The sequence below is a fragment of the Sugiyamaella lignohabitans genome, chromosome B, assembly GCF_001640025.1.
Source record: "Sugiyamaella lignohabitans strain CBS 10342 chromosome B, complete sequence".
NCBI lineage: Eukaryota > Fungi > Ascomycota > Dipodascomycetes > Dipodascales > Trichomonascaceae > Sugiyamaella > Sugiyamaella lignohabitans.
Genome location: NC_031674.1, coordinates 3,557,258 through 4,528,124, shown reverse-complemented (window position 1 = coordinate 4,528,124; position 970,867 = coordinate 3,557,258). Strand labels below are relative to the sequence as shown.

General features: G+C 42.5%; 347 protein-coding genes and 16 non-coding genes across 363 annotated transcripts; 197 read left to right on the top strand and 166 right to left on the bottom strand.

Annotated features, from left to right (window-relative positions):
• Nucleotides 1–3,782: 3,782 nt before the first annotated feature.
• AQR1 (Aqr1p) lies at nucleotides 3,783–5,318 on the top strand (the record flags this gene model as incomplete). Its single annotated transcript, XM_018880580.1, has 1 exon — nucleotides 3,783–5,318. The coding sequence occupies one exon, from the start codon at nucleotides 3,783–3,785 to the stop codon at nucleotides 5,316–5,318; it is 1,536 nt and encodes a 511-aa protein (XP_018738386.1).
• A 502-nt stretch (nucleotides 5,319–5,820) lies between these two features.
• AWJ20_3552 (uncharacterized protein) lies at nucleotides 5,821–7,902 on the top strand (the record flags this gene model as incomplete). Its single annotated transcript, XM_018880579.1, has 1 exon — nucleotides 5,821–7,902. One exon carries the CDS (start codon nucleotides 5,821–5,823, stop codon nucleotides 7,900–7,902), a length of 2,082 nt encoding a protein of 693 aa, XP_018738385.1.
• Nucleotides 7,903–8,419: 517 nt separating this feature from the next.
• On the top strand, nucleotides 8,420–9,280 carry STL1 (glucose-inactivated glycerol proton symporter STL1; the record flags this gene model as incomplete). Its single annotated transcript, XM_018880578.1, has 1 exon — nucleotides 8,420–9,280. The coding sequence occupies one exon, from the start codon at nucleotides 8,420–8,422 to the stop codon at nucleotides 9,278–9,280; it is 861 nt and encodes a 286-aa protein (XP_018738384.1).
• Nucleotides 9,281–9,328: 48 nt separating this feature from the next.
• STL1 (glucose-inactivated glycerol proton symporter STL1) lies at nucleotides 9,329–10,012 on the top strand (the record flags this gene model as incomplete). Its single annotated transcript, XM_018880577.1, has 1 exon — nucleotides 9,329–10,012. The coding sequence occupies one exon, from the start codon at nucleotides 9,329–9,331 to the stop codon at nucleotides 10,010–10,012; it is 684 nt and encodes a 227-aa protein (XP_018738383.1).
• A 93-nt stretch (nucleotides 10,013–10,105) lies between these two features.
• Nucleotides 10,106–11,113, bottom strand: GOR1 (Gor1p; the record flags this gene model as incomplete). The annotated part of the gene is made up of 1 exon (XM_018880575.1): nucleotides 10,106–11,113. One exon carries the CDS (start codon nucleotides 11,111–11,113, stop codon nucleotides 10,106–10,108), a length of 1,008 nt encoding a protein of 335 aa, XP_018738382.1.
• A 1,482-nt stretch (nucleotides 11,114–12,595) lies between these two features.
• STL1 (glucose-inactivated glycerol proton symporter STL1) lies at nucleotides 12,596–13,204 on the top strand (the record flags this gene model as incomplete). Its single annotated transcript, XM_018880574.1, has 1 exon — nucleotides 12,596–13,204. The coding sequence occupies one exon, from the start codon at nucleotides 12,596–12,598 to the stop codon at nucleotides 13,202–13,204; it is 609 nt and encodes a 202-aa protein (XP_018738381.1).
• Nucleotides 13,205–14,328: 1,124 nt separating this feature from the next.
• Nucleotides 14,329–15,924, top strand: AWJ20_3547 (uncharacterized protein; the record flags this gene model as incomplete). Its single annotated transcript, XM_018880573.1, has 1 exon — nucleotides 14,329–15,924. One exon carries the CDS (start codon nucleotides 14,329–14,331, stop codon nucleotides 15,922–15,924), a length of 1,596 nt encoding a protein of 531 aa, XP_018738380.1.
• Nucleotides 15,925–16,378: 454 nt separating this feature from the next.
• On the top strand, nucleotides 16,379–17,551 carry AWJ20_3546 (uncharacterized protein; the record flags this gene model as incomplete). The annotated part of the gene is made up of 1 exon (XM_018880572.1): nucleotides 16,379–17,551. The coding sequence occupies one exon, from the start codon at nucleotides 16,379–16,381 to the stop codon at nucleotides 17,549–17,551; it is 1,173 nt and encodes a 390-aa protein (XP_018738379.1).
• A 158-nt stretch (nucleotides 17,552–17,709) lies between these two features.
• AWJ20_3545 (Usp (universal stress protein) family protein) lies at nucleotides 17,710–19,818 on the bottom strand (the record flags this gene model as incomplete). The annotated part of the gene is made up of 1 exon (XM_018880571.1): nucleotides 17,710–19,818. The coding sequence occupies one exon, from the start codon at nucleotides 19,816–19,818 to the stop codon at nucleotides 17,710–17,712; it is 2,109 nt and encodes a 702-aa protein (XP_018738378.1).
• A 5,602-nt stretch (nucleotides 19,819–25,420) lies between these two features.
• Nucleotides 25,421–29,881, top strand: PDR5 (ATP-binding cassette multidrug transporter PDR5; the record flags this gene model as incomplete). The annotated part of the gene is made up of 1 exon (XM_018880570.1): nucleotides 25,421–29,881. The coding sequence occupies one exon, from the start codon at nucleotides 25,421–25,423 to the stop codon at nucleotides 29,879–29,881; it is 4,461 nt and encodes a 1,486-aa protein (XP_018738377.1).
• Nucleotides 29,882–30,829: 948 nt separating this feature from the next.
• Nucleotides 30,830–36,673, bottom strand: BRR2 (Brr2p; the record flags this gene model as incomplete). The annotated part of the gene is made up of 1 exon (XM_018880569.1): nucleotides 30,830–36,673. One exon carries the CDS (start codon nucleotides 36,671–36,673, stop codon nucleotides 30,830–30,832), a length of 5,844 nt encoding a protein of 1,947 aa, XP_018738376.1.
• Nucleotides 36,674–37,064: 391 nt separating this feature from the next.
• PDR16 (Pdr16p) lies at nucleotides 37,065–38,177 on the bottom strand (the record flags this gene model as incomplete). Its single annotated transcript, XM_018880568.1, has 1 exon — nucleotides 37,065–38,177. The coding sequence occupies one exon, from the start codon at nucleotides 38,175–38,177 to the stop codon at nucleotides 37,065–37,067; it is 1,113 nt and encodes a 370-aa protein (XP_018738375.1).
• An 895-nt stretch (nucleotides 38,178–39,072) lies between these two features.
• On the top strand, nucleotides 39,073–39,699 carry AWJ20_3541 (collagen-like protein; the record flags this gene model as incomplete). The annotated part of the gene is made up of 1 exon (XM_018880567.1): nucleotides 39,073–39,699. The coding sequence occupies one exon, from the start codon at nucleotides 39,073–39,075 to the stop codon at nucleotides 39,697–39,699; it is 627 nt and encodes a 208-aa protein (XP_018738374.1).
• Nucleotides 39,700–40,437: 738 nt separating this feature from the next.
• AWJ20_3540 (uncharacterized protein) lies at nucleotides 40,438–44,562 on the top strand (the record flags this gene model as incomplete). The annotated part of the gene is made up of 2 exons (XM_018880566.1): nucleotides 40,438–40,576; nucleotides 41,357–44,562. 2 exons carry the CDS (start codon nucleotides 40,438–40,440, stop codon nucleotides 44,560–44,562), a joined length of 3,345 nt encoding a protein of 1,114 aa, XP_018738373.1.
• Nucleotides 44,563–47,896: 3,334 nt separating this feature from the next.
• AWJ20_3539 (uncharacterized protein) lies at nucleotides 47,897–48,778 on the top strand (the record flags this gene model as incomplete). The annotated part of the gene is made up of 1 exon (XM_018880564.1): nucleotides 47,897–48,778. The coding sequence occupies one exon, from the start codon at nucleotides 47,897–47,899 to the stop codon at nucleotides 48,776–48,778; it is 882 nt and encodes a 293-aa protein (XP_018738372.1).
• A 235-nt stretch (nucleotides 48,779–49,013) lies between these two features.
• On the bottom strand, nucleotides 49,014–49,412 carry AWJ20_3538 (uncharacterized protein; the record flags this gene model as incomplete). The annotated part of the gene is made up of 1 exon (XM_018880563.1): nucleotides 49,014–49,412. The coding sequence occupies one exon, from the start codon at nucleotides 49,410–49,412 to the stop codon at nucleotides 49,014–49,016; it is 399 nt and encodes a 132-aa protein (XP_018738371.1).
• Nucleotides 49,413–50,464: 1,052 nt separating this feature from the next.
• Nucleotides 50,465–53,017, top strand: KIP3 (tubulin-dependent ATPase KIP3; the record flags this gene model as incomplete). The annotated part of the gene is made up of 1 exon (XM_018880562.1): nucleotides 50,465–53,017. One exon carries the CDS (start codon nucleotides 50,465–50,467, stop codon nucleotides 53,015–53,017), a length of 2,553 nt encoding a protein of 850 aa, XP_018738370.1.
• Nucleotides 53,018–53,373: 356 nt separating this feature from the next.
• Nucleotides 53,374–53,685, top strand: TUM1 (Tum1p; the record flags this gene model as incomplete). The annotated part of the gene is made up of 1 exon (XM_018880561.1): nucleotides 53,374–53,685. The coding sequence occupies one exon, from the start codon at nucleotides 53,374–53,376 to the stop codon at nucleotides 53,683–53,685; it is 312 nt and encodes a 103-aa protein (XP_018738369.1).
• A 93-nt stretch (nucleotides 53,686–53,778) lies between these two features.
• Nucleotides 53,779–54,294, top strand: TUM1 (Tum1p; the record flags this gene model as incomplete). Its single annotated transcript, XM_018880560.1, has 1 exon — nucleotides 53,779–54,294. One exon carries the CDS (start codon nucleotides 53,779–53,781, stop codon nucleotides 54,292–54,294), a length of 516 nt encoding a protein of 171 aa, XP_018738368.1.
• Nucleotides 54,295–54,689: 395 nt separating this feature from the next.
• On the bottom strand, nucleotides 54,690–55,232 carry AWJ20_3534 (uncharacterized protein; the record flags this gene model as incomplete). Its single annotated transcript, XM_018880559.1, has 1 exon — nucleotides 54,690–55,232. One exon carries the CDS (start codon nucleotides 55,230–55,232, stop codon nucleotides 54,690–54,692), a length of 543 nt encoding a protein of 180 aa, XP_018738367.1.
• A 2,041-nt stretch (nucleotides 55,233–57,273) lies between these two features.
• Nucleotides 57,274–59,535, top strand: AWJ20_3533 (uncharacterized protein; the record flags this gene model as incomplete). Its single annotated transcript, XM_018880558.1, has 1 exon — nucleotides 57,274–59,535. The coding sequence occupies one exon, from the start codon at nucleotides 57,274–57,276 to the stop codon at nucleotides 59,533–59,535; it is 2,262 nt and encodes a 753-aa protein (XP_018738366.1).
• A 790-nt stretch (nucleotides 59,536–60,325) lies between these two features.
• Nucleotides 60,326–61,678, top strand: KRS1 (lysine--tRNA ligase KRS1; the record flags this gene model as incomplete). The annotated part of the gene is made up of 1 exon (XM_018880557.1): nucleotides 60,326–61,678. The coding sequence occupies one exon, from the start codon at nucleotides 60,326–60,328 to the stop codon at nucleotides 61,676–61,678; it is 1,353 nt and encodes a 450-aa protein (XP_018738365.1).
• A 187-nt stretch (nucleotides 61,679–61,865) lies between these two features.
• Nucleotides 61,866–62,858, top strand: RNH201 (Rnh201p; the record flags this gene model as incomplete). The annotated part of the gene is made up of 1 exon (XM_018880556.1): nucleotides 61,866–62,858. One exon carries the CDS (start codon nucleotides 61,866–61,868, stop codon nucleotides 62,856–62,858), a length of 993 nt encoding a protein of 330 aa, XP_018738364.1.
• A 529-nt stretch (nucleotides 62,859–63,387) lies between these two features.
• On the top strand, nucleotides 63,388–63,951 carry PHO88 (Pho88p; the record flags this gene model as incomplete). The annotated part of the gene is made up of 1 exon (XM_018880555.1): nucleotides 63,388–63,951. The coding sequence occupies one exon, from the start codon at nucleotides 63,388–63,390 to the stop codon at nucleotides 63,949–63,951; it is 564 nt and encodes a 187-aa protein (XP_018738363.1).
• A 364-nt stretch (nucleotides 63,952–64,315) lies between these two features.
• On the bottom strand, nucleotides 64,316–64,963 carry NSL1 (MIND complex subunit NSL1; the record flags this gene model as incomplete). Its single annotated transcript, XM_018880553.1, has 1 exon — nucleotides 64,316–64,963. One exon carries the CDS (start codon nucleotides 64,961–64,963, stop codon nucleotides 64,316–64,318), a length of 648 nt encoding a protein of 215 aa, XP_018738362.1.
• Nucleotides 64,964–65,930: 967 nt separating this feature from the next.
• AWJ20_3528 (uncharacterized protein) lies at nucleotides 65,931–66,497 on the top strand (the record flags this gene model as incomplete). The annotated part of the gene is made up of 1 exon (XM_018880552.1): nucleotides 65,931–66,497. The coding sequence occupies one exon, from the start codon at nucleotides 65,931–65,933 to the stop codon at nucleotides 66,495–66,497; it is 567 nt and encodes a 188-aa protein (XP_018738361.1).
• A 261-nt stretch (nucleotides 66,498–66,758) lies between these two features.
• Nucleotides 66,759–70,796, top strand: IQG1 (Iqg1p; the record flags this gene model as incomplete). The annotated part of the gene is made up of 1 exon (XM_018880551.1): nucleotides 66,759–70,796. The coding sequence occupies one exon, from the start codon at nucleotides 66,759–66,761 to the stop codon at nucleotides 70,794–70,796; it is 4,038 nt and encodes a 1,345-aa protein (XP_018738360.1).
• A 102-nt stretch (nucleotides 70,797–70,898) lies between these two features.
• On the bottom strand, nucleotides 70,899–73,499 carry AWJ20_3526 (transcription factor, putative; the record flags this gene model as incomplete). The annotated part of the gene is made up of 1 exon (XM_018880550.1): nucleotides 70,899–73,499. One exon carries the CDS (start codon nucleotides 73,497–73,499, stop codon nucleotides 70,899–70,901), a length of 2,601 nt encoding a protein of 866 aa, XP_018738359.1.
• A 1,975-nt stretch (nucleotides 73,500–75,474) lies between these two features.
• On the top strand, nucleotides 75,475–76,722 carry ATP2 (F1F0 ATP synthase subunit beta; the record flags this gene model as incomplete). The annotated part of the gene is made up of 1 exon (XM_018880549.1): nucleotides 75,475–76,722. The coding sequence occupies one exon, from the start codon at nucleotides 75,475–75,477 to the stop codon at nucleotides 76,720–76,722; it is 1,248 nt and encodes a 415-aa protein (XP_018738358.1).
• An 839-nt stretch (nucleotides 76,723–77,561) lies between these two features.
• ALA1 (alanine--tRNA ligase) lies at nucleotides 77,562–80,306 on the top strand (the record flags this gene model as incomplete). Its single annotated transcript, XM_018880548.1, has 1 exon — nucleotides 77,562–80,306. One exon carries the CDS (start codon nucleotides 77,562–77,564, stop codon nucleotides 80,304–80,306), a length of 2,745 nt encoding a protein of 914 aa, XP_018738357.1.
• Nucleotides 80,307–80,462: 156 nt separating this feature from the next.
• On the bottom strand, nucleotides 80,463–81,149 carry TGS1 (Tgs1p; the record flags this gene model as incomplete). Its single annotated transcript, XM_018880547.1, has 1 exon — nucleotides 80,463–81,149. The coding sequence occupies one exon, from the start codon at nucleotides 81,147–81,149 to the stop codon at nucleotides 80,463–80,465; it is 687 nt and encodes a 228-aa protein (XP_018738356.1).
• A 159-nt stretch (nucleotides 81,150–81,308) lies between these two features.
• Nucleotides 81,309–81,818, top strand: POP5 (RNA-binding protein POP5; the record flags this gene model as incomplete). The annotated part of the gene is made up of 1 exon (XM_018880546.1): nucleotides 81,309–81,818. The coding sequence occupies one exon, from the start codon at nucleotides 81,309–81,311 to the stop codon at nucleotides 81,816–81,818; it is 510 nt and encodes a 169-aa protein (XP_018738355.1).
• A 90-nt stretch (nucleotides 81,819–81,908) lies between these two features.
• On the bottom strand, nucleotides 81,909–83,537 carry PRP45 (mRNA splicing protein PRP45; the record flags this gene model as incomplete). Its single annotated transcript, XM_018880545.1, has 1 exon — nucleotides 81,909–83,537. One exon carries the CDS (start codon nucleotides 83,535–83,537, stop codon nucleotides 81,909–81,911), a length of 1,629 nt encoding a protein of 542 aa, XP_018738354.1.
• A 243-nt stretch (nucleotides 83,538–83,780) lies between these two features.
• Nucleotides 83,781–85,865, top strand: HCS1 (ATP-dependent 5'-3' DNA helicase HCS1; the record flags this gene model as incomplete). The annotated part of the gene is made up of 1 exon (XM_018880544.1): nucleotides 83,781–85,865. One exon carries the CDS (start codon nucleotides 83,781–83,783, stop codon nucleotides 85,863–85,865), a length of 2,085 nt encoding a protein of 694 aa, XP_018738353.1.
• Nucleotides 85,866–86,077: 212 nt separating this feature from the next.
• Nucleotides 86,078–87,556, bottom strand: CDC23 (anaphase promoting complex subunit CDC23; the record flags this gene model as incomplete). The annotated part of the gene is made up of 1 exon (XM_018880543.1): nucleotides 86,078–87,556. One exon carries the CDS (start codon nucleotides 87,554–87,556, stop codon nucleotides 86,078–86,080), a length of 1,479 nt encoding a protein of 492 aa, XP_018738352.1.
• A 581-nt stretch (nucleotides 87,557–88,137) lies between these two features.
• On the top strand, nucleotides 88,138–89,898 carry AWJ20_3518 (uncharacterized protein; the record flags this gene model as incomplete). Its single annotated transcript, XM_018880542.1, has 1 exon — nucleotides 88,138–89,898. One exon carries the CDS (start codon nucleotides 88,138–88,140, stop codon nucleotides 89,896–89,898), a length of 1,761 nt encoding a protein of 586 aa, XP_018738351.1.
• Nucleotides 89,899–90,016: 118 nt separating this feature from the next.
• Nucleotides 90,017–90,901, bottom strand: ERG25 (methylsterol monooxygenase; the record flags this gene model as incomplete). Its single annotated transcript, XM_018880541.1, has 1 exon — nucleotides 90,017–90,901. One exon carries the CDS (start codon nucleotides 90,899–90,901, stop codon nucleotides 90,017–90,019), a length of 885 nt encoding a protein of 294 aa, XP_018738350.1.
• Nucleotides 90,902–95,093: 4,192 nt separating this feature from the next.
• OPT1 (oligopeptide transporter OPT1) lies at nucleotides 95,094–95,846 on the top strand (the record flags this gene model as incomplete). Its single annotated transcript, XM_018880540.1, has 1 exon — nucleotides 95,094–95,846. The coding sequence occupies one exon, from the start codon at nucleotides 95,094–95,096 to the stop codon at nucleotides 95,844–95,846; it is 753 nt and encodes a 250-aa protein (XP_018738349.1).
• Nucleotides 95,847–96,621: 775 nt separating this feature from the next.
• Nucleotides 96,622–97,425, top strand: PBY1 (Pby1p; the record flags this gene model as incomplete). The annotated part of the gene is made up of 1 exon (XM_018880539.1): nucleotides 96,622–97,425. The coding sequence occupies one exon, from the start codon at nucleotides 96,622–96,624 to the stop codon at nucleotides 97,423–97,425; it is 804 nt and encodes a 267-aa protein (XP_018738348.1).
• A 208-nt stretch (nucleotides 97,426–97,633) lies between these two features.
• On the top strand, nucleotides 97,634–98,875 carry PBY1 (Pby1p; the record flags this gene model as incomplete). Its single annotated transcript, XM_018880538.1, has 1 exon — nucleotides 97,634–98,875. The coding sequence occupies one exon, from the start codon at nucleotides 97,634–97,636 to the stop codon at nucleotides 98,873–98,875; it is 1,242 nt and encodes a 413-aa protein (XP_018738347.1).
• A 215-nt stretch (nucleotides 98,876–99,090) lies between these two features.
• AWJ20_3513 (uncharacterized protein) lies at nucleotides 99,091–100,185 on the bottom strand (the record flags this gene model as incomplete). Its single annotated transcript, XM_018880537.1, has 1 exon — nucleotides 99,091–100,185. The coding sequence occupies one exon, from the start codon at nucleotides 100,183–100,185 to the stop codon at nucleotides 99,091–99,093; it is 1,095 nt and encodes a 364-aa protein (XP_018738346.1).
• Nucleotides 100,186–102,974: 2,789 nt separating this feature from the next.
• On the top strand, nucleotides 102,975–104,885 carry GRR1 (SCF ubiquitin ligase complex subunit GRR1; the record flags this gene model as incomplete). Its single annotated transcript, XM_018880536.1, has 1 exon — nucleotides 102,975–104,885. The coding sequence occupies one exon, from the start codon at nucleotides 102,975–102,977 to the stop codon at nucleotides 104,883–104,885; it is 1,911 nt and encodes a 636-aa protein (XP_018738345.1).
• Nucleotides 104,886–105,120: 235 nt separating this feature from the next.
• On the bottom strand, nucleotides 105,121–106,116 carry GCY1 (glycerol 2-dehydrogenase (NADP(+)) GCY1; the record flags this gene model as incomplete). Its single annotated transcript, XM_018880535.1, has 1 exon — nucleotides 105,121–106,116. The coding sequence occupies one exon, from the start codon at nucleotides 106,114–106,116 to the stop codon at nucleotides 105,121–105,123; it is 996 nt and encodes a 331-aa protein (XP_018738344.1).
• A 3,752-nt stretch (nucleotides 106,117–109,868) lies between these two features.
• On the top strand, nucleotides 109,869–111,332 carry PDH1 (Pdh1p; the record flags this gene model as incomplete). The annotated part of the gene is made up of 1 exon (XM_018880534.1): nucleotides 109,869–111,332. One exon carries the CDS (start codon nucleotides 109,869–109,871, stop codon nucleotides 111,330–111,332), a length of 1,464 nt encoding a protein of 487 aa, XP_018738343.1.
• A 295-nt stretch (nucleotides 111,333–111,627) lies between these two features.
• Nucleotides 111,628–111,903, top strand: UBC1 (E2 ubiquitin-conjugating protein UBC1; the record flags this gene model as incomplete). Its single annotated transcript, XM_018880532.1, has 1 exon — nucleotides 111,628–111,903. The coding sequence occupies one exon, from the start codon at nucleotides 111,628–111,630 to the stop codon at nucleotides 111,901–111,903; it is 276 nt and encodes a 91-aa protein (XP_018738342.1).
• Nucleotides 111,904–113,496: 1,593 nt separating this feature from the next.
• RPT2 (proteasome regulatory particle base subunit RPT2) lies at nucleotides 113,497–114,627 on the top strand (the record flags this gene model as incomplete). The annotated part of the gene is made up of 1 exon (XM_018880531.1): nucleotides 113,497–114,627. The coding sequence occupies one exon, from the start codon at nucleotides 113,497–113,499 to the stop codon at nucleotides 114,625–114,627; it is 1,131 nt and encodes a 376-aa protein (XP_018738341.1).
• Nucleotides 114,628–114,810: 183 nt separating this feature from the next.
• Nucleotides 114,811–115,509, bottom strand: AWJ20_3507 (uncharacterized protein; the record flags this gene model as incomplete). Its single annotated transcript, XM_018880530.1, has 1 exon — nucleotides 114,811–115,509. One exon carries the CDS (start codon nucleotides 115,507–115,509, stop codon nucleotides 114,811–114,813), a length of 699 nt encoding a protein of 232 aa, XP_018738340.1.
• A 1,815-nt stretch (nucleotides 115,510–117,324) lies between these two features.
• On the top strand, nucleotides 117,325–118,929 carry PTC1 (type 2C protein phosphatase PTC1; the record flags this gene model as incomplete). Its single annotated transcript, XM_018880529.1, has 1 exon — nucleotides 117,325–118,929. One exon carries the CDS (start codon nucleotides 117,325–117,327, stop codon nucleotides 118,927–118,929), a length of 1,605 nt encoding a protein of 534 aa, XP_018738339.1.
• Nucleotides 118,930–120,908: 1,979 nt separating this feature from the next.
• ATP16 (F1F0 ATP synthase subunit delta) lies at nucleotides 120,909–121,214 on the top strand (the record flags this gene model as incomplete). Its single annotated transcript, XM_018880528.1, has 1 exon — nucleotides 120,909–121,214. One exon carries the CDS (start codon nucleotides 120,909–120,911, stop codon nucleotides 121,212–121,214), a length of 306 nt encoding a protein of 101 aa, XP_018738338.1.
• Nucleotides 121,215–127,986: 6,772 nt separating this feature from the next.
• Nucleotides 127,987–129,390, top strand: AWJ20_3504 (uncharacterized protein; the record flags this gene model as incomplete). The annotated part of the gene is made up of 1 exon (XM_018880527.1): nucleotides 127,987–129,390. One exon carries the CDS (start codon nucleotides 127,987–127,989, stop codon nucleotides 129,388–129,390), a length of 1,404 nt encoding a protein of 467 aa, XP_018738337.1.
• A 3,772-nt stretch (nucleotides 129,391–133,162) lies between these two features.
• PRS5 (ribose phosphate diphosphokinase subunit PRS5) lies at nucleotides 133,163–134,449 on the top strand (the record flags this gene model as incomplete). Its single annotated transcript, XM_018880526.1, has 1 exon — nucleotides 133,163–134,449. One exon carries the CDS (start codon nucleotides 133,163–133,165, stop codon nucleotides 134,447–134,449), a length of 1,287 nt encoding a protein of 428 aa, XP_018738336.1.
• Nucleotides 134,450–134,617: 168 nt separating this feature from the next.
• HRK1 (putative serine/threonine protein kinase HRK1) lies at nucleotides 134,618–137,245 on the bottom strand (the record flags this gene model as incomplete). Its single annotated transcript, XM_018880525.1, has 1 exon — nucleotides 134,618–137,245. One exon carries the CDS (start codon nucleotides 137,243–137,245, stop codon nucleotides 134,618–134,620), a length of 2,628 nt encoding a protein of 875 aa, XP_018738335.1.
• Nucleotides 137,246–138,754: 1,509 nt separating this feature from the next.
• Nucleotides 138,755–140,911, top strand: CEF1 (Cef1p; the record flags this gene model as incomplete). Its single annotated transcript, XM_018880524.1, has 1 exon — nucleotides 138,755–140,911. The coding sequence occupies one exon, from the start codon at nucleotides 138,755–138,757 to the stop codon at nucleotides 140,909–140,911; it is 2,157 nt and encodes a 718-aa protein (XP_018738334.1).
• Nucleotides 140,912–141,054: 143 nt separating this feature from the next.
• On the bottom strand, nucleotides 141,055–143,391 carry MES1 (methionine--tRNA ligase MES1; the record flags this gene model as incomplete). The annotated part of the gene is made up of 1 exon (XM_018880523.1): nucleotides 141,055–143,391. One exon carries the CDS (start codon nucleotides 143,389–143,391, stop codon nucleotides 141,055–141,057), a length of 2,337 nt encoding a protein of 778 aa, XP_018738333.1.
• Nucleotides 143,392–143,720: 329 nt separating this feature from the next.
• On the bottom strand, nucleotides 143,721–144,740 carry SUR1 (mannosylinositol phosphorylceramide synthase catalytic subunit SUR1; the record flags this gene model as incomplete). Its single annotated transcript, XM_018880520.1, has 1 exon — nucleotides 143,721–144,740. The coding sequence occupies one exon, from the start codon at nucleotides 144,738–144,740 to the stop codon at nucleotides 143,721–143,723; it is 1,020 nt and encodes a 339-aa protein (XP_018738332.1).
• Nucleotides 144,741–148,892: 4,152 nt separating this feature from the next.
• On the top strand, nucleotides 148,893–151,136 carry FRE2 (Fre2p; the record flags this gene model as incomplete). Its single annotated transcript, XM_018880519.1, has 1 exon — nucleotides 148,893–151,136. One exon carries the CDS (start codon nucleotides 148,893–148,895, stop codon nucleotides 151,134–151,136), a length of 2,244 nt encoding a protein of 747 aa, XP_018738331.1.
• Nucleotides 151,137–152,006: 870 nt separating this feature from the next.
• Nucleotides 152,007–154,895, top strand: SPC105 (Spc105p; the record flags this gene model as incomplete). Its single annotated transcript, XM_018880518.1, has 1 exon — nucleotides 152,007–154,895. The coding sequence occupies one exon, from the start codon at nucleotides 152,007–152,009 to the stop codon at nucleotides 154,893–154,895; it is 2,889 nt and encodes a 962-aa protein (XP_018738330.1).
• Nucleotides 154,896–155,069: 174 nt separating this feature from the next.
• SSP120 (Ssp120p) lies at nucleotides 155,070–155,711 on the bottom strand (the record flags this gene model as incomplete). Its single annotated transcript, XM_018880517.1, has 1 exon — nucleotides 155,070–155,711. One exon carries the CDS (start codon nucleotides 155,709–155,711, stop codon nucleotides 155,070–155,072), a length of 642 nt encoding a protein of 213 aa, XP_018738329.1.
• Nucleotides 155,712–155,944: 233 nt separating this feature from the next.
• Nucleotides 155,945–157,186, bottom strand: ARG1 (argininosuccinate synthase; the record flags this gene model as incomplete). The annotated part of the gene is made up of 1 exon (XM_018880516.1): nucleotides 155,945–157,186. The coding sequence occupies one exon, from the start codon at nucleotides 157,184–157,186 to the stop codon at nucleotides 155,945–155,947; it is 1,242 nt and encodes a 413-aa protein (XP_018738328.1).
• A 1,228-nt stretch (nucleotides 157,187–158,414) lies between these two features.
• AWJ20_3494 (glyoxylate reductase) lies at nucleotides 158,415–159,194 on the top strand (the record flags this gene model as incomplete). The annotated part of the gene is made up of 1 exon (XM_018880515.1): nucleotides 158,415–159,194. One exon carries the CDS (start codon nucleotides 158,415–158,417, stop codon nucleotides 159,192–159,194), a length of 780 nt encoding a protein of 259 aa, XP_018738327.1.
• A 266-nt stretch (nucleotides 159,195–159,460) lies between these two features.
• AWJ20_3493 (uncharacterized protein) lies at nucleotides 159,461–160,876 on the top strand (the record flags this gene model as incomplete). The annotated part of the gene is made up of 1 exon (XM_018880514.1): nucleotides 159,461–160,876. The coding sequence occupies one exon, from the start codon at nucleotides 159,461–159,463 to the stop codon at nucleotides 160,874–160,876; it is 1,416 nt and encodes a 471-aa protein (XP_018738326.1).
• A 209-nt stretch (nucleotides 160,877–161,085) lies between these two features.
• AWJ20_3492 (uncharacterized protein) lies at nucleotides 161,086–161,808 on the top strand (the record flags this gene model as incomplete). Its single annotated transcript, XM_018880513.1, has 1 exon — nucleotides 161,086–161,808. One exon carries the CDS (start codon nucleotides 161,086–161,088, stop codon nucleotides 161,806–161,808), a length of 723 nt encoding a protein of 240 aa, XP_018738325.1.
• A 966-nt stretch (nucleotides 161,809–162,774) lies between these two features.
• On the bottom strand, nucleotides 162,775–163,989 carry KTR1 (alpha-1,2-mannosyltransferase KTR1; the record flags this gene model as incomplete). Its single annotated transcript, XM_018880512.1, has 1 exon — nucleotides 162,775–163,989. One exon carries the CDS (start codon nucleotides 163,987–163,989, stop codon nucleotides 162,775–162,777), a length of 1,215 nt encoding a protein of 404 aa, XP_018738324.1.
• Nucleotides 163,990–168,425: 4,436 nt separating this feature from the next.
• DOC1 (anaphase promoting complex subunit DOC1) lies at nucleotides 168,426–171,129 on the bottom strand (the record flags this gene model as incomplete). Its single annotated transcript, XM_018880511.1, has 2 exons — nucleotides 168,426–169,509; nucleotides 170,444–171,129. 2 exons carry the CDS (start codon nucleotides 171,127–171,129, stop codon nucleotides 168,426–168,428), a joined length of 1,770 nt encoding a protein of 589 aa, XP_018738323.1.
• A 1,650-nt stretch (nucleotides 171,130–172,779) lies between these two features.
• Nucleotides 172,780–177,132, top strand: AWJ20_3489 (uncharacterized protein; the record flags this gene model as incomplete). The annotated part of the gene is made up of 1 exon (XM_018880509.1): nucleotides 172,780–177,132. One exon carries the CDS (start codon nucleotides 172,780–172,782, stop codon nucleotides 177,130–177,132), a length of 4,353 nt encoding a protein of 1,450 aa, XP_018738322.1.
• Nucleotides 177,133–177,897: 765 nt separating this feature from the next.
• HAT1 (Hat1p) lies at nucleotides 177,898–179,193 on the top strand (the record flags this gene model as incomplete). The annotated part of the gene is made up of 1 exon (XM_018880508.1): nucleotides 177,898–179,193. One exon carries the CDS (start codon nucleotides 177,898–177,900, stop codon nucleotides 179,191–179,193), a length of 1,296 nt encoding a protein of 431 aa, XP_018738321.1.
• Nucleotides 179,194–180,111: 918 nt separating this feature from the next.
• PIL1 (lipid-binding protein PIL1) lies at nucleotides 180,112–181,035 on the bottom strand (the record flags this gene model as incomplete). The annotated part of the gene is made up of 1 exon (XM_018880507.1): nucleotides 180,112–181,035. The coding sequence occupies one exon, from the start codon at nucleotides 181,033–181,035 to the stop codon at nucleotides 180,112–180,114; it is 924 nt and encodes a 307-aa protein (XP_018738320.1).
• A 3,137-nt stretch (nucleotides 181,036–184,172) lies between these two features.
• Nucleotides 184,173–184,799, top strand: SYM1 (Sym1p; the record flags this gene model as incomplete). The annotated part of the gene is made up of 1 exon (XM_018880506.1): nucleotides 184,173–184,799. The coding sequence occupies one exon, from the start codon at nucleotides 184,173–184,175 to the stop codon at nucleotides 184,797–184,799; it is 627 nt and encodes a 208-aa protein (XP_018738319.1).
• Nucleotides 184,800–185,839: 1,040 nt separating this feature from the next.
• ILV3 (dihydroxy-acid dehydratase ILV3) lies at nucleotides 185,840–187,630 on the top strand (the record flags this gene model as incomplete). Its single annotated transcript, XM_018880504.1, has 1 exon — nucleotides 185,840–187,630. One exon carries the CDS (start codon nucleotides 185,840–185,842, stop codon nucleotides 187,628–187,630), a length of 1,791 nt encoding a protein of 596 aa, XP_018738317.1.
• Nucleotides 186,904–187,485, bottom strand: AWJ20_3485 (uncharacterized protein; the record flags this gene model as incomplete). The annotated part of the gene is made up of 1 exon (XM_018880505.1): nucleotides 186,904–187,485. The coding sequence occupies one exon, from the start codon at nucleotides 187,483–187,485 to the stop codon at nucleotides 186,904–186,906; it is 582 nt and encodes a 193-aa protein (XP_018738318.1).
• A 277-nt stretch (nucleotides 187,631–187,907) lies between the features above and the next one.
• ELP2 (Elongator subunit ELP2) lies at nucleotides 187,908–190,157 on the top strand (the record flags this gene model as incomplete). Its single annotated transcript, XM_018880503.1, has 1 exon — nucleotides 187,908–190,157. One exon carries the CDS (start codon nucleotides 187,908–187,910, stop codon nucleotides 190,155–190,157), a length of 2,250 nt encoding a protein of 749 aa, XP_018738316.1.
• A 493-nt stretch (nucleotides 190,158–190,650) lies between these two features.
• On the top strand, nucleotides 190,651–192,666 carry AWJ20_3482 (uncharacterized protein; the record flags this gene model as incomplete). Its single annotated transcript, XM_018880502.1, has 1 exon — nucleotides 190,651–192,666. One exon carries the CDS (start codon nucleotides 190,651–190,653, stop codon nucleotides 192,664–192,666), a length of 2,016 nt encoding a protein of 671 aa, XP_018738315.1.
• Nucleotides 192,667–192,807: 141 nt separating this feature from the next.
• Nucleotides 192,808–195,042, bottom strand: PMT2 (dolichyl-phosphate-mannose-protein mannosyltransferase PMT2; the record flags this gene model as incomplete). Its single annotated transcript, XM_018880501.1, has 1 exon — nucleotides 192,808–195,042. One exon carries the CDS (start codon nucleotides 195,040–195,042, stop codon nucleotides 192,808–192,810), a length of 2,235 nt encoding a protein of 744 aa, XP_018738314.1.
• Nucleotides 195,043–196,474: 1,432 nt separating this feature from the next.
• On the top strand, nucleotides 196,475–197,044 carry RPL9B (ribosomal 60S subunit protein L9B; the record flags this gene model as incomplete). The annotated part of the gene is made up of 1 exon (XM_018880500.1): nucleotides 196,475–197,044. One exon carries the CDS (start codon nucleotides 196,475–196,477, stop codon nucleotides 197,042–197,044), a length of 570 nt encoding a protein of 189 aa, XP_018738313.1.
• A 2,328-nt stretch (nucleotides 197,045–199,372) lies between these two features.
• On the bottom strand, nucleotides 199,373–202,144 carry KAP104 (Kap104p; the record flags this gene model as incomplete). Its single annotated transcript, XM_018880498.1, has 1 exon — nucleotides 199,373–202,144. One exon carries the CDS (start codon nucleotides 202,142–202,144, stop codon nucleotides 199,373–199,375), a length of 2,772 nt encoding a protein of 923 aa, XP_018738312.1.
• An 889-nt stretch (nucleotides 202,145–203,033) lies between these two features.
• BUD14 (protein phosphatase regulator BUD14) lies at nucleotides 203,034–206,153 on the bottom strand (the record flags this gene model as incomplete). The annotated part of the gene is made up of 1 exon (XM_018880497.1): nucleotides 203,034–206,153. The coding sequence occupies one exon, from the start codon at nucleotides 206,151–206,153 to the stop codon at nucleotides 203,034–203,036; it is 3,120 nt and encodes a 1,039-aa protein (XP_018738311.1).
• A 3,141-nt stretch (nucleotides 206,154–209,294) lies between these two features.
• On the top strand, nucleotides 209,295–212,069 carry NNK1 (protein kinase NNK1; the record flags this gene model as incomplete). The annotated part of the gene is made up of 1 exon (XM_018880496.1): nucleotides 209,295–212,069. The coding sequence occupies one exon, from the start codon at nucleotides 209,295–209,297 to the stop codon at nucleotides 212,067–212,069; it is 2,775 nt and encodes a 924-aa protein (XP_018738310.1).
• Nucleotides 212,070–212,271: 202 nt separating this feature from the next.
• Nucleotides 212,272–212,691, bottom strand: AWJ20_3476 (uncharacterized protein; the record flags this gene model as incomplete). The annotated part of the gene is made up of 1 exon (XM_018880495.1): nucleotides 212,272–212,691. The coding sequence occupies one exon, from the start codon at nucleotides 212,689–212,691 to the stop codon at nucleotides 212,272–212,274; it is 420 nt and encodes a 139-aa protein (XP_018738309.1).
• Nucleotides 212,692–215,944: 3,253 nt separating this feature from the next.
• Nucleotides 215,945–218,587, top strand: SWI3 (Swi3p; the record flags this gene model as incomplete). The annotated part of the gene is made up of 1 exon (XM_018880494.1): nucleotides 215,945–218,587. One exon carries the CDS (start codon nucleotides 215,945–215,947, stop codon nucleotides 218,585–218,587), a length of 2,643 nt encoding a protein of 880 aa, XP_018738308.1.
• Nucleotides 218,588–218,741: 154 nt separating this feature from the next.
• Nucleotides 218,742–219,365, bottom strand: ERP3 (Erp3p; the record flags this gene model as incomplete). The annotated part of the gene is made up of 1 exon (XM_018880493.1): nucleotides 218,742–219,365. The coding sequence occupies one exon, from the start codon at nucleotides 219,363–219,365 to the stop codon at nucleotides 218,742–218,744; it is 624 nt and encodes a 207-aa protein (XP_018738307.1).
• Nucleotides 219,366–220,140: 775 nt separating this feature from the next.
• Nucleotides 220,141–220,587, top strand: OPI10 (Opi10p; the record flags this gene model as incomplete). Its single annotated transcript, XM_018880492.1, has 1 exon — nucleotides 220,141–220,587. The coding sequence occupies one exon, from the start codon at nucleotides 220,141–220,143 to the stop codon at nucleotides 220,585–220,587; it is 447 nt and encodes a 148-aa protein (XP_018738306.1).
• A 1,041-nt stretch (nucleotides 220,588–221,628) lies between these two features.
• SIL1 (Sil1p) lies at nucleotides 221,629–222,885 on the top strand (the record flags this gene model as incomplete). The annotated part of the gene is made up of 1 exon (XM_018880491.1): nucleotides 221,629–222,885. One exon carries the CDS (start codon nucleotides 221,629–221,631, stop codon nucleotides 222,883–222,885), a length of 1,257 nt encoding a protein of 418 aa, XP_018738305.1.
• Nucleotides 222,886–224,537: 1,652 nt separating this feature from the next.
• AWJ20_3471 (putative GPI anchored protein) lies at nucleotides 224,538–225,290 on the top strand (the record flags this gene model as incomplete). The annotated part of the gene is made up of 1 exon (XM_018880490.1): nucleotides 224,538–225,290. The coding sequence occupies one exon, from the start codon at nucleotides 224,538–224,540 to the stop codon at nucleotides 225,288–225,290; it is 753 nt and encodes a 250-aa protein (XP_018738304.1).
• Nucleotides 225,291–225,547: 257 nt separating this feature from the next.
• On the bottom strand, nucleotides 225,548–226,750 carry CYS3 (cystathionine gamma-lyase CYS3; the record flags this gene model as incomplete). The annotated part of the gene is made up of 1 exon (XM_018880489.1): nucleotides 225,548–226,750. The coding sequence occupies one exon, from the start codon at nucleotides 226,748–226,750 to the stop codon at nucleotides 225,548–225,550; it is 1,203 nt and encodes a 400-aa protein (XP_018738303.1).
• A 732-nt stretch (nucleotides 226,751–227,482) lies between these two features.
• RQC1 (Rqc1p) lies at nucleotides 227,483–229,318 on the bottom strand (the record flags this gene model as incomplete). The annotated part of the gene is made up of 1 exon (XM_018880487.1): nucleotides 227,483–229,318. The coding sequence occupies one exon, from the start codon at nucleotides 229,316–229,318 to the stop codon at nucleotides 227,483–227,485; it is 1,836 nt and encodes a 611-aa protein (XP_018738302.1).
• A 748-nt stretch (nucleotides 229,319–230,066) lies between these two features.
• Nucleotides 230,067–230,765, top strand: IPI1 (Ipi1p; the record flags this gene model as incomplete). The annotated part of the gene is made up of 1 exon (XM_018880486.1): nucleotides 230,067–230,765. One exon carries the CDS (start codon nucleotides 230,067–230,069, stop codon nucleotides 230,763–230,765), a length of 699 nt encoding a protein of 232 aa, XP_018738301.1.
• A 264-nt stretch (nucleotides 230,766–231,029) lies between these two features.
• On the bottom strand, nucleotides 231,030–232,766 carry PIB2 (Pib2p; the record flags this gene model as incomplete). Its single annotated transcript, XM_018880485.1, has 1 exon — nucleotides 231,030–232,766. The coding sequence occupies one exon, from the start codon at nucleotides 232,764–232,766 to the stop codon at nucleotides 231,030–231,032; it is 1,737 nt and encodes a 578-aa protein (XP_018738300.1).
• A 2,859-nt stretch (nucleotides 232,767–235,625) lies between these two features.
• JEM1 (Jem1p) lies at nucleotides 235,626–237,236 on the bottom strand (the record flags this gene model as incomplete). The annotated part of the gene is made up of 1 exon (XM_018880484.1): nucleotides 235,626–237,236. One exon carries the CDS (start codon nucleotides 237,234–237,236, stop codon nucleotides 235,626–235,628), a length of 1,611 nt encoding a protein of 536 aa, XP_018738299.1.
• Nucleotides 237,237–237,669: 433 nt separating this feature from the next.
• SDS24 (Sds24p) lies at nucleotides 237,670–239,124 on the bottom strand (the record flags this gene model as incomplete). Its single annotated transcript, XM_018880483.1, has 1 exon — nucleotides 237,670–239,124. One exon carries the CDS (start codon nucleotides 239,122–239,124, stop codon nucleotides 237,670–237,672), a length of 1,455 nt encoding a protein of 484 aa, XP_018738298.1.
• A 1,338-nt stretch (nucleotides 239,125–240,462) lies between these two features.
• TMC1 (Tmc1p) lies at nucleotides 240,463–242,786 on the top strand (the record flags this gene model as incomplete). Its single annotated transcript, XM_018880482.1, has 3 exons — nucleotides 240,463–240,466; nucleotides 241,974–241,996; nucleotides 242,430–242,786. The coding sequence occupies 3 exons, from the start codon at nucleotides 240,463–240,465 to the stop codon at nucleotides 242,784–242,786; spliced, it is 384 nt and encodes a 127-aa protein (XP_018738297.1).
• Nucleotides 242,787–243,090: 304 nt separating this feature from the next.
• On the bottom strand, nucleotides 243,091–244,170 carry AWJ20_3463 (uncharacterized protein; the record flags this gene model as incomplete). The annotated part of the gene is made up of 1 exon (XM_018880481.1): nucleotides 243,091–244,170. The coding sequence occupies one exon, from the start codon at nucleotides 244,168–244,170 to the stop codon at nucleotides 243,091–243,093; it is 1,080 nt and encodes a 359-aa protein (XP_018738296.1).
• A 398-nt stretch (nucleotides 244,171–244,568) lies between these two features.
• Nucleotides 244,569–246,056, bottom strand: MET1 (uroporphyrinogen-III C-methyltransferase; the record flags this gene model as incomplete). Its single annotated transcript, XM_018880480.1, has 1 exon — nucleotides 244,569–246,056. The coding sequence occupies one exon, from the start codon at nucleotides 246,054–246,056 to the stop codon at nucleotides 244,569–244,571; it is 1,488 nt and encodes a 495-aa protein (XP_018738295.1).
• Nucleotides 246,057–246,574: 518 nt separating this feature from the next.
• ETT1 (Ett1p) lies at nucleotides 246,575–247,858 on the top strand (the record flags this gene model as incomplete). The annotated part of the gene is made up of 1 exon (XM_018880479.1): nucleotides 246,575–247,858. One exon carries the CDS (start codon nucleotides 246,575–246,577, stop codon nucleotides 247,856–247,858), a length of 1,284 nt encoding a protein of 427 aa, XP_018738294.1.
• Nucleotides 247,859–248,334: 476 nt separating this feature from the next.
• APE3 (Ape3p) lies at nucleotides 248,335–249,894 on the top strand (the record flags this gene model as incomplete). Its single annotated transcript, XM_018880478.1, has 1 exon — nucleotides 248,335–249,894. One exon carries the CDS (start codon nucleotides 248,335–248,337, stop codon nucleotides 249,892–249,894), a length of 1,560 nt encoding a protein of 519 aa, XP_018738293.1.
• Nucleotides 249,895–250,391: 497 nt separating this feature from the next.
• BRL1 (Brl1p) lies at nucleotides 250,392–251,450 on the top strand (the record flags this gene model as incomplete). The annotated part of the gene is made up of 1 exon (XM_018880476.1): nucleotides 250,392–251,450. The coding sequence occupies one exon, from the start codon at nucleotides 250,392–250,394 to the stop codon at nucleotides 251,448–251,450; it is 1,059 nt and encodes a 352-aa protein (XP_018738292.1).
• Nucleotides 251,451–251,748: 298 nt separating this feature from the next.
• On the bottom strand, nucleotides 251,749–252,672 carry MRP1 (mitochondrial 37S ribosomal protein MRP1; the record flags this gene model as incomplete). Its single annotated transcript, XM_018880475.1, has 1 exon — nucleotides 251,749–252,672. One exon carries the CDS (start codon nucleotides 252,670–252,672, stop codon nucleotides 251,749–251,751), a length of 924 nt encoding a protein of 307 aa, XP_018738291.1.
• A 406-nt stretch (nucleotides 252,673–253,078) lies between these two features.
• AWJ20_3457 (uncharacterized protein) lies at nucleotides 253,079–254,389 on the bottom strand (the record flags this gene model as incomplete). Its single annotated transcript, XM_018880474.1, has 1 exon — nucleotides 253,079–254,389. The coding sequence occupies one exon, from the start codon at nucleotides 254,387–254,389 to the stop codon at nucleotides 253,079–253,081; it is 1,311 nt and encodes a 436-aa protein (XP_018738290.1).
• A 3,381-nt stretch (nucleotides 254,390–257,770) lies between these two features.
• Nucleotides 257,771–259,423, top strand: AWJ20_3456 (uncharacterized protein; the record flags this gene model as incomplete). The annotated part of the gene is made up of 1 exon (XM_018880473.1): nucleotides 257,771–259,423. The coding sequence occupies one exon, from the start codon at nucleotides 257,771–257,773 to the stop codon at nucleotides 259,421–259,423; it is 1,653 nt and encodes a 550-aa protein (XP_018738289.1).
• A 1,700-nt stretch (nucleotides 259,424–261,123) lies between these two features.
• On the top strand, nucleotides 261,124–263,412 carry STT3 (dolichyl-diphosphooligosaccharide--protein glycosyltransferase subunit STT3; the record flags this gene model as incomplete). The annotated part of the gene is made up of 1 exon (XM_018880472.1): nucleotides 261,124–263,412. One exon carries the CDS (start codon nucleotides 261,124–261,126, stop codon nucleotides 263,410–263,412), a length of 2,289 nt encoding a protein of 762 aa, XP_018738288.1.
• A 196-nt stretch (nucleotides 263,413–263,608) lies between these two features.
• On the bottom strand, nucleotides 263,609–264,283 carry MHR1 (Mhr1p; the record flags this gene model as incomplete). Its single annotated transcript, XM_018880471.1, has 1 exon — nucleotides 263,609–264,283. One exon carries the CDS (start codon nucleotides 264,281–264,283, stop codon nucleotides 263,609–263,611), a length of 675 nt encoding a protein of 224 aa, XP_018738287.1.
• Nucleotides 264,284–265,345: 1,062 nt separating this feature from the next.
• SUR2 (sphingosine hydroxylase) lies at nucleotides 265,346–266,260 on the top strand (the record flags this gene model as incomplete). The annotated part of the gene is made up of 1 exon (XM_018880470.1): nucleotides 265,346–266,260. One exon carries the CDS (start codon nucleotides 265,346–265,348, stop codon nucleotides 266,258–266,260), a length of 915 nt encoding a protein of 304 aa, XP_018738286.1.
• Nucleotides 266,261–266,792: 532 nt separating this feature from the next.
• On the top strand, nucleotides 266,793–268,337 carry AWJ20_3452 (uncharacterized protein; the record flags this gene model as incomplete). The annotated part of the gene is made up of 1 exon (XM_018880469.1): nucleotides 266,793–268,337. One exon carries the CDS (start codon nucleotides 266,793–266,795, stop codon nucleotides 268,335–268,337), a length of 1,545 nt encoding a protein of 514 aa, XP_018738285.1.
• Nucleotides 268,338–268,465: 128 nt separating this feature from the next.
• Nucleotides 268,466–269,065, bottom strand: SGTA (Small glutamine-rich tetratricopeptide repeat-containing protein alpha; the record flags this gene model as incomplete). Its single annotated transcript, XM_018880468.1, has 1 exon — nucleotides 268,466–269,065. The coding sequence occupies one exon, from the start codon at nucleotides 269,063–269,065 to the stop codon at nucleotides 268,466–268,468; it is 600 nt and encodes a 199-aa protein (XP_018738284.1).
• A 269-nt stretch (nucleotides 269,066–269,334) lies between these two features.
• Nucleotides 269,335–271,623, bottom strand: DOA1 (Doa1p; the record flags this gene model as incomplete). Its single annotated transcript, XM_018880467.1, has 1 exon — nucleotides 269,335–271,623. The coding sequence occupies one exon, from the start codon at nucleotides 271,621–271,623 to the stop codon at nucleotides 269,335–269,337; it is 2,289 nt and encodes a 762-aa protein (XP_018738283.1).
• Nucleotides 271,624–273,918: 2,295 nt separating this feature from the next.
• On the top strand, nucleotides 273,919–275,961 carry EPS1 (protein disulfide isomerase EPS1; the record flags this gene model as incomplete). The annotated part of the gene is made up of 1 exon (XM_018880465.1): nucleotides 273,919–275,961. One exon carries the CDS (start codon nucleotides 273,919–273,921, stop codon nucleotides 275,959–275,961), a length of 2,043 nt encoding a protein of 680 aa, XP_018738282.1.
• Nucleotides 275,962–280,925: 4,964 nt separating this feature from the next.
• Nucleotides 280,926–282,878, top strand: MIT1 (Mit1p; the record flags this gene model as incomplete). Its single annotated transcript, XM_018880464.1, has 1 exon — nucleotides 280,926–282,878. One exon carries the CDS (start codon nucleotides 280,926–280,928, stop codon nucleotides 282,876–282,878), a length of 1,953 nt encoding a protein of 650 aa, XP_018738281.1.
• A 1,062-nt stretch (nucleotides 282,879–283,940) lies between these two features.
• Nucleotides 283,941–285,140, top strand: AWJ20_3447 (uncharacterized protein; the record flags this gene model as incomplete). The annotated part of the gene is made up of 1 exon (XM_018880463.1): nucleotides 283,941–285,140. The coding sequence occupies one exon, from the start codon at nucleotides 283,941–283,943 to the stop codon at nucleotides 285,138–285,140; it is 1,200 nt and encodes a 399-aa protein (XP_018738280.1).
• Nucleotides 285,141–286,905: 1,765 nt separating this feature from the next.
• TUP1 (chromatin-silencing transcriptional regulator TUP1) lies at nucleotides 286,906–288,606 on the top strand (the record flags this gene model as incomplete). The annotated part of the gene is made up of 1 exon (XM_018880462.1): nucleotides 286,906–288,606. The coding sequence occupies one exon, from the start codon at nucleotides 286,906–286,908 to the stop codon at nucleotides 288,604–288,606; it is 1,701 nt and encodes a 566-aa protein (XP_018738279.1).
• Nucleotides 288,607–290,594: 1,988 nt separating this feature from the next.
• On the top strand, nucleotides 290,595–293,093 carry AZF1 (Azf1p; the record flags this gene model as incomplete). Its single annotated transcript, XM_018880461.1, has 1 exon — nucleotides 290,595–293,093. The coding sequence occupies one exon, from the start codon at nucleotides 290,595–290,597 to the stop codon at nucleotides 293,091–293,093; it is 2,499 nt and encodes an 832-aa protein (XP_018738278.1).
• A 2,436-nt stretch (nucleotides 293,094–295,529) lies between these two features.
• DAK2 (Dak2p) lies at nucleotides 295,530–297,347 on the top strand (the record flags this gene model as incomplete). The annotated part of the gene is made up of 1 exon (XM_018880460.1): nucleotides 295,530–297,347. The coding sequence occupies one exon, from the start codon at nucleotides 295,530–295,532 to the stop codon at nucleotides 297,345–297,347; it is 1,818 nt and encodes a 605-aa protein (XP_018738277.1).
• Nucleotides 297,348–297,498: 151 nt separating this feature from the next.
• On the bottom strand, nucleotides 297,499–299,229 carry CET1 (Cet1p; the record flags this gene model as incomplete). Its single annotated transcript, XM_018880459.1, has 1 exon — nucleotides 297,499–299,229. The coding sequence occupies one exon, from the start codon at nucleotides 299,227–299,229 to the stop codon at nucleotides 297,499–297,501; it is 1,731 nt and encodes a 576-aa protein (XP_018738276.1).
• Nucleotides 299,230–299,869: 640 nt separating this feature from the next.
• On the top strand, nucleotides 299,870–301,102 carry RSA4 (Rsa4p; the record flags this gene model as incomplete). The annotated part of the gene is made up of 1 exon (XM_018880458.1): nucleotides 299,870–301,102. One exon carries the CDS (start codon nucleotides 299,870–299,872, stop codon nucleotides 301,100–301,102), a length of 1,233 nt encoding a protein of 410 aa, XP_018738275.1.
• Nucleotides 301,103–301,741: 639 nt separating this feature from the next.
• AWJ20_3441 (uncharacterized protein) lies at nucleotides 301,742–302,962 on the top strand (the record flags this gene model as incomplete). The annotated part of the gene is made up of 1 exon (XM_018880457.1): nucleotides 301,742–302,962. One exon carries the CDS (start codon nucleotides 301,742–301,744, stop codon nucleotides 302,960–302,962), a length of 1,221 nt encoding a protein of 406 aa, XP_018738274.1.
• A 707-nt stretch (nucleotides 302,963–303,669) lies between these two features.
• On the top strand, nucleotides 303,670–307,443 carry OXP1 (Oxp1p; the record flags this gene model as incomplete). The annotated part of the gene is made up of 1 exon (XM_018880456.1): nucleotides 303,670–307,443. The coding sequence occupies one exon, from the start codon at nucleotides 303,670–303,672 to the stop codon at nucleotides 307,441–307,443; it is 3,774 nt and encodes a 1,257-aa protein (XP_018738273.1).
• Nucleotides 307,444–307,529: 86 nt separating this feature from the next.
• Nucleotides 307,530–308,393, bottom strand: AWJ20_3439 (aldo-keto reductase superfamily protein; the record flags this gene model as incomplete). Its single annotated transcript, XM_018880454.1, has 1 exon — nucleotides 307,530–308,393. One exon carries the CDS (start codon nucleotides 308,391–308,393, stop codon nucleotides 307,530–307,532), a length of 864 nt encoding a protein of 287 aa, XP_018738272.1.
• Nucleotides 308,394–308,797: 404 nt separating this feature from the next.
• On the bottom strand, nucleotides 308,798–310,303 carry LAP3 (Lap3p; the record flags this gene model as incomplete). Its single annotated transcript, XM_018880453.1, has 1 exon — nucleotides 308,798–310,303. One exon carries the CDS (start codon nucleotides 310,301–310,303, stop codon nucleotides 308,798–308,800), a length of 1,506 nt encoding a protein of 501 aa, XP_018738271.1.
• Nucleotides 310,304–310,794: 491 nt separating this feature from the next.
• Nucleotides 310,795–311,571, bottom strand: AWJ20_3437 (spherulin-1A; the record flags this gene model as incomplete). Its single annotated transcript, XM_018880452.1, has 1 exon — nucleotides 310,795–311,571. The coding sequence occupies one exon, from the start codon at nucleotides 311,569–311,571 to the stop codon at nucleotides 310,795–310,797; it is 777 nt and encodes a 258-aa protein (XP_018738270.1).
• Nucleotides 311,572–312,726: 1,155 nt separating this feature from the next.
• Nucleotides 312,727–314,139, bottom strand: NOP12 (Nop12p; the record flags this gene model as incomplete). Its single annotated transcript, XM_018880451.1, has 1 exon — nucleotides 312,727–314,139. One exon carries the CDS (start codon nucleotides 314,137–314,139, stop codon nucleotides 312,727–312,729), a length of 1,413 nt encoding a protein of 470 aa, XP_018738269.1.
• Nucleotides 314,140–314,381: 242 nt separating this feature from the next.
• On the bottom strand, nucleotides 314,382–315,515 carry EFB1 (translation elongation factor 1 subunit beta; the record flags this gene model as incomplete). Its single annotated transcript, XM_018880450.1, has 3 exons — nucleotides 314,382–314,866; nucleotides 315,276–315,347; nucleotides 315,485–315,515. The coding sequence occupies 3 exons, from the start codon at nucleotides 315,513–315,515 to the stop codon at nucleotides 314,382–314,384; spliced, it is 588 nt and encodes a 195-aa protein (XP_018738268.1).
• A 906-nt stretch (nucleotides 315,516–316,421) lies between these two features.
• AWJ20_3434 (uncharacterized protein) lies at nucleotides 316,422–317,735 on the top strand (the record flags this gene model as incomplete). The annotated part of the gene is made up of 1 exon (XM_018880449.1): nucleotides 316,422–317,735. The coding sequence occupies one exon, from the start codon at nucleotides 316,422–316,424 to the stop codon at nucleotides 317,733–317,735; it is 1,314 nt and encodes a 437-aa protein (XP_018738267.1).
• A 125-nt stretch (nucleotides 317,736–317,860) lies between these two features.
• On the bottom strand, nucleotides 317,861–320,179 carry UTP8 (Utp8p; the record flags this gene model as incomplete). Its single annotated transcript, XM_018880448.1, has 1 exon — nucleotides 317,861–320,179. The coding sequence occupies one exon, from the start codon at nucleotides 320,177–320,179 to the stop codon at nucleotides 317,861–317,863; it is 2,319 nt and encodes a 772-aa protein (XP_018738266.1).
• Nucleotides 320,180–320,614: 435 nt separating this feature from the next.
• On the top strand, nucleotides 320,615–321,781 carry GCD14 (Gcd14p; the record flags this gene model as incomplete). The annotated part of the gene is made up of 1 exon (XM_018880447.1): nucleotides 320,615–321,781. The coding sequence occupies one exon, from the start codon at nucleotides 320,615–320,617 to the stop codon at nucleotides 321,779–321,781; it is 1,167 nt and encodes a 388-aa protein (XP_018738265.1).
• A 406-nt stretch (nucleotides 321,782–322,187) lies between these two features.
• Nucleotides 322,188–323,720, top strand: AWJ20_3431 (uncharacterized protein; the record flags this gene model as incomplete). The annotated part of the gene is made up of 1 exon (XM_018880446.1): nucleotides 322,188–323,720. The coding sequence occupies one exon, from the start codon at nucleotides 322,188–322,190 to the stop codon at nucleotides 323,718–323,720; it is 1,533 nt and encodes a 510-aa protein (XP_018738264.1).
• Nucleotides 323,721–323,818: 98 nt separating this feature from the next.
• Nucleotides 323,819–326,887, bottom strand: AWJ20_3430 (uncharacterized protein; the record flags this gene model as incomplete). Its single annotated transcript, XM_018880445.1, has 1 exon — nucleotides 323,819–326,887. The coding sequence occupies one exon, from the start codon at nucleotides 326,885–326,887 to the stop codon at nucleotides 323,819–323,821; it is 3,069 nt and encodes a 1,022-aa protein (XP_018738263.1).
• A 1,066-nt stretch (nucleotides 326,888–327,953) lies between these two features.
• Nucleotides 327,954–333,929, bottom strand: CDC39 (CCR4-NOT core subunit CDC39; the record flags this gene model as incomplete). The annotated part of the gene is made up of 1 exon (XM_018880443.1): nucleotides 327,954–333,929. One exon carries the CDS (start codon nucleotides 333,927–333,929, stop codon nucleotides 327,954–327,956), a length of 5,976 nt encoding a protein of 1,991 aa, XP_018738262.1.
• A 1,593-nt stretch (nucleotides 333,930–335,522) lies between these two features.
• On the top strand, nucleotides 335,523–337,139 carry NMD3 (ribosome-binding protein NMD3; the record flags this gene model as incomplete). Its single annotated transcript, XM_018880442.1, has 1 exon — nucleotides 335,523–337,139. The coding sequence occupies one exon, from the start codon at nucleotides 335,523–335,525 to the stop codon at nucleotides 337,137–337,139; it is 1,617 nt and encodes a 538-aa protein (XP_018738261.1).
• A 67-nt stretch (nucleotides 337,140–337,206) lies between these two features.
• On the bottom strand, nucleotides 337,207–338,427 carry FRE2 (Fre2p; the record flags this gene model as incomplete). Its single annotated transcript, XM_018880441.1, has 1 exon — nucleotides 337,207–338,427. The coding sequence occupies one exon, from the start codon at nucleotides 338,425–338,427 to the stop codon at nucleotides 337,207–337,209; it is 1,221 nt and encodes a 406-aa protein (XP_018738260.1).
• Nucleotides 338,428–340,591: 2,164 nt separating this feature from the next.
• Nucleotides 340,592–341,353, bottom strand: GCN4 (amino acid starvation-responsive transcription factor GCN4; the record flags this gene model as incomplete). Its single annotated transcript, XM_018880440.1, has 1 exon — nucleotides 340,592–341,353. The coding sequence occupies one exon, from the start codon at nucleotides 341,351–341,353 to the stop codon at nucleotides 340,592–340,594; it is 762 nt and encodes a 253-aa protein (XP_018738259.1).
• Nucleotides 341,354–342,714: 1,361 nt separating this feature from the next.
• DRN1 (Drn1p) lies at nucleotides 342,715–343,959 on the bottom strand (the record flags this gene model as incomplete). The annotated part of the gene is made up of 1 exon (XM_018880439.1): nucleotides 342,715–343,959. The coding sequence occupies one exon, from the start codon at nucleotides 343,957–343,959 to the stop codon at nucleotides 342,715–342,717; it is 1,245 nt and encodes a 414-aa protein (XP_018738258.1).
• A 506-nt stretch (nucleotides 343,960–344,465) lies between these two features.
• AWJ20_3424 (uncharacterized protein) lies at nucleotides 344,466–345,389 on the bottom strand (the record flags this gene model as incomplete). Its single annotated transcript, XM_018880438.1, has 1 exon — nucleotides 344,466–345,389. One exon carries the CDS (start codon nucleotides 345,387–345,389, stop codon nucleotides 344,466–344,468), a length of 924 nt encoding a protein of 307 aa, XP_018738257.1.
• Nucleotides 345,390–346,696: 1,307 nt separating this feature from the next.
• On the bottom strand, nucleotides 346,697–349,333 carry AWJ20_3423 (uncharacterized protein; the record flags this gene model as incomplete). Its single annotated transcript, XM_018880437.1, has 1 exon — nucleotides 346,697–349,333. One exon carries the CDS (start codon nucleotides 349,331–349,333, stop codon nucleotides 346,697–346,699), a length of 2,637 nt encoding a protein of 878 aa, XP_018738256.1.
• A 1,396-nt stretch (nucleotides 349,334–350,729) lies between these two features.
• Nucleotides 350,730–352,211, bottom strand: AWJ20_3422 (uncharacterized protein; the record flags this gene model as incomplete). The annotated part of the gene is made up of 1 exon (XM_018880436.1): nucleotides 350,730–352,211. One exon carries the CDS (start codon nucleotides 352,209–352,211, stop codon nucleotides 350,730–350,732), a length of 1,482 nt encoding a protein of 493 aa, XP_018738255.1.
• Nucleotides 352,212–355,020: 2,809 nt separating this feature from the next.
• AWJ20_3421 (uncharacterized protein) lies at nucleotides 355,021–357,195 on the top strand (the record flags this gene model as incomplete). Its single annotated transcript, XM_018880435.1, has 1 exon — nucleotides 355,021–357,195. One exon carries the CDS (start codon nucleotides 355,021–355,023, stop codon nucleotides 357,193–357,195), a length of 2,175 nt encoding a protein of 724 aa, XP_018738254.1.
• A 2,629-nt stretch (nucleotides 357,196–359,824) lies between these two features.
• Nucleotides 359,825–360,883, bottom strand: TDH1 (glyceraldehyde-3-phosphate dehydrogenase (phosphorylating) TDH1; the record flags this gene model as incomplete). The annotated part of the gene is made up of 1 exon (XM_018880432.1): nucleotides 359,825–360,883. The coding sequence occupies one exon, from the start codon at nucleotides 360,881–360,883 to the stop codon at nucleotides 359,825–359,827; it is 1,059 nt and encodes a 352-aa protein (XP_018738252.1).
• Nucleotides 360,360–360,665, top strand: AWJ20_3420 (uncharacterized protein; the record flags this gene model as incomplete). The annotated part of the gene is made up of 1 exon (XM_018880434.1): nucleotides 360,360–360,665. One exon carries the CDS (start codon nucleotides 360,360–360,362, stop codon nucleotides 360,663–360,665), a length of 306 nt encoding a protein of 101 aa, XP_018738253.1.
• An 804-nt stretch (nucleotides 360,884–361,687) lies between the features above and the next one.
• On the bottom strand, nucleotides 361,688–362,008 carry AWJ20_3418 (uncharacterized protein; the record flags this gene model as incomplete). The annotated part of the gene is made up of 1 exon (XM_018880431.1): nucleotides 361,688–362,008. One exon carries the CDS (start codon nucleotides 362,006–362,008, stop codon nucleotides 361,688–361,690), a length of 321 nt encoding a protein of 106 aa, XP_018738251.1.
• Nucleotides 362,009–362,665: 657 nt separating this feature from the next.
• On the bottom strand, nucleotides 362,666–363,508 carry SPS19 (Sps19p; the record flags this gene model as incomplete). Its single annotated transcript, XM_018880430.1, has 1 exon — nucleotides 362,666–363,508. The coding sequence occupies one exon, from the start codon at nucleotides 363,506–363,508 to the stop codon at nucleotides 362,666–362,668; it is 843 nt and encodes a 280-aa protein (XP_018738250.1).
• A 2,995-nt stretch (nucleotides 363,509–366,503) lies between these two features.
• Nucleotides 366,504–366,992, top strand: TVP38 (Tvp38p; the record flags this gene model as incomplete). The annotated part of the gene is made up of 1 exon (XM_018880429.1): nucleotides 366,504–366,992. One exon carries the CDS (start codon nucleotides 366,504–366,506, stop codon nucleotides 366,990–366,992), a length of 489 nt encoding a protein of 162 aa, XP_018738249.1.
• A 117-nt stretch (nucleotides 366,993–367,109) lies between these two features.
• On the bottom strand, nucleotides 367,110–368,435 carry AWJ20_3415 (uncharacterized protein; the record flags this gene model as incomplete). Its single annotated transcript, XM_018880428.1, has 1 exon — nucleotides 367,110–368,435. One exon carries the CDS (start codon nucleotides 368,433–368,435, stop codon nucleotides 367,110–367,112), a length of 1,326 nt encoding a protein of 441 aa, XP_018738248.1.
• A 2,345-nt stretch (nucleotides 368,436–370,780) lies between these two features.
• On the top strand, nucleotides 370,781–372,304 carry PXL1 (Pxl1p; the record flags this gene model as incomplete). The annotated part of the gene is made up of 1 exon (XM_018880427.1): nucleotides 370,781–372,304. The coding sequence occupies one exon, from the start codon at nucleotides 370,781–370,783 to the stop codon at nucleotides 372,302–372,304; it is 1,524 nt and encodes a 507-aa protein (XP_018738247.1).
• Nucleotides 372,305–372,588: 284 nt separating this feature from the next.
• On the top strand, nucleotides 372,589–374,157 carry UTP7 (Utp7p; the record flags this gene model as incomplete). Its single annotated transcript, XM_018880426.1, has 1 exon — nucleotides 372,589–374,157. The coding sequence occupies one exon, from the start codon at nucleotides 372,589–372,591 to the stop codon at nucleotides 374,155–374,157; it is 1,569 nt and encodes a 522-aa protein (XP_018738246.1).
• Nucleotides 374,158–374,312: 155 nt separating this feature from the next.
• Nucleotides 374,313–377,246, bottom strand: RPN2 (proteasome regulatory particle base subunit RPN2; the record flags this gene model as incomplete). The annotated part of the gene is made up of 1 exon (XM_018880425.1): nucleotides 374,313–377,246. The coding sequence occupies one exon, from the start codon at nucleotides 377,244–377,246 to the stop codon at nucleotides 374,313–374,315; it is 2,934 nt and encodes a 977-aa protein (XP_018738245.1).
• Nucleotides 377,247–379,423: 2,177 nt separating this feature from the next.
• Nucleotides 379,424–380,842, bottom strand: SER33 (phosphoglycerate dehydrogenase SER33; the record flags this gene model as incomplete). The annotated part of the gene is made up of 1 exon (XM_018880424.1): nucleotides 379,424–380,842. One exon carries the CDS (start codon nucleotides 380,840–380,842, stop codon nucleotides 379,424–379,426), a length of 1,419 nt encoding a protein of 472 aa, XP_018738244.1.
• A 748-nt stretch (nucleotides 380,843–381,590) lies between these two features.
• Nucleotides 381,591–383,000, bottom strand: AWJ20_3410 (uncharacterized protein; the record flags this gene model as incomplete). Its single annotated transcript, XM_018880423.1, has 3 exons — nucleotides 381,591–382,562; nucleotides 382,832–382,838; nucleotides 382,942–383,000. The coding sequence occupies 3 exons, from the start codon at nucleotides 382,998–383,000 to the stop codon at nucleotides 381,591–381,593; spliced, it is 1,038 nt and encodes a 345-aa protein (XP_018738243.1).
• Nucleotides 383,001–384,660: 1,660 nt separating this feature from the next.
• On the bottom strand, nucleotides 384,661–387,252 carry TGL4 (Tgl4p; the record flags this gene model as incomplete). Its single annotated transcript, XM_018880421.1, has 1 exon — nucleotides 384,661–387,252. One exon carries the CDS (start codon nucleotides 387,250–387,252, stop codon nucleotides 384,661–384,663), a length of 2,592 nt encoding a protein of 863 aa, XP_018738242.1.
• Nucleotides 387,253–388,219: 967 nt separating this feature from the next.
• RTS2 (Rts2p) lies at nucleotides 388,220–389,032 on the bottom strand (the record flags this gene model as incomplete). Its single annotated transcript, XM_018880420.1, has 1 exon — nucleotides 388,220–389,032. One exon carries the CDS (start codon nucleotides 389,030–389,032, stop codon nucleotides 388,220–388,222), a length of 813 nt encoding a protein of 270 aa, XP_018738241.1.
• A 191-nt stretch (nucleotides 389,033–389,223) lies between these two features.
• On the bottom strand, nucleotides 389,224–390,300 carry OMA1 (Oma1p; the record flags this gene model as incomplete). The annotated part of the gene is made up of 1 exon (XM_018880419.1): nucleotides 389,224–390,300. The coding sequence occupies one exon, from the start codon at nucleotides 390,298–390,300 to the stop codon at nucleotides 389,224–389,226; it is 1,077 nt and encodes a 358-aa protein (XP_018738240.1).
• Nucleotides 390,301–390,505: 205 nt separating this feature from the next.
• AWJ20_3406 (uncharacterized protein) lies at nucleotides 390,506–392,350 on the bottom strand (the record flags this gene model as incomplete). The annotated part of the gene is made up of 1 exon (XM_018880418.1): nucleotides 390,506–392,350. One exon carries the CDS (start codon nucleotides 392,348–392,350, stop codon nucleotides 390,506–390,508), a length of 1,845 nt encoding a protein of 614 aa, XP_018738239.1.
• Nucleotides 392,351–394,662: 2,312 nt separating this feature from the next.
• AWJ20_3405 (uncharacterized protein) lies at nucleotides 394,663–396,681 on the top strand (the record flags this gene model as incomplete). Its single annotated transcript, XM_018880417.1, has 1 exon — nucleotides 394,663–396,681. The coding sequence occupies one exon, from the start codon at nucleotides 394,663–394,665 to the stop codon at nucleotides 396,679–396,681; it is 2,019 nt and encodes a 672-aa protein (XP_018738238.1).
• Nucleotides 396,682–397,521: 840 nt separating this feature from the next.
• On the top strand, nucleotides 397,522–400,470 carry CRM1 (exportin CRM1; the record flags this gene model as incomplete). Its single annotated transcript, XM_018880416.1, has 1 exon — nucleotides 397,522–400,470. One exon carries the CDS (start codon nucleotides 397,522–397,524, stop codon nucleotides 400,468–400,470), a length of 2,949 nt encoding a protein of 982 aa, XP_018738237.1.
• Nucleotides 400,471–400,693: 223 nt separating this feature from the next.
• On the bottom strand, nucleotides 400,694–401,587 carry MRPL9 (mitochondrial 54S ribosomal protein YmL9; the record flags this gene model as incomplete). Its single annotated transcript, XM_018880415.1, has 1 exon — nucleotides 400,694–401,587. The coding sequence occupies one exon, from the start codon at nucleotides 401,585–401,587 to the stop codon at nucleotides 400,694–400,696; it is 894 nt and encodes a 297-aa protein (XP_018738236.1).
• Nucleotides 401,588–401,787: 200 nt separating this feature from the next.
• Nucleotides 401,788–402,435, top strand: COA1 (Coa1p; the record flags this gene model as incomplete). The annotated part of the gene is made up of 1 exon (XM_018880414.1): nucleotides 401,788–402,435. One exon carries the CDS (start codon nucleotides 401,788–401,790, stop codon nucleotides 402,433–402,435), a length of 648 nt encoding a protein of 215 aa, XP_018738235.1.
• Nucleotides 402,436–402,632: 197 nt separating this feature from the next.
• On the bottom strand, nucleotides 402,633–403,382 carry MRPL6 (mitochondrial 54S ribosomal protein YmL16; the record flags this gene model as incomplete). Its single annotated transcript, XM_018880413.1, has 1 exon — nucleotides 402,633–403,382. The coding sequence occupies one exon, from the start codon at nucleotides 403,380–403,382 to the stop codon at nucleotides 402,633–402,635; it is 750 nt and encodes a 249-aa protein (XP_018738234.1).
• A 301-nt stretch (nucleotides 403,383–403,683) lies between these two features.
• On the top strand, nucleotides 403,684–404,241 carry IMP3 (Imp3p; the record flags this gene model as incomplete). Its single annotated transcript, XM_018880412.1, has 1 exon — nucleotides 403,684–404,241. The coding sequence occupies one exon, from the start codon at nucleotides 403,684–403,686 to the stop codon at nucleotides 404,239–404,241; it is 558 nt and encodes a 185-aa protein (XP_018738233.1).
• Nucleotides 404,242–404,458: 217 nt separating this feature from the next.
• Nucleotides 404,459–407,305, bottom strand: PHO81 (Pho81p; the record flags this gene model as incomplete). The annotated part of the gene is made up of 1 exon (XM_018880409.1): nucleotides 404,459–407,305. One exon carries the CDS (start codon nucleotides 407,303–407,305, stop codon nucleotides 404,459–404,461), a length of 2,847 nt encoding a protein of 948 aa, XP_018738232.1.
• Nucleotides 407,306–413,598: 6,293 nt separating this feature from the next.
• On the bottom strand, nucleotides 413,599–415,110 carry CTS2 (Cts2p; the record flags this gene model as incomplete). The annotated part of the gene is made up of 1 exon (XM_018880408.1): nucleotides 413,599–415,110. One exon carries the CDS (start codon nucleotides 415,108–415,110, stop codon nucleotides 413,599–413,601), a length of 1,512 nt encoding a protein of 503 aa, XP_018738231.1.
• A 937-nt stretch (nucleotides 415,111–416,047) lies between these two features.
• Nucleotides 416,048–419,671, top strand: SAK1 (serine/threonine protein kinase SAK1; the record flags this gene model as incomplete). The annotated part of the gene is made up of 1 exon (XM_018880407.1): nucleotides 416,048–419,671. The coding sequence occupies one exon, from the start codon at nucleotides 416,048–416,050 to the stop codon at nucleotides 419,669–419,671; it is 3,624 nt and encodes a 1,207-aa protein (XP_018738230.1).
• Nucleotides 419,672–420,095: 424 nt separating this feature from the next.
• YIP4 (Yip4p) lies at nucleotides 420,096–420,866 on the top strand (the record flags this gene model as incomplete). Its single annotated transcript, XM_018880406.1, has 1 exon — nucleotides 420,096–420,866. The coding sequence occupies one exon, from the start codon at nucleotides 420,096–420,098 to the stop codon at nucleotides 420,864–420,866; it is 771 nt and encodes a 256-aa protein (XP_018738229.1).
• A 166-nt stretch (nucleotides 420,867–421,032) lies between these two features.
• On the bottom strand, nucleotides 421,033–423,651 carry STB4 (Stb4p; the record flags this gene model as incomplete). The annotated part of the gene is made up of 1 exon (XM_018880405.1): nucleotides 421,033–423,651. One exon carries the CDS (start codon nucleotides 423,649–423,651, stop codon nucleotides 421,033–421,035), a length of 2,619 nt encoding a protein of 872 aa, XP_018738228.1.
• A 1,348-nt stretch (nucleotides 423,652–424,999) lies between these two features.
• Nucleotides 425,000–425,863, top strand: SFK1 (Sfk1p; the record flags this gene model as incomplete). The annotated part of the gene is made up of 1 exon (XM_018880404.1): nucleotides 425,000–425,863. One exon carries the CDS (start codon nucleotides 425,000–425,002, stop codon nucleotides 425,861–425,863), a length of 864 nt encoding a protein of 287 aa, XP_018738227.1.
• Nucleotides 425,864–426,058: 195 nt separating this feature from the next.
• EIS1 (Eis1p) lies at nucleotides 426,059–429,565 on the bottom strand (the record flags this gene model as incomplete). The annotated part of the gene is made up of 2 exons (XM_018880403.1): nucleotides 426,059–429,419; nucleotides 429,543–429,565. 2 exons carry the CDS (start codon nucleotides 429,563–429,565, stop codon nucleotides 426,059–426,061), a joined length of 3,384 nt encoding a protein of 1,127 aa, XP_018738226.1.
• A 3,320-nt stretch (nucleotides 429,566–432,885) lies between these two features.
• AWJ20_3392 (uncharacterized protein) lies at nucleotides 432,886–433,512 on the top strand (the record flags this gene model as incomplete). Its single annotated transcript, XM_018880402.1, has 1 exon — nucleotides 432,886–433,512. The coding sequence occupies one exon, from the start codon at nucleotides 432,886–432,888 to the stop codon at nucleotides 433,510–433,512; it is 627 nt and encodes a 208-aa protein (XP_018738225.1).
• Nucleotides 433,513–433,808: 296 nt separating this feature from the next.
• On the bottom strand, nucleotides 433,809–434,672 carry SRP102 (Signal recognition particle receptor subunit beta; the record flags this gene model as incomplete). Its single annotated transcript, XM_018880401.1, has 1 exon — nucleotides 433,809–434,672. The coding sequence occupies one exon, from the start codon at nucleotides 434,670–434,672 to the stop codon at nucleotides 433,809–433,811; it is 864 nt and encodes a 287-aa protein (XP_018738224.1).
• A 383-nt stretch (nucleotides 434,673–435,055) lies between these two features.
• ARO2 (bifunctional chorismate synthase/riboflavin reductase [NAD(P)H] ARO2) lies at nucleotides 435,056–436,189 on the top strand (the record flags this gene model as incomplete). The annotated part of the gene is made up of 1 exon (XM_018880400.1): nucleotides 435,056–436,189. One exon carries the CDS (start codon nucleotides 435,056–435,058, stop codon nucleotides 436,187–436,189), a length of 1,134 nt encoding a protein of 377 aa, XP_018738223.1.
• Nucleotides 436,190–436,394: 205 nt separating this feature from the next.
• On the bottom strand, nucleotides 436,395–438,221 carry AWJ20_3389 (uncharacterized protein; the record flags this gene model as incomplete). The annotated part of the gene is made up of 1 exon (XM_018880398.1): nucleotides 436,395–438,221. One exon carries the CDS (start codon nucleotides 438,219–438,221, stop codon nucleotides 436,395–436,397), a length of 1,827 nt encoding a protein of 608 aa, XP_018738222.1.
• A 3,705-nt stretch (nucleotides 438,222–441,926) lies between these two features.
• SOK2 (Sok2p) lies at nucleotides 441,927–443,753 on the top strand (the record flags this gene model as incomplete). The annotated part of the gene is made up of 1 exon (XM_018880397.1): nucleotides 441,927–443,753. The coding sequence occupies one exon, from the start codon at nucleotides 441,927–441,929 to the stop codon at nucleotides 443,751–443,753; it is 1,827 nt and encodes a 608-aa protein (XP_018738221.1).
• Nucleotides 443,754–443,926: 173 nt separating this feature from the next.
• GCN1 (Gcn1p) lies at nucleotides 443,927–451,411 on the bottom strand (the record flags this gene model as incomplete). Its single annotated transcript, XM_018880396.1, has 1 exon — nucleotides 443,927–451,411. The coding sequence occupies one exon, from the start codon at nucleotides 451,409–451,411 to the stop codon at nucleotides 443,927–443,929; it is 7,485 nt and encodes a 2,494-aa protein (XP_018738220.1).
• Nucleotides 451,412–455,478: 4,067 nt separating this feature from the next.
• On the bottom strand, nucleotides 455,479–455,550 carry AWJ20_3386 (the record flags this gene model as incomplete). Its single annotated transcript has 1 exon — nucleotides 455,479–455,550. It is a non-coding gene; the product is annotated as a tRNA-Glu (tRNA).
• Nucleotides 455,551–457,120: 1,570 nt separating this feature from the next.
• AWJ20_3385 lies at nucleotides 457,121–457,194 on the top strand (the record flags this gene model as incomplete). Its single annotated transcript has 1 exon — nucleotides 457,121–457,194. It is a non-coding gene; the product is annotated as a tRNA-Asn (tRNA).
• A 218-nt stretch (nucleotides 457,195–457,412) lies between these two features.
• On the bottom strand, nucleotides 457,413–457,486 carry AWJ20_3384 (the record flags this gene model as incomplete). The annotated part of the gene is made up of 1 exon: nucleotides 457,413–457,486. It is a non-coding gene; the product is annotated as a tRNA-Ala (tRNA).
• Nucleotides 457,487–461,033: 3,547 nt separating this feature from the next.
• On the bottom strand, nucleotides 461,034–462,890 carry TIS11 (Tis11p; the record flags this gene model as incomplete). The annotated part of the gene is made up of 1 exon (XM_018880395.1): nucleotides 461,034–462,890. The coding sequence occupies one exon, from the start codon at nucleotides 462,888–462,890 to the stop codon at nucleotides 461,034–461,036; it is 1,857 nt and encodes a 618-aa protein (XP_018738219.1).
• A 3,250-nt stretch (nucleotides 462,891–466,140) lies between these two features.
• Nucleotides 466,141–468,249, top strand: AWJ20_3382 (uncharacterized protein; the record flags this gene model as incomplete). The annotated part of the gene is made up of 1 exon (XM_018880394.1): nucleotides 466,141–468,249. One exon carries the CDS (start codon nucleotides 466,141–466,143, stop codon nucleotides 468,247–468,249), a length of 2,109 nt encoding a protein of 702 aa, XP_018738218.1.
• Nucleotides 468,250–468,536: 287 nt separating this feature from the next.
• On the bottom strand, nucleotides 468,537–468,866 carry smb1 (Sm snRNP core protein Smb1; the record flags this gene model as incomplete). The annotated part of the gene is made up of 1 exon (XM_018880393.1): nucleotides 468,537–468,866. The coding sequence occupies one exon, from the start codon at nucleotides 468,864–468,866 to the stop codon at nucleotides 468,537–468,539; it is 330 nt and encodes a 109-aa protein (XP_018738217.1).
• Nucleotides 468,867–469,553: 687 nt separating this feature from the next.
• AWJ20_3380 (uncharacterized protein) lies at nucleotides 469,554–470,129 on the top strand (the record flags this gene model as incomplete). Its single annotated transcript, XM_018880392.1, has 1 exon — nucleotides 469,554–470,129. One exon carries the CDS (start codon nucleotides 469,554–469,556, stop codon nucleotides 470,127–470,129), a length of 576 nt encoding a protein of 191 aa, XP_018738216.1.
• A 348-nt stretch (nucleotides 470,130–470,477) lies between these two features.
• YPT32 (Rab family GTPase YPT32) lies at nucleotides 470,478–470,855 on the bottom strand (the record flags this gene model as incomplete). The annotated part of the gene is made up of 1 exon (XM_018880390.1): nucleotides 470,478–470,855. One exon carries the CDS (start codon nucleotides 470,853–470,855, stop codon nucleotides 470,478–470,480), a length of 378 nt encoding a protein of 125 aa, XP_018738215.1.
• A 1,987-nt stretch (nucleotides 470,856–472,842) lies between these two features.
• On the top strand, nucleotides 472,843–475,365 carry SPT16 (chromatin-remodeling protein SPT16; the record flags this gene model as incomplete). Its single annotated transcript, XM_018880389.1, has 1 exon — nucleotides 472,843–475,365. The coding sequence occupies one exon, from the start codon at nucleotides 472,843–472,845 to the stop codon at nucleotides 475,363–475,365; it is 2,523 nt and encodes an 840-aa protein (XP_018738214.1).
• Nucleotides 475,366–475,571: 206 nt separating this feature from the next.
• On the top strand, nucleotides 475,572–479,000 carry UBP3 (mRNA-binding ubiquitin-specific protease UBP3; the record flags this gene model as incomplete). The annotated part of the gene is made up of 2 exons (XM_018880388.1): nucleotides 475,572–475,817; nucleotides 477,132–479,000. The coding sequence occupies 2 exons, from the start codon at nucleotides 475,572–475,574 to the stop codon at nucleotides 478,998–479,000; spliced, it is 2,115 nt and encodes a 704-aa protein (XP_018738213.1).
• Nucleotides 479,001–479,797: 797 nt separating this feature from the next.
• AWJ20_3376 (uncharacterized protein) lies at nucleotides 479,798–480,286 on the bottom strand (the record flags this gene model as incomplete). Its single annotated transcript, XM_018880387.1, has 1 exon — nucleotides 479,798–480,286. The coding sequence occupies one exon, from the start codon at nucleotides 480,284–480,286 to the stop codon at nucleotides 479,798–479,800; it is 489 nt and encodes a 162-aa protein (XP_018738212.1).
• Nucleotides 480,287–488,305: 8,019 nt separating this feature from the next.
• On the top strand, nucleotides 488,306–488,387 carry AWJ20_3375 (the record flags this gene model as incomplete). The annotated part of the gene is made up of 1 exon: nucleotides 488,306–488,387. It is a non-coding gene; the product is annotated as a tRNA-Leu (tRNA).
• A 494-nt stretch (nucleotides 488,388–488,881) lies between these two features.
• AWJ20_3374 (Molybdenum cofactor sulfurase) lies at nucleotides 488,882–489,844 on the top strand (the record flags this gene model as incomplete). Its single annotated transcript, XM_018880386.1, has 1 exon — nucleotides 488,882–489,844. One exon carries the CDS (start codon nucleotides 488,882–488,884, stop codon nucleotides 489,842–489,844), a length of 963 nt encoding a protein of 320 aa, XP_018738211.1.
• A 148-nt stretch (nucleotides 489,845–489,992) lies between these two features.
• MIG1 (transcription factor MIG1) lies at nucleotides 489,993–491,792 on the bottom strand (the record flags this gene model as incomplete). The annotated part of the gene is made up of 1 exon (XM_018880385.1): nucleotides 489,993–491,792. One exon carries the CDS (start codon nucleotides 491,790–491,792, stop codon nucleotides 489,993–489,995), a length of 1,800 nt encoding a protein of 599 aa, XP_018738210.1.
• A 2,375-nt stretch (nucleotides 491,793–494,167) lies between these two features.
• Nucleotides 494,168–494,953, bottom strand: SPS19 (Sps19p; the record flags this gene model as incomplete). Its single annotated transcript, XM_018880384.1, has 1 exon — nucleotides 494,168–494,953. The coding sequence occupies one exon, from the start codon at nucleotides 494,951–494,953 to the stop codon at nucleotides 494,168–494,170; it is 786 nt and encodes a 261-aa protein (XP_018738209.1).
• Nucleotides 494,954–495,436: 483 nt separating this feature from the next.
• ARO80 (Aro80p) lies at nucleotides 495,437–497,659 on the top strand (the record flags this gene model as incomplete). The annotated part of the gene is made up of 1 exon (XM_018880383.1): nucleotides 495,437–497,659. One exon carries the CDS (start codon nucleotides 495,437–495,439, stop codon nucleotides 497,657–497,659), a length of 2,223 nt encoding a protein of 740 aa, XP_018738208.1.
• A 193-nt stretch (nucleotides 497,660–497,852) lies between these two features.
• AWJ20_3370 (uncharacterized protein) lies at nucleotides 497,853–498,704 on the bottom strand (the record flags this gene model as incomplete). Its single annotated transcript, XM_018880382.1, has 1 exon — nucleotides 497,853–498,704. One exon carries the CDS (start codon nucleotides 498,702–498,704, stop codon nucleotides 497,853–497,855), a length of 852 nt encoding a protein of 283 aa, XP_018738207.1.
• Nucleotides 498,705–499,395: 691 nt separating this feature from the next.
• On the top strand, nucleotides 499,396–500,523 carry CYB2 (Cyb2p; the record flags this gene model as incomplete). The annotated part of the gene is made up of 1 exon (XM_018880381.1): nucleotides 499,396–500,523. One exon carries the CDS (start codon nucleotides 499,396–499,398, stop codon nucleotides 500,521–500,523), a length of 1,128 nt encoding a protein of 375 aa, XP_018738206.1.
• A 193-nt stretch (nucleotides 500,524–500,716) lies between these two features.
• Nucleotides 500,717–501,625, bottom strand: AWJ20_3368 (uncharacterized protein; the record flags this gene model as incomplete). The annotated part of the gene is made up of 1 exon (XM_018880380.1): nucleotides 500,717–501,625. One exon carries the CDS (start codon nucleotides 501,623–501,625, stop codon nucleotides 500,717–500,719), a length of 909 nt encoding a protein of 302 aa, XP_018738205.1.
• Nucleotides 501,626–501,692: 67 nt separating this feature from the next.
• Nucleotides 501,693–501,974, bottom strand: AWJ20_3367 (enolase C-terminal domain-like protein; the record flags this gene model as incomplete). Its single annotated transcript, XM_018880379.1, has 1 exon — nucleotides 501,693–501,974. The coding sequence occupies one exon, from the start codon at nucleotides 501,972–501,974 to the stop codon at nucleotides 501,693–501,695; it is 282 nt and encodes a 93-aa protein (XP_018738204.1).
• A 1,211-nt stretch (nucleotides 501,975–503,185) lies between these two features.
• AWJ20_3366 (Hexose transporter 2) lies at nucleotides 503,186–503,404 on the top strand (the record flags this gene model as incomplete). Its single annotated transcript, XM_018880378.1, has 1 exon — nucleotides 503,186–503,404. One exon carries the CDS (start codon nucleotides 503,186–503,188, stop codon nucleotides 503,402–503,404), a length of 219 nt encoding a protein of 72 aa, XP_018738203.1.
• A 1,519-nt stretch (nucleotides 503,405–504,923) lies between these two features.
• On the top strand, nucleotides 504,924–505,939 carry SUI3 (translation initiation factor eIF2 subunit beta; the record flags this gene model as incomplete). Its single annotated transcript, XM_018880377.1, has 2 exons — nucleotides 504,924–505,052; nucleotides 505,118–505,939. 2 exons carry the CDS (start codon nucleotides 504,924–504,926, stop codon nucleotides 505,937–505,939), a joined length of 951 nt encoding a protein of 316 aa, XP_018738202.1.
• A 197-nt stretch (nucleotides 505,940–506,136) lies between these two features.
• On the bottom strand, nucleotides 506,137–507,999 carry COP1 (Cop1p; the record flags this gene model as incomplete). Its single annotated transcript, XM_018880376.1, has 1 exon — nucleotides 506,137–507,999. One exon carries the CDS (start codon nucleotides 507,997–507,999, stop codon nucleotides 506,137–506,139), a length of 1,863 nt encoding a protein of 620 aa, XP_018738201.1.
• A 1,070-nt stretch (nucleotides 508,000–509,069) lies between these two features.
• On the bottom strand, nucleotides 509,070–509,693 carry AWJ20_3363 (uncharacterized protein; the record flags this gene model as incomplete). Its single annotated transcript, XM_018880375.1, has 1 exon — nucleotides 509,070–509,693. The coding sequence occupies one exon, from the start codon at nucleotides 509,691–509,693 to the stop codon at nucleotides 509,070–509,072; it is 624 nt and encodes a 207-aa protein (XP_018738200.1).
• Nucleotides 509,694–510,617: 924 nt separating this feature from the next.
• Nucleotides 510,618–511,934, bottom strand: ENV7 (putative serine/threonine protein kinase ENV7; the record flags this gene model as incomplete). Its single annotated transcript, XM_018880374.1, has 1 exon — nucleotides 510,618–511,934. One exon carries the CDS (start codon nucleotides 511,932–511,934, stop codon nucleotides 510,618–510,620), a length of 1,317 nt encoding a protein of 438 aa, XP_018738199.1.
• A 1,770-nt stretch (nucleotides 511,935–513,704) lies between these two features.
• On the top strand, nucleotides 513,705–516,137 carry RRP6 (exosome nuclease subunit RRP6; the record flags this gene model as incomplete). The annotated part of the gene is made up of 1 exon (XM_018880373.1): nucleotides 513,705–516,137. The coding sequence occupies one exon, from the start codon at nucleotides 513,705–513,707 to the stop codon at nucleotides 516,135–516,137; it is 2,433 nt and encodes an 810-aa protein (XP_018738198.1).
• Nucleotides 516,138–516,238: 101 nt separating this feature from the next.
• Nucleotides 516,239–518,881, bottom strand: SSY5 (Ssy5p; the record flags this gene model as incomplete). Its single annotated transcript, XM_018880372.1, has 1 exon — nucleotides 516,239–518,881. The coding sequence occupies one exon, from the start codon at nucleotides 518,879–518,881 to the stop codon at nucleotides 516,239–516,241; it is 2,643 nt and encodes an 880-aa protein (XP_018738197.1).
• Nucleotides 518,882–519,363: 482 nt separating this feature from the next.
• TSR1 (Tsr1p) lies at nucleotides 519,364–521,715 on the bottom strand (the record flags this gene model as incomplete). Its single annotated transcript, XM_018880370.1, has 1 exon — nucleotides 519,364–521,715. One exon carries the CDS (start codon nucleotides 521,713–521,715, stop codon nucleotides 519,364–519,366), a length of 2,352 nt encoding a protein of 783 aa, XP_018738196.1.
• A 1,609-nt stretch (nucleotides 521,716–523,324) lies between these two features.
• REI1 (Rei1p) lies at nucleotides 523,325–524,746 on the top strand (the record flags this gene model as incomplete). The annotated part of the gene is made up of 1 exon (XM_018880369.1): nucleotides 523,325–524,746. The coding sequence occupies one exon, from the start codon at nucleotides 523,325–523,327 to the stop codon at nucleotides 524,744–524,746; it is 1,422 nt and encodes a 473-aa protein (XP_018738195.1).
• Nucleotides 524,747–526,254: 1,508 nt separating this feature from the next.
• On the top strand, nucleotides 526,255–526,353 carry AWJ20_3357 (the record flags this gene model as incomplete). Its single annotated transcript has 1 exon — nucleotides 526,255–526,353. It is a non-coding gene; the product is annotated as a tRNA-Ala (tRNA).
• A 333-nt stretch (nucleotides 526,354–526,686) lies between these two features.
• On the top strand, nucleotides 526,687–528,765 carry POX1 (acyl-CoA oxidase; the record flags this gene model as incomplete). The annotated part of the gene is made up of 1 exon (XM_018880368.1): nucleotides 526,687–528,765. The coding sequence occupies one exon, from the start codon at nucleotides 526,687–526,689 to the stop codon at nucleotides 528,763–528,765; it is 2,079 nt and encodes a 692-aa protein (XP_018738194.1).
• Nucleotides 528,766–528,800: 35 nt separating this feature from the next.
• Nucleotides 528,801–529,841, bottom strand: AWJ20_3355 (uncharacterized protein; the record flags this gene model as incomplete). The annotated part of the gene is made up of 1 exon (XM_018880367.1): nucleotides 528,801–529,841. The coding sequence occupies one exon, from the start codon at nucleotides 529,839–529,841 to the stop codon at nucleotides 528,801–528,803; it is 1,041 nt and encodes a 346-aa protein (XP_018738193.1).
• Nucleotides 529,842–530,826: 985 nt separating this feature from the next.
• On the top strand, nucleotides 530,827–531,666 carry YKE4 (Zn(2+) transporter YKE4; the record flags this gene model as incomplete). Its single annotated transcript, XM_018880366.1, has 1 exon — nucleotides 530,827–531,666. One exon carries the CDS (start codon nucleotides 530,827–530,829, stop codon nucleotides 531,664–531,666), a length of 840 nt encoding a protein of 279 aa, XP_018738192.1.
• Nucleotides 531,667–536,061: 4,395 nt separating this feature from the next.
• On the top strand, nucleotides 536,062–537,198 carry WSC4 (Wsc4p; the record flags this gene model as incomplete). Its single annotated transcript, XM_018880365.1, has 1 exon — nucleotides 536,062–537,198. The coding sequence occupies one exon, from the start codon at nucleotides 536,062–536,064 to the stop codon at nucleotides 537,196–537,198; it is 1,137 nt and encodes a 378-aa protein (XP_018738191.1).
• A 682-nt stretch (nucleotides 537,199–537,880) lies between these two features.
• On the bottom strand, nucleotides 537,881–539,773 carry RSC8 (Rsc8p; the record flags this gene model as incomplete). Its single annotated transcript, XM_018880364.1, has 1 exon — nucleotides 537,881–539,773. One exon carries the CDS (start codon nucleotides 539,771–539,773, stop codon nucleotides 537,881–537,883), a length of 1,893 nt encoding a protein of 630 aa, XP_018738190.1.
• Nucleotides 539,774–540,561: 788 nt separating this feature from the next.
• On the top strand, nucleotides 540,562–543,078 carry IRC5 (Irc5p; the record flags this gene model as incomplete). The annotated part of the gene is made up of 1 exon (XM_018880363.1): nucleotides 540,562–543,078. One exon carries the CDS (start codon nucleotides 540,562–540,564, stop codon nucleotides 543,076–543,078), a length of 2,517 nt encoding a protein of 838 aa, XP_018738189.1.
• Nucleotides 543,079–543,835: 757 nt separating this feature from the next.
• On the bottom strand, nucleotides 543,836–545,251 carry BCY1 (cAMP-dependent protein kinase regulatory subunit BCY1; the record flags this gene model as incomplete). The annotated part of the gene is made up of 1 exon (XM_018880362.1): nucleotides 543,836–545,251. The coding sequence occupies one exon, from the start codon at nucleotides 545,249–545,251 to the stop codon at nucleotides 543,836–543,838; it is 1,416 nt and encodes a 471-aa protein (XP_018738188.1).
• A 1,092-nt stretch (nucleotides 545,252–546,343) lies between these two features.
• AWJ20_3349 (uncharacterized protein) lies at nucleotides 546,344–546,553 on the bottom strand (the record flags this gene model as incomplete). Its single annotated transcript, XM_018880360.1, has 1 exon — nucleotides 546,344–546,553. The coding sequence occupies one exon, from the start codon at nucleotides 546,551–546,553 to the stop codon at nucleotides 546,344–546,346; it is 210 nt and encodes a 69-aa protein (XP_018738187.1).
• Nucleotides 546,554–547,155: 602 nt separating this feature from the next.
• AWJ20_3348 (uncharacterized protein) lies at nucleotides 547,156–547,662 on the top strand (the record flags this gene model as incomplete). Its single annotated transcript, XM_018880359.1, has 1 exon — nucleotides 547,156–547,662. One exon carries the CDS (start codon nucleotides 547,156–547,158, stop codon nucleotides 547,660–547,662), a length of 507 nt encoding a protein of 168 aa, XP_018738186.1.
• A 189-nt stretch (nucleotides 547,663–547,851) lies between these two features.
• Nucleotides 547,852–549,093, bottom strand: ERD1 (Erd1p; the record flags this gene model as incomplete). The annotated part of the gene is made up of 1 exon (XM_018880358.1): nucleotides 547,852–549,093. One exon carries the CDS (start codon nucleotides 549,091–549,093, stop codon nucleotides 547,852–547,854), a length of 1,242 nt encoding a protein of 413 aa, XP_018738185.1.
• Nucleotides 549,094–550,214: 1,121 nt separating this feature from the next.
• On the bottom strand, nucleotides 550,215–551,216 carry AWJ20_3346 (pyridoxine 4-dehydrogenase; the record flags this gene model as incomplete). The annotated part of the gene is made up of 1 exon (XM_018880357.1): nucleotides 550,215–551,216. The coding sequence occupies one exon, from the start codon at nucleotides 551,214–551,216 to the stop codon at nucleotides 550,215–550,217; it is 1,002 nt and encodes a 333-aa protein (XP_018738184.1).
• Nucleotides 551,217–551,741: 525 nt separating this feature from the next.
• IRE1 (bifunctional endoribonuclease/protein kinase IRE1) lies at nucleotides 551,742–555,806 on the bottom strand (the record flags this gene model as incomplete). The annotated part of the gene is made up of 1 exon (XM_018880356.1): nucleotides 551,742–555,806. The coding sequence occupies one exon, from the start codon at nucleotides 555,804–555,806 to the stop codon at nucleotides 551,742–551,744; it is 4,065 nt and encodes a 1,354-aa protein (XP_018738183.1).
• A 1,266-nt stretch (nucleotides 555,807–557,072) lies between these two features.
• On the top strand, nucleotides 557,073–558,306 carry ECM4 (Ecm4p; the record flags this gene model as incomplete). Its single annotated transcript, XM_018880355.1, has 2 exons — nucleotides 557,073–557,104; nucleotides 557,445–558,306. 2 exons carry the CDS (start codon nucleotides 557,073–557,075, stop codon nucleotides 558,304–558,306), a joined length of 894 nt encoding a protein of 297 aa, XP_018738182.1.
• A 312-nt stretch (nucleotides 558,307–558,618) lies between these two features.
• AWJ20_3343 (uncharacterized protein) lies at nucleotides 558,619–559,491 on the bottom strand (the record flags this gene model as incomplete). The annotated part of the gene is made up of 1 exon (XM_018880354.1): nucleotides 558,619–559,491. The coding sequence occupies one exon, from the start codon at nucleotides 559,489–559,491 to the stop codon at nucleotides 558,619–558,621; it is 873 nt and encodes a 290-aa protein (XP_018738181.1).
• Nucleotides 559,492–559,856: 365 nt separating this feature from the next.
• On the top strand, nucleotides 559,857–560,252 carry AWJ20_3342 (uncharacterized protein; the record flags this gene model as incomplete). The annotated part of the gene is made up of 1 exon (XM_018880353.1): nucleotides 559,857–560,252. One exon carries the CDS (start codon nucleotides 559,857–559,859, stop codon nucleotides 560,250–560,252), a length of 396 nt encoding a protein of 131 aa, XP_018738180.1.
• A 144-nt stretch (nucleotides 560,253–560,396) lies between these two features.
• Nucleotides 560,397–561,305, bottom strand: SAM37 (SAM complex subunit SAM37; the record flags this gene model as incomplete). The annotated part of the gene is made up of 1 exon (XM_018880352.1): nucleotides 560,397–561,305. The coding sequence occupies one exon, from the start codon at nucleotides 561,303–561,305 to the stop codon at nucleotides 560,397–560,399; it is 909 nt and encodes a 302-aa protein (XP_018738179.1).
• Nucleotides 561,306–561,487: 182 nt separating this feature from the next.
• On the top strand, nucleotides 561,488–564,184 carry RNA14 (Rna14p; the record flags this gene model as incomplete). The annotated part of the gene is made up of 1 exon (XM_018880351.1): nucleotides 561,488–564,184. One exon carries the CDS (start codon nucleotides 561,488–561,490, stop codon nucleotides 564,182–564,184), a length of 2,697 nt encoding a protein of 898 aa, XP_018738178.1.
• A 1,928-nt stretch (nucleotides 564,185–566,112) lies between these two features.
• IRR1 (Irr1p) lies at nucleotides 566,113–569,082 on the top strand (the record flags this gene model as incomplete). The annotated part of the gene is made up of 1 exon (XM_018880349.1): nucleotides 566,113–569,082. One exon carries the CDS (start codon nucleotides 566,113–566,115, stop codon nucleotides 569,080–569,082), a length of 2,970 nt encoding a protein of 989 aa, XP_018738177.1.
• A 114-nt stretch (nucleotides 569,083–569,196) lies between these two features.
• YBT1 (bile acid-transporting ATPase YBT1) lies at nucleotides 569,197–573,336 on the bottom strand (the record flags this gene model as incomplete). The annotated part of the gene is made up of 1 exon (XM_018880348.1): nucleotides 569,197–573,336. The coding sequence occupies one exon, from the start codon at nucleotides 573,334–573,336 to the stop codon at nucleotides 569,197–569,199; it is 4,140 nt and encodes a 1,379-aa protein (XP_018738176.1).
• A 3,306-nt stretch (nucleotides 573,337–576,642) lies between these two features.
• On the top strand, nucleotides 576,643–577,503 carry TFA2 (Tfa2p; the record flags this gene model as incomplete). The annotated part of the gene is made up of 1 exon (XM_018880347.1): nucleotides 576,643–577,503. The coding sequence occupies one exon, from the start codon at nucleotides 576,643–576,645 to the stop codon at nucleotides 577,501–577,503; it is 861 nt and encodes a 286-aa protein (XP_018738175.1).
• Nucleotides 577,504–578,080: 577 nt separating this feature from the next.
• Nucleotides 578,081–578,794, top strand: AWJ20_3336 (uncharacterized protein; the record flags this gene model as incomplete). Its single annotated transcript, XM_018880346.1, has 1 exon — nucleotides 578,081–578,794. The coding sequence occupies one exon, from the start codon at nucleotides 578,081–578,083 to the stop codon at nucleotides 578,792–578,794; it is 714 nt and encodes a 237-aa protein (XP_018738174.1).
• Nucleotides 578,795–579,977: 1,183 nt separating this feature from the next.
• MRPS5 (mitochondrial 37S ribosomal protein MRPS5) lies at nucleotides 579,978–580,931 on the top strand (the record flags this gene model as incomplete). The annotated part of the gene is made up of 1 exon (XM_018880345.1): nucleotides 579,978–580,931. The coding sequence occupies one exon, from the start codon at nucleotides 579,978–579,980 to the stop codon at nucleotides 580,929–580,931; it is 954 nt and encodes a 317-aa protein (XP_018738173.1).
• Nucleotides 580,932–582,739: 1,808 nt separating this feature from the next.
• TPO2 (Tpo2p) lies at nucleotides 582,740–584,473 on the top strand (the record flags this gene model as incomplete). Its single annotated transcript, XM_018880343.1, has 1 exon — nucleotides 582,740–584,473. One exon carries the CDS (start codon nucleotides 582,740–582,742, stop codon nucleotides 584,471–584,473), a length of 1,734 nt encoding a protein of 577 aa, XP_018738171.1.
• On the bottom strand, nucleotides 583,387–583,650 carry AWJ20_3334 (uncharacterized protein; the record flags this gene model as incomplete). The annotated part of the gene is made up of 1 exon (XM_018880344.1): nucleotides 583,387–583,650. The coding sequence occupies one exon, from the start codon at nucleotides 583,648–583,650 to the stop codon at nucleotides 583,387–583,389; it is 264 nt and encodes an 87-aa protein (XP_018738172.1).
• A 1,765-nt stretch (nucleotides 584,474–586,238) lies between the features above and the next one.
• On the top strand, nucleotides 586,239–587,279 carry PEX19 (Pex19p; the record flags this gene model as incomplete). Its single annotated transcript, XM_018880342.1, has 1 exon — nucleotides 586,239–587,279. One exon carries the CDS (start codon nucleotides 586,239–586,241, stop codon nucleotides 587,277–587,279), a length of 1,041 nt encoding a protein of 346 aa, XP_018738170.1.
• Nucleotides 587,280–588,902: 1,623 nt separating this feature from the next.
• Nucleotides 588,903–590,720, bottom strand: AWJ20_3331 (uncharacterized protein; the record flags this gene model as incomplete). The annotated part of the gene is made up of 1 exon (XM_018880341.1): nucleotides 588,903–590,720. One exon carries the CDS (start codon nucleotides 590,718–590,720, stop codon nucleotides 588,903–588,905), a length of 1,818 nt encoding a protein of 605 aa, XP_018738169.1.
• Nucleotides 590,721–590,886: 166 nt separating this feature from the next.
• AWJ20_3330 (uncharacterized protein) lies at nucleotides 590,887–591,858 on the top strand (the record flags this gene model as incomplete). The annotated part of the gene is made up of 1 exon (XM_018880340.1): nucleotides 590,887–591,858. One exon carries the CDS (start codon nucleotides 590,887–590,889, stop codon nucleotides 591,856–591,858), a length of 972 nt encoding a protein of 323 aa, XP_018738168.1.
• Nucleotides 591,859–591,947: 89 nt separating this feature from the next.
• On the bottom strand, nucleotides 591,948–593,612 carry HBS1 (ribosome dissociation factor GTPase HBS1; the record flags this gene model as incomplete). Its single annotated transcript, XM_018880339.1, has 1 exon — nucleotides 591,948–593,612. The coding sequence occupies one exon, from the start codon at nucleotides 593,610–593,612 to the stop codon at nucleotides 591,948–591,950; it is 1,665 nt and encodes a 554-aa protein (XP_018738167.1).
• A 1,214-nt stretch (nucleotides 593,613–594,826) lies between these two features.
• Nucleotides 594,827–595,501, top strand: AWJ20_3328 (uncharacterized protein; the record flags this gene model as incomplete). Its single annotated transcript, XM_018880338.1, has 1 exon — nucleotides 594,827–595,501. One exon carries the CDS (start codon nucleotides 594,827–594,829, stop codon nucleotides 595,499–595,501), a length of 675 nt encoding a protein of 224 aa, XP_018738166.1.
• A 158-nt stretch (nucleotides 595,502–595,659) lies between these two features.
• MRPL20 (mitochondrial 54S ribosomal protein YmL20) lies at nucleotides 595,660–596,247 on the bottom strand (the record flags this gene model as incomplete). The annotated part of the gene is made up of 1 exon (XM_018880337.1): nucleotides 595,660–596,247. The coding sequence occupies one exon, from the start codon at nucleotides 596,245–596,247 to the stop codon at nucleotides 595,660–595,662; it is 588 nt and encodes a 195-aa protein (XP_018738165.1).
• A 202-nt stretch (nucleotides 596,248–596,449) lies between these two features.
• PRP16 (DEAH-box RNA helicase PRP16) lies at nucleotides 596,450–599,896 on the top strand (the record flags this gene model as incomplete). Its single annotated transcript, XM_018880336.1, has 1 exon — nucleotides 596,450–599,896. The coding sequence occupies one exon, from the start codon at nucleotides 596,450–596,452 to the stop codon at nucleotides 599,894–599,896; it is 3,447 nt and encodes a 1,148-aa protein (XP_018738164.1).
• An 86-nt stretch (nucleotides 599,897–599,982) lies between these two features.
• Nucleotides 599,983–600,948, bottom strand: PAN6 (pantoate--beta-alanine ligase PAN6; the record flags this gene model as incomplete). Its single annotated transcript, XM_018880335.1, has 1 exon — nucleotides 599,983–600,948. One exon carries the CDS (start codon nucleotides 600,946–600,948, stop codon nucleotides 599,983–599,985), a length of 966 nt encoding a protein of 321 aa, XP_018738163.1.
• A 605-nt stretch (nucleotides 600,949–601,553) lies between these two features.
• Nucleotides 601,554–603,839, top strand: NDC80 (Ndc80p; the record flags this gene model as incomplete). Its single annotated transcript, XM_018880334.1, has 1 exon — nucleotides 601,554–603,839. The coding sequence occupies one exon, from the start codon at nucleotides 601,554–601,556 to the stop codon at nucleotides 603,837–603,839; it is 2,286 nt and encodes a 761-aa protein (XP_018738162.1).
• An 886-nt stretch (nucleotides 603,840–604,725) lies between these two features.
• On the top strand, nucleotides 604,726–607,158 carry SPT10 (Spt10p; the record flags this gene model as incomplete). Its single annotated transcript, XM_018880333.1, has 1 exon — nucleotides 604,726–607,158. The coding sequence occupies one exon, from the start codon at nucleotides 604,726–604,728 to the stop codon at nucleotides 607,156–607,158; it is 2,433 nt and encodes an 810-aa protein (XP_018738161.1).
• Nucleotides 607,159–607,210: 52 nt separating this feature from the next.
• Nucleotides 607,211–610,072, bottom strand: STB6 (Stb6p; the record flags this gene model as incomplete). Its single annotated transcript, XM_018880332.1, has 1 exon — nucleotides 607,211–610,072. One exon carries the CDS (start codon nucleotides 610,070–610,072, stop codon nucleotides 607,211–607,213), a length of 2,862 nt encoding a protein of 953 aa, XP_018738160.1.
• A 786-nt stretch (nucleotides 610,073–610,858) lies between these two features.
• Nucleotides 610,859–610,932, top strand: AWJ20_3321 (the record flags this gene model as incomplete). Its single annotated transcript has 1 exon — nucleotides 610,859–610,932. It is a non-coding gene; the product is annotated as a tRNA-Ile (tRNA).
• A 1,336-nt stretch (nucleotides 610,933–612,268) lies between these two features.
• VPH1 (H(+)-transporting V0 sector ATPase subunit a) lies at nucleotides 612,269–614,149 on the top strand (the record flags this gene model as incomplete). Its single annotated transcript, XM_018880331.1, has 1 exon — nucleotides 612,269–614,149. The coding sequence occupies one exon, from the start codon at nucleotides 612,269–612,271 to the stop codon at nucleotides 614,147–614,149; it is 1,881 nt and encodes a 626-aa protein (XP_018738159.1).
• A 77-nt stretch (nucleotides 614,150–614,226) lies between these two features.
• On the bottom strand, nucleotides 614,227–617,511 carry BMS1 (GTPase BMS1; the record flags this gene model as incomplete). Its single annotated transcript, XM_018880329.1, has 1 exon — nucleotides 614,227–617,511. One exon carries the CDS (start codon nucleotides 617,509–617,511, stop codon nucleotides 614,227–614,229), a length of 3,285 nt encoding a protein of 1,094 aa, XP_018738158.1.
• A 1,954-nt stretch (nucleotides 617,512–619,465) lies between these two features.
• Nucleotides 619,466–623,143, top strand: ITC1 (Itc1p; the record flags this gene model as incomplete). The annotated part of the gene is made up of 1 exon (XM_018880328.1): nucleotides 619,466–623,143. One exon carries the CDS (start codon nucleotides 619,466–619,468, stop codon nucleotides 623,141–623,143), a length of 3,678 nt encoding a protein of 1,225 aa, XP_018738157.1.
• Nucleotides 623,144–625,736: 2,593 nt separating this feature from the next.
• AWJ20_3317 (uncharacterized protein) lies at nucleotides 625,737–626,966 on the bottom strand (the record flags this gene model as incomplete). The annotated part of the gene is made up of 1 exon (XM_018880327.1): nucleotides 625,737–626,966. One exon carries the CDS (start codon nucleotides 626,964–626,966, stop codon nucleotides 625,737–625,739), a length of 1,230 nt encoding a protein of 409 aa, XP_018738156.1.
• Nucleotides 626,967–629,669: 2,703 nt separating this feature from the next.
• AWJ20_3316 (uncharacterized protein) lies at nucleotides 629,670–631,652 on the top strand (the record flags this gene model as incomplete). Its single annotated transcript, XM_018880326.1, has 1 exon — nucleotides 629,670–631,652. The coding sequence occupies one exon, from the start codon at nucleotides 629,670–629,672 to the stop codon at nucleotides 631,650–631,652; it is 1,983 nt and encodes a 660-aa protein (XP_018738155.1).
• Nucleotides 631,653–632,591: 939 nt separating this feature from the next.
• MET13 (methylenetetrahydrofolate reductase (NAD(P)H) MET13) lies at nucleotides 632,592–634,373 on the top strand (the record flags this gene model as incomplete). The annotated part of the gene is made up of 1 exon (XM_018880325.1): nucleotides 632,592–634,373. One exon carries the CDS (start codon nucleotides 632,592–632,594, stop codon nucleotides 634,371–634,373), a length of 1,782 nt encoding a protein of 593 aa, XP_018738154.1.
• Nucleotides 634,374–634,713: 340 nt separating this feature from the next.
• AWJ20_3314 (uncharacterized protein) lies at nucleotides 634,714–635,478 on the bottom strand (the record flags this gene model as incomplete). The annotated part of the gene is made up of 1 exon (XM_018880324.1): nucleotides 634,714–635,478. One exon carries the CDS (start codon nucleotides 635,476–635,478, stop codon nucleotides 634,714–634,716), a length of 765 nt encoding a protein of 254 aa, XP_018738153.1.
• A 2,126-nt stretch (nucleotides 635,479–637,604) lies between these two features.
• Nucleotides 637,605–640,229, top strand: ALY2 (Aly2p; the record flags this gene model as incomplete). The annotated part of the gene is made up of 1 exon (XM_018880323.1): nucleotides 637,605–640,229. One exon carries the CDS (start codon nucleotides 637,605–637,607, stop codon nucleotides 640,227–640,229), a length of 2,625 nt encoding a protein of 874 aa, XP_018738152.1.
• Nucleotides 640,230–641,480: 1,251 nt separating this feature from the next.
• On the bottom strand, nucleotides 641,481–642,149 carry RPS5 (ribosomal 40S subunit protein S5; the record flags this gene model as incomplete). The annotated part of the gene is made up of 1 exon (XM_018880322.1): nucleotides 641,481–642,149. One exon carries the CDS (start codon nucleotides 642,147–642,149, stop codon nucleotides 641,481–641,483), a length of 669 nt encoding a protein of 222 aa, XP_018738151.1.
• Nucleotides 642,150–642,751: 602 nt separating this feature from the next.
• Nucleotides 642,752–643,624, top strand: EHD3 (Ehd3p; the record flags this gene model as incomplete). The annotated part of the gene is made up of 1 exon (XM_018880321.1): nucleotides 642,752–643,624. One exon carries the CDS (start codon nucleotides 642,752–642,754, stop codon nucleotides 643,622–643,624), a length of 873 nt encoding a protein of 290 aa, XP_018738150.1.
• Nucleotides 643,625–645,775: 2,151 nt separating this feature from the next.
• Nucleotides 645,776–647,515, top strand: YAT1 (carnitine O-acetyltransferase YAT1; the record flags this gene model as incomplete). The annotated part of the gene is made up of 1 exon (XM_018880320.1): nucleotides 645,776–647,515. The coding sequence occupies one exon, from the start codon at nucleotides 645,776–645,778 to the stop codon at nucleotides 647,513–647,515; it is 1,740 nt and encodes a 579-aa protein (XP_018738149.1).
• Nucleotides 647,516–647,779: 264 nt separating this feature from the next.
• EFM2 (Efm2p) lies at nucleotides 647,780–648,709 on the top strand (the record flags this gene model as incomplete). Its single annotated transcript, XM_018880318.1, has 1 exon — nucleotides 647,780–648,709. The coding sequence occupies one exon, from the start codon at nucleotides 647,780–647,782 to the stop codon at nucleotides 648,707–648,709; it is 930 nt and encodes a 309-aa protein (XP_018738148.1).
• A 133-nt stretch (nucleotides 648,710–648,842) lies between these two features.
• AIM22 (putative lipoate--protein ligase) lies at nucleotides 648,843–649,718 on the bottom strand (the record flags this gene model as incomplete). The annotated part of the gene is made up of 1 exon (XM_018880317.1): nucleotides 648,843–649,718. One exon carries the CDS (start codon nucleotides 649,716–649,718, stop codon nucleotides 648,843–648,845), a length of 876 nt encoding a protein of 291 aa, XP_018738147.1.
• Nucleotides 649,719–650,192: 474 nt separating this feature from the next.
• On the top strand, nucleotides 650,193–651,008 carry POP4 (Pop4p; the record flags this gene model as incomplete). Its single annotated transcript, XM_018880316.1, has 1 exon — nucleotides 650,193–651,008. One exon carries the CDS (start codon nucleotides 650,193–650,195, stop codon nucleotides 651,006–651,008), a length of 816 nt encoding a protein of 271 aa, XP_018738146.1.
• A 2,049-nt stretch (nucleotides 651,009–653,057) lies between these two features.
• Nucleotides 653,058–654,428, bottom strand: AWJ20_3306 (uncharacterized protein; the record flags this gene model as incomplete). Its single annotated transcript, XM_018880315.1, has 1 exon — nucleotides 653,058–654,428. The coding sequence occupies one exon, from the start codon at nucleotides 654,426–654,428 to the stop codon at nucleotides 653,058–653,060; it is 1,371 nt and encodes a 456-aa protein (XP_018738145.1).
• Nucleotides 654,429–654,929: 501 nt separating this feature from the next.
• On the top strand, nucleotides 654,930–657,545 carry LEU3 (leucine-responsive transcriptional regulator LEU3; the record flags this gene model as incomplete). The annotated part of the gene is made up of 1 exon (XM_018880314.1): nucleotides 654,930–657,545. One exon carries the CDS (start codon nucleotides 654,930–654,932, stop codon nucleotides 657,543–657,545), a length of 2,616 nt encoding a protein of 871 aa, XP_018738144.1.
• Nucleotides 657,546–657,941: 396 nt separating this feature from the next.
• GCD11 (translation initiation factor eIF2 subunit gamma) lies at nucleotides 657,942–659,555 on the top strand (the record flags this gene model as incomplete). The annotated part of the gene is made up of 1 exon (XM_018880313.1): nucleotides 657,942–659,555. One exon carries the CDS (start codon nucleotides 657,942–657,944, stop codon nucleotides 659,553–659,555), a length of 1,614 nt encoding a protein of 537 aa, XP_018738143.1.
• Nucleotides 659,556–663,365: 3,810 nt separating this feature from the next.
• On the top strand, nucleotides 663,366–664,457 carry PSA1 (mannose-1-phosphate guanylyltransferase; the record flags this gene model as incomplete). The annotated part of the gene is made up of 1 exon (XM_018880312.1): nucleotides 663,366–664,457. One exon carries the CDS (start codon nucleotides 663,366–663,368, stop codon nucleotides 664,455–664,457), a length of 1,092 nt encoding a protein of 363 aa, XP_018738142.1.
• An 852-nt stretch (nucleotides 664,458–665,309) lies between these two features.
• AWJ20_3302 (Usp (universal stress protein) family protein, implicated in meiotic chromosome segregation) lies at nucleotides 665,310–667,469 on the bottom strand (the record flags this gene model as incomplete). The annotated part of the gene is made up of 1 exon (XM_018880311.1): nucleotides 665,310–667,469. One exon carries the CDS (start codon nucleotides 667,467–667,469, stop codon nucleotides 665,310–665,312), a length of 2,160 nt encoding a protein of 719 aa, XP_018738141.1.
• A 1,427-nt stretch (nucleotides 667,470–668,896) lies between these two features.
• PIB1 (phosphatidylinositol-3-phosphate-binding ubiquitin-protein ligase) lies at nucleotides 668,897–669,631 on the bottom strand (the record flags this gene model as incomplete). Its single annotated transcript, XM_018880310.1, has 1 exon — nucleotides 668,897–669,631. One exon carries the CDS (start codon nucleotides 669,629–669,631, stop codon nucleotides 668,897–668,899), a length of 735 nt encoding a protein of 244 aa, XP_018738140.1.
• A 597-nt stretch (nucleotides 669,632–670,228) lies between these two features.
• Nucleotides 670,229–671,365, bottom strand: SSF2 (Ssf2p; the record flags this gene model as incomplete). The annotated part of the gene is made up of 1 exon (XM_018880309.1): nucleotides 670,229–671,365. One exon carries the CDS (start codon nucleotides 671,363–671,365, stop codon nucleotides 670,229–670,231), a length of 1,137 nt encoding a protein of 378 aa, XP_018738139.1.
• Nucleotides 671,366–671,834: 469 nt separating this feature from the next.
• Nucleotides 671,835–673,370, top strand: RRP3 (RNA-dependent ATPase RRP3; the record flags this gene model as incomplete). Its single annotated transcript, XM_018880306.1, has 1 exon — nucleotides 671,835–673,370. The coding sequence occupies one exon, from the start codon at nucleotides 671,835–671,837 to the stop codon at nucleotides 673,368–673,370; it is 1,536 nt and encodes a 511-aa protein (XP_018738138.1).
• A 171-nt stretch (nucleotides 673,371–673,541) lies between these two features.
• On the bottom strand, nucleotides 673,542–674,783 carry MCH1 (Mch1p; the record flags this gene model as incomplete). The annotated part of the gene is made up of 1 exon (XM_018880305.1): nucleotides 673,542–674,783. The coding sequence occupies one exon, from the start codon at nucleotides 674,781–674,783 to the stop codon at nucleotides 673,542–673,544; it is 1,242 nt and encodes a 413-aa protein (XP_018738137.1).
• A 506-nt stretch (nucleotides 674,784–675,289) lies between these two features.
• Nucleotides 675,290–676,318, bottom strand: FBP1 (fructose 1,6-bisphosphate 1-phosphatase; the record flags this gene model as incomplete). The annotated part of the gene is made up of 1 exon (XM_018880304.1): nucleotides 675,290–676,318. The coding sequence occupies one exon, from the start codon at nucleotides 676,316–676,318 to the stop codon at nucleotides 675,290–675,292; it is 1,029 nt and encodes a 342-aa protein (XP_018738136.1).
• A 2,130-nt stretch (nucleotides 676,319–678,448) lies between these two features.
• On the top strand, nucleotides 678,449–680,140 carry AWJ20_3296 (uncharacterized protein; the record flags this gene model as incomplete). Its single annotated transcript, XM_018880303.1, has 1 exon — nucleotides 678,449–680,140. The coding sequence occupies one exon, from the start codon at nucleotides 678,449–678,451 to the stop codon at nucleotides 680,138–680,140; it is 1,692 nt and encodes a 563-aa protein (XP_018738135.1).
• A 63-nt stretch (nucleotides 680,141–680,203) lies between these two features.
• Nucleotides 680,204–681,307, bottom strand: AWJ20_3295 (Enolase; the record flags this gene model as incomplete). Its single annotated transcript, XM_018880302.1, has 1 exon — nucleotides 680,204–681,307. The coding sequence occupies one exon, from the start codon at nucleotides 681,305–681,307 to the stop codon at nucleotides 680,204–680,206; it is 1,104 nt and encodes a 367-aa protein (XP_018738134.1).
• A 1,064-nt stretch (nucleotides 681,308–682,371) lies between these two features.
• Nucleotides 682,372–683,115, top strand: GRE2 (methylglyoxal reductase (NADPH-dependent) GRE2; the record flags this gene model as incomplete). The annotated part of the gene is made up of 1 exon (XM_018880301.1): nucleotides 682,372–683,115. The coding sequence occupies one exon, from the start codon at nucleotides 682,372–682,374 to the stop codon at nucleotides 683,113–683,115; it is 744 nt and encodes a 247-aa protein (XP_018738133.1).
• A 41-nt stretch (nucleotides 683,116–683,156) lies between these two features.
• On the bottom strand, nucleotides 683,157–684,137 carry AWJ20_3293 (uncharacterized protein; the record flags this gene model as incomplete). The annotated part of the gene is made up of 1 exon (XM_018880300.1): nucleotides 683,157–684,137. One exon carries the CDS (start codon nucleotides 684,135–684,137, stop codon nucleotides 683,157–683,159), a length of 981 nt encoding a protein of 326 aa, XP_018738132.1.
• Nucleotides 684,138–685,749: 1,612 nt separating this feature from the next.
• STL1 (glucose-inactivated glycerol proton symporter STL1) lies at nucleotides 685,750–686,715 on the top strand (the record flags this gene model as incomplete). The annotated part of the gene is made up of 1 exon (XM_018880299.1): nucleotides 685,750–686,715. The coding sequence occupies one exon, from the start codon at nucleotides 685,750–685,752 to the stop codon at nucleotides 686,713–686,715; it is 966 nt and encodes a 321-aa protein (XP_018738131.1).
• Nucleotides 686,716–687,904: 1,189 nt separating this feature from the next.
• Nucleotides 687,905–689,269, top strand: AWJ20_3291 (uncharacterized protein; the record flags this gene model as incomplete). Its single annotated transcript, XM_018880298.1, has 1 exon — nucleotides 687,905–689,269. The coding sequence occupies one exon, from the start codon at nucleotides 687,905–687,907 to the stop codon at nucleotides 689,267–689,269; it is 1,365 nt and encodes a 454-aa protein (XP_018738130.1).
• Nucleotides 689,270–689,433: 164 nt separating this feature from the next.
• On the top strand, nucleotides 689,434–691,554 carry ERG7 (lanosterol synthase ERG7; the record flags this gene model as incomplete). Its single annotated transcript, XM_018880297.1, has 1 exon — nucleotides 689,434–691,554. The coding sequence occupies one exon, from the start codon at nucleotides 689,434–689,436 to the stop codon at nucleotides 691,552–691,554; it is 2,121 nt and encodes a 706-aa protein (XP_018738129.1).
• A 373-nt stretch (nucleotides 691,555–691,927) lies between these two features.
• AWJ20_3289 lies at nucleotides 691,928–692,013 on the top strand (the record flags this gene model as incomplete). The annotated part of the gene is made up of 1 exon: nucleotides 691,928–692,013. It is a non-coding gene; the product is annotated as a tRNA-Thr (tRNA).
• A 1,011-nt stretch (nucleotides 692,014–693,024) lies between these two features.
• AWJ20_3288 (uncharacterized protein) lies at nucleotides 693,025–693,501 on the top strand (the record flags this gene model as incomplete). Its single annotated transcript, XM_018880295.1, has 1 exon — nucleotides 693,025–693,501. The coding sequence occupies one exon, from the start codon at nucleotides 693,025–693,027 to the stop codon at nucleotides 693,499–693,501; it is 477 nt and encodes a 158-aa protein (XP_018738128.1).
• A 3,642-nt stretch (nucleotides 693,502–697,143) lies between these two features.
• On the top strand, nucleotides 697,144–697,551 carry AWJ20_3287 (uncharacterized protein; the record flags this gene model as incomplete). The annotated part of the gene is made up of 1 exon (XM_018880294.1): nucleotides 697,144–697,551. The coding sequence occupies one exon, from the start codon at nucleotides 697,144–697,146 to the stop codon at nucleotides 697,549–697,551; it is 408 nt and encodes a 135-aa protein (XP_018738127.1).
• A 1,167-nt stretch (nucleotides 697,552–698,718) lies between these two features.
• PTH1 (Pth1p) lies at nucleotides 698,719–699,138 on the bottom strand (the record flags this gene model as incomplete). Its single annotated transcript, XM_018880293.1, has 1 exon — nucleotides 698,719–699,138. One exon carries the CDS (start codon nucleotides 699,136–699,138, stop codon nucleotides 698,719–698,721), a length of 420 nt encoding a protein of 139 aa, XP_018738126.1.
• Nucleotides 699,139–700,186: 1,048 nt separating this feature from the next.
• Nucleotides 700,187–702,115, top strand: AWJ20_3285 (uncharacterized protein; the record flags this gene model as incomplete). The annotated part of the gene is made up of 1 exon (XM_018880292.1): nucleotides 700,187–702,115. One exon carries the CDS (start codon nucleotides 700,187–700,189, stop codon nucleotides 702,113–702,115), a length of 1,929 nt encoding a protein of 642 aa, XP_018738125.1.
• Nucleotides 702,116–702,303: 188 nt separating this feature from the next.
• Nucleotides 702,304–703,110, bottom strand: ERV41 (Erv41p; the record flags this gene model as incomplete). The annotated part of the gene is made up of 1 exon (XM_018880291.1): nucleotides 702,304–703,110. The coding sequence occupies one exon, from the start codon at nucleotides 703,108–703,110 to the stop codon at nucleotides 702,304–702,306; it is 807 nt and encodes a 268-aa protein (XP_018738124.1).
• A 1,883-nt stretch (nucleotides 703,111–704,993) lies between these two features.
• PEX28 (Pex28p) lies at nucleotides 704,994–706,079 on the top strand (the record flags this gene model as incomplete). The annotated part of the gene is made up of 1 exon (XM_018880290.1): nucleotides 704,994–706,079. The coding sequence occupies one exon, from the start codon at nucleotides 704,994–704,996 to the stop codon at nucleotides 706,077–706,079; it is 1,086 nt and encodes a 361-aa protein (XP_018738123.1).
• Nucleotides 706,080–707,816: 1,737 nt separating this feature from the next.
• Nucleotides 707,817–715,619, top strand: EAP1 (putative cell wall adhesin; the record flags this gene model as incomplete). The annotated part of the gene is made up of 1 exon (XM_018880289.1): nucleotides 707,817–715,619. The coding sequence occupies one exon, from the start codon at nucleotides 707,817–707,819 to the stop codon at nucleotides 715,617–715,619; it is 7,803 nt and encodes a 2,600-aa protein (XP_018738122.1).
• Nucleotides 715,620–717,678: 2,059 nt separating this feature from the next.
• On the top strand, nucleotides 717,679–720,966 carry YAK1 (serine/threonine protein kinase YAK1; the record flags this gene model as incomplete). The annotated part of the gene is made up of 1 exon (XM_018880288.1): nucleotides 717,679–720,966. The coding sequence occupies one exon, from the start codon at nucleotides 717,679–717,681 to the stop codon at nucleotides 720,964–720,966; it is 3,288 nt and encodes a 1,095-aa protein (XP_018738121.1).
• Nucleotides 720,967–721,674: 708 nt separating this feature from the next.
• On the top strand, nucleotides 721,675–722,943 carry CCP1 (Ccp1p; the record flags this gene model as incomplete). Its single annotated transcript, XM_018880287.1, has 1 exon — nucleotides 721,675–722,943. One exon carries the CDS (start codon nucleotides 721,675–721,677, stop codon nucleotides 722,941–722,943), a length of 1,269 nt encoding a protein of 422 aa, XP_018738120.1.
• A 960-nt stretch (nucleotides 722,944–723,903) lies between these two features.
• On the top strand, nucleotides 723,904–725,562 carry PXA2 (ATP-binding cassette long-chain fatty acid transporter PXA2; the record flags this gene model as incomplete). Its single annotated transcript, XM_018880285.1, has 1 exon — nucleotides 723,904–725,562. One exon carries the CDS (start codon nucleotides 723,904–723,906, stop codon nucleotides 725,560–725,562), a length of 1,659 nt encoding a protein of 552 aa, XP_018738119.1.
• A 156-nt stretch (nucleotides 725,563–725,718) lies between these two features.
• Nucleotides 725,719–728,325, bottom strand: AWJ20_3278 (putative RNA-binding protein C3H8.09c; the record flags this gene model as incomplete). Its single annotated transcript, XM_018880284.1, has 1 exon — nucleotides 725,719–728,325. The coding sequence occupies one exon, from the start codon at nucleotides 728,323–728,325 to the stop codon at nucleotides 725,719–725,721; it is 2,607 nt and encodes an 868-aa protein (XP_018738118.1).
• A 1,064-nt stretch (nucleotides 728,326–729,389) lies between these two features.
• Nucleotides 729,390–731,135, top strand: MUS81 (Mus81p; the record flags this gene model as incomplete). The annotated part of the gene is made up of 1 exon (XM_018880283.1): nucleotides 729,390–731,135. The coding sequence occupies one exon, from the start codon at nucleotides 729,390–729,392 to the stop codon at nucleotides 731,133–731,135; it is 1,746 nt and encodes a 581-aa protein (XP_018738117.1).
• A 247-nt stretch (nucleotides 731,136–731,382) lies between these two features.
• Nucleotides 731,383–732,279, bottom strand: PET123 (mitochondrial 37S ribosomal protein PET123; the record flags this gene model as incomplete). Its single annotated transcript, XM_018880282.1, has 1 exon — nucleotides 731,383–732,279. The coding sequence occupies one exon, from the start codon at nucleotides 732,277–732,279 to the stop codon at nucleotides 731,383–731,385; it is 897 nt and encodes a 298-aa protein (XP_018738116.1).
• Nucleotides 732,280–733,186: 907 nt separating this feature from the next.
• On the top strand, nucleotides 733,187–734,353 carry VPS36 (ESCRT-II subunit protein VPS36; the record flags this gene model as incomplete). Its single annotated transcript, XM_018880281.1, has 1 exon — nucleotides 733,187–734,353. The coding sequence occupies one exon, from the start codon at nucleotides 733,187–733,189 to the stop codon at nucleotides 734,351–734,353; it is 1,167 nt and encodes a 388-aa protein (XP_018738115.1).
• Nucleotides 734,354–734,514: 161 nt separating this feature from the next.
• Nucleotides 734,515–735,174, bottom strand: HYM1 (Hym1p; the record flags this gene model as incomplete). The annotated part of the gene is made up of 1 exon (XM_018880280.1): nucleotides 734,515–735,174. One exon carries the CDS (start codon nucleotides 735,172–735,174, stop codon nucleotides 734,515–734,517), a length of 660 nt encoding a protein of 219 aa, XP_018738114.1.
• A 3,328-nt stretch (nucleotides 735,175–738,502) lies between these two features.
• Nucleotides 738,503–740,764, top strand: AWJ20_3273 (uncharacterized protein; the record flags this gene model as incomplete). The annotated part of the gene is made up of 1 exon (XM_018880279.1): nucleotides 738,503–740,764. The coding sequence occupies one exon, from the start codon at nucleotides 738,503–738,505 to the stop codon at nucleotides 740,762–740,764; it is 2,262 nt and encodes a 753-aa protein (XP_018738113.1).
• Nucleotides 740,765–740,881: 117 nt separating this feature from the next.
• On the bottom strand, nucleotides 740,882–742,099 carry BAT2 (branched-chain-amino-acid transaminase BAT2; the record flags this gene model as incomplete). Its single annotated transcript, XM_018880278.1, has 1 exon — nucleotides 740,882–742,099. The coding sequence occupies one exon, from the start codon at nucleotides 742,097–742,099 to the stop codon at nucleotides 740,882–740,884; it is 1,218 nt and encodes a 405-aa protein (XP_018738112.1).
• Nucleotides 742,100–742,975: 876 nt separating this feature from the next.
• FAU1 (5-formyltetrahydrofolate cyclo-ligase) lies at nucleotides 742,976–743,332 on the top strand (the record flags this gene model as incomplete). The annotated part of the gene is made up of 1 exon (XM_018880277.1): nucleotides 742,976–743,332. The coding sequence occupies one exon, from the start codon at nucleotides 742,976–742,978 to the stop codon at nucleotides 743,330–743,332; it is 357 nt and encodes a 118-aa protein (XP_018738111.1).
• A 1,251-nt stretch (nucleotides 743,333–744,583) lies between these two features.
• Nucleotides 744,584–747,331, top strand: MTR10 (Mtr10p; the record flags this gene model as incomplete). Its single annotated transcript, XM_018880276.1, has 1 exon — nucleotides 744,584–747,331. The coding sequence occupies one exon, from the start codon at nucleotides 744,584–744,586 to the stop codon at nucleotides 747,329–747,331; it is 2,748 nt and encodes a 915-aa protein (XP_018738110.1).
• Nucleotides 747,332–747,378: 47 nt separating this feature from the next.
• On the bottom strand, nucleotides 747,379–748,065 carry FMP10 (Fmp10p; the record flags this gene model as incomplete). The annotated part of the gene is made up of 1 exon (XM_018880274.1): nucleotides 747,379–748,065. One exon carries the CDS (start codon nucleotides 748,063–748,065, stop codon nucleotides 747,379–747,381), a length of 687 nt encoding a protein of 228 aa, XP_018738109.1.
• A 335-nt stretch (nucleotides 748,066–748,400) lies between these two features.
• SET5 (Set5p) lies at nucleotides 748,401–749,639 on the top strand (the record flags this gene model as incomplete). Its single annotated transcript, XM_018880273.1, has 1 exon — nucleotides 748,401–749,639. The coding sequence occupies one exon, from the start codon at nucleotides 748,401–748,403 to the stop codon at nucleotides 749,637–749,639; it is 1,239 nt and encodes a 412-aa protein (XP_018738108.1).
• A 133-nt stretch (nucleotides 749,640–749,772) lies between these two features.
• PNS1 (Pns1p) lies at nucleotides 749,773–751,416 on the bottom strand (the record flags this gene model as incomplete). The annotated part of the gene is made up of 1 exon (XM_018880272.1): nucleotides 749,773–751,416. The coding sequence occupies one exon, from the start codon at nucleotides 751,414–751,416 to the stop codon at nucleotides 749,773–749,775; it is 1,644 nt and encodes a 547-aa protein (XP_018738107.1).
• A 1,811-nt stretch (nucleotides 751,417–753,227) lies between these two features.
• On the top strand, nucleotides 753,228–754,421 carry CIT1 (citrate (Si)-synthase CIT1; the record flags this gene model as incomplete). The annotated part of the gene is made up of 1 exon (XM_018880271.1): nucleotides 753,228–754,421. One exon carries the CDS (start codon nucleotides 753,228–753,230, stop codon nucleotides 754,419–754,421), a length of 1,194 nt encoding a protein of 397 aa, XP_018738106.1.
• A 1,155-nt stretch (nucleotides 754,422–755,576) lies between these two features.
• Nucleotides 755,577–755,942, top strand: AWJ20_3265 (uncharacterized protein; the record flags this gene model as incomplete). Its single annotated transcript, XM_018880270.1, has 1 exon — nucleotides 755,577–755,942. One exon carries the CDS (start codon nucleotides 755,577–755,579, stop codon nucleotides 755,940–755,942), a length of 366 nt encoding a protein of 121 aa, XP_018738105.1.
• Nucleotides 755,943–759,738: 3,796 nt separating this feature from the next.
• On the bottom strand, nucleotides 759,739–762,324 carry PSP1 (Psp1p; the record flags this gene model as incomplete). The annotated part of the gene is made up of 1 exon (XM_018880269.1): nucleotides 759,739–762,324. One exon carries the CDS (start codon nucleotides 762,322–762,324, stop codon nucleotides 759,739–759,741), a length of 2,586 nt encoding a protein of 861 aa, XP_018738104.1.
• A 3,741-nt stretch (nucleotides 762,325–766,065) lies between these two features.
• Nucleotides 766,066–766,530, top strand: SMT3 (SUMO family protein SMT3; the record flags this gene model as incomplete). The annotated part of the gene is made up of 1 exon (XM_018880268.1): nucleotides 766,066–766,530. The coding sequence occupies one exon, from the start codon at nucleotides 766,066–766,068 to the stop codon at nucleotides 766,528–766,530; it is 465 nt and encodes a 154-aa protein (XP_018738103.1).
• Nucleotides 766,531–768,764: 2,234 nt separating this feature from the next.
• VBA5 (Vba5p) lies at nucleotides 768,765–770,549 on the top strand (the record flags this gene model as incomplete). The annotated part of the gene is made up of 1 exon (XM_018880267.1): nucleotides 768,765–770,549. One exon carries the CDS (start codon nucleotides 768,765–768,767, stop codon nucleotides 770,547–770,549), a length of 1,785 nt encoding a protein of 594 aa, XP_018738102.1.
• A 1,859-nt stretch (nucleotides 770,550–772,408) lies between these two features.
• Nucleotides 772,409–777,430, top strand: RPO21 (DNA-directed RNA polymerase II core subunit RPO21; the record flags this gene model as incomplete). The annotated part of the gene is made up of 1 exon (XM_018880266.1): nucleotides 772,409–777,430. The coding sequence occupies one exon, from the start codon at nucleotides 772,409–772,411 to the stop codon at nucleotides 777,428–777,430; it is 5,022 nt and encodes a 1,673-aa protein (XP_018738101.1).
• Nucleotides 777,431–778,052: 622 nt separating this feature from the next.
• Nucleotides 778,053–778,796, top strand: SPS19 (Sps19p; the record flags this gene model as incomplete). The annotated part of the gene is made up of 1 exon (XM_018880265.1): nucleotides 778,053–778,796. One exon carries the CDS (start codon nucleotides 778,053–778,055, stop codon nucleotides 778,794–778,796), a length of 744 nt encoding a protein of 247 aa, XP_018738100.1.
• A 1,099-nt stretch (nucleotides 778,797–779,895) lies between these two features.
• HXT5 (hexose transporter HXT5) lies at nucleotides 779,896–781,533 on the bottom strand (the record flags this gene model as incomplete). Its single annotated transcript, XM_018880263.1, has 1 exon — nucleotides 779,896–781,533. The coding sequence occupies one exon, from the start codon at nucleotides 781,531–781,533 to the stop codon at nucleotides 779,896–779,898; it is 1,638 nt and encodes a 545-aa protein (XP_018738099.1).
• A 2,971-nt stretch (nucleotides 781,534–784,504) lies between these two features.
• Nucleotides 784,505–785,632, top strand: SPS4 (Sps4p; the record flags this gene model as incomplete). Its single annotated transcript, XM_018880262.1, has 1 exon — nucleotides 784,505–785,632. One exon carries the CDS (start codon nucleotides 784,505–784,507, stop codon nucleotides 785,630–785,632), a length of 1,128 nt encoding a protein of 375 aa, XP_018738098.1.
• Nucleotides 785,633–786,685: 1,053 nt separating this feature from the next.
• On the top strand, nucleotides 786,686–787,126 carry RPL20B (ribosomal 60S subunit protein L20B; the record flags this gene model as incomplete). The annotated part of the gene is made up of 1 exon (XM_018880261.1): nucleotides 786,686–787,126. The coding sequence occupies one exon, from the start codon at nucleotides 786,686–786,688 to the stop codon at nucleotides 787,124–787,126; it is 441 nt and encodes a 146-aa protein (XP_018738097.1).
• A 437-nt stretch (nucleotides 787,127–787,563) lies between these two features.
• Nucleotides 787,564–788,934, top strand: MTC1 (Mtc1p; the record flags this gene model as incomplete). The annotated part of the gene is made up of 1 exon (XM_018880260.1): nucleotides 787,564–788,934. One exon carries the CDS (start codon nucleotides 787,564–787,566, stop codon nucleotides 788,932–788,934), a length of 1,371 nt encoding a protein of 456 aa, XP_018738096.1.
• A 163-nt stretch (nucleotides 788,935–789,097) lies between these two features.
• Nucleotides 789,098–790,102, bottom strand: DGK1 (Dgk1p; the record flags this gene model as incomplete). The annotated part of the gene is made up of 1 exon (XM_018880259.1): nucleotides 789,098–790,102. The coding sequence occupies one exon, from the start codon at nucleotides 790,100–790,102 to the stop codon at nucleotides 789,098–789,100; it is 1,005 nt and encodes a 334-aa protein (XP_018738095.1).
• A 569-nt stretch (nucleotides 790,103–790,671) lies between these two features.
• AMS1 (Ams1p) lies at nucleotides 790,672–794,013 on the bottom strand (the record flags this gene model as incomplete). The annotated part of the gene is made up of 1 exon (XM_018880258.1): nucleotides 790,672–794,013. One exon carries the CDS (start codon nucleotides 794,011–794,013, stop codon nucleotides 790,672–790,674), a length of 3,342 nt encoding a protein of 1,113 aa, XP_018738094.1.
• Nucleotides 794,014–794,390: 377 nt separating this feature from the next.
• AWJ20_3253 (uncharacterized protein) lies at nucleotides 794,391–795,734 on the bottom strand (the record flags this gene model as incomplete). The annotated part of the gene is made up of 1 exon (XM_018880257.1): nucleotides 794,391–795,734. The coding sequence occupies one exon, from the start codon at nucleotides 795,732–795,734 to the stop codon at nucleotides 794,391–794,393; it is 1,344 nt and encodes a 447-aa protein (XP_018738093.1).
• Nucleotides 795,735–796,522: 788 nt separating this feature from the next.
• NOP58 (RNA-processing protein NOP58) lies at nucleotides 796,523–798,058 on the top strand (the record flags this gene model as incomplete). Its single annotated transcript, XM_018880256.1, has 1 exon — nucleotides 796,523–798,058. The coding sequence occupies one exon, from the start codon at nucleotides 796,523–796,525 to the stop codon at nucleotides 798,056–798,058; it is 1,536 nt and encodes a 511-aa protein (XP_018738092.1).
• Nucleotides 798,059–799,160: 1,102 nt separating this feature from the next.
• AWJ20_3251 (putative Xaa-Pro dipeptidase) lies at nucleotides 799,161–800,579 on the top strand (the record flags this gene model as incomplete). Its single annotated transcript, XM_018880255.1, has 1 exon — nucleotides 799,161–800,579. One exon carries the CDS (start codon nucleotides 799,161–799,163, stop codon nucleotides 800,577–800,579), a length of 1,419 nt encoding a protein of 472 aa, XP_018738091.1.
• A 70-nt stretch (nucleotides 800,580–800,649) lies between these two features.
• On the bottom strand, nucleotides 800,650–802,698 carry AWJ20_3250 (uncharacterized protein; the record flags this gene model as incomplete). Its single annotated transcript, XM_018880254.1, has 1 exon — nucleotides 800,650–802,698. One exon carries the CDS (start codon nucleotides 802,696–802,698, stop codon nucleotides 800,650–800,652), a length of 2,049 nt encoding a protein of 682 aa, XP_018738090.1.
• Nucleotides 802,699–803,790: 1,092 nt separating this feature from the next.
• Nucleotides 803,791–805,041, top strand: PRC1 (carboxypeptidase C PRC1; the record flags this gene model as incomplete). Its single annotated transcript, XM_018880252.1, has 1 exon — nucleotides 803,791–805,041. The coding sequence occupies one exon, from the start codon at nucleotides 803,791–803,793 to the stop codon at nucleotides 805,039–805,041; it is 1,251 nt and encodes a 416-aa protein (XP_018738089.1).
• Nucleotides 805,042–805,545: 504 nt separating this feature from the next.
• AWJ20_3248 (uncharacterized protein) lies at nucleotides 805,546–807,030 on the bottom strand (the record flags this gene model as incomplete). Its single annotated transcript, XM_018880251.1, has 1 exon — nucleotides 805,546–807,030. One exon carries the CDS (start codon nucleotides 807,028–807,030, stop codon nucleotides 805,546–805,548), a length of 1,485 nt encoding a protein of 494 aa, XP_018738088.1.
• A 369-nt stretch (nucleotides 807,031–807,399) lies between these two features.
• AWJ20_3247 (uncharacterized protein) lies at nucleotides 807,400–809,292 on the top strand (the record flags this gene model as incomplete). Its single annotated transcript, XM_018880250.1, has 1 exon — nucleotides 807,400–809,292. The coding sequence occupies one exon, from the start codon at nucleotides 807,400–807,402 to the stop codon at nucleotides 809,290–809,292; it is 1,893 nt and encodes a 630-aa protein (XP_018738087.1).
• Nucleotides 809,293–809,647: 355 nt separating this feature from the next.
• ERV46 (Erv46p) lies at nucleotides 809,648–810,835 on the top strand (the record flags this gene model as incomplete). Its single annotated transcript, XM_018880249.1, has 1 exon — nucleotides 809,648–810,835. One exon carries the CDS (start codon nucleotides 809,648–809,650, stop codon nucleotides 810,833–810,835), a length of 1,188 nt encoding a protein of 395 aa, XP_018738086.1.
• A 2,398-nt stretch (nucleotides 810,836–813,233) lies between these two features.
• On the top strand, nucleotides 813,234–816,131 carry CDC24 (Rho family guanine nucleotide exchange factor CDC24; the record flags this gene model as incomplete). Its single annotated transcript, XM_018880248.1, has 1 exon — nucleotides 813,234–816,131. The coding sequence occupies one exon, from the start codon at nucleotides 813,234–813,236 to the stop codon at nucleotides 816,129–816,131; it is 2,898 nt and encodes a 965-aa protein (XP_018738085.1).
• A 2,748-nt stretch (nucleotides 816,132–818,879) lies between these two features.
• AWJ20_3244 (uncharacterized protein) lies at nucleotides 818,880–819,770 on the top strand (the record flags this gene model as incomplete). The annotated part of the gene is made up of 1 exon (XM_018880247.1): nucleotides 818,880–819,770. One exon carries the CDS (start codon nucleotides 818,880–818,882, stop codon nucleotides 819,768–819,770), a length of 891 nt encoding a protein of 296 aa, XP_018738084.1.
• Nucleotides 819,771–819,985: 215 nt separating this feature from the next.
• AWJ20_3243 lies at nucleotides 819,986–820,059 on the bottom strand (the record flags this gene model as incomplete). Its single annotated transcript has 1 exon — nucleotides 819,986–820,059. It is a non-coding gene; the product is annotated as a tRNA-Ala (tRNA).
• Nucleotides 820,060–822,839: 2,780 nt separating this feature from the next.
• AWJ20_3242 lies at nucleotides 822,840–822,913 on the top strand (the record flags this gene model as incomplete). Its single annotated transcript has 1 exon — nucleotides 822,840–822,913. It is a non-coding gene; the product is annotated as a tRNA-Ile (tRNA).
• A 468-nt stretch (nucleotides 822,914–823,381) lies between these two features.
• Nucleotides 823,382–824,368, top strand: CHA1 (L-serine/L-threonine ammonia-lyase CHA1; the record flags this gene model as incomplete). Its single annotated transcript, XM_018880246.1, has 1 exon — nucleotides 823,382–824,368. The coding sequence occupies one exon, from the start codon at nucleotides 823,382–823,384 to the stop codon at nucleotides 824,366–824,368; it is 987 nt and encodes a 328-aa protein (XP_018738083.1).
• A 127-nt stretch (nucleotides 824,369–824,495) lies between these two features.
• On the bottom strand, nucleotides 824,496–827,105 carry DAL81 (Dal81p; the record flags this gene model as incomplete). The annotated part of the gene is made up of 1 exon (XM_018880245.1): nucleotides 824,496–827,105. The coding sequence occupies one exon, from the start codon at nucleotides 827,103–827,105 to the stop codon at nucleotides 824,496–824,498; it is 2,610 nt and encodes an 869-aa protein (XP_018738082.1).
• Nucleotides 827,106–828,089: 984 nt separating this feature from the next.
• Nucleotides 828,090–828,171, bottom strand: AWJ20_3239 (the record flags this gene model as incomplete). The annotated part of the gene is made up of 1 exon: nucleotides 828,090–828,171. It is a non-coding gene; the product is annotated as a tRNA-Leu (tRNA).
• Nucleotides 828,172–829,183: 1,012 nt separating this feature from the next.
• MCH5 (Mch5p) lies at nucleotides 829,184–830,548 on the top strand (the record flags this gene model as incomplete). Its single annotated transcript, XM_018880243.1, has 1 exon — nucleotides 829,184–830,548. One exon carries the CDS (start codon nucleotides 829,184–829,186, stop codon nucleotides 830,546–830,548), a length of 1,365 nt encoding a protein of 454 aa, XP_018738081.1.
• Nucleotides 830,549–830,892: 344 nt separating this feature from the next.
• Nucleotides 830,893–830,974, bottom strand: AWJ20_3237 (the record flags this gene model as incomplete). The annotated part of the gene is made up of 1 exon: nucleotides 830,893–830,974. It is a non-coding gene; the product is annotated as a tRNA-Leu (tRNA).
• A 3,605-nt stretch (nucleotides 830,975–834,579) lies between these two features.
• VMA5 (H(+)-transporting V1 sector ATPase subunit C) lies at nucleotides 834,580–835,746 on the top strand (the record flags this gene model as incomplete). The annotated part of the gene is made up of 1 exon (XM_018880242.1): nucleotides 834,580–835,746. One exon carries the CDS (start codon nucleotides 834,580–834,582, stop codon nucleotides 835,744–835,746), a length of 1,167 nt encoding a protein of 388 aa, XP_018738080.1.
• A 2,077-nt stretch (nucleotides 835,747–837,823) lies between these two features.
• KIP1 (Kip1p) lies at nucleotides 837,824–840,676 on the top strand (the record flags this gene model as incomplete). The annotated part of the gene is made up of 1 exon (XM_018880241.1): nucleotides 837,824–840,676. The coding sequence occupies one exon, from the start codon at nucleotides 837,824–837,826 to the stop codon at nucleotides 840,674–840,676; it is 2,853 nt and encodes a 950-aa protein (XP_018738079.1).
• A 94-nt stretch (nucleotides 840,677–840,770) lies between these two features.
• NEM1 (Nem1-Spo7 phosphatase catalytic subunit NEM1) lies at nucleotides 840,771–841,778 on the bottom strand (the record flags this gene model as incomplete). Its single annotated transcript, XM_018880240.1, has 1 exon — nucleotides 840,771–841,778. One exon carries the CDS (start codon nucleotides 841,776–841,778, stop codon nucleotides 840,771–840,773), a length of 1,008 nt encoding a protein of 335 aa, XP_018738078.1.
• A 2,156-nt stretch (nucleotides 841,779–843,934) lies between these two features.
• SPS19 (Sps19p) lies at nucleotides 843,935–844,747 on the top strand (the record flags this gene model as incomplete). Its single annotated transcript, XM_018880239.1, has 1 exon — nucleotides 843,935–844,747. One exon carries the CDS (start codon nucleotides 843,935–843,937, stop codon nucleotides 844,745–844,747), a length of 813 nt encoding a protein of 270 aa, XP_018738077.1.
• Nucleotides 844,748–844,936: 189 nt separating this feature from the next.
• On the bottom strand, nucleotides 844,937–846,928 carry ADR1 (Zinc finger protein 420; the record flags this gene model as incomplete). Its single annotated transcript, XM_018880238.1, has 1 exon — nucleotides 844,937–846,928. The coding sequence occupies one exon, from the start codon at nucleotides 846,926–846,928 to the stop codon at nucleotides 844,937–844,939; it is 1,992 nt and encodes a 663-aa protein (XP_018738076.1).
• A 5,261-nt stretch (nucleotides 846,929–852,189) lies between these two features.
• Nucleotides 852,190–853,497, top strand: STP22 (ubiquitin-binding ESCRT-I subunit protein STP22; the record flags this gene model as incomplete). Its single annotated transcript, XM_018880237.1, has 1 exon — nucleotides 852,190–853,497. The coding sequence occupies one exon, from the start codon at nucleotides 852,190–852,192 to the stop codon at nucleotides 853,495–853,497; it is 1,308 nt and encodes a 435-aa protein (XP_018738075.1).
• A 391-nt stretch (nucleotides 853,498–853,888) lies between these two features.
• CBF5 (pseudouridine synthase CBF5) lies at nucleotides 853,889–855,340 on the top strand (the record flags this gene model as incomplete). Its single annotated transcript, XM_018880236.1, has 1 exon — nucleotides 853,889–855,340. One exon carries the CDS (start codon nucleotides 853,889–853,891, stop codon nucleotides 855,338–855,340), a length of 1,452 nt encoding a protein of 483 aa, XP_018738074.1.
• Nucleotides 855,341–855,555: 215 nt separating this feature from the next.
• On the bottom strand, nucleotides 855,556–856,659 carry YDJ1 (type I HSP40 co-chaperone YDJ1; the record flags this gene model as incomplete). The annotated part of the gene is made up of 1 exon (XM_018880234.1): nucleotides 855,556–856,659. The coding sequence occupies one exon, from the start codon at nucleotides 856,657–856,659 to the stop codon at nucleotides 855,556–855,558; it is 1,104 nt and encodes a 367-aa protein (XP_018738073.1).
• Nucleotides 856,660–857,850: 1,191 nt separating this feature from the next.
• ENA5 (putative Na(+)-exporting P-type ATPase ENA5) lies at nucleotides 857,851–861,087 on the top strand (the record flags this gene model as incomplete). The annotated part of the gene is made up of 1 exon (XM_018880233.1): nucleotides 857,851–861,087. The coding sequence occupies one exon, from the start codon at nucleotides 857,851–857,853 to the stop codon at nucleotides 861,085–861,087; it is 3,237 nt and encodes a 1,078-aa protein (XP_018738072.1).
• A 108-nt stretch (nucleotides 861,088–861,195) lies between these two features.
• GIT1 (Git1p) lies at nucleotides 861,196–862,737 on the bottom strand (the record flags this gene model as incomplete). Its single annotated transcript, XM_018880232.1, has 1 exon — nucleotides 861,196–862,737. The coding sequence occupies one exon, from the start codon at nucleotides 862,735–862,737 to the stop codon at nucleotides 861,196–861,198; it is 1,542 nt and encodes a 513-aa protein (XP_018738071.1).
• A 5,688-nt stretch (nucleotides 862,738–868,425) lies between these two features.
• AWJ20_3226 lies at nucleotides 868,426–868,497 on the bottom strand (the record flags this gene model as incomplete). Its single annotated transcript has 1 exon — nucleotides 868,426–868,497. It is a non-coding gene; the product is annotated as a tRNA-Asp (tRNA).
• Nucleotides 868,498–868,689: 192 nt separating this feature from the next.
• Nucleotides 868,690–868,761, bottom strand: AWJ20_3225 (the record flags this gene model as incomplete). The annotated part of the gene is made up of 1 exon: nucleotides 868,690–868,761. It is a non-coding gene; the product is annotated as a tRNA-Asp (tRNA).
• A 521-nt stretch (nucleotides 868,762–869,282) lies between these two features.
• Nucleotides 869,283–869,828, bottom strand: AWJ20_3224 (uncharacterized protein; the record flags this gene model as incomplete). The annotated part of the gene is made up of 1 exon (XM_018880231.1): nucleotides 869,283–869,828. One exon carries the CDS (start codon nucleotides 869,826–869,828, stop codon nucleotides 869,283–869,285), a length of 546 nt encoding a protein of 181 aa, XP_018738070.1.
• A 1,210-nt stretch (nucleotides 869,829–871,038) lies between these two features.
• On the top strand, nucleotides 871,039–871,932 carry AWJ20_3223 (uncharacterized protein; the record flags this gene model as incomplete). Its single annotated transcript, XM_018880230.1, has 1 exon — nucleotides 871,039–871,932. One exon carries the CDS (start codon nucleotides 871,039–871,041, stop codon nucleotides 871,930–871,932), a length of 894 nt encoding a protein of 297 aa, XP_018738069.1.
• Nucleotides 871,933–872,030: 98 nt separating this feature from the next.
• Nucleotides 872,031–873,122, bottom strand: AWJ20_3222 (uncharacterized protein; the record flags this gene model as incomplete). Its single annotated transcript, XM_018880229.1, has 1 exon — nucleotides 872,031–873,122. One exon carries the CDS (start codon nucleotides 873,120–873,122, stop codon nucleotides 872,031–872,033), a length of 1,092 nt encoding a protein of 363 aa, XP_018738068.1.
• Nucleotides 873,123–874,411: 1,289 nt separating this feature from the next.
• AWJ20_3221 lies at nucleotides 874,412–874,493 on the bottom strand (the record flags this gene model as incomplete). The annotated part of the gene is made up of 1 exon: nucleotides 874,412–874,493. It is a non-coding gene; the product is annotated as a tRNA-Leu (tRNA).
• A 2,791-nt stretch (nucleotides 874,494–877,284) lies between these two features.
• Nucleotides 877,285–877,379, top strand: AWJ20_3220 (the record flags this gene model as incomplete). Its single annotated transcript has 1 exon — nucleotides 877,285–877,379. It is a non-coding gene; the product is annotated as a tRNA-Lys (tRNA).
• Nucleotides 877,380–877,883: 504 nt separating this feature from the next.
• Nucleotides 877,884–880,244, bottom strand: AWJ20_3219 (gag-pol fusion protein; the record flags this gene model as incomplete). The annotated part of the gene is made up of 1 exon (XM_018880227.1): nucleotides 877,884–880,244. One exon carries the CDS (start codon nucleotides 880,242–880,244, stop codon nucleotides 877,884–877,886), a length of 2,361 nt encoding a protein of 786 aa, XP_018738067.1.
• A 431-nt stretch (nucleotides 880,245–880,675) lies between these two features.
• Nucleotides 880,676–880,749, top strand: AWJ20_3218 (the record flags this gene model as incomplete). Its single annotated transcript has 1 exon — nucleotides 880,676–880,749. It is a non-coding gene; the product is annotated as a tRNA-Ala (tRNA).
• Nucleotides 880,750–880,955: 206 nt separating this feature from the next.
• On the bottom strand, nucleotides 880,956–882,191 carry IES2 (Ies2p; the record flags this gene model as incomplete). Its single annotated transcript, XM_018880226.1, has 1 exon — nucleotides 880,956–882,191. One exon carries the CDS (start codon nucleotides 882,189–882,191, stop codon nucleotides 880,956–880,958), a length of 1,236 nt encoding a protein of 411 aa, XP_018738066.1.
• A 1,161-nt stretch (nucleotides 882,192–883,352) lies between these two features.
• On the bottom strand, nucleotides 883,353–884,126 carry RRG9 (Rrg9p; the record flags this gene model as incomplete). The annotated part of the gene is made up of 1 exon (XM_018880225.1): nucleotides 883,353–884,126. The coding sequence occupies one exon, from the start codon at nucleotides 884,124–884,126 to the stop codon at nucleotides 883,353–883,355; it is 774 nt and encodes a 257-aa protein (XP_018738065.1).
• Nucleotides 884,127–884,688: 562 nt separating this feature from the next.
• On the top strand, nucleotides 884,689–887,151 carry VID27 (Vid27p; the record flags this gene model as incomplete). The annotated part of the gene is made up of 1 exon (XM_018880224.1): nucleotides 884,689–887,151. The coding sequence occupies one exon, from the start codon at nucleotides 884,689–884,691 to the stop codon at nucleotides 887,149–887,151; it is 2,463 nt and encodes an 820-aa protein (XP_018738064.1).
• Nucleotides 887,152–887,951: 800 nt separating this feature from the next.
• Nucleotides 887,952–891,344, top strand: BRE4 (Bre4p; the record flags this gene model as incomplete). The annotated part of the gene is made up of 1 exon (XM_018880223.1): nucleotides 887,952–891,344. One exon carries the CDS (start codon nucleotides 887,952–887,954, stop codon nucleotides 891,342–891,344), a length of 3,393 nt encoding a protein of 1,130 aa, XP_018738063.1.
• Nucleotides 891,345–891,772: 428 nt separating this feature from the next.
• On the top strand, nucleotides 891,773–893,155 carry PTP1 (tyrosine protein phosphatase PTP1; the record flags this gene model as incomplete). The annotated part of the gene is made up of 1 exon (XM_018880222.1): nucleotides 891,773–893,155. One exon carries the CDS (start codon nucleotides 891,773–891,775, stop codon nucleotides 893,153–893,155), a length of 1,383 nt encoding a protein of 460 aa, XP_018738062.1.
• Nucleotides 893,156–893,351: 196 nt separating this feature from the next.
• RNR1 (ribonucleotide-diphosphate reductase subunit RNR1) lies at nucleotides 893,352–895,757 on the bottom strand (the record flags this gene model as incomplete). The annotated part of the gene is made up of 1 exon (XM_018880221.1): nucleotides 893,352–895,757. One exon carries the CDS (start codon nucleotides 895,755–895,757, stop codon nucleotides 893,352–893,354), a length of 2,406 nt encoding a protein of 801 aa, XP_018738061.1.
• A 5,457-nt stretch (nucleotides 895,758–901,214) lies between these two features.
• On the bottom strand, nucleotides 901,215–903,476 carry GYP7 (Gyp7p; the record flags this gene model as incomplete). The annotated part of the gene is made up of 1 exon (XM_018880220.1): nucleotides 901,215–903,476. One exon carries the CDS (start codon nucleotides 903,474–903,476, stop codon nucleotides 901,215–901,217), a length of 2,262 nt encoding a protein of 753 aa, XP_018738060.1.
• Nucleotides 903,477–904,423: 947 nt separating this feature from the next.
• AWJ20_3210 (oxidoreductase) lies at nucleotides 904,424–905,281 on the bottom strand (the record flags this gene model as incomplete). The annotated part of the gene is made up of 1 exon (XM_018880219.1): nucleotides 904,424–905,281. The coding sequence occupies one exon, from the start codon at nucleotides 905,279–905,281 to the stop codon at nucleotides 904,424–904,426; it is 858 nt and encodes a 285-aa protein (XP_018738059.1).
• A 482-nt stretch (nucleotides 905,282–905,763) lies between these two features.
• AWJ20_3209 (oxidoreductase) lies at nucleotides 905,764–906,618 on the bottom strand (the record flags this gene model as incomplete). The annotated part of the gene is made up of 1 exon (XM_018880217.1): nucleotides 905,764–906,618. One exon carries the CDS (start codon nucleotides 906,616–906,618, stop codon nucleotides 905,764–905,766), a length of 855 nt encoding a protein of 284 aa, XP_018738058.1.
• Nucleotides 906,619–907,947: 1,329 nt separating this feature from the next.
• INP53 (phosphatidylinositol-3-/phosphoinositide 5-phosphatase INP53) lies at nucleotides 907,948–908,580 on the top strand (the record flags this gene model as incomplete). Its single annotated transcript, XM_018880216.1, has 1 exon — nucleotides 907,948–908,580. One exon carries the CDS (start codon nucleotides 907,948–907,950, stop codon nucleotides 908,578–908,580), a length of 633 nt encoding a protein of 210 aa, XP_018738057.1.
• Nucleotides 908,581–908,686: 106 nt separating this feature from the next.
• INP53 (phosphatidylinositol-3-/phosphoinositide 5-phosphatase INP53) lies at nucleotides 908,687–911,623 on the top strand (the record flags this gene model as incomplete). Its single annotated transcript, XM_018880215.1, has 1 exon — nucleotides 908,687–911,623. The coding sequence occupies one exon, from the start codon at nucleotides 908,687–908,689 to the stop codon at nucleotides 911,621–911,623; it is 2,937 nt and encodes a 978-aa protein (XP_018738056.1).
• An 864-nt stretch (nucleotides 911,624–912,487) lies between these two features.
• On the top strand, nucleotides 912,488–913,855 carry WBP1 (Wbp1p; the record flags this gene model as incomplete). The annotated part of the gene is made up of 1 exon (XM_018880214.1): nucleotides 912,488–913,855. The coding sequence occupies one exon, from the start codon at nucleotides 912,488–912,490 to the stop codon at nucleotides 913,853–913,855; it is 1,368 nt and encodes a 455-aa protein (XP_018738055.1).
• An 809-nt stretch (nucleotides 913,856–914,664) lies between these two features.
• On the top strand, nucleotides 914,665–915,879 carry AWJ20_3205 (microfibrillar-associated protein family protein; the record flags this gene model as incomplete). The annotated part of the gene is made up of 1 exon (XM_018880213.1): nucleotides 914,665–915,879. The coding sequence occupies one exon, from the start codon at nucleotides 914,665–914,667 to the stop codon at nucleotides 915,877–915,879; it is 1,215 nt and encodes a 404-aa protein (XP_018738054.1).
• Nucleotides 915,880–917,719: 1,840 nt separating this feature from the next.
• PRE7 (proteasome core particle subunit beta 6) lies at nucleotides 917,720–918,430 on the bottom strand (the record flags this gene model as incomplete). The annotated part of the gene is made up of 1 exon (XM_018880212.1): nucleotides 917,720–918,430. The coding sequence occupies one exon, from the start codon at nucleotides 918,428–918,430 to the stop codon at nucleotides 917,720–917,722; it is 711 nt and encodes a 236-aa protein (XP_018738053.1).
• A 406-nt stretch (nucleotides 918,431–918,836) lies between these two features.
• RIB7 (Rib7p) lies at nucleotides 918,837–919,604 on the top strand (the record flags this gene model as incomplete). The annotated part of the gene is made up of 1 exon (XM_018880211.1): nucleotides 918,837–919,604. The coding sequence occupies one exon, from the start codon at nucleotides 918,837–918,839 to the stop codon at nucleotides 919,602–919,604; it is 768 nt and encodes a 255-aa protein (XP_018738052.1).
• A 6,282-nt stretch (nucleotides 919,605–925,886) lies between these two features.
• DUF1 (Duf1p) lies at nucleotides 925,887–928,094 on the bottom strand (the record flags this gene model as incomplete). Its single annotated transcript, XM_018880210.1, has 1 exon — nucleotides 925,887–928,094. The coding sequence occupies one exon, from the start codon at nucleotides 928,092–928,094 to the stop codon at nucleotides 925,887–925,889; it is 2,208 nt and encodes a 735-aa protein (XP_018738051.1).
• Nucleotides 928,095–928,428: 334 nt separating this feature from the next.
• AWJ20_3201 (uncharacterized protein) lies at nucleotides 928,429–928,893 on the bottom strand (the record flags this gene model as incomplete). Its single annotated transcript, XM_018880209.1, has 1 exon — nucleotides 928,429–928,893. The coding sequence occupies one exon, from the start codon at nucleotides 928,891–928,893 to the stop codon at nucleotides 928,429–928,431; it is 465 nt and encodes a 154-aa protein (XP_018738050.1).
• Nucleotides 928,894–930,074: 1,181 nt separating this feature from the next.
• FUR4 (Fur4p) lies at nucleotides 930,075–931,316 on the bottom strand (the record flags this gene model as incomplete). The annotated part of the gene is made up of 1 exon (XM_018880208.1): nucleotides 930,075–931,316. The coding sequence occupies one exon, from the start codon at nucleotides 931,314–931,316 to the stop codon at nucleotides 930,075–930,077; it is 1,242 nt and encodes a 413-aa protein (XP_018738049.1).
• A 5,986-nt stretch (nucleotides 931,317–937,302) lies between these two features.
• COT1 (metal cation transporter COT1) lies at nucleotides 937,303–938,813 on the bottom strand (the record flags this gene model as incomplete). The annotated part of the gene is made up of 2 exons (XM_018880205.1): nucleotides 937,303–938,414; nucleotides 938,789–938,813. 2 exons carry the CDS (start codon nucleotides 938,811–938,813, stop codon nucleotides 937,303–937,305), a joined length of 1,137 nt encoding a protein of 378 aa, XP_018738048.1.
• A 1,390-nt stretch (nucleotides 938,814–940,203) lies between these two features.
• On the bottom strand, nucleotides 940,204–941,451 carry SCW11 (Scw11p; the record flags this gene model as incomplete). Its single annotated transcript, XM_018880204.1, has 1 exon — nucleotides 940,204–941,451. One exon carries the CDS (start codon nucleotides 941,449–941,451, stop codon nucleotides 940,204–940,206), a length of 1,248 nt encoding a protein of 415 aa, XP_018738047.1.
• A 2,412-nt stretch (nucleotides 941,452–943,863) lies between these two features.
• AWJ20_3197 (uncharacterized protein) lies at nucleotides 943,864–944,349 on the bottom strand (the record flags this gene model as incomplete). Its single annotated transcript, XM_018880203.1, has 1 exon — nucleotides 943,864–944,349. The coding sequence occupies one exon, from the start codon at nucleotides 944,347–944,349 to the stop codon at nucleotides 943,864–943,866; it is 486 nt and encodes a 161-aa protein (XP_018738046.1).
• Nucleotides 944,350–944,609: 260 nt separating this feature from the next.
• Nucleotides 944,610–946,688, bottom strand: SKT5 (Skt5p; the record flags this gene model as incomplete). Its single annotated transcript, XM_018880202.1, has 1 exon — nucleotides 944,610–946,688. One exon carries the CDS (start codon nucleotides 946,686–946,688, stop codon nucleotides 944,610–944,612), a length of 2,079 nt encoding a protein of 692 aa, XP_018738045.1.
• Nucleotides 946,689–952,158: 5,470 nt separating this feature from the next.
• Nucleotides 952,159–954,576, top strand: UBP13 (Ubp13p; the record flags this gene model as incomplete). Its single annotated transcript, XM_018880201.1, has 1 exon — nucleotides 952,159–954,576. One exon carries the CDS (start codon nucleotides 952,159–952,161, stop codon nucleotides 954,574–954,576), a length of 2,418 nt encoding a protein of 805 aa, XP_018738044.1.
• A 296-nt stretch (nucleotides 954,577–954,872) lies between these two features.
• VMA6 (H(+)-transporting V0 sector ATPase subunit d) lies at nucleotides 954,873–955,646 on the bottom strand (the record flags this gene model as incomplete). Its single annotated transcript, XM_018880200.1, has 1 exon — nucleotides 954,873–955,646. One exon carries the CDS (start codon nucleotides 955,644–955,646, stop codon nucleotides 954,873–954,875), a length of 774 nt encoding a protein of 257 aa, XP_018738043.1.
• A 3,532-nt stretch (nucleotides 955,647–959,178) lies between these two features.
• Nucleotides 959,179–960,612, top strand: AWJ20_3193 (uncharacterized protein; the record flags this gene model as incomplete). Its single annotated transcript, XM_018880199.1, has 1 exon — nucleotides 959,179–960,612. The coding sequence occupies one exon, from the start codon at nucleotides 959,179–959,181 to the stop codon at nucleotides 960,610–960,612; it is 1,434 nt and encodes a 477-aa protein (XP_018738042.1).
• Nucleotides 960,613–964,565: 3,953 nt separating this feature from the next.
• Nucleotides 964,566–965,858, top strand: COG8 (Cog8p; the record flags this gene model as incomplete). Its single annotated transcript, XM_018880198.1, has 1 exon — nucleotides 964,566–965,858. The coding sequence occupies one exon, from the start codon at nucleotides 964,566–964,568 to the stop codon at nucleotides 965,856–965,858; it is 1,293 nt and encodes a 430-aa protein (XP_018738041.1).
• Nucleotides 965,859–966,007: 149 nt separating this feature from the next.
• On the bottom strand, nucleotides 966,008–966,703 carry AWJ20_3191 (uncharacterized protein; the record flags this gene model as incomplete). Its single annotated transcript, XM_018880197.1, has 1 exon — nucleotides 966,008–966,703. The coding sequence occupies one exon, from the start codon at nucleotides 966,701–966,703 to the stop codon at nucleotides 966,008–966,010; it is 696 nt and encodes a 231-aa protein (XP_018738040.1).
• Between the last annotated feature and the right edge of the window lie 4,164 nt (nucleotides 966,704–970,867).

The following is a 970,867-nucleotide window of genomic DNA, read 5'->3' as shown; positions in this document are numbered from 1 at the left end:
TTAGGATTCACCACCTACGCCCGCATGATGCCTAATTAGGTAATGCGCCGAACAAGAGAAGTTCGAAGAGATGGACTTGAATAAATTGTTCTTAAACAACGGACCGGAGAATGAAGTCATGCTAAGATCGTGGTTTTATTAGTGGATGGGTTTGTGTTACTATAATTAAAAGTATCGTTACATTGATATTCACTATTCAGCTTGGAAATTAGTATAGCACTAAACTAGATAAATTTAGAACTAATGGCCAATAGCTGTTCGGCGGATATAATATTGGGCAATTCTATTGAGCTGCATAGAAAAAAAGTTCCAATACGGCAAGGCGTCCAGTGCCGTTTATGCAAACTGGTTTGACGAACTGACATACAGCGGACCTGCTCTGATTATCATAATTGTTGCGGCAGAAGCTCCACTAAGCTTGGCAATGCCCTAGTTCGGCAAATCGATGAATGTCTTAAAAGGAGTTCAAACATATGCAAGGTTATTTTCAATACGAACTAAAAGATAAGATAAATTACTTCAAGGCAATAGGCTTCTGGACGAAATATATACGACTAGCGGCCTTAGATGCCAGGGTAGTAAACTTACTATTGGAGATTGGGAAGCTATCTAAGCTATCTAGCACAATGCTTTCATACTTTGGTAGAACAGACGATGGTAAGTTCAGGAATTAAAATTACCAATTCAAATAGATGACTATCATTATACGTGAGGATAACTCTAATTGATCTGGTAGATCCTTACAATCGATATTAGAACTAAGGTTCATGAGTCAGGGTGGCTGGGTTGAAACAAGCCACAACCGGTAGCCAGATACTAGTTAGAACAAATTGTCAGTATTTCCGTTAAATATATTACTACAAAAAATAAATAAGCTACTAGCTATAATAAATTAAAATGAACAATTAAGCTTTAGTGTGCATTGGTATTAACTGAGCCTGCAACTAATACCCATGCTAGTACCAACGTTTTTTCATGCCTCACAAAGCCAGTTCAGGTCAGAATAACCATCTCTCCATCAGGAATCTCACTAGGAGAGAAACTGTGCACGGATGCATCGAAGTCATCATTTTGAGATAGAATAAATGACCACAATGTGCTGTCATCAGCAAGAGGGTTGAAATCTTCCCAAGAGACATTGGGATTTTCGCCAGAAACTGAGATACTCTCTTCACTGAAATTTGTGCTGTTGTCATCCTGGAACGCCTCGTTCCATTTCTTGCTGATACTAGCAATACCAGGCTCCAGTTCAACGGGAATTCGGAACGTATATGAACCACTGTCTGCTTCCCGTTGAGCTTTGACTAGCAATTCCAATCCCTTGAATAGACCGTGTGTATGTTTACATATTTTATAATCACCTCTTAGGTTCTCCAAGATACGGTAGATTCTCGTTCGCACATCAGCAAAATTCGGCTCCAGTAAAAACTCCCGATCACTTAAGATAGACAGAATCCAAATACAAGTCAGCCCTTGGAATACCGTGTAAGCCAGGTGAGGACCACTTGCTAAACATGTAAGTCCATAGGGAGAAAGACTGCCTACCGTAGTAAACACTTCAACTCTATCAGCAAGTTGATTACTATATTCCATCAAATATGCAAGTAACTGATCCCGATATTGCTGCTGTTGTGTTTGAGGTCCAAGCTCTAAAACTTGTCGAGTACGAATTTTAATCAACGAGATATACAGTTCGATTTGTCCATAAGGATGGATCTTACCCTCAATGTTGTCAATCTGTGGAATATAGTTGAGCATTTCAATACATAGATCTTCAAGAGCAGTTCCATGAATAACAGTGTTATCGGTGCTATCAAGAATAAAAGATACTCTTTGTGCAAATTGAAGTATTTTCATTCTTCTTTGATCCTTGAAATCTTGAAATTCAATGGTTCTTTGCAAAGGCAGTACTGGTCTTCTATGTGACTTTGTCGCACCACATAGGGTACCCTCCAACATACAAATACCAAGCCACAATTTGCTCTTGGCAAATTGACTCGATGGTAAATCTTCACCGGGAAGCTGTAAAAGAGAATTAAAAGACTGCACAGCCATGTCAACAGCCTTGAACCCTTGTTCTTCATCACCAGCATCGGTATAAAATTGGGCTCTCAATATTAAAGCTCGACATGCCTCGATGGTATTTGTAGGTTGTAGTTGACACGTTTTCAAATGGATCTCAACCAACTCTTTTGATAGTTCAAAACGATCTCCTGTGTAGCCAAAAAGCGCCGATACTTTAGCACCTCTTCTTAACAGTATATCTGCACAGAGGATATATAGCAAAGAGAGCTTATTCAAATCGGTGGCACCTCTTGCAAGATCAAGAATGCTACTCATTACCTCGTATTCGTCAACATAAAATGACAATTCTGGCGTTTGAAAAAATCGCACAGCACAAGCCATTAGAAACTTGGGTGGCATTTTACTCGCACTGATCGTATTAGAAAGAGGCCGCTTTTCTGAATCTGAAGCCGGAGGTGAAGGTATTAATAAAGGAGATGTGAATACAGATTGTGTACCAGGAGAATTAGACCCCGTAGCAAAACTCAAGTGCTTAAGACCATCCGCGTACTGGCTATTATTAGCGGATCCAGGAGGTGGAGAAGGAAGGGATGAGGGGACTGATCCTGGCGTGCTACTAGATGAAATGCTGTTATTATTGGTTCGTTGGTCTCCAGGGAGTGAACATAGATGTCCGATATTTCTCATCACACAGTTCGAACATGGTCCGTGAGTCGACGTGTAATCGCATTTGCGCTTCAATCGCCGACAAGACTCGCACGAGCTAACCACACGCGGTGAGTATTTCATGGTTTATTTTCTTCTATTTTTTAATTTCTCAAATTATGTTCTTGTATGTCCACGATTTCAAATTTCGAGATTTTCAATACTAGATTTTTAAACTATTGATTAGACGAGTTGTCTTCAATGCTTAACTAATCATCCTCGCCCCTTTGTGTAAGGTTTATAAGCATGCATCTCTCTTAGTTCCATACCGTTATTCTGGGTAAGGTTTGAGTCGGTCTCTCCACGAACCTGCAAGTGCCTTCAGTTTATGGTGAACATTTCGCTTTCTGATAACCGTCGTACGAAGTTTAAGCAAATACAATTTCGACTCTCGTCAGATAATAGGTGCTCTGGTTTAATAGACAGAATGTTCCGTATGCATGTGATTCACGATATGTATTATACTTGGCAAACCGTCTTGGCTTCGGAATTGGCGGTAAGCGGCATACCCAAATGCAAGGAAAAATGTACGAAATGCTATCTATATATGAATGCAGATGATTTCACATAAATAATAAACGGATATATACGGTGTGCAAACGGTTACTGGCGGGGGTTAGCTTGTTGTGATTTTGGTGGGCCTAAGATGCCGATATCGCCGTATTTGATGGCCGATAACGGAGCCATACCCACCGATTTCGCATAGATAAATAAGGGGAGACCCGAATTTTGAAGGAATTAAACGGATTTAAATGGTCGGACATAAACCAACCGGTTATTTATCCGAGAAATCTCCGCGGGCCACCAACCATCCGAATCATATATAATATGGTGGACAATTTGTCTTGAATTAGCCTCGTCTTCATTCGCCCTCATATTTGCAGCAGGGATAAGCGGCTGAAGCCTACATATTAGGAAACTCTTAACTCCACAATCGTTGTATGCAGCCCGGATACTCACAATTTCCAAAAGAAGAACTAATAATATCCTATTTCCGTCCGAGCATATACAGCATCTATCTCGATTATCTTGGGAAGCCTTAATTCTCCATCATGAGCGAGATTGATATTGAGTCTGGAATACTCACTAGCCAAGTGAGAGATGACGAGGAAAAGGTGGTCCGAGTGCAGTCGGCTCCAGAAGCGCCTGTTTCCATTTATCAGGGCAAAGAACTTTATATGATAATTGGTGTATCTGCGACAGCCAGCTTCCTCTCTACTGTATCAGTACCCATTTATCTACCAGCATTCCCAGACCTTGAAAGGGACTTTAATGTCACTGTCGAAAAGATGAATCTAACAGTGACCATCTATTCAATTTTTCAGGGTGTATCTCCCATCTTTTGGGGCACCTTGTCTGACACAATCGGTAGAAGGCCGGCATTCGTGTCATGCTTAATAGTATATGTTGGTGCATGTATAGGATTAGCATTGTCTCCATCATATTGGTTCTTATTTGGCATGCGAATTCTGCAAGCTTTTGGAGGAGCCTCAACAGTGGCTATTTTGAATGGAATAATTGGCGACCTAACATCAAGGAAGTCTAGGGGTAGCTATGTTGGAATTGCATCAGGACTCACATTAATGGGCAATTGCTTTGGTCCACTGATAGGTGCTGGAATTACCTCAGGTATGGGTTGGAGAGCTATGTTCTGGTTCCTAGTTATTACAGCAGGAGCCATTCTTTTGCTAGTCTTGTTGATCCTGCCAGAAACCAATAGATTCATAGTAGGAGATGGCTCGTTTTATCCAACAAAAATATATAATCAATCTCCGTATGCATTTTTTAGAAGTAGAAGCACTGGTGTACCATTTCGTAAACAAGATCCTGAATATGAACAAGCGAGGCCCTCTGGATCCCACAAGTTAGACGTCCTAGCTGCAATTCGAATTTTAATGGAATGGGACGCAATTTTAGTTCTGATCCCTGCCTCTCTTCATTATACCACATGGTTCATGGTGTTGACTGCTCAGTCCACTCTTCTCAGTGCGAATTATAATTTTTCGACAGCAAAAATCGGATACGCCTATCTGGCAAGCGGTGTTGGTAGCATCGTTGGTAGTGTACTTGCGGGAAGAGTCATGGCCCGGTCGTACAACAAAGCCATGGCAGCGTATAAACAAAAGTGCATAGATGACGGTTTAGAAATTGACATTTCAAATTTTGATCTTCCGAGAGCTCGACTAAAGCCAACATTTTATCCCTCTTTCGCCTTAGCAGCATTTGCCATTGTGTTTGGTTGGACCATAGAGAAGAAAGTTCAGTACGTCGTTCCAATACTAGCTACCTTCTTTATCTCTAGTTCATCCATGTATTTCGTCAACACTTCTATGACGTTATTTATCGACCTATTTCCTGAAGATTCCGCGAGTGCATCTGCTGTTGTTAATCTTGCTCGGTGCTTGGTATGTGCTGCTGGGTTAGCTGTGGTTGACAGAATGATTAGCACCTTGGGAGCAGGAGGAACATTTACACTTATGTCTGGTATTTGTCTTGTGTCAATGCTTTCAATTTTGCTTGAGATTCGTATTGGGAGCAAAATTGACATAAAGCGAAGATTGAAAAAGGGCCAACATGTAAGACTTTAATCCAATCTCTATCGCACCTATTATAATAAATAAATAAGTAAATAACAATAAATGATGCACTTTTAAGGTTTTAGGGAATGATGCGGAGATGCTGAAGCGCGCGCATTGAAACCGGCGATCACCAAGCATGCTGCTAGTTCCTTACCTTGATCAGATTCCCAACGTTATATATTTTTATTTATTACATTATTGATCTAATGGTGAATCTAAGTAATGGAAGTTGATGACTTACAGCAGAGCCAGACCTCTAAACGGCCTACTCCATCTCGAAAGGGTCTTGATAAGCGATTTGCCTGTAATACTTGTGAGCGAAGGTTCACTCGAAGAGAGCATTTACTCAGACACCAGCTGAATCGTAAGTTCTGGTCAACGACAAAACCTGGTAATATTCATTGCTAACCATAACTTAGATAATCCTAGGCATGTTTTTAAATGCCATATTCCAGGATGTGCTAAAGCCTTTGTTAGAAAGGATCTTTTCAATCGTCATTTAGAAAGACATATGGCATTTAAGGAAATCGACATATGTTTAGAGAATGGCAATAGTTCTTCAGAAAGTGGACTGTTACCAGATGCCCCTAGTGCAACGCCCGGAACAGACGAGGATTTGACAAAAGACACGATTATAACTGACACGGTTATTACTGGTACTACAATATCTGACTCGGGTCCAGGGGCTTTCTCTGAGAATTCGTCATCAACCAATTTGAATATGCATGAACCATGGTCGTCCATAGTTCTAGGGCCCGATCAAAACGATGCTACATCTGTTGTAAAAGTCGAGTCGACAGTAAATGGGGCATCCGACTTAACGTTACTTCCCAATACGACGCCCAATCTATCGGAAGGCTCGCCCAATCAAGATCTCACTGATTGGCTATTTGCACCTGGTCTTGGCCTACTCTCTAACAGGCCTGGTGTACTCGAACCATATTCATTTCTATTATCTCCCACAAAAGACTTTTCACAGATGTCTTCACCACCATCTTTTGAACAGAATATAGTCATGTCAGAACATAAAAGGCAGGAAATGCTTATCGAGATCCCAGAACTCGAAAATTTTGTGGAATTTTCTCTTTCGAATTTAGCGATATACAACCAAACGTATTGGGACAAATTCCACTGGCAGTGTCCAATACTACATCACCCATCTTTTCAAATTGACCATACGCCGGCCCCGCTTTTACTAAGCATAATCCTTATTGGTGCTTCGTACGCCCAGACAAGCGATGAGTTCCGTAATTCAATTGCTACACCATTACGGTGGATAATATACAAGTCGTCCAGTTTCCACCCACCAACTAGAGTGTGGATTCTTCAGAGCCTTCTCCTTCTAGAGGTTTACGAGAAAACACGATCAGGTAGCAGGCTAATCCATGAGCGGGCACATATTCATCATGGAACGACTATCCAGTTGATTCGACGTGGTTCAACCTTGCTCGACCCATCTATTAAACTAGACTCAAAAAGTAACAGTACATGGATGGAATGGGTCGAAGCAGAGTCCATTAAACGGGCAGTATTTTTAGCATTTGTTTTGGACGTATCACATTCGGTGCTATTTAGCCATGCGCAGATCCTGCATCCGAACGAGCTGCAACTGTCTTTACCTTGTGATGATGAAATATGGAATTCAGCTGAAGATCACAGGTCCATGCTCAACAAGCCGAGTGAGCCTTTTATGGGAGGACTAAGATCATTATTGAAAAGGAAACACGTTTCTACAAATTGTAAATTAGGAAGACTGGCATTATTATATGGTCTTTTGTCACATTATATTCAAGTGTCTAATCTGGATATCGAAGCATCGACTTTAGACTCTGGTTTGGCACCATTTCGGGACAAATGGAGTCAAGTGCTCACAAAAGCAATTGATTTTTGGTGGGAAGACTATGACAAACCAGCCGAAGATGATATGCTGGATACAGCGTTGCAGTATCATTTTGCATTTATTTCCATGAATCTCCGCAGGTATGAACTGCATGTGTTCTGTGGTGACAGGAGAATTTTGGGCAAAAACACAGTACATCAAGATTATCTGTTTGCGGAGAAGTACATGTACGAATGGTCTAAAACTCCAGCTGCCAGGGAGTGCGCATTTCACGCTTTAGTAGTTCTGCGTAAGGTATTTTTGACGGACGGTCAGCCGTCAATGTATTCCGCTGGAAACGACCCCTTTATTCACGGACCGATGATCGTTGCACATTGCGCATTGGTGTTCTGGGCCTTCTGTTTCTGTACAGACGGACCCGAGTCGAAAGTAATGGCTAAATCAAAATCTGGATTTAGTAGTTTTCACAATTCTGCTGCACGAGAGCACGAATGGGCCCTGGCAGCAGAAAGCGGGCTGGGCTATTTGGAACGGACCAAGTCCATCACATCACCGGCCGATCTAGATGGCTTTGAAAACAAAAATAGAATAGTTGGCCTATTAAAATGGGTTATTTTGGCAATGGGCACTGGTAACTGGCCTATGGTGAACGAAATGGGTCAAATAATGGATAGTTGTGTGAAGAGGAGTTTAGGATGGGAGGATATTGTTGGAACCGAGCTACAAACTCAGGATTTAGAATCCACTAACTAAAATAAGCCTGAACTGTAATTTTTACATAGCTGCTTGGTAAAATTATTTATTAACGAATTTAATGATTAGTATCTATTCAATGGATAATTGGTATCCCGGCCATCGGCTTTTACTTTTTGTGGGGTAAGCAAGGCTACGAGTGGGGGTTGCGACGTTTTGATGCTTTGAACGGAAAAAAATCTCAATGCGGAAAGTATTCAAACTCTAAATAGTCAGAACTTCATGTCAGATAGACAATTTTAATTCTCTTCAGACTTATCAGCTCCATAAATATGATACTTTCTTCCAGGTCAATCAACATATCGGGAAGCAACTTAACATTCGCTTCCGCTCTCCGTCTTCAAATCGAGGAGAATTGGTAAATCATTTCCCGGATCACCGTGGTGGCATAAACTGATCCGACCCTAGATCAAAGCGGGGAAGATTTCAGGATTGTCTAATATATATATAAAAAATAGATTCTAATTTAGATCAAGAGAACAGAAAACTGGCTGGGGAAGATATCCATCAATAAACTATGGCCAAATATTTTGGATTTCGAGGTCCCAGACTGTTGGATTTTATGCTCTATACCATTGTGGTTCCGGTTTATATCTGGTTCGGATACAATGCAGCAGCTGCTGGTGGAATTCTAAATCTCAAATCTTTCATTAGCCTGTTTCCCAGTATCGATACACTGGACACAACAGGCCATGAAAAAACACACAATGCTCAGATTCAGGGAACTTTCGTAGCCTTGTATCCAGCTGGTTGTATATTTGGTTCTATGAGTTGTGTTATAGTTGGTGATAGGCTTGGGCGAATCAAAACCGGGTTTATTGGTGCTGTAATCGCAACCATTGGTCATATTTTGCAAGGATCTGCTTTTTCGCTAGGTCAGTTAATGGCAGGCAGAATTATTTCTGGCTTAGGTTACGGAATGGTTACTGCTACTGTACCACTCTGGCAGGCTGAATGCTCCACTGCTCGTCATAGAGGTACCTTTATTGTCATGGAAGGTATATATATCTGTGTTGGTTTGGCTTTCTCTCAATGGCTGGGCTTGGGTATGTCTTTTGTGGGCTCCTCTGGTTCTTGGAGATTACAACTTGTATTTCCCACCCTCAATGGTTTGATTGTGATCGCTTTTATCCTCTTTTGTCCAGAATCACCACGATGGCTAGTCAAGGTGGGCCGTGTTCAAGACGCCCGCGAAGTCTTAGCTGTTCTAGAGGACATAAGTCCAGATGACATGAGTATAACAATTAGTATTGAAAGCTATCAAGCATCCCTAGAGGAAACGGGTAAAGGTAGTTTCCTTGGGTTGTTTAAGAATGGCAGAGAGCGAATTTTCCATAGAACCATGATAGCTGCTGTTTGCTTGATGTTCCAACAGTAAGTACAAATAACCAGAACTACACGGTAATTATATCTAACCAATTTTAGAATGAACGGTATCAACACGTTAGCATACTTTACTGGACCCCTTTTCACTTCCTACATCGGTCTGACAGAGCTGGTTTCTCATATCTTGTCAGGGGCTCTCTTCACATTCCAATTGATGGGCTCTTTTGTTGCCTATGGCTTGATTGATAGACTCGGAAGGCGAAAACTGATGCTTATATCTTCTGCTGGTATGGGCACTTTTATGCTAGGGTTCTGCATTTCAATTTCTCAAACTCCTGCGAAATCTGCGGCCATCGCTGCCTCTGTCTTTGTTTTCCTTTTCACATTCTCTTTCCCAGTAGGATTCCTTGGACCCCCATTCTTATATGCTACTGAAATTGCTCCACTTGCTTACAGAGTGCACATCAACGCTGTGTCGACTGCAACTACGTGGGCGTTCAACTTTTTAATTGCTGAGGTGACTCCAACGGCCGTCAATAACATCCATTGGCGTTACTATCTCATATTTGCAATTATTAATTTGTGTATCATAGTGCCTGTTATTTACTTTTTCTTCCCTGAGACAGCAGCAAGACCATTGGAGGAGATCGATGAGATTTTCATGAATTCGAAGAACATGTTCGAGGTTGTGCCAATTGCAAGACGTCTACAAACAAGAGAAGTTTCGGAAGGCACAAACGTATTAGGCAAAGATGAAGTAGAATATATCGAACATAGTGCCTAGATCCTTTAGGTATAGTATTTCTTTTACCAAACATATATTTAACTTTGCTTGACATAAATTGAAATCTATCTATGTATATGAGCTTACATGCACCTAAAACAGACCAACTTGCTCTGAGACGAGATTTATCAACTTTCCCGTTTCGAGTCCCGATTTGAGATTACGAAGGGTAACCAGTTCCATTTCTCGTCTAGTCTCAACAGAATGAGTTCCTATGTGAGGTAGCAGCAAGACGTTTTCATTAGATAGTAGCCCAGCATTGATTACTGGTTCTTCCTCGTAAGAATCCAATCCAACACTGTAAACCTTACCCGATTCCAGAGCTTTCACAAGATCTGCTTCATTAATCAAAGCACCGCGACCAACATTTACAATAGTTACTCCTTCTTTACACTTACACAAAGTTTCGGCACAGATTATACCTCTCGTGTTAGCATTTAAAGGTAAATTCAAAGAAAGAACATCTGACTGGGCAAGTAGATCATCAAAGGATACATATTCAGCACCTTTTTCTTCCTCCTCACTCAAGCGGTGACGATTGTGATATAGAATCTTGGAGAATCCGAAAACTGTGGCCTTATCGCGGAAAGCTTGTCCAACACCACCCATGCCAAGAATTCCAAGCACCTTACCAGCAGGATCATGTGCTTCAGGAACGTTTCTGTTCCAATTATTCCTCCGTAATTCTGTAGCTAGGCGGTTAAAATTTCTTAGGGCCCCGAGCATCAAGTAGATTGCTGTATCGGCAGTCGCCCCGTTGACAACTAAAGGCGTATTGGAAACTTGGATTCCTCGCCGAGATAAATGTTGGACATCTATCAAATTGTAACCGGCCCCGCTATGACACACAAACTTCAGCGTGGAAGGTAAAGCTTTGGCTATCTCTTCATCCATGCCACCAATAACATGCTGTCCAGTGACGAAGCTATAAATTCCCACTAAGCCATCATATTTTCCCTTACAGTCGGTGATGAATTCATCCCTCGACTTCGATATAAACTCTACCACTTCATACTTTTGGGCAAAATCATTCCATTCCTTCTGTATATGCGACAGTTTCCCCAAAATAAGGAGCTTGGGCTTCGATGGTGTTTCTGACATTGTTGTCTGACTGAACTGGTCTAGTCTGATCGCAATGGGTCCGACTCTTATATCTGAATATTAACACCATCCTGTTCATTGTAATAACATGTAATTTTAAATCCCCCCAAACCCCCAATTTCTTATCCCCACTTTCACTTCCCCACCCTAGCATATAGATCTAACCCCATAGCTCGATAGTGGGGTTTCCTTTACGAAACAGATAATCGTCCCCATTTCCACATTGAGAAATTGACGTGCGCAATCACCGTTTGTGACTCGGATATCTGTACCCCACACTAGACCATGTCGATCACAGGCGATTTCTCCAGGATAGATCAAATCAAGAACATAAATATAACACAAGTATTTGGCATCTCATGATTCCATCTCTCTAGAAAAAGTGTTCATTGATATCAAATGCTTGGGATTTATCAGAAGAATATTGCAGGTGCTGCTGGCCTAAGAGGCAGGCCCCTTTTGGTTGTTATCACAATCATGAGTGGTTTGGGCTTCATGTGTGTTGGTAAGTTGGAAATTTAACTAAAGCATAGTGCGATTCTAACTAATTTATTTATAGGTTATGACAATGGTTTAATGGGAGGTAAATAACAATGTGTAATATCGCTTGCAGTGTGCTCTCTAACGTTACATAGGCTTCATTAATGGCGACCCATGGAACAAGACCTTCCACCACCCTGGAAGTTTCTTGGTGGGAACAGTTGTTGCGTTGTATGAAATTGGTGGATTCATAGGTTCGATTTTGACGGCTGTGGTCAGTGGAAACTTTGGCAGACGACAATGTATTGGAACAGGTTGTATCTTCTTGGTCGTTGGAGCGATATTACAGGCTTCGGCTTCTACGTTAGGACAGCTTATTGTGGGAAGGATTGTTGCCGGTTGCGGAGTAGGCTTTTATCAGTCTACCATCCCTGTTTTGCAATCAGAAGTTTCACCAAAATCCCGTAGAGGAATATATGCTACAGCATATCTCTCTTCTTTGAATTTTGGTATTCTGCTAGCCTACTGGATTAATTATGGCCTGGCTTTCGTTGATGCAGGAGTTTCATGGCGCTTTCCAACAGCATTTCAAATTATATTTCCTATCATAATTTTCATCTTGACCTTCATTGTTCCAGAATCACCCAGATTCTTGATGCTCCACGATCGAAATGAAGATGCAGCTGAAGTGGTTTCAAGTTTGCTAGATAAGGGTACCGAAGACTATGAGGTCATCGAACTACTAAATCAAATTAAGAGCGCAGTAATGATCGAGATAGCCGAAGGATCTGGTTCTTGGATTGATTTCATCAAGGAGGATAATCTTCAAACAAGAAGACGTCTCTGGAGTGCTTGTTTGGTCCAAATCTTCCAGCAGCTAGTAAGTAATTTAACTATAATCATTCTAAAGTCATGGACGGAAACTAACAAATCAAGACGGGTAACAACTTTATCCTCTACTACGAAAACACATTGTTTTCTTCAGTTGGCTTCAGTGCTCGTATGTCTAGTCTAATGAGTGGAATATTGAATATCTGGTTCTTCGCATTTTCATTTGTTCCATGGTTTTTAATTGACAGGGTCGGAAGAAAGCCACTGTTCCTTATTGGTACTGCAGGGCAAATGATAGCCTTTATTATTTCAGCAGGAATGGTATTCAAAGTTAACCAAGATCCTGAAGGAAACAGAAATTTTGCAATTGTAGCTGCAACTATGTTATTTGTTTTCCTAGGTGCTTTTACTTTTGGTATGCAGGCTACTGTCTGGGTATATCCGACTGAAATTATACCCCTGCGATTGAGATCAAAGGGTACTGCTATCAGTACAGCTTCAAATTGGATATTCAATTTTTTGGTGGTTGAAATCGCACCTTCAGCGGTCCAAAATATTGGATTCAAGGCTTATATTATCTTTGCGGTATTCAATTTTGTGTTTTTGTTCATTGTTTATTTCTATTTCAAGGAGACCAAAGGCTTATCTTTGGAAGCTGTGGATGCACTGTATGCGAAAAAAGGGGCTCTTGAGAGTCACAATTTTGCAGTACTCGAATCAGGTAAAATGGAGAAGGACACTCACGAAGAATTTATTGAGACCGTACCGGAAACTGAGTAACTTGTTAATGTTTGTAATCCAGGTAACAACTTTGTAATCTTTATATTTGAATGCAGTTTACTTTAATAGGCTTTAAGATTTAGGCTATCTAGCTGGCCAGTGGACTTGAACTATCAAAATCTTTTTCTAAAAGTGCGGGGCAGCTCCGACCAAAGGAATAAGTTTATTTCAGACTGGCTTCCCAGAAACAGAGTTTTCAGGGGTATCACAGTCATGTGATTATCTGTGGAAGCTAGCTGTAGACAGGATTGTTACCTGTTCAGGTTACTTATCAATCACAAGCAGCATCCCCCACTTTACGGTTCCGAATCAGGATCGTGCAGTATGCATGTAAATGCGGACCCCGCTCATCTAAATGTCTTAAGAGTCTTAAAGCTGGTGAAGTAGATATTCTTCTCTCCTCTAGCTGTAACAAGAGTTTAGAATGAATAAAGGCGGACAACTCCGTAAGACAGCAAATAAAAAGTTTGTTTGTAATGTCTCGGACTGTCATAGAGCTTTCACCAGAAGGGATCATCTTCTAAGGCATCAGCTCAATCGTACGTATAACGGTCTGAAACTTTGTAAAAGTCCCTAACTAGAACTGAGCAGATAACCCGAGTCATATTTTTCGGTGCCATATTGCAGAGTGCTCCAAATCCTTTGTAAGAAAAGACTTGTATCTGAGACATATTGAACGGCATATTTCCTTTAATGATATAGTGGACGCAAATCAAGATCAGACTAAAGAAGAGGATTTAAAAGGTGTTGATAACAAAGCCTTCACTTCTGATGGCTACGTTATCACAGAAAACAGTACAATCCCCAAAGAAGATAATACAGGATGGTCGGCAAATACAACGGCGCGGAGTTCAACTTCTGCCTCCACAGACTACCCAGCCAAGCAGGCGGTCGAGGATAATTACGAACATGTAGAGAGCCAACCAAACCTCGAACAAATCTCTCCTGATACTACTCTGTCGGAGATATCACCTGGGTCTAATCAGGATCTAACCGACTGGTTATTCACTCCCGGATTAGGGCTGCTGTCAAGTAGATTGAATCCTTTGGAGCCTTATTCTTTCCTGTTGTCACCGCTTCGCGATTTTTCCCAGATGTCTTCACCGCCATCCTTTGAACAGAATATGAGTATTTCAGAAAGAAAAAGAAAGGAAATGATTTTAGAAATTCCTCAACTAGCACAATTTGAAGATTTTGAATTATCGCGCATTGCGACCTACAATGATCTCTATTGGGAAAAGTTCCACTTTCAATGCCCAATTCTTCACTGCCCATCATTCCAAGCAGAATCAGCACCAACCCCTCTGCTGCTAAGCATTTTACTCATTGGTGCATCATACACTCCAACTAGTGAAGATTTCAAGACTGCTATAGCTGCTCCATTACGGTGGATTATCTTCAAATCTTCCAGTTTTCATCCTCCAACAAGAGTATGGGTTTTGCAAAGTTTACTTTTATTAGAAATGTATGAGAAGACACGTTCAAGCAGCAGACTCATTCATGAACGTGCACATATACACCATGGGACTACACTTCAACTTATTAGACGTGGATCTACACTGTTAGATCCTTCTATAAAGCTTGATCCAGAAAACAGCTCGACATGGGTTGAATGGGTTGAAGCTGAATCTATCAAGAGGGCAGTCTTTCTGGCATTTGTTTTAGATGTCTGTCACTCGGTATTATTTAGTCATGGCCAATTGCTTCACCCCAATGAATTGCAGTTGTCGCTTCCTTGTGATGATAGAGTATGGGATTCTGCTGAAGATAATAGAGATCGATTGAATGCTCCCACTATATCGTTTATTAGTGGCCTAAGAGGACTATTAAAAGGGCAGCATATGAATTTAGGGAGCGAACTTGGAAGGCTGGCACTTCTTTACGGTCTACTATCACATTTTATTCAAATATCTAATTTAGATCTTGAGGCATCAACATTAGATGCAGAAATCATTATCCCATTTCGCGAGAAATGGGGTTTGGCAATTGGTAAGGCGCTGAATTTTTGGTGGAAAGATTATAACTCAGAAGATCGGGCTGCTTCAGAAAACATTCTCGAACAGCAGTTAAATAAGATGGACTATTTGCAACATTTTCATTATGCGTTTATATCAATGACAACTCGAAGATACGAACTTCATGTATTCTGTGGAGATAGACGCATTCTGGGGAAAACAACAATCAGACAAGATTATTTGCACGCTGAAAGATATATGAATGAATGGGCTAAGACCTCAGTAGCTCGGGAAGCGGCGTTTCACGCCTTGAAGGGTCTTATAAGTGCGTTCTTGGAGAATGGAAAGCCTACAATGTACTCTGTTACAACCGACCCATTTGTTCATAGACCGATGATTATTGCACATTGTGCTTTGGTTTTCTGGGCATATGCTTACTGCTTGGATGGTCCAGAATCCAATGTTCTAGCTCATAACTTTAATGGCAGTCATTTAGAGGATCATGAGTGGGCTCTCGTCGCAGAAAGTGGTCTTGTATTTCTTGAAAGATGTAGTACTGTCTCAAGTCCACGAGATTTAGACCACCTGAAAAATAAGAATAGAACTGTGGGGCTTCTCAAGTGGGTAATGCTGGCATTACGGGGTAGCGACTGGCCATTACTTGTAGAAATCTGCCAAATGATGGACAATTGTGTGAAGAGGAGCCTTGGATGGGAGGGGGCAGTAGGCAATGATCTGGAATGTCGAAATATCCAGGTTGGATAGAAATAATAAAGCCAAGTATATTGTGCTATAGAATTTTTTTTTACGTGTAAATATCACCACTATATGAAAGCTGTTCTCGGTGTATATGATTCCCGTATGTTTCAGTTAGTACCTGGGAACAATCTTGCTCGGAAACAAACTCCACCTTTCCCCTTAGAGCCACCCCGCAAAGCTCCCCCCAAAAATCACTAACTCAATAGTGCTGACTTGACCCTGTGATATCTCGTATAGTGTGGTCCCCAAGGAAGAGGGTGGGGATGGGGGTGGGGGCAGCAATTTGGGGCTGGGCGCGTGAAACATGATCAGCACAAATTTGGGGGGACCTAAGTGGGGGAGGTGAGATCTACAATGAGATTACCTCTCAGATATGCAAGGCCAGAGATATGTAGATATGATAGATAGTATATATCATGCCATTGTTCTTCCATAATAATCATAGCACACGAATTGTATCATGACCCTGTCTAATATCCAGATTATTAGCCCCATTGCCAAAGTTGTTTATCCAACACAGCCAAAACGTGGATCGGAAAAACCGGAATGGGGCACAAGCTCAATCACATGTTTATCGGGACCATTAGATCTAACCACTCATAATAATATTGCTGAAAAGCCGTTTGTAGTATTTTCGGATGATTTTTTAGAAGTTCTAGGAAAGTCTCCATCACTTCGTCTAGTTGCAGAGGAGAACAGCTTTCCATTTGCACATGAAGCAGGAGTATGGATTCCTTCTCTTAGGGAAGTGTTTTTTACGTCTAATCAGTTCTTCGTCAATCCAGGAGACAAGAAGAAGTCAATTGTAATCTCCAAGATAAAGATTCCAGAAAGCACAAATGCTCCAATTGAAGAATACAAATGGGAAGTTATAAAACCAACGCCGACAATAGTTGGCGGTAATGGTGGTACCAATTACAAAGACGGTGCACTAATTTGTCAACAGGGAGCTGGTGATACCCCTGGTGCATTGGTACATATGGAATGCAGCCCTCCTTATAATGGTAAAGTCTTGATAAACCATTTCCATGGTAGGCCTTTCAATGCCATAAATGATGTGGTGGTTCTCCCATTAGACGGATCTATCTGGTTTACGGATCCGTCATATGGTGTCGTGCAGGGTCTGCGAGAGAGGAAGCACCTACCAAATCAAGTGTATTCATTTGACCCAGAGACGGGAGACGTCAGGGTGGTGGCCGATGGTATCCACATGCCAAATGGTATAGCGTTTTCACATGATTATAAAGTTTGTTATATTACTGATACACAGGCTTATGATGGTTTAGGGACATCGGTTGCTGATGCAGCTGCGACTATATACGCTTATGATGTGGTTCTTTCTCCGTACTCGAACCGAAACCGCAAGCCTTATATCCTACAGAATAAGCGTGTGTTTGCATTTGCCGACTGTGGAGCTCCTGATGGAATAAAGGTCGATACAGAGGGTAATGTTTATTCCGGTTGTGAGGATGGTGTTCAGGTGTGGAACAGCGATGGAATCCTAATTGGAAAGATTCTGGTTCCTAATGGAGTTGCAAACTTCTGCTTCACGGACCCAGGTAGACTTGTTCTTTTCAATGAGAACAGAATCTTTGAATGCCATATTGCCGCGACAGGTGCCCTTGTCAGGTAAATAGCCATGACAGTCCAAACATCCACCGGCTGAAGAACGGATTTCATTTGTACTGGACGCCCCAGATTGTGTAAACTACAAGGTATCAAGATCATCTTAGACAACAAAATCCGGAAATAAATAAATAAATTAGTTATAAATAATACAAAAAAAAGGACCTAAGAGTTCCTCCGATAAGATTTTGGTATTAGAAACGAGGGGCTAAGTTTTGATGTCCATTTGATAGTCTGGCGAGCAAGGTTTGAAGTTGTAGAGGAAGCACGCCTGTTACGCGTCATAGAAGAGGTTGTTAAGTTTATGCTGGATGAGTTGTTGCTGCTTGAACTGCTTATTGCAGCATCTGACGACAATGATGGTGATAAACGGAGATTAGCAGCTGATGGGGTCGACCGTGTGTCATCGGTAGATCTCCTACGTAAGAGAAGTGTCCGAGTTGTATCATCAAACGAACACTTTTCTTGAGGTGGCTGAGGGTCTGCAAACGTGATTGAAGGAACTGGAAGGGTAGGCTGCATCTGTGTCTTGAGATCGGGGGTAGGAGGTAAAACACAGACTTCAGAGTTTGGATCCACATTTGCTGCTACCATCGGTTCGATATCAACACCTTTGGAAGTTTCGATGGTTGGTGAAATCTCCATAGGAGGAGTGACAGGACTCATCATCGAGTATGGGGTACTTGTAGCCGAAGTAGGAGAAATAACCCGAGTAACCGACGGTTGATCCGACAGTGGGTTGGACTGTACATTAGACTGAGCAGAAGGAATTTGAACACTAGTACTTATCGTACTAGTTATATCCTGTGAATAAATAGGAGGTGATAAAATGGTCGGAAGTGCTGGAACATTATCGACATCAATCTTCTGGGGGAATTTTTTTGAACTACTCGATCGTTTTTTGGGCATATTTTTTGAGTTGGCTTTTATAGCAGAACTAATATAGTTGTAGTAAGCCAAACTTCCAGGAATATTATTTGCAGGCCATGCATCTTCAGCTTCACTACTAGTACTGCTTCTCCGTCTCTTCTGTGCGAACTGGAAAGGTTGAATCGAACTTTTAACAGGCGGAGAAGAAGCAGACGATGACGTGGACAAGGGAGTCAGAATTGAAGTCCCTGACGTGGTCACAGAAGCTGGTGGCAATAGCGAACATGAAACATCAGTTGGGCTCATACTGGGTGTAATACTGTACCCCCTACGGAATAGACTTCCTCCTGAAGAAACAGTTCCTTCACTGGTGGTGGTAGTCATTCTTGTGGGTGACACAATAATAACGGGCACAGGACTCCTAGCAATGAGATAACTTGAAATGGTCTTCTTGTACCTAACTCTAGCGATGTTTGAAAATGATTTTTCACTAGTACCAACAACTACTATCGAGGGCTGATAAAGAACCAAAGTCTTCAGAGCCAGGGCCTTGACTTTGCCGATTCCTAGCTCAACAACGATATTAATCTTCAGATCAGGATCAACCATACTGACAATACCGTCCAGGATAGCCTCTGCTCGCTTCTGATACATGATTCGTTTGCCATAATCAGCAGCTATCGACTCGAGTTCATCACTGGAATGATACATTTTTAAGCATACCAGCTCATCGCCATCTTCCAGCAGGTTTTTTAGAGTCCATCTAAGTGACTGATCTGAATATTCTTTGGTCGTTAGCGAGAAAAGAATAGTTCGTGAGGATATGCTAGTTTTATAACCTTTATGCCGCGTTTGTACCACAAATGAAGACATGTCCTTGTCTTTCATATAGTCACGGAGATTTGCAGAAACTGAATTGGATATAGTAGCACCGCCAGCAGTGCCACTATTACTAACAACAGGGGTTGCAATCATATCTACTGCATTGGTTGAGTAAAGGCCAGATAGACCCCCGCCAAATTCAATAGATGCATCGTAAGGCGGAGGCGAAACACTCCTAAGTACACTCCTTCCATCAATATTAGCACCAGCGCTGCCGGTGAAACCAGTATTCAAAGGCGGGCTTATCGATAAAGCAGTGCTACTATTGTTCGCACTAGAATTCCAGAAATATGACCAGTCATTGGTACCCGAGCCAGTCCCGCTGGTTGTCGCAGGCACATCTGAGGTTATGGTGTCGAAGCTAACCCTTCTTCTGAATCTTGTACTGTCCTTTTTAGAGCCAGAGTCGCCATCGACTACCTCCTTGTACTGGCTTTGCCGTAAACCGGGGCTATTGGAAGAGCTTCGTAAACCATAACCTAGATATTTCGATGCGTTTGGCTCGATAAAGGTCACTGACATCTACTGTCACCAGTTAGTATTTGGTCGTTTGATATGATCTGACTAAGGACAATGAGTTCCTAGTAGACTGTGAAACAACAAGCCAATAAAGAAAGTGAACTGTACTCAAATAAGTTCGATTCCCAGAATATCGACTTGAATTAAATTTTCACCCTAGAATACATGTTCTGGTGTCGGAATCGTATAGCAAACATGAACTGGACCCGAAATTTGTTTTGTTTTCCGAGTTCTTTTATATCATTCGCATTCCCAATCATTTCTCAGTTCTTTATATCCTTCGCATTCCCAGTCATTTCCTAGTCCTTTCCCATTCACCATCTACACTCGATATGCTATTTGTTCCCAGAGAGCCATCACAGTCAGTCACCATAGAAATAAACACCCAACTTCCAAATACAGTGGACGTATCAGGACCTCTACTTACAAGACAGAAACTCCAAGTATATATTTATTGAGAAAAAGCCGCAAGAAAAATTAATATCTTCAGATCGATCACCTTATGTATAGATAGTTATATACATCGACAGGTACAGAGATATATATACTTGTACAGGCAAAAGTGATCCAGGATAATCTAAGAAAGAAACGAAGAAAAACAAATGGGATGATGGCAGCTTTTTAAGGTTGGGCACTTGCATTTTCGTATGGTGCGTTTCCATCTGCACTTTCCCCTAATATAAAGTTGGCTATGCAACGAACGCGCTGCATGAATGGCTACGGGGAAACTCATCATGCGGTAGATCACTACATGGGCACCCACGAGGGGGAGGGGTGATTTAGTGGCAAGCAAACGCGAACCGAAGATAAAGCGAGGTTATTATTACATATGCTAACCCCACATGGATCACTCTGGTTTCTAAGCCGGTTCGGCTTCATGAACCGATCAAATTAGGTAAGTCCAGAGAACATGGATAGTTCGACTATGATATAGTTCGGTTTTAGTGTGACAGATACTTTGTTTAGCAGACTGGTAAAAGTGCTTGTTCTGCTGTAGCGAACACTAGTATTACGAATCTATGTATATGACTACATAGGTAGATATGCTATTGATATGTTAGAAGATATGTTTAGAATCTGTTAACAAAATGCAAGAGCCCGAGAAGCATCTCTAAATGGGCAAGGGGACCCTCAGCTGACATAAATACTCACGCAAGAACACACATATCAGGTTCAAAGCAGGATGGTGGGGCGTTACTCAGCCGACCGAACAAATACTGTCAACAGAATATGACATTTGATGTCAGTTGGACAGCGGTCAGCGGACAGCCGTCAAATAGGATGAACTTGGCTTTCTTTTGGAAGCAACCGGAACATCCTTGCCGTTGAGTGAATATCACATAATGCCGATAAAAACCATCATTTTATTTCGCTTCGCTTGAGCATCCGCCCGACAAACAATGTCTCAGTTGTGCGATTGAATATAATCAAGTTGAAGCGAACGATCTGCATCTGGATCTTACTATCTGCATCCGACTATTATGGGCAGAACTCTAACCCTTGCCGATTGTGAAGTGAAGTGTCACGCCCACTTAACTCTAAGCTATTAAAATTGCCCCATGCCCATTCTGACGGTTCGACAGACATTAGCATTTTGTAAGCTAGTAATACCCCAGTGACGAACAAAAACTTAAGAACTGTATACGATTCCAAAGCGAATCAAAATTCGCGGAAGAATATTCTTATAGCACGCCAAAAATAATATCATTTTACAAAACAAAAAAAAAAATATAATAAAAAGAAATTAAGAAAAATTTTAAACTGCTGGCAAGCAAAGTTTGGAAAATATTTTATACTGCGCAGCTCTAAAATTACTCACTCGTGTTGCTTAGTTCATCTACAGTACCGCAATAGCAATTCCAGGTGCTACAGACAGCAGTTTACAGCGTTGGCCGTTTGCAGTTGGCAGGTCGTTGTAGGCGGGACGCTCTAAGCAGTTCGTTATAGACAGCTCGTAGTTATATTAGAATTTAACTAAGTATTAAAGCCAATAGAATTATACCTATACCTCTCGCTTGTGGAATGTTTTTAAAGAACCAGGGGAATGGCGTCCTAAGATCCCCACTACCCCACTATCCTATCTTATTACCCCTGCCCGTCCCCCTCTTCCGCACCTCGCCCTCTCCCTTTTATCGCACGCATTCATCCTTCCACGCTTGTCAATCGTTCTATCCCTCGTTATCCTGCCACACACTTCCAGCCACAGCTGCACGATAACCGGCAAAGCAGCCATGGTTCCCCAGCTGGAATAACTGATAGGCACCACACAGCCCTGCCGCCCGAATTGCCCCGCCCCCACCAATAACAAATATCACATCAACAAAGAAAGAGCTCACACGCGCCCCCCTTATTTGATCCCTTAGTTGATTGATCACTCCGATTGTGCGTTGCCCGCCTGATTGGCAATTTATGCTGTAAATACACTAACGCAAGGCTGTATCATATTTCTCTTGGCCTTTACACCCGATCGGGCCACCAACCGAGCTTGGCTATTGCAGCACAACATAAACTGCTACGGCACTGCCTCGTCCCTAGCAACAGAAGCCAGACGCTGTAAATGTGAGTAATAATGTTGTTTTTATTTTTGCAATGAAGCCAGTTACGGCTATGCTGGAAAGAATGGTCGGTGGACCAGTGACGACAATAGGACGCCAGATCGAAACCATAATCTGGTATGTACGATCTCATCGCATCGGATCAGTGTGCCCCTTAGCACGTCCGCGTATCCGGAACTAAGGAGAGATCGATCAGGTCTACAGCTGCCAGCCAGCCCTCCCTGTTCAGAACATGTCTCATCTCGATGTAAGCATTGGATCTGTATTCTGTCTGTTGTATCTGTATAATGAAGCAAGGCAATGTGGTTTGCGGGGTAGCCCCTCCCTTATCAGAGTGCAGCCTGCTAGTTTCGTCTACCCCACTACCTGCCGTTGATCATTTCACTATAGAATGTATGAGTCGAAGGACCATTTATGAAGCTGCATCTCCTATCCTGGTTCTATTTTATCATTCGCTCAACCAAATGTAAGACATAGTTTGGCTTGACCATGGAGTCTTGTCATCGACCCAATGGCCGCCAATCCACCGTTCGAGATATAACCATCACTTCTGTGTAGATATTGTGCATGGAACAGCTTCTTGACCATGTATTTTAGACTATGTAGTGAACCATACAATTTAAATATTTAGAAATATCTTATATATAGGAGACGCAGGCTCACTAATCACCGGCGTTTAGCACACTTCTCGCCATTCTGACGCGCACGGAGAACACGAATGGGCCACTCCGTTCACGCTCTGCCTGTGTCCCGCCAGCAGACCCGGTCCCGTACCCAAATCGAGCGAAGCGAGAGGAGCCACCAGCCGCTGGAGGCACACCAACACCTTTTGTGCCAGGAGTCACATGATACCCCTGAATACTCCCGAACAAGGAACCCGTACCCATCTCAGATGCAGGGGTCGGTGGACTACCTCCGGTGGCTGGGGCTCCGCACCAGTGTCACGATTCCGGCTTCCCAATAGCTTATCCGTTATCTTCCGACCTCTACCGACTACCTCCGCATGTCAGCCGTCTTCCTGCCTCTCTTCAACATCACTCCAAATGCATACTTCTGCATCTCATGTCGTCTTCGCCGACTTATCTCTCTATAACTTCTCCTTGATAAGTTTCATGTTGACGCTAATGTCGTCTGCTCCACTTCCTTCGTCTCCAGTTTGTCTTGGCTCGTTTCACACTCGCCTCTCCTTGGTCATTTGATCTATGTTTTGTTTCATCTAATAATTTCGCCTCATTCTCTTTTCTTCATTTTCTTCTCAAAGATTCTTTTCTACTTTTTCATCTTGTTCTCAATTATTATATAAAGGGTACTATTTTGCTCTTTCAATTAGTTTTATTCTTTAGATATTAAAACATCTGTTACTAATATTAATCCTTATTCAAAACCTCCTTCAAGTGCGACTACTCCCAGAACTTAACCGACTTTCATACAACTTTATCTTACAGTAAGTGCATATGAATCTTAAAGGTTAACCTGGTTATTCTGATAATTCTTATCTTTAGATAATGGTTTCGCATGCCACATGGATAAAGTATTCCGAATATCTCGGACATGAAACCGCCGTGCATCTTCGGAAGCCTCACCTGACAACCAGACCCTGGCTGCTGCGGCCTCGCCGGCAGCAGGTTTCGAGGAGCGTCGACGAACGACTCGAGCGCAACGAGAAGAGGAACGAGGTCTGGGGCAGCGCCCCAGCCGCCGGAGGTCACTGATGCTGGCGGAAACGGGTACATGTTTCAAGTAGATTTATTTGATCCCGCATGTGGGTTCCAGGTATCTGTTTCTGCAAACAGGCGGCAGCCACTCAGGCAGGCGCGTGTCATTGATGATGGTCGTATTGCTCGTAGCCAGAATCACAATCATCTCTTATAGCGTGCTCAGTACATGACCGGGAAGTGGCGATTAGCTAGCGATACGGCTTCTCGTAACGACTGTACCCGAAATCTGGTTTTACGTTTTGCCCCTTCGAACATCGGAAGTGCTCTAAAAGGTCCGTCTAACAGCTCTCAGAGCAATTCTATGGGCTCAAAGGTGACATCACGATAAGAGGCGGTAGATCGAACAAAGGTTGTGTGTTATCGCCGGGTGGCAAATATTTATACAAAGTTTTGTCTGAGATCACAACATCAAGGGACCGGAATATACTTCGAGCCCGGGTATTTCAAACGGTCCGGTGTAGAGTAGATTAATTTATCATATGCGCGTTACAATTTGTTAGGGTGCTGGTGATAAAGTTGGGTGGCTACAGCCGGAACGGGCAGTTTTGTGTTCCCGAATGCGCCAAGCGGTTTAACTCCGGTGCGTATGTACGGCTTAAATCCGGCTAACGCCCTAAACGGGACAATAAAAGGGGCGACTGAGTCTATCTTGCATGTTCGGAACGGAATCCACTAAGGATCCGTGATTCCTGCACACCTTCTCGAGTCCAGTCCTCAGGCGTAATCGTCGTCAAAGCTGTCGGGTTAAGCATTTTCTTGCACAACCTTACCGGAGATATCCAGGGTCCTTGCATTTTTGTGCTTTCGGGTCTATAAACGGTTCCGGGATCAACCTATGCTCGACACAAAATGGGTCACTGGCCTTGGCTGCACCAGAGATATATAAAGAAGATGGTGTCAACATGTTATAGTAGGGTTCAAGGTTAACATCAATCTGATCTGAATTGCTGGTATCCATTGTAAGTCATTCGTTTGTAGCAGCGAAGTTGTTTTATCTCAATAGATATTATTGAGACACTGAGAAGAGAAGAGTTGTCCTAACAGTTTCCAGTCCCAAGAAATTGTTCTTGCTTTTTTGGTTTTATCTTTTCAGGTTGTTTGGTCTCGACTGAGCTTTGATCTCCTCTACACTGTTTTTTTATCAGTGGAATAAGTTGAACCTAGTTTGTTCATTTGATACTGGTAATTAATAACGGTATGTTTAAAAAAAATTAAACGTCTGCAGTGGGTGCATTCTGTTCATGCATCGAGGAGCCATCTTATTTGTGATGAAATTTGCTGATTACCGTATTCTAACTTCGTCAGGTGATAATATTAGGAGAATAATCCACAATGTCCGAGTTTTCGGAAAAAAATCCTAATGCCTATGACGGGCGTCTTGAAAGTGGTCATATTCAAGAGCTCGCTAGGCAATTGACTCGTCAATCTCATCATAAGGAAGAAGTTCTGGATCTTGTCAGAACTTACTCTAAGAAAGTTCCTTCCGAGTCGAATAGCTTCCCAAATGGCCCAGTTAATCCATTTGATGCTGGTGCTGAGGATTCTGAATTGGATCCCAATTCGGACCACTTCAATTCTGTTGCATGGGCTAAGAACATGTATCAAATCTTCCAATCAGACCCGGACAGATACAAGCAACGTGAACTGGGTTTTGCCTATAAAGACCTTCATGCATATGGCTACGGTACCGATGCCGATTTCCAGGCTACCGTTTACAACACATTTTTGAAGGCTGGTACTTTTGTGTATAATGCCGCCACTGGTTTTAGGAACCGTGTCCATGTAGACATTCTCCAATCTATGGACGGTCTTGTTTTGCCTAGCGAAATGGTGGTGGTTCTCGGTCGTCCAGGTGCTGGTTGTTCTACTTTCTTAAAGACCGTAGCTCAACAAACGTATGGCTTTCATATCGACGACACTTCTATTATTAACTACAACGGTATTTCTCCACAAGATATCAAGACTAATTTTAGAGGTGATGTTATTTATTCAGCCGAATCGGAAACTCACTTTCCTCATCTTACCGTCGGTCAGACCTTATTGTTTGCTGCTAAAATGAGAACTCCTCACAATAGAATCCCAGGTGTGTCTAGACTTGACCATGCTACTCACATGAGGGATATGGTTATGGCTACATTCGGTCTTTCGCATACTGTTGATACAAAGGTTGGTAGCGATCTTGTGCGTGGTGTCTCCGGAGGTGAGAGAAAACGTGTTTCTATCGCCGAAGTTGCTCTCTCTGGTGCTCCATTGCAATGTTGGGATAATTCCACTCGTGGTTTGGATTCCGCCACTGCCTTGGAGTTTATTCGTTCTTTAAAGACCAGTGCCACTATCTTCAAAAACACGTCTTTAGTAGCTGTGTACCAGAGTTCGGAGGAAATGTACGACTTGTTCGACAAGGTCATTCTTTTATATGAGGGTCATCAGATTTTCTTTGGCAAGAGAGAGCATGCTAAGCAATTCTTTTATGACATGGGTTTTGATAGTAAACCCCGTCAACCCACTCCTGATTTCCTGACCTCTTTGACTTCTCCATCTGAGAGAATTGTAAGACCCGGTTTTGAAAACAAGGTTCCCAGAACACCTGCTGAGTTCGGTGCTCGCTGGAGAGCTTCTAATCTGTATGCTGAGCTCCGCAATGAGATTGATGAGTATATTCGAGAAAATCCCGAGCATGGTGAAAACTATGAAGCTTTTAAAGAGTCACACACTGCTTCTCAGGCTAAGCGTTTGCCCCACCGCTCTCCTTATACCGTCAGCTTTGGCGACCAGATCAAATATTTGATTGGTAGGGGATATGAAAGAATTATGGGCGACTTCTCAATGCAATTTACGACTATTTTTGGTAACACGTCTATGGGACTGATCATGTCTTCAATGTTTTATAATCTACCTTCTGATACCTCTTCATTTTACCGTCGTTCTTCTTTACTATTCTTTGCTATTCTCTTTAATGCCTTTGCTTCCTTTTTAGAAATCTTTTCTCTTTTTGAAGCAAGACCTATCGTTGAAAAGCATAAGCAATTTGCTCTATATCACCCTGCTGCTGATGCTTTGGCATCCATCCTAACCGAGTTCCCTTCCAAGGTTTTAGTCGCTATTGCATTTAACCTTGTTATTTATTTCATGTCTAATTTGAGAAGAACTCCTGGTCATTTCTTTACTTTCTTGGTTGTCGGTTTTTCTACTACTATTTCCATGTCTCACTTGTTTCGAACTGTTGGTTCTTTATCAACCTCTCTTCAAGAGGCCATGATTCCAGCAACAATCCTTCTGATGGCTTTAGTTATTTACACTGGTTTTGTCATTCCTACTGACTATATGCACGGTTGGGCCAGATGGCTTAACTACATCAATCCAGTTGGTTACGGATTTGAGGCCCTTATGGCAAACGAGTTTTCTGGTAAGAACTATACGTGTGATGTATTTGTCCCCACTGGTCCCACTTATACCGACCTTGAACCCAAAGGATTCGTGTGCTCAGGTGCTGGTTCAGTTCCTGGCGAGAAGTTTATTAATGGTGACGCTTACATTGAAACATCTTTTAAATACTTCAGAAGCCACTTGTGGCGTAACTTTGGCATTGTGCTTGCTTTTTCAGCGTTCTTCCTTTTCACCTACCTATTAGGTGTTTGGGTTAATCCAGGAATGCGATCCAAGGGTGAACTTTTGGTATTCCAACGCTCTACTTTGAAAAAACTGAAAAAGGAACGCAAAGTCAGAATTGCGCAATCATCTGATGAGGAATCTGGAAGGTCAGCAGTAGCCAAAGAATCTTTTCTTACTGAAGGTGAAGAGAGCGCAGCTTCGTCAAATAATAGTGCCATCAATGCTGCGGTTGAAACAAGTAATGATATTTTCTATTGGAAAGATGTTTGCTATGATATTAAAATCAAAGGTAAGGAGCGTCGTATTTTGGACCATGTTGATGGTTGGGTCAAGCCTGGTACCTTGACTGCATTGATGGGTGCCTCTGGTGCTGGTAAGACGACCCTCCTAGATACTTTGGCAAACCGTGTTACAATGGGTGTCGTAACTGGTGAGATGTTTGTCAATGGCAACCCTCGTGATGAATCATTCCAAAGATCAACTGGTTACGCACAACAACAAGATCTTCATCTTGAAACAGCTACCGTCAGAGAAGCTCTTGAGTTTAGTGCTATTCTTCGTCAACCAAAAGAAGTCCCTCGTGAAGAGAAGATCGCCTACGTTGATGTTGTACTGAAGATCCTCGAAATGGAAGACTATGCTGATGCCGTTGTTGGTGTACCAGGTGAGGGTCTTAATGTCGAACAACGAAAGCGACTTACTATCGGTGTTGAATTGGCTGCTAAACCCAAGCTCCTCTTGTTCTTGGATGAACCTACTTCTGGTCTTGATTCTCAAACGGCTTGGTCGGTCTGTCAATTGATGAAGAAACTCTCAAATGCTGGTCAGGCTATTCTCTGTACTATCCACCAGCCTTCAGCCATGCTTCTACAGGAATTTGACCGTCTGTTATTCCTGGCTAGAGGAGGTAAGACTGTTTACTTTGGTGAGATTGGTGAGAACTCGAAAACTTTGACAGGATACTTTGAAAGGAATGGTGCAGACCCTTGTCCTCCTGAGGCTAACCCCGCCGAATGGATGTTGCACGTTATTGGAGCCGCTCCTGGCTCGGTTGCCAATGCCGATTATTCTGAGATTTGGAACGCTTCACCAGAACGCGCTGCGATTCGTGAGGAGATTGAGAGAATGAAATCTGATTTTGGTGTCCAAGAAAATGCCATGTCTCTTCCATCTCAACATACTGGTGAATTTGCTTCTGGCCTGTGGTTACAGTATAGGGTTGTTACAAAGAGAGTTTTGGAACAATACTGGAGAACTCCTTCTTATATTTGGTCCAAGTTGGGTCTCGCTATCTTTTCTGCACTTTTCAATGGTTTTTCTTTCTTCAAGGCTGGCAATACCCTTCAGGGTATGCAGAATCTCATGTTCTCATGTTTCATGTTTTTGATGATTTTCAATAGTGGTATCCAACAGATGATTCCTTTCTGGGTAAAGCAAAGAGACCTATACGAAGCTCGAGAGAGGCCTGCCAAAATTTTCAGCTGGAAGGCATTTGTTGCTGCGCAAGTCACTGCTGAAGTCCCCTGGCAAATCCTGGCTGGTACAATATCCTTTTTCTGTTGGTATTATCCAATTGGATTTTATAGGAATGCAGCTTATACGGATGCTGTTCATTCTAGAGGAGCAAGTATGTACATTTATGTCGTTGGATTTTTCATTTACATTAGTACTATGGGCCAAATGTGTATTGCTGGCGTAGACCTTGGCGAGACTGCTGCCAATATCGGATCTCTTTTGTTTACTATGTGCCTTATATTTTCAGGAGTCTTGTCTTCTAAATCCACTCTCAACTTCTGGATATATCAGTATTACGTTAACCCTCTGCAATTTTTGATCTCTGGAATGCTGGCTATTGGCATTGGTAAATCTCCTGTCAGGTGCGCGGAAAATGAATATGTTCTTGTCGATGCTCCTCAGGGTCAAACTTGTGGCAGTTATTTAGCCGACTATCAGAGTGCTGCCGGTGGTTATATCAATAACCCTAATGATACTGTCGGCTGTCAATTCTGTTCCATCGCCTCGACAGATGCATACTTAGCTTCTGTTGATATTGAATTTGGTCAAAGATGGCGTAATTTCGGAATCTTTTTCTCATTTATTGCATTTAACGTCATCATGACATTCTTCTTTTATTGGCTTGCTCGTGTTCCTAAGAGAAAGGATAGAGTTAAGAAGCAGTAATCAAAATATAATAATCATTTGTAGACTTAATAGATAATTCGTAATTTGTAGCTTTTGTCTCTGACTAAACGAAATGCCGATATAGCAGACTCAGGCCTTGGACTGTTAGAGTTGTTTTGCTACCCTATAGCTTCATTCCAGACCGAGTCTAAGTACATGGGAAACCTGCTCGAGTAGATGCTGCTGTCGTTGTGACTGCAATCGCGCTATATCAATTACGGTTCCTCAATTAGTAGTTGTTTCACGTCTGCCTTTATAACTTAAACTAGGGACCGATCCTTAATGTTATAATTTACCTGTACTATTATGCTATTATAGAATAAATAATTATTCATCATCCTCCATCTCGTGATCTGAGCTTTCACTTTCTTCCACGTCTACTTTGAACTCAACTTCTTTATCGACATCAATGTAGGAGTCACACGTACACCATATGTTCAGCGTCTGTTCACCTGCCTTAGGAATAACAAAATCTACACTGGTTGCTTGTGATGGCTTGGAAAGTGAAATTCTTTTAATACCATACACTTGGCCTGCTTCCCTGCTTCCAACTACCACCCACCCTTTTATTGTTAGTTTCTTCTCGTCGTCTTCATGCTTGTTAACAAATACAATACTTACAATTTTCAATCTTCGGAAAAGGATAGAACTGTGCCTCAACTGACAAGTCTACTAGCTCATCCTCGTCCACCTCTCTCTCAACTACAACTTGGACTTGGGAAGGCTCGCCTGAAACTATAGGGTCCTTATCAAGCTCGTAGGAGATATCTATACTTGGATATTTATTGACAAATGCAGCAATTTTGTTCATTCTTGGATCCTGTTCGTCAATCTGCAATATTCGATTTCTAACCTCATCTTCCTCAATCATCATGAAATCATAGACAGATTTCACCCTTCAAATTGTTAGTGTTAAGTTCCATTGAACAATTATTAACTCGTGAATACTTACTGTTCGGAATTGCATCGCTCAATAATACTATCAGTGAAATATGGGATTTGTTTCAGTGGAGAGTCCTTATCCCATGTAGCCTGAACCACCATCTGACACAAATCCATCGCTTGTAGCGCGTTGAGATGGCCATTCCCAGACAACACGTCCACAGAGGCAGAGAGAAGTTGTAAAGTCTTTTCTAATATCAACTTTTGATCCGAAACCAAGTCAGGCGGAAGAGTTAGTCGTGAAATATGGGCCTGAAGAAGAACAAACGCCTTAAATCTAGTTGTTCCAGGTGCTGGCTCTGATAACTTATAGGGCACCCTCTCATGTAAACGCGACAAAGCTAAATCCTCATGGTTCCTTATTGGAATATTCTCGAACTCAGCAGCAGAGCTAATTATTTCCAGGATATTCCTACGCTTTGATCTGGCACCCAAGGACAAAGAGAATGTCTGCATGGTAATAAATGAAATATTGTAGTATGCAGCAATGAAGGCTCCATTGAGAACAGTTATGGGCGATTCTTCCTGGTCTTCATCGTATTCAATCAATTGGGCCTCAGATAAATCCTGTAACGTAGTCTCCACTAGTTCGGAAAGATACTCGTTCAAACCGTTGTCTGATTGATCCGTAATGCCGTAATAGCTAGGATTTAATTTCAGCCTTCGGTAGAAGTAACTATAAGTCAGCCAGTCAACAGCGTCTTCTGGGGATGTTATTACCCGCTCGCTAATTTCTGCTATGAAAGCATCGTGAAGATAGAGATTAAGATGACTCTCGATAGGTAACGCTTCATTTAGGAACTTTTTGTAATAATCCCGTTTAGTGGTATTGGTGAGAATAAGAGTTTTACTGTTCGATGGATCACTAGCCCTTCCAATCATTTGGAGCAGTTCACTAATCGGATAATCAATATATCTATGTTCCCGACCTTCATAAAGCTGGGTGCCCATAACGACCACCAACTGCGCCTTGGGTGATGTCCAGCAGGTTTCTCTGGTGGCGATGAGGATGCCAATCAGATTTCTGTTAAACAAGTCTTCGACAATAACTCTATCTCTGCTAGACATTGCTGGATATAAATAGCCAATACCATGTTCCACACTGTCAGCTAGATCTTGATCAACGATCTTGGATACATTACTCAACTCTTCAAGCGGCACTCTTCGGAAAATATCAGCGCTGTCGCAGTCGGCAAATGCCAATCTCTGCAAGTCCATACTTGTATCAATACACTGTTTCAAGTCATTTACAAAAATGAGTGAGGGTCTACCGTCGGCCAATGTTGTAACAGCTTGAAACGTAGGTCTTGCCATTGCTATCATCAACGATGGGTGGTGAGGGATGCCCAGTGATTGTAAATGAATTTCCAAGGGATACATTCGTTCCTTCGGTGAAAAATTAAATATGGTTTGACTAGTAGCACCTATCCACTCTCCGAGATCTTTGCCATTAGCAAGCGACACTCCAAGAGCCACAAGTCTCAAGCCAGATTCAAGCTGAGCTGACATATATCGCATTCTTGAGATAATTATCTCATATACTGATCCATTCAAACCGCCAATCATATGAACATCATCTGCTATAAACAGTCTCACTTTCTGAACATTTCTACGTTTGTGCCATTTACGGGAAATTGCATCCCACTGAGTTGGAGTAGCAAGCACCAAAGACGACCGTTCAAGAATCTTCAAATCGTTGGAGAGTTCGCCAGTAAGTTTGTTGATCTCCTTGCCACCGTGAATCGATGAAAGTCTAAATCTCCAGCCGAGTAGTTTCTTTTGAATCTGGTCTTCAAATGGCGCCACATAAACAGCTTTCCCATCAGAAGATTCATTCCACAATCTAAGGATGGCTAACTCAGCACATACCCCCGTTCCATTTCCTGGTGCAGCCCCTACAAAAACATTACTATCGGATCCATACAATGTATTAAATGTTTGTGTCTGAATCCGGTTGAAAGTTTTCCATGGGTACAATGATTCATACTCTTTATCATTTAGTTCGGAAGTCTGCATCGGCTCGAGGTCAAATGTAGGAGTGTGTGCAGGAAATTTAGACGGAACAATCAAATCCTTAAAAGACATCACTAATCGGGCTTCGCTATGTAACCATTTTTCCGAAATCACAGATACGAAATAATTGGGTGGTATGGGATCAGAAATTGGAACGGTGAACTCTACAATGTGTTCTTCAGTAGCGTATTGCTCCTTCAAGACAAAGGTGTCACTAAATAAAATTACCTCACCATCACAGTCCTCCACTAGTATAATGAACGACTCACTGGAACCATGAACATTTCTGTTCCATTCGAACTTAGGTGTGATTTCAAGCTCGACTCGTAGTAAACTGGGAGTAACCGGTTGGAATTGTGCATTTAATTCTAGTCGTGGGAATTGCTGTAATAATCGGAATACCTGCGAGCCAGCTCTTTCCACACGGATAGCTTGTCCAACCTCGGCTGGATCTGTCAAGTCAAAGTATCTGTTCCATGGCATCTGTGAAGCTTCCATCTTGCGGATCACTTCTGCAGGCGCGTCGGGAAACTGACGCAAAGGTGTATTGGAAAGCCACATTCTCTCAGCAACCATTTTACAGATATCAAGGGTAGTTCTTGTTAAGCCAGCCCATCTTTTACCTAAACAGATCTCATAAATAGCTCTAAATAGCCGTCCAGCCGATTGTGTAACATAAACCATATCGGCAGCCAATGCAAATCCATCCAGCTTCAATCGGCAAATGTATGCTTGCAATAAAATATTGATTTTAGCCGCAGGCTCCTCGATTGTTTCCTTTACAGGTATGGGAGCCATCTCAATCAATTTTGATAGTTCTAGTTTCTCCTCTTGTCGGACAGGAATATTTTTAAACTCTTCGGAGAGTGAAAAAATCCTGAAGATTTCAATAGGAGACAGATATGGGGTGAGCATGTTGTTGTAAGTTGCGATAGAAGTATGCGAGATATAAAAATGTGAGGCGATTCTTCCCAGTTCACTTGACTGGATTCGACCATTTTCTTCATCATATTTTACAAGACGGCTCTGACTCAGGGCGACCAACGCCGAATGCACCAGATCCAACCTCTTTTTAACCAGAAATTTATCGTTTGAATAATTCTCACCCACCCTGTATATTGAGGGGGACTTTAACATTCTCACATAGAGATAACTGTAGCCCAACCATTCAACAGCATCATCTCTTGTCCTGACATTACCTAATACAATTTCGGCATTCAAATTATCAGCTAGTTTCGACATAAATTGACTTTCGATAGGTAATTTGGCATTTAACAGCGACATGTAGTAGTTAAGCTCTGTATGGGCGGTGATGATAATACCCTCTCCATAATTGTCATATCTTGGACGACCAGCTCTACCGAGCATTTGTATAACATCTTGAGGCGAGAGCTCAGTCCACCTACCTCTTTGAGGATTGTAAACTTGGGTTCCTTTGATAATTACAGTATGAGCAGGAAGATTTACTCCCCATGCGAGTGTGGCAGTAGATACCAAAACCTGAACCTGGCCGGCTGCAAAAAGTTCTTCGGCAGAAGATCTATCGGCTCTTCGCAATCCTGCATGATGAATAGCAAACCCGGTAGGCAGTAAATCTTTCAAGTCCGAATTTGAAACCAATTCACTCTCAGACCGTAGAATCTCTCGTGAGGCAATATCGCTCTTCAAAAACTTATTCAACACACCCTCCTCAGAAGCCCTATCTCGAAGAAATTTGGCTGTTTTAGCTGTTTCTTTTCGCGAGTGTACAAAAATGATTACCTGCTGTTTACCTGCATACTCCATGACTTTGTCGAAACAGGCATCATTCATGGCTTGGTACCTCTTGATTGCCTTTTTTTCCGTAATACCAATAAATTTCTGTTCTAATGGACATGGTCTGTAGGAAGCATCGAAATAAAATAACCCCTTCTCTACACGGATAAAACGAGCAACATCTTTATAATTTGGGAGTGTTGCGGAAAGTCCGACCAGACGGACAGACTCACCAGTTGCCTCAGAACGCCGTATGGTACGTGCCACTATGCTCTCTAACACTGGACCACGTTCATCATGTAGGAGATGAATTTCGTCAATAATGATAAGACGGACTAGATTTGCATAACTAGTGTCAGACGACTTACGAGTGATGACATCCCATTTTTCAGGTGTCGTCACAATAACTTGTGTTTGTGACATCTGCTGCTTTGTGAGGTTTCTATCACCGGTTAATTCCGCTACTTGAATTCCAAAAGGGGCCAACTTTTTTCCGAATTCTCTAACTTGCTCCTGGACCAAAGCTTTCAAAGGCGCAATATATACTATCTTGAAGGCTTCGAGCTCGAACTGATTGTTCCTTGCATTTCGATACTGAGATATAGCTCTGAGAATCGTCAATAACGCAATATTGGTTTTACCAGCACCAGTAGGTGCACAAATAAGTAAATTTTCCTCAGACCCAAATGCCATTGGGAAAACATGACTTTGAATAGTGTTGAGAGATGCTGTTCCTTCAAAAGCCGGGTGGGTCCACTCAGGAAGCTCTGAGATACGAACGAACATCTCACTTGGGTTGTAATGCTTTTTAGGTGCGGGTATGTTATACTGCTCGTATGTCTTAGTGGGTGGTGACTTATAGGATCCTTCAGGAAGAGTTATCTTGCCGCCTGTATAAAGATGGCTTCCTTCATCAAAAATTAGAGAATCAAGGTCGACTAAGTTGGGGGTAAGCTTTGATGTTTTGACTCGTCTTGCTAACTCTGCTTCTTGTGGCTCTTCTTCAGGTGCATCCACGTCCATTCCAGTCTTCTCCTGAGAAGTTCCCCGTAGTTCATCTACAATATCCTGTAGTCCAGCTGAAACCATGTCACTCAAAATGGCATCCCTTTGAATTCCAGTCTCAGCTCGGTTAAATCTCGTTAGCCACACAATTTTGCTACGGTTAAGGCATAGAAATTTGGCCAGGTCGAAATGATCAAAATCGAACAGTTCCATTATCTCATTTTCCGCTTGCCCCAAGGACATAGGAGAAGCAAGAATTTCGAACACCTGGGCTGTTTTCTCCTGTAACAAATGTGCATCTGTAAATATAGGGCTCAATCTACGTTGAAGCCAATATGCGTCCAATTCATGTGCTGGGAGTGTGGCTTCCTTCGAGTTTTCAGATGTACTCGTACCTTTAATAATTTCACTCTCATTCTCAAGAGTTTGTGAGGTCTCCACAGGAGCTTGGAGACTTGGCTCATCATCTATATCTTCTTCATCCTCTTCATCAGTCAAACCATCAATACCCTCGTCGTCATCATCACCTTCAAATGTGACAGCAACACCGATTTCGTCATCAGCTCCAGTTTTCCCAGGTGATTCGTTCTCCTCAATATCTGGCATTCTTCTGCATAGAGACTCCAATTGACTGAAATGCTCATTGGTCACAGGACCAACTATATCTTCCACTTCTTTCTTCTTTTCCGAATCTTTGAGCGCCTGATCTTTCACAGCAACTAATATAGCATCAGCTGCACTACGGATAGTTTCATGACTGACATCTTCTAAATACGACTGTACCCAGCTCATTATAAGATCTAACACTTCTCTTGCCACAGGCGTATTGGCAACATAAGTCAAATCTCCTTCAATATCATCGTCATTAAATCTTGTTGGTCTTTTGGACAATTTCTTTTGTGGCCTGTCATTAACAACTGCTTGCTTGGATAACGATGACGAAGGAGGCTGGGATCGAGCAATGTTCGATCCCATGTCCGCGACACTAATCTTGCCCTTCAAGGACTCAGCCTCCCGAGCTGTGCTAACATCCCTCTGAACAAATCGTCTGTCAACGGAGGTCACTATATTTGACATAGCCTCACTGCAATTGTTAGTTCACTTATATCACATAGCAGACTGGCCAGTAGTAACATATTCGTCTGTGGCTAGTACTTACTATTTGAAGCGTGCATTATCATTTTTGTCAGACATGGTGAATTGTAAAAATAAATAAAGTAATCGGTAAAAACAGTGCCAGAGGCACAGCAGGATCTGTTGTAAGAGTCTTTTTAAGATTCTTGAAGCTGAGTACCTTTCACAGATTATTTACAAGTCTCGCATGCATCAGTGAAATTTGGTGAACCTAACTTAACCCTTAACCTATATCACGTGATATAGATAGGGAATGCCTCCGGCAATATCTATGGCCGTAGCGTACCCATGAAGAACAGAAAAAGAATGCAAGTGTATTAAGGTTATGAATTAATTAAGAAGTAGTTTTAGTAGTAGCCGGCTCTTCGGCAATTTGTAATGACTCTAATTTTTCAGCAATAGTCGGTGTCTTTGTATTGACAATAGAAGAGGCAGCAGAGCTGTCTGAAGATGAAGATTGTGTAGCCGCAGGTCGAGTGGGGACAGAAACAGCAGTTGTTGAAGAGGTACCGGTCCCACTGAAGTTGTTATCAGAACGAAGATCAACTTCACTCAAACCAACAGTTGAACCAAGTAGTTTGAAGTTTTTCATGTAATTGGCACGACGAGCAGCGGCAATCTTCGTCATGACAGGCCAGTATTCATCATGAACATAATCGAATTTCACGTCACCCCCAAAATCACTATCAAGCTGCTCAATAGGGACATAATTAGGGAATGGCTCCTGGTACACAAGCTTCTCACGAGTAAGAGGATCGATAAATGGGTGAATGATCTTGAGGAAAGTCCAGCCAAGCCAGGGAATGTTCGTCAACAAAGCCTTACCAAGACGTTCAGGATAATGGTCTTGCAGAATTGAGAGGACTTCTCTGCCAGTAGAAATTGATGGTAGCTTAGAGTTAATACCCACTTTGGTTGGCTTGAAATCAATCAATAACGCAAGTTGATCCTGTCCTGAGGGCATAAAATCAATAACACGTTCAAGCATAAATACCAGGTGTTGGACTTGACGGTGAGAAGCCTTGGTATTTTGACGACCAGGCTTCAAGTATAAACACGGTCTAGAATCGTTATCAAAGCCCAAGATGACCTCCTTACCGGTTTCATTTTCTGGAGCAACCAATTCAGGAGTGAGAGAAGAATCAGGGTCAACTCCGAAACTGCGTCTCCAAACTAGAGTACCTTCAATTCTCTTAATACAATGGTCAACATTCCATTTTGTAGCCCGGAGGTAACGGAGAAAACATTCTTTGGTCAGCCAGGATTTCTCGGCATCGCTGATTAAAGCAGTGGTGCTAGTGTGTTTCTCACCAGTAGGTAATTCTTTCAATTCGACGAAATGCTTCAAGACAGCATTATATTTTGATTGCTGATGCTCATCTAATGCAACCGGACTAGGGATTTGAGCCTTGGGTGAAGGCTCCTTAAAAGGGTCAACATGTGGCATCTTTGTAGTTTGTAAATATTAATTCCGGGATTCTGGATATTGCTTGTATGCTGTTCGCTTTTTTTTTTTTAACTTCGTGGACTGCTTAAGCAGAATGAATTAAATTCGGTCACAGGTTTCAAAATCGTAAACGTTGGTGTTAACAGTCACCAACTTCAACTAAAACTCTTTGCTTTGACCCTAGTCTAAATAATGATAATTTCAAAGATCCGAATACGAATGAACCAACGAATGAACCAACGAATGAATTATGGCCTATCGCGTACCCCTTAGATAAACCTTTACGACCCAACCTATATAAGCCTTAGAAAGACGATATTAGAATATTAGTATAGTACTCTTAATTAGATATAGGTACCTCCGTAAGAGTCAACTAATAACTAAAGAACTCGTATTTGTTGTGTTCGCCTAGAGACAAAAACAAAAACTCCAGTCTTAGTTATATTTATGTAATTATATATATGAATATTTTTAACGTGCTTAATAACTTAAAGGGGGTCCGATAAAAGCCGGCTCGGAAAACCGTGCTCTTCCGCGTTGGGAGTTTTGATTCAGAGGTTAAATTTCAAGCTAGACACAGGTGCCGCTAACTGCATCGGGCTCAAAATTTAGAGGTGGCAACTGATTTGCAACTGCAGGTGAGACGCACCATCAAACGCGTTTTACTATTGCGAACCTGCATTTACATCAACAGTAAACAGTAGTGACCAACCGATCGGTTCACAATTAAATATTTAATAGTCTTTTTTTTTATTTTTATTAAGTTAATATAAGATAAAAATATAAATCGTAATATTGAAAGAAAAGAAACGAATTAAAGAGTTGAAGTTTGTATAAAAAAGAAGCGAAGAAAGATTTCCTTTCAGATCTTTATTAAACAAGAACCACGAAACCCATGACCAAGAAGACCAACATGCTAGAAGATCTTGATAGCGATGAACCACTGGAAGTATTCTCTTCCGGAGCTTCTGCAGGCGAAGATCCGCCAGCAGCAGAACTAGGACTCGATCCAGCAACGGGAGCAGGAGATCCAGGGTTCGATTCAGGTGAAGAAGCTGGTTGGGAACCTGATTCTGGGCTCTCAGGGGATCCAGGAGAAGAAGCTGAACCGGGTGTCGAAGGTGAAGTAGAGCCAGAAGATGATCCTGATTCAGGGGCAGCAGGTGATTCTGGAGATGAGGCAGCCCCAGGAGCGGCAGGTGATTTAGGTGCAGAGCCAGATTCTGGAGAAGAAGCAGGAGATTCGGGCGAAGTACCAGATCCTGGAGAGGAAGGAGCCTTGGGGGAACTTGGGGACTCTGGACTTGAAGGGCTCTTTGGCGAAGAGGGCGAACCAGCGCCTCCTTCAGGTGATCCTGGAGATGAAGTGGACTTAGCAGGCGAGCCAGGGGCGGGTTCAGTCTCTGTGGAAGGACAAGGAACAGTGATAGTAACACTTTCAGTAGTTGTAGTGTATAACACAGTACCTGCCGATGTGGAACAAGGAACTGTCAAAGTGGTGAGACTTGTAATTGTTGTATAAGAGACTGCCTTAGCAGCTGTTTCGGTGCATTTCTCACAAGGAATTGTCTTAGTGACTTCTTCAGTAATTGTACTGTAAAATGTAGTCCCAGCTGAGGTAGAACATGGTACCGTGAGTGTAGTAAGACTGGTAACCGTGGTTAGATGAATTCCTTGTGAAGTAGTAAGGGAACCAGTAGCACCGGCACCAGAAACTGTGCCAGAAACACCGGCTTTGCCTGTTCCAGACACGCTCGCGGTAGGAGTTGTAGTTCCTGAGTTGCCGGCACTAGCACTGGCTCCAGCGCTGGCTCCGGCACTGGCTGCAGTACTGGCTGCAGTACTGCCACCAGCACTGGCACCTGTTGAACTGCCTGATGCTGAACCTGTAGTACTAGATGAACTGCAAGTAGATGGTTCAGCAAATGGTGCAATTGAAAGCCCGAAAACTGAATTGACATTAGAGATTGCAGCATTCAAACCACCATCTTGACAAACCACACTGGCTTGGGTCAGGATTTGCTCAGCAAGAGCCACAAGCTGTTGAACATCAGCAGCAGTACTGGCGGCAATATTTGAAGCAACTTCTTCGCCGTAGAATTGGCTGAAGTCATTAATTGCGCTGACAATAGACTCAACAGCTTGAAGAGCTGCTTGACCTGCAGCAGTGGTATCTGCTCTTCTCACCAAGCTCGAAGCGACAAGGTTAACAAGGTCAGCAATGAACTGCTCAATAGAACCGATAAGACCCTCAAAAGCAATGGCCACGTTTCCGGGGTTTGCTGGAAGTTGCTCTAAGGCTGATAACAAAGCGGCATCTGCTGATGCAATGGCAGCCAAATCACTGGCAATACCACTAGCAACTCCAGTTGAACTAGCGGAGGCAGCTGAGGAGGCTGGTGCACTAGTAACGACAGCTGATCCAGAAAGTGGAGCGCTTGTTGGGCCAGAGGATGCACCCGAGGACTGAGCAGCAGAGGCCGAACCTGATAATTGACTGCCACTGGACTGAGCTCCAGTGGATTGGGCTCCAGATGATGGAGAACCACTTGATTGAACACCACTGGATGGTGCTCCAGAAGTTGGTGCGCCGCTGGATGGAACACCACTAGATTGAGCTCCAGATGATGGAGAACCACTTGATTGAACACCACTGGATGGTGCTCCAGAAGTTGGTGCGCCGCTGGATTGAACACCACTAGACTGAGCTCCAGAAGTTGGTGCACCGCTAGACTGGGCTCCTGAAGTTGGTGCAGCGCTGGATTGAACACCACTAGACGGGGCTCCAGAAGTTGGTGCGCCGCTGGATTGAACGCCACTGGATGGTGCTCCAGATGATGGAGAACCACTTGATTGAACACCACTGGATGGTGCTCCAGAAGTTGGTGCGCCGCTGGATGGAACACCACTAGATTGAGCTCCAGATGATGGAGAACCACTTGATTGAACACCACTGGATGGTGCTCCAGAAGTTGGTGCGCCGCTGGATTGAACACCACTAGACTGAGCTCCAGAAGTTGGTGCACCACTAGACTGGGCTCCTGAAGTTGGTGCAGCGCTGGATTGAACACCACTAGACGGGGCTCCAGAAGTTGGTGCGCCGCTGGATTGAACGCCACTGGATGGTGCTCCAGATGATGGAGAACCACTTGGTTGAACACCACTGGATGGTGCTCCAGAAGTTGGTGCGCCGCTGGATGGAACACCACTGGATGGTGCTCCAGAAGTTGGTGCGCCGCTGGATAGAACACCACTAGACTGGGCTCCAGAAGTTGGTGCGCCGCTAGATTGGACGCCACTAGATGGAGATCCAGAAGAAGGAGCACCGCTAGATTGGACACCACTTGATGGAGCGCCGCTGGACTGGACACCACTAGAAGGAGCTCCAGAGGTTGATGTACCACTAGAGGGCTGTGGGCCACTACGCTGGGCTACAGAAGATGGCCCACTAACTGAACTTTCTCCAGATGTGAGAGCACTATTGGCGCTAGCCAACGTTCCAGAAGACGAAAGACTAGAAGTGGTCGCAGAAAGGACATTACTAGTGAGAGCAGATGAAGTTGTTCCAGTTGTACTGCTGTTCGCAAATGGAGCACTGGATAATCTAAACGAACTAGGGGCTGCGGAGGAGACTAAGGAAGAAGTTGGGGATGAAGCAGCAGAAGAAATTGCTGAAGATGCTGCCGAAGAACCAGCTGAAGAGGCAACTGATGAAGCTGCTGATGAAGCTGCTGATGAAGCTTCTGATGACGAAACAGATGAAGCTGCAACAGAAGACGAAGCGACTGATGAGGCGGCAGAAGAAGCTGCAGACGACGAAGCGACTGATGAAGCAGCAGATGATGAAGCGACTGATGAAGCAGCAGATGACGACGCGGCAGACGACGAAGCGACTGATGAACCAACTGACGACGAAGCGACTGATGAAGCAGCAGACGACGAAGCGGCAGAAGAAGCAGCTGAAGAAGCAGCTGACGACGAAGCGGCAGAAGAAGCAGCTGAAGAAGCAGCTGACGACGAAGCGACTGATGAAGCAGCTGACGACGAAGCTACTGATGAAGCAGCTGACGACGAAGCGGCAGAAGAAGCAGCTGAAGAAGCAGCTGACGACGAAGCGACTGATGAAGCAGCTGACGACGAAGCTACTGATGAAGCAGCTGATGACGAAGCGGCAGACGAGGCGACTGATGAAACAGCAGACGACGAAGCGGCAGAAGAAGCAGCTGATGAAGCAGCTGATGACGAAGCAATTGATGAGGTAGCTGAAGACGAAACGGCAGAAGAAGCAGCTGACGACGAAGCGACTGATGAAGCGGTGGAAGAAGCAGCGGACGACGAAGCAGCTGACGAAGGGGCAGAAGAAACAGCTGAAGACGAAACTGCTGATGAGGCGGCAGATGAAGAAGCTGCTGAAGAAGAAGCGGCAGAAGATGCTGTTGAAGACTCGGCTGAAGAACCACTAGAAGAAGCGGCAGATGAAGATGCAGCTGAAGAAGAAGCGGCAGAAGATACAGCAGAAGAAGAAGGTGCCGAAGAGGACTCAGCAGAAGACGAGGCTACTGAAGACGAAATTGCTGACGACGAAGCGACGGATGAAGCTGCCGAAGATGAAGCGGCAGAAGATGAAGCGGCAGAAGAAGATGCAGACGACGAAGCGACTGATGAAGCAGGAGATGATGAAGCGACTGATGAAGCAGCAGATGACGACGCGGCAGACGACGAAGCGACTGATGAACCAACTGACGACGAAGCGACTGATGAAGCAGCAGACGACGAAGCGGCAGAAGAAGCAGCTGAAGAAGCAGCAGAAGAAGCAGCTGAAGAAGCAGCTGACGACGAAGCTACTGATGAAGCAGCTGACGACGAAGCGGCTGAAGAAGCAGCTGAAGAAGCAGCTGACGACGAAGCGACTGATGAAGCAGCTGACGACGAAGCTACTGATGAAGCAGCTGACGACGAAGCGGCAGAAGAAGCAGCTGAAGAAGCAGCTGACGACGAAGCGACTGATGAAGCAGCTGACGACGAAGCGGCTGAAGAAGCAGCTGAAGAAGCAGCTGACGACGAAGCGACTGATGAAGCAGCTGACGACGAAGCGGCAGAAGAAGCAGCTGAAGACGAAGCAGCTGAAGACGAAGCAGCCGAAGACGAAGCGGCAGATGAAGAAGCTGCCGATGAAGCTGCAGATGAGGACTCAGCTGATGAAGAAGCGGCAGAAGACGAAGCTGCAGATGAGGACTCAGCTGATGAAGAAGCGGCAGAAGACGAAGCTGCTGAAGACGATGCGGCCGAAGAAGAGGCTTCCGACGACGAGGCTGCCGAAGACGAAGCTGCCGAAGACGAAGCTGCTGAAGACGAAGCTGCTGAAGATGAAGCTGCCGAAGACGAAGCTGCCGAAGACGAAGCGGCAGATGAGGAGGCTGCCGATGAAGAAGCTGCCGAAGACGAAGCAGCTGAAGACGAAGCGGCCGAAGACGAAGCGGCCGAAGACGAAGCTGCCGAAGACGATGCGACAGATGAGGAGGCTGCCGATGAAGAAGCTGCAGATGAGGATTCAGCTGATGAAGAAGCGGCAGAAGACGAAGCGGCAGAGGACGACGCGGCAGAGGACGAAGCTGCCGAAGACGAAGCTGCTGAAGATGAAGCTGCCGAAGACGCAGCTGCTGAAGACGAAGCTGCTGAAGACGAAGCTGCTGAAGACGAAGCTGCTGAAGACGAAGCTGCCGAAGACGAAGCGGCCGAAGACGACGCGGCAGATGAGGAGGCTGCCGAAGAAGAAGCGGCAGAAGAAGAAGCTGCTGAAGAAGACGCTGCTGAAGACGAAGCGGCCGAAGAAGACGCTGCCGATGAAGAAGCTGCAGATGAGGATTCAGCTGATGAAGAAGCGGCAGAAGACGAAGCGGCAGAGGACGAAGCTGCTGAAGATGAAGCAGCAGAAGACGAAGCGGCCGAAGAAGAAGCTGCTGAAGATGAAGCAGCAGAAGACGAAGCGGCCGAAGAAGACGCTGCTGAAGACGAAGCGGCCGAAGAAGAAGCAGCAGAAGACGAAGCGGCCGAAGAAGAAGCTGCTGAAGATGAAGCAGCAGAAGACGAAGCGGCCGAAGAAGACGCTGCTGAAGACGAAGCGGCCGAAGAAGAAGCAGCAGATGAGGAGGCTGCCGACGAAGCTGCTGAAGATGAAGCAGCAGAAGACGAAGCGACAGAAGAAGAAGCAGCAGATGAGGAGGCTGCCGACGAAGCTGCTGAAGATGAAGCAGCAGAAGACGAAGCGACAGAAGAAGAAGCGGCTGATGAGGAGGCTGCCGACGACGAAGCTACCGACGAAGAGCAAGCACCATCATTTGGAGGAGGTGTGGGCGTTGGTGCGAGAGATGTAATACTATATTGACTTGCTGCAGATACAAATGCGTCGTTGATATCTTCGAAATCGGTGACGACATCTGGAAGTGCGGCACAATCAAACTTGCTATATGCTTGCTCTTCCAAATCCACAGTCAACCCTTGTAGACTTGAGATGTCTTGTGATACAAGTTCTGGGGCAACTGATCCAACAAGACCACTTGAAAATATAGGGTATTTAGCTACAAGTTCTTGAAGTAACCCTACAATTGGTACAGTAGCGTCACTTAACCCATTGGCAACTGCCACACTATCACATGAAGTGGCCGGGGAAGCAATCGCACTTGCTGCACCGGTAGCAGAACTTAGATAATCTTGTAAAGTAGAAGCTCCGCTTTGAATGCTAAGTGCACCTTCAAGGTCACTGTCATCAGTGAATAAACCTACTTGAACACTTACAGAAGAAGCTCCAGAAGAAATTGAGCTGACAACTTCGATCAGTGACTCGACTGCCCCAGTTGGAGCGTTGCACTGGGCATCTACCTGTTTGACCAATGCCACGGCAAGGGCCCAGGAGCTGAAATGGAATACTTTAACCATTTTAGCCTGAAAGCGAGCGACTTGAAGTTTGTAAAGCGAGGGTCGAGAAATAGTTTAGAAATAGACATTTAGCGAGTTGGGCCCATATATATTCGTAATAGGTTCGTAATAGGATATAGTCATACAAAAAAGTCCACTTGGAATGACTACCCTACCACTGATATTGCATTGTCGCTTGTCTAGTCAAACTGGAGTGACCCGGTTCAGATGATCTGCACTTTTAACCTTTAATGTAGGTCGGTGCATTGCATATGCATGATTAATGAGCTAGTCTTACATATACATTGTTCGATCGTTCTAACCGTTTATGATCGCTGAAAAGATTGGCATTCAGTCAACAGCAGCCACTACAACTGGGCTTATATTAAATCGAAACTGCCCAAATTAGGCATATACATCTTCGACGTACTCCTAGAAAGTGAGTTAGTTAGCTCCTTACTAAAATCAGCGAGGATCATCGTGCTCTGGTGAGGTGAACTGCAAGAACCCCTTATTTAACCTCATAGCCAGTATTGGGTGCGCACGTTTTCGTTAAGTTGAAGAATTTAACTAGGGGATTAAAGCAATTGTGTTGAATACAGCTTGAATTACCATACCACATTAAGTCCCCTAGAGTGTGGCTCACCATTAGCTTGTTCAATATCCTTTGAATCAGCCTTTGCTCTCCCAATTTACCTTGAAATGTGTCGTTGGTAATGCCTCCGTTAAAATTCTGCTCTTAGCGAAATTCATTGCATTTGGCAAGTAGTCTCGAATGGATTCTATTGGCCAACTTACCAATTGCTTCAAAAAAGACACTACTATTAATTAGTTCAACATATGGCTGCATTACAACGACGATCAGAAAATACAGGTTGCGGATCAGAATGCTCAAACCAATAGGAATGGGATTCAGTTGGCCATAACCAGGGAAGACATATCTAGAATCCGGAGACGATACCTGTTGATCTATTTGATTGAGTGAATAGATCGGCCCTTGTGCTCCGTTGCATAGACATGCAGAACAATAAATCCACCGCATTACTGCGTACCCGTTGCATATTATATGCAGGAATTAGGACTTCTAACCGTGTTAACATGAAAAGCTTAGTGCCGATTATATCTTGCGGTGTGGATTGACCATCGATAAAGGGAGTTTAAATTGCCTATTTTGAGAAATATTTCGGGAAGCAGACTTTGATGGTAAGTGATATTTTTGATACAAAGCTCAAAATTTACCTGCCGTTCTCAGTTCTGGATCTCTCCTCCAAGAGGCTCGGTTTAAGGGGCAGAAGAAAAAACAACGCAGGCTACAGGTTTTCATTTCTATATACCTATTTAATCAGCCTTTATTATATGCACATTATAGAATTCGGGTATCCTGCTGGGCTCTGCTAGAACTCCGTGAGCCGTTCTTTTATCCGTTAACCTATTAGCTGGTTTTTTGTTTGATGTAACTTTTTTCTTAGATTAACTGGTTATAAATTCAGATCACTTAACTATATTACTGAAGAAAATACCCCATATGCCGTGATCGCACAACATTGAGGACAATGGATAATGCAGCGATAGAAGAAGGCGGGTTGGGGACACCCGGAGACCCCTAGCGTCATTCATTTGTCTAGACATCGCTGCTATTGACTCAAACTTCGAATAATCTCTGTTATGAATAGCAAATATAATATCAAAACAGGAGATCTTCCAATTAACCAGATCAAGAAACCCCTTAACTTGTTTTGGCCTTTATTACCACCGCTGAAATACTGTGGCCCGTATATACCTTTCAATGACGTTCTCATCATTGATATCTAGCTCCCAGTGGGGGCCAAAAGCCGTATTTTGTTCTGTTTTCACGTGCCGGAACTGCATCTTTCTCGTCTATGCAGCAAAGAATTATTAAACTTTAAAAGTGGAAGAGTGCATGCATATATGCACGCTCGGACTATCAAAGGTAGATCGAGATTACCGTTAACGATTGTTACACATTTATGAGCTTGTTTCTTGACATACATAAGTCAATCTGAATTAACAAGTCAGATCTACACCTACAATGCCGATCATGTCAGAGATAAACCTGGGGAGATTGAACCTCAGTCCACAATACTTTGTCCACTGAGATTAATCCAATTTTTTTTTATTTTCACTTTCCTTTCAAACTTGCAGGATTTGCAGCTGTAGTTTTACGTAGTTTATTCTCAGTACAGAAGCAAGTCTTAGTCTACCGACGCTAAGTATATAAGTCTAGGCTTTGTTGTCATGCAGGGAGAGCGGTACGTGCTAATGAGGTTAGCTTCGAAATTGGCCGTTACCTTCTTTATAATCTAATCTAAGGATCTTCCTTTCTTGGTGACTCCGTGCTAGAAGTGGATTCATTTCTTATTGGTCATAACTTGCAAATTTACCAAATGTTCTGCATTCAAGCTATTTGTTGCGGTATGGAAATGTGAGTGTCCCATTTGGAGCAGCTGCTAGAGCCAACTTGGCTAAATAACCATAGGCATTGCTTTGGATTTGGAATAAAAAATGAACTTGGGTTATTGTTAAATATAGATTATTCTCGATTGTACAACCAGTTTGGTTTTTTGCAGTCCTGTTTTGCGGTAAAAGTGGTATGAATATACTACCAGTCTAGATCAGTGTGAGGCTATTGGTACCTATTGCACGTGACTTCAGCAATGTTGATCCGTTTAGGCCCGTAGAATGTGGAGGCGTAACATGTGGAGTCTTTCTACTATGTGAATGTGAATCAGCTGAAAATGTCAAAGGGGTGGATTCTCGTTCGTGCCCTCCTGATTGCGGGGTTGATGGTTCGGGCATACCGCCGAAAATCTCTTACAACAGCAGGAATTGTTATTGCTGTGATTACAGGAATTATTCACAGCGCTACCGATTCATCTGTTAATCTGGCTTTGCTCATAGGCTTCTTTATTACAGGAACGGTGTTCACGAAAGTGAAGGCTGATGTCAAACGCTCGTTGACAGTTCACATTGATGATAAGGGCTCAGAATTTCATGAGACTCGCAATCATATTCAGGTCTTGGCAAACTCGGTTGTTGCCTCGATTCTGATAATTATCCAGCTCGCAATTGACCGTCAAGAATATCCCAGATATTGGCAGGTGACTCAAGTAGGTATTGTTGCCCAATATGCAGCAGTAACCGCTGATACCTGGTCGTCTGAACTAGGCATATTATCGAAGACGACACCTCGTCTTATCACAACCTTGAAGCCATGTCCTAAAGGCACCAATGGTGGAGTGTCAGAGTTGGGTCTTAGAGTTGCTCTATTTGGCGGTTTCTTCGTCGGCGGAATAGCTTCTTTCTTTTCACCGGTCTCGCTGATTCCTCACAATGGTAGCCCTGGTATGGGAATCCCCTCCCTGGGCATAACTGAGTGGACGGTCTTGGATAGGGCTCAATTCATATTTTTCACTGGAGTGGTTGGTCTGTTTGGTAGCTTGCTTGATTCTTTGCTCGGTGCACTCTTTCAAAAGTCTCTAGTTAATCGTGAAGGCAAGATTATCGAAGTAGAAGGAGGATATCGTTTCAAAGAGGCTTCTCTTAATAAGGTGGGTGACGTAAAAGCATTCTCCGGTCTTGATATCCTGTCCAATAATCAAGTAAATTTTGCTATGGCAATCTCGACCACAATCTTAACTATGATTGCTTGGTGGACCCTGTTTTAAAAAAGAATTCAAGTGTGTTGTGTTATCACGCACAATTGATCAAACTTCCGCTCAAAGTATCGAGCTTTGCCCGAGTACTTGAGGGTGCGCTTATATGGCTTCTGGAGCATATATTTATAACCACTTTATTATTTTATTTTTATTATTTTTGCTTGAGTTGTACCAGCTGGTTTCGGTTCTAGTTCTTACAATTGATGTTGGTATGCTGTTTATTCTGGATGATTCGAGTACGACCTCAGCTTCCACGATAAGTAGAATATGAGTAATTACTAAGTAGTAGAGGAATATGATAATGGCCATCGGCAGGGTTGTCTACCAAAAAGACGATTTCAACAAATGGAAAAAATGCGTTCTTAGTGGATCCACTATGAGCTGTACTGGCTGTTAAGTATGCTAAAGTATCAAACCGGATCTTATAACAACCTCCAACAACTCGCCCAGTAGACGCAGTGATCTCAGCTAACGGTGTACCCCATTTCGCAATTCTTCCATCACTATCAGTAACTGCCGTTGAAACTGATTTGAACTCAAGTGTTCTATCATCCAGCTTAAACAATTGACAGGGGATCCCTTTAGCTGGACGACCCTTGACCGTATCCAAAACGTGACAGGTAATAGGATCCCTTGTAGCCATATCCAATTTTCACTTGAATTTTTTTTCTATATGTGAGGTTACTGGATCGATAGAGCTGGATAGATATCTGTGATAAATCTGATATGCACTGTGGACCAGGTTATGATATACTGATAGGCTGTCTTTTATCTTAGTGGAGATTGATGCAAAGCTGCTGATCTTCTTCCTTGAATGGCCGCGCCCTTATTCCTTACTACTGATAGGGGTTAGGATTTGATCATGTCCGAGGAATTGGGGGTTTAGTAGCTATCAATAGTTCTTGAGTGTAGAGATAGATATCATGATATCAGTAACTTCTATGTTATTGAAAATAACCTGAAGAAACTGCCAAATATATTCTCATAGTCATCTCAAGTATAAGGCCAAATCCGTATTTGTGAGTCACCAATGAATATCGCATACAAATAAGATATTGTAGTAAATCATGGCACAGGATTTTGGATCTAAACTACAAATCTGTTTTTTAAACATAGTATTTTACAAGTATCAACTTCGTCCTTTCAGTTCACATAAACTACAGAAAAATAGAACACCTTCAGGTTTCAATGAGTATTATGACTGATCAAGTATTCAGTTGCCGGATTAGGTCGATCTTTGATAGTCAGACTGATTTGAGTAGAATACGACCAGAATTTTCGAGTGTTTCCGGTGAAACTGTTGATACCCGGATCCGATAACTGGATCTGTAATAGACAATTAAGTGATTGTCTGGACTCTTGTTGGCTCTTCATGTCAGGGTTCACGTATCCTGCATGGAATGTCACGCGGCATGTTTACTCGCGGCACCATGCTGCAGGAGGTATTATTGAACCTCCCTGTTGGTAAAAGATCATCAGTGTACAAGGATTCATCTGGAGACAATTTTAAGTTTTACCTATTATTAATTGGCCTTTATATAGACTCAAGAGACGCAGTTAAATAGAATCTGCCGGTTCTTATTCCGAACCGCTGCTAAAGTGGAGGAAGAAAACTGAGCATAGTTCTATTTGTAACGCGTTAAACAGTAAGTTATCTAGGGCATCCATGGTTCATTAAAAAACTAACAATTTTAGATGACAAGCTCCCGGTCTTCTATGAGAATAAATCTGGAAAACGGCCAGAATAGTCCTAGATCTCCGTCTCGGTTGTCGGTGAAACATAATCTTGCTGGTCATAGCCGAACACTAAGCTTGGAGTCTATAAGTGGAGCTTTGAATAGAAATGCCAAGCTGCCAGCAACCATCACAGTCAATGTAGCGGTTCGTGTGAGGCCTCCAGTTGGTGCATCTAAAGTTATTGAACCTGACTATTCCCCGTCTCCGAAAAATGTCGCATCGGTGGTAGACTCAATAAGCCCAACAAGCATTTCGGTTTCAACCAACATAGCTGGTGGTATCCAGGCTGGTCCTGTTAGTGGCAGCAAAAAGTTCATATTTGATCGAGTATTTGATGAGGCTACTCCTCAGATTGGGATATTTGAACATGTAAAAGATTCAATTCCTTCTCTAATCAAAGGGTACAATGTTTCAATCATGGCATACGGCCAGTCTGGTTCAGGTAAGAGCTATACTATGGGAACTTCAGATAATCAGGATGACGAAGCAACAATGGGTATCATCAGCAGAGCATCTAAAGAGCTATTTGACGAGTTGAATATATTGAAGAGAAGTGAACAGACGGCCGCTTTGCCGAGCCAGACACTTTCAATAAATAACACCGCAATTGTTGATGCAAAGTCAGATACGATCAACAACACCGCGAATACATCTGTCCACTCTAGTAGTGACTCGCCGTGGGCAGTGGCTGTAAGCTACCTTGAAATTTATAACGAACAGTTCAGGGACTTACTAAATGCCTCAACTACACCGTCCAACATTTCCGTTCGCGAAGATATTAAAGGGAATATCATAGTTCATGGTCTGCGCCAGGTCCTGGTTGATAGTGCAGATGAGATTCTTCAAAAGCTCAATCAAGGGTCATCAGTACGACAAACTAATTCCACCGCCATAAACTCTCAATCGTCACGGTCTCATGCTATATTCTCAATTCATCTTACACAAAAGCAAGTTAATCCTGATACCGGGATCATTACAACAATCACCAGCAAATTGAATTTGGTCGACCTGGCTGGCAGTGAGCGACTGAAGAATACAAAGGCTACCGATGGAAGGGTCAAAGAAGGAATATCCATTAACTCCGGATTGACAAGCCTTGGTAAAGTAATATCACAACTGTCTCTTAACCCCAACGATCATATCTCGTATCGTGATTCAAAATTGACAAGAGTGCTACAGGATTCATTGGGCGGCAAGGCACTTACGTACTTGATAGCTTGTATTACGACTGAAAGTATCTATTTGAATGAGACTATTGGCACACTGACCTATGCACAGAGAGCTCGGTCAATACAGGTGACACCGGAGATTCAGGCGTCTCAAAGTAAAGATGATCTATTGTTAACTATCGAAAATCTTCGAAAAGAGGTTTCCTATTGGAAAAATCGAGTTGAACCTTCATCTCCAAATTTAGGCTATCGATCACCGTCACCGCTGACGAGATCTATGTTTTCATATAGAACATCGTCTCCATCTTTTGACGGCGGTCCTATTACAACCCCTACAACTGTTAAAGAAGGTAACCCCAGTTCCTTCAAATTTCCTCCCATCAGTTCGCCACCTCCGGTATCCAGCATAGCATCCAGTAACTTGTCAACACCTAATCTATCCAGTTTTTCTACACCATTCCTTCCATCTACCAGCAGCATTTCACTTATTCCCAAGTACTCACTTCGGTCAGGAACACCACGAATGGAAAAACGAGCACAGTCTGAAGCCTTGACCGAGAATGAGCTATCGAGCCCCTCTTCTCTCATGCATAGCCCGCAAATCTATCAGAAAGAACGTCTACAAAGGTCTGAAGAACTCCAACACAATGTAAATACCGTTATCGAAGATTATGAAAAGACCATTGCGTCACTTCAAAACTCGCTCTCTGAGTCGCGCAAGCAAAATGAGATATTAACATTAGAGAAAGATCAACTATCAGCAGTAAATGACGAATTGAACCGATACACTGTGCTTCTTGAAAATAAATTACAAGCTCAATCAGGTACACTGGAAGAATATGAACAAAAATTGGCGCAGGTAGCCGAGATACAAAAAGCTTCATCATCGTCAGAATCGTCAGCAGATGTGCCTAGTCTTGAGGGTCAAATGACGAACATGATAGCTCCAGTAGCACTCGTGAGGTCACTAGAAACACAAATCACTGAGCTCAAGTCTGAACTAGAGAACCGTCGTAGAGATCACAAACATCATCTGGCAGAATCCCAATACCTGACTATGCAATATAATAATGCCCGTAACGAAGTCACGCAACTAATTAACGAACTCCAATCATTACGAACTAAACAAGACCAAGTTCCACCTCAATTAACTAAAGAAATAGCATTCAATAGTGCAGCAATTACCTCACTCAGCGATATCTCTGATACGAGCTTGGAAGAGCCCAAGACGCCACCCCACACTAGCTCGTCGCCTGAATTGCCTTACGACTCACCATCCTCCCTAAGAACCCCACTATCGAAGCGTAACCGACTTCCAGCTGGGTCGCTAGCTTTTTTCTGACGGGCGAGAGTAGTCCACAACGTACAGCAGCTGCTCTCGCTGTAGACGTTTTCATTGCTGTCGTTGCCATTATTTCTCTCAGATTGATTTATTTATATCAACTAGGCTTCTACGGCGGCTCTGCTGCCGAGTCAAATATATGATTGATATCATGCCAGTATTATCTCGCATTCTACTCAAGCTCTGGCTCCGTCAGCTGCATTTATCTTATTTTATAAGCTTATCGTCAGGGTACACGCCGGACTCACACGTTCTTCAGGTGAAGTCACGTGCCGAAGTGTAATTTGAATGTGGGGAATATCGCACCTTATCTTAGGACGCTCTTCTCGCTTGAGTTTTGTCATCATCAATCTACCATGTCACGGGTTCTTGAGTCGCTGATAAAATCTCAAAAGTACATTTCTGCTCAATCGTTCAAGGAGATTGTTGCAGCCGGTCTACCTAGTAACATTGTTCCAATTGATGCTACCTGGTATTTGCCCAATGCTGGTAGAAATGGATACGAAGAATTCAAGCAGGAAAGGATCCCTGGATCAGTTTTTCTAGACATTGATGAGGTAAAGGACGAGGCTTCTCCTTATCCACATATGATGCCAGATAAGAAAACTTTTGACCGTTCATTGTGTAAGACCATCTTATTATTAGATAAATATCAGAGCAGCAACTAACCTTTATTTTCAGCGAGCCTGGGATTATCTAGAGACGATACTCTGGTTGTTTATGATAAAGTAGGCAACTTTTCTGCACCACGTGCTTTGTGGATGCTACGGGCTTTTAAGCATACCAATTCAATTCTTCTCAATAGTTTCCCTGTATACAAAAAGCTCAATGGTGTTCTTGACACATCTCCTTTAAATGTCCCATCAGCTCGCAAGGCAACTAACTATATCTCCTCTGAGTATGATGCAGATGCAGTAATTTCCTATGAAGAATTGAAAAGTATAGTGGAAAACCCTCAAACAGTTGATAATTATTATATTTTGGATGCTCGTCCTGGCGGCCGGTTTGCCGGTTCGGATCCAGAACCACGCCCTGGAATCTCATCGGGTCATGTGCCAGGAGCCATTTCTTTGCCATTTAGCGATCTTGTTAAAGACGGACAGTTTGCACCAACAGATGAGATTTCCGCTGTGATAAAATCCAAGGGTATTGCCAATGACAAGCCGATTATAGTTATGTGTGGTACCGGCGTTACTGCCTGTGTCATTGAGAATGCGTTGAAAGAAATTGATGGACTCGACCAGCCTGTTCGCGTCTACGATGGTAGCTGGACGTAAGTTGTTGAGCCAAATCTCAGACCACATTGTCTTCTTTTCCCACTAAAGTTGGTACTAACTGTTCTAGCGAATGGGCTCAGAGGGCCCCTGAGTCTCTAATTGTCAAAGGCTAGATAAATAAGAAATAAATTATTTCGTAGAGTCTGGATCAGGTTCCTTCTCGCTTAGGGCGAGCACAAAGTCCCAGTCTTTTTTACTTACAGAAGTGACACTCAGTCTACCTTTCTTGACCAGTGGCATATCTGACAACTCAGAGTTAGCATATGATTTGAGTTCTGTCAGAGGCACAATTCTTTTTAAATGTTGGACATATTCTACGTCAACCATGAACCACCGGGGATTGTCTTCCTGACTTTTGGGATCATAGTATGGATGCTTTTTATCGAATGCTGTATCTACAATATGTGAGTTAGTTGTCTTTTGGAAACGATTGTTAAACAGCAGTTGGTGGCTGTTTTACTCATAGGGTTCTGATTGAACTCACAATCTACATATGCCTCCTTGTGAATCTTCATTATTCCTACGATACCGGGCACTTTACAATTAGAATGGTAAAAAAAAGCCAGCTCTCCTTGTTTCATGGCGCGCATGTTGTTCCTTGCTTCATAATTGCGAACACCATCCCATGGCGACACCTTCATATCCTTTAAGTCATCAATGCTGAATTTTACATCATGGCCATCAACCACTCTCGTCTCAGGTTCTGCTTTTAGCAGCCAGTATCGCGGTCTATCGGGTTCATCACCAGCAGCTTTGGGGGCAGCTTTTGCGTTTGTGGAACTAGCAGTCGACAAAGTCTTAGGAGTCTGTTCCTTTTTAGCCCTTTTGACTGATTTGTCGTTTTTCACCACCTCTTTTGTTTTCGGCTCATGGTCTTCTTCCTCTTTGGTTTGTTGTCTAGTTCTCCGACGAGTTCTAGGTAGAGTTTGCTCACTCATATCTTTACACACTTCTTTAGCTCGTCTCGTCTCGTCTCGTCTATCGGTGTTTAACGCTTTTAACGCGCCTGACTATGTAAGATAAAGTGTGACATGCGGCTCAACTGAACATGTCCTATTCCTATTTGGCATGTTTTAAACAACGATCCAGAAGCTAGAAAAAATAGGGAGCTGGCCCATACATATTCCAATTTCAAGTCCTATTTAAGCTCCATTTAATTAGAAGTATCTTATTTGTTATATTGATATATTGGTATGTAGTGCGTTGGAACATTTCTGCACAAAGTCAATATTAATGTATAGTGTTAAGACATCTGGCCAGTGGCTATTCAACATATTAAGTTAAGCACGTTGAAAGGCATACATACCTAACAATTAATATCATTTAGGGTGTGATTATATATTGCAGTTCTGAATTTTGTATTTTGAAAGAATGATAATACCGACTGCGAATGATAGGGGCTAACTACACCGTAATGAAGTCCTATCTGTATACAGGATTCCGAGTTAGTTCCGACAGCATTATCATGGTCAGCACAACCCAGTCATCAGAATAACAGACGCTACTAACAACCGCAGCCGAATATAATAACGGAAAAAACGGACTGGATATCGGTGATTCAGGGTCATGAGGACCAGAGAGGAGGTCGCATGTCAAAATGCATGACCGTGCATTATCAGATGCAACCTGCAGTGTACAAGTTGCGGATCAGCCGGTCTATTGCCGACCCGTGTTGGAAACAGCTCCCGCCCAGACCGAGGTACAAAGCTTAACCCGGGTTCTATCTGAACTGGTGCTTTCATGAAGCTTCAGGTTTGTATTTATCTGAGTTTTGTTATATGTTTTTTGCCTGTTGCCGGTCAGTCAGAACACGGGCCGTAATCGGAGCTAGGGTAGTGTGAGATCTTTGCCTCCGGCGGCTGGGGCTCCTCCCTAGACCCCGATGCTCCTCTTGCTACGCTCGAGTCGATTGCTCAGACTTAGTTCCGAGTGAAATCCTGTACAATGAGAGCATGTGATTTTAGGGCTGGGTCACAGCCGTTAAAAAGGTAGGATGCCCCCTGAAACTTCTAGCGCTACCCACGATATGGTCCGGCCGGTTAAAATAGCATACGGCATGACCGCCTCCCCAATTTGGAATGTCGAAGCCCATCCTAACCCAGATTAAGGCTCGAGACCGGTAACTCGGGCTGGCTATACAGGCGATAGACGGATCTAGTGAGCAACCACGCTAAGGGTGAAAAAAGTGGAAAATCAGATTTTGGACTGCTAGAAAGGAGAAATTTTGTTCCCAAAGTTTATTTAAGGGAAATTAGCTGCTTTGTTGGGAAACGAACAACTGATATATCAACAACCCTAGAGAAACGTGAGGAGGCAGGCTATCGTGTGATATCAACTTGCGTTGGCAGTCTGCAGGCGTAATAATATTTGTAGTGATCCGGCGACGTTAACTGTACCTACCTACACCTGAGTTATTTGTTTATACAAGGTCTTAGATTTGTGGAGGTGGCTTTGAAACGCAAGTGGTTGAGACAAGGAATTTTTTCAACTTAACATTAGCTTTTTATAACGGGTTACTTATTGAGCAATAGCAGTCCCCCTTTTTTTGTTGGGTGGGCTTAGCATTACAAGGTATACCTTCCCAGTACAACTAGTGGTCCCATTCTGGTCTGGTATATCCACGAAAAAATATATCTAAATATTGGCATTTAGGGTCGATTTTATTTGATCTATTTTGTAAGTATATACATGGATTTCAGTCACTTTATTTGGTATTCATGGTGGTGGTCATTATATTGGTATGGTAGTGATGGCAAATGGAAAAGGTGGCAGGACACTTGCTTCCAGCCCCTTGAAATCAGTTTCTTCACCGCCATAGTTTGATGCCGCTTTTCTGTGAGGAGTTTTGTCCTTGAGTAGTTGTTTATGGGTATTTGCGTGTGTGTGCTAAACTGTGCTTATTAAATAATCCCCCCTATTACGTTTTGTGAATGTTCTTCTAACACATCAGTAGCTAGTAGTTGCAGTTCTCGGTACGACATGCTGAAAGCACTTGGGCTGAGGTCGGCAAGTTCTCCTGGCGAGGCTGTCTCAAACAGCGATGCATTTAAGCAAAAACTGAGGGTTTTAGAAGATGCTATTTCTCTAGAACTGGGACTTAAAGCGATGGATCTTGTTATGGATGACCGATCTAATGACGCTGAGCAAATTTTGAAGCAAGGGAATTCTACTTATTATAAGCTAGCAAGAGGTGTTATCCATTTCATACAAGCAACTCTTGGGTTTGAACCCGAAGCTATTAAGAGAGCTGTTGATTCTCTACACGAAGCCGAGCAGGCGTCTTCTAAAGACCGTCAACGTGCCCAAAAATTGAATAGCAAAAGCTCATCGTTTCCTCCTGGGGCCGAGTATGCTCTTACCTTGGCAGAAGCTAATTTGATGGGTGCTATAGCCATGTTTTTGTCTGAGAGCGTTCTTGACGCTGCAAAGGCGTTTTTGAGATTGCGTAAAGCCTATCAAATATTGGATGAGCTTAACAACCAAATAAAAGGCCATAGTACACAACCACATAGTAGTCTTCTGGCAACTGCACTATCACATGTGTCCACTAAGCTCGAGTCAACTCATATCACGCCTAATTTGGTAGATAATGAGTCTCTTTCAACAGAGCAAAAGACTGTCTGGTCATCAAAACTGAAGGAATTTGAACGAGTGCGTAAAGAGCGCCTATCTACTATTGGCCGTTCAGTGAACCAGTCTTCAGTTACTTTGATTGGGAAGGATGAAAACGAACGAAGAGAGCAAGTCGGATCAAATGAAGAAGGCGACATTTTTACTGCTACTGATGAGTACATCGTTTCCGGCGTTAATTGTATGTTTGGTTTACTACAACTCATTCTTTCTATCATTCCTCCTACTTTAGGAAAAGTCATGTCTTTAGTGGGATTTAGAGGTAATAGAGAAGACGGACTTCGCATGCTTTGGAAGGCCTCGGAGTACTCGAATATCCATGGTGCTATTGCATTGCTGGCTCTATTACAGTTTTATGATGGTCCCACCCAGTTTGTAGATATCCAAAAGTCTAGTGGTGAGGAATCGGCTGGAAACAGCAGTGCAAACTCATCTTCGTCAGATAATGCAACTGCTAATACGAGTCCTACCCTATCGGCTTCTGTTAGCACATCTGCTCTGAGTGAATTGACTACCACATCCAATGGCCTTGCCGAAGAAGATCTCGCGAAAATCAAAGTACGCTTAGAATCTGCCTTAACAAAGGCACGCAAGTTTTATGCTAGAGGTGCTCTTTGGCAGTTGCAAGAAGGTAGAATGGTTGCTCATACCGACCTTGTTAAAGCTGTTGCAATAATGGATGATACTTCTAGTGGACCCATTCAGATGGTTCAAGTTGAAGGATTGATGCTCTTTGACAAGACTCTTATGACTTGTATTCTTCATGAATATGAGCGCTCCGCAGAAGCTTTTATCCGTCTGATTGATCTAAATACTTGGTCTCACGCTTTTTACATGTATCTTGCTGGTGCCTGCTATGTAGAGCTGTATCGAGATTTTGTGCTCAACAAGAAAGATGCCACGAAGGCAGCTCACTACAAGAAAAGGGCCAAAGAATGCATTGAAAAGGCTCCCAGTATGCTTGGAAAGCGGAAGTTCATGGCAAAGGCTATGCCATTTGATGTGTTTGTGCTTCGTAAGGTAAACCACTGGAAGGCTGTGTCTACGGCTAAGAATATTGATATTATAGATGCAATCACAACTTCACCGATCCATGAAGTTTTGTATTTTTACAATGGTTATAACCGCATGCCAAATAGTCAGCTCGAACAGACTTTGCAAACTCTTGGCTATTCTGGAAACCCCGGTACCCCGTACGCTGCCGAAGCAGAGCGAAATATTGTAGAAGAGACTGAGTCTGATTCTCTATCACGCTTCCTTTTAACCTCTGTCACTCTAAGGGCTCTTGGTAGAGTCAAGGAAGGTGCGGATTTGCTCACCACTCATGTTATACCCTTTGTTTGCGCCCCTGTGAGCAACCGTGGATTATCAAGTCATGGCGTTCCCAACAAAGTACAATATCACAAGCATCTCTCTGAGCCATGGTCTGGTCCCAGCGCAATTTATGAACGCGCCATTTTTGAATGGCAACTGCATGGCGTTCCTGGTGCTGGTGCGACCCGAGAATACCTCGAGTTGGCTGCTAACTGGGACGAAGATTATGAGCTCAGTACCAGAGTTGCATTCAAAATCAAGAGTGCAAAAGATAGATTAGATTCCTATAACTTATAGTTTTTTTTTTTGATTGCATAGATAAATAGCATATAAACCTGACCAATATGGGCAACCAAATCCATTCTCATTCTCGAGCTACATTATATATTCTGTTCTCCAGCTCTTGGGATTTTCTAAATCTGTGCATCTCAGGGCCCAGTCAACGCAGCTTCGGGATGCATGACGTTACACGGCTGTTATTTGAAAATCGAAGAGTAGAAGTCAAGAAATCATTATACAAATGTGTAAATAAACAAAAAGTATTGAAAATGGTAAGTAGAAATCGCACAGCACATTGTTTCCTATGATGAAATCAATTGTATCAAATAATTTTGCGAAGACTCGATGATTCGATTCTGATGAGCCAACAGTCTAATCTTCTCACTGAGGTTACGATGTGTAGTGACATGTTTTGTTTCAATGAGGTTCTGTTCTAACCATCTAGTGGCTCATTCGCCATAACCAACGTGGTCTTTACAGGATCCTGTATCAATCCACCTCTAGGTTGCATATAAGAAGTTATTCCAGGCAGGCTAAGTACAGCGAAGAATCAAGATCTAGTTTTGCAGAGCGCAATAACCAACTGAAAACCGGCCAAGAGTGGGCCGAAGTCAATGAGAGATTATATCCTCTTCTGGTAAATACGCGGCAAAATTCAGTGCCAACTCTTCGTATACCAGAGATCAGGCGTAGATGGGACAATGAATCAACCATCCATACCGACATACCAGATACAGAACTCATCCAGGTTAATGGACGAATCAGATCAATTCGTAGGTCTGGCAAGAAGCTAATATTTATTGATCTCATGCAAGATTTCAAACATATACAGGTCGTTCTTAACTGTAGAAAGCTGCCAAGTTTTGATGGTGATGTGGACAAATTCACAGAAGCGCATAATCTTTTTAGGAGAGGCGATATAATTACAGCTACTGGCAGACCATGGAGGACGAAAAGCGGCGAATTTTCAATATTAGCATCCGAACAAGCCAGATTATTATCGCCTTGCTTACACCCTCTACCTACTGAGTTAAATGAAGCAAATCGTCTTCATAACAGGGTAGTTGATCTCTCTGTGAATACCGAGGCTCGAGACACACTTCTTGCCCGAAGCACCATAATATCCAGCGTTCGAAAGTTTTTTGAGGAGCGTGATTTCATCGAAGTGCAAACTCCAATTCTGTCGAGTCACACTGGAGGGGCTACAGCCGAGCCATTTTTGACTGAATCACGGGCTCTGTCAAAAAAAGCTGACGATGAGCAAGCAGATACCAATGCTAGCACTACATTATCTCTTCGAATTGCGCCTGAACTATGGCTTAAAAGATTGGTGATATCTGGATTTGACAAAGTTTTTGAAATTGGTCAGTGCTTTCGAAACGAAGGAATTGATGCCTCTCATAATCCGGAATTTACTTCATGCGAGTTTTATCAATCATATACCTCGCTAGAACAGCTTATCGAAATAACTCAAAAACTGCTCCATACAGTGGTACAAGATGTTCAAAAAAGGCATCCGTATCTTAAAAGTCAGGAGTTACTTTCCACGCTTGCCCATCAGGTTAACGACAATAATAAATTACGACAAATAGATTTCATCTCAGAGATCGAATCCCAAACTTCGAAACAGTTGCCTGTAGATTTAGGCAATCGAACGGAATTACTTGCATACTATGACTCTATTGGCTTGGCTTGTCCCGACTCAAATACACCCTTGACCGCATCAAAATTATTGGATAATCTGGCCAGTGTATTCCTCGAACCCCAGTGCAATGCCCCAACTTTTATTGTGAACCATCCTCATGTGATGTCTCCATTGGCAAAGTCAACTACAATTGATATCAACGGTATACCTCGTAAAGTTTCCAGGCGTTTCGAATTATTTATTAATGGCAGAGAGTATGCTAATGCATATGAGGAGGAGAATAGTCCGTTTGTTCAAAGGGAAAACTTTTCAAGACAAGCATATGACAATCTGACCTTGAAGGATTCCGAGTCCCCACTCCCAGACGACAGCTATGTTTCGGCCATGGAATGGGGTCTTCCACCCACAGGAGGGTGGGGCATGGGAATCGACCGTCTTTGCATGCTCCTCACAGGAGCCGATAGAATCAGCCAGGTGTTGACATTTGGCAGTGTTAAAAGTGTAAATTATCAATAAGAGCGACAGGATGTTGGTTAGGAACTGTATATATAAATGAACGAAAAGCAATGCCTAGATGAATATTATTGATGGGTTATAGCATGAGGTCAATCAATATGTTATCTTTTGATAAGGGTTAGGTCTGTTCTATTTAAAATGCGCGTATCTAACGCGTCTGGCTGAGTCTCATTCAAACAAATATACAATGACTGTAGAAGCGACTATATTACCGAGCTCAGAAGAGGTGGAAGATGATTCCCTGGGTGAGGATCTGACACCTGTAGAGTTTGTACCTCCCTCGTTGCCCTGCGAAGATCAAGATCCTGCCGAGACATATACCTTCTATTCAGAAATCCCGTCAGAAATAGGCACAACTTCGACTCCATGTATACTTGGAGTTGATGAAGCTGGTCGTGGTCCTGTTCTTGGACCCATGGTATATGCAGTTAGCTACTGTAAAGTGGATTATAAACAAAAGCTGGCGGCTGTTGGATTTGATGATTCAAAAGTGTTAACTCATCAAACACGATCTGATCTGTTGGAGAAAATGTGCACCGATGAAGAATTGAAATCCAATATTGGCTGGGCCACTACAATCATGACAGCTAGAGATATTTCTAGTGGGATGCTGAGACCTGATAATCATGGGCCCTACAACTTAAATGAGCAGGCTCATGATACAACCATGGCCTTAATTGATCAAGTACTTAAAAGAGGTGTCAATGTAGTTGAAGCCTATGTCGATACAGTTGGTCCTCCAGCAAAATATCAAGACAAACTTTCGAAAAGATTCCCTTCCATCAAGTTTACTGTGGCTAAAAAGGCTGATTCGCTATACCCGATAGTCAGTGCCGCTTCAATTTGTGCCAAAGTTACGAGGGATGCATCATTAATAGCACAAGACACTAGTGGCGGTACTTGGGGCTCTGGTTATCCCTCTGACCCACGTACATCAGCATGGCTTCATGAAAAGATAGATCCTGTATTTGGGTGGCAGAATATTGTTCGGTTTTCCTGGCAGACCACACGGGATGCTTTTGAAAAGTCCCGAGGTGTCGAGATCGAGTGGGCCGATGACCACATTAAAACATTATCTAAAGTCACAGCTATGTTTGGCAAACAAGACAAACCAACTACCGTGACCACTGGTCTGGATATGTCAACACGCTGGTACGGTGCGAATGTCAGCTCGTTTTAGCTGCTTCTATATTATTTATTTATTTACGTTAATACTGTCCATCCTATTATCCTATTATCCTATCATGATATTATGATATAGCTGATTTCGAGCGTGTGATTTCTAGCGTGTGGGAATTTGTTCACAACTCTGCTGCTGCTACTTACTCTTCGGATGCGGGACCAGGAATATTTCAGATTAATTGGACCCCACCCCACGCCTGTACGATATCTGTCCCCCCTGAGTGTACGGCGTTATAATTGGTGAAAATTGTGCTTCTGCAGCCTTCTTTTGGCAGGGGCAACCGTCCAGTGGCGGCCTGTTGGGAGATAAATGATAGCGACATGGCAGGGCCTTTTTCTGCTTTTGGGTATATATGCACGGCACTAGCTGGCAATTCTAACCTGGGGGCACCCACTCACGCTGGCACTTATTAGATCAGTACATACAGTAGAATCTATCAATTACTTGAACCACTATTTTCTCAAACAACAGATAAGTTCTGTGTCTTGTGGAATCGATCTTTATTAAAACTTTCACATTAAAAAAAATGGTTAATCCAGCAGTCTCTAACCTTGTCATCATGCTTGTCATGATGCAAGTTTCAAAGAAAATCGACTTCGAGGACTCTACTGTCCTCTTAGGCGTCCGAGCTTTATATCTTGCCAGTAATGCTCTTATCTTTGGTCTCTATTTCTACACTAGATTCCAAATCAACAAGAAAAATGATCTGACTACCTTGAAGTATGTCGAGCCTCCTGCTCCTATGAGCGGTCAAACTGAGTCCAAATTGGTCACTACCACTATTAAGGAGTATGATCTTGGTCAAGTCACCTCTGCCATGAAGGGTGTTTTCCAAGGTATTGCCATGATGGCTTTCATGCACTTGTACATGAAGTACACCAACCCCTTGTTGATTCAATCTATCTTGCCTGTCAAGTCTGCTATTGAACAAAACATTGTTCAAATCCATGTTTTTGGCAAGCCTGCTGCCGGTAATCTCAAGCGTCCTTTCAAGGTTGCCAGCATGTTTGGTGCTGGTGATGTTAAGACCGACAAGAAGGCCATTTCTGAGGCTGAAGTCTCTGGTGCCGGTGGTGTCAAGGAGGATTAGAGCCATTTTCTTTCTCATTTATATGTTTGTAATAGTAAAAACGAACATAAAATAGATTAAAAAGAGCAAAACGGTGGAAATGAAAATTATAAATGTCCTGATGTAAATAAATAACTGTTTAAATAATATCTGTCCACGTAACCTGCGAATCACCAGCTAATAAAGCAGTTGTCGCCGGGAGTTATTCCGCCACAGTCGGGACCGACATCGACGTTGTACGGTATCAATGATGGTCGTTAGTTTCCGTTACAGTTGGGACTGATCCCGACTGAACAGACAAGTGAGTGAAATCATTTCCGCAATAGCTGCAGATCTTCCGGTAGTGTCTTAAAGTTTCTCGGATAATTTGACACTCACTCCCTGTTTATAGTTCTTCCTGTAGATAACGAATAGACTCAGCCAACTTAGATAACTCTGCAACAGTGTTCGGCGTCTTTTCTTGAAGTGCGACCAAATTCGAAGTAGCTTTCTTATATTCTTCCTGGGTTCTTAGCAGGATTTCGGTTTCCGACGAGTTGAGGGCAAATTGTCCCCTCTGTGTCCCTGGATCACCTGGGGTCTGCCTTACGGAATCAAGGATAGAGTCCACCAGTCTAGTCTCAGCATCAGCCCGTTGTTGATATTCCGAAGTTGCTATTTGTGCTATATTTCGTCGTAGTTCAGTCACTTTTAATGTCTCTTGGTCCACCTTTGCATACAGTTGCCGTAGCTTTTCGTTGAGCTCAATATCAAAAGGTTCGATTTCTTGTTTGCCTTCTGTTAGACTAGCTTCCAGTGATGGTACTCCTGACATATCTTTCCCATCGACTATTAGTGAGTGCTTTGCAAGTTCAAACGATTCGTCTATGAATTGTTGGATATACGACAGTACTTGGTTCCTTAAAGAATCATCCTCATTGTCAGGTAGATCAAGGTCTATTCGTGACTTGATAGAATGGTTCAGCTGATTTTTAATATACCGAATATCTTCGGAATTAAGATGAATTTTATTGTGTAAACGTGGTTGCTCCATTGTGAATTTAAGACCAGCTGGAGACAGCTTGCGTTGAAATAAATTAATAGGATGCAATCCACATGCGCGATTTTCAATATGTGCTATGATAAGGAAGTGTGAACAGTAGCGACTCAATCTGGGTTCCCCACTTTGCCAAAACAATCCCGTATTACAATTCTGTAAAGATGTGCTGGAAATATAGCCAAGGGGGGTCAAGTATATTGTATCTCCAATTATTTTCAATCAGCTCAGCTCAGACTCGATTTCTGTAAATTCAAAATCACGTGATGGATTGGCGTTTTACGTATACAGGCGAGCTGCTTCGTCAGGGTCCAGTCGGATATTCAAGGCGATATATATATATCTATTTCAATTTATAATGCCACTGCAGTTTACGTGATTCGAATTTTTATTTTTACTAAATGGGAGCCATCAACAGTCATCTGTAATCATATTTTTGGAACAAGTTCAAACGGTGGCCGGATTATAAAATCCTTTTCTCATTTCCTCATCGTGATATCTAATACTTTGACAGATTGTATTGATTTGTACCTATATACTATTACTATTCGAGATCAGTTCTTAATCTAGAGCTCACAGTCGGTATTGAGAAGATGGCGCAACGCGACTTTTGCGGTGCATTAATTTGTTTACATTAACCGTTGCTAGGCAACATAAATTCGATATAGTAATTCAGTCGGTCTCGTAGTGGGGGCTGCACATACTCAGGTGAAATATCCGGTTTATTTACTTGGTTCAGCAAGGCATCTCCATAGTACGAAGTCATTGATTGAATTATTTAGAAAACGGGATCCAATTTTAACAGATAAATTTCTCTTGGAAACCGCTAGAGTTTGCAAAATTCCTGTTGTTGTAAGTTCCGCCCGTTTGAAACAGCCACAACCACTGGCCAGTCCGACTTTTGTTACATTTCTTAGCTACTAACATTTTAGACTAAATAACCATCGGAAGGATTTCAGTAAACATGGAATACAGCAGATATACGAGGCCAGTGAGTCCTACAAAAGGCTCATTGGACAAACTAAGGACAGGGTCTGAGAACAATTCACCAGGAACTCCGAGTGGCCGAGCACGAGGAAAATCCATTGCGGACAGATATATTGATTCATTAGCAGGTTCGAGTCCATTAAAACCACGATCTCCTGCTAGCGTGAATGCTGATTACCCAATACTCTCTCCATCTATAGGGAACTCTGGCTCAGGTGGATTCAGTTCCAGGTCACCATCGCCAACTAGACATCACCACCATTTGTTTGATTCATCCAACGATATTTCACAACTCAAATCAAGTAGTCAAACGCATTTCCGGACACTGGCAGCAGAAACTTCTATTGATATCAGTGATGGTGATATTCACATTCCTGGTATTACCGATAGTACAGAAGATGTTGCTGGTCTGCAAGGAAGAATTAGGTTACAGAGATCAGATACTACGACGTCACATGTGGCTTCTAGGAACTGGATGGACAAGCAAAGAAAAAACCTCCAGGCTTATGAATATCTCTGTCATATAGGAGAAGCAAAAGAGTGAGTTATTGACATGGATATCCAACTACTATTGTGGTACAGAATATAGTTACTAACTAAGATCAGGTGGATTGAGAACTGCATCCAGCAGGAAATTCCTCCTATAGTCAAGTTAGAAGAGTCTTTGCGAGATGGTGTTATACTGGCCAAGCTGACAAAAGTTTTTGCACCACAGATTGTCAGGAGGATATTTGAGTCACCGAAACTGCAATTCAGACATTCGGAAAATATCAACTATTTTTTCACATTTCTCGATCAAATTGGCATGCCAGAGCTTTTCACATTTGAGCTGACTGATCTGTATGATAAGAAGAACATTCCCAAGGTTATTTATTGTATTCATGCCCTATCCTTCATTCTCTCGGCTGAAAATCTTGCCCCGGCTATTGGTAATTTGGTAGGTAAGTTGGAATTTACTGATGATGAATTATATCATACTCAAAAGGGCCTGGATGCCTCGGGAGTAAATTTACCCAACTTTGCTGGCATGAACAGACACTTCGAGCAGCAGCAGCCACCTCAGCTCTCAGAAGAAGAGCAGATGGCCGTGGACTTTCAAAAATGCGAAGGAGACATAATTTTATTACAAGCCTTGTGTCGAGGAGCACTAGGCAGGAAATACCAACACCTTCTTAAATCCTGTGTTCATGATATTGTTCAATTGCAGGCAGCTGGAAGAGGCTCGCTGTTTAGATATGAACACAACGCTGATAGGTACATTTTAGAACGCTCTGAGGACAAGATCGCCTCATTGCAATCTTGTGTACGGGCCTCAAATGTTCGACGGCGGCTAGCTCAGCAACAAAACCAACAGCTGAAACATCATATTTTATGGTCTAAACTTCAGGCTGGTGCTCGAGGAGCCCTGTTAAGGGCAGACTTGAGGGAGATGCAGTATGACTTAAAATTCCTTGCACTACCCGATATACTCGCGCTGCAATCTGTTATACGCGGCACAAATCTTCGGAGGAGGTTATCTCAAATTAGCGAAAGCTTTACTACAAAGTCACAAAGCGTATCCCTCATACAGGCAAAAATTCGAGGAAATCTTCTTCGCAGTAAGAAAGAAGGATTGCGACAAGTCCTCGAGTCGGAAGTAGACAGTGTCATCGGCTTTCAATCTTTGATTAGAGCATTACCAATTCAACGTACCACGAGAGAAAGACTTTCAAATCTTCGTAGCAATGGAACAACGAATGATATCAAGGTGCTTCAGTCTGTGATTCGTGCCCGTAAAGTACGTCAACAGTTGAACCAGGATGAGACAATTTTAGAAAAGGAGTCTGATATAATAGTCGGCCTTCAATCCTTAATCAGATCAGCGAAAGTGAGAGGGAAATTTGAAGCTCAGAAGTGTCATATATACGACAGCGAAGTGGTAATAGCTCGTCTTCAGTCAGTTATCCGAGGAGATCTTGTTAGGAAAAAAGTTGATTTTGTCAAGTCGCAAACTCTAAAGTGTATGAGCGAAATCATTGAATTACAGTCGATAGCTCGCGGTTCTCTTTTGCGATCTAAGGTGTGCCATATCAGAAATATCCTGAACGAGGAAGAAACTTCGGTACTCTCCTTACAGTCGATAGCTCGCGGCAACCTCTTACGAACCGATGTATATGAACTCCATTACCAATTAGATTTTCATTTGTCAGCTATCACCAACTTACAATCTATTTTCCGCGGTGTAGTAACTCGGTTTGCGTATACACTGATGCTGGAAGAATTTGAAGAGGAAGAAGAGAATATTATTCTTCTTCAGGCAAGACTTCGTGGTTATTTGGTTCGAAAGGATTATGCTGATCGTATGGAATTTTTCCGAAAGAATCTAGACAAGGTAATAAAGATTCAGAGTTTTGTGCGTGCCAAACGACAAGGTGATGCCTATAAATCCCTCATAACCGGTCAAAACCCACCTTTATCCACGGTGAAAAGCTTTGTACATCTTTTGGCAGACAGCGACCTCGACTTTGAACAGGAAATTATTTTGGAGCAGAATCGAAAACGAGTTATCGACGAAGTTCGAAATAATGAGATGCTAGAACAGTTCATAACTCAACTAGATGTTAAAATTGCGCTTCTCTTGAAGAACAAAATTACTATAGATGAACTCGTTCGTCACCGAAACAAAGGCGTGAAGGCAAGACTCTCGGTAAACTCAACGAACGATATGTTTGACCTGAAGGCTCTAAATAAGACATCTCGTCGGAGATTAGAATTATACCAAGGATTCTTTTACATAATTCAGACGCAACCTCAGTACTTAGCTAGACTTTTTAGAAAAGTCCGCGATCGAGTATTAGTGGAAAAAGAAATCAAGGATGTTGAAGGATTGGTGATGAACCTCTATGGCTATGCTCAGAAAAGTCGTGAAGAATATTTCCTTCTTCAGCTGATTGGCAGAAGTATTCAAGAAGAAGTGGAAAATGCTGAGAATGTTAAGTCATTCCTTCGTGGAAATTATATTTGGTGGAAGTTAGTTGCAGCTCTAAATAGAGGCACTAAGACGAGAAAGTCCCTACGTGATGTATTAGGAAACGCTGTAGCCAAAGTTGTCGATGCTGAAGACTTGGACCTCGAAAGTGATCCTTTAGCTATTTACAGAACCTCTATCAATAACGAAGAGCTAGCTACGGGTCGTTTGAGTTACAGATCTCCTAATATTCCTGTTGACGAAGCTATTCAAGATCCTGAGACGAGAAGTGTGTTTATTAACAATCTGCAAAACTTGCGTGAATTGTCAACCATATTCCTTAATGATATTGAAGAGCATATCGATGACATTTCGTACCATATAAGATACCTAGCAAAGGTGATCTACGACATTTCGAAAAGGCAGTTTGGCGACGTTTCTGGTTCTATGAGAGAAAGCTCTAAAGACAGATTACTGGCAGTTGTTGGTTACGTCTTATTCAACCAATATCTGATCCCAGCAATAGTTGCCTCGGATTCCTACGGAATTGTGGGTAATGCTTTGAGTGCTCAGCAAACTAAGAACTTGAACGATGTAGCTAAGATCCTCTCTCAAATTGCCTCATTAAGGCCATTTTCTAAGGATGATGTGTATCTCCAACCGCTCAACGACCATGTGAAATCATGCATATCAAGAATGAAGGAATTTTTCAAAAAAGTAATCTATGTGCAAGATTTGGAACAAGAGTTTAATACAAACATATTTGATGACCTTACTTCACATCAGAAACCCAAATTGTACCTGAAGACTGCTGATATATTCTCAATTCACTCCCTGATATGCCAAGAACTGGATGTAGTAGCTCCTAATGAAGACGATTCTTTAAGAGATGTTATTCGACAACTGGGAAGTCTCCCGAATGATGCCAGTGAGATTCTAAATATTGCAAGATTTACTGAGGTCAAATTAGATTTGAATCCAAGCTTTTGCAGAGTTGAAGATCCTGAGGCCGAAATCACTTCTCTTTTCGTGGCCACCAAACGATGCATGCTTTATGTTTTGCGCGTTCAAACTGGTGCCAACTTGCTGGAGATTCTTCTGAGTCCTGTAATGATGGAGCATGAGGAAAAATATCAAGCAATCCTTAAAGAAGAAATGGTGGAACGCGGAAAGAGGAATATTGCATATTCTGAGAATGCTTTGGGAGATCTTTCCAAGCTCACGTATCGAGAACTCAAGCTTTTAACATTGGAAAAAGTTATCGAGCTGGAATCTTTTGGTCGTATCAGTAGAGAGGACAACTACCAAGGCATACTTAATTCGATTGCCTTGGATATCAAGTCTAAAAGAAATCGCCAAATTTCACGCGAAAAAGAAATGGAAGGCATGAAGCAAACATTGACACATTTAAGCGAAAAGGAAGCTTATTTGCAGACCCAGTTGAAAACGTATAACAACTATATTGAGCAAGCTATGTCAACTTTGCAAACTAAAAAAGGCAAACGTAAACCACTTGTATTGCCTTTTACCAAGCAATACTTTCACATTCGAGATTTGCAAAGAAATGGCAGGGTTCCCAAATTTGGATCGTACAAGTACACAGCATCGAACTTGTTTGAAAAGGGCGTGCTTGTGGAATTGAATGGTTACTCAGAGAAGCAGTATAATCAAGTCACTTTCACATTTTCTTCCGATGAAGTTGGGGTTTTCAACATTGAGGCTGCCTATGGGTTGATAGTACTGCCGGGTGCATCTAGTGCACTCACTCTCGATGAACTGCTCGGACAGCAGTATAATAATATGCAGTACATTTCTTTGTTCGATGACATGGTTAAAATGAATACCAACTTAACACTCCACTTTATTTTCAAGAAATTTTATGGTGACAGCCAATAGCTTTTCTTTGGTTGTAGTTTTAGTTTAATGAGATGATTTATTTATGACGGTAGACAATTAATGTACAATTTAAATGCATTTTTACATAGCAAATTATGATATCTAATCTTCCAAGTCTCTTGGGTCACCGTACTCCCAAACTCCTACGCGATCAGCCTTGGCACCACCCTCAGCTTCATGCAATGAATCAAGATAAGTGTTCCAAGACGAGTCTCTGGCCCAGCTAGGAACAGGCGAAACAAAGGCATACCCTTCATAAATCAGATTTGCATTAAGCGAATCCTCAGGTCCCTTAGAATCCGCAGCGTACAAAGTAACGGACACAGGAGATACGCTTGCTGGAGAGTCAATATTGGCAACAAGCTGTTTGCCGGTTGTCTTACCCTCCAAGTAAGTCACATAGTCGTCGAGGTAGTTAGCAGGAGGTGTTTGGACAAAAGAAAGCTCAGCGGTCTTGGCTAAAGCAGGGATTGCAGACAAGGAAAATTGAGCAGGAAGAGGTCGCAAAGCGGACAGACCGACAGTCTTGACCGCACCAGTGTCGACGAGTTCAACAGTGTATTTATCAGGCTTGTCAAATGCCAAAACTTTACCTCTAGCAAACTTACCATTGCCTTGGACAACGGTAACCGAGTCTCCCCTCTTGACATGTGCTTTGAAAGCAAACTGAGTAGAGTTAGCAGCCGATAAATTGAAAGATGCCAAATCTGCCAATAGTTTACTGTGCTTAGTAGTAGATGCGCCTGTCTGGTAAGACAGGGTGCCACTAGGAGACACAGAAGTCACTAAAATATCGATATAGTTTCTTGAGGAACCGGAGCTAGTATTATCACTCGCTGTGGTGGTAGGAGCAACGACTGGTTCTTGCTCGACATAATTTGACCATAAGCCCTTTTTGGCCTTCTTGGCTTCAATTTCAGCCTCATCCAGAACTTGTTGGAATCCACTTTGTTGAGCGGAAAATTCGTGAACTTCAGCAAGGCCCTCTTTGACCAATGCAATAGAGAGGGGGATAGAACTACCAGGAAGGTAAATATGACCAATAAATCCGCCAGTCTTGTCGATGTTAACAACAGAAAATTGGACATCACGTTGCCAGAGGCGTTTACTGACGTATTCTAGAGCCTCTTTTCCATAATCCTCTTGTGGACGAGGTACCCGCACACCAGCGAGGACCAGAGTGAGAATGATATTTTCTCTGCTTGAGACTAGTCTCAACCTACCACCGGAAGAAATGTAGTCAACGACTGCAGGGATACGTGCTTGGCGCTCCAAAGATGATTGAAATCCTTTAGCCTTTGTCAAGCTCTCTGAGGCATCTACAAGGCGCTGAGGAGCAGGGGTTTTCTTAGAATGTATTCCAGCTTGCTTTGAGATGGCCTGCGTTTCTAATTCAAGAAGCTCGTCCCAAATGGGCGAACGATCGTGATCGTCGCCCTTTCTGTGACGAATAACAGTGGAATAGCCATTTGCGACAAGGATACTGGCAATATCTTTACCTTGTAGCTCCAGGGTAACTAGTTCGCGTTCATCGAATTGCTCGGTCTTGGGACGAAGGGCAATGACTGTGACGTTGACTTTCTTGGCGATAAACTTCGATCTGGCGAATTCTCTGGCGATTGGAGCATAGATATCTAAAGGAGAAGGATCATTCTTCCGAGGTGCACGAACAGATGCAAGTTGAACAGTTCGTTCCTCATCAGATTTCAGACGAATGACATAGGTATCGGGGGAAATTACCTTGGCAATCAGAGCTTCAAAAGAGTTGAGAGACTTGTTATGATCAGCACTGTCTTCACCAGTTGCTTTCCAAAGGTTGAGATTATTTTGTTTAGCAACTTTCTCAGCACCTCTCAAGGAGGACATCTTTTGAGCGCCAAGGTATTGACTCTGCCAATCAGCAATCGATGCCAGTCCATTGCGAAGTAATGAATCAGCAATGTCGCCAGCAGGATGTGCAATATTGGCAATTGGCAAGCCAGTATTTGACTGAGCAACAAAGGTGAGTCTAACAGATCTCTGTAGTAAACGAGAAGTGACAAATGATTTGGCAGCTTCTCCATAAGGCTCAGCAGGAGCATCTGGAGATGCGGATCTGGGAGCTCGGATACCAGCAATTAGCACATTGCCTAAATAGTGTGTTTCATGATCAAGGAGCACACGGACCTGTACACGGTCACCAGAAATGACCCTTTCAATTATAGCTGGGAATTCCTTCTTAGATTCAATGATATCTTTGGAGATGTTGGCCAAAGTTGAAATGGGTGCGGGGAGTTTAGGGCTCCAGAGACCCAATTGACCGGCTTGGGCTTTTTCCTGGGCTGCAGCTAATCTTGATGCATATCCTGAATTTGTTTCATCATCCTCATAACCATCTTTCGAGGATGAATCATCACGCAGCTTGACAATACCATCTGCTACCACTTTCTCAACAAGACTCGAGAACACTGGGGAAATGACATCACCGTAATCTCTGCCATTGATTGAGTACAGGATCTTGAATTGAATGGTCTTTCCGACTAACAGTTTGCGAAGGTATTCTCTACTTTCTAAACCGAAAGCCTCGTTGTTATTCAGTCTAGGGGACGAGACGTAGGCCAATGCTAACAGGCGTTCTTGATCACCGCCCTTGGGAGGAATAAGAACAATTGTGTCTCCTGACAAGACTGATTTCACTTTTGCTCCAAGAATTTGAGGTGCCATGGTTTCAAAAAATCAAACTGACGAAAATGAGAATATATATGAAACAAAGCTAAGGAAGCGAGAAGAAGCAGGAAGCGGAGTTAGAATTCCTGATTTTGCGTGATGTAACGTGGACTTCCACCCCGCTGTAAATTTCAGATATTAGGGTTGACTCCACATTTTGATCTTCATCCAAGGTGAAGAGTCCCCAAGTCTAAAAATACTGTATATAATATGATAAAAGAATTAATAACCTTGTGCTTTTATCATTTCGTTCTATGGCCTTCCCCACAAGCACGTCCCATTAATACAGGTTTGAAAATATTTTGCAAACCAACATTATTCTTCTAATAGGAACGAAATGTATGCATTGTATGTTTCCGTTGCATTTACAGGTCTGTTCCGTTTCGTTGAATATAGGACTCTTCAGATTTCTTTCGAAAGAAAAAATTTTATCGATGATTTCAGTGGCCCAGACTTAAATTGGTAAAGTTGCTAAATCTTAAATCAGATGTAAACATAGTATTAGTTGGGGAAATTAAATTAACGAACTGAGATCAACATAGGGATCCAAGAAACGGACCAAAACATACGGCCCTAACCGCAATCAAGGTAAAGGCAAGCCACTGGTTAGAAATCACATGACATTGAACTTCAGCCAATAAAATCCATGTCCTGGCTCCCCTTTAAGGGCAAGGGTTTCTTACCAAATTGGCAAAGTAGCCAACCAAAGTCCCAACTGACGAGGGACAGCTACCCGGCAAGGAGCGGCCAGTGTAGTGTGTGGTACATAGATTTTTCTTCTGCTCTTCTCCTTTCCTTTTCTTTTCTTCTTCTTCACTGCATTCTTTTTTTGTACCAATCTCTAAAGACAAGACACAAAAAGAACAAGAAGAATGGTCCTCCCTCGTCTTATTCCTCGCATTTCGCGTTCTGCGTACCGCGTTGCTCAGGCTAACAACCGTTTGTTCAATGCCCGTACCTTCGCTTCTCAAGCTGGTGCTTCTGGTGCTGTCAGGTAAGTAGTATTCTTGCGAAAACACTCGGACCAATTGGCAAGGCTAATATAGAAATTTTCATTGAGTTGAAGGTGGATTGAACCTAGTCGTATCGATTTAAAGTATGGCTTTGTTTTATTTCGTAGCAAGTTTTAGTCTTGTCTTTGGTTTCGAGTTTATATATGCTCAAGTGCTTAAGTAACTAACAATTGTAAAGAACCGTAATTGGTGCCGTCGTTGTAAGTATTATTGTCATTTGGTGAGAATCGACAGAGAATTATAAGGGGTTTGAAGAGACTATGGATTTTAGCAGAATTATCAGCGCGGATTGAAGTTCAGTTCAGTTCAATACACCAATTCCACCGGTCGTCAGGTCTGAAATTTCGGTCTCTAGCGTGTTGGTTTGGTGCGGCTTGCCAGCGAAAATCGAAAAACTCAAGAATTGGCCTGCAGATAGCGGTTCCCATTGGATGAAAACGAAACCCTTGCCCACAAGAACCTGAAAAATTCACGGCCATTGTGGTAAGAGAAGTAAGAGAAGAGCAAAGTACACGACATGCCATTGGAAGAAAATAATAGAGTCGATGTATAAATATTTCATTGGCAATGGGTTTCGCAATGGGAATTCAATTCTAAAGGTCGTTACTAGTTGAATTGACAAAACATGGCCATTGAAGGCAATCCTTGCAATTGAGTTAATATAAGCCAGTGCTTGTATGAACAAGACGCTCAAGGCAAAAGCAGAGTTTGTTATTTATTGAAGCGACCTGGTTTGGTGATTGGATTGGAAAAAATGGCCTTGTTTTACTTACTACTTATTACATTTTCTCATCGAAATTTACCTGGAGTAATGGAACTAACATGTGTAGGACGTCCAATTCGAGCAAGACAAACTTCCTGCTATTCTTAACGCTCTTGAGATCAAGCATGACGATGGCACCAAGTTGGTTCTTGAGGTTGCCCAACACTTGGGTGAGAACACTGTCAGAACCATTGCCATGGACGGTACTGAGGGTCTTGTCCGTGGTACCGCCGTTACCGATACTGGTGCTCCCATCACCGTCCCTGTCGGTCGTGGTACTTTGGGCCGTATCATCAACGTCATTGGTGAGCCCATTGATGAGCGTGGACCTATCAAGGCTGATAAGTTCCGTCCTATCCACGCCGAGCCCCCATCCTTTGAGGAGCAATCCACCTCTGCTGAGGTTCTTGAGACTGGTATCAAGGTTGTCGACTTGTTGGCTCCTTATGCCCGTGGTGGTAAGATTGGTCTTTTCGGTGGTGCCGGTGTCGGTAAGACCGTATTCATCCAAGAGTTGATTAACAACATCGCCAAGGCTCACGGTGGTTTCTCCGTTTTCACTGGTGTCGGTGAGAGAACTCGTGAAGGTAACGATTTGTACCGTGAAATGATTGAGACTGGTGTCATTAACCTCGACGGTGACTCCAAGGTGTCTCTTGTCTTTGGTCAAATGAACGAGCCCCCAGGTGCTCGTGCCCGTGTCGCTTTGACTGGTTTGACCATTGCCGAATACTTCCGTGATGAGGAGGGTCAAGATGTGTTGCTCTTCGTTGACAACATTTTCCGTTTCACCCAAGCCGGTTCTGAGGTGTCTGCTCTTTTGGGTCGTATTCCTTCTGCCGTCGGTTACCAACCTACTCTTTCCACTGATATGGGTGCCCTTCAAGAGCGTATTACCACTACCCAAAAGGGTTCCGTCACTTCAGTCCAAGCTGTCTATGTCCCAGCCGATGATTTGACCGATCCTGCTCCTGCCACCACCTTCGCCCATTTGGACGCCACCACTGTGTTGTCCCGTTCTATCTCTGAGTTGGGTATCTACCCCGCTGTCGACCCTCTTGATTCCAAGTCTCGTCTTTTGGACGCTGCTGTTGTCGGTCAAGAGCACTACAATGTTGCCACTAACGTTCAACAAACCTTGCAAGCTTACAAGTCTTTGCAAGATATCATTGCTATTTTGGGTATGGATGAGTTGTCCGAGGCTGATAAGTTGACTGTCGAGCGTGCTCGTAAGATTCAAAGATTCTTGTCTCAACCTTTCACTGTCGCTCAAGTCTTCACTGGTCTTGAGGGTCGTCTTGTTCCTCTTAAGGAGACCGTCAAGTCTTTCAAGGAGATCCTTGAGGGTAAGCACGATAACTTGCCTGAGGCTGCTTTCTACATGGTTGGTGGTATCGAGGAGGTTGTCTCTAAGGGTGCTAAATTGGCTTCTGAGTCTAACTAAGCATTTTAATCTTCATTATCATTTTGATATATTTTTCACAATGTGTATAAACTCAAAACGAATATAAAATAAAAAGTTTTGCAAACTAAATCTGTTTTCCGTTCCGTTCCTGTTCTAGGATGTATATGTAATCTCTTGCTCAGAGTTGAGGTCTAATACTTCGATGTGTGAGCTTTGTAATATTACAGAGATGTCTAAGAAGGCAAACAAATACCAAACCAAATAGTGTCTGAAGACGAGACAGACGGAGTTTGAATTTCGTAACAGTTTTGCCAGCCCCAAATGGTATAGTTATTGGGAGATGATAACGGGCTGAACCCATAGTTACCCGGCGTACATGTTGCTTTATCGGGTTTACACGCGTGAAAATTATATGATCTGTCGTGTGGCTCTCGTTAAATGACAATCAATATATAACTGACGAGATACCAATAGTCACGCTGATAAGAGTCATCATCGTTTGGTGTTTATTTATTGTGAGATAAAAAAAACTGGGCTAGTTGATGCAATATTTAAGACCGTTGAGTCAGAAATTTGCAACCAAGTCAGATTTATCTTTATTTTCAAACAGTTTGAAGAGAGCAAGTGGCAGTATCATTCAAGTTCGATCGAAAATGACTGTGCTCGAGGAGAAATGGAATGCCAGCAAGGTAAGTAGAAATACATTTGATAGCCCAACGAACAAGCCGTTAGGTTCGATCCTCGTAATTTTATTCTAACAATGCCTTTAGGTCAGAGCTACCTATTTGGACTATTTCAAGGATAAGGAGCATTCGTTTGTTCCTAGTTCATCGGTCATTCCTTATGACGATCCTACTTTGCTCTTTGCAAATGCTGGTATGAATCAGTACAAGCCAATTTTCCTTGGAACTGTTGATCCAAGTTCTCCATTGGCTAAGTTGAAAAGAGCTGTCAACTCTCAAAAGTGTATTAGAGCCGGTGGTAAACACAACGATTTGGAAGATGTGGGTAGAGACAGTTATCACCACACCTTCTTTGAGATGTTGGGTAATTGGTCTTTTGGAGACTATTTCAAGAAAGAGGCTATTGGTTGGGGCTGGGAGTTGCTGACCAAAGTATATGGTTTAGACAGTGACCGTTTATATGTTACTTACTTTGGCGGTGAGAAGGAGGCTGGTTTAGAGCCTGATCTAGAGGCCAAGCAACTTTGGTTAAATATTGGCGTTGCTGAAGACCATATTTTACCTGGAAGTTATAAAGATAATTTCTGGGAGATGGGAGATCAGGGCCCATGTGGACCTTGCTCTGAAATTCACTACGACCGTATTGGAGGCAGAAACGCAGCTCATTTAGTGAACATGGACGACCCAAATGTCTTGGAAATTTGGAATATCGTTTTCATGCAGTACAACAGAGAACCTGATAGCTCATTAAGACCTCTACCTGCCAAGCATATTGATACTGGTATGGGATTCGAGCGTCTGGTATCTGTTCTGCAAGACAAATCATCCAACTACGATACCGATGTGTTTTTGCCTTTGTTCGCCAAGATCCAAGAATTGACTGGTGCTAGAGATTACACTGGAAAGTTTGGCGCTGAGGATAAGGATGGTGTTGATACTGCATACAGAGTGGTTGCTGACCATGTTCGTACCTTGACATTTGCATTGGCTGATGGTGGTGTTCCAAATAATGATGGCAGAGGTTATGTTCTCCGACGTATTCTGAGACGTGGAGCCCGATATGTTCGTAAGAAGTTTAATGCTCCCATTGGAACCTTCTTTTCTCGTTTGGCTCCCACTTTGATCGATCAAGTTGGCGATATGTTCCCTGAGTTGAAGAAGAACACTGAAGATATTTTCGAAATCCTCAATGAAGAAGAAGAGTCATTCTCTAGAACTTTGGATAGAGGTGAGAAGTTGTTTGAGCAATATGCCAGTCAAGCCCTTGCCAATGGTCAAAAATTCCTCAATGGTAAGGATGTTTGGAGACTTTACGATACTTATGGATTCCCTGTTGATCTCACTAGACTGATGGCCGAAGAAGCCAACCTTGACATTGATGAAGCTGAGTTTGAGAAGGCCAGATTAGAATCCAAGGAAGCTTCAAAGGGTGGTAAGCACACATCCGGCAAAGAGGAGCTTATCAAATTGGATGTTCACGCTTTGGCTGAGCTTGAGAGTCGTAAAGCCGACGTTCCCGTCACTGACGATTCTGCCAAGTATGAACTTGGTGATCTCCACGGTGCCAAGATTACTGCTATCTATGCAGGATCAGCTCACGGATTCAAAAAGTCGACTGGTGAATTGCCCTCCGACACTCAAGTGGGTATTCTTCTCGACAAGACCAATATGTATGCTGAGCAAGGTGGTCAAGAATATGATACAGGTAAGATTATCATTGACGGACAATCTGAATTCGATGTTGAGAATGTTCAAGTTTATGCTGGCCATGTTCTCCACACAGGTTATATCAAGTATGGTGAATTAAAGGTTGGAGATTCTGTTATTGTTGGATATGATGAGCTTCGTAGATGGCCCATTCGTAACAACCATACTGGAACTCACGTTCTCAATTACGCACTCCGTGAAGTTCTCGGAGATGGCGTGGACCAAAAGGGATCCCTTGTTAGTCCCGAAAAGCTTCGTTTTGATTTCTCTCACAAGGCTGCCGTAAGCCTCAAGGAAATTGAGACTATCGAAGATATCTCCAATGCGTATATCAAGAAAAACTCTAGTGTATATGCTAAGGATGTTGGTCTTTCTTTGGCTAAGGAGATCAACGGTCTTCGTGCCGTCTTTGGTGAAACTTATCCCGATCCTGTCCGTGTTGTTAGTGTAGGCGTTCCAGTTGAAGATCTTCTTGCGGATCCCAAGAACGAGAAGTGGGCTAAGGTCTCTATCGAATTCTGCGGTGGTACTCACGTTGCCAAGACTGGTGAGATCAAGGAACTGATCATTATTGAAGAAAGTGGCATTGCAAAGGGTATTAGACGTATTGTTGCAGTCACCGGAAATACTGCCCACGAAGTTCAAAAGGTCGCTGCTGATTTCGATGCTCAGCTTACTCATTTGGATTCTCTTCCACTTGGTCCTGAAAAGGAGGCCAAGGCCAAGGCTTTGTCGGTTGATTTGAAGCAATTATCGGTTGCGGTAATTGCCAAGAATGCACTTACTGAGAAGTTTACCAAGATCCAAAAGAAGATCACTGATGAAGGAAAAGCCAAGCACAAAGCCGAGGCTAAGAAGGTTCTTGACACTGTTGTCAACCACTTTAAAGAAAACGAAGAGGCTAAACACTTAGTCGCCCGTATTGAAGGTGTCACTGCCAACTCGAAGGCTCTTACTGAAACTATCAACTACGTGAAGTCCAAACTTTCCGATAAGTCGGTTTACCTTTTTGCCGCTGATGACAATGAGAACAAGGTCGCTCATGGATGTTATGTTTCTGAGGAAGCTTCCAAGTCTGGTATCGCTGCCACTGATTTGGGATCATCTGCTGCCGGTATTGTTGGTGGACGTAGTGGTGGTAAAGGTGCCACTGTCCAAGGAAGCGGCCTTCATCCCTCAAAGATCGCTGAAGCTGTAGATGCTCTCGAAAAGGCTTTTAGAGAGAAGTTGTAAATTCATTTGCTAGATACTCAATAATAATATACTAATTTAATGTTGTATTTAATACAAACCTGAGATCTGTTTCGAAACAACTTTTCACAACTGAGTTCCAGCATTCATAAATCCTTTTCAGCAAAATAAGTCAATAAATATAATAGTAATAATAAGCTATGAGACCATAGTACCAAGGAAAACTAGCATCCCTTTGCAATGTCCTCTTATAAATACATAATCAACTAGTACTTCTTCTCCTTCTAATACTAAAGTTGAAATCTGGTCGAGATTGGAAGTGCGAGGAAGAAACAGACAGATTTGATTCGTGATGGTTCTACAATGTTTCACAATGTCAAACACCGATGGCTCAGACGTGGACAGATCCCAAACATCACTTGATGTGTATGATGGACCACCCCACGGAGGACTAGCAAATATGACAATATTGTCGCTCGTCTCACATCCAGAGTCAGGATTTTGAAAATCATCCTTTTTTAAACTAAAAAAGTCCTTGGTCATGAATTGAATCCATTCGAAAGTATCATATATTTTGGAATTGTGAATTGCCAACTCAGTATTTATATGATTGAGGTCATTATAATATACTTGCTCAAAGTACTCACTTAATGCGAATTGTATAGTATTTCCACCCGCCCCACCGAATCCATCTATAACTATGGTTCCTAAGGGATATCTTTCTGAGATCTGAATTGCAGTGGTCACTGCCACTGATTCTGGTGTTACACTATACCACTGCTCTTCTGTCAATTTGATACCTTGATCAAATAAAGAGAAGATGTCATGTCGAAATCGATAGTATTTTAGCACCTCGCCACTCAGACGGTGTCGCTTACGACCCATGGCAGGCTTTCAAAACCAGCCAAAATCTAGGGTAATCGAATACTCTTGGGTGGAACTCAAACTGCGTTTGAGGTATGAGTTCTGATGCGGCTTTGATGTCAACTATCTGCGGCGCCTCAGGAAAAATCCACTCTTCACCAACCACCCTGACAAAAAGTCATGGTAAGACTAAAGACAAGATATTTGGCATTTGAAATTCTGAATCCAGACTCGCTTGACGGGATCAGTCCAATCTCGTCTAGTCAGAATGCAATTCTCCTTCGTCAACCGGTGAGCCAAAACCTCAATGTGCGAATTTTGAACAGACTAATTCGCGAGTCAATAGAGCTAAATTTTGGTGATTATGGACTAGGTGTAGTAGCATCAACAATCACAGTAAAATACTTCTCGCCAATAACTTGTACTGGAATTGTAAGAGTCACGCGGCAGCATTTCAGGCTGGTTTGGGCCGCTCTAACTTATATCAACAAACTTGAGGGCCAAAATGTGGTGATCAAGGTCAATAGAGTCAGCGGAACTATTAAAAAATGCGAACAAGCTATGATTTCCAGGAACCAAAAAGCGATTTCCGTGCAGAGATCTCGTAATAGTGCCATTTCGGGCTTTAATAATGACGAGGGCGAGTCTGTCGATGATTTTGAGGACGAATTGGGGGTTGAAGACTTGTGATGTAGATATTACTCTTTTTTTATTTATTACACTAATGCATATAAAAATAAAGTTACAAAGCATGCCTCTAAGCTGATTTCATATGCTTCCTTAGTTCAAGCCATATTTAGTATTCTTCTTAACTTGGTCAACCATCTGGTTAACTCCGAATGGATCATCATCAGTATCCTTAACAAATTCAACTGGTCCTTCACTACCTCCTTCCGACTCTTTTAGGGCGCCAAGTCCCTGGAATCGCTTTTCTTTATTGATTCTGTCAAGTTCTGCATCGCCACCGTCATCGGCATCCACGTTGCCACGAGGTCGATAGATTGACCTAACTGCCTCTTGGGCTGAAAATAAGGATTTATCATAAACCTGGTCTTCACTATAACCGCTTCCTCCAAGACCGCCAGAATTAGATGTTTGACTGAAAAGTCGAGCATCAAACTGCGATTCACCAGTGGCTCTAGTCGGTTTAGCAACGCCTAGCGCAACTCTTTCAGAAATATCTCTATCATTTTCGCGAGCAAGCATCTTAACCCTACGTTCAGCACCCATTCGCGACTTTCTTAGTTCTCTCTCCGCTTCTTTCTTACGCTCACTTCTGATACGAGCACGCTCTTGTTCACCTCTGTCTGGCGAGCGGGAGGGTGACCTTGAACGGCGTCGATATGAGGGTGATCTGGAGCGATCTGGCGAGCGAGATATTGAGCGCGAGTCAGATCTAGATACTGATCGCTTCCTTCTGACCGGAGACCTATCTCTAAACTCATCTCTAGGACGGGTGGCAGACGAACTGGCACTAATCTTGGTTCTTTCTTCCCTAGCTTGTTGGGCCAACTGCCTCAATTTTTCTTCTTTAACTGCATTTTCTCTCTCAGCAAGTTTTTGTTGCATGGCTGCCCGCTGACGAATCTCGTCCCTTGCACTGCGGTCAGCAGCATATAAAGCTTCAGCAAGCTTGGCCATATTGTCATTGACAACAGCTTCTTGAAGACCTCTCCCATCAGCAGCCACTCTCTTGTCTAATGCAATAGTAAAACCCTTTGGATTTTTCCAGTTTGAAACGCTAGGTGGAATATACCAATCTTCCTGATCCTTTGCTGTTAGTTTCCTCGGTGGAGACCGTAGTACTGGTGGTGGAGGTGAAGGTGGACCTCCTGGTACTTTTGTATGCTTAAACTTTGGAGGCGCTAAAGGGTCCTCTGCTCGGTCAACCATTTTTATAATTCTTTGTCTTGGAGCAGAGCCTGATGCTGGCGCGCTTGCTGGTGTATATCGAACATATGTAGGTTCATTGGCTTTCTTGACCACAGACTGGGGTCGAGATGATTCTACCTTTCCAGATATGATCTTTTCTAGAGCAGCCTTTGTACGCTCGGTAGTGAGATCAACTTGCTCTTGGGTAGGCTTTTCGAGATTTATTTCCGCAGCTCGCTGTCGAAGTGGAATCAGGTCTGAGTACGAAGTTTGTATGATACGTTTGGAATCGTGGCCCTGCCTGGCGATAACCCCACTATAATCAAGTGCACCTTGAGAATTTCTTTGAAGGGCCAAAGTAGTCGAGGTCTTTGGCTTTACTATTGCAACTGACTCATTTCTAATGGATATACTGGTTGACTTTGACACTGAGGCATCCGCTTCGTCTTCGGAGACTACTTCAGCATACCGGGGATTCTCTTTTTCAGCATTCTTTGGTTTCGGTAGAAAAGATCCAACTGACTGTCGAGACATCATTCATGCCAAGGAATAAATAAATAAATAAAAGATTAAGTCAATAATTGCTTTGAATCCAAGTTGTTTTTTGAGGTCAACTATTTTGGAGGTTGTTGTGTATTAGGGTTGTAGATATTTTAAAGATAAGTGAAATATTGCACAAGCGGAGTGGTTGACCCCAGATCCAGGACATGTACCAATTATATAAATTGCTGAGGTAGTATAGATTGAATATACCCTATATCTAACCTCAGCAGCCTTAGAATGAGTACGACAGATTCTGAGGGGGTTACAACCCTTGATGAATCGTCAGTCCCCCTCATCAGGACCTTCTTGGACTCTCTTCGACATGAAAAGTCGGTAGATATTGACGAGACCGCTAAGCTTTTGGAAACTTTATCTCCAAAGAAACTCGAATCAAAGGGTCTAGCCGTGACCAATTTAATTGTTGGATCAATGAGGACTGGGTTTGGTGGCAAGACTATTTTGGAGCTTATACCTGATCCAGCTATATTCTCCCAGGATAATCAGCGAATTGATTCAGGTAGCATTCGTATTGGAGATAATGTTAAGATTGAATCGAGTGCCAAGGCAGCTTCATCGAAAACAAAACTCAAGCAGGATACAAATACTCAATTGGATTATATTGAAGGTGTGGTGACAAAAGTTACAAATAAATTAATATCAGTTGCCGTAGATGAAAAGCACGAGTCATCTGCGGCAAGCTTGGATGGCAGAGTATGGATTGCCCAATTATCAAATCCTGCTACCTACAAAAGAATGGAATACGCTCTCAAAGATCTGGACAAGAGTATTAACTCTAACCCGTCACATCTGGTAGAGGTTTTGCTCGGTAATGCAGAGCCAAGGACGGCATTATTAACTTCAGAGCCAGACATCATTGACAAGAGTTTGAACCCACCTCAAGTTGAGGCTGTAAAGTTTTCCTTAGATAATGAACTTTCGGTGATTCATGGACCACCTGGTACAGGCAAAACATATACCCTTATAGAGATTATTCGCCAACTTGTGGCCAAGGGCGAGAGAGTTTTGGTCTGTGGACCCTCAAACATCTCTGTGGACAACATTTTGGAAAGGCTCCATGGCCACATTAAAGGCGACAAGTTACTCAGATTAGGACATCCAGCTAGATTGCTACAATCAAACTTGATACATTCAGTCGAGATAGTTTCCAAAAATAGTGATCGAGGGCAGATTGTAAGAGACATACGGGAAGAGATCGATCAAAACTTCAGGAAGATTACAAAGACTCGTAATGGTAAAGAAAAGAAAGCTATTTACAGCGAAGTTAAGGAACTGCGAAGAGAATATAGAGTCCGTGAAAAAGCCGTAGTAAGCAATCTGATCCTTGAGGCACAAGTTATTGTATGTACACTGCATGGGGCGGGTTCTAGGAGTGTACGCGAAGCTATCAGGGCCAGTAACCCGGATTTGTTTGACACTATAATCATAGATGAAGTCTCGCAGTCTTTGGAACCGCAGTGTTGGATACCAATCATGATGTGTCCTACTGCCAAGCGTTTAATAGTTGCTGGAGATAATCAACAGTTGCCACCGACCGTCAAAACCAAAGATGCAAGAAACAAAGATATTCTTGAAACGACAATCTTCGATAGGTTGGTTAAGCTATATGGCGATAAGATAAAGAAACTATTATCTATTCAGTATCGAATGAATACGCCAATAATGAGTTTCCCATCGATGCAGATGTATGGAAACAAATTAGTCGCAGACAAGTCAGTTGCTGATAGGCTCCTATCTGGCCTACCAGATTTGAATGAAAGAAATGAAAGTGCTGACCTTGACATTTCTCTATTAGATTCAGCTGTCGTATGGTTAGACACACAGGGCGGTGCATTCAATGAATCAGTGCCCTCAGATACCGACTCTGCCAAAAAGTCTGATATCAACCAGAGTAGACTCAATACAAACGAGGCTTATCTAACAAGAAACTACGTGGAGAAGTTATTAGCATTAGGATTACGCCAATCACACATAGGTATAATCTCACCATACAGTGCTCAAGTCACACTGCTCAAGTCACTTTTGTCGCCAACTTATCCAGATATAGAAATCTCAACTGTAGATGGATTTCAAGGCCGAGAAAAAGAAGCAATTATAATGTCGTTAGTGAGAAGCAACGAACAGAAGGAAATTGGGTTCCTGTCGGAAGAAAGAAGAACAAACGTTGCTATAACTCGCCCGCGTAGACATCTTTGTGTGATTGGTGACATGGAAACGATTGCCGTTACGAGATTCTTGAAAAATTGGGTAAATTGGGCAGAGGATAATGCCGACCTCGAATACCCTGATGTAAGCGAATTGTAAATAAGGAAGCAATATGGGGTATATTGGAGGAAAGAACTTCTGACAATTGGTGACTAAATTACGCTATCAGAAATAGCGCTATTTGTCATGTATATTTTTAATATCGTCGATCTAGAACCTCCATTCTTTGGGTCGAGTCAATGATATAAGATTTAGCCTCGTATAGACGGTCAAACTCCCAAGGGATCTAGTTTATCTAGAGAATGCTATAGCTACCCTGTGTGTATTACATTGCGCAACTCGCGAATAATAGATCTCGCCTCATCAATCCCGGTTAGACCGCCACCCTCGCCTTGTGTGACACCCTCAGCATAGCTATAGGCTGCAGACCAGTTTTTCCTCCGCATCTCCAGCTTTGCTAACCATATTCGCGCTTGACATATGGGCTCTATAATTCCTTCGTTACGTTCTTCAGCAACACAAAGCCTCATAAACTGTTCAGCATTTTCTTCGTCATTTAGCCGTTCGTAAAGAGTTGCGATATTAAGTAAGAACGAGGGGTCTCTATGAGACACTTGGAGAGCCCTTTTATAAGCTTTGATTGCTTCATCATACCGCTCTAGTTTATCAAAACAATGTCCAAGAGCTATCCACATACGGACATCCATAGGTTTGAGAGCTGCAGCGCGCTGATAATAATATAAAGAGTAGTAGTGCATGTCGAGAACTTCGTATGCCTGACCTAGCCCATACCAAGCTCTATAGTCTTTATTGCTCGCATCAACTGCTCGTCGATAAGATTCAATCGCAGCGTGTGTGTTTTTGAGTTCTATGAATTCATGGCCCATCAACGTCCAAGCGCTAAGACAATTTCGATCTAGAAGTAGTGCTCGTTGATAATAAATAACTGCTTTTTCATGTTGTGACTTCAAACTATAGTAGTTGCCCATGATACAACAGGTTTCAGGACGGAACTTGTCTGTATTGTTTGCCAATTGCGCAAGAAATGCTAATTTGGGCCCCCGTTCCATGACATACAAGATGTTGGAATATATATCCATACCATCGAGTCGATACGGATCTTTTGTTAATATTTCCTGAAACTGTTCCTCTGACTCGTTGTAGTTGAGACTGTGATAGTTGAATAGGGCTTCCTGGACAGCGAGAAATAGAAAGTTGGGAAAAATAAGGCGCAATGACTCGAGTAAAGCATCAACTTGAGGATCTTGTTGAAAAAGTTCTTGCTGGGCATATACAAGAAAGATTTTGGTCATCAAGTGTGCCGGTAATCGTGGGGCTATATCTGATAGCTCATCAATTGTGGGAATGCAGCATAACAGCTCTTCCCAAGCGCTCCAATTATAAGGAAACCTTTTCAACGATTCAATTAATCGCTCAATTGCAAGTTTATTATTCTTTTGTTCACGATGGACAATTGCCATAATATACAACAAGAAAGGATCCATGATAGAACCATTAACAGACCCTTCTAACTCAGTCAGAATAGAGTCAAGCTGAGAATTTGTTTCTACCATCCGTCCTCTACTGGAATCTCCGGCATGATCCTGAATCGTAAGAATTCCTTGGTGCTCTTCTTCCTTTTTCTTTTCCCCAGAGATATACTTGGCATACAACTTTAGAAAGGTTTCTTCGGGTTCATGACATGACTCTAGTGTATGTGCACACCTCAGATGCTCTCCACAATCAAAGTATGACTTTGCGAGAATGAAATCATCCGATAAATCATCCATTTCTAGTTCTATAGGAAGCACTATGTTTTTGTTGTTCCTATCTGATTTTTTGATAGCGAGTCCATTTGCTGCCTCCGCACACCTGGGCATTATGTTAGTTCTACAGAGGGATGGTATTTGATTGTTGGTTCCAACTTACCATTTGGCTGATTGATACAAGCCTCTGTTAGTTAGCTTTCGCGACGCAGCCAGTAATTCTGCCCGCAATTGTCGAGCATCATCGTTGCTTACTGAATTCATTGATTCGCAAATGTTAGCATGCTTAACATACTAAGATAGATAATATCAATATTGAATCGCGTATGCTCCACGGTCACGTGATCCAAATATTTTCACCAACGATTCGTCCGTCCGTCCTATAAATGATTGTTGCAAAGACAGCTAATCTAATATAGGTCAAGTAATATAGTGGTCCTTATTATTTGAAATATACTGATATACTTGTTGAGGGGTAATAGTAAGGTTTTGTCACATCATGCATCAATGCATCAATCAGGATCAAACATCACCTTACCGGATGCATTTTGACTTTACATAGTTTAGCCTGGTCAAGAACATACCTCACTATACATTGTGACATAATGCCAGAAACGTCAAAATATTCATTCGAATATTTTTTCAATTCCGAGACGGTGGTGGTATTTCTTGCTCTTGTGCTCGCCGGTTTAGCGGCATATTCATATCTATATCCTTCGTACCCAGATATTAACGAATTCTTTCTGCATGAGCAAAGCTCTGTAGCGACAATCAGACTACCTGCTGAAACTGCGATTTATAGATCGAAAGTTACTCCCCATGGAAGACAATTAATATCTGGCTTGTCAATTGCTGATAATGCTCAAAACAGTTATAGTACCCGTGATGGCAATGTATTGGATATTTGGCGATTGACATTAAAGAATACCATTCCTTTGGCAACTGCAGTATCTGATGGTGGTGGTATTGTTGGAAATTTCGTTCAAGTACCTTTATCAAATGAAGAATTGGAACTTCTGGTACATGCAATTGGTCAAAAGTTTGCCAGCTGGACAAAAAGGCGCACGAAGAGTACAGGAAAAGTTGATCCACATGTAGTTATAGCACTTGGTAGCAGCTTAGAATCTTTGATCTGCTTCTTTGCCGCTACTTTATATGGGTTTTCTGCAGTTTTCCTACATGAATTTCAGAACACAGATGAAACAGGATTAAACGAACTGATAGAATTAGCTGATCCGGACATTCTTGTGAGTTCGGGCTCTATTCTCAATAAATTGGAGTTTGAGAGGTTTTTGCATTTAGAAGGCATAGTCTCGGTTAATGCTAGATACTTTGATATCAAAACAAAAGAGCTTCTTCCAGCACATGTAGCTGAAAATTACATAACCTGGCCAGATCTAGTTTCCAAGGCTAAATCCACGGAGTCAAAAATCATTCAGGAGTTGACCCACACTCCAGAAATTCCAGTCAAAGTTGCCTATCTTTCAAAAGAGCTACCTGTTAACAGTTCCAACATAGATAACTTGCCCTATGACAATATTCAAAGTACTTTAAACCAAAGTGAAATTGCACATAGGCCAAACAAGCAGCTGGCATGTTTCACCGACAAGGCGATCGTTTCATCTATCGCGGCGCAGATAAAAGCCATCCCGGCGTCTCATCAATGGTCTACGAAGGACAGTATCTTAACGTTTAATTCGCAATTTAATGGATATAGTTTCGTCCTCCAACTTTGTGCATTAGTTTCTGGGTCAAGGTTGATTTTTGTCGATTCTTCAAATATTGTATATCATCCTTTGAAACTTTTATCAGATATTGGACCCACCGTGATGATTACAGAAGATTCAGTCACTCGCACATTAGTCGGGCTCGCTGATGATTTAAGCATATTCAACTCACTTCGATTTTATAGGGCCCAAACTGAACTATCGAAGGGAAGGCTCCCCGATAAATCTATACTTGCCGAACTCAAATCGCTAAGATTAATACACTCAGGAGCATACACACAGGGGCAGAGCTTGTCAACTGAAGACACAAATACGATACGTGCACTTTCTGGGGCATATTTAATACACTCTCTTAACACTCCTCTTTCACTAAGTCCAATCGCCCAAACCGCCATTTATGACTACCGTACCAGTAATGCCTTACGTTGGATCCACTTCGGACCACCCCTTCCTTGTCTTGAGATCAAGCTGCGTGATTTCAGGAACTATCACGCTTCCAATAGAATGGGCCAGCTTTTGCTCAAAGGAAACTCTCTTCCAAGTGGTACAGAATGGGTAGAAGAAAATCTTATTGCCCGTCTAGGAACGGATGGCTGTGTTAAACAACTCTTGAACGTAGATTACTCGATCTCGAAATAAATGCGACTAAAGAAAATACCAAGTTGAACAAATGTAATGAAACGCCCTTTTTTATAATTATAATTACAAATCTATCACTTATGAGTCTATTATTACAGTGTTTTAGTACATTTTTTGATTAGTTAGCCTTTTCCTTTTGTCCCGACTTTGGGCGTTGGGTCTTAGGATGGGTGCTAAGAAGAGCATCCCACCACCTGAAAGAAGATGCATAGTTGCCCAAGAAATATCTATGGTGGTCATCGTGATGGTCAGCACCAGCCCAAAAAGGGAGGAAATGATGTAGAGACCATGGGAATTCATATCCCGAGTGGGCATCAATAGCTTGGAAGAGTCGAAGGGTGACCCATACATATACGGTAAACATGTGTAAATTCTTTGTGGCAATAACCCAGAAAATAGGAATGCCCACAGTTCCCACACCTAAAAGAGCTACCTCGATAGGATGAGCATACTCAGCAGCCATACCGAATGGAGCGGCATATCTGTGGTGCTGTTTATGAATATACTTGTAAAAAGGTCCGTAGTGCAAACCTCTATGCATCCAATAGTGCCAAGCATCCTCGAATACAAAGAAGACGGCGATATGTAGGGCCATGGTCTTGAGATCAGGAAAGGGAACGTCGATTTGAATACCCAAATAATCACAGATAGGATGGAAACCCCAGATTGGTAACGCTTCAACCATGAAATGAGAGAGAAGAACAGACTTCATACAGGCCCACTGTTCCTTAAAATCAGGCTCCTTGGTATCCTGGATCTTGTATTTACGGAAATAAGGAATACAGTCGATGATGATCCAAGGCAAACTTCTACCGAAGTATAGCACTTCATGAACTATGAATAACATCAACCCGGTAGCCAGAATATCATTGGCCATATAAACATAGTATGAAGCCCACAGCTTCTCAACAATATTCAAATCTGGAGCGTAGCCAGTGACATTAGCCAGAGTTTCGCTGAAAGTCGACCCTGCGGTCACTGCGTTGTTCAAAACCGAAGTCATTCTAGGAGTATTTCGCAGATGAAATTTCAGGGCACGAGAGATAACTCGCTCTATCAACAAATAAAAATGAAATAAAAAATCTTTCTGGCTCTGAAGTTCCGACAAAATACCAGTGATCTGACAGCTATAGTCTGGACCTTTCACTACGTGTTTACAGAACAGATCCCTGAATAATATTCTCTCCTGATTCCGGACACTGCCGCACTAACCTCTGATCGCGAAACGGCAGAGCGCGTATATACGATTACCACTGAAAATCCACATCTGGGCAAGGGGTTTAAGCGAGCAATACGATTGTTGAGAGACCAACACGAGGTGCGGCTGCGAAGGATGTCAGACCATTTTTCTTGGCTAGATAAGATTAGCATCTTTTAAAGTTGCATGCCGTAGCCCCCTAAGATCTACAAAGCTAAGCGAATGCTAATCTGAAATTGGTGTGGGGTTTTAAGCATCTATTTAGCAAATATTTAGCATTTCAACACATGTCAACAAATAGAGAGATCTATTTTAGCCGCCGGACCGCTATTAAGCAAGTCTTACATTTTGTAACTAACTTTCTAACTTTCTAATTAGCTTGATCATAGAACATAGTGATGCTTACAAATGTATAGTCTGATATATCTGCATCCCCCTGTCGATACATGGCGTTTTATATTCGGAATCAAATAGCCGCTTTTGCTGAAAGCCGAGCAGGAATTATAGCGTAACCCACTGAAAAGTGAGACGTTCATGGTATTGACAGATAGCTACCGCGAGTCCTAAGTCTATTTCATCAACGTCCTCCTGTAGAGCACTGATTTATATACAACGAGTTGCAGCCATTCATCGAAGAGACGTCAAGGACGAGGAAACAACGCGAATGCATATATATATCAATGTAGACCTGAGATAGCACCGTTCAAATCAAAAAATATTATCTTTGGCTGCTCAGCTCAACAAAGCGATTCGAATGAGAATTTCAGCGACTTACTCACAAGTATATCAAGTAAGGCACGCCCTAAGAGCTCGTTTTCTCACAATTTATCAAACTGTGCTTTTATATTTCAAGAAATACCTTCATCTGAGGTATAGCTTTGAGTAAGGCAAAAAATCGAGAAATAGCTATATTGTTTTCTTTGTGTCTAATTTGGCACTTAAATAAATGGTTACTCTCTGCCAGCGGAAGACTCTCTCATCCTCACACATAGCCGAAGACTCTCTCATCCCCACACATAGCCGAGGACACTTTCAAGGCCCAAGAAGCGGAACTAACTCCGGGCGCATTGAGTTAACCGGAATCTGCTGACCCATTCTACGGCCATACCCTGCTTATCCTGCCCCACCGTGAAACCATCCACCCACTGCAACCCCTGCAACCACTTCAGCGTCAAGTTTGAAAAAGCACATTGCATTGCCGGTATAGGCATTAATCCACGCGGCATCAAGAAACACCCGTCACAGGTGTTACTATTTAATTAATAGTCATCAGTGACAGCGTCAGCAACGGCGCTCATGCGCCCGTTTCTCGTTGACAGTGACATCGAGTAAATATCCCCACCCCACTTTGGGTTGCGATTTCATCGCTGAATTTCCGTCGAGTTAACCGCCCCTCACCATTTTACGAGACGGCTCCATTCTTTTATTAACGTTGATGTTACAGATCAGCTTGCCGATTAAGCCGTTAACGGATTAGTGGTCTTCGCCGTTTGTGAGCAAGGCTTTGGATTTGCTTTTTCTGAGATGTGTCAAGCACATCTTTGCGCTCAAGTTCAAATATACCTCAACCATCCCCACTTAGGCTATATGGATTTGCGGGATACCGGACTAAGAATGCATCCCGGCAAGTGCCCTGGTGGTCCCTCAGTTTTTCTGCCGTTTGCGTTATTACCTTTGTTTTCTTGGCTATATTACCTGCGGAGACCGAGATTTTTGCTTCCAGTATTTTGTTACGAAAGCCGGTGAAAAAAATTCCATTTTCAGTGTGTGTTCCATAATATGTGCGCTACACTCATCAGAAGAGATGAGATGTCCCATCGATGGAAAGCTAAGCACGGTAATGAAATTGACCAACTGCCATCTTTCCTTGATTAATGTGCATGCATTGATGCCGTGCATAGGATTTATCCTGCGAAGGAACGGGCGGCATAATGTCGGCAGTGCCCGTTACTTGAAATTAAAAGTATACACGATAACGATATCTCTTTTTAATAGTATAACAATTATACATAACCTGACTTACTAAGAACTAGCAACATTAGTTGACACAACCGTCGCTGCTAGTGGTTAGCGGCCACTAACCCAAAGTGGGGTTAGCTGCTCAGCTTTAATATGCATATGCATGCTGAATCCGACCGACGCCTCTTGGCAGGGGCACCAAAGAAAAAGCAAAATGTAAATGCAAAGTCACATATATCCCCGATGTCTGATAGTTGAAGCGACTTATCTCACATTTGGACAGCCAATAAAAATATGGGGATAATCAAATCAAGCGGGGATCAGTGCCGTGTCCTCCCCTCGTTTAGTCATTTCCAAAATTCGTTTATATAAAGCCATATCTCTGGTTTGATTTTGTCCTGGAATTTCTTCAGAAATATACTACACAATCAAGATGTCTGTAGAAAAGACCCTTACTCCCTCTAGTACGGAGAAGGTTGTTCCTACCTTCAGCAAGGAGGTCGACGGTGAACTCGTTGACTATGAGGCCACAAATACTCCTCACGCTCTTACCAATGAAGAGATTGTAGTCTCTGTCATTAGTTCTGAGGACAATCCTGAGCAGACTGCCTGGACCTTTAGAACCTTTTTTATTGGTGTTGGTTTGTCTATTTTTGGTTCCGTATTGGCTGAAATTTACTATTTCAAGCCTCAGACCATCTTGGTCAACGGTATTTTCTTACTTATGCTGTCATTTATTTTAGGTGAAGCATTTTCCATTTTTATTCCTCGTCACACTGAAATTGGTGCACTTAAATTTTTGAACCCTGTTTTCAGAATTTTGAACCCCTTTCCCTTCAACATCAAAGAACATGTTGCCATTATCATCATGTGTGGAACTGCCTCCAGTTCGGCTTTAGCTACTGAAGTTCTGGCTGTACAAAAGCTTTGGTACCACCCAGTTAGTAAGCCACTTGCCATTTTCTTGATTTTCTCATCTCAAATTCTTGGTTATGGTATTGTCGGTATGCTTAGAAAGACTCTTGTATATCCCACTTCCATGTTCTACCCTAATGTTTTGCCTCAAGTTTCTACTTTGCAAGCTTTGCATTTGGACAGAGCCAACAACTTGCCCAGACTTAAGATTTTCGGTATTGCCTTCCTTGTTATCTTCCTGTGGGAGATTGTTCCTGAGTGGATGTTTGAGCTGTTGATTGGATTTTCTATTCCATGCTTGGCTGCTCCTAACAGCTCTGTTGTCTCCAACATCTTTGGTGGTACTAACGGTAACGAGGGTCTTGGTTTCCTTTCTATCTGTCTTGACTGGAACTACATCGCCAGTACCGCTAACCCTATGGCTATTCCTATCGTGACAACTATCAACAACTTGTTTGGTTACTTCCTTTGTATTGCTATTTTCTTGGGTGTTTACTATGGCAACCTTTGGGAGGCTAAGAAGTTCCCATTCCTTTCTCAATTGCTCTTTAACAATGACTCGATGCCTGGCAACTATTCCATCTTTAACCAAACTCTTATCCTCAATGCTGACAACAGATTAAATGAAACTGCTTTGATGGAGATTGGTGTTCCTTTCCTCACACCAACTTATACTGTCTACTTGATTGGTACCAACTTATCAATTGCTGCTACCTTCACCCACATGTATCTTTACCACTGGGATCTTCTGCGTTCTACTCTTGGTTTCCTTAACCCCAAGACTTGGAAGAGCTATGTCAACTTCTCTCAATACCACTGGAAGTTTTGGCAACAAAGAGAAGTTGATGGTAGATTGGATGCTGACGGTAACGTTTCGCCATTCATGGACGATCCTCATTTCAGAGCTATGTTGAAGTATAAGGAGGTCCCTGGATGGTGGTACATGGCCGTTATGTGGTTGTCAATTATGGTCGCCTTGATTTGTATGTATAAGGCCGACTCTGGTCTTCCATGGTGGGGTCTCTTTGTCGCTATCATTCTTGCTATAGTCTTCACTACTACCCTCGGTGGTCTTGTTGGTATGTTTGGTTTCGGTGGTACTCAAATGCAAACTGTCATTCAGATGATTGGTGGATACATTCATCCTGGTAACCCAGTCGCTAACATGTACTTCACCCTCTACGGTTATAACTCTGTTCAACAGGCATTCGCCATGTTGCAAGATTTGAAGCAAGGTCAATACGTCAAGCTCTCGCCTAGATCTACTTTTGCTGCTCAAATTTTGGGTAGTATTATTGGCTCGATTTTCAACTACATCATGATGGAAAATATTGTTGACAACCAAGCTGACATTTTGAGATCTATTGAAGGTACTGCTATCTGGTCCGGTCAAAATGTTCAACAATACAACACTCAAGGTATTACCTGGGGTGCCCTTGCCAAGCACATGTATAGTGCTGGTTCACGTTACGAGTGGGTAAACTTTTCTTTGGCTCTTGGATTTGCTCTCCCATTGCCCTTCTACTTTGGCGACAAACTATTCCCCAAGCTTGGTTTGAGAAATATTAATGTTCCTATTTTGGTTTGGTACATCGGATGGCTCTGTGTTGGTGTTAACTCATCCATTACTTCTTATTTCATTGTTGCTTTCGGAAGTCAATGGTACTTGAGAGTCTACCACCCCAACTTGTTCAAGAAGTACAACTATATTCTTGCTGCTGGTTTGACTGGTGGTGCTCAAGTTATGGTTTTCATTCTTTCCTTCGCTGTTGCTGGTGCCAGTGGTGCTGGTCACAACTTCCCCTCTTGGTGGGGCAACCACCTTAGTACTGATACCGCCAGTTACAATTTCGACCGTTGTTATTTCAACGATTAAGCATTAAAAACGTCTACCCTGCATGTAAATATTTGTTTTCTAGTTTTTTCTAATAGAATATGATTTAAATATTTGTTCCTTTTTAATTTCTCCTATAAAAGAAAGAGCATCTTGGCGGGGGATTGCAAAGTACTGGGGATTACCAAAGTTTAAGCGATAATGACCCGCTCTGACCAAATTTATTTATCGGCCATCCAGTTTGGCACCTTCCCCTGAATTTGACCCAACACAGTCCTGCTACCTATTTGGTTTGGAGGATGGGTGACTACTTACTTACAAGCGGGGCTTTAGGTAAGAGAGTAGTTCAACCAGCTATAGCTGGATGCCTTCAAGTGTTGAAAATGACTAAACATTCTATACAGAAGTACAGCTGACCTGCAATGAATGAGCATAATCTTAGCTAATTTATTCTTTCTGAGACTTTACACTTTCCCAGGATGTTCAGACTTCCGATTTTGGATTTCATTATTTTAGTTATATGCAGCAGTTGCGAGATTTCTTCTCTAAGCCAGGTGGTATTAAATAATATTTATAATTGATTATGTTTCATATGCGGCCAGGAAGTAGTAGTTCTCATTCCTGGACCTAGGATCTGATATCGTAACGCTATCTAGCCCATATTAGCGGCTCGGGTACGGAAATGCTGCTGCTGCCATTAAAAAGTCACATGATATGGGTGGATCGGCGATTTTGTTTATCTTTTCAGTGGGCCCTAGTTTTTCCTGACGTTCAAGGCTTTCCGTCTGGTACTATCAATTCAATACAAAACGATACCATGCATGTTCTTTTAACTAATGATGATGGCCCTCCAAGCCAAGAAGAGTCACCTTATGTTCAGTACTTGGTAGAGGCCATTCAGAAGTATACGAACTGGGACCTGTCAATAGCGGTACCTAGTTCACAGAAGTCTTGGATTGGTAAAGCTCACCTAGTTGGGCATAATGTAACAGCTAGTTACATCTATACAAATGAAATAAATGGACCAATAGATGGTCCGTTCGATGCTCCCCAGCCTGGTAAACAAGGAACCGAGTGGACTTTACTTGATGGTACCCCAGCCTCTTGTGCTAATATTGGTATCCATCACTTGTACAAAGATAAAGGGCCAATTGATTTAGTAATTTCTGGCCCCAACTATGGACGGAATTCAACTGCCCTGTATATCATGTCCAGTGGAACTGTTGGTGCCTCGATGGAAGCAGCGTTATGTGGTGTCAAATCTGTCAGTATTTCGTATGGATTCGACTCGAGAATGCATGATCCTATTCAAATCGCCCAAGCTGCTAAGACATCTGTTAGATTGACACAATACTTGTATGATAATTGGCAAGAACCGACACAGCTTTACAGTGTAAACATTCCTCTTTGTGAATCACTTTCAGATGATACTAAGATTGTTTACACCCATATTTTAGAGAACACTTGGGGTGCTGCGTTTGCTGTACCTCCTGATGTTCATGACAAGGAACGTCCGTCGAAATTCATGTGGAGACCCAATTATGCTTCCGTGGATCAAAGTGTGAAAGATAGTTATCCTGGAAATGATGGTTGGGTTGTTTCAAATGGTGAGATCAGGTAAGTTAAGGAAAAATCTTGACTTGGTACAATACAGAACTAACGATGATTTTTAGTGTTACCCCTCTTCGGGCAGTTTTCAAGGGAATTGATATCACGGGTGAGATTAAGTTGTGAGTAGAGTTGGGAACGGGTGCTATATGGCCTTAGATAATAAGACATAGATCAGACATTAATATATATCTAGAACTGGAGACAATGAGAGAACGGAAATGAAAAAGGGGGCCATTATAGGATTGGACAAAGATAGCAAGTTTGCTAGGGTATCATCAACTGATCTGTATGTAAAGCCATTATGGGAACAAGTTCTTAAAGAGCATTCCATATCTTTGGTAGACAGCCCACAAAACGTACCTTCTGGCACCAAGCTAGTTGAGATTGGAGAATACGATGATTTAGATGTTGAAAGACTCATGTCAGACTCTAACTATTTTGCTTGTACGTATATCTACAGAAAAGCATTGATTCGCAAACATTATTTGGGCTATACGATTGAACGCTACATATCTAAGAATCCAACTTCTGCTCTCGCTAAAGCTTTTCCTACTACTTATAACATTGAAGTGGATTATGCTGAGTTCCTGGATGATGCTCTAGACGAGACTTACGGACTTCGTGAAGAGCTTGAGGAAGGACGGAAGACATGGATTTTGAAACCTAGTATGAGTGATCGGGGTCAAGGTATTCGCATCTTTAAGACAGTGGATGAATTACAGCAAATATTTGAGGAATTTGAAGAGGAAAATGAATCTGATATTGAAGATGAAGAACCTTCTCTTGAGGAGGAGGGTGGTAGTGGTAGTCACGGAATTATCACCTCTCAGCTGAGACACTTTGTTGTTCAGGAGTATATTAGTAGACCCCTCCTTCTACCTGCTCATGGAAACCGTAAATTCCATATCCGAACATATGTTCTTTGTGTGGGCGCTATAAAAGTCTATGTTTATAAAGATATGCTGGCATTGTTTTCTCACGTATCCTACCAGCAACCGGAAGCAGAGGAAGATGGTGGCATCCTTAGTCTGGTTGGACAACTGACGAATACTTGCTTACAGGGAAGTGTAAGGTATCCAGGAACCGTTCACCGATTCTGGAACTTAGAATACGATGAAGATAAGAAGCAGAAAATATTTGATGATATCTGTGAGATTACAGGAGAGCTTTTCAAGGCTGCCACTAGCGTTGATCGAATTAACTTTCAACCTCTGCCTAATGCATATGAGATTTATGGACTAGACTTCCTAGTCAATGGAGATGATAACTCTGTTAGCATCCTTGAAGTTAACGCATACCCAGACTTCAAGCAAACTGGAGATGATCTTAATAATGTTATCCTCAATCTTTTTAGAAGTACATACAACCTTGCCATTAAAGGCTTTTATGGGGACGACAACCTGGATGACGATGATAGGAGCAGACTTGTCCTAGAACAGGACCTTAGTGGTGGCTGGTAGTGGTCTAGTATGGAACTGTGTATACGACTACACAGAAACTTGACTTTTTGTCTCTAGCAGCTATTGTTATTGTTAATATCTACATTTGTCGTCTTAGCTACGTTTAATTCGATTTATCAAGGGTTTGTAATCAATCCAAACGAGCTCACAAGAAATTTGCTATGAAAGATAAAAAAAGAATGTAATAAATAGATAGATAGATAGATAAATGAATATCAAGAACGGCTAGGAGTCATCGAAGGAGACGACTTAGCAGTATGAATCGATGTGTTATCAAAACCGTCACCAAAGGAGAGAAGGATAGGCTCTTCACTGGTGGTATGTTCATGCAAGGGGGTAGCAGGGCGCGCTGCCCCTAAATCAAAGACAAGACTGTTGAGAGTAGGCACCGCATTAATTGATGGCGTGAACCAATTCAGATGGTGATCTGGGTACGTAGGCATATCTTCAGATGGCGTATCTTCAGGGGACCGAGTGATATTAGGGGTATAATCGTCCTCACCAATATCAGAAATGCTAGAAAAAGATGTGGAGTTTGACGAGGACAGTTGGGGAATATTACGTGCTGTTTCGTCGGGAGGGCTTTTATTCGAGTTGAAAATTATCGTCCACTTAAAATCGTTATCTTGCAACGGTGATGTAACCCGTTTGGCAATAGCATAGCTTGCCAAACCAATCTTAGTCAATAAAGGAAGGTTGGATATAAGACCGAGAAGTGAATTACAACCAGCACCATGGGTGACGATCACAACCGTCACAGGCGATGAGCACACACTGTCGTAATGACTTACGAGCTCCTTCAGGCCATGGTCAAAACGATTATGCATAGCTGACCATGATTCACCATAGTCACCACCAAAACCTAGCTTGTGAAGAGGCCAAGTGGTGTCGAGAATCGACCGTCTACGTTCATTTATAGATTTCATGCAGTTTAAATAATACCAAGTCCAGGCATTCTCAGCGATCGAGCGATGTCCGTCAGGCGGTGGAGGTGATATATCAGTGAAATAGTCTGTACTCTGCCACTCGCCAAAAACAGAATCCAAACGTATCGATACTTCAGGGTCATCCAACGCGTTGGCAATGCTCACAGCTGTTTGCACGCATCGTAGGAAAGGTGACGAATGGATAACTACAGTCTGACCCGCTAGTTGTTTGGATAAAGAGGCAGCTGTTTGTAAGGACTCATCAAACCCCTTTGGATCGGCTAAGGGAGGATCGTACGGACTTGGTGATGTTTTCGACCACAGTGGGTCAACAGAGTCGGCTCTAGTCGCATGGCGAACTATAACTATCTGTGACACAGGCATCTTCCCTATGGTCTCAAAGTATATAGCAGAGGAGAGGATATGACAACGAATACAAACCTGGGCAGTTCGAAGAACAAGGTTCTCGTAAAAAACAACCAAGAGCACTGAATTCAGCCCACTTCCGTAAACCAGATTATCTATCAGTCCAAAAAAGATATCACCTACAATAGGTCTACAGCACAATTAGGCAGATCCAGTAGTAGTCACACAGTCTTTGAAAGCTTTGATAAAACAGCCAAGCAAGTACTGGAACTGATGTTAGCTATAAAATTCGATGGTGATATAGTCACCAGCCCACTTCAGGTAAATGCCGTTTAACTCAGTTCTCTTCTCCGCACCGCTGCCTACTTCTTAACCATAAATAGGGTGTTACCCTTAACTGGGGAGTTCCTTTCGGATAGCGCACATGTGGTGCGATCATGTTATTGGGAGATAGTCCAACACACGGCTGATCACGCAATAGAGATTCAGCAAAGTGGGGGCAAAAGACAGGGTAAAAGTAGTCCGAGGAATGGGACCAGGCCAAAGATAATGAAGGTTCTTGAGACGTGAAAGTGCTAATAATGGACAGGTATCTAGAAAAACATCAAATAGTTGAACCAAAGAAATAAAAAAAAAAGATGAATTAAGTTGCACTGAACATTAAGATCCCATCATAGGCGCAACTTGTTGGACGCCAATGGGATCTCCGTTACGTATATACTAAACACCGCACCATTATTAGCATAAAACCTCCACACTCGATCCAAAATCTCGATTACCTTTCCAAAAATCTCTCTTAATTCCGGTCTTATAGCGAGCAAGAGTACTGTGTCGACTCTTTGTCTTTGTCTTACCTGTAAAACTAAACAATCGTACAAAGCGTCTATCGTATAACCGTAATAATCAGAAATCTCAAAAGATTCAGCGAATGAATAAAAGATTGATTGATATGATGTCAGTTGTCGATTCACAAAGGTATCAATCATGTGTATCGAGGTAACTCTTGGCTTTAAAGCGGTCTGTATACTTTCCGAGGGCAACAATGGAGAGTCTTGCCAGATCAACGGTCCTCCTAGACCACGATGATAACCGATAACCGAGTGCCGTCCAACTTTGATGAGAAATATATCCCTGATAAGAGTATTTATCTTATCATGAATAAATTTATCATTGTTGAGAATGAATAGACCTGGCTGTGCCATGTCGTTGAATAATGAGTGTTGGGATCCGTTAATGCAGGACCACAGTGAGTGATAGATTTTTGGGTACAAACTCAATAAAATGACTGATAAAATGATAAAGATAACAGAATCTTTGTACTAGATCATCCAAGGGTATTTAATTGCTTGACCTGAAATATCAGCTGATACTATAATTTAGCGCATCTGCTTGAAAAATCAAAGTTGGTTGAGTTTAAGACCGTCAACTGCAATATTGGGGTATATATATCCCGGGTCGGCTTTTCGAGGATAGTATCTTGGCGGTTAAGCCTCCGAGTGCTATCCGATAGCCTTAATATGGACCTATCAGAAAAAAAATCCACAATTAACAGCATATCTTTAAAAGTGGCGATAGCGGAAGAAATCCAGTGGCCAAGTGCGAAAAAAGCAGAACTCCATTAGTCCAGGCACCCCAGTTTATTTCCGCCTGCTCGATGCTGCATTATTTCAACTCAACCGGTTAGGCAGACAATTGTTGGGAAAATTACAGTTTGCAGATTGCAGGCTGCCAACGCCCGCCGTGCTAGTGTCACCTACCTGTCTTAGCCGGAGACCCTGCTTGTTAATATTCTCATCCCTATCCTTTCTTACCACCTATGTACAACATAACATACACCTATGCTGATTATCTTGCACAGTCACTGCATACACACAGATGTACCTGCCGCTTCATTTTGCTAGATAATGCTTCCAACTTAAACGTCTTGTCCATGAGACACAAGAACCGTACAGACTGCTTAGCTTACTTACTATTATTAACTAAGCCTTGGCTAGATGAGCGATAGAGCTAGGATATTGCCAATAAAACTACACTTTACGTAACCAGCCGTACTACATAAGAAACCCTAACATTAGCGTGACCATAACAGGCAATTTTTGATTATCGCCCACTTTATCGTGAAATCAACTGTTCTGTTGCTGTGTACTGTACCTACTACATATACAAAGCTGATTATATCATCCTGAGAAGTCGAAGTGCACTGATAATTCTGGCGGGCAAATAACTCATTTGCATATCAACCGTCAGAAGTGAATGAAAGTACTGGCAAGGGGTTAGTGACGACTTTGTCTGTAATACGCACGGGTGGCTTGTGTCTAATAGTTGACGTTTACCTAGGGAGTGTTTTTATGGACACAGATTAAGTGGTTTTAACAGCTTAAAAGTTGAGTTTATTGAAAGACGAATAGATTGCAAGTTAGCTGCAATCGAAGGTTTGGGGGGAGTTGTGATTTTTATTGTGAAACAGCTCGGTTGTTGTCATCCTCCTGCGTTTTCCTATTGTATTTTGTTTCCAGACTTTGACTATCCCCCGCATTCTTTCGGTCTCTGTTTAACTTAACCGACCACCGTTCTTGGTTGTGAATACTTAAAGCGACAAACAGGGCTCTAAGAGTCATTGCCTGCCAGTACGCTTGACCGTTACTGATGGCTTTGAAATAGGAAGAATAGTAAGAGCTCCTCACCAGGTATATTTTGAGATTCATTTCATTCCTGACATCTCATTTGGTCTGATTATTTTTTGTTCACTAGTTCTTTATTCCTACATACTCCAGTGGGATTATCTGCGGATTTTCAAAAAATAAGACATGTCTCTTCGCACACCACTCTCAGTGCCCGAGTTCGGCACTCCGGTGCCTCCTCCATCTGATGACACAGCAGAGACTGCAGAGTCTGAAAATTCGGATGTTGATGTACGTTCCAGTTCGTCTTGCTCTAGCGATGTCGAAGATCTTGATGATGTTCAACAACCTTCAGGCTCGTCAAAGCGAACGTCGCCGAACTTCACTACAATGAAAATGGCGCCAGTGGCGAGATTGCCACCAGAACTCCTTTCGGTTGTGTTTTCATATCTCGATTCTAAACGAGACCAATGGGCATTTATTATGACATGTCGAAGTTGGTTCTCGTCATCCATAGAAGGAATTTGGTTTAGACCCACTCTGAATTCCCAGCGAGCCTTATTCTTGTTCATTCGCACCTTGATCACTGTAAAGAATTTCCGAGAGGCTGCCGTAGCACTACCACCCACAAAGGAGGGACCCCGCTTGATAGCACCATATGGCTCATTTGTAAAGCGGCTTAATTTAAGCAATGTGTCTACTCTCATAAAAGATAGTGTTTTGACTGATATGCTTGTTTGCGACCGTCTAGAAAGACTAACATTAGGTAACTGCGACAAACTAACTGATCGGTCAGTCAAGCCCCTTATCACAATGAACAGATTTATCCAGTCTGTTGATATCTCGAACTTAGAGTTTTTGTCCGATGAGACGTTATTTGCGATTGCTCAAAATTGCCCTAATCTTCAGGGCTTGTATGCCTCTGGATGCAAGCAATTTACAGATCTCGGTTTGATCGAAGTAGCAAAGTCATGTTCACTGCTTAAACGGGTCAAGTTGAATGGATGCGTGAATATATCAGACGAAGGTTTGCTAACTTTGGTTCAAAACTGCCCCTTTATTGTAGAATTGGATGTGGCAGGTTGTGCTGGTGTCACGAACTCATCGATGACTCCGCTGCTAATGAGTTTACGCCAACTGAGAGAGTTCAGAGTAGCTGCTAATATGGCCATTAGTGATGACGCGTTCATTAATTTACCAACCATAAGTCATTTTGAGAAATTACGCATAATCGATCTTACCTCATGTGTTCTCGTTACAGATTCGGGTATCGGCAGACTTGTCAAGTACTCGCCGAGACTACGAAATGTCGTACTCGCGAAGTGCGTTAATATCACTGATCGCGGTGTTCAATATCTCAGTAGCTTGGAGCAGTCTTTGCATTATTTGCATTTGGGTCACTGTAGTAACATTACTGACAGAAGTGTGAATTATCTTGTTAAACGGTGCCCCAAGATTCAGTATATTGATTTCGCCTGTTGTACCCAGCTTACGAACGCTGCGGTTAAGGACCTATCAACACTAGCAAAGTTGAGACGCATAGGTTTAGTGAAATGTCAAAATATCACTGACACTGCTATATATGCTCTGGCCAAGCGCCAAGGGTCCGAGAATACTTTGGAACGCATCCACCTCAGTTATTGTGGAAACATCACTTTGTTTGCTATTATGCAATTGGTTAATTCTTGTCAAAGGTTAACCCATTTGAGTCTGACAGGAGTCCCACCATTTATGCGTCCTGATCTCACTAGGTATTGTCGAGAACCACCTCCAGAGTTCACACAACACCAGCAGTCTGTGTTTTGTGTGTTCAGTGGAATTGGTGTCGACAGACTTAGAAATCATTTGAATGGAATGATGGCTGAGCACCATCGTGTTACTAATGAACAGGAAACTCTCATGGCTGCCCCTACTCATGAGTTACCGGCACCGGTAGGATTACATGAAGGTGTACCTCTAGAGGGTGGGATTCCATTTGCACCACCACACCAGATGAACAATCGTACTCCTCCAATCCCAGGCATGCCTCATGGTCGTATCATATTTCCAACTGACGAAGAAGAGGAGGAAGTCCCTGAGGAGTACTTGCTTGTCTAAACCATTTGCATTTTCTGCATATTCTGCATTATTTAAAACACATTCAACTTTTATTTTATTAATTTATTTTCTCGCAACCATATTGCCGATATTTTACATTCGACGAGCGTTGGCTAATTTAGAAGGGTCACTTGAACTGACTAAAATTGCCAAGAGTTCTGGTTCTGGTCTATACTATCTACTTTATAAAAGAAATACAGGTAGTCATTAAAATATTCATTTTGATCTATAACGTTTACAAGCCTGCCTTACCTGCTAATCTGGCCTCGATAGCATCCTTCTCAATGGGATCCATTACTTCTGGACCTTGGTCGAAAATATCTACACCCCAGGCAGGAGGGTCGACACGAAGGTTCTTTTCAAGAGCGTCGATTTCGGCAATACTCTCAGCATCCAACACAATTTGCTTGAAGTTGGTTTCGATACGGGAAGGAGTGACACTTTTAGGGATTGCTACGATATTTTTGTGAGTAAACCAGGCAAGGAGTACTTGTGCAGGATCAGCCTTGACTCTGGCAGAAATCTCTTTGACTTTAGGATCATCGATGACTCTCTTCGAGGGAACCTTGTCTCTGATTGATAAAGGAGAGGCTTGGTTACCAAGTGGAGCCCAAGCAACAACAGCAATTCCCTTGCCTTGGCAATACTTCACAAGTTCGGGCTGTTGAAGATAAGCATGCAGCTCAACTTGGTTGGCAGCAGGAGGAACCTTTGCAGTCTCAAGGAGCTTTTCAAGCTTTTTGATGTTAAAGTTACTAACACCAATACTCTTAACCTTTCCTTCTTCTAAGAATTGTTCGTAGGTTTTCCAGGCCTCGCTGATGGGGTAGTCATCAATGATGACCTTGCCAGTAGCCTTGTCGATTGGAATCATGTCATCACCAGGCTTGAAGGCTATTGGCCAGTGGATAAGCAATTGATCCACATAATCCACCTGAAGATCTTTCAGCATGCCTTCAAGAGCAGCACGAGCATACTCAGGACGACGGTGGTTATTCCAAATTTTGGAAGTGATAAAAATCTCCTCACGAGGCACACCTGATTTCTTGATGCCTCGGCCGACCTCTGCTTCATTTTCATAGAAACGGGCACAGTCAATGTGTCTGTAACCGATCTTGAGGGCATGGGCCACGGCATCTTCCACCTCTTTAGGTTTGGAGAGGTATGTGCCCAAGCCGATCAAGGGCATTTTCAATCCATTATTAAGAGTCACAGATTTTCCCAAAGACATTATGAAATTTTATATTAGCTGAGAATATTAATGAGAAATACCAGTAAAATCATGGTTAAGAGGCCATATTTATATCTCCTATCTTGCAAAGTAAGGGTCCCGGTCCCCCACGTTATACAGGCACTACTATCAATTGTGTGGGGGTCCGGTCCCATAACGTGGGGTCCATGTCGCGAACTTTTCACTCAACTCAGAGCAGATAAAACACATTCAAAATTAAAACTTAGATAAATAATAATAAATAAATAACCGCATTTAATCAATTGGCATACGATTCACCATCAGACGAGTCTGAGGGTGTGGTACCAGGTGATATTGGAGACACCCAAAACGCTAGCCTGTAAAGCGTATCAGTGTCGCTACGAAACCTGTGTCCCTTTCGCATCTTAACTGCTTGAATAATATATGGTTTAAATTGATTCCCACTTTCGTTCAATAACATTTGTAGACATTTATCCCAACAGTCGTAAACTTTTCTTGCTCTCAGTGCCGTCCTGCGGATCACTGCACAAATAAAGGCCAAAATAATTAAAGCCACTGGTCGCCGTCTGCGACACAATTGCGGAAATGCCCTAGGAATCTCGTAGAGCATTACAACAATTGGATATAGTGATTTTTTTTCAATCGCGTTGGTACAACTTCCCGCAAAAACACCCAAAGTCATATTGTAGACATCAACTTCCGCTGCACTAAGGTTGTAATCTTTGGACAGTTCATCTACGATGGTTGTCAAGTACCCCAAAAATTCTAGCTTGTCAAAGGTCTGATGTACAGGAAGTCCCACATGTTCGCTCGAGTCCATCAAGACTAAATCCCTTGCAAATGAATTTTCCACTTGCTCGTAATATGTCGAGAACAAAGCGTTATTACCTTGGATGATGCCAAATAAATCTAGTCCGTTTGTAAAAGATATGACAGGTACCAAATCGTAATCAATTAAAGAGAAAGCTCCAACCAGACAGGATGACAGAATAAGTTCCAGTGGATTGTGGTGGGATTTGTCTTGCGCAATTCCATCACGGAAGAGGACAATAGCCTTGTGGAAGTATTGTCGGCTAGTAATCTCATTGTCACTTCCACGAGAATGACGTTGGTTTGAGGCCAAGTCGTACAAATAAACAGAGATTGCTGAAATTGCATTCAATACAATATCAGACTGGACAGCGACCTGGGTTGCATATTCCCTCCACATATTGGTGATTTCAGGCACTCCCATGGCGCAGACAGGAGCACCATATTGAATAAAAAATTGTATATGGCCTACTTGACCAGGGGATAGTCGAGAAAACCAATTTATTGGTAAATGGGCGGATGAAAGTGAATTAGTTTTGGAGATGACAGACGTGAACCCCACAACATCATCGTCAACGACGTCAACCAGCAGGTCCTCATCTTCGTGCATTTCGTATAACGCACTTGCCGTAGGTCGTCTTAAAGTATCACTGTCTACGCCCGGTGTATTCTGATAGCTTGCTTGTGATGAAGCATTACTCGATCCAACCATTAAAGATGGAGATATATCTTTGACCCTAGTAAGTTCTCTACGGTCTTTATCCGAAGGCATTACATGCTGATCACTAATTGATAACAGATGAAGTCCAATACCGTCGACTGCACTACTTGGGGGTCCATCGACATCCACGAGAAGCTTTACTAATTTATCGTCAAGCATTTGAACAGTCGACGAACTGGAGTCAAGAAGGGAGCCAATAACCTGTGGAGAGTCGCTAGAAAGAACCTCACCTAACGTTGGATCATCAAACTGATTACTTATATTATAGTCCAGCTCTTCAAGACTATGCTGAAGTTTGTTTGTGCTGCTTGAGTTCAAAGCGTCCTGCTGGTCTTTGGAAACGTTCAATATGGTAGCATCTAATGGAGGAGACGGTGGAGCTACCGATAGAATTTGGTGGTTACTTAGAGAATATACAGGATTGGTCACTTCATACTCATTGACGTGGACATCATGCTTTTTAGAGTTTGAGATTGATTCCGCAGCTGGGGTAGTAGAAGTTGAACTGAAGTTATCGACGCTAAACACTTGGCTTTGACTATTCTGTTGTTCAGCAATTAAAGAAACCTTTTTGCTTCTCCCACGAGGCTTGCCCGGCGGTACAGGAAGATATTCACATGTTCGATTTGTAGCAATACAGTATTCACATGATGGTTTCCTTTCATCACACTGGATTGTTAGTTGTCAACACTAATATACCCCATACTGATCTACTAACTTTTATCCGCAATCTCTTGCAAGAAACACAACCTAACCGCGACTTTTTATGCGGTGTCCTCGTTGTAGTGGACTTGTTAATTAGCCTGGACATGTTGTAATGGGTGACAAACTGTGCCTGGCATCAGCAATAAATGAACTGGAACAGGTAGATAATTATCTATGATCGCGAAGATGTGTGGCGCACCTATGATGCACAGATACTCAAATATACATGGGCACCCTAACATCCTTCTGTACAAGGATGTACCGTCTCCAAGAACCATTCGTTACAAAATGTTCACCAGAATAAGCATTGTGAGCCATTGTGTGTCAAAGCCCTGGATATTATCAAGAGTTTATTCCCTATATACAAAATGGATGGCAACATATTACACACTTTGCACCAACCTTCATACAGTTTTGTGCGACCTATGTGTTGATCTACAGGGCCCATGAAATACCAGATAAATGTAATGAGAATCTTAACATATGGAGGAGGAATTGCGGCGATACAACAAATGATTGCAGATTGAAACTCAGATGTAACCTTTAATATCTAAATAACCATTTTACTGCGTCTAGTTATGTTCATTTTAGCGATGATCGATGACCTTTAAAATAGGGTCTGAGCGTCGAGGAGGAACTGCATGATAGATGAAGGGACCATTAGATAGGTATGCTGGAACTAGTCTACTACCCCTGGTCTGGGGCACCGCAGCAGACATTTCGGTTGGGTGTTGTTGAGAAATGTCGGGAATTATAATATGTGCGCCAGTAGCCGACAGAATACCCGAGCTGTTCAGGGGTAATATTCAGTCGGAGCCGATGCGGGTTGTAGTTGGGAGCGTTAATTGAAAAAAATGGTGGGGCATATGCAACTACCCCTCAATTGAAATTTGGCAATCTTTGATCCGCTACCAAGGTAACCCACTAATAGCGGCAACGTCTAGCTTAACAAATAAATAAGAAGGGTTGGTATACTGGGCAACCGGACCCAATTGTTCCAATAATAATAGTATATGCTAGGGGTCATTTGGCAACGTGTTTCTAAGAGCCTTACATGTACGTTTTGGCAAACCGCAGGCAGTAAGCTCCCGATTTCTAGCCGAGGACATCAATAAGGGTTGGGCGAGTTTCCTAATTAAGCCTCCATGAAGGGAATGAACACCCGTGCGTGGTCCGAGACCCCAAAAAGCTTGATTGGATATAAATAGTGGGGTTTCCAACACGAATCGGATAAATAGACTCAATTGACCACACTGTTGGCTGGAATATAATTCTTCATACTAAAAGTAAGTCTATCTCTTTAAAAATGACTTGACGGTGTTCGCTTAGCATTTGTTCAACTATTTTCCCCGCAATATCTAGTCTTGCGGGGACATTGTCAATGGTAGGGAACCGACTACATTAATATGATTCTCCATTGCTGAAAAAGCTCGTAGTTCTAACATTTTTAACAGTGCTAAGTTCATTCCGTTCTCTTTCAGCAGCTTCGAAATTCACTCGTCCTATTACTACTACTTTGTTGCAATCCAGAAGAATGTCTTCAGCAATTATCACAGATAACGTTCGTCCTGAACCTGACAAGGTTTTGAGAGATATTGCCGACTATGTTCACAATTACAAGATTGACAGCTCTGTTGCTGTTGAGACGGCAAGATTGTGTTTACTAGATACCTTAGGATGTGGTTTAGAGGGTCTCAAGTATGAACAATGTTCCAGATTAGTTGGCCCTGTTGTTCCAGGGACTGTCGTTCCTAATGGTACCAAGGTCCCTGGTACCAGTCATCAATTGGATCCCATTCGTGGTGCTTTTTCGATTGGAACTATTATCCGTTGGTTGGATTATAATGATTGTTGGTTGGCTGCAGAGTGGGGACACCCATCCGACAATTTGGGTGGTATTTTGGCAGTTGCTGATTGGCAAACACGTACTGCTAAGGCTACGGGTGGAAAGGAAGGAAAAGTCTTCAAGATTTCCGATGTTTTGGAAGCTATGATCAAGGCTCATGAGATCCAAGGTGTTTTGGCCCTCGAAAATTCCTTTAACAGAGTTGGTTTGGACCACGTTGTTCTTGTCAAGGTTGCAACCACCGCTGTTGTTTCAAAGTTGCTTGGGTTGAATCGTGATCAGACCATTGACGCTGTGTCCCAAGCTTTTGTCGATGGACAATCGCTGAGAACTTATAGACATGCTCCCAACACCATGTCCCGTAAATCTTGGGCTGCCGGTGATGCCGTTTCGAGAGCTGTTAACCTTGCTCTTCATGTCAAGAATGGTGAAGGTGGTATGCCCTCTGTTCTGACCGCCAAGACCTGGGGTTTCTATGATGTTCTTTTCAAGGGCCAACCATTTAAATTCCAACGTGACTATGGCTCTTATGTCATGGAGAACGTTTTGTTCAAGATTTCTTTCCCTGCTGAGTTCCATGCCCAAACTGCTGTCGAAGCTTCAATGACTCTTCACCAAAAGCTCAAGGACCTTGGAAAGACCAGTGATGACATTAAGCATGTCCGCATTAGAACTCAAGAAGCTGCTATGCGTATTATTGACAAGAAGGGTCCCTTGTATAACTATGCTGATCGTGACCACTGTATTCAGTACATGGTTGCCATTCCCTTGATCCACGGTAGACTAACCGCCGATGATTACACTGACGCAGTTGCTGCCGACCCTCGTGTTGATGCCTTACGTGAGAAGATGGAGTGTGTTGAGGAAGAAAGATTCACCACCGAGTATCATGCTCCTGATAAGAGATACATTGGCAATGCCATCCAAATCACTCTCAAGGACGGTACCGTTCTTGACGATGTTGAGGTTGACTACCCAATTGGTCACCGCAAGAGACGTGAAGAGGGCACTCCTGTTCTTCTCGCCAAGTTCAAGCGTCATCTTCACGGCCGTTTCCCCCAACAACAGGCCGAAGAAATTATTAAGGTCTCAGACGAGAAGGTTGGAGACTTTGACGTTGATACATATGTCGACCTTTACGAAAAGAAATGATCCTGTTTAAATGAATATATAGTATTAGCAATTATTATCTGATTTAGTAAAGGTCTGAGATTTCGCAACCCCTCCTTTGCAAGATATTGAGTTCTCAAGCCCCTATTGATAGCCATTGTCCTTTCGGAGCTTTTCTAGCCCACTGCAAGATTCAGGGGGGCGGAACCCTGCAGCGGAAATCTTTGGAACCTCTATAACCTGATATATTTCTTTTTACGGGGTTGTATAGAAGCAGTTTCACTTTAGTTACTTCATTGCAGCTTAACACAGGTGATTCTTAAACTAAAAACAAACAATGTCGAGAACAAGACGAATTGCGAGAGAGTTAGAAGATGTCAAATCAGATGTAGCATCAGGAATCACAATTACTCCAGTGAGTGAAAGTGATATCTCCCATCTGAAGGGAACTTTCAAGGGTCCACCAGGAACTCCTTACGAGGGGGGTGAATTTGTCATTGACATTATTACCCCCAATGAATACCCATTCAAACCCCCAAAGATGAAATTTGATACTCGAGTATACCATCCTAATATTTCGTCACAGACTGGAGCTATCTGCCTTGATATGTAAGTAAGGGAATAACTCGATCAATTGGTTTTATTTCGAGTTGCTAACCCAACATATAGCTTGAAGGATGCTTGGTCGCCAGTTCTGACGCTTAAATCGTCATTGATCTCACTACAATCCCTTTTACAGACTCCTGAGCCTGATGACCCACAAGATGCTGAAGTGGCTCGCCATTATGTTACAGATAGAAATGGATTTGACGATACTGCCAAGTACTGGACTGCTACCTACGCCCATGCCAGTCCCTCTCAAAAAGGTAAGCGTAGTTTAGATTAACTGAGGATTTTTGGTTTAAAGAATCTCGACTTATCTGTTAAAACTGCTGTTGACATTCTGGCTGTTCTCTCGAAGGAGAAATAGTTCACCTATTGATTCTACTTACAAAATCGGCCGTAAAGCCGGTTATTGTCGCACGGATACTAACTATTATTGTTTAGAAGCTAGTCCAGCTGATCTATATGGCATTGACAAGGGCCTCATCAAGAATTTCGAAGATATGGGATTTCCTCAAGACAAGATTATTGAGGTATTAAGGAGATTGGGCATCAAAAAACCTGGTGATGAGGCAACGAACAACCGTGTTTTAGAAGAGCTACTCAAATAAAACATCTTGCTTGTCGAGTATTGTATAAATAGCCTCTTGATTAAACTTGGTTCTTAGGATCTGTTTTCAGCGGTTTAACAGTCTTGAGGTTTGCCACAAGGTTCAATATGAGTAAGCATACTTGTCTATCGAGTGACTTTATGTATGATCTCTGGTAGCTGGGGCTCCGCCCTAGAACCTGCCCGAGTTTTCTCCCTTTGACTAATATTCGATTTTCTCTTAAATAAGAACGAAGGCTAGGCGGTACACGTTCCTATCTTTTGCATTCTCCCACCTGTGTCTCCACGAGATATAAACTCGGTGGTGTAAAATATGGGGAGGCTGTGTCGAGATAAATGACATAATAATTGGAAATATTTGTAGCTATTTAGCACCACAATAATTATAACTATTTAAATCTTCAGTTTAGTTTAGCTTACGATGAGTTGGATCAGCTCGAAATGAATGTGCGGCTGAGTTGAGCAGGATGTTGCACTACCGTGTATGTTATGAATCTTCGTTTGCCTCCTTCGTTCTTACAAATATCCGCAGTACACAGAAGAGCGAACATCTACAAGCAATTGAACATTTACAATGGTAAGTTGACAATGAATAGGGGGGCTTGTTTATTAACTCTATTGAGCTCGTATCTAACTCTGATATAGGGACAAGGATCTTCTGGATTGGGAGGTGGTCAAGACGACGAGAAGAACAAGGACGCCAAGAAGAAGAACGATAGTAAGTTGAAGAATATTACCAGTTTTGCCAATTGTGTTGGAACTAGTGCTCATTGGTACGGGTCAGCTGAGCTGAAGTATTGTTTGTACCGATTTCACTTCTGCGAAGTGTTGTGATTTGAAATTTTGAGAATTCTTGCTAACTATGTACCAGAGCCTAAGTATGAACCACCAGTTCAGAGTAGGGCACAAAAGAAGAAGAGAAAGGGACCAGATAGTGCCCAGAAACTTCCACCAGTGTATCCTACCACGCGATGCAAACTGAAGCTTCTAAAGATGGAGAGAATTAAAGATCACTTGTTGTTAGAAGAGGAGTTTGTACAAAATCAGGAACGTCTGAAACCGACTGATGACAAGATTGCTGAAGAGAGAAGCAAGGTAGATGAGATGAGAGGATCTCCAATGGGTGTTGGTACACTAGAGGAGCTCATTGATGATGACCATGCTATTGTATCATCAGCCTCTGGACCAGAATATTACGTTTCAATCCGAAGCTTTGTAGATAAGGACTTGTTGGAACCTGGTTGTTCTGTATTGTTACATCATAAATCCGTGAGTGTGGTAGGCGTGTTACAAGATGATGCGGATCCAATGGTTTCTGTGATGAAATTGGATAAAGCACCCACAGAGTCATATGCCGATATTGGTGGTTTGGAGACACAGATACAAGAAATCAAAGAAGCTGTGGAACTTCCTCTTACGCATCCAGAATTGTACGAGGAAATGGGTATCAAGCCACCAAAGGGTGTTATCCTTTACGGTGCTCCAGGAACCGGTAAGACTTTACTTGCGAAGGCAGTAGCAAATCAAACCAGTGCGTCCTTTTTACGTATCGTTGGATCAGAGTTGATTCAGAAATATCTTGGTGATGGTCCAAGATTGTGTAGACAAATCTTCCAGATCGCAGCTGAACATGCTCCTTCGATTGTATTTATTGATGAAATCGACGCCATTGGTACCAAAAGATACGAATCTACTTCTGGTGGTGAAAGAGAAATTCAACGAACAATGTTGGAATTATTGAACCAATTAGATGGTTTTGATGATCGTGGTGACGTCAAGGTTATTATGGCCACGAACAAGATCGAATCTCTGGATCCTGCTCTGATTCGTCCTGGTCGTATTGACCGTAAGATTTTGTTTGAGAACCCCGACCCTTCGACCAAGCGGAAAATTCTACAAATCCATACCAGTAAGATGAGCCTAAACGATGATGTAGATCTCGATGAGTTTGTCAGTTCGAAGGACGATCTTTCTGGAGCTGATATTAAAGCTATTTGTACCGAGGCTGGTCTGCTTGCTCTTCGAGAGAGACGTATGAAAGTGACTGCTGAAGACTTCCGCAGTGCTAGAGAGCGTGTCATGAAGAACAAGGTCGAAGAGAACCTCGAGGGTCTTTACTTGTAGCATTATTATGTTAATATCATCGTAATATTTGCATGTATCACCTAGAATGCTTTAAGGGTTGAGGCATTTGTTCTCAATCTGATTGCGGCCATTGTGTAGATAGTTCCAACAGTTTTGCGAAGCGCAACGCCAGAAATGAAAGCAATAGAGCTGGGCAGTATTTAGGTAAATAAGTTAATTTAGTCATTTACTATCTTCAAGGTATTTATAAATTACAGACATATCCTTGCGGGCTAAACCAGCTTCAACAATGGTTTCATAGACCTTGGCAGCATCCGAGCCCAGGAGAAGCTTCAATTTCACCAGATCAGCTGCCGCAATGGCCAGAAGAAGATCCTTGCGCATCAAACTCACTCCAAAGCCACTTTCGTAGTCGCGTGAGCTTGGTGTACTTGGACTAATTCCTGGGACCGGGTTGTTGACTTCAGATGACCATGATCTTCCCGATGAGGTATTGACAATCTCAGAAAATTTGGCCAAGTCCAGTCCGAGTTGATTGGCAAGCTGGAATCCTTCAGCGGTTGCAATGTTTGTCAAAGCCAAAATATAATTATTAGCCAGCTTTGCAGCTAAACCAGCACCTTGCTTACCGCAGGCAAAAAAGCGGGATCCCATCATTTTCAAGGTGGGCTCTACAGTATTGAGGTCTTCAGTACCAACCATGAAAGTGAGTGTTGCATTGGCTGCTCCAACAGTACCTCCGGAGACAGGAGCGTCGACAAATGTACCAAGATTATTCGACTTGATCAGATTAGATGTTTCAATAGATGTTTGAACATCAATAGTGGAAGAATCAATAAACAGTCGGTCCGAGGGCTCGGACTTAATTGCTTCAATAATTCTTTCATAAACTCCTCTCACATGCTTTCCTTCTGGAAGCATCGTTATGATTGTATCCTAAACATGTTAGAGATATTTAAGAAAGATCAAAAGATCTATTTGCACTTACACTATTTCTGGCTACATCTTCTGACGACTTGGAGACTTCTACGTTTTGGCCAACGACTTTCAAACCGGCTTCAGGATTCAGGTCATATAAAAAAAGCTTGTCAGTTGGCTTTTTCTTTTGAGCAAGGTTTTTGGCCATGTTCAACCCCTAAAAGTCTGTTAGCTGAAGCGTTCAGTACGTTGTACTAGAAATGAACTACTCACCATGGCCCCAAGCCCAATGAACCCATACGAGGTTCGAACCACACGGCCCGTCGAAAACGATCTTGCCAATCTGATATTATTAGGCCGTATATTGTGCATTCTTGTTTTATCTCATAACTTGTGAACTTGAGCACTGCTCTTGGAATATATAAATAGTGATCGGCGGACATGCTACAGGACGGCTATCGGAGGATTGTGGGGTAGTACGTGGGGTGATATGCGATTCTCTCGGTGATATTGCGGTCCTCCTACTTCGTGCCTAGAACGCTCACACACTTAAATTTCGATAAAGTTCGCTAGATAATCACCTCGGGTAGATAGAGGTTTCAAAACGAAACTCTGACAACCAAGTTATTATATTTATATAATTATAAGACCTGCACTTTATTTGGACTGGGTCCCAACCTGCTAAGGCTGATAAAGCGCTATAATTAATATTCATCCGTTTATGGGGGTGTCTGCCTCCGGCGGCTGGGGCTCCGCCCCAGACCCCGCTGCTCCTCTCGCTGCGCTCGAGTCGTTTCTCGGGGGTCACCAGCTCTCTCCTGCGAAGCAGGAGCCATGGGGTTTGGGGCAGCACCCCAGCCGCGGGGAGGCTCATTAGCCAATGTATACCCACATATATGTGTACTAAGTCGTCCCTTCTATATGGTTATTCTTAATTAAATACAGTAGTTGGAGTGTGTAATACAATCAAATGATGATTTGTTATTGAGCTCCCCTCAACAAAATCAGTGGGAACTCTATGCCCAAACAAGCTAACATCATGTGAGCATACACTCTGTTTTCTTCTTATACCGGAGTCCCATTGAATATACTTTATATCTTTTATTTACATGAACTACTAAGTGGAGTGCATATCGGCATTTTCAGAAATCTAAGTTACTCCGGCTCTCCGATAAAGATAGTGGCACATGTACTGCCCCGGACAACCGGGTTAGGTAAATTCCGGGGCTTCGGGAAACTGCGATTGAACTTTCTACCGCCGCCAACAGCACTCCAGGTTTAAACCGGCAAAACCTAATACAAACTCCCAACTGTGTGTCACATATCCCAGAGACAGGTTTCCATGCATAAACTCCCGCACTGGCAAGCATAAAATTTCTGTTTGCCTCAATAAATGAATTGTGGAGATCACTGTGTGACACTGGACGCTGTCAATGTTACACTAGGACGATATCGATCTATTTCTCCATTTAACGGTGACGACATATTAATTTGGAGCTTGTGGGTGCGCGTTTTGAGATACCAAGATACTGTGTACCAATTTATTTAAATACTCCCCGGAGAATATTACCCCTTTGAAGCTTGGTCTGGTCATTGATGGACTTTGTGGACTATTATTGGGAGTATTGAACGTGGTGGGTTTAAAAAAGACCTGTTGACTGACTAATTCATTTTTGGGTATCTGGCTGAGCATAAGAGAATCCAGTCCAGTCTCGTGTTTTAAAACTTAGCCGCTGCTACTAGCTGGCTTTCAGGACTCAAGGGTTGGATATTTTGTTCAAGTGGTTGAATAGTCATTCCTTTGGTTGTTAAAAAAAAATGGGGGTATCAACGTCGCCAGACACATCGTCTCACATTTTGAAGTACTTTTCTCGTAAGAAGAAGTCGGAACTGTCGCCTACCGAAGAATTCGGTCACATCAACTCACCGGCTCCTCCAGATAGTCGGTGCTCGTTTGTTGTAGCGGTTTCCGAGGATCGTAATAGAAAATGTCGAAAGACTATGGAAGATGCTCATACGTTTATCTATAATTTTGGAGATATCTGTGATAGTGGATATTTTGGTTTGTTTGATGGCCATGCTGGGTCAGCGTGTGCCGACTTTTGTGCTAAGAGACTCCATATTGTCTTGGATAATTGGATTAAACGTAATGATAGAGAGACATTAAGGCAGTTGGAGAAAAAAGATGTTAGTGGCAATGACGATACCAGGAAGCTACGGACAGACTTGACTCCTGCACATGCTCTTAGCTCGGCATTTCTTGAAGTTGATGCTCAAGTAGGTAAAATGAGTATGCAAAATGCCGGAAGTACGGCCGCTGTAGCTGTACTTCGATGGGAAGATGTGGCTACCGGAGTTCCTGTTGACTTTCAACCCGCATTGACTGATTCCAGCTCGTCATCACCTTCATCATTATCAGCATCATCATCTCTTTCGTCAACAGCGAGCAAAATTTCAAAGTTTGTACTGCCATCAAGACAAGCGAAAAAGAATGGTAACAGTGGTAATTCTCTCTCTGTTCCTATACCATCAGCATCTATTTCAGCATCATCAGCATCATCATCTTCTTCTTCTTCATCTACTACACATGGAACTTCCCATGCAGGCACTTCACCTTCATCTGTTCACAAAAGCAATAATCCGGTAGATACTAGTTCTGGAGGCGTAAGTCCAGGAACTGTTCCTTCAATAACCAGTGGCTGTACTGCAGCCATCAACACGAGTTCCACCGCGGCAAGTACGCGCTCAAAATCCACCTCCTCCTCGTCTTCTAATCTACCACCTCAACGACGCCGTGTACTTTACGTTGGTAATGTGGGTGACTCAAGAGTTGTGTTGTGTCGAGCTGGCAGAGCCTACCGGCTAACGTACGACCACAAAGGCTCAGACCCAAGAGAATCTCGACGTATTGCCAATAGTGGGGGAATTATGATGAATAATCGTGTTAATGGAGTACTGGCTGTGACAAGATCGCTTGGCGATACGTATATGAAAGATCTTGTCACTGGAGCTCCCTACACAACGGAAACGATCCTTCAAGAAAATGACGAATTTATGATTATTGCATGCGACGGTCTGTGGGACGTTTGTACAGATCAAAAGGCTGTTGATTTAGTACGAGACATCAAGGACCCCAAAGAAGCGAGTGACCGATTGGTAGAGTACGCGCTAGATAGCTTTAGTTCTGACAATCTCACTGTCATGGTTGTCCGACTCGACCAGACTGCATTTGTTAATCCAATCTCCACAAAAGAGGCTGTGGAAACTCCAGAAGCTTTAGAGCCTCAATCGGCTTTGGCTGGTTCGCCACATGATACGCAACCAGACAATAGCCCAGTCTCCACTTTGGAGAGAGAACTTGTGGTTCCTACGCTTTCAGCAGTACCAGTCTCTGCAACAGCGGCCCCGCAGACCGCAGGCTGAGTGCTTTTTTTTTAGAAATAGGCATTATAACAATGTGTATAGTCATGTATAAACATTTAAGAATAGATACAAAACGTGTGCTATGCAAAACGATTTCATTGCTGAATTCTGGGGTAAATCATCGCTAAAAGAAAGTGAAATCGTTGATTAGATAATAAATAAATGGTGGAAAAAATAAACTTCCCATATTAGTCGGCAGGAAGCATAAAGTCAAAATTGTCGCCAAATAAACCACCCATATCATCATTCACATTAGCTCCTTCATTATTTTGGCCATTACCGTTTTCTACAGAATTGAGCAAGTCGTCAAAGTCATTGTCAAACGCTCCTAACACATTAGCATCAAATCCTGCCGCACTCGACTCACCCAGATCTCCTCCAATGTCGTCTGTAACGGAGTTGTTTAATCTCGCTAATATATCGGGTTCATTCTGATTCTGGCTCTGTTGGTCATTGCTACCTGTATTTTGCTCTTTCTCAGCGGCATTAACTCCTTCAGCATTTTCTGTAATTCCGTCTTGCAACGGAGTGGATGTATCGCCGAATAAATCATCTGTGTCATCAACCAAACCGTCTCCGAATGAGTTGATATCATCCAGAGTGAGTGGTTCATCAATTGAGCCACTAAGTACACCTTCCATTGAATTACTGACACCAGCATCTTTATCACCGGTTGCAGCATCAGCATCCGACCAATTTGGTTTCTCAGCCACATTCGACTTGGATTCGGTCACTTCATTTTCTTTAGCTCTGTTTTCTTCCTGAGCTCTTGCTGCCACCGCAGCTCTTTCTTCTTCTTCACGCTTAGCGATAGCTGCTGCCTCGGCTTGCTTTCGTTTCTCCTCTTCTTCTATCAACTGCTTTTTCTTTAATTCAATCAGGCGTTTTATTCTTTGTTGACTGAGCTGAATCTCAACATCGACTTCGTCTAGTATTGATTGGTACTTTTGAATTTCTTGATCTATTGGTCCATGAACCGCGCTCGGGGGATTTGGAATGACTTTTTCAGTACTATTTGTATAGAGGTATCCTAAGAGATTTCCACATGAAACTAAAATTGCCTTGACGGACCCACGTAAACTCTTTTCAAGCTCCATCATGAGTTGTGGAGACAATCAACCTCTACAGTTGATTAATGATAGTCCTGATCAGTTACTTATCACGTGACTTATATCGACCTTGACTTGTGTAAAACAGTAGCTAGCTACACGAGTCCATGAACATAACCTAGCGATATATTGAACTATAGTTAAATTAAGACCAAGACCAAAGAAGAAAACACTAAAGATGAAAGAGTGAACAACCAAGGTGTATCACAGTTGTCAGCAGTTGTGGGCATGGTGTGTCTATAGCAACTTTCTCGCTATTGGGAACTAACTAGAAGAAGCCTTCGGCCAATTATAAACTAACGTATACGTATTTATTAAGAGACGAGACGTCCTTGGTTTCATTATTAAGTAGTCATGTTGCTACTAGTATACAATAGTAAAAAGATCCATATAACCCTATATTGGCATATTTCGAACTACATTATGCATGTCGAGGTTGCAACTCTACCAATCAAATGCCGTACTAGCACTGAAAAATTAGGGTAACCCTGCCTGGGCATGCATTTTCAAGTTCACGAATTGACTTGTAGACGATTTTGTGCCTAAGAAACTTACTTTAAACAACACAACATCGAAATGTTCGCTCGATCCATTGCTCGTACTTCACTCCGTCCAGCTGGTCGTATTTTCACCAGAGGCTATGCTGAAGCTGTTGCCGCTGACAAGGTCAAGCTGTCTTTGGCTCTTCCTCGCGCTGTAAGTATATTTAATGACCTATGGACTTGTTAAGGTCTCTCGCCAAGAATTACAAACTAACTCGATATTTTAGACCTTGTACGAGAACTCTGAAGCGTAAGTTTTTGTTTTTGTCTCGTTATTCTTTGAGTTATTTGAAGAAGGGACTTGGAAACATATACTCTTTTGTATGCTATGCGACATAATTGTCTAACTGTAATTAGCGTTCAAGTGAACATTCCTACCACTGCCGGTGACATTGGTGTTCTTGCTGGTCACGTTCCCATCATTCAACAACTCCGTCCCGGTGTTGTTGAGGTTATTGAAGGTTCCGGTGCTAGTAAGCAATTCTTCGTTGCTGGTGGGTTTGCTACTGTCAGCGAAGGTTCTAGCTTGGCTATCAATGCTGTCGAGGCCTTTCCCATTGAAGATTTCTCTGCTGAGGTAAGTGTGATTAATATTGGTGAACGTATGGATGAGTTTGGGATGAATTTGGGTTAGTCTGTTGATGGCCTGGTATATCGCGTGACGGTCAGTGAAGCATGGTATCAACTGATATTTAGAACAAAACAAGAACTCCTCTTAATTCTCATCTAATAACATCTGGTATTTATGTTTGCATTCTAACTTTTCTAGACTGTCCGATCATTACTTGCTGAGGCTCAAAAGAATGCCTCTTCTTCCGATGAGGCCGCTGCAACTGAGGCTAAGATTGAAATCGAAGTCCTTGAGGCTCTTGCTGCTGTCACCAAATAAATTATCTAATGTTATGTTTGCGTAAATAGACCCAATTCCTAAAAATAAAAGAAATAGCATCCCAATTGAAGAAGCCCAATGTTGTGATCGGTCGGCCCAGTGAAACAAAGGGTTGACTAATCATAATGACACTATATTAGCTATGTTACTGATCAAGGACGTTATTGCGATTTGGTCTGCAATACATGTTCCCCGTTTCCGAGTAGTTCATGCCCTAAATCACTAGACCCCTGATTTAGACCCTGCGTATTATACGTCAAGTTAGCGTTGTTCTGGTGTAATGAAACACGGTACTCTCTGCAGATTTTGCGCGTACGCGCCACAAAACTTACTATGAAGCTTCCCAATTTGGAACAAAACAAACTTAACTATACATACTCATTGATATAAACAACCAGGTTTTCCGACGTGTAGTTGTCAGACAATAGTATATATACTGAACAGCTACCCGGAAGGGCTCAGATCACGTTTAGCTGAACTATCGGAGTTTTATCATTGTGTTCGAATTATTAGCTTGGGAAAGAGCAGATTGTCTTTGATCTGTCCCAATATTCCTTAGGTTTTCCAGTTGGAAATGGAGCAATAGAGTTAGCTCCTTAGATTGGGTATCTTCGGAAATTGTTCTCATTATTTGCTCAGCTCTACTAATATATAAGAAGTGGCTGCTTTATATTCTCGTTTTTGCTTCAGCCCTTTTTATCATGGATGGTTGTGATACATTGTCATCGGAAATTGGAGGTGGGCTGGAGTCATTTGAAAGGCATATGTCAAGTTCGCCAATCAAGGCCCTATCTATTTCGTCACCCAGGTTGAGTAGTTCAGAAGAGGATGTTTTTGAAGATAGCCTTTCTGCCCTTGGAGACGAGGATGAAGAACGAGTCTCAAACCTAGCTACAGACATCAAACCTCACACTGGGTCGACCAGTTCAAAGGAACGTGATTCATCGTATCGCACAGGTACGTCATCTGAATATGGTAAATGGACCCAAACCAGTACTGGTACAGACTTGTCTCAGAGAAACGCTATATTAGCCACAATTGACGACAAAACAGTCGATAGCACAGACAAGTCTAGCTCTGAGCACAGCATTAGTCACAACAGCGGTGATACCGTCAATAAAGAAACAGCGAAAACTAGTCTATCGTCTCCTGTCTCCGAATTGCCGATACCCCAAGAACAAGCTTCGTTACCACATATTACAGATGATTCTACTCTTCCTGAAAGAAACTTTCACACAAGCACACCAACATTAACAAAATCGAGTGATGATAAGCTTGCTCTAGTACGACCTGGGTTTGAGAACTCATCTTATCAAAGACTGAAATCTTTTTCTCCGACAACTTCTGAGACAACGGTAAACTCCATTCATGGCAAGGAGAATCAATTTGCAGAAGCTTCAGGTTTAGTACCGCTGCGTTCAGTGCGCAACCTTCTCGACTATGATGTCGACATCGATGAAAAATGGCCGGACCATATAGATGAAAAGAAGAATGGGTTCGTACGTGAATCCGAATTAATCGATCATCTCCGTAGAGTGGTTTTTCATTTACAAATAAAAGTACAAGTCTTGTTAATCGAACTGGAACAGAATTCCACTAACGGTGGATCTGGCATGAGGCAAAAACTTGAGGCAGCTTATATCAGTATAGACAAACTTCAGAAAGAAAACAAAGAATTACGAAAAAAATCAATTGAGCTGGCACAGAACGAATTAAATCGAAATACGCAAAGGGGATATAAAAGAGATAATGATTTTGAATACGATGATGAGGAGGAGGCGGATGAAAAGTTTCAAGAGGAACGGGCATTCACAGACCTGTTGGAAAGATACCAAGAACTTCAAATCTATGTGGAAAATCTGGAGAATTATAACGATACGTTGCAGCAGCTGGCCAATGACCCGTCTACTGCATCTCTTGCGAGAAACTCACCTCATAACTACCATCAAACCCATGAACCTATGACAAAAATTGTTAGGACGCTATTTACAGAAAATGAGTCTATTCGTCGGGCGCTGGAAGGAAGCGAAATTCCATATTCAGCAAATTCGTTCACAATTGAAACCATGCGCCCAACGGTAGACATCATGATGGAAATCTTGACAAATCTAAGTGGAGACGATCGGGTAGTGGAGTCTTTATATGAACCTGATTTGGGTGATGTTGACATTTTGTATCAACTTGCGTATAGGATATCTCAATTTGTTGGCCGTAACCTTTCCGAAAGAGACGCACTTGAAGAGCAAAGCCTCAAGCAGGCTCAGGAGATTGAATCACTCTTGCTGGAAAACACCCAAATCAAGTACCTTGTCAACAGTCTACGGGATGAAATAAGGAAGAAGAATAATGCTCTTCAAGATCAAACTAATGACTTGCAAGCTGCAAATGCATCGAATTATAAATTAACTACCAATTTACAGGATGTTTGCAATGAGAGGGATAATCTCTTGAATATTACAAAGAAAATTGTTGAAACTGTCCGGTCAAAGTATGATGCAAGCGCTGTCCTCGACACGGTTGTTGACGTAAGTCTTAGATTTATTTTGCTCGTTAATAGTTGACGAGACTAACCAGTTTAGTGCATCGACTCCGCGTTAAAAATTAACACTGATATTCTCGAACTAGCATCGCAAGTGGAGGAGTTATCCAAAGATCTCGAAGTCAAGGAAACTGCCATCGCCTCACTAGAAAAGTCTCATAGGGAATTAGACCAGGAACTCAAAATCAAACAAGAAGCGCTTGGCAGCGTTGCAAATGACTTAAAAACGACTAAAGAGAACCTCAATCAGAAGGACAATGAATTGGCTCGGTTACAAGTGCAATCCGACGAAATGAAATTGTCTTTTGAGCATGAAAAAGACAAGCTAACTGCTGTTCAGCGGCAGAATATCAATCTTGAGAAAGTCATCGATAAATTGAAGGACGAAAAATCTCAGCTATTGACACAGCTAAATGATGAAAGTTTGAATAGAACTGAGATTCAGGCTAAGCTGAAGGAGGCTACTAAACGCTTTAATGAGGTGAGTTCGAACTATTCAGAGCTGCTAAATAGTAATTCAGAGTTGCGAACCGACAAGCAAGACCTTATTCTGAAGATGAGTGCAGTCGAACAACAGCTAGAGCATCTCCAGCGAGATTGCAGGGACCTGGAGAATAGGAATAAAACTTTAGAGGAATCTGTACAATTTCAGAAATCGCTTAGCGATCAGTTGGAGAAAAAACTTGACAGTGGTGTTAGCGGGGTCATCAACGGTGGACTGCAAGCATTTAAACAAGAGAATTACAAGAGAATAGTACAACTTCAAGATCGAGTTAATCAGCTAGCACGAGAGAAAGCAATGGATGCTGATAAAATAAAATTTTGGGAAACAAAGTCTCAGGAATCTAGAAATGCATCCCAACGATTCATGCAATCTATTTTCCAAAAACTACTAACTCTTCTCGGAGAGGAAGAAGCTCAGAGAGCCAGTAGTGATTTCGAATCTATTAATGTGGACCGAAGCAAAAGTAAATTTGTTTCCATGGAGGAATTAATGAGCAATGTCATAGCTTCTGTAAAGAAACAGGCTGCGGATAATGCGCTCGCTCTTAGCACCGCAAGCACTCATGCTAGTGACGATTACGTATCTTCACCAACAACTCCAGGTGAGGAGGCTAAGCTTTGGAAAGCCCGTTACTTAGCAATGAAAGGTAAATTTAATGCCGAAAGAGAAGCTCGGTATGCAGAATATGTGTCCTATGTTGATCGTATCAGCCAAAGTGATGAGTACGTCAAGAAACTTGAAGCTAGATCATCAGCTTGAGTATGGGTGGCCCTAAAGCATGCTATTATGATTATGACTAATGACGAAACTTCTAATTATTATACTATGTTAATAAATAAGTTACTTGAAACACATGTGTCGTTGCGCGCTATATGTGCGGAACAGGTAGGTCGAAACATTATCATCATACAATCAACAAGTGAAAGCCTAATTTCAGGAAAGTTGCGTGTATCTGAAACACGGGTGCTTATCCTAAATTTGAGTTTAAGGGGGGGTTTGATTAAGCGAGGTCTTGAAAACTGCATTGTACCAACACTTCCATTTAAGGCACCACTGCATGATCTGGCCGTTGGCAAGGTTGGAGCTGTTTGCAAATCCTCGCATGGTGAGGGGTAAGTTTCTACACGACATGAGGGGTTGGTCGCAGAAATAGGGGTATTGTCATTCGAACACTAGTGTATTTTGGTTTTTAGCAATGGTTATTCTGAACCGTGTCACCTGCTAATTGGTCAGCCCACCAGTTCATTAACTTCGAGTTGGTCGGGATACCCATTATGCCGATTGATGAACTTCAATTTATCGTTAGTATTAGACTAGACATGAGAAAGAATAAGAGGAAGGATTATCGGAGTGTGTCACGGTAGATTTGTGTGAATTTCATTCTTGGAAAATTGAACTGCGTCAAAAATCTTGCCGTTTCCGCAGAATCTTTTGAAGTGTACGCCAAGGTACCAATTTAAGGTACTGCAGGAGATCAACAAGACGGGCAGCTTGGCCATAGTATATAAGTTTGCCATGTAAATTAAGGAGTTGCAACTATCTTATTAATATTCTACTCAGGACGCGTAGCGTAGTGGCGCTATATTAAAATAAGTCGATTGAAATATACCTTTGATATTCTATGAAGTACATCGTGATTGAAATAGTGAACAGTAGCAGCGAGGACGGCAGATAGCGCCGAAGACGTTTTAAGTTCGGGATTTGACATAAGATAGGAATATCAGTTAAGGTCAACAACCTTATTCTTCATTCTTTCAAACGGTGATAGCCATCGATACCCGTTGCTACATTTAATCTGACGCACAGCACCAGCCCATGTGGCGTCTTGCAATCATTTACCTAGAATAGACGAAGGGTCTGATCAACCCTGGACAGCCGCCTGCTACCCCTTGACCACAATGCAAAGATCTTCCTGATACTTACTTCGATTAGTCCAGAAAGGCGTTACAACGTACTGGCACATATGCATTAATCCAGATCCAGAATTAACGATCGTAGCCTGTGATCGGATGCTTTCCACATAATATCCGGCAATTATACTGTTTATAGGATAGGGTGGAGTACCCGAACTCAGGTACAGGCGAATGATCTACCGTGAATCAACAAGATCGTTTAATATCATCTCGAATGAGATTCGATTTTCGCGATCTGTTAGATTTAATTAAAACCGTCTATTTACAGGTAGAAACTGACCATCATTTTCTACCAACGTGTATAGACGCTGACAATTTTCTTATCATTAACCACATGTATAAGATTCAATTCTAGTATCGTACTCACAATACAGACCGCTTGTAGTGCTGAACAACTGAACAAAACTTCGAGGCGAGATTGTAAATTGAAAGTCACCATGCCGTCCTGTGGGACTACCCGCATCCATACTTTCGGCCATTGAGTGGGTCTCAGTGTCACGTTTACCAGCGACGATGGGAACTGGTTTGCCGCTTGACGCAGACTCTCGGCTGGCCATAGCCCATTTTATTAGGCGCACTGAAATAGTGAAACAACATCTAACAATAACTGAAATAGACTGCAGCAATTATGAGCTCAGACCTTTTTTCACTCGCGTCGAGCCAGCGGCGTGCAATGACCGACATTTCGCCCACGCCCTGAGCAAATGTTCTCCTCCTATCATGTATCTTGCACAGATCCGATACGGCCGGGGACTTCTTCTATTTAATAATTATAACTCCAAAAAATAATTATCGATGCGCACTCTTGACATCTTCACAACAGCTCGGTTTATGGCTTGGGTTGGCCCTCCATGTTCTCCCTTGACTAAGATTTGATTCTTAAGGTTTATGCCCCTGAACCTGACTTAAAGGCCAATTGCTATATGTAGGTACAAGCCAGTAATAGCACACGAACCGGCCGCTTTCCAGATCTGGATAATTATACATCCGGTGTGTGAGGTTTAACAGAGTCTAAGTGAGACAGTAGCATGACCTACGGCAGTCTCAGAGAAATACCAACCCCAACTGTACCTTAGTCCCTCTCTGCCAAGTAGTTTATGCTTGCCTATCGCAGAATATTTGGAAACTGACGGACAGCGGCAATCAGGTTCTATACATTTCATGGACAATCACCAGCCACCTGATGGTCATGATCTCGCGCCCTCGCACTTTCAGATGATTTGTTTTGTTCAGGGACAACTTTTCAACCCTAAACTCAACTGTATTTTGCCCGTTTAAGATTACAGTTGCAGATTTTCTTTGAAACTGCACTGTTTGCTTTTTTCTCTCACTGGGAAACGGTTCTTTTAGTTCAAACTAGCTGCATGCATTGCCATTTAACCTGTAATTGTAAGGATCCCTCTATTTAAGGGCCCCTTATATATATATATATATATATATCTCTCCAAGAGTTATTAAATGATAGAGAGAGTTAGGTTGTCTCTTTCTTGTATTTTTTTGTTAATTCCTTCAAAGGACACGGTTTTTGTGTTCTGTTCCAGCTTCAACATATAAATCAATATGTCGGTAGAACACCAAAAAAGCTATGATTCAGATAGCAGGACGGCCCTAGGCTCTACTCATGGGAAAGATGAAACTCTCGTTCATGATACAGACTGTGTCCAGTCAACTTTAGATGCCAACGGGTCAGATGGGTCTCCAGTATACAAGGTATACAAGCGAAGATGGTTTGGTATTCTTGTTCTTGCGCTATTAAATATTTGTGCTTCTTGGGGTTGGTTATCATTTGCTGCCATCTCTCCTTTGGTTGCTGAATACTTTAATTTAGAATCTCAGGCTCCTGTTAACTGGCTGTCCACAGTCATTCTTTTTTCTTATATTGTTATATCGCCTTTAGTTTGGTGGGTGCTGGTGAAGTACAATATTCGATATGCTCTAATATTATGCTCCATTTTCATTATTGTAGGTAACTGGGTCAGATACGCTGGCGTAAAGACCGGAAACTTTGGTGCTACTATGTTTGGTCAGATATTAATTGGTTTTGCACAACCTTTCGCTCTGAGTTCTCCTGCTTACTATACTGACATCTGGTTTACATCATCATCACGTGTATCTGCCAATGCCATTGCGTCATTGGCAAACCCTTTAGGAGGTGCTATAGCCCAGTTAGTGGGACCCGCCATTGTTCTCCAAGCAGACCAATTGCCCACTTTCATTGTCATCACTGCTGGTGTAACTACTGCATGTGGTTTGCTTAGTTTTATTGTTCCCATAAGACCCGAGCTTCCAGCATGTCCTAGTTCGACGATTGTCAAAATGGGAGCAAATGATTCAATCAAGATGCTGCTGACCAGCATCAAGTTTATTGCTGTCTTGGTCATGTTTTCCATTTATGTTGGGTTTTTTAACGCATTTAGTACATATACTGCTCAGATCATGGTCCCTTATGGCTATAGTACTAATGAAGCTGGTATTGCAGGTGCTATACTCATTGTGTGTGGTATTGTGTTTGCCGCTGTCACATCTCCCTTGGTTGACAGAACTCACATTTTCATCTGGATTATCGTTATTCAGGTACCACTTATTTGTGGTGGTTATATTGCAGCTGTGTTCATGTGCACAGAATCTGGACAATTGGTTGGACCCTATCTTGTTTCCGCCATTCTAGGAGCCACCTCATTTTCGTTGTTGCCAATTTTCTTGGAATGGACACAGGAGCAGACTTCACCTGCTGACCCTGCCGTATCTTCCTCTTTACTTTGGATCGGTGGCCAGCTATTTGGTGCCATTTTTATTATTGTCATGAATGCTCTGAAGTATCCTGATAACGTTGGAAACCCTCCTGGTAATATGAGACGTTCACTCATTTTTCAGGCTGTTATCGCATGTGTCGGACTGTTGCCAATCATTGTTATCTTCAAGTCCAGGCATAATACTCGAGTGACATTAGATACCAGAGCCTAGTCTAGTCTTGTTCTAAGTTTCAATTGCATATTTGTTTTTTTTTGTTTTATCATCTGTAACGCTTTCCTGCTTTTTGCATTGTGTTGTGCGAATGTTGTTTTTTACGATTAATAATTGTACACATTATAAATACCAGATCATTAAATTTACTATTAATAAGAATAACAAGAAGAATATTGAGAAGTCTTGCTAATTCATGTTGCAACTTGGAAAAACTCATTTATTTAAGAGAATTGATTTCCAAGATAAAGCGGTTTGCCTATTGGAAGAAGTGGAGATACTCCACATCTCAATATGGGAGGTAGGTCTGTGTCGGTCTTTGTGCCAAGGGATAGCTGAGATGTGCTACGACAAACAGGAGATTGTGGACTCTCTTCTGATGAAATGGGAACACTTTGCCTTGAAAGTCTTGCTAAACGAGCTTGATACTCGCTTATTTCCATCTGTTTAGCCTCTCGCAATTGATTAAGAGCCGTACGCAGAGCATCACGTTGAGCTTCGATCATTTTTATTCTAGATTTGGGGTCGACTGGCGCATGTTGATACTTCTCCGCTTTCAACTGTTCTATTCGTTTCTGTAATTCTAATGTTTTTCGGCGTTCATTATCTAGCTTCTGCTGGTACTCTCTTCGCCGTTCATCAGACTCTTTTAGCTTTACCCTTAGTTCCTTAACCTCTTGCAAGACAGTGGGCGGTGTGGGAGGCCGCTGTATCGGAAGAACAGACATGACCGGCGATGACGGCGCTTCTTCCAATTTCGTTTCACTTGGGGTACTCTCAAAGCTTAGTGTAGACGCATCATTTTGCGTTAATATTTGAAGGGCTTGTGTATTCCGACTATTGACTGAGATTATACTTCCACCCATAGATGAGTTGATTGATCCAACTGGCTCCAAAGATACCAATGGGGATGTACCGCCAACTGAGTTTCTATTGGACTTATTGTATATGTCGAGTTGCGCGGGTAGATTGCCTCTTGACTGCCTGCGGTAAAAGTTCTCGGATTGTCGCCTTTGTGCTTTAAGACTTGTATTGGTATTAAGATGTTGCTGAGATTGGCGTTGAAGAAGTAACCGTTGCCTTTCCATAAATTCAATGTCTGTACACTGGAATTCAGGGAGTAAGTCTGTTGTCGAATATTCCAAAACAGGGTCTGATATTTTGGGTCTCGTATCCTCTTCTTTCTGCACAGGCGTGGAGCTTGCTCTCTTCATCCATGAAGTTATTTTGCTGGTTCTCTTTCTTTGAATACTACTGGTCGAGCTACTACTGGTAGTAGATTGAATTTCAGGATTTGGGGTATAAGTTCTTGAAATGGGGTTATGAGGATGGATATTAATATAGGCCGACTGCCGGCGTACTTCAGAGGCAGAAGGCCTTTGCCGGCCTAGGTTTGAGTCATACATCAGATTGCTGGCTCTCAGTTTGGGAGATTCTGATATAGTGGAGCTTGGCGAGCTGATCCCTATTGTGGTGTTATTGCGTTGCAAATTTCTAACTTGTGCTTCAATAACCTGTGCACCTGGTGGAGGTGGAGCTCTCCTATGGGCACTGCTGTTGTCTATATGTTCGATCTCGAAATTGCCCATGCTAGAAGTAATAGGACTGGAAATTCGACTAGCGGCAATAGAAGTTGGAGTGTTATTGCCACTTCTATTGCCGCCTCCTGTAACGGTTAAAGTTGTATTAATCGTGGTTCCTGAATTGCTTATAATCGATAACCTTGGATTCTGTTGAGCAGGGGATTTCTCCTGAATAGTATTCGTTGATATAGGCTTTCCAGCGTGTAAAACGTCAGTATAACCGATGGTAGTAGCTGAAGAGCCTGAGTCTGTAGATGATGACGACGATGAGCCAGATACTACTTTAACGTCCTTCGGATGGCCTCCAGCAGACCCTTTTCTTGTTAACCCCGGAATTTGACCCCTGCTGTCCCTTAGTTTTAACCTATTATGAGCAGCCGAGATATGATCATAAGGATTGGAAAGGCTGTAAGGGCCGTCAAGAACCTGAGGCATCGAGATTATAATCTTAGACACTGGTAGAGACCAGGTTTGAAAAGCCAAAACCAATATACACAAAAAAATCAGGATTTATTGCTGAAACACCCTTAAGGCGTAGATCACGAGACTTTAGTATGTCTTGAAGAAGCTGTTAAGGGAAACAATAACTAATCACTAATCAGAGGCTGCCTAATAGCTTCCTTGATATTAGCAGTATAAAGCTCAGTGAATGCAATATCCAAACAAGCTGACGCGTCCAGTTTGAAAAAACCTATGTCTTCTGCGTGCCTTCGATGGTGACTTAGTTCAGTCGGTCAAATTGGATTTAGGGTTGTCAGTAATCTTATTGTCTTGAGTTTGAAGATGTTCCAAAATAAATCGTAGCAGTGTAACGTCTCTGTGCCAAAAATAATGATCCCGTCAATTAAAGTGAAGAAAAACTGCTGTATCAAAAATCATTATCAGAAACAAAATGAACTGAGTACCCCTGCTTCTCGCGTAATTCGGGGGTTATGCTAAAGAAGCGGCACCGATTGATGCGGTACTTGCGGCAACAATGCTCACACAAAATAATAAATAGACTCTCACTCACTGCAGATTTACCGATGAGTGACAGTTAGTAGTTTTTGTTGCCTGGAGAAACAGAAACAGCTTCAGTCAGCACGAGGTCGAAGATTTGTGAGAGATGTCCACACAGCTATTCTTGGTTGAAAGAAAGAAGATAGTAAAGAGACAAACGGCTTTTTGTCTCTAACCAATCTTTCTCGGTCCGATCTAATTTCGAGGGGTTCGCAATTATGTCTCTCCTTTCGATTTGAAACGTTTCCTGATAGTGATACTGTACATTTAGTCGTGCGTAGGTTTGTATACTACCTACCTGATTTGGAATCATGGTAGGTTTATAGTGATATGCATTGGCAGCAGAGAGTTGGTGGACCGTTAATGGAAGCATACATCCCCCGATTTGTGAATTATGCCTGCAGGATATATTTTCAGGGGTAAGTTTACTGAAGGGTCGGTTGAGCACACATATGAAGCAGACACACGGATCAGGAGACCGTTCCCCACCTCCATGTTCTATATTTGAAATGATGGTGCGTAATCGGCCAAGAGCCGCTTCTAAGCCCAGTTAAAATTATCAATCAACTAGCAATTCAGTCTCGAGAATCACATGTATCCCTGGTGATTGCTTTCACTAGACAAGTCTAGACAAAGTTGTACAATCCAACCCTGTACACTAACAATAAATATGTCTCTACATACCGTGCGGTCCCACTTACATAGCAGAGACTTACGACAACATGGGAGGAATGTGCCGGTTTGTCTCAAGCTTGCATAGATGCCGTGAACTTAATTGTTCTTAACTTAGGCAGCTTCGGCTACCAGTTGTATGGAGGAAGTCATCGCAATTAACAAATAACGCCAGGCTACACAGGATCGTGGTCTTCGTACAATACAACCCCGATAATACCAGAAAGTTTTCCCGTTATAAAACCATATTCACATGGAAAATGCTACTAACTTTCATTTTTATAGCGAGAAAGATTTATTACTCAATGATATGTAGAAATTGACCAGATCTTAGATACCGGAAATTTCTCGGCTGGATAGCGAACGACTGGCTTGAGCCTCCATGATGAGGTCTCTACTCCCGCCGACGACACGGCTGATATTACCTTCATGCATAGTATACTTGCATGATGTATATTTTTTTTCTTATCTTCAGATAAAAAACCAAACCACCCTTACATCGTCACTATCGATCCACAATGAGGAATCTGGTATTGCTGGGTGGTAATTCGCATCCAGAACTGGTATCAAGTATTGCCAATGCACTCTCCATTGATAAGAGTGAGGTATCTGCTCATAAGTTTAGCAATGGAGAGACATCGGTCACAATAAAGGACTCAGTACGAGAGAAAGATGTCTATGTTATTCAGTCAGGCTGTGGCCATGTTAATGATAATTTCATGGAATTATTGATTATGATTTCGGCATGTAAAATTGCATCGGCTAAGAAGGTAACCGCTGTGATGCCATTGTTTCCATATTCAAGACAACCGGATGTGCCATATACGAAATCTGGAGCACCACTGAATGTTTCTAAATCGTCAAACTCCAGTTCCACATCAACGTCAAGCAGTAAACCAAACTTTACTTTTGAAAGTGTCCCTGGTACTCCTCGTCCATCATCTCGACCGGGCCTGCTTACAAGGAAAGATTCATCCGATCAAGCGCCTGGTTCGCCAAGTTTGAACCCGCTATCGCTCAAGGAAAGATTATTGGATCAACAAGCGCGGTCTCGCTCTGGTTCGGGTTCTGGAAACTCGTCATCTGCCTCGTATTCCCGTGGTTTTGAAAATAACTCTGGCTATAGGGAATGGGTGGCACAAGCTGGAAACTTGGTTGCTTCTTTGTTGACCTGTGCTGGGGCTGATCACATCATCACCATGGATTTACATGATCCTCAGTTCCAGGGCTATTTTGACATTCCCGTAGACAACCTATATGGCAAGCCTTTATTACAACATTACATTGCCACTAGCATCCCAGGTTACCAAGAAGCAGTTATCGTATCACCTGATGCTGGTGGTGCCAAAAGAGCTACTGCAATCGCTGATTCTCTTGGGATGAGATTTGCTCTTATTCACAAAGAGAGGCGGCCAATAAAGATTTCTGCTGCTTCCGACGCTTCCCGTCACCATGCGACTACGATGCTCGTGGGAGACGTGAAAGGAAGAGTAGCCATTTTAGTGGACGATCTTTGCGATACCGCCAATACTATTACACGTGCAGCCAAGCTCATCAAAGACCAAGGTGCTGATAAAGTATATGCTATTATTACCCATGCCACCTTTTCTGGAGATGCCATCGAACGCATCCGTGCGTCTGCCATTGACCTGATTGTCACTACAAACTCTGTTCCACAAGAAGAGCATTTGGAGCAGTTGGGAGACCAGCTTGAGGTCATTGATGTTTCAAGAGTATTTGGCGAAGCCATCCGACGTATCCATAACGGAGAATCCGTCTCTATGTTGTTTAACCATCATTTTTAGAACTGTATAAATTTCACATTAAAACATGTATCGTCGTTCGTCTATTAATTTTTGAGTTCCTGAGGACTTGACGATTTCTTGCGCGTAGCCCTCTAATAGAGTGATAATCATTTAAAATATAATCATTTAAACTATTTAATAAATATATATAGAAGTACTATTGGATTTTCATTTCTTGTATGCTTCAAGATGAGCTTGTTCAGGTGGAACAAATGTATGTTCATGATTAGTAGCTTTAATAAATTCACCATTCTTGCCAATTGTACAATACTGTAGTGACTGGACCCAAGGGTCTGCCATGATATCTTCTAGAGTAGCTCTCTTCTTGGGGTCGATTTTCAGCATATGCCCAATAATAGGTCTGCTGTCGTGATGAAGTAGGCGCAATAATCTCCATGGGCCCTTGATAACTGGAGGTGGGGGTGGTCCTTCCAAAGAGGAGCCTGTATTGGAACGAGATGGCGTTGTCCTCTTAGGAAGATGATCCCCAGATGCAACTGCGTTACCGACTACAGACTGTTGTGGCTGTGTGTTGGCATTTAAGATATCGACAATACCACTGGTAGCATTAGATGCATTTGTGGACGGTGAGGTGATAACAGGACCATGAGATGCACTTCCAGCACCATGAGGTGCGGTCTTTGCCGTACTCTGACCAGCTCCAACCCCAGAACTGGAACTAGAACTTGTAATGGTGTCACTTGGACCATTATTATTGGAGCCAGTTGCCGCATTAGTAGTATGACGGCTATTTGAGCTTGTGCCAGTGCTGCTCGAACTGCTACTTGCATGGGTCCTTCTGTTTTCAACAGGAATCAGTGGCTCACCATTTGGCCCAACCGGCCCGTCTGGTTTAGATGAAAACAGTCTATACGAGTTATCATTGTGATGGGGGGCCTTCCATGGGAATCTACGAAGAGTCATACAACAAAATATAATCGCGCATGACCAGATATCCGCTGGCCGTGGGTCATAATCTTTCCTAGAGAGTACTTCAGGTGCCAAATAAGGATCAGATCCCACTACGCCATGAGCAAGAACAATATCTGCCTCAAAAGGATATCTAAACACACTTGAACTACCAAAATCAATCAGCTTTACCAGACCACTCTCAGTAACAACGCAATTATCAAGTTTCAAATCGCGGTGCGCCAAACCCATCTCGTGGAGATACTGAACACCGCTAAGAATTTGTTTGAAGCAACAGCCAATTTCGTTTGTGGACATCTTGCCGGACATAACTATAGCGAAAAAGTCATAAGGGCAATATTCCATCACCTCGTAATAACGCCCTTCTTCATGAATTATATCCAAAGTTTCAATGACGTTTGGATGGTGAAGAGTGGAACCAATGCAAAACTCAGCAGTGACCTTCTTGGAGTATTCCCTTTCAGTTTCATTCGCATGACGCAATCGGAACTCCTTCACTGCAAATACTGTTCCATCAGAGGATCTCTTCATTAATCTGACTGAACCGCCGGCTCCAGACCCAAGTACCCTACCCAATTTACCATATTTCTTAAATCCTTCCTCCATAAAAGGGATAGTTTTATCAAGTGTGGCTGATGAGTCATTGTGTCGAAGAGAACTACTAGTACTCCCACTCTTTAAAGAAGAACCGGACTTACTTGATGACTTGTGTTTTCTACTAGGCTTAAAAAATCGTTTAAGCTCCAGCATAGAACCATGAGATTTATGGAGACCACCAGATTCATCCCCACTACCGTTGCCTCCTGTGGAGCTATTGTGGCTAATTGTATGGCCAATGACAGTTCTGATTGAACTGGAATGATGACCCCCACTAGCAGGACTACCCGAACTTCCCCCTCCAAGAGACTTCAAAGAACTATTCGATTTATGACCCTTCTTTTTGGAAAATACAAATCGAGGGGCAATTTGCTTTGGATTTACAACCTGCGGCGGTCTCTTACTACGAGCATACGGGTCATCCCTATCTGGAGATGGGAAAGCACTAAGACTGGGAGAGGAATCGTCATTAGATGACTCCCTTGAAATATCAGTAGACAGATCAAACTTAGCCTTATGCGATGGGCTAGCAGCAGTGGCATTTGCCGGGTTGCTGCCAAAAGTTGTACTTATGGGTGACGGCGAAGCTGAATGTGAGACAGACTCGGACCCAGCATCGCTACTCCTGCTGGTAGTATTTGACAAATCCCCTTGTCCGCCGCTGCCGTTCCCGGAATTAACGCTGCCGACTGATGTTAAGAAAGACGCACTGGGTCTGGTTTTGGTCGGTGGTTTGGCAGCTGGTTCAGTTAGCGCTTGACCCGATTGCTGTGACGAGTCAGCTTGAGTTGGCTGACTTCCTGGCAATTGAGTTGTGTCCTTATTTTTGGCTGCACCTGATGTCAGTGAGCTGCCAGTGCTAACTGTTGGCAATCGGTCGTATTGGGGTAGCATACTTGGGGAGGCCAATGGTGACTTTCTTACTGGTGATGACGAAATCAAGAAAGATTTTCCAGTAGATGATGGTGAACCCGGCACAGCACCTGCAGTTGCACCTCCGCTGGCCAGATTACTTTGCGCAGTACTTGAATAACCCGTCGTAGCTAGACTAGCTGGAGGTGTTGCCAGATGGGTAGTCTCATGAGAATGGGTTCTTGATGCGGGTAAAGAATATCTCTCGTAAAGTCCATCACCTAGTAATCGATTTTTTTTAAGTGACAGGTCACCCAATTTCTGTGAAACCTTTGCCATCAATGAATCCGAACCACCGCCATTGCTAGAACCACTGGATGGTCCTTGGTTAAAACCGCTGGATGAACTGGGACCCATGGCTGAACTGCTCATATAGTTAGAAACTTATACCTCACAAATTCCAGATTCCGGACCACCACCCGCCGACCCACCCACCCACAACATAATTCATTGGCCCTCGTATCAATAACACGACCATTTCAGACGAGGGCCATTCTAGACATAACATCCGACCACAATCTAAGATGTCCCTCTACGAGATCCTAGAAAATAGCAAAATATGAACAATCTATAACCAAGGTCAAATAATATGGCCGAGGCATCGCATTTAAAGGATTACACAGACATACCAACCTCTTAACTCACTTTAGAAATTTTCCATACGAACGCGGTAGGTCTGCCACAGAACAACCACCGTAACAACTACAACACAAACAAACAACAAATTAGAATCTGATACAATCCTCACAAATGTTTAAAAGTATCAGGCCTATTTACATCTAGCCAATCAAATTCTTCGGTTTGCTAATTTGTTTGTTTGTTTGAGTTGTTGGCAAACTGCGTATGTGATGAGATGAAGATTTACGTCTAAGAAGCTGGTCATCCACTGAAGGTATACCATACCATGCACTATCCTGCAGTTACCAATAGAATACTGTATTGTTGGACAATGGTTGGCGCGTTTGAAGCCGGCTTTGTGGACGAGCAGCAGGCTGGGGACGGGCTGGGGCTGCCGTGCAGCTGTGGCGGCGCTCCGTAGCTTTTGCTCTTTGTGCGGTAGGCATATGTTGGTCTGCACGGGGAGAGAAGCGGCTTTCCCAATCTCCTCCCAATTAACCAGCCGAACCGAATCGGCTATAGACGCTACCACTTCCGTATCAGTTCAGCTGGTATGTGGGGGGATTAAAGTTTTGAACGTCGGATTTCTCCTAAAGATTAAACAGGAAGAGGGCTTCGGTAACCTTTAGGATGCTAATCAGACACAAATAAAGGTTTTTTTGAAAGTCCCAGTCGGAGAAAAGAAGAGAAGTTGTTTGCTAAACCAAAATTCCCGAGTTTTATATAAAAGTTGCTGATGACCATGCATTAGATTTTATGCAGGGTGCAAATCAAAATGCGAGAACCTGCATAACTAGAAACTGTCCTATTATCCATTTGAGAGCATAGAATCCATCGTACAAGCCACTGATTTAACAACAAATTCAACAAATTCCCTGCTAAATTGTATACCTATGCTAGCAGGATTGTGTGAAAACAAGAGTGTGTGTTCCTTCTTGAGACTACTGGCTACATAATTGTCGTTTATCGATCATATGAAAGACAAATCATTATAGATAAATAAACTAAAAGAAAGACGATTTTGTCTATAATGTTGCGCCACCAGGAAGATATTGTCAATTTATACTGTTATGACTTTGCTCTCTAGTATCGCCTATCAACAAATACTTGACTGCCCTCACTTTCTGAGAGTATTATGTGAAGCGGATATTAGAATGTATTCTGTTATGTGTAAATCAATACGCATGTTCACCATATTTTGAGAATACACTTCCAATTTTAAATTTACCAGTAGAGTTCGTAAATATAATGGCTCCGACATATGTAAAAGGAGGTGTATGGACAAACGTGGAGGATGAAATACTCCGTGCTGCAATCTCCAAGTATGGACTCAATCAATGGGCGAGGGTCTCATCATTGTTAGTAAGGAAAACGGCAAAACAGGCCAAAGCGAGATGGTCAGAATGGCTAGACCCGTCTGTAAAGAAGATAGAATGGTCGCAAGAGGAGGATGAAAAATTATTGCATTTAGCTAAGATTATGCCGACTCAATGGCGGAGTATAGCCCCTATAGTCGGTAGAACTGCTACTCAATGCATCGAGAGATATCAGAAATTACTTGATGACGCTGAACGGGGTGAATCCAGCTCGGATCTGAATTTAACGGGCGTTGATGTGGCGGGTCCTTCTGTTGATAGCGTTCGTAAATTCAGACCCGGAGATATTGATCCAACTCCGGAGTCAAAACCTGCAAGACCAGATGAAGTGGATATGGACGAAGACGAGAAAGAGATGTTGGCTGAAGCTCGAGCACGTTTAGCCAATACACAAGGAAAGAAAGCAAAACGAAAAGATCGCGAAAGGCTTTTGAATGAAAGTAAAAGACTAGCATTTCTGCAGAAAAGGCGGCAGTTGAAGCAGGCAGGGATTGTGACAAAAATCAATACTCGCCCTAAGAACAAAAGCACCGCTTTCTCTATTGATTACAATGCTGATGTTCCTTTCGAGCACAAACCAGCTATAGGTTTTTATGATACCTCGGAAGAAAAAGCAGAAAACGAACGACAGAAAGAGCAGTATGACCGCCTAATTGCATCTAAAGGCGTCCCTCAATCAGGACGAGACGATAAAGAGAAGAAAGAAAGAAATGACAAAAAGAGAGAACGAAATGAAGCATCTGAAGCCCAAGCGGCAGCTGCAAGGGCAGAAAAACTTCACCAGCTTAGTCAAGCTGATCAAGTTGCGAAGAGAAGGAAATTAATGCTTCCACAACCACAGGTTGGCGTCAATGAACTCGAGCAAATTATCAAGCACACACGTAGGGGTGATGAAATGAAAAACTATAACGATACAGAAGACGGTGATAGTGGACTAATTGGAGATTACTCGGCAGCCGAAAACACTGCCTTACCCTTGAGGACTCCTAGTGTGGCATCCGGCGAGAGCAGTGTTCAACTGGCGAGTAAAGAACTCATAAACCTTACAAAACAACAGTCTTCTTTGTTAGGCGAAGTGAATGTACCTTTAAATGGTCAATCAAAACCAATCGAAACAGCATTGCCTCCTTCAAAGACCTACCAAACTCCCAATGTGTTGCTTTCACAGACCCCAAGAAGAGACTTCTTCGGGGTCAACGATATTGGCGTAGAAGCAACGCCAAGAGATGTCATTCGTAGAAAGTTTCTTTCGTTACCCAAGCCAAAAAATGATTTTGAGATTGTTCTACCCAAGCAGGATGATCTGGCGATTGAAGATGAGGCTCCAGAGATAGCAGAGGATGCCAATGAAAGAGATAAGCGAATTGCAGCAGAAAGAGAGGCAGAATATCAGCGTCAACTAAATAGAAGGTCAAAGAGCATTCAGAAGGACCTTCCACGACCTGCGGTGATTCCTCAGACACTCTCGCCTTCTGGACCCACGGAATATGGTGCAAACCTCAAAATTATACTAGATGAAGCAGTTCAGTTATTGAGATCTGATAACACGAAATATCCTTCTGAGAACAGGGTGATTTCTGGGCCCATATTGGAGGATATTGATGATGACTTGAAAGATAGCATCGAAGCGCTCTTCTTAAAGGAGGCTGAAAAGTCTGGATCCAAGAGTTTTGTCAACGTTGCCGAAGATCCTTGCGAATTGGATTTGGGCAAATCAACTGTGACGGATTCATTGTCTAAACTGGCTGAAAAACTTAACAAACAGGAACAAAAATTAGCGATAGTGCTAGGTGGATACATCAAACGACAATCCCTGCTCAAAGTTAAATGTACAGAGGCTCAGGAAGCGTTGATATCAGCGGCGGTAGAAAGTGCAACATTTGCTACTCTCCGGGATATGGAGGCAATTGGGGCCAGCAACAGAATTGCAACATTGCAAGAAGAAGTCAATTTCCTTACTGACGCTGAACGAGCTGCCCAAGCGAAATACAGATATCTTGTAGATGTGCGAAATGAGCTTCTTTTGTAAACTATTTATTAACATGTAATTTGCTTGTAGTAGGCCCCAGCGAGGTTTCGACTCAGATTATGTATTTATTTATATGAAACAAACAAAATTACAACAGACAAAATCTAAGAGAGTCTATTTAAGTCTATTTTCAAGCGTATAATTTATTGACCGGATCCGCCGCCATACTTGAGTCGCCACTCATCAATCTTAGCCTCATCAATTCTCTTAAACAGGTATTTTGCCTTGCCGATGTTATGGCCAGCAAGCAGAGGCATATCAAACTCATCAGGGATAACACGCAAAGGTGCTTCCAATTGTTCAATGATGCCGTGACTTGTTTCTGGCATATAAGGGTAGACAAGAGCAGAGAGAAGGTAAATCAAGTTCAGGCCGACACCTACAACAGCAGCTGACTTCTCAGGAAAGTTGGCAAACAATGAATTATCAAGCTTGTTGTCCTGAAGGAATTGATTACCTCTCGATGAGACCTGCATAGCGATTTCGAGTCCCTGTCTCAAACTAGCACCTACTTCAAGAGTTGCATTATAATTGGCGAGGTACTTGTTGATATCATCCTTGAAGGTAGGGAACGTTTCGGGAAGCGAATCTACGGAATAGTCTGGAATAACACCATTGTATCTGGCATTGACAAACTTGATCAAACGATTGACGAAGTTACCCAAATTAGCCAGCAGTTCACTGTTATTTCTAGAGACAAATTCCTGCCAAGAAAACTGGGTATCAGAACTCTCAGGTCGAGCAAGAGAAAGATAGTATCTCCAGACCGAAGGGCTAATTCCAATTTCTTGAGCATTATTTCCAAAAACACCAATGTTTCTTGATTTTGAGAATTTGCCTCCCTCGTACTGCAAATATTCTGCAGTATTTAGATGGTGGAGTTGTGTCCACTTCTCTCCAGTACCAATTTGAGAACCTGGGAAAATAACACTGTGGAAAGGAACATTATCTTTACCCATGAACTGATACAGCTTCACGTTTTCAGGATTCTTCCACCACTTTTGCCATTCTTCGGTATAGCAAGCAGTAATACTAACATAACCAATGCATGCATCAAACCAAACATACATGACCTTGTCCTTGAACTCCTCCAATGGAACGGGAACACCCCATTTAAGATCACGGGTGATAGCTCTAGGACGAAGCCCCTCTTTAAGCCAATTATGAGTGATAGTTTTGCCGTTCTTCGACCACTTGCCTTCCACTTGGGCCCTATCATTGAAAGTTTCGATTTCTGGCTGAAGTTTGTCCAAACGGAGGAAAATGTGCTTGGTATCGCGCTTGACAGGAGTGCTATTGTCTAGTTTACATCTTGGGTTGATAAGCTCAAACGGATTTAATAAATTACCACAATTGTCACATTGGTCACCTCTAGCATCTTCGTAACCACACTTAGGACAGGTACCTTCTACAAATCTGTCGGCAAGATAACCATTGTGTTGAGTACAGTACAACTGCTCCATTGTCTGAGCTTCAAGAAAATCATTCTTGTTCAACTTAAGGAAGATGTCCTGAGTGATCTCAGTTTGTTGAGGAGTGGAAGTGCGGCCAAAGTGGTCAAAGCCAATCTGAAACCATTTATAGACATCTCTATGAATAGCATGGAATTTATCACATAATTCACGTGGAGTCACATTTTCTTCAATTGCTTTAGTTTCGGTAGCAGTACCATACTCATCAGTACCACAAATAAAAAGAGTGTTGTAGTTACGTGCCTTACAATAACGGGCAAAAATATCGGCCGACAAAACACTGCCTACAATGTTACCAAGATGAGGAACATTGTTAACATAGGGTAGTGCGGAGGTAATGAGAATGTTCCTTTGACCATCCTTGGGAAGGATCGGGCCACTAGGGATGTTCATTTGAAGACCAGAAGCGATCTTCTTTTCTCCAGTTCGCTCTGGGAGAGGGGTAGTAGAAACAGCTGGTGTAGCTTTAGAAGCAGTCGAAGCAGCAGCGGCAACAATGACGAATGCATCAGTCTCCTTCAAGCCGGATTTCACTCTAGATTCCCCACTAAACTTTTGATACCAAAGTGTCAACTGAAGATCTTGAGATAGGGCACCCTTACCATTAGTAGCTACCAGACCATATAAAGCTCCAAAAACAATAACAGCTCCAGCAGACAACGGTGCCTTCAAACCGACCTTATCCAGTAGCTCGGATAGGAGCTGGCTAATATTTTGATCGAGCTTCTTGGCTTCCCCTTGCTTCAACAAGTTGTATAATTTAGTTTCCTCGATGCTAATCAGGTCCCAGTCATGAGAAGTTAGCTTAGCTTTGCTAAGATACTCAACGATTGCATTCGGTTCGAAAAGGGAGTGATCTGAGTCAATCTTGAGTAAAATTGATGATGAAGCATCACCAACAACGACCTTCACATCAGAGCCATAGACAGCGGAAGCCACAATCACTTTGGCATTCTGAGAAACTTGTAAGACGGAGGTTGGCTTTGGGACCAACAATTCCAAAGGCATATCGATCTTATCAAATGACACTTTTTCAATTAATCAATGCTGGGTAATCGATCAATCGACTCCTAATCTTTAAGTGACATATTTTCGCCAACATCACGTGATTTTAGGTTTTGATTTCTGCAGTAAGATAAGTCACATGGCGGCGCCTTATCGAAAGGTATGTAAAGAATAGGCTGAGCCTCTCTATCCAAACATTTGAGTGCAATTACTGCTTAGTGTACAGTGTTTATAAGTTCATTCTAATGTATAGTCATAAAGTGTCATGTCATCAAATAAGGGGCATAAATATGTAGTCAATAACCACATAACTGCAAGGGCTTATCGCCCATCTACACTTCGCCAGGTACAAGTTCGTACTGGCCATCTTCCTGAGGATCTTTATATTGGCTGTTAGGGAATAGCCTTCTGAGAGACTTCCTGTAAAAGCGGGTAAATGAGCCAGATAAAAGGAATTGATAGAATTTGAACTGCAGGTAGAACACGCTAATAACCAAGGCAGTTCCGAGGAACGTGTAGAATATCCAATGTTTACCCATGGACATGATAAACTTAGCATCGCCCAAATGCCAACTGGAACCTTGGGCGGTAAAGAAGAAATATGTCATATGAGTCTTGTGGTCTGGAGGCACCAAAATTCTTACTTGACCACCATTAGGAACACCCCATCTCTTGTATCGCTTCCATACGACAGACAGCATCAAGGGCCCAGTGGAATACATGATTGTAATGTATGATACCAACCAATTGTGGTTATACCTTTGAAGATTGTCTATCACGTACAAGAAAAATGGGTGCTTGGGAACAGCACCCATGATGTCATTGGACACTCCAGTGGGTACAGTCTTTCTCAGCCAAGCGGGAAATGCTAATAAAGGATCGATTCTAAAATCGCATCCGTTGTCTAAATCAATGTAGACACCACCGTAATGGTAAAGAATAAAATACCTCATGACATCTGCTCTCATAATAGGGTATGGATAGTTATCATAAGTTGGCAAAAACCAGTCATAGTGTTCTTTGATAAAATTTCTAGCAGTCTCATCGGTCCATAGGATATACTCGAAATCTGGATGGAGATCTCTAACAGACTTCTGAGGTGCGAGCCATGGTTCAGGGATGGTCTCATTCTTATAAGTCTGATGGATAATTTTTGGCACTATGAGCTTTCTATCTGGGGTCTCCTCTCCATCAGCTTGCTTAGTATATTTGACTGGTGTCAACTCGGACTCTACGATCGCGTCCTTGAATGAATCATCAATCAATAGCGTCATCAAATCAAAGACCTGAGTGATAAGAAAGAGCACAATGAGGCCATTCACTATCAGCATAAGCTTCAAATCTTTACGCATCTTGAATCTTTTATGTGATGCCTAATAGAATGAAAAAAAAAAAACCGATGTAATATCCTTTATCGCTGCAGATTAGCACGCAACTAAGTAAACGCAGTGAAATATTGCAATGAAATACGGATAATTTTAAAATACCCTTCGCGATTCGAGTGACTCCCTCTCAAATCAACGTAAAGACTTGCCACGGCGTGAATGTACAAATCTACTTGTGCAATCCTTTGAACAAGTCAGACTCTCGATACACCAGACAGTATCAATCGAAATGTGCCCTACTGATCCAAAATTTAAAGTAGAAAAGGGAAAACAAATGAATTTAAGTAGCCGCCACAAATCACTCCAACCTATTCTCTTGGATAGTCAGCGATAGCTGAGTTCGCCAAATAATATATATTTAGTTTAGTCGCTTCGGCTGACAATATTTTGTTGACCTATTCATGCACTCAACAGTACCTGTGGGCTGTACCGTGTCAGGGATCAACTTCACACTTGGTCCCCTTTCTGCTGGTTCCAAGGATATGATAGCCAGATCTTAGCCTTGTTAGAGCAGAGTGTTCTCTTACAAAAGTAACGGAAAATAAAATTGTTTGAAAAAGAGAACTAAAAAACCGCTAATTAAAATCTCAGATAATCATAGCCTATTCTGTCGTTCCCTCATACAGGCCATTTAGGTCTATATACAGATAAACTAACTTCTTGATACGGCTAATCTGCTACGTTTGCGTGTGGCATTGCTGCGGTTTGGTACGCCAATTAAGGCAACAACACCCTAGCCCTGGGCGGGAAATTTTTTTTCTCAATTCTCGACGCGCCTTCGGGGTATTTTAGCCTTACCCCAATCATATTGAAAAAGGTTGCAACCCTACAACCACCCACTGTCAACTCCCAATCTCTGCAAAACTGGGCGTAGAACGTCTGTTCTTGGCTGTGGGACATGCACCGTAGAAGCACTGCCCCCTCGGGCAGCCGACACAAAGGCAGACATCTAGTGCCCCTGAATTCTTTCATTGAAACCCAGCCGATTTGTACACTAACGGTGTTTATGTCACTCGAAGGATGAATCTTTCATGGATAATATCAAATGAGGGTAAAGAGTAAATATGGCTAAGCAACCACTCACAGCTGATGTTGTTATGAAACAATTACATATGAGATACGTAGAGGCGGCCAGCTGATTGGAATGTAGGGGAAGTCACATACCAATTGAATTCTTAAAAGAGCTTCGGACTGTTTCAAGTCCCCTCCCGAGATAGCCGAGACACGATTAAGGCTCACGAAGCTGTAACGAAGAGTAGCGTGTATTAATTAAAAATCTAAGGTGCAACAGAGGTCTTGACATGTGATATATATAGTTTACCAGAACCTGATGTCTCCAGGACCAATATCCAGACACGTAGCCACGGTTCACGGTTCTAGCTTTGTCAAGAAACATAGTGCTTAGCTGAATCTTCGGACATATTTGCTCGAATTATTTGAAAGTTGCAATGGATGCGTCCTAATTGGCCTTGATGAATAGACTTGGTTGTCCCTTCCACCGACCTATTTTAAATAGGATCCTATCATCCTATAGCATTGCCCTATCTACTAATATGCTCATCGCATCAGGTTCAGTATCTTTACCTTGTCAAGATAAACGTCACCTTTAAAGTTGCATGTTGCTTGAAGCTAAGATTTCGTATTGAAGAGATCACCCGATTTCATACATTAGTTTCCTCTCTTTTGGATTGGCCTCGCTAAGCACTGCCCCACTGTTTTAGAAGGAATGGGGCAAAACCGTTGTACGGCTGAAACTCTGCCCTGATTTGTGCTTTAGGCATCATCTCGTATTCAAGGGAAAGAGCTCTAGGGGGAGGCGTATGATAACAACATTGCGACAAAGGCACTTGGTTGCCCATCTTTATCGGGCGTTTGGCGATTCTCGTTAAAATGGATAGGCAAGATCTTATTCTTTTTTCTATATCTTGTTTTGAGAATCTGGGCTATCGTATTGCCAACAATTGCGGGGTGTAGATGGTTCCGTGTTTCATCGACGAGTGGGCCCATGTAGCATAGTTGCAGAGCTACAAAAATAACGGGTATTTACTACTCATTTTGGCTTTCAAAGTTTAAATCGTGAGACATTTTCAATTGTCTCTTCTTTCGTTGTAAAATTTAAACAATGTGCCTGCGTCAGACACTCGAGGTTAGCAGATTATGCAGGCACCCGCCAAAGCGGTCGACCCTGCGTTCGAATTTTCGTTAACGGTCGTAATGCTCCCTTCCTATTTCATTCATCTGTCCGATTTGCTATTATTGTTCGGGGCAGATGATACGAGACCACATGCCAAACTACTAAGTAAATATTGTCATTCATTGACTAATGTCAACTCCTATTTCCGACATATGTTTTGTCCACATTTAATTTGGTACACGCTCGGACTATATTATTATTATTGGTATTATTATTTTGAATGTTATTATTAATCATTATTATTTAACGTATACGATATCTGCGTTAGTTGATCTCCAAGTTGAGTTTGGGCATGAACGTGTGGTGTGCCTTGGCAGTCTTGTATATATGTCTTAAACTAAACTAAAAATAATTTGCATTGCTTAAAAATAGTCAACTGATTTTATTGATTCAATGGACACTCTGTACGGCTTTCATTTGGTACCAAATCATTTTTCGTTTAGTGTTATAACGAAACGCTCCGATATAGTGCTCGGATTTCAAAGGTGTAAAAGTCATCTCGTATTTTTTTTCCGATGTAGTTGCTTGTTCTGGCGCAACCGGCTCCGCCTCGGTAACTTTCGGCCATACGCAGTTATCATAAGCAGGAAAATCGCGTAACCTACCGATGATATATTACAAATCCCGTGGAAAGCACCTAACTACCATTAAAGTATTCGGCCGTCCCTCCGGATTAGCTGTCCCGGAGCCCAACCAATTAAAGTCTCCCATTGTACATTTGATCTGATAAAATTTGATCATGTAGAAGATTAAAGATCAGATATCTCCCAATTAGGAAATGTTACCTTCTGCAGTTACCGATCATCTCTTATATCGGCAGGGGAAGGTAGTATTTTCTTTTTTTAATGGGACACGGACCTGTTCGCAACTTACTCAGGTATGGATCCGGGAATGCCAAAGGCTGGTAATTGGTCTGGGATTCTTATAGACAGAGAGCGCCAAGAGAAGCCAAGCTAAGGTTGTCAACTAATATGAGCTTACTTGACAATTGCCCAGTCACCCCTAAACTTAAACTATCAATAGAACTAATGCGATTAGTGGTCCCAATGACATCTGGACCTACTATACCCGATATTTCCTTCATTGGCCCACCAATGTACCCCAACCAATGGATTTCTAGACCGGCCGGTAACGGCCCACATTATGTCCTACATCTACTCCCAGTTGAAGATTTTATCTGATCTAATTTCCATTTCGGGCTGAAATGTGTGTGACTGCCTTGATTATGGGAAGCTCCCCAGCAACCAGGAGTCTCTCTGTCTTACGTATTTGCTGCATAAACAGAAATTCTTGGCGAAACGAGATTTTCGGATCTGATAACTATAAGAAGCTACTGCCTCTTTGGGACACCTGCGTTAATTTCATGTACAAGGCAGCCGAGCTCCATCTGATTTTGAAGCTCACAAAAGTCATCTCACTTAAAAATGGCCCACCAAAGGTATCATAATAGCATCCAATAAGCAAAAAGATATAATGGGTCTAATCTGAAACACTTTGTTGTTTTTGTAGTTTCTTTGCTAGCTAATGTCATTTATTTTAGTACTCAGCATCACCACATGTCAGGATACGTCAAGATGCAACGCTCTTCCCTTTGCTTTATGTTTCAAACAAATGAGAGAAAAAGCAAATATCGGGTTTGAGAAGCAGCTCTTGCTTCAATTCCTTGTGTCCACCCTGTGGGAAGCTTTCTTGATAGGCGTTTAGGCGTAAGGTGAGATCATGCACGGTGTCGGCTTGAGCATCCAAGAGCCCACTGAACGATAACAACAAAAAAAAATAAAATAATTGATGGGTAATATGGAAAAAAAAAAGATGTGCAAACGGTATCGATATTTGTATAAATGTAGATGATTCCCGGCCGTTTGATTGTCCGACATTAGTCTGCGATTGGATCGAGCCACTCTCAATTCATAAAAATAAAGAAAATGAGATTCTCTCTGCTATTATCTCTGATTGCGTTGATCACATCAGCCCTATCTGGAGTACTAGCACAATATGGTGCCCCAGTCAGTGTTTCCTCCTTATCAGCGGCCACTCTAGCTGATGCCACTGGTACTTCAACTGCATCCAAAGGCTCTGCTAGTGGAGCAACTGGTTCCGGCAGTGCTACTGCCAAACCTCCTAAGAAAGGCAGACCACCTACTGAGGTTATTGGCAGTGCCTGTTATGTTGCCGCTGCCAGGTTCAACTTTGGATGTCCTGTCCCAATAGCTGCAAAGGTATCTGCGCAAGTTCCCAAATGTCTTTGCAAGAACCTTCCATATATTGAAACTGTGGTTGGTTGTATCAATGACCATTCTGCACACAATAAGACACTGCAGAAAAAGGCTTTCAAGACCATGCAGACTTTATGTGTCCAATCCAACTATGATTACCTCAATATTTCCAAAAGTCTTCCATCTCGTGATGTTCTTGCAGATGACAAAGATTTCACTTCCATCCACAAGTCTCCATTTGTTGTTCCTCAGTCAGTGTACAACCACGAAATCACCCTTATCAATCAGCCTACAACTGATAAGAAGAGGGATGCCTTCTTCGCAGCTGCTGTCTTGATCTACTGGGGTGGTGTTTTCCTTCTTCGTGCATTGACAAATTTCTGCTTCTATGTTTTCCCTAGGATCCTCCTCAAGACTAATATTCACTTCTTCAAGCATATTAGACAGAAATTCCTACTACCAGCTGCCGGTTCCTATCACCATTCCAAGCCTAAAGCTGCTGGAAGCTTTACCTTCTCAATTCCTCTCCGTTCAGAAGCCCTTGTCATACTTGGATACATTATCCTTAATTATATCCTTTGTTTTTCAAAGAATGATTATTATAATGACAACTTCTACAATCCCAGTGAGCAAACTCAGTTTAGCAAAGAACTCGGTAATAGATCTGGTCAATTGGTTGTCTCTCAGCTAATGTTGTCTGTGTTGTTTGGTGGTAGGAACAATTTTCTCATTTGGATTACCGGCTGGCCATTAAGCACGTTTAATGTCTTCCACAAATGGGTCTCGAGAGTCGTATTTGTGAATCTTGTTGTTCATGGAATTGCAATGTCTATTAGTGTTGCTGGTCCAGCTTATTACACTCATTGGCAGTCTCCTTATTTTGTTTGGGGAGTTGCAGCAGTTATCCTCATTTCCATCATGATTGTGCAATCTATGCACTATTTCAGAGCAAAGAGTTACGAGATCTTCTTGGTTGTGCACATTGTTCTGGCCGCAGTTGCGTTGGGAGGCGCATGGCTTCATGTTAAACATCCTAGTACAGGCTTACCATATGTCTATACCACCGTTGCAATTTGGGGTTTTGATAGACTTTTGAGATGGGTGCGTATCATTTGGTCCGGCCCAACTTCAAAGGCACAGGTGACCTTGCACGAAGGAAATGTCATCGAGTACAAGATAGACTACTCCAGACGCTGGAAGTATTATCCAGGAAGTTACGCCTTTATCCATGTACTCCGTCCCAACTGTTTTTGGCAATCACACCCCTTTACTCTTACCATCTCTCCTAAGCAAGAAGAAGAAGGCAAATTAGTTCTGTTCACCAGAGTAAAGAAAGGATTCACCCAGAAGACTAGAGATTATCTTCTCACACAACCCAATCACACTGCCCGTTTACCTGTCTTGCTTGAGGGTCCATATGGCCACCACCATCCAGTTCAACACTACGAAACTGTGGTTTTGGTAGCCGGAGGTATCGGAATTACAGGCGTATATCCTTATGCTGATGAGCTCATTCGTAAAACTGGTAAGAACCAAAAGATTGTCTTCGTCTGGGCCATAGCTGATGAACGCCCATTAGAATGGTTTGCTGATCAGTTAGACCATTTGGCCTCTGACTCCAGAGTCGACGTAAAGATTCATATCGGTAATCTTGAGTCTTCATCATCAAGTATCGTTGAAATCGCCGAGTCTCCCAATCCACAAGATAAGGAAAAAGATGTCAGTGAGACCACAAGACAAGCCTCATCACTTCCCAGCATTATTCCCAGAGTATGTGGAAGACCAAACATGCATTCAATCGTTAACCAAACTGTTTCGGAGGCTGGTAATTCTATTGCTTTCGTATGTTGTGGACCTCATGAGATGAATGACGACGTTAGGAAAGCCATTACGGACAAGCTGGTGGACAGCCCAGTTAGAATCGATTACTTCGAAGAATCTTTCGGATGGTAAGAAATTGCAATTGTTGATGAATGAATTTAGACTGTAATGACATAATGAAATTGAAAAAAAATATAATTTTTGATGATATTTGGCTGTACAAAAGAAACGTGCGTGGGACAATCTCTATGCATGCATGAGTTGATTAAAATTACAGCCGTGTGTGTACTTGCATATACGCGTTATGTTTGTTTACTTTCATCTTGCATCTGAGGAAGTTGGTCTTTCAAGCAACATAAAGACTCTTTTTCTGGGATATTAAAATGTATAACACAAATGAACAGGGACTAAGGAGATCCCCTAGACGTCAGACTATGCCATTAAAGCAAAATGAGCTGATACCAGGATCCGGCTGGAAATCGGCTGCAGCAATAGCACGCCGTAAATCTGCGAACATAGCAACCACTAAGAGCATACCCTTTCTTGGAAGGAGTATGGGAGATAATAATACTATCAGTTTTGGATCTATGCCAATAGTATTTGATGGGGACGCCACATTCACACAAGCGCTTCCAAGGCGAAACAGTAGTCGGGCATCATTGGCCCCCACCCGTGGAATTTTAAAGCAAAGGACTAGTAATGAAGACAACACTGTTATTGGCGTCATGAGAACGGCTAGCACCGCGACAATCGATGATGCAAATACAACAATCCTTAAAAAGCCTCGTGTCAGTTTTGCTCCCAAAGCGACCACTTACCAGTGGTAAGTATATGAGTCAGATGCTCATGGCATAATCACTAACTTAATCCAGGAACTTATCACAGGATGAAGCTACTCCTCCCCAAAATACTTCCCCTAGAAAAGGGATTTCACCAAAAAAAAATGCAAAGTTTATGTCACCTCCTAAGATTAAATCCCCTGGGAGAAGGCCCCGAATGAAAATGACCAGTCCAAGTATACCACATCGAGACGGTCGTGATAGTGATCTGACACTCGATGATGTTGGCGCTATTTTTGATAGTAAGAAGTCCCCTACAAAAGGCTCACCGTCTCTAGGCACATTCTTTGGAACCAACAGTTCTCAACCAAGTCAGCTAGGTAATGACAATATCCTAATCAACCTTGATTCACCTCCGAGAAAAGAGGCCAACCCTACCATATCTACAATCCTCCCCGGTTCAAATTTAGAACCGTTAAAGCCTGCAAAAGTGAATCCTTCCTACCAAAATGTACAGGATTATGACGATGATATGGAGTTAACCAGTGTGTTTGGGGGACGGCGAACGCAAGGTCATCATGCTGATACAGCAGGTAAAATAATACCCACCAACATGGAGAGTTCTGCTGAGGATACACCACATGACGTAGAAGAAACAATGGAGCTGACAAAGAGCTTTGGGGCTATAACAGGATCATTGGTAAATAAAGACGGAGAAGATGAAGGCGGAATGGAGCTGACAACTATTGTAGGGACTGGCCTAAGAACAACACACAGTCCTGGGAGCCACGATGACGATGATAACGATGAGAGGGACGAAATGAATTTAACGAAGACCTTTGGGGCCATCCAGAACATGAGTGTGGAAGGGTCTAGCAGTGCGTTTACAAGTCGAAACTATAATAAAAATGCCCCAGATGAAATTTCCATGGACATTACGAGAGCTATCGGTCAAGTTCTGCAATCAAATGCAGAAGACATAAACAATATTGCTGTTCAACATGTCGATGAAGATACGTCCATGGATATAACTCGAGCAGTTGGTGGACTTCAACAATCTCTACGGCATGACGCTGATAACGATGATGCCTCGATGATGGAAGCAACCAAAGTGGTGGGGAGGGGAATTAAGTCTCACCTTGATATTAGTGGGAATGACGAGACGATGGATATAACCAAGGCAGTAGGAGGAGTGAGGGCCCTTCATCAAGAGAGTCAACCAAGTTCAAAGGTACATGGGATAGAAGTGCTTCGATCTGATAATGCCACAGCGGATGATTCAATGGATGTAACCAAGGTTATTGGAGGTATTCAACACCGATTTGAATTAGATGCTGATGAAGACACCGGAATGGATATTACTAGGGCAGTAGGTAATATTATTCTTGAAGACCCAGCAAAAAAAGGTTCGTTGGACAGAATCCAAGGAGAACGCAGCGAGACGGCAGCGAATGAGGCGAACAGCCATTCGGCAGGCACGATAATTAGCGAAAACTCGATGAGATCACTTTCTACTTGGAGCACTAGGCTAGACATGCGGGTATCAACCGCGACAACGCCCATCAAGGCTTTGCAAGAACGAATCGTTTTGATGTCTCCAGAAAAGCCAAAGCTGCACATTCCTCTCCTCAATCCTGAAGAGATCAATTCTGAAACTGAAAAAACTCAACAATCCCCGACAAAGCCACTTGCAATTACGGATAATAATATTTCTTTAAATGAATTCTTGTCAATGATATCAATTGATTTCATGGATAAATTTCTGTCTAACTCTAGGGGCCATAGTTCTTTTGGGATACCTGAGGAGGCCGTCGAAGGAGCCACGGAAGAAGATTATTGGGTAGCATCTCAGAAATTACCTCTTCTAAACATGTATGACTTTGGCTCCCACGAATTAAAGAATGACATCAAAAATGCAAAGGAGTTCTTTACTCAGTGGGAGGAATCGGTGTTGGAAGATAATCCTGTGTTATTCCAAGAATATGTTGATGCCTCGGCAGATACCAAGCAAATCATGAAATCACAATTTTTGCTTCTAAAAAACTTCTCTCGGCAGCAAGCAAAAGGAGCCTGGTATGAATGGAGACGGCAACTAACCAATGGATTAAACAAAGACCTGGAAAAGAATCGGGAGCTGCTCGCAAAAGATATCGAAATACTGCATGAGAAACGGACTATCTCTGAGCTGGCGAATCGTGAAGCTCAGGCACGACATGAAAAGTTAAGCGGCGACATCCAAAATATGAAGAAACAGCTTTCAGAGTTGGCGAACTATAACAAAGAGGAATTGATTGATCGTAGACAACAGGTCGAATCAGCAAAAAAGAACGCCATACAACAGCGAAAGACAGCCGAAGAACTACGAAACCGCAGGGAATCTGTGATAGCAAAGATTGAGAAGTTACGGTCAGAAAAGCAGACCCTACACGATCATGTCAAAGAAGCCGAACAGGTTCTTAAAGCCAACAAAATCGTTGATAATAAGGAGATGCACGCTCTGGAAAGCAATTATAAGTGGCTTTCTCAGTGCGTGGGATTGTCTAGTAGCGAATTAAAGGAAGATGTTTTGAGTCTTCAATTTGTCAATGGGCTAGCACTTGAAGTGAATATTGTGACCGGTTCTATTGTAACGCGATCTCATGATGAATCCGCCACCTTTGCCTTATTGCGTGGATGTCTTCAAAAACAAATTGACCATCAATCTAAACAACATGCCCATATCAAGTCTATTATAGCCCGGGCCAATAAGATGTGGGACAATGCCTGTGCAATTAATAGTGCCATTTCAAAGCTTGAACTCGAATTTATGACTAGCGTTTCAATGTCAGAGGTGCCAGAGGAATTGCTTATTGCCATTGATCTACTTCTGGAGGACAAGCAAATGAAGCGCCAGCCCTGCAAAGTTTGCATCAAGGTTCGATATGATGCCCAGTCTATTGTCAGCTATCCGCATGGAAGTGGGATAGCGACTGTAGAGCCTGTTTTCGGTGACTTTGGCGGACGGGCGGTCTTAGAACAGATACACGATGGAGTAGTGTCAACATTAGCTGATAATGGTCTCCAGGGCCTTTCTCAAATCTGCCTACAGATTTTGCGGGACTTCAGTTCCTAATATTACTTTTAGGATATATTTATTTTATCTTACTTACTAATGCAACACACATGAAATACTTTTTAATCATCATACAACAAACGTGACGAGTGCAAGTATGCTCATATAAAATATGCCAGGTCCAGCTAGGAATACTAGTGTCCTGCACTGGTAACCTATTACTGTGGTCAAGTGCTATTGTTTCCTATATTTAAGTGGAATATTCTGTACCTTTTCCCAAGAACCCTCATGATTCTTAGCGTCATCGCCATGCTCATGAGCATGAAATAGATTTTCATGTTCAATATCTTCAGGATGTACATTCTTTACGTCGGGGTCGTCTTTAGCGTGGTGCTCCAGCCAATGGTGAACTTCATACTCGTACTCATAATCGCCGTGGTGACCCGGTCCTAGTCCAAAATCGGGTAATTCGCCACCACGCTCGGTGAAAATGCGCCATTCTTCTAAAGAAATAATCCCATCATTATCCGTATCTATCATGCCCAGAACAGTCTTCAGTACATGATCTTTAGTGGATTGAGGAATATTCTCGGTTTCTTCATGCTTTCCCATACCAGTGCCATCACCCACAACTTTATCATTTAGCAAGCCATACAAGTTGAGAATATCATTAGATGTCCAAGTTTTCGATCCATCCGAATCATGAAGTGTGAAGAAGGACAAAGCGTCAAATTGGTCAAAACCATGCTCTTCTTTCATATGACGTACTTGCCACGACAACTGTTCGACTTGCTGGGTCTGACCATCGGCGGCATTGACGGACACCAAGTCACCAAGAGCCAGTAATACTGCAAATGTATTAGCTAAAATCCTCATGGCTATATGTCCCAAACCAAAGTTAGATTTGGGCCCTATTTGTGTCTGTTTCCTAGTAGATACAGTTGAGACGAATCTCCACATCCCATCTCCCCTATTAGGCTTAGAGGGGCCATCGCACGGCTCAACTTTCAAACCTGAGTGACAAACACCAGGACCTTGTAGAAGAGAGTGAAAATTATACAGTAATAGATTAATTATTTAATTATAAACAAAGTGTGGTAATAAAACGCCTAAAACTTCTCACCACGGGCAATCTTAGCCTCACCGTACTTCTTGATACGAATGGATTGGACGGCAATAAAACCAGTGGTATCAGTAGGATCGAAATCAGTGAGTTCGTCCATGGAAGCTTCAGTAGCGTCATACAGCTTCTCAGTAGAAGATGAACGACCCAAAATAGTCAAAGAACCCTTGTAAGCACGGACACGAACTTGACCATTAACAGTAACTTGGGATGGGTTGATCAATGCACGAGTGTACTCACCTTCGGGGGAGAAGTAGAGACCGTTGTATAGAATACGGGCAAAGGTAGGGGTAACAAAGGTGTCACGAATGGCACGAACCTCTCTATCCAAAACCAAACCTTCAAGATCAATATGAGCAGTTCTCAAGATAGTCAGACCAGGTGTCTCATAACAACCACGGGACTTGATACCAATGAATCTGTTCTCAACAATGTCGATACGACCAACACCGTTACGACGAGCAATGGTGTTAGCAGTCAAGAAAAGCTCAACGGCATCAGTAACAGTCTTACCATTCTCATATGTGATTTTAACTGGAAGACCCTTCTTGAATTCGACAGTGAAATCTTCAGGAGTATCGGGAGCATCAGTAGGGTCAACGGTGAGCTTCCACATGTCCTTGGGTGGGGTAGTGTCAGGGTCCTCCAGAATACCAGCTTCAAAAGAAATGTGAGCCAGATTTTCATCAGTAGACCAGGGCTTGGCCTTAGTTTGAGCGACGGGAATACCCTTTTGGGCAGCGTAATCGAGCAAATCCTTACGACCGGCGAAACGCTTAATGAATTCAGGGTCTCTCCAAGGAGCAATGACCTTGACATCGGGCTTGAGAGCATAGAAGCCTAACTCAAAACGAACCTGGTCGTTACCCTTACCAGTACAGCCGTGAGAAACGGCGAAACATCCCTCACGCTCAGCAACAGCGATTTGAGCACGAGCAATAACAGGACGAGCCAAAGAGGTACCCAGAAGATAGACATTCTCATAGATGGCATTAGTTTGGACGGCGGGGAAACAGAGCTCTTCAACGAATTCACGACGAACATCTTCAACAACAAACTTAGTAGCACCAATCTTAAGAGCCTTCTCACGGGCAGCCTCGAAGTCCTCCTCTTGACCAACATTGGCCAAGAAAGCAATGACCTCATATCCTTGTTCAAGCAACCAAGCTAGGATGACTGAGGTGTCAAGGCCACCTGAGTAAGCTAAACAAACCTTTCCTTTAGACATCTTTGGATTGTAATTAAATGCGTAAGCAATTGTGTGTTATCAACAACAGAGATCGAATGATAAGCAGAAAAGTTCCAAGTTCCTAAATTTTTCATTTCAGCTGTGATAACGCAGATCAAAAAGAGTCATTATGCGGGTTCGGGTTTTCGCTGAGAGATCGGTCAAAATGTACTAGTTAAGCTGAGTGGCAGGTAATGGGACTGACTAGTCAAGAGCGTTCCGTTCCATTGAAATGTCTTTGATCTGTAAACCAATTGCCAAATGATTTTGTCGCTCTAGAAAATTTGATACAAAAAAATGTAGATAAAGTGCTGTGGCTAATTCTTTTGATTTAACAATATTTGATAGCAGCCAATAGAACACCAGTAACAAGTTTCTAGTGCACAATTTATTGTCGAAGTACAATAAGTATAGAACTTTCATAATCGGAATTGGGACAAGAAATAGTACCAGGTATCTTTTTCACGTTCTTAGGTACCAATTTTCAAAGGTGGCCGGCACGCCATCGTAGTGCTAGACTATCTGTCCGCATACTCGGCGTTGCATGATAATGCTGCACGCAGTTCGCAGTCCGACAGCCGTTATCTTTTGAGATAGATCAATGATCTGATTAACGGTGCAAATTACGTATAAAGCGGGAAAGCGGAGCGGACAGAACTAGCCGATTAGATTACGCCACGTCCAATAGAAAAGTATATAACTAGAAGAGGACTTACAATTCACATATTTCAAGCTATAGAACTTTAGGTTTTTTTATTTCGTCTCTTAGTGTTTTCTCCAACATGACAGCTGGTCGTAAAAATAAGGTTCTTCTTGTCGGTCCTGTAGAAAGGATCGAGCAAAGTGTGTTAGACAGGTACAGCGAATTCTTCGATTTTGTTGTATATAAACTCGTTAGTCGGGAACAAACCATCCATGATTTTAAAACAAAACTTAGTGATATCGAGGGGATATTTCCAATTTGGACAGGATTTGTTGTAAGTTAAGATATGGTACTGAAGCCAAGTCGAATATTCACAATGGGCCGGGACTGAGATCCTACCACGTGGGTAATGACTGAGCCAACTCATATCTAACTATTCAAAAGCCCGTTGGCGGTCTAGAAGGAGACCTTTTGGAAGCTGTACCAGCTTCAGTCAAGGTAGTGGTCATTGGATCGGCCGGTTACGACCGATATAATCCGGCAGCTCTTCGAAAGAAGGGTATCATTTTGTGCAATTCCTCAGGCATGTCCGCCAATGAGGTTAGTGATATCGCACTTCATCTGGCTCTGTCAACTTATAGGTATACTACCTTGTATGAGTACACTTTACGTACTCAAGGTGATACCAGAACTGCAATCAGAGCTGCTGCCACTTATGATATTAAGACTGGAAGGCCATTGGACAAGATTGATAAGGATCATAAGGGTGAATATACGGGTCCTGCCCTTGGTGGATATAACACTACAACCCCACAAGGAGAGCGTGTTGGAATCGCTGGATTTGGAGGAATTGGTCAAGCTTTGGCAAAGCGGTTACATGCATTGGGCATGGACGTTCACTATTTCAAACGTCACAAACTTTCTGAAGATGAAGAAAATTCTGATCCTTTGAAAGGAATCCCTTTGACTTATCACGACTCATTTGAATCTCTTGCAAAAGTTTCAGATCTCCTTGCCCTCGCCTTGCCATTGACAGATGAGACTCGTCATACCCTGAATGAGGAGACAATCAAACTACTTCCAGATCGTGCGAAGGTTGTGAATGTTGGACGGGGAGCCCTTATTCATGAAGATGCCCTTGTACAAGCCTTGAAATCAGGAAAAGTTGCCTCTGCTGGCCTTGACGTTTTCGAATATGAACCGGAAGTACACCCTGAATTGTTAAAACGTCTCGATGTCACTATTTTCCCACACATAGGTGGAAGAACCCCTTCTTCGGCTGCCCGAGCGATTGAGAACTGCTTCCAAAACTTGAAAAATATTTTAGTTGATGGTGGAACTGGCCTCACTCCAGTTAGAGATTAATATATACTGTATAAATTACAAATAACATTTTTTTGCAGAGGCTATATACAGGCAGCATATTTCTTTTGTCAAGTCTAGAAAACGATCAGCTATCTGGCATTGATAAGGGTTAGGCTGGTATTGGTGGGGTAAGCTTAATGAGTCCTGTCAGACTGTAAACCAGAACATGATCTTCTAACATGAAAGTGGCAATTGTTGGTGGTGGCACTGCCACCAACTCTCTAGTCAATCTCTTCTCTTCAGTATTCGATCATGTAACATATGTGATGCCTATTTCAGACAACGGTGGCTCTACTTCGGAGATTATTAGAGTAATTGGAGGGCCAGCTATCGGAGACGTTCGGTCTCGGATAACAAGACTCATTCCAGATGAGCAGCCTCACAATCGCGCGTTGAGAAACTTATTCTCATATAGATTACCTGATGTTTACGATGAAGCGAAAAGTGAATGGAATCAAATTGTTGACGGCACCCACATTCTGTGGGACGGGGTTGAATCCCATTACAAAGAAATGATCCGTCCATTTTTCGTCCATATGCATGTTGAACTGTTAAAGAAAAGTCGACCAGGGAGGGAGTTCAGGTTCGAGAGAGCTAGTGTAGGAAATCTGTTTCTTAGCGGGGCACGTTTATTTTGTGGGTCTTTAGATTCAGCCGTGGAGCTCTTGTGCAAAATGACTGATGTTTCTAAACTCGTGAGCGTGTTGCCAGTTCTGAATACTAATTTCAGCTATCATATTTCTGCCGAATTGAAGAACGGTGATTTAATTACAGGCCAGAGTCAAATTTCACACCCGTCTGTTTTATCACTGCCCACAGTGTCCCACAGACAAGATACTAATGGTACTGCAACTCCAGTAACGCCAACTTCATTCGAAGACGCCAATCTGCCGTTTTCTCACCCTGCATTATCAACGTCACAGATTATGTTTTCAAAATCAGCCATAGAACAACCACTAGCATCTGCGATAAAAAGAATTTTTTATATCAACCCATATGGACAAGAAATACATCCTCGTGCTAGTCCTAGAGTTCTGGACTCTGTGAACAATGCTGACGCTATAGTCTACTCGATTGGCAGTTTATACACATCCATTGTGCCAGTTGTTATTTTAGAGGGATTTGCAGAAAAGCTTCAAAAGTGTAAGCATAAAATCATGATTTTAAATGGTTTACCTGATCGCGAGACCACATACGAAAGTAATACCTCGCCGCGGAGTCTCGCATATATGGATGCCGAACAATACATTGAAGCCGTTGTGACATCATGTTTGTACAGTTTATCAGGGCCTCCTTCGACAGCAGCTGTATCAACTACATCTGCAACCGGCATTGTAACTCCGCTCCCTCAAGGTCATTATCACGCAAAGGGTCAAGTTGATGTCATTTCTACATGCAGCGGCTCAACCCAAATGGACAACTCTCATTACAATAGTCATTTGAATCTGAGAAACATTCAACCTCGAAAGAACCACCCAAACTCAGACTTTGTTGACTCAGTTCAATGGACAAACTTCGTCACTGACTTTATTCACTTGACGGAACCGAATGGTATCTCAGTAAATGTTCGGGCCATTGAGGCCCGTGGCATCAGATGTCACCATGTACCTCATGCCCCCGGAAGTTCGTTCCAGTATGATCTCCAATCATTAGAGCAGACTTTTCTTCGTATAATGGGATAATGGGATCATATAAGCCAATTAATTGTCTAGCAATTTTTCCGTCATAACTTGTATCAATTACCCCTGAGTTCCGAAGTGATGGCATAAACCCTAACATCGCAATCAAATCTGAAATGACTATAACTATCTGCATAAGCTTGACAATAAGAAGCGAACAGTCAGACCTACGATTCTTCATTTGAAATTTAGTCATTGTGATAGATAACAAAATGGCTACTTCAGAGTTACCAGCTCTCAGAACCAGCCCCAAGGTTATCGTCTTCACTGACTGGGATGGAACTGTTACTTTACAGGATTCCAACGATTATCTTACCGATGAATTGGGGTTTGGTGTCCAGCGTAGAAGAGAGATTAATCAAGATATTTTGGAAGGTAAGACTTCCTTTAGAGATGGATTTCACGAAATGCTCGAGTCTATCCACACTCCTTTCCCCGAGTGTATTGATTTCCTTTTAAAACATGTTCAGCTTGATCCTGGGTTTGTTGATTTTTATCAATGGGCACGTGCAAATAACGTTCCCGTAGTGATTGTTTCAAGTGGAATGAAACCAATTATCTTCGCTTTATTGACGAAACTCGTCGGAGAGCAAGCTGCCAGCGAAATAGAAATCGTTTCCAATGATGTTAAAATCAATGATGATGGTTCATGGCACATCGTTTACAGAGACGAATCAAGCTTTGGTCATGACAAGTCGCGCGCTATTAGGCCCTACGCTGATTTGGAGAAGGCAAAACGTCCTGTTCTGTTGTACTGTGGTGACGGCGTCTCTGATCTGTCTGCAGCTAAAGAGACGGATTTACTTTTTGCCAAGGAGGGTAGAGATCTCATCACCTACTGTGAAAGAGAGCACATCCCATATTCTGTATTCAAGTCATTTAAAGATATTCACGTGGGAACGCAAGAAATTTTTGAAGGAAAGAGATCTGTTTAGATGCATATTATTTGATAGAAATACTTGTGTGTAGAATTTAAGGCAATAGACGAACAAACTAAGTTCGAGAGGGAATTTTTATTACAGTTCATCCAAGAAGCTCCTCAAGCTATCTCATTTATTTATTCTTCAGTCTATAAATAAGGGATGCTATGCTCATGATAATAGCCGTGAAATGCCTTCTTCTTCGTTTTCTGCCGCTTCGAGCGCGTCCTGTTGGGCTATCCGCCGGAGGACATCTCGCTTCGAAGACTCTTGTAGTTCTCCCGCAATTAGAATCTCATCTAAAATATAATATGCTTTCTGAAAGTTGAATATGATATCCAATTCACAGACATTTCCATAGTACTTGTCCATTTGTTCTACATATCGGTGAATGATTTCTAATGCGAGTAATTCATTGTCTTCCTGATCAATTCCGGCAACGAAAAAGAGAGAGGCATATCGACGGTACACAATTTTTGAGTCTAGATTGGTTAGACCCAGATCTCCAGCTGGATCACAGATATTGTTTCAATACCTGAACCGCGGACCAATAACCCCTATGAATAATGCCAACAAAACTTACCTCTGTATTCAAGAAAGTTGCACATCTTGGTTCTTCTGCCCAGTACTAATGTCGTAACTTCCTTAACAATCTTGGCCTTGTCTTTGGTGCCAAGTGTTTCAAACCATTTGGCAAGACGGACCTTGCCTTGCCGCGATAGTAAAAGTATATATCTGATGGCCATACTGTTATAAGTGTGTTTGGAGTTGTAAGTAACGTATGTTTGTCCATTACTATGTTGGTTTCATGTGTTCAAGATGTTGGCGTATCAAGCATAAGCCGCACTATTCCAAATGCACATACCGCTGGTTAGTGTCCGAAGAGATAACAAATAGTACGCTTCCATTTGCAAAAATATAGCTCACAAAATAATCTAACCAGTCAATAAACAATTTATAATTAACATACGCTATATATAACTAAGTTTGATCTTCCCAGCCCTTAGGACGCTGGAGACCCTTGGCGTTGAAAAACTTAGGCGTGCAACTATAATCCTTCCAGGTAAAGTTGTTATCATGGTCCCGCGCAGGATTACAAGTACATTTTAGTCTAAGACGTTCTTCCTTTTCAGTAGGACAATTGCTGAAAGGATTGTGCCAATAGCCAATGTCTTGGAAGTAATGAACCTCATCTTTGTCAAGGAAGAGTGAGGCAGCGAGGGAGTGGACAGGAGCATCACCCCATCGTTCATAAAAGAAACCACCAGCCTTGTCAAGGTGCTCAAAGTACTTCTGGTATGCTTCACCACGCCAGAAGTCAAGACTAGCTACTTCAAAATTGGACCAGAAATGACATCTGTTATAAGTCTCACCCTTGTCATCAGAAATGAAGTCCATGAGCGAGTTAGGCGAAACATATTGAGGATTAGCATCAATAAACTCCTTTGTAGTTTTCCACAGAGTCTTAATGGTGGTCTCATATTCATATAGAGAGATAGTGAAGCCGTACTTGAGCTTCTTCTCCTCCATGAACTTAAAAACGTCATAATCAATGTCACAGAACAATTTGATATGGGGTTCAACTCTCCAGTAGAACTTGTAAGGATCAAGAGCAGGGTGTCTCCAGAAAAATCCTGATTCATATCTGCACATGTGTCTGTATGGAATAGAGTCACCATAAATAACCTTGTCGTTACGCATCTGTTCACGAACAAGAGCAGCTTTCTCCTTATCAATCCACTCAGGAAAGCCCCAGTGTTCCTTGGGAATTAGACCAAACGTGGCCTTTCCAGAAACATATCTCGAGATAGTGTCCTTAAACTCCTCGGTGAATTCATCATCGTTCAAGAAGACCCAGTCGTAATGGTATCGGTGATTGAATCTGTCTTCAACCATGCGGATCGAATCGATAAGGTCCCAGAGATCAGAATTACGAGCTAATGACACAAAAGTGGCCGATGCCTTCTCATAGGGCGCAGAAAGGGCTTTGTCATTTTCAGACTTCATGACGACCTGGTCTTTATTAGCATCCAGTTTTTTGGCAGCGGCAGAAGCCAAAGCGCCTGAAGTCCCCTTTACTTGGGTAGAGGAAGTCGATTTTGTCACATAATCAGTGATATTTACCCTTTCAGTGGATAGCCTGTACACGACGACAATAAGCAGAGTGGCCACCACTAAAAAGCGCATAATGCGCATGCCACTTCGCACCATTCTGGTATCAAGAAAAGAACTGAATTTCCAATTCAAAAGAAAGACTTATGAATAAGCAAAAGTCCGACAATTACCTTTTGACCGCCAAAATACAGTCCGATCTTCGTCCTTGATCGGCTTTGTTACGTGTATATCAATGGGCAATCAGATTATAACCAACTAATTCCTTCAATGCGAAATTATCCTTACACGCTCCTCTCACTTCTGTCTAGCTACTCGCCAGTATAAAAGATGAATATAAGCAACCAATACACGCAAAAGATATGATCACGATATGGAATACAGATCTCCAGTCAGACAATAAGCAAGACAAAGAAATCAATCCAAAAAATTCAAACAGAAATACGAAACCTTTGAACAAACAGTGACCAATATCCTTCTAGTTACCGAAGAAACGCAGGAATTATTGTTCTGAACAAAGTGATATCGGTAAAGGAGTGTTTGAAATTTTCGCAGTTTGGCTTTTGACCGTACGTGTTCTTTGCAGCAGATTGCCAGATGTACGTGAGTTCACCTATTTCCTCGATAAGGTAAAGGGTAGAAGAGAGATTTTTAAACCGAGCAGTGTCCAAAGCTTTTTTATTTTTTTGCTTTTTTCTACGCGAGTCGGGCGTCAAGTTAACCACGTAACAGGGGTATATCTGTAGTGATGCGTGAAAGCGATATAACGTTTTATATAACAACGGATGCCTCCCTTGCTTTTAATCGCGCTAATAGCGAAGATCAAGTATCATCCTGTAGGCTTGACGTGGTGGTTGTGACAGGGTTGTGGTTGGCCAGGGTATGGAGCGCGAGTACACTAACGGAGACTAATACATGTGTTAATATTGGAATGGGTTTTAAATTAGTTTTAGCTGGGTACGTGACATTTGTCGCGCCGTAGGCTTTGCTCCTGTTAGCGGGTATCAGATTCCATTCTATTTAATTAACTTTGTGAAGTTAAATATATTTCATTCAAGGGTATTAGGAGAATGTACATTTCTCCACCCTTGACAACTGAGAGTTTCGCGTCCATGGTCGCAGCAAAACCATTGAGGCACAGACATCAGTAACAGGGCTAGAAATTATACTTGCATGCATCATCCAATTAATTTCGATCCCTGTTGTCGAGCAGTGTAGATTTTAACTAATAAACGGAGCGGTTAATGTGCATTCAGTAGAACAGTGTCTTACTGAGGTGTCTCGATACACTGGATGAAAGCCAGTTGCTGGCGCCTCAGTCTAGTAAACTAGTTGCCGTTGTATATTTCAAGTTAAACTTTAAATAATAGCGAAGGGACGGATACAAACCTTGACTATACTCAACACTTGTACGAGGTATATATTAGAGCTCTCTGGGCGAGCTATAGATGTTGTTATAATATTAAAGAAACAAGAGCGATGGCATCTAGAACTGGGCGGATCCCAGTCGCCAAAGTAGGATGGTCTTCACTGCTTACAGGGATTGTCGTGCATATTCACAAGCCGGGGTTCACGCTGAAATATCCCCTGTCGTCTGTTAAATAACAAGGATTAGCGATGAATGACACTCCGCAGGAATTTGATCCCATCACGTGATAATTGTAAGTTTAGTGGTATCTAAGAGTCAACTAGTGGGTTTCCTCTGTGTGGTCCCTTAATCCAATTAATACAGAATTATTCCCACTACGATATTGACTTCAGGGAGTATCTTTCTATGGTACTAAAGATTTCAACAAGAAAGTTGCTCAAGAGGAAGCGAAAAACCTGTTATTATGTTATTGTCACATGACCTATATGCGGCGCTTCGCCCAAGATTCTTAACGAGCAAATGTTTGTGTACTAAATATTTATTTATCGATTTCACTTGCCAAGGGGATCAAAATTCATCGTAGGGTCAAAAGACCTAGACTAGCAGATTGATTTGGGGGGTACTCTGGAAAGTTTTATAAGATCTATCTGGTCTGTTCAAAGGCTTTGACGGTGTTCTGACAAAAACTCGAAAATACTTAGCAGAGTATCCAGAATTCAAATCTTTTCGAATACATCATTCGCAAAGCCACCAACGAAGAACTGAGAAATTCACTATTTTTTCAAGCGCAATTGTATTAAAGTTAGCTATTATGGATAGCAATCTAAGAGGCAGTAATTCAAATAGGCTCAGGCCTGAGACTTATCACCGTGCTGGAGCGTTGCGAAGCGGGGCTCTGGGAGGTGTCCGCTCTACAGCCACTTCAAGTCATCCATATAACCGTCAGAAACAGCATAAAGCACGACATGGCGAAAGAGAAGATCGTGCAACTGAAACCGTTGTTGATAGCTCTGGAAACAAACGGTCTATTTCATTAGCATCCATCAGCAACTCCATTAGTAAAGTTCTCGGCGATTTTTGGGGATTTCGCAAGCATCAGGCTCACGAGACAGCTCCCAACCAAAAGCAGAAGCCATTATTGGCTCCCAAAATACCTACCCCGCATTATCTTGGAGAATCTCCGTAAGTGTTTTTCTGTTATCTGATTTTGTGAGACAGCAAACTAACATCATAGAACGCGCCCTTTAAATTGGAAAGGTATAGAGCCTCCTGCCGCTTTTGATCTTGGTAGATCCAATAGTACCGCGACTATGGTATCTTCTAAATCCGTCAACAGGTCAAGAAACTACGCACCTATCATAGTGGATCCCGTCCAATGGAATAGATCAAATCCAGTTTCAATTGTTGAAGCATATAGGCAGGCTCTTTCAAAGAGAACCAATAACTTCACTGCTCCTATGGACAACAGCGAACCAATTGTGCTCGATTTAGCTGAAGGCACACAATCTGAACGTAGTCGGAGCGTTTCCGAGCAGAACGGCATGCTAGATGACACTGGTAATATCAACAAAGAATACGAGCAGGAAGAGTCAAGTATAGAGGAAAATGGGGCTCCAACTCACAAGCGAAAGCTCTCCGATACCAGTATTGATGATTCAAAGGATATTAAACGTGAGAAAGTCGAAACCGCTATAAACAGCACGCAAGAGGAAGAAGTAGAAAGTGACGATGATGATATTGAAAACGGGCTGGAAATCCCTCAATTCGAGTTCAAAGCAAAGCCGGTAATTGACTTAAAAGATATCCCAAGTGAAAGAATTAGACGCCATGGTTATTTTAGCGCTGACTTTGAAATTAGTGACGATGAAGACCCACCTAATAAAGATAGTGGCGATACCATCAAGAGGACCAATATCCCATCATTTGCTAAGAAGGAAAGCAAAGGAGTATTATTGAAGAGACGCATTGATGAAGACCCAGAAGTTGTTGCTCGCCGCCAAGAACTCGAAGTGAAGTTACATGAGACGAAGAAGGATAGCGAGACTGAGGGATTGGGTGAGAGTTCTAAACTAATTCCCGGGGTAGAAGGTAATGAACGGGACCCTCATAAAGTCAATGGATTCGTGGCTGAAGAGTCGAAGGCAGGTAAGCAGAACACTGAAGGATCATTGCCGAAACAGCCTTTGTTTTCTTTTAAAACTAGGGACTCTGTTCAGTCGTCAGGGGCAACGACAGTAAATGGATCTGGTAAAGGCGAGCAAGGCATTACTGGACAAGTGGAAAAGTCCAGTAGCAATGGTAGTAGTAAAGGAAAAACCGGTTTGTTTTCTCTAAACACGGGCAAGCTCGAGGATGTTGGCCGTGAACCTGTGGAATCAACCCCTTCTTTCTCTTTTGGGGAACAGAAATCGACGGTGGCTGAGCCTGTAGTCGAGCGTGTGTCTACGCCGTTTTCTTTTGGACTAGCCAAGACGAGTACTGTGCCTAAAGAGAATAATACAGATATGCAATCAACGCCTTTAATTGGCAATAAATCGATGGTATCTAGCTCTGATAAACCAGCCGTAAATGAGACTGCTTTAAAGACAGATAAACCTTCATTGTTTAGTTTCAGCAGTACAACTTCTCATGAGAAGGACTCTGGATCACCGTCTCAAAGTGCAACACCCAGTAGTTTATTTGGCTCGACCAAGCGAAAGGCCGAAGATGAGGGGCAAGAATTAGCAACTACACAGCAAGTGAAAGCTCCGAGTTTGTTTACATTTTCATCAAAAGCCGAGTCATCTGTCAAGGAAGACTCTAAATCTGTCTTTTCTACAGGCTCACATGCCGTTAGTGGAGCTAGTGATAGCACGCCAATTAGCACATTGACAGCGCCCGCTACTACCACCGAGAGCAAACCGTCTGAAATCAAATCTGCTCTTGGAACGGCTGCTGGTGAACCAAACTCGACATCAACAAGTCCGTTTTCATTCACAATAAAGGCTCCCCAAACAGCGTCTGCATCTACCACGACTTCTGCAGCTAATTCTGCACTAAATTCAAAAGAGTCAACACCTGCACCTTTTACATTTGGCACATCTAAAACTGCAGTCACATCCGGCGGATCCAGCGATATTTCTTCTGCTGAAGATAAAACTAAGAATGTACCTCAGACTTTTAACGGTTTTGGTATATCTGCTACGAAGCCTACGGAATCGCCTAGTCCTTTATTTGGACAAAAGCCTGCTTCTATTAATTCTTCGACTGAGACTGTAGCCGCCAACCTACCGATCATATCCAAGCCAGATCTGAAGTCTATTAATACACTCACCTCGGGTTCTCCATTAGATGGCAGTGCGTCTTCTGCTTCAGCAGCTTCAACGGCACCCACAACAACGGCGGCTTCTACATCGCTCTTTGGTTCTGTGCCATCGAGCACTGCTTCTACACCATTTGTATTTGGTAAGGATGCAAAGGCTGATACCTCGCCCGCAGTAGTCCCTAGCTCTGGCTCATCAGTTTTCGCATTTGGTAAGCCTGCTGACTCAACTGGTTCTAGTAAAAGTAGTTCTTCTACAGGGTTCACCAACAGCCAAACTAATGGGTTACCTTTTGCCTTCGGCAAACCAGCTGAATCCGCGGATACTTCGACAGCCAAGTCCTCGGGATCACCATTTACATTCGGAACCTCAGCTACTGAGGTATCTAAACCCGTGACGACCCCCTTCAGCTTCGGCCAGACAGCAACATCCGCACCTAGTTCAGGAAGCAGTATAACTGGTACAGCTGATAAACCATTCAGCTTTGGAGCTAACAGTTCCAACACAACTGTTCCCACACCAAGTTTTAGTTTTGGCGCCAATACGGGATTTGCAGCTCCTGCCAATGGTACAGCTGTTCCTACTATTTCAACCTCCAGCACACCTTTCCAGTTTGGAAATACTATATCTACAAACTTTGGGTCCCCGGCTCCACAACAGCCAGCACCGTCGACAGCGGCTCCCCAAGGTGGCTTGAACTTTAGTGCCAATCCAAGTTTTAATTTCGGATCCACACCTGCACCGTCTACAAATGGCTTTGCTTTTGGGGCCAGTTCTGGTGCTGGTGCTAATAGTGCCAGTAGTTCTGGGGGTGCATTTGCTTTCGGTGCGTCATCGGCAGCTGTTAATGGCAGTTCTGGAGGTGGCTCAATGTTTGCCTCTGGTTTACCCTCGAATACAATGGTGTCACACTCTCCAATCACTGGACGTAAGCTTGCACCAATGAGAGCTAGGAGGACCTACGCTAAACGATAGACATGCATTTTAGCAATATAATTTATTTATAATCATCACTTCTAAATTGTACTATAATATTTCATTTAATATTAGACATATAGTCTCTTTAAAATGTTCTAGCCAGCTATGCAAGGAAGTTCATTCGCTTCGGTACGGATCGACATGCAGTACCGCCCGCCTCCTTATCTCCAAGCACATTGGGGGCAAAAAGCGTTGAACATCTCCTCACGGTTTTTTTTTATATTTCCTGGTTTTGCATTCCACTTCCTCATAGTTTTATGTCCTCACCATCGGATTAATAACTTAGAACCTCTTGATAGTAAACAGGTTTAGAGTAATGTCTGGTAGAAGCAATGGCACAGATTGGCAGCCTCGCAGTGGCAAGTTCTTGAAGAGAGGACCTAAGAATCTAATAATTTTCTCATGTTTGTCAGTTGTGCTTTATATCCTAGCCATTATCAGTTTAACGCATGTTTCATGTCCAAAGGATCAATATCCAGAGCGCCCGTGTAAGCGTACACAACAACCTTTAGGATATGTATTGTTGAGTTTGGGTGTGCTTTTTACGATATTTTTTGGGGCTCAGGTGTATATCAATGCATTTGGAACTCGGTACTCTGAAGCGGAAATGCAGATAGGATACTATGAAGAGGACGTGGAGTATACACATGTTTATAACTCAGAAGAATCACCGAGCTTGTCAGATGTCGAAGAAGAAGATGAAAGTGTATAGCTGTTGAGACCATATAATAGCACCTGTCATTCTTCATAAGACTAATATTAAATATGTTTTACAAAGTATCAGGCTACATTGCTAATGTATCAAATAATATAAATAAATAAAATCTATCGGAATGTTGATTGTGCCAACATGGAAATAGAAGTAAATGGTATATCACCGTCATCCAACAAAGTGCGTCTGTTTAAAATCGAAAAGGCCTTCAAAGCTCGGATATGTGTATCTTTTCCGCTCTGGTGATTTGTCAAAATTGCAAGCCGTAGAAGAAATAATTTTGTTGGCACATGCCCTGGCCCATCGTTCAAGTTTATATGATACCAGCCAACATGCTTATCTATGGTTGCAGCAGATACTTCTTGAAGATCATGATATCCTGTCCCAGCAGATACAGCTATTTTCTCTGGGGTGTACGACTCATCCAAGTTATAATCGACGTAAATACTCAATCGCTCTACAGACACCCGTTTAGAAAAGTGGAGGTCAATGAAATGTGGCTGTGGCCCGTCGCTTTGCCAAAAGAGATTCGGGTCTTCGTCTTGTAACGCTTCAATTCCAAAGCCAGGCTTATAAGACGATAACTTCCAAGACGCTAAACGACTTATATCAGTTAATCCCAGAGCATCCATTTCTCTTAGTTCATTGTGATAAATGACTTCTCCGAAGTCTCCATCGTCATCTAGAGCGATTTCATCCTCTTCTTCGGCTATAAGATCATCCTCCTTGTCGGAGTATCCCTGGCTCGAAGAAGCAAATTCAAATTCCTCATCCTGCTCACTTGGCTGCACTGAATCTCTTAAATCTCTTTCTTCATCAATGTCTTCTCTTAAAATATCCGAAGCGTGCCTTTGGTCGGCCATGACATCTATTCTCTAGTGTGAACCGTTTTCAACATGGACATCAACATCATCAACTGCGGTTATGCAAAATGCAGGGTATTCACGTGATACAAAATTCAGGGGTAGACATGGTTTCTATGAGACGTAAGGTCACCTTTTGACATGGTTCTTTGAAATTGCTCTAAAACTTTAGAAAGAAATTAACTATCTAAATTCTCCGGAACCCTATTTTCGCAAGAAAATGGTTGTTGTTATCGCATATTGTGTGGATTTTTGAACGGGAACAGATGGCCATGGGTAATCTCTGTTTTACAAAGGTGGCAGTGCTGCAGAAATTCTGACAGAACTTAAACTCAGTAACAATATCACGGAGATGAGCGTTATGATACGCCTATTGGCAACGGTTATGTAAGAGGCACTATAAAGATAGCACGCGACACCGAAATCAAAGGCTCCATAGATGTCATGTAGTTATATAGACCCTTGTTGTAATCGTCGCTACCATATTGTTACGACATATCTCCAGTCTACATTAGGCTATTCGACGTTTTCAGCTTCGTCTACCATCAGTTCTATGGCAATATCTATTTCATCCCTTTGCGATCAGGTCGGGTTTGAACTCTGCACACATTCCCTTATCGAGGTGCCTATGCATACAGCCGCAAGGGTCCCGAGGCTGGAGGCAGCTTAACTAGGGGGTTGTTCTCTTATATAAACACTCAGTAAACAAATATACAGGGGGGACCAATTGCACACCGCCAGCTTTACGACATATGGCGTAACACTTAGACCCAATTCTTCAGTTCAAATTGGTAGTCTAATACGTGTTTATTAGAAGAGGAATAACCCAGCTTGGAAGCTGTGTAGGCATTCATCATAGAGTTCGTGGTGAAGCTTAATATCAACTTAGGAGGCCGACGTTGTTTCAGTCTGTTTCGCTTACCGGAAGACAGGCATAGACCACAACTGGCTGTGGACAGAGTTGTTATCAACGCATATTATACGATAACGGCTGTAGTGATTCCTAATTTGGTTCGGGTAGAGAAACCGTCCATATATATGTATCTGTGTGTCAACCTACCAAAATGGAGACAGATTACTCGATTCCAGAGCATTTGCCTGATGAAATAAAGGATAAGCTGTTGCTCCTAAAATCTGAATTAGAGGTGGGTTGTGTGTCTTCGGGCGGACTGTAGACTAGTTCAAGATGTTAAGAAAGTGCTATTGGTCTAACGTTTACTAGGATGGCGATATTACTGAAAAGGGCTATATTAAGAAGAGGGCTCTATTATTGAATTCCTTAATGGAATCTGGTAGTGAGAGTCCTGCCTCGGCATCAACTTCGACTATGGGGATCCAGTATTCCCCTGTCGGCCAACAGGGTTATGCGGTAAGTGTATTCGAAGAAGTGTGCTACGCTTAGAATATACAGTATGAGTTTGCTTTTGTGTTCATTCCGAAGCTTTGTATCTCGTCCTAGTCAGTGTAGAGATTATCTTGCAATCTGGGATGTATCTTTTGACCATGCTCTGACATGTGGGTCTAAGGTATCGTAATCCCAATGTACACTTTAGTAAGCACTTAGACTAACATCAATTCAAGTCTGAATATGAGCAGCCATTAACCGTGACAAGCTCATTAGGTGATGAATGGTCTCAAAGAGGAGGATCGATGTATGAAGAAGATATGGAGAATAGTATAGAAGCGACCCCTGAAGTTATAGGAGACGAAGGAGAGCGGCCTGCCACAACAACCTACAGAAGTACTGCCACGCCGGCGCAACAGCTCGGCTTAATTACTGCGGAACTTAGGGGTGTGAAATTGCAAAAACCGCTTGAACCCCGAGAAATCCCTGAAAATGGCGGTTCACGAAGTGATCCGCATAATAAATCAATTCTGATGTCCAAATTTGACAATCTTCCATCAATTCTAAGGCATCGGGGTAAATCCATTTCTAGATTCAGTGCATTTACAGTACTGGATGCTAAAGGAAAGGAAGTGTCAACTATTTCATGGGACAAATTGGCTTCCAGGTCCGAGAAGGTGGCACAGATGATCCGTGATAAGTCTGGTCTATACAGAGGTGATCGAGTAACGCTGTTTTACCAAGAGAATGAACTCATTGAGTTTGTTGTGGCTTTATTAGGTTGCTTTGTAGCTGGTGTTGTTGCTGTTCCAGTTGCAGCGTCATCCAGATACAGAGATATAGAATACATCCTTACCAGTACACAGTCTCATTTAGCGCTCACGACCGAAGCTTCTCATAAACTATTACAGAAGACAATCGCACTTCATAAGTTTCATTGGCCCAAGAATGTCGAGTGGTGGAAAACGAATGAGTTTGGTCTATACCATCCTCCTAGTAAGAAGGCAGAGCTGCCCCCATTACAAGTACCGGATTTGGCGTATATCGAATTTTCAAGGTCACCATTAGGAGAGCTAAGAGGCGTGGTAATGTCCCATCGTACTATCCTACATCAAATGACATGTCTGACAGCCATGTTACAAAGCCGTGATAATTATCATGGCAAAAAGGGTGCAACAAGAGTGGGAGGCAGAACCGTTTTGTGTAATGTTGACCTTCGACAATCAATTGGTCTCATCATCGGCGTACTACTTACTGTGTACTCGGGGAATTCAACTGTGTGGGTCCCACAGTCTGCACTTTCTGTAGAAGGACTCTATGCCAATGCAATTACTCGATATAGAGCAAACATTTTGCTTTCGGACTACCCGTCTTTAAAGAGTGTTGCAGTTAATTATCAAAATTTTCCACATGCAACAAGAAATTTCTCCAAAAAGCTACCTGTAGATTTTTCTTCAGTGAGCTGGTGCCTTATTGATGCGTTAACTGTCGATCCAGAGTTCTACGACTTGCTAGCTGATAGGTGGTTAAAACCACTAGGCAACAGTCGAGCGAGAGAAGTGGTTACGCCGATGCTAACACTCAGTGAACATGGTGGCATGGTGATCTCAATGAGAGATTGGTTAGAGGGTCAAGATAAAATGGGATGCAATCTCGGTGGTGGTAATGCTGGAATTAATTCTATGGTTGATGATGATATTAACTCGGGCCCCTTTGATCTGTCTGAAGTATACCTTGACAACGAATCGCTCTCTTCTAATGTTATAAAGATTGTCTCTTCTTCGTACCGGAGTAGCACGGGGCAGGATCCACCACCAAAACTCATTCGAGTGGGAGCATTTGGCTATCCACTCCCTGATGCTACTTTAGCAATTGTCAACCCAGAGACGTCAATCTTAGCTCCCGAGATGGTTGTGGGTGAGATATGGATTGATAGCCCTTCTTTAAGCGGCGGCTTTTGGGGATTGACTCTAGATACAGATAAAATCTTCCATGCTACCTGCTACAATGAAGAGGGAATGATTGATATGGAGTTTTTAAGAACAGGTTTATTGGGTTTTGTTTATAATGGCAAAGTTTATGTCCTAGGCTTGTACGAGGATAGACTCCGACAGAGGTGTACTGAGGAAGATGAAGAGAGACAACTTCAGCTCCAAACTGATGATGTCAATGAACCAAAACTGTTTTTGGATGGATATCGCTATCATTATACATCCCATCTGGTGGATTCAATTACGAGAAATATGCAGAGTCGTATATTTGACTGTTCTGCTTTTGATATCTTTATTAATGGAGACCACTTGCCAGTAGTTGTATTGGAGAGTAGCCTGGCAAGATTAGGGGTATTACCAGGGCCAAGTTCAGCATTTGCATCTTCTTCCACCTTAGCAGGTGCAAGCAGTAGTGCAGGGGTTGTTGGATCAGATGTGTATAACAAAGACTTAGTTGCTTTGAACGATTTGTGTGACAAGGTAATAGAACTGCTTTTCAGGTTCCATAAGTTCAACGTCTACTGTGTAATCGTTGCTCCTGCCAACAGTCTACCAAGGATCACGAGGAGCGGGCGTTCTGAGATTGGTAATATGCTCTGTAAACGCCGATTTGACCTTGGAGCACTACCAGCAGCATTTGTGAAGTTTGGTGCACACCGTGCCATTCGTAACCTTCCTGCAGGACAAGATATTGTAGGTGGTATTTGGTCGCCAGCCATCTCGCGCATTCGATCGGAATCATTGGTTGGTTTTGACAAGCAGTACTCGGGTGTTGATTTTAGAGATGTTGTCATTGATGATCGAACTGCGACGCCCTTGTCAGATTTCAAGTCAATTATTCATATCCTAAGATGGAGAGCATCACATCAGACAGATGAGCTTGCATATAGCACAATCGACAATAGAGCTAAAGAAGGTAAGGCTCTGACATATAAAAAGTTTGACCAAAAAATTGCGTCAGTAGCCAATTTCTTGAAAAAGACCCATCGAATGGTAGCAGGAGATTGCTTGATTCTAATGTATACCCACTCAGAAGACTTTGTCGTAGCTGTCTACGCTTGTTTATTGCTAGGTATCACAGCTATTCCAATTGCTCCTATAGATTCAAATCGCCTACACGAGGATCTTCCTGTTCTAACGAAAATTATCAAGGACTATTCAGCAAGAGCAATTCTGGTTCATGGAGAAACTGACAGTATTTTCAAAAACAAACATATTAGCCAGCAACTGAAACAACTAGCCACTTCAAGTCGTATTGCTGTGCCGGCATGTCATAATACTAGTAAAGTGAAGATATCACCTAGTATGGCTACCAAAGACTTTGAAATGCCGGTAAAAGCATTTTCGAATGATTTCCCAGCAGTAGTATGGATATACTTCACAGCAGACCACCGATATAATGCAGTCCAATTGTCACATCAAACGATTATGGGAATGTGCAAAATTCAGAAAGAAACATGCCAAATGTCGAGTACGAAACCAATTTTAGGATGCGTTAGAAGTATTAGTGGACTCGGCTTTCTTCATACTTGCTTGATGGGCGTTTATTTGGGAGCATCGACTTTACTACTCTCGCCAATCGACTACGCAAATAATCCTTCGACATTCTTCTTAACGCTTTCGAGATATAAAGTCAAAGACTCATATTCTACCCCCCAAATGCTCGATCATGCCTGTAATATTATGAAACCAAAAGGATTTAGTTTGACTGAAACCAAAAACCTCATGGTGGCAATGGATGGTCGGCTGCGAACAGATATTGTCAAAAATGTTAGATTTGTCTTTGCCAGTACTGGTTTGGAGGCCACTTCTATTAACTTGGGTTACTCGCATATTTTGAATCCTTTGATCACAACTAGGTCGTATATGTCGATCGAGCCTATTGATCTCTGGCTGGATCCTATGGCTCTTAGACAAGGATATGTGTCTGTTGTAAATCCTGAAAATTATCCCAATGCGCTTCACTTACATGATTCAGGAATGGTTCCTGTAAGTACTCAAGTAGCAATTGTGAATCCGGAAACCAACAGATTGTGTAGAGTAGGCGAATTTGGAGAGATATGGGTCTTTTCGGAGGGCAACGTGACAGGGATATTCAGATCTAAAGACCAATTTATGAATGATCGCATGCATGGAAAAATCGTGGATGGCAATAGTGATATCGACTATATTCGCACCGGAGATTTAGGATTTCTTCACACGGTCTCCAAAAGTATTGGGCCAGCTGGTTCAGGGCAGACAATTGAGATGCAAACTTTGTTTGTTCTTGGTAGTATCGGAGAAACTTTTGAAGTTCTGGGCCTCAATCACTTTCCAATTGATATAGAACAGTCGGTTGAAAGGTGTCATAAATCCATTGTTCCGGGGGGTACTGCCATTTTTCAGGCCGGGGGATATAGCATTATTATTGTGGAAGTGAGTTTACCGATAAGGGGAGGGGGGACCCTGGCGTCACTGGTCCCAGTAATCGTAAACACAATTCTCGAGGAGCATCAGTTTGTTGTGAATATTGTAGCCTTTATGTCAAAGGGCGAATTTCCCCGATCAAGATTACAAGAGAAGCAGAGAGGAAAATTGTTACAATTGTGGGTTAGCAAAAAGTTGAAACTCATAGGACAGTATGGGGTTTTGGCTGAAGATAATAATACCGTTGTAGAATCAAAGTGATACCATACTAGTGCTACCAATAATAGGAACTATATTAATAATTTTATTTTTAATGACAATTAGCATTTATGATAACTTGGTCTCAATGGCTTAAGTTCATGGCCAGAGGAACTTCAAAAAAGCTAACAAAAACGGGGAAAAATAAATAAATATATGTACATTCTAGACTACAATTATGGATCATAGTTATTTCGGGGACCATTTTGGTTCTTCTTCTCCAGGCAGACGTGCCGCTCTCGTTTGCTCCCAGTTATCGATATCTAATTGCTGCAGACGCTAATCCCGTTAGAAAATACTACCCAAAAACAAATTCAGAGCAACTTACATAATACTCATCCTTCATATTAATTTTACGTCTACCCCGTGCTAGTTTTAGAGACTCTTCTTCTGAAACTGCCGTTACATGTTCGTCATGTTTGTCGTACCTGAGTTGCGTGAAGAATGATAACATATATGTGGCTCCCAAAAGCATGGTCATAAATGGAAGTCCAAACATTACGAAGGAATGCTTCTTTACAGTTCTCAAATACCACCCTGTGAAACTGCTATTATAAGCAACCTTCTGGCGCTCAGACATGAATTTATTTTTTGCAAACACCATTTTTCAGTGGATCAGTGAAGATAGAATATTGATCTGGTGAAGTTATCTATCTCTCTTTAAATTAATTTCATAGTTAGCCGTATATATGCAAGCCTACTTAGTGTGTTCATACGCGTAATAACTCGATTATCTCCACTTAACAAGTTTCGTTCGCATCTTTAAATATGAACATTGAGGAGTGGACAGCCAATGCTAATGAATCGGTGACCCTATCGCTTGTTGGGAAGGATGAAAATAACGTAGACTTTCATCCAACCTTCACGTACCCTATTTATGGTAATACCGAATTGATATATGGGTATAAAGATCTTTCTATTGACATTAAATTGGATAAAACGAGTTTGCTGCCATTTGTCAATGTTAAATACACGGAAAAGTTACCTGATGTTGAAAGAGCTTTTATAGCTGCTAAAGCCAAAGAAACTGAAGATGATAACAATGTTGAGGCAAACATAGAGGACGAAGTTGACAACAGCAGCTCCACTAATGACCCTTTAAGTCAGCTACTGAAGTTTATGAACAAAGAAGATACTATATTTACTTCGAGCGAAGACTCTGAAGAGCATGAGGGTAATCAATTGAAGAAATGGCAACAAAGTAGAAGAGAACCCTTCCAAGTGCCTGGTATTGTTATAAACAGTTTTTCCATTGACACTAAGAATGGTCCAGAGAGGTACAGCTTATTCAAAACAGATCTTGAAAGTGCGCGCCTCTTACATTCAAGGCTCAGGCTTTTTGTGCTATTATTTATTGAAGCTGGCTCATACATTGACGTTACAGATGATCGGTGGGAACTGTATATCTTGTACAAAGTCAATAATGAAACCTCTGTCCCAGAGGAGTTTGTTGGTTTTACTACCGTCTATCCGTATTTTTGGTACTCCACGGGAGTACAACATGACTCAGAACCAGAACCAAATGCGATTAGAAAAAGAATATCTCAGTTCGTTATCCTGCCACCCTTCCAAGGTAAACACCTTGGTGCACGCCTGTACAATGCCTTATTCGACCAATTTCTCGAAGACAAGAACGTTCGAGAAGTAACAGTCGAGGACCCTAGTGAAGCTTTTGATGACTTGCGAGATAGATGTGATCTTGAACGTCTTTACAAACAGGGTAAACTATGGCCCCAACTAAAATTACCTCTAGATCCAGATTGGGTTGTTGACATGCGAACTGAGAACAAAATGGCACCAAGACAGTTTGATCGGTGTCTTGAGATGGCTTTTCTTCAACTCTTTTCTGCTGGAAAGCCTGACAAAAGATACAGGTTATACGTCAAGAACCGATTGTATATTCGCAATTCAGAAGCTTTAGGTGATCTTGACAAGCTAAGCCAAATTGACAAATTGCATGAAACCTATGAGAGACTAATTGAGGATTACCAACGAATTCTCAGTAAGGTGTCTTTCCAGACTGATCGTAAAGGTAAAAAGAGGGTATTTGAAGACTCAAACTGATGTATCAAGCTAGCTTAGAATCATATAATCGACTCTAGCTCCTTGATTGATATTAGCATAACTTAACTATTTCTCTCCAAAAATAAATTACATAGACACATCCTGGAAATCTCCCGATATCCGACAGAAAGGTCCTTCTTCGAGTCGTGACTTTGGTAATCCTCTTCAAGCTCCTCATGGATAGTTATATCCAGATGTCGCTCCATAATGTTCTCGAAGAGCATATTGTCCTTGTATTTTATATTGCTAGAGTTGCCATCTTTTGGACAGACAACAATCCTTCCATTGTATTCACCCCATACATCAGCGAACATCAGATCAATCGCCTCGCTGTCAACATCAGTGGCACGAATTGGAGCCATTTTACAAGCGTCGATAAACTTCAGGAAGAGCGATTCGAAGCCAGCAATAATAGACTCAATTTCTGATTCCCGGATACCCCGACCTAAAAACACACGCACTGGAAGTGCGACATGACCGCAACGCACATATATCTTTCTAAACTAGTTAGTCAACGAAATGAACTCCTCAAGATCCATCTTTACTAACACAACAGCCATCTGTAAGGAATATATAGGATACACAACTCCTATGCTGCAGCAGAAGGCACATCGCCCCGCCGTACTAATGCAGCCGTCATCTAAGTACCACTCACTACAGTAGCATTCATTTCATTATAAACAATTGATAAGCCATATTGACTACATAGAAATACAAATATTATTGCTAAGCTAGGATAAATGAATACGACAATAAACCACAATACAAAGAGACGAATAAAAAAGTTGAAAATTGACAAGAAAAGAAACAATATATAAATAAACTGCTCTTCAACGAGAGGTTTCTCATATCAATAACTTTTCAATAAAATATAACAAAATAATTTAATAAAGCATTACCATTCCATATTTCATTCCTCTAGGCTTCAACGGGTTCGTGCTCCTCAACCTCACCCTCTTCCTTACCATCCCATTCAGCACCCTCTTCCTCGAGGTAACCTTCAGTAGTTGATCTTCTGATAGAAAGAGTGGGCTTGACAGAGGCCTGGTCAAGAGTCCAAGTAGCCAAAGCGTTCTCAGCATCAATAATAATTTGCTTAGAGGCCTCGTAGCCATCATAAGCTTGACGAGTCTCACCAGGAGTGACTGGGCTGTCGTCCAAAAGATCTAACAAAGCCTTACCGTAACCAGCAATAAGAGCAAGCTTCTCAGAGTGCTCACGGATAGCATCAAATTGGTAGTTGAAAGCGGCCTTAAGCTTCTCACGGGTGATATTAGACAATTGAGCCTCAGCAACAAGAGACTCGGCTTCAGCACGGACCAATTCTTGTTCCAGGACAATAATCTTGGGAGAATTGGGTTCCTTGTATTTCAAGTGAGCAATCTGATCGGTAATCTTTTGCTTACGGTCACGAGAAGGTTGAACTGAGGCCTCAATGTTACGGATAGACTTGAGGGTGATTCTGTATTGGTCATATTTGTCAATGAATTGATCTTCCAGCTCACCGATTTCGTAAATGAGAACACCCAGTCTGTCGGTAACATCAGAAACGTCTTCATCACCTTCCTCACCCCAGATGGATAACTGCTTGGCAACCTCGCGACGCTCACGGGCAACGAGTTCAATTGATCTCATAACATTCTTCTCCATCTTAACAAGGGCAGCGAGCTTTCTAGCAAGCTCCGGGCCGAAAGAACCAGCAGTCGATCTTCTGAAAGTGTGGCTGATGGAACCCTTACCAAAGAATCTACCAGTCTTGGTAGAAGAGGGAGGAGGAGGGGGTGATTGAAGTTGGGCGGCAGTTGGAGCACGCGATTGACGGAGAGAATAAGTTCTGTGCATTGTGTGATTTTGTTCTTTAAAATTGTTAGACAAACTATTCTTGCGAATTATAACTTTGAACTTATGGGTTCAGATCAATGCTCGCTTTTCTTGACAATATCTCGACTTATAACGTGGGATACTAAGAAAAAAGACAAATAGTGATAACCTTCCTATGAGAAATTCCGCTATAAGATAAGAAAGAAAGCCACAGCAACACTACCAGCCAATTCTCAAAATGCCCAGCTTAACCATTTACTTACCTTACTCTTGTCTGGTTTATGTACAACAAATTCGAGCTATGTAGAAAAGAGAAAAAGGGAAAAAAGAAAAAAGTCAAAATGTTAACTTCACGAGGAATTGGCTTTATATTTATACTAAAAGTTGACACTCGCAATCATAAGGCGACCTGAGCAACAACAACAATTGAATGGCTGGTCTGACGCACAAAGGGAAAGAGAGGTACAGGTACAACAACCCACTTGTGCCAATCCCAAAAAGCAATTAATGCGTACATATGTGGCCGGAATATAGAGTGCCATAAAAAGCAATGTGTTGAACATTAGCTTTTCACAATTTGCCATGGCACCATAGTGACTGAGCTACACTGTAACCCATTAGCTATAAAATTGCCCGGTTTTGCCGATGAAATAGTTTTAGATCTAAGATACCGAACTATGCCAACATTATGAATTGTCGTTGGCAGTATAATCCGAATGGTTGGGCTCGACCAGAGCCTATAAAATATAATATAGGTGGCTTTGGGCTTAGTCGCTAGGCGGACGACGCGATACAGTGATATACCCTTGTCCCCAATCGGGCAATATTCCTAGATGGTAGTGGAAATTGGATGGCTGGTTAATAGGATCGGTAGGTATTATTACCGTATCTGCTGGACGTCCCCCGTAGAATCGAGTTGATTGTATGCACCGAATCCATGCTTTTCTGAAAGATTGAGTTGACAATCAGACAAACTAGCTGCCGCCTGCTTATGATCGAACTTAGGTATTGGAAAACAAGCCAAATTGGGTCAGGCGGTTTACACGGCAAAATATACTGCCTTGAGTGATAAGTTTGGCCAGGCCGTTAAGTACTTTTCAATACTAGCCCTGAATCTTTTAAGAGGTGATATGTGAGACACAACTGTCTGACGTTTGTTTCCATGTGTAGCTAGTGCCCAATACTCTCAGGTGGTCAGTGGGGGAAGGCCGCATTGGTGGGGAAAAACTATAGAAAAGCAGCCCGAGCCTCTTTGAACAGGCGGCACTATTCGAGGCCCTTAACTAGATGGCTCCATTATTGTCGGAATAAAAATACCAAAGTACAAATACTAGCAGACGAATTAAGTATGATCGCAAAGTACAGATGTATCAACTGGATTACTATAGTTAAGCTTGAGAATAACGTGTCCAGTTATTCATACCCACCGCGGTTGAGAGTCTGAGGTACTCCCCTTTCAACCAATTATCAGTTGCCATGCCCAGATGTTTACAAAATCATTACCAAATGTTGCTTCGGCCACCCCTCCCGAAATGGGTGCAGTATTTTAAGGTTAACTTTTAGAATGTACTTTCTGGGCCTTGTTTCGGCCCTTGCCTGCACATCTTTCGTAGGTGTTTGTGCGTGTGCGTGTTGCTGAATAGTTTTTGCGAGAGCTAGTGTATTTCTCTTTTTCGTGCTATAAATAAACCCTCTACCTTGATATATAACTGGATTATAAAAGAGGATTCAAATTGATTGCCAGAGCTAGCTTCAGTTTTCATGTCAAGTCCCGGTACCCAATATGCTCGCTCTTGCGACAGCAATCCCACTCTTACCACCGCTTAACAATGAATATCTGCATCAACAGAGGGGGCAGTATGCCGCCCGTCCCACTTTTCAGGATGCATGAGCCTGCCTTTCTCCACAATGTCTAAGCTAGTTCGTTCTATTGGTCTCTCTCATGTATAATGTGCAAGCGAGATTGGTCGGCATTTCATTTCCCTTTGCATAGGCGCTTTTCCGAGCCTCCAGGGTCAGAAGATTCAGGCAGACAGCACAATCTGTGTCTGCAGAATTGCCTGCCTAATCAGTTGCAAAGTATATGTGACCGTGGTCTGTACCATAGTAGAGGTGGGGTGCAGTTCTTCTATACTTACAAGTACAGTGAGGTAATCTGCTTGAAAGTGCTGATTCACAGTGCAGTCATGTATAGGCTTGGCTCTCTAGAACTAGAGATAAGTATCTGGTTATATCTACGAGCATCAATGAAGAAGAGAATAGATTACTCATGTAATCTGAATCAGCTACAATAGCTCTCGTTAGTTTAGCATCCTAAGTTAAAGTTCTGTCAGTATAAACAGATCAGCACCCCCTTTTCCTGGCTTTTAAACTACTCCTATAATCTAATTTCTTCCCCCCACTTTCCAAGTACCATCAGTCTAATCTGCCTTCCATAGGATTAATAGGTCATCTTTCGCCTGAAGAGGTGATTCAATTGACGAATTGGTTGTTTGGGCTTGCCTAATTCGGTAATTTGTTTGAACCCTTATCAGTTGTACGCTTTGCCCTTTCGGTTAAGTGAGTTGCCCGCCTTATGCACCTGATCAAAAATAATCTAAGTCCTTGGTATATGATGACGTCAGTTTTGAAATTAGCTATCATGCATTACACTACTACGACTGGAGAAATACACACAGTTACGTCAGGGGTTCGCTATACTCTTTGAAGCATTTCAAAGTGGAGTTGTAATCATTCATATAGATAGCAATGAGACACTTCGATATCACCGGTGAATTAGCAAGCAATGAAGAAACGTAACGCCATGCAATTGCCATTTCTATGTAACTGCTGATGTGCACTTGAGTTCTATAGGCCACCAGATGAGAAAATATATCGAAATCATTGCTCTGTCTTCTGATCCCAACTAATCTCAAAGTACTTTTACAGTGGTAGCAAAACAATTAATCTAGAGTCAGGCTAATGGGTAATCTGCCATAGTCTTTTACCGCTTGTACTGGTCGCGTGCAGCAATTGCTGGATCAGACATATTTAGTGCGGCGGTCTTACGTTTGATTCACCTGAACAGGTTATATCCTCGTGGACCGCCAGCGGAAGATAGACAACATTTGGATATAGAACTGAGCTCTTAGTCTCAAGATTTAACCTTACTTACGATAATGGCTTCATTTTTTAGGTGGTACAACCACCAACTGGCGGTGAGACCAGTTCTCACCAATTCACTGTCTGCTACTGTTTTGTTCGGAGTAGGAGATATCATTGCTCAGACAACTTCAACAGAGGATCATAGCCCAAAAAGGAGGACGCTGGAAAATAACGAAACTCATAGCCGGTCGCTTTTGTCGACCACTGGAATTGACCTACGCCGTACATCTCGTGCTTGTATATTTGGAGGTCTTTTCTTTGCTCCAATAGTTTCCAAATGGTGGTACCCTTTTCTTAACGGGATCAAGGGTCAAAATTCAACAGTGACTACTCTGAAGCGAGTGGCCCTGGATCAAATGGTCTTTGCTCCGTTCATATCCGTGCCAATGTACTTCACCTGTATTGGCATTCTCGAAGGGAAGAACTTTGAACAGTTGTCTGCATCGCTTCATAGGAATTATTTGCCAACCCTGATGGCCAATTGGTCTGTATGGCCAGCTTTCCAGTATGCCAATTTCATGTTCATTCCTCATGAATACCGTCTTTTGGCAGTTAATCTGGTGTCTATTGCTTGGAACACATTTCTGTCTTTCACAAACAATCGAAGCAACGAAGTTATCCAGCCTGAAATTGCAAACTGATAGGGCCGTTTTGTGATGACAAAATAGACCCCGGTTGATGTATTCAGTCAACGGTTGCAAGCAATATGCTTGACGCTGTGGAAGGCTCAGTCAAAATTACAAAATACATTATTTTTCTATGGTATTCTAGCTACTTTCTATTTATATTTAACCATTTTTAATCGAATTCTCTATCCAGTTAGCCAATTGTCGTGATAGAAAAATTTTTGATTATTATCAAATCTAAATTTCGACTGGTATAAATCAGAGTAGCGGTTCTAATGTTTCCCCAGCGTGTAGTCGGAAACAGCTTCTAGTTGAAAAGTTTTAAATTAGAAATCATCAGGAAGTCCAGTGATCAATTTAGATTTTTAATAATAGAACATCTACTTACCATCAAAAGTGTATGTGAGAAATGTTATCTACAAAAAAAAAATTCTTTTTTATAGAGAGTGAGGTTAGGGTACAAGATCATTGAACAAGATGTGACATGTATCAACCCGGTGTTAAGAGTCATAGAGTTTTGGATTTCGAGAAAGTTGGCAACATATTTATTAGAACCACACTATCTTACTATATCACACTCTGTATTTACAATTGCTCCCTAGGCTTATATGAATATTTAGTATTTAAGTGGATGTAACAACAGGATGGCCCAGATTGGAGCCCAAAGAAGGGAAACTTGAGGGAACATAGGTGGAGATTAGATGAGCTTAAAGATATAGGAGGCTCAAGCTTTGTATCGATAAATCTAGTAAGTCATCTGATCTTTAATCTGAGAAGACTAATTTTTTATTTTAGTAACAATAAATATCAATAATAAATGCTGAACAATAGTTGTATTGCATATGCGGCTACGTTTCAAGCGAAATCGGATGGTAGTTATCCAGTCAAGTTAGCGCAAATAAAGATGACCCACTGCGACTTCGGTCTGAGTCACACGGCGGGACCGTCATCGACCTCATATAACTTGTCAGGGCTTCATTATACTTGAACTTTCAGTAAACATCATTTATTTATCGAATTTCTGAAATATTTTAAATAATTTAAAATCGAATCAAATGATCCAATCGAGATTAAGATCAATTAGCCCATTAAGGGCCGCGCTCTCGACGAGGACATTCTCGTCAACTTCACAAACAAGAAGCTCGTCAGATCCAAATGAAATCAATCGATTTAGTAAAATCATTACACAACCAAAATCTCAGGGTGCTTCACAAGCAATGCTTTACGCTACTGGTTTCTCCGAAGAAGACTTGAACAAGGCTCAAGTTGGTGTAGCCAGTGTATGGTGGTCTGGTAATCCTTGTAATAACCATTTGCTGGATTTAAATTTTCGCGCATCCAAAGGTGTCGAATTAGCGGGCCTGAAGGCTATGCAATTCAATACTATTGGAGTCAGCGACGGTATTTCTATGGGTACAAAGGGTATGAGATATTCTTTACAATCGCGTGAAATCATTGCCGATTCTGTTGAAACTTTAACTATGGCTCAACATTACGATGCGAACATTTCCATTCCTGGCTGTGACAAGAACATGCCTGGTGTCTTGATGGCCATGGCCCGAGTCAACCGTCCTTCAATTATGCTTTACGGTGGTACTATCAAGCCTGGCCGATCTGCTTGTACCGGCACTGAGGATATTGACGTCGTTACCGCCTTCCAAGCATATGGTCAATATATTGGTGGTTCTATCAATGAAGAGACCAGAGCGGACATTATCAGACATGCTTGTCCTGGCTCAGGTGCCTGTGGTGGTATGTACACTGCTAACACTATGGCTTCGGCGGCAGAAGTAATGGGTATGACTCTTCCTGGGTCCTCTTCATTCCCAGCCGAGTCCAAGGAGAAGCTCCAGGAATGTATTGACATCGGTCTTGCCATGAGAAAGCTGTTAAAGATTAATTTGCTGCCTCGTGACATTATGACTAAAAAAGCATTTGAGAACGCTATTGCATACATTATTGTCACTGGTGGCTCTACAAATGCTGTTCTGCATTTAATTGCAATTGCTCACTCTGCTGGTGTGGAGCTCACTATTGACGATTTCCAACGTATTAGTGACAACACTCCTCTCCTGGCTGATTTCAGACCTTCTGGTAAATATGTTATGGCTGACTTGCATCAATATGGAGGTACTCCTTCTGTCATGAAGACTTTACTTGAACAAGGTATCCTTGATGGGTCTACCTTGTCTGTGACAGGTAAGACGATGAATGAGACTCTGGCAGATACCAAACCTTTACCAAAGGAGCAAACAATTTTTGCTTCTCTGTCAAAGCCCCTCAAACCTAGTGGACATTTACAGATTCTTCGTGGTTCGCTTGCGCCTGGTGGATCCGTTGGTAAGATTACCGGTAAAGAAGGAACCTTCTTCCAGGGTACAGCTCGTGTGTTTGACGAGGAAGATGATTTTATTGCCGCACTTGAGAATGGTGAAATTAAAAAGGGAGTTAAGACTGTTGTAGTCATCAGATATGAGGGCCCGAAGGGTGGTCCAGGTATGCCTGAAATGCTCAAACCTTCTAGTGCTCTAATGGGGTATGGTTTAGGTAAAGATGTCGCTCTCCTTACTGATGGTAGATTCAGCGGTGGCTCCCACGGTTTCCTCATTGGCCATATTGTACCAGAAGCCGCTGAAGGTGGTCCAATTGCTTTAGTGGAAGATGGCGATGAAATTCTTATTGATGCTGAGAAGAATATCATTGACTTACATGTACCTGAAGACGTTCTTGCTAAGCGTAGAGAAGCATGGGTTGCCCCCCCTCCAAGATATACGAGAGGAACTCTGTCGAAATACGCCAAGCTTGTGTCTAATGCCAGTCAAGGTTGCGTTACCGACAACTTTTAAATTCATGTTTATAAATGTTAAAATTTTTATTTTAGTCTGTGTATATTGATATTTTCTTTTTGTCTGTGTTGTTCTAAATTGAACCCTGAAGACGCAGGGCCTACGGAGCCGTGCATATTGTGGGTTAGGCTGGGATCTGAAATTTTCCCGCTATCTGCATGGGTGATATGATGAAATCAACTTGGAAGTAGCGAAGGACGCAATGGTTATGGTTAAATTAGATTATATAGCGGCTGGGGCCAATAGGCAGCCGTTTGCCTCTGATTGGAGTAGCCAGATGGGTCTGGTTGCCTTTGGATCATCAAGATTAATAGCCTTATGGGATCATAAAGCTGGTAGAGTGTTGGCTACCATTAAGGGCCATGAAAGTACAGTGACAGCAGTTCGCTTTATTGGCGACGTGCTGATTTCAGGATCAGCTGACTCAACTTTAAGATTGTGGTCTCCCGATTCTGATGGTAGATTTAATTGCTTTCAAATAGTCAGTGATGTCCATAAGAAAACGATTACAAGCCTGGCAGTTTTTGGAGACATTGTTGTTAGTGGATCAGCCGAGGGTGTGTTTTGTATTTGGAGTCTCATCAGGAATGAGAGCCAGGTTAAGTTAGAACTTGTTGAGGAGAAAACCATAGGCCCTAGATTTTATCCGATTTCACTAGCTGTGCATGGGCTGGAAGAGAACAGAATAGTAATAGCCGTTGGTGGCACTTCCAATGATACTTATTTATTTACAGGTGATATCAAGTCACAATCTTTTACTCTGGATGCAAAACTGTCTGGCCATGAGAATTGGATCAGAAGCCTGTCATTCAAAAGACATGAAGACGATATCCTATTAGCAAGTGCGAGTCAGGACAATTATATCCGGCTTTGGAGAATTCACAAGGGTGGTATAAATACTATAGGTAACAGAACGGCCTCTGACGTTGAGAAAGATGACGAGGCATTGAATGAACTGGCCGACACAACTGGAATTAATCTTCTTTCTAACAAAGTGTACCATATTGACAATGATAAATATACCCTTACATTCGAAGCTTTACTTATGGGCCACGATGACTGGATATACGAGGTAAGCTGGCATCCTTCGAAGCTGGAGCTATTGTCTGCATCATCAGACTCCACACTTATGTTTTGGAGCCCTGATGCCTCATCGGGGATTTGGATTTGTTCTACAAGACTTGGGGATGTCAGTATCAAGGGTGCAAGCACTGCCACCGGTGCCTCAGGTGGTTTCTGGAATGCGCTTTGGCTGGATGATGGATACAGTGTGGCTACTATTGGTAGAACTGGATCGTGGAGAATTTGGAGCCTAGAATGCACAAACAATAACTGGGTATCCCAAATTTCAATCTCAGGACATGTGCGTGCGGTTACTGATATTTCGTGGGAAGATTCAGGTGCTTATCTACTTTCTACCTCTTTAGACCAAACTACAAGACTGCATAGCACATGGAAAAAAGACGCGTCGTGGCATGAGATATCAAGGCCCCAAATTCACGGTTACGATATGATGGCTGTTAAATCGTTTTCCCGGGAGGTGTTTGTAAGCGCAGGTGATGAAAAAACCTTACGTGTATTTGAACAACCTAAGGGAATTGCAGAGCTGATGGAAAATGTTTGCGGTATCTACACTTCAAGCTCACAAAAAGAAAATTTGCCAGAATCTGCTACGGTACCAGTATTAGGCCTTTCAAACAAGGAAGAAGAAACAAAATCAGTAGAAACCCCTGATAGCGAAAGGAGTGAAAGCATGAATGATGATGAGAATATCCATGGCACTATTAGATCAACGTTATCTGCTTTAACCGAACCTCCAAAAGAAGATCATTTACAAAGGCAGACACTTTGGCCTGAGTTAGAAAAGCTGTATGGCCATGGTTATGAAATATCCTCAATCGATATTAGCGAAGACAAAACACTGTTGGCCACCAGTTGTAGAGCTAATAATGAGACTCACGCGGTTATTAGACTATATGAGACCAAAAAATGGCTTCAACTGAAGTCTCCATTATCTCTGCATAATCTTACCATTACAAGGCTAAGATTCTCTCCAAATGGAAAATATCTCCTCAGTGTATCAAGAGATAGGCAATGGGGTCTATGGGCTAAGAATGAATCAGAACAGTTCGAATTGGTAGCTTCAAACTCTAAAGGTCATACCAGAATTATATGGGACTGTGCTTGGCTTCCCGATAGTAGCGGATTTATCACTGCCTCAAGAGACAAGTCAATAAAGATTTGGAAAATAAATGGAGACGAGTGGAACGAGCATAACCAAATCAAATTCGACGCCCCTGTAACAGCAATTGATATTAGTGCTAATGGGATTCTTGTGGTCGGGCTTGAAAGTGGAGCCCTGTTCATTTATGAGCTTGCCATCAATAGTTTCGACCCTCAGCTTGTCGAACAGATTGACGAATATATCACCCCCTCGTTGCGCGTGACCCGAATAAGTTGGAGGCCACAGGGTAAGCAATTTGCTGTGGCCAGTGAGGATTTTATTCTTAGGCTATATAGTTTATAAAGCTGTCCGTAGAATAATGTAATTAGCATCTAATAAGTTTCATGCTTATATTTAGTCAACGAATATACGAACCAGATCAATCGACAAAATTTCATAATAAGTAATGATCGGCACTAACATTACTCGCAACTCACCCCACAGCCTTGGAAGTTACCACCAAGTATCAGGTTCCCTTGATTAATAAAAATGTTTAGGAGAACATTACCAAGGCTCCAAAAGCAGAAGTTGGTTAGATTAGCCAACCAATTAGGAAAATCTACAAACCCATATCTTCTCAGCCATAAACTCAATCCAGTTGCATGGCAAGAATGGAACGAACAAACGCTGAAACTTGCTGAACAAGAAAACAAACCTGTATTCTTGTCAATTGGATACCACACTTGCCATTGTAAGTATTATTTGGAAATATGGATTCTTCGGCTATCGCGGGATTCATATACGCAGAGAGAAGGAAACCACGAAGCTCACTGCTAACATACCAGGGTGTCACGTCATGAATAAGGAGTCTTTCTCTAATGATGCAATTGCAAAGCTGATCAACGACAGCTTTATACCAATCAAAGTGGACAGGGAAGAGCGGCCCGATGTTGATTCAGTGTACATGATGTACTTACAAGCCACAACGGGGCAAGGAGGTTGGCCACTAAATGTGTTCTTGGTCCCTGGGACCCTGGATCCCATATATGGCGGTACCTATTGGGCAGGTCCGGAAGCCGATATGGGTGAGAGAGCTGCAAAATTTGAAGACGTATTAAAGCGAGTCGCAGATATTTGGAAAGCGGAACAACAAAAATGCATTAGCTCTGCCAAAGCTACTGGAGAGCAACTTGCAAAACTGGTAAAAATGCAAAGTTCCAGTGAGCACAACGATTCTTTTAATGTCGAGGCAATAGTTGACGACGTTAGAGAGCATTTCTCTAACAATTTTGACTCCCAGTTTGGAGGATTTTCTCATGCCCCAAAGTTCCCCTGTCCTCATAATATGTCGTTATTACTCAAATACAATAACTACTTTGATAAGGGTCTAGACAAGCAGGAACTATTGCAAGCAGACAAGTCAATGACGGGTAAGGTGTTGTATACATTGGAGTCGATTGGCAAAGGCGGTATTAAGGATCAAATTGGACACGGATTTTCGCGATATTCCGTGACAGATAACTGGAATTTACCTCACTTTGAAAAGATGCTTTATGATCAAGCGTTGCTACTGAATGCGTATTTGGATGCATATGTTTACAGTGGTTCGCTTGCTGAGTTTGCTTCTTATTATGCAAATGATATAGTAGAATTTCTTATGAAAGGTAGCTTGACGGACAAGCATGGAGATGGATTTTACTCTGCTCAAGATGCCGATTCCATGAATAAGGAGGGTGAACACAGTGAAGGTGCCTACTATGTGTGGACTTATAAAGAATTTTTTGGAGCGTTGGAGCACCTCGGTCGTGTTGAAGCTGATATATGTGCTATGTATTGGAATGTACAGGAGTATGGAAATGTGGATCCCCAATATGACATTCAAAAAGAGCTGCAATTTCAGAATGTTTTATCGGAACAAGTTAAATTAGAAGATGTAGCTCGAGCTTTTGGAAAGCCTGTTCAAGAAGTTGACAAGATTATTCAGCGTGCAAGGTTTGAATTGGAAAAATACCGCAACACAACTAGGCAGAAGCCCGATGTAGACACCAAGATCATTGTTAGCTGGAATGGTCTTGCAATAGGGGCTCTTGCTAGGGCATCCGTAATTTTAGGCAACAAACAAGCTCTGTCTCGTGCCCTTAAGGCAGCTGATTACATATATGAGCATGGCTATGACAAATCTACAGGCAGACTAAGAAGGTCTATTGGTTCGGAAGTGCATGGTATGAATGACGACTATGCGTACTTGATTTCTGGACTAATCGAGCTTTATGAAGCTACTTTTGATATCCAATATATCAAGTGGGCAGATCATCTTCAACAGAAACAACTACAACTGTTTTGGGATAAAGAGAATGGTGGGTTTTTCAGTGTTGAAGCAACGCGCTTGATCGAAGAGCAACTCATCTTCAGACCGAAATCAGGTTTCGATTCTGCGGAGCCCTCGCCGAATGGAGTATCAGCGTCGAATTTGCAGAGACTTTCTAGTATCCTGGGAAATGTTGAATACGAGTCAAAAGCCTTTGAAGTTATCAAGTGTTATGGCCAGGATCTTTCTGCTCAGCCATTTGGATACACATCGATGGTTGGTCCAGTTATAACGGCTCTGGAATCTGGGATGCGATCAATAGTCATTGTGGGCGAGGATAATAATCTTAACGGACATTCATCACAAGTGGAGGCTATTTTATATAAACTTCACGTAGAACATCCTCACCCTCTTACAACCATAGTGCGGTTGGACGAACACTCTATCGATTATTTCAACAAACTTGAGGATACTATCTACAAGGAGGTGTATGAGCAGTTCGGTGGTGGTTCTTTGAAAGTTCTGCTCTGCCAGGATAGGGCGTGCAGGGAGTTCAGTTTCTGATAATCTAAATTCAAAAACAATTATTAGGAGCTACTAGCTATTACTTCTTCTTATTTGTCAATATATAATATATGTAGTCAGTCAACTATGCTACTACCATTTTTTTTTTTAATTCCCGAGTACGGGAAGCTTCCACCTGCTTTAGATTCTCCAGGTTGAAAGCCAGTTCAAGTAGTTGAAGTTAGCTGAATCACCTTTCATACCGAATGCTATAGGCGAGAAGTAGATGAATATGCCAATAGTGATGACATAGAGAACACCGAAGATGCCATTACGAACAGTCCAGTGTGAGAATCGCGTAGTGATATGGTCTACTAGGAAACCAAAGGTAAGAACAGCGAAGTAGAGAGCTGGTAGATAGTGATGGACGTACGTTACACGAGCCATAACAATAAATGGGAGGTAGTGCAAAAACCAGCCAAGCAAAGGAATAACACCAGCAATTGCGTAGTGCTCAAGCTGCTTGGGAGTGAAATCTTGGTATTGTCTTTGCCATCTAATAATATAAACCAACGAGAGTGAAATGAACGCAACAATTCCAATTGTGGTAAATATAGTAGTACTAGGGTGTCCGAGAAGGAAATATTTGACGTTCTCAGGACCCCAACCGCAAAGGCGGAGACCCACATGTAGGGTAGGCCATTCCCAAGCTCGAGAGGCAAGATCATCCTGCTTGTCAGGGTCAGGCACCAGAGCATTGTTAGAGGCCATCATAGCAAAATTCAGCTGAATGAAATCGCGCAAGAACGAAGTTTTTGGAAGTACGCGATTGGAATCAGATTCCATACGATCATTCCAGTGAGACTCAATGTTCCACCAAGTCTTCTTATCGCGATAGGAAGCTTTAGGATTACAAGTAACTTCACCTTGACGGAAACCCCATGGAGGAAGGTTATTACCTTCGCCAGAGAGATAACAACCAAGATCTTGATGCTTCAAACGGATGGTGGTCGACAGAGGGTGTACTCTAGTCTTGTTCTCCCTGCTGCCAATATTTTCGACGATTTCAACAATCCAGTTGTCCTTCGTATCACCAACGGTAAGATTACCATAACATGAGACTTCCCACTTGCTCTTAGTGACTGAAGACTGAACGGAGTGCGAGTGCAGGTTACGTCCAGTAGCAGGATGCATCAGACGAATAACATCACCATCAGTAAGGAATTCAAGTGGCTTCTGAGGATCATAAAACTCATCAAACCGCCCGTGTTCAAGTACCCATTCATTATTGTAGTCCTTATGGTGGTAGGTGGTGACCTGTTGCTGCTCAGATCCTTCAGGATACGTTTGGACATGAGAGTGTAACAATCCACCATTAAGTCCCTGATTCTTCAACGTGAATTTAGAGCCAAATGCGAGATCAACAGGACCGCCAACGATGTCACTCCCGATAAGATTGGCCTGGAATAGTGAACTCATATTAGAATCGCCAGGCCCGCTGTGATTGAGAATAACAAAATGAGCCTTGAAAGAAGCCATGAAGACCAATACCGGGACAACGATCAAGTTTACGACTCTGGCAACCCAATGTAGTGCATAGGTCTTGACAGGCATATCCAGGTCGCCGAATTTAATCCAAAGATCAGCAACAGTGTAGATACCAATGACAGATGTTACAAATAAGCCAACCATCTTCACGCTACAGACACACCCAATGGAGAGACCAGTAACGAAGAGCCACGTCCACCATTGAGTAGAGAACGACTTAGATTGCAAATTGTGGAACTTGGAAAATGAGTAAACAGTTGAAACTGTAAAGAATGCCAACATAGAGTCAAGGAGAATGAATTTTCCCAACGTTATATAAGACAATTCGGTAAGCATCATCAAAGTAATTAGCCAAACAGCAGGAATAGAAAGCTTGAACTGCTTTGCAGTAAAATAAGCCAAAGGGACGCATCCTACATTGAACAAAGAGTTGAAAATTCTCATCTTAGTGAAATTAACATACTCCGGGTAGTCAGCACCACTGTCAAACCCAAACGATCCATTGTAACCCGCTAGGTATCCAGACAAGCCAACCAACATTTTTCCCAGTGGAGGATGGACATCGAAATAATACTCTCGCTTGAGATAATAAGAGCCAAATTTACCAAAATGAGCCTCATCCCAAGTCACAGAATGAGACTTACCAATACCATAAATACGGGTGAACAGTGCCAATGCTGTGAAAATAATCGGTGCTACTATGCTTTCTAGCTTGGCAAGATCAGTGATGAGTGATCCATCAGCAGGCTTTTGCGCCTTTTTCTTTTTATCATTCACATCGTTGATAATATCTGCTAATTTATCGGCATCAGAGGACGACTCGGTCTGGTCTTTACCACGCCTTCTAACTTCTGGTTGGCGGACACCTGAGGATCTAGCTGCAGCCATAATGAACTTTTATAGCGCGTAACGGAGACCTGAGTACGAAGGAAAAGAGCCAATCCGAACTTTTCAAAACGACAATATTAAAATACAAACAGCAAGATGAATACCAGATTACAAGCCAATTTTTCAATTGAACTCTGCAAGCGATAATCTACTAACTTGCTTGAATGACGACGAAAGATTTGGCCTATAGATAAACCTACCCTTGATAGTAACGCAACTGAATCTACACAAGGAATCCTTGTGTCGTGTTCTTAACTGAACAATTCGATCCAAATCAATTGAAGATTGATTTATACTAGTGGATGGCAAGTATGGAAAAGACAACAGAAATTGTTGATTTTATTCTACTTGATGAGCTGGTCAGAATTGGCAGGTCAACCAAAAGCAAGTGCACTTGTCTAGCCAGCCGCCTTGGTCTGATTTAAGATTGTGCGACTCTCGAATGCACGCGTGTTACATGCTGGTAAAGACGTTACCTCGCTATATATAGAGGCTTGTATGTTTCGTGTCTGCATTCAGCCGCGCGTTTTGATTCAACATTGGTGACTTTCCAGGGTCCCGCTTACCAACTATAGCTCTATAGCTTAGAGTTAATTACTGTTATATACCTAAACGGAAGCTTGAGTACAGTATCAAGTAGATAAGGCAGGGCATCCTTAAAATCAAGAAGAACAGTGGTATACAACAAAATGGCCTAAGCTCTACGTGTATGCCAGACTTTGGTGACTGCTAGTCTGACCCTCGAACTTAGGTTCAGGCATTTTTAGGTATATAAAAACTACGGACAACTTCCAACGTGGCAATAAGATATAATTGAACTTAAACTGGTTGAAAGATCCCAAAATTTAAGTTTACCCATAAAGCATGCGGAAAAGTGTGTTCGATTGTAAGAGCCATATGTCGGCAGGGATAGAAATAGCGCCTATGGACGATCACGTATGCACCTTTCAATAAATCGAAACACATAAACCTGCGCAAAATAGGAGAAGAGCGGGTTATCGGTACTTAGACAAGCTCTTCCTATTTAATATCATCACTATTCATGACTAGATTTCCATTGTTTCATAATGACCGTACATCTAACAGTCAGTGAATACATATACATCTAATAACGGAAACAATATTATTAATTATAAATGCGGGGTATCCTGGTATCGTGAAACTGCCCCCTCGAAAAGCGGCACAGGAGGCTCAGAAACAGCTGTCATCGCTGCGGTCCAGTTAAGCTTGAATATCGGCCACTCCCTTGAAAAATTCCGTTTTATATCAACAGTCACGTGATATACGGCTTATGCATACCACAATATACGCATCTAGCGTGTAAATATCAAACCCACTCAATTTTCATAAATACTTGAAATTTCACTACCTATTTTTCACTTTCCCTCGTTATCAACTCAAAAACAAGCAATACCCATCTTACAGTCTAAAAATGAAGTTCATCCAAACTGACCAAATACTTGACGTGCCTGAAGGAGTCACTGTCGATATCAAGGCCCGAATTGTTACTGTTACCGGTCCTCGTGGTACTCTGACTAAAAATTTGCGCCATGCGGATGTCACCTTTGTGAAGGTCAACAGCAAACAAATTAAAATCACAGTTCACCATGGTGACAGAAAGCATGTTGCTACCCTTCGAACTGTTAAATCTCTTGTTGCCAACTTGATCACTGGTGTTACAAAGGGTTATAAATACAAGATGAGATATGTCTATGCACACTTTCCCATCAATGTTAACCTCCTTGATAATGGTAAAGTTGTCGAGATTAGAAACTTCCTGGGTGAGAAGCGCGTCAGAACTATCAATGTGCTTGAGGGTGTTACTGTGTCGATTTCAACTGCCCAAAAGGATGAGCTAATTCTTGAGGGTAACTCACTCGAAAACGTTTCACAGTCTGCTGCTGACATTCAACAAATCTGCCGTGTTAGAAATAAAGATATTCGTAAGTTCTTGGATGGTATTTATGTTTCTGAGAGAGGTACCATTGAAGAAGATGCTTAAGAAGTTTGGAAGAAATCAAAAAGTTTTGTTTTGATGAATATTGTATGATTTTGCTTTTGTTTTATTTTATTTTATGTAGTTAACAGGTACGCTATGTCTTGGCGCAAATCAAGACGATAACACGAGGAGGCTCGTGTTGCTATCGTAATATGTCTACTGATTATCTTCCGGATTTTATCAGTTAAAGACTTTTAAATATGTCGTCTACCTGAGGGTTACAAAGACTTCAGTTGGAACAGGGTGCGATGAACGGAGGTGAGAAGCAAACGAAAATCCCATCAAGAAATGTTGGCTTATAATTTGTGAGTTGAAGTTTTCCGCTGAGTGGTGATTAAGGGATCTGGCTTTGTTTGCATAAACTGGGCCTCGATATGGGAAGATCTCAAAACACATATTCAATTTTTGATGGCATGTCGACAGTAATAAGATCAACATCGATGGACTCGGGGCATGTGAATCCGTCCAAGCTCCAGTATATGCGATTATTGGGCCAAGTAGGACATATAATAGCATTTCGAGCATCATTTAAGGATATACTCCCGTTTGACTCCCAACCTGTGGTAGGGTCATAAAGAGAATCTATTAAATTAAGCGTATGATCGCTTTCAATTTTCAAACTGCGAAGTGGTTCTGGTTGAAGGATTATGCCTTGATCTGAAAATAGAACTCCCTGAAACTGGTGTCCTCCTTGAACATCGTCAATTCCCAATGTTCCGTCGGGATAAACATTGAGTGTTCTCATATGGACTGATCTGTTAGCTGAGTTCACGGTCACCACTCCAAATACGTCGCCTTCATTTTGAGCTTTCGGAGTAGGATCTAATAGCATTATCTGACAGGTGTTGTTCGCTAATGGCAAGGGAGCCGGTGTGGCAGCCGCTGCAATTAGTGGTACTATAGGAGACACTGAGCTGATGTACATCTCGAACCTCTACACTTTCCTAAATGTTTACAACCGACCCTTTCCCCCCTTTATAAACTAGTTTTCGACATGTTTTACCTAATGCTTATATCATAATGCACGAAATTATTATTTGGTTGGTCAAATTTGTTAATGAAATGGCTCATGCCGCTTCAACATCACTTTGCATCAATATCAATACGATACTCACCTTACGCCCAGCGGTAGCCCCACAGAGTAAACATAACTTTCACAACGAAGTCACAGTCAAAGAGAAAAATGAGATAACTGCTGATCATCTAACTTCACAAATTCGTGACACAACTAGGCATCCTACTAGAAATTAGTACCTCCGTATATAACTCTAACATCACAAGGCTGAGCCCAGGCCATCATCGCAATTCACTCGGATGGTTAGTTCTGTCACCTTGATTGTAAATAAGAATAAAAATTAAATTCATGCTATCTAAGAAGCTGCGTTGGCTTACTGTTCAGCGTTGAGCTTCTCCAAAGTCTCACGACCAGCCTTGGTGTAGAGCCATTTGTTGTAAGAATTGGCCTCAGTCCAGATGTAGTAGTAGAGGGCGACAGGAGCAATGACAAAGAAAGCTTGAGACTTGACACGTCTAAGGGTGTTGAAGATGGCATTGTGCAAAACGCCATATAATGGCTTTTGAGCTTGAGAAGAGACAGCATATCTGACGGTGTATTTTTGGGCAGGAGATCCTATAATTTGGTTAGTCTCGTCGCCAATATTATTAATTGTTTTTCAAGACGTCATCTCAAAAGTACAACTATTTACCCTACAGAGATCTCTTTCGATTTCTAGCCTCCTCGACCAATTAATGGTTGCGATGAAGGGTCTCTTTGTAGTAGGTCTGTCAAGCACTCGCTATGGAAATATCCGTAAGATATCCAATCGCTTGAAAACAGTAGCCTGATATCACATTGAGATTTGCTCGAATATATCAGAGAGCTGAGAAAGAAACCGAAAATCATCCGCTCGCTTCCGTTCGCTTCCGTTGTTCTTCCTGAATGTTCGCTTGATTTCACCAAAATCAAAAATCTAGAGACTGCTACTTACCCATATGACCCCACCATCCCATATAAGTTTTTCCTCCTGGAGCACCCATTTTATATTTTTGATTTTACTAAAAGCAAGTGGTACGTTCGACGGAGAAGTTCTTCAGACAATCGCAATTGTTTTTCAATGAACTCTCATGCCAATCTGCTTGCAGAGCAGAAAATGGCTCTCAATGATTGGCCAATCCCAACATCAGCCGTGCTTAAATTCGAGGTAAATGGTATCACGTGATTATGCCCACTTGGACTGCCCCTAAACGACTTTCAGAGTCAACCGATTGAAGTAACATATTTACAAGTCGTGAATTATTTATTATGTACTGCCTAAAATATCTATTAAAAATCTAGAGGCCATATCTTTGACGAAGGCTGTTTGCACTCTCTTGACTAAGTTGTGCCATGACTCTTTTGTCCCAATCAGAGATGAAACCTTTGTAACCCTCTAAAACCTTAGAAATGAGCATGGCAAGAGCATGACTTGGTTCGTTGTAAATTGCTATGGTGTCAATAAAAACAAGTAGCGATTTCTCATTTGAGAGACCTGATGGGTTGGCAGCAATAATGTGGCAAATTCCTTGGAATGCGCTATCTTTTTCATCGGTCTCATCGACGTACTTAATGCTAGTGCACCATTTATCGATGAACAAACCAATGTGCGGTGCCACAATGTCAGCGCATACTTTACCCAAACGACCGATGGCAATGGCAGCATTTTCCAACACAGTATCAACAGCTGGCGACTGAAGAACCTGTACAAGTCTTTGCAAAAGTTCTTGAACAAACGGTTCAATTTCCTCACGAGTGATTTGAAGAGCAATTTCACCAGCAGACCAGATAGCATTGTTGCAAACAGCAGCAGCATGCGGGTTTGAACTATCAATTTGACTAATTGTCTCACGAAGAATTGTGCTTATGAAGGGCTTCAACTGATCATATGTGTAAATGGCCATGTCTCCTAACAGTGCGAATGCAGACTGTCTTACCTCTAAAAGTTCGTCCTGGAAGCATGCAAGGACCATCTCAACAAACGGTGGCTGTTGGGCTTGCGAAATGAGTTGCGAAGCGTGCTCGCCAAGCCCTTGGACTATGCCATCCAATAAATCCAAATTAGTTATAATAAAATCCTTATCTGGACCATCCACAGAAGATGGATCCTGCTGGTAAGCCTGCTCCTGGATAAGATTATTCTTTAAACTGGCACAAGTCCGTTCGAAGACAGTAGGGGCATAAGGGCTGAACTGCTCCCCAGCCGTGGCAGTAATCGTTGATAGACATTCCAGCAAAGGTGTCAGATCACGATCATCATCCTTCATCTGACTCCATTTTTCTAGTAGGGGAGGAAGAATAAGACCAATATGTTGAGGTTCACTGATTCCCTCTGGAACGCTGTCAACCAAGGTCTGGATTGTGTCATATAATGCCAGCATATTTTTGGCCTGATATTTCCTGAAGCATAGTGATAGTTGTTGGAGAGACACACCTAGATATGGTAGGATACTTTCCCTGGCATTCTCAGCAAATACAGAAAACCCACTGCATCCAGCCTCTTGAACTTTTTTATTTCGATCTAAACAGCACTTGAGCAGACCCTCTAATACAGGAACAAAATATTGCTGATGGTCGGTCTTGGAATGGTCGACCACCCAAGGACTATATCTGCTCAGTGTCCAGCATGCAATTTGTCTTACTGGCGCTTCTTTATCACCAAGGCGAGCAACTAGATACTGGATGAGTTGTGGTAAATGAACATCGACTTGTGACACGCATCCTTCAGCAATAGCACCAAAGGCTAGAATAGCCGCCTCACGAATAGACCACTCACTTGAAACAATATTTTCAGTAAGATAAGGAAGTGATATTTGAACAACTGTATCAGCAAAATTACTAGCAAAAACATCAAGTGCAGCAGCGGAACATTTTCTAAGATTCCACTCTTCCAGACCACCTTCGAAATCCTCTTCATCGTCGTCATCATCCTGGTCATCTTGATCATTTACCCCGTCTTCCTCTTCATAATGCAAACTTTTCGATTCTTTATGCTTACTGGAGTCATCCTCGCCAGTCTTTTTCTCCACAGAATGAGCGTTTTTCGACTTGATGTTTACAGGCTTAACATCCTCTGCCTTGTCAGCCACTTGGGCATCGTCCTCATCAATACCCTCTAGAATATATTTATCAACTTCAGAGTATACCATAGTCGAAAGAATAACAGGAAGTATTTTTGGTAAGTGTGGTTCAATTTGATCTTGTGGAACAGATGACTCTGCTAATCCAAGAATGAATTCGCATGCTTCAGATGCCAATTGCTCGTCTTCATCTTTAATACAATGCAGGGTGTAATTGATAACACCTTCTAAATGAGGCAACAATTTATCTGAACGAACCTCGAGCAGTAATACAAACGCCGAGCAGATGTTACGCCTTATATCTGAATCGTTGTCGCTCGCTAAAGAAAACAGAGTATTAAGAAATGTATCCAAATGGGCCAATAACGCCTGCGAAGAAATCAATATAAACTGAGTAAGACAAAAGATGCTCTGACTCCTGACTTTTGGGGATGATGAGGTAGTAAACTGAAGAAACTTTGGTACCATAAAGTTGAGTGGTCGTTGGCCGTCATATACAGCATCCAATTGCGAAGCGGAGTCCTCGCAGATTTTGGCTAGCGCACTCATGGCGCCTTCTTGAGCTCGAACATCTCCAGTCTCTGCCATTGACATAAGATTGGGTAGCACTTCAGGCCAACCTTCAATACCCGCTACTGAAACAAGTGTAGTAATAACATTTCCAGCAACATTACGCACTAGGGAAACTGGATCAGTTAGTCCCTTCAGGACTTCAGTCTTGATATAATTCTGTGATTCGGCTGGTAGTTGGGCGTACCTGGGTCTAATATTATTTTTTAGTAGCAGACCAGCGGTACCACGAACATCTTGACCAACAGCGTCTGAGTGATTAACCAGTAAATATGCCAAATAGTTGTCCAGATCAGGTTGGGATTTGGCATCATCTAAAGCCTTCCTAGCTTGTGATCGATACTGTTTAGATGAAGACGTCGAGTGGGCTAGCACTTGTGCCAACTGGCTAAGTGCCTCTGGTTGAGGTGACCAAGACATCGAATATTATTTCTTGATAATGGCGGTGCACTGACCAATGCTTAAAATATCAGTCTGCAATGTGAAGAAATAAACAACAAAGCAGTTGGCTATGAGCTAAAATTCTAAATACAAACTATGTATTCAAGCAGAATCTTTAAAATATGATCAGCAAATAAACCACAGCCCAATGCGTTTATTTCTTGTCTTTCCAATGTGCCAAACCTTTTTGTTGTTTTGGTCGGTCAGTCCTTTTTTAGCAAGCGGTCTCGTCGTTCCGAATAAGTACCGCCATTGACTGTTGCCTACAGAAGCATATCACTACTACGACAGCCAACCAGACACCACCGAAAAAATCTTCCTCTAACTAGCCCCTGTTTCCGCCGCACCAAGTAGAAACAGAATCCTTACCCTACTTATCGAGCACCCTATAATGTACTGGATGGTAGTTATTTGCCGGCCTCCAAAATCCCAAGTTCAAGGCAAAACTATTGTGGCAGATGCTTTCTATAATTAGCTAGTGTTCGAGGCTTGTAGAACTTATTCAATTGACAAGGGAGTCTGGTTTAAGGGTTGAAACGTTCGTGATAACGATGATAGCTTCTTTTATCTCTGTATAGACAAGTGTAGCAAACATGCAAATAATAAATCTAATCTTGTTATTAGAGGCAGTAACAGAAGGATAATAATGACCTGATAGAAGTTGATAAAAGATACTTAAGCATCCCTGGTATTGCATGCATTTCTCAGGGGTAACCCAAAATATGTGTAGATCACTCTCATTTGCGTAGGCATGAAGTGCTGAAACTTATATCAAACAGTCGAGTCTTGGACAAAGCCCAGAGCTCTAAATTGAGCACAGAATCAATAAATGCAATCATAAATAAAATATAGAAAGGAGGTAGAGCCATCATGAATAATCCTGTAGAAGGGCATCAAGTTTCTTGTAACATGTTAGTATAGTCCAATAACTGCAATAACTGAGGTGACGAAATGTACTTACACTACTAAGACGGCCAAGACGATCATTAGTTTCCTGATAGATAGGCATAATGTCCGGATGGAGGGTTAGAGGGAGTTGAGTAGTAGTCAAATTTTGAGTCGCTAGCCCTTGATTATCTGATAACTTCATGCGTAGCGGTGGGGTTGAGGGAACATGTGGTTCAGAGGACTGGTAGCTCGGTGGGGAAGGTGGGCGTAGTGGTATAGGTTGAAGGGACGACTTGGGTTTAAAGGCAAGTGGAGTAGTCGTCGAGTATGGTTCGTGAGTATTAATGCGTGTAGGTTCTTGGTAACCCAATGTCGGAGTCTCTATCCTGTCCGATCCAGGTGATTCTTCATCTTCGTCTCGTGCAGTTAGTGAGGGCGGAGGGCGTTGGCTTGGAGTAGGGCTTGGAGTAGCCCTGGTAGTGTGTTCTCTACTATCGACAACAACGACATCCGAATCATAATCATCGTTATCATTGTCAACAATAATATCATGTGGTCCAGAAGTTGCGTTCATCGAGTTCAATTCATGACTAGTATTAGCAATGGGAACAGATTCTGGATCCTTCTGGTCATCTTCCGAGTCACTGATTATATAGGGATTATCAGGTGAGTTTGACTTCAAGTCATCATGCTGCACTGCTGGGGGTTGCTGTCTAAAAATTGCCTCTACCTCAGCAGAAGCCAACATCTGGCTGGAGCGGTGATCTTGGCGCTGGGTAGAAACTGCAGGATTGCGGTTGATTGCTGGAGTACTCTGTGGCCGAGATTGAAATTGTACATGAGATGGTGTCTGAGAATGAGACTGAGACTGAGGCAGCGATTTGACTTGAAAATGAGACTCCGACTGAATTGATGAGACAGAAATTGCAGAGGCTGCTGATACATTCCTCATTTGGGGACGGGTAAATGGTGGTTGAACATGGTATGGACTATTTCCATTGGATACAGGCACACCAGGTTGGATTGGTCTATGCTGAAGAAAAGATGTTCTCACACCAGGTGCTGTATATAATTGATTACTGGGGCCAGTGTTCAGCTCGGGATGCTCTGGTATTGGGCTATGCATGCTCTTGGCCGCAGATGGAGCCTCCTCCAATGAATCACGGGAAGTTATTGACGAACTATAACTGGCAGCGCTGGCCAACATCAGTCTAGTAGAGCTAGAATCACTAGAGCCGGGTGTCATTGTGTCAGCTAGACCAGATGGTCTAACTACTGGCGGCACATCCTCCAACCGCGGATCATAATACGATTGGTCTTGGAATTTGGGTTGTTCAAGAGTTCCCAGGCTACGAGTTGAACGCTTATCTCCGACCACTAATTCAGGCTTGTGTACAAATTGAACTGGAGGTTGTTGTGGATTCTGTTGTTTGTCATGTTTTTTCTCAAGTTGTTGTTGTATCGAATCCAGCTTTTGCTTCTGCTCTTCAAGTGCCTGTTTGTTAGCTTTTTGGGACTCCTTGTCCATTAGATTTTGTTTCGATTTGCGCTTGAAAAGCCTGCCAAATGTAGAGCTTTGCTGTTGTACAGGATCAGTAGTTCCTTGCTTTTGTGGTGAGCTAGTTGCCTTTTTGCGCAAAGATAGCTGTTCAATAGACGACTTTGCTGTAATAAGAGATCTTCTTTTGGTTGTCTTATCTGAAGGCGAATTCGAAGCAGAGCTAACACTAACACTATCAAGAGAATCATGATTAGATAAACCTGATTTTGCTCTTTCATCTATATCAGCAAGCTGCCTGGTGCCACTGGCATCATTGTACGAAAGAATAGCAGCTCCTAGGTCCTCACCGACAATGCTATTGTTTGAAACTGCCCGAAACTTGTTCATGAACGATCGCAGGCCAGTACCAGACGAAGTAGTTGAAGATGCTGAAGAGTTATTTGAGCTGTAAGAACCAGCTCGGCCTCTAGTCTTTTGGATTAATAACGGTTTACGGCCGTTGTGTTGATCAAAAGATGGCCGGTCAACGGATGGTCGGTTTTGTTGGTATTCTATAGATGATCTAACTGGTCTGCTATCAAGAGAACTGCCGCTTTGATCTTTTTCAAGTGATGACCGAGCTAATGGTGGTTGTTCACGCGTTTGCTGTTGCTGCTGCTGCTGGGCGGCGTTTCCTTGAGGCAGATGATGCCGGCCCTGTTCCTGTTCTGTGGACAAAGATGGAACAGTCTGTTGGAGCTCAGGTTGTAAATACCTATGTTGATGTAGTTGATTATCTCCAAATTTGGCAATCACTACCCCATCATCTGTGGCATCTGTATCGATATCTTGATGAGTGGGACTGGCTCCATGATCCAACCTATCTGACACTTTAATGTGATCTTTGGGTGTTCGGTCAACGTTGTCTATAATAATTCCATTGTGAAGCACTTTCAGGGCATTTCGATCGGGCTGTTCGTGGTTTTCAGAGTCAATACCAAACTGAGCGTGGTTTTCGATAGCAGCAACTTTGGATTGGGTTCCCTCATCTCCTTCATCTTCGTCATCTGCTACTTCATCATCAGCTGCCTCTTCATGGTCATCATCTTCTGCTTCGTCGGCAGAGTACTCATACTCTGATGCACTAACGTAGACTGACTGACTATGGAAGCTGACAGATTTAGAGGACAACTTATTGACAGAGTGTTCACCGGTATTAACCTGGCGACCATGGGGCATATCTGTTTTCTTTCCTTTACTGAACATTCTCGTCAGATTGTTACCTTTGGCGCTGGCTGCAAGATCCATAGGATTTACCATACAAAGTTCGCCATTTCTGTGCTTGTTTAACCTTGCTAGTCTCTCCCAAGGTGTCTCGATGTGTTCAGCTGGTAAGAACCCAACAGTGGAATCTTTCACTATCCTTACTAGCCACCAATAGCTATTGGTATCATTTAACAGGATCATGGAATCGCCTTTAAATGCATTTGCCTGACCTTGTTCTGTGGCTACAAAGGTCCTCAGAGCATAAACATATTGAAAATCAATTTCTTCCTCATGAATAGATGGTGATGATGATAACTGATCAAAATCATCATCGTCCATAATCTCGCTAGACATGGCAAAAGTTGTAGCAACTGTACTTTGTAGTTAATAATGAGAGTGACAAACGAACGACTCGAGAAAGTAAGCTATTTCAGTAATTCAAAACAAAAATGAATGAATAGACATAGGAGTCGAAAACAAAAGGCTTGGTCTAGCAGTCCTAAAAAAAATAAGCAACAATTAGCACAGATCTAAAGGAAACAACCCAGCACTGTGGAATGTCCAATGACAAAGGTTAAACTAAACCGAAAGTCAGTAAGATAAGAAATAATCCTAGACTTTTACTGGACTGAGTTAGTTCCCTATTCAAGAGTCGAAGTACGATCCCAAATAATATGAGGTACCGCGGTGTCTCCTCCCCCTGCTCAAGTCCCAACTTACTGTGTGACAAAGCTAAATGCCTTCCCTAAATAATTTCAATAATATAATCAATGATAAAACACAGAAAAATGAACCCAATATAAATCGCGTTGGGCCTGAAGACGCTCCCTTGTCGCGACCGTGAAAACCAACACAGATACTATGATAAATTGAATTTCAATTTCACCCATGTACCAAGCATCTGCAAGTATAACTGGTGCCTGTGTGTACGTCGATCTTATCGTCTGATGCTGCTGCAACAGAAAACTACCCCCTGTATTGACTGATGCCCAAAGTTTGATTAAAGGGTCTTTTAACACTTATATATTTGAGCCGATGCTGGACCACTGTTAGGGTTACCGATAATACCACTGATGCCAATGTTTGACGTCGTGACTTCTAATCCTAAATCTGGTTGTAATCTGTGTGAGCTCTGGTCTGACGCGGTACATAAAATGCACACGCTTACTACTGGCACACGGTTAAAAAAGGGGCTTATATTTTATGCATGCTGGATACTCCACTTGCACCAAACACGGCCAGATCAGAGTTTCCACTCCCAACCCACCTAAACCCACACCTATTCAGGCAGCTAGCTAACCTATCGTCGCATTACAGCAGGTGCGCAATGGACTATTTATTATTAGCTCAATGGGGCAACAGGGGCATATGAGTATATCTCCTGTTTCAGATGAGTCTTGGTCAAATCCAAGTTTACATCGCTTTCATGAGGTTGATAATATTGTATGCTTACTTGTCTCGCATGTAGGTCTCTGACGGGTTCCTAACCGAGTCCAACTCTCCAAGTCTCATTTTTGAGCATAGCTTCTTGTTAGTACTCCGCCTGACTTTTCTCGTTAACCATATTATTTATGTATTATTTGTATATAATTATTTTTATCCTGCGACAAACACCTAACCCAGGACAGACATATCCATAGAAAGCTTCTAAAGCTAAAATGATTCAAAAGACGGCCGGTATGCCTGCCAGCCTGTTTTGACTCTGAGCCTCATTAGTACATTGGATTTCACTGCTGGTTTTTCTTGTTGACACTTGAGTTTAGTTGTTGGAGAGCTGCACTTCTCTCCTGCATGTGGACCTCATCGTGCAGAAGGAGGCAGATTAAGCATAGCTTCAACAAACTCTGCTTGCACATACCTCTCCCAACTTTTATCAGAAGTTACAAACCAGTGTTGCTAGAATAACTAAAGTACTATCTGAGTTCTAGTGTGGATAACTGTCTAAGTTATTCCTGCCATTGCTGCTTGCTGGTTCCGTCTGCTCTAGTCAGATCTGTGTCGATCGCTTGAACAAACTTCTGGGCAGTTGGCTTACCATTATTCCAGATGGGTTCGATTGTTCCTATTATTCCCTTGCATTTGTGTGTGAGGGATTGGTTGTAGTTCTCCGCTCTTTCTCGGACCTTATCCCTGCTTCTCCACAATGTACCCCACCTTTCCCACAATGGATCGCTCCTAATGACTCAGACGACTCTTCTTGAATGTATTGAGGCAACTGAATTATCTCTCTTGAATAGAAAATATTTCATATTTTCGCTCAGATATGATGGGCTGTTAAGAATTTGAGATAGCATGATAGAATTGGTCATATGCAGGTACTGGGCTAGGTGCATGCATGCAAATTAGCATGCATCTGGCAGAACCAACCCTGAAATTCTGCCCGGCGCACCTACTCCGCTGGCCACCGCGGGCCTCATAGCTCCTGCTTGGCAGGAGACGATATGGATTCTGTAAAAGATGTTTAACGTTGGTTGGAAGAGCTGAAGAGATGGGGTCGCCTAGAGCCAATTGTGTAGTACATATTTCGACTCCCTACTTGAGAAGACATTAACTACTCGAACAATGTGGTATATGATTCTTCTTACTCTCTTCCGTGCCATCAAAATACTATATTGCAATTGCGGGACACTGTAATTTAAACCATATGATGAAGTTATCATTACAGATCGCCTTAATTAATAAGATACAGAAGTGATCATGAAGCAGGTGAGGAACCTTCCTAACCATCTAATTCGCATTACAGTCACAGGCTTGAGCGGTCTTATTACTCAATCCACTCTGTCAGCAAGAACTAATCTAGTTGTATCACTAAGCCACCCAATGGAGGCTAACTGGTATTTTGTAGTTACTAAACTTTACTTCTCACCCAGTTTGAATTCTTGCATGACGTAATTCTATGCGTTATCCCGTTTAGCTCGGGGTTGTTAATTTGCCTTGCCCAATGGCCAATCCTGACCCCTCATGCCACATTGCACAATCACGTGCCAGCCACTAGTATGGCTCGGGTCTTGGCCGAACCTCAATTAAGTCATATGTCACAGCTAGTACACTATACTGGCGTGTGGGGAAATTTAAACTACATGAAAGAGTTTGTATTGTGGAGCAGAGAAGAAATGCAGACCTGATCTTTGGACATAAATAAACAGGCCATTGAAATCAAACTATATTAACTATCAAGTGAGTAGTCTGTTTGGACTACGGTTTATGATCTTGATTGAGGTGTATTTGTAAGTGCCTACCCATTCATTTTCCACTGTGATTTGTGATGAGAGTTTGTGCATATATGACTAACAGGACAAGATTTGATACTAGGTATTGTATCGGGTACCCCAGACTGAACAACCAGAACATCTAGATCCGACTTTCCATTTCGCTACTTTTTTTCCAAGAAATCGTTATTGTAGTATAATTTAACTGCTTGAGTTTGGTTAACGTTGTACGTTGAGCAGTAGGCTGAAATCGCTCCGACTGATCCAGTGATTTTGGCTTTCAATAATGCTTATTCAGGGGAAAACTGCTGGGGTCGGCAATTCTTCTTCATCCTCGTCTGCATCGTCTTCGCCACCAAATCATAATGTGATCCATAATATTCCGGCCCCAAGAACTCACGTCACGGCAAGAAGTATGAGTAACCCTACCATGCCAGTGTCCATCCCTTCGGGTAGCAACAAACCAACCGCCACTATTGGTTCAAGAGCACAGCTTGGCTCTCCACCAGTTCTGTTCACTACAGGAGGTACCACCAGTACTAGTCCCAATAGAAGCAGATTATATCAGCAACTCACTCCACTGGTGGTACCTAGAGTACGTGGCCCTGATAGTAGTGGAAGCAGTGCGAGCAATAGTTTGGAGGGTCAAGGCACTAAAAATGCTCAAAACAATCTTGGTCCTAGTTTGGGGTCTATATCGGCCGATTCTGGGGTTGATGGCCCTGTCAACGCCACTCAAGAGATATCTAGAGACAACAAGCATTTTCAAGAAAGTCATTCGCAATTCGCATTAGGGCCAAGCTCTTCTTCCTATGTAGCAGCCGCAGCGATGTATGATCCAAGTACTGAAGGAATTGGAGCTGAATATATTCCAGGATCGGTCACTAGTACCTTTGAGCCTGGTACTCAGACAGATGATTATATGAAAATGGACGTAGATCAGGCTGTTGATATGGATCGAGGCATCGAGGGATTAGGCGAAGGTGTAGGGATGGGACAGGGTACTGTAGGAACATCTGGAACTGGATTCCATGGTATAAGTGGTCCAGCGATACATGCTAGTGGGTTATCAAGAGGACTGGCAAATGAAAGAAATTCCGAACTAACTCTAGGAATTGTGGATAAACCAAGGCACCCATCTCAGCCAGTATCAAATCTTACTACTACAGACCCTCAATCATACTCACATAATACATCTGCATCAACCCATAATATTAGCATCGCCCAACCTCCCACCCAGTCGTCAATGATATCACCTGAGTACTTACCTGGTGAAATCGAATTTAGTCCGACAATTGCATCTGCCTATATGCTATCCTCTCCTACTCTCGGTTTATCTGAGGCAGACTGGAAGAAGATTCCCTTTAGCACCAGAAAGAAACTCAAAAATGCACTCGAAACGTCGTCGCCACTCACTATCTCTTCCAAAGATTTGCCGCCCCAGTTAACGGGAGCTTTGAAAAGTGCGCCAATATCCCGAGTTGGTTCCATGAATAATAACTCTTCCTTCACAGGATTTGGAAACTCATCCGTTCCTACTGTCGCGTCTGCATCATCATCCCCAAGGCAGCCTTTTTCTCGACGGATGAAAGAGAGGTCAGCAACGATGTATCCAGCTTTGGGAAATATTGAAGAAGGGATGAAAAGGGCGTTTGCATCATCACCAAGGAACCCGCATTTGTCGAGATCCACATCTCTTTCAAATAATTCTTCATACTCTGATTCTCCAGCGTACCAATATCTCAGCAAATTTGGAAGTCTGACTTCTGACTCTACGACTAGTGGGGGTGCTGGGAGTATCACAAGTAGAAATGCATCATTCGTTGGGGGGGCATCTAATTATCCTTTGTACGGAGATCCTGAAATGGGTGAGCAAATTGGAAGCTTTTTTCTTGGTAAGATGATTGGTTATGGAGGTTTCAGTCAAGTTCGTGAGGCTCATACAATAGATGAAGAGACAGGGTCCAAGCTAGTTAGGGCAGTGAAGATTGTAAAAAAGTTCAATCCTTCCACAACTGCTGAAGATATGGAACGGGTTCAGAATGAATTTGATCATGAGGTATCCCTTTGGAAGACTTTAGATCATCCTCATATTCTTAAGCTGATGTCAGTCGAGGCAAATGAAAAGGCTACTTATTGCTTCACAGAACGAATAACGGGTGGCACTTTGTTTGATTTAGTGAAGTCCACTCGAGGTAAGAATCTTGACTATAACGCTTTAGCAAGTTACGTGTTTCAGCTTGGTAGTGCTCTGCTATATTTGCACGAGTCAAAGTTTATTGTACATCGTGACGTAAAGCTAGAAAACTGTTTGTTGGAAGATATTGGCAACGGTCAACATAAGGTTGTCCTTTGCGACTTTGGCCTTAGTGATTATTATGGTAAAAGCAATATCAACAGCCGAACTATTAGCAGTATTAATATTGCTGCCAGCAACAGTATGAACTCACAATTCGAGTCTAAAAATAACTCGCCTGATTCTTCCCGATCTATCTTGACTTCAACGTCGTCTGGGTCGGAGAGGTCAATGAATTTAATAATTGGACCATCTGAAACTTCGTCAATTTTAAGCCACCATCAGAATCCCAATTCGACTATCAGTCGTTCTTCTTTGAAAACTCCATCTGCGGGGGGCAACCAAGAACTCAAGCGAAGATCTACTTCACCTGCTCGATTATTCACTAGTGAGAAATCTAATGGCCCCACTAGTGCTATGACAGCCAATTGTGGTTCAATGCCATATGCATCGCCCGAGCTATTACTTTCCGAAGTTCCAATACTTGATCCAGCTATTGACATTTGGGCGTATGGAGTAGTTATCCATGGTCTCTATATGGGCCAGCTTCCTTGGAATCATAGTATTCCTCCCATTTTACGTAGTATGATCCTAAACAACCCATGGGATGAGGAGTCTATGTCGAAAAAGGTGGGCCCTGAAATTACGAACTTGGTTACTGGATGTCTCAACAAGGACATGAATAAACGGTCTACGATTCGAGATATTATCTACAAACCAATGTTTTCGAAATTGCGTCAAGAACATTCTGAAGTACTGAGCTGAAATAAGGGCACAGGGCTTTTTGCAATTAATCTCCGACGAATTCCTGTATTTATTAAATATGATTTTATTTTTTGTCTATTTGAAGGTAGAGCCCGAACTCTAATCTCTCAAGTCGTCTCTGTCGACTGGGAGATATCGATATTTTATATTCTTCTCACACAAAACAGCATGTGAATTTCATCTATTGAATCTACAAATGTTATCATTGGTCCTTAGATTTCTCATTCTCACGTAGGGCTTGTTGACGCTTCAACTTGACAGTATAATTATTATAGGTGCCAAGGAAGAAGGCAAAGAATGAGAAGAAAGGTACCCATGCTTGTTCAGGGATAAAATTCTGGGCAATTGCTAATGTGAACGGGGAAGTGACCCAACTAGCACGGACAACAGGGAAGAATCCTACTTTCAATGAACCAGCAATCTGCTTGACAGAACGAGCGCCAGCAATAATTGCCATGAATGTGATGAACACAGCACTCATAATAGGAGTAACAACCAGGTTTGACGCTAAAATTTGTAGCAACTTCCAAACTACGCCATTCTTACCTCTGAAAGCCCTTTGAAGCCAGAGAATAAGATAGTGCGATAGCGGTGCAGAAATAAAAAACCCATAAACTGCCATTTTAGGGATTCTAGAGCTAAAATAGGACCCAGTGCTAGGATCCTTCTCACCTGCCAAAACTGATGCGATTAATTCGGAGAGAGCATTGAGAGTAGCTGAAGTATAAGACTTCGTTCTGATTTACAGTTAGCCATTGGTTTTCGAAACAGCGGCTATCCTCCGATTCATTGTCATGATTACTCACCTAATAGGGTTCTTTTGCAAAGCAATAAGGTAGTTTTGAAGCAATTCTTCAGGTCTAACAGGCATTGTGATAATTTGCACAGGAGCTGGACTGTCTGTTGGCAATCAATGTGCAAACGTGCAAGATTATAACGACCCGACCTGATAACTTCCGACAAGTGGGGTACCGTACCGCGGAGACAGATCGCGGTTAAAGTCTATCCCAACAATCCCAAAGCTCGTATCGCAAGGCTATCGGCTCCGCCCTTCTGCATGATAGGAACGGTCTAACACAAAGCCGTCATGATACCCGACGGTTAAGAAGGTCATCCAAAGGCTTATCTTTGTCCTCCAGATCATATTGAAAACTATTACAATTATTCTATCTTACTGTGGTATCCCTCACAAGGACATCATACAAATATAGGTCCCGTAACATTCAATTTGGCATATCCTAAATGGGCCATAATATGGCCGAGGACTTGACTATCCATATAAAAGTAACTAGAATGGGCAGTTGCTTGTTACCACCGTTAATTCGGCTCTTGAATGGAGGATCCAATTAAATTTAGATCAATGTGATTCTGGTCTGATATGTGTGGTATATTAAAGACATAGTATATACTTATTTAAGCTTAGCTTGAGTTACTCCTGAGATAGGACCTTATTTTGTTAACCGGCGAAGATGGGTTAACAAAATCCTATAATTCCATTGCCTCTCCAATGAGACACTAACCAACCACGGAGAATTCCAGTCAATGAAATACCTTATTAAGTCTGAAGTCTGGGGAATTCCAATCGTAAGTAGTATGCACTAGATTATATGCAGCAGGGATAATAGAGGCTACAGGAAAGGTGACCGATCGGCATAGGGTATGCATCAAACAGTCGTCAAAACTGAGTTCGACCTGTCAAGTAATGAGTGTCCTTCTTTTCTGAAGCATCCTAATTGGAACAGTCTTGGTACGGTAAGTTTCCTCAGCTTATGGGGAATAGACAATTGACTCCCTGCAGAACCCAATTCTACTTAGTTCCAATCTCAAGGCACAAATCGTATAGACCAGGTTCGAAACGTCAAAAAAAAATGCGAGGATCCTTGCACGAGGTACCTATCTCGGATAGAATTAATTAATATCTGCTAGGCCCTTGAAACTGTTATTGACGTGTGGCACGCGATAACAACCATTAGTACATTTTGTAGCCTCTTTACTATAAAAATGAGGGAGTGCCCTTAGAATCCATGCTATGTACTGTCGGTTCTAGAGGTCTAGAAACAAATCACTTAACACCGAGGGTACCTTTAGTTAAAATTATTATGACAGTAAAAAGGCAGTCGAATTATGAATTACTTAGGATTATATCCATGGTTATAATAGTTTACCACCACTATTCTTGGAACACTGGTTGGTATGACCCCAGTGGTGGGCCAAAACCCTATCTTCAGCAGCTCACCATCAATGTTTTGAGCATTGGTGCGAGACCAGGCGTGAATTTGTTTGTTCTCTTATCTGGATATTTTTTATCGGGCCGCACCGCCAGTGTCAAAGCCATTGTTAGAATTTGGATACAGGTTGTAATGTACTCTTGGACCTGGCTACTAGTTGCAACACTGGCAGAGGTACCCATGGATTCTGCATTTGTGGTCAAGAGTCTGTTTCCAGTAACCACTTCGGCTTATTGGTTCTGTACTGCGTTTATTGGCTTAATGGCATTAACCCCAGCACTCAGCAAAGTTCCTATTACTGCCAGTCATAAAAGCTATGTCGGTATGATATTAACATTATTTATTGCCATGTGTCTTCACGTATATTATTTTCACACGTACAGTCCTCTTTTTTGGGTTGTGTTTCTGTTCCTCATCGGTGCGTACCTCAAAGAATATGAACATCTCTACTCAGGTATTTCTACCGCAACTCTTTTCTGCATTAACCTATTCTTATTATCGGTCAATATTCTACTTATTGCCTTTTTTAGCAAAGACAATACTAGCCAGTTTGTCCAAGTTAGAGGGGCACACTTTCTTCTGACTGTTGAGGCATCACCCATGGCGCTTGTTTCTTCGGTCATGTTTTTTATGCTTATTGGTCGATTCAGTTTTGATAGCGCTCTTATAGATGGTATAGGGGGCTTAATGTTTGGTGTTTATTTATGCCACGAGCACCCCCTAGTACATTATGAACTGTGGAACAAAGTTATAAAAGCACCTCTCCATACCGGTCCAGGGAAGGATTTCGAGTTTATCATATTCAGCTTATTTGCTCCCCTGTTTGTCATTGTTGTTTGTTCTGCTATCGAGTTCATTCGAAAGTTTATCTTCTCCTCCGTAGAGACAGAGATCGTAAAGACTATAAGCAAGGTAGTCTGTGACATTGGAGAGAAACTGTCAGATTTACTCGATGTCGAACAAAGTAAATTTGACTTGGAGACTTAAAATAGTCTACATGTGATTATCTAATTTCTCTGGCTCGTATCCCGGAATTGTCATTGTATTTATTTATTTAGGCCTATTTGATAATTCTTATGAATAGTGACTGAGGGTAACTAACTACATGAGGACTGTACAATCATGCATATTTTAGGCTGTATCTTGCGTTACTGCAACCTTAATATAATCCCATGCCCAAAGCGGCCCTGCTTGTCATCCCAGTAGTCAATTGTGATCCAACTTCGAGATATCTCGATTTCAAACCGTTTCGAGGATTGCTTGTAGGGACTATTATAAATGGTTATACATGCTACCTTTTGTCATACACAACTGGAGGCTGATCCACAGCCCAGCTTAAACCCATGTCTACTACACACCCTTACCCTTCGTTACCCTGCTTAGCGTAGTGGGCTGGCTCTAATTTGAAATTCTATGTCAAAACACGAACGCGTGTAACCGGAACTTACCTCGAGCCGACAACATCAACCAAGTCCACTTAAACCATTATTAGAAATTAATTCTCGCTGAATCTAAGAACTTGGTGAATAATAGCAGGCGGGTACAGTATAATAAGTACTGGAGTATTTGTTTATTTTGCCGTGCCTAATATACCTCGGTGATATTCGACGCTGCGACCAGATATATTTCATAATTTAAGTCGTCACAATGTCAGATGACCAAGAAAAAAATGATTCAACGTCAACCCCATTAGACGACCTCAATGTTGATACAGGTAATGATTTCGGTTTAGATATTGAGGATGGCGTCGATGACACTTTATTAACTGACAATATGGATTTTGCTAAACATACGAATATTGATTCGACAGACCAGGGAACACATGTTGATGATATAGATTTTGGTCAAGATGATAGCATACTATCGGGTAATCTTGACAGTGCTCCACTGTCAGACTCATTACAGGCTAATGTTAGTGATCTGGGTGGGGTTGACAATACCTCAGAGCCCGCGATTAATTTAGAGGATGAGCAAAAGGCCTCTGAGTCCGACAAAGATAACTCAGAAATAAAATCAGAGTCTGGGTTGGCTTCAGAAATGGATCTTGATTCTGTGCCAGAATTTTCTGCTCAAGAACCTGCATTAGAATCACCCCCAAACACAGGGGCAACAGACGTTGAGGCGGCACCAATATCAGTACAAGATTCCGCACCAGACCAAATAGGATCCTTAGGTCAATCTCTACAGGAGCAAGGACAAGATTCAATTATTATTCCTGACCAACGGAGTAGTCAGCCCAAAAGCGAATTTGAAATAGAAGAGAAGTCTGATTTTACATTATCTACAGATGACAACAATGGAGCATCAGACAACAATAATGATCCGGATGCTACTCAAAGCGGATCAATATCTCAGAGTCTAGAAGTGGCAAAAGAAACCGCTGACGTTTCATCTGTTTCTGCAGAACCATCAGGTACGCCAATGCCCGACTTTCCAACAGAGCCTGAAGTACCTGCTGCGCCATTAGCTTTCCCAACATCCAATGACTTACCAGATCAGCCATCAACTGGGGTTTCTGAGAATTCGGTTGCTGACATCGATCAGATTGATGCTTCTAACAATCAGTCTTCATCAGAGCTCAATGGTGATAGTCTTCCTCAAGAAGTTCAAACAGAACTGACCGAAGACACCGGGACTTCCCTCTCTGCGGAACCACAAGATCATGAAATGGAAGATGCCGCACCTTTCAATGAAGTGAAGAAAGAAGTTTTAGACTCTGCTCCTGAGCCAGTTGGAGAAACAGTACAAAGTTCAGTTCAAAGTTCATTTTTGGATTCACCTCCAACAGACTTACCTGCAGCCATCCCATCAGAGGGTCCCTCTGAAATTGCGCGCAAACAAATCCTGCAGCCTACAGCTCCCATTGTGCAACAAACGCATAAAATAATAATCCCATCGTATGCTGGTTGGTTCTCGTTAACTAAAATATCAGAAATTGAACGCAAGTCATTGCCAGAATTTTTCAACAACCGCAACCGATCGAAAACACCCCACGTCTACCGCAGATATCGTGATTTCATTGTAAACACATATCGCTTAAACCCAGAAGAATATCTAACGGTCACAGCATGCCGACGAAACCTGGTTGGTGACGTGTGCGCAATCATGAGAGTGCACCAGTTTTTAGAAAAGTGGGGTCTTATCAATTATCAGGTTAATATAGAGTCTAGGCCCATGGATGTTGATCCGCCATTCACGGGCCATTGGAAACCACTGCTCGATACTCCAAGGGGCCTTTTCCCATTTCAGTTTTACAAAGGTGTTGAAGATGTAGCGTCAACCGACGAGATCATCGTGCACAAGGATAGCGATAAATCTGATAAACCAAAGAGCCGAAGCAACTCGGCCTCTGTGTACCCTAACAAGAATCTCAAATCTACGCCACTTAAGCCAACTACAAATGGTTCGAACTCGACGTCCGATTGGACTAAGGAAGAGATTCTCAAGCTATTAGAAGGTGTCGAGAAGACACCACATGACTGGACTGCAGTCTCTAAGCACATTGCGACCAAGAGTCGTGAGGAAGCTCTTTTGAAGTTTATAAGCCTTTCGATCGAGGATCCTTATTTGAAAGAAAAAAATGGGAATGATGATGATGATGAACTTGGTCCTCTTAAATATTCGACAAGTCATATTCCTTTTTCTCAGGCGGACAATCCTGTGATGAGCGTGGTTTCTTTTTTGGCCGGTTTAGTTGAGCCTAGTGTGGCATCAGCTGCTGCTGGTAGAGGCATTGAAGCATTGCGAGAAAAGATAAAGTCCAGTGATGATAAAGAAATAAGCTCTGGACCCGACACCCCTAGCGTTAAAGAAGCAGCTGCTGTTTCTCTGGGTATAATTGGTGCCAGATCTCAAGCCTTGGCTACCAATATCGAGCGAGAGATGTACACACAGTATATGTCCCTAGTATCGAAGCAATTAACCAAGATTGATCTCAAGCTAGCAAAATTCAGTCAACTTGAACGAACTTTGGATATTGAAAGAAGAGAGCTAGACCGTGAACGGGAAAAGGTCTTTCTGGATAGGCTGGCTCTTCATCGGAAGGCCGACTCTGTTGATGAAGTACTAAACCAGGCAATTCAGGAGGCATCAGAGGGGAACTCTGATCGGGTGCAAGCGCTGCTCCAAAAAGCGAAAAAGGTCATGTCGACAAATGTATCATTGTCAACTTCCGAGGCTGAATTACTAGGACAGGAAGAGGCAACGGAAGAAATACAACAAAACGGAACATTGGCTGTCAAGCCTGTTAGTGTCGACATCCCACAAGCATTTAAATACTGGTCAGCCTAATGACATCAGCTGTTGTACTCTAAATAATTAACTACATAAATTATTTTTAACGAAACTTTCTCGATCAATTTTGTGCTGACCCGGCCCAGCAACTCTCGACCACGGAGTAACTACAAATCAATTCAGACCACTAATAAATAACAGTAAGATTTTTTTATACAAGTTGCTTACGAGATCCAGTAAAAAAAAGTTGTACAATAGTAACATGCAAGACACCCATTCCAACCATCAATAATACCTCAAAAATAGAGAAATAGAAAATACGAGCCTCAGTACTTTTGACGGTCGACTCATTTCTGTTGTTACGAGTCTTATAATAATGGAGAGATCTCAACATACTGGAAGTTCTGTCCTCAATGGTGGAAATAGATTGTTCAACTCGATCTGTATCTCCAACACCCACACTGCTTGGTAGACTAGCCTTGATATCGGTGTCAATACTGATATCGAATTCAACGGTTTTCTCTGAGAAAGTGGACATGTCGTTGCTGAAGCAGAATTCATATTCACCCGGTGATGAAGCAGCAAATGCAAATTCACCCTGGCTATCTTTTGGTTGTTCATAGATTACTCTTTTATCAGGACCCCTAATGGTCAAATCAATGTCAAAAGAGCCACCTGCCTGGACAGCATATGAAAAGCCGACCTTGGCTCCCACAGTGTGCACCTGACCGTAGTAACATTCAATGTCATTGGCGGGGACTTTGACAGTCAATGGAAATGACAAGACTACCGATGATAGAGCAGCCAATACCGAACCAGTGTGGAGTAACTTCATTGTAATCTATCGATTCCGCGTATATTTCACCTGCTTAGCCCTAAAAAACACGCACAGATGAGCTTCGCGCTTTCGTGGCTTTTTACATTGTCAGAATCTCTAGGGCAGGGAAATTTCATCCATTTGGTGCGGCGCTACGCGACTCATTCCCCGCATTACCCCTGGAATTTTGGCCTATTTTTGTTATTTGGCAGTCAGGAACACCTTTCAAAGTAGTGAGGGTATGCAAAAAAAAAGCAAGAATTCGATTGTATTGTGAATTAATCTCTTTTTCTCAAATAATGATATCATTATAGATTTATACGAATTTGACGCTACTCTAATGGTGACATTTTGCTAGTAGGTGGCTTCTCTTATCTTCTAACCTAACCCCAATCTAAAGCTTATATGGAATGCGTAAAAGATGGTGGTCAATTTGACGACAAACTAGCAGGCGTAAAGCAATGTTTGGAATTATCTGTGGGGGTAGGCCTGGTATGTAAAGGCATTGCGAGAAACTATCTCTCCTAGTTATGATACTAACTATGTAGTTCAATGGGATGCTCAACAAGTTGATGTGAATAAGTATGCATTTCAGATCGAAGACGGAGCAAAGGTCAACCATGTCGTAGTCTTTCTCCTACCAAATGGTGAGTATAGTAATGGGTTTAAGACGCTAATGGTTACTAACTATATCAGCTATAATTCCACCTGATATGGCAGCCTCGGTCTACTTTCAGCTGCCAGGAAAGGACTTTCAACTCCTTGGAGCGTAAGTATCCATATTGTGGTTTCAATGTCACCAAGTTTGTCTAACACAATTCCCAGATTGTCCGTTGCAAAACCTTCTGCGATTTTCAAAATCAACAACAACCAATCGCAACTGACTAATTCATATGATTTGGATGATTCAATGATGGAGGATAACGATCTGAAATTAGTAGAGCAATTCGACATTACTATAGGGATTTCAATCGAGCCGATAGTCACTGTCGAGTCACAGCTGCTTGCCCAAAGAGAAGGAAGGAATAGAAATATTAATTCAACATCGTCCACAGCTGCTGCTGCAAACCCTCAAAATATTGCTGTTTTGGCTAACAAGATAGTTCAACATGCTTACAATTTTCTGAGTGGATTTATAACTCCAGATGGAAAAGTACCTATGAAGGCATTCGACGAGTGGTGGAACAAATTCAAATCTCGAATAAACGCTAATCCCAACTTTTTAGATACATTAGATTGATTTGAAGCTGCATCCATATTTTGTTCATATTTATTTTCATATATCAATATCATTAGAGACAATGAATTTTTGTCTCTTTAATAAATAATTCGATCCGAAATCACTACTGTCACTATCATCACTGTCATGTTCTCTAACAAGCTCTATCCCTCGTTTCATATTAATGTTGTCAATAGAATCTATTTTTCTCACCAGGCTTTTTAGCCGTAAAAGTTCATCTCGAATAGTTGCCCCGCTAGGTGGTTGCATTGAATCTTTCAGGAAAACATTTTTGTTAAAACCTTCGCCAATTTTAATATTATCCCCAAACATTTTTCGGATCATCTCTAACTGGGATCTGATACTGTGATTCTTGGAAGACAATCGCATATATAATTGTTCGGCACGCCTAAGACGTTCAACGCTCTTCTTGAAGTCGTTATCAATGGACTCTGCATCCATCGAGGACTCTATGATCAATTTGGCTATTCTAAGAATCTCATTATTCGTGATGCTATGAAGGTCAGGACTATCGACCGACGAAACAAAATTCGCGATTCCGGGATCCACAAAAATATTGTTCAATGTTTGGTGCTCTCTGAGATCCGCTTGAGACTTCAGTATCCTAGTCGACCTGGCTGATTGTACCTGCTGAGAAACATGCCGTGAAGCCTGTTGTGTGAAAAGCCTAGTATAGTAATCCTTCTGCCTTTGGTTGATTTTGAGCAATGCTTTGTCCAAAGTACTGGGCGATATTATGGCATGGGTAGCGTGCCCAGGGACCTCATTTAGATTTCTTTCTTCGGCTGCTTGGTCTACTTCGAGATCAGAAGTTTCAAAATCCGTTGTCAGTAATCGAATTTGATCCTCTAAATATCTTCTAGTCGTTGAATAGGCATCCATTTACGCGTAAACTGTTGTAGACCTCGTGACAATTTCGTCTGTTTAGACGAAGTTCTAATCGAAATAGTACCCTTGCCCTTATCTTAATGCCCACAAATGTTCGTCTGATTACACGTTTGAACTTACTACTACTGCCATACCGGTTATCAGTGATTGACCATGAAAATTAGCATTATACTCACAATAATTTACGCATCACACCGATTGATATCGAGAGCTTCTGGAGAATTCGTTCCCACCAATGAGTGGCAAATAGTAGAAGAAGGTGAACAAATCCCTCCAGGGTTACATGTAAGGCTAAATTTTAACACAGGAGTACGGGAGGCCAAGCTGTTATCTCCAGAAGATGAAACGGACGATACAGACGATGGGTTAGTGGTAGTGATTCCGAATAGTGATGTTGCTGAAGATGATGAGAAAAGTGATTTAGAAGAATATTTTGAGGAGTTGAAGTTGTCTGCGAACACACCTCCTGAGTTGAGTCAAGCAATACAACATATCAAATCTCAACTGATGTTGCAGCATGACCTATTGCAGAATTTAGCGGATCTAGCCCATGATATTGAATATGGTACCATTCTTGTTAACAGCGCACTTCCAGAGCTAGTCAATATTATTCTAAACCGAGATCAACACGATGTCGAATTTCGAAATACTGCAGCACGAGCGTTGGGAGCTTCGTTGCGAAACAACCCTGATTCTCTTAAAGTCGCCCTCGGCTCCAAAGCTCATGTTGTTCCCAGACTACTAAAGGGTCTGCAGGTTGAGTCAGATTTAAATGTTCAATCTCGATTACTGTATGTAATTTCAGCGTGTCTTGACGACGATCGAGGCTTGGAGCAATATATTCAATCAAATGGAGGAGATATTATTAGAAAATTATTTCAGTCTCGAGGGGAAGCAGCAGCATCACAACCTGGATATTTGACATTTCAGAGGAAATGCTGTGATCTTATCCAGGATCAACTAATTAATAGAGATGACTCCAGAAACAAATTTCAAGAACAAAGAGAAGATGAACTGAAAAAATGGGCTAGTATTCTTCAGCAATCTTTGATTGACCATTCAGATGACCATAGTATTGAGGTTAAATATAAGCTGTTTCAGACTTTGGTTAATATCAAGGAGATCCCCGCGTTATCAATTTCAATTGAAGACAAGTTTTTGAGCTGGCTTGCAGAAGAGAATAATTCACAAATTGCTCAGCACAAAAGGGGAAAAGTAGCTAGTGGTACAATTAGACTGCAATCGAATGATGATACAACGGCTCAAGAAGGATTATCTCCGACAGGTGAGGACTCCGACTCTGAATACCTCTCAATCGAGGAGAAGTACCATCATGAACTTAAACGAGCCCGTCATCTGGTTTTCGGCAACCCCAAAGCGCATCGTAACCATTTGGGTGATGATCTTTGATGGACACGGTGCTAGTCTAGGATTTGCTCTCATGTGGAGATGGTGATTTACTATGGAGCATGATCATAGCTGTTTTAGGAAATAGGTAAATAGGAACCCTACCCTTAAATCTAACTGGCGAATATAATAATGGCCGATGGGTCACATTGATGGCTCTAATTATGCATGATTGAAGTAGGGGCTGCGAGCTTATTGACGCTGCAATGTTAACGAGATTCAGTAAGTCAGTCCGGGTTCTTTTTTATCCTATACAACGACAACGGATGCCGGATTGACAGCACGGGTACTAAACATTGGCACCCGAGTCTTATAGTCTATGGTGATGGGGCTGTATCGGCCGGCCGTAACTCACAATTACCGATCCAACAACATTAGATGATGTAGTAATAAGATTAGTGTATCAAAGTAAGCGAAATGAGACGTGATAGTAGCACACCAAAATGAGATACACCGAGAGATAAAGGGATGTTTCGAGTTTTTTTCTTACGACTTACACGTGTATTTGTTCACTTCTGGGTTCAAACAGCCATTTGTTCGGTAGTCTAAAACACACAGCAGGAAAGGGGGTGATCTCGCCCACTAGCTACTTCGGATCGATCTTGGATATACGTGCATATCACAACGGTACTCATTCCAGAAAGGGTTAATAGTCGCAGCGGGGATCTGCCGCATGAATTGATTTTCTGTGATCCGGACCAGAAAGCCAACAGTGCATAGTCTCCCCGGCAGAGGTTCTTAGTTGCTGGTACCGCACCGAATCTGTGTACAATATTGTCATGAGAAGAGAGCCCTTTGCTTTGGACACTGTTCTTTTGATGCCGAGAAATATTAGGAAAAGAAAGTTAGTATGTGATAGCAGTCTTGGTTATCCAGTGCACAGGCTGTTACTAAATATAGCATAAATTACTTGACAGCCGCTCGAAATATTGCCTATTTTTGTCATCAAAATAAGGGCCTTCTGAACAAGAACACTTGTATACTATTGGGTAGGAGTGGATGCCGATTGTTAAATATTGCGTTAGTGATCGCCGCGGTAAAAAGATAAGACATGGGGTGGGGTGTCAAGTTAGGTAGTTGGGTTGATGAAATTGCTTGGTGCCTTGTTTTTCATGCTTGATCTTGACTAGTTTATGCTGTGTCAGTTGCCATATAAAGTTGGATTAGACGGGAGCTGACTGCTTCAGATAGTGGGTTTCATGACATAGTAGCAGCAGCAGCAGCTATACAACGAAACGGTAAAATCTATATTGTGGACCCTTGTGATAACCGACAGGAACTTTCAAGAGCACACTCAACGAAACCGATCACATTGGTCGGTTTTAATAGAATACTCCACTAGTGGTAAATACAGTGTATTTTCTGTTCTTACTATGCATATTACCGTTTGTGCAGGACTGTCAACGCAGATAAAAAGGGGTTGGTAGACTAGATTTGGATGGGTGTAAACTTCACGCGCATGCATCAAGTGCATGCATTTGCGTGGCCATGTTTCGGTGTAACTTTTCACTCATCCTATGTATATAAATAGAACAATCCCCACCCAATTTTTGCAGCGATTTTTGAAACCTCTTGTTATAAGGGCTTTTGTTTGTTGCTAAGAATTTTTTTTGATTTCGTAACTCGTTAATTCTCTCAAAAAGAAGGACATCAAAATGGTTAGCATTAAGAGAGCTCTCGTGGGTATTATGTCTGTTGCCGCCGTCATGGCTGGCTCTTCGGACAACAGTATCGTCACCCCTGGCTGGGGACAAACTGCCAATGCTAATGATGTTTTGAAAATTACCTGGAACCCCACCACGTCTGGTAACGTCAATCTTGTTCTTAGACAAGGTGGATCTCAAGACCTTACTACTCTTTACACAATTGCTTCCAACATTGCTAACTCTGGATCTTACACTTGGAATATCCCTGCTAACCAAGGAACCAATACTGATTACTCTATTGAAATTGTCCCAGTAGATAACTCTGATGAGTCTAACTTCAGCCCTTACTTCACTATCTTAGGTGTTGGTCAAGGAATTACTAGTAGTAGTGCTGCTAGTGGCAGTGCTACGAGTACCGATTCTCAAAGCAGCGTCGCATCTTCTGCATCTGCCTCTGCTAGTGGAACTTCATCTGATAGTACTTCTAGTGCTACTACGTCTGGCAGTGCTTCTGCTTCAGCTACTGACTCTTCGTCCACTGATTCTGCAACGTCGTCTGGTGCCACTACCGGCTCTTCGCTCTCCACCAAGGCCAAGGCTGCTGTTTCTACTTCTGCTCAATCTAGTGCTGCTACCAGTGCTGCAACTACTTCGGCCTCTGCATCTAAATCTGCTGCCACTGGTGCTGCTGCCGTCCAACCAGTCAATGCTGCTGTCGCCCTTGGTGCTGCATTGGGTGCTGTCGTCCTTGCTACCTTGTAAATGAAATCCGCTCTCAGTTTTATGTCCATTGGCTTTATTTATGCATACTCTTTTTGCTTCCTCCCCTTCCCCATCATATAGTAATATATTAATTGAATTTACTTGTCATATGGAGTATACCTTTTGCAGATCCAAAAGCCTAACCCCTTATAAAGACACTACGCGAAGTTCATGAACTTGTGTTCTGTAAGGTAAAATTATGAATATAATAAATAATGAAAATATCTAATATACGAAACAATTCGATATATGCAGAGCTAGTTGACAACAGCAGCCTTTTCGAGTGCTTGAAGAACGTCATGTACGAGATCGTCAGTCTCCTCGATACCAACACTCAAACGAATCAGATCATCATACACTCCAGACTCCTCTCTTTTTTCCCTGGGGATACCTGCGTGAGTCATGACAGCAGGAACTTCACACAAACTTTCAATGCCACCCAGAGACTCTGCTAATGTGAATAGCTTCGTCTCCTGACAGAACTTGTCTGCGGCTGCTGCCCCACCACGGATACGGAAGGATATCATGCCTCCACCAAGACCATCTCTGTGCTGACGTTGAACAACCGATCTCTGAGGGTGAGACTTCAAACCAGGGTAAGAAACAGCAACAACTGAGGAGCCCACATGGGATTCAAGGACTTCAGCAATAGCCTGTGCATTATGGGAGGCAGCACGAGCACGCAAATGCAAAGTCTTCAAACCACGGTGAGCCAACCAAGAATCAAAAGCAGATGGAACAGCGCCAATAGCATTTTGAAGGAATCTCAGCTTTTCATGAATAACTTCGTTATTGGTAATAGCAACACCCATAACCACGTCGGAGTGTCCGTTGATGTACTTGGTGACAGAGTGAACAACCAAGTCAGCACCAAGGCGAAGAGGATTCTGAACGTAAGGAGACAAAAACGTATTATCGACAACCAAATACAAGGGTTGAGATTCAGCACGAGTAGCACGGACCTCAGCAACAATATTAGCAACCGAAGCAATATCGGTGATGGTTAGAGTGGGATTAGAAGGGGACTCAATCCAGATAAGTCTAGTCTCTGGTTTGATCAAACCTGCCAGTTCTGCAGAGATGTCATTAGTAAAAGTAGTCTCGACACCATGGCTGTCAGCCACGCGGGTGAAATATCTATGGGTACCACCATAGACATCACCAATGCTAACTACATGAGAGCCGATAGCGAGAGATTGGAGGACATTAGCAGTAGTCGCAGAACCAGATGAGTAAGCAAGAGCATATTTACCACCCTCTAAAGCAGCTACAGCTGTTTCAAAAGAATCTCTGTTGGGATTTGAAGATCGAGAATACTCGTAAGAACCAACAGGCTTAGCGGCAGATTTCTGAGCAAAAGTCGTGGATAGAGAGATTGGTTCGATAACTGCTCCAGTAGAAACGTCTGGCTCAGCACCAGCGTGAACTGCCAAAGTTCCGAATTTGTAACCTTGAGTCATGTTTAAAAAATGAAAGAGAGTGAACAGGCAAAAGTACTTTCTCAGCGAAATAAAAGAACGTTATCAAAAGCCGCGAATTCTCTCGGTTTTATATTGCGCGTCAAACTAAAAAAAATATATATAAAATTTGAGAAAAAGAAAAAATGATATTAAATCTGGCCTGATATCACGTAAGACAATCATTGGGTATGGGTATTTATCTTTTTCTAGCATCCCAAAATCAAACTTGGCATATTTGGTGCATCCGAAAGTGCCAAAGTTCCGTCTATAGCCTGAGGATGGTGTAATATCACGTGCAGTTACGTCCGCGGTTGGGAGTTCATAGCAGAAAGAGCCCACAAACTCGATGCATCCCGGGCCCTATATTACGTAAAGCCGGCCGGAGATATACAAAAGTAGGTAAGCAAGCACATAGGCGCTCAACGACCGAGACATGCTGATGATTCATAGATAAAATGCAAAATATGGGCAGTGTTTTGATGATTGCAAAGGATTCCTAGTATGTATTGACGAGCAGAGCCACTGCTTGCACACTAGCGGTGAGAACTTGTATATTTTTACGCTGAAAAAAAAAAAACGCGCTGCTGCCCTCTTGCTCAAACTAACTATCTCTGGGAGTTTGTCATCCCAATGTTCCGGTGCCTGCAGGACGCAGATTACTTAAAAACCATTGAGGCGAGATAAGGGATAGGGTAAATAGAGTTCCTCCTGATGTTGCACATACACTCATATTCATACGTTGAAATGCTGGTTAGACCGTTCAGGATATGGAGATAGATTATCAGCCGGAGGGAATGGATCGTCGGCCCACATTTCGCCCTCAAGTATCTCCGGGGGAATGTATTTAAAAGTCTGAGTTTGCTGGGAAAGCATGACGTAACGCACAATAGAAAGGGAGATTCCATATGGCTGCTTAATGGGTTGAAGAGCTGTCACTGACTTGCAGACTTCCTGGAGCCACCTGCGTGTTTCAGGAGAATCCCAAAAACCTTTCATTTGAGTAGCATATAAACTACTGTAGATTGCCTGTTCGGGGCCTGGCGCAAGCCGGTCTACGTTCTCTGAGGTGGCATTTGAGATTACCGAGTTCTCAAAAAGGCCATCGTAGTTGTATGCTTCCTCTTCTGGAGTATGGTAGCCCAAAATATCTGCAGCAACCCATGGATATTTTGAAACTGCCTCATGTAGATATTTCGAACTTGTCTCAGTATGCCTTCCTTTTGTCTGACAATAGTGTGCAATTGCTTTAGAAAACAGTATATTCGGTCGACTGGAATAGATTGTTCCAGGTCTGTTAAAGAACGGCTCATCCGCAAGTTCAATCAAATACGAATAGTTTCCAGCACTCATAGCGAAGAAGTCAATCATCAACCCGGCGCCATATGGGTCCTCTTCGGGGTCCAAACCCCAGAGCAGTTTCGTGTAGGCAAACGCTGTAGCCCATGTACCCCTCTTCATCAACGTTTTTATGTACTCAAAGACAACCAAATAGAATGTTCGATTTTCGAAATATTTGAACGGGAGCCTACATTGTCCCGAACTGAAGCTGAAATTTGACTTCACCCCGCGGTCGAAAGTTAAAAGTGCTTGCTCTAAGAAGTCTGCTGCTTCACTCAGATTTCCTGTTTGAGTCCGGTTGTCTGCTAGCACCAAAAGTGTAGGCACATGATAAGATACCTTTGATAATACCTGCTGCACTGTTGTTTGGATATCGCCTAATGATCGTGTGTACTCGAAAATCATCTGTGCTTCCTGATAATCCCTACTGTGCGTGAACTTGAATAGAGATACCAAATCAGAAGTTTCGGATTTTTTCAACTCTTCCATAAGAATATCCCTCTTTAGAGTAGGAACATGATGCTCTTTGATCTTTCCAAGTACAAGTTTTCTAGTACTACCTGGAAATGTGCGACCATCGCGGCCACCCCAAGACTTGAGTAACTTGGCAGTACTAGCCGAACTCCTAGTCATATCTCTCATAGGATTGCTTCCACTGGCTTGTGACTGCGATTCCTTGAGAGCTTGTTTGCCGAATAGCTTTCTAAACTCTTGCTCGTAGTCCAATTCTCGGGGATCCAGACGGAAAAATTTTATATACGTCGGAAGAGTCTCCATCTTATCAGTTCGTTGCTCAATATCCGAAATTAACCCATCAATGTCTACTTCTTTCCCAAGCTCTGCTTTTTTGGCAAGGTTGTTTTTGTTTTTACTCTTCTTCTTTTTCGTCTTCTTCTTAGCTCCAGCAGCGGCAGAAGATCTAATTCCTTCTTTATTTGTATCGTCCGGAAACATCATAGGACTTTTCTGCTGCTCGTTGTCTTCCACTTCACTAGTACTGTCGTCGGCCTCGTTGTCGTCTTCATTGTCGTCTTCATTGTCGGCATTCAATAACGCATAGGGATTGGTCTGACCAGGCTTGGCCGTTTTTTCTTCCATTTCTTCTTCTTCTTCATCCTCAACTTCCTCTTCCTCTTCTTCACCTTTCCCATCACGGTCCATACCGGAGTCTGGATTAGGACTGGGCGTTAATTCATCCCTGTATATTTTTTTCAAGGCCCTGCTACTCATATTTACAGTCGCAGGTAAGAAGTTACATCTCCAGCAGACAATCTGTGACACATCTATTTACAACCATATATCTATAACGAGGTTTATCTAATAGGATAGCAATCATTATCGATTCACAACAAAGATCTCTTGTCACAGGTAATGAAATTAAATTTCCGGGTCAGTGTGTGAGCCTTTTGGGTTAGAGGTTCAAATCTCAGCTTTATCTACCTTCGAGGGTACCAGATCAAATTGATCGTCAAAAGATAAGACGCTTATCAATATTTTTTTCGACTTCCTCAGACTTGCAGTTAGATCACAACAACTGAATAAAATACGAACTAATGGTTTCAAAAAAGCAGAAGGAAAAGAGGAAAGACTTTCAGGTATGTCAATATACCCTTGTTTCCACATACGAGAAACTAACCTTGAATAGAAAACCAAGCTCCGCGTTGGTAAAGCGAAGGCAAATGGAACTTCTCACACAGACACATCTTTCGTAGCGAAGTCTATTCACTTGCCATCTCAAAGCATAGCAAAGCTTGATAGCACTGATGAGGAGACATTTCAAAAGTATTTGGCATTGTTAAAACATCATTCTGCTACGACTAGAAAAGAGGCATTAGCATATATTCAGAATAATCTTCGAGGTCACGATAACCATATCAAACCAGTGTTTGGGGCTGCGGCACCATTAATTCTGGACACCTCTAAATCAGTCAGGGAAGCAGTTCTGGAGTTGTTTAAAGCCGATATTTTGAGACAAAATATGTCGTCGCACAGCCCTTTTATTATGTTGTATGTTCACTCGGCGATGACTCATATTACACCCGAGATTCGCGCTCAGTCGACGGACTTTCTAAATATATTGCTCGAGACCGTCCCAGAACAAGTGTCTCGATTGTCTTGGGCAAAGACACTTAAGTGTTTTTTTCCATTACTTGGATGGCCATTGGAAGATGAGAAAAAAACCAGCAGTGGCCCTAAACACCCGGGTACAACTATATCATCAGCGTCAGTGACTACTGGGCTGTCATTCGGTGCAAGTGCAGCCAAAACTAAGCTAGCGCATATAATGTCTTTGGATAAGCTCTTAAATATCGGCTTAGATGAAGCCCTAGACTCTGCTTCAGACAATTTACCGCCATTTCACCACCCGGAGACTGCCAAGTTTCTCCTACCAATTCGTTCTGGTCCATATGCAACATTGGGTCTATTCTCGAGGAGTACTGGCATAGGAGGCACCAATTCTTCGACTTCGCAACACTCTACAAGATCTTCAACACCTATCTCTGAGTCTACAGATGTGTTTACGGTAACCGAAGATGTTGAGTCTCGCTGTGGACTTGTTAAAACTGTTTATTATAAGAGTCTGACCCGGGGGCTTGAGAACACTGTAAAAGAGGCTGGGCAGGTGGGAAGAGTTTCAAGCAATATGCTGAAATTTCTTGAACAACGAGTATCTTGATGCAATTTCACTTACTGATGTTTCCTCGGTTGTTCTTCAACCCATGCTGCTCTTAAATATCAACTTAGTGATGACCGTGCCTGCCTCTCAGCAAGCCTTAATTTTTGAAATTTTTCATAATAAGTTAAGTTACAAAATTAATTTATAAGTTAGAAACAACACAAAATGTCTGCGCAAATTGTGAAAAAAGCAGGAAAATTAAATTATTAAACATAAAACCGGTGAGGCATAAAATTCGTCAAAGAAGCAGGCCATTGTCTCAGTCTAAAATGTAGACCAGCTCCAGTCTGCAGGAACAGAACCCACTGGATCATTGTTCTGCAAAGACATTCGAGGGCTGTTCGTCACGCTGGTGCCGGCGATTCCACCAACAGCAGCAAGGCCACCGCGTAATGAGCTCGTATCAATAGGCGCTGGTGGAGTTTTCATTGAGACTTGAGAAATAGCAGTCTTATTACTGTAAGAGCGCTTGAATTCCTCATAATCATTGGCACAGGACCAACAGGATTTGCATGGATAGCCCGTAGTGGCGAAATTCAAATTTTGATCAAGGATAATGGTGTATTTGATATGCTGCCCGCAGAATATGTCACCACATCGTCTGCAATGATGTCGTCGATCGAAAAAAGTGAATTTCGTTGTGCAATCTTTGCAATTGTCACGCTCATAATCAGGTTTCCAATGGTATCTGGGAGGTGCTCTCACCGGAGATGTCGATGCGGATTTGGTATAATTGGAATTAGCTGCACCATATCCAAAATATTCTCCGCCTGATGATTGATAAGCTGTTTCATCCGTACGTCGTAACACAGCAGGAATATATAATGGAGTTTTGGGCTCGCGAAGCTGTTTAGGGGGGAAGTAATTAGATGCTGCCGACAAAGAGCTATCATTGCTAAAAGTTCGATGTGGGGGGGTCGCGAACGTGTTATTAGTAGGGGACGAGGGCAAAGAGAGATGGTTTGTCCATGGAGAAGGTGAGGGTGAAGTTTGTTGCTGACTGCTCTTCAGCCCAATGTAAGGAAAGTTTTGAAGAGGACCTGGAGGTACTCTGGCCATGGACTTCGAATCCAGAGGAGAAGGGGCCCTATTAGGTGATGTACTTGCACTATTGGTGGAAGTAGTTGAAGTGGACCCAGCATTAAGAACCACTCGGGCCGGCTGATACTTTCTCGCTGCCGGTGGCTTATTGTCGGAAGATACCAGTGTAATATCAGAGGCATTTCGCGATGGAGTGGTGGTTCCCGAGTTACTGGGTGGCTTATTATCAGTAAAAGGCATATGAGTACCAATTTCGACAGAAGATGCTAATGATGGGGGAATAGATGCAGGTGTTCGGATTCTAGAATGGTCATCGATCAGAGGAGGGGGAGAGGAATGAATTTGAGCAGAGGCTTGTGGTAAATCGCACTCACAACTAGTTCCGAGAACAGTCGATTGGACATGTCTGCGCACAGCTTGGCCAGTAGCGTTGGCAGAACAGTTGGGGGCATGCTGCTTGGCCGTATTACCAGCAGGTACGAGTGTATTGAGGTGAGAAGACGAGGAAAAAGATGAGAATGCTGAAGATGGTTTGGAGGCTTTAACAGAGTCCGATTTCTTGGTAATAGTTTTCTTAGTGAACTGCAGCTCTCCAGTGATATCTGATGCTTCACCACCGGGGGTCGAGTCATTTGTTGTTTGAGAGCCCGAGGACTGATTTGAATCTGCCGAAGAAAACGACGTGGTTTGTGATGTCTGTGGATTAATTGGAGTAGGGGTGGGTGCTTGAGACGGTGTAGGTGTAGGTGATGTATCGATAACAAGTGATCTCTCTGTAGCACCCGTATTGGCACCAAAGGCCGTGTCCGTGGTAGCAGCGCTTGGAGCTACGGCAGTCATCTTTGAAGAAACACTTCCAGTGTTCGAAGCTGGTGATGTATGTGTAGTTGATGTAGGAGATACTTCAGAGGAAACAGGTGAGGGTAACGAAGTTGATGAAACGGTAGATGATGACGACATGAGTCATGGATTATGGAGATAGAAAGTTAGGAGACTTGGCGGTAAATATCAGGCGAGACCAGCCAATCTAACAACGATTAAGTCAAACTTGAAAACAAAACAACAAATCAGACACAGTCGGGTGATAAGGATAAGGTCCTTATCGAGTCTAACCGCCAATTTCAAAAAAGAAACAAACAAAATAAATATAAAGACAATAATCGCCAAATCCACGGAATATTGTTTGTTCTTCTAATGACACAAAATAAATGGCTCGATCGTGGCTATCGAGTCTTACCGTCTACTACAAATGTTAGACACCAGTCTCTCTTCCTGATTATAAGGTCTCGACACCAGTTACAAATAAACCCAAAATTGTTGCAATTGGAAGTTTCAGTTCAAGTTTCAAATTCAAGGTTCACCTGTATAATGGTCGGAATTTCTGCCGTTCCAGCTGTTATCTATGGCGGCGCTGTTGATGACAGTCATACGTCTGTTTAATCTTACTCACCTAGTGTCTTAGTCTAAATCTACCCAGTCTAAGATATAAAGATGACTACCAGTGTATGCGGTAGTTCTATCCAGTAGCAGAAAAAGTCTGTTAACCCATAAACTTGGTGTATTGGGGTAATTTTTATTTATATTATCTATCGAGAGTAAACGGGCTAAAATTACAAATATATCAGATTATTATCGGACGCACCTTTGCATTTCATCCAATAAACTATCACCAAAAAGTAACTAAAATCCCCTATCAGTAGGGCTAGGATATGTATGTAAAACGCACATCGTAGGAGTTGCAAGCGGCCAAACGAGGCTCAAGGTGGCTTGCGGGTGTGTGACGTTGGGACAAATCATCCAAGTCAGGGTGCCGATTACAGTTGGGAGAAGCACATTGTCGAGGAAGGATAAGTATGATTTGCAGCCACATGCATTTTGTCAGCCTCAATCAAAACCCACAACCCATCCTGTTTAAAGGGCGGCAGAAACTTGTCCGAGTATGAGACTCGCATGCTTTGGCTCGTTTACGTGGATGCTGCCAATTCTGGTTATGCTTAACAGCAACTGCTAGTGATCGACGACCGGTGACGAAAGGCGGCAACACACTTTCAGGATGAACGGAGTCAGATATTACAGCAGTAACCACCACTGACAATCTCATTATTATTCGGTTGTGGCTGTCAAACTGACCACAGCAACTCAGCAATGACGCTCAGCGGCTGTTTGCGAGCCTAGCTCATAGATCCGTAGAGCAATTAGCAATGTAATACTACTTTCTCAAGTGGGCAAATCTCTATTCACAGCAGACGGGCTAGCTACTAAATTTGTTTACCCGGCTAGGTGCATGTTCTTGACTGCTCCGATTTCTGTACCTACCATTTCATCCCGGCCGACAGCGGCTATAGGGGGTCAAACTGTCAAAAGAACCGCCCGCCACGAAAAACCTACACTTGTACATATGCACTGCAAAGCTGTTTGGTATCACTGGATCTAGGGTAGAATCTGGCTATCACTCGGGGGTCACTAGTGGCTATGCACTGTGTTTGAGAAGTCTCGGATGAACTAACAGTCGATGGTGCACGTTATTTATCACAAGATACAGACAACTGGATGTCAACTGGATATTATAGCAGGAGGTTATAGCAGTGGGATCGGACGTTACAGACTTCAACAGTTTTTCGGATAAATATCTCCGGACGTTAGACATCGCCATATTCGTGAACGTCTCGCTACGGGGCGCCATTTCCGCACCGACGCTTTTAAAAGTACTATTACCTCTACCACACGATATAGACTTAAAAAAATACCTTTCCACCTCTGGCAATCAAGGCATTACTAACTTGCGGGACTGAACCCAAATCCAGTAAAGCCGTTGACCAGCACCTTTACATCTGGATCGTCCTGTATGGAAGATGTGGACTACACTGCAGCAGACCTAGTTGGTTTTTTTTTCGTCATGTCGGATTTCCTACAGAATATCAATTTGAGATATATCATACGCCCTACATTTGCTCTTCGGACCCATTACTTGTAAATTTTGGCTTTGGTGGAGACCACCCATTTGCAGAAAAAGTAAGAGAACTAAAAAAAACAAACAAAATAGAAAAAAAAACAAGAATGAAGTATCACTGAGAAACAAAATACAGTATTATCATTACTGCAGTTGTACTGATCCAGAGACTGAAATAAACGTTAAACCATGAGCGTAATCGCCAGTCTCTGTAATCAACCAAAGCAATCAAACCTAAAGCGACGAGAGCCGCATTGTTTTCTTGGTTTTAGCTTTTACCTTAAAGTTTCCCCCTGCTTCGCTAGACACGAAGTCTATTACCAGCCGTTGATAGTCCTCTGATAACCGTAGTCCATCCGCCTTGTTAACTGGCGGCCATCATCTCACAGTCAAAGCCCCACATTAGCATCGCCAAAGTCAACAGTCGCCTTCAGTCAATCTGTGTGCAGGATCATCGACAGGATCATCGACAATCCTAATCATCGATGCTGTGTGTTGCACAGGCAATGCCATGCTATCCCGCATTTGCTCGTGTGACGCTAAAACTCTCATCCAGCCCGTCTTTTCGTGCATGTCTCCGGGTCAGCCGGGTCCGTGGTGCACATTCCAGTCGGGGTCTGGGTCTGCTTTCTGCTTGGTTGGCGCTTTCGGCGAATGGGTTGGAGCTCCACTGTAACCCCTGTGTTCCTAGGGCTCCTTTCACGACGTTCGTTCGACTCTTGAGGGTGTAGGATTGTTTCTAACTCCCTACGTAATAATCCGAGACATGGCCACGAACTATGCACGAACAGGAGCTGGGGCAGAGTCACAGCGGCCGGAGGCATGGCTGGGGTTTCGGCATAACATATAAATAAATAACTTTACATTGGCTAACGACTTTGGGCACGGAACTGCTGCTTCATAAATTGCTCTTGAAACGAGCCAAAGTCAAAACCACCTTGGAAATGCTGTTGATGGAACCCACCTGGTCCACCAGCCTGAAAATGGAAAGGCGTGCCCCTGAACGGGTTACCGCCTGGCCCGCCTGGGCCACCTCCGTTGGGGTCGTTTGGATCGTGGCCGTTGTCAAACTGTTGACGCTTTTCTTCGTCTGAAAGCACTTCATATGCTTCGTTAATATCCGCCATTTTCCGCTCTACCTCTTCGGCTGTCATTTGTCCTCTGTACTTATCGGGGTGGAATTGTTTGGTGAGTCCACGGTACGCTTTCTTGATCTCCTTATCATCAGCAGTCCGTGAAACACCGAGCACTTTATAATAATCTTTTTCTTTAGCACGACGAGCAAGAATCTGTGCTTCCCGTAGCTTACTAGCCACTTTGTGGTCTTGGATACCAGTACTTTGCTGGAAGTCGTGTAGTATCTGAGCGGCTATGTCAAAGTTATCTTTATCCATCTCCACACTCGCTTGATATAGCACAGCTGTAGCAAACGTTCTGTCATTTTCAAATGCAATTTTACAGTACTCTTGACCCTGTTTGGATTTGAAATCCTTGGTATTGTAGTATGCTTCGCATAGTATTTGTTGAAGATCACGGAGTAGACCAGAATTTTCACCAGTCGTACCAACTTCTTTTAGATTGCTCAGGACATCCTTTTCGATATCCTTGTAAACGTTTTGTTGATCTAACGTCGTCTTTACTTCCTTCCACACTTCGTGCTCTGCGACTTTCTTAGCTAAGGAGTCTTTCGAATACTTGGATATCTTCTTTTCGATCTTCTTAATTTGTCGGTGGACTTTTAAACATGCCGCGCAATCTGGATCATACTGTAAGCAGCGACGCAGGGTTTGCATGGCACTATCATACTCATGGAAGCTGTAATAATAGATTTTCACCGCTGTCACAAATGATTCAGGATTAGATGGTGTCAAGCTCTGGACATGACTCAGATCCACTAGAGCCTCTCGCATATCGTTATGACTGATACGACATTTCGCACGGAGCTTACGCATTTCCAAGCTGTTTGGCGATACAGCTAATGCCTCTGAAGCATGGGCAATACAACCTTCGATATCTCCTTTCTTTTCAGCTTTGAGTGCTTGTTGCAATGAATTACTGTAAATAGCAGCGCTCTCAATAATATTTTGGGCGGTTATAGCTTTCAGACCTTTCGCATCATCCAGAGCAGATTCTATTCTGCCAAACTTGAGGTTTATTTTAGCCCGTTGGTTCAATGCACTTTCAAACTTAGGTCCTATCTCTAAAGCTCTATCAAAGTCTTTTAATGCTTGAAGGTCCCTTCCAAGAGAAAGCAAGGCTGCCCCTCTTTTGAACAGATATAAATAATTTTCTGGATCAATCCTGACAGCAGAGTCATAATGTTCCAAAGCTCCCGACACATCTCCCGTTGAGAGCAGAGAATCGCCTTTAGAAACGAATCCGGTAGCAGGTTCCATCAAACTTTCTGCCGAAATTCCACTGATAGCTAACAGCGCTACCAAGGACGTTGCGGCACCAGCACTCCATTTGAAGAACTTCATATTTTCTCGTCAATAGAGGGAATGTGTAGTTGCCAGTACTATCTAGATCATTCAAACTGGCATGCTTTAATGACACGCGGCTCTACATACATGCCACCATAGAGATTAGAAGATTAGAGATTAGATGGCTATCAGATGTTAGGGTTAGACTTCGAGAAAGTGAGTGTGACAGTGGGGTTGCCTCTATCTGATAACTGGGAATTGTCACTCGGTAGGTAGATTTCCCGAAAAATTTAGAACTGCTAAAGAATTTCCTGTCGTCACTGTCTGTCCGGGCTTGGATTGCGATATAGCGCAACACTTATCCGACATAGTGGTAGACCAAGCTTGCGGGGATAAGCAGGTCTAGCGATGCTAGCGAGTGATGATACACTCCCAAGCTTATATTGTAACGTAACAGAGTATGTAATAAAAATAGAATGTAAAGATAGTGCTATCTGCGATCTATGGAAAGACTCCGCTTAAAGGCATCTACGGAGCTCTGAGTGCGGACGGATGAGGATGAACTACGACGACGTTGACGCCGAGCATTATTTGGATCAAGGTATTCTTTGCCCGCATGTTTTGCAAAAAGGTAGAGAATGTCAGTCAAAGATACAACGCCGGTCAGATGACCCTCAGTAACTGCTCCTGGCGAATCAGTAGACGATGGGTTTGATGGTTGCACTATCCATAGCCGATGTGCTCTGGTGGCAACCATCTTCGCAAGTGTACGGCCAAGAGTCGACGATTGAGTAACATAGAATACTGGGAATGAATCTTTACCATCTTGTAAACCACGCTTGCTTAAAATAACATTGAGAAATTGCTTGCAGCTTGAACGAAGTAAAGGTGATTGAGAATACTTAGTCAAAAGTCTCACATCCACAATTGAGATGTTCCCCAGCAAGTTCTTGTTATTATCAACCACAGCCAAAGACGAGACTCCTTCATTATGCATTTTTTGTAGCGCGTGGATAACGGGCTCTTCGCCGTTGATTGATAATACATTAGTTGATCCAACATGGAGCTCACTTAGAGGTTTTTGGAACAGGGGTTCAAGCGACTTGAAGAGTCTACCATTTTCCCAAATGTACCTAATCAAACGTCGTTGGGACACAATACCGATAATATCACTTGGAGTAGCTGGATCGCTTACTGCAATGCGATGTACACCATTGCCAAGAATCTCAACAACTGTGGACAGCGTCGAGTTGGATGGAATAACAACGTAAGGATCCTTAATCCCTAATTGTGATACAAATTTAACAGGTACTTCTTTTCCAGCTCTAGCATTTACAACCTTTTGCTCGACGTCAGGTGTCCTGTCAATTGGCTCGATGTGCCCTAATACTAGTAATAGATAAGCATTCAAATCAGCATAGTCGAATGTGTGTGTAATGGTGTTTCCGTCGCGAATAGGAACTGAAGTAAGGTCGTGTTCGTCTAAAGTCTCAAATGCCTGTTCGACCGACGCTGTTGAATCGACAACTATAAGTTTTTCCTTTTGAACAAGTTCAGATAGAGGGACTTCTTGCCAATCCCTTGATATCTGGGAGCCTGCACTGTTAACAGGCGGGAAAGCTGCAATGTGCGGAGTAACACTACCAGTGCTAGCATCATCACTACTTCGAGAAGCAGAGCTGGCTCTTCTTGAATGATGACTACTAGAATCTGTAATACTAGTAGTGATTAATGGAGGTGGAGTTGATAAGAGATCGGCGATTGAAGGTTGTCTCAACGGAGAAGTCGCAGCACCACCTATCGGCGAGGTAGCAGCACCACCACCACTACCAGGACTCAATTGAGATGTACTCAATCGTGGAGATCGAGGAATTGCAACCTCAATGGGAGCAGTAGCTGCCAACGAGGGGTGACCACTTTTTGGGGAATTGTCTGAAGATGCCATTGTGCTTTGTGCTTTTTGTAGGCAATGATTTTTTTTGTTCGCGCTTTTAATTTGGGCTTTCTATGACAAATAAAGATCGAAAATGATTGGGCAATTGTATTGTATCTCTGTACCAGTCAGTGTAATTACTGCAAGCCTGCTAGCAGCAATTGTTGAACCCTGAAGAAATTGATGATTAGTACTGATTGATGGTAACCAAACGTATAGCAAGCAATCGACGAGAAACACAACTTGCAGTCTGCAATCGAAAACCTGTTCGTTATCAGTAAACTCCTGGTGACCAAAACTTAATAGACGGTGTTTGGTTGTCACAATAAACTGATTGAATTCAGTCCAGTTGAAAATCAAACTGTCAAGGTGAAGTGCTGCTTTGTTACGTTTTCGTACTTAGTAGACGTTATATACAAAGCTAATCGCTTGTTCAAACCAATCGAATTATCAAACAATGGTTAAATCTAAATGAGATAGCTCGTGTATCTCTTTCAAACTGTCAATTGATGTTTTTGCGTTGATGGTAACCGATGATATGGTTTCTGTGATGTTTGGAGTCAGAATAATAACTTGCAGTATCTGAACAAAAAAGGTGGAGAAATCTTACTTCCCAGCCATCTCCCGTCGCAGCGGGCCCTCTACTTATCTCGGTAGTCCTCACCCTCGCCTCTATCACCCCATCTGCACGCTCTGGGCCACATGAGCAACCCTTTCCCTTACGAGCCTCAGGCTCTGTGGCGTGTTAGCATCTAAAGGGCTATTGTACCCGTGAACATCAGTTGGCAGATAACGAAGAGCTGCGTTAGATGAGGCGACGACTCCCTTCCCAGATTTTAGCTCGGATAGGTAATAACTATTTTGGATTATTTGACATGATGTCGGTGGATCAAAAGCCAACATTATGCCAACGAGACTGCTCCTGCTGCCGCTGCACTAGAGCACTAGACAGGGCTAGACTCAAGCCGCGGACTGCACAACATATCGGATATGGTATATGCATGGAACGTTCTACGACTTGCCTCAGATAGTAGTACATTTGTCAATCAATTAAAAAGGGGGACTATGCGAACCCAGCAACGGCCCGCCGGAAGTCGGGTGATAAAATAGGATGGGCGTCGAGGCAATGCGATTTGAAGAGTCAACCTGGGATCCGACTACTCATACAGTCCAGCTGACTGGCTATCAATCTCATATGCCCAGAATTGACGGAATCAAGGACGGATGAACCTCCCAGGCACATCCGGCTAGTTTACGAACGAAAATGAAAACGAAAACGAGGCACTCACTGCACTAACCTGACTAGGCTCCAGATCCAGTAGCCGCTCCTCTGTCCCTTTCTCACAGCAGATGAGTATGACCAAAAGCCGAATAAACGACTCGAGCGGAGCCAGAGTAGCAAGGTGGTCTCAGACGAAGCCCAAGTTGCCGGAGGCAAGATCGCACTGCAAAACCACCCAGTGAGATCCCTGATCGCGACTAGAGCCGAATCTCAATAATAGCTGGTGATCATGGGTGCATCGAGGATCCGGCTGCATTTCCGCGTCAATCGCCGGTCAGGTGCCGCTGAGCTTCTCCATGTTCGGCGGATTCATGCAATTACAAGCACATATGAGGTGCACCCGTTCCATGGCCGAGCATGTCTGTTGCACATGCACCCTGTAATTAATCGAGTTCGTCAATAAACAAGCCATCATGCCGTGACTGGGCGTCCTGTCTCTGGCTTGTTCGGGCTTCGTGAAACACCAGGCCCTTGTAGTTGGTGAGAGCCACTATAAGCGACTGGGAAGGCTTGTCTCCGGTCTCCACATTCAACTACTACTCATTCTTGTCAAAAGAATAATAAGTCTTATTGTTGATAAGTGTAGTTTAGGATGGATCCCTAGGTATTTATCAGATACGTAAAGTTCTACTAACGTTTTGAGGTCTGCCCCTATGGTTGTTGCTTGCTGCTTCCTGCTTGTTGCGGCCCCCCTGTTCTTGAGCAACTGCAACACACATCATGCCATGCCATGCCATGCCTATTCTGATGCATACCACTATAGTTGCTGGTTGAACTGGCTGTTTCCCGGCCGGCTCTCGATCTATTGTGAGCATCACAGTGATTTTGGAACATAAAGCTTAATATAACATAACATAACCTAACATTACCAAACATTACCAAACATATGCTGGCCGTAGATATAATCCCTTACTAAGTACCGTTTTTCCCACACGCATGGAGGCTTGTTTACTGCTCCTCGCCTTGACCCTCCTACCTGACCCAGCTTATGTACGGCGTCTCAAGCATCAAATCACGGAACTGGCCCTTCGTAGCCAAATAGATCGGGTGCAACCGATAAGCCATATAATCATGGATCATGGATACTGGACCCTGGCTATGACTCTAACTAGACTCTAATATATATTTGATCGTGATCCTACTGCCCGATATGTGCCCATTAATCATACCATACTGGTCTTGGTATTACACTATTATCGGAGCTGCCAAATCTCTGTCAGTGGTTATTGCTAGCCCATCCAGCTGCTCGTTGCTTTTTTGTTTGTGTCAATTGCATATAAAGTGCATGGTCACACTACACTCAAACGGTTAATCTATTTGGTCTATTGATAGCACTAGCGGGTGCACCATATATGCAGTGCTGCACTACGCCCCCTCACCCACAACAAGCTGATAAGGGAACTCCCAGTCGTTCGGAACTTGACTACCTAACTACAACTTTGTTTGACTCTTAATTTACGACAGCTTACTTTGAGAACAACTTGCTACTTGTGTCACGACCACCAGCCCAACAAGTTAAACAACTGTGGCTTACTTTCTTGAATAGTCATACGTCTTGAATTCTATTAACTTCTGCTAGCCTCTTTTAATACTCCTGACACCGCACCCTCCGATTACTGTACTTGCTTACACACTTCTTTTCGAAAGTACACCCATAACATCCGTCTCCACCATGTCCAATATCCAGCTATCCATTAAATCTGCGTCTGGTTCTTGTAAGTTATGAACACAACAACTGTTGTCTGAAGAAGGGAAAGTAGAAAAATTCATGTTGCCACATCTGTTCTTGTCGTTTGCTGTACACATGGTATAACCTGCCGTCTGGTAACCATGCCGCTACTCAAGCAGGCCATAATTTCCTCCTTCCCCCCCTCTCCGTTCTTCCCTAGATATTAAGTTCTTGTATTCTAATGACCTTTTAGTAACCACTCTGTCTGTAGAGCCAGGTAAGACGGTAGGAGACGTCAAGAAGCTCATTTTTGAGAGAAACCCTCTTCTTACTAAAGATTCGTCTGTGGCACTTGTCTATGATAAGACATCTTTGGACGACGATAACAAGACTTTGGACGACTACCATATTCCAACTAATTCCACCCTGTACTTTGCATCTTCACTGGACTCGCAGGCTTCTCTAGCATCGCCATCCCCAGCTCCTTCCACAGCGTCTAGCTCACCAGCGAAGAAGAGTAGGAAGCGCTGTACCTTTAAATCATGTATTTCCGCTCCTTTACGAGGCGTTGGCGACTGTGTGTTCTGTGAGGGCCATTTCTGCTCTAAACATAGACTTCTAGAACAACACGACTGTGTTGGGTTACAGAACTGTAAGCAGCAGCTCCATGAGCGCAATGCTGTCAAACTACATCAACAACAGACGGTCGCTAATAAGGTCTGATAGACAAGGTCCGAGATCGTTTCATTAATAGACGTAAATAGTTTCTCCCGTCTAATACTCTCCACTTTTTCAGTAATGCTTTCCTGATACATCACAATGTTCTCTATCCGTTTCTATTGAAATGCGCCTGTTGTTGATCCAGTCCTCTCTAGTCTTCATTCCTATAAGATTCAATTTATTTATTAATGTTTTAACAAAGTCTACATGTGACAAATTCTCTTTTATTTCTGGACCTGCCTCCGGCAGCTGGGGGTTTGCCTCTGATCTCCTGTCCTCTGTCAATGGTTGGATGATTGTGGCTGCGTTAGTTCTCAAGGCCATATTTCACTGCATCCAGGACATTGTCAAGGATGACAGTGGGCTTGGCTCCTTGGAGATCAGCACCATCTTGATAGACTCCTGTTCGTACCAAAACACTCCTCCATCCGTATCCATTGGCACCAAGAATGTCAGATGCCGGGTTATCGCCGACCATGTAAACTGTAGGAGCGGAGATTTTTGCACTTATACTCGAGATGTTTTGATTTTCCTTAAACTTCTTTACCAGAAGGTTGTGAGCATAGTCGTATGTCTCTTTAAATGGCTTACCGATAACAACACTCTCCAATTTATAGCCCTCCGTAGTTGTTTCATAAAGGGTATCAATTGTAGCTTTGAAGGCTCCCTGCCCGAATCTAGCTATTGGATAATCGTTAGACCATAATAGATCTTTGTTAGAAAAGTGAATAGGGATTGATGGTCTGGATGTATGGGTTTTGCGTCGTGTGCCAAGGACGCCATTCTCTGATAGTAACAAATCTAAAATGATTTGAATCTCAGTACCCATGTCACGCGGGTCGTTAAATACCAGAATAGCGTCAAATGGTTCTCCGTCATCAACATTGATCGATGGATCCGCCCATTGTTCTATCTCTTCTCTTCTATATCTGTGAAATGGCCATATGCTTGGATGCTTGCGAATTATATCAGCGCCAATTACTGGATTTTTAAATCCATATAACTTAGCAACTTTTCTACAGTCATCGCCATCTCCTCCAACAATCAATACCTTGCCTTTGTATAGATCCACAAGTCGTTTAAATGGTGTGTGGCTCTGCATGAACTGGTCCTCAGGGATATCTATTCCTCCCAGTCTTTGAGAAAGATCCTGAACACGCTCCCTTTCAGTTTTTCCACCTCCATTAGTAACCAAGACCCAAGGAACTTTTTCATTATTCAGCAACTGCAAAGCTTCTTGTGCTTGCGGTATAGTTTTTGATCCTTTTATGAGAACTCCGTCAATATCAAATGCGAAAGCAACGTTTTTGTTGTTGGCAGTCGTCAGGAACCGTCGGAATACTGGTGCACGTGAGACCGATTGACGAATAAGCCCACTGCCAAGCATAGTTGTCTATATGTCTACTCCACAGTGGATTTTTTCCAAAATTATCTATATATCTAAAATTGATCTATGTTGATGCCGGAGACTTAAGACCATCAAGACCGATAAAGCCTCTGCGTGGGGGTTTATCTTCGTGAGATCTGCAATCAGCTTGGACGCACCTAAAACGTGATCTCTTATATCGCACCACCAGTGCGCCAAAGTAGTATCAATTTAGGTGTTAAAAATTATGATATATCCAATAAAAAGCTTGATACACGCTCTAAATGAGAGCATTCAATCTTTTACAGACCCGGAGAGAGTTCTTTGGGACAAAGCAACTGCGCTATTGATCACAAGATCCATAGTTGGCTCATCTAATTGTCATTAATCATAAAAAATACAAAATACAAAATGCAAAATCATATACCTTCAGAGACCAGCCATTTCTGTTCGGAATCAGTTTGTGGGTAGGGTGTGATTACATCGCAAGCGAATCCCGTTACAAGTAGGCCAGGAGGACGAGAGCCATTAGCTTTAATGGCCTCGGCGACATGCTTGAGTCTGGTTCTAATAATACGTTGGTCAGGGCATGAAGCTCGTTCAACTACAGCACATGGGACGTTTTCGTTCCAATGTTTTTCTTTTATGAGGGCTTCTACTACTTGTTCAATACGATGTAATGACATCAAAAACACTGTAGTTCTTGAAGCAACCCATTCGGGTAAGTCTGGCAAAGTGCCACCACGGCCAGTACCAGTACATACCAAAAGTTGGTCCGCAACGTTCCTATGAGTGGCCGAGATACAGGCATATAAGGGAGCTGCAAGCGCTGAAGTGATGCCTGCGATTACAGTGGGAGTGAATCCATGGTCACGGAAAAAAATGAACTCTTCAGCTCCGCGTCCGAATATATAAGGGTCACCCTGTTTAAGACGTACCACATGTTTGCCTTGTTCAAGAGCTTCGAGACCAAGTTCAAGAAGCTCTTCTTGAGCGCGTTCTGCATTGCCGGGAAATTTCTTGGCAATATGAACGGGCGTTCTTCTAGGAATCAATTCCAAAACTTGTGAGGGCACCAGTTTGTCTGCAAGGATTATATCTGCGGTATTGATCTCTTTTAAAGCCGCTTTCGTAAGAAGATCCTCACTGCCTGGACCAGAACCGACAAGTGAAATTCTTCCTCGGCGAACAGATTCTTCCTCAGTATCTGTAACAGACTGTGTTCTGCCATATTCTCTTGACAGCTCTGAAGGATCTAGAGTTGCCAATTTCGAGAAAGGATAATATTCAACAATTTGAGACAACCAGCGAATTCTCTGCTTCTTCTTTTCCTCTATACTTTCTGCTTGACTCTCTAGTACCAGCTTATTGAAATCAGCGGCCTGGTCCGCATCATCGTCATGTTGGCCAACTGAAATGTCCACCTTGTCCTCCGCCTGGATTTGATACCTCAGTTCACCAACTCTTTTACAAATCTCACCCACATTTGGAGGAAGACTCTTAGTCACATGCCTTTTTATTCTATTGGCCAATCTACATCCTTTTCCACCAGTGGTGATGCCTAATTGGAAATCGCCTTCTGAATAAGTCGATAGAAGCGTGAAGCTACAAAGTTCAGGATGATCCGCTACATTTACGGGTACACGGTGCTTCTTGCAATAAGCTGCTATATCTCTCGCAAGATTTAAATCCTTCTCTCCAGTCGCAACGTACACTGAATCAACAATATTATCCACTTCTTGACGGCCCAACTCTAATATGCTTTTGATCTCGAAGTCAGCCACTGAGACCAATAATGGAGATGCACCTAAAGATTTTAATCGTTCATACCTTGACTGTGCCAATGGTGTATCCCCTACAACTAAAGCCACAGTGTTCTCAACACTATGGTTAATTAAAATGCCCATTATTATGCCAATAAAAATAATTTCATAATGACTCGGGAGCTCCCAATGGCGGTGAGCTTATATATGAGTTCGTCATCCACAGCGTCTGCATGAAGATCTTTTCTTATGCACAATTGTGGCTAATCTCATTTCACGTGATATGTCGATATAAAATGTGGCTTGAATGTGTGGCCAATGTGGCCGTGCTCGACGACTCTCTCCCGATAGTAAAGAGAGCACACGGATACATAATTGTCATATCACTAGTTTAAACTTAGTGGCTCTGATTCACAACCACACAGCTCCACGAATGTGATTTATGGGTTCTCCTATTAGATAGAATCATTAATTTAGTCTGACTCTGTCTAGTGAATAAATATGGCTATGCAAAAATGACTTTAGTTCAGATTGACAGTTTGAGACATAAGTCCGAATAGATGGCTCACCAGCCTTAGGCGGTATGCATTATCTGATCACCAGTTTTTCCACACCGTGCATCTGTGCAAAGCTCTGGAAAATTTGTGTGAGTATTCTGCAAAATGCCGTCTAAAAGGCCTCAGGGTCTAAACAAAGCAGCTAAGAATAAGAAACAGAAAGTAGCCCCAAATGAAAATAACGGTCCGGAAAAGGACCAGACACCCGATTTTACCATTGCCCTTGAAGATGAGGTTGACCCTGACGATGAACTAGCTCAATTGTACGGGCTTTATGAGACTTATAGGGAGTCCTCGAAAGATTCTCCGAAGCTGTTATATGGACTAGTTCATGAATGTGATAGACTACTTCGAAACTCAACAGAAAAGCTTCCGTCACGCTTTCATAATATCTATGCTATCTCTTTGTTAGACTTGGCAAAGTTTGTTGAAACCGAGGACGATCAACCTAAGAAAAAGTCTGGCAATAACGGGGAATCATGTGCTGATTTTATTCTTGCTGCGATTGAAAGAGCTAGCATTGGAATTGAGGAATCATCCGACAGCATTGCTGATTTGTACTTTACGCTGTCACGAGCTAAGCTCGCCCTTGTCGATGAGAAATTGAAGAATTCTCCTTCAGAAAGCAGGTATGATGAAGCTATAAATATTTTGCCAGAGCTTAAGGAAGCAGTATCAGATTTTGAAACGGCTGAGAAGTTCTTACTTGAGTCCGGGAAAAGCTTTTTAGATTTTTCTAAAGACCAGCTGGGAGCTGTGGAGGACCTGTTGCAAATAGTTGACGGCTTCATTGCTTTAGAGGACGAAAATGAGGCTGAGAGTGACCCCGCGGCTTCGACGGAAAATATAGAGCGGGGTAGGCTTCGAAGTTTAAATGACAAATATTTGGAATGGAGTAAGGATAGGTACCAAAGGATTCTTGAAACCAGTGTTGAATCAAAAGGAAAGAACAAAGATCCTAACGGTTCGAGTGTATCAGTTGTACTTTGGGCAAATAGAGGTATGGGGCAGTACTACTTAGCTTTAGCTGCTCCATTACTTGCAAAACTAGACGATGGTGCAGATGAGGACGAGGACGAGGACGATAGTGAAGATGAGGATGAAGATGAAGATGATAACGACGAATCTATAGCTCTCTCACCAGAAGAGTTACAATCTGCAAAAGATCTGGTGCAAAAGGCAGTAGATTATCTCTTCAAAGCCGAATCTGACGACGATCCTGAAACGTATACTGTCGTAGCTGAAGCTCTGATATCTTTAGCGAATTTATTTGAGGTCGAGAGTGATGATCAAAGACGATTATATTCTCAAGCAGTTCTTCGTCTTAGGAAAGCTCAGCGCCTGGGCTTTGGCAGTTACCAGGAACTTATTGCTGATCTTGAAGACTGAACGTAGTATATAGCTATTTGTATATTTATTTTGCAAAAGTGCTGGATGCTTGTTAGACTAGACTGCAAACAGCTAATTATCAGATGCAAGTCAATTTAAAACTGTTCCACCATAGTCTCCATAGTCTGGTAAAACTCAATGACGTTATAGCTATATAAGCTAATTTCATGATATATGTGGATATATCTACCATAGTATGTTAATCTAGTTCCTGTATCTTTCGAATGTGGTCGCATTCCGAATTCGATATCTCGCGTGCATCTATGTTATCTAATCTTTTAGCGCCGTTCCGATCGACCAAAACCCGACCATGGTTGGATCAGATTTGCCCGTGCTTTCATGATAAAGCACAGTTGGGACCAGCCATCTTCGGCCGTTTATAAATATACGTTTTTTCCCATATTCCATAGTGTTGGCACGAATTTGTTGACAAAGCTGCTTGGAACAACAATTTATCGTATCAAAATTGATCTACAATGAAGACTACTTTAGGTTTGGGTGGGAGCCTAGGTGTTTTACTGGCTATGGTCGAGGTCACTTCGGCGCTGACTCTTCCTGTTAAAGGTGATTTCAATCAATTTGTTCTCGACGCCAAACAAGTTGTAGATACTGACTCCCTACAACAATATATTACTGAGAAAGGGTTGTCCAAGAGGGCCGCTGAACTTTACGAAATTGCCAAAGAAAGTGAAGCTGAATATCACCACCCCACTAGAGTCATAGGATCGAAGGGTCACAACGGCACCATTGACTATATTTTAAACAGCTTAGAAGAATTCGGTAGAGATTATTATGATGTTTCTTTACAAGCATTCAGTGCGATTAGTGGATCGCTCTTTTCGTCATCTTTGACTATCGATGGGAAAAATATTTCTGAGGCATCTGCCCTCTACATGAGCCCTCCTACCCCTGATAAGAAACCAGTCACGGCTCATTTGGCTATTTCTAGTAATGATGGTTGCAAGCCATCTGACTTTGGCCCTGAGGTCAACGGTTCAATCGTCCTCATCCAACGCGGAAATTGCCCGTTTGGAGATAAATCAGAGCTTGCTGGCTTAGCTGGTGCTGTTGCAGCTATTATTTATAATAATGTTGATGGGGATAATATCCCCGGTACCTTAGGAACTCCTCTTGGTCATGAAGTTCCAACCATGGGCCTCTCCAAGAAGCTGGGTGATCATTTTGTGGAGAAGGTAAAACATAGCTCTCAGTCTTTGAATGCTACTATCGTTGTTGATTCTCAGATTGACATTGTTGATACTTTCAATGTCATTGCCGAGAGCAAGAGAGGTGATAAAGGAAATGTGGTCATGTTGGGCGCGCACTCTGACTCTGTTGCTGCTGGTCCAGGTATCAATGACGATGGTAGCGGGACTATTTCGTTACTTGAAGTAGCTCAAGCTTTAACTAATTTTGAGGTGAACAACGCAGTTCGTTTTGCTTGGTGGTCTGCTGAGGAGGAGGGCCTTTTAGGATCAGATCACTACGCTTCTAATTTGCCTGAATCTGAGAACCAAAAGATCCGACTTTTTATGGACTATGATATGATGGCTTCACCTAATTATGCTTATCAAATTTATAATGCGAATAACGAAGACCACCCATCTGGATCAGGTGACTTAAAACAAATGTATGTTGATTTTTATAAATCGCATGGTCTTAACTATACGTTCGAACCTTTTGATGGTCGTAGTGACTACGCTGGGTTCTTGGTTGCTGGAATTCCTTCTGGAGGTGTGGCTACTGGCGCCGAAGGGATTAAGACCACTGAAGAAGTTGCTCTTTTCGGCGGCAACGCATCAATTGCATATGACCCATGTTATCACCAGCTCTGTGATGACCTTTCTAATGTCGATTACGATGCTTGGGTTATCAACACCAAACTAATTGCACATTCAGTTGCTTCTTATGCCAAGTCTTTCGGCAGTTTCCCTGTTCGAGTTAAACCTGAGTATGGACAGGTTGGCGTTGCCAGCTCCAGTGTTTCACAGTCTGCTATGCAATTCCAATATCGCGGCCCTTATGCTATCTTTTAATTTCGTCTCTAGAACAGCTGTATAATTGTTAGCATTTAGCATTCAATATATAATCTTTTCTTCAAGTTAAGTTATAGCGGCTACCCCTGAGTGGGACGCGGCCATGCAACTCGAGGATCGCTAATATATTTCAGTGACATATACATGCATGTCTATTATTCTACCTTCTCTCGTATTGGATTCGAATGGAATATGAGTTCATACCATAGGCCCTATGAAAATGATCCATTTAACGTGGAAAGTATCAGGAGGTCGATACCTCAAGTCGATTTAGATGTACCGGTGCGATCCAGTCGACAGAAACAATGCACGGATCAAGATGTGTCCCTTTTAGCGCTGGATTCAATGAAAGGATCTATTCAAGAAGTCATATACACCACTCCTCAGAGGCTTCCTATATCTAATAATTTAGCTAACAGTAGCTCAACCAGTAAGTTGCAATAAATGTGGTCGCTTTATACCTGTGTCATCTGGCTAACTTTGTAGTTTTCAATGCAATGAGTGGTCTGTCTATAGATGATCCAACTCAACAATATGAACAAATGGACTCAGAAATGGCAGATGTATCTATGGAAGATGTAATTGACAATGATGTCGAAATGACCGACGTCTCTCACGGTATTGCAGAAAGCAATCTCACTGTATCCAAAGCTAGCAGTAGCTTAGAACAAACGAATAGGACGCCCAAAAAAAGTGTTGTCAGCTCTTTACTTTCACCCACAAGATTGGGCGCTGAGTTGGCGGCACCAGAAGTTGGCGCAGTGGTTTTGTTTGATCCCGAAAATAGAGGCAATATAGAAGACCAGAGTAATACTGTGACGAATGGTACTGCAATACAGAGCACCATTACTTCAGATGACTTCTCAACAGCAAGGGAAAGTGGTTCACATGTAAAATATCCAGGAGTCACCCGCAGAATTAATAAAAGCTCAGAAACAATGACACAAGCAACAGCAAAAGAAGAGTCTCCTGTACAATCTATGAATCTACAATCGAACTATGACATGCCAATTCCTACGCCTTCTTGGATATCCAATAACCACAACCTTCCGTACGTTATCAGCACTTACTTACAACTGTTTTTTAACATCTCTGTCCTATGCGTATTCTTATATCTAGCATCATCTACGGTTGTGTCATTTTGGAGAGATGTGGACAAAAAAATCAGTCTCCACTCGAGGACAGTCCTTAATGATATCAGTAGGTGCACTCGAGAATATTTTGAAAACGATTGTAGACCAGGACTTCGAGCGCCCGCTCTCGAAGAATTATGTACCCGACTAGAAATTTGTATGGACCAAGACCCTGAGGCCATCCATCGCCTGCCACTCAATGCCGAATTATTTGCGGAAATCATTAACAGCTTTATAGAGCCTTTCAGCTTTAGGTCGCTGTTTGTATCGGTATTTACAATCTTGGGTGTTGTATACATGTCTAATTTTGCATTTGGATTCCTCCGTGCTAGGACGTATTTCCATCCATCTTCCCCGGGCGCAGTGAAGAAAATTGGGCCATATGAATTCGTCCAGGGGGACAGCAGCAAGATCATGTATTAATGTGGGACTACCGGCCACTGTCAGGCTCATGATATATGCGTTTCACGCTATTATGCTACAAGTTTTTTTCACGCGTGATTTACCGCAGAGCATTTCGCCAATTGAAGCTCTATAAATAGAGCTCTTATTTATACTGTTGGACCTCAAAAAATCAATTGACCCTTCCAGCACATTGGATACACTATCAATATACTAGATTTCAATGAACCGAGATTTCGTGTGGTCTTATAGGATCCTCATAACATCTCTAACAATGTACAAAACTATTTACAATTTCATTACAAGAAACACATGCTATTTATTGGTACTTAGTACCATATTCTTGCTGTTTTGGAATTCTTTTCGAGACTCTGTCCCAATCAATGCAATCAAAAAGATTCTCTAAGAACTTCCTCTTACCAGCAACTCCATAGTCGGTAAGGTATACATGCTGCCAAGCGTTGAAGTTAAGAAGTGGCACATTCGAATTAACCTCAAAGGATGAATTGATTTGGCCAAATGACCGGGCTGAATTATGAGCAGCAGCCTCTGCGGTCTCCGTATTTCTGACATGTGATAGCGGAGTTCCTGAATTGTAGGTGTTTACAAGTCTTACATCCCAGTCGCTGAGCCATAGCAACCATACATAACCGTTTCCAAAAATCGAATCAGCACGGTTAATTAAAAGTTCCCTGAACGATACAGCTGTATCAAAAGAATGAGTAAGAAGATTTGACAAACGAGCCGCAGATGAATCAGGCGAACTTGAGGTACTACCAGAACTAGTGGTGCTAGAGGCAGCACTTATAAACGGACTGTTTATAACATGCGTGGAAATATCTACAAAGCTTTTATTCACCGGTCTGCCAATCTTGGCCTCAAGATTAACCGAGTCCTTCAAAGATTCGAAAAAAAACTCATTACTGTAAGCCTGAGAAGCATAGAAATTGATATCATGAAACTCCGGTAGATCAGCAGTTGCTCTCATGATTTGGAAAGGCGTACTGTCCTTCAAATATGTATCCTGGGTGCGTTTGTTGAGTTCATTGATAAGATACGCTTGATATTGAAACCAAGCTACCTCCAGGCCCTTTGGCGAGAGTAGGCCCGAGATACCCTTTTCGCGGTCTAAATGTGGCATCTCTGGAACAGTGTGTAAGGACCTGCCAGGACTTGAACGAACGATGGCCCATGTTGCTCTAATAGACGGTTGTCGCAAACCACCACGTATAGATGAGAGCATTTTTATCTATTGTTTTGGACTTCGAGATGAGTTTGATTCAAGTTTCAACAGTATAGGTGATTTCAAATTTCATTTTCCCTACCCTACTTAAGAGCCGCAATCATGCCGCAAATTATGGGGCTTGAGGCGTCACTAGTATCTCTACTATTAAAATATATATGAACCTTTTTCACCAGTGAACCAATTTTATAGTGGATTTGTTCCCAATATTTGAGCACATTGTTGCCGCTTTAAGTTGAATCTGAAGCAACAGTTAATATAATATGGCGACAATATCTATTACTAATCTAGCTATCTAACAAAAGCGAGAAATGATACAAAGCAGAAAAAAATTGAAAATAAAATAAAATAAGTAATAATTCATAATCTGTCATATAACAGACCAGTAGGCGAAACGATACAATGTTTAAGAACCGCGACGTCTAGAACCAACTTTCAAACTCTTGACACGACGTAGCAAACCGTTTCCACCACCTCCATTGGAAGAACCGGAGTTGGCACTACCAGAAGCTAATTGTACAGTTATAGCAGGTGGAGACTTGGGATTGCTTTCTTCGCTGCTACGGACATAGTCCTCAGAAGTGGTAGTGACGTATTTTGGAGACGACCCGGATGAACCAGCACCACGAGAGTCAATTGGATTAGGGTGAGAACTCGTACGAGAGACGGGACCATCCGTGGAACCAGCTAGCTCAGGGTTGCTGGAGCTGGGGCCAGATGCCGAATTATACCGATGTGGTCGAGGAGGCACTGGTAAAGGACCAGAGTTGCTATTACCACGCAACCTCTGCACAAGCGACTTTTTTCTTCCTAAGCCATTTGCAACAGCACTCTGTTGTTCCTCTACCGACTGTTTGATCGCCTCGCGAGATGCTGGTGCTCCCTCAAGGAAAGTAGAACTGCCTAATCCCATGCTGAAATCACCATGAACAGGCTCCTCTTTCACACCAGGATTAAAAACTCGCTTACTCTCATCAGTTTCAGGAGATGGACGACGTGCAGATAGACCATTGTTCAGTCTGTTTCTGGCAGAGCTTGAAATGTTATAATCAAGGTAAGCCTCATCCACACCTCTACCCATAATAGTATTCTCAGTTGCATACTTATCACGATTTGGATCCACTCCGCTAATGCTGTTGTTTGCACCATCAGCAGGGAAAGCCATTACAGGAGCTCGCTTTGTGTTCTTATTACGGTGAGGAGTGCAAGCATCAAAGGGGCCATCATGGTGAAATGATCCTGGTCCAAATAGACCTGTTACATCGAGCTTATCAATAACGTCCAAAGGTTGACCCTTCTTGCGGCCACCTGTCTTGGATGACGTGTGCTCTTTAGAGGAGGACGACTTAGTACCCTTGCGTGATGAGCGTTCACGATCCGACTTGTCTCGGTGTGAGCGATGCTCACGGTGCTCACGATTAGAAGAACGATGGTGGTGATCATGGTCGCGATCCCCACTCCTATGAGGCGTGGTATCGCGTTGGTCGCTTTTGTGACGGCCATCACTAACAGGCTTAACAGGTGGCTCCATTAGTGAGGAGTCTGAGTTAGACCTTCTCTGCCGAGTAGTCACTACCGCTGCTGGTTTGGATGACGTTGGAGGACGCTGTGGGGGGCGAGCTTGTTGTTTAGGGAATAGGATGTTGGATTCGTCATCCTCATCGAAACTATCATCACTCCTATCATCGATAAATGGGTTGGTTGATTTTCTATACATTGTGTTTCTGTTTGGATTTGGTACTCTGATTGTACGTTAGTATTCGTAATAGAGGCATTTAAAACTATCTGTCGCCTGGCAATAATTTGATCACACCCTAACACTGCTTTCAACATGTAAATTTGCTGGTCCGTCCGTACTTTCATTGGATTTCCTTGTCTCCTTGCATTTCCCTCCTCAAATCGTTTAGCAAAGTTTGTAAAATGTCGAAACACCACCACCCCACCCCCTGTAGCCCGATTGTAACTGCCAGTACTAACCTATAAAAAGCGGTAATGATTATGGGTATAAACCAGACCAAAATAATAATTAAGCCACAACAAATAAAAAAAATTAACCCTATGAATAGCGAAGCCTGTTTATAAGTTTCGTTGTTTGCGGCCAAGAGACAAAAAAAGGCAAGGCAAACAGAATGTTCTTTTATTAGAGTTCTGGATTAGGATCCTCATCCTGATTTATTGCGAGTAAGGGGGTCCCCACTCTTAGAAGTATAAGGCTGGGTAAATAAATGGCAATTATTGAGTTGGGAGGAGATTGTGCAGGCAGGATTAGGTATAATGAAATCACTCTATGTACAGCCATCTTCTTTCGGTAGCCAGTAATGTGCAGCGTGCAAGGCATCATTACGAGTGTGTGATGTGTTGTTATCGAGCGAGCATTGGATTAGCGAAGACAGCTGCACCTTAGAGTAGGTCGTTAGGTATCACACGAAATAGCAATAATATGAGGCCATAGCTGGTCATGAATAAAGACTGTATAGTGCGGCTTTCCCATATTTGACCAATACTAAAATGAGCTCGTGTGCTATATTACGATTCAACTGACTAACAGCTAGCCCAGCCATGACTGAAACATTGTAAGATACGCGTCAAAAAAATACGACCGCACGGTTGCTGGTGTGGGGGATGCAGCATTACGCGTTTAAGACAGGGGTATATCCAGTTCGGGCAAAATTTTTCTGAACCCTGGCTGGAAGGAAAGAAATGCAAGTCGGGAAAATCTGGTTATCACGGAGGTATGGGTATGGGGAGCGAATTAAGTGGAGAAAGGCGGGAGCAGATTTCACGAGTCGAAAGAGAAAATCATAACAAAATCAGGGTATACACAAATCCAGATCAGTCGCAAATTTTGTTTCAGGGGGGAAACAAGATCATAACAAGCCCCAAAAAAAACAGTGGTATCACGGTGCTGGCCATATTGACGTAAAATCAGTTGGGTAAAGTAGATGATATAGAAAATAAAATGATAAGAGCGCACTTATAGTGGTGATGAGATAGGAGACACAGTGAAAGTAATGAACAGAATGGAGGGTCATAAACAAATTGCCAATACTGTCAATACCAGTGCTTGGACTAAAATACTTACCGTCTAATATTATCAGCTGAATTAGAAGAAAAAGTCGAGGTCGGGCGAGAAAGACTATGATCAGAAAGTGAATAGGATTGCATTGCCAAGATTCGAAGCTGATTTTGTTGTGAATTAGGTGCAGAGGTACCGGTAGGACTGGGCTGCGGTTTCAACGAAGTTCGGTCAATAAGACCGGCTGAATGGGATCTTTGCTGCTGTGCTGCGGGAATGATGAACCGACCATTGGAAGGAACTTCATTCGTATCTCTAGGAAAATACTCGTCAAAAGGGGATGAAGCGGTCCATGTCGAGGAAGCCGTGGACTGTCGGAACGGGTTGTTGGAAGATAGAGGTGGTTGTGGCTGAGACACCTGTCGACTATTGATGTAGCCAGGAAACTGTTGGCGTTGTTGAATCATTGTCGGGGTCTATACCTAAAACAAGCTGAAAAAATGACCTGTCAATCAAGTTTAGAACTTCGAAAAAGGGAGCGGATTGGTCGGTTCGGTTTCAATGGATATTTTTATAGTGAACCAATGGAATTTTTTTTAAAAAAGACAGAGACCGGATACTGACAAATAAAAGTAAACCGAAATTTAAGCAAGATACTCGATAAACAGATAATTCGAGAGGGTTCTTTGAAGCTATAAAGATACGGTTGCAAAGGCAAACAGTTCTCTATCAATGTGAACCCTCGAAAGCCAAAATGCAAATCAAGATCTTTTGAACCTTCTTTCTTAATTTAGGTTCTATTTTAGAACTTTCAAATTGAACTAAAACTTTAATTCAACAGAAAGTGGTTGTCAAAATAACGGAGTGTCAGTTGATGATGGGTAACTAAGTATATACATGTAAGGAGGGGAAAGAGCTGAAAGTCGCCGAATATAATTATGTGATCAAGATCTGGTCTACCCACCGAGACGGGCTACAAGTTTGTAGCCTATGCACCGATGTGCATACGTGCTGTCCCCAAGTGTATGGGAATAGTGCTGGTACCGCTGGTATGTAATGGGTAAAATTCTTGTTTTGGATCTGTGTACGTTTGCACCTGCCGCTGCCGCCCACTTGTTTCCACTCACGGGGACAGGTCCCCTGCTGCGCATTTGTGGTTGTCGATCCTTCTACACACTGTGGTTCACGATGGTCCTTCCCCTCCTCGCATTCAATTCGAGCACCCTTTTCGAGTCACTTGGACCTCTTGAGCCCGACTTAGGTTTATTTGGACGTTCCTTAAGTAATACGGTAACTAGTCACTTTGCTTCTATTTATATATATAATAAACAGGCCGGACTTTCTCTCTGAAAACAGTAAATCGTGAATGTGTGTAAATAAGAGCTACTTTGGACGATGAAAGGGGGAAGGAACGACGCGCGCGCTCCTTTGAGAGCTGCCGATGGAAGTGCTCTCCCTAACAGCAGGCTTGAGTCACATGGATGCCAACCTGCGATCGGACCCGCCCCTACCAGAAAAAAACGTTTGAATACATGCACAATTCTGTACAATTGGCCCCTGACACAGCACTTGCGCTACCCTCGTGCCGCATTAGCTTGTTATGCTGTTCTATACCCCACCCCACCCCTCCTCGCCCTACCCCTGACAAGATCTGGTCTTGAGTGAAAATCTGATCTGATTCACTCTGATCTAGCAGTGAAGAGTGAATTTAATCAGAAGTACCATTTCTTAATCGTGGATAATATATACTCATGATCCTGTGCATTATCTTGCCAACCAGCCACATCCCCCTGCGAAGTTGAAACAACAAAGCCTCGGACAGTACCTAGCCGTTGGTGCCATTACGGGCCGTCAGCCAGAGAGCCGCCTTGGACTTCGCGCAGCCACTGTGGTATGGCGTGTGGTTGCCATGGTGTCACGTCGGCAGTCTCTATAACGTCTAAACCTCCGTAAGCAGTAAAACCGGTGCGCCGCACGTTCGCCGCACATATGCCGCAGTATGGCTTATCGAGTATCGAGAAAAGATAAGGTCCCTGCTGTTCACCACCTATTAACCCAGTTAATTTTGTTGACATTTTAAAAATGATCAGTGTTCTGGGACTGATATTTCAGTCGTCCCTATTTATAGGGTCAGGAATAGTGTCTGGAGTGTGGTTTGATAGGTTTTTTTATCGCAAAAGTGCCATTAGCTCTGCTGCTAATAATAGTAGTGGCGAATCAACCAGCACTGTTGTGGTACGTTTGTTGTCAAACACAACAGTGTCATTGGCTGTGGTATTAGCTCAACTGGTACTATGTGAGATTGGAGGTTGGGTTGCTCCAGAGGCTAGGTTTGTGGTGTGGAAGGTAGCGACGACCGCCCTTCTGGCTTTGGTGGGGCTTGTGATTCCTTTTGCTGAAATAGTAATCTGGACCCGAGGCAGTAGCGGTGGTACTAAATTGCGAGGCTTTTGGGCCTGTTTATTGTATGCTGTTTACTTATTGCTATTTGTTGGAGTCGGTCATTATATTCCCATGGATACTTCTGGTACGCTCAAACCATCGAGTTTGGGAGGAGCCAATACTGCTGCTCAAAGTAACGCCAGCGGTAGGTTCAGCAGTTCAGGCAGCTATTCACATAATGCTAGTATTTTTGCAGCAGACTTGCAACTTAGCTTCAGTGAGTCTGTAATTACACGAATAGTATTTGTAGGGGTCACAGCTATGGCTATCTTGTGCGGGATCTCGACAGTTTCTGCCCCTTACACCGTCTTTATTTCTAAACCCAGCCCTGTAAGCCAAGCTGATATCGATAGACTAGATGGAGCTATTACCACCACCGGAGCTCTAATTGAAACAAAGAGGCATACTATTCATACACTTAGGTTAAAACTTTCTCACAGGGTACACACAAGTTCATCGACTAATCTGATGTTGAAAGTATTGAGTACCTTACGGGTCGGAGCAGGTGACGAGCTGGCAAATGAAATCAAGGCGTTGGATACGGAAATAGATTCGCTTCAATCAATGAAGTCTGATCTTGAAAGAGATTACGCCTCTTTGAAAGCGAAATATCATAATCAGCAGTATTCACTTACTTTTCAAGGAAGACTGAAAACGAAACTGTATTTTGTGTTTGCTGTATATTGTTTATACAGATTTATCAACATTATGTTAATTCGGAATCCGTTTATCTCTTCTTGGAATATATCGCGACGTATTTATGGATCTTCTTCTGCGTCTGCTTCGAAGGGTGAATCTGACGCCCTGGTCATGTCTTTGGCTCATATGGTGCAGCTCATTTCACCACAATCCGAAATTGAAGCTCTGTCCCGTCAGATTGGTTTTGCTGTATCAGGATTATTATTCCTTGCTTCCATTTCAAGTGTTGCCACTACTTTTAGTACGCTGTCGAAAGCGCTCCCTTTTCTGAATTTCAGGAAGCATTCTAATCACCATGGTGCTGGCGCAAACATCCCTTTGACTGGACTCGTGATATCTCAGGTTCTTGCAGTCTATGTCATTTCTACCTCGTTGCTCCTAAGAAGCAATTTGCCTTCCAAAATGTCCTCTGCAATAACTTCGGCATTGAGCTCGCCATTAAATGTCTCCTCTGTACAAGAGTGGTCTGACTCAGTAATTTTTGCCTCTACTTGTGTTATGTTGGTTGGCCTCTACCTGGCTAACAAGTATAGATCGGCCGACGAAGTGTCTCTGTATGATGAGGAGGCACTTATAGAGACTAAGTTCGATTAGTTCTATATTTATTATTTTATTTATTTACTTGTTTAACCTTGTGTTGTAATTTAATTTTTAATTGATTTTAATATTACTAGTAGTGCCATACTAAACTTAAACTCTGTGCTTATCTTACATATACTGTAGATCATCGACATTTTCTGCCTCACCTAGAACTGTGCAGCGATAAGAATGACTGATGAATTCGATTTCCTAAGAAATGCGAATTTATTTCATTCAATGCTCCAGTAAAGTTTGTTGATACTCCCATATTCTTCTCCTACAGACTGGGTACGGAGCAGAACTTCGGCTATGAGAAACAGCCGTCGGGAGAATTCGACTATATACAACCAACCATGAACCTGAAATTTTTGAATCGTATAATCATTAGAATTGATATTCAGCTACATTTTCGCTGTTTTTAGGAAGAATAATAAATAAAGTTAGAGGGCCTCTGATTCTATGTGGCTAGCTAATTTAATTAGCTTTTCGATCTTAGAGCTATGCTGCCCAAGGGACTCTACGGCCCTCTGTTTAGCATCAGTATCCGATGTAATATTGGGTGGAATCAGAGTGATGGGAGATCCTTTTTTCCAATTGGAAGTGCTGGTAGGATATTTCTTTGCGTGTTTCTGATTGAGTTCTGTTAATAGGCGAGTGTCCTCCCATTCTTTTGGCAAACCCAGAACTGACCGCAGTCTGTCTGTTCGGATCTCCAAATAGCCAGAAACTATTCTATCATAAACTGTATCGTATACTTGTGCTCTTGCAGACGAAACAAGAGCAGCAAGCGAGGGTGAATATTGCCCCCAAGGGAAAGATTCAATTTCTCTTATCTGGTCAAATTTGAGACTCGCAAGGGCATCGATTGACTTAGCTGTTTCTACAAGAAGCGCAGAGCTTGAATAGTTCTTTGGTGGTGAAGATATCTGGTCATTGTCTGTAATCGCTTCTTGTTTTTCCATGTCTACATCCATATTAGATGTACCTGACGCATTGCTGCCATCTCCAACGTCTGCCAATACGTCTTTAATTTCCGAAAACCTTCCATTAAGCTGAAGTACCCATAAATATGTGCTATAAAATAGTTCAGATTGTTCACTCTGCCAGGTCGTTAAAGGCGAACTCACGTGCAAAGCGTGTCCCACTTCTGACTCGTGTTCTGCTAGATATATCAGAAGCTTATCATAACTCTCAGTTTTGACATACTCTTTCACTATCGTATCCGAAATTCCTACAGCAGTGGCACTCTCATCACCTCCGCTGGATAATGGTAACTGAGGAGCTATATCTTCTTCCGAAGCCATGTTTTTTTTGGGCTACTAACTGATTTTAAAGTCAAGTTAACAATGTCAGTCTGCAATGTTGATGGGGGCTGGTATCTTTAGCAGCCGTATCACATGTGGCATTCAGGGATCCATGGAATTAAGATCCAAAGTTATGAGACTTTTAAGAAAACTTTCTTGTACTTATATCAATATTCGATTCCTCCGCCTCTTATATTAGTGCTCTAAGATTATTTCCAGTACCAATGTTCTCCAAGTCCTAGTCCTAGATAAGGTCTCAGACAAGCTTCCCATATGCACGGCTGTTCAACTGCTAGCTAACACGCAGTGCAGTCGAGGAAGCATTCAGTTCGTTCTAGAGGCAGGTACGTACGTGTTCGGTTTGGTCGTGATTCCTCTTGACGAAATTGCTTTGTCATTTGTAAAATCAAGATGGCTCTGGTAACAGGCTTTCAGAAATCTGACAGGCAGCTCATTGATAATGCTCTCCTACTATTGAAAGTGAGCACTTTGATTTTAGTAGCAGGAGCTGCTATTTCGTCGAGATTGTTTTCTGTAATCCGGTTTGAAAGTATCATTCACGAATTCGACCCTTGGTTCAATTACAGGGCCACAAAATATTTAACTGAAAATGGCTTTTATAAGTTTTTGAATTGGTTCGATGACAGAACTTGGTACCCATTGGGAAGAGTCACAGGTGGTACTCTGTACCCAGGTTTAATGGTCACTTCCAACGTCATTCACACTGTTCTAAGATGGTTTTCACTACCAATTGACATTCGCAACATTTGCGTTATGCTGGCACCAGCTTTTTCTGGATTAACTGCTTATGTTACCTATTTGTTTACCACTGAAATGAAGAATGAGACTGCTGGCTTGTTAGCTGCTATTTTTATGGGGATTGCTCCTGGTTATATCTCTCGTTCTGTTGCTGGTTCTTATGACAATGAAGCCATTGCCATTACATTGCTAATGGTAACATTTTACTTTTGGATCAAGGCATTAAAACTCGGTTCCGCCCTTTGGGGCGGTCTCACTGCTTTGAGTTACTTCTACATGGTTGCAGCTTGGGGTGGATATGTTTTTATCACAAATATGATTCCCCTTCATGTGTTTGTCTTATTGTTAATGGGAAGATATCACTCAAGAATTTACGTTGCCTATTCTTCCTGGTATGCAATTGGCACATTGGCTTCAATGCAAATTCCTTTTGTAGGGTTTCTCCCTATTCGTTCCAGTGACCACATGTCTGCACTGGGAGTTTTTGGGCTGCTACAATTGGTTGCCTTTTCGGATTGGATACGTAGTCAAGTTCCTTCTAAGCAATTTAAGAATCTTATTATTGTGGCAGTCTTGAGTATATTGGCAATCTCCTTTGCTGGATTGATTGGTCTTACGTCTGCTGGCGTCATTGCTCCTTGGACAGGTAGGTTCTACTCTTTATGGGATACCAACTATGCCAAGATCCATATTCCAATCATCGCATCCGTTTCTGAGCACCAACCTACTGCTTGGCCCTCATTTTTCTTTGATAATTTTATGTTGATTTGGTTATTTCCTGTGGGTGTCTATTTATGCTTGAGAGAGCTTGCTGACGAGCATGTTTTTATTATCGTTTACGGCGTTCTTGCCAGTTACTTCGCTGGTGTTATGGTTCGTTTGATGCTTACTTTAACACCTATAGTCTGTGTTGCTGCTGGTATCGCTGTTTCTAGTCTGTTAGATGTCTATGCTGAGTTTGCAATCGTTGAGAGTGACGAGGCTGTGGAAAGCACTGTTAATAAAGGCGGTGACGTTCTAGAGGAAATTGATGTTACATCTAGTGGAACTAGTACTCCTGGAGTGTCTTCTGAAGAAGGCAGCATTTTCAAGACTCTTCTTAGCTCGAATAACACTATCAAGCCATTGTTAGCCAAAGCTGTGGTACTCATATCCTTCACAAGTTATCTATTCTTATTTGTCAAACATTGTACTTGGGTGACTTCTAACGCATACTCGTCTCCATCAGTGGTCCTGGCATCAAACCTTCCCGATGGTTCCCAGTTTTTGATTGATGATTTCCGTGAAGCCTACTATTGGTTGCGCATGAATACCCCAGAAGATGCCAAAATAATGAGTTGGTGGGATTATGGTTATCAGATTGGAGGCATGGCGGATAGAACTACCCTTGTTGACAATAATACCTGGAATAACACTCATATTGCCACTGTTGGCAAGGCCATGAGTAGTTCTGAGGAAGTAGCATATCCTATTCTTCGCCAGCATGATGTTGACTATATCCTTGTCATTTTCGGTGGTGTTATTGGCTTCTCTGGTGACGACATCAACAAATTCCTATGGATGGTTCGTATTGCAGAAGGAATATGGCCTGAGGAGGTCAAAGAGAGGGACTTTTTCACTGCCTCAAACCAATATCGTGTTGATCATGAAGCCACCCCCACCATGAGAGAGAGTATGATGTACAAGATGAGTTACTACCGTTTTACAGATGCTTTCGGTGGTAGAGATGGACATGACAGAGTCCGTGGGCAAAATATTCCTGCGTCGATGGCCCCTGAGCTGACAACCATTGAGGAGGCGTTTACCAGTGAGAACTGGATCGTCCGTATTTACAAGGTCAAGGACCTTGACAATGTTGGACGTGACTTCCCCAAGGCCATCAAGTTTGACAAGGGACAAACATCCAAAAAGAAAAGATCTCAAACTGAACTAAGACTGTAGAAAAATAGACAAAACTTTCATCATGTAACTATATGATTTCTAACCTGGTAACTGGCAATGAGATGATTACGAGACGTGAATAGTAGTCTCTACCGCTGTCTCAACAAATGAAAACCGCCAGTGTTGCCAAGGAGGCGAAGTAAAGGAAAATGCGACATGACTTCTCTTAACTATTTACAATTATACAAACTATTCACTATGACTGTGCTGCAGGTTCCGCGTATGGGCCTATTTTAAGGCTCTTAAAGAGTTCTTTCTCCTGTCGCCTAAAAGCAGTATATGCCTCCTTTGCTATTTTTTTGAGCATTACAGTCTGTTCCCGAGGATTATATTTGGGGAGATATGCATGGTTAACATTAGTGATGCCCTCCCAATACTTATCTTCTCCTCGTCTCCACTCGTTCTCCCATTTGATTTCGCACTCAAGATTCGATGCTTCCACAGCGCTCGCCAGGTCAGCCACGGCCTCCTGTGTGTATGTTGGTCTGAATTGCCCATAATACCAAATATTTTCATCAGTCGATTTTTTTCGCCAGTCATTAGCTTGTTTCTTCATTGATCTGTCTCTCATGAACCGTAATTGCACCAGATTTTCATAAAACGAAACTGCTGCCTCGGGATTTGGAAGTGTCACCACTGCAAGTGGTCTCCAAATATCCTTACGTTCGGCCTTTGGAAGCCTATTTTGCCAGTTGGCAAATTGAAATTGATTTTGAATATCAAGTTCTTTTGGATAAAGTGTCTGAGAGAACACTACTTGACCCGTTTCAAGATTTCTAAATGCAAATACATTTGGTCCACACTTGTAACGGCGAAGCCATTGTGCTGATTTAAGAGGAATGTTCTGTAACTTTGACGACAGGTTTTTCATCTTATACCTTTAGGAGCACTCACAAGTCGAATTCAAATTCTTGGAACCGACATGTAAATCAAAATCAAATTTCATGTCTGTAGCTTTTTAGGGCAGGGGTTTATATTTAAATCATCCCCTATTCCTATCTCTCGGGGCAAATGTGTTATTAAAAGCTATGTATTTCTAAATTCCATAAAAATATTTAGTCCCAATAACTTTTGCCATACTTTGAATATAGCAAAGCATTACAGGATTTCTTCATACCTGTGGCATGACGAAACTTCAACAATAAGGGGCCTAGTTGATTACCCACCAGCGGAGTAACCAGCCGCTCTTGTCGAACCTTGATGAGAGACTCCCCAAACGCACAAAAATCACATGAGAGATCAAACTTGTAACTAAAACTAGATATCTATCGTTCGAAAACGTTATTATCTCTCGTCGGTTGCCCAGACCCATTCAGCCCTGTACTAAACCCTGCAGGCACTCAGCGCCTTGCTCTCGAGATCCAGGTTAGCAATAGTCACATCTTTGTTATCTGTGTTTTACATCGGGTTTGATAACATAATGACTTGCTCACCTTGCTAAAATTTTACGACAGGCAATCGGTTTAATCCGGGCAGGTCGGATAATCTTTGCTCCCTGATTTTCTCCCATTCAAAATAATGCTGCGCGGATTCCCGTAGCAGCACGCATGCGCGCGGGCCCCTCGTGAGCTAATCTGGAAATTATTTATTTTTATCACGCTACTTGGAGTCTAGACACGACTGCTTGGCAGAAGACCTTATACAACGGCTCATATCACCATCAAGCGTCTAATAGAAGCTTGCTTCTGTTGCTCTGGTTGTAATATTTCTCTGCTCTTGTTACTCCTATTTGTCTAGCCCGTTCACTACTCTGAACGAGACGAGCTAGCTACTGGTCTTCACAACATTCCTTTCACACCACTCTAAACTTCAGGTCAAATTTGCATATTATTTCGTGGCCCAACTTTAGTCACAGTTCTCTCTGTGCGCTATAATTTTTCTATCTCGAATCAAGGCAGGCCTAATATTTTAGCATAAGAAACTTCACAACATCATGAATAAGACATCGACGCCTCCCGAAATCGCATTACGACCACAGCTGGATCTATTTCCAGGGTTCATTTCAGACCAAACTCTTGCCTTACTGGCCCCAATAATAGCATACTGGACATTTTCAACATTTTTTTATTTGTTGGATGAGATGGACTTGTTTGCCAAGTACAGGATTCACCCACCTGCTGAAGTAGCTAGTAGAAACAAATGTTCTAAACTAGAAGTGTTTAGAGCTGTAGTCCTCCAACATATTTTACAAACAGCAACAGGGTTACTTCTTAATAAGTTCGAACCTGCACAGATGACTGGCCATGAGAGTTACGAATTATGGAAAATCTCAATGAGGCTTAACGTTTCTCCAGCAGTTGCTCAGGCTATTTATTATTTAATCATGCCTGCCTTCAGACTGTTCATGGGTTTCTTCATTCTGGATACTTGGCAGTATATGCTTCATAGAGCTATGCACATGAATAAGTTTTTGTACAAACATTTCCATTCTGTCCATCATAGGTTATACGTTCCATATGCATTTGGTGCCTTGTACAACAGTCTTGTGGAGGGTTTCTTATTGGACACTGTGGGAGCTGGTCTCGGATATTTGCTTACAGGAATGAGTACAAGAGAGTCAATTGTATTCTATACCTTTTCCACTCTAAAGACTGTCGATGACCATTGTGGATACGATTTGCCCTGGGATCCATTACAGATCTTGTTTCCTAACAAGTCTGTGTATCACGACATTCATCATCAAAGCTTCGGAATCAAGACCAACTTTTCTCAGCCGTTCTTTATCCACTGGGATGAAATTTTTAACACAAAATACAAGGATACTAATAATTATATTCAAGAACAGAAGAGACAGCGTAAGCAAAGATATGAAGAATACTTGAAGAAGGAACATAAGAAGACGAAATAAATTTAGATGTAGTAATAGCTAACAACACATAATTCTTAATAATACTAATTTGACATGAATGAGAATCCCAGAACATGTAACAACTTAAAACTTTATGGAGCCTCGGAACAAATGTCTCGTCTAGTCAATTGACTGATCTTATCAGATTTGGGGTATGGGTTATTACTGGCTACTTTTGACGCGTCAACTGCTCTTCTGGGCTGCATAAACTGGGGTGGTTGGCCTGCCGACCAAAACTCGGAGTGTATGAATTGGTTTCTTGCTATCGGCAAAGCTTGTCTATCCGTTCATTATTCATTACTTATTGACAAGAGTCTGGAGGATCACTGAAGTAATTTGTATTGCAAACCGAGTCGTCTGATATTTCTATTTTTATGGTTTTCACCCTCATCTTAGAAGGTATACCCACCTTTATATGTCTGCATTGTAACTTGGTATAATACTATCATCAAGAACTCAAGTGTCACAAGTTCGCTAGCATCATTTACCTTCACAAGCTTCATTTCGGTTCTTTGACTGTTGTTTTATAACTATGGATGATTCATTCCACGACGTCGAGAAGTCTGCTGCCCATTATTCTAGCCGAAATTCGCCAGGAATACTAATCCGTGAGCTGGATGAGAATGGGTTTCTCAATACCGTATACGAAGGAACTTTCCCTGGTGACCTTACATTACGAAGCGCCAAGGAAACTTCACAGATCAGATTTGGCGGATCTGGTATGGACTTGTTACAGCAGTTGATCAATGTATTTCTTCCTACTGGTTACCCGCATAGTGTAAGCCCGGATTATATTGATTATCAAATATTTGACTCTATTCAAGCATTCTCTAGCTCGATTGCATCCCTGTTTGCTAACAGGGCTGTGCTCAAAGCTGTGGGTGTTGGGGACGAGTCTTCTAGTTCAACATCTGCGCTATTTATGAAAATTACACAAGAGACTGTTGGTAGACTCGGTACAATTATTTTTGCTTGGAAGCTGGGGAGCACTTTAGAGCCTGAGTGTAAGAAGTACCGTTATGTTGCCGATTTAGTAAATGATTCTGCTACTGTCTTTGACTGTTTATCACCCCTGTTTCCTGGGAATAGAAATATTAAATTATTTATGCTTTGTATGTCTGGGCTGTTACGAAGCATCTGTGGCGTCATGGCCGGTGGCTCGAGAGCTGCTTTAACACAGCATTTTACGGATCCAAAAATAGGCAGTATTGCCGACGTGAATGCAAAAGATCAATCACAAGAAACAGTCATCACACTTCTGGGTATGTTGGCAGGATCAGTTTTGGTTAAATTGGTTCAGGGTGAGGGAATTGAAATGTGGATTACTGTTACCCTTCTACTATCGCTCCACTTATTTACAAATTATAGAGCGGTTAGCAGCGTTGTCATTAGAACATTAAATCGCCAAAGAGCCAATATAGTATTCAGCGATATTGTCAATTCACTACCAGAGCTTGATCAGACTGTCAACGGTAATGCCCAGGTGAGTGGTCCTGATGATACTGAATTTGAATCTATTAATAAAGCAGTCTCCCATCTGCTAGTCACTCCTAGAAAAGCTTCAGCTCAAGAAAGGATTCTTGAACCTGACGGGCTATTGCGTTGGTATTCTAGTTCCCGTACAAGTCAGCGTCGTGAAGATGAAGTCATTGGCAAGGCCGCATTTGGTGGGTTCCAATCGGTCGTTTCTGTGATTCCAAATTCTTTGTCTCTTGATCAGGTATTAGCAGCATCCCATTCTTCCGAATCCGGCTACGTCTTGTATTACGCATTTAGCCACGGATCTCGGCTTCCTTCTGTTTTTATCTGTCTGCTCTCAAATCGCAACAAAGATAGCGACATCCGGGCTTGGTGTCATGCATTGGTTCTTTGTCGGGGCCTGGTGTTGGGGGCTCAGGCTTCTACGCCATTACAACCTATTTATGATTCTTACGACACAGTATCACATATCTTCGATAAGTTAAACATTCTTCCAGCACTTGGTTTGGCTGGCTGGGATTTAGCGCGGTATTGCGTTCAAAGTAAACCCGTTCCAACTATCGTACTTGGAGATAGTCTATCGATTGAGAAGTCCTAATATTCCTATAAAGAAATTAGTATAACTTTTTACCCATTTGGGGCCATCATAATAAATTGAAGTTTTCATTAATTTGCATTTTAATAATAATAAAGATACTATAAAATCCAGATCCCTAAGTATCTGAATTAAGGTTTGGCTAGTAATGCCTCAACTTCTGCCAAGGATTCTTTGATACTAGTATCTTGTGGAAGGGCAGCGGAAGCAGTTAAGTATTCTACTCTAGCTTCGCTGTATTTACCTATGGTTTGAAGACATCTACCTCTTCGGTGATGGCCCTTAGGATCAGTGGGAACCAACAGAACAATTAATGAAGCATCAGTATATGCTTCTGGCCATAAGTTCAAGGCCATATAACTATCGGCGCGCAATGCTAATAATCCACAAACTTCCTCAATAACATAAAGTGCAGCTTCCCATGGTGGTCTTTTAAGAGCCAATTGGACTGCAAGTGTAAAATGCTTGAGCGCTTCCTGGTGCTTTCCAGCTTTTGATTGTGTTACTCCATGGGCACGAAGTTTATTGACCTGGTCTGTCAGCTGCTTCGAAATTGTATTGGGGGCTGGTGGGACTGGTAGGCTAAGACCGGTAAGATAGCGGCTCAGATCATTCAGTTGTAGTAGTTTCTCATTTAGATCCTTTTGGGATTCTTCACCCAAACTATCAATAAATGAGGCATCAACGGAGATGGCCTTTGTAGCAGGATCAACTGTAACAGGCAGGCTCATAGTTTGTATAGGCTCAATGATGTGCACTTCAAGTAACACATGGCATCAACTATGCTAGTCCACTTCACAGTCCCCTGCGTCTGCCCCGTCACATGCGGCTCTAGACAGTTGGACCGACTTTGATCCATTTGGAGCCCAAAACTCTTAGCTTCGGCACAAAATGGCTTGGCTTTAAAATATGGAGCGGCGCAGAACTTTCCACGAATCCCTAACTGCCAGGGGCAGTCGGGCAGTCGATTGACATTAATACTGAAATAAGCAATATAGATTTATGACAAGACAGTAGATAGCTCGACAAGTAGATCATTAATTCGTGACTCTTCAAGTTGTTTCGCAAGTTGCTTTGCCCATTCTAAAAGGTCCAGATTAATAGCAGCATCTTTAATAGTGGCTGATGCAGTTATAGCATTTGTAAGCGTAGTTCCCAAAGCAAGCAGTAGTCGGTATGCTGTTTCCGAGTCTAGTGGGGTTGTGGTGGACTTGAAAGCACCAATAGCTGTTAGCAATTCAAAACCTGAATTGGGGTCTGTCGTCGCAGATGAGTAGTTAAGAAGAAGCGTAGCTATGGCTAAATTCAAGGGTTTCGTCGATTTGTTATCTCTGACAATAGGCGAGAGAATCTCAAGAGCATTCTCCCTAATTTGAGGGTTCAGAGCGAGCTTGAGGCCCGCTGGAGTTGTAAACAGATTAACAATCACACGGGTGGCTAACAGGGTCGTTTTTATTGAGTCGGGGTCCATATTGTTAAACACGGTCTGCACCAGTGATACTGGTGGAACATTGAGAGAAGGAACAATGATACGCAGGATGTCTAACGCAGGAAGAAGGTCATCCCGCGAACCAGTCCACGACTGTTCAATTTTAACAAAATAGCGAAATATCTCTTGAGCGGATTCCGGTGTAATGCCTGATTTAAGTGTATTTTCAATTGACGCAAGTTCCGCGGGACTCAATTTTCCAGAGGAGTACTTGTCATTATTAGTCCTAAGGGCCCTAATAATTGGATCGGGTGAATATGATACTAATGAAACAGTTTCCGTAAACGGTAGAATATGGAGGTCTGCAGTAGACTCACTGGATTTCGAAATTGCTGTCTGAGCCGAGTTACTACTCTGCGCATGGCCGCCACCAGGTATGTATCTACCGGAAGAATAAGGATCCTGAGCTGGCTGTGATGTCAAGTCAACAGTTTCAGTATTAGCGATAAGGAACTTGGCAACTTCATCAACATACCCAGGTGAAAGCTCATACTTTTCAACAAATGATTGCGCTACTTCGTAAGGATTCTGAGTTAGATTATAAGGTAATTTTAGAGGAGGAACCCCTTCTCTGATATCCACATCAAAAACATAATCGTACTCAACGCCTTCATATAGAGTCTTCTTACCAGATGTCGCCGAGTCGACCACTTCTCCAATCTTAACCCACATACCAGTACTCCATTGGTGCGCTTCAATAGGAGCACCAGGACCACCAGACCCACCACGGACCATGACGACCTGTCCCTCTTTCGTCCCTGGTTGGGTCAAGACCTTAGCGTCGCTGATTTGGGATTCATCGATTTTACCGCCTGTTTGGTCTTTTCCCAGTCCTGTTGAAGCAACTGCTTGTTCCAAATGCTTTAATTCATCTTCTGAAGCCCACTTTTCTGGATCTCTGGAAAACACTCGGATGATATTATCACTTCCAGCCGCCAAAACATCAGTTTCGTTCAAATATGCGACTGACCACACAGAAGTACTTGGAAGCGTAATGACCTGTATACACTCATTGCTTGTTAGGTCCCACACTCGCAATGATCGATCTTCACCTCCACTGAGTAAAGTCTTGCCATTACTAGATATCGTATAAATAAAGCTTGAATGGCCTGTTAATGTCAAGAGCGCTGATGGTGCACTTTGACTAGCAAAACTATCAAGCGACCATATCTTGATCGTAGTATCATTTGAACATGAAGCAAATGTATCACTGTTCAACCTGCAGAGACCGCGGATAGCATCATCATGAGCAGAGTTAATTGACCCAATCTTTTTGCCGTTTTCCCACAGAAAAATATTTTTATCAGCGGCAGCAGTGATAAGACGAGTATCACTGATAATCAGAACAGCCCAGACAGAAGCCTGATGACCCTCTAATGTGTAAAGTGGCTTGCCTGATTCAATGCTCCAAACTCTGGCAGTTGAGTCCCAGCTGCCACTCACAATCAACCCGTGGCCCACAGCTAATGTACACACGTTACCGTCATGAGAGCCCAAAGTCGTAGTGGCAGCAGTTCCATGTACCGTGACATTATCTAAGGAGACAACGGCTTTGGATTGACCACCAAATATAACTTTATCACCACTGCTGTTGCTAGAAACGGCATTGAGATATTTTTCATCTTTGTACAAAACATTTTGATGCCAGGTACCTGGAGAGGTAGGGTCCCTGATCCATTTTCTAACAGTACAGTCTCGAGAAACTGACACTACCTCCCCATCTCGCGTGACTGCAATGCTCTTAACATCATCTTCATGGCCAATTAAAGAGGCAGACAACTTGTACTTTGATACTGCCATGTCCTTCTTGTTGCGCTACTCTATATTATTCATCAAAACTAACCTGTATAAGCCTATATAAACCTTCTGGAACCTAACTAATGCACGTCGAAAGTCAGCTGACTACAGGCCGTACGTCGGCCTTGCCTCGCCCCAATACACATTCCCCTATACTTCTATCGCCGTTGATCTCATTCATTAGTACAGTCTATTTTCTGGGAGGTAAGATCAAATGCTTAAGCAGAACACCTAGTAAGGCGTATAATTATAGATACTTAATTTTTATTTATTGCATGTCAACGTCGTCTTCCTTCGTCGTTTTCTCTTGAGACTCGTCGTTTTCTGTTTTTGATTCACCTTCAGCCTTGACTCCGCTGGACATATACTCCGTTAATTGTGCATCCAGCTCTTCCGCAGTAGGAATCACCTTTTTGGCGCGATGTTGATTGTTTCGATTTTTCCGATTTCTGGCTTTTGAGTTCTTACTCTTATTATCCGCTTTGCCGTCTGACCTTACCGCTTCTTGTATTAGAGTCTTGTCGTCAACTGGATTGAAGCGACCGGCTAAAGCACTAACAACTTCTCGACTTTCTCTAGACTCGACGGTTTCATGCAAGCGCAGATATATCTTTTGACCGGCAGCGGTTTTAGAGTCGAATCGTTCGACTGCTTCCTGTGCGTCGGTGGGTCTAAAGAAACCCACCCAAGCGACACCCTCTGATCTACCAGATTTGTCGTATTGAATACGCACAAACCTCACTTTGCCTACTTGATTAAAGAGGCCCCGTAAATCATCAGCATCTATGCCATAATAAAGATTATTAACCTTGATTATATTCCAGCGCTCTTGTTCTGGAAGAACCCAGTTTTTTCTTTCATACTGTGGACCCCGATTGTTGGCTCGTGTATAGTTTCCATTTCTCACATCACGCTCTCCGTAGTTTCGCTTGGAGTCCCTTTGGCCATGGTATCGTTCTCGCCTTTTTGAGCTCGGCCCGTTTTTCGGCTTCGATTTCGTTAGTCTTATTCTTATCTTTTTTATGATCGGGTAAACCAGGTTCGCAGGATCAAACTACTGGCTGATAGTTCTCTGCAAAACCCTTGAAAACGTACCTTATTTTCTCTGATTATTTCATCCAGTGATTTGTCCATTTTGAAGCACGTCTCTGATATAAATCGCGATAAGTATTTCGAGACCCTTGTTGTTACTTTCCTTGTGTGACGGTAGTGATATCAAAATCGATGGACGGGTGCCAGGCTTATTATTATGTATATATATGTATATACGTGCGCGGATGTGCGTTGCGTGTTCATGAGGAGGGGGTGCAGCTAATTACAACAAGGATCGACGCTCTCCGTTCGATCCTGGTGGCTGATCTGCTATCAAGGGTCTTAGGGACCTCTGACGATCTGCTTGACGGGCATGGTTAAGAAAAAAGATACAGAATCGAACGTGGCTATTTTGCAATTTTTTGGTCTATGATCTGTTTGATGACGGGCTGTTTGTGAAATAATCCGATCAAACTATGAAACCGTTATATGAAGGAAATGTAAAGTACATACATGAAACTCTTCCAGTGTTGATAAACGAAACACTTGAACAATAAATCGAGATATTAAGAAAACAAACAGAGAGCAAGGGATAAGACAAAACGTAGCGCCCTGATTTATATTACGTTGTTTATCTTTCTAGCGAGTCCAAGCCCGTCAACTCCGAAAATCCTCCTCGTCCATCGATATGTTTCGTCCGCGGCTTTGGCCTAATCAAAAAATCTAGGGCAGAGGGTAAGAAATCTAAGTTAGTCAGTCATGCGTCCAACCGACGCGCCATGTTAGATTGACTTTGTAGCGTATGTTGTGCTGTCAGGCAGAGAGTTATCTAGGTTTTCAATAGAAATCACTTAATTTTGGAGTAGCCAGTGTTGGGGGTTAAGAATACAAGCACTGCTTCAGGTTGATGAATTTGTACGCAAATAACAGCCAAGAGAAAAACCAGCGACATTGTTAGAAGACTAGAGTTGTCACATAATCGGATCGTGTCAGCCTCTGAAAAAATTCAAGTCTTAGGCTTGATACGTATTTGACGATAACGAGTACCACTTTATCACAGCCCGTTTGGAAGAGAGCTAATTTTGCGGAAGGCTTCATAGACTGTTCGTACTTTGCAGAAGCCGCTTAGTTAAAGTTCATACAGGAGAGTGGATATTTTTAAGAACGGCATCAAAGATTTTGGGTGTCAACTCAAATACAGATAGTACTGACTAGGAATCCACCTGTGAGAAGAATATAAGAAATTATCTGGAGGGTGTTCTGAGAATGATTGCATTACTCAAGATGAAGCCACTTATGGCATATGTGGTTACATTTTGTGTGTTGATATCTTTGACCACAGCAGCCCCAGCTGAAAAGAACAAGAAGCCTGTTGATGGTCCAAACAGTCCCGTGTATCTGAGTAAGCAAAATTTCACGAGCACTATTGAGAACGGTACATGGTGGGTAGACTTCTTTTCCCCATACTGTCCCCATTGTATCGCCCTTGCCCCCGATTGGACGAAAGCATGGGATCTCCTTAATGAAGAAGAAGATGTCGAAGAGCTTTATGACTTTCATATGGCAAAAGTGGACTGTGTAGAGCAGGGTGATTTATGCAATGATCAAGATATTGGTGGCTATCCTAATCTGAGATTATTTCGAAATGGAAAGAACATCAAGCAGTATTTGGATGGGGACAGAACCCCAGAGGCATTGGTCAAATTTGCCCGAGACAACTTCTTGGATACACCAGAGTCTAGCAGTTTATCCTACAGCAAGACTACTCAGGCCACGGCTACTGGCGCTGATGCCAGGAATGTTAAGGCGACATCGTCGGTATCTCGCGCTTTCCCTCAATATACGGGGGGTACAGCTGTTGTTAACAGCGTTTTTCCAGGTAGCGTCAAAGAAACAGGATCTCCCGCTGGACCCACCTTCCCAGAAGGGGCACCAAATCCCGAAGGAATATCTGTTCCGCTTGATCACACTTCATTCATCCGAAAAGTGACTGCCACAACCGATTCTTGGTTTATTAAGTTCTATTCTCCACGATGCCCTCACTGTAATGATATGAAGCCTGCATGGATGGAAATGGCACACGCCCTTCGCGGCAAAATTAATGTAGGTGAGGTTAACTGTGATACCCAAAGACAACTGTGCAAAGACGTTGGTATAGATGCTTTACCAGGACTGTTCCATTTTTCAGGAACCACTAAGACTCCATATAACTCTTTGAGGGGATTTTCTGATTTGCTAGATTTCGCCAAGGGTGCAGCTGAGGCCAAAGATCTCGCTACGGTGAACACGTTCCAAGAGCTTGGAAGCATTGTGGACGAAACTAAAGATAAAGCTACTTTTGTTTACTTCTATGATAAAACTACAGTAAGTGAGGACTTTGAAGCAATGCGCCGTGTAGCCCTCAACACACTCGACTACAGTCGTATTTATAAATCCAACTCCACTGAGCTGGCTACCAAACTTGGTGTCAAGCATTTTCCCAGTCTATACGCTGTTTCTGATACAGAAACGGCTAAATGGATTGAGCTTGTAGCCCCGTCTCCCAAGGACATTCGTGATCACCAGCATATTTCCAACTGGATCAAGGAGATTTGGTTATCTTTTGTACCTCAGTTAACCCCTATGAATGCTCAAGACATTTTCGATCATGCTGAATATGTTGTTCTAGCTATGATCGATCCTAGGGATACCAAGGTGAGAGACCGTGCTATTAACGAACTCAGAGTATCTGCCCAAAAATATCTCGATGATGTCAAAAAGGAAACTTTGGAAGAGTTGATGGATTTGAGAGCAAAGAAACAGCTCAAGATAGACGAGGCCGCTGATAGAGATGACAAGAAGGCTGAAGATCATGCTAAGGGTATTAAAGTCAAAGTTACTCCTAAACCAGTGGTCGGATTCGCTTGGATAGACTCAGTATTCTGGAACCGATATCTCAGGACAAAGTACGGCATCTCCACAGATAGAATTGGCAAACCAACTGTTATCATTAATGATAAGACAGGCTCTAGATATTGGGACACCAACCTTTCGGGTCAACCTATTGAAGCATCTCGATCAATTATTATCGAAACATTGGAAGCAATTCTTGAATCTCCACAGAAGATTCGCCCCAAGGTCGTTATCACCGGTGTTAGCAGCTTTATATGGTTTGTTCGTCTGAAGATCTCTCAGCATTGGTTTGCATCAAGTGCATTGGTTGTGGCTCTGTTCATCTATGTAGCAAAAAAGAGACAAGGTCATACGGGTGAATTATATTTACCCCTTCATCATAACCGCCACCAACCAACCACTGGAAAGCTAGATTAATGACAACTCTGGTTTACCATTGCATCATCTTTTGTTCCTGTTATATGTCAAATGTTAATAAACTTTAAGATTTTTGTTCTATCAACTCAGTTCCAAGAGGATGTGGGGGAACCAAGTATAGCTATTGCTTGTCCATGAGCAACCCCTTATACTTAATATTTGGGTTTGAATAAGCTTAAAGCTTCCTATGAATTACCATCCACTTGGATCAAGGTATATGTTCTAGGAATTGTAGATTGATACATAACGACTCTATTAACGTTTACCGTCTGGTTCAACGTTGGAGGAAGGTTATACTGTAACGTTAATTGATATATATGATCAACCGAAATAAAGTATTAGAGTAAAGACGGTGTGTTGAAATGGGTGAAAAGAGGTGCGCCAGCATCGAAGCGACGTGGATGTAGATGAATCAAACAACAGTTGAGACCATCAGCGGGATAATAAATTACCAGACTTGGGGCGTGGCTAAGTGTTATAAAAAGCATTAATTATAAAAAGAGCAAGTTCATTAAGCCTGTTCCGGGCTCAGAAGTTGGGACCGAACAGGTGATTTTTTTGAGAGCTGACTTCCATTTCTTGTTATTTCGCCAAAATTGCGATCACTTTTATTTTTGCATCTCATGTGGCCTTATCTCACTCTGCGCTCTCGGATTTTGTAGTAAAACTCTATTTACTATCAGCGGATCGGCGTTCGGCGGTAGCTTACCATAGTAGGTAACCCGAATTAAAGCGGGACATGTATTTATACTCAAAACCCAGGGATGATTGTACTTTAATACCACACATTAGGGTGAGTGCATTGGGGAGGAGTCTGAAACGGAGTTAGAGGAACTGGTGTTTGGAAATGTTTAACAAAGATTCCTCTCTTTCCGTTTCTACAGATATTACAGCAGTACTGATGAAGTAAAATGTCTGAGAAATAAGGGAGGACCTACAAGCCTTGGCATCGGCCACGCTGGCACGACATGGCCGGAATATATTTCAATTGTGTCTACGGCGGTCACGGAACTGTAGCATATCCTGTCAATCCAGCGCCAATATAATGCTGACAGTTCGGCACTCAACATCCTGAAACGGACAGAAGGAGTGGGGGTAACCAACAGCTGCCCAGTATTTCGCGGATTCTGCCGTCGATCTTATATGACATTTAAGATCTCGCATAGATGCACATAAATATGCATAGAACCCAAAGTTTGCGGGGCTATAATGTCATTGGTGATCGCTGTGGTCTATCATAAAAGTAATTTGAGATGATCTCAGCTGCACAAAAAGCAATGAGAGCCACCACTCATCCCCTTATTCGGGATGCCTTCCAGATCGACGCAAAATCCTACAACATAAGAGCCTTGTATCAAAGGCGTCTTGAAGGCTGAACTATAGTATCGGCAAAAGTCTAAACCGAGAAATCTGTCGTTCACAATACAACCGAGTAGTCCATGTTGTCAACTAGCTCTCAGATTGAAAATGGGAACATGGGATACAACAGACTAATTTAACACGACACTAACATCTTTAGTCAATTTAATAAATTATAGCTGATACAGATGCATGTAGTAAGAAAATCCTTAGTGAAACATACTCCGCACATCACTTGTTCCCTGCACTGGACCAGTTCAGCACGCGTCTTTGGTCTTGTCATATTTTCCATGAGAGCATGCTTCCTGGGTGACCAGCTCATGGGAGAAGATTCAGCCAGGCCCGGCCTGTGTTTAAGGCATCACCGCCATATAATTTTATTTTTGTTACTGTTTGTGTTTACATGGTTGCGCCAATTGCGCCAAGACCTTGCGGCCCATCATTCAGCTACCCCTTATATCTTAAGTAGGCGGTCACCTATCTGCACCATATATGCAAGCGCTGGTTAGTAGAGGCTCAGATGGTTTGCCAATTGATGGCAAACCATCTGAGGCTAGATATGTAGGGGATACCGAACTTGAAACTGGGGGCGACTAGGTAAGTTGTACGGTCATCGGGGGGGTCGGCGCTTCGGCTTTTCCGTGATGCCGTATGCTTTTCCCGATCAGGCGTGCTACTTCTGCTTGCAACAAGCTATCAGAACCTGAATCAGGAACAGGGACCGTCCCAACACCTTGTTACTTCTGAAACCGACCTCCAACTTACCGTCTGACACCAGGACTGGATGAATCTTATCCGAACTTTAGACGGAAAGCTGGATTTGATCATGAGAGGTATTTTTTGCTGTCATGGTGCGTCCCTATGGTTTGGAAAAAAATTTGCTTAGTCGCTTTAAGCTTGTTTTTTTTATTGACAAGCTTAGCGGTTTAATTGTTTAATGATATATATATATATCTATTAGATATGCCCATAATAATATCCAAGTTCGAGTTTATGGGCTGATAATTTGTATGTATTTTTGGCAGCACATTAAAATAGATAAGCGGAGGATCTCTGCGATGTCCAGGAAAAAGAACAGGCGAACAAAAAAGCAATCACGTCACCAAAAGCAAATCACTAGCAGCAACCCGTGTGTTAGCAACAGTCCCTTACAAGGCTCACGGGAACCCGATAACGTGCCAGGAGTAACAGCAACGTCATTAGGCTCAGACAGGCTTGGCTGAAAGAGGAGCCCCCCCTTCCGTTCGGTTAAGAGCATATCCGATTGCGTCGACGCAACCATACATTCCGGTCGGTTTTCGGCGCCGATCAGCTGGTAGCTAAAATCAGACCACTTTTCACCACCCGCATTCCTGAGCATTACTAGGCATTCTAGAAGAAATTCCATGCAGATTATGTTTCGAATATTACCAGAAATGGTAATTTGTGAGAGGGAGACCACATGAAACGCGCATGCTATACATCACGTATGCAAGCATGTGGTTCCATGTACGGCACTGCTATTCATGGCCGAGGCGACCTGACCCCATCCATCCCTGCATATTGACACGATCTATCACGACATGGAAAACAAGTAGAACTTAATAATCTCTATAAACAAGAAACTTCTGATAGGGGATATGTAGTCTTAGAGTAAATTAAGAATAGCCGCTAAACTTGTCGGGATATTAAGATTAATGTTGGAAGATCTCTTAAGAGTCAAGTTGAATTAAACATTCAACTGATGAACTGATAAGAATGAAATCCTGGGCATGACAAGCTGATACTGGTATTGTTAGAAGATAACTGTGCTTTTTTCTTTTCGCTATTTATTGATTTGTTCTATGTGTTCTTCTAATACAGCTTGGTGCAGAAAGCCGCAATACCGACTTTTGCGGCGGTATCCACTTTTAGTAGTGAAACAGGAGGCGATGTATTAGTTGTGACGGCACAGCGGGGTAAACTATTAGTGACAGAGACGGCCATTAGTGTGACAGGCGATGGCGGCGGCGTTTGCTTCATGCATTCGTATTGGTTTACACGGGCCGACATCATATCTTTACGTCTGCTAATGCATCTATCTATTACATTAGTCCCCGTGTCGACGCCGCGTTGTTATCATATGTGGATGCGTAACTACGGTGGGCCGCCGCGGACAGAACCCTCAATCTACGGTAAAGAGGGGAAGTGCACGCACTCTATGATTAGCAGGCGACATTACAAGCCTTAATTTAGGGTTCGAGGTAAGCGGTATTGCTAATCAACCTATAACAGCACGTATTAAGATATACATTTTAACACATCCTCCAGCGTAGTCCAGCTATTGTCCTTATATGGCAACCCTAGTGTTAAGTCCCCCATGAGAAAGTTTTGTACTACATTAATATTAATCCCTGTGTTTAATGAGAGAAATAAACAGAGAATACAGACTGAGTAAGAATTTGATGCCAAGGTCTGCTGTTCGGCTCGCATCGAGATTGGGTGGTGCCGGCCTGACATGGAGAAACCCTGTGCAGCCGCAGAGAAAAAGAAAACATTCCTCGGCAGATTTCCGCACGCAAAATGGGTAACTAGATGGAAGAGCAATGCGCAAGATAGTTCTGTGCATAAAATAATTTACGTCTCTACACATAAAACTTTAAATGAGAAATAAAAAGAAATATTGCAATGCACCTCATTGGGAATAGGGAAAAAAGCAATTTTGATGTGATGAGGAAGACCGTACTGACTTGAAATAAAATCCACTGGGACGGAGAGTGGACTGGGACAGGTTTAGTAGGATTTAAATAAAAGGGTAGTTCCGTGGTCGGATACCCATTAAACTTCGATTTTTTTTCCTAAAATTTTTGTTTTCTCTTTTACTATTTGCTTACGCGACATTGATTGAAGTTACTATCAATCTTACTGTGTGACTATTAAGAATAAAGTAGAGTTGTAACAAGAGACTGGTAGGAATTATTCCATATCCCTGCTTAATTCCCAACAAATTAATTTTACTTGGAACGCTTAACTTTAAGTCGCCCACAACGCTAGCCAGTGAATTGGAAACATAATTGACTTTAATCTAAACCAAAAGTTAATTTGGTACAGTGAAGAGCCGTTTTTTGTGTTTTAAAATTGCAAGACCCACAGTGCAATAAAAAATAACACTTTTCTGTTTGTTGAATTAAGCTTCGACCCACTTTAATTTAATATCAGGTGGTCCCTCTGTCCAGTGAGGCATTTCGGGTTTATTTGTTGTGAGAGACTTTTTCCAAATAAAATTAGAACAGTCGAGAGTATATTAAGTATATTGTGTTTATACTTTGGCATTTCACTTTATACTTCATACTTCCGTTATACTTGCGTTTACTTCATCTTTCATACCTAACGGATTCACTATTTGTGATTTGGAATCTCATTAGTGGAGAATAGCTACTAATTATCATTGCTACTTCCTGCTTCTCTACTTTCTAGTTATTATTATTTCTCTTTCAACTAGGAGAAGTAGAGTTTTTAATATACTAGTCGTGGACTATACCAGTTTTACACGACAAGGTTACGAGGAAGACTAAACCGAAAACCAAAACCAAAAGCCAAGTCTCACTGATTAACCATAATAATAGACGTGCTAATATTAATACACAATGAGTATTAGTAGTATTGGTCCAACTTTCTCAGGCTACGTCGCCAACACCCACGATGCTATTCTCTTATTCCAAGCTGCAATCACCGGAGTTCTACCGCTGGTTCCTCGTCGTCCTCACGATAGAGAAAGGGCTGAGTTGATCCAGTCAGGTTCAGTTTTCATTTTCAACGAGCATAACTCTGGTATCAAGAGATGGACAGATGGAATTGCTTGGTCACCGTCTCGTATTTTAGGCAACTTCTTAATCTACAGACAATTAGAAAAACCATTTTCCCCAGGTGAGAAGAAGCGCACATTTCGTCAACAGAGAAACCGTCGAAAACAAAGTACGTCAGTTGATACCCCTCACCCGTATGGCAGGGAGGCACTGATGCAACAACAGTCCAGAAATAATGGCAGAGGTGACTCTATTATTGACCCAACAACTGGTATTCATTACCAAGCTACTGGACGTCCTCCAATGCACAATGATTTGGACATGATGAACAAATATCGCAGTCCTGGCAATGCAGCAATGGCTGGGGGAGTTAAGCTGAGATCAGACATGGATGGAAAGACTGATGATAGACACATTGTTGGTTCCCTGACTGACACTTATCGCTTCAAGGAAGATGGCCTCGTTAAGAAAACTATTTCAATCCAATATCAAAACCAAGCCTATCATTTGGTTTCATACTACCTCCCTGATGATGTTCGTAATAACGCTTTCATGGTTCCTTCAAGAGACCCCAGATTAAAGGACCTTCAAATTTCTGAAGAACTGCTTCAGACCCGACACTTCCGAGTTGCTTTGGATTCTGAAGAGAGCGACCCTAGTAGTCAATTTGCAGCCATGAACATGGGTAAGCGTGAACTTCAAGATCGCGTTTCTCATCAACAAGCTATGTCCACCGGTATGCCTGGATTTGGCCTCTCCGGTCCTGGTGCCGGTGGTCTGTATGGATTTTCTGGCACAAATGGTCATGACGGTTCTCAACAAGGTAGAGCTATGAACGCTATGGGTCGTGCTATGGATATGCCTTATGAAATGGATATGAATGGCTTCGATCAAAACACAGGCTACCAACAACAAGCTATTTATTACAACAGAGGACAGCAAGCTTATCAATTGGGGGGTCTTCAACCGCAGCCAGGACATCCTCATCAGCAATCTCAGCAACCTCATTCTGTTAACCAGATGATGATGGATGGTAGCTTGAACAGTACTTATGGAAAATCTCCAACCAACAATTATATTTCAGGCTACAGACCGTTTGCAGCCTCCCAATTACCAGCTCCTCCATCCGCTAACAGCAATGGCTTACCACCACCTTTACCGCAATCCAAGGTGCAGGTTCAGCAATCTCCTTCGCAACAACAACAACAACAACAACAACCACTACAATCGAGACATAATGCTTCGGGTCGTCTGTCTACCAACACTCCATCTTCCATTTCTCAACCAGATATGTATCAGTATTCTTCGTCACTGCAGTTACCCAGTTATCAATACTCGGCAACTAGCCAGCCAAGTAGCAGTGTGGGTTCTTCCAATAGCATCAGTGCTACCAGTTCAAGCCGTCGTAGCAGTGTCGCCACTGGTGCGAACTCTCCTTCCCTACCACCTATGATTCAATCCCAGAGCTACTCCTATTCGAACTATGGGCACGATTACACTGGTACTGGTTCTACATCTACTACTTCAGCTTCAGATCCAAGAAGACTTCCCGGTACTCCTTCCGGTGCTCGCCCACCTATGGGAGCAGGCGAAGTGGATTCCTCATCTGGTCCCTCTGGTATTAACGAAGGTAACACAGACTCACCTCATCTCAATGGTCCTGCACAAAAGTTGTACCAAGTTCCCACCACTGCTAATCAGGGCACAAACGCAACTACCCAGGGTTCCCTACAACAAGGATCTAATGGCTATAACTATGGATATGGTAACTACACTTCTATAGCAAACTGGTAATGGTTTTTGCCTACTGCTCGTCTTATTTTCTTTTACATTATTTATTCTTCATTTGTAGTATTTAATAAACATATCGTTCAACTCAGAATCACTTGTCTCGTTTGGTATGCTTGAGCTACAGTTATCGGGAAAACCCTATAAAGCGTCGGACTTAATTTCACCGAGCTGAGGGCAGATTTACAGGGTATGGATTGAAATAGGTGGAACATAGGTAGTACTCAGCCATTACTAACATTACAAATAGATGTCTCAATGACAAGCGGGTATTAAATTTGCCGAGACGCCAACTTTCTCCTCTTGGCTGAAGGCGGTTGGGCATTTATCTGGCAATTCAGAAACTTGCAGACTAACAGTTATTCCGCGGAATATATGATCATCAAGACCTTGACTAGTGAAATTTTTAAGGATATCCAAGCCCCATCGCTAGGGGATCTCGGCGTTCCCTGGTGTTATGAGCCGAAATAGTGTTACTGCCGACATATATTGGCCGAATAAGACTAGTCTTGAGGCAGGACGCCTAACTCTTAGCTTTAATCAGTCTTAGACTGACAGCGTGTTTAGTACCATCGCTAGCCCTCAGCGATATGGGGTGCTTCATCTAGACTTAGTATGCGGCACCCGAACAAGGCATTGCAGCCATCTTTTTTTGCCCGAAGTATCAACCAAGCGGAAAAGGTGACAAACAGATGGGTCTGCTGCATGGAGGCTGCGGCAGTAAAGACGGGAAGGCAGACAGACAGGCAGGCAGGTGACGAGCCACAGGTAGCAGGTAGCAGGCAGCAGGCAGCAGGCAGCAGGCAGCAGGCAGCAGGCAGCAGTAGTAGGGAGAAGCTGATCACTTGCTCCGAAAGCGACAGAAGAAAGCGCAATAGACAGCGCCGCTGCCAAGAGACTGCAGGCCGGGGGGCATGCGTATGGCTTTTGGTGTGGCTACCCCCACGATGCAAAAAACAAAAGGGGCTGGCAGAAGCTGGGCAGGGTTGCAGGGCTTGGGGGGCTTGGGCTTCTACTGAAAGATCAGATCGGACCCTGTACAGGGGCATTTGAACGTGGACAGACGTCATGGGTCACAAAGTGATATTACCAGACACTTGTGAACCACTTGAGTGGGATAGTATTTCTGGAGGATCATGCCCTCAATTAGTTTTTGCTGTATTTGGATTATTTCGCTATGACAAAGCAGGAGATAAAGGGGTCCATAGCACTAGGGGTGAATGGTTGATTGTTGATGAGATCTTGTCCCGTGGTGCTAATGTTTACGTTATTCAGCTGGCACCAAGACACAATGTTCGGGTCATAAAATCCAATACTGGCGACCCTAAGGACTCAGGGTCTGGACCCAGTAATAGAGGAGCCGCTGCAGAGGGGGGGTCAAGTACGATATCTGGGGTTGCAAGCAATGGAGCAGAAGGTGTATCAGGTATTGAGGTTCCTGGTTCGGTTGATGACGACCATGAACTACACAAGGAACCTAATCCTGAACCAAGAGCCATCAGGTATCCCAAGCAATGGAAAAAAACCCGTAATCCACTGAACACTCCACAAGCAGTGGCTGATGCGATTCGAGAGTGTATAAACCATTTTGGAAAGGTCGATGTGGTTGTGAATTGGATTGACGTAGGATTCGACTACGGCTTATTTTCAGACCAAATGGCTGGTGGTAAAGTACCTGCACCTCCCACTGAGCTCAACCAGCAGGAAGAAGAAACCGAGCTACGAAAGCTGATGGAACAGAATACATTTACTTTATTCAATATTATTAAAGGAACTCTGCCAAGTCTGAGGAAGTTTGCGTCGATGGCTAATAGTAGGAAGTCAAATCACACTGAAAATAATGGAACCAGTAATAGGACAAATGGCAAGCCGAAACCAAGCGAGCCGATAACCGTCATACCTAAGATATTCAGTGTGTCGTCAAGTTTAGGATTTATAGGAGGACCGGGTGTTAATGCGTATTCCACATCCCGTTGGGCAGCAGAAGGAATGATGGAAACACTAAACTATGAAGTGCACGAGCAAGGCATCAGAACTACTACCATTGACTTAGGACTGCATCCTTTACAGACAGCCCAGGTTAACTCTCTTGGTAACCTAGTATGGGATCTAGCACACTGTAATAATCCTCCTATACGTATTGCTCTTGGACGCCAGGCAACAAAAACTGTTAAGGATAAATTGCGGTCCGTCGTTGAGGAAGTCGAGGACTGGAAGTACCTTTTTGAGCCAGCACCGCGACCAAAGAACAAGGCCATTAAAGCATAGAGCTGTCAAGCTGCTGAATGCCGCTGTTACTACAACTCAGTTTTAGATCCTAGCTTGATGGGTTGTGGTTTTTTTGTGATGACACCAGCGAATTTTGATGTTATCTTATTTATTGATTAATGACTAATTTACATTACTACTATTAACAGTATATTTATGACAACATGAAATGCTCATGACTAACGAAGTCGAAGCCAGCGTCAAGATACTAGCATCAAACTCCTATGGCGACTTACTTTCCAGAGTGGGTTCTCTCGGAGAAGAGATGTAGGTCGGAGAAGAACCGCGGGCCGGCCGGGGTCCGATCCCGACAAACCACATCGGAAGTAGGCGCAGCAAGTACGGCATGCATCTAGGGCACTTCAGGGTCCGGGCTATAGAGGTGTGAGAGCACACTCCGACCAAATAAATAGCTTGGTCGGGATCTCAAAAGACTCTTACTGAAGTTTCTTCTCTTTAACTCTGGTAAAAGGAGATACAGGAAGGGATCTCGAGGTTCGCCGAACCCATTTGTTCAAAGGCGTCCGGCTATACCGGTAATAACCGGACGGTGGCCGGAAACGGTTGTCAAGTCAGCCGTATTAACAGAAAGTGGGGATGACTGTGGATCCTATGCAGCTGAAAAGTGGAAGAGCAAAAACAAAAAGCAATCTTTGAAGGTTAGGGTAATGTCAAAGTTGTACAACACGTCACAGGCATGAAACGATGCCGAAGTTAAATGGCCAGCCGTGCTAAGATAGACAATGTTTTTTTTGTCAGTCTGTATATCTGGGACCAAGGCCCCTTGCACTTACTTGCATCGATTGCATCAGGGCATAGTACAACCCACCACTCAATTTTTCTGGTACGGCAGAACACCACGGAGGGTCTCATGTCAGCCGTGTTAAAAGCAAATTTGGGACAATAAAAGATGCTGCTGGTTAACGTTGAGTTTAACAGAACATCATCGTTTAAATCTCGTGAAGTAAATTTGTCAAGTTCTCCTTCTTGCACACATCACTCTTACACCACACTAGCGGGATACATCAAGCAGCACCTACGGCACAAACAAATAATAAAATAATAAAACACGCGAATTGCAAAAGAAAAACACCTATAGTACAAAACCAAGTGGTCCAATTGTCAACTGTACTTCTTTATTTGTCGTCTAAGCAACCATATCCTGTATTTTTATCAACTGACGACCGACGCGATAGTCTGGCGATTGCTATTACTAAGACAGCGCTTACTAGTCGTAAAGGCATTTTTAACTGGAAGCCACAGATAAAAAGAATTGCCTGAAGAGAAATGAGCTACGCTCCACAAAGAATGGTTGGTCCCGGGCCTGGGCTCAATGAGTTGTTGGACGCTGTCAAACGCGAATTCGAAAACGTCACAAACGAGGCCTCCGTCTACAGAATGCATAAGGATGAGTTTGACCATAAACGTGAGTTTGAAATAATTTCGAAACCTTGATTACGCCTTTTTTCCTGACTGGCTGGTGATGTGAGCCAGCTCGCTCCGGCTCTTGAGTGGCTTATCTCAAAACGTGTACTCGAAATTTCTTGGCTCCTCTAGGTGTTTTGAGTTATATGTTTTGAGCTGGAATGACAGACTTATTGAAGCACTGTCAGCAGAACTCAGCTCGGCTCAGCGCCTGTGAGGCCAGGTCGCTTCGCCGCTGTCTGATTAAAAAAAAGCTGCCCAGTCGCTGACGAAAAGTTCTCTCTATTTTAAGTGAAGGCGCACACTAACATTTTTTTTAGTCAACCAGCAAACTGCGGAAATGAACCAAATTAGACAGGCAATTTACGAGCTGGAAATTGCTCACAGAAAGATGAAGGACCAGTATGAGGAGGAAATTCTTCGTCTTAAACGGGAGCTTGAAAGTAGCGGAAATGCTGCTGCTGTGCAACAACAACAGCAACAGGGTATCCAAGGACCAGCTCAGCCTTTAAGACCACAGGGCCAGCCAGGTCAACCGGGTCAGTCTGATGCACAGCACCCGGCACCCTTTATCGGTCACTCGAATGTATTTGGTGAGATTATCTCTGGCCAAAGTCCGGATCAACAGCAACAGCAAGCGGCACCACCCCCAGGTGGAGGTGCCAACTCTGCTGGATATGCTGCTGCTGGTTCTGGCCAAGGCGGTTATAATAACGGTTATGCCCCTTCTGCTGTTCAAGACCAACAGCAGCCACAGCAACAGGCACCTCCTCCAGGTGGCCCTATCTCGCCCAATTCCAAGAAGATTCTCCCTGAAGGAACTGTCAGTGGTCAAGTGACTAGTACTACTGGTAATGGAGCAACTCCTTCGAAACTGAGTCCCGTTACCACGTCGGTTGTTCCCCTTGCTGGACCAACTGGCGCCAGTGGTACAACCCCTGCGGCTGGCGGTGCTGCTGATGTAAATGGGTTGCAAACAGCCCAAGCACTTGGTAACAACCTGGGCGATTTGGATATTGAAAAGATTCCTGCGGATATGAAGAAAATTAAAGACGACTGGTTTGTACTCTACAACGAACGTGCCCCAAGACTATTAGATGTAGAGATGGTTCAATCTTTGGACCACTCATCTGTGGTTTGTTGTGTCAGATTCTCACTTGATGGAAAATACATTGCTACTGGATGTAACCGTAGCGCGCAGATATTCGATGTTCAGACTGGTCAGCTCATCTGTAGATTGCAGGATGATTCTGTCGAACGAGACGGCGATTTGTATATCCGATCAGTGTGCTTTTCACCTGATGGAAAATATCTCGCCACTGGTGCTGAAGACAAGCAGATTAGAGTATGGGAAATTAAGACCAGAACCATTCGTTACCTATTTAGCGGTCACGAACAAGATATTTATTCGTTGGATTTCTCAAGAAACGGACGCCACATTGCCTCAGGTAGCGGAGACCGAACCGTTCGCATGTGGGATATGGAGAACGGACAATGTACATTAACCCTTAGTATCGAAGATGGTGTCACAACTGTGGCCATTTCTCCTGACGGACGGTTTGTAGCCGCTGGTTCGCTTGACAGAACTGTTCGCGTGTGGGATACGTCGACTGGTTTCTTGGTAGAACGTTTGGAGGCTCCTGATGGACACAAGGATTCTGTGTACAGTGTAGCATTTACTCCTGATGGTCAAGACCTTGTTTCCGGGTCTCTTGACAAAACTTTAAAACTTTGGGAATTACAGGCTCCAAGAGGTGCTCAATCAACTCACAAAGGCGGCGTATGTGTAAAGACTTTTGTGGGTCACAAGGATTTCGTTTTGTCTGTTGCATCAACCCCTGATGCTCAATGGATCTTGTCTGGTTCCAAGGACAGAGGTGTTCAGTTCTGGGATCCTCGTACTGCTCAAGTACAACTCATGCTACAGGGACACAAGAATAGTGTTATTAGCGTGGCACCCAGCCCAGCTGGTGGTCTTTTCGCTACCGGCAGTGGTGATTGCAGAGCCCGTATCTGGAGATACTTCCCTGTTGCAAGATAAGAGATAATATGGCAGTTACAAATTTTGTTTTGCTTCTTTCCATATCTGAGAGTTCTTTTGTTAATATACGCCATGCTTAGTGTGCCTGTCCTGTGATTTTGGGTCAGGAGCATTTTTTTTGTTTCCAGCACTGCTCTGTTTCCTTCCTTCAGGTTCTGACACAAGATGTAGGATTGTTTTTGCCAAAGTTCGCTTTTTTGTTGTTATTTTTATATGTTATTTCTGCTTTTACTTGTTTGTTAAATATTGCCCCGTCTCTACCGTTGTTCTCTCACTATATATATAAATATATATATTTCTGTAAACAAAGTTCTGACCTGTGAGCTAGATTCAGGAGTTCTGACTCGTTTTCTCACATGCTCTGTCATGTAGCCTCTAGTGTGCAATTTGTTAAACGTACCTGAATTTAAGAGGTATAAAGAGTGGTTGGCTCAATGACTGTTTAAAGAACGAGTTCAGAATATTGCAGAAATGCTTGGCAGTTAATTTATTTTCAACTTTTGAAATAACCCGAGCCGGATGGATCTTTGGCAATCCTTGAACTAGCGTTCCCACCCTTGGACATTTACAAGAGCAGTGTGTAAAAGCTGTGCATTCTGTTGTAATGCTTATCTTAATCAAGGTTTGTTGGCCCACCCTATAACTGTCGAGGGGTCTGCAGTAAAAGAAATATAACTGCCAGCCATACCTTATCTGGCATGAACTAGCTGATGGTGGTTAGGGAAAAGATTAGGAGGCATTTGATTTATTACGTCGAATTCATTTCTATAGCACGAGAAAAATGTTTATCCCTCCCGGAATACACTAGCTATCTCGTACTACAAATAAGAATCAAATTATCACATATAGTCTGCTACTATAATAAGGCAATACTGTATATCCCACAGGTAATAGCCATATCAGGCCATTAGGGGAACTTATTCTTCTCACATGCATTCATAAGATTGCTGAAATTCACTTCTCTTTTATAACCTAGTTGAGCTCTGCTCATTCCAGATTGAGTGATCAAACGAAAAGTGGCCAGACGTCACCACTGTTAGCTACCAGAAAGGTCTCTTAATCATGACCCGTCGGCTGGTACTCCAAAACGCAGCCGTACCAACTGTCTAATCTCGTGATTAATCTCCCACCCTAGCCCTAACTACCACTCACTTGCCACTTTAAGGACAACCCAAAACACCATATAGGAGATCCACCAATAAGCGCGTGTAAAACTGCTAGCTAACAAAAGAAACCAGAAAAAACAAGTTCGCAGTTTTCTTTCTATATTTTATTTTTTATCATTTTTTGTTTTTTCTTAGTCAACGTCCCCCCTTCCAAAACACACATACACGCAAAGGTTTCTTTTTCAATAAAAAGCATCCTAGATAACGGAGCACTACCAAAAGAAAAAAAAAATAATAAATAATTAAAATTACGAATAACGGAAACAAACGAGATTACTTGAGAAATTGAAAAAGCAATCAGTAGCTCAGTGGAGTGTCAAAAGAAAAGCCAAGACATAAATAGCGAGAAAAATAAATACGTGGCTCATCGAAAAAAGAAAAATTTGATATTATCAATTTCACCAAAGGAAAAGAAAATATATAGGTCTTTTTCTTTTTAACCAAGGGTCTTATAGTCTCTGACCGAAAGTAAGTTTGGACCAGCAACAACAGTTCCTGTTATGCTCATCCTGGATGTTGTTGTTGCTCGTGAAGTCTTGATTGACTGGTGGTGAACCATGGTGATGTTTTGTTGTGCCTGGCAAGATTGTCTGATGGGTGCTCTTTAGACGAGCACAAAGAATTGAGAAATGAGCTCCCATTATGTTGGCTATACTAACTATGAAGTATTAATTGGTATTTACAGTGGATAAGGTGTATTCATCTGCCATTGGTCTTTAACGCGAAAAGAGAGTCTCGTTTTCCGCAGACACAATGCTTAACAACAGAAATTCTAGTGTTAGCCAGCATCTCCAGCAGTCATATCAAACTCCGTCGAACAATATGAATCAATATCGTCAGCTTCCACCACAATGGAACAACAGCAACCCTAGTATGATGAATCCTGCTGCTACTCAGCCTATATCGAGGCTCCCAGGTTATAACATCCAGTCAGCCAGCTATCATCAAATGATGGAAAATCAACAACAGCAGCAACCTCAGGCTCAGCAGCAGTTTCAATATAGCTATCAACCTACATCTTACCAAACCCAGGCTCAAGTACAAGCACAGCAATCACAGCAACAACCCATCTCTACGTCCAATAGACTCTGGCAACAGCAACAAGTGGCTTCCCAACAGGTCCCTACCTCTTCTACTACTACGGCAAATGCTGCCTTTTTGCTTTCTGACAACACTTATGCTGGAAACACTGGGACTTCTGCCGCAGCGGGTTCTACTACAGGAGCGTACGATACCCAAGCGACTAATCGGTCTAATACTGTGACTGGTCTTAGTCGACAATCTCCTTCAGCTGGTGTCTATGGGTTTGCTACCGGGTCTGAAAATCAGTCTTCTTCTAGCGGTACGACTGGTAATGCGTCTCATTTACAATATTTTATGAATAGCGGTACCACTGCTGCAACTCCTGGAGCTACCAACACCGGTGGTTATTACGGAACGCCACAACTGCCGCTCCCAGGTGCCCAAAGTAGGCCGAATGCTAGTGGGCAAACTTCGACGAGTGCTACTGGTGCTAATTCTGCCACCTCAGGTACACCATATGCTCATCATTACCAACCTATTCCCAGTGCTAGACAGTCATCTCCCCAACAGCACGCACAGCAGCAAGCCCAACTCCATCAACAACCTCAGATTCAGCGCCAACAGTTGCCTCAACAGCAGCAACAGCAACAACAACAACAGCAGCAGCAGCAGCAGCAGGCTCCACAACCGCCTCAATACCAACAGCCGACTAGCACAGCTTATGTGGATGAAATTGCTCTAGGAATACAACGAGGAAGGCATCACCAGCAGCAACAGCAGCAGCAGCAACAACAGCACCAACATCAAATCCAGCAGCCACAGTCACAGCCTCAATTGCAACATCAGCACCAGCATCAGCACCAGCTTCAGCAACATCAATTACAACAGCACCAGCTTCAACACCAACAACAACAGCAACAGCCTCAGGCTCAGGCACAGCAGGCTCATCAAGCTCAGCATTTGCAAACTCAAGCTCCAAAGGCTAATGAAGAAGAGCCTAAGGCCAAAAGAGCCAGGACTAGAAAGAGGCCTACCAAGAAAGAGTTACTGGCTCAAAAGGCAGCAGAAGAAGCAGAGGCTCAAGCCCAATTGCAGGCCCAACAACAGGCTCAGCAGCAGGCTCAACAACAAGCTCAGCAACATGCTCAGCAACAAGCTCAGCGCCAGGCCCAACAGCAGCATGTGGCTCAACATGCTCAACAGCCAGAAACTGATGCCAAACCTGGTTTGGAGTCTGAGCCAAAGGTGGGCTCCACGAATATTGACCATATGATGTTGATCATTCAAGCACAAAACAAGGTTGCTGAGAAAGTCGCCAAAGGAGAGATTAACGATCCATCTAAGCTCGACGAAAAGCTGTTGATGCCATCTAAAGGTAGCATGAATGGTGGTGTAGGCAAGCGGTCTAATGATACTCTTTTGAAGTACAGATGTTCATATCCTGATTGCAATAAGTCTTTCAGTCAAAAAACGCATCTTGACATTCACGGCCGTTCGCACACTGGAGAAAGACCATACTTATGCGACTATCCTGGCTGTGGTAAGACGTTCTCCCAAAGAGGAAACCTAAGAACTCATCGTCGCTCTCATACTGGTGAGAAGCCCTACGAGTGTGATGTTTGTGGCCGCCAGTTTGCCCAACGAGGTAATTTCCGTGCCCATAAACTCATCCATGAGAATTATAGACCTTTTGTGTGTAAGCTCGATTCCTGTAACAAGAGTTTCACACAACTGGGAAATCTCAAAGCCCATCAAAACAAATTCCATGCAGATAGTGTAGCTGCTCTCGCACAAAAGTTCAAATTTTACAGCACAATTGCAATTGAAAGAATTCCTCGTGAAGACCTCGAATTATTCAAGTACTTCGGTGAATTGTATAAGAATGCCAATCGTGGTATCAAGGGTCGGGGTAAGGATGTTAAAATTATACGAGATCCTTCACTACAAACACAAAGTAAGCCTAGTAGGTCTGAACAACGGAAGCAACAAACTACATCAACGCAAGCTAAACAGGAACCTGCTCCACAACAGCAACCTCAGGTGCAACAGCTTACGCAACAGTTGCCTCAACAACCGGCACAACAGCAGCAACCGCAACAGCCCCAATCACAGGCAGGTCAGATCTCACAACCATCGCAGGTCTCTCATCAAATTCCGAGCCATCAGGCTCAAGTGCCTTCGCAACCGGGCCAATTACCTGCTGGACAATTACCGCCTCAGTATTATCAGTCCCAAGCGCAAAATCCTATGCTAGGACCTTCACTCTTCCCAGGAGACACCTTTCATATGGGATATTAACCATTAATTTATGTTTTCAGTAACTTTAAATAAATATGCCTCTACTGTTATTGTTTTACCAGTAAATCTGTTCTTGTTGAAATGAGAGTTCCAACTTGCAACTGTCCATTTATTCAAGGTAGTTTTTAACAGATTCGTAGACCACCAGTGTGGTGCACGTAGATGGTACCACTCGAAGAAGATTGGCTGTCAGCCCTTTGTACATTCCTTTGAGCCCCTCGTTCATATAGACTTTAACAATAACGTCCCACGACGATTTATACGCTTCATTGGTTTGGTAAGTCTGCAACCTTGATCGAACTACCTGGTAAGGATATAATGCACACGCAGAAATCAGCTTGGATCCAGCTGATAACATTATATACTCTGAGGTAGGCAGCATGTTTGTATCGCGGCTTTTTAGTCTGCTGGACTTGAAACTGTCATATAAAGAAAACTGTATGGCTGTCTGCCCAACACCAAATAAACTTGGCGTAAAGCCTCTCCATAACCCCCTGATCCCTTCCATTCGAAGAATTTGCTTTAGCCCTTGATACATAGATGAATATGCGCCAGGATACGTTGCAGATGTTGACAACATCCTAGTTTTTAGAACCCATATCGGATTTGTAAAGAAGCTTGTAGTAGTTCCAGCAAATAATGAACTGTAAAGATATGTCTGAGGAGATGGATCTACTGATAAGCTCACAAATTTCTGATATAATACAAAGTATACACTCCAGGATAAGGTGTTTCCCATCAAATTTACACCGAGTCCTCGATATATTTCTGATATTTTGATTTTTTGATCAGGCGAAATCACAATATTCTTTAGTAGTTTCGGCAGTGTACCGATCCCGTGGTCTTTTCTATCGACTATAACTGGTTAGTAAGTGCTATCGGCTGAAAGCTCTGACTGATGGTGAGATAAACTTACGTTGAAGACGTATTTTCATCAGATCCAGTGGGTGCATTATTAGTGTGGTGACCCCGCCTGCTGAGAGGCCAGCCACGACCTCCCGTAATGTCGGGTTGTATAAAGACATAGTACGACATGCGATTCTATTCGCTCCAAAATCCGGGATTTGGCCGTTGTGTAGAAAGTTGTTTGCAGAGATGCAATTCTTTAGAGGATTTGAATTGCAGTCTATGCATATAAGTTGGGAACATGAGTTTAGAAAGAGAATTGACGAAAACAATCAGTCAACAACTTAAACTAAGAAGAACATTGAAAACTGATATGATAAATAAATCAGCCCTGCGCTACAAACCATACCGTATCTCTTACTCGCTCTTATATAATTTCAATATCATTTATGTACATAAAAAAACATTACAAACAAGTGAAAAATCAGCACCTTAATCTACAACTATTTAAAGCTAAGTTGACAAGATTGTTCTTGGGTCGTCTGAACCGCATCTCAGTATGCGTTCAGGGAGTGGGAAGAGGAGAGAGAAGTCTTCAAAGTTAGCCATTTGCTCTTGCAGTTCTTGCATCACATTTGAGCTTTAGTGGTTTACTTACTTAATCAAACTGGGACGAGGCACGCTTTGCATGAATCCAAGATAGACAATAAAAGGAATCCAGCCATAGTGAATGGCAACACGACTAATGTCGATGACCTTGGTGATACGCTCCTAGAAGTTTGTTAGCATGCGGAAGACTATCAAGCCAAAACCACGGTCATCTAGCTCCACCCACTTTCCACAAGTCATCTTCAAATAGGACTCATAATAAATGCACCAATTCAGTTCAATCTTACGTACTCTAGTCTCTTCTGATAAAGTTACAAAAGCCATTGCGAATAGTTCTCTTATGAGTTTGGATCTCTTCACAAATGCCAAGATAGTTTTTCACTTCCAAAGTCGCTTCTCAGCCGTCCAAACTCTATACCGGTTACAGCGATATCCGTCTTGTAAACGCAACTTTGAGAAAATCAACCCCCGCCAGACCCCCGCACAAATGCTCCTTTTGAAATCCAAACCTTTGCTTACGAATTGTTGTCTTTGAAATGAATAGGAAGCTTACACCAAGACTATGGAAAACAAGCTATACATTCAAATAATTGGATACTCCTGCATTCATTTATTCTTCGACCAGTTGAAACACCGGCATTTTACGGTATATAGCGGCTGGCAGCTGATAATTTCGCGGGGCCGTTAGCGGTGGGGGGCGGTGGGGGTAGCCATAACCGGAACAATTTGAGATGATCTTCCCCACACTATATACGAAACTTGTTTAGTCGGATGATATTTCTCTAACTATATAAATAGCGCCTCCCCGGTGGGTACTTCCTCTCGAAGAATATAATTTCTCGAGATATTTAATAAGTTCATTTGTACGTTCTTATATCTTTGCAAGGTGTGTGTTTAAATTGGTCTTTCAATGTTAACTGATATGTTATGTTGAGATAAATTCAGATTCTTTCGAATAAAGGTAACTAACGGAAAGTACAGATGTCCACCAAACAATTCGACTATCCATCAGGTGCCGGTAATGATATTGTCCTTCCAGCCTTACGAGCTTTGGTGCAGAGTTCCCCATGGTTGAAACTTATTCCCTCGGAGAGAGTCGTTTACAGAACTAGTGAAACGCCCAAGGTGAGTCTGATCTCTGGTGGTGGTAGTGGTCATGAGCCTACTCATGCGGGTTTTGTAGGTACTGGCTTACTGGACGCTGCAGTAGCCGGACATATCTTTGCTTCTCCCTCTACCAAACAAATCTCTGCGGGTTTAAAGGCCGTGGAAGATAACAATGGCAAAGGCAACAAGGGTTCATTGATCATTGTCAAGAACTATACTGGTGATGTTCTTCATTTTGGCTTGGTCGCCGAAAGAGCCAAAGCTAGAGGATCTAAGGTCGAGCTAGTAGTCGTAGCTGATGATGTCTCTGTTGGTCGAACCCAGGGTGGTTTAGTTGGCAGAAGAGGCCTGGCTGGAACTGTTCTCGTCCACAAAATTGCTGGCGCTGCTTCTCAAGAAGGATTAGAGCTGGATGAGGTGGCAAAAATTGCTCGATCCGTCATTGCGAACACTGTTACTATTGCCGCTTCACTAGACCACTGTAGTGTTCCAGGTCGCCATTTTGAAACAAACTTGAATTCTAATGAGATTGAAATCGGTATGGGAATTCACAACGAACCAGGAATGCATAAGCAATCCCCTATTCCAAGCGTGGAAAAACTTGTATGCGAGAGCCTTTTGCCTCTTCTCGTAGACCAAAACGACAAGGAGAGATCCTTTGTCGGAATTTCTGCCAGTGATGATTTAGTGCTGATGGTCAACAATCTTGGCAGTATTTCTAATCTTGAGATACTTTATATCGCTGATGTCACTCTTCAACAGTTGAAAAAGAAGTACAACATTGTACCAAAAAGAATAGCTGTTGGCGCCTACATAACTGCTATGAATGGTCCAGGATTCAGTCTTACACTTTTAAACGCTTCCCGAGCTCAGAAAGATATCAGTTCTGCGAATATCTTGAATCTTTTTGACCAACCGGCCAAAGCTAGTGGATGGAATCAAGTTGCCGTGTCTGATGAATGGAAGTCGTTCAATGTTACAAACCTCGAAGTTCCGTCTCCCGAGGAGACCGAGACTAACAAGCACAGGCATACGAAATCGTCCTCTGTATCAGCAGACCCAGATTTATTTGCCGAGTATCTTACTTCCGGTATTAAGCAAGTTCTCAAAGAAGAACCTGCAATAACTGAATATGATACAGTTGCTGGTGATGGGGATTGTGGTGAGACTTTGGCGGCTGGCGGCAATGCTATTCTTGCAGCCATCAAAGGGAATGATATTAGACTTGACGATGGTATTAATGCCCTTACTGATATCTCTGATATTGTCGAAGACTCGATGGGTGGCACATCAGGGGGGCTTTATTCTATTTTTCTCTCTGCTCTTGCACAAGGTGTAGCTCTTTCTAATAGTGAAGTCTTAGACAGACCAACACTTGCATTTGCCTCTAAACATGCCTTGGAGAGGTTATATGTCTACACCAAGGCTCGTGTTGGTGGACGTACTCTTATTGATGCTTTGGATCCTTTTGTACATGCTCTTGGAGATCAATCGAAAACCTTCGCTCAGGCAGTTCAGGCTGCAGTGGACGGTGCAAATAAAACTCGCCAATTAGAGGCAAAGTTTGGTCGTGCTTCTTATGTTTCCCGCGAGGAACTGAAAAAGTTCGACTCTGAAAATGGTCTTCCCGACCCTGGTGCCATTGGTCTTGCCGCTTTGCTCAAGGGTTTTGCTGACGTTGGGAAAAATTAAATAACTAGATAAGTAACATAGGATTTTAATGACTTTGTCGAAGTCCAACGGCTCAAAGCTGAAAAGAGCCAATGAAACACAGTTCCTAGAAACTTGCCCAAAACGAGACAGAGTAGAATATTACAATAAAAATTCAATTATAAATACATATCTAAGACTCACGACTGAGCCTCCGAGCTACAATTCGAGTGTTGTCTACACCAAGTCGAATTAGTTCTTCAAATTTATCCATAGCCTTTGGGTCTGACTTGTCTTGAAACGAGTTGAAAAACAGGAGCAACTTATCGGATTCAAGTTCTAGTTCCAACTCCTTCGAGCTGTTTTGAGCTTTGTTATGATAAATTACAGATGTGAGATCAACTTGAACCCCTTCCTGACTGAATGACTGTCGGTTTTTGTTGCGAATTGTGTCAGGTCGTTGCCTCTGCAGAGAATTCAGCTCTTCGAAAGGAGTCTCAACTGAAATTGATACGCGGAAGTCAAGCAAGTCTCCTGGTGAATATATTACCAGATCACTAATCCTCCGTTTCGAAATTGAAGCAATGATATTATCAGCTTGATCATATGTGATTCGCGTTTTTTCTGCCTTAGACTTGCTTGAATATATCACGTCTCTTGTTTTCGAGTCCGGCAATTTCGATAGCGAGGTCATATTTCTTCGTCGAGAGGGCCTATCATCAAAGCTACTAATGACTCCAGATAATTTATCTAATAACTGATTGGCCCGGTTGAACTGTTCATCAGACATCTCCGCTTTGAAAAATGTATGTGCCTTAGCATAATCTGAGCGGAGTAATGTTTCAGTCACGATTGGTAGCTCAAGTCGACGTTCTGTGCTCTTGTCATGTACAGTCCCTAGCTTGAATTCAACTTCGACGTACTTACGGTCGTCTCCTAATTGCAAAAGGTGACTATAAACCCATTCAGTTATTTTTCGAGTGAGGTCTTCAAATGGCAACTGGCCAGTCATACTCATTGGTAGTCCAGATACTGAGATCATCCCTGATTCACTTCCGACAATACTATGCGAACGAGAGTCAGCAGCTCCATTTCCATTTGACATATGCGATTGCCCTTTGTGAGTATGGACGTTGGCGGCACGGTACTTCTGTGCCCATATAGGTGGAGTTGAGTATCTCTTCGGTTTTACCGTCTTATGTGTAGTTCTTGGCGAAACATCCACAGAATTTGGGATTGAGTCACCATTAGCTGCCCGTCGGCCATGGCTTACACTAGAATTTTGACTACTAGGTTCACTCACGGTCTGAGTAGGACTTTGGGTAGTTGAGGATCTATGATATGATGGAAGGGATCCCCGGTGCAAAGATGGTTGTTGCCTATTCACTTCGTATTGTTGTTCCTGTCCTTCCTGTTGATGACTAGAGTATTGTTGTTCTCTCAGTTCTTGTTGTTGATCGTGAAGGATTTGCTGTCCCTGTCGTTCACGGAGGCGATGTTGTTCCTGTTCTTCTCGAAAACGCACATCTTCTTGGTCACGTAAAGTTGTCTGTTGAATCTCTTGCAGTCTGAGGTGGTCCTGGGTTTGTTGATAGTGACCTAATCGTTGCTCCTCATCGATATGATACTGACTGATACTTGAGCGCGAACTGTTTGATACCACTGGACTAATCGGCGTACTTCCATGAACCAAATTATTCACATTAACGGGGTTTGTAATAGAAGATACACTGTTTTGACGTGTGCTAAAAGCCGCTTGAGCAGCAGCTGTTGATAGCACATCTAATGGCGACCCCTCAATATTGTCGTTAAGAAGTGCTGCTACTTTGGTAGGTCTTCTACTAATATCTGGTGAGCTGGTAGTAGAACTAGTGATGCTGTCGCTACGGCCCTCATCTGGCGCAATTAGATTCCGAATATCCATCTCGAATATAAATCGCTGATATATTGTTTATTGTTTTTCCAAGATTAATATTAGAAATAAACGCTTCACTTCTTACGATAGGTCGCTTACGACTCGTATCTTAGAATCACCTACTCAAAGTCACAATTACTTTGACTTCCATGTACTACACTTCAAGTACTATTAATCAGTGACCACGAACCATAAGAGACTGAGGCGTAATTTATCGGTTAGTTATATTATTGCAATTAACGGCATGAACACTCGCTTAATGTTTATAATGTTGGTGAACCTCTGCATCCGCATATGTCATATCTTCCCTTTTTTTTAACTTTGATATTGTAATGCGGCTCATGCGGCGTTGTGAATGACTGAAGAGTCCCCTTCTAAGTAGAATATACTTAAAAATAAAGTTACAATCTATACATTTGCTAAGCTTATTGTATTGAAGTTCTGAGGGTATTTGAGTTTGGGCGTCATCCCGGTGCACTTTAGTAGGCAGTAACTTTCATCGACACGTCGCTGAACCCTGGCATGCTTGGATCAGCATATTGAAATTTATAGGATATAGATAGAGTTTGAGCTGCAGAACAGCTGTTTGACCCGAAATATACATCTTCCAACCATCAAAAGTCTGGCGGTAGAATTTTAATTCATCACTATGATAAGGGCAATTCCTTTGACATGTACTGGTCACTCGCGACCGGTGACACATTTGTCCTTCTCAGGAATTCTAGATAAACCTGCCACTATCGACGGTGCTGAAGAGGGAACATCTTATTTATTAATATCAGCCTGTAAGGATGGCAACCCGATGCTTAGAGATGGGGTTACTGGTGATTGGTTGGGAACATTCATAGGCCATAAGGGCGCAATATGGTGTTCAAGATTAACTGAAGATGGGTCCCACGCAATAACCGCAAGCGCTGATTTTTCTGTCATCCTCTGGGATACTAAAACAGGTAATGCTCTAGGAGTCTTCCCACATGAACATATAGTGAGGAGTTGTGATTTCAGAAAAAATAATTCAGTCGATATAAAAGATGATTCAACTGATACAAGGCTGTTGATAGTAACTGCTGGACAAGAAAAGATTGTACGCATTTGGGATACTTCTAGTCGACGGGTACTAAAGGCATGGGAAATTGAAAAGCCCGTCAGAACCGTGCTATGGCCTTGTAGAGGAGTTATTATTACGGTTACTAATAGGGATATAACTTGGTGGAGCGTTCCCGATTCAGAGTTGAATTTGCAACTATCTTCTGATACAGACTCAACACTACCAGCTATGTCTCAACCAGAGTTCACACAAGCACCATCTGTTCCAACATTAGATCACTCATTATTAAAATCAACAGTACCTCTAGAGTCGAATCACGCAAGGGTTGTATCTGGATCCAGCTCATCATCATCATCATCATCATCATCATCAATCATAATACCTGCATCATCTGAACCTGAGTTGCCTAGAGACTCAAAGTTTCTCAATCCAACCGCAAAAGTAACGTTAGATTTCGATATAATTGGCCAAGTAGAACACGATGGTCAATGGATAATCGTGCCTGCAGGAAAGTCGGTCCTGTTCTACCACTATTCTACTGGAGAGCTTGTCAAGAAACTTGATTTTGAGTATACCGTTTCAGCAGCTAGTATCTCAAAAGAAAAGAGCGGGGAAAGCAGAACGCTTTCGACTGGCTGTACGTCAGATACATGGGTCAGATTCCATGACTTTGATTCTGGCAAACTTCTTGACACCGCCAAGGGTCATCATGGACCAGTTCATGCCGTATGGTACTCTCCTGACGGCTCTCTAGCAGCATCCGGCTCCGAGGACGGAACTATTCGACTTTGGAAGACTGCTAAGGGTAGCTACGGATTATGGAATGAGATATAAACTAATTTATTTTTTGCATCCATGCTGTGATCAGAATACATTTTACTGCAGGGTCCACAAGGTTAGGGCTCGGCAGCCCCGCATCGATAAGCACTTCCTCGGCGTATGCCTGCGTTCATTTCATCATTCCTTTCACTTAGGGCACCGCAATAACATCAATGAACAACGAATATGTCCGACAGGTCTTGGTCTTATTGCTCCGCATCGATACGAGTGGATTTTTACAACAGCAGACCGAGTGAATGCACATCGGCCGTGTTCCTTGTGAACAATCAATCTAGTAAAGGCTATTTGATAACAGTGTAGGTATAAAGGGAAGTTAACGGATTAGCCCTGAGCTTGAACTAACTTTGTAAAAGATCCCCTTTGTTTAAAGATCTGGATACAGCAGATTGTAGATTATCAGGAACGGTTTCCAGCACGATACGAGAAACGGCTGTGGAGTGGCATGCTGTAAGATATATCGCCAGCAGGACTATTGGCGAGGTGTCCAGATTTTTGCAGTCATTGGTGTTGCATTATAAAGTGGATCCAGGGGCTGATGGAGCCGATCAAAGCAGCTGGACATCTGCTCAGGCTCACTTATTGGAATTCGTAGGACCAGATTTTATGACGGCGCTGGTCAAGTCCAACATTCTCATGCACATAATTCCAACCGGCATTGACGGTCATCCCCCAATACAAATCGAGAGTGCACCGTTTGCACTCGTAAACCCTGCATTATTCGTTTCATACCTATCCAAGGGCCTTATAGGATACGTAGCCACTGCAAAGGGAGTTGGTGGAATACCACATCCAGTAGTGGCTCTTTCAGATGTCAACTTTTTAGAAGGCATGGAAGGAGGTGTGGTGTTTTTGGATAGAAATAATAGCTTAGACTCGGGCAAAAAAATTCTTGGAATGGTACTGGGATCGTTGAAGAAGAATAGTGGCGAAGGTAAAATGACCATGATTGTCCCATGGGATCTGATAGCTAGTGCTCTTGGTGACTTGGTCAAAGGCATTCAGGAGTTTGTCTCGCCTAATTTTGCGGATTTGAACGAACAGAATCTCAACGAACTGCATGCTCCAATATTGTCCTTGAAGACTTCCCCCACCATCTCTTCAGATATATCGGCTGCGGCACCTGGATCCTGTTCAAAGGGTGAAACTCTATTCAGCGGTGTCGCGGCGATTGTTGTTACTCTGGGAAAGCTTCGAATGTGGGGTTCCGGAGTACTAATAGATCCAGTCACAATTGTGACTAATCTCCATGTCCTCGGAGTCAATCCTAAAACCATCACTGCTTGGTTTTCTAATTCGGAGTCAGTAGACGTAAAGGTGGTTGGCGCGCCGATTGATGGTGTTGATATGGTTTTTCTCAGAATGGAGAAACCTACTGCCCACCGACCACTGGTTATTAGCACAGACACACCACGAGGAGGTGATATTGTCGAATCAATAGGATACGGTATATACTACCCGCACAGTATGGGTGGTACATTTCAGCCCATCAGATCTCGAGGCATTATTTGTCGAGTTTTGCATATGCCATTGAATAATGAGTATCCATCTAACGTAAGCAAAAGCGTCCCTGCGATGATTGTGTCATCTGCTGGATGCTGGAATGGCTCATCTGGTGGCGCTGTTATTGACTCTAAATCGGGCCATCTAATAGGCATAATGGCCAGCAATGGCCGATCACACCGGTCGGGAGAAATTATCTCTGATATGGCATTTGTCATTCCGAGCAATATTATCAACTATGGCTGGTCATTGCTGAAAGCATCCAAAACAGTGCAAGCATCTTCTAGAGTGCAACAGCTTTGGAAACTTCAGCCTACGCATCGGTCGATTTATAAGCGTAAATCGAAATTATAGACGAAATGGGGCTATTTATTATTGAATTGAATTGAGCAGACTGTTCAAAAAGGAATCATGTCTTAGATAGTATTAGATAGTGTCCCTGTCGATCTTCGCATAGATAACTGTCACTGGTGAGAGTAGTTAATCTACAGTTTCTCTGCTCCGTGAATATCTTTTATAAAGCAATGTAAGATGTCATTTTAATTAATGCTGTGGGTAATTTAAGCCTGTAATGTAAGGACTAAACTTTGGTTCTTTTCGCTGCCGGGAATCCTATGCCGTATCAGTAGCGGAACACGGTTTCCGGAAACGTCATGCCCTTGCTGCAGGATGTTGATCACAGCTAGCGGTTATTTGGATCTAGAGTTCTCAGGTCCACTTATAAATTGATATAAAACCAGTACATCGGTTAATAGAACGAAATTGTAACTGGTCTAAAATATCATTTCTATCGGCTGTTTGTTAACTAGTTTTATCATGACACTACAGAAAGGCATCAGAATTGCCATAGGTAGGTACTGTGTCACATAAGGAGGGCTACTGCAGCTCCAGTTGGGTTCTACTTTTTAAAGCTAACGCCAATAGACAGGGGTGGGACCTTCACAGATGTGGTTGCTCAGACAAGTGATGGAGAAGCTATAGTATTAAAGCTCCTTTCTGTGGATCCGGCCAATTACGCTGATGCACCTACTGAAGGCATTCGCAGGGTGCTAGAGCAGTATATGGGCACTTCCATTCCAAAGGGAGAACCATTGGATTTGTCGCTAGTGGAAAGTATTCGTATGGGGACGACAGTAGCCACAAATGCTCTACTAGAAAGGAAAGGTGAGCCTGTAGCGTTTATTGTTACGAAGGGATTCAAAGATATATTGTCAATTGGCCAGCAAGCAAGACCAGATATTTTTGATTTGACAGTCGCAAAGCTGGGAAACCTCTATGAATCGGTATATGAAGTGGATGAAAGGATAACTGTTGAAGGGTATTCAGAAAACCCGTTAAAAGAAAATGAATTGCTCGAGGATGAAGTGAGAGAAAACGATGATCTGGTCATTGGAACTAGTGGAGAAGTATTACGAATTCTTAAACGTCCCAATGTTGAAGCTGTTAGAGCTATGCTCAAGCGTATACATGATTCAGGAATAAGGAGTTTGGCCATTGCCCTTTTGCACTCATATATTTATCCAGATCATGAGCAATTGATTGCTACAGAGGCTCGTAAGTTAGGATTCGTAGATATTTCTGTTTCGTCTACAATTCAGCCTATGATCAAAATCGTATCAAGATCTAATTCAACCACTGCCGATGCTTATCTTTCTCCCATTACAACTAGATATATTGAGAATATCGGCAAGGGGTTTAAAGGTGGACTCGAAACCGTCGGACATAAGCTGCTGTTCATGCAGTCTGACGGAGGTCTGACATCTTGGTCACAGTTTTCAGGCCTACGTGCGATATTATCCGGCCCTGCAGGCGGTGTAGTCGGCTATGCCAAAACGTCATATGAAAACACACCTGTTCTTGGTTTCGATATGGGAGGTACTTCCACGGACGTTAGCAGATACGATGGATCCCTAGAGCATATTTTTGAGACTACAACAGCTCAAATAACTATCCAATCACCGCAACTTGATATTAATACTGTGGCTGCGGGAGGTGGATCGATTCTGTTTTGGAAAAAGGGATTGTTCGTTGTTGGTCCAGAAAGTGCTAGTGCCCATCCTGGCCCTGCTTGCTACCGAAAAGGAGGCCCTTTGACTGTTACCGATGCCAATCTTTTCCTGGGCCGCATCTTACCAGACTACTTTCCGAAGATTTTCGGTCCCAATGAAAATGAGCCCCTTGATTCGGATATTGTTAGGTCCAAATTTGAAAAACTTACCAAAGAGATTAATGACGACCGGGCAAAAGAGGGTCACACCCGCCCTCTCGGACTAGAAGATGTCGCCATGGGCTTTTTACAAGTGGCCAATGAGGCAATGTGTAGACCAATCCGTACTTTGACAGAAGGTAAGGGATACATAACTAGCAGGCACCATTTGGCAAGTTTTGGTGGAGCAGGAGGACAACATGCACATGCGATTGCTTCCATCCTGGGGATTTCCAAGGTAGTAATCCACCGCTATTCTTCACTGTTGTCGGCATACGGTATGTCCTTGGCAGATGTAGTTCACGAAGTACAACGACCAGAGTCTACAGAATTGACGAATGAGAGCCTCGTGGGTTTAAATAAAAGATTAGACGAAATCAGTGATGAAGCTATCAAAGCATTGGTTAACCAAGGTTTTTCGACCAAAGATGTATATGTCGAAAGATATTTAAATCTCAAATATCGCGGTACTGAAACATTCATTATGGTTAAAGGGAGAGATGCATCCACCTATATTGAGGATTTCATCTCTCAACATAGGCAAGAGTTCGGATTTTCTTTAGAACGCGAAGTACTAGTCGGTGACATCCGTGTACGGGCAGTTGCGAATAGTAATCCTCCAGTTGATAATTTGTTACCTTCTGTCAGTATTGAAAAATATCCTCCAGAGCCAGCTAAAGACGATTTGATTGAAACAAAATCGAAGGTTTATTTTGAACACACTGGTTGGTGTGAAGCTAAAGTTTACCGTATTGATAACCTGACTCATGGTGCTCAGGTAACAGGCCCAGCTATGATTATTGATAAGACTCAGACTATTGTGGTTGCCCCCAATGCTGTTGCTACTGCTCTGCCTTGTCATATCATTATTGATATTGATAATAGTAAAAGTGAAAATCACCTAGACAATAGTGAAATTGATCCTATTCAGTTGTCTGTGTTCGGTCATAGGTTTATGAGTATCGCTGAACAGATGGGACAGACGTTGCAGAAAACAGCAATTTCCACAAACATAAAGGAGAGACTGGATTTCTCTTGTGCCATTTTTGCCGCAGACGGTGGTTTGGTGGCCAATGCACCACATATCCCGGTTCATCTAGGTTCCATGTCATCAGCGGTCTCTTTTCAGCGGGACCTTTGGCATGGTAAGTTAGAAGAAGGTGATGTTCTCGTCGCTAACCACCCTGCTTATGGTGGTTCGCATTTACCTGATATCACTGTCATCACTCCTGTGTTCAAGGAAGATAGAATAATATTCTGGGCGGCTTCGAGGGGCCATCACTCAGATATCGGTGGTATTACAGCTGGATCTATGCCGCCATTCTCAAAGCATTTGTGGGAAGAAGGGGCGATGATCAAGGGTTTTAAAGTAGTCAAAAATTACAAATTTGACGAGTCTGGAATTATTAATTTATTGTATGATGAACCGGCAAAGTATCCAGGATGTAGTGGGTCAAGGAGTTTGTCCGATTCTCTTTCTGATCTAAAGGCACAAATCGCAGCTAATAATAAGGGGATAAATTTACTCCAGCAGCTCATAAAAGATTTCTCATTGGAAGTAGTACAACTCTATATGGGTGGCATTCAGGATAATGCAGAACACAGTGTACGTGAGTTGTTTAAATCGGTTGCCAAGAAATTTGGCAACCATCTCGAAGCTGAGGATTTTATTGATGATGGTACAAGGATTAGTCTTGCAATTGATATTAATTCTGAAAATGGAGATGCTGCATTCGATTTTTCTGGAACGGGCCCTCAAATATACGGGAACTTAAATGCTCCTAGGTCTATTACACATTCAGCTATTTTATATGCGTTGCGTTCCATGATATCCGACGATATCCCACTGAATCAGGGTTGTCTTAATCCGTTGAAAATCAATATTCCCCCATCAACTCTGTTATCACCTGCTCCTGAAGCAGCGACTGTTGGTGGGAATGTCGAGACCTCACAGCGTATCACTGATGTTGTTCTTAGAGCATTCAGGGCTATGGGTGCTTCTCAGGGCACATGCAACAATTTTACATTTGGATATGGGGGAGAAACGCTTGAAGATGGTACCAAGAGACCTGGTTTTGGCTACTACGAAACTATTGCTGGTGGCGCTGGAGCGGGACCGAATTGGCAAGGACAAAGTGGTGTACAGGTCCATATGACGAATACTCGATCCACCGACCCAGAAATTCTTGAGAAGCGTTATCCATGTATATTACATGAGTTTGCCGTTCGGGTTGGTTCCGGTGGTCGAGGACAGAACCATGGAGGTGACGGTGTTATTCGTGATATCGAATTTAGAGTACCAATGCAGGTTTCGATTCTTTCCGAAAGAAGGGCGATTCCTCCCTATGGCATGGAAGGCGGCGAACCAGGTGCAAAAGGTGTAAATCTCTGGTACAAGGGTGATGGAAAGGGTGGGGTCTCAATTATATCCTTGGGAGGCAAGAATACAACTATGGTCAATGCGGGCGACAGAGTTGTCATCATGACACCTGGCGGGGGTGGTTACGGCACTCCGGAAGAGTCGGAGGAGCTGAAACATAAGATTAGTAGCAACAACAGTGCTAATAGTTTTACTGCTAGAGCCTCAGGAAGTGTATATGAAAGGCGGGCGATGGCAGCCAGTAGTTGATGTTGAATATAACTTTTGCATGGCCAATTTATTGGACATTTGATAGCATAAATAATTCACATATATATTCTTATACTATGAATAGACTATGGTGCTTTTGTAGGATCTGAACCCGGACTACCGTAGTAATGTGAAGTTTTATCGCCAAGATCTTCAACGTCTTGATCAGAAATTTCGAAATCAAACACAGTGAAATTTTCAAGGATTCTATGCGCATGAACAGACTTAGGCAAAGGAATAAATCCCTTCTGAAGATTCCATCTTATCAAGATCTGAGCCGGAGTTTTCTTATACTTGTCAGCTAGCTTTACAATCTGAGGATCCCTCAATCTGCCCCCAAACATCAAAGGGGAGTACGCCTGTATCAAGATATCATTGTTTTTGCAAAATTGAGTAATATCTACATGTTGGAGCCATGGATTGATTTCAATTTGGTTCACAACTGGTTTATATTTCAGCTCCGGATATGCAAGCAGTTCTTTCAAGTGAGCTACGCCATAGTTGGATACCCCGATATTCTTCACAATTCCTTGCTCAACCGCATCTTGCAGGGCCCTATAGCTCTCCAATCTTTTCTGAGTGGTAGATTCTGGTGTGTGTAAAAGAATAAGATCAATATATCCAATTGATTTCTTGACAAGGTCATATGAGTCTTTCACAGCCGCCATCGTTTTGTCGTAGCCAAAATCGCTGGGCCAGATTTTAGTCGTGTAAAAGATGTCAGATCTAAAAACATTGGGATTTTTCTCTAAAAAGTTCGCAATCCCCTCAGCAGTTTCTTCTTCATTTCCATATAGCCGGGCTGAATCAAAATGACGATAGCCAATGTTAAGAGCAGTTTCGACAATTTCAGCTGTCTTGTCCAAAGGCAACAGATACACTCCGAGACCGATGGTAGGAATTGGTCTGTCCGTGTTCATCTGAACAGTCATAGATACTTTAGGAGCCATTCTGTTTCAATTTTCTTTAGCACTGTAATTTATTTCCTTTAGCTATAGACTTGTAGATGAGGCCCCAGAATTTAGTTGAATTGAGGGTTTGTTGGGCCAGAAGATCGATCACCTTATCTTCAAGGCACGTTCCAGATGCAGGTGATGCCGCGATAAAGCATCATCAGCGCGCTTGAGGCCCTGCATAACGGGACTGAACCAGCGGTGTTTGTCCCACCTAAAGTTTTCGAAGCACAGCCATAAACAGAGTTATATCTATAACCGCCAAGGTTCCCTTTCTTTTTCCCCAGGTTACTCAGTTAGATATACTTATAATAATACTTATATTCATGTACACATGACAACTACAAAAAAATTCCAAAATCATTTATAACATAATAGCTTGAAAATTAACCGCCAAGTACTCATGCAAGTGCACCCAAAGGATCCCATCTAGGCAACACGTTATACTTCTTGCTCTTCCAGATGTCAACGTATTGCTTATCGACATATTTGGCAGTCGTGACAACTTGGTAGACGTACTCGTTGAACCAATCGTCACTCATAATGAAATAACCCTTTTTGCCCACATCTTCGCCCCAAGAGTTCTCAACTCTCCAGCGAGTAGGTTTTCCGTCCACAATATTGACAGCAGTAAGTACCATCGCATGAGTCATGGCTGATGACTTGGTTTCAAGACGCTCCTTCTTGGTCAAGCCCAAATCGGTATTGAATGCAAGCGAGTAATCCCATGCATTTGTATCCATGATACCCTCTGTACGCTCACTGAATTTACCAACATCACTGCCGAAGAACACAGGCTCATTATTCTGAATGGACTTGATAGCAGCCTTCTTTAAGATATCAATCTCTGCATTAACATATTCAATCTTCTTTCCATCGACAATGTTTCCCAATCGCTCGACAGTAAATGGCTCCTTGTACGAATTACGTGGGTCATGAATCAAAGAAAAGTAATCTGTCGCCTTGAAACCAACAATTGTCTTATAAAAGTCAAGTGGAGAGGTAGAAATGGCTTTGAACTTACCAGCCTTGTCTACAAACTCCCAATTAAGGACATCATTGGGGCTGGGCGGCTTTCCAAGAGCAATAACCAATATGCCATGGATAGTACGGACAAATTTCTCCTTCAGTGCCAGGAGGGTGGCTTTGCTGGTAGATTTATCCTGAGAAACTTTACGGAGAACAAGCGCAAATTCACGAAGCTTCTCAACCACAATATAGTTGAGTTTGGAGGAATTGGAAGCATTGAAAGCATCAGGGTACAAAGTTTGAGGTACAAGACCATACTTCTCTACCAAGTTTACCACCATATCCCATTGGCCACCATCTGAAACTGGGTCACCTAGTAAAGTCTGAACCAAACGAGAATCTAAAGGTTCATCAACAGTCTCAATGATGTTCTGGAGGAAATAGTTGGATTTTTCCAACTTATCATAGAAGAACAAATAAGCCTGGGACAATTGGAAATCATCCAAATTGTACTTCTTCTGTACCTGAACACGAAAAACGTTTGTACTAGCAAAAAGCCAGCAGCGACCGCTTGAACGCTGGTTGGTAATTGGACTACCTTCCAACTCGACCTTGTCACTAAAGACATGAACCTTGTCAATGACAGAAGCATCTCTTTGCCTCACAATCGAAGAAACATCACCATTGGAAATGGCCGAAAGAGCCAAGCGGTTCTTAGGATCCTCCAAAAGCTTTTGACTCCAATCTTCAAGAGTCTTGAATTCAATTGGGTTCTGGTTAACAGCCGAAATACTCATATCATCCAAAGTGAGATAGTTAGCCAATCTATCTGAGATATCGTTGACAGATACAGATACAGGGCGTTTTTCATTCGATACAGATGGAGCAGTAGTATTGCGAGAAGTGCTAGCGACTTCCTTTGAAGCGGTGGAACCCATTGCTATAATATTGACAATTGAATTTGTTAGAGGTTCACAAAAAAGAATAGGAATGATACTACAAATATGAAAGTAAGTTAAAAGCACTTGAGATTTTGGTCTCTATTTATAATGTATCGCTTTATCTGCCTGACGCCGTAGATTTATGGTCACCTTTAAGGTGCATGGTGCCGTGTACTATGCTTATCAGACATAGTATGGCGTTATCAGCAGCCATCATACGTGCATGAGCACGGGGTAGTACAAAACAAGAATATGTCCGACATAGGTCCGATCTATGACAACCATAACAAAATAATTATTACGATTGAGTCGGAAATAACCGATTCCTTGCAGGGACTACATTGATAAATAAAAAACTATGGGAGCTCTAGATATACACTTGCATTTCGAAGATAACAATACCACGCCCATCTAGTCCGTTGTATACTAGTTGTAGTTTCTATATTTAAAATTTTGCCATAAACATCTCAATCCTAATCTCTAAATCTCTATTTGGCTGGTAGCATATCTAATATATCCCTCTTAGCATTTGCAGTAATGTTGCAGTTCTTCAAACACTGCTCAATAGCAACAACTCCAGCTGGAGGAATGGCTTTCTTGAACGATGACAAGTCGGCTCCAGAAACAGCGCCACCCAATTGAGTCAACACAACTTGCTCCTCAAGAGAGAAGAAACCTGGTGCAACAAAGAAAGTACCTGGATCAGGGTTGTCGAAGGCACCAATGAACTTTGCGGGTTCACAAGTGGGATTGAGTTCTACATGAAGAGAGCCAACTGGAAAGATAGTAGATTGGTATTGTTTGAGAGTGTTAGAGAACACATCGGATCCTGTTTCGGTGAGGAATTGAGTAGAAATCTTGCCTTCAGTGACAACAATAAACTCAGAGGCTCTTGGATGACTGTGGGGAAGAACCATTCCACATGGTCCCAGTTGGAAGAGAAACATAGCAGCGCCAGTTCCTTCAAGAGCAGGAAATGATGAAACGACTGCAGTGGTGATATTACCAGCATCACCTGCGACAACGGCTGCTTCAGGTGCATTGAGGAAATCAAAGACGAAAGAACTATTTCCAGCCGAATTAGCTACTGTCTCGATTCTGCTCACTTGGTCAACGGCAATTATTTCCTGCTCAACGAGTTCAGTAGCATTGACCGCATTAGTGCTGTTATTATCAGCACTTGCCTTCTGGACCGCAGCACCATTGGCCAAACTGGCTACTGCCGCTACTGCAATTGTTAATGTGGAGGTCAAAGTGGATTTCATCGGGAAGTATCGTTCTTTCTGATAAATTCTTTACACAGAAAAAGGTACAAGGAAACTTTTTTACAGAGATATGAGGCATATTTATATAGTACAAGCTGATTGCTGGAGAAATTATTGCGTACCCTTGTTTTGCTTTTTTCTAACTAGTTTCTTTGCTTTCCATCTCTACTAGACATAATACGAGCATGTATAAGCTTATGATATAGACTGCAGTAACATTGCTGCCGCTCAATATATACATACGCCAGCAGCATCAAAGCCGCAGTTCCTGAGAGAATACATGGTATAACCTTGAACTCTCTGTTCTGAAACAGCCTTCCTAGATTGAGTTTGGAAGCCTAGCCTTGTCCAAATATTCAACCTTAGACTAATTTTCGGGCCATTGGTCCTTGTACATGGTAAGGTTCCTTATGGTCGATCGGTGGTTCGGGAAACACCTTTTGCAAGTGCTACTTCCGACGGGAGGAAAAAATGCACCTCGTATACTCGTTATTTCCAAATCGAGACAAGTCGATCACAATTATCTGATCATCGAGATAATCCAAGTTTGGGTTTAGAGTGCCTGTTCCTGCATAAAAATTCCATTTAAGGCACCATATACTGATGAAAATCACCACTAGCAGATAGCTACCCGAACCATTCCGAAATCTACCGGCAGTTAGGCAGGTTCAGAACCAATCTGAATTCTCAACAAACACTTGAACCGCATAATCCAATAAAATACTTCGTTGCACTGTGTGTCTACCGTCTATCAATAAAATACGAGCGGGAAGCATACTTCCCCGCCCTGAGCAAAAGTTTAAAAAAATAATCCTAGAATGGGAACGGTATCCACTCAATTGGGATTATGCTGAGTATAACTTCCATTTCTGTACCGGGTGAGTAAGAGTCACTAGTCAAAGAAGTCTAGACACATGCAACATCTGGGACTAGCTGCCGTAGTTATGAGGGCGGGACTCGTCATTTTCGGGACCGTTTAAACGATGTCCATACAGCGAGGACTGCGGTAGGGGGTTAAGGCCAAGTCATGCTCCAAACTCATCGCCATCATCTTCTGTGTACTCTGGAGTAGAGTAGAGTAGAGTAGAGAATACCACTTTTGGAAGACATCTAGTCGCAAAATAAATTATGAGTACGATATATATTACAAAAAAACTATTTATTATTGTCATTGCCATTGGGTTTACCGGCCTTGTGTAAGCCCTTCTTGAAATTGGTACTTCTGGCACGGATCCTAGGCTTGTTCTTGCGTTTGCCTCCAGAACCTAACTTCAAACCCGGAACGGCATCACCGGGTTTGGCACGAGTCCCTTCGACAACGTCAGTGACATGCGCCCTTCCTGCTTTACCGAGTACTGACATAGCTCTTCCAACCTTTGTACGATCAGCATTCGTTAATTTGGGTCGCTTTGCTGATGGTCGCTCAGCTCTTGCTGCAGGTCTTGTAGATGGTCTAATATTTTTGGCCCTAGAAATTCTTAGATTTCTGCCTTTGGCGCCCTGAACCTTTTTTCCATCCAATAGTAAAGCTTTTGACACTGCATTAGTATCCTTAAATTGCACATAGCCAAACCCCTTTCCTACATTTGTTTTGGAGTCTCTAATTAGGCGAACATATTCAATGTCGCCGCAATCTTTAAAATGGTTCCACAGAGGCTCTTCAGCAGCCTCAAAATCTAAGTTGCCAATAAAAACTGACCTTTTATTGTCTTGTTTAGCAGGATGAGATACACTGTCTACCCTTAAATGATGATCAAGGAATACTTTGCCATTTAACTCCAACCCTAGTTTAGCATCCTGTTTATTTTTATAGACGACGTAAGAATTTACGGTGTCTCTAGTGTCATGTAATTTATGCTTGATAAATGCAGCTTTACGAGGCAACATTTCTGAGAAAGCGATGGAGCGAAACCTGATGGACTCCACTTTTCCATACTTGGAAAATAGAGCTTTAAATTGCTTATAATTTGGTTTGTTGGTGATAACTGACGATGACAGGTTACCTACAAATAGAGTTGATTCTGCCTTACCCAATTCAGTGGTTGGTAGCTGATCAAGAATAGTATCTACTGACAACTTGGTTGTAGATGCCCTTGAGTCTGTTTTAGTCTTTTCGTCCTCAACTTCGGTTTCTTCTTTTTGATTCTGATTCTTTTCCAATTCCTGATCACTTTCATCTTCATCAGTTTCTAAGTCCTCGCCTTTCGTTTCCAGCCTTTTTTTTTCATCTGTCTTTTTATCCTCTTCAAGTATCTTGCTCATGTACTCGGATTCTAGGTCACCGTCATCATCTTCGTCATGCTTTCTCTTTTTAGAGCTCGGTCCTTTGACTTGTCGCAAAACCTGTAAAATTTCATCGTCGCTCTCGTCATCCAAATTATCCAAAACAGGCTCACCATCATCAACAGAGCTGTCACTGTTGGAGCCAGTTTCTTCATCAACTTCAACTGGTTGACTACCTAACCTCTTCGGCTTTTGAAGAGGTCCAGCAGATGAACCAAATAGGGAAGCAACATTTGAATCGAGTTCTGACTGTTTTACAGAGCCAAATAATGAAGATTTTGACATTTTTGAGCTCCTTATATCTTCAGTCTGTTGAGGTATAAAAAAAATCTAGAGATCTGCAAATATATTTTTCTGGATCCTGCATTGGCAAAAAAATAACCCAGCCTCACCTAACGGTACTAGCGACGCAATCTGAAATAAACTACTACACGTTCAAACGTGATAGCCAGAGCTAAAATTAATCAATAAATTTAGAAGTAAAAACTGTAGCGCATTTACCCATTTACTCAATTTTACAAAGTTACTTAGAGCTTTTGCATGGCGGCAATATCAGTAGATTGCACGTGGTCCTCATCTTCTTCAATGGCTTGTTGAAGATCGTCAAGGGAAACCTTATCATCCTCAACAACACAGTTGATTTGGAGCTTCTTGATACCGAAACCAACGGCAAGGAATTGGTGACCACCCCAAACAAGACCCTCCATCTCAACGGCCTTGACATTTTCGAGGAGCTCATCGAGGTTGGTCTCATCATCCCAAGGCTTGACGTCAAGGGTGACAATGGACTTAGCAGCGGGCTTAGGTCCCTTAGCAGCCTTCTTGGCAGCGTATTCAGCCAATCTTTGTTGCTTAAGCTTCTCAGCCTCCTCATCAACCTCTTCGTCGTCAGAGCCAAAGAGGTCGACATCATCGTCCTCCTCATCGGCAGCGGCAGCAGGAGCAGCAGCGACCTCAGGGCCATAAGAAGTGGCCTTAGCATCCTTATCACCAGGGAGAGAAGAAAACTCTTCTTCGTGAGAAGCAATGTGCTTGTACCAACGGGCAGCGTGGGGGTACTTCTCAGAGTCAGGAGCAGATCCGACAGCCTTGAAGACGGCAACATCAGCTTGAGAAGCAGAGTGTCTATAAATTGTGTTAGTAACCGAATGGCCCATTGCTGTTGACCGTAAATTCTCCAAAGCTCTAGTTCACAAATGCTCTAGCAGACACAAACCACCATTTATGGAATGAAAAATATGTATGGGTAGAGAGTAAAGTCAATCGCTTGAATCATGCCTCTATCGGTACCCAATTCCATAATTCTCTCGACGATTTATAACATACCCCTCAATGTATGACTTGTCAGTGACGAATCCGTCAAGGGCGGTAAGGCCTAATACTTTGTTAGTCGTCCGTCTGTGAATTTGACTACTTCACACCGCTTATCGATTCCTCATTGGATAAGGCAAAATCAAATGTTATGACTGCTTCATACCAGCATAGAAAGCTTGCTCAAGAACCGCCCTGAGACAACTTCACAACATCAATGCTAGAAGATCAGTGTACTCAAGTCCCTGATTCATGGAGAATTAATGGAACCTTATATAAATGAAATTCAATTCGCCTGTTATTTCGCCAAACTACTTACCAGTAGCAGAAGTAAGATCAGTGAAACCCATTGTTACTATTAATTGACTTTTCAGTGAAAATTATTAGCTGTATAAACAATTCTCAAACACGAAAGAGAGTAGAAGAGGCCTATTTGTTGTCCACTGCGCAAAGAATATAAAAAATTTTAGCGAGGGTTAGGTGGGTTACCACGTAATATACAGTTGAAGTTTCCGTGCGCTGGCGCGCTTAATGGCCACGCTTCCATTGCTCCCAACTCATAGGACATATCATCTCGCATCTCCTGGTCTGTCAAAGCGTTGGTAAGAGATTTAGTGTATTCTCAATAAATCGTGTGTTTTGCCCTCACTATTAAATTAGAAATTATTGAGATTCATTTCCTACATCTGTGTTATACACGAACCAGCATTTTGATGTCTTAGCAGACAGCCCTAGATGATTTATTTAATTGGCAGGGTAACTAAGTTAAACTATCCTGCAGTGAGCGTATGTCAGCCGCAGGGGAGCGAGATCTTATCAATTTACTACACTTACATGGTAGTGTGAGATAGCATGTTATATAATATGATGATGCAGTAGTAAGCTCTGTCACACAAAGTAAATTACCGCTCTTGCTTTTGAACATCTAAGCATCAAATGTGGAAAATTCTCCGTATTGACCAGTTTTCTCATTGTTCTCGTGAAAGTGTAGTAGTTAGTAATTTGGATTTCCAGAATTAAGAACTACTTGTCTCATTCTTTAATAATATCCTTTTAAACCTTTGATTTTGGGTTCTTGGATTGTTTGTGACTATCTTGATTCGTTACCGTTAATGATAACGATAACTGAGACTAGTAAATAATTTGCTAGTGGCTCAACAGTCAACTTCCTTTTATTTCAAATATTCTGGTGGTATTCTGTTGACATTTCTGATTTATAGTTGATTTTACCACCGGCCATAGCCACCTCGATTGTCATGTCATATCAACCTCTTGATCAAACTGGACTGGCAGGAGAAAGTTTGGCATCGGTCAGACACTCACACGCTGCCAGTAGCTCCACTAACTTACAGCCAAACGACAACGAAATTCCACGCCCATCTGAAGATAATGGGTCTTTTGGTACAAAAGCCGAGCACTTGGCTGCTGCTGAGAGAAGACGGTATATCTACTCAGCGGTGGCATTGTCCGTATCACTTATTTCTTTTGTCATTCAAACCGAAACTGCCGGGTACATTGCAAACACTTTGGAGTACAAGAAGCCCATTTTTATGATGTATGTAACTCATTCGTCTTGGATGTCCTTGTGGCTGTTCCAAATCTTATTTCTGCGTGTGAGAAAACGAAAAGTTCCGTTTGACATTTTTTTTAGGAAACATCTTCAGAATGTATTATCTACTGCTGGCCAGATTTCATCGTCTAAAGCATTAGCCCCACAACATCACTTGTTAAATTCGAATGCTTTTTCCTTATCCTCTTATAAGCAAATTATCATCAACCTCATAAAATGCTGCCTCATTCTCTGTATTGCATTGAACATTGCTGGAAGCTCTTGGTATATTGCTGTCAATCTAACCACTGCTGGTGACTTGACTGCTATCTATAATTGTTCGGCTTTCTTTGCATACGCATTCTCGGTCCCACTTTTACATGAGCAGTTTAGGTGGGACAAGGCATTTAGTGTCATCCTTTCAATCATTGGTGTTGTCATTGTGGCTTACTCAGGTAGTACCGAGGACGTAACAGCAGCATCTAAAGATGAATCGGAACCTTATCCGTATCGTGCCTGGGGTAATATTGTCATTGGTGCTGGAGCTGTGGTTTACGGTCTCTATGAAGTTCTATATAAACGAATTGCTTGCCCACCAAGTACCGTATCCGCTAAGAAGCAGGCTGCTTTTGCAAATGTGGTAGGCTCAGGTATCGGCGTGTGTACATTTACTCTACTGTGGCCCATCCTACCACTGCTGCATTTTGCAGGCATTGAACAGTTCGAGTTCCCACGTGGGGAAGTACTCTGGGTATTAGTTGCATCTGTAATTGCAAACGCCACATTTTCAGGGAGCTTTTTAATCCTCATGTCTTTGACATCTCCTGTATTGTCTAGTGTTGCTTCATTATTGACCACTTTCATAGTAGCCATAGTAGATTGGCTCCTCTTCGGCACTCCTATTTCAAGAGGAGGTGTTATCGGTGGTATTCTAATCATTTTAGCATTTTTCCTCTTGTCTTATGCTAGTTGGAAAGAACTACAAGGTGATGACGATGAGGGTGAAGATGACATTATTTGACATGCCAGCTCTTACTATAACTTTATACACTCGGTGGCGTATGATAAATAAAGATCAATTGCCAGGGACAATATCATAGTATTTTGAGGTAATTAGACATTGTAAAAATGCAGTATTTATTGACATTATAATACAAGTTTCTCAACTGTGTAAAGCGGAACTTTTCTAGAGATAAGGTTACCTTCCCTAACGGCCCGCTTCTTCTTTTGCAGCACCGCATCAGCTGGGTTCAAAGGTGTGACATCACCCGGACTTCCTGAATCAATACCGAATCTGAGCAGATTTCTCATTCTTTCTTGTTCACGTTGTTCGGCCGATATTAGTTCTGGGCCCTTTCTAGCTTTCTCGGTGCTAGAGGTTGTAGATAAGCCTCGCTGTTTCGAAAGGGCCTTTTTGGACCTTCTGCCAACTTCAGCGGCATCTACTGTAGCATCAAATTTACGCAACGTCTCATCAATAAGTGTCATGATTTCTGCGCTGGAAACCAACGCCTCAACTTGCGAAGTAACCGACTTGTAAAGATCACTTATTACTGTGTAGTCCCAACCAAATAGTCCACCAACATCTACAAAGCATGGAATCAGCTGCCACCCAACGTCAAGCTTAATTAATCTGTTGACGACATCAAGGGTCGCCTTAGATTTATTCTCACCGGTACCATACTTAAGTTTGATTGATTCGAAAATCTCTTCCTGACCATATTCCTCCAGAACTCGGTTTACAATATCTCGGAAAATCTCGTCATCGGCTAAAGAAAGTGCCTCAACCAAATCAAAACATTCCACAGCCGGGGCCGTTACAATGGCCTGGCGCAACAATCTTGGATATTGCGAAAGTACGTTCAATAGCCCTGGGAGTTCTGTTGTTGGGAATAGAGGATGGGTCAGAAGATAAATAATCAGCTTTTGAGGGACAAAATCAGGATACAATTTGAGTGTACTAGATGATGAGGGGTCGGATATATCTGAATTATCAAACACCAAGTCAACTAACTCAAATATGAACTCTCTATCTACATCCCTGTCTTTATCTTCATATGCAAAAACTTCTTTACTTTCATTTGTCAGTTCATCAATTTCGTCCCATTCTTTTCCCTTGAGGAAACTAATCGCCTTATGCTCGAAGTTGATAATATCACTTTTATCTTTATACTCCGATAGGCCAGTTAAAATTGACGCAGCATAATCTTGTGCCGTAGCAATGATATCTTTAATAACATTAGAGTACTCTCGAAGATTGTAGTTCTTTTTGATAAAAATATCAGAATATCCCAGCCTCCAAGGGTCCTCCTCTTCACCAATTCCTTTCCCTAATGACTCCAACAACGTTCCCTTGCCACTATCAACATTAATTCCTATAACTGACTGAGTTGAATTGTTGGATGCTGACGCAGATGATCCAAACGTCGAGACTCCTATAACTGTTGAAGATGACTCAACATATCCTAAGATTGAAGTAAGAGGTTCATTTATAGTCTTCTGGCTGATAGTTGTATGGTATTGGGTGTCAATAAGTAACACAGACTTGCCATCAGATAAAAATAGGTTTCTTCCAATGGCAAGTAAAGAAGGTGTAGAGATCAAGGAGCTGCTCTCCTCACTGACATCCGAAGGAACAGAAAAAATGGCGCTATAAATACTGGTAGTAGGGTCGCCACCATTAAGAATCGGCGCAACATAAATCTTCTTTTCTCTAGAGCTATATCTGTAAAGGTTTCCCTCATAGTATGCCAATGCAAGTCCATATTTGAGCTCTTCCTCAGAGACTTCAATATCCCTAGTAATTAATTCATATGACCCTTTGGAATCTAAAGCCAAAATTCGCACTTCAATCATGGACTTCTTTCCAACCTCTCTTTTGGACACTAATACAACTGATCCATCCTCCGGGCCTTCTCCATCTCCTGATGGCGGTATAACAGAGTAATGAATCAGGGTCCGACTGGCCTTGGTCTTCGATGACCATATCTCTTTGACATTGTTCTCCTCAACAGGCAGGGCGTATAGTTGAACACATGAATTCTTAAGAATAACATAAACCCGCTCACCGGAAGCAGAAAATTTTATTCCACTTACCTCACCAGGAACAGGAAAAGAAGTTGCTGGCTTGTCAACTGCATCCCCTGAGTTTTTATCATCAATCTCAATGAACTTAACAAAATGCTTCTTTCTTTCATACACACCAAATCCCACCACTGTGAGAGAATCTTCCTGACTTTTAAAGACTTGTAATGCCGTAACTGTACTATTTGGGGGTAGAGAGTGTGTCCATAGTAATCTTGGGGTGGGTAATAGAGAATAAGAAGTTATCGAACTATTCGAAATCCCAAGGCATACAGAAGATGCTTTGCCCCAAATTGCTGATGATGCCTTCACAGAAGAAGGCTTGACTTTAGAGGTATGAGGCAGCCCTGTAAGTAGAAATGGCTCAGATATATGTGGCATTTTTACTATGAAAAAGACAGAATATTCCTGTTGGTGTCGTTTTGAATTATTCAGTTGGTGTTCACGGATATTTTTTTTCAAATTGCTTTTTCTACTGTCATAATTTTTCAGCTCATGCAGGTCATGGCGGCGAGTGCGGCTTGTCGCTCAAAATGGGACCCGTTAACCTTACGCCCCTAATAAAAATTTGGAGACCCCTAATATTAATTTACAGAAAAATAGGAGCTAGTAAGAGCCTGGTGCTAAGTGATTGTGTAATATGTTCAATTGTTTTTGGTAGTTAAATATGGGCTTTTAGTTTCAGCATGCTCGGAAGAGAGAATAGGGTTCAAATATTGCAGTTAGGAAGGTTGCATGTACCAGCGACGATCACGAAATTTATTTCGTGATCAATCAAAAACGAAACGACAGGCAAAATAAAATTAGTATAAAAGGATGTCTTTTCTAGACAATAGAGATATTATTCAAGAGGGGGATCTCGTCCTAGCGTGGATCTCTAGAGGTGATGTTAAGCCCATCACGGTGAGGAAAGAACAGCAGCTCAACACAAGATTTGGCATATTCCCACATAATTTAATAATTGGTCAGAAGTTTGGCAACCAGATTCCAAGCGTTTCGGGCAAGGGCTTTATTCACTTGGTGGCTCCCACTCCCGAGCTATGGACTCTGTCATTACCCCATAGAACGCAGATTGTATATACTCCAGATTCGAGTTACATAGTTCAAAGGTTGAAAATCCGTCCAGGATCCAGAGTCATTGAAGCTGGTACTGGGAGCGGCAGTTTTACACACGCTATTTCCCGTTCAGTAGATAAACGAGGACACATTTTCACGTATGAATTTCATGAACCGAGATTTCTGGAAGCTAAAAAAGAGATTGAGGACCATGGTTTGGCAGATATTGTAAGCATCACACACAGAGATGTTTGTAACGAAGGATTTGAGAACCCTATGGACTATAGTGGGGACATGAATGCATCGGCTGTATTTTTAGATCTACCATCGCCATGGACGGCAATTCCTAGATTGAAATCGTGTCTCGCCACCGATCGGGTGGTTTCAATTTGCTGTTTCTCTCCATGTATGGAGCAAGTGATCAAGACTGTTGAAACTCTTAGAAAAGAGGGCTTCCAGAGGATCGAAATGGTCGAGATAAGTTCTAAAAGGTGGGAGGGTCATAGGAACATGGTTCGGAATCTTGATGACGCTCTCCAACGGTTAAAGGATGTTAAAGAACGAAGATTGTATGGACTTGAAATCCGTAAGGAAAAAAATGATGCTGCGAAAAAGAGAAAAATAGAAGACTCTGTGGGAAATGCATCACATAGAGATTCCGCTGTTGAATCGTCTGTATCCCCTGTCGCCACACCATCTGAGACAACTTCCGAAGCTGTTCTGTTAGAATCCGTGAAGCATAACTCTAGTCAGAATTCTTCGTATAAGGGCTACAACCCATGGGGTCGGGGCCTTCGAATCCGAGAGGGTGATCCTAATTATGAGTGGAGAAGCGTTTCTCGTATGGAAGCGGAGATTAAGAGCCATACTTCATATCTAACTTTTGCTATTCTTCCACCAAAATTTGAACTACCTAATAATGAATAAATGCATACACACAATTGTTCCGTTGTTTTATCATTGACCTGCTTCTTGCTGTCTCACTTTGACTGAGTTACCAGGTGCTGTCAGACCTAAAAGGTAACGTCTCTAAGTTGATCAGCCTCTGATCCGATAGCGGTTGGGTTTGCTATGACCCTGCATATGCAGTAGTGGCATTTATATGGACAGGCGAGGTTTTATGGAAGACTCTTAGCATTTCGTCAATGCGAACAGTATTTTAAAATTTATACTGGTTATTTATCATTGTTTTTTGCTACTCATAATAACAATCTGGCTGAACAGAGCAGAAAGAGATTAAAAAATAATAGTGACACAATAGCCGTGCCCATCTGGCGACATGTAGTTCCGTAAGTCGTGCATTAGTCTGGGAGTAAGAAAATACGAGATAAATATGGCTCCCCCAACTGGTGAAGGGGTGTCTGGTTCTCGGGCCTGGTCACAGCAGATAATTCCCCCAGCAACATCTACTGCTCCACCAGTGCAGGTGCCGTCTTCCTCGTCCATTGCAAGGTCGCCGTCTAATTCTCCAAGGCTCACTCCATTTGGATCCTCATTATCCAGCTCCCTCAGAAACAGAGTTGGGAATGGTCACAGGCAAAAAGCTCTATCAGTGTCAGGTTTGCTTTCTGTACCGGAGCTTACACCTGTTGAAGAAGGAATGACAAAGAATACGATATATAAGGTACCAGCATTTGCATCGTCGTCAATAGATATTAGAACTGGAAACTTCCATGGTCCTGATCCCAGTGATGTCAAGGAAAGGCCGTTGTTGGCCCCATTTAAAACGTACCAACAACCCTCCGCCAAGATTTCACCAAGTTCTTATTTTGACTTGGATCATACAGGTGGAAATGGTATGAATAGCCCGACTAGCCCTCAATTAGAATTTGGGACATTTGCTTCTTCAGGGTCACAATCCCCCTTAGCAAACCCCAATCCCGTTCAATTTAGTAGGATCAAATCATCACCATCTCTTGCATTGGATGATGAAATGAGGCGGGGCATTTTGCCTAGTCGAAAGCGACCACCGGGTCCATCTAACCTTTTTCACACTAATGGGCCATCACCAGTCATTCGCACTTCTAAAATCCCAGATATACTCGTTAGTAATGACACTGATAGCAGTGATACTGGAAGTAATTCAAGTGGCCCAACTTTTCCCTTTTCGCATGGATCAAATAGCGTTCTGCTGTCAGATCCATTTTCAAGAAGACACTCTAGCTTTTCTGGAACCGCTTTTTCTACCGGTCTCACCAACGAATTTACGGCCCCAAATTCTAAATCTATTGGAGGTGCAAATTTGGATAACAAAGGGAACGTGTCTATGGCCCAGAGTGTGGAAGAGTTACAAAAAAGTCTTGGGGGAGATGTTGTGGTTAAACTGGATGCTGTTGAGGATATACTAAAAGCTCGTATGAGAAGTTTCGAACAGCACCTTGCTGGGATCAGATCTCTCCGTAATAGATCTAACGAACTTTTGTTAACGTTTAGGGCACATGCTAGTCAGTCTCACGAGGATTTCAGTCTCTACAGCCAGAAGTATAAGGAACTAGACTTTTCGGAATTTGATGATCTTGAGAAAAGAGTGTTAGCTTCTGCTGATAAAGTCGATGAGTATTCTCAAAGGCTCAAGCTAGTAAATGAGCGAATTTCTGAGCAGGAACGAGAAAACCATACCCGACAGTTGCGTTATAAGTTTATCAGGAGAAGTTTAGCCTCTATTTGTCTATTTATTCTGCTTCTCATAACTATTCTCAGATTTCTTGAGTCTAGTTATCATATTTCCTCTTATTATAAGTCATTGTTCGCAAAGGGTCCCCCTTTAGATTCTCTTCCTGCAAATGGTATTGCTGGTGATTTGGCTCCATTGAATCAAAAGGGCCAGGAGTTCGGCTTAACAGCGATTGACAAACATTATTTATAAAAATCGACCAATAATTTCAACAGATACTTTATTATGTTAGAGAAATAAATTAGCTATGTACATAGAATGAATATTGGAATGTGATATCCAATATCAGTTTATGAGGAGATCATCACATATGCCGTGATAGATGTGAATCGTTCTACAGTAAGCCGCAATGCAATCTCTAGAAGCTCATTAGCTAGTTCGAGCCCATTCGGTTTTGAATTTTTGAGTTTCTCCCAACTTTCTCTATCCAGCTTCCACACCACTGCGTTAGTTTCGGCGACCACAGTTGCTGTCCTTCGAGTTTCAGAAAAAAAGGGAAGTTCACCACATGTTGTTCCAGCAAGGATACTCTCATACAGCTTTCCCTGCTCAAGATCGTAATCTGCTCTTAATATGCCTGACTCTACGAGATAGAAGCCAGTTGCCTCATTTCCAGAGGTATACAGCACCGTTCCCTTTGCAGGCTGCTCTCGTTTGAAGTACGGAAGAAGTTCAGCCCAAAAATCCTCTCCCTTATCAGAGACACCTTGAAATATTTGCATCATAATGGGCAAAGGTTGTTGTAGCTGCTTCCACTTTGTAACAACCTTCAAATCTTCTTTGGCTGCGTTTTCTACAGCTTTCCTGAACGAAATGGCTCGCGGTGAGATGCCATATCGAATGTCATTGTTAATGATACTTTTCTGATGGTCCGGGATTTGTAAATGAGACACATTGTGCTTGGTACCCTTATCAGCAGCAGAATAGATAGGACGAGGAGAGCCTCTGCCAGCACTTGCAATAGTATCCTCTGAATTATACCGTTCGCGATGGCTATAGTAGCCGCTTAGAAATTCATTTTCACACCATTCCAAAGCCATATTAAGACGCGGAAATAATTTTGCCGGCCGCTCTGAGTCACTATCAGAAACTGTAAGCAATTTAATAGCTTTAAGACCCCTGACAACGCTCACATCTTCTGTGGCACCTGAGAGTAGCATGAAAACACCTTTAGAGTCCAGTAGTCGTTTCATTCTCGCAAAGGCCTCAGAAGCAGAAAAATCTATATCAGTAACAGCGCCAATGTCGATGATAAGATATCTAATAGGCTGCTGGGTAAAGCGGCGCTCATCGAGTAAGTCTCGCACGGCCTGTTCAACTTTAACAACTGTACCAAAAAATATATATCCCGATAACTTCAAAACATAGATTTGATCACCCACCTCGCTAAGAAATTTTTGTTGCATAAAATGACGGCGGACAGTAGATCGAGCAACCACACCCGTAAATGAGCCTTTTACTGAGCTAGTCTGCGATGCCTGTATCACAAAAGAAACACATGCTAGAACGATACCAATTAAGATACCATACACAAAATCCCAAACCCCCATGGTAAGTACGATAGTGACAATGGTAAAATATTCAAATCTATTAAGTCTACCCCAAGTGTCGTATAGTGCCTCAATCAGGAGCTCGAACCCCAGGAGAAATATCAAAGCACCAACCAACATGATTGGAATATACCCAATTAGAACTGGACCCGATACCATAACTACCACGGTCGCCAAAGCTAGCATAACACCAGCAACTCTACTATCAGCTCCACTTCGGATAAAAAACAAACTGTTTGTGTAAACAAGGTAATTTTGAATACTACCACAGAGCCCAGAAACAAAGTTAGACATTCCGTGCGCTATGAGTTCCCGATCAACGTTGATATCATCTGATTTGGTTGCTACAGCTAGCGCAGGGACATTTATAGGAACGTGTAATAGACCAAAAAATGTCAATGCTAACATGGCAGGAATAACATGCAACAATGAGCCATAGCTAGTTTGTTGGAAATCGTAGAGCTTGTAGAAGCTCCACCAAGGTTCATTAACAGATGGAGCTTGAAAAATCCATCCATTCTCCCGTGCAAGTTCTAAGCTCCAAGACGGAACAAGCCAGACAAACAGGTGGAAGAAACCAAATATAGCAGTAAAATAGGTCGGTAGGATTAAAGGGTTGTGGAATGTGCGCTCCATAATCATCAGTAATATGGCCAGTAGTACTGGAGTCAGCCATCTTATCAGTACCCCTGTCTGAAAAAGATGGCTCAACACAGTCCAATTGTATTCAAGAGATCCACCAAGACTTGAAGAGACTTCAATTCCAGTGACAACCAAAAAATACCCAACACCACCCACGCACCCAACTAAAATATGTCGAGGAAAAAAACCAACCAATGATCCCAGTCCAAAATAACCTAATAGAAAGAACACTATCCCTGTGATCATTGATGAGATGGCAAATGCAAGAATGGTCGTAGCAATGACGGCTTGTGGGTTCTCTGGACCCACCTCGTCCATAATTGAATATGCCATTGTGTGGAAAAAAGGGACCACCTCAATCATCTCTGAACCAACACCAGCCTTGAATTGACTCCCTCCTAACGAATAAATTAATTGTGAAACAATACAACTCACATAAAACATTGACAACCCTGCTGGGCCAAGATGACTAAATATAGGGGTTGCCAATGGAAACAATATCATACCATACGAGAGACCATCGAGTACATTCAGCAACGTTCCCAAAATAACAGGGGGTATGTAACTAATTGGTTTCTTTATTAATTCATCGATTATCGTTTCCTTTTTAAAATTCAATTTTGACCATGCTTCCATTTTCTCCTTGAATGACAACTTCTGACGTAGATGATGAGTATCTTCAAAGGTATGATAACTACTGGCGCTGGTTTCAGCGGTCCTACTAGGCTCGGTATGGAGAGAATTATTATTATTGGAGTTATCATCTCCTGGCTTGAGTGATATTGGTGTTGATGATGCAATTGAATATGATTCCTGATTTGGCAATAAAGGCGTATCTTCAAGAGCTATTGCTCCACTCAAATACTGGCTGGAGCTAGGCTCATCCGAAGAAGACTGGATTCTATCTTTAACAGAAGAGGCATCGCCGTCGGATCTACTCAGTTTGTTAATATCAGATTTACGTTCGAACCGTGCCATTTCATCCCTTATTGTATGGGACTGATGTGAAGTACCATGTTCAGACAAGTGATGATCCGATAAGAAGGGCCCCGACATGCCTTCTTCTAATGCGAAAGATGATAAGCCCGCTGTCTGTTCTCTCAATGTATCTACATTGTCATCGGTATCATCGAATGGATCGATATTTTCTGCTTGTGTTAGTACCATCGTCCAATATCAGCGCAAAATGTAACTTACCTGGCCGTATTGAGCCATGATAAAGCACCCGAGCATATGATCCTACCTCAAACGCATTGGGCTTCGTTCCAGCAATTGACTGGGCTCTTGGCTTTGAAATGCCCATTTCTTCATCATCAGGGCCACCAGGTCTGTTTGATCTGGGTCCTAACAAATCTTCACTGTTTGAGTCTGCCATATTTATCTCGAACGGCTAATGGCAACGTCTTGAGAGAAAGTAAAGTGATTCAATTGATAGAAAGCTACCTTTGGAATATTACTATGAATGAAACAGGAAGCTTCTCTTATGCTGTATTTCCTCGGGTCAAACTCTATATAAAAAGACGAGTTTGTAGGCACGTCGAACGATTAAAGTCTGCCAAAATGCAGACGAACATGCATGTACTTTGACCGATGACTGAAAAAGCAAATTTATTGCAAATAAGCACAAGGCAAACTATGCTTTTAACGAATTCTATTCAGATACACTTTCGATACTCAATCAGTCCCGAGAACAATACACCCCAAGACACGGAAACTTGGAAAGCGTTTGTTACCCTGCACCCAGGGCAATGCTCTCATAAAGAAAACAAAATAAATAATATTGCACGTATATTAAGATGTCAGGCTGAATGTCGAAATATCCCAGATGATAGGCGCAGATCTATATCTTAACGAGGAGAGCACACAAGCAGACGCAGCTATAGCCTTATCTCTAACACTAAATTTGATGATAAGCCCTACATAGGGCCAATGAGCGTACTGGAAATAGGATGCCGAACTGATTTTCTTGAAATCTCATTTAAAACACAATAGAAGTTCACATCATAAAATCAAGTTAGCAATAAAAATTCAATTCAAGTCATAAATCTATATATATATATATATAATAAAATAGTAGTACACATATCTCATTTTTGTTAAATCATTTCAAAGACAAAGATATAGTTAGTTTTCTTAAGGTTCATAAAGTTTCAAACCTATGACCATTGGGCATCATATCATTCCATCGTAAACAAAACAAAAAAAACATCAACTTCCATATCGCGAACGGACCTTAGCCCTCAACTATAGTTTCCGATACTATTGGGACACCAGTAGTATTTGGGCTGTTGTTCGAGTTGGAATTGCTAATATGGCTATACAGCGATGCAAACATCCGTTCAATCTGTATCAGCATGTTAGTGCAGTTCTTCAGACCTTTCCTTGAGTTCGCCTCTTTCTCATTAATACTTACCTCTGGGGTAATTCTGGTAAACGGAAGATCCCAGAATTTATAGTTTGAATTTTTCAATAATTCAGTGAATGTGATCATCAAGCCCCAAGGGTGGGGTCGATTGCAAATAATACGCTCAAGAAGGACACGCGTAATCAAATGTTGGACAGTCTGTTTATCATCTCCCAGAGCCTGGGTTCCATAATTTCCAAATAAGGAGAGAATAACACAACTGAAAAAATGAGTATGGGCATTTGGGTATCTCAATTGATTAGCAATGGCCTCGCATAAGAAATACCTTCCCTCTGTGTCCAATTCTTTCATTAGTTGTGCTAGTAGTTGCAAATGCGCTGAGTCACGATTGAAGTGTGCTGTGTCATCGTCGCCGCCAATAAGCTTGTCACTTTTATCATTTTTGGCCTTAATCTTTCCCGAGCCAGCTGTTTCTTGGTTGCTCCGAACAGCTTGAACTCCTAGATATAAAACCAAGGCATTCAAAGCAGGGTAGTTCGTAGAAACTGAATTGAACCCTAGTCCAACCTCATGGCTCGCCTTAGTCTTGAAGCCTCCTGCAAGGGCCTTTGCTAATGCTTGAGATGGGTTTTTTAAATAAGCACCAATAAGCTTTTTGAGACCAAACTTCTGTAAATCTAATTCTGGGTCAATGGCAAGTATAGGGGACTCCTTTATCTCTGGTAGCTTATCAACCTTTAACCCTTGAGTTAGAGGATCTGGTAGCTGAATATTTTCTGGAAATGCAGAGAGTACCAAATTCCTCAACTGCACAAAGTTCAGGGGAATACTGTTACACAAGCTGTAGTGGTTTTCAATCAAGAATTCCGGGTGATCATGAAGAAGAACCAGGAATATTCTAAGTGTGCCCTTGTACATGACAGCAATAGGCTCTGGAAAATCTTTTCCCTCAATATAACAGCCTTCAAATTTAACAAGAGCTCCTAAAAGATTTGCAAGGTACGCCCACCCTTTTTTACCAGGAATCTCCATCAACTTTGGCAAAAAGAATCGGTGTGATATGAGAGTCATCCATGCAAAGCTGAATCCTGGAAATGCTAATGGCTGTAAGCTATTAAGTGCATCCGCAATCAGCAGGTGGACTTCATGCTTAAACTCCTCCGAATCCTCTTTTAGTTCAGTTAGTTCATAAAGTAGGGTCGAAAATAATCTGAAATATGGTCTCCCATTAAAATTTTCCAATTCAGTTTCATGATCAGCAGCAAGATTGAGAAGAATAACTGATGTGATAATCTTAGCATATTCTACTCTACGACTCATCTCCATCTTCTTACTCGTCTCTATAATTGTCACGAAAAGTTTTGCTAGAGAGTCCACGGCCAAAAACGCTTCAGAACCAGTAGACTTTTTATAGCTATCAACAGAAATTTCAACAGCAGATCTAATCAATGTGTACAGCAACTCGCTATCGTTCAAAATTCCCTGTTTCGATAGCTCGTAGACAAAAATATGAAGAGATCTCTCAGTGCTACTGGGGTGTTGGGCCAATCTCGACCATTCAGCAAAAATGTATCCCATCTGCTCCTTGAGCGATATAGCGCTAGCACCCTTATTTGCTTCATCTTTGCCATTATCCTCGTCAGATTTTTCTGAGACTTCGGCTGGCTGTTGTTCTTTCAAGATGCTTTTAGGCTTTGCTTCCTCTAAACAGTTCAACAAATCCACGGCAATACTGTTTGGTGGTTCTTCCTTCGCTAGTACCTCTAATGCTTCCAGACTTCCAGTAAAATCGGTTCTCAAGCATATTGGATCATTAGATAGTACAACTTCTTTGATCAAGCCAGCGGCAAAAGATATAGCCGATGGGATTTTCGCCAAGACTTGTTTGGCGAGATTCGCATCGATTTCACTTACAGTGATAAGCTTAGCCTTGATTAACGTAACCATCACAGCAACGTTATACTTTCTTTCGTCATCTGAATAAATAAGCCAGAGAACAACTTCCTTCGCAGTAGCTGATGACATTTGACAAAGCTTGTCAAGTAAGAAGCATAAAACCTCTCTTCCCAATTGGGAATCTGTTAACATAAATAACGTACTGACAGTCATTTGAGATGTTTTCAAAATAATATCATCTCTAAACGAGCTGCGACTGGTGACTGTGAGGATTTGGGATATCAGAACTGAAATTCTATGATCAGGTGTCAATTGAGTGATTGAAACTTCACTGGATTCCTTGATAAGCTTTTCTAAAGAATCAATTGCATTCTGAATTTGCATAATCAATTGGTCAAACAAAGCTGGTGAAGTTCCATTGGGGGCCATAACAGCCTGTCCCTTTAAAGAGGCATTTCCAGGATATGGAGACTCGTCAAGCAAAACTTGAGTTTGTTGACTTTGGTTTTGAACCTGTATTGACTGTCTTGTGTCAGGGGCTTGCCGTGTATCAACACCATACTCAACAGCAGGTCTGTATTTTCCAAAGTTTTCATATATAGCGAACTGTTGGGGAAGGAGCCCACCAGGTTTAAGGCGGAAGGGATCAGGCAACTGTAATGGATATCTTGAATTAAGTTGAGGGTCAACAAAAGGTTGATTGGTATGTGACTCACGATGGCGTTTTCGACTGAAATAGGCCTGACCCAATACCTCTTCAATCTGAGCATACGATTTCTCCACAGCAGCATCCTCAACAATAGAACAGATTATGTCGACATTGTCATTTACTGCCAAAACAACCTGTTCTAACAAAACAGTGTAATCAGCATAACCATTGGAGACCATCATGCTGCGGAGATTTGTTACAAGTGTTTCACGAACAGGTTCCTTACAGGTAACCAAAGATATGCTCCCAGCTAAAACGCGAACAACGTTCTTCGCGGCAATACGAAGCTTTTGCTCATCTTCTTCTAAAGCAAAATCTTTCGTGATCAACTCACGGGCCGCCAAAGAAGCAATCGTGGACGACCTTTCGACAACGTGTGGAAGAACTTCCCTAATAGACTTGTCAATCGCAAGCGAAAATATCTGTTTCAATGTTGGATGAGTAACGAATCCTGTGTTACCAACAAGCGCAAGCTGATTAATAATAGAAGAATAAACAGAGAGTTCGTTCTCCATATTACTAGTATTTCCATTATTCGGGAGATTGAGATTCGGTCTTGGTAAGTTAGCAACCCCAGTAACAGGACCCAAATGCTCATTTCCCTGAATTCGTAAGCTGTCCAATTCTTGAGCCAAGTTCGCACTTTGAGCATCATGGAGTTCGGTCTCGCTAGGCCTGTTGCGAACGATGGTGGAAGCAACAACAGTATTAATGTCCAGATCCAGTTGATTGCAGAGAACTTCAATCTCAAACTTCAAGTTCAGCTTTAATTCAGCATATTGATAGAGCTCCGAAAGAACGTGCATTAGCCCCATTAGCCAAGGATTTGGAGGTAGAAATACCGTCGAAGAAGAAGCTCGCTCCAATGTTTTGCATACGAATGGCAAGACAACAGCTAGTTTTCCCAAATCATATCCTTCAATCAAAAGCTTCTTGAACGCAACATTTTTATGGAGAATAGGACGATCCCGGGCTAACGTCATACTACCCAACCAGTGACCAAGGTTTTTGAGTTGAGTACGCTTGTCCGATGATGAAATAGTATCGGGAGAATTGAGTAGCTGGGTGATATGAAAGTATGTTATCTTCAGACAGTGCAACTCTAACTCCCTGTTGCCGATATGACGCAGCATATCTATGTATAAGGCATGGTAATTAGGCTCTTGCTTCGATCGCTGTCCGACTATGTAAGACGCAAACCAAGCATAATACCGGCGTTCCAAGAGACTAGCGAGTTCGTTTGATTTGGAAGCCACATTGTTCTGAGCAATATTATTCACAATGAAGAGTACTTTATCGCTTACTCCCTCAGAGGGTTCTTCTTGGTGCGAGTTGTCAATGGGAACTACTGCACTCACAGATCTAAAGTCACCAGGTCCAAGCTCAGTTTCTTCTAATTGATGATTCTGGCTAGCGACCTCTGCATTCTGACCCCTATCAACTATATCTTTGATCTGCTGATAAAATTGCTGCTGAGAAACTAAACCAGGGATATCAAGTAAAATCGTGCAATATTTGGGAAATTCATGTAGTCTTTGTCTAAACTCAAACAACGCTTGTAATCCAAACCTAAACATGTTGGAGTCCGTAGGCTGCTTGAGAGATTCCAAAATAAATCTCAATGCAATAGACAAGGGAAGGCCCTCAATTAGTTGAAAGTATACAAGTGAGCCAAATAAAACTGCAGTGGTAGCCAAAGCGCTCAACGGATATTCCGGGAAAAAACGATATTCATCAAATAATGAATGGACCATGCAAGCAAAAACATCTTGGTCCAATGGGTCGTCTGACTTCTTCAGTCTTTGAAGCATGGTAATAATATCACGAATCTCGATCTTTTGTTCATACATTTTTTGATAATAGAGCTTCATTTCTCTTTCAACTTCCGGTGGGAATGAATTAATATCACCATGTGCCAGAATAGCGTCATCGTGACCCTGGCCAAAATTAATAAGCTTGGGATATGACTGCAGGCATTGGATTTGAATAGCCTTCAATTTCTCTATTCTGTCTGCAGGAATCTCTACGCTTGAAACAAAGTTTAAGGCAGCAGCCACTGATCTCAAATTGAGACCTGTAGGTGGACTCCCTGCTACTTGAGGCTGAGTATATTCAACAGTAGCCTTAGCTTCCAGAAAGTCTAATAGAGAAATTACAAATGGATACTCAGGTGGGTCAGAGGAATTAGATCCTATTGCACGTATTTTTTCTAGAGACTTCTTCAAAAATGTATCAAATAGAACAAGATTTTGTTTGTCTGCCTGGGTAGCTAGCTCTAAACCAAAATTATAGTGGTTCAAATAAAGCAACTCCTCTAAAATTTCTGCATCCTGTGCTAAAGAAAGAATATGATTGATCATGCCTGAGTCGCGCTCGAATATTTCAACTAATGAATCAAAGAAAAAGTTCTTGTCAACCTTTGCAAGCTGGACAAACACAAGTTGACGGGAGGCGTGGCCAGCGAAAAAAAGTTCAAAGAAATTTCCAATAACACGATCTAATAACGGATGCCACGGCTTCGGAATAGTAATACCACCTAAGAAAAAAATTTCAGGAATAGCCTTGGCAAACCTGTCAAGAAATGACCTAGCTGAGGCAACAGCAGGATCTTCCTCCCTGCAAATCGCATCTAAAGACAGAACAATAAGATGCCTATAATTCAATGGATGACTCTCCAAATTGTTCGCAATTGACTGGACATGAGGCGGCGACTGAGCAAAATCACTGGCCTCAATGACCTTCCTCAAGCCATATACTGACAAATTGAGATGCTTTTGTTGATCACTTGCATGTACCAAGATATCCACTTGGTTTTGCAAAATGGACCACTTCCTTCCGAAAAATGTTGCTACTGCTTTATTTTCCTCGTTGTTTTTTGTGAAGGGTCCGGATAAACCACCGATTGCCGCAACAACATTAGTCAACGACACAGGGCTGGAAATTCTCAGTTCTAAATTTTTTTGTGATGATGATGGTGGGGCAGAGGGCGGCTGCTCTAATAATGCAAACACTGCTTCCCAGTCCAACGATTCTACGGCTCCAGTATCGGCATCTGCAATTGCTTGGCCAATTTCTAGACCTGGCCATTCATTGTGACCTGCCACTGCGGCTAATAATCCTGAAATAGACTGACTAGTAGTGCTTACTTTCTTTGATTCAATCAAGGATTTGAGCTTGGCCCTGTCCAGGTGGCCATCTCTGATGCTCGGTTGAACAATGTCCACCAAAGATGAGTCCATTGTAATTTGAGTTATAACGAATCGCTGTCTAATTGCTGTATTCACAATTTCTTGCTTTACGGGATAAGACTGGAATTTTTCGGCTATAATTCGAAAACTTTTCTGGGACAGATCGGGGTTATATTGACAATCCTGAACCAGGGTAAGAAAAGTGTCGAAATATAAGTCAATTTGGTGCGAGGCTAATAACCTAGTTAGTAATCTATCATCTCTTTGAAGCATCAATATGAAGCAAGTTTCAATTCTTACTCACCCTGTGAACCAAACTCTTTGTTACCAAACTTGTCAATCTCAATGCTCAGAACAGTTCTTTCAAAACCGTCCAAATTAAAATATGCACTGAATTGTGCTAAACTGAGCTCGTGGGGGGCTAAGAGAACTGACTCGAAACTATTGTTCTTAGTGAATCTATCTGCCAACAATGGATCGTGTAGTAAATATCTAACAATCCTAGCCACTAAGTCTATCTCAGCTTTCGCGTCGTCCGTTTCAGGGACCCTCCTTGTGAAAATAGTATTCTTATGCTTGGATAGAAGATTGTAAAGGATCTTTCCATAAAGAGCAAAATCTTTTTCGCAAAGTTGCTTTATTTGCTGTGAAATTTCAATGCAACGATCTGGACCACAGGTGCTCAGTTGCGCTACAAAAATTGAAATTTGAGCTAAAGTAATTTCTTGTCCTTCTACTTCACGTTCCTCCTTACTCTGAACCAACCACTCTTTGCCCGTAGGCTTCTTCGCGATTGATGAAGTTATTGGTGATATGCTAAAAGAATTCAATCTAAATGTTAGTCGATCCAATTGATACACTGTCATCGTAACTATTCTCTTACTTTTTTCAGTGTGCTATTTGTTGTAAACCAATCGACGATAATCGATTATGAACAACGATATAAAGTTTAAAAACTTCGTTGACGTTTCTCAATCTGAAGAGAGCAACCAATCAACAAGCTTCTAGCAGCTGCAATGAAATCCAAAATTCTTCACGCAACGCCGGCAAAAATACTAAGCAAGTTAATTTCCAATTTCACATTTCCTGACCTAAGGAGTCCCCTCAGATCAAGTACTGACTGTCTTTCAGTTAGGCTTTCGCCACGTCCAACTAGCACATAATGTCAACCATGGCAGCACTAATCTCACAAACTTACCTATCTCGTTGCTTAAGCTTTCAATAAATGAACCCCACTCTAGCAATCGAAGGCCACTAATATTTGTCGTTTGTATACTAACGATACGCTCTTCAATGTTTGCCAGATACTTGTATTTTGATCTCTTCTAGGTGTTACGTTCTGTATGGTAGTATGTAGAAGCTTTCGAGCTACTTGGTGGAGAAAACTGTTTTGATGGTTGACACACACATCATAATGGCCCATGGGTTGGGATATTCAATAAACTGAAGCTTTTGCTCAGCATAAGGCTGTCTCTGCGGTAAGGATTAAAATACTCACGTGACTATTCTTGATTGAAAACCTTTCCCCTATCTGGGTAAGGAGTCTCCAAAATAATTATATTTTTTTTAGTTCAGATCAGATTTCAAACTGAGGTCCTACTATTACAACCCGCGTTCTAACTGATATCCTGTTCTCATACAATCATGAGTTTTGGTTTTCAAAATCCAGTTGACCCTAATCAGGGTCAAGAAAACCAACTCTTCATTCACACCCCAGCCACTGTACTATGTTGTAACTGTGGCCAACCTATGGATGGTACTAAGGGACTTGTTATGTGCTATGACTGTATTAGACTAACTTGTGACATTACTCAAGAAATTCCAAGAGAAGCAAATGTCAACTTTTGTAGAAATTGCGAACGATTCTTGCAACCACCTAGTCAATGGGTGGCTGCTCAGCTCGAGTCAAGAGAACTATTAGCATTACTACTACGTCGTCTGAAAGGTCTTCAAAAAACCCGTCTGGTGGATGCGAGATTCATTTGGACTGAACCCCACTCTAGACGTATCAAAGTGAAACTCACTGTTCAAGGTGAAGCTATGGCGAATGTTATCATTCAGCAAAGTTTAGAAGTTGAGTATGTTGTCATCGCAACACAATGTCCCGACTGTGCTAAGCAGTTCACTGTCAATACATGGAGGGCTGCAGTTCAAATTCGCCAGAAAGTTACACATAAACGTACGTTCTTCTATTTGGAACAGCTAATTTTAAAGCACAATGCACATATGGATACAGTATCCATAAAAGAATCACGAGATGGCATCGATTTTTATTATCAACACAAAAATCATGCTGTGAAGATGTTAGACTTTCTAAGTGCAGTGAGCCCGATGAAATATAAGAGATCGGAGGAACTTATTTCCCAAGACACCCATACAGGTAAAAGTTCTTATAAGTTCACTTTTTCGGTTGAGTTGGTACCAATTTGTAGGGATGACCTTGTCATCATTCCACGAAAGATTGCTCAGTCTATGGGAAACATATCCCAAGTGGTCATTTGTTCTAGAGTTACAAATTCAGTGCAGTTCCTTGATCCAAATACTCTTCAAAAAGCTGATATTAGTTCTGCTGTGTATTGGCGGGAGCCGTTCCTTAGCTTATCTGAAGGTTCACAGTTAATCGAGTTTATTGTACTGGATATCGAACCTCTTGGTCCTACTCGCGGCAAATATGCGTTGGCCGACGTTGTTGTCGCTAGGACTGTTGATTTGGGTCAAAATACGCAAACATTTACTATCCGAACTCATCTGGGTGGCCTATTACACCCTGGTGATCATGCTTTAGGTTACTATTTGGTCAATGCTAACTTCAACAATGCCCATTGGGACGAACTCAGTAGGAGATCTGAAACACCAGATGTTGTGCTGGTTAAAAAATTCTATCCTAAGAGAACAAAGTCGTCAAAGAGGAACTGGAAGCTCCGTCGTATGGCAAAGGAGTACAATGAGCAGGAAGATGGTTCAAGAATCGCTCAAGCCGAATTTGAACGTGTGGAAAGGGATTATGAGATGTTCTTGCAAGAGCTCGAAGAAGATGAAGAACTGCGTTCTACAGTTAACTTGTATAAAAAGCCGAATTCACAACAGCAGGCCCAAACAAAGGTGCGGGATGTTAACATGGGCGATGCTGACGGTACTGATAGAATTAGCAATTCTGATAATAGTGATGATGAGGGAGCTGATGAAGGACCCACAATTAATGTTGACGAACTATTGGATGATTTGGAAGGCATGACATTGGAAGATTCAGAGATGAATTAAGCTACTGAACTGATCATATATTTGCATATACTAAATTTATAGAGTTTTTTGGGCGTTAAACGAGAATCTACCAGCAAAATGCTTCTTCATAATAGTCGATACGTGCATTAGCAGATTGAATATTGTCAGCAACTGAGCATCTCATAACGTCATTTAGGGGGCCCGGTCCACAAACCACGAAAGCGAGGGAACCTCGAGCTTTGGATATTTCGTTAGCAACCAAGTCCTTTAGATCGGGGCGGCTGTGGTTTCTTGTAGCTCGCTCATGAACCCATGTGTTGCCTCTATGCTCCACTAGACTCAGACTGGCTGAAATTACTGAGGATTTCCTTGACAACCCATTCGCTGGGCCGAAAGAAGTGGGTCCTAGTTGATATTCAATCTCAGGAGTACTTGGAGTAGTTTTTCCAGGACGTTCCCCTTTTTCTATCGAAAAGAACTGTGTTGGGACATCCTGTTCTTCATGTTCATGTCTTTCGGAGGTAAGGTAGATATGCTGCTGAATCCTTTCGTCCGACGTCAGGTGTGCTATATAGTCGCCAAACCATTGAGAGAAACTATCATCTGAAGTAGTCCAGATGAAGAGGATATTCTGTTTTCGTTCCGGCGATTTCACTAACTCAGCAGCATAGGGGTAGACCCCAGTAATTCCAATTCCACCGGCAACCAGAATTAACGTATTGTAATGGTGCAAATGATGGCGGTCTCCGTATGGTCCATCCAGCAATACTGGTATGGTACGGAGCATATTTGAAGGCTGGCGCAGAATGTATTCGCTCATTGATTTGGTTATGCCCTCTTTGATTCTCGCAAAAATTATAACTTTACCTTCATCCTCTTTTAACGGTGACGAAACCAAAGAAAATGGGTGAGATTGCCAGGAATTTTGAAGAGGCAGCAGTATATGAATGAACGCATATGACCCAGGATAATATTTCCACCACCTAGAGTAAGCAATTTTAAATTCCAAGATATCCCCCGAAACGACTCTCACATCAGCTTTAGACGTGATGCCGGAAACTATAATTCTAAGAAATCTTGCCAAATAATCAAATGCCCAAATTGCCATCATAGCGTATACGTACTGGATGCCTTTAATTTGAACCTTGACATGAAAATATATGGCAGGTACTATGACGGCCGCCAAAATTATGTGAATGAACAAAAACGTCTCATAACCACGGGATCGAAAAAAATGCACAGCTTGAAGCGATGCAAAAAACATCAAAATTCCAGCTGCGACTCCCCAGACCATCCATCCATCCTGCCAAGAGGAAATATAAAACATGGTTGTTTTCGTATTGATTGTTTCGGCAGCAGCATGCACTACACAATTAAATAGGATTGTTCTTGCTATCCATTTATGAAACACATTGAAATCACTAAGTGTCCATCCAGTAAACCATATCAAAAAATTGTTTCTTCCTCCGAAAAGTATTAACAGGCAAAACTCGGAAAGCATAAATACAGATGAGCGACTTCCTAAATATTTCGAATACTGTTCCCTTGTAGTTGGATAGAGCACATTTGGCATTACTATTGGATAATCAATGAAAAGAAGGACAATATTCAAGATAACGAAAATTAAGATAACCACACTCTGGAACCTTGTAGGGATAACAAACGTTACTGGACCGATGAACTTTGGTTGTGAGTGGTGATGCGTCGCAGTAGGTGGTAAAAATAGGCGTCGCCTTATACACCTAATAAATCCTGAGTCAAGTCTTTGCAAAACTGAAGGGGTGAACTTGTAGGCAAAATTTATGACTGTCCGTAGCAAAACTACGAGCCCAAAATAACCAATAATAGCAGCCCTGCATGGGTTGTGTTAGTGTTTTTTTCAGCATAATGTATAATAAACGAGATTATAACTTACCCATAGTATTCAGTGTGTTTTCCTTGAGTTATTGCCGTTGTAGTTGCTCTAAAAGCAGGAGCAAGAACTTCGGGAGGCACAATAAATCCTTCCGTATGTAAGCCTTCTAGTTGTGATTCGGTGAGGTTTCGAGAAAGGTTTTGAACATCAGCAATGAGGGACTTGTAGTCAGCAGGATATACTTCAGGGATACACGTTCCCTCCAGTGCAGTATAGGCATCTTCTTTCTGCTTCTTGGTATTGGCAGATACTTCTATACATCCAACAACCGTTTCAAGAAAAGCTTTATTTGGGCATAAGCAGGGGGCCAAGTCATAAATGTCATAACCTTGACATCCAAAGTTATACTCCAGAGAAATAGCATAGAGGCAACCAGTTCCATACACATCGATTGCATCTGTCAACCCTGCAACAAACAGAAAAAAAATTTTGGAACTCCTTATTATCATGATACGCAATTGGACGATTTGGCCACATTTATTTAAACTGATACTCGTGAATATATATATATATATATATATAGATCTGGACTTATTTGGCCAAGTGAGAAGTTGTTGTTTCTAATACGAAATACAGGTTGTTCACGCCGTCTAGCTACATCAAGCTCGAAGATGTTTCAGATACCTTAGGCCCACCAGCCCATCTGAATAGATTTAGTTAAGGTTTGAGTTACAAGGTCGTGTTTTTAATTTAACTTTACTGCTTCGAGAGACATATATGATTATGAAATACGATTCCTCTCCGAATGGGAGGCTAATCTTGGGTGTTAGATTAGGCTACCATCGATATAAGCACTTTATTCGTCCGCTGACACAGGACAGACATGATGCTATTGATCACAAATCCTCTATAGGCTTTACAGTCATCACCCTACCAAGTGTGCCTAGATATCCTAAAACTCAGCATTCAAAGTTACCAAGAAAGTGACTTCTGTAATCAGATTGATAACATTACTAATTGATCTGAGTTTGTAACAAACATTTTCATAGAAGTGATATGCGATGTGTTTTAAGCACAAAATATCGTAAGGTCAAGGCTCCTGATACAAAGACAGAATTTACTGCTATACTGATGTCATGACAACACAACTACTACATAGGAAACCTAAGAAACTTAACGGATCCATCCGACATACAGTGATAATTTCTCTATACCATTATATGCACTGGACCCAATTATCTGTTAGGTAAGTTAAACATTTGGCTAGTGCTGGGCATTGCCTTAACATGAATGTGCAGCTATCTGGATAAAGAAGATGGCGGTGAGATCTAGACTTAACTGTGAGCTATTGCCGCCTGATTCAAGGGCATTCCATGTAGCTAACTGGTACAGTAAAATCACGGGTACCCGCTTTGCGAATATGCCTGGCCAATAGTAAAGTAAATAAAGTTTTACCTGATTAGGTACATCGGATCGATTAGATTGATAATTATATACACGGTACGACAAAACCCAATCCATCACGTATTCTACATACAGGATTTTCTAAAGGCGTAGCGTCGTGGAAAAGCATTGCTTTATCCAAAGATTAATGTTTATAGGTGAAAATCAATCTATTCAAAAGAACTTATACGAGCTAGATATTTGAGCTGGGTGGAAGGTTCTGTAGCCGGCGCAGAACATTATTTTCAGCTTCAAGCATCGAATTTCTCGATTGTAACTCAGCAACAATGGCTTCCAAATGGTCAATACGAGCATTTTTCTTGGCACGAGAGCGTCTGGCGGCCTCCGTGTTACGAGCCCTTCTAACACTGGCAGGGTCACTAGGGTTCTTTACAATGATCGGCTTCACATCAGAGGAACTGCTAATCTTCATCCGTTTATGAGACAACTCAAAAGAGTCGTCATCGCCAGCCATGACAATGGCACTACGTTTCTCACAAGTGAAACTCACCTCAATCTTTGGAACTGGAGAAGTAATATCAGCAGGCTTAAATAATGGAGACCATGGCTTTGAACCCGACTGAGATTCGGGCAAAGGAGAGGTTTTGTCAGAAGTATCGAATAACGGAGACCATTCAGACTCCGCAGAAGCAGATTTCTCATCAATATCAAACATGGTTGACGCCAACAACTTCGCATTTTGATCTAACATACGAGGAATGCTGTTGACGACAGGATTAACCATATCTGGAGTTGAGAATTCAGAAGCAACAAAAGTAGATGTACTGGACGGAGCAACAAGAGTAACAGGGGAACAAGATGACGGGGACTCTTCACAACTAACTGGAGCTGAGCAAGTCACAAAGGTATTATCATTATCATCAGGGAAAATAAGGAATTCATCACACAAAAGAGCGGGTGTATTGTCACGATTAACATCTGACAACAAACCCATTATCTCCTGGGAAGGAGACGCCGCCTTCAGCTGGAGGGGATCCAGCGCGGCGTTCCCTGGAGATTGTTTCTGTATTTCTGACGACGGAATACATTTCTGATTTGGGGTATTGAGTGAATAGGCAGGAGAAAGAATTTCTGTTCGCTGACTATTCAATACGTTTCTTGATAATAAAGAAACTGGGCTTTCAGAAGAAAGATTTAGTGAATGAGACTGGTTCAAAAAACTGTCTTCTAATTCAGCGAGATTTAACGAAGTAAACTGTGGTTGTGATGTATCTGACAAAGGTTCTAAGAAAGAGGTCCCTGGAGATAAATCCGACAGTTTTAATACGTTGACGAACGACTAAACAATGAGTAAAAGTTCAGAGATATGAACTTTTCAAGCGCGTTAAATTGAAGTTGCCTGAAGATTAACAGCAGCAACCAATAACAGCACCGAAGTATGATCACTCCTATATAGTGACTGATCGAAAATTAAAGCACTTAAGATGACTGAGTGTGATTGACTTTAAAAAGCCTGGTCTATTATAAAGTCACGCTAGACTATTTGACCAATGTAAAGGAACGAGATAAAGGAAGAGAATATTTCCAATTACGTCCTTACCTAACTACAAATCTCCCTGATTTCAGTGGGGAATGAGTAGACTATTCAATGTTGATAAACTTAATATTTCAAAAAATCCGGAAGAAAAGTGGCAGTCGCTGTGGTTTTATAATTGAGTTCGATTAGTGCCGTATCACGCACCAACTTACAATGTCGGCTCTGTTCCCGTCGATTCCTTGGCGGGGTCTGCTTATCGCTCTGTAAAATCGGTTTTGCTTGGGTAAATTTCAGGCCAGAATACACGGCGCAGACTCCTGATTAGTCACCTGCACATAAACGGTTAGAGTAACCCTCGATAATAAAATTCAATATGGACCGTTTTGCATCAATCTACACCAAATTTAGTTATATAACAAAATATAAGACTTGTCATCATTGCATATTGCTCTAATTCAAGTTCCGATCGGCATTCACGTTGACTGACTCTGTGCCACGCAAGGGTCATATCGTTAGATAAGATATCTGTGATACCATTATGTTTACAGACAGACCGATCCTGGTGTTGAAGTAGTTCAAGACTTCCTGTTCGATAAGAACGACCAGCTTGATTTTCGACTAGCGAGGAATGGCAATAGTTATTGTAGTTAAACTTCTTTCTACATTCTCGTATGTTCTTATAATACAAGTCATGTAACATCGATACATATATATCAAATATTAATACCCATTGAATGTTAATAACAATTAATAGATGATATTCGCTATTCCATACATAAATATTCCTCCAGAAGACAAAATGCGCCTAATATATTTCTCTATAATGTAAAATCGAACGTCTTGAATCTTTTTTTGAACTCGAAACAATCAGTCTGCTCTTCACTCTCTGTCTGGAAACACTGTCGCCAGTCACTCTGTTCCTCAATTCCTAAGATTATGGCCATTACACGTCTGCCAAATTGCAAATCAAATCTGTTCCGAGTGCCGATGGATGCAACAAGAGTAGAGGAATCTGGCAGAGTGAGTTTGAAATACTCCTCTTCCTCGTCATGGACTTCACGGTTCTTAAGATGAATACCGAGCTTACGACCTTCTTCTTTGAACGTTGACTCGATTAAAGGAACTCGGTTCTCTGGCACAGGAATCACCTGAGTATGAACATGTACACCGTTTTTTCGATTGATTTCAAAAGAAACATAATATAATCCATGTTCGGAGTACATCTGCTTCAATGCAATTTCATATTTCTTTTTTTCGAGAATAAATTTGTGTGAATCTCCGCCAAATGTCAATGATTTGTATGTAGGAACATGTGACATAGGGATAATTAATACATGTCCTGGGCATCCTAACTGGGATTTTGTCTGACCAGATATCAATGGTCCCTTGGCAAGCGCCAAATAGAATTCTTCTCCAATGGAGGATATTAAAGCTCTATCAATCTTAGGATTCGACAAACAAAAAAAGCAGCTCTCCGGATTGACAGACATTATCTGTGCTGTCTTTCTCTTCTTTTTGCTTCTTGTTTTATCAGACTCTCTATCAATGCTCAGACGTTCTGGGTTGTTCTCATCCCAAATATTATCAAACTCCCCCATTGGTCTTTTAGGTGGAGAGGTTACCGAGTATGGGTTGGTCGTGGAATTAGCTGGTGTTAAGGCGGTCCTATCAATAGTGACATCGATTTTGAATGCGTAGAACCATTTTTGATCTTTTGTTTGGAAATCAGCTAAACTTATAAATCTTGTAACCCTGCTCTGACTGTTGTCCACCTCTTCCCAGGAAAACGGTTGTCGTTCCCAAAAAACATTGTACCGGGGATTAGATACAAAGTGATACCTTGGTTTTAATTTCTGTGCAATACCCTTAGCGTACGATTCGTAGTTGACTCTTGTAGATCCAGGGAATCCCTCTGTTAATCGAGTAATATCAAGTGGCCAATCCGAGCCAAATAAGATATCCACTAGACCCTCAGCATCACTGTCACTGTAGGATTTTTTTCCATAACTTGAAATAGAAAGTCCGCCTGCTGTTGCAATCTTCTCACCAGGGCCAAGATACATAATATTAGGACTCAATTCGTTAGAGTCTGATGAAGATATTCTCGCCTTTATCAGCTCATGCAAGTCTGTTGAGGCTTCTGAAAAATACACAGGAATGTCTGAATCAATTTCACCCTTCAAAACACGCTGTACATCATTATCAATGGTTCTAGATGTGAAAACGTCCCCAACAAGGATGGCCAGATCAAATGGCCCAGCTCTAGATCCATTGATTTTGTTTATTTGATTCAAGATATCAACTGCGCGACCGTTGGCGGACCCAAATACAAGGCTGAATAGTACGTCAGTACAGTACACTTTTCGGGCTATATACAGTTTTCACAATATATATATTACTCACACTTTTTTCCTATTTGTTTCTGCCATCGTGGTTGTGTTCTATTTAGAAAGATTCACATTCATCTATGCAGACCCCAACTTTGTCACGTGCTACCGAGAAGTACTGTCTCTATGTGACTATGGGTTAAATTGGTTACGCTAAACAATAAACGATTTCAGATACTACTTTATTGTCCGTCGACTTCATTTGTCAGAAATGCACAGACGCGGGATATGAGCTCTTCCCTGGCCCCAGGTTCAGACTCTTGGCCAACTTCATGGGTTGCACCCTTGACAACGCCTGAGTGAGCACTCCATAATTCTGGTACGGTGGCAGATTGCCATTGTCTCACCAGCATATCTTTGTCGACCGTTCCAGGCACAAACTGATCATTCCCTGAAAAAACAACTAATAATTTACTCCGTACCTTACCAAATGTTGTGCGGTGGTCATTGGCATTCAAATCTGACGAAAAGTAATCATCACCACCTCTTACATCCATAAGTGATACCCATCGGTTAGCATTGACAGAAGTGTTAAAAAATGTTTCTGCAAACCTTTGGGGTAGTACTTCATTACCATTTCCTCGATGAACCCACTCCTTGGCAAACTTCAAATATTCTTCGTAGACGTGCCGTCCATTTAGTAATTCATAAGCTTCCCGATCCGAACATGGCGCTTGTAATATAGCTCCGTCAATTTGCGGTCTTTTTTCAAGGTCATTTGTATCAGTGCTGTATTGCTGGGTAAGATAATACATGGTTTGTTGGGTACCGGTCGAGTGGCCCATCACCACAATCTTCGCTTTGGAGCCTCCTGTTTTGCTCTTAAAATAACGAATAGCTTTTGTTATCTCCAATGCATCTCTCACCAAGGATCCAGTTCCCCAACCTGTATAAGAAGAAGTAGTGAGGATTTCCACTAAACCCCATCCATGTTTATCAAGTTCAACCGCCAGATGGCGCACGTAAGGCACTGTTGTAATACCGTCTCCTAACCCTCCAAGAAAGATAACAATCTTATCATGAGCGACCTCAAAGATATTATAATGTTCGATTGCTATTAAGTTTGAATAGTATTTGTGGACCCTGGCATTAATAGGGTATGACATTGTGTGCTGATGAGCCCAGAGTGATCAGCATATAGGAGAGTTGTCATTGCTTATCCTTATCAAATAGGTGCGGCGCACTATGAGCGGACCTAGCAACAGCCCGGGGTATCCTAAAAACGATTTTTCAGTCGTTCTCGGTCAGATAACTAGGTAACTTAACACAGGTAGCTTGCATCTTGGTTTATCATCTCTCGCATTTTGTATTCAACGACCACGTACATGGAAATGATTGCGTCTAAGTGACGTATTTTTGCTGAGCAAGATGCTCATCATGCAGGGTCGGGACCTGCAGCAAACATCAAGATTAGATCTCAAATTCCACATAAAACAATGGGGGTCCTTTTCTAACTAGAGCACAAGAGTCCCAATCAATAGTCTCCTTGTTATATAGAATCCTTAGATTTGCACCAACAGTAATGTAATGCCACATCTTAACCTAGGTTAAATTTGAATCAGGGTCAAAGGGTGGTCAAAGACTTGTTTGTATGGGGAAACCCTTGATCGAATATGTCTAAGACACTAATACTATTTTATCCTCGAGTCCAAATAGGAAACCCCAACTAGTCGAAAAGCAATAGCTGTATATCTAGTACACATTTCCTTGTTTGAACAAAGAAAAGTACCTTCTGAAGGTAAACAGCAAGCAAGTTGATTATTGCAATTCCCCAGCACTATAAAAGGGGCAGCAAGTCGAACTATTTCTGATCCTTAGCCAATTTTCGAACATATACTACCATACCATCAGAGAGCCAATTTATTTAACATGCCCAGAAACCTGAAGAATATGGCTTTGAGCCAGGACGAGGATCTTGATACCTCTCAAAGCATGTCCGGTGCTGGCACTGATGACTACGATATTATGGGCAAGGTAAGTGGTGGGGTGACCATGATGTGTTTCAGTCTCTAACTTTTCAGAAATCTGGATCCAATAGTGATTCTTACGAGGCTGGGTTTGACTCAAATCCGGATAGAAATGCTAAAATCGGTGATAAGGTTAGCGATGAGGTAGACGCAAAATTCAGGAATCAGCAGCAAAAAGAGGATAGGTGGAATGACGATGATGATAGTCAACACATTAGTGGTGGAGGATATCAACGCTCTTCTGGATATGGAGATGATATGTAATGTCCTCCTAAATCATATACAGTATGTTGCGGGTCGACATAGGATTTAGGAATCCAATTAAATTAGGAAAACCATCGAATGCTTAATACAGCTCTTTACAGAAGTCAATGAGGAATCCAGGATTGAATAAATACAGAAAAATTAGTATTTTCAGTATATAATGCAAATAAATAAGGTGGCTTCTATGAACCATTCATGAACTGAGACTCAAATAGTGATTGAAGAAGATTCGTACTATGTGCATCCATTAGGAAATTTGGATCGCTGTTGTAAACATTTCTGAATCCTTCTCCACCAAGAGGCCATTGTCCAGATCCATTGGTAGGTAGAGGCTGCGGCGGTGAGGGTGGTACTGGCTCCTCCGGATGTAGTAAAGGCTCCATCCCTTCGGGGACAAGTCTAGGCTGTCCTTGCGACAAGGGAGGTGGGTGAGCAGGTGGAACTGGTAGAAATTGTTGAACTTGGAGAGGTTGTGAATAAGCAGACACAAATGACCATTGGTAGTTTGCACTTGCAAGGATGGGCTGTCCTTCAAAGGGTCCGCTGGTCTGTATATTATGCCCAGTGGGAGGCACTGGTTGAGTAGAGTCCATGGGTAAAGGTACATGGACAATATTCAAACCATTAGGAACGTGACCACGGTCTGAGCTCTGACCCTTAGTATCCTTTTGATCCGTTGACAACTTGTCATAATTTGTAGAGAGTGTTCCATCTGCAGAATATCTGCCCGTTGATTCTAGAATCTTGACTACTTTCGTTAATGCATCACCAAGATTTCTGACAGTTACGTAACAGGGAAGGATATCTGATGCCAATGACTCTTCAAGTCTTGCCGTCGCCTGAGCTACCATTGAGACCAGGATATCTTCATTCACATGGTATCGGATAATTGGTCCAATACACAATAACTTCAATAAGAAAGCTCCCGCAGTTACGAAGATGGTGGGATAAAACACAGGACCCACCCGCACCATCCTTTGGATATCTTCGTCAAAAACAAGCATATTAAGAACGTCCAAAGCAGCTTTTTCTGCAAGAGTAACAAAATGGATGAAACCTGCTTCGAGAAGGTTTGTCGCAGATGTGCCATCTGCCGATGTTGTGTTCTCTTCGACGCTAGGAGTTGTGTCTTGAATGATGCGTAAATTCAAAAACAATTTAGCATAATGAAATGTAAGCATTAGAGGCTTCCAAGTTGAAGGCTTTAAATGAGTTGTAAGTTTACCCATCCATTCTGACAACCACTTGTCCAACTGAGTATTCCAATGCGTCATAACATGAGCTTCTACCTTATGACTTAATTCTTGTTGGTACATCATCATTAATGTGCATAGTTCAACATTGGCCGTAGCCTTCAGCTCCGAAGGATCGATGGACCGTAAAGGTTTCAAATTTCCCGACAAACCTGATAGAAACACGGGCAGATACTGGTCACGTCTATTACTCAATGCGTCTGGTGGAAGTTGGCTGGGTCTGTCATGAATGATTCGCAGCCGCTTTTCAATTATATAAGTTACCAACCCAATCGCACCCAGCATCGATCTGGTCTGATCTTCGAATCGATAGTTTTGAGGGTCTTTCGGGAGCAAATAACCGAACATTTCACTTGCTACAAGACTCGCCCGGAAACCGAGCTCGCCACCGATCCATGCTCCAGCAATAATAAGAGCCAATATATCGTCTAGCAATGGCTGAATATCATGCTGGCTATTTGCATTTGAGTCAAGTAAGTCGATCCGTGGTCTATCCATTTTCTCAGCCAGAGTTTCAAATTCTTTACGGAAAACCCTATGTCTGTTTCGATAAGATGGATGGTAGAGGGATGCCACAGCGAGAACGGAAGCAAACAGCAGAGGAGATCTCTGCCTGACAGAAGAATCAAAGTATACGACGTAGTTCAAAACCAGTACAGGCAGATAGCGAGAGATGTTGGTACTGAAGAACATTAGACACTCGTCAGCTTCAGAGGCATTGATCAAACCGCGGTCAATCAAGTCTCGGCCCGGTGCTTCAGGAGTCAGCTTTATCCTCTTGGCAGGCAGACTGGGTGGCTCCTCATCTTGGTAGTCGATGGGCCCAGGTGAAGGGGGGCCCCCAGTATTGTTGTTAAGTTCAGATAATAGTTCTTTAGCCGTTCCGCCCGGCTTTCGGTCCCTCTTGCGCCATATGACGGGATTGTTCTTCAACACAACTGGTGACGATAAAGTGCTGGTGGAGACAGATGAAGCGGGAGACTGAGGAATCGAGGTACCATTACCCAGACTAGCAGAGCTACTATGCCTTTTCTGCAAAGACACTGCTGTTTCCTGAGCATGTACAGGCGGTAGGCTATGTTCAGGAGGAACCGCAGGAGGATAACTAGCTTCGATTTTTCCAATCAGTCGATCCAACAAATCCTCAACTCTTGATAACCTCGAGGAGAATTCTTCAAAATGTTGTCGTTCCTCAGATCTCCCTTCTACTTTACAAACTACGCCTTGTAATCTGCATCTATCACATGTCCGTGGTTCAGCAGTCGATGAAAACTGACATTTAAGCTTACTGTACCGGCAATTGACACAGGCCAAGGGCCTTTTTTTCTGAGAAACTTGCTTCTTTGAGGAATCTTCTCCAGCATTGTTTGAATAGGTTCCCGTGGTCAATTTGCTGTTATTATTGTTGGCAGCACTCCACTGAGGAGTTGAGGGGGGTGGCGGTAGCGGAGTGTAGTGTGGGTCGTCAGTACTGGCATGACCAGGAATGCTACTACGATCCACTTCTTGCTTTATGTCGTGAAACACAAACCCCTGCTGCCTTGGTATACTATTTGCACCAGCCATTTCAGCGGTGGTCATGAGAAATTTCAGATCTGGACGTTACACGAAAGCCAGATCTTATTATCAAACCTCGTACACAAGCTGTAAACAACAGTCCTCACTCTAGGGGTTAATTCCGTTATAACCACAATATCGTTCGTTTACCAAGGAAGAAGAAAAACAATTATAATATGACTTGTTGCAACAAAGACTAGTAAGGTCGCTTTTGAAAACAGTCCGTGGTGATTCTTAAGTACATTATTTCAAGAGCTTGCAAATGCTGGCAATGGTCTATATACGTCTTGCAGGAGACACAATCAGACAGATCTTCTTTTGATCAAGCCAAGTCGCTTAGGAGAACGGTTTCCCCCTCCTGCCCCCGCGCATGCATGTGCAGATTGGCACTGCACAACCAAGAGAATCTAGCCATAAGAGAGTTTAGTTGAGGGCCAGGACATATTTTTGAGACCTGCAGATATCGGCTGGTGCATAGACCCAACTGCAAGCAGTTAGAAACACCAGTTTGTAACCAAGCACGCCGGTCGCATTGCTAGAGATGGGTTATTTAGCCACTTGGGAAACAGGACCCTGGACAAGTCCAAAAAAAACAACTTGAGGATGGATCAGCGTGATTTCGAGTCAAATCCAGATGACTTGGGTTTCCCGAGGAAACGAGGCACAAGCTTGGTTTTCACGAAGTTACAGTAATCTCTCTCTGCCTATTGTTATCTGACTGGACAAGTTTGGTGGAGCTTATTATTAGCATTTGGGACAAATCAAGAAGCTTTTTAGGAGGCAATTCATAACTATAATAATACAGCAGCCTGATCTATAGGTATGCCATCAATTTGTCTATAGGTCATGAGTGTAAGTCGCGACCAGCACGAAGCTCCTGGACTTGTTCCAACCAATTGTGTGCGTTAAGTCTGATGATGCATTTGAGTTACACCATGCTTAAGCGCGGTAACAGGGAGTGGGGGATACGGGATTTAGTAGTACCGCGGCAGCTCGCTATGCATTGGCCGGTGTTCTGTGTTTCACCGCTCAATCGCCAGAATCATCGTTGGACTAGTGATAGTCGGTGATTATCAGCACTGATAAACACAGGAGGTGAACTAAACAAAGCGACCTGCAGAACGCAAAACCGGTATTTTAGCTAGTAAATCTCCGACGGACCTATTTGTGGAGTCCAAAAACCATGACTTAGACCTTAATAAACATATTTCTAGGACCTGTTTGACTAGGTCAAGCGACATTGCATAAAGCGGGTTACATTCCCTGATAAGATGTATTGGCTCGCTCATAGCTACTCTACAAGCTAACGCTCTGGCTCAAATCTCAACTCGAATCGACTATCTCTTAGACAGTCGGTCAGATTTATTCATATTTGAACTGTTTTATTAAACAAAGTACTAATATCTTACGAGTTTTTAGCAAGTACTATAATTGTGTGGCCCTCTATATTTTCCGTTTCCTGTCCAGTCTCCTTTACATTGGAGTCCGTGATTTTATATACTCCAGGCAAAACACATACCAGGGCGGCCATAGTCAGAGCCCAATTCAAAGCTAACTGGCTCATGGGTGCCATACCCAGCGCGTTGAGCCTCCAAGCCATAGCTCCACCGGTAGCTTGACATGTTTTATAAGCACCGACTAGAATAGCATTTATCACGGGCGCATTCGACTTAGTTCCAATAATCCAATAGCTATAAGCCTGCCAGAGGGCATCAAACATTCCGTAGAAGATATATAGGAACATTGGTCCAATAGCCTGTTTGTCAGTGAAGTCCAAATCTTGCTTATGTCCGTCAAGGATCCTCTTACTACTCCATAATTGAAACTTGTAACCTCCTCCCCAGACAACCATTCCAAAGATAGAAAGTACTGCCCATCCCATTAGAGCTCTTTTCCTACGATTCAGATGCCTTGTGTCAAGTAACGCACCCATTGTGATACCGCCAAATATTTGTGCGAACCAATACAAGGCTCCATTAAGCGATCGCGTACGGATGTTAAATGTACTACCGTTAACAATGTTCTGCTGATAGGAGTAAAATACATTAGCATAGAGGAACATAGGCAGTAGAAAGATGATGTTCCAGTCACACAGGATCGACAATGCTAGCTTAACCATTTCGATAATCTTCTTCAAAGAAATTCCCTGGTATCGTTTCGCTACAGCACTATTTCTCTCACCCTGGTATTTGTAGTTCAATTTCGCAGCTGGGCACAGCAGCAATGACCCTAATAACCATCCAGAAAGCATTATCACAATGTATGCAATATAAGTAAAATCACTCACTGTCCCTACACTGGAATGATAGTTCAGCCCAAAACTTGCTAAGGACCCAATGGTACCACCTAAGTTGAAAATAATCCAGAATACTGCAATTGAACGCCCTTTTTGACTTTCATTGATATAAGTTGTCATTATGACTCCTTGGGGCACCCATAGAAAGCTAGCACCAATACCCAGTATAGCTCCTGAAACAATAACAAATGTAGAATTCTGATGATGATTGTAGTTGAGCAGTGAGCCACTATACAAAGCATAGGTCCAACCACCAATAAGCACACATATATTAGGACCGATGAGCTCGTAGAGGGGCGCAACAAAAAATACTGCCGAAATTGCAGAAGTAGATAATAAGGCAACCGTCGCATTGGCAGCTACTGTTGGGTCAACTTGACCGCTTCCGCCCATCCCCCCAAGAGCATTGTATATTCCAGGGCAGCAGAAACAAACAAAGCTGATAAGAAAGACTTGAAACCACGGCTCGGATCTAATATTTTTAAACGATTCTAGCCAACCACTATCTGCATTCTCTAGACTGATCTGGTCTTGCGCTTCGTCACCAGAGCCCAGGCTAGTGAAGTTAATGCCTTCGCGTTCAGTTCCCATATCACGCACTTTGAATTGACCACTCCTTATCTTCCACTTAAACTTCGGTCACTTTTAACTCTAATTTAAGGTTAACCTTATCTCAGACCAGCCCAAATTATGATGCACCAGAAACGGTAAATCTTAATGTTAACGTACACAAACGGCTGAGGCCGACCCCGTCCCCGCAAGGCGCACACCAACAAAGTGAGAAAGGTGCCAAATTTGCTTAGAAATGATTCTCAAAGTCAAAATAGCTGATGTTAAGCTCATATTTGGCGAGATGCTGTAACATTTGTCGAATGTACCACTAAATCCATTTTTTTTTGGTTGTGTTCCTGACAGTCTGCCATATAGTATAAACCGAATCTGGCTGTTACGCCATAGTTCAAGGCCCCACGAATCAATTTCCTTCTCCTATTTATCTCATATCTCATATAATACCAGTATGACCATTGTTGTAGAACTGCAGACCAACTCTGACTACCTAAAGTTTGTGCTGGAAATGAAGCTCCTAGTATGTCCTTTGTTTCCTCCTTTTCGCAAGATTGTAAATTTTTGCCTTGATATTGGTGCCTGATAAATAACTTGCCTATTTTTCTCTCAAATGGTAATTGCGAAATATAGCAACTTATCCCAGCTGAAAACTATCAGTGTTTCTCAGTCTGTCGTAGAAACTGTTGACCGAGAGAGAAAATTATATGCACTACTGAGATGCGAGAATCTTATTTTTTGCAGCACTGTTGTCAGCTTTCATGGCCTATAAACCTGTCAATAAAATAGAAACCTTATGACAGTTGCATTGGTTGCATTACTGGGCATCTTTTAAAAGATAGGGATCACAGGGCCGTTCCCCTCCACCAAATATTCATACAAATGAATCATGTTCAGGAAGAAACACTTGTTTCAAGTTTCCTGCCTGTTGTCGACCGACTGAGGTAATGGGAAGGGCCATAGGTAACACTAGACGGCAACTTGCTCTAGGCATGGGGGACCAGGCCCAGACAAAAAAAAGAAAGATGTAGGAGGCGCTCGTTCTGCGGTGATATTCGTTACAATTCCTAATTATAGACTGTTGCGTAGATCTAGGGTTTCTCGCATATGAAAAAGAAATAAGCCGTTGGGTGGTTAGATCCAGATGCGGAGTTTATTATTTGCCAGCAGCTACTGATATTCCTCTTGGAGAAGTGAAGGGAATTTATCTAGATCCAATACTATTATTAGAACTTGTATTATATGATTACGTTAAAGGGGCTACAGAAGGGATTTTCTCGTACATAGCCCTATCATTTGTTTCTCCTCCTTTGTTGTCATAGATCTCAGTTAATGCATACTGACCGGTGATATACAGTGGAGCCTCAGATCTGCAGAAGCGATGGTAAGGACTAAACTCAATCACGGGATTTCGCAACAAGATTATTTTTACCAGTTTAATGAAATTTCAACGTTATAAGAAAGTTGAGAAATAAGATAAGGTCTAGGACCCGGACTGTGGAATTAGATATATTTAACGAAATATAGTCTGGTGGTATCTTATTTCCAACTAAGCGTTAACTTGTGGTTCGCGCATGTGTTGCTTTATGTACCTTCTGACACCGCCTTTCAGATAAAGGGCTAGGGTAATGCGGCAGCAAACGGCGGTTGGAGTGTTGAATGGTGGCAACCGTGGGAGTTCAAATCCTCATGACACGTGAACAGTTTTACGTTATTTATTTCAGACTATATCCCACCATCAACTAGACTCGAATGATATTGAAGTTAAGGGACAATTTTTCCCAAAAAATTCAGTTCAGTACTAGCTACAAGAAGAGCTTAAGAGGGTTTGTTGTCAGCTTCCTTGAAGGCATGCTCTCTCGCATGACCTACATTCTGACCGGCGAAGTCGCCGTTGAGCAACATTTATTTTTATAGTTACAAGCCTTTGTTTGCTAGTAGTGGTCATCAACGGCCGCAGGTATGTATACTACTACATACGCTACATTATCAACGGCGGCTCCGTCATAATGTCTATCGGTTAGCCTCCAGAATTGCTACTGAACTTCTACTTCTGGGCGCTGAATGTCAGCATCTACTTCTACAATACAAAGATAATAAACTGAAGACTAAGGTGTTTGGAGTAGCTACAGACCAGAATATGCTCCAAAAGACAGCAGCGGTTTTTTAGGGCACTGTTCTTCCGCTAATATAAGGGTAAAACCTATGAAAGCAGATATGCTCCAAACTAATCTAATTATGAGACGGGTAGTTGTGTTTCCCTATTGATACAACTAAATACAGCCCAGTGCCACCGTTAGCAAAATACTTTTTCTGTTGGAAGCTCTCATATCCAGGAGAAAGTTCTTTTTTTGCGAGGTCCAGGGTGTTGACCAACCTGAAAATTCTTTTTCCGTCTCCAACTACCTTTCTTTTAGTTTGTTATCTGCATACCAGTCCACCTACACCGTCGCCGAGTACACCGACTTCACCCTTCATGCACAATTTATGTATGCAAACAGTACGACTCGTCGCTTAACCTTAACCAGTTTAGCGGTAATGTGCAGGAAAATATCATAAACTTTTCACCAGTGACCAACAACGCGACGATCAGACAACTAACTTGAAATAACCTTAAACTTACATATACGTTTGGCGGCCTAGATAGGACTGATGCGTTTCGTAAGTAATCATATTACCTGTTTGGATTTATTCTCCGGGAGCTGCTTTTTTATGTATCTTTGGCAGTGCAATTGTCTTGTGTTTTGCGTGGATTCTCCTGTATATATCGACGCGTTGTCACCATGTCTGTGGGCGGCATTTTTGTAATTTTGTATTTTTCGTATTTTTGCTGCCAATGATAATTCAGCCGGCAAAAATCAATCTAACTCATCTTCAGACAGAATGTCAGAACCCATTATCTTCCAATTTGGATGTCTTGACGACCCTTGAGATCGTGCAGCTCATGAACAAGGAAGATGTTGGTGTGGTTAGTAGTGTGAGCAACTGTGTCAATGATATTGCTGCTGCCGCCGATGATATCTATCCCCGAATTGCTAGTGATGGAAGATTGTTTTATGTTGGTGCTGGTAGCAGTGGTCGATTGGGGGTTTTAGATGCTGCTGAAATTCCTCCTACGTTTTCTGCTTCACCATCTCAGTTTGTAGGCATTATTTCAGGAGGCGATCGCGCCATCAGAATCACCCAGGAAGGTGCCGAAGATGATGTTGAAAGTGCCATTGCCGATCTCAAACATTACAACCTGTCACCGTTGGATACAGTAATTGGTATTGCATCCTCAGGACGAACACCTTATGTGCTGAGTGCGTTAAACTTTGCCAAAACCTTTGGTTGTTTGACTGTAGGTATTTGCTGTGTTAGCCCATCGGCAATGCAAGAATGCGATTTCATTGATCACCTAGTTGCGCCTGTAACGGGTCCAGAAGTTGTTACAGGCTCCACAAGATTGAAGGCTGGAACTGCTACTAAGATGGTTCTCAATATGCTTAGTACTACAATCATGGTGAAACTCGGAAAAACATATGGAAATCTTATGGTCGATCTCAAGCCAAGTAACTTGAAGTTAAAAGAAAGATCGAAAAAGATATTTAGAACTATTTGTGGTACGAAATTTTACATTTTGAGTGAAAACGGTGGCACACGCAAAATTTATGTCCCGAACTCTGATGAGGATAATGCTAGTCAAATTGTAGGACAGCATATAGCGAGTTGTGAAAATGACCTCAAACTTGCCATAATTGTTGGAAAGACTGGTCTCAACTTAGAAGAATCTAAACGCTTACTGCATAATAGTTTAAACCGCCTAGGTTTAGCTCTTGGTTCTCACAGAACTAACTTCTTTGGTCCCAGAGATCGGTCCAACGATGAACAGTCCGATAATGAATCTATCTTCAGCACCAACTCTGATGATTCTGACGATTCTTTGAGTTCGTCTATAATTTCTACGGCTAATAGCGAGAATTGCTCTCTTGTTCTTGTGGTTGATGGCGGTGGGTCTAAGACTGCAGTCGTTATTAAATGCTCAAGTGGCATCGAGGTTCAGTGTGAAACAGGATCATCTAACATCGCCAGCTGTGGGGTGGATGGTATGATTGATGCAGTAGGGGCGGCAATTCGTCTGGCTGTTTCTAAACTTCCTCCATTTATCACAGTAATGAATCCTAAGTCGCTCCAAATTTTTGATTCTGTATGGATTGGTATCGCTGGAATTTCCTCGACAAAGTACGAAAAGGTTTTAGACAGGTTTGAAGAGTTCTTGGGTCTCCCCCGTAACAAGATTAGGCTTACAGGCGACTCATCACTGTTGGCCGCTGTTTTGTCCTACAAGCCCGAATATGAAGCCGGTATCAGCTTGGTTTCTGGCACTGGTTCAGGCGCAGTGGCTTACAAATATTATGATAATCAATATGAATGTCTAGGGAGAGCTGGTGGGTGGGGCTCCTACCTAGGTGATGAGGGGAGCGGTTATTACATTGGCATGCAAGCTATCAAAGATACCATAGCTTATCTGGATCGGAAAAAACTGGGCCGGGTTTTGACGTCCTCCACCGTTCCCAAAAAGGGAAAGCTTGTTGAACTTTCAAAATTTCAAAAAAAACTAATTAGATACATGGGCAATGATGGTGGCGATGAAGATATGTTTTTGACCGATATGATAGAGTTCATGTCCTCTAATGATATTGATAACAGCACTCGAAAGGCAAAGATTGCTGATGTTACTCGCATTGTATTTGAGGCCGCCTTTTCCGAGCCTCGCGATGACAAAGCGTATGCTATTGCTCAAAATGCAGCATCAGTCCTTGTTAAAAATAATGTGTTACCCTTTACCGAAGAAGGTTTAATTGATCCGGGTCAGTCGTTGCTAATCTTTGCTGGGTCTTTGTTGTGTAACGGGCCATTTCAAGATTTGGTTTTGGCTGCTCTCGATCGCGAAGGAATTCATTTTAAGGGTATTGAGGTAGTTGAACACCCGGCTCAAGTAGCAGCCAAAGGGTTGCTCTGTGAACTTTGAAGTATCAGAGTGAGGAAAATAATTTATTTTATTTATTCATTTAGTTAAAAAAGTCTACACAACATGTGTACCTGGCTGTATATATTTACTGACTGTACAATACATTTGCTATCAGAATGTTGTTTAAATATCTTCAGGATCGGTACCTTCACGATCGGCACCTGGCTTTGAATTTGTTGTATAATCTCTATCCTGCTCGATTATAACGTGGGGATTCCAATGACTAGATGACCAAGCCGTTGCCCCGGATGCAAACATTTCATCAATATTTTCCAAAGTCAATCCTTTGCTTTCGTGCACAAAAAAATACACAAAAAATACTGCGAAAAAAATGCAACCGCTAAATACAAATCCGTAATAAAATCCGATAGAGCCTATAATGAAGGGTGAAAAAAAGCCCAACAGGAAATTTGCAAACCAATTTGATGCCATCCCTAGAGACCTTGATTCTGTTAGATAATGGGCGCCAAACTTTTAACTTAGACAACATTCTTTCAGTACTTACACTCCTTTTGATCGAACTCTTAAGGGAAAGATCTCTGAGATCAAAACAAACGCGCACGGTGCCCAAGTCGAAGCAAAGCTAAAAATATAGAGGCAAGTTACTGCAATCATTGCTTTTCCCACAGAGGAATTAGTGCCATTCCCCTCTCCCTGTGGATAAAGTAGTCTCACTCCAAGTGTTGAGTATATAACGAAGAATACAAGCATACCTACTGCCCCGTATAGTAGCACGTTTCGGCGGCCAAATTTTTCAACGAAGTAAATGCCAAAAAAGGTAGAGATAAAGTTAACGGCACCAAATATTGTCGATGTTGCAAACGAGTCCGTCATTCCAATGTCCATAAAGACTTTTGTCCCATAATAAAAGAAATAATTTGCTCCTACCCATTGCTGTAAAGCTGCCACCACTACCCCTACCATTAATCTGAATCCTACTCTAGGTTTTCCTGTAAGAAGTTCTTTCCAAGTTGCGCGACCCCCCTCTCGCTCAGACTCGACTGCTTTCACAATCTGGTCAACGCTGGATACAACTCGAGGGTCATCCTCTGTACATCTATTGACAAAACACATTGACTTCCTGGCCTCAATTATGCGACCCTTAGATATTAAGTATCTAGCAGATTCAGGGAGTATCAACATTCCTACAATGAGAATGAAACCCCAGACAAAACAAAGGCTTAGGGGTATTCTGTAAGAACTGGAGTTTTGTCGCGTATAGGTACCATAGCAGACACAATACCCTATAAATATTCCTAAGGTGTTGAACAACTGATACATTGAGACAAGTGCACCTCGTATTTCAGCTGGTGATATTTCGGAGATAAACATTGGTACCAAAACGGCCAGTGTTCCTACTCCCAACCCACCAACTAGTCTGCCAATTAAAAATTGATACCAAGAATAGCTTGATGAAATTTGCACGACAACCCCCAGGATATATATAATGCATCCAACTATTATTCCCACTTTTCTACCGTACTTATCGCCAAGCCGTGAAAAAAATATACCTCCAATTCCAGCTCCAATAGAAAAAATTCCTACGATAATACCAGACCTAGATTTGGAAAAATAAAAGCTGCTGTCATTCTTGGGTTGTCCAAAATGCCTTAGAAATTGGGGCATATTAATATAGCTTATGGTTAGAGAATTACTCAGACATTAAACTTGACTGACTTACCCAGAAATCGTTCCCGTGTCATATCCAAAAATAAGGCCACCCATAGAAGCAAAGCAGCACAAAAGAGATACTAACCAGTAATCTGATATACTAGCTTTTTTCTTTGGAATCGGCCCATATTCCGATAAAATACTTCTACTGTCGTTGTGTATTTCGGTAACAGTCTGAGTTACACGGAAATTGTCGTGCCAACCCCTAGAGATCTCGGTCATGTTGATTTCAGTCATCTTGACAATGTGAAGTATGCTAGCAGTGCAATAACTCTAGAATATATAATGCTCTTCATTTAGCAGTAAGAATTTAATGCTTCTTTGGGGAGATCTGAAAATAGAAGAGCTAATCGTGCTATGTCATGGGCAAGGTGAGAAGAGCGCATTAGGGTCGGCTGGCTTGGCAGCAGAATTACAAATCATGGTTAACAATGAACAATTCTTTCAGAAATGCTTATTAATTAGATAAGTATGATTTGGATTGGATAATTTAATCTACAAGTGGAGGCCCTTGAAGATAATTTTCTGGATCTGGTGATCAAGAGCGTCTTTGCGGGCGAAAGATTCCCTTGAAAATAAATTTACCCCTGCATATGTTCATTGAAATCGACATTCTAAGCTCATTTTGGGTACACATCCGAGGTGAACTTCCCAAAAAAGTAGGTTAATTAATTAACGCCCTCCGCCCGTGATTTTGGGTTCCGGTACGTAGGTAGTGGGTCATCCAGATCGTCACAGTTCCTTATCCATGTGCATGATGCAAGATACGACCTCTTGGGGTAAGGAAACAGCTGCCGTTTTCGTCACAGCTTGACATCGCTATATAATAAACTGAACAGCGAAGGCTAGTAATCTATATGACATTATTTAAATTATTTGAGTTCTGTACTGCCATTAATACCTGAAAAAATAGATCTTCTATGATAATATTATGTGGAAATGTTCTATAAAAAGGCTGCTATCGAGGCTCATTAACAGTTTTCCCTCGGTAAGTTCCCTCAGCGATCTGGCGGTCAACGTCGGCGATATGAGCAATTAAATCAACGACTCTTGCACTGTATCCCAACTCATTATCGTACCATGTGATAAGTTTAACAAAGGTAGGATTTAATAGTATTCCAGCCTCAGCATCAAAAATTGACGAATGGTAGTCGCCGACTAAATCGGCAGATATTAAAGCGTCCTCTGTGTAATCTAGCACCCCTTTAAGATCACCAGACTTGGTAGCCGCCTTTATTACTTGTTTTATCTCGTCATAACTAGTTTCGGTTGCCAATTTAACAGTCAGATCAACAACAGATACATCTGAAGTGGGGACTCTCAAAGACATACCAGTAACTTTACCTTTCAGGTCGGGGATAATCGATCCGAGAGCCTTGGCTGCTCCTGTAGATGTTGGGATAATGTTTCCTGCTCCCCGTCCTCCTCTCCAATCTCTTGTGGCATGACCGTCAATAACATTTTGAGAATTTGTCATCGAGTGCACCGTTGTCATGAGCCCCTCAAGGATGCCAAAGTTATCATGGATAACTTTTGCTAATGGAGCAAGTCCATTAGTGGTACAAGAAGCATTGGAAATTACTTTTTGGTCTGGAGTGAACTCCCGGTGGTTAACTCCAACAACATACATAGGAGCATCTTTAGAAGGAGCTGAGATTACCACCCTCTTGACGCCATTGTGCAAATGGACTGAGGCTGTATCAAGAGTAGTGAATTTCCCTGTGCTTTCGACAATGTATTCGGCACCGCCGGACTTGTGCCATGCTAATTTCGATGGATCCCTCTCACTGAGTAAATAAATTTCTTTGCCATTTATTATTAGCATACCATCTCTGTCGAGCACCTCTCCTTTGAATTTGCCATGGGTCGAGTCGTATTTAAATGTATACGCAGCATAGTCGGCAGCGATGCCCGGTGCATTGATAGCGACTACCTGGACATCATCTCGCTCGACGGCGCATCTTAGGACTAATCGACCAATGCGACCAAAACCGTTTATCCCAATTTTGACAGACATTCTAATCACCTATCGCCGAATTATACTATGCTGATACTCGGTAGTGGACTCAAGAAATTTTTATGTGAGAATATCAGGGAAATCTAGCAAATGGGCCCCAGAGCGGTTGGGCTCCCTTATATACCAGACTTTGTGGGCTAACTGTGCACTTTGGATAGCATGCCCGCGATTAGTGCGAAACAGTTTCAAATGGATAGGTCTTGAGACCCCCACATCCGCTCCAGCGAGAATGATCATTATCGTTTGTTATACCCGTCAACTGCAGAGTTTACTAGTCTAGTACATTAATCCGGGGAAAAGGTTATTCCGCAACTGGGTTGCAGACAGCATGCAGCACAATATCAACTACTATCCTATAAAAAAGGGTGCTACAAAAGTATATATGCCCAAATGATCCCGTCTAGTATTTATACCCTGCTTTTCTTAAGTATAATAAAGTCCAGTGTTCAGGATTTAACTTTGACTCATATGTCCTGTATTCGGAAGAAGGACGGTGCTACTAAAACGACCATCGGATCGACATAGTTTAATGTCATATTCACGAAAATAACACGGAACGAAAAGGGAATGCACCTGTGTCCCAACAAGATATGCTGTGAGAGTAGGCAGTCCAAGTTTCGACCCAGTGATTCAGCAGTGGGGTACTAGTTTCCCTACCCCTAGTAGTCAAGGTGGGCTCGCTACGGACATCTGTAGGAGGTGCTGATATAGTAAATATGAATATAATACCCCCACCATTTATAGTGATTATTCAACTAAGAAAAAAACGCATTAATTATCTAAAACCAAAATTACACCACTAATTTATTGCTTCTGGTAAGAACTGTTATTTTTCCGGGGAACTGCCGTTACAGCAGTACCGTAGCAACATACTTCGGTCCAGCCAGGCTCAGGAGAGTTAACGTCAAAGCGGAATGCATAAACTGCATTTCCTCCAACTTGATGTACGCCTGCTATCATTCTATCCATGGCCTCATCTCGACAGCGTACCATATTTGTTGTTAGTACACCGACTTCTCCACCAGCCAAACTCTTGAGTCCCGCACCAAGCATTGATGCAACGTTCCTAGCACGAACGGTAATCCCATAGACTGCCGTACTGTTAGTAAAGAATAGCCCCTGCATGAAGAATATTATCACCGTCAACGTCGTATTATATACAATCTCTTACCCATTCCTTTGTATTCCATAATATCATGGCCAGGAATATCATTTCCAGTTGAAATAATTATATTGGCATTTTCGGGCCAAACGCTGATACCAGCTTTGGGGTCCGAAGAATGTCCCGCAGAACTACCCTTCTGCACATGAACTGACATTGAAATGATGCGACTTGTGATATTACCTGCGGGTTGCCAATATATATAAGAAGATACGGAAGTTTGTCTTATCAACACCGTTATTTATAGGATTTGAGATCGTACCCAGTCATGGATGCTAGATGAGTCTAAACTATAATGAATGTGCGCATGACCCTGCCCTGCCACCCCACTCATTGTCAGAAACGTTAATAGAAGCCGGCGATCGATATCTCTCAGCCAACACAGGTACAGACCGCCCACGATTCACTTCGCACCAAAAAATACTAGGTTTAAGCCAATTCGTTAACGTTTATGACCACTGTCCAGTGCTGTATTTACTTCCAAGATAGCTAGCTACTTGGCTGACTGAAGCCGATTGAAATCAGTAAAAAAGGTGCTTCGAAATATCTTATTTTGCACTATTTCTATATAAATATCGTAAATAAAGCTGGAAGTACTGAAATAACTAGTCCCAACTAATTTAAGGGGCAGCATAACCTCCATCAACACGAAGATCACTACCAGTGGTATAGGTGGAGGCGTCGGAAGCAAAATAGAGGTAAGCACCAACAAGCTCACGGGGCAATCCCTCACGACCTAATGGAGTTACAGACCACCACTTAGCCTTAGTCTCATGGGGCACAAAGTCGGAAATCTCAGTTGCAATATATCCAGGGGAGATAGAGTTGACACGAGCAAAACCAGACCATTCAACAGCTAGGGACTTCGAAAGGTGGATAACTGCAGCCTTAACTGCATTATAACTAGCCTGTAATTGAGGGTAATTAACAATATGACCCGACATGGATGCAGTGAACACCAAGGAACCATGGCCCTGTTCCTTGAATATGCGGCCAATGGCCTTGGCACAGTAGTAGACACCATTCAAGTCGAGGTCAACAACCTTGTGCCACTCTTTGTGATCGTTGGGCTCGATAAGAGGGCCAGCAGTCCATGGGACACCAGCATTGGCGACGAAGACATCAATCTTGCCAAAATCCTTCTTTTGTTGAGCAATAGCAGCCTCAACTTGTTCGGAATCAGTGATTGAAACCTTATAAGCCTTAGCTCTGACACCGTACTTCTCAGACAAAGCCTTAGCTTTATCATCTGAAGGATGAGAATTGTACCAGATAGCAACGTCAGCACCAGCTTGAGCGTACGCCTCAGCAACAGCATAACCAATACCAGTTGAAGAACCAGTGATAGAAGCAACTTTACCCTTCAATGAGAACAAGTCAAGGACATTGTCAGCAAGCTTAGGGGGCTCTCTTGGGAGGGGTCCCAATTCAGTGAAAATAGTAGCATTATCTTTCCAAACCATCTATTAACTAGTTAGTTTCTCTGCGGGGTTAAACAATTCATTGACAATTATTAAAGTAGAATATTGCGACACACGCACACAATTTCTCGGCCCGAATCTAAATAATCGAAGGATTTGATCAATTAACATCTGTTATATCTTCATATCCCCTCATAATGTTCAAAGTTCCATTTCCAGATAGCTAAACATCACTTCCAGTGCCAGTAACAATCAACCCAGCATCAATTGAGCATCCTTAACATACCTTTTATTGTCTTTGTACTAATAAATCAAGAAGGGCGATTGTAACTTTAGTTTATATTGTAATCGGAATTATGGGATAAATGTAATATCTCTCAAATGGTTTTCCAGGTGTTGTTAATTTTCCGTAGTTTATCCTTGCATCAAAATCAATACTCGACAAACAGCCGATTACTGCCTCTTTATATATATCTCAGACCGTGATAGCCTTCCCTCGACTCCGAGCCATCCTGTCTCATTACCCCTCTACCCCTGCCGCAAACTAGCCCCCAAACCATGTAGCCCTGATCATAGAGTGCTTCTTTTTGTTCTTCCAACTTCGTTTCAGATACGTCATAACCTGCATGGTAATGCATGGATATGTGCCTATTTCATGCTAGCTTTAGATAACAGCAACCATAATTTCACGCGATGACAGTAATAACAGCTGCTTTGTGCATCAAGAAAGACCACTAGCACGCCGTTCACTTCCAATGGTACCGAGACCGTCTAAAACCATGTTCGGGGTAATGTAACTTCATAACTGGCTTTATCAAGTTTCAGTTCAGGCTCATAGCCTAGACGGTCTTCCGCTTGTGATCGTGGAAGCAGTTTAAGGATGGGTATCTATCGGCCACTATAAGAGCCAGGTAGAACTTCATATATACCAATTGCCGCCATGTACACCAGTAGAGTTTTAGCGAGGATCCTATAATCTACACCTGCGATCGACGAAGTACACCATGTTCAGAATTGAAGTAGCGGGATATATTTCATGCTTCGAGGAAATTCCAACTCCAGTGATCGACTATGATCAACATCGTGGTAGACTCGCTTGAAGCGTAGCCAATGATCCGGAACAACGACCAATTAAGGTTCGAGCGGACAGCCTATTAATGTCACCAAGGAACATGTCACATGTGAAGCGAGGGCCAAGACATGGGAAAATTACCTAATAGTTTCTAAGATTACTAAACTTTGAATCATCATCGTTTGTCTAGCTAGCAGATGCCTCCTGCCTTATATCAGACATAGCAGACATACGTTCAAGGTCGACAAATATTTAACGGGCCGTAGTAACCTTACATAGTTGCTGTGAAGGCGGGGTAAACTACACTGTACCTTTCTTTAAACCTATAGTTACTATTTCTTTGGACATATTACATGATAATTTACCTCTTAATTGATCATTAACAGAGCAATGTGTGTTTGTAGCATGTCTCAATATTGCGGGGTTTGAAAGCAAAATCTCTTTATGTCATTATGCGTTGACCTGACAGGTTGAAAAATAACACGATCGTATTGCCAGCTCAGGTGGTATAATTGGCCCGAGTAGTCAGTATCGACCACGCTTCTTTGCCGGTTTCCCGGCCCCGGGTCTCTGGTAACTTGGGCTCTGCACCAAACCCTGTTGGTCTTATTTCGCAGCAAGTGCTAGACCTATAGAAATAGGCCGTAACCACTCGGGAAACGAGATCATACGACAGATGAGTCGGGCGACAAATTCACCCAGTCCACTTATGTGTTTTGCTGTGGCGCCGCAAGAAACGTTAAAGCTTCGGTTAATTCCGCTTGGTGAACAGGTGCGCAACCATACTTTGAGTCGTATCATACTGGGCTGTGCTCCAGTCATGCAATATTCTTGCTGGTTCATGCAATGCGTCGGAGGATTCATCTTATGAAGCTCGTTACCAAAATTACTTGGAATAACGTTCTTATTAAGACTACAGCAGAAACCGGATCTCTTGAATCCCCTAACTTTTGTTCGACCCTTGACAAATACTTCCGCGATATTTAGTCTCAATAAATCCTGAAATTGAATACCGACGCCCGCAGTTATTCCTGTTATTTATAACGGCAGTCATAGAAACCAAAATATTTTGCCATACGTAGTGTTCTCATATAAACTTTTCTCACCGTTGAAATATTCAGCCTGGCAGCAGCTTTGCTTGTCGACTCAGTTTTCGTTCATGTTTGGCTGTCCGTCGTCATCACGTTTAACTGAGAATACTGTAAAAACAGAAATATATCATTATCTTTCCTTTTATAAGCATGTGTTCTTCAAGAGTAACTCTTGATAGTAAAGACCATTGTTTTCAAGTGACAACGGTATCTTAGTTGAAAGTTGAGTTGTAGATATAACGCTGTGTAGGGTATAAATTGTCACCCTTTAAAGAAATAACGACGCAGTTACCAACGATATGGATAATGGTCGGGAAATTGCATGCAATCTGGCATAGATCAAGAACCGAGCGCGGAGCACATACAGTTGAGCTAACAGATCAAGTGCCCCAAGAGACAGGAAGGCAATTCCTAAGTGCAAAACAAATTAAACACCATATTGGTAAGGAGCGAGGAATACTGGGAGGCTGCGTTTTAACAGCCTATTGAAAGAAGAGAAGTGATGTCTGTACGTCTCATTAGCCAGTTACGAGATAATGCTGTCTTCGCGAGTCAACACGGACTGAGATTTTACAATTCACTTTCTAAACCTAGGAAAATACTATTAACAATTGCACTGGCTGCTTTCTCGGTAGCAGGCGTGCTTTTCCTTATTTTCCATGATGAATTTTTTAAGCTCATGGTGGCATTTTCTGTGAAGTGGAAAGAAACTCCGGGAGGAGGGATCATACTCTTTTTGGCAATAGTTATTATATCCTTCCCTCCTCTGATTGGGTATTCAGCTCTCTCCTCGCTAGTCGGGATGATTTACGGATTCCCCTATGGCTGGCCTTTTCTTTGTGCCGCTACCTTGGTAGGTTCGACTCTTTCATTTATGACCTTCAGGTATCTGCTCTCCGATAGAGCCAAGAGATTAGCTACCACCAATGTAAAATTTGCTGCATTGTCTAGGACTCTTGAACAAGACAAGTTCACCCTTTTGTGGATGATCCGTTTGTGTCCCTTACCATATTCCCTATCTAATGGAGCTCTCAGCTCAATTCCATCTGTGACGGTATGGCGTTTCTTCTTTGCCACTGCTTTGACATCTCCTAAACTACTAATGCATATTTTTATCGGTGATAGAATCGCCCGTCTCGGTACTGAGAAGGATACCGCCACCAAAATTATTGATATCATTTCTATCGCCATCACTGTAGTTATCGGAACATTGACCGCATATCTTATTTACAACAGAACAATGGATCGTGCATCATTGATGGAGGCTCAAATCGATTATGCGAGAATCGAAGAGGGATTTGATGCTATTATTGACGAATTTGAGATGTCATCTGATGAAGATGAGGAGCACTCTCGATCATGACTGATATAATATTATCTCATCCGTTGCATTTTCAAACCACGCTTGATCTGAGGTACTATTCTCAGCCAGACTTGTAACAAGACTACTAGAAGCATTTAAATACGTTTTTTAAATTATTTATTTAGATTTACCTACAATATCCGACCAGTTCCGGCCATCTAACTCGCGGAGAATCCCTTTCTTAATATCACCCACAATTGCTGGTCCTTTATATGCAAATCCAGTGTAGAGTTGGACAAAATCTGCGCCGGCCCTTGCGAAATCCACCGCATCCTCACCATTGCTAATACCTCCGCATCCAATAATGGTGATATCATCACCAAGATGTTTGCGCATCAGCTTGAGAGCTTGAATTGAAAATGGCTTTACTGGCTTCCCCGAAAGTCCACCTACTTCTGACACAATCTTTTTGTCCGATTTGAGTGATTGTGGTCGGGCAACGGTGGTATTGCTGACAATCACCCCGTCCACCTTACTGTCTTTAACAGCACCGGCAATTGATTCCACTTCAGGTTCAGTTAAATCTGGAGCAACCTTGACAAGAATAGGCGGCAACACATCTTGGCTCAGCTTATTCCTCTCCTCTACTACTGTGGTCAGGAGCTTCCGTAGCTCTGCCTCAGCCTGGAGATTGCGCAAACCAGGGGTATTAGGACTAGAAACATTGATAACTAGAATATCTGCATATGGTCCTAAAGTGCGAACCCCTTTGATATAATCGTCAATGGCCTCAGCAGTCTTATTCTTGCCAAGACTGATAGCCAAAGCACTTTCAGGTCTCAATGAATTGTTTATGGGCTGGCCAACTATTGGTATCGAAGTGTCAAGAAGACCCCCTATTTGTGCTAGACGTACCTTGAGACGTGCAAGTACTGCTTTCTGCCCCTCTGAGTTGAATCCGTAGCGATTGATGACGGCTTGATCCTTTTCGAGTCTGAAAAATCTTGGTTTCGGGTTTCCTGGTTGGGGCTCTGGGGTGATAGAACCAATTTCAACATAAGGAAATCCAAAGTTAAAAAGAGTATCAATGGCATCTCCATTCTTATCAAGGCCAGCAGCGACGCCTATTGGCGCTCGGAGAGTAATTGGCTTAACCTTGGGATTTGGTGAATTGGCAAATAAAGTTACTGCTAGTTGTCTGTGAGGGTCGATCTCATCTATCCAACCAACCTTCTCTTTGGGATTCAAGAACGGGTACTTGAATGTCTCAATAGCAAGCTTGTGGGATGTTTCTCCGTCAAAGAGTAGCCTAATTGAGGGCAAAATGAAATACTCATGAATTGCAGCATTTGGGTCCTTATAATAATAGAACCCTGCAACGCCAGCAACACCTGCCAATGTTGCAATAGCAGTGATTTTACCACCAATTGAGCTCTTCAGTGTAGGAGTATTAGATTGGCGAGCATGAAATCGAAATCTTGATACGAATTGCCGGGAAAACATATCGTATATATCTCGGTTGAGCTTCAACGGTGATTCGAGAACTCTGTTTCACTCCTTGTCTGTGCTTTTAACACTTTTAACAGGTTCCTGTGCCATATTTTACTCTTTTACCGGGGGACGCAGATCACATGACAAAAGTAATATAGAGCCAATGTGTATCTTTACAAGCCAGGTGTGTTCAGGAAAGCTTTGCATCGGGATATGTCACGTTATTTTATGGCCGATTCCGGAGACCAATTTCAGTAAAATCCTTCTACATTTTTTAATTTTAAGTTCTGTACATAGCGCTAGCCTAGTTAGGGAATCGTAAATTAAACACTGTCAATGGATCAACAGAACGTTAATGCTGGACCCTGTAAATCGCACCGCTTCACTGTCTGCAAGCAGCCACAAATGGCTCACATTGTATGTTGCCCAAAATGGGCTGCTGTTCATTCTTCGAATACAGAATGCGTTATCTCATTGTTATTAGCGATATAGCTAAAGACACCAGATTGTTAGCAACTATGAAAGTGTCTACAAAGAATGCGCGTATTCCACGACTTAGTCTGATCGAATTGTGAATTAGAATGGCCACTGACCGATAGACTGCCGTAGCACTGGCTTGGCTAACAGGAGTGTTTGTTTATCCGAATATGTTATCATTCGTATAGCATGCTCGATATTGTTTGTTTTTTGGTCCCAACGTGGAGTGTGTTATCTAACTAACTATAATATAACCTTTTTTCTTACGTTTTGATACCATACCAATCACCGCTTTTAGACTAAACTCTCGGCCAGTCACTCCGCCCCTTGGATCTTCCACACAAGTGGCTTTGTATAAGGTTATTCACTTTAAGATAGAATCAAGAGAACCACAACTATTTCATTTACTGTGGCCTTTCTAGTTGAAGCATCTCGGTTTTCAGTGGTTTTAACTTAACTAGCTTTCTTGTGAGATAAATTAAAAAATCCTTTCTTTGACCTCGTACATCAATTAATCCCATTCTACCATTACAGTGTTACGGTCTCCATGTGTGGATCCAAAATAGGTCTCATATATTATGCCAATCTCCTATATACTTCTGACAATGCATCTAAAACCCGAGGTCCTGGTTCACAGCATATTAATCAGATTGATGTAAACTTTAAATCTATGCGGACAGCAAAAGCATCCTATGACTGGGAACATCAACTATTGGCTCTCTAACCGACCACCGACTGCTAGTAACTGATAGTATCATCTAGAGGTCCCGAGAGGGAGGTTGCATATTGTGCCACCGTGCTTGATGGACGGCGGCACGTCCGCAAAACGTACATCTACAAAATCAATAGGAATGGAGCCAGGCAACTAGATCTGACAGCACGAGCCAAACAGTGTCTCACACAATGCATGAGAAATCTATTCATATCGTCAATTTTCTAGTTAAACCTCATCCGGCCCATCCTTTTTCAGAGGACCAAAACAAACAGTCTACGGAATCCCGAAGTGTCAAAACAGTAAAGCTAGCTTTAATCCCGTTATTGACCATTTCAAGACGTATTTCAAAACTTTATTCGCCAAATTGACTAGAACATCTGCTTAATCCGTAGTGCAAGTTCCGTCTTTAAGGGGCTCCTGCAGATATATATTATGGTTTTTCGTCGATCAACAGTAAATGATCACCAGAAAGCTGCAGACGCTCTGCTCCCAAATCACCCCATTAAGAATTTTACGCGTATCAGTGACGCTCATATCCAAAACGGTCAATATAAAAATGTACACCTCCTTTTTTCAGGGGCTTTCATAAAATAGGTGCCAAATTATGGTTGCACATCTCCAGAATCTTCACACCACCGGGGGGTATCATCTTTCAGCAAATTGCTACAGACTGTCTTTCGATCAGAGAAAGCTACCGAATGTACTCGTAGCTCGCATCATACAAGATTACATTACCCGATTCAATTGATTTACAACACAAAGTATCTCGTCCCACAGCATATTTTTGTACCCGACTCTGCACGTATCGGACGTAACGGTGTTTGGGTAAAACTTTGTTCGTGAAATATATGTCTTGGTATTCCCATTGTTTTGTTTTGTTCTCCAACTAATTTGGGTTTCTGGTTTCTTGGTAGAACCTCAATCATTGTTTGTAAGACGCGGGAAAGCTGGCTGAGGCAGACTGTGAGAAGGAATTACATTTGACCTGTCATCGAAATACAGATCACTTTTGCTCGAGTTCGTTCCTCCTGACCTATCTTTATATTCTCGAAAGACTTCGCTAGACTTTTTCTTTTAGCTTTCGAGAACCTCGGCCGTTAGAAAGTGTACCCAACACTTCAGTTCTAAGTTTAAGACACGGATTTTAGTTACATCAAAGCTCAGGATGCAAGACTCAGCATTTCCTCAATTTCTTCCTGGTGTTCCAGTTAAGTCTGTATACGAAAGAGCAGGCTTCGATATCAATAAAGAGAAGGCCTACAGAGAGAGATCTCGCCCATCTAGTCGAGCCACCTCCTCTCGACAAACGTCTTCTCGTGCCTCACAACGTTCAGGTGCATATGGTTCTCCAAACTTGTCTATCATGACAGGTTCTTTTGGTTCCTCTGGTAGCCCATTGCCTTCTCCAAGGCTCCCCAATTCTGGTAGAAAAACACCGCAATCTCCATTATTCTATGAGAATACAAATTCGTTCACCACGCACAGTAATTCGAGTAGCACCGGTGTGGGCTTCACCTTCGAATCGAAGAACCATCACAAGGCATCAGACTCTGGATCTTCTATCAGTGCTGAGGGCGAGTACAACTCTAACACCTCAACCCCTCATACGTCGCATAGCTCGACCGATTCGATGTCTCCGTTATCTGGCCTTCGCATCACTAAGTCCGAAGACAATCAAGTACCTGAGATCCCACCAAGAAAAAATTCTCACCATTCCCTGGATCGAATCAATATGGGTAGTTCTCGTGCTAGTAACCACAGCCACAGCAGCTCTGATGCTAGATCAGACGCTCGATCATCCAGAGCGAGCTCAAGGTCAAGCTCACGAAATGGTTCGTTTGTTATGGCCACTGTAAAACAGCGAACAAATATTAGTGCATTTTCCTCAATAGATGAAAGCAGCGACAATATGGCTGCCAACGAAATCTATGTTTCTGCTTTAAGCTCCCCACCATCCTCAAGCACAGAGTCCATCTTCTCTACAGCCAATGAAATGTCTTCTTCCACATCATCTACATCATTAGAAAATGTATTGAAGCAGGTACCGGAAGAGGACTCGATGCTAGAAACCAGCCAAGAGAGCCTAACCCAAGAACCATACCAAGGGCTCCAAAACTACCATAATTCAGGATTTCCAGAAGAGAATTCTGTTGCGAATGCTTTGCTCAGCGCTAGCAAAAAACATCGCAACGTTAGACCTAAGATCTGCCGGGGATGCAACGAGCAGATTATTGGCAAGTGTGTATCATCTCAAGATGGCAGGGTATCTGGTAAATGGCATAGACTGTGTTTCACCTGTCATCGCTGCAGTGCTGCATTCGAAAGCGAGTTTTATGTTCTAAATGATTTGCCTTATTGTGATTTTTGCTATCATATTGAAAATGATTCGATCTGCCAAGGCTGCGGTCACGGTATTGAAGGAGAGTGTTTGGAGACTTCATCCGCCCCTAGAACTCGGAAATCCTCAATGCCCGAGTCTTCCACTGTTGATGACAAAGCACCTGATGATTATTTCAAAAGATATCATCCTGGCTGTCTTAGTTGCAGTGAATGCAAAAATGTAATTATTGACGAGGAGTATTACATTGTAAGTGGAACAACTTTGTGTGCTATGCACGCGTTCACATACAGGGAAGGTGCTACATCCCCAGAAATGGAAAAGCGCCAGACAAGGTTGATGATGATGTAAGAACAAAATCTTGTTACCTTATCAAAACCTGGTATGTTATTATCGGATTTCAATATTTATTGCTAGCATCTGTAGCCTATATAAAATTATTTGCATTTAATACTAATTATTTAATCTCGTGATCAATGGTACACGCAAATTCAGGGGTAAGCGCATGCGCGCTACAGTAGCGCCGTATACTGCGATTATGCAAGGTTAGATAGATAAAAAAATATTTCACGCTGCAAATATTGATCAGGTTCTAAACATTTGTGTTGATTATTTATTAAATTTTTTTTTGCCAAATGAGTGATGAGCTAGATGTTCAAAAATATAAGAGAGGAAACTCTAGGCCTCTTAGGAATGTTAAAGATAAGAAATTGAGGGGTCAACTTAAATCATTAGATGAGAGGTTCAAAGCAGCTGCTAAATCTGCTGCTGCTACTGACTACCTGTTACTTGAGGAAAAGGGATACTTGGAAGCAGAAGGCGATATTGAAAAAACTTTTAAAGTATCCCAGAAGGAAATCAAAGAAAGTGTTGATGTATCAACTCAAAAGAAAAGATTTGACCTTAATCTGCCGACTTTTGGTCCTTACTGTGCCGATTATTCTTTGACTGGTAACTCGCTTGTGTTAGGTGGGCAAAAGGGTCACATCGCTGCTTTCGATTGGAAACAGGGAAAATTATCCACTGAATTGAATGTTAATGAGACCGTGAGAGCTGTCAAGTGGTTACAGAGTGATAATCAGTTTTTTGCTGTTGCACAAAAGAAGTACACGTATATTTATGATGCTCAAGGGACTGAAGTACACGCTTTAAAAAGACACATTGAAGCGACCAAACTAGAATATCTTCCTTATCACTTCCTATTAGCGTCTGCTGGTAACACTGGGTATATCAAATATCAGGATGTATCAACTGGTCAATTAGTTGCTGAGTTAAAAACTAAGCTGGGCTCGACATCTACTTTAACTCAGAATCCATATAACGCCGTATTACACGCTGGCCATGCTAATGGCACTGTCACACTATGGGCACCTAGTATGCCAGATCCACTAGTTAAGCTATTGACAAGCAGGGGTCCTGTTCGCGCGTTGGCTATAGACCGGAGTGGAACTTACATGGCAGCTGCTGGGACTGATAAGTCATTAAAAATTTGGGATGTTCGTACATTTAAGGAGCTTGAATCTTATTACACCCCAACAGCGGCCTCTAGTTTGCATATTTCAGATTCCGGCTTGCTAGCTGTGGGCTGGGGGCCTCATGTTCAGATCTGGAAAGATGTCTTAACCAAGACAGGCCCCAAGCAATCAGCTCCCTACATGAACCATCTTATTCCTGGTTCTCAAATTAATACAGTTAGATTTTGTCCATTTGAGGATGTGTTAGGATTGGGGCACGCCCAAGGATTTTCTAGCATCGTTGTACCTGGTTCTGGTGAGGCTAATTTTGATTCGCTTGAGATCAATCCTTATGCCAACGCTACCAGGGTCGGCAGAAGAGAGACAGAGGTGAGATCCCTTCTCAATAAATTACGCCCTGAGATGATTGCTCTTGACCCTAACGCTATCGGCACTGTTGACAAAAGATCTAATCAGGAAAGACTTAAGCCTGCTGAGCTAGAAGCTCTGGCTGAGAGACAGCAGGGTGATCAGGAGAGTAAATTGCAGCCAAGAATCAGTACTAAAGGTAAGAATTCGGCAATTCGCAAGCATCTCCGTAAAAAGACACAGAACGTCATCGATGAACGTAAGTTGCGTATCGAAGCGGCTCTTAAACGAGAAAAGCAACTGCGCCAACGCAAACACAATGAAAGACTTGGCTTGGAAGTTGACAAAGATGCTGGTGCCGCTTTGTCACGATTTGGCTAGTCTATGCATATTTATCCCATTTAACTTAGCATGTAACATACATAATATACAACATGACATATTTTAAGGACTGGTGATAGGAAAAAGTGGGCGATTAAATAGATATATATTTTTATATACTCTAGCAGATACAAACCAAACAACAAAAATTGAGTCTACTCTTCATTTTCTTCCGGAATGTACTCAAACGGCTCCGGCAACGGCGCCTCATCGTCTTCATCATCATCCGGAGAATTAATTTGTCGAACGGTCTTAATAATTTCAACTGGCTCCTTTGGCGCATTGTCAGTAACCACAATAACACCACCAACTCCTCGAAATTTACGAATGGGCACAAATCTTCCCTCCTTGTCAAACGAAATATACTTCAGTTGCGATGGTAAAACTCTTGACATGTTCTCTACCTTATAGACCCTACGGCTTGATTTTTGAATGCTATCGCAAAACTGATCAAATTCATCATTAACAATAGCCGAATCATTGTTACCATCATCAATAGTGGTATTTGATAATGTCAAATCCTCCTTTCCAGCATTTATACCAGCACTAGTAGCATCAACGTCCATCTTGCTTTCGTCCTCCTGTTCAGAATCTTTCTTTACATCCTTTTCACCATCAGACTCATCGCCAGAATCACCACCCACCTCTTGCTTCATCTTCTTCTTAGCCTCATTTGTCTTGCGAGCTCTGTGCTTAGCCTTGATGGTAGTTGACAGAATGGCTGTCACGACCTTCTCGGGGGCCTTCTCGTTCTGTTCCTCGACCTTCGCAGGATATCCAAAGAGTTTGGGGTTAACATGACAGTTGAAATTGAACTTTGGAACTTTGCGGTCCTCGCGAACGCCAACAATAGCAGTCGGAGTGAATGCTAATGATAAAAAGTGTGCTAGTGGGAACCAGTTCCAGAATTGAACAAATACTGCTAAACCAACAACCGCCTTCATGTTGAGGTTGCCTGTCTGTTGGTGCTCTAATGAGATAGTAACATTACGTCCTCCGGCATCAATAATACCTTGAGCAAGAGCAGCTCCAAATTTAGCCATAGCGTCTTCATGTTTGGCAGAAATGACCTTGGCAAAGGCTTGTTGAATTTGTTTAACCTTCGGTGAGAGCTTTTCATTTTGTTGGATAAGAATCATTGCAAGGGCAATCATGGAACCTTGACGAACAAAATCAACGGGATCCTTCATCATCGGTTCAAGGACATCAATTGCTTGCTTCAAGCCAGTGCCAGCACATGAAATACCAAGAGCCATAGCAGTTCCGTATCGGACATGAGGATTATGCGATTCTGATAATAACTCTACCATCCTTGGTACGGCAGTGTGATTGCGAAGAAGAATGAATCCCAAGCCCATGACAGCAGCTCTTCGAACATCATCACTAGCATCAGATACAGCAATATGCAATAACAGCTTGATTGCTTTATTATTTCCTGTACCAGCATAGGCAAGAGCAATTGTGAAAGCACCGCCATACCTCAAGATAGGATCTTGTTCAGAAATAAGCTGTTGAATAACGACATCTGCGGCCTCTTCCTTAGCATAATTAAGGACAGCGATACCAATAGCCAAACTTCTAATAATTTTCTCATGCTGGGTGTCGTGGGCATATTGCAACATCTCTGCTTGTGCTGAATCAGCAGCGTCTCTAGACAGTGAGGCATCGCTACTACCCGAACCGCCAGCCATTACAAGACCCATAGCCAAACCTACACCCTCACCGGCAATTGCCGAGTCAGAGAACAAAATATTACGAAGTTCTTCATAAACCTCGACGTTTCCACTAGCCATACCAGCTACACCAACACCCAAAGCGGCACCATGAAGTACAACCTCGGCCTCACTATTTTGTGAACTACCTACTCCACCATCAGTAATATGCTGACGAAGGTAATCGACAACCTCTCTGCCGTGTCCCGCAAATATCAAACCCAGTGCAAAAAGACTACCTCCTTGAGAATAACAAGAACCTTGGCTGCCAGGCAAATAAGGCTGAAGGATACGTCTTCCTTGCGACAGATTGCCCTGATGAATAACGCCAAGAGCTGCAGTAGCAGAAAACTTTGTCCAGTTGGTTGCTTTCGATAGCCATTCTAAATTTGATCTGAAGAATCCATCAGCAGTGGTACCAGCATGCATAAAAGCATTCTCAAACGTAACTGCGGAGTGGAAAATCGAGTTCCGACCGTCCAATTGGTTCTTGGTTTTGTTTAGAATGGAGAGATCTGTGTTATTATGCTTCTGTAGAAAAGTAATATTCAAGTCGCAAGTTGGCACTCCTGATAAGATCTTAATGAGCTTATCATAATAATTAGCTCCACCTTCCTGTTTGTCTGCGCCGTTAAAAGTAGTCAAATCATTAGCAACACTCTCCAGAAGTTGTTGAGGAGCAGAAGCAACCAAATCAAATGCCACCTGATAAGCAATTAATCGCTTAGTATCGTCTAGTTTGGCATTGCTCAGCAAATCCTTAAAAAGTCGAAGAGCCAGATTGGAATCATTTAGTTGGACAATAATCTTTGAAATGGCAAAATAATCAGCATTTTCGGTATCCAATATAATTCCTACAAGCATATGCAATACTTTGTTACGGAATTCTCTGTTTGAAACAAGGCTAATTGAGCAATCTAAAACATACTGGGCCAAAGCTGAGGTAGTTGTTTCGTCACCAGTAGCATCGACTGCGTTACCCGCATTCTTCAGTATAGACTCAATAATATCTAATCGTCTGGCCTCCAAGACAACGCCAAGAGCCAGTTTGTGGTCCCCATTGTCAATGCATCTCTTAAGCATTTTCTCAGCAACAGCCACCAATTTAGGATCAATGACTTTCTCCTCGTCAGTTAAGTTCTCCTTAGGAATATCATGGAGTTTCTGACTGACTGATATATAATGACTCAAACACTTGGAAATAATTGTTTCAACATATTCCGATTGTTGTGATAGATCCAACTTGTCTCCAGCCACAAGAGCAAACCTCATAGAAGCATTAAACTCGCCCAAGTTATAGTAGACTTTCGACGCAACTAATGCTGCTAATTGGGGGGCAGGGAACTTATCATCCTCGTATAGCTCTTCACTGGTCATGTTAGTAAGGAGGCATCTTCGACATTTATGGGTTACCGTATATTCACCGCTTCTGTCAGCAACGGTCACAACTTACATTTGAGAAATATGATCCGCTATCTCAGCCCATAATTGGTCAACATTTTGATCAAGCGACTGAAGGGCATATTCCTTTAGAGCATAGTCAGGCTCGTTGAGTAATGCGAGAATTGGTGAAGTGGTAGCCAGCGCCATTATGTGGTTCTATGACACGATAAACACTAGTGCACCTAATTTAGATGTAAGCAAAGCAATCGCTTCGACCAGCTTCTTATTCAAGTTGTAGAGCGTATATCACGAAGCTCTCGCAAAATCAGCACCCGAAAAATGGACTGCTTGTTGGCTCAATTGAAATTGTTTGAATAAGCAACCGATGATAAACTCTCGAAGCTGCTGAGGTAAGAGTTAAGTGCCAGAACAATCGAAGTTGGCTCTGCCTGTATTCTGTAGCTATTATCAATTTCCGCCTCTTATTACCACCAATACCCTTACCCACAACGCCACATCATTTGGCAGGCCTTTGGGGATGTAGTTAAGTCAGCCAAGCCCCGGTAGTGACATAGAGGAAGAGTAAGTCCTGTATACTAACTGGCCTGTTTATGATAGCTTAACTCTATCTCAAGAAATATCTATGAATTTACTAAGCTAAGATAACTATACTCGGGCAAGTTTATATCGCCTAAGCTTAGTCTGAATTATTACACACTATACCCAGTGGGAATACGACTTTTCCAGGAGGTTAAACGGATTCACGTGTATTACTGTCTATCTTAAATTCTCATTGATGGCAGTAATTACTGATAATAATAGAATGGTATGGTCAATTAAAAGGAAAATAACATTTACATAGTTTAAAGTCACTTCTCGGGGGCTTTTGAAAAAACTAGCTCTGCTTATCTGCACAACAAAAGTGCCGATCGATTTCCTTTATGGAGGTCCTAAGAGTAGTACTATAAGAAAAACAGCTAATATACAGCGTTAGAGTCCAAAGAGATCATAACGACAATAGAAAGCTTTCATAGAAGCTAATATCGCGTTAGGATTTGATGGTGTCAGCCCAGACTGTAGTCGGTTGATCTAGGTCATGTTCGTACTTTAGGGATTTGTCCATCGCCCAGTCGAAGCTAAAAGTCGAAAGACTTCAATAGCATAGACGATGACACGCCAGTTCATAATCGAATTGTATCAAGAAAACGGTGTCGTAAGGAGGCAACCAGTGATAGGACTTGGTGCTGCATGTCGGATATAAGCAGCTTCCGCTTTTAGGTTTGTTCGGCACATGAAATTAATAATGCAGGCCCTGATCATCATCTTTTGGCATCGCGATTTCGACCGCCTTCTACGCCACCATTAGTCTCATTGTCGGATTTGACCTCTGCATATTTATTGGAGTGAATTTTTTTTTGAGTATTATCAACAGATTCAGTTGAAACTGAAAAATTTTCTGATAGCACCATTTCTCAAATCTCTATTGCAAATGTCTGATACAGAGGAACAAACCTACCCTGTCCATCTTTATATATACGATCTTTCGAAGGGTCTAGCGAGGCAGCTTTCGCCACAATTTCTTGGTATCCCAATTGATGGCGTATGGCATACTTCGGTAGTGGCCTATGGCAAAGAGACATATTATGGCCAGGGCATCCAACAGAGCCGCCCCGCTGAAACACATCATGGGTACCCTGGGCAGGTAATTGAGATGGGGCGGACTTCAATTCCACCGGAAATTTTTGATGAGTTTGTCAACGAACTAAGGGAGACCTATACTGCTGAGTCATATGACTTATTTGACCATAATTGCAACCATATGTCGAACCAGATATGCGAATTCCTAGTGGGCAAGACAATCCCAGATCACATTACATCACTCCCAAACACCGTTCTATCAACTCCTTTTGGTCAGATGCTACGTCCCATGATAGATCAGTCCATGCGACCCATCGTACAAGCGCCTACAATGAACCCTACACCATGATATTTATAATTATTATTTAGACGGCGCGTCCGTATGTCTCTGAGAACTATAGTTTTTAATGGAAACATAGATTTTTATAAAGATTAATAAATAGCTACCGAGTTGAACGTTGCTCTGCGGTCAATGTTGTGTGTTGAAGTGTAACCATCTCCGTTGAAGAAAACGATTTAAACCTTGTAATTTTCTAATAAAGAAGTCTGGTTCTGATCTTGAAAGGAGTTTGCTCAAGTTGTTCATAAAGTTTCTTGATGTCAGACTCATAAACATCAGAAATATCAGCCATAAGGTAGGCAATATCACCCTCAGAGTCAGAGAATTGCTTGTCAATATTGTGTTCAGCAAAAATTTCGTTGACAGTACGTAAGACACCAGGAACGTTTTGATGAATGTAAAGAACACGGACATGGTTGACTTGGTCTTGAGAAAGAGTACGAAGATCGACTTCAGGAAAGTTAACAGAGCCAATGGATGATCCTTCGTTGATATATTTAACGAGTGCACTGCCCACTTCGACGCCTATAGCACTTTGGGCCTCCTCGGTAGATCCACCAATGTGAGGTGATAAAATGACATTGCCCAAACTGGTCAATTCTGAAGCCCAAGCATTCAGGTCATTGTTGAACAAATCAACACCGTTCTTGGCTGGTTCATTAGGGAACACATCAAGGGCGAAACCAGCAACCCTGCCGGACTTGCGAGCCTCGATTAAGGCGGGGATGTCAACAACAGTACCTCTAGAAGCATTGATCAAATAGGAACCTTGTTTCATCTCGTTAAATTGAGCGGTCGAAATCATTCCCTTAGTCTCTGGCAATTCAGGGACATGCAAAGTGACGAAGTCAGCATTGTTAAGAAGTTCCTTAAGAGAACCAACCTGCTTGGCAGTACCCATTGACATGATCATTTGGACATCATAGTAAATAACGTTCATACCCATAGCTTCTGCAAGAACTGACAATTGGGCACCGATATGACCATATCCTACAATACCCAGCGTCTTGCCACGAATTTCCCAACATTTGGCCGAGACCTTATTCCAAGTACCAGAATGAAGTTCAATCGATCTATCGCCCAATTGACGAGCCAAGGTAATAATTTCGGCAATCACCAACTCGGCAACAGATCTGGAATTAGAAAATGGTGAGTTGAAGACAGCAATACCCTTCTTAGCCGCATATTCTAAATCGACTTGGTTAGTGCCAATACAGAAACAACCAATGGATACTAAGTTCGCAGCATGGGACAAGATCTTTTCAGTAAGTTTAGTCTTTGATCTGATACCAATAGCATGGACATCCTTGATCTTCTCGATCAATTCAGCCTCTCCGAGAGAAGTCTTATGAAACTCAATTTGGTAACCTTGTTTACTAAGAATGTCAATAGCGGTTTGATTGACATTTTCAAGTAGGAGGATCTTGAAATCACCAGTGCTGAAGGGCTTTAAAGGCTTAGCCTTGTTAGTGGTTGATAATCTGCGAGCCTTGAACGAATTGAAAGATCCACTGAAAGTATTAGTGGGCGAAGTTGACAAGCTAACTTCGTTAAGACTATTAGCCAGTTGTTGAATATTTGGAATGTTTTGAATATTTTGAGGAGAAGTCATCGTTAGCTATTTTAGTAAAGCTGAGATTGCAATTGTGACAATGAAATCAACAGAATGACTGATGCGGTTCTTATTCCTCTTATAAGTATTTTCGAGCAGCCATTAAGTAAGGACTGGGTTGATGATCAGTGCAGAGACTTCTCCAATATTCATCTCAAAACCTAACCTCAATTGGAATTTTTCCTTTGAGTCACAGCACAGTTCATCTGCTGCCGATAATGTACTGTCAGCCCAATTAGCAGCAGCTCATCAGCACCGAGACACTGACCATATGCAGGATCAATAGCGCTGGTACAAATACCAGTAACTCTAGAAGGCACAAATTTGCAAATTGGAAATTTCGAACAAGAAGAAGAAAGTAGCTGCCCGTGTTACTGAGATAGCTTGTATATATGAACGACAAAGGTTTGGTTAACAGGGATTGGGCGAAAGCTGACAGTTTCACATGTCCTGCACGTGAAGGGTATGATGATATTGCGTGATGTTCACCGATACCGGCATTAACTGGTTTCTGTCTTTATACGCGGACTAGTAAGTACCGAAAGCATATACAGCAGTGTGCTCTACATTCGTGTTGATTTTATAGATAGATCTAATAGGAGAGGTTGTATAAAGTAATTTTTCTTGAGGCCGAGCCTTATGTTGTAATTAGTAGAAAATGCTTAAGACTATTAGATAATCACTATTCTATATACTTGACTTGACCAATGCCAATGCGAATAATACAAATGTCTAAAAAAAATTAGACTCAGTTTCTAGCGCCAGGCTTAAAGCAAAGGATATCGTTTTTCTTGACATCTATTATATCATCCTCGGCAATTTTGACTCCACCTGCTCCCTCAATAGCTGCCAATGGGATATCACCCATAATCTTGCGAGCTGCCTGACCAACAGTAGTGCCACGCCGTAACAACACACAATCTCTAAAAACTTGGGCACCACCAAAGTTATGAATATTTTTAACTGGGTAAACTGGCACAAGCTCTAGTACGTCTGCAGCAGCTTGTAGTACTTGCACAACTCCCGTGGATCCAAACCGATATAATACAAGATCTCTCACATCCTCTACGCGCTGTCTAAGTTTGTCATCGAGGTCCTTTAGATTAGAATCAGGGAGGTCTTCTTTTGTATCGAGGAATTCTGTACCCTCCTCATATTGAACATAGCCTTGTTTGGCCAGTTTACGAATAAATACTTCACTGATTGCCGACGTCAAAACTGCCTTCGTATCTGCGTGTTTTTTTAGGATCTTTGATACGTTCTTGTCGGCATCAGGATGGTCCATTTTGTTTAATGCTAGTACTGTGGGAAATTTCTCCTTTGTAAATGCTCTTACAACCATACTCAATTGTTCATCAGTCCATTGCTCTAAAGGTGGAAGTTCTAACTTTGAGATTGCGCGTGCTACTAAATCTGCAGTACTTCCATAACCACTGAATTGACCCTGTAAAGTGTCCACTGTTGACGATTTGGTAGCTGTATGACGTCTTTTGATGGAACCCCAGCGTTCTTTCAAATTGCCTTCGATCCATCTGAAAATCTCATCCTGTAACCACTCTATATCGTTCAGTGGATCATATCCTCTTGTAGCCTTGCCTTCGGCATCGGTTGTACCTGATACATCTACAACATGGATCAAAGCATCAGCATGCCGCAAGTCATCCAAAAATTTGTTTCCAAGACCACGACCCTCATGAGCACCGGGAACAAGACCAGCTACGTCCAATAATAAAATGGGAACATATCTTCTTCCATTCTTGCACCATCCATAGTTTGGTTTACATTGGTCTTGTTTATTGTATCTTGAGCAAGCACAGTCTACTTGGAGATACCCTTGGATGTGTTAGTTCATGTGAAATGCACAATTTTAAAGAATGATACTTACCTGTAGCTTTATTAGGATCAATTGTGGTAAATGGGAAAGATCCGGTTTTAGCTGATGCATCAGTAAGACCTTAATAGACTGGTTAGAAACTTTCAGGAAATAATCACAAATCTTCTCTACAAATTACTGAAAGCTGCAGATTACATACTGTTTAGACTGGAACAAGTTAGTAAGTTGAAAGATTGTTTATACTGTCAAATTTCAGTTCACTTACGTTGTGGACTTTCCACTCGATGGTTTCCCGACAATACCAATTAGTGGATCTCTAGGCATCTTGATAGCACAGATCGCTTTTCAAAAGTTTGGTTGAACCAGACCCGAAAGAGTATGATCCTAAAATTTACAAGCCGCACGAAGTCAAAGACTGGTTATCCGATAGTTTTTCTAAATATTTTTTGAAGCAACCCTAGCTCTGTTTCGGTTAACAATGATTTTAGCTAACACATTATTTCTAAATAGAGCAATTAAAATATAAAAATATCTAGTCTCTAATGAAACTTTATAATTCGCATTGTGGTCAGAAACTTGAGCCGCCAACTGAGAGGCTTAACTCAACAAAGTTACTAGGCCAGGCATCATTTTCTTACTTCATTGAAGAACCATGAGGAAATGAAGTATATTGGTGCCCATAGGCCAGCAGAGAGGATCTCCATCAACCTAGTATCAACGTTCTTTACACGTTTCTTTAGCCAGAGGTCAAGATCTAGACAGTCTAGGTTTGTGTGGTTTAGTGATCTTGTACTAATACACCCCATAAGGGCCCCTGAGCATCTTCTACTGCAAGCAATAAATCATACTCAGAATAGCGAATGTTTAACACTTAAGAAGGTCAAAAACATTTGGAGTGAAATAATGGAAGATGAGAGTCGTCTTCGTGATTTATACAATTTCCAACGGACCAACAGACCAACGCACCATAAGCAATGGTTTGAAAGTGCCATCTCAGAGGCACTGATCAAGTGTCTAAGCATTGCTCAAGGAAAAATTACTTCCATTCCGGTAAATGAACTTAAAAGAAGTAGGAAGCGAATCGTTCACAATATATATAAAACATTGGTAGATCCAAAAAATTACTATATACCTGAAATCGCGCGGAAGCTTCTAGGCACTCTTCAGCTTAACAGAATAGAATGGGGTATAATCGCTAACAGTGGACCCCATTTACCGGATATAATGGAGCATCTGTCGAAAGCTGAAAAGATACGGTCGAGTTTTGGCGATTATCACATCCGCTTAGATCCGTCTTCTCCCTTCTCTATTCCAATCTGCAATGCGATTGATCATGGTATAGCTAAACCAAATACTGGAATATTTGAACGGGCTGCGGAAGAGGCAAAAAAGCGGCTTGCAGTTAGATCCAAGGTTAGTTTCCCTGTTCCGGACATATACTTCGTTGGTTCATCTGCTGCGATCGATAGTAATATTCGGGGAGTAGTGTCACTGTCCATGAGGAACGTTCTATTAACGGATGGCCTTAAAACTCCTGTCTCTGATATTGAGGATTTAGATTTAGCTTCTATTGGTAAATTAAGTTCTTTTCGTATTGGTGACATATCCCAGCTTTTTTATGTCCTTTTTCCAGCTGAGCAAGCAAAATTCTACTCCTCAGCTCCATCACTGAATATGATATCAGCGGCAGCTAAGGAGAAAGCATATTCTATCGGAAGCCTATCCTCTATTTTGCGACCACAATCCATTGGGAATATCAAGGACATCTCCTCTTCTAGAATACTGAAGAATCGAGTTCCAGAGATTCCTTTCCCACACCCAGATCATATTGAGCGAGGACAGGAACAGCCACAAATTCTCCGTTTTGAAGATGATATTTTGAAACCGCTATAGAGAGTGAGTCGTCCAATATTGGATAGGTGTATATAACAGAAAGCGTAAAAATTATTTATTTATAATCACATCCGTAAAATCATTGGCATCATTAGTTAAATAAGTTTGTTTGAGACTGATGGTGATATGCATCCTTAAAACGAGCAACTGCTGAATTAGGATTGAGCGAGTGTAAGCTAACATGCGAGGAGTGTGCGGAAAGAAAAGGAGGACTGGGACTCCAGTACTTTTTCGATCCAACGTCTTGCCACGAATTCTTCCTCAAAAGAGTCTTCTGTAAAACAATCTCAGACTTCCGACGATAATGATACATTCGAGGTGGCCTACCTGCAGTGGCTTGTTGTTCACTATGTGCGAAAGGGTGTGGAATAAGCCTAGACCTGATCTCTAAAATAGCCCTGTCAAGAGCCAATTCTATGGCACAGTGGTTTCGAATAATTGATATTTTGTGCCAGGTCGAAGCAGCAGCCCGCTCTCTTGTTTTCTTAAAAAACTCTGGAGAGGGATTCTTAAATAACTGTCCTAGTTCTGACCACTTGATCTGTGGTAAAATTGTAATGTCCCCCGAATACTGTTGAGCTAGAACTGACCGAAACTTGGAGCTGTAATTATTGAATATCCCCAGCTCCGTCAAAATAAGCAAGAAATGAGAAACCTCGTCGCTGATAATTTCTTGAGTAAACGTCCATAATGCTGACCATCGAGATATTATCGATCTCGTTAGCGACCTAGTGGACTTATCGTTGGATATAGGGCTATCACCACCAGATATAGCCTCTGATAGCTTTAAAAATGGCGCCACATGTGGATTAACCTGACAGGCTATAAAATGATTTACGTTGAACATCTCAGATAAACGGGCAAGTGGTAGATCATTATCAACACTTCCATCGATAAAAGTCGCGGGCGTCCACGAATAGTGTTCACCTGTCTTGGGGTTTTTGGCTAAAATATCAAACGAAGCAAATACTAATGGGACCGAGCAAGAGGCACACACCGCAGACCATATGAGAACGTTTGGAGCAGTCAAATAGTTCAACAACTTAGGCATTTCGTGTACCGAAGACGGTGATACCGTAACATTAAGTACTCGACGAGTTCTATAGTAAGCTTCTTGAAAAGTCAAGTCGCCCAGTAAAGAACGCAGTGTTGAAGAAATATACTTGTTATCAAACCAAGTGCCATATTTCAGAAATCTTGTTATGCGTACAAGTGTGCTCTCCTCGCTTCCGGTTTTCTCAAATATATCAAAATCACCCTCAAGGAGCTGTAATAGACTGTCGAGCTCTTCATCAAGATGAATGCAGAGGATGCTTGCAAATATAGACCCTGCAGATGATCCCGAAATGACCCTGGGGAGTAACTTTGCGCTCCAAAGCTCAAAGAGCACGCCAATGTGAAGCACGCCAAACGTGCTACCGCCTGACAATACCAGTGCAGTTCTACCGAAAGCTTTTCTTGTCTGGATCAATGTTCCCAACAAGCGAGTGTCGTCTATTTTAGGTGAAGCCATTAGTGTTTGCAAAGATAGTTCGCACTCACATATGTAGTTCTCAATTAAATGCTTGGTACCAGTGTAAGAATATTGATAGAGCTGCGGATCGCCGATATTTCCCAAGTTCCTCTGAAGTGTCGTTCTGACAAGTACCAATAACCGTTCCATATCACCATCTTCACGTGCTTGCTGTAGCTGTTCTAACCTGTGTCTTACCAGCTCGCTGTCATACAAGTCCGACTCATCTTGAGCCTTCCATTCGTCATAACCGAGCAACGAGTCTAATTCACGAGATGCCTCCAGCCAGTGTGAATATGTTTCAGCTTTTCGTTGCTGTTCTTTAAGCGCTTCAATGAGATCCGATGTTTTTCCTCGCTTCGGCTTGTTGGATCTACTGATTTCACTCACAGAGTTGTCATAAACTTCTTCAACCCGTGACGTTTGGCTATTGTACTGAGTAAATGGGTAATCATGTCTCTCTCTATCTGTCAGCCCATACCGCATACCCGGAGGAGGAGTAAATGGAGCTTCGAGTTTATCACTTCGTTGTTCTGATATTGATGTGGAGTCGAGCTCAGAGTCACCAGTCGGGTCTTCGCTAGCGCCATCGTAGGTATTAATAGAGCTGTCGTAAACCAAGTCAATAATTCGAGTTAGCGTCTTAATTCCTGGGGTCGATCGAGGTACGCGCCCGAGAACAGACTTCAGAACCTGGTGTAATGATATGTCCATCCAGGATGACGAAGGAATTTTGTTTGGTTGGGACGAGCTCTTCAGTCTACCATTTCGCTTATGGCTTTCTTCTTGGCCAGTGCCTGGTCGCTTTATGGACTTCACTTTCATGGTCATATGGTCCGAAAAATATTCAGGAAACCTGTCGCCACTATCTTCACCACTTGCGTCGGAATTTTCGTCTTCATCTTGCCCATCGTCGCCCAGCAAGTTACCCAGGCTCCCTGTAACAAATACTCGACGGGAAGTTCTATCATAGAGTGGATCTGACACCCTGTGTATTTCTGTGACTCTTTCTTCGGCTTCATTCTCATTCGTAGATTCCAAACTGAATAAATCCCCATTCAGTTTTTTCGCCAGTGGTAACCCCCGGTGGGACTCTCTAATCTCAGTATCGCTTTCAGCATTCTTACCATCGTCACAGACTCCATCTTCAAGACCAGCAGTACCAGTCATGATTAGCGGTTTCAACCCCTAATTATCTCGCTGGCGGTGTATTCTGCTGTGTTCAGAAAAATCTTTCTCTTGAACTGTTGTATGTCTCAGCATGTGAAGCAGGGTCCTCGGCTCTTTAATTACATATTCATCAACGTCAACTCCTAGATAAGATGGCACCTGTGGGGTAAATTTCCGGATATGGCTGCTTATTAACTAAAGCGATGAGGTTAACCAGCACATACAGAATCTTGCAGAAATTTGTTCACATGATAGCTGAACATATGGAGAAATTCAAGTTAAAATCGTATTTGACTATCCTCGACAGGTAGAGCTCAAAATAGTTGAATTTATTATATACAATACTTGAGCCATATTAATGGGCAGTTCTGGAGTATGAGACTGTGAAACAGAAATTGGTCTTCGGAAAATCAGAGTGTTGGCTATGTGTAGCCTACCTCCTTATGGGTAAGGAACATATACAAAAACTGACGGCTATAGGAAGACTGAAAACTATATAAATGGCTCGATCACCCGCATTTTTTGAATGTTTCTCTTCCTTTTTTCTTCATTGCCGCAGAAGTTCAACATCTTCGAATATTGTTCTTGCCTTTTACCAGAGCAATCCGGGTGTAGACTTTATAATGCGGTTGATGAAGTTTTTGGAAATATTTGTTTATCAATTGAACTATTTTAATTAATAGGTCAATTGGAAAGCAGTCAGAGTACATCTGACACATTTCTTAGTGGATAAGGCGAGGTCGCAATATCTATTAAGAATTGTTGTCGTGTAAATGGATGAGGGTCATAAAAATAGTTCTCCAAGTTTTGATGCGAATTAAACCCATAATCGTGTAAATGATAATATATAAATAATAAATAGTGGGGCAGACAGACTGGAATTGAGAACCTCAAATAGGACCCAAAGAGAGGATAATACCTGAAATATAGTCCCAATTCCTCTTGAATGACTAGTACAAGCTTGAAATTAGTGACGGCGGCGAGCTTGTTCTTGGAGCATCACTTCCTGAAAAGCGTTCAGGGGCTTGTTTGATTTTGAGGGAGTGGATTTTGGTTTCGATACTTTCGAAATTGAAGGTGTAGCAAAGACATTTTTTCGTGGAGCCTGATTCCCTGTGTTCTTCACCAAACTAGAGCTTTTGGTGACAACCGCAATCTTATCCGCACGGTTGCTTGCAAAGCTCAACTTCAGCGATATAGGAGAATCTGACTCACGTCTAATTTCAGTATCGAGCTCATGTCCTTCTTCGCTGTTTTCTTTAAAAGCAACCTGCTCTTCTTTGGCCTTTTGAACTTGGGTTTCTAAATGCTTCATTGCCCTGTATTCATCACCTTTTTCAGCCCGTTCTTTTTTTCTTAAAGCCTCTTGTCGCCTTAATGACTCGGGTGAGTTGTCGATCCAAGAAATACATAACCCGTTTTCTTCTGAGTCTTCTACTCTACAAATGCCCTCTTTGCCAAGAAATTTCACAAAATCTGTTAATGATGTCCACTTAGTGGCATTCATATGGATATGATCCTTGTTCTGAATGTACTCTTGGTAAAATCTATTTGCATTAATTGATTTTTCACCATGCCCAGTTCTCAACAAAAATATGAAGTCCCTTTTGAATTGTGTTGAGTATTCTTCGATTTTTTCTTTCCCACGAGCACTCACATTCAGCATTTTGTGCAAGTGAGACTCGCTCTGAGTGTGGCATTTGAATCCGTTTTCGTCTCTACACTGTTTCTCACAAACTTGACAATACCATCGGAGCCTCTGAAGGCCCTTAGCCTTCATTTTGTTGGCTATGTACTTAGGCGTGCCAACTTCTGCTCGCCCCATGATCAATATATCTGTCTCTTACTGTTACGATTATTACAAATGTCAATAACCCGTGAAGTAAGTAATCTTGGTATGGGTTAGGGTATATATATATTATATAATAATAGGGCATTAGCACCATTCAATGAGATATATGCCAAATAATTTTACCAACGAGATCGCTCCATAAATGTAGGAACTAGGCCGCTGTAGTTATAGCATCCAGCTTGATCTTTGAGCTGTTCTGCTTCTGGTAAGGCAGAGCGGATAAATTGGATACGATTTTGACTAGAGGGATGGGTAGACAAAAATTCAGGCACCATACCACCAGGCGAACTATGAAGTCGGCCAGAAGTAATAGCTTTCTCGAATTCAGTCATGCGTTCCCAGAGATGCACAGCTTCTCCTGGATTGAAGCATGCCTTCCCCATCATCATTAGTCCAATATAATCAGCTTCTCGCTCCATTTCTCTGCTCGCAGGTAACTTCAGTAGCCCTGATATCAATAGCTGATTTAATTGCGAGGATCCGGTAATTGTATATAGAATAAGACCCAATATAATATAGATAGGGGCTTTTGATAAATGCTCAGCAGTGTGGCGAGCAACTTGATGTGCAGTTTCATGCGATAGTACGGTTGCAAGCCCATCCTCATCCTTACAAATTGGAAGGATTGAGCTAAACACAAAAACCTTGCCACCAGGAAGAACAAATGCATTTGGTGGGCTTTTGGGGTCATTGATGACGTGAACCTTCCAGTCTAAATGTTCCAAATTCGACACATTAATAATTCGTTTCATTACTTTCTTCACCCTCTTTACATCAGGATGGTTCTCTGGTAATAAATATGGACGATATTGAGCCAAAGTTTCTTCGTATCCTTGACTTCCCACAAATGCTTCTAGTTTAGGACTAACGATCATAAACCGACTCCGATGTGAGTAAGGTGCTTCCTCTAGATTGGATATATAAAATATACCGATTACTATGGTCGCTGCTCCAACCCATTGAATTTGTTTTGTTCTATTACCAGATTTTAAGGAAAGCAGTGGTGAGGAGTTATCAAATGACCGATATGTAGCATAAGACCTAGCCGAATGAAGAATGGAACTGGGTCTTGTTACTATTGGTTTGGCAGCTCGCGCCACAAAGAATCGAAATATCCCATCTGTCCTCACTGTTGGAGTGTAAAGCTTTTGAGCACTGAAGCCCGTCCGCAGCTTTGCAAACTGTTTTGAAAACATTGTCGAAGAGAACGAACATCAGGGAAGAGAAGCTAGCCTTCAGACGATAAGTATTCGCCCTAACCCATATCTTCAAGTCCTAGGATTAACTCGCAATGTACCGGGAACCTACTAAGACTTAAGAACGTATTTTTATCGTCATATACTTTTTATTTAATCGTAAAATAATATCTAGCTCAATAAAACCCACTTACCTCCAGTGTATTTATTCTTTGGTAAGAACGGGAAGAGAGGTCTTGATGATATGCTCAAGCTCCTCTTCGGCTGGAGCCTTGGGTACAGACTTCCATTCGGTGTCTACTAAAGTAACATCAGGCTGAGCAATTACTGCACAGGCCAAAATTGTAACAGTGTTGGCTTTTATAGTTCCCTTCAGTTGAGGCACCAATGTTTTAGGGAAGTAAAGGTTTGTACTTGGCTCAGGTGTAGTAGTGATACCCTCACGTTGACCCGTAAGGTCAACAATGCCACTGAAGTCTTCTTTATTCACAACATATGCGGTGTTCTTATCAGTAACACGGGTGAGATCTTTAGCAGCCTCGACTGCACTAATAGCAAATCCTCCTTCAACAGTGATTAAGTCACGGTCACTCAATATACGGTGGACTCTAACATGCCATTTACCAGCAGGAATTTGCCAAGTTTCAACATTGACATTCTTCCAGGGATTCCACTTCGAGTATAAAATGTCGCCGGCAATACGGGCTACTGGAGTTTTAGTCCTGAATCTGTATCCGTCACCATCCTCTGAGAAGGCAATCATGTTATCAAGAGTAGCATCGACAAAGTTACGATCATTGACCTCGACGCTAAAAGCATATCGGGTACTGTACGCGAATTTACAGTACTTTTCACCTTGAAAACGGACATAGGAACCATTTTGGTAAGGTCCGGATACTAAGGCCACAGTATTCTTGGGATAATGGGAGAAAACCATGCCGGGTACTGGCAAAGCCTTGTGTTGAGGTCGGGGAATAGGTAATTCTTCGGCAGTCCAGAATGGATGATCTGCTGGAAGTGCTAAAGGAAAGAAGATTTTACCTCCCCAGTACGGTGATTGAGGTGAGTTATATCTTTCACACACAATAGCGTTAGGGTATGAAAATCCTAAACTCATCAGTCCAGAGGAAGCTCTTGAAATTGGCTGTTTGGACCACCATCTAAGGTGTCGCAAGTAAAGACCCTTCAAGACTCCCCATGGAAGGAGTTCTTGGTCAGCAAATGCTAAAGCACCCCAAAAAGAACCGCAACACCACTTATAAACCAAACTTCTACCGAAGGGAAGAGCAGCACCGTCGTCCGAAAACCAGTGGATAAATTCGTTGACAAACTTCTTCACTCTCTCATGGTAAATCGCATTTCTTTTAGTGTCCTCTGGGTAGAGTTTTGAGTACATGAGTCCGTAAAAGTGGAAAGCCCATGGATTGTAGTAATCAATTGCTTGCTTGTCTGGGCCATCACCATACCAGCCATCCTTGAGATAGTATTCTTCCATATCTTCCAAATTGCGCTCAGTAATTGATTGATCATAATCTGCACCAATTTTCTTAAGACCCAATGTAAGTAGGACATGAAACCATTTCCAGTTGGTAGTAGGATATCTCTTGTATGAAGCTGAAACGAGATACTTCTTAAAATTTTCCTTGGCCTTCTCTGACAGAGGTTCATAGAACTGCTCAGGGATGTAAGCCAAGGCAAATCCAATTGAGGCAAACTCGACTAGTCTTTGCTCTAGGTCAACTGTTTCGCCCCAGTACTCGGGGTGCTCAGGATCAGTTCCATTCGTAATACCTTTGTGGATCAAGTCCCAGTGATCAAACTTGCCGCCACCAGCAACAAAGGGAACTAACCCCCATAATGGTCTTGAAAAACCTTCTAGATCAGAAGAATCAAAGTCGCAGAATGCTCCGCTTTCTTCGACACGAACTCTGGCTCCGCCCTCGGAAAAAGCAGGTAGCAGGGGTTCAAACACATTTACAAATGCCTCTTGGACATCTTCGCGAGTTACAAATGGATTTTTACCAATAGGAGAAAAGGTTGATTTGGTCATCTTTCCAGATACTTTGCCAGTTTGAACATTTTAAAACTACGGTTCTTTTCTGCTCTTATAGTGCTCGAGATGTCGAAAAGGATGTTGACCCCCACGAGGTGCTGTTCTGATGCATGTCATGTGTGGGGTGCTATAGCGGGGTGTAGGGTGGGGTAATAGCGATTTAGTAGGGCTGTAACATGTAACATAACCGTCGAATGGTGGACCCGGCCATATCTGATAAATTTTAGGATAATTTCGTAATTCGGTGACCTGGTTCAACTTGGATGTAGTATATATTAATTTCTGCGGATTTTGTGAAATTCCCGTATGATAACTGATTTTTTTGAACGCAGTCTATAGCACCCAAAGAATGAATTGTGTGCGTGCAGCTAGGTACCGTGGGGGTCAAATAATTTACCCGAGCACCCCTCTGTATTCTTCCGTTGAGAGATGACATCTGCGCAAATTCGTTACAATCCGATAGAGTGAAGATATTGAGCTAACAGTTCTTACTCCAATAAACAGGACAGATTGGTCCCGGCTTGTTGACCGAGAAATAAAAAATGAAACCGCACAGCACTCTACCTTGTGAATTGCTCCTTGGGTATCTCTGTCCAAGACTCCATAGTAGATTGGTTCGGTTACATTGATTACTTTTCGTCTATTTTCTGTAGATTCCATCTACTATTGAAGATGTCGTTTTGACGAAGTTCCGTCACTAATACCGTACGTCTTTTAAACAGATACCGTAAGACTACTTCTGACACAGGCTATCTGGCGGCCCTTTGAAATTACAGTTACTGCGTACAATACGGAACCGTACTCTTCAATTGGAATCCACACAATCGCAACAACTATATTTCTCCTATATTCAAACGCTCGTTGGCCTATTTCAACATTAACGCTAAACAACGAAGAGAGCTAGTGATTGACAACAGTTGGGCCAAGCCGGTCTTAGCATGGTGACTTTCAGGGGCAACGATCGAGCAAGCTGCATCTGTGCAGCTGAGGTATATACGTCAAACCACCCATATCAAGATTCTGGCCTACCGAAAAAGGAAGATAATCAGATCTGATACTGGTTAGAGAACCTATATAAACAGATACAATAAAATCCAACGCGTCTACATGGAGCACAGGGTTAAAGTCCAAGCAGCGTTTTATAATTGTGATGGCAAAAGAATTCTAGTACAGCTTCAGTATTAGCAAATACGGGGAATTCTGAATTATATAATTTTTTTGGTAAAGGTAGACAGTCCAGGTATGGAATTACAAGGTCAGCAACCAATTCATCAGAGAGTACGACTCCTTAAGACACTTCCCAAACGATTATCCGATGGTGGTGCTTCAAACGCGTCAGGTGACTTGCAAAGTCCATGTTACAACACTACACTCCGCTTAGAATCAAACTTCCAGGTTAATGTTCGTTGTAGTTAAAGATAAACGTCGCTTATATATTAAGATTAAGTACACACATCCGTTACAGGTGCATATACCGTATTAGGATATCAAGGAATTGGTGACTACCTCAATTTGGGATACATGCATCATGTAAGAGGGCTCCTTTTTCACCCCCTTAAAACACAACACGGCCAGCGCCGAAGAGTAATCCCACCGCTAGGGCTCCAAAAGTTAGTAGGGGATGCTGAATCTGCACTAAGCAACGTGAATCTCTTGTTCTGTGACCACACAGATCATTACGGTTTCTTATTAGGGGCGGAGGAGAAGAGAGTAGTGTATTAGACAGCTAGCATCTACTGCCGATCTTAACCAGATGTATTTTTATCTTGTAACACAGACAACTCGATTGTTGTTTAAAATATTATCTCGTTTTTTTTTCTCTTTCCATTGACCCTTTAGCAACACCAAAATATTCGTGGTATCTTCTCAACCACTTAGCATTCTTTCCCTTTGTTGTGCATAGGACCACCCGCAGCTGTAGGGAACACATAGCCGATTTAATTTGACGGCTGCATACAGCTTCTATCGTTAATGGTTTTTAGAACTGGGTATACTACGCGAAGTCCCATCCCATTCAACTGCTCCAAACTTTTGAATCAGTTAGTTCTTTACTGATTCGATTTGCTCCTACCATATATTTCATGAGTACGCAGTCTTTATATACTCCCCTCAACATTCCTTTGACACAAACATCCAGCTAGATTCAATCATTACTACACAAAATATATCAAAGAGAGCCTGTTCAATATTTTGGCTAGCTCGACAAAAGACAGACTGTGTTATTCTGGGACCTTGAAAACAGAATTGAAAACAGAAGTTTAAACAACTATCAGTACTCTTCTTTTCCACATCTAGCTTGACCAATAGCGATGATTTTGGATCGCGAGACCCACCATAAGCACCATGTCGGGGGATCAATTCAGGATATTCGCTTGACTCAATCAACCCCAAGCTCAACTACTGCCTCTGTTACGAAGCTCCTCCGTAGATCCAGCTCCACCTGTTCTGGTAATAGTGAATTCGGTTCATGTGCTCTTCCTACCCAAAACCAAACATTGCCAATCGTTCTAGGTGTTACAATTCCTGTAGTCTTTGCTATCTGCTTGCTGGTATACCTTCACTTCAGACATTTGAAAAGATTGAAAATGGAAGAAATTGCCGACAAGGATATTGATGTTGATATGGATGATTATGACACTAGCCTAGCCAACCATCAACCAGTACAGCCACCCAATGAAAAATTTAATAGATACCCCGACCAATCGTCTACACGTAGAGGCTCAATGGAGACTACGAGCAACTCAATCAACCCCGATAATCCATTTTATGCGAGAGCACCCTATATGATGCACCCAGAGCTTACCAGTTCAAAGCACTCTTTAGAGGAGTATTCTCGTTCCTTGCATACAATGATGGACTCAAATGTATACCCTAGTAACACATCTATTTACTCATCGAACAGTGGTTCCAGACCAATTTCTCCCAAGTTTCCATTCCGTCGTGACGAAAGCCCTGTACCCAGTACGCGCCTAAACAGCAACCTGGGGGTCGAACAACGCCAGTCAGGTTCTTCAGGAACGTCTTATATTTCGTCGGATAGAACAGACAAAGGTAATTCGATGGTTAGTCCTCCTTCTACAGTTGCATATTCCCCAGATACTGCTAGCAATCCCATGCTCCAACAACAAATGAAACTCGAGGAGCAAATAACTTCTGCAATGCCTACACCTCCAGAACGTGCTTATCATAGAGAATCAGTCAACGATGACAACAATCACAATTCTTCAAGAGACAGTATACGATACAGCCAAGAATTTAAAACTAGGGTTCTGAGCCATGCTGAACTACCAGACCACAATTTTGATGAATCAAAAAATAGTTTTTCTTTTGAGCAAGAAGAATCTGGCGAATCGATTGAGTCAAACAGGGGAGATTTAGATCGCAGTCTCACAAAACAATTCGAGCGAGTCAAATCTATTTACAGGGAGTACATGCCTGATTCTCCTGAAACAACCCCAGTCCTCGGTTTATCAAATGAAGATATCGAGAGCCAGCCCTTAGAAAACTCTGTTGAAGCTCACCATGAACGTGCTGACTTGCAATTTGAACAGCGATCTATGGACCTCCATGAGCAATCATTCGAGTCGCAAGGCAATCATGATACGCCATCCTCTAGCGCACAAGTCTATAGAAATGGGCAACATGAACAGCATTACGAGGCATCGCACCCTGAATCATATGACGATTCTTTACCACAAGGACAAGATGAATTTTCAAATGAATACGGTCAGGGTAATTATTCAGAACAGCATACTTCCTTTCAGCAACAGTACCCTGTTCATCCGGAACAGTATCCCAATGCATATCGTCACAATAACCTAGGTTCACCACTTTCACCATATCAAGGTCACACTGGCAGTGTTTCTCCTAATTACAATAGGACTTATACTGCATCGCCCGAGCCATCACGGCAAGTCACTCCTCTAACGGATTTGGCAAAACTGCCCGTCCCTCATAATCTCGACGAACATGACTCGCCCCTTGCATATGCTCCTCAAAGACGCCATAATAAAGGAGCAGCTTCCCCTATCCCTGCATTTAATCCACTCAATAATTGGTCTAATGAAGATGTTGGCTTGCCTAGTCCTCACGAATTGCGGAAGAGTGTCGCTTTAATGAACTTTGCACCTCCTAAAAAATTCGTTGGCGCTGGCAGCAGCGCAGGCAATAGTAGAGCCGGCAGCTTGGCTTCGTCTGTGTCTTCTCCTACTGGCCAGTGGGGTGCTTCGTCACCGCTACCAGTGTCCCTTAAGGCCCGTCCTTCATCGCAATTAGTTCCAGATGCCAAGGACACTCAAATGCTACGTCCTCAAATGGATATGCGATAATAGATATTCCTACAACTATGTATTATATTCAACAAAGATGTATACTTGATCTGTTATACTGGTACTTTCTAGTACGTCAACTACTGCACGTTTGCAGCACACACCATGCTCATATTCCCGCTCCCTAACCTCCAACCCTAACCTATATCTATTATTCCCAGAAAATCAATCGGATTCTGGATGCAAAACAAACTTCACTTACTGAACTTCTCGTGTTGACAATTGATTTTCCACGGAGCAAACAAGAGCGCGAGTAAAAATTTCTAGTGGAAGTCATTTTGGCTATTGCGAAACTCAACTCACGGCGTATCAAATAGCCTCTTAACCAAGTGTAGGGTGAATTGTGATCAGCAATTAAACTCCACTGCCCCCGAATAGCTGTTTTCTCTGACCAAACAAACAGTACAAGCAATTGAGGATGGAAGCCATTTTAGACTTTTCCAAGGATCTCGACTTGGGCGTTTTTGACAGTGTCGTGGATCTCTTTTATGGTGGTAAAGGAAATCCCAATGAGAGAAAGGAGGCGGAGAATGTATTGAAAAAGGTAAGCCACTTAGTGTAACAGTGAAATCATTTGTTGTTATGAATTGCAAACTTGTGGGTCGCGATATTATGATGACTTGGATTTTGTTGGTGTAGTTTATTGTATGATCCCTACTAACAATGATCTAGTTTCAAGAGAACCCTGAGGCGTGGACAAGAGCGGACAAGATTTTGCAACATTCAAATAATTCACAATCGAAGTATCTTGCTTTATCAGTTCTTGACAAGCTGATTCAAACAAAATGGAAGGCATTACCCGTCGAGCAACGCCAGGGTATTAGAAATTTCATCGTGAATATGTGTATAGAGTGGAGCAACGATGAAACTGTCTTCAGATCCCAACGGCCCCTTTTGAACAAAGCCAATTTGACATTGGTGCAAGTCCTGAAACAAGAATGGCCTGCTAATTGGCCTACATTTATCCCTGAGATCATCTCTGCCAGTAGAACTGGTTTCAACGTCTGTGAAAACAACATGTCAATCCTGAAATTGCTTAGTGAAGAGGTTTTCGATTATTCGGCCGAACAAATGACCCAGGCGAAAGCTAAAAACTTGAAGCAGCAAATGTGCAACGAATTCTCGGAAATTTACAGACTATGCTACGAAGTTCTCGAAAAAGCCACTCGTCCTTCCTTGATTGTTGCTACACTACAAAGTTTATTGCGCTATTTAGGATGGATTCCTCTGGAATTCATTTTCGAGACTCCCTTGATTGAACTCCTGGTGAGCAAGTTTTTGACCCCTCCTCAGTATAGAAATGTCACCTTGAAATGCTTGACCGAAATTTCCAGTCTAGGTGCTTCTCAATACGACAAGCAGTTTTATACTATGTTTTATATGGCTGTTGAGGTTATTAACAAGATTGTCCCATTGAGCACAGATTTGAGAACTGCTTACGAGTCTGCTGGCTCGAATGACCAAGATTTCATTCAGAACCTCTCGTTGTTTCTGTCTATCTTTCTAGCTAATCATTTGAAGATCGTGGAAAACCAAGAAAACAAAGAGCTCCTAATTAATGTTCATCTGTACTTGATAAAAATCAGTCAAATTGATGAACGGGAGATTTTCAAGGGCTGCCTGGACTATTGGTCTCGACTTGTATTGGAGTTATATGAGGAAATCCAACAAATTCCTATATCCGATCTCAATCCACTTTTACAACGCAGCTTTGCAACTACGTTTAGCACTGGAGGTGCACTTGATCCTGATATCCTTGCTAATTATCCTCTGAGAAAGCATACTTATACGAGTATTTTGTCAAGTTTGAGGACTGTAATGATAGAAAAAATGGTGCGTCCCGAAGAAGTGTTAATTGTTGAAAGTGACGAGGGTGAGATTGTCCGTGAATTCGTTAAGGAGAGTGATACAATCACCTTGTATAAGAGTATGAGAGAAGTCTTGGTCTACCTCACACACTTAGACGTTGTTGATACTAGAGCTATTATGATCAACAAACTTGCCAAGCAGATTGATGGAAGCGAATGGTCTTGGAATAACCTTAACACACTTTGTTGGGCGATTGGTTCCATTTCTGGTGCTATGAATGAAGAAATGGAAAAGCATTTCCTTGTATCAGTCATCAAGGATTTATTAGGGTTGACTGAAATGAAGAAGGGTAAGGATAACAAAGCAGTTGTTGCTTCAAACATCATGTACATTGTCGGTCAATATCCAAGATTTTTGAAGGCCCATTGGAGATTTCTCAAAACAGTTGTCAACAAGTTATTTGAATTTATGCATGAGACTCACGAGGGTGTCCAAGATATGGCCTGTGATACGTTCATTAAGATTGCTCAGAAATGTAAACGACACTTCGTTGCCCATCAACAAGGTGAAGCAGAACCTTTTATTGATGAGATTATTAAAAGTTTGGACAAGATCACCTCTGATTTGCAACCACACCAGGTGCATACATTTTATGAAGCCTGTGGTCATATCATCTCGGCACAGCCAGTTAAAGCACAAAGGGAACGTCTTCTTCAAGATCTTATGAGGTTGCCCAATATGGCCTGGGATGCTATGATGGAACAAGCCTATCAGAATCCCGAGCTTCTGACTAATGGAGATAATATTAAGATTATCATCAATGTCTTAAAGACAAATGTTGCCACTTGTTCGTCGTTGGGAGCTGGTTTCTATCCACAGCTTGCCCGAATTTATGCTAATATGCTTTCATCCTATACTGCCATTAGCCACAGCATGGTAAATGAAGCTCAAGGAAACCCCATTTTCACCCAGACTCATCGTGCCAGAGTCTTGCGGGGAATCAAAAAGGAAATTCTCAAACTGGTCGAAACCTATATTTCCCGTGCTGAAGATCTTGATGAAGTGGTGCAAAACATTGCTGAGCCGTTATTAACAAATATTCTTGATGATTATCAGCAGAGTCAATCCCAATTCCGTGAGGCTGAAGTTCTTAGCTGTGTGGATATCCTCGTCAACCGAGTAGGATCTATGATTCCTGATATGGTACTGGGTATTCTAGAGAAGGTGTTCGAATGTACCTTGGATATGATCAATAAGTCTATGACGGATTTCCCTGAATTCCGTGTTGAATTTTTCAAGCTTCTGCGTACCATTAATTTGCACAGCTTCTCTGCCCTATTGAAGCTCCCTGACCAAATTTTTAGTAAGACTATTGATGCTTGTCTGTGGGCTGCTAAGCATGACAACCGTGAAGTTGAGTCTGCTGGTCTCAGTCTCACACTGGAAATTATTGATAACGTTGCCGAGTACAATCAACCGGAGGTCGCTAACAAATTCTTCAAAGCCTTCTTTAAGCCTATTATTGGCGACACGTTCTATGTTCTTACTGATACAGACCATAAGGCAGGTTTTAAGACTCAATCTCAAATTCTTGCTAAAATCATCAGCCTAGTTGAAAACAATCGTATCGGAGTGCCTCTCTATGATGAAGGAGAGGCTTCAGTAGGAACTAGTAACTCGGACTATTTCCGCCAGTATTTGAGCACTTCGCTTACCAATGCATTCCCTCATCTCCAACAAGCTCAGGTGGCAAATTTTGTTGAGGGATTATTCCGATTGCATCGTGACCCTATTAAATTCAAGCTCACGTTACGGGACTTCCTTGTTCAAATTAAGGAGTTTGGTGGTGATAGCACCGATTATTTATTTGCCGAAGAGAAGGAAACTGAACTCCAAGAGAAGCAACGTTTAGACAGAGAGCGTGCTTTGAAAGTCGGAGGTCTAATAAAGCCATCAGAAATGGAGGAGGAGGACTCTTAGACTCTAGACTATGTTCTGGGGACTTTTGTCAAATTCAGTATAACATTCAATTTCAAGCATGTACTCAATAAATTCTTAATATCCTACTTTTGAACCTGCCTTTGGCGATTTTAGTGGACCGTTCTAGTCGCATATTCTTTTTACTGCAGCAGTCAGCCTGAGGTACCGAGCAGTTAAGGGCATGAAAAGAAAAAAGGACGTATTTACAAGTTATGCTATATATTTACACTTCTACCTCGGTAGATTTATTCAAGGGCCATGGGACATTAGGAAAAGGCTTTTTGATGGCATCGGCAATCCTGACATATCTACCATTGGCACCAGAAACTGGTCCCTTAATTAGAATGAGTCCTTTCTCGGCATCAACCTTTACTACTAATGCATTTTGGATAGTATTGTAATCGAAGCCCATTCGACCGGCCATCTTCTTTCCTGGAAAGGTACGACCAGGATCTTGATTTTGACCCGTGGAACCTGCAGAACGATGGGCTTTGGAAACACCGTGAGAGGCGCCCAATCCTTTAAAACCCCATCTCTTCATGACACCCTGGAAACCTTTGCCTTTTGATCGTGACTTAAGATCCACATATTGGCCTGGGACAAAATGATCTGCTGTTAATTCCGTTCCTAAAGGCAGTAGACCCTGCTCATTTTTGACTTGAAACTCGCAGACAAAACTCTTTGGTGCCACTTTGCTCCTGGCAAAGTGTCCCAGCATAGGCCTGGTAACCCGTGAGTATTTTCGATTCCCAATGCCAAGCTGTACAGCGTAATATCCATGCTTGTCTTTGGTTTTAATATCAGTGACTTGAACTCTATCTACTTCGAGAACAGTGCAAGGGTAGTGAGTACCATCTTCCTCATAATAAGGAACCATACCTCTCTTGATGGCTATTAATCCAGGTCGCCTTCTAATTAATCTACGACGATGTGCTGCCTGTGGAGAATCATAGAGTATAGGAGCCTCAGATTGGTATGTATCAATAACACTTCGAGCAGTTAGCTTAGCGGAATATAACCTAGTTATTGTAAGTGGCCGGCTGATGCTAGCGACACTTGCCACAGACAATTTTGCAGTACCAAGTACTCGGGCAACTGCCGAAGTAAAGAGATTCATTTCGTCGCCAAACCGTCGTCCGCCAGATGGTATATCTTCAATTTGCTAAAACAGGAGGATTTCTGGCCAATATCCGCCAAAATTGAAAATTTCAAACTTCTGCACGGCTAATGCATCAGTCAACATCGGCACGTGACATGCGAAGCTTGAAAAGTTCATGAGAATGCGGTATATGGCTTGAGCGAGTGACAACTATAGCCATGATTCAAATTGGTTTACGGGTTCAAGGTAGAGCTCTGTGTCTGGGAAACAAATCGAAATGGTTTCAATTGTTTCCCTCTGTAACTTCAACTTCTTCGTTGTATAGGTATTCATCTTCAGCGTCGTCTACTCCTGCTAGATCTGGCGAGCCTTCGTCAACAGGTACCAAACGTAAACCAGTCACGGTAAATGTCGAGCTGCCTGACGTTCTTAAGGACAAAAATTTTGGTAGAAATTCTTTCGTTCTTTTTTGTCTTCTAATGGGCGTCTCATTTTACGGCATTGTCAAATACGAAGCTGCCAGTGCTCCAGTTGTATCTTCGACACTGTACACGCTACGAAGAAGTGAGAAAGGAAGAGCAATTCTTGGAAATAATATTAGTTTTGGCAGCTTAATGCCTTGGATTTCTGGCACGGTGGCTGCTGCTTCCGGCATTGTAGACTTCTCCTACTCTGTTAAGGGTGACAACGGGTTTGCTACTGCACATTTCAATTCTCGTCGAGACCCTGTTACTAAACGATTTGTTGTATTGGACTGGTCGCTGACAACTCCTGATGGAACTGTTGTCTCATTGATGGATGAAGATTTTCATCCATTTGTACCTGGGCCAAAAGAAGAACCCACACGCCGTATTGCCGGAATCTGATTGTGCGCCATACTCACTATGGAACTAACGATATGACATACTTGAGTATCATGTTGTCATGATCTATTGGTCGAAGCACAATTGACCCAAATTTTCATGTCTATTATTTAACGCCAACAACACCAGCGACAGCAGCCTCCTCTGCCCGTTAGAAGATCCATCTTCTCTGTATATACATTTATTTACAATTATGACGTTTATTTAATCTTACGTTGCTTAAGCTTGATAGTCTCTCCGTCAACGAAAATTCCCTTCCCTTTATAAGGCTCAGGTGGTCTGTGCTTGCGGATCTTTGCTGCTAACTGTTTAACTCTTTGCTTATCAACACCTTCGATAATAAGTCGATGTGGTAGAGGGACGGTGACTTTAATATCCTTGGGGATCTTAATGACAATTGGGACACAGTATCCAACTCTCAAACTCAGTTGCTCACGTCCCTCTTTAGTTTTTTCCAAAATTGCACGGAACCCAGTACCAACAAACTTGACAATAGATAGATGACCCTCACTGACACCCACAACACCATTGCTAATAAGACTCCGACTAGTACCCCACATTTGTTTTTGGTGTCTTTTATCAGAGTTTACAACGGACACATGGATCTTCTCGGAAGACTCAGCAGAAGGCTCTACTTGCACAAAATCTGCGAGATCAACTTTTACGGTGCCATTTGGTCCAGTGATTGTAGCAGTTTTGGTAATATGGATTTTCGGTTTGCCGCCACGTTGGTCTTCTAGCTTCATTCTGAATAATGAGACGTCATCAATTTTTTTGGGTTCCACTGAAAGTTTAACGCCTTCCGGTAGCACTATGGGCATGTTTCCAATGTTTGACAGATTCATAGAACATGCTGAGAATGATCTCGATAATGATGGCAAAGCATTTGCTTTACTCGGACTATTAACAAATAACCGTAGAATCGGCGTCAATGATCTATAGACGGACATGGGGTACCTTTATGTTTCAGTTTGGACTCTCAAGAGTGCTCCAACTATACCTCTTCGCTTCTGGATTTTCATGCCCCGAGCGTGAAGCTGAAATTTGAGGGATGAAATTTGGTGATCGATGTTAGGGTGTAAACCCTATATGGGTGATATGCACAGATCACAAAAATATATTTTGTCAGTAGGTTTGCGAACGAGAGAATCTATCTACACACTATTTATTTATTCATTTATTTGCTTTGGCAAAAGTATTTATAAGAGTCTATTGTATTTCATTTGGATCTCTCTTCTAAAACAACTCATAATGGTTCGAAAACTGAAACACCATGAGCAGAAATTGCTAAAAAAGGTAGATTTTCTCGACTGGAAAGAAGATGGCGGCCATAGAGATGCCCAAGTCATGAGAATGTACCATATTCAGAACAGAGATGATTATGTCAAATACAATAAAATATGCGGTAATATCCGTCAACTGGCACACAAGCTCTCCCAGTTACATTCCCATGATCCTGTCCGTCTCAAGCACGAAGAACTTCTTCTCGAAAAGCTATTTAATATGGGTATTTTCCCACCAACTGGCAAACCCAAAGTTTCTGACCTAGAAAATAAAGTGACTGTTTCTGCTTTCTGTAGAAGGCGGCTGCCTGTTGTAATGTGCAGACTGCGTATGGCTCAAAACATTTCAGAAGCTACCCAGTTCGTTGAACAGGGCCATGTGCGAGTGGGCCCTCAGGTTGTCACAGATTCTGCATTTCTAGTAACTAGAAATATGGAGGATTTTGTAACCTGGGTAGACTCGAGCAAGATCAAGAGAAATATCATGAAATATCGTAACGAGATAGATGATTTCAATTTGATGTAATAGGATTCGATTTTTTATGACTTATTTAATATATTATTTTTGCTACTAATTCCACTGTTCTAAGATTTATGCTTCATGCGATTTAGCCCTGGATGAGACCAATGTGAAGCAACTGTTTACAGAGTGACTAAAACAATATCGCCACCCAAGACGCCTAAAAGACTACAAACAAAAACCAGCTTTCAAGAGCTCTTATATGAATAAAGATGTATTGCAATTACATGTCAATTGTCTGTTTAAATATGAGAACATCATGAGTGCGGACACCATCGACACCATCCTGTGCTTGTATATCCACATTCGTGTCATTCAGGTCTGACACCAGAACCAATCCAGCTGCACGAACAGAGGGTACGAGACTAGGCACTAGCGTCAGCAGCTCAGAACTACATATGATTCCAAGAAGGTTATTATTAGCTGCAAAATTAGTAGCATCCTTCATACTAACACATCTCCGGTCTTCGCCGCCCTCGATAGGGAATCCATGAGCACTACGGTACTGTTTGCCAGATGTATCAAAACCTGTCATGTAAAAGAATACGGGATAGTTAGGTTGTTTCCAATTGAGCACGGCACAGACGTCAGGATTAGCGGAGGAGAATATCAGGGATCGACAGATTCCAACTCCAGTGACAGGATCAGCCGACACCTTACGTATCTCTCTAGCATGGTCAAACAGAATGGTAAGAATGTGATCAACATATGCGTTAACTTCGGCAAACGCAGGAAGACCAAAGTTAGAAAGCGACACTTCTAGTGAAGTAGGATACAAGACACAAATATTGAGCTTAATTGGAATAGGTAGTTTGGCCAAGATATCCTTTAATGGGATTGCACGCCCCTTGATTACCGAATGCAATTGTCTTGCGTCAGTTAGTGTTGACAAAGTAGCATAGATCTCATCCAATGACAAAGCAAAATCTCCACTAGATTGAAGCCGTAACAGGTTTTCCAAAGTAATATTGCCTATAGGAATCTCAATACCATTCACCAGTATACTCCACGAGTCTGAAACGACAGGATGAAAGTCTTTAGTTAAGCAAACTGACACTTGGCTGTAGGAACCAGATAAGGAGGATGCTGTAACAAATGACATTGCTTGTACCGATTGATGTGGTTGTTGAGACTCAACTTGACTAGTCGACTTCCAATAGGTATCATATTTCGTGATCTCAAGTGGCTTACCACTGAACGGGCGTACAATCTGGAATTTAAATGACAAATCACCGACAGGCTTCAAACGTACATCAAACATTGGCAATCTGCAACTGTGTTCGCTGCCGTTATTTTTGTTTTCATTAAACACATAAGGCAAAACAGAGGTCTTGGCAATGACTCTAGTTCCGAACGTCGAAAAAACTTCAAAATCAATTGCAAACGTATCTAATGATTCCACCTGAAAAGTGACCACTCTATCGTTGTCTGAAATAGGTAAAATTATGCTTCTGGGGATGAAATCAGAACTATTTCTTGTAGAAATAGTCAATCTACCAGCCGGTAAGGCATCCTCATCCTTGTGAAAGTTGATAGGTTTGGCTGAAGGATCGAAAAGCAATTGAAGAATAATTTTCTTGTTATCCAAGAAATTGTGACCGTATCGCTGAAGGGGAATAATAGGGGGAGGAAGCGACAGATCAGGAATTACATCCAATTCTGTAGATTCGGACAATTCCATATCATTTAGAGTATCTTCAATATTAGAGCCAGACTGATCATTGCCTGGTCCATGAACGTTACGCGAGGTATCGACCACTCCAGACAAGTTTCGCGACAACTCCCAGGTACATCTTGCTCTACCTTCCCAGGCGGCATGATACAGCGCACTAAATCCATTATCATCATGGAGTGTCGGATCAGCACCAGCATCTAAAAGTGCTCGGACAGTTCTATAATGTCCCTCGCTGGCCGCATAACAAAGTGCGGTCCACTGATTTAACTTATCCAGCTCATTCATGTCTATATTGTATGATTTCAATAATGGCACCAGCTTATATAAACCAGCTCTCGCCACCACATGAATAGGATATAAGCCTTCAACATCAGCAGAGATGACGGTCGGATTCTTGTCCAATAGGATCTTGACAATGTCATAATTGCCATACTGACAGGCTAAATTCAATGGTATATAGTCCTTTTCTGAGTCAACTTTAAGTTTGGCTCCAGCATTCACGAGGTCTTCAACACATCCAGCAAAATTATGTACGATTGAGAGTAACAATGGAGAGAAATTATCCTTGTCAAGAGCGTCGATATCAGCACCATGCTTGAGCAATGGTGCAATGAGCTCTCTTCTATTGTTTAAACATGCATAGTGCAAGGCAGTTTTGCCGTAAACGTCAGATATACTGACATCTACGTTCTGCGAGAGTGCCAGATTGATCAGATCTCTCCTATTATCCGTGGCAGCAGCTCTATGAAGACACGTCTTTCCAGAGAACTCGTCTACTGCGTGGATATCGACAAACCCGGACTTGTACAAAGCTGCCAAAGCAAGATTGTCAGCTTCAGATGAAATGGCCAGCAGAAAAATCCTTGTTAGTCTTTCTTTTGCATCTTTTGTTTGCTGGAGCTTGTGAACAAAATCGGTAACAAACTCTTCCACCTGTACCTCATTGTTGTGCTTCAAAGTTGATGTCGCCTGCACAAACTCTCTATATAGATCATCGTGTTCTCTTAATCCACCTGGCAAGTCCTTAACATCTAATGCTTGTCCGGGCTGTTCTTCAAATAATACATTATCACCATCAGACCAAGCTTCCAGCTCTATCAGACTGGAGCTAGCTACATCTGAAAAGTTGGCTAGCTCCTCTCTGTGGAATACAGGCTGGACATCAACAGCTCGCGACAGGTACAGCTCTTTGGTGTGACTCTTGGAGCGTTTATCCCACTTCTTCAGTACTTTCGAAAATCCAGTTCCATTTAGCTCAATGAATTGTTCCAACCGTTCTAAATCCTTACGAAACCTTTGAAACCCTTCATATAAGGAAATATATGTTACTGATGATTTTGATGATAGAGCCCCCGCTTTATACGCAGCCTGTTTCTTCTCACATAATATGTTCATACGCACCTTCAGTTCGGCCTCTTTTTGTAGGTAAAAGCTATTGACCTTCTCCAGCTCTCTTTCTAGTTGGAAGAAGAAAGTTGCCTTGTTGTCTTGTAGGCTCTTTTCTATTTCTCTGCCAGGGGTACCGCCGGCCTTCGTAGGCACAGAAAGCGATTTGATAAGCTATAATTCGTTAGTTACACTCTACGGGAGCGAGCTTGCGTTCACTCATATTGATCACAGCAAAAATTCATACCTTCTTCAAAGCTTTGTAATTTATGAAATAATGCGAGTACTCTGGCAAATCCAGCTGGCGCTTGGCCAGATACTTTCCATACTTCATCTCAGCCACCAGTCACCCGACAAACTATCTATCGCTTCTGAAACAGGGGGGAGTGTTTAAGTCCAGTCCCTATCGATGACGGGAGATGAGCAAATCTGGATATTGATGTTGTTTCACTCCAGTATCTTATTCTATTTTGTATTGCTGTTATAACAAATGAATGGGCGTGGAGGCCTTCAGTCTATTGGTGCTGTATCGCCAATGAGCCTGCCAGCCAGCGTTTTTCAAACTGCCGCCAAACTTAATTTATCGCGCTGGGAATACTAAGCACGTTTTCAGCCTCTCCGCTGTAGCTATAGTGGTACAGTAACAAGTCGAGGAAGAATTGCTGTACACCTTGCAAATGTCGCGAAATTTGGAAGAAGGAAATCGAGTATCAAAAAAAAGGTGAAAATAAACCCGTTTTAAAGTCCGTCCGAAAAAGACCCCCTTGCAACTTGTATGTGTGTCATTGGCCTTGCCGATTTAGCTCGCCTGTTACTGCTACTAGCTGACCACTGTATGCCCGTGCAGCTGGCTGTATGCACAGGTTTGAATGTGCGGTCGTGTGCCCATAGCCGTTTATATGTAGCACGAGGTGTCAAGCGAAGCTTTTGGAGGGGGGTAGGGTCGTTCAATTTACTTTTTGCGACCAAGTGCTGCAAAACTGTGGCTGTTGTATGCATCTACTTATGCAGACATAATATGCGACCTGTACTGAGGTGCGTCTGAATCTTCGGAACTATCTTTATACTATCGAAACCAATTGACGATAGCTTGTTTATTGATATAAATATATTAGTCAATAAATTTTGTTCTTCCGTGGGCAGTATAATCCTTGTAAAACTCAGTGGAATTACACCAAGGTAGCTTTTAACGTGGTTTAGATTCAGAAAATCTATGAGGTTAGCAGTACTCTGACGATAGACTTGGCTTAGTAACTGACATAGCTAGTAGGCTCTAGCAAAATTAAAATAATGATTTTAACTTTTATATAAAGAGCCAAATATGCCTTGCCTACCCCAGTGAGCTTGGTCTGAATAAAAGGTAAACAAATTAATGTAGGGTTTTCTATAGCTCTATATTATATCACGTTCTAGTTGGGCAGCACATGGTCTAATGACAGGGTACTAGAAAATTTTCTTCGAAAATAAGACAGAAAAGAGGTGTTCATTTCAAATCCATAGTTCTCCTTCATTTGTGACTAAATATCCAAGCTCTACTAAATCCAATAGGTATCTATCTGGCTCAGCTTTGGGAACTGATAAAGAACTAATTTTTGCAGATTATAACTTGTCATTGTTATGCAGTACTGTGAAGTTTCTCGTGTCAAACGACACATCGCACCTGTGTTAAGATCAGCTGCTGGTTGGTTGTCCGGATTACGTATAGATGGAAGACAAGTAAATAAAGAGCTCGCATCTGTCCGTGCATCAATTAGTTATTACGGACCCGAAACAAATGTTAGGGCCACACGTTGTCACCAAAAGAAACTAAGACAACTATTCTCTGACTCTAGTGTTAACTGATGTATTGGACTAGTTATTCTAGCAACACTTCAGGTCCGACAGCCCGAGGAAGCTCTAGCATAAGGTGCACTAAACTAACCGATATATCGCTGAAAAGCTCTCTCGCTTGAATGTCTCCATTAAATAAACCGGCTCACAAACTCCAACCCTCTCTATAAAGGGCAAAAGAACAAAGGTACAAATTGTAACCTTCCCGACCGAATATCAGCTTATACCACATGCTTGAGTGTGTATCTTTCGCACGAACACCCACACTCAATTCTCCTTTTCCATGTATCCACAACAGCAGAGTTTGCTACTGAGCGGTTGTCAAGTAACAAATCTTAGTTATTTCTTTGAGCGAACTTCCACTAATGTGGTGTTCCTTGGAATCCGGCACATTAACCAGGTACAGGTTTTTGCAGACCGGTAAGTGAGATTTTTGTTCAGACCCGTGCTGTACTACAGTGAGACCATGAAGCAGCGGTGAAATAACCAAGGTGCCAAGGATTGCGTAAGTTAGCAAGAGCAGTTAAGAACATTCTGTAGGTAGTATGGTATAAGATGTCTACAGACTATGTGGTGGTTGAGATTACTGGCGAGATTGGCTCTGGTTCCAGTTGGGATGGTCGAGATGTGACTTCACTTATACGAACAATTAAAGAGATAGTTATGAACCTAAGTTTCTTGACTTATAGAAAAATATATAGAAAAATATATAAATAAACTCTCTCTTATTGATTAGTCCTCACTTCACACGAGCAACCAGAATATCAATCATATTTTGATAAATAATATAAAATTTAGCTTGACCACAACCATGTGAATATAACTAATCTGACCCGCAAGCTCATCCATATCATTTTATCATTTAGTAGAACCACTACCAGCTATAAATAAACCAGGAGAAACTAAACCATGAGCAATACCTAGATTTATAGTCACTACCAAGTACAAGGGCAAAAGCTCAGGTTCCATATTACTCTGACAGAGAATGTGTCCAAGGAACTGGAATAAACAGCTACTGAAATACATTGTGAGTACACTGAGGGACTCCCTTAGTACGCGTGTATGTTCATAAGTTCCAATTAAAACAGATCTATAACTATAATCTGACAAAATGATCTGAAAGCCGTCTTTTCCGGTACTATTGCAACACATTAAAGCATCTAAATTACGCGTTAAGGTTAGATTCGAAGCCTAGACACAAGGACTTGCCCACCCGATCATTCTAAAGAGGAACTTATTTGACTCCCTGAGTATCACTTTGAGCCAAGAAATTAGTTATTCACCCTGGCCAAAAACGAATTTTCGTGGGAAAGAGTAAAACTGTTGTCCAATGAAGAGTTTGAAGTCGGAAATTGAAGTTTGGTAGGCATTTGTAAGAGCCCTATTTGGACGACAATAGACCCAGTTTGCCATAGAACATAATAGTTGTTTCTAACATAATATGACTAGGATTGGATGAAGAACTTGTCTTAGAAGTTGCCTTCAGAAGTCGGATTTCGAAATACTAAACAGGTTATGAGGAGGGCAGTCGATACAAGGTAAAATAATCTGAGTTATGAGTGCAAACTAGTTCCATTTCCATTACTAGACTCAACCATTGAAAGAGTCCTTCAGAGCCATATAATTGGGGCTGTTTTAATTTATATGGTGTGAGCGAACTGTCTGAGTGCCAAATAAAAATATGGAAGATGGGTATTGTAATGAGGAATTGGTATATTTAAATGATATGCACCAGTTACCGATTAAGTCCAAGTTAGCAAACATGGGTACTCATTTGCGGTCATACAAAAATTAGTAGATTAGAGAATTGTTTTGAAGACTAAAACTAATTTCATCTCAGGGTCGAATACAAAATATCGTGATATGCACAGTACTCATCCCTTGCCTGCAGTACCCGAATTGCTGTTTTTGAAGCCGAAATTGAAATCCAGGTTTTAAATTAGTATATATTAATCTATATAGCCCTTTGTTCTGCTAAATTTTTAACAACCAGTCATGACTTCAATTGTTGCGTATTTAGCGGAGTTAAACGAAATAAGAAGCATGGTAGCTATCGGCGTTCCTGCGCGGCAAAGTATTCTACCCTACCAACCACTTTTACAGACTGTTCAGCATGCTAGGCACATGGCCTGTCCTCGCATCGAATATGACCGTTACCTCACTAAGCAGTTGAGACATTGAATAGATTTCTCTAGCACTTAATTCCTTGCGGTGTAACACGATGTGGGAACCTTTTCCGATGCATCATTATAACCTATGTACCTAGGAATCGCAAATAATTGAATACCTACTACAAAATATGTGGTAAGAATGAGTCTATACTATAATTTACTAGAGCTAATGTGATGAATTCTATGTCATATCTCAAAGGGCGCGAATTGGCGCCATCATACCGAATAGCCCAACATGGCTATTGAAGCCAATTCAGTTGATAGTTGAAGTTTATATGACTGTCAAAGCTTAGTAAATGTCCTCACGGGAGATTTATATCAGTTTAAGGTTCTGCAGTTATTTTCGGAACGCGACTTACCTACGGAATGCATCGGATTATCATCCTATTCGTTACCCCGTAACCTTCCACATTGTATTAAATTATCAGACCTTTAGCTAAATGCATTTAAACCTAGGTCAAGAGCCATATACTTGCCGGCAATATCTTCAGTCTTGGCATGGGGAGGGGAAGGAGAAGTGTTGTGATCCCTAACCAGGGAAACTTATGTGAGGAATATCATATCAACAGATTTCGTTTCCAGCGCCTGAGAGTTCAATGTGGTGAAGAAGTCAAGAGACGAGCAGGTGTATTATAAGTTTGACACGGTATGCTATATGCTGTAGGACCTCAAAGATAAACCTCCTAACACAAGGATATGTTGATTAATATGGTATTAATTTTTTAGGTCACGTCTATCTATAATACACCGGTAGTAGTTAGTTTAGTAGTGAACTCCCAACTTCTCATAGTGTTAGAATTTGGGTCAAGCAGCTTTACTAGAAGATAGAACAGGTATTCTTGTTACCACCCTCAACTTCTCTATCTTAACACCAGCTGGGCTAACATACAAACACATGTTAGAAACACCTCACACCTAATATTTTTTTCAGTCGCTTGCGTCTTCCTAGTATCACAGGTGTCATAGAACTCTTCTAATTAATTGGTATGTCGACCATTTCTTAAGGTTATCTAGGGTGCATTATTTGATGGATGCTAAGCAAGGACGAAGATTTAGAGATAATTCAATCCACAGCTGACCAGGTGTTATGGATGAAGCAAAGCGTATTAATTGTGCCTACTCAGCACAATAGTCTAAGAGAAGAAGTATCATCTTTTTAGTTGTACATGGGTATAATTATTGGTAGGAAGTTAAACGGTAATATGTAGCTTTGAAGTTGTGATCATTAACGAAGTGCGCGGAAGAGCAGGAACTTGCCGCGACACACTAATTTAATAGCAGAATCGTCACATAATTTTAGTGTATAGGGTATCATTATTGATAAGAAGAAAATCAGTAAATGGGAAGCGTTGATGACTATTAAAGAACTTCAGGGAGAAGCCAGGCATCTAACTGAACTGCTGAACTTGCTTGTGACTTTATATGCTTGTAATGGTTTTGAGAACGGTCCAAGAGTCATCAATCGTAAATTAGTAAGAGACACCCAGATCATCGTTGATTTTTTCCTGTCGTATTGTCTCATCTATCTGCTCAACAGACCCCACAATATCTTGCTAAAAGTTCGAGTTAAATAGATTGTGCACATAAATCTAATCTCAAATAACATTTTAAGTTTTTATATGGCTGATGCACGATCCACGTAGTGCCACTATTATCAACATCTCGATCTTCCATCTTCCTACCATTTTTGTGATAGATTTTAACCATAGTTTGAAAGGGTATGGGGCCGTGGCTCTTGCCAACGGTACTTACGGGGCAACGTCTTTTCTGACCTTAGGTACAAAGATCTTATAACGTACCATCTCAGGCACGCTCCTACATTTTGACATATGATTGGCTTATTAATTGCTTTTGTATGCATAAAAAGCAATTTAAAGTTTTCTCGCAGATCCGCGGATCTCTGCCATCACCTCGTCGATCACCCCGCTATTGGTACTAGTTATCCTTACGAGTGACTATTTGTCGACGGTATTATTGGGTCAGATTATACAGAATGATCCAGGCAAACCGACACACTGTTGTTACTGAGTGGTGTTAGATCTGCCTTATGATCAAATGGCAAGGATTTCTCAGCTTTGATGGAGCTGCGCTTCATAGTTCATCTTGGTTTTAGAGTATGCCTCTAATTTCTGAGTTCCTTTGTCATTTCACCGAGGGAAAATTCAGGTAGGAATAGGACTAATATCTGGGCATGATTAATTCAGAAGTTGAGAAATTCGATGAGTTTGGACCGTAATTAAAGTATTTCAATTAATTGTATACGAATCAACATAGCTATTATATATTCAGTACAATAATGCCCTACTTCCCTGCTGGTGATTCAATAGAGCTTATTCCTAGGTTGCGACGGTATTCTTCTGGCAGGTTGAGATTGTTTGTATATGTTTTTTCGATGTTTTGTACACCTAAAGTGTTAGTAAAGTTGGCTATTAAAGATCGAGGTTGGTCAATTGGGAAATCGGCACTAGATTCCCACCACATGCCACCCCCTAGGCCCTTGGAAATAACATATTGTGCCTTGAGGCGAGAAGTTTCAGGGTTGTCATATACAATCAAGGTCTTGGATTTAGGATCATAACAGTATGCACTAATTGCATCTTTGTCAACATGCTCAGTAGTATTTGGAAGAGGCAGAACCTTGTAGTCAAGTACACCGTTTTCCCAAGTCCCCTGTGGTACTCCAGAGAAAGGAGCACCTACTCCATTAGTATTAGCAAAACCTCTGCCATATACAGGCATACCAAGGATAATTTTATTCGGAGCAACTCCCTGATTGATATACGTTTCCACGGCCCTATTACCAGATATTTCGCTTGAGTACAGGTTACTGTGGAAGTAGGCGGTCTGTGACCAGGAGCCACTAAAGTCATAAGTCATGAGATTCCAAAAAGAAAGATACTGGTCCATCTCACTTATTCTCAGTATCTTCGTTTGTTCTGGACCAGCGGGAGCAGCAATGGATAAGTCAAACTGGCCTCGAGGCAAACCGCTACGAATTGCTTCGGAGTCTAACTCTAATCTCAGCAGCCTTAATAATTCAACATAGTTTTGTGCTTGTTCATCGTTGGTAGGATACTCCCAATCAATATCTAACCCATCCAATGCCAAGTCACGAAGTAGAGTGACAGCCGTCTTGACAAAGTTTTGACGTTTTTCGTGGGTGTTAACCCCTAAACCCAAATCATTGGAGTAAGTCCAACCACCAATTGACAAGAGAATTCGTAAGTTACGATTTTTCATTTTGATCCTATAAAACTCACCAAAACAACCACCACCATTAGTCTCCCTGAACCTAGTCGCGGAACAATCAGTATCAGCCCATTTATCACTAAGGATAACCTCACCAGTTGTAGCATTAACGTTTGAAAATGCATACAGTATATGTGTTAGCCTGTCCACTGGAATGTCGCTGGGAAAATGCTTCCTTCCATAGATAGCCCAGTTACAGAAATAGAGAACAGTCTTGAACTTCCTTTGCTGTGGAGAATTAGGAATAGACGGCAAAGGGCTCGAGGAGTTGGTCGAATTATAACTACTTTGTCTAAAAGGAGAGGGCAAAGTAGGTGGTGGGTCCGATGATCCTTCGTAGTTTGATGCTTGTCCAGACGCTACGCCTGGGGTTTGGCCATATGCGTTTTGGTAACGGAGATTTGGATTGAACTGCTGTTGCTCCGAAAATTGGGAAGGGACTTGGATTCCATGTGCTTGAGCCTGGGCCTGCTCCGGCGTTTGATAAGTAAATTGGCCAGGAGGGGGTGGGTTAGCGCCTTGTTGCTCTTGGCTGCCATGATGACTATGGTGAAACCAACCCATATCTGAAGATGACAATGCAGTTGGTAGAGACACACTGAAGCAAAAAAAGACAGAGCTTGAGAGAAATACAAAGACTAAAATTGTTAAATGAAAGTTGGTTAGAGCCGGCATCTTTCATAGCACACCAATGGCTGCTGTGCAACACATGTTTCGTTCTGTATCCACCAAATCGAAAAAAACCTCTGCATACTTAACCGACCATTAGCCAGTCTCGAATTGCAGTATATTAGCTCGCGACACATGGCAGCGACTTCCAAATATGCAACAGTATCCGTTTTTGACACTTACACAACTACAGTTGCCTGTTTCGAGATGGGTCTGTCTCTCAAATATCCTAACTAATAAGAACACACTTAATAATAAGCTTGGGTGAAATACACTGCAAAAATACTGATAGTAGAGTACTGCCAGTGGATTGTTTCTGTTGTTTGTCAGATTCTGAATGTGTGTCAAGGTTCACAACCTAGCCAAATGTTATTAGTTGCCTCTATAAGTACTCATCCCTGAAGATCCCGCACAACTGATAAATATCACGTTATCACGTGATGCAATATGTCAACGATGGGCTCCTGGTATTAAATTAAAATAGTTTATATGTTAAAAATATTTGATTATATAATCCAGCTTGGATATAGCTGTGGGCCGAATTGTGAGGTCTGGTAATTTTGTATAGCTTTCCGTCACGGGCTATATCACACCACTATATATAACCCTTGCCCTGGTACCTTCAGCACAGAAGCGGGTTTGTATCAGAATGATTTTAGAGTTCAAGCGCTCTTTCATGTTATATCAGAAAAAACAAATAAGATAAAAACTGGAGAATACTTTCCTCAAAATTCTCGAATTGACTGGCAGGACCAGAAATTGTGATGGACCTTAATAAAAAGTGGCTTTGAATATTAGCATGCCAAGGTAACGACAATCGCGACAGTTACAGATGACGGAATACCAAAGAGCAGCGACCGGCGACAGTGGCGGAAGTAGTAGAGGCTTCACAGATAATTCTGCACCCACTAGTACTACTACTACTACTACTCTTTCGTCAACAGGTAGCATTGCCACAGATACTGGTGATACTGAGAGTAGCATTACCACCACTCCAAATGACAGCGATATCAGCAGAAGTAATAGCAGGTCTGTTACACTGACACCGCGAGATTCTGCTGCCGGTGGAACCAGCAGTAGCAACATATCATTACCCAAGTTAAATACGAACTTTGCCCCTTATTTAGCGACAACAAACAACTCACTGTCACCAAAGTTAAGCTCACTGATCTCACCATCACCTTCAACAACATCTATTAATACAACATTCGCATCATCGGTTTCTAGAAATGATAGTCGATTATTACATCAACGCTCGTATTTATCATTGAAACAGAATCAACAGAGGTATCTGGCACTCAGTCCTATTCAGCTTGGACTAGGCAATGGTGAGGAATCGCCGGCCTCTTCATCAGATTCTTCGTTATCGTCCCCTTCATCTACTACGTCACCATTGGATCAGGCTCATACGCATATCCCCCTATCATTACCCGGACGGTCCCGATATATGAATTCGGCGACCAAGAGAAACAGCAGGGCCAATACACGAACCCCTGCCCATAGTGGAACGCCAAGTGGGAGTTCATCATCGTTTTCAGCAATACATCCGCCGCATCCTGACAACAGTAATATATCAGTTAACGGTAAACAACGTTATAGCCAGCATCAGCATCAGCATCAGCAACCGCAACCACAACCACAACATTCATACATTAGTGGTTATAATTCTGTTTCGAGAAATAACAGTGTTAGCGGTAGCAGTCGATATACCAGTCAGATTGAAGATCAAGGTCGTGATTTGTGGCAGAATGCAATTGAGTCTTCGCTACCAGCTGGGGTTGAAAACTTGAACAGGAAGCCATCACAATTACGACAAGAAACAGACCAGGGTGCAGAGCTCAGATCAGCACTTTTAGATCAGCAGCTGGAACGACTGACCCCTCCTGGTAGCAATATTATCTCGGCCATCGACGGTTTGGCTACTGATAGTATTGCCAGCTCGGCCACCTCACAACCGTGTGTGGAGTGGTCCAGTAACGAATCCGGCCAACCGGTTGACATTAGTGATCTGCCGGAGAGAGACGTGGTAGACCAAGTGTATAATCCAGTGATGGCCTTGCCGGTTTATTCAGCTGCCGCTAGCCCTACAGTTAGTAGCGGTGTTGGGGATAGCAGTATGAACGCCAGTACGAACAACTGTGTTACTAGCGGGGCCACCGACAGTAGTTCTAATGTTGACGCTAATGATTCACGCCATCATCGCTTTCACAACTTGTATTCACCAGCTGCTTCATTGCGAAATGTGATATCTGGTAACAATTTACGGTCAAACAAGCATAAAGGTGATGACAATGGGCCTGATTCTGTCGATAGCTCAGGCTCGACACACTTAGACATCTCACCGTCTTTACGTGATGATCACGAGCTGTCATCGTCGTCCACTATGCTGAAACAAACACTATTACGACATCATCATCCCCAATCCACATCATCATCTAATAACTCATCTGCATCGCCATCCTGTCCTGGTTCACCTATTCACGGAACGGGTCAGCCGACTGGTTTAATTCAATCTCAACACCATCTTACTAATAATCAATTTCATACAGACTCGTCAACTTCTCTTGTTGCATTTAGTACCTCATCTTCGACAAGCTCGTCAAGCGTATTAGCAGGTGCTACTTCGGTGCCAGTAAAGGAGACTCATCATATCTCGATTGATTATGATCCAGTATCGGGTCGAAAAAAGCTCAACACCTATGAGATAATCCGCGAGCTTGGTCGTGGTCAGCATGGAAAGGTCAAACTGGGGAAGAAAATCGAGACCGGTGAATACGTTGCCATCAAAATTGTCGATAGAAATGGACGTCCTCGTCTTGGTAAAGCTGCCCGTCCGGGTTCGACGCAAGAGGACAAAATCCGTCGTGAGATCGCCATTCTCAAAAAATGCTATCATCCAAATATTGTTCAACTCCTTGAAGTACTTGATGATAACTCGTCCAAAAAGATCTATTTGGTTCTAGAGTATCTTGAAAAGGGAGAGATCGAATGGCAATACGAACCAGGTGACCCCCCAGTCATGCCTCGCCATTTAGTTAAATCTATTGCGAGGGATGTACTTTTAGGCTTAGAATATTTGCATTTTCAAGGTATCATTCATCGCGACATCAAGCCAGCAAATTTGTTACTCTCTCGGGATGGAGTTGTAAAGATTTCAGATTTTGGCGTCTCATATATTTCCGATTACTCGCAGGATGAACTGGAGCTAGCCAAAACTGCTGGCACGCCTGCCTTTTTTGCTCCTGAGCTTTGTGCTGAGAAAAGCGAGACAAGTCCACCAATCACGCATATGATCGATATATGGGCATTTGGTGTTACTCTATACTGTCTGCTATTTGGGAGAGTGCCGTTTATTGCCGATAGTGAATACGAACTGTTTGGAGTAATACTTGAGAGTCCATTAGTATTCCCAGATGAAGAAGTTGATGGATCTAAAAGCCATCATGGCGCTTTGTCCCCAGCAAAATTGGACAGTGATATGGAGCTGGCCAAAGATCTTCTTCGGCAGATTCTTGAGAAAGACCCCTCGAAGCGACTTGACATTCCTCAAATCAAACTGCATCCTTGGATCTGTGAGGGAATGGAACCAGCGGCACAGGAAAAATTTCTTCATCAGTGTGATTTTGAAAACCAACGCATTGAGGTCACAGGAGAAGAAATGCAGGAAGCTGTTCGTGGAATAACTGGGAAGATTAGAAGGGGGCTAGCTCGGCTCGGATCCAATGCATTGGAATTTGCTGCCGGTCTCAGGAGGAAGCCGTCTGGATCCTCAGTTTCGTCACGCGAGCCAACTCCAGTTGGTGCTCACAGGTCTTCTCTCAAACCTAGCCGTGCCAGAGGTATTTCAGACTCTAGCGGTACCACTCCACCTCAACGGTCTTTCTTTTCGGCTGCCAATAGCCCTGTCTTAGAGAAGAATCCCGATGAACGACGTGCTTCTTATGCATCTGCATTTTCTGTTTCCACAACAGGCTCTACTGTTGGCGGTGGTGCGGCGAGCTCGGTTGATAAATTCATTCCTCCTGTTGCTCCTCAGACAACAAAACCAACCATGTCTTCCAGTCGAAGCAACCTCAATCTTAATGCATTGTTAGAAGGACGCGAAGATACCATGCTGTTAAAAGATTGCTTTGAGAGTGATGAGTTGAAATTGGATGCAAAATCTACCCCGGCTGCTTTGTCTAGTATCTATCCGCCTGTCGATTTTATCGGCGACGTTGAGGATGTGGATGACTATGAGGATGATGAAGATGAAGAGGAAGACGATGACGATGACGATGGCGAGCTCACGTTGACAGTTGGTCCTAACCGACGGTTTCTATCTTCTGATGTTCTTACACGTCGTAGGGCTCCTAGCGCCCATATACCTGCCAGTGACCGTGTCTCCTCTGAAGAAACTCCTCGTTATCGGAGTAGGAGCGTCAGCATCGACACATTCGGCGAGGAGACTAATTAATATTGTAATGATTTATTGATGACGCTTTAATTTATGAATTATGAAGAATCTATAGTGTCTGAGACTCGGTCTCAGTCTCTGTTTTACCTTTGCTGTCCCTCTAGTGAGTGTAGCACTGGTTGGACTCAGACTTTTCGGTTTAGTATTCTTTGGTTTAACTCCAATCGCTCTCAAAGAATCCCACATTATACTATACTATACTATACTATATTACTTGTATATCATAAAACTATATCATAAAAGACTCGTTCTTTGATTTAGTTTCATTCTGTGGCTTGAGAGTTGCAAACAGACTGCACTGCCCTTCCGACTACGGACATGCAGGGACTTGAGCAGCCGCAATTACATATCACATGATGATCATTATACACGATAACGCATACACCTGTCACTTGTAGACAAAACCCCACGGGCGAGGTTACAAATGTCATATTCGAATGTGTGGAATCCCAACCAGGATTTGGAGGCTCAAAATCAGAACACTGCCGGTACAGAATTGTTGTTTGATGACGATGATATCCCAGTTGAAGACGATTTCATTGTAAACGACGATGATGAGCCAACGACACAACAGACATCATCACAACATCCCCGAATTCCTGAACCTCCTCAATCTGCCAATGCTGGGGGTGAAAGGTTGGAACAGCGACGGTTTATGGGCGGTGATACTTTAGACGAACCAATTACTGCTACACTACTGAGAGATGTAAAGGCAGTTGGTACCAGACTCAGACAGATTGTGTGGTGGTATGCAGAGGAGCGCAACACAACTCATCAAGAATGGGACCTCTGGGGCCCATTGGTATTCTGTCTTTTGATATCAACGTCTATGAGTATGATGGCTCCTAATAATCAATCATCATTGGTATTTTCTGGAATGTTTGCATTAATATGGCTGGGACAGGTCATTGTTACCTTGAATATTAAACTTCTTGGTGGCACTATTTCATTTTTTCACGCCTTGTGCGTTTCTGGGTATTCACTGTTTCCCCTGGTGATTGCAGCAGTTTTGGGATCATTTGTGGGGTCACGCCTGATTCGCTTGATTGTGGATGTTTTCCTTATTGCCTGGGCTATATATGCCGCTACGAACGGCCTTAAGCACTCGGGAGTTCTTTCTGAGCGAGTATTCCTTGCCACCTTCCCAGTGGGCTTGTTTTACTGCGGTCTTGGCTGGCTTTGTGTAATCAACTGATGACTAGTTGATGATCCTAATATTTAACAAGATATACGCGATAAATATATTTTAGAAACTCAATGAAATTTATGAAGTATGGGGCAAAGTTATATCGACGTTGAAAGCAGTAATCGGGGGGAGGGTGAAGATCACTATTCCCGTTCATATCCCATGTCATAAATTATTAAATATTATCTAAAAAGGTAGCCACTGACGACTCGGTATCCCATTTCCAACTGCTGAACCAATCTAAACTCGACGAGAACAGCAACTGGTCGGATGTCTCTGTTTCGGATACTGAAGGCTGATTGAAGTCTGGGAGTACCGAGCCAGGGGGGTAGTTATTAGGGATTGGCCGCGGTATTTCAATATTTGGACTCTGCTGTGGAACCTGGCTGGCCGAAGGCTGCGGCTGTATATTGCTTTGGTGGAATCGATCAGTTGGCGACACAGGATTTAATGGAGTAGAGTTATTAGAACTTGAAGATGTTTGATGAGGAGCCACAATGTTTCCATCTTTACTGAAAACACCCATAGATGCAAAATGTCGGTCATTGACATCGGAATAGCCTGGATTGATTCCAATATTCCGCATGGCGGCTTGAGCTTCACCAAACCGTAGGTATATCATCGTATTGAGCATACGTAATGACCACAAACATTCGTTGGTCATTCTAAACCTCCCATCACTCGAAATCTTCTCAAACAAAGCTAATCCCCGGGCGATATAATCCAAAATTTCCTTGGTTTCAAATCCAGCATTGACACACACCAACAACAAAAGTACTGAAGAATATAAACTGGAAAGTCGAAGCCACCAGGCAGTAGCAAGCTTTCCCACCTTATCCAACTCTTCAGAAGCATGAATTATCCCTTTACAGGACCTTGCAACTATAGGCCATTCATTAGGTATACCATCTCCGAGCGAAGTCTCCAATAGCGAGTATACTCCCCTGGTATAGAGGTATAGAATGCAGTCATGGTATTGTAATCTGACTTGGCAGATTATAGCAGGATCAGGGCGCGTTCCAGCCATACCTACGGGTTGGGATATGTAGTCATTATCTGATCCATATCCCATGGGCTTCGCAATATTCTCATTCCAATCGAGAATTGCATCATAGATGGCATTGGCTCCATTAACTGAAAGGCCCCCTCTGAAAAAGTCTTGTACTACCGGGCTTACAGCAAATGCCAGTTGTAAAACTACATAGGAAGTTTCAGAAAACCATCCATCATCCTTGTATTGTGTGGGGCGGTCAATTTGAATTTCTTCATCCCTTATTGTGAAAGCTCGACCGAAATCCATTCCAAGAAATCGGTCCCACGTATAACAGCACCAAAATACACGCGTTAGCTTGAGAAGTTCATAAGCAGGTATCGACGGAGACCAAAATTTTTTCATTACACCCATTCCTTGACACAATCTCACAGCGTTCCCTAAAGCCATCCAGGTGGACGATTGGCGATGACATATCCGAAGATAGCAAGTGATAAGAAGCCATCCCTGAACAAGCTCAACAGACTCCCATTGAAATGTAAATGTCTGAATAATAGAGTGTCCATGCTGAAACAGTTCTTCTTCAAGCCCTTCCCTATACTCCTTGTGCTCTTCGATTTCAGAAAATCTCATTGCAACTGCGCAGACAACAAAAAACATGCCCATAAATAATAGACAGTCTCGTTTGTCCTCTGTCTTCAAATAACTTTCGAATTGTTGCAAGAACATTGGCCTGTGAAGTGTAGAATACAGAGGATTTACTTTGTCAAAGAAGTATTGTAAAAGTGAGCGAGACAGGCTTTCGCTTATTAAGTCAGGTGGTGGTATTTCAATGGTACGCATTGGCAGATAGTGGCGGCCACTCATGTTCCATCCATAACCTTGAACACGAGGAACCACGACATTTTTTTGGTTTTCTGGGGACAAATTCCGATATAATGTGGTACCTAGAATGCTGGGTAGTATAGATACATATCTCTTCGTATAGCGCATTTTGTGAATATTAAAATTGTAAGTGCCGTTTAATTCTTTGACACGTTGTTCTTCCATATAATGAGATAATTCATAGGCTAGATCTGTAGGATTTACCACTGTCACGGTCCTCATGTCGAGCGGCATATGGGAGTTATTCTTATTCCTACCTTCTGTACTAGGATGAATGTTGGTTTCTTCATTTGGGGCCCTCACAGAGCGAGAACTAGACTCTGAATCAATAACAGCGCGGACCTGATCTGAACCTGTAGCGCTTTCAAACCGATCTTTAGAGCCCCTATTGTCATGGGAACTTTCAAGAGCGTCTAAACGTTGAAGAATTCTCATCATGACAGGCAGATCTTCAGTCGAAGAACCAGATATACCAAAACCCGAGGTCGGAGCAGACGATAATCCAGACAAAAATCTTCTGAGACCGGTATTTGGTAAGCTGTTCATATCATATCCATCTAACCGTGATACTGATCTCGCATAATAGCTCGGTTGCGGGAGGTTAGCAGGACTGGGAGGTGTTCGATTGTTCACGGGTCCTGCAGAGCCAGCAGTATAAATGCAATCTAAGTCACCCTTTTTACAGGCCACGCATGGTTTTTGTCCGTCGCATTTGGTCTTTTTACGTTTGCACCGGTCGCAAGCTCTGGCCACTCGGATCCGCTCTTTGCCATTTAACCGTCTCTCACTATTGATTGTGTGTCCATTTTTATCCGAATGCAATGGACTTCCACCATTCTCACTAGCTACAGACACTCTCTTAATTGGTTCGTCTATATCCTGTGAATGCTCGAATGTGCGCTTTCTTTCGTTTGACATGTTGAGATCTCAGCTCTATTGACCTCGAGCTATACGAGCGCGAGATGTGGGGTGGCAAGTTAATGTTGAACTAGGTCTCTTTTCCAAAATGATAACCGCCTGACGCTTGCATCTACTAGAAGTATAATGATATGACTCACCTCAATAGTAAAGGTACGTCAAAAGAAAATGAATGGTTTACAAATATCGGCCAGAGATAATCTCTTCGAACCTGAGATGAGTAAAAGATAAACGGGCGGCATCTCGCTCATGTATGCATTGCACTACAGGTTTACCTCTGTCATAAGACCTAACCCTTCAAGTGGAATGTCAAGCTTCCTCGAAAGCCATCATCGTCGAGAATCAAGTCATAAATATCAATGGAATTTCAACACAACACCGAGTTTAAGAGGTATTCAAGAACATGTGGCCATCCATACCCTACCCTCTGAGGGTACTCTTTTGTAGTGGGGGTGTTCCAACCATCTCAGAGATCTGCAGGTCCCTGCATGATGGCCTTCGTGAACCGTAGATGCAAAGGAACCAGAGTCAATTTGGACTGCATAGTAGTACGCTACTATGATACTTTATGGTACGAAGACAGGTGTCTGGTATCTATCCACATACTACAAGTAATGGATCTCTTGCTTCAATGAACATTCAGCTAAGTTTTGCATCTCACCGATCAGCTATCAAGCGATCGGTAGAACTATCTAAGACTTCCAGCATAGCATGAATTGTCAATGCAGGGCGCGCGTGTTTATGGTAAAATTACAAAAGCAGGTCGATGATGCTACTGATTGTCATTTCCAATTCATTCAAGAGATCAATAAATACACCACTTGTGTCACAGTCTCCGAGTAAAGAATTCTTTTGGATCTTTGATCGATTTATCTCTTTCGTAAAAAACACTACTTAATCTGACCATCGAGAGCGCATTGCATACATTTATCGGGTTAGGGCGTGTATTTAAACTATCACAGTGAGGTTTGTTTACATTGCTGAGGAGATCTCCAACGGACTTCGCGGCTTGTGTTCGTTAGTAGTGGATCAAAGCCAATCCCTAGATATTAAGGCGACTAAGGCGCGCCCAAGAAAGCATTGCCAAATACTCACAGTCTTTAAGTTAAAAAGGAAAATAAGCCAACAAACTGCCTACATTTGACTTAATCCCGTTTCCTACCTGACCAACTGAAATTTCTTTGTTAATCTCTGGGAAGGGCGCCTAATTACTTCGCTTTTTCCATAATATAGATTTTCTATTTTCAATTATCCATTTGTTTGGCATTCCCTTCATTTGTTTTGAGATCCTTTCGATATTGTACAGTTTCATTGACTTCAACTTCACAAACTTTGTATTTCGTTCCTAATGTGGGGCATATTACATCACTGGTTATTGCCATTAGGGGCGTGTATTATATGGTGGGGAATGTTGATAGCTCTCCTGACTTGCTGGGCTGCTCAGGGACATCCTATTTATGATTGGATCACTCATAGAAATATCCACGTACTTTACATTTCTGATGTTTCTGCTACTAACCTTCAACCAATTTTCATCTCATGTTCTGGGGCTCAAGGCATTTTGTACGTACTATCATTGGTTTCAGAGAGATATCTTCGACATGCTGGCCGACTACTTCCTAACGAAAGACGTCGGGAGAAAGTGCTTGCTGCATTCTCCATTTTTTTCGGTATTATTGGCCAACTGGGGATCCTATTTGTTGCTATATTCAACACTAAGGTTTTCCCTGATGTCCATGTCGCTATGCTCTGTGTGTTTATAGTTGGCGTTGGCATATCAGCTTTATTCATGATTGCCGAGTTTGCTCTGTTAGATCGAGCGTATCCTGATGTGAGCCGGCTCAGGTTTTCATATGTACTCAAGCTCGTGTGGTTTGTCATTGCCCTTGGACTGGTTATTGCGTTTGCAGCTTTAGCTGACCATGGTAAACGTAATAGTGCTGCAATTGTAGAGTGGATAATATCCTACTTCTACGGATTTTATTTATTAATCCTGGTATTTGACTTAATACCAGCTGCCACCACTCCAAAGGGCAAGCTGTTAGAAAAGAAGGTTAGTAACCAGCTGACAAGGGCCCTAAGCTGGATTCCCGGTGTGCCCGTTGTTCAGACCGAGCCACCATTCAATGCAGCGGAAATGGCTGAGCGTGCCGAAGTCGGGGATATTGTCCTTGGTCATCGGGCTCACCATGGCTCCGAGCCTGAGGTATAGTATTTATGTATGTTTATAGGTATGTAACAATGTAACACAGTCTAGTATTGTTTGCCACTAGTGGTGTTCTCTGCAAGAACAAAAAAGAACCTCGTAGGTTTCGCAATAAAGAATAAATACGAATTTATAAAATACAAGGGAATAACACTGAAAAAACAATAAGAATATAGAATATGATAGCATCTCTGGGGTTACTTAGGAAACTTCCTCCTTAAAAATACCTTCATTCTCACGAGCAGCATCCTGTTTAGCTGGTTCGTTGTTATTAAGGTTAAGAATGTTCTCGACCACCTCTTGAACAATTCCAACATTGCTCGTGGGAGCAGTCTTGGCTGCCTCACCTTCAGCACCGTCCGCTACATCAGTAGCATTGGTATTAGATTCTTCTGAGGCCTCGACTGGTTCAGAAGTTTCGTCAGCTACAGCCGCCTCACCATTTTCAACCTCGGTCTCAGCAATGGGAGCTTCCGTTGACTTGGTGGCCTCAGTACCATCTGCAGCAGCAGCAGCAGCATTGGTCGATTCCTCACTTGCAATTACATGTGGTGAGGTACTGTCAAACTCGGAAAACTCCTTCTCGATCTCGGCCTTACGATCAATGGCACTACTTTGAGGAGCCTTTGGAGTAGCAGCAGTAGGTGTAGTCGTGCCACTGGCGGCCGACCAAGATGGTCCAACTACTTGCTGAGCGGCCTCCTCGCTTTGAACAGTTGCTGACGGAGTGGCCAAGGCAGCTTTTGCAGCGCTGGAAGCCATTGTCTCAGTTGTAGTATCAGAGGTAGTCTGCAGAGGCTGAACAGCAGGCTTTGGAGTTGGAGGAGTGGAAGCCTTTTCAGCCTTCTTGGATTCAAGCTTTTCCTTTAGTGAATGTTGAGGACCCTCAGGCTCGGGTTTTGTACTCTCACCACCTGTGCTACTTAAGCTCTTACTTGAGCCAGCATTAGACAGTCTTCTCAACTTCGTCTTAACCCAAGAGCCAAGTTTTCTCTTGGTAGGTGAAGTAGGGGATGGGGCGACTGCTCCACCAACTCCAGCTCCAGACCCAGTTTCAACAGCTGGGTTAGAAGAGATTTCTTTAGCAGCCACAGGTGCCTCAATTTCTTTAGCAGTCTCAGGTTGTTCTACTTCATTAGGAGCCACTTCAGAAGAACCCACAGCAGTCTTGGCCTCTGTTTCTTCTTCTTCTTCTCCGTCCTCCTCCTTAGTTTCTTGGACATTTTCCTGATCAGCTACAACTACTCTGGAGCTTTCTTCAGTAGGCTCTGGTAAAGTGGTGTCTTCAGCAATCTCTTCTGAAATCTGAACTGGCGTATCATCTGTAGGACTAACCTCGTTGACATCACTCTCAGCAGGCTTAGTCTCAGCTAACTCTGTCTCAGTTTCTGTCTCTGTGGGTTCGGAACCTTGGACAGCGTCGTCACCATCCTCGTTAACCTCTTTGGATTCAACAGCCTCAGTTGGCTCTGTTTCAAGGTGGTCCTCAGTCACAGGCACAGCAGGTTCAGTTTCAGCCTCTCCAGCATCTGCTTCTTCAGTAATGGGTTGTAATTCCTCGGAAGGCACTTCAGCGTCCTTGGCTTCCGCTTCAGACTCAGATCCAACTTCAGCAGCGGCTACACCAGCAGCTCCAAGACCGGCAGTTGCTAGTCCGGCAGTCTCTACGGCATCACCTTCATTAACGTCATCAGCAGCCTTGCTGGACTCACCAATACCACGAGTTTCACCAGCGACTTGATCATCTGTACCTTCGGCTGCTTCTTCAGCAGCTTCCTTAGATTCTAAAGCAGCTTCAGCTTCTAGTTCAGCAGCTGTAGTGGCAGCAGTTTTCTCCTTCTTTGCGGTAGCGGCAGTGAGCTCTTGTTCAGCTTCTTGCAAAGCCGACTGCTTCTCAGCTGTAACTCTCTTAGCAGCCTCAGCAGCTTCTCCCTCAGCTGCCTTGGATTCAGCCAACTTGGCAGCTTCAAGTTCAGCAGCTGCCTTATCGACTAAGGCCCTTGTCTTTTGAACTTCAGCACGGGCAAGGAGTTCAGCATGCTTCGATTGAGCAAGGGCCTCCTTCAACTCAGCCTTTCTGGCTTTGTTCTTTGCCTTTTCAGCAGCTTTACGTTCTTTTTCAGCAGCCTTTATCTTTGCATTTTCAGCATCACGCTCAGCTCTGATTCTAGCATTTTCAGATTCACGTGCGGCCCTGACTTTCGCTTGCTCTTCCCTACGAACAGCATCTTCCTTGGCTTTTTGTTTAGCCAGCTCAGCCTTGCGCTCGTTCTCAGCAGCCTTGACTTTCGCACGCTCGGCCTTCTTCTTAGCATTTTCCTCGTCCTTGATTCTCTTGACTTCAGCCTTTTTCTCACGCTCTAACTGCCTTTCATGTTCACGCTGCTCCTTCTGGGCCAACTCTGCGGCATACTTCTCTTCATCTGCTTTTCTTTGTGCATCTACTTTCTCAGTGATTTCTGCCAAAACAGGTCGAACATTTCTCTGTGCAATTTGTTCAACATCGCTTTGACTAATAAACTTTCCACCACCAAGATCGATTTTACCGTGGTTCTCCATTCTCTTTTTAGAATTGGCAGTAGCCACGGCCAACGCAGCAGCATTATAATTCGCGTTTCCAAACAAATTTCTTTCAGCATTGAACTTATCGACAGCACTTAATCTGGCCGCAGCTCTCTCTCTCGCATGTGCAAGTAAACTTTCTCCTTGAGTGGAATCCAAATGATGAGGAGTGAGTTTTAATAACGGGTCAGAAAACTCTCCACCATGTTGAAGAGCAAATCCACTGCCAGTGTTGGCCATATCAATAGATGCTCCTCCATGAGTTGGAAGATATAGCTTGGACAGTCTCTCCTTGGCCTGATTACGAGCAATTTCCTCAATGTTACCGATATTATTCAGCGTGGAGGCAGACAGTTCGGGATGAGACAATGCAGCACCAGCAGCCTTGGCACTTAAGCTACTGGTGATGCTAGCTTGGGTTACTGACGCACCTGCCGCTTCAAAAGCAGTCGAAGTGGATCCAGTTCGGGTTCTTCTCTCTCCCCATTCATAAGCATCAGGTAGAGCCTGGGCAGCAAATTGGTGCCCTGGTGTATCGTGAACAGATAAAGCAGCCCTAGACGCACTGGCACTAAGCGCATTCTGACGTCTTACAGCACGAGCCTTTTCTTCAGGGGTTCCATCATAGTCATCTTTATCCTTAGCAACTAAAGCGGCAGCAGCAGCCTCACTGGATAAGTCCGGTCTCCAGATTTCAGGAGATGTATTGGAAGAATTGGCTAAAATAGCCGCAGTGCCCGCAGCAGGCGACCCGTCAGGTTGCCACAACTTGAGTGAAAGGTCAGATTTGGCTGCTAAAATAGCTGCTGTGTCTGATGACTTGGTCGGAACGCCTACAATTGGGGCTCCAGGCTGATGGTAAATGCCATATTTCAAGTTTCTTCTATATTGTGCAGCAGCAGTGGCTGACGATACTAATTCTTGGGGAGTGGGCTTTCTTGGTGTAGACTCTGTGCCGCTGGTCGTACTGGTAGTAGTACTAGACAGTGTGTCGTTACGACTTACACTCGACTTTCGATTCGACTGTGACAGGGGGGTTAGTACTCTCTTCTTGTATACTTCTGGCTACGACTACTCGACCTCACGTCCTTAACACTCACAGGTCCTCAGTGTGCTCCAATACATGATAGCCGACTTGCCGGACATAGTTTATGAGTCCAGCCGACTAAAAATTCCACCACCACCACCACCACCACCATTTTAAAAACTTACAACGAGAGACATGACGGACCTTGTCGAAGAGTGTCAATCAATGAAATAAATAGTGTTTATCGTCAAAATACGAAAGTCACTTCCAGTTTCAAGTCGTAGTGAGTTGGATGTTTACTGCTCTTTGTTAGCTTTGGTTTGTTTAGTTTGTTTATAGTCTTGTTTGGACGGTGTGCGGCGCGACTCCAAACTTTAACCAGTTTAAGCTTCAGCTCCCAGTTGCTCTCGGTATGTAGACTTGGTATCATCGGTATTAGCGTAACAACATTGACGTTAAATAGATCGAACAGTGAGCTTAAATCATATGGCACTTGGTCGTCAATTCAGTTCATCTGCTAGTTGCATGTTGTTCGGTCGAGTAATCAGCTGGACAGCAACTTCGTCAAACTGAAAGTATTCACCTAGTGACAAGTAGCAGTAACAATCAGTAGCAAAAAACGACCTGACTTGTAAACATATTTGCTACGAATACACAGAATCAATCGTCCTTCAGGCTACTGCAGTATAATTTCCCGTGCCTAGTCTGATATGATGTGGAGTGCTGCTGCTGCGAGCTGCATCATAGTTAAATTGAGGTGGCTGGTATTAGTGCATGCAGCAATTCAGCTTGCGTCTCAGCAAGGTAAAACCATCTGATTGTCTGTCTGATTCCATGTGGTAACAAAAAAGAGGCTATAAGTCATTTCTCGTCATTTCCATGGGTAATATATGAAGCAATTCTAAGCACCACACTGCTTGTATTCTTTTCAAGATGGTGCAGTCCAGAACAAACCATCAATCATCTACTATGTTGTGTCATATTGGCAACAAACCGGAGAACCTTGATTGGTCGTAATTTAATTAGCGTAATTATCTGCCGAATAGAATATCAAAATGACTTTTCATTTCTCTTAATCTCACTAGTTTCGTTGACTCGTAAAACTTTGAACCGTCTTCTAGTTCTCCACTTAATGCCACGAACCATCAACTCTAGCAGTTCTAAACCGACGACACACCCACCGCACCATGTTCCATATCTCATCTTTCGGCAGTACTCACCTACTATACACAATTCCAAGTTGAAAATTGGATTAATCTAGTTTATTCAATGTAACAAAAATACTACGCTGATGCTGGAATGATCAGTCGATTTGGTTGTTCGTTGCAGTCGCGAGTTCGGGGCAGCCTATTCTCTTATATATGGCAGTTTCCCCAAACAAGAGAATCTGTCCTGTAGTGGTCCCAATGTGCTGCTGGTCCTGGCCGCACCGATTTGTTAGATTGACTGCGTTCCACCCCATTTTGAGGATGATAACTTGCTTTTTCATTACCTCTTTAAGCGATAATGCTATGCCGCACGCGCCTTGATATGTTTATAAAGTGGTTTGTGCGGCTACTCCTATTTTATGACAACCCCTGAGTAGCTTAATTGAGATATAACTACTGATCACTGATTTCCCACTTGCCTTATCTTATGCTCCCCGGTGGTCTACAAACACACACTCTCTTTCAAACCTTTTTTGTACTACAGTGGACTAACATTCGTCTTCCTCGTGAGCCCCATATAAGCCTCTGCAAGGCGGGGAAGTCGTCTATGCAGTTCCGAGTGGACCCCTGTGCATACAATGGAAAGGAGCAGGAAGAGACCTGGGAAGAGCCCAATGTTGGCCAAACTGGCCACATCGACCAAAATGATCAGACAGCTGTCGGTACCCATATCAGCTCACTTCGTCACTGAATAATTCACAATAATCACCGTTCGAAATTGAGAAAACAGGGCCATTTTCGTTGTCGTGCTGCACCGCTTAAGATCGTGTTTGTTCCTGTCGAGTTATTACTGATGTTCTATGTAGGCCATATAGTACTAATTTTCCTATAATATGCTGCATTACCTTAAATTAATCGTCATGTACTTTTGCTGGTCGCATATGTACCTACGTTTGTCTCACTTGGCCTGCCACCCCATATTCACCGCCCCTAACCCCCTTTAACATTAGATTGCGAATTCGATTAGATGTCGTGCGGGTTTATGGCTCGAGCAGTCTCGGGTCGTTTGTACGACTGTCGCATGACGTCAATTATATAATGGACCCTGTAGGTCCAAATGTAGCAGGTCCACATGTTTCTAGCAATTGGCCATCATGAAATAACTATACCATCTTTTAAGCGATAGATAGATATATATATATATGTATATAACTAATGTCTGGGTTGGCATAGGACTGTTGGGCCCCAAAGAGCTTACAGTCGATAAGTTAACCAACAAAGCAATCTCGACGAGTTAGAGGGCCCGAAAACAGCACATTTGCTAAACCAAGAACTGGTCGTTTTTTTGGTGAAACGACTGCCTCTGGCGCCTGGGGTACTGGTCACAGACTATGCATCCAACCGCCCCAATTGATCCCGTTGCCGAGAATGTATTTTTGATCTTATTTATTCTACGTTGTTTTCGTCATCGTCTTCGCTATCTTCTGTTTTTTTGAGTGCCTCTTCTTCTGGCTTGGACTTTTTGGCTTTCGGCGAGTTGTCATGTTCCTCGTCTTCATCTCCTGTCTCTTTACCTTCGAACTTGGCAATTGCTTCTTGAATCTTGGGCAACTGTTGAACCAACGCACTCCACACATCCTTCGTTAATGAAATTCCCTGTGATTTGTTAGATATTCCATATCTTCAAAGCTCGGCAATAGCAGACATATCAATTTTTCCACTACTTTTCTACCGACCAACGATTCTCAATAGCCATTCTATTTTTACCTTTTTTCCTGGTAACTCGGCACCATCCTTATTATAGTACTCGCGTATGTCAATTAAAGTCGAACCCTTGAACTCGCGAATTGAGACCTTTTTGTGTTTCGGTAACTCAAATTGAGGTCCGTCCCTAGAGTCGGAGCCCGTGCTCGAATTGAACCTTCGTTTCGACATCTCTAATGCTCTTGTAGGAGTCGCGTCTATCTCGTGTAGGTGCTACTTTATTTATGCATGTACGGCTTTGACTTCTCGTACCTGTTCTTCTTCTTCTTCTTCTCGTCCAATAACTATAGCAATTCCCTCTATCACCTGGTTGTTAATTATTTTTCAATCTCTGCTAAGCGCACTCAAAAAAGCCCAGCTGAACCATTGGGTTCCTGGTATTTCAGCTATGGGAATTATGACAATCGAAGAGAGGGATATCTACTCGCCAACCAGTCATACAAGTCGAAGCGACATTTGCATTCAGTTGCATACGGCATGTGATCGATCATGAGTGAGTGTCTTTAGAACTCTGTCAGTTTGGTACCATGCCACCACTTCCCTTTAATGACATCTATCACCTACGGAAGGTGGCAGAATCGAGTTCGAAGCCGTGTTTCATATGCTATAAACCCACAACTGCCGTGTTGGTGTCCGAAGACGGAAAGGCGGATTTTTTTTATGCGTGCGAGGTCCATTTGCAAGACTCCAATTTCGCAACGGCCAAAATTGACCCCGAAGTTGAACTTGCAAAGGAAAAGCAAAAGAAATTGGATGCCGAAATTGAATTGCTAAAGAAAAAATGGGATCAACGACAAAAAGCGAAGGAAAAAGATAAGTCTAAGGACAGTGACAAGAAGAAGGAAGAAGGCAAGGATAAAGACAATAAAAACAGTGATAAGACTACTCAAGCTGAACTAGGATCTCTAGAGTCAGAGAAGAAGGTTCAGGATTCAATAGCGAGTAAATCACCTAGAGTCTATATTGTGAATAGATCCATTCACAACATTCGTCTTGAGCATTGGCGTAACATTCAAAGGTCAAAGCAGACTCAGAAACTGCTCCAGGACAAGAATCTGTTTCCTAAGGTACCTACACACAGCCCATCCCCTCCTCCAGCTCCATCTGTATCGTCCTCCTCTCCACCGCCGCCACCAACGCCACCCAGTTCCTAAACCGTCATTAGTATCCTATAGGCTAGTGGTTTGTAGATTCATGTATTATGCACTTGGCGCATGCTCTTCTTTCACAACCCGGCTGAACTTTATCCTCTTACTATTAGTGCTCAGCTGACGAAGTGCTGTATCTGAGAGTGACTTGCACTCTAGACCTCCTCTCATCTCGGGTCGTTGGCTGTGACAAGTAGTCAGAGAGGTGTGAGCAGGATCCAAACTTTTATATATAGCCAACATTATCTTGTACTAAATAATTAATTTACTCTGTCAGGTTATTCGACAAAAGTATATTTATGCTAAAAAGAATTGAGAGCTTTTTCTGCCAGCCAGGTCTCCCATTTTGAGGTCCGGCTGGACTTTACGCTTCCATCAAGAATATCAACCTCACCCTCGAGCTGGGAAAATTCAAAGTCTTTACCATCCTTGCCAATCCATGCGTTGGAAGATATCTCCTCGCTATCATTTGCTTCTTGTCCCTTGGCATTGATCTTGACCTCGTCAACAGTCTGTTCTCGACTGCTTCTTAAATCATTGATCTCCGATTCTAGCAACGTTTTTAAACGACTAGTTGAAATAACATTGAAGACATCTGATTTGTTGCTTGCAATAAGGATATTGACTCCTCCTGCTCGACGTTCTGTAAGTTGGAGGAGTTGATACAGGTTGCTTGCTGCTTTGGATATCCCACTCTGTCCACTGGCAGCATCAATCACATAAACAATTCCTACAAGATTACTGCGGTGCTTCTCCACCTCTTCAACAGTAAAATGCCACAGTTTAGGGTGACCGGGTAGGTCCACAATTGTGTACTCCGTATCAACTGGTTCATCTGATCCAAACGGTAGTCTCAAATGTTCATATCTATTAGGAGACTGAGATGTCACAGTTTCACTCGCAGATACTGTATTAATTTTCCCAACACCTTCATCACTTTCTGATTTCCTCTTAATAATTTCGCTGGTCCAATAGTTAAAGAGGCTTGTCTTTCCACCATAAGAGGGGCCTACAATTAGGAAAGTAGGCTTCTTGCTTGAGAGTTTACTAGACCCACTACTACCAACAAAGAACACTAATGAGGTAGATAGAAGCAGAAGCACTGCTAAACCAATGACTGTCGTCAAAAGTACCTGGTTATCCAGAATAGTGCTAATCAACGTCATTTTTGAGGAAATAAATAAATCTAAAGTCGGGGTAAATGTTCACTTACTTCTACATGAACTCGTGTACATACTAACAAAATGTATCTGTTATTGGTACGGTTATCACTATTTTGTTGCCTGACCTAATATCATGACCTCTCAGAAATTTATTATAAAAACATGCCAATCATGTCATCAACAGCTTTACAATTGATATTGTATGGTTTTTCTCTTTTTTATTTCTACATTGTGTCATCAAAAGACGTTTCAGAAAACTGCACTAAAATATATTGACGTCACGTGATATTGAAGAGTCATTGCAATCAATTTCATGTAGATCATACCACTGAAATTTCAACTGTGAATCTTCGTCCAAAGACTGTCACAAACTAAATTTTGAAACCATGTCGACGTTCGGAACTTACTTCAGAGTTACCACCTACGGAGAGAGTCACTGCAAATCAGTAGGATGTATTGTTGATGGTGTACCTCCAGGAATGGCTCTTACTGAGGATGACATCCAACCACAATTAAGCAGAAGAAGACCTGGTCAGAGTAAGCTGAGTACTCCCCGATCTGAGGCAGATGCTGTCGAGATTCAGTCTGGTACTGAGTTTGGTAAAACTTTAGGTACATCTATCGGAATGATTGTTAGAAATAAAGATCAAAGACCTCATGATTATTCTGAGACTGATGTTTACCCTCGTCCCTCCCATGCCGATTACACCTATCTAACTAAATATGGTATCAAGGCATCTTCTGGTGGAGGACGTTCATCTGCTCGTGAAACTATTGGTAGAGTTGCTGCTGGTGCGATCGCTGAGAAATTTCTCAAGTTAGCCAATGGAGTTGAGATTGTTGCATTCGTTAGCGGTGTGGGCTCGGTCGCTGTTGACCGTGATCCCACATCCAAGAAGTTCCATGAATTATTATCTACTGTCACCAGAGAACAAGTTGATCAGGCTGGTCCAATTAGATGTCCGGATCCAGAAGTGGCTGACAAAATGGTCAAGATTATCGAAGATCATCGTGACTCTAAAGATTCCATCGGTGGTGTCGTGACCTGCGTTGTCCGTAATCTCCCAGTTGGCTTGGGTGAGCCTGTTTTCGATAAACTAGAAGCCCTTCTGGCTCATGCTATGCTTTCTATTCCAGCCACCAAGGGTTTTGAGATTGGCTCGGGCTTCGCCGGTACTAGTATTTCTGGTTCTGAGCACAATGATCCTTTCTATGTCGATGACAACGGTCGCTTCAGAACTTCAACTAACTATTCTGGCGGTATCCAGGGTGGAATCTCTAATGGTGAAAATATTTACTTTAATGTGGCCTTTAAGTCACCAGCTACCATCAGCCAACAACAACAAACCAGTTCTTATGATGGTGTAGCCGGTGTTCTAGAAGCTCGGGGCCGTCATGATCCCAATGTCGTTCCTCGTGCTATTCCAATTGTAGAGGCAATGACTGCTCTGGTTCTAGCCGATACTCTCCTCCTGCAAAAGGCACGCGAAGCTTCTATGAGCATTGTTAATCCCAAATAAATCGAAACATTCAATTTTTGTACTTTAAAAATAGGAATATCCTCAGATAATTAGTGTACCTGCCTTTTAGAAAAAAAATCATTTCTTTTTGCTCTGGATGCTTGTTATAAAACAGTACTGCTACTGAAAGGTCGTAACTAACCTGAAAAATAAAAATACATTTCAACATAATACATAAATAATTCTCGTTTTACACTAGTGATCGTTAAGTAGTATGGTTGGAGGGAATTCTACGATTTAGCGTTCCCGACGTTGACCGCTGTGTATAATGCGACGACGTTTCCGACGAGCTGGAGATATTGGAGAGGTTTCGCTTGTGAACATGAACTTGACTTCGGTTCTGGCGTCCGCCTTCATTCAGAGAAGATGCTCGCGAGACTAAGCTATCGTTAAATACAAAAGTGGACTCAATTTTTGCTGACTTTTTCGCTGGTTCAAATGTAGAGCCAGATCTAGAAACAGCTGGTGACTTTTGACTCTCTTCGTCTGGATTTACCACTCTCAAGGGAGTTCGTCTTAGCGATGAAACCAGAATTTGCACATCACGGCCCTCGAAAATGTTATCCTCGTCGTTCTGGTATGCAGTAACGACATTAGTTGTCACTGGACTTTGGGGCGGTGACTGAAACGTATTGGGCTCTTTAGCAGTTGTTTGAGATAAAGTAGAGTGTCTGTTAACATTTTCTTCATACATCGCTCTCTTCTCATTCCATGAGTTGATAGAAGCAGTATCACCTCCGATACTATACCAAGAGTCATTGTTATGGGCTAACGGAGCATTGATAAAATCACCCATAGATGGAGCAGGTGACAAATGCATGGTGCGAATTTTGTCGTTATTTCTTTTACGTCTACGAACGTAAAACAAGCCAGCAGCAGCACCAAGGGCACAAAGTGCCGCAATCGGTACAACAGTTGACACAGCAGCAACACCCCCTTTGGAAAGTGATTTGCTAGCTGGTAGCGCCGTAGGCACCGTGGAAGCAGTCTGCTCTGTAGATACCGTGACTGTTTGTGTAGGAAGCGGAGTTGGTGTAACTGTGGGGAACCCTTGTGCAGAGTTCAAAAGTTTACCCGTGTCCAGCTCGTAAATATTTACTTGCAGCTTGGCCGATTGCGATGGTTTAGACAATGTTAATAGAGCGGTTCCAATAGCCATAGCCCCATCAATGTCAGATGGATCTAGTACAGATTCAAGGGATGAGTTGGACCACTCCCATCCATTCCCCAAAGTCAAGTTAACAGCATAGGGTTGAGCAGCTCTTCCATTGACCGAACCACCTAGAACAAGTACTGAGGATGCAGAATTCTGCATATTATCTGCCCATATTGGAATCACTAATGGATTTGTCCGTGAGTCAATATTGTCTGAGTTTCCAGTGGTTCGAAAGGTCCACGAGTTATACTCCCAAACTGCTACTTGGTTCATACTGATCCAGCCATTTGGGGCTTTTCCTCCAACCAATAAAAATGTACTTGAATCGATAGCTGTGACACCTGCGGCATATAAGTCTGTTGGAGAGTTTTGGTTTGGTGGAGTTAGAAATTCACCGGATGTAGTATTATAGGCATATAACGAGTGTGAGATATCGTTTGTGGATTGGCAATAACCTCCAAAAATATATATAACGCTGGTCTGTGGTTGGGCCCATACAGTTGGCATATCTAGGTACCAATTATCAGATGAAGAGGTGATCTTTGTCCATTTATTCTTATCTGAATCGTAAGTTGCAATATTGATGGGAGAAGTACCACACCCTGACGTTCCATATACCGCCATTAAGGTGTCGGAATTTTCATCGATTACAAGGGTTGAATTGGTCGGCGGACTGGATATTTGGACAAACATAGATTGAGCTTGTGCAACAGAAAATGTTGATGTGTTGGTAGGAAAGGTGTACAAAAATCCATCGTCAGTATACACATAAGCTGTTGAGGAGTTTGATGAGTACAAAGTTGACCATGTAGCAGAAGTTAGCGGCACAATTGGCACCAGCGTTAGCAGAGACAGCACTGATCTCCTAAATTTCATGTCTGGGTGTGCATAAACAATGGAAGAAAAGTGGTTCACGAGTATGTCGATAAATGGATCGTATTCACTATGCAATTAAACTCGAAAACGATCTTCAGCCACCAGTAAACAATAAATGTGTACATATTTCCTATTATGGTCAATCATGAATGTTCAAATCAAAAAAATCTAAGTCACGTGATTCTATTGCTTCTCTGCTCCCAGTCACGTGGAATGTCTTTGCTACCACCAGGTAGACCAAAGCTCCCTAGTTTATCTCCCGTTATCTAAAGTGAAGTTATTAGTGCACAAATGCCATGTTAGGCAAAAGCTAAAAGATAAGGAAAAACTCTCATCGAGTCATCAATGATGAATCAAACTATTTTGTGACAGATCTGTTTGAAAATGTTAGACTATACGTCTCGTCAGGACTTCATAAATGCTAACAAGCTAACAGATAGAATGTTACTAATTTATTGGGTTACTATTTTCTTGCTGACAGGTGAGTGGTAGTTATATGCATAAATATCACTTCGATTTATTCGGCGATAGCAAGAACGGCGCGACGCACAAAAACTGCCCCTTTTCCGGCTAAAAACCTCATGTGGCTATCCGGACAAACTTGTTATCCTTGGAGGCTACGCCTATAGCTACTCGATTTTGACGCGGAATATTCTGTTAACTCTTGTCTGTTGGGACCGGTGCCGTCCTCCACTTAGTCAAACATCAAGGGAGCAGGAGTAGCTGCCAAATTGACGTTTCCTGTGCAGCCAATCTACCCCGAGAATGCAGGTATCTGCATCTAAACTGTTGCACTTGCCATAACAAGCTAGCGACAGAACAGTGGTCGCAGTAGATCTGCTGCGCATATAAGTTTCAGGGGTAAGGCCGTAGATCATTAAAGATCACTGGTTCGAGTAAAACAGTTCCGCCAGTTTGAACAATCCGGTTGGTGTAAACCAAGGCATTAGCTGTATTCTTAGAAAACGAACCTAGTTACTGGGGGTGACACATTTGTTTGTAAAGTGTAAACCTTGTTACAACAATTAGCACTCGCTCTCTCCCGCAATCCCGAAACATTTTAGAAGGGGGGTGGGAGAAAGAAAGCCAGGCGTCAGTAGCTTCATAATGCTAGTCATTCCTAAATTAGAAGCACCTTCCATGTTTGAGCATTAAACATACCAATTCGCGTCTGTATGTCTTACAATCACTTTGGCTATATTCTTATAAAGAAAGGCGCCTCATGGTGTTATAGCCATTTGACAGCCACTATTTGAAACTTGCCTGCAGTCACTATAAGACCCGCTAAGTTGAAACAGGGGTCAATTCTTGAAGCACTTCGAGACGAATAGATAGGGATTAAGTCTAGGGAGGTGTTCAATTTGGTCTTGGTGCGTTGAAATTGATTCTCACATTGGTTATCTATAGGGATATGGTAGACTATCTGTCTAGATGAGACTAGTCATTCTATGATGCGATTCATGTGAGTATTTACTTCGTATGTGAGCATGTGACCTACTTGTCAACTTGAAACTTGGAGTTTCCCTTTAAGACTGGTTCTAAGGGATACGAGCTCTGGCTGGTCAACAAAGCATAAGGGTGGGAAGTGTAACCAAGTAGTGAGATAATTGACGTTACTGTCTGAAGCATACTTGATGAGTACCAGCCGGTTGACATTATCTCAGTCATTTTCTTTTTACACTCGAAGCTAGTGCTATGTAATCAGAGATAATCGAAATTACCCGCCGTAAACAGTTAAACACTTTCCTACCTTGGTAATTTCCACTCTCTGTTCATCGTCCTGTTCATCGTCCTCACTAATTTTTCCCTTCTTTCTATTTTTGATTAGACTGATGTCTATGAGACTATTTCAGATATATGATCCAGATCACTTTAACCTCTTCTGACCCTTCACCATTGCTGCCTGTTGGTCTTCAATAACCAATGCGACTTTTTCTTGTATCAGTGGCTTCTGTCAGCTATTGTATATTTTTGGACTTGCAGTTGTAGATGAATGTCTGAACAGACATACAGATTATTAACGTAGGTAGTTGCGGCGCTCAGCACGCTCTTTCCAGAATTATCTCAGGAAGGCCATTTCGTTTGTGGCCCAGTAAAAGCTAGTCAGTATAATTCCTTGTTATTTGTTGTTGATTTTCTTCCTTCGCCTTTCTTCTCTCTTACTTTGCCCCACTATACATGTCGACCGCCCACCCCACTACGTTGTCGCTACGCATAACCCGTTGAACCTTTTTCCCATTAGCAGGTGCTATGTGATATTCAATTTTCTTTTTTCATATTTTACTACAATGTTTCACATTAATTCACACTTCTGCAGGTTTACTCTAGGCAGTTCTTTTTTTCTCCGTTTCAGATGTTCAGCTCATTGCCGTTTTGGGTTAGTTCGTGCGCTACATGCAACGAAGCTCCTGGACCGGAGTGATTTTCAAACGGTTATATGGAGCGCATTAGCAAAAACCCCTGAAATAAATAGTGTAGTCTTGAAAATTACCACCATCATTTGTACGGAAGCATTTTAATTTCTTGTTTATCCATAAATAAAACATGACGAAGTCAATATGTTCACAGCTTTAGAGCTTTATGCCTTTAGACGAACAGTGCTACAGCACGCAACTGCAACCACCCTTAACGTGTTTATTTTATTTTTTTGACAGGAAAAGGGGGATGAATTCAAGATTTCAGACGGCCGCAATGTACGTTTATGTATGTTGTCACAATATTAAGGGCCAGTCCTGAGTCAGCGCTAAGTAAGTGATGTGAAAAAAGAGGGGTTTAACGCGTAATGTAGATGAATAAATATAAACCTCCAAAAAGAAACAACAGCAGAAAAGGGCATTCTATAAGTCATGGCTCCTGTTTTTAAACCTGTTTTCTTTATAAAATTATATACTTGGCATCAAGCGGAATCCTAGGTCCGAATAGCACACAAAAAAGGTAACAGGCGACCGTCTTTTTTCACCTCAAATGTCCTGGACTCTCTAAATCACTACCTCTGACACGGGAAAATTACAGGTAGAAGTAAGTCGATTGATTAGAACCTCTGTGGTTGTCCATATTTAGTCAGTGCGGTTGATCCGGTTCATCTCTAATTTTCTGCACTTTATCAAGGGACAACAAAGTAGCTTCTGGTTCCACATAATCCCTTCAATTTGAACTTTCTTATGTCTGAATTCTAATATTTATTTATTAAGGATTTCTATGATTAAATTACTTTTTCTTGAATGTCTTTCATCATTACTAACATGTTAAGAATATTGTATTCTTTGAAACCTCTAGACTGGAAATATATCAAATTATACGGCAATTTTTGCCTTTCGAAAGATAATTGGTTGTTGTGGAAAGAATCACTGTTTTACATTATTAAAGTAGGTTCGCAACATTGCTTTGAACCACTTCTCTACACACGCCCCCTTCCCTCGGTCCAATATTGAAACAAACTTATCTGACCTGTTTACGAGACTATTCAACAACTTTCTTTTGTATTATAATTGACCCCTTATCCAAAGCCCGCTTATTCACAATTGTTAATCGTTGCCGTTTTTATTACAATTCAATTATTTATCACAATTATTATTGATTTGCTTTTACCACAATCTGCCTAATAACAAATCCTGTTAGTCTTTTCAATGTATATTATTTCATTCAGCACCATGGATTTGTGAATTTACTCGAAATTATCGTTATTACCGTTAGATCAGTGATCCCATGAATACAGCAAGTGGCTCAACCTTTTCAGAGTCGTCGTACTCCCAGTATCCTCCTTATCAAAGACAGAAACCAGAAGCTCAACAGGAGCATCATCTGTCACAGCAAGGACAACAGCAACAACAGCCTCTCCGCCATCTTAACCACACTCATCCATTGCAAACACAATCTTTTCAGCAGCAACTTCAACATACGCAGCAATTTTCTCAATCCCCACCACAAGTGTCTGATAAACACCAGCCAGAGGGTCCTGCCGCCGGCTCTTCTAGTCAATCGATGCTTCAACAACAACAGCTTTCTCAGGCATATTATGGGCAGTCTAACTATGGGTATGAACCACCACAACCTCCTCAAGTTCACCACATGCAACAATATGCCCAACCTTATGGTCAACCTTTTCAACAGTTTAGGTCAAACAGCTCCCATCCTATAGATGTTAGCAACCAGTTCCCCTCCTTGAAGGGTCAAATTCAAGTAACACCAGGTATGCCCGGACAAGTATCTCCCCCAGGGTGCAAACCAAGAGTCACAACCGCTCTATGGGAAGATGAGGGGACCCTGTGTTTCCAAGTCGAAGCAAAAGGAATATGCATTGCCCGCAGAGCAGATAACAATATGATCAACGGAACGAAGCTACTAAATGTTGCAGGAATGACAAGAGGTCGAAGGGATGGAATTCTAAAATCTGAAAAAGTGCGTCACGTTGTCAAAATTGGTACTATGTATCTTAAAGGTGTGTGGATTCCATATGAACGAGCTCTTGAATTTGCTGGAAGAGAAAAAATTGTAGAACAGCTCTATCCACTGTTTGTGGCTGACATTGGAGCATTCCTCTATCACCCCATGAATTACACCCAAACTATGCAATTTGTAGCGGCTGCACAAAGGAAGAAACAAGTCGAACAGCTAAGATACCAGCAAGCTCAGCACCAAGCTGTGGCGGCAGCTGCCTCAGCTCAACAGCAGCATCATCAGAACCATCCGCAGCAGCAACAACAACAACACCTTCACCACCAGCAACAGCAACATCAACAACAACAGCAACAACAACAACATGAACAACAGCTACAAAGCTGGAACACCGTGTATTATCAACAACCTCCAACCACTTCCTCTCTCCCTCAACCAACCGCTAGGTCTCCAGTCTACGGGTACAGTTCTACTGCGGAAGTTGCACAGGGTTCCGGACCGACTATTAGCGAACTTAAAATAGAACCAGCAAATTACGCATCTTCTTCCTCGTCGTCCCAGGCTCACATGCACCTCCTGTCTCAGAATCCTCAGCAACCTCAGGCAAAGCAACATCAAGTTCAAAATCAGAGGCAGGGACAAGGGCATCAATATCAACATCAGCAGCAAACTCAGTCACAACATCAAGTACAACAGCAGCAGCAACAACAACAACAGCAGCAGCAGCAGCCACAGACTCCTGTTCAGCTTCAACCTAGCTCATCACATCATCAACAGCAATATATTTATTCCGATACTTATCAAACTCAGCCATCTTCTTTACAGCATGATCGGCAGCAGCCTAGACAAGTTCAATCAATACCGACATTACCCATTAGATCACAAGCAGTCTCGGGTCATAGGTCGTCACATTTCTCACATGTATCAGTTCAAAATGATCCTAGACAATCTGAGTCGACTCCAGCATCGGCCCTTATCCCAGGGTGGCACGAAGTCCAAACCATGCAACAAAATCCCGACTCGCAATCATCCAATTCTAGCAGCGATCAACATGTTCAAAGTACCCATCTCCTGCTCAAAGATGACAATAACCAGGGATCACCGCCGTCTTCCTTATCAACAAATGCTACGGGATAGTGGGTATTATTCGTCCTATAGACAGCATGGATTATAGTTGTATTTTAACCCTGTTAATATCCTATTATGTCATTTTTGCATGTCATTATTTCACCGCTAGAGCGGAATAGAATTCTAATAGAGCATTATCTATAATTTGCATACAATATATTTGCCTACGGCCGTTGAACATATTAGTTTCTACTACTAACTTCTACATTTCCAACGGACCAAATCTCATTCATATCTTCAATGCGGTCGGAGAACAAGGTCTCATCATCACCACCGGCTGCAATTCTATCGCGTTCAGCTTGTGCCAATCTGAATGCTACTCTTCTGGTGTAATCATTAATAGATCTCTGCTGTGGCGCAGGAATAACGCCTGAGTTTTTAGCATTGTTGAACCACTCTTCGAAAATTTTTCCCTCAGGGTCTTCTACTAACTTGAAGATGGTTAGGTAGACTTTCTCAGCAGCCAGTTTCACTGGAATGATCATATCCCTTACACAGCCGAACAGAGGAACTGCAATAAGGTCGATGTATGGTGAGACCAGCTGGTATTTTTCTCTTGCGATCGTTCTCAAAACAACTAGTGCCAGTCTCCTCGTATCGGTGGATCTTGACTCGGACTTTTCAATTGACTCGGCTAATTTCTTTATAATCTCCTCCGTTTCTTCACTTTCTGGAATAGAGATCGAGAGCAGGTATTTTCCAAGACCGATTATAGATGCCTCAGCTACATTGCTGTGTTCAGAAGATGCCCGTTCCGCAAAGTATTTGTAGATGCTGGCGCTAAGATCTGTATTTTTTACGGTCTCACTTCCATACTTCAGAACGCCGTTCAAAATCAAAATACTAAAGTTTTCATCTTCGTGTTGAAGAGCCTGTTTAATGATCTTACCTGCCTGCTCGCCATCTACGGTGCCTACAATAGCTGACAATATCTTAGCCAACAGTGACAATACCTTTGGCTTCCCATTTCCAGATGGTAAAATTTGCTCAATAAATGCAATAACCGAATTTTTAGAAGCATCACTAAGGTTCTTACCAACACTAGACACAACTTCATATAAAGCCTGTAACATTGCTTCTGTCACGCCAGAATCAGTGCTGATTCGGGCACCACTAATCAATTCGTTTACTAGAGGATCTATTCTCGCTTGAAGTGTAATGAGGATACCAAGCGCTTTTGCGGCCCTTGACCTTAAGAGCTCGCTGGTTGGATCAGATAAGGATTTAGCAAAAGTTCTTTGCAATTGAGGCAAGAAAGGCTTTAAGAAAGCCGGTATCTTTGTCAATAACAAGCTCAAGGTGTACAAAATAGCTGCCTTCACATCAGATGGGAACCTTTCACCAATTGTTCTGATGAGAGGACCCGTGATTTGAGTTACAAATGGTTTCAAACTATCTGGGCTAGTTCTCTCAACAATATCAGCAATACCCAGCGCAGCTTGTTCTCTTTGATCACTTGTACCATACATAAGACCTTGAATGAAGATAGGCAAAATACAGCTGGGACCCTTTGGTAAAGCGAAGCCTGGTAAGTCGCTGCCAGGAGAGCCTGTTAATACCAAAGCTTGGCGCGTTGGTCTAACAAGTTTTTCCATATCTTCTTTTGACAATTTCTTGACCAAAACAGATAGGGCCGCCCATGCAGCCTTCACAACATTCTCATCACGTTCATCCAATGCATTAATAAGCAAACTGAGCCAATCCTGGATATACATCGAATAATCCAGCGTAGACTGTTCGAAGAACAAAACCATGTGGCGGAAAGTGATCTCTCTCTTGCTTATTTGTTCATTTTTAGCCAAAGAAAGAAGGTGTTGCATCAATGGATGAACGCCCTCTTCATGGACAACTGATAAAACAACTGTATCAAGAGCTTCGCTAATAGATTCATCACGATCCCTAGTCAATGCATCAACTAGAGCATTAAGGATAGATGTCAAACGCTTATACAGAGCAACACCAGATACGGCAACGACTGATGCCAGAGATCTGGCTTTGAAAGGTGTCATTGGTGGTGTCAGAAGGGTAGGGATCAGTACAGGGAAAACAACATCACTCTTCGTTGACATCATTTCCTTCAACGCTGACAGTGCGCTTTCATCACCATTTTGCATTTGTTCAATTAGATCCGGCAAAATGTCATCTGCAGCCTCGTCCAATGATTCTTGCAATGCATCAAATGCATGGCCAGCAGCTTCACGAACGTTTGAATCGCTATCAGTGAGGGCATTTCGCACGATGCCGACTATAGTCTGTTGATATTCAATCAAAGCCTCGGGAGAAGTTGATTTGACCAACTCAATTAGTGCAAGACAAATACCCTGCTTAGCATCGCCGTCACTTGATAACATTTCTTCTTCCAGCGTGGGTAATAAGCTACCAAGTGCATTGCCACCGACTCTTCTCACGAGGTCGCCTAAAGTCTGGGCAGCTATCGTACGTTGCTCATCGTCAGAGCTAGCTAATCTCTTGATAATCATCTGAGTTAGAGAAGGCAAGATCTCCTTTACAGTTCTAGGAGTATTGGCAACCAAGCACTTCCAAACTTCAAGAGCAGAATTACGGACCATGGCCGATGTATCAGAACGACAAATGAAAAGTGATGACAGTATGCGATCTCTGCGTTGAGAGCCCAAAACATCAATCAGTGTCTTGTTAATCTCACTAGAGGCAACTTGCTCTTCATCAATATTCTTAGAATTAATACCAGTAACTTGGAACAATAAATCACCCGTTAGCTCGACAGACGACAGCCTAATGCGGTGATTTCTATCTGAAAGACCGCTTTCAAGTTCGGGTAGTAGTAAGTCCACAGCCTTGGTGGCATAGTTGCGAACAAGACGACGACCAGCCTTTAAGGCAGTGTCGCGTACATCCTCAACGTTATCAGCCAAGCCCGATAGGATTGGTGGGATAATTTGATTGAGGTAGGGGCTAAGACTAGCTCCAAAACAGGCCGGCAAATATAACAACATTGGCATATAACCCTGCCTGATCCATGATTTAGAACTGGTACAGTTCTTCAAGATAACAGGTAGCAGTTCTTCCAATTTGCCTATACCCAGTCCGTAAATGACCTCACTAAGTGCTTGAGCAGAACCCAGACGGTCGCCACTACGACTTTCATCTTTCAAGGTATCCATAAGGCGAGGAATCAAGTCAGGGAACTGTTCTTCGCCAAGTTTTTCTACTAAGGAACCAAGGGCCTTACTAGCAGTGGCTCTAGTTTCGGGAACAGGGTCAACCATAGCAACTTCTAGCTCAGAAACCATTGAAGGAAGATATGGCTGAAGATCTCTACTGTCTGTCAATATGGACATATTACCCACAATCTGGCATGCCTTACGTTTGATAGCAGCTGACCGATCCTTCAATCCTCTGTGTAGAACATGGACAATAAGTGACAAAGAGGGGGCATCAATGTAATGAACGAACTTGGTTTTGAGTAAGCTGTCCAAGGCGTCTTCAGTGTATCTGGTTGAGTCGCTGATAGCCTTGATAAGAATGGGTACCAGAGTCTGAATTTCAGGGTTCCTAATTACCTCTCCAAATCGTTGTAGACTCTGGTTTGCTGCATTCCTTACTTCCTTGTGAGTGTCATTCAAAACACCAACAATCTCGGGAATAATTGTTGACAATGAAGAGGACAGCTGTTGGGGGTCAAGATAGGCCATGTTACCTAATAACTCAACAGCACCCTTTTTCGCTCTCCATGCAGTTTGGTCCAAATTCTCAAGTGCCAAAGGTATCAGTTTACTGATACCATACCCTGTGGTGTTTTTCATAATAGAACGTGAAGCATAGGTGGTGGCCTCACGAACCTCAATATTACTGTCTCCTAGACATGATAAAATAATTGGAACCAACTCAATGACATATGGCTCAAAATACTTTCCAAGAGCCATTGAAAGACACTCGAAAGCAAACTGACCGCCTTGGCGCTTTTTGGGATCCTTTTTATCTTCAATAGCATCAGTTAAAGATCGAATAATGTCATAATCAGCCAATGAAGAGATACCAACGCCTTTTACAAGACCTGCGAGTCCGTAAGCAGCGCCTCTTCTTTCCGCAAACTTGGCGCTAGTGAAAAGCTTCTCCAGAATCTTTTCAAAATAGCTTCCCAGCTGAGGAGTTATAAGCTTGACAAGAGGAGGCAAGCACTGTGATACAGCATACTGGACGTCTTCAGAAGGGGTATCTAAAGTGGCCAGAAGTCTGTCAACAACCTTAATCAATCTTGCATCATCAGACTGTAAGTGTCTAGCTAAAGCACCATACAAAATGATTACTGATTCACTGATTTGATCGTTCTTCTCCTTATCTGATTTGGCAAGATAAGACTCAAAAATCGGAATGAGAGATTCAACATTGTTCAAGCCACGGGTGTTAATAACCGCGAGACCAGCTTCCAGTAACTCGCTATGAACAGTCGAATTCTGATCACCTAATCCGGTGTTAATCAAGAATTCAAACATCTCAATGACGAGAGACGTTTCTTGAAGAAGAGGTGCAAATTCTTGCAGGGCTTTAGCGATACCACTTCGTGTGTACCATGGATCCTCATTGCTAGATTTCACGAGGATACCAAATTTGTCATACACAGGCGGTGGGGGTTTTGATTTCTCAATGAAGAGATTTATGAGAGACTGATAAGTTGCTGAAGCAAGAGTCTTATTCGCACCCACTGAAGCCGCTATTGATCTTGCACAAGCGTGGCGCAAAGACGCATGTTCAGAACCAAGGAACTCCAGGAGCTTTCGAGGCGTTTGTTCGTCAGTCTTGAACTCGTTGTATTGCCAGATCTCAGTCGCTAAATTTGCAATTACAAGCTCGTCGTCAAACCTTTCAATCCAAATCTCACTCGAGAATCCGCGATCAACGAGGCAATTGTCCAATTCTCCGTCGATGACTTCAAGGAGAGTAGTGCGAACAAAAACATCACCAGATAGGACATTAGACAATAGCACATTGATTTCAGTTTCAGATATTGTGCCAGAAACATTTTGAATTATGGCAACCAAACAATCTTTGATGTGTTTAGCACTGTTCATTCTCGATGTCATAAGGTCTATCAAATTCTGGAGTAAATTTCCGCGAGGAATGTTGTTCAGCTGCTCTGCATGAGCTGACAGTATATCTAGGGCAAGAATAACTTGCTCCTCGATCTCATCATCAGAGCTCGTTCCAATACCCCCCTTATTTTCCAAAGTTCTTAAAAGAAGAGGAATGACATACACCAAAGTAATAGCGTCTAATGGGCGTTGGACGCAAAGAAATTTAATTCTATAGAGAACTCTAGTAACGAGATCTTTAAGTGGCTCTGCTAAATACTCTTCAGCAATATATGTTTCAGAAACTCCAATGGACCTTAGGATTGCTACACCAATGATCTTTTTCATTCCAGGGTCAATTCTGTCAGAAAGGTTGAGTGATAAATTGAGGAACGACTCGCCGATTTCCTGACCCAAAACCTGATTTGGGCAGTTGAGCAACTCAACCAGCTTCAGTACGCTGGCAGGGAACCATAATTCTCTACCGTTCTCAACAAGAGTCTGAGAAGCAAGGGTATTAACAAGAGAGATGGCTCTTTTATACTTAGCAACAATCTGATTTACAGAAGCACGTATAGCTGACTGCTTATCAAGAATGGTCTGCTCTTCTTTCGAAAGTTTCTTTGTCTTTAAAGTATCAGGGGCGTTAGCTTTCTTCTTGGAGATCTCATTCCTTACCGACTCCTCCCATTTCCTCGTTTCAAAATCTTTGGAGTTTTTGTTCTCAACATAAACCTTCCTCTTAGTGGACGAGTTTCTGGCATCTAAATCAACAAGCTCACCCTCCGGGCTATTCCATATGGTGATGTCGTCCGCAGAGAATTCCGATATCAATGCCGAATTAAGAGAAGAATTAATAAACTGAACAACACTTGGAACAATTAAATCGCTTCTAATAAAACAGAGGGTAGCTAGAGCTGCGAATGCAGTCGGATAGAGTGAGTCATCAACAACAGAGAAAATATCACGTAGCATGCTATCATGCAAGTGAGCAACTAGCTCACCAGGATCAACACCGGCCCGTAAACAGAGTGTCGCCCAGCTGGCCTTGCCCAGAGCGCCAGGATAGTGACAAACAAATATGAGCTTTGCCAGGTTCGACTCCTTTGCTTGAACAGGGTCAACATCTGTACTGAAAATATTGATTATTTGCTGAAGATTGGTATACGTTGTCAAGGTTTCCTTTTCAGATAGAGCCTCAATAAGTAAGGGCCCAACGGAGGGACTATTGTCCATGTACACATTCCTTAAAGCCTCCAATGCGCTACGGCGACAGGACGAAGGTACCTGATGAGAAAGAACATAGAAAATCCAAGCTCTGCCTAATTCTAAGGTAAACTGGTCCGTAGACTTGGTAGCCAAGATAGCCCACTCAAACTCCTGATCAGAAATCAACTTTTGATAGACTCTGGGAGATGTCAGCAAACTTGCACCTTCATCTGCATACGAAATTGGCTTCAGAGTTAGGAGAGCAAAACCGATAGCAACAGCCTTGTTCTGAATGGCATTAGTGGGGTTAGAAGCAACTTCCTTGAACGCGGCATCTAGCTGAATATCAAAAGATGAAATAAAATTTACCAATGAATCTGATTTTACTTCATTAGAGACTCGCTTAACAAATTCAGTTATCCAAACTCTACGAATAGTCAGTCGCTTTTCTGTAAAGCCTTTTTTGATGCCTTCAATGATTGATTTATCGTAGTTGTCTCCACGGATGAAATGATAAAACAACGCACGAGTTAGTTGGGTTAATGCTAGTTCATTAGATTCCTTAGTAGCTACAGGTAAAATAATAGCCGCAAGAGAAGCCCCATTATTGCTCTTAATATTATCTGCGAGGACTGAACCATAAAGGATGCGATGGTCTGGAGAAGTTGCTTTCTTCAGGTTGTTCGCTAAGGTTAGACTTATTCTATTGATTGCTTCTTGATCATAACAATGTTGAATTGCGATTCTCAAACACTCAGCAGCAGAGTCACGAACAATGACATTAGAAGATGCAAAAGCTGATGTGAAAGAATTAACCAGCGAGTTTTCTACAGCAGATGATATGTCTACTAGAGGCGACAATGCTGAGAGTAAACCAGGGATAATGAATTGTAGCACAATTTCAGGAGCTCTTAATAATGATTTCGAAACAGCAGGCAGAATAATTGTATCAAAATCTTCCGTAAGAGTATAATCAACAAAAAGAGGCTGGAAGGAGTCTACCACAGCACGGTTTAAAGGGACCTTTGACGAAAGAACCACCTGCACGTACAAATTATAGATATTTTCTTTGTGGTCCTTGATAAGCTCGCTTGCAGATGGCAAAGAGCTTACCAAATCCGAGGCAGCCCCAGCCATAGCAGATAGAAGAATAATACTACTAAGATTCTTCTGGTCGAAGAGTGACTGAAGGTACCCGTTTGTCGTATCACTCGTGTTGATTAAGTATTTGGAGAATGCATATCTAGTGGTCTTTAAAGCTGAATGCGCGAGTCTTTCTCTGTGTTCAGTGGAATACACGGCCTTTTCCAATAGAATGGCATGGGCTGCGACAAATTCAGTGCTGAGAGCTAGCTTTGCTGTCTTCTTTTCGCTGATGATTCCGTTAATCCATTCTAGAACAGTCATTAAATCGGTAGAGGCCCATTGCCTCGTAGAAGGTTGAGATGCGCGGACTACTGAGTCTTGAAATTTTTGGATGGCAGCATCAAATTGCTTGCAATATGTTACCAGAACATTTTCAGCGGCTTTCCTGGAGCGAGGGTCACCATAGTGTGAATAAAATGAAAACACCCTTTCCACGACATTTGCGGCATCAGCTTCATCTATTTTTTTATGTTAGGTTGAAATTCCACTGTGGTTTTAACATGTAGTCCCAAACTTACCTTCTACTATCAAGTTCGCCAACGATTCTAGAAACGCGGCCTTCGAAACTGGTGAAGATTGAAGCAGTGTTTGAGCCGCCTGAGTCTCCACTTCGGCCCATTTGACGCCCATTGTCTATTCTTAAGTTAGCAAAATTACATCATGTATGCAAGAACTGACACCAAAACACGCCATCATTATCGTATGTTTTGTCAAATCGATCGTATCCGGGAATGACGATAATCAATTCATTTGAGTGGATTATAACCTACCTTCGAATTGACAGACAGCAATTGAAATTCAGCTTTACGTTAAAGGCTAAAACTTCAGACGCTAGAATTTGTTAGATTTATCGCTCTCTCAATACACATCAGCCACTTGTGGTAGATTCCGACTTACAGGATTTAGGGCACTGCTACCCAGAGAGTATATTTATAACGTTAATACAACGTTAAATGCAAGGCAAAGATTACTGGTACAACCTGGCGAATACTCAGCTGTTATCGATATGAACTTGGTCCGTATGTCTCACAGGATTTATCCTTATTTTCGACAAAACAATAGTAATGCTTTTGGATTCCAGTCCAGTTCTCGACTATCCTATCTGTGAAGTCCAGTGTGGCTTCTTAAAAACGTTAATTTTTCAAACCGCTATATCGATGATCTGAAAAGTGAGTACAAGATCTAACACATCATGTGACTATGATGGTACCTCGTTAACAAAATAATAGAATAAAATCGTAAACATGAGGTCGAGTTACCCTGATCAGGAATTTTCAGTATTTAACGAGCTCTAAAATGCAGGCTTTCTGAATTTTTTTTTTTTTTTTCCTTATCAACTATTACAATCGATGATGATTGGTATTTTTGTCCGTTTAGAAACTCGCCACTCGGGCCTAGAGGAGATATTTGTATATCACTTTTAGATAACTTGGTAAGGCTGGGAGCTGTGGATAGTGGTCACTATTACACCACCTTTAAGCCACAAAAATCTGAGGTTGTTCAGATAATAGTTGATCAACCACAGGTTATAAGCATTATGTAGTAATATAACTGGTATGGTATATCTAGGCGATATGAGCCTGAACATTGTATCTATTCTGGTAATAATGTATGCTGTCCTTGATCTTATTTTAATCCTCAATTCTTGTCATTAATTAGGAGACGTAAAATTAAGATGCTACAGCGATTGAACTGGCAATCACAATTCCATTAACGCCGCAGGGTCCACTGTGTGTCTAGATCACCACTGATGCCGAAAGTTAGAACCTGCTTTGCCACCGGTTTGTATGTCTTCTGGCAAGCTTTCATTCCACTAATAAGTGGTTTTAGGCATATTTTTTTTAGAACTCATGGTTTGCACTTGATATCGTAGGTCTATTATGGCAAGCGACGGCTTCAATTTAGATTCCCTTCGAAATGAAGTCGAATCTCTTCGCAAACAATTGACCGCCCTGGGTACATCACATAAAGAACTTCAACAGAGGCATAATGCGTTGAAGGAGTATTTGAGACTGAGCTTTGACGATGGAAGAAGTATTGATAGAACGGATGGTCATGGTTATGATGCTGATGGTGCTCTAGGGCAAAACACACAGCAATCCAACGACATAGAGATCTCCCATCTAAACCAAACAATAGATGCACTGCGGGAGGAGAACTCTCGTCTGTTGTTGCTAATACCCCATCCGCGACAAAAATGGAAGAAAACCGTGATTATAATTTTCATGGTCCTCTTCGTCGTAGTGGTGCCTCTGTTCATGGCCTATGAAGAGGCAGTTGTTCGATCGAGTCACCGCGTTCTATCTTCGCGTTTTCCAGTAGATAATCATGTTTATTCTTGGTCCGACCGTCCCGCTGCACTTACGGTTAGATCCCTTGACAGTCTGGCTAATGTTACTGAGGACCAGTCGCTGGTACCTGGCACCATCTTTGATCCCCCAATAAGTAGGCTTTCAGACATGCGAAGGGCTAACGCGACTCTATATGGGAACAAGCAACTTATTTATAGCGCATATAGTGCGGGGAAGTCGTGCTATGTGTTTGTGTCAGGCGAACCGGCCAGTGATGGACTTGACTGTATGTTTGGGGTGCTGGGCACTTTGCTGATATCTTACGAAGGGTTGAGGGGGTACTAGGTGCTTTTTAGTCATGTAATTGCTCGATTGATGCTTTGGATGAATGCCTACTCTTTTTCTATTGATTTTTGCTGGTCAACCAACTTACGTCTGTCTGTGAGGTTTTCGGGTGGTCAAGTCTATATTAGTAGAAGAGCATGCTGTATACCAAGGTTGGCAGTTTAGGTATACTCGTCTGTTTATTCTAATAATGTAACGGGTATAATGAAGTCCTGTACTATGATTACTGAATGAGTGAATACGTGGTCTCTATTTGGATTGATAGGTTTATTGTTTGAGTGCTTTTTCTTTGAGAAGATGATGTTAAACCACGATGTTTGCTGGACTACTGAGAGTCAACTTCAGATATTATGTGACGCCTCTGCAAATCTGGATCAATAAATCAACAAATGTTGTTTAAAGTCCCAAGCTATACATAATTAACACAATTCAAATAATTTCAAATCCCATCATTTATACGTCACCAGGATTAGTATGTATTCTACTTAACATGTAGATACGGGTAGTCAGAGTGTGATCTACCTTAAATTCAACTTTCATTTTTATTAGAATGGCCGTTACACATACTAAAAACAGAGGAGGAAACTTTAATTGGCCGATTGAAAGCGGCACATGGTGAACGAATATAAGCCGTCATGGAAAATGGAAGGGAGCATATGAGCAAAGCTACCAAGGCCCACCTGACTGAAATTATCAAACTCTTCTAGAAGAGCCAGACAGATGCAAGGTTATTCTCTGTTCGGAACTCATTGCGCTGTCTGAAGCAAAGGCCAAACACACGTGAGGAACAACCCAAAGCTAGCTTTATAGCAGAGGTGGCAAACAATGTGAAGCAATTGGTAGAGGAAAATGATCAACTAGAGGCAAAAGTATAGTGCTGAGAGCATGTGTCACGCTGCTACCTTGGACGTAGGGAAGCTTCGGGCAGAAATTGCAGCTGTCGCAGCAGATAGCAAAACTGTGCACAAGGAACAAAAGGAGTGACCCAAAAGGTTGCCAGTAAAGCACACCAAACGTATGCACAAGTAGCCGGCAATGGCCTCAAAGGTATCATGTCTAGACAGGCTGCCCATTAAAATATCAAAATGACTCAAGATATTTCAATGAACACACGGGAAAGCGGTTCAGCTTCCAGGTTTACACCTTTATTAATGCTTACTGGGAAAAAACCACTACTACTCATCTCTATCATAAGAGATCAACGTCTAAAGTAATTGCAGAGTGTTGGCAAAAGAACGCCAATACCGCTTTGAATATGTGCTTAATAAGGTTCTATTTTGTTTTAATATTCGAAATAGAATTTGCAATATTTTCAGCTTTTGTTTATAAGACAATGTGTACGATGATCATTGATAATTTTTCAGTTACGGCTTGCCCTGGTACCCACTTCAATCAATCAATCAATCAATGAGTCAATAAATATTGTCTAAAGTCAATCAATCCTAATAAATACAATCTAATAATCTCAGATCCCATCGTTTATATTTCACCAGCACCCTCTCGGCACTGACTTCTAATCCTTTTTTCTGTCCAAACCTTTTCAATCCCATTTTCTAGCCCGAGTTACATATATCCTCTGTCGACATACCCCACTCCGTGTGTAATTCGGTTGTGCATTGTATAATACCACTGCTAGTTCGCCGAAATATTTTATTTTTATTTATTTTCTAGCTAACTACAACCAAAAAATAACTCCGATACTGGGAATCGAACCCAGAACTGCTCGGTGAAAGCGAACCGTGCTAGCCGTTACACTATATCGGACAATGTTCTCTTTTGAGAAATGCGACAGCTGAGGAGTCTCACTCCTCCAACTAACCGACGGGTCACCGCGGTATGGTCACCCACCGGGTTTCACAGAACATCGTGTATAAACATCTTCACGCGACGCGGGGCATGATCTTAGGAAAGTAACAGATAGTCTTGTGAATAAATTAGTAATTACATCAGAATCCAATCAAGGTCCTCTCTCGACCCCCGTATTCCTAGTATCCACGCAAGGAAATTAGATCACAATGCTACCAAAAAATGGGAGATAGAGTACACTCAGTCGCCGAAAGGAGCTTTTTACCGGTCCTTCACAGCTCCCCGGCTCTACTCTACAAAGCACGCGAATGCACTGCGACCTTTTCTTTATGAAAGTCCGCGAGGAGAACTAAGCAAGTTGGTTCAGTTAAGAACGGGTATGGGTGCAATGGGCTCGTTCTTTCAGAGATTTCGAATCAGTAATCGTAGATATGATTGCCGATGTGGAGTTGAAGAAACGGTGGAGCATATCCTCCGAGACTGTCCACTTACTGAACAACATCGACCGATCCTCCGCGACGCATCCCGTGAGCTGGATTTACCATCTCTTCTTGATACCCGAAAGGGTCTCAAAGCGGTCGCCTCCTTCCTTAAGGCGAATCCGTCACTTTTAAGCTAAGATAGCACGTTCTCTGAGGAGAATTAGCTAGCAGCGGTTTCCCCTGACCACTGGAGTAAATACTAAGGTTACTCAAAGGTGTTCAGGTTTTCCACTGCTCGGAAAGGGAGGTTCTGGGGAATCCGGCCTATCTAGCGCACATGTTGAAACCAACACGAAGGTATAGCCTGTAGGGGGCCAATAGTAGAATAGTCCTACTATCATTACGAGAGTATAGTAATATTTTTAATGTTGTTGTATAATTGTGTTAGGACTTTAATATTGATTATTATTATTATTATTATTATCCTAGTATCCCCGTAACCCGACCTTTACTTGGATCCTGATTCTTACATCTCAGGACTGAGTTCAATTCCCACAAATGCTCTAGAATTTAATGGAAGAAGAAATTTTATAAATACAGCTTTCTGATATGTATTAGACGAAAACTTTATAGGAATGTGATAGAAATAGGGTTAAAAAACTTGTTCCATCCGCAAAAGTAGGGGAAATCGTAACATGTGAAAGGAAGGAATGAATGAATGAATGAATGAATGAATGAATGGATAAATCTTGTTTAAAGTCCTATACTCTACATAATTAATAAAATTCAAATAATTTCCATCATTTACGCATTACCAGGAGGACTTCTCGCATTTATACCGGATTACAGGCTGTTTACTTTGCTTATTTTGGTTCGATATATTTGACGGCACTGTGAAAAGTGCTAAAACTGTTGATGGAAGACGAAAATTCCTCGAACAGGTAATGTGTAAATGATGGGATTGGAATTTATTTGAATTGTATTAATTATGTATACTATAGGACTTCCAACAAGAATTATTCGTTCATTCCTTCACATATTCGGGGTAATTTAAACAATACCAGATGACGTTGAAAAGAAAGACGACAATCGCAGAAGTCAATCATGACTTCGTGGCCAAGCTGGTTAAGGCGTGCGACTGTTAATCGCAAGATCGAGAGTTCAATCCTCTCCGAGGTCGAATTTTTTTGTTTCATACATTATATTTGTTGTAGGCTTAACGACTTCATGTTAAACTTGATACTATAAGCCATGACATAACATGCCTCGAGTCCAGACCGTTATGCACCGCCGAAGGGTAGGCTGGTGTATGATAGACATGGGCTCGAATTGTTGTGAGTAGCTTCTGGGCATAGATTTGGGTGGGCATCTAACATACAACGCAGAGCAAAAAAAGCTTGGACGAATCCGGAATTGAACCGGAGACCTCTCGCATGCTAAGCGAGCGCCATAACCAACTAGACTATACGCCCTAAGATTTCTTTTGTCAGAATCAGAATCCATGTAAAGGTCCGACTACGGGGATACTAGGGATACGGCGGCCGAGGGAGAACCATGATTGGATTCTGATTTAATTACTAATTTTTTTCACAGGACTATGTGTTACTTTTCTGAAATCACGCCACGCATCCGTGTAGATGTTTATACACGCTGTTCTGCGAAACCCGCTAGGTGACCATCCCGCGGCACTTCCGACGGCTGGTTGCGCGAGGTTGGCTCTTCAGCTGTCCATTTCTTACATCTTTTTGTAAGGTCGAAGGATATGTTGTATCCAGGTAGAGGCCCTGCGCGTCTTAGAAGTTAGTGTAAGAAGACTTAATGATAACTAAGCTTAGTCTTCCAACTTCTAAGGGAGACTTTATATATCTTGTATCACAGGGTTAGGTTACATGCTATTGACTGATAAGATAAGAGTTAACATGTAAAAGGAAACTTGTCTGACACTTCTTAAAGTGTTCTGAATTTACTTAGGTATATCCTACTTTGGTTGTTTGGTTTTGATATTCCGTTTAATTTCTGGGTAATGGTTTATTCTGAGGCTCACGGTAGTTCAGTTATGTCCCCGTTAAGCTAGATAGGAAAGGAACTCTTAAATATATATAAATATATCTTCATGGCGTACCATGGAACTATGCGAAGTGCTAAAACCGAACAACCTATACCAAGGCTTTTTTTTTTCATACAATTCAAATAATTTTAAATGATGGGATTTGAAATTATTTGGATTGTATTAATTATGTATAGTATAGGACTTTAAACAAGGTCTATTCACTCATTGCTAAAACCATATTTACTTTATTGAGCAAATGATGGGATCTGAAATTAATTGATTTTTATTAAGTATGTATAGTATAGAAGCTTTAAACTTGATTTATTGATTTATTGATTACAATTCAAATAATTTCAATTCATCATTTATATCACCAGGAGGTGGCCGTGGGTAACAATAAGTGCCGTTTCAAGCCTATTGAAGAAAGTCAAATATATGAAATTGTTGGAGAGCTAGAATATCTAACACAAGATCAAATAGCAACAGGAAAAGATGAGCTACTTAAGGGAATGCCATAGACCCCAAAGACTGAGCTCCGAGGATACAATTGATGATGTCAGTACGGTTGTCGAGATGTCGAATAGAAGGTACCTGCTTAATGTCGAACATAAACCAAACAGTCAAGCCGTAGTGCAAAGATTCTTTGATTCAATAGTGGATTGTTTATGTTGAAAGCAAATATAGCTAATATTAAGAGCGATGACAACTGTTAGAATTCCTTTCCGCGAACAGGGTAGTTGACTCTGTTCGTTGCTGAGTTTCTCAGAAGCATAAACAACTAACCAATCTGTTTTCAATCCTTTCTGATGTGGTTTCTGAGGCGCCTGTCGAAATGTTCGTAGTAAGCGTGAATCTCTGATTTGACCCTACTGGTTTGGGTATTATCGGTCGCAACTTTTAAATACTTTCTAACATTGATTGGCTAAGGCTCTTTACCTGCGCCCTAACCAACCAGTGAATTGGCAATTTCTGAAAAGTTATTGATAAAACACCTAAGCCTCTAGGCCGAAATAAAGACATTCCTTGATTCCACGTTAGGATATGGCCTCTTAACTCTTCGTTCTAGCAAAATCCTAATGAATTGCGTCAGCATCTAGTATGTGACCCAAAACTTAAGAGAAGTCCTAAAGCATTCATACTTATATTTCTTGACGATAAAATGTTCTTCTTTGGACATGGAGAGTACTTGATAGGTGTGTGAGACATAATCTGTTTTGGTATTCGATATTGGATTTTTTTTTTCCTGTAGAATATTATTCATGGCAGGCTGGAGCTTTACAGGTTTGTTAGGAAGCTCTAAAGAAAAAACAGAGCATTCATAATAACCAGATCAATTGTGAATGCCGTTTTTTCTCTATCTGGTGGCTTAATTAAATTTAATAACAGAGGACACAGGATATATCGAAAATTCTTGGCAATATGTAATTGCTCTAATAACTTGAATAAGTGATTTGGAAACCGTAATCTTCTCTTCTTCTTTTGACAAACAAAGCCGAGATTAGAAATGGCAAGGGACGTCGACGGTATGATAAGCTTCTAGAAAAGAGATTTATTAATCTGCTTGGTCAATTCTTGTTTTCGTCTTGAAATGTTCTTTCTTTATGTTTAGAAACCGGAAACTCTTGGATTTGAAATGTCAGTCATATCGATTTAGAAGCGTTTGGGAAGCTGAAAAACAAATTCAAAGTAGAATTACGCTTTCGCTCTCTCGTCTGCGTCTCCAAAAATAATCGCTGCGGTTAGGCCGGTTAAAGCTAATATACAGCCAAACTCGTCAATAAACCAACTGGTAAGACCGGTGACAATTGTTCATGGGGTCAAGAATGTTGAATATAAAGGTTATGACTGGCATGAAGGATAACGGCACTCCAGAGGTTATTAGATTTTAAAGTGATCCATGAATAAATAATAGATACACTTAGTATGGAAGCAGAAAAAAAATATTTGATTTTGGACAGGAGTATTCGAGCTATAGCCAGTACCGATAACTGCCAGCCAATGCCAAATCGACCAAATGATACCCGTTGAGGGATAAGGAAGCCTCACCATCCGATTTCTTCACCAATGCAATGTGACATTGAAACTACCATACCGAATGCACCACGAGGTACGAGATACAGAAGAGTAGACATCTCAGGAGAAAGTAGTAAAGCAAGCTCGCTTGATAACTTTTCCGTAAATTAATAGTTAGGAAAGCCTCCCAAGCCAGTCGCCCAAACGAGGAACGACATAGCCAGCGCCCGAGTATAGGATAGGTACATAGGTACATACCAACTCATCCAAGCAATATTCGTCGCAGGCCATTCCCAATTCAGAGACCGGATACTTCTTCTGCTCTTACTTAGAGCGACTAGGATTGCAATGGTAGGCGTCCACATCACGGCAAGAGCATATAGCTCAAAATTACCACCGTTTCTCATCTGATTATGCCGGAACATATATAATGAAAATGACAGTAAGCAAACTAACAAGGTACCAGACAATACTCGAGCCCAGGTCGGAAATCGTTCTACTCATTACCACAAGACCTCGTAATATTTGGTTATAAAGCTGAAATGACAATACTATCGTGTTACTCGTAACCAAGATGGGCAGCATGTAGAAATCGCCCAATATCCTGATCGTATCAGGAGGGGAGGCGGTTGACCAATGTCCAGTAAAAATGAACAGCTTTAATAAATATACAATAAATAAAATACATACAAAAGTTAAACAAGGAAATAAAACCAATGAACTGATTTAGTAGTATGCTCTGTAAAATGACGAGTATAAAAATCACATAAAATAGTTGAGCAATGAAAGAAGTCTGAATATGAAGAAGTCAATAGCTACTTCAACAGAAATATAAAAGAAGGCGAATCCAAACGTAGACAACAAAATAAATCAGTAAAACGGAACAAAGGGACAATACAGCCAAAATTCCGCCATAACCTGCGAAAAAAAGACTATCCAACACATAAACTCGTAGCTCATTGGGTATCATGGCGGAAGCAGCATCGGTCATTATATGAACAAGAACCCGTCTTAACCCAGTTTTGACAAGGTTTCGATCGCCATTTAGGGGGTCTATCTATGACTTTCAGCTCCTTATCACCATGAGCAAATTGACATTTTTCACCATATGGGCAGTTTCCACCAGTGCTCATAAACGAAGCACAAAGTTCAGTCTTATAAAGTTCAGTATTCGTAGTGGGTTTACCGGACTTTTTGCTATTAACAGCATTTTGACGAGCAATGTTGCTAGCAGGAGAGTTGGAAGCAGCTGATGCAACAGAAGATGACAGAGCATTTGCTGTAGGAGTCGATGGCGCACTGCTACCGGGAGACCCTGCTCCAGTCATCAAGTCTTCCTTTCTAAATCCAGACTTCAATCGTGACTGGTGGTTCGGAATTTGGGACTGTTGGTGTAGATGAGGTTGGAAATGGATATTTGTACCAGAAGAAGCTTGACTCAACCCATTATTAATGTTCACAGAGTTATGAGAGAACTGCTGCTGCATCTGCTGTTCATCAATCATCATCATATTATCAAAACCGTTTACCATAAGAGGAGGAGTCATTGACTGAGGAGATTGTGCCAGAAATGGAGATTGTTGTGATCCAACAGTAGATGCATTGGCAATTTGGCTCGGTCTTGAGCCTTTAATATCGGTGAAGACATAAAGTCCGGTAGAATTGTTGCTTGGAGGACTGTTTGAGCTAGATCCTCCTTCCTGGTACAGGTCAAAGCTAACAGAGTTGCTGATCCCACCACCAAAATTGTTATTATTTCGCTGATGGGACACATGGTGCTGGAAACCATGAGATTGTTGGTAAGTGTTAGCAGGGAATGGAGACTGGGTGGATAAACTTTGGTGACGAGTAAGGCCCGGATGGTGTGGAGGGGTTGACGGTGAAATACCCAAGCCAGCTGCTGAGTTGGATCTTCCAAAGAAAGGGGCCTGGGTTGACGACGAAGAAGTCGATCCAGGAATATTGGTATTGTGGCCCGACCCATGAGTTGCAAAATCAAAGGGAACAGATTTTGGAGAGAATCCAATGACCTGGTGAGGTTGCTGCTGCTGCTGCTGCTGTTGCTGCTGCTGTTGTAAATGTTGGTGTTGGTGTTGGTGCTGGTGCTGGTGCTGGTGCTGTGACTGCTGTTGGCCGCTCAAAGGATCCTGGAAAAATCCCATGGTATCATCAAAAGGTGTACCTGGAGCAGTACCCATTGCCTTATACGACGACGGCTTTGGATGGTATAGCGCACTAAGGCCAGTTACTCCATTACTGGGTTGAGGGGGGATCATAATACCAGAACTCGAAGGAGCGGCGCTGGATGTAGATGTAGCTCCGGGTCCAGTACCACTGGACGAGCCCCAAATTCCACCATCTTTGAAGAAAGAAGGAGTGGTTGCAGATCTAGCCAGTAAACTTGGCTGGGACGAAGCATTGGTAGTAGCTGATGACGACGAGGAAGACGATGAGCTAGGGGACGATGGAATCGAGTATGGGCCAATTGCAGAGCTGAGTCCCGATCCAATGCCAGATCCGATTCCGATAACATTACTATGTCTGGAAACAGGGAAGTGCTTAGACTGCAATGAGTGGCTCGAAGCGGTACTTGTGACAGGATTTGACCCAGGCCCGGAACCAGAGCCAGAAGCGCTGGCACCAGTAGAGGAGCCACTACCTACAGCACCACTTTGGCTACTAGACTGCCCTTTTCCATTCAAATTGGACCAGAGATCAGGAATACCTATTGACGAAGAGCCAATGGAAGCCGAAAAAGAGCCCAAGTTCACCGAGCTGGACGAGCCAGGAGTTAACGGAGAAGTTGTTGTCATGAGTTAAAAATCTAATCCGCCTCTGGAGCAAACACAAACTGAAAAAAAGATATGAAAATTAAAAAGAGAATGAGAGTTCCATATAAAGGAAATGAATCATAAAGTGGATTCTATGAGTCTAAATCCACAACGCCCTTTCTTTTAACAATAAATAATGAATAATCAGACCAATCAGCTGACTATAATAAATAACTAAAAATAAACAAACAGGACGTTAGACAATCCTATTCGAATATTAATAGAATAAATAAGGACACAATCCGATAGTACAGGGTATCGCCAACCGAGAAGTGTCCAAATATGTAATTCTGTGTTATACTGAGTAATCAACACTAGACACTACACTATCCACAGATTCACAAAAAGCGGTTACACAATGAAAACAAGCCTAGAGATACAAATGTCCAAAGTAACCAGAGAGTAAAATGCTGTAAGGAATAACCTATCAAGTGAAAACAGGGACAGGTATTGAAAGATAGGGCTGCTAGTGTCCTAAAGATGCAAACAGTGAATTACTCTGAAACACACTAATAAATATAATCAACAAAAAAATCCAACTAGTGAAAATTTTTGAACAAAAAATAAATAAGATGGAACGATATAAGGGAGGAAGCCAAAAAAAGTGAAGTAATAAATAAAAGTAACAAGCAGGTTTTATAAATCAAGTCACTTTTCTAGAATGAAAGCTCAATCTCCAAGCTAAATTTCCAACTGTTAATTATTCAAGTTCAGAGTTTGTTGAGTGTTTTGCGGTTTTATCACTTTGTGATTTGCAATATCTCTTTCGCAAGTAACAGGTTAATCACTTTTGTTAATATAGATAATTCTCTCTGTCAAATCCAATGACCACTGTGAAACGAAAGAATTAAGATATCGAAGGGAAAAAGGGAGTAGTAGTTCTTGTGTCAGAAAAAAGAACCTATGAGATTTAGGACTCTAACGAGGTAGAAGGAAAAAAAAAGAATGGGTACGTGCTTTATTTGACCTTACCTCGTACTTGCCTTACTCAGACCAGAGTTTTTTTTGAGTGGGTAAAAAACATGCTGCAGGGTAGTTTACCCCGACATAGTGATTAAAGACAACCTGGAGCACAAACCTAGCCCTTGAAATTGGCGCCATTTAATAGGCGAATGAAGTAAAGTTTAGGGCCGGTAAGACAGGAACTCGATAAAACAATCGGGTTATATATTACCAGAACCGGACGAGAGTGGGTAGAGAAGCAGACGCTGAAATGGAGGGGCACTGAGGGGCATTGAGGGGCACTGAGGGGAGGGTGAGCATAGGTAGGACGGGTAGGGGGGCCGGGGGGAACAACCCGAAAGAGTATACTTATTTAAATATGATTTGTATATGTCCAAACAGATCTATGAAAATATGAGTATAAATAATTGTCAATATGCCCATTGGCCAACAATGTAGTTAGCATAATCAGCTTCCAACAACAAATTGATGCAGATACTTCCACTGGTTCTACCCACTACACTGCTGCCATTCTAGCACTAAATGACAAGTAGCAAGAAAGCCGCTAAAATGACGGCCGACGCTGGCTGCAGTCGGACTGCCACGAGACGGATGCGTTCGTTCAAGTCGGCGGCAGTTCGAGCAGAGAAGCTAATATATAGCAATTGCTACTGTGCTGCGACGCATGCAACCTGATTTGCATGATCCCACTTTACCATGCTCAATGTAAATTATAACCGTTAGAGAATATTATTAAAATCGGAAGCAATTTTATCCCGCAAAAGCAAGCTATTTGTCTGCACCCCCCATTTAGGGCAGCAGCGGCATATCGCAGAATGCGAAGCACAGAGAAGGTAACATCCACATGAGCTGCAATATATATATATATATATATTTTCAGGGGGAAACGAACAGTTCCAAAGAAGGACTCATAAGGAGGGGTAGTCTCATCAATCGACAGAAGAGAGTTCTTGAGTAATATATAGGAGAAGGCGGAAAAAGGAAACGGTGGACAGGAGAACGAAGGAAGGAGGGGTAAGAGAGAGGGGGGGTAAGGGGGGCAGCCTGGATGGGGGCCGCTAGGGTGGTCATTCACCCCACTTAGGCAATTGTTTCAGGAGCTGCGACCTGTTACCCTGTGAGCCAAATATACTATAGTTTGGTGGGTAACGCAGCCTGGATCGTCCAATAATCACCAACTGCAGTGAAATAGGCTACTGCAGAAGCTATTGCAGAGGAGAAAAAGCCATTAACGTCATAGGTGGTTGTAGCTTTGTCGACATGGATAAGAGATTCCACAGAAACTCAAAGCTAGGTAGCCATTGAACCTGCTCCGATGTAATGGCTATTGGCTACAAAGTAGCCGCGTTTCCAACAGAACATCTAGTGCAGCTTCAGAAGTCAGAAAAAACTTAGTTTAAAAGTGGGTGTAATAAAATAGCAAATATACAGCGTGTACCAATATTAGTCCCAAAATCAACAAACAAAGTATATTACAAATACAAATGTGAACGAGTTACATTCTTACCCTTTAAAATGAGAAAAACCAAACTCTAACCAGGTCGACACCTCAGCACTTGCGCTTTAATGGTATTATTTCCCGTATTAGGCTAAATATCTTTGATGACTATATCGAGGATAATGTAGCCTGTTTCCGACTTTCTCCTAATGTCGGTATCGCTGCTCCTCGCCCCTTTAGATCAGAAGAGGGGGTTGTTAGACGTAGCATAAAGTAGCATAATGACTATAGTATATAGATATCGGACCCTGCGTAATCTGAGACGTCACGTGCCTTATGTATATTTTCTCGACAAAGCATCAACGACTCAAGATCCCACCGACTAATAGCCATCCTCAGACTTTCAACCACTAAAACGAAGTAAGCGAAGTCAGGGCGTCTGGGGCAGAGCCCCAGCTGCCGGAGGCTCACTGGAAGCCTTTAGGTGGCAGGAATCAGGGGTTCAGTTCAAACGCTAGCGCGGATGCGCATCTACTGGGATCGTCGCATGTAAGGGTTCAGCCGGTAAACAGCCCCTGAAACTTATCTGAATTACCGAGACGGCAGTTTCAAGTTAGATTTGATGAGAGACAAATAATCGAAAATAAAACCTTCTGACTATTCTGCATAACCGCAGGTAAACGTCCTGTGGATTAAGGTTAATTATCGGCAACTCTGCCTGCTTCAAGTGCAAGGGTGACCAAGTGCTTAATTGAATATCTCAGTAGTGACAGTCAGTGCCGTCTGTGGCAATAATAATACCGATTAAGTTGCTGTTTCTTGACTGTTTTAATGTCCTTTGTCACACCCTCTAGACAGGGTAGTAATGTCAGACGGTATTCCAGACGGATTCCACATTCTGACCGGACAACCTCAGCATCAGCATTAGCATCAGAACCAGTATCTACTCCGATAGCATCAACAGACCGAATAGCAGAGTCCTTAGCGGAGCGGCCTGCTTTTTTAGACTTAGGGTATGAGGTGCGACCAGATCCGGAACTTAATCAAGCGTCAAATATTCCCAGTGTGGAAGATTATGGTATGATTCGTACGGCCGGCTTTGGTTCAGAATTAAAGCAGGGCCAATTGGATTCCACTGCACCGTTCGACATAACACAAGAATTGCAGCGCCTAGATCTAGATTTGAACCTAAACTTAGAGCCTCTGGATGTGAAACATGGTAATGGCAATGCAAACTCTCGTGCCAAGACTGTTAAGGATGGCAGTGGTGGTGGCCATGGCTATGGCCACCACCGCAAAAAAATTCCTAATTCGTTTCTGTCATCGTTTCGGATCCATGAAGCTTTGGTCGAGAACCTGCAGATTCTTCCCGAGAAACTTGTTCATGATCTAAATCGTTGGGTCACATGCTTTGTATTAGTTCAGTTTGATGTGGACGTAGGGCCAGATTTGAAAATCATTCGTCCTGCTATCCGATTTTCTGAAGAAGAATTTAAAACTATTTGCTTTTCATCCCTGCCCGAGCATACCTCAAATAACAACGGCGAAGATGACGATAACATTGACAGGATCAACCAGTTTCACACTTTTCGTTTCGTTCATGGAACCACTACCATGTATGCGAACTGCTTTTTCTCGCAGTGCAGAGATTCGTCCAGCTCTAGAGGCTATTTGCAGGAGTCACTAGTAATTATCTCAAGACACTACTTCCCATCACTATTTCAGTCTTGCCTGAATGAAATCATGGCCCCGCATAATAGCTTTTTAAACTGCTCTTTGGATAGTAAAGTTCCTTTACTGGATACTGCCATTAATAATATTGCACAGTGGCCGGACGTGGCTTACGATAAACAGCTGGAGCTCGGATTTTTAGGGTCAGTCATTGAAACGACGCTTCCTCAAAAAATTCTTGTTAATCCATTGAGCAACCAAAATATTTTAGAGTCATGGGAGCACACTTTCATATCCATGTTTCAAGATTTGTCCGACCTGTACACTCTGTATGAATGTTTGCTTCTTGGTAGGCCGATTATAGTATATGCCCCTTCTCCACACCTTTGTTCTACGTTTATCCATACTATCGTTGATTTAATAAGACCCGTCCCATACAATCGCAATATTCGTGAATATGTCACTATACATTCGTTTCCGACAAATTTCAGTGAAGGAATCATAGGTTTTACCAACCCTTTTTTACTGAAGGGGATAGATTCAACGAGTGCACAACCTCGATCTGAAAACCTGGCGCCATCCACTTTGAATAGTATATCCACGAGCATTCCATCAACTGTGGTTGCAGAGGCCAGTAGTGAAATTGTGGACCGGCCCAGTGTTCCGTTTGTATTTTTACTCTCGAATAGCATGTCAGCATCAGCCGACCCTCAACTAGAAGAAGAGAAGAAGCTTCGCAATCTAGTGAAACACTCCAACAGGTCTATTACAAAGAACCGGTACCTAATGCCGGATTATAAATTTCTTGCCTCAATATCAATGGCTATGACAGCCAAACCCGATCCGAATGCTAATTCTATTGATCATCTAATCCGATTCCACTTTGCAACCCTTACTTCACGACTCATATCGCCGCTATCTGCATATTTCGGGACTCATCTTGAGTTTAATGACCGCATATTTCACAGGGAGTTGGCAAAAGAAGATTGGAACTCCAACCTGAACAAATTATTCAATGTTCACTCCAGTCAAACAATGCTTCACAAAATCTCTGCGCGTGCTTCCTTCTTCACATCAGTATCTCGCACCACCACCACTACTTGTAAACAACTATTTTACAGGGAATTTGTGTCTTCCCCTAATATGGCACTCTGGCTTAAAGGCAACGGAGTGTCGCGTCGCGATATTGATGCCACTCTCCCACCTCCTACCTCACCACAGTCTCCCAAGACACCCAAAACCCCAACTAGAAAGCTCTACTTCCTTTAATGATCGATGACTTAATGACCAAATATTATTCGCCAGGGTAGTACCTCCGGCAGTTTGCATCCCACCCTCTCTGACATTGTTTGAGGCTCTTTGTCCAAGTTCCAAGCATCTTGCACACAAGAAAATGGACAATTCAGTTCAGAGCACCGCTCCAGGAAATATCGCTTTGCACAAAGGCGACAGAATTTGAAATGCCGGAGGCATCAAATCTAGTTGATAAAGCATTAAATAGGTTTCTTTGTATATGGACGAATCATGAAATAAAAAAAGATACACAAGCTAAATGGCTATCGACCCCCAAAGCCTGGAGGTGGCTGAAATCCGGGAGGAGGACCAAAGCCCGCTGGCAGTCCAGCTGGTGCTGAGGTACGAACGGGGCCAACTAGCGAAGGCCCTGATGGTGGTGCAGAGCCTCGAGTAATGCCTCTCGCAGAACCAGGACCAGGTTTTATCACGCCCAATCTTCCAGCTGTATCTGAATTTGTGGGTGAAGACTCGATGCTAACTGAGATTACCGTCTCACCCCTTAAAATGATCAGTCCTAAAGTTCTTCTTTCCTCAATTTTGCTCTTTTTTGTCGTACGAAATTCTTCCGTATCTGATAATACAAGGTTCATGTACTTGTCAAATGCAAGTAATTCACCAACTAGCTGGCGGCCGTCCACTGTGATGACTCGTAGGCGGTATTGGATTAAATCCGCCATTTTAACTTTTTTAAGAGACTGTGAGAGTTAGTATTAAATACAAAATTAGTGACACAAGCAGATATCATGAAAGCGAAAGTGCTGCTAATTCAACCAAACCCCTACTTACACTCATTTTGCCAGCTAATCGCCAATATATTCTAACTGACAATCAACTCCCTAACTTTGGTTAACGTTGGTTCACCAAAGTTAATATTTCACAAGTCACGTGACCACGAATCTGGAATACCACGGCGACGACGTAGTCCGTTATAGAGATGGATGTATCATAATGACAAACGAAGCCAGGTCGGAAGAACTACCTACATAAGCACATTAGCTAATATGTTGCTTTTTGAAGTCTATTAAGATGGCAGGAGATATATGAAAGAAAGATTTTTCTTCTGAATCCACAGATCATTCTCGAAGGTAACATTTCTGACTTTACTGTTTCGCTCTATAATTCATATATCGAGGGATCGAGTTTGGATGCAGCGCCAGAAAGAGTGAAATTTCTATATAAACAAGGCTGGCTGCCAGATTCGGGTTGGAATTTATATACACTAATTTTTTGATCCTAGAAACGTGGAAGATTGCCAATTGGCCATAACAAAGAAAAAAATGACTGAAAATGAAGAAACTTTGAAGAGAAAAGCCGAAGAAGTGCCGGTCTCCACAGAAGAAGTCAAAAAGCTGAAGGAAGAAACAATTAGTTCGGGTTCAACAGACGAAGGTGCGCGAGCAACTAGCGAAGAATCTACCAAAGCCCCCACTGCTGAGGCTACAACTGAGTCCAAACCCGAGTCTGTGGAAGCAGTGAGTGAACCAATTGCTGAGCAAGAGAAGTCTGACAAAGGAAAGGGCAAGGCCAAGCTCCGAGGAAAGGTATCGTCGCGTTATGCTGATGCTCCAGAGGAAGACAATGAAGATGAAGATGATGAAGACGATGAGGAAGATGAGGAGGGAGACGACATCGAGGTGTCAGCTGTAGTAGAGGAAGAAGAAGAAGAGGACTCGCTTGAAGAAATCGACACATCCAATATCATTCAAGGTAGACGTACCCGGGGCGTTACCATTGACTACCAAAAGACACTCGAAAAGATGCAGCAGGAAGAGGGTACTAATGGTAACCTCGACGATGAAGATGAAGATGTCGATGCTGATTTCAAGGCACCTGCTGACGAGCCTGCGAACTAGAGCTGTGCACATGTACTCCACACATACCTACCTATTTATATATATTCATGCTCTGTCAGTAAGCTCGCCTACCTCTGAGGGGACTGGGGCTCTGCCCTGGACCGCGTGGCTCTTGCTTTGCAAAAAAGCTGCTCAGCTTTGTGGGCAGCGAGAGAAAACAAATACAGTCTAGACTAGAACAATCGAGACTCGACTCGAGTGAAATGAGACGATCAACCACGGTCTGGGGCGGAGCCCCAGCCGCCGGACGCGAAAAGACACCACAACACAACCAGCAAAACAAAATCACATTAAACAGAGACACAAAGAAGACGAGGCAGTTAAATATTTTACCCTGGAGGGAATAGGTTAACAACATTGGCCCGACTTGCCCTGCTTGTTGTCATCGGGTTGAGGAGTGAAGCTGATAGTCTGGCCCTGAGAAGGCTTGGACTGGGCGAAGTCGGCCTGCAGGCTCTGGTCAGCGTAGAGTCGGTAGATTTCAGTGAGAATATTCTGGAATGCGAGCTCGACGTTAGTGGCATCAAGGGCCGATGTCTCAATGAAAAGAAGTTTGTTCTCAGCAGCAAAGTTCTTGGCCTCATCTGTGGGAATGGCTCGTAAGTGCTTCAAATCGCACTTGTTGCCAACAAGCATGATTACGATCTGAGCGTCGGCATGCTCTCGCAACTCGCTGAGCCATCTCGTGACATTCTCATAACTCTCTTGTTTCGAGATATCGTACATCAACAGAGCGCCAACAGCTCCTCTGTAATACGCACTGGTGATGGCACGGTATCGCTCCTGGCCAGCAGTATCCCAGATCTGGGCCTTAATAGTTTTCTCGTCCACATTAACTGTTCGGGTGGCAAATTCGACGCCAATGGTGCTCTTTGAGTCCAAGTTGAACTCGTTTCTCGTGAATCTACCCAAGATATTGGACTTACCAACGCCAGAGTCTCCAATCAGAACAACTATTAAAAAGTTAGCAATCTAGATCACATATGACAAGGGGGGAGAAAAAAAGCCATTTCTCCATGAACCCATAAATCATCGAACTACGCTCGAGTCGTTATCATGCCGACAACATAAGTAAATCTATATGAAGCCAGACTCATAGCTGACATTCAGTGCAGCCGTCTTACATCCAGATTTTAACATCCTCAGAAAAGTCCCTTAACAAAGAAACCAGATGAGTAAGAAGAGGAGCAATCAAGAATAGAGATCACCTGAGATAGCTGTCATTTGAGAACTATTGCACACTCATGATAGGACAGGAGCAGGAAGACTCAAAGACAACTGGCATGAACAGCAGTGTCGGTCGCAGTGGTCCATCCCGGCCCCAGAGAGAACAAATGACTGATAATGACACAGACTTACCTTTGAAAAGAAAATCGTACTCGTCACCCATGTTGATTTGAAAATGAGATGTATCAGACAATTAATATTAATTTCCTAGCGGGGGTGTGTTACAGTTGTATTGTTCGAATGAGAAGGCGGCGGTTTTGTTTTCAACCACTCTGCTACTGCTCAGAATAGATTCCCAGCCGTGGTAACAAGCGGGCAGTTAAATTTGAAGAATATCCAAGCCCGTTGGGAGTTTGCTGGCATCTGTTCGATACGCCGTGCTGCAAGCTTTGGGCTGGCCTGCGTCGCGTGGTGGGTGACGTGACAGGCTGCCGGATAGCTCTCGCGGCTTGGAGAAAAATAACCCGAGATGCCACGGCTTATATCGCAGGAGACAACCTGGGAGTACTAACTAATTCGACCACTGAGAGAGGTTTTAAGAGGCCACAACTGGAGACTCTTTACACGGGGAGACATTGACCAGTATTTAAAAAACACGACTTATATGCCAGTGTAATTAAACTGAGCAAGTGTTGGACCGCAATTTAAGGTTTGTAAACACTAAATGCAGGGGTTATTGGGCGTCCGAATCAAGAGCTTGGTTCGCTAAGACTTAGCGCGGCAGCGGTACTTTTGAGGGCAAGTTTTGAGGGCAAGGGTATTATTTTCAATTAACAGCATCGTCGCGTTTGCTTGTAGTCAAGAAGACATCGACACGCGGGAACACCAACCTGGCGACTCAATTGTGTATAAAAAACCATGTCGGAGATTGTGATTGATCATACGACGTTTCGTAAGCATGTACACATTCTGCAACGCAAGATCAAAGAGAATGACGCGTTGCTTGCTGGCGCTTCGTCTGTGGTGATTGTAACTGGCAAGCCTAACCAAGAGAACCCATATATCAAGAGCTCGGTTCTTCATGTAAGTTGGGTGGTAAAATCTTTGATTAGATGTCCATAGCCTCAGATGTGTGATTATCTATGAGTACTTTGATACTCTGACAACGAAAAGTCCATAGAGGAATCTGGCTTCCATGATACTAACTTAATAGACGTGGTTATTGGGATATGAGTTTCCATCGACAGCCATTGCCGTGACCAAGGATAAAACATTTTTTGTGACGTCGTCGCAAAAGGCCAAGCATTTAGACGCGATCAAGGGAAAGGACGTTGTTGTTTGGACTCGTAATAAGGACCCCGAGCACAATGCCAAGCTTTTCAAAGACTTCATCTCAGAATTGAAGTCACAAGGCTCTACAGTGGGTTTTCTACAAAAGGACAAGTTTACTGGCCCATTTATCAAGGAATGGGAAGATGCAATCAATCCGGTTGTCGAAAATAAAGAGATTAGTCTAGTCGATGTGGCGGCGGCTATCTCCAGCAGTATGGAAATCAAGGATGAAGAAGAATTGAGAGCAGTACGAGCTGCTTCAAAAGGAAGTCTGGGTATTATGACCCAATATTTTGCTGATGAAATGTCGACATTCATAGACGAAGAAAAGAAGATTACCCATGCTAAATTTGCTGAAATCGTTGAAAAGAAAATCGATGATACCAAATTTTTCAAACAAAAGGAACTCAAGCTAGGTAGCGAGTTTGATGCTGGCCAACTTGACTGGTGCTACACACCTATTATCCAGTCTGGTGGCAAGTATGATTTGCGACCGTCAGCAGTCTCGGACGATAGAAGGCTAGAGCCAGGTGTAATTATTTGTTCTTTGGGTTTACGATACAAGTCGTACTGCTCAAATATTGGTCGCACTTATCTAATTGACCCAACCAAAGAACAAGAAAATAACTATAACCTTCTTTTGGCAGTCCAAAAAGCGGTGCTCTCGACCATCAAGGAAGGTACCACTTGTAAACAGCTATATACAGCGGCTATTGACTACATCAAGTCCAAGAGCCCAGATATGGAAAAGTATTTTGTGCGGAACGTAGGATGGGGTATTGGTATTGAGTTTAGAGATTCTGCCTTGTTGTTAAATGCAAAAAACAATCATGTGCTTAAGGATGGTATGACTCTGAACGTCACGGTTGGATTCGCCGATATCCCTCTGGAAGGATCGAGTTCTCAGTATAGTCTGTTGATCACAGATACCGTGAGAGTGGCAGTCGATGGGCCTATTGTATTCACTGACTCGCCTAAGACTAGAGGTGATATATCATTTTATTTCAAGCAGGACGAGGAAGATTCGAAAGTTAATGTTAAAAAGGAGAATTCGGCTGCTGCAAAGGCCAAAGCAGCAGCAGCCAATGCCAGAAGCAGCGCTATCCTGCGTAATAAACTTCGAACGGAAACGTCAAACCAACAAGAAAGTTCAAATGAAAAGAAGAGACAGTTGCACCAAAGGGAACTACACGAAAAAATTCAGAAGTTGGGTGAGCAAAAGTATGCTAGCGGAACTGCTGGATCTGGTGATGAAAATAAGGTGGTGCTACGTAAATTTGAGTCATACAAGCGAGACTCTCAACTACCACCAGCTGTAAAAGACCTCCGCGTTCAAGTAGATGTCCGTGCGCAATCCATTATCTTACCTATCAACGGTAGACCTGTACCATTTCATGTGTCTACCTATAAGAACGGATCCAAGAACGAAGAAGGTGACTATGTATATATAAGGCTCAATTTTCATACTCCTGGTGCTGGTAAGAAGGAAGAAATGCCATTTGAAGATCCTGGTGCCCAATTCGTGAAGAGCATTACTTTCCGATCGCGTGATGCTGATAGAATGAATGATGTTTTCAAAAGAATTTCTGACCTGAAGAAGGAGGCTGTTAAGCGCGAAACTGAGCGAAAGGAGATGGAAGACGTTGTTGAACAAGATAAGCTGATTGAAATTAGAAACCGTCGTCCACAGCGGTTAGATTCTGTTTTTATTCGGCCTGGCCCTGAGGGTAAGAGAGTGGCTGGTAGTTTGGAAATCCATGAGAATGGTGTCAAGTATCAGTCGCCCGTGTCTTCGGACCACAAAGTGAATATACTTTTCTCGAATGTTGCGCACTTGTTTTTCCAACCTTGTGATCAAGAATTGATTGTGGTAATTCATTTCCATCTCAAAAACCCAATTATTGTTGGTAAGAAGAAAACTAAAGATATTCAATTCTACAGAGAAGCTTCGGATATGGCTTTCGATGAGACTGGTAACAGAAAGAGAAGGTACAGATATGGAGATGAGGACGAATTAGAGCAGGAACAAGAGGAGCGTCGTAGAAGAGCTGCTCTTAACAAGGAGTTTAAGAACTTTAGCGAAGATATTGCTGCTGCCTCAGGTGGTCAGCTTGATGTTGATATCCCATTCCGAGAACTGGGATTTTCTGGTGTACCTTTCCGTTCCAACGTTCTATGTCAGCCTACCACTGATTGTTTGGTGCAGCTTATCGACCCACCCTTTTTGGTAGTTACTTTGCAAGATATCGAAGTGGCCCATTTGGAGAGAGTTCAGTTTGGTCTTAAGCAATTTGACCTGGTGTTTGTGTACAAAGACTTCACTAAGCCTGTTACTCATATCAACTCAATTCCCATGAGTCAGCTCGACAGTGTTAAGGACTGGCTCAACGAAATGGACATCCCTCTTTACGAAGGACCCGTGAACCTTAACTGGGCCACTATCATGAAGACAGTGCTTGCTGACCCACATGAGTTCTTCAAAGGCGGTGGCTGGAGCTTCTTGTCTACCGAGAGTGATGGCGAAAGCGGTGCCGAGGAGTCTGAAGAAGAGAGTGAGTTTGAGGTTTCTGACGAAGAGCCTGAAGACGAGGAGGAAGAAGAAGATGATTACTCTGACGAAGATTCAGAAGACTATGATGGTTCTGAGGAAGAGGAGTCTGGCGAGGATTGGGATGAGCTCGATGCCAAAGCCCAGCGCGAAGACGCCAAAGAGTCTGCCGAGCGTAAGAAACGCTAGCTTTGTATTAACATATGCAATCTGTAGCTAATATAAATATATATATGTTATTTATACTATTTAGGTTGGGATTACAACTGACTGGTTGTGTCCGATAACCATTTTTCGAACGAAGAGAACCTCCCCTCAGGTACCAGTGGAAGTCCCCAACCAGCCGTATTAATACCGAAGTTGCAGGTTGACGCGTCGTTAACATTAAACCACCCATGGACTGCCCGTCCAGTAGCCCTCTTGAAAACGTAGATAAGGCGATTCGGGACATATTCGATGCTCTACACGATGGCGAGATATGTGAGGAGGAGAAAACCAACCTCTTTGTGACATTGAACTACCTACTTCCAGGCACATTTATTGAAGCGTTGAATATTATAGAGGCAGAGAAAATTGTCAAGTACAAACAAAGGGAGCAACCAGATCGAACTCTGTGGTCGATTGATCTGGGAGTAGGGCTAGTCAACCTCGACTTGTGGATGTGTACATGTTCCCAGTACCTCAAAGCTATGATTCTTGACAAATCACAGTCAGGTCGCCGTTGGAAGTGTGCCTGCAAGCACATTATCGCAGCCTATATCTCCAGCCAGGAGTATCGCTTCTTGGAATCTAGCCGCCGACAGCCTGTCTCGGTACCTTATGACGAGTTCATCTGGCTTCCTCTCACCAATGTTTCCGTAGTTTAATGTAATTCTGTGAACGGATGAAGGGGGTATGCCTTCGGCGGCCGGAGCAGAGCCCGCACCCAGACCACGCTTGCACCTACTTCGCATGAGACGACTAGAGTCTATAGAGATCACGATTCGCCCATACCGAGTAAGTTATGTAGTCACCGCTGAGTTCTATATCCTCCTATTTTGTCAAAACATCTTGCCCAAAGCTGTTGTTGCTGGGAGAATTTGTTGGTTCACAGGAAATTCAGGGGTATTTCAGGGTGCTCAGGGTGGCCTGCAGCAATCGGCAGCATCCGGTGAAATTCCCATCATAGATTCCCAACCAGCTTCACCTAGCAGACTGGCTCAAACAGAGCATCAGTGGTCGATGTTATGTCTGTTGTACCCTCTCCAATAGACTAAAAAAAATAATTCAAGTGATTCCACAAGATATATATAAACAGCTTTCTATATAAACAGTCTAACCGGCAGACAGAAATAGGTCGGAGTTAGTCACGATTGCACTATTGCGGCGCCAAGTGTTATGAGAAGTACGGCTGCAGACAATCGTCAATCCCAACCCAACTAACTAAAGTGCTTGGAATTTAGATTTGTCAAGAGTTTTTCAAAATACTGCCAACAACTTTCAACAAAACTCCAATATATTACTCGACTACGATATTTGCTTCTAGCTTCTTGCTATACTAATACCTCTGCTTGTATCGATCAAAGCTAATAGGCTCTAATTTGAAACTCATTTACAATTAAAGACGAAACAGAACTTGATAGAACTCCCAGGTGAAATTTAGATCAGGCACCTTTTCTGTGTATTTCAACATGAGCATTGGTCCTGAAACGGACTTTATACCTGTAAATCTGGATGATGTGTATATAACTGAACTACGGAATAAGTACAGGGCAGGACTAGTCGTAAGTATATGGGGATCATTACTCTCAGTTTATTTCATGTGGCTTCATATATTGAAAGGCTAAAACATCCTGATGGAATTTTATATTGGTGATACTAAATTCTCATGGGCTGTCTGTAGTAATAGTTATAGAACCTAACAGAGGCTCTAGAGCGTTCCCTGGTATTCGCCAAATGCTGGAGATTTCCCAAAGCGAAATAGAGTGTGGAGATGGAAATCTCTGGGCCAGGACCTTCGTGATGTTGCATGGCCACGACCAGCGCCAATAGCGACGTCATCTACTTCAGCATCACCACCAGCATCAACATCACAAGCATTATCATCAGCATCAGCATCAGTATCAGCATCAGCATCAGCATCAACATCAGCATCTGTTCCTGCATCTGTTCCAGCATCCACTCAGTCACCATCCGTAGCATCTTTGCAACCCATAGCACCTGATCCAAAATCTACAACGACTTCTTCCCCACACAAACGTCAACCAATAGCACCGAGTTCGATAGATGCTAGTTTAGGGTCTAAACCACGAGCATGGGCCGACATCGCACGGCCAGCTCTAGCTAAACCACAGTTACCTGCACCAACGAGCTCTGAGCCGTCTGTTAAGGCCCCCTCAACAAAGTCAAATACTCCTGGCATCAGCACAACGGTGGCACCTAGAACAGCGACGAATGTTGCTGTGGCATCGCAGACACCTGATGTGTCTGCTAAGCAGTTTAATGGAACGATGAGTACTGGAGCGAATGGAACCACGAAAACAAACGGCTCTACCATGGAGGCAACTAACAAACCTACTCCTACGAATAGCACTCTGCCGTCAAACGGTGGTATTACAATACCTTCACCAGTGGTGACCGCAGCTCCTCCATTAGCACTCACGCTGGGGAAAGCCACATCCCTATATAATTACAACAGTCGACGTCAAGCAGATCATGCCCGAGGACTGGTCAATCAAGGAAATATCTGTTTTATGAACTCAGTTCTACAGGTTCTCACCCATTCTGAACATTTCTACAGTCTTATTATGAGCTTAGGATCATCTGTTCAGCATAAAATGATTAGTGATACACCAATCCTTGATGGGTTAATTGAATTCATGACTGAATTCAGTTCCCCAAATCCCAGCCCTTACACGGCAGATTCATTCTATAATATTATTATACAGAACAGCCGGTTCCGTCATTTGCAAAGAGGTCGGCAAGAGGATGCTCAGGAATTTTTGGGAATGCTTTTGGAAAGTCTTGAAGATGAGTTTTTGAAAGCTGAGAAGCTGGAATCGGATATTGATGGTGCAATTAGCGCTTACAGCACACCGCTATCAACTGCTAATAATTCGGCCAACAGTACAGCACCCAACTCTCCATCTATGGCGGCTTCTATGACAGCAAATGCCGCTTCATGGGTTGAGGTAGGCAAGAAAAATAAACCTCTTCAATCTCGTTTTTCAGGCGGTGGAGTAACGAACACACCGATTGGCAAGCTCTTTGGTGGCCGATTCAAGTCTGTGCTAAGCTTTCCCAGTCAAAACAAACCGCCGTCTATCACTTATGACCCATTTCAACATGTTCAGCTCGACATTTCGGATGAGCGTGTTACCAGCATAGAGGAGGCCATTGCTACCATGTGCGAACCAGAAACTATTTTATATTCGACCTCCCAAAAGGGACAGACCAAGGCCACTAAGCAAGTACTTTTTGATATTCTGCCCCGTGTTCTCATTGTTCACCTTAAAAGATTTACGTATTCATTTGATTCGTGGGGAACGGGAAGTGATACTGACGATGTCAAAAAAATCACCAAACCAATCTCATTTAGTGACGATCTGACAATCTCTACGCCAGATAATGTACCCCACAAGTACTCATTATTTGCTGTGGTGTATCACCATGGCCCATCTGCTACCGTCGGCCATTATACGGTAGACGTCAAGTCTCGAACAGGATGGACTGGTATCGACGACATCTCCTTAACCAAGATCCATCAACCGGGCACTCTGTCTCCGGACAATTCAATATCCACCAGCAAAACTGCATACTTGTTATTTTACACTTTAGATAAATAGACAGGATCTTTACCAATAAAACATGCATGTTTAGTAGTAGATAGTACCCGGGCATTAGTTCTCACCTAGGGTCTGGAGGCTCTGGGTCTGAGCCAGAGCCTCCAGACCCTGTAGAGCTGTCGCCGTTGGATTTGTAACATGTTTTCTTTCTCTGAGAAGTTCATGGGAGCCAGTGAACACCGCAGGATATTGACGACTCGAGTCACCCCCTGTCGTCCACACGTATTGAGCAGCCAGGTGGCCAGGCCGGTTGTCAAGTCGACTGAATTGCGTACGCAAGGGAAAGTTGGACAGGGGTACAGGCGAACGCGAATCGCTCCTATATGCATGTACGTAATCTCATGAAAACACCCCTGCGGTACATCGTCTCTTGGGATCGAAAAGCATGGTTCGGTAGACGCGAATAAAGTATAAACAGCAGTTGGATACCAGAAAAATAACATGGACCGGGAAATTGCTCTGGTAGCTGGGGCCCTGCTCCATTCCCCCGCGGCTCCTATTTCTTCGCTCGAATCCCTTCAGCTACGATTCCGCAATGTCCTAGCAGCCAAGCGGAGCTCTATCTGTTTGTCAGAAAAATCTGATGGAAGTTTTAAAAAGAAAATAGAATAAAATTTACAAAAGTATTCAAAAATAATAATATAAATATTAGATCAAAAATACATGAGAAATAGAAAGAAAAAAGAATAGAAAAAGCTCCTTGCAAAAAACGTTATCAAGTAACATGGTATATTAACGTCTATTTTCCTTCCGTAATATTAAAATAAAAAATCATTACTAAATATTACATAGTCCACTTAAAGGAAGTAAGCAGCAACGGCGAGGGCGAAAGCACCAGATCCGACAACGGCGTGACCAGCGGCACCTTGAGCAACGGTAGCAGCAGCAGACTCCTCAGCAGGGGCGGCAGTGGTAGGAGCAGCAGGGACAGCAGCCTCAGTAGTAGGAGCAGCGGCCTCAGTGGTAGGGGCAGCAGGAGCAGCAGACTTAGCAGGGGCAGGAGTCTCAGAAACAGGGCAGACAGTGGTGGTGAGGGTAGTGAAAGTCTTGGTTCTGGTGCAAGGACAGTTGGTGACAGTGAGGGTGGTGGCCTCAGTGACAACAATGGTGGAGTTGTTCTCGACAATGGTGGTAGCAAGAGGACAGTAGGTGGTGTAAGCAGTGACAACTTCAGTAGAAGTGGCAACAACCTCAGAGGTGATGGTGGTAAAGTTACCAGTGGAGTTGGTGAACTCGGCGGCAGAGGCACCAGCAACGAGAGCGGCAGCAGCGACAGTGAACTTCATTTTTAATTTGGAATTGGGGTGTTGGTTGTTTGTTAATTAAGATTATAGCGCGAAAATTCGACGGCTGTAGTGATATAGTAAGCGAATGACTTCAAGACAACGAATGTGTGAGGAAAGAAAAAAGAGAAAGAAAAGATATTTTTTCTGGAATCTTGTTGGTTTATATAAATTTTGGTCTGACTGGCAGATAGCGCCGTCAACTCTGGGTTGCAGGGGCACAAGTTGATAGATTTGCAGTACAAAAGCTATGACTGGCCAGCAAAAAAAAAATAAAAACAAAAGCCTGAAAAAGCAAATTCTAGTTTGTGCAGGTAGCTAAAAACAAATTCAAATATTAACAAACATGTATATCTCAATTAGGGAATGGGGGGCCGAATTGAAGTTGGCGAGAATGAGAAAGTATACATGCAAAAGCAATTCTCTATGCACAGTGCAGGAGTGGTGTGCAGGGAATAAAAATAGTATGATAGCGCTAAAAAGAGGCATTTCTTAAATTAGTAGGACACTCTCCTATTTGGGCCTAGATGACGGGTGATAGTTAGGGGCATACCCGAAGAAGGGTTCAGCATCATTTTTGGGCGGCGATGCCAACGTGAGCTCTGAGATTTTTCCGCGATGATGTCGGTCGTTGACATACTAAGCGGCAAAGCCATAAGCTTTAGGTGTGCTATGGGACGCTAGGCTCGCTGCTGCTGCTGCTGCAAAGAGGTACGCCCGCCGACCCGTGTAAGAGCCCCCAAGCCGGCCCAAGGGCTCGCAAGGGGGCCGGTGCTGAGTGGGGTGGTGTATTGACGCCCATAAACTGGGTGACTGGCTGAGGAAAACCACAGAAGTCATTGAAAGTCAGATATCGGCTTTGTTGTCATCCCAAAGGTTTTGGATCTCAGCTTTAGAGTATATTCTATTGCTGAGTATGGCGGATTTCTCCAATAAATCATGGCCATTGTTTCTAATGTTATTCTTAGCAACCGGCGTTGCGGTCAACATCTGGCCCACCTTCCTACCCCCGAACCTCCCGTCAACCCGATCCTCGTGTGTTCCCTTTTTCTTTGCTGTCCCCCCTCCCCGTCTGTTGCGCCAGCCCCTAACATTACCTGCCCGACTACCTACCACCCACCACTCCCTACAACCTCTCGCGACCCCCATCTCACCCTTGTTCATCCTGCTGATCTATGTAGTTAGACCAACCAGCCATACCACCAAAAAGAAATGTATCTGCAATCGCTCGGAACGTTCCAGTAAATCAATCTCCCAAAACGGATAAACGGAAATATGTCTAAAAATAAGCATATAAAAAGCAAGTCAATGTGTACCGCCATAGGAGCATCTACGGCCCTGAATCAAAGCTGCTTTTTCGTGACAATCGTGAGATCCCTCAAGTAGAATGACAAGCCAGCACAAGACGAGGTCAATTAGTAGGGGAAGACAAAGGCGGTATAGATGGTGGCATGGATAATAATTTCAACTGCATAGCAATAGAAAAAACCAATTATTGTTGGTCAGGCTTGTTATTGTTATGATCAGTTATTTTATTATTATATTTGTATTATTTATTTGAATTATCTCGTTTGACTCTCAGACGCAGCAGCAGATAACATACAATATGACACTATTTTGGTATCGAAAATATATTGCTGGTAATTTTAAGCCTATATAGTGTAGAGGTGACTTCTGGATCACTGCTGTGCACCAGCTAACATGACAACTGCTGCCACTATGACTGTTTGTTGTGGTATTTTAGAGTACCAGAATGCACGGCCACGGCCCTACCGTTGGCCCAAGTTGAAGTTGTAACAGTCGGTAAACATAAACATGAACTAGTGGGCCAGTGGGACTAGTGTCAAAGCTATAATTAGTCTTTTGTTTAATAATTGTTTTACTTTCAAAAAATTTCTCTTGGCTAGCATAGCATGACTGCTAGCACAGACCGCTGAATCAGGCCGGCCGTGCTTGCTAAGATTAGCACCGAGCCTACTACCTGCTGGCCAACCTCCGGTTGTCTCTGCGAGAATCTCACAGTGCCTGCCTCTTATGGCGCTCAACAGAGGTGTAGCAGTTGACAGATCTCCGGCGGTCCAAGCAAATTTTCAAGCAGAATTGACCTACAACTCTTTAGGCAGACAGTGCCTGACGACTTAAGTTAATGCAACCGATCCCACTGCCCGTGCTTCTGGTGGTACTGGTGCTGCTGCAGCTGCTTCTGAAAACTGACGCCGCTTATGGTCGATTTCGCTCCAATATGCGTTGCCATGATACAAATATGTGTTGCACAACATTTGATGACCCTCGCTGGAGCAAGAATTGTCTGTTAAAAAATCATATCAACATACTGACTGGCGTATGATACATACATCCTGTCTTGTTAAATCGAGAAAAATGCACTATCGACGCGAACCTATCCACTCTTTCCCTATTGAGGTGCGAATCATTACCAGAGTACTAGCGGACTAGATTATAGTATATACACTTAATTAATTATATCCACATGTTAACACAGTACTAGTTGTTGTATATCACTCACTGTAAGGCTTAATTAAACTAGGAATACATGGTATTGTCGGTGTTGAAAATGGTGGTTGGTTTTAGGGTGTATGCTACCCTAGCTGGCTTAGTTTAATGGCATAGTTTAAGGTCTGACTACAGGATCCAGAACTGGTACTTCTATTACCTAAAGTATGACTGCTCTCTAACGGTATGGCTAATTATGGCTAGACTAAAATTTTGAGACCATTCACACGACAGAACAACATACCACATCTTAGTTGTTAGCAACTCGATTCTGCGAGACCTACCGCCCAGTATGGCCGCCTTGTATGTGTATCTATTTACTGCGATTCGGGCCAGCAGTCACGCTCGCTCAATAAAAAAGCCATTCCGATCACTGTAACTGCTACCTGATTCCCTTGATCTTAACAAGGGGGTATATTGGCGGGGCATGGAGCATTCTCAGGCTTTGGTGACTTGCCTGCAGTGTGGTCTACACCATTAACATCCAAGGTAGGTTGTAGTTGTAGATGGCCGTTGAATATCAGACTTTCAGTTTCCAATCGTAGCGATCATAATGTGAAGGTTAATAATAGTTAAATTATTATTATACTAATAGATATAATAAGAAGAATAACGGAAGAACAGCATACTCTTCATCGTAAGTAGGTCAGTGCTGTTCATAACTTGAAAGCTAGTATATAATCTATCTATCGTATCGAATCGGGATCCGTATTGCATTTGGCGATACTCTATTCATTCTTCCCCCCAGGGGACCCCTCTCACAACCCCCACCACCGACCGATTGAAAGTGATCGAAAAGCACTCCACAACTTCAGCTATTCCGTTAAGCCTATAACTTTCCCCTTCCTGTGAAGCCTTTTAAGCTCTACACACTACAGTGAAACAAACATGCACGTTTAATCGGTATCAGCAAGGCTGGTACTTCGTTTCTGGCCAGCTGACCCGCTGGACGCTATCTATGTGCCATGTGCAGCGAAGCTCTACATTTCTACATATCAGCGAAATGCAGTCTCAAAAACTACCCATATGCCTGGTAGCGGGCGGGGGCCAGGCTAATTGTCTATAAACAAACAGCAAACAAAACACCAGTCGTATAAGCACCACCATTCCATTTATTTATTATTGCTACACCTTTTGAGCTCTAACGCCCGTGATAATTTGATGTCCTAAAATCACACCTGTTGCACCTGCATATTTGCCTGCTTGCCCCAACTGGCGTGCTGATTAACTTTATTTCAAGAAATCAAAAAAAAGTTTTGGTAAACTTTATATTAATTTGGAATATTCTGGTGCTGCCTGGCGGATAATTATTGATTGTAACCCTATACGATAAGCATTGAACACTACCGTGTTTATCCGTAGCAAAGTAAAAAAAAAATCTTAATCAGGTACGGGCTCATATTAGTGTAAACAAACTGACTTAACAACATATGTTGTCATCATAGGGCTTGGCAGAGCGCCGCTCTTATTCCCATCTGGGTCAACCCGCCTGATGCCTGTTTTTCCCTCTGTGTTAACAAGCTTGCTTCTCAGGCTTATTACATGTGTGGCTGGTTTTTCCTTGCCGGCGTTGCTATCTCCGGTTTGACAGGCCGAGCGCTGGCGCCTGGACGTTTTTTTTTCCGACCATGCCGCCGTCTAATGGTCCATCCGTTCTACGTCATTTCCCAGAGCTAAGGTTTATGTCGTACACTTGCCAAACCAAAGATCACCTGCCAAGTAAAGTATTAATAGACCTCAGTCATGAATAGCAAATATTATATAACAAACTCTGAGCTTCGGGATCTCCATGCTCTGTGCTCTGTACTCCGAACCTTAAGCGGAGTGTAGCATGGAAAATTATATCTTGCTAAGCGCACATGCCAAGGGCCATCTATTAATAGAGCGGATGACTGGTGACTAGCGGAATAACAACTGTTGTCAACTGTTGTATACCCCCCCCCCCCTTCCATCAGCTCTATTGATGACAATTGTATGACAATAGTCCATGGTGGGCTTGACTACTAAGTAGTTAGGGTTGTCAATATGTGATGTAAAACGGCTACGCATCTTGCTTCCCGGTTTCCCCGTTGGCAAGCAAGGCTTAGTTTAACCTGCTAGCCCTCACTCTCAACACAATTACTCACATGCACTGGTTTGGCTGTAGACTGCTTTAACAGATGCAACTCCCTAAAGTGAGGTTGGCCATTACGTTGATTACTATAAAGTCTAAGTCTATGAAATCATCGCTAGTTTGAGTGAGCTGAACAATCAATCTGCTCATCACTTGTAGTTGTTTATCGTCCGTCCGTGAATATCTACGAAATTGACAACTGATCAGTCACAGCACTAGTCTACCACAAAAGGCCAGCCTTCATTGATGCTTATTTTTTTGGTATTAAACCATTAACCTAGACTTTTAAACTTTAAATGTGGTCCAAATTTAGCTATGCAGACGCCTAATATGGATGCTGTTGATTTCGTCGGCTAAACCATGTTCTGCCTGCTGCAGCTCGTATCTCCATTCCCAGAATCTTGTAAAGGAAGTCGGAAAATGGGAAAAAGCAAATTAACTACCATGAACGACAGTGCATTTGCAAGCCCTTCTGCACCTGAACTTGTACTTAATCTGCATGGCTGACTTATAGCACGGTTGTTAGAATGGGGGCTGGCTGGTCAACTCCTCCCTCTATGAAGATAGTGGATATCATCGGATAATCCTATATTTCTTATCTACTGGGGACATATTGGGCTATGTGACGTTTAATAGTACTACAGCTCAAAGTTAACTGGGTATGAATTAAATCAATGCAATGGTAGTAAAAATAAGATAAACTACATATTTTAGAATATTCAAGCAAATAGAAATGTTAAAGACGGTTTATAGACTTTTGATTCTTGTGCTAGAATTTGATTCATATGCGGATTGACCCCACCTATCACCTACATTACCCAACAAGAATACTACTGCGATTAGAAGATAGACTGGAGCTTCCTCTTGTTTATGGAAAGACGGATACATGTGTGAAATAAGATTTTATGCCCTAGTAGTATTGCAGTAACCTGTTGAAGTGTATGGATTCAAAAATAATGAGACCGTGAAGTAGATAAAGGGGTCCTTGTAGGAAGGTACCTACTGGTAAGTGCCATAGGTAGCTGATTAAACTCGTGCGCCAGGGTTAGTCACCTTCTCTCTGTGGGTTGGTAATCGTCGGACGTACAGTGGGAATCCCAATCTAATCTGCGTAAATAATATCAGAATCAGACCACTCGGGTTGACTGTTAGGAATCTCGTCGGCAAAAATTACTACCTGCTGGCCCTTGCCTTCGTCGTTCGACGGTGATGCATGTCTAAATCTCTTTGCAGGCGGGGAAGTCAGCAGTATTTCGTGTGTAATACCTGGATCAAGTGGCGATGAAGTTACAGAGGATTCGAGATCTGGCTCTTTGAGTTCTGGTAACTTTGATGGCACTAACTCGGGTATCTGACTGTTGTACTTGACCTTATCTTTTGTAGTTCCAGGAGCCGGTGCCTTGCCGTTGTTTTCATTTTCATCGTAATGCTCTTCTGATGTTGAGCTTGAATTATTTGAAAACCCGTCGAGTCCACTTCCACGGTCCTCTCCGTTTGATGTGTATGTGTTTTGTAGCCCTTTATTCGCTGGGATCTCCACTTCAGGGGATGCGGACCCCGTATCTTGATGAGTCTTCTGTTTTTCTTTGTGTAGTCCATAGTATGATTGGTCTTGTGCCCTATCTGAGCCTTGTTTTGATTTATTATGATTTTGACCCTCGTTTCCCTCCTTAGAAGCTTGTGGGTTTGTATGGGTTTCACGTGGCATTTTAGGACCCTCCATAAGCTTCTCACTAGGCAGTTCCTCCGTAAGACCCCCATGACCACACTCGTTGTTGACATTTCCTCTTTGTTCCTCGTCCAGCTCGATTTTCTTGTTCTCTATGTCATTCCCACTTTCTTGTTCGACCGAATCCGTAGTTGTATTATTTAATCGATCTTCGATCCCCTGGTCCGTTATTCTTATCCCCACAAAGTAGTCATTCTCCATTGCATACAGACGTCCCTCGTCCTTAAGAAGTATTATACGTCTTTCGACTGTATGCTGAAGATTTCCTAAAGCTAACCCCGAGATCATTGTTGGCAGTGCATCTGTTAGACCTGTTCGTGCTACCATGCTTGTAAGTATTAGAACTGCAGTATTTGTTAGCTTAGCTAACCTGTGTGAGCTCTCGAGTATACCTGATATTATCTGACTATGGCGTCTCTGGTCTCTTTCCCTCACCCCAGTGGCACCCATTGAACACTTTACAAGGAATGCCAGGTCTTCAACCACTATCAGCGCATTTTTGTTCGGGTAGTGTGCAGCTTCGCTTGGAGACGATCTTTCTCCTCTTGCTTGCTGTTGAAAATAAAGAATTAACTGCGACACAGAGCTCATGCTAACGAATGTTAGCAGGTTTAGTTCTTCGTTTGAAAATGACCGCATCTGCTTTAATCTTGACATAGGGATCATTGTTTGTGTCGTGCTGACCCAAAGAACGCGATGTCTGTGTCGCAGCGCTTCTTTGACAAGAGACAGTGCGATTGCAGTCTTGCCACTGCCTGGCGGGCCAGATATCTCGACTACAGATCCTCTTCGAATCCCTGTCTCTTGACTTATTTTGGTTTGTGATCTGGCTGGAGGTGTATTTCGATGTCGGTTACTGATAGCTCTATAGTCCAGCATCTGATCCAATCCCTTACTTCCGCTAGAGAATGCTCGTTTTTGAACAAGGTTCTCATTACGTATATAGTCAAGAACCTCTGTTAGTGTTACAGACGGCAGAGAACCTGCTGGGTCCATCGTCCATGTCTATTCATTTGCTATGAATACGGGAACTGGGCGAAGCGGGACAGTGATTTTCAATTATCACGCGTCGTGTTCGTGTGTGCGGCTTGTGCGGCTTGTGTCCTGCTGCCCATTTTCTCCGTGAATGAATAAAATGAACCAACTACTTGTAGTATGTGAGTTTTGACTTTTTCCGGCGGATATATGTTTTGTATGTTACTTCGTCTTCTTTCTGTGGTTTAGCCTTGATTTAGTGATGTACTCTGTGAAAGACCAAATACTCTCAAAGTTACCATAATGCATGTATTAATTAGCTCTCATGCAGTCGTCATATGGTAAACAAATATATATCAGAAACAATTACAAAAATAAATAACGGCCAATACCTCACTATACACGACGCACAAAGCAAAAGCGGACTGCAAAAAAGAAACTGAGCCCGAGGGATTACAGAATTAACAATCAAAAATTACAAAATTACGAGAGAGCCTACTTTATGCAAGGAAGGAAGGGCAACCAAGTTAACCAGAACACGCCAATACATACCCAGAAACGCTGGAAACACATGATCATCAAGATACACCTCTCAAGGCATTTCAGAGATCACATTTACCACCAATAACGGTTCAACGCGGTCTACTATACACTCGTCGGGTGGAGAAAAGTGTCAGCTCCAGATCATATAGTAGGCACTCTGGCCGAGCGGTCTAAGGCGTCAGGTTAAGGTCCTGATCTCTTCGGAGGCGAGGGTTCGAATCCCTCGGGTGTCACTATTTTTTTAAATCATCGTCCAACCAACACTAACATCCCTATTTCCATCTAATTACCCGTGCTCAAGATACAAATGTACCACACTGCAACAGGAAGAAATGTCAAGCACCTCAATACATGCAAACCACCTATTGTTACACAAGCAGAAGCTGAAGGCTGAAATACACCACCCCCAAAAGCCTAGATACTGCTTCAAGAAAATGCTGCCACAAAAAAGGGTTAGAACGAGCCAGACTGTACCAGAACGTGCGAACAACAGAGGAGAGAGCTGTTAAGTCAGCTAGTAAAAATGCCAGATCCAGGGACGGAGTGGAAACCTCGTTTAAGTAAGTCATGCGAGATTGTGCATCTTAACATGACAATGCAAGATACACTTGCAGATTGCTTCATAAATTTCACGAGGTACCTGACCAGACTGACTATCTCCACGGAGCGCCCTCCATTGACTGATCAAGACTACGAAAGAGGCTTCCAAAAAAAAAAACTAGTCAAAATGCCACAGGCAGAAATGAGAATAAAAGAGATCTGGATCCACCCCGTGAAGTCAATGAAGGGGATTAAGCTAGACAAGTGTCAGATCGATTCGAACGGGTTCAAATATGATCGAATGTATATGCTGGCAGAGCCCGACAAGAAGGCAACATTACCAGACGAACAGTACAGGTTTGTCACTCAGAGGGAAGCCCCGAGAATGACCCTTATTGAGACCAGTATTGACATTGAAAGGGGACACCTGAAATTGGTATACCCACCCACAGGTGCAGAGCTATTATTACCACTTCAGATCGATTCTGAAATACTTAAATCAATGCCCTCCAAAGATGCATTCATATGGAACCAAACCCCAACTAGTTATGACCTTCAGTACGATTTCCCTGCCATCCGACCATTTATTGAATCGGTATTCTATGACGAGCCAGAACGAGCCGCCGAGGCTACATTTGTGGCGCCAAAAGACAGGAGAACGGTGAAGAGAGGCTCACCTGATGAACAGACACTGAACCGTCGACCAACTACTTCTTTCCAAGACTATTATCCTGGTAATGTAATTACTACAAGCTCACTGGAAGATCTTTACAACAAAGTATACGAGAAAACTAAGGGCGAGATTCAAATAGGTGTTCGAAACTTCAGACCGAATATCGTTGTAGAGACAGAGATCCCTTGGGACGAAGATACGTGGAAAACAATCAAGATAGGCGGTAAGTACACATGGCACATTGCGTGTCGCAATGTTAGATGTCAAATCACCACCGTCAATTTGAAATCGGGCCAATTCGAAAAATCTCACGAACCATACAAAACGATGCAATCGTTTAGACGAGTAGACCCAGGTGCCCCATATCTTCCATGTTTCGGCATGAATATGGTACACCAAGAAGTAGGGTACACCATCAGCACTGGAGATACCGTTGAAGTCTTAGGCCGTGGAGAGCATATATACGAGAAGATTTAGTTATGAAGAGATGCCCACAAGAGGGCAAATGGGTTTTGGTAGCTTATTGCATTAAAATAATATTAATAATAAAATAAAAGAACCAGCAAACAGGCAGTCGAGTCATATGATACAGTAGAAAATAAATATGAATGGAGAGAACATAGCCCTAAGACGAGGATCCAGGTCCATTAATCAAATCAGATACTGCTACTCTAGGAATAGAAGAGGTCGAAGGGGTGCTGACAGCCGAAGGAGGTCCCGCGGAATTCGGGGTCGATGCTGAAGAAGACTCAGGACTATTGGCTGCTGAATTCAGCGCCGAAAGAGCAAGACCCGACGACACCCTACCCAAACTACTGTGCGAATTGGGGGCACTGGGAGAGCCTGAGACAGTAGGGGTGGTAGCGCCATGAGCATTCTGCTGATGTTGAAGTTGTGGTTGTTGAGTGTTCTGTTGTTGTTGTTGCTGCTGTTGTTGCTGTGTTCGAGCAGTAGGCGGAGGCGGATGTTGCCCCACCTCTAGTGGCTGCAGAGGAGGTGGCATATGTCTACCTAAACTTAGTGACCTAATACTTGGCAGTTGAAGACCGGCTAAGTCGTCTCTAGGGTGCAATCGGGGAGAATGGGCGGGAGTAACTAACGGCGTGTGATCAGGTGTTGGTGAACCAGATGGTGAAAATGTAGGTGAATTTGGTGCTGTCGAAGTAGGCGAGTTTGGCCTCGATTTCTTGGATCTATGTGCATATACGTCGACTTCGTCATCATCGTGTCTGGCTTTATATAAAGACGTAAGTGGAGTAATTCTTTGAACGCCAGAATAAGGGTGGTGATGATGGTGTCCAAAATGATGATGATGGGATGAAGACGAACCGTTCTCGCGGGCAATTCCTTGTGAAAAATACGAAGCGAGTGATGGAGAGGATGAGGACTGTTGCACCGTAGGAGCTGGTGCGTGAAGAGGTGGTGTGGTATTGGCACTTGAGTTGGTACTTGCACCGGGGCTGCCGTTAGCAGCAGCAGCAGCAGCAGCGGCGGCAGCAGCGTTCTCTCTTTCCAATTCCTGAGTAGCGGCAGTAGCCAAAGCATTCATATCAAACAGACCGCCTCTAGCTCCCGATGAGTTTCCAAACGAGGAATGAGGAACACGGAAGAAACCACCAGTACCAGCACCGCCTGCAGCACCACCTGCGTTAGCAGGTGAAGAGTCGGTTGGCTTAGAGGGTTGAAGATGGTGGAGAGTTGGCGAAGAGGGCGATGATGAGTATGGTGTACTTGCGGCAGATGAGTACTCAGACTTTACTAAAGGTGACTGTTGATGTTGTGGAACTGGTGGCAAGAAGTTACCACTGAAACTAGACTGCTGTGACGGGTGATGAAAAGTAGCTAATGATGGAAGGTTTGTTAACGAGGCGCTTTGAGTTAACTTCGTTGGTGCACCCAGCGAGCCAGGTCCAGCTAGACTACTACCAGGTCCAGCTCCTGTATACGGTTTGCCATATTCTGTAATAGGCTGTTTCATAACAGAAGTGCTAGAGCCGGTAGCCGTAGCGGTCCCATTAAAAAGTAAAGTGCCAGTACCAGGAGGGGCTAGGCCAGGTGAATTATTGTTGAGTCCCGAAATTCCTAGCGGATTTGGTAAAGCACCAGCTTGTTGAATACTAGTAACCGACCCATTAGCATCCAGTTTGCCGTCCTTTGGTTCTAAAGTATATTTGGCATTCCTATTGTTGCGACGGGAGTTGGGATTTGTATGAATTCGTAGATGTCTAGTCAGCTCATCACTACGACTAAATCTTTTGGTACAACCAGGAAATGTACAGGCATGAGGCTTCTCACCAGTATGAGTTCGGATGTGTCTTGTTTGATGCTCTAGTCGGTGAAAGGCCTTGTCACAAATAGGACATTTATAAGGCCGAGGTAGCTCTTTTGATCCCACGTTGGCAGTTGAAGGACCAGAGGCTGACATATCTGCTATCTGACTTATCGCCTTTTTTCCCGCTAATATTGATTTGATGATATCTTAAATAATAACAGGCCAGATGTTAAATTTCAAAATTCGTCGTTGAACTCACTTCTCGTAACTTGGTTCGACTCTGACACAATGGAAGCTACTCAGTTATAGGTATTACTACTACTTGTAAAACGGCTTGTTAAATTTGTTGCTTGAAGTGGCCCTGTCGTTTACAGTATCAATTATTCCGGTTGCCGTGGCCAAGTTCTTCTTCGATTTGTTATATATAGTCGTCACTCGCTGTGTTTGCTGACTTAAGTCGTCCGATGTAAGTCGTATCCTCCAGAACGTGAATAACAGTGCTATACACTCGTCACAAAGCCTTGATATAACCAGATATTATTCCGAATAATAGGTTGACGAAGTTTTTTTTTCCGTTTCTGGGGAACCAGCCACTCTTATAGATCTACAGCTTGACCCAAAAAAAAGTCAAATCAGATTACGAAATCCGGGGTTATTAGATCGAATAAGATACCACAACCGCAACAAAACTGTTTTAACAGAAACTAGGCAGAAAATTACCTGTGTCGTAGTATAATATCTAGATAAAACAGTTCGTAAACGTCGAGAAGGTTTAAGAATGTAACAAAAAAAGGCGCTGATGAAGCAACACAAGTATGTATGGCAGTGACGGAGTTGATAATGCAGAAAATCGAAAATGATGGGGTTGTGGTTGTTAATTATGTGGTGGGCTCACCAAATAACAGTCTTGTTCCTGTCAGGGTTGAGGTTGAGGTTGTCTGATGCACAGTTGCCGAAAAAAAATCTATCCCGGCTGTCTCAGTCTCTGTACACAGACAAGGCTACTTGTGCTGCTACCCTACCACTGTTAAAACGCTTATTTCTTAGATTCTAGAGCTCTAGCTTGGCAATTTTAGACTTCTCCACTTTCTATAATATATATTTTTTGCCGTCTTCTTAATACCCATGTGGCGGCGGCACGTTAGCGTTTACAATCTTGACAGCCGGTGCGGAGAGGATCGGGTGGGGGAGGGGCTGAGACCATAAGCTTAGGCAGAAAAAAAAGAGGGGAATAAAATATCATCCCCCTCCCGGCAGCCCACCCCTCCACATCGCACGGCTGGCTAGGTTTTAACCCGCAGTGGGGGTTGGTTTTACGGGAGTGGGGCAACATCTCTTGCTCGGGCCGGATCTGGGAAGGCTAAAACGGGGGTAGGGGGTGGATGCATCAGGCTGATAAGCTCCTCTTGGTTGGTTGGTCGGCCAGTTGGTTGGGCCTGTGCGTGCATCTACTTGTGTCTATGGACGAACTGGGTGACTGGTTCGTGCTCAGCTGGGCATGCTTGCTGCCAGCAGCGGGGTCAACCCACAGGGTTATGGTATGCAGTGGGCCACCCGCCCCCACATTTCGAGATACGGGTTATCCCATGGTTGTCCCCGATTACACAATCCTTCCGTGGATGAGAACAGAAGTTTAATTTACACCGCTTGCTTCGCCTCAACATGCTCAAAAATTTGACGTTTCCTGGACAATCTGTAGAAGCAGGCACAAGTTCTACCAAGACAGGGCAGATAAATGATCCGGAGTGCTCCGGTTCTTGATGAGGCGGTCGCCCTCGCAGATGCGTCTAATTCCGGAAAAATTTGTCGGAGGGTCAGTCATGCAACTGCCATGCCACCTCCAGCACCGAATTTGTCTGGTTCCCGGCAGCTCGGACATGCCCCTGATAGATTCTTCTGCACATAATTACGTGGAATTTTCCGGGTTCAGGGGTAGTTGAATATTAGCGACTTCAAAATGGCAATACAAATAGGAAAAAAAAATCATAGATATAAATAAATAATAGAATGGAATGTATAGATTGTATGTATATCAGGGCGAAGAATGTTCGCAAGTAGAGGCGAAACTTCGCTACCCGACATCAACGGGTAGCGAGCCAGTGCGAATGGCATAATAACAACTAGTTGCACACGCCGCAGAATAAACATCTGTTTCTTCTTTAAGGTAGAAGGATATTCCCTTTGCCAAGGTTCCCTGCGCTCTTTTCCCTCTATAGGTGCTTACTCTCGGATTAACCGTTGCGACGACGCTAACTAGTTATATCTCCTGCAGGTAACTTTAACACAATAATCCGAGATGATCATGCAGCTCCAAGTCGACTACTCAAGAGCCAACCTGGTCGAGGGTTAACTCGCTATACAGAGCCAGACATAATCTACCAAGGAGGAGTCTCGCGTCTGGGGCAAAGCCCTAGCTTACAGAGTCACCAATACCCCAAATTTGTTTAGGTCATTATACAAAATATTCATACCAGTTTTTATTTATCGGACTGATCGAGGTGTCTATGCGTTCCCAGGGGTACCCCTTTTTAACGACCCATCCATCCACCATCTACCAACATGCAATCACCACACACATAGTCACTGGCGGGACTCGACAGGAAAATAACGGGGCCCATGAAATCTGAAGGCTTACCCCACCTTTGGGCAGGAATGCGTTCCATGATCTGCCTGGATCTATTTTCGTCCTTCATAAGAGCATCGGTCATATCAGTAGCAATATAGCCAGGAGCGATAGCATTCACATTAATACCTTTTGATGACCATTCGTTTGCAAACGATTTGGTAATACCGGTGATACCATGTTTTGCTGCTGTATACGCAGGTACTGTCAGACCACCTTGAAACGAAACGAGACTGGCAATACTAATTATTTTTCCATTGCCTCTTCCTTTACGATCCGAGGTTAGCATGTGCTTGCCAACATTACGAATGAGCAAAAATACAGACTTGAGATTGATCTGTAGAACGTCATCCCAGTCTTGCTCTGGGAAGTCTTCAGCAGGAAATCTCCTTTGAATTCCTCCACAATTAATAAGAATATCAATATGGTCCACAATCTTCAAGACTTTAGGGACAACATTGTTGACTTGACTGTTAACCCCCAAGTCGCATTCGATTATTGTAGCTTGACCACCGGCTTTTTTAATTCTGTCAGCGGTGGTGGTGTTTGACAGGTCCCTTTGCAGTAAGATGACGTGGGCTCCGGCTCCTGCGAGACCCTCTGCAATAGATGCACCAATACCACGTGTGCCACCAGTGATAATAGCGTTCTTATTCTTCAGCGAGAAAAGGCTATTAACAAAATCAGTCATGATGGAAGAATAATGATGCAGGATTGATTCTTAACGTAATTGGCGATAGCCTAGATATTTGGACTGGAACTATGTCGTGAACTGCAACGAGAGATTAAGTGAGATCAAGAACTACAGGGAGATAACACATATAACTGGAAATAGGGTCAGCAGTGGGTTTGACCATATTTATAGGACTTGGAGACAACGTTCGAGTAACCCCTACATGCAAGCCATCTCCGCGTTCTCCCCTCATTTTTGTATAGCCGGCGTAGTGCAGATAAAAGGTGTGGGGGCCATTGTACCCCACATCATATTAGTGATTCTCCGAACTTCATCCTACATTACGCGCTCATCATTCTGGCGGGGTGTCGTCTGGTCAACCTTATATAGGCAAGTTCATGCCGTCATGACGACGCTAGGTGCTGATAAATACGGGACCGCAAGAACCATATTGATCTCCGGCCAATATTGAATTCTTCCATATGAAAGCATCTCCAAATAATGTCGAGCAGTGTTTCTCCAGAAAATGCGGCCGAGACATTTCTACGGAAACGAGCGTTTAAAGCTTGTTTACACTGCCGGTCGAAAAAAGCCAAGTGTCAATTTGAAGGTGTGGACTTCAATCCTCCGTGCTTGAGATGCAGGCGAGAAGGCAAGGAGTGTCGTTTCGTACCTAGTCGAAGAGGCGGAGGTAACAGAAATCGGGTTGCAGTTGACACCTTGAGCCATCAGTCAGTTACCCAAGTAGGCAATGGATCAAGTAGCATTATTTCTAATACTACTACTGATATCACTGGTATTAATGGTCTTGCTGGAATTGACGGTGATTTGAGTAATGGGGCAGATCTCCGTCATAACCCCACTAGCTCGGTTATTAAGAGCTCAATAAGCAAAGTTACTTCAGGGCGAAACGAAAAGAAAGGCCAATTATCGGGATCTGAAAATAATCCAGACCATGGTCCTGCGCATAGTCCTACGTCAACTGTGAATTCTTCTGATTATTCGGCACACTCTTACTCCCATAAATTTGTAGATGCAGAGTCCATAGCAGACCACGACTTGCGAAACCCTGCTGACGCCGTTGAAATGATGGCATTGGCAAACCATAGCCAATTTAAGAAGGGTGATATAGTACAGATACAAAAGCAAAACTCTCAGAGTCATCCAGCCCAGTTATCAGATGTGAACCTTGTTCGAGTAGGTATTTTGAGCCCCACAGAGCTCAAAACTTATGTATCTTTGTTTTTCAACAGATACCATCACTTCATGCCCATTGTTCCTGAATCAAAGATGCCGTTAAATGACCAGCAACTTGTCCAATTTGCTCTGAAAGAGCCCATTTTGCTTTGTGCAATGGTTGTGGTGGCCACCCGCTACGAGTCTATCTTAATTCATAAGGCATGCTGGAAATACTTTCAACTCGAGATAAGCTCTTTAGTGTGGGGAGGAAAACCCAACACTGGAATCGTTGAGGCATTACTACTGATTAGTGACAATCTTCCACTGATAACCGATGCAGATGTCAGTACTGAAGATGAAGAAATTCATAAATACGAAGAGAGATTATCCTGGAATCTGGTAGGCTTGGCTATCAGGAATAGTTACCTGATGGGGTTTGATCAAAAAACACTGCTGTCAGTGTCCGAAGTCACTGATGAAGACACTCATCGGCAACGCCTGGCATGGACCTATTGTTATATTTTCGATAGACAGACATCCGTTCGTGCTGGTAAGGCCTTTTGGAGTCGGGGTCCTGGTATCTGTTTTCAAAATCAAGTTGGATTTGGATTACCTGTTGGTCAGACCTCAATAATGAACTTCCCAACTCTTGCATCTTCAATTTTGGGTGATGAAAATGCTGCATTCGTTCAAGTGATGCTTGAAGTTACACAAATTCTTACTAATGTCCATGATTCACTGTACCCCAGCAGAGATCGAACTATTGCTCTTGCTGAGGTAGGCGACTATTGTCGATTATTGGACGAGTTTATCAGGACTTTTTCCGAGTTCGAAATTACCTGGGAGTCTCGCCAATGGAGAATTCCTCCTGTCAATGAGATGGTTTGGATGAGTTTTCACTTTTCGGCCCTGTATGCTTATTCATTTGGTTTCCAAGCTCATATTCGAAGGGCTATTGCTATGGTCAGACTGGCAAGGCAGATGAATCCTACTGCTGATGGCGATGTGCCTATTGTTGCCAGCATCTTTCCTCGAGGTGTAACAGCTACGGCAGACTCGAAATATATTCTTGAATCCATAAAAGCAGCCACCAAAATTGTTTCGATTTGTGTTAATGAACTGAGTCCCTCAGGTTTATTGTCCTATCTCCCCTATCGGTTCTATGGATATATAAGTTATGCAGCAGTGTTTCTGATCAAAGCCGTCTTCACGGGTGCGATTTCGTCTTCTAGTCAGCCAGCAACTCTCGGTCTATTGGATAGGCTGATCCGTAATCTGGAAACTATCGGGACCGAAAACAATACCTCAAGACAAAACTACTATCACCCCTGTGCGCCGATATCTGAGCAGTTGAAATTTCTCATGAACTCGCTTCTTTCTTTCAACGAAGAGCATAAACATTCTCCTGAAGAAGCAAGTACGAGATTTGGTCCTGATGAGACTGCTAATGAGTTTCACTTTGAATTAAATGACGATGACCTTGATCAGTTGAATAGTCTATTAACTCTGGAAGTGAATGAAAACTGGCTCAACTTGGACCTATAACCTACACATATAGTATAGATTATTTATTAGCCTCTATTTATGATATTGTATATTAGTTTATGAACTTGCACACGTCGGGTGTAAAACTGAGCTCCCTTTTGAGATCCCGCAATCCAAAATCTCCTCATGTCTATGTCTTTAATCTTGGACGATTCAAAATATATGTTGTTCATAAGCTATTGACTATATATAACTACACTTTAGATGGGTTGGTAACTCTCCAGTTTTGAGCCTTTACCAATACATAAGCAAGATCTAAAGTCGGAGTAGCAACACCAAACTTTCTTGCGGCACGCATTGGGTTACCTAAAATACCCTCAACTTCCATAGGTCTGTTGTTCTTTAGGTCCATCATCATACTTGATACAAGGCCATGAGACTTCAAAGTCTTGTCAATAAGTTCGTCAACAAGTTTGTACTCAAGCCCTATTCCTTGAGCCTTGGCTACATCAATGATCTCGGTCATCAATCTTCTGCTGATGACAATAGCTTCTTCACTTGAATTTAGGAACTGTTGCGTATTTAGCATTGTCAAGGCTGTGAACGAGTTCCAGGCAGCATTCCAAACAACCTTTTCCCATCTTCGAGCAATAATGTCATCATCAACTTGAACACCCGTTCCACCATTTCGCAAGATGGTGGCAAAGGTCTCAACCTTCTTTTCTTCAACAATCCTGTCCAAGTTTTTGTTCCAGGCCACACCCATTGTAATCTGATCTCCGTTATTATGCTCAATAACACCAGGCGAGTCTTGCTTTGCACCAACCCAAGTAACACAAGTGATGACAGTATTCTTTGAGAAAGCCTCTGTTAAATAAATCTCTGAGCCAACACCATTCTGAATTAGGACTATTGTCGTCACCTCAGGTGTCACTACTGGAGCTAAAGTTCCCGGCAGGGCAGATGGATCCAATGCCTTATTGGTACAAATGACATAATCATAGATTTCATGCTCACTGGCCTCCATGGGAGACTTGTATACGCCATCGGGTCTAAATGTAACATCTCCAAAGTGAATTGAATTCAAGACCAATCCCTGCAGCATAGTTAGTACATATCCGAATCACGGACTTGATCTGAAAACCATATCCTACGTATTCTTGAGATGATGTTACAGAAACTCACATTCTTTTTGACTGCTTCGTAATTAGATCTACCAATAACGGAGACATTTGCCTCCTTGCTATTGTGCAAGATGAATGCGTAATAACCACCGATGCTGGTATATTGTTAGAGTCTAACTATGATTTTCACATACATGCCAGGTTGAGATAAACAATGTTCCCAGCTCCTTCGCGAGCACCAATACTTACGCTCCAAGTCCATAAATCAAAACTCTTTTAATGTCCTGAACCATTTTTTAGCTTACTATCAAACTTCAAATAAATTTCTTAATATACATCATCCCTCAATTAGGCTTTGTATGTCAATATAAACCGGTCAGAAGTGTGGGGGTGATAACGATCTAACCTGGCATCTCACGGAACACCCCCACACAGCTCCCCGCCATTCGCCGATCCAACGTCTTTCCATATTACCGCGTTTTACCGTCAAATCCCCGTATCAGCTGTTATCAAGGATCACGACATGGGGGCCAGTGTGGGGTGAAATTATTACTGTATATAAGAATAAAAAAAAGCTGGAACTAGCCATTTTATATTCATCACATTGGCAATCATATCAGGTGGATACTTCGTTGGGCCTCGTTGCATTAGAAATCAAATACTTCCATTATTATGAAGCTGCTTACTTTAGATGATCTCGAGAAGAAGGCATCCCAAAGGATAGAGAAATCAGTGTTTGATTTCTGGCAGAGTGGTGCGGGTGATTTGTCCACGTTAAAGGAGAATAGAAATGCATTCTCAAGATATAAAATCATTGGCAGAACAATGGTGGATGTCTCTAGGTTGGATACTTCACCCAAAAACGAGCTATTTGGTAAAAAATTCAGGGCTCCTATAGGTGTTGCTCCAAGTTCACACCATACTCTTGCCAGTCCACGAGGTGAATTGGCAACAGCAGGTGCATGTGAAAACACCAAGGTTCCCATTGGCTTGAGTAGCTATTCCAACTACTCTGGTGCCGAAGTGAAGGATGCTGCTCCAAATTCAGCGGTATTTTTCCAGCTATATGTCTTTAAGAACCGCAAAGTGAGTGAGCAATTAGTCCGTCGAGCGGAGCAGGCCGGATACAAAGCTATTCTGTTGACCTCTGATACTCCTTACCTTGGTCAAAGATATGCTGATGCTCGCAATAACTTCCGTTTGCCTAGAAACGTTAGATTAGGAAATTTTGAAGATCTGGATGATGGAAAGGGCAATAAAATCAAAATTCCTCATCCCGTGGAGCAAAAGAAAGGTGATTCTCAGACAGCTAGTAATGTTATTGACCCTAGTTTGAATTGGGCGGAAACCATTCCTTGGTTGAAGTCTATTACAAACATGCAGATTTGGGCTAAGGGAATCATCTGTGGTGAAGATGCCCAACTGGCAATTGATGCTGGAATTGATGGCATTTGGGTCTCCAATCATGGTGGTAGACAGTTGGATGAGACCCTCCCTACAATTGAGGCACTGCAAGATGTTGTGGACGCTGTGAAGGGCCGTGTTCCCGTCCACTTGGATGGCGGCGTCCGAACTGGTGCAGATATTTTTAAAGCATTGGCTATTGGGGCTGATTTTGTCTGGGTTGGTAGACCTGCCCTATGGGGATTGGCTTGCAATGGCCAAAAAGGTGTCGAAAAAATGCTCGAAATCCTTATCAAAGATCTCAGCATTACCATGGGTCTTGCGGGTACGCCATCTGTAGCTGATATAAGTCGTAAATCCATCGTTCGCTTTGGTCCTAGATATTCAAAACTTTAAATATACAGATGTAGTTCAAAATTGATTTCGACGCATTTTTAGTATGAGCGGATTTCTAGCAGGCAGCTAATATCTCAGATATGTATTTGGTCAGGATAGGGAATTAGTTATATCTCGAATGAGCTCACCGAACATGAAAATCATTAGAGCTGAATGTTTATAAAGCAAGGTTTATTGATTACATAGTCTTTTTCTACCACTCTCTAATGGCACCATCAGGACCTCTCCAGACGGGGTTTCTCCAAGAGAAGTTTCCGTTTTCTTTGGCAGCTTGTCTAACCAGATCTTCATCAATCTCGACACCCAATCCAGGGGTAGTCAAAGCATCGATCATGCCCTCAGAAACCTTGAATGCCTCCTTATTTTTCACGTATGATAGTAGATCGTGTCCCTGGTTGTAGTGCATCTTCCAGGACATTTCGCAAACAACGAAGTTAGGTGAAGAGAGTGCAATTTGCAGACTTGCTGCAAAGGCAAGTGGTCCCAGTGGACAATGCGGGGCAACGGCGATGTCATATGCTTCAGCCATGATCGCAATCTTTCTAGTCTCCGAAATACCACCAGCATGGGAAATATCAGGTTGAATAATGTCAATGCATCCACTCTCAAAGTACTTCTTGACATCCAACCTAGTAAAGAGTCTTTCTCCGAGGGCAATTGGAATAGTTGTCTGCTGATATAAAGTCTTCAGCTCGTCAACATGCCCTGGGAGTAACGGCTCTTCGATGAAGAGTGGTCCATAAGGGGCAAGTTTACTTGCAAGCTGCTTGGCCATGGCCTTATGAAGTCGTCCATGAAAATCCAAACCAACGTCAAGCCCAATTGAACGGACTTGCTTCACTCTTTCGACCGTAGCATCTAGCAGATCAGGGGAATCTAACCAACCGATAGATTCGATAGCATTCATCTTTACCTTGGTAAATCCTTGAGCTTTTCTTTCCTTAGCTTGCTCCAAGACATCACTAGGACGGTCTCCACCAATCCAACCATATACGGAGACTTTTTCTCTAACTTTTCCTCCCAGGAGTGTATAAACAGGAACTCCAAGTTGTTTGCCTTTAATGTCCCACAATGCAATATCAAGACCCGAGATAGCAGACATTAAAACTTCACCTCCACGGTAGAATCTATGACGGTAGGCGGATTGGTCTTGCTACAGTTAGTTTCAATTATAATGGGTTAAGATAATAAGAACACTTACAAATATCTTCAATGTTCGACGCTTCCCAGCCAATAAAACGTTCCTTGAAGTCCTCAATAGCGCCCTCAACAGCTTCTCCATGGCCCTCTAAGGTTGCTTCACCCCATCCCACGATGCCTTGTTCAGTTTCGACTCGAATAAACAACCAGCGGGGTGGGACCCTGAATGTCTCGATTTTTGTAATTTTGTTGGACTGGTTGGCCTCAGCAGATAAACCCTTACGGGTGTCAGTTTCAAGAGGAGATGGCATATTGAATTATTTTGTCAAGGAGATATTAGCTCTTACTTTTGTTCACAGTTGAACTCGAACTCAGCTTAATATAGTGTTTGATAACATCTGTATGTGGGGGCGCGTGGGGGGATCACCCCCTGAGTGGTTGAAATGCGGGGATCCAATTGAACATAAATAGCCTGTAATTGCCGAATAGTGCATAATGCACAGGACTTCCGTTGCACGTAAATAACCGAATGCCATACTGCCCTGGGTTCCAAGACTCAAATAACGAGTATTATCAAGGGTGATTTCCGGTGGGGGATTTTCCATACGGTCCGGCATATCATGGATATATGATGCCGCTCTTTTCCAGGGTTGGTGCTGTTCCCGGGAGGACATTTTTAAGCTTTCAAGAACGCTTCTTCCAATGGGCAGGGTCGGTCACAGGCCCTGCTTAGTTCTTGTCTACTAAGAGACTTTGTCTATATCTCATGTAAAGGATTAACGACATTATTCTGAGAGTATCAGTCATCTCATGCTATAACCCAGAGGAGGGGTTCCCTGACTACCGGGTCCAGATCCAGTTAGGCCGGTTTGCTCTGGATAGTTAGTTTCCCCAAACCGATCCTCTCTTTAGCTGTCAGTATGACAGTATCTACTTGGCAGAATCAGGCATTTTACTCCCGGCCGGCTCCCGTTCTCCGAAAAAAAATTGCACATCATGTACAAGGTCAAGATCACTAACTAAGTCCAACGGGAAATTGAAGGAACTTAAAGTAGAAAAACAGTTGAAGTTACTAAGATACCATCGGAAAAGTCACAATTATTTACAGCTATCAAGTAACTTTTAGACAGGAATTACTATCTCTCCTCAGCCTATCAACAGACTGTCCCTTTGTGACAACTGAGTTGCACATCCTTACTGGATCCTAGTTGAAATCGGTAGAGTGTCCGAGACCATGCAGAGAAGCCAACCACATGGGGCAATTATTTGCTGTATCTGTGAAAATCCTCGACATCTGCTTGTTCCTTGCATACATCTTCAACGCTGCTGCAGGGGCAGCATACACATATTATTATTCCCATCGGAACCCCACGAGAAGACTAGTATGATTCCATTCCATGGAAACGTTACATACAACAAATCGCTTCCAGAACCATAAAATGAGGGCAAATCTGTACAGAGTGCTCTCAATTGTCATCATAGGACAAATAATCAATTAGAAGCACATTTCACAAGTATTACAATGAGTTCCGATTCACTGCCTTCTTTAAAAGAACATCCGGAAAGTGACGATGTCACTCAAGCTTCCACCATAAGAAAAGGTGCTTCACCATCCAAGTCAAGTTATTTGCTCGTCTCTACCCTATGTATATTTGCTGCAATGGGAGGTCTTATCTTTGGCGGCTATGACACAGGAACGATTTTAGCTTATGTTAATATGCCCGTTTCCTCGAGAAATTAGGCAGCTCTGATGAATCTGGTTAACACTATTTGTCTAAGGCTCGTTCTGGAATGCTAATAGGTATCTTCTCTATTGGTGCCTCTATTGGTGGTATCTTTCTCGATTGGGTGATATGTACGGTAGGAAAATCGGCATATGGGTTGGAACAGTCATTTATATTGTTGGCGTTCTCATACAGGTCACTACTACCAATACTTGGTATCAATTTATGATTGGGCGTTTAAATGGAGGTTTGGGTGTGAGTACAATCGCAGTCTTGGTTCCAATGTTTCAATCAGAAGTAGCCCCTCAAGAAATTCGCGGTACTTTGGTGTCTTCCTACCAATTAATGATTACCCTCGGTATCTTCACCGGCTACGTAGAGCGCTACTCTACAAATACGTTGCTGCTGCTATTGAACATGAGAGACAATCTGGCAGAGCTAAGTGGTCAGAGGTCATCACAGGAAAGCCTCGAATCGGTTATAGACTTATGGTCGGTATAGTTGTTCATGCATTGCAACAACTTGTAGGAGCAATCTAGTTTTGTTATTTTGGAACCACTATTTTCATAGGCATCGGTATGCACAATTCAATTTCTGGCATCTATCATTTTTGGTGTCGTTAATTTCGCCTCGACTTTCTTTGGTTTATACGTTGTAGAAAGATTCGGTCGACGGAATGTGCCACTATATGGAGATGGTGGTATGTTTGTATTCTTTCTCATCTATGGTTCCATGGGTGCCAAGGCTCTATATGCCAACGGTATGCTAATGATGCCGATGTAAAAGTAGGAAGAGCAGTGGTATTTGTCACTTGCGGTTATATCTTCTGTTTTGTTACAACTTGGGCTCCTTGTGCATTCGTTCTTGTTAGCGAATTGTTTCCCACCAGAACTAGATCAAAGGGCATGTCTCTTGGACTTGGTGCCAACTGGTTAGCTAACGTTCTTCATTCGTTACCCCATTTATCACTAGTGCCATACATTTTTACTACGGACTTGTTTTCGCAGGCTGCAACTTATTCGCAATAATTTTCGTCTACTTCGTCGTACATGAAACTAAAGGGTTGAGCATGGAGCAGATTGACCTGCTATTTGTCTCAGGTGTTAAGCCTGGGAAATCCTCAGGTTGGGTGGCCCTTGTAATCTTTGATTCAGATACTTATGATATCGTCAGTCGCAATGAGCAAAGTGTACGAATCTCCATCACATTTATAACATATTTGAGCTAAATAGCAACAGAACATTGAGATGAATTTTATATCTACATTGATTAATTTTTTCATTAATCTTATTAGTGCTTCATATCGAGAGTCAACATTAGATCGCGTCAGCTGCAGAACGTCCATGCATACGCGAAGCGAACATAAGCTGAGGTGAGCAATCACCGCCACTTGAGCCGCAAAACATGCCCTAACATCAATATTCATGGAAAGGCTGAGATGACTGCACTCACTTTTACAAATTAGACCTTAAATCTGAAAAAAAGCGATCTGATAGAACACTAGCACAGTAACAGGTTTTATTACGAACAAACAGTATGGCCGAAGTTGAACAACAAATTAGCAGTACGCCTGCTGCAGAGAATAATGAAGAGGTAAGTTTTTTTTTCCATTATGATAAGACCACCGTTCATATAAGGTCAAGCAACGGCGGCCATGAACACACAGTATGTCATGTGTAACGACATGTGGCATGCCAAGATACACAATTCCAATATTAACACAGCTTTAGACCCTCTTTGATCCATCACTGAAAAAGAAGAAGAAGTCTTCGAAGAGTAAGCCTACTTTTGAAGATGTTGGCAACGAAGTTGACGACCTGAAGTCTGAGCTTGAAAAGAAGAAAAAGAAGAAGAAGGAAAAGAAGTCTGAGGATGGCGAAAGCAGGGAGGGAACACCAGTTGGAGATGAAGCTGGCGAAGCAGGAGCTTTTGAGTTTAAGAAAAAGAAGAAGAAGAGCAAGTCTGCTGCAACCTCTGCATTCGACGCTCAGTTAGAAGAAGCTGGAGTCGAGGGTGAAGCAACTACTGAAAAGGCCACTGCCAAGAACAAATATAGCAACGTCAATGCCGATGGCGACCCTGACTTCACTTATGAAGAGCTTCTTTCTAGATTTTTCTCTATCCTCCGTGAGAACAACCCTGATTTGGCTGGTGATAGAACTGGTATTAAGTATAAGATTCCTCCTCCCGCTGTTGCTCGTGATGGTAACAAGAAGTCACTATTTTCGAACGTCAAAGATATTGCCGATAGAATGCATCGTCCCACAGAGCATGTTATTCAATTCCTGTTTGCTGAGTTGGGTACTTCAGGATCTGTGGACGGTTCCAACCGTTTGGTTATCAAGGGACGATTCCAACAGAAGCAAATCGAGACTGTCCTGCGTCGTTATATTATTGAATATGTGACTTGTAAAACTTGTAAATCCGTCAACACCAAGCTTACCAAAGAGAATAGACTGTACTTTTTGGAGTGTAACAGCTGTGGATCTAGAAGATCAGTTTCTTCTATCAAGACGGGTTACCAAGCCATTATCAAGCGTGGAAGAAAATAAGCACAATAAAAAGTATTTTAATATTCATTTAGTTTCCTTCATTTTTGTATGATGTTGTTCTACCTCCAAGTTTCTTAGGGGGTTACGTAGCTTCATAATGACTGCCCGGTACAGTTATCTAAGTGCTGGCTGCTAGTGGTAAGTGTATTACAGGGAATAATATAAGACGAATGTACAACGGTATATATATAAAACTTTTAGTTTAGCGAAGAGGTGTATACACGAGTTACACCATCGCCTCCGGCACTGGCTATGGTAGAGGGGCTTTGCCAGTAGACATCAAGACAACCCTCTACCGACCTGTGGCTATGCAGCTGGCTAATCAGGGATTGTGAATGGATAGACCAAATGTTCACACTACCATCATTCCCACCCGAAATAAATTCTCCACCGCTGGGTGATACAGAAACACTAGATACACTGTCTGGCTGAGCCCGTAATTCATGGACACATGAACCCGATGTTAGATCAAACTGGCGAACATATCCATCCGAGTAAGCCCCCAAAAGCAGATTATCGTGCTGTGAGACAACAACTTTGCTAATTGGTGGGCTATTTGAATCGTGATATATATTGTCCGACCGCGACATTACTGATTCGTAGTCGAATATCGTTTTGCCAGTTTCAATATCGATCAACTCAATGTGACTATCCTCGTAACCGACAATCAATTTTTTACCGTTATCATGAAATTTTATTGTCGTGATAGGGAGTCCCTTATCATCTAGCGATGTTGGCTGAGTTGCCGAATTTGCGCCCATTCCTTTTCCTAATGCAGATATTAACTGATGATTAGTGGTATCCCATAGTCGAATAGTTCCATCCGAGGAACAACTTGCTAGATAGCCACTTTCTTCATGCATAGCTAATTCCCAGATAAAATTAGTATGACCTGTGAGGATCCCTACATTGGGTCGCGAATTTTTGGTTGGATTCTTGTTCCAGTATCTCACTGTTCTATCTTGACCAGCAGAGTAAAATATGCCAGTCGAACTGGAGTATGCAAGCGAAGATATAACTCCATGGTGTCCCTGATATGAATGCACAAGTCGCGAGACCCCTTTAGATAGATCCCACAAATTGATTGCACCGTCATCCGTGGCAGTAAGTAGCGAATTTCGGGATACAAACTCAGTGGCGCGTACAGGATCTGCTCGCCCTTGAATGGAGATTGTATGGGCTAAGCTCCACGAACTTCTTCTATCTACCTTAGATACGTCCAATCCTTCAGAACCTGGCACGTTAGATTCCATTCTATTGGCAGTATTAGTATCGCCCGAGGATGCTGTTACTTCTATTGACATATCGGCAGGGGGGTTGAACACGGATTCAACTGAGACAACGGTACTAGGGCTTGACTGGGAGATAGAGTTGGTGTTCAATATGTTACTTGCTGTCGACTCTGATACGATATCCTGGCTATCGTCTACGGGGATCGAAACAGGCTGCGGCGAGTTCGAAGATTGAGATGATTGAACCTGTCGCTGACCGCGGGAAGACTGAGTTCTCTTCTTACCTAGTTTATTCTGTATCGTTGTATTCGACATGTCTGTCTTAAGCTTAGATGGATGCAAATCGCGATTTAGCGGCGATACTTTGTTGTATGATTCATTTGGTGTCTCATTTTGCTGTCTCTGTCCTGGCGGTTGCTGTTGTGGATCTTGCTGCTGAATTTGCTGTTGTATGTTTTGCTGCTGTCTCTGTTGTTGTTGTTGATGATGATGATGTTGCTGCTGCTGTTGTTGTTGTTGCTGTTGTTGTTGTTGCTGCTGTTGTTGCTGTTGTCGCTGTAGCTCCTGCTCAGCCTGCTGATCCAAAATAATATCCTGATCGGGTTGCTCTAAAGAAGAGGACTGTAACAAATATTCAACTTCCTGTATACACTTTTCCAAATACTGTCGTGACTCTATTAAGGGGCCAAGGTCTGCTTCCTGCGGAGGTGTCTCATTGACCAGTTTATCAAAATCTTCTTTTGCTCCTTTCAGAAGGTCCTTGTGTCCCTCCTTTACCATTCTTAGATGTGTTAGACAAACATAACCTATATCAGTTGAACTAAACATGTGGCTAAATCTCTAAAGGCCGCTATTTCTGCTTCCACCAATGATGTTGGGTATACTTATGTCCGACAAGAGGAGGACAATCGGGCTCTAGGCTCCAGCTGCTAAAGGCCAGGCACACACTTACAAAGAGGTTTCCAAGATCTTGATCTTCTTAATATGATTCTCTACGGAAAACTGAAGTGCACGCTTTTCTCCTTCTAATTTAGCAATCCTCGCCTGTACGTAAGTTAGCTCCAAATGTTTTGCCTACTTAACAAGTTGTGGTACTTAAGGGAGAGATTGTCTCAGATCAAGTGGCTATATCGCCAATAAATTCAAATGAATTGATAAACTTACCTTCATTTCAGCTCGCTCCAGTTCCCACTGGATACGGTCTCTTTCATTTCTCTGCCATTCGGTCTGCAAGTATCGCATAACTCCTGGTAAGGAGTAGTCAGTAGGTTGAGGACGTGCCATGTTGTGCCGGTCTTGTCCAATAATAAAAGCACTACAAGGCGGTCAACTTTAGGAATAGAGAGCCTCTATTGCAACTACTGGACCCTGCAATTGCTTGCGAATTTCTGTTGGTTGGTTTTGTATCTAAACGTTGTTGATATCGCCCCGTCAGTTAACATTGGCAACATGCCATGTGGGTTAGGGTTATAATCAACATGAGCATGAGATGGTGGATGACGGGGGTAGATCGATCATGAAACATGGGGTAGTAGACAAGCGGATTCTGCCTCGGGACAGCCGATGGGGGGAAGGGGGAAGTGGAAAGTGGGAAGGGGGATTACTTTAAAACCAGCTGCTCATCTTGATCTGCTCGGATGCTGCTGGTCCGGAAACCTCCTGTTCGGCAGGAGATCCCCGGGTCCCCCCCCCCGATCTAGGGCTCGAGGTATAATCAATCGACTTACACCTATCAAGCAATAGAGACCCCTATTTTTCCCAAGTCTACTACTATCAAATTATTATTATTATTTATAAATATATGCATCATATGCAAAATCAAGCCCGTCTTCAAATAATCCAATCACCTCCAGCTAGTGGTATTTCCGGAGTCATGGCCGACCGTAACACAAAGTCAATCACTGAGTAGAAACACATTCAATGACCTTGCGTAAAGGCAAGACCCAGCTTGAGATACCATTATGGACCAGGCTGTGTTGAACAAGCAAGTCCCGGGCATTACCAATATCGCCTTGCTCAACCAGTACCAGGGACTGAGTAACGATATAAATGTGTGGACTCGTCAAACATGGAATCTCTTTACTCAGCCTCGTTTTATAGTGACCAAATTCACGACCGGAAAGAGTCGAGGGGCGTGAAAGGATCGATTCTAACAGTTTTGCAGCATGCTCCTGGGCTTCCTTAGTGTCGCCATCAGTTTCAGCTGGAGTATCTTCAACAGCAGCCCCAGTAATCACACCAGCTACCTCACTTTCAGCACTAGCTGTAGAATAAATACTTGTGTACGAGTTTGCTTTGATAGGGGGAGCAGGACGGGTCGTGACAACTACTGAAGCTTTGATACTATCGATAGAAGAAGCACCATTTACAGAAGGAGGTGGTCCAACCGACGGAGCTGCGATTATGGTTTTTGGGTAAGCTCTTTTTCCACCACTAGCAGATCTTTTGCCAGCACCAGCGAAAACAGTGGGCATGCAATCATTCCAACCTTGACCACAGTATGAGTTTTGAAACGACGTCATGATTCAAGTAACAACAATACACGTAATTCAAAAACCAACTTTTGGCTAATGAGATGATAAAAAAAATTCAAAGGTTTAAAATGGTAGAAGCGATACAAAAACGATACGGATAACAAACAGACCAAAGTGAACAAGGTAGGTTGGCAGTATGTGACCGAAAATAAAAACACACGATATAATAAACGAAGGTGTAAGCAGGAAGTAAACCGGAAAATTTATAGCGTTAAAAACCCACCTCAAAACACAATGAATGCAACTGAATCAAACGAATGACACTAGACAGGGATATTGTTGATACATATACCACTTAAAGATCAAACTCTATTAAAATGTATGTAGTTAGGGTTAAATCCAGATTGGCTGTATCTCATCTAAAGCACGCCCATGCGCTCATGTTCATCTCAAACCTTGTTTCAAGTACCAAGTGCGGCTCGCACATGCCAACCATTGTAGTATATACATACCCAGTGTACTTGATCTTGCATAACGAGAACGCCCCGATCGTCTTAGTCTATTTAATTAACTTCATTACTAATTAGACCTGATACAGATGCCACTGCAAATTAGAATGCTTGTAAACCGGGCTTGGCCTAGGGTACATCGAAGGCTCGACCGATACACCGAGGGTTTGCCCTAGAAACACGAAGTAAAAAAAAAATATTTGTATGCGTATAGAGCAGAGCTCCATTGTTTTTGACGGGGAGTTTTACTGAGAGCACTATGATGGGTGATCCCAATGAGCTGAACTCTAATGTCACCTGATGGCAGATGTTCAATCTTCCTTCCACAAGTGTCCCTCAAATTAATGGGATGCACTCACTTAATGACTCGACCATAGTTAGACAAGCCACAGGGTGCACAGGGTGCGGGGCAGAGCCCCAGCCTCCCAGAGAGAAACATGCAAATAATACAGTAAAGAATCGTTTATTGAGCGAGAGCTTCTGCCGCTTCCAGAACCTGATCGATGGTTGGCCGGTCAGTAGGCGACACTGTCAAACACATCTTGACGAGATCTTTGAGTTTGTCGGAGTAGACTGGCGTGGTTGGAAATTTGTATTGACCATTGATAATGGCCATACTAAGGTTAGCACCAGTCTCTGAGTTCTGGAGCTCAAAGGGTGACGCACTGTACATTAATGCAAAAATGGAGCATCCGAGACTCCAAATGTCTACTCGTTCATCAACCGAGGAGTTTGTCTTGACGTCAAACAGCTCTGGAGCGCGGTATGGGAGTGTACAATGCTCTGCCGCCAGATCTTGTAGTTCTAGTGCTTGTTGCCGTGTCCGTAAGTGGACCCGTGCTTTTGAGCAAGAGCCAAGATCCATGAGCACGGGTTTTCCAGTAGTATGACTAATCATAATATTGGCTGGTTTGATATCTCGATGGGCAAAAGGAATTATTTCCGTCAGCGGCGTGCTTCCTTCTGGAAGGTCGTCATTGACACCATCTGTATCGTCTGGGTTGAGCAGCAGAGCATGTGATTCATGTGACGACACGTTTGTGTTACTTGAATTTCTTGAGTAATCTCTTTTCTTGTTCTTAGCTTGTTCACTGCCATCTCCTCCTCGTGCCAATGGTCCGCCATTAGTACCTCCATCGTTGTCGTCTTCACCCTCGGTTTGAGTGTCAATGCCATTGTCCCCCTCGTCGTCATCATCATCATCATCATCATCATCATCTTCTTCTTCTTCTTCTTCTTGGCCAATAACATATGTATCTGTCTCGCTGATACGATCTAAAAAAGCATCTTGAGATGAAATATCTCTGACAGTACCATGATGGTTATGCATAACCCGTAATCCTTTACAGATGTCTATTATCAATTGTACTAGTTCTTGCTCTTTGAAAGATGAGCCATCTATCAGGTTGTCATTGATTTTGTCCTGTAAATTGCCTTCTTCGAAATATGGTAGCAGGATATATACTGTCTTAGACCCATCTTTCTCTTGCACTACGGCGCTGTCCACCGCTCGAATAATATAGTCACTCTTGAAAAGCTTATACGCTTCAATTTCCCTCATTGCCGCTCGAATGGACTCTTGTCCAAATGGGCAACGAATCTTCTTCAAAGCAAACAGCTGGTCTGATCGGATATCTTGCACGAGGTAAACATACGAGAACCCACCTTCACCGAGTAATTTAACGATTTTGAACTTGCGGTTGTTAATGCGTAGAGCTGGCGATTGAAAACAAGTCAAGCATGACGCAAAACTGTCGAAAAAGTCAGAAATGTATGACATGACGGTCTTTTTACCACCTATACCGGGTTAGCCAGAGCACAGGGTTTTTGCTGGCAAAGATTAAAATACTCTACTGAACCAAGAGTCTGTTATCACCAGCATGACGTTTGCACGGCCACTGGTGCGGAGAACGTTGAACATGTAGCCGTATGGACTGACTGCTTCTATGCAGGTTCCAGAATACACGCGCGCATGGTTCAACGAATCTCAATTTCTCACCTCCTGGTATGTTTACAATCTCGGCGGTTCCAAATGCATTGAACATGTCTTTTAATAAGGAGGATGCGGTGAGATTTGCTGAAAATAGAGTCAAGTCGGCCATGTCTAAGAACGACCCGTCGCATGACGTCGCACATGTATTTCGCGTTCGGGATCAGGCGGTAAAAATTGCACACAAGGTATCCAGCGAGACTCCAATCGACTTCTTTATAGTAGAAATAGCAGCTTTGTACCATGATCTTTTGGACTATAAATACGTATCATCAGACAAGTATAGCACAATAGAGGAAGATTTAAGAACTGGCTTAGTAGATGAGGCACGTGTTCCTACAGAAATGGCCAACATTGTTCTTCGAATCGTTCGTGATTGTGGATATCAGCGCGAGAAGAAGCTTAAGTCGAGCAACAGCTGGACAGATTGGCATGAGAATTGTGTCGAGTTCCATTGGTAGGTAAAAATTGTGCTGAACCGATGGGTTGAAGACGCAAGTCAACTCTTTCTCATACGATTGGATCCGACTGACCTGCTCACTCGTGCTTACCCCAAGTCGGCAGTTGTATCCAGAAGAGAATCCCAGGTTCCATATCAAACCGAAGAGTTCTTGAGCCTACAAGCTTTCAATGAGCTTTTCAAGTGATTGTGTCTATATTAACATTTCTTATAGTGTTTCGGACGCTGATAGGCTGGATGCCATTGGCGCCATGGGAATATTTCGTGTGGCAGCTTACTCAGGGGCATTCTCCCGTCCTCTATACAATGTGGACAAAACTGTTGACACGGCATACGGCCATTTCTACTATAAACTTCTCCTTTTGAAAGATACTTTTAAAACTGAGCCTGGTAAAAGAGCTGCCCAAAATAGACATAAGACAATGGCAGATTTCATTGATAGACTTGAAAGGGAAATGACGTTTGAAGATCTCGAATAGACCTGCATATTTCTCCATTACTGGACCCTGCATCGGGGTCTTGTCTTGGGGTTGTACCAAGACATGACTGCCGCACTATTTGACTCCTCTGAAGGTCATTAAATGTAATATATGGTAATATTATACGAGTCATAGAACGCAGTATGCTGTGGAAAAAGTCTCATTTAGAAATAAAACACTATTCGACGACTGTGTAGCCATAAGCAGGGTTCAAAAAAATTTAGCAGCTGCATTGCACTGAAGCCTAAGTTTATAACAACCTCATAATGGGACAACTAAACTAAGAAGCATCAACTACTTATAGTCTTCGGACTTAAAGATAACCTCTATACTACTACCTAGCGGGTAATAGGATTACATATGCAATATTAGGTTTTGCATTGAGTGAAGTACAGGATTTTTCTGTTTAATGATCTCATTCTTATAAATAAAACCAATAGCTAAAATAGAAATAAAAGTAATAATAGATGAACCCGCGACTACTGCTTGCAAACCAAACTCGATTGATTCGACCTGGGTTAGGTCCATTAATTTTTATGCAGATCGAAAATTATATATTATATTGCATATTAAATTGCAAACCATATTGAAATACCTTACTCGAGCTGTTCATGTCATAGAATGTCCGAAGACCAAAACAAAAAAGTGCTGTCTGCGCTTATTTCCACGATTAGGAATGCCAGTAAAGTTGCATCTCAGGATATAGCATTTTATAAGTCCTTAGACAAGACTCTTGAGCAATCTTCAGAAGAGGTTTCTAACAGGCTACTTGGTTTGGTAAATCGTCTTGTTGCGAGTGTGAGTCCAGGCGAAGTAGAGACCTTGACAGTTGCCCAAGATATCAACACACATTGGAAGGATCTAAGCAACGTAATTGATACTTTGTTCGAGAAAACTGATATTTCTTTAGATGCCCTGAAAAAATCAAAGAGTGGCAGCAGTGTTCAAAAGAATGGCATTGCAATTGGCTCGAATGCCAAAGAAGCGACCAAGAAGGTAGATGGTGCCGCTTCGGATAGTGTCATTCATCATTCCAAAGATTTGCCGAAACCTCAGCTGAATTTTAAGAGACCGATCAACAACTCCAAGAATCTTCCTTTCAAGCCGTTATTAACCTCGAAGCCACACTCTTTAGTTCCTTTTGACGAATCTATCAAGTTTGTCGATGGTGAACTAGAAGAAGACTCCGATAATACCCAGCTAGCATCTCATTATTCACAACCCTACGAGAATGAAATTGCTAACCAGCCATATCCAGATATGATAGTACGTGATCCTATCCCTTCCAAGAGCTGGGAGGGTACAGAGGCTATTTATGTCGACACCGTTGAAACATTGCAAGGCATGTTGGAAGAATTAAAAAAATCTTCAGAAATTGCTGTTGACCTTGAGCATCACGACTACCGATCGTATTATGGAATCGTCTGTTTGATGCAAATAAGCAACCGCCAGACTGATTGGATTGTCGACACTCTTGTTCTACGTGAAGAGCTGCAAATACTGAATGAGGTGTTTACCGATCCAAACATTATAAAAGTTCTTCATGGTGCCTATATGGATATCATGTGGCTGCAGAGAGATTTTGGTCTGTACATTGTCAGTCTATTTGACACATTTTGTGCTTCCAAGGCCCTTGGACTACCTAAACATGGTCTTGCTTATTTATTAGAAACTCATGCAAATTTTTTGACTTCCAAAAAGTATCAACTGGCTGACTGGAGGATCAGACCTCTCCCGAGTCCAATGTTAAGTTATGCAAGGTCTGATACTCATTTTTTGCTCAACATTTTTGATCAACTGCGGAATAGATTGGTTGCCAATGATATACTTCATATCGTCTTGAAGGAATCGAGGGAGGTAGCTGGTCAAAGATATGAGTATCCAGGATACGGCCACAGTATAGAAGACCAGTGTCAATCCATATTGATCAAATACAGACTATCTCGCAGCCAGCAAATTGTTCTCAGAGATTTGTATGAATGGCGAGACAATGTTGCACGCCGAGCAGATGAAAGTCAGAGGTTTATAGTTCCAAACCACTTTTTGGTAGGATTAAGCATTTCACAACCCACAACCGTAGCTGGTATTTTAAGTGTATCCAGTGGTGTTACAAGTCATGTCCGCGCCTCAGCTGTCGAACTGGCTAAGATTATTGAAAGCTCAAAGGCTCGAATTGAAGATGATCTAGAGGAGGAAACACAAGTCTCTAATGATGAGCCCCACATGGTTTCTGATGTCAGCACTGTAGAGGATTATGATCAATACATTGAGAAATACGAGGCTGTTGTAGAGAGACAAAAAGGATTGTTCAGTAGTAGCAGAATTGGATCTGCCCTTGAGAAACTGCGGGACACCCAATCAAAATTTTTTACTTGCATAATTAATCCAGCATCTCTTGATCCCGTAACATATTCCAAGCGGTCTCAGATGGTCAGGGATAGGTTGGACTTGTATGTGTCTGTACCACCTGATAGCGATATGAGCGACATTGATATTGAAGGAGATCTTGACGAAGAAATAGGGGTCAGCTCTGGGGTTGGTACAGAGGCAAATGGTGAAACAGAGGTGATGGAAACTCTTGAAACAGCAGTTTCTGAGGATAATGTTAATGAGTCGAGTGATATCTTTGAGTCTTCAGATTCTAATAAGCGTAAAGATCGTGAGGTTGATATTGAAGAAGGTGCGCTAATAACTATCAAGAAAAAGACAAAGCGATCAAAGCGTCGAAAGCTCAAGGTCCTGGATGAAAAAGAGGTCGAAGGTGATGAAAACCTAGATGGCACACGGTATGAAGAAACAGATCAAAGCGCCCAAAGCTTTGGAGACGTTCCCTTTAATGCTTTTGATTTCAAATCTGCCCCAGCTGTGCTCAACAAACCTCAAAAGGCTGTTGACAAAAGAAAGCTTGCTAAAGACAAGCAACGTGGCCGCAAGGACACATCAAGCGTAGCTTTCAATCCTTACGGAGATGTTTCTGATGCAACACCGAAGGGGGCGCGCAGAATCTCCAGGCCAAGTGGTGGCCAGACATTCACCTTCAAAAAGAAGCGCTAGCTCCACATTAATACATTTGCATTAAACCTGATTATAATATTACAACTAGCATATGTCAAAATAAATAAATAATAATTTACGTAGTGAGCTATGCTCCCGAATCAAACAACAGAAACAGGATCAGTATCACTAACATCATCCCCTGAATCACTACTTTCACTTCCTCCAATCAACAGATCCTCAGACTCACTGTCAGGAACTCCTACCACACCCCATTTTATATGTGTTACCTCATGTAGTCTATTAAGGATCGACTCGATGGGGGTAAACAATCCAAATTCTTTACGTTCGCCATCATAAGAATGTAACATTCCTAATACACCAAGACAGGGCCCACCAGTGCTACGACTTGTAAGAGTGGAATCATGGTCAGATCCAGAGTAGGTATCGTCATCATCTTGCATGTCTTCGCTCTTCTGCAAAACCCAAGCTCCCGAATCTCCTCCTGAAGCAAATACAGGGGATTCAGAACATACGACGAATTCACTAGATTGCAATTTTCCATCCGCCCAATATACCATGCGCGTTCCATTGAGTTTACCAGTAGTATATTTTGAGGTGCTTCCATATTTAAAAACATTCATACCAGGATGTAGCTTTCGAATGATCCTTTTGATGTGAAGGTTGCCAAACATGAGCCCTGGATCGTACTGGGCAAACGAGATATCGTCACCCAAAAAGTTCCTGCATTTCATCTTAGGACTACATTTAATAATAGCAATATCCGAAATAGATCCATTGACCACGGTGCGCTCACCCCATACTACTTGTCCAAATGGCTCATGCGGCTTCTCCGTTGTTTTGGAAGTCAATTGATTGATTGCCACTTCATACTCTTGGTGCTCTTGACTATTCGCAGGGTACTTGTTGCGCTCTCGTACTAAGGCACTTTTATAAATGTTGACAAGAACTGGAGAAGGAACAGATACGAATGGATGGGGAGAACCACGGGACTCTGAGAGACAAACATGGGCACATGTAATCGCAAAGGTCGACTTCGCGTACTCGGCCAAGTTGGGATCTGAAGGATCGATCTTAGGATATACATATCCTCCGAGAGTACCACTTAGATTAGTTGCAGTCTCAGTAGCAAGAGAAATCGAAATTGGTGGACTCTTACTATTCACTGGCACTCTATATGGCGGAATGAAATGAGCGGATTGATGAGGTGTCGTATTGAAACTACCTGGTACTTGAGTGGACGTAGATGCGGTAGCTACATCAGAACATACCCTGATAGAGCTCTTCTGTGAATAAAAATGGATGTCCCTTGAAATGTCGTACAGAGCTGCCGTGTTATCAACATGGTGCTGTTCCCGTTGAGGAAATCCAAAAGAGAGTGATAGAACAGAAAAGTCAGGAGAAAACCCACGTAATATAGGAGCAATAAATGCACCATCTTGTTCGGATATACCGTTAGAATCATTTGCTGCAACCGCATTAATCAAAGCTTCAACAGTATTCTGTCCTGGTAATTCAGGGATAGATCCAATCGCAAAGTTCTTTGGATGAGGGACAGTTCCTATTACTGGAGGAACAAGCTTAAGGTGAACGCCTAAACTATGAAGTGCCCTTAATATAAACATCTTGATGGGCTGGAATACCGGGGACAGAAGAAGATTGTCAGTGAAATTAAATGAAACTTTAATGATGCGAGTAAGAGAAGGGGTGGAGTGAAGTGTTATCTCATTTTCAGGAATATTCTCTAGGAGAGGAGATGTTAGAGTTTGTCTCAGTAGCTGATTTACTGATACCGCAGCTCTGGATACATCAATCGTTCGAGACATTGTTTGCTCCATTAGCTGAGTCAAACTATCAGCAAGATCCTTAAGTTCGTCTTGGGCAGTTAATGGTCTTCGAACATTCGGACGACCAAAGGACCCTCCTCCGGAGCCGCCACTACCACCGGCAGCTCCAGCAGAAGACCATGATGAGGAAACAGAGCTGCCCCGTTCGGGCCAATAAGAATGGTCCGAGAGAGCAGAAGTTGACACGTTGGAAGTAGAAACATCTGGCAAAAGACTTCTAGTGGGGATTACCGCCGTCCTAGGTTGATGAGGAGAGGATGAATGCGGTCCGAAGTTTGAACCTCGGGTTCTAAGGGAATTAACGTCGTCTACCAAAGAATTCATTTCATCTGGGTCCACAACTCTCATAACGTTTCTGCCCTCTGATGAAGTGGACAAAGAGCCCTCTTCAGCGATAGCAGCTGAAAATTCAAGACCACCTTTACGTCCAAATCCACTAGCAGCTGACGACCCGTAACTAGACACGGTACCAAAAGTTGGTGCATTCCTGGAGAACATACTTGACTGAACAGTACTAATAGTCGAAGGCTTACTAGATGCAATAGATGCACTTGAGGAGGAAACGTTCTCCCAATGCGAAATCTGTGTCGGGACCTGTCTTTGAATCGATGTTGAGAATGGACCTGTACTGGATCCTGCAGCAGTACCGGAGCCATCAGTACTTGGTGGAAAAGGTGCCACAGTATTGGGACTCATAGACGTATAAATATCATCATCTGATGGGTCAAAATTACCAAGTGAGGGTAGAGATAACAGACTCTGATTTGGATTCGGTATAGTCTGCGGCGAAGAGATAGACGAAGGGGTACCGGTAGTATCAGCGTCATTGTTCAAGTCCGGCTGACTCGCTTGTTCCGTGGAAGACCTTCGACTAGACTCGCCTTTCTCAGACGGGTGTCTCCAGCTGGTTAATAAGCCTTTATAGGGATTAGGCATTTTGAAGAGTCAAATTTAGTAAGTGTTGATGGTACCGTACAATAGACCCGTAACAAAAACGCAGTTGGGCCCAAGCTCTGTTGCTATTTAGAGGTTCAAGAAGAACAAGTCCAGTATTCGAGTGAAGGTGAGATCAAACCAACTAGATTAATATTAGGCACCTGGCCCAAGTATAACAACTGTTAGCTGAGTAGTCGACGTTCGAAGTTCGCACAGCTGGAGATTCGGAATAATACTTGTTATGCAGATTTTGATGCCGTTCACGCTGATATCTCCACAGTACATCTACATATCAGTAGAAGAAGGTTAATTAGATGTAAGGGTTCAATGCCGTGCCGCTCACTTGCCAAAATAGTGCTAGCCGAGAGGTGTCATACTACCGAGAAATAGTTGAGTAGTATATTTATGAACATGTTGGGCTGGGTTTGCACTGTTCAGTCAAGTTAATGGAGAAATATAGTCATTAGTTACATAATTTGAAGTTACATAGTCCAGAGAGTAGAAGCACGAGGCCAGACACGTTTGTAAAGCGCCATACCAACAGTGTCCTGTGATGTGATTTTGCCGTCGAAGGTGGCCTTGAAGTATCCATGAGTACCAAGACTCTCTTTGATATAACCAGAACGTCCCAGCTTGGTGAATAGAGGCACGGCCTTGAACCACAGAATATCCTCCGGATTGAAAAACATGTACCTGATAGTGACAAGCTTTTTGTGAATCTTCAATGGATGTCCAGTGAGAATGACCCTCTTAGCAAGAATACGCGAAACATTTGTATCCATAACACTACCAGTTCCTACAAGGTCAAAAGATGATGCATTTTGTTTGAAATATAAAACAGGTACATTACCCATGGTGATTGGGGCAATAACTGTAGCTGTTGAGGATCTGCCAGGCTGAAGGAAGCGTTCATACTTGTAAACGTTATTCGATGCATTGGATCCAGCTTGGCTGAAAAGTGGGCGGATAACAAGCCTTCTGGGACCACATTGGAGAATGAGGGCATCCTTGGATGCGACCGGTTCAGCGTATTCGCTGTTAGGGGTGATGGATAGATTTACAACTGACAGCTGGTGTTCGTGCTGTAATAGTCCATAAACAACAAAAACACTCTCACCAGTGAATGAAGATGCAATAAACTCGGGGGCTCTAATAAATAATTTAACTCTTGCACCAGGTTGCACCTGAGCTTCCAAAACAGTTTGCTTTGCTACTCTGTTTCTAGTGGCCTTGAAATTGGCAATGCGGGTTAACCCTGACCATTCTTCAGGAGCGCGAGGATCTTTTTCATTGACATCCCAGGTACAAGTCCGCAAATTCTTAAGACCTCTATACCTGTGGAGACGTTCTCTGGCACTCACATTAGGAGGGATTTCAATCTCGTCTGGGAAATCAAGGTCTTCCTTAGCTCTAGCTCTAAATTCTTCTAATTGTCTGCTCTCTTCTTCAGCGCTAAGATCAACGAATAACTCACTTTGTACATCACCTGCCTCGCTGGGTGCGTATTCCGACTGAGTTGTTCTAGATGCGCCAAAACTGTCTTCCTCGCCATTGAGTTCATGCATTTCAGAGTCTGATAACATAGCGTCATCAGCCTGCTCTTCATCATTAGCTTCATCTTCTTCGTTATCAATGATCCAAGTTGCTTGATATTCAGAAGTGCCAGATGGCAATGGCTTGGATCGTTTGTATGACTCCTCAGCCTCACTGTCGTAGTCTTCGTGCAAGTCTTGACGAGTAAAATAGTGATGGCCATCCAAGCGAACACCTAACTGTTGATCCTCCATAGTCTGAGTTTCAAAATCGTTAGAGTCCATATCTTCATCGACAGGCACCAGTTCTTCCAAATTCTCCTGGTTTTCCGAAGGAACTGCAAGGATTCTTTCATCCTCCTCCATAGGTTCCTGTTTATGTTTAGGAACGATGGAACTGTCGACAATCTTTTCAATTTGATAATCACCAAATCCGGGAATATGAACCAAGCGATCAGCATTCAAACCTTTTCCTCTCAAATATCCTTCGACTGTAAGGCTATTGGTATCTCGGTCAAAGCCAACAGATTCAGCTAAAATATAGGGTCTAGCATCTCTCCAGCCAACTCCGCTAGGAAACTTTTGACATAATAAACGAGTAACATTCAATGCTTCAGCACTGATCTCAGGGGCATAAATCTTTTCTGTCGTGGGGAAGAAGTGCGTGAAGTAGCTCAGTAGTGAACCTCGAACATCAGTTTGTTTCTTGGTATTACCAACATCTGAAATACCAGGATTTATGACTGCAATACAGTTGGAGACACCTTGAGATTCAATTGAACGGATGTAAGACTCGCCCAACTCATCAACTTCTGTGGACGACGAAAGTACAAAGATGACAAAATCAGCAACCTTCGCCGCGTCTAGGACATCAATAAAGTTTCTTTTGGGAATGATATATCGCAATTTCTGTTTAAATCTGTCAATGAAAATAGTAGTGGATCCAGGGTTCTCGACCACGACCGAATTAGCATTGTCAGACGCAGCTTCGTTAAGGAGATAGACAACAGAACTAGGGTCACAGTCTTCGGACAAAGGAATAACGGTTACGATTTTAGGTGCAGAATTACGGCCGTCAAAGATTTTTTTGGTCTCCGAGACCTCAATGACCTTTTTGCTTCGAAGTTGATTGGCAGTATTTCTTCGCTCTTGCTTAGACATTACATGAACTCTGCCCTTAATATTGCCTTCTTTCTCAACTTTGCCCTTAGTGCGGGTTTTTAGAGCACTCTTACTAGCATGCTTTGACTTGAATGGCTTGTGTCCATTTTTGACACTTGGCCTATGAGAATGGCCTGCCATCACAGTTCTATTTCACTTCTCCTGTAAAATAATACAGAATTTGAAGCTAGATCTATGTGTATTCATATATATTTTTTTTGCAGATCACCGATAAACTACAAAATTTCACTGTGCGGCGGTTATCAATATCGTGAGGCTTTTGTTATCATCGATCTGGTCAAGGGTTCAGAAATGCACGTCGAAATTGAATATCTTTTTCTAGAGGAACAAATGCGAGTCGCGAGTTTTTGCCGTAATAGGAAATGTGACTGTTAAATGATTTTAGGGCACTCACTCACCACACAAGCTTCACGCACGTTCGTACTGACAAAGTGAAAGCGTTACCTGAAGTCAAGCTAGCAGCAGCAACAGCAACTCTAACCTCAACAAATAATGTGAGTAAGAAGACAACCCGTATCGATGGGATGATTAGAGAGCAAGAGGGAGATAGGGAAATCTTGGATGAATTATCAGAAGAAATTTTGTTGGCTATATTGCCGAGATATCGCAACTGTAAACCTGCTAAATCTGTATCTTGAGTTCGTGTTCTTCAACAACTATTTTCACAAAGCAACTATTTGGGAGGAGGATTTTTAGATTCCCTCCATATGTTAAACCACAATATTATTGTTCAACTTATTTTTGAAGGTTACTATAATCTGGGTTGAATTTCAGAGAATTTGGATTTCCAAGGTGACGGAGCAGTTGCTTTAGAAATTCGTCAACGCTAAGCCAGATATCAGATACAAGATTACTCTACGGCTCGGTTCATTTTTACGTCTATTAAGACCCTCCTTTTTGCTCTCTATCTCTCTATCTTCAACGTCAATTCATCGGGCTTGTTCGACAAGTCAGACACAAGATTTTAGTAACTAACAAATTAGACAATATGGCTCACGAGAACGTTTGGTATTCGCACCCAAGAAACTACGGTAAGGGATCCCGTCAATGGTAAGTAACTATCATAGAAGCGTTCTGTGATTACACTCGAGACTAACCTGTAATCAGTCGTATCACCGGCTCCCGTAACGCCGTCATCCGCAAGTACGGATTGAACCTCTGTCGTCAATCTTTCAGAGAGAAGGCTGCTGACATCGGTTTCGTCAAGTACCGTTAAATTATCGAACTCAACCTATTAGCTGGGACGAGACATAAAATATTTGACTAAAAAGTTGTGCTATAGTAATGTTATTCTATTAACGGCTTAAGAGATGATTTGGATCTCGGACAAGCAATCGAACAGAGTTGGGCTCCGTCCAGCTCTGAGGACAAAAGCTAGTTATAATGCCAGTAATCCGAGTCGAAAGAGATCTTTTAGATCTTAGAAAGGCACTCTTGTCTGATGAACTCCATTCGGCTCTGGACTCTACTCTGGGTGCTGCTCTATGGTCGCCGTAATAATCCGGCTGACCTGAGAAACCCGCTTATGCGCCTCTGACAAAAGATTACACAGAAAGAAGTCCATCCTAACCCAGAAATATATTTTTTCCAGCTATTTATCAGCAGCAATTTAGTATCTAATCTGATCCATTATCCACGCTTTGTGTATTTATTTATTTATTTTTGTTGCACAGATTCGAGAAGAAAGTAATCTGAAGAAATTTACAAGTATCTGAACGAAACGATTATAATGAACGAGATTGTGGTCACTGAGCCCAACAGGGGCGGTGAAGGCGCCCCTCTGTTTACCTGTAATACCTGTGGTTTGACATTCCCTACAGCTGATTTACAAAGAATTCATATGAAAACCGACTGGCACAGGTATAATTTGAAGAGAAGAGTAGCATCTCTTCCTCCTATTTCCTCTGAAATGTTTGCTGAAAAGATGATTAATCAACAACACATTCAAAAGCTTGCTGAAGAAAGAACTGGTCGAGGTTCATCATCCCGAAGCTCTGGCCAGAGACAAGTAACGAAGAAGGATAAAAAGAGAGAAGAGAGACTGCTACGAAAGGCCACTAGCAACAATAGAGCTGCTTCTAGTACATATTCTAAGACTGGTGGCTCAACAGCAGCAAAGGGACCAGCTACTGGTGAAGAGATTTCGAGGCCAAGTAGCCCTGAGGGTAGTGTTGCCAGTGGCATCTCTTCTACTTTCTCTCTCGGTGATCCTGTTGGAAGCCATTATGCACCGAGTGTGACTGATGAGGATTCGGATCTTTATAACGATGACTCGGAAGAAGACACTCATTACACCAAGGCTGAGAATGTGGTCCCTGTGCCTGAAACTAGGGAAGTTAGCGATGACGAAGATCTTGACGAGGACGCTCGTATTGAAAAGGAATTAGCCAGATACAAGGCAAAGGCATTGCATATTCCTCCTAATGTTTGTCTGGTTGATGGTAAGGAGCTACAAACTGTAGAGGAAAATGTTGCCTATATGACGAAGAAGTATGGCTTGTATGTGCCGGAACAGGAGTATTTGGTCGACCTTGAGGGGCTTATTACGTACCTTGGCGAAAAGGTTGGTCTTGGTAACATGTGTTTGGCCTGTTCTTTCCAGGGTCGCAATGTCGAGAGTGTGCGTGCACATATGATTGCTAAGAGCCATGTGCGCATTCCATATGAAACCACCCAAGAAAAATTGGAAGTTTCTGAGTTTTATGATTTCTCATCTTCTTATACCCGTAAATCCAAGGCACCCGCTAATGACGAGGTTGAATATGATGGAAATGAAGATGAGGACGATTGGGAAGAAGTTGATGAGGATGATGATGATGACTTTGGGGATGATGATGAGGTTCCGGAAGACGAGATTGTTGACGACTCAGGATTTGAACTTGCTCTCGCTCCTGGTTTACGCGCTGGCCATCGTAGTTTGCAAAGATACTACAAACAAAGCTTGCGATCAAATGAGATCACTCGAGAGGGTCAAGGAACTGTTATGGCTGTGGATGTAAGGTCTGCTGGTCTTATTACGGCTCGTGATCCTGTTGAAGAAAAGCAGCAGAAGCTTATCTGGAAGAATACCAGAAAACAGCAGAACATCAATTATCGTAGAGATAAGTTTATCAACCAACAGAAGCATTATCGTGATGAACTATTACAGTAGTTGCTGCATATTTTCTTTATTATTGCATATATTTATATAATCTGCATTTATTATTTCTCTCCAATCTGTTCATACACAACCTGTATTTGACTCCTCTCGTCGATTCTAGCCGATAATGACACTTGCCGACTGCTTCCATAAGTTCTGTTTGAATGGTCGCCAGTTTTAGTTAACGCTATGAATAAAGCTGATTTTGTTGTATATTATATACATCATCGATCCAACTTAAAATAAATAATATTATTACATAATAATACAGGCAGGTTTTGGGCCGCCGATTTATTCGGGCTCAACAGTTGAGTAATTTGGTCTAGAAACACGGTCTCTAAAAACTGTCTCTACATGACCGCACAATTCAACCAGATCTTTTAATCCCTTGTTCAGCGCTTGGATAGCAGTGATATCTCCGTATGTTTGGATTCTTAAGTTCATTCTTGCCTCGGAAGGGTGGGGTATGGAATATCCACAGAATTCAACATCTGGGCTATATATTTGTTAGAGTCACGATCAAGCTTATAAGTGCGCCAGAACTTACTTTTTCATAATTATATATCTTAATGCATTTCCTAGCGTGTGGCTCTCCTCTTTGATTTGAAACGAGACAGCAGTACCATCCTCTGAGGCGCCTGGTAGCTATTTCTGTTAGTGTACCGTGATTTGGTTTACGTCTGTGATTTCATCAACCTACAATGACAATCTTTTCGGGGTCTTTAGCTGGTGTGGCATAGTCCTCTGCGACATCCACTATTGAGACATCTCCATCGTTATCAGTAGTCTGTTTCTTTTCTAACTCTGACATTTTGTTTGGTATTAAATTGAACTCTCTGTGAAAACAGGAAAGACCTTGTATGTTGATCAGTCAAAAAAAATATATCTTCCAGCGGCAGGCTCGATATTAGTTGTGCGGCTGCATTGTCACGTGAATCATGGTCCCTGCATCTCGCAAGAGGGGAAAACCCCCTAGAATTCTTCTGATTGAAAACTCCTATCAACAAGCTGAATTGCCAGAAAGTACCATCAGAAATAACAATGATCCATGAGATTAAGCATGGGGCGTCATATATCGGGTTATATCCAACATATAATTTATGCATAAGCTGAGAAACAACGACGCATGTCAATTAATTAGTTCATCTAAATGTAAAATATATTACGCATAGTTAACCCAATCCAAGTAATATTTGAGTCCCACTATCTTGATTAATCTAGTTCTATTCCTTCTTTGATAAATACTGAAGAAGTTTTAAAATTTAGTCTCAAATACGTCATTTTAGTGAACAAAAACTACTTCCCCACCCACTACTGGTAAACAAGACCTGCATTATTTACAAAATAGATTACTCGTTACTATGGTAATATCGGTTGTCTTCTAGAACTATCTGACTGATGAAATATAGCACATTTTACTCCCAACACACGATTTCTTATGAAGGGCTCAAATAGAAGTTAGATCCTACTAGTTCAGTAACAAGCCTGCGAACGACCGGTAATATCTGGGTTAGGTTTCTGGGGTAGTAGCTCAGTGGTAGAGCGTTCGCTTCGCACTCATTAGAGCTCCGTAAGGAGGTGACTGCGAAATGTCCCCGGTTCAATCCCGGGCTGCTCCATTTTTTTGTTTTGCACTCCTCGAACACTCGGTAAACCTCTAAACTAAAAAAGAAATACAAGAAGTTGCAATATATTCTAGAATTAAGAATTTTGCTAGTCAAATTCATGCCCGGTTACTCGTTGTCCGAACTGCCGGTATCGTCTGACATTTTGCAGTATCCTCCTCGGCCCAAGTTTCACCCCATTTCTGTACAGTTAAGCGGCACGGCAAAAAACTGGCCCGGTCGCGTCGGCCCTTTACTCTTACCCCACAATCACATTATTGCATATAAATGAACTACATTTGTGCTCAGACCGTTGAAATAACTATAGCTATTTCTTGAATTATAGAGATGGCTCTCCAACCGAACCTGACGTCCAATGTGACGATTAATGGAAAAGATTACAACACCTACACAGAGCCATCAGTTGCTTTGGCTGGAGAGCGTGCTAAAACCAAGTTTGATGTCCGACAACTAACATACTTTTTGGACGGCGGTAAAGAGATCACTGAAAAGCTGGAGTCATTTGCAACCACCATCGAGCGAGATCCTACTTTCTCAAATGATGATAGCTATGACTTGCCTCTCGAGAAGGCTCGTGAGGTGACGATGAAGCATGTTGCGAAAGTGGCAGAATATACCTTCCAGGTGAGCGGTGATGTTCAAGAAATTGCCCGAAGAATGTCAATTGTGTCCTTGGTTAGTCAAAGCGCACTGACTAGAATCAGAATTTACCTGGGCCTATTTATGAATGGTATCCGAGGATCAGGCACTGACGCGCAAATCTCATACTGGGAATCGAAGGGCGCTAGCAATGCTAAGAAATTCTATGGATGTTTTGCGATGACTGAGCTGGGTCACGGTTCCAATGTCGCTGGTTTAGAGACTACTGCAACATTTGACCGTCAAACTGATGAGTTCATTATCAACACTCCTCATTCAGGTGCTTGTAAATGGTGGATCGGTGGTGCTGCTCATACTGCCACCCATGCGCTTGTATTTGCGAGATTAATTGTTGATGGAAAAGATTACGGTGTCAAAAACTTTGTAGTTCCTTTGCGCAATGTTCATGACCATAGTCTCAAACAGGGTATTGCTCTGGGAGATATCGGCAAGAAGATGGGTAGAGATGGCGTTGATAATGGTTGGATCCAGTTCTCAAATGTCCGTATTCCGCGTACCTTTATGCTCATGAGGTACGCCAAAGTCGACCGCAACGGTAAGGTCACTGAGCCCCCAATGGCACAATTGGCATACGGCCCTCTTATAATAGGTCGTGTTAACATTTCCTTAGACTCTTTCAGTGTGGGAAAAAGGTTTATCACAATTGCCATTCGATATGCAGCAGCTCGGAGACAGTTTGGATCAGATCCCCACGCCCCTGAATCGAAGATTTTGGATTACACGCATCACCAAAGACGACTGCTACCACGACTTGCTTACTTATATGCTATGAAGGCTGGTGTTGATGAGCTCCTTGACCTTCAATACTCTACCACAAGTAAACTAGACAACCTGCAAACAAGTTCTGATAAGGCTACTTTGAGCTCGGTATTAGCTGATTTGAAGGATCTGTTCGCCCAATCAGCGGGAATCAAAGCATTCTCAACCTGGGCTACTTCGGAAATAATTGACGAGTGTAGACAGGCGTGCGGTGGCCACGGTTACAGTGCTTACAATGGATTTGGCCAAGGATACGGTGATTGGGCAGTGAACTGTACTTGGGAAGGTGACAACAATGTTCTCTGTTTATCTAATGGCAGAGCGTTGATCCAAAAGGGACTGAAGAAAACTCTGCCAGTACGTTGTAAATCACTTGGTAGACGTGATATTCGGGACTTTGATGTAATTCTTGAAGCATGGGAGTCTGTATCTTCTCAAGCGATCAATCATGCGGTTGCACTATATCGAGAATTGACCAAGTCCCTCAACCCCACTCAAGCATTTGAAGAGTTATCTCAACACCGCTTTGAAATTGCTCGTATCAATACTAGATATTTCTTTGTTCGGGCATTTATTAACAGAATTCAGAAGGCAAAGGATGATGGTACTGATGGTAGCATCATTGATGTCCTTTCTGATTTGGCCAGGTTATTTTCTCTATGGTCCATTGAGAAAGAGGGCGCTTTCTTGAAGTATGGATTCATTACATCTGATCAATTGGATCAAATCACTGATCATGTTGATTCTTATTGCAAGCGTGTACGGGAACAAGCAATCGGTTTGACTGATGCCTTCAACCTCAGTGACTTCATGATCAACTCGCCTATTGGAAATTATGATGGTGATGTTTATAAGAATTATTTTTCTAAGGTCACAAGAAGGAACAATCCGAGAAAGAATTTCAAGGCACCATATCATGATCAGCTCATTAAACCTTTCCTTTTCAGAAAGGAGGATTCACCTATCGACCGGTCGGAATTGGAGTAAGACATCTATATATGACATAACGTAAATTTTAATAATTATAACTTGCCTTGAACACCATTTAGCTGAATTAATTCCGCAATCCTCATGGCAATTCCATGTGACATCTCGTATCCCATTCCGCCAGCACCGTAAGCATGTATAATAGTGGAGTTACCTAAACTCTCTTTTTCAAGTCGAAAGCCTCCATTCCTTGCAGGTCGAAATCCAACATTAATCTTTTGAATATCAAACGAACCGTCAATCAAGAGTTCTGGAAACAGCACTTTCGCTCTTGAGATAAGATCATCTGTATCTATATCTCGGACTGAAGGATATTCATCTTTAACTTGTTTAGTGCCTCCGATGATATAACCCCCATTGAGCGGCCGGGGAATTACGAAAGTCCATTTACCATCAGATGGTTGATGAGTTATTGTTTTTCCAGCCAGTGGGCATTCGTAAGGTCCTCTTACTAATAACGTCTGCCCTCTTATACTGAAGCATTCTGGATCATAACCTCCATTCCATTGCAGACCCTTTCCAGTAGCATTTACAATGAGTTTTGAACCAGGACATACATCGTATGCCTCCCTTAATGACCCCAAGCGCTTTCTGTAAAATCGTACTCCCTGTTCAAATTGGAGCTTTCTATGGAGATATTCTAAATACTTTGGAGGGTCCAAAACCCATGTCCGATAAGAGCATGCAAATTTTGTACCATTGGGGACGCCCTCGGAATTTGGATCGATACACTTGAAATGTGGAATATCTTCATATCCTTCACCCTTTAAATGCTTATTAGTTGGACAGTCAATATACTCCACTCCCTGGATGAACTTAATCGAAGATTCGGGGTGTGCTACAGCGAGAGTCTCAAAGTGAGCTAGGGTCTCTCGAGTATAGCCTTTTTCCACTAAATCTTGAGCTGAGAATGAGGGAAACGGGCGGAAATGGGCACCGGCCCATGGAGATGCATATTTTGCGACTTCAGGATCACCTGGAAACCAGTCAGCAATAACAAGCACTCGATATCCTTTCCCAGCCAATACGACGGCTGTTGAGAGGCCCACAACTCCTGAACCAATAACAATAATCATGCTCCTGCTAACTTATATAGCCAAATTGTGCATAGCATGAACTGAAGGGGAGTTTCTTATCTTCGAAGACATGCAACCCTCACCGATTAGATATGCCTTAGGCGCTGTATCGTGCCAAAAGCCGAAAACACTATAGGCCTTAATATGTTAATATTTCTGCCTGAAAGCACTTCCTGGCTGTTTCTGAGCCAAAAATAGCCGAAGGGAGACAGAAAAAACACAAGAATCTCGCTTCTCTCTGAGTGAAACCAAATTGATCTCATGCAGCATTCTCAGGGGTACTCTTACTTTAGATGCAGATGGATTTGAATGCTATTAACCGCCAATGCCGACTGCCAGTGGGTAAACAAAACATCGGACTCTTTATTTGACTTGATCATAATCTTGCAACACTTGAAAGCCAATATGGTTTTGTTTTTCAACAAGCTCTCTTTGGCATTAGCTGTCAACGGGCTTATGCTACTGCAAGTGAATGGTCATCAACATCATCACCGAGAGCAACAGGTTCTGAGTCTCAAAGTGAATTCCACCTCGAGTCCTCTAGTTTACGAGAATGGTATTTATAACTTGGGCGCAATTGAAACACAGATTCAAGTAAGGCATTGTACTAGAAGTCTATAAATAACAACTAACATTTTAGAAATGCTCAGTAGTGCAACAACTGCAGCAATTGGATGATAATGGAGCCGAATCAGATCAATTCCTGGCGCCCTGGTTCGATATGCTCTTCCCATTTGGCCCAGCCATGAATTCAATTCTAGCAACAACATATATTTCTGGTCTACCAAATCTCATGCTAGTATTTTTGCCAACACATATAAGCCCGATTATTCAATCTAGCTTAGTCTCTTTTGCTCTAGGCGGGCTACTGGGTGACATCTTTTTGCACTTGATTCCTCAGATTTTCTTTGGGGATCATCATCATGGAGTCCAATTCGTTATATTCGACGAAGGTAGAAATTCGATTTTGGGAGTTACTCTGTTTATGGGCTTTCTGTTATTTGTTGTTATTGATAAGACTATGAGGGTTTTTAGTGGCCAAAATGGACATAGTCATGGTCATGATCATAGCCATGCTCACGACCATTGCCATAGCCAAAAGAGCAAGCATGAAAAAGAATCAGAACAAACCTTGGAAAATATTGCAATTGCTTCGGGTAGCAAGAAGTCAAGCTCTATATCATCGATTAAAAAGAGAAATAAAAGTGAAACAGATGAGTCCAAAAAAAGGGATCAAACTTTTGAAGAAGAGGCTAGGCATAGAGAGTCAGCGGTGTCTAATCCAAGCACTTCGGCAACATTATCTGCTTATTTAAACATGATAGCTGACTTTTCACACAATATCACAGATGGACTCGCTATGTCAGCATCATTCTACGTTGGCCAAAATATTGGTGCTTCGAATTGCTTTGCAATGTTCTGGCATGAGGCTCCACATCAAGTTGGTGATTTTGTTCTTCTGTTACAGGGAGGCTTTAGTAAAAAGAAAGCGTTAAAGGCTCAGTTTGTCACAGTGTTTGGTGCCTACCTTGGGACTATGATTGGGATCGCCTTGAACTCTTTTGCATTACCATTTGCGACTAACGCTGAAACTGCGCGGGCGTCTGTTGCGCCTGGTATATTTGGTTCCAATGTGATGATCAGTGATCTCATGCTGCCATTTTCAACTGGCGCTTTTCTCTACATTGCCACTGTGGGCATTCTTCCGGAAGTCCTTCATAGTGAAGAGGATGTAAATACTACTAAAATGGGGCATGCCGTTAAATGCATATTTCAACTTGTTTCTGCATTAGGTGGTTTATATATAATGTTCATATTGTCGTAAATTGATTTTGTGAGCCAGGTGATCGTCAGGTTTAATATGCATCTTACATGTCTCTTGCAGGATACTGCTGCAGATCAAAAGAATCACGTTGACCGGAATAACTATACAACACATCGAAGCATCTGGGTTCATGAATATCTAGATCATGCTAGTAATAACATTTACAATAGGCAATTTATTGTTATCTATCACCCTTTTTGCGGCAACATTTAGCCCCAGTGTTGCCCTCAGTCGCCAACCATAGTATCATACCCCAAAACACTCGTTACCATGGCACACAGGCAACAGGGAAGAAAAGCGGACTTGAATTCAATGGATTCTTCTACAACTTCTGATTCTAGGTAGAGACTATTTCAGAATAAAGACTAGCAAATGACTTTTTTTGAGTAGTGCAATAATTTGATTAAAAAAAAATCGTGGAATAGGACTCAAATTGTCTTTTGGACATTCTAACGATACTCCTCTAGATTTGAAATTCCTGCAACCAGCTACCAAGGACTACGGAAATCATGAAGAGAGTGCGAGATCACTCGACAAAAACTAGATAGGTTTAAGCCGTAACACGAGATTCGAATAACTCATTAACCAAGTCTACGTCGGACATTAAACTGAGTATTATTATCAGCTGCTTTATAGAAAACAACCAACAGGGACTTCACTCAGATAAGAGTCTCTAGCACATGCACTGCACAAACTGACCGAATCACCTACACTGGTAGCTTGTCTACAGCAAAGTGCTACATGAACGTGGGCTGCTTAGGAACCACCATTGAAATCTATAGTGCTTAAGTTCTCATTATACAACCTGGAATGCAAGTAATCAATTGCAATTCCAACGACATAATAGTAAAGCTGCTTCCACACTTATTTCTAGGCCAAATCTGAAGGGGAGCTGCTTCTAGACACCATTTGGTCGTTAGATGCTTGTCTTGTAAACCTACAACAGTCGCCCGTCGTACACCATAAAGTGCCGTAAACTACTCTCAATTAGCTTGTCTCAGAACGGTCCTAGGCACTTATCCAAATGTTACCATTTCCACTTTCAATAATACAGGTATTGTTGACAAGTTTTGTTTGAGAGTACTGTTCTAGTCTAGATCTGCAAAGAGATATACTCAAATAAGATATGCATGCCATATTACACATCATAGTACAGCAATTGAGGGGCATTTCCGGTTATCTCAAGTTGCTCCCCTGCATACTCATTACAAACTTTAAACACTTGTATCCACTTCCCTGGGAGATAAGTCTAGGCACAACCTGATGATAGACATATTTTATCCACCGACACTGGTTGCCAGACAACCGTCGCTTTATATGCATGTTTAAATCAGGGAGAGCTTGAACAGGGGTGAAAAATATAACGGAAAGTGGAGGATGTAAGGAGAGGAATTTTGAGGCGTCACTACAGTGCGTTGCTGACTAGGTAACTGAGTAAGAGATATGGGACAGAACCTTCCGCCTTAAATTTCTCATAGCTTTGCAATTCGGGTCAGCCGGTGATCACCGCAAATTGCCGAGCTTTGTTTAGCCGCAAAGGCAGACTATCAACAAGTTAGCAGATTTGCGCGATACCACATTGATTGAAACTTTCAAGATTATCATTACCAGCCTCTTGTCAGGTGCCACGATCCAAAAGAACGCTGCGGGACTCCCATAGATCCCGAACTGCTTGGCTTAACTGTTTTCGTAATGAAATTAATATACTCTTGCATGGTGCATATTGCGTATGAGCCAGTTGAAACCGCCGATAGATCGAGTTTTGTTGTGCCTGGACATCGATTGGATCGGCGTGGAATTTGACGTGTCGTCAGGCGGAACTCCTATGGCTGGTGGCATTCTCGACTGCTTTAGATCTAAGGCATCTTCCCGCTTGTGCCGGCTCCTTCAGTATCTATCAGACAGGTGCTAATTCATTAGAACGAACCCCTTTTTGTATTAATTTTTTTTAGATGTTCCAAGCTTCATATAATTGTCAACTCATTGTATTACTATACATTTTGTTTGAGATACGTTTTACGAATGTCTGTCTATATTCTATTTTGCTAATGGCGGTCCTGCTTTGTTTATTAAAGTTCGAGAGATCTCTAATTGCTTTTACTGCCTATTTTGGAAACATCCATGCTATCGTTATACTGTACCTGCTTGGTTTAAGGTGAGTTGGAGCAGGGTAACGTTGTCGTTGGCATGTAGCTTTGACATGGTAACTAGGTAACCTCAAAGATCAGTAGTAATACTGAACATGGCTAGAGTTGCGAAATTCAGGCTTATAAAGACAGCCGCAAGGGAGATAGTTTGCCTAAAATGAAAATGAAGGCGAACTACGAATAAGATTCGGCAGCAAGAGCAATACTATTACAGTATATATAAGGTTGATAATAAAGGACATGGGAATGAAATGGATGGATGGCATTGTGGACGGATGGAGCTCCAGTTCCAGTCGCGACGTAGGCAAGACAATGCACATGTAGCTCGTACTTTAGCTCAAAATGTTGGAGAGATGCAGCTTAGAATCTTGTCCTGTAGCGAGAGCCCGGTTTGGCAAATAGTATTTATGGAGTATACAACTTAAACCATTATGTCTCAACTTATAATTTATTGCTTTGAACTTCACTCATAATGTGAAGCTTGTAACTTTGGTGAAATAGATAAATAATAATAGAAGCTTTACACTAAGCAGCCCTACCCTTGGGTCTAAGTGGTCGTCCAAGAATGGGCTCTGGTTCACTAGGCTCAAGGAGTCATTCTTCCTATAGTCAGTATATTTTGGAGAGTACACTCTCTTACCATGGAGGGTCTAGTGGAAGAGACACGATAATAAGATATATATCACATCCAGTCGTAAGAAATCTGTTACAAGATAAAAACATCTTACTGACTGTTATGTATATATAAGTGGTATCCAGATATGGGTTTTAGCTTCGGTTTGTTTATTTATTTATTTATTTATTTATTTATTTATTTTCAGGTAAACTTAGACTCCAGTCCGGTAAGCCAACTTTCGGTTTAGACAGCCGCATTGGTCGGTCCACTGTAACGAGTCATAAATGCCGACAGCCTTTTTGTGGAAAGTATACTGGAACGGACCCCACTGAATAATAAGTAACAATTTCCATTTTATTCCTAGTTTTGTTTCAAACCAACAGATTCACTCTCAGGTTAGACAAGTCCCTGTCAGTCTGGTTTGCCCGCTAGGACATATTTGGCAACTGGCTGCTTCGTGCACAGAACCTGCCCTGTTGAGGCATTGTGTTATATTTATCCATATTACTTTTTCTCATTGACTTTATCGGTTCTATAAAAAGAAATAGGCTCGATCAACCATGCATGCATACTTAACAACAAGAAAAGTAAACTGTGGTTAAACCTACTTTTCCTTAGTTGAGGCAGCAGCCCCTACTGGCACTCTCCAGCAAGTCAGGAAAGTCGTCGGCACCTCGACTACTTGGTTGGCAGGCAGCACGTCGGCAAATCAAGTGGGCCGCCAGACAGCAGCAGCAGATGGGCAGCAGCCAGCACCGGCCTGGCACGTAATAGCGCAAAACAACAAAAAAAACAAAAAACAACAACGTCACCTACCGAAACGAACGATCCTTAACCCATGCTGATAGCTTGGTTTCGGAGGGCGTATGAGTTGAGTTTAGTATCAGATCTACTTTCTCTATTACAATTTTTTGTCTTTTTGATTTGAATAATTGGTTTATTCATATTTTGTACTGGAGGGGTGGTGTGTATTTTTTCTATTATTTGTCAGTTTCTCGATAGCTAGTAACTTTTGCTGATAACCTTGGTTGGACAAACTCGAGTCGATACTAATTTTCACGTTGTACATTGTGTCAGACTAGGATCGTTGCTGTAACTTCAGAGACCTTATTAATCACCACGTCAGTAGGCAGCACTGAACCTGGTAAAAAAAACTACAACTTCATTACAGGGTATATTTCTTCCTCGAATCGTCCGACCCGTATCTCGTTGGTCGCTGTAGTTGACTTTGGGCTCTGCACGAGTACTCTATTCGTTCGCTTTTTATAGAACGCCTGGAACGGTTTGGTGGACTTCTATTTTATATCACGCCAAGTGACAAAAGATTTCAAACCTTCTCTATAAAGTGTTGACTTTTTTGCCTTGGCTGAAGTTCAGTTAATTACAATCGCGTTTAAATTTTTCTTTATTGTTTGCTTTGATGCTGGTGGCTCATTATTAGGTGTGGTGTCGTCTCTCAAAAACTTCAAAAGGCCCCGTCTTATACACTTCTCATATTTATTATTGTCAATTGGCGATATCTTCTATTTAAAGTTCTACAATACCCTTCGGATTATGTTGTTCCTATCAAAATTATATTATTTGGTGCTACCAGTTCTCTTTCTTTTAAGTCACACAAATGCTCAGATTTTTATGTGTTCTTCAGAGAACACAGGTTCTTCGGGACAAATGCATGTGAGCCCATATCAATCAAATGGCCTATGTTCACAAACATGCCAAGGTTATGCTTTCGGTGTGTTACAAGACAAGACCTGTTGGTGTTCTAATATCACTCCGGGCTCAGCAGAGTCTGTGGGTGACTGTAATGATCAATGTCCAGGGTTCCCCAGTGACAAATGTGGCAATCTGTTCAAGGGATATTTTGCATATATCTTGTTAGGCACTCCTAGTGGCACCATGAGTGAGTCGTCAAGTCAAGCAACAAGTACTAGTGCTAGCAGTAGTACAAGCTCAAGCTCAAGTTCAAGCTCTAGCTCCAGCTCAAGCTCCAGTTCTAGTTCTAGTTCTAGCTCTAGCTCTAGTTCTAGTTCTAGCTCTAGCTCTAGCTCTAGCTCTAGCTCCAGCTCTAGTTCCTCCTTAAGTAGTAGCTCATCATCACAGGCAACCAGCTCCAGCTCAAGTTCGACTTCCACGCCATCGGCAGCTGTCTCCTCAATCTCATCAATATCTTCAGAAGATTCTTCATCATTTTCGTCGACTACATTATCCACGGTTATGTCTTCGTCGACAGCCGGTGCCAGTGCTGCATCTGAATCTGGTCGCAAGGTAAACGGTCAAGGAGAATCTGCTAATCACTCATCATTTTTTTCTGACAAAGGAAAAGTAGCAGGCGTTTTTACAGCTGTGGCCATAATTATACTACTTCTACTTGGTCTGATATTCTTCTTATGCTATCGTAGAAGAAATGTGGTTGCGACTGGAAAGAGCAGTCCCACAAGCTCATTCAGTGACACAGGTAAACCCGGAGGGTCTCCTCAGTTTGGTGGATCAAATGTTGTTGTTACCAATGGGGGTGCAGCTATTAAGAGAGATCAGTCGAATGCCACGACTCTTGCAGGTTTGAGCTACGACGAAAAGTCCCGCATGGAAAACGGTACAATCATACCTATTGTTGACCAACGATTAGATCCTGGTCAAATGTACCTACGATGGCATGAGAGCGACTCTAGAAGAAGTTTACACGATGAATATGACTATTCTAGGAGGGTTTTAAGAGTCGCCAATCCCGATCATGGTCTAGATAGTTTAGAAAAAGAGGGTATCAATTAATTTATTCAAGGAGACGGCTACTTCTCATCCCAACTTTCAATTTGCATTTTTATGGTTATTTACTACATCTTCTTGTTTTTCTATGTATAATAAAGTCGTATACGTGAATAATACAATTTCAATACATTACTACGATATTGACTGTAAGGTGCCTGTGCTGGTTGAGCGGGTCCTATCGGACGCATTTCTACAGAACTACCCAGTAGTACAGATGCAGAGGACCCGCTTCTAACAATTTCTAATCAATTGACAGTATTATCTCAGAAAGATAAGAAAGAAACTACGCATATGGGCCACATTACCAAAGACCCCTCGCGGATAAACTAACATGCATGCACATGTGGTGCAGCTGACCTTCAGAGTGAGGAATACTGACATTTCAGATCCGAGATCGTTCTCGTATAAGTCACCATCACAAACAATATGCCGATAAGCAGAGATTTGTGTTATTTTTAGTAACTCGTTGCCAGAAATAGCAGCAACGAACCGGCTTAAGGCTCCTGTGACAATGTACCACAGCCTAGAAAGAAGGGTTCTCAAGCAGGGCACATGCAAGGCACCTACCTACCTACAGACACAAAATTAGCATTAAATCTTCTATAGCTAGTTAGGCAAAAAAAGAAAACATATGAATAATTACAATCATGAGAATATCCTATGGAAATAATAATAGTTTACACAGTTAGGCGGACCAAATCTTGAACTCCTGAGGAGCGTCGAGGCTGACAGGTTTCAACAAAGGCTTTAGAGTAGCTGAACCCGGCTTAATTTCGGTAGCACCCTTAGCAAGTGTGATTTGTGGGTTTTCAGCTGCTAGTCGAGATGCTTCCACAGCCAGATCCACAGCCTCTTCACCTTCGGCCTTAACAGCTTGTTGAAGCTTCCGTAATACAGAGTCTGACTGGGATTTAAGGGACAATCTATCGAGATAAAGCTGTTGCCTGGCTTGATCCACTTGTCGCTGTTCAGCTCTCACAGTTGCCTCGAGCTCTTCAAATCGTTTCAGCTTGAGCTCAATTTTTTGCAGCTCAGCCTCTACCAGTGAAGTTATTAATTTTGTCTGTGTTTGGTGTTCTTCGCCAACCAGCTCTTGAGCTTTATTGACGATTCCATTGGTTTGAGTAGCCGGTTTATTAAGAACTTCAATAAGTTTTTCAATCAATGCAGACGAGGATGTGGCATTGGATGTACCATTCACAAGCCCCTTTTTGTTGTTACCAGTGCCATCTGCATTTTCAGAAAAGTAGGGATCTTCAATTGGCATCTGAAGAAACTTCACAATGCAGCTCTCCTTTGTTCTAGACCCAACATGGTACGCAATTGCAGTCCAATCATCCTCATACATTTCAATGGCTTCGAGTAGAAGTAAGATTTCTTGATCAGACCATGTAGCACCATTGGCGAGCTCCTGTTCGATCTTCACAAAGTCTGCGCTTTGCATGTTTGAAGAGAATAAACCGTGCTTGAAACATAACGAGCCCACAGTTTGCTTAGATTGTAGATTATGATATCGAACTTTTGTAACATCATCACCACATGTAAAACAGTTGTAAACTCTAGTATTAACAGCGTTAAATTTCCGTTGGCTGTCCTCTAACAGTGCAGCCGCATCGGCGGCATTATCGTATATGCTCTTGCGAAGAGAGAGATTGAAGGGTAAACTTTTCGATTTCGATTCTTCAACGTCCTCTTCTTTGACCTGCATAGTACTATGCTCAGTAACTTGCAAAGACCGCTCCTCTTCTTTGACTCGAACAGCAGGTTGAAGGCCAAGGGGAGTATCCAGAATAACCTGAAAATGACCCGTGTATTGAGGTCCAATTAGCGATGGGCGCGTTTCTGGGTCAATTTGATAATTGATTAGACCCCATTGTTCGAGGAATGAGTGAACTCTCATAATCGCTGCGACATCTCCAGCCAAATTACGACGACACGCTGTAACAGTCAGGTACTCGGTAGGATTAAGGCGATATGTATCAATCATGAAATCCCTATAGTCTGCATAAACCTCCGGGGTCTTAGTTCTATTTACGCCTGTGAAGAACTCAGGTAATGAACGCTTTTCAATATCATGAATAGCACCTCGATCATACCAAGCAGAGTATGAGGGAATTATAACACGGTATAATTGCTTTGCTAAATATTGACGAGCCTTTTCTTCAATATTTTTCTGAAGGGCCACAGGATCGTATGGCTGTTGCGGTACAGAACCCTTCGATAATTCTTCTGTTTTAGGTCCGTCTGCCTGCTCCGAATCACCATTGGTATTTGCCGAGCCATTAAGATCCGTACTGTTGTCTTCGTCTTGATCTGATCTCGAGCTAATTGCCGGTTGAGGGGCTTCAAGTTGATTCTGAGGCGTGTCATCTGGGTTTGTTTCTTCTACTTGTTCTTTATTAACTCCGGTCACATCCTCTGAAACATTGGAAACCTCGTCATTGGGTACTGTTACCACTTCATCAGATGCTATACTATCATTGTTGGTGGCAACTGTAGTCGTCTCTACCTTGCGTTCGTCATTGTGTTCAATTTCATGCTCAGCGGTGTCGTCAACCTGCATTTTGTCGTCTTCCATTCTTGTATATTAGCTAGGGGACGCGTCTACTTTACTTAAAAGATTGACGATACGTCAAACTAACTGATGTGTTGCAATTATATCTCTCAAAAGACGCGTTGACCCGATACTTAATCTTCACGCGTTAATCTTTCTCTATTGTCGTCGAAAAGGTGATTGCATGTGTCTGACTGTGAGTTATTCACGAATTTCATAGTTTGAACCGACTTGTAAACTTTGCATACACCTCTATAGGAGTTTTATTCGTCTATACGTCATAAGGGCTAGGTAATGAGTATAGTCCTAAGATACCCCCACAGTGTCTGGCAAGTAGAGTATTTGGGCTGGATAAACGATTTGTATCGTTCTGAGCTGTTCTGTGAGCACCTGAGAGATTGTTTCATAAAACAAGACTACTTGGTCCGATGGGAATGGTCTAATGCGTTTTACTCCTTCATTCTACTACCATATGCCAACCGTCGAGACGCTTCTGCTTTAAGATGTGCCTTACAGAATACTTTTACCCACAGTGGAGAAAGCAGTAGTCATGCTTCGATCAATGTGACCATAGTTCGATAGAGTTTTTTTTTAAATTAAATTCCAAAGGGTGGTCGGTATTGTCTTCTCAGTTCAGTATTATGCGAACAAAGCAGGGTCCATGGGTAGGGGTATCTTTGTCACGAAGAAGGTGCGCAAGCGCGTCCGTTAAATTAAAAGATGCAGCACCGGGAAACCAGTAGGTCTATACATTTGTGCGACTGCCTATAGGCTTGGATATAAAAGTGTATATACTCCTGCCACAGACAAAAATGGAGACACCTAGTTCTTCTAAATCGCCTTCTGGCACATCCAGTCCTATAGGAACCCCGGATATCAAAGAGCTGCAGGGACTTCAATCAGATAAGAGATTACAACGATTACAGTTTTTGGTTGAACGATCTAAAATTTACGCGTCTATCTTAACACAGCGTCTGGCAATACCTACTTCTGACTCAAATGACCTTGGGCCAGGAAATTTGGAGGAACAAACTTCAGAGATAAGCACCCCGCCTACTACGCCACCGAGCACTAGGCACCAAAAGGATGTTGAACCTCTCGTTAAAAGGCGTCGTGGTAGACAGTCAAAGGCAGCATTAGCTGCTCAATCTGCAGCCAAATCTGCTTCAGCTAAAAACACCCAGAGAAGTATTTTGAATTTTGTTAAAAAGGAAAAGCGTTCATCTCGAGACGAAGATTCGAACGTTGTGGCAAAAGCTGCCCAAGCCCCCCTTGAACCATCGAAAACAGGTACAGGTCAGCCAACTCTTATCACTGGTGGTACTCTTCACCCTTACCAAGTGGCTGGTGTTCAATGGATGGTTTCATTATTTGAAAATGGTCTTAATGGTATTTTGGCAGATGAGATGGGACTGGGTAAGACTCTACAGGTAATTTCATTTATCGCCTATCTTATTGAACATTCTATTCCTGGTCCCTTCTTGATTGCTGCTCCACTATCAACTATCGAGAACTGGATTAAAGAATTCAACAAATTCGCACCTGGCATTCCTGTCATTAAATACCATGGTACGCCTGAAGAAAGGGCTGAAATTAGGAATAATCACATGAATAGGAAGAGAGCGACCGACAGAGCGTTCCCGATTATCGTTACGAGTTACGAGATTATTAACAATGACGCTAAGTTTCTTGGACATTACGAGTGGAAATATATTATTGTCGATGAAGGTCATCGTTTGAAGAATATGAATTGCAGACTGATAAAGCAGCTGAAAAAATTCGACTCAGCAAACAGGCTGTTACTAACAGGAACGCCTCTACAAAACAATTTAGCAGAATTGTGGTCTTTGCTCAACTTTTTGTTACCAGATATATTTACTGATCTTGAGCTATTCCAAGCATGGTTCGAAAGCGCTGGCTCAGATGATGGAGACTTTATCGGTTCAGCTGGCGATAACTTAATATCAAGTTTACATGCCATTTTGAGACCATTCTTATTACGCAGACTCAAAACAGATATTTCTATGTTCTTGCCCGATAAAAGGGAGTACATTATATATGGCGGCCTAACAGACGAACAAACTGAACTGTATGAGAGAATTTTGCAACGTACGGCAAGGGAGTATGTGGTCGATACAATTTATCAACACCGGGATGCAAAGTATGGAAAAGATAGAAACCGCGCAAAAAAGACTACTGGGAATGGTATGAAAACATCACCACAAGCTGATGAGCAAAGGAACCCAGAAACGGGACGTCCAATCCGTTCCACTAGAAGCAAAGGAATCGAATCAAAACATAGTAGTCCTAGTAGGTCGATTCTTAGGCGTGGTGCAAAGACTCGCGCGCTAGCCAATCAAAGTATTGACGATACTGAGGATGATGACCTCCAGGATGATGACGAGTTCATAAAGTCTCTTCAAGCTAAAGCCGACGCAAGATTATCAGCCAGTATTCAGGAGGAGTATAATGATGAGACTGCAAGACTAATAAAACAAGCGAACAACGAGGCGCGAACTAAAAGCTTCCAAAACCTTGTCATGCAGTTGCGATTAGCTTGCAATTCACCGTATTTATTCTATTATCCTTGGTCGGCAGATGAACCGGTAGACGATAAGATTATTACCGTGTCGGGTAAAATGATGTTGCTAGACAAACTCGCCACAAAGCTTTTAGAAAAGCAACATAAGATACTCATTTTCAGTCAGTTCACCAAGATGCTAGATCTTCTCGAAGACTGGGCTTACCTCAAAAATTGGAAATATTGTCGGATTGATGGGTCGACGGACCAAAAATTCAGACAAGAGCAGATGGATGTCTTCAACTCAGATTCGAGTTATAAACTATTTTTACTTTCGACTAGATCAGGTGGTCTAGGAATAAATTTGACCTCGGCAGACACGGTGATAATATTTGATAGTGATTGGAATCCTCAACAAGATTTGCAAGCCATGGATAGAGTACATAGAATTGGTCAGACAAAACCGGTCGTTATTTATCGACTTGCAACCTCAAATACGGTGGAACAGAAGCTTTTAGAGCGAGCTGGAGCAAAGAGGAAACTCGAACAAGTTGTTATTGAATCTGGCCGATTCAAGGGATTTGGTTTTGAGGGAGCTAATCAAGAGGAAACAGTCGAAAATATGAAGAAAGAGCTGAATAAGGGCAAGGCTGCTTTCAAGTCCTCTATGGAAATCTCTAATAAAGATCTTCAAATTATAATGGACAGGTCGCCCGAGGCCTACCAACGTGCCCGAGATGGTGCTGAGGGACTTTCTGAACACATTGCGTCAATTATATCTGCAACCAAGCCTAAGGGCTTACTATAATTGTCTTCAGCACCAAAATAAATCTAATCTATAGTTCCCCTGAGTAATAGATGTTAGGGTAAGATCAACATTAACCTCTGATTCATTGACTGGTGCTCTGCACCTCCATTGAGAATCAAACATGCTCTCACTAGTTAACTTTCTTCCTCAATCTGAGGGTTGGCTGCCGAAATGGATGCTCTTTGTAGGTAGGAGATATATTGGATAATGACTAGAGTGTGTCAATGATAAAATTTCTAACCTTTGACAGGTTTCTGTTGTATCTGTGTTCAACTCTGCACAGACGTATGTTAGTGGTTTGGCTTTGACGCGCCGAGTATACGAGGCTAAGCCTGAGGAAGTGACCGGTTTATCAGCCCGCACGTTTGGAACGTGGACCATTCTTGCCTCGATCATACGATTCTATGCTGCCTACTCGATTAGCAATCCAACAGTCTTCGATTTGGCCCTCAGCTCCTATGTAGTGGCAGGCTTTCATTTTGTTTCCGAGTGGCTTTTTTTTGGTACTGCGAAACTAGGAAAAGGACTACTTGGTCCACTTGTTGTGGCCAGTGTCACTACTTGTTGGATGGTTCTTCAAAGAGATTTCTATTTGCAACAGTAATGGGCGGATGTACCAGTAGCCGATGTATGTAAAGCTTAAAATCTTCATGACAATGGTATATAATAAATATATGTGTGAGATATATAAAACAAATATTAGCACGGTTACAGGAACAACAGGGAGTGACATCCCAAGTTATAGTTTCTTTAATGACTAGGCAACAGCCTGGGACACACCGGCACTCTGATTGGCAGTGGAATTAGGGGCTACAGAAGCCGCAACAGGGGCATGAGTAGGGTCCTGTCTCTTCAAAATATCTACAACAGGGCCAAGTAATCTCTGAAAGCCACTTCTTCCTAGGGAAGCTACCTTGAGCTTCGTTGTCGCTGTCACAGTGGCTTGACGAGGGCTATCGTGCAACAGAGCAACCTCGCCAAAGTAGTCACCCTTTTTCAATTCAGATACAGTTCCCTCGTTAGCCTTGGAAACAGTGGCAGTACCAGATTCAATAAGGTAGAACTCATCACCTTTATCGCCTTCTCGAATAACCACCGATCCAGGTTCATATACTTTTGTTACAAGAGCATCAGCAAGTTTGCTGAGTTCATAGGGACTCAAGACCTTCAGAACCGGTACCTCTTTTAGGAACTCGCCATATAACTTTCTCTTCTTAGTGGTCTTGTCAAGAAGAATCTTCTTGAAAGTTATTCTATCCAGGGCCCAGAGGACACTATCAGTGGCGGCTACAACAGTCGCAGCTCGTGGGGCATTATACATAAGGGCTAGTTCACCAAAGCTGCTTCCACTGCCGCTTGAGCTGATCTTCTCGTGATCACGGTAAAAATCAACTGAACCGCTTTCAACAATATAATAGAAATCACCCTGATCGCCCTGTTGAATAATGGTCGTACCAGCAGCCACTTTCTTCTCTTCTAGGGCGTGAAGTAACAAATGAAGAGAATCTTCGTCGAGATTGCTAAAAAGGAAGTTCTTCGAGACACTGTCATTGAGTCGCTTCAATTGTTCGGGAGAAAGCATTTTCTCTGGGATAGGGGGAGCCGCAGAGCCAACAAAAGAATGTGGGTTCAAACTTTCAGCGCTTACAGATGTTCTCCTGTTAGCATTGAAATTGGATGCGAAAGCTGGCACGCCAGTTCCCCCGAGAACTAAACGCGATGAACCAAATGGCGCATTACCACTGGTGGGACCAGGGCTACCAGTACGTTCACCTGCACTTCCAGAACCAAATGCAGGGGCGGTATTATTATCTCTATTTGTGGAGGGAGTGACTCCGGTCATTGGGTCATCTGATGAAGCAGGGTCATCGGAATGACCATGGGAAGGGGCCAAAGACGTAGGATCGCCGCTTGAAAATGAATGAGTATTAAAACCACCAAAACCTGCACCAGTAGGAGGAGAAGGGGCAGAGGTGGGGCCACCGGGGGATCCCACAGAACGAGCAGCACTAGTACCAGCGGATGAACTGCCACTCAACAACTGCTTGCGATGTTCCTCTAAACGCGAGTTGAAATGGTTTGCACAGAATTGAAGTACGTCTGTAGGCTTATTTTGAGCAACCTCACGGTTAAGAATATTTAGCTCTTCAACGTATTCCTTTGGAAGGGACATAGTGGTAAAAATGATAGAGTGACGACACAATATAGGGGGGTACTACAAAGGGAACAAAAGGTGCGATTTTGAAGTTAATCAAATGAGCCAGCAATATTAACAATAGGTTACCACGCTATAAAGAAACTATCAATATAACGCGCAATTTCACACAATCGTGAACAATCAGTGCGGGGCCTTGTGTGGAGAAGCAATGACTGTGCTTGTCTGAAACAGCTTCAACTGAAGATTAAAAAAGGAACAATTGAGCGAATATAAAACCTGTTTCTTATTACTTATTGCAAGTCGGAGTTTATGGTCAATTGCGCTATTTACAAGCAACAGATAAGGGGTTTGCGTTGTATTTCCAGCTGTTACTTTGTCTTTTGTTATAATCGGATGTGGCTTAGTTCTCCAGTGTGAAGCCCGATTCCCCTTGGCTGCGAGAGACCAACCCTTAACCTAATAATATGAGGCCGGGTAAGTGGCATAGATCTAGTTGGAGGGAATGCCAGGGGTATTAATTCAATTCGAGGTCACAAACCGTCGGAAGGGTGGGTCAAGCTAATAATGTAGATTATAAAGAGCCTAAATAATAAATAACTAAGGTGTTTCATATCACATGATGGAACTGTAAAGCTCCGCCGACGCCTGCCCTACATCACTCTGTAACAGTAGTTGTCGCGGAACCACCTTTAAGCTTTGTGGAAGATGATTTATATCTAGGCTGTCTTTCGTAAGCGTTCGGAGGGGCCACGCCTCTTGAACGATGCCTGGTACGGCCGGAATTTCTGTGGCTATGGGAGTGAGCAGATGTATGGTTGTGATCGCCTACGCTGTGGTCACAAGATTTATGAGCATTACGAGAATCCGATTCCGAATCCGAGCTTGAAGAGTTAGAATCAGAGTCAGAATCAGAGTCAGTTCCACTTTCTGAACTAGATTCGCCAAATTCGCGAGTCTTCGTAAAAATACAACAGACTAACAAGTTAGTAAAATTGAGCAAGATCCCGACCCCGCTTTATCTGAGATGTGCTGAGACCCAAAGAGAGTAGCAGTGGCAGCAGCAGCAGCAGCAGCAGAAGGGGAAGAAACGGGCATATACCATATAATCTAGGAATGAATAACTGAATGATACTTACTCTTTGACTTTTTCTTGTTCATATGCTCATTATCAATTACGTCATCAGTCCAACTCACTTGGCGCCGCGAAGAAACCCCTTCACCTCGTAGGGTCAATGTAACTGGTACAGAGGTGACATTTGTGACTTCTGTTCTGGATGAAGACCCAGCAACAGCAGGTGCCTGTTGCCTTGCTGACATGTCGACCAGCTGTGTTCATAAGTTGAAGTTACGTGCTCGGTTGTAGATGCACAAGCTATAAAAGCGATAAATACCGGCAGTAAAGTGGTTAAGAGTAATTAAATAACAGGTTAACTATTGGTAGCAACGAAAGTAGGGCGCCTAATCAGCGAGGAACTTGTGCTTATCAAAGTATAGAATCCTGTGCCTCCATTTCATTTTCAATATACATCACGTGATAAAATATTTTTTGAAACGCTCTAGGATTTCGTTCTCCATCCAAAAGTACACCACCCAGAGAAACAAAAAGAAAATGCCTCCACGACGTACAAACCGTGAAATTCTCACCCGAGGAGATGACATTTATGCCCGAAAGAAGCAAAAAGCTCATGGAGTTGAAGCAGTGTCATTTGACAGAGATGCTCGAGCGTAAGTAGTGCAAAAGACTCGCTTCGCTGAGGTAGCCTAACAAGCATATCAGGGAATATTTAACGGGATTCCATAAGAGAAAAGTCCAAAGAAAGGAGAAGGCTCTGGAAAAAGCGAAAGAGATTGCTCATAAAGAAAAACTTGAAGAACGAAAAAGGCTTCGACAAGAGCGAAAGGATTTGATGGAGAAGGACATGAAGCGGTTTCAAGAGGCTATGAAAGATTTGAATGGCGAGGTGAGCGATGATGGTGATGATGAGTGGACGGATATTAAGAAGACTAAAGAAGTAAAATCAACAAAAGTATCAGAAGAAGTTTCAAGCGAGAAAGATTCTGATGATGAACCTGAGGGTGAATCTTGGGCGGGATTCGACAGCGAATCACGACCCAATGGAATTCTCAAAAAAAAACAAACATTTGACGACGATGATGATGGAACTGTGGTCGTCACTATCGAGGACCTAAGTGAACCTTTACATATAGATAAATATGTTGATGTTGATAAATCTGAATCTGTACTCGAGGGAAGTATTAATAGAGCTCAAGAATATGCCAAGTTTGTTCTTAAAGATGAAAAGAAAAAACCACAACAATCCAAACCCAAAAAGAAATTCAGATACTTAACAAAAGTTGAACGAAAAGCCCATGTGTCTAAGGAGCGTAGTAGAAACAGACAAAAAAGAGATAAATTTAAAAAATAGAACAGTTGCATTTAATTTATTGACACTTACATTGATTTTTACAACCCCGCTTGTGCGTCATTTTGAATAAATACTCATAACATTTTGTCTTGTGATCAGAAGGGAGACGTGCATTCCAATTCTATCAAAACTAGCTAATGGAAATAATCGTCCACAATCTATTAAACGTAGGCAATGAACAATAATTGCCTACATTGGAGTTACTTGACCAAGTTCATGACCTTTGTACGGATCACGAAGTGACTTGACCCATTCAGACTCCACCCGGAAGAAGACCCACACCCATCTTCTTATAATTTCGAGTACGCCCAATACAAATAAACCAGACTCACGATCAGCAACATAATACCAATGTGACGATAATTTCAAGCTCCAGGTGAAGCGAAGAACACAATCTACACAAATAGCAAAATAGTACCAATGTTTTGCTGGGAAGTACATGATAGCTCTAAGACCCTGATGTTTTCGTTGCCACCAACTAAATCCTCCCAATAACTCTAGATCCCAATCATATGTGATGTCCCAGTAAAAACTGTATGTAGAGTTTATAAGCACAGCAGCCACCCATAGTTTTGTCAACATCCTAGGTGTAAATATTTGGAATGCTGCCATATCATGATCAATCGCACTGGCACTAACCTCCACATTTTTAAAATTACGCTGCAACGCTGACAAGAGGATAACGGGCATAGCCGACAAATATTTCGCGAAATTAAATAAATGCTGCTTGTTCCCAGTCGCCAGATACTCAATTGTACACTGACGAAGACGTATAAGAAACGGTATGCTTGAAATTACTGGGACCAGCCACTGTCCCCCACAAGACCTATCTGGTAGTCCTAAAGATGATTGTTTCGAAATCAACATACACGTCATGATTCCTGAATCCACAAATATTTTAGAATATGAGGTAAGTGCATCAGATAATAGTATATCTGGTAGACGGTGTTCAGGATTGATGCTTCCTGTACAAACCCTTTTAAGCACAGAAATGACCCGTTTGCGACCACTATGGTGGAACTTGTGCCCTGGATACAAAAAAATTCCAATGATAACTGCAAAAGTAGTCCATGGTAAGATATCCAGTCCCGACAAAATAGGGTGCTCTTCTGAATCATCCCCTACACCAGCCGTTACAATGCCACCGTCAGCTTTTCGTAACAGTTGCCAATAAAATATAATTGATACAGTGTATATTAGCGAGAGCCCAAGAGCAAATTGATAAACAGCCTTGTGCAACGATCTGCCAGTCTGGTATCGTAGTAAATAGCTGAGATCCACATGGATAGCATCCAGTACTTGAACATTGAGGCCCCAGCCCCAAATACCGAGGATAATTTCAAAAGCTATCCTATACGGAAGCGGGAATAGAGGGTCGAATCTATGAGAGATATGGTTTTGCAAGGAATGCGTTTCCGTTAGCTCTGACATGGCTCATATAACAACCACGATATCTCCAGCAATCCTGTGACGGGAGAGAGATCCGTCACAAATATGAATCCAATTTCACGTTTGGATCCAAGATGTGTCTAAGCAAGCTCAGGGATCATTCAACTGATGTAATATAATTAGAACGCGTCTAAATTGCTCTTGATCCCGAGTCTTAACGGCTAAACTTCTGGATTACAAGCTGATATTTAAATGCACCTTGAAGTAATTAAAATTCGATCATCAATTGTTTAATAGCTCTTTAAATCAACTAACTGCATTTAATACATCGACAAATGCCAGAAATTCACCCTGCATATATCATTTATAGTCGTGGCAGTTGAGCTTATCGAAAAGGGTTAGGTCCACAGCGTAACAAAAAACTTTACGCGTTGCCATGACCAGCCAACCTATTAGAAATTTAGTAGTGTATTGCAGTAAAAAATATAAATCATATACTAGTGGGTAAGAACCACGAAATTAACCAACCTACAGAAATATATAAGCTAAATTGTTAGTCCCACACTCTTATCAAAATGTGAATATAGCTCTCGATTCAGTAGCATTATCGAATATTGGTTTGAATCAAAACCGAGATAAATACCCAGTTCATGATTAGCATGAAAATATTTTTAACATCATTAAGAACATGAAGAGGTTAAATTCTTACATCTAAATAGTTAGCAAGATTGCTTTTATAGTAATCAAGCAGTTGCACATTGGATTTGATTCCCTTCGGAATACATAAGGTGATCGTATTACTGATATCAGAATTTTCAGTGTGTTTTGTCGAATCTTCAAAGCATTAAGCTAAGATTGGGGCGACAGCTAGTCATCACATCAAGTAAGATAACTATCACAATCCGGTGTAATTCTTAGCATACTTACTTTATAATGGTATCACAGACATGTTGACCATAATATACTAATATATTATAGAGAGAAGTAGAATGGGCATTTTTTTTGCATTTTATATTCTCCAAACCTTTTCAGCCTCACAGGGGTTCCTGCATGACGGTTAGGTACCAAATCGAATTGCCCTCAACACAGATCTTGGGGTCATCAAGTTAAAAATAATATACTGCCCTAAAAAATAGTTCAAATAGCTAGATACACCTGGCACTCTATCTATAGTTTCCGGCTTCCATTTGCTGGTTGTAACGATATCCAGAAACTTGGAAAGTAGCCAAAAATTCGTCGATCTCCTTCAAGTCTTCAGCATTAAGCTCAATATGAGTAGAGTTCTCAACAACTCTTTTGGGGTTTACAGTACCAGGAATTGGAATTATAACCGGATAATTACCAGTATTTGATAGCGAGCGAATCCAAGAGAGAGCAATTTGACCCGCACTAGCACCCTTTCTAGCAGCAATCTGTTGAATTTTTTCTACGAGAGCAAAATTCTTTTTGAAGTTTTCCTCCTTAAAACGGTCGAAGTGAGCACGGAAATCACCTGCACTTAAATCTTGAGGTTTCAATTGTCCAGTAAGCAAGCCTTTACCGATAGGAGAATAAGCAATAATAGGAATATTCAATTCCTTACAGACATCAAAAACGCCATTAGTCTCGGCCTCACGTGAAAATAGAGAGAACTCAATTTCAACAGCAGAAATAGGAGCAATCTTCGAGGCTCTGCGGATGGTATCAGCACCAACCTCTGACAAACAGATTCCCTTGATCTTCCCTTCATCCAGATACTCCTTTATAGCCTTCACAGACTCCTCAACTGATACCTTTCCGATACGAGCCAGACAGAACATATCTAACGCCTTCTTTCCATCAAGAAACTTCAACGAATTGTCAATTGACTCGCGAATCTTTTCTGGTGTTCCATCGGGCATCCAAGTCAATTGATCTACACCACCTTTGATTGAAAGAAAGACCTTATCGGCGTCTTCAGGATACTTGGTGAAATATCTGGAAATCAGCTGCAAATTGGTCTCTGGCTTTGGCCTACCATAAAATTCACCACCGTTCCAAAAAGTCGCATTATGCTCGATAGCAGCTTTGAGTGCTTCAAAAGCTTGTTCATCGGAAACAACTACGTCCGGATTCCAGGAGAAACCCATCAAGCCTAGGCCAGTGGGTCCAACAGACTTTCCATCGATATGATAATTAGAAACCATTTTAGTATCTTTGTATGTAAGCTCGCGATGAATAGTGCTTTTACCTTTATTGTTTTAACAGTTATTGCTCTTGAATAGATAGCATTTTCTTGTTCTTTTATATTTGGTAAACAAACTTGAACCCCATCAAGTAATCGTGATGCCGATTGCGGCTCAAGAGGCTAGATGTCGGTGTTATTCCATGTGGGGATATATGTGCCCTATGTCCGATGGACATAGCGGACATCTATGTCGATCTCCCCCCTCTTGAAGCTAAATTCACGCGAGTTTAAGGTTTCCGTCGGAAATCATCTGGAGTATCCAGTTGCTGAGGCTTATTTGCCGGACAGCCAATATTCATATGGATTTACCGATGAATTTACGGAGTTATGTGAGAACTGTTGGGGATGTCTTTGTTCACCACAACCTTGGAGCTCGCAAACTGAGAGCCAGGATCTTCTACAAATATAAGCAAGTGATAAATAATAAATAATTAATTTCATTATAAAAATGCATAAAAGGTGTTCGTGTTAATTGTTTTGGCCATTAGCTCATTTCATTTTTCTCTTCATAGAAGAAAGATCTGAAAGCAAACTCATCTGCAAGGTGTTCCTTGGCAAAGTAGTAAACCTTCATCAAGAGATATGGGAACTTCTTAGTGAAGTATGATAAAAATGAGTCTGGAATAGGTCCAATCGAAGTCTGCAAATGAAGTGGTAGGTCATTAAAATGGTGGCATTTGTTTCTCATGGCTCTTAATAAATCAATGATCCGTTCTCCACGGTACCTACGATACTGTCGCAAATTCTCGAGAAATGCTCTATCGAAATTGGTGTGCCAGTCATGCCCAACAACTTCGAAGGCATCTCTTTCCAGTATACTGAGCAACTCGCTATACTCCTCCCGAGCATCGGCTTCAAATCTATCAGAGATCTTGAGAAGAAAGTCCAACCTCTTTTGCTGAGACCAAAACAACGGATGCAGAAGTACAGAGCTAGCGTCTGGTCTATCATTCGGGTTAAAGGATATCATTCGAGAGATAAGATCTTTAGCCTCGACGTTGTTTGGTACATATGGATCGTCAAATTCGGTCAAAGAATAATTATTATCTTCAATGTTACTTTCCCGCTTTGAATTGATACCAAATGGATGTTGGCCATTAGAGAGAATATAATAGAAGACGCAACCCAATGAAAAGATATCAACAGCACGGGTTAATCTCCTCTGGTTTGATATATTAGTAACGAGATCAGTGGACGATGTGGTCGAAATATTACCGGGATATCGCCCACCCATAGAAATCTCTGGTGCAGTCCAACCAGCAGTACCAGCTGCCTGTGTTGTAGTCGGCCAGAAACTGGATTGGTCCCCTTCCAACTTCTTGCAGAGACCAAAGTCAGAAATCAACATTCTTACTGGGCCATATGGCTGCTTTCCATTCATGACTTTACTATGGACCCATTTTGGAGGGGCAACCAGGATATTTTGAGGTTTGATATCACGATGGACGATCTTAAGGGAATGCAGATGCTTTAAGCCACTGGCAATTTGGTAAAGAACCTGAATAGGGTTCATCCTGTCCACCAATTCTTCAAATTTGTACGGCTTCTCTATAACATCTTCAAGATTGCCAGGGCACAACTCCAATGCAATATATAGGAATTGATCACTCTGGTATTTACAATAGTAGCGAATAACATTGGGGTGGTCGTCACTTTCTTGAAGAAGGGCTACCTCCTGTGATGCAAGATCGTAAAAATTGAGAAGCATGCGTTTGACAGCTACCTCGCGGTTCTCAAAGAACCCTCGATAAACCACTGTTCCTTGGCTGCCGTAGCCAATAATGTCTTTTGAGACAGTTAATGGGCTTGCTTGAAGGCCACTGGCTTCACTACTTAAAGTTGAATTTGGGAGAATAAGGCCTGGTGTAGCTGGTGATTCGGGTAGCTTAACGTTTGAGATAGCACCTGAGCCAGTGTTTGAACTCTCATTGTCCAATGAATTGGTAGCTTTCGAAGACAGTTCCGGTGGCGGAAGTTGAGCTGGTGGTACACCTCCTACTTCACTATCATTAGGTTCAACATTTTCTCCTTCTTCTTGAATGATTTCCCGTTCTCGCGTTTGTTGGGCGAGAAGTTCTTCATCTCGCTTACGAGCCGCCTGTCTAAGAGCTTCGCGAGCAGCGTTCTTCCGCCCCCCTCTGCTACCCCGTTTTCTGGGCTTTTTTACTGGGGACGACTCAGAGGATGGAACATCATCGCCCTTATCCGTCTGAGCCACACACTGTTCACGGATATTCTTGATTCCCACGTCAACGCTGTTTAAGACATCTTCAGCCTCTGACATCATATCAATGTCAGTGACCTGAGTTCCTTCGTTAGTTGTTACTTCTTTTAGTTCAGCAACAACAACTTCACTCGGTACTTCACCCGGAGAAGTCACATCTTTAAGAGAACCATCCAGTCTGGGTGATAATAGAGTGGCAGACTCTTCATCTGTGTTTCCAGCTATACCATTCAATGCGCCCAGTCCACTTGTCTTTGGAAGCTCTTCAGAGCCGACAGAACTACTAGACGTAATAACTGCACTATTTGGGATATTGTTATTATCATGCTTAGTGTCAAGATACTCAGGGTCCTGCTTCTGCAACTCAATTTCCCGACTAACTGGATTCGCAGGCTCATCACTTGCCTTAGTGACCACACCATGATCTTTTTCACTGTTGATCATATCAATGTTATTCTCCAATGACACAGTGAGTGGTGATTTTTCATTGGCAATACTGTCGTCTATGCTCTCCAAAGCAGTATTCTTTCTGGTTAAAATTAAGACTGCAGACTCTAGCAAATCCACTATCTGTGGCAACCAACCCAGCCTTGCCGCTACGACCACAATAACGACAATAATAAGAACACTGAGTACATTTTCAACGAGTCTTGTAATAAAATTCCAGCCACTTGAAGAGTATGGAACTGGTAAGATCGTAGGTGGAGGCGGAGGCATGTAAATAGGCGGCGATTGGTCCACTTGCCGTGGAGATTGCTGCTGAGTTCCGCCGAATATTCCCTGATTCGGATAATATTTGGCAACCTCATTACGATTTCTGTTCCTTTCAACTGCAGCTATTGGAAGCGAGGAAGATCCCTGGTCTAGGAGCGGTGGTTCTGGGGGAAGTAGTTGGGGTGCAATCGAGGCCACATTTCTTGAAGTAGACTCACGATGGACTAGCGGTCCTTGAATAGGGTGAACTCCTACTAAAGAGTCTTTTGAGTATGGCCTATCCGACTTCTCATATTGTCGGTTTTGCAAACACCATTCAGCAATTGGCGCTGTATCAACAAGATATGGAAACGCTTTACCAGAAAGCGCAAACCAACCCCCATCATTAGTTTTCTCCACATAAGTCCCGATAACTTCCAGATCTTCATCTATCTCCTCATCTTCTTCTTGAGTTTGGTATGATGACCAATTCTGTTTATCATCGTCACCGATGTTGAAAGGAAATTGTGGCTGGGGTAACAACACAAGTGGCTCATTTCCGTCCCCTTGGGTTGGTTTCAGAATGTCGAAAATGCTAACGACGACTGATGGCACCGGTCTCACCCAGATTGCCGGCTTACTTCGACCATCAGTTGATAATGCCAACATAGAATTATCATGTAACGGAGTGATATATAAGTCATCTGGCGATCTAACATGCTGAGAAACCAAATCACCATCCATATTATTGGGTCCCCACATAGAATAAGTCACATTCCAGATGGTTTCATTTTTGCCATGTATTTCTAGGTGATAATCTGTTCGTCCAATCATAAACACACCGTTACCTTCATCATCTGACAAAGGTGGCAGGTAATAATCAGACTCATCATCAAATAGGAGGGTGTCATCGTTGGGTGTGTTGTTCTCATAATCTAGCCCATTACTCTTGGGCCTACAGACAGCTCTTCCCAACCCACCGTTTTCTTTACCATTAGATCCGTAAACTTTCAGAATTTCACCAGACTTTGCATTGATCGAGTATAAAACTGTTTGTCGACTACCTGTATAAATCTTGTCATCTCCCTCAATAGCAAAAGGAGACTTCAATACTAGCGTCTTGATATTGACAGATAGTCTTTGTAACCCTGTTGAAGGTAAAAAGTAGTAAAGAGTACCATCACCTAGAGGTTCTACTATCCAGGTGATATCTTTATCTTCGTCAATAAGGGTACTATCTGAAGTTGATACCTTAACGAGCGGGCCACTCCCAGGAATAGACCACAACTCGTGACCAGTTTTTCTATCTCTGGCATGGAGAGAGCCATCTATTGTGCTGATGAGAAGAATATCCGTCAGCTCCCATTTCGATAGCGACCGTCGAACTTGTAATGCATCTGCCCTTTCTTCACCAGTAGACCCCGAATTTCCACCATCAGCGACCAGCGCATTAGACCCAGATATAGTGTCTGGTTCATAGCCATAGCCATATCCATAGCCATATTTAGAGGCCGACTCGGAGCCGATGTTCCAAGATGCCTGTACAAATCCCAACAAACATATCCACCCGATCAGGGCCGTAATAAAAGTTCTTTGGAGTAATGCATTTACCTTTGTTATTCGTTTTTTCATTTTGACTTTTTTCTAGGATCTGGAGATGTTAGTGTCTGTGGGCAATAGATCAGCCAATCGTTAAGAGATCAAGCATGAGAAGAAGCCGAAAGAGAAGGACTAGAACCTAGCTAGACCACGGAACGCAAAAACAAAAATAAATAAATAGAGAAAATTAAGAAATCCGATAAAATATTGCATACCTTAAAGCAGTCGACCGTCAGCCTATATTTGCGTAGATGACGCTTCCAGTGTAAACACTATATCCATGAGCTCGGGAAACTAAAGTCGAATTTTGATATCAACTACGTCCACCGGAGACTAGTCTACCCGGAGAGATTTACCAGACCCTTACTTGTCCAGATATCAGAGTTAAGAACTAAAAAATATGGACTTATCCTCTGAATTTAACTCAAGAACTCCACTAAGCCTCCGTTATGTGTGAGAAAGAGAAGCAGATAGAACTAAAAGGTATCGAAGGTAAGAATATGAATACATATGCTATTAAGGGACTCACAACAGCAAAGGAGGACGGGGACTCTGACAGAAACAGCCAACTTTGCCGCCCTCCTCCCCAGAAAAAAGATTTGAATGTTATTTGTTATAAGATAAATATAGGACCAGATTACATATCTATGAGCAGTTATAACCATCTCTTCTTGTGTTGGTATAGACCACATTCCACACCGTTAACAGCCCCAACACATCCTTATAAGGTGCTTTTTGCTTGGTCACCACATATGGTGTTTACCATTTGAACTTGTTACTAGACATTGCTTGATTTACGAGGCTCTTCCTCTTATTCTTCCTATTCAGTGCTTAATCAGTAATCTCTTTTGTGAATGTTAATGCAACATTTGAAGACCTATGGACCCTGCAGATCAATTTCTCGGCCTAATAAAAAGAAGAGCTAAATATCACATACGAGTTATTGAACAAGCACTAAAAAGATCGCTTTTGGTAGAGAGAGCTTTATCAATTGGTGGATTTCAACGAACTACTAGACGCACTGTCAGACCACAATTTCGCAATATTGAGCGAACAATGGAGAGACAACTTAAGGGGCTGAAGTCACTTGGATCAGCTATCGCTCTATCGCGATATGTATCATTAGTTGTTCCGCGCATAATAGATCAGATTAAGAATTTCCTTTACTAACCGGTCAGTAAGCCATGCATCCGACTAAAACAGTGCATGCCTAGCAACGCTTAATAATATGGGGTTAAGGGTCAGAACAATTAAGGATTCTATATAAATGGTGAATAACCAACTAGACGATTATAGCCAATGGTCATTGTTAGCCAAGTACAAAGAGGATTGTTGGGATTAAGCCGGAGAAGTTTTAGACCGACCTATTTTATTAACAAAAATTGTATTAATCACAATTGGAAAGCAGTCAATACAGTAAGAACAATGGCCTCTGTGAGTATTATAAATAATGGCGTATGTCCGTCGACCAAGTACTAACATATACAGAAACATTGGAGTGATAGCGACGGACATTTTCGTCGTCAAGTTGTAAGTAACAATGCGGTTATGATAATAACGATTCGAGCTCTTTGGAACGGTTGATAAAATGTTGCTACTAATTGGAGCAACTTGAGCTGAGATAGTAGATGGATAGAGGTTTGAATGCTAACTTCACTAGTCTTCATTCAGAGATACCATCACAGCTGATGGCTCGGGTAAATTCCCAGCTGAGAAAGGAAGATATCATCTATATGTTTCATATGCTTGTCCTTGGGCTCACCGTACTTTGATTACCAGAAAGTTGAAGGGCCTGGAGGATATCATTAGTGTCACTGTGGTTGATTGGCTTTTGGGTGATAAAGGCTGGAAGTTTACTACCCCAGAACCATTGAATGGTGCCAACTACTTGAGCGAGGTATACTATAAGGCAGAGCCTGACTATAGCGCTAGATTCACTGTCCCCGTACTATGGGACAAGGAGAATAAGACAATCGTTAACAATGAATCATCCGAGATTATTCGTATCTTGAATACCGCCTTCAACGATTTGATTGCCCCTGAATATCAAAAAGTCAATATTTATCCGGAGCAATACCAGAAGCAAATTGATGAGTTGAATGAGTGGATTTACGATTCTATCAACAATGGTGTTTACAAGTCTGGCTTTGCTACCACTCAAGAGGCTTATGACTTGAACGTAAAAAAGGTGTTCGAGGGTTTGGATAGAGTCGAGAAGATTCTGAAAGAGTCTTCTGGTGATTACCTTCTTGGTAAAGAGTTGACTGAAGCTGACATCAGACTCTATCCCACCATTGTCAGATTTGACCCTGTCTACGTACAGCACTTCAAATGTAATATTGAGATGATTCGGACTGGCTATCCCCAAATTCACAAGTGGTTGCGCAACCTTTACTGGAAAGATCCTGCTTTCAAGGAGACCACTAATTTTGAGCACATCAAGTATCATTACACCAAATCTCATATCAAGTACAACCCTTATGGTATCACTCCTGCGGGACCGGTTCCTAATATTTTGCCCCTAGCCGAATAAATATCTATCTATCCAAATTGCTAGTGAGATTTAAGTAGTAGGAAGTCAAATATATACATGTATGAGTAAATCACAAGTTGGCTGCAATTCATTCAAGTAAGCTTGATTTCCTGGGAACTGCATCCGATTTGTTCTATAACAACAGGGATGTCGAGGCCGATAAATTCCCATCGAGGTCATATTTGACGTCAGGAAAGAAAGGTTCACTAGTGAAAAATGTATTGCGAATGAAGATATGTATATAGCACATGCGGTGTAATATGAGGGGTTATGAGCAAATGGGGGATTAGCTGCTAGGGGTGACCCCGATAACTAATTTTTGATATCCGACTGGAACTTTTTCTTTATCTGGCGAACTGCTCTATGTAGTTCTGGAGCCATTTCCTTTGCACCCAATATGTTTACTAGTTCGTTTATATGCTCTTCGTCCAGCAACAGCTGATCGCTATCGTTGGCAACTGATTGGGCCGTTTCTTTATCAGGGTTTTCGGTTTCAGCAACATTTTCACTATGATTTTTGAGCTGTGTGAACAATTGGCTCAACCTTGCATCATCGTGATACGACAAGTGATCGTTTTTAAGTAGATAATTGAGATGCTTACCACCTTCGACAGCTTTCCAGTTGGACCAAGCTCTGAACAACAAATAGAATCCTGGAAGATTGGGAATGACAGGTAAGAGAGCAACAGGAAGCGTCAATGGAGCACCAATGGCGCTCATCCACATATATTTCGTGTGGTGATTGATTCCTCTAGAAGCTAAGGCTTGTAATCGACTAGTGACTTGGTGACGATCCAGTATGGAACTTGGAAATATTACCGGGATGCTTTCTAAATCCGAATTTTCCAGCTCATGTTTCTCAAACTCTGCATGCGTTACGTGGTGAGGGTCACTTTCATTGACTTTAGAATTGGCTTCTACAACCTTTCTTTTTATCGACGATTGGGCAGGAATAGTTTTCAAGCTCCATTCTTCATAGCTGATTCTTTCCAGTGCTATATTAGCCCAAGAAATAATTGTCTTTTTAAGTTTAGAATCGGATTTTTGCCATTCCCCCCAAGTTTTGGCGGCCCTTGCAACTAGCTTGTCGTCGATTCGAGGCGTCTGCCGAGCTGCTGGAAGTGCCAACTTTTGGCAATAAACCATTGAAGTTTTTACTGACAGTGGAACTACTATGAGACGCATTCTGCTCTATATTTCTCTTGTTGTTCTACCTGTCTGTTGGCCAATATATTGTGCTTCCTAATTGTAGTTGCTACCGGCAAATCTCGAGATCCATCGAGGCGATGCACTTGCAGCCGCAGCAGCGCTTGTTTGCCTGATATTCTTTGCCCCTTCATATTGGAGTTGACTCACTAGGTCTCTCATAAAATAATAAAAAAAAGAATCAGATTAATATTGACTATAGTTAAAGCAATTGCAACTTTATTTATTGAGTACTTCTATAATTTCAGCCCAGTTTTGTCGACCCTTGAAACACCGCTGTTGCTGGACCCTGCATATGGAATCATGTGACGTTTGGGCTTCAGCAGCACAATCCCCCTAGTCTAATGAGCAGCAGGAATTTTCAACGATCAGTTACCACTGCGTTAGATGTCATGGCTATTGAAGATCGAGTTGCCGAGAATTTGGTGCATCAGCATCTATGGACCAATCTTAAATCGCTCAATATTCGAGCAGCAGAGTCAAATATAGTTATATGTACTGGGGTGCCTCCAGCGAAATTACATCCTGACGATTATGAGATAAGTGAGGAATATGTTCTACCAGTTCGCACTGAGCAGAATTGGACTGTACACCAATGGGCATGTGTGTTTGATGGTATTAAAGAAGCCACTAATGCAGAGGCTTCTCCTCGTAGAGTGGTCATGGCTATGGTTACTGAGGACTCAACGATAGTTTATTATTTTGTCAACAACGGATTGATTCGGCCCCGTAAAAATTAGACATCTCTCAGAAATCAAACCTGGCTTGGGTCAAAGATGCAAGTCTATAAATATCTATCCCCAAAGGTTGAGACTTTCGATGGGTTGTAAAGTTCACTTACAATATATTAATTATCGATGGTACATTGGCGAGTTTTTGGATGATCAGAGTCCAATGTAATGAAGTATTGCATTGGAAAAAGAGTATACTTCGCGTCCTTGAGGGGCCACAATCTTCCATGTTGCTTCCACAGGTTTCAGCTCATCAAGCCCGAGCTTCAAGTATGTTTGTAGCTCGGGAAACTGAGTATCTATTAGCGTCTTCAATACCGGTACAGGGAATACCGATGCTGTTTGTATTCGCAAATGTGAAATAAATAATAGGTCGGCAATTGTAATAGTGGATCCTAATAAGAATGGGGAATTCCGGTTTTCTTTGAAGTCCACCACAGTTCGATAGAGTTTTTGGCCACATGCCAGTGTTCGTAAATTTTCCTTAGCATCGTCAAATATTTTTTGTCGTTGTTTATTTTTCTCTTCAATTTGAGCTTGTAACTTAGATAGCGATGCTGGATACTTGACTGATAATTGTGTTGATTCCGGTTGGCCAATTAACCCTTGATGTGTGCACTGTCTTTTAGCTAAGTCTCTCTGATGCAACGGCAGATTGTACTGCATTGGGAATGGTACCAGTTCGGTGAAAAGTGGACGTGTTACCGACTCAAAGTTTTGTCTATGAACATACATAGTGTATAACGTCAATGATGAAATATTTGTAGAAATATAGTTTGCGAGGGCGGTGACTTTTGCTTCGTCTATATCGCTATCTTTCTGAGGAAGCTCTACGTTAATGCGCAATAGATATCTCACGATTGAGAAAAAACCGCCATAAACGTGACCAGCATGTCTCAATGCTGGCAATTGTCCATTACTAGCAATTGTGGTATTGGAGCTAGGAATGATCACAAACTCGGAGGGGTCCAATGCTAGCCCCAAGTACCATGCAATTGCCATACATTCCGGGGATAAAGATACAAAGTTTTCCAGTGGTCCCCATACATGCAACTCGAACATCTCCATAAAATGTCCAATGTTGGCAAGCTAAATCAAAAATATTAGGCGTCTATAAATCACAGACTATCTTGTACGAAAATATACCAGATGGATCTATGTGCGGCTGTAACCGGTTCTATCTGAAAGTTCGGCAAGTTCATCCCACTTCTATTTACTACTATACATCGAAAGGTTAAATCGCCATGTCCGAGCAGCTAACAAAAGAGGGATCTAATCTAATTGACCCTGGAGCCGTTGCGGCCGCTGCGGCGGTTGTATTGTCTGAAGTCACCCAGACTGCTGATGCTCCAAAGCAGACCAATGATGGAAATCAGTCTACGCACGAAGAAGAGCAGGATGATGATGACAACGTAGACGGTGAAGATGGCGATGACGGAGGTGACGAATATGGCGATGATGAGGATGATAACATCTCTATTAATGGTGCCAATGGATCAAATTTGACCCCTACACAAAAGCGGAAGCTGAGGAGGAAAAAGGCCAAGCAGAGAGAGCAGGAGGCTTTGCAGGCGGCCGGTATTACTCCAGCTCTTAGTGGCGCTGCTGCTAGTGCCATTGGTAATGGATCATCATCGAGTAACAGTTCACAGCCAGCGCCAGGTATAGCGTCAGTCTCGACCTCAAGTGCCCCCATTATTCCACCTGCTTCAGCTGTTTCACTGACTAGGTTGCCTCCAGGTACTGCCCTACCTACAAAACGAAAGAGACTCCCGAACGATACAATTGGAATTCTAGAAGATGAAATTGAAGAAAATCCCGAGGATATTGATAAATGGTCGCCATTGGTGCGTGAACTAAAGGCGAAGGATAAGGTCGATAGCCTGCGCAATGCATTTGAGAGAATGGTTGTATACTTTCCAACATCCTCAGATATTTGGATGGATTATCTTGATTTAGAACAGTCTAATGGTGAATTTCAGAAAGTTGAACAGTTGTTTGCCCGCTGTCTGCCAAAAATTCTCAACGTTGAGCTTTGGTCTTACTATTTGGCCTATATTCGTCGTATCAATAACATCAATATTGATGGAGACAAGGCTCGAACAACTATCTCTCAAGCATATGAGTTTGTACTTGATAGAGTTGGGTTTGATATTGATAGTGGTCCTATTTGGAACGATTACATTGAGTTTATCAAATCGCGCGAAGCTGGCACGTCATGGGAGCAGCAGCAAAAAATGGATTTATTACGTAAAACCTACAGGAGAGCGATTTGTATCCCATTATCAGGTCACTTAGAACGGCTCTGGCAGAACTATTCGACTTTTGAGACAACCCTTAATGCAAACACCGCCAGAAAGTTCACTGCAGAAGTCAGCGGTACTTACATGAACGCTCGATCTAGCCTCAGAGAAATGGAAAATATTTTCACTGGTATGCCCAGAACCACTAGTCCCGGTCTTCGTCAATGGAGTAAAAAGGAACAAAAGATTTATGAAAAATGGGAGCAATGGATAGACTGGGAGAAAAGAAACCCATTAAGCACTGGAAACAAGGCGCTTGTAGATGCTCGAGTTACTTATGCTTATAAACAGGCGGTAATGACTCTAAGATATTTCCCTGAGGTTTGGTACAGCTTCTCCCTATATACATTGGGTAGAGGGGATCTATCCACAGTTTCGGCAGCTAGTGCACCTGGTGCACTTGCGAGTTCCAACAGCTCAGTGGATGCCGCTCTGGAAATTTTGAGGAATGGACTACAAGCAAATCCTTCGAGTTTTCTTCTTTCTTACAAAGCAGCCGAGCTATTGGAGAAGGAATCACGATATGATGAGCTGAAGGTCATCTATGAAAATCTCATTGCACGATACAAGCTGGAAAGAGAGAAAATGGTCATTCAGAATGAACAATTCTATATTCTTCTTAATGAGGCCCATGTTTATGCTACAACTCAACTGTCGTTGAATGGCAAGAGTAAAAAGGAGCGTAAAGCAGAGAAACATATCACTCAAAAGGAGGCAGAAATCCACTCGGTATCTCGTAGCATAACTCTTGCATATACAGAGTACATGAAGACTGCCAAAAGGAGTCAAGGTATCAAGGAGGCACGTAGAGTATTTGGTGAAGCTCGTCGGTTACCATACACTACTCATCACATCTTCGTTGCATCAGCTATGATGGAATACCATAACAACAAGGAGGCTGATATTGCTGATAAAATTTTTGAGCTTGGGCTGAAAAGATTTTCTGAAAACTCTGAATACGTGAAGGTATATTTTGATTTCCTCATCCTTACCAATGATGAAACCAATGCCCGAGCTTTGTTTGAAAAGTCTATTAGCAAAATGCCAATTGCTGCAGCAAAGCCACTTTACGAGCATTTCATGAAGTTCACCGCCAACCATGGCGAGCTGGCAGCTTTGTTAACTTTAGAGGAGAGATTTTCTAAAATGTATCCTGACGAGAGCCCTATGTCCATTTTTGCACGCAGGTTCAGAATTCCAGAGTATGACCCTATCGAAGACAATGATTTGCGACCAAATTACAACAACCACAGTTTGCAGCAGAGATATCAGCAAATTCAGCAAATTGAAAGTACATCTATACTGGGTAGTAGTGGTGGTGATGGTGACGATGAAAGAAGTGACAGAGGTGATCGAAAGCGTGGTGGTCGTGGTGGTGGAAGGCGTAATCGCGACGAAGAAAGTGACGATGAACGTCCAATGAAGAGAATCCGCGAGTCTACCGGATTTTCTAATAGTAGTGGATTTTCTACTACCTCATCTTTGGAACAGGCATCCACCAATATCATTCCGTCTGGAATCCTGAATCTCTTGAAGGCCCTCCCACCGCCAGAGTACCTTGACGGCTCTGTCTCTTTCGATGCTATGAAACTGACAGATTTAATTCGTGATACAACTATTCCTGATAACTTGCTTTAGGAAATGTATGCTAATATCTATATATATGATTGGAATAATCCCAACTCACTCTTGTCGGGTTTACACTTTCGATGTTCTATAGCCTAATACCTAGAGTTGTTACAAACATGCAGATTCATTTAAAATAGGCTCTAAAGATATATGATGTTCGTCGACCCACTTCTGAATGTTGTAAACAAGTATAACTCCATCATCTAATGCATTCATATGTTGCAGGGCCTCGATGCTATCACCCGCCTCTATTCCAGTGAGCTTAGACAGCTCTGGTATCGAAACCGCCAGTGTTGGATGATCACCAAGGAGGATTTGTTGTGCGACAGCTATCGCCCAATATCGCAAATAACTGGCATGGCCATGTTTGGACAGAGGTTTTTCCGGAGCGGAAATTTTCCGTTGAGATCTTGTTAAGTAATATGAAAATGCTATGAGCAACCGGCCGAGGCCCAGTTTCTGAAAAGGTGGAAACACTAAGATACATGCAAGATTGTAATCATGCCACGAAATTTTCTCCCTCGAAAAGAACCCGACCACTTGCATGGGACCTGATGAATTGCCATTATTCTTGGAGCTTCTTGGATGTAAGCTTCGTGCGCATTTAACTAGAAGAAAAAATTCGAAGCCATCTACTGCAAAGTAAACAGACTTACTATCCAGAAATAGCTTTCCAAACAAACACATGCATTGACAAAATAGCTTGTTCTTCATTCCATCTACTTTGTATATTCTATACTGGCTATCATCGTACACAAGTTCACCAGGTGGCCCAGAATGTCGATAAATGCATTGACTTCGATGCTGGACCATATCTGCCTCATTGACACTGTATTTAAAGCACCCATCACAGACATGTAGTAGTTGAATAATTTCAGTGGCAGAGCTATTGACAAAGCCTTTGAACGGTTCGGAACCCCATAGTGTAACAGGCTCTCTGATTCGATTTGCTCTTACAGTTTTTGACGCATTTAGTGGATTGAAATAACCTATACTATGGTACCATGTATCGAAAATATAGTCACCATAGGTCACCCTGAGGATATTTCGACTCAGCATACGCGTATTGGCCTCGTATCGACACTTCAATAATTAAGATATGCCTTAACACCTCAAGCTCAAATCGGTAAGGTATTCTTTTATCGCGAAATCCACGTGATCCAAGCATCTTTTTTATATATAAAAGGATTTTCCTTCCGTTTTATGACATGATTTGATTTATTCGATGTGTCGTTCACATTACAGGATCCCACTAATTTACATCGAGTCAGTCTTTGTCACCACAAGTGAGATATACAGCCTCGACGTAAATTAGTCGGACCATATCACCAGGTGTTTTGACTGTCCATTTTCATCCTACAGTGGGTAGGCTCTCTAACCTGGGAGAAAAACAGATGACTTGGAAATATAGCTCTTGCCATATTTTGTATGGTACGGACGATACAGGATATCTGACACTTTTTATATGTAGTTTTTAATTTAATTGAGAAATTGTTACTAAACATCTTTAACTTTCGTCAAATCAAATTGCTTCAGTGTATATTTTTTCTGACGGCTTTAAATTTAGTTCAGGTAGACCCTTTAATGTCACATATGCTTCAATCGCGTCATGCAAACCTACCAAATATATACGTCCTAATGGGCGATGATATTCAGCGCTCGCTGGGTCAGTTAATTTAACATCCACAATAAACAAAATGGCGAGTCCACAAATTTCTAATGGGACGACATCACTGCGAAGGTCCAACAGAGCGAGGACGACGGCACATCATTACAGTAAGTAACTCCTGAATATAAGAATACGCTGATACTAACGTGCGAAAGATGAGGAGGATTCTGATAGCGAAGAAGAAAATCAGAGATTCACGCGCCGGACCACTGATGGTAATCGAGCAAGGGTGAATAGAAGGCAAGACTTGTCACCGCCACCACCGCCGATGGAAAATAAAATCTTTAGTGCATTGATCGATCCAGAAACGTCCATTGAAGGTCTAGCTTTAGATTGGCTTTCTGAATATAAACAGGACCCCAATACTGCCGTGGCCGACGTCATCAATTTTCTGCTGAAGAGTTGCGGATGTGATATCCCTGTACAACCTCATGATATCGTACATCCAGATTCAGCAGCCGAGACGTTTAGTCCAATCGAGGAGAAGGCTAGAAACTATGCTGGAGTGGAGTACGCCATTGTGTCTAGGAAAGTAGCGAGATTCAGACACGCTTTTGAGGACTTTTTCACTTCGATAGTTAACAATGCTGGTGAGGATGGCATACTCTACTATGACGAGGACCAGGAGGATGAGGGAGGTAATATTATATTCTCGCTGATCAAATGGTTCTCCCCCATGTCAACTGCTCATCTAAGATCTTTTCGCCATACTGCTACAGTTGCAGTGCTGAGTATGATAACTGAACTTTGCGAGCTATACAAGAGGCGTGTGGATGAAGTCACTAAATTGGTAGCTCAAGTGAATGCCTTGAAAGAAAAGAAAAAGGCTAAGAAGTTGAGCTCTACTGAGAAGAAACAGTTAGGTAACAAGATATCCGATATTGAGGCAATCATCAACATCGAGAACAACAAACTTTCCACTATATCAAATGCGATTGAAGCTGCTAGTGTGTCTGTATGGGCACATCGTAATCGAGACGTTGATCCGCGTATCCGCGTCGATTGTGTCAAATTTCTAGCTAAGTGGATAAGTATAGTGCCAGAAAAGTTTGTCGATGCGAGCTCTCTGAAATGCATTGGGTCTGGACTATCTGACCTTGAGTCGTCTGTGAGAACCCAGGTACTATCGGTTCTAGTGGCACTTTTCAAATCGCTGTACATGGATGACTCAGAATCTGCTGCCAAAGGCGCATTTGGTCAATTTATAGTAAGATATGGCGATCGTATTAGGCAGGTTGCTGAGCATGATGTCGATGACTCAGCACGAAAACTAGCAGTTTCCCTAATGACGATTCTTAACAAGCTGGATATCCTCGAAGAAGATGCAGAAGCGGCCAATGAATCTGTTTTGAGTCAGCTAATCTTTGATGCTGATGACAGAGTCCGCAAAGAGGCAGCTACCTATTTTGTGGCTGCAGTTTCAAGAGCTATGGATGACTTAGAGATTCATGAGAATGTTCTACAAAAAGTTCAGGCTGCTCTTCCCGAGTTTAAGGAATCCTGGGTGTTTTTTAAAGACATCGGTATTAAATTTGTAACGATACTAGAGAAGACAGACGATGATGAAGAAGAGGAAGAAGTAACGGAACGCTTGTTGCTGTCAAATAAACGGTTTGATGCCTTACCATCAAGAATTGCTCTAGCGTCTTCCAGTATCCATGATGTGATGATTTTAAAAAAATCGGAACTGTATCTAGAATGGCAAGAGTTATTGGAACAACTGCTGTACGATTTTTCGTCATTTGACATCCCCAAGATCAGAAAAATAGACGAGGGCGACGTCACATCTTACATTGAGGCATGCACTCTGGACGAACCAGAGTTACAATCCATTCTTCTGGATGTCTTGTTCGGATTTTTAAATTCGACAATCAAATCGTTCTCGTCTAATAAGTTGACTAAAAAGCGTGGCCAGAAAGAAGCTGCCAATCCACAAAAATCCCTAGAGGAGCTTTATTCACGTCTCATAGATGCTATTCCCAGTTTACTGGAGAAGTTCTCGTTCTCTGATTCATCAACAGCGAAGGTACTGAGATTGATTTCATTAATTGACCTCGAAACGGGATTTGTGAAGCTAAATAAAGAAGATGTCTACAATAGAATTGTGGAAATAGCTGTCAAGAAGTTCCAAATCTCTCAATCTTCTGAGTTATTAAGGGAGGTGGAACTTATATTCAGAAGCGCACGCTATAAGGGATCCTCTTTTGCGGATGAGGTAGAATCGAAGTTAGTTGAATTGATGGAAGATCTCTCCTACGACGTCCGTGATAAGCTCGGAAATACGCAGTTCTCTGAAATATCTATTTTAGAATCACTGGGAAAGATAGAGCGGCTCTCACCGATATTAGATGTGCAGGATTATCTTGACGTATCTGTGCAGCTTCCTAAGGGCCGACAGGACATACTAGCTAAAATCCTCGCCGAACAAGTTGCTAAATTTCCGACCGATTCAATCGAAAGTGACGAGTTAGAACAGCGAATTTTGTTTGTCAAAACAGTTGTGAATATATTGCGTCACTATAGTATTTCCAAGTTTGCAGCATTAATTTTACCAACAGCGGGATTGACGACAACCGACAAGCAACTTTTAGATACATCAGTCGTTTCTTCAGTCTTAACGACTATTGAAAGGTTATCACGACCATCGAATGATTTGCAAGGGAGTGTAAATACAAATGTGACTGACGAATTGAGAATTTTCTTAAATTTAACTATGCTGGATATAATTATATCCGGATGGTCATCGAAGGTACGTGCCGAAATCGCGGGAAAGGCTGATTTTCAGCTTTATTCAATTGTACCGGAGACAGTTCCTGCTAAGACTGTGGCAGAAACAATGCGTTTATTTTTGCGAATTGAAGATTACTACCTGGATCTAACCAACGAGGAAAAGAATAATGCACCCGACCTTGATGAAATGGTAGGGTATATTGCTTCAGATGAGTCGGATCTGAGTAAACTCACAGAATTACAACTTGAGTACTTGATGTGCGAAATTGCCAGTAGAGTTCTAGTCACTGCCTCTGCCGGATTGTGGTTGAGAGCTTCGGAATTTGTAAAACGACTAGCAGCAAACAAAAGTCGTATTTCACATCGATATATGAACTTGTTACGCGATATTTCTCGCCAACTCCCTACACCACCTCCAGAAGAAGACGAAGAAGAGAATCCTGAAGTTGAAGTTGATATTGACCTTGACGTTGACGATGTTACCGGTGAGGCGATGCAGTTAGATTAGCAACGGATGTAGATTTCAATCTAATATTTAATTTAATACACTATTATGAAACTAAAGAAACATAACCGGCTAATCGGTTCTATAAAAATGCAATATATTTTAATTCGTCAGTTACTACGCCTTCGAGGCCTCATGAGCCAGCTTTTGTAACGCTTCCATTTCACCACTCTTGGAACACATATTGTGAAATATTGTAGCTGGGTTAGAGATCAGACTGTGTGGAGTATCATATTCCACTGCCTGGCCCGCATCCATCACAAGAATTTTATCATAATCAATGATTGATCGCAATCTGTGGGCGATTGTTAAAATTGTAGTGTCCTTGAATTCCTCTCGGATTGTGTTCTGAATCTTAGCATCAGTCTCGTAATCGATCGAGGCAGTGGCTTCATCTAGTAGTAGTACTTTAGGCGCTTTCAATAACGACCTTGCCAGACACATTAGTTGCCTTTGACCCTGGGAAAGGTTGCCACCTCCCTCAGAGACTTGAGAGTCCAAGTTTAGGAATTGGTTAACATTTTCACCTTCCACAACTTCTACAACTTCACCAGGGTTTGACGCATTCGGAATAAGATGAACTCTTCTCAATGCCTCAAAGATTTGCTGGTCATTATACTCACTGAAGGGATCTAAATTTGATCTAATAGTACCTGTGAACAGAGTTGGATCTTGAGGAATAATAGCTAGAGCCCTTCTAAGATCAAATAGACCCAACGTGGAGATATCTAACCCATCTATCTTGATGAAACCGGTCTCAGCCTCAATGAAGCGGAACAAGGCGGTGATAATAGTGGACTTTCCTGCACCAGTCCGTCCAACAATACCGATCTTATTAAACCGCTCCACTTTAAAAGTAACATTTTTAATCACCAATGGCAAGTCCGCAGCGTATCTCAGAGATAAATTTTCAATTTCAATTTCACCACGACTTGGCCAGTCCGAAGGGGGTCGAATATCAGTCACTGTTGGTGCTTCACTATCAACTTTCATATACTCCTGGATTCTTTCCACAGAATTCATATTCATCTCGAGCATTGCATACAATCTAACAATCCAAAGGACATTTTCACTGAAACTCAAAGCATAGGACAAAGACAAACCGGCAAGACCAGAATCAAGATGATTCAAATTCAAGATAACAAACGCAGAAGCGCAAAACGAAACAAAAGCAGCCGCTGTATCGACTCTAAAAGAAAGCCAACGGTTACTTACCCACATGTAGAAGAATGGTCGATTGTTGGTATCAATCTTCTTCATGTTCTCTCTAATAAATCTACGCTCATCACCATATGCACGGATAGTAGAAACACCCACAAGAGTTTCACCAAATTGCTGATAGATAGGCGATTTTGTGACCGAATCGTGACGTTTCAATTCTCTCGAAGTAGCAAGATAGAATACACCGATAGCCCAGTAAATCAAAAAGATGAAAACACCTGCAATTGCAAATTGAGGAGTGACAACTGTGATTACGATTGCAGTAGCTAATGCTTGAATGAGACATCTAGCGGTACCACCGATCACGGGAGCAAGATCCTGATCAATACCTTCCATATCTTTGGAAAATCTATTCATAAGACGACCAACGGGTGTGGAATCGAAAAATCTAATTTTGGCTTTCAGTACGGATTCCAGGAAGTCATGAAAAAGAATTCTGGAAGCACGTAATCCGCCCATAAACATAGTCAAATCTTTAATCGAAGCAACAATCATTAGCAAGAAACCAATGAGGGCATACACGGTGATATAGTAGCCAGTGCTGTGCTCGGGTGCACGGATGGTATTGATACCGATTTCGATACTCTCTTTCAAAGGAGGAGCCAAGACTGGTAGTCCTGGAGCATTTGATTCACCAAGGCCAAGAGCTGACGTAAACATAGAAACTGCAGCATCGGAGTACCCACTATCAGTCCACTCTCTGGTCCACCACAATTGAGCGACACCAACAAGAGGTTGGAGACAAAACAGGAAAGCCAAAACAAACCACCAATACAAATTACCCATTGAACGCAAATAAGTCATATACACCTCTTTATTAACTGTACCTGTCGATCGAGTCTCATCCTCAATCAACGTACCTTTCTTCTTCTGAGACCGCTCTTCAAGAGTCTCGTCATCACTGGAAACTGAGGACGGTGCATCCGTAGTATTGGCCTTGATCTTAGCCTTCTTTAGACGGTCAGCCAGCTCTTTACCACCAAGAGGTTTAGATTTATCTTTGAGCTGTGTGAGATCAGCCTGAGATGCACTTCTAGTCGCAATCTGTGAAGCACTTTGAGATGCACTTTGCATAATCAGTTCATCTTTTCCAAGAGCGCCAGAGCTCGCAAGATAAGCAGGAGTACCTTGAGCCTTGATTCTACCATTGTCCATAATAACTACATGAGAGGCCTGAGCTATGGTAAGAGCTACATTGTGTGAAACTAGAATAACAGTACGATTCTGCACGATAGGGCCAGTCAAACAGTTCTCATAGATCCAAAGAGCAGTGTGGGAGTCAACAGCACTCAGACAGTCGTCAAGAATAAGGTGTCTGGAACTTGAATAGATAGCTCTAGCCAGAGATATTCTCTGCTTTTGGCCGCCTGAAAGGTTGATACCCTTTTCACCAATTTCAGTCTCATCTCCAGCTTCTAAAATTTCCAAATCTCGGGTTAGAGCACAAGCCTTTATAACAGCCTTGTATCTTTCTTCGTTAAATTCACTAGCAAAGATGATGTTATTCTTAAGAGTGTCATTAAGCAACCAAGCCTGTTGAGAGCAGTATGCAACAGTTTCAGTAAGACCAGTCTGGGAATCGGGCCTAACCTCTTCACGGCTATGGGCCGAGGGTAAATAAACACGACCAGAATCCAAGTCCATTTCACCTAAGAGAGCCATCAACAGCGAGGTCTTACCACTACCTGTGGGCCCAATTATAACGTTCAATTCACCAACAGCAAACTTGATGTCAATATCACGCAGCTTGAAATCATTTCTCTTGGGCATGACTTCTGAAGAGTCAATATTCGAAGAGTCATTGCTATTAACGGAGCTAACCCATGAAAAATTAGCTTTTTCAAATCCAATGTATGGCGAGTTCGGTCCACGGGGGAGATCATTGTTAAGTTGTTCGTATTTATGAGTCTCATCTTCATTAAGAAATTGCTCAATACGATCTACTGAAACCTTGGATTGGATCACATTACTAAGCATCTCAGCTAACTGGTCTAACGGAAACTTGAGAATATTGAACAAAGAAAGAGCAGTAAAAGCAATTGGGGCAGTTAGTTCGCGACCTTGAAGAAGAGTGAAGGAGGCAAACGATGACACAGTGATCAAAAGGGGAGTGAAATACCAAATGAAGGCACCAAATGCCCACAAAAGATATCTCTTTTTGAGAATGGCTAATTCTTTTTCTCTAATATCACTTACCCCTTGAGCAAACTTGTCCTCCCAAGCAAAATACTTAATGATTCTAATACTGGTCAAAAGCTCATTCGTTTTTTGAACTCTTTGATCAGTCACGGACATCAATTCATCCTGATACTGGGCAAATTTCTCTGAGAACCAGTAATTCAAGGGCATGATAACAAGCATCGCGGCCGCACCAACAAATGCACTCCAGCTTAAAATGAAATACAAGAACCAGATAGCAACCAAAATAGTGATACTTGCTGAAACAAAGTAGTGCAGATATCCACAGATTTCAGATACCTTGAAGGCATCAACAGCCATTAGATTGATAATTGCACCCATATTCGCTTGAGAATCTTCATTTTCATCCTTCTCCTTGTTGCTATCCTCACCATCTGAGTTCGACTTTTTACCTAGATTGGAATCACCTCCAGCAACCGCTTTACGGCGTAGCGCCTTTGCATACACTTCGCCAATAATAATGGCACGCATACGAATACAGATTCGTCTGCCGATAAACAGCGCTTGACCAGTTCCTACATTATCAATAACACCGAAAGCAAAAATTCCAAATACATAGAGCCAGGCGACATTTGTGGGAATACTGTTAGGATTTTCAACATATTCAAGAATCTTTTTGAGAATTAACGAAGGACCAAAGGTGGTGAACGAATAGAGAACGGCCCAGAAACCTGCAACTAACAATTCACGTTTAAAATGAATAACAAGTTTCAAGGCAAAGTTAGTTGTACGCTTGATTTTTCTAAATTTCTTCAAAACGTGATAAGCATGATCGTCTTCACGAAGCTCCCAAACGTCGCTCATCTCCAACGGAGTCCAGTAACCCTTCCAAATCATAGGATCGACCCAAGAGAAAGTAATGAGCTGGAAGATATTAGTGACAGGTTCAACAGAGGGACGAGTTCCATCGGGAGAAATATATAGTCTGGCGGGTCTGTTTCCAGAGTGAGAAGAAAAGTTTAGAATAAGAAGAATGGTTGAAAATGAAAAGTCCGCAATGTGATATAGCTTTGACAAGGGGGAAAAGGGGCGAATAAGTGACGATCTAAACGGGGTCAATGATAAGATAAAAGCAAAAAGATACAAGGCAGTTGAGTGGTACCAAAGACCACCTTGAGGGGCGCTTGAAGCAGACTTTACATAAAGTAACCGACTTGAAACCAAAGCCAAGTTGTATGCCCAGAATGTGAACAAAACATATGGGGTATAAGGAGAGTCATTCTTGTATTCGTCATAAATCTCAGCAGACAGAATAGATTCCAGAGCAAGGACTGTTTGAGCGGCTACAACGAGTGTCTCAATGGCGACACGAATAACGTCGGAAGTCGATCTAACGACGGTGGCAATGACCACCTGAGGCTGAGTGCTCTTTGCAGTTGATTCCAAAGAGTCAGGTTCTCTAGTTCCACGCTCAAGCACAGATCCGTAACTTCTCTGCTCATGGATAAAGTTGCCATTATCTTGATCAACAAATCTAGTTATATCATCCTGCTCATTATCGTCCTGGGAGGAGCCTGATAACAGAGGTTGATAACTGGGATCCGCTGAGCGTTTCGCAGAGAGGACCCATTTTAAACCTCTGGGAACCAGTTTGAATGCAAGGATAGAAAATGACACAATTGTCAATATAGCAAAGGGAATAGATTGGAAATACCTAATAGTTAGTTGGCTTCCTGGAATATGTAAATTGCATTTATAAATGCGAAAGAAAACCAAAAAAAAAAAAACTTACCAGTGGCGTACACAGGAAGGGACATCATCAACATCCCACCAGGGGCCAGAGCAGGAGCCTGGAACTGAACTATCAAGATAAGAACTCATTACAGAGTTGGCTGACATTTGTTAGTGTTCATCACAGCTAATGTTTTCAACAGACAGTCAAAAAATCACTTACAATACTTGATATAGTTGGGCTTAATATAGTTTGCAATATATTTCTGGAAAGTACAATGAATAGAACAGTAATGGTATTATCAGTGACTAAACATTCAGTCGTGGGATATCAAAGAATAATCAACTCCTATCTGAATTTTATCCTCATACACTACTTATCTTCTAAGTCAACAGACAAAGCAGAGAGAAGTAAAATACGGAGCCGCTCTATAGACAAGCGCGAAATCGAATAAAGGTGATTCAGACTACTCGTGATAATATTTTCTTAAATTTTAAGCGAGAACTTAGAATGCAACGGCAAGGGATTATGTCCAGTTATAAGCTGCTAATCTCATAGCTGAAGATCGCCATCACGGCTGACAATCGTCGGTCCTCTGAACAGTGAGTAGTCACCTATACATATGCACGGCATTAACCTGGATATATTTGTGTATGCAGATGCCGATCACGCAAAGGGAGGGAGTGGAAGGAACCGCACAAACGCTTAAAGCAGGAAAAGGAGGGGCACCAATAAGAGCGCACTCAATTGAAAGTTCGTTTACTTTCACAAATCTGTTCTTTATTGATATTTCTTCTTAGACGTTATTTGGTATGTTTAATAATATTATGGTCTATATCTTTGCATCGTCAATCAAATCGGCCTAGAATATCTGTGATAGCTGGAGCGCCTCAAATTCGGATCTTGGCTAGTTTCGGGACTGCACTACTAGAACGGAATTAGCGAGTAAGAGGTACCCTCCCTATGTGTTAATGCTTCGGGTGAGACAAACACGCGGTCCATTATGAACGGCGCCCCAAAGTCGTGTTATAAGTAATGACTGAATGTTTTGCCCTCTTGCTTACAGGCACCGAACCTGAATTGCTTACTATGACTAAACTAGCCTGTTCACAATCATATACACAATACCCCTGATCAAAAGCGCTTATGACTGATTGTGATACACTTCGTCAATAGGGTTTAGCTATGGGTAATTCACTGCCCAGCTTTGCAAATCTAGTATGGATGATGCCGTGTCAAATACTTACTACTTTAAGCCATAAGTTTATTTTCTTTTTCCTGGAACTTTGGATGCAAGTCATACACTCCCCATCCCCTGCAGCGGTTGCATTAGGTGAACATGGAGCATATCGGCAAAAAATAGAATTGATATATCCCACTTTTCCTAGTGCTTTAAAAATGCTTCATGTATTCAATATGAACATAGCTGACCAAAAAGACACATGCGGATAATAATGGGATTGGATCGGATATGTTTGTCTAATATATCTTATATAATAGCCTTATTCCATCTTAAACATCTCTCAATTGAAATATCCCAGTCAGTTGCAAGATCCGCAGTTAAAATTTCAAGTCATCCTAGAATTTATAATCCCTGAAATCTGTTTACAGCTGAACTAGTGTGCCATACCTATCCTCCAGCCTAGATACCACACAAGTAGTTTAAGATAAGGGCTAGGGACTGTAGATAATCCGAATCATGCATAAAGTCATGCATGCACTCCAAATATAAATTAGCCGGGGCTTCAGTGACTGGGTTCTAACATAGCACACTCAACTAACAACTTCCACCAAAACACGATGAGCATACAGCTCTTCCGACCCAAGTCACATTCAGAGTGCTCAGTAATAGCCCATAAAACAATTATCCAAGCTCAACAAAAGTGTAACAAGCGTATCCAATGTTTTTTTAAGGATGTACTACCGTCTCATATCAAACAAATTGACGAATGTATTGAAGAGAACAGATCAATCACCTCAGATCTAAAAGAACATAATTCCACTAGACTGGCAGTCTATCCTTACCATAAGTTTATTATTATCCAGGAGTATATTCTTGATTTGAAAATGCTATTAATTCTTCAAAGGCAGGCAACCCCTTCTATTTCGTCTGCTCATCTTAAATTTTTAAGAAAAACTTTCCCTCGGGCTACCAGAAAAGTAATTAGTTACATCAAAGAACCCTGTTTCACTGCCAATCAGAATTCGCTTGCCGAAACCAATTTACATCTCACCAATCTGCGAAATATGTACCTACTTATTCTTAATCTATCTCGCTCTCTTAATATTTGATTGAGCTGTTTATTTTTAATTAATTCAAGTATATTTCGGATTTGTCACATTGAATTTATCAATTTCTCACCACTTCTCGGAATCACAGCTCGGGTGCCGCATGTAATGTGGTAGGGGTTGGTGTAGCCTCACTTAATATTAATCTGTAAGCGACGAACATGAACTTGTGAAGCTGCGAAATGTCATCATTAAACGACCAGCTTAATTCGTTCCGCAGCAAAGTCAGAAATGCTCCCACTGTAGCGAAACCTGTTATATCAGATGCTGCGGCAGCTCGCAAAAGAGCTGCTAGTAGTCTTGTAGCGAAAGCTAACCCATCATTAAATGATGATAAATCAGACTTGTCTGATACGAGCCCTGCCAAAAAACAGAAGAGATCAATTGTTAATTATGCTCAAGCGGCCAATTCAGGGATTGGAAATCATCAGAGTACTCAACTAGTACATGCCGTAGAATATATTAAGCGCCATGACCAGCCGGTGAAGTGGAAGGATATTGAGCGATATTTATCGTTTCCAATTGAACCACTTCTAAAGCTGATGAGAAATATCGACCGAATTAAAATCGATGATGAAAATCAAACGGCTTCCTATGTTTCAGAATACAACATTTATAGTGCGGATGATCTGCTCTCGTTTTTAAGAGCACAAAAGACGTTCCAGGGAATCCAAGTGAAGAAATTAAAAGATGGCTGGAACGGCTGTTTGGACGCTATCGACAAATTAGAGAAATCTGAAGATATTGTTGTCTTGCGGATGAAAAAGGAAAATGGTCCTAAGTACATTTGGGCTAATACTGGGGGTACTATCGGAGGAATCGATCCAGCCTTCACTGAGCTTTGGAAAAAGGTTAAAGTACCAACTGCCAGTGAACTGCCCGGATTATTGGAAAAAGCTGGACTCAAACCTGCCTCTGTAGACCCCGCAACTGTAAAGAAAACGAACACCCCTGAGAAGGATCGCAAGCAAAAGAAACCTCGCCGTGGTAAAATTACGAACACTCATTTGCGTGGGGTTCTTAAAGACTATAGTAGTATATGAGCCATGTTCGTGCGCATACACAGCACCGTTATGAATTCAGTATTTATATCTATATCTATATAAAGTAGTTACATTTTAAAAATAATAGTGATGCTTATTTATAAAATGTCGGGCGCCTATCTGCTCATACAACCCACAGCCTAGGTCGGCATAAGGTAGGGTTGCCACATTAGACGAACACGTGACTACGACTGTGGAGTACATATAGATCTGCCAGAGTCCACCCATCACGGTTACCAGACATCTGACTATATTTTACGTTAGTTTATGTCTTGAGGGGCAAAGTTGAATTTCTGCTAGAGTCGGAGGAACAGTTTTCTCGGAGGAACACTTTAGTAGGAGAAAAGTTTAAAATGTGTATATTATTAGTGAGCACTAAGCACAAAAAGTAGTAAGTTTACTCCATTCAGAGTTGTACCTTTGATATTAACATATTATAAGCCCATTTATTCTTCTATCAAATCGAGACGAGTTTATTGATAGAGCTACTGCAAGTGCGGCATTTTGGTATCCCCCGAATCAACATGTGCTATCACCCAAAGATCTCGTACGTCCTGAACATGGAACATGGATAGGAATGAGTAAGACGGGACGTATCGCTGTTCTACTGAACATCCACGAGGAAAACGATAGCGACGCTTCAAGAAACCCTGTATCACGAGGCTTATTTGCCAAAGATTTTCTGTCAAGTGGTACTGACGTTTCAACAAAGCATTGGATTGAAAAAACGACTGAAACATATGGGGAGGAAGGACTTAAAAGGGCGGGCGGGTTCACACTTTTCTGTGGCCGAGTGGAAACTGATCCGGAATGCAAGCGCATTTTGCACGAGCCATTTGGCCTGTTTTCAAATAGGGGCGACAAGGCATCGTGGGTGCTGAGTTCGGCTCCTGAAGTTGCTAGAGAGCATCTCGAACATGCACTCGACCGAGAACATGGGATCTGTGTGGTAAGCAATGGCACAGACCAGACTTGGGAAAAGTTGGAAATTGGTCGTAGGCTATTGAAGCAACTGATAGATAACCAGGACAATTATGATGATAATGACCTAATTGAACAGCTATTTGCGATCTTATCCCATGATACATACCCCCTAGAAGAACCAACGGTATACAATCTTCGCAAAAGTATATTTATCCCGACTGCTAAAGAGCTCTATAACGGTATTTATGGAACACGAACTCAAACTGTAGTATTGATCGACACACATGGCAATGTCAAGTATATAGAGAAGAACCTAGGCAAGGATGGCTTCATGAGTACATTTGATTTCAAACTTAAAGAGAAATAAAAAAATAAAAGATGGTCTGTAAAATGCTATACTCTCCTCTGTTAAGATTATTTAGATCTAGAGCACGGGGGTGGTCGTTTTATATGTACATATAGTGTAAACACATCAATAATAAAAAAAATTACAGAATTCACTTGGTAGAGCTCTTTCTCTTTTTCTTCTTAGGACCATCTACTTCTTCACCACCATGATGCTTATGCTTCTTTTCCTTCTTCTCTTTTACAGGACTTTTAGGCTTGATAGAAGTAGCTTTCTTCACACTATGCTCATGAGAAAGATTATTCACTTTGCTTTCTTCAAATTGACTTGGGCCGTAGCCAGTTGGAAAGTGTCTCATGTAAAGGCCAGTCTTTTGTTGAACAACAGGTTTTGGAACCTTTACTTTCTTGATATCAACATTAGGGATATTCACTTGCTCGGTGATTTTATAGTATTTGGAGATGCTCTTTGATGACACTTTAAGTTCTTTACCTTCACCATTAGGTACTAACAATCTGATTCGTGAAGATGGATTGTCTTCTTCAAGAGAAACAGAGTATAGTGAATCATTAATCGTGAATGTTGGTTCAGAGTTGTTATCGAACACTACAGGAAGTTTCTTGATGGATGTCAAATCAATATTTGGGGGAATTTGTAGTAGCCAAACTTGTTTATCTTTGAGAGAAGGAATGTGCTTGCTAAGTGATGAAACTTTTTTGTATCCAGCTGGTGCCACAAATTCGCTGTTATGTTAGAACATATTCCATACCATGTAGTCAAATTGAAGCTAAAACTCATGCATTCCTAAGTAAAGACTTACATATCAGATCCATCACTATCGCTATCTGAATCGTTTATCCTATCATCAGACTTATAAAGCTTAGATGACATCCTATAATGTTAAATAAATTGTGGTGATAGTGAACTATTAATTAAATCTTGTTGCTGGACTGCAGCTCTACATAAAAAATTTATAGCCCCACCATGCAACGAAGACCTTATCGAACAGATCTGAGCTATAAATTGAAATACAGCCAGTTACCCGGCGATCCCAAATTTTCACCGCCCTACATACATACATCTATATGGTGGTAGTGGATGCCAAGGGAGTATTGACATCGATTTTTTTCGTTCGCAAGGGTATTTACTGTGAACACAAAGAGTTACAGACGAAATGGTTCTCATTCTGAGGCGGAGTGGTCTGATGTTAAATACGACGAAAAGTATTAATGCCTCGCTGTATACTTCGTCACTCAAGTTGTTAGCATCTAAACGGTTCAACTCATCAGTGTCATCTTCAAACACAAAGAAAGAGCGTGACGAACACGTGAAAAAATTAAAACAATATTATCCTCCTTCATTAATTAAGTCGATTTTGGCCGCGGAAGCATCGATTTCCCCTGAACAATGGGCCGACAGAAAGCCCAATCAAACCACTGAGTTTGGCCCTATATATACCGATGATTATGCTAAATATCATCCTTTATACGACTTTCCTAAGCACGAATGGCTGGATAAAAGCAAACCATGGCAACCTATTCCTCAAAGACTCCCCCCTGGTGTCGCACTTATTCCTGATGAATACAGCTCGAAGTCAGCCTCGAACATCAACTTGTCTAAATTGGAACAATTAACTGGTCTATCGGTTGAGTTTTTGAAAACCCTCACAGCAAAACCATTGATTCGAAAACGGGTTGTTAATATGACCAGAAAAGGAAAACAACCGAGTTTCTATGCGTTGGCTGTTGTTGGAAACAGAGATGGACTAGTGGGTCTTGGTGAAGGTCGTGATTCGAGCCAACCATCACTAGCCATTGCTAGAGCTCACTGGAATGCTATAAAAAATCTTCGCCATATTCCCAGGTTTGAAGATAGAACTATCTTTGGTAACATCGATCATAAATCTGGTGCTGTGGTTCTCAACTTGAGAGCTTCTACCCCTGGTTCAGGTCTCCGCGTTAATCACATTATTTATGAGATTTGCAAGGCTGCTGGTATTAAAGATCTCGTGGGTAATGTATACAGATCGAGAAACCCCATGAACGTTGCGAAGGCTGCTGTTGAGGCTCTTTCTGAGAAGCAGGTTTCAATTGATGAGATTGCAGCCTCTAGAGGTAAAAAGATTGTCGACGTTACAAACACATATTATAATTTTTAGATCAAGTACTGCTTGATAATGCATCTGTAAATAGTCAAAATAAATTGAATTTTGTATATACATGTGTGTAAGCGTAGGGCTTAAACACACTGATGAGTCACATACACAATAAATAGTCAGGTCATAGAGTATAGCAAGAGCAGTCCAAGTGAGTTCTGGTTTGATGGCGAATGTGGCCTTTTGAAGGCTGTGAAGACTGGGACTAAGGCCGTATCTTGTAGGGCCGTCACTACATACGATCAGAGTATCGAGCAAGGGACCGTTAATTGTGACTTCTGTTTTCTTCAACAACCAGCTTATCAGCCTTGTACATATTACTGATAATAGATTGTCGTTTCAAAGCTTCCAGTTCTTGTTTGCCCTTGGAAATAGCTTGTTTGATTGAATCTCGGTCAGATATGCTGCGATTTGCGATGAATGAGTCTCGTACTCGGCGGATAGCATACTGCCTGAAATTATAAGCTGCAAATCTTGTGCTGTAGCGAAGGAGATCACGGTACAGAGTTAGCGCTTCCGACGTCATTTCGAATTGTAGATGAAGGTAAAGTGAAGTGTGTGTAGACAATAAATGTCTGTGAACTGGGAGGCGCAAAATACTGGCTATAAATCAAACATTTTGCTCACCCCGTTATTAGATGCTGATCGTTTTAAACGATATTCTTATCTGGGCTACTAGTTATAGGTAACTAGGAGCATTTTAGTTATCCAGGAACATGCTTAATCGGGGTTCAGTTCTGGAACTATTTGAGTAGTGTACCGGCTAACACTTGGCGACATGGGTCTAGGCATATTGGTTCGCATCTTGTCTGCACAAAGCAAACTGTTCATGCTTCTGAAATCCGCGGCGGAAAAACATATTTATGACATTCAGGTACATTTCCTATTAAGTTATTACAAATGAATGGTTAATTCAAATATACATCAAAATGGAAGGAAATGAATGTCTAGGCTGGTAGCATCAGCACTTCCGTTCTAACCTTCTGTGCGGCGTACTGAAACTTCCGGCACCTCTGCACCCTGCATGTACGACCCGAGGATGTAGTGTAAGGAGTCATAGCTCGCAATTATTTCTATGTAAACCTGACTGATTATACCGGTCAGGAGAAACCGTGTCTTCGGCTACTATGAGTTTTACTATAGTGCACATATTCCCAACCTCGAATGCCTAGCGAAGAGTGATGTACTGAGTCCACAATTTGCCAAGCTAAATAGAATCGATAAAAATGAGAGAAGGGAATCAATAACTGAGTCGTGTTAATGCGAATTGTGTTTAATGAAGGGGCAAACAAACCATCCAGGCACGGATTAAACTTATGTTTATCAATTCCTAATCTGTTTAGACTGCCGACCGATCCGTCTGCAGCCGCGTCAAACATGAACATCAGACCCTTCTAATTCAGATGCTAGAACCAACAGACACTCTTCAATCTTTTCAAGACCATATAATATTAATGTCATTGACCATAATATCTAGTGGCAATTTGCTATTTCTAGCCTGTTGCCTATTGTATTACTGTTATTCGATAGATATGCCATGCAAGATAAGCATGTCAGAGGTGTAGATCGACATGTCAGATATGAAAATCATATCCAAATATAGCCATTATCATTGACTTGCCGTATCCGGCTGTGACGGCAAGTTGATTCCAGGTTCGAGCTAATCGTGGATATGGAGTTGGAGTTCCATGGATTAATATGGTCTAGCAAAAAATGAATATAAATACTTACTGAAACGCCATGTTAGGACTTCCTATTTATATTAGCTTGTCAACATCACATCCTCATTTATAGATTCCACAAAGCTTAAAATGACAGACGCACAAACTCCCGCCTCTCCTGCAGAGACTCCATCACCTGTATCTTTGACAGAACCAATTGAACGTATTCCCACTGCCATCTATGACGAAAGAGAAGACCAAGAACCACTATCGAGAGTAGAAACGACCCAATCTCTTCAGAATCTCGGAGTATCTGAAGAGACACCAACACCTGACGCCAACTATCCTGCATTCCGCCCTCGGTCAGGACCCGAATTCCCTGAAGAGTACACTTTGGAAACCCAAACTGGTCTTGTACCGGCACAAACTTTGGAACAAGTACGTTCTCGGGCTGGTGTTAGACCCAGAAGTGAAGACATTGAGAAGATTGCTAGCAAACCCGATTTCGAATTCGTCACTTTCAAGATCGATGATCCTGAGAACCCTCAGAATTGGTCAAATGCCTATAGATGGATGGTCACTGGATTGGCAGCTCTACTAGTTGTATGTGTGGCTTATGGATCTTCAATTGTAACTGGTGGTCTGGGATTAATTAGCGAAAAATACAATGTGTCCTTAGAAGTTGCTAATCTGACATGTTCTATTATGGTTCTTGGGTTCGCTGTTGGTCCGTTACTGTGGAGCCCTTTGAGTGAAATAATAGGAAGGCGTCCAGTGTACGCTATTTCCTTGGGTCTTTATACCATCTTCAATATCCCCTGTGCACTTGCTCCAAACATTGGTGCTCTACTCGTATGTCGCTTTCTTTGCGGTGTATTCGCTAGTTCAGCCCTGTCCTTAGCAGGTGGTACAATCGCTGATATCTGGTCTAAAGAGCAACGAGGAATGGGTATTGCTCTGTTCTCATTTGGTCCATATAGTGGTCCTGTATTTGGTCCGATTGTAAATGGGTTTATTAATGTCTCGACCCATAGACTGGATTTGTTTTTCTGGGTGAACATGGCTTTTGCTGGGGTTGTGATGCTTCTGATTATTTCAATTCCTGAGACCTATGCCCCCGTCATTTTAAAGAGACGTGCCAAGCGCCTTAGAAAAGAAACAGGTAACCCTCTTATCATTACTGAACAAGAACAGGTTGAAATGTCGCTCTATGAAATCATTAACACTTGTTTGATTAGACCCGTCAGAATGATTGCTACCGAACCAGTTTTGGATTTGATGTGCATGTACGTTGTTCTTATCTATGCAATGCTGTACGCCTTTTTCTTTGCTTATCCAGTCATTTTCCAGACCCTTTACGGTTACAACGATGCAATTGTTGGTCTTATGTTTATCCCCATTCTCATTGGTAGTGGCATAGCTATTGTTTTCACACCTTTTTGCGAAAAGAAGTACCAAGCTCTTTGTAAAAAGAGAGATCCTACACCCGAAGATAGACTTTTAGGAGCCATGATAGGTTCGCCATTAGTACCAATTTCATTGTTTATCCTCGGTGCAACCTCTTTCAAACACATAATTTGGGTGGGTCCTGCTTCATCCGGTATTGCCTTTGGTTTTGGTATGGTTCTCTGCTACTACTCGGTGAACAATTACATTATCGACTCTTATCAAAAATACGCTGCCTCGGCCTTGGCTGCGAAGGTTTTCTTGAGATCAGGTGGTGGTGCTGCTTTCCCTTTGTTCACTGTCCAAATGTACCACAGATTGGGCCTTCAATGGGCCAGTTGGTTATTGGCTTTCATAGGTGTTGCTATGGTATTTATACCTTACGGCTTTTACTACTTTGGTGCCTCTATCAGAGCAAAGCTTACCAGAACGAAGTAAATAGATCTTCTGATATCACATTTATATTTATATTTATAGGGATAGACTAACTCGCATAATAATTCATTAATTCTATTTTTACTTATTTAGTCGCAGTGGACATTTCATTTGCTTTCTAGGTGACCGCTAAGTCAAAATAAAGTATTCGAAATATATCAAACTAGAAGTGGAATATTCATATAGGTTGGCAAAATATGATCGTCGAGATAAGCTGTCTACTTATCCGATGACCGATAAGGGTTAGGCCACAAAACGCGGGGAGTGTAAAGCCAAAGCTGTCTGGCAGGGAGAGGGTTTGCAAAGCCAGGGAGCTTCACGGAACAATTTAATAACTTGGTGTGCCTTCATGTCATGACCGATTTCAGTGCGTTTGATTTCAGTCGCCAGATTGTAACGCCCGTGGATGTTCTTGGCAAGGTAATCAGAATTCCTGGTTTTGCACGTCGTCTGAAAGACAATTGTGTGGTTGAGATATCAGACGCTCTAGGGAACAGATTTGAAGTCAACGTCTTCCATAGATATATTCCTAATATTTCATTAGAATTGGGAGACTCTGTGGTACTTTACAGATTTTGTTTTAAGGTGGGTAGATCAATGGTCTCATCATAGAAGTTCACACTAGCACTGTCGAACTAACGTTAAGACCACTTTAGCAAATGTAAAAAAGTTGAATGCTACGAAGAATTCGATTATATTACGTCAAACTGTAGAGGGGAAGAGACATATATTTGGATGTCCCAGAGCACAGTTGGATGATAAGCAGGTCCAAGACTACAAAAGATTAAAGTCGGGTGAATTGCTGAACGATTTACCGGAAGTTATAATATCAAACCAACCATTACCCCAAAAGCTCCAAACATCAACGTTACAACAGACCAGTGAGAAGCAGGCGAAAGGCGTAATTCATACGAAGTCTTCCATTACTACACACACACAGAATGAACTATTACATGACCAACTAGACTCTAATTCTCACCATAGGTATATTGCTAAAGAAACTCAATATGTCTTATTAAGTGAAGTTACGAAACAACAAATCGAAAAGAGTATAATCGTAAATATTCTTGTGAAAGTTCTACAAAGCAAAATCGAAACTGGCGGCAGGCATAAAATTCAGATCACTGATTATACACTTCCTCTACATGATGAAACCAAAGTAGTAGAAGAGTTTTTGCACGTTGTTACATGCCTGGTCCCAAGTCAATTACCGAAAGGAAGTTACATTCTGATGGAACAGGTGCAATTGAAATACTATGGCGGCGCTGTAGATGCGATTCTCACCGATAATGGGAGGATATCTTTTGTTGGTCCAGAAAATCCAGGTGTTCAAAATCTTATGTCAAGAGAGACAAATTATCATCTGACTCTTCGCCAGAAAAAGCTTGCCGGTGATTGTCGGGCTCGGTTAGCAAATTGGCTAAAAGTGAACGAGGAGGATATTAGGAAAATCGTTACTGAGTTTGACGGTGATTATCTTTCTTTCGAGGCATGATATAACTACCACTGAAGATATGGTCACTTCTCTTATTTATTATAAATTATTTATTCTAATTGATTTAACTGCTATTTTGCAGTTATCAAAGTATTGCAATTTGACTGCTTCGCTAGTAGGAGACTGAATTCTGGGTTCGGGCTCAATATTTTGCCGAGGCTGCGCGGCGCTTAACGTTCACCAATGCGCGTGGAGGCAATGCGGGGGTCGTTTTTGAACTTTGAATGATCCGAGAAGCAATTAATATCTTCTGTCCTCTCATATATACATACAATGTCTCGACATGAAGAAGATGATTTGGATGATCTTGATGATCTACTAGATGATTTTGCTGCTCAGGTTCTAAGCAAGCCACCAGGAGCCGATTTAAAGGATGCGGCAACGAGAACTGGTTCTAATACATCAGAACAGGAGGTAACAACTGATGATACCATTGAGAACTCCAACAGTTCAGCCAAATCAAAGACAAGCACAGCAAATGGTTCTGAAGAAGTTAATTCTATCCCTACTGCCAAAAGTTCGACTACTGCACCGGCAGTGCCTAAAAAGGAAGCAACCTCTTCTAAGACAGTCCCAGAGAATGACCCTTCAGTCCCCGAACTTGATGACCAATTCGCCAACCAGCTCCAGCAAGGTATGGACCACTTATTAGGTGAACTCAAAGATTCAAAAGAAGCCCAACAACAATTTGAAGCACTTATTCAGGGATTAATGGGCTCCACTGGTGGGACTACTTCAGCATCTTCCACTACAAACAAGGCCGCAGCTGACACAAACACTGCTCCTCAGTTTCAGGATACTATTGCACAAACAATGGAACGATTGAAAGAATCTCGAACTGAGATGGACCAAAAAGCTCAGAGTTCGTCCGAAGAAGATTTTTTGATGAGTATGCTTAAGGAATTAGAAGGAGCAGCTGGCTCATCTGGATCAGATCTTGACGGGCTTTTGGGTGAGATGCTAAAGGAATTGTCTTCTAAAGCCATTCTCTATGAACCCATGAAGGAGATGCACGACAAATTTCCTGCTTGGCTAGAAGAGCATGGATCAACGATCACTGGAGAGGAGAAAACGAGGTATCTTAATCAACAGAGAATTGTTAGTGAAATAGTCAACAAATTTGAGGATCCCAAATACAGTGATGATGACGATGCATGTAAAACATATATTGGGCAGAGAATGGAGGAAATGCAAAAGTCTGGTGCTCCTCCTCCAGAATTGATGGGTGATCTTGCTTCGGGTAGCATACCGGGTCTTGATATGAATGCTCCAGATGGTGGTCTATCTGCTGAGGAAGGTTGTCCTGTTCAATAGATTGTTTATAATTAATTATATATATTGTTCTAATACATATATATAGCTAATGAACATACCCCTGAGCCGATATGTGGTGCTACCCTAACCCTGTAGTTTAGAATACATAGACTGGAAAGTTCTACTTTAGTGAAAACACTACACTTTCATGTCAATCGGGATTCTGTTAGCATAAGATGTCATCACTCTGTCTAAATCGTCTACAAGAGGAAAGGTAAGTGTATTGGTTTTGTTGCAGGGAATGTTCATATGAGGTAATCGGTAATCTGGATAATACTTCTCAACGGAGAGTACGGTGGTATATCTGTCATAGCGCAGAACATTATTAACAGAATAGAAAACAATGGCGCAAGGACCACCCATTTGGGTTTGCTGCCAAGCCTGTTAAACTAAAGGACGGTGGATTGGACTTGAAAAACTGGACCCTGACCATTCCTGGCAAAGATGGAACTTTATGGGAAGGTGGCCATTACACGCTTACGGCATCGTTTCCTGACGAATACCCAGCCAAGCCTCCCAAAGTTCGGTTTGATAGTGGATTTTACCATCCTAATGTATATCCTTCTGGGACCATTTGCTTATCAATACTGAATGAAGATGAAGACTGGAGGCCTGCTTTAACCATGAAACAGCTTGTAACCGGAATTCAAGAACTACTAGACAATCCCAATCTCAGTTCACCTGCCCAGCACGAGGCCTTTACAGAATACTCTCGAGACAGGGAGTTGTACAATAGAAAAGTTCGTGAGCAGAGTCAAAAATACCCTCCTCCATCTTAGTGGCTAGAGGATGAATCTATTTATTGAGTGCTAAATGCTCTAAGAGAAACTTGGTTTGTTTTCAGTTTCCAGTAGCTAGTTTGTTTTAATAGAATTATTATTTGACAATAAGGCCTTAGTGTGTAATGTGTGGAGCATATAAATAATGATATGCGGCTTCTGTGGGGTTCATTCTCGTAACAACCGTTAGCCGACAACATGAGTAGTTTATATAAGGACTTAAGATTCCAGGCTCCTTATAGCTCCCAAAATGTATGTGTTATTAGTAGTAGAGGCGTGCGATCAAGCTAACGGCGAAGGCATTTCGGAAATCCTTGGAGGAGTTTGGTGATCAAGAAGCAAAGCTGAAATCGACACAAGATGTAAGTGAAAACCCACAATCAGGATCATTCGACGATATGCCTTTGAACAAAATCAGGTACTGACTAGTAAATTAACTTATTAGACGTTTCAAAGTTTGGTTCATTCATCTGGACGACTCAAGCAGGAGTGAGTAGTGCCCATTTACAACAACAACAGGTCCTTAATTAACAAAATCCATAGACTTCTAGAGACGCGAGAACTGTTAGCAAAATCTATTCCTAGGAGCAAGTAGTACCAGAGCAGGAAGATACAAAACTGTTTCTTCTTATAGTATACGCAGTTTATACTTCGGAATATTATCCCCCTGACATGACATGGAGAGGCCATGGAATCTTAGGACCATCGGGGTCATTAGACGAGCCAGTAGGGCCATACAAGTTTAGGTTGTATCGATTCACAATATATATTTATATGAAAACTATTTACTCTCCAAACTGATAGCATACGAGGGCCAACACGGCTAAGGTATCATTTATAAAAATCAGGGCAATGGAGGTTTACGAGGACCCTGTAGGTGAGGAGAAGGTGGAGGCGGTGGTGGTGCACGGACTGGTTTTGATAATGGCATACCAGGGGGTGGGGGTGGAGGTGGCATGGTTGGGGGAGGAGGGCGAGCTGGTGGAGGTGGAGGTAGTGGCCGCGACGGTCGATGGTCAGCCTGAAAAGCAGCGCCACCTTCCTGACTAGCAGCAGTTGGACTATTATCATTTGCGATGGTTGATAACAAGTTTGTCGTCGATGAATCTTCTGAAGGAAACAAACTCTCTAGTTGCTCCGTCATTACAGTTACTAAATCCATGCATATGGTTCGCGCATTTGTAACTTGTTCCTTGCTGTGTCCATATATGTGGATATAAAGATCTAGAGCCTCATCTTGACCTGATCCCATACCCTTCACAACAACTGAGGTTAAAGTTTCATTCGCAATATGATTAATATTTTGGCTATTCTCACCAAGAATAGCTTCATAAACCTGCTTAGGAGACTGACGTGTTTTTATATCTACTCCAACTTTGGTCTCAAAATAACCTGGTCTGTCAGACATGAGAGTCACAGATTGATAACTAGCATTCAAGTATTGTTTATCTGAAGAGCCCGGAATTGCTGTCGGATGAGGCCGAGATGCAGGGATGGCTTGGGAGGCTATGGGGTGAGGTAGCGATGGCGACGGTGTCGAGGTTGATAGCTCTTCAAGCTTACTTCCGTTTACGGCAATACTATTGGCACCACTAACAGGCTCGGCACCCATTATCGCCTTTCTCTCTTCTCCTCCTTCAAATAGATGCATCATATCTCGTCGTCTAAATCGATTTTCATCCACAAGGTGGCCCAAAAATTGCTTGGCAAAATCTTCAATTCGCGCTATTGCCTTGTCCAAGGAGGCTTGATCAGGAGCTTCCACTAGCAGATATAGTGGAGGATCCCTTACAGAAGCCCTAGACTTATCAGGATAGTACCGTCCTTTTGTTATCACTGTAGCTCCTGTTTCTTCTTTTATTGTAGCCAGAGTCTGTTCTTTAGTCAGAAGATATTTGTTTCTCAAGTCATTAATCTCAACTCTTTCTGTAAAAGTTTTAGTTCGAATGGGCAAAACTGGGGTTGTTAGTGCAGCTTGTGCTGGAGGGGTTGTGCTTTTATTTGACCGGCTTTGTTGGGCCATATTCGCAAGCTGAGCATTGATTTTTGCGGCTGCCGCAGCAGCAGCAGCAATCGCTGCGGAAGCATCAATCTTTGGCTTGCTATTCTCGTTAGATTCTTCAGTAGATTTGGATTTGGGACTAGGTTCGTTAGCTACCGAAGTACTCTCACCGCCACGGTCTTTCCTGTCTCTACGACGTCTATTGTAAGTATCTTCATCATCACTATAGCTCTCACTGTCATGTTTGCTATGTCGATGCCGGGATCTTCTGCTGTATCGCTCCTGCGAATCATCTTTCCAGCGAGAAGTTCGATGGCCATCTCTGCTCCTTGTTAGGCTACGGCTTCGACTCCGACTTCGACTCCGACTTCGACTTGGACCTCTCGTAAATCTTCGTCTAGACCGTTCCTTATAACCATGACGCCTGACGTAGTGACTGGAGTTTGAACTTGACTGAGAATAGTCGGAATTATCATGTTCACCATTGTCTTGATGTTTACGGACATCTGAAGAATTATGCTCTTGATAAACTCGATTATACAATTCAGTATCAGTGTTCTGTTCTCTAATTTCAGGCCGAAATCTTCGGTTCTCAGAATCTGGAGAGTTTTGATTTGCCGAGATTGCACTAACATTGGCTTGAGCCGGATTTTCAGCCATTTTGTCTAATTTTACTTTGCAAAAGTTGAATGCTGAAGCATTTTGTATGATAGTGGCATTGCGATCGCCAATTAACATCAAAATTCAAAACATGCTTGTTATGCGTGCGTCAAGTACTTAATAGCGCTACATAGATAGCACAATTAAACAACCAGTTCACACGACAATGGGAGCTGATATAACATATACATTCAGGGAATTGAGCCGGAGTAAAAGAGAGCAGCTTCTGAATAAGGGTACGCAAATCAACAGCACATCCGTGAATGATCACAAACCGGATAGATTAACAGCAGAATGCTTGGATATCAATGACAAGATCAAAGAGCTGGCCAGTTACTTGGCAGAAATCAGACCGTCCTATCTGTCCAATTCCCGGGTATCCAGTCATGACGAATCTCTTACGGACAATCAGCGAGATGAAATTGATTATGAGACGAGGTTGATTCTCCAAAGACAAATGGGGAGACTTCGGGCCTTGGAAGAGCTGGAGAAGAGAAGAATAGAGAACTCACACAGTGCGTCAAGAGTTGCTAAATTTCTTCGAGACCCAAAGAAGGAAGGGATTGATACGACAATCAAGTTACATAGGGCAGGAATGTTTTGGTATTTGAATGATTTGTTGAAGACTGTGTCGGATACACACGCTGCACAACAGGAGATTCGACTTTCGAGACAGTTAGCAAAATCCAAGAGCACATTTCATACTCCCCAAAATCCTTTGAATACATGGGACAAAAAGGAAAACTTTGAAACAAATATATCGAATGTCGCACACGATACCCCTGAGCATTCGAAGCCGAGTTTAGAGCTCTCGCCACAGCAAGTTCAACTCCTAGAACAGGAAAATTCTTCACTGCTCGAGGAATTAGAAGTAACACATGATAAAGTCAAACAGGCAGAGCAATCCATGTATGAAATAGCGGAACTTCAAACTTCGCTAGCAACGCATTTATCGTCACAGAATACCAAAATTCAGAGTCTAATGGATGATGCATTTAAAACATCATCCGATGTCTCTGCCGCAAATGAGCAACTAGCTTCTGCGAGATCAAGGAACAGACGGGCTTCTAAAATAATTATTTATTCTTCAGTTTCACTAGGCCTCGTGCTGTTGTTTTACGATGCAATGCTGGGTTAACAGGAATCCACACGAGACTTTTTAAGCAGAATACCACCAGCTGATTAGAACTGCATATATGTATATTTAGATATAAAATAATTATGTCTCTACGCTGGTACTGTTGATGGCGTATTCTCTTTAGATGAAATTAGTGAATCAACTACACCTGCTGCAATGGTAGAACCACCCTTACGAAGAACAAACCTTCCAAGTTCTTTACTGTTGGAAAACGTGTCCAATGGGATGGTTTGATCACCTTCCAGCTCAATATCCACGGTAGCAGTTTGGCCGCTGGATAGAAATCGAGGCTTTTTCTTGATAGGGGTTCCTGTAGACTTATCTAAAATGGATACTAGTCTGGATATTTTACAAGGTTCGTTTGTACGTCCCCGGTGAAGAAGCACTTTCGTGCCAGGAAGGAGGGGCCTTGCCACGTCGAATACTACAATCCTAGATGTGAACTTATGAACAGATTCAATATTTGAATCTTGGTTAGCCAAAACATCACCTACGCTGACTTTATCCAGATCTATACTTGTCGCCGGTACACTCAGTAGAATGTTGTCGCCAGCGATGGCCCACTCCCGCTTTGATTCAGACTTGTTAGTCGAGGAATCTTCCCCTATAGGGGATATCGACCTGACTTGTGTAACCATTCCTGACGGAATAACCTTCAACAATTGACCGATTTGTACGGAACCAGAGTCAATTTTTCCTTGAACAGCAACATCGGACGTATGTGGAACAGCGTAAAAATTTGCGATTATCATTCGAAAATCCTTTTCATGATCCTTTTTCAGAGAATAAGATTTTTCATTGATGGCGATTGATTCTAGCTCTGACAAAATAGTTTTCTTTGATGAATACCAGGAAACGTCAGATTTATTATTTACGACATTGTCGCCATTTAATCCAGATACAGGAATGAAGGTAATCTTCGATAACTGAAATCCAACTACCTTGGTCAGAAATTCTGTGAGTTGAATGCGTATTTCCTCGAATCTATCAAAAGACCAATCCACAGTATCTAACTTGTTAACCGCCACCAAAATTCTGTCCACACCCAAACTTCGCACCAGTATTGCATGTTCTTTTGTTTGTCCATCCAAGCTGAATCCGGATTCAAAAGCATTGGTAGCAGAATCAACGACAAGAACTGCCACATCGGCTTGCGACGAACCAGCAATCATATTAGGGACAAAGTCTCGATGGCCTGGCGCATCCACTATTGTGAACTGGATTCCATTTGAATAGAAAGTACTGACAGCAATATCAATTGTGACCCCTCTATTCCTTTCTTCTTCCGTTTGGTCCATTACCCATGCTAACGCAAAAGATCCTTTCCCTACATTTCCTGATTCTTTGGCATATTTATCGATGATGTGCTTATCCACAGCGCCTACATCATACAATAACCTACCCATTAAAGTACTTTTGCCAGCATCCACATGGCCAATGACAACAAAACTTAGCGATGGCTTTTTGGTTTGTACCAGTTCACTACTGATGTTATACTTCAAAGGAGCTGACGAAGTGGATTTCGGTAACGGTGAGGCTACTGGTTTTTTGATTTGGTCATTCATAGCCAGTCCTCCCAACTTTTTCTCCAAATTTGAAAAACCTTGTTCTTGAGCTGATAAAACTATATCGTCAGGACTAGGACTACTAAACGCCTCAATAACCGAGTTACGTAGGTCAGAATCCAAGGCCAATGCCGCATGCGAGACGGTATTAGCCCTATATGTAGAGTTCCTCGAAACTCCAAAAACCATCCCGAACGATGATGATTCAGGCTTGCGAGCAGGAACAAGGTTTCTTAATATATCAAGGTCTAGGTCAGGAAAGCACTTGACTTTCTTCTTTGGTCGTCCTGAGGTGATTACCGTCGATTTTCGAGGCTCTTTTGTAGCGCTTGTTGAATCAGACTTGAGTGGAGCTTGTTGGGTTATAGTTGTACTACTAGTAGATATGAGCCCCTTAGATACACCGAAGCTATCCAATCTACTCAAGTTGGACTTGGCAGCTCCTCCTTTCGATGTACGTAATAATGCCAAGGCAGACAATTTATTTCTAGTCCCAAGTTCACCCTCATTAATAGTCGAAGTGCTGGATCCCAATGATTTTGGCGAATTAATTTTATTCAGCAGACCAACTGATTTCAGTGCGACCTTCGATGAAGCCAAGCCGTCATCTGCGCCTCTACCACTTCTGGATTTGGCGAGGGCAGTCAATTTTGAAACTGGTTGCGATTCCAACCCTGTGAGACCTTGATATAAAAACCTTAGAAATTGCACATAACTTTAACAAACCTTATCATTATATCCCCACCATAAACTTACCTTTGCTTTCACTTCTCTGAGAAATGAGATTTTTTAATTTTGAATCTGCTTTTGAGGTAGCGGATATAGCAGAGAGAGACGCTTTTTTTTTCTTTTTCTCTTCTTTATCTTTGAAATATTTCGCCACCTTATCCACATCAAAGTCATAGTGGTATATTGACTCCTTGATCTCGTCATCGTTAACTTTGAGACCCCCTAATAATGACTTGACTTGGACCACGGCCATCATAAGGTCTTCTTCAAATAAGTTAGATCTTGGACATTTATTCAATATGTTGTTACAGCTTACCTTCATCTCCAGAATCCATCTCTATATTCATTGTTAGTATCTTCATCTGTCTTCATTTGTAGACTTTAGAATTTCAAATCAGACTCACCATCCTCGTAGTACTCTTCGTCATAATCGATCAGATCTAAAACTTTAGTTAGGATTTCTAGCAATTGATTAACTTGACAGATTCAACTCACCATCGTCATCGTATACTGGTGGTGGGGGCATGATGTCTGTGTAGCTATATGTTAAAAGGTAGAGTTCAATCCTCGTTGATAATGAGTCTGCTGCAGGTTTAGCATGCGGCGTCTCTCTAAAGTCAGGCTCCATGAACCGACCTCAAGCATGAGTTACTGTAACAGATGTCTTAGTTATAATGAGCGACCTTATTGAAACTACCCTATTCACTTGTCCCTTGGTTTATATTTATTCGATTCCCCCCTTGAAGAGTATATCTGCTGGTCATGTTGCTGGTCAATGGCCAGTTGATAACCCACTATGGCAGGGAAGGTTGAGGGTAGTAGAGGTGGAAGGTATTAGCCAAACTCATAGCGCGAACAAAATAGACTGTCACTTGAAGCTCGAAGACTCGAATTCTGGAGAGCTGTTTGCCATTGCCCCGTATTCTAAGGATGGGAATGGTGTGACAGCTGCCTCTGATTCATCTAGATTCTTTGCAATCACTGTAGTTGACGGAGACAGACGGGCTGTATTGGGGATGGGATTTCCTGATAGGAACTCATCGTTTGAGTTCAATATTGCATTGCAAGATTACAAAAGGCATTCCAATCCACAAGCAGGACAGCAGTTTCTTAATCCCTCGAAACATATAGATCAACAGAAAGACTATTCTTTGAAAGAGGGTCAAATGATTCACGTAAATATCAGTGGGTCCAATGGTGCGAAAGATGATTCTACGGAAGATGCTGAAGCTAACACGGTAATCCCAATGCTTCTTCCCCCACCGCCATCTTCCCGGCGCTCAAAAAACCGTCAGGCATCTCCCCCCAAGCCCTTAGCTACCGATGACGATTTTGGCGATTTTCAATGAAAATAGCATACATCCATCTACCCCCCTTCTATCATCTTTATCAAGAATGAATCTATTCATAATATTCATTGTTTACATTAAGCCAGAATATAGCATGCAATTTATTTATTTACAATTCGAAAATCTTCGTTAGAGCCGCAATACTTCATAATTCACCTCTACTGGGCATCCCGAATCCATAGTCGCTTTCTCCGCTGTCGGTCATTTCTTGCTCTGGCTCTTCGTGGTGACCACGATTCTTTAATAGTTTCTAGCCTCTCATCCATTTCTTTTTTATATTCAGGATTTGGTTTTGATGCAACTGAAATCATAAACTCTGAACAGCTGAACTTTTCCGCCAGGGCTCTTCGAGTCCATTTATTAGGATCTGACGTTCTGAGATTATGAATTTCAATAAGATCCTTTTCAGTCAAATTGTATTTTTTCTCCAGAGGCTCTTTGAGAGCCGGGATTTTGTCTACTGGGAATTCTTCACTGTTTACCACAACAGTTCGCTTGTCCTCTTTTGGCAGAAAAGCAGCTGGTGTCTCATAGGGACTGGGAGCTGCCGGCGCCGGGTTATACACCAGCCCTATAGGGAGTTGAATTTTATTATTGGATGCTGAACGTTTTGGATTATAAAGGGTGGGAAATCGAGTTGGAATAGCCTCTCTACCAGGATTTGTGTGCTTAGATGATGCATTTCTAATGGATCGAAGAAACGAATTTCCACTCAGTCCAAGAGTGACTCTATGTTTAGAAAGCATTGTTCTATTCATAAGCGTTGACCGGTCTGTCAGCTGGATGTCGAAGTTACGATGTATCGAACTTGAGTAGACCAAAAAATTCATGCGGATGTAACCCTAATATTGTACCCTAACCCCAAAGGCTTTTAGATTTGGACCCTGCCTACATTATTATTGATCCTGGTTAGTGATGTAGACCAAACACCAATATTACCATTACATAATGGTAGACGACCCAGAGTATATCTCGCAATTGGCAAGGCAGATAGCTCTGCAATTGAATAGAGATAGACCAAATGAAGCAATAGCAGCTCAAGTGCTGAGACTGGCCGACAATCAAAATGGCATTGATGCGTTCATACGGTCTTGTATGATATTTGGGAGATTTGATAAGGAGTTTTTAATAGGTGTCTACAAGGAACGAAAGTGTGAAAATAATAATGCGAACCACAGTATTGGAACTGATGGACCCATTGAAGTGAAACTTGAAGTCCAATCAGCTTCGCCACTAGACGACAACCTTGACCGATTTGAACCAACCAATAAAATTGAAGTCAAAGATGAACCAAAAGAAGAACCAGAATTCACTCAAGTAGAACAGAATTTTAAATTAACCCAGAGATCTCCTAATCAAAGAAGACCAAAACTAGAATCAATCTCACGTCATGATCACGATCAAGAAGATATATATTTAGGCCCGCAGCTTGTGGTTAAGAGGGGTATATCAGAGACCGCGCGACAAAAACTAGACGACATCAGAAAAAAGAGAGCGATCTCTTATTCTGAGTCTGAAAACTTTGATAATCCTACAAGCACGCGGAATTCTAAAGCGACTAGAACCCATGATACGAAAAAGAGATTCATCACATCAAATAATAGTGGAGATCTGTCTGGTCGATTCTTAGTTAGAGGGAAGTCTTCTTTTTCTGACTCGCAGACATCTTCACATTCACCTTCACCTTCACACTCCCCTGGATATGATGAAGAGTCTTTAGCGGCTCTAGACCGCGACTGGTATAATGCTGACGAATTCGGACAAACTGCTGGCGATGATGACCAATTCCTCGGTGGGGTCTCAGAAGCAAATGCTGTCCTAGAGGCCAAGGTTCAAAAAAGAATATCTATGCAGACAAGACAAAGGCACAAAGACATGGACATGTGGGAACAGAACAGAATGAGAACATCTGGAGTAGCAGGCTCGAATGTTGTCGATTTTGATTTTGACAATGAGGAGGAGAAAAGAGTACATTTGTTTGTGCGCTCTCTGAAGCCTCCTTTTCTTGATGGACATCAAATTTTTACTACACAGAAAGATCCAATCTCAGCTGTACGAGATCCCCAAAGTGACTTGGCTGTTTTTGCAAGAAAAGGATCTGCCATTGTAAGGGAGAGACGTCAGCAGAGAGAACGCCAGCAACAAGCTAAACAGGCTGCTAGTCTCGCTGGAACCACATTAGGTAATGTGATGGGTATAAAAACAGGCGAGGATGAGGATGCAGCTTCGAGTACCAATCAGTCAAACAAGTTTTCGGATTTTTTGTCATCGAACTCTAACCAGGCATCCAAGTTCAGTCGAGAAAAGTCCCTTAAAGAACAAAGACAATTCTTGCCTGCCTTTGCAGTTCGCGAACAGCTTTTAAAAGTTATTCGAGATAATCAGGTTATTGTAGTAATTGGCGAAACGGGATCTGGTAAGACTACTCAGTTAACCCAATTTTTACTTGAGGATGGCTATGGTAGCCGGGGCCTAATAGGTTGTACACAACCGAGAAGAGTTGCTGCTATGAGTGTTGCCAGGCGTGTTAGTGAGGAAATGGAAGTGAAATTAGGTGATGAGGTAGGATACGCTATCAGATTTGAGGACTGCACCAGTTCGAAAACTAAAATAAAGTATATGACAGATGGTGTGCTTCTGCGAGAATCGCTTGTCGACTCTGTTCTATCAAAGTATTCTTGTGTTATTATGGACGAGGCACATGAAAGGTCTCTCAATACTGATATACTAATGGGATTGTTCAAGAAGATCCTACTTAAAAGGAGAGACATCAAGCTTATCATAACATCGGCAACTCTGAATGCTGACAGGTTTTCGCAATTCTATGGTGGGGCACCTCAATTTACTATTCCCGGTAGAACGTTCCCGGTTGATGTTTTTCACTCAAAAGCTCCTATAGAAGATTATGTTGATGCCGCCGTTAAGCAAGTGCTGACAATACATTTGCAATCTGGGCTTGGGGATATTCTTGTGTTTATGACTGGCCAAGAAGATATTGAAGCAACTTGTGAGATGCTAAAAGAGCGCATGTTGTTGCTTGATAAACCAGCTCCACTCGAAATACTGCCTATTTATTCACAAATGCCAGCAGATTTGCAAGCCAAAATCTTTCAACCTGCTCCTGATGGTAGTCGAAAAGTCGTAATAGCTACTAATATTGCTGAGACTTCTCTAACAGTTGATGGTATATCCTTTGTGGTCGATAGTGGTTATTCAAAGTTACGGGTTTATAATCCAAAGCTAGGAATGGACTCTCTTCAGATTACACCTATATCACGCGCAAATGCTGGCCAACGATCGGGACGAGCTGGTAGAACGGGTAAAGGTGTTGCATATCGGCTATATACCGAACGCGCTGAAGAGGAAGAAATGTATCCTCAAACTATTCCAGAGATCCAAAGAACAAATCTGGCAAATACTCTACTACTTCTAAAATCATTAGGTGTTGATAATTTGTTGGAATTTGATTTCATGGACCCCCCTCCAATGGATACTTTAACAGTTAGTTTGTATGATTTGTGGGCCCTGGGGGCTCTTGACAATTTTGGTCGGTTGACGCATTTAGGGAAAAAAATGTCTTCTCTTCCAATAGACCCGTCACTTTCCAAACTTATTATAGAATCTGTCGAGATTGGATGTACCGAGGAAATGCTGACAATCGTGTCCATGCTATCCACGCCATCTGTCTTCTATCGACCAAAGGAGAGACAAGAAGAATCTGACGCTGCCAGGGAAAAGTTTTTTGTCCCAGAATCCGACCATCTGACATTACTACATGTCTATACTCAGTGGAAATCTAACAGGAAGTCCGATGCATGGTGTGGCAAACATTTTCTATATTCTAAATCCCTGAGAAGAGCCAATGAAGTTCGCGATCAGCTTGTTCTCATTCTTGAATCACAAAATATCTCAATCAGATCATGTCATGGTGATTGGGATGTTATCCGCAGATGTATATGCAGTGGCTATTTCCACCAAGCAGCCAAAGTAAAGGGTCTCGGCGAGTATGTCAATCTAAGAACTCACGTAACAATGCAACTTCACCCGACTTCTGCATTGTACGGCCTTGGCTATCTTCCCGATTATCTTGTATATCATGAGCTTATTCTGACATCAAAGCAATATATGTCGACAGTGACAGCAGTCGATCCTCGATGGTTAGCTGAAGTAGGAGGGGTTTTTTACAGCATTAAAGAAAAGGGTTACTCGGCGGGAAACATAGAAACGGAGATGGCATTTTCCAAGCAAAAAGACTTGCAAGTACAAATAGAAAAGGACACAGAGCTATACCAATCGATGAGAGAAAGGAAGAATACAGAGAAGAAGAAAAAGCAAAAGAAATCAGTAGTTGTACTTCCTGGGAAGGTTACAAAGTCTTTCAGGAGAGGAATGTGAAGAAATTAATCAATAGTTAGCATTTTTTAATGTACAATATTTACAAAGATGACGTTCATTTACATAATTGACTTCACAGACGAAGATTAATCGAGAATGATGTTGTCTATAATTCTAGTCTTCCCGCCATCCTTATTAGGCACCCGTATAGCTGCGCTAATAATAGCACCAAGTCCATTTTCGACTTTATCCACTTCTTCCAGACTAACTTTGTCTGATAATGCAATATATTCAACCTCAACCAGAAGATCAGACGACTTAAGCACCCTGTTAATTTCATCTATGATTTCCTGTCGAGAAGTCTTGCCTGCTTTATATGCGGCCTCTCCAGCTGATAATGCTTCAAATAGTATCTTGGCTCTTTCCCTACTTTCTGTTGTCAAATATTCATTACGAGAGCTCATTGCCAGGCCGTTAGGCTCTCGTGAAGTTTTGGCCACTTTAATTTCTGTTGGCAGCAGAAGGTCTTTAACGAGCCTCTTCACCACTATAGATTGTTGTACATCCTTTTGACCGAAATATGCCCTTTCAGGGACAACTATATTTAAAAGCTTAGTAACAATTGTTGCAACACCACGGAAAAATTGAGGCCGAATAAAACCCTCCAGCTGTTCGCTCAGTCCTTTGACTTCAACAAATGCCCCTCGTTGTTGGGACACGTCTAAAGTAATACCAGATGGATACATATCGGCTACTGAAGGAAGAAAAACAATTATTTCTGACGATTTCATATCATTCTCCAAAGCTTCTAGTTTGTCAATGTCTGACTTTAATGTTCTGGGATAGTTATTGAGATCTTCATGAGGTGCGAATTGCGAGGGATTGACAAAAACTGATACCACGCAATTATCATTTTCTTGGCAGGACTGAGAAACTAAATTCAAATGACCCTGGTGCAGAGCCCCCATGGTGGGAACTAGGCCCACAGTCTTATTTTCTACGATCTGTTTTCTTCTCCATGCTCTGAGCTCAGGTACCGTTTTGATCAACCGTACCGATCTGAGAGACGAAGTGGAAAAGTATCTCGCCCCTTGTCTGCACAACATGCTCATAATATTTTCAAGGAACCAAGGCTAATAGTGGACCAGAATTAAAGCAAGGGAATAAATATGGAGATTGTTCGGTAGCTTAATATAAGTTAGGTGGGACGGGATGATTTTTCAGGGGTCTAGCCGCATATTCGCCGCATACACTATTTGGGGTGGGAAATTTTTTATCTTGTATTCAAGCAAATCATATTATTATTGTTAGCGATAGGATTAGACTCAATTTATAGAAATGACTGTAAAAAAATGGTAGGGAGGATACTAACCACTCTGATTCCTATCCTTTGATCAAACTTTAAATCTGCGGCTTCATTTGCGCCGCGCGGGGAACGTGCATGAAGATGAGAGATTGACTAAGTACGTGATGCGCGTACTGATAACAAAAATAAACAAACCTTGGTAACAATACTGAATGAACCATAGTTGGTGTGCCGACGAAATTTGGTATTTAATCGAACGTACTGTTGATTTGCGCTTCACTTGCTCTTTATCTATAGATAAAGTGAGAAGCTTTGCGTATTGCAATCTTTGAGATTACCTGAATATCACAGAATCTGATCCTTTTCTTACCTACCAGAATATTGTCCGTCGAGAAAGACTCAATCAGCTCAATGCAGCAAGACTTTGTACAACCGAGCTATTCACAGGGGTCTTATTCAACACGTCGTAAATCAAGGATAGCGTATCAGCAGCAACCGTTGGCAAGTTTGGACAATCATAGCTTAAATATAATGGCTACCCCAGCGTCTAATAACAGGCTCAGAAAACCGTCCTTTCGACCATCTCTTGCACCAGGTGGAATCACTACAAGCCAGCAGCTCTTTTCAGGAGCTTCGTCTATTGCTCCCCCTTCTGCATTACGAGGTGTAGGTGGTGCGCCACCCAGTGCCGCTAGTCGCGCAAGGCAGTCGATTGTGCCTTCAAGGGGTTTAAGTGGAGTTTTCAACAATCGAAATACACTAGCTTCCTCGGGTCAGTTAGATTTTACAGGTGGTGTACCTGTAAGCGGTGCCGGGGGTAGTAATAATGGCCCGGGTAGCGGAGCAGCCCCAGGTAGCGTAAGGAAAAGCATGATTCCAAGCGCCCCTCCCTCGAGTGTTCGTCGCCAACCCCCACAATCGGCAGTCTCCCGTCAATCATCTTTTGGGATCGCTGGTGGTGGGAATTCTGCCTTCTACTCGTCTGGAGCTCCAGTTCTACCGCCCAGCTCTAGTCTTCCGCCAGCCTCTAGAGACCCGAGACCAACGCGAGACAGAGGTTACATGGCAACAATATCCCAAGAGATTTACGAATATCTTACACAGAATGGTTTTGCAGTGGAAATGAAGCATCCTCTGACACCCAAAACACTTAAAGCACCTACTCAAAAAGACTTTGTTATGCTTTTTCAATGGCTCTATCGACGTTTGGATCCAGGATATAGATTCACGAAGGCCATTGACACGGAAGTGTACTATTTATTGAGAACCATACAATACCCATACTTAGAATCGATAAACAAATCTCAAATTGCTGCTGTTGGTGGTCAAAATTGGCCAACTTTTATGGCTATGCTCCACTGGATGGTTCAGCTAAATATCACTATGGAGAACTACGACTGGGAGACTGAGAATGCCCAAAGTTCCGACGAGGGAGTATTAAGTCAGATTTTGGACCGGTATGCTGCTAAGTCTTACCGCTCAAAGCTGGATAATGAGATGGATTTCTCTGAGTATCGGGTGGAGGTGGAGCAGGAAATCACACAATTCTCTGAATCAGTCCAGGCCAGCATTCAGGAAGCAGAGGAGGAAATTGAGCTGATTCGTAAGCGATATCAAGATCTGCGTAAAGAAGCTGATAATTTTGAATCTTTGGAAAAAAAAGGACAAGCACTTGAGAGCGATCTTGTCAAGTTCAAAGATTATATTGATGCTATGGAAACACGTAAAGCTAAATGGACTGCTATAATTGACAGGTTGACCCTCGAACTTGAAAATGCAGGTAAGGAATTGCGAGTCATACAAGAAGAAAAAGCCTCGCTACAAGATCAAATCGCTGCTCAAGGTTTGACTCCCAATGATATAGACCGCATGAATGCTGAGCGAGAGAAGCTCATCAAATCACTGGAACAGTTAGAATCTAGACAAGAGGAAATGACTAAGCAAATGAATGAATCGGAACTTCTAACTCAAAATGCTTTTGATGAAATGGAAACGCAGCTTCAGAAATATCACAAGGATCTTTATAAAGTAGGCATTGATGATAGTGGCTTTCAGATTCCTTCTACCTTATTCGATACAGCATTTGCAGATGAGAACCTTGGTAAGCGGGTGGACCAGGTCCTACAGGGTATTGATCTACGCAACTCCATCCGGCCCATGCTTCAACGATATCGCCAAGAAATTAGCGAGCGTATTCACCAGTCTCACGATGAGTCCATTAGGTTGCAAGAACAGCTCGATCGTACGTCGGAAGGGCTCAATGAGAAACGTGATCAAGTAGAGACATTGGAGGCAAAATTAAATGCCAATAATATCACGTATAACGAGATATATGAAACGATGAATTCCGAAGCCACCACTTCGAATGCAAAAATTGAGCAATTGGAACGAGATATACACAGTATGAAGTCAGCCACTCAGCAGGAATTATTGCAAGTGGAGCAAAAATGCCATGATATAGCAATTGAGCATGACAAAGTGAAAAATGCTGTTTTGACTTCCCGAGCAAAAATGAACAACGATCTTAATCAGTTGATCACTTATATTGTTTCTTTCAAACTGTATGTACAATCAGGACTGGAAGATTATGAGAGTATGGTGACTGAGGAGTGGAATGCGCAGATTCAATTGGAAAATAATCTTAAAAGTACTGCTCATGGCGTTCTTTCTCCACTGGACGCTGATAGCGCCCTTTAAAAGTATTTATCTACTAGTATAATATTTGACGAATATATATTTAAATCACATTTTGGTTTTTGATCGGTCATCAATTCTCCCACTAGCATCCATACTGGAGAATGGCGCGACAGTACAATCAATTTAACGACGGTCGTCGACATTTTACACCTATTACTACAGTGACATATCTCACATAAGATGGCGGGCTTCAATCTACTAGACAGGGATGATTGCCCACTTGAATATATCCTGTGCAAGGCAATCCAGCTCCTGGTGAGTGATATAAACTTCAAAACACGAGCAAGTGGTTATCTATCCATTACTATAGGTATTGGGGATTTCGACAATGTGATTTCCCTGTATGTACAGTATTTATAAGAACTTTACACTAGGCTTTTAAATAGCACTACTGTGACTGGCAATGATATTCATGAACTAGAATATTTAGTGATGTACCTTGTCCTTTGGTCTAATGGACGTTGAGCTTAACGTTGGAAAGTGCATATTTACGGGGACCAAAGGCCTCGACATAGTCTGGGATTATAGACTAGCATAAATGTAACATAACCCTAATACATGCATAATACGCAATATGATTACGGACTCAAAATTACACTATCATATGTGCTTCCGACATTTAAGTAAAAACCTGAGAATTACACCCATCGCAGTATATCAAGGTATGTGTTGATTTTTGTTATAGTCTGGGGATCAGGGTCCAGGGAAGATGCAGGGAAGGAAAATATTGTTGTACAGCAAATCAAACCTATCTCTTTATTATGAAAAGAATAATCCAGGAAACTGCTTACGAGCAGTGGCCGGTGCCAGTTCTTAACGAGACTATCATCAAATTTGAATGAGAATTATCTGGGAACCATCAAGATTACTAACATGATTTAGTGACATGCCTGCTGCGTTAGAAGACCCTACTCAACCCCCTCATTATCGGCCTGATGTTGTCACGCCGAACCTCGAACCTTACACGGTCTTGCTCAAAGATAGGGAAACTACTGCTACAATTTATCCCATAACCGCGCCGGATCAACTGCCTATTGGGTTGCTAGCCTTTTTGTGCGATGAATTTAACATGGAAATTGAGCGTGGTGATACTTTCCCATTATTTGATACGTTACATATCGATACGTTTCAGAATTATTGGTTTGGATCGTTTGCAGGGGTGATGTTGATAGGGGATGCGCCCACTATTCAAAATCGTCGCCAATGGGAGAAGGAATGCCTGGGCACTTTTTATATCAAACCGAACTATCCCGGACGCTGTGCACATATTTGTACTGCAGGTTTCTTGGTTAACGCTGGAATTCGAGGGAAGGGCATCGGAAGGACCCTAGCTGAATGTTATTTAGAATGGGCACCGAAATTGGGATATACTTACTCGGTCTTCAATTTGGTGTTTGAAACAAATGTATTGGCAAGGAGAATCTGGGAAACGCTAAATTTCAAAAGGATTGGTCGTATAAAAGCTGCGGGTATTTTGAAAGGTTTAGAAAATGCAGTTGATGCAATCATATATGGAAGGGATTTGGGTGATGGCGATACCGAGAGTGTCGGTGAACTTAGATTTGATAAGATCAGGTTTTATCTTGAGACCGGTCGCTACCCTCCAAGGTCGGACCGACAAGAGAAGTCGAGACTCCGCTCATCTGCTGCTCATTATAAGCTTCGTGATGGTAAATTGATGCTTAAGAATAGAGAAGTCATTTCTGATCCTGAGAGGCAGTTGCAAATAGCAACTGAGTTACATTTAGTCTCACATGCCGGTATCAACAAAACAACCTCGCTAATTACTGAAAGCTACCATTGGACTAGAATCAAGGATACAGTAGCAGTTGCAATTCGAAATTGTGCAGAGTGTCGTGAATCTACTAGACCAAACCAGAGAAGACATTCTGTAACACCTGATCATGATTTTGTTCGATCTATTAATGGATTGGATGATATTGCTGCAGCCACCGCTGCGGCTGCTGTTGTCTCAACCTCTGCGGACGCTTCCACGTCAAATTCTGCTTCATTTTTACCTAATGAAAATGATAGCCATCAGCAATTTGAGTCAGATAATAATCAGCTTCGCGACCCGGCAGATGCTGCTAAAAAACTTGGAACTAACGCAACTTTACTGACGCCTATTGGTCTGGCCCTGGGTCCTGATGTCGATGAGAAGCTTATTGCAGTTGTTACCGCGCATCAACAGCGACAGTTGGAGCGCAAAAAGGCGGTTCTAGCAGCCAAAGAAGAGGCAGATCCAAAAGCAACACTTGTGGATTCTGACTCCTTACCGAAATCGCAAATTAAAGTGGCTTCTAGGCTGGATCCTCTGATACGGAATCAAGGTGAAATTGATTTGAGAACTGGCGCTTCTCAAATTGACTCTGGCTCGCAGGCTCGAAATCCTACTCTGACACAAGCAAGAAGTAAGTCCCGAACCCAGGTGCAGTCTAAATCTTTATCGCAGGCAGTAGAACATGGCCCAAGGTCGACGAGCTCGCAGCCACGATCAGAGGCTTCTCCTGTTGATTCTTCGGGTCACACTTCTAATTTTGAAATGCAAGAAGAACAACAGAGTGAAGAGCAGTCACAGACATATTCTGTGCCTCGTCAATCTGAAGTACAGTTGGAGACTGAACTACCTACACGGTCGCTATATCACGAACAGGACCAACAGGAGCAACAACGACAGCAAGACGAGCAGGAACAGCAGCAGCTGCCTCAAAGTCAATATCAGCAATATCAGCAATTTCAGCAACAAGATCAGCAGCAACAGCAACAGATGGGTGGACATAGTTCTCGGCCGCTGCCACAATTACCCCAGTTGTCGCCGCAGGACCAGCAACAAAGGGCACAGTTTCGTCATTATCAACAGCAACCTGCCTTCCAACAAGTTCAGCATAGTTTACAGTATTCGCAGTACACGAATCAACAACATTATGAGTCACAAACGTCACCACCGTATCATTTCCAGCATCAACAAAGGCTTCCGCCGTTTCAGGACCCTACTCAACAGCATGTCTCTCAACTACAATCGTCTAGCCATTCCCGTGAAGCTAATCCCAATCCTCCATATGGTGTTAATTCTCATCAGTCTCTTCAAAGACCACCTCCACCTATACAACAAAATCGCTTGCCTTCGATTAGTTCACAACAATTTCCGGAGACCTTCTCTCATACAACTAGTTTTCAAACCGCAAATTCTGCCTTGGATCCACAAATGGAGAGTTTTGATGACCAGAATCCTGAGGATATTGCTATTGCTAGGGCACTGATTACTGAGAATAGCGGGGATGAGGATGGAACCAATATGTTTACTTTGCATAGAGCATAAGGAGAACTATATATTTAATCTCGTGTTATATTAATGCCAATAAAAATTATACTTAAGGAGTCAGGTACTTCTGTAAAGGAGGTAGCCAGCCCAGATATCTCTTCAGGAGCGACTCTGTATATCCATACTCCTGGGGTATATCTCCGAGATACTCCTTTTTCGTCTTGTCCATGCGATCAATCCTGGACTCCAATTCAAGAACTCTCAATGCAAATGCGTCAACTGATTCCTCAACATCTCGTAGCTTAGATGTCAGCATCCTACTCTCGTAATGCAGCCTTGCTACAAGTGCATCAACGTCATTAATCAGATTTTTGACATTTATTTCCTTTTCCATCACCCCTTGCACACGACTATTCAAGCCATTAACGAGAATCTTGTCTTTATTCAAGAATAGACTCATCGACTTGATTTTCTGGTCATACATATGTGAAATATCACCCAAAAGAGAGACCTCACCTACAAGCTTTTGCCTGGTCCTCATGGCGGAAAGGTACGTTTTTGCAAGCTTTGGAGCTGGTCTGTCGAATTTCCACTTAAGTACAACCTCTTCAACAATACTGAAACTTTGTGTCCTCCTAAGGTTATATCTATCCATCTTTTTTTCATCATTATCGACGAATTTACCTAAGGAACAATCATCATGAGCTTGTTGGCAGCAGATCAGTCCATCTGTATCAAATTGACATATTCTACTATCATCCTTCACTTCCTGACTTTTGTCGAGATGATCACTTTCGGTAGGAGCGACATCACCTTCATCCTCACTAGATTCATAGTTACCGGTAGCCAAATCTTCGTCAGATGTAGAATAAGGGGAACGAAAAGAGCTATCTACAGGTGTGATGGCACTGCTAGTCGTACTATTGCCAGACACGCTAAGGTATTTTCTAAATCGATGTGATCTCTTCGAACTTGCGGCAGAGCGTTGCTTGCCCGTATTTTCATACAGCCATGGCTGTTGTTCTTCAGTCAAAGTTGCTGGAGGCTTGAAATTGTGTTGCTCGTCCTCATAATTTTCATTATCCAAGGACACATTTGATCTAGTTCCGTTGACTCGATATCGTACCTGTGTAGGCTTCCGCACTGATCTCATAGCTTTTTTTATATCCAAGTTAGAGCTACTAATTTCGGATACAGTCAATGCTTCGAGCGGTATCCCCGTTGTTGATGTACCACCAGACATTATTGTCCTCATATGGCCCTTCCCAAGCCACAGGTAGCGTGCACGTCGGCCCTGTAAATGATTCAGCAATCGTTCAATATCAAGAACTTCTGCATCCGCAACATTTTGGACCTGTTTACCCGACACCTCCTTCATAGTACTTTTAACAATTCCAAACAAATCGGAATTTGTACCTTTACTACTAGTCAAACTGTATAACCTCCGAATAGTTTCGATATCCAACCTCGATGTTCTTGGCAGTCTCTCATGCTTCTGAAATTGCTTAATACACGTAATAAACTCCTCAGCATCAAATGGATCTTTGGGTGGTTTGTAATTCAGCGACGCAAGTCTACTTCTAATTCCTGTAATAAAACCAATAATTGCCGATACCGTCGTAGGCCCGAGCATTCCGTCTTTTGGATAAGCCCGATATCGCATTTTGCCCATCTCATCCCACCAATTAGAGATTGCACGAACGGATGCATTACACAAAAGGCCATCTACCAGTTGTGGCTCAAGTAAATTGCAATAATACAAGCCAATCTGAACCAAAGTCACTAACTCGCGAACGGCAAACATTATTGGTACTTTGTCATGAGTCTTGAACAACTGTTTGAACTTGTCAGAACACGAATCAGGGGGCGCGCCAATAGTGAGAACCAACCTACCACCACATCCTGTCCTCCGCAAATCTTCATTTACATCAAAATAATCGGTTGCTTTGCTTATGTCTCCATCTGGCACAGGAACAATATTCAAATTCGATGGAAAACTTGACAAGTTTGATACAAACAAAAGTCCATGACCCGTCTCCTTTGGTCTCAAATGCAACTTGAAAAGCTCATCAAAATGAGCTCTAATCACGTCTGACCACATATTTGTGTCCTTTGGTAAAGATAGGACACTTGCCCTAATTTTGTGTGCCGTATTTCCAGTGTAACTTGTAATCGATGCATTAAGCTTCCTCTCACAAGCCCATTGCTCAACAATATATACCTCATAACCCTCTAATTCGATTGAAGACTCGACCAGTTTACACCCTGGCTCGTTGACTAGCCGAGATACTGTCGTTGTATCGACCATTATATAACGGACTTTGTCCGCATTGGAGTTTTTTGTGGATGCTTTGGAATTGTAATTCGTAGACAGATTTGTAAGCAATTGGCCGTTTGAAGAGACTACTAAAGTCGGTGACAGTGATCTGGAGTTTCTTGTCCTACTTTTTGAAAGATTCCCTTTGCCACTAGAAGCGTTCGAGCTTGTATTTAATGAAGTTGATACCGGTGTTGTAAGATATGTTGAATTTGGACTGTTCGCAGATGTTGATAAGCTTGTGCCATCTTGACTCAAGCTGTTCTTTGACATGACTAAGTCATTTGCATTTGAACCGATCTCAGGACCAGAGTCAGCATCTTGATTTGGAGCACTAGTATCTACATCAAAATCTTTGATATGAGTTGCTGATACCGATCTGGACAAAATTTCAGATCCGGTGAAACCGTTAACCGCCCCGTAATTTGTTAAACTGGTCGGGTCATTCGGAGAGCTAGTTGATCTCGTGTCTCCATAATGCTTTTCCGAAAGGCTTTTCTCCTTTCCCTTAACTTCCCCGTCTTTTCTTAGTCCAGAGAGAACAGTTGCTGGTAACTTCTTAGCGAGCAATGGTAGGGATACTGTAGTTTTGGATGGTGATGCGTGGTATATGGGGGATATCCTTTCTTTAATATAGGCATAGCCTGGTTCCATGTTGAAACAAAGCGGTGACCCGTTTCAATGAGTAACCAAAAACCCTGATACCCTGATCAGTCGCTCTCCACAAGTTATGTCACACTCTGGATTAAAGACAGCGAAGGGCGATTAATTATCTGGAACGTTCAAAACAATCCCGTGCTAAACTATATGGTTCTGGTTAATCAACGAGCCGCACTACCCCTCGCTTACCATGCATACCCACCGGATTAGCTCGTATCAGCCAAATAGATTTGTGTCGGCAGCTGCTCACAAGCTATGACGAAATATGAGACTGTTTATTGCCTTTATTGCCTCGACCGTCCGTTCTCATAACGATAGGTTATCATAGTGATATATTATGAATAAATTCCAATACTATAACCTATGCAGTTCGATGATTTCCATACAAACATTGATAGCTTATCTCCCCGATCATAAGTTGTTCATTTTTAATAATACGAAAAAGGAATATTAGTAATAGTATGTGTGAAGTCCTGTTCTATACACGGTAGCTTAATTTTGACAGAATTACATATCCCATCATCCATATATCACAGCAAGACTGCTCTCTTTCTTGCCTGATTTCAGGCATAATGCAGGGCATCAAGGAATCACCTAATCAGATGTTAATAAATCTGGTAAGGAAAATCAACTCAAAGAGAAGGATGAGACAAGCACCATATACTCTCTACGCCATGATATCCCTACCTGTAAGTACCCTGTAATCCTGGGCGGGAATTTCCTTATTCTAAAAGAAATATCTCACAAATAGGAGCTAGAAGATCGGGGTTCAAGATTCTTGGTTCCTTGGCCCAGTTGGTTAAGGCACCGTGCTAATAACGCGGGGATCGGCGGTTCGATCCCGCCAGGGACCAATTTTTTTTAAATCCGCTCCTTTAAGCGGAGGACAGTATAGAGTGATGTTACGGCTAGTCAAAATGTTCGATATTATCTATAATATAAGTCTGGGGTTATATGGGTGGGAACTCTATTAAGCTGCAACCCACCTGTTTTCGACAGGATCCTGTTATCTTATCTAATAATGCGCCTCATGCCCCTAACCACATTTAGTTACTGTAACGTGAAACAAATGCCACCTACTACCGCCTATCAATAGATTGTCTACTCATCGCCTGACTACAGGTAGTGAGAGACGTTCAAGAGCGATTGAATCCTAAATCTTAAGCTGGCTGCATAGTTACATAGCTCACTCTATTTAGAACTCTGTAGTAGGGAATAGGACAGAGAACCATTTTATATGGAGCCAACGAGGGAAGCCATCTTCCGTAAGTGTGCTTGTAAATTAATGAGATGGGCTACAAATGTTTAACGGACAACTAACAAGCTTCCGTAGGCTCAGCGGAGATGTCTTTGGTGCAATTATATATTGCTACTGAAATCAGTCGAGATGTGGTGGCAATGCTAGGGCGACAGTCTGTCATACAGTTTCGTGACGTAAGTAAGATGTGATTGAGGTGGTTGAGAATAAAAGTTGTGTTAGTGTGTTTTAGCATTCTGAGAACGCTACAAAGACTATACCAGATAAACTTTAACAGTGTACGGTGGCTAACGAGCGTTATCTAGTTGAACTCGAATGTATCAGCATTTCAAAGATCATTTGTCAAGGAAGTGAGACGACTGGATAGTGTAGAAAGACAGTTGAGATACTTCATAAAAGAAGCCGAAGAACACTCAATTGGGATTCCAGTAATTGAAATACCGGAGGTAGCAGAAGGAGAAGAGGAAAATTCGGATATATTTTTCCCTAATGCTAGTGAGATTGATGCGATCATAGAGCGACTAAACACACATGAGTCTCGAGTACAGCACCTTACGGAAGCATATGATAATCTACTACTAAAAAGATCTCAGCTTTTAGAAAAGAGACATGTTTTGTTGGGAAGCGGGCAGTTTTTTGATCGAGCCAACAAAGATGCTCAAGAAATCAGGACATCTCTAGATATAGTTGGGGGAATTGGGAGAGGAAACAATGACGATGGGTTCGACATTAGTGATGACGAAGATGACGATGCCCCTCTATTGAACCAACAGCATGAACAAACTTCTATTCTTGCTGAAGAAGGAAGGGGTCTGCCTACTGTAACAAATATGCAAGCATTCAATATTCAGTGCATTGCTGGAGTAGTTCCGAGGGCTAAAATTGGTGCTATGCAACGCATTCTTTGGAGGGCTCTTCGGGGCAATTTATTCATGAACCACTTTCCAATTGAAGAGCCATTACAAGACCATTCTACTAAAAAGGAAGTTTTGAAGGACATGTTTATTGTTTTTGGGCATGGTGACCAAATCTTGGCCAAAATTCGACGAATAGCTGAATCGCTGGATGCTACTCTATATCAGATTGATGAATCGTTCAGCTTGCGAAGAGAACAAGTTCAGATTGTAAATAATCAAATTGATGAGCTCAGCACAGTTATTGATAGTACGGGTATTGCTTTAAGTACTGAGCTGCAAGTAGTAGCTCAGGATCTTCCCTATTGGAAAATTGTAGTCAAAAGGGAAAAGGCCATCTATTCCACTTTAAATTTATTCAATTATGATCAGACGAGAAGGTGTCTAATTGCTGAGGGCTGGCTTCCAAAAGACGATCTGCCCAGGATTCAGGCTTTTTTAAGAGCCATTGCTGGACGAGGTAGTGGTGATGGTAGATTACAGTCAGAAGCCAATTCTCATGTATCATCGGTTATGAATGAACTTCAAACGAATAGAACGCCACCTACATTTCATAGGACAAATAAATTTACAGCTGCATTTCAAGCAATTGTAGACGTCTATGGTGTGGCTACTTATCAAGAAGTAAATCCTGGTTTAGCCACCGTTATTACCTTCCCATTTATGTTTGCTATTATGTTTGGTGATGTTGGCCACGGAATTATTCTTACCTGTGCAGCTGCTACTTTAGTTTTGAATGAGAAAAAGATTGGTAAAATGGTCAGAGACGAAATCTTTGATATGGCGTATGGAGGAAGATATGTCTTACTTCTCATGGGTATATTTTCGATATATACCGGATTGTTATATAATGATATTTTTTCCAAGTCTATGACGTTATTCAACTCTGGGTGGAAATGGCCAGAGAAAAGTTGGCAAGAAGGCGAGTCTGTAACAGCAACGCAGTCTGGAGTGTATCCATTTGGATTAGACTGGGCATGGCATGGAACAGAAAACAACCTTCTTTTCACCAATTCTTACAAGATGAAACTATCCATACTAATGGGTTTTATGCATATGACTTATAGTTTATGCTTCTCTTATGTGAACTATAAGTATTTCAAGTCTAGGATTGATGTGATTGGTAACTTCATTCCGGGCTTGCTTTTCATGCAAAGCATATTTGGATATTTATCAATCACTATCATATACAAGTGGAGTGTTGACTGGATTGCAATTGATAAACCTGCCCCTGGTCTGCTCAATATGCTCATAAATATGTTTCTCTCTCCTGGTTATATTGAGGCACAGCTGTTTCCTGGACAAGCATTTGTACAAAAGGTTTTGCTGCTTATTGCATTTGTTTGTGTTCCGTGGCTGTTATTGCTGAAACCACTCTGGCTTAGGAAGGAAAACAATGAGGCTCAAGCTCAAGGATATCAAAATATTCATCATCAGTCTCAGGCGGGTGACATTCTAGACATGGAAGAAGAGGCGGGTGATTTAATGATGATTCAGGATATAGATGAACACCACGAGAAATTTGAGTTTGGGGAGGTGATGATCCATCAAGTTATTCATACCATTGAATTTTGCTTGAATTGCGTGTCACATACCGCCTCATATTTGAGACTATGGGCTTTGAGCCTTGCTCACAACCAACTGTCATCGGTATTATGGACTATGACCATTCAGAACGCATTCGGTACCACAGGAGTGAGCGGAATTCTCATAACAGTAGGGCTTTTTGGCATGTGGTTTGTAGCCACTGTAGTTGTTCTAGTCTGTATGGAAGGTACCAGTGCAATGTTGCATTCACTCAGATTGCATTGGGTCGAAGCCATGTCAAAGTATTTCGAAGGAGAGGGCTACGCATATAAGCCATTTTCATTTAAGGATCTTGATAGGGAAGACTTATAGATACTCATACTCCAAGGTGGAAGTATATAGTATTGATGATATAAATGCAGGATCTATTAAATAATACATGATACAGTTCAATGTTTTGTTCTTTTGGAACTTCCAGATGCTGATTGAGCCTCCGATGCTGAACGCTTTCTACCTTCTTTACGGAAATATTCCTTCTTTTCCCGTCGTTCCCTATCAGCACGCTTTTCCTCGTTTTTGGCAAGTTTCTTGACATATTGCTCTCTTTGCTCCTTCTTCTTAGCACTACGCTTCGCTTCTTTTTCGTTACGCAAGGTCATGACTTTCACCATCAAGTCACGAGCCTTCTTCTCCTCGCCGTTCAAGACAACTGCACGCTTCTGCAGGTAGGTCTCTTTCTTTTGTGGCTTCATGGCATGGATTTGAGATTTGAAGGGCAAGTTAGATTGAATTGCCTTTGGAACCTTCAAAGAATTGAAACGCCTAGTAGCCCTTTCAATCTTACCATATTGTGAGTTGGGATTATTGGTCAGCTCGATTCCCATATCAGCACGCACTTGGCCTGTTAGCCTCATTCCCGACCAATTCACCTTATCCTGTAGAAGAAGTGAGGTAACAGGATTATAAAACTTGCGAGGGAGTATCTGATACCAAGCACGTAGAATAATAATATCACTCATAAGCACCTTGTCTTCAAATGTCGCTCTGAAATGGCCCTCAGGCTTGGACAAGGCCCGTTTGATTTGCCCCCTTACGCCTGAAACCGTCTTAATGGAGGCACCTTCAAACTTTGCAACTTCTAATGCGGAGGTAAACATATCTTTAATGAACGCAGTGTTCTTAAAAATTTTGTATGGATAGCCAACAAGTTTGAGCTTCTTTACGACTTCAACAGTTTGATCCACTTCCATCACGGTACCAGTGGCACAGATCCTGAAGTTGGCAGTCGCATCCTTACTAGCCACAGATGTAACCGCACAAAAGCCAGTATTAGGCGAAACCAAGGGTCCATAAAATGTAGCTGTGCAATGCATATGCTCTGGAGTATACTTCAACATTCTGTTTCTTGTTCTCGAGTCTGAGGTAGTATACATTGGAATGGTCTGGAATCTTCTCCATCCAAGAGATACAATAATTGGATCATTCGTCTTCAGAATTTTCTTATACCATCTGTGCCGCTTTATACGAACTTGAGAAAATCCAAACCTCTCCTCGTTGGTTAGAAGTCCACCAATAAGCACGGGATAAATGGGATCAAAATTCTCAATAAATTCACACGGTATACCATCAAACACAATTCGAACATAGGCGCCTGCACGGAAACCCTCAACGCGATCACGAGTAGTTGGATCCATCTGATCAAATTCCGCTCTGTTTATCTCTAACTGCTTGGCTATCTTGGCTTTCTCTAGATCATGCCAGGTCTCATTCTCACCTTCGGGATCTTCCGCTCCAAATTCGCGATCTTCATTGTCTTGCTCCTCAATTTGAAGACGAAGCTTCTCCTTTTTAGCAGCATTCTCGGCTCTCAGCTCAGCCACAGTTTTGTCTTTCGAGATCATAGTTCCATCATCATTTTCAGAAGTTGAATCTCCCTCATCCTCGCTTGCATCCTCTTTTGTCTCTACTTGTGCATTGTGTTCTTCCCTGTTTTTTGTGTTGTCATTATCCTCTCCATCTTCTAAATCCTCGAAGTCACCAAACACTTCTTCATCACTCTCAGCTTCACCTCCAACACCTGGCATTTTGGGAGCAACATAAAATACATGAGAAATCTCCGTAAACGATTCAGGATTAGTCCATTTCTTCACTATTTCATCTACGTTACACTCCGCCTGACTGTCGTCTTCAATTGAATATTGAAGCGATTTCTTTTGAGTGAAGAAATCCTCTTCGTCGTCCTCAATACTCTCCTCTATTTCTTCTTCTTCATCCACCCCAGTCCACCTCTTAATTACATCTTCCGGGCTGATATTATCCAGATATAACAGTTTGTTTATGTTGAATCGTCTGCTATTTTTCCGAAATTCATCGGTAGCATTCCGAGAAAGATTAGATTTCCACCTCAATTCAGGGGAATCTTCGTCATCTTCAAAATCTCCAAGATCAGAATCACTATCAGCAAATGCAAAGTCCTCGGATTGCTCTCCATTATCATTGTATCTTTTTTCAAAATGAACAGAATCATCGAAATCATCATCTTCTGGGTTCTCATCCCCGTCCTCATCGGCATCATCACCATCATCATTATCGAGTGAATTAGAAATTGAACCTCCGACAGATTTACCGCTTCGAAGATGTGTTCGACCCTGATCCGCTCCTTCTCTTTCTTCCTCATCTTCGCCGTCGTCTCCAGCAAGTTCATCAAAAACTTCACCACTACTGAAAAGTTGAATTCCGGAAGATTCAGAGACTTCGCCCAAAGTGCTCTTAGCATTTTGTAGCCCAGTTACTAGCCGCTCACCCACACCTTGTTCCTGGCCAGGGATAAAGCTCTCCTTACCCACATCAATGTAAACCGCATCCTTATCTATCAGAACACCTCCAACGTCACTCATAGGAGCATAGATCAACTTCATTTTATCATCCAAACGTCTTCGACGTTTGGGACCCGCAGAGTTTTGCTCCTCTTGTTTCACTGCGAACGGAGTAGGGCAAGGATCAGGTAGCCTCTCTACTTCTTTCGCAGTCAAGTCTCCAATTCCAGGAATATGAACACGAGCGTTGAGATATGGTAGTGGTGTTCCATGAACATAACCATACAGAGTTACCTTTCTGTCTACTTTTGAGTTTTCTTCGATCAAAGAGGGATGAGTAATATCAACTACTCGGTCACAAACCAAGTAGGGGTGCTCGTTTCTCCACTTCAAAGGTCTGAATTTCATGACAGAGATAAACCTTGCCAAATTAAGAATTTCCCTATCAGGGTACCTTCCATTGATTACCCCTGAAAGATAAAAAAGCTTAGCACCCTGGTACACCTCAGTCCAAAATCTATGCTTGAGGGCTTTTTTGGAAGCTCTCATCGTGCTAACACTCTTGAACAAATCCAAATGGGTAGTCACACCCAATATTCTTGGAAATCCATGGGGCGCCAAAATATTTAAAAATTCCATCGTTTCCATTTCCAAACCGAAGTTTCCATCGATCATTAACAAGATCAGGTCGGCTACCTTGGCAATGTCAATCATCGAGTTTAAATCATTTGTGCACTCTAGAAATGTCAGTCGTCTCCTTTTACCAGAGACCACTGTAATGGGACCCTTGATTTCGGAGAGAGTGTGTTTGGTGAATCTTCTGACCAAACTTTTGATAAGAGTAGTTTTGCCCGTTCCAGGTGGGCCCACAACGGCTACAATTACAGGAGGGGGTTCATCGGGTGTCCTGTCCACCATCGGAACATGAAATTTCTTTTCTTTGACCTACATTCGTTAGACTATTAGACTATTTCGGGGATTTCAGCTCTTATTTCGAGCCTGGTTAAATCAATTCAAACTTACATCGTGTGATCTTCTTGCCTGTCTCTCCAGTCTACCAGGAGCTGCAACTGCAAATGCTTTGGCATTATAACCATTCACATGAAGCTTTTTCTTTTTTGAATTCTGGTCCTTCCCACCAGAACGGTGGGTCTTATTAGTCTGTTTCTCCATACTAGTCGTGACTTCTAATAAGAAAAACTCGACAGCTGATAGGAACCGAAGACTCTATCTCCTATGTAAAATGATCTACATGAAAAAATATATTATTTGGTTGTTAGGGTTCCTGATAGCTCCCAGCCTGGTGCCGCGCTAGTCCTTGCGCGCCAATGCAGGGGACGTGCATCTATTATTGTTTCTGCTATCTATGTATCATCAGATACCATTCTATGAGATTGGTCAGTTGATTGATACCGACAGCTGGACGCAGAGTTATAGAGGCTTTCAAGCGTGGAATATCTATGTATTATTTAAGCAATGTGATGGCTAGCGGCCTCAGAGTTTCAAGTTTCATACTACTTGCCAATACCGTTACTTAGAACAGAAAAATCAGGGGTAGGGATGACATCGCCTTGCACATCACGGATTAATAGGAAAATCCAATTCCCGGCTTATTCGGACAGGAGAAAATGCTTGCTATAAATGCTAGAAATGTAAGTTGGGACTAGTAAGGGTAGCATCTACTTTCAGCCGGCAGCACACATAGCCCCACAAAAATCCCTGGATAGTCAAAATGACAATCGTTGAGGCAAGGGTATATATATTTCGTAAAAGATCACAGGTCACCAAGATTATGCATTAATATACAATTCTGTCCCTTGACCACAGGATCACAGCAATATTTGACAAGCCATATTGGATAAGTACTGACATGGATACGGCAAAATAACTAACAAGACAACAATTCAAATATTAGAAAGTAAGAATACATCCTGCAAAACATCGATAACCTGCCCTTCGAACCAGAAGAAAAAATCAAATCAGTAAATTAAATATTAGCCAAATTCTCCTTTTCAAGAGCTTCAAGATGAGTACTTGCACTATATGGGTCCCATAAATTGGGAATGAGAGGAACATTAAGCAGATATAAAAGTCAAAGCAAAACAAATTTTTACTACTACCCTGCAGAACAGAAAGCTCAACTGGTATTTGAACATGCCGATCACTTTGATGAAAGGTCCCAACTCACTTTTAACCCTAGCTTGGTTTGTAGACAAACGCGTTGGTCTGGGGTTAGGGAGATGTGATTAACCTCAGGCATATGGCTGGAAACAAGTGTGTTATACTACGGGATTCTCCGCTGTGTCTTTTTCTGGAGTAACGGGCAGCCTCATGTAAGTAATGTATATATATGTAAAGTAGAAACCTCGCGATCATTTTTTATTGTTCTTACTTTTGGCTATTTCTTTTCGTGACTTTTCTGCGTTTTGTTTTTTGAGGTAGAGTTCCTCTCAGCGCAACGGTATTTTGGCCGTTAGAACATTTGGAACTGTAACTGGTTTAAGAATTTGGGCCAGTCGAGCTCTATTAGCTTGGATTGTCATAGTATACTTCGGATTGTGTAAAAACGGGAAAACGCGAAGGTGAAGACAGCGACAAATGGTAAGTGTCTTTATAATGTTGGTGTTACCGAATTTTTCTGCTAGTAATATTAGCAATTAATGGAGTATTCAAACTGTCGACTATGGCAGGGAATTGATAAGTCCAAAGCTACTGGAGGTAAATGAGGCGGTTACTAACACAATAGGTTTTATATAAGAGGAAACCGGTTGTCTTCAAACGGCCTGAAAAGTATCCTGATGATGAGACCCAGGTCTGGTATATTCCACTCACCAATGAGTATTTTGAGAGTTATGACGAGTACTTGGCCCGGATGGATTATTACAATGAACGAAAATTTATCTGCGAGTTGAGTGGCCATAGTTCTCTGACTTATTTTGAAGCCGTCGAAAACGAAGCTATAGAAGCCGAAATTATTATTGGCAGCTTTCCCGAGCCTCTAAAAGAACCAATACTGAGAAAAGTCCAATTCTGTCAGACAAGCAGGTTAGACACTTTAGTAGACGATTTGTATAATCAACTTCGACAGGACTTTTACCCGGGAGAGGTGGTTATAGCCAAATCGAATGAACAGAGAATAAAGGTCATTATTAGGGAAAAAGCTAAATTCAATGCTATTACGCTTTCAACTGGCGAAGTTCAACCTGGTTACAGCCGGTATAGGGTTGAGGTCGTTGGTGATCCAACCATGGAGATGGCCGTTGATGATACGCAATTAACGCGGGATCGTAAGCTTTTCACTAAGATAATTTTGAGGACATTTATCAAGCATGCGGTGTCCAGAGAAAGTTGGAGCGGTGCTCCGTGGCTAGTAAAGTCAAAATATGCTGAAAAATATCGAATAGACACCGAAATCCCAACGGAGCTTCTGAAACAAAACCCCCACTATCAGCAAATGCTAGATCGAACTAAAAAACAGGAAATGCGTCAAAAAGCCAGAGAAGAAAAAGCTCGGGAACTAGCTGAGCTCAAAGCTCGCAATCTTGAGTTGAAGGCTGAAAGGAAGGCACAAATCTGGCGTAATCAAAGGTTGAAGAGGGAAGAAGAAAAGGCTAGACTGAGGGGTCAAAATGGCTCCAGTGAGGGAACCCCTTATCATAGTCCGCAATGGATATTGCCAAATGACCAGGGTGTATACTCACAGCAATCATCCCATTTTCAATACGCTGGGGATGTTCCAGGTCTAAGCCCAATTCAAGCGCCTAGTATGGGTAATATTGAAACTATGTTACCCAGTATTAGCAGTGTTGTTGGAGGGCCGATCGTTTCTACAACCCCCATCTCCATCGCACCGGCTGTGGCAAGTTCTGCTAGCAGTACCCGTCTTGGAAGTTCAGGTTCTGTGACTGTAGTACCATCCACCAGCAGTAAACGTTCGGCAAATCAAGACGATCTTCTTTTCATTCCTACGGGAGAAGCCCCAAAACGAGCACCATTTAGAAAAGACGTACTCTTCTCCGAAGGCAATGACCACCTGTTAACCACCCTTCTTGAAAGCTGGCTCTTTCTGAACGTATATCATGAGCCATTGTTACTAGACTCCTTTACATTTGATGATTTCGTCGACGTTTTAAAATATGCTGATGAAGAAACAGAGATTCCTTTATTGAATGAGATTCATTGTGCATTATTATCAGCTATTGTGGGAACATCCAACAGTGAACTACTTATATCAATGCCTTACTATGATAGGGAGGAAAACGAGGATACCGCTGAGGTAGATGCTGATGAGGATGTTGGGAAATTGGAAAGCGAAGCTAAGCATGCCTACGAATCGGATATAGAAAATACGAATTCCCAAAAGGTAGAAGATAAAATGGACATCGATACAAAGGACAATAATGATTCGCTGGAGGATAACACTAGCAATCATCGTGCAAGTAGTTTTTTACGGTACCAAAATGTGGACTGGAAAGAACGTCTCAAAAAGCGCATGTTCAAAGATGGTGGTTGGCAACAAATTGCTATCTCTGTGTTACATTCAGTCAATTACGTCCCTGAGTGGACCGAGATCATCAATGAGATCTTGTCTTATATGGCTTCATCTGAACGTGGTGTCACGCTTGCTGCTGCTCATACAGGTTATTATGAACTTTCTTTCGAACTGAGAACCCGTATCTTGGAAATTCTATGCCATCTCGTCTATTCCTCTTCTGTCATTCGTAATCACATTGACCGATCCTTAGAAGAGTCTACCAAACTTCGCAAAGATAGGATGGACCGACAGAGAGAGACGAAGGGATTAGTAGAGCAGCTGAAGGGTCTCGAAGTCGAGAAGCGCGGTTTCATCAGTGATGAGATTGCAGCTCAGAAAGAACACCATGAACAGAATGAGAAGCAAAATGGCCGAGCTCCAGTTCCACTTGTAGATGAAGCAGAAATGGCTAAGAAAAACTCAGAATTCGCTAAGGTGGTGAGCGAGTGTGATAAGATTACTAAGACGATCGAGGAGTATGCAGATTTGAACAAGAAATGTGAAGAAGAGCTTATTCGACTGGATTGTCAGCGTCTTCGTATGCTAGGCAAAGACAGATATTATAATCGATATTGGTGGTTTGAGTCTAATGGCATGAAGAGACCGGAAAGTATTGGTGTTAAAAAGACTAAATCTAAGACCATGAAGAAAGAAGAAGTGGATGAAGATATCAAGGAAGAGGACAAACACCAGGGTTCACACAAAATCGAATTGGGGGAAGAACAGGATGAGCCAGCAAATGATGATGACGTTGGTGTCAAAAGGGAAGAGGATGGTCCTGATGTTGATATAGAGGATCCAGAGCCCAAAAATACTCAAAAAAACCAGGTGAGATCTAAACCCAAAAAGCGTCCCGATCGGAAACCCAAGACAAGATCTCGGAAGAGGAGCCATGTTGCAGAAGAATCTGACGACGAAGCTGAGGAAGAGTCCGAGGACGAAGGTGATACAGCTGAGGAAGTTAAAGAGGAATCTGAAGCCGAGAAGGAGGATACTGAAGATGAAGAAAACTCTGGTTCTACTGGCAATGAGTTGGTGGCAGAGTATGAAGATTCTGACGAAGAAGAACCAGTGGGATATGCTATGGGCCGACTGTGGATACAGGGTCCGACTGAAGAAGATGCGCTGGTATATTTGAAAAGAGAACAGAGCCAAATAGTTGCCAACAATAAGAATAACTCGAAAGATGAGGCTGCTAATGGCACTGGCTCCACAGCACTTACTCCATATGATTTGAAAGAAAAAGATGAGAGTCCTGTTTTCCTTGCTTCATACAATGACTGGGCATACTATGATACCTCGGAAGAAATTCAGGCTTTAATTGAGTGGTTGAATCCGCATGGTTTACGTGAGTCTAAGCTGTTGAAAGAGCTCGGGCTGGCTAAACCGTATTTATTAGGCAGTATTGAGGCACGTAAGGAAGACATGGAGGCAGACAAGCTGTCACAAATGCGTGAAATTCAGGAGACTATTGACGAAGAATTTGGTATTATCTCCGATGATGAAGACAATAATGATGTTGAGGCAAGTGAGGAGACGGCTGGTGAAACGAATGTTCTCGTTGAGGGTGTCGCTGGATCAGAAGCAGCTATAGAGGCCGATTTGGAAGGGGACCCGGATAATCCTCCGGATGACGAAATCGTTGTTGGCCGTCGGCGCCTGAGATCTAGAAACAGTGATGTCACGAGTGCATCGGCTATCAGTCCTCCACAAGTAGAAACTCGTCGACGAGGACCAGGACGTCCAGCGAAAAGAGTGGCTCTGGATAAGGAAGCGATTGCACGTGAGCGCCATAAACGTATGGAGGACAAACAAACTCGTAGGGAATCAAAAAATCAACGGCGCGAAGAACTTATTGCAGAGATGTCGTCAAAAGTTCCTTCTCGTGTCTTAGCATGGACCAACTCAATTGTTGAAAGTACCCTAGGTCACACTCATTATGAGGGTCCCTTAAAGAAACGAGGGCTTAGGAAATCAAAACCCGTTCATAAGGAATGGACTAATGACAGACGTTAGGTGATAGGGGCCGCATCTGGTTGGAACACCTTATGAAACGATTTCATGACTTAGCAGTTTATTACCTGTTTCTTTGTACATTATCTATTTATAATAAACATGTTTGTTCCATATTAAGATTTTGAAGGTTCCCATTAGTTTCTTCGGCATTAGCACGCTTCCCCGCCGTTCTTGACAAATGGTAGAACTTTTCTCTTCTGAGGAAAGAGAAATAAAATCATAACATTGAAAAACAGAAAATAGTGACCGCAGCATTAAAATTCAGGGGTCACCAGGACCTGTCGCTGGGGGTCGGAAAGCGATAAAAAGTCATTTAAATTCACAAATATTTAGTAATATCCCCAGTCTGCAACATCCAAAGTCATGTTCTGGTACTTGAAATGCAGTTATAGATTCTAAAATGCAATTGTAGACTCTGAAATGCAACAGTGGCATATGAAATGTAAGGCTCGTAGATAAAACTTAAGTGTTATAATGAAATGCCAAATTCAATATATTTAGCCAATTGTATTTATTTCCACAATTAGTACAGTATCTCCAGTCATGAAATTCAAATCCACCCTTCAGGCTACTATTCCCTATCGTATGGCGTAGTGATGAGATTTACGAGGCTCTGCACTTCCTGTATAAAAGGGCGAAGAAAAAAAACAAACCTTGCCGGTGGATGAGTTCAACTTGGTAAGAATGAAAGGCACAGTTGGCTATTGAATGAACAACTTAAACACACTCTGGGACCGTGGCCGTCCGACTTGAGCGCTGCGAGAGAAGCCAGGGTCTGGAGCACAGCCCCAGCCGCCGGAGGCACAAGGACACACGGTTCAGGTATATACACTTTTACTCGAGTTCCTACAATACTATGCTGTAATTAAAGTCCAAAATCGAACACATAGAAACCATCATCCACCCTTCTCTAGAGGAGGCAGTTCTTTGAGAGCCTTATCGTGTTTTTCTTCCTCTTTTTCATCATCCGCACATCCACACGCATATTTATCACTTAGCTCATTGCAATCAAAGGTCTCCTTACCAAGCCGTTTATTGACTTGATTATGGACATGGCAGCCCCATTGAGAAGCGTGTTCACGGGTTGATGTTTGAGGGGGAAATTGTTTGAGAAGTTCTTGGAAGTGCTCAGCACACTCCCGACTAGGTCTGTTAGTATCAGGTCGCTTTACAATAGCCCTTTTTCTTCTACTAACCATGGATATACCCTTGAAAATAGGTGAATGTAGTTCGAGAGAGTCTCTCTTTCTTCGGGAGTTGGCTTTTCTGGATATTGAGCCAGGATTGTATGGAAGACCTTCCAGGCTGCTCTTCCGAGCTCAGCACTATAGCACAAGTTAGTACGCTTCTCACACACAAATATATTTAGCCTTCTTACCGAATGGTCTCATTTGTCATCTTAGACATGATTGGAGCTCCCTTGATGATATCATTGTTACTAGTGCCAGCTACTATCGGCGGATGTAGACTGGAATCACCCGATGTTTGTATGTCTTCAACTTTGGCTGCTTGTTTACTATAAGCATCAGGTGCTGTGTTTTGAGTCACAGGTGTGCCACCGGAGCCAAATATCAGGAAGCAGAGGAAAATAGTTGAGATGGCAATGGCCAGGACAGTGATAGTCGGTTTTCGTGCCATTGTAACGCGTGATTCAAATAACAAATTTAAAAATGTTAGCGGTTCACGTTAACTACCGTGACCAAATATAACGCGTTTCCAGATGTAATCTTGTAGAGACCTGAGAATTAGATAACAGTGATTAAAACGAGAGCGTTGCTAATCAGACTCGGGGCCCTAAGTATATGTGAGCGGACAACTTGATTAATCGGACGATCTGCTGCATAGATGCACTGTGGGACGACCACCTGCAGAGGCATCAAATTATCTTGTGCATGTTCATTTGCGGGTCTTATCGGTATCTTTCGACCATGTCAACGAAGCGAGCGTCTAACTCCGTTGTTAATGAAAGTGGAGGCGCTACCAAGAAACTTAAAATTGCAGATACAAAACCAGAATTGCCAGCTGGATTCTTCGATGTTGGCCCTAAGGTTTCAAGTTCTAACCAAAGTTTAGACGTCGAAGATATAGATGAAGAATGGAGCAAATTTCAGGACGAGATCAAGGACATAAAGCCAACACTTGACAATCCTCGCTCAAATCTGGTTGAGACAAATGCATCCGTAGTAGTAGAAGCGGAACCGGTTCATCATAACTCGACCACCTTCGAAGACATACCTGCAGAGCCCAAAATAGGTGAGCTAGAAGCTCAGGCTAACAACGATGACGAAGAAGACGAGGAAAAGCTATTAGAAGAGTTTGAAAAGCAAGATCAGCTATTACAGCGGGTTGAACGAATGAAACGATTGAGAGATTTAAAAGTGAAGCAAACCCCTGTTCAATTACATGAGTTGAAGTCAGATCTGGCAGGCGAATATATCGTTACCGATAATGATAGTAACGACTCTGAAGATGACGATAATGATACTTTATGGAGGCGAAGACATTTATGAGCAAGTTTCCAATTGACGAGATCATGACTAGGCATTAAATTGTATTTATAAATAATAGACTAATAACTAACACGGCCGCTAGACTAGAGTTCATAACGAACATAGAGCTCGTCTATGAAATGAGGATGTTTAATCCCAGGTGGACGTGATATTGAAAATGCTTCTACTGCCTCGTTTATCGAATATCCTAGGCGCTCCACCATATAGCTACACAGAAAAAACCCTGTACGATTGAATCCATAGTGGCAGTGTACAGCTAAGGTAGCGTCGGGTGGTGGGTCCGCAGACTGGGTACGCAGTTTGATTTCTTCCATGCATGTATCAACCATCTCGATAAAGTCTGCCACTTCTTTCTTTGTGGGCGGAAGTTTGGAGACAGTGGGAAACTTGTGATAACTGATCCTAGTGAATGATGCTGGATCATATGGAGGTGGTTCACGAGATATATCGATGATTGAATAAATATCTGGATATTTTTTTTCTAATATCGACGGAGAGTGTTCTAGATCATTTTGACGAAGTGTTTTCATACCTCGAAGTCGTGTTCCCCTTATTTTCTCACCTACAGCCAGAGTCTTACGCCATTTTGCTTCGTTTTTCAGAGACCACTTGTCTGATTTAGATGCAAGGTATGCTAGCTGCCACCCTAGAGAAAGCTTAATATTCACATGCTTGATAATAAAGTCAGATATCAGTCCTTCAAGAACATGATGCTTCTCAATTAACGCAGCATGTCCAGAATCATGTAAAATCACAGGGTCGATCACATTTTTACCTCCTTTAGCTTTATCATTTAGCCACCCAAAAATATCATACACATCGTTTTTGGGTGTGACAACATCATTTTCACTACCAATTAAAAAAACTGGACAATTGAGCTCGCCCCACTCTCTGCTCGTTAAGGGTTCGAAATTGTACGCTGTTTTCATCCAGGGCCCTGTATTCACCTGTAAGTTTATCCGCAGTTGTTTAGTTCGGATTTCATGCGTAGGAGGGACTGATGGGCTGACCATACGATTAACAGAGTGAGATGTCAACCCTCCCGATCTATCGACAGCTCGAAAAATATTGAACACAAATTCTGGGATGTACGCGAGTGACTTTCTGGTAGATCTCATCTTTGGGTCAACATGAGAAGGTGGGCAAATTGCTACAACGCCTTTACATCGGCCAGGACCATATCGCAACGCTACCCGACCTGCCAGTGAGGTACCCATAGAGTGGCCAATTAATATAAACTGTTTATCAGGAGTTACAGTATTAGCATCAATGGATGCAAAAGCAAACCTATCATCCATGGAGTGGGCTCGCATTTCGGGGGTGCCTTCTGGCGTATTGCTACTAGAACTAAGTGAACTACTGGGTCCACCACCTGAAATCTCTTCCACTGAAATTGCGGGTTCCGCAGCCTCCCCATCTGCAGTATCCTCTGAAACAATATCTTCTTGTGTATCAATAATCTCTTGGATAATATCGGCTAATGATTCTTGGGTATAGGTACTCCAGTGACCATCACACTCAGACCGACCATGACCGGGCAAATCTATTGCTAGTACAGTGGAGAAATAAGCAAAATAATCGATAAGTCGCTCAAATTGTGTCAATTGTCCGCCAAGACCGTGAACGAACACTACTCTTGGTAGCGGTGGCAGTTTGCTACTTTTATAATGAGGAATAGATACTACTCGAACCTTCACCGAATTGCCCGTTGACTTAATACGAACTGTTTGAAAGGAGCTGTGTTTTTTAATCAAAGGCGAATCTCCTATTTGAAGGTTAGATTGAGGTTATAGAATTATCATAACATGAAGCGCTTACCATCGTCTTTGAGAATCTCTTTTTCCAGGTCATTCCAAAACAGTAAACTTCGTGCCAATGTCAAATACGAGGTCATGTTTTTCGTGATATTGTATACTGCAACAACTTTCAACGATGTTATCGCATATAAATAAGAAAGCAAATCGGTTGTCTACCGGAGCTCGATATAGTATCCTTATCGTTAAGAAGAATAGTCGTTGTGTATGTAGGGTATGCGATCTGCACAGCATTTGCAAGCACGTGATAAGTGTGCACGCTCATACTAATATTTCGCTACAAAGTGAGTCAAGATCTCAACTTCGTGCCCACAGCCAGAAGTCATAATATGCTAGATTTGTAGTCTACTTTCCGTAATGATACTGTTACCTGGTAAAAGATAGTGGATAGGAAGAGTCCACAGCAGCTTATCTACCTTTCGCTCGGTCAACTCACTTTGCCAGTCGAGTTTTAAGAGTATCAACTGAAGGTTTGGGCTACGCAAATGAGAACTGTGGTACCAGTCTTTATATCTGGCACAATCTGAGACTTGTAAGCTATGTTTGTTGCTTTTGGACCTGTGTACCAGCCAATTGTTGATTCAACCTCCATTAGAACAAGGATCAATCAACTTCCCAACATATTTCGGGCAACAGACATAAGTAGCGTATATCGGATGTGGTTGTGCTGTCTTGCCCGAAATACCCCGCATGGAAATTTACGGATCTTTTCGGCCTCCACACTATAACCCACTTTGAAACTATTATTTATAAGATAGCTTAGAGTTTTTTGTTTTTTTGGAATTGGGTAGTTGTCCTCATGAGCAACCCGGTGACGCGCCATGGCTCCTGATCCTTTGGGCTTATTTTAATTTAACTATCTAAACAGAATAAATTACCCCTTCAGGTGCTCCATGCACGTCGCGCGAAATTCGGGTATGCGAGATGTTACTACCAACGGGACTTCAATTAGTTGACCAGTTCGATTGTGTGCCGTCTTAAGGGATCACCTCTCTAAGACATGCATTAAGCACTAATGTAAACTAAATAATAAATTCGCCGGGAAATCTGCACCCTACTGCACTAATAGGAGATCTGTAGTTTACGCTAACTGTCACAAACGTGACTTAGATGCATCATTGGGGGAGATACAGTTAGTGATCGACAAACCTTGAGCTTAGGACTAGGTAAAAAGGTTGCAACCTATCTGTATTTTTATATACATATTTCCAACATTTTCCTTTTTGAAATCTCCTTATACACAAATCTGCTTTATAAGAAAAGTATTTAACTCTGCCTCTCCATTATTTTTTATTTTCAGTCTGGTTCCAAATCACTCTTATTTGTTTCTTTTTTCCTGGGCTGCTGTATGATTGAGTTGTCCGCAGCTATATGTAGCCTCATTGCATACACCTGGTATTTGAACTTGTATCTGACCACTGTTTAGGTGAACGGTAGGAGATTATAAGATATACTTGTCATTCCGGTTTGGTACTTTTAGAAAGGAATTTTCATTCGAGTTTCAGAATACGTTGGTTCCTGTCGTAAGGTTAGTTAAAGCTCTGTCTGTGGTCTCAAGCAGATCTTCACCATTTTGAAGTGCCTCATCTGCCGAAGAGACAGGTCAACACTCTAAATCACTTTCTCATTTCGGCCATATCTGTCTGTGGATATCCCTGTCAATTAGATTCTGTACAATTAATTGCATTGCTTGCATGAATTGACCAGTATAGAATTCAGCTTCTTATAGCAGATCTAAGTCCGGTGAGCTATTATCTGGCGCGCTTTCAAGTGAACTTTGTCCCCAATCCAAATAATACCAAAACACAAAACTCAGATCATTTTGTTAATTTCAAGATTTCTCTGGCTGTTTTTTTTTTTTTTTTTTTTGATTGTAAGTTGCTGGTTACCTTCCCTATAGTACTTGTTTTGAGGAACTCCGACGCTTTTTCCCAAAGTCAAAACCGATGCTAACAACCTAATCGATTACTTCTGTTCTCAAATAATAGGTCATCTTCACATTATAACAGTCTGTTTTCTCATTGCCTAATACGCTAGGGCCGTTTAGATCCTAGTCTTCTATCATCGCCCTTATTTCTTTTCTTGTTTCATTTTTTGGTTAAGTTAAGTTTTCTTTTTTCAAAGAAAAGAACTTCGCTATCAGTAACACTTCTAGAGTTCCTGTATTCTCATACTACGTTGTTGCTCTACTTGTCGTTGAAAATGGTTGGCCAACCCTGTTACACCTCAGGTTCCTTTCATACAAGACAGTCGATTCCGGCTACCATCTTACCTCCCCTATCGCAAGTCGTCGGTCCTTATATCTCACCCTCATTAACCGACAAAGACATTGCAAATTTCGACCCTCAATTGGCCCTTACTTCATCCTACGACATGACACCTGCGAGTTCGTATCAAAACTGTGTAAGACCTTTTTCTGATTACTCTGATTACTTATGTTCTTCTAATGACAAGAGGCTTCCTATCTCATCTTCTTCTCCCAAATATTCATATTCAAGTCTTTTATCCCGACCTCAACCCCGATACACTTCTTATGAGCGTACTGCTCCATCGAACCGTCCTAGTACTCCAACGGAATATGATACTTCTCAACAACGCCTATGTGGTCCTGTATGTGACACTCCTGTTTTCAATTCAGTATATCCCTCTCCCGATGTCACCCCATCTCAGAACTTTGCTTCTAGGAACTCTTCTATAAGCGAAGGACCAACTCTTGATGATGATTCTTGTAGTAGTGGATTTAACACCCCTAAAGCAGCATATGGTTTGACTCGTCTCTCACAATTGGACCCGTGTGGCCAAACTGAACTTAATAAGTATAAGATTTCTCTCGGAAACAATTCTGCTTCTGACTCAGCGAACGTCCAATGCTCTAAAGAACATATAATCTGTGATTCTTACGAACAAACTTTGGCTCGTGATTACTCATCTGTTAAATCTAATGAAGAACAAGCTTTTCTACCAACCACGTCTAGTCCGTCTATCTCTACTACAATTATTACATCTTCTGCTATTCCTCAAATTCCCAGCAATGTCAAGCCGAAAACCAAGTGCAGGAAGAAACAGCCCAATACTGTGTTCGCTAACCAAGAGTATACAGTTTCATCTTCTTCACCTAAGATCAGGTTGTCTCAAAAAAGGTACTCTACACCCAAGTCTAATGGAAAGAAAGGTACGCAAGGAAGGCCATTTACCGACTCAATGACAATACATCTTAATCTTGCTGCCAACATCGATGAGATTTTTCTCTCTAGTTTGGGTGTGGAGTCTGAAACAATTCGCAGTCATTATGTCGAATTCACCCCCTTTTATCGAATTGACAAAACTGATACAGTTTCAGAGGCTTCCGACTACCTTTCAGTTGGTCGAAGACGGTCCGGTACAATGAATTTTGTTACTGATAGTAGTGAAGATGAGAATGCCAGCTGCACACCCATCAAACTTAACCATAATAATATTGCATCTGAAATTCGGAAACTATTCGCCATCAAGGATTTCCACTTTGTTCAAATTGTCCGGTCTAGTACTAATCAGGACAGAAATGTTGACCGAGATATCAAGAGTCTTCCTGTTCAAAAATTTGTCGCTATTCCTTGTCCTTCTAACGACAAAGAGATCACTTGTAGATTCCTGAAGCAAATTGTTGCTCACCCTCGTTACAAATGCAATATGAAATTTTTTATTGTGAAAGGAAAAATTGACTGTACCCAGTGGCACTATACTTCCTATGAGCTAATGGAGCAAGAGCGCAGCCAAATTACGAGTGGAGAAATTTTTCTACCGGTGAACACGCGTTTGTTTCGTCCGACTGATATGATGCTGACAGCTATCGGAAGACGACGCTCTAGAAAAGTTCTGTCTTCCTCTAAGAGGAAGCTTCTTGTTGAGGATGATATTAGTTGGAGCAACAAGCTGCATGACAAGACTCTTGGCAATTTTGATAAGTCTTGCCACTTGTCCGATGCTTCGGTCTCCAAGAAAATCAAACTTCAACCTTCTCTTGAGACGGACAAATTGGAAGGAAACTTGAACTCGGGGCACGAAGCTATTGTTAGATCTGGTCCAGATCCCAAACTTGTTCCAGCTGTCTGCCATCATGAAGAGACAAAGTCCAGCGCTTTGTCCAGTAGAAAAACAAACATCCAGTTGTATAACAAGATGAGCATGAATCTTCTTATTAACTAAATTTCATTCGATATTTTTTGGGAATATTGCTTGTGACATATTATTCTTACATAATTAATTATATAATTCAATAAATGGAGTTTAACCTAGGATCAAAACGTTGTTATATCATATAATGTATCAATAGTGCCGGAGTCTGACGCCAATCGAGTTCAGTTGTGATAAACAGCAAAAAAGAAATTTAAATTGGATCTTGCATACTCCAGATTGTCGATCAATATGTACACATGCTCTAACGGTTACGCTGTAAGATGTGACAGTAGTCACCGGCGAAACCGGCGAAAAACAGAAGTCATGTGATTTTACTTTTGGATACTATCCCGACACTCTATCGAACTAGGCTAAAACCCAAGGCAGAGCAAGAATAGATTGTCACTGACATGTTTGGATGAAATATGGCCCGTTGAACCGACCTATACGGTTATTGCCACATGTTGAACCGTGACTGAAGAATACTACGTACGCTGTCAAGAGATTTACCTCACTATGCTCATATTTGTTGCAGTCGCTCTGCATAAGCTTTAAATAGCTTTGACACAATTTATATAAATATCTGAATGCTAATTTGTCGATTATGTATATATCGGACTTTCACAGATTCCGTACTCATTCCAGAGATTTACGCGTATGTCAAATTACCCAGTAGTTCTCTATATGCGCCTCACAATTGTGGCTGATTTTCATATGCAAATTTCAACTTGTGTCATTTAGGGTAAATAGCCCTATGTGGTATATCAGTAAAAAATCTTCACCCATTTGAGCGTTCAGGTACACTCCGGTTTCGCTCAAGCCACATTCAAGGGTCATAACAAGGCATGGCAAAAAATTGCTTAAACAGAGAGATTGCCAGCAACTTGTGTCTCTGACCGTAGGGACTGTTTTCATTTTATCAGCCTACCACAGTATTTCTTGTTTAGATCAATAGAGTGAGAAAAAAATATGAAAATATCTCAGAAGCTTCAGAAGGCACACTCGTCTTCGCACCGCCCAACTTATTCATTTGAGTTTTTCGTGCCCAAGACATCTCAAGGTGTTCAAAATCTTTATGACCGTATGGATAGGATGTATGAGCTGGGACCCCAGTTCATTGATATTACTTGGAATGCCGGTGGCCGTCTTTCAAATCTTACCTGTGAAATGGTCTCGACCTCCCAGTCTATTATTGGTCTAGAGACATGTATGCACTTGACCTGTACTGGTATGCCCATTCAATTGGTCGAAAATGCTCTGAAAGATGCTTACAATTCGGGTTGTCAAAATATCTTGGCTCTTCGAGGTGACCCCCCTCACGGTAGTGAATCTACTAGTGCCAACGGTAATGAGCTTGTTCCAGAGTTTAGGTATGCGAAAGATTTGATCAAGTATATCCGGGCCAAGTACGGTGATTATTTCGACATTGGTGTTGCTGGTTATCCTGAAGGACATCCTGAAGAGTCTGATATTGATGTCTTGATAGGCTATTTAAAGGAAAAAGTTGACGCAGGTGCAACTTTCATCATCACCCAGATGTTTTATGATGTTGATAATTTCCTTTCATGGGTTGAAAAGTGTCGCAATGCTGGCATAACTGTTCCAATTATTCCAGGTATTATGCCTATTTCAACCTACGCCAGCTTTATGCGTCGAGCCACCTGGTGTGAGATTAATATCCCCAAGAACTTTTTAGATCAGTTGGAACCAATTTCCGGTGATGATAATCTTGTCCGTGAAAAAGGTACAGAGCTTGTTGCTGACATGTGTGAGAAGATGGTTGCTGCAGGTATTCAGCACCTTCATTTCTATACTATGAACTTGGAAAAAGCCACTGTCATGGTTTTGGATAAGTTGGGTATCTTACCTGAATACATTCCAGAGGAGGATAAGAAAAATCCACCTCTACCGTGGAGACAATCTCTTGCACTTGGACGAGAAGACGAAACCGTTCGCCCTATTTTTTGGAAAAATCGCAAGAAGAGTTATGTTGCTAGAACGCAGGATTGGGATGAATTTCCCAACGGTAGATGGGGTGATTCTAGGTCCCCTGCTTATGGCGAACTAGAGAATTACGGAGTTTTGCTACGTCACTCTGCTGCTAAGGCAATTGAAATTTGGGGTTCCCCTAAGACAGTTGAAGATCTTCGTGACCTTTTTGTTGGCTATTTGTCGGGTAAAATCAAGTCACTACCTTGGTCTGATGCTCCCATTTCAAATGAAGTGGATTCTATCAAGGATCAATTGCTGGATATAAATTCAAGGGGCTTTTTAACCATAAATTCTCAGCCGGCTGTGAATGGTGTGAAATCCACCCATCCTGTTCATGGATGGGGACCTAGCAACGGTTATGTGTACCAGAAGGCTTATTTGGAGTTGCTCGTTCCGCCTGAAGTTGCTGATAAAGTTGTTCACGCTGTGGAGAAGGATCCTGATGTGACATATTACTGTGTTGACTCGAGAGGAAACCTTCGCACCAATTCACCTGTTGACGGCCCTAATGCTGTTACTTGGGGTATCTATCCTGGTAAAGAAGTTATCCAACCTACCATTGTTGAAAAGATCTCCTTCTTGGCTTGGAAAGACGAAGCATTCAGGCTAGGAGCTGAGTGGGCCCGATGCTATGATGAGGACACAGAGTCTAGAAGGCTTGTTATGGGTATTGTTGATAAATGGTATCTTATTAACATTGTCCATAACGACTTTCAGGATCCCGATGCTATCTTCCGTTTGTTCAATAACATTCATTAGATGTTTTTGACTAGAACTTCTTTCAACAGAAGCTTAAAATTTTATTTTGATACTTTTCACGGTATCCGATGATGAATAATGACGACCACCCTTAAATTCCATGCAAGAGTTGTTATTAAGTCGGAATTTTTTCAACTTAAATTCCTTTTCTAATTCCGCAAACAGACCAAGTTTAAAAGAGAAAAAAATTATAATCGACTTCAACAGGCGTATGGATCGCATTTATGACATTTTTGCATTAGTATGATTCACACAACATGTATTAACATGTATACATAAATATTGTCATTCAACAATGACACTGCATAATAAATTATATGAACAAATAGTACACCTCACATCAAACTATGATTATATCTAGACATTTTGTGCGAATCACAGACAACTGGTCTTGGATCAACTGATTGCCTTTTGGCCAACGCTCTATAAGCTTAACAGTTTGGCCAGCCAACTGCTTAGCTTCTTCCTTTCTATTGGCCGCAAGTAGAGTGTCGAGATACTTATTTGATGCAAGTAGCCATCGAGCAGCATGAATTTGATCGCTTGTTAATATTTGAGCCGAATCGGCTGGTGGAGCTGAGCTTGACTGCGATACAGTTCCCTTGACCGTCTCTGATACCTTCGCTAGCGAGCTTTTTAATTCATGCACTTGTGACAGATCATTATTCTTGTGCATGGATTCTAGAGTATTAGCAGCTGCAATTAGCTTGTTGTAATTGTTATAAACTAATGCTTTCTGCTCGCTGTCTAGTGCTCTAATTTCACTAACAAGCTTGTTTTCTGTTTTGACCACTGTCTTAAGATCGCTATCTTTCATGAGGTTACGAATGTACTCATCTACCGTAGTCCCTGGGACATCTAACTCTAGCTGTGTATCGCTGTCACGAATGAAATCAGTCATTGAATCATCTTCTACTGTTGGTGACAGAGTTGGCGCCGGCGATGATTCAATTTTGGCAGCCTGTAATTTATAAAAATCACGCAATGCTTTACGTCTTCGAGTGGCTGGATCAGAGCCCGGCAGTGGTACAATAGGGTCAGGCCCACTCATACCGTCAGTTGGTTTTGCCGACCCATTGTTATTTTGATTTGATGATGTCGACATTGTTAAACCAATATCGTGACTATCTATCTAGCTGAAAGCTGGACTCTGGGTACTATCTGCAGAAAGCCACTGATGTACCCCCGATAATAAGATATCCCGTATTTTTATAGAATACCAGGTAGGAGCACCACCACCACCAGTACTTACTACGCAGCGTTTGAACAACCATTAGATATAGCTCACGACCCTGAGAAAACTCAAAAACCAGAATAAGAATAGAAGAATAGACCCTCCTTTAGCGATGAGAAGTCGACGTAGAATGATATCCAGGGACAAGCTGGAGCGTAATCACAACTCGTTCTTGTACTTATGTAAAATAGTATACATATATAACGAAAGGGACCAGTGACAGTAGCGAAAAACTAACTAAACAAAAAGTAATAAGACAAATCAGTGGCAAGAAAGATGTCGAAGCAGTCACCTTAAACTGACGGCCAGGTCACATAGTACCCGCTTTTGAATAAGGCCCAAATCCAAAGATCACCTTGTCGTCGAGATCGCCACTAGCCCAAGACACAGAGCTATTGCTGACCAATGTCGTCATGAATTCTCATCAACCCGTCGAGTTATTAACCTGTACCCCGTGTTCTTTCTGCGGTCTCGGCCCTTAAAGTAAATTTAGAATTTCTTTTTCATATCGAGCAGGGAGCTGGAGCAGCCAACTACAGGGCAGTGCGTCTGTCATCTGCAGTTTCTACCGGCCAGGGCTGCATACACATCACATATGCAGCCACCAATCATTTGACGGAGGGTAATTTTCAATTAGGGAGAATCAACCCTTCGACACAAAACCGACCCTTAATGGAAGGCAAGAATAGATAATATGACTATCCAACAAATACCGATATCGTTGCTAACCTGTGGTTTGCCAAGTTCTGCTTTATCGTTCGCCAAGTGAACTGATTTCTCGTCCGGCCCAAAGCTTAGGTTGTCGGTGTGAATATCAAGATGACACTGCTATATTGGTAGTTTTACAGTAAGATACCCCAAATTTCGCTAATCAAATTGCTCCGCCTCACAGCGTAGAACAAAACCGGCTGCGGCGGCAGTCAACAGCCGACCACATGCCGATAATAGTTAGCAGGGCAATATGCAGGTCCATCGAGCCGCAATCGGGCCGGGCAGTCGGAATCCGCACAGGATGATTAGACGATTATATTTCATGCAAAAGAAAAAATAAGGAACAGCAAGATATGTAAAATTAGCTGTCTGCCTCTAATACTTTGAATGATCAACATAAAAAAAGTAGGAACAGATTTCAGTAGAGAGCTTTTAACTCGATAAAGGAAGGTTCGATCTACACAGGTCTGTCCGGGTCACCCGCAGTCTAGACACCTAAGTATTGGCGTTAACCACATGGGGTGGTTCATTAACGGTAATAGTGGGCTTTGTCTCGGATGAATGTCATACTGTAGTGTGCATCACACTACTTTTGCAAACTGCGCCGCATCCAGATGAACCCAAAATCTGCTTGTTTCTGCAGCCCCAGATGCAAGTTTTGTTTTTTGGCTTATTTTAGGCTCGGCCCAAGATCAAAGCTGGCATATTTGGCTAGTGACCAGATCCATATCAAAACGAACAAAAGTTCAACCCAATTATCAAACAAATAAATATCACTAGTTCTGCTTCCGTTGATTCAGGGCGACCCCATAAAAATTATTGGCAAGTTCTTCTTTATATTAGGCTTTGCTGTTCGGCTTCACCCGTGTTTCCGTTATATTGATTGCAGTTGGTGCGGCCCTCGCAGTTTTATTGGGACCGGCTTGCATTCATTTGGTCGTGGTGCGTGTATGATAAGGCAAGCTTAGGTACAAGCGATCAAGATACTTTTTCTCCTCTCAGGACGATCATATCATTTCATACACCTTTTTTATTGCAACAATAACGTCGTCAATAGTTAGCATCCAAGGAAATTACTGTAGTTACAACCGAGACTATAATTTTAAATATTTGTCAGGAAGGTGGTCATTTGCTACTAAACCAAGGCAAGTACTGTGGTACACTGAGAACGGAGAGAGGAGCTCCTTGAGATTTCAAGTTCGTGGATTCGTTTCCTTCTATATTCTCTTGTTTCATGCTGTCTCCAGCTTCTTATTTGAGGGGTTCAACCGACTAACACCAAGCAGATGCCTTCAAGCCACACTCCCACTATCCAGTATCCGGGAGATGAGGATATGACGACACCCAAGCCAAATCTTTTAAATTCTCCAATCTTCCCATCTGCATCCTTCACATCCGAATCAACCATAAATGCGCCAGAAAATCAGATTACTTCTTCTGGCGGGGTTTCGTTATCGATAGTATTGGCTGAGCCGGTTATTTTTCTTCAAGGCTTCAATGAGACTGAATATGTTGAGGAAACCCCAGCTATGCTGAGAGGTTCTTTGATTGTCACGACATCCAAACCAACTAAAATCAAAGCTATCACCTTGACATTTAAGGGTCACGCAAGGACTGAATGGCCTGAAGGCATTCCCCCAAAGCGAGCTGAGACCTATGAAAGCCAAGATGTTCACTGCCATGTGTGGTCGTTTTTCAATGCCAGCTACGCCATGGCAGAGTATTCTTCAGGTGCTCACCTAGTGAGATATGCAAAGGATTTTGGATCCAGCGCTGTCTCATCATTTTCACGAGATGCGTCTCCCTCGGGGATGAGGCCTCGCAGCAGTAGTAACAACTCTTTAAGTAGACCAGAAGGCTTACGTGGGCGAACATCGACTGATTCTTTCGAAGGTGCTGCTTCTACCCTCAGTGCAGCAACTGGTATCAAGGGATTAGCCAACAGATTTCGAAGAGCAGCGAGTCCTGCACCATCAATGCCGTCGTCGCAAACATTCTCGGGTCTCGCCTTAGGACCACATCGAAGTTTCTCCAAAACTGAAGCCCAAGATCATGATATTCATGCAAAAGGATATCGCATTTTTGAACCTGGCGAATATATTTATAACTTTGAACTGGCACTTCCCCAATCGTTACCAGAGACTATTCGTGCAAATTTTGGGTCCGTCATCTATGATTTGGAGGCCATTATTGAACGTCCTGGTACTTTCAAATCAAATATTTCAGGTACAAAAGAGGTGACTGTCGTCCGTGCCATGTCAGATAATAATTTGGAGGCAACAGAACCTATCGCTATTTCAAGAGACTGGGAAGACCAGCTTCATTATGATATTGTAATTGCAGGAAAATGTTTTCCAATGGGAACTGAGATCCCAATCGCATTTAAATTCACCCCTCTGGCAAAAATGAAATTGCATCGCATTAGAGTGTATATCACCGAGAATGCCGAATACTATTGTAAAAACAAAAAGGTACACCGGATTGAACCAACCAAGAAGTTTCTTATCAAGGAATTCCTTCCTGATGATGGTATCTCTGGTTCTTTGCTAGGAGACTTCCATGGCGTGGAATTAGAGTCTGTTAGTGAAATGGAGTATGAAGTTAAAATCCCAATGTCATTTTCAAACGTAAAAGAACATCTACACCCCAATACTGCATATGAGAATATTGAAATCCACCATTGGATTAAGCTTGTGCTGAGGTTGTCTAAGATTGATCCAGATGCGACCGACAAGCGAAAGTTCTATGAGATTTCCATTGATTCGCCTATTAGTCTACTTGACAACCACTGCACCAATGCCAATATTCTACTTCCCCAATATATCCCTCGACGCTCTAGTCTTGTGTCCACTAGTTCTTCGTCTACCCTCCCAACTCCCATGCCGTCAACATCACAACGTGCTCCCCAGCGTCCGATCCATTTCTTACGGAAACCATCAGTAGCCCCTCCCCCATTTGATGCAGAGGTATCACCTCCATCTATCGAGGATCGCCCTGATGCCCCCCCAAGTTATGAAGCCGTGATCCAAGAAGAAGAAGCAGAGGCTGAAGATATGACCAGACCAGTTATGAACCAGCTGACTAACTTTAGGCTGGGTTCGAATTCATCAACAAATTCGGGCGGGTCATCCTCGAGTACGAGTTCTGCATCTGCAACATCCAACTTAACCAACACTGATTCTTATGATTCGACTTCCGGTTCATCTACTACTTCTCATCAGCAGCAATATTACAGTAATGGTGCTTCTACAAATAGTGCTCATTCATTATCGAACAATTCAGACTCTTCTTCTGTGCGATCGTCATCAACCGTTACTGATAGAGCCTCTACGTCATCTGCTCAAGGGACATCTCGAACTAGCATGTCATCGGTCAGTGATACCGCCGAGCCAGTGGCCTTCTCTGGAGTTCAAGCATCTGTTCCACAGATTCCTCAGCTGGGCCGTCACGAGAGCGTGGCTAGTAGTGTTGATATTGCTGACCAGGACCAAGAGTCACTTTACTCGACTAATTACGACGATGATGGGGTCGACCCAATGGACCATTCTTCTCCCCGCATTCCTCATATTTCCTTGGATGTTCCGCCTGAGTCTGAAGAAGACGATGAGGGGCATACAAATATTCCTTCTAATGACAGATTTGGCCGGTCGTTGTATCGCATGCCAACCGCAAATAGCTCGAGCTCTACAGCTGGTTATGGTCGTCGCAGCTCTAGTACTCCATCGACTATGATAAATCCCGGTGCGTTACCTGGAGAGGTGTACCCTCTTCTAGGTCACCGACCGAGTCTGAAGGATGGAAGCGAATTGAGCCCTATGGATTCAGCTGGTGACATTGGTAGTTTGACTTTGACCGGTGACTTCGATGATGCTGCTTCATTACAGAGTACTCCATCGCTATGGATAAGTTAAGAACTATGCTCAAATCAATTTATTTTAACTCGTTTCTATTTATTAAACAGCTCGTTATATCTATTTTAAATTCTTTTCCCACTCCAGTAGATACTCTATCTTCGCAGATCACTTTTAAGTGGATATGGGGTACTAGATAAGTTACCCGGATTTACTGTATCTCCACGATGTACTACAGGAGTTGTCACACGTCACTGAAACTTTCGAGCTTCCCATACACACATAAGCCACGATAAAGAATGGTAAGTAGTCAGCCAGAACCTGGTGATTTCTGATATTGGAGTGAAGTTTTGTATCTTGAAATACAGTTGAGCAAGACGAGTGTTTGAAATGATAAGCAGACCCACTTAATTCAATTTTCAAGGGACCAGTGCTAATGTGATGTTATCGAGCTTCGCTTGGCTACGATTCCAGCTAAATATGGCCCTCTTTTTTTGGAGATCAGTAATGGTGATTTGGATTAACAATTTTTGTGTGAAATTTTACATACCCTGGTTATGATCCCCGGTTGTTGATGTTGTAGTTGCGGGGCTTCGAACATTCATAACTAACATAACAGTCATCAACTGGAGCCGTTCCTGGTGGACCCAAGGCCGCCCTTCGTCGTAGAGCCAACCAAGACAGACAAGCTGCTGCCGCCAATGAGAGACCTCCATCTACCCGTGCAGCAGGTGCCGGTGGAAGCTCTAACACCATGCTTAAGCTTTATACTGAAGAAGCATCAGGATTCCGTGTTGATCCCGTCGTAGTCATGGTCATGGCCCTTGGATTTATCTTCTCTGTTGTGGCACTACATGTCATTGCCAAGCTCTCATCTAAGCTCCTGAGCAACTAGATTGCTTCCAATTATACTAGGATACGTTATGATACGATATGTAATAAAATTGTCTTTTTTTTTCCTATTATGTTACTTTCCACTGGGCCACCTAATTTGAGCTATATTAGTGCTTTCGCACATGTTCTTGGTTTGAATGTGAGGCATGAAGTACTTTTAAAGCTCGGAACTCATAGACCCATGAATAATAGAGAAGCATCCCATCACAGCTTATATCACCAACGCCTCAACTGCTAGGACAGAGCCCTGTTCGAGACCGCTGATAGATTACTATTAAACCATTATATTTATGACTTTTTGCATTTTGGATTTATCCCAGAAGTATATGTACATGTAATACTAATTGGAAATATAAACTTTTCAACACTCCACTAATAACATCATCTTCATAACTAAACTTACAACTATTAAGCTTTTTAACGGTTGGACTTGGCAACACGCTCAAGCTCATCCTTCTTCTTAATAGCGTAAGAGTTGGAAGAACCCTTAGCAGCGTTAATGAGTTCTTCAGCAAGACATTCAGCAATGGTCTTGACGTTACGGAAGGCAGCCTCACGGGCACCAATGGTCAACAAAGCAATAGCTTGGTTGACTCTTCTCAAAGGAGAGACATCGACAGCTTGTCTTCTAACAGTACCAGAAGAACCGATTCTAGTAGAGTCTTCTCTTGGGCCAGTGTTGACAATAGCATCGACAAGAACTTGGAGAGGGTTTTGATCGGTGAGCAAGTGGATGATTTCAAGAGCGTGTTGGATGATACGGACAGCCTTAAGCTTCTTACCGTTATTACGGCCGTTCATCATGAGAGAGTTGGTGAGACGCTCGACAATTGGGCATTGAGCCTTTCTGAATCTCTTGTTGGCGTATCTACCAGCAGAGTGGGAGAGGTAGACGGGTTGTCTAATTTGAATGTAATCAGTGAGGGAGATGTCCTTGACCTCGACATCATCGAAGCTCCACTTGTTGAAAAGCTTGATTTGACCGGCGTTGGCGACAACATCCTTGGGGATAGCAGTGTACAAGACAACAGCTTCTTGTTGTTGTTCAACTTCTTGAACGGGTTGTTCAACTTCGACGTCAGACATTTTTGATTTTATTATTGGGGAATAAGTTTAATGTCGAAAAAATGTCGATATAACTTCACACTATTTTCAATACTATCAGACAGTTTGGTAATAATATTGACTTGCGCGCACAGCAGTAGTTTTGGAGTGGGTTTTTTCGTCGTGATTAGATATACGCAAGCTAGATTCCAACACAGTGCTCTGCAGGGGCAGCAAAGTGCCCGGGAACTTTCTTGTGACTGTATTACCTAATAAGGAATATGGTGATAAGATAGTACTTTGCATATGCCAGTTAAGACACCCTAACCGCGATACTTATCAGAGTCTACTCCTCGGGAAGAGCATTTCCGCAATTTCCCCTGACAGAAAGATTATATAGTATCTCAAAAAAAAATCTGGAGAGGTTCCGCACCTCCGTTACAAGATAGCTGTAAAATCTGCTGCTCTAAACTCTATGTAGGTGCTGGAAGTTCTATTCTTTCTTCCGTGTTTTCTCCGGGCACAGGAACGCGGCTAGAACAGGCGACGATCTAGATGTGGGGTAACAAATTCCGTATCTCGGTTCCGTCGTCGAGCTATTATTGTGAGAAAGCTTTTCCTTTTCCACTTTCATCATCAACAAAATGCTTGTCTCAACTCGAAGTACTTTTCTAGTTCGAAGGGCTGTGGGATCCGGCGTGCTCGTTCCCAGGAGACATTATACTATCTCAACGGATGAAGATAGCCCCATTAAAATCACTAATGAAAATGCTGATTTTGGTAAGATTGCAATTTTATCATTCAATCGGCCAAAAGCTAAGCATTCAATTTCCAAAGGATTGCTCGACGAACTACACACCTATATCAAGTCGTTGGCAACAAAAGACCCTGCCTTAGCAGAGGTTCGGGCGCTTATCTTGACGTCTACAACCTCGGATGCATTCTGTGCTGGAGCAGACCTCAAAGAACGCAGAACGTTCACTCAGCATGACACTGATTCTTTCCTTCATAAGCTCAATGGTACCCTCACTATGATTGAAGAATTACATATTCCCACCATTTCTGCGATTGACGGTATTGCTCTTGGGGGCGGTCTTGAGGTCGCATTATCTACAGATTTTCGAGTTCTTGGTTCGAACGCCTTGGTTGGTCTTCCTGAGACTAGACTAGCCATCGTCCCTGGTGCTGGTGGCACAGTCCGGCTGCCACGGGTCATTGGGTACTCACGTGCTCTTGACCTGATTCTTACAGGCCGCCGAGTGGAACCGGCTGAGGCTCTTCAGCTCGGTCTTGCCAATAGGGTAGCCACTACTGGAGCATTAGACGAAGCTATTACGTTTGCAAGGACCATCTGCGCCGGAGGACCCCTAGCCATTCTTGCGGCCAAGTCTGCTGTACGTGGAGCTTCCCCTGAATGGGAAAAAGTTGCTTACAAGGATGTAGTCAGGTCAAAAGACAAGTTCGAGGCGCTTGATGCCTTCGCTAATAAGCGGAAGCCAGTATTTAAAGGAGAATAGACAAATAATATGCCATTGTATCATCTGGCCATGTAATATCTTTAGAGGAATCACCGGATCGAATTACTCTTCTGTAATTGCTAATTTTGGTAGAGAAACGCGGAATGGTGTCATGATTCTTCGCTAGAGAGTGATAATGTCGTCGAGCTTTGCTATTTCTGCTAGGTTTTAAGGTTGATCTTCAAAACCTGCATAGCAAATATGCACCAACTGGGTAAGGGGTTACCCCTGAGTTTGCTTAGTTAACGCAAGATTGCTACAGATTCCGCGAAGTTTGAGTTTGTAGGCACAAGTTATATAAATACTATTTCTGCTCCTACTAAATACTTGGTAAACATACATATTCATTTACAGTAACAAGATGTTGAGACTTTCGGGAAAGAGAATTTTGAATCAATCGACTGCCTTAGTGTCTGTCAAGGCGGCCCCATGCACTGTCTCAAGACAGTTCCATTCCTCTCGGTATGCCAAAGAAGGTGCTATCAAGAAGGCTCAACAAGTGGCTGAAAAGGCGGCCGACAAAGTTAACCGTCTGGCTGGTGATGCTCTTTTAAAAGGTCTAGATGCTGGTGAGACTGTTACAGAGAAAGCCAAGCAGGCCGCTGACGCCACTGCCAGTGGTTTGAACCTGACTGAGAAGGATGTTGCTGAAGGCAAAAAGAAGCTAGAACAGGTTAAAGAAGAAGGAAAGGAAAAGCTCAAGTCCAAGGCCAACGACTTGCAAGAGACAGCAGGTGAATTTAAAGATGATTTGACAGACAAATCTGAAGAAGCACAGCAAGCCGCTAGTGAGGCTAAAAACAATGCAAAAGCCAAACTAAACCAATAGTTTTAACCTATATCAGAACATTTTCTCTTTATAAATTGAAGCATTATTAGTAAATCAGGTATATCGTTGCTTGCAGCTCTCTTTACATAGTAAATGAGACTTTTGCTAGCTTTTGGGCTAACCTTCGTCGCGCCATTGCCATTACTGAATGTCATGCAATTATATGGCTCAATAAGATGAATAGATCAGAGAACAGTATGGTCTTGAATTGGTAATGTATTGTGAGTTGGCCGACTCTGCTAAACAATTTCTCTATATGCTTAATCTCGGCTCCGCAATCGGCTGTAAATACTGTAACCAAAACGGAATCATGTAGTTTGGGGTCCTTTGGCCCATTCTTTCAAATCCATTGATCCAATCTAGTCGAAGTCATACAATATAATCCGCCATTAGTTTGCATTCTATCTCCGTAGCATTTGGCCCGGGTTAGCGGAAACGGCCCAATCTAGTGTCAACCCTAACATCAAATATATTAAATGCTGCCTGACCAGCTTATCCGATACATGCTTACCACTGCGCTTCCATTACCCCGGATTATAAACAAACCTTGTGTGAGTTTAATCCTAACTGCCCCAGACTAGATAAGCGGTTGTCACACAGAGCTGGTATTGCCGTTTTACCCGTTTCAAGTGCGATCTACAGCGGATTGTCCACAGGGCTTAAGGGCTAGCGGTGAATATATATACATATATATACGATAGATCTTTTTCCCTGACACACTAAAAGGAGTTCCTTAGCATTTTGATATTGAATCAATTAAAAGCATTTGAATCAAATTAACAGAAAATCTTACACGAAATAGTTGCATACAAAGTTTGGAGGTAATAAAGATGACAGTTGGGTTAACATTTGCCAACCAAGATAAGTTGGAAAAATTACCAATCCCTGACCTACAGGATACGCTGAAGTCATACTTGGAAGTGCTGAGTCCTTTACAAACGCCAAAAGAGCAGGCTGCAACAGAAGAAGCAGTAAGGAAGTTTGTCGAAACCAGCGGACCCACCTTACAGGAGAAACTGATTTCCTATTCACAATCTCGATCGAGCTACATTGAACAATTCTGGTATGATTCTTATCTCTCCTATGACAATCCGGTTGTGCTAAACCTCAACCCCTTTTTCTTGTTAGAGGATGATTCCACCCCCTATCCCACTACACAGGTCGTCAGAGCTGGTCAACTTGTAACGTCTGCATTGAGGTTTGTGCGGGAATTTCGCAGAGAAGTTTTATCACCAGATGAATTTAGAGGCAAACCATTGTGCATGTATCAATACTCTAGATTGTTCGGCAGTGCAAGAATTCCTACCAACAAAGGGTGTGTTATGCAATCAGACAATTCCTCAAAGCATATAGTTGTAATTTGTAGATCCCAATACTACTGGTTTGATGTATTGGACGACAACAATGACTTAATTATGTCAGAGCAGGACATTGCTCTTAACTTTCAAACCATTATTGACGATGCTGAGAATACACCAATTGCGGAAGCTGCTAAAAGTGCTGTGGGAGTGTTGACTACTGAGAATCGTAGGATCTGGGCTAATATTCGTGAATCCTTAATGGCAAGGGCATCATCCTGTGATAGCGAAGCTGCACATAATGCAGAATGTCTAAAAAAGGTAGATGCGAGCTTATTCGTAGTTTGCCTTGACCATGAATCGCCAGAATCACTTGCTGATTTATCCCGAAATATGCTTTGTGGTTTATCAACAATCGAGAAGGGCGTTCAGGTAGGAACATGTACAAACAGATGGTATGATAAGCTTCAGCTGATTGTCACTAAAAATGCGAAGGCTGGTGTCAATTTCGAGCATACTGGTGTGGATGGGCATACTGTTCTTCGGTTTGTTTCTGATGTGTATACTGATACGCTGTTACGATTCGCCAAAAGCATTAACGGCAAATCCCCAAGCATATGGACAACGCATTCTCCTGATCCTTCTGAGCGTGATCCTGCTTCCTTCGGAGACGTTAGTACTACTCCCAGGAAATTGGAATGGAATACCACTCCTGAGTTGCTTCTAGCGATGAGATTTGCTGAAACCCGTCTTGCTGACTTAATCCAGCAGAATGAATTCCAGGCATTAGAGTTTGATGGTTATGGTGTTAATCTCATTAAACAGATGGGGTTCAGTCCCGATGCCTTTGTTCAAATGGCATTCCAAGCTGCATATTATTCGTTATATGGCAGAGTCGAGTGTACCTATGAACCTGCTATGACCAAGCAGTTTCTCCATGGACGAACAGAATCTATTCGCACCGTGTCAAAGGAGTCAGCAGCTTTTGTCAGAAAGTTTTGTGACGATGCTCCAGCTTCCCAGAAACTTGATTTGCTTCGGAAAGCATGTAAAAAGCACTCGCAGACAACTGCTAAATGCTCCAAGGGGCTTGGCCAGGATCGTCACCTGTACGCTTTGTTTTGTGTTTGGAAAAGGCATGCCGAAGAACAACTGGACGATAGTCGTTCAGATGACTCAGCTGCTGAAGATGTTTTGGCCAGTATGCCATCAATCTTTTCTGACCCTGGATGGGACCGGCTGGGTAATGCTATTCTCTCGACCAGTAACTGTGGAAACATGTCTTTAAAACTTTTCGGCTTTGGCCCCACTAGCCCAGATGGTTTCGGTTTGGGTTACATAATTAAGGGTGACTCAATTACCATATGTGCCTCATCAAAGCATAGGCAGACTCAAAGATTTTTGGACACTCTAAATTCGTGTTTCATTGAGTTCCGTAACCTTTGGAGATCTGTGGAACTAGCGAATGGAAGTCGCAAATTCTCTATGGGAACCCGGGCTCGATCATACGACAATCTTCAAGGACTAGTGGCACCTGCTACTCAACCGTTTGGGAAAACGCTTACACCTAACACTGTTGTCACGCCAGAAGAGGATGGAGGTGATTCATCATCATACCTTCTTGGTGGTTATGGATACTTCGATATTGGTGACTTTGAAGCAGCTTACTCGAGACCACCGTCTCCATTAGGAGATGCAAGTCGGAGACGCCGACTCAGCCAGAAGAAGGAGATTGGCCGAAAGCTCAGACTTGCTGAATACTAATGATATGTCTTAAACTAATATAGGCTTTGCATTACGTTAATTTTGTTTTAATATGATACTTCTCGCAATTCAACTTCTATGGTTCTGATGACTAAGCTAAACTTCGCATAAGGAACTCCGTTTTACTAGCGACTATAGGGCATTAAGTAGCGATTAACATAGTAGATCTTTTCCATATGCAGTCAGACGGATAAAAGATTTTGCTAATCATATGTATATACGTAGATAAGATACAGCTGGAGTTGGACTAAAAGAAGGACATTAATGACTGTAGAGCACATTTTTGATCTTCCTAATATTAGGAAATCTCCTGATGCTGCTGTGATATCTTCTACACTGGACGAATTAGCGCCAAAAAAAAGAGTCAAAAATTTCTCTCGAGCAGACGACAATTTTGCACTTTTCGATCAGTCTAGCTTATTTGTCTGGCTGACATCATTATTAGCCAGTCCTCTCGATTGGATAGACAGTGAAGATGTGAGAGAGGAAATATGGGCCTCAGCAAGTCTAAGACTTTCCGAAAGATGTGGCCGGACAGCTGCCCCTGAGTTTGAGCGCGAGATAGAAGTCACTCTAGCGGATGGCACACCTTTAGAAATAAGGCTACTAGAACCGTCTTTAACCGAAGACAGTTTAGGTCTGAAGACATGGGGCTCTGCTCTGGTCTTAGCAAATAGATTAGCTAAGGAGCACGCTAAACTTCTTAGAGATCCCATTTTGGAACTAGGTTCTGGAACTGGACTCTCTGGGATTGTCGCAGCGAAGCTTGGCCATGAAATATGGGTTTCAGATTTGCCCGAAATAATAGACAATCTAAGAAGAAATGTTTCTATGAACTGTAACAGCTCAGATAATATTCGTGCTGAAGTTCTTGACTGGGCTAATCCTTCAGAATCTGAAATCTTTAAAGAAAAGAAAGAGGAGTTCTCGTCAATTTTGGTTTCTGATCCAATATACTCACCGCAGCATCCCAAGATGGTGTGCGATATGATAAAGACGTTCTTGAGACACACTAGTGATGCTTTGGTATGTGTTCAGCTTCCTCTGCGGCGAAAATTTGAGCAAGAGAGGACTAGCTTCTATGCTGGGCTGGAGAGTATTGGTCTGGTGAGGATACGCTATGAAATTGAACATGGAGTGGATGACTTTGGCGAAATGGACTACGCTTGGTCATCATGGAAATGGCGAGATTAAAGCGAACTTATTTATTACGAAAATAGAGTATCAATTATAGAGATATCATAACTAGTAGTATCTATTAGCTAAATTTACAAATATGATGCAATTAATTGTATATATACATATGTACCAGATGCATAGGATGATATTAACTTATTGTCATACCTGGCGGAATATTACCGGAAAACCCGTCAATAGCCCCTAAAATCCAGCTTTGCTCTGAAAAATGTGGATACAAGTCCTCGCTGCAGTATCTTAATCCTTCTACTCTCGCACTCACACCTTTTGATTTAGTTATACGACCTCTGTTCACGATGAACTCGGTTGAGATGTCCGTTTCTGGATGAGAAATGCGATGCGTAAATTCTGGGGTTTGACCAAATTGCCATTCCCATGTCTTCATGATTTCAGCATCATCAATAATTGACTGAGGAAGTGCAGTCTTCTCGTCTATTACTGCTACTGGTTCGGTTGAGGACCAGCCATGTTCGTCATTAGCGTCAGAGTAGTATGATACTTGGAATGCTTTAACAACGGCAGACATAAACACTTCTTCATGGCACCCAATATTTGTAACTGGAGATTTAACACTGGCAACACCCCTTCCTTCAATAACACCGAGCCTAGAAATATCTCTGTGTAACAGAGCTCCTAGTATATCCAGTCTAGAATGCAACAGCATTGTCCCATGATGATAAGCTCTTTGCCGTTCAATTTTATAAGCTGATCCAGACACTTTTCTATTCTCATCCTTTGTGACAATGTCATATCTTTCGTTCAGCTTTAGTTTAACCTGTGGGCCGGCAAGAGGTGCCCTAGTTGATCCAATACCAGCATGCGTCAAATCTTCAAACATTGGTATCTCACTCAGCGACTCCGATGTTATCCCTTCTAAATCATTGATATCACTTTGATTAATATATTCCTGATCTACTGGAGGGTGCTGACAAACTGAATCCAAGTCATTCAACGCATCTATCACCATTTGAGCATGCTTGTCTCTCGTGAACTCCTCTCGAGGCATCATAAACGAAAAATTAACATTGCCTTCGTCGTGAACTACCGTTCCACCCCCAGACCTCCTCCGTACTAGTGGTACCCGTAATGAGTTCATTAATGGCAGGTTACATTCCCGCCAAGGATTTTGATTTCTCCCTACTACCACACATGGATCATTAGTGTACAGAAACAGTTTGTGAGCTTCAGGCGGCGTATTCCTGAATATGTAGTTTTCTATACTAAGGTTCACGTATGGGTCATGCAAAAGAGAAATAAATATTCGCGACTTGGAGCTCCAAGGACCCAACGATAGGCTGGCTTTTAAGTATGACCCAACAGTCCTGGGCATGTGTAGCAGCTGGATACCTTCTAGTTCGTAGCTATCGGCAAAGTCATCCGGCGGATAGTGAAATATGGGCAGATCGATCTTATATTGCCTAATCTGCAGGTTTTTATGCACTTCATGAAAAACATTCATATTCAATAGTCAATCGGTATTATGGCTAGAACTTCTTTGGAAGAGATTCTGTTAAGCAGATCTCATAGCGATGAAAGAACTAAAGATTTACTAGCCACTAGATATTCTGTTTCAGGCGATCAGAAACCGTTCTTGGTCCTTACTCCCACTAAAGGCAACAACAAATTATCTGGCAAGGCATTGGTCGCTCCAGAAGCTGCTGGAAAAGAACACAAAAACAACGAAAAAATATACAAGAGCAAAAAGAGCCAATTAACGAATGCCAGAACTGCTCTTTCCGATTACATTTTAGAATCTAAAAATTGTCAGAAGATAGTAAAGAGCAAGCTACGGAGTAAACAGTTCAATTCTGTTGATGAGCTTCCTAGTAGTTTGATAGCAAATGTCCCAAAATATGAGAATTTCCTCGAACTTCACAGAATATGGAAATTGTATATTACGGATTTAATATATGGATCCAATGCTAGTGTGTCTACAAGAGCAGATAGACCATCACGAGCCCAGGAGTTAGCTACGGCGACGAAACTGACAACAGCTGATTTTCATGGATCTCTATTAAAAGTTACATCGTCTCATAATCCCACATTAATTGGTCTGAAAGGTATTGTTATTTGGGAAAGCAAGTCTTCTTTCGTCATTGTTTGTGAATCAAGTGGCTCAAACATTGGTGGATTACGTATTCTAAATAAGAAGGGAACGCGTTTTAGTACCACCGTATACCAAGGGGAATCAGATACAACAGGATACTCCTACGAAATTCTAGGCTCACGGCTAATCTACAGGACTGCTGATAGATCAAATAGAAAATTCAAAAGCCGAAGTATAGAGGATCTATGAGGACGAGAATCAGATTCTGAAGGCATATTTCTGTGGCTAAAATTAAAAATAAATAAGAGGTTTATGGTTATACAGGAAAATCGTGTCAATCATATCATCGATGATTGGAAAAGCGAAGAGAAGGATTATAAGCAGTTGTTGTCCAGCGTTACTTGATGTACATTTCGTGCTTTGGTACAGCACTTTTGCGAGTAGCCTGGCCCTTGTAGACGCCTTCAAAAAACTTCTTAGAACCAGGAATCTTGAGACCCCTAACTCGATCACCATACTGTAATTCTGCCAAAATATCAGTGGAAGTGGGATTAGAGGATTGGAGGTAGGAAGAGACTGATGATTCCAAAATTGATGAGTTGACGCCGCTACTAGTATAAGAATCATGAAGGCTGTTGGCAGAATCCATAAGGGGCTCATCATCAATGTCATTGTTGTCTTCAAGCCAGCCATTTGGAACGTGAATGGTACGAGGCTCCTTCTCCTGAACAGATAATGAGGCGACCTCAGCATAAGTAAATGGACGAACATCGACTTGGGCAAAGCCGTCGTCTTCGATGCTATCATTTACAGTGATCACTGTTTTCGCAGATGACGGTCCATTTATAGAGGATAGGGGACTTGGCCCTTCAGTGGATGTGTTAGCAATTCGTGTTGCATCGTTATCTGCCTGATTCTTAGGAGCTTGTCTATAGAAAGGTTTGAACAAAAACATGGGGATGACAGAAATAGAATTGTTGTAGGTATACAGATTCAAGACCAAAACGACAGACAATTGGATACGTTTCCTGGAACAAGATAAGTTGAATAGTTGCGTCGAATAGCTAATGCACTAAATAATGATGAGAAGCGATCACCAAACAGCAAGAACACAATCACAACTGATAAGGACTCAAAAAAAAACTACAGACTGAGATACTGGATCAGAAGGAAATCGCAGATGATATATTACTGTAGTAACAGTCCAATAACTTCCAGATGTAGATGGTGATTAAAACCGAAGTAACACAATAATATAATTGCAAATCGTGTTGTTTATATAGGACCTTAAAATAGTGGGAGGAGTCCGTCCAATGACTGATTTGGTGGTTGATTGACGTATTATGCGTAATCAGCACGGTGTTGCCTAACCCCTTTGCCGTTATCAGTGTAAGATAGCTGCCTATTATGATCTGATGCGTCTGAGTCTTAAAGGCTTGCGGAATGAAACGAAAATCGCCGACTGGCTGCACGTGTATGTATTAGAGTAACGCGTTTAGCGGAATAGAACTTTTCGGAATTCACCCAGCTGAAACCTAATAATGTCAGTTTAACCGCTTATGACTTTGTTCCAAGTAGCAGTGGTCAAGGTAGTTTTGTACCGCGCTATCAACGAGCGGTGAACAGTTATTGGCTTATGTCTGCAGAATGAACGTTATGCGCCCTTGACAGTTAGTATGAGAAGTTGAAGAATTTATGGTTATGAATAAGTTAATAAATCTTATCGGTGCTGATATCTTTATCAGAGAGCATGACCTGGAGTATTGCAGCTTGCTATTTATATATATTTGTAATTTGTGTACTCTCAGCAACTATCCATATTAGCAACCTTACAGGTTGAAACATGAACATGGTCATGTGTTCGTCGGCTTCATATCAGCCGTCTGCCATGAAATGGCAGGCATTTTATATGCGTGATAAGACGGGGGAATGCATCATCTGCAGAGAGTCATTAGTTCACAACAATCGGGAGATACCGGCTACAGCAAAGTATACGGTGGGCCCGGTCCAACCGGTTCTAAGATGCGACGACCAGCAAGATCTAGCAAAACAAAAGATGAGATTTTAACATTGTAATTAGTGCCTTAAATATTCCATTAACACTTATGGCTATGACTATAACTTCGAGTCGCACTGACAATGCTTACTTCTCACAGTCCAGCAGAATTGTGATATCTTCTGCCGCGTCTTAACAGTAATAGCACATTGTGTCAATCGCAGAATCTTCTTTTCAGATTCTAATAAATACAGTCTAATATGTACAAATAAGACAGAGAGAAGAGGCCCTCTCTTGAAAGTCTAATATAGTTTTGCATCAGAGAAAAATGTAACGACACCAAATGCAAATATCAGTTCAAGCAAGGCATTGATAAGAAACGGCACGAAGAGTTTGTGGACTTGTGAAAAGTATCCTGTAAATGGGGGTCCAACAGCTCTCGCCAATGTTTTGAGCACATTGACGAGACCCATGACTTTGGTACGATCCTGGTTAGGGACGATAGAAGTGAGTAACACGACCCTTGGAACAACATCCATGCTATCAGTGAATGACCGCCCTACCAGAAAGGCCATAGCCAACCATTCTTTAGCGGTCGCAGGAATGAGGGCCAAGAAAATTGCAGAAGGGATTTTAGTTGCAGCAATAGCAGGGACGGGACCAATTTTTTTGGATAGTATTGAGGAGAGCATTGCAGTCGCAGATCCAACTATATTAGTAGTAAACATCAAGCCGCCGATTTTGGATTCTGAAGATCCCAAGTTTTGGACGAAATATACCACCTGCCATGACGAGGGCATGAAGCTGTATGCTAACGAATCCATGCAAAATACAATTGCAATTTTCAAGAGCAGTGCTTTCGTTTCTGGGAGAAACGAGGCAACTGGGGCAGTATACTCGGCAGATGATGTGCCATCGATAGATGAAGATTCCACGGGTCGAGTATTGTCATCTTGGGGCATATCTTCCGACAGCAGACTGGTCGATTCTGTAGGCATAGAGTTCGTATAGCTGCTAGTTGTATCCATAACTTGGTAGTACTGTTCAGCCCTTTCTGACAGAATAATACTCAAAACCAGTTTAATCAGTGCAATGCAGAAATATGCCCAGAATATGTACCGATAACTATTCAGAACTGGGACTTTCTTGATATCACGTAAATAATCTCCGATGGCACCGCTTCCCAAAGTTCCTAATGCAGCACCCAAAGTGCCAAAAATGCCTTGCCATGCAAACATATCAGATCTATCTTCTAAAGCTGTCAAATGAGCAAGAGTGGATTCTTCTACAGTTCTAAATGGACCGACCTCGTCTCCACTAGGCGAAATGACTCCTAATACTGCTGCTAGCAATAGCACCCAAAAATTCGAACAGGTTGCAAAAACTAATCCTGCCGCAGCCATAGCTATTGATCCAATAATCATAACCGTCCGCCTTCCCATTGAATCAGCATAAAAAGTCAGAAAATATGATATAACTACATCGCCTATTAATGTGAGACTCATAAATAATCCAATTCTAGTTTCTGATATATCCAACTCTTGTAAAAACAAGATCAACACAAGCATGGTTGATCCATATGCCAGCATCCTGAAAAACTTTTGAGCCAACAGAATATATTCATCTCTACCAGCTCTACCAAGAGTAGCTATACCAGAATACTCTTTCCACATTTCCAAGGAGATAATATGTTCAAATGTCTGACATGATCGGCTTGATCTCGCCAGGCATATGCGTGAAACTTAAAATATATAGCAAAAACCTTGCAGGGCCTAACAATCCCAACATCAAGCCTCAGCCTAAGCTCAAACTCCCATCGAACAAATAAAAGTTTTGAGACATGGACTTTATCTCCTAAAACATATCCCCGTCAGATACGCCAATTTTTTCCTTCGGGTCCTATATAAATGTGGTTAAGGGTTTAAACCTAACCCTGTTTTATAAATGATATTGCCGTTTAGGGATTTTTCTGAACTGGTTCGTAATGGAACTAACGAAGATATATCAATCCTGACGTAATTTTTTTTGTTTGGTTATCAGTCGTTCTAGATCGTACGTCATATTTCTAGGCCCATTTGATAATAGTATCAACTCTAGACCAATCCCTTAAGTCAGTTAATTAGGGAATATTGGGTCATCTTTGATAACATTTTTCCTGCGGAAAGTTGTCCCTAATGAATCCTTCGGTTCCAGGGACCAATAAACAAGGCTCACCAAACAGCCATGGTGCGGTTAATCCCAACGGTGCTGGAAGCTCGTTGAGCCCCGTCACGACATCTATTCCAGACCCAGGCTCCTCTGGTTCAACTGGATCCTTAGAAGAAACGACTGGGAAGCGTATAGCATGTATAGAATGTCGGCAGCAGAAAGTGCGATGTGACGGTCATGAAAAATGGCCTGGCCCTTGTACAAGATGTATAAAGCGGAAAACTGAATGCAAGATGGAGCCAAATTTCAAGAGAACTTCTAAGCGTCAGCGAATGATGGAGCTCGAAAGAGAAATGGAAGACTTGAAGAAGAGAACTGGCCTTACTTCTCTAAATGTGAACTCTGACGGTACATTGTCACCTCCCTCAAAATATCACAATTCCAATGGAACTTTTAATCACCCTCCGCAAAGTCAGCTTCCAATTCACAAATTACTACCATCTCCAATTTACTTTCCTCAACGACATGATTCGGGGATGCCCACTCATCGACCAGAATGGGTTGTGAATAATTGGGAATGTTCACCGAAAACCATTGATGGTTTTACTCTTTCTTCTGATACCATAAAGAACTTGTTCAAGGAATTCGTTGATAAGTACCATCCGTTTTTACCGGTAGTGGATGTTTCTCGCGGTCCTGAACAAATATACCACCTGTGCCCATCTTTGTTTTGGACCATAATGGCTGTAGCTTCTAGAAGGTATGACAAAGATGGAGAGCTCATGATGCAATTGACCCCTTTATTAAATAGCTGTTTGGCCGAGATTACTATCTCTCCAGTAACAAAATATGGGTCCATTGACCAATCCGTAACGCAAGGAAGGGCGGGGATTTCTAGGCATGATGATGATAGCAACACTTCAAGGCCTGCAAGCTCCAACACAAATACTGTCTTGAATCTTGCATCTGTCTATTCGGTGCAGGCTTTCTTGATTTGTACTATGTGGCCTCCCTTGACATCTACAATTAGCGCCGATTCATCTTGGAACTCTGCTGGTATTGCCATGTTTAATTCGATCCGCGTAGGGTTACATTGTCCTGGTTATGCGCGAGATTTTGGCAGAATCAAGCAAGATAATGCCATCTATCCTAAAATTACTGAGCAAGTTAGAACGTGGATATGCTGTAATATTGTCTCGCAGTCCGTTGCGGGTATGTTTGGCTTTCCTTCTTTTACAAGCTTTGATGCTACTGTTCTGTCTGCTTGTAGAGTTGACTCGGGTATCGATATTCCTGAGTCGATTCGGTTAATGATGACTATACAGCGGCTAGAAAACGAGATTGAGAAGGGGTTAAACTCGAATCTAAAAGATCCGCTAGGATTATCCGAACTATCGGAGCGCCTTTCTATTATACAGATGATGGCCCAGAAGCTAGATGAGCTTGAATTAAGCCTTTCATCGTCTAGTGAGTTTGATGAGTCTCGTCGGTTTATGTTTCTTGTTTCGCGAGTTCACTTGATGACATACTATTTCTTGGATAATGATCGACTGAATAGCTTTCAACGCCAACGTGGCTTGGTGCAAGCTTATAACGCTGCACTAGCATTGCTGGACCACTCCGATAATGTCTGTCGTAGAGATAAAGATTTCATTCGGTATCTACCTCAGGTCTATATTCAATTGCTATGGCAGTCAGCGACTATTGTGAACAAAATCTATCATTCCCAGTACGCGCAATACGTTGATGCGCATGCCGGCAGAGCCTTATATATTGCTACAGTCCAGCATATTGGCAAGGCTTCAATTTTGAAGCACGATGTGTCGTATAGAGCAGCCGAGATTATGCAGCAGATCTGGCAGGTATATGATGCTTTAGTTGATAGACCAGATCCTCACGACCTTACGTTGGAGGCGAAAGTTTCTATTAGGACTAGAATGGCTGCTAGTGTATTTTTCGATTGTCTTTGGACCATGAGAGAACAATGTGAGATTCGTAGTGTGGCTCCTGCAATTCTTAACCAGCGGACGACAAGTACTCCTGACAATGTTGAAGAGAGCCTCCCAGAAAACAATACGAGTACTAGTGTGACGGGCTTGTCAGGGCGATCTATGACGACAACGCCGACATCTTCTTTACACCAGCAACAACCAACGACTCAACAGCTGTCAACTATTCCTCTGACTTATCCTGTTGCTCAAGAACATGTTGACATAACGTCTGGCTCAATTTCGAACAATGCAGGTATTGCTGTGTCACTATCTAACTCCAGTGTACAACAACCACAACCTGTTACGGCCCCTAATGTTCCCCTGGGAGTGTCAGGTTCCAGTACGCCTATCTCGCTTGCTCCATTCAGGCCTGTTTCGGCTACCGCCAGTGCTATCCGTGATCAGCCTAATTCACCTTCACTTGGTGGTGTTGGTTCTATGACTCTCACCCCTGGCACCACTGCAACTTCGACACCGACCCAAGCCAATAGGTTATCACAGCAACCTATATCCACAAGTTCTAATAATCCGGCAAATGGGACGGCTACAGGAACTGGTTTCGAATGGGATTATGATCTTGTATGGAAAGATGTGGATTCAATGATGAACGATTTTGGTTTCCGTGTAGAGGAGGTTGCTTCATTTATGTAATCTATTAGATTCACATCTCATGTGACCTGTATTTAATTTATTATTATTATTATTATTACCTATTTACCTAATTTATTTCCTGTACAACCACCAAATGCCAACGTCCATGTTTTTCGATCTACTTCCACTTCTTCACCGTTCTCTACCACCGCACTTGGTGACTCCTTCTAGGGTTAGGTTTACTGTTCTTGTCGAGGTTCACCCCTTCGTATTTGCTTACTGATGAACTTCAAGAGTATTATAACAAAGTTTGAATATCACGTGACTCTTTGAAAAATCAGAGTGAAAAATTAGTAGCCTACATGTGGCAGCAACGGCTTATATATTTCTTGATCTTATAAATCGGAAAGACTTCTTTAACGTCAACGAGTAGAAAAGACTAGCTTAACACACAAAATGTCTGACGACTTACAAGATCAAGTTCCTGACATCGTCATTGATGGCAAGAACATGGAGCCTGAAGAAGAGTATGAAGAATACAGCGATGCTGAAAACAACGAAGAACAGCCTAAAGTTGTTGCTGACGAAGAGACTTCGAAAGGAAGTAAAAGTGTATCATTTGCTGGCTTAGATGATGATGACGTTGCCGCTGATGGTTTAACTGCTGAAGAGCGTCGTCAAAAAGAATTCGAAGAGGGTGGTGGTTTACCTGAACAACCTGACAACCCCGATTTCACTAAATTGAATCCATTAAGTCCCGAAATTATTCAAAGACAAGCTACTATCAATATTGGTACCATTGGACATGTAGCCCATGGCAAATCTACAGTTGTGAAGGCTATTTCTGGAGTTCAAACTGTTCGTTTTAAGAACGAATTGGAACGTAATATTACTATTCGTCTTGGTTATGCAAATGCTAAGATCTATAAATGCTCAAACTCTGAGTGTCCGAGACCCACAAGATTCAAGTCATACGGATCTGGTAAAGAAATCTCTCCTAAGTGTGAGGCCCCCGGTTGTTCTGGAAGATACGAGCTTGTGAGACACGTCAGTTTCGTTGATTGCCCCGGTCACGATATTCTTATGAGTACAATGCTTTCAGGAGCAGCTGTAATGGATGCTGCTCTTTTATTGATTGCTGGTAATGAATCCTGTCCCCAGCCCCAAACAAGTGAGCATTTGGCAGCTATTCAAATTATGGCTCTTGAGCATGTTATCATTTTGCAAAACAAGGTCGACTTAATGAAGGAGGACTCTGCATTTGAACACTATCAAAGTGTTGTCAGATTTGTTAAGGGTACTCCTGCTGAGGGTGCTCCCATTGTCCCTATCTCGGCCCAACTTAAATATAACATTGATGCTGTCAATGAGTTTATTGTGGAGAAGATTCCTGTTCCACCAAGAGACTTCACCGCTTTACCTAAGCTCATTGTCATCAGATCTTTCGATGTTAACAAGCCTGGTTCTGAAGTTGAGGAACTCAAGGGCGGTGTTGCTGGTGGTTCTATCCTTAATGGTGTTCTACGATTGGGTGATGAAATCGAGATCCGTCCAGGCATTGTACACAAGAACGAAACTACCAACAAAATTGAATGTAGACCAATCAAGTCTAGGATTGTTAGTCTGTTCGCTGACGATAATGATCTGAAGTTTGCGGTTCCAGGTGGTCTTATTGGTGTTGGTACCAAGGTCGACCCTACCTTGTGCAGGGCTGATCGTTTGGTTGGCCATGTTTTGGGCCATGTTGGCAAGTTGCCAGAGATTTACATCGAATTAGAGATTACCTACTTCTTACTCCGACGACTACTTGGTGTTAAGACTGAAGATAAGAAGCTGACTAAGATTCAAAAGCTTACTAAGGGTGAGGTTTTAATGGTTAATGTCGGTTCCACTACTACTGGCGCTCGTGTCACGAGTGTTCGTGCTGATATGGCCAAGCTGCAACTCACTTCGCCTGCTTGTACTGAAATTGGAGAGAAGGTGGCCTTATCTCGTAGAGTTGAGAAGCATTGGAGATTGATTGGTTGGGGCAGTATTCACGCTGGTAGCACCTTGGAGCCTGTCGAGTAGTCTCTCTCGCGTTTCCAGCCAAAAGTTTAGTTTTAGTTTGGGTTTCGTAAGTGCATATATAAATAATATAGAGACACCTGTCTATGTACAGTATTTACATTACCCTGTTCAATTCTCAGAAACCGAACGTACCTGATCGGCTAAGAGCCAGTCGGTGCTAAAGTTTCATGTTGTCAAGAATCCCGTTATTGGGGATGAACCTCCATGTATTCTATTCGTGGGACTTCGGGTTCAGATGTAGGACTGGAAGGTTCACTCTCAATACCTTCGATCTGAGCAATGAACTCGGATATCGAGATCTGTTTTCTAAAAACCGACGCGAATATATTTAGTCTTTCTGGTATCAGGCATTGCCTAGTTATTCGTATGTATTTCAGTTCTTCCGACAATAGACATTGTCTATGACCATTAAATTCAAACCCATTCACTCTCTTAATGTGCTGTACCATGACCATAGATTCCTCTAACTGCTGAGCCATTGAAATGGGCGACATCACCGATTTTGACTGTGGTACATGCATTCCCATTTCTTTTAGGGGTATTGTGAGAAACCCCAATACTAGCTTGACAAATTTCTTCCATTGTCTGTTCATGTTGATTGTTGTACTGAAGATGGTGCCGTTTTTCTCAAACCTCCAAACACGAAGGTATGCCTTATTCACGGTAATAACCTCGACAAAGTTGCATCCCTTACGTTCGTCTAGTTCGTTTAAGGCATATGTTTGAGCTTTAACGAAGGATGCAGTATGGGCATTCGAACTGATGGTAGCTATAATTGGAATCACTATTGACGGCTGGCCAGGAACTTGCTTGTGGATTAGATTCCCAATGTCATCATTATCTATAGAACTCTTCGCCAGTGCCAATGTCGATGATGAATCCGTCGCATGCTCACTTGTACTCGTAGTATGATGATGCACTTTACCGAGTGCAATGACTCTAATAACCCTGTCTTTCTTTATATTTACACTCTGACCTCTGCTTGCAATTTCTATCAATGCTTCGATAATGAGATTGAGACAGACGGCAAGATCTGTGTCAGTGAACTGTGTGTTGCACTTCTGTTCTGGCCAAATACCCCATTTTTTCCGAGTTCTATTGTAGAGTGTTGTTAATTGTTCACCTCGTTGTAGTGGCCATTGTGGGCATTTATGAAGAATGTACTTCAGTGGGTGACGGGATTGTGAAAACCTCGAATGGTTGAAAAAGCTGTCTTGATCTAATTCTTGGTAGGCATTTATCGCCTGATGTCGTTGATGGATATTAAGTAAATAGTTTTCCGGGACTACTAGACTATTGTCCATGCAAACAAGAATGGTAAGGGCGTCCCAAATTTCTCGTTTGCGTTTAAAATTCCCATCATATACTGACTTGAGGAAGGACTCTATATACTCCTGGTGAAAGAAAATGCAATTATTTTCAATATCCTGACACAACTTGACAATATTTTTGTCTAATTCGGGCTTATCTGTGCTGTGCTTCTTGGATACATATCTAAGAAATGGTACTAAAAGTGCCAAAGGTTGGGAGCTGGAGAGCCATATTTCGATGGGGTAATTTCCGTTGGTATCGAATTCTGTGAATGATTTCCGAAGCCTCTTCTTTAAACTGTTGACTTTTATTACAAGAGGGTCAAAAACTGTAGACGCACGGTTGATAAATGGGGATTGGATCCGAGAGAATAGCCGTTTTGTTCGATCCATTTTATTGGAGTCATTTTCCTATAGATACTCTCAATTGACTAAAAATTAGAATATATGAAGTTAATTTGTGTATTATGGTAGCAACGTATAGTAAATCTATCAAATTACAATTGGCAGGTTCATAGATATATTGCGAAGCTACTATATGACAGACATATCTAACCTGTATAATACATCTGTGAATGGGGGTATGGAGAGATCTACAGGAACTCCACAGCAATAAGATAAATTTAAATTATAAGGTTCCTAGCTTTAAAATATTGCCTTGTATTGCCTCGTCATGGTGCTTAGCCAAACGGGTGCCGGTAGGCAAATAATGCCTGATAATAAAGTACATACCACATACCAAGTTGAGTCTGCTCGCAGATGTCGGAGAAGCTTCCTATCTTAAATTGGAGGCGGATCACCTGTGACAATATATGTAGAAAGAGAATGTAATTAAGCACGAAGGGAAACGATCTGCAACAATATATTTAGGCGTGTTAATTCGGATAAATTCAGCTGCCACCTGGCAATAGAAAAGTCAGATTGTTACCACCCTGAATTAAACTATTTGAGACAGGATTGCCGCCATTAATATAGCATTATGTACGTTATGTATTAACCTAGGCGGCATCAATTGGTTATTATACTTATATTTCATATCAAGGGACGGCAATGTCTTGACTGGTCAACCTGCCACCAACACGGCTCAATGAATTAGACAAAACATTATATATATAAGAATTTACCCCTGACCCCTGTTTCATGACAGGGATGCGTGCAGAACGTAATAAACTTTCACCCAGGATGATGTACAGACTTGGACTCGTTTGATGTGTGTGGACGCTTGGAGCACGATCAGAGCGTAACACGCGGTTGATGTGTGATATCTGAAGGCTCTTTTATTTGTAAACAGTCTAGTCTTATAAATTTAATTGAAAAGCAATTTAATTGTTAAAACCCAGCTGTAGATTAGTCGCAACTTAGTTGGCGACAGAATTAACTGCGGGGCTACCAATACCTTGTATCAATCGTTGACCGAGGCCAAGGGGCTAAGATCTGAAAAATTTCAGTTCTTTATCGGCTTGACTCAAAAACATTGTATCATTAGAATCAGTTGTTTCACTATATATAGAATAACTTACTTATGGTCAGAAGGATATAATAATTAACGGGTGAGTTAAGGCTTCAGTTTTTTTTGTCTTTCTTTCTTTTTTCTTTAAGCAACGAAGTCATCAAAAATAGAACTCCCAATATACATCCCTGTTTTTTTGACCTAGTAGCACTAGCGTTAGTGTTAGATTCAGATTAGAACTGCACGCCAAAAGATTAGATCAAGGATTGTGAATTACCATTCCAAACAGCACGCACCCGTGTTTTTCTGAAGTAATAACCGTTTTTACTGAAGAAAGTGGTTGGATCCCAAACGATGCACCACGAGCCAGCCTCCTGGCGGCGTTGATTGAAATCGTTTCCACTAACAGGTGATAGCACATTCTTTGTACCTGAAGAGCCCTGCCAGCCTCAGAGATCCCCTCACCAAATAGGGATCTGTATTCCCAAATGCAGTAACCCTAGACAAGTCTGCTGTTATTTTAAGGTAGTGATTTGCATTGGTTTTAGCTCTACGCATAGTATCTAACAATAGCTACAGAACGCGGCGGCACACGAAAGGAAAAAATAAATTAAAACACGTAGCATCCAGCTAAAACTATGTGCATCTCGCTTTAAAGAATGCCACCCTAGGCGCTGATCTATCCAGAGACGTATTATACAGCTATTTGGTTGGCTTAAACTAAGTCGTTGGAATTTCAGCCAACTCATTATAAGACCCCCTTAAATTAAGGTGCATACATTTTTCAATTAGTTCGCACGGCCTAGTATTTAATAGTTTGATTTCCCCTAACGTGTTCGATTTGAAATTTCCCCTTCTTTTTCCTTGACTTGAAACTTTGGTACAGTAGTTCTCTTTTCAACACACAACAGCAGAAAATAATTTCAATAAGAATAATAATTGAAGTCCCTCTTTGATTTATTTTTTTTATTATTTTGTTTTCTATTATTTTTTCATTTTGTCCTTTAACATTTTTCTAATCTAGCATTTTTTGCATTTCTCACATTCACAATGAAAGGATTAATTCTTGTTGGTGGTTACGGAACCCGTCTTAGACCTCTTACTCTTACCATTCCCAAACCCCTTGTGGAGTTCGGTAACAAGCCTATGATTCTTCACCAAGTTGAATCTTTGGCTGCTGCTGGCGTTAAGGATATTGTCCTTGCTGTCAATTACAGACCCGAGGTCATGGTGGCTACTTTAAAGCAATATGAGGAGAAGTATGGTGTTAACATCACTTTCTCCGTTGAGACTGAGCCTCTTGGAACTGCCGGTCCCCTCAAGCTTGCAGAAGACATTCTTACCAAAGATAACTCACCCTTCTTTGTTCTCAACTCGGATATTATTTGCGATTATCCCTTCGCAGAATTAGCCAAGTTCCACAAGGCCCACGGTGGTGAGGGTACCATCGTTGCTACAAAGGTTGAAGAACCTTCTAAGTATGGTGTCATTGTTCATAAGAGTGGTTCTTCGCAAATCGACAGATTTGTTGAGAAGCCCGTTGAGTTTGTCGGTAACCGTATCAATGCTGGTATCTACATTTTGAACCCATCGGTCATTGATCTCATTGATCTCCGTCCTACCTCAATTGAGAAGGAGACTTTTCCCCAATTGTCTGCTAAGGGTACTTTGCACTCTTTTGATCTCGAAGGATATTGGATGGATGTTGGCCAACCTAAGGACTTTTTGTCGGGTACTTGCCTTTACTTGACCTCACTCGCTAAGAAAAACTCTGAATTATTATCAGCTTCTGACAAGCCTTACGTCCATGGAGGTAATGTCCTTGTCGACCCCACTGCTGACATTTCTCCTGATGCTAAAATTGGTCCTAATGTTGTTATTGGGCCAAATGTTACTGTGGGTGCTGGCGCTCGCTTATCGAGATGTGTTGTCTTGTCTAATTCTGTCATCAAGCCTCACGCTCATGTCAAGAACTCGATCATTGGATGGAACTCCAAGGTTGGAAAGTGGGCCCGTGTTGAGAATGTCAGTGTTTTGGGTGATGATGTCGAGGTCAAGGATGAGATTTATGTTAATGGTGGACGTATCTTGCCTCACAAGACTATTGCAGGAAACATTGAAAAGCCTGAAATTATTATGTAAAAACGAAGTGGAAAGTGAGAGGTATGGAGGAGTAATATTTTATATATATCATAATTTTGTTACAATTTGTTAATAAGTCATAGTTTAATTTGTTAATTTGTGTTTACCTGCCGGGAGTTATTGTGAGGATCCATGATTTTGGATTTGTTGCTAGGTGATGCATAACACGTCAATATTGATAGGCTTTATTGAGTATCTGACCAACTCCAGCATCTGGCTAGTTGTCTCTTCAGTTAATATTTAATTCATTCAGACTCTATCAATCTTTTGTGTACGTTCGCGGCTATAAAACGAGATAATCTGTGGGTGTCATGAACCACCGGTCATCAAATAATCACGAGCCAATTAACGGTTTCAATGATAGCGCTGTGTCAAGCTATCTTAAAGAGAGTTACGAAACGGCTTTAAGAGAGGCTCATTCCAAGGTGAGCTCAACTAGTAAGTGGTTTTTTGGTTATGAGTAATGTTTTCTCATAGAAGAGTAGTCCACGTTTTATTGTAAATACCCTGTTAACCATTCATAGCGGTTTATAAGCCAACATCAGGTAGCTGGACATCAAGTAAGTCACCCAGTGGCGCCAGCATTGCTGCCAAGACGAATTCAATTCTTCACGAGATTACAAAGTCGTTGAAATCGCCTAGTGAGAGCGGTCGATCACAGGGGGGCAACCGAGACGGTAACAACCCACAATCCAAGCCTCGTAAGCATTCACGTTCATGATATAACATTATTTTATAAATAATAGAGTAATTTCCTTGATAATGGAAATACAGAACTTCGAGCACTATGCTATTAAGCTTCGTCTAGCTCCCATAAAAATAAATATGTAGTTCATACATAGCGCCATTCGGCTAATCAATTTTAGCAGTAGACAAAGTGCCGTGTCGTAAGTTGTTAGCAAGACGTACGTTGAGCCCTTTATTTTTAGCTTTCTGAAGTTTCCGTCTGGCAACCATGACAGGGACACTTGATCGTTCCACAATATAGTTTGAAAAGGATCCCAGCAAAACTCCTTTTAAAGCAGATCTACCCCTCGACCCCAGAATCACTAAAGTGGGACTGACATGATCAGTAATATCAGTCAAGGCATGCCTAGCACTCTTACAGTGTAACACCTCAATTGCAACATGAACTTGAAGTCGTGTCTTCTTTAGTAGCTTGACGGTCACTGCAGTAATCTTATCCATTGCATTAAGACGAGCAGATTCCTCAGCTTGCCAGTCACCTGAGCCATCCTCTTCAAATGCACAAACAATAATCAGAAGGTTACCATCTCTAAGGACAGTACCTATGGTCCACTCTAGAGCATGTGTAGCCTCAGGAGATAGATCTGTAGCAACAATAAATGACTTCAATGGGGCCAAATTGGAACTGGGATCTTCTTCATCAAGTGGTTGCAAGTTTCCTCTAGTCATGGTACGATACATCCTCCTCGTCTCTGTATTCGAATATATCTGACTGATCTCGATGTGAAGTTGAGCTGCTCTATGAGCATCCCGTACTTCTTCGTGATCTGATGTATAAGGTATGTCGAGTTCAGGAAAGGAACCACCGTTGCCCGCTGCAACGGCGGCGGCGTCGAAAGCTGTATTGGGGTGTATAATCCGCCTCTTATAGGCTGCGTATTCAGCTTGTTGTGGTGATAACTCCCTCTGCCGGTTAGGTGACTTCATGCGAACCGAGCCAGGGCTTGACCCTCGAGCATGGCGACTCCTATTTGGACTCGTACTAGAGCTAGGGATAGATCCTGGACCCATCCTATTCTCTGCTTTTTGTTCGGCTTCGATTGCAGCCAGCAGTGACATTGTGTTGGTTGGAGCTAGGGATGCATCGACCTCAGATGTACGACGAATTCGTTTCGAATTGCTCAAGACAGGCCCGGTTAAAGCGCTCCCTTCCTTGAAACCTGGAGGTCTCTCTTCCTTATCCAAAATGTTTTTTATAACATCCGCCGGTATTAGATCACTAGGTTCTGTATGTGACTCTTCGTCGCTAGTTTCCGAGCTATCGATATCCTCATAATTGTTTTCTTCATTACTGAAGCCCAATTCTTCTTCATTACTATCACTTTCGGACTCTTCATCGCTTTCGTCAAAGTAATCGTCGTCGGTATCCATCGGAAGTCGGGATATTGGACTCCTAGATCTTCTACCAGATCTCGACCTATGCCTTCCCTGATTTCCATTGCTATCCGGAGCAAGGCTACCAACAGGCGCTGGCTGGCCCCTCTGATGTTCACCTGGGCTCGAGAAACGGAAATTATTCGATACTATTGGTCCAGTAAAAGAAGAACCTCTTATAGACCTCTTGTACTCAGTGATATCGAAAAGGCCATCAATAGCAGCATCATCAGAGTCGTAAGGATCGGTGCGACTTCTAGCTCGACTTCGTCCACGGGATGGGTCAAGAATGGACATTGCCACGTCTTTTTGTGTGGGTTTGGAACCGCTCTTGCTTGATTGGGGAGACTCGGCTCGAATCGACTTTCCACCAGACTGTCTACTCTGGTCTCCTGATGTCCGCCTAGTAGAACCGTCAAAATTATCTTCTTCATCATCAAAAGGTTCAAATAAACTCTCTGCAGTGAAACCACTTGCTGAAGTGCGGGTGCTCTGCTCATTGTCAACTGATGCTCTGGGAGATCCTGTTATTTCAATATCGTCATCGCCATCATTCAGAACAAGAGAAACTGAGTGTTTGTGAGAAGGACGAAACGGCGTAGCTGTATCACTAGATCCGGCTAAAAGAGGTTGGGAAGGTGTGGCAGACGACGATTCAGAGGTTCCAGAAATACTGTCAGTCCCTGTAGACGATAAACTAGACCCTGTTGATACCTTTGTGACCTTCGGTCCAGTGCCAGACTTCTCAACTTCTTTGTCTCCTAATGTAAGTGATTGAATTGCTGATTGGTCGAATTTGGTTCCATTTTTGGCATGTTTTTTATTCCACTCTTCATTGTAAGCCCTCAAAAACTCTAGCCTATCCTCTTCCAGTGCTGATTCTAAAGACATCCGGTATTATATTTATCAACGATCTTGTAAGTCAATCACAATCCAACAACTAGAATGTCTATATGAATGAGTCGGTTCTGGCAACGTGAGTATCTTCGTAAACAGGTATACCGTAGAGTTTTAATTAATTGGACAGCCGAATATGTCGCCTTGTTGTTTGACGTGAGAAGAAGACGGCTGCCTGCTTGTCAGCATCAACAACCTTATATCAAGGTTTATTCCGAGGTTAGGGATCTGTTGGCACAGCCTAGTCCGTCCTTGGCAAAACGGGTTGTTATATGTTAACCATTGCTATAAAAAAGTAAACAGTATCTGTAAAAAATATTTGAATACTACTACAGCAAATTTCACTGATTTATCTATCAGACTTACATATAAACATTTAAGTAGTTTTCGAATGTTGAAGAATGCGGAGAAAACACTGTTGTTTCACACATGTATCCCCCGCATTTATATCTGACAATGTACATTTGTAGTCCTTATCGGTAGATACCCTATCCCATATCTCATGACTACCGGAAAAATCTAAATTATACGTAGCTCTATTCGGTCAGAAAGCCCAAATTACCGTTTCAACTTTTACTATTATTCCAGTGTGATCAAAAGTATGTGTAATAATCAGACGGAACCTTGGGTGACAACAAGCACGATAGTTGAGAATTTCAACACCAGTAGCCGCAATAGGGTACACGCGCAATTTTCAGTCGTAGGTGGACGGCCCTCAACTAAAGAGGCCTTTGCAATTGATTTGTAGATTCCAAGTAGAAAAGAACATTTCTTTGATAGCTCTCCCACATCTGAGCAAGTAACTCCAGTTGAATATTTTCTCGGTTGACCTCTTCTAGCGCGTTGTTTACGGTTACTATGCCATTGTTCAGTTTTTCCTTTGAAGTTAGAACGCGTTGCGATAACCCAGGTGGGTCAAAGCCAGACTTACAACATTATTTATAATTCTTGCTAGCAGTGCATTTTGAACTTGCTCATATGGGTTCTCCATTTTATTCTGCAAAAATTGGTTTGTAAAAAACGAGAGTGTGAATATTTCTGCTACTGTGTACAAATAGAAAATATAGTACTAAAGCAGGGTATCGCCACGATAACAGGTATGTCTCACGTGACAATATAGAGAAGATTGAATATAGAATTTGGTTATACGACTTCCGAAAGACGAAGTTATATGGAACATGTAGAATTTATATAAATACCTGTCTTATCGACCAAGTTCTAGAGAATATGGATTATATTGAGCCGTTTAGGCAAGAAGTAATCAAAGACAGTTTGATACCCCTGAGCAGCTAAGCTTTCAAGGGGACATTTGCGCAAGTATAATATTAATAAATAAGTAAAATCAAATGAAATAAAGAAAATTGAAGAAATAAATAGAGAGCGTGAGAACATACCCATAACATTTGTATCGTCTAATGCAGTTATGTATGAACGGCGTGGACAGGACATGAGCCTGCTCCTTTCCGTTTAAACCAGTCTAATATGCACTTTTCATGGTAGATGCAAAGACATTCCAGTCTTCCAACGGTATCACCTGGAACGAAGTCTTCGAAACAGATCACACATTCACCATGGTTACTAGAAGTTGAAGAAGGACTGGTACCAAATATAGTGCCCGCTTCATCAGCAGGCGATGGGCTATTTGCCATTTCCTTAGGAATCTGATAGATCAGCATCCGATTACTACGCCTTTGATGCTCACCTGAGAACTCGGCTTTACGCACACAATCTGCGATATGTGATTCCTTCTCTTCCTCAGAACACTTGGCCAGGCTGCGACCACAGATGGGGCATGCATTTTCATCATCCACGTTATAATCAATAGATATTGTTTGAATCAAAGAATCGTCATAGCCCTTCGGGGATTGTTGAGAGGATGAAGAGCTAGTGCCAGTGCGATGTGGAAGTTCTGTACCAGATAATGCGTTGCTTCTTCGTCTGTGCTGATCAGGAGTGTTACTAGAATTGTTGTCTTGTACTCTAAAAGCACTTGACCGTCTTCTAGAACGTGAGGAACCACTTGACGACGGTCGGGCCCGTAGAGCTGCTCTAATCATTTCCAGCTCTTCCATACATTCATCGCAAGTACGATGCGGTACATGAGGGCTTTCCAAAAAGATTTGACTTGGTGGACTCACGACATATGTTGCCGCCATATAAGTCGATTTGGATGCTGAGCAGTTAGCACAAACCACTCTTCCACATTTTCTATGTTTTTGTTAGTAACTCTGAAAATATTGAGCATATACCACTGACTAAACCAAATACAATCTACAATTTCTAAATAATTACACCAGCAAAGACACACTTACCTGCAATGATGCCGCCTATAAAACAATGAAAATGCTGTATGACAAATGGAACAATCTTTGGCTTGTTCATCCGCCTGCCAGGCAGGCACTCCTCTTGGAATCGCTGGTCGATTTGGTATGTTCCCTCCCCCACTCATGCCGTATGCCTTATTACCTTGAAATTCCAAATGTTAAAGAAATGGGAGAAAGTCTAGAAACTCGTGTCGTTAAATATTAGTATGAAATGTGAGGTAAGAAAGGACGAATGTCTGACGGATTTACGATTGCATCATGATGCCCAGGTGCTGCATTACTAAAGCCGTTTCACCCACAAAATTCTTATCATGTGACAAAAGAGGAAATGATGCACGGTCACTCACTTAATTTTATATGAGCACCATTACAACTGGTTTTGATTTTCTTATATATTGCAAAAGTATATATATAGACTAAATATCAGATTTACTCATCATCAGACTCAGATGATTCGCCACCTGCATTAGCAATCTCTAAATCATAGTCGTCCATGTCTTCAGGAGCCTGTTCATCCTCAACATCCATGGCATCCTCCACACGATCAGCATTACTTTGATCCTCATTCTCTGTTTCGAGTGACTTAGCCTTTTCCAAAGCACGCTTCGTCCTCGAACCTTTGGTCGACTTGAGCTCTTGTTTTCGACGAACATTCTCCTCTTGCTCCTTCCTTCTGTTGCTCTTGAGCTCTTGTCTCTCATTATGTCTTTTCTCGAGTCTGGCAATCTCGGTAGGAGTCTTTTCGACATAAGAGTGATAAAGAGTCTTGCCTTCGCACAGACCATCTTCAATTTTACGTAATTCAAGACGCAATCTGGGGCCAATTTCAACCAACTTGACAGCTCTTTTTTGTGTTTGAGTATTTTCCGTTCCATTGCTAGTATCAGTGGACTTGTTCTCAGACTTTGAAGTACCGTCATCAGCCTTAACGACCTCGACTGTAGCGTCATCCTCAACTTCCGATTCGCTTGTATAGCCACCTCCCGATGGATCTAATAAATAATCAGCAATGTCGCTTGCCTTTGACATATTAGGTAGTCTCTTTCGTACATGCGTCTTAACAGTTGATAGCTTTTTAACGGGACGAGAAACATCAACAAGTTTTGTATCAATAGCATAATGACGAATATCTAAATGTCCCGTAACCGGATCCTTGTTGATCATCATTACACGTTTGATAGAGCCAATTTTGGTTTCCTGAACATTAATAGGTGGAAACATATTCTGAAGCATGGAGGTCATTAATGCATCCTTATCAGAAGTTTTTTCTGTGGAAAATCCATTCATAACTAGTAGAGGTGGATTTACGTAATCAGTACTAGCCAAGTCTGTTGACCGAGGGTTCTTTGTGTACTTTTGAATATCTTTACACAGACTGTAACTTTTGATTCTAAAATTTAACGTGGGCCCTCTGGGAGTACGAGCTATTCTAAGCGAAGTATTTCCATTAATAGATTGAGAAAAAATCATCAAATGCGAAACGCCTAAAGGTCCGGCCATAACAACGAAATCTTTAAGACGGTTGGATTTGCGCTCTCTCAATTTGGAGGCGGTGTGTGGTTCCATAATAAGTCTGAAGTCTCTTACAAGCTGAGATAAACTGTGAGTAACCTCTCTCTTGTTGTCTCCCATTTTTATGACCAACGACCGAGGAATCTTAGCCTTTTCCTCTTCGGTGAGAGAAACATGAGTTCTCTTCTTACTCTAAATAAGTTAGCTACTATTAAACATTCATGATTCAATTTGTAGAGCCACGCCTGACGAATCTCGTTACTTACTCTGCGACGAGCCATTTTGTTTGAAAGTTTGTTCCGTATGAATTCTGTTGTATAGGATTGAAGACCCCCTTCACCTTAGGTTTATGAAAAAATTTCAGCCGCGTCATTAATTTTTCACTGGCCAGAAATGTTATCTTTTAAAAAGAAACCTTATCTGCATAGATCTACTCTTTGAAAAATATTCTAATTTTGTTGAACTTGACTTCTCGGAATAGGAATAGAAATAGAGAGAATTAACTGAGATTGAAATAAAAGAGATGCCCCTCACTCAAATTGATAGATCAGCGAAAAAGTTTCACAAGTCTAAGAATCCCAAAAATGGAAAGGAATATTCAAAACGAGACTATCAGGATGGCAAAGAACTAGACGATAGACTACCAGTTAAGAAACTTAGAAAGGAGAGCGCAGAGACAGCGTCCCAAAATAAAGATGACAAGATAAACAAAGAAGAAGAGCATGGAACAGAAAAGATGTATGATTCCAACTCAGAAGGTGATGGTAATACTAAGGAAGAAGTTGAGGCACCTAAAACCTTCGAAGAACTGGGCGTGATTGAAATAATTAGAGAGGCATGCGAAGCAATGAACTTCAAAAAGCCTACTCCTATTCAAACACAAGCAATTCCATATGCTTTAGAAGGAAGAGATGTTATGGGGTTTGCCGCGACTGGCAGCGGCAAAACTGCTGCATTTGCGATTCCTGTATTACAGTCTCTCTATCAGCAGCCGTCGCCTCTGTTTTGTTGCGTCCTGGTGCCCACACGTGAATTAGCCCATCAGATTTCTGAACAGTTTCAGGCTCTAGGTAGTTCTATGGGGGTAAGATGTGCAGTCATCATTGGTGGTGAAGACACTATGCAACAAAGTTTGGCCCTTAGTAAGAAGCCTCATATTATCGTAGCCACCCCTGGTCGTTTGTTGGATCACTTGGAGAAGACAAAGGGCTTCAATCTCAGAAGTCTGAAATTTCTTGTTCTTGATGAAGCAGATCGTCTACTTGATATGGATTTTAAAGAGCCTATTACTAAAATTCTTAATGTCATCCCGAAGGAAAGAAGGACTTTCCTTTTTTCTGCTACACCCTCCAAAGAAGTCGAACAGTTACAACGTGCTTCGCTATCCAATCCAGTGAGAGTATCTGTGTCAAACAGGATAACTACTGTAGAGACTCTTCTTGAATATTATGTCTTCTTGCCCTTAAAACATAAGGATGCGACATTGGTCTACTTGCTGAATGAGTTTGCTGGAAAATCAGTTATTGTTTTTGTCAACACAAAAGACGAAGGTACCAGAATTCCTATGGTACTTGATTCTCTGAACTTCTCAGCCATCCCCATTAATGGTAACATGACACAGTCGGCTAGATTGGGAGCTCTCAACAAGTTTCGAGCTGGTGCAAAAAATATTCTTGTGGCCACTAATGTTGCAGCACGTGGTCTCGATATCCCTTCAGTCGATGTAGTAATTAACTATTCTGTTCCTGATAATGCTGCAGAGTATGTTCATCGTGTAGGACGTACCGCCCGTGCTGGTCGTTCGGGTAAGGCCATTACATTTGCTGCTCAATACGACGTTATGAGATACACCACAATTGAGAAGGAAGTTCATGGAGACAAAAAATTACCAGCATATGAGATTGACAAAGAAGCTGTAATGTTATTGATGAGCACTATTGACGAGGCTCAACGTCAAGCTAAGATCCGCATGAGCCAAATTCACCAGAAAGCCAAAGAGAAGGGCCGAGGTAACTTCAAGCGCAAGAGAGGCGATGATAGAGATATTGGACACCAGTAATTTATTGATGAATAAAATGAATGCATTTATAGAAATTTAAATGATTGCTAAGGGATTTCTGACCTATCTGAGGCACAGACTCAGATTCTCCACCCCTGTTCTGCATGAAGCAGGGTGGCCAGAACTCCAAGCTAAAGGACAAAAACAATGCGCAAAAAAAATAATGTAATTTTATAGTTGGATAAGTGTATTGTGCTTCCAAGAATAATGCCATAGGTAAAATATCACCAATGAAGCTACCACGATACCTGAGCCTGATACAAGGAAAGTTATTTCATAACAATCATTGCCTGCACATGTGAGGCCAGATGTAGCTCGTTGATAAATGGCACCAAAAAGAATTCCGTAAATAACTGACCCAATTGCAGGCCCAAGAATGAAGAGTCCCCAATTAGTTCCAAAGCTCTTTACACCCCAGACACAGGCAACCATGGTGGGATAAAGAGTGAACAGGGCTCCATACGAGAACCCATTAATCATACTGGAAATGTAAAAAAGTCTACCAGCATCTTGAGCAAAAACTCCCAATGCTAACAAAAAGTGCGCTATTGCTGTAGTAAAGACTATGATTGTCAGAACCATAGCAGTTGAGAGTCTTGGCCGAACAATATCGGAAAATACACCCACAGATAACCGTGCAATAGTGGAAAAGGCGGAAAAAATCGATACATTGTTTGCACTTGATGGAGCACTAAGTATAACATCCAACCTCTGATAAGGTAAATCTCTCCCTGTACTCATCGTGTCTATTATGGCACCAATATTATTCAAGTACATTTCCAACGGTCCAGAAGTCAAAACAAATGCTAGCATCAAGAGCCAGGTCTCGTGACTGACAATAAATACCTTCAGACGTTCTCTTTGTGTAAGATGATCACTTGGATGAGAATTAAGATTGCCTTCAGAAGACAAACGTTGCTCTGAAGTGTCTGGTTCATCCTCTCCTTCCGTTGACGATTTTTTGGACACGTCAGATCCATCCACATCGCCTAATTTAGCTGCAATATAACCGACTACCCCCATGACCAGATACATGAAAGCAAAGAAGATAAATATCCCTGTCACATTCAGGGCAGAGTCTGTTGATGCCGCATTTGTTCTAAAAAGTTTGGGAATCACTTGAGAAAGCCACAAAGAAGAAATTCCAAAAGCTGAAACCGGCGCTGAAATTGCCAGACCCGTGGAATGCGGATACATTCTAGCACAGGTGACCAATGCACTAACGTATAGTGCTGAGGTAGCAGTTCCTACCAGAGCAAAACTTCCTGCCAATAGCTTGTACGACCCATGGTTCGAATATACATAGGCAGAAACAAGATATGCTGGAGTAAATAAGGCTGCAGAAAACAGACTGAGCTTCGATTGTCCATGTTTGTCACCGGCGTACCCTAATAAAGGCACGGGAAAGTACATTCCCAGTTCCATGGCAATGGAGATGACATTAATTTGGATCTGTGAATAGCCTAAAATATGTTGAAATGCTGGTGTGTAGATAGAGAATATACTAATAGATGCCAATGATAAACTATATTGCTAGTTAGGGGGGATGTTTACAATATTAATTCTAGGCTCACTTACCAGCAGATCAAACATAGGAAAAACGAAATAGCTTTTGCTAGATCGTATCCTCTAGGCACTGTCTTGCCATTAGAGTTACCTGAATCCAAGAGGCCAGTCCTCTCTGACTCTGCCAACGGCGCACTTCGTCCCGCCGCCATCCTCGATTTGACAGAAGACATAGCAGCATAGTATAATGTTACAGAGGCTTGGACGGCATCATAATTCAGTTGTATCACGTGACACGGATTTCATATTTCTGATTACCGGACTGGACCCTAGTTCACAGGTTAATAAGCTATTAATTATTCTTAAATTCTCGCATTAAATAAAATAGAGCAGGTGCATACAAAAAATTATCGCTATTTTTCAGGAACCAGGAATGATTTGGCTTTAAGAACTTCACCTTCGGAGCCAAGCCATATACCACTACGCTCGTGAATTTGTTGAGGAACAAGATCAAGAATACGATCACCGCTATCATTAATAGCTACACCGCCAGCTTGCTCAATAATAAGAGCCATTGGGAAGCCCTCGTAAAGAAGACGAAGCTTGCCCTTTTTAGATTTCTTGTCTGCAGGATAAGCAAAAATGCCACCATAAAGAATGGTACGATGAACATCAGCAACCATGGAACCGATATATCTAGCAGAATACGGCTTGGAGCCATCTTTGGGATTCTTAACTGAATCAAAATAGGCCTTAGCAGCATCTGACCAGTACATTGTGTTACCTTCATTAACGGAATAGATACCTCTGAACTGAGGAAGTTTCAGGTTAGGATGGGTCAATATAAATTCACCCAGCGAGTCATCCAATGTGAACCCATTCACACCGTTACCCGTGGTAAGGACAAGATTGGCTGAAGCACCATACATGGTATAACCAGCAGCAACCAACTCCTTTCCAGGTCTTAAAACATCCCGAATGGAACCAGTTGAATCATCTAACAAGCGGTAAACTCCAAAAATCGTACCCACAGAGACTCCAGCATCCAGGTTAGATGACCCATCAATAGGGTCGCATACAACCGCATATCTACCACCACCATTAAATACAATTAAATCATCCTGTTCTTCCGACACAAGTACCTTAACTTTTCCTGAGGCCTTCATGGCATTGATAAAAATATCATCACCAATGACATCAAGTTTTTTCTGATCATCACCAGTAGAATTAGCAGTACCCGACAGACCAATGAGGTTAACTAAAGTTGCACGACGGATATTGTGAGCAATAAATTTGAATGCAAACTGAAGCGAGTTCAATAATAATGTGAAATCACCACTAGCGTTTGCAGCGGCAGCTTGAGATTGAAGGATGAATCTTGTCAAGGTGACAATATCCGTCTCAACATCAGCGTTTGCATGAGTGGAAGTAGCAGAGGCCATTGTCTATTTTTTTGCGAATATTGATCAAGTGAAACTTAAAAATAAAAAGTAGTAAGAAGATAATATTTGACTAGGACTCGTACTGTCTTATATACTCGTTCCTTTATTCGGTAGTGGTGGGGATGATAATCTTCGAACTTCCGTCTCAATAATTCAGTTTGTGGGGGCGCTCTGCTATGCTCCGAACCCAGCCGATTTATTATCGTGGATACGGCTGATACCCCCTGAAATGCACATTCCCCCACTTTCCTGCTCGCTCATTACTCCATCCCGGATTACGGCCGCAATTGTGTGAGCACGGGGTCGCAACATTGCCGTTGCTTGAGTCGCTATATCAATATGGTACTTGCTCTATGATTTATTAAATGGCTGCTCTATAGTCTCAGCATGAACACCGGATCGATGACGCCCAGACCATATGCATGGTAATTTTAGTAAGGCTGGAGCTTTCGGTCACATTTATATAAATATAAATCAATTTACTAAGCTTAAATAATAGGTTCGGCTAAACTGGATATATCTTTGTCCACGAGCTCAGTCTGTTTCCGGAAATCACACTCTCACAGGAGAGTACATGCACTGCCAGAGCTTAGCCGAGTCTAGAAATGCCGGAAAGAAATGGGCTCTGTTAAATTCGACCGCGAATTTTTATTTAGATATGTGTTTCAAAGTCGTTTAATTGTAATGTAAAGACCGAAGCAAATAAATATATCACAGTGTGTCTGAAAGTTGATCGGATGCGGCGCGTGGGGCTTAGATGGCTCTTCTAAACTGCTTATGGTGATCGACATTCAAAAAAAAAATGTATGAAATTTTGTTTCAATAGTTTAGATACCTGAGGTTAGTCGATTCTCTCATTCATCAAAACACGATAAAATGCATTTAATGTACACTTTGGACGCTGAGGGTAAGCGGGTTTACACTCTTAAGAAAATTACAGAATCAGGAGAGATCACAAAGTCTGCTCACCCTGCCAGATTCTCACCAGATGATAAATATTCACGCCAAAGGGTCACTCTTAAGAAGAGGTTCAACCTTTTGCCCTCTCAACAAGGTAAGTTTAAACTCGTTGGAGGATATAGATATTCTATATTTTTGTCTCCTCTTTATGATTTTATGACATCTCCTAACTCCGTGATCTAGAGGCTAAGCCTTGGTAAAATCTTCTCTGCATGATAAGCAACTTTTAAATAATTTATTAACTATTGATGATAACTGATTTCATTTGTAATATATTGGATTAACTGGAGAGCTGTATAAGTGGTTTGAGTTTAGGCCCGGTCTATTTATTTAACCAGAATATAAGTCTTCATCCCATTAAAATTAATGATGTTGTCTTGTAATGAGTACATTTTTGCTAGATTCTTTCATTTATCTGGCATCTTATATTCCCATAGGCAATATTTTGAATATTTGAAGTATGCTACTAAACTACTCTTCGACAACGCTTTATTCTCCCCATCTAGCTGTCTGTATAGTTCGAACAATAAACGCAATTCGCCATGCTGCGCAAAACTGAAACTACATTATACCAACTGGAGAATAAAATCGAAGTACCACCCAGAGGCTACCATACTGATTGATGGGTTAAAAGAGTACCAAGAAGTGCTGAATCTTTGATCTCTAGATCACGGCTCTAGTAGTACATAAAGTCTCCTGTTGGTATTGGCAATAGGAAAGGAACTCGATTGAGAAATATATATTGACTAGTGTGGCCGATATGCCTGGATAACGTGCCCAGGATGTTCTCCTTTTCTACTCACTGATGCGTTATATCCTTGTACATACCTGTCCTCCCCCGCATTATCAAAAGGTGGGGGTCATTCCGAAGATCGGTCTACCTACAACGAGCATAGACTTGTAATCTTCACAATTCCATGGTTGTCATCAGTCGAACCTGCTCATCAATGTGACCTTTCTCGTATCATGCTGGTTTACATAGGTCTAAATTTGATGAAAAATGTCGTCTGTGATCCAAATGACATATGCTCGAAAGCGGGCTACAATCGCATGCGAATTTTGTAGGATAAAGTGTGTAACAAATTTAGTGCTATCGCTCGGTAACTAACTGGTATAGAAAACGCCGCTGTGATGGCAAAAAGCCTGTCTGTGGGAATTGTGAAGATTCCAATGCGGATTGCATATACCAAGAACGTCGAACACAGAGGTAAGTCTGGGGTTTCCAACTGCTGTGTACCAGTCATAGTCGGACTAACCTCCAGGTTTGATACTAGTGAAGTAATCTATGAGAAACTGTCGAAAATCGAACAATTATTGGCGAATCATGATAGTCTGTTAATGGCATTAGTTGATCAAGTGAAAGACAGAGAGCTTTCGTCTCCTTTGTCATACTCATCTGTTGGAGGTAGGAAGAATTCATACGTTGAGTCGGATACAAATATATCAGGGGACGATAGTGACCTGGCTTTAATTCAAACAGGAAATCTTCCACCGTTGACGATACCCACGGGTCACAACACAGCAGCAATTCGAGTGCTTAGATTGCCGCAAGTAAAGGCTCTTATTGGAGAATACCCTCGGGACTATTTTTACGAAATTGAAGCTAGGAGAAAAGTATTTGGCTTAGAAACTGTGAGTGACCAGCCCTATCTTGATCAAGAGGTATGTGATGGGTTAATTGAAGCCTTCAGAACAACAGCTCATGCCCATCGACCAATTCTCGACTATAATAACCTACTCTCCCTTTATAAAGATATGTTTGCAAATGGGTTTACATGGACTATTGAAACAGCAATAGTATTATTGGCTTTAGCCTTAGGGGAAGTAGCTTCGGCAGACTATTCAAAGATCAGCCGACTAACAGATGACCCCAACTGGGAAATGCCAGGTATAAGTTATTTTCGGCCCGCTTTTGAGATTATTTCTAAATCTTCGGCACTCGATTTTGGAGTAAATATCTTGGTCGTTCAAGCCCAGGTTTTGGCTAGTATTTATTTCGCTTATATTGCATATCCATTGTACAGCTGGCGATTAATACACGCAGCCTCAACTACTATCGAACTATTACTTTCACGTACATCAAACAATGAACCTCCTGCTGATGAAGAAATAAGACTCTTCTGGTGTTGTTTTTTGACCGAATCTGACAGATTGGCCGAGTTTGAGCTTCCTCGTACTGGTATAGGCTCTATGGTTGATGACATGCTTCTTCCATCTGTGCTGAATGAAGATGCCGTGATTATCTATTTCTTAGCCGAGATATCGATACGTCGATTACTTAACCGAGTCCATAATACGCTGTATACTGATGATGGCGATGCTAAAGCCAAAAGTATCCAGACCCTCTTGATAATAAGTGAAGAACTAAACAGACAACTTGAAACTTGGTATGACTCGATCCCTTCAGCAGTACGACCCACTTTAGGGATGAACGCACCGGAAAATCTCAACGAAAGAGAAATAATCCTTCGAGTTAGATACTATGCCTGTAGGCATATTATATTTCGACCTTTCGTTCTTCGTGTCATTGCTAACCCTGAGGTAAACTATCCCGTTGAAGTTTTGGAAAATTGTGCAAAGTGCATTTCTAGTATAAGAATGTACATTCATAACGTCGGTTATGTTCTTTCGAGACCATCTTCTTACACTTGGACTTTAGGAATGAGCTCACTTGGGGCAGTTTTAGTCATAACTGCCGCGAGTCAATCACCTGTTCTTCAGGGATATCTTCCTGATATATTGGAGCTTCAAAATACAGTTTTGAAAAACTTTTTACCTTGGGCTACTCCTGAAAGTAGCATTCAAAGTATTACTTGGATTTTGGAGCATATCCTTCATAGGCAGCAGTTCAACTTTAAATAAATTCAACAGGATAAAAGATACATTGTTTATAGTCAGTATAAATCATTGTAAAATCGCGATAAACTAAATTAGACCCTCCCCACCTTTAGGGGCGTTCTTGATCTTCTCACCAATAGAAGAAGTCCAAAACTTGCCGTTTGGGTATACATACTTCTCTAACACCCCAGGCTTGTAGCCAACAGAATAGCCTGGCTGGACTGGCGTAACATAGTAAGCGTTCTTGATAACCGATGGATGCATAAGGTTTTCACTATAACTGTCCGCATTTTCTAGCATTGACTTCTTCGCAGATACGCAAATGTAATCAATATTCGCAAGATGAGCAGTCAATTCTGTGAGACCCATAGCTCCATTGTGGGGGACAGTTGGTACACCAAACTTTCTCGCCATTAGCATTACAGCCATACATTCATTAACGCTTCCCAGTCTCACAGCATCAATCTGAGCAACATCCGTTGCTTCGGCCTGGAAAAGCTGCTTAAATGTAACTCTGTTTTGTGCCATTTCTCCAGTGGCTACACCGACACCGTATGGCGCCAGTGCCTTTCTAATGGCAGCATGACCCAAGATATCATCAGGAGAAGTTGGTTCTTCAATAAAGACAGGTTTATACTTTACAAGGTGGCCCATCCATTCAATAGCTTCAGGTACACTCCAGACTTGGTTGGCATCAATCATGATTTGATACTTGTCAGAGTAGCCTATAATATCACGCACTGCCTTCAGACGTGCTTTGTCAGACTCCAAATTAGAACCCACCTTGAACTTGAAAATAGTGAATCCTTGATCAATTGTCTCCTTTAATACCTTTTTCATTTTATCACCATCAAAAGCTAGCCATCCTGCAGACGTGGTGTATGCAGGAACCGACTGATTTTCCAATGCCTCTTGAATTCGCTCGGCTTTGGTAGCTTCCACATCCTTAAGAATATTAACAGCCTCTTCAGGTGTAAGTACGTCTGTGATATACCTGAAATCAATACATCTGACGAATTCTTCAGGGGTCATATTGGCAACAACTCGCCAAACTGGGATACCCAATGTCTTCGCCCAAAGATCCCAAACCGCATTCATGACTCCGGCCATGCCCAGATGAGTAACTCCCTTCTCAGGTCCAATCCATCTATATTGTGAGTCAGAAACCATGTATCTCCAAGTTTTACCCATATTAGCAGTCAATTGGCTTAAGCTTTTGCCCACAACTCGCTCTGCAAAGATTGACATGGCAGCACAAACAAGTTCCGATCCACGTCCATTAGAAAAAGCCTTTTTTAAGCAGTTAGTTGCCAAATTTTGCCATGAGAATTGGCTTAACTTACTATACCTTCTCCAATTAAATTTGGATCGTTGGTATAAAGACGAATGTAAGGATGTGATCCATTGGTCCCCACATGCATGGCATCAGATCCAATCCCATCCAAAGAGGTTGGAAAGCGAAGGTCTACAACTTCAAAGTTCGTAATTGTGAGATCTGAAACCATTTTGCTATAACTATCTCACAAATGTAAAGTAAAGTTATCAGAGAGATATCCTGGTTGATATGATCTCAAGTTATATATGTGGTTTCCTAATCATCTCTGGTTCCTAAGTCACTTGCAGGAAGACGTGGGGGTGCATGGATCTGCAGCTTACCTGCAGATGTCACAATACCAATGGGGATAAGCGGAGAAAGGGCCCGGCCCGCATACCCCCACCATATCTACAAACTTTCCTATCTTCCCCCAGAATACTTTTGCATCTCCTGACTTGGATCACTTGATTTTAAAATTATATATCACAGGACTAATCTGAGGTATACTCGTATATTCATCATAAACAAGGAAGATGGTACAAACGGAGTAAGTAGGTATAGCTGCTGAGGGGTAGATTTTACCTAAATCAATCTAACATTTGATAGAAGATTCAAATTCAACAAAGTGCTGGTCACTGGAGCCACTGGATTCATAGGGTGCACAATTGTCGACACCCTTCTTGCCAGCGAGAATATAGACAATGTTAAGATTGCATCACGAACAGAGTGGAAGGCCAAACAGGTAATTAGCTCCAGAAGTCAGCACGCACATCGGCTGTCATACTGCATCATTGGGGATTTCGAATCTACAAATGGTGGTTTGTATGAAGCAGCTGAAGGATGTGATGGAATTATCCACGTAGCCTCCCCATTGAGCTATGAGATCAAAGACAATGAGAAGGAATTAATTCTACCTGCTATTGCTGGGGTGAAGGGAGTGATGCAAGCTGCTAAAGACGTAGGTACAGTTAAACGAGTTGTTCTCACATCGTCATTTGCTTCAGTTATTGATGTTGATAGAGGTGCTGGTCCTGGATTTACATACACTGGTAAGGACTGGAACCCACTGACATATGAAGAGGCTTGTAAAGGAGACGCCGTCATCGCTTATCGAGGTTCAAAGAAATTTGCAGAGTTAGCAGCATGGGATTTCGTCAAAGAGAATGCAAACTCTATTAATTTCGATTTGGTAACTCACTGTCCGCCTATGACTTTTGGTGAAGTCTGTCATCCGATCAAGGGTCACAAGGACTTGAATGTATCCAATGCAGTTCTATGGAGTATCGTTGAAGGGGTTGATCCTCTACCAGTTTCCCGTGTACCAGTTTGGATCAATGTTGGGGACCTTGCTAAGGCTCACGTAAACTCGCTTCTTATTCCTGAAGTTGGCGGCAGAAGATATGTCCCAGCGTCACCCGAAAAGTTCAGCTACCAGAAAATTGCCGATATAATCCGAGAGAAGTTTCCATGGGCCAAAAGTCGTGTGACAAAGGGCAATCCTAATGAGCCAATCCCAGAAAGTTATGACCTCGACAGTCAGGCTGTTACTGATGATCTTGGTGTCACCTTCACAAGTCTTGAAGAAACGATTTACAAAGCAATTTATCAGTTTGCACTTTGGGAAGGATCGGGTATATCTAAAGAAGAGTTAGCTGAAATGATCGAAGATGCAAACAAAAGATAAATCCATTTACTCTATATAATCAATAATGTATGTGCTACTGACTAAGAATCAAAGACCTTCTCAGCATCTAGGAAAGGTGAGATGCTCTCTAGCATTATGTTAGCTTCACTTGGCGTGAGACGCTTAGCAGGACTTCTCATGTAAGATCCATAGCCTTGATAATGCTGAAGTGCCTCTTTGGAACCCCAGATGCCTATCTTTGTTAACGCCCAGTCTGCTTCGGAAAGCTTACTTTGAGCTTCCCATGCTGCTTCTGCATCGCCGTCGACGTAACTGTTGTAAACTGATACAATCGTCTTTGGAATCAAATTAGCTGCCCCTGATATTACACCAAACCCGCCTAATGCAAGGGCTGGAACAACAAAATCTGCCATACCGGCAAAGGCCACGAAATCTCCGTCGCTGATAGAAGAACCTTTAGGGTGATTGAGCGGACTCCAAGCTTTTGTTGCTCCCACAACCCGCGAGAGCTTTCCTGTATTTCCACATGTAAATTTCACGCCAATTATATTCGGATGCCGAGATAGTCTGATAATTAGGTCGGAGTCCAAATCTATTCCAGCAACAACTCCTGGAAAGTTGTACAAGACAAGAGGGACAGGTGATTTGTCAGCAACTTGAGTGAAAAATTCAACTAAGAGATCATTGGTAATGGCATGTCTATAGTAAGATGGGGCGATTATGAGGCCAGCGTCAGCACCAGCATTGTAAGCATCGATACAGCTAGAAACGCAATTCACAACACTTTGCTGAGAGACACCAGCAATAATGGGCATGCTTTCATGGCCCACCAGGTTAAGCGTATCTCTAATAGTGGCTATGGTCCTGGTGCGTTCCTCGTCGTTGAGATTGCACACTTCTCCATTGGATCCCAGTGCGACAATACCTGCCACGCCAGCCTTAACAAGCCTAGTAACGTGAAGACTCGTAGATTCCAAATCAAGCGACTCATCTTTAGCGTTGAAAAAGGTCAACGTGGGAACATAAACTCCGGGTACTAATTTGTTCAATAATCTAGTCATTGTTGGCTTATGATTTCAATCTTGAGATCTCTATAACGCTCCTAGTACTTTTCATTATATAGAGAGCTGCCACTAACTGCCCATTCATACAACCCTAGGCGGCCAGATGCCGCTGATACCCGCTCAACGCAAAGTATCTAGGTGAACTACCTATTTCATAAACTTCCCAGGAAACTCCAATTAGGAATTATGTAAACCGTCCAGGTGATATATTCGCACTAGTATTGTTATGGATGTGGGGGAGATTTTGACGGTTAGTGCCTGGTTGAGAGCTTGCCCCAATTTTGATGCTTCCAAGCTGAGAGCTTAAAGATAGTACAAACTTCCTTTAACATGTAGAAGAACACTGACGAATGGTCGTGCTATTTTTGGATTGTTTATTTGCCAGTATTGTCGAAGGCTATGACATGACCCCAAAAAACCCCCCAGTATGAGCTTAAAACGAGAAAGCTTGCTACTCTTGCAGCTAGGTTACAAACATCTTCGTTTTCCTGTTAACATGCAGTCTTGACGTCTCAGGGTCCTTTCCACTTTTCCCCACTGCATATATTGGAGAACAAATCTACGGTTCTCATGACATCCCATCTCGATTTACCCCGCTTTCAAGTCTCCCCCGCGCAATACCCTTTCTGGTATTCTTTCTTGTCCGTTGTATAAACTTACTTAGTGAACGCAACGGCTGATATATCCTTATCTGGCATGCATGCAAGCATCAGATAAACTCCTAGCGATCCCCGCACTTTTAAAATTGTGGGTTTTGTCGATCTGATTTCCGCATATCCCCGCAAGTTCACGAAATTCAATTGATCGGAGCATGATAGAAAACTACTTAAGAGACCCCTGAGATTCAGTTTGTCTGTCTTTTCCATCCCCAGAGACGATTGTTGAATTCCTCTAACTAGTTTGATATCATAAAATGCAGCATCCTATTCGAAAGCTAACAGGGTTTTGGCATCTATTCTGGCTAACTGCTGGATGTATGGCCACACAGGGTCTTTTTGGATTTGATTCAGGTGTTTATGGTGGAGTTTCTGGTGAGTATACTTACAGGTTAACTGCCTAATCGGGGCAGCACATCATGCAAAGATCCTCCTATTAACCTTATTCTCAAGCTGCTCCTACTTGGAAGACAACCTTCCCTGAGGTTGCAAAATCGAATATTTCGGGTATTACATCTTCATGCTTTTCACTGGGGGCTTTCGTGGGCTCACTCTTTGCAATCTTTTATTTGGGAGATAAGCTCGGTCGCCGTTTTACTATTGTTACAGGAATGATTATAAATGTTATCGGAGTTCTTCTTCAGGTGACATCATATTCGTTGGGCCAAATGATTGCAGGAAGAGTAATCAACGGTTTTGGCATTGGCTTGACTAGCTCAACAGCACCTTCCTTTCAAGCAGAGTGTTCGCCCATGAAATATAGAGGCAGATTGGTGGTACTTGGCAGTCTCACTAACACGTTTGGAGTGTGGATTGCTGGCTGGGTGAACTTTGGAATCATCTATGCCCATGGAGATGTTGTATGGAGATTTCCCCTGGCACTCCAATATATCTTTATTTTTGTCTCATTGTCTATCGTTCCTTTCGTTGTGGAGTCGCCTAGATATCTCTTCATGAAGGATCGCCAAGAAGAAGGCTTAGTTGCATTATCTACGCTTTTAGGCAAAGACCTCAATAGCGAAGAAGTCTTGCGCGAGAGAGACAATATTCTTGAATCCATCCTAGAAGAGCGAGAACATTTTGTTCCTGTCATTGATGTTATTCTTTGTCGCGACAAAACACAAAACCTAAGAAGAATGGTGTTGGGTTGTGGTACAATGGCCATGCAACAACTTTCAGGTGTAAACGGATTGGGTTATTATATGCCAACGTTGTTAACAGACATCGGCCTGACAGGGGTCTCGTCGCGAGCTTTCACAGCTGGCTATAATACAATGTACTTGATCTCTGCCTTCTGCTGTCTTTTGATTATAGACAGGGCAGGAAGACGTCCAATGCTATTTGCAGGTTCAATTGGCATGACTATTGCTTACCTTCTTGCTGCTTTTTCTATTCTTGGATTCCAACAACACCCGGAGCACAAAAATTCGCTACAGAAGCTTACAATCTCAAGTTTCTTTATTTACTATTTCTGCTATGGTATGACTTATGCTAAGCTTCCATGGTGTATATTGTCAGAGATACCAGCCATCTCTCATAGGACAGCTGCCGCTGGCGCAGCTACTGCAACTAATTGGATAGGTTCGTTTATCGTAACTCAATTCACACCGCCTGGAGTTAAGAATCTTAACATTTGGGGTTTCTATCTTTTGTTTGCTTGTTTCTGTATTTCCTTCTTGCCTATTAGTTACTTCTTCTATCCTGAGACTATGAACAGAACTCTGGAAGACATTGATGAAATCTTCTTCGAATCTAAATCTATCTTTGTATTCAGAAACAAAAACCTTACTCAACGCAAGCGACCTCAAGCTTATATTGACCGTGAGAACCAGAGAATTGAAAACATGAGAGCAGCTAGGATGGAAGAGAGAAAATTGAGTGTTGAATATGTTGACCACCCCGTTGAACATAAAGCTTAATGTATTTTATAACTATTTAGTTAATTTAATTTAGGACGTTTGTATACAGCGCAGATGCTGCCATCTGTCTGACATTAAAGAAATCAATCATGCTTGGGAGGTCACGGAGAAACCCGGCCAAACACTTAACAACTCCATAACAGAGTTGAATAAAGGGTGGCAGTAAATGCTTGTGTGACCCGTTATCTACTTCGGGACAATTGGGAAATTGCAGCGTCGATTCCATTGGTGATCTAACAGATTAGGTACTTTAGGTAGGTATCTGGATGATCACTGCATGCTAAGATGTCGTCGATTTGCAATTTGAGCGAAGAAAACAGCCAGAGAAGCAACGCTCTATGAGCCACACACCACAAAAGTATCTAATAGCGGAAATCTCAGGCTCTAACACGAGTTGAAAACGACTTCCGCTAGGAAAAAGCTTGTTGCATAAAGTTCGCAGAATTTAGACCGGCCGGATCTGTCCGAACCGGATGTAAGGCACTAGCCTTGCCAGATATATAGGGCACCGTCCGCAGACTGACTTTTGTGAAACTGGAATATCTCTTTTTGCACCCGATTTTGAGCTCAGTCTTTATACTCTGACGATATTAGGACCGTTAAGGGTCCAGCTCAGCAGTTTGATAGTCCTCATTCATTAGCAATAATTGGAAATGATTTTTACACGATTTTTACCATCGTTTAATATGCTGATTGGTACCACAGCCCTGACCTTCCAGGTGATGGTTCTCTATCCTTGGCACTTAAAATTAGATGATGAACTTAGAGCCTTGCAAATCGAAAACGAAAAACTAGCCAATATTGTGAAGGAAATGAATGAGAAAGTTAACCAAGAAAAGAAGAATAAGCTGACTTAGTTGTCAAGGGTAGGGCGGTTGGAACAAATACGAGAAGAGTATTGAGAGGGAAGATGTGTATAGTAAACTTGTGAGGGCTTGCCCCATATATTGTAAAAGTAATTTATTGGCCTGTTGTGTTCCTTCACAATCACTGTACCGGGAGGTTTTTGGGGATGGGGTGCATAAGTCCCATAACCCCATCATAGTTGGGGTACTTCTGCACACTCGTGGGGGCATGTACCCCTGGTTTTAGTGGGGGCATAGATGTATTTAACCGGGATGGTCCCCAGCGACTATAGAAGGTTAACTTGAACAAAAGTTTTAGAATAAGAGACTTGAATACGAAGAAAATGGTTGAAGTCAAGAAGCCTAGAATCGGTTTTTGTGGACTTGGTGCCATGGGAGGTGGTATGGCTCGCCATTTAGTATCTCAAGGATTTGATGTAGTTGGTTACGACGTTTACCCACCGTCAGTAGACAAGTTTGTCGCAGCTGGTGGTAAGCCAGGGAAATCTCCAGCAGATGCTGCGATAGACGTTGAGTATTTCATTATCATGGTTGTTAATTCTGCTCAGACTGATTCCGTTCTGTACGACAAAAACGATGCAGGCATCAGCGCTGTCGAGATTCTACCGGCAAAGAGTACAGTGATTTTGTGTTCAACTACTCCCCCAGATTATGCCAAGAAATTAAGGGAAAGATTGAGGTCAGATATTCGTCTCCTTGATTGTCCTGTATCTGGTGGAACTATAAGGGCTGCCAATGGTACGCTGTCAATTTTTTCTTCTGGCACTGACGAAGATCTTGATCATGCTCATATTGTCTTAGACACAATTGCTGATCCTTTATACCGGATTCCAGGAGGACTTGGCATGGGCTCAGTAGCCAAAATGTGTCATCAGCATCAAGCTGTCACCAACATTATTATGGCATCTGAGATAATGGGTCTGTCCAGCGTTGTTGGTCTGGATAGTCAGGTTGTATATGATCAGATTATGGAGAGCACTGGCGCTACTTGGATGTTTGGTAACAGAGTTCCACATATGCTTACTAACGATTGGGCAACCGTTCACTCTGCCCTAGCCATAATTATGAAAGACGCTGACATCGTAACAAGCTATGCTAAGAATGCTCGTATTCCACTTCCACTTGGAAATATTGCTGAACAGTTGTACATTACTGGCACATCTAAAGGGTTGGCCAAGGAAGATGATTCTGGTCTAGTTAGATTGTACCTACCTTCAGACAAGCCAGGACTCGTGGGAGATCTCAGAGGCAATGGTCAAAAGGAAGTAGGAAAAGAAGGCATAACCATTCAAACTGTGATCGATATCTTGACAGGTTTCAATCTCGCAGCTGTTGCAGAGTGTGTGCACTATGCCGAAAGGGCTGGTATGAACTTATACCAATTCCGAGACATCATTGCTAAAGGAGCCGGGAACTCTGCAATTTTTGAAATTGTTAAACCCTACGAAGCGGGTTGGACATTGGCTAAGACTCCTGAAGCCAGAGAAATTAGAGAGAAGCTTGTAAGTATTATTGTACCTTTGAAACCGCATTCACTGCTAACACGTACTAGGAAATTGGACTTGCCAAGGCATCGACATTGGGTCAGCCACTGCCAATGGCTACTGCTGCTCTTCAGCAGTTTTATTTTGAAAAAGTTTAGTATTATAATATATATAATAACATATTCTAGTTGGTTAACCCGATGATTTTTAGTGTGCTGCAGAATTCGGTATTTTCAGGGGTTAGCCGAGGTATTATTTGTGAGCCGCTTTTGCTGAGGCTCTGATCTCTCGCCCTCTCTTCCCTCATTATTTACCCGCGATGACGTGCAGCGTAGGAATATTGGCAATATTTGGGCTAATGGCGTATTATGACCGACTCTGGATCTTTCTTGCTACCCTCTGAGAGGTATGGTCTGCCTCAAACCGATCTCACACGCTGGAGGCTCGCCACTGATGAGTTTGGCAGGCAGGTTTGGCAGTATTTGCAGGATGGAGATGACGAACCTGATGCAACTTCATTCGTTAAACATCAACTAGGACTTCCTGGTTTCAAGTCTAATCCTGTGAAAATTGCAGCCGATGGAAGAAAATTAAGCGCACATGATGCCGCTTACAATGCATTTGCCTTTCTGTCTACCCTTCAGGATAGCAGCGGAATTTTCCCCTGCCAGTATGGTGGTCCCATGTTCATGTTAATAGGATACGTTGTCGCGAAATATTTCACTGATACGCCATTTAGTGAGGAAGAAAGGGTTGAAATCTGCCGGTATCTAGTCAACAGAGCACATCCTGTAGATGGTGGCTGGGGTCTTCATAGTTACGATAAAAGCACTGCTTTTGGAACCACTATCAACTACGTTATTTTGCGCATTTTAGGAATGCCTCGTGATCATCCAGCTATTGTCAAAGCTCGGAAAACTCTTCGAGCTTTAGGTGGTGCTATCGGAAATCCACATTGGGGGAAGGCTTATTTGGCAATTCTCAATCTTTATGGATGGGAAGGTGTAAATCCGGCCCCTCCAGAACTCTGGTCCCTACCTTATGCTGTGCCGATACATCCAGGTCGGTGGTGGGTTCACACTCGAGCAATTTATCTACCATTAAGCTATCTGTCTTCCAACAGGGTAAAGCTTCCGCTTAATCCTCTCTTAAGGGAGCTCCGAGAGGAAATATACACAGGGCCCTATGATTCGATCGATTTCTCTAGTCATCGAGATACTGTTTGCGGTGTAGATCTTTACTATCCACACTCCTCGGTTTTGAATGTTATTAACCGTGTACTTGTATTTTATGAGAAGCATATTCGTCCCGATTGGCTTTTGAAGTACAGTAACAAATATGTGGCAGAGTTGGTTGAGAAAGACCTTGAGAACACCGACCATCTGGCTATTGCTCCTGTGAGTAATGCTATGAATGCCCTTGTGATGTATATAACACATGGTCGTGAATCTCCTTTATTTCAAAGATTTTTGTTTCGGTGGTCTGATTTCAAATATATGAGCAAGGAGGGCATGTTTATGTGTGGAACAAATGGTGTGCAGGTATGGGACGTGGCCTTTGCTTTGCAATATTGCGTAGTTGCAGGGCTAGCTGAATATCCTGAATTCAAGGATACGTTGATTCGTGGATATAGGTTCTTATTGCGGTCTCAGTTTACGGAGAACTGCGTAGAAGGGAGTTATAGAGATACCCGAAAGGGGGGGTTCCCATTTTCAACTAAAATCCAAGGCTTCACCGTCAGTGACTGCACTGCTGAGGCTGTTAAAGCAATTTTGATGGTGCAAAACTTGCCAGGTTTTGAATTCTTAAAAGATGAAATTCTTTCCCAGAACCTCTATGACGCTATTGACGTGCTTATTTCAATTCAAAACAAGGGTGTCTTTCATTACGGATCATTTGCATCTTATGAAAAAATTAAGGGTCCTGAGTTTTTGGAACTACTTAACCCTGCAGAAGTTTTTGGAAATATTATGATTGAGTATCCTTACGTAGAGTGTACTGATTCTTCGGTATTGGGTCTGGTCTACTTTCGTAAATACTCTGATTATAGAGCAGATGAAATTGATGAAGCTATTGCCATAGCTCTCGACTATATTATCAGCTATCAGAATCCTGACGGTAGTTGGTATGGCTCTTGGGGTGTTTGTTATACGTATGCAGGGATGTTCGCTGTGGAAGCACTGCAGACTCAAGGGTACAATTACGAAAACTTCCCAGTGGTTAAAAGGGCTTGTGACTTTATAGTTAAGCATCAGGAACTTGACGGGGGTTGGGCTGAGAGCTTTCGTTCGTGTGAGTTACACACCTACGTTCGAGATACCGAGAGTCAAGTTGTTCAGACTGCATGGGCTGCGATCATGTTACTGCTTGCAGAATACCCTGATAGATCTATTATTAGCAGGGCCATTGACTTTTTGATCAGTAAGCAGAATTCTGATGGATCCTATAGCTGGAATCATGTTGAAGGCGTCTTCAATCATTCATGGTAAGTTTTTGTCGATCATACAGTTGAATCTTGATCATTTTCGCTAGAATTTTACTAACCCAAGCAAGCGCAATTGAGTACCCCAATTATAAATACTATTTCCCTATGAAGGCACTGGGGATGTATGCTAAGCGATATGAAAAGTAGCGAGTCTTTCGTTTCTATTTATTTTCTTCTTCTGACTTTGGTGCTTTCTCTTGCTTTTATTGGTTCATCTCCTTTCGCCATACCTTTTTTTTTTTTTGTACATAGTTAATACATATGTATGTTCCTCTTATTGACATATGAACAGTAGGAATGCCGAGTTTTTCTAGACATCCACGTGACATGGATTATGCCCTCTAATGAGTTGTTGAATTGTGGTTAGCATCGGAATTGCCTCTTTAGCTTAGGGGTAGAGCGTTGCACTTGTATATTTATATAAGTGATGCAAAGGTCAGCGGTTCAATTCCGCTAGGAGGCATTTGATTTTTACTTTTTTTATAACTTGTTGACTTTTACTTCTTGATACTTATTGTATGATATGAGCTATATTAGGCCTGTCTATTTTAAACTTGAAGTTGTTAGTATTTATAATTTTTCGTTCGCTAGGATCTACTTCTAAGGTAAGATGTGGAATCTGGACTCTAAATTACAAGTGCATAGTTACCAAGCGCGCTTATTATGGCCAAGCAAATTGGTGATCTTGATTACTTTTTAAAAAATTAAAAGACAAAAGAGAGAAACAAAGACAAAAAAAACGACCCCCACCTCCCCTCTAACCACAAACGAAGCATTTTAAGATAGTCGGTCAAGTGATTGTCTTAACTGAACGCGTACCACCATGCCTCTGAGCTGCACATGCAACTATTACATGCAGAAGGTGCATACCATGGGTCAACATATGTTTCTAGTGTAGTGTTGTTTACATCTCTCTGTACCATCACCTTTAATAACGTTTCCTCCAGCAACCTACAGTTTCCCAACCTCATTGTCGACAGTGAATTCACGTCCAATTTCTATAGTTCTGGCAGCACCAGATAGCGAAAGCGCAAGTCCATCGGTGTTAGTGTTAAGCTATTAGACAAAATAATCACAGCTGTCACAGTCGGAAATCATTCAAGCAGTCTATTCCGCTCAAACGAGTCACATCTGGAGTTTGCTCAACTGAGCCGAAGAGTACACAGGTCCATAAGCCTTGGATCTTTAAACAGAGCAACAGTAGCGGTAACATCACAGGTACCACACAAAAGCACCAATTACAATGCCTATCGAGTTATTTCTTTCGCCCGTATTCCGTCCTCTCGTCATCGCCAAAGCAGTTCTATTTCACCCTCACCGACCCGCCAGTCACTATGTCCCAAACATCATCCCATTACGGGAGCAAGAGACTTCCTCTTATACCATACGCCGGGAATTCGGAAACGGTGGCAAGCAATACAGCGTGTTCGATGATTCCAATCCGAACACTACATATGATCAGAGAATATATCACATGGTCCGCTCCAGAGCAGTCAAAGGGGCATACAAAATGTATAATGAGCGCGAGGAGAAGCCCACTGCAGCACTTCGTGCTGGGCTTAGAAGTAATGTACTGCTGATAAAGTCGGATACTGGTGATCATTTTGAATTGGGATGGCATGTTGTGAACCATAGAGTAGATGCATTAGACGGTTATCGGTTGTTTCAGCTAGCCAATGGGGCCATGTACCAATGGAGTACGAAAGGAAAATTCCTCGAAAGAGTGTTCAATATCGGCGAAAAAGAGAGCGAAGTAAGGGAAAGAGTCGCAGCTGTTGCCATCAATGGCAACAAAGGGTTCACCATTCGCATAGACGAATGCAAAGTACCAAGAGAGCTAGCCATAATGACGGCCATGATAAGCTACATTGATCAATGGAATACGATGATCGGAGTTGGGGGTATATATTACCGTTACCAGCCATCAACCGTGAGATGGAAACGCGATTAGCTGAATGTTTCCTTCAAGTCTTCTTAGCAGGAGGACGCATTAACACCGTCCTATGTCGCTACAAGGCATTATCTAGATCAAACCCAAACACGTATCGTCACCGCACAAACCCGAACCATGTCTTCATAGGTTCTATGTATTCCCGTGTATCGAGTAATTATATTCTTTAACGATTTCATCCGTAGAGCTGGATGTTCCATGCTTCATGCACTTCTATGCAAAACGATAAGCTCGGTATGCAGATGACCAGAGATGGGTTTGCAGGTGACGGGGGATGGTTTGCAGATGACCAGAGATGGGTTTGCAGGTGACGGGGGATGGTTTGCAGATGGACAGAGATGGTTTGCAGATGAACAGAGATGGGTTTGCAGATGACCAGAGGTTTGCAGATGACCAGAGATGGGTTTGCAGAAGACTAGAGATGGTTTGCAGATGACCAGAGCTAATCAGAAGATACCAAAACATCGCTTTGTACTTTCGCGATAGGTCCCTCGAGAAGGTATGAAAGACCCATAATGGGACAATATTAAACAGTCCAAACCATCACGTCAGGGTAGTGGTTTTTCGAGTCACGTTAAATTCCTGTGAAGCGACAGGTTACCCCTGAACATGCCGAAAATGCATGCATGCGGGGCCCGGTTGTTTATCAGGGGGTCGAACCAGAAAATGATATCTTGTCATTGGAACAAAAAGACTGACACCTTCTCACTATCAATCGAACAACGCCTGCTCACAGGAGAGAGATTGGGCAGTCTACAGAGTGCGAAATATATGGCGAGGGAGTCCGACCGTGGTGAAGAATTTGTGCAATGGGGTTAGCCAATGAAACAGAAGAATGTCCAGAAACACTGTCAAAAGTGAACACAAGCCGTTGAATACCGACCCCCATCAACAGAGAGAAAAATGCAAGATAAATTTTGACATTGAGACGAAATATCATCGAGACTCATCATACTGCGAGTAGGACGCCCTAGAGAATCACGTCTACTGTGTAGGGCCCACAGGTGCGGAGTCAGAAAAAATGGGAACAGACCTGTCAACATTCTGAATCGAAAATGATTGAGATGAGTAGAATGATAGCATTTCTCCCGCTAGCATTATCATTATTATCGGCATTCCTTGTTGCCATTGGAGGTGAAGCACTGGGTAGCTTGGCCACAGATATTGTTTTATTATGTGTTGTTGCATGGGTACTATGGACACTTTCAGAAGGAACATAGGGCATTGAACAAGTCGAGTCTTGAAGTATCAGATATCAACGCACTATTCGACAGAGTAATTATAGAGCAGTTAAGTGAGCTCCAATCTCGTCAAACAGAATCAACCATTACTGAGCAGCAAAATCTATCAAATCAGATTAGGACATCAATTGCCTCGGATAAAATGACTAGACTACTAGGGAAACACCAAGCCACTATTATGAGTAGGTATTCCCATCGAAGGTTACCATCGCTTTTATTATATATCTATCAACACAAAAAGTCGGTGCTCTAATAATAGTGCAGTTGGCACGATACTAGCTCTCCACTTTCAAATCACACAATATTTTGTATCTGTAGTGGTGGAGACTGTAAGAACAACGAATAGGCTAGCTTATCCCAAAAAGCAAAAACCGGTTTTTATAAAACAACAGCAGCATGGAATAGGTCTTAAATCATATACCACTCCCTCAGCGGCTTTCTGGGCTACTAGAGATATAACAACAAGTGCATAACATGCAGCAGCAACTGACGAAGGAAAGCATTAACCAAGAAACAGATGCTATAATATTACTTGAACAAGAAGTAGTCAATATTCAAACACAGCACGCACAGCTGGACTCCAAATTGGCAGCTAAGGAATTAATGATGAGATACGAGCTCCGAAGTTCGTTTGCTCTCTTACAATGGATATCCAAAGCAGACTATCTCAATTATATGTCAATTTGGCCGATGAAAATGATAATTTAGCGCAGCACCAACTTCCCCGAACGCGTGCTATGCTTACCAGCTCTCCACAGCCAAAATCTCATCAACACCATCCAAGGCATCCCCTTCCTTGGAGACAGTCCAGGAGGAGACTATTCTACAACATGATGATTCAGATACAGTACCAATAACACAGAGCAAATTAGACTATACAGGTATAAGCAGGCCAATTTCTTATGTTGGTAGAGGAACCAAGAACTCGGCCGCCCAGACCCACAACGTAATCAAGGGCACTACTATGCAAGTCAGAAATGAAGAACACGGGTTGCTACGGGCAACAACAGCTCTGGGTTCAACAGCTTCAGGCCCAAAAAATGGTAACAAGCAAGGCTCACGAAATAGACCAGATACAAATGAGCATCATCTCTTTTCTCTGAAAGCAGGAATAAAATTCGTTCTTTCTCCCATTGATATAGGGTTTAGAATCTAAATCACTGCATACCGTGGAATGTTACTTGCCATTGCGATTATTTATCATATTTTAACTGGAGTCGTAGATAGTCCATAGACGATGCCATTCTTCCATACCCAAAACTACCTACGTTGTAAAACTAGCTAATATATTTACATTCCCAATTCGCTGCTCCATTCACCTGTTCTGCCCAGGTATCCCAGTTTTAATTTGGGATGTTCAGTTCCATTTAATCAGCAACAAAACTTCTTCTTTAGGGTACATGAGTACAGATCTTCGAGATCGACGCGATGAGAGAGCTGGTCTAGAGAATAGTACGTAGCCGCATTCCATACAGTCACATTTTCCTAATGTGGAATAAGTTTTTGACCGCAGACCGACTCAGCAAGCGTTCATTGATCGCGTGGTTCCCTACCCCGCCTGGGGCTACTAGTACAAAAAGAATTCAATGTACTTCTATCTTTCCCTTCTCTCTTTTTTTCCAGTATCCAACTCAAAATGAGAGCTAAGTGGAGAAAGAAGAGAGTTAGAAGACTTAAGAGAAAGCGCCGGAAGGTCAGAGCTAGAAGGTAAGTTGAACAATTAAAATATGAGGTTATGGTAGGATCAATTTTCTAACTTTCTAGCAAATAAGCAATTAGGCTTGCTAGTTCTTATCAAAGTCCAACAATATAAATCATGACCTGGATTGGAATAAAGAAATTATGAAGAGAGCATCGTTGGTTCTCAATTGAAGTTTCCCTTCATGGAATCATTACAACGTGAAAGATCTTGTATTATTGTGATTTTGACTAATTGCTTAAAGCGATCATTTATGCAAATTAAGTGGTTGTAAATAAAAAATAAATATAAAAAACAAAAAAAAATTTAGAAAACATACCTAGGAAAACGATACGGAACAGTGGGGTTGACAGAGCCCAGTCTTGAAAAAATGGGCCTCTGCTGCTGCTACTAATTTTTGAATCGTTGTGGGGTAGCGCTACTGTATTACCTCATTGGTTCCTCATACAGGAACTGTATGACATACCTGGTAAGGCCGGTACGTCTAGAGGGCTGTTATATTTATCCAGAAGCATCTCCTCACCGCGAAATTGGCAGCTAAGTTTCAGGATAGTCCTGTCATTTAAGGCTCGCTCTCAATTATACTTCTTTTCTATACTAAAGCCTATACCTTGGAAAGCATCTGTAGCCGTTCGGTAGTATTAAGGAGAACGCCATCCGCTTACTTAAGTTGATTGTTACGCACAGACTATTTTTACAGAAATGGATAAATTTTTCCAACCTCAGAGAATCTATGCCGTTGCCGGCGCTTCTACAAATACTGCGAAATTTGGATATAAAGTTTTTTCTTGGTATGTGGACCGCAAACTCCCTGTTACTCCAATCAATTTCCGTAAAGAAGTGATCTTGGATGTTGCTAGTATTGAAAATATCAGCCAGTTACAAATTCCTTCTGGTAGTGAAGGGGTAGGTTTAAGCGTTGTTACGCCTCCTGCTGTTTCCAAAGCACTTCTTGATGAAGTCTCCAAGCTCAATGGGGCTGTCAAAGCAATCTGGTTCCAGCCAGGCACTTATGACAACGAGGTTATTGAACAGGCTAAGAAAGTGGTCCCTATTGTAATCCAAGATTGCATACTAGTAAATGGTGACAAATACTTGAGCAAACTTTGAATTCGCCTTGATAATGAAATTATAGTAATAAGGTCTTGTATGATAAATATATAATAAATAATAAGTAATAAGTCGCATCATCGGTTTGATCACGATCACTGATCTACAAGCATCTTCTTCAATACAGAGCCCCAGCTTTCATTACCAACAGTACCTGACATGACAATAATCTCATAGGGAAATGGGACCTGGTCAGTTGTAGTTATTGGTGGAATGTGACTTTTTTTGGAATTTACGGTGGTAATAATATTCTCCATGATCTCCTTTATTCGGATTGTTGTCTTCTTGCGCAGTGTTTCTCGCTCTGCCTCGTTAGGCGAGGCCACCGTCGTGACTGAGAGCACCCATTGTTCCCAGCATATATCTTCGTGGGTTTTTCCAAACCACGTAGGCTTACGGCTTTTCCTTTGGAAGAATTGAATGCCAATTTCCCCAGAACCAGGAGACTCATCCATCATTCTTGATAATGCAGATGCCTTTTCCTCAAGTTGGGTGTCAATGCTTGGGCTTACTACTGACGGCTGAGGGTGTTAATAAGATCATCAACCTATCATTATCATTACCAGCTAGAGTGGTCTAACCTTCTGGCCAAAATTAAAAGCAACCATCAATAGGTTACTCATAGATCTCAAAAAGAGTCAACGCCTTTACTCAAATACAATACTTACATATGTCATTCCAAACGACTCTCGGAGTTGTGGCGTCACAGGGCCTAGTAACCTCTGGAATAAGATTGTGGAAATAACCACTAGCAGAGTAAGTATACAGTACGCCGGCAATGGCCTTTAACAACCTTGCTTCACGTACTAATGAAGCGAAAAGAATGTTAGACTCACCTTTAACCACATCCTTGACCAGCGTCTTATCAGTTTTAATCTCGTATTTTACTTCCATACTCCTGTTTTTCACCTTATGTCGTTATCTCCAGTCTGTCATTTCTCCACAATTTGCGCTATGTGATCGTCACTTCACGCAGGTGGCGGATAAATGGCCATGTATTAGGGTATTGGAAAGGGGTGTCCTCAGATGAATCTAAAGCTAAGTTAATCCTGGTGTTTTTGATAGCTATTATAACCAGAAGTAAAGGAATTGACCACTTCAATGGACATTTATTGGCATGAAATATACTGTGTACATGTTTTAAATAAATTGACCACTTAGCTTAACTCATAATTCGTTACTTCTATCATTTTCTTGGTAGATAACCCCACTACTGAGAATCGCGTCTATTAACTCTAAAGTCTGTGGCACAGACTGATTGGCAAGTACATCCTCTTCACTTGGTTTGAATCTTCCTAGAACGTAGTCAGAAATCACTTTCGTATCCTTACTTTTACCAGGGCGCCCAATTCCTACTCTCAATCGAGGGTAATCTTCTTGCAGGACTTCAGAAATACTCTTGAGACCGTTATGACCCCGACTGGCTCTAGATGGCTGCTTCAATTTCACCTCACCGAGACCGATATCTAGGTCATCATGAAAAATAAGAAACTTTGGTATCAAAGATGAGTCACTTCCTTGATAGATCTTATGTTCATTGTGAAACCATCTAGTTGCCGCTTTTACTGCCCTACCCGAAGTATTCATGTATGTGTTGGAATGCAATAACACAACCCCTGGGTGTTGATTATATAATGTTAATGTACCAGCACCTCCTTCCAATTCTTTGCTATGAGCTCGTCCTAACCTTCTAAGACTAGACTTAATAGCCTCTAACATAATGTGCCCAGCATTATGTCTTGTTCCCGAAAACCTTGGCTCAGGATTACCAATGGATGTCAGCTTGTGGGTGTTAGATCAGTTACCTAGGATAGAGAGCGCAAAGTGCTTGCTAACTTACGAACAAACAACAAGAACTGCCCTTTGGTACATACAACTGTTGAACTACTTGCCGAATCTGCGACTGTATTTGTTTGGCTGGGTGTGACATTTAGTTCCAACTATCGTGGTCGGCTGTCAGTTTAACCAACTGCCTGTGGGATTGAAAATTAGCAGTGCATGAGATCGACAGTGGCATACTGGACGACCTAACCGTATCAGCAAACTATCACCAACTGGAGCATGGCACAGTCTATGAATTATTAAGCTGTTTCTGCAAGGAATCGATCAATTCGAAATTTAAATACCTGTTGCGCCAGTAACACATTGACGGTTGATTGTCAAAACTCTAACCTGTTCTAGCGATTTAATCTCATGTTATATCTGGAACTAGCAGCCCCTACTCTAATGCCTGCTCTGAATACACGCCGTTTGCAGTAAATCAGGACTAGTAGTGCCGTACCGGCCGTTACGCATAGATACGCGCAATCTGCACATAAGCCTGTGGAAAAATATATTGCTTCTCGTCGGATTGTGATCCTGAACCCCTGAGTTTATCATATTTGGGAAGTCTGTTCGGGGCAGTGGTAGAACAACTTCAATACTCCTGTTTGGGCAAAATCCAAAAAAACCAGTGAGCTGTCTATGTCAGGAATAGCTGAGGCATCCTCGATACATTCATTTTTCTTCATAAGGGGTTATCTGGACGCGTTTTAGATTTTGGCCCAACTATTTCAAAAGTATTAACATCCAACTTGTAGTTGCCAAAGAAATTTGCATAGACTGGAAGTTCATAGCTCCAAGTTTTGGATACGCCATGTCAGTGGCTTCAAATTCTCCATATATAAAGGTCGGGACACTATATGTCAAAACGAGAGTTCTTAGAGCTTTGATTTTTTTCGCCCTTTTAATATCAATCATATATTACTCATTTAAGGGACATGAACAGAAAAGTACCTCTGAGGAAATATTCAATACAAATGACGACGATCTCGATTCTATTAGTGAGAGACCACCATGGCTCACTACAATAACCAGCAAACAATCTCTTATAAATGGACTTCATCTGGACCTCAATAGGCTAGATAATGTGACTCAGGGAGCTATCTATAATGTTAGTGCGAGTGAACCTTGGCGCAGACCATACGCTCTGGTAGATATGGCACCTGAAGTCAGATCAAAAAACTCAAACCTAACAAACACGGCGAAGACAGCTGTTTCATCCAAGTCTAATTCGTGGCTTTCCATGTTGGCATCATTAGGCTCATCGTTACCAACGTCATTATTCGGAGAGTCTCCAGAGTTGATTTCAGGGACCCCAACCATCAACTCACGGGTGAAAGTTTACACATTTTATAATCCGTCGCCGGGAGATAGCGATAGTCCCATTGTAGAAGTATGGAAAAGGGCCATGTGGGCTGCTGGTTTCGAACCTGTAGTACTTAACATTGATGATTGTAAGAAGCATGACAAGTTCAAGATGTTTGAAGAGGCATCCGCGAAGAACATAGATTATTTCAAGAAGAACATGAAGTGGTTTGCCTGGGCCGCGAAAGGAGGGGGGATTTTGATGGATTACCGAGTCATTCCTGTTTCCCGAGGCTCTCTTACTTCCCAAGTAGGGTTATTAGAGCGTATAAAGTTTTATTCTGACGGGTTTTTGAAACGCTACGAGCCGATGAAATTGCTTCTAGTGACTGGGGGATCATCTAGTGAAAGAATTGTCCGTGCTGTATTAGATTTTGAAAACGATAATAATATTGTTGATCTGTTTGATAAATATGATGACGAGGACGAACGTGATACTTTCGCATACTATTCAGCAGAAAATGTCAAGACAATGTCTAATGGTCGTGAATTATCTTCGCTAGAGATTGCTAAGCTAATGAATACTCATTTACATCATGCATTTTTGAAGCAGTTTCAAACCCAAGGAGTGGTAGTAATAGATCCTCTTCAAGCAGGAGCCCACGCACTGACGGTGCCAGGCGAATTCATAGCAACTCAATTGGCTAAATGCCCAGCCAACGATGAATTTTATAATGTATGTCCGCCAATTATTCGATTAGTGACTGAAGCTGAGTTGTTCACAGCCAAAAAGGTACCGTTTTTAGAAAACTCAAAAGGGCTTTGCAACAACCCCTGCTGGAATGACGATTCTTCATCGACAATCATCCCAGTAACTAATATAGAATACCTTCCAGAACTTGACAGCAATCATTTTGCTATTATGGGATATCCTCATCCGTTGAGTGTTTTGTCTGTTTTGGAGAGAAATGCATCAGTGTCTGTTCATGATTCGCGGTCCAGAATTCAGAGAAACACGTTAGTCCGTCAGTTGACGTCACAATATATTCCAGGAAATACTGTGGGAATGAATCACAGACTCCTTCTTCTGAAGGATGCAATCTACCAGGCTCCAGCTTTATCCAATTGTATCTGGTTTAACTGGGAAGATGCTCATCGCAGCACTGTAGAGGAGACACATGAATTTCTTCAAAATTTGAGTTGGGAGGTTGGTTTTGAGATGGACTTGGTTGATGACCTGTCTACCAACTCGTTAACAGACAATAGCGAGGAAGCCAAAGCATTGAGGGCAATCCTAGATGCTTCACAAAAACGTGCTCTAGATAAAGCAAACAAAGATCGCATGGGGATTGAAGCGTGGAACCTTGCTGATACAGAAATTTGGAAGTTTTTGGCTGCTTTTACCCAAGTTCGCCTCAATAAGATCCATTCCCTATGACTGTGAATGAAATAACTTTTATTACATAGATGCATTTTACGTACATTGATTCATGATTAAAGTCCATTTGCTAACAAAGCCTCCAAGGTGCTGCGGAGAGAAATCAAGCATCATATAATTGCCAGCTACACGCGCATTAATGTTAGGATTTTTCCACTTGAACCCTGTTGTCCTGTAAATTTAAAACTTCATGATTTTTCATTGAGAATATCATCGACAGGTGAGTCTAGAACTCCACGATCGGACCCATCAGAGCGTTTGTAAAGAAATTTGTCAGCCACTGTATATAGCCAGCTAGTAGAAACCACAATCCCGCCCAACACATTGACTAAACGAACTAAAAATTGTGAAAACGGTAATCGGCGGTCAAATACAGTCAGAGCAATAGGTTCAATATCGTATTTAAAAATAATCCCTGGTGGCAATCCCTGGTGATAATTTGAGACGCCGGCCCTCTCAGTTACCGCATACTGGTTGGTTTGAATGGAACTTCCGGTCGAATAAGACTTGTAGGTAGTTGGAACAACGCACAAAAAATACTGATATACTTGCATGGAATTTTCTGCAACCGCAACCACGCCGTCCAAAGGATTGACCAGCTTTGGATAAAATTCACCAAAAGAAAATTCATCGATAATATGCGTGAAGTTTAATAGTTTTTCTAGCTCGAGAACATTCAAACCATACCTTGAAAATTTAGTTGTTATCTGAAGATCTCCCCGCACTTTGTTTACAGGAAAAGAGCCATATACACGGCAAGCTGAATGCTTAGCATCTTTAGCTGTCTTCTTCTTGGCATATTTTGATTTTTTTGCCCTCTTAAACACTTCATGAAATGTATCTTCCTTTTGTTTCTCGCTTATTAGATGTCCACTGCTGAGGTCCAAATCAACACTCTGGAATTGTAGTAACTCATTAACTAACAGCTTATCGTCAGAAAAATCGTATGCGGTGACGGAGACTATATCACACGGAATATTCACAGTTATATCCATATTTATTTGCATACTTTTAGCAACCTCATTGTCGACTGAGAATTGCTGTTCTTCAAAGCCTCCGACATATTCTGCTAATTGAATCCAGATAAAAAAGAGACACACAATGCCAAGTGTTATTGTCACTAGCCCTCCCCTGGAGGATTTGACTGAATAAGTAGACGACACCTTAGCTATGGACGTTAATATTTCATTTCGATGGCGCAGACTTAATCTAAAGAATATCGTTATAACTTACGGAACGCATCGAATGTCCTAAGAGTTTTAGGAACAACCTCATCCATCGTTTATTTCCAGGCAAAAATTGCCTTTGCACGGGACTATGATTTTTCGCCGTTTAAATGCCAAAAGCGCACAGCTCTGCTACGTGACACAACTAGTAACACAAAACCCCTACCTTAAAGATAAAGATAAAGACAAGAACGGCGATAAAATTTCATGCATGTTGAGACCGATAGCGTATGCAGGCTTCCCCACAGTATGGCTAGGCTGGTTTTTGGAGGCTGCAACACTCCGCGACAACGGATTTCAGTTTCACTCCCTGCCAACTTACATTCTGTTATTTTGGGCTAAATCAAGCCTCCGTGCGGGTCTCACATGTATAGGCATATACTGGTACAGCGGTTGACTTGTTATGCCCGTGGCAGTTAATATACACTGGACTTTGGAAAATTGAAAGTCTAAACTTGTAAGTCAGATAGAAAATTTCACATGCTCTCATGATCATAAAGCACCCTACATCCCCAGCAGTTTATTTTGGGTGAAAGAAAAGATTACGCTGGTCATATCTCAGTTGGCCTCAAATTATATGCGGCTTATCTGTCTAAGACGGAATATGAACATAGTAATCGGTCGTATCACTGATCTAAAAGCCTTAGTCTAACAGTCCCTTCATCTGCAACCGCACATATATTAAATGTACGTTATGTTGCAACGGGGAAGAGATCTTAATTTCATTACTAAAGCTGCTGAGATTCACTCCAAAAATTTCTATTTTCTCGTTTTGAGGGTCTACAGAATCCGACGCCACATTCACTTGACCGCTTCCCCAGGTTGTGTTGCCTCGGTAAATGCCCCCTCTTCAGGTTAGGGTTGAATTTGGATATAAATCTAGATTTAGGGCATTTGCTTCGCTCGTTACTTATCAGACTAAATTAATATTATAACGACTGGTATTTCCGCTTATCATACGTTTTACTTTTTCGTAGCGAATTGTGTAATTATATCCATCTCTTGATCCCAGCATTGGAATATTTTCAGATGTCAAGTCAGGCAAGATAAGAGAATTGCCCCGCCGATACCGATAATACGACGCTTTGATACTGAGGTTATTAACTGGATTATCAAGACAGGTGCGCTGAGCATTATCAAAAATTTGGTGAATCGACTATCTTTGAATCTTGAAGTTAAACATTGCCATATCAGTAACTATGTCGGAGCTTGACACCGACAGAACAGCGAAAATGGCCATTTCGCCCGATCCTGGGAGAGCAAGTAGGCTCACAAGCTCTACAAGGGACCATTTAGTGGATTATCTAATGAGTGCGGTTACGAAGAAATTAAGTAGCACTAGCCAGCCTAAGAATAAAACATTGTCAACAGCCAAAAATGAATTACGCACTATATCACTGACTGTATTTGCATCGAGCTTGTTGCGAATCAATAAAAGGTAAGTTCCACGTTAGCAAACTTTTTTTAAGAAAAATATGATCTCTAACATGAATAGCACAAGGCTACTTACACATGTCCAACCATACGTTGTTGAATTCTTATCGTGGGAACGCCCGGCCTTCACTATATCTATTCTATGCATTTATACGGTACTATGTTTCAGGCCCTACTTGATAGTATCTTTACCACTGCTTGCAATTCTTGTTGGTGTCATGGTTCCAGGATTCGATCATAGACACCCATTTCCTGATTACTTGTTACCTCAAATCTCCCCAAGGGTGTCAGAGTTTAATGTTGTAGATTCCCCTGAGGATATTCTGGCAATGAGACGTGAGCAACATACAGCGCTGGCAAAAACAAAAGCAAAACATAAAAGGTCGGGCTCAAGCATAGAAACGGCACGTAGCCTTGCAACGAAAGCTGACACCACACGTTCCAGTGATCTAGGTCGTAGTGGCCTCCCAAATGCTGAGAACACTTCCTTGAATGGCATAACAAATGAGTTGGCTCAATCGAAACCCTTAGAAAAGGATGACAACGATGCTGAGGAACAGGAGGCGAAAGATATGCTCAAATCAGTTCGCCAGCTTCAGGCTCTGCTAAATGATATCGCCAATCTTCTGGATGTGATAGAAGAGCTTTTTTATGGAATTGGTAGTTTTGCAGGGGATGAGAGAACATCGACTGCTGTATATTTACTGCTGTTGATTGGTATATTTATTCTGCCTGTGGGGGCCTCTTTAATACCTGTGAATTTTTCTGTGGCAGTTATGGGATGGGCTGCTGTTGGTCTATTGCATCCAGTGGTAGGTAAGGAAGTGAAACGCATCAAAGTTGAATACCTAGATGTGGAGGAGCTCATACTTGGGGATTTATTTAGAGACTTCGAAGCTAAAGAGATCATCATTGAGAATCATGGCCCCGAAGATACTCGTGAAGTTGAAATTTTTGAACTACAGCGTCAAGGGCTAACCCCACGTCTATGGGATGCTTGGGTGTTTACTCCTCTGATCTATAGTGAGAAGTCTATTTATCGAATATCAGAGGAGAGGCCTCCTGGATGTGCCTTCATTGAGTCAGTTCTACCTCCTCCGGGATGGTATTTTGACGACCAGCATCCCTGGATTCTCGACGAAATGACAAAGGCGTGGGTGCTTGATAGATCTGTATTGAATGTTGAGATCGATCTGGACGAGCATTGGGCTTATGATTATAGAGGGGGCCAACGTGGCGAATGGAGAAGGAGAAGATGGACGAGGACTTGTTTCAGGGGTCCAATGCCACCAAGAAAGAGGTAAATGACCGTTCGAACGGATATCTGTATATTGGAAAAAGAAATGTAGAAGGTAAACGATACCATAAAGTGTGCAGCTTGGTTGACATGCATCATACTGAACAATTTTAGCTCACGATAGGCATCATTTACTTTTTTTAAAATTTTTATTTAATTTTTTTCTTAAGAAATACTGGATTCTCCTGGCACTATTCTATCCAATATCAGTGCCCCAGTAGTGCCTGTCGTGTCTCTGTAATGCGCGAACATGTGAATTGTAGAAGGAGCAAGGTGCTCATATATCTCTGTAGATAATTGGACGAATCGAAAGAAGCGTTTTCAAATATTGCTGACAGAAGATGAGGGATGCTCTAACTTCCTGAAAAGGAATCGCTATGTTCTTAATGACATAACTTCAAGATAGTAACCAGAACTAATTAGATGTAGGCGACCAGGATTGTTTAGAACGGGATATCCATTAATTATACTTGGTCTCCTTGATAGCGCTGCCACCTAATTGGGGTTGGTTTCGATGTAGTGACAATTGAGCTGCATTCATTTCCAATAAGTTTTACAACAAAATATGCAGTTCGCATAGCATTAAATTTCCAGGGTACGACATGTTGAATTCGTACTGTCATATTGATCCCTCCTGTGTGGTACCGACTAAACTAGTATTTCCCGAGAGCCAACCATTGCTCACATAAGCCTTGAAATTTCATTTTTACAAAGTTATTGAGAAGCTACCCCACAATTTCTGGTTTATTGTATATAGACTAATATGTAAAGGTTAGTATTCACTCGCAGGGAATAGATGTAACTGTGCAAGGATTAAGATTGAGCCTTACATGACTCTGACTACTTAAAATAGAAAACTTAGCAGTACATATGCATACTACAAGTTAGAAAGCACGCTGCCGATCTGCCATATCTGCAAACAGGGTTTTAATTCGGGTTGCATGCATAACGGTAAAGATGGATCTACAACAGATAAGCTATAATATACAGTTAATCGAAGATCCTGCACTTCACAACATGGTAATAGGCTATCAAGCTGTCAGATAAAAAGCAATGTCATGATAAAAATCGGAAATCATTTGACAGCAAAAGATTGACCAATATAGATCTATTTCGGTCACCCATACAGTTAGCTGCTTGACACTTGTTATGTTTACCCTTAATATTCTGCAAGACCCCTAATTCAGCTCAAGGATTGATCTACGATTAGTTGTATCCATGCGAGGTATCTAACAAATGCCACAGCTCACATTTTTTGAGATAAACATGGATGATTAATATATATGTATATATCCCCGTTAACTTGTCTTCTCAACACTTCTTCCAACTTAAACATTCTTATGAGACTATCCAATCTCGTAAGCGTGGTCCTCCATACTTTTCTTTAAATAGCTGAACTAAAAATTCGTTTAATTATTTACAGGTAGGTCGGTTCGCCTCTCAGAGATATTAATGTAATACTGACAACCATATAGATCTTTATTTCAGTAGATTTTGGTATTGGTCAAGTATATGGCAGTTGTTCTCCCTACTTTTGTAAGTACATTGACACAAGCTCAAAGAGCCCAGCTAACTTTGGACTAAAGAAACCACACGAACTACGGACTTTCTTTACTAGAGAATTTTATAGTTACTCTGAGCCAAGATTGTCGAGGTTAAATATTAGGATAGTTTGGTAAGCAAAATATAAGACTACTCATTGCTTACTTGCTCTAACGGAAAGACTATAGGAAGGTGGATTAAAATGATTAATCGAAAGACGTTAATTTACCTTTTATCAGTACTGATATTAGCTACTGCATTGCCCGTCGAAAATAACAGTGTATTCGACCCTTCGGACATTGAAATCGAGGTCCATAGATCCAGGTTGGATAAAAGGCTTTTCGATGTGTCCGTTACCAGTGATTCAAACACTGTCCTGGGAAGCGCGAATATTGGACCCGGCCTTGAACTCATCTCATCCACGACTACCAGTACGTCCCATAACCCTGTCACTTCTACAGGATATAGGAGTTCATCTATTGCAGACTTATCATCGACTACAGTAAGACTGGGGGGGCTAACTTCTACTTCGAGTACAACAATATCTACCACAACAAAATCAGACTATGGAAGTACAACTTCTGCTGACTTCTTATCTACAACAGTAAGTCTAGGGGAGGAAATTACTGATACAAGTAAAACATTACCTACAACGACTACAGTAAGTCTAGAAGGGCTTACTTCCACTAGGGGTGAAGCAGTATCTACCACTACCACTACAAAATCCGACTACGGAACTACAACCTCTGCTGACTTCTCATCGACAACAGTAAGATTAGGAGGGTTAACTTCCACTTCGAGTGAAACAGCAACTACCACTACAAGTTCAAACTATGGAAGTACAATATCTACCGACTTCTCATCGACAACAGTGAGACAAGGGGAAGTAATTACTACTACAAGTAAAACAGTACCTACCACCACAGCCAGTTCAACAAGTACATCCAAGACAACTAGCTCCAGCACAGCAAGTGCATCATTTTCGGAGTTAGCATCTGTCATCATTAGTCAGTCTCTAAATCTTCAATCAGGAAGCACTACATCCACCCAGCCAGGTGCTACAGGGTTTGCTATTTCCACATCCTCCGCGCTATCTGCAAATCCCGCGGATCCAAACATTCAATTTGGTAATCTTAGGACCTCCAGAACAAGCGGCAACTACTTAAGCAGTACAATCAGCATCGGCAGTAGCAGTAGAGTAGGAACTTCTACTAGTACAACTAGCACAACTACAAGTACGACTGCTATTGGCAGAAAAAGTGAAGGCACCAGCAGCAATGCCATTACTAGTACATCAAGTAGCAGTACTACCATTGCCAGCGTTGGAACTACCAGCAGTGAAGCCAGTACTGTATACACTACAAGCACCGTAACCAGTAGCAGCGTTGGAACTACTAGCACTATTAGCACCATCAGAAGGGGTACCAGTAGTATTGTTGAAACTACTAGCAGCATTGCCAGTAGTAGCACTACTATCCTCGATCGTGGCGCTACAAGCGATTCCGGTAGCACTACAAATGGCAGGAGTAGTAGGACAAGCGTTATCGATCTCAGTGCCAGTGAGATAAACAGTATGACAAGCGCTATTAGCACATCTCAACTCAATTCATTGACCACAGTGAGTACACCTCTGGTGGCGGTAAATCCTAATATACTGTTCCATACTACAGTTACGGAGAAGACCAGCTCAACAAAACTAGCGACATCAACACAAACTTCTTCTTCATCAACTACCAAAACGAGAACTACGCAATATCATGATACCACAGAATCTTCTACCACTACTAAGTACCATACTACCAGTACTGGGACTAGCCACCAAAGTTCTAGCACGACTAGTAAGTATCACACTTCCAGTACTACTAGTAGGCACCAAACTACAAGTACTAGTCAACATCATACTACAAGTACCTCAAGTAAGCACTACATTTCCAGTACCTCAACAAAGCACCAGACTTCGAGTACTACTAGCAAGCACCAGACTTCCAGTACTACTAGCAAATACCACACAACAACTGCTACCAGTAAGCACCATACTTCAAGTACTACTAGCAAGCCCCGCACAACTACTACTAGCAAGCACCACACTTCCAGTGCCTCAAGTAAGCACCATACTACCAGTACTACTAGCGAACACCAGACTTCCAGTACTACAAGTAAGCGCCAGACTTCAAGTACTACTAGCAAACACCAGACTTCCAGTACTACAAGTAAGCATCATGCTTCAAGTACTACTAGCAAGCAACACACTACTGGTACTACTAGCAAGCATCACACTTCCAGTACTACCAGTAAGCATCATACTATCAGCACTGGCAGAAGACATCATACTCCTAGTACCACGAGTAAGCACCACACTACGAGTACCAGTAAGCATCATACTTCAAGTACTACTAGCAAGCATCACACTTCCAGTACTTCAACTAAACAGCACACTACAAGTACTAGCAAGCACCACACTACAAGTACTAGCAAACACCACACTACGAGTACCAGTAAGCATCATACTTCAAGTACTATTAGTAAGCACCACACTTCCAGTACCTCAACTAAACACCACACTACAAGTACTAGCAAGCACCACACTACAAGTACCAGTAAGCATCATACTTCAAGTACTACTAACAAGCACCACACTTCCAGTACCTCAACTAAACACCACACTACAAGTACTAGCAAGCACCACACTACAAGTACCAGTAAGCATCATACTTCAAGTACTACTAACAAGCACCACACTTCCAGTACCTCAACTAAACACCACACTACAAGTACTAGCAAGCACCACACTACAAGTACCAGTAAGCATCATACTTCAAGTACTACTAGCAAGCACCACACTTCCAGTACCTCAACTAAACAGCACACTACAAGTACTAGCAAACATCACACTACTAGTAAGCATCATACTTCAAGTACTACTAGCAAGCAACACACTACTAGTACTACTAGCAAGCATCACACTTCCAGTACTACCAGCAAGCATCGTACTATCAGCACTGGCAGAAGACATCATACTCCTAGTACCACGAGTAAGCACCACACTACGAGTACCAATAAGCACCACACTACTAGTACTACTAGCAAGCATCACACTACTAGTACTACCAGTAAGCACCACACTTTCAGTACTACTAGCAAGCACCACACTACTAGTACTACTAGCAAGCATCACACTACTAGTACTAGCAGTAAGCATCATACTATCAGCACTGGCCAAAGACATCATACTCCTAGTACTACTAGCAAACACCATACTTCCAGTACTAGCAAACATCACACTACTAGTACTACTAAGCATCATACTTCCAGTACCTCAACTAAACACCACACTTCCAGTACTACCAGTAACCATCATACTATCAGCACTGGCAGAAGACATCATACTCCTAGTACCACGAGTAAGCACCACACTACGAGTACCAGTACGCATCATACTACTAGTACTACTAGCAAGCACCACACTTCTAGTACTACTAGCAAACACCATACTTCCAGCACTACTAGCAAGCACCACACTTCCAGTACCACTAGTAAGCACCACACTTCCAGTACTACTAGCAAACACCACACTACTAGTACCAGTAAGCATCATACTCCTAGTACCACTAGCAAACACCACACTTCTAGTACTACTAGCAAACACCACACTACGAGTACCAGCAATCATCATACTTCAAGTACTAGTAGCAAGCACCACACTTCCAGTACTACCAGTAAGCACCACACTTCCAGTACTACTAGCAAACATCATACTTCCAGTACTACTAGCGAACATCATACTTCCAGTACCTCAACTAAACACCACACTTCCAGTACTACCAGCAAGCACCACACTTCCAGTACTACCAGCAAGCACCACACTTCCAGTACTACTAGCAAACACCACAGTACTAGTACTAGTAAGCACCACACTTCTAGTACTACTAGCAAACACCATACTTCCAGCACTACTAGCAAGTACCACACTTCCAGTACCTCAACTAAACACCACACTACTAGTACTACCAGTAAGCATCATACTATCAGCACTGGCAGAAGACATCATACTCCTAGTACTACTAGCAAACACCACACTACTAGTACTACCAAGCATCATACTTCCAGTACCTCAACTAAACACCACACTTCCAGTACTACTAGTAAGCACCATACTACCAGTACCTCAACTAAACATCACACTACAAGTACTAGCAAGCACCACACTACTAGTTCTACCAGTAAGCACCACACTTCGAGTACTACCAGCAAGCACCACATTTCCAGTACTACTAGCAAGCACCACACTACTAGTACTACCAGTAAGCATCATACTATCAGCACTGGCAGAAGACATCATACTCCTAGTACTACTAGCAAACACCACACTACTAGTACCAGTAAGCATCATACTTCAAGTACTACTAGCAAGCACCACACTTCCAGTACCTCAACTAAACACCACACTACTAGTACTACCAGTAAGCACCACACTTCCAGTACTACTAGCAAACACCACACTACGACTACCAGCAATCATCATACTTCAAGTACTAGTAGCAAGCACCACACTTCCAGTACTACCAGTAAGCACCACACTTCCAGTACTACTAGCAAACACCACACTTCCAGTACTACTAGTAAGCACCATACTACCAGTACCTCAACTAAACATCACACTACAAGTACTAGCAAGCACCACACTACTAGTTCTACCAGTAAGCACCACACTTCGAGTACTACCAGCAAGCACCACATTTCCAGTACTACTAGCAAGCACCACACTACTAGTACTACCAGTAAGCATCATACTATCAGCACTGGCAGAAGACATCATACTCCTAGTACTACTAGCAAACACCACACCACTAGTACCAGTAAGCATCATACTTCAAGTACTACTAGCAAGCACCACACTTCCAGTACCTCAACTAAACACTACACTACTAGTGCTACCAGTAAGCACCACACTTCTAGTACTACTAGCAAACACCATACTTCAAGTACTACTAGCAAGCACCACACTACTAGTACTACCAGTAAGCATCATACTATCAGCACTGGCAGAAGGCATCACACTTCAACTACTACTAGCAAACACCACACTTCAACTACTACTAGCAAACACCACACTACAAGTACTAGCAAGCACCACACTTCCAGTACTACTAGCAAACACCACACTACTAGTACTAGTAAGCACCACACTTCCAGTACTACTAGCAAACACCATACTTCAAGTACTACTAGCAAGCACCACACTACTAGTACTACCAGTAAGCATCATACTATCAGCACTGGCAGAAGGCATCACACTTCAACTACTACTAGCAAACACCACACTTCAACTACTACTAGCAAACACCACACTACAAGTACTAGCAAGCACCACATTTCCAGTACTACTAGCAAGCACCACACTACTAGTACTACCAGTAAGCATCATACTATCAGCACTGGCAGAAGACATCATACCCCTAGTACCACTAGTAAGCACCACACTTCTAGTACTACTAGCAAACACCATACTTCCAGCACTACTAGCAAGCACCACACTTCCAGTACTACTAGCAAACACCACACTACTAGTACTACTAGCAAGCACCACACTACTAGTACTAGTAAGCACCACACTTCTAGTACTACTAGCAAACACCACACTACTAGTACTACTAGCAAGCACCACACTACCAGTACCTCAACTAAACACCACACTACTAGTACTACCAGTAAGCATCATACTATCAGCACTGGCAGACGGCATCACACTTCAAGTACTACTAGCAAACACCACACTTCAAGTACTACTAGCAAACACCACACCACTAGTACTACTAGCAAGCACCACACTTCGAGTACTACTAGCAAGCACCACACTTCGAGTACCTCAAGTAAGCACCACACCACTAGTACTACTAGTAAGCATCACACTACTACCACTGAGCACCATACTTCCAGTACTACTAGCAAGCACCACAGTACAAGTACCAGTAAGCATCATACTACTAGTACTACAAGTGAACACCACACTACAAGTACTAGTAAGCACCACAGTACAAGTTCTACAACTGAACACCATACTACAAGTACTAGTAGGCACCATACTACAAGCACTACTAGTGAGCACCCTACTTCCAGTACCAGTACACACCAGACGACTGTGTCAAGCTCACGATCCAGCACAAGTATATATTCTTCAAGTATTGGCTCCAGCTCCAGCTCCAGTGCGCACCAGACGACTGTGTCAAGCTCACGATCCAGCACAAGTATATATTCTTCTAGTATTGGCTCCAGCTCCAGCTCCAGTGCCACCTCATCCTTCCAACAAACCTCAAGCACGAGTTCACATTTTAGCTCAGTTCCCATTACTCCAAGATCGTTTCCCATTTCTGGATCCACCTCTGGCATTAGCAGTACACTGATAGGTACATCCTCCTCCGAACTCAAGTCAACTACCGTTTCGACAAGTAAATCAGCAGGAACCACCAGCTCCATTACTACCTCTTCTATGGTGTCTAGCAATACAAGACCATCATCCTTATCTTCAAGTGGTAGTACAACGCTGCCATTATCTTCGGTCATAACTAGTTCGACGTTATCGGCGTCGTCATCTGCAAGCTCAAGAATTGAATCATCGTCAGGGTCTTCATTATCCACAAGCCTATCAAGTTTTTCTTCTGCATTTACTTCTAGCTCCATGTCCCTTTCGTCTGCTACATCCTCTCTCTCATCAAGTAGCATAACAACAAGTGCATCTAGCGTATCTATATCATCACCTTCATCGTCCTTGTCATCTACAGCAAGCAGCTCATCTTTGGTTTCTTCTCCATTAACTAATTCTAGATCTTCTATCTCATCAGTTGAGGTAAGTTCTACGAGTACACAATCTGGAAATCCACTCTGTGCCAGAGAAGGAGGTTGCGGCGGTATGTCTACTTCTCGGGAAGCCATAACCACGGGCTCTTCCATGATAGTCACAAGCAGTGCTATTCTAAGCCCAACCTCCCCTGCAAGTCTGCCAACGACCCGTTTTGTTGTAACTACTTCACCAACCTCTCATCAAAGTGGCCACATCCAAAAACCGTCTACGAAAATAGCAGCTGTAAGTTTCACTACTAAGGCCGTCACAATCACCAGCTTTGAAACAATCGTCAAGACCATTCCTTGTAGCACAGCAACTCCCGGAGGGCAAACCACTGCGAAAGTATCAACACAAGTTCTTACCAAGCTGGAAACTATCCTAGTTACTGTGCCCTGTGCCACGCAAACTGGTCAACCAACGAACTCATTCACATTTTCAACAACGATAGTCGAGAATGTTAAAGCAGTGACTGTTACTTTACCTTGTACGACGGGCAATCAAGCTGAGCAGCAGGCGCCGACTATAACAACTCGCCTAGTGACAGAGCTTGAAACGATAGTCCTAAAAATCCCATTTACAACCTCTACCACCGAGGCATTCAATGGCAAGCTAGTCCCAACTTCTAGTTTCGTTACCATATTTACTGGCAGTTCCCTCGGGCCCGGCAGTGGTAATAGCAATGTAAATCCCAACCAAGGCTCATCGAGTAATACTGCTAATAGCTCCGGCTCTGGCAGCGGTACGCCCGAAAATGAGACTGGCTCAATGATATCAGCTAATCTGCCGGAGGGTAGCGGGTTGGGCACAAACCAAGGCACTTCATCAACTAAAGAGGCTCCAGAACAAGCCACTTCAGTACAAGGTTCCTTCGAATCTACTGAAACTGCTGCATCAATTTCTGTCGAATCATCCAGTACTTCAGTTCCTGAGGAAGCTGCCAGTGGTCCTACACCTCCATTATTGAAACCGGGCGGATCATCCACAACCACTTTGCCACCCCAATCGAGTAACAAGGTTCCTTCCGTTGCATCTTCGGGGAGCACTCTGCCTTCTTCACTCCCTGTTTCCACAGAAATTGTATATTCTAATTCCGGCACACATTCATCATCCATATGTTCAACTACACTTGGGGTAATTTTGGCTCTATTTCTTATCTACAACTGAATGCCCCTACCTAGCTTTTAAAAGTTCAACTTTATTTGTCTTCCTTTTTCTGTTTCTTTCTCTGTATCTCTCTACCTTCCTTGAATGATTTAGTCTACTTAATATAATTTTTAAAAAATCATACCACGATCGATCGTATGACTTCAAATAATTTCAAAATGAATTATGCTAATGTAAATGCAAACCAAATATCATACACCATTAGCTGTCAACTCACAGTAGTCATAGTTTCATGAGCAAGGCCACTAACAGGCTGCGTTTGCAGCTTTATTCATCACATTGGCACAAGATAGTTTACGGAAGTTCATTCTTCTGCAAATTTTCTAACTTTTCAAAAGCATTTCTGAAATTCTTTTCGTCCTCCTCGATCATCTGCGAAACTTCACCAATGTATCTAGCATACAGGATTTGAGCTAAATTTTGTACCCAAATGGGATGTCCTTTTTTTGTCGAGTCTTTAACATCGTCGTCCTTTTCTAGTCCTTCTTCCTGTAATAGATGATTATACAAAATTTCACATTCCTACACGAATCGTTAGCACTGTATTTACCAGATATATAAATAATCGTCGCGACATACTTCGCTTGTAGCCTTTGACTTTGCTACCTCAGCTCTGAGCATAGGATGTCGATTCAAGTCTTTGGCAATCTCACTAAATACTTCACCCTTTTCATGGATCAGTTGAACCAAAATAAGCCTAAAACTTGTCGACCGCTCCGGACCCATTACTTGTAGAGGGATGTAAGCTGAATCAGGTCAACACAAATGCATCCGTGGAACTCGTACATCAGGGAATGTAGTATGGGAACGGCTGTGAATGAACCACCGTTGGCTGCCACTACAGAACATTTTATGGAAAACCGAATAGAGATCAGTTGGAGAGGCAACTGAGTATAATTGAAGTTCTGAGATCCTTTTAGTCTTAATATACTATATTGACACTGTAGTGTAGGGGTTGAAGCCATAGGTATTGAGATGTTGCATATTCGGAATAATTTACCCCTGAGCCCGGGTGCACAATCCTCCCTCCAGGCCCGAAGCGGAAAATTAACTAAGGATGGTCTCATAATAAATATCCATATTCTAATAATCTAGATATATACAAATAAATATGGACCATTACCTTAGAGTTTTCACATAAGACACTGGTACGCCTCTAATCATAGACTAAAGTTATTTAACTCCCACATCCAGCATGGCAAGTTCCGTGTACTGGCAGACGCATGTTGCAGCTGTTGTACACAACCCCTGTCGTGCATTTTGGTCCACTTATGTTGACGTCTAAGTACGCTTTCGGTGGAAAAAAAGAGGTTCGTTCCACCACGCGTTCCGTGGCGCACCACACGAAACTTGAATGCTCGCATCGCAGCACCCAAAATAGTCCCGCCTAATGCAGCTAATTAACCACAACCTCTCCAGACATCGTAAAATAAACAACATTGACAAGAGGCAGATATACAGACATAACCCTCCGCAAGGAAAAGCCCCATTAGCTGCCTGTCGCTGTATAAACTAAAGGGAGCCTTGGCCATAACAAACAGGTTCGCAAGTTAGTATATTGGATATTATTGAAAGTTAAATTATTGAGCTAATTTATGACAGAAAATTGAATACTCGGGAAGGGGGTAGGTACATAACTGAACAAAAACGACAAGTAATTCATTGTTTTTTCTTGGCTGTTTGGGGCCAATTTGTATCTTTTCAGTACTAACAACTGAGAGGAAGAGTAGGATTCAATTTGTCCAATCCAATTTGTTGAGGATCCCCTGCTTTCAAGCGGCATCAAATTTAGTTGAAATACATATATGAGTTTTTGGGCTGGTCATGAATTGAGAAGTGTAGATAGGAGAGAAACCGGAGTGAATCAGAGCAGTTCTTAGTGGTATATTCCTGCCATGTCTTCAGTAGATTCAGGTAAGTTAGATGTTCTGGGACGGATCAGTCAGTCAGAAGTCACTCCATGACTTTATTAATTCATCAGAAACCATGATGGGACAGCTCTAACATTATTAAAGATTTATATGGGTTTTTAGAACTGCCGGAAACAGGCAAGCCTGGTATGCAACAGAAAAGAGTTACCTCAGGATCGGATAGACATCCGTCCTCTTCTCTTCCGGTCTCGTCGGGCAATGTACCTAAAAGGCCAGCTGCAGACGTCATAAACCAGGTTCATAGAAGACTGTCTGGAAACACTACTGTCAATGGATCGCCTAGCTCTATCCCCTTGCTAAAAGTTTCTACCAATGGACCCAGCAATGGACAAGGTCGAAGTGTTAGCTATTCGGTCTATAATGATCACCGTGAAACTGTTCCACACGACGTTGCTAATCAATTCAGGCCTCTTAATAAGGGTCTTCGTGGCGGCCAGAATATAAGAACTCGTTCTTCTGTCGTTGGTGGGGCACATGTTGATGTGGGGCATGGTCAGTCCCAAACTCCTCATGTGAGTATTCAGCAATTCAGCTCTAACAATCCGTTTCGCATGGAAACAAATAATAAAGGGCACCCTAAGATTGCATCCCAGGTATTCGTTAATCCAAAGTCAAGACGACGAAGTACACTACTGGGTCAAAGCAGAAGGGATACCCTTTTACTGGATAGCAACATTTCACCGAACCAGTACAATAATCTACACAGACCTCAGGAATCGCAACACCAGCAGAGTCATTATCAGTATCAGCACCATAGAATTCATAATTCCTCGCAAAACAGCACTGGAACCAGTACATATGCGACGCCACCATCTGGATCTTACCCATCGATCTCATCACGGCGCCCTGACAGGATGTCTGTAATCCAACAGTCGCCATCGCATGACTTTCAGACAGCTGCTACATCTTCAAATCAAAGCCTAAAGCTACCGCCTTCTATTAGAAGGCAATCTCCAAGAATATCTCTATCACCAGGACCGAGCGGCCCCAGGAGACTCGGTGAGCCGGTTCCGCCAGTGCCACCAATCCCAGATCAAGTTAAAACCAAAGCGAATAGCAATCGTGGCTCAAGTTCGCAATCGTCGGGAATGCAGAATCAGTACATGTTACAACCAAAAAGATCATTCAGCAGTGACATTGGTGGTCGCGCAAGGCATGATAGAGCAAAAATAACAAGCTCCATTAGCATGAACAACTTGACATCGACTGATGCTGAAGGTAATACCAGCCACTCGCCGATAAAGTTGGGGACACGGTCACGGTATGCTTCTCAGGCAGTGAACGAATCATCTATCGATAGATTATCTCAGTATGGGCAGCCGTCAGAACATCATGATAGATATAAGTATTCGAGTAGGCAGCAATACATCACAACACCAGCCAGTCAATCACAGCTGGGTCCACAAACAGTTCCCAGATCGCAAACTTTACCTGATATTGCAAGATTAAAATTAGAAACACCAACAGAGTCCAGTCCGAGAAACAGTCCAGGGCCGAAACATCAGCTGAGTGCGAAATCGCCGTATCGCCCCCTCAATATGCCTGCAGTTCTTCACCCTCGCCCGAGTGATAAGGGTCATCCAAGCACGGGCACCCCGGATCTCAAACCAGCGCAAAGTAAGACGGTTATTGGTGAATACTCTATAGCCACCGGCAACAACGTTACTACACCTATTGGAACACCTCCAGCAGTTGTGAGCAGTACCCAAAGTATTCGGTCAAAGTCAACTGCATCCAAACAGTGGTCAACTCCAAGGTCGAATGGGCAAGCAAGTGTTGCAGCCACAAGACGTATGCTACTCTCGCCATATGAAAATTTCAAAAGAATTTCCCAAATGGAGCTCTTGGATGGTTCAGCGACATATCCGCCAGAACCCCCTGCGTTCACTCCATTAGGAGATAGGTTAGGAATTGAAAAACCTGCTATCAATATGACAGAAATTAAGGCTATTATGAGGAGTCTAATAACATCCAAAAAAGACTCGGAAGATTCGAATAGGGAGATAATCAAGGAATTGCAGGCAAAAGGTGAGCTTATTGTTGAACCTCAGACGCCAGCGATGGCCTCTAAGTCTCATCGCCTGAATATATATGAAAAAGGAGAGATCCTTGATTTCCGTCATGTATATTACTGCGGCCAAGCAGCTGGCAAGAAAATAATTGGTGACGTTCGCCGTGGGGTAACTGGGAACTTTGGATTTGATGACGACAAGGGAGACTATCGAGTTACAATCGGAGATCATATTGCTTATAGATATCGTATTTTAGGTGTTCTTGGAAAGGGGAGTTTTGGTAAAGTCTTAAAATGTGTTGACCATCGGAGTGGTAAACTGGTTGCATTGAAAATGATTATAAACAGAAAGAGGTTACATATGCAAGCACTTATAGAAGCCGACCTTTTGAAGTCGTTGTCTACCTGGGATCCAAGTGATAAATACCACATGGTGCGTTATCTAGACCATTTCAGTTTTCGCGAGCATCTGTGTATCACCAACGAACTTCTTGGTATCAATTTATATGAACTGATAAAATACAACGGTTACAAGGGACTGCCACTACCACTTATTCGTCACTTCACACATCAAATTCTCGAGTCATTGGCATTTTTAGACTCAAAGTCAATTATTCACTGCGACTTGAAGCCTGAAAACATCATGCTGTGCGATTCTGATAGTGGTAAAGTGAAAATTATAGATTTCGGATCGTCATGTTATGAGTCAGAACGTGTCTATACATACATTCAATCAAGATTCTACCGATCCCCGGAGGTAATGCTTGGTATGCCGTACGGAAGGCCCGTAGATATGTGGAGTTTGGGGTGTATTATTCCTGAATTGTATACGGGTCGTCCTCTATTTATGGGAGATAATGAACAGGAGCAGGTTGCCTGTATAATGGAAGTATTTGGAATTCCTGACAAGGCGTTGATTTCGAGATGTGCCCGTAGACGGCTTTTCTTTGATAGCCTTGGAAAACCAAGATCTGTAGTTACAAAACGGGGTGAGCAAAAGCAGGCCAGTTCAAAGAGTCTAAAGAACGTACTCAAAAGCGATGACGCTGTTTTTCTTGATTTCCTATCCCAGCTTCTCATGTGGGATCCTAAAAGACGGCCCCGACCTGAACAAGCTTTGCGCCATGAATTCATCAGCGGAAAGTCTAAGCGAACCATTTCTTCCTCATCCTCAGCTTCCTCCTCGAATATCAAAAATTCAAGCAGCAACAATTCATTGTCATCAATTGCATCTGCAGCTACCTCTATTTCCAGCTCAACATCCGCGGCGACTCCTGTAAATACAATACCTGCCGCGACCAAAAACCCTATCAGGCAAATCAATCGTGCAAATGGACTGCAACAACCCATCATTGCCACAGCGTCGTCAGCTCCCCCTAACTCATATTATATAAGACGAGCCTAGCATGCTCAACATCAGAGCTCGTTAAAGTTTGCATTACTGTAATATTGTTCTATAGAATATAATGTTACTTTGTTCTTGTTTCAAAGAGTACCTAGGTGTTTAGCAAAATTGTTCAAGGAAACCCAATCGAGTTCCACTCCCACGAGATGACGAGATGCATCGAACAGGCTAAGCATCGCAGCTTATGCAGAACCCTGCATATCTCAATCAATTCGTGTTGTAGTGCATCATGTTATCAATGGCCACACTACGCACAACACTTTTGTTGTTTTCCCTTGAACTTCATATTAATTGCGTGCCTTCACACAATTGATAGCGTGTTCTGTTGTGTAATTCACAAGTCGTTCACCTCAGTGGTAGACTTCATTCTTCTCGATAATCCGGCTGTATAGTCTCATCTCACCCCTTCCGTGTGATCTTTGAATAACACCTTGCGATCGGATCCAAATATTCGGATATTTAGGCTTCTTGAACACGCCACTTTAAACTTCTGACTACACTTATTAGGTTCCAAGTGGTTTCTTTTTTTCTAGTAATACCGTTACTATTCGGAAAATCTCCACTCCGCTCATCACAGCGAGCTTACCTTCTGCAATCTCGTGATTGGGCCGTGTCCGCCTGTCTCGGTTCTTCCCCGTCTTTCCTCGGCTGGTTCCTGTACTTCAAATCTCCCATTACCAGAAGACTGGCAATTTAACCTAACCCAAGATGCATGCTAACGGCTTCTCCCCTGTCTTAAATATCCCCACTCCACCGTCTCAATCGAGCGTTCTTCTTATTCACATTTCAAGTGTTCGTAACAAAAGTCACGAGCAGGCAAAAGTCGTTAGTCGAACGGTTAATAATTTTATTATAGCGTCACTCTCGTCAGTTGATCTAGATTTGATAAGAAGCGAGGCATCGTTGTCAGATTTAAGTCGGTCAGCTGCGATCTCGACCCCCACTCAATCCAGAAATCTTCTCCACACGCACGAATTTAACAGCAATTTGAGTGGTGCAACACCAAAAGAATTAAAAACACATTCCTCGAATTACTACAACCCTCGATATCTTATTTTCCCAGCTGTGATTGACAAAATTGTCCATCGTATTAAGCTAACAGCGGTCAAGTCTCTCAAAATGTCGAAACCCGGTGATTACAATGCATTAGCAGAGGCTATTCGTAAGATTATACCTCAAGAAGACTACGATGATGGCTCCATAGGACCTATTCTTGTACGTCTTGCATGGCATGCATCTGGCACTTATGACGCTGCCACTGGCACCGGTGGTTCAAACGGTGCCACCATGAGATACTCACTTGAGGCCAAGGATAGTGCCAATAATGGGTTAGAGCATGCTCGTCGTTTTTTAGAGCCTATCAAGGAGCAATTTCCATGGATTAGTTATGCAGATCTGTGGACCTTTGCTGGTGCTGTTGCTGTTGAATATATGGATGGGCCCAAAATTCCCTGGAAGCCGGGTCGCGTTGATTATGTCGACGAGAAAAATGTGCCACCAAATGGCCGCTTACCAGATGGAGCTCTTGGACAGGATCATTTGAGACAAATCTTTTACCGTATGGGATTCAATGATCAGGAAATTGTTGCACTTTGCGGGGCACACAATTTGGGCCGTACTCATGCCGACAGATCTGGCTTTGATGGACCATGGGTGCCCAATCCTACCAAGTTTGGCAATACCTACTATAAGCTTTTGCTCCATGAAGAATGGACATTGAGCAAGTCTCCTGCGGGTCTCCCACAGTACTACGATGCTGATAAAGAACTTATGATGCTACCAGCAGACTTCTCTCTGATTTTAGATCCTGAATTCAAAAAGTGGGTTGAAATTTATGCCGAAGACAAGGATAGGTTTTATGCCGACTTTGCTAAGGCATTTGGCAAATTATTGGAATTGGGAGTACGTCGTGGCCCTAACGGGTTGGCCAAGGTAAATGAGCTCGGTAAAATCAATGTTGATCCTGCCAAGATCTAATCTCGCCTGAGGAGATGCAACTCTATCTTTTATTGATAGTCTTAATGAATACAAGTTGATTATTTTTAAATATATAAATACGCTTGGCGATTACCTAGACTTTCCAGGGTTTGATTTAGACACCTGTGCTCCGCTTGTGCATTTCCGAGTTGTCGAAAACACACAATCGCTGCTGCATTCGTTGCCTATCAATATCGTGTTCCCCAGATTTTGGGCAAGGGTTGCAACTGCGGAAATGGCCGCAGCCGAACGCCCACTATCTGACAGTCCCCACAAAGCAAGTTACCGAGATCCTGTCTGAGAAGGAGAGCAGAATAACACCTGTAACTGATATTAGGTAATACTAGACGATATTCACAGGTAATTTGATAATTCAACGGTCAATAGAAAATTTCTTTTTAGGAAATATCGGATTTTTGACAGTTTACTCTCTTAGGCTTGGGTGTAACTCGAACTGCTCTGAGTGTCAGCTCTAATCTGACTGCGATCCACTTCTACGAATCTGAGTAATAAGCATTAAGCTGTTGCAATTCATCCGCTATGCCATCCTTGTCAAAACTAGCAGGCGATGCAGTTGTCGCTTACTCCTCTAACAGAAAGCTCTTTTCCCGAGGGATTTATGCTGTATTGTTGGTGTCGTTGGCAAACCGGGTTCGCATTTCCATCGAAGAACAGAGAAATAGCAGCGTCTCTTCAAATGAGAAAGCAGTTTCTTTCTCAAGCAAGCAGAAGAAAAAAGTAGCTGTAGATAGAGTATTTTTCAAACGACTCTTACGGTTGATACCTATTATATTTCCGGGTGGTTTGAAGTGTAAAGAATTCTGGTTGTTGGCAACTCAGACTGGGTTCCTAATTTTACGTACAGTGCTATCTCTATACGTAGCAACACTTGATGGTAAGCTCGTATCTTATCTTATCAAAGGCAAAGGTAAAGAGTTTTTATTGGGCATCGTCTGGTGGATGGTTGTAGCTGTGCCAGCAACGTTCACCAACTCAATCTTACAATATCTCCAAGGTAGTCTTGCTCTTAGATACAGAACAAGACTTACGGAGCATATATTAAAACAATACTTACCTGATTCGGAAAATCCGGTTTATTATTCTATTCACAATTTGGACGACCGAATCACTAATGCCGACCAACTTATCACAGTTGACGTGCTACGATTTGCCACAAGCCTTTCTAGCCTGTATCCTAATCTAGCAAAACCCTTGCTAGATATGGTTTTATACTCTTGGAAACTGTCTAGGAACATTGGCGGAGAAAACCTGTTCTTGATTGGGTCGGCTATTCAGCTCTCGGCATATGTCCTAAGGGTCCTGACACCTCCATTTGGAAAATATGTAGCTGAAGAGGCACAATTAGAAGGCGACTACAGATTCCAGCATTCGCGGTTGATTGAAAACTCAGAGGAGATCGCTTTATATGGTGGTCATCATGTGGAAAAGACTGTTCTGGATAAGTCTTACTTTACATTAATCAAATATGTTAATTATGTGCTACGCAAAAAACTTTATCATGGGTTCTTGGAAGATTTCATTATCAAATATTTCTGGGGGGCTCTAGGACTTACTTTATGTGCTATTCCAGTATTTTTTAAAATTCCAGGAGGTGCCGGTCTGGTTGTCGCCGACAGAGCGCAAGGGTTTGTAACAAACCGCCGTCTGTTGCTCAGCAGCTCTGATGCATTTGGCCGAATAATGTTTTCATACAAGGAAGTAGCCCAGTTGGCTGGATACACTGCTAGAGTCAGCTCTCTCCTTGATGTTATGGACGATATAAACTCAGGCCGGTACGACAAGAACCTCGTATCTTCATCCGAATCCTCAGCACAGAGCCATGAGATTACTCTGCGGGGACAGGGTGAAGTTCAACTTGGTCCTGATATTGTTTTTCATGAAGTTCCCATTGTTTCTCCGAATGGTGATGTGCTTGTGAAAAAGCTATCATTTTCAGTCAAACAAGGCCATCATCTCCTCATTGTGGGACCAAATGGTTGCGGCAAATCATCTCTATTCCGAATATTAGGCGGATTGTGGCCTGTTCATGGAGGCTCATTAACTCGACCACCATCCGAAGATATTTTTTACATTCCTCAAAGGCCATATCTTTCTCGTGGGTCCCTTCGGCAACAGATTATTTATCCCAACAGCGAAGCAGAAAATACCGTTTCAGATGAAGAGCTCTTACAGATTTTAGCAATAGTTCAAATAGACGATATCGTGCAATCTGTAGGAGGCTGGGATGTTGAGAGGGAATGGAGAGAGGACCTCAGTACTGGTGTTCAACAAAGAATAGCAATGGCGCGCCTCTTTTATCATAAGCCCAAGTTTGCAATTCTAGACGAATGCACTTCGTCGGTAACTTTAGATATTGAAACCATTATGTATACGCATGCAAAAGATTTAGGCATTTCTTTGCTGACGGTTTCTCATCGATCGAGTCTGTGGAAATATCATAACTTAATTCTTCAGTTTGATGGAAGTGGTGGTTATGTTTTCACTGACCTAGATGCTGAGAAGAGACTCAAGTTGGAAGAAGAGAAATTAGCACTGGATATGAATCTTCGTCGCGTACCTGAATGGGAAGAACGTTTAGAAATGATACAAGCCTTGTAAATAACTATTTGTATTACAATTAGAATATATCGCTGCTGGTACCTAACAGATAAGCATACCTCATTCCTGAATGAGAACTGTTCAGGTAGAAAAACAATGGTCATAAAACATAAAATAAACATACATAAATAAAGATTAATTCTTTGCGAACTAACATCATGCCAAAACGAGGCCCCATCCAAGGTCATCCATAATACCTGTCCAGGGCTCATTGCGTGCCCAGCATTCTTCCATTAACTGCTGAGCTCTGCTAACTTGGCCAAAACCAAACCTTTGCATGCTATTCATACGTTCTCGGTAACGATCTCGCACCTCGGGGTCAGTGACCTCACATGCCGTCGTGAAAATGGGAAAGCTCATGCATGCCTCGATAGAGCTTCCAATAGGTATGTTTTGATCAAGGAGGTCGGTGATCATAGTCACAAGTTCTTGTACAGGAGCCGAGTCGGTAGTCAGCTTCAATACCCGACGGTACAAGTGGATCAGTCCGGAATAGCCAAAAGTAAGATTCATAGTTGCTAATTGGAGCAAAAGAGTGTGTTCATGTTGGTTTATAAGATTGGACCCTTGCTTAATACGCTCTTTGCGCCGCAACTCGCCAGAGGAGCAGCACGATATCAAAATCTTACTAAGTTCAAGACCTTCCGAAAGAAGATCTGAATTTTCAGCATTATACGCATCCAGAGTAAACTCATGAGGATTTTGCTCAAGAATCCTTCTTCGCTTCGCTAAGCTCGACACTTTTGAAAGAACTGGGATTAAATTGAGATCTATACCCAGAAGAAAGTCAATGTCTGGGTCACCATTCATCAATGTACCCAGTGGGGTTGAGGTACTGATAGGTTTACCGTAGAGATCCTGACTATAATGCCTTTGCTGTGAAAGGTTCCAGTTTGGTATGCTCCACAATTGAGACACTTGCTCATTATTTGTCAAAACAGATGACGCACTGCTAGAACTAAGTGCGCCAATAACATCAATATAAGCAAACACGCGTATAAGGAATGAAATTACCTCATTATTAGAGACATCCTCGTGTATCACACGTAAAGGTTGCGGACCATATGACTTGTTATTGCTGTTCGGAATAGCCGCCGGGGTATATGAACCTATATTTTCTTGTGAACCGGTGAGGATGCCACCCGATAAACTGCTAGCAATGCCTCGTGCAACTACGATCTCTCGAGCGCCATGGAGGTGCGTTTTCCAAGACTCTTCTGCAGCTGATGATATAATAGAATATGAGCTTAGCATAATAGCAGTTGCCAATGTTGTATCACTGAGTGCTTCTCTCTCATTTTCTAGAGAGTGTGTCAAACCATCAAAAGTTCTTTCAAGAAGTTTGCCAATCATCTCAACTGGTTCCGGTTGATGCAATATTTTGGCACGATGGGTTGCTGCATATGCTATTATCAATGATAAGATATGTGGAGTGTTGAGGGCCAGGCGGGGCAGGACTATTTTGAAGGGGTTGTTATTATAAAGTTGAGGAACTGGAACTAAGGCATCAGCAGTTACGTCAACGAAGTGATAGAACAAATCGCGATATACAGGAACTTGAATTAAGATATCAGGTAGAGGGGTCAGCCCTCGAGGTATCGTAACGATGTCACTTGTTCCATCACTTTCTTCAGTACCAGTATCACTTGGAGTGGTAACAGAATCATCAGTTAGAGTCGATCCAGCATTTGATTTCCGACCATTTAACAGCGATTCCACCAGCCTCCTGTTAGTATGGGCAGTTAACGCCCTGGACACATAGCTAGAACCGTTATGAATATTTCTTGCTGGCACCTGGAGAAGAGCATTCCTGTAAGACTGATGATTAGTGTTGGAAGGGTTGGGATTGGAAAATGCGTGCTCACTAATTATAAAGTCGTCAATGAATTGTTGATCTTGCAGGAATGTATCTTCTTCAAGTAATCTATTCAATGAATCCAAAGCACTCAACTCAGGAATAAACCGTGGTGGTGAAAGTGCAATGTCCTCGTCATCAATCCCTCGGCCCAGTTTAGGTGTTGGTTGGTCAGCCGGGGTGCCCAGTTCTGAATCCGCCCTACCTGATGGACGACTTTGGATGATAAAATGTCCATTAGGTATTCCAGTATCCATATGCGTGATTGTATTGGCATATACTCTGGAATTCGTATGACTAAAGTTTTGAGAAGGCAGGCCGGAATTCAAACCGCTGTTTTCCGTGGGAGATTGCGTAGACCCATAATCTAAAAATGGCAGGGACGGCATAAAGCGGAGATTCTTATTAGCTTTGGGTTCAACAGTAGCTACAGTTGGTGTTGTTTCCAGAGAAATATTCGTATATGATGAACTTACTAGGGAAGAATCTCTACCTTCCATATTATCATCGTTCGTTGGCCTTAGTCGGTCTTTTTTCGATTTTCGTTGGGAGGAGACGTTGTATTCCAAAATAAAAGATCCACTACTAACTGGTTTCTGTTGAGGAGTTGGCTTGAAAATCAAATCGATATTTCTGATATTGTCGTTAACTCTTTGTGAGGGTCCACCGTTTATCTGATTTGGTGCATCAACTTGGCCGTTGAGAACTTGGTTCACATTAGCCGGAAATACACTATTCGTAATAACAGAGGAGACAAGCCGTTCGTCCTCAATCTCAAAAGAGTTTTCTGGCCCAACCAGTTTACTTCTTTCTGAAGGTTGGGATTGAAACTCCAGTTCGCCAACATGTGACAACCTGGTTCTTTTCTCGGCTGACCCCGCATTACTGCTGATATCAATTACCGGCATGGCGCCAGCCTTTCGTTTCGATGGTCTACCTCCCCATGATAACTTCAGCGAGTAATCGCAATACACGTTATACTTTTGACAGCTTTTGCAGGTCGGTTTCTGCTCGTCGCACTTGATCTTCAGTCGTTTACAATTGTGACAGCCCCCCCTGCTTCTCTTCCTTACTGGTTTGACAGTGGAATCAGGGTTTGTCGACATTATGAATCTGTTATTTTATTAGCCATGGGTCCTAGTAGAAAGCTTAGCTTAAAGAAAAACAGATAAAATGTATTGAAAAGCCAAAATTTTTATTATGCCCAAGGTAGATAAGCTTGTCTGATTATATATAGTTGTGGGATAATAAGCTTGTAGATACAGATCCGATTAACCATTTAGGAAAATACCCTTAACCTAATATAAAACTGTGATGGCAAGTTTCGGAACAGGGTAATATTAGTGAGACACTAGTGAGACAACCAATAGACTTATCATCCACCACACTCACAAAGTTGAACAATACCATATATATACTAGTTTTTTCTCAAGGAATTGCAAGTATACTACAAAGAAGACTGCCGGGCATAATGTTGTACGATCACTTGTCCGGGGTTCTTTTCACCCTTTGACGGGTTGTTATCGGTAAGGCTGTTGGGAGAAACGGTTGATATGCACCCCTCTGTAACACTAACTAAGTTAACGTTATTAACTGTTGTAGATGAGATGCGGCCACTGTGCAGAGAGATCCTCACCCGAACAGGGTTTTTCTAGCTAACCGGCCGACAATTCTTAGGCACCGCATGCAGGGCAATGAGAATAGTAATTACAACAGTCGCGATAATCCATGCTATCCAATAGTCCACCAATCGGCAATGTACGGTATATTGCTCTTTGACGAAAGACTCTGGCTGTGGGAAAGTGCCAGATCTTGAATTTTCCGATTCAACCCATCTTTCGCGAGCTGATTGCTAAATGCACTGATACGGCTGTATGGGTGATCTCGACGCAGCCAAAGACCTATACCAAAACAAACAGACGTGAACATACTGTTTGCCATCTTCTAAAGCTTAGGATGGATTGCATTAGCCATGTCAGGTCTATCATGGAATCAACTGTTTCTTGATTGGATTAAGGAATTGGCCGATGCTAAATCCTCAGGGGCGTCAGCAAATATCTCTGTGGGTCGTCTGCAAGATACATATATGAAAGCATACCTCAGTCTAGAATCATGTCCCAAACAATTCAGCCATCCATCCCAGCTTAAGGAGTTGAAATTTTTTGGCGAGAAAATCTGCAGCACACTCACGAAGAAATTGAAGATTTACTGTGCGAGTGAAGGTATTCCAGTTCCCAACGACCCTAGCACACAGGTAACTCTGGATTGGGCCAGTGTCGAGGCAGTAGACGAGGATTCACTGGAACACCCTGGAGAGAAGAGTACTGATGTTAAACAAGACAAAAGAAAATCAAAGAAAAAGCGGAAGCAAGCTGATCCAAAGTTGTTTGTTCCTCGACATCGAAGCGGTGGGTATGCAATTTTATTAGTGTTGCGGGACCATGAAAAAAGTGACCATTTTCATGGCCAGGGTCTTGGTAAGTCGGATATAATCCGAAATGCCAAGGCCAAAGAGTACTGTGACACGTCGTTTGAAAGTGGGACAAATACAGGCAATTTTTATAGTGCCTGGAACTCGGTGAATACATTAGTCAAAAACGGCCTTGTATACTCTACATCCTCTAGGAATTGTCATTACTTTTTAACCCCAGAAGGCCGCCAAATTGCAAATAAGCTGTATCGCGCCACTAAAGAAGCATTGGGTGAGTCTGCATCATCAGATCCTGTTGGTCCTATAGATTCAACTCATGATTATTCACTCACTCATGCTTCCGACCCTAGGAACATGCAGCGCGATTCGTTCATGGCTATTCTCTGGCCAAGAGGGACGTATGAGATCAAACTACTTCTAGATAATAGAGAAGTTAAAAGCTCTAACAACCGTGATTACTTTTCGGAACAACTTTCTTCAAACGGAATTGACGTGGAAGTTAAGACTTTACCCGTGGGTGATGTTATATGGGTTGCTCAACATAAAGAAACACACCAACAAGTTGTCATTGACTATATCCTTGAAAGAAAGAGACTAGATGACTTAATAAGTAGTATTAAAGATGGTCGATTCAGTGAGCAGAAGTCAAGATTACGGCGGTCAGCATTAAAAAATGTTATATACCTTGTGGAAGAGCCTAAAGGAATGACTGCTGGGGTATATCGCAATCACGTTTTAACCGCAATGTCACAGTCAATGGTGGTGGACAACTTCATGCTGCGTAGAACAAATGGGCCAGATGAGACAGTTAAGTATCTAACATCAGTAACTCGTCAACTGGAAGAAATGTATAACACCAGGCCGTTAGTGGTTATATACCCACATGTTGAAACGTTTAGGTCGTCGGTTTCTAAAGCACGTGAGCAATATCAGAGTGGTCAGGTTGATCCAGAACATCTTGATGTGGCTTCAATTGTGGAAATTGGGATTGACTATGACTCATTCAATATTAGTTTGTCTAAAACTGGTATGTTCACAATTAGGGAAGTGTTTCTAAAGATGCTCATGACTATTCGAGGAGTTTCTTGGGACAAAGCTGTTGCCATTCAAAAGGTGTATCCAACGCCCCGAGATTTATTTGATGCATATAACAGTGAGCAAACCATTGAAAGCAAGAAAAACATGATCTATGAAGCGCTCAAAGATAACATTTCCCGAAAACGCGTGGGAAAGTTACTTTCAGAGAAGATTTTTGAAAATTGGGGTTGTAAGTTAGATGAGGCTTAGCATACTATTATGTTAACTATTTATATTTTTATCTTTATTCTTTTCTAATCTCCACCTCCTGTTAATACTCCTTTGAGGGGTCCAATTTGTTTAGGGCACTGTTTACTGTCAATCCAGGGTTTAGAGCTAACAAGAAATATGCACTCCACTCTGGATCTCGATATCCTTTGATAGGTCAAATAATCGCGGGAAAAAATGGTCATAAAATTTGGGAACTATATACATATACATATGGATTATACTTAAGCTATCGGGAGTCATGGCTAGTCTCCTTCCATTGCTGAGTTCGCCCAGATAGCGCATCCTCAACTTCTCCTAGACCAGGTTTCATGCTGCTAGTCGTTCCTAAAAGCTCTTGCTTGATGCTATCAATGGCCTGGGAAGACGAATCATAATAGACACTCGAACCAAATGTGGATGCAAATTCTTGGCGAGTGTCAGAGCCCGTAACATAAGGTACACGGGGATCTCTACTTTGATCTCCTTTATTCGTAACAAACTCCTTTTGAACGAGTTTATCTAAATCTTCTTCAGTAATGACATAATTGCTAGTACTCTGATATAGCTCTAGTAATATACTGGCTTTGCGTTCACTATTTCTGAGTTCGAGTGTTTTACGGTTGGCAGTTCTTTTTAAGCGCAGCTCTTCGGTCTCCTCTGGTGTGCGAGGAATTACAAAGGGCTCATTGAAAACAGAGTCAATACTAGGCAGTGTTAATCGCTCAGCTTCAGACTCAGTGTGCTCCGTAGATATTTGCTGTCTTCGTTCCGCAGCTTCTCTAAACTGGCGTTCTCTTATTTGAAGTTCCTTTTTATCCATGGTCTGTTGCGCCTCAATAGCATCCACAAAGTACTTCCGTCGAATTAACGACTGCTCAGCCTTCCATTGTTGAAGTTCTGTATTTAAAGACTTTGGTTTTGTCGGTGGTTTGGCCGACTTGGAAAGCTTCTCGGAGGCAGTTACCTGCCTTCTTGGTGGAGGGTTCGGTGACGAACCTTTCGGAGCCATAGCCGGATCCTCAAATGCAACTGTACGCTTAGCCTCCTCTTCTATCTCCCAAGATGTTTTCAACTTAGGGAGAATTTGTCTGGGATGAGGAAGGAATCCGCTTTTGAAGCCATATTTGGCAATTCCTTTGACCATTTTGTACTCCTCTAGATCTAGCTATAAGTCTGGTGTCAATTGATTCTGAAATTTTCATGACCGATCTAATGAGTTTACCCTAACCTAAGCCACATTATGTGAGGCGTTAAGCCTCATGTTATCGCATATCAGTGTACATGATGGGGGCGGACAGGACGATGAAGGAAGAAACAGACGTTGCTAATAGAAGAAATTAATGACTCCATGGGAGAAAATTGCCCTTTCTTCGGTAGACCGGCCCATACTCTTAGGTAAAGAAAGAGATGTGCATGTAGAAAACAATGTTGGTATATATGAAGGGTGAGCACAAGACCGCAAAGACCTCTGGGGCGTACTAACAATATCCAGTCGATATAAAGCCAAAGGTTATCAGAATGGAAGAATCTACTTGACCACGCATAGAATTTGCTATGTTGACAACATAGACCCAAAGAGGAACTCGATTGCATTAAAACTGAGTCTGATCAAGGATATTAGTTACTCCGGTCGATTTCTTAAGTCATCTCCAAAGATAACATTAACACTCAAGGAATCTAATAGCTATGGCATTAGTGGTGAAAATAAACAGGGAAGCAAGAGTACTGACAGCCAAGATTTCGTACAGCCGGCTGTTTTTGACGGTATTCAAGTGTCTTGGGTTTGCCCTATATGCTTTTTTTCGAACGATTTATCGAAGCAATATCAACATGGTGTTAGTCCACTCCCCGTCTGCCAAACCTGTGGTATAAAAGTAGCATCTGATGTGATTGAGGCTGCTATAGAAGCTCATTCAAGACCACCGAGTCCTCCTCCTCAACTCCCTTTTAAGACGCGGCGGGTAAACCCTGAACTACGCAAGCAACCCTCTTTATCACCTGCATCAGTATCCGATGTATCCAATCCATCTTCTCCTGGTATTTATGAAGAAATGGTTGAGGCAGAGGTAGTATCGCCCAGTGCTACTACTGATATTGGTAGGGAAGAAGTGATAGCAGCTGTAGGATCTGAAGGGTTTAAATGTCCCCGCTGCACATTTCTAAACCACCCTTCATTACATCAGTGCGAAATGTGTGGTGCAAGGTTAATATCTCCTAGGCTTCCCCCTGGATTGATAAGAACAGATTCTCCTGGTCCAACAACTGTTTTTGAACCTGGAAAAAGTTTAGATGGTACTATAAATGTAATCAAGCTCAGTTTTAGAGGGAATGGCGATAAGTCATTTTTTACTGCTTTAAAGAAAGCTCTGGCTTCGAAAGAGTGGGTATCGGCATCCAATACGAGCCTGGGATCTGGTATTCGTAGAGTGACATCTGCGGAAAAAGGTACCAATGCGGTAGATTCCCAGGATTTCACACCAAGGCAAGGCATCCATGGTTTGCAGCAAGCTGGGGAGAGAAGTCGACAACAACGACAGGAGATATTGGGGAGTGCCCTTGACGATCTACAGGGTCTGATGTCTCGGGCTCAAGACCTCATAAAACTTGCTGAACAGTATGCCCATCACTTAGAAAAGGAAGAGATGAGCTCTAATAACGCATCCTTATCAGCTAGAAAAGCACTGCGACAGTCTTCTCAAGCTCTTGGCCTCGACTCGACTATTGTAACAAAAGAAATGGCCCACGATCCGGAAGTATTCCATTCGGAACTAGCTCGTCAATTGGCAGAGTTTTTAGACAACAGTGGAATTTTGGCTAGAGAGGGGGGTGTCATAACCTTGTTTGATCTGTTTGCAATTTATAACAGAGCGCGAGGGTTCTCATTAATATCACCCAAAGATCTCTATTCTGCAGCAGAACTTTTCGAAAAACTTCAGTTACCTATCCGTTTAAGAAAATTCAAAAGCGGTCTCTTTGTAGTTCAGGAATCATATCGGACGCCTCAAGTGATTATACGTCATCTGAATGAATGGTTTGCGTCTGTCGAACCGTACAAAGCTGCTATTGGATTTTCACCCCAGGATGCGAGTGCTAAATTCGGTTGGAGTCTTACTGTGGCTACTGAAGAGCTTGAAATGGCTGAGGCGCAAGGGGCTTTGTGCCGTGACGAACAGGTATCGGGTGTTCGTTTTTTCCCTAATTTGTTTCTTGTAAACTAAAACGAAGTATATAACCATCTGTATTATTTGTACGATACACATGTCCTGTTTTATTGATTGACTAGTAATAAAAATGTTGGATTTGCTATGCTAAAAATGGAAAAGTTGACGTCTATGCAAGTGAATAAATATGACAACTTTGAAGTTGATTATGTCTCCAGCTACCTGCGCTCAAGACCATGATTTGGTAGAGGGCCACCATCATTTTGGGAGCTGGGATAACCTGGAACGACAGGTGGTTTGGTATGTTGGGCTGGTGGGTTGAGACTGGCTGGGGCTTGTGATAGCGGTTGTGGCTGAAAATGTTGCGGTTGATGCGGCAATTGCATATGCGTTTGTGATTGAGTCGATGGCAGTTTCAATTCTTGTGATTGGGCCGCTGCCGTTGGCGATGGTTGACGACTATCATTGACGCTGGAACCCTTACTATCAGGGTTCGAGAAACTTCCAGCTGGTGTTGGCGACGTCCTGCGGGAAACGACGGCAGATGCAGATGCTGACGGTGTGACTTGGCTAGGTAGGTTTGATATTTTTGTGATAATGAAGGCCTTCTCATCCTGAAAGGTGTCATCTTCATTTCTATCCGTCTGAAAGCTGTTAAGGTAATTCAATAACTTGGCTTTGTTTTTAATCAAAATGTCTGCAACAGGCTTTGACTTCTTAGGATTGGCAACGAAAACCTTAAAAATATTGAAGGCTTCGTACTGAATGTTTTTACTCTTATCACGAAGCAATACCATTGCGAGCTTCAAATTCTCCGAGCTATCCACATATTCTGTCATGAACGTATAATTTGCGCGATGGTTAATTATATGGGCCATTATCTTGAGTGATTGGCGTTTTGTAACGTAATTGTCCGAACTCATCAAAGCTGACATAGTTTCCACAAACCGATGAGAGTTTTGAATCAGAAACTTTGCTGTAATGGTAGGGTAAAGCGTCAGTACATCGTGAATAGTGCCAAAAGCATCTATTGCCATTTCAAAAGATGAATCCCGTGCGTAATCAAAAAAGTTCCAGAATGATGGGGATTCCAACACCAGCTTATCCAATGTTTCGTATTTGACACAGTCTCTTAAAATAGAACCTGTATTTAGAGCCACTTCAGAGTTTCCATTATTGATGATTAGCGATTCAAAAATACTTGGGCGTCCTACCAAATAATCAACAGTAGGTGATCTATTACCAATCTTGCGCCGTAGTAAAGTAGTGAACAGAACAACAGCATCCTTCCTAGCATCAAAATCCAAAACAGCTAAGCTAGCTACCAAGGGAACCAGTACATCTGTCGCGTATACTTCCTGTGCTAGTAAGGCAATCTGATCGGGTTGAGGATCTGAGTCAGGGTCGCCGTAAAGTACAATTTTGATTTGCGACAGAATCCTAGTAATTTCATCTAGCCCCTGCGAATCAACTGTTAGTAATTACTGTAAGGTATAAACTAAACCACCTATACACATTTTCATCAAAAACAGATTTGCCTTATATTATTCCAGTGCCGCTCGGCCATACCTTTTTCCTTTCTGAGACGGAGTCGACCCTAGTCAATATTTCATTCAAACTTCGGACAAGTTCCTGGGGAGACTTCTGTTTACTGCGACTGAATAAAAAGGACATAATTTCAGTGTCGTCTATATTCAGTAGTTGATGCTCTTGAGATTCTTTACCAAATACGAATCAATATTTGCAATTCTAACGACCTGACAGACCAAAAAATATCCCGCAGTTCCACAATGCGTGGAGTTGTGTTGTATGTATGTGTGTTTAGCAAGAGGAGATCATCTATCTACGGGAGCTTCAGCTTTGTTAGTTCAAATTCAAGTTGGGTAAGGGTTAGTCTTGCAAGCAATAGAGTCCTGCCGAAACTGTATAGTCAAAGTAGCCGACTATTATTTTCAGACAGCTGCTTCATTGCGCAATGGCCGTCAAATCACATCCATTGCGCAATGACTTTCGAGCTTGATAAAGTAACAAAAAGATGCAAAGAGGATAGTAGTAAGAATTGAGAAAGGCTATCTGATTGCCGCTGCATAACTACACGCGTTTAGAGCCAATCTCACTAATCGGTGGCTTAACTGACCATCTACTATACTGCCTTTTCGGTAGAATTCTTTACGCATTATAAAACTTGTTGTGCAGGGAGCTTTTGAAAAGTATATTTAGAATTTAACTTCGAAACCTATAGTTTGCTATTTATTTCCTACATTTAACTCTAGCGTTCATTGGAACGGCTACAGTTTAGTTAAGCGGTCAGCTACCCCTGATCGACGTCTCGTCGATCTTCTCTGTGTTCTCTTAATCAGGTAACCTTAATATCCACTGCTAGAATTAACCAACTGGCCAGATAATATAGCATAGCATTTGATCGATGGTCTGGCAATTGTTATTAACTTAATATATAGCGTGTTTGGTTGAATTTCAGAGAGCGTATCATCCATTATGGTAGTCGGTACGAGTCCCCCCTTCTGTGGTTCATTATTGAACTTATGAGAATTAGGAAAGAGGATTAGATTGTAACTTGCTTCCGTGGAACTTCAAAGTAGTGCAGTCAGATAATTTCTGGAAATCTATGAAGTCAATCAAATACACCCATGTATACTCACGATTCAACCTCTGGGGTGGGTGTACTCTAACATGCTACAACGTGATCACTACAGCAGATATACCCTTGCCTTAAATGCATCATTTGTTGATTTTTAGCCCCTGAAAAAATATATGTCTGCATATTAGCAGACATTTTTACCCCTGACAAGATTTAGCTACGTGCAGACGGCCCTACGTGTCCCACAATACATACCATAAGTGCAGTGAGCGTGCACCTCCCTCTATTTGTCAGTAAAGTAACTGTCATTAGCCGAACAATGCTGTCGCTGCGGATACAATTGTTATGCTTCGACGGCGTCTTGCAGGAGCTGCCTTCTAAGGAGTACTTTAAAGCTCCTGAACTCCGCCTGTCTTGTACTTAAGGGGTCACTTCAACCAAGGGGTAAACTATTGAGGTACGCTTCCTCCTCTTCGACCGCTGAAGTTGATCGTTCGTCCGCTCTGGTAATCTTGTCATATAAGTGTTTCGAGGCCGGTCCCATAGATTCATATATTCATCTCAATCTTGAGGACGGGAAGGCTGACAGAGTTTAAAGGTTCGGTAATATCCCTGGTAACTACTGCTAAAGTTTTCAAATACTTTCACTATGACTACCACTTTGAGTACCCAACCTATAGACAGACTGCCTTTGAAATCACAGTCACAGGCGGATCTTAATTCGTCTAAAAATAAGAAGAGAGGACTTTTCAAGTGGCTATTTTCTTCACCTCCACACTCCTCTATTCGGTCTACAATATCGAAACCCATTCTTCTGGTTGATGATTCCGGTTCCCCTATTTTGGACGAGAGTGAATGGGGTGTCTTACCCAATCCTGCTATTGCTTTAGAGGCTGAAAAAGAAAATGCCCCGATTTCCATCTCCGACTTTGTCAAAGCATTACCTAAGGCAGAGCAAAAAGGAGACGAAACCCTGGTTCCAAAGCTTAAAGAGGAGGATCCTTCTAAGGATGATGAGGAAGTAAGGGGTATTACTGCGTCAGAATCGTCAGGTGGAGATAATAGTTCCGACCTGAAAAATGATGGCGATATAACTGCTTTAAATGAACAGAATTCTGAAGCTGAAGTCAATATAACGCTCATTGCTTCTCCACTTAGTAAAGGGGGAAAAGATAACGAAGAGCAGAACGATATGTCTCCGGTTATTGTTGCAAAAAGGGTATCATCGCTTCCCCGTGAACTGCGCGGTGTTGAAGAGTCTTTGAATCAATCTTTTACATTGGACTCAGAGGAATCCAATTATATTAACTCCGATACTGAGGATAAGAGAGATAGTGAGATCTCGAACCAGATGGTTTTAACAACAGACTCGCCTAGTTCACCAGAGCAACAATCAAAGATGGCTCTTTCGCTGTATTCTAATATTGAGATGGATCTTGATAGCCAATCCCTCACTGCTGACCAATTGACACTTAAACCCGTAAGTACCTATTCAACTGTTTTTCTAAGATAATCACTAGCGTCTAACACTTTAATAGTTGTACGAAAAGCTTCAACCACCTCCTAAGTTTAGATCCGATAGAAGTATAAGTTCCAAGAAAAAGCGGATGGGTAAACGATCGGAGATCTCACTCCGTAGTCGTTATCTGACTCCTTCTGATATAGCTTTGAGGTTATTCCAAGGAAAGGCTGATTTGATTAATCATGTTGAAGCCGCGGCTTGGTTGGGTGACAATACGCCCGATAGATCCGATATTCGAAAGGCTTATATGAGGTTATTTGATTGGACTAATAGTAGCGTTTTGGCATCTTTAAGATCATTATGTGATAAGCTTTATATGAAAGCTGAATCTCAGCAGCTTGACAGAATTATTGATTCGTTTTCCGACAGGTGGTGTGAATGTAACCCTCGTCATGGCTTCAAATCGCCTGGGGTGATCTATACTCTGGCATATTCCATTTTACTGCTGAACACAGATCACCACTCGGAGGAGTTCACCTCGGCAAAAAAGATGCCAAGGTCACAATATGTTCAACAGACTTTTGAGACTATGCGAAGTCTCCTGAAAGGTGAAGGCATGATGGCTGATGATAATAACTCAATCCTTAGTCGGAAACGTACTTCGATTGATTCTCTTTCAAGAAGACCCTCGTCGATGAAAAGATGGAGTACTACTGTTGCATCAACCAAGGTTGACAATACAACCCTTGTTTGTGATGACTCTCACTATACAGTAAAAGAATGGGAGAGTTTGATTATGTCCCTTTTAAAGGGAATTTACACTTCCATTGATCTGACCCCCCTAAATCTTGCTCGAGGGTCAAATAACTGTCCACCTAGAGTTTATCTACATGCACAATCTTCTGCTACTTCCTTAAATAACTATTACGGAGCACCTTCTAATTCTAGTGATGTTTACAATCGCGGTGCTTTAATGTCAAGATTAAGCTTAAACCGTCGATCTAGCTGGATATCCTCATCTGATGCTTGGTCTGACTACGAATATCAAGGAATTATCGCAAACAACCAGCCTATCATGGGTGACAGAAGGAGCATGTATATTAAGGCCGATGAACCAATTGGGTTTTCAGGTGTTCTCAGGAATTCCATAATACGAGAAGAACGTGCTGCCGCAAAGGCAGGCATATTGGGTCACTCTGATCTTGCATCTATTGGTAGAGATTCCTTAGGAATCCTTGGGACGGCTAATGAAGAAGATGAAGATGATGCTTCTTCGAGTAGTGTCGTGAGCAGTAAGGAATTGAGAAGGGGTCGGAGTCCAGGAGGGCAAAGTTCACCTAATACTTCTCAAGAAGATAGCTCAGATGAGCCTACAACGGTCATAACGATCAATGATTTTGGAGAAGAAACGGAAGATGAGGATGTTGCCTTTGAAGAAAAGCTTGAGTTGACTGGAGCACCCTGGGCTAAAGAGGGTCTCCTTAAGTTTCAGGCGTTTGTCAATGGAGGAATAAGCAAAAAGTATAGAAAGCGAGAAGGATGGCTTCAAGTATTTGTCATCGTTCAAAAAGGATATCTCAAAATCTTTAGATTTGATCACCCTAGTCGCAATGAACGACCAATCAACTATACTTTTGATCCTCCAAATGCCTATAGTAATGTTGGTGGTGGTAACTGGCTGGATAGGGCAACCCTCACCGATAATATTCCTCTTTGTCAAACAATGGCACAAGCAATTCCTGTGACCAATATGAGTGCAGGTATGAAGAATAGCATCATCATTTCGAGCTCAGCCTATATGTCCATGCTTGAACCTGACCATGTTGATTGGTCACTGACATTGCCCAACAAATCTGTTCTGGTTTTCCGTGCTGGAACAAAAGAGATAGCTGATGAATATGTATACACATGCAACTACTGGGCAGCCAGGAGCTCAAAAGAGCCACTTGTTGAAGCTGTATCGAGTTCTGAATACGGGTGGAATTATCCCTTAGAGAAAGTTGCTGAAAAAAGAAAGGAAGATGCTCATTATAAGCCATTAGTTCAATCGGGCGCATATGATGCCATTGTTATCGACGGCCAAAAAATTCAAATAAGAGAGTGGCGATCACCTCTAGTGTCGCAAGTTCTCTCCAATTTAGATGAGTCTAACCAGCTTGAGATGTTGAAAAGGTTTAATACAGCGGTCGAAAAGCATTTGGAGGATCACAATGCTTCAAGAGCAGAAATGATTCAACTGTTCCAATCTGCCTTACTTGTTTCGGCTCGTGCTCATTCGAATTGGGAGAGAAAATCGCAGTATCTGCTCAAAGAGACAGTAAAGTACGGCATGTATATTTCTACTTTGGAAAAAGCCATGGAACAACGTAGAGATTTGGAATTAAAAGCAAAAAGTATGACAGTCTGAAATCTGTATAATGTTATTTAATCTACTTTATATCCAAACAGCCCCGTGGTCCGTCCAGTAGTAATTGACCGACATAGTATTTGGAGCTACGGGGAGCAAAGTTTAATGCATAACTATCTAAATCTTTTGGCAGTATGGGTGGTCTATAATACCATACTGGATTTCAGAGATCCAGTTGGCCACAGTCTCAGTAAGTTGACCGGTTTCCTTGCCCTCCTGGAGGGGAACATAGATAGGCTCGTTATGGTAACTGATTTCCTTGATAGGGCTAACAATAGCAGCAGTTCCTGCGCCAAAAGCCTCCACTAATTCACCTTTCTTAGCAGCTTCGGCGACCTCATGAATAGTGCAATAGCGTTCAGAAATCTTCCATTCATTAGGGTTTAGTCTTTCACGGGCAAGCTCCAAAATTGAGTCACGAGTGACACCTTCAAGAATAGTTCCATCAAGGGGTGCAGTAGCTAGTTCCTTCTTTCCAGTAGTTGAGTCCTTAAAAACAAAGAATGCGTTCATTGTACCCACCTCGGTGATGTTACCTTCTGGTCCAAACAGCCAAAGATTTTGTTGGAAGCCGCGAGAAGCTGCTTGCTGCTGAGGAAGAATACAAGGTGCGTAGTTGGCGCCAAGCTTTTTATTACCAACACCGCCGGGCCAAGCGCGAACAGCGTAATCGGTAGCCTCCAAACGAACAGCTTTGAAACCAGTAGGGTAGTAAGGGCCAACAGGGGAAGCAATAACATACAAAAGGGCTTTCTTAGGGGTTCCAACGCCTAAACCAGCATCAATACCAATCATGGTGGGTCGAAGGTATAAAGAGTATCCTTTCTTGTCAGGAATCAAATTCTTTTCTAGTTTAACGTACTCCTTGAGTAATTTAATCATCTCCTCACTGTCAAAGGTAGGCAAACAAATCCTCTCACTTGAACTATTCAGTCTGGCCATATTACGGTCAGGACGAAACAGTCTAATATCACCGTCGATATCCTTGAAAGCCTTCATTCCCTCAAAACACTCGAATGCATAATGAAAAACAACAGCTGCTGGATCCAAAGCCAGTGGTCCGTAAGGTTTGATTTGAGGGGCAGCCCAGCCCGACTCAGCATCCCACTCAATTGACAGGATGTGATCAGTGAATGACTTTCCAAACACAAGTTGTTCAGGTGGAGGGAGGTCCTTAGCTTTGCTCACTTTTTGAACATTCAATCTACTAGCATCCAATTGAGCAGCAGCCCATGACAATCGCGAAGTCGAAAAGTAATTCTGCGACGTTCTTGTCCTGAGAAATAAATGCCCAGGAGCTAATTTCTTTTGTCGTGACAACAATCTTAAAGACATGATGAAGTATGATGTCTGTTTCTATGGGCCCTGACCTTGGGTGCTATTATTTATATATGCTTAGACTTTATCAGGATAGGCTGTTTCATTTTTCCCTATCCGCCGACATCGGAGCCATACCTATCCTGCGTTCCGCCGTGCATCCGATCAGTCGACCCCAACCCCTTCTCTTAAACCTGAAGCCGTAAACGTTTAACAAAATTTATAAAGAGTTTAATATCCTATGTTTAATACTAACCACAGTTAAATAGTTAAATGAATGACTCAATTCACAGCTTTCCCTCTACCCCAGGTTATTAGATAGCTCAATGAGTCATTATATTAACATCGAGTCAGCCATGCAAGCTCGACAGGTAGATTAAGGTTCTGTAGGCCGCCTACAGCCGTAAGGAACCGCCAACATATCTTGCCTAGATCTATGTCGAACATGCATAAGCAGTGAATTTTGGGTAATCAGGTTGCATTGTGATTATTATTATTCTCATAGTATGGTCTATCTGGATTCGTCAAATATGTCTGCCGCTTCAAAAAGACTGTTACGAAAACTAGTCAATCAAAAGATTGGACAGTTATCCAGCGAAAGTATCGTTACTCAGTGTAAGTATACTTGAAACTTACAAGTTGTTCGACTCTTTCTTAATTGCAAGGTACTAAGATCCTTTAGCGTTGTCAATAGCTGACGAATTAAGAAAACTACCAGAATATATCTCTGCCCACAAAATTGCCTATTATTTACATCTCGAGAAGGGTGAGGTAGAAACGACTAAATTAATACAAAATGCATTCGCTGATAAGAAGCGGGTCTTCTTACCGAGAATAACTCCTCTAGAGAGTAAATCTAATAAACTTTACCCGGCACAAACAACTGAGCTCCAGATGTTGGAGATAGGCTCCATAGAAGAAATCAACCAATTGAAACCAGCCGGTAAATATAAACTAAGAGAGCCACCTCTTGCTGAATCGAGTATTACGGCATTCATGGCGGGGGGGTTGGATCTTATTATTGTACCTGGTGTGGCTTTTACACCCGGTTGTCACAGACTTGGTCACGGAAAGGGGTATTATGATAGTTACACAACAATCCATGACCAGTGGACCAACCAAAAAGACCTTCCAAGAACAAAACTTATTGGACTTGGTTTAGATGTACAGTTGGTAGAGAATATCCCGACTGAGGGGCATGACCGTATACTCGATGCTGTTATAATCAACGGCCATGTTTATCGACCCTAAATTGTAATATAAGAGTAATTGGCCAATGACAACCAGGGAGTCAAAATCATACTCTAGCCCCAAATTACTTTAGCCTCGGTTCCTAGGCCCTGCCTGTGCCCAAGACCGACCCGCTCCTGGTCATAATATGGCAAATAAAATTTATATATTAGATTCATAACTTCGTGAGAACTAGCTTTCAAGGCTAGATACCAGGGTGATATTGTCGCCCTTAATTAATGTGCGCCCCAGATCCCGCTTTGTATTTTTTTTTAAGTTCACCTCCACGGCATCATCCACAACAAGATTCATAAATTCATCAAAACCGCGTATTTTACCCTCTAATCTGGAATCTACCTGTTCGTAAAGCCATATTTGTACCGGGGTTTGCTGTTGGAGAAACTGAAATAATAAATTAATAGGTGGAATCATCTATAATAGTTAGTGATTGCCCCACAACTGGATCTTCCAAGTTTTATAAAAGAAACTAAAATACGTACCACCCGTTGTTGTGTTCTATCTGCCATTTTTTGTTATACGCCGTAGGGTATTAGAATATTAATCAACATGAAATACAGAAATAGCGATGTTCATCGATGCGGAAGAAGCTGCGCCAAACTTGTGCGGCGCATTTGTTTATACGGCTTTTGCTGTGGTACATCTGATCTACCCATGTCAGGGATAATATCTTCTCTGTAAATCGGAAAATTGACATTCCTTAAGGGATAAAAAATCAATCCAATTAAATTAAACGAATTCTGAGGGTTGGAAGATCTGGATCTTTGAGCATTTGGATGCGTTATTTGTAAATACTTCGAAATATACCGCAGGCATTGTCTTTGACTGATTTCTACAACTGATTTCTTTAATATGAGTGCTATCACCCTAGAGCACCTTCAGCAAGCTTTGAATGGATTTTATAGTAATAACAGTCCGAATCAGAGACAAGAATATGGCCATTATCTCGAGGAATTCCAAAAAAGCGTAAGTTTACCCCTGCTCATAAAGGTTTCAAAGGACTGGATTTTGTGTGAAAAGCCTTGTTTTGGTTGGAAAGCTGCTTGGTAATAGAATTGCAAGTTTTCTAAAAGCAATATCAGTAATCTATCTGGGATATGTACTAACTTTTGCAAGCCAGATGCTTGGTCGATTCTACACAAGGTTCTAGCAGGATCTCTGGAGGAGTATCCCGTTGCTACTAAGGTGTTTTGTGCTCAAACACTCAAATCAAAGATCTCGTATGATCTCCATCAGCTACCAAAGGAAGCTCGAATGGAATTGAAAAACTCTGTGATCCAACTGTTGAATCACAATATTTCAAGCAAAGGTGTCCCTCGATCGGTTGGCATCCAGCTGAGTGTGGCTCTAGCTGATTTGGCGCTACAGGTTTTGGAATGGAAGAATGTAGTGGCCGAAATGGTAGACACATTTGGTGGATCAAGTGATTCTCTACCATCTTTGCTGGAATTTCTGAAAGTATTACCTGAAGAGCTATTGAGTCCTAGACATACTCTATTGACCGATGAAGAGTTTAGCATGAGAAGCGAAGAATTACTAGATCAAAACAGTGCGCAGGTAGTAACCTTGTTATTACACTATGCCTTCCATAGTAGTGACTCAGGATCAGGTACGGCCACCCCTGCTAGTATTGCATCTCAGTCTGCCACGACAAGCAGTAATCTCACTGTTCATCTCGACGGAGAAACTCGAGCAGTCTTGTACGAGTGTTTAAATTCATGGCTGAAAGAAATATCATTGGAAGATTTCCTGAACACGCCGCTGTTGGATGTTCTTTTTGCAGGCTTGGAGGAAGATGAAACCTTCGACGCTGCTGTTGAGTGTATTGTTTCAATTATCAAAGAAACAAGAGATACTACTAGCCTCGATATCATTTCAGCTATTTATCCAAGGGTAGTGCAACTGAGACCATTGGTCATAGAATCCAAGGATGATTCATCTAAGCTAATTGGTCTTACAAAGATGTTTTCTGAGGCCGGTGAATCTTGGCATGTACTGATTGCACAGTCCCCCAATGATTTTCTTGAACTGATTGAATCTATTATAGATTGCACCTCGGTAGATGAAGATTTAGACGCGATTTCTTACACATTCTACTTTTGGTATTCTCTCAAGCAGATGTTGGTATTGGAAAGATACAAGAATTCCCGTTCGATTCTGGGTAATGTGTATCTTCGTCTTATTGGAATAATTATTGAAAGACTAAAGTACCCTCCTGGAGACGAAAATTCTGATTTGTTTGGTGGAAATCGAGAAGAAGAAGAGAAGTTCCGTTCTTTCCGACATGACATTGGTGATGTGTTGAAAGATTGCTGTCAAGTTGTTGGTTCTAGCCAAGCATTAGGAGAGTCATACAAAGCTTTGACTAGCAGTTTAGCGGCCCATGCTTCCTGGCAGTCAATTGAAGCTCCCTTATTTAGCGTCAGGGCAATGGGTCAAGTAGTGGACTTGGATGAGAACGAGGTTCTACCCAATATTATGAAGCTTTTGTTCTCTCTGCCGGATAATAATAAGATTAGATATACGGTCACTTTAGTCTTGGGAAGATATACTGAGTGGACTGCTAGGCATCCAGAATATCTCGATTTTCAGTTGGACTATATTATCAAGGGATTTGACAGAAATGATTCCGATGTAAGTAAAGCAGCATCTCAAGCGTTGATGTACTTCTGTCAAGACTGCAGAGACATGCTTGCAAAATACATCGAACAGTTGCATCCATTTTACGAGCAAATGTTGAATATTCTAGATATGCAGTCATTATACCAGGTAACTGAAGGAATTGCTCATATTATACGATCCCAGCCCATTGACTCAATTCTAATTGTCTTGCAACATTTCAGTAAGCCTATTGTAGATCGGTTAATAGACTTAACTGGTCGCGAGGGATCTGATGAAGTGTACCGGTCAATTGCTGATATCATCGAGCTATTAACAATATTTGTTCGAAACGTTCGTCCCAGCAATACTACTAATGGAAAACTTGCTCCTGGAGCTATTCATCCAACAACTCAATTTGTTTTCGATGTATTTCCTATTGTTCCGCCTCTCCTCAAAGCACATGGTACATCAAGTTTTGTTGCTGAGCGCTGTTCCAAATTTACAAAATTTTGTCTTCATTCTTGCGGGGCTGCTTTAGAGCCTATTCTACCTGCTATTGGTAATATTTTGGCTTCTGAATTTGAGCGAACAAAATTTGGTTGTTATTTGTGGGTGAGTGGAGCAGTCGTCACTGAATTCAGCTTACCAGACGAAGAGAGAGATACACCTTTAACCAACAGTGTCAATGTAGAGCAAACCAAAAAGGTCATTTGGGAGTTTTGCAAGCATCAGTCATACTCATTTTTCAGAATCCTTAGTGGATCTGATCCTAAAGACTATCCTGACTTAATTGAAGATTTTTTCCATCTCGCTGGAGATATCTTAATGTATTATCCCTTTGAGGCTCTCACATCGGATTGGATTGGAGCTAGTTTCCAAGCAGCTCTGGCCGGTCTCACTTTAGAGCAGTTTGAGCCCCTTACTGCTACTTTGCATTTTTTGCTGGATTTGTTCGCATATGGTGGTGAGCAAGCTCCCTCGTCGTCTGTTATTCCGGGAGGGAAAATCCCAGCCGAGATTCGTAGTGTGGTGAGTTCTCTCGCTGCTGAACAGGGTGAAGCACTGACATCTCGCATTATAACAGGGATTTTATTTTCTTACCCACGAGATGTGATCACCGATGCTTCATCTCTTCTTCTTAGTGCGTATCGACTGTCGTCCGGAAACGAAACAATCCGATGGTTGTCAAACACCCTAGATGCTCTTCCCGCTGGAGGATTGAGTCCCGATGAAAAAAGCAAGTTGTTACAAAGAATCTCAACATCAATGGAATCACAGGATTTTAAACGAGTTCGATCTATTTTGCGGGATTTTACAACTTTGTACGGAAGAAGGAATCTCACACCTCGAAATGCTGGTATAAACACTGTTTCAGCAAGTTCATTTTCTTTCTCAGGATAGACATAAATAAATAAATTTCATACACAACACCAATTATTCATCTTCATTTATAAACCTACAATACTTTTCCAGCTCGACTTAGCAGGTGGTGACGTTACATCAAAGACCCCTTCACCCCTCACAAGTTCTTTTCCTTTGAGTGTCCGCACCGAGCCAATTATTCGAGCTTTTTTGCCTTCTTCAATCATCTCTGTCGAAGTTTTGATAACTAGAAATTGGTTGACAAAGGTAGGGCGTTTATAGCTTAAATTAATTCTTGCTGTTTCCTTGGGGTATGTGCCCAAACTGAGTGATGCGGTTCTATGTAAAGCTTCATCAAGAGCAGTACTCAGGATTCCGCCGTGTACAAGAAATGGAAAGCCGGCTAGAAAGTGACCACAGTGAACAACTGTAACAATGGAGCGTTCACTTTCATTGGCAAATAATAGTGGTGGGATCGACACTCCACCTGGGGTATGTAAAGGCCCTGATGTGAATATCGACCCTATTTTCTCCTCTTTCACATAATCCCAAGGTCGAACCATTTGGAACTGTGGATCGCGACTGAGTTGTTTGACTAAAGGTAAGCTTTCAAGTTTGGACTCCAGCTTCTCCGCATATCGCAACGCCTTATCAGTCCCTTTGGTCGGAGTATCGTAGAAGAACCCGTTCTGTAGAGCATGGTTGACTTTGTATCCAACAAGCCCACCGAAGGAGCTGTATAGCGCCATTTTACCAAGGAGCCGCAAAGACATTCTTAAAAGCTCCCAGTCTGTTTGAACTCAAGTCTTCTTACGCTGTGATTGAAAAGCGTTGATCATGGCTGCGAACATATCTGCCGCACAGGTATTCCCCCTGAGAACGTCATACTTCATACTTTTCAGAACTAAATAATATCGTTAGAATTTCTCCATTATAGAGCAATTCTATGATTCAGTACAACCTAGCTTGGTTATTCTGGTTTAATAACATTTTTCACTCTTCGTATCCAACATCTTCATCCACTTACAAAGTTTACCCTAACCCAGATAGTTGATAGCTATATTATCAAAAATTTCAGATCTGCTGAATTGAACGAAGATTCCAAAACATGAGCGAAAACACAGAATATACGCCAAATGATAGAGAGGTAGTTTCTACTGTTATTGAGATATGGAAGACTAATCCAGGTAGCGAGAATTTAGGAAATGCTAAATTACATGCTTTTGTTAAACAGGATCATCCAAATTGGTCACTTTCAGCCAACAGATTAAAAAATCTACTGAAAACTTTTGGTTTACAAACGAATGTGACACCTTTCCAGTATGCTAGTGAAATTACAAGTCATGCTACTCCTGACTTACAGTTTCCAACTGGTGTCAAGTTGATTGTTACGAAGGCAAGAGGCAAAGCGTTATATACTAGTAAGGCATTTAAAGCTGGTGAAGAGATCTGGAGTGAACCTCCACTTGTATTGGTATCACCTTTAGATCATGTCGTGCTGATGAGAAAATGTCTTGCTTGTGCTTACTGTTCCCGACCTTTTCAAGCTCGATCGACCGCTGGTGGACCAGGTGGGGTGCCTCGAGGTGGCTCTGAGTGTAATGTTTGTCCGGCTCGCTTCTGTAATGCGAAATGTAAGAAGAGCGATACCATTCATACTGCTTTATGGCACAATAGTGCTCATTCGAAAACTATAAAATATGCTCAGTGGCAATTATATGAACAATATTGTTTGGAGAACCAATGGATGGCTGCATATGCTTACGGAATCATCTTAGTATCTATTATTCGAGACCCATCTAAGCAGCTTCAAAGTCAGATTGAAGCCATGGCTAGGGTTCGCCAGGATGTGCGTCAAAAAGCAGTTCAAAATAGCACTAGTATGGGACTTGACGGTCTAGACGGTGAACATTATGAGCAACTTTGGAAGAGGGGGTTCGAGCTACTGAAAGAGGCTGTGAAAGGTGGATACGACTTGACTTACGAAGAGTATCTGTATGGCCTTGGAATGTATAACATTAATAATCTCGATGGAAATGTTTATCTGACTCAGTCACATTTGAATCACTCGTGTGATCCCAATGTTGATGTTCAGATTACGGGACGTACTACTGGCGTCAAAGTGATTGCTAAACGTGATTTGAGAGCTGGCGAGGAGTTGTTCACAACTTATGTTAACCCTTCAGATGACCTGGATAAAAGACGGTATGATTTGCGAGTAAACTGGGGATTTATTTGCAACTGTGCCCGCTGTAAATATGAAGAAAAGGAGAAGGCGAACCCCACACCTGAGACTCGTCCTAGAAGAAAGTCAGTCAGGTTCGAGTCTGTAGTTGATGTAATCTAATGAATTAAAAGCATCTTTTCGCGTTATTTATTGAGAATTATGAAGTCCGAATTAGTGTAAAATAAAGAGAGTAGGAACAGTAATTTCAGTTGTGTCAAGCATAAATACATAGAGTTGCGGGAGCTCAGCTGGATCAGAGGTCAAGCTTCTGTCTCACCTGAGGGTAAGCCTGTAACAATGCTTCGAAAGTGTCTGGATAACTCATTCTAAATACTTCCGGATCCTTTGCCAATGCGACGAAGAAACTATGGACACCACTATTGATAGAAACAGTCGTAATGTTGCCGATTTGGAGACCAATCACAAAGGCAAATCCTACCACGATTGGATAATATCCCCCTGATGAGTTGTAGGCGGGGTGCGTAAACCGCAGGAAAAGGTAGGCAAAAAGAGCAGCAACATAAGCTACAAACATTGATCCAAATGTCAGAACATTACCAATCAAAGCGTCATTAATCAACGCATCGATACCTCTAGCTTTGACGATAGTCCAGGTATCTTTTGCAGCAGGAATATATGCCTTTCCATAGAGGGCAATATAGGTATAAGCAAAATTATTGAAATATTGAACAGCCCAGTTGATAATTCCAACAATACATTGAACACAACAAAGTACCAAAGTAACAATGGGGTTGCCACCATTGTCAGCATTCACTTGTTGTGCAAGATTGAGAAGGTCACGAATTAGGTTTATAACAGCAACTACTAGTGATCCAAAACAGATTGATCCAAAAGAATATGTCATGGCTCTCTTGAAAGCACCTAATGCTGGCCATTTAGGCATTCCCTGATCTGATTTATAGCTGTAGTACCAAGAACCATACACTCCACAAATACTCACACGAATAACATTCCTGGCTACCTCGGACATGTAATAAGCGGAAAACGTAATATAGACAAGGAGCCCAATAAGCTTGCCGTTACTGCAGCCTCCATTAGAGCAAGATGGATTATCTGGAGAATCGTGATATTTGACATAGGTGGCCACCATAACAACGCTGAAAAACATCGACAACGCACCCGAAAATAAAGCGCCAATAGCAGAAATGAACAACGTGGAAGGCACGATTCTTGTTACGTCAATAATGGTCTTCAACACGATAGTTGCAAAAGGAATACGCGACCTCATTGTCCAATAACAGAATGCTGAGAAAAGAGCAAAAACGAGGCCAACAATGCCAGCAGACCAATCCTTTTCGATAAGAAGATAAATGGCAGTACCCACAGATATGACAATTTGTAATATCATAGTGATGATAATAAATTGTTTGGTGAACACTCTAGCTAGAGTATAATACAAAAATGCTAACACCACACAAATCACGGTAACAAAAGCAAACAGAATGATAGTATGCGTATTCAAGGAAAACGTGTTCTGACTATTATAGATACTCGTTCCCTCGAAACCTCGATGCTTGACATAGGCAGACAGCGTGAGAGCAGCAATAACAATGAAGCCTGCTACAAACGCCAGGAATACAAAAATAAAGATCACGTCATTCCATTTGGGTTTCTCTACCTTGAACTGTTCTTCAAAAGACTGCCCTTCTTCCGGCTTGGTCGCGTAGTTGATAGGTGGTGGTAAGTCGCTATCATTCCCATGATATCCAGTTTGGTGATTTTGATTATACTCATGGTCCTCGCCATATTCGGCCTTTCCATACGGTCTCACTGGGGGACCCTCCTGGGGCTGATAAGAAGGTTGGTCTTGACCTTGGTAAGGTTGACTAGGATGGCCCGAGGGGTTAAAGGGATTTGCAGGTGGCTCGTAACTCATGGTTGAGGTTTACTAGCGTTCGTTCGATAAGTCAATTTTATGTATCTCCACTACTGAAACAAGTATCAAGTCCCTGAATTATGGTTCAATCAGTACCGTTTTATTTTATTTGTAAAAATTGATACCGTTCAAATCGCAAAGAAATTAGAGTATTTCATATATGCACATGGACATATACATCGACAAAAAAATCCTTAGGAGTTAGAAGTAGCCTAAAGTTGCTAACTCTCCATCTTTCTGATAAACAATGGACATCAAGGCGTATTATTATTAGCCTAATCGAGTAGTGGACATCGTCGATCCTGTCTCATCTTCAGGTACCTGATGGCAGATTGTAATAACCGCAAAGTTCTTCTCGAGGAGTTATATGTAATCAGACCGTAATATGAGCATCAGCATTTGACATAACACATGGCCATGAACGTGAAGCTAATATCATATGAGTCTTGGAAACCTTATTTTGATCGGCCTCACAATTTGATGAGTAACAACTATGCATTGCTGCAGCTCATGCTGACGATGATGGAATGCAATCAAGGTTCTCAGGTACTGACTGTTGCTACAATAACGCATTTGATTGCCGAACAATGATCGGGTTTATCTGAGCTGGGAACTGGAAGCTGTATATTTCTTACTTCCCAAACCGCTTCGCTACATGGTTTAAATGGAATGGCAGGGATGCCATTCGAAGGTTTTGAGTAGAGAATAAAGCAAGGCGATCCATATGATCCCCATTTAGTAGCCTTAGGTGGTAGTAATACTTTATATTCTTAATGATTACTTTCTCTAATTTTATGGATTTCCAAGAAGAGACAAGAGTCAACATTAGTTGAGTTCATATACTGGTAAGTTCAATTGTTGGTTCTCTGTTCTGGGTCTTTCTTCTTCTTTTTGCTAATTTCCACAATTTTACAGCTTAGAGCCCCGTGGGCCAGAACTTGAATCACACCCTAAACGGCGATCACACTTCCTGGTTATAATACACCTCCAGGGAAGAAATCTAGATGAAGAAGTGTACCAGTCCGCCGACTCGGCTCCGAACCTAATTTAGTTCCGAGGTTCATTCATCATGCACGATAGGTCCTATCTATCGTGGCAAACATTGGTCGATAATTCTATCGATAGCCTGGGGCGGGCTCCAGAAGAAATAATAAATCAACTCTTGGAGTTGATATTTTTCTATAAGTTGCCTCCTCTTGTGTATTAACGGTTCATTAAAAATGTCAGTTAAGAGTTAATTCCACCGATAACCGTATTAGGGGACCTGTTACATGTCCACCCCACTTGGGCGCCGATCCCCCGCACTTGTTCGTGTTCATTGAGTGCCGAGCATCCTCCGACAGCCGCCTATACGGAAGTTCCAAATTTATCCAATCACGTCTAGAATTGAGTTCTAGCGACATATAAATACTTTAACAATAGCTGTCGGTTTGATCAGATCAAGTTCTAATCCTCGGGTTACAGTGTTTATTTATTGCTTAACAAAATGTTTCCTAGCTTCGTTAGAGTTAACGTAAGTATTGAGACGTCGCGACCCATGGATGCGGAAATAGACTGTTCACAAACCGAGAATTTAAGAGACTCGACCACGTTGCGCGAGTCTTCTATCTTCTATACTGCCTAGTAAACTGAATTCGGACTAACAGACTTCGTAGAGATCAGGTATAATAAGGGGAGTGCGTCATGCCTCATCTCTCAAAGATACTCTCAAGGAGGTGATTCCTGCCAAGAAAGAGCTGTTCAAGAAAGTCAAAACAGAACTGGGTGATAAAAAGCTGGGCGATGTCCAAGTCTCCAATTTGTTGGGGGGTATGCGAGGACTAAAGGCTATGCTTTGGGAAGGGTCCGTTTTGGATGCTAACGAAGGTATCCGGTTCCATGGTAAAACCATCAAGGAATGCCAAGAATTCTTACCAAAAGCTGAAACGGGTGGTGAAATGTTGCCTGAGTCAATGCTATGGTTTTTGCTTACCGGAAAGGTTCCCAGTGTTGAGCAAGTTCGAGCACTGTCGGCCGAGCTGGCTGCCAAGGGTGAACTGCCAGATTTTGTCACCAAAACTTTGGACGGCCTGCCATCTACTTTGCATCCAATGACACAATTCTCAATTGCAGTCTCTGCGTTGAATCACGACAGTAAATTTGCCAAGGCTTATGAACGGGGTATTCCCAAATCTGAGTACTGGGAGTACACTTTTGACGATGTCATTGATCTGATTGCCAAGCTTCCTCAAATTGCGGCAAAGATTTACCAAAATACTTATCTAGGTGGTGGTAGATTGCCCGGAGCCATTGATGCCAATGCCGATTGGTCACTTAATTATGCAAATATGATTGGAAAGGGAGACAACGAAGGCTTCGTTGATCTTTTGAGATTATACTTCGCACTACACGGAGACCATGAGGGTGGTAATGTTTCTGCACACACCACCCATCTTGTAGGATCTGCTCTGTCTGACGCCTATCTGTCATACTCTGCTGGTCTCCAAGGATTGGCGGGACCTCTCCATGGATTAGCTGCTCAAGAAGTTCTTCGTTTCGTTCTCGATTTGAAGGAGCAGATCCCAGATAATTACACCCCCAAAGATCTTGAGAATCAACTCTGGTCCGTTCTCAACTCAGGTAGAGTCATTCCAGGATATGGGCATGCCGTTCTTCGTCAACCAGATCCACGTTTCCAAGCTCTTATGGCTTTTGCTGACTCTCGTCCTGAGGTTGCTGCTGATCCCGTCTTCAAGCTCGTCAGAGCTATTTCCGAGGTGGCGCCTGGCGTTCTTACTGAGCACGGTAAGACCAAGAACCCATTCCCCAATGTTGACTCGTCCTCTGGAGTTTTGTTCCATCACTATGGAATTCACGAGACCCTTTATTACACTGTTACGTTTGGTGTTTCGAGAGCTCTTGGTCCTCTTCCTCAACTTATCTGGGATAGAATTCTGGGCCTTCCTATTGAAAGACCCAAGAGTTTGTCGTTGGAGAAGATTGTCGAACTGGTGGGAGATAAATAAATCTTATAAAAAACGAAATATACTTGTAACCTCGCTTCTCGTTGCATTATGCGTTTAACTTCTAAAATATCCATTCAGCGGTTTCAGTTGGAGCCAGCGATCGCATCAGCTACGATTCGGAAATGAAGTAAAGAGGCAACGGTCTGAGGCAGAGCCCAGCCACCAGAAGCCACTAGTTAGACACATAACTTTCATTGCATTATAAAGATGCCTTTAAACTCGAAAGAATAGAATAAATCATGGGGTGGGGGTACAAATTAATAAAACAACAGCTAACATCAGTGCTTAACAACAGCAATAGGAACAACAATGACAATAATTAGAATAATGAGGCCACCAATCAGACACATACGCATCTTCATATCTTTCCACCACATCTGCTTGCGAACACGATTGGCTCCACGACGGAAACCTTGGGCTGAGACGGCAAGGTTATCAGTTTTATCCTGTAAAGAATCGAGACGTTCTCCACGTTCAGCTACTTTATTAACATTCTCGCGCATAATACCTACGGTACTATCAATTTGCTTTTGTAAAGTTAGTTCCAAATCTTCTTCACTTGCAATGAAAAGTTATCAGGCTATTCCAGGGGCAAGCTCTGAGCCTTCGAATATACGTTTCAGATAAAATCGCTGAATAGTACTTACAGCTTGGATAGCAGCAGTTTTGGAGGCACCTTCAGTGGAGCCCCCTTGGGGGATATAAGGATCATATGGAACACTAGAAGACATTTGAGTGATCGTTCGACGAAACTCAGTTACCTGTGATTAATTAAAAAGAAGCTTATGGCAGAATTCAAGTGACAAGCAACAGTAGCAAGTACTATATATTTCTCTCACAAAAAAGGGCCTCACAGTTACTATAAATTATCCCAGTGATCAGTTCAGTGGTTGTGAAATCGGAAGTGCGGGTTACGGAAAGACACGGTTCGTTTAATAATGTTATTTGTATAGCCACCAACCGTATGCTATACAACTGCCAGAGCTGATGAACTCCCAAATGCTGCTGATGGGGCGTGCATACTATGTTAAAACAGCCGCTGACACAAGCCCCACTAAGTCAAAGCAGTAAGTCCGAAAAGTTGCTAAGACGATCGATCAACTGATGTAAATTGTGAAGTAAACATTAGAACAATCGCTTTCAATAACTATTCATATGCTTAAGAGACCAATTCATAGTCTAATCAGACGAATGTCTACGATGCCATTTACCGTTCCTGATACTCCCACTGCTAGAGTCATTGCAGCTAAGATCACATCAAATCTAAAACCAGAACATCTTGAAATTTTCAATGATTCCTCTAAACATGCACACCATGCTGCTATGAGAGGTTCCTCGAATATCACAGAATCGCATTTTCGCTTGGTAATTGTATCTGATATATTTGAGGGCAAAAATGCTCCCTCTAGGCATAGAATGGTGTACGACCTGTTGAAGGAAGAGCTCAGTGCTCCTAATGGTGTCCATGCGTTGCAACTACAAACTAAAACCCCTTCTGAGTTCAGCAAACTGCACCAATAAGTCTTGAGAGCTTTGTTCTTCAAGTTCCTTTTTCCAAAATTGCATTTATTTTGCTTTCTCTGTAAATTAAACAAACATGAGAATTTTCATAATCTCAGGCACAACATGCCAGAAGAAATGTGTTAACCACTAGCTAGCAGAGATATAGCTAGGCCAATGTTGTAATGGAGCGCATAGTATATGTATGGGCTATTATCCAGGGTGTGACATGTTCCTGAATCTAATATTTCATCTTGAGATGCATCATTAGAGTCGCACTGATGAATAAGGATTTGTTTATATATCAAATAGCACACGATGCTACTACAGCTCCACCATCAGAAAGTCTTCGTATTGCATGGTTCGCTGCTTCTGTTGGAAGTAAGGCAGGATCAAAATTAGGAAGGAAGAAAATTTTATCGAGTTCAATTCCCAAGTTGTGTATGGCACTTGACCATCACTCCAATTCGTATCTGAGCCTTCGTTTGACATCCTGTTTATTATATGGTATATCCCTAGTATATGGGTCTCAAGTTAAGTTTCATCTCAATGAGAGCCGGGCATTGTTCAATTTCCTAAACCGAGAATTCTCAAATGATGACCTGCTGATAAATTCATGTGATATGAAGCCAGGAAAGTAAGTACTAGATTTTGTGTACTGTCTATCAGTATCATTCTCTAACAACAAGAATCTCCAATGTCACACTTCATGACCCTCCGGGAATACAGATGTTGTTACCAGACCTACTGGGAGCATTACCTTCAATTGATGCCATGGATGGTGGTTTGGAGTTGAAAACTAGTTGGCAGATGAATTCGAGTGGAAGTTCCAACTATCCTTTTCAACCCTGTATTGTAAATGACACTCCCAAGTCGCATTTGTCTGTATCGGGTTCATTTACAGATGAACTTTCGCTTGCGCTTGAAACCTTACTGCCTTTAAAAATGCAGAATTGTGATGATGAGGATTTAGTTGATGAAGACCCTGGGCTTTGTTTTAACGATATGGGCGAGATTGTTTCCAGTGAGATATTCACGCCTCAGGTAGCACAGCTGAAACCTTATGACAATGTTATTCAATCCGAGGAGGATGGCGTTGACGAAAATGATGAAATCGTGCCTGAGCACCAGTTGATACCTACTGCCTACAGGAAGCGGCCATTCCGCGCCATTAAATATGATTCGGAGAGCATGCTTTCGAATACTCTTTTGGAGAGCAATGAATTAAACTACTTAGCCAATATGAATAGGGCCAAATTCAAGAAGATAGTCTCCAAACGGCGTAAGGTTGACCATAATTTTGCTGCCATTTGTCTTCGGGTAATTGGTCACCCTTTTGATAAGATATTACTTCGGGATGAAGAGCTTCAAATAATTCAACATAACAGAAAATCAACTCCAGGATCCAATTTAGTTGAAGCAGATGGTCCCCGAAATGAATTCCCAAACAACTACCAGATTCGAGCTGATGCTATTATGAACAACGTTGATCAGTTTGAGTTCCCCCGAGACGGTATAGTCAGTAGGGCCAGTAGCATTGAACTAGGTAGAGCAGCATCAGGGAGACTCTCTAGCAGAGCTTCCTCGGGCTATTTTTTTATGAGCCAGATGAGCCAGCGGATTTCCACTGCTGGCAGTTTAAGCGATACTGGAGACTTTGGACTTAGCGATTTTTCCCTAGGACTGGGCGATGATGTTGATGAGGGTGCATTATCATCTTTTCGCTCACTTCAGAGAGATGATGAAGGAGTTGATAGTATCTGTTCTATTGATACTGAAGCGTTGCTGCTAGCCAATCGCCTAAGAAGATCCATTGGTGAGGATGAGAGTATTCGATTTAGTGAGAGCCTGATTTCGTCATCTAGGGAAGAGGCCGCTCGTTCATTTTTACATATCCTCTGGCTCAGTAGTTTTGGCTATACGAAGATTTTTCCAGAATCTATATCTAACGATTTTAGTCTACGATTCACCTAATTTATGAAGTCTCAAGTCGATACTTAGGGTCTGGTACCTAAGAGGGCACTGCCCTGTCTATGCTACTGGTCATTCTCAGCTAAATGTTAAGTTTACATCATGTATGTACATTAATAGTATAAATATTAAAAGTAACAAGACTCTAGGCCCATCCCAACCAAAGGTTAGTTCGTATAGACCGCGAGCAATATACAGGTTCATATCAAGTGCAAATGTACATATTTTTGAAAAGTACTAAATTCATTAACAAACACTAGGAATAATTAAATCTAGTTGGCCTTGGCAACGGCCTTTTGGACGGCATATCTCTTTTGCTTCTTGAGAACGAGAACTTGGAATCTCTCGAAATCAGTCAACTCTCTTCTTCTGGTTCTTTGTGCGATCTTCTTAGCCCAAGCAGAGGCGGCCCACTTGGCATCAATGTCAGCAGCCTCCCACTTCTTAGCAACAGCAGTAGAGCCAGCGGCAAGAGGAAGCTTAGAAATAACGTGAGGAGTCAAGACAACGTGACCGAGAGCAATAGCTTGACGAGGGACACCAGTTTTGGGACCATCGATAAGGACCTAGATTATAGTTAGTATCGAATTTTTCTGATCAAAGATATCAAAGTGAATAAATGCCGACGATGTCTTGAAATTCGAGTAGCTGTTATTGGCCGAGTGGATTATCAACAATAGAATATACACCGAAACATATGAAACACAAATCGCAATGGTATAAAATGAACTGGATGGATCTGTTGTAATATAGTTTCGATTCAATTTTTTCGTACTAGATATCAGGTGTTTGGATCAAGCGTTGTAGTAAAGTAAATGTCGGGAATCGAAGCATTCAGCTCTCTTTGTAGTGTCGTATCTCATCCAGTATCAGCTACTCATTCGAAGATTCAAATCACATCCGTTACACTTGATAATGAATTATCATGTTGACTTACTCTCTTGTGGTCAACAATCTCAACAATGGTGGCAAGCTTGCCAGCATAGTCGCCCTTGGAAACAAGGACAACACGACCAAGCTCAACGAATCTCCAGTTGGCGGCCTTAACAGTGGTCTGTGACGACATTTTTGTGTATTTTTGTGTGTATTGTAAGTTAACGGATCCGTCTCTTGTCGAACTAAGATGTCGATGGATTGGTACTGAACTTGGAGTCACTGAAATGTTTGAGTCGGTTCTGCAGATATCCAAGTGCAGGTGTTGGGAGTAATAACTTAGCGTGACGGTATATTACCTAATTAAGTAATTTATGATAAGAAGCTGAGATTCATCCTCCTTTACTTTTAACCTAACCCTGTTTGATTTTACGAGTAGATATATTCGGAAGATCTTAATCTATGGAGAAGTAGCGATCCGGCAATTAACTGAGTAAGTATAGTATGCCCAGATCTTGGTATTTCACAAGCCGTCCAAAATGATGACTATAATTTGCGATTGAGGGGCCAGCGATCTGGATATCGCCTATCCGCTATAGACGTTGGTCATAATGCGATCAAACTTCAGGTCTGACATGGGTACATTGTTGACAATGGCTAAGGTAATAGCAGTTTCTAACGTGAAGATTTTTGACGATATGGAAATTAATTAGTCAAATTGCGACCAAAATTACATGGTCTACGAATTGTGTATTTGGTCCACAAGAGTATTTGCTTGTAGATTTGTCGTATATATAATCCTTTAGTTAATTTAACTCTACTTGTCTACGCTATTCTAGTCTAATGAATGTCTTCCGATAACTATACAATGGTGGCAAATATAACAATGAAGGCACATCAGCTTCTGGTGTTTTCTTTTTGATCTCATCACAATGGTGTAATAAATAAAATATCGATAAATGACGTTTGCTAATTAGTAAAATGTGTTTGTTGGAGGCGGGGGAGGGGGAGGTCCATACCAATATTGTCCATTGAGCCCTATGGCATTGGGTGGCAAGCTTATAGGCTGGATATTTCCACCATATTGAGGGTACTTTGCTCTCGGGGGGTGGGGGATTGGCTGTGTGAATTGACCACTCGTGGTTACTATAGGCTGCATCAAGGGCATGTATGAGTTTGGTATAGGACCATTCATCTGGCCATTGTAGAGCTTGCGGTTATGCTGGTGGCCCCTGTTATTGACTCCATTATTACCCTCCCACTGGTCAAATGATGGAACTTGATCATAGATCTCTGGGTTAGCTGATAAGCCAGATGGTTGGATGGTCAATGGAGGTTGTTGACGAATCTCAGACGATTGGGATGATCCCGGTCCCAGAAGCTGTGAACTAGCCAAGCCATATTCAGATTGAGTTGGTACGTGTGATTGCACAACACTGCTAGGTGGAGATCCTTTACTTGTACCCGAACCAAGAGGAGCATTACCTGCAGATTTAGCAACATTGGCACCAGAACTAGTGGAAGGAGTGGGCCTATCCATCATTGGGCTGAGTTGATTACCTTTGGTGTCACCGTCAGTAGCGGCAGCAGCAGCAGCGGCTGCCGCGGCAGGGTTTACTGCGCACATCCATATTCTTGTCTTGTAAATACGGAACAATTCTCTTACCAAGTCCCTGAAATCAATACGATGGGTGGCAGAGTAGAAGAATGTCAGCTTGCGTCTGTCCCATTGGTACTCAGCATCAATGACACTCATATCCAACCCTTTTTCTTGAACCTTGTGGACACACATGGATACTGCTTTTTCCTCATCCGACTGCTTACTGGTAATTTGTTGAACTTCATTACTTTGTGCGAATCTTAAAATCTGTTTGGGCATGGTTGTTCCTGGGCCTGAAGAACCAGAGTTAACGGGCATTGAATTTGGATTATGTTGAAGAATAGCCTGTTGTTCCTGGTGTCTAATATACTTAAGCATGCCGGCTTCTTCTGTGGTGACATGATCCTTGACAACTTTACCTAAGTCTCTGCCTCGGTCTGCATCGACAATAACAAGATCATTGACATGGACAACTAAACCTGAACTGTCTGGAATAAAAAAGACATCCAGTCTGCCCGCTTTGAACTGAACAAAGTATAATTTCTTGCTAGGAACTGATATTAAAGAGGAAAGATTTGCGGGAATAGCACTAGACAAGGTAGGTGAACCAGATATAGATGATGGAGAATGTGATCGTGGAGATCTTTGTTGAATTTGCTGTTGTCCTAAGATCGATTCTGAAAGGGTATTTCGACCCAACTTGTCAAATGAAAAATAGTTCTCAATAGCTTCTGTATAGGTTAGCTTTGGAGGGCTATTAACAGCCTGGTCGTGAATCCGAAGGTTCTGAACTTGTTCACCTGTGGACGCTACTGGTGAGGTGGGGTTATTCACCTCACCTTGAAACTGCTGTGATTGGTGTACCTGTCTAAGGTGTGATTGTGGCTTAGTTGTCTGCTGCTGCTGCTGCTGCTGTTGATTTTGATGTTGCTGTTGCTGCTGATGTTGGTCAGCATTAAAGTTTTCACCAGCATATGAATGACGTCGAGAGCCCTCCTTTGCACCAGTACCTGGAATACCACTATTAAACCACAGACTGGGAGGAGTCTGGTAATGAGACGACGACTCTTGCCCAATAGCTCCGTAAATCAAAGATAGATCCTCCTGACCAAGAGAGTTAGGATTGAGAGTAGAGTCATAGTCATCTTCTTCATTGAATGATCCTAACAACTGATGAGACCCAGGTTGTTGTTGATGATGAAGCAACCTCTGATCCGTAGAAAAGCTCAAGGAGCGAAAAGACTTTTTCTGTGAAGGGGGCACTGGAGGCAGAGTAAACTCTTCTCTCGTGGGTGATGCCTGCAACCCGTGCGCCTGAGAGGCAGTTAAACCTGAACTATTCCACAATGGAGCTCCGGTATTGCCAGGAACGCCAGTCGTCAAACTAGCAGTACTTCCTCTACGTAGGCCACTGGCGATAGCTGGAGCATGACCTTGATTTGCCTGGCCACCAGGTCCAATGACACCATCACTGCCAACCTTCAGCCATTTATCTAAATCATTGTTGAAGGGATTAAGATTTGGATTCGACACAGCTGCTGACAGCCTTGGCATCTCCGCTTGACTAGTATTGGATGCAAAGGCATCAGCCAAATCCAGAAATCTTGGCCTCGATGAAAATTCAGCGGCATAAGATGGTCTTCTAGAAGAGGCTGCTGACAGACCACCTCCATTATTACCCTGAGGGCCAACAATTCCAGAAAGAAAATCCGAAGTAAACATGGACTCTCTTCTGGGCTCCTGTAGAAAAGATCTTGTCGAGCCCGAGTTAATATTAGATCCAAAACCAATAAATAGACTATCATCTACACTTGAAGTAGAAGTAGCTACAGGCTTGTGGTTGGGGTCGGAATCCTGCTGAGCCCCAGTTTCGCGTGTCACATTGTTATGGTCTTTCGCAGCAGAAGAATTCGATCCAATGCCGGTTCCATCTTTTTTGGTATCGGCAAGATCGCTCATTTTTTTCTTCTAACGTTTGGATTCGTCCTTTTGCTAATCAAAATTATCACCAAACTGATGTATGTGTTGCCGTCAGTGATCGTTTATAATCAAGTATTAAGGCCAGCCTTAGTAACTTCGGTAGTTCTTGTAATTAGGTGTCCCCTGTTCCTTGTCACTGGCAATTTTATAATGTCTTAAATTCACAGTCCCTGATATAGATAAGTTATCAGTATCTATCAAATTAGTTGCCAATTTTTTTGTTAATAATATTTCTTTCTTTCCCTCTTCTATGCCTCGTGTGATCAAATAATAAATAATTCCATAAATTTTCGTCGATTTTCACTGCCAGTCTATTCATGAGTTAGTAAGTGCCAGGTCAAATCAAATGGCGCAAATCAAGAATATTATCGCTACAATTTCAAGAAAACATATATATAAAATCAACAGCGAAATGAACCCACAACTTCAACCTCACTACTAAACTACAACCTTCTACCCACCAACTACCTCCTCAGCTAGACTCCACATACACTATCTCGTTATCTTCTATTGCCAATTAACCTATTCATTTTTGAGTTTTCATTTCAGCTTATACCATATCAGAACCAAATCTAAAATCGAACATATTTCAGGTTGCCCTAGTTGGCAGTTGTCTCGTTTTAACAAATAACCAGCTGATAATGTGGCGGCGTTGGTATTTTGCAGCTAGCCCCGCGCCGCTAGCAGGGCCCCGCGCGTTGGTCGGCATTAACTGGGGTGATCAACTGAAGGGCGCATTGGCATGCAATGCACGCTGAGTTGAGTATGAAGTAGAGTATGAGCACAGTAGGGTGAGGTGAAAGTGAGGAAAGCAGGTGAGGTGCTACCTGTACGAGGCATACGAAAACTAAGCAAACAGAAACTAGGAATAGACAGACATTGGCTGGTCATATGACTAGAGTGTAGATGCTGTCATACAATAACTGGGTGTAAAAAAATAAGAAAATAGGCGAGAGGTTTCTGGGTGGGAGAAGGTGCATCGAACATGATGAAATCAACGGCTAAATATGAAACGGAATTAGTCTCCGAGTTGCTACCGACCGCAATGCATCATGGCTAATATCTAGGAAAGAATCGAAAATAACTGGTATTTATCTGGTATTTATGGGGTTAATCGGGTATAGTTTCGGGTATTCCAGGGTGTTGTCATGTGTAGTCAAGTTTGGGCAGATATGTCATAGTAAATAGGAGGCATAAACACAGATGAGCCAAGAAATTGATGACGGTGAGAATTCTTATCCAAAAGCCAATAAACTTACGTGCAATAATTAAATAACAAAACTTATTGGAAACCACAAATCATGCCCAGCACGATTACCGCTATAGTATATGTTAGGATGAAGGCCTGTGCTGCGCTGGTAATATGACGTACGCTTGTGCGTTCTGCAACTAGAATAAGCTTTGACAGAGCATATTCCAGAGGGCTCCGTAGAAAAGTGAGCCTGAGAAATAGCACAACAAACACTGGCTACTTACCGACGCGTTATTAGACTTCGTAACGAGGGATAATGGTACTTGCTGTTCAACAGCGAAATGAAGTACTAACAGATTACCCAAGCTAGACAATTGGAATAGTCGGCCGCCTAACTTTCAGTTGGAAAAAAAAACTCGGTCTTGAGTTAGGATTGTGTAGAATGTGTATCCAGCAAAAAAAAAAATAAGGCGAACTTAGCTGCTATTTTGCTATCGAGATTACTCCTCTAGTAGTAATATGGAATATGAAGGTATTGCCAACTTCCAAACTTTGCTAGAGGTGTGGATCTTAGAGTAATTTCTGGTGAATTTGAACTGATTACAACCAATTGTAATTCCAAATTGTTCTAAAGAGATTTGCAATGATTCCGGGAAAAGCTGATTGATTCTTGAGTTTCTTTGAGGTTGATATGCAGCTCGGATCACGTATACCCAGATCGCAGGTGTTCAGGAAGACAATAGCAGGCAAACACTTAATAACAACTCTCAGAAAAAGATGATTCCAAATATCAATAGTGGTCTAGAATCCAATGAGATCCGATAGAGCAAAATTTAGTGAGGTCGATGTGTTTACTGGTTCAACAGGTGCAAAGTGTGTTTCTTTTAGTGTGCAGTGTTTTGCAATTTTTTGACCGGTTTGATAAGTAAGCTGTGTGTCGACTTATTACCGTTGGCGCTGTGTAATAAAATAGATGATTCAAAGCAAAAAGTAAGTGTAAAGAGAAGTAGCAGCCCGATCGATGTTTATATGATCCGATCCAACTAGCAGGCCAGTTTGGTTATATAGAGGTTTTAACGAGATTGATGTACAAAAAATAGGGTCAGCGGTGGTCACAGTATAATGTTAATGCTGGAGGCTTGCTGGACAGTTTTGATTTTAATCTACTATGCATAGCCATCGGCTGAGAAACAAAGTGGAGTCAGCCAACGGTTTAATTGTATCGACCCGAGTCCTCGCAGATGGCGGCTACGTCAATATTTGTGGGGTAACTCAACTCAAATGGGAACAGGCTGCACCTCGTGAGCAATAGGTTGCCGCACAGGGCGTGATCGGTGGGCAACAGGTCGAGTGAGCTGCTTAGCCTTCTGAATTGCTTCGCGGGGTCGGCCCACCACTTTACGCGTTACCCCTCGCCGCAGTACTATAACTTGGTTGGCTCCACAGTCTGCAAAGCTTGTTTCTGCTCCCAGAGCCAATAGTAGGATAAAAACGGGAAATATATTGCCATTGCGCGTTATAAGAAAGCAATTATAGGACAGCAATTATTGAGGTTAGAGCTGGCTGGAAGAAACATAAGTTTCTATGTGAGTGCTAGCTAGGCCCAAGATCTTTGTTTGTCCATCCCCCTTGAGGGCCTGAGATGGTAGTAGAGATATTTAGACTACAAGGATGAGAGTCAAAGAGACATGGTTCGTACTGGCTTCTCTTTGTCTTCTAACCCCTACCTGGTAGCGCGTGACCAAGCCACAAGGATGCCATCTGCAAAGTTGTCAAACCCACATTCATAACCGTGTTTATCGGCAGGTTAATGCATTCGAAATAAGCATAAAACGAAGGGAGAGAATACTGGGAGTTTTTAGTGCCTCCGGCGACTGGGACTCCGCTTCAGATCTAGTGGATCATGTGACAGGAGGATGTTGAGACCGCCGACACCGGCGGGCTAGAGCATAGTAAGAGGAGGCCGAATTGGAGAAAAGAACCCTAGCCACCTCTACCAAAGCATCGGTTCGCTGTATTGTAATTCTTCGGACGTATTCGGGTACCGCCAGCAGGCGGCTTCTTAGTCAACCTACCTAAGCCTAACACATCCCAACCTAAACGTATAAGCTCAGTACATGGTTGGGAGGAGTCATGGTGAGATTAGAGCTATCTGAGGGACCCTGGACTATCACTGCACACAGATCTTGGACACCAAATTATCCAATAAAACCACCTCTACTCGGTTCAAACTCGTCACTCGTCATCTTTCGGTCACCCCAGCCGGCTCGCGAAGCGAGCACAACCAGGTCTGGGCGAAGCCCAGCCGCCGGAGCTGTTCTCCCTCTCCACGATTCTCGCTGTATCTGGTTTGAGCCTCACGGGCTACATTTATTAGGGTAAGGAGGGGGAGTTGATGTTGCTGACGCGACCAGACGCCGTACAGCGGATTTTTGAGAATAATAATAATCTTCACATTAAATAGTGACAGAACACAATCCTCCTCGATAGAAGTCAGGTAATCACAGCCACAACAAGCACTACCAAAAATGTCGACCCCACCTCCTGCTACCCCTCAAGAAGACGCTGCTGTCAAGTCCGATGTTAAGGCGGAGTCTACTGAACACATCAACGTCAAGGTGACTGACGGATCTACTGAAGTGTTTTTCAAAATTAAGAAGACTACCCCACTGAGAAAGGTCATTGATGCTTTCTGCAAGCGTACTGGTAAGGACTCCAAGGCCTTGCGATTCTTATTTGACGGTGAGAGAATCACTGAACAAGACACCCCAGCAAGTGTAAGTATTGGTCTAGCCTCATCATCTTTGTGGATTGTCTTACGGGTTCGATGCCCACTCCCGCTGTTCTTCTGTGCCTATCGAGATAAGAGGCCTTGCGATCGCTGTACTAACAATTGTAGCTGGATATTGCCGAGGGCGATATTATTGAAGCTGTCAATACTCAAGTGGGCGGCTGCTTGTAGACGCGTCCACATGTGTCCGTCGTCAGGTTAGACGTTGCCGTTCTATTCCAAAGATTAGAATTACCTGTGGCCCCTTTGACCGCTATATTTATCAATACACGAGCCTTTGTTATGGTGTTTTGGGAGAGGGGAGGGGGGGGTCTTGTGTGCCTCCGACGGCTGGGGCTCTGCTCCAGACCTCGGGGCTTCTCTTGCTTCGCTCGAGTCGTGTTTGGGCTGGTATACGACCAGGCGAGGGTCCTCATTTTTGTGTTGTTTACCTACACTACGTAACCGCGTATATAGACCGTGGAGGGCGATGACCTTAGATCTCTTACTCTAGATCTATTACAACTCCTGACTATTCACATGTCGATCACGTGATGATAGAGGTACTGTTTGACATTGTGTTGAATCATATTGTCCTGGGTCTAGTGAGCTTTAAAAGTCGTAATAAGTTATTACTAAAAGGGAGCGATAACTTATAGATGCTGTAATTTTAACAAGGACACGAAAGAGCCCACCGGTACGTGACTTGTAATTATATGCTACATATATGCATAACAGTCCCTGCATGGTTACATTGTGTTTTATCTGTGATAAGATAACTTTCTGCTTTTTCGACTTTACCCATTTATAGAAATCGAGTACTTCAGTTTACAGAAAGTGGCAAAAACGATCGAATAGTATAGGATATTTGACGCTATGAACTTCAAATTGGCGTCATCCTCCAATACAGCGCTAAGAAGCGTCAAATGATGACCGGGGCTCCGTAGCACAGACGCATGGATGAGCTGGGGCCTAGACCCCAAACTCGGCCGTCCGATATATGCATCTATGCGACAACTGGCAAAAACCGTGGGGTTAACAGTGAAGAGTCCAATGAGGTCAGAGGCGGCGAAAATGGGACATTTAGACGTACCTTATTTTCTTTTCAAACAGTGTCTTTGTATGATCGGAGATGGTAGCTGTTGGATGTGTTGTTGAGACGATTAAGCCAACCTGCTTATGCACAGGCAGCGTCCAGAAAATTCAAGCAGGTCCCCAATATTTTGATATGGGAAAACGTGCAGAATTCTGCTCCTACTTACTTCTCAACAACTGGACCAGTGATTCCCCTGCGTCAACCAAACTAACTATATCCTCCTGACAGAGTCCTCAACCAATTATCTCAAGATCTTCTTCTAATGAAACGTCGGACATAGGAGTGCAAAAGCCGTCAGAGTTAAAACCTAATCGTCTAAACTCTCAATCTCCCCCTGGCGACTCCTGTGGCTTCTTGGGACGGTGGCAATTTACGGATCGACAATGCAGTGATCTACGCGCCGTTTAGCCTAAGAAATGCTAAAAATGCTAAGTCCGAACAAGAGTTACTTAACTCCACTAGGGTAATTTCCCCACGAAGTTGCGATAACCAGCAGTTATCAAGCCAAATTGCTATTCAAATAACGATTTTTATAAATATTTCTCTTCACATTTGATATGTAACAGAAGGCTTCATAATAGCACCATCTTAGCTACAAGGTTGTTGTATCATTCTGTCTGATTCTTACTTCCTCTGACTGGGGGCCCAATCGCTTCTCCGGTATTAACAAAACCCATACCCTTAAAGACTGTTTGGGGTTATGACTCGACTTAGAACAAAAAAACAAAACATTGGATATTGTGGGCATATAGTGATCGGGCTTCCTAGTCTGTAGGTGATGGGAACAGAAATAAACTGGATCTCCATTATATAAAGAAGGGCTCAAGCCCGGTTGTGACAAGATCTTGTTGTTCAACTCAAAACATTGCAATTGTTTAACTAAAACTTGAACTTGTTATTTGTATTCAGCTCTTTTGACTAAAGAAATTATCGACCAACACTCATTAGGTGTCTATCCATTATCATTATTTGTCTACTTGGAATTAGGCTTATCTCCGAAGTAGTCTCTGGATTCGTGAATTCGTAACTGCCGATACGTTACAGTTACATCTGAAAGTTCCCACTGGCTGCTACCAGTCTGTAGAGGTTTATTATCGTCGATCCGAACTATTCGATCCGAAGTGAGCACGCAGGGAAATTTTTTTTTTCCGGTTAATTTCTTTTCACGCCTTGCAGGAAGCACGGTTGTTTTCATTTTCAACAGTGGAGCTGCAGGTGACCTAATTTATATAAAATAACCCATCCATCTCCGTCTAGCTGATTGCTAGAAGAAATTAGTGAGGTTCGATTAGGTCAGACTTGGACTTTTTTCTTTGTTTTTCTTTATTTATTTATTTGGATCTTTCTCTGTATAGCGCGCCATGGCAACTGATACAGATTCCATTCAAAAGAACAATCGATCTGAGTTTCAGCTCGACAATGAAGTGTCGAGCCTGTCAGAGCCACAACAGTTCGCTCCTGAGCTAGAGAATAACGACGAGGAAGCTCAGAGAGTGAGAACCCATAATACCATTGAAGATGCTGGTGATGGTACCAAAGCATCAGATCAATTATTGCATGGGGTTCCCTTGATTTTGTGCGCTGTGTCCCTTCTGTTGTGCATGTTTTTGGTCGCTTTAGATCAGACTATTATTGTTACTTTACTTTCAACTGTTGGTAATAAGTTCGGTGATTTTGGTAAAATCTCATGGATTTCTTCAGGTTTCTTGCTTCCTACGGCTATTTTGGCTATGAATTGGGGTAAGATTTCCCTTATCTTTGGCCGTAAATATACCATGCTGGTTGCAATTATCTTGTTTGAGGTCGGCAGTCTTATCTGTGCTTTATGCAATTCTATGGATATGCTTATTGGTGGCAGAGTTATTGCTGGTATTGGCGGTGGTGGTATTCAAGTTATGGTATTTGTTATCCTTACCGAAATCGTTTCAATTGAGAAGAGAGGTATAATCCAAGGTTTGGTGGCTATCAGTTTTGCAGTAGCTTCAGTAGTGGGCCCTCTCGTGGGTGGTGCTTTTACTGAGCATGTGTCTTTCAGATGGTGTTTCTATATCAATCTTCCTATTGGAGGTGTTGCATTTGCGTGTATCTGGTGGTTCTTTAACCCACCTCTACCCAAGGGCACCCTCAAAGAGAAGCTTTTGAAAATTGATTATATCGGTACTGTCTTGCTAGCCGTCGGCCTTGTTTTGGTATTGCTTGCTCTTACTTTCGGTAGTATCAGCACTCCTTGGAACTCGGCTCTTGTTATCAGTTTTTTCACCATTGGTGGTGTTGTCGTTGTGGCATTTATTGCTTATAACTTCAGTCTCTCCAAGAACCCCTTACTTCCTTGGGTGGTTGTTCGTGTTTGGCGAGTCGACGTTGTCTGTGTTGCGTTTTTCATGACATTCGGATCTTTCATGGCTGCTGTTTTGTACTTGTCGACCTTTTTCCAAGTAGTTTTGAACGCTGATGCAATGCACTCTGGTATCGATTTGTTACCAATGATTATCCCAGTTGTCTTGTGTTCTGCTTCTGGTGGTATTTTCATTTCCAAGACTGGTATTACCAAGCCAATTGCAATCGCAGGGGCTGTTTTTGCAACTGTTGGTTTTGGATTATGTTCGTTGCTCGATGAGCACTCTTCCTCAAGTAAGCGTATTGGATACTTGATTGTACCCGGTATTGGTGTTGGTTTATCATTCCAATCCTTAACTTTGAATGCCCAATTAGCTGCTCCTAAGCAAAATGGTGGTGTGCTCATTGCAACCTCTATGATTGCGTTCTCTCGTTCCATTGGTGGTGTCATTGGTAGTACTGTTGGTCAAACTATCCAGTCTGTTTCATTCAAAACATCTCTTAAGGAAATCAAGGGTATTCCCTCTACTGTTGACTTGACTCAACTTGTAAACTCACCTGAACTTATTCGTACTTTGCCCCAAGAGGTACAAGGACCCATTATCCAAGCATTTATCAAGGCTTTCCATAGAGTCATGTACTTTGCTATTGCAATGGCTGGAGTCGCATTTATCACTGAACTTTTCTTTACCAATCAGCGAATTCCTATCGGTCAAAAACAGGGTCCCCCAGCTCCTGCCCAACCTGATACCAATAAGCTGGAAAAATCAGATTCCATGTTGGAACCAACTAAGGAGCAGTCTGATTAAAGGACAGTCATAACAAAAACCGAACCTTTAGAAGAAAATCCAAAAAAAAAAAAAAAAAAAAAAAAAAAAACAGAGAGAAAAAGAACTCTTCAAAATTGTGATGTTTATACGGGAGTTTTTAATAATTAAAATTCTTACCTCATTTATCTCGTCTCTACTCATTTGTCTCATCTCTACTCATTTTTATTTATATATATATTTTCGTGTAATAATAATAATAACTTAATGATTAATAAAAACATTTATAGATTATCGGTCGATAGCTGAAGATATTGTCTTATATATATCCAGATCCAGTTATAATCAGACCGACAATCTTGAGTCTTTGACGAATGACCCGGGTCAGTTCTCTCATAATCATTATCATTATAAACTTTAGTGTCCTATGCTATATATACTTTATATACTATATAAACACAATGATTATTCAAGTTACAGTAACCCACGTGATTCGTAGGAAAAAAATTGGTAGACCTGTTGGTTGAAGCTCTGTGTATAGGGTTCTTACACAAATTAGATAGCTCATTTATAACTATTTCTGAGGCACCATCTTACTAGGCTTGCAAAAACCTGATAAGCGCTAGTACTTCAGATCTAACCAACCCCACAGAAATGAATCAGGTGAGCCGCACTCCCGCCACATCAGATTACCCGGCGGGAAAATTGCGTACATTCCAGCACGGCGATATTTCTGGTGTTGTGGGTTGGGGGAACGCTGTGGAAACGACCAAACGACGACAAATTCACACTTCAATCGGGGTTGTCGCACTATTGACGCAATTTCACTTCCACTTGTTGTATATCGAACCAGCAACAGGGACAACGAGACCAGTTTCTAGTTTAGATTGGGCTTTAGAGATACCAGGAGGTACTTGGACAGAGAAGATATTTGCCCGTGGGATTTCGTCGTCCGGTTAGTCAAGTGAGGTTCTGTTGCTGTTTTTCGTTGGTGAGAGAGGCGAAAGGCGAAAGGTGACAAGATTTGAAATCTGGCTCATACTTGGTTGTGTTGAGTGTAGATTAAAAGGAAGCAGTCAATCTAGCTGAACTTGTCCCATATACAAGGGACACGATTTAGTTGAAATAACGACCTCATTGCTGGAACGGCATTGATCATTGATCGTTGGCGCGTCTTACAAATCGGCATTACTTGTTCAGCTGGAACTCGGTGAAAAGAAAAAAAAACAAAAAGAAGGAAAAAAAGTCGACCTTTTTGCGACAAGTCTAGATAATTTCAAAAAAAAAAATTACACAAAAAACAATAGCCATTCAAAAGTCAATACTTAGTACGATATTGGGTGTTTTTCAATCGATCTATATCTGACATTTGCTTACACAAACTATAAAAAAGCATTACTTCGAAAATCAAAAAAAAAGATATTATTTATCCAACACATAGCATTGTTGAGTTGAATCATGAGTGGTGCTCAATTTCCCTACTCGAGCGCTCCTTTGCGTACTGTCAAAGAGGTATGGTATACTTTTCTGGATATTCACGCTTCACAATGGTAGATGCGAATGCATGATTAAACTAACACAAACTAGGTCCAATTTGGCCTTCTCTCTCCAGAAGAAATCAAGGCTATTAGTGTGGCTAAGATCGAATACCCGGAAACTATGGATGAGACTAGGCAAAGACCTCGGATCGGTGGTTTAAACGACCCCCGACTTGGATCGATTGACAGAAATTTCAAGTGTCAAACTGTAAGTTGTGATTGAAGAAAGATGCTATGTTATGGGATCTTCGATGCCGTGGTGAAGGTATTTAGGGCATTGGTCCAAGTTCCTTCATTTAATCACTAAGTGTAATCATTATATTTCACGATTTTTGAGCTAACAATGATCAGTGTGGCGAAGGAATGTCTGATTGTCAGGGTCACTTTGGTCATATTGAACTTGCAAAGCCTGTCTTCCATATCGGATTCATCACCAAGATTAAAAAGATTCTGGAGTCGGTCTGTTACCACTGTGGTAAGCTGAAACTTGATGAAAGCAACCCATTGTTTGCACAAGCAATCAAGATTCGTGATCCAAAAAGACGGTTCAATGCAGTATGGTCATTGTGTAAGACAAAGATGATCTGCGAAACCGATGCTCCCACAGATGACAATTATCAACTTGCCAAGGCGACGGGTGCCGTTCCATTTAGCCATGGCGGATGTGGTAATACGCAGCCCACCATCAGAAGGGATGGTTTAAAACTTTGGGGAACTTGGAAGAGAGATAAGAATAGTGAATACGGAGATACGCCAGAAAAGCGTTTGCTAAGTCCTAGTGAGGTTTTGAACGTCATGAAGCACATTCCCCCCCAAGATATAGTAAAGTTGGGATTGAATGAGGATTATGCCAGACCAGAATGGATGATTATCACTGTATTACCTGTACCTCCTCCTCCAGTACGGCCCAGTATTGCGATTAATGAAACAGCTCGTGGTGAAGACGATTTGACGTATAAACTGGCAGATATCTTGAAGGCCAATGGAAATGTGCAGAGATGTGACCAGGAGGGTGCCCCTGCGCACGTTATTAACGAATTTGAGTCTTTATTGCAGTATCATGTTGCTACTTATATGGATAATGATATTGCTGGTCAACCTCAAGCGTTACAGAAGTCAGGTCGTCCAGTTAAATCAATTCGTGCTAGACTTAAGGGTAAGGAGGGCCGTTTGCGTGGTAACTTGATGGGTAAGCGTGTCGATTTTTCGGCTCGTACTGTTATTTCTGGTGATCCCAATCTTGATTTGGACCAAGTTGGTGTACCAAGAAGTATTGCTAGAACCTTGACATACCCCGAAATTGTCACTCCATACAATATTCACCGCTTGACTCAGCTGGTACGAAACGGACCCAATGAACACCCTGGTGCTAAGTATGTGATTCGTGATACTGGCGAAAGAATTGACTTGAGATATCATAAGCGAGCTGGTGATATAGCACTTCAATATGGCTGGAAGGTTGAGCGACATATCATTGATGATGATCCTGTGCTGTTTAATCGTCAACCATCGTTGCATAAAATGTCCATGATGGCCCATAGAGTAAAGGTTATGCCGTATTCCACATTCCGTCTAAATCTATCTGTGACTTCGCCATATAATGCTGATTTCGATGGTGACGAAATGAATTTGCATGTTCCTCAGTCGGAGGAGACCAGAGCTGAGTTGTCCCAATTGTGTGCTGTGCCGTTACAAATCGTATCTCCTCAATCTAATAAACCTGTCATGGGTATTGTACAGGATACATTGTGTGGAATTCGAAAAATGACTAAACGTGATACGTTCATCGAGTACGAGCAGGTCATGAATATTTTGTTCTGGGTTCCTAATTGGGATGGTGTGGTTCCTCCTCCCGCAATTCTCAAGCCTAAACCGCTATGGACCGGTAAACAGATGGTCTCATTGACAATTCCAAAGGGAATTTTCTTGCAGCGCTTTGATGAAGGAAACCCACTAATCAGTCCCAAGGATAACGGTATGCTTATTGCAAAGGGTGAGATTATGTATGGGTGTGTTGATAAGAAGACTGTAGGTGCAACCGGCGGTGGCTTGATCCATACAATTATGCGTGAAAAGGGCCCGAAGATTGCTGCCGGCTTTTTCGGAAATGTTCAAAAAGTTGTCAATTATTGGCTGCTTCATAACGGTTTCTCCATTGGTATTGGTGATACCATTGCCGATGGTGCAACCATGAGGGATATTGCTAATACTATTGCCGAGGCCAAACAAAAAGTGCAAGAGATCATTAACGAAGCTCAAGCAAACAAAATGTCTCCGGAACCAGGTATGACTTTGCGTGAATCTTTCGAACACAATGTCAGTAGAGTATTGAATCAAGCTCGTGATAATGCTGGTCGTTCGGCTGAGTTGTCCTTGAAGGAGTTGAATAATGTTAAGCAGATGGTAGTATCTGGTTCTAAAGGTTCGTTTATTAACATTTCTCTAATGTCGGCCTGTGTGGGCCAACAGATTGTCGAGGGTAAGCGTATACCTTTTGGTTTTGCCGATCGAAGTTTGCCTCACTTCACGAAAGATGATTATTCTCCTGAGTCGAAGGGATTTGTGGAAAATTCTTATCTTAGAGGATTAACTCCACAGGAGTTCTTTTTCCACGCCATGGCTGGTCGTGAGGGTCTTATCGACACTGCTGTCAAGACTGCTGAAACTGGTTATATTCAGCGTCGTCTAGTTAAGGCCTTAGAGGATATCATGGTTCAATATGATGGAACTACTCGAAACTCTTTGGGTGACGTTATTCAATTCATTTATGGTGAAGATGGCCTTGATGGTACCCAGGTCGAAAAACAAACCATTGATACTATTCCAGGTGCCGATGAGGCCTTTGAAAGAAGATATAGAATCGATGTCATGGATCCCCAAAAGTCGATCAAGCCTAGTCTACTCGAAAGTGGCAACGAGATCATTGGTGATTTGGAAATTCAAAAGGTTCTTGATGTTGAGTACAATCAACTGTTGTCTGATCGTAAAATGTTACGAGACTTTGTGTTTACTGATGGTGACCACAACTGGCCTCTGCCAGTTAATCTTCGTCGTGTTATTCAAAACGCCCAGCAAATCTTCAACTTGGATCGTTCAAAAGCTAGTGATTTAACTATTCCCGAGATTGTCCATGGTGTTGAGGAGCTAGCGACTAAGCTGATTGTTATCCGTGGTGAAGGTGAACTACTTCGGGAAGCCCAGGCCAATGCATCTTACTTATTCCAATGTTTGGTTCGCTCGAGACTGGCCTCGAAACGTGTCTTGGAAGAATACAAGCTTAACAAGGCTGCATTTGATTGGGTCTTAGGTGAAGTTCAAACTCAATTTGCGAAGTCCTTGGTTAATCCTGGTGAAATGGTTGGCGTTGTTGCTGCTCAAAGTATTGGTGAACCTGCTACACAGATGACGTTGAACACATTTCACTATGCCGGTGTGTCGTCTAAGAATGTTACGCTTGGTGTTCCCCGTCTTAAGGAGATTCTCAATGTTGCTAAAAATATCAAGACTCCTGCCCTAACTGTGTATCTGGAAAATGACATTGCTTCCGATATTGAAAAGGCTAAGGTTGTGCAATCTGCTATTGAACATACTAGTTTGAAGAATGTTACAACTGCTACTGAGATTTACTACGATCCGGATCCACGTACCACTGTAATCGAGGAGGATTTGGATACGGTTGAAGCCTATTTCTCTATCCCAGATGAGGCTGTTGAAGCAAGTTTGCATAAGCAATCTCCTTGGTTGCTTCGTCTAGAACTGGATCGTGCTAAGATGCTTGACAAACAATTGACCATGAGTCAAGTAGCTGAAAAGATTTCTGAGAGTTTTGGTGAAGACTTGTTTGTGATGTGGTCTGAAGATAACGCTGATAAGCTTATTATTAGATGTCGCGTTGTTCGTGACCCTAAGACTGTTGAGGAAGAAGGCGAAGTTGAAGAAGATCAGATGGTGAAGGCTATCGAAGCACACATGCTTGAGGCTATCACTTTGCGAGGTGTGCCAGAAATCTCTAGGGTGTTTATGATGGAGCACAAGAGGACTGTTCCTGACCAGGCGACCGGAGACTTCCAGACGCGTATGGAGTGGGTTTTGGAAACTGACGGTATAAATTTGGCTGAAGTTATGTCTATTGACGGTGTTGATCCTTACAGAACGTATTCCAATTCCTTTGTGGAAGTCTTGTCTGTACTTGGTATTGAGGCTACCCGATCTGCATTGTACAGAGAGATCTTGAACGTTATTGCATTTGATGGTTCTTATGTCAACTATCGTCATATGGCATTGTTGGTCGATGTTATGACTTCGAGAGGTCACCTGATGGCCATTACCCGTCATGGTATTAACAGAGCCGATACTGGTGCATTGATGAGATGTTCGTTTGAAGAGACTGTCGAGATTCTCTTGGAGGCTGCTGCAGTGGCCGAGCTGGATGATTGTAAGGGTGTTTCAGAGAATATCATGCTTGGACAGATGGCACCTTTGGGTACAGGTAGTTTTGATGTCTACTTAGATGATGAAGCTTTGAGTACTTTACCTGTTGATTATTCTGCAATGGGACAAGAGGCTTCTAGTGCTTATCCTTCAAACACAGGACTTGCTGATGGTGCTGCTACTCCTTACGATGCCCGCTCACCACTTAATGATAGCCATGTTGGTATTATTGATAGCAGTGCGGCGTTCTCACCGTTAGCACAGTCTGGATTGGGCGATGATCGTGGTGGATTTACCGAATATGGTGGAGGCTTTGGCCAGTCACCATTTGGCGCTGGCATGGCTTCTCCTGGTTATGCACCCACCTCGCCTTTCTCGACCTTTGGTGCTGCTTCGCCTGGTTACATGGCAGGTGCTGCAAGTCCTGCATTTGCACCCACGAGCCCTGGATTTACTGGTGGAGCCACCTCGCCCGCTTATAGTCCGACTAGTCCATCTTACAGTCCTTCAAGTCCGGCTTATAGCCCTACCAGTCCTTCTTACAGTCCTACGTCTCCATCGTACAGTCCTACAAGCCCCTCGTACAGTCCCACCTCACCCTCGTACAGTCCAACTAGTCCCTCATACAGCCCGACCAGTCCTTCTTACAGCCCGACCAGTCCCTCTTACAGTCCGACTAGTCCTTCATATAGTCCGACAAGTCCTTCTTACAGTCCAACTAGTCCATCTTACAGCCCTACTAGTCCTGCGTATAGTCCGACAAGTCCAGCTTACAGCCCTACGAGCCCTTCATATAGCCCTACAAGTCCTTCCTACAGTCCGACCAGTCCATCATATAGTCCGACCAGCCCTTCCTACAGTCCCACTTCACCTCAATATTCTCCAACATCTCCTCAGTATTCGCCTAATTATGGCAATGGTAATACCAACAAGGACGATAAGAAGAGTAATTGATAGCAGCGATAAAAATTGCATAAAACTGCTGTTTTCATTATGAAAAAAAAATTTAGATTAATTATAACAAGAACACTTGGAACAATACTCGGTGCTTCTTTTTTTTGGTGTGGAATATTAAGGTGGGGAAAAAAGAGTATTATCGCAAGATGATAATTGTTTCTGTTAGAAGTTTATGTACAGACTAGAAATATATATTTCGGAAATGACGGAGGATTAGCTACCGGCTGCAGTGAGTCGGTGCCGGTGAGTCGGATCTAGATCTTGTAAAATAGCTCGATTGACTAATACTTTTTATGAAAATCCTGATGTTTGGGGGACTATTGACGGATCATGATGTATCCGCGTCGGATACGTTTGCGCGGATTTCGGATATTATGCACGCCTGAGGCTCTTAACGGAGATATTCACAACCGCATCGGCTCTAACGCACGACCTAATCCCTTGCAGCTGCTATAACATACTGATGAGATCATTCTTATCGGCCACAGTTAAAAGTATAAATAGACGAATACTTGGATGACAATCTACAGTAAAAAATATTCTCAGCAAATAAATACAAATACACTTGTAACAGGACGTGTTAACTGAAAGATAGACAGATTTATTCGAAAATTTGATAATGTCACTATCTGGAAAAGTTGCTATTGTGACAGGCGGCACTAAGGGCATTGGTCTCGCTGCTGCTTTGACCCTTCGATCTCTCGGAGCCTCTGTGGTTGTAACGTATGGATCAGATACGGCAGCTGCTGAAGATGCGGTCAAAGCGTTAGGTGGTTCCGAGCACAGCTTGGCGGTTAGATCAGACGCTGGTAATATTGCAGATATTCAGAAATTGGTTGACGCAGTTGTTGCCAAGTTCAAAAAAATCGATATTGTTATTAACAATGCTGCTCTTATGACCTCTGAAGCTCCTTCTGACATTACTGAAGAGTCTTACGACCGTGCTTTCAACACCAATGTCAAAGGTCCTCTTTTCCTCACCAAACTGGCAATCCCTCATATCTCGGATGGCGGAAGAATCATTTTCATCTCTACTAGTTTGACAGCTGCCAGTGCCATTTTGCCTAAATATGCTTTATATGTTAGTACCAAGGGCGCCATTGAACAATTCAGTCGTACTGCGGCTAAAGAATATGGTGCCAAGGGTATCACAGTCAACACAATTTCACCTGGCCCAACTGAAACTGATCTCTTTATTAATGGCAACAGTGACCAGTCTATTGGCATGATTAAAAATCTTACTCCTGCCAAACGTCTTGGTCAACCTGACGATATCGCCAAAGTGTTAGCGTTCATCGCATCCCCAGACTCTGCCTGGATTAATGGCCAAACCATCAAGGTGAATGGAGGTTTTGTTGTTTAAATTTAGCGAATAGCCGGCTCGTTCACATAATGTAAAGTGTCATTATAATATACATCTTGTCGATAGAGATCTTAATAAATAGACTTTGAGCTACCACTCTAGGCGAGAGGACCAAACTACTGCTTTCTTCCTTCGAGGAGACGCCTGGTCCCCTTGTTTGGAGAGCGCTTTTACAAATACTTCGGCCGAAATACCCTTTGATAAGGCCGGTGGATTCGCATCAGTCGAATCGCTTACGAGGTCAAGTTCTTGTGCAACGAAATCAGTTTGTACTGATGATACTTGTGATTCCTTGATTATGGCCTGTAAATCTTCTGCTGAATAAAAACCTAAGCTTCCGTGTGATATCAAGCCGTTGTAAGCTGCTGGAGATGATGGTCCATTTTTTAGGACAGGTTTGCCGAGGTTGGAATATTCTCGGTGATGGGGTTCACATCGTCGACCAGGGGACCGATCCCCTGGTTCAACTAAATCTTTTTCGATAAGTCTTTTGGACCTTCGTTGTGGGTAGGCCGACGCCTGAGTTTTGGATTTCTTTGGGGATGCATACTTCTTTCTAGGATTTTCCGGTAAATCGGTAGAGCGCTTCTTAGTAGAACACTGAAGTGGTACTTGTGAATCTTCTGATTGAACATCTAAAATAGAAAGAAATTTTTCTGATGCGACAGCACCACTTTTCTGCCTGCTTCCTGCCATGTCTACGGTCTCAGAGATGAAATCTCCGCAGTCTCTGTTTACAGACGGTTCGTCCGCATTTCGTTCTTGTAATATCCTTAACACACTGTCTTTTGAGCTTACTCTATCAGAATCATACATTCTAGGTGCTATTTCGAGTTGAAAGTCAAGATACAATTCTGTTTCATAGTATATGGCGCGTTTTCATTTGTCTAATTTCAGACTAAAATCCTCTCGCAAGGTCATGAAATTATGTTCACTTCAGAGTATTATGACGTTGTCTCCACAGCAACTATCAATAATGGGTTAGGTATACAACTGATTGGCGATCAAAGATCGCCTCGGCAGTGGGCATAGTCGATATTATATTGTTAATGGTTAATGATATTAAATATTATGCTGTAAGTTTACTATTTACAAATGCCTAAACGATGTGTTCATCGTGAGTAGTTTTCGGATGTTGCTCCTCCTTGGGGTGATCGTAATTATCTGGATCAACAATAGAAGGAGGAACCCAGCTTCCAGAATTCCATGGTTTAACATTTGAACGGAAGAGTTGATCAATCTGTTCCAAACTCAAACCCTTGGTCTCATGAACAAAGAAGTAAACGAAGAACACAGCAAACAAATTACAACCGGCAAACACAAATCCATAGTAAAAGTGAATAGCATTAGTGATGAAAGAGGTAAAGAATGATATCAAGAAATTAGCAATCCAATTGGCACCAAGGCCCAGAGACATACCCTTTGATCTGGTTCTGATTGGGAACAACTCACTGACAAGTACAAAGGCACAGGGAGCCCATGTAGTGGCAAAACAGAAGATATAACCACTAGTAACAAAAATCATAGCCTTTCCTACTTTTGCATTTCCAGGCTGGTCCTCACCATTAGGATACAGAGCCCTAGCACCCATACAAGCATAGATGATAAAGAAGACAAACATACCAGCAGCACCGTATAGCAAAACATTACGTCTGCCAAATTTTTCTACAAAGTAGAGACCAAAGAAAGTAGAACCGAAGTTAACTGCACCAAAGATAATCGACGCCTTGAACGAGTTGTTCATACCAATACCCTTGAAGATAGTAGTACCAAAATAGAAGAAATAATTAGCACCAACCAATTGTTGCAGGGCGAGAACAACAATACCAACCATGAGTCTGTAGCCCACACGAGGTTTGCCAGTAATAACTTCTGACCATCTAGCCTTTCCGGCTCTTCTCTCGTGCTCAATGGCCGCCGAAACATTAGCAATCGTTTCAACGATTAAAGGATCTTGAGCATCACGTCCGTTAATCCAACATAAAACTTTGAGAGCCTCCTCATTCTTGTCTTTAGTCATGAGGTAACGAGGTGATTCAGGCAAAAATACGAGACCAACAATTAGAACCACTGACCATGCAAAGCCCAAGGAAAGAGGAATCTTGTATGAAAGAGCACCATCTCTAGTGTTTGTACAGTAACATACAACATAACCAATAAAGATACCTAGGGTGATCATCAACTGATAGGATGAAACCAGAGTACCACGGATTTCACTGGGAGAAACTTCTGACTGGAACATGGGAACCAAAACAGACATGGTTCCAACCCCCATACCACCGATCAAACGACCGATGAAGAATTGATACCAAGCATCAACGGTAGTAACCTGAATCAACGATCCAATAATATAGATTGCAGTTCCAGCCCAGATACCAGCTTTTCTGCCATACATATCACCTAGACGAGAAAAGAAAATTCCACCTATACAAGCACCGATTGAGAATATACCAATGATGAGACCAGATCGACTCTTTGACAAGTAATGCTCGCCAGCATCATTTGTATTGCCTAATTTTTTAATGAAGACAGGCATATTAACATAGCCCGAAATAGTACCTGTGTCATAACCGAAAATAAAACCACCCATGGCAGCAAAAACACACAAGATAGACACTAGCACATAACTAGATTTCACAGGTGCAGTGGCTACCGGTGTATTGTTGGCAGCAGGATGATGGTTTTCGTCATCGCTTTCAGGTTCCTTGTAAGACGATGCCGGCGTTTGTCCACTCATTGTAGATTGTAGATAGAATAAAGTTCTCAAAATTATATGATAATGGAAATTTACGGACAAGTGTGCGAATTTATATAATCTTCTTTTTTCCTATTTCTTTTGCTTTTTTTTTTTTTGGTTACTCCCCAATTAAGCGGGGGTCGGGGTTCCCAAAATATCTGGAGATGATTAACAATTCTTCGTCCGAATCAAGGGAAAAAACAAAAGAGACGGTCAGGCATCTCGTTTTTGGAAACGGTTCCACCGTCTTGTGGATGAATCAGTTGCGAAGCTGTACGTCATCAGCCGAAGTGCTCCGTTAAAGGTCGGCGCTCCTACATCACGCTGCTCATGCCGAAAGGACGTTTCAAGCCTGCAAGGAACATACCAAAACGGGTGCCGATCAAGCGTAATTGTCTCCGGGTAAAGATTATTAATACTATTTTTGGCTGTTTACCTAAGGTTCCGCATATTCAAACAAAGAAAGAAATGGCTGTTCAGACATCACAAGAAGAGCAGGTGGAGGACGATTTCTTAATATCATAGAGATTATCTTTGAATTAATAAAAAAACAAGGCATATTTAGTATAATGATATCAATATTATCATTCTTTTTCTAGAATAATTTATAGCTAATACATAAATTTTTGCAACGGTCGAGCTAATCATCACAATGATCTAGCAGGATGTGCAGAGATCGGCGCTGCAAGATGAACAAAGTTTTTCCGGTTCGCGAGACGGGGTCTTATATCTGTCTTTGTACACCTTAGTGCTTTACCGTTAGACGAAACAATCCAGCGTATCCCCATTTTTTCTCAACTCACCATGTAGATGATTATGAGGCAGAACTATACTAACAGTTGTTGCAAGAGCAGCTATTTCTAGTTTATAAGCATCGTGGTATAGAACCAAGCTTGAAGTTGATGACCACATATCTCGTAATTCCCAATCGGGATACTTCTCACTAAACTTTTGAGGAGAGATTGGAAGGCCGATCCCGATGTGAAGAAGATCACAAAAAGGGTGCCGAATGGAATGCCAGAATTGGACGAAGCTGGGGTGATGACTGGGGAAGGAAGAAACGTTGGAACCCCTGCTCCCCACAACTCAATTCGATCTTAGTTTTCAGGTTTTAGGAAGAAAATTCAACTTCCAGTGCTTATTCTAGGGATTGCAAGCCTAGGAGTATGAAGTTGCATGTTTCAAAATCCGGAAAAACCTTGCATTCCATCGGAGAAATTCTGCATACACTATACGATAGCCGTCTATTGATCAACTACACGGAAAAACTGGCGACCAACCAACATCTCTAACACCTTGTAGTCTCGGGCAACTGCGGGACCAAAGTCCAGTAAAAATTTTTGTTGAATATAAGAACTTATGATTATTGCCTAGCATCGAGCATCGTCTGAAATCTGAGCTTGTCGATTTTGGATTTTTCGGTGAGCGGAAGACTCAGGCCCGCCGGTAAGTTTTTAAGGTTCGCCGGCGTAAGTTCTCAATCCGCCCAGACGGTGTCGGTGTCAAAATGGTCCAACCATTCAGGGGGGACAAGTTGCGCCTCGCCTAAATCTATCACCTCTTATAATAGGCGTAGTTAACCAAAAAAAATTCGAGGGCGTTTTTCGGGAGCCCGGATACCATGATATGTATGCATCATGCGATACTATATGCATCAGCCCGAGGTACCGATATAAACAGGCTAATGCTACTGGAAATATATGCTTATATGTACTCCAGTCCACGACTATCGATATGAGATCATGTTCGCTCGCTGATGTTTAAGATTAAGAGACCATATCCGACCGAAAGCTATAAATTTGCGAACGGCGCCTAAACTCTTATCAGATTGACGGTCACGGTTCCACTTGTGATTGCAATTTGTTGTGCGCATTCAAACTATGGCTTGCTAAAGTGCGTCATATGACTAACGAGAATTTCATCCCTATTAGTTCCAAAAATATGAGGTATTGATAACAATGGGAGTTGTAAAATGTGCCAAGCGAAACCTGAGAGCCTATCGAACGTGTTTGGATGATCAGCTCTTGAAGATATCTAATGTTGTCGTCGTTGCCGAAGCGTTTTACGTCTAACAACGATTCTCCCTTAGTTGGGAACAAAGCGATAACTGTCGGTTACAGTACTAGCGAGTTTTTCCCAACTGGGAATTAGTGTATGTGAACTATTTTCGTGTGCGGCACCCAAATCTTCATGTGAAAAAAGAATGCGTCGAGCCCTGCCTTTTTCGAGATATTCTGGCAGCTTTGAAATAGTGCAGCCAAATATAAATCTCGAAACGAAACCAATTTTGTCAGGAATGGAAACAGCAAGATTTATAGGGTGCACTCACCAGCATTTTTTTTACCAAATCAGGGCGACTTTCTTTCGTAGGGAAACGCACTAATTAATCCGCGATATTAGGGTTCCGGTTTAGATAAGGTGAGGTGCAAGGTTAAGCTATGGTGGGGCCCCCGATGAGGGGTAAATGCTGTTTACTGCATGTTAGACTGCAGCACACTGCGAGCACGGTGGGAAGGAGCAGCAGCTTGACTACCCTTGACACGTCCTTATCGGCTTGTTTCTTGCCTGCCCCCCGCTGATACTCACCTATAAATAGTTGTTTACATCACCGCCGGTATTTTCTTATTTTATTTCCTTAACGTGTTTTCCGTATAAGTTCAGACAACTACTACGACCGGCATAAAAGTTTTGCTAGGGCATTTTTTTGATTGTGTGATATTGCTATTGTGTTACGTCAGTTGAGCGACTTTTCCTCTATAACTCATTACACATAGCAACAGTTCCATTGTTGTAGTTATTCATTTGTACGCGAGTGAAATTGATTCAGGCTTCACTTAGAGTAAGTGCTATACGAGCAGTGATAACCCATCTGAAAATGCCCAGGATGTAGATAAGATAGCACGACTAATATTTTCAAACCAGTCTAACACGTTCTATGTTACCGAGCAATTAACTAACATTAAGACTAGCTATGTCGGACGGTGCTGAAAACATATATTCCGCTGGTCAAGCCAACGGGTCAGTTGACAACGGCGTTGCCAAAAGCTCAGAATTGCCACAATCCTTGTTTGTGCAACACCTTGCAACATATCCAGCAGTGGCAGCGTTGACCGGGTTCGTGGCCTCGGCGCCATTAGTTGGGATGTTTGCATCAAATGCAATTCCTTTGATGATGGCCATTCGCGATAGGTCCCGCCCTATTGCCGACCCAGTAGTTAAGAGGGCCTCGCCAGTAATTGTTCGTGTTGACAAGTTTGGTGATAGCATTCTCACTACTGTAGACCATACATTTCCAGCAATTACACAAACCCGCCCAGAAGAGGTTATTGAGTACGCCAAAGCCCCTGTTAACCAAGCTCGAGAAGCGTACACTAGCTATAGTAACAGTACGAGAGGGCTTGTCGAACACAGGGTCATTGATCCTATCAAAAAGGTTTCACAAGCAGTTAGGGTCCAGTATAACAAGGTCTATGATACAAAGGGCAAGGCCCTTGTACGATCTAATCTCGACTCTTTGGTTTTGCCTATTAATGATAGGCTTGAAAATGTTATTACTGATTATCTTCCCGAGGGAGAGGAACTTCCACAAGCGGATGGGCTATCAAATGAGATCAGTCGCACCTGGAGATTGGTCAGAGTTGCAGTTCATCGTGGACGACCTGTTTTAGCCGAACAGGTTAACCAAGTTGTGACTTTACCTCGGATAGCCACTGAACATGTATTTAACACTTGGGAGGAAAAGGTTCAGAAACATAGCAATGGGAAGCCCACGGCCACCACCTACGCCCTGGCTTATTTAGGTACCACTCGTCAATTGTCTAGTGACAGCATTTCTGCCGTTCGAGCTGCTACTGGAATTCCATTGCCTTATTTTGGGTTAGGATCAACGAACGATGATAATGTCTCGAGTGAAGGATCGGCTGATACCGTACCATCACAAGGATCGCGAATCCCTGGCTCTAATGCGTTGTCCAGCGCCACTAAACTTTTCTACAGTTATTTGCCTCACCCAACTACTTCAAGTGGCGCAGTTGTTGTCACTGATGAACTTCCTACTACTACTGTGCAAGAAATTTCCGCCACTGGAGAAATTCATTAGGTGCGGTTATTGTTTTCCTTATCAATTACGTATCCATACCAATTTCCATATTAATCACCCGTGCTTTTACTATTTTTCCTTCTCCTTCCTTTTATATAATTATCCTGGTGTACGTAGAACCTCAATGTATTCACTGAGCGTAAACTCCAGTAGCTGGTTATATAAGTAGTTGGTGTATCGACAGTATGAATAAGTTTAACAGGTTTCGTAATATGATATTTCTTTGCACCAGGTAGTATATTAAAATACCTGTCGGAGAAACCCTACCCCTTATCACGCAGTACTCAACTATTAATGTCACCATTATCTGGCCCTGCATGAAGTACGAACCAGGAGTTATTTAGCCGTGCATTTACGTAAATGGAATTCACAGTCACAAAGCACATGCAATGAATCCCATGCGTAAAATCCAGCCCGACCTCTATAACGCATCCTACACTCACAATTCATACCACTCCGCGACGCATACTATCAGACCCCGACGAAGTGGTTCACCAAAACAAGTTCCTTATCGACATCAGACTTCGACAACCAACAACAAAATCTAATATCAAAGAGTATGTTAAATATCGAAGCGGAGAGTAGTGAGCGTTAAGAGGGAATAAGAAAATGAGAGTTATTCAGATGTCTAGAAACGGTTTGGTAAACTGTGGCCAACCCCGTCAAAACCTTCGAACCAATGATTTAGTGAAGATGAAAATTCGAATGATAATTGTTAATAAGTGGCATTCCAAGATTATTTCCATTATACATGGCAGGCCTACAACAACAAACCCATCGAAAGAAAGACTTTCTTCTTGCCTTGAGTTGTATCTTCTTTGGATAGCACAATATTTCGTTCAATTTGTATTTCTTTGGCGTTACAATTTTCAACCCGGAACTGAACTAGATACAGGCTGAATAAATCCCCTCCCTCTTATACTCGCTACTTGAGAGGCAGTTCCATCAAAATGAATTATACTAACAAGTCATCTAGTGGGTCGTCTTAATGAATATCAAGTTATTGGTCGCCACCTCCCCACTGAGAGCGAGGCTGAGCCTAAGCTTTACCGTATGAGAATCTTTGCTCCTAACACTGTTGTTGCTAAGTCTCGTTTCTGGTACTTCCTTACCAAGCTTAGAAGAATCAAGAAGGCCAATGGTGAGATTGTCTCTGTTAACCAAATTCACGAGAAGAGACCCACCAAGGTTAAGAACTTCGGTATCTGGATTCGTTACGACTCCAGATCTGGTACTCACAACATGTACAAGGAGTACCGTGACTTGACCCGTGCCGATGCTGTCGACTCTCTCTACCAAGACATGGCTGCCCGTCACAGATCCAGATTCAGATCAATCCACATTCTCAAGGTTGTTGAGCTTGAGAAGACCGAAGATGTTAAGCGTCCTTACATTAAGCAAATTCTTACCCCCGGTCTCAAGTTCCCTCTTCCTCATCGTGTTCAAAAGTCCTCTGCTTTGTTTGTTTCTCAGAGACCCTCTACTTTCTACTAAATTATTCTAATTTTAGTTGAGGAAGCATATGTAAAAAGTTAAACAAAAGTACTGCAACGGTTTTCGAAACATCCACCCCCTTCCCTTTTTTATTATTTAGTGTAATAAAATGAAAATGTAAACGACTAAAAGAAAACTACACCTTTTTCAGCCCTTGAGAACAGTGTTGGTCGTGTTCAAAGAGCCAGTGAGTATATAGCCGCATGTATTGTTGCATACCATGTTCACTCAAGGCAACACACGATGGGCATTGCTGCTCCACCAAGTCAATACTTTATCTATCATCATTAGATATACCGAGAGAAGCTCAGTCAATTGCTGCTAAATAGGAGTCGATAAGCAGCGCCTAGAGCCCAGTATTCAATTAAATTTATTATAAGGAAGCTACCTCAAGTGACACGAAGCGCTAACCCACATCGTACATACAGATCTTAACTATGGCGTCCAAATCAAACGAAGACGTTCTTGATTTGCTTGATTCTCTTGAAAAAGAAACAAAAGCAGCCGTAAGCAACAACAAAAAAAAAGAGAAGAATGCAAATGCTGCTACTGAGACCGAGAAAGAGGATGATATCATGGGGTTTTTGGATTCATTGACCAAGAACCCTACGGCCTCAGGAAAGAACTCCCCAGCTTTGTCGAATATGAAAAATAAGAAAGCCAGCAATGTCGTTGAAAGTACGAATGAAAAGGAGAATGTTGAAGGCGTCGTCTCTACTGAAGGCAGCGTTGAGGGTAATGCTACGAAAGCTGGTTCGGTAGAACCTACTTCTAGTACGGTGTCTGATTCCACGGCAGACCCTATCCCCGATGCAATTTCATCTATTACAAGCTGGTGGTCTAGAAATAAAGGGGGTCTGTGGGATACGGCCTCTTCTGCTGTAAAGCAAGCAGAAGCGAGGGTTAAAGAATTCCAGCCTGAAGTCCAGCAACTGCAGCAATCACAACAACGAGCATTAGAGAGCCTTGGAGGTGGGATTTCAAGACTTGGTCTTAGTAAAGGTTTATTGCAATCGACTCTCACATCCGTCTTGGAAACAATTGCACCACCCATTTCTCGTCATGAACAATTAAAGATCAATATTTTCCACGATATGGTGGGATATCCAGCTCTGGATTCAATTGTATATGGTGTGTTTGAAAGAGTTATGCAGCAAGTAGAGGGCGGTGGTGATTTGACTATGATTGTTCAAAAAGGCAAGGAAAGGCACAGGAGAGGATCGGATGCTCAACAGAGACGTGAATTAGGTATTTTCAAAGGACCTCTTGACCAGGCCATTAAACTTGCTGCTGCCAATATAGAAGACTTTGTCCGCAAATCGCAGGACAAAAGTAAGACTACTGAGAGCAAATCCGCTAAAGAGACTCCATCGTCAGACGACCGTTCGGAAAGTGACTCTCCTGTAGTTAGAGTTTCTGACGTTTTTCTTTCGATCCAACCTGCCGTCATCGGCGACGAAAGCGCTACCGCTATTGCTGCTTCCGGCCAATCTGACAATCATATCATTTCATCTTCGTCATCGTCTACCTTTGTTTTCGTAATTTACCTTTACGACCCCAATAATGATATTAAATTTTCATCTGTGTCACAGCCATTCCCTTATCAATGGGCCGAATGGCTTGACAGCCCAGACAGTACATTCCAGGCATTTGAAGCTGACCCTCGTGAGTGGGTCATTGATTGGGTAGAAGAAGGACTTGGCCTGGCTGTCGGAATCGCCGCTCAAAGTTATGTTGCCAAACGCATGGGAACTGATAGTCTTTTCACAGTTACGAAAGCAGTTGAAGAAGAAAAGGAGAAGTCTTAGCTAGTCTATTTTAATTTATACGAATATATGCATAATATTTTGATTTTTTTGGAAAGCATTTTATAATTTTGGTGCTAATGAACCCACTGCGCTGGATGGGTATCTCGTAGTCATGAATTAGTATTCTCTTTCTATAAATTATACAGATGCAATTGGAGAGGTATCATGCGAATACGGAGGACTCATATGACCCGGTACTAGTTAACCTTATGAAAGTCCACATAAACATGGACGAGAAAACAGGTATTGAAAAGTTATCATCAACTATGTCAATTGCTTCTGATAACGAAGCTACTGCACCGGTGACGATGGCAAACACCCATAGAGGCACTAGAGATGTTTCTGGAGACCATAAAATATCCCCCGGTGCGTTAAAATAATTGTAACGTGGGATGAAAAATCCATACAGAAGTAATGTACTCATAACCCCAGTTAGGAATGCAGCACTAGAGCCAGCCAGAGACTTGTTTCCAATTTTGGGGGTAAGATGGCCATAGGCCCTACCAATGGTGGAGGCAGCAGTATCAGCCCAAGAGAGTAACAGCACAGCTAGCAAACAGATGTCTTTTTGAAATGAGACAAAAACAAGTATCAACCCCAATAGGTACCAAATAACGCCATTATAACTATTTACCTCTTTCTCCCGCATTAAGAATCCCATCACACTGACGTAAAATTTGTTGAAATGCTCATTTCTAAATCGGATTAGATCGGTCCCACCGATAATGATAAACATGGTGGTAAGAACAGGCGTTATTTGTGAGATGAGAAACCCTTGGGTATATAGCCACAGGGTGATGAAACCAATTGAAATATGCAATATCTTACGAGGGATTTCATGTCTATGAATAAATGAGCGGAATGTTTGATGCGAAGGAATTGTCACCAATGAGACAGCAGATGGTGATTTGGACTCTGAGGTGAGAGAAGACGTTGGAACGGTAAGAGACTCACCAAAGTTAACTTGACCGCTATCAGGAAACGATGCTAACGAAGACGAGCGAGATACAGAGTCACTTATGGAATCTGAAGATGAAGTTGAAAACGATAGGCTAGCATTGTCGTGAATCGACTCTGATGATATAGATCCAGTTTCACTATCGTGGATCATATGAAATAATTCGTCCCGCTTAGCTAGCGGTTTCTGAAGTCCGTTGAGCGAGGCCATTATTATGCACAATATATAGTTATTAGAATCCTGTGTAATCAAGAGAGACCCACCTGTTTCTGTAAAACTGTTTACAATAAACGGACACGCACGTACCTATACGGCCTAGCCGGAACCAATACAATTCCAATGGGTCAACCGTTGACTTTCCTCCACGTTTCACGAAATTAATTCTAAGCTCCAGACTCTGCTATAGAGGTATAAATGCCAGCAACGGTTTTAAACCTAATAAAGAATAGAAGAGTTGTGGAAGCTAAGAAAATTTCAGCTCGAAGATCGTCGTCAGTCCTAAATGTAATCCTGTAAGATGTTCTTTCATGTGATATTTACTACACCTGATAACGTGTAAAAAGCGCCGCTCAAGGCGCTCAAGAGTGCTTATCATTAAATGTCTTGCCGAACCGTTTACTTCCCTAAGTAGTAATCCTATGATGCGGTCCGAATTGCAGATGCACAATTCAATATTTAGACAACAGAGATAACAACGGTGGAAAGAGCTTTGCAGGTCAATCTATAATCGACGAGTTTATTTAATGCTTTAGAAAATTTATATATATATTATTATATTTTTAAGCAAGTTCAAGTCTGTAGGTGGCAATTTCGAAGGCTCTCAGAGTGACTGGAATATGCACTCCATCAGAAGACGCGTGGAACTCAACTTCTTCTCCGTCATCCTCAAGAATGTTTGATTTGAAGACCTTTTTGACTGGCAACAACGTAACAATATCACCCGAGGTCTTCCCTCCCAAACTATCATGAAGGCGAACAATAACAGATTTGGTCTTACGAGCGCCAATGTTGGTAGTCTTTGCATTTGAAATGACATCAGGATCATCTTCTCCCCTTTTAACAGCGCTGACAATAATATTTTCAGGGCCAGAAAAGCGAACTAAGGTTCCAACCTTGTAAAGAGCAGTTGAAGCCGCAATTTTGCTATCATCCTGTACTGAAAACACTCTCAATGGGTGATTGAAGTTGTGGGCCACGCGAATGACGTTAGCATTGATCCTTCCTGCATGTCCCAAAATAGCATATCTGATATTATGTCTTCCCATGTCAGCATTTCCATCGGGAGCTTTTGCTGACCGCAATAAAGACAGTCTCATGATATTTCCATGTGCCGAGAAACCATACTTGGAATCATTGAGAACAGTTACACCGTAAGAGAAGTCAGATAAGTCTGCGTATTTGTGACAACAGACTTCAAACTTGGCAACGTCCCACATTGTATTATAATGAGTCGGTCTTTTAACACTGCCATACATCGAGTCATATGTAGCAAAGTCCTCATGAACATCAACAGGAAATTCAACTTTGAGAAATTTACAAGACTCGCGCCATTCAACCTCACTGTTGTACTCTAAACAAGAGAGGTTACTAGTACCCCCTAGAGGGTCTGTGTCAACAACAGCGTCTAGAGAGATAGTTGTCTTGATCCAACTACGCTCACTGATTTGTTGTTCTACGACAATGGCCGCATGCAAGGGCCCATTTTCCACTATTTTAGTTGTACCGGCAGGTACCTTCTTGGCCTTGTTGAGAGAATAAACTTCTGTATCCCAACCTTGCCAATTTAATGGCTGATCTTCAAAAATAACGAACTGATTACCCTTCTCATTTTCGGGGACCATCTCGTAGTTATTCGCCTTATCGTAAAGGCTTGTCAATAAGCCTCCGGTGATAGTGGCACGGAGATTTGAATTCTCAAAGACAAACACGCCTTTCTTCACTTCCTTCACTGTCACAGTTGGACTATTTGATTTTTGACTGACTGCCGAGAAGGCGAGAGCTTGTGATGACGGGTCTGAGACAAGGTGAACATATTCCGAGCCAACACTACCTTTTGAAACTATAGGCACTTTGACAATTTCAGATCTCTGCCAAGGAAGCGTATTGAGGCCCAGCAAATTCGTAGTTTGAGTGCCATCGTCGACGAGGTGGATACCAGTAGCATCGAGAGATCCACGCAAAATCTCAGTACCAATCTTGTTAATTTCCGAATAGATGTTATCAACATCCTGATACACCATCTCTATGGACGATCCTGGTAAAACGTCATGAAATTGGTTCAACAAAGTGAGCTCCCACATCTCGTCAATCTTTGCCTTGGGATACTGGTAGGCAGGGTTGACAATTGAAGCAATAGTGGCAGCAAACTCAACATCGTGGAGCAAGACCTCGCTGGCCCTATTGTTCTTCTTTGTATTCGCTTGAGTAGTATAAGTACCACGGTGAAACTCAAAGTAAAGTTCGCCTATCCAAGAAACAAGTTTCTTTCCCTCATCAGTTCTCACAGCAATTTGGTCAAAAAATTTGTCAACATTACCATGCATTTCAACCCGGGGTATTTCACCTACTGTGTCTGAAATTCCTCTGTTTCTTCGCATTCTCTCCAACATGTCAGTTGTAGGGCCACCACCACCGTCACCATAACCAAACAAAAGCAACGACTTTTCATGAATGCCACGATTCTTGTTGTTGTTGACCGACAGTTTCAGCTCAGAAACGGAACAATTGGAGTTGTAAGTGTCAGCAGGTGGCATATGACAAATAACTTGACTACCATCCAGGGCCACCCAATTGAAAGTGGTGTTGGGGAACTTGTTGATGTTGTTCCAGCTCAATTTCTGAGTCAAAAACCGCTCTATTCCCGCCTGACGACAGAGCTGAGGAATTTGTGCACTATAACCAAAAGTGTCTGGCAGCCAAAAAGTATTCGAACGAAGGTTGAAATTATCCTGGAAGAACCTTTGACCGTATAAAAACTGACGAGCAACAGATTCGCCGGAAGGAATGTTAGTATCACACTCTACCCAAGAACCGCCGACCGGAATAAATCTACCGGCTTCGACTTGCTTTTTTAGACGCTCAAATAACTCTGGATAGTCCTCCTTGAGCCACTGATATTGCACTGCTTGTGAGCAAGCGAAATTATACTCAGGGTAACGCTGAATCAGATCCAATTGACTTGCCCACGAACGTCCAATTTTTCGACGAGTCTCAGCATAGGGCCAGAGCCAAGCGGTATCGATATGGCAATGTCCTAAACCACTTATCACAGCCTCTGAGCCATTCATAACCCTTTCTACACTAGCAGTCGAGTCGAAAATTGCAGCTGAGTCAACCTGGTTACCAAGGAATTTGGCAGCAATTTCTCTACACTTCGGAAGAGTTGTATCAGGATCAGCCTCATCAAAAGTGTCAATAATCTCATTAGCAACTTCCAAGGCGCGATGCTTTTGCCAAGAATCTTCTGAGAGATTCAAAGCACAATCCATAATGGCAGCATAGTCATGTTTCAACGCACGGGCCGTCTTGTTTGGTAAAACTAAATCAGCAGTAGCCAATTTATAATATCTATCACTTGTAGGTGGCTGGATATTGTCGTGAGGGTCTGCATTGCCAAACATAGCATTGCAACTAGTTTCAATATAAAATGTATGCCATTTACCGTCCTTTACCCAATCTTTTGGGAGAATCCACTCTTGTCTCTCTTCGCCAGATAATCCGACTTGTGGTCTTCCATCCTCTAAGAACACAAACCCTTCGTTACCACAATCCCAGTGGAAAATAACTTCATCAGATATCTTTTTCCAGTCTGACGGAACTTTAATCGTGACACGGAACCAATGTGTACTCCATGAAGGACCAAAACTGTCACCTACCTTTGCCAGGCGGTAAGTCGTAGCATTAGACGTTGCTGATTCAAAACTGGGTCTTTCAGTACCATCAACTGAGTAAACATAAAGAACCACTGAATCCTCCGAGGAGATACGTTTCAAGTCGTAGGTAGCTGGCAAACTGTGGGTTTTGTATTGGCCATTTTGTAAGAAGAGACCCAAACGGTTGCGGTAGATTGAATCGACTTTCTTCGCGATGGGTTGCGATAACAAATGAGGATATGAACTCATTATACAAAACCCTTTTACGATTTATATACGCGGTCCCAACAGATCGGAGATTCACAAATGACAAAAGCTTTCCTACCGCTGTGTGTGGATGTTGTGGACAGATGGCTTGAATTAGAACTCTAGTGGGGGTAAGACAATATTATGCAGATCGTGTCCGACATGTGTCGATAGAGGTAAGGTTATACTGCTGTTCATGCGATAGCGGTTGGGGTATTGGTTTCCAGCAGGTTTATTGATTAATATAACTCATCCAAGATGAAACCTAAAATTATTACTGCTATCATCGCATTTGGGGCACTGGCGTGGGGATTACGGCCCGAACACAATGGGTGCTTCATTTAAAATAATACATTCTATTGACATAAGTTACATATTTATCAAGGTTTATTGAGAACAACTCTATTTGCAATGCCTTCAGCAGCAGGCGATTTCCACCAGTTTCCATTAGGGTAGCCATAGTCCTCCCATGCAGATGGTTTGACCTGTACCGAGTATCCAGGCTCTAAGGGAGTAACAATGTATCCATCCTTAACCTTGGAAGGATGTTGAAAATGCTCATGTAAATGATCGACATACTCTAATAGTGAGAGTTTTCCTGACACACTAACGTAGTCAATAGTTGAGATGTGTTGAGTATATTCAGGGAGACCAACTCCACCAGAGTGGGGCACAATGGGGATGTTGAATTTGTTGGCTAATAACAAAACTGAAAGGACTTCATTAACACCGCCTAAACGACAAGAATCAATTTGAGCCACATCAATTGCACCCGACTGAAGAAGCTGCTTCCAAATAACTCTGTTCTGACACATCTCGCCAGTTGCCACCTTAATACCATATGGTTTAAGAGCATTTTTGACAGCCAAGTGGCCTAAGATGTCATCAGGAGACGTGGGCTCCTCAATAAAATATGGCTTGTAGTCTTTAAGGGCTTTGACATATTCAATGGCTTCGGGGACAGACCAGATTTGATTAGCATCGATCATTAATACAGCATCAGGGCCTATTTCTTCTCTGGCAATCTGTAGACGACGCTTATCATTTTCGACATTTCCACCGACCTTCAACTTAAAATGTTTGTAGCCATCTTTGATTGATTGTTGGAGCAGAGCTCTCATTTTATCATCGCTGTAGCCTAACCAACCAGCAGAAGTAGTATAAGTTGGGACAGCCTTATTGTTTAATGCATCTTGAAGTCTTTCTTTTTTGCCCTTTTCAGCCTTTCTGAGCATTTCCAAGGCTTCCTCAGGGGTCAGAGCATCGGTGAGATACCTGAAATCGATAGCTGCAACATATTGCTCAGGGGTGAAGTCAGCGATCAACTTCCACAATGGCTTGTTCTCGGATTTAGCCCACAGATCCCAGATAGCATTGACAGTGGCACCAAGGGCCAAATGAATTACACCTTTCTCAGGACCGATCCATCTCAATTGAGAATCGGCGACCAACGATTTCCAAGTACCACCAATATCAGAGGTAATATCTTCTAATGTTCTGCCTTTGAGCTTCTCAGCGAAATACTGAATGGCATATACAACAATATCATTACCGCGTCCAATGGTAAATGTCATTCCGTGGCCCTCGAGAGAAGGCTTGTCAGTCTCAAAAATAATGTACGCAGCAGAGTAGTCGCCAGCATCATTCATGGCATCGGACCCAGTTTTGTCCAAAGACGTTGGGAATCTAATGTCTCTCACTTTGTATCCAGTAATCACGGTCATTGTGCACTTCTAACACTTTTTACTTTTAATTATAGTTTAGCGAAGAATAGTAGGGTCCTCACTTGAATATTTATATTCCAATAGGACCCCACGGAACTGAGTCGAACGGAAGTAAACATTTACGTGGGGGTAGTAATTATGCGGGGATAAGCGGCCCGGTGTAATGAAGTACCGCGAATATTTCAGGGGGAGTACGTGGGGTAGTTGTGGAATATGCACAGTTAAGACATAATTGAACGGCATGGAATTACTTCTGGCACTCCATCCGTCGAGCCACGAAAGCCAGCTGTCCGGGGCCACCCTGTTAACCTGACCATAAGCCAAGATTACACCCACATCTTAATTTCGAAACTTAAGAAACTTTAGTGGCTGAGCACGGTGACTCCACAAATCTCAACAAAACTATCAATGGTTAAATGGTAACTACCCAGATGCAGCGGAATTTCACTTACAATTGGACGGAGCTCCTTACTATAAAGCCAAAATATATACTTCGGTTAAGGGTTGTACTTATGTTCTTATCAGATTGTAAAACCCTACTAAAGGAAAGGAGGAAGGGAGTTAAATCCAAGGTGCTGGTAGACCTAACCCGAGATTTTTATGCATGAAAAAAAAAATGAAAAGCATCTCAAACTAGAATTTTTTTCTGTTCTGTACCTCATATATTCGACACAGGAATTGAAAACACCTAGGTTGTCGTTTGATCTTTTGAGTTTTGTTATATTTTTCCAAAGCTCGAGAATCAAATAGTTGGGATTCGCAGGTGGTCACAAACATCTAATATCAAGATGACATTCATTCTCACCGAGACCTCAGCTGGTTATGCTTTATTGAAAGCTAAGGACAAGAAGATCCACAAGTCGGATAAGCTGATCCAAGAGCTTTCAACTCCTGAGCAGGTTGCTAATCAGTTCAAGGTTAAGGCCTTTGCTAAGTTTGAGTCAGCCAGTGCTGCTTTGGAAGAAGTTAATGCAATCATCGAGGGTAAAGTTTCGGATAAACTTGCAAACCTTTTGAACGAGTTTAAGGATGAAAAAAAGACTTCCCTTGTAGTTGCTGACGCAAAATTGGGAAATGCCATCAACAAATTGCCAGGACTTTCGTTCTCTATTGTCTCTGACTCCAACTCTTTGGACTTATTCAGAGCCATTCGTGAGAACTTGTCTAGTTTGTTACCTGGTCTGACCGACAAGGACTTGTCTACCATGTCTCTTGGTTTAGCACACTCTTTGGGCCGTCACAAGCTGAAATTTTCGCCAGATAAGGTGGATACTATGATTGTTCAAGCCATTGCATTGTTGGACGACCTCGACAAGGAGCTCAACACTTATGCCATGAGAATTAAGGAATGGTATGGATGGCACTTCCCCGAAATGGCCAAAATCGTTCAAGACAATGTTGCGTATGCTAAGGTTATTAAGGTCATGGGTTATAGATCTAATGCTTCTGACACTGATTTGTCCGAAGTACTTCCAGAAGAAATCGAAACCCAACTCAAAGAAGCCGCCGAAGTTTCCATGGGTACCGAAATCACTGAATTCGATTTGGAGAATATCAAATGCCTTGCTGATCAAGTCATTGGCTTTGCTGAGTACCGTGAGCAGTTGTCAAGTTATTTATCTGCCCGTATGGCTGCCATTGCTCCTAATTTGACTGCTTTATTGGGTGAGTTAGTTGGTGCTAGATTGATTGCTCATGCTGGTAGTTTGATCAACTTGGCCAAGGCCCCTGCTTCTACCGTTCAAATTCTTGGTGCTGAGAAGGCTCTCTTCAGAGCTCTCAAGACTAAACACGATACCCCTAAATACGGTCTTATTTATCATGCCTCGCTCATTGGTCAAGCTTCTGGACGTAATAAGGGTAAGGTTGCACGTATGTTGGCTGCCAAGGCCTCGGTCAGTCTTAGATACGACGCTCTTGCTGAGGATCGTGATGACGTTGCAACTGTTGGTATTGAGGATAGAATTAAGATTGAGAAGAGATTGAGTGCTTTGGAAGGAAGAGAGATCTCTTCTGTTAGATCTGTTGTCAACGGTCGTAGCCAGGAGAAGGTTACCTTGAAGCCCACTGCCAGCTACAATGCTGATGCTGATGCCCTTGAGAGCACTGCAATGGACGCCGACTCTGATGATGAAGACAGTGACGATGAGGAGCCAGTTAAGGAGGAAACCAAGAAGCAAAAGAGAAAGAGAGACGAAGATGAAGAGTCGCCTAAGAAGAGCAAAAAGTCCAAGTCTGATAAGAAGGAAAAGAAGGACAAGAAAGAGAAGAAGGACAAAAAGGACAAGAAGGAGAAGAAGGAAAAGAAGAAGAACAAGGATTGATATTAATTTATTCTTGTATATATCATGAAGAGAGTGGATAATTTGTATTTATAGTTTCTGTTGTTTTTTGTTTTCGTTTTAATCAAATATATAGCATTTTCAGTTGCTACTGTTTGCCACTCTAGTCTTCGCCTTGCTTGGCAAGGTCATTTAATATTTGCTTTGCCAGATATTCGTTATTGACTGCAATTCGACCGTGGTGCCAGTCCACAAGAATTGGTTTGATAACTGACGGTGGATAGCGTGTAGACGGCGTGAGTGGGTCTGTAACTATAGACTGGCCCTTATTCTCTTCAGCATATTCCAGAATTGACTTGAGCTGGTCAGAGGTAGGGTTAGATTCGGTAATTTCAATATCAAAAGAGCGACTTCCCCTGTCTTCAAATTTCTGAGTGATATATGACTTCAGATTTCGTGAAACCGCCGATTCTGGATTATGGCTATAGTCTGGAGTTAGTGCGAAATCCCCTGAGCATACATCATCTAGGTTACTGTAAATAAAGAGCAACAAAAACTACATAGTAAACACCTATGATCCCAGGACTTACAATAGAGTCACAGCTCCTCGCAATTTTTGGAATGATTTCAGCATTATAATTTGTCGGGAGGTCTTTTAAACTTGCTAACTGTATGTGTGGAGAGAGATACATGTGAAGTTGCATAACTCAGGTTCAAATTTGTGGTGGTTAGTAGCATAGTTTCTACGCTTAACAGTATATTTATATTCCTTATCAGACTACTGGTAATCAAAATATTTCAAGACAGTCTTCAGAGTACTCTCTCTCTCTCGCTCTTTCTCTTCGCCGAACATTCTACAATGTCTTGAGAGGTACAGAGAAAACGTGCGATATTGTTGCTGTCTTTGGCTGCTGGAGAAAGATGCAACTATTTAGCGGAGGCCGACAAAGCGGGAAAATAAGCTGTCACCGTTGGTCATTGCAGGCAAGCGATGCCGTGCAGATCGAGCTTCAATGCACTGGATTTGGAAGCTTTAAAAGAGACTCTTAGCCCTATTGCTTGGCAGTGTCTCAAGATTTTTCAAGACAGTGGATTTCTTTTATCTTTTTACTACTAATTTATAAAACAGTAATTAACAAACGGAATGACAGCAACTACTAAATATCCAGCTAAATCTCACGCTCGTCGTTCGGCTGAGAACCTAAAGGTGTTCGCTAAGAAGAGATCAGTCGACGAATCAGTCGCTAATTCGAGTTTAATCTACGCGGCAGCTTCTAAACCTACCCTATGGCCCCACTGTGATCAAAATATTCCATTTCGCCAAAATCGGTATTTCAACTATTTGACTGGCGCTCATGATCTTCATGAGGGCCATGTCACCTATGATATCTCAAAGGATAAGCTTACGTTGTATCTTCCTCCTTTGGATAAGGAAGAGGTCATGTGGAGCGGTATGCCTTTGAGTCTGGAACAAGCTCAGGCCAAGTATGATGTCGACGAAGTTAAGTACTCGTCAGAATTGGAATCCGACTTGAAAGCTTTCACTGGCTCCACCAACCGTCTTATTCTTGCCGTTGATGAATCCGAAGAATACTCAGTGGTTCAACAGTCCGATTTACTTTTGGAGGCACTTGATGAAACCCGTATGATAAAAGATGAATATGAAATTTCTCTCATGAAGCGTGCCTCTGAAATCACTGATAATTCTCACCTAGCTGTAATGTCTGCCTTGCCAATCGAAAAGAATGAGGGACATATCCATGCTGAGTTTGTTTACCACGCCATGCGCCAAGGATCTAAGAACCAGGCTTATGACCCTATTTGCTGCTCTGGTGTCAACTGTGGCACCTTGCACTATACTAAGAATGATCTCCCTCTTGAAGCTGATAAGCAGTTGGTTCTTATTGACGCCGGTGCTGAATGGGAAAATTATGCTGCGGATGTGACCAGAGTTTTTCCTATCAATGGAGAGTGGACGACTGAAGCTCGTGCCATCTATGAGGCTGTTTTGGATATGCAAACTCAGACTATGAACAGGGTCGCTCCTGGTGTATCTTGGGATAACCTCCACCAACTTTCTCACGAGATCCTCATCAAGCACTTCCTTGAGCTCGGCATTTTCAAAAACGGTACTCCTGAAGAGATCCTCGAGTCTCGTATTTCTGCATCTTTCTATCCCCATGGTCTGGGTCATATGCTCGGTATGGATACTCATGATACCGCTGGATTGGCTAATTACGACGACCCTGATCCTATGTTCAAGTATTTGCGTATTAGAAGAAATTTGCAAGCCAATATGGTTGTCACTGTCGAGCCCGGTATTTATTTCAACAAGTTCCTCCTCGAGCCAGTTCTGTCTAACCCTGAGCAAGCTAAGTATATTGATGAAAAAGTGCTTGAGAAATACTTGCCTGTTGGAGGAATTCGTATTGAAGATGATGTCCTTGTTACTGACAAAGGCTTTTATGACCTTACCAAGATCACAAAGGATGCAGATGAAATCGCCAAGATTGTTAAGGCAGGAATTTCGAAAGGTAGAGATCACTTCCATGTAGTTGTATAACGTAATAATATATGTAACTGTCTTTATTTCTATCAAGAATCTATGCTAAATGCGACATATAAATAGTACGTTAAACGTTCCCTCCAGGAGTAACGGAGTCAATATGGATCAAAGCATTTTCAATTGTGTCAAAAAAAGCATGTCCTTTACTTTGACGAACAACGATTTTGTTTATTCCTGACTTCTCAAACATTTTTCTGATGACCCGGTCTTGGGGCATCCGCGTGAAAATCACAGTAATATTGCGGTTAATGTAGCCAACAATTATTTCATGTAAGGCATGAACGGCACTCGAGTCGCACTCAGTCATTCCACGAAGGTCGATAATTATATAGTGAATATGGTCTTGCTCAACCAGTCTTGGATGTGAAGGGTGAACGCGCATTGATCCATAGAGCTCCAGCCTTCTTAATCTGTTGGCAAGGTCACCCGTATTGGCAAACGTTAACGGCTCTGGAATCTTCACTATGAGACAACCTTCGATAGCTTCCAGAGCATCGGGGTTCTCATCCGCATTGCGAAAAACGTTTGTTCCTGGTATACGTCCAAGGATTTGGATGCGTGGTCTGGTCGCATGTTTGATCACCCTAACAACCGAAAAAAATACACCTACAGCTATGCCCGTCTGAACTGACCACATCATGGTAAATATCAATGTTAAAAATAGAGTAAACAAGTCCTGATATCCACCAATCTTCCAGTAGAACTTTATATCGGCTGGGGCCTCTTCAACCAAAGATAAACCAATCACAGTAATAACAGAAGAAAGTACACATTTAGGCAAGTAGAAAAAGTATGGCATCAAGTATGCAATAGAGACAACAGTAAACAGGGCCATAAATATGGAAGACATTTGAGTCTTTGCTCCTGATAGCCCGTTGACCTTACTTCTAGCATAACCCCCAAATGACGGTAACGCGCTGACCAAACTACCACCAATATTGCACAGTCCTAGTGCAACTAGTTCCCGATTGGTTGAGATATTGCAATCATATCTGCTACCTATGGCCTTAGCCGCAATTGTGGATTCGAAAAAGCCAAGAACAGCGGCAAAAAATGAAGCAGAGAAATTCGCTCTAAAATCATGCCATTTGCTCGGGGTTATAGGGAATTCCACTACGACTTTTCCAGGCGTAATTGAACCAACGACCTCTAAGCCAGCTTCATCGAGGTTCAGATACGTACAGAGAACAGTGGAAATGATGACAACAAACAATATCTCTGGAAAAAAGTGAAGTAACTTGAACTTTCCAGTGTACTTCCGCTTAATTATTCTTAACGTTAACACAGTGAAAAGAGCTAAAAATGCGACTTTAGATGTCAAAGGATCTGCTTTCTTCCAGTGTTCTAAGAGAAACACCAGTTTACCGATAGGCGATGGATGAGTCTCTGTAATTTCATGCATCAAGTCGGTCAGTCCTAAAATAGCGGGAAGCTGATCGACCATCATAACGAAACCCACAGCCGAGATGAAACCACGAAGTAGGGCTTTAGAAAGTACCGAGTCGAGAAATCCCAATCTTAACAGTCCAGCGCTCAATAAAACGGCTCCTGACGAACCTGCAATGATACCAGTTACTTCAGACGGGGAGAGTGAAGATGCGGTATTAATAATAGCTTCATTTCCTTTCTTGTGAATGTATGGGATCATTGCTTGACCAACTACCAGCGAAATTGGGCCCTCTGGACCAACAATCATCAAAGGAACCGATCCAAATATTGCGTAGACAATAGGAGGTACAACAAGACCATATAACCCAGAAATAGTAGGTACATTTGCTAGAGAAGTTGCATAACTCATACTAACCGGAATTTGAAAACTTGCAAGTGTCGCTCCTGCTATGAAATCGCCCAAAAGATAGGTTAGCTGGTATTCAGAAATCCACGAAAATGCAGGTATGTAGTAGGACCAGTATGATCTAGCTGGGGGCTTCAACGCACCTCTCTCGGGCAGTTTTACTAAGGTAGCTGGCCTTACAATGTGATGACCACTTGTCATAGAGCCAGTATCATTGTCATTGTCTATAGTATATTGCAGCTTCTTGGCGTGGCTCTGAACAACACCCAGTAGTGGACTCTGCTCATCTTGATTGTGAGTTCCTCCATAAGATGAAGACATATCTGTGTATAAGCTGTGTATAAGCAGCACGAAGTTTCTTTGGGTTTCAAACCAACAAAAACTATTCAGTGTCTTTGAGCGTTTATTCTATCTGTCATCTAATTTTTTTTGACAAATATACTTTGATATCGAAAAGAAAGAAACTTAAGCGTGATAGGAAAATCTAGATTCACAAGCAGTTCGAAGCCCGTGCTTATTTATGCTTTTATGCGGGATTAATCTGCAAAAACGTTGATTCCTAACCCACATACGCCAATAAATAGGCGTGCCTAATTTACCAGCCAATCTAAGTCAGCTATTTCGTAATATAGACTCTCCCCATTTAATCGGGAGCTTGCTTAATCAAATCATAATTTGAGACATTTAAAGGAATTGAGGGAGTCAAGTCATAAGTCGGCAACGCATATCATAGTTGAGGGTTCACTGGCAAATAGAATCCTGCCATTCTTACTATTTAAAACAATTAACATATGCCACTAAGTATGCTATCTAACTCTGCCAGATACAGAGCGATTGTCAATAGATAACTTTGTCGTGCATATCATGCATACGCGTTCCAACCGTGCACTTCCGAATCAAGCAGATAAGTTAGCCTTGTCAACAGAAGTTAAACGACAGGACCTGTGACAAACTACTATAGATATAAAGTTGTTGTCAAAATTGATAGGCTTTTGATGCCTAAATGTCCATCTGGATAGCTTAGCTGATTTTAATTCATTAGTCCAAAAAAAAAAGACATTACCAGTATGTCTAAGATAGAAATAACAAGCGTACAAAAGAGATTGTGTGCTCAAACAAGTAACAGCACATCTCTCAATACATAAAGATAAGGAGAACAATTATTCCTATGTTTCGATCACTGAATAAACGTCGGAATCCGAGATCGGCAATTGATGCCGTGTGGGGACCCTAATCTTAATCTGTGTGCATAGAGAGAATCACCACCGTACTGATAAATAATTGATGGTAATCTGTACGCCCATAGAGGCACCATAAATTGCCTTGCTCTTCGGGCTGTTAGAGAAGATAACGATACGAATAAAATCCAGGTGTCTAGATTAACCTGGATTCAAGTCACAATCAAGTTTAACAATGAAGATTGGTGTATTTTTGGCGACAGCAGCTTTCGTCTTTTCAGAAGCAAGCGCATTCTCAGTTCCATTAGGCTCGTGGGGAAGATACGACTCTGACATCTCCCAGCTACAATTGACTATTGATAAAACTGAGTCCATAATTGAACAGGCTGCAGAATATTTCAATGATTCCAAATCTCTTCTATCTCCGCATATTTATTCTCTCTGGGAATCACTTGCTAGGGACCACCCAGATGCTGTGAAACAAGCGCTCAGCCTTTCAAAACCGGTGAAAACTTCTCCTCAAAGCAATTGGTTATATCAAGTTACAAATGATCAAATTCCAAATCGCAAGTTGAGAATTAAAACGCCTGGAGAACTTGGTATTGACAGTGTTAAGCAATATTCAGGCTATCTAGATATTGAGGATGACGACAAGCACTTTTTCTTTTGGTTTTTTGAATCCCGCAACGATCCCAAGAATGATCCGGTTGTGCTTTGGATTAATGGGGGACCTGGTTGTTCATCGATGACAGGTGGTCTCTTTTTTGAATTGGGCCCCAGTGCTATTGGTCAGGATCTCAAACCTATTTACAATCCATACTCCTGGAATTCTAATGCAAGTGTCATCTTCCTTGATCAGCCTGTTAATGTTGGTCATTCATACTCATCCAAGCCAGTAAAAACTACAGTTGCTGCTGGGAAAGACTTTTACGCCTTTTTAAAACTGTTCTTTCAGCAATTTCCTGAATACAGTACTCTCCCATTTCATATCTCAGGGGAATCTTACGCTGGACATTATATTCCTGCATTTGCTAGAGAAATTATTTCTAATAATGATGATCCTAATAGAAATTTTAACCTTAGTTCAATTCTCATTGGTAATGGTATTACTAATCCATTAATTCAGGATGAGTATTTTGAACCCATGGCATGTGGAAAAGGCGGCCACCCGGCCGTGTTGAACCCCGATCAATGTCAGTTTATGCGCGATCAGTGGCCTCGTTGTAAACGATTACTAGAAGTATGCTATCAAAATCCCACTGCTTTGGCTTGTGTACCTTCAGAAATACACTGTGGTGTTATCAAACAACCATTTCGAGAGACCGGGCTCAATGTGTATGATATGCGAGTCCCCTGTGGAAATAGCTCCCTCTGTTATGTCCAAGAGGAGTGGATAACAGAGTATATGAATTTGCCAGAAATAAAACTAGCAATTGGGTCGGAAGTAGAATCTTTTGTTGGCTGCGATCACGATGTTGGGGCGTAAGTTTCTATATTCTCCCATTAGTCACTGGAACATGTTTCTAACATTTCAGACAATTTTATTCTCAGGGAGACCTATCAATGCCATTCCATCAAGACGTGGCATATCTGTTAGAGGCTGGCCTTCCTGTCCTCATATATGCGGGTGATAAAGATTTCCAATGCAACTGGCTTGGTAATCAAGCTTGGGTCAACGCCCTTGAGTGGAACAAAGGGGGACTCTTTAACAGTACACCAATGCAAGATTGGTGGGTAGATGGAGATTTAGCTGGCCAAGTTAAAAATGTTGATAATTTTACATTTTTGCGAGTTTATAACGCTGGGCATATGGGTAAGTACTAGGATGTAGCACTCTGATATGAAGTCGAACTAACGTATAGTACCATTTAACCAACCAAAGAACTCTCTTGCGATGTTGAACAGCTGGATATCCGGAGAATATGCATTCACATAGGCTAGAGTTTGGTTTACACATTATATCATGAAGTATAAGTATAAATTAATTTATCTAGTTCGTGACATTAGGAACTGACGGGAGATCCATACAATTGACCCCCCATATGAGACCATAGGAATCGTGAATAAAATCGGCAGAAACGCTTTCACTTTTTGTATAAACTTCCAAATACTGGTTCTGAGGAGCAGTAGATACTACGTTGTTTAATTGATCTACTCTCATATCAGATCCGGATTTTTCAATATAAGATGAGAGACCATCAATGGCACTTTGTCCCTCAGAAAATAATTGTTGCATCGATTCTAGTGGAACAGACTTGAAAACTGAAAGATATTGGCCATAGGCTCTTTCTTTGATGCGTAGGTACAAACTATTCAAATGGGGCCCAAGATACGGATCCATTTCAAACGACGAGGAATGTGCGCTCCACAATGCAAAGAACCCATCCAACTTCAAACTCAAAAATGAGGAGACAAGATTTCGTAAATACGGAGTTTCCTCAATAAAAGTAGAGTAAAGAGAGTCTTTGTCGATCATAAAACGAAGGTGCTGTCGTGAAAATGTTGCCAGTGAACATACTGTAACAATTGGGCCAATATCTTTAAACTTCATCACCTGACTAGATTCTAGAACTTTTTCCAGATATTCAGCAGAAACTGTCAGGTCTTCATTATCTGAAAACGTACTAGCCTGTTTTGTGTTGTTGTTAACTTTTTCTCCTCTTTGATCTGCTCTCACTTCAAAGCCAGTCCCTTCTGTGTCCATCTTCGAGGCTCTCGGTATTTCCACCGAATCCATCTCCCTATTACCGCTTAATCCTTCACCAATCTTTAGAAACGAGCCAGCACATTCTTCGAAATCACCAATCCCCAAGCAGGCTATTGAGTAAATAACTTGCATTCCCACAATGCTAGGGCTGTCCAATTGAATTTGTGATAATTTCAGTTTACCGTTATTATCAACTGGCAAACTCCTATGGATCTGACTCTTTGCTATGGACCATTGTTTAGTAAGTATAGATATCTCAGCAAGCCTGAGTTGTGATTGCCCAGTTACAGTAGGAAATCTTCTTGGCCCATAGTTGCTACCTGAGAGATCCAGCGCTCTTCGAAAATATCTTTGAGCACCAATTAAATCTCCATTATTAATATAGAGCATTCCAATCTCAATTGAAGCCAGAGATGCCTCTTTATATTCCTGGTTTTCCGCGTGAGTTCGAACAGCTGAATCTAACGAACTTGTAACTTGTTCAAACTCTGAATCGGTTTTAGCTATCCATTCAGGGTCCTCTATTACCAATGGACTGTCAGGTTTCAGTCGATGAAGCTTTTTGCGGTATTCTTCATATAAAGTAGTACTTTTGGCACTTTCTTTCGCCAGCTTGACAAGCCTCTCATATATTTTAGTTTGAAGCTCTCTGTTACCACTCAATCCATAGAAATTCAAACGCTGAAAGAGAGCATATCCTGAGTAATGGGAGATAATTTTGTCAATCACATTATCTATATCGTTTCGTCCGCCTAATTCCAGCGACATTGTTATTGAGGTATGACGAAACTTAATGATGAAATATAGATGACCCAGATTGCATAAATGATAACCGACCTAATCATTATGCGGCTTCAGGGTTCCGGCCGCTATCCAGATTAAATCACAGGGCCTTTTCTGGACACAAATAAATGAAAATAAAAGCTCAACAATATTTGTAGATAGTGGATGGCAATGGTTCTATCTGATCCCGACTCGGTTGTCGGTATAAATGAGTGTTAGCGTGCACCAAGCGTCAAGTGTCTATATCAAATTGCCTAACCCTTATCTTCTGATAGCGCAGAAATATTTGATGCAGGTTAGAGCGTTTGGAATCAACAATAATTCAACACAAAACCAGGAAGGCAGAGGAGAGGGATGTTGGATATATTCAAAAGGAGATCCTTGGCGATTGGATCTAGGGCATGTTTTTCAACGAGCAATACGGGGCGTATGGCGAGGAAAGGCATCGTCCCTTTAAAATCTCGACTACGGGAGGTCTTAGGAGATGAGAATGATGGAATCAGTATGAGAATCAGTGGCGATAAAAAGAATAAACTGGATAATGAAATATCAAAACCGGATATATTCAAAGTGAATGATCTACTATCCTCGAGAGTCGAAACTTTTTTCAGCCAAGATATTTATAAGCTTCTCAAATCAACACCCACATTTAATGTTCGACATGGTTTGGTATTCCGGTTTTTAGGCACATCGGTAGAGCGCGTGAAGAATTCTTATCTTGTGGCTGAAGATGTTGAAAAGCAACTAATAAAAGGAAACCTTGCGCAAGCTATATACATAGTCAAGTTAGCGCGAACAAATGGATCGGTAGGTATGAATCTCATACTCAAGCATATCTTAAGCCACGACATTACTGAGACAGTTAAGGGCCTACCCTTCAAAGTACAGGGAAACAAATCTGAATATAATCAACAGTTGGCACAAAAGGTATACCATTTGCTCCGAAAATGGGGTGTTCCAGTAAACTCCCATACCCACTCCATACTATTCAATAAGAATAGTCTCATTAAAAGTACCGATAAAAAGAGTGTTGACATGTTAATTGACAAGTACCGAAGGTCGATATCGCAACTGCCTTTGAAGAGTGCAACAGTAATAGTCAATGGAAATGCAACATTGGCAGCTTTGGGGAATCTAGCTTCAATAGATCGGATCAAGGAATTTTTTGACGAGATGCCGCACAAGGATAAAATAACCTACACCACAATGTTTAATATTCTTGGAAGAAGAGGACCCAGTGAGGGAAACCAGTATCGTGAGAAGGTATGGTCTGAGTTTTTAAATCAGACCAAACATCGCCAAGGTGTTCAATTGGACGGTCTCCTGGCACGGGCCTACCTGTTTGCTACAATGAGAGAGCAAAATGGGGCTCAGTTAGTCCTGGATGAATTCGAAACCCTTTTTGATCTAAACAAGCTTGTAGGGTGGAACTTGAAGCCTGAAAATGGTTTGCAGGAATCGAGTAGCACATTTGAGATCAACAAACAGGAGCTTTCTATTCTACTCGAATGTCTTTATCAAACGGCTAATCATGATATGGTGACTAGATTATTTGAGGCTCTCAACAAAAAAAACAGTCCAATATTGGACATGTCCCATTTCAATATTTATATTAAGACTATAGAAGTGAGAGGCGCTGTGAATCTTGTAGGGCCTCTACTGGAATTATTTTCATCCCGACCAGAGCTTAAACCATCTGCAGAAATGTACGCTGGACTTATTCGAGCCTATATCAACAATGAACAACCTGTTACTTCTAAGGAACTTGAGACTGTTAAGGAAATTATAAATCTTAGCAAAGGAGGTGGGAAACATTCGAGGCTACTAATGCCAGTGGCTTTAGCCTATTGCGACCTATTCAATTGTATATATTCAGATCACCGAAACAGGCCCTCTGGTGCCTTTGATCGAAACCATGGCATCAAAGCTTTGAAAGTGGCTCTAAGCTGTACTTCAAGCATAACAGCATCGTTGGGACTTAGTTCCAGATCAACGCCCAGCTGGTTTGCGACACACGCAAATTTCCAGCAACAAACGGAGGCACTGCAGTCTATGATTGAGTTGTGTAGACACCTTGAAAAGCGGCGGTGGTCTAACGAGATATCTACTGGGATTTATAAATTGCGCAAGGCCCTTATGGGGTTGAGAGCAAGCCTGGAAGATCCCAAGCTCACTTTAGCCAGCATTCAATCAGCAGTTCATGCCTTTAATGGCCATATAGATATGGTCCGCAAAATAATGAAATAATGAACCAAATATTAGATAGCAACTCCTGCATATATATTGTATATAGAAACTAAGACATAGCCATTTTTTTCAGTATCACTATGAATGTTAATGGACATCAAAAGAAGAACATGCGTTCTCGCGGGGATCCGGGCATACAGTGTGCGCCTGGATGCATGTCAAACGCATTGCGTACAGCTGTTAAATAACTTGTACTCTTGTATAGGGTAACCGCTTCATATTACCCGAGCCGTGTGGATGAAGAGAGACGTTTACACGTGGAGACGAGAGTGATCACTGGGGATCAAAATCAAAAATCTCATTTCTCTGACAACCAACAGTTTCAGTTAGTAGGGGTGGATAGTGCAAATTTAATATGCCCCCTAAGAAACTGTTATCTTTTGATGCTTTTTCTAAGACAGTTGAAGATGCCAGGATACGAACGGCATCTGGCGGTATTGTCACAATTGTGTCGATAGTTCTCATAGTATGGCTGACCTTGTGGGAATGGGTTGATTATAGGCGAATTGACTTTGCACCCGAACTAATTGTAGACAAAGCAAGAGGTGAACGATTGGATATTTATTTAAATGTTACGTTTCCTCATATGCCTTGCGAGTTGGTCACCATGGATGCTATGGATGCATCCGGCGAGATCCAGGCGGAGATCGAACACAATGTGCTGAAGACCAGACTGGATCCCAAGGGAAACAGAATCTCATCGAGCCAATTGCTGCTTGAATCGGAACAGGAGAGCAACGCTATCAACCAGCGTCTGAAGGACCCTAACTATTGTGGCTCGTGCTATGGATCCAAACCTGATGGTGAGTGTTGTAACACTTGTGCAGAGATCAAGCAAGCATATGCTGCCAAAGGATGGGCATTTGACGACGGTTCTGGAATGGAGCAATGTGAAGAGGAGCATTATCAAGAAAAAATCCAGGCCACTCGTGACGAGGGCTGTAATATTGCGGGCAAGGTCAGCGTGAACAAAGTGCTGGGTAATTTGCATTTCGCACCCGGATCCTCGTTGACCCAAAGTATGCAGCACACACACGACCTGACGCTGTTTATGAAGCCTGAAATGCCATTCACATTTTCCCATATCATTCACCATTTGTCATTTGGACCTCCTGTGGAGGGCACAAACGGTGTCAACGACCGTCGACACTCTCCCCTTGACGGTACTGTGCACGAAACTGAAGTGAAAAAATATAGCTACAGATACTTCATCAAGGTAGTAGCCACTCGCTTTGAGTGGATCGATGGTCAAGTAACTGAAACGAACGAATACTCGGTGACTTCGCACGAACGCAGTCACGACGGAGGCAGGGACGAAGATCATCCTAACACGCTGCACTCCAGAGGAGGTATTCCAGGGGTATTTTTCGACTACGACATTTCTCCTATGAAAGTAATCAACCGCGAACGACGGCCCAAGTCTTTTGGCTCGTTCCTTACTGGCGTATGTGCTATAGTTGGCGGTGTGTTAACGCTTGGAGCGGTCATTGACCGCGGCGTTTGGGAGGCCGATAAGGCGCTCCGCCGCAAAAAGACTATTTGAACACCGTCGACCCACTCACTGAGTCCATAATCCTTTCTGCATGAACGTTTATGATGATACGACTAATGTTTATATCCCTCGGGAGTTTGGGGCAGAGCCCCAGACCCCTTCGTACGTGCTGCACAGAAGCTAGCGACCACCACTCTAGCACATCGAGAAGATATTCGGGGTCTAGGGCAGAGCCCCAGCTGCGGAGAAATCCGACCCCCAAAAAAAAACACCCCCATCCTGATCAGGGGACGATCCCGGTGCACATCTCCGAGCGATAGCGAGGTGGCTGGTCGTCACTTTTCACCAGTCCGGAACCAAAATTAGCACCCCGGAGATTGCAGGCAGCTGATGAAAAAATACAGTCGGGTGAGCACGGGTGTTATTATTCACACGGCATGTGGACGGGGCCACCCGTGATGTGAGTAGACGTCAGTGGGATGGGTGGTGTAAGGAGCTAAAGGCATCGCGAGTTTCATATCAGACGATCAAACGCGAAACACACTCTTCATCTCTCATTAGTGGTTAGGGCGGGCGCGACTTTCTGCTGGGGCCGTAGAGAGCTGCAAGCGAGTTCTTTTAAGCTCTTTTTAAGCTCCCGCCAGGTGTGACTGCAGTATACCGAGCGTGTCATGGATATACTCTACTCGTAGCTATTTATCGTCATTTTTACTTTTCACCAAACTGGTAGCTATGCATTCAAATCAAAGAGTGAGACAGTGATGAGCGCTACCCAGATCAGACACGGGTCAATGCAAAGTAGATCTAGATCATAGTGGACGTGAGGTAGGCAGTTTTTCATTTGTGTCGCACTAACTAGATTGCCTCAACCTCTCTTCCATTAACTGCCTCCTCAATTGTGTGACGGCTGGAGCTCTACGTCCATTTGTGAATATCACTAGCTACTTGTCATGGCAGTTTTTGTTCTGGAGCTGCCAGTATTTACTACTATTTTCCTGTTTGGATTTTTTTTTGCATTATATGTATATTCTAACTCTGTATAGATATGAATGTATCGGATTGTTAGCTAAGTCCTCGCATATATTGTTATCATTAGTTAAATATGATTAAATTTCTTCATCCCAAGTCAAATACCTCGATATAGATATACCAGGGTTATACCTCGGTCGTTCCGCTAGATGCCCCCTACCGTGACCGCCTCATTCTTGGCCGGTCGTTTTAACTTTGTAGCTAATATTTCCATTCTCCTTCTCAGTCTTCTCGTCCCTCCCTTTGACCCCCTTGTCCATGGTCTATCTTTGACTGAAATATGGCAAGAGCACTTTCAACAGTGAGCTGTTGGTTAACGGACGCTTATCGCTCTGTCCCACGGCCTTGGCTTCTGCTGCCCAATTGTGACCCCTCGCTGGGCGCTGGATGTCGTTGTACCGGCTACTCCTCCCAAAAGGAAGGTACCCAACCCAATTTTACACATCGAAGATCGACACCTGCACGCCATCATCTAACCCCTGTGTCTCCCTGTATTGACGACTCCTTACCCAGACGCCGCGGTCGCCTGTGGGTAGTTGTATCTCCTTACGCATCTGCTAAATTGCTTACTGCTTTCGTTTAAATCTCCCTGCCTCTTATCCACAACCTGCTCCCAGTCTGTAAGTGCGCATTACAGTGCCCCACCTCTCTATAGAAGCTATTTGCAGCAGAACTTCCCTGTACTTCTTCAACCGAATCGATAGTCGTTTTCTCCTTTCCTCCCCCGAAACATACCAAAATCTAACTTGATCCCTTCAGCACATAAGCACGTGAAAATTAATTTTCCAAGATATAGACACGACAGACAAGTTTTTAATATCACTGGCAGTAGGCGAAATAAGCTATCAGATTCTTATCGTACGATAGACGTGCAGCCCCCTTTCCATCTCTTTCCCTCCTTCCCCCTGTTTGAGTTGGACCAATAATCTCGAATTTTTTTTTTTTGTAAGTTTTGGTTTTGAGTCAGCGGTGAGTGTGTTGGTTTTGTGGACTTCGTAGCATCTTGACTTTCTAGTAGACACTTGGATTTCTACTCAGTTGGGCCCAGAAACCTGCCTTCCCAAATTACTCGTAATAGGATCACGCTACAGGCTCTCTACTATTACGAAGACGTACTAGAGGTACTGATATTGCTAGGGATGCTTTGATTGACACTCGTACTGGTGCTTTTAAAAATTATGAGAGTCTGGCTGTCGCTGGTACAGGTGCTGCTAGGATTTTCAGGGGATGGTATATATGCTATGTTTGATTCAGTTTCTGCTATCAATATCACACCTGATACTGTTACTTATAGTGATAGCAGTAATAGCAGCAATGTTATGACTGGTTGGTTTTTGTGACGGTAAAACGCATGTTATCCTAGGACTGTGAACTAACCATTTCTCTTAGCCAGGTTTTTGGAGACAGACGTCTTGACATCATGTCTCAACTTAACATTCAACAGTATCCTGGGGCGTCTTCATCGGTACAGGATTCATCTTCGTTTGGTTATCTGAATTCATCAGCTAGCTCGAGTGTGTCGGCATTCAATTTTAAGGCTCCTCAACAAAATTCACATGCTAATAATCAACATACCACACGACCTAATGGCCCTAGTAAGAACCCCAGTACTACTTCCTTAGTGACCTCGTTACAGCCAGCCTCATCTCTTCCTTCACCAGTTTCACATGTTTTGACAAATACGACTAGTAATACCTTAATTGGAATGCCAACGAATGGTGGACCCATGCCTATTGCAAGTCTCGTTTCAAATCGACCTGCTGATGGCTCCGAGTCTTTGTTTCAGATATGCTTGGCTTTGAAAGAACGATTAGAGCTAGTTCCTGGTCTTCAAGTTTACCTAGATGCTTGTGAAACCGACTTTGAAGATGGAAATGCGTATGATCAATCTGGTAACAATGCTAATGGAACCACAGCCGTTGCTGCTGCTGGCTCTGCTGCAACTGGCTTGGGATTAGGACTCAGTACGAATATAGGTGGTCATGACCGCATTGCCTCGAGAGCTTCTTCTAATATGACATCTCCTTATTTATCTGGATCAGGCGACTTCTCTGGAAATGGCTCACCAGCTTCAACGCTTAAATCTCCCCCAATGGGCAGCGGGTCAGGATTTGCTCCTCAGTTAAATACTGTAGCAGCTGTTCCGCCTGGCATGAAAATCGACCCTGTGACCCATGTATGGAGATTTCTCAGAATGGGCACGTCTCTATGCGCTCTGTACAATGCATTAAACCCGCCGACGCCTCTTCCCGCAGGTGTGTCGAATGACTTGAAGGTAGCCAAACGTGCTTTATATGCATTTATTCAAGCCTGTAAATCCGAACTCGAGTATTCTGATGACCAATTGTTCACCATATCCAACGTTTACTCGGAAAGCACATCAGTACTGATAAAGGTTATTAAAACAGTCCAGCTGATTCTTGACACCCTTGAGCAGAAGGGCGTCATTCCGCCTCTGCCTGTTCGAGAGTCTGTTGAACCTAAAGAAATGGACCAACGTGCTAAAATTGTCGATGAACTTCTACAAACCGAGCGAAAATATGTTCAAGACTTGGAAGTGCTCGCCAAGTATCAGGATGAGATCCAACAAAATAGTTTGTTAAGTCCTGACACACTACATTTCCTATTCCCTAACTTGTTCCAACTACTGGATTTCCAAAGACAGTTTTTAGTGGCTGTAGAGTATCATGCGAGCCTGCCTCCTGAAGAACAACGACTCGGCTATCTCTTCGAAGTATCTGAATCTGGATTCGAGGTATACGAAGGCTATGCTATGAACCAGAGGCACGCTTCGGAACTGGCTGCTTTAGAAGCTCCAAAGCTAATTTCTTTGACGCATATGATTGAACCTGCTTATGAGCTGCCGGCCATGCTTATTAAGCCAATTCAACGAATTTGCAAGTATCCTTTATTATTGAGGGAGTTGATTAAATGCACGCCATCTGATTGGCCCTACTATGATGAGCTTCAATCCGGCCTGATCAAGGTTAGAAAGATTACTGCCAATGTTAATGAGACTCAACGAAGAGTCGAGAATGTAGAAGTTGTCAAAGAGTTGAGTGACCGGTTACGGGATTGGCGAGGGCATAATATTGAAGATTTTGGCGATTTGCTACATGATGGAGTATTTCCAGTAGTGAAAGTCGGCTTTGAGCGGGAATATCACCTTTATTTATTTGAGAACATTATTCTCTGTTGTAAGGAGGCTGCTCCCGCCAAGAAATCAATGGGATTGACCAAAAAGAACAAGAGTAAGCGATCCAGTTTGGTTTTGAAAGGACGTATCTACATCGCCTACATTACTGATGTCTTCATCTCCAAAAAGGACGGCTATCTGCTCCACATTTCATGGGGGAAGGATGACGCTAGTGATACTGGCTACTTCGATATTAGGTTCAGAAACGAGGAGTTGCTTAGATTATGGGAGAAGACAATCCGCAAATTAGTGGCTCGATACCAAGATACTGCAAATGAACTTTTCCAATCGGCTCGTTTCGATGGCAGAGAAGAGCCCAATCACACTGCGTATGACGAAGGCAGTGATGATGAAACTGTGGGTTATGCAGAAGGTGTTTCCCCTAGTGGTAGCGAGGTAAATAGTACTAGGACTGTCAGCACCTCATCCAATTACACCTTTTCTAATGGCAACAACTATAACTCGACAAATCTCAGTGAGGATTTCAATAATTTAGGACTGAGTAGCACTTTAACTTCCTCGTCCACATCTTCATCGGCTCTCCCTTCATCTACAAATTTGTCCTCTAATGCTTCTTCGGCTGCTGCTGCTGCCGCTGCTGCCGCTGCTCAACCGCTACGTTATGTCTCGCGTAGCAGGTCAGCAAGTTCACCCAATTATCCCAACTATCCCAATTCCTCAACAACTTCATTAAACCATGCTGACAAGCAGCAGATAGCTCTGGGTTCACATGCAACAACTTCGTTATCAAGTCCTTCTTCAAATCACCAAGCTAACAGTGGTGTTCCTCTTGCTCAAAGAACTAAATCTGAAGGGGCAATTCCTGGCCTTGGTCCGGCTAAACCTCATACTAATCAAATGAAGGTCAAACTACACTATTTGGAAGACACATTTTTGCTTATCGTGCCGGTGGGTGTTAAATACAGTCAGCTTTTGGAACGGGTTGACCGTAAGATCCGACTTTGTGGCAAACAAACACCCAACCCATTGCGAATCAAGTATAAAGATGAGGATGATGACTTTGTCACGATAACCTCTGATGAGGATATCCAAATGGCTTTGGAGTTAAATGACGAGCAAGAGAAAAACTTTAATGACACTCTTACTATTTGGGCAGCTTAAATAAGAAGGTGCAAACTGATGGCTATCACCTACTGGTTGCCATTTAATGACTTGATTTGCTATGTTAGTTTTATTTTATTATTTTTTTTATTACACTAATCGTGTTTTTAATGTCTATAATTTAGATTATAGAATTGGTATCTGGAATACCGCCATATGTACAAAATAGCTTTATTGAAAATGTATTGAAGTATGACTACGATTCCCTTTGGCGGTTGGAATATATGCTTATTATACTATGGCTGTTTCTTTTACCAGTGTCGCACTTATTGTAGTTGAAGCTAACAACCTGAGACTAAATGAGAGGTAGTCATAGAAATTGGCACATACGGCCGCATTTTTACTGGTGGTCTGCAGCTAACAACTCCTGTGGGGGTGCTCTTTTGGATCCGAACCTGTTGCCAGGGTTATTGCTATTCCAACAGGAGCCTGCAGAAACGATTTAACGGCAGCGAGTGCAAGAAAAAACAGCGGCGAGAAAGCTGAGAACACAGCAACCTTACCATAGGTAGAGCCATATCTGAACTTTATCCCCCCTTTCCCCCTGACAGTTTGTTTACTCACAAAGCCCCTATTTACACATCTATAAACCTTAAACAAAGTTTGGATCAAGCTATGAGGGGTCCCAGGTATGCAGGCGACCGTTGCCTCATTACAGATCTGGCTTGTGCCATAAGTATTTTTCATAGTAATCCTTCAGAAGTGCATGGCATGCACTTAATAGATCAAGAATAGGCACCGGAATAGACTGACTAGGTTGGCTGCCGAAGATGGAGGAGCCCGTTGCCATCTGCTGGAATAGGAAACTTACTGGTAAGTAGGTACCAGCCCATTACCATTTCTTTTAGACTTGATTAACGATGTTATTGGTTGGAACCAACTCAAGAGTGCGTAGAGCATGTGTCCATTTGCAGATTTTGTTACTTAAGTGTTCTCGGTGATAAAACTTTTTCCTGTGGTCGTCCCGTAAATAACTTCTTATTGATAAGGTACTAGTTTAAATTTGGATAGAGGCTCTCGTCCTAACTGCTTGATTGAAAGAAATGACATGCAATACCGCCGCTAGAAGAACACAGCTTGAGTAGTATAATCACAATGAAAGTTGGGAAGTTATTAGATTATAGCCTAGCAAAAATAATTATTAATTACTAATTTTTGTAAATTCTTCCAAATCTTCCCTTGTGATGTCAATATAATACCGAACGTTCAAGTTGTAAACGGCAGTTTTTAAGAATACGGTAATTAATAATGACGACGTGCATGATTAATAACAATATGTCTCTCTCCCTGAAATAGCCGGCATATTACACATGAGTGAAGGTCAACTGTACTGAAAGTGAAATGTCTTCGAATTAAAGGATATGAGGACAATACACAAAGCAGCCTTTCGAAAGAACAAAATATAAGAAAAAAAACCGTTTGTGAAACGGTCTGACTAACTGAATTGGTGGGATTAAAGACCAATTTGAGTAATGAGCAGCTGGAAAAAAGAAATAGCCTACCTCTCGGTGGTTAGGATATGAATCCATATTGAGTCAACATCCTAAGAACGTCATATATCCTCTCTTAAATCGACTCGGATCGGTCCACATAATGCAGAAATCAACCTGGTTCTTCTGATGCAATGAACCAACGTGGTTGACCGCTTAAGATGTACCAGTCAATTTACTCAGTCTCTTAAATTGTTAGATGTAAAAAGCAAAAAGCGTCATAATATGTGGATTATAATATGAAAATTTTGCTGCCTGCATGGACTCCATGTAACTGTTTATTGGTACCGACATCAACCACCGCTGATGTGGACTTTGGAGTGGATATTGATTGCAGGCAGTAGTATGAGCTGTCGCGACGAGCTTTCCTTTGCAGGGGCAAATTTGCGTATTCAATAACTCCTAAAAAAGCCGCCCAACGCCTCCTTCATTCACTAGAGCCCTTGCCATCTCTCAGTGTCTTGGTTCTACAGGCATACAATTTATATGCCCCCTCATCCATTACCTCTCGCTTACGCCGCAAAAAATGACGCGAAGAGTTGAACTGGATGTGTAGTGTGAGCCATGGAGCTCGCAAATCTGGTTTGTTCGGTAGGTTTGGGTGCTGGTTAACCTGGCAACTCAAGCCTCCCGATGCCGTTCCCCCTACAGGATGCTGGAACAGGCAGACCCGCCTCTTGAACCTGCCAAATATGCAGCTCCTCCTGTTCTCCGTCTCCTGTGTTTTTTCATCTTCACTGCCATGCACCTATAAAGGATAGCATGGTGCATTGCATGCGCACATATGTGTGATAATCTGTAGATCCCGACAACAAATGGACCATCCACCCCCTTTCTTAAAGCTCCTTGCATGAAGCTAGAGCGTATTGGCTACACCTTCAAATGAGGTCGTGCAGATGCTACCTTGAATGGTAGATGCGAATGCATGACAAAATTGACTGGCGAGATTGGTGACCATACTTGGCGGTACCGCCGCAAAATCGGTCTCATCCTATATAAGAGGAGTTGTTCCTTCATGGTTATATCCTTTTTTTGATAAATCAGCTTCGACAAGTTTAGTCTCAACGACAATAGGGGTTTACAATTACAGCCCAGTCCAATCCTTTTAAACTCACCACATTCCTTTCAAAAGGCAGGTTCCTCTTATTTTTAAATTGAAAACTCAAGATTCGACTGATATATCTGGTATATACTCAATCGACTTGTAACTAGCATCTTATTACGCATTTTCGAATTTCAACTTCTTTTCAAAAACAAAATGATATTTTCCACTTTGGCTACTTCTGTAGTTTTGGCTGCTTCTTCTGTCTTAGCCACTCCCATTGCCAACCATGGCCATCACCTCCACAAGCGTGCTATTGTGACTGACTACGTTCATGTGACCAAGTATGTCTACGAGAATGCTCATGTTTATGTCGACCAAAACGGCAATCCCGTCAGTACTGCCTTTGAATTTATCTCTGCTGCTGCTCCCGAGGCACCTACTCCTTCGACTACCACTATTGTTATTTCTTCCAGTTCTGTCGAGGATGTTCCATCATCTAGTTCGACTCCTGAACCTGAGCCTACTACTAGTTCCACTTTTACCTCGACCATTATTGTAACTCAGCCTTCTTCTACTCCTGAGGCTGCTCCTTCTAGCACTTCGACTCCCCCTCCTCCACCTCCTCCTTCCACTACTTCCACCCCTCCTCCTCCTCCCCCTGTTACTACCTCTTCCCCTCCTCCTCCCCCAACTACCACTTCGACCCCTCCTCCTGCTACTAGCTCCGTTGTTGTCGTTTCATCTCCTGCCGCGCCCGCTCCTTCCAGCTCTGGTTCCGATTCTTCTTCGGCTGGATCTGGTCAATTCTCTGGACAAGCTACTTTTTACGAGGTCGGTCTTGGCGCTTGTGGTATTACCAACACTGATTCTGACTTTATTGCTGCACTAAATGCCCCTATGTTTGGTGACTTCCCCAACCCCAATGCTAATCCTAACTGTGGTAAGAAGGCTCAAATCTTCCGTAATGGTAAGTCTGTTACAGTCACTATTACTGATAAATGTCCTACTTGTGCTTATGGCAATCTTGATCTGTCGCCTGCTGCATTTGATGTCATTGCTGACCCTGCTGAGGGTCGTGTTGAGATTACCTGGTCTTGGGTCTAAATACACGTCGGTTTTATTATGGGCTCTTCGTAACTGCTGGTTCAGTGACAACAAAAATGTGGGTATATAACATTCTTTTTAAATATTAAATGGTAAAGTTTATATGTTTATTTCTGTATGCCGTTTTTTTCCGTTTTGGTGAACTTAACTCCTACGAGGATCAAATACAAACAAAAAAAAAGCGGCTCTACATGAGAGCGAATAATAAAAAAGAATGGACGAGTCCGGAATCGAACCAGAGACCTCTCGCATGCAAAGCGAGCGCCATAACCAACTAGACTACACGCCCTAATTGTGATCAAAAGTTGAATATACTAGATTGCAGCCTGTGTGTTAAACCTGAATCCAAAACTATTTTAGTTGTGTTAAACCTCCATTTGAAGCTGAAAACATAGCTAACACTCTAATGTGAATTAACTAACTTGTGTTTTGATAGTAATGTAAAGGCTTTACCGATTAAGTAGGTAAAATGCGAGCAATCCTCCTGGTACTGTGTAAATGCCCGGCTTCATGCATGTAGACAGCTAAATCAGTAATCAACAAAGGCCAGTCAGCGTTAAATGTCATTCGTCGCTTGGGAGGAGTTACTCGAGGAGTAACTGGCGCTACCATGAGATGCCTCTACAAAAGCTGTGTTAGGTCTATACTCGAGTATGCCAGTCCAATTTGGTACAATCGAATCAGAAAAGGATTAAAGGATGCTATCCAAAGGATCCAAAATGCAGCTCTCCGAAGTATCTTAGGGGCCTACAAACCAACGGCCATCGTCAGCCTTCACCGAGACGCGGAAATTCCCCCTATTGAGCATAGAATGCTGGAAACTGAACAATATTATTTAGTACGACTCCATCGTGACCTTCATAGGTATAATCCCCACCGTATTCGAGCTAGAAAGCTATATTCTGGAACCATGTTGGGTGACCGATTGATGAATTGTATAGGACAGTTGAAGTTACGGACATCAAAAAGGACAGGTACAGACTTTGGTAACCCTCCTGGGCTTCCAGAGACAGTGAAGCCATATCTAAGGCAAGCAGCCAGAAGAAATCAATACGCAAGGAAATTAGATCACAATGTTACCAAAAATGGGAGATAGAGTACACTCAGTCGCCGAAAGGAGCTTTTTACCGGTCCTTCACAGCTCCCCGGCTCTACTCTACAAAGCACGCGAATGCACTGCGACCTTTTCTTTATGAAAGTCCGCGAGGAGAACTAAGCAAGTTGGTTCAGTTAAGAACGGGTATGGGTGCAATGGGCTCGTTCTTTCAGAGATTTCGAATCAGTAATCGTAGATATGATTGCCGATGTGGAGTTGAAGAAACGGTGGAGCATATCCTCCGAGACTGTCCACTTACTGAACAACATCGACCGATCCTCCGCGACGCATCCCGTGAACTGGATCTACCATCTCTTCTTGATACCCGAAAGGGTCTCAAAGCGGTCGCCTCCTTCCTTAAGGCGAATCCGTCACTTTTAAGCTAAGATAGCACGTTCTCTGAGGAGAATTAGCTAGCAGCGGTTTCCCCTGACCACTGGAGTAAATACTAAGGTTACTCAAAGGTGTTCAGGTTTTCCACTGCTCGGAAAGGGAGGTTCTGGGGAATCCGGCCTATCTAGCGCACATGTTGAAACCAACACGAAGGTATAGCCCGTAGGGGGCCAATAGTAGAATAGTCCTACTATCATATGAGAGTATAGTAATATTTTAATGTTGTTGTATAATTGTGTTAGGACTTTAATATTGATTATTATTATTATTATTATTATTATTATTATTATTATTGTTATTATTATTATAGCATGTAGACAGTCAAAAAACCTCAAAGAAACGACAGCTAATGTTGGTTTTACCTTCAGGGGAGCGATGACAGGCTTCACCCACGCTCAAATTATTGGGAGTGATGTTAGATAGTCAGTGGAAGTTCTCCAAACAAGCTTTATCGTGCGACGACATCGTAATGTGGACCCTCAGAACCCAGTTGATGCTAGGTCTAGATGGTGGAGTAAGCACATGGCACACAATGAGTTAGTCCAACGACTCTATGAGGTTCTACCTAAATATTCTACCTAAAGAGGACATATTTCAAGACCGGATTTGACGAAAGAAACCACCGTGGAAGAAAGAGGACAAGGAAAGTGAAAGTTAAGCTGGAAGGTCGAGAGTGAACTAAAGCAAAAGATTTATCAAAGACATCACACAATATGGGAATCAAAGTACCAGACGTTTGCAGAGAGTTTTACCGGTCATATACTCTTCCAAGGTTATATAATGCAGATCACAAAAACCCTTTGGGATATTGCTTGAATGAATGCTCAAAGAATGAACCCGATAAACTGGTGCAGTTATGAACAGCCAAAGGTGCGTTTGGAATGTTCTTCAAGAGGTTTAAAATCAACAACCGACCCCATCAATGTGAATGTGGGGAGGAAGAATATGTTAAACATCTATTATCTGAGTGTCCAGTCGCTGAAAATCATCCTCAGATCATGGGTGACGCTCTGCGACGCTAGATCTTTAAGGTCTCCTTGATTCCAAGAAGGGCTTAAGAGCGGTATCGGCCTTTTTTGACTAAAGCTCCGCAATTACTTTAAACGTTGTTCTCTTGTGGAAGAGATGATTAGTGCTGGTTTTTTCCCAGTAAGCGTTGGTAAAGGTGTAACCCTGGTAGCTGAACCGTTTTCCCATGTACTCATTGAAATATCGTAGGTCATTTCGATATTTTAATGGAGAATCCAGTGGCGTCAAATATATCGCACTCAAAATAGCCAATGAATGAATAAATGAATGAAAAAATCTTGTATAAAGTCGTATACTATACATCAAAACAGCCAAAGTAAACAGCCTGTAGTCGGGTAAAATGCGAGCAGTCCTCTTGGTAATGTGTAAATTATGGGATTTGAATTTATTTGAATTGTATTAATATGTATAGTATAGGACTTTAAACAAGGTTTACTCGTTCATTCATTCTTCTTAGCTTCTAGGGTTGGGGTTGGATTGCATGCTACTCACCGATTCAAGATAACAGTTGACATGTAAATGGAAACTATGTCAGACATGAGCAAGATCTTGGTTCCTTGGCCCAGTTGGTTAAGGCACCGTGCTAATAACGCGGGGATCGGCGGTTCGATCCCGCCAGGGACCATTTTTTAGAGAAGCTTGGCTCCGTTCATTTTTTAATTTGTCTCTGCGTTTACAGGTAATTGAATGTGACTTTGGTTGATAATTCTTGGTCTATTCTTGGATATTTCTAATTACCGTGGGCTCCTTTCGTTTTATTGATACTGATTACGTTGTTGCATTACTTTGCAGATATGTAGTACCCTATGTGTAACAAAAACAAGGTACCTACTAAGATTTCACCGTTTGGTCATGTGGTGAACTGGGATCGGACTTAATGTACCATAAACACGACTACAATCGGCCAGGAGAATACGATTCGAAGCGGTCCTAAATCCTGTCAGTTATAATAAGTGGCGATCAGGACTACGAAACCCGTCTGCTGATTACTAGCTGATAACGCACATCCGGAGTCCCTCCCCCGCATATACAGATATGCAATATTTAAACAGCAGTGCCTTCCCTATAGTTAACGGATTTCAATACTCGAACAATGGAGCTCCTTACAGGATACCACGAAACACCGTTATTACCCTCGGTATATCTGTCACGAAACTGCAAAGTCTTCTTAAAACTGGAGAATACACAGCCTAGTGGTTCATTCAAATCGAGAGGTATCTCTAATCTGGTACAGAGTAAAATTAAGAATACCACAAAACCAAATGTACAATTGTTCAGCTCATCAGGTGGTAACGCCGGAATGGCAACAGCCTATGCAGCGCAGTTACACAAAGTGCCCTGTACCGTAGTTGTCCCCAAACTGACTAAACAGCCCACTATCGACCGCCTTCAAAAGATTGGCGCTAAGACGATTGTGCACGGTGACCATTGGGCCGCTGCAAATTCGTACTTGGTAGACGAACTAATTCCTTCCTTGCCAGATGATATCGAACCAGTCTACTGCCATCCATTTGACGACGAAGAGATCTGGAATGGGCATGCCACAATGATTGATGAGATCAAGCAACAGCTACAACCCCTTGGCAAAGATATCCGACCTGATGCAATAATATTGTCTGTTGGAGGTGGCGGACTTTATGCTGGGGTTGTCAGAGGTCTCGAAAGAAATGGGTGGGAGGAGGTTCCCATCATAACTGTCGAGACGGAAGGCGCAGCTACACTATACAAGTCAGTTGGCGCTGGCAAGCAGGTAATATTAGACTCCATCGACACAGTTGCCACTACCCTGGGATCAACGTTTATCCCCAAACAGGTTGTTAAAATGGCTGTCCAAGAACACAAGACCATTTCAATTACCGTCACTGATAAAGAGGCTTGCTCTGCATGTGAGAAGTTTGCCCAAGATCACAAGTTTATTGTCGAGCCAGCCTGTGGAGCTTCTTTAGTGCCGATATACGAGAACAAACTGGCAAGCCTGATCGACCTAAGGCCTGATTCAGTAATAGTAGTCATTGTTTGCGGAGGAACTGCTACCTCTGTAGACGATATTGTTTCATACAGAGAGGAGTCGCAGGGTTAGCAATGGGCGAAAGTATTTAGAATACATATATTTCATTATAGTCATCGTTGTAAAATACATACTATGTTCGTTATCATTAGTCCTGGAAAACATAAATTGCTAGTTTGTGTCATACTTGTCAAGTTATTCAAGGTTGTTGGGCGGCATGCACATAGCTAGCAGGGTCATTAGAAAACAATACTTCGTCAGGGATAGCCAGCAAGTCATGCAACTCTTGGGTTGTTAACATACCCTCCTCAGAATCATTTTCGAAATACTCAGAATACACATTGGTGTTATCAGGCACTTCGTGGCCTAGAAAGAGGTCAACTTGCTCAGACTGTGGCATAATATCCTCATTTAGAAGAAGCATATGATCGACTTCTTCGCCGAATTCTGGGTGGTTACGAGGATCATCAACGAGATCGTGAAATGGCTCAATGTTTTGATTTGCAGCCCAAGCGACCGGTAAAGGTGGAGGAATTGACTCTGAGTGGGGAGCTTCCATAACCGAACCTAGATTCTGATCATGTGGTTGATGCTGCGTAATATGTGATTTCTCCCCCATATTATCATCTGCGGTGTGCTGGACATGGTTGTTATTCGCTATGTTTTCATTTGAATTTACCGAGCCATTTTGAGAAAACAAGTCTTTGCCCATCCAAAACACAGTATCCATCCGCAGCGTTGCTAATCCAGTGCCTTCTTCCCATCCCTGGCTCAACACTCGTAATGCCCAAAGCCACTTTCTTAATGTGTCTCGAGTCTCGCCATATTCCTGTGGGTTGGGACTCGTAAGATGAAAATAGAAGACGAAATGAGCTATGGTTGAGAAGTTCAGTCGTGTCATCGAATACCAAAATGCATGAAGATGGGAATGAGTAATCTCTAACGTGAACTGAATAACTCGTTGAATGGTCTCTGCAGCATGTTCTCGGTATCTAGGATACTCAGCCAATGTAGAGCATATGGGTCGTAACCGAATTCGATGAAGTAATATTTCGATTGTCAGTGCTGCCAAATGGAGGGTACCATTTTTACAAAATTGTCCTGGAAGCGCACATTGCATATCCTTCACATCTTCTGGTAGATCACTCCTCCATGCTTCGATAGCACGGAAGAAATGATCAACTTTCTGCTGAGTATCTCGTGTATTATAATACTGGCCCTCTGCAAACCTAATACTGTAAAGCTCTTGAATTATAGCCTCAAGTATGGCCGTTAATCTTCCAAGATGTACAAATAGCTGTTCACTAGCATCATCCGAGTTATAAAGATCAACGTTCGAATTGGCATTTGTCAATAGTGATGGCCGTCCAAGATTGACCGAAGTCCATTTTTCCATAATGTAAATAGTAGCCCATAGTTTAGTACGTAACCGTTTTGTTGATGGAGGAATATTCCAAGATGAACAATCTAAATGCAACCCGATATTGTGAGCAACGGCAATGAGCCTGGAAACATCGATATTCACAGCATACGTTTCTGCCGTCTGATCCATTAACAGTCTTTTCTGTAACAACAACAACAATGCTTGAACAGTCGACAAACTAGGGTACTTGATATCTCTGTCCACAGCTTTGGCACACTCGGCATAGAGTTCTTCGGACAAACCAGGGGGAATACTATTAACACATAATACAGAATCATACTTCCACCACACGCAACTCAAAGCCAGCAGTCCTGATAGGAGTCCAGGATTGATACTCTTCTTGCTATAATAATAATCTCGATAGAAAATCATTTTATCGACGATTGGATAAGTGGGGTGGACAAATCTAAAGTACAGAGCCAGTAACTGTACCTCAAATTTTCCTGCTAATCTGTCAATTTTATCAAGCTGGGCCGCCCTTTCATCTTCTACACTATGTCCTCGTTCGTCATTGAACGCCAAGAACTGAACTGGAAAAGCGTGGTTATCACTCACCCGACGAATCGCATGTTTGATAAAGTGGTATGTCTGATCTTTGTTATTGTAATTGTAATATTGAAGCAAAAAAGGATCTTGGTCGCCAGAGAAACCTAACAATGCAGCTGAATGATAACCATCTGGAATTAATGGTGGTTCTTCTTCTTCAAGTAGTGCCTCTACTTGAGGAGGTGGTTCCATTGGGGGTACCTCAATCATTGACCCACTCGTAGGTGGTCGATCTGTGGAAGACGGCGAGTCAAAGCTCATGATTGAAGATCTCATTTGTCCATTAGTGTCGAGTCGAGAATCTGCCAAACTATCTTGCTTGCCTCTAAAGGATCTTTTCGCCTCTCCAGGCTGTAACAAAGCTGGTCTGTTTCTTTTTAGTGGTTGGTTGAGAAACGTACACTTCATATTCTTTTGTTGGCACTGCGTACAAACCGAACCGTTGACCATCTCACATCGCATTTTCCTGTGCCGGCAGTAATCGCAAGGTCGTTGACGCCTGGAGCGATATGGTCTGATTGGTTTGTCTGGTTCTTGTTCTTGCCCTATCGAGATTTCGACTTTGGACTTATTCAGTTCTGGAGCGCTTGATTCAAGGCCACTTAAAGATTGTGAAAAACTCTGTGATGAGACTGTGGTCGCCGGCGAGCTATTAACTGAGCCACCGCCATTGTCACCAGCGGATCCGGGAGCAGAATCTTGACCAAGCCCATATTTATGATCTGATTGGCCTACAACATGTGAAGAATCTGTATATAAATTCGAATTCTTGTGCGACCCAGAGCCATGATCCGAAATCGAGGATACTTCCGTTTGATCAAACTGTATTTTTCCTTCCATATTTCCACAGATATAGACTACAAACCACGGCCGGATATCAGGTGATCAAGCGAATACTCAAGATAGCTGGTCTCTCAAGCAAATATAAAAATAATTCTCCAAAGACAAGGCGACCCTCTCATGAGAACCTATAACCAGTCATGATTACACTACAGTTACACTTGAGAATGGTCGATAAGTTGATAAGCTAACACGAGAAATTAATTTGGAGCCAATTAATAGAGAGTATATTGACTACTGATGAGTGGCTCTTTTGTATAGGCGAGGTTTTCTTCCTGTTCCCAATCAGCGTCTGTGGACTCTAAATTCACGCATACAGAGAGAAAAATCGCATCACGAACTTACGGTTAAGTCTATGCATATGCGTGCAAAGCTATTTCCACGAACGGAAAACAAAATGACTGATATGGGTTAGGGTCACGTATCTTTCCTTACTATTATATGGGGATGGATAGGTATACAATAGATCGAAGGGGGCGGGACGTAGAAATTCAATCGTTCAAACTCGCCGATCTCGACGACGCACGTTTCTGGGTTTCTTGATGTTCCTTAGGGTAAACTATTTAAAATTAATATGCATTTCGGCCTTTCTTGCCTATCTAAACACCTCGTAGAAATATCTGCACGAAACCCGACCAAAACTCAAATAGTCAGGCTACTGAATCTTATAAAAGCATCTGCGATTGTCATTCCCGATTTCGCTATAATGCCAATGTATTCTGTCCAATCAGACAGCCTACCCATATTTTCTTTATTTTAGCTTACTTTTAGTTCACTAGCTCTTACTTTGTCGGGCTAGATGGCATCATTAAATGCAGGCTGACGATCGTTAAGTTGTCTGCTGATCTCCACTTGATCTTTTGGTGATCGTTTGATCCGCCCCTGCTAGAAAACAATGCATGAAGTATATGATGGATCTCAAAATCATATTTATAACAAGGATACCCATTGTCCTTGGAAATTCCAGTAAAAAAACATCAAAAATGACACCCGAGGGATTCGAACCCTCGCCTCCGAAGAGATCAGGACCTTAACCTGACGCCTTAGACCGCTCGGCCAGAGTGCCTAACCACGTAAAACGAATGTTCCGATTCGTCGTGGCTTATCACAAATTTAAGGGTTCAAGTCCAAAAGTCCGAGATAATTAAAAATTTGGGGTCTTATAATAAACAGGTACTTGTGTATCCTCATTGTGGAGACCAATATTAACTATCAATACATAATTCAGCGTCCTACGAGTACTTTAAATGAGAGTACATAGAACAAAGGATAGTCACATAGCCTCACGATGGCTTGCAACTAAGAAGCTTCCGACAAACTAGCTACATCTGGAACAACTATGGGGACAAGGCTTTAAATCCGTTCCTGTTATCAATGATGACTAAATCGAAAGCCAAGCAATATGGCAAGTTCATGAAAGTAAGGTCTAGATTGTATTGCAATCTATTTCCAGCTATACATAATCAAGACATCTTGCATGCATCTTGCACAACAAGTTGACGCCAAATTCGAGCTGTAAGCTGGCAATCGATCCTACTTCCTACGGAAACAGATCAATGTTATTCTCATTAGTACGATTAACACCCAACCTACCCACAGCATTCAACAACTGTGGACAATTTCCTATCCATGACAAAACTTCAAGACTGGTAAACGATGAGTATTGGGAGTTTTCACATTAATGTTAACCACTTACGCATAAAACAAACTCGGCAGATCTAGAGCTCAAAGACTGGACCTTAATTCTTCTCTAATTTAAAGACTTCCATTTTCTCAAATCGTAACCTACCGTTGTCTTAAAAAAAATGAGCAAAATCACATCCGAACAGCTATCCGAGTCCATGCTGTTGGTGGAAATTCTGAGTCATAAACCCCAGCCCATATCCGAGAATTTCGATCCGATATACTTACACTGAGGAGGAAGGAAGAACTTGCAGGCACGGATACCGATTCCGAACTCGAACCGAAGATAGACAATAAAAGTTCTGACAGTTATTTATTTAATTATTTAATGAGACGCATTGTGAGCCTTCGAGATCCAGATCAAGGACATTGAAGTTTTTCAAAATAGGAGAACAATGCAGGATTCTCTTTCGGTCTCGAGCCCTGTTATCGGTGAGAATAGTTATATTATGTCTAAGTCGAGCGAGGCAGAAGATACAGCACCGGTTTCCACAGATCTTGAGAAGCTCTCGTCTCCAGATACTAGCATTCCAAAAGGCCCAGCTGACGGGCCATCACCCCTTCCCCCAAATGGAGGGGTGATGGCCTGGCTGCAAGTATTAGGAGGATTTTTTGCATTATTCAATTCGTGGGGTATTGTTAACGCATTTGGTTCTTTCCAAGCCTACTACAGTACGGTATTACTCTCCAATGAAAGCCAGTCTGCTATTTCGTGGATTGGATCTATCCAAGGTTTTATTATTGTGGCATCGGGGTTATTTACAGGTCGTTTAGTCGACGCAGGTTATGCTCGATACATGACAATTGTTGGTGTTTTCTTAGTCGTATTCGGATTTATGATGACAAGTTTGAGTTATTCATATTACCAAGTACTTCTTGCTCAGGGTATTGCTGTCGGAATCGGTGCTAACTTGCTGTTCATTAGTGTTTTGTCAGTTGTACCTCAGTATTTCACCACTCGACGAGCTGCTGCACTCGGACTTGTAGTGAGCGGAAGTTCCCTTGGTGGAGTACTTTACCCTATTATTGTGGAGAGGCTACTCATTGAAGTTGGTTATCCATGGACCTGTAGAATTGTTGGATTTATTGCACTAGCTACTGGCTCAGTTACTTGTCTTGTCATGAAACCAAGAATCCCTGCAAGAAAGTCTGGTCCTTTAATTGATGTACCTTCTCTCACCGATGCCCCATTTATTGTTTTTAGTATTGGCAATTTTTTCGGTTATATCAGTATGTTTATACCCCTCTTTTTTATTCCTTCGTTTACTATTTATAAAGGACACAGCGAAGCCACTGGTATTTATATGTCTTCCGTCATCAATGCTGCTTCTGTGTTTGGAAGAACTGTGCCAAACTTTGTTGCAGATAAAATTGGCCCTTTTAACACACTTATTCCTGCTGTTGGGTGTGTTGTGATAATAACATTTTGTTGGATTGCTGTAGAATCATTGGGTGGAATTATTGCTTTCTGCATTTTCTACGGCTTCTTTTCAGGAGTTTTCATTTCATTGGCTGCTCCATGCATGGTTTCTCTAACCAAGAATCTCAATATTCTCGGAACAAGAATTGGCATGAGTTTTTTTATCACTTCATTCGGCCTTCTTTGCAGTGGACCAGTGGCCGGTGCTCTTCTAGATCGAAAAAACGGAGCTTACTTATATGCTCAAATTTATTGTGGTATTGCATCGATTCTTTCTTTTTCATGTTATATGATAGCTCGCTATCTTCTGAGGGGCACGCAGGTGAAAGTAAAGGTCTGAACGATGGGCATCTTCCAGAGAAAAAAAGATAAACTTGCATAATAATGATTGATACTAATATTAGTAAACATTTGTTGACACATGTCGCAAATGTTATCATTTCAGCGGTACACGAGCCATATATAAGCGAATGAACATAGCGATTATATTTCCCACTCCGCCTTAATTATTTTAATACGCTGTGAACAGAGAGAGTCACATTAATACTAATAAATTTTATTATCTTGGCTATATCCGGTTATATAACATTTGACAGTAAAGATAGGAGATGCAATTCTAGGAATGCTAACATCACATGGGGAACAAAAAACGATAATGGTAAAATTCACAGAAAGTAAAAAATATGACACCCGAGGGATTCGAACCCTCGCCTCCGAAGAGATCAGGACCTTAACCTGACGCCTTAGACCGCTCGGCCAGAGTGCCTATTACGGCAAAATTTAGGAAATATGTTACACGTGACCCATGCCGGAGGAAATTGACAAAATATAAACATTAGTTTTTTTTTTTTTTTTTTTTGACGACTAATTGTAATAGCTGTAAAAAGGCTACTAAAATAAATCATATCGGGTATAAAAATATCAAAGCATAGTTTCTATTGATCCAGTTGGCCTGAACTGTCATAAACTTGACCAACACCGTCTTCCCAGTACCTCCCTTAGCTTTAATATTGATTAATTATTATTATACCTCCCTTAGTCCCCCAGGGCACCCGGCTTAGTGGGCCCTAAGTTGTGAGTTAGAACCCGGCTTCCGGCATTATTTCATAATGTCAGCCACGAAGGGGGGTCGGACACCGCCACAGACAAGACCTGGTCAAGCAAATACCTTCGTACCACCCTGAGTTGCGCCCTACTATGTCGGTGGGTTTAGACATGGACGTTGCCAGCAAACCTACCCTAAGGACCCACGGGTCAACTGGGTCCAATCCCCAGTTCCCAAGGGGACTGGAAATGGTTCTCTCAGAGTAGAGCTTGCTAGCAATAGTTTTTTCCCAGTAGGCGCACAGATGAAAAATAGTAATCCAATTACCGAAAGGTTTTCCCGTTGCTCGTTGGGATATAACAGTTCCAATGGGGAATCCAAGTGACGTCAAAATGCGAAACCAAATCAACAAGACATTAATCAGCCTGAATCACAGGCCAATATGTGAACAGTCCTCCTGGAGATTTGTAATAGAATTGTATAGTACTTTAATAAAGATCTATTTTTTGTCCCCAGTATCTGGTAGCTTGAACCGTTTTCCCATGTACTCATTAAAATATCGTAAGTCATTTCGATATTTTAATGGGGAATCCAGTGGCGTCAAATATATCCAACTCGAAGTAGCCAAAGTAAACAGCCTGTAAACAGGTCAAAATGCGAGCAATCCTCCTGGTAACGTGTAAATGATGGGATTTGAAATTATTTGAATTGTATTAATTATGTATAGTATAGGACTTCAAACAAGATTTATTTACTCACTCATTCACCAGCAACGGACTTCCAATATGCTGAAATCTAACAGAGCCAAAGTAAACAGTCTCCAGTCAGGTAAATATAGAGTGCTCGTCCTGGTGGTACATAAATGATGAGATTTGACATTATTTTTTATTTAATTATGTATAGTTTGTGATTTCGAACAAGATTTATTGATTGATATATGACTTGGAAGATAATTTATTGTCATGTACTCTCATCCGGAATAGCCCTAAATTGGAGTACATAACAGAGCAACCCTACTAGATATATGAGACTGAGAATTTTTTGAACTGTATCAGTTATGTTTAGTGTTGGATTTGGAATCACTAGGTTATTACTTACTTCAAGAATGATATATTATTATTGTAGCCTTTGATACTATAGGATCAAGTACCCACTGCAAAGCTAATGGAAATAAGAATAGTCCTAGCAAATTTGGAAATTTGAAATTCTTCTAAACATGAACTAAATACATTATAGTACAGAGTGCTAAAATATTTACTGCTATTAGTTGATATGACCACCTGCATCCAATTCAAATATAAATTCTGTTCGAAGTTTTTAGTAAGACTGATTAGATTTTATAAACTTTAAATTCGATCACACCCAGCCACAATTTTCATATAAAATGCTGTGGTAAAAGTTTCTGCCGCTACTCCGTTACACGATTTCGCAGGGGGTTTGCTAAATAATTCTTCATAAAATGCTCGCCCTAAGAAATGGAAAGCATCTAACTCGTCAATTGAGTTTGCCAAGCTTGGTAGCCTAATACAGTTGATATCATTCTGAAACTTCAAGCAGTGAATTTTCTCTAGCTTTATTGAATAGGTAATTGTATATCAACGAAGCTGCACTGAACAACGCTCTACAGTTCAAATCCATTGGATTCAGTTTCCTATTTAAAAAGTTAACAGAGTTCCTAACGAAGCTCACCAAACTTATAATAAAAAATGGAAGACGAAGGCAAGAATTCATGTGAGCAGCATGAACAAGCATATTTATGTTTACTGAAACAGCAAAGTCAAGTAAAGCTATGCAAGCTATCATCGTTGAGGGAATGTTGCTATTCTATAACATCCAGAAGTGAAGGAATTGCTTGCCTAGTCCAAGGGAAATCTCCTGAAGAGAGAAGAAATCGAAGACAAAGGAGATTTTAGAGAGATCTCTTTGATGATGTTGCTGAGAACACTTTCCTCCGTCTAAAGTTTTAAGATGAAACTGAGCGGAATTGTGAGACGAGCGTACTTTACAATATCAACCATGTAACCACATAAATTTTGCGCCTTCAATAAGAATATAGCATTTGGGACATTTGGAAAGAATCAGCTAATGATAACTGATTGCCAGTACATAACGGACATACACATGAGAAGAAGAAAATAGAACTTCAACGTATGCGCTTTTTTTCTGAAGTTTTAAATATATTAGTGTAAGCCATTTTAATTTGATCTTCGCTTGTGATGTCCCTAAGTGCCACGAGCACAAAACTTAAATTGCTGGTTTCCTGTGATTCTCGCTTAAGTACGTAGCTATTCGGTTTACAAGAATGGTTAATCATACTGACTAAGAAGTCGAAAGCTATGCCACTTGAGATAACCATCTAGTATAGTAAAAGAATTGACCGCAAATACACAAGATATTCTAGTGACTTCGGCTACACTTAGATTGAGAGCCGGGGATGATTGTAGAACATTTATGTCTATATCCTCAAACTGCTCATACCGGCCATCCCAAGAATTTCGGAATTTATCAACATGAGAAACAAGGTAATTTGAGCATAGAGGCATAACCAACATCACTAGATGCTCTTTCAGCCATCTGGGATACAGCTAGGAAAATGTTGTAATTCTCCGCAATACCAGTGTATTTTTCAACGCTCGACATTGGCCAGACACTGTATGATATACAAAACAAAATTTATAAACCTTCTGACTGCAAGAGGGACAACATACGGTGACCATACCACCACTAGATACCTCATGACAGGCAGGACAGGTAGAACCAAATAATGGAGCCGATAATGTAAACAACGGTATCTTTACCGAAGTTTGATGTTATCTCACTCACCAGGTTTAAAGTTCCTTCCAGCAACAAATCCCCGGACATTTTCAGGTCCCTCTAAAGCTTCAATCCACTCGGAATACACGAGGCATATTTGGAATTCATTTTACAGTTTCGGGGCGAATAAGGTAGTTGATATTGTTTTGATCGTCATTGTTTTCAGGGGAACTTCATCTCATGCAGGGTTCACGACAGCACATGCACCACCCTTCCTACTGGCAAATATGTTACTGGTATACCCGCTGACCCATTATGTGATCTGAATCTTCTGGAATACTATTCAACATTTCACCATTCTGATTCATAACCTTATCCACGATTTGTAGTAAGACCAATCAATAAAAGAAAACTTCGGCACCAAACCACACTCAGGCACGTGACTATTGGATAAAGTTACCCTACCTATTGATGATGCCCAAGCGACAACCGCCTATTATCTCGCTCGTGCTCCTTAACTACGAACGCTCACCACAAAGCACGTCGAGAAACCAACAGCCAAGTGGTTGAAGATGTCCGAGCAACTTTTGTTGGTGTCGCTACCAAGCAGCGCAGCGCCTAGTGGAGGAGATCCCCAGACTCAATTGGATAAATGGCTGGCAGAAAATCTTACGATTCCCCACCAAGAGTTCGCTCATTTCGACATCCCTTCTTTTAAAATTGGGACATTGGATAACCTAGTCCAGCAATCTGAGGAATTGGCAAAATATGATGGCCAGTTAGAGTCCATTGCTAGTAAAGCTGCCGATATTATCAATTCTCTTTATGATTCGGAAAATCAAATTAAAGCAGCCAAAGTGATTGACAACAGATACACATCGGCTGACTACCTGAAGCACTTCCAATGGAATTCGAGTAAATATAGAGTTGATAAGTCAATTGGTGAGCTAGTAGATCTAATTACTAAGGAAGTATTCAGCCTGGACAACGATGTTAGAACCAGTTACAATTCATATTCAACAGCCAAGTCCAACCTTTCTGCAGTTGACCGCAAACAAACTGGTAACTTGTCAGTTCGCTCTCTTCATGACGTTGTAAAGAGAGAACACTTTGTTCTTGAAAGTGAGTATTTACGTACAGTTTTAGTAGCTGTTCCAAAGGCATCCACCAAAGAATTTCTTGCATCTTATGAAACTTTGGTTCCCATGGTTGTTCCCCGTAGTGCTGGAGTTATAGCTGAAGATTCTGAATATGTGCTTTACAATGTTACTTTATTCCAGAAATACGTCAGTCAATTTGTAGCAAAGCTTCGTGATCACAAATGGTCTCCTCGTGAATTCAAATATTCCGACACTTTAGTTGCTGATTTGCGAAAGGAACAAGCTGTTGCTTCTGAGACGGAACGTAAATTGTGGGGTGAAGTTGTACGTCTTTCTAAGGCTGCTTATGCTGATATTGTTAAAGGATGGGCTCATATTAAAGCATTGAGGGTGTTTGTTGAAAGTGTACTGAGATATGGCCTCCCCCCTAATTTCCTGACTAGTATTTTTGTTGTACCCTCTGGCCGTCTAGAGAAGATTGAGAAGATCTTGATTGAGAAGTTTGGATACTTAGGAGGTAATGCTTTTGAGAAGGACACCAGAGGACGATTGAAGGGAGATTCTGATCTACATGAATATGGAGCATTAGTAGAGGCTGATTATAAGCCATTTGTCTTGTATGTCTTGCCGGCCGTCTAATAATTGGACGCATTTTAATATATTGTTAGTTAATAGTATGGTGTATGGGCTCGAAATAAGTCTATAAGCGGGGCTTTTGGGCAGCACTCTAAAGCTTCGTGACCCTTCCCCGATAAAAGAATACTTCTGATAAGAATGCTACTTCAAAAGATTGTTTTCGTAGTTGCATCCTACTACCTACAATCTTCTGTCGAGAGAGGTATAAAACATGTCGAGGTTGAGAAAGGCAACCAAAAAATTACTGGATATGGATGGTGATGAAATTACTATTCCAGAGCAGCCAATTGATGAACAAGGTGAGTAATAAATTGAAAACAACAGGCTGATGTTGGCGACTAACTTTCAAATAGAACAGGAGAGACTCATTGGATCATTTGAATTGAAAGCCCTTCAACAGCAGGAAACATTTAGGGTGAGTAAGAATAAGTTAGATTTTGGAGAAGTTACTAACAGAAAAGGTTGCCTTTACTACGATGATCCTATTTCCAACGCCAATATTTATATTTCTTCCTTACTGTAAATACAATCCTCTGCTTTCACTGTTATCCCTGATTTCTATTATTTTGTCAGCATATTGTATCTACTATTTACCGGTGTCTAGAAGTCCAGCTACTCCTCTTACGAGGTATCTTCCCAGTGCCACTTTAGGATTGTCCATTATCATAGTTGCACAAGGATATCTGAAACATCGACCATGGCGAGGATTCGATTTTATCTGGACTTTACCGCTCATATCGGCCGTCACTCCCATCCTGTACAGATACTGGACTATTCAAACAGAGATAGGCATCCAAGACTTACGCAACGCTCAATACAAATTAAAAGGTGCATAAGACCTAGTGGGAACTGGAGACACAGATTACCGCATATTATGTAGCTGTTTTAAAAGATAGATTTTTCAGTTTGAATATGAACTTAAACTTAGCAGTAGCTTGCTTCTTGGGTTTCTTAATTTGTGAAAATGAAAGCGTAACTAGAAGATTTTCGGGCAATTCTTTGTAGAAACTGCAGGGACTTGCAGATCACTGTTATCATGCAGCTCGCAGCTCGCTACCATCGAACAAATGGACTGCAATATTACCCCGAGATGGATACTCGACTTCTATAATATATTGATAGACATAGATTGGATTCAGTTGATAGCTGATGATTTGTGTATAGGACTGCAATTCGACTTATGGCCTGGTACGACTGTCATTGATCAATTGTTGCGCTTAACAACGTAAATTTCTAGCTGGAAGCTTACTGTAGTTTTAGTTTAACCAGTGGAACTTGCTAAAGATGGGGGCTAATGACCGTCTCATTGTATTCCATTTTTATATTCTCTTTTTTCAGGACAACTGATTGCTTGATTAGCCGTTCGCACTATGTTCCTTACCGCATCCTTGAGCATTTAAAGACAAGGCCAGAAAGATATCCAGCTAGGAGTTTAATTTTGTGGCCATGGCTGCTTCAGCTTGCAGCGGAAACGCACAAGCCCGCTTGCAGTGTCACCAGCTAAGTTAAACGCGAGTCAACCCGAATGAGTCGTACATTACCCACTAAAAGAATATAATATTATCCCTGTAACATGCGAGACATCTAAATTGGCCTGTGTGGTAAACATGCTGTAAAATTAGTCCTGATCTCTACATTATATTCTCAAGACTTGACCCGCTAGGAATCTATGATGGACAGTTTCTGAAGACACTGTAAAAGACTTGAAATATACCCGTCTTTCTTTAAAACTACGATTGGGGATCAATTCAAAGTTGGTGGTATGTGCTCGGGCTCTAGTTGACGAACGCGTTTGTAAACAACGTCAAACTTAATTTTCTAACATAATTTCCAGGGGTTCTACTAAGTATTGTACTTTACTAGACGAGTTGAATCCATATTGTAAGCATTGAGGCACAGTTTGTGACGAGTGAATTATTGGCATTCTTCTATTATCCTATATTTAAGCAGTTCGCATACTCCGTCCACTGGGTCTCATTTCAGATTCAGACACTGTGTCTTGTTTTACAACCTAATTTTTCTTTGATGGAAAGTGCTCGAAAAAACTCGCGAATTTTATCCTCACAGTACTTAATTACCGATGTCGTCGATTCCTTCATGTGAGCGAACGCTGAGTCGAGCAAGTATGGCAAGTGACCCTGGAGGGTCTAATGGTGTACCCAGTCCCAGTACCAGCTCTGGCTCCAACAATATCAAGGTGATTGCCCGATTTCGGCCTGAAAACTCACTGGAGAAATCAGATCCGGACGCTATCAACATTGTTCAATTCTTGTCGGACTCAACCTGCAAGATTGAGACCAAAGATTTCAATGGTACATTTACTTTCGATAGGGTATTTAATATGGACTCAGCTCAGCAGCAGGTTTTCGACTATAGCTTAAGACCGACTGTTGAGGATATATTCAAAGGGTACAATGGAACCGTACTGGCATACGGCCAAACAGGGTCGGGAAAGTCATATACTATGATGGGTCCAAGTATAGACGATGGTAATTCCAGAGGTGCCATTCCAAGAATAGTGGACCTGATATTTGACACTATTCAAAACTCTTCGTCTGATATTGAGTATATGGTACGAGTCAGTTATATGGAAATATACATGGAGAAGATAAAAGATCTGTTAAACCCCACTAATGACAACTTACCGATTCATGAGGACAAAACAAGAGGTGTGTACGTCAAAGGATTAACGGAAGAATACGTTAGTTGCGCTAATGATGTGTATCAAGTCATGAGACAAGGATCGAGGATCAGATCTGTTGCTGCAACCAACATGAACCAGGAGAGTTCTCGGTCACATTCAATCTTCGTTATAGTTGTTTCGCAGAAGAATATTATCACTGGTTCTCAGAAAACGGGTCAAATGTTTTTAGTCGACCTTGCAGGTTCTGAGAAGGTAGGCAAAACTGGAGCGTCTGGCCAGACATTAGAAGAAGCCAAAAAGATAAATAAGTCTTTGTCGGCACTGGGCCTGGTCATAAATTCTCTGACCGATAGCAAATCATCACATATTCCATACAGGGACTCCAAATTGACCCGTATATTACAAGAATCTTTGGGAGGTAATTCTAGAACGTCACTAATAGTGAACTGTTCGCCATCTAGCTATAATGATGCAGAGACTTTGTCTACATTGCGATTTGGTGTACGTGCTAAGACTATCAAGAATAAGGCCAAGATCAATGCTGAACTTAGTCCAACAGAGCTCCGACAATTACTGCGACAATCCCAGACGACCCTAGAGTCTCGTGTTCGTTATGAGCAGAAATTGGAAGCCGAGTTACTTTTGTGGCGGTCGGGAACTTCTCCTTCCAAATCAGATTGGACTGACTTGCTACCCTACTCTGTGCCCCAATCTCCAAGAACTGGATCTTCCATGTCTTATCGTTCAAGCTCAACAGTTACTCCCTTGAGGAGAGGAGTAGCTGCTAGACCTGGTCACAGGTCTACAATGAGTAACGTTAGCACGCTCAATGACGTTAGTTATACAATACCTATGTCACCTACTCCCTCTGAATTTGGATTTGAAAACGAAAATGATAGCATGAATTTCCTGAATAGCGATACCCTTCAAGACCAATTAACCGAAAAAGATGCAATTATTGAGCAGCAAGAAGAGCTAATCAGCAAACTTAAAGAGACCGTTCAACAAGTCGAGGAATCACGTCAGCTAATACTAGAAATTGATAATCTTAAGTATGACAAGAAAGAATTGGAAATCAAAATATGTGCCTTGGAGGACGATAATAAAGACTTATCGACAAGGTTAGATGTAGCCATGAAGGAAGCACTAGAATTATCAATAAAGAATTCAGAAGTGGATGAGAAGAGTGCTCCTTCATCACCGAACTATGATACCAAGAGGCGAAAGAAAATGAGCGAACTGTTGGGAGACATGTATACTGATGAAGTCAGTATCAGCAACGCTAGTCTCTTGGAACTATTACAGCTATCAGAAGATTTACCAGAAAAATCCCGCATTCGCGCTATAAGGGTTCTCAACAATCTTTCAAAACAAATGGACAGTTCAGATCTGCCAGGGCCAGAGAGCTCAGCTACATTTCCAGTATCGCCCTCACCCTCCACATTATCTACATCCTCAACGAGAACATCTTCTGTCTCATTCACACCTGCAACATACATTATTGATCTCTTGAAGCAAGAGAATGAGCGATTTAGTAGCATTTTATCGACTCACTCAGAGACAAATGCCGATAGCCTTTATCAGGCCAAATTACAGTCACAGTTGGAGACTATTGAGCAACTGATGAGTAAGGTAGACGTGCTGAACAGAGAGAAGGCGGCCCTACAGTCTTCTGTAGAGGAATTAAATGACACAATACAGCTTCAGAAAACGAGTTCGGAGAAGACAGCTGCTTTACAAGCTCATATTGCACAGTTTGAAACGATGAAGGCATCGCTAATGACAGATCTACAAGACCGTTGTGAAAGAATTGTTGAACTTGAGATATCCCTTGATCAGGCTAGAGACCAGTATAACTTGGCGCTTCGAAATAGCAACAACAAGCAGCAGCAGAAGAAAATGGCATTGCTGCAACGGAACTTGGAACAGCTAACTAGAGTTCAAAGACAGCTTATTGAACAGAACGCCCAGCTAAAGAAGGAGGTAGTAATCGATGAGAAGCTGTTGGTTGTACGAAATGAGCGGATTGAAGCTTTGGAAGAGTCACTTCGCAAGTCGGAACAGATGGCGAGTGAAGATCGGGAATTATTCGCAAAGAATCTTGCTTTGTTACGAGAGCACTTATCAGATTTTAGGCCGAAACAAGAGGAGCTGTCGCATGTTGTCAATATAGTAAAGCCACTTCGAGGAGGAGGGGGACGAGGGGTAGCTACTGGCATAAATGATGGAAATGAAACACCTCCTAAAGAGGGCATTTGGACGCGGTTAAACCATTATGTAAATTCGTAAATAGCATAATGTGTATAGCAACTATTATTATTATTATTATTATTATTATTATTATTATGACTTTTAACTATATCAATAGTCGAAAAACTACAGTCTATTCAAAAGAAGCCTCGCCCATTTTTAGTGAAAGAACTGAACGAACATCAAGAGAATAGCGCAATGCATGAAGAAGCGGGATTAAATGCAACAAATTATGATCAGATGAATCGGATATCCATCCCTCGATACCAATGGCATTCTCATTCTGTTTTGAGTATGATATGGGCGAGTTATCGATAATGAAGACTTTGGACAGATCGGATTCAACTATTGACAGATCCTTCACATATCCTGAAGGTGTAGCAGTACATTCATTACGATATAGTCTTCGAGAAAAATACTTTCTCTCCTGTTCCAACCAATCAATCATAGGATCTGCGTAGGCAGGAACGGAGGCAGTAAAGACAACTAAATGAAACCACTCTGATACGCACTTTAAAAAATAATCGCAGTATGGTCTTTTTCGCACATAATAAAGTGTTGCCACCTGATTGTCTAACTTAACCTCGACCATTTGACCAGTGCTGAAATTACTGCCTTGCGAGAGCGAATGGATCAGGGTCTCATCCAAATCCAATACTAACGTTTTTGGAGGCGGTCGCTTCATGAGAAGGGGCCTTGGTGGTGATAAATAGCGAGTAGATTGAGATAGGGATGATGATAAATGCGAATGTTGGTGTTGCCCTTTCGTATAGGGACTTTGTAGACCTCTACCGGCAACCAGTTTCTCTTGAGATACCGCAGTCGATGGCACTGGCTTCCTCTTGAAATATGCAAATGGATTGAGGAAACTGGCCAGAAAGAATATAAATGAAATAAGTTTTGAAATGCTCTTAATGATCAATGGAGGGAATAAATATGATGAAATGAGGCTACCATGCCCACTAGTTGCCGAGGCTTTGACAGTTATGTCTTGTTTCTCGTTCTCTAGTAAGGGCTCCTCTTCATCGATAGAAAAGTCAATGGGAGGCGTATATCGAGAACTGATTTCTACAACATCTTCGTTCTGCTCTTGGCCGAATACCCTGTCGACTCGCGACGATAGGTATTTTAACGAATTCATCGGAAGGACATTCGCGATAACTTTACCTAGTAGCAGATGGCCAGGATATAGACTTGACTTAGTCCTCTATCAATAATGCTAGTCAAGCTCTAGATATTAATAGTCTGGAAGAGGGGCAATACGAAACACATGGGATACCAAAGAATCCACCTTGGAGAGGGCTGCCCTGTTAACACCAATAGACTGTGAATGAATCTAGCTTGCTGTTGAGCCACTGTATGTTAAAACAGTTGTATACCTTCGAAGGCCCTTTTCTTGTCGAGACTTGAAGGATAGAGAATTAACGAGTATAAGTTATTATGCGATGCTCGGTCGACGAGGCTGTGGAGGGAAGTATCTGTTCGGCAAAAGCAATATGTAGCAAACACAGTAAGTGATCCCAATGAGGTGAGCAACAAAAGAGGGCGCAAAAAAGGAAGCTAGAGCGAAATCTGAGAACTTAATATTAAGAAGTTAAATATTCGATAGATCTAAGCGACATGCACCGATTTTTAGAACACTTCGCTCAACCAACTTTCCATAGGAATATCCGTAAGTTCCATGTCTAGTTTCACATGCCCAGCCAGCTCCCTGCACATGTCAGAAAGTTGGGCATTTTCGTTGAGATGTGTTGAGATCGCTAATGCATATGGGTAAGGATCATGTAGAGAAACAGGAAGTCGAAGAATAACCATTTACATAGTCAGAGTTTGAGACACGATATTTTTACTAGTGTCAGTGGAGTTAAAATATCTTCCGTAAGTTATTTTGGAGTCACTATCAGATTTCCATTCCGTTTTTTTGTTTTCGGGAGCAATTTCTTGGATTGGGCTTGTTTTACTTTTTATTACACCTTGCTCGGCTGCTTGCCATATTGAGACATCCTGTCTTGTTAGTATCTGCACAGGCCAACGGGGCCCTAACCGACATCAACATTCTCGCGTGTTTAACAGGAGGAATATTGTATGATTGACAGTACTCACAGTTTCTAGAGTCAAAGATTTCTGTAACGGAGAGAACAGCGGGATTATCTGCTGAAACGAAACGAATAGACCAGACACGAAGAACATGGGCACAAACCTTTTCAGACTAGATTCTACCAGGCAAGTCATGGCGTAATCAGCGAGATCGATCATTGTTGTCAAAACTTTCAGGTTGGTGATAGGCGGACTGCCAGGTGGATATACATCTGTTTGGCAAGATTCAGAATGAAAACTCAGGTTAATAAATATGTCTTTAAGATACCTACGGTCATGACTAGAATTGGCTTCGAGCTGGCCACACTTCAAGGTGAATGCAAAGGAGGTGTCAGTTTTGGAAATACAAATATTTTGGGCCGAGGCGGGGGTAAACAGGGTAGCATCCGACCAAAACTGACCATCATATATCATTGAATCCAAAATAGCTGACGACTCTTCCATTGTACAAGAGCTTCCATTGTGCATAATTGATACATGAATTCGAACTTCATTTGTATAGACTGCCAATTCAGGGTTTCCAGCAGTAATGAACAGGCTTGAATCAAAACTGAGGGCTACTTTCTCACAAGAACTTAACACCGTTAGAGGTTGGGACTGAGCAACAATTGGAGCACAACGCATGGTACGTAGATCTAATTTTAGTTTTGGGTGTTTTTGACATTAAGGATGTTGAATATTAAATGGTTTGTACTGGGCTTTTGTGATCTATAACGATCGGCATGTCATGCCAATAGTTTATTGATCCGTAGATAAGATAAGGGTTGTGGCTAGTAAGTCTCGGAGTTACGAGATGCTCTCGGGGGAGATCTGCGCCGGTGAGTCGATCAGTAGCAGCATACCGAGGTCGCCGGATAATCAATAACCAATAACTGGTTTTAACAGCGTTTGACAAGTAATACCAAACTTTATGAGATCAGGCCGAGTCTATGCTGCAAAGGAAAAACTGGTTGAATATACTACCAGATGACCACTTATCGGCGATTTACTTGGTCGGCATTGGACAAACGGCTAATTGCACAGTCCTCGGCTAAACGAGTGCCCGTACAGCTAACTCGTATGTATGAATCGAGCCCCACCTCCAGGCGTACCGGTTATACTTATGTCATTTGTGGGGTTTAGGTGCGACCGAGAAACTTATAAATATAAATACGGAGACATCAATTTTCTATCGTATGCGATTTTCAAAGAAATATAAACATGTCAAAAATCACCTCTCCGTTATTCTCGCTTGAAGGCAAAGTCGCACTTGTAACAGGTGGATCTAGAGGTCTGGGTCTGTATATCAGTGAAGGATTTCTTGCTGCTGGAGCTTCCAAGGTGTATATCAGTTCGAGAAAAGCAAAGGCCTGTGAAGAGGCCGTGGCTGAATTGAACCGATATGCTGAATCGAATGGTTTAAAGGGAAGAGCTTATTCAATCCCAGCCGATTTAGGAATCAGAAAGGGTGTTGAGCACTTAGCTGCTGAGTTTGCCAAACTTGAATCCAAATTGGACATTCTAGTTGCGAATGCAGGAGCTTCATGGGGGGCCGATTTCGAGAAGCATCCCGACTCTGCTATTGGCAAAGTGTTGGATCTCAATTTGAGAGGTGTATTCTCATCTATTCAACTGTTTGCTCCATTCTTGGAGAAGGCAGGCTCAAGCACTGATCCAGCGCGTGTTCTTATTACTGGATCAGTTGCTGGTATTTCATCGGGCTTGAGTGGTGGAACCTATGGTTATCTTGCTTCCAAAGCTGCTGTCCATCATCTCGGAAAGTCACTTGCTGTAGAGCTTGGACCCCGTAACATCACTGTCAACGTTCTCGCTCCTGGATTTTTCCCTACGAAGATGGCCAATGGTCTTTTGGAAGTAATTGGGGATGAGATCACTCAAGCTAATCCCCGTGGTAGACTTGGTACTAAGGAGGACATCATTGCTGCTTCTCTCTTTCTTGCTTCCCCAGGTGGTAACTACATCAATGGTGTCGTTCTACCAATTGACGGAGGCTCCCATCTATCTAAGCTTTAAATTTGATTTTATTTGTTGTGCTATAGGTCAAATTCTCAAAAAAAGCCACTGGCTGGTAAAATATAGCTTATAATTTTTTTTTCCAGCCACTAGAGTTTTGTGAAGTGGAACTCCACCGTATAGTATGCATAGAAAGAATGATAATAGTATATAATTAAATTTAAATAACAAAACCTCTATAATACGAGGTTACTCGGACTCAATAGTCACATCAGATAAATCCACTGCCGACATGATAAGAGCACGATCCAACCCAGTGACATCAAACTCTTCTGGTTTAATTAGCTTGAGTTGTGATGTATTGTATGAGCGACACGTAGAGCATTTTAGCCCCAGAAAATGAAAGGGAACATTGGACTTTGCAGAACAATCGTTGCAGACTATTATGCTCCGCCAGTTCACATATGGTTCAGGAAGAACTTGACTGGCGATCTCAGCGTCAAGTATCCGAAAACTTGCTTCCATATTAATAACTGACCGTTGGCACGTGGGACATTTGTAAGAGTTCCGCGTATGTTCATGATAGCAAGACTGGTGGATTGAGTGACCACATTTCATAAACACCACAGTCTCGGTTGATGTGAACATGAACTCGCCACAAATAGGACAGTCGCACTCTGTCGAATGCTCAATACAACGATGAGCATTCTCTAATTCAATGGACATACACACGTTGCAAGTCTTACAGTGGAAAAAATCTTTCCCGAGACCCTTACCGATACGGCATATTCCACAGTCATCACAATGAAAAATAGATTTATGAATGTCGTCGTCCCAGAGTTTGCAAATGTCACAGTAATATCTAGCCATGATTTCATGGCAAGTGCGGCATTCTTGAGCTGCTGGCTGTGCCGTTTTGCAATACATGCAAACCATATTCCGAGTATCCCTGCGAATAAGTTTATGAGTCTCTTCTGCGTCGTGACACATTCGGCATGTGTACCAGCTATCGCATGTTGAGCATTGTAGTTTACACCCTCTTTGGTAATGTTCACAGCCAAGAACTTCGCAGGTTTCATCAGTGTAGGAAGGTTCTTTGTCTTTAGCAGTTATCACCGATAGGGATATGTCTTCATCATCGACGTCATAGTCATCGTCATCGTCACCTACTTCTCCGTCGTCATCTAGATCATCAAAATCATTCTCATCGCTCTCATTATCACCATCATTTACATTTTCTAGTTTGACACGATTCAACCTATGACTGATGTTATCTTCTTCGACTTCCGCTCCTTCAATTTTCAGTCCTTTTATTCGATAGTAGTTTTCAGTCATTAGTGTCTGTACCATCCTGTCTCGTTCTCTATCATTAAGGTTCATTTCTTTTATTTCCAAAATTCTCTGTCGAAGCTCTTTTTCACTCAGCAGATCGGATGGGGGCCCCAACGGGGAGGGGCGTGTAGGCCCACTATTCATGCTTTTATGTCTGCTGAGCCTTCGCTGTCTCAACAATAGCCTACGCTTGCGATTCTTGCGTTGTTTTCTCTTTTCTTCGTCCTCTTCAGCACTATTAGTTGCGCTATTAGTTGCATTTACTGGCGCGCTACTGGATCTTGAGGAAAGTAAGTTGGTGAGGAACGCCCTGGCACTGTACGAGCCACTACTTCCAGTTTGAGTATGAGAATCAGTATCTACAAATCCAACATGGTCTATTGGAGGAGGAACTTCTGGATCCTTAGCTGCTATTATTCCACTTGGTTCACCATATGGCGATAAATACTGCTGAATAAGCCAATGGTAATGCTCTAAAGACATAAATCCATAATACGAGCCACTTCCAGAGCCCTGGCTAGGATTGTTATCGTTGGTATTAGCCGATGAGAAAAACGGGGCAAATGAAAACCTCCCAATCAAATCCATTTCATCTTCCTCACTTTCGCTCTCACTATCAATAGCAGATCCACTAACTGGTCGTATTTTGTTGGCTTTAGCTTTTTTCTTTTTACGGGAAACCCCCTTCCCTTTGGAGTTACCGCTAGACTTGATTTTATTCTCGTCTGATGGATTTCCGGCAACTTGAGTCTTATCATCACTATCGTCAAATGTCTTCAAACCTGTATCTACCGTAGATTTACCATCCTCTATATCACTCCTAATCTCCGCAGTACCATCGCCTTCTCTTTGAAACAAGCTGGAAAGGGGCCTCCTAATATGAGCCAAATATCCATCAAAAGCCTCCATTTTCTTTGATATGAATCACTTCGTTACTATAGACGTTTGTCCGTTTGCCGAATCAAATTTGGCACACTTAGATAATGTCTAAAGACTCGTTGATTTATCAACTTCTGCTTAGATAGAGATGCCTACCACCACTCACTAATTGTCTGAATAGTCTAATCAACCCTCTCGACTAACAGGCACGCTTTGGCCCTTTTTGTTTGTACCAAAAATTCCCCACTAGACCCCTCTGTTAAATATGAAGTGATCAGATGTAACCGAATCGATCGCAATATTCCTTTATCGCGCGCCGACAAAGTCACGTTATCATTACTTTTTGCGTCTAAACCTGACCGAGGCTGGATCTTTCCAGCAGTTCACATAAACCCCATAGTCACGTATCTTATAAATATTTCAACCTGGGGTTAGTGATGTGATTCAATCTTGCCTTTCTCCCATTCAGTCTCAAACTGTCTCGGCCTGAATGATTTATAATTTTCCCGAATGCATATAGAGACAGAGAGGCCCGCTCCCCACCATAATGAATTATGTTGGATCTGTCTATCGGACTCCCTCGTTAGCATTTTACGAGAAACTTATCCAAGATGGTTTAAATATAGCAAAAAGTGGTATAGAATACTAATTTTTTTGTGCCGGGCCAGGAGCTTCGGACTCACACAAACTAGGCACGACAAAATCTATCCAGCCGAAGACATAAAAGCCGCAGTCGCGGCTTTTATGTCTTATCTAATCAGAGGTTCATTGCATGCATCCAACACTTAGTTTTCGATACCGAATACTTGTCGACCACTACTTCGCACCGAAGGTTATATTGTAAACATATTTTATCGACTTCAATCGAATTGTTATATACCTTGTCGACAGGTCTATTGTATCATTAACAAAGTTCAACACATTATTTATATAGAATTCTCTGACTTGGGATGACGAACGACCTACAGGAGTAAGTCTAACTGTGGCATACCTGGCAAACACTGCTTTCTTGTTCATTAACGGCACAACAATATTAATTCCTTTGTTAACTGTTGCCTTGGACTTGTACAATATAGTGTTTCGCAAACGAAGAATTTGGAAAATTCCTTTGAAATGATCTAACATAAACAGGTTTTTCCTCCAAATCCCACCTATAACACGAGTACTCATGCTCAGTTCAATTGCAATTTTTATTGTCACCGCAACCAACCTAGTCAGCGCATTATATTTCATAAATGTTTGGCAGCTGACAGTGTTTAGTTTAGAAATCTGGCGCCCGAGTAAGTATTAGCATCAAGAATAGAGGTTACACTATATTTCATCTTTCTACAATTGGATGAGCCTCGTGATTTTTGTGTATGATTATTATTATAGTCTGGATGAACTTTCACTAACTCTTGGAACCAGTAACGGCGTTCGCTATAGGGTTTGGGCACCCTTTAAAGAGAGCGATGGATATTCATGTTCGTAAGTGGTCTACCATGCATATGATGGGAGCATATGTGTTACCAACCAAATTTTCAAGTATAAATAGGCGCAGAGGGGAACTATAAAAAGCTTTTTTATATTTTTCGTAAATCTCGTTTGTGCTTATTTATAGACTACTTGTATAATGCCAGATTAGGTAGAACGGGTTCAAGTGGCTTTGTTTACAATGGTCTATAGATACTCGTTCTATCTGTTTTTGGCGTGGTTGCGTATAGCTACATCCTATTACGGTGTTTGTTCGCTTCTGTTGAAGGATCTGGGAATGCTAAAGAATGGTTCTGGAGCTGATACATGCTAATAAGTACATTCCAGTAACAATCTTGAGCATTGCCGGAACCCTTCGACAGTTGGGTTCGAGCACCAGAAGCTATCTTTGTTGTTCCTGCTAACATGCTCTTCTACTTCACAGTATACACTTACAGCCTAAAACTAGAAGAAAACAAATTTGGATCGAGCACAGCAGACTACCTGTTCTATGTTCTTTTCAATGCATTTTTCATCTTGGTAAGTTGGTCTACTTATGGTGAACGAGCAAGTGAAAGAGGTTCAACCGCAATCAAGTATAAAGATACTCTCCTGTTTCTGCCCCGATTCCTTTATGCTCCATAGGTTTACGGGTTCTGGTGATGGAGAAGATCAAGCTGTGGAGCTGTCCCTATGATTTGATACTTCACTGGGATGGCGCTGCGGATCGTGAGAATGTGTGGCAATCATAGTGCTTGTCAACTGATTTAGCTTTGTTGACATGGCCTTGTTGCACTCTCTATATCTTATATTGTTTGGCGATTGGATTTGATCATTCTTTGTGCCTCCGGCAATGAAAGTTCTACAGTCCTTGTAGCCTTTAAAATCGATAGAACTAACTAGCTTTTTTAGGCAGCTAATGTATACGTCAAAGGATATGTGTTCTTGCCGGCACTCATGATGGCATGCACATATACTTGGGCACAAGATCACGTTGACGAGAAGGTGAGGTTCTATTTCCTATCTATTAGGGCAGTCTATCTTCCGGTGTTAATGTTGTTCTTGGCGCTCGTCTTGGAAGGAACACAAGGGGCCTTGCAACTGGGAACTGGATATTTGTCGGCGCATTGCTTCTTGTTTTTTGATACTCTGCTTCCACTTGCTGGAGGGCGCCATTATCTGGCAACTCCACAATGGCTTTCTCGCATGGTACCAGGACAAAAAGCGGATACAAGTAGCGAAACTTCAAGTCGTGGTTTTGGCACTACATTTAACCAGCGTCCAGCGGCGGCCTCAGCCTCGGCCTCAAGTTCTTCTTCTAGACCATCGTCTTCCAGCCGAGGAGGAGGATTTTCGTCATCGAACTTTTTCCAAGGTAAAGGTCATCGTTTAGGTAGTTAAACCAGAAAAAATAGTCTCGAGTGCTTCTTTTAATAATAGAACAAACGAATGTGTTGAATCAACATAAGATCTTGCATTTGAAATGCGTTTGTCTAGAGGGAATCTATGTCTAATCTAGTGATCAGAGTGAAGCTAAAGACCCTTTTGAGTTCTAGTAGCTAATCACTGAACGGCAATCTGGGCATTGCCAAGCCATAAATTCCAAATCAGCCTTCGTGAACGCACGATCTCAATAAAACCCATTAGCTAGTGCTTGGACTCCAATTGGATTTGAGAAGATAGCGGGTCTGAGGCAGGGCCTCAGACTATAACTTGCTGTAAGAGCATTTAGGGCTTATAAGTCTTGTGATGCAAGGGCCCTCATCAAACCAAAACTCTTTTCTACTGAGGTTCAGTCTGAATGTCTCCATTCAGTCTAATCCAAGCAAGCGACTCCATTTAAAGCTATCTCTTCTTCTGCTTCATAGATTGGATTTCGCCTCTGATAGAAGTTGAAAAATATAAATTACGTTACAGATCAATTGCATAGTCACACATCGTCTCACCAAGAGACCACTTTCATCACGGTAATATTTCATTACTCTGCGAATTCCGGTCGTAAATCCGATCGCTTTGGCTGGACTAATGGATGCAACTGCGCTAAGTATGTAATGGCCCACATTATATAGCACATTGAGAGTGTAAGAATTATACAACTTCTCCATACAGTTGTGCTATCTCCCTTGGGGGCAAAAACCCATGCTGCCGTCGAGGCTCCAGCAACAAGTATTAAGACCAATACAACTGTCCAGCTGTATTTGCGTTAGATTTCACGATTGTAGACTGCCTCATATATCCCCGCTATTTTAGCCGCTTGAGTCGTTTCTTGCCAAGGGCAACAAGACTCAAGGATCCCTAATCGCAAACTTACCCACTCATTGTGTACTTTTTGTGCCAGTTAATATGCAATTACGTGAGTCTTTTAACACCCCAAATACGATTGGTTTGTGTTGAAAGCTAGCAGAAATGTTCTTTTCTGCGCGCAGTGGTTCGTGAATTGAATCGCGTGGGTACCGTGATTCAAAGACACCTTTGTTAACAGCCCAATTACTGATGCAGTGCTGAGTGCGCAAAATATCGCCCGTCGGTGGAAGTCCAGCCAAATATCGAGGAAAGGTTTGATCAAAAGGGTGTTACTGTAGTATGTTCAGCTAAGAAAGGCTCTCCGTGTGCTTGTCTCCTTAAACTAGTAACGGTGCATGGAGCTGAACAGGGTAATCCCTGTTGGCTGCATCTGTAATTGGCGGCTGATTTCTCCATTCTAACTCGTGTCAGGGTCTGCATGCATTGTTTGTTACAGATAATCTGCCTTTCGCTGTGGTACATTTTCCAGTCCCCCACTGCCCCCAATATTCCAGCTTCATGACATAACAGACAGCGATGAGGCTTGATCGGATTATTTCAGTAGAGGTGGGAGAACTGATGGATTGAGACTCCTCAGCTGTTGAAAACTAGCCCAAAGTTATTAGTAAGTGCTTCTGGATCTTCATTTAGTTGCTGTGAATTGGAATAATTTAAATTTGACTTTGGAATGAAGAATCTTAAAAGCAGTCAAGGTAGCAAGGGCTAAAAAGTGTGAGGTTTTCTGAAAGGTTGATCAAAGACCCTGCAGGCGTCTACCGTTATGCAGGGCTATGGGGGAGCGACAGTGATGCATTTACCATAGAAGTGAATTTTAATTGTGATTTAGGATCAAAGCCACAAGAAAAAAAGTAGATAGCATAATGACGCGGATAGTTTAGATGGTCTATGTTATATTTTGCCAGCTTGGAGTTAGAAGTTATATATCACTGGTTGACAATAAATGGATCTACTTAAAGACTCTTGTGGGGGAGGGGGAAGGGGGTATCTCGCACGGCTACACAGCTTATCGCCAAACTAGCGGACAGCCAGAGCTGAGGATGAGTTCCAGTTACACATGCGTCCTTACCAGGTCGATATAAAATAGAAAGACAGAGCCATTGTGAGAATCTCATCAGCAATGAGTGTACAGAATGGACAGGGACCAGTGAATCCTCCTGTTCAGCTACCACGAGAATTATTGGAATGGCTTTACCGGGTTCTGGCACCTGTAAGTAGGAAACAGTAATGGAAGGACTTAGGGGAGAAGTTAAATGCCGTCTCTAATGCCATTCAATTTCGCTAACTATACTTAGGAGTATCACGACCCTAATAGGACCTACGAACATGTGTCGCAACTATTAGTTGATTTCCCTACATTGAGACCTAGGACCAAAGTATATACGGACGAAGCAGGTAGACCTGAACTGCTTCTTTGTATACATGGAAATTTGCCGACTGTATTTGCAAATACAGTTTATAGAATCCCAATTGAGATTTGGGTACCTAAGTCGTACCCAAATTCTGGCCCTTTTGCATTTGTGAGACCTACTCCGACAATGATAATTCATCCTGGTAACTATGTGGACACGAACGGAAGGTGTTACCATCCATATTTGACGTATTGGTTGGACAATATCGCTACAAGCTCATTAACTGGATTTGCAAAGGTGTTAAGCGAGGCCTTCTCTAAAGAACCCCCAGTATACGCTGCATCTCCTATAGGTTTGCCAGAAGTGTTATCGGGATCCAATCAACATCAAGCAGCCAGACCTCAGCCACCACCTCTGCCGCCAAACCCAACGCATCATGATCGACCAGTACAAGCAGGATTAGAGAGTGGACCATTTCGACCTCCTCCACCCCTTCCTCCTCTGGCGGCAACGACCGGACACAATCGTACGCAATCCCCGGGGTATCAACCACCAAATACTATTCAATCTCCGAGACAACAACAAGACTATCGTTCTAATAGTTATTCAAGTTTCCAAAGCCCGGTGTCACAAACTGCCCAGTCTCCATTACCTCCACCGCCACCACCGCCACCACCACCTCCAACCTCGAACCAGTATCAATATCAGTACCAACAAATACAAACACAACAGCATCCATTTCAGCATCAACAAGTGCTTCAGCATGGCCCTCAAGTAGGCCCCTCGCACCTGGCATCCCAATCTTATAACTCTGCATTCCATCAGGGGAGGGCTTCACCCTACAGTTCTCCTCCACCGCCAGTGCATAAAACAGAAGTTAAGCAGGTACTGGACATCATGGACTCTGCAATTGACTCACCAGGCACGCCATCTCTGGCATCAAACTCTGCAAACTCTCAGGCTTCATCAGTTCCTGTGCCCGTCAAACCACCAAATCCCGAAAAGCTAGCAGCACTGCAGCATCTCAGTGATCAGCTTAATTCTGTTGTCGACACAATCCTCAAACCCGAAATTGACACTGATGAGCAAGCCATATTTCAGACGAAAGAACTATTAAACTGGTTTGATAATGCTGTCACAAATGAGAAACGTGGTTTAGAACACATTATATCTGCATCGAAACAGAATATGCCCGTGCTGCGCGAACGTATCGAACAGGCCAAACGAGTAATTCAAGAAGCCAAATCCCGACCTGATCCTAAAATTGATGATATTTTATGTGCCGAAAACATCGTGTTTAACCAGCTATACGATGTTGTTTGCGACGACCTCGCTATTGAGGACACTCTCTACGTTCTCGACAAAGCCCTCGACAACGGGCGCGTCAAATTAGATACCTATCTAAAGCATATCCGTTCTCTCGCACGCGAGCAGTTTATGAAAAGAGCTCTCTCCAACAAGATAGGCTCAGTCGCCCAGCTCTCTGGTGCGTAATCTACTAGATGTACATCATTATATCTCTATCAATATATAACCTCGAATCTGCGCTCGGCGCACCACTGGCATACAAGTACAATGGCTGTCTGTGTGAATATGCTCGTCGGTAGACTCATGATATAATCTGTAATATAACACTGCTATATAATCAATTCGCAAGCATGAAAAAATGTCAAAAAAATCCCATTGATTAATACTCTGCCGCAGTTGTCGCCCCAAGCAGGGATTGGACCCTGCACGGCAGGTTTGCATCTAATTGGTTTAGGGTATTTACACCGAAAAAGATTTTTATCACGAGTGAAAAAAAATCGAGCGAGTTGAAAAAAATCGTAGTCTTTATCTTGTAGTTCGACGACATTTTTCAAGTGAAAAAAACCAGACCGCAAAAATGTCAGACGGCGACGTGAAAATGCAGGAATCGACTGAGTTCTCTATCAAGCCAGAGAACTCCAAGGCTTCCACTGATACCTCGACTTGGCCCTTATTGTTGAAGAACTATGACAAGCTGTTGGTCCGTTCTGGTCACTATACCCCAATTCCTAACGGATGTTCACCTTTGAAGAGAGATTTGAAGAGTTACATTTCCTCTGGTGTTATTAATCTGGATAAGCCCAGTAATCCTAGTTCGCACGAAGTTGTTGCTTGGGTTAAGAGAATTTTGAGAGTTGAGAAGACTGGTCACTCTGGTACCTTGGATCCTAAGGTCACTGGTTCTCTTATTGTCTGCATCGATAGAGCCACTCGTTTGGTTAAGTCTCAGCAAGGTGCCGGTAAGGAGTATGTGTGTATTGTTAGATTACACGATGCTCTTGATGACGAGAAGGACTTGGGCCGTGCTATTGAGAACTTGACTGGTGCTCTCTTCCAAAGACCTCCTCTTATTTCTGCCGTTAAGAGACAGCTCCGTGTTCGTACTATCTATGATTCTAAGCTTATTGAGTTCGATAATGACCGTCACTTGGGTGTTTTCTGGGCTAGTTGTGAAGCTGGTACTTATATGAGAACTCTTTGTGTCCATTTGGGCATGCTCTTAGGAGTTGGTGGTCACATGCAAGAGCTTCGTCGTGTGCGTTCTGGTGCTCTTTCTGAGTCTGACAACAGTGTCACCTTACACGATATCCTCGATGCTCAATGGGTTTACGACAACACCAAAGACGAATCATATCTTAGAAGATGTATCAGACCTTTGGAGTCGCTTCTCTTAGGATATAAGAGGGTCGTTGTTAAGGACTCTGCTGTGAACTCTGTTTGTTACGGTGCCAAGCTCATGATTCCTGGTTTGTTGAGATATGAAGACGGAATCGAGCTTAATGATGAGGTTGTCCTTATTACTACAAAGGGTGAGGCTATTGCTCTCGGTATTGCTCAAATGTCTACTGTAGACCTCTCAACCTGTGATCACGGTATTGTCGCCAAGATCAAGAGATGCATTATGGAAAGAGATACCTACCCAAGAAGATGGGGCTTGGGTCCTGTTGCTCAAAAGAAGAAGCAACTCAAGGCCGATGGTAAACTTGACAAGTTTGGCCGTGTTACTGATGATACTCCTGAGGCTTGGAAGTCTGCTTATGTTGATTTCCGCGGTGATGCTGCCAATGGCACTGTTGATGCTCCTGTATCTGCCCCTGTTGCTGCCCCTGAAACCCCATCCAAGCCGTTGATTGAAGAGGTTTCAGTTTCCTCTACTCCAGCTACTGCCGCTGATGACGATGAGTCGCCCAAGAAGAAGGAGAAGAAAGAAAAGAAGGAGAAGAAGGAAAAGAAGGATAAAAAGAGAAAGGCTGATGATGAAGATGAGTCTGAAAAGAAGAAGAAAAAGAAGAAGTCCAGCAAGGAGTAATCTTCTCTTTGTGGCGTATTTGGATTTTATGTATTGTCTATATTTTTATTATTTTCTTGTATTTTAAAGTATTCTGTTGCACTCTAGCTGCCTGAGGCCCGCTCGTTTTGGTTCATTTGAGAATGATTGAATTATCAAATTACATGCTATTGGATTGAGCGGAAACCTGCCGCTATGTATGTATGTACGTATGTATCTATGTATGTTTGTGCGTCCTAGAAGTTTTCTTCAATGGCTTTACGTTGTGCTTCATTAAGCTCTGAAGGGAATGACACTTTGATCTTAATCAGTAGATCACCATGGCCACCCGGAGCCTTTGATATGGGCATACCCCTGCCTGGATATCTAATAACATGACCCGGTGAAATCGGTCTTTTGTTTTCGACTTTAATTCTTTTACCATCAATTGTTTCCACAATCTTGGAAAATCCTGTTAGAGCCTCTTTCAAGCTGAGTTCTAGCGTGATTTCTAAGTCATTGTCGATTCTAGTGAATGTTGAACTAGGCTTTTCTTTAATAACAAAAATCACATCTTGGGAAGATCCATCTGCAAAAACCTCGCCCGATTTGGGGAAGGTAACTTTTGTTCCTGCTTTCCAGCCAGGTTTGATATCCACAGTGAGAATCTTTTCTTCCATTTTGCCAACATTTCTTCGCTTGACTTTCATTTTCTTGGATACACCCTTGGCTAGGTCTTCTAAGCTCACTGCAAGGTCTATGCTCAATGGTTCATGCTTTCTATCTGGAGACACAGTGGACCTAGCTGAGTTCATTCCACCAAATGGATTTCGTCCTCTTCCACCACCGCCACCGCCTAGCATACTAAATATATCGTCTTCTCCTTCAAATCCACCAGAGCTGGAGAAATTTTGGAATATATTAAATGCATCATTGGAGCTAAACGGTGTGTAGCCGCCACCACCGCCATTGGTAGAGAATGTGAATGAAGGTTGACCACCTCCTGATCTTGAACTAAACATAAATGGGCCCCCAGCTCCACCTGGGCCGCCAGCGCCTCCAAATCCTGGGAAGCCGCCAGCACCATAGCCATTGGCAGCACCATCTTCTCCAGACGGTGGCTCTGGCATTACACCACCACGTCTGGCGGCTTCTAAGCCATATGCATCGTAGAGTTTTCGTTTATCTGGGTTCGAGAGAATATCGAATGCTTCTGAAATTTCCTTGAACTTTTCAGTATCACCTGTTGGTTTGTCTGGGTGATACTTAAGAGCAGCCTTCTTGTAGCCCTTCTTCAAATCGTTTTCATCCGCAGTCGTGGATACTCCTAAAAGATCATATAGTTTTGTTTCTTTGACCATTTTTTAACTTTTCCAAAATGTTATCTAAATTTCAAAGAATGAGTTGAATTACATGGTTCTAAACCGTTCTTTATATAGCAACTACAAGTCAGCCCTTACCCTGGCCCTGCGTTTGCGTACATGAACCCCAGTACAATCCAGTACTTTCTAGAACAGATAAGATTGCAGCAAGCATGAACTATGCGTTGACAACCTGTAAAGCGAACAATCTGCTAGGGGTTGGTCAGGCTGCCCAGATATAAAGCTTTGGAGACAACTTCACAAACATTGGCAGATACAAAAAAACAAATGAATAATGAGCCGTTTCATTATTTGAATCTGCTAAAAGTTTTTTTTTTGCAATTGGTGTGTAAACTCTATTATCAATTTATTACCTGTACCTGTTGAAGTGCTCAGCTCGTCAGAAACGTTTCCGTTAAAAGCTTGTGAGTGTCCTATTATATATCTAAGTAACCTGTTCAAGCGCCCTTTTGTTAAGGTGTAGATAAATGTATCTAAGTGGCGGCTGACCACTAACAGCCGGTTAGCACAATAGGCTACATTTTAACGTATGATATCTTTTGTCTGCAGATCTTTCCTTCAACTCTCTGGATTTCCCAATCTTGCATATCTGCGTGATCTCAAGCGACAAGACACGACATGGTGTTCGTTTCCAACGGCCAAGACTACTTGGTCTTATATTTTATCCTTTAGTCTAGTCAGTATCTTGGCATGAAAACTGATGTACTAGATTTAGTAAACAACATTACCCCGAAGGTAGGCCAACAGAGAGAGAAAAGGTAAAAAATACGCTTATTACTCTATGAGCGAGATTATTCGACAAAGCTAATGAAACGAAGCACTACTACTAACTTTACCTCGAGCAAAAAAACACTGAGCTCTTAGAACTACTCTCTTTGCACTGCCTACAAGATATCATGTACAATTATGTCATTTAACTGTATGCCAATGCAGGGTCTTGGCAAATACCGGTGATCAGCACGTCTTATTACTTCTTAGATTCATATACTGCCAAGATCAAGAGCACAAATTTAAAAGATGGGTCCCCACATTGACATTCAAGTCTGTACGATAAGAAACTATATAATGACTCCATCGCTCGAAGGCTAGCTAGGCTATACGCAGCCGATTCAAGCTTAGTTTGTTAGTGTTGATTAGAGATTTAGAATTTTCACTACTCAAACACAAACCATGATTCCACTAGACAAAAAGATTTCAAGTACTTGGGCATCTTCAAGAACGACATCTTCATCGTTAACTGCTAACAGCTCCAAACGTAGATCTTCCACTCTAGGGTCCGATTGCCAATCCCCTTTTACTCCTTGGACATTAACTGTAGAAGAAGTGTCTAGGGTACTCACAACTGATACAAATAGCGGGATCAGTGAGTCAGAAGCTCTTTCAAGAAGCTCTAAATATGGTCCGAATTCTATTGACGAAGGCAAAGGTGTCGCGTTTTGGGAGATTTTTCTCCGACAGGCTTGTAACGCCATGGTCCTTGTCCTTCTCATCTCCATGGCCATTTCATTTGCAATCAAGGACTATATAGCAGGTGGTGTTATTGCTGCAGTCTTTTTCATCAACGTAATTGTCGGTTTTATTCAAGAGTTCAAGGCAGAAAAAACGATGCAATCGCTCAAGTCCCTTTCTTCCCCTACTGCACACGCCATACGAGAAGGATTGGATGACACTGTTCCCTCTATGGCTCTTGTTCCCGGAGATATAATCATTGTCAAAGTTGGTGACACTATTCCTGCTGACAGTAGAATTATCAGTTCTATGAATCTAGAAACGGACGAGGCCCTGTTGACTGGCGAGTCTCTCCCAGTCACAAAATCAAGTAACTTGATATGTTCGAAGAATTCACCTGTAGGCGATAGACAAAATATGCTATTTTCGTCTTCGGTTGTTACAAAAGGCCGTGGCACTGCAATTGTTACATCTACAGGCATGGATACAGAAATCGGAATGATTGCGAAATCTCTTCGCAATGAAAACAGCAAAATACGCAAGGTCAAGAGAGACGACACGGGCAAGGCTAAACGTCGAGAGTATGTCAAAGCTTTCCTAGGTTCGATTAAAGACATTATTGAAGCATTTTTGGGCACAAATCATGGAACTCCACTTCACAGGCTACTCGCGAAACTTTCTATATTTTTGTTCGGAATAGCTGTTGTCTTAGCAATAATTGCAATGGCTGCTCAAAAGTTTATTGTCACTCGCGAAGTAGCTGTTTATGCTATTGTACTGGCAATTGCGATGATTCCGGCATCCTTGGTCGTTGTTCTTACAATTACCATGGCTATGGGTACGAAGACAATGGCCCAGAGAAATGTGATTGTGCGTAAATTAGACTCATTGGAGTCCCTCGGAGCAGTAAATGACATTTGCTCTGATAAGACAGGTACATTGACTCAGGGCAAGATGATATTGAAAAAGGTATGGGTTCCAGGACTTGGCTACTACGATGTTGTTAATGGCGTCCCATCTAATCCTGATAGTGGTATTGTTTCATTCAGCCAATCTGAAGAAAGTTCTGATAAAATGGATCCTCCTGAATCTGATTTATTCTCTGAATGGATAACAACTGCTTCGCTTGTAAATATTGCAAACGTTCGGAAGGAGACATCGCTCGGATCTACCGTATGGAAATCAAATGGCGATCCTACTGAAATTGCAGTACAAGTGTTTACTACAAAACTGGGATACAACAGAAATGTGCTAGTCGACAGTGATAATCCAAGGTACACTTTTATTAATGAGTATCCGTTCGATTCTTCCATAAAACGTATGTCTTCCGTTTACAACGATAATGAGACCGATTCAGTCCATGTGTTTACAAAAGGCGCTGTCGAGCGAATTTTGGGAATCTGTACGCAATGGTATGGCGACAACGGAGAGCAAAGTACCTTTTCTAAGGAACAACATGAAAAAGTATTAGCACAAGTTGATAGATTTGCTCGACAAGGGTTAAGAGTATTAGCATTTGCAAGGCGTCAACCTCCTGGAAGTATAGTGAAGGAACGTTCCTGGAAACAAGTTGAGCGGATAGAGGTCGAACAAGACATGATATTTTTAGGATTAGCAGGAATCTATGATCCGCCTCGTGAGGAAACTGCGGAGGCTGTTCGCCGGTGTCACACCGCCGGTATCAACGTTCATATGCTAACTGGAGATCATCCAACAACAGCTACTGCAATAGCCAAGGAAGTAGGTATTCTGCCTTCCAACCTGGATGAGTACTCGCCTACTATCGTTAAATCCATGGTATTTACAGCCCCAGAGTTTGATGCACTTTCTGATAATGAAATTGATCAACTACCTCTCCTGCCTTTAGTGATAGCAAGGTGTGCACCACAGACGAAGGTTCGAATGATTGAGGCCCTTCATCGCAGAAAAGCATTTGCAGCTATGTCTGGAGACGGTGTTAATGACTCTCCAAGTCTGAAAAAGGCTGATGTCGGTATTGCAATGGGACTCGTAGGGAGCGATGTGGCGAAAGATGCATCTGATATTATACTTAGCGACGATAATTTTGCATCGATTCTAGCTGCCGTGGAAGAAGGGAGACGCATGGCCGAGAACATTCAAAAGTTTACTCTCCATCTATTAGCAGGAAATATTTCTCAGGCACTATTCCTAGTTGTTGGACTTGCATTTAAAGACAATGACAGGTTTTCAGTCTTCCCTTTGTCACCGGTAGAGGTTTTGTGGATCATTATGATTACTTCTTCATTTCCTGCGATGGGACTAGGCATTCAAAAAGCCGAAGTGGGAATTATGAACAAGAAACCCAAAAATCCAAAGGCGGCCATATTTACTTGGGAGGTTATAGTGGATATGCTTGTGTATGGCCTGCTCTTGGCTGTGATTTGCATGGTCAGCTTTATTGGTATTGTATATGGAGTCGGTAACGGAGAGCTGGGCCACGGCTGCAATGAGAGATATGAAGATGTCTGTCAATATGTATTCCGAGGAAGGTCAACAGCTTTTATCCAAATGACCTGGTGTCTATTGATACTTGCATGGGAAGTGATTGATTCGCGGAAATCCCTCCTGCTTATGAATCCTGATATTTTCCGTGATGTAAATAAAAACCCTGGCTTCTTAAGATCTGTCATGCTTATGTTCCAAGAGCTATTCGCTATCCTATGGGAAAATCAGATGCTATTCTGGTCTGTTGTGATTGGATTCTTCTCTGTGATACCAATTATTTATATCCCCGTTATCAACAAAAAGGTGTTCCAACACAGCCCAATTGGATGGGAATGGGGAGTAGGACTTGCTGGTCTCATTGTGTTCATCGCTGGTTCTGAGCTTTACAAATGGTGTAAAAGGATTTACTATAGGAATGAAAACAGCCAGAAAGAAGATGTTGAAAGCCATCATCTACCATTCATGCGGTATAACACATTACAGTTAGAGTAGATAACATTATTATTATTATTATTATTATTATTATTATTAGATTTTATAATAGGCACAATAGATTTAAAAAAACAAATAAAGCAACGAAACAACAATTTTTAGAATGTTTTACATGGCACTAGTTTGAACAGCGGACTTCTTTTCATAGTCAATAGGATCGACGGGGTCCATTTCAGGGGACATATCAGACTCCAGAGTTTCGCCCAATCTGCTCATGTCAAAACCACTAGCAGAAAGATATTCTCTAAATCTAATATCTTCCTCTTGAATGGAGTCTTGAGTCAGAGCTGGTAAGCAGAAGAGAGCAAGAAAAGCTGAAAAGATACAAAGCGAAGAAGAAATATAGAAAGGAGCACTAGCGTTGTGGTTCAAAATAATAGGGAAGACCTTTGTTCCAACAAATGCACCGATCTTGCCGATGGCAGCAGCAAGACCGTAATATTGACCACGGATGGCAGTAGAAGAAGTCTTGGAACAAATAAGACCAATGTTGTCACCAGGGCCAAATTCACCTAAAGCAGTGAAAATACCAAAGACTACAGTGAACGAAGCAATATGCTCAGAAAGCGAGGCGTATCTGGCAGCCATAATGAAACCGATAATACCTTGAAGACCGACACCAAAAGCCAAGGTGAGACGGGGTCCAATATAATCAGCAGCGATGGCACCCAAAAAGGCACCGGGGATATAGAACAAGTTAAAAACAACATTCCAGCCAAAGGTCTTGTACAAATTGCCATCGGGAATCAGTCCATTAAGAATAGTGGAAGAGAAAATACCGAAAGAGTAACTTGAGAAATCATAGATAAACCAGATCAATGAAACGACAAACAATCTGCGCCAGTAGAACTTGAGAATAAGCCAGTAAGGAACGCCTGTCTTCTTAAAGTTGTTCTTGGTGAATCTCTTATCTTCCTTGTATCTGAGACGCAAGAAGAAGAGGGAAATTGGTGGGAAGACACCCAAACCAATGGTCAAACGCCAGACAGCGTTAAGATGGTGGGTACCAAAGATCCATAGCAAGACCAAAGGAACAAATGCAGATACAACAAAACCAAAGTCAATCATGAAGTTGGTAAACCACACAAACCATCTGTTACGTCTACCTTTGCTGAGGTGCATGGTAGCCTCGGCACATGCCACAGATCCAGCAGGATATTCAGAACCAATACCGATACCCAAGAAAAATCTGTAGGCAGTCAGGGCAGCAAGCATACCGTAGATAGAACCATGAGCTCCCCAAGATCCTGCAGCAAGCACGGTAAAGAGCATCAAAATGACAGTACCGAGCAGCATACCAAACTTACGGGAATAATGGTCAACAATCCAACCAAACGACAATTGACCAACAACAGTACCGACGAATGCAATAGAGGCAACATTACCCTGGGCAGGGGAGTTCTTGTATTCCTTGGGATAGAGAATACTCAAACAAGTACCAGCAGTACCAATCGAGTTATTGACGTAACCATCGGAAAACAAGCCAGCACCGGCGGTGACAATGGTCCAATACTTTCCAAGACGAGGTTTCTCAGTTGGGTCATCAAAATCACGCGAGTATTCATCATAAGTCTCCTCTTGTGCCTTTGGAGATCCAGGTAAGCAGATCTCGGCTGAGATTTTATCAAGCCAGTTGTTTACAAAAGACATGATATATCAAAATGTTTTGAGATTTTTTGTCTAGAAAAGAATCCAAAAAAAAAAATTCCTGCTAAGTTCAGCGACGTTGGTCGGATATATATACTTTTGTTAGCTTATCACCAAGGAGGGCCAAATCTTGTTAGGCTACAATCGAACACTACTCCGCTTCGTATGGCCCAACCGCTGCCTCACATATAGGTACAGATAGGTACTTTGGAAGGATGATCAGAAATTTCTGAGCATCGACTTAGCGAATGTGAAAGGTTTTGGAGAGTCGATTGGCTGTTTGATTGTGGGTGGGAGATGATTGGCTTTTCTTTTTTCTATTTATGCAATCTTCCTGCAACCTGTGAAACTCTTATACTTAAGCGGATGGAATATTGTGCTGTATTTCTTTTAGGGAATTTTCTAGATCCTCGATAAAGAAGCTCCAACGCGACCCTGTATTGATAAGAACATAGAGAGATAAGGATTCTACCTATAATATTTCAATTCAAAAACATTAGTCATTTGTTGCCTTTAATACCTTTTATATTCTTTGTAGAGGTTTATTAGGATCCAGGATTTTGGCAGTCCATATGAAATAGAAGTGGATTCTGGTAATCAGCTCATTGCGATGGCAGGTCAGTGAGTGAGACATGCACGGCACGAAACCTGCTGTAACGATCTACAGCTACTAGTGTCGGAACAAAAACTTCCTCTCCCAGTCTTTTGCGTGATATTAGGGTTTTAATTTAATGAGGGGTAATGAGTATTCCGTAAAAGCACTGGAATAAAGTTCTAATGATCTGGATTCTGTCCTATATTCTAATAAATTGTGAAGATACTGTTATCACAAAACTTTCTTTATTGTATATATGATCAGTTGCGTTGAGAATACTATCAGTCAACGGTATCCGATGATCATACAGGATTGGAATTCTGCCACGTGAGCTAGGAGAGTCAAGTTCAATTTCCTACTTCTCTGGTTGCCGCCTTCGACCGGTATTAATGTCTGCAAAGGTGTGCTTCGCGCCTATCAATTGAACTACTACTTAATACCTAAGAAAATCGAACCGTGGGTTCCCCAGAGGACTACTCGAAAAAGTGAAACGACAACGGCATTTAGGTAGAAGAAAGCATTGAAATATGCCGTTAGATCACGTTAACCTAAGATAAACTGTGATTCGAAAGATTTAAGACAACTCTAAGTGCGGAACATGGTTCTTCAAAATTATTATCTCGAAAGCGGTAATAAACCGTGTTGATAAGGTATACGATTATCTGACACGTGAATTAGTACCCTCAGCCCTATAGTATTTCGGTTTGTTTCCTTACTTTTTACAATTGTCATCTCTATCAATTAATTAATTTTTTTTTTTTTTTTTTTTTTTTTTTTTGGTTTATTGGTTTTCCCTACTTAAATGGAAAAAGAAATAAAAAATAGAATTAAATGAAACCTGTGCCAATGTGGTCTAGTCTTAGCCAACTATTCTAGCTAGTTCTAGATTGGATCCAGGCACCATAAACTAAACACAGAAGTGCAACAGTTCGGTAAAAGGCAATAAATAAAATATCGGTTGAAAGTTGCTGAAGTAACATAACGGAAACATAAAGCATTCAACGAGATGTAACACGATCTACAGAAAACTATGGGCATGACCACGGACTACGCCTCCTGGTAGGATTGGGGACTTGGCTATTGCATGACGAAGAGTTTTTTTTTTTTGTTATCCTTGATCTCGTTTCGGCTTTTGAAATGTGAATATTCGGATCATGCACAGCTCTTGTACGAGTTTTCAATTAAAGTTGCACGTCATCATCGACCATCTGCGCTGATCGGTCTCAGTCTCAGACAAATTGGTGTGAACTTTGGACTATCCCCCTGAACCTAGTCTGACCATGTGCTGAATACCCAAAGTTTATTGGACCATCGGAGAACTGAGCCGTTGGTAACGTTGACCGCGTTGGCTGCATATGCACAATGAGGCACGTTCATGATACCTGGACCCTGAGTAGCTTAGGCAGGCAATGATGTGATAAACCCTATTGCAGAGAGCCAGCTGAAAGCCCGTGAGTTGATGTTAGCAGTTGCCCATTATTATCTTAGCCCGAGCTCTTGAATAGTAAGGCGTTTTCGGGCTCCGACAAAAGTTCCTAACCAAAACCAATAAGTTGTGTGAGGCATTCACCCTCTCTTTCTTCGTATTTACAGGGTCGCTAAGGGAGCAGCAGCTGTGTCGTAGTCGTTCCCAACCCACGTATAATAGCTGAGACACCGTCTCAGACACTAATGCTGTTTCCTGTCAGTCTTACAGCTTATCTAGATAGCATAACTGCAGATGCCAAGAGCTATATCGGCACCTTCTCTAGCTGTGAGCTTAATGATAAATATATTCCCAGTACGTACTTTGAACAAGACCAGCTAAATCAAGTATGTGAGGGGACTCTTATCGGCGAGTCATAAACAGATGATGCTGGCGTGTTGGAGTTGACAGCCGGCGTGGTCTTTGTTGGTTTGACACCCTTCCAAACACTTTCAGCCACTCGATTCCACTTTTTCTGACTAAAAAGGCTTGAAGTAGGCGTACGAGGTAGAGACCACTTATTCTCTTCGGCATCATCTTCCTCTCCTTCCTCATCTTCTTCAGTTATTGCATCTCCACTATACCTTCGTGGAGGCGATGTATAGGTTGGTGTGGTAAAATATCCATCTTCGTCTTCGTAATGGCCTAGCGTCACAGGGGAGCTTGAACTGAGGTAATATTCCTTCGAAAAAGACATATTTCCTTTAGGATCAGCAATAGTGACTTTTTTGTTCGGCGTTGTGGTAGCTGCCGACAACGGCACAGATGTGGTGTTTCGTGGTGATATAGGCTCTGAGGTGGATTTTCCCGAAAATGGCTCAAGAGTAAAACCCATCTTGAGCTTTCTATCTGAAGGTGATATGCCTTCTAAGCTTGATATCGATGATGTCGAGCGTTGTCTCTGATGGCTGGCATTACGCTTGATTGAGCTTTTAGAATGGTCTGTGATAGAGTCTCGGTGTGGAATGGTAGCCGGGATATATGTAACTTTTGACGCTTGATCAGGAGAGCTAGAACCATTCTTTACCATTGACTCTGGATGCTTGGCTTCCATGCTGAGTACAGGGCCAGATCTGATAGCCTTCACAGTGTTCTGAGATGGCCCGTCGTCATTGCTGAAAGGGCTGTCTGATAAACTTTTAGGAGATAAGAGGTCTACATCATCTTCACTTGTAGTCGTATTATAATTATCGTCGCTAATCAATGTTGTCATCTCTTTAGCCGGCGTATTAAAAGACTCATCCTCAATTCTTCCTAAGTGAAATTGATCTGTCTCAGGCCCCTGGTCTGCGGTGGAATTCATTTGCCATAGCTGTTCATGCTTCTCTTTCTTGCCATGGTCAGATTCCCATTGTTCTTGTTCCTCTCTTTGTCGCTCCTGTTTTTGCCTTCGTTCACGCAGCTTTCTTAATTTTTGCAGACTTTTATATTTTTCCACTTCGTCGAACTGAGAAACTTGTTTGTGAGGTTTTTGATTTGGGGCACTGTTGTTGTTATTCGTCTGTTTTCTTCGTTTCCTTAGTTGCCTTGCACCTTTGACAAGAACACCTTCAACTGCGCCATATTCTTGCTCACTATGCTTGTCTCGCTTCTGTAGCTTGTCTGGATAGCTCATAATCCTTCGTTTGTCGATACCTGATGGGGATAGGGAATCTATTATCAAGGCACACCCGCCTACAACAATCCCAGCAAAGATTCCCATGACCCCAGCAACAATGCTGAAATAGAAGATAGGAAGGACCACAGTCTTATAGAACAATTCAAAGACATTCCACGCAACAAATAAAGGATGAATGAAACAAACTTGTAAAGCCCTCACAATGATCCGAAATGAATACTTGAATGCCGCCCAAACAAAATGTAGAAGTAAAATCAACTGGTAATAAACGACTGATACAGCCCATTGTGAGAGTTTAATACTCGTCTGAATATAATGGGGAGGAATCTTATCTATGATCTGTTGGACCCTGTCCATTTTGTAATCAATTTATACTGGTGGCTTAACTTAAGATAAGACAATCCGGCAAAGTATATGCCAACTCGAATTTCTCCTAGTCGAAATGAATTCAACTTCGGCAGATGTTATGCGTTTGATTGTTACTAGTCGATGACCAAATCTGCACTTCAATTTGATTGTCGACCCTGGCTGATAATGATGTGCCCAGCTTATTATTTCATCCAGATCTCCCAGATCTTGGGGAGTTCAAATCTTCTGAGTAAAATTCGCTTGAAACTGGCCGATAATGTTCTTGTTTATATTTCCAAGCACATGATCAAATAGAAAACAAGAATCTATTGCTGACAATTGAAGACAATCAAAGATAACAGCCTAAAATACCATACGATGGAAAACCAAGTATAGTTCCGTTAGGCTTGAAAAGAGACGCACAGTTATCGGTTCTGATAATAATCCGTTTTTGGCAAAGATGCTAGTAATCAGACGGAGTTAGCCTTATGCATAATTAACAGGTCGCGTTTTAGCGGCCAAGCTCGACCTAACCTCCATGAACCCTAATGAGTCGATAGGTGGTTCCCCTCAATTTTTAGCAAGAAATCAGTTGGTCAAGTAATCGTTGAGCCAAAAATACTGGTTATTTACCTAAAACTCACGAATTTCATATTGATAGACTCTTTTATAACTACCACCTAATATGAACTTCTTCTTCGTTGCAAATAAGAATATATTCAAGATTTATCAGCATGCGACCGCTGCAGACGCGGTCGACTTGGCTCCGCCTAAAGTTAGTTTAAGATTACAATTGCTACTTAGATGGTGTGGGTAGACGAGCGGCAAAAGCTAGTCTTGACATCCTCTTTCCCTATATGTAAAGCTACAGGCAACTTAAGGAAAGCCAGAGCCCCACTTATTGTATCATTCTACCCTGTTACGACATAGAAAAACTTTTAGTAGCAATAAAAGGTATGTCATTTCGGTGTATTTGAAAGATGCTCAAGAAAGAGATAAGAAACTAACCCCCGCCATATTCTCGGAAACAGCTAGCGGCATCCTCACAAAAGTTCGAGCAGCTAGCTAGTATCTACAATTCTTTTAGCCTGATGCCAAGCCAAGAATCAATTTATTTCAATGGCCTTGATTGCTTCCCATCTGTGATACTTATCATTAGGCATCATAGATACGTTATCGTTGCATATGGAATGCAGTGATAACCAACCTAATCTTGCTGCAGGCTCTAGATAAGCTTTTATGCAAGCGATCTTGATCGTTCCCCAAGGTCAAACAAATTGTCTTCACCCCTCCCGAACTATTTAACCCCATGAGAAGAGGTAATAAATATAGATTTGTTTATATCATTTATGTGTGTGGATCTAACATGTGATACATCGGTCAAGCGATGATCTGTCGGAACTCTCGGAATAAAGCTGAAAGTTTCACTAAAGCTGGTTCTTGATAACCGTATACTACAAAAGTATCCAAGTTACTAAGCAAAATAATAAAAGGACTTGACTCTAGTGACTTGTCTTGTATGTACTTGAATATACTTCCTTCTAACTACCATTCTGAGATTGTAATAGAAGTCATTCAAAGACAGAGATTCATAATCGTTCTAGATTTCTTAACTAGTTCGATGCTTCTGAAAAATATGATATTTGGGACAAAAAAAGAGGGATGCTCCGCAACTGGGAATCGAACCCAGATCTCCCGCGTGACAGGCGGAGATTCTAGCCATTAAACTATTGCGGATGCGAATTGACGAGATATATGAACATGACTGACCCTTATAAAACTCATGATTCATGGACAAAAGGATTGTGCAAGAGTATTTTCTTCCAAGAGAAAAAACAATCATTGTTTTATTCCAATACTGGTTGTGAATACCCATTGTAAGCATTAAATTTATGTCTATCAGACAGACGATAGACAAAAAAAAGAGTGCTCCGCAACTGGGAATCGAACCCAGATCTCCCGCGTGACAGGCGGAGATTCTAGCCATTAAACTATTGCGGATATACGTTGAACCCACTATGCTACTTAGTCCAACTTATGTTTTGTCTCCATTATTTGGAGTTTTAATCGTAATATAGTAACGAAGTCAAGTAGTCGATAAATACGGTATTTTTTTCTAATTTCGCTCAGCTCATTGAATTGAGCTGCAAATCTGCTTAAAAGTTATATGGAACCATTCACCTTGCTCTTCAGCCTTACAGGTTGGACTAACAAATAAAATGGTCAGTTTTGAAACGCGAGCTATATCAGCGCCTTAGTGAGCCTTTTAAGTCATTTTGATATTTTAATGGGGAATCCAGTGGCGTCAAATATATCGAACTCAAAATAGCCAAAGTAAACAGCCTGTACTCAGGTAAAAATGCGAGCAGTCCTCCTGGTAATGTGTAAATGATGGGATTTGAAATTATTTGAATTGTATTAATTATGTATAGTAGAGGACTTTAAACAAGATTTATTCATTTATCATTCATTCATTACTTAGCCATTATAATAATGTACATTTACCAGAGGATGAAATATTATCAATTAAACAGCCATACTATGTACTTCGCCCATTTGGGTTCAATCATCAGAACGCTTCCCTCTACAATGACTTCACCATGCTTTTCCAATGTGCAACTTGAATCGAGGACTTCCAGAGACCCCTGAGCCCAGGACTTTCGTTGTTTAGCATCGGTATTCTTAGCTCGTAAAACAATATAAGAGTTCGCCGGCAAGGGAGCCTTGTAGTCGAGCTCAAGGCTCGCTGTAACCCCATATTTGCTAGGCAGACGACTAAACGCGCAGCGAGAAAGTCCTTCATCCATTAGGGTTGCCAACAACCCTGTATGAACAGAATCTCGCTGATGGTGCATTATACGGTCACCGACGTGATAGAAGACGTACATCTCTTGACCATCCTCAGCACTACTAGATGCTTTAGAAGTAAAGACCAGTGGTTCCACCGTTATCAACCCCCTTCCCGAAAGCTTTCCAGATGTTACCATCACATCTTGATGGTACGCAGGAATAGCATCAAAATAATGGGACTCTACATATCTAGGGTCGTTTCTAAGCTGTTGAACCATTGGGTGAGAGTGAAGAAATTTGTATTCTGGAGTATCCATTACAAACTTGCTCCGCACTTCCAGTTCCTGCTCCGTAGGGGACACTGATGTAAGAGCAACTTGCTTCCCTATAGCATAGCCGACTACAGCAAAAGCAGATGCTAGAAATATACGCAATGAAAGTGGCGGTTTCTTACTGGCATTATCACGTCCACCTGTTACTTTGCCTTTATTGGGGTCATGTTTAGACTGGCGGGCATGATGATGGTGAGGATGATCGAAGTCATGAATGCGGACTCTCTCTGCCCGATGCCTAAAACAATTTGTTGAGATATAGAGAGATCTCCTAAATACACTATGAATTATGATCTGAGAACCTAACTTAGTAGAGCCGGCCACCGACAAAGTGCTAATCAGCACCATGATAAATCTGCAACTCAATAATGATAATTAGAATAAGTACTAGACAAACAACAACACTCAAAACAGTCTACGAATAGACTCCTGATTCAAGTCAGATGTCTTCTCATTTTCTAGACAAAAATGATTTCGGTCCATTTACTTCGTGCGTTTCCTACATAACATGCCTTTTTTGAATACGTCATCGTCATAGATCACAGAATTAAATCCCGAAACCGTTTACCTGTTCTATCCTTGAATCCTTATGACATCTTCTAATGGTAGCAGAAAACGGAAGTCAAGCGGGAACTCGGTAGCCAAAAAGTATAATAGTAGAGAATTATCTAATGGAAGTGCTGACTCCAAAACGACGAGTATTGATCAGCGATGCAGTGATCAAGCCAATGGGAAGAACCTGTTATCTTCTATATCAAATGCCAATATAGACGGGGACAGCCATAGAAATAATATAGACGGGCAAGAGAATAGGAAGCAAAATTTATGGATATTATTCGCTGAGCATGTGACTTTCGAAAAGGTAAGATAACAAGTCATTTACGAGCTCGAATATACTAACAATCCCTAGCTTCTGAAGAAGTTCAAAGTACTTGACATTGCCGCAGACCAGAGCCAGTATAAAGCAGATCTTCCACCTGTTAAAAATAGAAATGGGATTTCCGGCGATAGAAGGAATCCAGAAGACTGTGATTTGAAGTTTCTCTGCATAGAGGGTGAAGGGGTCGACATATCCGTACTAGGGACTTTAGCTTCGGATGAAATATTTAAAAATTACCTCATGAGTAATTATCAGGGAATAGAGTTCACTATGAATATGACAGATACGACCGTTTTCCTGGATTGGGTTACGATTTTGCGATCCCAACCAGAGCTGGAATCCCTCGTCATTAGTATACGACTAGAAGATTTCAATTCAAACGGAATATCTCCAAAGAAGAGTAGTCCGCAAATAGACGCTCTTAAAGATGCTAGAATGCAAAGAGAACTTATGGCACTTACGGATCATGTGCTCATTCATCTCGTCAATAGTCCAGTTGCAATAGAAATGGCTCATTCTGTGCTGTCGGTTTGCAAGAGTACAATTAACCCAGAATCCGAAGCTATTATCTATAATCCAAGAAATTTCCATATATCAGGGTTCAGCAGCTCTGGAAGATTGACTAAGGATTCAGGCATAGACTATGGTGCCCATTTAGGTTCAATAAATGGAACCATGTCGTCTGTATTGCTTAAACCACTAGCGATACCACCACCTACGGCGACAGATCCTATTTCACATCGTCGAAAGAGCCCCTTGATGTTCGCTCGAAAAACTGGATATCAGGATCCAGCAAATCCGATTGACGAGAATTACGGTTTCGGTCATGGGTATGAAGGATCAGAGTCGTATTCAACATACTTGGAGGTCTGGGGCTGGACCATACTAGTTAGTTCGAGTCTAATATTTATTGTTGGGATTTTATCTGTAGTTGGAATTCTAGATTGGAACGAAGGCAAACTACTAACTGGTTCTGACCCTGCCATTTCTTATGCAGATTATGAGAGCCTCACGGGATTACCCATCCCAAATTATTATCCCTCAATCGTAGTTCTGCTTGGAGTTGTCGCATGGGTGTGGTGTATTGTGTCGTGGATGGGAATGAAATTCTTCAGACATTCCAAAGGAGGGGGGCGAAGTAGCGGAAATTGGAAGACCAATGGTAATTAATGCATATATTTATACTCTGTATGTATGGCTATGGATATATATGACAGCTAAGTCAGTGGGTTCGAGAAGTAAAGATGCAACGAGTAGCCTGGGAATAATTAAAGGTACTCTTTTACACTGGAACCACCGACTACTGAGCCGAGTTCAAAATACTCTGCCATAAATAGTGCTATAATCAAGGCCCAGTCGTGAACAGTTGCAGGGTCTAGATGTGCGCCGTCATCATCTAACGTATGCCAAATATTTGGGAACGGCAAAGGTATTAAATGGAGAACGGGCACCCCCCGTTGTAGAAACGGAAGGTGGTCATCACCGATCTGACCGCCCAGACTATAAATCGGTGGCCGAGGGAAAAAAGTCGTCTGTTTTTGACTATCTTCGCTGCCAAATTTGGAGAGCTTAAGTCGCCTGATTCTTTCTTCAATAGTAGCCATTCTTTTATGCATCCAGTCAGTCTCTCTAAAATAACTATGGATAGATGAAGTTGAATGTCCAAGGAGATCCAACAATATTAACACGTCAATAGATTGCAAGTCGGTACGTCGCGATGAGTCCACAGAATATTTGACTTCAGTCTCCATTTTGTCAGCCAAGTGCCTAGCCCCATATAATGAATCTGTGTCCGTCCATTCCTTATAAGCTTCTTCTCCATCAAAAAATATTATCTGTACACCCGAGCTATTATTTGATGAAACAGCCCATTTTTGAGTTAGATATTCATCCAGCACTTGCGCTGTATACATCGTCAAAGCACAAGGCACTGCACTGTCAATAGCACCAATAAATCCCTCAGGCTCATACTTTGAATCGTAATGGGCTGCTAAAACAACTCTACCAACATTTCCAGGAGTTGTATGAGGAGGGTCACGAGTAACTATCACGTTTGTGAAGCTCACGTTCTTCGCAATCGGCGTGTCTTCGGTAAATTCATCATATTCGATTGTCCAGCCATTGCTTGGAAGTGATCCAAAAAAAGATGCAAAATGCTGTCGAACTTCTTCCGAACCTCTACTTCCAGGAACTCTAGGTTTGAGAATTGGTGCCAGTAGCCCGTTCAAATCCTGTATATCTAAAAAATTCTCAGGTGGGTATTGTGAGGCCAACAACTTAGTCGCTTTACTGTTCAATCTTTCGTACCCAAAGACGAGCGGAAGACTCGATATGCTAATAAATAAGAAAACCAGGAACATTCTCCTTTGGCGGTATATAAACTTGTGCCACTCCATAAGAGTAGTGTTTATATATCAATCAATTAAGAGGAAAACCTTCGATCTTTTAGGCGTGTCATCGAAATGTTTCAGTATGAAACTTGAGCGCGGCTTGCAGATGCTGTCAATCTTCTCAATTTACACTTTATAACACAGATGTATGGATTAGGAAATAATAAAATAATAGCTCGTGGATTATATACTCAAGACATTTCACCCTGTCAGAGTGTGTGTTGATCGGTTTACTCGCGTTTTTGTCTAATCATTTGGACATTTCTCATTTAGTGCCAGGTTTATCTAGCATACCCACCCTAACATCTAAAAGATAATGCATCAGCTCAAAAAGCATGCGAATCTTTATTTTTTTCGATCCTCTCTGATATAAAATATTGAAAAATGGGCGAGAAGCGCAAAAGGTCTGACATCTCAGCCTCTAATGAGAAGAAAGAAAAGGATAGCAAAAGGCACGTCCATAGCGAATCTCTAGCTGCGGGAAAGAAGGCAAAGTTACAGGATTTAGGAAAGAATAACGACAACAAAACAGAGAAGTCGAAGGAGAAGTCGAAAGGGAAAGAAAAGAAAGAGAGAAAGCAGAAAAAGGAAAAGAAGGACAAGGAAGAAAAGAAGGAAGTGAAAGAAGAGACTAGGGAGATAAATGAGCTGAAGGAGAAGAAGGAAAAGAAGGAAAAGAAGGAGAAGAAGGACAAAAAGGAAAAGAAGGAGAAGAAGGACAAAAAGGAAAAGAAAGAGAAGAAAGAGAAGAAAGAGGAGAAAGAGAAGAAAGAGAAGGAGAAGGATAAGGAAAGGGAAAAAGAAAAGAAAAGAAAACTAGAACCAAAGGAAGAGAGGAAGAGCAAAAAATCAAATGATTTGGATGAACGCTCTCAGAATGCTCCTGCAAGTACTCCCACTATTTCAGTAACCGGGATTGAGAACGATAAGCAAGCAAAGTTTCTTCGTTTGATGGGTGTGAAGAAAAGTACAGTCAATGTTGTCCAAGTGGATGATCGGAGCAATTCCCGAAATGAAGAGTTACAAAGACAGTTCGAGCAAGGAATTAGCTTAAAACATGTAGCCAAAGGGCGTACCGGCCTGGGGGGTTTTGAATAATTACTTTATGTAAAAAAATTAACCCAATACTATTTAGCATTTTAAACAGCACATTTAAACGGCCATTCTCAGGTCCCTTATTCCTCCCTGATTACTCCAGAAGCTATCAGAAAAACTAAGAAAAGAAAGAGATAATCTCTGGAAGATTAGCAAAAAAATACTGACACCCGAGGGATTCGAACCCTCGCCTCCGAAGAGATCAGGACCTTAACCTGACGCCTTAGACCGCTCGGCCAGAGTGCCAATTTTTGTTTGAGAAAACTACCTTTACTCTATAAGCTCAGTTTTGAACAGATCATAATAGTTCAATCCGGCTTGTTTTTACACAGAGAAACAGTCCAGACTTAATCTGAGGTCCGCTGGAAACCTCCATTGAAAATGTACGTCGATTGGAAAGGTTGAAGATCCTTTTTCCGCTCTCTTTGCGCTGGAATTTGTCTCTCTATTATTATTATTATTGCTAATCTCCACGGCTCCTAATTATTGACCTCAGTAAGGCAGTTTGCGCCTAGAATATTAGAATATATTTGTCATATTCGAGAGAGATAGAAATATTTCATTCGAGAGGGAATTGGTATTAAAAATGGGTGCGGGATCCTTTATGCATCATGCAACAGGGATTACTTTAAATCTTAAAGAAATGCCTAATGAAGAAGTGATCTTCGACGAACATTAGCTGTAAACGATCCATATTATCCCTGCCAGAGAAAACAAGATCCAAATATAAGTAATAACCGAGATGCAATATTTCAGGATGCTCCTTTTCATCGGATAACTTTTCGATGGCTAATAGTCTACTGCGATAAAATGGGCAAAAAAAGGTTATCTAATTATGAGCTGCTACGTATTGTTAGTATGCTGTTGGTAGTCTACCATCACTATGCTTTGCACTCGTTTTGGGATATAAATGAAGAAGAAGATAACTCCTATGGCAGGGCAATGATTGATTTCGAAAGATCAGGTGGTAAATTGGGTGTTAATATATTCATACTCATAACAGGCTATTTTTTGTCTGGTCGTACAGCGAGTGTTGCTTCGGTGGTCAGGATTTGGGTACAAATTCTGATGTATTCATGGGCAGGAATACCGATATGTTTCCTTTTGGGTCGGGAAATCCACTTTCAAGCTTTAATAGAAGTTGTGTTCCCGGTGACGATGAATACATATTGGTTTTGTACTGCATATATAGGTTTGGTGCTACTTTCCCCAGTCCTAACCAAAATAACCAACTTGACCTCACATAAAGAGCACTTATGTATGCTGATTTTAATGTTTTCTGCTATGTGCTTGAAGTGGAGAACATTCGACTATTCTTATAGCCCAGTTTTTTGGTTCGTGTTCATGTTTCTTGTTGGATCCTATCTTCATAAATATGATTCAGTATGCGCTCGATTAAAGACCATACCGCTGATCTATATTACCGTGATATTATTACTTGCAAACGCAAGTATGATATCTGTATTTACCACTCGACAGTATGAGTTTGTGAAAGAACGGGGAGGAGCACACTTTGTACTGATGGATGACGGCTCACCTCTATGTTTTTTCATGGCCATAACGACATTCATGCTCATTAGTCGCTTTGAATTTTGGAGTCCTGTGGTGAACTGGTTTGGAAGTGCTACTTTCGGGGTGTATCTTCTACATGAACACCCATTTTTTCGGCACGTGCTATGGAATGATATTGTACAGGGTCCTATTCACTATGAAAAGCCCATGTTCCTCGCTTTCAGTGTCATTGCTCCAATTGCTGTTTTTGTCGGTTGTGCTACTGTCGAAAAGCTCCGTCAACACTTAGTATTAAACTTGGAAACAGCTATAACAGATACTATTTCGATAAGAATAATATCACTGGGAGAAAAACTCGGCTCCCTTTTAGATGTTGAGCAAGATTGCAATCTTGAAGTCGAGTCGAAAAAACTCGATATCGATAATGTTGAGTGAGCCCAATATGTTCTATTATTCTTTGCATCTATTCCAGTAGGAATGTATAAATCCTAATCCTTCATTTGCTTTAGCAGTCTGAGCGGTTAAATCTTCCTATGGACAGGCCAACTTTCTAAGATATGCTTATGATGGTCGACCTTAAATTCTGATGATATCGACAAGGACTTTACTTAAATCCAAGACAGCAACATCCCTTAAGGGGTATATGACCGAAAATGATGTAAATTTTAAATCTAGATTATTCTTACTGGATCTAACAAGAAAAAAATGATTCTCAGCAATTGTGTTGTGTCATTTATGCCACAAATTTTCATAGCCATAACTCTCTATAGTACTCGCTCGGTGATAATGATAAATTTAATCCTGGTACAACGTGCGAAAAATGCTTTCCTAGACCGGAGACAGACCTGGAAAACGATATTGGCTTGTTTTCCAACGAGACTGCCAATATCTCGAGTCTGGAATGCCAAGAAGGCAATTGGCTGTCAATCTGCTGAGCTAAAATCGTGTATAGCCATCATCTTTATAATAATAGCACTAGCGTCTAGAGCAACTTGTGGTAAGTTGGCCCCTTCAATAAATGAGATTAACAAACGGCATTTTACGCTTCTTATTCCTGTTGAAACTAGGCAAACCGTTCTTTTACTTCAACTTCCAACCTGAAATGCTGGCTCATTACGCATTTGCTAGTCCCCAGGTAGGGTAAAGACCAGCGGTATGCAAGATCTCTGCTTGTCACGTTGCTTCTCACAGGAATAAATCTTGTTTAAAGTTCTATACTATACATAATTAATACAATTCAAATAATTTCAAATCCCATCATTTACACATTACCAGAAGGACTGCTCACGTTTTTGCCTGATTACAGGCTGTTTACTTTGGCTATTTGAGCCCCGTTAGAGGTCTTACACGTCTTAGAAGTTAGTATAAGAAGACTTAATGATAACCAAGCTTAGTCTTCCAACTTCCAAGGGAAAGTACGAGAATTGATATATCTTGGATCCCAGGGTTAGGTTACGTGCAATTGACATACAAGCTAAGAGTTGACATCTAAAAGGAAACTATGTCAGACTCTTTCGTAATTAATGCCTTGCTAGCTCAATCGGTAGAGCGTGTGACTCTTAAGCCTCTTTCGAGATAAAAGTCATCACAAGGTTGTGGGTTCGACCCCCACGTAGGGCTTTTTTTTTATAATCATCTACTAGAATATTATAATTATTTTGATACTATAAGTGGTCAATTGCATTCCTCACTGAAGAGAAGTAAAGTTTTATCTCTACGCGAACATTAGAATAATAATAATAATAGCTACCCTTGATGTTTTAACTTTTAAACGAAGAGAATTATGTATAGAACGCAGTGAACAAATAGGAAAGTTTGTCGCAATACACAAAACAAAGTCGGCTTGCTAGTATGGATTGAATGAAAATCCCCAGTAGAAATAAGTGGAAAACGAAGGGTAACAGCTCAGCTGCAAATATTCGCGGCACGATGGGATCCCGTAGCTCTAAAATAGTTGAAGAATAATATCCAAGCTGAAGAACCAGAACAAGGAGATCTGCAGGAGCAGATATATATATATATATATATATACGGAGATCTAGTCAGGTGACTTCCTTGAGGTAGGTTACCTCGTTAATATCCTGAATACAATCCAACGATGCTGAGATTCAGTACCCCCCACCCCTATGAACCGGCTTCAAGGTGGTTCAGGAATGTTTGGAGGTGAGGAGGCTTAGGATCCGTAGGTGATCTGTCGTGTAGTAGCCAGACAAGATCTTTGTAATCCTTTAGTCCATGCAAAGTGAAGTATTGCGACTCCGTTGCGTACTTGGTGCGGACTGAAGCGAGATAAAAGACCTGCTTGCCGAAAGGCTCGGTTCGAATGAGGTCGGTGATGCCTAGCGGATTATTGTCATAAAAATCGATTTCTTCTTCGATGTGAGTGCCATATTTCTTCCGATGCACCAAATTTTCCTCATAGAGTTCCAATTGGTCTACGTTGAACACAGGGTTAATGCGCCAAGACTTGGGTAACAATAGACGGTAGGCATTGTCGTTGACTTTTGCCGCAATTGTAAAGGGTCCAATCCATTTCCTATCGAATTTGCGTTTTGGACCTCGGTCATAGTTAAGCTTATCCGTGGAAAGTAAAACTCGATCCGTCATTTTGAAAACTTTGTGAATTCGATGCTTGTTGTGATACGTAGCTTGCTGCTGTTGGCTGTGTCGAATTATTTCCTTAGTACTGTTGTGGAGGTCAGCCTGGTGTGCTAAGTTGGCTTCCATTGTTGGATAAGCTTCCGCGGCTTTAAAATTGAAATGTATATTGGGTTCGAACCCAAACACTACCTTATAAGGGCTGTTCTTGATAGATTCATCATAAGTGGTGTTGATGGCAAAGGTGGCTTCCGACAATAACTCAGACCAATTGTTGTGTTGAGGGTTGATATATTTCGCGATATGGCGTATGACTTCCCCGTTCATGCGTTCTGTCTGACCATCCGTCTGAGGGTGGTATGCCGTGGAGAACTGAAGTTTAATATCTCGACTCGCGGTGAATGATCGCCAAAAGTTTGATGTAAATTGCGTGCCTCTATCCGAGATGATGGTGTCGGGACGGCCAAAGCGGTCGAAGTAGTCTTTCATACACGTTGCGAGTTCTATGGCGTTGGTGTTGGTGGAGCATGGGTAACACTGGACGTATTTACTGAAGCGGTCAACAATCACTAGAATTTGGGTTGACTCTTGGGGACCAGATTCCAGCAAGGTCGTTACAAAATCTAATGATATGGATTGGAAAGGGCGATCGGGGATCGGTAAAGGCTCTAGGAGGCCGTATGGTGCGTGGTCGCGTATTCGGAATTTTTGACATGTCACGCAGCTTTTGACGTATTTTTCCACGTACTCGCTGATGTTGGGCCATGTGAAAACTTTAGTTAATTCTTGTCTCGTGCGACGAACACCGTGATGACCGCCAATCCAATGATCGTGGAAAAGTTTGATCAAATCCTCATGTAAATCTTCATCCGCTCCTACGACAATTTTTCCCAGGTAACTCAAAATATAATTTTCATAAGAATAACAAAGTTTATCCTTCTTGTCGCCTGGGAATGGACTGTGTTGGGGATTACGGAAGTGTTGAAGAATCTTTGAGTACTTAGGATCTTTCTCCAGAGACTGATTTATCCGATTGATCATCTCGGCGTCGTGCGAAAAGGTCACAGATTGTATTGACTCTTGAGAAGTAGCTGTCGCTTCCACCGGTCGTTTCCCGGATTCGGGATTGCGTGTATTATGACGTTTGTTCGTCTGTCTACTGCAGTCCTTTGTGTTGTGTCCGCGATTTTTGTGAATTGAGCACCATTTCTTCAATGTAGATTTGTGTTGCGATTCTACTAGGACTTCATTTACACGTAGTTGGCTTCTTTCTGCAAAATCATCTAAAGAGATATGCGGGTTGTCGCCATGGAGTGTGGTTAGTGCCGTTCGGAGGCGAACACTCGGAGCCGCGTTTATCAAAGTAGTGATAATATTTCTATCCGGAATAGTTGTATTGGTCGCTTCTAGAATCGCTTTTTCTACAAATGCGGGGTAGTCAGCCACTTTGTCACATTTCATTGCGTTGAATTTCGCATACGCTTTCGTTTCCAAAAGTGCATGTTGTTGTTTCAGGAGGTTCCACAATTCGTCCCAAGGGTATGGCTGGTCCTCGCTGTACCACTGAAGTGCTCTGTTTTTATAGGTCGATGTGGGTAGGAGCCCCATAATGATATTGAACAGCTGTTCATACCCCATAGTCATCTGATTGGCTGCAATCCATCTTTTTGCAGAAGTGATAAAACTAGGAGCCGATGCAACTGTAAAATGGGCAGGTAACGGGCATTTACCCGTGTTTTGGTTCGATGTGACCTCAGGAAAGGATGGTGTCAGGAATGGACGGATTGTTTCGAACTCTGCTTTTAATTCCGGAGGTAGTTGGTTCATGAATTTTTGTACAGCCTCCTCTTGGGATTCAACAGGGGCAATTCGAGACTCCCCTGACATTTTTGCTTTTCTTGCTTCCTTCGCTTACTTCTTGCGACGATTGGACTCTGTTGTTAATTTATTAATTTCTTGGACTTCAGGTAGCGTTGGTTCTTGTTTTGCTCTCGTGTGATTTGCCACATAATCAAATACGAAGATGCTTCCCAAAAAAAATTTTCAGCTTGGATATTCTGTAAGGGATGATCTTTATTATAATAATAGTTCCTGAACGGTACAGTCTTCAATGCTACCAGAGTCTGATCCTGTTAGCTCTAGGATAGTTGAAGAATAATATCCCAGCTGAAGGACCAGAACTAGGAGATCTGCAGGAGCAGATATATATATGCGGCAATCTATTTCTCTAGTCAGGTGACTTCCTTGAGGTAGGTTACCTCGTTAATATCCTGAATACAATCCAAGGATGCTGAGATTCCTTACAATGAGAAATAATTGGGCGTATAGTCTAGTTGGTTATGGCGCTCGCTTAGCATGCGAGAGGTCTCCGGTTCAATTCCGGATTCGTCCATTTTTTGCACTTTTCGTTTAACTTTTCGGAATGTTTATGTCTGCCCTCTGAGTATAAAATATCTAGGTAGCATGTATATATAGAGAAAATAGTCTTTACACTTGATTATATTTTTTTAAGTTTAAAAGTGAATATCGAAATGCCGTCTCAACCTCATAAGTAAAAAATGGAGAAATAAATATATTTATGGACATGTACTACAACTACTACAGTGCAAATGGTTGCCCCTGCCATTCCTGTGGGAAACTCAAAGTAAAGCCTTTACTAGACGAGACCCAAGTCGTTAGAGCAGGATGATGTTTTATGAGACGCGACTTTTTATTTGGAGCTGCCCGATCACTATCATCTTCTAAAGCTGATGTCTCGTCCGTGATAAGTTTTCGACTTTTCGGCTGCCTCTTTTTTAAAAGCTTGTCCAATGTATCCTGCTTTTCTTCTTCAAGTCGTCTTTCGGACAGGTTTTTTCTTCGCCTTGTAAGCTCTGCCCGCCGGAGCAAAAGCTCCTCTTCAGTAAGCACCTTTTTCTTAGTGGTCTCAATCTGCAGTTCGAGATAATCATCAGGAGTCTCAGAAACAAACCTTGCCCGCTGACGAGCGGTCATCTTTGTAATGTCAGGAGTGGATGTACTATCATAACCGGTCTCATCCTCCTCATCCATATACATGTCGTTGTTCGTATCTAGGGTACTAGGTGTTGGGGGCAGTTCTTCACTGTCATCTTCTATTATTTGCCTTCGGTTACGGGATGATCGAGCAGCTGGACGGTCTAGTTCATTAGAATTAGGATTTTGAGCATGCTTATTTTTTGTCTGCCGAGAACGAGACGAATGCCTGCCCTGAGAAGAAGTAGTCCTTGATACCGGGGTTTCATTTGTTATCGGCGAAGCAGATTTTGATTTTAATTTTGAATTATTTTTATCAAATTTGAGGACCAGCTTTGTGGGCTTTGATTTGCTAGTGGATGACGTGCTAATCGAACTCTGGGCGCCTCGTTTGCGAGTTGTTTTAGATTCAAGTTCTGGCACCTCGTCATCTTCAAATTCTTCATCATCCTCTTCGTCTTCTTCAATTTCAACATCTTCATCTGATTCTGCCTCGAGATTTCCTTCGGATTCGTCTTCATCTTCATCCTCGTCGTCCTCAACTTCCTCATCGTCGTCTTCATTGATATCGGATGACACGGCTGATTTAACAGTTGTCTCCTCTATTTCTTCTTCATCACTGTCATCGTCGACAACACTGACATCATCCCCGCTAGCTTCTTGTTCGCTCGCACTAATTGCATCTTCGTCAGGGTCGCTAGCTGCTTCATTTGCACTGGATTCGCCAGCATCGCTACCTTCGACATCTGATTCGACTTCTTCAGCCAAAGCTTCATCGTTACTAGATAGCTCTGATAAGTCTGATGACTCGCCATCATCAATCTCTTTTATTTTAGCCATTCTGGAAGTTTAGGACACGAAATTCAACGGGTGTATAGAAGTCACCAGGAATCCCCAGATGCGTTCATCAAATGGTGCACCCATGCCAACCCGTTATATGCAATATTTGACATTTATGCTACTTACGGGGCCGTGGCTACTCTGGGGTCAGTTCTTATATTCTCCACATTTAAATCAGCATGAGCGGATTTAGACCTCACGCTTTAGAACATTAGATGTCACAATGAACAATATAGTTTTCCCGGAGTCATCACATTTTGTTCGGCAAAGAATTCCTCAGCAGCGAGGAATTTCTTTTAAGAAACTTATTGTCATATTGTATATATTTGGGGGAGTCTCTTCTGTCATCGCATTAGTTTCGAAACTAGTATTGGAGCCGTTGTTTCTACAGCTCACTGCGGATCGTAGTGATTACACCAACCTTGCTAGGAGGCTTTTAATACGTTTGAACTTGAAGTTATCATCATATATATCATATGTTCCTCCGATTAGGAACTCGCTCTCTGGACCGAAGTATATTGATGCTCAGACCCAGACGGACTCGAAAAGTAAAGAGGGGGTTAGCTGGACTCATCAGTCTGCTGGAGAGTATCTGGATTCACAAGTCAAGGAAATAAACGGCCGTGAACTCTCAGATAGCCTACGTAGACTGAGTCTAATGTCTAAACTTGAGCCTACTGGCGAGCTCAAGCACTCCCTAGATGGGATCACTTCTTATATTCAGAGCGTCACTTATCCAGGAATACATCCATTCGGCTATCCTGTAGACATGCACATGCCCATGAAACCGAGGGCTAATGTGGTAGATGATCTCAAGAAAGATATTCGTTCTATTAAGGGAACCCTATTGACTACGTAAGTAATAACTTGAAACACATCTCTGGAAAGCTTGTTTGGAAGTTGTGGACCGAACTAATGTGAACTAACTATTTTTAAGACGTGCAATTGGAGCAGGTTCTAAGCTTGGGGGTAGTCGTTAAGATTATGCTATGTACAAATAATAAATATTTAAATAAGCCGAAGGCTGACATCTTAGCAGGAGTGCCACTTAAAGATCTTCGTTGTATGTGAACAGAATATCCCTTAATATAGGTTGGCTAGTAAAGTGTGATAAGCAAAGTTGGTAATGTTAACAGCAAATGCAAGTCTAGACAGACTCTACTAAAAGAATTCATCGCCTATATCACCAGATGACTTTTGATTTGTTGTGGTTCGACGTAGTTTGCGGCTCTGATGAGACTTTTTGAGTGAATAACTTGACAATACAGGCTGAGATGACAGCTTGAGTGATCTTAACTTCTCTCCCCGTTTCTGCCATCGTTCACTAATATCCACTAGCTCTTCTTCTGTGGGCCGCCATTTACTCTTTAATATTCGTCTGATTGATTCTGGTGATACTTTGAACTCTTTGGCTATGTCTCTTGTCGTTAGAGTGGGTTCAAAGTCCCGTAATTTCCTGATGCCTTCCATTGCAGCTCTCGATAGTCTTTTTTTGGGTTTCCAGCCTTCATTATGCAGTTTCTCTTTTAATGCAAACATTTGCCTCTTCCAAGGTTCGAGGGTTTTATCCGACCGCCAATTTGGTGGTACTTTAGGTCTGCCATCTATCAGGGCACCAACTCTGTTAGCCACGGTTGTAATTCGCTGCAAATCTTTGTCAATGACAGATCCAGTATCAGATATTTGGGGAAGATCCCATGATTTCTGGTAGGGTGGATTAGACACAGAGAGTCTCTTTTTGGTCGATGAACTAAGAGATTGAGAAGAGGAAGAATTTGTAGTTTCGCCTTTTGGCTCGGTTGTTGCGATCTGCTCCCGGCCTTCTGACTGGGAGGAGGCCGACCTTATGCCAAATTTAGGTATGGGTAGGTACTGTGACCGGTATATGATTTTTGAGCATCCAAGACTACTCGCTATTGACCTGAACCTAAACATTTCCAATGTTCAGATATATGTAAATGATACCAGTAGTGTTATATGCATCTGGTTTTAATTAATTTATTAGATTATCCCTTGCCCATATCGCGATATGTTGCATACAAGATAAGGAATGGTTGACAGCCACCAAGCTATGAAGCTCCAATAGTCTTCTTCCATATAATTCTTTTTCAAACACTAATAAAAAAGTATGGTGTCCAATACTAACATACAAGAATAATAGCTTGGTTACTTACTAAGTAAACATCGCCTTGTAATAAATGGGCACTTGAGCTCAATAGCGGAGGCATATTATCACACTATTAGGTAACCTAACCCATATATCCACGGCAACGCGACAATCTCACATGCTGCGTGTGTTGTTTGTTTTGGGTTGTCTTTAACCAACAAATTATTTTTTCTCCCTAGTCATTCAAGACCAGCTGACTGGAAACGCAACAACCTCTATTTGCGCCACAAAAGGCATCAATTCTTTGGCGAGCAAAGGGAATACAGATTTATTTAAACTAAAATCGTAGAAGCAAAATTCAAAGAACTTGGTAGTGTGCTTTAAGAGATCATGAACTTTCTAAGAAAATTGTTGGCCACTTCACCAAAAGAAGAGCTTGCAGTCATCCCTGCTGGTCAACTATTCCTGGCACGACTTCCGAGTACTCCTAAAGGCGTCCATGAATGTATTTTTAAAGATGCGGTAATGTCTATCCGCCGAACCTCCAACGATTATCACTATCAGCTTGTAGTACAAAGAGTTTATGAGGAAGGAGAAGAGAGCCTAGCAGATAATGACGAAGATGGAAGTGAATTAGATGAGAATAAAGACGAATGGGCATTCCTAGTAGATGAAGCCTTGCAGATCAGCTACTTTTCTGAACAGGATGGCAGAGTCGTTGTTTCATGGTTGGATACAAGTGGCGAACCCGGTGATCGGTTTGAATTCATCTGTGATGCTAATACCAAACCAAATGTGTTTGATCATTTTGATCAAACTGCTAAAATCTGCCAATATGAGCGGAAGTACCAAGTTCCATTTGAAGGGGATCCAGAGACTGATTTGACAGAGTTTGATTTTGAGGTAGAGGCGCCCTCACAGACTGAAGAGCCAGTTCAACTTGCAGGAGAACCACTACAAGAAACCCAGGATTCAAAACTTGGATCGTCCACTTTGGAATCACCAAGTACTCCCACTAGACAGAAGGGACCTGGCTCTTTGGATAATACAGGACGACCATCCACAACTGAGATTACCGCTAATACCCAACAGACGTCTGCAAAGCACCTATCCGCAACTGAGAGTAGTCTAACAACAAAAGGACCACAAACCCCAGCTAAGCAAAAAGAGCCTGAACCTCCCCAGAAGACCGTCAAGCCTCCAATCGAAGGAACTCTAATTAGCAGCCACAAAGCTTCGTTCCATTTATTCGACCCTGTTACTTCAAGTTTTGTTGAACAAAATGAATCTGTTGATGTACGAATCGTCGAAATTGGTAAATTCGAGTATTTAATTGAAGCCCGTTCTGGTGACGACAGCCTTTTAGCAGTTGCTGTCGATCCCGATCTCAATCCCTGCTTCAACTTTGAGCACCTGTCATTTATTTTCAATTACTTCACTGAATCAAGTGTCTTCTCGTTCTTGTTCAAATTCGATGACTTTAATTTACTCTCGGAGTTTCAGCAATCTTTTATGATTGCAATGTGGGAGACAAGCAATAAACAGAAGTGGTCTAGTATCGGAGATAATGATCACAAGTTCATGACCGAACAGTTTGAAGAGATGGCGATAGACGAGAAAGAAGATGACGAAGAGGAGGATTCTGAAACTGAAGAAGATAGTAGTAAAGGCTTTAGTAAACCAGCGGACTATGATGAAGATGAGGAGTATGACAAAGAAGAGCGATTTGAAGCAGAGGGTAAGAATAGTCAGTTAGCTGTCGGTATGACCAATGATCGTTCTTATGTCGTGAGGGGTAATAAAATCGGTGTTTTCAAACAGACTGCAAATAATGACCTTGAGTTTACTACCTCAATTGATAACATCGGTACTTCAAATGGTAAGTCTTTCTCCCCTAAGAAAGTCATGCTACATACCCAGGATAGATCATTAGTTCTACAAGATCCTGATTCTTTGTCAAAGTTATTTCGCATGGACTTGGAGTATGGTAAAGTTATTGATGAATGGACTGTGGATGAAAATACGTCAGTCAGAAGTTTCGAGCCATCCAAGAAATTTTCACAGACAACCGGTGAACAAACATTCCTGGGTATCTCCGACAATGGCCTCTTCCGTATTGACCCCCGTCTTTCTGGTGACAAACTGGTCCAAAGCGAGCACAAGAAATATGCGACTAAGAACAATATGTTCAATGTTCTGACCACTACCGAAGGTGGCCATATTGCTGTGGCTACACAAAAGGGTGATATTAGACTTTACGATAGACTAGGTGTCAATGCCAAGACTCAATTGCCTGCATTTGGTGATGCTATCATTGGCATCGACGCATCTCCAGATGGTCGCTGGATCTTGGCCACTTGTAAAACCTATCTTCTTCTTATCGATGCTGAAATTAAAGAAGGCAAATATGAGGGTACCACTGGTTTTATGCGTTCTTTTGGTAAAGACTCGAAGCCTAGACCCAAACGTCTACAGATCAGCCCTCAACATGTTGCTTTCATGCAGGGAGAAACGGGAAAACCTCTCAGCTTCACCAAAGCTTACTTTAACACTGGTCATGATGCTAAAGTTCAGACTGTGGTAACAAGTTCGGGTCCATATGTTATTACATGGAGTCTGAAAAAGATCTGGAGAGGCGACAGAGAACCGTACCTTATCAAGAGATACGAATCCAATGTTACTGCTGACAATTTTAAATTCGGCACTGATAAGAATGTCATTATTTCTCTCGAAGACGATGTTGGTATGGTTAGCCGGAGCACATTCCGTAAACCCACAAGAGAGTCACTAGCAACTCCTGCCAGGCGAGTGCAGGCCTTGTCCAGGAACAGTATAGTAAATAGTCCGTTTTAACTATGAAAATGATGCCAATAAATCAAAGATATGATCTGAATAGCTGGGACCAAATATAACGTAGTGATACAACAATTAATAAATAATTTTACAAAATATTTACAGACTGTGAGAAATAGCTGTCGCTACTTTTTACCAGTAATCTCCTTCTTAAATTCTTCAAAGAACAGTCTTCTGAATAGTCGAAACTTGTTCAGTCGGATTTCAAAATTAGCTTCAGAGTTAGCTGGTGTTAACACTTACAGGGTCCAACAGGGAACTCCCTGATTTTTTAAAGCACATCCTGCCTTACAAAACACAGAATAGTCCAAAGCCGTGTCAAGTAGTTAACACAATAACCGTCTGGACTACTCTTAAATCGACTCTCTTTACTTACTTGGACCGCTTCCTAAGTCTTCTCTTGGCGGAATTGGCTCGCCTTTGATTCGTGCATTAGTAACCTGCACAAATCTATGAAATCTCTGACTAGCCAACAACTATTATGTTAGAGAATGCTCCTTAGATATGTTGGTTTGGAAACTTTTGTACATACCTTCTTCACAAGAAAATCATGGAGCCCTTGTTGCCACATTAGAGTGTGGAATATCTAGCATCATTCAGATTGATCAGGTCAGAGATCACTTCAGTTTCAGCACGGCTAAAGATTCTCGATATGAGCTATCTTGCAGCATACCTTTGATCCTCTACATGCGATCCAAATCATAGCTACAATTTATTCCGTTGATATATCTTTATATCCTTTATGATATATGATATGTGCTATGATTGAGAGAAGCGCCGATATGCCTATTTAAGTCGAAATGGAACTTAATTTTCCGAGAAACGGTCGTTCAACAGGATTAGCTAAAGATAACCAAGAATCTAGTCGTGATGACCTGCCTACTGTGGTTAACGATGAAGCACCTGAACCGAGCATTGAGAATGCTGGTCTAGACAGGGATACACCGGTACCTGATCCATCACCAAGAAATAAATTCCTCGATATCGAGGATACAGCATTTCTCAGACCATCTCCAAATCAACTTGGATCACATCACAGCGCGGAGTCTGTGCCCATTTATAGAGGATCATATGCTCACACTTCCCATGCTTCGCTAAAATCGTATGCGGAAGCAATGGCTATTGTTAATCCGGATGGTGCTGTATTGGGTTCTGGCCATGGTAATACACCGTGTGGTCCTCACGAATTACCATTACATGGAGATCGTAGCGGACTGCATTCTGGAGTCGCTACTCCTAGAAGTGCCTTTGTGGAGCCCAAAATGAGTTATCTCCAGGCAAAACTAGAGACTTTATTTGGAAATCAAGTGAAAGAAGAAAGAGTCACGTATGGAATAGAAGAGCTGCGTAATGGTTTTTTTGATGCAATTTTCGTGCCACCAACGATAGTTGAATCAGCAGCAAAAAGGGAGTTCATAGGTAAACCCAGTAAAAGTTTAAGTGATTCTGGAAAGTCTTGGATTAATAGTTGGATCAAGTCAGTTCGAAAAATAACTGTTCAGACAGAACAGATCAAGCTTTTGAAAACTTTTTTGGCCTACTTTCTGGCCTATATTCTATGTATGATTGGACCCACAGGACGATGGTTAGGTAGATACAACTTATTTATGGCATTTGCAGTTCTCATTCACCATCCGGGAAGAACGTCTGGATCACAGATAGAAATTAGTTTCTGGTCTATTCTTGGTATTGCAATTGGTTTGGGTTGGGGATCCACTGGTCTATATATCGCATCATCTACACACAGGGCGGCGGAATTATTTGGCTTAATTCATGCATTTTCTCTCACATTATGCTTAGTAGTAACATGCTGGATAAAAGCTGCTTTTGTTAGGTTACATCATTTTATGACTTCTTTGGCGTTGGCGGTTTACGTTTTAGAAGTCGCCAATGTCAGCGAGTCGACATCAGTCGACTGGATGAAAGCATGGCAGTTTGGCATACCTTATCTGTTCGGTATATTGATCAGCCTGGCTGTGAATATTTTGGTATTTCCTGACTTTGGCCATCAGGATATCATGTTTGCCTTGAAAGTAGCCCTCCAAGAATGCATTGAGGCTACGAAAAATTTCTATTCCAACGAAGAGGAAATAAGCGTCGTTAGAGACCTAACGAAAGCATCATTAGATCTTTCCGAAGCTGTTCGCGGGGCTGCAAATGAGATAACCATATCTACGCTTCAAACGAAGGAACTTGTTAATTTGCGAAACTCTATCCAGGTTGGAATAGCGAGAATCCGTGCTGTACCTTCCCCCTCGTCTCTTTATACTTCAGGAAATATGGCGACACCAGCCGAATTCAACCACGATGGTCAAATACATGCTGCAAATATCATCAGATATTCTTTGAAAGAGTCTTCTACTGAATTAATAGCTGTTCTGGCTAAAACCATTCAAATATGTATAGACTACGTGTCCTATCTAGAAAATGGGAAAAATACGGCCGAGAATTACAACAAGAGTCACAATGATATTTTCGAACGACAGCTTTTTCAAATTGAAAAAGCGATTGCTAAGCTATCTCATGCTTATGCGAGTGTTCTCAGGTCAGACTCATATTCTCTAACCCAATCACCAGATCAAGAGTTGTTTGAGATACTGTTGCATATTTACTATCTTGCTGAAGCAGGTAAATCTGTCTTACTAATAGGTAGAGAGTTTCAAAAGACGTCAAAGAAAAGGTCATGGAAGCTATCACTCCCCAATTATCCCATGCGACGTGCTCTGAGACGAAGCACGGGCCGGATTATCCGAGATTTAGGTGGTAAAACTGCGATGCATTATTATTCAGCCAAGAAAGACGTTGATGAAATATTTCAACAGATCAACGCCATAGACACATCGCAAACTTCGAAGGCGACAGATGGAGTCGTCCCACTTGCTTCGAGGGGAGCCAGTCATGCGTTCCGCTATAAGACCTGGGAAGTGCTCCATAGACTACAAGGAGAAGAAACACGATATTCGTTGAAAACGGTTATATCAGTCGTCTTGATATCAGTTCCAGCTTGGCTTACATCCAGCAATTCATGGTATAATGATAACGATTGCTGGATTTCAGGAATCTTTGTTATGATCATAATGACTGCTAGAGTGGGAGGTATCGTTACTGACTTTTTAGTTTTTTCAATATTGTGCTTAACAGGGTCAATTTGGGCAGGCCTAGGATTTCGAGCAGATGAAGGCAACCCTTATGTATTATCGGTGTTCTGTGCCATTTTCATGATACCGTGCCTCTTTAGACATATTTCTACCAGCCACCCAAGATCCGGAATGATTGGATGTATGGCGTTTACATTGGTATCATTAAGTCTCTACGACAGACGTCCTATTCGTGTGAACGAGTTATTTGCGTCTGTATACCCACGAGTTTTGTCTTGTGAGGTCGGCGTAGTGGTATCTTTGCTTATCAATTGGATAATGTGGCCGTTTGTGGCGCGCCACGAGGTGCGGAAGTCTATGTCGATACTATTGTCCAATATAAGCAGAACTTATCTTTTGGTTAGTGATAGATATTTATACAGAGACCAGGGGGATGAGCCAACACCATTGGCCCTTCAATTGTCAGAGATTTGTGAGAATAGAGTTCATAGGAGTATGTTTGTACTTCAGGAGATGATAGAAATGGCACCCCGAGAACCATCACTGCGAGGAACGTTTGACGGAAGACCATATTCAAAAATGCTCGAGTGTTGTGAAGCAATCCTTCAGAACCTTATCGCAGCTCGCATTAATAGCACACACTTTAATATTTACGAGTTTGATCCTCAAGGTCCAAATGGTTCAATGTCGCATCAACTTATGTCACTTCGACGAGATTCTGTGGCAGCATTATTATTTGTCTTTTATATCCTAGCAGGAGCATTCAGATCTAAACAAGAGATACCTCACTATTTGCCTTCAGCACCTATGGCAAGGAAATTGCTGTTTGATCATATGGCCGAGCTGGAGCTTCACGCTAATGGAGGTGTTACTCAAAATGTACCTCATGATCATATAACAGCGACCGAAAGAAGTAAGCTGAGCCGACTTCATTCGACAGATACCAAGTTGTACAACCGATTCGGATCCGACGAGAAGCTCATGTGGGCGCTCGTTCATGAAACGGCGTTCTCAAACTCTTTCACCAAAACAGCCGAGGAGCTCGAAAAGCTCATTGGCTACTCAAAACGCATTCTTGGAGAACAATCAATATAGTATATAAATAAAATTGCATTGGATTATTTTTGAGCCAAAAAATGGTCAAAGGTTCTATCCTAAAATAAGTTAGAAACATTCGTTGTTCTTAGTCAACATTCGACATTACCAACTGTACAAAACAATCTTTGAAACAAGAGCACTCTGTCAACTCAAAGTTTACTCGTATAATACTTACTAGAGTTTCAAATCAAAATAAATACCGGACCAGGTGTTGTTTCAGCTCACTCCAGGTTGTGCTGTCATGTTTGAATTTGGGCCTTCTTGGATTCACGAATAGAAACAGTACTTCGACTTATAATATGGAACGCAAGTATTAAAACAATTGTGGCTGTGCCAAGAGTGATCGCTATGCTATTCAATTCCCCGTCTGTTATCATCTTTGAGCGTTAGTTTGGCTAGGAGATGGATGACACGCAGTAACAATAATGGGATCTAACGTATCGAACGCCGAGCCAGCCGCACATCTCACTTCAACATGGACCCGACTGATCTGGCCAAATGTTGAAATAACCAGGACACCAATTATATGCCAAGATAATTTGGTTTTACAGTTGAATCACAAGCGTGTTGGTGGGTTTTTAGTGACTGAGGGGACATATATTATTATGGGTTTAACATCGCGGATAATCAAGCGAAACCGAGATGCAGCTCTTCCAAGCTATCTAAACCAATCTTTGAACGATATTGAGATAAAGTTCGATGTGTTGAACGAAGAAGAACACGCTCGTTTCGGGAAGCCGGAATGGAGCGTACGATATGGTTTGAGTCCTGAAAATCTTGTCAGAAACCGGTACCGTGGTGTTGTACCGTGGGATAAAACGAGGGTCAAACTTCCTGTAACCGCCGATGGTAATGATTACATTAATGCTTCATGGGTCACCTTAACTCCAGGAGGTGACCTCCACCCTCCTCAAAATGATTCGAAATTGAAGGACAGCTCGTCTAAAACGAGTTCCCGTCCATCACGGAAGTTTTTCACGCACTCGCGGTCTAATTCAAACTCATCAAATTCTGAAATTCCTGTGGTCAAGGAGCAGGTAAAGGGGGAAAAGGGACTCGAGCAATCTGACTTGCCAGTGGAGGAGGCCACTTCATCTTCTTCAGTGTCGGTATCATCGGAACGCCCACAGTCCCCTTTCAGCAGCCCTTCTTCTGACAATATTGCTTCCAAAACTTACATAGTTACTCAGGGTCCCTTAAATTCGACAATAGTTGATTTTTGGCAGATGGTTAATGAATATTGTGGAGACCCAGCGGTAATAATTATGCTTACAGGATTGAGTGAGCCATATAAGGGCCAACGAATGAACAAATGCGCACGGTATTGGCCTGTGGATAAGAATGTTTCTATTCCAATTCCAAAGGGAGAGAATTATAAACACGATCTATCAGTACGATTGGTATCTTTATCTCAAACTTCGTACTATGAACTACGCGAGCTTGAAATTACAAATGTCACAACAGGCACAAAGAAAGCAGTTCATCACTTCTATTACAACACATGGCCAGACTTCGGTAATCCAAGCGGAGGGGCCGATATGGTAAACTTTGTTTCCATAGCCAATGCGAAAAATACCGCTCCTCAATCACCCTTGGTTGTGCATTGCTCGGCAGGTATCGGCCGTTCAGGAACGTATTTAGCTATTGATGCTGCTTTAACGAGAGGATGTTGGGTGGATAACGAGCGAGATTTGGTATATGATCTTGTTTCAAGCATGAGACAACAGCGTCTTGGAATGGTTCAAAAAGCAACTCAACTCGAGTATATTTATCTTCAAATTAAAAAGTATTTGAATGGATTGCCCTAGACTGTCTTTGCCTCAGTCATATTTATACATTTAGCTCATAATATTTTACGAACTTTAATTCATTAATATATTTATATTCTTCATAATTATAAAATATTCATACAAAACAGTGAACAAAAACAAGGAAATCGAATCAGCAAAGCAAATGTAAACAAACAAAAATTAAATACCCTCCTTATCATACCATTAGCAAACATTAACCAGAACACATCTCACAAGCTCCAGGGTTGGCAATGGAACAAGCAAGGACCTTTTCATTGTAAATATCAATCTCGGACTTGTCACCATCAGCAGCAGCAACACCGTCGGTATCCGAAAGCTTAGTAGTGGTAGTGGTAGATACATCAAGATTTTCCTTGTTATTCTCAGCGGCCACCACAGTAGCAGCAACAGGGACGGGTTGAGTGGTGAGATTGGACACTTTTTCAGCCAGCTTGTCAACCTCACTTCCTTGACCAGGGAAGCCTTGTCTATATTGCTTTCTAACAAGATTCTTAGCAACGTTACCGTCAGAAACCTTGAGAGCCTCTTGGTCAACAGTAAATTGAATAGGAGCGGATGCTGCTTGTGTACGCAAGTAGTACATTCCTGTCTTAAGACCCTTTTGCCAGCCGTAGAAATGCATACTAGTCAATTTGCCCATAGTAGGAGCTTGAATGTAAATGTTCAAAGATTGACTTTGATCGATAAAGGCAGCACGATCAGCAGCCATATCAATGATTGTCTTCTGAGAAAGCTCCCAAACAGTCTTATACAATGCCTTGATATCCTCAGGGATGTTAGGAATATTCTGAATAGAACCATTGTTGGCAATAATTCTATTCTTCATGTTCTCTCCCCACAGTCCCAAATCGACAAGGTCCTTCAACAACCATTGATTAACAATTTGGAATTCACCGGCAAGAACTCTACGAGAGTAGATGTTGGATGTGTAAGGTTCGAAACATTCGTTGTTACCAAGAATTTGTGATGTTGAGGCAGTAGGCATAGGAGCAACGAGAAGGGAGTTTCTCAGACCATGCTTAGCCATCTTCTTCTTGAGAGCAGCCCAGTCCCAGAGATCAGTGGGAGTGATATCCCACAAATCAAATTGCAAAAGACCCTTTGAGGCAGGAGAACCTTGGTAAGTCTCATAGGGTCCGTACAATTCGGCGAGTTCAACCGAAGATTCAACAGCAGCATGATAGATGGTCTCAGCAATTTGAACGTTCAATTGCTTGGCCTCAGGGGAGTCGAATGGCAAACGGAGAGCCATAAAGGCATCGGCCAAACCTTGAATACCAAGAGCAATGGGTCTGTGACGGAAATTGCTTCTTTCAGCTTCCTTGACAGGGTAAAAGTTTCTGTCAATAATAACATTCAAGTTTCTAGTGACAACCTTGGCAACCTCGTGAAGTTTGTTAAAGTTATACCACAAACCTTCCTCATCACTTTCAACGAAAGCAGGTAGAGACAACGATGCCAAATTACAGACGGCAACTTCTTCAGGAGAAGAGTACTCAACAATTTCACAGCACAAGTTGGAGGACTTGATAGTACCCAAGTTTTGTTGGTTACTCTTGCTATTACAAGCATCCTTATAAAGCATGAATGGGTTACCAGTCTCAGTTTGAGCTTCGAGAATAGCATACCACAGCTTTTGGGCCTTGATGGTTCTTCTGCCTCTACCTTCCTTCTCGTACTTCTCATAAAGAGCAACGAACTCGTCACCATAGACATCATCCAAGCCAGGACACTCATTGGGACACATCAAAGTCCAATCCTCGTTAGCCTTGACTCTCTTCATGAACAAGTCAGGAATCCATAGAGCCAAGAACAAATCTCTGGCACGGACTTCTTCCTTACCGTGATTCTTTCGCAGCTCAATGAATTCAAAAACATCATCATGCCAAGGCTCCAAGTACATGGCAAAAGCACCTGGTCGCTTATTACCACCCTGATCAACATATCTAGCAGTATTATTGAAAACTCTCAACATGGGAACAATACCGTTTGAGGTACCGTTAGTTCCAGCAATGTAGGAGCCAGTAGCACGGATATTATGAACACTCAAACCAATACCACCAGCAGACTTTGAAATCAAGGCACAAGTCTTCAAAGTATCGTAAATGCCATCTATAGAATCGTCCTTCATGTTAACCAAGAAGCAAGAGGACATTTGAGGCTTGGGAGTACCAGCATTGTACAGAGTGGGGGAGGCATGTGTAAAATACTTTTGAGACATGTAGTTGTATGTTTCAATGGCCTTGGTGATATCAGAACCATGAATACCAACAGCTACTCTCATGATCATGTGTTGGGGTCTCTCGGCGATTTTACCATTAATCTTGAGCAAGTACGATCTTTCCAAAGTCTTGAAACCGAAGTAATTGTAAGAGAAATCACGATCATAAACAATGGCTGAATTAAGCTCATCAGCATGCTTTTGAACAACCTCATACACGTCATCAGCAATCATGGGCGAAAGCTTACCATTGCGAGGATTGGTATAGTGGTATAAATCGTAGATGACCTGAGAGAATTGCTTCTTGGTTTGTTTATGCAAGTTAGAAACAGCGATTCTAGCAGCAAGAATTGCATAATCTGGGTGTTGAGTGGTCATATAGGCAGCGGTCTCAGCAGCCAAATTGTCCAATTCAACAGTCGTGACTCCCTGGTAAACACCGGAAATAACGCGTTGAGTGATTTGAGCGGCATCGACGTGATTGGGGTCCAATCCATAACAAAGTCTGCTGACACGAGCAGTAATCTAAAAATGTTAGAACTCAAAGAAACATTGACCATTATTTGAGGTCATTCTCGCGAGAATTGGATATTTCTTGCTAGAGTTCAATTGTGTGGCCAAAAAATACCAACTTACCTTGTCGAATTGGACCTTCTCCTTACGACCGTCTCTTTTGTAGACAAACATTTTTAATTTCTTTCTAAGTGTAAGGAATGAAAAATATTTGATGCAAAGAAAGTAAGAAAAATGGAAAGAAAGGAAGAAATAATACAATCAGTGGATATCGCGTCTAATTTATTTATTTTTCAACCGCTGTGTAACGCGCCCCTCGTGGGTATGGGCTAATTAACAAACGCGCCTCACACGCGTATTTACACCACGGTCATGCAGGATTTGTAAGTAGGTAAGCCGCAAAGAATCGGCCGAACTCGCTGTTACAAATACAGTCTGGGCAGGGAGAATTTGTAAGCGTGTAAACAATAAGAATGTAGGCAGATCCAGCGATGTGACCGTCGCCAAATCATGGATATTTGGCAATGCGAGAATGTTTCCTATAAGTTCAATTAATGACTGTCACTGTACGCGCCAATTTCGCACCTCGTGCTAAATTTATTACTGCATATATAATTCTGATCACGTGCCACGGCACTCTCTCGAGATCGAATAGATCTAATCTTATCGTACCGAATACGACAAGAAAACGACCACTGGGGGGTCTATCAAGCGCAACGTCATATCAGCAGGTTAACTATGAGTGGTGAGAGTGAGCGCTTGAAGATTAGTTTTGCCGTGATATCCAAAATAAAGCTGCCACTTCTACGTATATCAGTATTCAAATCGCCGTGGGTGGGTATCAATGCTAAATATTATCAGAGAAGAATTGTTCACTAATATAATCATGCTAGGGTTCTCGTTATTCAAGTATATTGATCAAACTCGAGTAAGGTAAAGAATTATTCAAGTATCTTTCGTCAGATTCGAGAATGATGGAGGATTACTTCGGGTGGTTCGAATATTCTTGTAACGAGTTGGAGAAATGCAGATCTACAGGTGCGGGTTATCATGAAATGTACTATACACAGAGCGCCATCTTCCACAAACTTGTCAGTTGATTAGTCTTGATTACTCTTGAAGAATATAACCAATAAGATCATGCACTGGTAATTTGCACTCTACTACAAATGACTAAAGAGGACGAGGAGGACTCAAAGTTATTTTTTTCAAGTAATGACGAATCCGACAGAGACGTGTGTTATAGTCTTGAGCAATTCTCGTTCTGGGTTCACAAGGATGTTCGTGATAGGAATGAACTAGTTGCGTCAATTGAACAATATGGTGGACATATTGTCAATGTACCGGCTGCAGATAGTATAAATATAGTTGAAAAGGACAATCCTAGGCCTCTGCCACAGTTGTACCAGCATCTGGCTTGTTTCTCGCCTGACGTTGTCAAGGAACTATACCTCCATGGGGCTTCCTCGGGACTAGAATCATTCACTATACGTAAAGGGGTATACGGAGGGCATATTTATAAAGAGGATCATACGCGCCTCCCAATTACAGGCCATGGAGACAATAATGAACAAACTGTCCATCCCGTTATTGATCCACCGCACCTACTTCAGTCTCATAAACATGGCCAAACAGATTACGGTCTTGTTAAAGTTAAAGAAGAGTATAGCAGCCCAACAAAGCATGTAGCAGAGAAGCCCAGCAATGATTCTCTCTTAGAAAGTCCTCGTCAACGAAGTCGGATTAATGCCAGGCTAATATCAATGTCAAGTATAAACGGCCACAACGCAGTTGGATCGACTCATAATGCTCTATCTCCAAATATGGGAGATAGAGTCTCTTTGACCCTGGCGTCTCTTTCCAGCTCACCTTCTGCTTCTGAACACAGTCCAACCAGCTCACAAGGTCCAAATTTGTCAAATATCCCTTTGCCAACGGATATAGTAAGCTTAGAACAGGGCAAAGATAATGAACCAGGAACCACACAATCTGGCCCTGACGAAGCCCACAAAAAATCAGTGGCTGACTCCCGTCCAGCAATGCTACACGAGGCTAGCCCCCCTTTTCCTTTTGAAGGTTTACCGTCAAGTCAAGTAGAACCAAGCACTCGTGGGTTAGTCCCTCCAACAACACAACGTAGAGGACGGCTGCCACGGATCGCTGACGATATCCAGGATACTGATACAAGTAATTCAACACAAAACTCAAGACCCCTTTCAGCCAACGACCAATCGCAAATTGCGGTTGCAAATGGAAATGTCGGAGGAAACGATTCAAATAGCAAGGGTTCTGAACCTCATGAAGTATCAGGCGAATCTGGGATCAGGAAAACTCCTCAGGAAGGAGCAGAAGATGCGAGAATTTCGTCAACCTCGTCAGGATCTGTTGATTCAGTGGCTGCTTTTACAGGATCCTTGAATGGCCCGCCAAAACCACCAACTGTATCTAAAATTTCCAACAGAGCCGGCCCACTAAGTGGTCAGGAGACCCCAATATCAAAATACATCGAGTCGGATGTCAATGCAATCGGAGCGAATGGCGAGAGTAAGGCCTTCAGCCCGGGTGTGGAAAGACCCATTCATGCGCCGTATGAACGGTTTGAAAATGCATTAATTGCTAAGGTTTGTTGTTCTATGGAAGCTGGAATAAAGCCGCTGTTGGAAACTAAAAAGCTTTCGCAGGCGCTTGAGAAAACGGTAAGTGACATTTTTACGAAAAGTAGGGAACAGGACAACTAACACCTTGTAGCTAAGTCGAGCAGAACAAGGTATTCTTAGACAGCTAAGGCGCATGAAGCACGTCCATATGTTATCACAGGTTGCAGGCGATTTGTATCTAGTAAAGGAGGCACAATGGGAAACGTTTTGGACTGTTGCGCTTGCGAACTCAACACTATCACAGCACAAGTTTAGACAAAAGTTCTCTAATGATGAGTTCGATATACTTTTAGATTTTATTGCGATATGTCGAAAGAAGTATGACGCTTTGAACTTCAAAGTATTAAGCGAATTGGTGAGTGTGATATGCATTAAAATTGTGATTTCGAGCGAGACTAACGAGGTTTAGCATAAATCGCGGACTGATATAAACTGGCTTTCAAATCTTGCGATGTATGATTGTGAACATAGAGATGTTGATCTCAGACGAAGAAAAGTATCTCGGGAGCGTATATTTGGTCACAGAAGCGATGCCGAGATAAAAGCCATCCTACAAGATGATTATCCTGAGGTGTTTCTCAGCTCATCGTTAAAAAAACTAGGAATCATAGATGGTTCAGCGTCATCTCAAGTTAAATCTCCTGTGGCTTCTGTCGTGAGTAATAAAATAGCTGCAGGTGCTAGGAATGGGAAGAAATCTACCCGGGGAGCCGGTCGTAAAAAATCAGCTCGAAAGACAGAAGACGAATCTGAATCCTTTGATGCACTGTTTGAGGAGATTCAACCGAAAACGGTGGCAAATGGATCAAAAGATAAATTTCAATTTACATCGCGATTATCACCGGAGCTTGGGGAGCAAAGCTCATCAGAAAAAGAAGCTGAAGAAATTGCAAATATGGGATCTAATGATAAAACAAATCACAGTTCCCAAGGAGTGTATTATGAGGATGTCCAAAGTGTAGAAGCTTCTGAAATAGAGTCTGAGGAGGACCCATTTATTGATACACTCACTAATGGTATTCAAAAGCCAAATACCCAGACCCAAGCCAAGGATAATTCAAACGCAGTTACAAGTTCCAATGGCAAAGACGGAGTTTTGACTGCAAACGGCGGACGAAGAAAACGGCCTGCCATTATTGAGGTAGCCGAGAGCTCGGATGGAACAGGTGGCAGTGAATCTACTGTAGATGGGAGCCATGAAGAAGCTCAAAAGCGAAGAAAAATTATCGAGCGGAACGTGGAAGGATCCAATGAGAATCTATCGCAAGCAGTCTCGTCGAGTGAAGCAAGTAGGGAAAGAAACGTGCAGGGAAGTCAGTTCGAAGCATTTAGTCAAGTTGTCGAGGTTGATGTTACTGATGAATATGATAATGTTGAAGTAGAAAAGGTTACTGATAGTGTTAGTGCTAATGGTAGCAGTGCTAAATCAGCGATAAATGAGACCGGTAGTCAACAATACCCGAATGACACGGAAACACCCTCATCAATTTTGCGTCATAAGAACTACAGCGGAGAACTTCTAAGCTTACTGGATAAGTACATCACAGAAAGAAACAGTGCAGAGCTGGTAAAATTGTTGTCGGAAGTATTTCCAACATTGGATTTGGTGACTATTCAAAATTGCTGTTATGCTACTTCACTGGATAGAGACTTAACTTTGGCCCTGTTAGATGGTATACTAAGCGGTGACTTTGACTCTCAGCATTTGCCAAGGGTACCAGGTATATGGATATTTGATGAGGATCAGATATTAAGAGATTTTATTGACAAGGCTTTAGTTCCCAAGATTGCTAGGCTATGTCTTAAGAGAAATAATGCCCTCGTAATATACCTTCAAAACGTCCATAATAGGGTTCATATTCTGGGAGATTTGAGTAGATTGGGTTTGCTCAGCCAGTTACAGACTGAGCTGTCGGATGACAGTGTACTAAGACTCATTGAATACTATCGGGATTACTGGTTGTTAGATGCTCCTATGAGAAGCCAGCAAGCAAATAAAATATTGAGTGTTCTTGACGATTCGAAGTGGGCCAAATTTAAGGAATGTGAGAAATTCCATGGAATAGAAAGGGTCAATGGCCGAATGCTACTTTTATTAGGCTCAAAAAAGGGTCGGTTGAAAAAACTGCTTGGGGTCCTTAATGAGTCGGTGTGGACTCCGCAAGAGGATGCAATAGTTGAGAAGCTGGTTGATGCGAACATTCCAAGGCTCGTCAATAATCTTGCAAGACGAGAACCTAAATCTATGAAAAGGTTGAAAAGGTTGCTTTCCAATTCGACAGTTGAGGAATCACAAATTAGAGCAATTCTACCACCGGATATTATTTTTCCTGATGAAATCTTAGCCTCTAATATCTCTAAATTTATCGAGCGTCATACTTCTTCTTTAGAAACCCAGATTCCTGGAGATGACGAAAACGACCTGCCTTCATTAGTGGTGCAGCTAACTGAGCAGCGGGGACTAAACAATGTACTGTCAAGAGTAATTAGCTCTTTTGACAAAGAAAGGAGATTTCAATTGTTCTTGGCATATATCGAGTACAATGGGATCCCCGAAGTATAACATAGTGATTGATTGAACTAACTATCAATCCAATAATGATTACGAAATATAATGACTTGATGATGTAATTTTGTTTAATATATAACTTAATTAATAAATAGTTTAGCCACCTCCAGCATTGGGGGGTCGTTCAACCTCCTTTGTTTCAATTACTTCTTTAGATAGCAGGAGTCTTAATTCGTCGCTGATTTTTGGTAGACCCTCTTGCTGACCTGCAGCATCTTCGTTATTCTGTTCAGCACGTTTCCTATCTACCATATCTACCGTCTTCTTAAATCTTGTGAAAAGTATCTCAGCTCGTACTAATGTATCCTCAAGGTCAATCTTCATAGACAACTCATTCATATACTTTAGGATCTCGTCGAACTGAGTATAATGCTCCATAATCTCGTCTTTATTTTTATCGAGAATAGCCAAAGCAACGAAAAGGTGAAACTGACTCGACAGATAGTCTGTCCACAGAACTTCCCATAGTCGTAATACGTCATCCCATTCGAATTCACGTTTGTACCAAACAAGTAACATGCGAAAGAAGAAGAAAAAGTGAGTCGAATCAGCCTTTTCAAAGTGGACATATAGCTTGGGCAGCATGAGCTGTACAAGGTGATCGAGGGACAGTAGCTGCTGTCTCATACCAGACTGATCACGTAGGAAATTGCGCTCCATTCGCTTCATAAAACCGCAGAATGCCCAGAATGCAATAGCATCATCCTGGAATACAACATATAAAGGTGATAACAAGTCACTCATACCCTGAACATAACCAAGGTTGACATTGTACTCGTTGTAAGTGATGAGCAAATCTTTGAGTTGTTCCAAGTGAAGGTTCGTACCGGTTTCAGCAAATCTGCTCTCTGGGTCGGGGTGTGGTGTGTCAGAATCACTAAAGATGGAAATATTTCGATCTGTCCTGTGAACATCTTTTTCAATGCGCGACTTTTGATCCTTCCAAAAATCATCATCTTGTCGTTCGGTATCATTCCACCACTTGCCCTTGAGGCGATAATACTCATTTCGTTTTTCCGACAGAATGGAGCGTCTTTGGGACTCATCACTATCCCAGGGGAAAACGCCCAACAAGAACAACCAGGCTTGACTTCTAACGGCCGGTGCGAGTCCACCATGGAAAATCCGTTCCTTCACCTCGCTGACCGTCAAGCTCAACCTACCAGTATGATCAAAGAAAGCTGACCATTCAGCGAGACCAACTTCATTTCTTCTTTCAATAGAATAATCAACAGACAATAGCTCGAAATCACCTACAGCACTGCCCATGATATCCTCATAGCCATCGTTCCAAACAACTTTAGACCTTGACCGCTGTGCTTCCTCTGCAATACCCAATGCCCATTTAGCTAGGTAGACTTTGGCACTATCAAAATCATCACCAATTTTCTTGACCTCAGGCTTGTTGAGAAGAACCTTGACAGACTGTGGAGACTTGTCAATCACATCTAGTGCCACCTGACGAGATAGTCTCGTCACCCTGGCTAATTTTTCTAGAATTGACCATCTAACATCCTTAAGAGCTTTTGAAATTGGATCTTCTTTAGGCTGTTGAACCTTTGCACTCCTTGGACTAAAAGCCCTTCTATCTTCTGGTTCTGGATTGACTAACATGATTGACGGCTCTAAAGTAGAGGTCTCCAGAGCAGCGAGATTCTTCAAAGATTGTAGGAACTGTTCACCACCCCAGAACAACTCATCACCGTTTGCAAAAGGCTCGAAATCCTTCGTTCGTTGCTTTCTTTGCAGAATAGTACTCTGCGACTCAGAATCATGGAAAAAGAGAGCTGGCAAAGTTTCTTCAGTCTTTGTATGAAGAATCAGAGATCCCCACCACCATCCAAAAGAAGGGGGTCTAACTTGAATAGAGTAAATATTTGATAAAGGAATTGAAAACGCGTAGGATGAAATTGACGATCTAGGAGGTGGAGAGACTAGCACTTCACGGATACCTGAAGTGTTTCTAGAATTTGACGCATTGGTACTTGGGCCAATTTCATCAGCTGCATGAGGTGGTTCGAGATCTACTTTGACATAGTAATCCAAATCGCGCGACCCTGCTAAAGAGGATTCGGGAACCCATGAAAGCAGCACTTCAGTATTAGATGCATTCTTTGGTCTCACCAAGGCCAGATATCCCGGGATATTGTCCTTGGCAGACGATGTAGGGTGAACATATACCTTGGATTTCGAAAATAACAGCTGCACTTTAGTGCTCGAATCAGCCCGAGCGTCCATATCCACTAATACAAACCCAGATTCAGTTGTGTCGTCGAAAAAACGAGGGGATACCACACGTTCAACACACTCAATCTCACCAATACTATCGTTGATAACTTCACTAATGTCGAGTAACATAGAACGTTAGACCCGGCCACCAATAAAAATGAATCTTCTGCGACAACTACCGTCCAGCTAAAATCAGTCGCTACCGGTTGCTATTCTTAGGTGCTTCGGCTCTTGACTCTCGACCGGTGAATAGTTCAGCAAGCCTATCTTGAAATTGGTGTAATAAACTAAAGGTCAGAATGCAATCGACTCAACTTCAATTGTTGTGATGGTTTTTTGCCAAAGTACAGATGATACAAATTGAAATTTCGGAAGAGATACCTCCGATTGACCAGTATAAAGCGTGTATCAAAACCCGTGAGCAACGATAGGGGCTGAGTAGTTCAGTTCCAGCACAGGTTTGAACTTATTGCTCTATTCTGTTAGACTGTTATACTAATTTGTAGGTAGTAGCAGAGTTAAGTTTAGACGACGGATAGCGATGCTGGCTGTACTTTGTAGATATGGGTTTGTCTGCAGCAATACTGCAAACTGACCGCCTGATTGCATGCCTTGCCACCAACCTCCCTTGCCCTAAACAAACAGGATTTATCTTTTTGGCGAACTGCGGGGGTGGCTCAAAAGATGTTGCACACCAGTTCTAACCATTATTTTTTTTATAGTTTTATATGAGATTTTACTTGATTTTCATTTAATTATTCTAAGATAAATCATTGAAAAATGAGCAGCGGACCCCTTTTTGGTGCTCAAATAGGACCCTGCAGAAACACCTTTCCTATCATCCTGTTATCGTGCATATATTATCACATGTCAATATAAACTAACTATAAACTAACTATAAACTAACAGACCCTAAAATCAAGCAAATACACAACATATCCAATAATATTAAATACACATTGTAAAAGGAAGTAAACTATATAGTGGTACATTATTTGAAGTATGCTACTTCGATGCTTTTTTTGAACCCGCTTACCATTAAATCTTTACCAGCACCGAACATACCAGCTCATAGTTTAAGAAGCTGGAACAGTTAACAGACGACCACCATCAATGACGTGGTTTGTTCCATGGGAATAACTACCGGCTTTCGATGACAGGTACAACACAAGTCCAGCTATCTCTTCAGGTTCACCAAACTTTTGCATAGGTATAGTCTGCTTTAACTTCTCACTTAGAAGACCACCTGACATATCTGTGGGGAAAATTCCTGGTGCAACAGAATTAACTCGAACGCCATAAGGAGAAAGCCTTGTTGATAGACCCTTGGTAACACTTATAGCCGCAGCCTTGGATGACTGGTAGGAAGCTGGCATGGGTGTAGAGTAACTAAGACCAGCAATAGATGTGACGACAATAACGTTTCCCCGACCCTCTCCTTTCTTTGCGGCAGCTGCCAACAATGGTAGTAGGCCAATTGTGAGGAAATAAGGTGCAATACTGTTTATTTTTACCGAATCTACCCATCCGTCGTAATTACCCTCTGCTACTCGAGTAGCATACTCTTCAGGTGATTCCAACTCATCAATCGAGGCTCCGGTACGAGGAGACTCAACTGGACTGAGAATTCCGGCATTGTTGACAAGAATATCTAGAGTGTCGGTAGCAGCATTGATATCTCTAATAAGATCTTTAATTCCATCTTTAGACGCTACATCTCCTACAATAGGAACCACGACCCCAGAATGACCAAGACTATTGATTTCGTCCGCTGTCTCCTTCAACTTGTCTATTCTACGACCAGTAATGAAAACCTTTGATGCACCATTCTCAACATAAGTCTTGGTGAATATCTTTCCTAATCCTGTGCCACCTCCCGTCACTAGAACCACTCGTCCTGAGAGATCAAAAAGTTGAGATGCAGAAAATGACATGATGAATATTACTAAACTTTGATTGATATTTGTTTGATGAATTGTACTACTAGAGAAAAAGAAGATCTGGTCTATTTATATTCCACCATATAATCCAGTTTTCTATTTGTATTAGTAATCTCATGGTTTGGCGTGTTATATGAAATCGCACTATACCCTACCTTAAACTCCGCGGAAATACTACTAATATGCAGGTCCGCGAACTTCATTGAATCCCGCGGAACATCCCATATGACAACCCCTGACAGAAATTACACAGTTCAAGCCAAAGAAAAGAGCCAAATCGATTGAAGACAAGTCTTTTGTTGATGTCAGGATCTTGTCACTGATACATAGCACTTAAGTCCCCCATGTAAAATTGGTGTATTGAGATCAGGCTCTATTTAGTTATATATAGCAAAAAGTCATCGGGATCTATGTCTGGATATTCAGTACCAACGATGACAGCTCAAAGAAATCAAACTCTAGAAAAAGCAAAAGATCTAAGATGCAGGCACGTTTAAAAGACGACCACCATCGATAACGTAATTAGTGCCGTGGGTGTATCCGCCAGTCTTGGATGAGAGAAACAATGCGAGACCAGCGATTTCTTCTGGATCTCCGAACTTCCGCACAGGAATGCTATTTTTCACATTGTCTACAAGCAAGTTGACACTCATATCTGAAGGGAATACACCTGGAGCGATGGAATTGACACGAATCTGATATGGACTAAGACGGGTTGCCAGTCCCTTGGTAACACTGATAGCAGCAGCTTTTGAGGATTGATAGGCAGCAGACATGGCAGGTGGATAACTGAGACCAGCAATAGAGGTGATAACGATGACACTTCCACGACCGTCACCCTTCTTGGCAGCCTTAGCTAGGAGAGGCAGAAGACCAAATGTGACAAAGTAAGGGCCAATAGCATTAATTTTGAATTGGTCTACCCAGCCATCAAAATCACCACCTGCAACACGAGCAGCATAATCTTCTGGAGATTCAATTTCTTTGCTCGAATCGGTACGAGCAGGATCAACTGGTAGCATGATACCAGCATTGTTGACCAGAATATCCAGAGAGTCAGTAGCGGCAGTCAATTTTTTCACCAGATCTTGTGCACCCTCCTTGGTAGACACATCTCCTACAATGGGAATGACCTTGCCAGTGTATCCCAATTGATTTATTTTTCCAGCAGTTTCTTCTAATTTTTCCTGTCTTCGGCCTGAAATAAAGACTTTAGATGCGCCATTCTGGATATAAGCCTGTGTGATAATTGCACCCAGACCAGTACCACCACCAGTTACCAAAGCAATTCTTCCAGTCAAATCAAATAATTTAGACGCTTCAAATGACATTTTGTTGGTCAAAGGTATCTGTATTCCACGAAGATGATCAATTGAATTTGTAATACTTGTAATGTGATGTTATCCAGTGTGTAACTGCCACCAGCCCATTGTGCGTCAATCATGCAGCAATCGAACTGGAGCAACTCATGTGGGTGTTGAAGCACACTAACGGCAATTCGCTAATCCGCTGAACATTGGCTATAAGTTGTAGAACAGGTATGCACGTGAAGTGACGAAATGAAACATACGAGAGTCTGGAATTAAATACAAGCTATACTTACCCAGCCGCTGACCACTTAGTTAATTGCGAGAACACAGTCAAACAACTATGAGCAGATAACTATGGTTAAAATCGCCCTAAATAAAATAGTCCGTCTACAGCAGGCCGATAAGCTAACGGAAACAGTGGATTACGAAAGAAAAGCAAGATGTGATGGGATAAGTTAGTTAATTCAGAATTTTAGGGGTAGACTTGTGCTAACAGATTCAAGTGTACTTGACCCTGTGAGTAGGGTAAGTTGGATATAATAACCGCCACAAAGATAATAAAGGTAGATTGGATATGAAAGGTATAACAGATGTGTCTATTTTCTATTAGCTATTAGCTGAGGTAGTATGTCTATCTTTTATGAGCTGTTATCTAATGTAGTAAGCTGGGCCAGAGGTATATATGCAATATTTGAGTTCCATAAGTCCCCTAGTTCCTGCATATATTGCTGCAAGATAACGCTATATGCAAGATAAACAATATCTCTAACAGATCCAGTTTTCTAGCTTGAAATATAGGGATGAAAATCTTATACCATATACTCAAAAAATCACCACACAGACAGAACCTAAAGGACGTCTGACAAGCAAATATAATACAGAGTCCACATATTACAACCGAGAATTTTATTCCGCAGAGATATGTTTAAAGCTACATCTGGAGGAGAGTGGTCCCTTGCCTAACGAGGGAGGGACAGATAATGATAGAGGTAAATAGTTATATATATAAGAGATAATGCGCGTATAACTTATGTTATAATGTTTGTTATAGTTCAAATACAAAATGGTAAATATAGTTTCAGCGTCTATAACTTTAGTTGGTAGCTTTGGCAATAGTGATTACTATAATTACCAGCCGCATATCGTACGGCGGACCGCTTACCTGCATGTATACGCCTTCGGGCTGTGTCACTTGTATTTACTCAAAAGGTTCCCTCGAAGTCAGACGTTTCAATCTGACAGTTTTCGAGAGGAGAACACTAAATTCCAGGTTTGATAAAAACAATATCTGAAACTTGGGGTATAGAGAGATACCGTGAATCGTATTTTGTGTAATTGCTTGAAACAAACATGAAAGTCTACCTGAAAGAGCATCCAAGATCACTAGCTCTTGGTACCGACGACTACTTTTTGATTTTTAGATATTTTGGATCAGATGGAACCTCAGGATTGAATTCAAGCACAGCAAGCTCCAGCCAAACTAATCTAGATTACAATTCAAAATCTGTAGGTTCTTCTGGCCAAGGGGCTAACGGAGGTAGCGGAAATAGTTCAGGTGGTGGTCACCATCACCACCATCAACGTCCACCATTCGAAGCAAAGTGCATAGCAGAGTTCAAAAAGATCGAACATGTTGATGTTGAGGCGTATGTACCACTGTCGAGATCTGAATGTTTTGGCTTTCTTGGTTTGATAAACATAGATCGAGATATTTATCTTTGCACTATAACTCGTCAAGCTGAGGTGGCATCTCCAAGACAGGGAGATACCATTTGTCGTATATATGGGGTAGAATTCCACTGCCTCACGAAACCAGACTGGGATTTTGTAAGCCTCGACGCTAACGGTTATGCAATTGATGTTCTCAATAGCCCCGCAGACCAAGTGGAGCACCCATGTACCAGTATCAGGAAATTGCTCTCCAACGGCAGTTTTTACTATTCTACTAATTTTGACCTCACCAGTGTCATGCAGAACCGGTAAGTCCTAGGATTGAATGTGACAAAAACAACTTGGCACATAGACCAAGGAGAAGCAGTAACATCTTCACGCAAACTTTGGTGAAATCAGAGCACCAGTCAGTGCCTTAATGAAGCAGAGATCTAACAAAAATAGTGGCCAAACGCCCAAAGCTGGTGCGAAAATGCAGACCATTGATGAAAGCTTCATGTGGAATTCGTACATGATCGATGAGTTGACCAAGTTTCGGAATCGACTACCTCAAGACCAGATGGAGGCTCTTGACAAACAGGGATTTTTGACTACTGTAATAAGAGGGTTTGCAGGAACAAGGAAACTAAGAATGGGCGATAGGCAAGCTAGATTGACTGTTATTTCGAGACAATCGTGTAGAAGAGCTGGCACGAGATACAATGCTCGAGGTATAGATGATGACGGGAATGTCGCGAACTTTGTCGAGACAGAGACGATTCTTGACATTGGTGGTAATCATATATTTGGATACACTCAATTACGAGGAAGTGTGCCTATATTCTGGGAGCAGGATAATAATCTATTATCAGCAAAAGTCAACATTACGAGATCTTTTGAAGCGACACAGCCTGCATTTCGACGTCATTTCGAGGCTCTGATGTCAAGGTTTGGCAGTGTTCATATTATTAATTTATTGTCGGAAAAGTCAGGTGAGATCGATTTAACAGAGCGATATGAGAGGCACGTACAGTCCAATCCCAGTCTAGCTACAAATTTGGGTTATATGGCATTTGACTTTCATAAGGAAGTAGCCAGCGGAGGTTACGCAAATGCTACGCGTATTCTCCCTCGATTACAGGACACAATGATAGATTTTGGATTCTATAGTTATAACTCGGCAACAGGGGAGGAAGACTCCACTGAACAAATTGGAATATTTCGAACAAATTGTCTTGATTGCTTAGATCGAACCAATATGATCCAACAGCTTGTTTCTAGGGATGCACTTGAACTCTTCCTCGAATATCATGATATCAATGCAGTAAACTATGCTCACGAGCTATGGACACACCACAATGTTCTCTGGGCAGATAACGGAGATCAATTATCACAAATATATGCTGGAACAAATGCCTTGAAGACCTCGTTCACCAGAAGTGGCAGATCAGGCCTGTCAGGTGCTTTGGCGGATGTCACAAAATCGGTTGGTAGACTTTATGTCAACAATTTTGTTGACAAGAGTAGACAAAACACTATGGACGTCCTTCTCGGTCGTATAGAGGGCCAGGTGCAGGTGATACTCCATGATCCTATTTACGACTATGTAAATGCGGAAGTATCTCGACGCAAAAATGAATACTCTTCTTCACGGGACATTAAGATCTTTGCTGGTACATTTAATATTAATGGTAAAATGGCCGATGAAGACCTATCGAGCTGGCTCTTCCCCGAATCGGAAACACGCACGAAAGATGACCTTCCGGACCTTTATTTAATTGGGTTTCAAGAGCTTGTAGAATTGACACCAGGTCAAATCCTCAATGCTGATGCTGGCAAAAAGGAATTCTGGGCGAATCGTGTTTCACGCTGTCTCAACACAAGAGACAGGTATGTGCTGCTCCGATCAGGTCAGTTGGTGGGCACTGCTTTGATGGTTTTTGTCAAGGAGACTGAGATATTTTTTGTAAAGAATGTCGAAGGAGCAACCAAAAAGACTGGTCTTGGTGGTATGGCAGGTAATAAAGGTGGTGTAGCAGTTAGTTTTTTGTTTGCAAACACGTCATTCTGTTTTATTACTGCCCACCTTGCTGCTGGAGCTAATAATATTGATGAGAGACACCAAGATTATAAAACATTATCCACCGGTTTACAATTTTCAAGAGGCCGAAAGATCAAAGATCATGATACAGTTATCTGGCTGGGAGATTTCAACTATCGAGTTAATCTGCCTAACGAGCGTGTTAGAGGGTTAATTGAACGAGGGCATATCAGGGCTATTTTTGAGTATGACCAGCTTAACAATCAAATGATCAAGGGAGAGACGTTCCCTTACTACAATGAAATGGAAATCAACTTTATGCCTACGTACAAATTTGATAACGGAACAGATATCTATGATAGTTCGGAAAAGGCTCGTGTGCCATCATGGACTGATCGAATTCTGAGTCGAGGCACAAACATTCGTCAACTGAGTTATAACTCTGCACCAGTTATGTTTTCAGACCATCGACCTGTTTATGCCACATTTACAGCTCAAGTGATTATCATAGACGACGATGCCAAGCAAAAGTTGAGTAACCAAATATACCAGAAGCGACGAGACGAGGTCGGTGACACTAATATTCTAGTGAATATTTTGGATCTTAATGAGAATATGCTCACCCATGGTTTACCACCACCTAGTACAGATAGTAAGAAGTGGTGGATTGCTGGTGGTCAACATGCCAAAGTCGATCTCGCTGTTCCTTCTAAGAATCATGTCATTAATCCCTACAAACCAGCTAATCCATTTGACCAACAGAACTCCTCTATACCAGACTTTATAGAGCGACCTCCAGCTCTGCCTAAACGACCCACACCCAGCGACGCTGGTGCTGTAAAACGAAAGCCAGTTATACCTCAGAAACCCGACCACCTTTCAGGGTCTCCATTAAAAGCCACACAGACTGCCACTTCTTCGATAGGGTCTGCGAGTACCAGTACTAGCTCGCTGGCATCTACCGCACCTAGTATATCTCCCACCACCAACTCTGACAACTCTACAAATGCTGTAAATCAAACCGCAAGATCTCTAGCTCCAGCTGTGACACAACCACCACTACTTCCTCCTCGACCTGGTAGTATCTCATCAGAAAGCTCACTTCCTGTGCCGCGTCCAAGCTCCGCCAGCGTCTCTTCTGACCGTTCGATTCCTCTCCGCCCTTCGAGCACCACATCGGACCGACTAGCAGCACCGGCCCCTCCACCACCTCGATCTAGAACTGCATCGTTAGCATCAACGAAATCGAATGCTAGCTCTCAACAAAGTCTGATGGATGGATCTATGCCACCAGCCGAGGTGTCTACCTGGACTCCCCTCCAGCCAACAAACTAGACATGTTCCACATATTTAATTGCATGTACATATCTATTGACTTTGCCGGCCTGCCTCCCGGCGGCTGGGGCTCTGCCCCAGACCCCGTGGCTCCTCTCGCTGCGCTCGAGTCGTCTCGTAAGTGGTCTATGATGGAAGTTAAATATAAATAAAATTAGTGAACCCGCAGAATTAGGACCCCGAATTATCCACTGATTTCATATACGCCTGTAACTCAGCGAGATCTTTGCTTGAAAGTAATTCTTGAAGCTCTGCACTTGCGACCAATTTATCCATTTTGGAATCAATAGAGTCCAGAAGCTGTTCCAGTCGCTAAAAATATTAGTGAACGTCCCGTCTACACATCCCTGCTCATTGTAATCCCGGATCTTATCATCTCACCACTCAAGCCGGTCCCCTAAGGACGCCAGAAACTCCTGCCGAGCAGGAGCAGCCAGGTCTGGATCAAACCACTAGTCGCCGGAGGCACGATGCTCTACGGTTGGTGATCATCACTGGATAACAAAACATACATCGGCAGTTTTCTCAGCTCGGGTCAGGTCTTTGTAAGCCTGTGCAATATCAGTTTCTACTGACGGCTGGTCAGATTTATCTGAAGTCATCTTTTGGGTTTGTATAAGTTCAGCAAAAGCCGTGATTAGATAACTATTACTGATATTCAGTGATAACGGTTCATCTCCCCTTTTAGCCGTGCATCGGTTTTGTGGGTTGGGGTATTACCACACGTAGATATACGTGTACGAAGACCTCAGTGGTAGCTGTCGAAGTAAATAAGGTGTGATCTCGGCACCAAGAGAGAGATCTGTCAACTCCAAAATCGACAAATTTCAAAAGGGAATCTTGCAATTGCCATTTTCCTCAAACATGTATTTTTGTCAATGGCTACTAACAGCCGGAATTGCCGCATTGAGTTTGGGTGCCGGATTTGCTAAGCCATTGAACGGTGCTGGCAGAACTTTAGTAGTTGTAGATGACCCCAATGAATATTCACAGTATCTGGAGAGTCTAGAACAACGTGAATTCCAACTCACGATCAAAGATACGCATGACGAGTCTGGTCTAGAATTGGTCAATTATGGTGAATTGACATATGATAATCTGATTGTTCTGCCTACCAAAGCCAAGTCTCTAGGTCCTAAATTGAGTGCTAAAGCTCTGTTGGAATATTTCAACCTAGGTGGTAATATTCTTGCAGTCACATCTGCTAAGTCTAGTCCTGAAAGCTTACGAGAGTTTGCTGCTGAGTTGGATATCCACATTAGTCCTAGAGGATATCAAATTGTTGACCACTTCAACTCTGCTGATAGTTCAGACGAGCACAATGTGTTGAAATTGACATCGGCCAATATCAATGCCCCCGACAGTGTTATTTCAGATATCATCTCCCATGACGAAGATGGTGGGTCCACCAAGTCTGGAGAGTTTGACTATGAGGCTGGCAATGCTGCCTACCTAGGAAACAACGAGCTTGTAATTCCATTTATTTCTGCTCCTTCCACTAGTTATGTTTTTGATGCTCGTGAGCAAGAAGATAATGATGTGGCAGATAAGCTGTGGGTTTCGGGTTCTCAAGCTTATCTGGCTGCTGGCCTTCAAAGCCGAAAAAACACCCGATTCTCATGGGTCGGCAGTGCTAGTTTGTTCAAAAACGGAGCTGCTGCTTCTGCATCGGCTATTGACAATATCACCAAATGGACCTTTCAAGAAAAATCTGTTCTTAAAAGTGTAGGTGCATCTCACTATGATTTGACGTTTCCTGAAGTGGAGAATCCTCATATTTACAAGGTTTCAACCGATGTTCTTTATCTTATCTCACTTTCTGAATGGAACGGTAATGAGTGGGTTCCATTTGATGCTTCTGATGTTCAGCTTGAATTTATCATGCTCGACCCCTACTACAGATTAACTCTCAGCCGTAATGCAACTGCTGAAGCTGCTGCTGAAGATGGGTCAATTGCTATTTACTCGACTCAATTCAAGGCTCCTGATCAGTATGGTATGTTCACTTTCAAGACGGAATATCAACGCCCAGGATATACATTTGTTGAAGATGCTCGTGTTGTAACTGTGCGACACATTGCGAACGACGAATGGCCCAGAAGTTGGGAAATTACAAATTCCTGGGTTTATCTGACATCGGCTGGTTCTGTAGTCATTGGATGGTTGGTGTTTGTGGCTTTCTATCTATATACAGGATACAGTCCAAAGAAGAGCGACAAGAAGACCCAGTAAACAAAAAGAATCTTTCATTATCATATATCAATGTATACCAATCAAATTAGAGTACATAACATGCAAGCTACGGTTCAACCGACTATGCTATAATTTACTAAGCTTGAACAATTTGAACCTTGTTTTTCTTTTGCCAAGCTTGCATCTCACTTTCGGTCTTTTTGTAATCTTCCACAAGAGTTGTGAGCACCTTTTTAAGACCCTCTTCATTAGTCTCTAGCAGTGGCACAACCTCACCTACAGTTTTCTCCACCAACACACCGCCTACCATGCGAAAGCATTTGCGTGATTTGTCGAGCGGCCGTAGCGTCTCAAGAACCAGTTTATGTTCATCAGCCTCGCTTTCTAACTCGGTAATCTTTTGGGAGAGCTGCTGGATTGTGCTTTTGAATGTGTTATACTGAGCCTGTAACTCTTGACTAGGTTAGTAAACTGATTAAATTAATTGATAGACCGCAACTATCCAGTATTCAGCATCGATAGTAGATGAACCAACGACTGTCAGTACTAAATGATTTAAACTGACAAAAAAACAAATACTATAAAAAAAAAAGTACAGGATTTCAGAGGCATTACAACTTACCAGCATTGACTTTTGGTGGTGGCTTGGCAGAAGTCGACTTTTCAGACATATTTCAATTGATTCGGTTTGAAGCTTGCAGTTCAGAGTTCAGCTGTCTAACTGGAACATGAATTGACATATATTGAATCAGGGTTAGGTCAAACCACATATTGCAAGTATCCGTCTATGAAGAGGGTAAACAATGTTGATAAAACTCGATAGTGACTAGAACCCGTATAAATGATAAATGAGTGGTAAATATCAATCAAAGCCATACAGACCGGCGAAACCAAGGCGGTACTTCCCTGGTAGACCAATTTCAGGAGAAGAGTTTGAAGACGAGGACGAGGAGGATGTCCAAGAAGATGTCGATGAGGATGATGAACAGGAAATTGAACGAGAGCAAGAAGCTGCTAATTTTCAAAATAGGGATAATATTGAACAACTTTCTGATACTGTAGAAGTCAAGAAAGAATCAGAGATCCAAGAGTCAATTGTAGAAGATGAAAGTACCGAGGGCGAGTACGTGACGGAAGAAGAGGACGTCGAGGAAGAAGAACCTGAAGAAACAGTCAACATCAAACAAGAACCGAATAATTTGACAGACCATATCAAACAGGACCCAGATAGAGCACAATTTACGACTGATGAATCTATAAAAGTGAAAAAAGAGGAGAAACCTGATGAACAGGACGAGGAAGAGGATAGCGAAGGGTCAAGTGATTCCAGTGGTACGGAAGACGAATCTGATGAGTCTGACTCGGAAGACCAAGTAACTCTGGCACGACCTGTATTTATTCGCAAGAACAAGAGAAATCAGGCTGCTGTGTCGAAACTTACTGAATCCAATACTGCAACCGGACCCTCTAAACAGCACGAAACAGCTGCCCCACCGCAAGATACAGGATTAAAAATCAATCGAAAAGAAGAAACACTTAAGATGATAGAATCAACTATTCGTCAGGAGCGTGCTGAAGAGGCTGCTAAGTTTGCGTCGGATAATCAAGGATTAGACGAGGTAGATGATACAGATGATCTAGATCCAGTAGCAGAAAGAGAAGCATGGAAAGAACGCGAACTGGCGAGATTACGGCGTGCCCGCCAAGAATTAGAGCAGGAAGAAGCTGAAAAGGAAGAGATTGAGAATCGACGACAAATGAATGAGCGTGAGCTTACTCGACAAGATCAGGAAAAAATCGAACAAGAACGCAAAGCTAAATCGGAACGCCATAAAGCAGGATACATGCAAAAATATTACCACCGCGGAGCTTTCTACCAGGAGGACGAGATTCTCAAACGGGATTTTTCTGAGGCTGTTGAGGATGACTACAAAGATAAATCTGTTCTCCCTAAAGCTCTTCAAGTACGAAGTGGTCTGGGACTCAAAGGTAGAAGCAAATATCGCACGCTGGCTGAAGAAGATACCACCAGAGAGCCAGATACAAAGCGTAGCAGACGATAGACAGAATAAGGTTGTACCTGGCATGATCTTCATGCAGGGTCCAGGCTGCATTACATTTACATCTTGGCTCTTGTGCTTTTACGTATGCTTATGCAATGAGCCAATATTTTTCAAAGTATACATTTGAACAACCGCAAATTCTATTTATTACACTGGTATTCCGCATAGCTATATCAATTGGTAACTCCATTGGGATTATACAGTGACAGGTGGAGACAGGCATTTGAAGCATTTAAAGCGTTCGATTGAAAAAAGTGGATGGAACTGGAGGTGGAAATGGAAATGGAACGTGACGATCGACTGTTTGTCATTTTAAACCCAACGGATAATAATCTGTCATTTTCAGATTATCATTTCCTCGCTTGCAATCTTTGATCTAGAACGGAGAGCTACTGTGAGGAACTTCGCTGCAGGTGGACTGATCGTGTCACCCCGAGTTGAACCCTGTTGCGTGCTGCACGGCTGTAAGATGCCAGCACATAAGAGGCTATAGTAAATCGTAGATAGTAGTATGTATATAATTGTATATAAACAGGAAGCGGCCTAAGAGTGATTTGCACTTGTCGACGCTTATTTATTAATTTTTACCAGTTAACAGGTTATTGATACTCTAGCACACGATCTAGCTCGGTCATTAATCATCAGTATTGTGACCTTTCTAGAATCGCCGCTTTAATATTCATAATTTATACAACCAGACGCGTTCACGACTTCAAAAGATATTGATATTGAACTGTCTAATAGAAGTACCCGCTTGGTTGCAACAAAAGTCACCGTATTCTATTAACACAACAACAAACAACAGTCGCGTAGTTCATTTTAAAAACAATCTGAAAACAATCTGAAAACGACCTGAAAACGAAGTAAACCGACCGACTTGACAATGTATGACATTTTCCGTTTAGGCGCTGATTTCGCCCACTGCGTGAGCATCTACTTGTTACTGACCAAGATCCGCACGTCGAAATCGGTAGCAGGTATCTCATTCAAGACTCAATTGCTATATACAATTGTGTATTTAACGCGGTACTTGGATATTTTGTACCGTCCATGGAGCAGTTTTTATAATTTACTGTTGAAAGTTGTGTACATTGGCACCTCGATCTACACGTTATACCTGATGAAGGTCAAGCACAAGCCAACGCTAAACCCCAACATTGACACTTTCAAGATGGAATATTTATTATATGCAGCTGGAATCATGGGACTTATTTTCAACCTGCAGTTTTCTGTCAAGGAGATCTTGTGGGCATTCAGTATCTGGCTCGAGTCGGTGGCCATTCTGCCTCAACTGTTCATGGTCCAGAGAACTGGAGAGGCCGAGTCGCTGACCGTGCATTACATCTTCGCTCTAGGTATTTATAGAGGATTCTACATTCTCAGCTGGATCTATCGGTGGGCCACCAACACGGACTTCGACCTCATCTCTCTAGTAGCAGGTCTCATCCAGACCGTTCTGTACTCGGACTTCTTCTACATCTACTACAGCAAGGTCATGAAGGGCGAGAAGTTCGAGCTGCCCCAGTGATCTCACCATCCATAAAATAATAGACACCTCACATAGCTTCTCTTCTGGATTGTGCCTCCGGCGGCTGGGGCTCCGCCCCAGACCCCGCAGCTCCTCTCGCTTCGCTCGAGTCGGGCGTGGGGTCCCATCAGGGCTATAATTTATACAATTGATTCGTATATCTCCCAGTGGGATTTCGAGATCACCAAGCGTGGGCCCACGGGGACGCCCGACTCGAGCGAAGCGAGAGGAGCTGCGGGGTCTGGGGCGGAGCCCCAGCCGCCGGAGGCACACACTCACCCGTAGAAAATAACAGGAGTGCATTACTATAAACTAATCGCGCTTGAGAGGGAAGTAGCGCTTCTCGATACCGGCTTTGGTAACAATGAGCACCTCGAGACCGTCACCGACGTGGATATGGCGCTCGGTGGCCGAGCTGAATGCGTCACGGACGATTTTGATGGCGTCGTCAATGGGGAGGTATGATCGCACTCTGTATTGCTGGGTGGCAGGGTCGAATTGGTTCTTGAAGTATACTTGGTTATCCAGGAAAGGCATGATAAGACTGGCAGCAGCACCTCCTGCTCGGCATTGCTCTCTCTCGTAGGAACCAACGGGATCATACGAATATATAGCACCCTTTCCTTCGTCGTCGAGACCGGCCAAAATTGTGTGCACATAGTACGGGAAGAATCTCTTTCTATAAAGCAGGTGCTGAATCTGTCGTGCTAGTGATTGTACTTTTAATGGCTTATTATGAGCATGATGATACCATTCGACTCTATTCTTAATGGCATCGACAAGGGCATTACCATCAGCAGCAAATCCATTAGCTGATACAACCAGGTTGTCGCCCACATCAAACACTTTGGGTTCATATCTGGAATTGATGCTGTATCCAGTGGTATGACGAGTATCTCCAGCTATTAAAGCATAATCTTCACCAGCAATTCCTAAAATTGTGCCACCATTGTCCGAGTAGGGATTGAAACGATGCTCGATAGGCTGTGATGAAGCAGTAGATTGTGCTTCTAAGATCTCCATTGTTGACTTTTTTTGTTACGTCAATCGTATTAATTGTACCTTCAAGAATATCGTATGTAGGAGTTGTGACAAATCCAAATGGTCTGTTGCTCTATTGCTGTTGATTGAGCTTCTTTCGTCGTTCTGAGGTCTGTGGCGATTAGTATGGAGACTACTATGTACTGTACAGTATTATCCAGTCGAGCGCTTGGTAAGAAGAACCAGCCGCGTATCATTGTTATATTATGCGCGTGGGCGGCTACACTAGATAAGATGCCTCGACTGGGGATAATGGTCCCACTGGATTTGAGTATCATTTCAATATGAATAATAACCACGAAATAATTTAAACATTTGTATAATCAAAGGCCGTTGCAAGCAGAAAGGCGCAGTGCCGAGTGAGCAGGAAACCGTAGACTATAACAAGATGTCTACGCTGGTCCCTCTTAGAGATGATCTGGTACCATTTTTAGAGCCTCATTTGCCCAGACCATTGAACAAGTCGAAGGGGTTACCGTTTGTGACGTTGACTTATGCTCAATCTTTGGATTCCATGATTTCGGCTGGGAAAGGAAAGCAAACGGTAATCTCACATCTTGAAACTAAGACAATGACGCATTATCTAAGGTCGAAGCATGATGGAATTCTCGTGGGTGCTGGCACTGTAGTGGCAGACGATCCAGGGCTCAACTGTAGATATAAACCTGAAGGTGATGGTGTTTTGAGTACTCCTCGACCAATTGTACTGGATCCTAGGTTTCGATGGAACCTGACTAAAGAATCACGAGTTATCAAGACAGCAACTGATGGAACAGGCCTGGCGCCGTGGATCATAGTCAATAAAGGTATACGGGATCAAAATCGTGAAAAGGTTCGAATGGTAGAAAGTATTGGAGGTAAAATCATAGAAATAGATAACGAACTGTCAGACAACAAACAGTTTCAATGGAGTCAGGTATTTACTACGCTATATAGCTTGGGGTTGGGCTCAATCATGGTAGAAGGTGGTGCAACAGTCATCAACTCGTTACTAGAGCAGCCAGATCTTGTAGACAGCGTCATCATAACTATCGGTCCAGTATTTTTGGGGAACCAAGGTGTACAGGTAAGCCCAAACTCGACAGTAGCTTTGCAAAATGTGAGCTGGTGGCGTGGTATACAAGATTCGGTCCTGGCAGGACAATTAAAGAAATAGAATAAAAATAACATGGATTGAATTGAGTGAAGAACTCATATAAGCGTTCTAATCTATTTACGCAAAATATAAATTAAGTAAGCAACACAAGACGTTGTATTAAATAAGGCCATTATCATTCAAAGTTGAAAATGCAAAATATGAAAGATAATAGCATGAAATGAAAGCGCTCCACCAAAACAAAACCCGAAAAAGAAACCGAAACCGAAGAAAACCTTTGTATAACCGAAAGTGAATTTTTTTTTTCAACACGGAACTGTGCCTTATTTTTTTTAAGTTCATTAATCGTAAAAAGCAGACCCACTGCTATTAAACGTTTTATGCATCATCTATCAAACCTTTTCAGCAGCTCTCTTGTTAGCTCTGACAAGAGAGACCAAACCAATCAGTGCAGTAATGTACCACAGAATGGCAAGAACAATTTGAAGAACCAAGACAGCTCTAGTCTGACCACATTGGTAACTATTAAAAGGATTGAAAGAGGACCAAGGACAAGATAATGGTTGGACAAAGTTGAGCAACCAGAACAATGAGATAATCCAGCCAGTAGCAACACAGGCGTCCCACAAAAAGACGTAAGCGTGGTAAAAGTTAATACAGTAAACAAACTGAGTCAACATGGTCAAGACACCAACCACTAAAACGAAACAGTATGGCGAAGACGCAGATTCACCGGATCCAAGCTCAAGCTTGATATAATCAGCCATAATACCAACCACCATACCGGCGAAGAAGAATTGGACCAGTCTGAGTGACAGAACAGCCAAGTTGGCCGTTGCCAATGACTTGAGTCTCGCTGTGTAATTAGCCATGCTAGATTATGCTTAATAAAAGACTGTGAAGTAAAAGACGTTTGTCAATGTGATTAAATAATCAACTATGTCGAACTATAGGTTGATTGTAAAAAAGAAGGAGATATTAGTTGAGTGCGCTAATTTCCGGATCATGGGGTCCTTTTATATCTGGGATCCACTAGCGCCCGAATGATGAGCAGCCACCAATGGTGCTAGAAGATACGACCCAATGCTCAGAAATATAATTATCCACCCACATTCTAGCGTGAAACAAGCGAGAAAGTGGTTTCAAAATTGAGGAGGCTGAAATCTCAGGGGAAACAGGCCCTAACCGCGGCGCATATGCAGACGATAGTCGACTTAAGTCGAATATCACTTCCAAGTACAGACCACAGTGCGGCGTGGAAATAGCCATTTTGTATACATGTCCCTGTAGGTCGGCATGAGACGTGCATAAGCGTGCATAAAGATGCAGATGACTGATGCGACCAGCCACCTTAACCAGGCAAAAAAAATAATAGCCAGTCCACGTAAATAAATGGTGCAAAAGTGGGACACTTGAGTGAAAATAATCCAGAAGTTTGATAGTAGCAGTAGGCGATCGATCGGGGCGAGAGGATCCGATGGCCCCTACTACGGGCGATTGAGGAGCGCCTTTGAGCTCACCAGCCCACCTATTCTGACCGAGTAACCTGCAACCGTCGAAGTTGCCGACGGATGCGAGCTACAAATATTCCCAGTAGTCATAATTTATTACATGCTAAAGAGTGATGCACGGGCTAGAACCCACCTGGTCACCACACCATACTCTATATATTATTACATGCAAATAAATAATATTTTCTCCAGCAAGGATCAGACAGGCGCAGTGATAAAAGGCACATTAGATAGCACCACCCCAGTTACTTAAAATCATGTGCAGAAACCATCGTCCGAAACAGCCTTTAGCGTCACCCAGACCCGTCGGTCCATAGCAGATACTGCAAAGCCAACATCTTGGCTTGTGACAAACTCCTCCATCTGCTGAGATCGGCCTGCAAACCTGCATGAACTCCGTTGAACGACCCGCCATGGAATTTCTCTCTCACACCCCCATTCCCGACTCGAGCGCAGCGAGAGGAGCACTGGGGTCTGGGGCATAGCCCCAGCCGCCGGGGGCAGACTGCCCGGGAGAGGGTCCATGCCTCCGGCGGGTGGGGCTCCGCCCCAGACCCCGCTGCTCCTCTCGCTGCGCTCGAGTCGGTGATGGGGGTAATAGTACACGTTGTTTCGGGTTCGATAGTAAATAAATTATAGACATATCCTGTAACTGGCGTATCGGCCACTGGTTTCACTTCTACGGATAATTTTAACGACCTGGCCACGCTTGAGGCCGAGGTAACGGGCTACGGGGTCTTCGCGCTGGATACGGGGAAGTTGCGACTCTTTGAGACGGTATCTCTCGAGCAGTTCCTTCTTCTCCGGGTCGGACAGACGGATGTGCTTGGGAACAAGAATATGCTTGGTGATGTTGACGACTAGATCGGCCTCTTGGAAGGTCTCGATGGTCGCGGGGGCCACGCTGGGGATCAATTTCGAGGCTGATGGTGTGATATTGGTTTGATAGATGAACAGAGCAGTGGAGAAGTGCTTCGATGCAACCAGGATACAGAACTCTCTCATGGTCTTGACTCCAACGGACGCTTCGTCGCAGAAGTTGACCCACAAGGTGCCGATATCAGGGAACTTCTCCAGCGATTCGGGTGTAGGCACTGCTTGAAAATTCATTCGTGCTCTGGTCACAGTGCCGTCGTCTGTGCAGTATCGAGCCCTGAACTCGTCGAGCGTGATCTCGGTCTCTTGCTGTCCCACATTGTATCCCTATATTTCGTTAGTTTTATCCACATTTCACCATATAATCCTGATATACTCGTGTGTCGTCAAAAGCCTAGACTAATACTAGTTTACCGACTAGATACTCGACTCCGTCCACTGACTCAGTCTACTAGTCCACTGGCCCGTGCGTACGTACTCTATCTCTAACAAGCTCCTTCACGGTTCTGAACACTCGCCAGAGTCGAGTGGCTTCTCTATCAGAATCCATGGCTGTAAATCAATAAATAAAAAAAAGTGACCTCAAACAAAAGGGTCGAACAAGCTGATTCCTGGCAAATCCCAACCCGCTCACTGTTGATTTTTTCAAAACTTCACGAACATCAAAAATCTGGTATATCTACCCTTGCCTTGGGAATTTCTCCAACCCTAACCGGGGTACAACCACGCCGCAGACTATGAGGCACTATTAGTGATAGTAGGGTTTCTACTGGGGGCCCTAAAAATGTGGTTCTTCAAGTTACCCGGCATTCATCTCCAGTCTGCATTGCCAGTCCAAGAAAGTATAGTGTTTAGATAACGCAGAGAAGCATTGAAAAGACAAAACATGGTGTAAACAAGGTGATGATGTCGCGGACACGAAATATAAATCTCACGATATCAGAAAATCATGAGCAAACAAAATTTTATGGATTTGAAAAATCTCCACTGATTATTGTCAAATTATTGCCTAAATAAATACCCCTTACCAATTACCGACATACCTACGTCCCATGTTCCGGGTAACCCCAACTTCACTACAGCATCGACTAGCAAAGACAGGGTCGATTTATAACCGTTGAGAACAACTGGGGAAAGTCGTCGTCGTCGTCATAATACCAGAACTGAAAGATCTCAAAGATCTGAATTAATACAAAGCGGGGATATGGCTGCTGTTGGGTGGATTTCAGCGCCACGCAGTACGGCCGACGGCCGATCGGTCAGTACGAATGTGTACGAGGACATGACCGTGATCAGGCGATTGCTATTTGTTTTTTTGAGGATGTTTAGTGCGGACTTGTGTTAGGTATGTGAGGAGTCACGAAAATATTATTGCACTCATGGACTTAATGAGCGTTTGATGCTTCGTGATGTTCGGTCAAAATACAGATTCGTGCAGCAGGCGGAAGGGGGTGTGCAACCCTATCGACCCGACCCCTTCCCTGTGTGTATCTGGCCTTCTGGCTTGATAAGCTAAAAGAGTACCCAAGAATAGTTTATTCAAATGAGAACGATGCCCTATCCCGCTGCATATTCCATTCCCCTGGTATTGAATGAGCAAGAGCTTGTCTTTGTTTGGATTCCTCAAAAATACTTTACTTTGAAACTGGGAGTTTCTTGGTCCCAAAGTTTGTTGGATAGAAGAAGTAAGATCTACTCACTACTAGTTCTCACATTATTCCTCCCAACCAGGCTACTACTCCAGTTACAGCTACCCCTGAAGTATGTATTAGGGTTTATTTTTTCCAGTCGGTCCCGGCACTGGTGTCCCGTTAGAAACCAGAAAAAAGCAACATCTGTGTCTCTAACAACCTTATTCTGACGCCTGGACCCCCTCGGTTATACACAATCAGAACTTAATCAGGGCGATAACCGAACCTCTACATACGCTTCAGACGTGCCAGATGCTCCAGTTATATCAATCTTACAGGCACACTGGAACATTTGAGGCAAGAGATAATCCCCACCGGGATCGGAAAAACATATCTGAGATGTCTGACGATAACAACGATATCGAGATATGATATCCGTGAGGGTACGACGGTACATGTGCTGCTGGATCTACCGAATCTGATCCTGCTAGATCTACGGGATCTGCTCCTTGTGTACAACGTATTTTTATGAAGTAGAGACCTAGGGGGGTGGGGACGGTACCTCCGGCGACTGGGGCTTCGCCCCAGATCCCGTAGCTCCTGCTTCGCAGGAGGTACCTGGGACCGTGGACGGAAGACTGAACCGACTGTGCTGGATCTGCGAATGTGCGAACCACTTGCTGTGGAATTTTTTGCCGAAATCCGCCCAATGTGTCTAAAACAAAACAGTCTGTAAATCTGTGCAAATCTGTCCAGGTATATCCCATCTGATGGCTGGTTGCTCTCCCGCCTCAGTGGGGCCATCTCTCTGACACATGATAACAACGCAGATTAACCTTTTCCTGTACCCTGATAATCAGATAACGATAGCTTGGTCCGCCAATGAGCATACCCCGTATCACATCCGTTTTGGTAGGGACATCCTCAAACGACTGAAAATAAATTATTCTTTTTTCGTACAACAAGGAACCCATCGATATATTCAGCCACTTGTCAGGAATGAAGTGTCGTGAATCGTGACGTATACGACCCTGGTTCGTGTGGATAATTATCTATGCGGAGACTCACGAGCAACCAACTCTAATCTCTAGCTCCCGAAAATTGTCTCTTAGATAGTCAGTGGGGGGTATCAGAAGTTTGAGAGCTGGTTTTTCCTTCCCTGATTCCCTGGTTCCACCGGTCCCCCTGGTTCCCTCGGCTCCCTTCTTTCCCCTGGTTCCTCACTTTCCCGTGGTTCTCTTGGTTCCACACTTTTCCTTGGGTCTCCTGGTTCCCCTGGGCCCCCTGGATACCCCGTGTGGTCCGGACCAGAATGGTCACCTACAGCATGTCATTCACTCAGGGGCAGCAGGCCGGCAATCAGAAAGGGCCGAACAATAGAAACTGTACCTCGAACGGTAGATAAAAATGGCTACATGCAGTAGTCTTGCAGTAGTCTTGATCTGCTGCTCCACTAATGCACGGTCCACATTAAGGTTTACAACATTACCACTGCATCCTGCATACGGCCGTGGTGCCGTATGTACTAGTTCAGATATGACTTGTTGTGAGTTCTAGGAAATGAACGACGTCAGTCATGGCGGATCAGGGATATCTGGGTCGCGACATAGCATCGTCCAAATATCTATAAAAAGAGGCTGTTTCCCCAGACAATTCAGCTTTTCGTTTTCCACAACATTATTGTTTGAATTAGCCAACTGAACAGACATCTCTAGTCACTCGTCTTCTGAACCAACCACTTTCACTTCTCTAAACTACACTCTACCACAATGAAGTTCCAATTAGTATCTCTCCTTGCCATCGTGTCCCTCATCCAGGGGATCACTGCCGCTCCCGTCGCTGAGTCCGAAGAGGAACTCGACAAGCGTCTCATCTGCGTCGGCAGAATCGAGGACATTACCAAATACGGCTGCGTCGAAACCCCCTAGGCCCTCTTCTGCTACTACACAAATATCTCTTCTGTTTGTATCGATCAATGTATTTGTTATGAAATCTCGGGAAGGGTGCTGCCTCCGGCGGCTGGGGCTCCACCCCAGACCCTGGTTGTGCTCCGCTTCGCGGAGCGGCTGGGGGGCTGTGAGCTCAGGGGGGTTCCGAAACCCGACTCGAGCGAAGCGAGAGGAGCAGCGGGGTCTGGGGTGCGGGGCCCCAGCCGCCGGAGGCAGCACCCCAACCGTAAAGTGAGAAAAGGGGGATCCCGACGCCCGACTCGAGCGAAGCGAGAGGAGCAACCAGGGTCTGGGGCGGAGCCCCAGCCGCCGGAGGCAGCACCAACTGTGAAGTGAGAATAAAATTAAAATAATAGATTCCGAGTGGTGGTTGGGTTATACGATGCGGTACTTGAGCACGACGTCACCTCCGCTTCGCCAGACCCGGGTTCGGATGGTGGCGACGGTCATTTTGGGCGGGATCTTGTGGCCCTGGCAATACAGTTCGAGCCATTCTTCAGGTTGCTGGCCCTTGTGTGTTTGGATGGTTTCGGACATGGTGGGGTCCGCTGATAGTCTTTCGACAACGTAGAGTAACACTTTACGGGCACGAAGCATGTGGTAAGCTGTCAGTCGGATGTTTGCAGCAGTGACCGAGGGCGATTTCGACTCGTCTTCGGGTTGAACAACAAACCCGACTTTAGGTGGCTCTTTAACAGGAAGCTCGTTCTCAAGAAGCACTTTACCCATCCAGCCAGGAACTACCTCGCGAAGCCTGGTTTCGTCAGTTCCAACTGTACCCACCGTTCCTCGATACAAATCCATAGTATCACCTGAGTTGGGCAGCTGTTCAGAGATCATGATCTTGGTATGTTCGGGGAATGCTACAAAAGGACAGTCGGTAGACGATGGAGGGTTGAACAACGATCCGGTGTGGTTCGGCGAAGAGGCCTTCTTTTTCAAATCTTTAATCAGATCATTAAGTGAATTATACTCCACAGCCTTGGGTGTTGGTGGTTCTTGTGGTGTGGTTGCTGCTGGTGTAGTGGTATTGTTGGTAGAAGCAGCTGGAGTCTTGTCTTTCTTGGATTTACCAAATCCCTTGAACCTGCCAAACATACCACCTCCACTCGAGTTCGATTGCGAATTAGATGTGTTGACATTGTTAGTTGTCTCTTTAGTAGTAGTTTCCACGGGCTCTTCTACTTTATGTACAATGTCATAAGGCGAGCTGGAATATCCATTAGTACCTTTAGATCCTGCAATTGGTGCTGATGGTTTTGGTTCAGACGTCGACGAGGTCGCAGACCCATTTGGTGACGGTTTAATTTCGTCTTGTAACAGTCGCTGCTGTAAATTGTGTAGTAAATTAGTAATGACCCATTTACCGTAATTGACTCTATGATCTTCAGGAATATCCGTCATATCCTGTCTTACGGCAGAACCATCTTCACTTCCAGTATGGTCAATTATCAAATCGTCAGAATATACCTCGGCATCAAAACATGTAGACTCCTCTAATGATACATACAGTTCACCAGTTCTGACCGACACTTGACACCAGTTTGAAACAAACGCCAATGGGTTTAACTGGTCAGCCAGAGTATCGAGATCAAGACCAAGTGTACGGTCAAACGACTGCAATACTACACCTCTCACCAGGTCCCACAGTTTGACATCGCCTGCTGTATCAAGAGTAAGCACACGTCTCTTGTCGTTGAGCAGTCGATGCTTGATCAGTCCAACATGACCACGAAGCGTTTCAATGGGGTTTTCTGATACCGGCTGCACAACCACATCCAGTTCTTTACCTCCTGGAGATATTTCTCGTGCCGTTCTATGAGCTTCAGCAGCTGCTGCAAACTGTAATGATGGGCCACCACTCACTTGGATGAACGACGTCTTGATAGAGTTGTCTGGCACCTTGATTTCCTCGTCCTTTTCTCCATCTTCTTTCTTCTTTTCGTTATCAGTATCCTGACTATCATTTTGTTTTGCAGTCTCGTCCTCCTTCTTCTCATTTGTCTCAGCTGACTCCTCAATTGGCACCTCACCAACACCATTACCCAGCGAATAGATTCCAGTATTAACGTTCCTCCATCTGTGAATACGTGAATTCGAGGTAGCAGTCCACAAATTAGACCCTGCACTAATGACCTTTGACACGCCCTCGTGCTCGTTACAAACCATGACCGACACACCCTCATCGAAATCCAGATGCTTCTCAACACATCCTCTTAGATCTGTCTTCATGACCACACCGCTTCTATCACTGGAATAGAACACCTTCAACGAAGGGTCCTGAGAAAACAATGACCACACCGAGTCATCATGCATGTCAAACGTATGATACAATCGAGAAGAAGTTACTGACCACAGTTTAATAGACGAATCCGACGAACCACTCAACACCCATTCGCCGTCGTCAGACACCAGAATCGATCGGATATTTCCACTATGTCCAACAAATTTAGTAACAGGGTCGCCTGACCGAGAATCCCACAGATTGACAATCGCCTCAGGACCACCACTGGCAATAAGAGTCGAGGCAGAAGCTATGCCGTTGTCGGACCCGTTGACCGCCAAAGCATACACCGAGCCCATTTGGTTTCTCCCTTTATCACCCACATCAATAGAGAACTTCTCACCGCCCTTCTTCAGATCCCACCCAATAATCTTCCTATCGAGACCGCCTGACACAATCCACTCTGTATTCTTCACCGATGCCGTGGCCAGACACTTAACATAGTCCAAATGCTGACCCACCTGCACCGTCTCGTTCTTTCCAGGACTCCACAGCTTCACGGTCAAATCCGACGAGCACGAGATTACTGTCACGCGGTTAGTACACTGATTTTACAGGAGAAGGACACATGCCTCCGGCGGCTGGGGCTCCGCCCCAGACCCTGGTTGCTCGCTTCGCTCGATATGGGGTTCCCTACAGAGACCACCACTCAGCCACGAGACGAGCGAAGCGAGCAACCAGGGTCTGGGGCGGAGCCCCAGCCGCCGGAGGCAGAATCCCCACCACAAACTTACCAGACTGATAGTTATTGGCGAGGATGATATCATTGACCCAGTTGGTGTGGATCTGGGTGCGGGACACCGTCGCCGTCGAGCCGTCGGGTGACTTTTTGGATTCGTCGGTTTTGGCAGCCGATTTTTTAACATCGATTGGTCGTGGGATGTATTCCGTGTCCCAGTTTGTGGACACATCGATGTCGGTCAGGCCCCAGCCATTGATGATTCCGTCTCGTCCTGCCGAGTATAGTGTTCCAGTCAGGCCATTGGCTCCTGGAGTGGGGTCTATAGCGAGCGAATTGACTCCCAGCGAATGGCCACCAGTGTCGGTTTGCGACGATGATAGAGCATATACCAGTCTTCTGCTGGCCTTTTTAACCATCGAAATGCTCGTCTGTCGTCGTTTCTAGGGGGTGGGTTCTATAAGCAGTTCGGAATGCAGTAAGGTACTGAAAAATGCCAAGACCGGTTTCCAAAATGAATATGCCACTCAATGCGTGAAGTTGAGGGTCTTCTTGAGATTCTAGTCGTTAATGAACCTGGTTTCTTCTACACCTGTCAAGTCAGTATTTGAAACACAGTCTCTCACTGATGGTAGCGGTAAAAATACAAATACGAATCGAGTGTGAGATGGTTGACAATGGCGTGATTCGAAATACAATTACACTGAGATCTAGTTTTTGGTGATTATACAATACAGAATCGGGTCTGTGGTCTATAAACTTCACAGTTGAGAAGATTGTGGATTGTTTTGTAGCACTTGTCAGCTGTGGCAGTTTTAAAAAAGTAGGTCTGGTTTGTGAGGTTTGACTCGCTTGAGTTGAGACCTGGACCTAACCGTCCCAAACGGGGGTCTGCTGCAGCAGGAGGGGCTCTGGAGCAGCCGTTCTGCCGTTTGGGTAAATTGGGACCACTAGCATGCGTCCTGACACCAGGCCACACGGGCTTATCAGCTGCGTGAACGTTAATTTGCGGGGTTCGAAGCGGCTGATCTGTTGCGTCTCGTCATCAAGAAGGTGGGGCCCTGTCTGTTCGGCGGGGTCTGGTGGGGCCTGTGGGGGTCGACTTCCTATATCACCAATAATCGAAAAGCACGGAAACTGGGGTGTTGCCTCCGGCGGCTGGGGCGCTGCCCCAGACCCCGTTGTGCTCGCTTCGCGAGCGTCGTGTGGCCCCTAGTGCGATTTTTTCGCCAGTCAAAAACATTTTTTTTTATTTTTGTCTCACTAGCGGGCCGTAGAGTGGATAGTGGTCACCGGAATGTGTAGAGTTGTCGCAATTATTGTGAAACATGGAACAGGACAAGAAGGGCAGAATGTTCGATTCGCTAGCAGTGAGACATCTTTGAAGTTGTCTAAAAGTATCCCAGGTACTCAGCACAAATAAATGCTAGACAAATTGTGATTCTATAATTTTTATATAAAAATAGCACATACTTTTAGACAAAGTTAGCAAATACAGAAACAAAGAAGAAAATAAAAAAACATCTAGTAAACAAGCAACCTATCCAAGAAAACAAACAAACAAAAAGCCGACCAGCGAACAATCAAAATACAAGTTGCCCTAAACAGAACCCAAAAAGCGCTGCTTGAGAGTGGAGAAGCCTCTCTTAGAGTCAGGGTCTTCATCGTCTACAATACCACTGGGAAGCGAAGACGCATCGTCCACAGTGACTCCTTCGACGTAGTGGATCGCGTCATAAATGCGAGCCTCGGATTCATCCCACTTTTCTGGACATCCTGGAACAGGACTAAGGCGACAGAATAGATAGTATGTGCCTGCAGAGACAATAAATCCGCCGAAAAAGTTGAGCTCATAGACTCGGGTCGCTCCAATAGGAACTTTGCGTCCTACCGCACCAACCATACCAGTGATGTTAATGGCCACTCCGCAGATATAAGCAGCATAAGCTCTCCAAGAGAAGCCCTTGAAGAAGTAGTATATTCCAGAAGGGTCTGCGCTGTAAAGATCATCAATTACCAGCTTACCCTTGCGCACAAGATAATAATCACAGAAAATGACTCCTGCAATGGCTGACAAAAATACTGTGTATGCTGATAAATAAGTAGTGAACTTGTTCGACGTTTCCAGGAGACGCCAAGGGCACATAGCAAAGCCAATTGTAGCGCAAATAAATCCACCACGACGAATATTAATATATCTTGGAAACAGAGCTGTCATATCGGTACCTGCTGAAATAGCATTAGCAGCAATATTACATCCCACTTGCGCCAAAGCAAATACTGCAGAAATAAAAAACACTCCGGCACGAGCACCGCTGTGATTTCCTTCTAAGAAATTTCCCAAAACCTGTAAAGGCGACCAAATAGTCTCTCCATAAATAACGGTTGATGACGACGATACAATAATGCCAATAAATGAAGTAATGGCAAAAGAAAACGGAATGGCTAGTATCTGTGACCAGACAGCATCTGAAGGCTTTCTAGCGAATCTTGTGAAATCAGGGTCATTTACCACTAGAGTCACGAAGTTTTCAACACAAGACATGAGCATGTCAATAACAGCCCAAGCCAAAGCACTTCCGTGAAGCTTACTCGGCTGGTGTACAATAGGACCAATGCCACCAGCCTTTTTAATAGTCCAAATTAAAAATGCGATACCGGCAATAGGCACCAAATAAGACTTGACTGTGAACAGGTGTCTAATCTGGTGTACTGGAAAGTACAACGCTGGTAAAGATGCCAAACAGAACAAAAAGAAAGACATAAACGCAAAAGTGTTCGTGCCCGAATGAGGGATACCGTTCGGAATATTAGCAGCCTGAGGCCAGATAGACTGGATCATAAGCTGAACACATTCACCACCCAGCCAAGCCTGTACACCGTACCACACAACAGCAAGACAGGTCCTATTCTACCCAAAAGGTTAGCCAAATCCCCCACGATCCAAGCAACGAGTCGAGCGCAGCGAGACGAGCAACGGGTCCGGGCAGAGCCCGGCCGCCGGAGGCAAGTCCCCATCCCCAAACTTACCAGTACAGGCCAGTAACTGCCATAGATACCGAAAGAAGACCGAGAAGCCACAGGAAAAGAGATGTGGTACATTGCACCGATTCTACCGATGAGAACCACGAAGATAGCAGCGATGAAATATCCGAACCAGACACAGATCCAGACCTGCCACCAGGCCAGACCCTGGACGATTCCAGTGGCAGCGATCTGCCATGTGTTGATGTTGAATGAATCCGAAATCCAGAAGGCCACGAAGTTGGCCCAGCCCCATTTTCTTCGAGCAGGTTCAACGGGTCTCAGGTCATCATTATTCAGGAACAGCTCTTTATTAGAGAGATCTCCGCTATGACTGACCTCAAGTTTCTTCATCCACTTCCGTGCGACGGTAGCCATTTTATCCAGTACTGAAAATTTTTCACCTCTGAAAAGGGCTAATATACCTTCCTGAACTAGATATATATATCATGTCAGATCAGATCAGAAGTAGCACATTAAAAACTGGGCGTGATATAGCCCAAGATAGTGAGCGCGGGGACGACAGGACAGACATCATCACCCACAGATAAGAGCTTCAGCAATATCATAGATAAGACTCGGGTTGGTCGGTCATCAGCAGGTAGCATATCACTATTAACTGATAAGGTTTGGGCATCGCCATATTATTGGATGGATAATGAGCGGGCAGACAGTTCAGTCAACGATCAGCAATCGGAGATTTGAACGCTGATTCCATAGGAAAGAATGGGATGCAGCAGCGACTATTTTTGCCAGAAATGATAGTTTTAATCACACTCAGAAAATAAAAACTGAGAGGTTTGATTGGTCAAGAGATGCAAGTTTCTCTTAGAGTTTGACTTGTCTTTGAGCATAACTGGTAGGTACAAAACAGTCGCCAGGAATCGGATAAAAGTACCTTACAGAACGCTTTTATACGACATATTCTGGAGACTTTTCATAAATATAGTAGATAAAATAGCATACGATCTAGTAAAAGGTTTACATTGTGGAAAAATCTGGAGTTAGCACGACAATTTGTCAGTGTTATCATGGAGAAGCTGACCTGGGTCCTAAACTTTAAAGTCCGTTATCGGCCTGAGCCACTCTAGGGCATTGCCGCGGCCAGACGTGACGATCGAATCATGCAGCAAATCATGCAGATAAGATAAGATAAGATAAGCGCAAGCCTGCAGGACCCCCTTCCAGTACAAATATGTCACCAGAGCTTAAAACAGATGGGCTCCAAAAAAATTCAAAAAATTCCAACCAATAGGGCGTAAAAAGACCTGAATCCCAATCCGGCCTTCATATAAAATACCCTCCAGCCTCTAAAAGACCAGTACATTAAATACAAGCCGTCTGGTAACCAGCGTTATAATTGTTCAAAATGGTAGCAATACTGCCAACAATTCTCATAATAAATCCCAATTCGACCGAGTCCATGACAAACGGTATGAGAGATCTGGTACTTCCCTCACTGCACGCAAATTTTGAGTATTTCACAGGCCCCCCTGACAGTCCTAAAGAGATCATATCTGAAGAGACGAGCCAGAAATCAGCTACAGCCTGTCTCAATTCACTACTTCCCCTACTGAACCGATACGACGCATTCTTAGTGGCATGTTACTCGGATCATCCACTTATATACTCATTGCGAGAGCATACTAGCAAGCCCGTGCTTGGCATCTTCCAAGCGTCTCTAATACACGCACTGACACTGGGATCAAGCAAGTTCGCCATTGTAACAACTGAATGTGCACTTAAAAACACATTTGACCAGGCCACTAGCAGATTCTTTTCCGGAGACTCAGGTCGCTATCTCGGCTGCTATTCGTGCGGAGTCGGAGTCCTCGAACTACACAGTCAACCCCCTGCATATGTCGATAGCAAGCTCATCGAAACCGCGCAAAAAGCGGTCCGCGACGGTGCCGACACCATTCTTCTGGGCTGTGGAGGCATGGCCGGTCGAGCCCGCACCATCCAAACCTCACTAGGCCCCTCCATCACCGTCATCGACGGTGTCCTCGCCGGGTCTGAGCAGCTAACGGGTCTAGTACGGTCTCTCCGGGCATAACCGGCGGGTGGCCCGCTGCCTCCGGCGGCTGGGGCTCTGCCCCAGACCCCGTGGCTCCTCTCGCTTCGCTCGAGTCGTTTGCTAGGACCGTATAGCGACACTGGTACCCCCAAACCCGACTCGAGCGCAGCGAGAGGAGCCGCGGGGTCTGGGGCGCAGCCCCAGTCGCAGTAGGCATGTCCCCCTCCCCCTCCCCCCTGAATGCCCCACGCCGGCTAGCTTATTACGGTATACTTATGTGACCCTTGTCCCTTGAATAAGTAATGGGTGTCGTGAACCACGTCCCGGGTTAGAGGGAGCTCCGGAGTTATCGCCGGGCGATTCGAAGGGGTAGACAGGCACGTTTCGTGTTTCGGAGGGGGGCCGGTTCAATTTAAATGTATATTTAATTTTCTTTCTCGAACCAGGTGCCAACCTAATATTAATTAGACACGGGTGCAACTTAGAGTTCTGTCTACGATGGCAACTATGCAAAGTCCCGCAATATCAGTGCTCCATCCGGTATTGTGTGCCGCTCAGGTGCTGTAGCGATACTATATATTTATTTTATTTTTAATTATTTTTGCGAATTATGGACACAGAGCCAGTGGGCAGTGGCAAGAATTATTTAGATTTATTATTTCTAATTAGTCTATATTATCAACGTCAGCGCTCCCGCCAGTCCCTTTTTAGTACTGCTGCTACTGCTATTATAGTCTGTTCTTTTTGCAAGCCGGACCCTTGCCCTCATCACTCAAATCCTATCCCGCTGGAAAAGAAATCCATCCCCCCACAGATGATATACATACATAATATGTGGTAGTTTGTAACAAGAGAAGTGGCCAGGGAGAAAAAGGCGCGACTGCTGAGGGGCACACCGGGACTGGTGGCAGCAAACCACACTCACCTGGTGGGATCCGGCTATGGTTAGGTCAACATACGATTAACTAAGATTGCTGGTCTGGTGGTAGTAGTTACACCTGCCACAGACACATATAAAATATAGACAACAAAAAATAAGGCCAAAAATAAAAGGAAGCTCGGATATTCCAGAAAATAATTATTAAAATAAATTATATACAATTTTCTTGGGTATTTAGAGATATTTTATTTGTGGAATTTCTTTGTGTTGATTTGTTCTTAAGTTATCTATCTCCCTGCTCGTTTTTACAGATCCAACGTCTAAGCAGAACTCTTTTTTTATACTAGGGCTGCATATTGTTCTGCATATCCATACAGTAAGGCGAGAAAACGCTGACTGAAAATCTGTACTAAACAGAAAGTGAAACAGTATTCACAAACTCAGCTTGTTTTGTATATTTTTTGTTTCTTATTGTCATCTTCAACTTGTGGCTTTTTTTGTCTTCATATTAATCTATCCTGTTCAAATTTGATTAATATTATTTTTTTTTGCTCGACCTTTGGATTGATTTTATTCGAACATTATTATTGACCCATTTTTTTCGCTAATCGAGCCACTGTTAATAATTGTACAGCAACAACAGTACCCACTACCAACAATTCCCCCAAAAAAACCTCCCGTGTCGAAAATAACCATATTTTCAACCTAACAACTCTAATTAATTTATTCTAATCATTCACTTATTTACAAAATGGCTGACCAAAGACCTTCTAAACATGTTGTGCTAAGATATCACAAGGATTCGCTCCATACACAACCGGCGTCGCTGTCGGCGACATCGTCGTCATCGAGTTCATCGTCATCATCCTCGCCTACATCCGCCATATCATCAGCTACCTCGTCTCCTGGCTCAAACAGTCCAATATCAGCTAAGAGTGGTTTTTTTTCTGAAGAAACTAGGAAATCTGAATTAATTGCAACTTCGAAAGATCCTCTTGATATACAGACTGCATCTGCTTATGTCTACATAGACCAACTCTACACCTATAATCTAGACCAAGACGACGAATGGCGGGAAACTGCTAACAAGGTACTGGATCTGTTAGAACCATTACGATTAAGATGGAAAGAACTGGAAACAAGTCGAAAAGCGTTGGTCAAGTCTGCTGCTGCGATTGCTAGGGCTTCTCGAACAACGCCGTCTGCAGATAGTTCGGGCCATGTAGTGAAAAGAGGTCCTGGTCGTCCAACTGGTTGGAGAAAAAGACCTGTGATTCCTCCTCCTAGTATCAGTAGTGGAACTAGTAGTGGAGGTGAAGGGCTCTCCCAGCATTAATTAATTAACGTTGAATAACGAAAACATTTTTTTGGTTGGTTGGTTTTTTTTTGGTTCTACCACTTTTTTTTATTACTTTTTTCATCTATGTCCTATTTATTTGTTTTTGTCTTTGTTTTTGTCCTTGATTTTTACTTCTTGTTTCACGTTTTCCCGTTATGTCTCTTGGTCTAGGTATCGCTATTGCTATTGCTAGCTATTACCTTTGTAACCTCTCTAATATGTAGATATATATTTATACTTGTATACCAAATTATACTGGTTTCTGCAGGTGCCATCTGAGCGAGGATTCATTACACAATCTGTTCTGTCTAGTACGATACTAGGAATGGTCTTACTCTGATTCTACAGTGGTTCTATCAGTCCTACTCATCCTACACAGTCCTCTCCAGTTAAACCTCGTAAAAGGAGATTATTGCGGACAGCCAGAGCTTTCAGCACAAGATTGACGGAAAGAGCTTATATGGTGGAAATGAGTTTTACGTAATTTTGACGGGTAAAAAAATAAATTACACTTACACTAATAATACGAGATAAACTCTAGGAGTAAACTACAAAACAAAAACGCTAATATATAAATAAATAAAACAAGTCATTTTAAAAATCAACAATTGCGACCTTGTAACATAAATTGACCTTTGTATATCAGCTCAACAGAGTAGCCAGAAACCAGCGCACCTCACCTGCTTGTCTTGGTTGTTCTCCTGCTTGTAACTGATACCTGCATCGGTTAGCGCCAAACAGAAAATGGCCAATAATGGACCATGATTGGCGTGGGAAAAAGCAACCATTGCTGCATGCAAATCTCAACCATCCGCGCATGCGGGACTACCAGCTGCTAGCATATCTGCCTATAGTGGGGCTGACAGCTGCTTGACTGAGGGATAAAACGTTAGATATCGGACATTCCATCAACCAATCGACATGCACACCTCGAAACCAACAAAACCCCACTTATAACCGGTAATAAAAAAGCCAATTTTCCTCATACCACCAACTTGACTCAGAAATTACTCATCACTTCTCCGAGTTCATAAAAACCGACTCGAAACCATGACATCAGCCTGCTTATATAACTCTCCGCCCAAACCGTCATATCACGCGAAATAGAGTTTAGCCGCACCAGATCGCCCACGCTAGGGATTAATACTGCGACTGTAACTAATCTTAAACTCTGGTGCATATGCAATGCATCACAGACAAATATGCAGGGCCGACTGGTCGCGAAGATCTTAAATCTTTCACTCCTCTGCCTCCGGCGGCTGGGTCTCTAACCCAGACCGCGTGGCCCCTTTCGGTGCGCTCGAGTTGTTTCCTCCGGGGGTTCCTGTCTTCGGTGGGCCACGCCTCCGGCGGCTGGGGCTCCGCCCCAGACCCCATGGCTCCTCTCGCTCCGCTCGAGTCGTTACGTCCTCGATGCCCGGTATCTCCTGCGAAGCAGGAGCAACGGGGTCTGGGGCGGAGCCCCAGCCGCCGGAGGCATGACCCCCGAAGGTAAGTGAGAACTGGAATAATATTAGTATTAGTATAGCAGTGCTAGTATGAGGATGAGTGCCGTGTGGCAGGGGTGTCTATGGTCCGCAGATCTCGTTTCCGGAGGCAGCGCACAGAGGGGTGTTGGCCTCGGAGGAGGGACGTCGCACTCGAGGTAGGAACTCGGGCTGGACGGTGATGGAGTTGATGCCGTGGCCGTTGAGACAGGTGCGGATTTTCTGGGCAAGGACCATGAACTCCTCCTCATCAATGGCAACCGACACGTGCAGGGTGGAAATAAATAGGTCTTCTTTAAGGATCCAGATGTGGAAGTCGTGGATCTCCTCGACGCCAGTCAATGACTCAAGATCGGATCGGACCTCGGCAGCGTTGATTGATTGAGGTACTCCTTGAAGCAGAATAGACGAGGACTTGCGACACAATGGAAGTGCTGACGAAAAGATAATGGCGGTGATGACAAGCGAAATAATAGGATCCGCATAAAATCTCCACCAGTAATCGGTCTTCCAGATAAACACGGCAGTCAAAATAACACCAATGTTACCAAGAGCATCACCAAGTACATGCAAGAACACCCCCTCCATATTCAAAGACTTTGAAGGAGCAGATGTTTTCGATTGGTTGTGGAAATGGTTGACATGAGTCTCGGAAATATTTGACCCAGTACGGTTATGTCCGGGAGTAGGTACTCTTAATGTACAGTATGAAGACGAGGCTGTCAGCGATTTGGGCTGGTTGTCGCCTAATAATGTGGTACGTTCATTAGCAATTCGGTCAACTGCGTTCTCAGGTAAATTGTCGGCAATATTTCCACCCTCCGAAGATGACTCGTCGTCCGAATGGTAATGACCGTGACTATGATTATGGCTACCATGATTGTGACCATCGTTATGAACATGCTCTTCCTCATCAAAACCGTGGCTGTGTCCGTGGCTATGACCATGGTCATGTCCACCATGGCTATGTCCGTGTCCATGTTCATGGAACAAAAACAAACCAATGATATTCGACGCCAAACCAGCACTACCAACAATCAAAATCAACTTGGGGTTCAAAATGGTGGGTGGGTCAATCAGTCTTTGGATAGCCTCTAAAAAGATAGACAAACACAGAGCTACCAAAAACACTCCGTTGACCAGAGCACCCAAAATCTCGGCTCTCTGCCATCCGTAGGTATACTTCGAGTCCACTCCGCGAGACTTGGCCACCTTGACTGCCCACAGAGCCACAATCAGTGAAATGACATCGTTCAACTACAACTCAGTTAGTCCTGTATCTCCACGACCTTCGGGGTAGGTCCGGTGAGGGGGTAGGTCCGGTGAGGGGGTGGGGGTTTGCCTCCGGCGGCTGGGGCTCCGCCCCAGACCCCGTGGCTCCTCTCGCTTCGCTCGAGTCGGGCTTCTTGACCGGTCCACTTTATTTTTGGGTCTCAGCGAGTTTTTTTTTAGCAGCTTTGTACGGATATGACAAAACCTTGTTCTGACCTGTTCTCACAGGTCTAATCTGTTTTCACTAGTTCTCTCCAGTCTCCAGATCTGAACCGACTTGGTCAGCCGATCAGACTTGATCCAAACCAATCCAACCCCATAAAAACTGATAAACCTGAAAATATGATCCAAGCTGATTCGACTTGGCATCTGAGTATGTCCGATATACCTAGTCTCACTGGACATAATGGTTCATGTACATTATAGTAGCATGCATCTGACATAATCCACTTCTCCAGAAACAAGTCTGTCAAATAATCGTCCCAAGACCCTCCGGTTTCAACTCAGTTTGACAAAGTCGACTCGACCAAGCTTACCACCATCCCAATAACTAACGGCTGGTCCAACAACTTCTATACTCACCATGTGAAACGAGTCAGCCACTAAAGCAAGTGAGTGAACAGCATATCCTAGAATCACAGTTAGTCAACTTTTCAATACATTTCTCAGTACACCTCGAGGAGCAACATCGACAGATCACTACCAGGACTTGTTTGCCAAGATATACTTACCAACAATAAGCTCCAAGAAGAAAAATAAGGTATCAATCACCAGCAACGTGATGATACGCAGCTCTCGTTGTTGCATATTACTTATCTCCTGGCCCGGCCCGTATTCAGCTTCTTCAAATTATGCCCTCAGACCTGCCAATAATCCCTAGAACTCGGAATCGTCTCTCTAAAGTTTTTTTTCTTCAGATGGTATGATTAGAACAAGTGCCTTGCGGCGGTCCAGGGGCAGAAAAATAACATTCCTACCCACGGGTTAGGGCTCCAATAAACAGACCGGAAATGTTTTTCTCAAGCAATCCGTCAAGGTGTTTATATACAACCGTAGTGGTTTTTTTTTCTCGAAGTGGAAGCATTCATATCCGGTGACTAAAGATCCGGTCCTGACCCTGGTTGCTCCTGTTAACTGGCGATACCGGGGATTTTTCGTCGCCCGGACGAACTCCTGCGATCCTCCGGAGTCTACTTCTCCAGTTTTTTTGGGGTGGTCTGCCTCCGGCGGCTGGGGCTCCGCCCCAGACCCTGGTGGCTCCTGCTTCGCAGGAGTTGGCTTTCAGGGGGGGGTTATGCCTCCAGCGGTTGGGGCTTCTCCCCAGACCCCGTTGCTCCTGCTTCGCGGGAGATACCGGGGATGGAGGACTTAACGACCCGCGTGGAGCCCCAGTCGCCGGAGGCAGACCCTCAGCCTAGATGACTGGACGAAGGAGATACCGGGGATGGCGGGCGTACGACTCGAGCGGAGCGAGAGGAGCAGCGGGGTCTGGGGCGGAGCCCCAGCCGCCGGAGGCAGGGCCTTGGCCCGTGAAAGTGGTCTGGTAAGAAAGATTAGATAAATAAAAATACAGGTATCGCGTAACGGTCATGAGAGAAGGGGTTGTTTGGGCGGCCGAGGCTCGCGAAGCGAGCACAACGGGGTCTGGGGCAGCGCCCCAGCCGCCGGAGGCATGGAGGCCAAGAGAGAGTGTGAGGGGGTTCAGGGGTCCTAGAGGTACTGGTTGCTGATTCCGAAGGAGGTCTCGACAGAGAGTGGGCCGGGATCTCGCCAGAGTTCGTCCTGGAAGGTGTAGAGTGAGACGGGAATGCGTTCGTTGGTTTCGAGGTCGCGAGCAGTCAGCAGTTCTTCAAAGGCGATCTTTTGGTGTTCTGGTGAGGCAATGGCTTGGCCATTGGGTTCTCCAGACGAGGGCCAACCGGCTTCAAGGACTGCTACAGGAGGAATGTGGGTGGTGGATTGGTTATCAGCGAGCTCGGAAAATGGATGGTTCACGCTATCTGGGTTGGATGGTCTGGTATGAGCACTGCCAATGAACTTGTCGGAACACAAGTGTTTTGCAAAACGAACGTCTCGTGATACTAGAGATCCAGCTTCTGAAGCGTCGATGGCCGAGTTGAAGTATGGCTGAACGACCAGTCCAATAACATCAACCACTGAACAGAGATCATTGTCCTCAACAAACAGATCAAAATCGTCGTCGGGAATCACGTCGCGACTAAGAATTCGTTGGAACTTTTTATACTCAGACACAGATACCGCGTTGTACTTGGTACTCGAGATATATGACTCAACGGGCTCAGCTGTGCTCAAAAGGCCTTGGAATGCATCAATGCCTGATACTTTGCTGCGAACATATCTGAGCATTTTCACCAGATCAGCTCGTGTGTATAATTCAGCAAACACACCCTGACTGCCAACTACTAACATATCAATATTCGACCAGCACTTACATCGAGTAATTTCGTCCATTTGCTCGTCAAGAGATTCAGTGAGCTCCGATATACTGCCCTTCTCAGAGTGAGGATGAATTCCTAGAATGACTCGCAATTGACGGACATTAGATAGTGACTCGAGAACTTCACAGTCACTGGAAAATAGACGAACTGCTTTGGTGCCAATGTCGGCTATACTGTTAAGATCTTTGGTAATATCCTGAGACCGTTTACAAGACCCGTCACTGGTGTATGGAGAATAAGACACGGCCCATGGAACAGGCAGGCCGCTGTCAGTATGAATCTGAGCCTCTTCATCCAGCTCCAGTAGGTCGGAGCTGGCTGATCCAGACCGCAGTTTTGACGACAATGTCTCAAACTCTGGACCTGGTTTCAGATTCTCTCTTAAGATTATCAGAGCCACTATCAGGGCAATGAGCAGGAACCCCAGGTTATTCTTGTTCCGCCTCAATTGCGAGTACCTGTAATGGACACCAGACTTCTGAATTGAATGGTACGTCATTGTGGATAACTAGAGATTGAGCGACTGATTAAAGAGAGTGGTGATACGTGAGTGGAGTTGAGCAATGTACACACTTGAATCTAGCTAACTGTGAACCTATCAACTTATCACCTGAGAATCTTCAACTTGTGAACCTTCAACCTGTGAACCTTGAATCTATGACCAATGACTATGACCAATGAACCTATCAATACTATGTTCACATAAATCACCTGTCAACTTTTAACTGGTGGTATGGAATCAGATTAGAAACAGAAGACAGATGGTCAATCTGGAAAGAGCAAACTGAGCAACTAACGAACAAAAAACGAATGGACAGACGTTAAACAAACGACTAACGAACGAATAACAAGCAAATACCGGGGAAATAAGCAAACTCCAGTAATTACTCGTAATAAAACTGTCGAGATAGGGGTAAATGACAAAAAATCCACAAAATAAATCCAATCAAAACTGACAGCAGGAAACCAATAACAACAAAGAATGAAGGAATAAAGTTGGTCTTTGAATGCGGTCGCACTGATTACTTTATCTACCAAAATCAATGGACCGTAAACTTTAATAAGTATAAAGACAAGCCCATGTTGATATACGTTTTTATCAAAAAAAAACCCATGCTCAAACCAGTTTACTTCCCCCTCCTTTTTAGACACATTGCGCTTGGAACCCCTTTGAGCGGCATATGTACACCTAAAAACAGCAATAGAATGTGCTGCTCCTGATCGGCTTTCCTAGTAAAGCTACAAAATATCCTATTCCATCCACTGCATGTATCCAACTACAGTTAAGATCGGTGGAGAAACATTTTCTTGACCCCTGAATACAGGTAAATACTTAAGTGACATTTGCAGCAGATGACAACGTCTTTACCACCCAACGTAAACAGACCCAGCGGGATTGGCAGTTCACGCGATGCAAATGTACCTTGAAATTACGCCCCACGTTTGCTGTCGTCACTTGCCGACCTTGCTCCTGCTATTTGGACCACTTTTCACTGTCTAAGTTCGCCTGTTCCCGCCTCATGTCCTTTACAGAAAATGGCAATCTCCAACGCGTGAAGTCAGGCCAATCGTCAATCGCGTGCTGAATCCCGCTAGATCTACCTCTATACATTAAACTTAATTTATTATAACAACCGCATTTGCTCAACACTTGTTGCCGTTCGGTCCGCTCTTATTGTGCACAAACCGTCCCGTAGTAATACGGTTCTGGCCATTGCAAGCTCTCTCCCATGTCAATCAATAGCTGGGATCGCGCCGATTGCATGAGTACGGGCCGGGCCAAGTCAATGTCTAACTTTTTCTGCATCCGCTGCTGCCGTCCGTGGTCCCACTATCTATCAGCACTTCTCGCCTTCTCGCCGACCTCGGGTTTTTAGGGGGGGGGGGGGGGGGGGGGGGGGGAAGGGTCTGCCTCCGGCGGCTGGGGCTTCGCCCCAGACCCCGCGGCTCCTCTCGCTTCGCTCGAGTCGGGCGTATGGGTCCCCCTGATTGATTGTTTTTTGGCTGAAGTTTGAATTGGGCGGGGATGGAAGGTGTTAGGGGGGTAAAGAGAGAGTCTGGCCATCGGGAAGTGTCTGTCACATGATTGTAGGAACGATCGGTGTGACGAGATACTCTATACATACATGAGATTGGCGACCCTATAAACTTCATGTATAGTTATAGCAGTATCAGGCATATGATCAGATCCAAACGTGACTGGTCGCTTGTGTCCGACTGGTGAGTCTCTTATAGCTCCGCCATGCAATAATTCACAATCTGGCTGCCTCCAGCGGCTGGGGCTACGCTCCAGACCCCACTACTCCTCCCCCTTCGGTCTCGTTTCGTCGAGGGTCCAGATGTGCTACGGGGGTGGGTTTGTTTGTTCTGTGATTCTGTAGATGGGGTAATAGGTAGAGCGTGTGAGATTTAGTATTTTCCGTTATTGTATTTTTAGAATGTCTCAGATAAACGTGAGTAACTGTGTGCAATAATGATATGTGCTGTAATACTTCTTTCAACTAGAAGTTCACTATCTAAATACCATACATATACCTGAAGTTATTACAATATAAAGTTTGTTGCTAAAAAGTTTACCAGTTTCCATGAATGAGAGTTCTCGGGATACTTCGTTTGATTCAGTAGCAAGATGAATTTCCTGATTAAAATGACAATTAAATTGCACCAGTGATTATCATGTATCTATATAAGACAACAATGAACATAAATTAATCAATCAACAGCGAACTAATGAATCACTGATGAAATTGACAACAATCATTAAATTATAACAGACTCACTGGTATACGCCCCCCTCTCTACAAAACGATAGATGACTAAACAACAGCCGTCTGACCCAGTTTTAGAACCACGTATATATTGTAATAGTATCACAGGATTTATATATCTAAATACGACAGTAAATAACACATTAAAGAATATTGGTGATACTAGTGTCGACTGGGTCTCCTAACCGAAGGGAGATCGGTTTAAAATAAGGGCGCTCGCGAAGCGAGGACAACGGGTCCGGGCAGAGCCCGGCCGCCAGTTCACTGACATGACATGCTCGTTCATTGACATGATATGTCCGTTCACTGACATGACATACTCGTTCACTGACATGATATGTCCGTTCATTGACATGACATGCTCGTTCACTGACATGATATGTCCGTTCACTAACATGATATGTCCGTTCACTGACATGACATACTCGTTCACTGACATGACATGCTCGTTCATTGTCATGATATGTCCGTTCACTGACATGATATGTCTGATCACTAACATGACATGTCCGTTCACTAACATGATATGTCCGTTCACTGACACGATATGCCCGTTCACTAACATGACATGCCCATTCACTGACATGACATGTCCGTTCATTGACATGACATGTCCGTTGACATGACATACTCGTTCACTGACATGACATGCCGGTTCTGTGCTATGTCCGTTCATTGAAGGCAGAAGAGGTCGGTCGCCGTAAGAAGCTCGCGAAGCGAGCACAACGGGTCCGGGCAGAGCCCGGCCGCCGGAGGCAGAAAGGCCAGACGAGAGAAGTAGAAAACAGTATGATTATATTAGGCCCAAAGAGTTTGGATATGCAGAGAGAGAGGGGGTAAAAATAAAATATGTCGGGAGATGTGTGATTAGATGGTGCAGAGATTACAGTTAGGAAATAATACACTCTTTGTCTTTGGAAGAGCCAGGGGTCATGTCTTTCGAGGCCTTCTTGTTTTTAGCCTGCTGGGACTTTTCTTTGGCCAGTCTGCTAATGGCATGCTCGTTACCGGCTTCGGCAGCCTTGTGGTACCAGAACGACGACTGTAGAATGTCTCTTTCAACACCCACTCCGTGTTCTAAGAAGTATCCAATTGCAAACTGAGCTTTAGGATGCCCAGCATTGGCAGCTCGTAGGGCCCATTCATAAGCCTCTTCTTCATTTTTCTGCAAAATGGGCTCGGCTCCCATCATGTACCATGCACACATGGAGTACATGGACTCGGGGTCTCCCTTGATAGCTCCAAGTGTATAGTAATGGATAGATAGAGCTGCGTCTCTTGGACAGCCCAATAGAGCGAGTTCATATGCCTTTCCAAGAACTCTTGAAGCAGGAATATAGTTGAGTTCTGACGACTTGACATAGAGTTGAACAGCCCAGTGTTGGTCAGGAATGACAATATCCGAATAACCTACTTCCACAATCTTGGCTAGTTCATAAGGAGCTTGTGGGAAAATCTCATTAGCTTCATTAGCAGCTAGTTTTAACCATTTAATACCTTCTTGTTTGACTTGTGGAGTGTTGCTCATACCCATTCTACCATAGAAACATGCCATTCCTAGTCGCAACATAGCACCAGGCTGGTTACGAGAAGCTGCCATACGCAGAAACTGCACAGCTCTACGAATGTCTTTTGAAGTACCCCAGCCTTGTTCGAGGCAAAGAGCTGCTCTATAAGCAGCTTCTCCATGACCATGCTTAGCAGCCAGCTGGAACAGACTGAACGATTCACGCAAATCAGGCTTGCCAAGAGCTCCAGACGCTAAAGCATCAGCTAGCAGATACTGAGCGTCGGCAAAACCACGATCTGATAACTTTCGTAGAATGGAAATTGCTTCCTTGAGTAAATCACGTTTGATTTTCTTCTCATCATCAGCACCCAAAGACTTGGTTGAATACATGCTAGATCTGATACCGACACCAGCATTTGCTCCATTATTACCAGTTCCTTCGGACGAAGAAGAACCAGTTGTGGTGGAAGAAGCTGACGAGGCAAGATCGGTTGCAAACATGCTTTGTCGATTGGATTTACCAGGAGTCGACGATAAAAGCGCAGTCTGAAGCATATACTGAGCAAACTGAAACTGGATGACTGGGTCGTTGGATTTTTTGGCGTTTTTTCTATACATTTCTATGGTTTGGATTCGAGGCATTAGAGCGGCTGATTTAGGGCCGAATTGTGTTGAAATATACGATTGCGACAAATCAAACATTGATGCTGATGCGGATTGACTGGCTTGTTCTGACAAAGATGCTGAAGAAACCTGGCGAGAGTGTCCATAATTAGGCATAGGTAAATTTTCGGGATCCGAGTATCTGTATGCCGAGTCTAAAGAAGAATTGGATGATCTTGGTCTGGCGAATCTAGCATCTGAATGAGGTCTTGGTAACGGCAATGGTTGCAACTGAGAGGCTGCCTGTTGTACAGACTGTGAGTGAGATTGTAGTTGGGGGTTGGATTGCGAATGTGACAGCGACTGTGGCACAGACTGTTGGAAGTTAGGTTGTGGAGGGGGGCCATTTGGATGTTGAGTTTGTTGTGGTTGGAATTGAAAGTCTTGTTCGGGTTCATAATCTTGTTGATTTGTGCCATTACTACTGTCGTTAGTGGTAGTTTGATAGTCACCTTCGCCTAAAGAGAGAGGAGAAGGCTGTCTTTGGTGGTGGTATGGTGATTGTTGGTATGAAGGGGAAAGAGAGTTAGGAGCAAGCGAATGACGGAGCTGTGACGAACGATGAGGTGAGTTGCGAATCGGCGAGCTCGAGGTGCCTCGTACTTGTGTAATACTATTTCCACTGACTGATCTGTAATGGGATTGAGGGTGTCGTGCATAGTGGAAAGGAGAAGTGTGAGTTGATTGTGGAGCGGCAATAGGAGATCCCGAGCCGTCTTCCAAAGTCACACCTCTGTAAGAGTCGTTGTGAGGAGGCGACAGCTGGGGCGTCACCTGGGAGTCGACTGCTTGCATTGTATATGATTCGTTGTTGTAATGCGATTGATATGCTAGAGTGCTAGAGTATTAACAGGAAGTGAGTCGACGAATCAATCCAACAGTCAAACAAAAATCAAACAAAGTAAATCAACCACTGTCAAAATCAGCCAATCAGTCAAAGATAACAAAGTCAAATCAGATCAGTCAAATCAAATCAAAATAAATTAGATCCAATAGTCAGCTGTGGTCTCAGTAGTAACCAGATCTAAGAACAAATAAGATCAGATCACAAGGTAAACCTAAATTTAAGGTCGCGAATTAGGATTCGTTGATTCCTGAGAAGTTCTATGCTTCAGCAGTTAGTACGAGTATGCTCGTGAGTTCAATACCCCCTGGGTGCAACGAGTGGTCAGAAACAAATAAACCCAACCAACGAATGAAGAATCAGGTTTGTAGCGAGCAGTGAGGATTGATTTATTGATTGAGCAGCGTTGTGCAGAAAACAACAGCTAACAGCCAAAACACCCTGAAAAGCACCAACCGAAGCAAAAAAAAAAGCCAAAACGAAAGTCTTTACTCGAACGAAAGTTAAAATAATATTAAACGACCACCAACACAAAATAACGAAGAGATCAGATCGAGAAAACCAAAACAGAGTAGCTGAAGCTGAACTAGTCACTAGTCAGATATGGTCTAGTGGAAACGAGCTTGGTCGGGTGATAATCACAACAGTGGGCCACAGCTTGGCAGAATTTATTTTTCAAATAGAGAGATGAAATAGGTTCAAGCTCAGATTCGACGTGTCGAAAGTTATGTTGTGAGTCGAGAAAATCGTATTTCTTTATACTTTCGTAAAATCAAGATATGCCATTCCAGACTGGCTAATTTTTTCTGCTGCTGCTGCTGCTGCTCTTCCCACCACCACCACTCAACAAACACGAAACCACACAGGGGTTAAAAGGGAATGAAGAAAACGAATAAAACGAAGAATAAAGTAAAAAAAATACCTCGCTACTCATTTAAACCACAAATAAACTTACGAATTTTTTTATATAATATTTGCAAGTGAAAAATTCACGTCTATTGTTAAGAAATAACTGTAAAACGTCGGAATTATGATAATTTAACTATTTATTCCGGTGTTCCATTTTTTATAATGCGAGTGCGTGGTGAAATCAATCAGTGTTATGTAACTATGCGCATGCTGCACACTGCCGCTTGAAAGTGGGATTATGCATGGCTAAAATAAGATTTGGAGGCAATGTGATTGATCATTAGCGGCAGTCTATGAGCAAATAGGTCAATAAATAAATAAAGCCATGTTTTAGGTTGCGATGCGGGCCCTGACGCTGCTGCTTTTTTTATATACACAATAGCGCAATAAACCGTCGGCCACCACACCATAACATCAATTAATTAAATAATTAAAATAAATAAAATAATTATTTTCACCCACCACTCACCGCTCACCACTCACGACCCAATCACGACCCAATCGAGCACTCACCACCACTCATTCGTGATTCTGTGCTTACTCTGTATTTATTTACTCGCGTCGCACTCACCCCTGAACCGCCTGTCAACGGTATTTCTATTTCCTCCTCCTGCACGCTCCGTTAAATAATTATTTATATCTCCACGACCTCAGCACATGTTTTCTGCATTATTTATAGTTTCACACTCCCCCCTGGCGAGACGGGCACATGCCTCCGGCGGCTGGGGCTCTGCCCCAGACCCCGTAGCTCCTCTCGCTGCGCTCGAGTCGTCCTCGGGGGAACCCCCCGTCATCTCCTGCGAAGCAGGAGCCACGGGGTCTGGGGCAGAGCCCCAGCCGCCGGAGGCACACCCCTCTCCCCCTGAATCCTGGTCGCTAATCTTGGCAGCAGTAATGACGACATGCATGGTGTGACTGACGGCTGAATCAATACCCTGACAGACCGGCCCCTGACCCGTGGCCAGTGCCTGGCCCAAGCGTGCCCCGCTGTCTCGTGTGGCAGCCGATGTGATACAAGCGAGATCACTGAACCGGTGGGGCCCCTCCAGTCACCGACCGGAGCTGGACCCAAATGTCTCGTAATTAGTCCCCGCCGTCCAAAACATGTCAACAAACCCTCTCCTTGGCACGCACGAAATGCGGTTAGGCCGATCAGTTAAATTAGTCTAAACCGCACGGTTTCTATATTTAACCTGTTTTGTCCACGCTTTCTTTTTCGCCCTGCAGCCACATGCACCCATGATGGGGCGGCGGGGCCAGCGCGACGGTCAGGGCCGGCCTCCGGCGGCTGGGGCTTCGCCCCAGACCCCACGGCTCCTCTCGCTGCGCTCGAGTCGTTACGTGTGGGCTCCCTCTGGCCTCCTGCGAAGCAGGAGCAACGGGGTCTGGGGCGGAGCCCCAGCCGCCGGAGGCACAGAGGGGGAAGGAGGGGTGCTGTGGGAGGATTAAGTTCACCCCTGCGGAGGTTGCTCGAGCGTGGTTTGGATTCCTGCTAGACCGAGCGGCTGAGAACGAAGGAGACTGACTGCCCAAACCAGCGAGCAAGGCTGACTGGCCGACTGGTTGGGTAGACCCTTTCGAGACCCTCCCTCGACTTGATCTGGTCACGCGCTTGGTAGCAATTCCATATCCATGGCAATGTCTCAGCTGGGGTGCATCCCGACGAGATGGTGGCTCGCGACTCTCCTCAGTCGAAACACCCCGCACCGAACCCACAGACACCAGTGGCGAGAAGGAGGGCATACACCCCACCACACTCATCCAACCCCCAGTACCAGGGGCCCCGACGCACCGACTCGAGCGCAGCGAGAGGAGCCGTGGGGTCTGGGGCGAAGCCCCAGCCGCCGGAGGCACACTCCAGCCACCGGAGGGACACAGACCCCGCCAAAGAGTCCAGATCGGGAAGAACAATAGTGAGACAGACAGGTGTACCTCAGACAGCCAGGTTCCCCGCCTTTGGACCCTGTTCGCTGCACGGCCAGGTCACGCCGGAGCGGGGATCGTGACGCACGGAACCCCCGACCCCCACCCCCGGATCGTCGTCGTCTCTGGGGCCCTGAAGGGGTGGGTAGAGGGGGTGTGCCTCCGGCGGCTGGGGCTCCGCCCCAGACCCCGCTGCTCCTCTCGCTGCGCTCGAGTCGGGCGTGTGGGGCGGGCCGACAGGCTGGGTTGTTTGGATTGTGCCCCGCTGACGGGGGTTGTAGGGTACCCCTCCCTATACCGGAGCGAGCAGGGAGAGGAGACGAGTTGCTAGCTACTCTCCAGCCCAAACTCGTGGGCTGGCAGAAGAGGATTCATACCCAAACACCCTTTCAAGCCCGTCGTCAAGCTTGGCTTGGGCTGGTGGTTCCTGCTGAGGCAGCTGAACACCCACGCACGGCTGGCTTCATGTCGAAATATATAACACCAGTGAAGTGTCGTCGCCAGGCGAGCAGCGAGCATCTCCACAGTAAAGAGCGACCAGATACAGCCCAGTCTCACGAAACAGGCACAGGAATTGTTTCCCGCCAACGCAAGCCCGGCTCGGCCAGATCACAGGCGCCATGAACTTTCTGTTCAATTTGATCTTTGTAAGTATCCCGCAAGCCAGCCTGTTCATGGGCTGATCTGGACCTTCTAATTCTCATTGCTGACCATCCAGACCATAGCCCTTATTCTAATCTGCGGCACCATCGTGTTCTTGGTGTTCCGCAAGGCGCTGGAGCCCATCCTTCGGTGGCCCCCAGCATTCAACTCCGCTCGTTCACCCGCTCCGACAGCGAGCCCGTCAACCGCCACGAGTACCAGTCTCTGCTCGACCCGGACGAGTGATCTCTTAGCACTATACTTCTCTAATCACATTTGCATGCTTATGAGGGGGAGGGGGCCTGCCTCCGGCGGCTGGGGCTCCGCCCCAGACCCCGCTGCTCCTGCTTCGCAGGAGATGGCTAGGACCGTGGTGGGGAAGAGGGAGGGGTACGGTGTTGCAGGGGTGCGAGGGTTGGAGGTGGTGGTGCAGCTCTGGCCGTGCGGGGTGATATACGAGCAGCTGCTTGCTTTATTGTCCTGCTGCTCTGCTGCTATGTTGTTCTATTATTCTGCTATATTACCCGCTTTACTATTGCTTATTTATTTACTTTCTACTCGTTTCTGTTCATGGTCGAGCTGCTGCTGCTTCTGCTGTATCATGAAGTCCTGACCGCATGCAGCACGCCGGTTTCTCTCACTCTATGGTCATATACACTTTTCTCCCTCCATGCGCGGCCCAAAACCCCCGCTCGGACGGGATCCCCACGCAACGACTCGAGCGCAGCGAGAGGAGCAGCGGGGTCTGGGGCGGAGCCCCAGCCGCCGGAGGCCGACCCAACCCTCCAGCTCACCCAAACACCCGGTGCCAGAGGGGGGTATGCATGCGTGCTGTGGGGCTGGCATGCGTGCGGGGCAGCCGCCACCCCCACACCTACGCTAGCTGAAACGGGTTGAGTTGAGTGCAGCACGGTGTTAGAAGAGGGGGGTAGAGAGGTTCGAGGAGAGGGTTGGGACAATAGAACGGTGGTGGTGCATGTTGCAGAGAGCCCTACAACGGTTTTATCTCTTCAGGCAAGAGTGCTTCGGAGGGTTGGTAGAGGTAGGGGGAGTAGTGGGAGTAGTGGGAGGAGAGGTGGTGGTGCCGCTACCGCTGCTGCTGCTCGCACCAGACCCTGCCCTGTTATATCCGTATTGGGGGGAGTCTGCTCTGCTCGTTTTCCGCCGCTGCCAACCCACTATTTCTGACTGGGGATTCAACTACTAACCTCACTACTAGCGTTTTGGCTGGCAACTTCTTCGCTGACTGTTTTACACTTTTTGCGCTATTTTGTAAATTAGCGGAATTTTTCTAATTATTAATATTGCGAGCTTGAAATCTTGAGTCATTTCGGGGCTTTGAATTTCCTGTAAAGCGAGTCTCCGTTTGATTGATTGCCTGACTGGCTGGCTGATTGCCTGATTGATTGATTGATTGATTGATTTACCTTTGAACTGATTGACTGTCGAATTGGGTCTGCTTTTCCTGGTAACCTATCGTCGGTAATAAATTTAATGTATTTTTAGACGTTTGAAAACAGTTTTTTTTTTGGTCTTTTTGGTTTTTTGATCTTTCTTGGGCTGTTTATTGGTTATAATTGAGTCTGGTTGACATTGGTTTTTCTTTTTATCAGCATCAGCAGGACCTTATTATAATAGTATTTCGGTGTCCGAATACCTGTGGTAATCTGAACGTTTGTGGTTTGAATTATCTGAGTTGAATATTGATACTGGTTTGTTTTGTGAAGAAGCGAGACAGCGAGACAGCGAGACAGCGAGACAGTGGAGAGTGCATTTCTAATACAGTTCAACGGTTTACTCGTCTATCTCCGCTCAACTCTTATTTTTACCAGTTGTACAAAAATTTTTCCAATTTCTGTCGCCATTCGTCGTCACTATTTGATCAAGTGATTAATACTAGGAAACTGATTAATAATTGATTCAGACCGTCAGAGAGGAACCTGCAAGATGACTGTGGAATCTCCAGTGGATTACGACAGCCTGGGCGATGGCTCGGCCAAAATCTTTGGCATGGAGAATTTTGGTAACACCTGTTATTGTAATTCTATTTTACAATGTTTATACTACTCCAAGGCGTTTAGAGAAAAGATTCTAGCATTCCCACCATCGAATCTGGGTGATTCGCCTCATAGCCGTAACAAACGTACTTCGGTGGTCGGGTTGAACCCCCATCCATTTGCAGTCGATCCTGCTGCTGCTTTGAATCAGTCGGGTTTGAACGCTCAAGAACTGGCGGCTCTTCAGACCACTTTGGCTCAAAGTGCTGCTTCCGGTGTCACTGCCAGCACCATTCACAACTCGGTTTCTTTACCTACTCACATCGACTCTCCGACTGCAGCACATAATTCCGCCACCTCCAATACCAATGGATCTAATAACAATGGTAGTGGAGGCAAGTCGGTCACTCGAAGAATGTCGCTTTTTGGCAGAAAAGATTCGCATTCCAGTAACACATCCAGTACCAATGTTAGTCATTCATTGGACTCTCATCATAATTCATCCGGTAACAACGGCTTCTTTTCCGGGTCTGGCCCATCAATTGCCGGCTCTCCTGGTCCTGCTTCTTTCATCAACGCTACCAATTCTAGTACCATGTTTAATGGACAGTCTCTTGATACATCCGCTTCAAAAAAGCCTCCTTATGAGGGACTTAATGGAGTTCAACTGGGATCAAGATTCCCGGGCCAAAACATCCCCGTTGTAGGATACACCGAAGATCCATTTGCAACTCCTGAAACCCGTAAACGGGCTGCTCTTATCAAGGGCCCTATTATTAACATGGATTTGTCCATGTCTAATGATTACAGCATGGACGAGTCCTTGTTCACCAGTTTAAAGGACCTGTTTGAGTCCATGTCGGAAAACTCGTCACGAATCGGTGTAGTATCTCCGTCTAAACTGATCGAGGTATTGAAAAGAGAGAATGAACTGTTCCGATCGTCGATGCACCAGGATGCTCATGAGTTCTTCAACTTTCTTCTCAATGAAGTCATTGAAAGTGTGGACAGAGTAGCTCCTAAAGTAGCTGCTGCTGAAGCCAATGGGATTGTCACCAATGGCAACGGCAATGGTACCAACAAAGGCCATAGCGTTTCGTCTCAGTCGTCAGCAATCTCATCGACTTCACGATGGGTTCATGAGCTTTTCGAAGGTCTTTTGACCTCTGAAACAAAGTGTCTTACCTGTGAAACAGTTTCCCGGCGAGATGAACAATTTCTCGATCTGTCAATTGATTTAGAGAGAAATACGTCAATTACTGCCTGTCTTCGTCAGTTTTCCGCTTCTGAAATGCTCTGTGAACGAAACAAGTTCCACTGTGATACTTGTGGCGGTCTTCAAGAAGCTGAGAAGAGAATGAAAGTCAAGAAACTGCCGAAAATTCTCGCCCTTCATTTGAAGCGGTTCAAGTTCACCGAGGACATGCAACGTAATGTTAAGCTTTTCCACCGAGTGCTCTATCCTAAACACTTTAGACTGTTTAACACCACCTTTGATGCTGAGGATCCCGACAAACTGTATGAGTTGTGTGCTGTTGTTGTACACATTGGAGGTGGTCCTTATCACGGACACTATGTATCAGTTGTGAAGACCGAACATATGGGCTGGTTACTGTTTGACGACGAGATGGTCGAGTCGGTGGATCCAAACTATGTATTCAACTTTTTCGGCGATAACAAGGGCATGGCCACTGCATATGTTTTGTTTTACCAAGAAATCTCTCCTTCAGATATGGAGAAGGAGAACCTTTATGCCAATGATGACTTCACTGGAGCAGCTCATGGTTCTGGTGTTTACGGAACTGCTGCTCCCAACACCGCTGCGTCGACAGTAGCTCCTACTGCCAACCCATCATTGATCGATGTTGTTAATACCAATGGAACGAACACCAATGGCAACGTCAGCACCACGGCAATTGCTGAGGATGACGAGCGCATCGATCCTATCCAATCTATCCATCCCGGAATCCGATCTGCTGCCGGGCGTACCCCCTCAACCAGCTCACTTCCTGCCACAACATCTGCCTCACCACGTGCCATTCCCCAGCAACAACTTTTCCGTACCAATACCACCACTGCTGCTGGCAAAGAGAACGATCCCAGTCTGATGTCTATCAAGGAAGACGCCGGTCCCGTACCAGCCATGCCACAAACGCGGTCTGCCAGTGTGTCCACCGCGGCGTCTGTGTCATCCTCAGCACCCTCAACCAGTCCCGGCGGATTCAAACTGCGAACCTCGTCCTTCGGCCGCAAAATGTCCAAAAAGCGCAAAGACGGAGAAGACGTATCAGCAAACACATCCCAGCCCAGCACATCCCCGACCTCGACACGCTCGCGAGGCCTGTCCTTCTCCTTCGGCAAAAAGTAGGTCTTTATTCACTCTCACTAGCCATATATTTAATAACCGTGTTACACTATCCAGTCCTGGGCATGCCTCCGGCGGCTGGGGCTGTGCCCCAGACCCCCCGGCTCCTCTCGCTGCGCTCGAGTCGTTGCGTCGGGGTTTCCAGGCCGCGAAGTAAGCTTCAGAAGACCCGACAACTCGACCAGGAGATCCCCTCGCAACGACTCGAGCGCAGCGAGAGGAGCCGGGGGGTCTGGGGCGCAGCCCCAGCCGCCGGAGGCATTCCCTTCGTCAATAAACTAGAACAAAATGTGTATTAATTAGAAAACGGAGATGTAGTTGGAGATGCGTTCTTTCTGGTTTTGGGCAATGCACTCTGCGATCCAGGTGATGTTCCGGATTTCCTGCTCGCGGGTCTTGATCCAGGCCCAGATGGTGGAGTAGGTGAATTGTTGGGTGAAGGCTGCTTTGCAGAGCTCCATCTCGCGTTGGTAGAAATGGTCTTCGATCGATTTGTGTGACGAGTTGTCAAACAGGTTGGTGAACGCATCGCCGCCGTAGGTCTCGACGGCATTGCGGACCTGCTCGACGTCGTCGGCTCGTGACAGTGACTCGGTGGCTGCTGGATATAGAGTGCCGAACTCGGGTAACAGAGATGCACGTTCTTCTTTGGTCAGCTCGGTTCCGATCGAGTTGAGACTGATGTTGATAGCTCGGCGGTCTGCCTCGAAGTTGAGGAGTCGGCTCATGATCTCGTCAGATGGCGACGGCAAAGTCTGAACAAACTCATGGAAATCTTTCAAGTAAGCCCCGTACAACTTGTTACGAATGATTTCAATGTTCAAATCGTCGAGCTCGTCCGCTGATAACACTCCCTTGAAGTAGGGAGCTAATGGCGTATCCACAAGAACAGTATCGTACAAACTTTCTACATCAGTTGCCACTGACAGAGCAGGCAATGTATCAAACCAACCCAGAGGGTGACATCTCTCCAAAATCTCACTCTTATCACGTTCATGAACAGTACCTGTGATCAACAGGGCTACATTGTCAATCATATATCCATAAGTGATATAATCGAGGAATTTGGCCATTGGCTCGACTGCCTGAGCACGAATGTATCTAAACTCTTCAATCAGTTTGAAGAATGCTTTCTCTTGGAAATTCGAAGTAGATAGAGGACTTGGAATGTTGGACAAGAAATTGCCATACTCGGTGGCTGATAATTGTAACTTGAGATCTTATTTTGTTAGTTTTTGGTACTTGTTGGTGCTAATTATTGATACGGCATTCTTTAAACCACAAGTTATCAAGTCATTGACATAAATACAAATGTCATTGACATCGATTTTGGACTTGCGAGAGCGGCCAGGGGTTGTACTCGTAACCAGCCAGAAAAAGTTGTTCTCACAATACCTGGACAAGTGATAACTTCTCGCTCTATGAAATATACTCACCATCTAAGGTATCGCATTGAGTCAAGTTGATATACTGAGAAGAGGTCAGCAAACCATTACGGTATCCTCGAACCAAGCCCTCAATGTAGCCACTACATTTCTGTTAGTATCTCCAGTCACCAAAACCTAAGAAAAGCATCTAACATTAGTCTTTGACATTCTCTACTTACAAATTCACGTTGAAATAAAGTCCCTCCATTTCGAACGATGTGGTATAGATCAATTTCAGAACCACAAGACACTATCCTTGGTGGCTCTGACGGTGGTTGGATATGAACTATAGCAGGGCTAATGTGCTTGATAGTCGTCGATTGATTGGATAAACAACCCTTGCCCAAGAGAGATTGAGAAGCCGCGAACGCGCCATGCCTTGTTTAGATGATCGGCAACAATGGGCGATCATGGCAGGAGAGCACGCAGGGATTTGATGATTGAGATTGAGTTGGTAAATGGGCGGCATTATTATGAAATTGTTAGATTTTGAGTATAGGAATAATTTATAGTTAGCTAGGAGGAGTGGCAGGAAGGGTTTTGTGATGGTCAACTCTGATAGACTTGATTAGAAGCATAATCTGAAAGAGTAGGATTGGAATTGATATGAAAAGTTGGGGTCGGCTGAGAGAGATCCAGAAATGAATGGAATAGAATAGAATAGAATAGAATTGATAAACAAATTAATAGCGAGTATAATAAGTAAGATGAATGTGAGCGCTCATCAATACCAATACTCAATGTCCATCTTATTCATAGGTAGAGAAGTGGGTTCAAATGTGAGACTAGGACAAGTAGCTGAGGATAAGCAACATCAATTAAAAAATCAGAATTTATTCTAAAACATAATATTAAATCAAACAGGACATCAAAAATCAAAATAACATAAAAAAATAATCACATAACACCAACCAAGATAGTGAGTGAAACAACAATAATAGTTTTTGGGGCTGAAAACCAGTGGCTGGCACCAGAGCTTTCATTGACAGGGAATCCATCAACTGGATAATCAGAACCTGTTGGAGCGTTTGACGGCAAAGCTTGAGGTGGAACCGATGCCACTGATGAAAATCTATTTGGCAGATCATTGTCTCCGTCCAAGGCACCAGACTGTTCAGGATTCACAGCAGAACCGGTTATTGAAGCAACGGGCGAGTTGTCAGCATTAGGAGCAGCCGTTTCTGATGGATCGGATGGGTCAACAGAAGCAGGGTCATCGATCAAGGCATCACTTGAGCCAGATGATGGCAAGGGATCCGCGTTTGAAGAGTCCGATGGAGATGGATCCGAGACCAATGAATTTGGATATCCAAGACTACCGGTCGATTGAGCAGAGACTGGAGTACCGGAAAGAGTGGTCGAGGGCATCCATACTAAAGTGAAGGTGGAATCAGAGGGATCAGACTGGTAATCAGAAATGGGTGTTGCCGTAACATCGGAAGCATCTGTGGCAGTCGAAAATGAAGAATCTCCAACATTAGGTGTGGTCAAAGTGACAACCGATCCAGAAAGAACTGCGGTTTCAACTGAAGAAGAACCAGTGGGTTGCGCAGTTGCACTTAGTGAAGAAGCAGAGACCTGGCCAGATACTGCTGAAACAGTGGATGAGACGGTATCAAATGAAGACAGACCAGGGGCGACAGCTGCTGATGATAGCGATGGGTCGACGCTAGAGGATACAGAAGGAACGTCAGTAGATGAAACGACTTGTTCAGACGAGCTAGATGGATCGAGTAAGGAAGCAACAGAAGTTGAGAAAAATGGATCTACGACAGAAGAAGCGGATGGTACACCCGTCAAGGTGGCCAGAGAAGAACCGGATAGATCAACTGAAGACGAGGAACCAGAAGCAGCAGTCTCGGTAGCTTCATTTGAAGATACAGTTTGCTGAGACGAACCCGATGGATCAACTGAAGAAGTAACCACGGCAGAGCCACCAGAAGACAAACCAGAGGCTGAGGCAACTAATGATGATGAAGATGAGACAACAGCAGATGTGATAGTTGGATCAGCTGTTGATGATAAGAATGGAACATCAGTCAAGCTGGCTGGATCTGTTGACGAAAGAGCTGGTTGGGAAGAGCCAGAAGCTGAAGCTGTAGCGGATGGATTGGATTGGTCGAAAACTGAAGAAGTGGATGGCAGATCGGTCGAAGAAGCAATGGCTAGAGATGAACCTGATGGATATGCCGGTGAGACTGAAGGATCAACAACAGAAGAAGTGGTTGGATCAGTTACAGAAGTAGCAGAAGCAGGATCTGTAGAAGAAGAAACTGGAACAGAAGAGTCTGATGGGTCAGTCGAAGAAGCGACAGATGACGGAGCAGGATCCAAAGCAGAAGAGCTAGATAGAACAGTTGCAGAGGAAGCAGGAATAAAATCAGTTGAAGAAACAACAGATGAAGATGGGCCAGATGTAACTGTCGAAGTCGCAACGGCGGATGAGTCAAGCGATTCACTAGTAGAAGAAACAGAGACCAAATCAGTCGTGGAAGCAACAGCAGTAGACGACACGATGGATGAAGCGGATGCGACATCGGTTGAAGCAACTAATGATGATGAGTCGACAGTAGTAGAAACAGAAGCTACATCAGTTGAAGAAGCAACTGAAAGAGTCGAATCGGATGAATCGGTTGCAGAGGCAACACTGGAGGATACTGTTGAACCAACTAAAGAAGAACCAGAAGCATCAGCTGAAGATGCGGCAGATGAGGCAGGTGGATCAACGACAGATGAAGTGAAAGAATCAATGTTCGATGATGTAGATGGAATATCGGTGGAAGAAGCAAGTGATAGAGATGTACCAGAAACTGAAGAAGCAGCGACAGTGGACGATGAAACAGGATCGATGAGAGAAGTGGATGATGGAACAGTTGAAGAAGCAGCAGATGAATCAATGACTGATGAGCTAGATGGATCAACAGCAGTGGAAATGGCGACTGATGATGACAAACCTGATTGAGTGCTCGATGTTGTGACTAATGAGACAGGTGGGTCGAACACCGAAGAAACGGATGGATCAGTGGTGGAAGAAGCGAAAGGGAAATTAGTCGAGGAAACAACTGAAGAAGCAACAGCTGAGGAGACTGGTGGGTCAGCAACAGTTGAAGAAGCAACTGGCAGGGATGAGTCTGATGAGTAAACTGAAGAAGCAACAGCAGACGTCACTGGCGGGTCAATGGCAGAAGTAGCAGATGATGTATCAGTTGATGAAACGACTGACGATGAACTTGATGGATCAACTGAAGTAGAAACAGCAGCAGACGAGACGGGTGGGTCAACTACAGAAGAGGCAGATGACACATCAGTTGAAGAAACGACTGACGATGAACTTGATGGATCAACTGAAGTAGAAACAGCAGCAGACGAGACGGGTGGGTCAATTACAGAAGAGGCAGATGACACATCAGTTGAAGAAACGACTGACGATGAACTTGATGGATCAACTGAAGTAGAAACAGCAGCAGACGAGACGGGTGGGTCAACTACAGAAGAGGCAGATGACACATCAGTTGAAGAAACGACTGACGATGAACTTGATGGATCAACTGAAGTAGAAACAGCAGCAGACGAGACGGGTGGGTCAACTACAGAAGAGGCAGATGACACATCAGTTGAAGAAACGACTGACGATGAACTTGATGGATCAACTGAACTAGAAACAGCAGCAGACGAGACGGGTGGGTCAACTACAGAAGAGGCAGATGACACGTCAGTTGAAGAAACGACTGACGATGAACTTGATGGATCAACTGAAGTAGAAACAGCAGCAGACGAGACGGGTGGGTCAATTACAGAAGAGGCAGATGACACATCAGTTGAAGAAACGACTGACGATGAACTTGATGGATCAACTGAACTAGAAACAGCAGCAGACGAGACGGGTGGGTCAGCTACAGAAGAGGCAGATGACACATCAGTTGAAGAAACGACTGATATTGAACTTGATACATCAGCTGAGGAAACAAAAGATGTGACGACAGCAGATGAAGCAACCAATGAAGCGCCAGAAGTGGCGGATGGATCAGCTGAAGAAGCAGCTGACGACACGAGTGGATCGACAACCGAAGAAGATGCATCGACGACTGTAGTGCTGGTGAGGATATCAGTTGAAGAAGCGACCGATGAGGTGGCTGATGGTTCAGCGGAAGAAGCAGCAGATGAAACGAGTGGGTCGACAACAGAAGAAGATGAATCGACAGCAGTAGACATGGAGGAAATCGTAGTTGAAGAGGCCACTGAAAAAGTAGCAGATGGATCAGCTGAAGAAACAGCAGATGATATCACTGGATCAGTGGTCAGCGAACTGGTCTCCACACCGGATGATGTCTCTGCAGAGGAAGCAAGAGTCGAAGAGGCGATAGATGTAACAGTTGAATTAACAAAAGAGGCTGTTGTGAGCACACTAGAGGACGATTCTGAAGGTACTGATGATAGAGAAGATGAGGCCTGGATTGAGCTTGAAACGTCAGAAGCTACGGCAGAGCTAGTTAGAACGGTGAGTGAACTTGAGGCATACGCTGTGGAACCGAACGAAGAAGAAATTGGGGAAGAGCTCACCATAGTGGTAGTAACACTTGAATCAAAGGATGAACTTTCAGAAGTGACCTGAGATACGACACTCGAAGGAGTAAGATCAGAAGATAAAGAAGTAGAACTCATTGAAAGGTCGGATTCTGAAGACGACACCAAAGAGGTGGCAGTTTCCATTTCGGAGCTAGTCACTTCCGAAAGACTTGTGGAACTTGGTTCAAACGCAGAAGTGGTAAGAGGGGTCACAGAAGAGCTGACAGATTCAGACTCGACGGCAGACGTTGTGAAAGAAGCCGCGCTACTGGTTAAATCAGCTGAACTAATGGCACTAGATTCGAGGAATGAAGAAGTGGAAAGTGGAGCCACAGATTCAGACTCGACGGCAGACGTTGTGACTGAAGCCACGCTACTGGTTAAATCAGCTGAGCTAATGGCACTAGATTCGAGGAAAGAAGAAGTGGAAAGTGGAGCCACAGATTCAGACTCGACGGCAGATGTTGTGACTGAAGCCGCGCTGCTGGTGAAATCAGCTGAACTAATGGCACTAGACTCGAGGAAAGACGAAGTTGAAACCGGAGCCACAGATTCGGACTCCAAGGCAGACGACGTGACTGCGGAAGAGACAACTGAAGCAACGCTAGTGGTAAAGTCAGCTGAACTAATGGCACTAGACTCGAGGAAAGACGAAGTTGTAACCGGAGCCACAGATTCGGACTCCAAGGCAGATGACGTGACTGCGGAAGAGACAACTGAAGTAACGCTAGTGGTAAAGTCAGCTGAACTAATGGCACTAGACTCGAGGAAAGACGAAGTTGTAACCGGAGCCACAGATTCGGACTCCAAGGCAGACGACGTGACTGCGGAAGAGACGACTGATGCCACGCTTGTGGTAAAATCAGCTGAACTAATGGCACTAGATTCGAGGAGAGAAGAAGTGGTAAGCGAAGCCACATTGGAGCTAACAGATTCAGACTCCAATACAGACGATGTTACTGCAGAAGAGATAGCTGAAGTAACGCTACTAGTCAAATCAGCTGAACTAACGGCACTAGATTCGACCGGAGAGGACGTAATGTCAACAAATCCTGAACTAGTGAGAGGAGCAACAGATTCAGACTCTACAGCAGACGTTGTGGGAGAAGAGACAGCTGCACTTGAAACCAAGGCAGAGCTGGTATACAGAACTGATGAAACTTCTGACGAGCTACCCTGCGAAGATAGTAACGAGTTTGAAACAGGAGTGGAACTGACAGCAAAACTGCTAGTGAGTGCTGAAGACATTGCTGGGCTTGAAACTAAGGCAGAGCTGGTATACACAATTGATGAAACTTCTGACGAGCTAGTCTGCGAAGACACCAACGAGCTCGAAACCGGAGCAGAACTGACAGCAAAACTGCTGGTGGCTGCTGAAGACAAAAGATCAGATGTTTCCAATTGAGAACTTGTAAATGCACTTGAGGAGACAGCTGATGAAAGTACTGTGGTAGTGGAGACAGCACTGCTCGAGAGTAAAGTCGATGACTCTACAGACGACGTCAAAACACTAAGGTCGACCTCGGAAGAAACCAAAGCGGAGCTTACCGTAGAGCTTACCAAATCGTTTGTTGTTGGTGAAGAAACGATGACATTAGAAGATGTGGATACGGCCGAAGATTCAACCATTGCCGAAGAAGTGGGAGCACTAGAAGCTGCAGCAGATGAAACTGCGCTGGAAGTCACAGCAGAACTGATTGGAGCCTGAGTGGAGCTTACTGCAGAAGCTGTACTCGACACTTGGGCACTAGAAGTAATTACTGGATTAGCAGTAGTAGTAAACTCAGAAGGTGATGCTGTAGATGTCACTTCAGACGAACTTGGCTCTGTAATTGTTGGTTGAGGAGGCAGCGAGAATGTTATGTCGTCCACAAATGTGACGGGGAAAAAATTGATATGTTCAGATTGAAGCATAGTAGTAATAGTAACGGTGAATGGCTGAGGATTGAATGTACAGAGTGCACTATTAACAGGACTAGTGAACACACAACGTTCGAAGAAGAGTGCACTTTCTTTGGCACCAGGAGTAACAGGAACCATTGAGGTAAAAGCTACTGTTGTTGGACCATATGTGACTATAAGTGGACCGGGAAGAGCACATGCAGGACCTGGGGCACATGTAACTACAAAGAGTGTATCGTCACCTCTGGTGGAAATGGCAGATCCAATAGCTGAAATGGAACCCATATTAGGTAGAAAGATTGAAGTACTCGATACGAACGTGGATATTAGCGGCGTGACCTGGGCACTGACAAGATCAGCCAGAATAGCTAAAGCTGTGACATAAGTGAAAATGGGAAATAGTCGAGTCATGTTGGCACTGTCAAAGTCTGTATGATAAGAGCCACAATCAAAAACCGATTATCTCCTAATGGAGTGTAATAAATATAAGTGAAATACAATTGAAAGGGTAAAGTTGAGTTTTATTTTGACAAAGCTTGATAGGAAATGTGGTTTACCATTGTTTATATAAACAATGTCTTACCGGAGATGTGAAACCGAAGATATAGATGGTCGAAGCGTTGTCAAGCAGAGATCGTCGTTCTACATCGCATATGCGGGCCGTCAATCCGAGAAATGAGCCTAATCTGGATAGTCACCTTGGCAAACTTTTTATCTCGATGCAAAGACAGAAACTAAAATCAACGGTGGAAATTTTAGTATCTGGAGGTATTAAAGCTTATGAATAATAACAGAACAGTCTAAATAATATTATTACACTATAAAGATCAATGTTTGAGCGATAAAGAATTAAAAGTTTTTCCGTAAAAGTCAATGGAAAAAAAACAATCGTAAGAGCTTTTGTTAAAGCGGAATATAGAACCCGGCACAAAACAAAACTTGGTTATAATCTCTGGAGTATACCAGATAAACACTGTATACCCCAACAAGAAATACGTCACCGGATATCATGCCATCCGGATAAAATTACTGCACAGCATGCCCGGAAATGTGGTTCCATACTTTTCCTTGCATGAACCTGCATAGAAAGTCGAAAATTTTATTTTTTTATGCGACCTTAAATCATGGGCACAGTTTGTATGTACCTGTGGTGCACCCAATGGGGTATTATATTTCCACTCTTTTCATCTTTGACTGTATGATACAGCCCCCCCAATCTACTCGGTATTTTCCGGAATACTTTTAGGCAAGTTTTTCCGTTCCCCAGAATATTTTTGACTTTGTCGGGGAAATTAGTACATTCCCCCACGTACGAAGGAATTGTCCAGTTTGCACTGATATCCTATTCTCCGTCGAATTCACGGAGATAAGTCAACTTAGAGTTTGATCTTTTAGAAAGAGCTTTCTCTGCTACCAATAGAGAAACTCGTATTTCGGCTCTGACCCCAAACATTCCCGCTATTCTTGGCTCGTGTCTTGGTCACGGTCGTCCGCCCAGTTCGCCAAGGACTGCATTGAGAGCTTCAGCCTTGCCGTCCCCGATTGTAACATGTAACAGTTGGCTTAGAGCATGAGCCGGAAAATTCCGATCGGGGTTGGAGTTCCATTTTTTCCCACTCAAACCCTAACCTCATCTCAGGGGGTGAGAAAGTGAGACTTCCCAAGACTTTGAGCTTGGCAGCTATACGCTGTATTTCGAAATATATGACCGTATACGCTTTTTAAGATAATGGACTGATCAGTTGTGTCGAGTAATGAATCGATTCGGTCGTGAGGAAGTCAGTTATGACTCAAGAAGGGGTTAAAGAAGACCCTGAGCAAGGGATGAATCGCTGATATCGGTATTTTTTGTCTGGCCAAGAAGCGACCGATTCTAGAAAGTTTATATTGATAACTAGAATATCAAAAATCTTTAACAAAAATGGCTTTAAAAAACACTATTGCTAAGATCAGTCCCTTAAGCACCATCCTAACTAGTTTCTGGGATTAGCTTATCTACGTTCCACAGTGCAACTGCAGATTGCAGCAGATTGTAGCCGTGTCAAATATCAACGCGATCCAGTTATCAACCAGTCAACTACTACAGTTAATGATTCAATGCTTACATCTAATATGAGCGATTCTGACCCATTGCTAGATATCCTATCCAAAAGCATTCAAGGGAGTGATGACATACTCTCTCGACAAGACCTCCATGACTACATCAAGCATATTCGGGGTCTTAATCAGACCTCTATAGGAGCCGAGCGGGAACACCTGGTCATCTCGTCAGAGTCGATAAAAACAACTTTAATTTCCCTTACGAAAACATCTCAATCTCAATTTATCTCGGGATCTAGAGCAGTACGAGATTTGACTCTTGCATTTGATGAGTTTCAAGAAAAGCTTGAGCAGGCGGAGGAAAAACTGCCAGTTCAACATGACCTCTCACATCTAGTTGGGGGAGGTGACGACACTTCATCCAATACGAATATCAATTCACCTGGTAATTCCAATTCATCTGTAGGTGCCAATTCTTCGGATGATGTACTGCTTTTAAGGAATTTGGAAAAAATCCAGGATATTCTCGAGTTACCTTCGCTCACTCTCACATGCGTGCGAAATGGGTTCTATTCCGAGGCTCTAGATCTTGCCAGTCATGCTCGAAGATTGGGTATCAGATTCAACAACATAAAAATCATTCAAAAAGTACAGGAAGAAACAGAACAGATTATGAAAGTCATGCTCTTGCAACTTCTTAAACTGTTACGAGAGACAGCGAAATTGCCGACTCTTGTCAAAATCATATCGTATTTACGACGAATGCAGCCAATACAGTCTTTACCGACCGCAGAGGCTAACAGACAATTGCATCATTTATATATTTCATCGCGACTTCACTTTATTAGAAACCAGTGGGAAACTCTGTCACCTCTAAAGCAGTCTCCAGACAAGTACCTGAAACGGTATATTGAGGTGTACCGAGAGCATGTATTTGCGACAGTAGGGGGATTTCGAACCATTTTCCCTCAAAACGACCTTTCACAATCTGGAGATTCTACTTCGCACCAGTCGACTGTGACTGGTGGTCCAGCCAGTTCCAGCATCGCATCAAAATCAACATCTACAACCTCGCGACTTTTAGGAGAATTCCTTCGCACTACAGTAGCAGAACTTGAGGCTGCTATTAAAAGCGTTGGACCATTAGTTACCGATAAAGCTACTCGTGCTAGTCTTTGGCTGCAACTGGCATATTGTTCTCAGTCACTTGGACGTGTAGGTGGTGAATTCTGGCCACTTGTGCAAGGGAAACCAAATCCACCAATACCCAATGTCGAATGGATCGAAGCTATTAAGAAACAACGGTCCATTTCTCGAGATATTGCTTCTCGCATCGGTCGTGTTGCTTAGCCCACCATTACATTCTACGCATAGTCTCTACACAGCATTACTAGAAGCATCTATCAAGTCCTCTATCTATTTATATATCTATTAGCTTGTGTTGTATATACTTGTTATCATGTCATCTTTATCTTTCGTAAAGAAAGAGTGCGCAAGATCTATTTCGAAACTTCACGTTGTTTCTTTGCCCACGAGATAAAATGTGGAACATCTTCTACCACACTCGAGGTTACTGATTTATTTTGGATCCATCGTGGAATGTTGCCTTTGGCGTCACTTGTTTGTGCCATGAGCCACTCAACCTGTTGCTCTTGTTCGTTATATTTGACATGCTCGATGGAACAATAGTATGCTTGTGTGACGTGTTCTGAATCAGTGACTGGTCTGTTCGACGGTAGAGAGATCACTAGGAATTCTTTAACATCCTCGTTAGGCTGGATTGCCAATAACCACACAGTCATCTCACGATCACTGAAGAACTTTGGGAATTTATAGTGAACAAGAAGTGACTCCCAGTCATGAGCATCAGGAGTTTCTGGTGAAGTTACTGGTTCTAGTCTTTTGAAGCTGTCTAGTAAAGGAATGTATTTGACTTCGTTCTCAGTGTGATTCAGGAGGATAGCTGATCGGAACTCCTCAAAAGATACATCTTTGTGGTTTGATTCACGCGCCATCCAGAAATCCCCGTTACTGGCTGTATGGTGATAAGTTTGAACTTGTCCATCAGAGTAAAATTTACCTTTGGTCCATGCCGACTTTACTTGGCTCATGAAGTTCAACGCCGTCTGAACTGCCACAGTGGAATTTGGGAGCTCCGCCTCGGAAAACTCTCGAAGCTCAAATGAAAATGTCATTATAAATACAAAAGAGAATAATTTGAGAAATATCTGGACCAAAAAAAGCCGAAGTCAATCGAAACACAAAATAAAGTGACAGAAGATTAATGCTAGAATGCTAGTTTTCTGGAGATGATTGAGGCAATCGTCGTAATCTCGTATTCGGATACGAAATATGCACGGCTGCACCCCACTTTACCCCTGGAAATGCCCATCTGGTAACATATAACATATATTTTTCAACACTAAATACCCATAAGTAGAATCAGAGTATACCACCAATTTAACTAAGAATTAATAGACTCGAACAGTCGTTAAATTATCCCTTCGACATTCAACCATACATAAAAATATGAAATAAAATCAACAGTGACAAGGGCAGAGAACAGAATCAAAATAAAAAAAACGCTCCCAACAATGCCGTAATTACAGCAATAGCTGAATGAGAATGATGAGAATGGACACGACTGGCCGCTGATTTGTGTTTCAAGGACGAAGAGACTGAGGCAGATACTGATGCAGAGACAGAAGCAGATACTGAGCAAGAAACGTCATCTGATACAGATACGGAGACATCAGATGATACCGATGGGACAACAGTAGACGACACGGAAGATGATACCGACACAGAAACAGCAAAAAAGACAGCAGAGAATACCGAGCGAGATACTGATTTGGATACAAGCGATGATACTTCGGATACAAGTGTAGGATTAGAGCCAGTTGGAAACGTTAACGACATAGCTGATGTTGATTTTGGTGTGGAGGTAAAGAAAGTGGTGGGGATGTGAGAAGAAGATAGCGTTAAAAGTGTCTCGGAAGTGCTTTGAATAGAGCCAACACTTGAATGCTGCTCGGTGGAGGTGATCTCTGTAACTTGTCTAGGTGAAGTTGTTGAACTGGATGCGGTGCTGGATTCAATGGAACTAGAGGCAAGTTCACTGAAAATAGAAAGAGAACTTGGTAGGGCAGACGTGATTCCAGTTGAGACGGATTCTTGAGAGGTTTCTGCTGTTTGAGTGCTTGGAGTTACAGAGCTGAACTGTGATACAATACTCTCACTAGTACCTGCTAACGAACTCGTAAATTCAGATGACGGTACAATTGAGCTAGTTTGAGCAGAACTAGAAGAAAGAAAAGTGATTACGTCACTGGAACTGATATCGATAGAGCTCATAGTTGAAGAGCTGATTTCAGAGGAGACTGTTGAGCTTGTTTCTTCTATGGAGCTGGTTTCCAAAGAATTAGATTGGGTTGCAGTGGTTGCGCTGGATATGGGCTCGACAGAGGTCGTTTCAATGGTACTGGAAACTACAGAACTGATACTGATACTTGACTCAGCAGAACTACTAGCAACCGTAAACGTCACTTGCGCAGTACCAGTTCCAGATGAGGAGATGACGCTGGACTCTGAAGAAGCAGTTTCTGAAGTAGTAGTTTCGAAGATGTTGTTTTCGGTAGAAGTTAAACTAACCTCCGAAGAACTTGCAAGACTAGACTCAGTAGAGCTGACTAGTGATAAAATAGCTTCCGTAGAGCTTGCAAGACTAGACTCTGTAGTACTGACTTCCGATGATGTCGCTTCAGTGGAGCTTAAAAAGCTAGATTCCGAAGTTTCTGAAGAAGTGGATTCCGTAGTGGTAACACTTGACTCGGTAGTAGTTAAAGAAGATCCCCCAGGATTTGATACTGAACTTGACTCGGGCAAAGTGCTAACTGGTCTTCTAGAGCTTACTATTCCGGGGCTTGCGTTTGAGGATAGACTAGGAGACGAACTGAAGGTGCTAACTTGGGATAGTGTTTCCGAAGGTGTACTACTGGAGCCGATGAAAAAAGACGATGACGTAGAAGCATGAATCTGAGAAGGAATAGAGGTGGTAGAAGTGACGGTAACTTCAGTTTGAGCGAAAGCAGAAGCAACAGAACTGGTATGTTCAGAACTTGGGGGACCAGAGCTTTGTTCAGCCAAGGTGCTACTAAAACTGACGCCACTTGTACCAGATACAGGTGAGGTAGGCTCTGTGAAGGATTCAGTGGTGGACTCAGCGGTGGAACTTATGACTGACTCTGTGATTGGTCCTATAAGAGACTCCGTAGAAGACTCGGTGATGGGCACAGTAGAGGATAGTTCAGTTGAACTAGCTACTATGGAACTAACCTCACTGGCACTTCCTGCTCTAGAGATTGGAGTGCCGGTCGCTGAGGATGACAATGAGGATGTCGCAGCAAGTTCGTTAGAAGAAATAGACGAGGAAGAAGATGGAGTTGTCTCAAATTCAGATCTAGATGTCGAGGATGATTCGCTAGAGAAGAATTCGGAGGTAGTCTCTGCGCTTGACAGAGGCGGTACCGTTGTGCTAAAGGTGGATGCAGAGCTAACGGGTTCACTGGCAGGGGTCTCAGAACTAATCTCAGACGAAATCAAAGCAGACGCTACTTCACTTGAAGAGACCTCGCTACTCGTCTCTAAGGAGGAAACAGAGGAAGCCGAGGTTATTTCTCTTATAGATGAAGAAGACAATTTGCTAGAAGATAATTCTGCGCTCGTCTCCGAAGCAGAAAAGGGGGACGAAAAAGCTGTCTCAGAAGAAGAAAACAAGCTCGAAGATGATTCCGATTCACTGGAAGAGACAGCAGAATTCGTTTGCGAAACAGATACAGCTGAGCTTGTCTCAGATAAAAAAGTAGATGACAGACTTGGTTCTGTGGAACTAATGTCAGTAGATTCGGCAGTGGGACTTGACTCTGCTGTAGAGATAACACCCGTAACTGAAGGAGAAATCACCGAAGAAGTTGGTACTTGACTTCTTGTGGATGGTACGGTAAACGTGATATCGCTAACAAAAGTGACATCGAAGAAAACAATCTCTTTTGAGCTGACAGTCTGAGTCAATGTCTCAGTGAATGGAGTCGGGTTATTAGTACAAAGGGCACTCTCAACTGGACTAGTGAAAGAACATCGTTGGAAGAACTCAGCACTGTCAGTAGCACCGGGGCTTATAGGAACCTCGGTTGTATAAGCAACAGTGGTGGCGCCATATGTAACAAGAAGAGGACCGAGGAGAATACATGGAGGAGCCCCGACAGATGATGGAGCACATGTAACAACTAAGAGAGTGTCACTTCCAGTAGTGGATAAAATTGAACCAACAGCAGAGAGAGATCCGATATTGGGAAGGAAAATTGAAGTAGTGGAAACAAACTGAGAAGTAGATTGTGAAGATACGAGCTCAGTAAAAAGTGACAGAGCCACTGACAGAGTAAATAACGACAACATTTCGCTTGAATGGGAGGTACCTGTCGTAACAATTGAGAAGTAGTATTAAAAAACCGCGATTCATGGATGATATAAAGGGTATTTATACAAGTCATGATGTGAGATGTGAGACACGCTAGAGATATGTAGAGATCGGCCGTGAAAAAGCTTGGTCCCTGCATCTAAAATGTTACAAAGTACATGCAATGCAACTTACAGTCTACAAACAACAACATACACAATGCAATGCAACTTTAAATCTACAAACACCAAAAATGCATGAAATTTTCCCTGTACAAAAAACAAAAATAAAGAAATAAGCTATAAACAAAAGTATTAAAAAATTTTTTTGCTGTCAACTAATATCAAAAGAACATAGAGCGCTTCTATTATTCAGTTGAATAATTTGACACTACGACTAATCAACTTCCCAGAAATATTAATTAAGTATTATAAAAGGATTGAGTAGAATTATAGAAGAATTGTAGAAGAATTAACGATGCAGAAATATTACCAGAGATACCCGTAATATGAGAATAAAGATCATAGCTTTAAAGTGAAAGCATATCAGTGATGCTGTCACAGTTAACAAGAGATTAAAATAGAGAAATAAAAGGCATGACTGCTAGAACAATTGAACCCACCAAGTATAAACTAGGGGCCAAGTGGGATGAAGCTGCAGAAAATCCATGATGCTTTATAGATGAAGATACTGAAGCAGAAACGGAAGCAGAGACAGAGGCGGACACTGAGCAAGCGACTTTTTCAGAAACAGATACCGACACAAGAGTGGAGACTGAGGATGAAATTGTATCAGAGACGGAGCTTGATACAGACTCAGAAACAGATATGAAAACTGAAGAAGATACTGAGTCAGAGACAGACTCGGATACAATAACAGAAACCTCGGATACAATTTCGGGATC